Source organism: Triturus cristatus, chromosome 6 (genome assembly GCF_964204655.1).
Source record: "Triturus cristatus chromosome 6, aTriCri1.1, whole genome shotgun sequence".
NCBI lineage: Eukaryota > Metazoa > Chordata > Amphibia > Caudata > Salamandridae > Triturus > Triturus cristatus.
Window position 1 is genome coordinate 1,266,336,716 of NC_140589.1, and position 1,027,511 is coordinate 1,267,364,226.

At 44.8% G+C, this 1,027,511-nt stretch overlaps 1 protein-coding gene across 2 annotated transcripts; it reads right to left on the reverse strand.

The window, feature by feature from the left end:
- Positions 1-87,408: 87,408 nt before the first annotated feature.
- SNX9 (sorting nexin 9) lies at positions 87,409-817,770 on the reverse strand. 2 transcript variants are annotated; one of them, XR_014963143.1, is made up of 19 exons: positions 817,425-817,770; positions 563,206-563,292; positions 537,187-537,261; positions 501,322-501,438; positions 402,310-402,445; positions 385,797-385,944; positions 375,578-375,662; positions 367,416-367,541; positions 343,718-343,835; positions 340,765-340,895; positions 296,641-296,744; positions 257,105-257,208; positions 240,011-240,088; positions 188,264-188,340; positions 172,605-172,694; positions 123,340-123,454; positions 116,247-116,338; positions 93,568-97,207; positions 87,409-91,330 (listed from the first exon to the last, which is right to left on the reverse strand). XR_014963143.1 is itself a non-coding variant. In XM_085612219.1 (19 exons), the coding sequence occupies exons 1-19, from the start codon at positions 817,434-817,436 to the stop codon at positions 97,160-97,162; spliced, it is 1,821 nt and encodes a 606-aa protein (XP_085468345.1). In that variant the 5' UTR covers positions 817,437-817,656; the 3' UTR covers positions 94,906-97,159. The 2 variants fall into 2 exon arrangements, 1 of the variants encoding a protein (XP_085468345.1); XM_085612219.1 differs by lacking the exon at positions 87,409-91,330 and adding an exon at positions 448,454-448,531 and having other exon boundaries at positions 94,906-97,207; positions 817,425-817,656.
- Positions 817,771-1,027,511: the final 209,741 nt, after the last annotated feature.

The following is a 1,027,511-nucleotide window of genomic DNA, read 5'->3' on the forward strand; positions in this document are numbered from 1 at the left end:
CCAGTGCACACATTTGCTAGTCCCTTTTCTTACATGCCAGCCACCCCTAAGGTAGACCCAAGGTACCCATGTGGGCAGGGTGCAGTGTATGTGAAAGATTGGACAAGCCCTGGTGTGTGTGGCATGTCCTTCAAAGTGAATTACAGCCCATTTTGTTTTTCAAGGCTAACTGTTCCCCATAGAACAGAATGGGAAGTTTGTTTATAACATCTTATAAACATAACGGGCCCTGGGAACTAGGTAGGAAAATAAAGTTTAGTATGCCTGAACTTAGAATCTCAAGATGCATCTTTTAGTGAAGGTGATTTTTACATTCTGCGTTTGAAAATATCACTTTTAGAAAGTAGGCATTTTCTTGCTCAGTCATCCCGTGTGCCTCTGCTGGAATGTGGATTGCCTGTCTGGGTTTTGGATGACAGGAGGTTGGGGAGCAGGAGTGGCTCCAGATAGTCTAGATAGGGTCAGGAAAGGGCAGAGTAGACCTGGGCTGCAATGGGGGAAGGGGGAGAAGATTTCCTTGCACCTCAAAGGGCCTGGTCTGCCTCTGACAATGCCGTCTCCACCTCCTGCCAGGAATTCACACCAGAGAAGGCAGCACTGGTTCTGGCTGGGCACAGACACTCTCTGCCTAAGAGATCAAAGGATTTTGGGATATAAATATTGGGACCCAGACCCCTGAACTTTAGAACTCTTTTGGATCAAGAAGACTTCCAAGAAGAAGAGCTGGAGAAGCAGTGAGGAAGAACTACCGCTTTGATGTGTGCTTTGCGGTGTAGACCTGCAGTGGCTGCTTCTGTCTTGGGCAGTGAAAGGACTGGACTGTACTTTCTGCAATCTACTTTGTGAATCTCTCCAAGGGCTGGAGGTATAGCCTGCCCCCTGTTCACGAAGTCTCAGGAACTGCAAAGACTTCAAGCTCTTCTGCCCTCAGCATTGGGACTGTGTGTTTTGTGCTGCAACAGAAGAAAAGCAACCCAACAACGTCTACGATGCCGCTGCCGACTCCGTGTCTTGAAGGCACCACCGCAACGCGATACTGGTCTCACTGACACCGCCTGCCGCCGCCGCCACCAAGCCGCTGCTCGCACCGATGACATGTGGGCACCGTACTCCACACAGCCTCGCTGCACGACAACGCCTTGGCATCCCCGGCGACACCGCTCCACGCCGAAATCGACGCCGCTGCTTGCACCATGGTTCGAGGGCACCGCTCATAAAGTTACACGATGCACTGCCCTTATACCACACTGCAGCCTTGGCCTACCGACACCGGTGCCGTCGACTCCAGTTCATCAGCTGACGACAGCGCTTCAGCAACGACGACACCGCTGCCTGCACCGTGATGTGCACCGCCTTCATCTCGCACCATTACCCTGGTCTCACCGACGACACCATCTGACGCCACCACCGAGCCGCTGTTCGCACCCCGACCTGAGGGCACCGCATGCCGCACCGCTGCACTTCGCACCGCAGCACACGACGCCTGCCGTGGCCAGCCCTCCTGACTCCAATAGAGAGGAGATCAACATGCAACACGTGTGACTTCAAGGGCCCCGACGACTCCTGCACCGACCTCCGGAACAGACACCTGTGGACACTGTGTTTTCGAAAGCTCAACGAGAGGTCGACGATGCCCTGCATTTCTAAAAGGTACTGTTTGCGGGTCTTCCCTACACTGTAGCTAGCCCGCGAACGCCGCGGTCAGCCTGAACTGTTTGGATTTGTTTGCTCACAACGCCGTGATAGCCCCGGACGGAGCTATCGACATCAAGGAACTGTTTTTAAAGCGTATTTTGGTAGTTGTGGATTTTTAAGGACTGTATTGTGGATTTTTATTATTTTAGGTCTTGTCGTAAGCATATAAAAATATTGCATATTTTTCTAAACTGGTGTAGTGTCCTTTTGTAGTGCGTACACTGTATTACTGTTGGTTATGTGCAAATGCTTTACACACTGCCTCTAAGATAAGCCTGATTGCTCATGCCAAGCTACCAAGGGGGTTAGCAGGGGTTATTTTAGGAGTGTAACTCCCTTATCCTCTTATCCTGAATAGAAAGAAGGGTCCCTATTTGAACAAAGGTGCAAGCCCTTGCCAACTAGAGACCCCCATTTCTAAAAACAGGGTACAACCATTTAATTGATTTTCCTCAAATCTTGTACTATTCTATATTCTCCACTAGGCTTCTTAAGTCCCATGATTGGCGAATTACAAGGACTGCCTAATATTTATTTTAAGATTCCTTGTTCAATCATTTGATCAATTACTTGGGCTGCTCCTGCTTTCACTTCAGGGCTCATTTTATATTGTGGGGTGTTTGGGTATATTGCACCCTCTTTTACCATAACTTTGACTGGGTCTACCTCAGACATTAGACCAATTTCCTTTCCTGTAAAATGCCCACACATCTAGCCTCACTGTATCTCTTAATTCATCAGGGAAATCTCTTTCAGTAAGAAGTGAAAACAACTCATCCACTTCTGTTCCCTGTTTAGCTAGCATCATTTTAAAAGCTACATCTTCATTCGGTGTTTGAAAGTCTACACCATCAGGAGTACAAAAGATGGTACAATTCATCTTGCACAACAAGTCCCTACCTAATAGGTTTACTGGACTCGAATCGCATACCACAAATCGATGCATGTCTCTGAAATTTCCAAAATTCACTGCTATTGGTTTCGTCATCGGGGTCCTAATCTACTTATTTGAAACTCCTACACCTTGAATAGTTTTTCCCGAGAGGGGTAGGTTTGGGATTTCTGCTGTTCTCACAGTAGAACGGGTAGCACCAGTGTCCACTAGGAAAGTGATATCGTTGCCCTTGACCTTCCCATCAATAAATGGACCTGACTGATCTACCACCAAGGATGCGCCAAGTACGCACTCCTCCTCCCCCCTCAGGTACCGTCGTTGTAACATTCCCAATTCATCCGCATCACTCTGCATCCAAAACTGTTGAACGGTCTGTGTATTCTTACTACTATTTCCTCGGAATCCGGTGTTCACACTGTATCTCTGCACCTGAGCATTCACATTGTTGGGCAAAGGGGCTTGAGGCACCTGTAACTGAGGAGTAACTATCTGCTGCTGTTGCTGTTGATTCACAACCACCCATTCTGCATCTGTGGATTTAAAATGTGATTTTCCCCATTATTCTGTTGAAGAATTCTACACTCATTCTTTCAATGTCCAAGCTTTCCACACCCATGACAAGGATATTTCTTTCTCGCTTCTTCTCTACTCATTCTTCCTTTCCCTTTGCTTTCATTCAAAATTTGACCACTCTAATTCTGTCTGTTCATCTGATTATCAATTTGGGAATTTGAATTTGCTTCTTGGCGTTCTGCTAACCTCGCTTTTTTTTTCTACAAAATTTTATATACGCAAACTTGACCCGAATCGGGTATCAGAGCGCTTTACATAGCACCAGTTGCATTGCATGAGGACACATTAATTTTTGTTAGGCACGGGGATATTAAGTGATTTGCCCAGAATCACAGGTTGTTCAGCGTCATTGCCAAGACTCAAACCCAGGTCCCCAGATTCAAGGTCGATCGCCCTAGCTGTTAGGCCAACTCCTCTCCCCTCACTTCTGCCCACAACATTTTCTCCTTTAACTTTTTATGCTTTGCATCAATGTCATCACTGCAGTATTTTGCATACTTCAGAATGTCATCGATCGCTTTGCATTGCCAACAAAGCATATGCTGCTGAATCATCTGACTAATTTCTGATCTTAATCCATGGACAAATCAACATACAAAATGTCCCATTTCTTTATCACAGATGTTCTCAAATCCACTATACTGTTTAAAAATCTGCAGTAACCTTTCGTAATATGCGTGTACTGACTCTTTAGGTTCTTGAGTTGTCCTGTCTATTTTAACCTAATCTGTTTCCTTAGGGGGAATTTTCTCTTTCAGAAAAGTAATCACCTGATTGTACTTTTTCATTACTTCCTCTGAAGGTGCTCCTGTTCTCGCATCTCTAGGATATTCTTCAGTGGGCCAATCAACTGTAATCTTACATTCCGTCCAAAAATCTGTCAGTTCCACTATATCAAACAAACCATCCAAATCTTTCAAAAAAACCTTTGATACCGTGACAAATCTCTCCAACTGCTTGTACCATTCAACGGGTTTCTCTCTCAACCTCGGGAAGTCATTTGTAACAGACGAAATAATCCTGTCTGCTCCACGGAACATGAACATATCCACCACCTGGAACTTCTCTCATCTGAAGCCATCTTTTCAACCTGTTCCACTTCTCTCATCGGAAATGCAGATAACTCTTTACCAATTGCCTTCTCTCTTTTCTTAGTCCATCTACTTCTCCAGCGATCTACATCTCTCCATTTCTTTAAACGGTGTATCAATTCTTTTATTTGCAGTCTCCTTCTTGAAGAATTCAAGCTTTCTAAATCATTTTCAGTAAATTCTGCTCTATAATGCTTCTGCAGTACTTTTGATTTTTCTATATCTATTCCAAATCCTAAGGCCACTTCCGCTATTTTCATATGCAAATTCTTTGCCCTCCAGGTTATACTCTTACATCGAAATAACAACTCTTCATCTTCATAAGAACCCAATCTATCAAGACCTATTGTACCAATGATCATTTTTTCCAAGTCCACCCATAACTTAGTTACATCTATAGTTTTGGGTTTCCTCTTTTCTAATCCTTTTGCCCATTCCTCTAGATATTCAGGAGAAAATCCAGCGGAACCTCCTGCCACTGTAGTGATAGTTGGTACTTTTCTTCTCACAGTTGTGGGTGAAATTCTTTTTGGGGCTTCCGTCACAGCCTCAATATTTGGGAGATCCATTAATGAAACATTCGACTCATACTCACTAACTTGATCGTCTATCACAACAATCTCTTTTCTAGCCCTATTCTGTGAAGGTGCCACAGTTTGAGAATTTGGTGTACCTTGTTTGTCACCATACAATGGAATCACAGGACCAATCGTTACTGGTACTGTCAGTGCTTCTGCATTTAAGCCTAACTGATTTATCTTCTGAATTATCTCTTCCTTGGTTTTGTTCAATGCATCCCTTTCTTTTTCATGCAATGCTCGAATGACTGTTGGATCATATCGAACTTGTGGAACCAATGGAGTTATGGGAACTCCAAGGGGGCACTTGGAGGGGGGACGTGGCCACGTGGGCAACGGAGCCGGACATGTATTGCTGAGGCTCCAGCGCAGGCTCCCCTTGCCCGCTCTGTTCAAATGTAAAATCTGAATTCTCTCGGTTTTTTAATTAAGCTGTGCTTCATCCATTTTCACCCCTGTCCTGTTTTCAGCATGGCTCTATCCTAGACACCGCACCTGCATCAACATTGGTAAAAAATCTAGATTGAGACATTGTAGGCTGCATAAACATACAAAGTCAGCACAAAAGAACAGCTGATGTCTGCACTGGGTTTTGTGTGTTTGTTAAACAATGGTAAAGCCTTAGATAAAGTTTGCTCAGATAGCCTATCTTGTTGTGCAGCTTCAGGACGCGACAGTTACACAAGGCGCCAAGGTTGTTGATTCTTACCGATTATCTCATTTGTGTGTTCTTTTCAAAGCTCTATTTACCTCTGGGCATTCCATGTCTGTTATCTTTACTATAAAAACCCATGTAACCATCGTTCAGTGTGCTCTCTCCTTGGGTATCTTGAGGGTACTTGTCGGATGGAGACCCATTCATGAATGCTTAATAAATGACCTATGGTTTGACTTCGCTCCAGTGTCGATTCCTCCTTACTTGTTAAGAACCCGTGGCGAAGTGGTGACCCTGCACCAGCAGGTTATTTATTAATCTGTTCCACAAATTGGCGCCCAATGTGGAGCCCCATCAAGTGCTTGCAGTCGGACCAGGGGAGGAGATCAGGTCGGTAAGATTAACTTCGCTTAGGGGCGCCCCACCTGAGGAGACTAGTATGGCTCATGGTCCAAGGTGATTTTTCAGCTTTCCGACTCTGATCTTCCTGGCGGCTGCTTGCCTTGACTGGGGCCTTCAGACGGTCATTTTTGGATCAGGGAGGATTGACAGGTGGAAGTTGAAGACTACACATAAGGTAAATCTGTATTGAACCGGTTCAGTTGGTTAGGATTAGCTTGGTTTGGTATTTGTCTGGTATCTGCTTGAAATCTGTTTTGGAACTTGCTATTTGTTTTGGCTAACATTTTTTCTTACAGGTAATGTGAGACTATTTTTTAATTCTCTCTGTTTATAAGTTTTTTTATATCTTATACAACATGCCTGTACTTAGCACCCTTTGGAAGTTTTGTTGTTGCTGCTGCGATAAGCAGAGCATTTTGGAAGCAAGTTAGCCTGAGCCACCAGAAGGTACGCCGAATTTTGAGATGTACATCAAATATGGTATTTGTCCCATTATGTATAATGCATTGTGGAACAAATATACAAAAGGAGATCCCCAGTTGCAATTGCCATTAGAGGGAACAATGGACCCTCACAAACTCGAGTATTTAGAGAAATAACTGTTTTTAAAGAACGTTAGGCCAGCTATGTTTGACAGTTTGCGTATGTAGAGGAAAGAAGTGAAGGAGCGGCAGCTCAAGGCAGATACGGTACAAAGGAAACAGGAATGGAAGACAGAGTATCAAAAGTAAAAAGAATTGAAGGATAAGGAAGTTCAGGAGAAAAAGGAATGTTTAGATAGAGAGCATAGATTATTAACATCTAAGGAATATATAGTTAGACCAACAGTAGAAGTTCAGGTCCACCAACAAGATTTGGATTCAGATATTGATGGGTTGTTGATTGAACGACACCCGCCCCCATATGTACCCTTAACACCCCTTCCCCATGGACCACCAAATGTTCCCCTGGTATCCCCGGCTCACCCTCCTTTGCCCGCAGTTGTCCAGCTCCCTATTTTCCAACCAGTACTGATACATTCCTTACCCCCTCTAACCCAGGCCACTGCGCCCCCAACCCAGGCCTCTGCACCTCCACACACAGGCAGCTATTGATTCTTGTGTTATGACGCTAGCTGACATTGATATGTTTTTCGGCATGATCTTACCGCCGGATATGTGGCGACTCACCCGGAAATAGGATCATGTTGTTGAGTTAAGAGGAGATTGGACAACAATAATAGCAGCTGAAGCTGATAGGAAGCCTGGTAAAAAACCCAATTAGAACATTTTGTTAGATGGCAACTTATTATTTTACTGTGAGGAAACTTTGAGAGTTGAGAGAAAGTAACAAGATAGTAGTCCCTCAATATCCTGTTGTTTTTCAGGTAAAGTTAATACACCTGTGGGATTTTCTGGCATCCACGTTCATAACCCTATTTCACAACAACTGAATGTTAGTACAAGGGTCACTAGTGATGAAAAAGTGACCACCCCATCCAAAGAGTGTCAGTAGTGATCACATTGGTGCATTAGCCAGGGTTTTCAGCAGTAATGAGAAAAAAGGCTTTGACAATTTGAACTGAAATATTACATGGGTACTAGATACAAACAATAGCTGCAATACTCCCTTGCGCCAAGATATATTTATGAGTAATAAATATCTCCAACTGAACACAGGAGAGCTACTCACAGGTACCTGGTGATCTACTGGTAGCTCACGAGCCATTCATTGGAGACACAGCAATACAGCAGAAGGTTGCAAACAGACTACAGTGAAATTATTGCATCACTTAGCCTCCTTGGGACAAAGTATCTCTTTTCCAATTACAGTATTGTCAACAGAAGGTTACCTATTTAGGTCTCCTCCTGTCGAAAGGGGGTAAGACGCTACACCAACATAAGATATAATTGGTGCAGAACTTGAAGAAACCACGAACTCAATTTAATATCTGTGTGTTTATTGCCAAATTTTTAACTAATTGCAAGACCCCTGCTTGCTTTAATATTAAAGCACATATGCATGCCGCTTCCTTGGACTAATCAGTGTGAAGCTGTCTTTTTGCAATTGAAAAATGCTTTATGTAATACTTCTGCTTTAGGTAAAACCTGATAATTACAAATTTGTGCATGCAAAAGATGGTTGCAGCTTGGCACGGTCCCATGTAGGAAGGAATAGGTCATGTGCATATTTCTCCTCCACATTGGACCCCACTGCAATAAAGAAAAATGAAATGTGTATTCAAGGTCACAATTTGACAGTTATGGTACCACATTTAGTGGATATCTAAAAAAAAAAAAAATTCAGACCCAGCACCTGACCAGTGCGATATTAACAGGGTATGAGTTGACACTTTTTGCTCCAAACATCACTCTGAAATGCTTTAACATTTTGAATCTAGCCACTGTACTACCCCTTTCTGAGTCCCAATAAGATGAGAAGCATGATTGCAGATTTATTATTGCAAAGGAGACTAAGGGACTGGGAGACCTGACAGATACTTCTATATCTGACCCACTAGGGGAACTGTTTGTGGATGGTTCATGTTACAAAGTGCAAAAAGAACTAATGATGGACAGAATGCAGAACAATGTCATAAATTCACCCAAGTAAAGATATCTGGGCCTAAATCCATTGTTTTTTTGCTCACCATGCCATTCCAGTTTGGACCCAGCCATATGCAAATCAGTCTTGACCCTGTGCCCAATGGGAACAGTCCAGCCCGAACTGCCAGGCCAGGTCCTCCCTGGACTGGAATCAAACATCCTAGGACCGGTTTCGGGGTTTCCCCCTCTTCAGCCAGGATAGCTTGACTCCAGTGACATGGGGAGCACGGGACTCATGTCTGAGCATACCCGTCCCACTCGGGGTGACAAATGCAAAAAGAACTAATGATGGACAGAATGCACAACAATTTTTATTTTAAACAGACTTTATTGGGTCACAAAACAGAATACAGTCAATCCCCTTCCCCATTACTCCGCCCTCCAGCCAATTCAGAGCGTAGAGCAGTGACCAGTCCACCAAACTGATCATAACTGTACAGCATTCACCCCATCAACAGCTATGCTACGAGGTAGTCCATCCACAGGATTAATCCACAGCGAGTGTGCGATATAACCAATATACCCCCCGCCCCATCCCCCAGCAACCCCCCCAACATACCCCCCCACCCTAATCACCCACCCAAGCATGTCGGCAGTATCTATCATAATTACATGCGTATCAAAGCCTCCCCTGCCACTTGTCGGATCGGCCTCCCACATACCACAGCAGAAATTGCCTAACGAGCATAGGGGGAAGCCTGTTACAGGGTTGACAGAATGCAGAACAATGTCATACATTCACTCTAGTACAGAGATCTGGGCCTAAATCCATCGTTTTTTTGCTCACCATGCCATTCCAGTTTGGACCCAGCCATATGCAAATCAGTCTTGACCCTGTGCCCAATGGGAACAGTCCAGCCCGAACTGCCAGGCCAGTTCCTCCCTGGACCGGAAACAAGCATCCTAGGACCGGTTTCTGGGTTTCACCCCTCTTCAGCCAGGATAGCTTGATTCCAGTGGCATGGAGAGCACGGGACTCACGTCTGAGCATACCTGTCCCACTCTGGGTGACAAATGCCAATGTGCAACATTCCGTCCATCATCTTGTGTGTTTTGCTGTTCACCCTATGTGGGAAGGGTATGCTCAGATGTGGGTCCCGTGCTCACTACGCCACTGGAGTCAAGCTATCCTGGCTGAAGAGGGGTGAAACCCCGAAACCGGTCCTAGGATGCTTGATTCCTGTCCAGGGAAGACATGGCTTGGCAGTTCGGGCTGGACTGTTCCCATGAGGCACAGGGTCAAGACTGATTTGCATATGGCCATGTCTGCACTGGGGTGGCGTGGTAAGCAAAATAACGATGGATTAAACCCAGATCTGTGACTGGGGGTGAATGTTTTACCAATGTGCAACATTCTGTCCATCATCTTGTGTGTTTTGCTGTTCGCCCTATGTGGTAAGGGTATGCTCAGATGTGGGTCCCGTGCTCACTACGCCACTGGAGTCAAGCAATCCTGGCTGAAGAGGGGTGAAACCCCGAAACCGGTCCTAGGATGCTTGATTCCTGTCCAGGGAAGACATGGCTTGGCAGTTCGGGCTGGACTGTTCCCATGAGGCACAGGGTCAAGACTGATTTGCATATGGCCATGTCTGAACTGGGGTGGCGTGGTGCGCAAAATAACGATGGATTAAACCCAGAGCTGTGACTGGGGGTGAATGTTTTGCCAATGTGCAACATTCCGTCCATCATCTTGCGTGTTTTGCTGTTCGCCCTATGTGGGAAGGGTATGCCCAGACGTGGGTCCCGTGCTCACTATGCCACTAGAGTCAAGCTATTCTGGCTGAAGAGGGGTGAAACCCCGAAACCGGTCCTAGGATGCTTGATTCCGGTCCAGGGAAGACATGGCTTGACAGTTCGGGCTGGACTGTTCCCATGAGGCACAGGGTCAAGACTGATTTGCATATGGCCATGTCTGAACTGGTGTGGCGTGGTGAGCAAAATAACGATGGATTAAACCCATGTCTGTGACTGGGGGTGAATGTTTTGCCAATGTGCAAACGTCCGTCCATCATCTTGTGTGTTTTCATGTTACAAAGTACCTGATAGCTCTAGTACAGTGGCCTATACAGTTACTCCCTTGAAATCTGTGGTTGAGTTGTGTAAAATACAACAAATGTCAGAGCAATCTATGGAGCTGACAGCTCTCACTAGAGCCTGTGAATTAGGTAAAGGTTTGACTGTAAATATCAATATATATACCTTTGGAGTTGCCCACTCATTCGGACGACTCTGGAAACAAAGGGGCTCTTTGACTTTGCATGGTTATAGGATACAGTATGGGGAATGAATAGTAAAGTTACTGGATACCTTGATGTTACCAAAAAGAGTTGCTATTGTTAAATGTTTTGTCCACAAGGAAAATTATAGATGAGGTAATACAGGTAAAAACGTTTGCCAATGAAACAGCTAAACGAACGGCCTATTTAAAGTATAGTTTAATGTATATTGTAGGGACAGCTAGAGGGACACCAGAAGTGACTATGTTTAATCAGACTCTAGATTGCATTAGGGAAGTACAGGAAGAAGCTACGGAGGAAGAGAAGGAACACTGTAAAAGATATGGGTGTCAGGATGCGACAGGATGTTGGATAGATCTGTCAGGAAAGCAAAGATGAATGCTTCCAAATTTTTATGTAAATGCTGTTGTTACCATGGCCCACAGTTCAGCCCACATCAGTGCTAACCGAATAGTGGCCACTTCAGATCATGTATGATTCAATAATCTGATTCCCAGGGTGGCAGAGTTCTATGTCAAGAGGTGCCTGATGTGCCATACTTATAGCACAGGAAAAGGTACCCCGTTTCAACAGGATATTTTGCACCCCTTGATCTGCCCTTTGATGTCTTGCAACCAGTTGAGGTGGTTATGGGGAGGCCAGCAAATGTATAGGGTGTACCAAGATCAAGGACAATCTGACATTGAATTTACTTTTCTTGTTGATTACTGTGTTGACTAAAGATTTGCATTTGATCCATTCACAGTTGAAGGCCAATCTCTCCCAGTCTCAAAGATCCAGGTCACAGGTTGAGGCCTAGAAACTGTGTCTTTACCCAACAGTTTCAGAGGAAGTCCAGCCCTGAGCCATGCTAAAAGGGTCCAGTGCAAGTTCTCTTCACCACTCAGACTGCTGTTAAGTGCACGGGGTACAGACACTGGATCCATGCCAGTGATGTGGAGAAAGCAGGCGCCACTCCCTTTGCCATATGATCTGTGGATAACAAGAGGAATACCTGATTTTGAATATGATCTGATCTCTCAGCAAGTTCCTTTTGGGGATGGTGATCGTTTTGAAAAATGGTGAAGTGGTGTCATTGGAACAATAACTTGCTGCCATCATGCCTGATCCAGATGGACAGATTCTGTTTGAAAATCCTGACATTGTTCAGCCCTGATACAAAATGCGGCCAAGGGCCGAAAAGAACTATAGACTTCGATTGAAGAAACTATCTCTGGAGATGTAGCAACCCATGCCTGTGGTCAAGACCGCCAACGTCCGGACCAGTACATAAGCTTGCCAGTGAGGCTTTGAAACAAAAGACACTTTGGACTTAATGCTCTCTGATAGTGTAATGAGGGAATTTTGGGAGAATTGATATTACATTGCTCTGTTTCTGGCTGATCGTTACGCTACTCTTTGTTACCTTGGCAATCAAACAACAAATACTACAGTAAGAGGAAGGATGGTTAAGAAACATACAGGTTGAATATAAAAGATCAGTATAGGGAAATAGGTATTTGTATATAGATTAGGTTGAAATGGGTAGAGTTGTCGATCTGCCATTAAGGCTCTTTGGGATGGTGTTTTTATTAGAAGGAATAGAAGTAGTTGTTCCGAATGCCCCGCTAAAAGCTGACAGTTTTGGATTAAAAGGAGAAAAATAGGGATATTTTGTATGTTTTCTATTGTTAGTATTGGGATTTTTGGGTCTATTTTGGATGCTTGAAACATATTACCCTATTCATAGCCTAGTGCCCCCTACTCCTACCGCATCTGAACATTATCACTTCACCTTGTCCTCTTTTAAGAATTCACACTGCCAAATATATAAGCACAATATATTTGTTCAATATTTACATAACACGCCCTTAATGTTAATTGAGCCACACAAAAGCTTCGCCAAATAGCTGCAGAAATACATCAGGAAAAAGCAACATGGACTTGGTCAGAATGATTTGGGGTATGTTTTCTACTTTGGGCTGGAAAATATTGATGGGAATAATAATTATAGGAGCCATCTTTCTAACTTGCTGCTGCTGCATTCAATGTGCCCCTATGATATGTATCACCTGCATAAATATTTGTAGTAGTATTAAACCGTCCCCAGTCAATGTTCATGAAATGAATAGAGAAATGATTATGCACACTAAAATTAATGAATTAATGAATATTAATGTACGTGAATAAAACATGTACCCCTTAGAATAGATTCAGCACAGCTGAAAAGGGAGGACTGTTAAAATGCAAAATCTGAATTGTTTAGTTTTTTAATTAAGCTGTGCTTCATCCATTTTCACCCCTGTCCTGTTTTCAGCCTGGCTCTATCCTCGACTCTGCACCTGCATCAACATTGGTAAAGAATCTAGATTGGGACATCGTAGGCTGCGTAAACATGCAAAGTCAACACAAAAGAACAACTGATGTTTGCACTGGGTTTCATGTGTTTGTTCAACAATGGTAAAGCCTTAGATAAAGTTTGCTCAGATAGCCTATCTTGTTGTGCAGCTTCAGGACGCGACAGTTACACAAGGCACCAATTATCTCATTTGTGTGTTCTTTTCAAAGCTCTATTTAACTCTGGGCATTCCTCGTCTGTGATCTTTACTATAAAAACCCATGTAACCATCGTTCAGTGTGCTCTCTCCTTGGGTATCATGATGATGATACTTGTCGGATGGAGACCCATTCATGAATGCTTAATAAATTACCTATGGTTTGACTTTGCTCCAGTGTCGATTCCTCCTTACTTGTTAAGAACCCGTGGCGAAGTGGTGACCCTGCACCAGCAGGCTATTAATTAATCTGTTCCACAGCTCCATGGATCCGCGCTAATTTATTCCTGTGGCTACACATTGCGTTGGCTGACCCCCGCCGTGGCCGGGGAGGAGAGGTGCTGCCCGGGCCATGGCGGAGGGGCGATCCACCGGCCGGGACTGAGGGGTGGAGCTGGTGCCTGGCCGGAACTGCAGGACTCCTGGTTACTGCCTTCAGAAAACGCCGGCATCAGGCCCCGCCCATCGGGCCGCGACGCTGGGCGCGATCACCGGAGCCGCTTCCCTGGCCGGTACGGACGCTGTGGGTGCTGGACAGTCCGAGGTGACCTCATTTACCCCATCTCATGAGCGCCGGCTCCCTGAGACCCGTTGACCTGACGCCGATCAATCACACGCAATGGGGCAACATGGCAGCCATTGGCGGAGGAGACTAGCGGTGAGCCCTGCGGCCCCTGGGGAGCTTTCAGCTGTTTGCAGGGGGCGCCACTAGGGCCACACGAGTTACCCGGCCCCAAGCCACAAGTGCCAGCAGCACGCAGGGCCCGCGGCTGTGGAGCCAGAGGTACGGTCCATCGGCTGGGAGGCAGGGAGTCTTGGAGTCACCAGCGGCGCGGGGACCCCCTGTTAGATTGAGCCAGGAGGGTCTAATTACAGCGGACTGAAGCACCCATGTGAAGGTGCTGGGAGCGTCTGCCGTGTGAGTCCATTGAGAAGGGGCCTGACTGCACCACAGCGCCTGGCTGCGACTCGCACTCTCGGTGGGGCAGGTACTCCCTGCCTTTCCCGGGACGTCTGCGGGTGGTAGCTGATGGCAAGTCTCATTTCTTTGACACTGCTGAGGCGGTCAGTGACTGGCTCGATACAAGAACTTCCACGGAAGACGCTCACTCGTCGGCAGCCTCGATCGTCGATGGCCAACGAGGGCCTAACCGCAGGCATGGAACGAGCAGACGGCGCAAGAAGAACCTATAATCCCAAGGACTGGGCCCAGACCCGCATCAGATGATGCAGGATCAACGCAGTGCCCTCGAGGCGGTAGTGGAGATCAGTGGAACTCCAGGTGAAATGTCTCCCACTCCCACGACACAAGACGGAGACAGCGCTGATGATCTCTCGAATGACACTTTGAACACACAGGGATCGGGCGATGTTCTGGAGGTCACCCCTCAGACGGCGGATGGCATAATATAGCCCTTATGGACATATCCTATAGCAGTGACTCTGGACACGAACCATGGGGCATGCAAGTATTTCGGGGCCACGGTCCCACACCTTTCTGCTGTTGTTGAGTTATGTTTGCACTGATGGGGGCTTTACAGTTGGTGGGTGAGAATGCACAGAAATCTGCGGTTCTGAGTGCTCACCCTCTAGGCCCCAGGGGTCACCTATGCATAATATAACCTTGCTCTATATAAAGTCATATTAGCCCAGTAGATTGTATACCTGGCGGGACTAGGGAGCCCTCATCATAGGGTGTTTTAGAACTTGCGGCAGTACCCTACCTGCGTGGGGAACCCCCCCTTGCTTTCTTGACGTAATGCCGATTTTTGGTTTTGTTTGGATGACTGCATGTTGCATCCTTGCCCTTATGGCATTGTATGTTTTAGTTTACTGTTGGGTTTTCGTCAGCCCCGCCCCAGACCGATACACCTCCTACACCACATATCTGCCAATCCCGAGGTCATTACTTCTTCCTAGTCTATGTTCTGCCCTCCTGGAATGTCCCCAGGCACATCCGTGCTGCACGTAACCACCCCTACACAACACTATGGCTCCCATCACGATATGTACATGGAAAGTGAGAGGCATACATAGCCCCTCTCGCAGATACCTCATCTATTCATATCTGAAACGCCTCCACGTACAAATTGCCCTCCTTCAGGAGACTCATGTGTCCGGGACTGAAGTAGGCCACTTGCGCAGGAGATGGAGGAGACAACTTCATGCCATGGGGTACTCTGCATATACCAGGGGGACATTAATATGGGTGTGTCCGGGCGATGCACCGCGCACAACGGAATTCGTTTTATTTATTTAAATGTGTACTTACCTCCGTTTATCCATATTCCGGTGTTTACATTCCCCCACCCTGCCCCTCCCCCGCCCCACCTCACCGCCCCACGGAACTCCCTCCACGGACCGCTACTGTTGTTAAGTGTAGGTTGGATGGACAGCAGGTAGTCTTTGCTTCGATCTATGCTCCTAACGTAGACCAGGCTACTTTTTTCAATACCTTGCCGACATGACTAGCTGCTTGGCACGGAATCCCGATGATCTTGGGGGGGATTAGAACTGCGTCTTAGATACCTTTCTAGACAGTTCCTTTCCCACTCTGCCTGGGGCTCCCACGACCGCTGCCATGAAGGTGTTGAAAGCATGGGCAGCCCAGTGGCACTTGGCAGACGCGTGGAGGCATAGGAACCCACAGGACAGAGTATACTCCTACTCTGGTGCCCACGGGTTACATGTCCGTCTCGATCTGATAATGGTAACCGCCAATCTTCTGCCGGTGATCTTGGGAGAACTCACTCTGACCACTACACACACGTCTTACAACTAGACTGGAATAGTGATTCGCCCCCCCATACCCATGTGGCGCCTTCAGCTGTACACATTACTAGATGGGACATTTAGGGACACACTAGGCATAGCCGTTACACAATATTTCGAAGACAATGAGGGTACCGCTTCATCCCTGCAGGTGGAATGGAACGCTTTTAAGATAGTAACCAGGGTACACTGTCTGGGAATGCAAGCTGGCATGCGACGACAGCTTGAAAAAGACCTCACCATTCTGGAGGGCAAGCTGGTATCTCAGGAAGAGGGGGGATGCTGAGGACACGAACGGGCCACATGCGTGCAGCTGAAAGGAACACACCGAGTTGCTAGAAAGGCTTAGGTGCCTGAATTACGCCACACACGCACCACTTTGGGGATAAGGCTGGCAGGCTTTTAGCATGGCTGATTAGGCAAGAAGACACTTCCTCACCAGTCACCTCTCTTCGCTCCGCACAGAACACCATGCTATACTCTCAATGGGACATACACTGGGAATTTGTATCCCATTATAACACGCTATACAAGTTACACATCACAGCCACATCTGAGGACAGAGACCGATACATAGAAGATATTACCCTACCACAAATCACACCCGAGCAAAGAGACAAACTGGATGAACCCCTAGTCCCAGAGGATGTCTGGGCGGGTATAGGCTCACTGGCGTCGGGGAAAGCAACTGGCCCAGATGGCCTACCGGAGGAGTTCTACAAAGCCTATGCGAACACCCTGGCGCCACAATTATTAAAAGTGTACAACACCCCACTGACGGACTTCACGCTCTCTGATTCCCAAAATGAAACACTGCTAGTCTCCCTCCCCAAACCTGACAGAAACCCGGAGGCACTGGGTTCATACAGAATGCTGGCACTACCCAATACAGATTATAAGATCCTGGCATCTATTATAGCGACTGGCCTGGCCCCACTGGTCCGGGCCTTGGTACTTGTCGATCAAAACAGCTTTGTCCCCACCCGCAGCACGGCTTTAAATATTCGTAGACTTTTCAGGGTTCAACGATACACAACTGACATATGGCACAGACCTGGCTGCTTAGTACTAGACCTCGAAAAGGCCTTTGACTCCCTCAAGTGGCCATATTTATTTGAGGTCTTACGGGGGTACGGCCTGGGCGACTCCTTCCTGCAAATGGTCCAATTGTTATATACACAACCGTCTGTTAGAGTATGGACAGGCCGATTGATCTTGGAAAGTGTTCGGGTGCACAGGGGCACCAGACAGAGGTGCCCTCTGTCGCCTCTCCTTTTTTCATTAGCCATGGAACCACTGGCGTCGCGACTACATGGGGAGGGGGTAGACTGGGGCATCCAACTGGGGGATAATCTGCACGCAGTTTCCTTATACGCAGATGATCTGCTACTGTACCCACGATATTCCGGCCACTATCGAGGAGACCCTTCGCTCCTTTGCGGACGTCTCGGGCCTACGAGTGAATTGGGCTAAGTTGGGATTGTACCCCTTTCAGGACGGAACCCCCAACCTCATTGTTCACATGAACGGCTCCCCTCTCCGTTGGTACCCGTCCACATTTCGTTACCTCTGTATATTTATCTACAGGGACCCTACTGACAGCCTGGAGGGCAACCTGACTAGGGTGATATCCGCCATTAAGGCTGAGAACCAATTCTGGAATACTCTCCCACTGAACGTAATGGGCAGAGTGGCGCTCACTAAGATGGTGGTGCTGCCGAAACTCCTATATTGTTTTGCCAATCTCCCGGTCTATGTCCCAGTAGCGACCTTCAGAGAGCTAGAGCGATTGCTCCGCGATCTAATCTGGAATAAGGGTCGACCCCGGATGGCGCTCCGGAAACTTTACGCTCCCACTGACAGAGGTGGGTTGGCAGTTCCGAACCTGGAGTTATACTATCTGGCGGCACAGTTGCAGTGGTTGACAAAGTGGCTGGTGGGTGTTAATTTAGAGGGCATGGCTTGTTACATTTCATATCGGTACCATAATATAGGTCAGGTACGGAGTTCCAACTAAAGCCTGGTGGGATTCTTGGCTCTTAGGCTTAGGTTCTATAGCACCTACTTACATGCTAGGTACACTTGGGTACATCTAGTCAGGCATCTTAGGAGTACGCACTTTATTTTATAAATGCATTTCCTATTACTGTATATGTTCATAACTAATTGAAACATGGTAGAACAATACTGTTTCTTTTGATTCACTGTACTACTGGTTCTATATCTCTGCTACTGTGTTACAGTCATAACAGCGCACTTATTTTACATGAGGAGAGCAACGGTACAATAAATTCTTATTGTAAAAACGCTCGACTGTTTCTTCTCTGCATCTCTCTGAGAAAAAAACAAGCATGCACGAGTGACTGGATGAAAAGTAGTATATTGTTTCCACGAATCTGAGGTTATTGTGTTCTGAGATTGCCAAAAACTAATCTCTCTGATAGCAGGAGAGTCTAGTGTCACTGCGAGCTAGCTAATGCAAATCATAGGCTAACATATGCGGCGGGGCTGCACGGAGTCAGTCTGCCACCAGACCCACAGTATATGTTATCCGTAAACAACGCAGGTCCTGCATGACAGGGTACTATTAGGACTATACTACATGGTGCCCAACGTGGTATATTGAAGCCGCACTTACTCAACAGTAGAATCTGAGTAGCCCAGTCGTGCTTATTTCTCAGAAACCCTACTTTCAAAACCCAGAAACGTCTGGAGTAAGTGGGAAAAACTCTGCCACTGCTGAGTAGGCGAGCCAGCCTATGTATTGGCTGTTGGTTAATCAAGCTTGAAAGGAAAATTTCCCAAAATTGTGCATAAAACCTTTTTATCCTTTCCTTGGTTCCATGTCTTGAACACGATGGCGGACAAGGAAGGAGTTTTGACGCAGGGACCAAAACAAACTGGTGAGGTCAACCCAGATGCAATAGAAATTGCACCCAAAGTAAGACAAACTTTAACAGTTAAACTACTCAAACATGGGTTACAACCCAGAGGAGGTGTAGTAATATTCGTGATAGAGGCACACGAAGACTTCAAAACGAACAAGTTACTTACCTTCGGTAACGATATATCTGTAAAAAACATTAGTTAGTTAGATTCCTTACCTTAGAATATCCCCAGGCGTCAGGCCGGATCCGGAAAGATTTTTTGTCAGCAATGCCCTTGCGCGTCGCTAGGCGTCGTCTGTGGCTCCGCGTCCGTCGGCGGCGTCGTGATCGCCGGGATGACGTCGTCAGAGTACTTAGATGCCGCCCTCGCGCACTGACGTCAGTTCTTGTACATAGCTTTCCGCGCCAGGAATGCAGAGCCATGAATCTAGGGCCCTGAAAGGGATGACAAGCCTAGATATCAGTTCGCAGAACGGGGAGGATGGGTGGGGCGGTAAGGAATCTAACTAACTAATGTTTCTTACAGATATATCGTTACCGAAGGTAAGTAACTTGTTCATCTGAAAGAAACACGTTAGTTAGTTTCCTTACCTTAGAATAGATACCCCAGCAATACCAACCCCGGCGGTGGGTCTGTGAACCAAGATCACACCAGGAAGTCCTGGAGAACGGAACGGCCAAAGAAGCCGTCTCTCCGGACATGGCTGTCCAGGCGGTAATGCTTGGCAAACGTGTGTAGCGAGGCCCACATTGCTGCCTGACAAATGTCCTGCAAAGGAACTCCCCGTCCCAGGGCAGTAGTAGCCGCTGTGGACCGAGTGGAAAGGGCCCTCAACCCCACAGGAGGTTCCTTCTTAGCCAAGGAATAACAGGCCTTAATGCACAAAACGACCCACCGAGAGATGGTCTGCTTGTGCACTGCCCGCCACTTCTTAGCGCCCACGTAGCCAACAAAGAGTTGGTCGTCCACCCAGAACTGTTTTGTGCGGTCCAGATAGAAGGACAGTGCCCGTTTTGGGTCCAGACAGTGGAGCCTCTCTTCCTCTTTCGAGGGATGCAGAGGTGGAAAGAAGGTGGGCAGTGTAACAGACTGGCCGATGTGAAAGGCAGTTACCACCTTAGGGAGAAGGGAAGGACGAGTCCTGAGAACAACCTTGTCCGGATAGACAGAGAGGAAAGGAGGCTTAGAAGATAGAGCTTGGAGCTCACTCACCCGTCTAGCAGAGGTGATGGCAACCAGGAAAGCAGTCTTAAGAGTCAGAAGATGAAGAGGACAATTATGAAGTGGCTCAAAAGGGGTGCACATCAGATAGGTTAACACCAGGTTCAAATCCCACTGAGGCATTACGAAAGGGACAGGAGGAAACATATGAGTAATGCCTTTAAAGAATCGAGCAACAACAGGGGATTTGAAAAAAGAAGGCTGATCAGGAAGCCGTAAGAAAGCAGAAATAGCCGAAAGATATCCCTTGAGGGTGCCCAGAGCAGAGCCCTGCTGGGCCAGTGAAAGAAGAAAGAGGAGAACCTCAGAAAGAGGGGCGGAAAGGGGATCCACAGCCTTTGCTGTGCACCATGCCACAAATTTGTTCCACCTGCAGGCGTCTACCATTTTAGTGGAGGAACGCCTGGCTGCCAGAATGACATCACAGACTTCAGGAGGCAAGTCAAATGGCATCAACTGTCACTGCTCAATCTCCACGCATGGAGGTGGAGGCTGGACAGGTTCGGGTGGAAGACCATCCCCTGCTGCTGCGACAGAAGGTCCTCCTGAAGAGGCAGTTGAACCGGGGAATCGATTGATAGACTGAGTAGCTCGGGATACCAGTATCTTCATGCCCAATCCGGAGCCACAAGGATGACTGGGGCCCGGTCACGCCTGATCTTCTTCAGCACTCTGGGCAGAAGTAGTATAGGCGGAAAGGCGTACAACAGACCGCAACTCCACTCGTGATGAAAAGCGTCTCTGAGCGAGTGCCGCCTTGGAAATTCCAACGCGTAGAACTGATGACATTGCGTGTTCTCTTCGGTGGCGAATAGATCTAACCAAGGCTCTCCCCACTGCCGAAAGAGGCCTTGCGCCACATCCGAGTTCAGACGCCATTCGTGATCCATCATGCCTTCAGTGCAACGCCCGTAGCTCCAATAGGTTGATATGGAGCCGGGACTCCGCCGGAGACCAGAGGTTTCTGATCTCCGCCTCTCCCATGTGGCCCCCCCATCCCAGGAGGGACGCATCCGTCACCACTACGTGCTCCGGTTGGGGTAGGGAGAGGGATCTGCCACTGACCCAATCGCGGTCCGTGAGCCACCACTGCAACTGTCTTGCAGTGCCCTCTGGGATCAAGACGTGGTCGGACAGGTTGCCCCAATGCTGGGCCCACTGGAACTTCAGGTCCCACTGCAGAGCCCGCATCCGCCACCTGGCGTGATGTACCAGCAGGATGCAGGAGGCCATCAGACCCAGCAGCCGCAGCACCAACCTGACGGAAACCCGGGATAAAGGCTGAAAGATCGGAATCAGAGCCTGAATATCCCGAACCCGTTGTTCCGGAGGATAGACCCAGAACTGCGCTGAGTCCAGAACCGCTCCAATGAAAAGGAGCTTCTGGGAGGGACTCAGATGCGACTTCGGCACGCTGGTGGAGAACCCCAGCAAATGCAGGAGGTCGGCCGTAGTCTGAAGGTGGGAGACGACTGCCTGGGGCGAGCCCGCCTTCAACAGCCAGTCGTCGAGATAGGGGAAGACTGGAACCCCTAATCTGCGCAGATGAGCTGCGACCACCGCCATCACTTTCGTGAACACCCGAGGGGCACTAGTAAGGCCGAAGGGGAGCACGGTAAACTGAAAGTGCTCGTGGCCTACCGTGAACCACAGGTAACGCCGGAGGGCCGTCAGGACAGGGATGTGGAAATAAGCGTCCTGCAAGTCCAACGCTACCATCCTGTCTCCAGGGTCTAGGGCAGCCAGAACCTGAGCTAAGGTGAGCATCTTGAACTTCTCCTTCCGGAGGAAGGCGTTGACGCTCCTGAGGTCCAAGATAGGGCATAGGCCCCCTTTGCCCTTCTTGGGAATTAGAAACTAGTGGGAATAACAACCCCGACCTACTTCTGGGCCAGGAACACGCTCAATGGCCAAGAGGGCCATAACTTCCTCCTGCAGAAGTTGCAAGTGATCCCCCGACATGCAGTGGTACTGCGGTGGCATGGCTGGAGGTGTCGCCTCGAAGGGGAGGGAGTAGCCCCTTCGGACGATTTGCAGCACACACCTGTCCAATGTGATGGTACGCCAGTGGAGCAGGTGATGGCAAACTCTGCCTCCCACTGGCGTGGAATGGGCTGACCGTCTCTCTGTCCCCCCGCTCCGCCTCGGCGGAATCCACGTCCGCAACCGCGTTGAGGCTGGTTCTGCGGCCTGTGGCTAGACGGATGTGTGGGGGCGCCCCTTCCTTGGCCACGAAAGGGGCAAAAAGCAGAAGTTTGCAGGCGCGAGGCCGAGAGGCCCAAGGACTTGGCCGTAGCCCTGGAGTCCTTAAAGCGCTCCAGCGCACTATCCGCTTTGTCGCCAAAGAGGCGACGGCCATCGAAGGGCATGTCCATGAGGGTGCTCTGGACATCCCCGGAGAAATTCGAGGACCTCTGCCAGACATGGCGATGAATCGCCACCGTGGTCGCAATTGCCCTACCTAGCGAGTCCGTTGTGTCAAGCCCACATCGTATCGAGTACCGTGCCACATCCCGCCCCTCGGCAAGAGCCTGGGCGAGCCGTGTCTGGGCCTCCTCCGGACACTGGGGCAGCACGTCCGCCACCGTATCCCACAAGGAATGGGTGTAACGGTCCAAAAGGCACGCGGTGTTGATAGACCGCAACCCCAAACTAAGGGAGGAAAACAGTTTCTTCCCAAACTGTTCCAACCTTTTGGATATCCGATCCGGGAGAGCGGACGGGAAGGTGGTTTGGGAGGTAGAGGCCTGGATAACCAGGCTCTCAGGTGTGGGGTGCACCAACAGAAAGCTGGGGTCGCCCGGTGCGGAGCGGTGGCGCCGGCGCCGGGCCACGTTTCGGTCCAAGGACGGACTGTGGAGGGCTTGGACCAGGTGCCCATCAGAACGACCGTCAGTGCTTCATTGAACTGCAGCAGAGGCTCAGAGGAGCTTACTGGCGGTTGAAGCACTTCAGTGAGGAGGTTAGTCCTCATGGCCACAACAGGGAGCTCCAGCTGAAGGGCTTCGGCAGCCCTGCGCAGCACCACAGAATAGGTAGCACCCTCCTCCGTAGCCACGGAGGGAGGAGAGATGAAGCCATTGTCAGGGGAGGTATCAAGACCACTGGCATCCCCCAGCTCTTCTGCCCAGTCCTGAGATAACTGGCACTGCTGTGTCAGAGAGTCCTCAGACCCCTCACAGTCGTCCCCGTCATCCGACTCCTGGTAGACAGGCGAAAAGGTCGGAGCCGGGCGGTAGATGAATTTGTCATCCATCGGCACCGGAGACGGCACCAAGCGGTGCCGCTCCAACGCCGAGCCCGGACCAGGACTAAACCTGAGGACGACGTCGTCCGAAGACGGTGCCGGGGGCGGCACCGAAGGGGTCGGTGCCGGCGGAGGGGTCATAAGGTCGACCGGCGTTGACCCGGATCCCGGCATGGATCCCACGGGGGCTTGCGGCATCGGGACCGAAGTCGAAGTCATCGACGGCGCCGGGGCCGGAGCCGCCGGCTCGCTAGGCCTCACAGTCGGACCTGCGGGTCCACGAGGAAGTCTCGGATCTCCGTCGGAGTCGCATCGGGCCCAGGGACTAGAGGGTATGGGGCCGGATGCGACTCTTGCAGCTCCGACAAAGCCACGCGGGTGGTGCCACCCGAACCCTCAGCCGAGTTGCGCGACCGGTGAGGGGAGTCAGAAGAGCGATGTCGCCTCTTCGACTTCTTCTTACTGTGTCTCGACTTACCGGAATGCGAGGACTTCGACCCCGATGAGCAGTGATGGCTGCGGATCTCGAGCAGCTTGCGGGACCGCTCCCGCCTAGTCTTCGAGGTCAAGGCTCGGCAGTCGAGGCACGACTCGGCATCATGGTCGGCCCCAAGGCAGTAGAGACACCGGCGGTGGTGATCCGTGACCAACATCAGGCGGTGACAGGCGTCACCCGGGCATCCCTACCAGCACCAGGAGTCGAGGTCGACTCGAAATAGGAACCAAAAAAGTTTAAAAAGTTTAGTCAAAAAGTGACTAAAGGGTATGATCTTCCCAGATCTGCGCTTACTGGCGCGGAAAAAAGAAGAACTGACGTCAGCGCGCGAAGGCAGCGTCTAAGTACTCCGACGACGTCATCCTGGCGATCACGACGCTGATGACGGACGCGGAGCCGCAAACGAAGCCTAGCGACACGCAAGGGTATTGCTGACGAAAAATCTTTCCGGATCCAGCCTGACGCCTGGGGATAGTCTAAGGTAAGGAATCTAACCAACGTGTTTCTTTCAGATAGAGGTATTCTACTCATGGGTTATATTTCCAGCAGCCGATGCAGTAACAAAAACCTTCATTACATACATGATGACATTCCAGCGGTCTACACTCCTTTTGAGGAGACTGAGATTCCACTTACTTTCAAGGAACATATTTTCTGGTTTAATGGCGCCCTACCCCACATAAAAACAAGAGCAAGGCTTGGTCCTTTAGGGATTCCAGGAGCAACATGGCCGATATTAGCGACCTATGCACCACATCCGGACATTGACACAATGGCACAGGATGAACTACTTGTTCAACACAAAGAGTTGATAAAACTCTACAGAAACATGACACATTTTGTCTTGAGGACACTAGCGGTCCAACCAACAGTAATTACACCTACCGCAGCTCCTACACAGAGCTCAGGTACTAAAATTACTCCACAAACATTACACGTGGTAATGGACACTAAACGCGAACAAATACCTTTCTGGGTAGCTCAGAAAATAACCCTGTTAGAAGCAGTATTCCCAAATACAACACCATTTGAAAAACACAGAATGTTAACAATCTGTTTGCCCATGGGGATTACACCACAGTTAGAGGATTGCACCTCTTGGGGTACAGTCTTTGCTGCCATATATACCAGAACACATGGTATTCCTTCATTAGCGGTAGTACCAGATTTATTAAGACAAATACAAAACGACTTTGGAGCAGAACCTGCCATGAACTTAGGGATGAAGTTGTTAAACAACTATGAACAGGTATCAGCCATAATACTAGCTAACATTAAAGGGGAGGCAGCATCAGTGGCAATCCACCAATGCCTAAGGGAATTCACTCCATTAGAACAGGAGAATGAACTACCCAAAATAAATGAAACTGCGTATGCAGAATTAGGCAGGGATAGTTTGGGGGGGAAAGCATTGGAACCTCAACTACAGGGCAGTCCTGACAAGGACACTTTTAAACAGACACCTACTTCTTCTCAAAAGAAGTGGGATAAAAAAGAAAACTCTAAAGACAAGAGATCTCAGTCCCGAGGTAGCTCTCCTCAACAGGAGCACTCTGAAAAGAGTTACAACCTTAGGAATAGGGACAATATTAGAAACCTGACAGGTATCAGGATACTGATACACGTTCCTCTCGTTCCTTTCAGGGCTCGAAGAAAGTCTCCGAAAGAGAAGGATGGTGAGAACACATAGAGGAGCGCACACAGTCCAGAGACAAGCAGCGCGCTCAAGACTTTACTTCTAAGAAAGAAGATCAGCAAAATCCAAAACCTCAATTTAAGAAAAAGAAAGTTGCTGGTCTGAAAATCAGACATGCCCAGAATTCTCAGGACGCAACTTCTGAACGAGGAATGGGGTCTGACAATGTTAGACAGCGCGGCAGAAGTAACAATAGCTCGTCTGAACCTGAAGGAATTTCTGGTGACAGCGGAGTTGAATGATTACATCACAGTGGAAACACCAGACACCAGGGTGAGCGTCCCACATAAGTTATATGAAGTAACACTCCGGCTGGAGGACAAGCCCAGGAAAATAAAAGCTCTTTTCTGGAAGAACTTATCATCTGGTTATGACATCCTGTTAGCAAAACAAGATTGGCAGCCTGCATTCGTAATTGAGTGCCCCAGGGGAGAAAGTATAATATTTCCTGCATTTTCCAACTACGTTCCGGTTCACCTAAAACATGCATATGCACAGGAGTGGGCAGTAGCCCAAGCTCCAGCATTGTACAAAAATCAAGCAGGGTGGGATGAGAACTCAACCTACCACGTGATCCCGTTAAAAGTTTCACCTAATGCTCAGAGGCAATACTCAATAAAGCAAGAAGCTAAAAAACAGGTCAGGGAGATCTTAGATCAACTTGAATACCAGGGGGTCATTGAAAAATGTACCTCATAAATGAACAATCCTTTGTTTCCCGTTTCTAAACCCGATAATACATATCGTTTAGTTTTAGATTACAGACATTTAAACTCATGCACAAAGATATTTGCTGTCCAAAATGCACACAATGCCGCACTAATGAATAACAATGTGCGCAAAAAATACAAAACTTCCTACACATCATAGATATCTCAAATGGATTTTTCTGTCAAAATATAGCGCCTGAAAGCAGGTATCTAACAACCTTCAGTGCATTAGGGTCCCAGCGACAATTCTGTCGGTTGGCACAAGGGTATAAAAACAGCCCAGGTGTATTTTCTGCAATAGTAATCAAAATTTTGATGAAGAAGCGTTGTCCTATGTGGATGATAGTTATCTGACTGACTATCGACAACTTGATGAGGCACTTGACCAGGGTAAGCACCATTATTATGGGATTTGCCGCAGAAGGCTACAAGTTCAACTTTAAAAAATCGAAAATATCCCACCTCAATGTCCTATTTTTGGGATATGAGTTGTCAAGTGAAGGCAAAAGCCTGGCAGCTAAGTTTTTGGAAAAGTGTGCGCTGCTCCAGCCTCCAAAATCATTGAAAAATGTACAATCAATACTAGGATTCCTAAATTTTGGCAGGACATACATTTTAGATTACGCACAAAGGGTAAAACCTTTCTATGAATTAATAAAACCTGACTTTTCAGCCAGAGATTGGACACAAAAACATACTAACATTCTTCGTTTACTCCAGGAAGACATGATCGCTTCAAAACACTTACAAACATGCGTAAAAATATGCCACTTAGTGATCTGAATAATAGCGGGTCAATGCGGGTACACTTATTTGACCTTTAATGAAGGAGAAACTGTACCAATCGCTTACAAATCACATCTGTACACAAATGCAGAAATGTGTTTCACTTCAACAGAAAAGATCCTGACAGCAGTTCAGACTGCTGAGGCAAGAGAAAGAGCACTGGCTCAGGGGAAACGCATTATTGTCATGACTCCAGTACCAGCTTTAGAAGCTGTTACAAAGGCCAGCATCCCAAATGCGAAAGCGTTACATCCTAGGTGGATACAATGGGCAAATTCTCTTACTGCAACAGACGTTGAATACAGATTTGATCCCAGCTTAAAAACTCAGGCATTCCTGCAATATGATCAAGAATATCCTCTACCTAATGAAATCTTGCCTCTTGAACAGTATGAATATATTATATACAATGACGGATCTGCGCAACCTGCCATAGGGAGTAAGCAACAATATTTTTCAGCATGTGCTATCGTTAAAGGTTGCATGTGTGATGGTAAGTTCCATCCTAGTTGCACAAAAATGCAATCTCTAGGAGACTGCATGGCTCAGTTAGCAGAATTAAAAGCACTAATACTGGCATTTGTAAATACGGATCATGAATTCCCCACACTAATCGTGTGTGATTCTTTTTACTGTTTAGAATCCTACAATGAGTACTTACAACATCGGGAACAAAACGGGTTTAAGGACGCAAAAGGTGGCACAATTAAGCACAAAATGCTATGGGAACAGGTAGCGGAACTGAAATCCGAGCTACCAAGGACTCACGTGATCCATACACTGGGTCATCAACGTGATGGCGTACACGTTGAAGGGAATTCATTGGCTGATGAAGCCGCAAAGGAGGCTGTTCGCACAGCTTCTGTATCTGCGCTGACTCATTCGAAAATGAGAATAGACGGAAACGGAGAAATAATGGTAGCTGTCAATGCATCACGCAAAGGCAGCACAGCAGTACCAACAAAATTTCCACTCAAATACTCCTACAAGTTAGATCCACAAAACATTCCATATGCTCAAATTCCTGGAGTGGGGGATAGAGTAATACCAAATATGGATAGTAGGCAAGGGTTAATACTAGCTGCACACAAGGGTTTGGGCTCTGCGCACACAGGCGTTACGGCGACCTTTTCTTTACTGAAACAGCGCTATTGGTGGCCAGGGTTATCCAAGCAAACTAAAGATTATGTCTTGAAATGCAACATCTGCCAGCAGATGAAAGGCTCCACCGTTACAGGCCCAGCACAAACGCCATTACTGAAGCCAGACAAACCTCTCGCATGTGTGTACTGCGGCCCCTTACAAACGGACTGGGCTTACAGGTATATCATGGTGGCAGTGGATTCATGCTCGAGATTCCTATGGGTTTGGCCTCAGCGTTCTGCTGATGCTCGAACTGTTATAAAAGATTTGCGAGTCTTTGTCGGTACATACGCAGTTAGCACGTTACACTCTGACCACGGCCCTGCGTTTAGCTCTCGGGCTTACAAAGAGGCCATGGAAGGAATGGGCATGGCATTGCGGTTCTCATCTCTGTATCATCCTGAGGGAAATTCTGTTGTGGAGAGAAAAAAACGAGACTTAAAGCAATCTTTAACAGCTAGGGTATTAGGCAAGGGCGGTAGTTGGGTCACACACCTTTATGGGGTACAGCGGGCATTAAATAACCAGCCAAGAAGCTCTCTAGGGGGTGTCGCTCCATATGAGGTCCTCTTTGGGACCCGAATGTGGGTACCTGATCCTGGTTGTGAAGGCGCAGTGGCGGATGGAAAACCATTTGATATCCATGATCTTTTGGCTGTTTTACAGGATCTAAAAGAATCCAGGACAAAACAAAGCAATGTACATCTAAAGCAGACCGCCAATGAAGAAGTCAAGGTAGTCACGGCAAGACCTGTCTGGATCCCAAAAGTCGGAGATCTGGTCAGAGCGAAAATTGCGGAGAAAAAGGAATTTGGACATCCTTACAGAAAACCTGTACCAGTCCTCGCAGTACACGGAACAAAAACTGTGTTACTTCAGCCTCTTGCCGGAAAAAAGGAGAAAAGATTTGTCTCAATCGACTTAATCAAACCACACTATGTGGCCAATACTAAACAGTGGGCCTAGTGGACTCCGATGTAGCAGACGCCTTCCTCTAGCTACATTCCAAGAAGTTCAAACAGAACGACTCATCATGTTTGAAGAGCCACCTGTTAGGAATGAAGGACTAAGCAACAATGCTCTGGAACTTGTTCCACTTGAACCAAACATTCAAATTCAAAATGAAAATCAGACTAATTCACAAGTCACAATTAGACCTAATACAGATGTCTATATCAACATGCCTCGTCGAGAGGATAAAGACATTCCAACAAATCCCGATGCAATTAAAAAAATTGATCGAACTGCTTCTGGCTATTTCATTAACTTTGATACGTTTTCTCTGGATCCAAGCGAGCCAGAAACGACGTCAGCCAAGACACCTTTCAAGCAAGAATTGAAGAACTTTCTTCTGTTTCTTCAAAAGACATACATGGTATCACCTTGGATTGAACTCTGGGTAATTTCAGGGATAATGTTTTTTCTTTTATGGCTAGGTTTAGTATTGACTTTTAGTATGCTTATTAATGGACATTATCTGCAACAAGATTCCACAGCCCAAAAGGTCAACATCCTCCTGAAGCCACACACATCGTCACATCGTGAACAAAGAGGCTTGTCATCAGTGAACATCACAGCTGTTCCTATACCCGATGGTATAGTATGGGACAAGGTTGATTTCAACATATTCAGACCGACCAAACTTTTAAACATTAATCATGTATTTAAAATCTCATTAAGTGATTTCATTACCTCCAGTACATTTTCTGATGATTGGGACACTGAAACAGTTAATAACATGTTATCTGATTAAGAGAAAACTGCTGCATTTTCTAATAATGAAATGTTAGATGGTTCATCAGATTATGGTAAATTGTACTGTTACCAACATGTTGGTCATCATTTCCTGCACAAATCCATTTCACCCAGGAATGCATTTGAATACAATCAGTGGGAACATTGCCCGACACCACCAAAAACGAGTTCACAAGCGTTTGCACAAAAATGTGCATACTTTTCAGGATTTAACACAACAGATCCAGCCTCATTTTACTATAAGGTTGTACCAAGATCAGCTCTGAAAATTATGTTGACAAACACCAAACAGTCTCAAATCTGTCTTGCCACATGAAAGGAACACCAGCTGCCGTAAAATCGCCAGTGTTCGAGTTACTTTCAAATGGGAGTTACCTGATGCTGAACGATCAAGGTTGCTGTGGCATGCTTCCAGGCATTGCTTATCTGGTCACCGTGAACACCAGGGTTACTTGCTGTATGCAAGTATTGTTTCCTCTGACAGATACAGTCAGGGAGGCGCTAGTATGGCCTTCACTGAATGTTTTGTTGATACAGTTTGATGCTTTGAGCAGAATGAAAGCCATGTTTTTACAGCAAACCGTGCCACTGAACTCTGCTCAAGAAACCTTTGAACCTCAAGTTGCAAGGACCTCGAAAGAGATTCAGGCACTAATACGAACAAACTGCCCCCGACATTTAGTAGAAATGGTGGGACGTATTTTTAACATGTCTGATACAAGTGGCATTATTCACCTATTTAAGACCATAGGGTCCGGATTCCTTAGCACTTTCCAGACTATCCTCGGAGTTATTCCTTACTTCATACACTCCGTGTTTGGAAGCATTTTCGGGGGTCTACCTCTGATACTGCTCGTTGTAGCGGAAATCCTGATTATCGTCTACCTGCTGCGCAATGGACGGACCATCCGCCAGAGAGATTGCGAAAGCTCTCCTGGAAAGACATTACCGTGAGTGCATGGTACGGCATCTCGGTGCACCTCGCCTACGAGAACTAAGTGCTTCTTGTTTCTTATCCTTCAAACCAGTCTTTGAGGACTGCATCGTACCTGTCTTCTGATGCCTGTTCTGCGGAGGTGAATGCAAGTTGGACATCTGTCTGACACCTCTGACGGAGACACCAGTGGACGTAGACTCCAGGCTGGAACCTTTGCGGTCCCATGCACGGCTCTGTCCCCAGCGTATTCCCATCTTGACGCATGCCTTCCTTGAGGAGCCGCAGGTGCCTTTCACAACTGAAATAAATTTCAGCTCCAGCATTGACACCGAGGTTTTGAATCCGGTACCGGAAGCCTACACAACAGCTACTGGCAATGAGGAGTTACATCTATGCACACTTGACGTGCTATGCAAGGTATTGCAATGTTTGTCCCCTACTGTTGCAGGCAGCGATAATGTTATGTCTCCCAGCCAGGACATTTAATCTGAATCTGGCTCATCGTGTGCTGGGAACAAATATGGAACATTTTCCTTCCCTTTCTTTTTCAAAATAACTTTTCCAATTGACACTATCAGAAAGCATGGCCTTCTAAGTACGCTTACAGTAGTTCAACTTGTGTGATTGAACTCATTTGGAACGGTTATTTGCGGAACTTTACGACAATATCAAACATTACCAAAGAACATTTTTTCTCGTTTTAAAATTATTTTTAAATGATTTTAAACGTTTTTTAGAAACATTTTTAATAACTGCTTGATAATTTTATACACTGACACTGTTATGAAAATAAGTATCTCATGATGTGTATTATTATTGTTAAGTATAAGGTGAAGTGGGTGTTATATTTCATATCGGTACCCTAATATAGGTCCAGGGAACATTGTACACTTTCCCTACATCAGCTCCCGTTATTTCATATGAACGAGCCTTATAAGGACATAATGCCTTATATGGACATCACGCCTTATAAGGGCTGCAGCCTTTTATTGACTAAACCTTTCACCTAGTTCCATGCCGAGGGTGGGTTTTTCCCAATCGATATTGCTAAGACGTCATCCTTAGCGCACATGAATAATTGATGAGTACACTCTCCAGGGGGTACACTTCACCTCTCCCATCGACGCACAAGGTTTAATCCCCAACGTCATCCTCATACTGAACAATGGGTAACACACGTACATAGACTGTATAAATACAGCACCTCTTGATATATGAAAGCAGGAGGGAACCGAGACTTCGAGGCCGACACACTGACCAGAGACGCTGCGGCTCCGGTTTACCATCGCTCCAGCTGACAGTGTTCTGACGATCCCTTGCGGTGTGTCCAATTCAAGTCCAGGACAAAGTCCCACACTCTCACTATTCAGGTATGGGGTTCCGACTAAAGGCTAGTGGGATTCTTGCCTCTTAGGCTCTTAGGCTTAGGCTCTATAGCACCTACTTACATGCTAGGTACACTTAGGTACATCTAGTCAGGCATCTTAGGAGTACGCACTTTATTTTATAAATGCATTTCCTATTTCTGTATATGTTCATGACTAATTGAAAAATGGTAGAACAATACTATTTCTTTTTATTAACTGTACTGCTGGTTCTATATCTCTGCTACTGTGTTACAGTCATAACAGCGCACTTATGTTACATGAGGAGAGCAACGGTACAATAAATTCTTATTGTAAAAACGCTCAACTGTTTTTTCTCTGTATCTCTCTGAGAACAAAACAAGCATGCACAAGTGACTGGGTGAAAAGTAGTATATTGTTTGTTTCCACGAGTCTGAGGTTATTGTGTTCTGAGGTTGCCAAAAACTAATCTCTCTGATAGCAGGAGAGTCTAGTGGCACTGCGAGCTAGCTAATGCAAACCATAGGCTAACATATGTGGCAGGGGTGCACGGAGTCAGTCTGCCACCAGACCCACAGTATATGTTATCCGTAAACAGCGTAGGTCCTGCATGACAGGGTACTATTAGGACTACACTACAGGCTATCACGCAACCCCCATGGTCTCAATCACAGATCAACCACCTGTTTCATCCTATAGCTAGGCCTCCATGCCCAACACAAACGTGTCTTGCCCTGGCATATCACTGTTATAAAATAAGTTTATACATGACTAGCAATGCGACCCCTTATGCTCAGTCAATCCCACTCTTGGGGATGCCGAGGGGTAGGACGACTGTATCCCGCTGGATGCTGGCGTCCTGGCACGAGGCAGAGTTACACACCCTAGGTGACCTTTACGTCAAGGGTGCTCTTATATCATTCGAAAGTCTGGCAGACGATGTGGGTCTACCTGCAGGCCAATTTTTACTGTATACTTCTATCCTGCGATCGCTTACTGCAGTGTGGGGCGATGTCAGTTGAGGAAATATGAATTTTTATGGTCAATTGTGTCCCCTATCTTAGACCCCAACGGCTCCATGTACATGCTACAAGTACATGTATGTTCCCTCCAGTTCCAGCTATGAAGACGCAAATACATGTGTGTCCAACGTCAACATGTCCTCTTTCAGATCCGCCACGAATGGGTCGAATATTCCATTCCTAAGTATGATTGGCCACCGACTTTATATGGTTCACTTTTCACGTTTTACAGTTCAGGCGAGCAGGCCCTGAATTCTGCTATCAAGCCTTTTCCTGCTTCTGCCTCTGAAATGCTCCAGCTTGGACCTGCATCCGTATCCATGAACTTTGTCCTACTCCCTGCGCGGCTAACGGTGCCTGACGCGGCCTGTTGCCTGCCAAAAACTGTATTCAGCCTTCAAGTTATCTGCTCCGCTCCTCATCCAATGCATTCCTGTCTAGTAGTTTAGGTAAACATCCTTCCAGCTACCGAGCAAAGGGCTCGGCCTTGCTGTCTTTATGCAAGTAATTCATAGCCCCTGTTACTATGGAAGATTCCTGCCCCCTCGCATCTCATGTAGACACCTAGACGCTTGTACATGCACTAACAGTCAGTATAGAATAGATTCCGTCCGAGAGACCTTTCCTTTTGGATAAAACAGTTCCCTAAACAAAGATATTAGATACGATTTGGGATTAGGTTGACCTGACCCCCCAGACTTCTGTCTCCACAAGTAGAGCTAAATGTCAATTCCCCTTCACCCTCTAGTTGCACGTCAATCACACGTCATGCGGCTGCGCGCGCATCTCTGCCAAATATTTCTGCTGACACTGCAGGATTTTCTTATGGATCCACCCACTTGTGACATCATTCTAAATGACGTTTCTAGTTTACGCCTATTACTACGCCTATTTTCATTACGTATGTATACTCTTATCTGTATTATCAGCTGTTACGCCTCCTGCATCTGTCTTAATGCAATGCTTTTCATATATATATATTTACTTGTCAATAATGTATTGCCTATCCCTTCCTGAACCTTCGTGGTGATGGAATAAGATTGCCTGGTTCGAACCATAATTCCTTTGTAAGGAATAAAGCCCTTTTCAGAACCTCTAATACCACGGATTCTGCCTCTTATTTTGACTGAGTTATTCTTACTAGACTTTACCGTATAAAAAATAGTACAGGTAATTTAAATATTTACCACATAAATTGGCGCCCGAATAGGGACACTTTCTCATCTCACGCGCCGGAGGTGCGTTGCAGGCCCGGTCCCCTGCCACAGCTGAACGGACAAAAACGCGTACCCGCAGGATTTCCTGTATCTCCCTCCGGCCAAGCGGGGGTGACTGAGGCTGCGATCAACACCCAGACGAGGCGGTGAGAAGTGCGAAGTATCCCGACCAGAGCCTAGCTGAGAGAGCAAGATCCGAGGTATACAGAGGCCCACCAGGTTCCGAAGTTCCGAGTCGAGTCGAGTCCAGTCCGGTCCAGTTCAGTTCAGTTGCGAGGCCTTCCGTTCCGTGCTACCCGGTGAGTACCGTTGCTGGGGAGGCATTTAGACGTGCACATTAATTTGTGCCGGTCCTGACGGGTTTGGGTACACAGATCCGGTCTGCACTGTTTTAGCAGTGTATCTATACTGTTTAGCAGTATATCCAGTATGTGTTGTATATAATTCAGTATTATCTAGTATTAGTATTATGTCAGTAGTTAGTTTTCTCTTAATTATTATTGTTCGTTAAATGTTAAATGTTAAATGTTTTAATGTGTTTAAAAATTGTGGTATGAATGAGTGTTCATTATTGTGTTTATTGTATTAATTGTGTTCAAGTCCAGTTCAAGTAAGAATCAAGTAGCAAGGTTTAAAAATGCCGTTCTTTTCAAAATTAAGACAGATCAAAACTAGAAAAGGAGTACTCGAAGAAGCTGTTCCCATTCCACCTAGGGACACTCCAGGGTACTTTATGTATCATAAACATGGCCTAGATGCCGTATTATATCTTGACTTATGGGTGGACTACACCAAGGATCTAGCAGAAAGTCAGAGATGGCCCGCAGCTGGGACATGGGATGCAGATTGCATCATGAGAGTAGAAGAAGAATTATGGAAAAAGAAAGCCAGACAGTCACAGAAAGATGCCATTGAACTATGGCGTAAAGAATCGCATAGGCGCACAGAGAAAGCGCTCAGACTGGAAGAGAAAAGTAGGGAGAACTCAAATAAAGCCCGAGAAAATATATTAATTGAGGAAGGTACCCGAGTAAAAACAGAACAAGTAGACAGACAACGAAACACTCTTATGAATGGTATGTATCCTCTTTTGGCCGAAGGTTTACCTAAAGCCACCCCGGAAATACCGAAAGATTTACCACCTCCATTACTCCCGATTAAAACACATCCCAAGACCGCAAAAGATATTTTCCTTTCCTCCTATTTAGACGATGTAGCTCCCGAATATGTTAATGTTCCACCACACACGCCACCTGTCGATGGTGCTCAACACCGAGATCATCCGCCCCCAACTCCGCAACCACAAACTCCCCCGCACATTCCAATAGGTCCATCTGTTTCCACCGCTTTTCCTGCATCCACAGTTTCTACCTTACATCCCACAAATCCTTTCGTGCCTAGCACCTCAGAAGGTGCGACAGGAGGTGCGGCAGCAATTTTCGCCACGCCACCATCACGAAGTAAATCGTCTCTTAGAGATTTAGCAAACCAACGTACACCCCAAATAGCAACGTCCGACATGTTTAAGGAACATCTTGTAGATTGTGGATATGATCCAGTGCCCGGTAAAAATGACAGAATGCTGCTATCATCACTACGTATACGACGAGCTTCAATGTATTTAACGACGCTACCAGGAATGATTAAACATTTAGACGATATATATCACTTTGTCCAAACAGGGCAAGGCCCTGGAAGTATTGACGAAGCCATGGAATACCAGAAAGTGGATGTACAGAGACTACTGTTACGCTTCTTCATAAACTGCTTGATCAAAGACAGAGATAGGTCCGAGGTAGATCAGGATGAAATGCAAGTACTTACCAGATGGGGTCAGAATATATCTGAGGGAAAACATGATAAACAGACGTGTATAGTAGCTATGTGCCGAAAGATCCGCAAAGAAGTAGAACGAATACATAAAGCCAGATTGGAGGCAGACAAAACTGAATCAGAGGGAGAGGAGGAGGAAGAATCAGAAATGCCCACAGGACAATTAGAAACGATAGCTTATGTAGGTAGGGGAAGACCTTGTAACAATACCAGATACTTTAATGACCCGATACGTCCGATACGTCCAGAATGTAACAGACATTTTCAAGCCCCTATGCTAAATACGAAGTCCCCTGAACACTTATTCCAGGCTGCTGATAAACTACTCCGAGACCGAAGGGGGTATCATATGCTCGATTCTATGGATGAACAAGAATTAGCCAGGTCAGCAGTACAATGGGCTGACAGTTCTGAAAAATACAGTGATGATGCGTTAGCACACACGTTTTTGAATCTTACCCCAGACGAACAGCGTTTAGCTGGTATATACATGATACAACACCTCGTTATATTATATAGAAGCCAACACTCCGATCCTGGTCCCCTACCTGATATACAGATAGAATTACTCACGAATAAATGGAGAGGTTCAGGTACTGATTTAATTAAAGAAATTCTAGAATATCGACACCAGTACATTGTCTTCGTATGCCCAGAACATGTTTCAGTTCCCCCCAAGTTGGAAAGAAAAACGTATCACATAGACAGACAGAATCCCTTACGCGAAGTACACCCAATCAGAGGTGAAGACAATACTTTTAAACGCGTGTTTGTGTACACGCCCATAACTAAAATTGAATTATTAGAAATGAAGAAAGTAGTACCTAGCCATGACAAAGACCCAGCAGGTTTCCACTGTGAGATAAAAGACATGTTACTCATGGGAGAGTATACTTATCCTGACATTATGAAAATATTGAAAGTTTTATTGCCTGCCGGTATTTACGAGAAACTCAAAGAAAAGGAATGGGAGGTGGGAGACCAAAAGATCGAGTGGACAGCATTAGAAAACGAAGAAAAAGCCCGAGCTGCAGGTTCAGGGCTTGGGGAAAAGACTACAGCATTACCAGGATTATTAGTGCAGGTACTACCACGCTTATTAACTACGAAAAAGGAAGACTGGGGTGCAATTTCAGCCTGTAAACAAAAACAAGATGAAGACACTAGTGATTTCTATTCCCGATTTGAAAAATGTTTTGGTATTAATAGTGGCATAAAAGCAAGTAGTGAGTCGTATCCACATCTGTTTGTGACAAAATTAGTTGAGAATTCCCTGCCCCAAGTTAAGAGTAGAGTATTAAAATTCGAGAGTACTTGGCAAGGTAACACACCGTCACAGATGTTACAAATGTTACAATATCATCACAACAGAATTAGAGAAGAACAAGAACATGAACAAAGACGTATGAAAGACACGAAAATGAAAATGCTTGTTGCTCAGTCAGTTCCAGCTGACGGTCATAAAAAGGGTACGACACAGTCCAATGATTCAGTAGGTCCTGTTAGAGGGACATGCAACTATTGTAAACAGCCAGGTCATTATATACACGATTGCGCAGTTTTGAAACATAATATCTCTACGGGTATAACGAAAGAGAGACCACGTCCGCCTAGACAGGATCAGATCCAACAACAAGTCCCTCAGCATGCGCAACCTATGCCAGTTCCACAACAGACCGCACCACAACCACAACAACAACCACAACAACAGCCACAGCCTATTGCCGCAACGCAAAACACGACACAACAGATGTACCAATATGCACAAAATGACTATCCAGAGTATCAGCGCTACACTTGAAATAGCCTAGAGAGGGAAGTTGGCCTACCCCTTATTGAGGTTCCTGTAGATCAAGAGGGTCCCTATGTGCAGAGTCAAGTATTAGGGAAAGACAGAAAGTTTCTACTCGATACAGGGGCAAGCAGAACCACTATCCGTCACAGCGAAGTCCCAGGGGTACCCCTCTCAGGCTCACAAAATATTTCCCTTGGTTTTTCAGGAAAGCCCACTATTAACGAAGTATCGCAACCGCTTGCATTAACAGTCGGTCCATTAACACGGACTACAGATCTATTGCTCACAAAATCATGCCCAGAAAACTTGTTAGGTATAAAAACATTGAAAGCTCTAGGAGCTGTAATATGTTGTTCTCCGGAAGGAGTACGACTATTTTTGCGTGACTTTAAAGGTCACTACGTGTCTAGAGACATGGATCACCGGTTACAGAATCTACCTGCACATTTATGGGCACAAGGCCCCACTGATGTAGGTTGTATGCACATTACACCATATCGAGTCACACTCAAAACAGGAGTAGTATTACCACGAATACGACAATACAAGTTACCGCCAGATGCTGTTGTGGCTTTACTGCAAATCATTGACGAGCTCATTGCACAAGGAGTGGTTGTAGAAACCGACTCCAATGTATGTAATTCCCCGATAATTCCGATTCTTAAACGAACTGATCCAAAAGCACCACCAGTATATCGATTAGTTATTGATCTGCGAGAATTAAATAAATGCATTGTACCACAATACCCCGTGGTCCCAGATATCTCTTCATTGCTAACAGCCATAGATTCAGAAGCAACGTTCTTTACTGTAATTGACCTCAAGAACGCTTTCTTTAGCGTCCCAATCGATCCGGAAAGCCAATATTTGTTCGGATTCAGTTTAAATGGACGGAGTTTTAAATTCGCACGCGCACCTCAAGGATTCACAGAAAGCCCCAGCATCTATAGCCAAGCACTGAAAAGAGAACTTGACAGTATCCACATGCCAGCTAACACTGCCCTGCTTCAATATGTCGATGATCTGCTGATCACCGCCCGAAGCGAACATGAATTTGAAAAAGCATCACTGACGGTTTTACATTTCTTAGCCGACAAGGGGCACAAAGTGTCCCCTTCAAAGCTGCAATTCTGTGTCCAGCAAGTTGTGTACCTTGGGCACTTGCTGTCCAAGGGGGGAAGACAGCTTACACCCGACCGTATCCAGTTAATTGTTAACATGCCGCCACCCAAGACACAAAAAGAGGTACGGGCATTCATAGGCCTCACTTCGTACTGTAGGCAGTGGATCCCTCAATATGCATTTCTAGCGAAACCACTCATTCAGTTGACAACACAGGAGGCAGCGACATCGACTGTCCTCCCTTGGACTCAGGAACATACGCAAGCTTTTGAAAGCTTAAAGAAAGCTTTATGCCAAGCACCTGTTTTAGCAACCCCATGTTACAGCAAACGTTTTACACTTTTTGTTACAGAACGTGAAGGTACTGCTTTGTCAGTACTCACGCAGGAACAAGCAGGATCACACAAGCCATGTGCTTATTTTTCCAGTACATTAGATCCCGTAGCTCAGGCTCTTCCTGCGTGCCTGAAATCAGTCGCGGCAACAGCTTTAGCAATCAGACAAAGCGATGCCATAGTGTTAGGACATCAATTGACAGTACAAGTACCACACGCAGTAGAGGTTCTCTTGAACCGGACCCAAACACAACACTTGACTATAGCAAGACTGACGGGTTATGAATTGACATTGTTCCAGCCACACATAGAAATCAGACGTTGTAGTACATTAAATCCTGCCACACTTTTGCCATTAAACGGAACAGACCCACTGGCACATGATTGTATTGAAGTCATTACTATTACGACGAAACCCAGACAAGACTTGACAGATATTCCATTATCAGATCCAGACCTGACATTATATGTAGATGGTTCATGCATGAGAACAAATACAGGAGAGTTAGTGGCCGCTTATGCAGTCACAACAGACACTGAAATTATTGAAACAAATTGTATCGATACCTTGTCAGCTCAAGCAGCAGAGCTCATCGCTCTGACACAAGCCTGTATTCAAGCCAAAAATAAGAAAGTCAACATATACACAGATTCACGTTATGCATTCGGAGTCGTCCATGACTTCGGCGTGCTTTGGCGAGAGAGAGGTTATTTAACTTCTCACGGTGCCCACATCCAGCACGGTCCCCTTATTCAAGCTCTGTTAGATGCAATACATCTGCCGACTGCAATATCGATTATGAAGTGTAAAGCCCATACAAAAGTGACTGACATTATTTCTCAGGGTAACGACCTAGCTGACAGAACAGCTAAACAGACTGCTCAGAATCAGACTCATACAACTGACACGACAAAGACAATAGTTCCGACACCAACACACTGCATGACAGTTAAGGATCCCGCCCTTGATGTAATTGACATACAGACACATGCTACCCCAGAAGAAATAAAGAGATGGACTGAATTAGGAGGGATCCAAACAGATCAAGGATGGATGACGAAGGGAAAATCTATATGGTTTCTCCCCGACTCAATGGTTCAAGTCATCATTAACACAATCCATAGTCCAGCGCACCTAGGAGAGAAAGCTATGCTAGACAGTATTCAACACATTTGGTTCAATAAACACTTGCGAGCAGCAGCTAAACAGAAAGTACGTACCTGCATGATTTGTTGTCAGTTCAATCCAGGAAAAGGCGTACCTATAGAACAAGGTGGATTTCAAACCCCCGATCACCCTTTTGAAGTCCTCCAGATGGATTATATCCAGATGGAACGATGTCGAGGATTCAAATATGTCCTCGTAGTTGTATGCGCTCTTTCCCGGTGGACAGAGGCGTATCCCGTCTCAGATTACACTGCCCCGACTACTGCCAAACAGTTAGTTCGAGAATTCTTCCCACGGTATGGTTTGCCCCGTGTCGTGTACTCAGATAATGGCCAACCGTTCTCATCTGAGCTAATGAAACATGTTTCACTTCTGTTAGGCTATCAATGGAAATTCCACTGTGTCCGACATCCCGAGGCAGCAGGTCTCGTGGAGCGGCATAATCAAACTTTGAAAATTAGACTGTCCAAGGTATGTAGAGAAAAAGGTGTCGACTGGATAGTAGCTTTACCAGTTGCGCTCTTTTACATGAGAATGGTAGCACACTCTCGAACAGGGCTATCCCCGTATGAGGTGATCTTCGGTAGACCACCAAATATGTGGGGGACGCCTATACCCCGTAAAATAACTGATGTTGATTGTAATATGCTGACAGATTACCTGGCTTCCTTGATGTCTGCACTACAATCTTGTCGTTCACAGGTAGCTGCAGCTTTTCCCGATAACACTGAGGTGAAGCCCCATGACGTGGTTCCGGGAGATCTTGTGCTTATAAGGAACTTCGACAGAAGGAACCCGCTGGAGCCTCGCTGGCAGTCGCCTAAACTCGTCTTATTGACCACAAGGACAGCTGTGAAGATTGAGGGACGTAAAGGGTGGTTGCACTCGAGCCATATCAAAAAATTTCATGGACTATCATCCGACTTGAATTATCAGCCCTGCATTCCCCCACAGACTGATTCAAAACTCCCCCTGGTTGACAAGACAGAAAAAGAAAACTATAAACTGAAACTAAGGTCTAGCAAGTCAGACAATTTGATTGTTTAAGTCCTCTCCAAGGTGAATCGGTTGAATTTGTCTCTGACATGTATCCTCTAGACCGAAATAGAGAGAGAAATAGACAGAAACAGCTCAAGAAACATGCGTACTGTAAATCACTTCGTAGTCACTGCATAGTGACATTGTTAATTATGTTTTTTCTAAGTCTTCTGATTATCATTGCCAGTATATTATTACACATGTATTACCCTATTTCCAAGCGTGCTTTCAATGATACTGCCGAACATTCTTTTAGCGAATTACCCCCGCATGAGTTGTCCTATAGTTTCGCGCTGCGCAACAACACATTCATTAGTATGTTACATCATTCTCATCAGACCAGCAATGCTACAAATTGTTGGATATGTGGCCGACTCCCTCCCTATCAGAAATACAAGGGAGTTCTGCCTCTCTTTCCGTATCCATTCACACACAATGGCTCCTGTGGAGCATGGTTTAGTTTGATTAATTCCCTAGATTCAAATTCAGTAGTTTATCAAGACAACTGGGTTTGGGGAAACCTGAACCTAGTTTTACTTAAAGTCTGCTACCCTAACAAGGAGGGACTTCCCAAAAGAACAGGAACTGATCTAGAAAATGAAGTATATGGATTAGGTAACTTTACACTTAATCTCATGATCCTGAATGTTGAATCCGAAGCTACACCAATCTTGCCCGCTATGTCAGTATTTCCAGTTAGAGGCGAATTATGTGTAAGAAAGAATGGTTCAATACACATGGGCCATAGTAAATGTACCACTGTAATAGAATTCAGTGATAAAGGCAAATCTACATTTAGAGCTTTTCGTCACTCCTACTTCATCTGTGGTCACACCGCATACATACGCCTACCCCTAGATTGGGATGGTACCTGTTATATTGCATTCCTTCTGCCACCTGTTTTCCTAGCCCTGCCTGATTACCATAGGAATACCCATTTAGTACACAATAGACAGCAGAGAGATCTCCCGATTGTCGACTACACCGAAACAGCATGGGAGCAATACACAGATTTTAATAAAGGTTTCTTTCCCTACATAGGTACAGTCACTAATAGTAAGTTGATACGTAGATTAACTAGAACCCTTGAAGCAGTAGTGAATGAAACTACTTCCGCCTTAGGCAACTTAACAGAGGAGCAGTCTGCGATGCGGATTGTTGTTCTTCAAAATCGTCTTGTCCTTGACGTCATCCTGGCCGATAGGGGCGGAGCTTGTAGGGTCATCGGATCAAGTTGCTGTGTTTTCATACCAGAAGACGCGCCGTCAGTATATAAAGCCATAACTCGACTTCATAAGATCGTAAGCCAGATACACCAGAATCCAGGCACCTGGACTTGGTCCGGTTGGTTCTGGAGCGTGTTGTCAGCCTGGGGATGGAGGATCCTATCCTTCCTAGGTATTGGCTTTCTCATTCTATTCAGTTGCTGCTTGTGTCTACAATGTGGGCCAGCGATTTGTGGTCTGTGTGCCACATCGTGTATCCCGCCTTCGAATTTTCATTCAAGATCCCGGAAGAAGAAAGAAGAACAAATGATGCTATATGAACAGATTGATGGATTGATGAAGATGGATATTTCATAAGGGTCCGTAGGGGACAAGGAGGGAATGAGGAAATATGAATTTTTATGGTCAATTGTGTCCCCTATCTTAGACCCCAACGGCTCCATGTACATGCTACAAGTACATGTATGTTCCCTCCAGTTCCAGCTATGAAGACGCAAATACATGTGCGTCCAACGTCAACATGTCCTCTTTCAGATCCGCCACGAATGGGTCGAATATTCCATTCCTAAGTATGATTGGCCACCGACTTTATATGGTTCACTTTTCACGTTTTACAGTTCAGGCGAGCAGGCCCTGAATTCTGCTATCAAGCCTTTTCCTGCTTCTGCCTCTGAAATGCTCCAGCTTGGACCTGCATCCGTATCCATGAACTTTGTCCTACTCCCTGCGCGGCTAACGGTGCCTGACGCGGCCTGTTGCCTGCCAAAAACTGTATTCAGCCTTCAAGTTATCTGCTCCGCTCCTCATCCAATGCATTCCTGTCTAGTAGTTTAGGTAAACATCCTTCCAGCTACCGAGCAAAGGGCTCGGCCTCGCTGTCTTTATGCAAGTAATTCATAGCCCCTGTTACTATGGAAGATTCCTGCCCCCTCGCATCTCATGTAGACACCTAGACGCTTGTACATGCACTAACAGTCAGTATAGAATAGATTCCGTCCGAGAGACCTTTCCTTTTGGATAAAACAGTTCCCTAAACAAAGATATTAGATACGATTTGGGATTAGGTTGACCTGACCCCCCAGACTTCTGTCTCCACATGTAGAGCTAAATGTCAATTCCCCTTCACCCTCTAGTTGCACGTCAATCACACGTCATGCGGCTGCGCGCGCATCTCTGCCAAATATTTCTGCTGACACTGCAGGATTCTCTTATGGATCCACCCACTTGTGACATCATTCTAAATGACGTTTCTAGTTTACGCCTATTACTACGCCTATTTTCATTACGTATGTATACTCTTATCTGTATTATCAGCTGTTACGCCTCCTGCATCTGTCTTAATGCAATGCTTTTCATATATATATATTTACTTGTCAATAATGTATTGCCTATCCCTTCCTGAACCTTCGTGGTGATGGAATAAGATTGCCTGGTTCGAACCATAATTCCTTTGTAAGGAATAAAGCCCTTTTCAGAACCTCTAATACCACGGATTCTGCCTCTTATTTTGACTGAGTTATTCTTACTAGACTTTACCGCATAAAAAATAGTACAGGTAATTTAAATATTTACCACATAAATTGGCGCCCGAATAGGGACACTTTCTCATCTCACGCGCCGGAGGTGCGTTGCAGGCCCGGTCCCCTGCCACAGCTGAACGGACAAAAACGCGTACCCGCAGGATTTCCTGTATCTCCCTCCGGCCAAGCGGGGGTGACTGAGGCTGCGATCAACACCCAGACGAGGCGGTGAGAAGTGCGAAGTATCCCGACCAGAGCCTAGCTGAGAGAGCAAGATCCGAGGTATACAGAGGCCCACCAGGTTCCGAAGTTCCGAGTCGAGTCGAGTCCAGTCCGGTCCAGTTCAGTTCAGTTGCGAGGCCTTCCGTTCCGTGCTACCCGGTGAGTACCGTTGCTGGGGAGGCATTTAGACGTGCACATTAATTTGTGCCGGTCCTGACGGGTTTGGGTACACAGATCCGGTCTGCACTGTTTTAGCAGTGTATCTGTACTGTTTAGCAGTATATCCAGTATGTGTTGTATATAATTCAGTATTATCTAGTATTAGTATTATGTCAGTAGTTAGTTTTCTCTTAATTATTATTGTTCGTTAAATGTTAAATGTTAAATGTTTTAATGTGTTTAAAAATTGTGGTATGAATGAGTGTTCATTATTGTGTTTATTGTATTAATTGTGTTCAAGTCCAGTTCAAGTAAGAATCAAGTAGCAAGGTTTAAAAATGCCGTTCTTTTCAAAATTAAGACAGATCAAAACTAGAAAAGGAGTACTCGAAGAAGCTGTTCCCATTCCACCTAGGGACACTCCAGGGTACTTTATGTATCATAAACATGGCCTAGATGCCGTATTATATCTTGACTTATGGGTGGACTACACCAAGGATCTAGCAGAAAGTCAGAGATGGCCCGCAGCTGGGACATGGGATGCAGATTGCATCATGAGAGTAGAAGAAGAATTATGGAAAAAGAAAGCCAGACAGTCACAGAAAGATGCCATTGAACTATGGCGTAAAGAATCGCATAGGCGCACAGAGAAAGCGCTCAGACTGGAAGAGAAAAGTAGGGAGAACTCAAATAAAGCCCGAGAAAATATATTAATTGAGGAAGGTACCCGAGTAAAAACAGAACAAGTAGACAGACAACGAAACACTCTTATGAATGGTATGTATCCTCTTTTGGCCGAAGGTTTACCTAAAGCCACCCCGGAAATACCGAAAGATTTACCACCTCCATTACTCCCGATTAAAACACATCCCAAGACCGCAAAAGATATTTTCCTTTCCTCCTATTTTGACGATGTAGCTCCCGAATATGTTAATGTTCCACCACACACGCCACCTGTCGATGGTGCTCAACACCGAGATCATCCGCCCCCAACTCCGCAACCACAAACTCCCCCGCACATTCCAATAGGTCCATCTGTTTCCACCGCTTTTCCTGCATCCACAGTTTCTACCTTACATCCCACAAATCCTTTCGTGCCTAGCACCTCAGAAGGTGCGACAGGAGGTGCGGCAGCAATTTTCGCCACGCCACCATCACGAAGTAAATCGTCTCTTAGAGATTTAGCAAACCAACGTACACCCCAAATAGCAACGTCCGACATGTTTAAGGAACATCTTGTAGATTGTGGATATGATCCAGTGCCCGGTAAAAATGACAGAATGCTGCTATCATCACTACGTATACGACGAGCTTCAATGTATTTAACGACGCTACCAGGAATGATTAAACATTTAGACGATATATATCACTTTGTCCAAACAGGGCAAGGCCCTGAAAGTATTGACGAAGCCATGGAATACCAGAAAGTGGATGTACAGAGACTACTGTTACGCTTCTTCATAAACTGCTTGATCAAAGACAGAGATAGGTCCGAGGTAGATCAGGATGAAATGCAAGTACTTACCAGATGGGGTCAGAATATATCTGAGGGAAAACATGATAAACAGACGTGTATAGTAGCTATGTGCCGAAAGATCCGCAAAGAAGTAGAACGAATACATAAAGCCAGATTGGAGGCAGACAAAACTGAATCAGAGGGAGAGGAGGAGGAAGATTCAGAAATGCCCACAGGACAATTAGAAACGATAGCTTATGTAGGTAGGGGAAGACCTTGTAACAATACCAGATACTTTAATGACCCGATACGTCCGATACATCCAGAATGTAACAGACATTTTCAAGCCCCTATGCTAAATACGAAGTCCCCTGAACACTTATTCCAGGCTGCTGATAAACTACTCCGAGACCGAAGGGGGTATCATATGCTCGATTCTATGGATGAACAAGAATTAGCCAGGTCAGCAGTACAATGGGCTGACAGTTCTGAAAAATACAGTGATGATGCGTTAGCACACACGTTTTTGAATCTTACCCCAGACGAACAGCGTTTAGCTGGTATATACATGATACAACACCTCGTTATATTATATAGAAGCCAACACTCCGATCCTGGTCCCCTACCTGATATACAGATAGAATTACTCACGAATAAATGGAGAGGTTCAGGTACTGATTTAATTAAAGAAATTCTAGAATATCGACACCAGTACATTGTCTTCGTATGCCCAGAACATGTTTCAGTTCCCCCCAAGTTGGAAAGAAAAACGTATCACATAGACAGACAGAATCCCTTACGCGAAGTACACCCAATCAGAGGTGAAGACAATACTTTTAAACGCGTGTTTGTGTACACGCCCATAACTAAAATTGAATTATTAGAAATGAAGAAAGTAGTACCTAGCCATGACAAAGACCCAGCAGGTTTCCACCGTGAGATAAAAGACATGTTACTCATGGGAGAGTATACTTATCCTGACATTATGAAAATATTGAAAGTTTTATTGCCTGCCGGTATTTACGAGAAACTCAAAGAAAAGGAATGGGAGGTGGGAGACCAAAAGATAGAGTGGACAGCATTAGAAAACGAAGAAAAAGCCCGAGCTGCAGGTTCAGGGCTTGGGGAAAAGACTACAGCATTACCAGGATTATTAGTGCAGGTACTACCACGCTTATTAACTACGAAAAAGGAAGACTGGGGTGCAATTTCAGCCTGTAAACAAAAACAAGATGAAGACACTAGTGATTTCTATTCCCGATTTGAAAAATGTTTTGGTATTAATAGTGGCATAAAAGCAAGTAGTGAGTCGTATCCACATCTGTTTGTGACAAAATTAGTTGAGAATTCCCTGCCCCAAGTTAAGAGTAGAGTATTAAAATTCGAGAGTACTTGGCAAGGTAACACACCGTCACAGATGTTACAAATGTTACAATATCATCACAACAGAATTAGAGAAGAACAAGAACATGAACAAAGACGTATGAAAGACACGAAAATGAAAATGCTTGTTGCTCAGTCAGTTCCAGCTGACGGTCATAAAAAGGGTACGACACAGTCCAATGATTCAGTAGGTCCTGTTAGAGGGACATGCAACTATTGTAAACAGCCAGGTCATTATATACACGATTGCGCAGTTTTGAAACATAATATCTCTACGGGTATAACGAAAGAGAGACCACGTCCGCCTAGACAGGATCAGATCCAACAACAAGTCCCTCAGCATGCGCAACCTATGCCAGTTCCACAACAGACCGCACCACAACCACAACAACAACCACAACAACAGCCACAGCCTATTGCCGCAACGCAAAACACGACACAACAGATGTACCAATATGCACAAAATGACTATCCAGAGTATCAGCGCTACACATGAAATAGCCTAGAGAGGGAAGTTGGCCTACCCCTTATTGAGGTTCCTGTAGATCAAGAGGGTCCCTATGTGCAGAGTCAAGTATTAGGGAAAGACAGAAAGTTTCTACTCGATACAGGGGCAAGCAGAACCACTATCCGTCACAGCGAAGTCCCAGGGGTACCCCTCTCAGGCTCACAAAATATTTCCCTTGGTTTTTCAGGAAAGCCCACTATTAACGAAGTATCGCAACCGCTTGCATTAACAGTCGGTCCATTAACACGGACTACAGATCTATTGCTCACAAAATCATGCCCAGAAAACTTGTTAGGTATAAAAACATTGAAAGCTCTAGGAGCTGTAATATGTTGTTCTCCGGAAGGAGTACGACTATTTTTGCGTGACTTTAAAGGTCACTACGTGTCTAGAGACATGGATCACCGGTTACAGAATCTACCTGCACATTTATGGGCACAAGGCCCCACTGATGTAGGTTGTATGCACATTACACCATATTGAGTCACACTCAAAACAGGAGTAGTATTACCACGAATACGACAATACAAGTTACCGCCAGATGCTGTTGTGGCTTTACTGCAAATCATTGACGAGCTCATTGCACAAGGAGTGGTTGTAGAAACCGACTCCAATGTATGTAATTCCCCGATAATTCCGATTCTTAAACGAACTGATCCAAAAGCACCACCAGTATATCGATTAGTTATTGATCTGCGAGAATTAAATAAATGCATTGTACCACAATACCCCGTGGTCCCAGATATCTCTTCATTGCTAACAGCCATAGATTCAGAAGCAACGTTCTTTACTGTAATTGACCTCAAGAACGCTTTCTTTAGCGTCCCAATCGATCCGGAAAGCCAATATTTGTTCGGATTCAGTTTAAATGGACGAAGTTTTAAATTCGCACGCGCACCTCAAGGATTCACAGAAAGCCCCAGCATCTATAGCCAAGCACTGAAAAGAGAACTTGACAGTATCCACATGCCAGCTAACACTGCCCTGCTTCAATATGTCGATGATCTGCTGATCACCGCCCGAAGCGAACATGAATGTGAAAAAGCATCACTGACGGTTTTACATTTCTTAGCCGACAAGGGGCACAAAGTGTCCCCTTCAAAGCTGCAATTCTGTGTCCAGCAAGTTGTGTACCTTGGGCACTTGCTGTCCAAGGGGGGAAGACAGCTTACACCCGACCGTATCCAGTTAATTGTTAACATGCCGCCACCCAAGACACAAAAAGAGGTACGGGCATTCATAGGCCTCACTTCGTACTGTAGGCAGTGGATCCCTCAATATGCATTTCTAGCGAAACCACTCATTCAGTTGACAACACAGGAGGCAGCGACATCGACTGTCCTCCCTTGGACTCAGGAACATACGCAAGCTTTTGAAAGCTTAAAGAAAGCTTTATGCCAAGCACCTGTTTTAGCAACCCCATGTTACAGCAAACGTTTTACACTTTTTGTTACAGAACGTGAAGGTACTGCTTTGTCAGTACTCACGCAGGAACAAGCAGGATCACACAAGCCATGTGCTTATTTTTCCAGTACATTAGATCCCGTAGCTCAGGCTCTTCCTGCGTGCCTGAAATCAGTCGCGGCAACAGCTTTAGCAATCAGACAAAGCGATGCCATAGTGTTAGGACATCAATTGACAGTACAAGTACCACACGCAGTAGAGGTTCTCTTGAACCGGACCCAAACACAACACTTGACTATAGCAAGACTGACGGGTTATGAATTGACATTGTTCCAGCCACACATAGAAATCAGACGTTGTAGTACATTAAATCCTGCCACACTTTTGCCATTAAACGGAACAGACCCACTGGCACATGATTGTATTGAAGTCATTACTATTACGACGAAACCCAGACAAGACTTGACAGATATTCCATTATCAGATCCAGACCTGACATTATATGTAGATGGTTCATGCATGAGAACAAATACAGGAGAGTTAGTGGCCGCTTATGCAGTCACAACAGACACTGAAATTATTGAAACAAATTGTATCGATACCTTGTCAGCTCAAGCAGCAGAGCTCATCGCTCTGACACAAGCCTGTATTCAAGCCAAAAATAAGAAAGTCAACATATACACAGATTCACGTTATGCATTCGGAGTCGTCCATGACTTCGGCGTGCTTTGGCGAGAGAGAGGTTATTTAACTTCTCACGGTGCCCACATCCAGCACGGTCCCCTTATTCAAGCTCTGTTAGATGCAATACATCTGCCGACTGCAATATCGATTATGAAGTGTAAAGCCCATACAAAAGTGACTGACATTATTTCTCAGGGTAACGACCTAGCTGACAGAACAGCTAAACAGACTGCTCAGAATCAGACTCATACAACTGACACGACAAAGACAATAGTTCCGACACCAACACACTGCATGACAGTTAAGGATCCCGCCCTTGATGTAATTGACATACAGACACATGCTACCCCAGAAGAAATAAAGAGATGGACTGAATTAGGAGGGATCCAAACAGATCAAGGATGGATGACGAAGGGAAAATCTATATGGTTTCTCCCCGACTCAATGGTTCAAGTCATCATTAACACAATCCATAGTCCAGCGCACCTAGGAGAGAAAGCTATGCTAGACAGTATTCAACACATTTGGTTCAATAAACACTTGCGAGCAGCAGCTAAACAGAAAGTACGTACCTGCATGATTTGTTGTCAGTTCAATCCAGGAAAAGGCGTACCTATAGAACAAGGTGGATTTCAAACCCCCGATCACCCTTTTGAAGTCCTCCAGAGGGATTATATCCAGATGGAACGATGTCGAGGATTCAAATATGTCCTCGTAGTTGTATGCGCTCTTTCCCGGTGGACAGAGGCGTATCCCGTCTCAGATTACACTGCCCCGACTACTGCCAAACAGTTAGTTCGAGAATTCTTCCCACGGTATGGTTTGCCCCGTGTCGTGTACTCAGATAATGGCCAACCGTTCTCATCTGAGCTAATGAAACATGTTTCACTTCTGTTAGGCTATCAATGGAAATTCCACTGTGTCCGACATCCCGAGGCAGCAGGTCTCGTGGAGCGGCATAATCAAACTTTGAAAATTAGACTGTCCAAGGTATGTAGAGAAAAAGGTGTCGACTGGATAGTAGCTTTACCAGTTGCGCTCTTTTACATGAGAATGGTAGCACACTCTCGAACAGGGCTATCCCCGTATGAGGTGATCTTCGGTAGACCACCAAATATGTGGGGGACGCCTATACCCCGTAAAATAACTGATGTTGATTGTAATATGCTGACAGATTACCTGGCTTCCTTGATGTCTGCACTACAATCTTGTCGTTCACAGGTAGCTGCAGCTTTTCCCGATAACACTGAGGTGAAGCCCCATGACGTGGTTCCGGGAGATCTTGTGCTTATAAGGAACTTCGACAGAAGGAACCCGCTGGAGCCTCGCTGGCAGTCGCCTAAACTCGTCTTATTGACCACAAGGACAGCTGTGAAGATTGAGGGACGTAAAGGGTGGTTGCACTCGAGCCATATCAAAAAATTTCATGGACTATCATCCGACTTGAATTATCAGCCCTGCATTCCCCCACAGACTGATTCAAAACTCCCCCTGGTTGACAAGACAGAAAAAGAAAACTATAAACTGAAACTAAGGTCTAGCAAGTCAGACAATTTGATTGTTTAAGTCCTCTCCAAGGTGAATCGGTTGAATTTGTCTCCGACATGTATCCTCTAGACCGAAATAGAGAGAGAAATAGACAGAAACAGCTCAAGAAACATGCGTACTGTAAATCACTTCGTAGTCACTGCATAGTGACATTGTTAATTATGTTTTTTCTAAGTCTTCTGATTATCATTGCCAGTATATTATTACACATGTATTACCCTATTTCCAAGCGTGCTTTCAATGATACTGCCGAACATTCTTTTAGCGAATTACCCCCGCATGAGTTGTCCTATAGATTCGCGCTGCGCAACAACACATTCATTAGTATGTTACATCATTCTCATCAGACCAGCAATGCTACAAATTGTTGGATATGTGGCCGACTCCCTCCCTATCAGAAATACAAGGGAGTTCTGCCTCTCTTTCCGTATCCATTCACACACAATGGCTCCTGTGGAGCATGGTTTAGTTTGATTAATTCCCTAGATTCAAATTCAGTAGTTTATCAAGACAACTGGGTTTGGGGAAACCTGAACCTAGTTTTACTTAAAGTCTGCTACCCTAACAAGGAGGGACTTCCCAAAAGAACAGGAACTGATCTAGAAAATGAAGTATATGGATTAGGTAACTTTACACTTAATCTCATGATCCTGAATGTTGAATCCGAAGCTACACCAATCTTGCCCGCTATGTCAGTATTTCCAGTTAGAGGCGAATTATGTGTAAGAAAGAATGGTTCAATACACATGGGCCATAGTAAATGTACCACTGTAATAGAATTCAGTGATAAAGGCAAATCTACATTTAGAGCTTTTCGTCACTCCTACTTCATCTGTGGTCACACCGCATACATACGCCTACCCCTAGATTGGGATGGTACCTGTTATATTGCATTCCTTCTGCCACCTGTTTTCCTAGCCCTGCCTGATTACCATAGGAATACCCATTTAGTACACAATAGACAGCAGAGAGATCTCCCGATTGTCGACTACACCGAAACAGCATGGGAGCAATACACAGATTTTAATAAAGGTTTCTTTCCCTACATAGGTACAGTCACTAATAGTAAGTTGATACGTAGATTAACTAGAACCATTGAAGCAGTAGTGAATGAAACTACTTCCGCCTTAGGCAACTTAACAGAGGAGCAGTCTGCGATGCGGATTGTTGTTCTTCAAAATCGTCTTGTCCTTGACGTCATCCTGGCCGATAGGGGCGGAGCTTGTAGGGTCATCGGATCAAGTTGCTGTGTTTTCATACCAGAAGACGCGCCGTCAGTATATAAAGCCATAACTCGACTTCATAAGATCGTAAGCCAGATACACCAGAATCCAGGCACCTGGACTTGGTCCGGTTGGTTCTGGAGCGTGTTGTCAGCCTGGGGATGGAGGATCCTATCCTTCCTAGGTATTGGCTTTCTCATTCTATTCAGTTGCTGCTTGTGTCTACAATGTGGGCCAGCGATTTGTGGTCTGTGTGCCACATCGTGTATCCCGCCTTCGAATTTTCATTCAAGATCCCGGAAGAAGAAAGAAGAACAAATGATGCTATATGAACAGATTGATGGATTGATGAAGATGGATATTTCATAAGGGTCCGTAGGGGACAAGGAGGGAATGAGGAAATATGAATTTTTATGGTCAATTGTGTCCCCTATCTTAGACCCCAACGGCTCCATGTACATGCTACAAGTACATGTATGTTCCCTCCAGTTCCAGCTATGAAGACGCAAATACATGTGCGTCCAACGTCAACATGTCCTCTTTCAGATCCGCCACGAATGGGTCGAATATTCCATTCCTAAGTATGATTGGCCACCGACTTTATATGGTTCACTTTTCACGTTTTACAGTTCAGGCGAGCAGGCCCTGAATTCTGCTATCAAGCCTTTTCCTGCTTCTGCCTCTGAAATGCTCCAGCTTGGACCTGCATCCGTATCCATGAACTTTGTCCTACTCCCTGCGCGGCTAACGGTGCCTGACGCGGCCTGTTGCCTGCCAAAAACTGTATTCAGCCTTCAAGTTATCTGCTCCGCTCCTCATCCAATGCATTCCTGTCTAGTAGTTTAGGTAAACATCCTTCCAGCTACCGAGCAAAGGGCTCGGCCTCGCTGTCTTTATGCAAGTAATTCATAGCCCCTGTTACTATGGAAGATTCCTGCCCCCTCGCATCTCATGTAGACACCTAGACGCTTGTACATGCACTAACAGTCAGTATAGAATAGATTCCGTCCGAGAGACCTTTCCTTTTGGATAAAACAGTTCCCTAAACAAAGATATTAGATACGATTTGGGATTAGGTTGACCTGACCCCCCAGACTTCTGTCTCCACATGTAGAGCTAAATGTCAATTCCCCTTCACCCTCTAGTTGCACGTCAATCACACGTCATGCGGCTGCGCGCGCATCTCTGCCAAATATTTCTGCTGACACTGCAGGATTCTCTTATGGATCCACCCACTTGTGACATCATTCTAAATGACGTTTCTAGTTTACGCCTATTACTACGCCTATTTTCATTACGTATGTATACTCTTATCTGTATTATCAGCTGTTACGCCTCCTGCATCTGTCTTAATGCAATGCTTTTCATATATATATATTTACATTTCAATAATGTATTGCCTATCCCTTCCTGAACCTTCGTGGTGATGGAATAAGATTGCCTGGTTCGAACCATAATTCCTTTGTAAGGAATAAAGCCCTTTTCAGAACCTCTAATACCACGGATTCTGCCTCTTATTTTGACTGAGTTATTCTTACTAGACTTTACCGCATAAAAAATAGTACAGGTAATTTAAATATTTACCACACAGTACCGAACCCAAAATGCACCTACTACTACAGTACCTGCACCTTATGGATTAACGGATCCCATATCATTCACTGGCTGGCGGAAGCAATGCTAACGCACACTGCAGAACCGCTGATACAGCTTCGGGCGAAGTGGGAGGCGGATAGAGGCACTCCTTGGACAGACAGCGAATGGCCTTGGATATTAGCCACTCCCACAAATATACTACGAAATGCCAGATTCAGGCTTATACAAACATACATAGTACACAGGACATACCTTTCCCCCGATAAAATAAACACGTAGTTTCACAAAACTACTTCAGCATGTCCCCGCTGCTTGCAAGAAAATGTGGACTTGCTGCATATGCTGTGACTCTGCGCTTCTCTACAAGAATACTGGAGGGAGGTCATCCTGGCGTTAGTGACAAGTACTGAGAGGACGCTACCACAGACGTGGGAGGCATGCATACTGGGCCTGTACCCTAGACCCAAGACACACTAAGTCACCTCTAGATTTATTGACCCGGGTCTAATTGTAGCTAAGAGGCTAATCATTAAGCTTTGGAAAAGCGCGGACCTGCCCGCAGTGGCTGGGTGGCGAAGCTCTCTTTTAGTATGGGCCCAAGCGGAAAGCACAGCACTGTGCAGGGAGGAGGTAGCAGGGCTCTGCAAGTATCCCATAGCTCAGCACTGGGACGCCATTTTGTCAAGTCTAACGGGTGCGGGAGGAGATGGAGGGTGCGACTCCTCACAGGAAGCTGGACGACCTATGGGGGAGGATCGGGAGACGGTGGCTGCACCCAAGTGATTTCTTGAGCACATGCAGCCCAGACACAAATACTGACCCTCTCGGCGATCATTCTAGTGGGAGGCTCCGCTGGCTTGGGGTGGTTACATAGCAGGAGAAATCACTGTTCACACTCTGGTTGGGACGTGGCAATGTGATGACAATTTTTTCCCTTTTTTTTTCTTTTTGTGTGTTTCATTCTGTTTCATAGTTAAAGGTATGATAATTACAAATCATATCTGACTTTGCTGTAATTTAGTGCTTGTTTGCAAAGCCATATGTGGTCAGGGACATGTGTGGCTGAGACAGGGTGCACCAGTTCTTCTACTCTGTGTAGGCACTGATACGTGTTCACTTGGACATCCGGTGTTCTGAACGCGACCTCTGTGTTATGACCCTGGCCGCAGGAACACTAGACGTGATGGAGAAAACGAATGTACCGGACAATGCAATTGATGCATCCTAATGTCGCCACTGCGTGCCTGTCACATGTATCACAAGTGCACATGTAGCAACTCATTTCCTACCCCTCCCCCTTTTATTTTGCCCCAATGTCGTTTGTAAACTGTCTATTTTACAAAACCAAAAAAAGCTATTTAAAAAAGAAATGCAGGCCCTTGGAGCGGTATCTCTAGCACTTTCCTGATAAGGTAGAGGTCTCTTTATCAAAATGTCCCCTAATAACATCATCAGATTCATTACATCGTATCCCTGTCGTACCCATGTGTTTTATTTTCTCCTTACATTTACTCCCTTCTTGATCATCAGCCACTAATACTAGATATAAACCCTCGGTTTCTACAGCCCTTCCCCATCTTTTCATCTGATTTCCTCGAGTGTCAAATGGGTATCTAGGTAAAAAATCCTCTATTGATTCTCATACCTCCTCTATATTTATCGCTCTCAAATGCCTCAACTTCCCATTCTTCCAAAGCCTCATACTGTGTTAACATAGGATTTGATTCCAATGAATTCATCCTGTTTCTCAAATTCTGAAGAACTCTTATATTAAATGTACCATGTTTGGGAAAAGCTAAAACACCATCATGTTTCGAATACTCCACCCAATTGTTCAACCATACACACGTATGATATCCACTTTCCATCATCATATAGGAAGCCGGTGTATTAGGAGGTCGCATAGGAATTCCCTCCCTAGTTCTTACGTGCTTGTCCTTCTTAAAGAAATTCTTGATCTTATTAATCAACTTCATTTTTCTTTGTTTTCTTATTTTATTCAGTCGTCAAAATCGAAAAACTCTTCCGTATTTGACTAAACCTATTATTCAACACTCGTCCAATGCCTGCGCGACTCGCACCAACCAACCAATCAGAGCTTACTACGTATTTTCTTCTCCACCCAATACCAGCACTCTACCGGTCTATTGACCAATCAGAACTTTCAGCACACCCGCTTGTCCAACCAATGCCAGCGCGGCTCTTGTGACGTCAGTATTACTCCTTTTACTGACCCTCCCTTTACAATCTGCAGTTTTCTCACGCCCGCTGCTTCAATCAATACCAGCGTGGCTCTCTGTGACATCAGTACGGCTCCTGCTACTGACCCTCCCTTCACAAGGTAATACAACAATGTCTGTTTTCGTCTTTCATTATAAAATTCTTGTTAGTAACAACGTAAAAACAGCGCTACACTGTCTGCGCCACTAAACCAAAGATAGTTTCTTCACTTGTCACTACGAGTAAAAACCACTGTTTACTCTTCACTCAAGCTCTGGGAGGACCTGTTACTCCTCTAGGGATACTCCTCCTTTGGTTAAGGCCAAAGTTTCACAGGCGGGCCCTCTGCTGTCACTCACACTCTTCTCTTATAAGATATAGTCCCTAATGTAATACTGCCAACCCTTTGTGGCTTCTCAGTATCATGACAACAGACGAGTAACCTTCTGCAGTGTGATTTCCATTTACCACACTCTTCTAAATTCCATTCCCGGGAATCCGAGGTATCTCTGTACCTGTGCTTCCAGACAACATAAAACGCGACACTAACTCTTAGTGTTAAACATATAGTCAATTAGTCAGAACAATAGTCAATAATCAATGATCAATAATCACCAAACTAATCGATAATAACCATCATTCTGCTACCAGAAAAACTGATCCAGCGAAAGGCCAGGATAAACATTTCACAATCCACCTATCATTCACAGTGGGCCCATATACACCTTCAGATTTTCCTGACTCTTTCGCTGGGGGTCGTTTTATTTCACTTTGATCTGAATTAGTCAATACTTAACTAATCTTCACAGATCAGCACTCTTCCTATGGTCAATTAACAAATTCATTAATCTATCTTATACATTTTTTATAAAAAATAGTCACAGACTCCAAGTAAGATTCAATACATTTTATCTAATAACTGATTCAAAACGAACGCTCATTTGTACAGATTCACAGTGCAAACTCCTTCAACTTTCATGGGAGAGAAAATTAATTCATCAAATAACATTTAGATACACAAATACATTCAACAATCCCAACACATTAGGAGTGATAGATGAAGAGATAAAAGACACAATACCTCACCCTTTGCAAGGAAAATAGAAAGATAATTACCTAGGTGAAAATGTGAAACCCAACCCCTGGCCAAAAGGATTGGTGGCGGTCGCCTGATTTAAGAGTCAGGAGACAAAGACTATAGGACAGGTGCAGGATAGGATTATATACTTACTACACTTCTCTAAAACCCGACGCACCGGAGCGCCTCCCTCTCTTACACTCTCTCCCTCGATATTCTTCCGCAAATCTTCAATCTAATCAGGCTGTCTTAAGCATTGAATCTTCTCAGTCTGTTCTTCCCAGCAGCAGTTCTCGCCCACTTCTCACTCAGCACCAATGTCTCTTTGTAGCAGCTCTCTCGATCTTAATCTTAAATCACTCAAGTTATACCCTTTAATTTTGCATGTCCCACCATCAAAGGTTTCAAATATCTGTGAATCATGAACTGTGATTGAGTCGGGGCAGGGGAGTTGTCATCACCTCATGCGGTCATCCCAAAATTCTTAACTAATTCTTTGTTTAGTAAACGCTTCACACTTTTTATTACATTTTTCAGAACACTTCCCTTCACATGCATTCACAAAGCAGAAAGATACAATTTTTATATAATTTCTTCAGTTGAAGAACTTTCCCAAGCATCCGTCCTTGGTTCTTGGCAGCCGGTCAATGTTCCGGTCAGCAGGTCATTCCCAGATCTTTCATCCGCCATCTTTTCTTTTGGCTAAGCACATCAGGCCCAAAACATTCACTATTGACGAAAGAATCATAAACAGATGTTAATTTCTCAAATATGTTATTATCACTGTTTACCTCCCCCTTCTACTCTATCCCATGTTATTTTTTTCTTCGTAAAGCGAAAGCATTTTCAGTGGCAGCTCTTTTAAATCCAGGCAAGCATATGTCAGGCATGCACTACTTCGAGACCTACAGTTAGCCTACAGTTAGCAACTCCTTGCGCATGCGTGAGACTTTTCGTCTCACATGGGTTAATCACATGGTTGTTTGCACATGCGCAAGGCGATTTTCGGTTTCAAGCGGGATTTGTTACGTGGCACATTATTCTTTAGTTAATTAAGCAAGCAGAAAACCTTTTTCCCGTATGTGAATGTCGTGTACATATGAATTTTCTTTCAAGTTTCTATTACTACTTGTTAGTACTTATTAACGAGAGGTTGATTCAAGCAAGTTTCTTTTCTTTGAATCCTTGCTCCATCAGTATGATTGGATATCGGGGGTGCAATACCCCCACAATAGGTTTATTGAAAGCACATCTTGAGTGACACCCCAGCGGCTTGATCGTGCCACAGAAAGCGGCTGAACCTGGAGTTTAGCTGTCGAAACCAGGAGAGCACTATCTGAAAAGGGTGGTTCTGTAGTTGAAATAGGAGACCAGGAAGGGATACCATATTAAAAAAGGCAGATCTGCCCAGTATAGAGAGGGGCATACGCGACCACGACTCCATCTCTGCCTGAGTGCGCGTCCAGATGGGGCCAATATTCTTTTCCCATGAAACCGATTGGGTGTCCGAGATGTACACTCCGAGATATTTCAATCCGGTTGTGGCCAATGTCACCTCCGTCGTCCAGGAGCCCATATCCGGACCCCCATGTATGGGCCACAGTATAGATTTCTGAGCATTCATGTACAAGCCAGTATGGTGGGCGAAAATCTGCATTATGCAGAGAATAAGCGGTACCGTCCGATGCGGATTCATAAGAAAAAACAGGACATCGTCTGCATAAAGAGCGATCCAATCCGAGAATCCCCCGGGCCATTCTGGCCCGTTACCTGTGCATCGATACAAACCCATGCGGCTAATGGTTCCATAGCTAAGGCAAATAATTATGGGAAGAGGGGGCAACCTTGACGGGTACCGCGTCCTATAGGGAAGTGATCGGATACTGCACCAGCTATTCTAACCGAGGCCGAACGGTCAGTGTATAGGAGCTTCATATAAGACAGAAGGCGTGGATGCGGGCAGAATGTTGTTAAAATAATGCGGAGGATTTTGTGCAAAGTGTAATTCAAGTAAAAGCTCCTGGCACTTCCAGAACCTCAAATCATCCAAATGGCAGTTGTTTTTTTCTCAGAAAGGTGGTTGCCCTGCTTGGCCAGAGTTTCAAGGCACTGACATCAACCCACATGGGGCTGTCTCTGGGAATAGTCACCAACACGAGGGCTTGCTGTTCGTGTTCAGCCATTATCTCTTAAGTCTGCTGTTGCATCTTTCCTCAGAATCAAGCAGGTACTGAATGTATAACACTGGACACTGATTTCTCTAAATTTCATAAATGGAGAAATATTCCTTATGATTTTGGTGTCATTCCCTTTAGCCCTCACAATAGTTTGCTGTAGTTCAGTTAGTATTGTTGGCAGGCAGATGAATTAGGGTGTTGACGAGTACTCCTACAGAAACTGCACCGCTCCATTTTCCTGCTTATTCATGCACCTCATAACTTTTCAGATTTACATAAAGCACTACTTTCCCCATTGGCTTGGGTTAATCTGCCATTGGTGGAATCCCAGAGATTGTAGATACTGTTGAAAGTCTCAATCCTTTAATGAGGTCTGTTACTTTAAGTCTAACTGGGTATTCAATGGAGAGCCAGTGATCTTCGTATCACTGGTTAAAATATGGCTGTAACCACCAGTTCAGTTTAAAACCCCCATTACGAATATTTGTCGTCCACTAGGTCACTGCAGTAATGAAGTCTCAGCTTCTTCCAAGATATTGTACTAAGCTATTCTGTCTATAGGCGGAAATTTCTCCACCTCCTTTTACATTCATTGGCAAATCATGGTTGTAGGAAATTGGGTTACTGGCTGAGGGGTCGACACCCTACAGCAACCACAATTCTTGTCAGGATAAGGCACACGCAAATCCAAATTAAACCTGTGATTACACCTTCTGTAGCTTGGCCCAAAAGCAGTCAGGCTTAACTTAGAGGCAATGTGTAAATTATGTATGCAACACTTCAAACAGTAATAAAGTGAAAACACAACACAAGAAATATCTCACACCAATTTAGAGAAATAGAGTAAAATGTAATATATTACTTGACACCAAAACTACAAAAACCCAGTCAGTAGAACTGGTGATATGCAATTTTAAATATTTGAATAAAACAGAGCCTAAAAGTGCATAGAGGCAACTGCGGTTATCTGGTCACACCGGACCTGGACAAAGCTACAAGTTCAGGTGGAACGCGATGCAACACGGGCCGGATACAGGGAGCAAGTTAGGTCAGCTGAAAAAAATACCTTAAATCCTTAAATGATGTATTCACTACTGTGTCTACTAGATACTACTCTTGGAAGTAAGAATATTTTTGAACCTAGTGTTTTGACTTGCTCAAACATCAGATGACCTTCGATAATCCCCTCTTGGAGAAGTCATATTCCTCACCGCTACAATGAAGATCATAGCTTCTTTACAACCTTAGGACCGGTTACAAAATAGCATTATATAACCATTTTTTGAGCCGCATTTGAAGATCGAGTTTCTTTTCAGCAACCTCACTTGAGGTATGATTTGAAAATATTTACATATCTTCTATAGCAGTATTTTACTACTCTACTTTCCTCTTCCGCATACTGAGATCTTTTGCTGCAACCTTACTGGTTTTCTAGACAAAAACAAAACCACTTCTAGGTGATCACCCTGCTATAAATATATCAGTATGGCTGCCATTCACACGGTAAATCGAATTTTGGCCTCTCTGAACTAATTTCTTAATCGAATACGTTACTTCTCTCGTTTCTTAAATACGGTACTTTGTCTCTTCATAAGATTACACCCTCTCTCATTCTACTCTACTTTACATATTGATTAATTTGTTATCAGGCAGCTATCATTGCAACACCTGTTTCAAGATGCCCACTATTCCCTACAATTTACTATATGGCCACGTCTCAATATATCCACCTTCCACTGGGCAAGGTCGTATTTTTTCGGTCTCCCAGAATGGGCTTCTTTATTCATTATGTTTCTTTTCTGTTCCCAACCGAGTATTTTGTCTTCTCAATCTGAGTATATTTTCTTACTTTACCTTTCATTTTTTTTTTTTTTTAACAAACAAGATCTTTATTGGTATCGTTGGTCATACAGCTCAACCACTGCCTACATCCCTTCGGGCCGGCAGGGCCAAAGTAACAGTGCTAGGTGGCAATTGGGGGGGGGACAAAATACACAGCAAGCCGCCTACAACCCCATATGGGGCCGGCCGCGTCAGGGGGGCAGCGGCAACGACACAAGGTGACTTAGATCTCGTTTTTTTGTTAGGTTTTCTTCTGAAACAAACATATAACAGAGACAGAACTCGGGAAGGGGAAACCACAATCCTTGAAGTGTGTGCCGGGGTACGTGCGCCGAGATAGGTCGTGTTAGTATACGCCGCGGGGATGAAGACTGGGGGCGGGTCGGGGATGTTGTTGCTTGTGCAATCATGTTGTGTCTAACCTGGTGGGTTTACTCTCCGCCTCAGCGCTAGGGGGCGCACCCGGCTAGTGCGAAAGGATGAATGTGATCCATTGGGTGTTGTGGTCAGGGTATCAGAGTTCGTGGGAGCTATTACCTTCCTTACTTTACCTTTCATATGGACAAATCTACGTTTGGGCTGTAACCTTGCTCCAAGATGTCCGCCCTACTTTCAAATTTGTAGCAGGGCCACTTCTCGCTTAACTTCCTCTACTTTCAATTTTAACCTTAATTGTACCACTTCCCGCAAACTTGAAAGTAGGTCATCTAGGCAAAGTTTAAGATGACTGCATGGACCGATACACCATACCCCAGCAGTGTAATACTTGGCTATTAACCACAGACCTTTTTGGATCCGAAAGGTAAGCATGGATTTTGGCTTCCTTGATTGCGGTCACATTAGTCTATCATAACTTTTTTACATATTGAGTGCCCATATTTACTCACGATTTCCAAATTTCCTTTTCCCCAGATTATTTGTAAACTGTATTATTTTTTTCGGTAACTGTAACAGGAACAAAGTGACCTTAGATTCTGCATTTTATTTACTCTTCTTTGCATGGCATCATAGCAATAGCTGGGCTGGCAGATCACCTTCAGGCCCTCTTCCAAGGGTCCAGGACTGTGATGACACCACTTGAGGGCAAGATCCACAGCTGGTAGAGTCTAGGTGCTGGGTTCAAGAAGGTTGGAGTCTTTTCTGTCCCTGAGGCTTTATTCAGGAGGCCAGCCAACTAGCCCCTGGAGTGAATGTGGTGGTCCTGAGGTCCAGTCCTTCCACTCAGGTAACAGGCAGCAGGGCAACAGAGTATCAATCCTTCTTGCAGTGCAGCAAGAAGGACTGCTAGGTCTTACACAGACATTCCAGGAACAGAGAGGCACCACTTTGGAGTTAGGACTCACTCCAGCAGAGGCCAGCAAAAGGGTCCAGGGCAGGTCCAGTTGGAAGTGGTCAGTTGGGCAGTTGTAGGAAAAGGCCTCTTGAAGTTTGTAGTGTTCCTGTAGCTCTAACAGGAGATCACTTGGAGTCATGTCTGGGGTCCTGGATTCAAGGCAGGCAGGTCCAGTCTTCCTTCAGAATTCAGACATTTTGCCTTGATCTTCATATGTGCAAGCATGTTCTGAGCGAAGGTCACTGTTATCCACTTTGATACCCAGTGCCAGCCTCTTGGTGACACGTAAGCCTTTGTCCACCCCCTAAGCCAGTTCGGTCAGTTCCTCTACCCCCAGTGGGATTGGTGCCAGTCTGAGACAAGGGACAGATGGGCCAAGATGTGGGCTGCATATATCAGTGACAGGATAGGCCTCATTTGATGTCAGGAAGAGGATGGGTACAGCCCTTAGGCTATCCTAAGAGGAAGAGGTGGGGCGCCAGGGCGACTGACTCCGGAATCTGGGGATCACGGTTCGATCCCCAGCGCCGGCGGCAGATTAGCCCAGCACCATGTGACTCTGGGCAATAGCTTGCTTAATCTTCCCAACGGCTCCCAGCGCCTAGAGACCCTTACGGGTGATTGTTCGCGCTTTACAAAATGTGGATTATTATCCTTTGAAGCTCAAGCAGGGGCTGACTACAGCCCCTAAACCATCCTGCTCAGGAGAGGAACACCACTTACCACATCCAAGGTCATTTGTCCACTGTCTGGAACAAATCTTCATAACACTAGGGGAGCCATCAGGGACCAAGCGACACTGGCCAATGGCAGAAAGACACATTTGGGTTAGGCAGGAAAATTGCAACTTTCTAAAAAAGTAATTTCCAAAATAGTAATATAAAAGCCAACTTTACCATTACCATTAGAAATAATGGGGTAACCCAGTGACCCTCAGAACCTGGGTAAGTACATAAAGCCGAAACAGTGGTTCTGTTGGGAATAAACTTAGTTTAAACAACACTACATGTATTCGATAACTGCTGCAATAGTCATTAGATACAGTTATAAAGACACACACAAATACACCAATTTGGGTAACACAAAGTGATTTTCATTTTCACTGTATTCGAATCCACATAGATATTACTACTGTAAAGGACTGACCAACAAAAACTGAAATATACCACAAGATACTCAGTGACTAATAGTGCATAATGACATAACAATCAAACATAAATTGACATCAAACACATATATACACAATGAACAAAAATTATACTTTGAGCACAGATAATCCAAAATCATTAGCATATAACACCACAACATATATTCTTCAATGTTCAAATGGTGGAATTGCATGGATCAATCAGACTGGTAACGTCGACGTTTCGACCCTAAGATGACGTGCAGATTTATACGCATCTAAAGCGGGTCTTCATCAGGACAAAAAAGTATGGCAGCCTGAGGACTAGGAAAAGACAAATTATCCTAAGGTCGCATGCGAAGATATTAGCCAACCTCTCACTCCGTCAGGTCAATATATTCTTAAAATGTGTTCAATCCCGGCAAGAAGAGCGGTGCCGTCGTAACGATCACCGAAATTTGGAGCGCAGTAAATGTAATTTCAATTTCCACACACGCTGGGCAAACAACTTTACCATTAAGTTGGATTTTACTTTACTTTCAACTGAGTCCTTCAATTGGGTTTCTAGCTGCTCCTAAATTGAAGTTAAGCATTATAAATTGTTATAATGTAACCCAGTGTTTTTCTATGGGAGAGCCAGCCTTGCCACAATGAAAAACAACTTTGAAGATTTTCACTGCCATGACATGTAAACTTTAATTATGTACCTCCTACTTCTTAAATACCATGCACCATGCCCTATGGGCGTTTAAGGCCTAACTTAAGGGTTACCCATAAGCATTAAAAAGGAAGGTTTAGGCCTAGTAAAAAGTTTATTTTGCCAGGTTGAGATGGCAGTCTTCAGGGCCTCGAGATATGCTTCACAGTACTGCTTGAGTGGGTGGCAGCATTAACACTGTAGCCCCCTAGAAACATTTAATTTACAGGCCCTAGTAGCATATGTGAGGGATGTGTAAGTAAATTAAATACCCCAATCAGAGGTATACCAATTTTAACATGTTTATAGAGGTGAGCACAAGCACTCTACCACTGGTAAAGTGCACCGAGTCCTATGGCCCAGAAAATCAGGTTCAGCAACTGTAGGCAAAAATCTGGGGTGACCCATCAGAAAGGGCAAATTTCCAACAGTGGGGGTCCAGCAGCCATTCATAGAAACTTGCTAAGCTGCAGGCTCCTTTCCCTAACCCCCTTTCAATCCTCTAGTGCATGTCTCTGGAAATCTCTTCACGCACTTCTCCCAATCTCAGAGTGAACGTTATTTGTTACCACTCTGGTGAAACTAACACTTTCGTACGAAGGAGGCATGGAGTTCTTCACATTCCAATTAATTAGCTCCGACAGCATCTTTTTCCTTGGTGACTTCAGTGTGGCACCGAGGGGCAACAAACAAATGGACACCTTCTACTCCTTTCCCAGCGAAAAAGGACACATGACAACACTGCCAAAAACTTACACAATGCAGGGGCTCCACTCTGGATCTGACCAGATCCAGAGCTCCCCAACTACCAAACATTGATCCCATCCAGGTAGACTGGTCTGACCACAATCTAATCTCTTTCTCAGATAGCTTTACCTAAACTAAAATCTCCAGTCAACCAAAGAAGAAGAAAATATGATTTGGGGACACAAGTTACACCGACATCAAAGCTCTTGGTAACATGTCTCATCCAAATTTTGCCTCAGTAGTTCCCCATACTTGACATTAACAAGGCCAACGAGTCCACAGACAAATTTAGTTTAAAAAAAAAGCATGTTTTTATTGAGTTTTCAAATTCATATAGATCCACGGCAATTGTGAAGCAATCCTTCCGTAGGGAATTCTGAAAGTTTACATATAGTGTGCAACACCAAACCGTATGGTATACATGATGTATATGAATGTGTCATCGTACATTCAATCAGCAATGAAGAACACCATTTGAACTGCGATGGGGAATAATATAACCAGGACTTGGGTAGGGGGAGGCAAGGAAGTAAACAGAAACTGCATACTTTGGAGGATAGTGAGGAGTGTCTCATATGTAACAAATAACTGTAACAGGGTAGGCAGGACATGCAGGGCAATTAGTCGTATATTTGGATGCTGTGTGTTGCTGTGAGGAATGAAGTATGTGTTGAAAAGTATGGGAGAGCTGTTCTCAGGGGGCTCCCTGTGGTGGTGTGGTTTGGTAACTAGCTTATGGAGGTAGATCATCTGGTGACATAAGTTGTAGGAAATGCGACAGGAGAGCATCCCGTTCATGGGATATGGGGCATTTGCAAAGGGGACGTGCTTCCTTGTCCTGGAGGCGGTGCCCTCTAATGTTCCCCATTTATGTACGCACATACACCGAGTGGCAGGGCTGTAGTGGCTCGCTATTGTAATGGAAGCATGCATTTGGCCTGTAGAAGAGCTAATCCGGTAAAGCGTGTGCATGCGGAGTATTTTCTCTTTTGCTTGAAAATACCAAGGGAAAAGGCCTCCCAGGTAAAGATGTCTGTGAGTTCAGTGACCTCGCGGCATGGATTGTAAATGCCTTGCCAGTAGGTGAGGAGGGTCGGGCCGGACCATAACATGTGGCGATGGTCTGCCTCCCCAGTGTTACAATTAGGGCATTGGAGATTTGCCGTAGGGAATTAGCGATTGAGTTGCGCGAGGGTCAAGTATGCATGATAAAATATATGGAACTGGATATTTATTAACCTGCCTATTTTTGAGACATTATTAGGAAAGGCCAAGGCCTGTATCCATACAGCATTGCTTAGTGCCCTTCCTTTTTTTTTTTTTTTTTTTAACATATTTTTATTGACATTTTCAGATTTTATATACTGTACATTATATAGATCTTTCGAGCAGTTAAGGCATATAGTACAGTATGCAATATCACACATCATCCGCAAAACTGATGGATAGGCAGCGAGGAAAAGAAACGATCAATTACAAGACGATGTGTGTACCCTATAGGCTCCGATAAATAATATGTCATTTGAACTGGGGTGTAACACAGGTATGAACTAGGGGAGGGGCATGGAAGTTCACATCCGGACCTCACAAACAAGTGCTTGAACTGTCGTGTGAGTGTGGCGCCTCAGTGAATCGTGACTGGACCTCCTCTTAGGTTCGACCGGCAGCTGCGATAGTATGCACTATAATGCTGCTTTGTATATGATCATGTCCTCAGCATGTTAAGGGGTTGGACGGTTAGGGTTTAAGACTGCGCTTGTAGGGCTGGCAGTGTGGGTGTGTCGTCTTTGGGGTCTTCGCCAGGGGCTAGCTGCTTGAAGTGATATAATAACATGGCCCATTCCATGGATATAGGGTTCTTGCGGACCCCTCCCACCTCCTCCTCCCGCAATGTCTACTCCTCCGCCGCCACCCATTTGTGTGTGGCTCCCACCCAAGCTGCCAGTGGGGGGCCGTTTGGGGAACGCCAGTGCATGGCGATGCTGCGTTTGGCCAATAGCATCGCGAGGGAGAGAAAGCGAGTCCGCACCTTGTGTTGCTTGCGTTTGCGGAAGATCCCCAGGGCGCTGGCTTCCCATGTGTCCATGCAGGTGATCCCTGTAAGGTCACCCAGAGCAGTGTGAATGTGCTGCCAAAAACCTCGGATGACGGGGCAACTCCAAAACATGTGTTGGAAATCTGCGTCCTGCGCATGACATCTGGGGCAAAGGAACTGTGTGTCGGGGTAGAATCGTTGGAGGCGTGCTGGTGTTAAATAAGCTCTATGAAGTATGTAATATTGAATGTTTTTAAATCGTGCGTTTCTAGATACTTTCTTGGGGTATCCCAAGGCCCTCTCCCACTCCTTCTCGTGAAGCACACGCCCAATTTCAGCTTCCCATATGGCCACCTGTTTAATTAGTTTGATCTCAATAGGGGGATTAAGAGGATATTTGCTGGAGTGCAGGAGTTTTAATTCCTGTTGAGAGTAAGAAATAATTTGGGTATAATGGCTGGCCCCTGGACCTGTCGGGGTGCGGACGAGCGCAGACGGGCTTGCCTTTGGCACGCCTGCTGCGCTCCCGCGCTGCGGCTGGCATGAATAGCCAAGGTCCGCCTTAGCTCCGCCTCCCGCCCTCCGTGATAGGACACTCCTACTGGGTGTCAATCAGGAAGTGAATAGATCGATACTACAACAAGGCGACCGATGCCTGGAGAAAGGTGAAGTTTTAAAACAATTCAAATTCTAGTGACTTTTTAAAAAATACATCAGATTCAATTTGGCATCAATTTTTAAATCACAGTTTAATCAAAAGCAATGGGCAGCAGCGCTAGCCTAATGCACCCGCTCCCGTGCTGTGGCCGGCATGAAATATCCGAGGTCCACCTTAGCTCCGCCTCCCGCCCTCCGTGATAGGACACTCCTATTGGGTGTCGATCAGGAAATGAATAGATAGATACTACAACAAGGCGACCGATGCCTGGAGAAAGGTGAAGTTTTAAAACGATTCAAATTCTAGTGACTTTTTTAAAATTACATCAGATTCAATGTGGCATCAATTTTAAAAACACAGTTTAGTCTGGCAGTTTAGCATATTCTGGATGGGGATGAGTTCTATGTGGGCATAACTGATATACAACAGGAGATCTTCGGCATATAGCGATACCGCATGCGTCCCATCAGCAAAAGAGATACCCCAGTGCTGACACTGTAGCGGGAGCCATATGGCAAGCGGTTCCAGCACTATTGCAAAGAGCATGGGCGAAAGATGTCACCACTCCTGCATACAAATTTAATAACTGCATGGAATTCTTGGTAAAGGAATTCTCGGTAAAGGAATTCTCACTCTTGTACAGCAAATACAGCAGACCCACACCTTCTATACCTTTGTTCTTAGAAGACCTCTATGAAGAAAGGAAGTATCTTGAATCACTCTCTTCTCTCTGAGTAAAGATCAGCAACAAAAAACTACAAAGACCACATCTTTAGAGCCAAGTCATCATTTACAATATCCCTCCTGGCCACTACTAAGAACAGACCTAAACTCCTATTTGAACTAATCAAGCAGGCTAACAACTTGGCTTTCAATACCCCACCCAGTTCCTCTAAGGCAGAGGTCTTCAAAAATTTTTACTCTGAGCCCCCCTAAGCAAAATGTTTTGAGGTCGGCCCCCCTCCGAATCTATCTGGCAAGGATTGGGGGAGCGAGAGGGACATTTCTGCGTGCAGGGAGCAGGGCTTACAAGATGATTCCTGGAATACTTTTTCTATAGCTTATCAACCACACTAAATATGAGACTTATAAAACAGCAAATGCATCAAACAAAAACAGATATTATCCCAAGCAAACTGCTCCCCATAATTGGGGTGTTAGCCCCTCACACTCTTTGACCCCAATGCAACTATACCTGCTGCACTAATGATAACTTCAGTCCTGAGTAGCAGACTATCTCCTCTGCATCTTTTACCTGTTCCCCACCATGACAGATCATCACCTCGGTCCTAACGCTTGAAAGGAAAATAAGGTCCAATGCCCCTTTTTAAAAGGTAGACAGTCATAACTGTGATGCAGTGGGCCCCTCAAATCCCTGGGCCCCAGTCCTGCCGCATCTGCTTCATTAATGATAACCAGCAGGGGCCACTTACACACTTGGCAGCAGTGCCAGCTTCACTAATGAATGTCCCATTTAAAAAAAACAAAAAAAACTTTTATTTTCCCCTTCTTTGGGGTATCTCTCTGAAGAAGCTGTCTCTGGCCATTTGTAAACACAAAAATGAGTCCCCATACAGTGCTCCCTATTCTGGGCCTTCTCTTTGACAATATTTATGAATCTTGCTCCTTTCCTCTGTCTCCTAAACCATTACTGTGAGGCCCTAGGCATCAAGAGGATGAGGGCTCTGCATCTGAATGCCACCATGCTGGCCGTCTATCTGCCACCCCATGGACTCAGCTTTCACAATGCCCCTGAATGGTTAACATTGACTTTGGGATGCCTCTTCCTGAAATCGAAGGATGTGGTGGTAGTGCAGAAAATTAAAAAAGAAACCAGCCTTCTTACAAGCCATTAATTGATTGAGTCACTTAAAGTCAAGGCCACTGGAATTATGAGTTGCTGCAGCAGCAGTGTTTTCCACATAATTATCAGTTTACTGATTTGCTACATAATCTGCAGATTTCAACAAAAAAACCTTGACTCTAGCTCAAACGGAACAAAGGTTACTTAAAGCGTGACAAAGCGTTCCGGAGCAGTGAAAGGCCCTTTGCAAAGATTGACTTGTAATCTTGTAGTTGCTTACTACTGTATTTCAGTGCTAAACTGGTACTAATGAGGTGACATATTTCCCCTGACAGTGTTACCTTGAGTTAAAATGACAAAATAATGAAGTAATGCTAACCACAAAATGTTGCGCATTGTGCCGCATAATTGACCTTTTCTTGCTGCAAAATGTCGTCAAACCTGCCGCATAATGTTGTCCTCTTCTGCTGAATAGTTCCAGTGGCTCTGCTTAAAGCTAAATTGTGGCAAAGATCTTCTCTTTTTGAGATGTAATGTAAGGGTGTTATCAGCTGAGATCTGGAATAGTGGAGACACTTACAAAAATGTCTCCATTAGATACAGTTTGATTACTTATTACTAAAAAGTACATTTTGTAAGAACTTGTTTTATCTCAATCACTGCATCATTTTGCAGCAGCCTAGTTTAGAGGATGTAAATACTGTTTTAAAATTATGACTTACGTATTCACATTGCTTTCTGCTGCAGTCTAGGACCTCATAGCATTATAAACAGGGCCATTGGAATTATGCGACAGGAGAAAGCCAAATTATGCTGAATGGTTGACTAAATTCTGCAGCAAGCAAAGACGAATTATGCTGCATAATGCTGCATATTTTGTGATAGCATTACTGCATTATTTTTGCTATTTTCCCAGACACTTGAATTAACTCAACATGTTATTGACGGCGGCGTGAAGTGAAGCAGTGGAGAATTTATCTGGCAAATCACAGTGACGAAGGTCCTGTTTCTCACCACTTTCAGAGATAGCATTACTAGTAAACACATGCAAGGTGAAACCCTCAAACCATCTTTGCCACACCATCCCCGGCTCCATCAGGAAAAACCTCGCCAAACATTCTGGTTAACTACTCCCTCGAACAGGGTACGTTCCCAGGTTGTCTAAAAGGTGGCTAAATCTGCAGAGGTGGTGCTTGCCAGGCTCCAAGATGGCTACGTGCTAAATCGGCTCCTTGTGCCATCTACATCTATCCGGAATTATTTGCACTTCCCCCGGGACCCGTCGTGTGCATTTGAGTGTGAGGTGTGCATGAGCACTGGGGCTACGATACGCCGCTGAGAGGGAGCTGGAACACTCTTCCCCCACGACGCGGAGCCCAAGTGAGCTGAAGCGGCCTGTGGCGCGGCTGGGAGACTGAGGTGGGTGTGCGGCCTTCCCACTGATGCCGTGAGATCATCGATGCTGCCTCTTGCCCGATTGGCGATATCCAACCCGCAGGGTGACTCTGCCCTCCGCCGCTGAGAGAGAGCTGGAACACTCTTCCCCGCGACGCGGAGCGCGGGCGAGCTGAAGTGGCTTGTGGCGCAGCTGGGGGGCTGAGGTGGTGGCGCGGCCTTCCCACTGACGCTGTGATATCATCGGCGCTGCTCCGGCGGGGCGCTGCTGGGGCCCACCCATTGAGCTCTGTCTCTTGCCCCGATTGGTGTTATCCAACCCGCAGGGTGACTCTGCCCTCCGTTGTCGACACTCTGCACGCCGCATCTGCGCAGGGCCAGACAAAGCACTTTGTGGCGTGGAGACTGCTCCAGCCTGGGATACCGGCCGGACTTGGCATGCACCAACTTACACAGGCTGCAATTGCAGGCCTGTAGTTCAATTTTGAAGGGTCTCTCATGGGTGGCATAATACATGCTGCAGCCCATGGGATTCCTCATGGGTACCTATGCCCCGAGTACATGGGTAACATATACTAGGGACTGTCAAGGGTGCCCCAGTATCCAATCTAGGATGTACCCAAATACTGAACAAACCAATTAAGGGAGAAACCTGATAGACTGGGGTCCTGATTAGCAGGATCCCAGTCAGACTAGTCAAAAACAGCATCACATAAAGCAAAAAGTGGGGGTACCCATAGAAGTAGATCCTACTTTCCTACAATGTTTCAGCTCTTTATTTGCCTCCCTTACTCAGGAGAATTCATACCAATAAATTGATGTTAAAGCAAATATTCACCTTCAAAATTAAATCTGGCATGCAAACAGCGGCAAGTTATAGTTCATCTCAGCACCATACTTTAAACTGGGGTAAAACTTCATCGAAGACCAAAGTCGGTTTTCCCAAGTAGCAAAGAAACTCTGACCCGGATTACTCACACCAATGTAAATGCCTGCATATCCATTCTTTTCCGTTTATTCTATCCAACAATCCTGTAAATATCAGGCTGTTTTTCTTTCTCTTCCTTATTAGTTTTCAACCAACTTACTGCGATGTATTAATTGAAGCAAAAAGCTGGTAAATATTCACCTGAAATTGAGTTTTATAAAAATCTATCCACCAACACTCCCACTGAGGAGCTTTTTGTCGCGTTTCCCCACCTCTCATGGCGGAAATACTGCCTCACAGATCTGGAACCGATTTCCACTTTTATTAAATATTTAGCTATTTAAAATCTATAATCTTTTTTCTCAAATTGTATTTGTGTGAGTTTAAACGGAGTCTCATTATGCTTGAAGTCAGACTCATAATGCATGAATACTTCTATTTATAAATTAAGATTTTTCTTTGTACAAGCGGTGTAATAATGTTATATCCTCTTCTGTTTTTGGATTTTTTTTAAAAGGGTCCATGTTGGAACTGGAATGTCGCAAAAACCAAAGGAAATGATGGACGGAGTGTTGAACATTGCAAGCACTCACCCCCAGTCAACTGATCTGGGTTTAATCCATCACCGTTCTTTAGCCCACTCTGCCACCCCAGTTCAGACATGGCCATATGCAAATCAGTCTGACCCTGTGCCTCATGGGAACAGTCCAGCCCGAACTGCCAAGCCATGTTTTCCCTGGACCAGAAACAAGCTTCCTAGGACCGGTTTCTGGCATTTCAGCCAGGCTTGCTTGAATCCAGTGGCAAAGTGAGCAAGGGACTCACGTCTGAGCATACCCTGCCAACTTATGGCGAACAAAGCAAAAACCAAAGGAAATGATGGACGGAGTGTTGAACATTGCAAGCACTCACCCCCAGTCAACTGATCTGGAATGTCTCCTGCATGGTGAACATGCATGCATTTATGTCCTGAGTGTCTGACTGTATGTGAAACTGGTATCTTGACTTTACTTTCGGCCCTGGTGTCACGCTAATCTCGCCTAATACAGTGTGACGTACAGGACCTGCACTGTGGCCTGGAGAGGCTTACTAAGCCTGTGCTCATAGAAACATTGGGCTACTGGCCCTGTTCTTAGTATAATACATAAAGCTGTGGTAGCAGCATACTGTGTTTTATGATTTATATTTTGACCAGATCTTTTTCTCTATCCGTGAGAGTGTGGTTTCCTGACCCATCTCATGAAAATTTCCACTATTATGTGAAACTCAGAAACTTGCTTTGGGGTCCTCCTATGTGTATGTCGAGTGTGTGTATGTGTGCGTGCGTGTGTTTGCACAAAGGGTACAATAACTATATGGTAGGAGGACTCTATAAGTGTTAGTCTAAGTATTGAAGCTGAGGGATCCATCTTGGATACACTGGTTTTACATGGCACAAGATAGAGGATGAGAATTGCTTCTCTCGATGGTGAAAGTGTATTGCCTGCATTCCTATGGTTGGCGTTGGAGATCCAGAACTAAACCAAGGAGAATGGATACGGGGGCTGTTTTGATTTCATGAATAATTTGTATCAAGAAGCTGCAGATTAGTTCTTCATGGACACTGCCATTTAATTGATTGTAAGGATGCGGGGTGGGGCTGCAGTTTCTATTGTTCAAGGTGAAGGTTTTAGGTCAGGCCTGACCTTTTGTCTGTCCCCGATTTCTGCTTCAAGAAGGCGGACGAGCCAGGTGCAGAGAGCACACACTTCCTGGGAGGAGCCAGCCCCCATCATGGCCGCTTGGAGCTGATGCTCCGCTGTGAACCCTCTTATTCAGCTTCCTGAGCGGCGTTCCGCCACACTGTTTTCCCTCCCAAAACAACGATTCCATAACCGTAATGCAAGCGTATCACCTGGAGATCAATTTCACCCTTCTCCGATCGAGCATCGCTGAAATATCAAACGTGACGTCCCTGCCAGTGAATTTGCTAAGAGGCGACCGGGGAGCTGTGAAAATGCGCCGGGTGCAGAATGAAGTGTACCGTGATGCCGCCGACCTCGGTTCTTTCCAGCAAACAATGCCCCCACCCCTCAGCCCTCATCTCTAATTGCCTGTTGAACTCCCTGGGGAGATTACGCCGCATTGTGCAATTTCGTTTACCCGCTCAGCTTCTGAGGTATGACTGCGGCTGGTGGGGGGATGGGCACTCGACCTGCAGCGTCCCCCGAGACCGGACCTCTATCGGAGTCCCTCCACACGCAATACCCTCTGAGTGAGCTGATTGATTAACTTCCACCACCAGGGAACCTTTTTCCTTTACCGACGCTAGCGATCTCTCCCATGACCGTTGGGAGCTCGGAGACCCTGATTCCCTGTTTGAGGCTAGAAGGCTCTACTCGGCGTCCTACCACTCCCCTAGCATCACTTTTCGACCCTGAGGTGCCCAAGGCCCTCTTACCATTGTGTTCCTGGACAATAGCCCAACACTCAATACTGCTTCTGGGATTGGGGCAGATCCGCATACTTCGGCGCGGTCCTCTCCTGACACCAGCGGTAGGTTTCTGCCACATCTCCCGCTCGTTATTTTTACCACGGCGCTACCACTACAGTTTTAATTATCTTCGCTTCGGTTTTGCCAATCTCATGGTCAGACCATAAGGCCATTTTGTTTGTACTTACCTCCTCCCACCATATTCTACGCCCTCATTCCACCTACAGGATATTTAAAGGGCGAAATTGGAAGAATATATGCCCGCAGCCGATGCAATTAGCACTAGCATCCTCCAAACCGAACTTAATGTCCTTAGTAAACGCAGCAACTGATAGCTTCACCAACTGGGTTGAAGCAGCAGTAAACACTCTAGCTCCAGAAAAAAACCCTAACTAGTAAGCGCATGAAGAAATCAGAACCCTGGTTTTGTGACACACTACATACCCAGAACCAACTCTGTAGAAAAGCAGAGAGAAGCTGGAGAAAAATTTACACGGAAGCCGAGAAAATGTTATATACACAATCTTTGAGCACAGGACTTCTTTCTTACTAAGGTCGGAGATATCATTGGAGAAATAGGCACTACTCGTATAAGTCAGTGTCCCTTCCCAGTGCTTGATCCACCAGATTATCAGGGAGGCATACTCTCTGGCTTCCCTGCACTTGATTTTAACAGTCTGGTTTATATCATGGCCCAAGTAAAGTCAGGGTCACAGGAAGACCCCTGCCTTCCTAGGGTATTTAAAATGGGTCTCCCTGTGGTAGGGCTAGAGATACTATCCCTTCTGAACCTGTCCCTAATAACAGGGAAGATCCCACACAAATTTAAGGAAGCCATGGTAATCCAACTGCTAAAAAAAGCAGGGGCGGACCCTAAGAATCTGAAATATTTCCGACCGATCTCCAGACTTCCATACCTGGCCAAGGTGCTTGAGCAACATGTGCTTAGAGTGCTTTCATCCTTCTTGGAAGAGCATAAGCTGTTACATGCTAAGCAAGCGGGATTTAGAGCTCACAACAGCACTGAGTTTGTGATGCTCTCAGTACTGGGTGAGCTAAGGCTAACAGAAGTTGCCCTCAGTGTTGATCTTATTGGACCTCTCAGCCGCATTTGACACGGTGAACCATGTACAATTGGTGGCCTGTGTCTGTCAGCTGGGAGTTACTGGGACAGTCCTCCGATGGATTGTCTCCTTCCTGGAGGATCGGTCCAAAAAAGTCAAAGTAGGTGAATGTACATCTAGACACGGCGCCTTGCCATGTGGGGTTCCGCAGGGATCTGCGTTGTCCCCCCTGCTTTTTAACATCTATCTCCAGCCTCTGATAGAAGCATTGGCCAAACTGGACTGTCAGGTATACAACTATGCCGATGACACCCAGCTAATCATTCACATTGATGATTCCTCCCAGGCACAGTTTAAGGTACAGAACATCCTTCAGCTTACCATATACTGGATGACTTTGAATTCACTGAATGTAAACCCGGACAAGATGGCGATCCTTGCTATCACCACAGGGGCTAACCCCTGGTGCAGCCTCTTCTGGCCACAAGAGCTTGGCACCACTCCGATACTGGTGCCAGCTGTGAAGAGCCAGGGTATTAGGTTAGATTCCATGCTAGTGATGGATAAGCAGGTAGCTGCGGGGATGGGAAGTTGCGTGGGATTGATGAGGAAATTGTGGAAACTTGTACCCTTGCTGTCACTTGCGACTATGCGTACTGTGGTGTCGGCTTTAATCCTATCATGCCTGGACTACGGCAATGCAGTATATATAGGACTCCTTATAAACTTTTGGGGAAACTCCAGGTGGTCCTAAACGCCGCAGTACGACTGATTCTTAAATTGCCGAGAAGAACTCACGCCACTCCCTTGTTACAGCAGCTACACTGGCTCCCTATTAAGCAGAGGATCAGATTCAAGGGCCTGTGCATTGCACATAAAGCTAAGTATGGAGCGGCGCCCAGCTACATTAATGAACGTTTGATGCCTTATGTGCCTGGTCGTTGTCTCCGTTCATCAGAAGCACACCTGTTGGCTTGTCCACGTTTTAATAGAACCTTAGGGAGACGTGCCTTCTGGGTTGTGATTCCCCAGCTTTGGAATAAGCTCCCAGAGAGTCTGCGTGGTGAGGTGAGTCTCCTCCCATTCAGGAAGAAACTTGAGACTATTTTGTTTACTGAGTCATTTGGATAAGCTCACTCCAAGCTTTCTTCTGTTTGCAAGCATTATGGCACTCCTGGGTTTATGGTTTGTAGTGCTTAGAGACCGTTGGTGATTTAGCGCTTTACAAATATAAATTTACATTAACATATGAAAAAATTGTCCTGAACAAGAAAAGATGCTACTTCGCAGAAAAAAACTCAGGCAGGCTGGCAACTCTAGTAAAATACTTTTTTCAACCCTAAAGGAATTAGTAACACTACCCGCCCCGCCAATAAAGTATAGTAGTGTGGCAACCTACTTGCAGGTTTTTTTTTAGGGACAAAGTGCAGTCTATTTTCGATTTCCTCGCAGAAAACGATACCGATTCTCTAGTGGATCCCCCACTACATCTCGTTTACGACCACCTGTTTATGGTCTGGATTCCTTTGTTTCACCTAATGCAGAACAGATCTCACATATAGTCAGAGCAGTTAAATCTGGAGCACCATCAGACCCATGCCCCCCTAAAATATTCCAACTGGCATCTGATGATATCAGTGAGCAACTCAGCCTACTTTTCAAAGATATTTTCAGGTCTGGCGTTTTCCCAGATGCGTGGAAAAACGTTTCAATTCTTCCCCTATTAAAAAAAATCAAACCAGGATTTTAGTGACCATAATAATTATAGACCCATTGCGAGGATCCCATTTCCAGCTAAGGTCTTGGAGAAGATCATAAACTCCCAACTCGCTGCCTTTGTGTCCTCGGAAGACCCTCACAATACGGGTTCCGGCAAGGGCACGGAACGGAGACTGCCCTGGTCATGGCAGCAGAGGAGCTTCGTAACACGCTGGACTCGAGTGCAAGGGCCGCCTTGATCCCATTGGATCTATCTGTTGTAGTTAAACAACAGGCTGCAATTTGTTCAGATTGGTGATTCCTGTTCAGAACAGTTCATGTGGGGTGCCGCAGGGCTCCTCACTGAGCCCTACTTTGTTCAATCTGTATGTGACCCCCTTTGCTGATGTCATCAGGCAGTTTTGCTTTTCACTGGTTTCCTACACGGACGACACCCAGATTGTGGTGTCCATCTTAAGCAATCTGGAGGAAACCGCTGCTCTCTTTAATCAGTGTATGTCCCGCGTAGACCATTGGATAAGCGCAAACTGCCTAAAGCTTAATGGAAGTAAAACAGAGGTTTCCCTGTTGGGATCCAACACCTCCTTTTGGTCACAGAACTGGTGGCCTCTGGACATGGGAACTCTTCTCACCACAGTACATAAGGTCAAGAATCTGGGCATTACCATGCGGTGTCTCTGTATGCAGACCTCCTCATTTACGTGAAGGATGTCATTTTGGACCTTTACCTGCTTCAACAGACACTAGACAAGTTCGCTTCAGCTGCCAGTCTGGGATAAGTTGGCCATCTACCCGCTGCACCCTGACCAACTGCAGCCCTCCATATGTTTAGGTACTACCCCTCTTCATTGGCAGGCAACAGCTACACTCTACTCAACGCTCCTCTACACCACTCTACTCTATGCCATTTTATTGAAAGCTATTCCATTCTACTCTACTCCACCCTATACCATTCCACTATATGCCACACTGCTCTATGTGACTTCAAATCACACAATGCCACTCGGCTCTGCGCCACTCTACTCTACGCCTCTCTATGCCACTCCACTCTATATTAGTCCAATCTACGCCACTGTACTCTAAGCTACTCCACACTACTTTATTCTACTCTACTCCATTCTATGCCACTTAACGGACACCGGTAGCTCTCTCCGGATCCATGCTGATGGCATGGAAAGAAAAGAACTGATGTCAGCACGCTGGGGTGGCACCTATGTAAGCACTGCACACATCACTTCTGGCACAGAGGGCGCAAAGCAGATAAACGCCACCTACAGGCGCTGAGATACTGCTCGTTTCCCAATCCAGTTCGAGACCTGAGGAATATTCTAAAGTAAGTAATCTGTGGCTAGAAGTCTCTATCAGATATGGTCACTATTAACTAGCAAGAGTTACATCTGTGGCGAGCGGGCTACCCATAAATCTATACAACAGCTGCTGAGCGCACTAAACTGTCACCACAGGTAATGGATATACATAGTTCAGTATCATTAGTAAGATGCTGTAGTTCTTAGGTCACCTATAGGAGTTAACAAAGTATTTATTTCAGCTACTCTGGAAGATTTTTTCGTGTGGTACAAAAACACTAATGACCCCTATAGCAGCTCATTACTCACGCGACGTCTCTATAATACAATATTATTACATACAAAACTACAAACACATCCTAATATCTCTTTTTATAAAAATATTCTTTACATTTCCATAACCTCAACTCCTTCATTTCATCTATTTGTGAGAATTAACAACTGAGTCCTCACATTTTTAAATATTTGTATATACCTTTAGCACACTGAAGGTTAATTTGCATTTGTGGTATCTTTTCCAACAGTCTGATGTCGCAGTACAGTATCACTGATTTCTATTGACAAATCATTTCAGCTACATATTCTTTAAAATATACTTTTCAAGATCAGTTTATTCACCAGTGAACTGATTGGTGTAAGCTTCGGCCAAATTGAACCCAAACATCGTTGCCTGGGCTCCTCCAGAGTGGGAATAAAAAAGAACTTGATCCTGCGGGAAGGAAAGGTTTTGCTTTTGTCAGTTGAGCCTTTTGCACTGCCAGTGCCATGTATCTTCTCTGCAAAAACGTCTAGGCCCTGTAAAAAATTGGGAAAATGGCTGCAATTAGCCTCCCCAAACATAAGAAGAAACCATTTCAGATCTAGTCAGGCCTGGATCAGATCTCCTTCAAATTCTGAAGTGTGGTTTGGACCCCACCAGCACAGTGGCTCCATCGATTATGTCTGGTTTTTCAGAGAAAGACCGACTCCTTCTTGGGGTGCTTTAGGAACACTGAAAAATATGTACTTGGTTTAGCTTCCCTAGCGAAGCAGTAATACCAGCATTACCGCTGTTTTCAGTGCATATCCCGGTGGCATTCCTCATGGAAACGGAAAAACTTCCTGCTGGTCAGGACTCCCTAGCAGCTGTATCGCTCATTGAGGCACGTGTGGACCTAATGTACACCACCGTCAGCAGCAGCTTCAGTCCCCACCATCTTCTGCTGGATGTGCAGCTTCCAAACCTCTCCGACTCCTCCACAGTCTATTACCAGCTTCCTGTAGGAGAGGTGATCTCCCACTTTTCGCCAACTGGGTGACTACTACAATGGATCACTAGGTGCTCCAGATACTCTGATAAGGCGATGTCCTTTACTACTTTTGCCTCTCTATTTAGGATGTGCTCTTGGGCTCACACCTAGATTACAAACTGAAGGTTCTTGCGCCCTATTGAACAAAAGAGTCATAAAAGTGCTGCGTGTGGAAATGAGGGTCACAGGATTTTACTCCCTTTACTTGTTGGTCCCCTAAAAGGATGGAGGCCTTCGACCCAGCCTTTGTGTCTGAAGCCTCTTCTTTCAATAGGACAAGTCCAAATGCTGTCACTGAGCCCTCAATGTGGAAGATTGGTTTTAGTGTCACTGGATGTTCAGATACCTACTTTCATATACCATTAGTTCCTGTTCATATGTGTTACCTACAATTCACAACGGGGCCACAACACCAGTTCGCGGTTCTAACTTTGGGTCTGATGACCGCTCCATGAGGGTTCACAAACGTGTTGGCCATGGCTGTAGCTTCTTCAGGAGTCAATGTTTTTCTGTACTTGGACAACTGGCTGGAGAAGGCAGTCTCCTGCACTGGTCTTGGAATATGTTCAGGGCACCATGACTTGGGCTTTACCAGCAACGTCCAGAAGTCTCATTCCAATGCAGTGGCTTTCATAGGTGCGGTGTTGTACCTACACCTACCGGAGAGCTCTTCCTCCTCATAGGGTTGCAGACATTCGGGATATGATTCTTATGGTTCCGTTTCAGGATCCTATCCCCGTTCTGCAATGGCGCCTACATCTTCCTGGTTCTGCGCACCAGACAGCAGATGAGGGCCCTTAAGTGGTCCCTGACATGGCAGTGGATCGAGCACCAGGGGAGCCTTTTGACTTGGGTTAAAACATTTTAATCTGTGCTCCCGGATCTGTACTGCTTCAATCTCACAGTGAGTCACCTATCAGGTCCCCTTAGTCACAGGGTACCATGGGCTGGACACCTCCTAATAGGTTGCAGGTGTCCACCTAGGTGACATGAACACGCAGGGCGTTTCCTTAATGTCAGAGCAGTGGCTACACTGTTGGAGTTGGCTCAGTTTGTCCCAGGGAGTACCATACAGAACCTAAGGAGACCACAACCACAGTCCTCAGTCAGGGGTACTGACCCTGTTCCGGGCTATCTTCCCAGTGCCAGCCCACCTTTGCAAAATTTAGTCACCTCTCATTAGAGGACCACAAGTTCGATCTTCATCCCAAGGTGACAGACATGATCTCAAGAGTTGGATGCCTATACATGGGTCGATTCTCCATGGCCCAGAGCAGGACGTGTCTCTAGTTTTGTGCACTACACTTCCCATTAATTGCTTTCCCCGGGGTTGCCTTCATATTTGATTGGCTGCAGCTCTCTTTTACGCATTCCTACTGATCCCAATTATATCAAAGGTCCTGGAGAAGGTGCTGGAAGACCAAGCTCAGCTAATCGTGTTCGCCCCAGACAGGGTGAGGAGGATTTGGTATGCTGATATGTGGAGACTCTGCATTCGGTTCCCTGTTCCTCTCCCACGCACAGTAGACCTACTTTCACAACATGATAAAAACCTCCACACCAATCCTTGGACAGTATGGCTGTATGCTCGGAGATCTTTTTACAAACTGAAGTGGCTGATGTTATTTTAGTGGCCAGAAAACCTGCAGACCGTTGGTGAGTGTTTCATGGTGCGAATTGGAAGGCTTGTATCCTTTGAAACTAATCTCTCAGAAGCCCTACATTTTGCACCATCTCTAGCTCAGCGAATTTTGTTGGTTGTCCCGCTTAACAGTTTGAGGTGGCTTTCTCCACTTTCATATGCCTTCCGGATCAGCCATATTCTGGTTAAGTGTTCCTTTCAGGCACATTTTCTACAAAGTTTGCTCTGTTTGCTATGGCTGGCTCATTTTGCACAAAGTTTTTGTTCCTCCCACACTATTTATTGTACTGAAGTGGGGTTTGGATCTAGTTTTAACCTTCCTCATGGCCTCTCCAAATGAACCCCGGTACAACTGTCCTATACAGTTACTGATATTGATGACTTTCTTCCTGGCGGCCATCACTTTAGCCTGTAGGTTCAGAGAACCACAGGCTGTTTCGGTCTGGCCACCTACATTGTGTTCTATCCAGATCCGCTGGTTCTTCCCATGTACCCTTCCGTCTTACTGTGTCTACCTTCCACATGGGCTAGTGCATCACTCTCCCATCCTTCGTTCCTCCTCCTTCTCATCCCACCAATAAGGAGAAAGGCCATTGGCTAGAACCGATGTAAAAGACAACAGAGAATGGATGATCATTTCTTTGTGATCTTGTCTGGAGTCATGAAGGACAAAGCAAACGCCAAGCACACAATCTCACATTAGCTTACTATTGGAATAAAGATCTGTGATGTTTTGGCCATGAAAGAATATCTGGCTGGCATCCTGTCCCCCTCCACGAGGGCTAGAGCAGCCTCTACTGCACTTACTGGGGTGTCCCAGTGCCTGTTATGTGTGGGTAGGCACATGACCTTTTTTTGCAAAACATGTATGCCTTATGGTCAGGCTTGCAGCGAGTGATGAATACTTTACAGAGGTGGTGTTGAATGACTTCCTTGGCATATTGGCACTACTCAAGCCCATCTACTGGGGTTAGTGGGGTGGTTTGAGTTTGGACTGAATAACAGAGTAAGGAATCTGTGGAAAGAGACACTATCTCGGTTCCTCTCTGCATGTCTCGGGTGTGGAAAAGAAAACCAATAGGAACGTATGCCAGAGCACCAGATAGACTATATTAATCACCTCTTGGTTGGATGAGGCTGTGGTTTAAAGTGGATGGGACAAATCTTGGGATCTACTCTGGTTAGAGGAAAATATTTCTAAATTGAGAAGAAAGTGTATACACCAGACATGTTGCTACTGAATGTAAGTAACTTTTTCACATATGCCTTACAACACAGAGGTAATCTTGACAAGGATGCATTCCGCATACATCACAACAATTTATCGGAATGTAGTTTTTTAAAGATGGAGAGCTGCTAGAATGCTTTGCTCACACTTTTGTTTCGATGCAAGCTGAAGATCACCCCCTTCCCTCTAGCAACAGTCAAAGGCAAACATTTTGGTGTAAAATACCTAATTTATTATTCACATTCTTTACAATTTGTACATATATTTGGTGACTATCATTCACAACACTGGTCTATATATTGCTACAAGAGGGTAACTAGATCAGAAGGGGACGTAGGAGGTGAAGGGTAGGAGAAAAAGATGCAAAATATGAACAGAAACCCATTATACCTGAAGTGCCACTTTACAGGCAGTCTAACTTGCTTTATTTATTTTTTTGGTTTCATGTACTTCAGCCGGCCTTTATCATGTTTTCCATTTAAATAATAAAATGATTTAAGTGCAAAAAAGTAGTCATAAAATATACAAGGCAAATAAAGACTATAGTGTACCTGAAGTTTGGAAGCAAAATTGTATTTTTGGTAAACAAATTCTATAATTGATAAGGTGTAGTTATTACAAAAAAGTATTAGCCTCTGAAGCTAAATGTCATCATTCCAGCTGTTTTTTTAAATTGAGAAACGCGTTGTAATAAACAGTTCTGTAACAATCCCATATGCATATGCTATTAAATAGCAAGTACTAGGCAATTGGATTCTGCACTACACACTCAGGGCTATGCTTGGACATCTCCAGAATAAGGCAGTAATGTTGGAGATCTGAGTCTATTTTCATCTGAGTCATCTTTATGACTTCCCCGGGTAGTTTCTCATAAATTGAAGTACAGTTTTGCTGAAAATGATTTCTGAAATGCTATAATTTTCCTCTTTCATTTCAATCTGTAAATCGACCCATGAGCTGATTGATAGTTTATGACATAGAAAAATAAGGAAAACATTAATACTTTAGGGAATTAATTGTTATCAGTTTATGCCAATGGGCATGGTCCATATCGAAGTTTGTGCTATAAATATGTCACCCTAGGAAGAATAATTGCTTCATTCATGAAAGGGTTGTAGGATAATTCCTAAAAAGCTTTGACATCAAAGCGATCCTATCAAGAAACTCCTTTTGCACCACTTCTTCCTGGTTTTTCTACTGAGAGGTTCAACAGAAAGTTGCCTATAAATGAGCGAGGATGAAAACGTGACTTTACATATTTGAAGCAGGGTGGTGTATGGTTATGCTGCTACCTACCTTAGTCTTGAGGACACCAAGGGGACTATGCATTTGGCTCTGCAATATACTGAAACAGTTTAGCATCAATATACTGAAACAGTTTAGAATCCAGGTAACACCACAGAGTCTTAAAAACAGGTTTGTTAGGTCATGGTGAAAGAAGGTTGCTACAACTTAACAGACAATGGATGACACAGCAGAATTTATAAAGGCCACCTAATTCAATTATGTCCTGAATCTGGACCAGTCAAAGAAATGGCCACAACTGTAATTGAAGCTAGTCAAAAATATTATAGAAAGGAGAGGAGTACTGTGCCAATCAGCATTGTAAGTGCAGCGAAGGGCCAGGATAGCACCTAGATGGTTATCACCATAATATTATTCACAGGTTTCAGATGCCTTACCAGGGTAGAAAATGTATTTGTTACCTGATTCTAATTCAAGATGCTACAACAGAGAATGTTTACTGTAAGCCCGGAACTGCTAGGACCTTAGGGGCTGAAGAAGCACTCACTGTTTGATGGGACTCATTGGTCGCGAAAATCAGCATCACAGACCGGTGTTATACTATCAGCAGATCCAACCTGGCGTCCATGGAAGACTAGCTAGTGGGGACTGGAACACAGGTACGGAGTGGGACACACAACCCACATCAGGAATTTCAGACCACTATAATCCTGCTAAGAAGGGATGCTAGCATGAACAATCAGCACCAGTTTGTATCTGCTTAGCAACACTTATTTACATGGACTCTCCGATCTCACTCTAGTTCGCACTCGTTTAGGTGTCCCTTAACTACTATATGAGAGCATACTCCCAAAGCAGACAGAAGGCATGCAAACATAATACATTAAAGGAGGCGTGAATTTTCTCCAAACAATGGGGTGTCTTTTGAATATTAGGCAGCATTAGGGGGAAATTTCTATTCCTTTGGTGAAAGATAAGGTGTCTTGCATGAGAATATCAACCACCTAAAGAAGATATATAACTTTGTGTTTTTCCTCACTGTACTTAGGTTCTCTAATATAGTGTCTCATTTTTATTCGGAAAGAACCTTGACGGTGCTGATGAAGTAATCTGGTAAATGAACTCCCATCTGCTTAAGGCTGACGCTATCTAGTAGTCTACATGAAGAATTTATTTCATACTGGGAACTGAGCTGAATAATATCCATGTCGTTTTCTCCACTGGAATACTTTTTCACCGCAGATGCTCAGGGTCCTAATAAACAAGTGACAACCTCTACTTGGGTGGATCAAAAATTTAGAATTAGCCCTTAATCCCACATAGTGTGGGATAGATGGTGCTAATTGCGGTACTGCACCCAGGGAAGAGTCTTACTTCACTTTTGAAGATCCTTCCACCATCAAAAAGTTGTATTAAATTATTCAGCCACTGGCTCAAGTCCCAGATCATGCACTGCAGAGAAGTCATAAGAGCAAACCTTGAGTGCACGGCGGATCTGGCATCTATATTGGGGTATATATGCCCCAGAATTGTAAAGGAGGTCAAGCACTATTTGCACTAAGTGGTCTCAGACGAACAGCTCTGTCCTCAATACCTCTTTCACCAATAGTTGAATGGATAATAATGAACAAAAAATAAAGAAATAAATCAGGGTCAGCAAGTCTGAATTACGACCACTAATGGCAGCAGATGCAAGGCTCGAGTCTATGTCATAAGTTAAAAAAAAATGGCTGCAGTGGATCAAAGCAAAGAATACTTTTTGTGAAGCGAGTGGTATGAGTAGGAAACAAAGACAGGTTATATTTATCAAACTATTTTGAGATGAAAACCCTCATTGTTAGTGTGTACCTAATGAATGGGCTAAGGGATAGGGTGAAAGCAAAATGTAAGAAAACTATTTGTCCCAAATCTTTTGGGGGGTTTAGACAAAAAATAGTTGTCTGACTTAATGGAGACCATCCTCCAAGAAATGGGCGGATTCAAAAATCTATCTGCAGATATCTCAAGTGGAGTGGCATGAACTGTGATTGGATAGCTCTGTCACAGAGATATGTTATCTGCTAATAATAAATATCACACCAAGACTTTGAACTCCGGTATTTCAGATCCAACATTATTTACAGCTACGCCAAAAATCGTGCTGAAGTAAAAATTATTCATACCATAGGGAATGTACGTTTGTCAAATACCGTATATGAAAATTAGATGGCTCTGTGAAAAAACTGAGTTAATTGTGCAGTAGTTTAATGGCTAGATTCGGTTAGAACACGTCTTGTGGCATTATAAAATATAGGGTATTCACTACCTCAACTTCCTTGCCAACACCCTGCAAAAGCTAAGGTGATCTCTTCCAAAGTGGATCTAACAGGGCTTTGAGAAGCAGATCAAGCCAAAGAACTGCATTATTGGATCACAGATGTCATACCAAAGCAGCAGTCACAGTCATCTTAGTAAGAACTAGTTCTCGGTCATGAGATGCTCATGAAAATGACTACGAGGATAATCGTTGGTTCAATGTATCTAATACCTATCTGAAAAAATCCAATTGTACTGAACTTAATTTTTAAAAATAAAATTAAGTACAAAGCATTTTCTATCTTTTTAAACATGGGTTGTACATGGAATCCGGTGCTGCTCTTTTATTGCTCACAGCCCAGGAGCACACGCTCCATGATCCAGCCACAAACCCTCAGTTTTGATTTTCTTTTTTCTTGCCAAAAAATGCCCACCAGATCAGTAACATCAGCAACTTTGTCTGCAGTAGAAGTGGAAGTATAGAGGCCTGCCTACTGCAAAGAATATTAGAGGGTATTCATCTATGCCTTTACCGATGGGACTAACAGAGCGCTCACTGAGATGGCTGAACCTGCCTTCGATGCTGAGGGGTTTGTCTTTGATGTTGACGTATTCGACCTGGGCCCAAGTATCTAGGCATTCTTTGCGGTCGAGCCAGCGTTCAGGGTCAATACAGCCTCTCTCCTGCAAGCTTCAGCTTGCAGGTGCCAGGCATGGTTAATATACTCCCAGATGACTCCATTTTAGGCAGTCTCTTTCTGGTTTAGGAAGCAAAAGTATGGCCTAGAAGAGCTACAGTGCAACACCCCTCGACATTAATCAAGACTGCGTGTAATGGTCAAACTAGCTACTTCGTCAGAGTTAGAACTGAAAGATCATCACACCAAATTTCAACGATCCAGAATATATCTTGTTTGCAGAAAACTCCAGAAAAGCAGCAGAACTCAACATTCTTGTTTGTGATATGGAAGTTACCACATGTGATCTTGTAAATGCAAGAACCTACATCGACTCTAAAGAATAATGTCTTTATCGCTAGGGATCTTAGAGGTGGTAATGTTAGGTGTTTTTGACATTGGCTTTATAGGTTTTTATTTAATTTATTGGTGGGGGAGTTCATTAATTTAATCTAGAGGTAGCCTAAAGTCATGTTCTGAGAAACGAGAACGAAAAATAAGGCTCGTCTTGGTGATGCATTATTCTGTAAGAAATCGTGTCTCCGCAGATTCTTAGCAGCTGACGAGAAATATTCATCAGGCCACCTGAAAAGAATAGTAAAAGGAGGAGCTCCTTGGCAAGGGTCGCTGGCACTAGTGCTTTCTCCCTGAGTACCACTAAAATAGACACTAGTCTAGGCCAATATGAAAAATACCTCTGTATGAAGTGGCATATCTCTTGCAACATCTTCCTGTTGAAGTGAACCACAAAGCATTGTCAGTTTTTTCAGACGAGCATGTGGTCTCTAATCAGCAGATGTAGTAAATTTACCAGCAAGGCATGTGGCACAAGAAACGTGTAATTTATACCCAAGACTCATGTGACTGAGACTGGTGGTGCATCATGAGATTGTGGATCCCCCTATTTTGGGCAATGTGTTATTCGGAGTGTGGGCAGATGCAGACATTGAAAAAATGATGAGCAATTTGTTAGTTGTACTGGATAGAGAGAAGCGCCACAAAAATCGTACATGCCTAAGCACAGAAAACAGTCTTTTCAGAGGGATCAAGGTGATGCTTACCACAATAACAAATGCTACAATGACCCATTAAAAAAGTGGTACTGCACCACTGACTGCAGCTCAGGAAAGCATCTCCACTACCCTTCAAAAAGCAAATGACTTGTTTCCCTTTCACCTGTCAGCGGCCAACAAAAAAGCATTCTCCTGAAGCAATTTCCTTCAGCTTAGAGCAAAATCACCACAGATCTATGGGTGACAGACATTATTTAGACAGAATAAAACTCTACAGTTCCAAGCTGCATCACAGCGAACACCTCCCAATAGACAGACTTGCTGTCGGTCAATTGCAGTTCAGTTGTAGCAACCATAACCATCTTGTCCGAGGAAGAGCAAGTGATGAACCTTTATGTTCATGAGAAAAAGGGCAGATATTCAATATTGTCTGTTACAGAAACCTGAGCCCTACATTGGATTAGCAATGAGTCGAATTTATTATGAAGGAGTCATTCAAAGTCTTATTTCTTCAATAAATATTTCCCTCTAAATAAATATGTGATTTAGTTTCAATGAGAGATCAGCAGGATGCCTTTGTCGATGTTTCCCTGCTACCTTCTCATAGGACTTTTTTTCAGATTTCTAGTGAGGACTCCAACTCAGTTTACATTCTTATACCTCAGCCTAAACTTGGCTTAATGAGTGTTCTCCAAGAGCACGGCAATAGCAGCTGCTTATCTCGCGAGTCAAAGGATTTTGTTTCTCCTTTCTACACTTAAGACAGATGAGGTAACGTACAAAAGATCGAGAACATACAAGTAAGCAATCCAGTATTTGCTGCAATATCTAGGTCTATCAGTGAACAATCAAAAATTCTGTGCCTGTCTGAGTAGAAAGACAGTATATCATTCTGTCCACCGTTAGTAACGATGTCATCCATTCTTTTTCTGTTTCCTAATGCTATGCAGCATATGAGGATGCTAATGTCTCAATGATCAATTATGTAAGCTGAGGATCGGTAGGATAAGACTGTCACCAGGCAGAAGGATTGCGTAGCTGGTTAATCATGGCAGGAAATGTTATGAAGGAAGAAGACAGGATAATGATCCTCTCAAATGCATCCTCTCAGAGATGGCAAGGCTGTCTGGATAATGGAACAGCAAAATGTTCCAGGTCCTTATCAGAAAATCCACCTCATGTATATACGCTGAAACTCAAAGCAATATGTCTTACTCTAAAGGTGTAAATTTTGATAGCTGCCGTGCAGACAGGATATTCTTCAAAGCCTGCAAAGGAAAATTTGCCATTGCAAACTAACATTGCTGAAATAGTCAGCTTGGCACCCGAGGCCTGCAGAATGAACACTTTACTGTTCTTTCAGATTGTATGCAACTATTGAAGGAAGTAATGAGACCTTGCATAAGAATATATAGCATCTATGAGTGAAAGAAATTTTGTGCATACAAAAGGTATAGGATCCGTTGAGATACCGAAAGGAAGTGGTATCATCCCATTCTTGCAAAATCAGGCCGTCAATTATAGCTTTGTGTGTTTATGTTATGGTTATTTGTGTTTATAAATTTTTCCACCAGACTTATTTTTCATCATTCTTGTAATTAAATGTGAATACTTATTAGGAGGTTCTCGCAACGTGTTTTCGCAATGAGTAAACGTGATCCTGTTTATAAAGTAAATGAAGATTTCAAGAAACTGAAGTGCCCTTCTTTTAAATCTGTGCATAAGTGAAAGATAAAGTATAATTCTTTGAAACTGGTGTGTTAAGTCCAGGCTGTTTTGTTTAAAGGGTTGTTTATAATAGTCCTTCAAAACTAGTGTGATACGCAGTCCTTCTTTTATCTGTAACGTGGCATTAGATTTCTATTTGAATGAGGTGGTGCTTACACCTGTGCTTATGCTAATCCTACACTCTCTTTGAACAATCTCGGCTTAGCTTAAATGTTGGGTGTGCTTTTATGTATTACTTTACACAAAACTCAACATTAGCAGAAATGTAAGCAAGTCTTCACATACCTTAAGCTAGTTGAGGCACCGTGATTATAGCAAACAAAATCTCTTTAGTTGGTATGTTTGAGATGATTGTGCAATCACCAACACGTGAGTAGGCAGCTTTCAAGAAGCACAGGACTCAGTGCATGGACGCCAATTTAGGCTGCCACAGAATACCACCAATAAACTTTCATCAAATACTGTGGTACTGATAAAGATAATAAGAAGGATTAAAAAATACAAATGCTAAGTGTTATTATTTGTGCTTTTACGGTCATATGCATTGGCCGAATAAAGATATTTTGACTTGACTTGAATAAAATGTATTCCCAGTTTCGAGAAGTTGCAGTTGAGAAGGTGTGCTTTTATGTATTACTTTACACAAAACTCAACATTAGCAGAAATGTAAGCAAGTCTTCACATACCTTAAGCTGGTTGAGGCACCGTGATTATAGCAAACAAAATCTCTTTAGTTGGTATGTTTGAGATGATTGTGCAATTTCCAACATGTGAGTAGGCAGCTTTCAAGAAGCACAGGACTCAGTGCATGGACGCCAATTTAGGCTGCCACAGAATACCACCAATAAACTTTCATCAAATACTGTGGTACTGATAAAGATAATAAAAAGGATTAAAAAATACAAATGCTAGGGAGGAGCCAAGATGGCGACCGGGACGGCAGCGTAGATTCCCGGCTCCGTGAACCTCCGCATCCCGCACGGATATCCTGCACGAGATCCTCAGTCTGCGCCATGAGATCGTGTTTGTGAATGAGAGTGGCAACCGATTGTGTGACTCCGAGGTTTCTGGCTGCCGTACCGCCGGAGAAATCTGCAGTTGAACTTTGCGGCCCGTGCAGCCCCGGAGCCGGGACCTCGAGTGGACGCCTTGGCCGGGTGGCAGTTTAACAACAGCGGCCTGTGGTGACTGGGTGGAGCCGGTCCACCGGAGCGGTGCTGCCCTCGGCCTGCATTTTGCCGTAGTCGCTCCCACTGCTAAGCGTAGCGGACCGAGAACATGCCCGGGGGTGCAATTCTCAGATTCTTCGGTGCTTGCCCCTGCCTTTGACGGTGAGCTGCCCGGACGCCGCCCCTAGCTTGCCCTGATCCTTGCGGGCTGCTCCCGGCTTTTCGCGGGAGCTGGTCCGTGGCGGGGACGACTGTTGCCCGTGACCACGCAACGGCGGAATTTGTGCCTGCCCCCGGACCCCTGTCTTCAGCGACGTGGACCTCGAGGAGCTTGTCCCTGGGTCCCGGCCCCAATACGAGTCGGGCCTTCCTGGCGGCCATCTTGTTGCTATGCAGCCTACCATCCTGTCCACTGGGTCGCAGCAGGATTGGGAGTGTGTGACTTTTGGGAGTGTGGCGGAGCGATCGCAGAGAGCTGTGCTGGGGTACGGCGACCTCCTAGAGGCCCTTGGTGCCCTTCATTTCTCCTTGGCTCGTGGTGCCGGGGTCTTGGGGAGTAAGCTCGATGGTGTGGCATCAGCGTTGGGACAGTGGCGGCATGCTGGTCCACAGGTACACAGGGGCTTCCCACACTGCACACAGGAGGATAATGTTGCGGCCACCCCTGCGATTAGTGCACAGCCGGACACTCCGGACAGTATGCTACCGTGTGATCGGCTAACTGAGGGTTTGATCTGTTCCGGAGGTACTGGACCTGAGTGGAAGGTGGTGGCCTTGTCCCGTGCACGGCCTCCGGCGACCCAGGGACAATTCCAGCAAAGTTTGTCTACTTTGGCTGATTCAGCCTTCCTGGACCTTGTGTGCAGTGCAGATCCTGGGGCAGCACTGGGAAAGACGTCCCTCCATGATGCGGACTGTGTTGGTACTCAGAGACTTCCACCCCACCTGTGTGCGTCGCTTCCCGGTTGTTTTTGGACACTCCTTTACCTTGGAACATCGGACATGGTGCTGGGTCGAGGGGTAGGCATGGGCAGAATTGCAAAGAGTGGTCAAGGATGAGGCTGATCCTTCGGGGGTGGTCATCTAGTAGACGGGCGGACTCATGGTTGCGTACTCTCATGGTTCTTAGCATAGTTGGTGCATAATGCTCCCCATTTCCCTTTTTTGATATGGTCGATTTGGTGCTGCTTATTGTTTGCTGTGGGGAGACTTCACCGTGCGGGAGGGAGAAGCCGGGGGTATGTTTTGAAGGCCCTCCTCCAGTTTATTATACTTTCTCCACCCCCCCGTCTGGTGGGGTTCTTTCTTACTCCTTTTTCCCTGTTTCTTCTATATTTCGGGTCTAGTTCCAGGGCGACAGGCACACTGCTGGGGGGGGGGGGCATACTCATTTGCAGAGGTGCAGGGTGGGGGGTTGGGGGAGGGGACTCTTTAGTCTTTATCTCTTTTTCCATGGCCTCCTTTTTCTTCTCCGCTTCTTCTTGTTTCTTCTTTTCTGGGATCAGCGCGGTACACCTCCTTTGTTGTGAATCGTCGCCTCTTCATGTGTGCCACAGTTTCCGGGGTGTTCTCTGGGCGTTAGGTACCGGGGCCTGCAGGCGCAACTGTTTTTGATATTCTTCCCCATCCGGACTTTCCCGTGTCTGCGCCATTGATCCAATAGACTGCTGCTTATTGTCTACGTCTATTATTCTTGCCCCTTGTCGCTGTTGGGAACTTGTTTGTCACCTGATCCTACTGTCTTGTTTCATTATAAAATGAAAAACCCTTTTTCTCCTGGTGTCCTACCTGCGCGGCTCACTGGCCGGACTATATTGGAATGAAGATCCTGCTCTCCGAGGTGCCGCCTGTGTTTACATTTGCTCTTATTGCTCTGATTGCTTAGCGGCCGGCCCCGGGGGGTTGTAGGCCCATACTTGTTAACGATTGAAATATCAATAAAGGTTTTTCAACAAAAAAAAAAAAAAAAAAAATACAAATGCTAAGTGTTATTATTTTGTGCTTTTACGGTCATATGCATTGGCCGAATAAAGATATTTTGACTTGACTTGAATAAAATGTATTCCCAGTTTCGAGAAGTTGCAGTTGAGAACGTGCCCTGTTAATGCATACATTAATTTTTCAGCTGGTGTCCAGTTCTATTAGTCATCAAGTGGAATTGTTAATTTCCATCATGAAAAGCCTTATCAGAGAAGGCAAACCCACCCAGACTCAGCTACACCAGTGAAAAGCAAGGTTTCTCCAAGAGAAGTAAGGGCTTGTGGCTGGAGAAGGGTGCTGCATGACAGACCATCTTAAAAGGGGCAGCTTCAGATTCACTCTGCAGCCTGGCATGGTTTTTTAAAATAAATGCAAGTACTTTCTAAATAAATGTTTTAAGTATTCTAGGATCCAAAATGGCATCTTGGTTATTATACCAGTAATTAGCCCCGATTAGAATAACCTGTATAGAGAACTACAGTTCCTTATTTTGTATTCTCACAGAGTACCAAGGTGTGACCTAAGGCTGCAGTGGCAGGCAAGGCTTCCTCTCGCCACATGATAAATAAAGTACATAAATGATTGGATATCACTGACAGAATACACCTTTACTGAAGCCTCCACATTAAACTGGGCCTCCTTTATGTAAAGAAAGTATTGAAGAATATCGACGTCAAACAACAATTTGGACTTTTTAAGGATGCTCAAATCTAATGGGTGCTCAAAGTTGGATGATTGGGATAGCTCAAGTGTGTGCTTAGTCTTACGATTAAGAGCGCTGCGGATACAGCTAAAATACATTATCACGCAACCCAAAGTTAACTGTAAATGATGACGTAAAATGGCTGATAGGGACTGTTGGTGTGCAGCACCACAATTGCAGCATTTAGGCTCAATGCTGATAGGGCAAATCCAAATAGCCTTTGTTAATATAAACAGGAATCACTGGCACATTTCTTTAAAAATTGACACATGCCATAAATCAAAAATGTAGGAGAAAATCGAGAAACAACACATGAGGGGAAGATAAAAGCCTCATGTGTAAATGAAGAGGACAACGTAATAGTTCCATTTGAAGTTGACATTTTTTTGAAGTGACAGAAGAAATGCAATGTGCAAAAGCCACCATCTCTGGCTTTTGCTGCTGATTAAAAACTGCTGTGACTATCGTGTGCTTTGGAAGTGAGCGATTAGGCCTTTTCAAAGGTGTTTGCTTTCTGGATATTTCAATAGCTGTCTTATCTTCAGCTTCTTGCAGGCCCACGTACATTTTTATGAAATGGACAGGGGGTTGTTTGAATTGTGATAGCATCTTTGCACTGATGTCCAAGATGTTTAAATCTCAAAACTTTTATTTCATACATTATCTGTACTGTGTTTTAGCTGCTTCTTTCAACCTGGATTTTCAGATTTCATTTGGTGTTCCCCAGTTCTAAAGTTATGTTCCTGTTGCAAGTGTTGATATATTATTGATTGTCTATGCTTATAATTTTTCACACTGTGCGTTTTCTTCATCTACATTTACTGTATCCCCTTAAATGTAGGACAAGTTTAGAGATGAGTTAAAAAGTGTGATAATAAGGAGAACCACAAAGCTGCTTAGTCATTGATGAAGAGATTGTATTAGTTTAAATTAAGTGGCAATCCTGCTTTCACTGTCAAAGTTGGGGCAACCATAACACAAACATTCCGTCATAATTTGTATCATATTTCTCTAAAAATTGTACCACTGTACTTTATGCTATTTAAGTCTGTAAGACATGTTATTACTGGGTCCAGCATTTTTGATCGAGGACTGAAGATTCGAACTCAGGTCCTCTACTAACAAAGGTCCACTTCTACTTCCCTTCGCCAAAATCTTTTGGGGATCGAATAACACCCTCAGATCTATTTAGAAGCTTAAGGTATGTCATAACTTGTGCACTACAGGTTATTTCCTAAACCGTTACTACTGTAATTCATGCTATGGAAGTCTGTGCAATAGGTTATTGCTGGTAGCTAAATCTCTAATCGAGGGCTGAAGATTTTGTGTTCAAGTTCTCTACTAACAAAGACACACTTTTACTTTCCATTGTTAAAGTTTATCAGGGAAAGAATAACAACCTCAGGTGCATTTAGAAAGCTACTGGGTCCTTTGGAGGAAAATCTCATTAAAACTCAATATCAAAAATATGACCAAAATATATTCTTTCCATTGCGTAAATTGAGACAATTCTTTTTTATAAAAGCTCAACAGTTTAGACACACAGGGACAGATTCTTAAACCTACACCTGCTCGTTTGAAGAGCTGTTTCTAGGAATCCTTTCAGCAAAACTGACCTGAATACAAGTTTAACTGTCTAGGCGGAAAGCAATCGTAGCCTGAGTGGTAGAAGTGCTGTACTATACATCCAAATTCAGAGAATGAATATAGATTGATATACAGGTTTTGAGTAGCAGTGAGTATATGAAACTATTATTGCCCATCCACGCCAACTGTAAGGGGTTGATGGAATCTATAAAAAAAAGGTTATTTTAAGGCACTGTTTATATTTGGTATGGACAGCATCTTGGCAAAGATATATAAAGGCAATTGCAACTTTACAAAATGTTATTCACACCAGAGTTTTGTATTTGGCAAGTATACTCTGTTGTATGTTGTCGTCTGGCAGGGCAACATCATTTTTAATTTCCAAAATGGCAACTATCTGTGCAGGGTGTATTCTGAAACAAATGCTGGTATTTTAGAATATAAACCCCACTACAATTCTTCCACCTCTGTGCATGTTATGAATTCATTAAATTGCTCTACGTTGAAAAATCATATGGCTCATGCATTTGAGGTTAAGACATTTCTTTTAGGACAAACCTGTGTGGAGTTAAAATAGATCATGTTTCTTTACAGACAAGCAGGTTGTTTGAAAGTACACATTGTCCAAGACATACCACAGAAGGTTACCAGAAGAATTAAGGGGAAGAAGATGGATCAAGCATCAAGCATTCTGAAAACTCCCAATTTCTAACCAGCTGCCATAAGTTTACAATTTTTGTTTAAAACCTGTAAACTATGAGATCACATAAGTTCTTTGCAATTAAGTAAACAGAACAACAAAATGAAGAACAGTACCTTGACCTACAAGAGAGAAAAGCCAGTTACTGCTCATGATTGTAAGGCGAGCATATGGAGCTGAAATGGAAAATATTGGGAAGCCTTAGTTTTTTTAGTCATTTGAAACGTCATACCTCCATTTTTCAGTCTTACTCTTAAAATGATACATAGAAGTACTTATTAGGAAATTGTATCAAAAATCAGTATTGCACGTTTTGATTTTTTTGCAGAACAATCAGTACATGGTGGCCCTGGTGACGAAAAAGAAAGGAGACAATGCTGACTCGGGTCATTGCATGGGGTCAAAGGCACACGTAGGATAGCATACAAAAATAAATCTGATAACCAGCTGCATTTTTATAAGCATATTTTTTCGAAATTTAGTTTTTTTTACATGTTTTCATTTTGAAACGTTTGAGGACAAATACAGCTTTCTCTTGTCTTTCCATATTAGCAAGAAGCACTTTCAAGGTCTCTTCAGGGTAGAGCTCCGTCATTTTCTACATCAACGGAAAGCGGCCGAGTGCCTGCCTCAGCTTTTCAGCAATCTGAGAAAAAAAAAAGTAGAATGGTCATTCTAATGCAACAAGTTATATCACCAGAGAATACATTTTCCAAATAACCATGATATTTAACAGTATACGATTAAATCAATTTAAAGGGATATAGAAAATGTTTGAATGAAATTAGTAGTGCAAATGGCATTCACTAGTCTCCTAAATTAACAAAGCCCTACGCTTTAAGTCGGAAATCTGTTTATGAAGGGCTTTACTTACAAACGGCCGCAACATTTCTAACTTTCAAGGGACTGACAGAGTCCAAGAGGTAACAATTCAAGCATGTGTAAAATTGACACGCGTGCATTTTTACTTTTATTTTTCTTTGATTTCTGTACACAAACCCTATTCCTACACAAGTATTATATTTGAGTGGTTACCTACCGATTCCCATTCTGGAAGCATACTTCCACTGGTCGGTACTCTGGGATAGAGGATTGGTGCCTTAAACTCGCAAATAGGAATGCAAAATCTCATTTGGTATATGTTAGCGGTGACGTCGCTGTCCAAGCCCCGACTCGCCAGGCTGAGGCGTCCTTCACGTCAGTTTTTCATTTGGATTATTGTCAAGGGATGCACGCCGGCTGCCTTTAATTTACGACAGAGAGATTAAGCAGATTGGGGCCACCGCCGACGGAAGGCTTGCCACTGTGGGAGCTGGAGGCCTGCCTGCTGGAGAATCTTTGGAATATCTTGGAGAAACAGCCAGAGTCTGCTGAGGTATTTTTCCTTGCACTTCGAGAATTTAAAATGTTGAACTTTTAACAGCGCACAGACTGGCATGACGAATTGATAAACACGAGTAATGCTTTGAATGCAAACTGCTGTTAAAATGACCACTTGGCCCTAAACGGAATTATTCCTTATGAGGCAATAAGCGGACACATTTTTCTGTGATATTTTGCAAACTAAGCATTGATGAAATCAGTACTAAGAGGTGGAATGCATTGATTCGATCTTTACAGTCGTAAAGGATTATGGACATTGAAGTCCGTGAAAAACTGAGGGTTACTATACCTTTAAATATGATGCACGAGAGTCCTTCCTCACTGTTCATACTGCCAAAACATTTAAAATCGTCAGTCACTGTGTGTGTCTTTACTACATATGATTACGGCCCGATGGGGTTGAAACGCGTCATGTTTTTGTAATGGACTGACTGGTGAATAAATCCTGTTCCTATCAATCTCGTTTGGAGTGGCTTGTTTTTCGCATAACAGAAGGAATGCGAAATCTCATTTGGTATATGTTAGCGGTGACGTCGCTGTCCAAGCCCCGACTCGCCAGGCTGAGGCGTCCTTCACGTCAGTTTTTCATTTGATATATATATATTTGTCTCTGTGGACTCTCATTACTAGGGGTGGGCGGAATTTGCAAATGTTAAAAATCTCCGCAAACACACGGAAATATCGCGAAGATGCGGAAGTTTTTTTCCCGCCCGTTTGCGGTATTTTCTGAGTGGTCACGGCTCGCCAACTTACCCATGCGGTTGCTCGCGGGCGCGGCCATCTTGTTTTCACTTGTCTCGCGGTGCATGATCGCGAGAAGAAAGACGTGATCGCGCGACGAATGACGTTACTGCGGGCGCGAACTATCGCGAGACAGCGCAAATGGCTACCAACAATCCAACATCTCGTGGAGAACGCGACCGGATCGGGAAAACTTGTCGGCGAACGCGGGGATTCAGGTAAGGCGATTGCGCGCACGCGAGAATGTATTATTTTACAGCGCGAGCAAGCAAAAAATTTCCAGTAAAATGCGGATTGCGGAAATTTTTACATTTTCGCGCTCTCCGCGGAACGCGAAAATGTCAAATTATCGCTATTTCCGCGAGCGGAACGGAATTTTAGCCCAGGCCTACTCATTACCCCCCTCCTCCGCTCCGCCTCTTTTCCCCAGCACAAGTCGCTCCTGCCAAAGCTTGACTTAGAGTTTCAAAAAGCTTCACGAATAAAGCCACAAGTTCCCCCAGGTGTTAAATTAAACTCAGGGAAAACTAACAATACCACTTAGGGTGTCAATGAAACAATAAATGCATCTGAGAAATGTGTTACACCACCAGCAGTATGTCATCTGCCGCTCTAGTTGCTGTCACTAATATGCTCTCTGCCTCCATGTACCTCCTGTGACAACTATGCAAAGGAAACACACAGGTATACGCCGGATGCCTAATTTGAGCACATAAGACACACCACTCATTTAGTATTTTTTTTAAAGGCCTACGGCTATTTCAAATGTCCATATAGAGTGTCACCTGGGCATATTTCAAGAAATAATGTAGTTGCAGAACCCTTGGTATACGATCAAAAACATTCGGAAAGGCAAGTGTCTTTTTTAAATTAATATTTCCTCACCTTCTAAAATACTTTCTCAAGAGTAAAGTAATTAACTTTGAAGGAGGTTCTGGGGGCTGTCCTGGCCACACAACTAACTAAATCATTCAATACCATCCAATAAAAATGGCCGGGAGAGGCGCTTTGCAGCAAAGATGAAGCAGGCATAAGAACAAAAGGTTTAATATGCTGTTAAGCAATCGCAGTAGACTTGTCTGCTTCTTCATAGCACAAACCTATCCATGGACAAAAATACGTAGCTACATATGATGTGATGGACAATGACGAAACCTGTTTGTTCACTACAGTACCCTTCGAGAACCTGTCTGCCACTGCTGTATGTTGAATAGAAAAAGTTAACAACTGAAAGTTCTCCTCGGAAAGTTCATGAAACTCCTTCAGCAAAAGGAAAGGCTTGACCTTTTACGCAGCCTTATCCTAGGAAAACAAGGAATAGACTATAAATTGATTAGCAAACGAAGCATGATCTGCCACTGAATTGATAATTGCTATCAAAAAGCGGTCTTTCAAGATGGCAACTTGGCCCTGCAAAAATGGATGCTCTCAAAAGGAGCTTACAAAAGATAGGTTAGATAAGGGCCTGCTTTAGAGTTTAACTGATAGGGGACTTTGTCACAAATACAGTGGAATACCCCGTCTGACAAACTCTTAATACGGCTGCCTTATATAGAATCAGGCAAACTGCAAGCTTAGTAAAAGGACGCTCTATCAACAGAAAACTTCCCCAGATGGCCGAACGAGGAGGGTCATTGGATGGTGTAATGTCCATTTTTATGTCCGTTGTCACCAGGTAAAACCTGGCGGTGAGGAACAGAAAAAACAAATAATGACCCTAAACCTTGGGTCTATTAGTTTTTGTAAACTCCTCTCTCAGCACCACCACGCTGCGCACTAATACAAAAATTTAAAAAAAGAGTTGAAGTGTTGCAAGGAGTTTCCCGACCCATAACAAGAGATCCGGCTATCATTGAATAATAGGAAAAGCTACTGAATCTAGGAAAGGACACAGGATTCAGCCATAGGACATTTAATAAAATATGGATTTCTATTTGGAAGGAATCTCTCATATCGCTGATATATGCTTGACTGAGACTGCTGGTAGTACGATGCATATTCCATAATTGGCAGTTGTTTCATTGACTCCTGGTGTTTTGAGGCCATCTTAGGTCCGTCAAATTGTGGCTATCCTGAAGAAGGCACATGTGTCGAAAAGCATGTAGAACAAAGAATACAGCCACCCAAGTTACAGTGACAGAACGGACTGAATAAAAAATATAGCCATATAAACAATATTCACAGAATGGACTGATATTTGATTGTATACAATGATTGTACTTTAGGGACTTCAAAAATTTGATGTAAACAGAATATATATATGAACCACATTTGTGTAATCCAGTATATGAGTCAACTTTTTTTGAAGAAACTAAAGTATTGTTTTAATGAGTGTGAATGAATGGACTGAAAGATGCGGAAAGTGTGAGGTCTGGATGGACTGGTTGTATAAGTCATTGTGGTATATATATATATATAGACTGGCTTCGGTATGGATCTTACTTGCCTTTAAAGTGAGCTCGTTTAAGACGCAACTTCACCTGAAATTCTGATACCAAACTAACATTATCCACCGGAGGTTCGTAATAGAGAAGAACATAAAACAGCAAGTACCAAGATGCACTTTGACAACTCATCTGGGGGCCCACCAGGGGGCAATCACTATAAAGAGCGGTGATTAATTGACTTGCTGTTAAACCTCTGCCTCTCATGCAATGTTACCAGCTCACCTCTGACGAAGGTCAATGATGACCGAAATATATTAGGACTTTGAGCTGTTTAAATTAAAGGATTTTAAAAGTTGCGGAGTGCTGCTGCCTCTCTAATGTAAGGGAGGTTTTGAAATTTTATATATATATATATATATATATATATATATATATATATATATATATATATATAACTACTGGCGGTCGCCAGTAGATAGTTATAGTTAGGATCGTGTTTCCATAGGAAATACGCAACAATCTATTTGGAATAACTTTGGCGCCGATTGACGAATCCTCGCGAAATTTTCAAAATAGGTGGGGCGCTCCGCTCCGCTCCTTCCCTGAAAGTCTCGGTGGGATTCGTCAAGCGGGGGCTGAGAAAAAGGGGGGGTCCCAAAACGCGTTTTCCCCATGCATTTTTCCGTAGGACCTTTAGTCCAAGCTACAGCCCGAACGGCTGAACAGAATTACTTGAAATTTGGCAGAGAGGTAGTCCTCAGGTCAGGGATGTGCCTTTTGCAGGTCTGGTGTAAATCTGTTCAGTATTTCCTGAGAAAATAGCATTTAAAAGCATATATATATCTATAAGCGCCCACCGTGCGCGTACGGTAAAACTTACCGTACGCGCACGCTGCCGTGCAACTTACCGTACGCGCACGCTGCCGTGCGCGAGCGCGATTCTGATTGGTTGTTAGATCTTAGTAAACATTCGAATCGGTCGAAACCAGGATGTGTCGGCTGCCATTTTGTCTCTCGCAGTCTGAGGGGGTGAAAAACAAAGGTGGAGAACGTGAAAAGGGGGCAGGGTGGACAGTTCCTGACCCCCTAGCCTTTGTCAGGGGGTCCCAGAAGGACCCCCAAGGGCCAAAATTTCCTTTAATTTTTTTGCGAAAAATCGCGGAGTACGCGTAGCGTGCGTGTACGGTAGAAACGGAAAAATTCTGCGAACTGCGTAACGAAGCGTACCGTGCGCGTACGGTACGCGCACGGTGAAAAACCTTAAAAAAAAAAAAACATAACTTAGCATTTAAAAAAACGTACAAATTCACTGAAAAAACCATAGGTTTCACACACGTTATAGTTAGGAATTAGCATTTAAAAAACCTTGCAAATTCACTTAAAAAACCATAGGTTTCACACATGTTATAGTTAGCGGAAATTTTACTGATAAAAAACCAATGAAATTATCCCGTTATAGTTAGTGCAGGCAACTATAACTCACGCGACCGCAATCCTCTGCTGATGACGTCAGATATTACATCACTGATGACATATGTGTCTTTCTGAAAAAAAAATATTTGTAATATATGTATAGCTAAAAATTAATGGAAGAAGACATGGGTAAATAAGTGTCTAAATACAGTGATGTAATATCTGACGTCATCAGCAGAGGATTGCGGTCGCGTGAGTTATAGTTGCCTATAACGTGTGTGAAACCTATGGTTTTTTCAGTGAATATATATATATATATATATTTACATACACACACACACATATATATATATATATATATACATATATTCGCACAAACACATACGGCCAGTATTTTCTTGTATGACTGCATTTGATATGCTAATTTGTACTTCGTCGCTGGGACACATTGCCTCATGAAACTGAGGTTAACACAATTTCCCCTCCACCCAACCAGTGGGCGCGTTTTTGAAGTATAAAATGTAGGGGTACAGTGAGCTCACAGGAGTGATACAATTTATTTTTTCTTTAAAAAGGTTTTGTTTTAGATCCGCTTGCGACATAAATCTAATGCCCTATTTACAATAAAATGATTACTCATGGAAAAGCATAACATGGTTGTCTCTTTAATTGTGGATTAACTGTTTACTCTGAATGATTGCTTTAATATTTTATCCATCTCAAATAAAAAAGCAGAAAGTTACATAAAATGTTTCACAGTGGTCTAAAAATAGTTTCAGCAGACATAGCAATTGCGTTCTGACCCCAAATCATTTGATTAAGTGCACTTGATTTGAAGTAATTGTTAAAAGAGTTTTGGGTATTTCATCGGTCATTATGGTGAATTTAGTGCCAAGATATTGTCTGAACATAACAAATCTCCACTTTATCTTTTGTTTCAGGTGTAATTTTAACTGTTTATTGGTCACTGCACTGAGATCTTGAAGCGAACAAAGCTTTTATTTGTTTTGCCTAGTGTCTCATCAGTAAGCAGCAGTCAGCCTAAACTTGCAGGGTTGGGAATTACACTCAGAATGTCTTCTCTCCCAAAAATAGTTAGTCTCTTTTGTCTGCGCTTCACTGACAATTAGGTCTATGTGTTCGTGATCAGACAGGCATTGATAAATTGAGATGAAGTAACAATGGGTTCTACTGGTGTCCCAGAGACTTTAGAAAATCAGGAATTACCAAAGTCTACAAAGACACATCAGCGGGAGTAGACGGGGGTTGCAGCCTCTCTGCGGCGGAGTCAAACCGCCATCTTCCTTCCCCCACGTGACCCGGCAGCCCCTGTGACAAGAGGCGAGAAGCACCAGAAAAAATGCTGAAACGCTGAAACCTGTTGGGTGAACGCCGAGTGAAACGCCGACTTTCACTGATGCAATTTTGTCTTGCCCAATGCTCCTTTTGGCTTGCAAGATCTGTTTGGTGGCATACGGGGGCGATAAGATCTGTATTACCCCCAGGTCCCTCCTGTCCTCGTCCCATTCCTTAACAAGTGGAGATGACCATCTCCACGACAGAAAAAACCAAAAGGAGCATGCTGGGATACCCAACCCACTCCCTCCCACTGGGAGTACATAAGCGGTACCATCCCAGCATGCAGCCTGTTCTTTTATTCTGTCTCCCGACAGATTGAGACGTGTTTGGACTTACCTGATGGATTCTTCGCTGGACGTCTCGTCGGGGCTGCTGAGCTGTCCTCGCCGTCCTCTTCCGCGTTCTCCTGGCCTGCCGGGCTTGACTGCCGACCGGCCCTTTGCGGCTGGGGCGCTGTTCCTCCCGGTCTCTTCCGGGTTGCAGTGCGCGTCTCCCTGTGGCTTCGCCGGTCTGGGGGACGCGCTGCTGAGGCTGTTCGGTGGGTCCTGGGGCTCTGCAGGGCGATGCTCCTGGGTCCCCTGCCTGGCGTTTGTTGTCCTGCCGGCCTTGCTGTGGCCTCGGAGGCCGTTTCCGGCAGACTTCTCCGCCCGGCGCTGGTTCCTGGTGCGCGCCTGGGCAGCTGTTAGGGGGCAGTGGGCTTGTGGTGCGCCCTTTTTGCCCCCTTGGTGAGTACCACGTAGCGGCCTCCTTTTTTTCTTCTTGCTGTTTTGGGGATGTGTTGGCTGGGTCTCCTTCTGTGTGCTGCTTGGATTGGAGGTTGGGACTCCTGATGATGCGGGGGTTTGTGCCCGGGGACCCATACATGCGGTGCGGGCGCTCTTCTGCTGGGCTGCTTCACCGCTTCTGCACCTCCTCTGGCCGTCCTTCCTGTGTGCGCCTCTCCTTGTCTGTGGGCGAGGTTGTGGCGTGAGGCTGGGGCTACCAACTTCCGTGCCTGTGCCTGCTGGTTTGCCCTTGGCATCCTCTCCGTATCCTGTGTTTCCGACCTTGATCCCATGTGTGCTGTACCTCATGTTTGTGTCATTGCATTGGTCATTTTCAGCTGGGTTGCGCTTCACTTGCGGTGTCGTGTGCTGCTGTTTGTGGTTTGGCTGGTTCGGCGATTGGGCTGTTTGACGGGGTTTGCGCTGCAGCCTACGTTCCTGTGGCTTTGGTGCCTGCGCTTGTGGTTTCACTATCTGCTGCGGTGTCTCTGTTCCTTTTCTCCTGGGTTTTCCGGGTTCGGTTGGCTTCTGCTTTCCGTGGGATTCGCTTGCAGCCCTGGGTGGTGTCTCTTCCTCGTGCCCTCTTTGGGTGTTTGGGTTGCTGCCTGCTTGGCCTTCTGGTCGCTGCCGCTCTGGGCCTCTGGGTGGTGCCGGGGTTTGTACCCGGGGCCTCCTGCTTGCGTTTCTTGCCCCCTTTTCTTTGCACTGGGCTCCGCTGGTCACCCTGGGCCTTCCCGTCTGGGTTTCTTGCTTCCTTTCGGGTGCTGTTGGATCTAGTTGTCCTCAGGTCTCTTCCGGTGCTGGTGGTTTCCTGTCTCTGCTGGCTCCTGTTCCTGCGTGCTGGCCCTCTGTACTTTGCTGGTTGCGTGTGGTGTGGGTCTGCTTGCTGTCTCGGTCCGGGGTCCTTGGCGTCTCCGGCCTGGTTCTCTGCCTCCTGTGCCCCCTGCTCCCGGGGTCCTGGCGGTCCTTCGGCTTCTTCTGCTGCCTACGGCGTTGGCTCCCGTGCCTTCGCTGTCCTGTCTTGGGCCATTGTTTCCCCTGGGTCGCTTCCTTTTTTGGGGGTTTTTGCCTGGGGAAGGGGGTCCTTCGGGGCTTCCTCCGTGGGTTGTGTGTTCCCTAGCCTTTTGGTTTCTCGCTTGCTCGGCGCTTGTTGCTGGTTGGCGTCTGGGCTGGGGGTCGGACCCTGTGGGTCCCCTTGGTGCTTGCTGCCTGGCGGCTTCTTGCTTGCATGTGCTGGGCTGCGGCCTTGGCTTCTGCTGCGCCTGCTGCCCGCACTGTGGTTTGGCCGGGTCGGCTCTGGTTCCTCCCTGGGATGGTGTCAGCTTGCTGGGCTGTGGCTCGCTTTGGGCAGTCTCTCCAGTTTGTTGCCTTCTTCTTGTGGCCTCTTTGCTCTGTCCTTTGGGCCTCCGGCTGTCCTGCCTTGCGGGCTTCTGTTGTCCCTGGTTGGTCCTGGTGGGTGCCTGGTTTGGGGTATGCCTGGACTGGTGCCTTGCTGTTCTTGGGCTTCCTTTGGCTGCTTGCGGCCCTTCCGCCCGTTGGTTCCTGCCCTTCTGTGGGTTTGGGCCTGGTGCGTGCCTGTCTGGGGGCTTGCCTGTCTGCGGTTTTTTGCTGTTGGGTGATTCATGTGTCCTTCCGGGTGCTTTTGCTTGCCCCTTGCCCCTCGCTTGCGGTGTCTGCCTTCCGTGGGTTCGCTGGGTCCTCCCCTTAGTTTTCCGGAGGGGGCTGTTGTGTCCTTCCTCGGATTCTGGTGGACCCTTGACCTTGTTGGCCTGTTGGCTCTGGGGCAGTGCTGGTCGAGACCCTGGTCGCTTCTGGCTGGTGTTGGGTGTTGGCTTGTTGGGCTTGTCTTCTCACCTGCCGCTCCTTTTGCCTCTTGTGGTGGCTGGGTGTCGTTGGTCTTCCTTGGCCTCTGCCATGGGTGGCCCCTTGTTCTTCGGGTGCCCGGCTCCGGTGCCATGCCCTGCCTGCTGTGCCCTTACCCTGCTTGTGTTTGTTGGGTGTCGGCCTCCCCTGGTGCGTGGGCTGCTTTGTTGCTTCCTGCTCTTCCGCTTTCGGGTTGCGATGGGCTTGCCTAGGGTCTGGGGCTCTGTTTTTTTCCCCTTGGGGGCCTGTCGTTGGGCCTGTACTCCTGCGCAGGCTGTTTGCGGCCTGTGGCGTCTGTGTCCCTCGCTCTCTTGTTGGCTCTGGGGTGTTCCTTCGCCCATTGTTTGGGTCCGTTCCTGCTCCCCTGTTGGGTGGTGCGCCTTTGGCTTCTCTGGGCTCCTCTCCTTTTGGTGCCAGGGTTGTTCCGGTGTGCTCTTGGGTCCTGTGCTCTGCTTCTATTGGGTTTGCCCTTGCGGTCCCTGTGTTTGGCCTCCCATTCGCATGTGCGTTTGGGTTGCTGGTACGCCTCTGGGCTTGGTTGTGTCTGGCTTTGTGCTGTTGGGCCCTTGTTTGCTTGGGGTCCTCTTTTGGACCCTGCTTGGGTCCTTTCCTGGGCGCTCCTTCTCTTGGGCTTTGTGGCAGTCCTGGGCTGGTCTTCGGTCCTTTCCTGTTCCGTTCGTTTCGGCTGGCTGTGGCCCTGGGTCCTTCGTGTGGGCTGCTGGGCTCCCTCCCTCTGCTTCTTTGCTCTCTGGATGGCCTGGCTGTGATTGGATGCGGTGCCTTTCCCTGTGCCCCTTCTTGGTTGGGGGTTCTTTTTGCCTCTCCTTCCGGGTCCTGGTGGCGCTGTGTTGTGTGCCTCCTGGCTGGTTCGCCTGCTGGTTTTCCGGCTGGCTTCTTGGGGGTTGGGCTGGTGGCCCCCTTGTTGGTCTTTCCTGTTTTGCCCTTCTGCCTCTTGGGATTCGCCTTCGGTGGTTTCTTGGTGTCCTCCTTTCTGCTCCTGCCGGTTGGTCTGCTCTTGGTTGGTGTTGTTTCCTCCTTTACGGTTCGGGGGTGTTGGTTTCCCCGGTTCCGTGTTGGGCCTCTGTTGTTGTCTTTTTGATGCCCTGGTTTTTTGCCGGGTCTGCTTCGGGTTGGGCTTCTTTGCTCTCCCTGGCCTCCGTTGGGCAGGTTGCTGGGCTTCTTGTCCCGGTGTCTCCTGCTTTGGGGGTGTGCCTCGGGCCTGGCCTTTTCTTGTCCCCCGGGTTCTTTTCCCGGTGGGGTGGCCTTTTGGTTCGTGCGGCTCTTCGTTGTCTCGGCTGGGGTTGGCCGTTGGTCGGTCCTGCCCTGTGGCCTGGTCCTTTTGTGTGTTTCTGGCCTCCCGGTTCCCTGTTGCTGCTGTTGTTGTTGGGGGGGGGGGGGGGGCCTTGCTTGGGTTCCCTGCCCCCTTCTCTTTCCTGGCTGTTCCTCTGGGTGGTTTCCTGTTTTCTTGTCTGGTTCTGCCCTCTTTCGTCTTTGCAGTTCTGCTGTTGGCTTCCCCTGGTGTGTTGGGGTGGTTTGGTGGTTGGTCGTGTCTTGCCTTGTTTTGTTCCTTCCTGGGCCTTCGGCCCTGCCGCCCTGTGCGGTCTGTTCTCCTCTGCTCTTGGCCGTTGGGCTGGGTTGGCCTGTTTGGTTCCTGGTTGAGTGGCTGCCTGGTGGTGCCTGTTTCTGTGGGCTTCGCCCTTGGGGGGTCTCTCCCTGGTCAGTTGCCCTTTTCTGGCTCCGTTTCCCCGTTGGGGCGTGCCTCCTTCCCCTGGCCTTCCTTTCGTCGTTCTTGGGGGGGGGGGGGGGGGGGGGGTTTGGTTTTGGCCCCTCTGGTTGCTACCTTGGGGCTTGGTTCTGTGTGTGTGGCCCCTTCTGGCTTGCCTGGGGAGGGGGGGGGGGGGGGGTTCTTGTGTTTTTTCTCTGGCCGTCCCCTGCTGGATTTGGGGTGTCGGCTCTGTCCGCTTGGTATGGGGCATGCTTGGTTGTGTGCTCCTGCCTGCGTTTTTTTCTCCTTCTTGTGGGCTCCTTTTGCTCCTGTGTGGTGCCCTTTTTCGGTCTGGTGCCCTTGGAGTAGGTGGGGTTCCGGAAGGCCGGTTTCTCTGCTTTGGTATTCTCCACTTGTTAAGGAATGGGACGAGGACAGTAGGGACCTGGGGGTAATGTCCTATTCCTTACCGGTAATCTTCATTACTCCTGGTCCCGTTGTCCTCGTCCCATTCCTTACATCCCTCCCTCCCTCGCTGGCTGCCGGCCTTCCGGTTGTTGGCTTGGTGTTTTCAGGCTGCATGCTGGGATGGTACCGCTTATGTACTCCCAGTGGGAGGGAGTGGGTTGGGTATCCCAGCATGCTCCTTTTCTTTTTTTCTGTCGTGGAGATGGTCATCTCCACTTGTTAAGGAATGGGACGAGGACAACGGGACCAGGAGTAATGAAGATTACCGGTAAGTAATAGGACATTATATGGTAACCGCCTCCTCATACGCCGCTCTTAAGTTCCTTCGGATTCGCCGATGAACATGGCTCCACCGCAGGGTCGGAATCAACGTACGCCCGCAATCGTACCTGCTTCTGCAGCTGCTCTCTCTCTCTCTGAAAAGGATGGCAGTAAATCAGCTGAGACCTTGGGATGGCGTACTGATTTGAGAGGGAGCTCTCAAATCAGTAAACCTTTACTTAAACTCAAAGTCTGGCAGAGCGGCTGATATCATACAAACGTTTGCCACTTCCCCGCTGGAACAGACTATGACGCCGGCATTGATGGAAGCTGTGCAACTGGAGTGAAAGTGAGACAATGTTGCAATTTTCCCTCTCTCTGAAGATCGGAGCGATGATTAAATGAATGCAGTGCCGATACAAGTTAACGTGCTAACATTGCAAGTTGGATCTGGCTCAGAGGGAGCAAACATGGATGCTGATAAGGAAATGAACGATATTGAACTGCCTAATTCCTTTAGCGCCTTTACTATGTCCCAATCGGAAATAACTACTGTTGCTAGTATGGTTAGAGGTGTTAAAAGTGATCTAATAGCGACATCTAGTGGCTTTCATATTGTGAACTCTGCAACACCGAGGAAAAATATTACTCAGATGGAGGCTATACCGTCACATGGGAAAAGTGGGCTTAATGCTACTAAAGGAATAAATGCGCAAGGTGAAGAGGATCGTGACAATGAGGGGGATAGAGCAGCTGCTGAGAAACCAGAGCAGTATGCTTTGGACGCCTTGGAGTGTGAAATTGATCTAACTAAAAATTATATCACTAACAAGCCAAAGCTCCACACGTCTCCTACCTACTTGTACTTTACCTGATACTTCGACTACATCTAACGGCAACTCTAAACTAGATGCCGCTCAGAAAGATAAACGGATAGCAGTAACTAGCGTCTTTAATAAGCGGTCAAAACAGAAGAAGAAACAGAAGGCTAAGGAGCACCCCATAACAAATCTCAACATGGTTAAATAACAAGACCTTGGTGGGCGTGCCAGTATGGGGTGAGTGTCTGAAAAGTTTCAGCACTCGTCCATCATCTCATTGTGCTTGGTTTGTTCGCCCTAAGTTGGCAGGCTATGCCCAGACGTGGGTCCCTTGCTCACTTTGACACTTGATTCAAGCTAGCCTGGCAGATGAGGGCTGGTAGCCCGAAACCGGTCCCAGGATGCTTGTTTCCGGTTCAGGTAAGACCTGACTTGGCAGTTCAGGCTGGACGGTTCCCATGGGGCACGGGGTCAAGACTGATGTGCAGATAGCTGGGTCTAAACAGAGGTGGCGAAGTGAGCTAAAGAATGATGATGGATTCAACCCCGGTCTGTGACTGGGGGTGAGTGTCTGAAAAGTTTCAGCACTCCGTCCATCATCTCCTTGTGTTTGACAGGATCCAATCTGACCCATGTTGCTATCTCTCCAGTCACGAAACATAGGTGACGTCCAGATTGAAAATAACTCTTCTTCTTAAGGCTACCCATCAGGGAATTCCACAACCTCTGTAGTTGAGGTCTCATGCTGTCTTATTAGGGCAATAAGGTGCAATAATACTGTACTGCCTTGAAAAACACAAGTGAGTGTTCCCAAGCTTAGTTGTATATAGTAGTTTTTCATTTAGCATATTCTTTCAAGTGTAGTGTCTTTATGCTTTAACGATATTTTGTAGCCTGTCCGAGCAATGTTATCCATGTATATGGCTTCTGTAACTTTTACTGAATATCACAGTTCTTACCCAACAGGATGTTCACTTTTTTGTTAATCACTTCAGCTTTGCAAGGTTTCTGAAAAGAGTTGCTTCACATTTGGTGCAGTGACTAAGGAAGTGAGTGGCTGAGTGACATCGTCAAAATCCATGCCTCATTCCTTAAAGAGCCTGCCTGCCTGAGCCTTACGGATTGGTCTTGATCTGGCTGCCCATCTACAGTCCATGCACTCACCAGATATTTATTTGTTTTGTAGTTCTCTATGGGTATTCTGCAATAGCCTATAACATTTCATTCTGCGCTTCACCACAGTTAGTTTTCCGTAGATGTCATGACCTTGTTCCATTTGTTTCTGTATACCTCAGATACAGACAAGCACTTTTCTGGGAGTCTGTCAATTTGAGTGTTTTTTTTAACCTTAAATGGATAGGCATTAGAGTTGGTTTTACTGAGTGAAATGCCTGTATCTCTTTTTATGTATCTAGCATTAAGGGGTATCTCTGTGCTGTGCTACACTACTGCGTGGATTTTGTTAACGAACTGTAAATAAACCGTTTCTGTTGGGTTGTGCCCCATTTTGCATACCCTAGGCCCTGAACTGGTCACCAGATGTTGGAGCTATAACGGAGAATTGGAATAATGAGGAGTCCTCTTCATTCATGTTTATTTTGGATGTATATATATGGAATCGATAAAACAAATATTTACAACATAAAAATACAATAATATTAAACAATGTGTGGAGCTGGAATAAGAAATTATCAAACACATTATTTAAAATCTAATAAAATAATTCAGACAAAGCTGAAAATCAGAGATAATGCCCATTAATTGTGGTGAGTCATGGATCGTGTCTGTCTACTTCATCTGTCCCTTGTGTGAAACTGTCGCTTCTTACTTTTTTAACTTTCACGGTCACTTTGTACTTGGCCTAATAGCACATTTCTTGAGTTGGATCATAAATGTGCCCTGATCATCCAGGAATAACCATGGTATAATATTGTTATAACTGTGCATTTGAAAGTGATCTATAATGCACTGAAATATTTCAGTAAAATGGGTGCCAGATAAAGTCAATAGTTTAGTGTCATTATCAAAGTCAAAAGTCCACAAGAATGGAAATTTGTTCTGTGTTGAACAAGCACATCTGTCTAATAATGTAGGAAAGGTGTTGGTGTAGTTTCTTGTTGTGTGTTTAGGAAGTAAACATTTACATTTTGTTTAAAATCGTTTTAACTTTAAGGAATGTTTACCCACGGGACCCAATGCAGGTTGGACAGAGACATGGTCTCGGGAGTGCCGGCACTCCCGGCGTACTTTTTATCCGACCATTCCCCTGTCCGATGTGTGGTACGGTGGGGATCGCCTATACTGGGACTGCAGGGCTGGAGATTTCCTCCTGATTTGCTCGAAGGAGCTGTGGGGAAGGACACGTTATCCAAGACAGTAGCAGACTATTTGTCAACTAACTGGAGGGGGGGGGGGTCCCACTCGAAGGGCCACTGAGTGGGAAGCCTTGAAGGCAGTGTCACACGGGTCTAGCATGGGACTGGTGTGCAGGGTAAGGCGACAGCTACTCGGAGAACTGGATAAAGAGGAGAACAGTGGCGGCTGGTGACATTTAAAAGTGGTAGGGCGTAAAATGAGTGGTGGAGTGCACCGCGGCGAGCGAGCGCGAGAAATATAAGGGGCATTCGGCGGGGTGCTCCCCTGAGACAATTTCGAAAAAAGAGTGGGCACATGGTGCATTTTCAAGCCAATTTCCAATGTTCCACTTCATCTGGGAAAAAAGTTATACATGTAACGAATGGCAAAGGTAAATTAAATGCATAATTATTTACTGCCTGAAAAAGCCAGCCCAAGAGTATAAAGCAAGCCACCCATATCCCAGACCTTGCTCCACAAGTCGCTGTGCAAACCATATCACAAATTTCCCACCCCAACACCCTGTGGACTGTTATGTCAGCGTTTCTAGATTCATTTATTTGAAAAACGTTTTTTTTTTTTTTTACTCATGCACATGCACTACAGGACTGAATATCTTGTTTGAAAATTCATGGGTTTTTTTCTTGTTATAATGCATGCAACATCTATTTCATTTTGAAATAGTATCACACTCCCACCTCGCCCATGGTTGGAGCTCTCATTGATATAGATTTACAACATTGCTATCATTTCTCTTTAGCAGTCCAGTACATAGTCTCATCACTCCCCCGCCTTTCCACCTTATTCCCGTCATACACGTACACAAAAACATGGACAGTGGAGCAGGATAGTACAGCACAAGAGGAAGAGAGGCACTGACAAAGCGACAATGAGGACTGAACATGGACCAGGGTGCATGCATGGACACACAGACAGAGAGACACAGAACCTGTCTGACACATGGACAATGAGACACAGACCAGGGTGCCTGCACACACAGACAGAGACACAGACCCTGACACGTGGACAATGAGACATGGACACAGACCAGGGTGCATTAACACACACACACAGAGACACAGAACCTGACCCGTGGACAATGAGACAGGGACACAGACCAGGGTGCATGGACACTCAATGAGGCATGAACATGGACAGGGACAAGGATGCATGGGTACACAGACAGGGAAATGCAGAACCTGAGACATGGACGGTGACTTACATAGAAACTCTCCTGAGTGACTGTGTACTTAGGGTAGAAGCACGCCTTTCATTTAGAAATCCTCCTCTGTTGCATGCTAGATAAGTGGCCAGCTTCACCACATGCATGTCACCCCTCACATGGTTCTTCAGTTAAACAAATACGCCTTGCCTCTCAATCATTCATTGATGGGTGCGTGGGAGCAGGGCCTACCTCCAGATACATTTCTATCTACAAGACTTGTTATTTTTCCGAAGCTAGGCCCTGCTGGCAGTGGCATGCACCTCTGAAAAGCATACACACTGCGTGCCAGCAGGGCCTAGCTTCAGAAACGTAACATTACTTGTAGATAGAAATGTTTCTGAAGCTAGGCCCTGCTGGCACGCAGCATATATGCTTCGAAGAGGAAGTGCATGGCAGGGCCTAGCTCTGCTTCAGAAGCATTTTTGACAGTCGCGGCCAGCATTACGGGCAGGTGGGGGTGTAATTTGAAATTGGGTCATTGCGCCGCGGGGGGGGGGGGGCGGGGGGATGGGGGGCGGAAGGGGTTTAATGGGGAAAAAATATATAAAATAAAACTTACCGTCCCGTGCCATCTTCTGGATGGGTCCCGACGTCCGGTCCTGACTCCTGGGTTTTCAAATTCCGGACCCGCCGGCTGCAGCTCTCCTCGCGTCATCAGGTAAGGCAGCCTCCCTCCCTTCCCTCCTCCAATCACAACTGGTGAGGAGACTCTGAGAGCGCCCCACCCGGGCCGACCAAACAGTCAGTATGCACAACAGTGGGCAGGCCACTCCCCCCCTGCCTTCGAGCAGGACCGCCCATCCCCAACCAGGCACTTCTGCTTTCTCGTAGTGCGAGAAGCAGAAACATAAATGGTAGTTATTACCATTTATGTTTCTGCCTTCTCGCACTGCGAGAAAGCAGTGGGGCGGCACCCAAACGCCCTAATGGAGGAGCCGCCACTGGAGGAGAAAGCCTTAGCTGACATACAGGCAAGGAGCTTGTCTGACACTGGGGTGGGTGAGATGGAGAGGAAACAACGTGAATGTATAGCTGACCTTTGGGCTAGGTTGAATAAATCTACCTTGACGCGCTATCGCAAACGACTACATGCAGAGGATGATAAGCTAGCTTGGTTTATTCGTAGGGAGCATCCTCCCCGCCCCGTTACTGCATTGCTGGCCAAGGGTGGTGCACGCTTGAGTATACTAAAGCTGGGATACTCGATGTGTTCCAGCATCACTTACAGAGGGTATATACCGCAGATCCTGGAGTTATGGCCGAACGATATGTTCCCGTGGTCGGGGGTTGGTGCTGCAGCAGCTCTTGCCCTCCACAGTGGAGGAATTAGATGCTAATATCATAGCGGAAGAAATGCAGGAGGCGCTCCTGGGAATGCCCGGTGCCAAGGCCCGTGGGGCAGACGGGTTCCTGGTAGCCTTCCTGCAGACTTACTCTGGCCAGCTTCTGCTGCTATTGTTAAAAGTATATGAAGAAGCGCTGCCCTGTCAATGCGTGAGGGGGAAATTGTAATGCTTCTCAAACCAGGGGGAAGGCTCAGGACCCCTCCTCATATCGACCCCTATCCATGATAAATTCAAGTGTAAAAATATTGTGTAAAGTTTTAGCAGTCAGGTTAGCCCCCCAAATGGTGCACGAAGAGCAATGCAGATTCATACCCTCCTGCAGCACAGGCTTGCATATTAGGCAGTTAACACATTCTACATGAAGTGCGAGGTAGAAATGAAGATCTAGCCTTGGTCTCCTTAGCTCTGGAGAAGGCTTTTGACTCGGTAGACTGGGGAAACTTGTTGAAGGTGCTTAGGGTGGCAGGCTTTGGCCTACGGTTCAGACGTTGGGTAAAGATTCCGTATACTGCTCCAACCGCAAGGGTACGCCTGGGACATAGCAGATCGAGCGAGTGGCCTCTGGATCAAAACGATCAACTGCGGTGAGAAAGGCCAATCAATCAATTAATCAGGGGATTCCTAAGCTTGCTACTCACCTGTGAGGGTCTCAAGGCCAACTTTGTCAAGTCATGTAAAATTGTTTTAATGCATTTTCTTGTCTTGGTATGGACTGTTTTTCCATCTCACTTGCTCTGGTAACCAAACCACTGGACCTTCCAGTTTTCAGCTTTTGCAGATGATCTTTTGCCTCATTTAAAGTGATTTGTCAGTCAGGTGGCGCCTGTTGGTCTCCTGTCAATTGTTAACAGCTGCAATTTGCCCTGAACTCAGTTTTTCTATTGTATAGGTTCTGAAAGTTTTACTGTTCAATGCTGGCAGATTTTAAACTTAACCCATTGCTCTTTTGGTGGCGACAATGGAATCCCTTTTTATTACACTACCCACAATTCTTAACTCATTTTGTTATTCCTCCCTGAGCCATTGGTATCTGCTGCACTGCAGTCGTCTGCTTCACAAGTGGTTACTTGGCTGCTACTCTGTCCTCTATCCATAGAATCATGTAGATCCAAGCGAAGGTTGCATTATTGAGTCTGTCTCTTTGTCTCCTCCTCTTGCATAAGTGAAGGAGCTATTTCAGGTCATGGTGAGTTGCCCTAACAATAGGTAAAATTTAGTGGTACATTAGAACAATGCTTTTACGTTACTACTCAGGAGTGAAGCAAATCCCATCGACTGCCCATTTGTGATTCAACAAATCTGTAATAAATCCCAACCCCACTTCATTTTGTTTTAAAGATTTCCACGTTTTCCTTTAATGCAGATTGAGTAAACTGTCATTTAAAATAAATGACAAAGTAAAACCTTCCAATGTTTGGGTAAAACATATTTCAGTAAAAAACATTTATCGGAGGAGGAAGGGATGTACCTTATCTGCTTTCTTATACATATTTTGGGTGTATCAACAATTTCTGACACTAATACATTCAGCTTTACACTGAATGTGATATTACGGCTTTGCATGCTGTTAAAAACAGGAGAAAATTCTTCTTACCGTCTCATAAAACTGTGCTTGCTGTTCCAGATACAAACGGATCACACTGTTATAGTCATAAATCCGATTACTGTGGAAATGATTCATTTCAGCTGCAACCAAATTAAACAGAAATTAATTTGACTTATACCTAATTCTTAATACTTTTTTCCTTTCAAACATTTACATTTACTTGGCTTAAAAAGGCCATATGGTAAGTGATGCCACAGTAGGTATCAAAGATGCAGGAATCGGGACAGAGAACTTTTTCGGGTGCTCTACATTAGATGGCCCTTTGAAACAAACTTCCAGAAACACACAAGAAGAGTGTTTTCATTGGTACTGAATTCGGCCGTTGATTTAGTATCTTTGAAAAACACAAACTAGTTTTAAATTTCATTTAAGAAATTCCATTTAACAGAGTACATACTGAAACCTAATAAGTTTAGAAGGCACCAATTACTAGGATGATGAGTGCCAATAAAATATTGAGGGACAATTTCAGAGTTCCCTTAAACAAGAGGGTGATGGCCACCAAGTTCCTACAGAGACTACCTAAGGAGCTTTGCTTGTGTAAGTTTAATAACTTACTGTTTACTGAAATGCAACCCAACAAGATTTAGTCCTAGAAAGATCCAAATTTGGCATCAAGCACAGTGTTCAGGTTCCAAAACAGGGGTGTTCTATAAATATATTTTACAAAGGCAATACAGATCTCATGCACTAGAATAACCGTGATAGAGCAGTCATGGCTATGAAATTAAATGAAATGAAAAGAACATTTGTAAAGCGCGGTAGCTACCCTGAGTCGTCCAAGTGCTGCAGACAAAAGCTATGCCACCCCTGATAGAAGAACAAGTTACTTACCTTTGGTAACCCCTTATCTGGTAGAGTCTCTATTTAGCCATGAATTCTTTACCTTTTAAATTATCTCCAGGCGTCAGACTGCATTTGGAAATTTTTCTCGAGCAGTACCCCTGCGTGCCGGTAGGTGGCGTAGTTGGTGTCCTCTGCGCCAGAAGTGACGTGCACGGTGCCTATACAGGCGCCACCCCAGCGCGCTGATGTCAGTTTCTTTTTGTGACTTTCCACGTCAGGAGAGCAGAGCCATGATGAACACGGACTACTGGTGTGGAAAACTAGGTTCCTGAAAAGGGAACAGCCCTGTACCTAGAAATCTATTCGCAGAGCGGGAAGGATGAGTGGGTCGATAACGAATCTGCAGCTAGACAGTCTCTATCAGATAAGGAGTTACCGAAGGTAAGTAACTTATTCATCTGATAGAGACTTTCACCCGCAGATTCCTTTCCTTTTGAAAAGATATCCAAGCATTACCTCCCTGGAGGTAGGTCTGGGACCAATTTCATACGAGGAAGTCCTGCAGGACCGAATGAATGGGCAAAGTGCCCATCCTGACGGAACTGACTGTCCAGGCAGTAGTGTTTTGTGAATATGTGCAAGGAAGCCCAAGTTGCAGCCTGACAGATATCCAGGACTGGACGTCCGCGTGCTAACACAGTGGTGGCAGCTTTCGCTCTGGTGGAATGAGCATACAAACCATCAGGAGGTTGCTTTCTGACCAGTGCATAGCAGATCCTGATACAGAGCATGATCCATCGGGAGATGGTCCACTTCTGCATAGCCCATCCTTTCTTCGCTCAGACATACCCCACGAAGAGTTGGTTATCCACATGGAACTCTGGTGTGTGGTCATGGTAGAACAACAACGCTCTTTCTGGGTCCAGACAGTAAAGGCACTCCTCTTCCTTGGAGGGAAGTGGCGGAGCATGAAAAGTAGGAGTGATGGTTTGGCCAACATGAAAGGGAGTTACCACTTTCGGTACAAAGGAAGCTCTAGTATGAAGTACTAGTTTGTGTGGGTAGATGTTGAAGTTTGGCAGCTTGGATGACAAAGCCTGAAGTTCGAAGACCTTCCAGGCAGATGTTATAGCCATGAGAAAGGCGTCTTGATGTTAAGGAGTCTGAGAGGACATTTGTGAAAAGGCTCAAAAGCAGCACACAAAGAAAGTGAGGAGAAGATTGAGGTCCCACTGAGGCATAATGAAAGAGGAAGGTGAAAACAAATGTTGCAAACCTTTCAAAAATCTATTTACAATAGGGGATTTGAAGAGGGATGACTGGTCACGCAACTGCAGAAAATCTGAAATAGCAGGAAGATAACCCTTGAGAGTGCCCAGAGCAGAGCCCTGCTGTGCAAAAGAAGGAATGAAGAGAAGAACCTGAGAAAGGGGGGGCAGAAAGGGGATTGATCTGTCTTTCTGTAACCATGCCACAAATTTTCCTCAACAGCAGGCATATGCCATCTTGGTGGAGGGATGCCTGGCTCCAAAGATAATGTTGCAGACTTCGGGAGGAAGGTCGAAAGCTGTCAACTGTCGCCGCTCAATCTCCACGCAAGAAAGCGAAGAGTGGACAGGTTTGGGTGGAGGACCCTACCCTGCTGCTGCATCAGAAGATCCTCCCGAAGGGGCAGCCTGATCGAAGGACCGATGGCCATGCCTAACAGTTTGGGATACCAGACTCTCGGTGCCCAGTTTGGAGCTACAAGGATGACTTGGGCCCAGTTGTTCCTGATCTTCTTGAGAACTCTAGGCAGGAGTGGTATGGGTGGAAAGGCATCAGGAGGCCTGATCTCCACTGGAGACTAAAACTCAGAGTGGGAGGCAATTTGGAGAACTCCATCACACTGAACTGCTGACTTTTTGCTTTCCTGTTGGTGCTGAACAGATCTAACCAAGGCTCTCTCCACTGTGGAAAGAGACCTTGCACCACCTCTGGATGGAGACGCCATTCATAATCAGCTAGGCATCTTCGGCTAAGTTCATCCGCCCTGGCGTTCAGAGAGGCAGACAGGTGTTGAACCACCAGGGATATGCCCTGATGTTCCAGCCATGTCGAGTGATGCACGGCCGCTTGACTAAGGGTCCACGACCCCACCCAGTTTGTTGTAGTACCACGATGTTGATATTGTCCATGAACACCTGTACTAGCCTTCCCTTGACGTAGAGTAGAAATGCTTTTAATACCAGTCGGATCTCCAGGTGCTCCAAAAGGATGATGTGGAATCCTGATTCTGCCTGAGACCAGAGGCCTCTGATCTCCACCTCTCCCAAACGGCCGCCTAATCCCAGGAGTAACGCATCTTTCACTACTGTCAGATCTGGCAGGGGAAGGGAGAAGGGTCTGCCACTGACCCAGTCACGGCTCGTTAACCACCACTGCAGATCTTTTGTAGTTCCCTCAGATTGGGACCATGTCGGAGAGATTCCCCTTATGTTGAGCCCACTGGAACTTCGGGTCATTTCAAAGTCATTTGGGGAAATGTTTTAAATTGACTTAACATATAAAGCTATTCTAGCATGAAAATACCTTTGGAGATCCATCGGGCCAACAATGGCTCTAAGATCAATAGATATATCAGCATTATTCTACATGGGGGCTTGTGAATGTAGGAATAAGTTAGACCCCAATGTTCTAATATTGCACCTTCATAAACTTATCATGCAGAGGAGAATAGGGTTGTGTGGGTCTCTTACCTATTTTTGTCTCATTTATAAGATAAAAGAGCTGACAGAATTATTGTGTGCATGTCGCTCTTGTCAGCCAACTAGCAGGTTTGAGGTCCTTTGAGAAGCATTATGCCAACTGGGTAGGTGATGCGCTGTGTAATTTGATTCTAAATTCCGTAGGTGCAAGCACACAGACGCTTTTGTGGCATAAAGCTATATTATTGCTATTCTGGGGTGTGTTCCTCCCCAAATGTATAGCTTCTGTAAAAGGTAAATTCTTCGGAGTTGTGTTAAGGATATTGTGTTAAGGATATTGTGAGGGGAATGATGCCAAAGACCTAATTATACCTGGGCGCCACCACCATCTTTACCGTTTGAATCCTACCTCACAGGGAGAGTTGAAGTTCTTCCAAAGTTAGAAGTCTCCATTAATTTGGTCAGTCAAAATCGTAAGGTTGCCTGTTATCATAATGGGGGAGATCTCTGCTTAAAAATATGCCCAGGTAGTTAAGCTTGTGAGACACTATGTGAATGAGAATTTGCTGATCACATTTATTGTGGTCCAGGCAGTTATGGGCATAACCTTGCAATTTGACCAATTGAACTTATAGCCTAAGAAATTGGAAAAGGCAGTAGTATTGTAAATTAGAAGAGGCATTAACAAGTGTGGTGTGGAAAGAGTATGTCATCAGTGTACAGCATGATCTTTAATTTGCCTGCTGCTGTATGGAAGATGGAGATATGCCAGAGGCTTGTCTGACTGCAATCACTAGGAGCTCAAGCATCAGCAGAAATAGTAATTGGGACTGGCGGCATCGCTGCCTGGTGCCCCTGTGAATGTGGACTGGATCTAAAATAAAGCCGTTACAACATGCCACTGCTGTAGGGCTGCGGTGCAGGCATCTGACCATGGGAAGGAAAGTTTGTCCAATTCCCATCTGGTCTATTGGGTGAATAGGTAAACCCACTCTACCCAGTTGAAAGCCTTGGTGGCATCTATGGAGAGGGCCAGCCTTTCTTCTGAATCGTTTTTGGACAACCAGAGTAGGTGCAGAAGACTTTTAAGATGGTTTTGTGAGAACCTTCCAGGAACGAAGCCCACTTGATTTTTACAAATTAGGGTTGGGCTGACCCTTTAAAGCCTTTGAGCCAGGTTAATATTGTCATGATTGAGGAGCAACATTGAACTGTAATTAGAACAGAGAAGTAGGTCTCTGCCTGGCTCCGGGATAGTGTGAATGAGGCTCTAGTAAATTCTGCATATGTCCTCTGGGTATCTAGCATTTCTTTGTAGGCCTTCCTGAGTAGAGGGAACAAATGTGGGGCCATGATCAAAACAAAAAAATTGATGGGAAAGCCATCCTCCAGTGAGGCCTTCCCCATAAGTAGAAGTTTGCGGTCCTCGGCTTGAGGCATCAATTATTTTGCCTTCTAGCATCTGTCTTAGTTCGTCGGGGAGGGGTTTGTAGATCTTTTAGGAATTTGCCAGTGGCAGTAATGGAATAGAGGGCACTAATTCTTTGTTTATCTCAAAAGGATTAGTAAGTAATGTGCCTCCTGTGGCGTATACCCCTGGGATAGCTAATTTGGACTCCCTCTGCTTGAGTTGAACCGCCAGCAGTCTTGCAGCTTTCTCTCTGTGTTCATAGGATTGGCTTTTTATCCGTGTTGGGGCTTTTTCGGCTGACAGAGTATAAAGTGTACTGAATTTGTATTTCTTTTGGAACAAGCTCCTAACCTGTGTATCTCTCTGAGACTGTTGGTTAAGGCCAAGGCATTTTTTGAATTGTGCCATCAGTTTTCTTTTTTCTTCAGGCAGTTTATACTTGGAATTATTCATTCTCCATGTTTTGGTTTTGGAGAAAACAATATTCATGTCTAACAATATGAGAATGGGGTGTGTATGAATGTGCTCCTACTTTGATGTCAGGGCTTTGACGTTTCAGCACTATGACATTGTTTACCAGAAAGTAATCTATTCTTGTTTTTGTCCCAAGCACACAAAAAAGATAGATGTACTCTCTTGCCATTGGATGGAGTAAGCGCCATGGCCTGGAAGGATATGATAAGTCTTCAGGTCACTCAGGCGGCAAGCTCCTCATATCTAGATGTCCTGAAAAATCTACAACAGGGTCAACTGTTATATTCCAGACTTCAAATTATGAGGTTGGAGCGTTTAAATTTAGTCAGCAACCTGTTACGATTCAAGAAGAAATCCTTTTTTTGAGTACTAGAAACCTAGATTGATCCTACTATATATGTCATGTATTGTTTAATTTCGCTAAGCCATATCTCCTTCTTTTGAGAATCTGGGTAGGGAGATGTTTATGGGCAAGAATTGCAACACCACACTTCATTATATGACACGGTGTTCAGAGGTCAATGAACAGGTGGGTTGGCATGTCCAGAGGCATATATCACCTTTCCGGACCAGTCTCACTCTTACCTCGTCGGAATCTTGTTGGGATAGCTGCGTCTCTTGCAAAAGGACGGTACACAGTCTTTTGGTAGCGAAGAATTATAACATCTTTTTACATTTAATATAATGTGAGAGTCCACGGATATTGAGAGACCATAGAGAGAATACTCTGGTTCCACTCATTGCGGAAACAGCTGCGTCTGAACTCAACCAGTTTCTAGTGTTGCTTAGGGATAGGGGACATGAGCAAAATCTTTGTTAGCTGGTTTATCTAAATGAGGGTTGGTTCTATAAGGCTAGGGGTGGGAAACTGTACTTACTGTCACACTGCGTGGTATGAGTATTTGCTAGCTTTAAAGGGGGAAACAAAACTTTGGGTTGGCAAGTCAGGTAGTGTGTGCCATTGATGCAACTTTGTTTAGATTGAGATTGGTTGATAGAGGAATAATCTAGTATAGGATTAGATGGATACCGATAATGTAGAAGAATGTTATCCAGTTTGTCGCCTCCATTGATGCCACAAAGGAACAGCACCCATTAACAAGCATGGATACTACCAGTTATTTTTGCACAACTAAGCGGAACAAATTAAGTTCCAACATTCTGATCAAGATCCACAGAGTGTATTATTTACTTTATTATTATGCACGGTAAAATTGTGTATATAAAGTGGTGGGAACGTAAAATGTGTGGAACACTGAAAATAGTATGCTTGTAGGCATTCATAAACAATTAGCATGGCTTCATGCTCGTTGTAAATTCATGTAATCCTGTTCCTGGAAAAGAATGGAGTAAATGTGTTTCCAGGGCACGGAGGACAAGAGAAAACCCTTTTAAAGATATAAAGGAAGTAGTCACGGATACGGTCCTCTTACGCAATATAGCACTTTATGAGGCTATGCAGCTTTCCATGCACACATTGCAATATTTAATTTTCCTACAATGAAATTATGTGAGGCGTCTTCACCACAGCACTAGGAAATGTTGCAGAGGTAGCTTTTAATTACATTTCGTATTTAGATAAAAAAAATACATGTGCATCAATCAAACACAGAGGCCCATTATCCCAAGTAAATGTTGTTCGAGTTCCTGCAAATTACAGCATCCACTTTTACAAGAGAACATTTTTCCACAATATTTTATTCCTAAAGCTAGTTTGTCTTACCTTGAAGTGCATAAGACATGGTTCCGACACGTTTGATCATGTTCACTTTGTCCTGCGGCGTTATTTTACTTGTCGCCACCAATTTATCGCTTTCTTTCACTTTTTCTATAGCTGCCTGGAAAGCACAAACGCAAGACTGACTAAGAAGTACATTTTGAACAGCCTTGATAACCAGCAGACGTTGCTCTGAAATCTACACCAACTAAACACTTATGAAACTACATTTCTAAATGCTGACACGTTGACATCTACACAGTGCTGAAATTGGAAAAAGTTTACTCTGGGCCATAACTGGGGGTCAAGGTGCAGCAACAAAAAGGGGTGGGGCCACGAGGAGTGGTGTCATGAAAAGCAATCGGCCAGTCAACATATTCATGTATTTTTTCAAAACTCTGCCACAAACAAAATGGGAATGAGGAGCAATACGACAGGAAATCTGTTCAGGCAAAACTGGTTTCAAACGCTGCGTTTTAAAATGTGTTGTGGGGTTAAGGCGCCTGTTGCAGAGAACTTTGTGTGCCTGGCAAATCTCAAGGAAAAATCAAGTTACTTACCTGTACACTGTGGTTGTCCAGTATTGATATCTTTTATAGATTCACATGCTTGAATCTTCCCTGTCATCATGGTGGGAGTCCCACGGTAACAGTAGAAATAGTAGTAGTGAAAACATTACATAGACCTCCATAGAGAGAAAATTAAATTAAGCACTCTAACCACCTCATTATATACCATCCAAAGTTCAGCCAATCACAGTAGAGACCGTAAAGTAACCCTCTCCACAGAGCCACCACACCTCAGATTTGGAGCACAAGTGTGCAAATATAAATATATATTACTCTGAGATAGAATGGTGAACCTAACCGGGGAGGAGGGCGGCTCGCATGTTAATCTATAAACGATATAAAAACTGGAGAACCACAGTGTACAGGTAAGTAACTTATTTTTTCTCCAGTATTGTATCTTTTATAGATTCACATGCTTGAATCCGATTAAAGAGCAGTATTTCTATATATGAATAGAAACAACAATGAAGGCGGGAAGGCGAACAATCCCACCATGACGGTTTCAGTAAAGCATGCAAATCAAACCAGAATTCTCTTAATACAGGTAGAAATAACCATAAAATAAGATTATACAAAAATACACACCATAAGTAGATAAAGAAATAAGGAAGGCTACAAGCCTCCTACCTTAGGCAAAGAGGTGACAAAGAGCCGCTTGTCCCACGGCTATATCTGCCTTCCACCAACTATCTAGGTTGTAATGCTTTGTGAACATGTGCGTTCTCGCCCACGTTGCTGCCCTGCATATGTCAGGGAGAGAAGCCACCACAAACAGGGGAGAAGAAGTTGTGACCTTTCTCGTCGAAAGGGCCTGCACTCTTGCAGACAATGGATGCTCAGCCTTCTCATGGCAGAAAACAATAGCTGAAGTGACCCAGCGAGCAACACTGGCCCTTGTTAGGGGGAGTCCCTTCCTGGGTGCAGAGTAAGAAACCAGCAGCTGCGAAGACTTACGAAAGGATTTTGTCCTTTGTAGGTAAAATTTCAAACCGCGTTTGATGTCCAGAGAATGGAGAGATTTTTCCGCCATCGTTGTCGGATTTGGAAAGAATGTAGGCAGAATTACAAGCTTGTTGACGTGATAAGGTGATGGTACTTTAGGGATGAAAGAAGGATTCGTACGCAAAATAACCCCATCTGCTAAAAATTGAAGAAATGGTTCCTTTGTAGAAAAAGCCTGGATTTCGCTGATAAGTCTGGCTGATGTAATGGCCAAGAGACCTTCCAGGAGAGAAATTTTAAGTTACATTTGTGTATAGGTTCAAATGGAGAACGCATTAGTTGTGATAAGACCGTATTTATTTATTATAGCACTGGAGGAGATTTATACGGTGGGTAGGTCCGGAATAGGCCTTTTAGAAATTCCTTAATAAGTCTATGAGACCACAATGAAGATTGATCCAGACGTCGTCTGTATCTAGAAATTGCAGCAAGGTGAATCTTAATGGACGAATGTGAGAGTCCAGCCTTAGCAAGGTGTAAGAGATATGGAAATACTTGCTTAATGTGTGGATGAAAGAGGATGTAGAGAATGAATGCTGCACCACACACAGAACCTTTTCCATTTTGCAGAGTAACATTTGAGCGTGGAAGCAGCTCGAGAATTTAGTAAAATTGCTTTGCAATCATTGGGTATGTTCAAACTCTCAAATTCAATGAAGTGAGGAGTCAAGCTGATAAGTGAAGAGAAGGGATTTGAGGATGAATTTCTTGCCCCATGTTCATGAAAAGCAGATCCTCTTTTGGAGGAAAGAGAATCGGAGCGCACTCTGATAGGCGAAGAACCTCGTTGTACCAAAATTGCCTTGCCCACCTGGGAGCGATAAGAATTATGCGGCACGGCTCCCGTTTAGTTTTTGGGAGAACTTGAGGAATGAGAGGAAATGGAGGGGAAGGCGTAAGCAAATTTTCCTGTCCAGGAGAGCAGAAAAGCGTCTCCCAACTACCCCGGCTGAGGAGTCATTCTTGCGTAAAAGGTGCACTTTTTGTTTAGGTACGTAACAAACAGATCTAATGGTGGACAGCCCCAGGACTGGAAGACCATCTGCAACATCTGGTCGTTGAGCTCCCATTCTCGGCACTGTTTTGACACCCTGCTAAGAGAGTCGGCCCACTGAATGTGGACTCCTGGCATGTGCACCACTCGGAGTGAAATTTGGTTGAGGAGAAGCCATTCCCAAATCTCTTGAAGAAAGAGAACCTGAGATCTCGTGCCACCCTGTTTCTGGAGATAAAACATGGTGTTGGTGTTGCCCGGCTGAACCAGAACTGGAGATCTCCGAATCTGAGGCAAGAATGCTTGAGGCCCAAGAAGACCGCTCTTAACTCTAGAAGGTTGATATGGCATTTCGATTCCTGGTTGGACCATTTTCTGTGCACTTGAAGCTATTGGTGGTGAGCTCCCCAACCCTCCATGGATGCATCCGATGTCATCACAAACTGAGGAGTTGAGTGAATGAAGGACAGGCCCTGAGTCAGGTTTTTCTCGATCTCCCACCAAGACATAGCAGCTCTCATAGCCGTCGAGATTTGATTCATGTCGTTGAATGACCCCTTGGATTGAACCCATTGAGTGTCCAATTGCTCTTGCAGTGGGCACATCCAAAGATGGCAATTGGAAATTAGTTGAATGCATGAGGACATCATCCCCAGCATAGATTTATACTTTCTGACAGAAACTGACCTTTTTTGACGATAGACGGCATGTCATTCCCTGGAGACACAAGACCCTATCGAGAGTTGGAAAAGCTTTGCCGAGATATGTATCGATGCAAGCTCCTGGGAAAGTCAGAGAATTGGAAGGAATAAGAGAGGACTTTAAGATTGAGGCGGAGACCCAGAGAAGAGAGTTTGAGTAGAGTTCCCGGCTGCCTGAAATGAAGGAGCTTTTACTAACCAATCATCCACGTAGGGGAATACCTGGTGACCTGAGAGTCTCAGAAAAGCAGCTATCGGCGCCATGCATTTAGTGAAGACTCTGGGGGCAGACTTCAAACTGAAGGGAAGCACTCTGAACTGATAATGGCACCCCACTACTTCGAACCTGATATATCTTCAATGTTTGGGGTGAATGGGGATGTGAAAATAAGCATTTCCATAGGAAGAAGTATATCCTGCAGAGACAACATCTTGAAAGATTGGTTTTTGATGAATTTGTTCACTAACCGGAGGTCCAAGACCGGTCTCCATTTTCCCATCTTCTTTAAGATTAAGAAGAATTGGGAATAAAACCCCCGATTGCGCCGACTTAAGGGTACCTTTTCTATGGCGCGTTTGGAGAGAAGAATTTTCATTTCCCTTTTGAGATCTGGCAGATGACGATGTAGTACCTTCGGAGGAGGGGTAGTTGGAGGATACTGAACAAACTCTAGGGTATGACCATGATGGAAAACTTCCAGAACCCATCTGTCAAACGAGATGGACGTCTAATTTTTTAAAGAATTTTGTGCAGGTTGGTTTGAATTGCTGTGGGACTGTAGTGGCAGGGGCCTGGACAAACTCATTGCCTCTTGTTGTCTTCTGGCAGATTGCTGCCTGTTACGACCGGTGGGTCACGAATAGGACGATGCAGTGCCAGACCTGTAACGCTGATTGTACGCCTGATAGGATGTTTGAGGGTAATGTTATGTTAGCTAGATTTGTTGAGCGCAGCTGTTTCCCTGGGGTATCCTGGCGCTATATACTGCCTAACCGTAATGGAGAAAGGATCATTGAGTAAACAACCAGGTCTTCAGTCCCTTCCTAAAAAAAGGAAATCCGTGGCATTCCTCAGATGGAATGGCAGATAATTCCAAGCCTTAGATGTGCATGTGATAAAGCTCCTACCTCCCAAACTGGTCTTTTTAAAAATGGGGGTTTGGACCTTTTTTGCTCCAGTGGACCGAAGGGTCCTACCAGGAGCATACCACTTGAACTTGTTTTTCAAGTGGTCAGGGCCTGTACCGTTAAGAGCCTTAAAAGCTGTGCATAAGGCCTTAAAACGTACCCTTTGCTTCACTGGAAGCCAGTGTAGCCTGGTTAGTTCTTTTTTCACCAAGGCAAATTTGGGAGTGCCTGACAGCAGCCTGGCTGTTGCATTTTGAGCTATCTAAAGCCTGTTGATAAGTTGTTTTTGGGCGTTCAGATAGATACCTTTGCAATAGTCCAGTCTTGACATTACAAGTACCGTAACCACTGTCCTGAAATTTCCTTCTGAAAGGTAAGGTTTAATTTTCCTTAAGATTCGTAATATCAGGAAGCAAGCGGATACCACAGCACTTATGTGATCATTAAATGTCAGTCTGCAGTCAAATGTTACCCCCAAATTCTTGGCTTTCAAAGTCGGGGAAGGGCAGTTGCCCAGATCTGCTGGCCACCAATCCAGTGTCCAAACAGGAGGATTATTTCCGAAAACACTGATCTCGGTTTTGGTGGAATTTAATTGTAAACAATTCGATGCCGTCCACCCAGCTATCTCCTCCATGCAATCATGAAAGGGCACTTCCGTTTCTTTTTCCTCACCGTCGTTAAATGATAACACTTTTTGGGTGTCATCCGCGTACGAGGTTAACTGGAAGCCGTAGGATTTTATTAGGCCCGCCAACTAGATCATATAAATATTGAAAAGCGTTGGGCTCAGTGAGGACCCCTGAGGTACCTCACAAGGAAGGTAGAACGGATGGGATTTGTAATTGTCCAAGTCGACAGTCTGTGATCTATCGGAGAGAAAAGATTGTCGTAGTTTCCACGCCACACCTTGTACTCCTACCTCCGACAATCGGTTCATCAAAACCATGTGATGAACTGTGTCGAAGGCAGCTGATAGGTCTAACAAAATCAGTACAGCCTTCCCTTCACCATCCAACGCCTCCCTTACTTCCCTTACTTCTTCAATAGATTTAATTAGGGCCAGTTCCGTACTGTGTTCAGCTCTGCAACCATATTGTGTTGGATCAAGTAGATGATTGGATTGAAGAAAAGAACTAAGCTGGATATTCATTGCCTTCTCAATGATTTTTGCTGGCAGTGAAAGCCGCGAAATTGGCCTATAACTGCTGGGGTCTGTGGGGTCCATTGTTGGTTTTTTCAGTAGAGGAAGAATGGAAGCCCTCTTCCACTCCTTTGGGAAACACCCTGAAGCAAAGATATTATTGATCAAAGGGTGTAAGGTGGATCCTATAATTTCTGAAGTGGTTTTCAGGATCGAGACTGGACAAGGGTCTGTGGGGATCCTGAGCGTATGGAATTCAAGAGTTTGATGGTTTCTGTTCTTTCTGATGGAAGGAACTGATCAAAGACAGGCCTGATGTTGGGTTCTGTCTGGACCAATTCCTGGGAGAATGTTCCTTCTCCCTTCTGGACTGAAGAGAATGTGGAAAAAATACATTCCACCTTATTTTGGAAAAAAGTGGCCAGTTTATTACACAATTCTGGGCTACTTGCAATCTTAGAAGTATTAGGTGAGGCAAGTTTTTTAACTGTTTTAAATAATTCTTTGGCATTGGATTTCGCTTGGAGAATTTCATGGGAATAGAAATTCTTTTTGGTTTTCAGCAACAGTTCTTTGTAACATTTGAGGCTGTGCTTATAGATTACTTTAATCAGTGTTTTTAGAATCTTTCCTCCAAGCCCGTTCAAATTTTTTACAGACCAGTTTGAGATTTAAGTTTGTCGGAGTACCAAGGGGCCGAGGGTTTAGCCCGCTTGGGGGGTCCACTTTTTTATGGGGACCAATTTTTTACAGGCTTTATCTAGCCAGTCTGTATAGGTCATCACGGCTTTGTCTACCTCCAGCGGGAATGGGAGAATGGTTCTCTTTAATTCCTCTTCTAACTGAGCCCCATCTAAGTCCTTCCAAATTCTTTTTTCCAGTATCTTTATGGGCAGGGATTTGGATTTAAAATAACGGCCCTGTGATCTGACCAGGCCAAGGGTTGTACCTCAGACCAAGAAAGATCGGGATTGTTCGAATAAATCCCATCCAAAGTATGCCCTTTAAGATGCGTAGGACCTTCCACTCGCTGCTTCAGTTCCCCAGTCTCCATTAATCTATCTAAGTTAATGGTATCCGTGTACATGGTATTCGAGAAAAAAGTTAAAATCCCCTAGTACCATAAATGATTCTGAGAACATTCCATTTTCGAGTAGGGTTCCTATTGTCTCCAGGAACCCAACTCTGGGACCTGGAGGGCGATAGAGTAATAGACCTTTGAAATTTTTATGATGCTCCATATTGAAATTGAAGGAAAGAGCCTCGCAGGAAGTATTGGAAGCTGGGGGAAAAATGGGATTCATAGAGTCATTATATATGACTGCTAGGCCCCCACCCCTCCTCAAAGGTCTATTCAAAGTATAACATAAAAAACCTGGGGGGGTTGCTTTTACCAAATCAGGGCCAGAGGCTTGATCAGCCCAGGATTCTGTGATAAAGGCAATTTTAATATTATATTCTTCTAGGAATAACGCACATTCTGTGGCATGTTTGATCAGGGACCTGGCATTTATGAAAACGCACTTAATTGTGGGTTGTGTGTCTTTAAAGGTTGCTTCATCAGGCTTATTGTGATGCCAGCTGGCAGACTGATCCTGTATCTGGGAGTCACAGTGTTTACATGCCCCTAGAGGGCGTTTCTGCATCAACTCACAGACATACCTTGGGCATCTTGAGGAACCTCCTCCAGGTCTTAGCTCCAGGAGCTCGTGTTTCATATATCTCAAGGAAACTGGGGCCTCACGACCAGGGGGACTGGCCCTGAGCCCGGTCCGAGCGCGGACGGGCGTAGACGGGCTTGCCTTAGGCGCGCCATCGGTGCGCCCGCGGCACGCGTCCGCTGTGCGCGTCCGCGTGCCTCTTAAATAGGCAGCATGCGACGACTGGACTGCTAATCCAGTAATCCCCAAGATGTCCGCCCACTCGAGTAAGAAACTGTGCAAAAATGCAAGTGACCCTCAAACAATATTAGCAGCAGAATAATTTAAAAAATGTCAAGTTAAAACAGGTATCAAGTTAAAATGGCATAAAAGTTCTAATCAAGCAAGGACCGGTCGGGCATTGAACGCAGCTCCGACACGGAAGGCAGTAATATTGGAACCGCTGTTGGAACTGCGGTCTGGATGCGTATTGCCCTCGAACTCTGCCCCGAAAGAACTGGAAATGACGTTGTTGTAGCGTTGCCAGGAATTTAGCTGGGTCTGTGTCCTTTTTTATAGATTGAAGGGCTTCATCAATATGATTCCCAACTAGGCATTCACAGTCAAAAGGCGTATCTAGCACCTTAGCCTGAACCTCAGGACGGAAGCTAGTTGCCTTCAGCCACCCCGGACGCATCAACACCGCTGCTCCTGCCATTTGCCGGAATGAAGACGAAGAGATATCCGTCGCAATTTCCATCATCTCAGTGGAAGCTTTTTCCACTTCCGATAATATATCCCTAGCTTCCTTCTTCTTATCTTCGGGAAGATGTTCTAGGAGCGTAGAGATGTCTGACCAAATCTGTCGGTCGTACCTACCCAGAATGGCCATAGCATTGGAGGCTCTTATAAAAGTGGCTGATAGGGTGGCAAACCTCTTCCCTATGTTGTCCAGCCGACATCCTTCTTTATCAGGAGGTGCAGAACATTGAGGTGCCAGATTTTTGGCTCTTCTTTAAGCAGCCTGCATGATTACTGAATCCGGTCTAGGATGACCGATGAGGCATGTGGATAAATTATCTGGGGCTTTGTCTTTTTATCCAGCTTCGGGATTACTACTGGGATAGAAGCTGGTGTCCGCATCAGTTTTAGACCCTCCTGCCATAAATAATCCACTATGGGAATTGCCCTAATGGATCGTTGAGTGCCTGGCTTAAAGTCATATAAGAAACACTTAGTTTGTTTAACCGGCATGGGTAGATCAAAGCGCCTAGAGGCACGTTCTAAAAGGTCATGAAAGCTCCCGATGCCATCAGGGAGAGAATCTGCAGGAAGAGGGATAGGAGATGATGGTGTGGGAACCACATAATCATCCCATTCGTCCTGGGTGTCAACATCAGTGTGTATCTCGCCTTTCTTTATCTTTTGTTGGTCCACATTCCGCGATTCATCAGGAATAATGATAGGAGGAGGCAAAATCTTTTCCCGCGTGGGTCTACGAGTCACTTGTCCTAAGTGTTCCACCGGGGCCTGCTGAGGCGGTGGAGGATGTGGCGGAGCATTTGCCTCGGGAAAGCGTCTATAGTAGTCATTTAGCATGTGACGTAAGTCTGTTATCAATGACACTGGAACGTTAATAGATGCCTCCCTAAAATGGTGAGCATACTCTTCCTCATAGGGATAACGCTCTTGGAAAGATTCTGGCTGCTGAACGGTAGCCGAGTCCGTGAAAAAATACTCTCCTGCAAGGTATGAGGATGGATTAATGTCCTCTATGTCCTCATCATCAAAGTCCTGACATTTGACTTTTAGCTGGGAAGGATGATATGCAGGGCTAAACGTGCGGTCATCCTCAGACTCCTGGAAATCTAGCAAACGTGTAAGTGGCAGCAGAGAAATGTTGGAATAGTCTTGAACTTTAGAAAGTTCCGAATGGATCTTTTCTCCTGTCGACGGGACCGTCGACGGTGTTGACGCTAACATCACGGCCGTCAGCGGAAAGGAGGATAACGTCATCGACGGAGTGGTCGTAGAAATTCTCGTCGACGGAGGAAGGCTCGTCGACGAAGGTCTCGTCATCGGAGATGGTCACGGTGACGCCGTCGTCAGAGTTAACAGCGGGCCTGTCAACGCAGCGGCCATCGACGTAGTGACCGCCGACGTCGTCACCGTCGCTGTAGGAGCTGTCGACGGTGAAGGAATTACATCAGGTCTAACAGAAACAGCTCTCGTCGATGACGCCGTTGACGGACGAGAAGAAAGATCTCTCACAGGTGTTAAAGAAGCAAACACTGGAGCAGTTGATGATTTTAGAGTTCCTTCTGGCTGCTTTCTGTGGCGTTTTCTCTTCAGATCTTTCCTGTTCCTGTGATTATGATATCTTGGAGTTCCCTTGGTGAGAAGAGGAGCTACCTTCTTTCCTTTTTCTGGAGAAAGAGTGGGGCTTTTCCTCAGTGTCAGAGTCTGATTCAGAAACTGCCTTTTTCTTCTGGAGCCAAAGGAGTCTTCCTTCCCTATCCTTGAGAGTTTAGCCCGAGAAGGTGCGGCAGTATTTGCATTCCCTAAGCTTATGGTCAGGGTAGAGGCAATAGAGACATTGCTTGTGGGGATCTTCTGAGAAAAGTCTAGATTTGCCACAAGACTTACAGGGCCTAAACAACCCTTTTTTATCTGGCATTATGAAGGTCACAGAAAGAAATACCTTGAGCTGAAAGCTGGAGGTCAAAAGTTGAAAAAAGCCAATTGTCACTGAGCAGAGCTCAGAGAGACTCCCAATCAAATGACGTGCTGTATGATATCTGAGGTGTGGTGGCTCTGTGGAGAGGGTTACTCTGAGGTCTCTGCTGTGATTGGCTGAACTTTGGATGTTCTAAAATGAGGTGGCTAGAGTGCTGAATTGAATTTTCTCTCTATGGAGGTGTATGTAATGTTTTCACTACTACTCTTTCTACTGTTACCGTGGGACTCCCACCATGACGACGGGGAAGATTCAAGCATGTGGATCTATAAAAGATACAATACTGAAGAATAATGATGATAAAGTAACTCTGGCGGTAACTGCCCTAGCCGCAGAGCTCTGTGTCTTGTCAAGTCACTCTTAACATATAATCCTTGCCAGTAAAGAGGATGTGCGACACCTACATCTTCAAAACCTTGTTGTCAGGGCCGGACTGGCCATAGCGGGCACCAGGCGTTTCCCCGGTAGGCTGCTAGGGTGGGGGCCGTTTTTGTTACCGGGGGTCGGCAATATCGGCCCCCTGTAACAAAATCGGCCGAAAGCGGCCATTGCAAACTGCTCGGCTGCACTCCCCCTCACCCCAGGGGGGGCCAGCTGAGCAGTTTGCCAGGGCCGGTTTCTGTTCCCAGTCCGGCCCTGCTCGTTGTCTTACATAAATAACATCCTGTACATTGATATACACACTTGAATGATTTATTGTCAATGTATAAAGTGTGCATCTGATGTAAAGGGCTGAGACCCTATATTAGGGTGAGTAGCGCTATAAAATAATTAAAAAAATAGTACTACTCAAATAGTTTTTGTGTAAATACGCGCACAGACTGATACATCTGACATTCTTACAGTACATGCATATCTCTCATACGCAGGGACTGAAAAAAATCAAAAGCTTGCCTCCGAATGTAGTTTGTCTCAAGTAGTTGCAAAGTGTTAATTTGTTTGCCATTGGTTCCCCTTCATATCACTGACATCAAGGTGCTAGGCTCCGGATAGCTCACAGCCAGGATTATATTCAAACAAATGGAGGGCTGATGGCTCTTTAAATTCACCCTTTGTTTGGGCCTAGCTAGGATTTCAAATAAGAAAGCACCCTCTTCAGCCTGAATACTGCTGCTCCGAACAGAAAGCAGACCACGTGCAGGCGCTGCTGAATTACACTGCGACAAATTCAGCATATTTCACTGAGGCCAAACAGATCCTCGATCTGTCTATATAATCCCTGATACATCCCCAATTCGTCTGGTTCCCCCATCATTCCAGCACTGTACTATATTAATGTAATTTAGATTTGATTCCTGCTTGATTCATAAATGGAAAGTAGTCATACGATTTCCATCAGCTGTATGTCCATTTGAACTCTCTTCATGACGTCCCATTGCTGGAGTAGTTTGGGAACAGTGTCCAGTGCATCTTCATTATGTCTGTACAGCTGGGAACAGTTTTTTCCTTTTTGTTTTAAAAAGTACATGCATCTCTCCTAAGGTGCTTTTAGATGCCTCAGGGGTAGATTTTTGAATTGTGCAAGGTGAAGTGTCAGAAGAGTCTGCATCTAGTTGGGTACATACACCCTTCATGCCTCTTCAAGGTCGAATACTCTGACAAATGGTTGTTCAAATGCCGCTGAGATTAAATATACTAAGCTGCTTTGGGATACGGTTAACGCCCCTTTTTTGAGAAGTGATTTTATTCCGGAGCTTAACTCCTTTGTCTCTTGCGAATCATGGTTAGCACATTTCCCTGTCATTTTCGACTCAAATCAGGAGATTAGTGGTCCAATTGCGAGCTAAGGGGACTAATTCAGGAACACCCCCCATTAGATATTACCCTCGAGGAGGTTCTCCTTACCCTACAACAAAGTGGAGCCGGAATGGCCCCAGCTCCCGATGGGGTACCAGGTGACGCATTTAAAGCAACCAGGGACTTATGGGGCCCCATCTTGACAAGGGTTCTCAATGGGGCTGCGGAGTGAATGATCCATCCTCCCTGGGCTGTTTCATTCATAGTACCCATTTTTAAAAAGGGTGATAAATCAGACCCCACATGCTACCACCCCATTTCCCTCTTAGTTTCATCAGCAAACTGATGAGTAAAAGACTACTCATTAGACTTGAGGAACGGGCCCAGGATAACTCCATCCTATCAGAGGTAGTTTGGATTTATAAGGGGTTTGGGGACAGTCGATGCAATGTACAAATTTAGAATTGTGGATTGGGAAATATACCAGGGCTAAGCCTGGATTTCTTCACCTTGTTTTGCTGATTTAAGCAGTGCATTTGACCTGGTAGACCATTTGATTCTCTGGTCAACCATGATCTCCCTTAGCACCAGGAGGAGATTATCTGCTTTCTCGCATGTTTATATAGGAACTTGTCATCTAAGGTTTGGTACGGCTGAACTGTGAATGTCCCGCCCCCCCCGCACACCCTTTATGGTAGGGAGGGGAATCAGACAGGGCTGTGTATGAGCTCCCCTTCTGTTTTCACTATTTATTAATTGAGTCGATGGTGCACTTCAGACTCTGTAGGCAGATGCGCACAGCATAGCTGGACATCATGTCCCCGTGTTGTTATATGCCGCAGATACTGTTTTATTCTCTAGGACACCCATTGGCCTGCAGAAGCTGATAAATGCATTTCGGGCCTTCATGGAATCTAAGAAAATGGTGATTAATGAAGCCAAAACGTATACAATGGCCTATGGGAAGAAGGCACAAAAGTGTAGATCCTTTTTTATTGGGGACTCACCAATAACAAGAGTAAACCCCTTCTGTTACCTAGGATTTTTATTTTCGAGCAGTGGTACATAAATCTCTGGTGCAATAGTTCTTAAATTCTAGATATAAGATGAGCAGAAAAGCCTGAAAGGTTTGGCAACACCCATAAATGTACTTATTTGTTGGTATTCGTAAAACATTTTGCATCCTTTTCCCACTCTGATAGCGTTTAGAGATGTACTCTGGTCAAGGACAGGAATAAATCCTGAGTAGTATGGGAACATCCCCAAAATTAGTGGGGGTGTAGAAGACGGGCAGTTCCTTAGTGGGCATAATTCGGGGAGGGACAAGATGTAAAAAAAAAAGTAAATTTTCACTAATGTCAGACTCTACCTGTGTGGTACAGTGCACTAAGCACAAATGAACATGCAGAAATGCTTTTGAATGAGCATAACTGGGAATGCATAAAATATTTCTAGGAGTAATACTGGAAACCCAGGTGGATTTCCCAAAAATTTAAATCTAAGGTGGCTTGGCGAGCCAGCATGGCGGACATGTGCTGAGCGAGCTCCGTCAAGCCGGGAATTTATCCGACATTTATCCTGCCTCTCCGATGACAATTTGAACTCTGCAGAGACCCTACAGCCCCTCGACATTGGGGACGCCGTCCTGCGCTGCAGCGGGGCTTTCGTTGGGGCTTGTGACGCCGCTAGAAAGTCTCGGCCGGATCGGGGCCTGCTGGGGGCGCAGCCTCACTTCTCGACGTGAGACCGGGACACTGCTTTGCTGATCATCTGACTTCTGATGGTATAGAGGCGGCGGAGGCCGAGTGGACCGTGTACGTAGCCCGATCAGCGGACAGAAGCTGTAGAAGGGGGCCCGTGCCGCGGATCGAGGCCAGGGACAGCTCGGCGGTCAACTCGGACCGCGGAGGTGAGGTGTGGCGCCTGGGGGCGGGGGGTGACGGACCTGGGCTGCACTCGGCACAATGAGTGAGTGAGCCGGCGGTCCCCTGTCCCCTTGGAGAGAGCACGTCCTTGCTGCGGCCTGGGAATTTCTCCGTCAGCGGTGTTGCAGATTTGGAGGGTGTGTGGCACTAGGCCCCGGCAGATAACATTGGCGCTTCTTCCCCTCGCCCATCCTTGACCTGTATGGCGGCAGGAGTTCGTCGGCGCCCTCGACCTGCGGTGGAGGCCTGAGAGGCTGCCTGCAAGCCCCTGGGCTTACCTGGGGCCCTTCTTTAGACGAGGATCTTCTCCTCCCAGCCCCCTCTGGCCTCAGGGGACGCCCATATCGGTGGTCGGTCAGCCTGCGCATCTGACCTTGGTGACTCCCCGCAGACTGGGGGCATGTGTGTGCCAGTGGGGAGTGAGGCCTGGAGATGAGGTCCTAGGCGAGATCTAGAGGGCCCGAATCAGCGCAACGGACAGAGTGCATCTTGCCTGGGCTGCAGGGCTTACCCGCATTGGCGGTCAGTCTGGCCGCGTGAGGGCAGCAGGTGGACACTTCACTGACTCCTGTGCGGCGGAGGCCTTCAGTCGGCCGGTTGGCTCTACAGTGGAGGCAGCCCCGTACAGGCTCCTAATCAGCGGCCAGGTGGGGTCGCGGGAGGCCGCGGCGTGGGGACTCCACTTCTCGCCTTCACCTCAGATTTTCCTGGACGTGCGGGGGGAGCCTGGAAGGTGGCCATGACAGGGGACAAAGGAGGTAGTGGCCCGCCCAAGAAGGGGCCCATTGACAAATTCACTGGTCCGGGGGCGGCAGCTGGCAGTTCCGGTGGGCAACAGGGGACCATGCCTGATAATGCGGCACTCATGGCTGCTATCACTCAATCCAGGTATATGTTGGATGCCAAGATAGGGGCAGTTGCACGGACATTATGCTTCTGCAGCAAGATTTGCGTAATGCGGTGTCGCGCATTGTAGAGGCTGAAACTCGCATCTCTGGGGTGGAGGAAGATGTTACCATATTGAAGAATAAGGTGGCCGTCATGGAAGCTGCCCAGAAGGGGCTTGCACTGCGTGTGGAAGATGCCGAAGGACGGGCCTGACGCAATAATCTACGCTTTGTTGGGTTTCCGGAGGGATGCGAAGGAGGTAACATGGAACGCTTTCTCACGCAATGGTTGGAAAGTTGGCTCCCTCCGAATGCGTTGTCCGTTGTTTTGTTGTAGAGCGGGCCCACAGAACACTCATGCAGAAACCCCCACCTGGAGCTCGTCTGCGGCCAGTGATAGCAAAGTTATTGAATTATCTTGACCGTGACGTTATACTTAAACAAGCACGCCTCAAGGAGCCCCTGCTCTATGACAATGTACGTATTCTCATTTTTCCTGATTACATGCGGCTTGTGCAGCAGCAGCGGCATTTGTTTATGGCAGCAAAAGCCCGTCTGAGAGACCTCAAGCTTCCATATGCTCTCCTGTTTCCGGCTCGCTTGCGAGTTGTCTATCGCTCCCGCACCCACTTCTTCGACTCTCCGGAGGAGGTCTTCAAATGGACTGATGAGACTGTGCGGGTGCAGATATACACGCCGCCTGGCAGGGAATCGGACTCCTCCTCGGGCGACGCGGCCCGGAGGGGACCTCGTGGCAGCAGAAGGGTGGCCGGCGGTTGCGGTCCCGGCGCCGCTCCCAATCCTGTGGGGCTTCTTCCGGAAGAGTTCCACCACGGGGCGGCAGACATCAGCGGACTGATTGATGGATCTGTATGGGACTGTGGGGTCCTAGTCTGTTGCTCGGAGAGACACGGACAAGGGCCAGAACCCTGCCAGGCTGTTGCTGGTTGGGGATGGGCCTAGGGAGAATGGGCTGTAAGTTGGGGATCCATTAGTCAGGTTGGCTCTCGTCCCCCCGTTGGGGGCCCGGGGTCAGTCCCGCCGTGACAGATGCTTCAGTGTTTTTGAGGTATAGGGTGGGGGGTTTGTTGGGTGGGGGTTGTTTTGGGGCACAGATCGCACATTCTTTTGAGGGTCCGTCACTCCTCGCATATCCACAGACTCGTTCTCCTCTTCTTTTCGGTCGTTGTAAACACAGTCCCAGATGGCTGACATACCAGCTAGGCGGCGGGTGACCCCAGGTACTCTCCGCATCATTAGTTGGAATGTACGTGGTGCCTTGGACAAGATTAAACGGGGGGCCATCCTGCAGGTGGCTAAACGGGCAGGGGCGGATATCCTCATGCTACAGAAAACTCTCCTTCTGGGTACAAAGGCCCTCTGTTTTCATCAATGTGGGTTTCAACACGTCTTTCATGCTGGCTTTACGAGGGGATCACGGGGACTGGCGATATTGATACACCGCAGAGTCCCGTATACGCATGTTGAACAATGGACAGACACTCTGTTTCTTCAGGGTATGCTTGGGGAGGATCCATTAGTGTTAGGTAGTGTCTATGTCCCTCCCCCCTGCAATGGAATTTGGTAGAGCGGCTCATGGCACTCTGGGCAGACATACCTGATGCAATGTCAGTGGTTGGGGGTGACTGGAACGATGGTATGGACCTGGCCCAGGACAGATGGAGGGCGGGCGGTGGACCAGGGGTGACCATCCCATGAGGTTGATCTCGCTGGTGACGGCGCTTGATTGGGTGGATGTATGTTGGCGCCTCCACAGGGATAGTCGGGAATTTACTTACCTCTCCGTGGTCCATGATTCCTACTCCAGACTCTATTATCTTTTTGTTCCCCGGGAGGCAGTTGATAGGGTAGTGTCCACGGAGATTCTCCAAAGGGGTCTGTCGGATCATTCCCCGGTAGCTCTCACGCTCCAAATGGGGCGACAGAAACACCCGTTCAGATGGCACCTTTTGGTGTGGCATCTGCAAAACAAAGGCTACAGAGAGCACATGAGCGAAGCTATAGACCAATATCTTACGATCAATATGGGATCTGTTCCTGGAGCCGAGACCTTCTGGGAGGCACTGAAACCCACACTGAGGGGGGTGGACATACTCTGGTGCACGGCAGCACGTAGGGAGCGCAGGGAAGTACTGCTGCAGGCAGAGGCAGGCATAGAGGCACTGGAGCGCAGGAGTCGGGAGGCAGAGGGCGGCCAGGCCCGGCGACAGCTATTGCTGTCTCAACAAACTTATGTAGCATGGCTGGCGACGCGTAACAGAGTATATCAGTGGGAGGACAAATCTGGTAAGATGTTACATCGACTCTGTCAGAGGTCGTTTCACTCTCAAGTACTGCCAGGCACCCGGGGCTCAGTGAGGGAGCCACTTACGGACCCTCTGGCCCTCGCGGAAAGCTTTGCCACATACTATGCGGATTTATACGCGTCCAAGGAATGCTTACACGCTGCCACGGATGATAAATTCATAGCTGATCTCCCACCTAAAGCCGTCTCAGATGAGATTAGGGATCAGTTGGAACTCCCGCTGACAGATGAGGAGCTGGGAGTGCCGTTGGGGGAACTGAATCCTGGGAAGGCGCCGGGGCCCAATGGGTTCCCAAGTGAATTTTGTAGACGTTATTTTGTGCAGCTGGCCCTCCATTATCGATCTGTGGTGGAGGAGGTCCGTGAGCAGGGCTCGCTCCCCCCAGACTGGAGACATGCAGAGGTAGTGGTGTTTCATAAGCCGGGCAGGCCCCCGGAACAACATGCTTCTTATCGCCCAATCTCTTTTGAATGTGGAGGCAAAAATTCTGGCCAAGGCCCTGGCCAATTGGCTTCTGCCCCATATCGCCACTTTGGTCCATCCGGCCCAGGCTGGGTTCATGCTCCAGAGGACGACCAGACATAACATTAGGCAGGCTCATGTAGCAGTGGCAGCTATCCGGCAGATGGGGGAACCAGCCGCGCTTCTTTTAGCGGATATGGACAGGGCGTTTGACTCCCTGAGCTGGGTATACTTGTTTGCATTGTTACGACGACTCAACTTTGGACCGAGTTTCTTTCTTATCTCACGCTCCTGTATACACATTTGACGGCGTCGGTGCAGGTGGCCAGTGTGACTTCATCCACCTTCTCTATATGGCGGGGCACGTGGCAGGGATGCCCTATGTCCTCTTATTTATTTGCTCTAGCTAGGGAGCCATTGGCTGCATGGGTTCGCAACGATGCACAGGTGCGGGGTTTCGAGTGGGATGAGGGATCATCGGATAGAATCGCATTATATGCGGACGATGTCCTTTTATTTCTCACAGCCATAGATAAAACAAGGCAGAGGCTGCTGTGTATCATGCAGATTTTTGGGGAGTCATCTGGATTATATATGAATCCCCATAAGTCTACGTTATGGATTCTTGGGGATCGGAAGAACGCGGGAGCGTGGACCTCTTCTGTACAATTGGCGGTGGGGGACCTGAAATATCTAGGCGTGTTTCTGTCGGATGTGCCAGCGGTTTCTTGGGAGCGTAACCTGGTACCGGTGTGGGAATGAATACGTGATGATATCAAGTCCTGGTCTCGAATGCCCCTGTCCACATATGGCAGATCAGCCATTTTTTTTTTTTTTTTTTTAAACCGTTTATTGCAATCTCAAGAATATACAAGTATGGGCCTACAACCTTTCGGCCGGCCGCTAGAATGACAGGAGCATATGACATACGTACAAAAACACTTGGCGTTGCAAAGGAGCAAAATAGGAGGTACAAGCGTCGTGGGCCACATCACTCTGACCCCACAATACGGTTTCATTTTATACAAACAACACAAAAACCACACCCGCAAGGCAACCTGCAATCGAAAGTAACAGCACGTGCTCCCCGAATGGGGGACCCCAGCCATCCACAGGAGTCTAAAGAGGGGAAGGGGAACAAATCGAGGACTGGGGGAATTCCGTGCTCAGGGCTAGGGAAAGGAGTCAACTAAGGGGACGGGGCTGGTGAGGCCGCAGGCAGCAGTGGTGGCGCGCAGATACCCCCGCGGTAGGCGTTCCAAGGGCCCCATACTTTCACCCATGCCCCAGGCTTACCCCTTGCCACATACACCACCTTTTCTCGGAACATGCACCAATCCATGTGTTCTTTCCAGGCCGACACCGCCGGGGGCCTCTGGGATCCCCACAGTTGAGCAATGTCACGCTTAGCTATCATATATCCCAGAGTCACCCATCGCGTCTGCGGAACCGAGTAGTCAGTTGGTTCCCACACATTCAGCAGGCATCTCCTCGCTTCAGGCAGCAGCTCGACATGCGTAACCACTCGCAGGACCTCATGCACACCACGCCAGAATCGCTCCACCTTCGGGCATTCCCACAAAATATGCAAAAAAGTCGCCAAAGCACCACACCCACGCTTGCACAACCCATCCTCAGCATAGCCCATACGCAGAAGCCTTGGCCCCGTCATGTAAACCCGATGGAGTATCTTAAGCTGGACGAAGCGAAGGCGAGCCGGTATGGCCACCTCCTTCGGAGAGGCCACCGCGGAAATCCAGTCTTCGTCGTCCAACTCCAGCCCGTCGGCAACCCAAGCCTCGCGGAGGCCAGTCAGCAGGCCCGAGCGGTCATTAATCAATAGATCAGCCATTTTTAAGATGGTGGCGCTCCCCCGGCTCCTTTATCAGTTACAGAACCACCCTTATCAGATCCCACCCTGATGGTTTAGACAGGTTAATGCAGCGCTTGGGCATTGCTTATGGGAAGGGGGAAGGGTACGGGTAGCTTTGCGTACCTGCTTCTTGTCCACCTACTGCGGGGGGCTGGCATCCTCCGATATTCTATTGTATTATCAGGCCTCACATCTGCTGGTCCTTAATGAGTGGTGGTACGGTAACAGGGATGATCCAGCATGCGCGGTGGAACGGCGACTTATGGGCAATCACTCGTTGCATACACTCCTTTACTTGGCGCCATTGCGGGTCTCGCTTCCACCGGCTACACGGGTGGTATTCCAGATCTGGAGAAAGGCGTTGCGACGGATGGGGTGGTGGAACACGTTGACCCGGGAGACTCCCCTCTGGAATAATGGGCGCTTATCACAGCTGGCGGCTCTACAAGGTTTCTGGGGATTGGACAATATAGGCATTTCAGCCCTAGGGGATGTGATGAGGGGGCCGACACTCACATCTTTTTAGGATCTACAGAAGGAATTCCTTATGCCGCAGTCGTAGTTCTATCGTTATCTTCAATTCAGGCATGCCTTATCTCCCAGCTTGGAAGGCGTGGAGTCCCTGCCAGAATTCAGCCCACTGGCGGCTAAGGTATTTATGGGGGACCTCAAGGACCATAAAATCTCCCAGATTTATCAGTCCCAGGTTACTCATTGCTCTTCCTCGCTTCAGAAACTCCGGTGGGACTGTGAGGGGGATGTGGGTCCTCTGGAGGAGGAGGATTGGACTGAGGCCTTGGCTGCTCCACGTGGGGCGGCCATAGCCAGTCGACTCTGCCTCATTCAATTCAAATACCTCCACAGGGTTTACTTTACACGAGCACGCTTGTGGAGGGTGGGGCTGATAGCGTCTTGAATGTGTCTTAGATGCAGTCGAGAGGAGGGCACATTCATACACACAGTTTGGCACGGTCCTTCCCTTGACCATTTTTGGAGGGAAGTGTTTACCTGCCTCTCGGAGGTCTTGGGGTGGGACCACATCGCGGTTGGTTCTGCTTCATGTTATGGAAGGGATAGGGGGCAATATTTACAAGAGGCATCTGATGCAATTAGGCTTCACTCTAGCGAAATGGAGCATTGCCAGGGCATGGAAGGTGCCGAGGGCTCCCTCAGTGGCTGCGTGGAAGAATGGTTTGGATTTCTGTATGGGGCTGGAACAACCCATATTTGTTGCTAGAGGGTGCCCACACAAACACTCCAAGATCTGGAAACGTTGGGCTGATTATCGGGGCCTGTTGCTAGATCCACCACAAGCGACGAATGCTCATCCGTCAGGCTGATTTTCTATGTATATACTGGGAGTGCGGAGGTGCTGTGTGGGGGGGGGGGACCCAAGGGGGTAGGTCCTCCTGCTGTATTTATAAGCTTTACTCAGGAATGTAAGAACTAAGTGCGATCGGGGGGAGGGAGTAGGGGTTAATCGTTATGTTGTTATTCATGCTTCTCTTTCATTTATGTGAGAACTGTCAAAGCCAAGATCTTTGTCTCTGGAGCGCAGAGCCCTGCAATATATGTGCACCTAGACAAATAAAAATGTGTTTAAAAAAAAAGATCTAAACCCAAAGAAAAGAATAAACCTACTGGTACAGGTTTACAGGTTCTTAAGGCTCCCGGAAATGCCCTCATGCAGCCTCACCCTTTAATATTTCCTACTTCCCCAGAAATAGCCATTTTAAAGCTCTTGGTGGTGGGCCACATATAGGATTGTGCAGAAGAGAGGCAATAGGTTTCTGCTCAAACACATATTTAAAAAATCTTCTTTACATATTCATGATTACAGCTCAATGCATCATAGTTGTGCACTGGAAATAAATGGACACTGTAAGGAAAACAAAAACTTAAAATACTGAACTTAGGGCCCGGCGTACTAAGAGACAAGCCGCAAAATATGGTCACAAATTGTGCATCAACGTTTTGTGACCTGTCTCTGATTTGACAAGGCAACCTAAGTACTAAATACTAATAGCTCATGTCACAAAATTTCCATTTGAAGGGGGTAGCAGAGTGGGATCCATTTCGAATTTGTTTTCCAAAACATCTTTTGCAAAAGTCACTTTTCGAAAACTTCTTATATAACATACTTTTTCTATTTAGCATATTTTTTTAAACTAGAACATCTTTTTAAATTTAGACCTTCCCATTACATTTTTTTCTTTAATTTCATTTTTTGTATTTAATCTGTTTCTATTAACATATCTACTTTTTCACACACACACACTCCCAGCCACCCACCCACACACACCCCCTCCAAATAATTTACCTATATAAAATATAGGTATCATAGGGCATCCAGGCGCTATTGACCAGAAGCTTGGGGACAACAGTACAAGACTAACTTAGTTGGACTTAAAAGGTAGGTTTAAAGAATTTTCTGAATAGAATTTTCAGCAGTAGCCGGATAGAGGTAAGTAAGGGATTCCACTATTCAGCTGACAGATAAAGGAGTGACCTCCCAGTAGGGTTCGATAAAAACGCAGAGCTAACAATAGTCTGGCTTCCACGGAACTAAAGGGGTCTCTTTGGGCCATAAAGAGAAATGAAATTTTGAAAGTATTTGAGACCTTTCTTGGATAGTACACCAAAAGTCATAACTAAGGCCTTCAACGTTAATCTTTTGTATGTGGGGAACTACTGTAGATCTCTCAAGTGACAGGAAACCGTTTGGCATTTCTGCAAGTTCAGAATGAGTTTTGCTGTGGCATTCTGAACAACTTGTAACTGTTGGATCAGATACTTTGGGAGCCCTATGTGAAATTAGTTCTCGTAATATAATCTTGCAGGGATTATGGCATTGATGACCATTTTGCGAGAATCCTCGGGGAGAAAGTCTAAATTTTTTCTTAAGGCTTTCAGAAGTGTAAAGAATGTGTTAGATACCACAGCAATTTGTGTTTTGAAGTAGATGTAATTCCAAGGCTTCTTTCAGTCAGCTATTGGCCACCATGCAGATGACAAGAATTGGGTTTACCAAAAATGAAAATCTCAGTTTTGTACGAATTTAGTTTCATGCATCCCAGCAGGCTTTAAAGTCCTCTTGGTGTTTTCTCTGACAGTGGGCATCAGCTGAGTGTCATCTGCATTGGTTATTATTATAAGGCCACAGGATTGGATCAGTTTAGCCAATGTAGCCATGTACACATTAAATGATATGGGACCCAAGGAAGACCTTTGCAGCACCTCATATTTAATCTGCATGGCTCAAAATGAAAAGGTGTACAGCGTAACGGTTTCCGAATAATTTCACAAAAAGCAATGAATCCCATCCAAGTGACGGGCCGTGTATGCCCAGGTTAAACGGACATTCCAAGAAGGTTTGATGGGAGACCGTATCAAAAGTTGCAAAGAAGTGTTATAAGACCAATGCAACAGCTTTACAATCATCCATTAGAGATATGCTATGCTCGGTTACTGCTAACAGCTGATTCTGTGCTAAACATTGGCCAAAGACCTGATTAAGAACCATCCAACAACTGGTTTGTCTCCTAATACTTTGACAGATGGCGATTTACTAATGTTTACAATATCTTTAAGACTGTAGATAGTAGCAAAATAGTCCTACGCATGACCATCATTAAATGGTCCAAAACTAGCTTTTTTAACAGTTTCACACTTGCTTGTTTCCAGATTATTAGAACAGTGGCTAAGCTGAGAGAACAATTACTCTGCTGGCATAAGAAGAGGTTGATATTGTCATTGCCTAGTTTTAGGATAGAAGGAGGCCATGGGTCCACAGAGGATGCTGATTTGCTTTTTGCAACAGCTGTCTTCGTCTAACCCAGAAAAACTGGACCAAACTTAGTTAAGTGACTTCTCAAGGATAATTTTGGAAAAAATGGAGAAAAGTGGGATATTTTCTACTGTAGTTTGACTTGTAATCTGAAATTGTTGTCTGAAAAAACATTCCTAAACTCTCATGTAGCGCCTCAGATAGAGGGAAAGTCTGTTGTCAGGCAGGTGGATTTAGACGTGATTTATCAACAGAAAACAAATCTTTGTAATTATCAGTTGCAGTTAGTTTGTCAACACAAAAAACAGAATGGGTAGTTTTGACAAGTTTGTAATACTGTTTGGTTGTATTTTTATAGATTTATGTGGCACAGGCTTCATAAATGATTCTCTATTTGAGGTTCAATGCTCTACACTCCCTATTTGCTTTGCTTAAGGTATCAGAGTACCAGGGGGCTGAAGATAAGGAGTGGAACGATCTCTTAAATTTAAGTGGGGCAATAGAGTCTAGGGCTGAGGAAATCCAATTGTTGAAGGTTTGTTGAAGAGAAAAGTATCTTCAGCAATAGCTCCCACTAAAATCAAGAGAAAGTGTAGCCAGAGCCCTGGCCAAGGTTTCCTTACCAACTGTAGACCATGCGCTTTGGATAGGATCTAGTTGTCCTCCTTTAAGAGAGTGGAAATATTGTTACTTTAGCTAAGAGGTACAGCTGCATGATCCGTCCACACAAGGGATTAGGGTGACTTCAGGATATTTCAGAGTGATGAGAAAAGATAAGGTTTTAATTGTGACCACCTTTATGTGTGGGTAAGGTTATAATTGGTTTCATATTCACAGCCTGTAAGCCTTCCAAAAAGGGACCCCACTACCAGGCCAAAGGGGTCAGAGTATTTCTACCCTGCCCCCTTGTGTTTCTTTTATCATTTTTCTAGGGACTCTGGGTGGTGGCAGCCAATCTGATGTCACCGTGGACCCTCTGCGTACCTAGATATGCATAAATATTTTTCTTTAATAGCTTCAAAATTACTGAACTGATTTACACCAAGGTACAAAAAGCACTCTTTCTGGACCAATATCTAGCTTTTGGTCAAATTTGGTGTAATTCCGTTCAGCGGTTTGGGCTGTAGTCATGTTCAAAATCCCTATTGGAAATTGCATGGGGGAAATTCATTTTGGGGCCACACTATTTGTCAGACTCACTTGATGAATCATCCCAAAACAGCAGCTGAAGTGAGTGTCAAAGTCTTTTTGAAAATGTTGTGAAGATTTGTCAAACTGCCCCAAAGTTATTAGAAAAAAACCTCTATTCCTATGGAAAGTAGGTCCGAACTATAACTACCTACTGGCAACAGCCAGTAGGAGACAATATATGATATATATATATATATATATATATATATATATATATATATATTCACTGAAAAAAAACAAAGGTTTCAAGGGCGTTCTAGTTAGGAATTGGCATTTAAAAAACCTTAGAAATTCACTAAAAAAAACATAGGTTTCAGGGGCGTTATAGTTAGCTGGACATTTCCCTCGTACAAAACCCTTGAAATTCCCCTGTTATAGTTAGTTCAGCTAACTATAACTTGCGCCCTCGCAATGCACTGCTGATGACGTCACATATTACATCACTCATGACATGGTCAGTGACATCACTGATAACATCACTGTTAACTATAACGCCCCTGAAACCTATGGTTTTTTAGTGAATTTCTAAGGTTTTTTAAATGCCAATTCCTAACTATAACGCCCCTGAAACCTTTGTTTTTTTCAGTGAATTTCAAAGGTTTTTTAAATGCCAATTCCTAACTATAACATGCATGAAATGTATGGTTTTTTCAGTGAATTTCAAAGGTTTTTTAAATGCTAATTCCTATCTATAACTTATCTCTAAAGACATCATGTTTAATGATTTTCATTGGATTTCTATATTTTTCAAATTCTGTGTGTCAATTTCATTAATTATGTTTTTTTGAAATTCTTTTTTATAACCATTTTTTAAATTTATTTTTTTAATTAATTCTTTTAAAAACGTAAAAAATATTATTAGTTTTTATTGGGTTTTTCAAACTTTTTTTATATTTAAAAAAATATTTCTTTAACTATATGTTCAAAACTTTATTTTATATATTTTTTTCCATGTTTTTGGATCCGCACACCCTATGCGCACCGTTCTCGATCCCTACGTGTTAGCATCTGCGCATGGTATGCGTTGGGTACGTGTTTAGTGCGCGATCGCAATGCGACTGGTACGCGACTCCCAGCCTATACGCGACACGTTCGATGTATGTAACGCGACGTCTACGCGCTTCCGCGATGCGTCATGTGCGTCTATGACGCGGTAGGTGCGCGTATCCCGCAAAATATTTAACATTTTAAAAAATATATGTATTTCATGTGAATATTAATTGAAGACAAACTCTAAACTAGTCTTAAAACTAATATATTTTTACATCTAATCCTAGAATTTTTTTTAATTCAATTTCGCGTATGCGCGCTGGGTGGGGGCTGCCTAAGGGCAGGGTGCGCGGATCCCATGTGACCTGCAAAAAGAGAGGTTTGATTGGTTCATTACACTTCCTGTTCTAACTACTGAAAGACCCCACCCAATTCAATCATTCTACTTTGACCTGACCTTCTTTGGAGGAGCATCTCTTTGCAGAGAAGAAGATTTTTTAGACTAAGTTTACACTTAGCTCTAACTTTTTTCAACTAAAAATGGCTTCAGGGCAGCAGGCATCACCTGCATCTCCTCATACATCTGAGGATGAATTTTTGGAGGAGGCTATGAGGAAGTGCTGCAGCATCACAAAGTAACCTCTTTAACTGCAGTATGCTGTAGTACTTCCAAAGCACAGGGATGCAACATATGTACATAAATATGTTGCAAATCTATGCTTCTCTCTGCGCGGCTGCTTAAACTGCAGCCATGTGGTGACACAGGCACCCTTGCACCATAGTGCAAGGATATCTGTGTCATGTGCTGTTTGTTTTTGTGCAGGAAGACTCACCTTCCTGCACAAAAACAATCCGTAAAGGCATTTTTCTCCTTCAATGTATGCTGAGCATTAGAGCATGCATTGAAGATATAAAAATGTGGAGAAATGAAAACAATTCTCCTTGTTGTGCTTTCCTACACCAATTTTAGAATGGTGCAGCATTCACACACATATCGAGATTTATGATTTCTGATAAATCTAGACATGTGTCTTGTTCTATGAGTATTCAGTGCAATCATGCACAACAACACTTATAGAACACCCTTTCAACGCAAAGTGGTGTGCATAATGAGGTTGTATTTACATGGAGTATAAAAAGTGCACAGAGTGCCTTTTCCTCTCTTTGTAAATATGAAAGAGTGTCTTGCACAATAACTATGTTACAAAAAGTGACATATTTCCGGTTTTAAAATTCCTTGCGAATGATAGAAGGTAAGCACAGAGTTTTGTCTGCAAAGATGTTCAAAGAAGAATGATTGAAATGATTGTGGTCCTTCAATAGGTACAATGGGAAATATTATGAACCCCTCAAATCTCTTTTTTTGCAGGTCACATGATATCTGATTATGGTCAGATTTCAAAACTACATAGGTATAAACAGAGTGTTTTTAGAAACGTGTTTCAACTTTGTAGCTTCTTGCAGACCTCCTCATTCTGCATATTGAGACTTAGTTAAACTTACCTTCACAGTAATAGGAATAAAAAATGGTATACATTTTTTTCTGATTTTCATTGCAATCTAAATTCATATAAATTGCTTAATTTAAAATTTGGATCTGTGAAAGAAAAGGAAAAATAAAAAATTATAACATGTAATAATAAATTTTTTACAACACAGCATAATTTCCACAAAGTAATTTGTTTGCCTTTTTTGCTGTTCTCAGAATATATTGATTTTCACTAAAAATAGTGATTTCAATCATACTCCTCACTTAACAGCGGGCAAAAAAAAAACAATCAGAAAGATTGTTAAAAAAAACAACAACATGCTATTCTCAGCAAAATACCACAAGATACAAATCACAGATATATAAAATGCTTATGGCTAACAAAATGTTATAAGTTTAACTTACAAAAACTGTAAATGTTGCCGCTTTAAAATATTCACCGAATCTGAGGATACATTTTTGGAGAAGGCACCACGACCACAACGTTTTTCTTCAGTGGTGTGGAAATTTTTTACTTTTCCCGAGGGGCAAACAAAGACCGATGCCACCTTGGTCACGTGCAAGATTTACAAAAGAGTTCTGTCGCGAGGGGATCCTAACAAGAAATACTCGTACGGCACGGCAAGTATGATGAAACACCTAAGGACCCTTCATCCGAACAATCTTGCACGAGGAGAGTGCAAACGGATGAGAAACACTCCTGCGCCTTTCTGAGTTTCTTTTCTTTTTCTTTTTTTTTCTGGCATGATTTCTCTATTTTTACGTTTAAAAACAGTATCTGTAATAAAGAATCACAAATAAATGTATTTTAATAACTTTCAAATTTTTATTATTCCATTACTGTACAAACACATTTTATACAAAAACTGACTAAGAAACTATAGCCCTGAACCACAAGTGTGACGATGGTTAAAACACTACATGCATAGTGCATACTACTTTGAAGCAGTTCATGCCGTAAAGCCTACCTCACTAAAAGACTACATGCTAACTGACTGAATTATTGCAGTACTATAAGGAGACACACTGGGTGAGTGACAGGGTGTTTGCTAGAAGTGTATGAATACTGATTGGGGTATTGAAGGTGTGAAAGACAACTGTGTAGGTGATTAGAGGACTGACTCCATAGTGAATAGGCATTTGAAGCAGTCTATGTGCTAAGGCCTGGCTCACTGCATGAGTACTTGGGTACTGACGGAATGATTAGAGTACAGCAAGGAGAGTGCCTGGGTGAATTTATAAGTGGCTGGCTTTTGACACAGTGAATGGATTAGTACTTGGTACTGAATGGGTCACTAGAGGAGTGCAAAGGGAGTGACAGGATGTTTGCTGGACTGTATGGATACTGACTAGGGAATTGAAGGTGTGAAAGACAAGTGTATAGTATGTTAGAAGACTGCATGCATACTGCATAGACATTTGAAGCAGTCTATGTGGTAATGTATGGTTCACAATATGAGTACTTGGAAACTGACTAAATCATCAGACTACTGCTAGGACAGTGCCTGGGTAAAACTTTTACATTTTCAGTTCTGGCACTGTGAAGAGAATAGTACATGGTACTGCACTTTAGTGTCAAACCCTGACTCATTTTATCAATGCATAAGCAAAGAATAGCTTCTAAAGCTACTAAAACTTGACAACATGACCGGTTTTAAAACAGTTATCTGTCAGCAAATACACGATGTTACCAAATGCTTCTATCACAATTCTTACCCAAATGCACACAGACTCACAGTGTGATTTTAGACAAGCACCACTATCCCTAGGAGTTTACCAAAACTCATTCACTACAGTGGAAGTGATAAGGGAACTGCACACAATCTACATATTTCAGGACTGCACTTTTGTGTCAAAGCCTGACTCATTTAATCAAAGCATAAGCAAAAACTGCCTTCTAATGCTACTAAAACTTGACAAGACAGGTTTTAAAACTGTTATCTGTCAGCAAATAAACGATGTTACCAAATACTTCTCTCACAGTGGTTCCCAAATGCACACAGACTCACAGTGTGATTCTAGACAAGCAACACTATCCCTAGCAGCTTACAAAAACTCATTCACTACTGTGCAAGGGGTAAGGAGACTACACACAATCTACATATTAAAGTACAGCACATTAGTGTCAAAGCATGACTTATTTGATCAATGCATAAGCAAAGACTGGCTTCTAATGCCACTAAAACTTGACAACATGACAGGTTTTAAAACAGTTATCTGTCAGAAAATAAACGATGTTACCAAATGCTTCTCTCACAGTGGTTCCCAAATGCCCACATAGTATACTCACTGTGTGATTCTAGACAAACAACACTATCCCTTGCACTATACCAAAACACATTTCTTCATCTAGAAGGAGTACTACATTTTAGTATAGAAACATAACTCATTTCACAAATTCATAAACAATGACTGGTTTCTAATTCTACCAAAATATAAAAACAGCACAGTTATCTGTCTGCAAACACATGAAAAACACAAATGCTTATCACAGAATGGTTTCTACATGCACACACACTGTCAATAAGATTGTAGAGAAAAAAAGTACTCCCTACACTTTAGCAGGAGAAATACATTAGTCTGATTAAAATCATAATAGTCTACATACATCCCCTCACAATTAAATAACTCGCCTTTAAAGTTGTTTTGTCGATTAAGAAGTATATCAGTCACACACCAGATATCAGTCACACACCAGATTTTCTTATACAGAATCTCTGCACTGTGCACCTCTCAGCAAAAACAAAGAATGGCAAAGTTTCTATTGGTTAAACATTTCAACCCTTTCCAAATGAAATGCATTTCAACCCTTCCCCCAATCTGCCTTCAGCCTATTACCATAGAAACAGGTCATGGAACACTGTACTGAGCACACAGGTCACAAAATCAGCACACAATGTTGCTAAACAAGACAGCAAGTGTGCTTGACTTTTCAACAAATCAGCTTATCATATTTAATGTTCCTTACAATCAGTTTTTGTTAACCAATAAGAATCATGCGTTTAAAAAGCAGAAATATACACCCTACCTTTCAGTGTAGAAAGTTGTCATACAACCAATGATTTCTTGTCTTTTTTCAATTTTTTTTAAAAGGGGGCCCCAGGGGGTCCTTCTGGGACCCCCTAAGCACCTCTAGAGGGTCAGAGTATTTCCACTCTGCCCCCTTTATATGATTTACACACTTATTCACCTTGCTTCTTCAGCCTCGCTTCTACCGAGGCAGAAAATGGCCGCCAACAGTTCCTGATTTCAAATGTAGACAGACACTCGACAGCCAATTAGCATTCAGCGCGCGATCGGGAGGGTGTGCGCTCGGTTCGGGGAGGGTGTGCTTACGGTGCGGGTAGGGTGCGCGGATCCTCCCCGGCCATAGATATCACTAACTTTTTTACCCTAAATTTCTCAGGAACTACTGAACAGATTCACACCATTTATGCAAAAGGCACGAGTCTGAACTGAGGACTACCTCTTTGCCAAATTTGGTGTCATTCCGTTCAGCGGTTCGGGCTGTAGCTGTGACAACAGATCCTATGGGAAATTGCATGGGGAAAACGCGTTTTGGGACCCCCCTTTTTTCTCGGCCCCCGCTTTACGAATCACCACGAAACTTTTAGGGTCGGAGCGGAGCAGGCCAAAAGTTTGGAAAAGTTCGCAAGGTTTCATCAACCGGCGCCAGACTTATTGGGAATAGAATGTTGCGGATTTCCTATGGAAAATAGGTCCTAACTATAACTATCTACTGGCGACTGCCAGTAGATTATATATATATATATATATATATATATATATATATACATACATACACAGAATATGGAGACCAACACAGGTATTCGGATCGTAGAATGAACAACTCATTTATTCATTTCACCTTGGTAACATGTTTCGCCTGTCTCTGTAGGCTTGCTCACACAATAAACTCCATTACAATTTGACCTTTTAAAATTACTATAACTCGCGCCCCCGCAATGCACTGCTGATGACGTCACATATTACATCATTCATGACATGATCAGTGACATCACTGATGACATCATCCAGTGACTGTGTGTTTATATAAAGTTTAAATATGTTTTATATATATGCCAAATAGTATTGAAGAATGAGTGGGTGTATAAGTGTCTGGATGGAGGATTTAGTAGGTGCGTGACTGACTGTAAAAGTGAGTAATTAAACGAGTCTTACTGAATGCATGCGTTAGCGACTAAACTGTGTGAATGTCTGTATCAGTCCGTCAGTTGGTGTGTAAGCGGCTGCATGGGTTGGTGAGTAGCTACATGAGTGTCTATAAGGCTTATTGATTGGATGTCTTAGTATTTGTATGGGTGCCTGAGTGTGTGCGTGTGGGTGGGTGGGAGGTGTGTGACTCTCTGCATAGATGTGTGAGTGGTTGATTTACTGGGTATATGGGTTCAAGAGTGCATGTGGAAACAGCTGTATGGGTGGGTGAGTGTGTGTATGGGTGTGTTGGTGAGTGAATGGATGTCTCAGTGGTACATGTGCGAGTAACTACATATGTAAAAGGCAGTATATGTGTGTGATGGTGTATATAAATAACTATATGTAAGAGTGAGTGATTGTGAGAGTGTCTGTATGGATGAGTGTGTACTTGTATCAGTGATTGTATAAGAGATTAAGTATGCGTTAGTATCTGTATGAATAAGTTAGGTGGTGGGTGTATAACTGTATAGGTGAGTAAATGGAAGTGTGATTGATTCTTTGCATGACTGACTAGGTGTGTGAGTAACTCTGGATGAGTGGTGGTGTGCGAGTGCCTGTATAGGTGTATGAGTGCATATGATAGTGTTGTATTGATGAGTGACTGCATGTATGAGTGACTGTATGGGTGAATGAGTGGGTGTGTGTGTGTGTGTAGACCTAGGAATCCGTGAGTGCGTATGTAGTAACTGGTACTGGTGTGTCTATGGTTTCAAAAATGGTAGTCTGTATTTTAGAGATGGTGTATCAAAGGTTATATTAGGGTGTGAGGAGGTGCATCAGATTTTCATGTGGATGATGCCATCAGTGATGTCATCAGTGATGTCACTGACCATGTCATGAATGATGTAATATGTCACATCATCAGCAGTGCATTGCGGGGGCGCGAGTTATAGTTAGCTGAACTAATCCACGTGGCCCCCCTCCCAGGCCATTTGTGGCCCCGGGGACCCCATCCTCGGGGCATGGCCAGTATTTAACATTTTTTAAAAAATATTTGGAGGGGGGCCGCGTGGCCCCCTTCTTCAGGCCATTTATGGCCCCGGGGAACCCATTCCCCGGCCTTTCCTTTATTTTTTAAGGGGGGGGGGGGGAGGGTGCCCCCCTCCCGGGCCACTTCTGGCCCCGGGGACCCCATCCCCCAGGGCCTGGCCTCTCCGTTGGGGACCGTGGGGAGAGCCCCAAATTTCCCCATGGTCCCGCCGGCTCCCTGCCTCCTGCGGGAGCCGGCATTGCTTTTCCACACGGGGAGCTGCTAACATGCAGCTCCCCTTGTGGAAAAGCAATCTGCTTTGGATTTTGGAAGCAAGAGCAGGTTTCATGTTCTCGCTTCCAAAATCCAAAGCAGGGTTTGCTATGACAGGGCGGGAACCGCACGGGGTGAGCACCCTGGGACACTGCAGGAGCCGGCCCTGGGGGGTGGCGGTCCCCAGGGCTATGGAGGGCTCCAGGAGGGGAACTGCATGGCCCCCCTCCCTACCATTACAAAGCCCCGGGGAGGTGGTGATCCCTGGTGCCCGTAACAGACCCCCGCATTTACATATTTAGTGCCCCGGGGAGGTGGTTGTCCCCGGGACGTGGTGGGGGCCTCGAGCCGCCCACACAGGCTTAATTAATAAAAGAGCCCCGGGGAGGTGGTGGTCCCCGGGGCAGCGTGGGGGGATTGGGACCCCCCCACGCATTTCTTTTCACAGCCCCGGGAGGTGGCGGTCCCTGGGGCTGCGGGGGGGCCACATGCCCCCCACGGTTGTTTGTTCAAGCCCCGGGGAGGTGGCGGTCCCCGGGGCAGTGTGGGGGGGATAGGGACCCCCCATGCATTTTTTGTTCACAGCCCCGGGAGGTGGCGGTCACCGGGACTGCGGTGGCCCCCGCTAATAAATTTGCAGTGCCCCAGGGACCTGGCCCACCCGGGGACTTTTTTTTTAAACAAAGAGCGGGAGCCTGCGCTTCGTTTTTGTTAAAATAATTTCGGCGGGATTCGCAACCCCATTGCGATTTCTGCCGAAAATATTTAAAAAATGCTTTTTTTGGCCCTGGGTCCTTGCATCGAGTTTAAACGCGATTGATAATGGCCGCCGACGTGCTACGAGGCAGGGAGGAGGCAGCAGAGGAAATGTTTACTGAGACTCCCAGTATGCAGTCACAAACTCAGGTCAGCAGTGACGGGAATAGCAGGAATCTTTCGAGTGTAAAAGAACTTTAAATTGGAAAAGCTTATGAAGGCAGAACAAGCCAAGTGGTGGGAGCACAAATCTCTCTTCAAATACCCGGAAGTGGGCCGGATTCCCCGCGGGCTCCGTATTCTGCTCGCACCAAGCTATGAAAACCCGAATCCCAACATGTTAAGTGAGTGGGCTGAGAATAACATGGAGGCGTCGAGGAGGCCAGTGGAAATCCTGATTAAATATGCAAGCATCGACAGACTTTAACTGCAACAACAAATTGATCAGATAAACCAACAAATCGCGACAACGGAAGGTAGTGATGTAAAATCTAAATCTAGGGAGGAGATGCTTGCTAGATTAAAAAAGGCGAAAAACAATCAAAAAAACGCAAGACATTTAAATTTCGAAGGGACAAAAACGACTATGACAATGGGCACATTTTCACTTTTTCATGTAAATATGATGCGGTAAAAGCCACGCACAAGGGAGCAAGATTCATGACAGAGACTGGGGCTACAGCCGGTCCCAGCCGTATTTACACAGGAGTACAAAAGGGGGTGGTGATGGACGGAGCATCAGAACCAATCAAACACTCACACCCAGTCAACAGATCTGGGTTTGATCCATCACCGTTCTTTAGCCCACTCTGCCACCCCAGTTCAGACATGGCCATATGCAAATCAGTCTGACCCTGTGCCTCATGGGAACAGTCCAGCCCGAACTGCCAAGCCATGCCTTCCCTGGACCGGAAACAAGCTTCCTAGGACCGGTTTCTGGCATTTCAGCCGTCTTCAGCCAGGCTTGCTTGAATCCAGTGGCAAAGTGAGCAAGGGACTCACGTCTGAGCATACCCTGCCAACTTATGGCGAACAAAGCGGTACAAAAGGGGGTGGTGATGGACGGAGCATCAGAACCAATCAAACACTCACACCCAGTCAACAGATCCGGGTTTGATCCATCACCGTTCTTTAGCCCACTCTGCCACCCCAGTTCAGACATGGCCATATGCAAATCAGTCTGACCCTGTGCCTCATGGGAACAGTCCAGCCCGAACTGCCAAGCCATGCCTTCCCTGGACCGGAAACAAGCTTCCTAGGACCGGTTTCTGGCATTTCAGCCGTCTTCAGCCAGGCTTGCTTGAATCCAGTGGCAAAGTGAGCAAGGGACTCACGTCTGAGCATACCCTGCCAACTTATTGCGAACAAAGCGGTACAAAAGGGGGTGGTGATGGACGGAGCATCAGAAACGATCAAACACTCACACCCAGTCAACAGATCCGGGTTTGATCCATCACCGTTCTTTAGCCCACTCTGCCACCCCAGTTCAGACATGGCCATATGCAAATCAGTCTGACCCTGTGCCTCATGGGAACAGTCCAGCCCAAACTGCCAAGCCATGCCTTCCCTGGACCGGAAACAAGCTTCCTAGGACCGGTTTCTGGCATTTCAGCCGTCTTCAGCCAGGCTTGCTTGAATCCAGTGGCAAAGTGAGCAAGGGACTCAAGTCTGAGCATACCCTGCCAACTTATGGCGAACAAAGCGGTACAAAAGGGGGTGGTTATGGACGGAGCATCAGAACCAATCAAACACTCACACCCAGTCAAGAGATCCGGGTTTGATCCATCACCGTTCTTTAGCCCACTCTGCCACCCCAGTTCAGACAGTTGGCAGGGTATGCTCAGACGTGAGTCCCTTGCTCACTTTGCCACTGGATTCAAGCAAGCCTGGCTGAAGACGGCTGAAATGCCAGAAACCGGTCCTAGGAAGCTTGTTTCCGGTCCAGGGAAGGCATGGCTTGGCAGTTCGGGCTGGACTGTTCCCATGAGGCACAGGGTCAGACTGATTTGCATATGGCCATGTCTGAACTGGGGTGGCAGAGTGGGCTAAAGAATGGTGATGGAATAAACCCAGATCAGTTGACTGGGGGTGAGTGCTTGCAATGTTCAACACTCCGTCCATCATTTCCTTTGGTTTTGCTTTGTTCGCCATAAGTTGGCAGGGTATGCTCAGACGTGAGTCCCTTGCTCACTTTGCCACTGGATTCAAGCAAGCCTGGCTGAAGACGGCTGAAATGCCAGAAACCGGTCCTAGGAAGCTTGTTTCCGGTCCAGGGAAGACATGGCTTGGCAGTTCGGGCTGGACTGTTCCCATGAGGCACAGGGTCAGACTGATTTGCATATGGACATGTCTGAACTGGGGTGGCAGAGTGGGCTAAAGAATGGTGATGGAATAAACCCAGATCAGTTGACTGGGAGCGAGTGCTTGCAATGTTCAACACTCCGTCCATCATTTCCTTTGGTTTTGCTTTGTTCGCCATAAGTTGGCAGGGTATGCTCAGACGTGAGTCCCTTGCTCACTTTGCCACTGGATTCAAGCAAGCCTGGCTGAAGACGGCTGAAATGCCAGAAACCGGTCCTAGGAAGCTTGTTTCCGGTCCAGGGAAGACATGGCTTGGCAGTTCGGGCTGGACTGTTCCCATGAGGCACAGGGTCAGACTGATTTGCATATGGCCATGTCTGAACTGGGATGGCAGAGTGGGCTAAAGAATGGTGATGGAATAAACCCAGATCAGTTGACTGGGGGTGAGTGCTTGCAATGTTCAACACTCCGTCCATCATTTCCTTTGGTTTTGCTGTATTTACACAGGAGGCATCGTCGATGTCGGATCTCAGCTCCTCAGTTGAAAGTGAATCAGATACGGAGCAACACAGTGGCGCAGCAGGAGGATTTAACCCGCAGAAACAAAAATACACACTCGCCGAGGAATTTAAAACAATTTACGGCAAGAAAAGCGCCAAATGTTGCTCCCGAGGATTGCAAACTCCAAACCAAACAGCGGAGGTATGCAAGACGCTGTGAAAGAAGGCGAAGAAGGCGCCAACTAGAAAAAGAGATCCAACAAGAAACCAGCCGGCAAAGGCTGGCGACGCAAGTAACCCAAGGCATACAATCCCCCAATACAATTATGAACCTGTCAGACATCAATCTCAATCTTGCAGAACAACTCCTCTTGGTGTTGGGACTTTCCTACTGCCCAGAAACTAATTTTGACTATCTCCAAACGAGGGCGGCCATCTATAAATTCATCAGCAATGTGAAACTAAAGAAATTTCACCAGCTAAAACAAAATAAAACAACCATACAAATGCCAGGAGTGGCTTCAATAAACAATGCCAACTCATTGACAGCCTCTTATGTAAGCCTGCTTAGTGATTTACAAGTTTAACAAAATCATGAATCCAGATGTACACAACCAGAGTTCACCCAATCTCTAATGGAGCAACAACGAATAAATATAAATGCTACATTAAATACTGGATTCAAACCCAAATCTACATTTGTACCCATCATGCCAAGAGATTCCATCGATACTTTTAATGAACTAATAACGGCTGATGTCAAGAAACTAAACTACAACAGAAAACGAAACGCATGTCAGTTTAAATATCACCAACTGATTAAAAAACTTCGGGACAACGACTCAGTAGTTATCCGAAATTCAGATAAAGGTGGTAACGTGGTGATAGGGCCATAAAAACAATATCTGGAGAAAGCCATGGTACAACTCAATGACCGCAACGGTTACAAGTTAAGCAACAAACAAGTCATCCTCACGGTACAAAATGAGCTATTTGCTAAACTCCTGGCCTGGAAAAGTGCAGGACTAATCAACCAGGAGAAATATTGTTTTCTGAAAAATGACTATCCCATCATGCACGTTATTTATTTTATACCTAAAGTACATAAAAACATTACAAAACCTCCAGGAAGACCAATAATCCCCGCGAAACAAAGTCTGCTAGAGAATGTGTCGGTCTATATCGATTCCTTCCTGCAAAACCATGTTGAAGCCCTACCATCTTTTGTACAGGATACTACTGACTTTTTAAAACAAGTCTACAATTTCCAATGGCAAGAGGATTACTTGCTAATGACATTGGATGTATCCAATTTATATATACATCGATACATCACAAAGATGGGGTAAGGGCATTGGAAAATTTTCTGGGCACTAGACTGATTGAAATTTATCAGCACAACAAAATGCTCATCAGTCTGACGAAATTCTGCTTAGAAAACAATTTCTTTCTATTCCAACAGCAGGTATACCAACAAACCAGAGGGGTAGCAATGGGGCAAGCTTTTCGCCAAGCTATTCTTGCCCCCATAAGGGATGGTGGGAGGAGATGATTCTAAATACCAAATATGCAGACACCCTAGCAGACCATGTAATTAAGTGGACACAGTACATCAACGACCTATTTGTAATCTGGCGGGGAAATAGAAAAAGTGCAGAGGAGTTTGTCACCAATATAAACTGCAATGATTTAAATTTGTATTTTACACATAACATAAGTGACAGCTCAGCCTGCTTCCTGGATGTAGAGGTTTATGTTGCTCAGAGTCGTCTTCAGACAAAACTACACCGCAAACCTACTGCAGGAAACACCACACTCCACTCTACAAGTTTCCACCCTAATCACACATATGTAACATCCCTTATGGGAAAATGCTTAGAATACGTAAAATATGTAGTAGTGAGTGATTTGATAAAGGCTCATGAAGAAAGTAAATCACGCTTTTTAGCGAGAGGCTATTCTGAGAATATTGTCAACAAGGCAATACAATGCACCAGGGATCTTTCTAGAAATTACCTGCGGTTTAAACCATCACACAGCAAGGAAAATCAAGTTAATTGCGCAAGTCCAGAAATAGTAATCCTAGACTAATCTTAACATATAACAAGCCGAAAGAGAGCCTTATTAGGATTATAAAGAGAAACTGGCACTCAGTGCTAAGCAACCCTGTGGTGGGGGATAAACTTCCACAGACACCTACAATAACTTTTAGGAAGGCCCCATCCACTAGAGATTTCCTGGTTAGTAGCAGCCCAGAGGTAAGGTCAGGTTCAGGCTGGTTGGCAGGTCAGAAAGGTTTTGTCAGATACTCCTCCTGTAGGGCGTGCAAGTTCGGAATTAGTAAAGAACAAGTTACTTACCTTCGGTAACGATGTATCTGTAAGAAACATTAGTTTGTTAGATTCCTCACCTTAGAATATCCCCAGGCGTCAGACTGGATTCGGAAGATTTTTCGTCAGCAACACCCCTTGCGCGTCGCTAGGCGTCGTCTGCGGCTCCGCGTCCGTCGTCGGCGTCGTGCGCCGGAATGACGTCGTCGGAGTACTTAGACGCCGCCCTCGCGCGCTGACGTCAGTTCTTGTACATAGCTTTCCGCGCCAGGAACGCAGAGCCATGCAAAGACCGACACTGCTGCCAAAAATAAAATCTAGGGGCCTGAAAAGGATAACCTTAACCCTAGATGTCAGTTCGCAGAACGGGGAGGATGGGTGGGTCGGCGAGGAATCTAACTAACTAATGTTGCTTACAGATACATCGTTACCGAAGGTAAGTAACTTGTTCATCTGAAAGAAACACGTTAGTTAGATTCCTCACCTTAGAATAGATACCCAAGCAATACCATCCCCGGTGGTGGGTCTGCGAACCAAGATCACACCAGAAAGTCCTGGAGGACAGAACGGCCAAAGAAGCCATCCCTCCGGACTTGGCTGTCAAGGCAATAATGCCTGGCAAACGTGTGTAGCGAAGCCCACGTTGCCGCCTGACAGATGTCCTGCAAAGGAACACCCCGTCCCAAAGCAGTGGTAGCCGCCGTGGCCCGAGTAGAATGGGCGCGCAGCCCAACAGGAGGGTCCTTTTTTGCCAAGGAGTAACAAATTTTGATGCACAAAACGACCCACCGAGAGATGGTCTGTTTGTGCACAGCTTTCCCCTTCTTAGCACCCACGTATCCAACGAAAAGTTGGTCGTCCACCCAGTACTGCTTTGTGCGGTCCAGATAAAAGGAGAGCGCACGTTTTGGGTCCAGACGGTGGAGCCTCTCTTCCTCCTTGGAGGGATGCGGAAAGAAGGTGGGCAAGGTGACAGACTGCCCAAGATGAAATGGAGTCACCACTTTCGGAAGAAAGGAGGGACGAGGCCGAAGGACAACCTTGTCCGGATGAACAGAGAGAAAAGGAGGCTTTGAAGATAAAGCCTGGAGCTCACTCACGCGTCTAGCCGAGGTGATGGCTACCAGAAAAGCAGTCTTAAGCGTCAGCAGACGAGGAGGACAATTATGAAGAGGCTCAAAGGGAGCGCACATTAGAAATGTGAGAACAAGATTCAAGTCCCACTGAGGCATTACAAAAGGGACAGGAGGGAACGTGTGAGTAATGCCCTTTAGAAAGCGTGTAACTACAGGGGACTTGAAAAGAGAAGGATGATCAGGAAGCCGCAAGAAGGCAGAGATGGCAGCAAGACAACCTTTCAGGGTGCCCAGGGCAGAGCCCTGCCGGGCCAAAGAAAGAAGAAACAGTAGAACCTCAGAAAGAGGGGCGATAAGGGGATCCACAGCCTTTGCTGTGCACCATGCCACAAATTTGTTCCACCGGCAGGCGTATACCGTCTTCGTGGAGGGACGCCTGGCTGCCAGAATGATATCGCAGACTTCAGGAGGCAAGTCAAATGGCATCAACTGCCGCCGCTCAATCTCCACGCATGGAGGTGGAGGCTGGACAGGTTCGGGTGGAGGACCGTCCCCTGCTGCTGCGACAGAAGATCCTCCCGAAGGGGCAGACGTATCGGAGGATCGGTCAACATACTGAGTAGCTCGGGATACCAGTACCTTCGTGCCCTATCCGGAGCCACCAAGATGACTTGGGCCCGGTCGTGCCTGATCTTCTTCAGCACTCTGGGCAGAAGTGGTATAGGCGGAAAGGCGTACAACAGACCGCAACTCCACTCGTGACGAAAAGCGTCGCCGAGCGAGTGCCGCCTTGGAAATTCCAACGCGCAGAACTGCGGACATTGCGCGTTCTCTTCGGTGGCGAATAGATCTAACCAAGGCTCTCCCCACTGCTGAAAGAGACCTTGCGCCACTTCGGAGGTCAGACGCCATTCGTGATCCATCATGCACCGGCGGCTGAGTTCGTCTGCTCTGGCGTTCAGAGAGCCCGCCAGATGTTGAACCACTAGGGTGACGCCCTGGTGTTCCAGCCACGTCCAGAGGCGCAGAGCCTCCTGACAAAGGGTCCACGACCCCACCCCGCCCTGTTTGTTGCAATACCACATGGCGGTGGTGTTGTCCGTGAACACCTGCACAACACTCCCCCGGACAGAGGGAAGGAAGGCTTTCAGTGCAAGTCGGATCGCTCTCAACTCCAACAGGTTGATGTGGAGACGAGACTCCGCCGGAGACCAGAGGGCTCTGATCTCCGCCTCTCCCATATGGCCACCCCATCCCAGGAGGGACGCATCCGTCACTACGACATGCTCCGGTTGGGGAAGGGAGAGGCTCTTGCCCTTGACCCAATCGCGGTCCGTGAGCCACCACTGCAACTGCTGTGCAGTGCCCTCCGAGATCAAGACATGGTCGGACAGGTTGCCGTGATGCTGGGCCCACTGAAACTTCAGGTCCCACTGCAGAGCCCGCATGCGCCGCCTGGCGTGATGCACTAGTAGGATGCAGGAGGCCATCAGCCCCAGAAGCCGCAACACTAGCCTGACCGAAACCCAGGATAGAGGCCGAAAGATGGGAATCAGGGCCCGAATATCCCGGACCCGCTGTTCCGGCGGATAGACCCGGAACTGCGCCGAATCGAGAACCGCTCCGATGAAGAGGAGCTTCTGAGAGGGAGATCAAGACATGGTCGGACAGGTTGCCGTGATGCTGGGCCCACTGAAACTTCAGGTCCCACTGCAGAGCCCGCATGCGCCGCCTGGCGTGATGCACTAGTAGGATGCAGGAGGCCATCAGCCCTAGAAGCCGCAACACTAGCCTGACCGAAACCCAGGATAGAGGCCGAAAGATGGGAATCAGGGCCTGAATATCCCGGACCCGCTGTTCCGGCGGATAGACCCGGAACTGCGCCGAATCGAGAACCGCTCCGATGAAGAGGAGCTTCTGAGAGGGACTCAGGTGTGACTTCGGCACGTTGATGGAAAATCCCAGCAAATGCAGGAGATCCGCCGTAGTCTGGAGGTGGGAGACGACTGTCTGGGGCGAGCCCGCCTTCAACAACCAGTCGTCGAGATAGGGGAAGACTGGAACCCCTGATCTGCGCAGATGAGCTGCGACCACCGCCATCACTTTCGTGAACACCCGAGGGGCACTGGTGAGGCCGAAGGGGTGCACGGTAAACTGAAAGTGCTCTTGGCCCAACGTGAACCGCAGGTAACGCCGGTGGGCCGGCAGGACGGGGATGTGGAAATATGCGTCCTGCAAGTCCAACGCTACCATCCAGTCTCCAGGGTCTAGGGCAGCTAGAACCTGAGCCAAAGTTAACATCTTGAACCTTTCCTTCCGGAGGAAGGCATTGAAATTCCGGAGGTCTAAGATAGGGCGTAGGCCCCCTTTGCCCTTCTTGGGAACCAGAAAGTAGTGGGAATAACAACCACGACCTACTTCTGGGCTCGGAACGCGCTCGACGGCCCCCTTGGCCAAGAGGGCCGAAACTTCCTCGTGGAGTAGATTCAAATGATCCCCCGAGATACAGTGGTGCTGCGGTGGCATGGCTGGAGGGGTCCCTTCGGACGATTTGCAGCACCCACCTGTCCGATGTGATGGACCGCCAGTGGAGCAGGTGATGGCGAACTCTGCCGCCCACTGGCGTGGAATGGGCCTGAAAGCTCGGACTAGGAAGGCTTTGAGGCGGATGCTGCCGGGGTGGATGTGGGCTGACCGCGTCGTCATCCAGAACCGCCTCGGCGGAAACCACGTCCGCGCGCAGGTTGGTTCTGCGGCTGGTGGCTAGGCGTACGTGAGGAGGCACCCCTTCCTTGGCCACGAAAGGGGCGAAAGGCGGAAGTTTGCAACCACGGGGCCGAGAGGCCCAAGGACTTGGCCGTAGCCCGGGAGTCCTTAAAGCGATTCAGCGCACTGTCCGCTTTCTCGCCGAAAAGGCGAGTGCCATCAAAGGGCATGTCCATGAGGGTGCTCTGGACATCGCCCGAAAAGGACGTGGACCGCAGCCAGGCGTGACGTCTAAGCGCCACTGAGGTAGAAATCGCCCTACCCAGCGAGTCCGTAGTGTCAAGCCCACATCGGATAGCATGTCGCGCTGCATCCCTCCCATCGGCCAGAGCCTGGGTAAGTCGTGTCTGGACCTCCTCCGGACACAGGGGCAGCACTTCCTCCACCGTATCCCACAGAGAGTGGGAATAACGGTCCAAGAGACAGGCGGTGTTCAAAGACCGCAGGCCCAAACTAAGGGAGGAGAACAGCTTTTTGCCGAACTGTTCCAGTCTCTTGGAATCCCGGTCCGGCGGAGCGGTCGGGAAGGAGGATTGGGAGGTAGAGGCCTGGATAACCAGGCTCTCGGGGGTAGGGTGTTGGGACAGAAAACTGGGGTCGCCCGGAGCAGGGCGGTGGCGCCTGGCGACGTTCCTGTCCACAGGAGGAACTGTGGAGGGCTTGGACCAGGTGCCCTGCAGAACGTCAGTGAGGGCCTCATTGAATGGCAGCAGAGGCTCAGTGGAGCTTGCTACAGACTGAAGCACCTCAGTGAGGACGTTAGTCTTCACAGCCACGGCAGGTAGCTCGAGCCCAAGGGCTGCGGCCGCCTTGCGCAGCACCACAGAGAAAGCAGCACCTTCCTCCGAAGCCACAGTCGGAGGAGAGATGAATCCAGTGTCTGGAGAGGTATCCAGACCACTGGCCTCCCCCAGTTCATCTGCCCAGTCCTGTGACAGTTGAGCCTGAACGGCCATAGGATCCTCGGATCCATCCCATTCGCCCCCATCATCCGATTCCTGGTATGCAGGAGGAAGGATCGGAGCCGGGCGATAGACATAATGTGTCTCTAGCGGCGCCGAACGCGGCGTCCATCGACGCCGTAACGGCGCCGGGCCCGGAGCGGGGCTGAACTGGGGCTCGACGCCGAGCGGAGCCGGTGTCGGAGGTGGTACCGGTGTCGACGCCGGCGGAGGAGGCGTGACGAGGTCGACCGGCGTCGGCGGGGACTCGGGTACGGGTCCCTCGGGCACTTGCGGCGTCGAGGCCGGAGCTGGCGCTGGGGCCGGAGCCGCCGGCAGGCAAGGTTGCCCAGTCGGGTCCGCGGGGCCCGAAGGCGCGCCAGCGGGCGTCGACGGCAGAGCCAGGTTCCTCATGGCCGAGAGGAAGGCACTGACTTCCGCCGGCGTCGCGTCAGTCCCAGGGACCAGCGGGTATGGGGACTTGCGCAGCGCCTGCGGCTCCGCTGGAGCCGCGGGGGTGGAACCACCCTGACCCTCGGCCGAGTCGCGCGACCGGCGAGGGGAGTCCGAAGAGCGGTGTCGCCTCTTGGACTTCTTGGAGTGCTTCGACTTACCCGAAGACTTGGAGCCAGACGATCGATGATGACGTCGGCTGCGGCTCCGCGACCGATCCTTGGACCTCCTCCTGGACCAGGTTCGAGAGGGGCGCGGAGCCGAGTGGCGAAGCTCGAGAAGCTTACGGGACCGCTCCCGTCTAGCCTTCGAGGTGAGGGCCTTGCAGTCCGAACACGACTCCGCGTCGTGGTCGAGGCCCAAGCAGTAAAGGCACCGGCGGTGATGGTCCGTAACCGACATCAAGCGGTTGCAGTCAGCACAGGCTTTAAAACCAGGCATCCTACCGGCACCGGAGTCGAGACAAGATCAAAAAGGATCGAAAAAAGTTAGTCAAAAAGTGACTAAAGGGGTAGCTCTCCCGGATCTGCGCTTACTGGCGCGGAAAAAAGAAGAACTGACGTCAGCGCGCGAGGGCGGCGTCTAAGTACTCCGACGACGTCATTCCGGCGCACGACGCCGACGACAGACGCGGAGCCGCAGACGACGCCTAGCGACGCGCAAGGGGTATTGCTGACGAAAAATCTTCCGGATCCAGTCTGACGCCTGGGGATATTCTAGGTGAGGAATCTAACTAACGTGTTTCTTTCAGATACATCTTACTGTACGCCGTTCTCTGACAAACCTACCAAAATCAATAAGCTCCTTACATGTAAAACGGAATTTGCTATCTATGTGCTGGAGTGCTCTTGTGGACTGTGGTATGTGGGGAGCACGAAACGGCAGGCCTAGGGGGTCAGAGTGTTTCTACCCTGCCCCCTTTTCTTGTTTTTTAATGTTTTTTTCTACTGTTTTCTTGTGACTCTGTTCTACTGAGTCACAAGATGGCTGCCAACGCTTCCTGGCTTGTGCTTGGGAGGGCTTGTGAACCCGCTGCTGCCCCAGATATCAAAACTTTTTCTTTTTCTAATTTCCCAGGAACTACTGAACGGATTTACACCATTTAACAAAAAGGACTCTTTCTGAACCAAGGGCTACCTTTTTGCCAAATTTGGTGTAATTCCGTTCAGCAGTTCGGGATGTACATTTGTCTAAAGTTTCCTATGGAAAATAACATGGGCAAAACGCTTTTGGGACTCCCCTTTTTTCTCGGCCCCCGCTTGACGAATCACCCCGAAACTTGTATATCAATCCTTTTTCACGCTGTTCCCTGGAACCAGACACAGGAATGGACTCCACTTTCTTTGTGCAATTGCTTGTTTTATTGATTCGTGCGCAGTGCCGCCATGATGCGTTGCAGACTTTGCAGGCCTTGATCACATGACGCGCCTACAAGTCCTTCCCACATTTAACGTGCAAAAACAATATGGAAAACAGACTAGCGTTCTGAGTTCTGTTGTCACAATACAAAAAAGCCGTTCCTTGACACGTTTAAAAAAGCTGATCATGACTATGATAACCATGTGCAAAACACAAATGTAAATTATATATATATATATATCCCACAAACTAAATAACTTTACGCGCTCTCAGGAAGTGCCTTAGTGAAGTTTATTACATCAGGTGTAATAAACTTCACTTTAGCACTTCCTGAGAGTGCAGAAAATTCTTTCTTTTGTGGGATATTGTTCATCGGCTGGCTCCACCGACACCCTGCGCCACTTAGGGCCAAGGATTCTGGTAGGAGCATCTCTGTGTGTGATTATATATATATATATTTTTTTTTTGGGGGGGGGGGGGGGGAATTGCCCTCCCTATCTGCCTTTAACAATGACACTCATCTGCCTTTTCCTTATCAAGCTCTCTCTCTCTCTCTCTCTCTCTCTCTCTTTCTCTCTCTCGTTCTCTCTCTCTCTCTCTGTGTTAAGTGGGAGCCCTGAAAAAAAGGGGGTTCCCAAAACACAAAATCCCCATGTATTTTCCATAGACTTCTTTAGGTAGGGCTACAGCAAAAATGGCTCAATGGAATTACATCAAGTTTGGCAGGAAGCTAGGTCTTGGTCCGCAGATTGTGCTTTTTGTGATTTGGTGTAAATCCGTTCAGAAGTTTTTATTTTTATTTATTTTTTTAGAAATTAAAAGTCACAAATATATGTATTTCTGGATGGTTGAGTCCACGTGAGGCTCAAGAGATTCCTGTGGGAGCGCCAGTTTAAAAATACAGCATTCTGATTGGCCTAGGAAACTTTATTTCCCATGTACCAATTGACTCCCGCGGGAACGAGTGCTCTGATTGACTGCCAGCAAAATCAGAACATTTTTGCTGGCATCGATTAAAGGACTCAGAGACGTTGTCCCCTGGCCTGAAGTTTGATTAAAAAAATGTATAAGAGGCATGATAGAGATACCCTGCCCCCCAGGTCCCATGGGGGACACAGAGGGCCCCTGCCTGGGGCCAAAATTGAACAAAAATCCAGCTATTTTGCTGCAATCCAACAAGACTCCAGAGGGCTCATTAAAACAAAAACACACACACACAGTGGCAGCATTTAATAAGGGGAGGGGAGCATGCAGGCCCCATGCCCCCTCCCTGAGCCAATTATAGACCCGAGGACACCACCCGGTTTTTAAGAGGAGGGGGGCAGGCACCACCTTCCCTGAGCCACTATAGGCCCAAGAAAGCCCACCACTGAGGCCGTAGCTTACAGAAAATAGAAGCAGGTGCCTCCCTTTTTAAGCCTTTGAAAGGCCCTGGAGAACCCATCCCCCTGGGCTGCTATATACATAAAAAGAGATGGGGCAGTGAAAACCCCTCTGTGAGCCTTCTATGGCCCTTAGAGTTGGATAACTTGCTTGCGGAGTCAGTAGATTCCCTGCCTGCTTCGGCGCATGCAGGAAACCTTGTGTTTGCTCCCGCTTGTCGGAAGTATTTTAAAACTCTTGCCAAATAGTCAGTGGGTGGGTGGAAGCAGGCTTTTGATCGGTTTCCCTGTCCACACTGATGCGGGCAGGGAAACAGATCAACAGATAGCTGCCACCTGCAGATGGGAGCAATGCTGTCTCCCTCAGCATACGGGGAGCCAGCTGGTGCCACAGGGGCTCCGAGACTCCCCCTGCAGCCCCCAGCGTCTGCATGGTGGGTAGGCTGGGTGGGCACCAGGACACTCACCTTTTTAAAAAGGAAGCCCTGGGAGATGGGGTGCTGCAGCCAAAATTCTGAGGCATCTTTATTGGGACCCCCATCCCCTTTCAAAAACATGGCCTTGGGGGATGGGGCCCCTCCCCCTTTAAAAAATACAGATATAAGCGACCCATGTTTGGCCCCACCCCTTACACAGTAGTGATATGCAACGGTGTTCCAGCCGTTCTCCAGGATGACAGACAGTTGGTTTTCTCTACAACTGCACGTTGAAGAACAATCTGAAATCCTTGATGGATGTGAATGCATCCTTGATTTATTGGAGTACAATCTTTTTTGTAGTGACTGTCCAAGACGAGTGGGTTCTTCCTTGACGTCTCCTGGTCTGAGAGACATTTGAGATGTCACCAGTGATGTTATAAAAGATGTCATAGAACATGCCATGAGTAATGTAATATGTGTGGTATAGTTAGCTCTGCTAACTAGAACTGGTGAATACCTGTGTTAATGTTGTCACTGACATTCACCTAAATATAATGTTACTTTGACCTTTGTTTTTTTTCAGTGAATTTATACGTTTTTTATTTTTAAACAAAAACAGAGACTATGAGAAGATGCCACAACACCTGCAGCACCCGGTAAAAAGATAGAAATAACAAAAAACTTAATGTAACTAATATTTTACTGTCCCACAAAAACATATGAACTATTTGTTTTCAAAACTGCAAGTGGTATGTTAAAGTAATGCAAAAAGAGATTCAATATTCAGTCTTTTATTTTCGTTACCTGGTCAAAATGCAAAATACGTTTTATGTTTTAGAACATTCATCTTAATTATACCTATTATAAATCTTCAACGCCTATTCAGAACTCTTCAAGAAGATCAAATGCAGCATGTAGGTGTATTTAAAAATGTTAATAGCAAGGTATGGGCAAGTACAAAAATTTGTTTGCTTCAACATCTCTTGGCTACACATATAAGAACCTTGTCAGAGTGGCATGTTATATATTTTCATAGACGTGAGCATAGACCCACTTTTGGCACTCACCAAAGATTTTGTTTTTCACGTTATTCACATGATTTGCCAGTTCGTAATTCGCTTAAGCACATTCAAATGCTTTCAAAAATGTGTTTTTATCAATTTATATAATTACTTGCACACCATCTTTAGCTGTATAATGGCTCAAACGTTGCCAGCCAATCACATAAGCAACCTATAGGGACTCAGTGGGAAAATACATTTGTTCTAGGAAAAGAGCTTAATGTCTCAAAAGGTTGAGGCCATTGGTTCAAAAGATTTGAGAAACAATCTGTTTTCAAGCCCCATCAGGTTTCATGGGGCAGAGGTACTACTTACCAGAGAAGACTAATGTCTCAAGTGTATTAAGACTGTCAGATGCCTCTTAAGCGTATTGTTGACTGTGGAGAAGGTTTACACATGTTGTTGCAGTTGGCCCAATAGTTGTGAAGAAGCTTTTGCACTGTTCACCTGCGCTCCTGTCTCACACTCTTCACTGAGAATAGGAGCGTGCTGATGTTCATGCTAGTGCCAAGTGTCAGGAGCTCAGACATATGTTCTTCTACTGTATTCTGGTGGAGAACCTAAATGTTCTTTGAATAGATACCAAAATGTTTAACACATGATCTTCTGAAATCATGTGTTTAATCTGAGTGATGGAAGTACACACTCCTTCCATTTATGCACAGAAGGTCATTACACTTGTGGAGCCAGAGGCAGCCCCGCTGGTATAATTGGAGCCAATCCAAAAAACAGACTTTATGATTCTATGCTGGAGACAGCAGTAAGACATACCACACAAGATTGTGTCTAATCTTTTGAAGGACCTTCAATATTAGAGGAGTGTGGGGAGGTGTGGGGGGGGGGGGGGGGCGGGAGTTCAAGCATGCAGAAATAAGTGTATCCTCCAAGGGAGGGGTAAGACTGTGTATTCGGGTCCCCTGCACACCTATGAAGCACACAGACTGCAGCTATTGTTCAAATAAGTTGCAAAGGTGTCTGTGGGAAGATAATCCCAGGCCAGATGGGAGTCTAGGACCTCCTGGAGAATCCTCCCTCATGAGATGATTGACTAACCAGGTCAGGTCGTCCGCTAGGGTATGGTCAATTCCTGTAATGTGCAATGGGAGATTAGCAGGAACATGCCATGTTGTAACATCTGGTCTTGGAAGAGCCTCTACTTGACGAGAATAGTATAGAGATTGACTTACCCTTGTTTCAAGAGAGAGAAAACTGCAGTTTTTATTTTGAATCATTACCACATAGGAAAGCTATCAATGCAAAGATGACCACTCCCTCTTCCAGGAGATGTGCTGCTCTAATCTCCACTCCTCAGACCTCCCACTCTGCTATCCAACGCAGAGCTTGTCCTAGTCCCTTACTACTCAAAGAACACAATGAGGAGCTCCAGCAAAAAGTTATAAGTAATATCATTCAACATCTTCTGGGTTCAGTGAGATGGGGCTTGATTTCCCTCCTTCTGTCATGATGACACGGTTTTATTCTTTGTTACACTTCCACCACGTGAATGTGTGAGGGCCATCAACAGAACAAAGCCACATTTAATATACCTGTTCCATGCCCCTTTTGACAATATGTATAGCATCTTTGACTTAATTGCATGCTTGTAAAGGCAAAGTTGATTTAAAACAGAGATGAAATCTGGCCTTAGTAAAGATCCCGAGGGTCCCTAAATACACATCATTTTTTTCATTGAATAGAAGTATGCACATACAATTTATATTTTTTTCTGATAGACTTACTGTTACACAGCTGAATTATGAATATCATACTAAAGCAATACAAAACTTGATACTCCCAGGCACAAAACTCACAATGCCCTACATATTGTCTGAAGCCAATTACCTATGTTACAATTGATAAAATAAGAATCTAAATGGGCTTACCTTATGAGTTCCAATGATGTCTGGAAAACAACTCAAAAAGCCCTTATACTCATGGTTAGTTTCCATGAGGTAGTGAAGATCTTTCCTCGGCTGTAAACGGAATTATACAAATATTATGTGAATGAATCTATACAGGGAATGATGTCAGCAGTTACAAGGCAAGTTTCTGCCATGAAAAACATTTGCACAGTTAGCTCTCAGAATGGTTCTCCAAAGGAGATGTGACCATTTTGAACCATGTGTTCAAGCAGGCCCAAATGCAGCTTCTGATAGTATGTCAGTGCCAAGACATGTTATCAAACTTCCAACCATAAAAGAATAAATAGAGTAACGTTTGCCAAGGGGTAAGTACTGAGGAGAGTGGAATTGCCCCATATCTGAAAACAATTGAAAAGCTTCCTTAATCAGAGAAGCCCCAATATGCAAGACAACAAACTACTTACCTTTAGTCATTTTCTTCCTGATAAACATTACCGTTCCCACAGATTCCTTTTGCAAATCCCTTTGCAGGCAACAGACTGATCTATACATTTTCCTAGAATAACAAGTCACAGGCAGCAAGGGCCAGATGTACGACCATTTGCTTTTGCGACTCGCAATTTGTGAGAAATTGAGACTCGCAATTTGCGAGTCGCAAAAGTAAATGTACAACAGTGTCAGACACAGTTACCAATTTCCAAAGGGGTAGCAAAATGCGAGGCCCATGAATAATAATGAGCCACTTGCAAGTTGCGACCCCATTGGGAATGGCTGGCCCACCCAGGGATGGTGGCCTAATGGGCTCCATGTCTGGGACTGCTTTTCAATAAAGCAGTTTTTTTTTTTTAATGCAGCTCCTTTTCGATCATTTTTTAAGGGCAGGTAGTGGTAGTGTAATTTCTGAGCCAGTCACAAGGGAGAAGGGGTCCCTAGGGGACCCCTTCCCATTTGCGACTGCATTACCACCCTCTTATTAGGAAGGCAAAGCCCCTTCCTAATAGCGAGTTGCTAAACACTATTTTGCAAGTTGCAATTTATTTGCGAATCGCAAAACAGTGTTTGTACATTGGCTACAGATTTTTAGCATGTGCACACGGATCGCAAACCCGTTTGCGCATGCTAAATACCGTCATACATCTGGCCCCAAGTGCCATTGAATGAGACATCGAATGTAACTTTAAGGAGTAACGGTACTCAAGCCAGGTACTTTAAGTGCCTTCCCACAGGTTTATCGGTTCTTTTTGTTCTTCGAGGAGAGTTATTTTTTTTTTCCGAAGAAATCTCTCTGGGTATTATGTCCACACCAAACACTTCGGCGTCCGAGCCCTGTAACAGGTACTGTAAACTAATATCAGTAATACATTCTCATAAATACAGAATTTGGTGTCTGGGGTAGAAAATACTCAGTTCTGCACTAAACCTGGAGAATGTCTGTCCTACATGAGAATCACAGATCCCAGCACACTTGCGAGATCTGTAGCACACGAGCGAGTGCATTGCTGAAAATGTGCCTTCCACTGATGCAAAGTTTCTGTCCCTGGACAAAAGATCGACTAAAGCAGAGGGTGAAAAGCAGGGGCTCACAAAGAGTATCCTACACTTACAATCCTCTGTAGCAATGCTCAATGAAGGGAGCAAAGTAATGATTCTCTCACCTACATATTGCCAGAACAGATTTGCTGCCAGATCTAGTGCTTGGAGGAGAAGATGCAGTCCCCAAATATGCAAATCCGGGCTAATGCCCGTCAAGTCCAAAAAGACGCTAAAACCCTCACTGGGATGATTCAGTGGTTTCTTGTGGAGGGGACGTTCTCTCAAGGATGTGGTTCTGTGACTTAACAGGCTTAAAACCAGGAGCATGGAGGGTAGAGCTAAAACCATTGGCGCAGTTATTGCTGAGTCTGGTGCACCCTCAGAGTTGTAAAGCATTTTGTATGCTGTGTCTACTCTATGTGAGGCATCTGTTGGAAGTGAATAGATTCGGCTCCTCCTTGACCACAGTAAATCAGTTGCATTTAGGAGGAAAGAACTGCAACAAATCAAGAAAATATTAATAGGTCTGGATGCTGCACCCTGACATCCAGTGAAGCTTAGGGTTCAGCACACATTCTAGCAGGTTGAGGCTGGGAAGGCTTTTCTTGGGCCACAGTGAAAGACAAGGAAAATCACATGGAAAGTAATGAATACAATACACATGATTTATTGTTTAATTGCTGTTTTCTAATTTCATTGTGCTCGACATTGCACAAAGTAGATTCTTCTTGTTCTAGTTGTGGGAATATAGGGATCTGTAGGAAGGAAAAGTGAGTTCTCGTTCTATACCCTTCCCTTCCCCTTTGTTGAGGGGGGAGGGGGGGGGGGGAGGGGGCTGGACAAGGGGCTTTTCTTGTGGTCCATTGAGGCAGAGTGGTTTTGTTTGAGATGGTTATAATTGTCATGAGGACAGCAGTCTTTCCTTTTTTGTTGATGTTTTATGTATTTGCTTGTTCCGAGTTGGTTACGTCAATTAAAACGACTGAAACATTATAGATGAGATCTTGTTGGCTGTCGGAAATCTATTCTCCAGGTAGCACTGAAAGGATGTAGTGTGCTTTTATCATCAGGGTTTTTGTTTGGACGCAATGAAATAAGAGGAGCTACTCAGATCTCCCCAGGGGCATGAAAGTTCCAGGGAGAATATATTGTTGGGAACTCTACATTTGTAGGTTATTAGCCAGGATGGTGTTGACTTTTGTTTAATCATTTTTTTCAGAATATTGATAGAAAACACTTGGGTTTTTTATTTTCTCCTCTGGCTGGGATACTAGTCACAATGCTTTTCCTACAGTGCCTGCAAACTGTCAGAGAAAAGGCAACAAATTAGTTGCATTAGGAAGTAGAGCAATTACTTTGTCCCTATGAGTTAAAAAAGATATATATATATATCGACTAGAGCACTGCCCTATATACGTTCTGAAGGGTGAGTTTCACCCTGCTTTTAAGAGCTGTTCTGCTAGTGTTCTCTTGCAAACAAGGAAATAGGTACATTGTGGACGTCCAAGAAGTAATTCAAATGCACAGAGTCCCTTGGATGATGGCGGACTACTTTGGACAGAGATTAAAATTACAGGTAATATCTTGTCCTAGTCCTTATCCCCTGGGCCAGGGCTTTTCTTTGACATATGCTTATTTCATTGAACCGTTCTACTAATCGATCTTTGTGAAATTGGTACATGATGATTTTGATATGTAAGAGTGGCATGTATTTACTTCATAAGGCTGGGCATAACATTTGTTTCATGGCGTAAAACAACTGCCACTGATAATTCCATCTTGGAAATGAATGGCATAAATGGGGTCACACAGTGAGCTGCAAAACTATTTCGTATGGGAAAAGCCTCAGGACAGCACTTGGAGTATTTATTTATTAATGTCCACAACCTGAGTGTAGCAAAAGTCCAATTGTGGTCTATCACTATAAGTGAAAAAGGCTTGTGAATAAGGAGCATAACTTGTTTTACTTGTTGTCATCCTTTTAGCACATAGCCCTTGTTCAAAGAACGTACAAAACACTTGACAAAACCTGGCTATTTAGACAAATACCTAACCACTTGAAAAAATATAGTAGATTATCTCGTGCATTCTAGATTCCATGTTGTCTCCCAAGTATGTGGAGAATGCAAACTGTAATATTTGTGCTCGATACGTTCTGGGACCTTACACACTTGGTGATCTAATATATAAGGCCCTGGTCCAAGCAGTAGAGGCTCTTTCAAAGTCTTAGCTTGGTTCCCAAGACAAACTAACTAGTGGTTATGCTCATTCTTTGGAGTGGACCTGAAACAGCCTACTAGATTACAATCCACATAGCCCCCATTTTCTAGTTTAATGATGCTTTCATTGAGTTTCGGACAACTGCCTGCTCTCTGGGAAAATGCCTGCTGCTGACAAAGGTGCTTCTTTCCACCAGTTGGGCTTTTTCATGAAAGTCGGGAAACTCAAGTATGTCACTACCTAAAAAAAGGGAGGTGAAGGCTCCGGCATTGACTTTAATCTTAGAAATATCTATGTAAGGCTATATTTCTTGGTTAGCACATTTATAGGTGTCCGCATGTATGTATGTTATTCATAGCGCATCTGCTATGTCCCTTTTTTTCTATGAGACATAAGCTCTAGCTATCTCGCTTTGGTTTGTAGACATCCGCTGTCCATCAATCCCCTGGATAGTTGTCCATTCATGAAGACTTTACAGATATATAAATGTTTACTTTCACCATTCTCTCTCACCATTTCACTTTCTTTAAGGTCTTCCGTAGGCATCTGGGGATATAGTCAAGCGATAAGGGCCTCAGTCTGAAAATCAAAACATTGGTTCTACATGGGGGTCATTACGTAGCCTATCATCTGTTCTCTTTTTAGTTCAATTTTTTTACCAAGCTATTGAAACTTTCGCTGGCAGATTTATCCAGGAATGGATTTGCCTGCGTTTTCACCTTGTATAGGCTTCATGGTTCGAAAACTTGTAGCCCTCTTATGTTAATTCACAGCCATGATTTCCCTTGAGAATGTAATATTTGTTGGAAAACCCGATGGGGCTGCTGTTCTCCATAAGATAGCTTTAAATTAGGGCTTTCTTAGATGGTGTGATCCTTCCCAATTCCATTTTGGACACCAAAACTGTGGGCTTCAGAGATCTACTGGACCCGGCAACAGTTGTAAGTCGTTCAGAATGGTATTAACAGATTAATGTGATTAACCCTCTTAATTGACTACCCACAGTCATAAGACACATTTTAAATTCTTCATCTTTCTAGCTCCTTAGTTTTGTTCTTTTTTGGTTAATTGCAGCTCTTGACTTCAACATGCCAACTGAAGACCCTCTTGCACTTTTGCCAGCTCTCTAGAGATTGTCCCCTTCTTGTGTAAATGTTCTTTTTGATACTGACTACCTTGAACATATACCCTAAAAATGAAGAACTGTGGTTTCCAATAAAAGAACATTACATTTATTATGCGTTTTTAGAATACCCGTTTTTCACGAATCCAAAAACAACTTGAAGAAGGTAATTCGTCCAGCATAACTCTATATTAGGGAAATTGTTAAAATGTACTACAAATCACGGAATGGACAGTCTGTGGTTGAAAGAGCTGTACTCTTCTGCTTTACTGAGGAACTCGTCCTCCGTGTTTGTTACAGTTGCATAATTACAGCAGAACAAGTCCCTATTATCTGTCAAGTTAATGCACAGTGGTCACTCAAACATGGAAGGCTAGGTAGGCAAGTTGCATGGAGGAAGGGGGACTTAAAACACCAGAATGGTCATTAGTGTTACTACAATGAGTTAAGTGTATATCCAATCCAACTGCCCGCAGATTAACAGAAGGATTTTTAAACCATCTCCAACAATTCAAAGTGCAGTGACGGCATAACCCCACATAGGAAGAATGTCTTTGATGAAACACAAGTAGGAGGAACTCAAGCTGGTCAAAGCTGAGGACCAACAATCCTGCACAAGAGCTTCTTAAAAAAGGCAAAATTGCAGGAAGAACGGACTGAATAACCCTTAAACTCTAATCCAATAATCTCCAATGGAAGCAGGACCAAAAGCACATAACACAAGAATAGGGAGAGAGCAGGGGACTGTTCCAGTACAGAAACACACTTCTTCCTGGGATTGCAGAAACTCCCAAAGGTAGGAAATAAATATCAAAACAGCAAAAAAGGGAGCTACAATCTAGAGAGCTGGCAGCAGGTGCAGCCTCTAAGAAGCCTGGTGAATGATGAAGCAAGGAGACCCTGAAGCATGGAACCTTAATTAATCTTCAGCCAAGGGAGGAACAACCATCAACATGGAGCACGTACATAAAAGGAGTGCAACAGTCTAAGCAGAACAGTGAAAGCCTAACACCTTTGACAAGCAGAGATCTGTCTGCAGTTACTAAAGTTTCCAGATAGAAGAAGTGTAGCAGTGAGACTGTACATCAGACACAGATTTTGTTTTTCCATTTATCTGAGTTAAATCAACAAAGCCATTGATGTAAGACATCACAATAGAGCCTCAATGTTTTAACCAAAAGCAGGAAAACGTACAGGTACTTTAGATGGAGCAGTGCAAGCCTGGCCAAAGCATTGCCATCAGAAGGATCTAAAAAGTCTCCTGCCATTGCATGACAGTGAATTAATCATAAATCTCAAGGTGGTTCTCATTAGGGAGCTCTGTTGTAGTCAGCCAGATTTGTTTATGGCATTAAAACACAGATGGCACCCTCGCAGTAAGCATGAATGGCTCATGAAAGCATTAATGAGAAAGCGGTCACCAAATTGTAGAACTATGCACATCCTCCAAAAAGGGGTAGTCAACATTCTCTAACAGAGCAGGAGCATACTCAGAAATGCAGGCTCAGAATTAGACAAAGGGAGCATCCAGAAGAGATTCCGAATTGGCCTGCTAGGGTTACTAGGAGGAATCCTGAAATAAAGTCTTTCACAATTATTCCAAAAATCACAGAGAGGCCTGCCAACGGGACATGCATCGTAAATAAGCCCCCAGGCCATTCCCAATGTTCAAACATAAAATCTTGGATTGAGCAGAGGAAGAAAACAAGTTACTTACCTGTAACTTTGGTTCTCCAGTATTGGAAACTCTCAGATTCCAATGCTTCAATCATTCCCCGTTGTCGAGATGGGAGTCTCCGGTATACACAAAATAGTAATAGAAACCATTACAAAAAAATAAACTAGGCCTAGGCCCATTCTATTTTTGTAACATATCCACTTCTTTTTGTAAAAGAGACTAAATAAAAGGAACAACCAATCAGATTAGCCTCACCCTCTATAACCTTCCTGAGAGCACCTCCGACCCTAAGATTTTCGGAGCCATTGTATAACAATATAACCGAAGATGCTGAATGTTGAGCTTTCCCAGGGGAGGAGGGTGGGTCGCATGGGAATCTATGGAAGTTTCCAATACTGGAGAACCAAAGTTACAGGTAAGTAACTTGTTTGCTTACTCCAGTATTGGAACTTTCATAGATTCCCATGCTTGAAACAGAGTAGCTAGCAGTTATGAGCACATTTTTTGATCTTTGATTCCTTATTTATCCATTATTGATTATTAAAAAACAGAACGCCATGAGACATCAATAGGTGTAAGCTAGAAAGAGAAGTAGCCAATTCACCAATATCACAAAGTCAATGGTAAATAAACACATTTGTAAACATAAGGAAAGAAGAAGAAGCAAAATAACTTAAAGAATGTGCAAAGAGCTTAAACAGAAAGAAGGAAGGAGGGTTGAAAGGGAAAAGGTCACCACTTAATAAAAGAGGTTCCTCAGGACTGTCTGGCCCACTGCTGTGTCACTACTTGTTGAAGAATCCAGGCAGTAATGTCTTGTAAATGTATGAGTACTGCTCCAGGTTGCTGCTCTGCAGACGTCAAAGAGGGCTGCCTAAGAAGAAATCGCCCTCGTGGAGTGAGCACGGACCCGACCTTCAAGTGGCTTGCCCGCCGCTCGGTGACAATACTGGATAGCGCTGGTAATCCAATGGGCCATCCCCTGTTTGGAGAGGGGAAAACTCTTACGAGGGGCGCTGAAAGCCACAAAGAGCTGAGGTGATTTCCTGAAGTCCTTAGTACGTTGAAGATAGAACTTCAAGCATCGCTGAATGTCCAGTGAGTGGTGTGCTTTCTCCGCTGGAGTAGTAGGTGGAGGGAAAAAAGCTTCGAGTATAACCGGCTCATTCAAATGAAAGCCTGAAGGCACTTTCAGTATGAACTTTGGATTGGTACAGAGTATCACTGTCTCCTTTTTAAATTGGAGAAAAGGTTCCTGAATGGTGAGTGCCTGTAATTCACCTATTCTCCTGGCTGAAGTTAAAGCTAGATGAAGAGCTACCTTCCAGGAGAGGAATTTCAAGTCAGCCCTATGAATAGGCTCAAAGGGATGCTTCATGAGCTGGGTGAGAACCACATTAAGGTGCCAAAGAGGCGGTGGAGGCTTGACTGGAGGGAAAACCCTAAAAAGGACCTTGAGAAACTGTTTAATTATCCTTGCCGACCAGAGGGAAGGAACAGAAGATGTTCATCTGAAGCAAGAGATGGCAGCGAGATGAACTTTGATGGATGAGTGAGCCAGCCCTGCTTTCGCTAAAGAAAGAATGTAAGGAAGAACTTCATGCGGTGCAGAAGAAAGAGGGTGAATGCTCCTGCAGGAACAAATGACAGAAACACTTCCACTTTAGCCAGTAGGTTTTGTTTGTACTTGGAGCCCATGCCTGAGAAAGTACGTCTCTACATTCTGTGAAAGGGTCAAACCGAGAAATTCTCAGTGCTCAGGAGCCATGCCAATAACTGCAGGGATCGAGGATCCGGGTGCCAGACTTGGCCCTGGGACATTGTCAGCAGCGAAGGAATCGGCTGCAAAGGAAGTGGACATTCCAGGGAGAGGAGATGCAGCTCTGTGAACCAAAATTAGCGGGGCCACGCAGGAGCTATCAAAATCATCTTGCAAGGCTCCGCCTTGAGCTTCCTGAGAAGTCTGGGGATCAGAGGAATGGGGGGAAAAGCAAAGACAAAGGCACCTGACCAGGCCATCGAAAGCGCATTCCCAATGATCCCGGATGGTGAAGCCTGCTTGCGTAGAATCTGCATTTCTTGTTCTCCGGCGTGGCAAAGAGGTCTATGGACGGCCTGCCCCCAGGCGAAAAACATTCTCCAGAGTGGACTGGTCTAGTTCCCATTTGTGGCCGACTGATTTCAGTCTGCTCAGCCTGTGCGCCGTCTCGTTGAGAACACCTGGAAGATGCTCCGATTTTAGCGATATCCCATGCTGGATCGCCCATTCCCAGACTGTCTGAGCTTCCATTGACAAAAGACCATACCTGGTACCTCCCTCTTTGTTTATGTAATGCATGGTCGTCGTATTGTCTGTTCGTACCAGGAATGCAGACTGCTCTATCCGCGAATCGCTCTGAGCTCCAGCAGATTGATATGTAGAAGACGATGTTGGGGTAGCCAACGCCCGCTAACGTGAAGGTCTTGCAAGAACGTTCCCCAGCCTTCCAGGGAGGCATCCGTGGTAATTATTTGAGGAGCTGGGGTGACCCTGAAGGAGATGCCCTGAGAAATGTTTTCCTCGCTCGTCCACCATTATGCGGCGTCCCTCATGGACACGGTAACGAAGATCTTGTCATCGAAGGACCCATCCACTTGGCGCCACTGCAAGTCTAGCTCCTCCTGGAGAGGGCACATCCGTAACCTGCAGTGAGGAATCAGAGGAATGCAGGAGGAAATGGACCCTAGGAGGGACTTGTAGAGGCGAACCGAAAGGGACTGCCTTCTTAGAAGTCGATGGGTCATGACCATCAGCTTTTCTTGTCTCTACAGGGACGAAAAGGCTTTGTTGAGGGATGTGTCCAGAATGGCCCCCAGGAACCGAGCTGTTCTGGATGGGCACAGAGTCGACTTTTCCGTGTTGAGAGTAAGACCCAGATTGTCAAAAAGGTGTATGCACCCCGTGAGTGATTCCTCTGCCGCGTGCTTGGAAGGAGCCTTTAGCAACCAGTCGTCCAGGAAAGGGAAAACCTGATGCTGTTGCTTTCGTAGAAAAGCTGCCACAGGAGCTAGTACTTTTGTAAAGATCCGCGGAGCAGATCTGAGTCCAAATGGTAGGACCTTGAACTGAAAGTGGTCTTGGCTACTGTGAAGCGAAGGAACTTCCTGTGGGCTGGATGGATGGGTACATGAAAGTATGCGTCCACTACATCCAATGTGGCCATGTAATCTCCTGAGTTGAGGAGTCGAAGGCTGCCCTGAAAGGAAACCATTCGGAACGAGTGTTTGATGAGATAGGCATTGAGCTCTCTCAGATCTAGAATAGGGCTCCACTTCTCCAAGGTCTTCCGCACTAGCAAGAACCTGGAGTAGAAACCCTCTCCCCGTTCAGAGAGAGGAACCGGCGCTATCGCCCCTTTCAGGAGCATTTGATGGACTTCTAAACGCAGAAGCCGAAGAGGTTTTGACTCGGTGGAGCGAGGGGGCTTGGGAGGCGTTGCATGGACAAACTCCAGAGTATGGCCGTATTGAATGATATTCAGAACCCAACGATCCAATGTTATTTGTTGCCAGTTGTGGAAGTAATGTGAGATTCTGACCCCCACTGGTGTTACAGGAGGAGAATGAACAGTAGTTAGAGCCAGCAAGCCGCTATTGACGCTTAGAGGAGTCCTTCCCTTGGCGTCCTTGTCGTCCTCTGGTGGTAGATCTAGAAAAGGAGGATGATTGACCCTGCCGCTGCTTATATAGAGGGCGGTAAGATTGAGAGGCTGATGCATATGAAGAATACCACTGTTGCTGGTATCCTCCTCTGTAGGTAGGAAGGCCTTTGCCTCTGGCCCCACGAAAGTCCCTAAGGATTTTGCGGTCTCTGTGTCTTATTTAATGTCCTGGAGCGCATCATCAATGTGCTTCCCAAAGAGCGCCTCTCCATCGAAGGGAAGATCCAAGATTTTGTTTTGGACCTCTGGACGAAACCAGGTAGCTCGAAGCCAGCCTTGGCGACGAAGGACAGCAGCTCCCGCTAGGGAGCGGAACGCAGTCATTGCAATGACCATTGCACAGTCAATGACCTCTGAAGAGGTTCTCTCTCCCTCCTGCAGAATCTTTTTCGCCTCAACTCTAGCATCTTCCTGCAATTGATCCAGATAGGGGGAAAGGTCACACCACATCTGTCGATCGTAGCGACCAAGTATTGCCAAGGCGTTTGGTGCCCTGACCATCAGGCTGAACATGGAGGAAAACCTCTCGCCGGCGTTATCCAAGCGTCTGCCCTCTTTATCTGGAGGTGTCGAGGGAGGAGCTGATGGATTTTTGGTCTTTCTTTGGGCTGCCTGGGAGATGACAGAGTCCGGTTTAGGCTGTCTGACCAGGCAAGCCGGGCTATCCTCATGGGCTTTATATTAGACGAGCCCGTCGACGGAGTCAGATTTGAATGAGTCGAGGACTTTGACTGTACCTCTGAAGTCTTCGTCGACGGAGTTGTTGATAGCGTCGGCGGCGGATGAATTTTCTTCACAGGTTTGCCATCGGGAGGAACAGATGATGGCTTTTTGAAGGCTTTAAGACCTGCCGGAGGAGAAGATGGAGGAACTGAGCTTGACTTCCTCTCTGATGTCACTCCTGCTGATAGTCCTTCCCTCACCTTTACACCTCGGTGAGGAGATTTGCTAGGACTGCGCCTGTCAGACCTATGAAAGGTCTTTTTTAAGGCTTTTCTTGGGCCGTCTTTAGAAGGTGAAGGAGAAGACCTACCCCTTTTCACAGACCTCCTGGAAGATGAAGCAGAGGAGGCCTCATCACTGTCCCTGGAGACTGGCTCCTTCATTGGCTTCTGGAGCAAAGTCAAGAGACGCCCCTCACGGTCTCTCAAAGTTTTTTTTTTTAGAAGGTACGGCATACCTTACAGTCTGCTGGCTTATGCTCTGTGTACAGACAGTAAATGCAATCCTTGTGCTTGTCCTCCACACAAAGTCTCTTCTTAGAGCAGGTTGCACACGTTTAAAGATGGCTTTCTTTTCCTTGTCAGACATGTTGGCACGTAGTCTAAGCAGTTGTTGAAGAAAAACAGGTGAAACAACTGTAGGAATAAGGTTGATAGAAAAAAGCTGAGCAGCGCAGGTTGTTCATTTTATTTAGTCTCTTTTACAAAAAGAAGTGGATATGTTACAAAACTAGAATGGGCCTCGGCCTAGTTTCTTATTTTGTAATGGTTTCTATTACTATTTTATGTATACCGGCGACTCCCATCTCGACGACGGGGAATGATTCAAGCATGGGAATCTATGAAAGTTCCAATACTGGAGTAAAGGAAATCTAGGTAATCATCTGCTATAATACCATTACCTCATAAAGCAATTAATTAGATGTATAATACCCTTTTGTTGATACCATCATTTCGTTATAGCCTTTACTTCATTAATTGTCTATAACTCTAACTATAATTCTAACTTTCACACTTATACTAACTGTAACGCAAACCTTTATCCTAACCTTGATGCTAACCCTAACAGCAACCTCAACATTTATTGTTAAACAATGCAAAAAAACATAATTTAACGGCAAATAATATGAGCATGAGTGCTGAGGTAAATAAAATGAAGTGAAATGATAGTAAATTAAAGAAGATAATTGTACAGAATGAAAAAAGACGGACTTTGAAAATAATTCCCTGAGGTGGCATGGAACTTCAAAGTCAGCACATATTAACATCTGTGCTGGAAATGTGGACCTTCCCAAATTCTAAGGCTTCCTCCAGTTGCAGTCAATCAATACGTTTTTTTAAGACTGAGAATTAGGTGGAGGAGGGCAAAAGCGAAAGATGGGTTTAATCGGCCTAGAGAAAGTCAGTCTCATACAATTTACCCACCACAAAAATAAAATAAGTTACAAGAGCTTCAAAACTGACAAGACAGATGACAGGTTAACATAGAGGAACTATGTAAGAAAACCCTTTTGGGGCAGGCAAAGCCTGCTTTTACCCCACCAAAGGAGGATAGTTGGGTGTTTGAAGTGAGGAGCGATCATAGGCACTACACAAACCCTTGCAAGGGAGAAAGACTCTTTAGACAAGTCAGGCACAGATACGCTGTAATACCTTTGGATAAGAGAGAACTTTTGCAACACCCTTACCTGTGGAGGAGCACAGAAGAATTGTTAATGGTAGGACGTGAAAAGGGCCAGATGTATTATGATACTGGTCATAATTTGTGACCATTATTTGTGCAATCAGTAGTGAATTTTGCAAATTGACCTATGTACTAACAGGTTGGTTTGGAAAATTCTGAATTTCAGTGGCACAATATCACTTAAGTAGGTAATATTTATTAGGTCGGTCACAAATTGTCAGGCCAATCTAGGGAAACACTTTTGGAAGGGTTACAAAACTACTGCACTTGGGTATGGCTCAAAACGACTCATTACAAGGGGTGCATAAAGAGCCTTTTCGGAATAAGGTCCGAAGTTCTAAGGCAACAGTTAGTTTGGTGGTGAAATGGGCTCACCACAAAAAAAGACGAATGCAATTGGTACACCAACAGGTGCAGAATCACAGAAAGCAGAGATTACATGGGCATACAAGCTTGGAGACAGTCCCAAGAGATGGCCTGGTACTGAGCTCCTAAAAGACCCCAAGAATCATGAGCTTAGCAGAACCTTCAGGCCTGAAGAGAAGGCTCATATGGTAAAGGGCAAGATCAGCAGCAGAACAGACAAGGGTAAATGCAAAGTCTCTGGATGCCTTGGGGTTCCTGCAAGTGCAATCAGAAGTCAATGGAGAGGAAAAAAAAGAATTGCATGGTCATGTGAGGCTTTGGGATTCAATATATAGATAGTTCCATTAAACGGGTCTCCAAAGCCCATCAAACAGCCCACAGCATACCGCTGGGGCAAAAATGGCATCAGAGATGCATATGACCAGGAACAGGGGGGCAGTCTACAGTATCTTACCTACAGTTGTATGGCATAAGACAGTGCCCCCTCCCTAATGTTCCATCCTGGAGAGAGTAGTACATGCAATATAAGGAAAGGTAGTCCATTCAAGATGTTCTTAGAAGACTCTGCATTACCTACTGTAGACACAGGTTGTACCTCAAGTCTTAGAGGCAAAAGGGCACAGCGGAAGAGTAGGTGTGGCTAAGATGGTCACAAGGACCAAGGGTAAGGCCCTAAGCCTACTGTAACGACGAAAGAACACACCGTCAAGTTTGATGTCAGACCCGAAAGAACCATAGGCAAGCGCTGAGACAGGATCTTGAAAGATGCCTTTGGAAGTTGCCTGGAGAATGGGTTCAAAGGGCATCCCAAAAACAAGGCTGAGTAGTCTGCCTCAAAGACCACCTTGGAGCGTCAAAGTTTGGTATTATGCGTTACAACGTAACACAGTGTGCAGGCTCCAATGGAACCTTGAATGAAGCCAGGTCTAAGTTAAAACTGAAAAAAGACCTGACCTTGAGCCCCCATAGCTATCATCAGGTTTAGCTAATTACATAGCTCTTAAAGATAGCTAGTTAGAAATGCACTAGTAGGCCACACCAGGCGCGTCAGATTACAAGACTTTAAAGAAATGCTATTAAAACATTGAGAAGCCATGGAATTAGATATCACAGATGATGGTTCGGAGAAGAGTACTATACGCTCTTATAGGACAGTAGAGGCAGAGAGAGGAAGACTTTGCTGTGTTAAGCTTGGATGGCAAACGAGACACGTAATGCGAGTGGAAAAAGGAGAAAAGTATTGCAACACATTTTCTACCTGGAGGAAAATAAACCCAAAAAATGTCAAGAGCATGTCAACACTAAGAAGTACCCAATAAGGAGGAAAAGTTCCAAAAAGAGCTAAAAGATGTCAGAGCAAAATATCTTTAAGTGCAACTATGAAGAGAGGAAATGATGATTCGAAGCGAAAAGGCACACTAATGCAGTTTTTTTAGATTAATGGGTGTCCCTGATTTTGAAAAGGTTTCTCCTTTTTGTTTGCTGTTGCAGTGTAGATAACGTTGCATTGTCAGCACCCAACATAACCTTTGAAGCCACATGTCACCTACAGTTATCAAGTATGTGCTCCAATGTGTTAGTAGTGCTGACATCATTGCCAGGAGTAGGTGGTATACAATCCTGCCTCTGCTTGCATGTAGTGAGTAAACTGATTCTGCTAATGTGCCTTGTAGTTTCACTTTGGGTCATCTCCCTATTGCGAACCATTTGATGTTAAGACATTCCCCAGAAAAGTTGAAACCTGGGGCAGAACCACAAAGTATGTGTTCCAAGTACCACCTTCCCCACAACCCTTCCAGCTGCTCTCCGATCTGGTCGGACCTATCTGAAGTAATTTGTCAGTGGTGTAGAACATCCATACAGAATTTTAAGCAGTGTTACTCTACACTTGCAAGTGTTGCCAAACTGTTTGGTGTCATCATGACATCCTGACACTCATCTAGCTAGATCCCCATTTCATTTCTCAAAGATCTTTTGGAGATTAGCCTCTTACCCTGCTCCAGCACAGAGAAAAGCCTGCATATGTTGGATATTGGGTATTTTAAAATGCTCAATGGATGTAGGTTGTCTAATCGCTCTATCCTTCCATTTTTTAACCTAGACATTCAATGAGTTTTGCGTCGAAACCTGCTGGCTCAAAAATCCCAGGTTTCAGGGAGAAGGGATGGGTGGCCAGATCAATGCAACAAGGTCTACAATGAAACAGAACAGTAACCATCCAGATGTTGGCCAATTAACATAAAACATACATATTTCTATCAGTAAATCATGCTATAGATTATTCAGGATGTCTCAAACAGCCTCTACAGCTAAAGAAGTAAAACGTAAAAATCAGACATGGATATCTCGAACACCAATATGAAAAGGGCAATCTTTCAAGAAGACTGTTAGCAGAGGGGGAAAAAAAGTAACTCAATAAAAACCAGAAAAATCATATCAAAGGACATATAAGTAAACAAAAAGGCAGAACTGCACATAAAAAAATGTGAAAATATGCTTTTCTAGAACATGTCTGATGGGGGAGCAACTTATTACTGTATTTTTCTATCAGTATTTCACACAGGGAAGGACTTCAAGATCCAGGTAACACATCCATTTTAATTTACATACATTTTAAATAAAGCAATAAGGACATGATTCATATACATCTGACCTGCTCTGCTACTAGATTGGCTATTTCTTCATATGTTTTCCCTGCTTCTGTTATGGCATTATTTAGATCCGTTTCACCTGGAAATAAGAGCAAACATTAATTAGGAAATAACAATATAACAAAGAAGATTTCTGTACCTAATGTTATAAAAGAAATAAAAAAACATCTGTTAACTCACAAATTCAACTATGCAAACACCTATCTGCAATGTAAGTGCTATCCAAAGTTATCGTACTAGCAAATGTAAACTGATTAATCAAGCACTGGCAAAGGCAATGGATCCTGGCTCTATAATGCTCATGCATTGATGGCAATATTGCAATGGGTTTTCTATTAAGAAACCCATTTCAAAATTGCTGCTGATGCATGCTCATGTGTTATGATACATCTGGTTGCTTGCATCATGACATGTGTGTCCCTAATTCTTGACATGTGCGAATTTCAAGCGTAGTGACGTGGCAGCCATTTCAAATTTACCATTTTAACATGGCAGACATCCAAGTTAGAACAGAAAAGGGGGAAAAAAGAAACTTTGTAGCTGCTGAAATCCTGTAAATAAATTTTAAAAAAATGCAAAACCGGACTTAGGATGAGGAGCTAGGCGAGAAGCCTACGTGCATAAAAGGAATGCACTGAGGCCCACAAAAACAAGCAGCAGAGCACTGCCATGGAGTACGACATACTAAATAAAAGAGTCTCATCAAGTCACAAGTGAAAGACTACAACTTATCCAAACAGAAGTGTGTGACCAAAGTGCTCCTGGGAGGGACAAACAACAATAGGGAAGAAAGACACAGACTAAAAAGCAAACACCTGATAGACAACAAAACTATACAATCTGGAGCAAGAGGCTGATCCAAAGCCCCCTCCAAGTGTATGCTTATGTACTGGAAACAATAGTCTTTGGCAACAGGTAGCTAAACCTGTCAATAGCAGAGACACAAAAATATGAAAGTTGCACTAATGCGGATCAGCACCAAGTAAGTTTTTTTTTTTCCCAAATCAAACAAAGCTTTATTCGATTAAAAAAATAATCATAAAAGCGCAATTCCAGTTCATTACAATCAAGGGCAAAAACACATAAATCTATTAAATAAAAGATGACTAGCCTCAAAATTATGAATGAATTTTTACAGTACAGTTTCTAACATAATAATAGTCTTCCTGCATTTAAAAACAGACTTTAAAAACAATGTAACCGATTAAGTTATAAGCTCTTCCCCCCAAAGATTGCATAACTAAAAAGGCTGGACGACATTGTTTCATCCCTAATGTTCTGAGCACTGGAACTATCCACCGTTTCCTCTGGTGGATATAGAATTTGCAGAAAAATAAAACATGCATGGTAGATTGTACGGACACACCATCACAAGGGCAATTAGACAGTTGCCTAGACCAGTCATCAGTTTTGGGAAAACTGAATAACCTGTGCACGATAGACATCCTAAAACGTGTTAGTAAAAAATCTATCAAAATCAAGAGGTACATATGTTAAGTAAGGCTGTATCTTGAAAGTAATAAGAATATTTTTGTCTCCCCGAACTGAGATTTTATGAGTCTCTTTATTTAGTCTTATATTTTCGAGATAATGCAGACAACTAAGTTTCAATGTTTTCCTATTTAATTTAAGCAAACTGCTGGGGTTATCGAAGTATTCTGGATGACCCAATTTTCGTGAAAAATCTTTGATATGCATAAGCCATCCTATATGAGAAGCCCCATCTAACACACAGCAGTCTCTAATCATTTGACGATTTAAACTAGTCTGTTCTGTGGTCCATATATGATGCCAGAGGAGGAATGGTTGAATGCCAATAACATCTTCTATATATGGTAGTCCCAGCTCCATGTGACAGTTAAAAATAGAAGTGCTTGCTGGGAGAGCAAGCAGGTGTCTAAAAAATCTATTTTCAGACTTTTGCATTGAAGTCACGTCTACATAACCGCAGATGCCAGCTCCATAGGTCGCAATTGATACGCACTTGGCTTTGTAAATGTGGAGTAATTCAGTGGGGGGATGTCTGCCTAGTTTTTTACTAAAATTACTTAGAGCTGTTAAAGCCTTATGGAACAACATTCTTCGAGAATTCACAGACTTTGACCATAAACCAGAGCGATCGAAAAGAACCCCCAAATACGAAAATGTGTTTGTACAGGTTAGACAGTTCTCTTCAAGGGTAGAAAGACCGGCTCCTTCTGCTCCCCTGGCCACATTTTAAAATAAATGTTTTTGACGAATTGACTGAGTCCCAAATTAGACATAAAATTAACAAAACTATTTAAAACCTTCTGGAGACTATCGGGGGTGCGGGCCATAAGCACCGCATCATCAGCATACATTAACACGGGAAGAGGGCTATTCCCTACCCCTGGCAGGTCCTGGCACTCCTTTTGCAGAGTCAAATCTAAATTGTTAATATACAAAATAAAAAGAAGGGGTGCCAGGACACAGCCTTGCCTTACTCCTCTTCCTACAATAAAACGATCAGAGCACTCACCCCCTGTCTTAAAGCGCACCAGGGCTCTTGCCTCAATATAAAATTCACGCATTAGGGAGATCAAAGGTAATTCTACTCCTAGCTTCTCTAAAATCAACCATAATTTGTTGTGGATAACGCAGTCAAAAGCCGCGGACAAATCCACGAAGGCTAGATAAAGAGCACCCCTTTTGGCCTTGGTGTATTTGGTAATAATTAATTCCAAATTTAGGCACTGGTCTATCGTACCCAGGCCCTTTCGAAAGTCATATTGAATATTACTAATGATGGAATGCTCGTCTGCCCAAGTCTGTATTCTGGATAAAATTACTCTCCCAATTATTTTGACAGTGGAATCTAGGAGCGAGATGGGGCGGTAGCATGCAGGATTGTGCCTGTCCCCCTTTTTTAAAAAATCGGGACCAGAATCGATTCTCTCCAAGTAGCAATAAGACCAGTCGATATACAGGCATTAATAACATGAGTTAAAATAGGTCCCCAGAAGGCTATGTTATATTTAAAAAGATCCACAGGGATGCCATCTGGCCCTGGAGCTTTACCACTCTTACTTGATCTAATTGCCGCCTCAATCTCTTTCAAATCCAATTTAAGCTGTGAATGATGGTTAACAATCTGGGATTCTATCCTATCACCCTCCAAGTCGCTAATACTTGATTCGGGGGAAGGAATAGAATATAGTTTAGAATAGTGGTCCACCCATTCCTTTCCAGTTACAGCTATCTCTATACTTGCCCTCCCTGTATCGGCTAAGAACGGGGCATTAACCGCTTTCCAAAGCGCTGAGGAGTCTTTCAGTTCAGATGCGGTTCGAAGATTATTCCATGCCTCCTCCCTAAGCCTATTTTTTCTTACTTTCAGAGCGTTTCGGTATGCCCTTCCTCGCTTCTTTTATTCTATCATTGTTTGGAGGCCTACTGTGAAGAGCAAGTTTGAGATTAGAGTGTGCTTTACTGCAACTGTGATCAAACCACCCTTTGTTTACAGTAGGTTTCCTATTGGAGTTTACATGTAAGAAATTACCTATAGATTTAGATAGGACGGAAAACCCCTCCACTATCTCAGATGCTATATGACCATCCCCTATGCATTTATTAATGGATTCACTGCAGTTGCATATGATCATATTCATAAGTGAGTCTGGGTCTATTTTTTTCCAGCTCAGCATGTAGCCATTTTGTCTCGTCAAAGTGACATCTTTTACACAATAGATAGGGGAGTCTTTTCCTGTAACTGATTTGTGATTCAACTTGACTCAAATGCTTTGTGGAAAGTGATCACTAAGGGCAATATCATGAGTTTGGAAATTTGTAAGTCTAGAGGCATGTCTTGCTGAAATTAAAATAAAATCAATGGTGGAAAAAAGTCCACGTCCGTTAAAAGTTAGACTAAATGGGGCCGAAAGACTACATAAGGCATTTCCAAATCCCAAGTCACCAGTTAGCATAATATCGTTTAAAGTCTCACCTGGACCAAAATGGTTAAAATGAGGGAGGTTAGTCTCACAGTTATATCCAAGGCCGCATACTCCAGTATCCCAATGTTGACAGAGACTAATATTAAAATCTCCGCCCCAAATTATAAATAGATCTTTACAGGATGCCTCCTGGAACTTGTTAACATGTAAAGATATCGCCCTCAACATTTCAGCCTGATCTTTGCGCGGAGCATTATTGTAAAAATTTGCAATCAATAAACTAGTAGATCTATCCAGGTCGGCCCCTATGATTTGAAAGTGACAGTCAGTAACCAGTATTACTATATTCGACAGGTTTGTATGGTAGGCTATGTGGGTGGAAAGTCCACCCATTGCTCTCCCACACGTTGATGCAACTGCGGGCGAATAAAATGTCTTGAACCCATTAAGATGGATCGCATCTTCAGACCATGTTTCCTGGAAGCATAGTATGTCAAACCTAAATGCAAACTCTGTCCACTGTGGATTCACAATCTTAGACTTCAGGCCTGCAATATTCCAGAACAGTATATTACAAGTATGATCTATAATGTTCTCCTTTGCCACGCTTATGCTTGGTTCTTCTGCGGTGACAAGACCCGCATTAGGGGATGCTATTAAACCATTTTCCAAACTAAGAACAGGGTTAACCGTCATACTTGGATTGTTATCAACTGTTTCCAGAGCTATGTTATTTGGGACTGCAGGAACGGCTTCGCTGGCGTTGTTCTGTATAGCTAACTCTGTGATTCTATATGGATTTACCATGTCGTTTGTAGAACCCAAAACATTTAGTCCCTGTACAAATGGGCTCATATCTACGGTAACTACACTGTTCAGCAGGTTCGACCCCTCTCTATTCTTAGGGCGTCAATCCACCTGGTCCAGATGAGTGAAAAGGTCATAGCGATTCTGCACTGGAACTTTATAAAGTGTATGCCTCGTAGGGTATTCCCTAACCTGTGAGTATGAATATGTAATATTAGGGGGCTGATGAAAGAAACCCAACAAAACCACATTAATATCATGCAGGGAAATAGAAAACGAACCCGCCCATGACAAGATGTGATGGACCAACTCTATTGAGTTGAAAGTTAATATCACACAGTCCCCTGACATGAACTTCTTACCCTTTCCTAACCAGCTAACTCTTCTGGCCATCTTAAAATTGCAAAAAAGATTATCTGAACCAGAACAGTGATTTTTTCCTTAATGTGTCCCAATGTTCTATAGCCCCGGCACGTAGTCGCGGATCATTAGCCAGGATCACGATATATGGGGCCACCGCCGGAGGGAGGTCCAGAACTGTCTTAGATTCCACAGTTAAATTGTAATCAGATGCTGGAACGTTTGACAAAGGACCATTGTATATTCCTGGATGATATTTCTGTTGTTGGTCTGGCCTAGGGGCAACATCAGGACGGAGAAGAATACCGGTGTTTGATAGATTTGGTGCCTGAGTTAAAGTCCTCTTTGCAGGATCTACAGACGGAACTGTTAATTTAGAATCTGCCTCGGTGCCTGCCTCGTTATTAGTAAATATCTGATTTTGTCTTGTTGAAATCATACTAATACTAGGGGTGCGAATTGCCTTTGCATGCAAGATGTTTACTTGTCCTTCAAGAGCAGGAACCCCACAAGGAGGTACTTTAGATATTGCAATAGCCGACTGGCAAATTTTCAGGTGACTTGAAAGTGTAGCTTCCATGGTACCCACTCTTTTTGCAAGGTCGGATAATGTTTCACGCAAATAGGAATCCAAAATATCAAACTTGTTGTTTAATGCCGCCAGATCCTTTGAAGTGTTATGCGATGGACCTTTATTAGTGTTGTTCCTACGGTTTCGCAAGTCTATCACTGATTTGGTCTTTTTAGAATTTTTATCCCGCACAGTACTAGAAATGCTGTTAATAAAGGCAACTCTGCCTTCTTGTTGTTTGTGGGGGGTATTAATTAAGTTGGTTTCATGATTAATAGTGTTCCGCATTCGTTTAGTTGGAGGTTGAGGGCCACCGTCTAATTCCGGGTCATGTGTAGTAATGTGCTCAGAGGGGTTTGCAATGCACCCATTGATGGTTGCGCTGGGTTCCAGGGTTTCAGAGATGTTTAATGGAGGAATAGAAGACTCCTCCCCCATATCACCCTCTACTGCTGGCCCAGATCTCTCGATATTTATAGCCTCCTCTACAGATGAAATCTGCTGCTCTATGGCCCCCATGGCTCCTGACAAGTATTTCAAAAGAGTCTGGTGGCTCCCCCCCCCACCCTCCTAATGGGAATTTTTTGGACACATAGTTTTCCTCTTCCCCATGTCTTTATACAGCCAAAGGGATCACTGTCAATCAATTGATTGCAGAATTAGGATGAAATAGAGGCCAGGCGGCGCAAACTTACCCGTTCCCTTTATGTTTTGCAATGCCTTTGTAAGTCAAAATGCTCCTCCGCAATACAACCAAGAGCTATGGCCCAGCCCAGCCTACATCGGCCTATGACGGGCTAAGACGGGCCCGTCTTGGCCCGGCCTTGGTCCGGGCCTAGCCCGGTCCTAGCCCGGGCACGCTCCGCGTGTGTCCCGCGCTGCGGGACTGCTTCTCCGGTTTTCTCGTCCCTCCAGGGACTGTATCTAAACTGCAGTGTGTCTTGGGGGCCAGGGGCCGTGTGCAAATCAGCAGAGCAGCAGGATTGAAAGGCGGTCTCCCGTGCTGCGGGACCGCTTCTCCGGTTTTCTCGTCCCTCCAGGGACTGTATCTAAAGTGCAGTGTGCCTTGGGGCCCAGGGGCCGTGTGCAAATCAGCAGAGCAGCAGGATTGAAAGGCGGTCAAGTAAGTTAACAAACTAGGTATTGGACATTATCTAGATTATGACAAACTGTAAATACTAAAGCTTTCATTGGAACATAGGCTTTAATTTTTACTTTAAATTCATTGGGCATGAGTAATGTATGTAAAGGCGTTCTTTTATGCTAAGGAATATATACATCCAACGTGAACTAGCACAGGTGAGCGGACAATTAGGGGGCGGAGCGGGTCTGAACCATGAACAAAAAGGAGGCAGGACTTACCATCAGTTGCTGCAAACTTCCTGGATACTTGGGCGCTGAAGAAGGCAGATGACATGCCGAAATGCATTCGCCAAAAACCAATAAAGTGCTTCCTTAAGGTGAACCCCCTGTGTGGCCTCTGCTCTCTCGTTCGAAGGAGTTTGGTGTAATATGAATCGCGTCGGCCAGAGACGCGCAACAGAGGCACCCGCATCATAAGATGGCCCAGATCTCACTGGCTCTGCTGTGGCAGCTTTGTTTGTTTTCCAAGGTATTGGATGTTCTGGGCCCACCACGGCTATCAGGAAGAGATAAGGCAGTTGTGGGGTCATTGACCTCATACTGGGCGGTGTATATTGTTACTACTGCCCCCGCCGCATGGAATCCTGGTCTCTGAGGCTGATGCGGTAAGGGGACCTGAGGAGGCGCTTTTGGAACTTTCAAGCAGGAAAATGTTTTAAACGTGCATGCACTATTCCCTGCATCCCCGCACAACCACTGGGCGTCAATCTCACCCCCCGCACCATCTACCTGGATCCACAACTAAAGGATTCTGGGTTCTGTAGTTCACTTCCATCCAACGTGAACTAGCACAGGTGAGCGGACAATTAGGGGGCGGAGCGGGTCTGAACCATGAACAAAAAGGAGGCAGGACTTACCATCAGTTGCTGCAAACTTCCTGGATACTTGGGCGCTGAAGAAGGCAGATGACATGCCGAAATGCATTCGCCAAAAAACAATAAAGTGCTTCCTTAAGGTGAACCCCCTGTGTGGCCTCTGCTCTCTTGTTCGAAGGAGTTTGGTGTAATATGAATCGCGTCGGCCAGAGACGCGCAACAGAGGCACCCGCATCATAAGATGGCCCAGATCTCACTGGCTCTGCTGTGGCAGCTTTGTTTGTTTTCCAAGGTATTGGATGTTCTGGGCCCACCACGGCTATCAGGAAGAGATAAGGCAGTTGTGGGGTCATTGACCTCATACTGGGCGGTGTATATTGTTACTACTGCCCCGCCGCATGGAATCCTGGTCTCTGAGGCTGATGCGGTAAGGGGACCTGAGGAGGCGCTTTTGGAACTTTCAAGCAGGAAAATGTTTTAAACGTGCATGCACTATTCCCTGCATCCCCGCACAACCACTGGGCGTCAATCTCACCCCCCGCACCATCTACCTGGATCCACAACTAAAGGATTCTGGGTTCTGTAGTTCACTTCCATCCAACGTGAACTAGCACAGGTGAGCGGACAATTAGGGGGCGGAGCGGGTCTGAACCATGAACAAAAAGGAGGCAGGACTTACCATCAGTTGCTGCAAACTTCCTGGATACTTGGGCGCTGAAGAAGGCAGATGACATGCCGAAATGCATTCGCCAAAAACCAATAAAGTGCTTCCTTAAGGTGAACCCCCTGTGTGGCCTCTGCTCTCTCGTTCGAAGGAGTTTGGTGTAATATATATATATATAACATATTTGCACTAACAAAGACAACAGCTCGTTACAGAAACTGGCAAAGGGCTCCTTTGCAGTTTTGAACTAGAGCATTGGAAAACTGTGCCCCAGCCACACCAGGCTCTCAAAAAATGCTAAGCAATAACACACAATTTTAGTTCTAGCATAAAATACAATACGACGGCAACTATCACCAAACCCCTTAGAAGAAAAGGAGAGTACTTAAAAAGGAAACAGAAGTAATGAAAAGGAATAGGAGTAAGGAAGTGGTAAGTGGCGACTGAATATGAACTTGCCCATTAGTTTTAGCCATCCACATTTGCCAAATGTGACGTGAATTGTCAAAATCACACATCATGGAAGAATGTGGTTTGAGGAGAGGAATATAGCTGCTGGGATCAGAACGGGTGACTTTATAACCTTTCTCTTCCGCCGAGTCTCCACATTTTAACTATTGGACTTTTAAATTCTTCAAGGTGGATTTCTTGAGAATTCAGTAAAATAAAGCCATCATAACTTGATGTTTACTGTGAATGACCGCTCATCGACTCCTCTCGCGGGCTCCTGTTGGTGCCAAGCACGGTCCTCTCTCTGAGACGCTGCAAAGCTGTCACAGTGAGGATTTCCCCCTGGGGTGGTGTAGGCACGGACAACACTAGTCTCACTGAGAGCCATGTTAGTCATAGAAAGCTTGACATGCAGACAACTTGGGAAATGTAACGAGGCATGAAGTAGGAAACTGGTTGACTCAGCGGAACAACTTGGTACCTGTGGCTCAGGTAACAAAGGACATTTCTTAAACTTAAAGGGGCAAATAGCATTAATTATAGTGAAGGGAAACAAGACTTTAACTTGCAGCAGCAGAGAATAGATAGCAGGAGGGAGATAAGAAGAGTGCCCAAGTAGCCCTACATACAGATGTACTGTTTCCAGATCTCCCACCCCTTCCACATGGTTGCAAGTACATCCACAGTCACACACCTAACAGGAGTAGCTACACATTGTGATATGCTGATTTAAAGAGGAAACAAACCGGACTGTAAAACAGGACTGACCAACATTTTTAAAAAAAGACTATAAAGACAGGGAAAGCAGTACTATAAATAGACAGGTGTGAATCTTCTCTAATTTACCAGCAAAACTTATGTACAAAAAATAGCTATGAAAAGAGACTATCCACAGCAATATCAATAACCCACACACTCACTGAATTGCTGCTTCAGGATAACGGCAAAGAAAATAAACAAGACATGGTCAAAACACTGCAGCAAAAAGACAGAGATTGAGACTCTAGGAAACAGAGACAGTAACACCAGAATGCAAGTAATACTGAGGAGAGGATGAAAGTCACAGGTAAACCGGCTCAACTTAAGCCTCTGCTATCATAACAAAACTTAAGCAAACCAAAACCCCCTAGAGAGTGAGGTTTGTTTGGTCTGAAATATTCCTACTAAAAACAGGTTTGAGGCTCTGCAAAGATTGGAAGAGCAGACGGGCATCATAGAAGCAGCAATACTAACCCCTGAAAGCTACAGAGGAGCAAAAAATCAGTCACTGGGGTTCAAGGAGGAAGTCTCACCTCAAAAAACTAAATTAGAGAGTTGCTTTACTATCCATTCTTTTGGACTTAAAACAGAATAAAAAGAAGATTTAAGATCTCAGAAAGCAACCAGAGGGAAATTCAAGGATTGTGCCATGTGTTAGAGAACAAACTAGATGATTTGTCAGAGAGAACTAAGATATTAGAAGATAATATTAAGAAGGTAAACATAGATGAACTAAAAACATCAAGAGATAGAAAAAAATAAATTGCAGAACAGAGCTCTGACAGAAGACGTTGAGAGACTAGAGATACACATGTTTGAAAGAAGGGGACCCCTACATAACCTAATGGTTTGCCGTACGCAGGGACTATAACAATATTTAAGAAAGAATCAACAGCAAACTCTAATATAAATATGCCAATGAAATCCAGGTGTATACATAAGCATAATCTATAACTTAATTAAACAAATAAATGGAAAATACAAGTCTAAAACTTAGTAATGTATACATTTTTGTTATTTATTTTTATCTACTGTTTATCAGTATAGATACATATCTCTTCAAGTTCATTTATTAAGATCATGAATTTATTCTTTGTGCAAAAAGGAGAAATAAAATCTATACATAGAAGCGATGATTATCTACAAAATGTAGTTCACAAATATCAAAGAAAATCACATAAAGAATAATTCAGAATAGAGAATACTAATCTAATCTAGTAACAATAATAATACGGTCGATTATTCTGAATTATTCTTTATATGTGATTTTCTTTGATATTTGTGAACTACATTTTGTAGATAATCATCGCTTCTATGTATAGATTTTATTTCTCCTTTTTGCACAAAGAATACATTCATGATCTTAATGAACTTGAAGAGATATATATCTATACTGATAAACAGTAGATAAAAATAAATAAAAACATGTATACATCACTAAGTTTTAGACTTGTATTTTCCATTTATTTGTTTAATTAAGTTATAGATTATGCTTATGTATACACCTGGATTTCATTGGCATATTTATATTAGAGTTTGCTGTTGATGCTTTCTTAAATATTGAGACTAGAGATACACTCCATATGAAATAACTTAATATTTTAGAATATAGCTGAGGGAGCAGAAGGCTATAATCTGACAATGTTTACAATTAAGATCTTGCAAAAGGGAGTCTTGAGAGGTAATGCTGATCATAACTTAGAGTCGTCAGAAATCCAAAGGGTACATAGAGACCCCTTTAAGTAGAACCTTAACTGTACAACTCACAGGAAAATATTGGTAAATGTTTTCATTTATAGCCTTAAGGAACATTTAAAGGGAGCACATTGAAATCTCAAACTATGACATATCATCATTTTACCTACCTAATAAGGTTGGACGTAGGTAGAATGATTGCACAGCACCAGTGGGGGTCGAGAAGCAGAAAAAAAAGAGCTACAGAAACTGGGAGTAAAAGCCCGACTACAATTTCCAACCTTGCTAAAAATAATGTGGAAGAATGAAATGTTCCATTTCAAAAGACCAGAAGAAGTGGATGAATTGATAAGAAAAATTAAGACCTCAACATAAAAGTGGTCATGGGGAGACAGTATAAAACCATTATAAAACTACATTGAGTTAAGCCACCATAGTAGGCAGAACCCAAAAGGTATGAAAACGATGCCACGGAATGAAGAGAGTGTTCTTCATGGGTGGGGAGCACACAACGATAAAGGAAAGAAAAAAAAAGGTCTTCAGCATATTTAAAAGGAAGGGAAAAAAGAATTTAGTATGTAGGCACTTCAGGCAGAATTTTAAACAAAGAGAATAAAGAATGACATGAGTGACTGAGAAAATAGGTAATGGGAAGATTGATTGATGTTGCTACTTGGAACATAAATGGACTACATCCAGGAAAAAAAAATATGATTATTCAATATCAAAACAAGCTGGAGGAATAAAGCATAACTTGTAATACTTGAAAAAACTCATCTAGAAAGATTAGACTGTAAGGCAATATTTAGAAATTGTAATTGGGTCCAAGAGATTATCTGCACTGACTAGATGGACAGTCAAAAGGTTGTGAATAATCATAAAGATAAACTTTGGTATTAGGATGATAAACCACAAAACGTTTAATAGCAAGAGATGGAGCCTTGCCACAGGACCCCAGGATCCGTACAAGACAAAGGCCCAGCGAAGGGACTTAAACATGATGACAGAGTCAGAACACATAATCTGAGCGACACAACATCAGGTGCCAAAAAATGACATGTCAGGGCAGAGGCATCACGCCGAGACATACAAACTATGACCTCCAGGAATACAAAGATGTGAAGTACAAGAATACATGAGACAGACATTGGGTACCGTGAGAACCACACCACACAATGCCGAGCTCAATGAAGCGTAACAGCAACAGCATGTGCGCGTCGATCGACAAGACGGCGCAGTACCAGGTAGCCAACCAGGCAACCGCACCCCAGGTTCAACGAGCAAGGGCCACCGGCAGCCGAACACGTCCAAAGCTATCGAGAGAGAGAGATAGATAGATAGATAGATAGATAGATAGATAGATAGATAGATAGATAGAAATTTGGGACAATCCCCAGAAACCACCGCAGGGAGACCCCGCATGCCTGCCCCCTCATGTGCATACATAGCACACAGAAATACATGAAAAAGTCAAGAAGTGACAACCAAGGGTAAAGTGGAAGAGTAACCCTAGAGAATAGAAAGTCACCCAAAAGGTACTAATGGCACTGACTCCTGCGAAACGTAGCAGGACAAAGTCCTACCACAAAAGAGGGCAACCCCAACCCCCCGATCAGGAGGAAGACGGGGCCACCACGATACAGGTGGGAATACTGACTACAACACCAACGAAGAAGTCAGTAACACTCAGACATAGAAAGCCTGAAAAGCAGATATACATAATATATATATAGACAGGATGAAGCCAAAGATCATCTGGAGATAGAATACGTCTGTTGAAAATCACAGCAGAGGCCAGGAGAAGAAGACCGGAGTTGTGTGCGACAACGAACAGAAAAACCTAAGCCCAGGCTATGCCCGTCAGAGGGAAGCCAGGGGGACAAGGTAAAATGTAACAGAGATCCGTTCTGGCGAAAACTCTACCGCCCATAGGCAAACCCCCGACAGGGTGTGCCCAAGCGCTTCCCAACACCAGGGAAGATGACAACAGGAAGAGAACGCAGCCAAGACAATGGCTCAAGGAACACTACGGGTCCCCCTAGATAGCACACACACCCAGTGCGGACCACATGTGGTGCCGGCCCAGAATACAGAAGAACCAATTTGGAGCGGAATGGAACAAAGCGCCCACAAGGGCGCCCAAGACATCCAACGGTGCTAGGGGCAGAATGAAGGCGGAAAGATGAGCCAAAAGAAAGGCAGGAGGACGTGAAACCCCCTGGGGCGAAACGGATACGGCAGAACCCCAACAATACACTGGAGAACCTGCATCCACAGAAGCATGAGGGTGCAATGGAACAACAATAGGCAGCAATACAGGAGCTCCAGGAGAGGGCCACATCAGTTTGTGGGTCTCAACAGAGGAGACGTTCCACCACAGCAGGAAGCATGGAACAAAGGGAGATGCTCACAGCATAACCCACAGGAAAAATCCCCAGAGGGACAGACAATGACAAAGAGCTCCACGGGAGCCTCCGAAACTTCCTGGCAAGGAAGAGCAGCTACACAATAGCGAATGAATACCCCACATAGGATACGTCACATCCCTATCAAAAGCAAGGGACACCTCTTGAGACAAGCTCCTAGGCAGAGGTCGAAAAGAACCATATAAACAGCTAGCCCATCTGCATCAAAGGAAGGAAAAACACGGCTGAACAGCCATACAGCCCATCTGGGAAATAATGTCTTAAACCCAGAGACGTAAATCATAAAGCAGTGATATCACTGCATACGAAAACACAAATCCACCATAGGGGGCTAAAAACCTGGCAGTCACGGAATTCCAGATAGGAGGCGCCGGACCGCCGAGTCGGCATGTGCATCAAACAGATGGGCCCCATCACAGGGCAGATCCCAGAGTTGCTCCCAGACATTCTCCGGGAAACTGCCATCGCGTGGCCATGCAAGGCGGCGTGGAGCAACTGACCTGCCATAGCTCGACTCAAGGAGTAGTGGTGTCCACGGTCGACCGGATGGAAAACTGCACCATGTCGCGGCCATCCTGAATAAGCAGGACCAGGTCAGCACGAGGGCCTTCCCGCAGAGAAAGAAGGAGTAGTTCGACTGAGTCCCAAAGGGCAGATGTAGCCCGAGCAAGCACACAGTGCGTGTTCAGGGACCAAAGTCCTGAGCTGGTGGACACAAAGACATTGCGGCTACAGGACTCCAGCGACCTGGACTCCCAAGTGGGAGGAAGCAACGGTGGAGGAGAGGAAGGGAGCGCTGCCTGGACTAAAAGTTCTTCAGCTCTAGGATGGAGGAATAAACAGGCAGGGTCATCTGGAGCCAGCCAATGGCAATGTGCAATAGCACGGTCCACGGGGTCACCCGATGAGGGTCTGGGCCAAGTCCTCAGAAGGACATCATACAATGACCCGCCAAAAGGCAACATGGGCTCCACATCCACCGTACCCTGGTGGAGAAGATCCAACAAAGGATCTGAAGGCAGGGAGACAGAGGGCGGCTGCATCTGCAAGATATCCGCAGCCCTGCGAACCACCCTTGCAAAGTCTATGTTAGCCTCCGAAGCCATCCGAGCTGGAGACAGCAAGTCATCCGTTGGGAACATCTGCAGGCTAATGCGTCCACCCAATGACAGAGGCTCTGCAGAATAATAAGCTAGCCAGTGCCCCATGAGGCCCTGCTCTGTGGAGCATGGAAAAAACCCTGGGGAGTAGAGAAGCCACTGGTGTCACATCCTCGACCTAAAAAGGAACAGCTGGGTATGGAACCAGCGTCCATCGACGACCCCCGAAGAGGACTCGTCCATCGGCGTCAGACCGATATCAACTCTACCTCCTCCCAAGGTCGGAGCCATCAGGAGGGCTAGACGTCAGAGTGGGATGCCCCTCTGGGCCGTGTCCCGACGTTGCAGCGACCCCAGAACCGGAGTCAAGGCACTTGGTCGGTGCCAAGGGGCGAACCCGCCGGCGAACCCCCGACCTGAGTCCCCACCTCCCCTGTTGGGCCCGAAGGTGCGCCAGGGAGAGGGTGTGACCCAAAGACGGCCTGCAGAGCACTGGAATAGGCCTCCATCTGGGACTGAGTCACCCCAGCACCAGGAAACGGTGGATAGGCGGGGGCCGCCTCCTGAGGACCCACTTATGGTGAAGTCTGGGAGCAGCTGGCCCGACGTCACGCTTGTGCGAGGTCAACGACCTCCGCAACTTCTTCCGGTGCTTACCCGAGGCAGGTGAGAGACATCCGCGGGAACGACTCCGGGATCTGCCCCGAACAGGAACCTCAGTGTGAGAAGAACTGCGCCGTTTGGATCCTTCCGCCGGCGCCATGAGGATTCTGACTGGGACAACCGGGTGGACATCAATTTCATCCGTCGTTCCTGCAGGGACCTCGACTTCAACTGCCGGCAGGCGTCGCACTCGCCGGAGTAATGGTGCTCACCCAAGCATCACCTACAGATATTGTGTGGACCCGTCGCCGACATCTGCCGCGAACAGGACGCACAAGATTTGAAGCCCGCAAGCATCGGCACACTGTTCCAGATGCGAAAAGGCGTCTAGAAGGCCTGAAACTAACACAGGCCTGAGGAACCGTTTCTCCCGGATCCGCACTGAGATGCGGAAAAGTAGAAAACTGACGTCAGCACGCTGAGGGGGACTTATATGGCTCTATTGACGTCACTTCCGTGGACGATGTCAGGACGGAGCCGGGCGACTACGCCCCCCGGCGTGCAGAGGTACTGCTGGGGAAAACGTTTTCTGGATCCAGTCTGACGCCTGGGGCTATTCTAAGTTAAGGAATCTGCAGCTAGATTTCTCTATCAGATTTCACAGTTAATCTCGAGCTGACTGAGGGGTTTGCAACACAGCACAGACTTTTAGATCTGGCTATAAAACAGATCTTATTGTCAATCAGATCTAATGTAACCACAAAAAAGAATTGCAATATAGAGAGGTGTTTCGCTGGTTTGTTAGTCTTCTTTACAGGCATGTGATTGATCAGCAGTTGTGCTAGCCAGCCTATGAAATCGTTGCATTGCTCATAACTCTTAGACTCTTACAGCAGAGCCGATATGTATTTAAGTGGGAATGTAGAAATTTTGGTCAGGGTAATTAAAGGTAGACTATGAAGGGGATCTGGATGGTGTTACCCCATGAAGGAAGTAGATGCAGACTACCGGGTTCAGTTGGAGCCTTGGTAACCTAGGGGCCCAGGTATGAATCCTGGCCTCGGTGTAAGACCTAACATTGTTTGATTCTGGGCAAATCTCTTAATCTTCCTACACCTAAAAATGCATGGAAAATGTATTTGTGTAATCCACAATTGATCCACACAGTATTGTAGTTAGTCTCACAACCCCTCACATTATGTACAGCACTCTGTTTCTTCACAGCTAGGTTTGCGCTAAATCAATACTAATTCATACATGAAGAATAATTTAGAAGGGCTTGTAAACTGTTTGACAAATACAATAAAGGTCTTTACACTGTGAACTCTATAGCAAATGCAATAGTAAGGGGTTTACATTGTGAATACTCTGACAAAGGCACTAAGAAGGGGATTTACACGATAAACCCCGAGACATAACAATAGGAAGGGGTTTTATATTGTAAAGTCCAATACAAAAATAATAGAAAGGGATTTTACAATGTGAACTTCTAGATAAACAGGACAATTAACACTGGGACACCTCCCAACCCAGGTTTGTAGTTTAGGGCTACGGAGATCTGATTTTCAGTGGCTGCAAATGAAAGCACCTTTTCTTTTTAAAATCGAATACACTGGTTGTATTTTATTTTATTAAGTTTTGGTGTATGCTTCAGGGAGCTCCAAGTTTCAAACCCATACCACCTCCCTGAGTAAACCTTCGACTGCTCTGACGTTTTTATCCTGAAGGCAAATGATAAAGGGAAGTACATGGTGCTCATTTTCTGTCCAATAGCAAGGTAGATAGAAGACACCAGAGACAACGGTCTAACTATGGAGTCCAATAATTTCAATTGTGTTGCACACCCAGCCAGTTCCCACATTCTTACATGACCTGCAACTGGAAGTGCATTAATATTGCCCACTGTTCCTAAAGAAGCTAGACCTGCTACTGGACATCTCCCCCAGTGCACCCTGCATACGCACCAAAAGCTGCATCATTCTATGTCTGCTAGCACCAGGGCTGGTAAACCAAAGTATTATGCGCTGTGTGTTGTCTACTCCTAAGATGGCTCATGCATCCAAATGTAATGAGATGGAGGCACATCGAGTGCAACATTATTGTTTGTTGCACTGAGCAAATATATAGGTAAGCTGCTGTGGCGTGCTATGTGCATCTCCTACAGGAGTAACTGTCTTTTGTACTGTTTTGACGACTGCTGAGATTCCCCGGTTCTGCTTTCATTCCACCCCACTGATTAAGGGCATCTGTCACTGTGGTCTATCCTGCACTATGTAGGTTTAGCGCATAAGGTGCTCCTCTGGTCATGATTCAGTATTCGCTCTTTGGATCATCTAAAGAGCTGCGATCCTGCCTGCTGGTGAACCAGCTGCTCTCATCAAGCTCAACGCACTGCATAGAAGACTGCATTTGTAAGGCATTTTGCTGACCGTGTGCACTATGGGTGCACACCAGTAGGAGAACTGGAATGGCCTCAGATTTGGTGCACTGGGACCGGGGCACGAAAGCAAGAGTAGCTGCTAGAAACTCCTGATGAGTTATGAGAGGCCGGAGGCAGCGTTCCGCATCAGGAAGCAAGTGCAAGCAGTCAAGGGGCATTGGGAGGTATCTGAAACCCTCTTCTCTAATTTAAATGTTGCTTAGTGACAACTGAAAACACCACCGCTTCTGCAGATAATGTAGGTGGTCAGTGATATGCAAGGGGTTCATCCAGGCACTTTCAGTTATAAGCCAGTCCCAGTGATTTGCCAATGTTTGTTTTAAGAGTTATTGACATGCTGTTGGTAAATACATTACGACGTTTTGCTTCATCACAATAAAATATATTAGGGATAAAACTGCATCATTTAAGTCTCCAACCAAAAACATGTAATATCAATAATATACAGTTATGCTTCGCAAAGTATGAGAGCAGTGTGTGCAATTAAACAAAGAGAAGCCATTAAAAGTTCCAAGAAAAAGTGTGGTTCTGTAAATAGCAATAACAAAACATAGTAAAGCTTCTTCATGATGGTTTGTCATTACGGGTAAGCATACAAAAGGGAGACCTGAAAACGCATACATTCAGAAACGACAAACAAAGTTCTGAATAAAGTTAATATGGTTGATGGGCCAAAATTGCTTTACTTACAGTTCTCATAAATTAAAATATGAAATAAACTGGGAAATGCGCTGTGAGTTATTCCATTAAGGAAGCATTTTTCACTATCTTAGGCAGATTCGTCTAGTTATTTTCTGAGAATTTGTGATAACTTCCGCCAGCAACTGAGCAGGGCTCAGTGTTTTTAATTGCACAGCCATGATCATTTACTTTTCATAGGAAAACAATAGTAAAACAATGCAGTTCCCTAGATAAGCTATACATAGTTGATATGTACACCAGATTGTGCCTTCTGATATATTTAAAATACCAAACTCTGAAAAATCGCAATTGCTTTTATTTCAGAGAAATGATGAGGAAGTTGTGGGAAAAGCTTTATTGTAACTTTCATATCAAATATTGCCTTTATAACCACAAGGGAAATCAGTGCTAAAAAGACTGTCACAGCATTCTGCACTCCTGCTATCCTCATGCTAAACATGACATCCCACCAGTGTAAGTTGATACTGCTCATGTGAAACAAAAAAACAAAACTGAAGCCATTTTGTGCTCATCTGCAGCACAAAGTCTTCTAAAAAAAAAATCACAAGTTGCACGCTTGCTGCTTTTACCGTTTGGCAGCCCACCATGTAGGAAATGAGTCAACAAAATACACAGTCTAGGGGATATGTGTCTTGCCCTGATCCTCCATATTTTCTTCTCTCAAGGCCATGCAAATCTTTACTCGCTGCACAAATGCCATATCAGTGTTTACTACCAAACGTTTCCTGAAAAAAATGAATGTTTAAACATTGATGTTAAAAATGAACTCTGAGGTGTGGGGACCAGAGGTGAAAAGAGACAGAACCCAGACAGACAGGTGTCTCACATTTTCCAGGTGGTGTAGAATTAAATCCAAAAGAGCTCAACATTCTCAAATGAGGCTAAAGTAAGGGGAGATGCTGGACGAGGGAAGAGAAGCACTATGCACGAGCAGGGCTTAAATCTACTGGGGTACAAGATGGGGGGTGATCACTCGACTCTGGTTAGGGGGTGGAGCAGGTCAACCGATGTCGGAAGGCCACTCTCTCTGAATTAACATTTTTATCAACAAATCTACACATTAGTTTGAATTTTAAGCTTCTTGTGGGGTATACGATAAGAACTAGCTCCTCTATCACTATAATATCATTCCCCCCCACCAAGGAAAGTAAAATATCTATAGGGATCACCGGGGATGTCCTCTTAATTTAGAAAAGTAGTCCCTGGTCACTAGTAGTCTTCATCTGGATCAAGATCTGCCCCGGGCAGTCGGCAAGCCTAATAGAGTAAAGGATAATTCCCTCAAGAGACAGATCTACTGTAAATCTTTTTATTAAGTAAATCACTGCATCACATGTGATATCAATTATAAGATATATATATATATATATATATATATATATAATTTACTAAAAGTTACAACCACGTGTCAACTGACAGAACAAGTTACTTATCTTCGGTAACGATGTATCTGTAAGAAACATTAGTTAGTTAGATTCCTCACCTTAGAATATCCCCAGGCGTCAGACTGGATCCGGAAGATTTTTCGTCAGCAATACCCCTTGCGCGTCGCTAGGCGTCGTCTGCGGCTCGCGCGCTGACGTCAGTTCTTGTACATAGCTTTCCGCGCCAGGAACGCAGAGCCATGCAAAGACCGACACTGGGGCCAAAAATAAAATCTAGGGGCCTGAAAAGGATAACCTTAACCCTAGATGTCAGTTCGCAGAACGGGGAGGATGGGTGGGTCGGTGAGGAATCTAACTAACTAATGTTTCTTACAGATACATCGTTACCGAAGGTAAGTAACTTGTTCATCTGAAAGAAACACGTTAGTTAGATTCCTCACCTTAGAATAGATACCCAAGCAATACCATCCCCGGTGGTGGGTCTGCGAACCAAGATCACACCAGAAAGTCCTGGAGGACAGAACGGCCAAAGAAGCCATCCCTCCGGACTTGGCTGTCAAGGCAATAATGCCTGTCAAACGTGTGTAGCGAAGCCCACGTTGCCGCCTGACAGATGTCCTGCAAAGGGACACCCCGTCCCAAAGCAGTGGTAGCCGCCGTGGCCCGAGTAGAATGGGCGCGCAGCCCAACAGGAGGGTCCTTTTTTGCCAAGGAGTAACAAATTTTGATGCACAAAACGACCCACCGAGAGATGGTCCGTTTGTGCACAGCTTTCCCCTTCTTAGCACCCACGTATCCAACGAAAAGTTGGTCGTCCACCCGGAACTGCTTTGTGCGGTCCAGATAAAAGGAGAGCGCACGTTTTGGGTCCAGACGGTGGAGCCTCTCTTCCTCCTTGGAAGGATGCGGAGGCGGAAAGAAGGTGGGCAAGGTGACAGACTGCCCAAGATGAAATGGAGTCACCACTTTCGGAAGAAAGGAGGGACGAGGCCGAAGGACAACCTTGTCCGGATGAACAGAGAGAAAAGGAGGCTTTGAAGATAAAGCCCGGAGCTCACTCACCCGTCTAGCCGAGGTGATGGCTACCAGAAAAGCAGTCTTAAGCGTCAGCAGACGAAGAGGACAATTATGAAGAGGCTCAAATGGAGCGCACATTAGAAATGTGAGAACAAGATTCAAGTCCCACTGAGGCATTACAAAAGGGACAGGAGGGAACGTGTGAGTAATGCCCTTTAGAAAGCGTGTAACTACATGGGACTTGAAAAGAGAAGGCTGATCAGGAAGCCGCAAGAAGGCAGAGATGGCAGCAAGATAACCTTTCAGGGTGCCCAGGGCAGAGCCCTGCCGGGCCAAGGAAAGAAGAAACAGTAGAACCTCAGAAGGAGGGGCGGAAAGGGGATCCACAGCCTTTGCTGTGCACCATGCCACAAATTTGTTCCACCGGCAGGCGTATACCGTCTTTGTGGAGGGACGCCTGGCTGCCAGAATGAAATCACAGACTTCAGGAGGCAAGTCAAATGGCATCAACTGCGGCCGCTCAATCTCCACGCATGGAGGTGGAGGCTGGACAGGTTCGGGTGGAGGACCGTTCTCTGCTGCTGCGACAGAAGATCCTCCCGAAGGGGCAGACGTATCGGAGGATCGGTCAACATACTGAGTAGCTCGGGATACCAGTACCTTCGTGCCCAATCCGGAGCCACCAAGATGACTTGGGCCCGGTCGTGCCTGATCTTCTTCAGCACTCTGGGCAGAAGTGGTATAGGCGGAAAGGCGTACAACAGACCGCAACTCCACTCGTGACGAAAAGCGTCGCCGAGCGAGTGCCGCCTTGGAAATTCCAACGCGCAGAACTGCTGACATTGCGCGATCTCTTCGGTGGCGAATAGATCTAACCAAGGCTCTCCCCACTGCTGAAAGAGACCTTGCGCCACTTCGGAGTTCAGATGCCATTCGTGATCCATCATGCACCGGCGGCTGAGTTCGTCTGCTCTGGCGTTCAGAGAGCCCGCCAGATGTTGAACCACTAGGGTGACGCCCTGGTGTTCCAGCCACGTCCAGAGGCGCAGAGCCTCCTGACAAAGGGTCCACGACCCCACCCCGCCCTGTTTGTTGCAATACCACATGGCGGTGGTGTTGTCCGTGAACACCTGCACGACACTTCCCCTGACAGAGGGAAGGAAGGCTTTCAGTGCAAGTCGGATCGCTCTCAACTCCAACAGGTTGATGTGGAGACGAGACTCCGCCGGAGACCAGAGGCCTCTGATCTCCGCCTCTCCCATATGGCCACCCCATCCCAGGAGGGACGCATCCGTCACTACGACATGCTCTGGTTGGGGAAGGGAGAGGCTCTTGCCCTTGACCCAATCGCGGTCCGTGAGCCACCACTGCAACTGCTGTGCAGTGCCCTCCGAGATCAAGACATGGTCGGACAGGTTGCCGTGATGCTGGGCCCACTGAAACTTCAGGTCCCACTGCAGAGCCCGCATGCGCCGCCTGGCGTCATGCACTAGTAGGATGCAGGAGGCCATCAGCCCCAGAAGCCACAACACTAGCCTGACCGAAACCCAGGATAGAGGCCGAAAGATGGGAATCAGGGCCTGAATATCCCGGACCCGCTGTTCCGGCGGATAGACCCGGAACTGCGCCGAATCGAGAACCGCTCCGATGAAGAGGAGCTTCTGAGAGGGACTCAGGTGTGACTTCGGCACGTTGATGGAAAATCCCAGTAAATGCAGGAGATCCGCCGTAGTCTGGAGGTGGGAGACGACTGCCTGGGGCGAGCCCACCTTCAACAACCAGTCGTCGAGATAGGGGAAGACTGGAACCCCTGATCTGCGCAGATGAGCTGCGACCACCGCCATCACTTTCGTGAACACCCGAGGGGCACTGGTGAGGCCGAAGGGGAGCACGGTAAACTGAAAGTGCTCTTGGCCCACCGTGAACCGCAGGTAACGCCGGTGGGCCGGCAGGACGGGGATGTGGAAATATGCGTCCTGCAAGTCCAACGCTACCATCCAGTCTCCAGGGTCTAGGGCAGCTAGAACCTGAGCCAAAGTTAACATCTTGAACCTTTCCTTCCGGAGGAAGGCATTGACGTTCCGGAGGTCCAAGATAGGGCGTAGGCCCCCTTTGCCCTTCTTGGGAACCAGAAAGTAGTGGGAATAACAACCACGACCTACTTCTGGGCTCGGAACGTGCTTGACGGCCCCCTTGGCCAAGAGGGCCGAAACTTCCTCGTGGAGAAGATTCAAATGATCCCCCGAGATACGGTGGTGCTGCGGTGGCATGGCTGGAGGGGTCGTCTCGAAGGGGAGGGAGTAGCCCCTTCGGACGATTTGCAGCACCCACCTGTCCGATGTGATGGACCGCCAGTGGAGCAGGTGATGGCGAACTCTGCCGCCCACTGGCGTGGAATGGGCCTGAAAGCTCGGACTAGGAAGGCTTTGAGGCGGATGCTGCCGGGGTAGATGTGGGCTGACCGCGTCATCCTCCAGAACCGCCTCGGCGGAAACCACGTCCGCGACCGCGCGCAGGTTGGTTCTGCGGCTGGTGGCTAGGCGTACCTGAGGAGGCACCCCTTCCTTGGCCACGAAAGGGGCGAAAGGCGGAAGTTTGCGACCGCGGGGCCGAGAGGCCCAAGGACTTGGCCATAGCCCGGGAGTCCTTAAAGCGATTCAGCGCACTGTCCGCTTTCTCGCCGAAAAGGCGAGTGCCATCAAAGGGCATGTCCATGAGGGTGCTCTGGACATCGCCCGAAAAGGACGTGGACCGCAGCCAGGCGTGACGTCTAAGCGCCACTGAGGTAGAAATCGCCCTACCCAGTGAGTCCGTAGTGTCAAGCCCACATCGGATAGCATGTCGCGCTGCTTCCCTCCCATCGGCCAGAGCCTGGGTAAGTCGTGTCTGGACCTCCTCCGGACACAGGGGCAGCACGTCCTCCACCGTATCCCACAGAGAGTGGGAATAACGGTCCAAGAGACAGGCGGTGTTCAAAGACCGCAGGCCCAAACTAAGGGAGGAGAACAGCTTTTTGCCGAACTGTTCCAGTCTCTTGGAATCCCGGTCCGGCTGAGCGGTCGGGAAGGAGGATTGGGATGTAGAGGCCTGGATAACCAGGCTCTCGGGGGTAGGGTGTTGGGACAGAAAACTGGGGTCGCCCGGAGCAGGGCGGTGGCGCCTGGCGACGTTCCTGTCCACAGGAGGAACTGTGGAGGGCTTGGACCAGGTGCCCTGCAGAACGTCAGTGAGGGCCTCATTGAATGGCAGCAGAGGCTCAGTGGAGCTTGCTGCAGACTTAAGCACCTCAGTGAGGACGTTAGTCCTCACAGCCACGGCAGGTAGCTCGAGCCCAAGGGCTGCGGCCGCCTTGCGCAGCACCACAGAGAAAGCAGCACCCTCCTCCGAAGCCACAGTCGGAGGAGAGATGAATCCAGTGTCTGGAGAGGTATCCAGACCACTGGCCTCCCCCAGTTCATCTGCCCAGTCCTGTGACAGTTGAGCCTGAACGGCCATAGGATCCTCGGATCCCTCCCATTCGCCCCCATCATCCGATTCCTGGTATGCAGGAGGAAGGATCGGAGCCGGGCGATAGACATAATGTGTCTCCAGCGGCGCCGAACGCGGCGTCCATCGACGCCGTAACGGCGCCGGGCCCGGAGCGGGGCTGAACTGGGGCTCGACGCTGAGTGGAGCCGGCGTCGGAGGTGGTACCGGTGTCGACGCCGGCGGAGGAGGCGTGACGAGGTCGACCGGCGTCGGCGGGGACTCGGGAACGGGTCCCTCGGGCACTTGCGGCGTCGAGGCCGGAGCCGTCGACGGCACCGGGGCCGGAGCCGCCGGCAGGCAAGGTTGCCCAGTCGGGTCCGCGGGGCCCGAAGGCGCGCCAGCGGGCGTCGACGGTGGAGCCAGGTTCCTCATGGCCGAGAGGAAGGCCCTGACTTCCGCCGGCGTCGCGTCAGTCCCAGGGACCGGCGGGAATGGGGACTTGCGCGGCGCCTGCGGCTCCGCTGGAGCCGCGGGGGTGGAACCACCCTGACCCTCGGCCGAGTCGCGCGACCGGCGAGGGGAGTCCGAAGAGCGGTGTCGCCTCTTGGACTTCTTGAAGTGCTTCGACTTACCCGAAGACTTGGAGCCAGACGATCGATGATGACGTCGGCTGCGGCTCCGCGACCGATCCTTGGACCTCCTCCTGGACCGGGATCGAGAGGGGCGCGGAGCAGAGTGGCGAAGCTCGAGAAGCTTACGGGACCGCTCCCGTCTAGCCTTCGAGGTCAGGGCCTTGCAGTCCGAACACGACTCCGCGTCGTGGTCGAGGCCCAAGCAGTAAAGGCACCGGCGGTGATGGTCCGTAACCGACATCAAGCGGTTGCAGTCAGCACAGGCTTTAAAACCAGGCATCCTACCGGTACCGGAGTCGAGACAAGATCAAAAAGGATCGAAAAAAGTTAGTCAAAAAGTGACTAAAGGGGTAGCTCTCCCGGATCTGCGCTTACTGGCGCGGAAAAAAGAAGAACAAGAACTGACGTCAGCGCGCGAGGGCGGCGTCTAAGTACTCCGACGATGTCATTCCGGCGCACGACGCCGACGACGGACGCGGAGCCGCAGACGACGCCTAGCGACGCGCAAGGGGTATTGCTGACGAAAAATCTTCCGGATCCAGTCTGACGCCTGGGGATATTCTAAGGTGAGGAATATAACTAACGTGTTTCTTTCAGATTTATATATTAGCCACAAAAGAAATCATGTGTAGTCGTTATCAAAATGTATTTGCATTTTTTTGAGACTTCATTCAAATGCATTATTAAAAACATTGATTCCACTATAATACAAATAGTCCCTGTTTCTCTTTTCAAAAGTCCTTGTTTTTCTCACATGTTAATTTATTTTTACGGTGATCAACAATGTCTTACAAGAAGGATTCTCTGAGTAACTATGCTATACTTAAGAAAGTGATGTTATTTACTTGAACTGAAAAAGGTTCGATTTTGAACAGATGACAGCTATAGAATTTCATATAAATGCTGCATTTGTTTTGCTTTGCCATATGTTTACAGTTTTGAACAAGTTAAAATAAAAAATCTTATCCAGGCTTGAATAGGTTCAAATCGAAGACTATCGTCTTGTTGATGGAACATATTTTTAAGTGAAAAATTCTGTGTAGATAAATCAAAGTGATTAAAAATGTTAGTACCTGACACAAGGCTTGTGCAAACAACAGTGTATCATGCTATGGGGACAAGGCTTGACAAGGTGGGCAAACAGAGGATGTTTTCTAGCTTTGAAACAATAGTCATGATGTGATATTGTGGCGCAAAGCTTGCGGGTGGGCCGGGTCCCCTAGTGTCCGAGGGGATGGTGGTAGAAAGCATCTGTGCTCTTCCACATCTCAAGCGGGAGGAATGCAAGTTTAGCATGTCTAACGGGAAGCCTTCACCTGTGCAACATGCTGACAAAATTATCAAGAGACTGTGGTATTCATTGCATAAGCATTAGGTGTTGTTTCTTTAATTAGAATATTCTATGTTAGAATCCTGTCTAGGTCATGGGCTTGTAGGGTTCTGTGAGGCAGTTATGATTTGACCAGGATCCTGACGAGTCGCTCTTCTAGCATCTCTTGCAACCTGTTATTCAAGCTGTACTGGATATACTTATGGTAATAAACCTATGTTGGATTCATCATAACGTGCGAGTTGGAGTTCGTATATCGTGGAGCCTGCTACAATTTGGTACCAGGAGTGGGGTGGAGTCATCGCACTGCGAACTAACCCGTTTGATTTCATTGGATCTCACTGGACTATTTAAGCTTCAATATACGGTGCGTTCTAACATGGTTATGAGTGTAGTCACCGTGTTTTCACTCTTCATCTACTGGATGTGTTACTGCTTGGGGGAAGCTGTTTTATTCGACTACTATTGGATCTGATCGTGGCAACCTGCATCGCGAGGGATCTTAATTGCAAAGTCGACGATCTACATTGGGAAAGTGCTGTATTGTACGATTTCTGGTCTTGTTGTGGCCCTCCGAGTACATTCGAGCGCATCTTGCTACAAGAAGTCGTTGACCAGGAACATTTTAAATATACACCAGCGCTTACCTTCTGACACCGTTCGGACGCAGGAATCACAGGCGGGGCTCAAGATTCCATGTTCTAGCGTCCTCTTCCATCCAGCGCTCTTCCTCATTCTCTCTAACTGCGGTGCATACTGGGATATACGTGAGCGCGCCGACGTCACACGTACGTCGGCGGCCATCTTAAATTGGGAAACATTTTCTTCGTAAGCCAAGCAAAACGAGAGTCATTTCCAGGTGACAAAGGGAAGAAAATACATGGACGATCTACGCTTATCAGTGTGACGGTGATTCACACACCAATATCCAAGGATTTATGTACAGTGAGTCTTAAAGAATTTTGTTGGGAGGAAATAAGTTTTTTAATTATATCAGTTAACTGTTGCCAATAATAATAATATCAAGAATCGGTTTACAATGGCATCCAGTCAGGGTGTTATCCAACCTGCGGCATTCTTACCAAAAGCAGGCAAGCCTGACTTAAAATGGGTAGAATGGCTCAGAGACTTTGAGAACTACCTCACAGCCATAGATGCAGATAATTACTCGCCAAAGAGGAAGTTGGCTTTGTTGGTTAATCACCTAGGAACAGCAGGCCGTAGAGTTTTTGACAATTTACCAAGACATCCTGCTCCCTCGGCTGAAGACACAGTTTGGAATGTCTATACTGAAGGGAAACTACGTATGGCTAAACAATACTCTGATACTCCGAGTGTTCTCCTAGAGCGATATAACTTCGCAATGTGCAAGCAATCCAGTGAAGAGTCAGTTGAAGACTACATAGCGACTTTGCGAGTTTTAGCTGAAAAATGTGAATTTGGATCTGAGATTGACACTTATATTAGGGACCAATTTGTGTTTCATTGCTTTTCAAAGAAAGTTCAAGAACAATTACTTGCTTCACGCAATCCCAATTTGACTGAAACAATTGATATAGCGAAAAGCATAGAGAGGTCGATTGTTACTTCCAAAGTGTTGTCAGGGCAGTCAAATCAGACGTTAAGTACTGATTTACAAACATCGGTACAACCGGTGTGCGCTTCTACTGTGAGTTTGGTTTCCGATGAAAATATAGTGGGTGCTATCAATAACAGACAGCCATATAACAGAAATAGAGGTTATAAAAACCAGTCTACAAGAGGTCAATTGGTTTGCTTTCGATGTGGCTCAAGAACTCATATCGGGAACAACCCCAGTTGCCCTGCTTTGAGTAAAAGGTGCACTAAATGCCAAAAAATTGGCCATTTCCAAGGATCTTGCAGGAGTAATATAAACCATAACTTAAATAGAGTCAGAATATCCAACATTGCATTGGATGAACAAGAAGTTCAAGAGTGTATGACAAAATTTGAAAACATTGTAGTCACTATTGAGGTACCGGAATCACTTGGTAAACCTATCAAAGGACCATTAGTTGACATGAGTATAAGTGGGAAAACAATTCCAGCAATGGCTAATTCAGGAGCACCCATCACTATTCTTGCAGATTGCACATTTTATCAGCTTTGGCCCAGTGACATGTCACTTATTGCCCCTGATATTAACCCCAAAGCATTTTGAGAGCAAGACATAGATCTTTTGGGTTATTTTCTAGACAAACTAGAGTGTTTAGGAAGGGCTGTTAGGACAAAGATATATGTAGCCGTAAAGGGAAGAAACATCATAGGTTGGAAGGATCTCGCCTTGTTAGGTATCATATTACGGCCTGGTCAAGACCCTCCAATTGTTCTTGGTGATCTTCCTTCGAGCATGGTGGCAAGTATTCAAACTGATATGGAGGTGGAAAACATCACGAAGTCCTTTCCAAATGTGTTCAGAAATACAGTAGGTGAGGTAAAAGGGTATGAACATAGCATAAAGCTAAAAAAGAACCCAGTACCAATAATAGACAAAGTTAGACCAGTACCTCTTACTGTCAGGAAGGAGTTAAAGGCTCTGCTAAATAATCTAGAAGCTGAAGGGATAATATCGCCGATTGATTCATCGGAATGGATTTCTCCGGTGGTTTTACGGAAGAAAAAGAGTGGGGATCTCAGGTTGTGTGTAGACTTAAGGTCGTTAAATCAGAATATTCTAGTAGACTGCCATCCATTACCCCTTATACATGAGATGCTAGCGAAGATAGGGAAATCCAAGGTCTTCTCCACTATAGATTTGCACTCTGCTTATCATCAGATTAAACTCACTCCAGACTGCCAAGCACTCACTGCGTTTGTAACTCCCTTTGGAGCCTACAAATACTTAAGATTGCCGTTTGGGTTAGCATCGGCAGCAAGTGTTTTCCAAAAACTGATGGATGGTCTTTTTGGGGACACCCCACAAGTACAGGCATATCAGGATGATGTACTAATACATACTGAAACTGAAGAGGAACATATAGAAATTCTAAAGAAAGTTTTGTCCATATTGCAAGACAGAGGCATGACAGTTAAGGCTAATAAATGCAAATTGTTAGTCGATAATGTTGAATATTTAGGTCACAACATTTCATGTGAAGGTATAAAACCTAAATTCTGCAATGTAGAAGCAATACGTGATGCACCACCACCCACAGATAAGGATGCTTTGCGATCATTTTTAGGCCTGTGCGAATATTACGCTAGGTTTGTGCCAGGCTATGCACAATTAATTCAACCATTAAGACATCTCTTAAAAAAAGGGATGAAATTTGAATGGAGTGACACATTGCATGAAGTCTTTGAGAAAGTGAAGTTGTTGGTTATCAATGCCCCAGCTTTACACCCATTTGTTTCAGATGCAAAATCTTTCATTTCAGTGGATGCCAGCCAGAAAGGTCTTGGTGCAGTTTTTGGCCAATGGATATATGGAAAGGAAAAAACTATTGCGTTTGCCTCTCGCACTTTGACTTCTACAGAGTGCAACTATAGCACAATTGAGCGGGAGGCACTCGCTATAGTTTGGGCGGTACAGAAATTTAAGACGTACATTTGGGGTACTCGTTGTGAGATTTTCACAGATCATAAACCGCTAGTCTCTTTACTGTGTGGCAATGGTTTGGGGAAATCTTCAGCGAGACTAGTTAGATTATTATCCAAATTGCAAGAATATAATCTTAACATTGTGTACATTCAAGGAGGTAAAAATATTCGGGCTGACTGTTTGTCTCGGATACCTCTGCCTGATTGTAGTGAAAGTGAGGATGACTTCCACAAAGATTGTGTAGTAGGTCTTATAGATGCTGTTGACAAATGTAATGGGAGCATTTCTCAAGAAGAGTGGGCTGCCGCACTGGATATTGATGAAACACTCAAGAAGGTGGAGATTTTCAACAAAAGCAAATGGCCAGCTGAAAAGAGGTTGAGTAATGAGTTAAGAAGTTTTGCTCAAATCAGTGAGCAAATTTCGTTTGAAAACGGGGTTTGTGTAAGGAATTGATTGTTTGTCCCTCCTACATCGTTAAGGAATAAGATCATAGATATTGCACACGAAGGACATTTAGGGATTTCTACAACTTGTAAAATTCTTAGAAACATATTCTGGTGGCCACCCATGGACAAACAAGTAGCATTGTTTGTAGAGAATTGTCCAAGTTGTGTGGTATCAGACAAACATTGGAAAGTTCATGTAAAACCTTTGATCACTGTTCCCTTTCCAGAACTACCTTGGGACAAAATTGCTCTAGATTTCTCAGGTCCATTCAACATATTGCCCTCTGATAAAAAATACTGCATAGTGGCGATAGATTATCATTCTAAATGGATTTATTATTCATTTGCTGAAGCAGCCAATTCTACCAACGCTATTTCATTCCTTCAAAACATCTTTAAAGGTGAAGGTACTCCCAGTTTTGTGATTACTGACAATGGCCAACACTTTACCTCACAGCAATTTACCAATTTTCTTGAGAGTGCTGACAAAAAACACTGTTGTGTTGCGCTTTATAGTCCATCATCCAATGGATTAGTTGAGAGGGCCAACAGATTTATTAAAGAAGGGGTACAGACAGCTATTGCAACAAAGGTTGAGGTAGGTGCTTTCTTACAAAAGAAAGTATGGGCTTACCTAACGACACCTCATTCCACTACTGGTATCTCACCCTTCAAAGCACTCAGGGGAAGGGAAGCCAGATCTAAACTGGTGCCACAATGGTTCAAGAATGTGGAAGCTGGCTCTTTGTTGTTGGAGAAAAGGAACATCATGACGAATTTACAAGAGGTGAAAACTAGGGTTGAAAACAAGCAATTGGTTCAAAAAAGAACTATGATGGCACCTCTACTCATCATGTTCCTTTTATCAAAGTAAATGATTGGGTTATCATAAAGAAACCTTTTAAAGTGGTCAAAGGTCAATCTAAGTTTACTTTGCCAGTTAAAGTAGAAAAAGTTACCGAATCCTCTGTGTTCTTAGGGAATAAGGGGTGGTGGAATAAAAACAGTGTGGCAAAGGTTTCTGATAATCAAGTTAAGATTTTCAACAAAGTTTATTCAGATGTATATTATGAAGAAGATGATGGGTTTAATTTTGGTCCTGATTTGAATGACAACTCTAATCTGGATAACATTACTCCCAATCCTGATTTGGATGTCAGTATTGACTCTTCAGATCAAGCCACCTGTTCCATGGGTGAGGTATCTACACGTGATCATCGTGTTTGTAAGATGCCACAAAAGTTCAATGACTATGTAATGTATTGTTCACTATTATTGTTTTAGGTTTTGTTGTTTTGTTTATGGGGGGGGGGGGGGTATGTGGTATTCATTGCATAAGCATTAGGTGTTGTTTCTTTAATTAGAATATTCTATGTTAGAATCCTGTCTAGGTCATGGGCTTGTAGGGTTCTGTGAGGCAGTTATGATTTGACCAGGATCCTGACGAGTCGCTCTTCTAGCATCTCTTGCAACCTGTTATTCAAGCTGTACTGGATATACTTATGGTAATAAACCTATGTTGGATTCATCTTAACGTGTGAGTTGGAGTTCGTATATCGTGGAGCCTGCTACAGAGACCGAGCCGCAAGTACACTCCCGGGAGTGTCGCTGCACCAGGTGACATTCTTTTCAAAGCTCTTCATGTTAATGAAGGCAGCGGCATGAAACAACAGTACTGTTATGTCCTAGCTTAGCTTGATGTCAGAGATGCCCTTAGGACTAACGTTAAAGCGCTTTCTAGGTAGCAGCTCTCCTCGTCTTTGTGAAAAGGCTGCAGAGATAAGACGCAGAGATGATGTTATGTTATGATTTACTGTTATGTACTTGCCTGGCGCTCTTGCTATTGTCCCCGCTACACTCATGCACGTCAGTGCATGTTCTAGAGCGTTGGACGTGGATGCTGTGTCGAGGAGAGAGCGGAGGCGATTCTCTGCTGATGCCGTGTTTAACTAATAAACACAATTAATTACATTCCTGTCTCCGACCTTAACTTTACAGATGACTTGAATTATGAGCTGAAGTAATGAGCACTAAAAAACCGTAGACCACCAGTATAAAGTCGTCGGTTGCCATGTGTTACTATGGCAGATTAACCCATCTGACCAAAAACAATGTAGGAATCACTGAAATCAGGCTTGAACAATGGAATAATGAAACGAAACAAACCATCGAAGAGCCGTCTTCCTTCCGAGCTACGAGTCCTCTAGGTTCAGATTGAGGCGCAGATCTCGTGCAGGTATCGACCAAAACAGCAGTTGCAGCTAGGTGATACTTTATCCAACTCTATGAATGTAGGGACCAGCAACAAATCCAAGATGCTGGCATTCGTACCGATGTTCTTTTTATGTAACATGGGTGGCAATTGAACAGGTGCAATCATTTAGACACAGGCGTTTACGTTCAACAATTCCGGCACGAGCGAATATCCCTTTACTCTATTTCAAGGGATTTTCATAAGCATTAGAATATCTTTATTTATGTGCAGAATCAAAAACACTTTTTCGACACAGTAATACTTTCCTCTAGATATAAACACGCAATTGCCTATCAGGCAAATTTTTTTCTTTATTTTTTAATGCAATTAAAACACGCACATATTATAACGAGCCGAAAACGAGGTTGCAACCCAAACCTCTTTTATGTTTTTCTTTTTTTTTTTTTTAAATAGAAAATATTAAAGGAAACGTTCCTGCAGACATTTATCCTTGCATAAGCAAAAACGCCGGTGCTGCTGCTTTTCGCACCCTCGCCAGTTCTACCAACCAAAGCAGTGGCATTTGTTTCCTCAGTTGTTTTTCAGCTCTGTGAACTAAAGATCCCAGAACACTGGCTCTGGCCATTTCATCTTTATGATTGTGGAAAAAAGTAGTCTTGTGGGGGTTGTTTCACTTCATTCAAGTTATCAGTGTCTGTTCTAGCTCTGAAACTTCTTTCCTCCGATTTGAGTTTTTTTTGTTATTTTTGTTATTTCATCTCATGTCCCCAAAGCACCCTCTATTACCAACTTACATCTGCAGTTGTAACTTTTCATGAGGTGTATGTGCTACACAAATGTTGCCTCTCTGGTTGCTCCTCTCTGTGGGAGTAGTGTATGCGCAGTAAAAGGCTTTCTTGGAGTATCACAGAGAATTACTGAAAAGAAACTATAATACGCTATTGCCGGAAATGTCTTTCTTCTTTAAGACATTACCGACTGGGAGGAGAGCAAAGAGGTTAAGAAAGCAGGGCAGCTTCACTATCCTAGTGCCTTTCTACCCATACTCTTTCGTGCCCCAGCGGCTTTAACACAATTTTCACAGCAGCCATTATAACGCTCAGTGTCTAGATGTTGAAAGTACCTGAGTTGGTGGACCTCAATGCTGACTGACTGTCGTGTAAAGCGCACTATTGCCGACGTGTCTTGGCGCTAAGGGGAGTAGATATCGTGGCTTGCGCTGATTAATCTGAGAGCTTAGGGGCTCAAAGTTAATCATGCCAAGACATTTATTATGACGTGTGGTAAAAACAGTAACAAATGCAGAAGTACAGCAATAAATGGGTCTAAAATAGGGCTTACGGAGACTTTCTCCTACCTCGGAGTCCTGTTTGATAAGAAGGGGTTGTGGAGGAAGGCCATCGAAAACAGAAGGAACCTATTTACCAAGGAATGTTGGGCCCCCAAGATGTTTTGCCAACGTTTGAGAACAATTCCCCCAGATTTGATGTTGAGGGTGTATAAAGCAAAGTGCACCAGTGTTGCTCTCTATGGGGCTGGTGTGTGGGGACATAAGACATGCACAGAGCTGCAAATAGCAGAAAACGAATTTTAGATATTTATTGGCTGTTCCAAAAAGTACATCAGTATATGTATTACATACAGAACGTGGTATCCCCCACTTACAAATATAATTAAAGTTGACCCAATCCTACTTTGGCACAAAATATGGACATCAGTATATACAGTACTTAATAGATCACTGATAACTGATTGTCTTAAATCAACTCTATACTTGGCCATTACTTGGATAGCGTATGTAAAACGGTTCTTCAAAGACATGGATCACTTAGAATATTTTGAGAATCCAGAGTCCTTGAAGACGATTAGTAGAAAAACATTGAAAGGAGAAGCGATGATACACTTGGAGAACCTTGACCTGATATCTGAACTCCCAAAACCCTCTGATTTACATAATCAATTGATTTTAACTTCTTTTAATATTCAACCTTATCTTAAAGACTTTTTAAATTTGAGACACAGATTTGTCCTCACACGTCTAAGGTTAGACATATTCCATCGATTATGTACTTTTCCCATCATGAATGATTGGTAAATAAAATTGATAAACTGCCCATGTGATAGTAGGATGCCCCAAAGCACAATGCACTTGGTTCTTTTATGTACATTCGCAGCAAAGGAAACGGTATATTCTACCCATTTTAAGGGAACAAGCTTCTACACAAGTGTCGCCCTGCTTATTTGTTTTTACAAACTTTGCCTTCTCTTCCCTTGAAATTCTTTTCTGTGGGCTGCTTTCTATGTCAGAAAATGTATGGTTTTAAACAACACTTAAATCCTACTGTGAATTATAACCTAAGTGCATGTCTAACTATTTTTAGATGATTAATTATATTTTGGCACATAGCATGGGAAATATTTATAGCTATTTACAGAAAGAAATGGACTATAGTACAATTAATAACCAGAAATATCCCGCTGGCAGATAACGGTTTATAACTCGAAACGATGGTCTTAAAAGTATTGTTCTTAATGTTTACAATGAAATGTTTTTATGGGAACTGTTTTTAATATGTGTAAGTGCTTTTATGGATGCCTTTTTTTCTATGACTCCGAATAAAGCAATTTAGGACTATGAGAGCTTAGGGAAAAAGCCATGTCTTTATCAGTTTTCTAAAAAGAGTCCTGTAGTCTGATCAGTGTGGGGAGTGACTTCCACAGTTTAGCCGTTGATATGAGAAGCCCTTCTCCCCCATCTGGCTCTTTTTATCTCGGGGACCAAAATCAGTGTGTTGGCTGACCTGAGACAGCGTCCTGGCGAATACCGGGAGAGTAGATGTTGAATGTCTGCAGCTCCCCCTCCATACAGAGCCTTGTGTACAAGACGGAGGGCCTTGAAATCCACTCACTGCCGAACTGGGATCCAATGAAGCAGTTTAATACTGGCTGAAGTGGGGTGGTGTTTGGGGAGATCAAGCAGCACGTGAGCAGCTGCATTCTATAAGGACTGCAGTTTGGCAATCTGACCTTTATCTGCTCCCAGGTATAAAGCGTTGCCATAGTCGACTCTAGACAGGACCAGAGCCCCAAATACAGTTTTTCTAAGGGTTAGTGGGTTAAATGGCAGGATTTTGCGCAGGAATTTCAGCGTGAAGAATCAGGCAGAAGATACCTGATTAATTTGTTGAGCAAACTTTAGATCGCTATCAAACATAAATCCAAGGTTCCTGGCCTTGCTCACGGGAACAGGGCAGTTCCCAGCCTCAGAGGGCCACCATAATTGGCTCCATAGAGAAGGCCTCTGCCCAAACTCAATAACCTCAGTCTTTTCAGTATTGAGCTTTAGAAAGTTTGAGTTCATCCATGCCATAACAGTATTTAGACAGTTACGAAACCTGACAGCTGTAGTGTCCACACTTTGTGTGACCGATACAACTATCAGGGTATCGTCTGCATACGATACTAGCATGAGACATGATCTTTAATTAGTCTTGCAAGAGGAGTGACATATATATTAAACAGTGTCGGAGACCGAGCTGACCCCTGTGGGACTCCACAAGGGAGGCAGAAATTTCCTGACTTAAGGCCGTCCCAGTAAATCAACTGTTCCCTAGATTCCAAGAAAGATGTTAATAAGGTTAGAGTCGTCTCTCTAATACATGTTGCCTTCAGCCGCCGCATCAGTACCGCATGGTTCACGTTATCAAATGCAGCTGATGGGTCAAGCAGGATGAGGGCGGCTCTTCCCCCCATCCATCACTTTGCGGATCTCTTCAGTGGCCATGATCAGGGCTGACTTGGTGGAATGTCGAGATCTGAAGCTGTGTTGGGTGGGATCAAGAATGTTATTGCCGCCTAGGTAATCAGTCAGTTCCGAGTTGATGGCCTTTTCTAGAATTTTAGAACGTAGTGGGAGACAGGATATTGGGCAATAATGTTTCGCCCCCCTGGGGTCCAGAGTATCTTTCTCCAGGATGGGCCTGATGCAGGCCTTTTTCCAGGAGCATGGAAAGACCCCCGAGCTGATGACCTCGTTTAAGAGTTAAGTCAAGTTAGCACTAATTTCCTAGGGACCCAAGTGAAATATATAAGGGGGGGCAGGGGTCCAGGGGCGAGCCAGACTTAGTCTGTGATATCAGATTTGTAACTCGCTCTGTCGCTAAACAGGGAATCGTAACAGACTGCAATGCGTTGGAAGGTTCTCAGACAGAACATCACTGTTCCCCGCGGGATCAGATACTGTCTTATGGAGTTCATTATAGACTGTCTGAACTTTATTTTGAAAGGAGGAGGCAATCTTATCCACAGGCGAAAATTGTCTGTCTTGCGGACGCTTTGACAGAGCTGTCACAGTTTGAAAAAGCTCCTTCGAGGAGTTTTTGGCCACCTGGATTTTGGTTGTGAAGTATACAGTTTTAGCATTTTTTATTGCTGCCTTGTATTCCTCTAGGGCTAAATTATAGTCCGTTTTGTGTTCAACACTATAGTCCGTTCTCCAAAGGCGGTCCTTGCATCTGCAATTGGCTTTAATGTGTCTAAGCTCAACTGTGTACCAAGGTGAAGACGCTTGATTTCTCTGAGAGTACTTATTTACTTCAGGAGCGAGCCTATCTACTGATGTCCTGAGCCAGTCTTCAAAGTTTCTGGCTGCTACATTGGAGTCTGAAACCATGTTAGAGGGATTCCTTGCCACGGCTATTACCAATTAATTTTTTGGGATTGATTTGCATGGGCGCGATTTGACCATGGGAGGTGTATTCCGATAACGCCTGCCAGTTATAGGGATTTTTACATTGAAAAGAATAGCGTTATGATCGGACCAAGGTACTGGCATCACACTGACTATTTCAATATGTTGGTTGTCGGTGAATATGCCGTCCAACGTGTGGCCTGCTATATGTGTTGGCTCAGATACAATCTGCCTCAACCCGGGAGGAGCTAGAGGGCGCAAAGCAAAATGGCCGCTCTGTAGAGCAGCTCCGCCGGCCGAGACACATATCCGACCATTATCCTTGCTTATCTGGCGGCATCGACCCCTCAACTGCTTTGAATAAGCGGCGGAGTGTGTGGACCGGATTTTGGCGTGCTGAGTCGTCCTGAAAGCGGTGTGGGAGCTGAGAGAGGGGCCGGCAAACTTCTGGGCCTGCTGCACCAATATGGCGGTCCAGAGCAGGCTCTAGCGGCGGTGTTGCGGTGAGTGCTGTGCTACTCGGCGGGGGGGATTGTCGCTACCTGGCCAATGCTGAGGGGGCTACGTGGCTGGTGCTGGCGACGGAGAGTGTCAGTAATGGTCGCCTTGGCTGCTGGGACCGTGTCGTTTCTTGCCTGGACCCACGTGGCGCTCTGATCACAGGCTGATTTGGCGGCCTTTTCTCGCCTGCGGATTAGTGCCCTGATAGCTGGCCTGTGGCGGCGCGATCGCAGCGACCTGCCGACTGAGGGCTGGTGTGCTGGGCGTGTATTGCGGTGTGCGCCTCCCCTGCCTAATGCCCCTTTTCGTAGCGGTATTTACTGTGGCCCCCATCTCTGTATACCGCCTGGTCCCCGCCCCGCAGATCTGAGGTCTTCTCACCTGTGGCCTGGCAGTGGGGCCTCCTGTTGCGTCCGAACCAGAGTGCGCTTGCCGCCTGCACTGGAAGGCTGGAATAGTGGGCTCCAGCTTGGGAGTTGCGGTGCTGGACTGTTCCTGCTGCATGCCTGGAGATCCCCATACGTCCTTCTATTGGACAGCGCCGTGTAGTGGGAACCTGCCTTGTGAGGCGCTTCCACATTTGCTGACGTCTGAAATAATTAGCGACCAGGGCCCACTCCCTACATCATCTATTTGCACAAGCATGCCATGCTGTCACTTCCATCTCCTAATCAGTGCCTGAATTTGTTCTAGCCACAGACTCTGCTGCGCAGTGGCACTTGTCCCCCGGGACCTGCGGCAGAGTCACCATTTGCAGCTGCACTGCCTCGACTTGGACACCTCAGGCCCTGGGGGTCATATTCGGAGCTGGAGCCCTGCCCCTGCCTATTGGTAGTCCCTAGTAGTAGAGGTTGATCACTGTGTGGGCCGGGTGGCTGACTGTGAGGCGTGTTGTCCCTTACTTCCATTGCTGTGGATCTCTTTCTGCTTGTCAATTTGGCCCCTTCTATTACTGGCTAGCTTCTGTAGCGCAGCTATTGGGGATGGAGACAAGCTTGCCCACTGGGCTTGACACTTCCTGCATTGACCGGCTTCCCGCTCTGGACGCGCTAACATGGGGAAATCTGAGCGCAGTAAGCTGCGCCTCAACTTCAAGCCCCGTAGGTCCACCAAGACCTCTCAACAGGCCGCCTCAGACTCGGAACTTGATGCCCCTGGCGACCATTTGTCCAATATAAATAAGACTCTCCTCGCTGTTCAATCCAGTTTTCAATCCATCGATGGGAAGATTTACAATTTGAATCTCCGCATGGATCACATGTCGCAGAAACTGGATAAACATGCACTACGTCTAGGGGAGGCAGAAACAAGTATATCAGATGCAGAGGATGGCCTGCAACAAGTGACCACGAAGACGACCTCCATGGAGGAAGTACTGGCCTTAATACAGGCGCGCAACAAAGACTTGGAGGCCAGATAGAGGCGCAACAACGTGCGCCTTACTGGTTTGCCGGAATCCACAAATACAGGCCGCCATGCGACATACATTAAGAATTTAACTCGTGAAATATTTGGTGCTGAACATTTCCCGCAAGTGTTAATTGTCGAGCGGCCTCATAGATCTCTGGCTGCTCACCCCCCTCCTGGCTCTCCGCCATGCCCCATCATCGCCAGTCTCTTAAACTACCGGGACCGTGACACCATCCTTCGTATGGCCCGTGAGAAAGGCGATATCACCCATGAGGGTAACAATCTTACTTCTCATCCCGACTTCACGGTGGCAGTACAAGAAGCTCGAAGAGAATACCTGCCTATTAAAACACTCCTCATATCCGCAAAGAACTCCTATGCCATGCTCTACCCTGCGCAGCTGCGCATTGATAACGGAAAACCCAGGATCTTCACTACTTCTAAATCTGCTATGGACTTTGCGAAGACTTTGATAAGGCGCAGCCGCTCCCCCACTGCGGCGGCGGGGGGTACTGTCGGATCCACGGAAGAAATGGCAGATAAATGAGGACACTGTTAGGATACTTGAGTTGCAGACTGGAGTTTATCCCCCACACTGTGCTTTGCTTTGTTTGTTCTCTATGCTATGGCGTGACTGCATGAAGTGCCCTGTGGCACTTACGGGGACTTGTCCTGTACCATTGTTAACACCTTGCCTACTGTAGATTTGACCGTTATTGTAAGGGTTATCTGTCTATTGCTATTGAAATATTGCATGTTACTAGCCAGGTAACCACTGAAATTGCTCAGCCACCTCCCACTACACCTAGAGGGGTATTGTGTTCCTGCGCCCCCCCATGGGTATTCCCCGTTATTGTTTCCTCCCTTGGACTTATATTCGAAGCACACACTGGGAGGTTCGGGATGGCTTTGGCATGTCTTGGTTGCTGAAGTGGGTGGAGGGTGATGGGGGTGGGTGGGGTCGGAGGGTTTGGTTTTGTGGCTATCTTTATTGACAATATTGTGATTACTGCAAATGTGTCTTCATATATCATTGCATTATCATGCTTATGGTATGTTATGTTTCTGCATCACATCCCACTCACACTGTAGTTAACTGTCTCACCTGGAACGTACGGGGGCTCAATACCCCAAAGAAGATTCGTCAGGTTCTGGCGTTCCTAGATAGACATGAAGTAGCAACTGCAGGAGACGCATCTCACACCCCAATCAGACGGTCGAGCTGGGTCACAGTGGGCTGGTTACCGCTTAGTGTCCTCCTACTCACGAGGTGTTCTCATGTTAGTTAAGAAGCATCTGCCCTTCACCATGCTCCAAACCTGTGTTGATGATGCCGGGCATTACGCTATAGTACATGGCGGGCACTTTAATCACCATAGTGAACACATATAGCACAAATATAGATGAAACGGCGTTTTTCGAACGCGTAATCTCCATATTGCGCGTCTGGCCAGATGCTGTGATATTGTGGGGAGGTGATCTCAACACTTATCTAGATCCTAGCCGGGACAAGGCAAGTGGCAGAGGTGGTCATTCACCTAGGACGGCCCAGGTTATAAATGACGGAATGTCTGAGCTGGGTCTAATAGATGTCTGGAGGCAACGGAATGCGGAGGCGCGAGAGGGCACACATATTTCTACGGTGCACAATAATTGCGCTCGTCTAGACTACTGGCTCCTGAGCGCGACGGTGGGAGGATGGGTCTCCAAAGCAGCTGGGTTGCCTCGCACACTTTCTGATCAAAGCCCCGTTTTCATGTCGCTGCACCTCCTCTGCACTACGCACCGCGCGTTCACATGGCGCCTCCGCACAGAGGCTCTCCTTGACCCTCTTTATGTCACTACTATTCGTGATGCTATTACACAATATTTTACAGATAATAAGGGTTCGGTGGACAATGCATTGACCCTCTGGGGCACATGCATCAGCTTAGTAAACTTGAAAACACGTTACAAGATCTTGAGCGGGACTATGAGGTTTCGCCCCGCGCCCAAACATTAGCATCCATTAAAGAGGTCATGATGGAGTGCACTGAACTAGCTGAGAGGGAGGTACAATATATTTCCCTGCGACATGTTGCCCGCGCGTTTATGGAGGGTGGGCGACCGGGACGGCACCTAGCTCGCAGGATCAAGGATCGCATGACCCAACACGTTATTTCCAAGATCACCGATGCCACCGGCCATGACCACTACACTACCCCAGAGATCTTGGAACATTTCAGACTCACATACGAATCCTTATACACTACGCAAGGGGTGACTGGTACTGATGATGTGGATGCATATTTCTCCGACATTGCCATAGCCTGGTTAACGGATGGACAGAGGGAGTTTCTCAGTCAGCCGATCACGGAAGAGGCAGTGCACACAGCCATTAAGTCTCTCCCGAATAATAAAGCCCCGGGCCCCAATGGCTTCCCTAGCGAATTCTATAAGGAGTATGCGGAGGAGCTAACACCCCACATATTAGAAATGTACGCTGAGGCCTATGACTCTGGCGTACTGACGCCCACACTACGAGAAGCTCTGATCATCACTTTACTCAAGAAGGACAAACCACCTCACAGCTGAAACTCATACCGGCCGCACTTACTTGTAAATACTGATGCCAAAATATTGGCTAAAATATTAGCCACTAGGCTCCAACTGTTAATGCAGGGCTTGGTTTTCCAAGGCCAGTCTGGTTTTATTCCCACTCGCTCTACATCTCACAAATTGCGTGCTCTCTTCGCTACTTTTCACATACTTGATCCCGGGTTGCAGGCAGCAGCTGTTATGCTTGATGCCACCAAAGCATTTGACTGCATTGAGTGGAGTTACTTGTTTTACATACTACGTTGTATGGGCTTCCCACCTATGTTTATGCATTGGATAACACCGCTGTATACTAATCCCACGGCGTATGTTCGTGTAGAGGGTAGCACATCGGACCCTATCCGCATTACCAGGGGAATGCATCAGGGATGTCCCCTGTCGCCTCTTCTTTTTGCACTTACCCGTGAACCTCTGGCCTGCATCATCCAGCAGCGCCATTGAGACGCAGGACTTCGTTTTGCCCACCTCCCAGTCAGCATCTCCATATATGCAGATGACATGTTGCTATTTATACGGGAACCCTGCACTTTCTTGGCACCAGTACTGCGGGAATTTATCTGCTTTGGTTTGTTCTCTGGCCACCAGATAAACTGGTCCAAATCGGTGATAGTACCACTCACGGAGTGCACCACGCCGCACGACTTGGAATATCCACTTGAGTGGTATTCGGACCCCGTGAAATACTTGGGAGTATGGGTACACAGAAACCCTGACACGGTGATACGTGAAAATTACGGCCCTGCGTGCACCAAATTGGTGCGGTAGGTGGACAACTGGGTGAGACTTCCACTGTCCTTGGCTGACCGTATCGCGTTAAATAAAATGGTAATATTGCCACAATTTCTATATCTTTTTATACCGATTTCGCTCACCCAGCACACTTTGCTCCTTAAGCTTGTCTGGGGGGGGGGAAACAGGCCCGGGTGTCTTGGAATACACTTATTATGGGCTACAAACATGGGGGCTTTAGTGTACCTCACTTATATTTTTATTACCTATGCGCACTACTGGATCGGCGCGCATGAATTCATTCCGCACGTAGCGATAGAGCACGGAGACGCCCACCCTGTGTCCCTTTATGGTCCATGCTAAAGCACGTTAAGAGGCAGACCCCCTGCACGGAAATCAACACAGTTGACGCCACTTTAAGGGCCTGGCAGGCACTGGGCTGCATGGCCGGTAAACTGCCATTGTACTCCCCTCTCTTGCCTACTGCGTTCCATTTGGATTTGTTGGTAACACATGAGAAGGGAGCCATACCTTTCATCAAGTAGGAATAGTTCAAATGCATGACCTGTTTCCGGAGGGCGTTTTTTTAATCAAATGACAATCTTAGTTACATACGGAACAGAACATCACTATTCACGTTCCTCTTCCACAGACTTAAGAAAGCTCTACAAACTCATTACCATACCTTCCCGGCGGACCCTCACCACTGCAAACTCTCCACACCCTGCTTACTAGCCCAACGCGACGCCACCTTCTCACGAAACTATATCGCGCTGCTAGGGAGGAGAGGCCGTATCCCCACAACCAAAGTTTAGAGGCATGGAATGCTCGTCTGGACCCTCCTTTGACAATACCAGACAGGAAATACTGTTGCCAGCTCACGGGAGCCCTAACATCGAACGGTAATCTCCGTATCATATATTACAAGTACCTACATCAAGTGTACTATACTCCCAGTAGGTTATTTAAATATGGGCTCTGAGACAACGACCTCTGTAAGCGATGCGGAGCAGCAGACGCTGACTTTTGGCACTCTTCATGGGAATGCCCCAGGGTTGCCCAGTTCTGGGTTGGGGTGATCCGAATATTATCCAAACTGGTTGATATACAATTGCAATGTTCCCCACATGTTTGTTTGCTGGGATTGGTGCCTTCTGTGAAGGGGGTTGTGGGTAAATTGGTGAAAGTTGCTTTATTAATGGCCAAAAGGCAAGTGGCAATGACGTGGGAGAGCACAGCGGTGCCAACAACTGCACGATGGCTTCAGGAATTTGTGAGCTGCCGAGACTGGTTAATTCTTTATGCAGAGGAACTCCCTTCCTCATCTCGACCCACTGATATATAGGAACCACTATTACAATATTTACGAAATGTATTAACCGATGAGCCCCCAGATAATGCTGACTACTAACTCTATGGTGTATATAATAACAAGCATGATAATCTATTGTCCATTGCAGATACAATCACATGCCATTTATTTGATATACATGCCGTTTGCCACGTGTTGTATTGTTTCTTTGATTTGTACATGTTCATTGATGCTATCCCTGTACAATGTACATGCTCATCTCAAACTTCAATAAATAAAATAAAAAATAAAAAAAACACAATCTGCCTCAACCCATAGCCTGAAAGGTGGTCTATCAAGTTTGTGATATCAGAGTTGTTGTTTCCTTCAAGGTGGAAATTAAAATCCCCTAATACCATTAAGGTGGGGGTGTCTAAACAGGATTCCAGAAAAGTCTGAAGTGAGCTGGTGAAGGAGGACCTCACCCCTGGAGGCCTATAGATGAGTAGCCCCGGAAAGAGCTCGGAATTATTAGCTTTAATGCTGAATGTCAGCACCTCAACTTCCAGTGATTGTGCAGGCTCGATCCTAATCATGTAGTGGGATCGGTAAATTATGGCTATCCCCCCTCCCTCCCCCCGTCTACATATGCAACATGGTAGCCTGCTGGTACTGCTACATTCCAGTCAGGCTCCGATGCACTATTCGCCCATGTTTCTGTTAAGAACACGAGATCAGGAGTTGAATCAGGCATTCTAATTCATATTTATGTTTACTCATCGATCACGTGTTCAACAGAATACACCTGATTACATCTGTACTCGGGCCCTGAGATATATTAGAGTTAATTTGAGAACCCTCAGGGCATGTTCCTAGGCCCGTTACATGTGCTTGAGACCCCCGGTCCCTTATGCGCCATCGTTGTTTTCCTTTCTTAAGAATAGCGGTGCACTACCCCCACTAGAATTGCCACGTCTGTTCTGAATAGGCTGATGAAGGGCCATCAGGCCACACAAATTGCATCTTCTGGGGCTGTAGGTAGTCCGATCTAGCAACAATGTGGGGTTGAGTCCCTCACCGATATTTAGGTTAAGAAGTTCAGTTCGGGTGTCCGTTTGCAGGGTTAAATGGGCAGGAGTTCTGGGGCTGGTCGCTCTCCGGGCGCCAACGGGCTTACCGTTGGCGCGCCGGCGGCGCACCTGCTGCGCGCGCCCTCTGCACTGTCGCAGCATCACGTACACAGAAAATTTAAATAAAAACCGATTTTAAAGTGCAGGCATTACTTTCAAATTTTAAAATACCAAAGTGCAAGTGTGAGTTTTAAAAACACCATTCCCTAGCGCTCCAGCTAAGCCAGGCTGAGGTATCAGCATGTCACCAGCTGCATGGTCGCAGCATTGCGTGTTATATGGAGTAATTGTCAAGAACAACTAGAACGCTGACCTATCATGGCGGGCCCGCTCTTACAGACGGGCACCGCGGTCATGGGAGGTTATATCACTAGAGTACACAGTAAAAATGAGATAAAAACCAAATTCAAAGTGCAGGCATTACTTTCAAATTTTAATTTTAATTTTAATATATCAAAGTGCAAGTGCGAGTTTTAAAAACACCGTTCCCTAGCGCTCCGGCAAAGCGAGGCTGAGGTATCAGCACGTCACCAGCTGAAAGTGCCTGGGTGTTAAAGGTGCCTTAATATGAAGACATCCCTCAACGTTAATGTTATTATCCTCAAAAACGACAGTTTCTTCAGCATTGACAGAGACAAAGTTAGGAGGATCTCACTTAAGGCACCAATAGAAGAGGTGACTCAGGAGTGCAAGAGTCCTACATGGTCTGCAATATAAAGGCATTCCAAGATGCAACAGTATTCTCATCCAGATGACTTTAGACTTCAAACAGCTTCTTCAAGTGTGATGTTATAACCTCGGAAGGACTCTCATTGAGCCCCAGAATTCAGGCTGATCTTCATACATTGTCCTTGCTCGACTCCAGCCGGAGTTCACGGTCATTCTTCAAGTTTACTACTCTTTAGCCATAAGGCCTCTTGCTAGGAACCTGCCGTTTTGAGAAAGTCATGGACTGTTAACGGCAGCTATGGCTGTTGTGGGGTACCTTATGGCTGAAGAGAGGTAAACTTGGTTCCTTTATCAGATGAAGACAGTGTACTAATAACCCGCATTTTGGCATGAAACTCAGGGCCAGTATGATCATCTGTACAGTTTTATTGGTATCGCAGAGTGACTTACATGTTGCTTGGTCCTGAAGAATGCCCATGAACTCCAGCTGGAGTCAAGCGAGGGCAGAAACATGTTGACCTTTTAATAGAGGTATATTTGTATCCAACCCCTATACCTCTCTATTTTTAATCTTGTCCCTGGGTACCATTGAATAAAGTTATTAGGTCCCTTGAGACCGTTTTAACCACTTTTTTGTTTTGCACTCTGCCTCTGACTCAGCTACTTCATCAGCTACCCCCATTTAAAACACCTCAGCTCCTCTCCACTAATTCTCTTTCAGTGGAGAGTCGTAGCCCACACTGGGGACCTTGCGGTCCCAGTTTGAAGAGGGAGCCCCATGATGAAGCATGTCACCATCCGGTGAGTGAGGGTTCTCACCCTAAAATAAAACTATTTTCCTTACAACCCCCCTCTGATATTTGAGAACGTATCTTGTAGTGACTTTAGGAGTTATCTCATAGCCTGTGTAGATCAGTATCCACAAAGAGCCACAAAAACGTGTTACTTACCTTAAGTAAAAAATATTGGTACCGATACTATACCTTTTTCATATTTCCCTCTGCCTTGTCTACTCCCCTGTTAAGGTAGTGCCATGATTAATAAGGTCCTGAAGTATGCAGACATTTCATATAATGTATTTGTCGCTGAAGTTGACACTCTCTGGGTCCCTCTGCACTCCTCGATTGGATGCAGAAAAAGTACCACATACTGACACCAGCATGCCAATTGGCACCATATATATTCTTATCTTGTTGCATCCTGATCAAGCAGAGTCATGGCCGAGGCTGTATAGGGCTTCTAGTAGCACTGCAGAGCTATTGATAGGGAAAGGTTTCCAGTGCCAGTCTGGCTCCTTGAGAATATTCATAGTACGAGGAATCTGCAGGTAGATATAGCGTCCACCAGGAAGGTTGCCACCTAAAGTAGATAACTTTTTTCTGATAAATAATTCTTCTTACAGATTCTTCACCTTATGAGGAAGTACAAAAGCAATTACCTGAGGGAGGTAAGACTGAGTAGTGCCGATTTTCCAAAGAAGTCATGCAACACAGCACTTTGCTGGTGCTTGAGGCTATACTGTTCAGCTAAAGTAGGTGAATTTGACCAAGTGGCTGTCTGGCAGAGGTCAACCATGTAACACCTCATGTGAGAACCGCTAAATTAGCTGCGCACTGGTGGAGTAGGCATGAATGTCAGCCAGAGAGTCTTTCTTTGCCAGCAAGTAGCAGATTTGAATGCAAAATGCGACCTTACAGGAAATGTTGTACTTGGTTTCTGCTGTGCACCTCTTGGCTCCAACAAAACGTACAAACAGCTGATCACACACTCTGTCCTGCATATGAGAACAATCTATGCTGTCACTCTTCCTCCTTGGTGATATGAGGAGGAGAGAAGAAATATGAGAGGTGATGGAATGGCATATGTAAAAGGTAGATACTACCTTCATTAAGTAAGATGACCATGTGCAAAGAACCACTTTACCCAGACCAAAAACTTTCAATGGTGGTTGGACTGAGTAGGCATGAATTCCAACCACACTATGGGCCGAAGTCACTGCCACTAATAAGCCAGCTTTTTTAGTTAAATGTCGAACTGAACAGCAGTGCATTGGCTCAAATGTGAATTCCAAAGGAATGTTTGCATAAGATTCAAATCCCACTGAACAACAATGAGTGGGAGGAAACAAGCAAACCAAAATTATTCAGAAAATGTGCCAGTAGTGGTTGGTCAGGGAGACACATGGTAACAGATAGGGCAGCTAAATAACTATAGTATTTACTGCTAGGACTTGCTAGGCAAGACTGAGTGCAAAGTGTATAGCATTGGAAACGATGACTGAAACGGGTTCAAACCTCCCAATTGACACCACTGACCAAACTTGTTTTAACACCCAACATATATCAATATTGTAGTGAGGTCCCTGGCAGCCAAGAGAACGTTGGCACCCTTCGGGATGTAAGCAGGAATCAAGTGGAACCACTCAATCTTTTGGGGATTAGAATGAATGATCTGGCTACCCTGCTGTAAGAGCAGGTTCGTCCTATGTGGGAAGGGATGGCTGAGTGCTGTATTCCACCAGATTAGAATATCAAATCCTCCTTGCCAGTCAGGGGAAAACAGGGTTAGCTGTGCTCGATCCTCCCCCACGTTCAGCCGGACACTCAGCAGATGTTGAATCGGGGAAATGCATAAAGCAGGTCCCTCATTACCTGTAGAATCAGAATATAACAGTCAACTTGTACATGTAATATATGTTGTGTGGCTCTTGTTTAATACTAATACTAATTGGACGAGGCAGATGTTAAGACTACTGTGAACCTTTAGCTCCAGCACACTCCGCATTAGTCACAGGGGGTAGCCTTAGCGATGGATCCAGTACTTCGGCCCTCTGAGCCTACTAAACATGGTCTTTAGCTGTGCCTAGGCTCTGGGCTGAGTGCTCAGCCTTCCTCCATACCCTGTGCCCTGTACTCCTGCCCACAAAACTTAATGCTAGGCCACGCTCAGCAGCTTCCTTTGTAGTGTGCTTTTCCAAAAAGTATACCCAGTACTGTGTCCATGTCCTGCACCCAATCATCTTATCAAATATTTGGCGGGCCTTTTGGGCAGTCTAGCACTGCCAGATGGAAAGGCCTGTGTTTGAGCCTTTTTAGGTCTCGCCTAGGCAGCGCGCATGCGCAGCTCTAGGAGATGACCTTTAGAAATCGGTCTGCTCCATTTTCAAGCACACTCGTGCTTGTACTGGAATCCACTTTGCGGGTGCGAGCAGCGGCGCGCGTGCTAATTGAAAACATATGGCTCTCGCGCCGCCGCTGCTTGCTCCCGCAAGGTGGAGGCCAGCACAAGCACTTCAAAACAGCTGGACTTGTTTAGGAGTACTTTTCATTAGCGCTGGTCATGCCGCGCTACCATATGCACCTCCCACACTGCAAGGCTAATCCCCTCCAGCTCCCTCCCCCATTGATTTTGGAACGGCCAATAGCAGGCGCACCGTTCTTGTACACTGTGCTTCCTGGAGTGAATTTTGTTTGTAGTTTAAAAGGGTAATGTTTAGTTTTTTAAGGTTCGTGTAAATAATTATTGGGCTGGAAGAGGGATTTATAATTCATTCTGATTAACATTTTTTGCGTGCTTCTAAAGGCATTAATACCTGCCGATTGAAGCACGCAGTCAGCAGTCCCCCCGGGGTACATTCAGGCACAAGCTTCAGTGCCTCACGATCATCAAGTATTCAGTAGTCCCCCAGGGGCTAAAGCAGGCATCCACTTCTGTGCCTACAGTGAAGGTATGGCAGGAAGATAACTGCAAAAAAGACCGGGGCAGCAGGGCCGATGAAAAGTAAGTACTTTCTATACACTTTAATGTTGTTGTTTGTGTTTCATTTAACCCAAATTCAATGGAGTTCAGCCGGGTATTTGCCACACTTTATTCACGGGGCTATCATGCAGCTTTATAACTAAGGACCACTGACGACTCAGCTGCCCTTCGTACCAGTGGATTATTTATTGCACACAAGAGAATATCGATTAAGCGCCAGGAGTTGTATATGCGGGACATTGCTGCTTTGGAAAGAAGTTGCCACGCAGCAGAACCTGCGCTAAAGTCCAGTCACCCTTGCAGGCTGCCATACACAGCAGGAAACTGTCTGTTTGGGCAGAAAGTACGTGCTGGGCCTGCTCCTCCATGCTCGTTCTTTTTGGGATTTAGCGGCGCTGAAGATTGATGTCCAGGTATCTGAGTACAGGGCTAGACTGCAGCAGGAGGTGAGCCACCTCCCCCTTCCCATGCTGTGGCTACTGATCATGCATGTGAATTGCCTACTTCAGTAAAGATTACAGACCCTAAAGCATGGTCAGCTACATATGGTGTCACATAATCACTGCCAGATACCTTCTATCACCGACACTATAAACATTCATAAAATGCATTTCATTTATTTACAATGTTTTATAGTGCCTCTTCACCAATTGGTATTGAAACGATTTACATATGCGACATTTGTTTATACATTAACATGCAGATCAAATCAAATGTAAACCATGGAGGGATGGGGGTGGTTTAAAAAGGGTTGGAGGAAGAAGGGGTATAATGTTTAGGAGTTAACAGCGGATAAATTAGTGTGATGCTATCCATAGCTGAAAGGAGTTGCACTATAGCTGGGTGTCCATAACCTCATGTTTGAGTGGTCATACCATTAGGAGAAATCTTGTTTTAGGAACATAGAGAATAGATGGCTTCTGAGTTTTTTCCTGAATGAAAAAATGCCTGTCGCCGTTCTTCATTGGTTTGGAAGGGACTTTCAATTGGTGCGCGAGGAGCCCGTATTTGTTTTTGAGCTAGGACAGTTTTGAATTTTGCATGTTTAATAATGAAGGAGTCCTTGCTGCATGAGATTTTGGAGCCGATGGGTATTTTTATCAAATCGGATACATACCTCGATGTACCCGTGTGTATAGGTTTGAATGTTAGACAACATATTTGGAATTTGATTCTCACCTCAAATAGAGATCTCTGGGAACGGGGTAGATATGATCACATTTCCACTTCTGTGAGATCAGCTGGGTTGTTGGGTGTAGAATTGCTTTAAAGGGCAGCATGGTTTTTGCTGAGAGACCCGGTAGGATGGCATTGCCTGCATCTATTCTACAGACTGATTGTATGGGTGACCACCTTGAGTTGAAGTTTTGAGAACAGATGTTTTATTCTTTTTAATTGTTGAATCTGTAAATTTGCTGTTTAAGCAAGCTTAGTAAAGTATGGGTCAAATAACAGTGTGCCATGTAGGGGAGAGGATGTGGCCTAACGGCCAGAGCCGCCGACTTTGGAGTTGGGGAACCAGGTTCGAGTCTCGGTGTTGGCTCAACATCCTGTGATTCTGGGCAAATCACAACCTCCCTGTGCCTACCAAAAACAAGCATTGGCATAGCCAATAGGTCTCGCCTTTGGGACCTTATAAGTATTTAGTTATGCAGCACAATATCCTTGGTGCAACAACATCAACTGTTGCATGGCTAAACACTTATAAGGTCCCAAAGGCAAGACCTATTGGCTACGCCAACGCTTGTTTGTTTGTCCTATAGGCTGTGAAGGGACCAAAAACAGACCACACACACTGGCCTTTACACGCTTGTCCATCAGTCAATGGCAGGCTGCCCAAAAGGCCAGTCCAACAATGATCCACCCCAAGAACCTACAAGGCATGGCACTTAGCCATGCTCTGCACATAGTCTGTCTGCCCCCAGAGGCCACATGGCATAGCCTTCGGTGGGTCCTGGGGTAGAAGGCTAGGACACAGTTTGATCCTCAGTCACTCCATGTACACTGACCACCAGTCCCCAGAGCTCACGAAGAACTTTCTGTGGCCATGCCCTGCAAACACTACTGCATCCCAGCACCCATTAAGTGCAGACCAAAGCATTTGGGTTTGTCCAGTAGGTACACAGTACAGTGCAATCCCTACTTTCAAGCAAAGTCTCCAGTCCTTCCACCCTAGTGATGGCTGGGCGTGGCCTGTAGCATTGGTAGTAGGCACTGCCACATAAGTTGGCCTTCAGACAAACTCTACAGGCATTCTCACTCACCCAGTAATAAATGGGCATACTCTATATGATTCTCTATTTGAATTGAATAGAAAATGCAACTTTTGGGGGAAAACTCATTGGAGTATGCTTCTCCTTGACCAGTCAGCACACATCTTTCCCAGATAAATCTAATTGGATGATAAAGGCAAAAAGGTTGAGCACTATCGAATGATGCAATACAAGCACAAGAATTACAATTACCTTGATACCCGCTGGAGGTGAACACCTGTGACAATGTCTGCAAAGCTTTTCCTATTTTCTGATATTCCTTCGGTAATGCTGAAAAACAAAGTAACAGTCCTCAATGCAAAAAGGAATAGTGTTCATAAAGACATAATATTCGTAACAAGAGTTGGCTTGTGCTACTATGATCTGCGTTGTCCTTTTGCATAAGAGACGGAATTGCAGAATACATTTTTTATCAAGTTTTTCCAATGTTGAAGCACATGATAGACATATTTTAACAGTGAAACACAAATTACAATCAAGTGTTGCAATAACAAAATGACTGACTTAATTGCTCTCATTTACTGATTGACTGACTCGTTCAAACACATACCTAATAGGTTATTCATTCACAAACTCAGTCACTAACACACTCACGTATTAACTCAATGACTGGCTCAAATACACAATTTAATAATTCACTCACACACACACAAACAGCCACATGCTCACACACACAATGTTGCGCAAGTCATTACATCGTTGTCAATGACGCTTGTCTCTGGCTTCCAGGCACATACAGCAAGTGTGGAAGTGCCTTGTGTTGGGGAGCAGCTCTCCTTTCCAGTACTGAGGAATTGAAAAATCAGATGCAAGGACAAATAAATCTAATTATTAAGAATTTAGTCAGCAAACGGACAAGGCATAGCATTTGCAGCACCTTTCTTTAGAACAAGTGAAATGTTCTGGTTTAAAGCCACATACCCATAAGTGCAGTTCATGTAGAGACGTAAGTACAGGACCCTGTGAGTAATTTTGCACCATCCCTGGCTTTGTTCTTTTTGGAACAGTTTGTAGGCCACTCATCCTGGGCATCTCATGCTTCTTTGGGGTGCCCTGGGATTGGAGACACTCCATTGGTATCCTCAGCCTGGGGAGTAGCCCTGCACATGTCCTGTCTGGTTGAAGTGCCTGTAGTCATTTGGGTGCAGTAACTCTATCCAGAGGAGCTGATCACTGCAGTCAACATGGAAATTAGGTCTAGCAACTCTGGGCAGCAATAGGATCCTTCATGTTTACTTTTTATGTGCTTTTGGAAATGTCATCACTATTATATGTACCAGTTTTGCAATATTTATTGTGAACATAGGACTGTGTGCACAGTACTACTTCAGTTGCACAACTATCACTAGAGTTACGCTTGGATGATCTAAAAAGTATGTATGTTTATGAAAACGAACAGTATAGTTTTCGAAGCTAGTGGCCACTGGTTACTTTATTGTGTTGTATTACTGTTCTACTGGGCTTCATGCGATTTGCCGTTTGATACCCACTTTAAATATTGTTACATATGCTGAGATAGTAATAAAATGTAGTGCTTTACATCAACTTCCGACCCTCTCCTGACAATCCCATATTTGTTGCAACTGTGTAATCGTGTGGTGCTGAACCCAGATTCACTTAATTTAAGCTTAGTCTAGACTGTTGGTCAACGTCTACTTTGATAGTTAATAAGGCTAAGGGAGGGGCAAATTTCCGTCGCAGATCAACACCAGCACTTACCTTTGATACTGTTTGGATGTCCCTAGGATTGCAAGGGCAAGGAAAGAAACGTGAAAGTGCATTTATAAATTGTTAATGTCCCACAACGGCCACAAGACATTAAAGCAGTTATGCAATGCATTTTGATAGAATAGAATATGACCATAACGTCCCTACTTGCTGCTTTTTATATATATCCTGCTCAATTTAACAGATAATTGCAACCCTGGAACTTTGATCTGTTCTTCTGAATGATGATGCTTTAATGCATTGTGTTGGGGCACAACCCACACACCAAACTTTTTTGTTCTGCTCAGCAGGTAGGCCGAGGGTGTGGGAACCCATTAGCTATGTATGTAGGATAATAGTAAGATACTGTACAATAAACAAGAATACCCTTGGCAGAGCCCTCCGAAACCTTACTTCTGATAAAATATTTAAAATAGGTGACATGCTTCATCATGGGGCCACTCCTCACCCATGTCGGTGGCAGTGACTTAAATGGAATCAACCTTAAATGTAGTTAAGGGAGTTCTTGCGGTGAAAATGAATGTGCTACCATTAAGTCTCTACTTTAAGAAATTAAGGATTGCGAGGGACCAAATGAAAGATTAAAACTGCCTAATGGTCAATCAACTACTTTTATTGTTATTGCCAATTGAGTGGCCTAAAAACAAAGGGATGGGTATTGGTTCAAACCAAACCGACTTTTGATATGTTTCAGTACCTATATACATCCCATAATGAATCAGGGGGTGAAGTGGGATGGGGGGTGTCTTCTGGATCAATGACCCTTTGAACATCGTCTGAGTTGACTCTGGCTTTGGTCTCATAATTGGCGATTTGTGGTTAGTGGTCAAAGAAAAATGCTGGAGTTTCGAAATAAGAAGTAGAAAAGAAGGAAAACCAGTTCTTCTTGAATTAGTGAAAGAAAAACACTCCTCCTAAAGTTAGAATTACCAATTTTTAAAAAATAATTATACGAAAACTTCGAAATATAGACTTCTTTATCCGGTAACAAGGGAGCACTCGAATTATAAAGCTAACCAGTACACAAGTGGCTCAAAGCTTTCATGCACTTATTTGTTTATTGAATCACAATTTTAGAAGCCGAGGCCTAGATGAGGCAGCGTTGGAAAGTAAAAGTATCACACTGACACTTGACCAGTGAACAAAAATGTCAAGAGTGCTGACATTTTGTGTCAGAGAAAGAGAGTCAGGAACTTAAAAATAAATCAGCTGTAGAGCATGTATTAACTCAGAGAGGCTGCAGGGTCCTGAATGCCTAATGAAGGGTTAGGAAAAATCATAAGCTAAATGTTAATAAGGAAGCTATCCGTGTAAAATCAAAGCTACAAAAAATAGATGGATTCACTTACTTTCTACTACACTCAGCCTACAAAGGCCTGTGTTAAAGCAGGACTGGAGTGGCATACTGGCATACTTAAAGGAAGTCTAAGCAAACAAGAATACTCCAGGGAAATGCGGGAAGTGCCCTGTGGTGACACGACACATGAACATTATGTGCTTGTCATCGCAAAGGAAGTGAAGGTTTACCCTGTGCAATTATTCTATAGCCATATCAGTCAAGAAGGTAGGTAGACTAGAGCATGCACATCACTGCATCATGCAAATTTCTGTATCCAGCGGAAAGCAAGATGAATGGAAAACACAACAGACTTGCCTGCAGGGACTACATTGCCCACAGCACCTGCACCAGTAGAGGCCCATCATTTGCCCTGCCTCGCCCGCTTGTCGCACAGCGTTTAAAAGCGCTTCAGGTCTCCATTGGCGCGGGAAAGCAGACTTGTTGCACTTGGGGGCCACATTCCGGGGACTACATTACACACCAACATCTGCGCCAGTAGAGGAACCATAGTTTGCCCTGGTAGGCCCTGCTTTAGCTGTGGCGCGGCACTGGATGCGCACAGGCCGCGCCAGGGCGAAGACCGGGCCTATCTGCACCTGTTCTCGGCCAGATGAGGCTGGGCCCTTTCTCCCACGCAGGATGGTCTTAGACATGTTGCTAAAGCCAATGTTAAGCCATGTAGACCTGTTGATAAAGAGGGCAAGACACCCAAAGCCTTAGCAGCAAGCACAGAGGATCTGAATCGTTGATTTACTATTGTTCAAGCGTTGAAAACCTCAGTTAAATCTTCCTTAGACTACTTGTCCTCTAGACTAACTTTAGTTGAAAAAACAACGACTACCTGCCTAGAAATTCTGCATGCTAATGCAAGACATAGCACCTTGCCAATCCAGAATTCATTTACTGTGTCTCCTTTTGTTGCCCACCTTCCTGTATCCTGTGGTAACCAACTTTCCACCCGACATACTTTAGAACTTTGCACTGGTACTTCATCTGATGCTAATCATGTTCATCTGATCCCGCATCTCAATTCTCTACCCAATAAGTCTTAAACACCCCGACCGTCACCGCACCAGGGGGGTTCACCGTTAGCCCAGGATCTCTCTCCCAAAGCCACGCCCTTTAAGGTGATCCTAGGGAATGTACTTACTCTTTCCCATCCTGAATCTGAATCTTGGGACAGCCTGAAAAATAAATAAATCCATTGGGTCAGTAAGAAAATTTGTCTGAAAAATGTCCTTTTCGAGGACATAGAAATGGCTAGAAGGGTCAGTTGGATAAGTAGAGGAGTCAAATCCATACCAGGTGACTTTGTAGTTTTGGCTTTTAAATCTCCTTCTTTGGTACAGTCTATTCTGTGTATAACTAGAATCAATTCTACACTCTTCTTTATATCAAGCGATCTCTCTTCCGCTGGGGTTCTTTCATCACCCCCTGAATCAGGAGATGGGCCCAGCTTACTGATTTTCATCCCCTAATCACCACTCAGAATTGTTTCTCTGTGTTGATTAAGCTGGAAGGAACTGACTGGCTTTCATCAAGACCAGAGAAGCTTCTCCTCTCTGTTGTCCATCTGCCAGTGAGACTTCCATGTCAACCGCAGAGCTTCCCCTCACGAGGGCTTGTTCACATTCTTTCTCTCCCTTAACCATAGCGGTTAGTCACGCTCCCCCCGCATCCAAGCCTACTGCTGTGACTACTGAGTTGCTGCATCCCCATGTTTCCTCTTTTGGAATGTAGCAGGATTAAGTTCCAAGGTCCTTTTTCCACCTTGGACTGACCTTGTAATAAAATGTTGGTTTCTCTGCTTTCAAGAGACTTAGGCAGTGGAACCTATCCACATCAATTGATTCAAGACTTTCCATCAATCTTCTGCGCCATCTCATGCCGGTAGAACGTGGGGGGGGGGGGGGTGTCGGGGGGGGGGGGGGGGGAGTGGTTGTCTGTTATGTTTCGAATCTGTTGCCCTACCCTACGAGCAGACTTGAACTATCCTCACCCCTTTATCTAATTGTTGTTTGTGTGCTCTCGCCCAGATTAAACCTCATTATTGTATATTTCTAGAACAATGCTCCTCATTTTGAAATGTTTTATGTTCTGTCCCAATCTGAGTACGAGTTGGAAAAAAGTATGCTGATGTAAAGGGTAGAACACTTTTATATTGTGGGGCAGTGATTTGAACATTCTTTTATTTTATTTTCCAGCTATAATGGTTTGTGGCATGGTGGATTCTAATAAGACGATCAACCCCATTTTTTGAATAGCGAATATGGCATGGAATTGAATGAATTAATGTTAAAGTTTGATCTTGTTTTTACAGATGACTTGTGCCCATTCCCTTTAATACCATTTTTGTTGGTGGTGGACATAACACTGTTATTGATTGCATCATCTATTCTCCTAACTGTGAGTTTGTTTTAGGCGATTTTATGACCATCTCCATTTTTAAGAGTGATGCCAAATTCCCCCAGAGCATTAAGGTCAGACTGGCGTATACTCGGAAAAGCATCCATGTTGAACATATTAAAAATATAGGGCCAGATGTACGGCCTTTACAACTTGTTAGTCACAAATTGCTTCATTTTGCGACTTTCAATTTGCGACTCGCAAAATTTAATTTACAACATTGTTTGTGATTCCTAATGGGGTCGCAAATTGCATGCCTCATTAATATTCATGAGGCAGGTGCAATTTGCGACCTCATTGGGAATGGCTAGCACTCCCAGGGATGGTGGCATGCTGGGGTCAGCAGACCACCATGTCTGTGACTGCTTTTCAAATAAAGTAGTGTTTTCTTTTTAGATGCAGCTTGTTTTCCTTAGAGGAAAACGAAACACATTTAAAAAAGCAAAAAAATGAAACAAACGTTTAATTTAAGGGTGGTCAGTGGTCTGTGCGACCACTGCCTACTGTTCAAAAATATTTTTTGCTGCCAGTCACAAAGGGGAAGGGGTCACCTGGGGACCCCTTCCTGTTTGCGAGCGGCTTACTACCTACTTGAAGCAGGTGGTAAACAGCAAGTATTTTGCGACCGCAATTGTGGTCGCAAAACAACTGTACATTGAAGTGCGAGTCCCTATGAGGAAGGGAGGACCTTGCATGCTCCTTCCTAATAGGGAGTCGCAAACCCTATTTTCCCAGTCAGTAATAGGTTACCAACTCGCAAAATAGGGTTTGTACATGAGGCAGACCAATTTTGACGTCGCAAACAGGACAATTCCCCGTTTGCGACCGCAAAAAATGGTTGTGCATCTGGCCTTTAGTATTAACTCGCAATGGAATCTCTCTGTGTTGGTCTCTGGCAAATTTGGGAAATTTTCTTCAAAAGTTGGTTCTTGCTAATAGGGATACCTTTGGCACTTGCCTGGATAATTCTTCTAGTGATGTTGCTACTAAGGCTGCATTTCTCATAATGTCTGGTGGGATCAAAGACACTTTACCCAGAACACAGCCCCAGTCAACTAACAACAGGCCTGGTTGGCTTGATGCCACTTGTCCCAAAGCCCATAATCATCTTAAGACTGCTCTTCGTAAGCTGCCGGGCTGTCTCCTGGAGGTGAGAAGGTGTAGATTAGAATACATTTAGCCCAGATAAAAAGGAAGAAGGATTAAAAAATAATATGGCCCGAGAATCATTGATTGATGCCAGTTTGTCCAAAAACAACAATCCTTTTTGGCGTGTTATGAACAGCCCTCTTTTAAAGGATGACCACGCCCTTAGACTGGTAGCAGCAATTAATGATACTGATTGAGTCACCCATTTTCCTAAGATTTAGTCTATCCCTAGTCAGCTGCCCCAGGGGTTTGACCCTACTGCAATCAATGTTTTGACTTCTGGTTTTAGTAATTTATGTTTCTCCTTGGACTGAGTCAATATGGCACTAGCAGGGAGCAAGGGCGGTAAAACACCTGGCCCAGAGGGCATTCCCATTGATCTGTTCAAGGCTAATGTTCCCTTATGTGGCCCAATTCTGACCAGGATATATGGGGCTCGTTACCATTCGGTATTTTGTCACCTGGTCGGAGGCAACAATTTCACCAATTTTTAAGTATGGGGATCGTGCCAATCCTGCCTGTTACCCACCCATTTCACTGATTGGTAAAAGTGACAGGGAGAATTCTGTTGAATCAATTAGAGGAGTGGGTCGAACCAATAATATTCTTTTGGATATACCGTATGGCTGTTGAAGGCACCTGGGGAATGTATAACAAGAGTTAAGTCTTAACTCACTCATTGGTGAATGCACCTCTGAAAAAGAGCCATCTGTACTTAGCATTTGTTGATTTGTTGAGCATATTACATTGCGTTTTGCATAGCAAACTGTGGGCAATTCTATTAGAGCGCAGGGTGAATCCACCGATTATAGCTCTTCTCAGAGAAATATATTCTGGTGGAAAGTCTAGAGTACGTTTTGCCCCTAGGGGTGAATGCACTAGCAGATTTGAGCTCGAGAGAGGGGTCAGACAGGGCTGTGTTCTCGCACCCTTTTTATGCACTCGGTATAATATCAGACTACAGCCTGCTTTAACATGTTCTTGCAGGGATCTTCCCCAGGTTCGCCATAGACCCATTCCTTGCTTGCTTTATGCCAATGATTCTGTGCTCATGTCCCCAACTCCATTGGGTTTGCATCAGCTACTTAAAAGCCTCGTCAGTTTCATGTATCCCGGTTTGACGGTTAATATATGGAAAAACTTTGTAATGAAGTGTGGGAGGCAAATCAAGAAGTGTTGCCTTTTTTGATCAGTAATGTTAAAATAAGTTTTACTCTGACTTTTTTTAGTTGTATATTTTATTCCACAATCATTTTTTTTATCTGTGGCCCTATAAAGGGCAAGAATCTGGGGCTTTACTAGCATCATTTAACACCAGATGGCAGAGAACGCTTTTTATTTTTAGGAAACTTTTGTCTGTCCCAAATAGTTGTTCCACGTTTGTTTGTCATACACAACTAGGGGCCTTGTTTTATCTGACCTGATCAATATCCAGACAATCTTATTATGGCTCAAAGCCTGGACCAGTGATTAAATCAGTATAAACCGTATAATTTTACAAGACTGTCTTGAGCTGCCGCATTCCCTTAGTTTAAATTTGTCAAACAGTTCTGTATAAAACTGGGCCACGTTGAATATTTTGAAACACCTAATGTTTTGCATACTGTGAGTAGAAATTATCTAAAAAAACACAATGTCTGTCCTTTCTTAACAACCAAAGGCTATCACAGGAACTGTGTCATTTAATCCAGTGTCATTTAAAATCAGCTGACACTTGTTACAGATAGCGTGCAGCCGTATCTTACCTCTGAACAGAACCCTCAGCATAGATTCGTGCCAATACGTTTCAAACTTGGTATCTTTCATTGTTTAGTCACTTTCCCTATTATCATCAATTGGTCAGAGGCCTTGATAAAATGCCCTTTGATGGCCTTTCTAATCAATGCACTTTGCACATTATGTTCTTTTGCACTTTTTATGTCCTGCCTCGTAAACATTTTATTTTACCTATTCTTCATGAACATAATTTTAAACAATGTCGACCTGCACTATTGTTTTTACAACAATTGACTTCATTAGGTATTTGCTGTAAGATTTCTAGTTTTCTATGTTGTGTAATACGGTCAAGGAAAAATATGATAGCGCTTGTAATGACGTCTCATAGTCCACTTTTTAACTTTTTACGCTTATAAAATGTGCAATTTATTTGGATGACAAGCTATTATGGCTTATTTTAAGCTAATCGAATAAAGCGGACTATGACTAAGAAGGATGGTGATCAGATGGGAAAAAAGCTCAAATGTTGATCAAAGTAATAAATAGATATGTAGAAAAAGAGTGTTGTTTTGGGGAGTTATTAAAAATTCAGCTGTAGTCCTGTATATTGTAAATCTTATGCTCTGCTTACAGTATATTTAGAAAATGCCAATAAAAAGGGGTTTACAAAAAATATCTAGAATGATACACCTAAAGGCAACTGGACACAAAATTGACCAAGACCAGACAGCTAATGTTTCCACATAAAGAGAGAATGCCTCCTTCCCCATCTAGGTAAATGTTGACATCGCAATCCCTAAGTGGGAACAGTATTGTCAGCTAGACTTGCAGAATTTTGAAAAGCTAATGGCAGTAGACCTCTGAAGTTCACCAGTTAAAGTTGGTGATTGGATGGGAAAAAGATCAAAAGTTGAGCACTATAATTAATAATGTATAGAAACAGAATGTTGACTTATGGAGTCATTAAAAATTCTAAAGTGGAGTAGTGGAGAGATGTCATCAGTCTTCGGGCATTATATATTAAGCAGGCATAATAATTATGATCGCTGTGATCGCCTGCAACAACATTCATAGGATAAAATGGCTGAGAGACATGAAAGCCCTCCTGTGCAATCTGGGGCTCAGTACAGCATGGGAAAATAGGTCTTCCCCCCCGAAAGCTACACTTAAGATTTTATACTGGAACTGGATTACGACCCAACGGAACACTAACTGTACATTGGGCAGACTTACAGAGGACTTTCTGAAATTCAAGGACTTGCCGATCCGGGAATTATATCTTGATATCATAGAGAGACCTTTCGACAGGACCCTTTATTTCAAATTTAGGACCGGGTCTCTCCCACTTCATGCTTTTACATCTCGGTGGAAAACCCAGCCCAGACCACAGAATCTTGTCCTTTTTGCATATCTAGACAAGAGTCTGTGGCGCATTTTTTATTCGAATGCCAGGAGTATGTACACCCAAGAAGAAGATGGCTTAAGCAATTGTGTCGCTCCTTAGGAACCAGGCACCACACTGAGGCGTTACGCATTTTAATGTCAGACTCTCGCCCTTTGTATGCTTGCGCCCTTTCAAAATTTTTATCATGGGCATGGTGCATCAGAAGCAAAAGGCTTAAAGAAATTGTTTAATTCGTTCTTAATACTTATTTATGATGTGCTTCTTATTTTATTGTAAAAATTGGATTTTAAGGTTCAATGAAATCAAATTCTTTTTAATTATGAAGCTTTTATGATATGTTTTTATCGAAATAAAGCCTTAACAAAAAAAACAACATTCACATAATCTTGGACAAGAGGGGATCTGTGGCCCTTCCTCTCCTAGATCCATCGGCAGCCTTTGATCAAGTTTCACATCAAATCCTCTTAGACAACGAAGAAAGTCTGCAGGGGAGGGAGTTGAGCGAGTTTGAATCTTTTTTGAAGACTAGGTCACAAGCTCTCCATCTGCGGTCCTTCTATTCCACCTACTGACAGATGCGCTGCAACGTTCCTCAAGGCTTTTTATTGGGCACTAGCCTTCCCAATATGTACATGACACATCTGGCCAATCTTATAACCCCCAGTGGGTTTCAATTTCACTCATATGCTGATGACACGCAGACTTTTCTGCAGTTCAAAAGCGGCCACATATCCATCCAAGACCAACTTAAATCTTCACTCAGATCAGTAGTTCACTGGATGGAGATCAATACCCTGAGGATAAATGCAGCCCTAAAGGAGGTTCTAGTGATTGGTAACCCTCTCCAGCTAATCGTCAAATTGGCAGCCTCAATGCTTGAGCGCTTGCCTGAAGCCTAATATAAGTGTGCGTGATCTGGGTGTAATTTTTGACTCTTCGTTATCGTTTGAGTCTCCCACCAAAATTACAGCTACATGTATCGGCATGAAGATTCACAGAAAAATATTTTCCGTTGTGCCAAGTTTATTTTCCAAAAGCTATGGAACAGGCTCTGAATACCAATCATTTGGACTGGCAATGAGTTATCATGGTCAAAGCACAAGCTGTTTTTTAAAGTGCTGAAAACACATCACTTACAACTTTAGATCTCCTTGTGATTCCTCTGCTTTGTTACTAGCACCAAGACACCCACACTCTATAAACCTAAAACTAAACTCAACTAGAAAGAAAGGGCAGGAGAACTAGACATGCTGCAGGACATACAGACCCAGAAAGGGGAGAGAAAAACCCAATCCATCCTTGGAAGCAGCTGAGGTATGAGAACAACCTCTCAACCAACCACAACTGCCACTATGCAAAATCCAGACACACGCATTGGCGCCAAAGAAGGTTACCAGTCACAAGCAAAGCAGGAGACAGTCAGAGAAGAGCTGGGCACAGCTTCTCTTAATGCTGCGGCCCAAGGGAAGGGCCTCTCCTTGAGGCAGGTTTCTTTAAATGGTGAGGAAAGTGATGAGGCCATGGAAAATACAGAGAGCCCCGAGCACAAAGGTAAGCATAACATAGACCACAAGGTCTGAAACCAATAGTGTACAGGGAACACAAAAACATGTAATAGGCACAATGGGTTTGAAAAGGTCGCTGGAACAGGTTATTTTCTACAATGTCGGGTGCTGATGTCTGAGAAATTCTTTCAGCACCCTAGGCACTGAATGTTCACCTCTAAGAAGCCCTTACACAGGGCAGCAAAAATAAGACAAGCATTTGCAATGCAATAGGACTCGCATTTGCGAGAGTTAGAGCTATTGGCATTGTAAATGGTAATATCTTTTACCCCTGTGATTTGTTTGGGGTGCATTACAGAAGGTTTGAGCTACTGGTGTTGCAATAATGCAACGCTAATAGCTCAAACTCTCGCAAATGCGAGACCTCTTGCATTGCAAATGCATTTTTTGCCTGGAATTACCAGGGAAACCCTGGCAGTCCCAAGCATAAGCACAAATAAAAGACTTTACAGTTTGGGAGAAAACTACTGCTTTTTGAGTTTGTTTTTGAAAAACTGTTGCTGTAAGGGTGCGTTGTACTTGTCCCAGCAGAGCAAAGCCTCAGAGCCTTCAGAGGAGCTGTTGTGGCCTGGGTCTCCCAGAGAGCTCCACCTGGTGCGCGCAGATCTCTCATTAGGAGTGGGGGGGGGGGGGAGGGGGGAGGGTTGAAGTCCCCACAGCAGGGGGGCACATCCTCCCACTGCCCTGGCCGGAGAAGGCAGAGGAGCTCTGTCCCTGGGCACCTGTGCCTGGATGAGTGTAATCAACATGCAACCAGGTCATGGAGTGCAATGTAGAGCGTCACACTACAGTGACACCACTACTCTCTGAAGGTGAAAGGTAGCCATTAGGGTGCAGTGAAAGAACTAACAGGTAATGGAATGTAAACAGGTTTCATTGTCAGCAATAAACTTTCCATGACTTTGAGAGAAGCACAAACTGCCCTTCTGGCCTGATATCTTCTCTAGACATCCGATGCCGCCCCCCCCACACACACACACACACACACACTCTCTCTCTCTCTCTCTCACAGCGCCCTGCCGTCCCTGCCATACCTGTCAGACGTGGGAAGAAAGTCATCCCAGCTATGCGGCCTTCACTGCCACCGGCCTAGCCTGGGACCCGCTTCTTGTTGCCTCGGGGTAAATGATTCACGGAGCCGTCTCTCTCTTAACCCCTTCTACGGATGTCACCTGTGCAGAGCAGAGACAGCCGCTGACCGATGAAGCAACGCTCTCTGATCTTCACCCGTGCCAGCCCTCTCCTCGCCTGTCACCCGTGCAGAACTGTGCGGAGCTGTGCAGAGAGAGTTGTGCTGCCGGGCTGTAGCGGGCTGTGCCGCCGGCTCCTGTGAAGGAACTCCCCATCAGAGCTGTGCAGAGAGAGCTGTGCCGCTGGCTCCTGTAAACGGACACCCTATCAGAGCTGTGCAGAGCTGTGCCACCGGCCTGTGCAGAGCGGTGCCACCGGGCTGTGCGGAGCTGTGCCACCGGGCTGTGCGGAGCTGTGCCACCGGGCTGTGCGGAGCTCTGCCACCGGGCTCCTGTGAAGGAACTCCCTATCAGAGCTGTGTGAAGTCATTGTAAGTACAGAGAGCTCTCCAGAGACGGCTCATGCTTCCGTGTCCCATACCAGGTGACAACCTCCCCTGCTCTCTCACTGTCCTCTTTTTCGGGTTGTTCTTTTACAGGGGCGCTGTCTCTTTAATAGCAATTTTGACGCTGCCTGTAAATGTGCAAACTTGTTTGGTTCCGCCTCTTGCTATGTGCAACAGGTAAACAAGGAAGCAGTGGGGGTGGGGAGGGGTGAGTCCGGGACTGCGTTCGGCGGCCGGGATGCGCGCGCATGTTAATGCGCACTATTTTTAAAACAAACAGGGCGCTCGGTAAACAAGGGAGCAGTGGGTGCGGGGAGGGGCGAGTCCGGGACTGCGTTCGGCGGCCGGGATGCACGCGCATAACAAGCAGCATGCGCCACGCATTATAGCAGGATACTGCATTGGGGGGGCGCACATGAAGGAGGCACACTGCCGTGGCCGGCATGCTCACGAGAAGGAGAGGGCACGGGTGGGGAATAAAAATAAACAAGCAGCATGCGCTGCCCGCCCCTCGCGCACACCGGCTCCTTGTGCATGCGCCGCTGCCATGTTTACGTCAGGCAGAGATGCGCGAGACAAAGAAAAAGTGCAACAAGTGCGGACGAAGACTGTAGTTGGGGACCGCTGCTTCCGGACTACACGGAAGTCAGTTTGACATCAAGAGCCAGTCAAAACCAAACTAACAAAAGCTATACTAACATTCAGCAAATGGCAAGTGGCAGGAGAAACTACTTGTCGCTTGTCAACACATAGAGATTACTTTATGTCTCGCTGAGACAGCGCATGCAGCGCATGCGCTGCCAAGGCGAGACCTAAAAAAAGTGAAACTTCACTACCTTCTCACGGTAGATGCACAGCTTTTCTACCAGTGCAACTCGGCAACTGACAGTCCTTCTTAGCTCCCGACAAATACACCAACTCTGCATTTAGATTCGGCCTCAGGACTTACAGTACAGAAGAAAACAACCTTGTGTTTGACGCAATCTTCACATGGCAGCCCTATTTGACACCTAGAAGCATATTGTCAAAATGGTTTAAGAAGGTAAATAATACGTCTTTTGTTGGTGAATTGTGATGTTAAGTCAAATAGTCGGCACATATCATGACACGCATATACATGCACAAACGTGTAGTTAGTTGAGCAGTCAATCACATTCTTAAACATGCTCATACTCAGAAAAGCTCAAAAGACAACAGAGGGAAGGACAGAGCAATAGAGACAGAGAGAGGGAAATATGCAGATACATGAAGGAAATCGCCTTCCGAATATAACCCACTCTCTACTAACCTACTCCCCACAAAAACTTATCTGGACTGAATTAGCTCTCTCAGACAGTACACATCACGGAGTATAACAATTATTTCAGACCATCATTCTATGATTATACATCAATGCAATGTTTATTTCCCCCATTCAAGCGTCTCTGCCCTTAGAGCAAAATATGTTCAATTGACCTCCACACTACCAAAGCACAACTGCAGAACATACAAACCTTATTACGAATGAGCCATATACAAATCCATACCACTCCTTAAAATTTACAAAACCCATCCATACATCAACTGCATACTCAAAGATGCACTTGAGTTTTATGATGCAAATATCTGCCCAATAACCCAGGTAATTCAAATACACTTGTGTTCCCTACTCTAATGATCACATATGCATAGTTCAAATACGCAAGTCGACCACACACATCATTTATACTATTAGTTGATACACCTTCTTCTACAAATAATAATCCACATTTGTTTAGCGCGAACAATCACCCGTAAGGGTCTCTAGGCGCTGCGGGCCGTCGGGAAGATTAAGCAAGCTATTGCTCAGAGTCACATGGTGCTGGGCTAATCTGCCGCCGGCGCCAGGGATCGAACCGTGATCCCCAGATTCCGGAGTCAGTCGCCCTGGCCGCGGCGCCACACCTCTTCCAAACAGAAAATACACCTAAAAATGTACCCTATTACATACATTTCATAATAATATTCAACTATGCACCTTTTTCCTACTCCCCAGACCAACTGGAAACAAAATGTGACATGGTTATCAATCAAGATCTCTTGTGACACATCATCTAGATTCTCCTTGTGGGATGGGATCAAAACCCTTGTGTTAAACCTCTGAGTCCATTCTTACTCTCTTTCTTGTCTATATTTCGGGTTTATGGGGCGACAGGCACTATGCTGGGGGGGGGAAGGCCGTAGCCTCCGCATTGGTGTAGGGTGGGGGGGTAACTTACTGCTTCTAATTAGTTCTATGGGCCTTTTTTCTCTTTATGTTTCTGCGCTATACTTGTTTCGATTCTGGGTCCGGGTGGGGGGTTGACTGAGTGGGGGCGGCACTGGAGGGGTGCGTAATTGCTCATGTGACTATCCTGTTATATAACTGCATTGCCTCACTGCCTGCGATTTTACTTCCATTGTTGTTTTAATGATGCTGCTGCTCTCCCGTGTGGTGAAGATATCGTGCGGACTCGAATCTCCTTGGTTCTTATTCTTCACTGACTATTTCCCTGATAAACTTATTTTGAAAACTTTAAAATTAACCTTCACTTCTCCTTTCCCTGGGGTCAAGGATCTCTCCAGTGTATGTTTCATAAATCGTTGCTAACCTTGACCGTTGAAACACAGGGGCCGTAATGTTTATATCAGTGCTTAACCGTATCGTGGCCGGCCTGTAGGTTGTAGGCCCGTATTTGTTCTTTTAATATGCACGAATAAAGGTTTTTAAAAAAAAAAAAAAAAAAAAAAAAAAACCTCTGAGTCCAGCAAGCTAATGATAACTGGGTTTGCTTCTTTAATGGGTCAGGCCAGGAACTCTCGATTCTGTACAGCACAACAAACAGCTTCCCAATAACGATAAACATTCTCAGAGGTTCAAAGTATACAGATTCAGTTTTTATGTGAGCATAACGAGCCGTGGGGACAGTGTCAAAGCTCTACGCCCCTGCGCACAAAAGAACCTGCTTTCATATTTGTGTGAACGGCCACCTTCTCCCACTTACCCTTACCCCGGAGGGGTTTCTCCTTATATGTCGGTCCCTATTTCTGGGCTATGTTGAGCAGAAACCTAAATTCTAGTAGGAAACGCCTTAAACCTGCAAAGTCTGCAGTAACTTACTACAGGGTATCCATAATTGTATCAGTTTTTACTTTGGGGAATGTTGCCTCCTTTCTTCTTGCAAGCATAATACTCACTCCCTGAGTTGTTGGCTTTCTCCCATTCAAAGACCTCTTGTGATTACATTGCTGGAAGCTCAGAGAAGGATGTAGTCTGTCGAGGTATGGGTCACCTGAAAGGAGCCTAAAATGGAAGGCCGACTCGGCGGTCAAACATCCCAAAACAAACACATAAGGAAATTGGTCCCTAAAATGCACCAAGAGAAGGAGAAGTGCTACATTTCTTAGTGCCTAGAATTGTGTAATGGCTGGCAAAAATCCCTGTGCCCTAGCGAGGAGCTAAGTCATTCTTAAAGGAACTTCAGCTCCTTGGATGGTGAACACCTCCTCCCTGAGTCTTTAGAACTGGATTTGGGGAAACAGACGTCAGGTAGCAGGAAAAATGGCCATAAAATTATTTGTTTTCAGCCCTTTCGGGATGCATTTGACCAATGATGGTGACCGCCACTCAAGAGACCAGCCCTTAGATAAGGTGCCTCACTTTCCCACGGACTAAAGATGTGCTGGGTACCACACCTGGTTTTATAGACTCTGTAATCACCTCATGACGTTTTCTTAAACATTAAATATAATAGTCTTAAAGTATCGACTTCTCTGTATGCAGACCAAGTGGTCCTTCAGAAATCTGATACGAGTGGTAGCACAGAATGGAGACATGCACTGGATGAGTGTTGCCTATACAAAACAAACAAAAGTAATGCAGGTCATCTGCTGCAAACTGCTTATGGCAATTTGCAGTTTTAAACATAGAGCGATATAGAATAGCTGAGTTCAAGAGAACCAAGATCCAGAATGATGGTCAGAGTAAAAGGAACAAGCAAGGGAACGCACCTCAAAAAGAATTGTAGTTGTGTGTGTATACAACCACAGGCACATTACTACGTGTGAAATGCTCTTCATTAAGAGTTCTAAGAAGCAGTTTCCTGCACCCACTTTATGTAGGAAGGTACTCTCTGATTCAGAATAGGTTTGAACCAGGTTGTAGGAGTAGCAATTCTGATTATAACAAAGCTATTCTCTTATGTGGCATGTATTTTCTCCCACATGACTCTCTAGCCAATTACTTTGCAACCAGTTGAGAAATTGCTTCTTATTGCTAATTAAGAAAGCCACAAGAAAACCTATATTATTCTCCCAACAATAGGCAAGTGATGAAAGCATGAGCCCGTAATATGGTTTAAACACGTCAGAGTAAAAATAGGCAAAGACTGTAAATGCAACCTACGTCCTGTACACCTCTTCCAGTGTTCTTGTCCCACAGTGAGCAGCTCTTTTACACCGTCATCCATCGCTTTGGTAAACTTGCTTACTGCCTCACATTTCTGTTCGCTGTGGAATTAAAGCAATTCTGTTAATGGAAATATATTATCAATGATGAAAATCATCCAAGTTGGAATAAAACATGAACATTATTTGTCAAGAATAATGGAGTCAATTTTTGCATGAGTTGCCGAAAGCAAAATCTGCGAGGTCTCAAAGTGCACAAATTTTACAAGTACAGGTGCATCAGCAGTTACACAACCATGAGTGTAATGTTTCCATTATTAACTACAATTGAATGATCGTGTTGCGAGCGATATTTAGGACTACATGTTTGCGTCAGACAATATTTCAATTATATTCTGGTACGATTCTGGACAAACCCCACCTACGTACTCCTCAGTTATGTTTAATCTAGCTGGTTACACGTAAAAAAGATTTTAAAAACTAGCAAATTAGTCTGTCTCCGTGGAAGGAATTTTTTAACTTGAAGAATCCTTACATCTATATATTTTGTTAATTCGATTTTTTTTTACTGAGGTTCACAGCAAATAAAGAGCAAAGAAGCTAAGCATGGGTCATCATAGTTTGTGGGTCATGACAGATAAGAAAAAGCAAAAACTAGTTTCTAGAGTAAATTATACATGAAATACTATTGTTGTTAGTCTCAACAGTAATTGGTATAGCTGATACAATGTGGTTTTGATTTACCATTAGGTAAATCTCAATGACCCATGCAGGGCTAAGGAGACTGAAAGAGAGATATGCCAGGAAGGGAAGATAGAGGAGTAGGGAGAGAGTAGAAAAAGAGAGAAGCCGTGGAAGCCATGCTCACTAGTCTGATTATTGTCATTGAGTCATGCCACCGAGCTTACCTGGACTGACCTTGCCACTGTCCACTTCACCACCGCATGATCCTCACGCACCACCACAAAACCTCCCAGCTCCTCCCACCACAGCTGGAACAAAGTGACAGAGATCCAATGGATGGACGCCCTAAACACCACCCATCCCAACACCGCAACCAACCTGGGACAGGCCGTCGAGAACTTCTCAGTTTGGATTACCAACTGCGCCAACAGAGTTATCCCTATCAAGCCCTAAAAGACCAAGAGATCCACCAAACAAGCCAGCTTGTATACACCTGAAATCAGCACCATGAAACATGACTGCAAATGCCTAAAAAGACAATGACGCATCAGCAAAGAACCCATAGAGCGAGCCACCTTAAAATCAGCCCTCAACAAATATCATCAATGCCTGAAAGACATGAAAAGATGCAACCTGAAAGACCGCATCAATGCCAGCTCCAACCATAGCAAGGAACTTTTAAACATCATCGGAGAGTTCTCTTGCCCTTTAGCCACTGGGAACACCATCTCCCTTTCCCAGAAACCCGGAAACACCCTGGCTGACTACTTACGCAATACGATAACCACCATCTACAGCAACTTCGAACCCCAACCCACCAACCTCTACAGACTCCTCATGCCAACTGATAACACCAACCATCCACTCACCGCTCACCAAACAGAACACCACAGTCATCACAAACTCCATCCACTCTGTAGCACCCACAGACCTCTGCCCTCACCACTTCTTCAACCTTGGGAGCAAGGAAATCAGCTGAAAACTCACCTCCATTCTCAACGCATCCATCCCCACAACGACCTTTCCCGATCAATGGAAACACGCAGAGGTCAGACCCCTCCTCAAGAAATCCTCTGCCGATCCCAGCAAACTTAAGAACTACTGTCCCATCTCTCCCCTCCACTAAAGTCCTTGGGAAGGCCATCAAACACCAGCTCACCGAACATTTGGAGAGCAACAATCGGCTGGACATCTCCCAAACAGGCTTCCGTGCCAACCACAGTTCCCGAAACTGCCCTGATCGCTGCCACCGATGACATCAGGTCCCTCCTCGACCACGGGGAGACAGCGGCCCTGATCGTCCTCGACCTCTCAGCAGCGTTCAAGACCATATCACACCCTCATCATAAGACTCTGCCACATAGGGATCAGGTAGACACCCTCAAATGGATTGCATCCTTCCTCACAGGAAAAACACAAAAAGATCCATCTACCACCCTTCTCTTCGGAACCCAAGAGCATCATCTGCAGCATTCGTCAAGGCTCAGCCCCACCCTGTTCAACACGTACATGAGGACCATAGCCCACATCATCAGAACACATGCCCTCAACATCATTTCCTACGCAGGTGACACCAAGCTCATCCTCTTGCTCTCAGAAGACTCCTCCACCACCAGGACCAACTTCCCAACTGCATGATGAGCGTTTCAGACTGGATGCAGACCAACTGGCTGAAGAAAAACATGGACGAGACGGAACTCAGACCCACACGGGCAGACCACGCCCGCAACCTCAGCATCATCCTGGACAGCAAACTCACCATGAAATGCCAGATCAACACAGTCTCCTCTGCCTGCTTCCACGACCTCCGAATACTCCAAAAGATCTTCAGGCGGCTCCCCGTCTACACCAGGAAAGCAGTCACTAAAGCCCTAGTCAATAGATGGCTGGACTACGGCAATGCACTCTAAGCAGGACTCACCACCCAACTCCTGAAGAGATTCCAGATTATACAGAACCCAGCTGCCACACTTATCTTCGACCTCCCCAAACTGACTCACATCACCCTTCACCTCAGGAACCTCCACTGACTCCCCATCCAGAAGAGATGCCAATTCAAAATGTTGACGCACGCCAACAAAGCCCTCCAAGACCAAGGACCTGCATACATCAACCATTGCCTAAACTTCAACCAACCTTTTAGGCACCTGCGCTCTGCCTTCCTCGCTCACGGTCCCCGCATCGGCCGAAGCAACAGTGGAGGATGCTCCTTATCCTACCTCACCACCAAGTCATTGAACGACCTCCCCTGCACCTCCGAACATCATCCTCTCTCAATAACTGGCTCTTCCACTGATCCCAGCAAAAACACATCACCTGGATAACCTCATGGGTGATTAGTCGTGCTCTATAAAACAGAGTTGATTGATTGATTGTACCCTGTGAAGGCTAATGTGAGTCGAAGGAAATTGTGGAAGTTAAGATGGACTACGGGGTTCTCGGTGTATTAGTGAAATATAGATTTTATGGGGGCATCACCTTTTGTAAGCAGAGGTCAAGTGTAGATCAAAGCGGTCTTGGAGAGTTACGTTCTAATGACATAGTGAAGACTATGTTGTCTGCGTTCCTCATAAGGCAAACCCAGATCCACCATGTGTGATGTGATATGTTTTTATAGCCTTTCCATTCACACAGAATATATTTGATACCAAAGGTTAACAGAAGGCTAGGAAGAAAGAGCTCTAAGAATTTAAAATTTGGAATGGAATTAAGACTCCAAGAAACTAGAAATATACCAATGAAGAGTAGGGTTATGTTTAGTTGGAATATCTTATTAATGGTCAGTTCCATGCCTTTCCTAAACAGATGCTTAAATCTGCAGTTAAAAACACATGTTCAGCATCCACAGTTCCTTCTTTACACACTTCCACCACTTCTCATTATTGAGTAAAACTACCTATAAAAGTTTACTGAGGGCCAGAAAGGAATTGTGTGTATAAGCCAACTCTACACTGGGATACAGAAGGCACTATCACAGCTTCAGTAGATTTCCATATTTTTATCCATGATTCCTGAGTGAAATGTTTTTTGTTTAGTTTAGCTCCAATCTCATTATATTTTGTTTCAACTTTAGTAATAATTTTGGATTAATATTTGTGATTACTCTATTAATTTTGGGGTGCCACATGGCCTTTAGCAAATAGTGTATGTAGTAGATTTAAAAGGTCTGGTAAATTTAATGTAAACCCCTTTAAGTTTGAGAAATTTATAAAAATAAAAATCGGGTAAACCAAATATCTATTGCAGAATAGCAAAATACCGTTTTTTGTGGTTCCTCATATGGTTCCTTTTTCCACCCAGTCCCCAAAGAAGCCTTTTGCCATCTACATTAATGGTTGGATTATTCCATTTAGATATCAAACTGATTTTTATTATTTTGTGTCAAGATATTTTAGCACTGAGATATGTCGTATTGTAGTATATGTATGGGGTAATTTGAAGCTTTGCATCATGATGGTAGCCACCGGGTTAGACTTTTCACCTGAAAATTACTGTATACCTTGTCTTGGCAGAAATAAGATTTGACACTTGCAAAAGTTTGATACACTTCAATTTCCTCCACTCACTACTTTGTGGCTTCTGAATCTCCAGAGAGAGAGCCTTATTTCGTTTGCTTTCCCACATAAAATTAGTCTGTCAATCATTTGGACAAGCTAATCAAAAGATGTAAAGGTAAAATGATAGTAATAAAGCAGATATGTGGACAGACCATCATTTAAATGGACTCCAAACCTTCCAACCAAGTGTCATGAATTTAGTAGTCCATGCATCTGTTAGTGATTTAATTGTTGTATAAAGTGTTTTTCATTATGGTTCTTGGAGCCCTCTAAATTACTACTGAACCAATTAAGAAAATATTTGATAGGCTTCTCTTGCCATGTCAGGCCTGTTGCAGTGTGACTTTAAACCGTCAAAATTAAAAAACGACACCTACTCCTCTTGGCAATGCAAAGACAGTTTATTACTGTCACAACATGGAGAACGACTCTCCTTACACATAGGCAGGCTGCTGGACTCTCTCTCTTTCTCAAATTGCTGCTCACAGCCAGCTCTTTTTATACACAATTCGCACAAAGGTTTACCACAAACGGCAAATAATAATTGATTCACAGGTTATAGATTGAAGACGGAAAAAACACCCAAAGACCTGATTGAAGATGGAAAAACACTCAAAACACCTGTGACCCCATAACCAAAAACTCTGACCTAATTCTTTACACATTTTTTATTACATTTTTCACAATGCTTAGCAAGCAAAGCATTCTCCTACTCGTGAATGCATGTGTTTTTGTGGCAAATGTAATTTCAGTGGAGCATGTACTTATATTGTGCGCCTAAAACCTTTGTGTACTCTAGGCTGACTGGATTTTCTTCACCCATTGTCAAATTAGGTTACAATCTGTTTGGAAGCACGAAGTGTGTGCATGTGATCCTGTGTGCTCAGACCATTAATATTTTGTGCCTGTTAAACACGAGTTGGCCTTTTACTGAAACCCTTTCAAGTTACTTATTCCATTGTTTCTTCAAGTGAACTTTCACCTTACTCATGTCAGTGGAAGATTTGGGCCTAAACTGGTTTATAACCACGAACAGCTGTGTGTTTTCTGCTCGGGTTTGTTTCATGCGCTATATTTTTGTGTTTTATATTTCCTGCAGTTTATTCATCTTTCACATTTCCCACAACAGGCCTGTGTTCATTAGTCTAACACAGTCTTTCCAACTAGTAGCTCGTGAGGTACTGGTAGCTCTCCAGCTACTTGGAAGTAGCTCTCTTGTGTGCAGCCTAGTCTAGAAAATTAGAAGCTTTTCCTTAGTTGACTTATGTGGTAAATAAAATTCATTACCGGGACTTAATTTGATACGGAAACATAACAAAATAGCTCAGTAAAATGAGAGGCAGAATCCGTGGTATTAGAGGTTCGGAATGGGCTTTATTCCAATGATCGATTATAATCGGTTGCTCCAAGTTCCATCACCACGGAGGTTCAGGAAGTGAAGTACATACTTTATTGACAAGAAATGACTTTTATAGTACATACATTACAATGAAGCGAATGCAGTAGGCGTAACAATTGATAAGGAAAATGACGATTCATATGCGTAACCGAAAATGGGTGTAATAAGGAGTAAAAAGGAACATAATTGGTTATGATGTCATATATAGGTGGATCTATAAGATAATACTTGGCATAGATGCGCGCGCAGCAGCATGACGTGTGATTGACGTGTAACTAGGGGGTGAAGGGGACTTGACATTTAGCTCTACATGTGGAGACGAAAAGTCTGGGGGGTCAAGTCAACCTAATCCCAAATCATATCTAACATCCTAGGTTTAAAGAACTATGTTATCCACAAAGAAGGACTCTCGGACAGAATCTATTCTATACTGACCGTGCGTGCGTGTACAAGCGTCTAAGTGTCTACACTAAATGCGAGGGGGTAGGAATATTCCATGGTAACAGGACTATGAATTACTTGCATAAAGACAGAGAAGCCGAGCCATTGCTCGGTAGCTGGAAGGAATGTTTACTTAAACTACTAGACAGGAATGCATCGGCTGAGGGGTGAAGCAGATAACTCGAAGGTGAAATACAGTTCTTGGCAGAGAATAGGCTGATGTCAGGCTTCGTGAGCCGCGCAGAGAATGAGACAAAGTTCATGGTCACAGATGCAGGCTCAGACTGGAGTTTTCAGAGGCAGAAGGCAAGAAGAGTTTGACGACAGAATCAGGGCCTACTTGCCTGGACTGTAAAATGTCATAAGTGAACCATATAAAGCCGGTGGCTTTTCATACTTAGGAATGGAATATCCGGCCTATTCATGGCGGATCTGACAGAGGACATGTTGACGGTGGACGCACATGTGTTTGCGTCTTCATAACTGGAACTGGAGGAAACATACATGTACTTGTAATATGTACATAGAACCGTTGGGGTCCAAGATAGGGGACATAACTGACCAGAAAAATCCATATTTCCACATTCCCTCCTTGTCCCCTACTTGCCCGTCAAGAGATATCAATCCTCATTAATCCATTGATCTGTTCATATAACATCATTTGTTCTTCTTTCTTCTTTCGTGACGAATAAATTCTTGGTGGTGGAATACATGATGTGGCACACAGACCACAGATCGCTGGTCCACATTGTAGACATAGACAGCAACTGAATAGTATGAGAAGGCCAATACCTAGGAAGGATAGAACTCTCCATCCCCAGGCTGATATCACACTCCAAAACCAACCGGACCAAGTCCAAGTGCCTGGGTTCTGGTGTATCTGGCTTACAATCTTATGAAGGCGAGTTATAGCTTTATATACAGATGGCGAATTTTCTGGTATGAATACGCAGCAGCTTGATCCGATGACCCTACAAGCTCCGCCCCTATCAGCTAGGATGACGTCAAGGACAAGACGATTTTGAAGCACAACAATCCGCATAGCAGACTGCTCTTCTGTTAAATTGCCTAAGGCGGAAATAGTTTCATTCACTACTGCTTCAAGGGTTCTAGTTAATCTACGTATCAGCTTACTATTAGTAACAGTACCTATATAGGGAAAGATGCCTTTATTAAAATCTACGTACTTGTCCCATGCCGTCTCAGTATAATCGACAATTGGGAGATCTCTCCGCTCTCTGTTGTGTACTAAATGAATATTTCTATAATAATCAGGAGGAGCTAGGAAAACAGGTGGCAAAAGGAATGCAATGTAGCAGGTACCATCCCAATCTAGGGGTAGACGCATATATGCAGTCTGACCACATATAAAGTAGGAGTGGCGATAAGCTCTAAATGAAGATTTGCCTTGATCACTGAATTCTACTGTAGTAGTGCATTTACTATGGCCCATATGTATGGAACCAACTTTTCTTACACACAATTCACCTTTCGCTGGGAATACTGACATGGTTGGTAAAACTAGTTCAACTTCGGATTCGACATTTAGAACCATGAGATTAGGAGTAAAGTTACCTAATCCATATACTTCATTTTCTAGATCAGTTCCTGTTCCTTTGGGGCGACCCTCCTTGTCAGGGTAACAGACTTTGAATAAAACTAGGTTCAGATTTCCCCATACCCACTGGTCTTGGTAAACGGCTGTATCTGAGTCTATGGAATTGATTAAACTAAACCATGCTCCACAGGAGCCATTATGTGTAAACGGATGTGGAAAGAAAGGCAGGACTCCTTCATAATTCTGATAGGGAGGGAGCCGGCCACACACCCAACAATTAGTTGCATTACTAGTCTGATGGGAATGATGTAACATACTAATGAAAGTGTTATTGCGCAGCGCAAGTCTATAAGACAATTCATGCGGGGGTAAGTCACTAAAAGAATGTTCAGCAGTAACATTGTAAACGTTTCTGGCAATAGGGTAATATATGTGCAACAATATACTTGCAGTAATTATTAAAAGATTTAAGAAAAACAAGATTAATAATGTCACTATGCAATGGCTACGCAGTGATTTACAATACGCCTGTCGTTTCATCATTTTTCGCGACTGTCCATGATTCAGGTCTAGGCGATACATGTCGGAGACAGATTCAACCGCTTCACCTAGGAGAGGACTTAAACAATCAAATCGTCCGACGGCCTAGGCCTTAATTTTAGTCTATAAAGTTCTTTACTGTCGGCCTCAGCCAGAGGTAGTTTTGAGTCAATTGGTGAGGACACACGAGGTGGGCTGTTTACATCTGAAGGAAGTCCATGAAATTTCTTGATATGACTTGAATGCACCCATCCTTTCCTGCCCTCGATCTTCACGGCTGTCCTTGTGGTCAGCAGGACCAGCTGGGGTGTCTTCCACCTGGGCTCCAGCTGAGTCTTTCGGTCGAAATTTCTCACAAGCACAAGGTCCCCCGGAACTACGTCATGGGGTTTCACCTCAGTGTTGTCGGGAAAGGCTGCAGCTACCTGTGAACGACAAGATTGTAGTGCAGACATCAAGGAAGCCAAGTAATCTGTCAGCATATTACAGTCAATATCAGTTATTTTGCGTGGTATAGGCGTCCCCCACATATTTGGTGGTCTGCCGAAGATCACCTCATACGGGGATAGCCCTGTTCGAGAGTGTGCTACCATTCTCATGTAGAAGAGTGCAACTGGTAACGCTACTACCCAGTCGACACCTTTCTCTCTGCATATTTTGGACAATCTGATTTTCAGTATCTGATTATGTCTTTCTACGAGACCTGCTGCTTCGGGGTGTCGGACACAGTGGAATTTCCACTGATAACCTAACAAAAGTGAAACATGTTTCATTAATTCGGATGAGAACGGCTGGCCGTTATCGGAGTGAACAACACGTGGTAAACCGTATCGTGGGAAGAATTCTCGAACTAACTGTTTGGCAGTAGTCGGGGCAGTGTAATCTGAAACCGGGTATGCCTCCGTCCAGCGGGACAGAGCGCAGACAACTACGAGAACATATTTGAATCCTCGACATCGTTCCATCTGGATATAATCCATCTGGAGTACTTAAAAAGGGTGATTAGGAGGATGAAATCCACCTTGTTCTACGGGAACACTTTTTCCTGGGTTGAACTGGCAACAGATCATACAGGTACGGACCTTTTGTTTGGCTGCTGCTCGTAAATGTTTATTGAACCAAATGTGTTGAATGCTGTCTAGCATAGCTTTTTCTCCTAGATGTGCTGGACTATGTATAGTGTTAACTATAACTTGGACCATTGAATCAGGAAGGAACCACACAGACTTTTCCTTCATCATCCATCCTTGGTCCGTTTGGATCCCTCCTAATTCAGTCCATTTCTTTATTTCGTCTGGTGTAGCATGTGTCTGTATGTCAATTACGTCAAGGGTAGGATCTTTAACTGTCATACAATGTGTCGGCATCGGGACTATTGTCTTTGTCATGTCGGATGTTTGGGTTTGAGCAGTCTGTTTAGCTGTTCTGTCGGCTAGATCATTGCCTTGGGAAATGATATCAGTAACCTTCGTATGAGCCTTACATTTCATAATTGATATTGCAGTAGGTAGATGTATTGCATCTAATAAGGCATGAATGAGGGGTCCGTGCTGAATGTGGGCACCGTGGGAAGTTAAATAACCTCTCTCTCGCCACAGCACGCCGAAGTCATGTACAACTCCGAATGCATAACGTGAATCAGTGTATATGTTGACTTTTTTATTTGTGGCTTGAATACAGGCTTGTGTCAGAGCAATAAGCTCTGCGGCTTGAGCTGACAAAGTATTTATATGATTTGTTTCAATGACTTCAGTATCTGTTGTGACTGCGTAAGCAGCCACTAACTCTCCTGTATTTGTTCTCATACATGAACCATCTACATACAATGTCAGGTCTGGATCTGACAATGGGACATCGGTTAAGTCTTGTCTAGGTTTCGTCGTTATTGTAATAACTTCAATACAGTCATGGGCTAGTGGGTCTGTTCCGGTTACTGGCAAAAGTGTGGCAGGATTCAATGTGTTACAGCGTCTGATTTCTATGTGTGGCTGAAACAATGTAAGTTCGTACCCTGTAAGTCGCGCTATAGTCAAGTGTTGTGTTTGCGTTCTATTTACAAGAACCTCTACTGCATGTGGTACTTGAACTGTCAATGGATGTCCTAACACTATGGCATCGCTCTGTCTGATTGCTAAAGCTGTCGCTGCCACTGATTTTAGGCATGCAGGCAAAGCCTGAGCTACGGGATCTAATGTACTAGAAAAATAAGCACATGGTTTGTGTGCTCCTGCTTGTTCCTGTGTGAGTACTGACAAGGCAGTACCTTCGCGTTCTGTAACAAAGAGTGTAAACTGTTTTCTGTAACATGGCGTTGCTAAAACAGGTGCTTGACATAAAGCTTTCTTTAGGCTTTCAAAAGCTTGTGTATGTTCCTGGGTCCAAGGGAGAACAGTCGATGTGGCTGCCTCCTGTGTTGTCAACTGAATGAGTGGTTTTGCTAGAAATGCGTACTGAGGGATCCACTGCCTGCAATATGACGTGAGGCCTATGAAAGCCCGCACCTCCTTTTGTGTCTTGGGTATTGGCATGTTAGCTATTAACTGAATGCGGTCGGGTGTAAGCTGCCTTCCCTCCTTGGACAGCGAGTGTCCAAGATAAATAACTCGCTGGACACAGAATTGCAGCTTAGAAGGGGACACCTTGTGCCCCTTTTCGGCTAGAAATTGTAAAACTGTCAGTGATGCTTTTTCACATTCCGGTTCACTTCTCGCGGTGATCAACAGATCATCGACGTATTGAAGCAGAGCAGTGTTAACTGGCATGTGGATACTGTCGAGTTCTCGTTTCAGTGCTTGGCTATAGATGCTGGGGCTTTCTGTAAATCCTTGAGGTGCGCGTGAGAATTTAAAGCTACGTCCATTTAAACTAAATCCGAACAAATATTGGCTTTCCGGATCTATTGGGACGCTGAAAAAGGCATTCTTGAGATCGATTACAGTAAAGAATGTCGCTTCGGAATCAATAGCTGTCAGTAATGACGAGATATCTGGGACCACAGGAAATTGTGGCACAATGCATTTGTTTAATTCGCGCAGATCAATACCCAATCGATATACTGGCGGGGCCTTTGGATCTGTTCGTTTAAGAATCGGAATTATCGGTGAATTACATACATTGGAGTCTGTTTCTACAACTACTCCTTGGGTAATGAGCTCGTCAATGATTTGTAGTAAAGCCACTACAGCATCTGGTGGTAACTTGTATTGTCGCATTCGTGGTAGCACCACTCCTGCCTTTAATGTGACTCGATATGGTGTAATATTCATGCATCCAACATCAGTAGGGCCTTGTGCCCATAGATGTGTAGGTAAAGTCTGCAGTCGGGGATCCATGTCTCTAGACACATAATGACCTTTAAAATCACGTAAAAACAACCTTACTCCTTCCGGAGAACAACATATTATAGCTCCTAGAGCTTTCAGTGTTTTTATTCCTAACAGATTTTCTGGACATGATTTAGTAAGTAATAAATCTGTAGTTCGGGTCAAAGGTCCTATCGTAAGTGGGAGAGGCTGTGACACTTCATTAACAATAGGTTTTCCTGAAAAACCAAGGGAAATATTCTGTGAGCCTGAGAGGGGTGCCCCTGGAACTTCACTATGTTTTATGGTTGTTCGACTTGCCCCTGTATCGAGTAAAAATTTTCTGTCTTGGCCTAATAATTCACTATGTACATAAGGTCCTTCTTGATCTACAGGGATCTCGATAAGGGGTAAGTCAACTTCCCTCTCTAGGCTTGTTCATGCGTATCGTTGATAATCAGGATAGTCGTACTGTGCGGTCTGGTACAGTTGTCGTGTCGTGGTTTGTGTGGCAGCAACAGGCAGCGCTGGTGCAGCTGGCACAAACTGTATAGACTGTTGTGAAGCTGGCATGGACTGTGCATGCTGCGGGGCTCCTTGTTCATTCTGGTCCTGTCTAGGTGGCCGTGGTCTTTCTTGTGTTTTACCTATGGCGATATTATGTTTCAAAACTGGACAATCGTGTACGTAATGACCTGGCTTTTTACAATAATTGCATGTCCCTTTTACAGGTCCTGCTGAATCACCGGAATGTGTCATACCCTTTTTATGTCCTTCAGCTGGAACTGTCTGAGAAACTAGCATTTTCATTTTTGTGTCTTTCATGCGTCTGTGTTCATGTTCTTGTTCCTCTCTAATTCTATTGTGATGGTACTGTAACATTTGTAACATTTGTGATGGAGTGTTACCTTGCCAGGTACTCTCGAATTTTAATACTCTATTCTTTACTTGGGGCAGGGCATTTTCTACTAATTTTGTTACGAACAGATGTGGGTATGATTCGCTACTTGCTTTTAGGCCACTATTTATACCAAAACATTTTTCAAATCGGGCATAGTAATCACTAGTGTCTTCATCTTGCTTCTGCTTACAGGCTGAAATTGTACCCCAATCTTCCTTTTTCGTAGTTAATAAACGTGGCAGTACCTGTACTAATAAACCTGGTAGTGCTTTAGTTTTATCCCCAAGTCCTGCTCCTGCAGTTCGGGCCTTTTCTTCTGCTTCTAATACTGACCATTCTATCTTTTGGTCTCCTACCTCCCACTCTTTTTCCCTGAGTTTCTCATAAATGCCAGCAGGCATCAATACCTTTAATATTGTCATAATGTCGGGATAGGTATACTCTCCCATGAGTAACATGTCTTTAATTTCTCGGTGAAAACCCGCTGGATCTTTGTCATGACTGGGTACCACTTTCTTCATTTCTAACAATTCTATTTTTGATATGGGCGTATATACAAATACGCGCTTAAACTCGTTGTCCTCGCCCTTTATTGGGTGTACTTCTCGTAGAGGATTCTGTCTGTCCATGTAATACGTGGTTCTTTCCTTAATGGGTAGTGAAACATGTTCTGAACATACAAAAAGAATGTATTGCTTTCTTGATTCTAGTATTTCTTTAATTAATTTAGTACCTGAACCTCTCCATCTATTCATAAGCAATTCAGTCAATATGTCAGGTAAGGGACCAGGGTCCGAATGCTGACTCTGATATAGTATAATGAGTTGTTGAATCATATAAATCCCAGCTAACCGCTGTTCATCTGGGGTGAGATTCAAGAATGCGCGTGCTACTGTATCATCACTATATTTTCCGGGACTGTCCACCCAATGGACAGCTGCCCTAGCTAAATCTTGTTCATCCATAGAATCGAGGAAATGATAACCCCTTCGTTCTCGGAGTAGTTTGTCGGCGGCTTGGAACGAATGCTCGTTAGACCTGATGTTAATTATAGGTATTTGGAAATTCCTGTTATTATCTGGACATATCGGACGTATCGGGTCAATAGGACATCTATTACTATTACAAGATCTTCCTTTACCTACATAGGCTATGGTGTCTGACTGTCCTGCGGGCAGTCCTGACCCTTCCTCCTCGTTTTGTTCGAACTCGTCTACCGCTAATCTTTCTTCGTGTAGGCGTTCTATTTCTTTACGGATCTTTCGGCACATGGCTATTATACAATTTTGTTTATCATGTCTACCTTCTGATATATTCTGGCTCCATCTGGTAAGAATTTGCATTGCTCCCGGGTCTACCCCCGGTCGGTCTTCATTTCTGATCACACAATTTATGAGGAAACGTAACAGTTCCCCCTGTATCTCCACTTTCTGGTATTCCATAGCTCTGTTAATACATTCTGGATCTCGCCCTGTTTGAACAAAATGATATATATTATCTAGATGCGCAGTCATTCCTGGTAACTTCCCTAGATACACCGCGGCTCGTCTGATACGTAATGATGCCAGGGTCATTTCGTCCTCTTTGCCGGGCACAGGGTCATATCTACAATCTACAAGAAGTTCCTTAAGCGTACGGGCATTTATGAGTTTGGGGGTACGTGAATGTGCTGACTCTTGAAAAGTAAGTTTATTTATTCTGGGTGGCGTAGAAAAAATGTTACTAGCACCTCCCGTAGCCCCATCTGGGGTGTCGGGTGTGAAAGGATTCGTTGAACGTGACACAGCAACTATAGGTGTGGACACAGCTATAGAAGCAGCTGTAGGAACAGATGTAGAAACAGATGTGCTTGTCGGAACTTGTGACACGATCTGTTGCTGTAGGGATACGGGTACTGGGTCTTGGCGTTGAACCTCCCTGATAGGCGGTCTATGTGGGGCTGAATTAGCATACTCGGGAGCTGCGTCATCTAAATATGAGGAAAGAAAAACATCTTCTGCGGTTCTAGGATGCCCCTTAGGATGTACCTTTATTGGGAATAATGGGGGCGGCAAGTCTTTCGGTGTTTCTGGAGTAGCTTTAGGTAATCCTTCGGCCAGAAGGGGATACATACCATTCATAAGGGCATTTCTTTGTCTGGCTACTTGTTCTGATTTCACTCGGATACCTTCCTCAATTAATAGATTTTCTCGAACTTTATTGGAATTCTCTTTACTCTTCTCCTCCTGTCTACGTGCTTTTTCTGTACGTCTATGAGATTCTTTACGCCATAACTCAACGGCATCTTTCTGTGACTGTCTGACTTTCCTTTTCCATAACTCTTCTTCTACTTTCATGATGCACTCTGCATCCCAGGTTCCCGCTGTGGGCCACCTCTGACTTTCTGGTAATTCCTTGGTGTAGTCTACCCATAAATCAAGAAATAATATAGCGTCTAAGCCATGTTTATGATACATGAAGTACCCTGGAGTGTCCCTAGGAGGAATAGGAACGGCTTCTTCGAGTACCCCTTTTCTTGTAGTGATCTGTCTTAGTTTCGAAAAGAGCGGCATATTGAGAACTGATCTGATACTTAATCTTGAACACACTTAGTACAAAAGCACAATAATGAACAACCATTCATACCACAATATGCAGGACGTTTAACACATTAAACATTAAACATTTTTTTAACCTTTTAAAATAACCAACAATGATGATCGTCTGCATAACTAATCACCAAGCATAATTCTTTGACAATAACTAGATACTTCGGAATACTTGATATACTGCTAAACAGTACATATACACTGCTAAAACAGTGCAGACCGGATTTGTGTACCCAAACCCGTCTTGACCGGCACAACCTATGTGCACGTCAGAAATGCCTCCCCAGTAATGGTACTCACCGGGTAGCTTCGGAAACGGAAGGCCTCGGAAACTGAACTTGGACCGGACTGGACTCGACTCGACTCGTCGGAAACTGGACTCGACTTCGAACTGGTGGGCCTCTGTATACCTCGGATCTTGCTCTCTCAGCTAGGCTCTGGTCGGGATACTTCGCACTTCTCACCGCCTCGTCTGGGTGTTGATCGCAGCCTCAGTCGCCCCCGCTTGACCGGAGGGAGATACAGGAAATCCTGCTGGTACGCGTTATTGTCCGTCCAGCTGTGGCAGGAGACCGGGCCTGCAACTCACCGCCGGCGCGTGAGATGAGAAAGTGTCCCTATTCGGGCGCCATTCGTGTGGTAAATAAAATTCATTACCGGGACTTAATTTGATACGGAAACATAATAAAATAGCTCAGTAAAATGAGAGGCAGAATCCGTGGTATTAGAGGTTCGGAATGGGCTTTATTCCAATGATCGATTATAATCGGTTGCTCCAAGTTCCATCACCACGGAGGTTCAGGAAGTGAAGTACATACTTTATTGACAAGAAATGACTTTTATAGTACATACATTACAATGAAGCGAATGCAGTAGGCGTAACAATTGATAAGGAAAATGACGATTCATATGCGTAACCGAAAATGGGTGTAATAAGGAGTAAAAAGGAACATAATTGGTTATGATGTCATATATAGGTGGATCTATAAGATAATACTTGGCATAGATGCGCGCGCAGCAGCATGACGTGTGATTGACGTGTAACTAGGGGGTGAAGGGGACTTGACATTTAGCTCTACATGTGGAGACGAAAAGTCTGGGGGGTCAAGTCAACCTAATCCCAAATCATATCTAACATCCTATGTTTAAAGAACTATGTTATCCACAAAGAAGGACTCTCGGACAGAATCTATTCTATACTGACCGTGCGTGCGTGTACAAGCGTCTAAGTGTCTACACTAAATGCGAGGGGGTAGGAATATTCCATGGTAACAGGACTATGAATTACTTGCATAAAGACAGAGAAGCCGAGCCATTGCTCGGTAGCTGGAAGGAATGTTTACTTAAACTACTAGACAGGAATGCATCGGCTGAGGGGTGAAGCAGATAACTCGAAGGTGAAATACAGTTCTTGGCAGAGAATAGGCTGATGTCAGGCTTCGTGAGCCGCGCAGAGAATGAGACAAAGTTCATGGTCACAGATGCAGGCTCAGACTGGAGTTTTCAGAGGCAGAAGGCAAGAAGAGTTTGACGACAGAATCAGGGCCTACTTGCCTGGACTGTAAAATGTCATAAGTGAACCATATAAAGCCGGTGGCTTTTCATACTTAGGAATGGAATATCCGGCCTATTCATGGCGGATCTGACAGAGGACATGTTGACGGTGGACGCACATGTGTTTGCGTCTTCATAACTGGAACTGGAGGAAACATACATGTACTTGTAATATGTACATAGAACCGTTGGGGTCCAAGATAGGGGACATAACTGACCAGAAAAATCCATATTTCCACAATTTGTATACCAAAATTAACAAGCATTGGAAATGCAATAGGCCTCGCATTTGTTGGAATTCGAGCTATTGGCATTGTTAATGGCAATGTTTTTTACTTATGTGTTATGGAGTGTATGTATGTGGTGTGTTGTGGAATTATGCGAGTTGGATTGGATTAGTTCGCTGTGTTATTGTGCAGTGTGGATTTGAATATGTGGCATACGAACATGACAACAAATCATAGGTCACTATTCCTGTTTAGGTTCGGTATAAATTAAATTACAAGCACAAGTTTTGGATCAACCCAAGAACTAAAACTCTCCACATGAGGACAGTAATTAGTCAAACTCTCTAGAACGAAAGGCCAAGTAAACACGCAGGGAAAGAATCCTCTGACTATTACTGGAAAGTTAAAAACAAAGAATGTGTGAATTCAGCCGTCTAATAATTTACAGAAAAGAGGCTAAATCTGGAAAAAGGGTAGCTTGCTACAACTTAACCAAAATTGTTTAATTGCAGAGTCGATTGTGGCTATAAAAACAAGCATTAAAAATGCAATTGGTCTCGCCTTTCATTAAGTTAAAGCCATTTGCTTTGCTATACAATACCATTAGCAAAGCAAATGGCTTTAACAATTAAAGGCGAGACATATTGCATTTTTAATGCTTGTTGCTTTTGCTCACCCACTCCCAACAGTAAAAGTTGCAACACACAGCCCACAAATCACTAAGCCGGTCCTGAAGTTGTCTTTATACCAAAACCTATGATACCACCGACAGTAAATGCTGAAAAATTAATTCTGCTAGTAGGTTTGTGTAAATGAAGTCTTATTTCAGTTGAGTGCTAAAGATGCCACAGTAGCGGCAGTTGTATTTTTTAATAGACAAATAACATATAACATGGGCCAGTATATGTTGTCAAATGCAGGTTATAGTGAACTTCTTAGAGTGCAGATTTTGTGCGTCTACCAGTCAATCATTTATTCAAGATGTGGATCTCAAGCGAGGCCCGCATGAGAATAGCAGCTTTACAACGATCCGATACAAATGTATGCGTCTACTATGGATGGATGACTACACGTTCTGTAAACAGGAGTATGTAGCAGATGTGTACATATATTAGGAATGTCCACCGTGTTCTAAAGCGTGTGGTTTTATATTAAGCCCGTAAGTTTTAAAAAGCGAAATCCGCAGGTCTGCAAGCGCGCCTGCATCGTCTGTCAATAGAGAGGGAGTGTGCAGTTGGTGCCTGAACATTCTGCGCCTATGGGTACCTGCATGCTCTCTGTGCATTGGATCTTTCACTGATGCATGCATCTCTGCTGCGTGCGTACACTGGTGGTGACTACTACGCGTAGAATGCAAAGGGGCGGAGAAAACGTCCACAGACAAGCAAACAGAGCAGCATGGGATGTGTTGTTCAGCAATTAAGACAGGATGGCCAGTCCCTTGAGCAAAGGATAGCCAGAGACGCATGGCAGAATGGGAAATGTAGTCATGAGAAGAAACAAACCCCACTTCTCCCATTCACTATGGGAGTTGTAGTACTAATAGAGAATAGCAATTTGGCCTCTGGCGCTCCAATAGGACTCTTGCAATACATACACCTCTAAACGAAGAGCAAGGCTCATGTATAGTTAACAAATGGCCCTGGTAAATGCAGTTTTATGAGACTAGCAAATACGACCTCAAAGAATCAAGTGGACTACAAGGTTTGTGACCTCATGAGGGGTTGGGGGGGATGAGGTCACAGCGTTAGGAGTGATGGGGCTTGTAGATGACCAGCGTCGCTGGGCAGCCATTACAATTGGAACCACAATGTAAACACACCGGCTCTCTCGCAACCTGGCAAACGCCTGATTATTTTACTCTTCCAGAGAGCTAGAGCTTCACCATTTGCTAGCACACTTGGGACCTTGTTGGGCGCGCTCTTCCAGTTCGTGAGCTTTGATTTACTCTTCCAATTCAAAGCGCTTGCCTCATTTATCATAGGGTAAGCGGGGCTAAATGCAGAAGAATAAAAGAACAGGGACCGGCAAAGCTGCTCATGCGAGAGGCGGGAAGCAGCCGGACACCTTACCTCAGATGCGGCTCTGTGTAGATCCCTGCGATGAGCAGCTGTTCCGTCAGAGGCTCCCTTCTGCTGCCCCCTTATGTGTGCGAGCGAGGAGAGACCGCTCTGCGCACCGCCCGCTGTGCTCCTCCTTCCCCCCTGCATCCCATGTACCTAGGAGTGCAGATGCCGGGATGCTGGCCTGCACAGTAAACCTTGTGATTGACGACACAGCTTTCCAGTTTCCCTCTCCAAAACTAAGGGCGCTCAGAATGAGACAGCGCAGAAAAGAGCAAGGAAAGTAAGATAAACAAGCAGCAGTGAAAGCGATCGCTTTTTCGTTGCTATGACAACGAAAGCATCGCAAGATGGCTTCATGCTGTCTGCTATGGACAGATGACGAGAGCAGCCATGTTTGTCCATGCAGAGGCGTTCATGCGAGTGTTCCGAAGAAACGATTCCAAAAGGTACTCGCAGTAGCGAGAGCAGCGCATGCGCTGCTTTCGCTAAGCGAGACCTAAAAAGGGCCGATTCTGTGAAATTCTCTGTCTTCATTCTACGTGTGAGGTAAGTCTGTCCAGTAAGGATTGCTGTAATTAACAAAAGGATTTGGCATGCATACCAAAAAAGTTTTCTGAAATAACCTTTCACCTCCTTGGCTGGAGTAACCTTTCACCTCCTTGATAGAGCTGCTCTAAATCTGGAAGATGGAACTATTGGGGAGAGCCCAAGCAGCTACCACATTTGGGCAGATTGCTGGAAGGGGTTAAGTGATCAGAGGGAAACATGGTATTTTGTTAGTAAACTCTGAATCAACCCTAACCACAGAGGTTTTCTATATATAGTTGTTGGGCTCCAAGCCACATTGCATACCCCGCCTGGTCTTGCTGCCTCCACTCCACTCCACTCCACTCCGTTCTGCTCCTGTTCCTGCCACCCCCAATCTTACCAAGCCCTCCCACCCCCTCTGGTGCGATCCGTCTCTCGAGCAGTCTAGGCCTTGCGGCCCTTGCTGTCATTCCATTGGCCTCGCCAGGCCTCTCTTAAAGCGTGTCTTACAAATTGAGGGATCCCGAAGACTGAAAAACATACACTGAGAGTGTCATTTCACAGAAAACCCGCCGCTCAGTCAGTGGGAGGTACAAAGCGCCAGGGGTCCTTGGGCCTGAGAATGCATTTTTTCTTTCTTGCTCTGCTGGTGAAACTTTTTTTTGTGCTTTTTTTTCCAGAACTGGTTTGACTTCCATAACAACAGGTGTCCCGGAAAAGTACAAATGCATCATCACAGCGAGGCCTGTAATGCGCTGGCCTTCGGCCTCCCCTCCCGCCCAGACTTGGTGAAGACATATTAAGCGGTGTCTATTACACAGCTCCGCACTCTCTGCACGGGGCTCTGCCCTGCACGCAACTTTGTCTCGAGTGCCCTCCGCGCCTGCCCCTCATGGAAGTTACCAAACAATGGGAAATAACCATTCATCTTCAAAGGGGGATGGGGGGAGGGGGCGGTTTAGCAGTCGGTTAAGCAAGCGCCGACCTGCCTGCTTTTTCACGTAAATATTTCTACGATTGCGCCTTATCAAAAGAGGGTGGTGTTACCTATAGAGACTCATATGGGCTTGGGAAGTTCTGCAACGGTGCCTTTGGCAGGAAATGCCACCGTGTTAGGGGGTCAGGCACACGTCAGGCACTGCCCGGCATCTGTATTGTGCGCACGGGTTGCACTGCGGGGGTGTAAACAGTTACCCTCAATGGTGAAACTCGTGCACAGAAGTCGGTAGCTCACAGCCGGGTGTGCAAAGGTCGTGGGGAGGTGCTGTGGGATGCCATGTTCGTGTCAGTGCCTGGAGAGCTCAGGGCCTTCTTTGCCCAGTTGAGGCCTAAATAACCCGTAATGTTGAACGATTCCGGCAACCTCGTCCCAGGGTCACTAAAGTGCGCACACAACTACATGAAAATCTGCAGCGCTGCATTAGCGAAGGGCAAAAAACTGTGCAACGCCAAAGACATCCCCGCCATTGCGCCATTCTGTGCAAGGCTTAGTTTACACTATGCCACCGCGCACAGGCAAGCGAGCAGTGTTGTGTCGCACGAGGGGCCTCGCTTTTGTGCAAGCTTCTGGCTGCCCACGATCGCCCCGGGGTACAACACATCACAGGTGGAATTTTGAGGAGATTGCATACATGAGCCATAGTTTGCACCTGCCCACTGTGTGTCTCTGCTTTCATTGGGCACTAGCGTACCGCAAAATGCCAGATTGGGGAGATTAGGAGATCTGCCCTTGTGTGGAATTCGAAGGGTGTTTGCACTTTCCTGCCCCACTGCACCCCCTTTGCATAGAATAACACATGCTGGCACTGCGCGTGACACAGCAGTTTTACTGTGCGCTTCAGTCGTTTGGACACGTCATGAGAGCCCCGGGCCATTGTGCTCAGTACATAAAAGCAGATAAAGTTTTCTAGCTATCCCCCCTCCGCCTCCGCTCGGCCCGGGTGGAGTACAGTCTTACGTGCCGCATAGAACTATAAGCTGGACCACACAGGGCAAGGGGGCAAGGCCACGGACACATCTGCACACTAGACTGCGCGCGTGGAGTGTGCCCACTGTCTGTGGGGTGGAAGATGACCTGGCAGGTTCGAAGTGTGTGAGGTTGGTGAGATGAAAGGCGTCAGTTGGTTGAAAGGAGTACCAGAGGTAGGGGTGAGGCAAGCAGTGGTGCACTATCCATTCTCACTTAGGACCAGTGCTCCTCAGGTGGTAATCTGAACCCCAGAGTTGTGGACAAAGGTGAGTCAGCGAGGTGGAGGGACGTGAGGAGACTTGACAGGGAGTGGTGTTGGCTGAAGTGGATGTGGGAAGCTTGGTGGCTCGGTCCGATCTGAGTTAAGTTTTAAAGACGCTTGGCCCTGCGGTACTCTGACAGGTGACTGATTCAGCCCCAGCCCTCGTGGCCTTCCAGAGAGACCGGACGGTGAAAAATTACCCCCTCAGTCACTCCATTATCCATTAACCTGATAGTAGTTCAGATGCGTGTGCAAGGTTGAGAAGGGTTACATCTGTAAACTATGTCATTTCTGTTTTTTTTAAACTTCAGAAACTGCGTTATCTTTAAAAAAGACTGCGGTGGTTTAATTCGCGAGACAACGTCCTGCGAAGGCAGAGTTTGTAGAGACCAATCTCTGGAAAAACCTTTTAGTGTGAGAATTGTCTTTCAAAAAGCAGCTCTTGTTTGAACTTCTTAGTGCTTGAGAAGTGCAAAGTTTAACAACCACGGTCCGCTTTCACCTTCGTCCGTTGTGAAAGCTTTCTTGTCTTTATGGGGCCATGTGTTTGAAACACATAGCCCCATAAAGATAAGAAAGCTTTCACGACGCACGGAAGGCAGATGAGCCCGTCCAAATGGGACGGCTCAAAAAGCCAAACAAAAACGTCACAAACAGCTCTTTTCCAATGGCTGGCCACCGTTTAGCATAAACGGTGACACCAGCCAATGGAAAAGAGGGGCGGGGCTTAATGCCCTTGACAGAAAATACCCAAAATAATTAAATCTCGCCAGCGAGACTGCGCATGTGCACAGCCCACGCCAGGCGAGACCTAAAAACAGGAAAACTGTAAAAGAAAAGGATGCAAAAAATATATATTTGGAAACCTACTGCCATCAAAATGCCTCCTGAACTCTGACAAACACATCTAGCTGCTATAATGCGGGGCCCGTGTCTGCGTACAGCACACGCTCTATGTAGGATCATTGCCCATGCCTCTCCAATTACTGTTAATTGGAAGAAGCTGTGTGGAGTTAAAAAACTACATTGGAAAAGGGCTTCCGGGTGCTTGGTTCCATCTGTAGGCAAAAGGAAGCCGAACTACAATAAAGAGCTTCACAGATAATGTTTCATAGGGTAAATATTTTGGCATTTACATTTTTTGCTTGATAAAAATAATACCTACATAAGAAAACGCCCTTTCTCCAAACAGGAGATTTAGATCCGTATTTGCATATATCTTTCATCAGCTAACCGTGGGTCGCAAGAGTGAAAAAGAAGGGAGAATAAATCTTATAATGCAGTGACAGTCTAACTGTATGCAAACCTCAGCTCTGAACACATGGCTCCCTGGGTGGCGCGCAGAAGGTTTGGAAAGGGGACTCCCTACAGATGAAGCCATACAAGGAAGTGTCTTTGAAATACTTTTTTCTAATGTTTTTAGATTTTGCCGTTTTCTGCAACTTTGGTGGCAAAATGCAGTTTGAAAACTTTTTAACTTGAACCTCCCTCCACGCCAGCAAACATTGAACATATGCTGCGCTACAGCAACTGCTGTTGTACCTCGTATACAGGATTTTCACTCAGGATGGCCACCACCATCCTCTGGCAGAAAACTTTGCAGAGGCAGTGCGTAATGGCTATGGCGAGGAGGAACTGCTGCTGGGCTCCACTCCAGCGTCTGCAGACCTCGAAAGGGCACCCTCGTGACCTAGCAAATAGTGACAAATAGACAAATCAATGCGCTCCAGAATAGCTGTTGTAATCTTAACACCTGTAGTGACCAGCTGGTCATGCTCTAGTGTTTCCAGAATATGTATTTCCAGCAGCCGCTCCTTGAGGGCTGGTTTCCACACTCACCCCACACCCATCCATTACAGGTGTCACCGATCAAGTGAGCCCGCAAATAAAAGTGGATTGGTGCACCTACCCTAGGCCAGTTCCAGAGTATAACACCATGGTGTCTGTGTGCTTATTCTAACTGTATGGGGGCCTAGGTCCCCAACTCTTACATTGGAGACGAGTGAGAACTGCCCAGAGTGTAGGAATGCTGCGTGGAGGGTGAAAGACTGAACCATGCACCCCCACCAGCCTGTGGCCGTCTGAAATGCGAGGATGATGGTTCTCGCATTGGTGGTGCACCAGCACCCTCAGTTCGGCAGAGGGGGCCAGGGGTGATGAGGATACCGGCAGGAGGTGGTGGAGGACGGCAGAGCCTGGCACTGTGCATCGCACTTTCATGGGAGCAAAAATGAATTGCCTGGATAGAACGTTGACTGAGGACAGCAGGCTGCCAGGTAAGCATGCACACCTGCGGACACGAGGTAGTGGCTGTCGCAGGTAGAGTAAAAGTGTTCTGTCGGCATCCCAGCTGTGTGAGAGCTGGACAAGATGAGGCCGCTCTCTGCTCTGTATTGATGTGGGGCAGAGTTCGGCAGCGGTCGTTTTGAACTGCAATAAGATACTAGAGCAGGAGGAAGTGCAGATGCCCTGCGGGAGGTCTTCTGCTGCCTACAGACAAGTGGCAGCCTTTGGAGATGGTTTCCTGCCGCAGGTGAAGAGAGGGCGTGGTCAGGAGTGAGGAGGCAACCCTGAATGGGCCCGGCACTCGCCGGGTAATAGAGATGCGGCCGTGAGGGAGAGGCCTCGTTGTGCCCATGCTACTATGTTACGGCAGCCCAGCCTAGCTACCTGGGGAGGGGGGGGAGAGGCCCGATAAAGAAAGAGAGGGAGAGCGTGGAGCCAGTGGAAGCCTGCTGCAGCATCTAACGGTAGCTCAGTACTCCGCGCCAGGGCTTCACAAGTGACTTTACTGGAAGACCACCCCGATGGCATTGGGATGACTCTGAAGAAAAAGAAAAAGGTATTCACCCTGTCACTTAAACAAACCCCTTGATTGAAAGAGGATGAAGTCCGAGCAGGCATAAGCAGAAAGGCTTGCAATATTAGGTACGATGAGCTCTGAGGAATAGTGAGGACTGTATGTGCGCCTCGCGTTGGGCCATGCAGGAGAAAGTATGGCCTGCAACTCCCCAAAATTAACTATATTGGTCTAAGCAAACGCAAGAGTTTGGGCATCCTTGAGAAGATTTCAAAGAGCCCCAAGCTGGACCCCCATGACACTTGCAGAGGAAACAAGCACGCAAGTGGTGCGCGCGCGCCACAAGACTTCTGTTTTGCATTATCGGGCACGATAATGCAAAACAGATGTCGGCCGTGCGGGTAACAGACACCAATAGGCCATGGGCAGGGCAAATGTGGGACATGCGCCCGCATTTGCCCAATTGCGTGCTGTCTTTGTTAGAAAGACGCACGCAACGCCCAATAGCCTGCAACGATAACAAAACCACATGCATGAGCGTGTGGTCAGCTTTCTGAAGCCCCTACAAGAAGTCTCGCGCTGCTCGAGCAGGTCTGCGCACTGCAACACTAGGCGCGAGACCTAAAAAACATGTAGTTGAGATGAAAATGGGTGTATTTTCAGAGCTCATAGGCTGAATTTTTGAGAAACATAGTTGATTTTCTAAAATATACTTAAAGTTGATAATTGAGTGATAAAAATCAGAAGGTGTCGGAGAGACTTATTCCTATATTAACTTGGTAGTAGGGTCATTGCAGCAATGACTGTCCTGCATTACCCATGTAAAGGCATTCCACATGGACAACCCGCTTTTACATTACTGCTGGCAACAATGCTTGATGTACTGGATTGATGGCTGCTGGCAATCTTTGCATCCTGTGGCCACTAATGCAATCTTGTCTGATGCAATAACTATTACATTGCTTATAATATTAGTAGCTCAGGAGGATTTTCACTGAACATAAATATCTCTTGTTACAGAAAAAGTTGGAGACCCCTGGTCTAACAGAATAGCAGAGGTTACTCAGTGCAAAGACCTCTCTTTTATCATGGTTAACAAAATTCCATGACATGTCCACATATATGTTGTTTTAAGGATCTATGGTATGGCCAATTGTAAGAAAATCAGCACGTCATCCAGATACGTGAGACCACCTGGTAGAAGAAGGGAACAGACGATCTTTGGATTTGAGCAAATGTCAACAAGTAGGGGTCAGTTTCTAATAGGAGGAGGAGGTGGGTAATGAGCATCCCAGTCTACTGTCCTGAGAAAAGTTACATTTATCTGATAAGAGACTGATTATTCTGATGTGGACTCTTGGATTGGCGTATGGCAAAAATACATGTATTCAAATGTGTGGCCCATGTCTTATCAAAATAGCACTGAACGCATCAAGGTATGAAAACATTTATTGAAGGCCTTTTCTGCATTCATTGCCATTACCATCTTCGAGGAGTCTAGATGTACGATTGTTCCAGTACATGACCAAATAATCTCATGTTGTCGTTTGCTAATCTTCCTTACACAAATCTTGACTTAGTAGGATAAACAGAGTGGTGAGTATTTTTTCCAGCCTAGTGGTTAAAAATTTGGAGAAGGGTTTTTTGCAATCTACATAAATTAATAAAATGTTTGATCTATTTTGAGAGAGTTAATTGCTGTGGTGACCTCTATTGGGGAGTCAGTGAGAGACAGGGATTAACTGCTGGCACACTTTGGTTGATGTTTGGCTTTTACAGTGATATAGCTTAGAATACATTTGATGAAATCAGTCCAAAATTCCTTTTGTGTCGGTTCTTGTATGACCAGTCTTATGTCTAACTGTTGCACTGCCCAATGTTCTGTCACTGAAATTAGTTGGTTGTCTAGCATTCTTCCAACGTTACTTTTGCACGTTTTGCCTTTAGCCTAGAGGACCATAAATGCGCTCATTCATTCATGATTTTATTACATTCATATTTTTGTGATCTTAACATACTGAGGGTGTTGCAATCATTTGTGGGTGCTATCTTATATTCTAGTAATGTAATCTATATTCGAGGAGATCTAGTTTTGCATCTTTAGATTTGTTTTTTTAGGCCATTTTAGTAATCATGGTGCCCCGTACTATTGCCTTTGTTGAATCCCAAATAGGCTCAGGATTAGAATTATTGCATTGGTTTCCAATGAAGTAATTTTTAATAGTCTTCAATAAGTACTCTCTTAATTACTAGTAATTTAAGATTTATTAGTTCATCTATCATATATTTCATCAACCTGGTGCCAGGTCTAATTTTAAATCTATGGAGATGCGTGCGTGGCCCGACACTTGCGGATTATACTCTCTGGTTTTACATTCTAGAGGTTAGTCATTACTAGTATGTAGTTTATTCTGCTAAAGGTGTTGCATGAGTGGGAAAACAATGTATAGTCACTTCCAGTTGGGTTAAATAAGCACAAGAATTTATTTTAGCTACATAGGTTTCAGATTTGAGTATGAGATTGGTAAGGTCTGTATTTAAAGGTATGGATCCTGTCAACAATACCATCCCATGAGTGAAACATTATGCCACCATCATGTGGTTGCTCAATTACTCTTATCTAAATTGACCCAAAGTTAGGTGCATCACCTATGGGTGCATACACGTTTATTATCTACAATCCTGGACATTTTCATACAGTTTTGTAATTAAACATCTTCCCCCAGTGTAATGCATGGTGTCAACAACCGATATATATCTGCAAACGTTGGAGATTAATGTGATCACTCAATTCATTTTGTTCTTGATTGGAGAGCAAAACGAGTGCTGAATCAAGTTATTTTTCATGTCAAGGACCTCTTTGTTATTGATTTCATCTCTTGTAATAATGTCTACTTTTAAATTATAACAGTAGTCCAATATCGGTTTCCTTCTGACAGAATGATTGAGCCCCTTAGAATTAAGGGATAGAGTTCTGAAGACTCTATTTATAATTGTTTTGGATTAGTGTGGAAAGGTAGTATTTGTGTGGATAGTTATTATGTATCTGGCAATTTGTGGAGTGTTTTTCTAAATCTTTTGACTGTGTAATCCTGGTGTGAAAAACAGATAACTGTGACTCCGCCTTGGAGAAGTTTATGAAAGCAGGTATGGCTTCCAGAGGAGAAGAGATAGCTATGATAAGAAAAGGTTAGGAGTAGTTAAGGAAATAAACAGATAATAAACATCACAAAAAAAGTTGGCCTGGGTAGGCCCTTTGCATGCACTGCTCCTACACCCCAAAGTAAAGAAAAAGGTAGAGTAGGCCTTGAGTGGCCAACCATCTGAGCCAAAAATACTGGCCCATAAATAAATAAATTAAGAACATAATATGAAAGATGACAAGTTATAAAACCAACATTCTACTATATTAGTTTCTTTAATATCATTGCTGCTGTCTTAACAAAGTTAGCATTCTGAATGGACAACAGTACGCAGAACCTAGAAAGTAAAGGTAATAAATTAAATAAAACTTATTTCGATAACATATGGGGGCCTATTACAATCTCGGTCGGAAAGCCTCCGACCTTATGTTGGAGGCTTTTTGACCGTGATCGTCGGTTTCACTTCCGACCGCCTAATTACAATTCAGTGGTCGGAAGTAAAACTGGTCGGTCATTGCGGCTGGATTCCGACGGGCTCAAGGAGCCCGTCGGCCAGTAATCCATATGGACGACATTTTACACCGTCTGGATTACGATGCACGGTTTCCAAAAGGCTTTCCATGCCGGGCTTTCAGACATGAAAAGTCTGTCGGAAAGCGTGTTTGAGGGGCCCCTAGCAGGGCCCCCTTCTCTTTGTAGCCTCCGATTGAGGGCCGAGGGGGCACTTATTCTGACCCCGTCCTTCCCTGCACTGTGTGACAGCCACGTTGTGCAGGAATGAACACAATCTTCCGTTTCTGTATGGGAGCTTGTGCTACGGCCAGTTTATGCCGTACCACAAGCTCCCTCACAGAAAAGGGAGCTTCCGACCGCACCATGTGGGGTCGCATCAAAATTAGGAGGTCGGAACTGTATCCGTAATGGTGTTGACATCGTAACTGGCCCCACGGTATGATGCTGTTGTAAACAGTTGTGGTGACATAAGATATGTAAACAATTCTGGGTTAGTCTCTTTGAAATAGTGGGATTCCCAGCCAAAGGTGAGTCCCGTTTTCTGGAGCCTATCTGCAGTATGCATATGTTAATACAAGTGTAATTCAGCATGAAATGTACCATTTTTGTGTACCTGTCTACGGTTTACATAATTTGTAAAATTAATTCGGATTATTCTTCAAAGGTGCATACTGAGTTGCATTCCAGTTGATAATAAATTTGAAAATAGTGTCTTGTATATCTGCAAATACTTAAATAAAAGGTTGTTTTCTTGTAGTTCCTTTATTGGACAGACCAATAATAATCTGTTTGTAAAAAGAGCCTTCTACAACAATTATGCAGTTTCCTAGAACCATAAATAACAGTATTACCCAATTTAAAGGTACCTAATTCCAAGCAGGACAAACATGATAGAGTTCTATTGGTTTACATTTTAGATATGCCTCTCTCCATAATGTCACCTTCTCTAAAATGGTTACTTGTCAGCTTTTAGCTTTCTAGCACAATGTTTATCTCAATCTCTGGTGCAATGCTGCTATCGTAAAATGACTTATAATGATTTACACATCTCATAGGTTCTTCTTCCTTTAGAGTATCTCAATTTGTAGCAGAAAAGTTGTTTCCTCAATTACAGGTTTTTTTCATTCACAAATATTGACACAATGTTAAGTAACAACTAAAAAAGTGCAATCTTTTCTGCTCTGCATAGTGAGCTACCACTCACCTCGTCTGTATTTAAACCTTTAGTGTGTTAGCTATGCAGCACCCTGGTAGGCCCTGTCGTAAAGATATAAGGCCCAACTCCATTTTAAGTAGGCCACAACTCCATTTTCTGTATTTCTGAAAAATCATCAATATGTCCGACTTTGACGCAGATGTCATCTGTTCTTATCTTTCCAACAACTGTGAAAGTGTAAAGGCATTTAGATATAGACCTCAACAAAACACCTGATGTGACATCAGTCTGGAACAAGTCTCTTCTCAAGGTCAAACGAAGACTAATAGTCAAAATAGTAGTCTGAATTGTCGTAATTTTACCTTATATGTATAAAGGAATGCATCCTAAACTAGCTTCTTGATGCTTTATGGTTAAATCAAACATTCCTAAAATGACATTGCAAACAGTATATAAGGACCGCCAATTGCCCACTTGTAAGGAGAGGTCCTTCGCCCCAGGTTATCACAAGCAAAATACTGTCAGACCAGAAGATGATGCTGCCTGCCAGAGATGCTGCTGCCTTAGTGCACTTTCTACTGAAAGCTGATACCGAGCTCGGGTGGAGTTGACGCGGATGCTGAACACGTGTTTGCCTTTAGCAGAAAACATAGCCTCCCTGACTCCCTGATTCAAGAAAACAAAAAAGGTTTGTTTCTGATCACCAGAGTGTTGCTATTTGCCTGATTAGGGACTGTTAGTAACCCAAAAGCATTGACGCCATTTGAACTATGCATTGGATAGAGTTCGGCGGGGCTACAAAAACCTGGCTCTGACGTTTAAGTGTAATGCAATCAACTAAGTTCACTTGTGTCACCCATGGGTGTGACAGCAAACTTTGTACAGCTGAGTTAGAGACTCTGTTTACGCAACAGCCCATTCTAGCTCATCTTTGAACTGCATACGACCCAGTATGCAATTCCTAATAATAATAAATTCTTGATTGGGGAAAAAAAACCTTCCTCACCTTCAACGCTTCTCTTTAAATTCTTTTAACTTGATAAATAAAAGAGCAACCAAGTTGCATAAACCTACTCATGCTGATCAGGACAGAGCAGAGAAAGACTGGGTTAACTTAAACAGCTCACAAGACTGCTATATGGTTGCTTCTATCTTAGAATACATTTCTTTGCCCAAAAAAATGTCCTTTTTGTAAGATGGGAATTACAAAGCAGCACATCCATCTCCCATTTGCCTTTGACTTCCGTCATTTCTATTCGAGCTTGTGATAAGCCCTTCTCTGACTAACAAGAGACTGCTCAGATCAGGACAGCAGTCCTATTGCAGATAAAGTCAGTCTCCTATACTGAAGACCAAAGACAGCTCTACCCATGTACGCTTAAATTCAGAGATATCTCCGATCGAAAGTCTTTCAATGCTACAGGCTGCAGTTTCTTTTTGTTTTAGAAGGATTTGCATCTCTTGGGAAAGCTCTCTATGTGGGATATCAATGTTTACTATTTTGAATTTTCACCAGGATTGACCAGTCCATTATAGAAGTTATTTTCTGAACATAAAATAGTCCGATCTCTAGAAAAGGAAGCACTATATTTTGTTATCTAACATCCAACCACCCTGGCACCATTCATCTTACTATTCACTATTATGTGAGGTCTGTGTTGTTAACATAGTAGACGTAAAACGTTTTAGTGCATGTATGTCAATGCCTATTTTTATTTTAGGGACTTTAGATGCTACAACACCACCATACCTATAAATAGTGAAAGAACCACAGGGGAGGCAGTTTATAACGCAGGATCAGTTACTGAATTAAAGCCATACTACAACAGAAATTAAGCAGGTACTACATATGGCAGCATACTGGTGTCAACAAATTCTTCAAACAAGTGTTCAGTACGGTATTCATTAAACCATGAGGAGCTTGTTTTGGGGAAGAATCTACAGTAAGTTTATAATTTCCAGCCAAAATGTGATGAAAACCTGACTAAACAGATATCACGCCTTTTTAAAAATGTTATTTGATAGACTCACATACTCAAGCAGCTGTCCACGAATCCGTTTATGCTGTTATTCGAATTCCTAACAGGAAGGGATGATCTATATTTTCTAATAATTCAGGAAATCTGCTGTTCATGACCTTACTGTATTAAAACCAGAAGCTGCGAAAAAGCTCATCCTCCAAATGTTATCCCTTGGTCATGAAATATAGTGCTGCTTCTGCATTTTAACACCCACAAATAAAACCACAATTACAAGTTGAAAAGACAGAAGTATTTGGGTAGTACATTTGTATATTAAGTTCTGAGCACATACGAGAAATGTAAAGTAAGGTAAACATTTAAGAACAGCATATCTTTCCACTTAATGTTGTGGATAAATGGTGGCAAAAAAAGTCCCTAGTCTTTTTATGGGGCCCAGTGTAGTTTAACTCACTTATAAGTAGGCCACGGCCTCACTTGTCCGTAAGAGACGCTGTGGTGCCGTTGTGAAATATATAAAATAGCTCTCAGATTTGTCAATGTTCAATTTATAGCCACAGGAGTTTCCAACCTGCTGCGATATGCTTTCAATTGTCAATGTACTGCCTGCCACATCATTAGCATGCAGATGAGGTAAACATTCTGTGTAGATGAGGTAAACATTCTGTGCGGCAGAGGTTGGAATAATGGATTGATTTAACATAACAATATATATGAATGTTTCAATGGAAATTTAAGATTAACAGGGATCAATGGAGCCATTGTCATGGTTCACACTGTAGCTTTTTTACTTGCAAGCGTTGCCTCTTTGCAACAGAACCACAGTAAAAATAGGTTAAGATCATATGTTTTCCTCTTGAGAAATGACTGTCAGAACATAAAAACATCGGTTTCCTCTTTATGATTTTAATAGCGAATTCATTCATGGAGGCACCGAATAAACTAGTATTATTTGGAAACTGTACAACGAATATCAAATGATAGTACAATTATCTTTCCTAGTAAATTTGTTAAAAACCTTTTAAATAAAATTCTCTGGTATTCACTTCCTAAATGCTAGCAGTACTCTCAGCAACTTTAATTCAATAAATGGTTTGTGAAAACGTACGACTGGCTTTTCCTTGCTTGTCTCAGCTGAGGCAAAGCTTTAATGTTTAAGTCAAAGAAAGGTCTCATGAAACGAAGCCTTGTATTAGAGCTTCGGAAATACGTGGGAGGGAGGGAGTTCAGTGAGGCCCAGGCAGCTGCAGGGTATTGATAAGAACAGAGTGCATCAATGAATATATTCATTCTGCACAGAACGCACAGAAACCAAGAGCCAGAGACTGAATTTGTTATTTCTCTCTGAAGTTGTTTGAATGCACCTTATAAAACCCCGTTGTGTCAAAGACACGAGAGGATTAACATCTCTGCTGCACTATCATTAAAGAGCAATCATTTGAGCCGAAATTGAAATTCTGGATCTAAATTACGGATTTATTCTTCAGCTTTGTGACACCATCTTTTCAGCAAAGAAACTGCAAACAACAAATGGTTGTGCAATGCCAAGCATATCACGAACACTGTTCAAAGTTTCATGTGTGCTACCAAGTTTATAAGTTTGTTTTTATAATATAACACATTTTCTTCTGATGTGCAAAATAATGCGCTCACTATCATTTGTGGTCTAGGTGGACTAGGTAAAACACATTACAATGAAAGTGTTATGTCACCATCAATTTCTTTTGCAAGTTTACCAAAGCAGCCTTTCATATTTTACTGCTGTGTAATGATCACTTCCAGTCCTTTACATCATGCCACTATGAGCACCAGAGTGAGCAAGGCACATATGCAAATAATGGCTAACACAAAATAAAAAGTACTGGTCTGACACCAACAGAACCACCAACTTGCCATGGATCGATGGTTCTGGTCCAAGAGCATGCAGTGAACTGCAGCTGTGGCCAAACATCCTATCACATTGAACACGTTCAACTGAAAGAGCTGGTGGACGAATTCTCCTATTGCGAGTAACTTGTGGAACAGGCTGTGAAGCACTAGTAAGCATGTACATGTTTTAATGTTCGGCTGCTGCTGAAGCAACCCCCTAGCATTTTCCTGGCTTTGGCTTCATTGCCCTTGGCCACAAGGATCTCAGCAAACCGAAAACGGATCTGCCAATTTCGGTGCCCAGAGTCCCTTGTTAATGTCCTCCTCTTATCAACAATACACAAGATGAACTGTTCGGGGTCTCATCAGAGTATCTCTGGAAGCCCGTCCACGAGAATACACATTCCTCTAAGACTGCTGAGGTTACATGGAAAGGCACGTCTTGTGTTCTCTACAGGACACAGGGGTGAAGAGGACACAACACGTATTTGACTATTTAATAACCTATGAAACACATGAGCAGTAAGAAATCACGTAAGTTTCTAGCGTCTGTGGGCAAGAGAGAGAAAGAGGACACTGTACATTAAATTAAAAACATTATTTTGGTTCAGGAATACAACTACGGATGTATTCATTGTACATGATATATTTGTGCCTAGAATCATTAACTAGGCAGGAAATCATAGTGAAGATCTCTGAAGGTATTGCCTTCACGTCTGCTGGCTCGAACTCTGTTGCCCACATGCTAGTGTGTTACGAAAGGCAGTGTAAGAATAAGCAGTACATTCACCTGAACTGGAATTCTTCAATTACCCATTTAAGCGCATTACACATTTATGATCCTAGATTTACGGCTGTGCATGGACGAATAATTAAAAGCATTACAATAGGAACAGGAGCATTTGATACAGGATCGACTTTCTCAGTTTAAGTCAACTGAAAAAAACAGGACGGAGGTGAATTTTAAGAAGGTTCCTTTGTATAGACTCACTTGATTTGGTTATTTCATTAATCCTACACAATGGTGAAGAAATCGAATAAATTAGAGGATCCAGACTGGACAGCTTTTATAAAGCAAGAATACGTCATTTTATGTTTCGCAAACTTGGGCAACAGTGCTGTACCAAACAGCATGGTATCAATAATTTCATAGGGATGCAATAAAACTAACAAGTTCTGGCAAAGGATACAGGTCCAGGTTTAATGTGCTAACACATGCAACGCAAGCAAACTACAGCCAACAGGAGGGCTATGAAAGTAAATGAGTCCCTCATATACTTCAGTGCAAGCACTTGAGTATAGGAAGAAGAATACACACACATAACATTAGATGAGAGACTAATACTCCATTGGGTTGAGCCAGGAAGTGATTGACACAGCTCCAAGAAAATCACTGAAGGAGGCTGGCCGAAGAGAGTAGTATTAAGGGGCAGAACCAAAGCCCAGTCTAAGTAAATTGTAAGTATTAAGTCTATTTGACGGCTGTGCTCTCAAAACCAAGATGGGGGAGTTCTAATTATATAACAGGTATACACTTGCATGTAAAATGAAGGTTTTAAATTCACTAATTGTAGATCAAATATCTCACAGGAATAAAAAAATCATGAAAGATGCCAGATGGTAGAATTGTGGTACACTGACGATGACCCAATACATATGTTAGGCCTGTCTAAATTTGGGACATGTTTGGAATTAATCAGGAGGCATCCTCCATTAATGTCAGGGATGTGTTTGCCAGAGCAAGGACTACAGTGAAAGTCAAGGAAACTGAACAGTTAAAAAATATCAGGGAACAAAGGATTTTAAGCAACACAAAACAACCATTTTTAATCACTAATTATAATTGCCCTATTGACCTATTGGTGAATATATGTAATGAAGAAATGCATACACACCTGTGTTGATTTACTTTAAATATGTATACTGTGCTTGATTCCTGTATTCAGAAATCTATCTGCTCATAAGAACTAATAATATTTGGATACCTCGACACCGGTATTTTTCAAAATCTAATAAAAACACAGGAAGTAAAATAAGTTAAAGGTACAATGTTTGTGACCGTTATTTTTTTATGATAGCTTGCCTGGAAACAACACTTCTGCCTTGGCAGAACTAGATCTTTACTTGGACCAGCAGGCGATCACAAATATGGTTGACACAGGCAAACAGCATTCTGTAATTACCGGTGAAGATTTTAAGGCCAAAGTGGACTTGAGAGCTGAAGGAATAGAGGTTGACTGAATGCAAAATATTGCTTGGGAGATTCGGCCAGTAAATGCTTTAACACAGGAATAAATAAGGCTGGGTTGTGATTTCAATACTTAGAGGCCGTTAATGGCGTGCATTCAAACTCTTTCAAACTCTTAGACAGACATTCCTTTCACACAAGCAAAGCCTTTACCCATTTTCACAATTTTTATTTGGCTGGATGATTGTTCATCGGTCATTACAGCAGAGATACTGTCCAAAATTGCAGCAGATTTCCCCCCTCAGTCAATTTTGATGATTTCCCAACAAATTTAGGGAACTTTTCTAAAGTGACTTATCTGCCTTGAAAGAGTGACTTTGGGAGCTAAAACTCCTGAAGAAATCTGCATGTCCATCCTACCGACTAAATTTGGGCCAGCATTCGTGGGCACTGGAAGTAGAGTGTCCACTTATCTAGACTCCACAATATGCTCAGTAGTGTTTCCCAGCATGTTAAGTACAATACACTTACCACTGGTGAAACAAAAAGGTATCTACTAGTACCACCCGTTTTTTCATTACACAAAATCTGTAAAATAATAAACATAATAAACACAGAATATCTCGGCCACTGTACAGGTCCTGAAAATCTTTAAAAGAGAGACATAAAAGAACCCTCAGTACAAGAAACACTGGCTAATTGCAGGGGGCCACAACAAAAACAAAGAATGGTTTAAAGAACATATTGAAAAGTATTCCTGTCCAAATAAAATTAATTTCTATTTTTAAAAGTAAAACAAAATTAAATTGCCTGTATAGGCCTACAAATGTAACCTAAAGTCAAAAATGCACCCAGTCCTTGAAGAAGCAAAGGAGGAACAATAAGCCCAGCCTACCTAACAGTGATTTGCCTCTCAGTTTTAAATTGATGATCCAACAGTTGATGATGAACAGTAATCGGCAGTAACTCTAGTTTGCTTTTAGTACTTTGCCTCCAATGGATAAAAGGGAGAGTTCTTTATGAATTTAATGAAGATGTGCATGTAAGATTGTTGGCGTTATAAGTAAGTAACATTTTCTTCTCTAACATAGGGTCTATTTCTTAAACACTGCATAGAATAAGAAGATTGTTCCGTTCCAAAAGGAAGAGGTATAACCAAAGTGAATGTAGGCTTCAGAAAGACACGTTTGGCGTGAATAGTTACTAATTAATGTGTCAACGTAACTGAGCTGTAGCGGAAAAAATCAAGGACGAACAATAGACCCTAGAAGTGTGAACACCATTCTGAGTCTATTCCTCAATGTTTTTGTCTATGATGGCGAAAAATATACTTAGTGAACACCATAAGTACTTACTATTACCCAGAACAACTGTGAGGTGTAGCACAGAGCTGCTCATCACACCTCTAAAAATGTTTGAGTAGTAAATTATGTATAAGTTTAAGTATATGATCTACTGATTTCCCTGTCTCTTTTAGAAATATTTCTGAACAACAGCAGTCTTTCACAAACCCATTAAGAGTATTTCACATCCAGATATTTTTCCATTGAGTTTTCTGACTGCAAATGGTAGGAGAAAAGAAAGGATGAACACATATTAACATGAACCATGTTTTCAGACAATTACACGGAAAAGCTCACAAGAACTCCCCTGATGAAAGTGTAAACATTGGTGAAATATTTCAATGATCAGTTACTTAGAAATAACATTTTTGTGCAGGAGAATTATATATAACATACAACCTATAGGCATCATAACTTGAAGCTAGAGCTTATGGTATGCACCCCAGGTGATAAAAGCACTGAATTAATTCAAATTCAGCTTAGTCGTGTATTCCATTGATTACTCTACAAAGTCAAAGAAAAAGGATGAACTGACAGATGTATACTGTTATTTTCTACTGAAATTCAGTCAAAATTAATGTTATTTTTACAAAATAAAATCTAAAAAACACTGAAATTCAGCAGTTATGGTTAGCTCTGGAAACCATAATCCACACACAAAATGCAATGCTCATGACTCTTCCTTTGAAGCAACAGTGCAGCTACAAATGTCATAAATGATCTTACAGGTAAGATTACAGGTCATTCCCATTAACACTAACGATTAGACAACTATGAATACAGTATTATTTATAGCCCATGCAGTGTGCCCAACTCGACAAGGACATTCTGAGGTCACTCTGATTCTTGGCACACAGTTTCTTTTTCTTCTGCTCTTGCAGGAAACTCCTGTACTCCTTATCATGCTTTGACTTGAGGTCTCATAACATGGTTGATGTGCTATAGGAGTAGTCTTATCTTCCCACTGCAAAGCTTTTGGTCGCATAGTTTGCAGGTGACCCCCTCATGTTCAGGTTCTTCTCCACCAGTGGATGTGTGAAGAATTCCAGTACATCAGAGTCCTTGGTATGTTTCTCCACCTCTTCACTCTCCCAAAGATTACTAGATCTTCATCCTCTTCTGGAGCAGCAGAAGACAATCTAGGAACCTCTCCTTCAATTTTCTCAGCCATAGGTTTTGGAAAGTGAGCTACGATCAAAAATATTGCCTTTTCATGTCCACTGGTCTTCACATAATGAGCTTCTGTTACCACAAAATGGGTACTTTTTATGTTAGGGAAAGGTTACCCGACATGTCTGCCGATGAAAAGCTTAGATTGCTCTTTAACTTGATAATTAATCTGCAAACTTGACTGGAAGTCTGCAGATCAGAGAGGAAGTCCTGCCCTCACTGCTAGGCTTGTTGAGTCTGCAATCTCAGAACAGAGACCACAGACTCAGCACATTCAAGATTAACATTTTAAAAAAAAAGTAAAAACGTTGAGTCCTCTCTGATCATCCCATTATAATTTGCCCCGATTGTCAGCCCACATCTAGGTGGATATTTTTATGAAGACTAAATTTACTTTTGTAATTTTTAACCGCAGGTAAATGTGACAGTGGTATGTGGACTATTTCTCGAGACAGTGGACTTGACACATCTAAAAACGGTACCCCTAGTCTGCTGCCTCAAGACAAGGACTATGGAACGAACCCAACATGGGTCTGTGAACTTCATAATCCGTGACCCTGTTACCAAGGTGGTGGACTCTAACAATCCAAAATTGTAACCATAGCCCATGGTCTTGGTAGCAGGACTAAGGCCTGTGAAACTCTTGGACCAGGCTTCTCCAAAGAGTAGCTCGTGAGCTACTGGTAGCTCTCTAGATTCCCGTGTTTAGCTCTCCTGTGTGCAACCCAGCCTACTAAATAATAAGCTTTTGCTTGGTTGAATTAATATATGTATACTAAAATTGAACAATGTGTACTTGATCTGAAAATGTGTGTATTTTCAGAACCCATGATTTCCATAATCTGTTTAAAGGGAATATCTAAATGATAAAGTTTGCAGCCTTGAGAGACTTCTTACTAATATTATTACTTTGGTGCCAGGGGGCATTGCAGCTGTGGCTGTTATGTATAAACCTTGAAAAGGCATTCCAAATTGACTGAGCCTTTTCTTACATTACTGCTGGCAAACCTGCACTGAGGTGATCACAGCTGGTAATCTTGCATAGAGAGACCACTAAGTAATCTTATCTGATGTGCACAACCCTAATATTAATGGATTGGGATGATTTTAATTGAACATAAGTAGCTTGTAAGTGAAAAGGTTGGCGACTCCTGTTTTCGACCCATGTTGGGTCGCCTTCCGTAGTCTGCGGTCCAGAGGCCGTGGACTACGGTCTGCAAACACATAGCTGCACCTAGTACGATCACTGTGCTCCTTTATTCAGCTTTCAAAACTTACAGGATCCAGGGACTGTGCTTTGTGTTTTGTATTGACTGCTGCAAAATAACATTTTCTCCTATGGCAACCTAATTGGAGCCTTCAGGTCCCCGGTCTCTGTACAAAAACTCCATTGTCCAATTAGCATACTTTGTTTTTAAAATTAAGGTAAAAGGGCAATTTGTAGACAAACAGTCCAGATATCTAACTTAAAACCCTTTCAAGCCAATCAATACATTTTTCCAACAAAAATTTCTCAAATCAAACAACTGTCAAGATTAGACCACAAAGCTTCTAGATTCCATCGCAATAGTTTCCTCCTTGGCATGCCACGATATGAGAAGTGAGTACCTTAATTTACTTTCTAGGACAAAGTGAGTTTACTGGGAGTCATTCAACCCACAATCTCACCTACAAAAAGGTGAATGGGAACTTTGGAAAAAATGTACAAATCTATTCCAGCTGTGCTTTTTATGGAGGGGATACATTATGACTGCTAGGAAAAGAAACATTACTTTTAAGAAGGATGATCCATCTTACATTTCAATCATGTCCAGGTCAGGGGCGTCTGGTTCCATAGTAGCAAAAACCATAACTCCAACAATTTCATCCTTTTCTGCTTTCCTCTTCCCAGTTTTCCATTCCTTAAAAAGAAAGCAGGTAAAATGTACACCATTAATCAATGTAGACATTGCTTGTTGCAGAAACTGTATTGTTATCAAACTGTGAGAGACTTAATGTTCCGTTCAACGTTTCTACTCATCCTCAAATTTTCACCAATTACATTGTACCTTACTTCGCTCATATCCTAAATTACAAGAAATACTACGATCACAACTTCTTAATTTCATTTTCAAGGTACTCACAACGGTTAATGTATCTAAACAAAGAAAAGATAGGGCAGACCATAAGAAGTAAGAAAAAGCTGTGAACAATTAATCAAATACGATCAAAAAAGATTAACATAAACTGTGGTCATAACATCTTCTACAATAAAACAATAAAACTGATAAATGCAAGACGAATATGTTACACAATTACATGACACATTTCAAACGATCTAATAGGTGATACATGATGGTTGTAGACCTTCCCAAGAGAATAACTAAGAGTATACCTATTTTTTTATGACTCACAAAGAGTGGGCAGGAGCAGCAGTTTCATGCAATACCTGTGGGAAGTGGTCTGTGCTATGCAGCAGCTAGTTTCCTTCTATGATATTCTGGCGTAAAAAAACCAAGAGGCTTGCAGCAAATTATTCTGTATCCTTATGTATCATTAATATTCACACTGTTATGAATGCCTTTAAGATTTTGAATACATGTAACCATCTGCAATTCTTGGCTGGACAAGGCAAATGAATATGCAGCATTGGCTTAGCTGCTGTCAGCAAGGTGTGCAGGAGTAAAATCCAGGAACACACCTGGGGTTCTTTCCAGCCTTTATATATATGTACATTACCATTAGTTTAGGATGATGTGGAATTAAAGTTTATTTTGTCAAATGTAATTTCTTGGGGCACTGCTAGGTCTGGTGCAGAGTAGAGTTTAAAAAAAAAAAACATTTTTTATTAAGTTTTGAGAGTACCACATGGGCGAAAGCCAGACAAAATCCACATACAGACATATTATTAAAGGATTACCAAATGTGGAGTTATTCGTGAGTACAATTTGTATACATAACAAAAGAAAACACTCTAAGAACTGTACGCAGACTACCCCACCCGCATTGGCAAACAAATATCCACACATTTGTAGAGTCATTTTTTTTTACATGTGGAACAAAAGGGTTTATTCTTCCATGTCACAATACGGTAAATGACCACTACGGTTGATGACTGGAGTAGTGATGGTCTCCTACAATTTTCAGGAATCTCCCATTGCTTTGAGATGTCAGACTGCACATGTTGGAGTTTAACTGTGAACAGAAATACTGTTTCTGTGAAGAATAGCCTAACCTTACTAATATTATGCAAGTACCTTGATTGATTAATTTGTTCTAAACCATATTTCAGAAGCACTGGATTGCTTATTCTGTTTTTGGCCAAAAAAAGTGCCTGGAGTAGACTTCTTTAAATTTCAATGTCATGTAAATAGTTATTTGAACTTGTTTTGTAGATGTGTAGCAAGCCCTTACCTCTTCTGCAATGGCAAAAGACCAGGATGTAGAAGAAGGAATAGTTCCTCGCCCCTAGGCGTTTTGTAGTAACGAGGCCCAGATCTCAGAACTTCGAGGTGACTTTAGTTTTTTGGGATCTAATATAAAGCCCTAGAAGGCAGACTTCCCATGACAACGGTAGCGCCGTGTTTGTGCATGAAGCTAGAATTGTGACCACTTCTTGCCAATAACGCTGAAGGGATGCGCAGGCCCACAATATATGAAGCAGGTATGCATCTGGATGTTGACAGCGTGGGCATGTAGAGGTGACGATGTGGAAGTATCTATTTATCGTGTCCGGCGAAACATATGCCCTCTGTATAAAATATGTTTGAATAAGCTTGAAACTTCGAGTTCCTTGGTATGTTCCTAGCGCCCGCTAATATGGCCTACCATTCCTTGTCCGTCCAAGGTCGGCCCCTATCCGCCTCCCATCTTGCTCTAATACGTTGCATCGGCCTCAACGTGTGTGTGAGGAGTGCCTCCACCAACCAATGTACCACATGTGACCCAGCTCCCATTACGTGTAGATATTGCAGATGTGTCAGTGGCTCAATTGCCAAATCTCCCCAGGCAGATGACAAACCCTTCAAGAGGGAGGTGTGTAAGAGAAATTGACCCTCTGGCAATTCATTGCCTTCAACTAGCATCTCGAATGTTAATAATGCGCCGTCCCGATATAAGTCGCCCAATGTGTCAAGTTCTGCCGCATGCCAGGTCACCAGAGCTGCCTCCGAGGTACCCAGTCTACCCCTTGGTGTCCCCATGAGCAGTAAAATCGGGGAATATGGAAGTGTCTTGCGTGTAAGATATAAACTTCTTTTATAACATTTATGGGCTAATCCCAAATGCACCTGCGGTGACCGTGGAATTTTGGCGATGGGATGGAACAAGTGGCAAATTATGGAGTGGGTCATGGGCTGATGCATGGTCGCCGTGTCTTCCAGGCTCTTTCCGCTCAGCCACTTCGCTGCCCATTGAAGTTGGGCAGCTAAATAGTACAGTTCCATATTAGGGACCGACAGCCCTCCCTGACTAATGGGGGCATACAACTTCCACAAAGCAACGCGCAGTCTCCCTCTGTTCCATATCAAGTCCCGGAATAGTCGCTCCAGGTCTTGAAACGTTTTAGGTGGGACATAGAGTGGGAGATTTGAAAAATAATAGAGCAGTTTGGGGAGAACAATAATTTTCAGTAAGGTGATGCGGCTCATTACGTTTAACGGAAGCGTCTTCCAGAATTGTATTTGAGCGCGTATGGCTGATGTCGCTCTCGTTAAATTACCTTCCATCAAGTCTTCAAGTGATCGATATATAAAAACGCCGAGATATCTGAATGTGGTGGGATCCCATGTGAGGGGTCTTCCAGTTAGAGATAAGTCCACCTCTGGTGTGTTAGCGCTGAATGAATCGATCACTGATTTGGCCCAGTTAACCTGGAGTCCTGACTTCTCCTCAAAGTTTTAAGTATGTCCGCAATGGACGTCGGGATTGCAGTAATATCACAGAGATACAATAACAAATCATCCGCATACAGAGAGACGGCGTGTAGCCCATCTCCCAACCGTATCCCCCACTCCTCACCATCTCTCCAGAGCAACATTGCTAAAGGCTCCATAGTTAGGGAGAATAGTAGCGGAGATAGTGGGCACCCTTGACGTGTTCCCCCGCCTCACTCTGACGCAATCCGAGATTAACCTGCCAGTACGGACCCGAACAGTGGGCCGCTGGTACAATAAACAAACCATGTTTAAGTAATGTTGCCCTAGTTCATATTTACCCAGCACAGCCGCCAGATAAGGCCATTCCAATGATTCAAAGGCCTTCTCCAAATCCAATACCAGGCAGCCCGAATGAGGCCAGGCTTGCGTGGCGTATTGTTGCACTCTAAAAAATCTGCGTATATTAAGGGAAGTGCAACGCGCAGGAACAAAACCATTCTGGTCGGGGTGCACCAACGTTTTACGAGAGGCGAGAGGCACTTAGCTAATAGTGATGCAAAAATGTTATAATCTCTATTAAGGAGCGCTAATGGGCGTTAGGAGCCTAAGAAATCAGGATTCTTATCAGATTTGAGGAGGGAGACCAACAGGGCCTCATTCTGCGTAGCAGTGAGGGTAAAGTCATCAAGCGCCGTTTCGTATACTTTTAGCAGTTGTGGTACCAAAATGTGTGTGTTTGCCTTATAGAATTCAGTCGGCAGGCCGTCCGGCCCTGGAGACTTCCCATTAGACAGGAAAAAAATACTGTCCGAAGTTCCTCTAAGTGGAGAGGGGCGTTTAGTTCTTCGCTTTGTGAGCGCGTGGGCCGCGGCAGATCTAGACCGTCCAGATATGTCTGTAAGGTCCCGATAGTGCGACACAAACGCACCATGTATGTCCCGCTGTGTATACGCAGTTTCCCCGGTTGACTTCCTCACCGATGCTATGGGTGCCGACGACTCATTCTGACGGATGAGCCATGAGAGCAGTTTGCCTGCTTTATCGCCCATATTATGGGTCCTTGCCGAATGTGCAGCGTAATTCAGGCATCTCAATCGCTTCAGTAGTCGCGCATGTTCCTCCCGGAGGCAACCCAGCTGTCCCTGAGCGTCATCTATGTCTGCCTGTTCCGCGGCGGTTAGCCTACGTTCTAAAGTAGTGAGTTCCTTTTCCAGCTGGATGCGCATACCGGACTGCGTCCCCAGACAATGTCCCCGAACAACCACCTTAAGGGCGTCCCATTCCACTAACGGTGACGTGGCTGCACCTGCATTATCCTCAAAATATTGTGCCACAGTAGTGGCCAATAGGTCCCGAAAGGGCGCATCCATGGGGGCATCTGGCTGAAGGCGCCAGATCGGGATTGGTGGTGACTCATCCTCCCATTGTATCTCTATGGTATGCGGATTATGGTCGGAGTGTGTACGCCCCATGTAGGTGGCGTCTGAAACGCATGGTAAAAGGTCATTTGAAACCATGAAGCGGTCTAGGCGTACATGTAGTCTGTGGGCCCCAGAGTAGTAGGAATACACCCTATCTAGTGGGTTCCTGTGTCGCCATGCATCGGAGAAGCGCCACTGTAGTACCCAGCGCCCCAACGCTTTCGCGGCTGTGTGGGTGGCGGCGCCAGGCAAGGGAGGGAAGGACCGGTCCAGGGAGACGTCCAGTACACAGTTGTAGTCTCCACCTAGAATCATAGGGAGATCGTACCATGTGGATAATTTCTTCGATAAAAGATCTAGGAAAGCTGCCTGCTCAGTGTTGGGTGCACAGAGTGATGCCAATACTGCCGGTTTCCCATCAAGTACCCCTTTAACTATAACATATCTGCCCTCCTCATCCACCAATGCGTCCACCACCTTAAATGGAGTACCCTGTCTCACCCACACTAGGATCCCCGCGCGTATGCAGGATAGCCTGTCGCATACAGTTGCCCCCTCCAACGTCTGCAGAGTCGTGCAACTTCTGTTTGAGTTAAATGTGTCTCGTGGAGGAACGCTATTTGCATGTGATGGCGTTACAGGTAGGAGTATATGCGAAAGCGGCATTCCGGGCTGTGGATCCCACGAATGTTCCATTTGCCTATTCTAATGGTTGCCATAAGCAGTCGGTGTCAGGGGTGCATCTAGGCTTGTCCAGCCGAGTGCCGGGGGAGGATGGCAGTAGGTGCATAGAGACCACTCTAGTGTGCGCTTCACTGTGCAGCCCTACCATACAACAATCATACCCCTGTCTAAAATTGATGGCGGAAAAAACAGATAAACAACTTTCAAAAATACCATGAGAGCAACTTTGCAACAGGCAATTGCCCAAACTTGGGATGCAATAGCACACAGCTAACGTCTGGGGGAGGCTATTGTGTACAGCAACCTAAGAGTCAAAAGAATTAAAGGAGGGGACCAACATATGTAGCTGAGCCCATCCCCGGCTAGACCTCATTTCGGTCGGGACCGCCGCCTGCTTACTATACATAAAATTCCCAAAGTTGACAGAAAGAGTGTGCCGACAATTCCAGGACCCACCCCACAATGCTGACCAGTGCAAAAATACCAGACTTAGGCAATACAAAGACAGTATATTGAGCCTTTTTTACTTGCGTGTCCAAAAGGCCCATGCGTCACTCAGACTATGAAGGAAAAGAGAGGTGAGCAATAGATGTGCACACAATCAAGCAATGTGATCGGAGGTTTGTGGAGTGACATGCGGTAATACACAGGAGCCTTAGGAAACAGGGGAAGTGTCCGAGAGTTCCTCTTCACTGTGTGGCCCTCGATGATCGGAGTCTGAATCGGATACCCCCTCCGGGGATCCGCTAATGTTCGCACTGCCTGCACTGCCTCGAGCTGCCCGCTCAGTATGAATTCTGGGGTCAGGCCAGATGCCTGATGGGAGGAGGGTTGCGACTTTCTCCATCTCCTTCAGCGGCGCCGTAGAGTGGTCTCTGGCGGCTGATCTCTGCGACCAGTTTGTAATGAGTTGAAAGAGTCCAGCCATTCCTCTGCACTGTCCAGCGTGGTGAAAAAATGTGTCTTTCCATTCGCGACAACCCTCAGCTTCACACGAAACAACAGCAAATATTTAAGATCACATTGCCACAGGCGTCTCTTCACCGCTAAATAAGAATGACGTTGTTTCTGGACTTGGAAGGTGCAGTCCGGGAAGATCATCACTTTGTGATTGTCTACTTGTATGTACTGCAATTTTCTAGTCTCTTGAAGAACAGCGTCCCTGTAGTTTAATAGACGGATTAGAAACGGCCTTGGGTTCGAGCCCGGAGGTGGGGGTTTGGCAGGCACCCTGTGTGCTATTTCAACAACGAAGTGTGGGGACAGGGCCTCATCCGGCAGCAGCAAACGGATCCAATCTTCCGCGTAGATTACTGCGTTCTTCCCTTCAACTCCCTCCGAAAGGCCCACAACACGTACGTTTGCGGCGGGCCCTACCCTCGGCATCCTCTGCTCTATCTTCCAGAAATTCTACTGGGTTGAGCAAATCACGGATGTTCTTCTCGGCCGTGGACACTTGCGGTGAAACCTCGCAATTTCTCCTTCAGTGGCTGCAGTACGGTCTGCGAGTTTCCGGTGGTCTACATGCAGCAGCGTCCGGTCCAGTGCCACTTTGTCAATTCTACCTTCTAGGGAAGTGCGTATTTGATTCATCGTCTCTCCGAGTTTCTCAACTGCCGCCAGCACCGCATCCAGCTTATGCGACATGGGGTCCATTGACCCCGCTTCCGCCATCTTGTCTGCCTGTGGGTGAAGGCCCGTCGCACCTCCGGTGCCAGTCTTCGTTCGGCCCCCTCGTGACATGGGGCAGCAGAGAACCAGCGCTGTATTGGACGTATCACTCCTCAGTAGCCGCTGGAGCAGCGCCCGAGACCCCCATCCACCATCAACAAAGTCCGGGGTCGGCTCAAAGGGGCAGGCGTGCCCCGGCTGCGCTGCTCGCGGCTATGCCACTAGACTATGATATGGAGGCAGCTGGGCTGGTCCCGCTGCTCCCGGGCCCAATAGTTTAATCCCAAAAATCAGGAATTAGCAGACGTGGCGAGCCGTGGTGAAGAACCAAGACCTTAGGGGCCTGGCGGCGCAGGGTACGCCTTAATCTCCTGAGTTCACCTGCTTTGTCGAACAGAGACACGGGACACTCCGTTAGGCGTAGAAGATATGGTTGTCCCAGAAGTACACTCGGTATGTTCTTAGGAGACTGCCACTTTACTTCGTGGCGCACAATCTTTTATAACATACATATTCACAAAGAACACTCCCAATGCATACAGGGTCAATCAATGAGAAGAATGTGAAAACAAGATATTAAGTAACTCAAATAAGCCTCCCTCCCAACTGTGTTTGTCACCCTTCCCCACAAGTTAATCAGTGGTAGTGTTTATAAGTCGACTTGCAGGTGGCAGGACAAATTTGTATGGCCCAGAGGACAGTTGTGAAATGAGAGAATATTAGTAAAGAATAGCGAAGGCCAGAGGATAAGATAAAGTCAGGAAAGAATGGTGCGAACCAACAGATAGTTGAAACAGGGATCAGTCAGACCAGACGAGGATTAGTGGAGTCGGCCGGACCCTGACACCAGCTATAAACAGAGGCAGGAGGTTATTTGACACGTTGCAGTAGGATGAGGGAAAACAACACTTCGTTCACCGTGCCGCCTGAGTGAGGGCAACACGAAATGGCAGAAAGACACAAAATGGTGGCTAAATACGAATGAGATCGGAAACTGAATTACCTCAGACCCTCCTTTTGCCATTACTCAGGCAAGACACACAGACTCATTTTAATCTGAGTCGACGTCAATGGCCATGAGGTCATCAAGCTGTTGCTGCAACATCATTTTAATGCTCCCCGTCTTCCATGGCACAGGCCTTGGGACACACATAGTGGCACAAAGACCACAGATGGCGGGGCCACACTGCATACAGCGACAACAGGAAAAATTGATGGCCAAAACCACTCCAAGGAATGTTAATACCTTCCATCCCCATTTGGACAGTAATCCCCAAAACCATTCCAACAAAGATCAATCTCCTTCGTCCTGATGAATCGACTCGGAGATCACATGTAATTTGGAGATGGCTTGGTATACCGTAGGGGCGTCGTCAGGTATATAAATGCAACAGCTAGATCCGATCAATTTACAAACTCCACCACGATCTGCAAGAATAACCTCCAAAGCAATCCGGTTCTGCAATGTCATGAGACGATCCGCCTGAAGTTCAGCTGTGAGATTGCTCAAGGCTCCCACAGTGACATCTATGGTAGTCTCAACAACATGAACCAATTGTCTCATGTTTCTACTGTTGGCCATTGGGCCCCAAAAAGGAAGAAATCCTTTAAGGAAATCACCTCCCTTTTGTCCTGCCATGTCTTTAGAATCAATAATCCCTCTGCCATATCTGTTTCTGTGATGTCCAGAAGGAGCAGTGTATGTAGGGGGGAGACGAAAGGCTGTATAGCATGTTCCTGAAAAATCCGTTGGTAGCCACGTGTACGCTCTATCGTGGCAGGCAAAATACGTGCCCTGGGATGGCACTAACGGTGGTGAATTCTGAGATGTGTGAATGTATGTATGGGAACAAACACTCTTTCCTTGTCCAGTGTCAGTAGTCTGGCCATTTATTTGTAAACAAAAGTTACCTTGATGAGGCACAGTCCAAATTGGTGGAGATTTTCCCTGTTTAATACTATCTGTAAGGCTAGTGGCGTAACGAGTCACGTTCCAAGCATCATATGCCCGTTTCTCATCAACAGGAATCTTACTATTCTCCACAATTCTAGCCATAGCCACTATTCCTTTTATCAGAGAACTATGACTAAAATCTTGTCCACTACCATATGAACCAGCTGGACGTCTAAATCGGTTCTGGTATGCATTTGAAAACATCACAAAATAGGCCCAAGCGGAACCTTCATAAGAAAATGGAAGGGCTAAATATGGCATCCCTTTTTCGGTGGTATGAGGCATAAGTCCACACACCCAACAGTCGGTTGTGTTGACTACCAATTGGTGTTGATGCAATAACTGGACAAATGAATTGTTAAAATATTCTGTTCTCCTGATTAGTTCATGTTGGGGAAGCGTATATAATTGGTGTGGGGAGATAGTAGAATGAAAAGGCAAAGAAATAGCAGTAGGAACAGATTTGTGCTGCATAACATGAACAATCCAACTTATACAAGCCAATAAGATACTAGAAAACATAAGAACACACAATGTTATGCCACATTGACTGTACACTAATTTACAATATTTCTTTTTCATCTCTTCCTTCTTATTATTCTTTCCCAATTTGACATCCATCCTCTAAAATTATTGCTCACGGCAATCTTCCTTACTCACTTGGCTGTGATTATTAGCCGTCCTATGACACTGCAAGTCCTGGGGGCCTAGCCACTATACAGGTCACGAACCAAGACTCCTACCGTGACCCTGCAACCTGGACAGATGATACATGTCACGAAAGAGATGAAAATTTCAGGTGTCCTTGACCAGTCTAGGCCTTAAATTATATCGAGTTCTGTTCAGTACAGTTTGGTCCTGAAATAGTGTCTGTGGATCTGTAGTGTTCAATCGGAGATGTGGCGGTACTGCTTCTTGTAAAACATCGTCATCTTCTTTTTCAGACCGAGCTCCATCTAGGTGTGCACTACTGAAAGGTACAAACCGAGGGACCCTTTCGCCTTCAAAATCACCTTCACCCTTACGGACCCACTGGTCAAAAGGCAAGGGCAAGGGCACCTTTTTGCAGTGCACGCCATGGATCCAGTTCTTTTTCCCTTCGACCTTCACTGCTGTACGTGTTACTAGAAGAACCTGTCGAGGCGCCCTGCAACGAGGTTCCAAATTCCTTGTCCTCTGAAATTTTTTCACACAGACCCAGTCTCCCGGTTGGATAGAATGACCTGGGTCTGTGGAGGCCTTTGGTAAAGCGTCTCGAACCTGTTGGTGGAGAACACGTAATTTAGTGGTGAGGTCATGCAAGTAATCAATCAGCATTGGATACTGTATGTCAGAATACTTTTTAGGGCGAGGGACTCCCCAAACATTAGCCGGGCGCCCAAAAACAACCTCGTATGGGCTGAGTCCCAAACGAGAATGTACAGCTGTTCTAGTGGATAGGAATGCCAAAGGTAAAGCATCGGGCCAGGCAAGTCCCGTGCTAGTCTGTACCTTTGCAAGCTTAAGTTTGAGAGTGCCGTTATAGCACTCTACCAAACCCGCTGATTAGGGATGGTTCGCCGCATGGAATTTTTGGACGATACCAAGACCGGCACACACCTTTTTCATAATTTGGCCCACAAATTCACTTCCATTGTCACTCCAGACAATGCACAGCAAACCAAACCTAGGGAAGAACTCTTTCAGAAGAACTTTGGCAGTGGACAAAGCAGTGTTGTCTTTCAGGGGGTAGGCCTCTATCCATCGGGAGAAGGCACACACCACCACCAAAACATATTTGAGATTGTTGCATCGTTCCATGTGAATATAATCAATTTTCAACACCTCAAAAGGATATGTTGGGGGAGCAAAATGACCTGCTGGAGTTGGGGTTCCCTTTCCTGGATTATGCATCAAGCAAACGATACAATGCTTCACTAAATTATCTGCACATTTTGGAATCCCTTCGTTCAGCCACACTGGAGCCAGAAGCTTACATATTCCTTTCGCACTGATGTGGGCTGGACCATGTGCCATTGCAACTACAGGCAGTACATAGGCATCTGGTAACAGCCAACGCTGATGTTCTGACAATTCTATCCAACAACCCATCGCGTCTAACATTCCTGTACTCTCTTTCCACTTACTCAACTCTTTCTCTGTAGCCTCTCCTTGAATCGATCTCATACTTTCTATTGTATCCTCACACATTCCTTTTTCCTTGACCCAATTTGCAGGGCCCGCAACATACATGCGACTCATAGCATCTCTGGCTGTTTCTTTCGCTACCTCATCCGCAAAAGCATTCCCACGACCAACATCATCAGTAATCCTCTTATGCGCACTACACTTTATGATTGCTATCTGGGTAGGCAAAGCAAGTGACTCAAGAAGATCAGTTACCAACTGACCATGCTGTATTTTAGTACCGTGGGAGGTAAAGAATCCTTTTTCCTTCCACAAACGACCAAAGCTATGTGCCACACCAAACGCATACTGGCTGTCGGTATATACATTCACTCTCTTCCACTTAGATAACACACATGCTCTGGTCAAAGCTATCAGTTCAGCCGCCTGAGCTGAATTATGTCTGATGCGTGCTGTCTCCACGATTGTATGCAAGGTGGTAACAGCGTAAGCTGAAGTTGTTTCACCATTAGGGAGTTTAAAACAAGAACCATCCACCCATAGGATCCCATCCGGGTCCATTAGTGGTGTATCTTTCAAATCAATCCTACCTTTTGTCTCCTCCTCAGTACTGAGAAAACAATCATGTTGTTCCTGAATACCTTTCTCTTCTGGAAGAGGTAACAATGTGGCTGGATTTAAAGTGTTACATCGTTTGATGTGCACGTGACTAGCCAAGAGCGTCAGTTCATACCCAGACAAGCGAGCGCTTGTAAGATGCTGCGTTTTCGTCCTATTTAGCAAGGTATCCACTGCATGTGGTACCATGACAATAAGAGTGTTATCAAGCACCACTCCAGCAGATTGACGAATAGAAATTGCTGCAGTAGCTTTAAGACAACTAGGCAATGCCGAGGCTACTGGATCTAATGTAGCCGAAAAGTAGGCACATGGCCGCTGCTTGTCTCCAAATCGTTGTGTTAAGACTGACAACGCACAACCCTCTCTTTCATGGACATAGAGCGTGAAGGGCTTACTGTAATCCGGAGTACCCAACACAGGAGCAGAGCACAGAGCAGCACGTAAATCAGAAAAACTCTTCTGACATTCATCAGTCCAAGGAAGGGGTTGGGGTGTGTCTTTCAAAGTGAGTGCCAACAAAGGTTTAGCCAACAAAGAAAAATTTGGAATCCACTGTCTACAATAAGAGGTAATGCCCAGGAAGGCACGCACTTCTCTTTGTGTAGATGGCACAGACATTTGTGCAATTGCTTGAATACGTTCTGGGGTCAGTCGCCTTCCCTCCTTCGACAAGAGATGACCTAGATAGGTAACCTCTTGGCGGGCATATTGTAATTTAGAAGGTGAAACCTTATGGTGAAGGTCAGACAAGTGATGCAATAGTGCAATAGTCACGTTTTTGCAAATATCCTCTGAATCAGCAGCAATCAATAAATCATCCACATACTGAATAAGGGTAGCACCTGGCGGCAAAGGAAAAGCATCAAGCTGGCATTTCAGAGCTTGGCTATAGATGGAGGGACTTTCACAATAGCCTTGGGGTGCGCGCTTGAACCGGAAACTTCGGCCTCCTAAAGAGAAGCCAAAAATATCCCTACTCTTTTCAGCAATGAGGATGCTGAAGAAAGCATTTTTCAGATCGATAACAGAAAACCAAGCTGCCGAGGCAGGTATCATAGTTAACAGGGCAGTGATATCTGGAACAACAGGAAACTGTGGTACAACAATTTTATTAACCTCCCGGAGATCAATAACAAAGCGATAAACAGGAGGCTGAGAAGGATCAGTGCGTTTAAGAACCGGAAGAACAGGACTATTGCATACATTTCCCCTCGTCTCCTCGACCACACCCTTCTGAACCAAATCATAAATAATAGCAAAAAGTGCTCTTTCACCATCATTGGGAATTTTGTATTGAGGGATGCGTGGCAATTTAGCATTGGGCTTGAGGGTAACAACATAGGGTGGGATCTCAAGACAACCAACATCATTTGGACCCGTAGCCCAAAGTGTTGCAGGGAGAGAGAGCAATTCAGGTGGAAATTGATCTTTAGACAAATACATTGGAGAAGTCAGTTTCTGCCCCAAAACGAGATGTACACCAGAAGGAGAACAATATATCGTTGCATGCAGTCTTTTCAATAAATCCAAACCCGGGGGGAGGAGCCTAGCGCGTGACCAAGATGGCCGCGTGAGCTCAGAGCTCCCGAGACCCTCGCTCCCTCCGGCAAATATCCTGTGTAGAATCCTGTTTTTAATACCCGGAATATTGGAGGCGAGCCGTTGCTGAGGTGATCGTTGCTGTCCGGACTGAAATCGCCCACCGGAGGCCGAAGTTGTGCTACATGGAAGTTCGCGGCCTACTCCCCGGAAGATGCCCGGGGCTTGCGCTGGCACGGTGCCCGAGCACTAATTGAACAACAGCGGCCGTGTGGACGGTGTCATCACTTTTGCTTTCGCTTTCCTGATTTCATCGCGCCCTGGCCTGGGAGTGAGCCGCGCCGGTCACTTGTTGCATTGTCTTCTCTGGATGGGCAAGGGGATTGTTTCTGCAGCAGATAACGATGTCGACCAAATCGGAAGCCGAAAAACAGAAGCCCAAGAACACCAGGCGGGGAGGATACACCCAAACCAACAACATGGATCGTTATGCCCAGCAGAAGGGGTCACCGGGCGGATCGGGACGGCCACTGGAAGCCTTGAAAGATGGTTTGCCCCCCGCTACGGAACTAACCCTGCAGGATGTCATGGGGGCCATCGAGGGGATGCAGTCCTCTATCGGGCAGCAAATCGAGACCCTGGCACATAAAGTGGACACAATCTCGATCGACGTCAACCTGATTCGGGCAGACCTGGGGAAAACCAATGAACGGGTTCACTCCTTGGACCTTAAAACCTCTGGCCTCCTGGGAGATGTCTCTGATCTGCAGCTATAAGTCCGAAATTTGAGGTCCGCAAACGACCTCTTTGCCCGACGGCTGGAGGACTTTGAAGGCCGGGCACGGCGCAATAACGTGCGCATTATTGGGGTCCCGGAAAACTCGGAGGAACAGTCTGTGGACCTGTTCGTAGAGGACTTGGTGGTAAACCATCTGGCGCCCAAAGGCCTCAGTAAGTTCTTTACTGTTGAACGGGCCCACAGAGTCCCTGGTGGGAGGCCCAAGGTGGGGGCCCCTCCGAGACCGATTGTCGCCAGGATCTTTAATTTCAGGGACCGCGACGCCATTCTACAAGCATCACGAGTGTCCGGCCCGATGACTTTCCAGAACACCACAGTGAGTTTTTATCCTGACTTTACCCAGGCGGTGCAGAAGCAAAGGCAGAGCTTCCTGGCGGTTAAGAGAAGGCTAAGAGGGATGGAACTGAAGTACGCCATGCTCTTCCCGGCCAGATTGCGTGTGGTGTATGAAGAGCGGACTTTCTTTTTTGAATCACCGGACATGGTCGGAGACTGGCTGGACACATTGCCCCAACGACGGACTAGTGGGGAGCATGCTGGTGGAGCAGAAGGTGGCCGTGATCAACAAGAGTGAGGACTCTGGTGCTAGATCATTTTGACTTTGCCCAGGACAGTGAATCACAGTTTTCGGTCTCTCCGGGAGGGTAGTAACCCGGGGGGGTGGCGGGGGTATGAAGGGAGCTTTTTCCTCCTCTGGGGTTCTTTTTGTAGACTAGTTTTAGAATAGGGCGACAGGCACACTGCAAGTTGGGGGGGCTTCTTAAGCTTACGCAGGGGTGCAGGGTGGGGGGTGGAATGGGGTTGTTGAGGTGGTTGTTGTTGGTTTTTGTTTTGCAAGGCGTACAAGCTTCTGTAGCTCGAGTGCGGTTCTACGGGGGGGGTGGAGGTCTCCTTACATTTCGGGATGGGGGGTAGGGGCTTAAAGATACTCAGTTGGAATGTTAACGGCTTAGGGGATCGTATTAAGCGAGGGATTGTCCTGCAATTTCTGAAGCGATGCTCCCCTGATATAGTTTTATTGCAAGAGACGCACTTGATAGGTAACACGTGCTACGCACTCAACAGGAAGGGCTACAAATTTGTTGCGCACTCGGGGTTCTCCTCGGGCTCTAGAGGGGCTGGAATACTTATTAGGGCCTCACTGCCGTTTGAGGTTGACTCCACCACTGTTGATGAAAGGGGGCGATTTGCGGCTGTGGCGGGGAGGTGGGAGGGCAGGACGCTGGTCTTGGTTTCTGTTTATGTCCCTCCTGCGCTGCAGCCCTCCACATTTGCTGACCTGGGGAGGGCTCTGTTGGACTTCCCAGAGGGGATGTTGGTTGTGGGTGGCGATTTTAATGCGGTTGGCTCCGGATTGCTTGATAGACACCCGCCAAGAAGCTCTGGGGGGGCGCAGAAATGGCTTTCAGACTTCGTGGATACCCTGGGTCTGGTTGACTGTTGGAGACTGCTGCATCCCACTCAGCGGCAGTACACTTTCCACTCTGGGGCGCATGGCAGTCTCTCTAGAATTGATTATGTACTTACTTTGGCTGCACACGCCTCCTTTGTGTCCGAGGCTAGGCACATGGCTAGGGGTATTTCTGACCATTCGCCGGTGTGGATCTGTATGGATGTTGGTCGAGGAGTGGTGGGCAGGGTGGCTCCGATTAACCCCTGGTATCTCCGTGACCCTAGGACTCGTAGTGCGGTGCTGAAGGCGGTCGATCTCTACTTCCAGGAAAATCTAGGCTCGGTCACGTCTGCGGTGTCTTTGTGGGAAGCGTTTAAAACCGTGCTGAGAGGAGAGGCCCTTTCCTTGATAGCGGCAGCCAAACGTCGGAGGGATGCAGAGGTCGCACAGATTGAGGCGGAGATAGCAGCTCTAGAGTTGGTTTTGGAGGAGGAGGTTACGGCAGCAACGCTGCATAAATTGAGCCTTAAGCAGTCGGAGTATAAGGCCCTGGTGACGAATGCGGCCAAAGCCCTGAGTAGGGAGCAGCAGGGGCGACTGTACGATGTTGGGGACAAGGCCGGGAAATTAATAGCGTGGCTGGATAAAAAAGAGCGGGTTAATCGTGTGGTGCCAGAACTAGTAACAGAGGGTGGCGTTATTGTTACTGAGCCGGATGGCATAGTCCAGTGCTTTGCAGATTATTTCCGCACGGTCTACACCTCAGTGTCGGACAGGCCGGTGGAGGACTCGTGTGAACTTCTGCGCGATCTGGCTCTGCCTTGCCTCTCTGACATAGACAGGGAAGATCTAGATGGTGACATCACAGCTGACGAAGTCGCGGGTGCTATTCGTTCACTGCGCCCTGGCAAGGCCTCGGGCCCGAATGGCCTGCCAATTGAGTTCTATAAACTCCGGCCGGACAAGATCGCTCCACATCTGCGAGCTATGTTTGTAGAGGCGCAGGAGATAGGATGCCTTCCATTCGACCAACGCCTGGCGACAATTGTGGTCATACACAAAGATGGCAAGCCCAGGAATAAATGCAGCTCATATAGGCCGATTTCGCTACTTAATGCCGAGCCGAAAATCCTCGCTAAAATACTGGCCAACCGTTTGATCAGGGTGATCGGGGACCTGATCCACCCGGACCAATCCGGTTTCATCCCGCACCGTAACACTGCGTTGAACCTTAGGCGCCTCCACGGCGTGCTCGCAAGGACGGGGAAGCTGCGGGAGCCGACCATTGTGGCTGCACTTGACGCCACGATGGCTTTTGACACGCTAGAGTGGGCATATCTGTGGGCTGCACTTGCGAAATTCGGCTTTGGACCTGGCTTTGTTGGCTGGGTGAGACTACTGTATGAAGGACCCTTGGCTAAAGTTGCGGTTAATGGTAGGGCGTCCTGCCCGTTCGTGCTGGGGAGGGGCACCAGGCAGGGTTGTCCCCTGTCGCTGTTGTTGTTTGCTCTCGCTCTTGAACCGCTGGCGGCGTGGATACGATGGCACCCGGACATAAGGGGGATCCGATGGTCACCAGATCATGAGGACCGCATCTCTCTTTATGCCGACGACATTTTGCTATACCTCACTTCACCCAGGAAGTCTCTCATAGTAGTCTGTGACGTTCTGACTTCTTTTGGTAGGAACTCGGGTCTCACCATTAACTGGGGGAAGTCGTATCTGTATGCCCTGAGTGGAGACGTCCCTGTTCTCCCGCGGAATTGCTCGATCCAGATCGCCCAGGAGGGCTTTTTGTATCTAGGGATCTATATCTCCACCGATCCAATTGTTCGATATGAGAGAAACCTGCTCCCTCCATTGACGCGCCTGCGGCGGGATGTGGCGGGTTGGCGGCGGTTGCCGCTTTCCCTCCTAGGCCGCGCCGCGCTGTTCAAAATGAGGTCTCTTCCCCGCTTTCTCTATGCCCTACAGAATACCCTGGAGCTGGTCCCGGCCAGCTATTTTCGGGAGGTCGAGAGCCTCCAGCGCTCGTTGCTGTGGGATGGCCGACCGCGTATAGCTATTGCAAAGCTGACCCTTCCGTGGTACGATGGGGGTATCGCGCTTCCTGACATTAGAAGATATTATTGGGCCACCCAGTTGAGTGCGATCAATCATGGAGTCTACGGTCCGGCGCTGAGCCCCGGCTTCGCTATGGATCGGTGGTTGCTGCGCGGGGGTAATTACTTTAGAGCACTCTACTCCAGGTCAACGGATGGGTCCCTCACGGGGCCAACCAAGACGGCGGTGCACGTGTGGAAGGCGGTTACGAACTCGCTGGGTTGGAAGGATAGGCTTACCCTTGCTACTCCGCTGTTTGACTCTGATATGTTGGGGAAACTTTGGCACACGAAGGGATTCGAGAAATGGGACCTGATTGGGATATCCAGGGTGGGGGACCTGCTGGTTAAGGGACGAGTGAAGTCGTTTGACGAGCTACGGACGGAATACGATTTGGAGGGTACGGAATATTTCCGGTATGCACAGGTACACCACGCTCTGCGGTCCGTCCTCGTCGAGGGGGAGACTGTGCCTGAGTCCTCTCCCTTGGAGGATCGGATCCTGGATGGCCATATGCCGGAGAGTACAATCTCCTTAATTTACAAGAAGCTTGTTAATGTCCGGACTGACCTCCTCCTAGGGGTGCGTGATCAGTGGACTAGGGACGGCCTTGAACTGGATGATGAGGACTGGCAGTATGCCATCTCATCTCCTAAGGAGGTCGCGATCCCGGCACGACTAAGGCTGGTGCAGCTTAAGATACTTCATAGAGTCTATGTCACGGGGCCCCGACTGATTCATATGGGTTTCTCCGAGGATGGCTTATGTAAGAGGGGCTGTGGGATGCTGGGCACCTTCCTACATATCATATGGGAATGTGGTGTGATCACGGAGTTCTGGAAGCGAATTTATGTTGTGATGCAGGAGGTCACGGGTATTGCACTGCTGCCAGAGGCACGGCGCTGTCTTTTGAATGTCTGGGGTCCTACTGACTATGATGCGGCGCAGACTCAATGGGTGACCCTAGGGAATATGGTGGCGAAGCGTGATATTGCACGACTGTGGGGTTCTCAGAGACCTCCCGCTATGGAAGCATGGATGGAAAATATGGACTGGAGCATGTTTAGGGAGAAAACGGTGTATAGTGCCCGGGGGCGGCCTAAGAAATGGCATAAGATATGGGGGAGATGGAACCAGTATAGGGGTGATATATGTCTGCCCCCGGCCACTGAACCGTTGGAGGAGCAACTTTCCCCCTAGCTTCACTTCCAACTTGGGATTTTTATGATGATTATATGCTAGAATGTTAGCACCTCTGCTTCTCCCTCATCCACCCGACCGGTGGCTTTGTTCTGACTTTGGGAATGGGGCCGCGCCCCCATCGGGAACTGGCACGAGTTCATTGTGTATACTGCCTTGCTTGTGTTATTTACTTTCAGGTTGTTTTAAAAAAAAGGAACCTTTGTTTTTCTGGTACCAGAGCTGTGGACACTTCCATGTGTTGTACTTAATTGGCTGCCGAACCTCCGGGATGTCGGCTGAATAGCTGTGTTCCAGACCGGCATAAATAAAGGTTTTAAAAAAAAATAAAAAAAATAAAATAAATCCAAACCCAACAGATTTTCGCCGCAACCAGTCGTTAAAAGAAGCAGAGCTTCCAAATCATAAGAACCAATTGAAATAGGCAGAGGACAAGAGACCGGGCTATGAACTGGGGCGCCGGAAAATCCTACGGATACGTTTGTTAAGGTGCCCCAGGGAGTTTGGAGTGAATAATAGAACTTCTCATCGCACCAGTATCTAAAAGAAATGGCTCTGAAACACCCATTGTAGTGACATTAACATAAGGCCCATTCTGATCTACTGGAATCGATACAACTCCCTCACTTTGTCGATGGCTGTCCTAGTTAGCGTGAAGACCGTCATTCTCACCTTCAACATAGTAATCATCATTGTAATACTGTGTAGACTGAGTATTTTGCTGATCAAAGTAGTTCATAGAATGTGGAGGTGGAGGGGAACGCTGTGTCTGGGGCGACATACCTCGACCTCTACCCCTGGGCGCTAACTGGGAACCACCACGACCTCGTGGAGTAGATAGTCCTCCATTACGCTGTAATAAAACCGGGCAGCTATTCTTTAAATGACCTTCCTCCCTACAATAGGCGCATTGGTTGGGACCTAACAAAGGCCGCGGAATATAGGGCTCAGGCTTTTGAAGCACCCTCTGAAACTGGGGAGGCTGTTGAAACTGGCGCTGAGCAGAGCGAGGACGATAAGCTTGTTGCAGAAGAACCTTCATTTTTAATTCTTTAGTCTTTTTCTTTTGCTTGTCTTTTTCCTCTTTGTCCCTGTTTTCGTAATATTGAGAAGTAGCCAATATCTGAGCCGAAAAAGAAACAGCCCATGAACTTTCAGAATCTTAACTTATGTGACAACTCGGGGAGCAAATTGAATACGAATTTATCTACAAATAATCGCTGTCCACCCTCCGTAGTCATATCCTGACCACTGTGATCAATAAACGTCTCCTCAAAACGAGTGAAGAAATCGGAGACACTCTCATCTTTCTTCTGTGTACACGCGGCTAATTTATCCCAATTAACTCGTAAGGCGGGCATCATTGTTTTCATTAAAGTAATAATCCTACCAGGGAGTTCTGTGATCAAAACATCAGGCTTAGCACCACCCACTTGTGCTCTATCCGAGGCAGTTATAGCATCCCATGTACCACCCAATTCTTGAACGTGATCCTCTCTACGAATCCGAGCCCATAACGCTTGTGGGACTACATTTCCCATCAGCATGTCAATATCCGCTAAGTTCATAATACAGGCATCAACAGTCTGAGACAATTCTTTATAGTAACCAGCAGGGTTTTTACGGGGATCCGGTAAAGATTGTTTGAGGGCCAAAACATCAGATCTCTTCCAGGGCACATGTACCCATATACGCTGGAAGTGAGCGGGAATAGCTGGATTATTACCTGCTTGCGCAACCTCTTCCCTCCATATCGGAGGAACCTCTCTCATTGGGTAATGTTTCAATGTCTGCCGAACAGCAGGATCAGAATCAAGAAAAGTTTGTGAAGAAAATAACGACCTAAAAGTAACAAGTGTCCTTACGGCGTCCTCAACCTTAGAACCCACAAGGAGTCCTTTATCAAAATTAGCCTGAACATCCAACAAACCCTGGGGAAGTAAACCCAAATCCATATCCTCCCATTCTTTAGCGAGAGTGTCACACATAACATTAAATACATATCTCTGCGTGGGCGCCTCCCACTGATGAAAAGTGATCATGATATCTTGCACACTATACTAGGGACCCTTGTCGATCCATTTGCGAGCGAGAGAGTCCAATACCACCCGTTCGTCGGAACCTGGAAGTTGACTACGAGACTGTCTTCGAGAAAAAGCCGGAGACATGTTCAGAGTCTCAAAGAAAGGGAACAAGAAACCAGATATTCATTTGCGCACAGTAGGAGAATTAGACATAAGGACAGGGGACAAGGTATTAGGCGATACAGGAGAGGAACTGGCAGTTCTAAGGGGAGCCTAAGGCAAAGAAGATTGAGGTTCAGGAGATGGAGACAGAGGAATCGGTGGCACGAGAGGTGGGAGTGGCAATACCGGAAGAGGCAAATGTGGAAGAACCGGAACAGGTGGGGGGACAACAGGTAACTGAACAGGTTGTAACAACGGGGGTGCATTAGCACCTTGTACATAGGGTGGAGGCAATCTCAATAGGTTAGACATCAAAGGGTCTTCCTCCAGATCCTTACTCTTATCAGAAGGGGAATTAGGCAACACCGGATAGCATCTATCTATTGCCATACAATGCTGTCTCTCTGAAATTTCCATTGCATTATCAATCTCATTATCTTTAAACTTCTAAGCAGCCTGTATAATCGTCATATTTTGTGCTTTCTTATATCGTTTTGCCTGCTTAATTTCTTTCTGTTTGGCTTCCTTACGCCAGAGGCGGAAAGAGTCAAACATTGCCGGCCGGGCTTGTCTTTTGAACAATATCGCTTCCAAATTGTCTAATATGTCAGGCTCAAAACTACCATTTTGTGGCCACTGTAGAACGCCATCGTTCTTCGTGTAGCGGATCCATGCCTTATTAAAGGCGATGGGGCCGACACCATGTTTTGAATAAAGCTCATAGGTGGGAGTTCCAACAGGAGGAATCGGACAAGAGTCCTCCAGCCGGGAATCCCTATTACAACCAAAGCAACAGAACTAATATAGCACAAACGTACTCACCCCTCGGAAATCAAATAATATAGCACAAACTTACTCACCCCTCGGCTTCGGCTTTTGCAATAGCCGAATCAAAGACCCAAATCAAAACAAAATAGGGGGAGCTACCCACCAATACTTAACTAAGTGTCTTCTTACGCCAACAGAGGCCCGTCTAATGTCTCGCGATACCAAACATCATCAAAGGGACCAAAGCAGGGCGGCAGTCAGGGCAGCAGTCAGGGCAGCAGTCATCAGCAGCCGTCAGAAAGGAGAAACCGCGCTGCAAAAGACCTTCGGACCACTTCGACATACAGGGGTCGCTTGACGTGGTACGCGATTCCTCCAGAATTTTCCTGTGGGGCTCCTCACGATCCTCGGGCAAGAACTGCTACCTCTGAAGCCGCCCCACGTTGAGCGCTAATTGAAGAACCAAGACCTTCGGGGCTGGCGGCGCAGGGTACGCCTTAATCTCCTGAGTTCACCTGCTTTGTCGAACAGAGACACGGGACACTCCGTTAGGCGTAGACGATAGGGTTTATTAGCTGCAGCTAAGTACAGTTGTCCCAGAAGTACACTCGGTATGTTCTTAGGAGACTGCCACTTTACTTCGTGGCGCACAATCTTTTATAACATACATATTCACAAAGAACACTCCCAATGCATACAGGGTCAATCAATGAGAAGAATGTGAAAACAAGATACTCAAATAAGCCTCCCTCCCAACTGTGTTTGTCACCCTTCCCCACAAGTTAATCAGTGGTAGTGTTTATAAGTCGTTGGTTTCAAACAAGGGGGGTGGAGAAGGGGGGGCTTTTTCTGCTCAAAATGGAGCAGGAGGTTCAAACAGGTAGGGTGCCCCGACAGCTAGACTGGCAAAGGAAGTGTTACCTGTTGTTCCTCAATGGAAAGAGGAGGTTGAGAGTGGATCATCAAGAAAAGTGGATTAGACTCCAAGTGTGATATGTACGGAGTGGGTAATCCTTTTGTTGGATTTTAATGCCCTCACACACCCTTTCAGGTGTCATGCTTCATCATCTGGGCTGCTCCTCGTCGGGCCGGCGGTGCAATGCAATAAAGGTGTTTATAAGTCGACTTGCAGGTGGCAGGACACATTTGTATGGCCCAGAGGACAGTTGTGAAATGAGAGAATACGAGTAAAGAATAGCGAAGGCCAGAGGATAAGATAAAGTCAGGAAAGAATGGTGCGAACCAACAGATAGTTGAAACAGGGATCAGTCAGACCAGACTAGGATTAGTGGAGTCGGCCGGACCGTGACACCAGCTATAAACAGAGGCAGGAGGTTATTTGACACGTTGCAGTAGGATGAGGGAAAACAACACTTCGTTCCCCGTGCCGCCTGAGTGAGGGCAACACAAAATGGGAGAAAGACACAAAATGGTGGCTAAATACGAACGAGATCGGAAACTGAATTACCTCAGAGGTGCGTCACCATGCACCTGCCTGTAGCTACAGCCCGAGTGGTTCAACTCAAAATGGTCCCCGAGGGCAAGACACCCAGTGCGGCAGGTGTCTCGATGTGAAGCGTTTAGTAATGGGTCATCTCCCACTTGGGACCCTGCAGCACCCCTGAGATGACTTCACACTTCCCAACTAATACAGTGTGGTTGGCGACTCTACTTACATCTAGGGTATGAAGGGTTTTCTCAGCTGCAGTAGGGGGATTATGAAACAATTTGGGTAATAAAATGGTTTCAATAACATGGAAATATCAAATTAACTGAGGTAAGAATTTCAGGTGAGTCCTCATAACCACTTTTGAAGAGTGGAAAACTGTGTATGATTTTTGAGAACATTATGCTTAGATCTTGCTAACCCTCTGTGATGATGTTATTGCTACAAGGAAAGCGGTCTTCCAAGACAGGTGTTGCAGAGATGCCTTGTGTAGGGGTTTGAAGGGGTCCTGTATAAGGCATGAAAGGACTATATTAAGCTCCATTGCGGAGGAAGGGTGCCCAATGGGAGGAAAAACCTTCTTCAAACCCTAAAAGAAATTGATGACTGGGATTTTGAAAAAACAGAGTTTAGTGAAGAACATTCCCTGTATGCAGTAAGAGCTGCCAAGTAAACTTTTATGGAAGAGAATTGCAGGCTAGATTTTGCAAGATGTAATAAGTATGTAAGAATGACATCTTCATGGCAAGTTGTAGGGTGCACACTTTTGGAGGAACTCCAGATGCAATATCCCTACCATTTCAAGGCATATGCAGACCAGGTGGACGGTTGCTTGGCCTCCTTTGGGATCTCTATGCAGTCTAGTAGCAGGTTCAAATGTCCATACTGCACTAGCTCAGGAGCCAAGCAGCAGAATTCAAGGAGGAGAGATTGGGGTATACCATCTGGTCTCTGAATTTCATCAGAAGGTCTGGTCAGCATGGGAACTTGAACTTGAGATGTAGACATGTCTGGGAACCACCACTGACGTGGCCACTCTGGAGCAATGAGTATTATCTTGGCTTTGAAGTGGGAAGTTTGATTAAGACAGCCGGGATCAGGGGAATTGGTGGAGAGGCATAAAGAAATTTGCCGGACCAGTCAATCCATACCCAGTGTCCTTGTGTCCCTGTTTCCCAGTGTACCTGGTTGGTAGTACTCGAGGCAAAGGCGCTGCATGTTTTTTTTTGTTGTGCGGTGGCGAACAAGTCGATGGTGGGCATGCCCCACAGTAAGAAGACAATGCTGAACGATGTTGTTGAGCAAGAACCATTTGTAGTTTTCTTGCAGAACTCTGCTGGGGGCATCCGCCTGTGCATTCTGCACACCTGGAAGGTGTGCCGTCATGATTCATAGGTTTTGGGTGATCAACCATTTCAATGTTGTCTAGGCTTCTAGAGACAAAGGCCAGGACCTCATTCCACCCTGCTTGTTGAGGTAGTAAATTATGGTTGTATTGTCAGTCTGAACAAGCAGGGTCTATGAATTGAATGATGTACGGAATGCTTGAGGACTAGATGGACCGCCCGAAGCTGGAGGAGTTTGACGTGATATGGCATCTCCTTCGGTGACCACATGCCTTGAATCTGTCTCCCCACCCCTGTAGCGATGCATCCGTCACTATGGTACGAGATGGAACCTGTTGGTGAAAAGGTATTCCTTTAAACTGATTGGCAGGGAATGTTTGAGGGAATGTTTTGCATGGAGGGACAGTTTGATTCAGTAGTCCCAATTGACAGCGGATCCTACTGGTCCTCAGTCATTCTAGGAGAGGTTGCATGTGCAGACAGGCATTCGGAGTGAAGAAGATGCAGGAGTCCTTCGAACCGAGGAGGGATGAGACTGTCCTCACCTTGAGATGAGATGCTGTAAAAAAAAATGTTTTAAAAGATATTACTGAAGAATCGATAAGCGTTTCTCCTCTGAAGTACACACTTTTGCTTGAACGGTGTCGATGGAGGCTCCCAGATAATGCACGTTTTGAACCGGAAGTAGGAGGGGATCGCATGCCCAGTTGAAATGAAGCTGTGCTTCTTGAAAAGTTGACGCCTTTATGAGCCAATCGTTTAGATATGGATAGACGAACACCTGGAGTTTCCTGTGGAGGGATGCCACGACTGCCATACATTTTGAGAATGTTATGGGTGCGGACCTCAGACCAAACGGTAGTACTTGGTATTGATAGTGGTCCTGTCCCAACACGAACCTCAAAAATTTCGGATTTTTCTTTGCAATTAGGATGTGAAAATAAGCATCTTGGAGGTAGATGGAGCTGCTCCCTTGGTGGAGTTGGAGATCGATTTGATGTAAGGCGAGCATCTGGAACTTTTCAGAAGAATCCTTTTGTTGGCGAATCTCAGGTCGAGAATGGGTCTGAATTAATTATTTTTCTGTGCCAGATAATATCTGGAATAAATGCCTGTTCCCCGTTGAAGGTGAGGAACAGTCTCCAATGCATATCTTTGAAGCAAGTTGTTGACTTCTCATCTCAGCATCTTCAGATGGTCACTAGATGGCTTTGGCGAAACGGTCAGAGGAGGACTTGAGACAGCATCCATGCTGAATAATATTCAGTACCCAGGCGTCTTTGTTATTTCTTGCCACTCTACCAGAAAATGCAGAATAATTCCCCCTACCGGAGTGGGTAACAGAAGAGAGGGAAGGAACAATTGAAGGTTGTGCGCCTGTGGTAGGCTTTCCATCTTCTGCTGACTGTTGCGAGGCTATTCCCCAGTAGTGTGGTGTTTTTTCACTGCTAACATGACTACAGAGTCTGGAGGAGGGTTAGAATGCAGAAAGAGTAGATTCTGCTCAGGAGGGCTATACTTCTTTGGCAAACTCGATGGAGCAGACTTGGCTGATGCAGGCATCAAAAAGAGTTCCATGGCAGTTTCTAAGAGGCCTGGTGCTAGAGGAAGGAGTGGTCTGGATGCTGTGAGTTGGTGGAGCGTCTCGAATATCACCGATGTCGAAGGTGTAGGCACCGTCATTTGGCTATTTAATTTCACCGCTCCTCTAACTAAGACCACCTGAAAGGTGGTAATAGCTTCTACCAGGGAGAATCTAGGTGGTGGAGAGTCTATAAGGGTAGGCGAGTAGCATCAAGTAGATGTGGAGGACGAATACATTGAGTGATGGCGAGATCGTGATCTGGATCTACGTGACCGACGGTGATGAGGTTGTCTTGACAAATGTCCTGACCTATGGCGGCTGTGGTGACAACGATGGCATGTTCTGGAACGCGATCTTGGCCTTGAACAAGGTGAATCCGTAAAAGGTGCTGTTGTAGTTGGAATTGGCGCTGAAGGCAGTGGAGGCAGAGGTGGTGAAGGAGAGGCTGGCAAGACAATAGTGTAGATGGGGAGTAGATCATGGAATAGTCAGTCTCTGGTGATGAAGAAATGCGTCTCCTCTTCCTTTGGCATGTCCTGGACGTCGACATGATCCTCGGCATGGACCGCCTGTGATGCCTTGACGTCCATCGGCACAGTCTCCTCCACTACGAACCACTTCTTGACGTCAATAGGACTGTGTGTCTTGACGTGCTCCTTGACGGCGATCTGTGGCTATGTGTCGACAGTGGGTGAGTCTTCAACGTTGACCTACCCTGCCTCGACGCTGATCTTCTTCTCTTTGTTGGAGTCAATCCAGTTCTTGACAGCAAACAGGTCGGTGCCGACCTTTGTCTCACCATCGATGCCTTTGACGAGGAATGATGCAGTTTTTGAGCTGGAAACCTCTTTTGGGATGTTCCACGTCCACCAGAGGTTGATGACAGCAATCTGGTAGAGGACTGACCCTCTCCTCACTCTGAAGGCTCACCTGCAGACTGTATCTGTGTCTTGGGCTGGTCTGCAACCTGAAGTCAAATCTTCTCCCTATCTCGTAAGGTTCACCTGGAAAACTTCCTACAGTGTTGATACTTCAGGAAGATGACTTGCTGGAAGACAAATAATGCACTTATCAAATAAAGATGGCATTTTTAAAGATAAAACCCCCAGATTCCTGTCCGAAAATTGCACAAAAAGCAAGGGAGAGCTGAAAAAGGTTGAATAAAGTTCTTTTCAATAAAACTCACAGATGAATTTTGAAGAGAAAAGCTTCAGAAAGGCGAGTTCAGTGCGACTAGGTCCTGTCAGCAGGAGCCGGAAAAAAGGACTGAGGCAACTTCCTCTCACTGAGCATGATAGGATACTGGAGGTCTGTGGGTTCTTTAAGGCACAACCACTATTTTCTTTTTTTTACATTTTCCAAAACCTTTATTGAAAAAGTTCAAGTCATACACATTACACTGTGCCACAAGACCGCTCAGATCTTCACAGTAAAAACCAAGTCAAATTATACAGAGGCAAGTCACCGGCACCCTGCAAGAAATATTAACAAGTTGAGGCTGAAAAAAGAAGCATCTCTACACTTGGCGGGAAGTAAGTCCCAGAACTCCGCTAGTAGAGTCGGACACCGAGAAGCATCCTCCAGCCAGCTCTCGACCTTAGGAACAGGCCTGCGGCCCCAACACATAGCCACCCTGCGCCTGGCCAGGACCAGCAGCATCGCTATCAGGCGTCGAGAAGCGTCCGGACAGAATTTAACAAAGCCAAGAAGGCAAAGGGAAGGGTCGGGGAGCACTGTAGTGCCAGCAATGTCCGAGACGGTGGAGCACACCCCCCGCCAGAAGTCAGAGACCTTAGGGCATAGCCATGCTAAATGCGCAAAGTCTGCCGCAGGGGCAGCACAACGCACACAAGCGTCGTTGGGAATAAGCCCGAGCTTATGGAGCTGCGCAGGTGTACGATACAACCGGTGTAAATACTTAAAATGGACCAGACAAAGTCGGTAATTAGGTGACAGCTTCTTCGTCTGGTTACAGCAGTACAGCCAGTCGGCCTGCGTTATAACCATACAGAGATCCGCGCCCCACGCCTCCCGCGTGCGGTCTGTGGAATTGAAAGTGGACGCTAGAGTAAAAGCATAGAGTTTGGTGACTAGTTTATGTGGAGAAGAGGAGGAGTATATGAAATAAAGGGCTGGCATAGTGGGTGGGGGATGCGGAAAAGTGGAGTGAAGCTTCCGACAAACAGCACACAGCTGGTAGAATAGAAGCGTATCCAATGGGCCCGAGGAGTCAGGAAGTGAGTAAAAAGTGTTCCCTGGGTAGAGGTCCGCCACTGTCCGCAAACCCAGACGCGACGCATGTCTGGCCATGCCGGGAGGCTGGAGTGGGGGGAAATCAGGGTGATTAACCAGTGGCATCATATTGGCAGAGAGTAGAGGAAGATTGGAAAGCCAGCGAAGGCTGGACCAGGCCCAGCGCAATGTCTCGCCCGTGTCCACCTCCACCCGCGGGCGCACCGCCGGCGCAAACACCGCCGTGGAAAAAGGCCAGGGGGATGCTATATCCGTCTCCACGGAAGCCGGCTCCAAGCCGGAATCTTGGACTCCAACCAGTCAACCGCACAACCGAAGTTAGATCTCCACAGTACATCCAGGTCCCTACTCAACCAAACACCGAGATAACGCGTGGGGTCCGAGGCCCACACAAACGGGAAGTCCGGTGCGAACGGCATGGTAGCATCGGTTAAGGGAAACAGCACCGATTTGCTCCAGTTTATCTGAACACCCGAAAGTCCACCGAAGCGAATGACTTCCCGAACCAGGGGGCTGAGGATGACGGACGTACAAGGTGACATCGTCCGCATACAAAGAGACTAGAAGGGAGCGGGCCGAGAAACCTATTCCCCTGTGCGTATGGTGCTGCCGGAGCCTGGCCGCCGGAGGCTCCATTGCGATGGCGAAAAGCATGGGCGATAGTGGGCATCCTTGCCGGGTGCCACGACCAATGTTGATGGGGTCGGAAATCTGTCCGTTAATGCGGAGGCGTGCCGAGGGGTTGGTGTACAGAAGCCTGATCTTACGAATGAACATGTTACTGAAGCCCATGCGCGGTAGGAGGTAGAAAAGAAAAAGCCACTCAAGCGTATCAAATGCTTTCGTGGCGTCCAGCAGGGCAGCCACCGTGGGGAGATTGGGATTAATTTGATGCAAGACTGAAAAGATTGTACGAAGGTTATGCGAGGTGGCTCTACCCGGAATAAAGCCAGATTGATCCGGGAAGGCGATAAGGGGCATGAGTAGAAGAAGTCGAGAGGCGATCAGTTTGGCAAAACTTTTGTTGTCAGTGTTTATTAAAGAAAGGGGGCGGTAGGAATCGTGTCGATCAGCAGACTTGTCGGGTTTGAGAAGCAGAGTTATCATAGCTTCACGGAGAGACTGAGGGAAGAGACCAGTATCAAAGGATTCACTGTACATAGCCGCCAAGTGTGGCACTAGGAGATCTGCATAAGTTTTATAGAATGAGGCCGGCAGGCCATCCAGACCTGGAGCCTTATCGCCAGGCAGGCCACTAATGGCAGCGAGTATTTCTTCCTTCGAGAATGGTACGTCCAAAAACTCCCTATGATAGTCCGCAAGCCAGACCAGCGCAATAGACTCAAAATATTGATCAAAGGCGTCCTGCGTCGGGGGGGGACCAGCAGAGTATAGCTGAGAGTAAAAGTCAATGAAGCGAGACTTGATCTCCTCCGTGGAGGTAGTCCTGGCCGGACCCCCGTCGCTGAGGGCCGTAATACAGGAAGTCGCACGCGGGGGACGAAGGAGATGAGCTAAGGTGCGCCCGGGGCGGTCGCCCTCACCGCAGCGACGAGCACGGCCCTCCCTGCCCAGAAAGGAGAGTTCGCGACCAGCCTCTTCAGAAAATTCCGTGTGTTTTTGGCGGAGTAGCGCAAGCGTAGCAGGACTGGAGAGGGCAGCCTGGGCGGCGTCCAAGTCCTTGATTTCCATCTCGAGCTTGGCTAAAATCATGCGGATGGAATGGAGGACACCAGCCTGTTTGGAAATGCATTCACCCCGAATAACGGTCTTGAAACCTTCCCAGAGTACGGAGGCAGAGTCCACGGAACCAGTGTTTAAATCAAAATAATTAGTAATGGCCGTTTGTATGTCCGCACAGGAAACTGAATCCTGGAGGGCACTGCGGCGAAGGCGCCAGGTGATTGCGCGCGGCGGAAAGTGAGGAAGACTAAGGCGAATCTGGACCGGCGCGTGGTCGACTGCCCCAGACAGAGTGACATTAAAATCTCCTCCCCAAACGATAGCCGCTGGGCCGCAAACGGATATAAGAAGCCAAACATGATTAAAAAAGTCTGGGTCGCCCGAGTTGGGCCCGTAGACTGCAGCGATCGTCACAGGCTGGGCTGATCGAGAGCCATGAAGTATTACATACCGGCCCTCTGGATCAATAACTACATTGGTAGTACTCCAAGGAAGACCCCAGCGAATCAAAACTGAGACCCCCCTAGCATATGATGAATAAGTAGAAGAGTGCGATTCTCCCCAGTGGCGCGCCCCTAGTCTGGAGAGCGAGCCAGGCATCAGGTGCGTCTCCTGTAAAAGGCATATGTCCACCCTGTGTCGCTGCAAATGTGAGTGGACCAGTCTGGCCTTACGATGATCATTCAAGCCACGGATATTCCAGGTCCAACAAATGATGTTAGTCCTGCAACCACCCCCTTTTGTACCGCTTTGTTCGCCATAAGTTGGAAGGGTATGCTCAGACATGAGTCCCTTGCTCACTTTGCCACTGGATTCAAGCAAGCCTGGCTGAAGACGGCTGAAATGCCAGAAACCGGTCCTAGGAAGCTTGTTTCCGGTCCAGGGAAGGCATGGCTTGGCAGTTCGGGCTGGACTGTTCCCATGAGGCACAGGGTCAGACTGATTTGCATATGGCCATGTCTGAACTGGGGTGGCAGAGTGGGCTAAAGAACGGTGATGGATCAAACCCAGATCTGTTGACTGGGTGTGAGTGTTTGATTGGTTCTGATGCTCCGTCCATCACCGCCCCCTTTTGTACCGAGTCATGCAATAGGGGCCCAAAGTGTAACGTAACACAGCACAGGAGGGGAGCGCTGCAGACAGGGTCCAACAGGGTAACAGGGATAGCCACTAGCGAGACAGTGCGGCGGGAGCCCAAAAGGATTAGCCAAGCAGAGGAGGGAGCAGAGATGCACCACGCGCTGATGCGCAGGGGTGGCGCCCAGCAATCTTAGACTAGGCCCCTGCAGATAGCCAACGAAGAAAGAAACAAAAGGAGCGGTGTGCACTTGGACCATGGCAAACAGTAGACTTGAAACTAAAAGTGGCCAGCTGCACAATGCAGTATCACAAGCATGGCATGTTACAACAACATACAGTGAACATACAATAGCATAAAACAGCCACCCCAACCCAATCTGACCACCCCAGGCGAATCAAGCCCTCACCCACTCCAACCCCCCAATTAGGCTGAGACACCCCACCCCCCCCCCCCACCCCAGGAACCCACAACTGGGAAAAGGAAACACAACTGAAGAATAGGGAATCATCCCGTGAGGGCATGGCTGGGCCAGGCGCATAACCCCGCAGAGAAGCAGGGTGGCCAAGCATAGGTAATGAGAGGCATCCTACTAAACAAGAGTTATGGAGACTCCAGTATCAAACAAATCAGTCATTGTCACTGAGACGATCAACGCTGTCAGTCTGGTCCCTGCGAGGAGAAGAACGGGCCCCCCTGTTGAGTTTTTTAGCGAATGCCAGGGCCTCCTTAGGATCTGGAAAGACAAGTGTTTTAGCCCCCTGACGGACCCTCAGTTTCGTCGGGTAAGCCAGGGAGTACGAGACATCATTCTTCTGAAGGAGACGTTTGGCAGGAAGGAATTCTCGCCGGGCCGCCTGGACAGCAAGGGTGTAGTCCGGGAAGAAAGAGAGAGCGTTGCCCTGGTGAGTGATGGCACCCTTGTCCCGTGCCGCCCGGAGAATAGCATCCCGATCCCGGTAGTTCAAGATTTTAGCAATGATGGGACGCGGGGGCAGCCCAGGCCCAGGGCGCCGACCAAGGGAGCGATGCGCCCGCTCCACAACAAACACCGGGGAGAGGACATCGCCGAAGAGTTCCTTGATCAGATGTTCAACAAGTCCTCCATCCGGGAGATGTTGGTGGACTCCGGAAGGCCCGTGATGCGGAGGATGCTCCGGCGGGAACGGGCCTCCAAATCCTCATTCCTCTCCCGGATGACCGCCAAGATCTTGTCCATCTGAAGGAGTTTCTGACGATCCTGAGTGGCAGCGTCCTCGGCGTCCGACACCCTGGACTCCACCTGGAGCAGCCGATTCTCGAGAGTGTCAACGCGGGCCTTAACTGAGTCCAGGCGAGCTGAGAGTTGGTCCAGCTGGGACGCGATCCCAGTAACAGTCGACTTGACATCGAGCATTATGGCTTTAAGGTCATTGTCCCGATTAGGGGGGGCGTCCAAGGTGACGGCAGAGTCGGACCCGTCCGAGCCAGCACTGTCCTGACGGGAAGACCTTCGAAGTTCAAAAGAAATCTAGGGCTGTTTTGGGTCAGATTTCCCCATGATGATGAGCCCAGCTGGGAGAAGTATGACTTGTGAGGGGCGGTGGGCGACGAGAGACGCCGGGGCCATACAGTCCGCCTGCAACAGAAGGCAAGAAGAAGACCAGAGCCAAACCAGGCCCCCACAACGGGGCCACCGCAGTCCGGAGAGGGAACCCCCAGGGAAGTGCGTCACAGTGAACAGCCAAGCTGCGAAGTGGGGGAGCGACCATGGGCCCCGGACCGGCAGAGGAGGAGGACCAGCAGGAACCCCAGCCAACAACAGCAGGACACTGCGCAGGAGCGCCGCCGATCTCAAGCAGACATGAAGAGCAGGGCAGAGAAAGCAAGGAGCAGCGCACCCCCAAGGTGGGCACCGGAGGCCGCGCGGCTCCCACCAGATGACAGTCCGGACAGAAGGGCAGTACCAGGCATAGCACTCAGCGGTGGGCCAAACCCAGAGCCAGCGCAGCCCCAGGGCCCCACAGGGGGCACCGCACCCCGAGGCCGAGAAGAAGTGGATCTCCCCCGGATGATCCCCGCTGGCCCCAGGGGCGGCAGGAGGAGCTCAGCTCAGGCGTGGGAACAAGAAGCGAGCAGTCCGGAGGCCCAGCGAGGCCGCTGCAGGCCCGGAATCAAGTCCCCGCAGAGCGTTCCAGATGTTCAAGCCAGGGCCAATGCCCAGTCACAGAGGAGTAGCAGCTCGCCACCAGCGGCCCCCAATGACAGCGGGAGGAGCCCAGCGCCGATGCAGGGTCGAGGAACAGACAGGTTGAAGGCCCAGTAGGGCCACCGCGGGCCCAGGATCCAATCCCCGCAGTGCGATGGGCGAGCCGGGGGCCAGGAGGGACAGGTAAACTGAAGATGCCGGCATAAACTGAGAGAAGGCAGGTCCCACCAGACGGGGCGAAGGGGGTTCCGATCCCGGAGGGGATAGCCCACCAAACTGAAGCGGCGCTAGCGGGGATCCGCGGGAGGCCCGCCACTCGCGTCGCCGAGCCCAGGTGCGCGCGGCAGTCGCAGGAGGAGTCCTTGATGTGAGAGGAGCCTGGGAGCCTAAGCCGCGGCACCCAGGCCGAGCGGAACAGCCGCGGGCCCCCTACCCCGCCAGCCCAGCCCCAGATGCGATGCCACTCACCGCACCGGCAGTCGTCCCCGCAGATGTCCAGAGGCCGCCACGGCCTACATCCGGGAAGGCCGACCCTCGTGGGCACCAGGGTGCACGCCCGGCACCAAGCACAGATGCCAGATCCTCGCCGGAGAACCCTGCCGGGAGTCAGCAGCACGTTGCCTCAGCGACTCACACAAAGCGGAGTCTGCCAGCAGCGTTTACATGCAGGTAAGAGGCGGATGCCTGCAGGATGATTCCGGATTGTTGAGCTTGGCCGGCAGAGCACACTTAGAGTGCGGCCATCTTGCAGCCGGCCAAGCCACGCCCCCCCCCCCACAACCACTATTTTTAACTCTTATAATGGCAGCCTATGGGGCTAGATTGTCCTGCGCTCCTTAATCTCTATACTCTACTAAAAAATGGTTTGTGAAAGACATATGTATTGTTTTACAAAGACATAATGCATTTATATGCATAGGCAGTTCTCTTGGCCCATTTTTCAACTACTAGATGATGAATTTGGCCACTGTAGACTACTCCTATAGGCTGCCATATATATTTCTTTCTTACGTGACTGTGCAGGTCTTCCCGAATCAAGGTGAACATCTACACTTAAGAAAATATATTGGAAAAAGTGCTCCCTGGTCCCCGCACATGGGCGGACTATTCAGTGCTTATGACTATACATTGAAATCCCAAATGAGAGAACATGAGGTTTATCCTTTAGATAGCATGTGCCGTAATTCAGTCATAAATGTAATCCTATCATTAACTGGAGTCTACAGCCTTAGGAAAGTCTTCAACATCCAAGTCTGAAGTAATGGTTATGAGAAAAAGTCAGCAGGCACCTCTGCAAAATACTGGTGGATGAAGGCAACATGTACAAAGTCAAGGTGATATAGTCAACCATCTGGTTTGGGGTTGGCAACTCCTGACCTATTTCAAACAAATGCCTTAGCTGTACTCTGCTTCTATGGGGGTCTGACTTTGATTTAAGGCCTCTGAAAAGGTTTGGAAACAAGATGCATAGTAATAGTGCTACATGTTCATTTGGATTGTGGCTGATGAAACAATTTTCTCTGTCGATGAGTCCCTCTAGTATCAGCAGCATTAGGTTGGATTTGATATTTTCTAGCATTTATCTCTACTCTTAGGGATATCAACCCATTGGAAGGTGTGTTAATTATTTTAGTCTTTAACTCGAAACTGAATTATGGAGCAGTTAGGGCTGTGAAATAATGGTTCTGGCTGCTGGATCGGACAAACCAACTAATGCCCTAAATACCAAATGAGAGAGCACTTAAACTATATCAGTAACTATGTGGCCCTCCTGTATCTAATTGTGTGCTAGAGTTTTTCCAGGACTTGCAATCTTCATACCCAGATCCACATTTAGATTTTAAAAGAATGGGAAAATCCGTAACCCTAGTTTAATGGTTGTTTAGCACCATCGGCCTAACTAATATTGCATTCACTCTTGGTATGCAGAAGCATGATAGCCAAGGATGCATCCTTTTTGGACCTGTAATTTGTCACAGAACACAATAGTTAATCTTTGTGCGGATGGCCATATAAAAGTAAGCAGTCAGCATTTGAAGACTTGTTATTTTCATCATGCTTGGTTGGAAGCATGATTTCAAATGACTTCCGTTCTGGGATCCACACAAGTAATAGTGAAAAATAAAAATAAAATGCCTTCTGTAATTAATTAATAAATTCAACTGCTCCTCCTTTTCTTAGGACTTGAAAAGCCACAAGTACAAAGGTTCTTGACGGTGAAATATCCTCACCAAACATCAGTGTTATAACCTGCTCCAACAAACTCCAAAATAAGGATAATCACTTCCTCAATCTGGTTACCCATTTGCCACAAAGCTTCAAGTAGATAAATAAAAATCTCAAAAGGAGGTGAGTGTGGGGCATCAGTGTGACTTGTTCCTGCTGAGTCAACTCTTGCTCGCCACAGCTCCAGCGAGGGGGGTAAGGGCTGCTTCCACAGCTGTGCTACATCTCTCTTGGCTACTAGACAAGCCAACACCAGAAAGAGCCTTTCGGATCGTTGACCTCCCTAGTTCCTCCACAAGTCCCTGTTATGCAGCCTGGGGACCCAAATCAATTGAACGCCACAGTAGCTCCAGGATCTTCCATTCCAACCCTATACAGAAGGATCTCAGCGCTTGATAATCTCACGCCATGTGGAAAATGTCATCGACAGGGTGTGCACAGCATGCACACGCAGATTGGGCAGTCGAGGGCATCCATTGCATGCAACCAGGGGATAGGTAGGTTGCATGCAGATAGTTTAGCTGTATCATACACAGGTGTGGGGCTTTTGCCAACTCCCTGGACGCCATGCATGCCTTCCTCCAATCGTCATCATCAAGTCACCCACCCAGCTCTCCCACTTCAGCCGCAGGGAAGCAAAGCTGTCTGGGGCATGGATAATCAGGGATTAGTAAATATGAGAGCTCGCCCCTTTCCCCAGGTGCCCCATCAACAGTTTGGCCTCGAGCAGGCTATATTCAGGGAGCGGAGTATGTGGGGCGATAGGGCATTTGAGGGCGTGTCTCAGTTGAAAGAAGAGGACGAATTGAGTGTTAGCTAAGGCATATTGATCCTTTAAGTTCTGGAAGGACACCAGATTACCACCCTTGTATACATATCCCAGGTATGTCATTCCTATGCGGTCACACTGGTGAAAGCCCCCCTAACTTCGAGAGCTGTTCAAGCCACGTGCCCTGCCATGGGGGAGGGTCAGTTAAGTCAACCGATGGTCTCATCACACAAGGCGCATTGCCGCTCTCCAACAGTACACTGCCACTCGGGTACATGAGGGCATCTTCGGGAGTGGGTATCTCCCATGCAGTTGGCCAAGGAGACCCTCAAGTGAAGTTCCAAGCGTAAGCAGGGTCATCCCAGCCCCCAGTAAACCAGTCATTGACGGCCACCAATTGTGCAGCCAGATACCAGATAGTAGACAAAGACATCCGACGCCCTCAGACCTCCGAAGTTTGACTTCCATGCCGAGTTGAATGCCACTCTGTGGCATTTCCCAGCCCAAATGAAGGTGATGAGTTTGGAAGTCAGAGCTCAGAACCACCCCCATGATATGGGAAATTTGCATCGACATACAGATACCGGGGGAAGTGCATCATCTTGAAGAGTGCGCTGTGCCACATGGAATTGGGTGGGAGGCTGGTCAGGTTTCGAAAGTTAAGATTACTGGCCAAGTCCTGGAGGTGAGATATGTGAATCCCTAAGTATGTGAACACGCTTCCGGAGTAGGGGGATGTCTGGCACCAACTATGTCCCCCAGCGGCCCCTTTTACCTTCAACAGGACTGATTTACCCACGTTAATGCAGAGGGCGGATGCCTCACCACAGACGCAAAGAATCTTCAGGCTGCGGGGGCACAAGGTCAGAGGGTCCCCCAGGAAAAAGAGATCATCTATGTATAGTGACATGCCGTCCTCAAAACAATAACTGCAAGTATTATATAAAAAGTCAATAAAGCAGCAAAAGTTGTTGGGAGTGCACAACGAAAAAACCAAAAATAAATACTCAACTGTGAGGGAAAATGCTTAAAACAGACCAGGCTATAAAAACTTGAAAGATCCAGCTATCATGTTATTAAGGTAAACCGTGAGCAGTTCTTTCTTCAAAGACAGCGCACATTAAGGTGCGGGCAAGTTTGATCGGTTAGTTTGAATTGGCATGAATTGCTCAGCATTTATCCTTCTAATCATATTTATGTCAACTAATTTAGAAGCCACAGAAAAATACAGCTCAAAATGGCATCACATTTAGTTTTGGCTAGTAAAAGAGGTATGTTAAGCATGGGCTATACTGTTTGTCAGCACACCATTAAAACATCTTGTTTTTGGACGGAAACAGGCTGTAGGACGATACGTGATCTATTCCTAGGGGAACATCTCAAAACCTTTGCTCAATGCAAACAAGAGTTTGGGCTAACGGAGAAAGACAAGTTTCAGTATATACAACTTCGCCACTGGATACAGGGGTTTTCCCTGACGCAGGCAGCTACGCGGCCCTTCACCCCATTCAAGCAGCTGGCACGCACCTTCGGCACCTATAAGGGGCTGATCTCCCGCATATATAAGGTACTCCAACACGCACAGTGCCCGGACCCTCACCCATACCAACTGCGATGGCAAACCATCTCCGGCTCAGGTGTTACACCTTCCCAATGGGCAAGGCTCTGGGGTGGCATCCCCAAAATCTTACGTAGCATTCCCCAACAGGAGTCAGCTTACAAAGTGATGACCCAGTGGTACTACACACCCACTAGGCTCCAAAAAATGTTTCTTAAGGCATCCCACCTATGCTGGCGTTGCACCCAAGCGCTGGGAGACTTCATACATATTTGGTGGACATGCCCTCTTCTGGCTACCAATTGGAAAGAAGTCCTAAGTCATATTAAAAAGGGGTTAGGGTATCCCCTGCCGGAGGATCCGCTTGTAGATCTTTTGGGCCTTAGACCAGTAACCCTGCGAGCTATGACGGGCCGCGATCGACACCTTAGCCTCCACATGCTGGGTGCTGCAAAACAAATGGTTGCTCTTTATTGGAAGAAACCAGAAACACCTTCCATAAATGTGTGGTTCTCCCGCTTGTGGCATGTGGTGGCGATGGAGTTACTCACGGCACGTCTTCACCTCCGAGATACCAAGTTCAGGAAGCTCTGGAAGCCTTTGGTGGATCACCTGGGGCGACTGGAGCATGTTAGATTACAACCGCCACGACTCCGGGCTTTGAAGTTCTTTGACAATGTGGTGGATCCTGCGGACCCAGGGGGTTTCTGGAGACCTGCGGACGGTTTGCAGTATACGCCCCTCGCAGCCCACCTCCCAGAAGAGAGGACCTTGTCCTTGGAAGATTAAATTCGCAGCCACCATCAGATAACAATAGTGGGGCCCACACTCCTTTCCCCCCCCACCCGCCATGCCTCCTTCCCCTGTACCTCTGCTTTCCCCCTTCCTTCTCCCTCGCTCAGACTCCCCCCCCCCCCCCAGTTGGTTGGTCACCTTCTTGTCAACCCTCGTTGTAGGAACAATAGCGGATAGCTCCAACGCTGCCATAGCGTAGTGAGGACGGAGTGTTCAACATCCTGTTGTTATATTGTCATGGCCTGCCTGCTGCTTGCTGAGGCACACAACGCCCTGTACATCACTGACAAATGCTATTGTGCCTGCACGGAACAAAACCTAGCCAATATGGACCATTTTAAGCGGTAAATCTTGAAGAACACGAATGGGGCACAGTAGAGGGATCACCTCTATGCTGCTCGTTCGGGAAGGCATAGAACGTTGGGTCTTCCAGTATGTTCAAGTCAACTTGGCAATGTTACAACAGTATAAACATGTCTGCAAGGCGGGTTGATCGAACAGGTCATAGTGTCTAAAAGGCGGGGGGTCCTGTTAATTGGTCACTGTGCATGGGCCTGCTTCTTGGGTTTCAGAAGGACCTCATTGTTCTCTTTCTTCCGCCTCCGTCTTTGGAAGCCTGAGGTTTTTTGCTGCCGGCCTATATGGTCGTAGGCTAACAAGCTGTGTAATGACTCTGGCAAGACCTTTAAAATCAATAAAAGTTGGTTATAAAAAAAAAAACATCTTGTTTTAGAAAGTTTTGTTGTGTTAAAAGAAAAAAAGTGATGTTTGCTAGAAGGTCATTTGTATCAGAAAATTATCAATTGTGATAACTGTAGCATGTGCATAATAGAGCCACATATGCAGAGGTCAGTGTCTCTAATATGGGAATTTGTTTGCCGACATACGTATCATTCCAAGAAATAACTTTATTCTGGAGGCATGGCATGATTTGATAATGGCTGGCATTAATATTTTAAATCTGCTTCAAGTTATGCTTGTAATATTTGCATGCTTCTCTGTAGATGGTATACTGTCACTTTTCTGGGCAGCCTATAGAGGTTACCTAGAAAACATAAATAATCTTGTAGCACAATTGCTGGGTCTATTTCTGTTTCTTTGTTATATCCTCACCTGATTCGGGAAGGCCTGCACAGTCATGCATGAAAGAATTTCTGTATGTAGGAGAGGGTATTCAGGGTATTCACCTTTATAATGGATTCTCACTTACCATCAGTCGGATACTGCTGCCTAACTTGATTTTCCTATATAGCAATTGGGGAATATCAGGTTTATGTAAAAGGAAAAGGATGGGGAGAAAAACTACTGGGACCCTGGTATGATAAAGGGATCTTATACGATAGGAGAATTATATATTCAGGGGCACTCAAGCGTTTGAAGATATAGTGCAAAATAGCGATGTCCAGCCCAGTTTTTATAGTATGATAAAAAACCAGGTGTAGTTAGTATTTTGGTAAAAGGATCTTGCAACAGATAACATTCTGCACTTATTGTTCAATTTAGGGGATGGCAATAAAGTTGTGGCACTGCTACATAGGGCTGTAAGAGTCACCAATAAAGTTGACTTTGAGAACCTCCGAGATAAGTGATCCTCTAACATGGGGAGAGAACAAGAAACAAAAACTCGCACAAAGTTATATACAGACTTTTTCTAGGAATGCCAGGTTCACATAATCCAGTTTAACATTCTTAAGATGTCATACCTCACACCCAGAAGAGCGAGCAGAATATACCTTATAGCTAAGCAGCCTGTGCACCAGATGCAGCATTTTGGTGTAGAATCTTTTTCACATGGTGTAATGTTGTTGCATTCTAAAGGAATACTGGATCACTATCGTAAGGTTACTTGCTGAAGTTATGAGTGGGCTGGTTCTGCCCATATCAGAGATTCTAACTCAGAGTTACGCCTCAATCTAAGAAAACAAAAGGGAGCCTCAGATTCATTGAACTAGCATTGACCATAGCTAGGAAGACAGTTCACCGTGGGGTGGAAATCCAAATCAGCTTCCAACATAGCAAAATGGATGGTGGAGATGTTGCAACTGATGAAATTGAATGGGCGACTTTTCCCAAACAAAAGCAAGAGGGGGAGAACAAGAGCCACGGTGAGCCATATCTGGGAAGAGTTACTGAGGTCCTTGGAGGGCAAGAAGGAGGGATGAGACACCCGGAGGAAGATCTAGGCACAGATCTAGTAAGACCTAGGCAGATGGAGTGCTCTAAGAGCAGGACAGACAATCCGAGCAAGGTGGTCCAAAAGAGCCTGGGGACATCCGGACCTGCACACTTGTCGATACTCAATCATACTCACAATTTCACCCAGATTGGGCAAAGTTTGCCCTCTTACCTAGTTAATAAGAGGAATGCAGTGAGCAGCCCCCTTGAACATTATATTCTTGCTGCCCGTTTCTGATTTGATAATAGGGATTAAGGCTATGTGGTGAATAACTAAGAATATTAACACGGAATGATGGACCCAAACAGTTCTTTACGTTTAGTGTTGATGTTTTACAGAATAATCGTTGGATAGAGTTGCAATGCTCAGACTTCCCAGCTCTTGTACGTCAAAATTAATTATTCACACACTGTATGTTGTGAAAATGTAATAAACCATGTTTTGAAAAAAAACTATTCATTTTGTAATTAGTAAATGAGTTTATCGTTGAGATTGCGATGGGACAATTTACTTAAATGTTTCTGTAATTGTGAATAGATCGTGATCTTAAGGCCTGTCCCGTACAAAATTTACACAATTACCAGTGGAAGAGATGAGCGGTTTTATTGTTTCTAGTTGTATGATAGTCTTCTGATGTAAGCAGTTATCAACTGGAAATTCGGTGTCTCGAACCTTTTCCTATCACGAACGCAGCAAAGCCTTTTGAGTGCAAACCATTATCCAGGGCTACTATTATTAATTCCCAATCGAGAGGCTGTAGCTGTCCTCTGCACAGACAGTCCTTCATCTGTTCCTAGTCAATATAGAGTTTATCTAACAGCTACTTGTATTTTCAACAATAATTCTATACGCTCCTCTTGAAGATCAGCAGGCTTACGTCTATACTGCTAGGATGGCAGTAAAAATCTAAAATGTGTTGCTGGAACTGGTGGCCTTCCCTTACACCCCACCCCACCCTTTTGCGTCCTACCCTCCTAGTGAGAGCCATTTCAGGAACAAAAGAAAAACAAACATTGGCATAGCCAATAGGTTTCGCCTTTGGGACCTTATAAGTGTTTAACCATGCAACAGTTGATGCTGTTGCACCAAGGATAGTGTGCTGCATAACTAAATACTTATAAGCGAAACCTATTGGCTATGTCAATGCTTGTTTCTTCTGTGCTTGCCAGTGGGACACAGTGATGCTGAGGTAAACAGACGGTATTTTGCTGAAAAACTAACCACAGTCCCAGAGTTTCTCTTCTGGACTAGTAGCAAAATGTTCCGATCACTCTAAGAAGAATGATGAACGGAATTTGCTCTCCTGCTAATTTGGCTTCGTGTGGCCATGGACGGATTGTACACAGAGGTATAAAAGTATCTCCTTTCGAATCCAGTATTAAAGCGGTTTGGCTTTTCATCTGTTTAGTGGTGGAGATTGACGGGTTTTATAACGCCTTGTAAAATGGTCACAAAAAGGATATGTTAATTACATTAGCCACCAGCTCTCAGTGTTTCTTTAATATAAGTACTCATCAGACACTGGTGACAGAAAATTAACAAACTTTATAAGAACGAAAAAAAAAAACTTTGCAGCTAAATGACAGCTGGTCATTGAGTAGTGCAAATGTCGACAAAGTAGCAATCGCCGCTGGAGTAAAAGAATGTAAAGAAATTGTTTATGTCGCTATATTTTGGGCTTCACTTATATCGTTTTATGTAATATAGATCAGGTATTTATATCCCGCGAACCTGGCCGTAAGGCTGCTGTACGTTTTATGAGTGGGCGGGCTGCAAATTAAGGAGAGAGCTCTTGTGGCCAGTGGCCTCACTACGGGCGAAGAGGGCTGCCCTGATGGAGGCTGGTACATAGAGCATTTCCAACGCCTCCCGGCTGCTCTTTGTTCGGGCATTAATTTTTGTGCTGTGCCACTGTTTCACACACGCCCATCACCGTTTTTCTGAGTAAACAACGGAAGGATTCTTTTAATACTAATGCTACTAAGGTAAAATTTCTCTACGTACAAGATCTCAATCCTATTTCTCACGCCTTCGGCACAGGGATAACCCAGAGAGTCAGTTAGAGGATGCTGTCAGCTCTGCGTGTCTGTATGTATGTAGGTGCGTGTGTGTCGGTATGTTTTAAACTTGATGTGAGTGACAGCACTTGTGCGTGTGCGATTGAGGAAGGGGTGGTAGTCTGCAAGCGTTTTAGAGGGTGGTTGTGTAAAAATGCTAACAAGGGGTATGACAAACCTGTCTATTTTATATCTCGTGGTGCTAAAAAAGCTGTTACTGGTATGTTATTCGAGGCTCAAGGTAAGGGCGGAATCAATAAATGCTTTGCACAATTCAATATCATGTATTTTTTTTTAGATCACAGAAGCTTAGCTGTCCGTTTTGCCACACTCAGATTGGTGAGCACCGCTCTCACAGGCGAGCGACGTGATGTGCTGTTTCCGTTCCGCTGTTATTGCTCGGCACCGTCCTCCTCTGCGGCTAGTTCCTCAAAGTCACAGCTGGGTGGTGTGGCGCTGCTCTGAGCAAGAATTACAGCAGCTTCCTGTCTGCTGCCTGCAGAGCAGTCTGTCTGGCTCGATCTCTTGCCAAAGTTACCCTTGATTCATTTGGTATTCACCGCGTCCCCTCCATCACCACCAACTAATGTGGCATGAATGCAAATGTATAGTGCCAGAGAAAACTACGGGAGGAAGCCATAACTCACGTCGCTGTTTTGACAGAAGCTGTCAACTTTAAGCCTCCCGACAAATAGTCTGCACTGCCGAGAAATGCCAAAGAGCAACAACTTAATGGCAGCTGAGGGGTTAGTCTGCATTATTTATTTGTTGTGTGTTTCATTTAAACAAGATAAATGACCCCAGCGGAGGCGCCGTTCAGCGCTGGCGGAGCCCCGAGTCAAACACATACACATACAATAATAAACAAGTGGGAGAGGTGGGGGGAGTGCGGCCGAGAGCAGGGACACGCAGCGTTTACCTTATGGGAGCGAGCGCAATAATTGCTAACACATGGCGCCGCTGTTCGCAAGAAAAACGCCAAACGTGCACGCACTGCAATAGAAAGCAATGCAAAGCGTGCACATTTTTGGCCAAAAAAGCTGATCGATTCCAAGAGGTCCTCTCCTATGCAGTGCGTGCGCGCTGCGTAGGCGAGACCTAAAAAAGCACAACAGGACTATCCGGACATAGCCGCATGGCGGATCTGTTAGCATCTTCTCAGCAGTGCAGGCAGCGGGGAAGTCTTTGCCATAAAGAAAACCGTGTCTCTATTTCTATAAGGTGGGGGGAACAGAAATGTGCCCAACTCCAGATTCCCTTGGTAACCTTAAATCTCTGAGCTAGAAAGCTGGAATTTATTTACAAAGTTGCGTGATACAAATATGTTTCTAATTCTGCACATGATTACACTACAGAACTGTTAATGATCGCAGCAGTAATAAAGTAGCCCTGGTGTACACTGCAGCCAAGCGAGGCCCAGCCGGTGATGGTCCTGTACCTTTTCATCCCGGAAATTGAGGAACTGCTGGAAAGCCTCACTTTCTGAAACAACAGGGTGTCGACACATCCTCGTCATCCACCCCTGAAGCCTTTCCATGCGCATTTTAATGAACTCCTCCTCGAAGCGACCTGCCATACATTAAAAAACAAAAACTGTAATGTCACTTTAAGAATCATTTAAATAAGCCACATTTTCTGCACTGCGTTGTTCAGACTATTTGAATAAACGTGCCTCAGTTTCCTAAATCAGCACCACACTTATCAAAGAGGAAACATCTTTTTTTAAATGTTATACACCATTTTATAATACAGTACAATCTTACTTTTGCAAAGCAGGTGTTTGATCTAACTGCCAGCACATTCAGTGAATCAAATAATTTTGGCTTCCTTGTATACATCAAAACTGGCCACACGCTGGGGATCTTAACGATTTTACCAGTGAGCTTTGGCCCTGAACGTATCATTCATTCAAAATACTTTATTTGGTTTCAATAAAACCATAAATGTACGAGCCATACAGTAAAATAAATCCGAAACATGCAAACAATAAAACATAAGGAAATATATAAAAAGACAATTCATCCTAAACATTAAACATCAACCATTTACTTTTGTGGGCTTCACACTGGATCATGGCATAGCTCGACAATACAGTACCAGCAATTGTGGTAACAACCAGTTCAACAATAAATTATAAGTGGCAACGTTTATGTTGACTATAACTCAGGTTCTCAAGCCTAAGAAATATGTAATATCAATTATATATATACGTATACATGCATGTGCAGCATGTATCCCCTGCAGTTAGCAAAAATACATAATTTAAATACATATAATAAAAAGAATTAATACCTATCCCCCATTAAAAAAATTCCTAATCCTCTTAACCTAGACAAGAAAGCTGGCTACTGTGTAACATATAGCCCCTGAATGTAATTGCTGAAGACATACCAATGCTGGTATGCATTACACAAAATTGAAATGTTTAATTATAGGAATAATCAACTCTCATCTAAGTATCGCATAAAAGCTACAGAAGAAACACATGTAAAGTGTTTTGTTCCCAAAAATTATTACTGGCCAATGCAGAAGATACCACTCCGTTCCATTAGCACAGGTGAAGGCAAATAAACGGTATACAATGATTAGACGAAACCTTGACAATAAAAACCTAAGATCTGAATTAGCAATCATTGTATTATAGGGTTGAATACCTGGCTGGATGAGTAAAAGAATATGGGCAGACACACTGGCTTTTTAAAATTAATTGTTTTACCTCTCCCTCCTAACCAGATCGAGGAAGTTCATTTTCAGTTCCCGTTTACTCATACCAGCGATAGAGTCAGGTTCTAAGAAAAAAATACTCTTGCCCACCTTACCAAACATTTTCCTAATATAATTTTGCCAGGCATTCCTGGATAATGGTTCCCTTCAAAGAAGCTGTTGGCTTACTCCATACTGCTGGCCACAAGAGCAAAGGTGCAAGATGGATACTATCCTCAATAAGAGGGATGCCTAGCTATCCATATAAAATCAAATCATCCAGCTGGGGGGTGGGGGGACTGCCATCACCCGCTTTAAGCATTTATGTTCTACTTGCTAAAAAATCTTCAAATCAGCCCATCCCCATACTCCTGCCCCATAGGATGCTCCCATCACACAATTAAAGTTGTACATGGAGGGTATCACCTTCAACGGTTTTCAATGTTTCTTTCAAATAACATAGTCCTTGCCTCCTGCAGTGATTTTCAATTGTTATGACAATTAAATGGTAGGCCCAGATAAGAGGCTTCTGTACTAACCATCTTTTTTTCTTTACGGAAATGTGAACGGGTCATCTTATTGGCATCCCTTGCGACCATTCTAAACGACTTCTTTGACTCACACTAAACCCTAAGTCCTCCATAAACAGCACAGAGTGATCAAGCAATGACTGAAGGGCTTTGCCTGTACAGGCCATCAAGACTGCGTCATCTGCATATTACAAAATCAGCAGAAGTCGAGACCCAGCTTGCGGCAAGTAGCATGCTTTATCCACCTGGTATTCCCCAATATTATTAATATATAAAGAGAATAAGAACGGAGCTAAGGTTTTAGCCCGGCCTCACCCCTTTTTTCACATTAAGTAACTTGGTGCATTACCCTTTAATTCCTTATCTTACACATGCTATGGTTCCCATGTTCAGTTGCCTTAAAAAGAGTATAATAGCAATCTCAACACCCACGTTCATCAGGACGTCCAATAATTTGCTGGGGTTGACACTATCCAAAGTACAAGGGTGAATATAAAAAAATGTCAAATCATTTTCTACATTCTAATAAATTGTATTTAACTGTGGTAGTTAGTAACCATGAATTATCCAACAGGTCTAGGTACATTTCACCTTCAGCTCTAGCACATTTCTCACCACTGATTCACACATGTTCTCTAACCAACTAACTACTCGTGGCTAGTAAGAGGGGAATTGTGGGTCTCTTTGAGGGTGAGGTGGCCTCTTGGAGCCTTCTTGTGGACCCTACATGCACCTATTGCCCAAGGGGGTTAGGTGGCACCTAATACCAGGCAGACCCCTCCCTGACAAGCAACTGACCCTGCCATCTTGAAATAAGTGCATAGGATAGGCAGCTTAGGCAGAAGCCATCTGCCACTTCTTCACAAATGATTAGCTGAGGCATGGCATTCGGCTACAGCCATACAGCTCCCTCCCACATGATTTGTTTGGGCAGACGAAAGAAGGGTTGGGCCAGATATGATGTATTCTGATGTGTGAACAAACAATGAAATTTCCATATTGCAAAAAAAAATGTAGCTTCAAGTACTTAATCAGTCTATCAAACTAGACACTAACTGACCCGTGAAACTGATAATATGGCAAGCAGCATATTTTTTAAGAAATCAACTTTGGTTTAAACGTTTAGCTCTTGTTGCCAGACACTGACTGAAAATTCACCTGTAACTTGCTTATCTGGAAGGCAGGGAATTGGAAGGGCTGCTCCAAACTTAGCCAGTAGACGCTCGTATAACCAGTCAAAATGCTTATACCTGTGGTTTACTGTTCGGTTAGTGCTCTGTAAAATAAAAAGAAAAGAGACTGTATGAATACCTTGAAAATTTCGAATCTACAAATAATACAAAAGACATGGAATTGATCAAATCCAATCACTTTAGAAAGTGTTTGTGCACCCAAAGTTGACACTGTGTAAGTGTTCAAATTGCATTTCACTGATTGTCATGAAAATATTAGCAAAAGGACCTAGCACTGCAAATCAAGACCAGGCTTTTTAACACTAATGTTGTATTCCGCTTTAGGTGTTCGTATATAGGTTTTCCTGACATGTGTCCTTACATAGGCACAATGCACATTGCCCTTATATAGGCATAAGATCCCAGTCCATATTTAGGCATTAGCCATGCTATCCAAATACAGGTATGGTCATTTACATTCGTCCACTCCAACGTCACAATGAGTTCTTACAAACCAGACCCTTAAGCTCTTGGGAGTTCCCCTAGCACAGGATCATTGATTTCTCCAAGAATCCATTTATTATGCATCACTCGCTATTCCTTAAGGGTTCATTCCTGACGTCTTCCTCTGCCCGACTATACGTCAATGCTAACATTCCAAGGCACCTACCAGGTATAAATATTCCAAGCAAGTAGGAGGGGACCTCGACTTTAGAGGAGCCCGTGTCCCGGCCTGACGCACTGACAAGAGACGCCGTCATCCCTGCTCGCAGAGAATCCAGCTTCCAGTGTTCTAACTCCCTTCACGGGGTGTTAGAGTTCGAGACCCGGAAAGAGATTCCCACCTCGCTCATTCTCAATGTATGGAGCCGACTAGAACCTAGAGGGACTCTTGGCATACCAGACTTGGCATACCAGACTACAGCATACCAGACTATAGAATACATCACCTACTTCTTACCTTGCACTACACTTCGGTTGGGTACACTGGGGTAGAACTAGTTAGAGAAGCATCTTATGAGTACTCGCATTTTTAGCTTATGTTTTTTATGTATATGAATATATGTGTCATAGCTAAAAGATAATGCTAGCGCAGTATTATTTCTTTCTACTGCTTACCCTGTACATAATATATCTTGCATAATGTCTTACGATTGTAACAGCTCATATCTCTTACACGAGAAACAAGACTGTTTAATAAATCCTTTTATTGAAACGCCTGTCTATTCTTTCTGTGTAAATCTGAAGAAACTAAGCATGCACGATTAGCTGAATGAAACTGTTATCTGTTGTTTCCACGATTCTGAGTGTGTTCTGATTCTAAGTTTACAAGGAGTTTCTAGTGGCCTCTGAGTTGACTGGCACAAAGTAATTAAGCTTAATATACTCGATGGGGGCATACTGACCTCAGTCCTATGCCAAATCTATAGGGTATATTATTCCAATGTGCAGAGCCTATTAGGGAAATAGGAACTATACTACATGGCGCCCAACGTTTGTTAAAGCACTAATTTAACGCTAGATATTGAGTAACTCAGTCGTGCTTTTCTCAGAGACCCCTACTCACATACTCCATAAGACGTCTGGAGTGGGTAGGGTTAAATAGTCGCCAAAGCTGAATAGGACAAAAATCCTATATATTAGCGATTTGGTTTGTTCAACGTTGAAGGATACAGTGTTCCAAAATATTGTGCACCTTATCTTGGTTTCCTTGAAACTTGTCCTACATTTAAAAAAAAAAAATGTCCCTGAATGGGGATATTAACACCGAGAACGGTGTAGCTGCGGCTGACCCAGTCGTAACAGCTTTTAATTTTACAGGTTTAAATGAAACCGATGAGGGTGTTATAAACATCCCTCCGAACTTAAGGAGAGCCATCACTCTAAAACTTATAAAACACAGCCTAACACCAAGAGGTGGTAGAGCAGTTTTCGTGATAGAGGCACACAAATCCTTTCAGACAGAGGTATTCTATTCATGGATTGTATTCCCAGAATCAAATCCAGTAACAAAAGTATTTCACTTCTTTAAAGAAGATGAACCACCTGAGGAATATATTCCTTTCGAGGATATTGAAATTCCACTCACATACCAAGAGCATAATCTCTGGTTTAAAGGCGCACTAAAACATCACAAAAACATTACCAGGCTCGGTCCACTAGGTAGACCAGGAGCAACATTGCCAATTCTAGCCAGCTACACACCTCATCCTAACATCGAAGAGATGTCAGATGAGGAATTACTCACTCAACTACAAGAGTTAATAAAAATTTACAGACAATTAGTCCAATATGTCATGCGGACTTTCATAGTCCAACCACCAATGGCCATTCCAAATCAAACTCCTAAACAGGGGTATACACTAAAAATTACTCCACAGACTTTACAAGCAGTCATGGGTAAAATGCCCACAAAACGTGAACAAATTCCATTCTGAATCGCTAAAAAAATTACTCAAATCGAAGCAGTATTTTCAAATACTAGCCCTTATGAGAAACACAGAATCCTAACAATCTATTTACCAATGGGGATCACCCCACAACTGGAAGACTGCACCACTTGGGGCACAGTCTTTGCTGCCATCTATACTAAAACACATGGTGCTCCGTCAATTGCAGTAATACCAGATGTCCTGAAACAAATTCAAAACGAATACAGGGCAGAGCCTGCTCTGAATTTAGGTATGAAATTACTGAAAAACTTCGACCAGGTCACAACAATAATATTATCTAATATTAAAGGGGAGGCAGCATCAGTGGCGATCCGCCAATGCTTAGGGGAATTTGATGTAACAGAACATCAACATGAACTACCCAGAATAATACAAAAATCTTATGCAGAATTAGGCCGAGACAGTTTGGGTGGAAAACCTATAAAGCCAAAACGGTGTGAAGGTCCTGAGAAGGACTCTATTGAACAAAATCCTATATCTTCTAAAAAGAAGTGGGATACTAATAAACAACATTCAAAAGAGAAACGTTCTCAATCCAGAGGTAGGTCTCATCAAAAGGAGCCCTCTGAAAGGAGGTATGACCTCAGGAATAGGGATAATTTAAGAAAACCTGACAGGTATCAGGATACTGATACACGTTCCTCTCGTACCAAAGAAGAAAGCATGAAGTTCAAAGACGATCAACACGTTCAGAAAAATAAATCAAAACCTCAATTCACCAAAAAGAAGGTAGCAGGTCTGAAGATCAGACATGCCGAGAATACAGCTCAAGAACGGAGAATGGGCTCAGACAATGCTGGACACTGCAGCAGAAGTAACAATAGCTCGCCAGAACCTGAAGGAACTTCTGGAGATAGTGCACTTGAATGAGTACATCACAGTAGAGACTGTAGACACCAGGGTTAGTACTCCACAAAAGTTATATGAAATAACACTCTGGCTGGAGGAAGACATACCAAGAAAAGTGAAAGCACTCTTTTGGGAGAAACTTTCAACGGGTTACGATATACTTCTAGCAGAACAGGCCTGGCCACCAAAATTTGTCAGGGAGTGCCCACATGGCGAGGACATCCTTATGCCAGCTTTCTCCAACCATATTCCAATTAACCTAAAATATACTTGTGCCAGGAAATGGGCAGAGGTCCAGGCCCCAGCATTATACAAAAATCATGTAGGATGGGATGAGGACTCACCTCACCACAAAATACAGCTAAAAAAAAAATCAACCTACTGCACAAAGGCAGTACCCAATGAGGTAAGAAGCTAAAACAGGTCAGGGAGATCTTAGATCAACTTGAATACCGAGGGGTGATTGAAACATGCACCTCCTCAATGAACAATCCTTTGTTTCCTGTATCCAAACCAGAAAATACATATTGTCTAGTTTTGGATTACAGACATTTGAACACTTGTTCCAAAACATTTGCTGTGAAAAATGCATATAGTACAGCATTTATGAATAACACTGTGCATAAAAAATATAAAACCACATTGGACATTTCAAATGGCTTCTTTTGTCAAAACATAGCACCTGAAAGCAGGTACTTAACAGCTTTCTCAATAATAGGGACCCAGCGCCAATTTTGTCGCCTCCCATAAGGGTTCAAAAACAGCCCGGGGTTATTCTCAGCAAGGGTATCAGAGTTACTACAAATTTAAGATGACTAGGCATTGTCATATGTCGATGACATCTATCTGACAGACGATGACCTAGATAGGCACTTGAACAGGGTGAGTACCATTATACTGGGCTTCGCCTCTGAGGGCTATAAATTCAACTTTAAAAAATCCAGAATTGCTCATCTCAATGTCCTTTTCCTAGGATATGAGCTTTCAAGTGAAGGCAAAAGCCTGGCAGCTAAATTTTCAGAAAAGTGTGCACTTCTCCAACCTCCAAAAACACTGAAAAATGTACAATCGTTCATGGGTTTCCTAAATTTTGGAAGAACTTAAATTCTAAATTACGCAGAAAGGGTTAAACCTCTACGAATTAATCAAACCTGATTTTTCAACAAAACATTGGACACAGGAACACAAAGACATCCTTCATTCACTCCAAGCTAACATGTTAGCAACAAATCACTTACAAACACACGTAAATAAACGCAATTTAGTGATCCGAATAATTTCGGGTCAATGCGGATTCACCTATTTAACATTTAATGATGGTGAACAAGTACCAATAGCATACAAATCACATTTGTATACACAAGCAGAAATGCGCTTCACTTCAACAGAAAAAATACTGACAGCAGTTCAAACCGCTGTAGCAAAAGAAAGAGCACTAGCTCAGGGGAAACGCATTATTGTCGTGACTCCAGTACCAGCCTTAGAGGCGGTTACAAAAGCGAACGTTCCAAATGCAAAAGCTTTACATCCTAGATGGATACAATGGGTTAATTCTCTTGCTGCAACAGATGTTGAATACGTTTTTGATCCGGATTTAAAAACACAAGCGTTCCTGCAATATGAACATGAATGTCCTCTGCCCACTGAAATTCTGCCTCTCGATCAGCACAAATTTATAATTTATACTGAAGGATGAGCACAACCTGCTACAGGGAGTAAGCAAGTTTACAGTGCAGTGTGCGCAATCGTTAAAGGTCGCATGGTAACTTCCGACCAATGGTCACTAAAACTCAATCTCTAGGAGATTGTACAGCTCAGCGAGCTGAACTACAAGCATTCAAATTGGCACTTGAAAGTACAGATCGCGAATTCCCCACACTTATAGTGTGCGATTCTTTTTACTGTGTTCAGTCATATAATGAATATTTACAGAATTGGCTTCAAAACAGATTAAAAGATGCAAAAGGTGGCACAATAAAGCATAAAACGCTTTGGGAACAAGTAGTTCAGTTGAGAAACGAATTATCAAAAGCTCATGTGATACACACGCTGAGTCATCAATGTGATGGCGTTCACGTTGCAGGAAATTCATTGGCTGATGAAGCCGCAAAGGGGGCTGTTCGGACGGCTTCCGTAGCTGCGATCACTCGTTCAAAAACTAGAATAGACAGTGAGATATTGTTGACTGTCAATGCTTCAATCAAAGGCAGTGGTGCAGTGTTACCAAAGAAATTTCCACTCAAGTACTCTTATGTAATTGATGCGAACAACGTTCCTTTTGCTCGAATCCCTGGAGTGGAGGATAGGGTCATTCCAAACATGGAACGTAGATAAGGACTGATCCTAGCAGCACATGAAGGGATAGCCTCTGCCCATGCAGGTGTTTCTGCACCAGTATCTTTACTAAAACAAAGATATTGGTGGCCTGGCATTAGAAAACAGACCAAAAACTAGGTTTTGGAAGGTGAAATAAGCCAACAGATGATAGTCTCCACAGTGAAACGTCCTGCGCAGACACCCCTGTTGATTTCAGACAAACCATTAGCTTGTGTTTACCTGGACCACTGCTGCGGTCCCTTGCAAAGGGACGGTAACTATAAATATATAATGGTAGCAGTAGATTTGTGCTCAAGGTTCCTATGGATGCGGCCTCAGCGCTCGGCTGACGCTCAAACTGTTATAAAAGATTTGCGAGTCTTTATCGGCACATACTCAATTGGCACACTACATTCTGACCAGGGCCCTGCAATGAGCTCTCGGTCTTACAAACAAGCCATGGCCAGTTTGGGCGTAGCATTGCGGTACTCCTCTCCATTTCATCCTGAGGGAAATTCTGTTGTAGAAAGGAAAAACCGGGACATAAATCAGTCTATAACAGCTAGAGTATTAGGTTTGTGTGATGGGTGGGTCAAACATCTTTATGGGGTCCAACGCTCATTAAATAATTTGCCAAGAAGTTCTCTAGGGGGGTCACTCCATATGAGGTCCTATTTGGGACAAGAATGTGGGTTCCTGATCTCGAATGTAAAGGCACAGTGGTGGAAAATATACCCTTTGATATCAAAGATCGTTTGGCTGTTTTACAGGATCTAAATGAACTAAGATCGAAACAAAGCAACGTGTTCCTGAAGCCAACCACCACTGGGGAAAAACCGGCAGTCCCAGCAAGGTCTGTCTGGATCCCAAAAGTTGGGGATCTAGTCAGACAGAAGATTGCGGACAAGAAGGAATTTGGACCTTATTACAGACAACCAGTACCTGTCCTAGCCGTCCATGGAACAAGAACAGTACTTCTGCCGCCCCTTGCTGGAAAAAAGGAGAAAGGATTTGTGTCAATCGACCTCATCAAACCACACTATGTGGCCGATACTAAATAGTAGGCCTCGTGGACTCCGACCTAGTAGCAGATGCCCTCCTCTCGCTACTATCCAAGAGGTTCAGACTGAAAGACTCATAACCATTGAGAATTCAGCAGTAAGAGATGAACGACTAAGCAACAACGCTATGGAACTCATTCCTCTTGAAACTCAAGTAACAGTTCATCCAGATACACCAGTCTACACCAACGTAACACGTGATCAACTGGCTCCAGCAATTCCAACAATTAACCGAACTGCTTCTGGCTACTTCATTAACTTGGATACGTTTTCTGAGGACCCAAGTGAGCCTGAAACGACGCCAGCCCTAAAAACTTTCAAACAACAAGTACAAGACTTTTTTCATTTTCTGAAAGACACTTATCTGGTTTCACCATGGATTGAACTATGGATTATTTCTGGAATATTTTTCTTTCTGCTTTGGTTAACTTTGGTAATGACCCTTAGCGTGCTTATGAATGGCAGATACATTTGTTTGGACACTGAAAGTAAAAATGTGAACTTACTTTTAAAGCCACACAAATCTTCCCATCGTGAAGCAAGACACTTGTCAGCAGTGACCATCACAGCCATTCCTATATAGGATGGTATCGTTTGGGACAAAACTGATTTCGACATATTCTGCCCGACTGAACTTTTGAAGATTCCACATTTATTTAAAATTTCAATAAGTGACTTTATTACCTCCAGTACCTATTCTGATAATTGGGACTTTGAGACTGTTAATGACATGATGTCTGATCTAGAAAGTTATGCTGCGTTCTCTAACAATGAAAACTTAGAGGGTTCATCAGACTACGAACAGATTTATTGTTACAACCAGTATGGTCATCATTTCTTGCATAAATCTGCAACGCCTAGAAATGTGTTTATGTTTAACCAATGGGAACATTGTCCTACGCCACCAAAGTGTAGTTCAAAAACGTTTGCAAATAAGTTTCCATATTTTTCAGGGTACAATACATCTGATCCAGAAACCTTTTTCTATAGAAATTTAAACATAACAGGACAGAAAAATATGTTAACTAATACAAAACAGATTTATTCTGCAGCCTTTATTGCCCAACTGTCGAGACAAGGGTTTGACTTTTGGAAAGACACAATCGACCCAAATCTGTCTGGGGTTCTAAAGATTGGCAAGTGCAGGGGATAGAAGCTTTGTTTAGAGCCTGTATCAACCCACAGCAAATAATGTTTTTGAATGACACTGTGCAACAAATGTCTTGCCTTGGACTAGCCAAGATCAAAGACGTGATCACACCTTCTGTACCAACACCTACAAGTAATAGCACTACACAGGGAGCGGTCACAGTAGACACAATACTACAAAACAACAGATCAGATCCTGATTGGAAAAAATAGTTGCTCTGGCCCACAGACACAAACATCTGTCAAGAAAGATTCCTGAATAGAATACAGGGCTTTACTATCCATAGGCCAGACCCACGTTATGTTCAACGACAGCACCCGGGGGTAGTAACATACAGTGTAGGAAAATTGTGCCTCGACTGGTTACAAAAATCTACACTCGAGGATGTGAAACAACACTTATCTTTACTTAAAGAAGACGCAGACCATAGGGATTTCTTACTAGGACCAAGAAAACCGCGTCAAAAATGTTTCATTTATGCTGCTTATAATGAAATATGGAAGGTTTCACAGGCAGAGGCCGCAGAAAGAATACGTGAGCTTGATTATATTAACTTAGAGAAATCTCTCACTGTGGTCGACAATGGGTTAACAAATTTGTCAAACGGAATATCACTGGACAACATTGTATCCTCTGCTATTGACATACTGGAACAAGATTTAGCCATGTTACAACAAGGCCAATCTCAGTTACGTTTTATTATGTCATTAGGCTGGACGCTTAAATCCTTGTGTGCAGGCTATGTGCCTTGGCGTTGTATCAACACGTCATCTCTATTTTCAGAATACAATCTCACAGATCAACATATCAAACAGGTACAAAGGGGAGCAAAGTATACAGTGCGGAGCATTGAAAAACTAGAAAAATTACCATTTACGGTAGCAGAAAAAACAGCTACAGAATGGCTTATCCATGGCAAAATAACTCTGCCTGTCACTACTTTTCATTTTCAGTATTTTTTTTTTTTTATAAACAATTTTTATTAGCACAAACAAAAAACAAAAGCACACCTTTCGTCATTACATAGCACATCTGTGCAATACCTTTGCTGGCACATTGGTAATTCCTGACATTTATCAAGGCTATCACGCATGCACACCCCAGCCTCAATATCCACCACCTGCCCCCCCCGCCCACACATCTACTCTTCATCGAGTCGCTCCCCAAGTGAAGAGGATGGCTCAGCTTCAGTCGCTCAGGTCGGACTCTGAGTCCCTTACCGGGGGTTCACAGATATTGCCTCTAAATGCATTCCACTTTCCCCAGATTCTTTGCCATCTCCTGGGGCAGCCTCTGTTCGCGCACACCACCATTTCCGCTGTCATGGCACTATCCATGTCCCGACCCCACCTCGCGTGGGAGGGGGCTGCCTGTGCCCCCCAGTATTGCACAATGGACCTCTTTGCCAATGCTAGACCGACGGTCACCCAGGTTTGATCAGCCTGGTTAAGATCAGTAGTATCCCACACATTCAGTAAACACATTCGGGGTTCTAGCGGGACAGCATGACCGGTAACCCGGGAGATCGTTGCCATGACCTCCCCCCAATATGCGGCTATGTCTGGGCATTCCCATAGCGTCTGGAAGAAGGTGCCCCGTAGTCCACACCCCCGCAGACAGAGCGGGGTAAGTGCACTCCCCATTTTATGGAGTGTATCTCTCGTGTAGTATATCCGGTGCAGTATTTTAAGCTGCACCAGTTTTATTTTGGATGGGATGGCCACCTCTCGGGGGGACGCCAGCGCTTCAAACCATTCTAGTTCGTCCATGGGCCCCACTGCTGCCTCCCATTTCCTTTTGAGGAGCTCTGTGGGGTCTTTTTGATGATTCACCAGTTTACGGTAGGTCAATGAGATAGCTTTCTTGGTGAGGTGGTCTGTGAGTAGCCGGTCCTCTAGCGGGGAAGACTCCGGTAGGGTGGTCCCCCTGGGTATAGCTGTCTGTAGTGCATGCTGTATTTGTAAAAATTGAAAGTGCTTGGTCCGACTCATCTGATAGTCCGCTTGCAGCTTCTCAAACGGTATCACCCCACCCTTCCTCCAGAGGTCGCCGACCTTGGAGATGCCTATGCGATCCCACCCCTCAAATTCTTTACATAGATGACCTATACCAATCTTAGGGGAGATCCATAGCGGCGTCTGCCGCGTAATCACCCCCTCCCATCCCAACCTACGCTGTGCCGTGCGCCAGATCTGTACTGTGTGCGCTGTGGGGCCTTGTAGCCTATTCGTCCCTGATTTAACATATAAGGCTTGGAGGACTCCGTGTAGTCCCAGCAAAGCCCTGTCCATTCGTAAAGCGGGTACATCTTGCGCTGCGTGTATCCATTGATTGACTATGATAAGTTGGGACGCCCAATAATATAAACGTATGTTGGGCAGCGCGATACCCCCATCATACCAACTCCGCATAAGTTTGCAGAGAGCTATTCTATGAGGTTTACCCTCCCACAGCAGACAACCCACCTCTGCGTTGATCGATTGAAAGTAGGAGTCGGGGACTGGAGCGAGCGCATTCTGCAGCGCGTAGAGGAAGCGAGGGAGAGCCATCATTTTGAATAGCGCCGCTCTCCCCAGCAAAGTCAGTGGCAGGGACTGCCAGTATTTGACACCACTTTTTAGTCGTCTGAGGGGTGGAAGCAAGTTACGTTCCAGGAAAAGCGCTGGGTCCGGCGCGATGTTTATACCCAGATATTTGAAACCACCCTCCGCCATTGGTATTAACACTCCATCGGGGAGTTGTGGCGGAGGCCCCTGTAGGACGTATAGCACTGACTTCGTCCAGTTAATTGAGTAGCCAGAGAATCAACCATAGGAGTCACAGATATCCAGCAATGCAGCTAAGGACCGCTTCGGTTGTGTCAGATAGACCAAGATATCGTCCGCATAGAGTGAGATACGATCATCCCAACTCTCTGTCCATCTTAGCCCGGATATAACTGGATCCTGCCTTATCCAGGCCGCCAAGGGCTCCAGAACCAGGGCGAATAGTAGAGGGGAGAGAGGACACCCTTGCCTAGTGCCTCGTCCCAGTGCGAAGTCTCTCGATAACCGGCCATTCACCGCCACCTGCGCCCGAGGTTCTGTATATAGTAGCCTACCAATGCGCAGAACTTGGGCCCAAAACCAAAATGCACAAACACCGCAAACAGAAAGGGCCACTCCACGCGGTCAAAAGCCATAATCGCATCCAGTGATAGTATAACTGCATCCTCCTGGATGTGGGGCCCACTGGCCATTATGCTGTGTAGCCGTCTAATGTTCATTGCAGTGTTACGTGCAGGCATAAAGCCGGACTGGTCTGGATGGATCAGTGTCTGCAAATGAGATTGGATACGGGTTGCTAATAGTTTTGCCAATATCTTGGCTTCCACATTCAGGAGTGAGATAGGCCTGTAGGAGGTGCACTCGGTGGGGGGCTTCCCGGGCTTCAATATTGTGACCAACGTCGCAACTCTGACATCTTGTGGAAGCATACCCTCCTCCAGACTGGCCTCATACAGTTGCAGCAAGTGCGGCACTATTGTGTTCGCCTCACGTTTGAACAATTCCACTGGGATCCCATTCGGTCCCAGGGCCTTTCCCGACTGAAGGCCGCGAATTGCTAGGGCGACCTCCTCCGCTGAGAGACTCTTTTCTAATGCAAGCGCGTCATCCGGGGCCAGTTTCGGAAGTCGTATGTCTGCGAGGAACTTTAAATTATCCTCTATGGTAGTTGTCACCGCAGAGGTGTAGACCTGCTCATAGTGGTTAGCGAAGGCCATCGCTATGTCGTCCGGGTTTGTCACTTCCTCCCCTGATGTTAATCGCAGCCGCGCACCCATTGGTTGGCTTTCTCTTTTTTGTCAAGCCAGGCTAGCAGTCGGCCCGCCTTATCCCCTAGCTCGTATATAGTATGCTGCGTTTTCGCTAGGCGCAACCGGGCCGCCTCCCACAGATGGTCTCTATACGCTTGTTTCGCAAGGTTAAGTGTGTGAGTGTTCGTATCGGTGGGGTCTTTGGTGTGCTCCCCTTCCGCCACTGTCACTGCTACCTCCAGGGTAGCCACCTGTCGCGACGCTTCTCGCTTATGAGCTGTAATTACTGCAATGGCCTGTCCACGCAGCACTGTTTTGTAGGCCTCCCAGAGGACAATAGGCGAGGAGACAGAGTGCAAGTTTTCTGGAAAGTACTGTTTTGTAGTTTTATGCAGCGTCTTCCGCACGCCCGGGACCTTAAGGTAGCCAGGATGTATTGGGAAAGTGCGCCTTCTACCCGAGAGGCCTGAGGAATATGTGAGCAGCACCGGCGAATGATCGGATATGCCCCTTGGGAGGTGCTTAACCTCTTGTATGCGAGCTATACATGTGGGAGAGGTGAGGAGGTAGTCAATGCGTGAGAGACTGTTGTGCGCGCTGGCGTGATGTGTGAATTGACGGTCAGTGGGATGTCGCATGTGCCAACAGTCGAGCAGCCCCATGGCATCGAGGAAGCCCCGTAGGGGTGTAGGGGTCGTGCTTGGCCCTCTCGGGGGTGTTTATCCCAGTCCGCATCCACTATGGCGTTAAAGTCACCCCCCACAATTAGTTCTCCCTGGGGCAGGCCCAGCAGGAACTTTCCGAGGGCCGGACAAGCTAGTGAGTGAAGTGCAGGGGGGAGGTATACCGTGACAAAATTAAAGCTGCAGCCCTCCCATTGACCCGATATCGCGGCAAATCGCCCACGGTCATCTGCCCATTTCCCGGTCACCACCAAGGGACAGCTTTTTCGGAGGAGGATCCCCACTCCTCTGGATCCGGAGGTGAACTCAGAGTGCGCTACCATTTTGAAACCCCATCTATCTAGTGCCCTCACGGCCGTACCGGCAAAATGGGTCTCCTGTAGGAGAGCCACCGATGGTGTGTGCCTCTTAATATGTTGCAGCACCAGCCCCCTCTTAATCTTATTGCCCAAGCCATTCACATTCCAAGACATCACTGTCAGCGGGGCGCCCGGGCACCGACGATCACTCATTGTTACATTCGCCATTATCTCGATTCGGTTGACGCCGTGGGTGTGTGCAGACGTGCGGCATGAGCAGACCCTCTGACAAACTCTGGATCACCAATACACTGTTGGTATGCAAACGTGTTTCATGTGGGTGTACCCTCACTTCAGACTCCAGGTGTATAAGAAAGAATAACAAATTAGGGAGCAATACAAAAGCCCCACAAACCACTAACAAAGAACAAACCCCAATCACCACCCCCCTCCCTGCTTCCCTGCCAGACGGATCCCCAACTACCCGCCCCCCCAACATCATAGAGTGCTTTGATCCCATAAACAGTACTTGCGTGACAGGGGAATAGGAGTCCGAGAGTCAGTACTGTAGTCCCCCAACCTCCAAGACAGCCGTTCCGCCAGTTTGCGCCATTGAGAAACCCAGTTGAGCCTGTAAGGCGGACCCCTCGCCTAGAGCACCGGTAAGGGCGGGCCGTTACGTTCACATTAGTGTCCCTTTTTGTCAGCCCACCGGTCGCGGGAGGCTCGCCCCATCACCACGCCGCCAGTCCATCTGCTACTCGTAGCCATGTCATTCCTCAGTGTCTGCATTCTTGGAGGGCGATGCCTGCCACCCCGGCGCGGAGACCGTGATGTCCTCTTGCGCTGCTTTCTCTTGTCGGCGACGCCGTCTTGAGTTCTCATCACCCTCGGCTCGCTGCCATCCCTCTAGCCAGTCGTGGGCCTCCTCTGGCATTTCAAAGAAGCGTGTCTTACCATCCGCCACCACCCGCAGCTTCGCCGGAAAGAGCATTGCGTATGGGAGCTGCCGTTTACGAAGTTATTTTTTTACCTCCAGAAAGCTTCTGCGGCGCTGAGCAACCGCCGCCGTGTAGTCCGGAAAGAAGGAGATCTGGGAATTTTGGATTCGCACCGGCGGTGCCACTCTCGCCGCCTGGAGGATAACATCGCAATCCCGAAAGTTAAAGATGCGGGCCAGGATAGGTCTTGGGGGCGCCCCGGGTTTGGGCTTACCGCCCGGCACTCGGTGCGCTCTCTCCACTGCAAAGAGGGCGGATAGTCCCCGAGGTTGAAGCTTCGACTGTATGAGGTCTTCTACGTACAGATCCATGACATAGTTCCCCTCGCCTTCCGGGACCCCGGTAATTCTCACATTGTTCCTACGAGAGCGCCCCTCCTGATCATCGAGCTTGGCCGCCATGATTTTGTTGTCGGACTCCAGCTGACCAACTCTTTGAATCAGCGAAGCGGTGTCTTTAGTAAGGGATTTCGCCACCTGCTCCACCTCTGTCACTCTGGCGTTCATTTTTTGAAAATCCGCTCGGAGGAAGGAGACATCCGCAGAGATCGAACCCACCGTGGTTTGCACGCTAGCAAGAGCTGTCATAATATCTTCCAAAGTCACCTTGGCCCCTCCCCCGGAGTCTGGGGTCCCCGCGGAGAGTTCTTTGCGCTCTGTTGGGCTTTTGGAGTCTTAAGCAAAAGCATATTTGTCTAGTTTGGCCTGTGCGGTCACGCGTTGGCCCTTTCCCCCCCATCTCCACCTGGGTCGGCCAGTTGCGACAGGTAATCCCCGCCGCCTGCCGCTAGTCTCGCCCACCAACGCGGCCTGTCGGCTTTCCCTGGTCCAGGAGCAGTGATGGGAATAGGGGTGTCCGGGCCCCCGCCCGTACCAGCACGGCGCGATTGATATCTCTGAGCGCGTGAGGTGCTTTTCTCACCTTGCCGGGGGGCTCCGGTCGTCGCAGCGCATCCACTGGCTCTGCACGTCTCCGCCGGCCACCCCCGCACTCCCGGATCTGCCCTCCACGTTCTGGGCCTGACTCCGGCCCGCCTCAGACCCGAGGCGACACCGAGCACTGGTGCGGCCCTACCACTTCTTGCTGCGAGTGTTGTGAGCAGGCTTTTTTCCCCCAACGTCAGTAAATCTGGCCATGAGCCGGCGGATGGTTCCAGTAGGGGCAGGGCCCCGTCTCCCCCCGGCGGCCTCGACCGCTGGAGCGTCGTCCACGCCCTACTAGGCCGTAGTGCCTGATCCTCGTCCCGCGCCCTGAGCGCCTTTCGCCTCGCTGTCGAATATGCCGATGCGATCTCCACCTCCAGGAGGGACGCGCCACACCCCGGCTCTCACCTCCGGCACTTCCCTTTGATCTCTTTTGGCCCAACTGGTTACCCGCTGGGCCCCGCTCTCGTTCTCCGGGTCCGTCAGAAATCCAGACCCCGGCTGCTAGCATGGGACAAGGCCGCAGGGCCCCCTGCGCCCTCCACCACCGCTCAGGTGTCACCAGTACCTCAGTTGTCAGTGCCGCTGGGCTGAGCAGGGCATCGGGTGCTCCGACGGTTCTGGGGGTCTGCTGCTCGCACCCTTCCCCCGCACTGCCGGATCTGTGGCAGCTCCCGACGGAGCTGGCTCTGCTTCCGCTCACCGTGAGGGCACCCCGCCTCGTCCCTCACACTCACGCCGCTGAGCCGCCGCCGATGTCACTCTGGTGTGTCCCCTTCTGACGTTCCGTGCCGCTGCCACCTCTCTCCACACGGTAGCGGGTGTGCGCACGCCTCCCCGCCGGTCCCTCCTTCACGTTCCAAGGCCGTCGGCTGAAACCAGACAAATTTAGTCCCCGGCTGCCGGCGTCGAGCAAGGCCTCCGCCCACCGCACGACCGCTGCTGCCTCCCGGGTCCCCCCGTAGATCAGGTCCAGCTCGATCGGTGCCTCTCGCCTTCCTGTATCGATTGCTGTCTTGGGGGCAGGAGACTTGATCGGATAGAGTGCCGGATTGTTTGGGGAAACTACGTCGCTCTCAGAGCCTCGCTAGCGCGTGGCCATCGCTGTCGGCTGCAGGCCACGCCCCCTCTTCATTTTCAGTATTACCTCAAACAAATGCAAGCAGGCAAATATGAAAGGTTGGGTAAGGAATAGATTAAGACATCCTGGGATTTACCTTACGAATACAGATGTTGGAGTGGGAGTCGTGAAGTGTTCCTAAGCGGTACACACTGTGAAAATGCAATGAGCGGATCACTCATATGTCAGGACATTTCTTTACACGGGGCTTGTAATGGTTCTGTGGCAAACTTGTCCTGCCACCTGCAGGGTACATCAGCTGCTGTGATTAATCCAACGTTTGGCCAACTTTCTAACGGAAGTTACCTTATGTTGAATGATCAAAGTTGCTGTGGGTTGTTGCCAGGCATCTTATATCTGGTAACGGTTAGCTCGAGGGTTACTTGTTGTATGCAAGTATTGTTCCCCCAAATAGACACAGTCAGGGAGTCGCCTCTATGGACCTTCATTGAATGTTTCTTTTATATGTTTTGATACTTTAAGCAGAATGAAAGCCATGCTTTTGCAACAGACCGTGCCTTTGACCTCAGCCAAAGAAACCTATGTTCTACAAATTGCAAGGACTTCGGCTGAGATACAGGCTCTAATTCGTACAAACTGCCCTATACATTTCGTAGAAATGATGGGATGTATCTTAAACATGTCTGATACGAGCGGGATTGTACATTTATTTAAGACCATATGTTCAGGACTGTTAACACCTTTTCAGGCAGTCCTCAGAATCATTCCAAACTTAGTGCATTCGGTGTTTGGTGGTCTGCCATTAATTCTAGCACTCATTGCGGGAATCCTGTTTCTATTCCTACTACTACGCTATGGCAAGCCTTTCCACCGGCGTCACTCCCAGCAACTTGGAGAAAGCTCTCCTAGAACGGAAGTGCCGTGAGCGCATAGTGAACTTTTGGGCATACCTCGTCTACGGGAACTTATTACAACATGGTTTCTGTCATTTAGACCAATCTGGCAAGATTGCATCTTACCTGTTCTACGCTGCCTGCTTTGCAAGAAGAATGCGTGCTAGACATCCGTCTAAGACTCCCATCAGTCATGCCAACGGATATCGATACTCTGCTGGACCCGATAATGGCCCATGCTCTGTGTTGTCCCCAGAGGCTACCAATCCTGATGACGGCATTCGTTGAGATCTCACAGACGCTTCCTGTTGCTGCTGAGGTACGAGATGGATCAACGGGCACACAGGTAACGACGGACGCGAACATTGCTGCGGCATCCAACGCTAAAGGCGATGCTTCACATCTCTGTGCAGTTAACCTTCTAAACGAGGTGTTCCAACTGTCACCGACATCGGTAGACGATCTTTTGTCTACAGGAGTAGATGATTTCATGTTTACACCAGACCAATACACTGACTTTTGATTCGGCTCACAGTGTAAAGGGGAAGCTATGAATTTGGCCTCCATATTTTCAAAACAGAACAAAACTTGGAACGCTTCCTAAAATTTACTTTTTTTTTCTAAATTTGAAAATACATGGCAATTCAATCTGCTTACAGTAGACCTATTCATATAGAACGGACTTCTTTGAATATTTCCAGGCACACATTGTCACCTTATTTACCACTATTTCATTTAGTACCATGTTATGAAATGGCTTTGGTTTTTGAATAATTGTCAACCATTTCGTCATATGTATATATTTCTATTCATTCATATTGCATGTATTTCCGATATATGCTTAGAATGAAAAACTGCTTTAAAATGTACAGTACCTTTGCATTACATGTTTAGCAAAAGTAAAAAGAAAAAAAAAATGATTCTAGTATATTTTTACAAAATGTGGTTCTCTGTTTAATGTTTAGCATTTAATGTTTAGCATTTAGTATTATTGTCGAAAGTGGAGTGGGTGTTGCATTCCGCTTTAGGTATCCGTATATAGGTTTTCCTGATACATGTCCTTGTATAGGTACAATTTGCGTTGCCCTTCTATAGGCATAATATCCCAGTCCTTATTTAGGCATTAGCCATGCTATCCAAATACAGGCATGGTCACCTACATCCGTCCACCTCAACGTCACAACGAGTTCTTAGAAACCAGACCCTTAAGCTCTTGGGAGTTCCCCTAGCACAGGATTATTGATTTCTCCAAGAACTCATTTATTATGTATGAACCGCTATTCCTTAAGGGTTCATTCCTAACGTCTTCCTCTGCCCGACTTTATGTCAATGCTAACATTTCAAGGCACCTACCAGGTATAAATATACCTTTCCTTGCCCAAGCAAGCAGGAGGAGACCTCGACTTCAGAGGAGCCCGTGTCCCGGCCTGACACACTGACAAGAGATGCTGTCATCCCTGCTCGCATGGAATCCAGCTTCCAGTGTTCTGACTCCCTTCGCGGGGTGTTAGAGTTCGAGACCCGGAAAGAGATTCCCACCTCTCTCATTCTCAAGGTATGGAGCTGAACAGAACCTAGAGGGACTCTTGGCATACCAGACTTGGCATACTAGACTATAGCATACCATACTATAGAATACATCACCTACTTCTTACCTTGCACAACACTTAGGTACACTGGGGTAGAACTAGTTAGAGGAGCATCTTATGAGTACTCTCATTTTTAGCTTATGTTATTTATGTATATGAATATATGTGTCATAGCTAAAAGATAATGCTAGTGCAGTATTATTTCTTTCTACTGCTTACGCTGTATATAATATATCTCGCATACTGTCTTACGATTGTAACAGCTCATATCTCTTACACGAGAAACAAGACTGTTCAATAAATACTTTTATTGAAACGCCAGTCTATTCTTTCTGTGCAACTCTGAAGAAACTAAGCATGCATGATTAGCTGAGTGAAACTGTTATCTGTTGCTTCCACGATTCTAAGGGTGTTCCGATTCTAAAGGGAAACTAAGTTGTCATGTTTATGCAGTTGCCAGAAACTACTCCCTTCTTGTTTACAAGGAGTTTCTAGTGGCCTCTGAGTTAGCTGGCACAAAGTAATTAAGTTTAATATACTCGATAGGGGCATACTGACCTCAGTCCTATGACAAATCTATAGGGTATATTATTCCAATGTGCAGAGCCTATTAGGGAAATAGGACCTACACTACATTAACTTAAAATCGGTCCTTCTGTATGGAGCAGAAACTTGGTGAACAACAGTCACCATCATCAACAAAGTCCAGACCTTCATCAACACCTGTCTGAGGAAAATCATCTAAATCCACTGGCCAAACACCATGAACAACTACCTACAACAGCAGACTTTCCAACTCCCTGCTCATGAAGAAATCATGAAGAGAAGTTGGGCCTGGATAGGTAGCACCCTCCGCAAGCCCGCATCAAACAACACCAGGAAAGCCCTGTCCTGGAACCCTCAAGCAAAAAGGAAAAGAGGAAGGCCAAGAAACACTTGGTGCCGAGGCCTCGAGCCTGACCGCAAGGAGATGGTTTATACCTGGAGTTAGATTGAAAGAAAAGCCCTGGACAGAGATGGCTCGAGAGTCCTGATTGATTGCCTGTACCCCTCTATACTTCATTGTTGTTTGTCTTTCATTTAAATACAAACAATTCTATGTCTGGCCATAGGTGAGGATTGGGCTGTTCTTTCTTCACTATATTTTAACCAGCAACCAATAAACATTATTTATTTGAATTATAAAAACTTTCTATACCAATGTCTCATGGGAAAAGAACAAAAAACAGTCTATCCGATCTGAGGTCAGCACATCACTGAAAACGCTCTATCCCCTTCTTTCTTTGCTGCTCCAGCAGCCTCAGTTAAGTGCTTTCAATTGTCCTGCTTCAATTCTTGCTTTTATGCGGTTTTGCGCAACTATTGTGCGTTTGCCTGCCCTCTAATCCACGTTAATATTGTGCAGCTCACTGTGCTGGATTTAATTCAAAGTTTTTCTTTCCTCAGCGCGGCTGCAGGAACGTTCTCGCTCCTATGCGGCCCCTCCTTTCATCTTAGGCTCTGATTGAGAGGTACGATCAGCTGGCTGCTAGATGGCCCGCACATAATTAACTTTGCACTCAGCGCATTCTATGCCCCAGCGGCCACTGCGTCAGTTTCACCAGTTTGTTTTAAACAAAGTGAAGCATGACTGCCCACTTTGGCATACGGGATGTTTTACATGCTTTTTTCACCCGCATTTGCCTAAAATTTGGTGATAAACTCATTTGAGCCACAGAGCCTCCGCCTGGGGACAGAACACCCTTGTGGGCAAGGCGCATTTGATTGTTGAGACATGTCCCAGGCAGACATAATTATGTTATTAATTCCCAGTAGAATATTAAGGAGTGTCTTGTCCCAAAGGCCTATTCAAAGACTATTTTACAGTTGCTTCAGCTAATTTCACATGCGTGCCCAGCTCATTTCACTCTCTATTTCAAGGGTTAATACATAATCCTTTTTACAGCATGCATGATTCTGAGTATATGGAGGAGGAGGAAATTACCTACCTCCCAATAGATGATCACTTCTGCCAAGTTATTGCTGCACCCACCTTTACAGCTGTGTCTCAGGTTGTTGCGCATTGGAGAAGAAAATTCTCCACTTGGAAGCTCAGTTCCAACAACCCCTAGCACAGAGGGAAGACTCATCTGGGCCCCAGGCCCCCCCACCTCCAGGGCAGCCCTTGGCACCAATGGCATACACTAAGCATAACGCGAGACGACCCTGGGATCGATCTCATCGCCTTTGCCAGCCTCTAGAAGGCCTTTATGGAATCCCATCCCCCCCGCAGACCCACAGATAACTCAGACTCCCGGCACCTCGTAAGCTTCCTCTTTTGCGGTTTCCCCGATCCCTTGGACGGGGATAATTCCCCTAGCATATCGGTTGGGGAGGGTGAACGGAATAGGCCCTGGCGCCCTTTTGATGACGCTACTCCTGATACTCCTTCCTATGCCCCGAGTCAGATATGTTGGATCCCAACGATCTGATGCACCGGCCCGATTGCGGAAGCCACTCTATAAGGAGGTAAGTAGCTGCCTTAGGGTAGTGTGTCCTCTGCCTTCCCTGGAAGACAAGGTCGTATTCCACCAAAGATTGACACCAATATGGCTACCCTTCAAGCACAATTTGTGAGGGAGCTCAAAAAAGTGATAGACCGTTCCTGGCGCTCATGCCAGGATAAGTTATTGGATGTGGCAGGTCCCCTGTCCAAGATCCTGGACATAGCTGAAGATGCCAAAGCTTCTGGTACCCTAATTTTCCCAGAGGCATTGTCTGGTTAGGCACAGAGGGCTATGATATTCCTAGGTAATGTCAACTGCACCATCTCTACAGAGAGGCGCAAATTTCTTTTGAATACGATTGACCTGAAACTCAGTGAGTTGGCAACTTCACAAGTAAGTCCTATCGCGCAGGGGAATCTCTGTTGAGATCCCTTCCTTCGCAAATTGGACAAATTCTCTAACACATTTAACTCCCTTGACAAAGCTATAAAAAGGATTTTTACCCCTCATGTTTTTGCCAGTGCCGGTTGTGGTCAGGGATGCTCAACTGGCCACTCCTTTCATCAAGCCTCCACTGGGAGTGCTGATGTCCGAAGAGGACATTGGCAGGACTCCCGCCGGTTCTGTAACTTTTACACAACCAGAAGCTACCCCCATTGATGAAGGTTGAGAGGAGCTTCAGCAGCAACGGCTCCTATTATAATACCCAAGGTGAGTGTACAATCTTCCCAGGAGATCAGACTTGGGGGCAGATTCGTAGAATTCCTTCACAACTGCGAGGCTCTTACGTCCAATGCATGGGTTCTTCAGACCGTAAGGGGTTTCAATATCAAGTTTTATGGCCCTTCGTACCAACCACACAGACCAAAACTCCTTCCCCTTTCACCCAGCCAAATGGACCTGTTAGATCCGGAGATTAGTCAACTCTTGGAAAAGGGCTCAAGCCTGTCGACTCTCTTACACCCTCATGGTCTTCTCAGTAATCTGTTTCTGGTGGAAAAGAGAGATACGGGTCAACGCGCCGTCATCAACCTGAAAGAATACAACAAGTGGCTGGTTTACCACAACTTTACGATGGAGGGCATCCATCTCCTCAGGGATTTGCTGCAGGCGAACAACTGGATGGTGAATCTGGATTTCAAGGATGCCTATCTTACAATTCTTATCTTCCCACCTCACAGGCGATTCCTGCAGTTTCAGTGAAGGTCTCAAATCCTCAAATTCATCTCCCTTTCTTTTGATCTATCTTCCGCTCCATGTTGCTTTTGAAGCCTGTCATAGAACACTTGGGATCCTGAGGTATCAGTCCAATTGTATACCTGGAGGACATGCTCATTATGGATCAATGCCCAGAGCGCCTGTCCAATCTTCTACAGCAGACTACCAATCTTCTGGTGTCTCTGTTTCCTGATTAACTGAATGAAGTCTTCTCTGACTCCAACCCGATCTTTGCAATTTCTGGGGTTCGTGGTGGATTCAGTCAAAGCCACCCTGAGTCTTCCATCTTGGAAACTTGCCATAATAAAGCACGAACTGTGGCAGAGTTCATCGACTCTGGCATTCAGAGAACCCATCAGGTGTTGAACCATCAGGGGTATGCGCGGTGTTACAGCCAAGTCCAGAGATGCACAGCCTCTTGACAGAGGGGCCAGGACACCACCCGACCTTGTAGTTGTGGTACCACGTGGTGGTGGTGTGGTCTGTGAACACTTGTACCAGCTCAACTTTACTGAAGGAAGGAAGGCTTTTAATGCCAAACGAATAGCTTGGAGCTCTGGCAGGCTGATGTCGAGTCCCGATTCCACAGAGATGAGTCATCTGATCTCCACCTCTCCCAGGTGGCCAGCCAATTCCAGGAGTGACGCATCCGTCACTTCTGTGAGATCTAGTTGTGGAAGGGAGAGGGGTCTGCCTGTGACCCAATCATGGTTTGTCATCCACCACTGCAAATCCTTTGAATTTGAGTCGTGGTCATGCTCCAGGCACCAGAGGCAAACCACATGTGGATCCATCATCAACATGGCATGTGACAGGCGCTGCATGGTTTGAATCCAGAAGTATTCCTAGACATGATGGAAAAAAGTCTACACACCTTAAAGGGGTCAACAAAACGTCAAAAAAAGCCACAGAGGGTAGCTCGCTTCACGGATCAACGTTTGACTGGCGCGGAAATAAAAACTGACAGCACGCCAAGGTGGTGCCTATATAAGTGAAGCGGATGTCACTACAGCACAAGAACGTCACGCAGAGCAGACCCATGCCACTGGTGCGCACAGGTATTGGTAAAAAAAAATCTTATGGACCTAGTCTGATGCCTGAGAAATTCAGGGGTAAGGAATCTGCAGCTAGATGTTTCTATCAGATACGAAGTAAACTTGTCCAGAGATTTGGAGCTTTCACAGCCAATTCGAGCTATCCATTTTCATAATTTCTGCTTCTTCCATAGACACAAAGGTTAGTAAGATATCAGAGAATTAATTTATCTTATGAAGTAATAATGTAACCTGCACATCAACGGTTAATATTACAGCAGGACTAAATCCCCTTGTTGGATTTATTGAATAAGTACTAATTCACTGGTTAAGAATTAGTATCTAATACAAAAAATACCAATAGACAACTCAGACTGTCATGAGAACTTTAGAACTGGACAAACAATGACTGCACCAATGTATCAACAAGGTCACAAAGAAATTGATTGAAAGTGAGTTACAGAAACTCTCACTCTCTAAATTAGTGTGTTTCAACCACAGCCTGCCCCCATGCATAGCACAGTAAAAACATATCAACAATCAAAAGAAATTATGTAATGTCAAATACGATGTTCTGTGTGTCATTTATCTATGTATTTTTATTAGTGCTACACCTACTTATGGCTTCTATATCCACTTTACTGCAATTCCTCTTTTGGTAATGTCAGAAGCATTAAAGGCCACATGATGTCATTTTTGTGGTGTCATTAAGCATGCTTGGAGTACCAACATTATTTCAAGCATAACACAATCAGACAAAGGGTGGCTCATATTGCGTGAACCAACCATACAAGCGATTTTCATGGTGCTGGCTGAGCACACTTACATGCATAGCCAACGTGGCATACTTACTGTGTTTGTTAGCTGATACTCAATGTAGCTCTTGAGACCATACATTTTAGAACCCTTTCTAGGATCTGCAACAACACAGTCAAATGTAGTAGTTGGATAAATCCACATTGGGCCATAATCTCCAATCTAGACAATTTAAAATGAAGTAAAATTAGATAACAATGATAAAGGACTTGATTAAGATACTGTAATGAAGAGGCACCTCCGAAAATAATCATTTAATATCTTTATTGTAAGAAGTAAGGAACAAACTCCTCATCCACCCTTCAGCTCCAGGGTTTTCTCACAACTGCCAAACCAAGAACATCAAAGGTATTCTACATTCCACAGGTATAATCGCATACCCTGGTTTCACCACTGATATCCATCTTATGTCAGAAACCACAGACACACTGGTAGCTTTGCAAACATACAAACCACAATCAATCTCTCTAGTCATAGACACACAAATATCAATGATTTGTGCCAACATAAATACATTCCACATCATCATGACATACCCTGGTTCCATCCATCAATGACATCCATCTTACGTCAGATACCACACATATCCCTTCTTTAAAACAAAAAACAATAATATTAATTAGAACCAACATTCCCTCATAAACTTTCCACTGGCAAACTACATGAACAACACATTTACAAGGCCCTAAATACAAAATGTTGTAATAATACAAAATCCATACAATGAAAGAATGTTCACTTTAACCTAAAATAATACATACACATACCTAAGCTACATGACCTTGTAACCATTTCCCCCAGTGCAATCACACAAAATACTTGAGATGAGCTGGTGATTTCTTTACCTTCATAGAGCACCTTATTCCAACCCTTCCCTCTTTGTCAACAGCAGTTTTTTCTCTTTTCCCACATTTTCACCTAGGGACATTACTTTTCCTTCCCATCCCCTTGAAAAAGTACACTGTTGACCATCTCTTAGAACCATCACCCTTTTCAAATTCCAAATGCGTCCATTACTTACTTTGACCACATTGTTAAATGTCTTGATCATCTTCATGGGTCGTCCAAACCTTCTTTGTTTCACTACTTCTGGTAACCTTATCCTGACCCAATCACCCACTGTCACCATTGTCCTCTTAATTGTCTTTCTCTTGTCTTTCTCTTGTCGTAGTGCTCTTTTCTTTGCAGCAATCCATGCATCACTCCCCTTCAACACCCTCTCACTAAACTAATCAATCCACAGAGAAAACACCAAGGAGTATGGCCGCCTTCCCCATAATAATTCAAACAGCACTCTTCCTGTAACCGAATGTGGAATAAGGCGATATATTGCGACCCCTGCTTGAACTACCTTCCTCCAATCTTTTTCCTCCTGTTTTGCTATCTGGACGGCTTCCTTGAGAACATGATTGAACCTCTTCAAATCACCATTGGATTCAGGGTGGTAAAGAGTGCACCTCTGATGTTTAATTCCTCCTCCATCTCACGCAAGACTAATAGTACCCCATTAACCTGTGATAACGAATCAGATATGCTTTTTCTAGCAAAAAACTCATCAAAAATGTTACTACATTTTTAGTCGCTATTCCCTGAGTAACACCCATCTTCGACCGCCTAGAGTAAAGATCAACCATCACCAGTACATAACACTGTCCAAACCTACTAGATACGGTACAACTTGTTCCCACAGACCCTCTGGTTGTTTCGTAATGGGTTGGGTTCTCATCACACACCCCTTATCAATATTCCTGCACTCCAAACAGTCCCTGATCTCTCTCTCCACAGGTGTCGCTAATCCTGGCCACCCAAAATTGAACCGTAACCTTTGATTATTCAAAGTGTTTTGCTTATAGAATGTGTACTATCTCTCGTCATGTGCAGCTTGCCATCCCCTATATGTCCTCAGTTGCATGTCACGATCTAAAACCAGGAAAATTGATTCTTGTCAAACAGCATGTAAAAAAAGGACTTCTTGCTACAGAAATGGAAGGACCTAATCAGTTTATCCTTGTAACGAACACTGATGTGCAACTAAATGGACCGCCTCTTTGGGTTTGTGCCTCAAACACTTGGAGAGTGAAAACACCAGAAAGACTTATCTTGAGTTTTTAAGACAGAAAGACAGACTCAAAACTTTGATATCAATAGAGGAGGAGGTACAGAATAGGCAGGTGAAAACAGCAATAACCAAAGTGAAAAACAAACAAAGAAAACAGAAGTCTGAATAGAAGTTCAGATGCACTCAATTGAACACAAGGAAAACAAGTTCAAACTGAAGGTGAGAGATCACAAAGAGAAGCTGTGCAAAAGCAAGGTGTTATTGCAGAGCCTGAACAGAGAGCTGAAGAATTCTTAGAGGGAGGTGCAAAATATAAAAATTAAGTAGATAGAGAAAGTCAAACAATAAGTACACAGCTCCTGAGTGGGCATACTTGGGAAGAACTGAACCAGAAGAAGACATTAAGTTGAAATGTCTTCAATTTTTTTGGGGTATCCGAAAAAGCCAATGTAATGTGAAAAAGACTAAAAATCTTCATATGCTGAATACGTTTTCCTAAAGTACGGTGAACTGTTCAAAACATTTTAAATGATTTTTAAGAACTTAGTTTTTAAAAAACAATGTGAAAGACTTTGTTTCTGTAAGGGAGATTGGAAGGGAAAATGTCCACTAGAAAACAGAAGATTTGTATGGTTTCCAAAGTATTTTTAATTTTGTCTGGTATTGGACTGCTAGTACACGCATTACCTCCTGAGGGGCATCCCTCAAACTTTGCTAATCAAATTAGTACATGATGAATTAGAAGTTAGAAATAATAAGGGGAATAATTATTTAGAAAATACCTATATAGTATTGTTAATGAATTACAGAAAGATAATGAATGTTACGGATTGTTATATCTATAAGCATTTTCCTAGTTTTGTTTCTGGAGGTAATGCACCGGCTCTTAGAGGAAGTTAATACAGACTGCAATATTCCAGTTGATGCATTACCTGCTATTGCAAATCTTGGGAGAATGGGTTTTATGACACTTCCTGTAAAGTTTTAAAGGTCCAATATATAAAATACCAACATGAGGAATGTTCCTTTTCAAGAAATAAGTGTGCCAACTAGTGTAAGTGGAAGAGTGTTTATTAGAGATTATAATCAAAAACAGAATGTTAAACCTGCAGGTTCTAGAGTATTGACATGCATTGTTAAGAGGTTGGGGGTAAATGGATGTTAGAAGTAGTTGCTATCACCTAGGAGTAGTAATGTAAGTTGCATCGGTGTTGAACTATCCTTTAAATTGTGTGGAATTACTTTTAGCGTGTGTTTGAAAAAAAGGTGAAGCAGCAAGAAGATGAGCAGAATCACCAAAGAAAAAAAATCTAACTGGATTATAAAAAAAACCTGAAGAATATGATCGATTGAAATGGTTTAATTCCGAAAGAGTCTAAAGAAGGCTTATCCAACGAGTAGCTTGTGAGCCACTGTAGCTCCAGCTATCTGTAAGAAGCTCTCCTGTGTGTAGTTCAACCTAAACGCTTAAAAACATTTGCTTGGCTCAATTAATATTGCTATACCAAAATTAAATAAAAACTGTTTACGCTTCGAAAATAGGTGTATTCCAGAATTCATTCACTGATGTTTGGAAAAAATGGTTTAATTTTCAAAATATATTTAAATCTTCTAATAAGTGATTATTCATTTGACATAGGGGAAAGTTATTACTAACATCATTGTTTTTTCCAAGTTTGTTTATATTTGTTTATTGGCATTTTGTAGTACAATTTACCAACAACTAGACACAGATTGATTGCAACCAGTTCGTAATACTCAGCATGTACACTGTAGCCGATCTATACAGTACTGAGTTATGATAATACAGTAGATGTATACCAAGCAACCTCCAGGACCAGCCATCCTCAACTCACCCTTCACGTTCCAACTTCCCCTCAGCTGTCAGTCACGGAGTCCCAACCTCAGGCTGCTCCATAGTTTCTCAATCATGTCGCCCATCTCAGTTAGATCCTCCTCCACCTTGTCACCCTGCATTCCAGCTTTGTATGTTGTGCATCAGCAACCACCCACTCCAAGCGATCTGTTTTCCAAGTCAAGAGTTGTGGGGCCTGCGACACTGCCCAGTTTATGACTATCTGCCGTCGGCCTAACACCAATACAAGCGCTGTCATGTGGACGTGCATCTTGTGGCGCTTTCGGCCTTTCTGTAAGCCAAGCAGGCACAGTTTCACGATCCCTCCAAGCAAAGCTCCGCTATATGCAACAGGTGCTCACTACTACCTCAGAGAATCCCACCACGTGGGGTACATCCAAACATCCCACCACTGAAGGGTAGGTCCAAGTCATATGAAGGAAGTTGTTCACCTGTAGCCCACACCTGCTGCATGACACAGGGTAGCCAGGAGAGATCCTAGTCAATTTATAAAAAATTAAACTGAAACAATTTAAATCTAGCGCTGGGAGAACCTGCTTCACCTGCTCACAAGCCCTAGTCCACTTGTGTGTTGTTAGTTATCTGAGCCATCCCGTCCCCTGCGCTCCTTTTCCCTCTCTGTTTTACCTCCTAGTCTAGTTCAACCCGCCAATCCGATAATCTGCCGCAGAATACCATATTGTAGCAGTCTCTCAGGAAACATCGTCCAAACCTACCTATTCGATTGCGCCAGTCGCACCTACTACAGGAACTGGCCCATTCCCATGCTAAACTGTACCCACGATTGCTCAAAAGTCATGAATCTGCCATTGTAGCAGAGTCTTCCACAGTCTTGCAGTCACCATCATGCCTCTAGCAAAGGACATCTCCTTCAGCAGGGTGAAGAATGGTGGCAGCTCCCAGAGCAGCAGTCCCTCAGCAAAAGGGGTCCTTTTCAACGTTTTGCAGAGCACCCAGAGTCATACCTCCACCACTACCTTAATGAAGTATAGGGTGTCCTGAGGGACTCCCTGGCCCATCAGAAAGAGACCTTACAGGGAATGGGGTCCGTGTTCATCTTCGAACAATGATTGCTCCCTGTTAAGCTCATCATCAAACCATCTGACCACATGCTGTAGTTGTGTTGCTGTATAGTATAGAAACAGATCAGGGAGTCCAATCCCTCCCTTCTCTAAGGGGCGTTTAAGGGTATCCAGTTTCACCCAACTCTTCTTCCCTACCCATGCCAGTCAGTTATACAGTTGATCAAGTCAGTGAAATGTGGTCATCGGGATCAGACACATCACATTCTGCAGAACATATAAACACACACGGAGGAACACCATTTTTGCTACTGATATGCAGCCCATTAGATATTTCCGGCAACCTGACCCAGAACTCAATGGCATGATCAAGGCTCTTCAAAAAGGCCCCCACATTAACATCATAGTGTGCCAGTGGGAAATGCATTACCCATTTGCCCAGGTAGTGGAATTTAAACTCCTCACAGGTCAACCCAATCTCCCTCTGGAGAAATGCTCCCAGTCAGATTAAGGCTCCCAAAGGGAACAAACAACTCTTAACCTTGTTTGTGAGGAGGCAAGAGACACTGTCGCAATCTGATCCAGTTCCTCCAACAGCAGGGGCACTGACCTGTCTGGGTCCTTATGATAGACCAGGATGTCATCTGCATAAAAGGACACAATGGGCATCCTGCCATTGCGTCCAATACCCCAGGGCTCCAACCGCTACTGCAAAGTGCATTCGAACGGCTCCTCCACCAGAGCAAATAGCAGGGGGACAGTGGGCACCCCTGCCTGGTCCTCTTTCTTAGGCTCCAGGCATCCAACACTATGGCTACAGTGTCTGTATATAATAATTGTGCTGATTTAATATAATTAGGGCAGAACCCTATGCTCCATAGGACTGCCCACATATGCTGCCATCCACCTGTGTCAAACGGCCGCTTCAGATCTAAAGCAGCCAATGCAACTTGGCCAGCCGAATCCTCCAGTGACTGTATAATGTGGTTAAGTCTCTTGATATTCGACATTGTGCTTCTCCCAGAATTAACCCTGTTTGGTCTGGGTGTATGAGTGAGCCAATTACCCTGAGCAATCTATTAGCTAGTGCTTAACAGAGCAGTTTCACATCTGTGTTGAGCATGGACAGTGGCCGATAAGAAAACAAGCAGGTGGGGGTCTCTATCATTGCCTAACACATGCTCTGAGGGTCTGTATTACCCTAGCAAAACCTTCTGTAAATAGATTGTACAGGTTAGGTTGATGTGGCCTCTATCTGCCACATCTTTATCGTCATCTTGGGGCTTGGTCTAGGAGGATGCTTTTCAAGTCGCATATCTAACACACAGTTGATGTTTCCTGCCAAAATGATTCTGCATGCATATATGGAGCTATGTTCCTCAGTATATCTGGGTAGAAAGTTTTCTCATCTACTTTTAGAGCATAATGTTAACCAAGCCGTTGCCAAATCATCCAAGATCCCAATGACTATCACGTATTTTCCTATTGGGTCCGATTTCACTGTACTCTCAATAAAGGGGACCCAGCAGCAATCCACATCGTGACCCCCCAACATCATCAGAGTAGGTGGCCGCAAACACAGAACCCGTCAATTTTTTCTGCACCTTATTCAGCTCAGTACTCAGCAGGTGGGTTTCTTGCAATAATGCTATCTGCACATTATATCTTCTGAGATAGGAGTACACTCTGTAGCGCTTCAGACACCTATTTATCCCATGGACATTTCAAGTTACAAGGGTTCTTTATATGTCGTTTCTATTGAAGTCCTGAATTTCCTCCACCATGTTTTACTGTACTGCCACACCTTCCACCCTATCAGAGTTGGTTGCAAACTATAACACCACCTCAACTTAGTGACCCTCCCACCCATTGTGTGCTGAACTCTACCCCCCCACCCAAATCCGCCCTAAGGCCAAACACATCCTGACCCCCAACTGACAGTTTACCCAAGGGTAGCACTAGTGTCCCTACGCTATAGGTCAACTGTGTACTATGCCCCTCCCCAACGATAAAATCAAACATGCATGTCTTGCATATCCTCCCCACCCCAAAACAGAAGGTAGAGTGAGGAGAGTTAACAAAGGAAAATAATACTGCGGGCAGTATCCCAATTGCCAGAGCACCAACCAATGCAGGGGGCCCCCCCGACAGAGGTCTTGCCGGCTCCATCCCCTGTGGGAGCCGTGTAGGACCTAAAATATGTGCCCGACCAGGGAAATGTAAAAACAGAGCAAGGTCAGCATTTCATGCAGACTCACTCTCAATGTAAAACCAATGCACCCTTAAAGGACCAGTAAATGTTTTTCCCAATAAATGTAGAAGGCATACATTCTTTGTTGTAACATTTCATAACAAACAACTGATATATGTTGCATTGGACGTAACTTTTCCCAATGAACCAAAGACGCCTTTAGCATTTTTGATTGGCTTGTCACAAAAACCTACTCGGGCCCTACTATAGTGTGCAAAAACTGGAGTATCCGGCATACAGTCATACATTTGCAAATAAGTACAAAACTACAGTTGGCAAAACAATATACAACTTCTTTCAAAAGGGCATAACAATGATTATCACAACTCTTCAACCCCAAAGGGTTGTCAGGGGAAACCAACACTAAATGGCTTGCCATCAACGGAAATCTAGGAGATTCCATGTAACAATGCACATGCCTACAGTTGATGACACAAATGCACCCTTTAAAAGCCTACTGGCGTTAACAAAAGCTTTTCACAATAAATAGGTTAACAGTACTACCTTTGTCCTAACTTTTCTTACCAAACAGATCAGGCCTGTTGCCTATATCATTGACTTTTCATCACAACCAACTCAGTCCTTCTGCACTGAACATAAATATTGGCAAAAGTCCAATTCAAGCACTCTCTTTCATGGGACACAGACAACTTTTGGCCAATCAAATGTTTTATTCAAGGTAATCAGCACGTAAGCAGACCCAAAGCCTCTCTCCCAGTATTACAGCTTAAAACTATCTTTCTTATTATCATATGAGTTCAGGCTTGACAGCTATCAATCCAGACTTAAAAAGCAGCTAGTGAGCAGTGTATATGGAAAATAATACTTCAAGTTTTCGTTAGAAATCCACCAAAGTGCAGAATTATATTCAGGTTTAACTTCAGACTTTTGAATTGCATCTTTGAAGGCTATACAAAAATATTCACAAACTTTCTGGCAAACATACATAAAGCAAAGAATAAACAACAACAAAAGTTTGAAAAAACGTACAATGATGGGGATTTTTTCTTTGGATTTTGCAAGCTGTTTTGTCAAAAGATACTGCTCCATGCCAGGTTTTGCAAATCCAGGGAATCTAATGGTAAAGAAGGCAAAGACCACATGTTAAAAAGTAATGTACCTCAATATTATCTCCAGTGTATAATACCTGAGCTCCCAAACATTTATCAATGACAATTCTTCCTTTACACAAAGATTTTACATCATATTTTCTGCACTTTGGCTGCGATATATAGACATTTTTGTAGTTTGGAAGGGGCCTGAAAGTAAACTAATGACCTTTTGGTCACCATTAATAACAACCATCTCAACATGAATTCCTTAACCTGAAATTGACAGTAGTCAATTCACTCCTGGAACACGACTGTTAAGAAAAGGTACATCCTGTAACCTCACATTACATGTGAAGAGCAGTCAGCCATCACATTTCAGGTGGATATCCCATATAGTGAATTTTTGAGAACTAAAAGAAATGTTAGCTCGCACGTAACGTTTGTTAAAACCCATGATGAAATGATAATGGGATTCAGGAACAGAGGGTACTCTATGAAAATGTTAAACAAGCATTGGCATAGCCAATAGGTCTCGCCTTTGAGACCTTATAAGTGTTTAGCCATGCAACATCTGCGTAACTAAATACTTATAAGGTCCCAAAAGCGAGACCTATTGGCTATGCACAGCGGCCATGCGGCCGCGAAAGTGAAAGTGATCGGGATCCGATCACGATCAAACATCAAAGCGGCCGTAAGTGAAAGTAATTGCGGTAAAACGCGGTGCGCGCGCCCGCGCACATGCACTGTAGCTCTAGGCTGGCCTGGTAGCACTTTTTTGGAGCCCTCTCAATAAGTCTCGCCAGACCAGCGCATGCGCTGGGTCAGGCGAGACCTAAAAAAGGTAGCAGAAAAGGCTGACAAATGTAGGCGTGAGACTTTATTCTTTGGACATAACCCTAAGAAAATAGCTAAGGTACAAGGAATATGAGAACCATTCACTACCTAATCACCTATACCATTCAGTCAGTTGAGTTGAGGAACATCTTAAGAAAATATTGGGATCTTTTAAAATAAGACACATTTTTGACAGGAGTAATTGGACCTGATTAGTCCGTCCATTACTTATAGGAAGAATGCCTTGCTATGATATATATTGGTACATAGCTACCTAAGTCTTGCGCAAACCTCATGGCTGCGAACAACCCCTTGTTTCTATTTATGTGGTGGCAGTAAAGCCAGCAAGTACAGTGCATCAGTGAAGAAATTAAACTAACACCAAATTAACGAGAAAAATACTATCCACAAACATATCACCTGTAAAAGTGAATTTGTAGAGTACGTTATAACTTGTTCTTGAAATATGTGGTATATTGGCAGCAGCACTTTTCCCATTAAGAAACGTATTCTTGCACACATACATGCCATCGCTAACAAAGATGTGCTACAGCACCGCACAACATTTTAACGAGGTACACAGTGGCGACTGGAAAACAATGAGATATTCTGGAATTGATTCAGTTCCCAAAAAAACGAGAGGAGGCAACAGGATTCTTGTGCTTCCCAAAATGAAGTCCAGATCTATTTAGAGGCTAGCACTGAAAGAAATGAATTTAGGAGAACAACTACATGTGCATCTATGATACAGTCACCATATTATGTGAGACCATTTAAATCTAAATGATGTATATATTATTATTTTAGGGGTCTGTTTGAGGTTATTTATTGAGAGGTTATGTTATACTTTTGTTTTATGCATAGGATTGTTCATTAATTTGTGATGTTTTACTTATTTTTTAGGAACATTCTCTTCAGGTTGAGAGCATCATTAGAGAACAGGGACATGAAACATGGAATCAATTGGAGAAATATGGAGAGTAAAGTTTTTAATTTATGACCAAATAAATTATTAATAATTTCCCGGTTAGCTGCAACAATGTTTTTACACCATATCCTTATTAGAAGTCACATGAACCTTCAGTAAAACAATGTATAATTTTGGAGAGCATATTTTTTAAATAAGATTTCGTATTACACCGTGATTAGAGGTTATCTATGTTATTGAGTATGGCTGCTAAAGACTGGACTGGAAGGGCATATGTTCACTTAATTCATTGGTGACAATGGCTGGCATAAAGTCTGGGGTTTACGTCTTCTGTAAATAATGCTTGATGAGGGAGTATATTGGAGACACAGTGGGGTACCAGTGATGCCACTAGAGCAAAACGAGCAAGAACGTTTCTTTTAGTTAAGTGTCAATAATGTATGGCTACTGTAGCCCGGACTAGCACACATAGGATCAGCATGACTGCAGCGTTGTGACTGGTCTGAGCGGCGTGGTTTGGCGCTCAGACAGGAACTGGGAGCCTGTGCATGTTCTCTACCCAGGCTGTGCAGTACAGGTGAACATGCTAAGTGTACATTACTGTTTGGCCGGCCAAAGACAGCAGGCCAACTGTCATGCGCACTTAAGACTGTGCCCACCACTCCTTCCCCTGCTCAGGACAGCACAGCACAGCCCCGCCTCACCCTGCCCCGAGAACTGAACCAGTACGGAAAGATAAAATAATAACATTGAATATAATCATTTAATTTTTCGTTTTTGAACTGCTCACAGAGCAGTGCGGCAACGCTCCTCCACCATAGTGGAGGAGCCGCCGCTGAACATGACTATCAAGTCCAAGCAAGCTCCTTTCCCTGCCACTTTAAATACAAACAACACACTAACCACTTTGTTGTGACTTGCTTTTCTTCTGTTTGGAGCTTTGTAAAACAGTTAAAGTAAAATTAAGGTTATGAGTTAAAACCGAAAAACGACAGAAATTTGCCAGTGTTGACTAGCTCTGCAACCCATAATTCACACAACAGCCATACAAACCATAATTTGCACACCAAATGCATCGCCCATGACCTGTGTGAGTGGCTATATAGGTCAGTGAGTGGGTGAATGAATGGCTGTATGGGCCGGAGTGGATGTGTGAGTGGCTGTATGGGTGTGTAAATGGGTGTGTCAGTGGCTGTATGGGACTGAGAGAGGTTGTGTGATTGGCTGTATGGGTGTCTGTGGGTCTGTGATGTGGGGGTCTGTGAGTACCTGCGTGGGTCGGTAAGAGGGGGCGTGACTGCCTATATGGGTCTGTGAGTGCCATCATAGGTGTGTGAGTGGGTGTGCAAGTCCCTCTGAAAGTCTGTGAGTGGGTGGGTGTGTGACTACTAGCATGGATCTCTGAATGGGTCTCTAAGTGCCTGTGTGGATCTGTTAGTGGATGTGACAGTGTCTGAGTGGGTCTGGGACAGTGTCTGAGTGGGTGCGTGTGTGTGAGTACCTGAATGGATCTGTGAATGGGTCTTTGAGTGCCTGTGTGGGTCTGTCAGTGGATTTGTTGGTGCCTGCATGAATATATGAATGGATGTATAAGTGTCTGCGTGGCTCTCAATGGGTCTGTAACTGCATGTGTGATTTATGAGTGGGTGTGAGAGTGCCTGTGTGGGTCTGTGAGTGGGTGTTTGGGTGACTGAGTGGATATGTGAGTCAGTGTGACAGTGTCTGAGTGGGTCGGTGAGTGGGTGTGAGAGTGTCTGAGTGGGTGTATGAGTGTGTGAGAGACTGTGCGCCTTTTTATTATTTTATACCATGACCTCTTCCACTTCATTAACTCTCAAATCCAGCACCCAGGGACCGTTCCCTGATATCTAAAATGGCGGCCGCAACTTTCTACTCAAGTTGTGGCCAGCCAATCACTGAACTGCTATTGGCGTGTGATTTGGAGAGCACTGATCCCGCCAAGCCATAGCAAGCTCAGCTCTGCTTTCAGCAAGCGAGAGCATAAAATGCTCTCGCTTGCTGAAAGCAGAGCATGTCTGTTTCCCTGCCCGCTGTCCTGGTCGGAGGCCACTCCATCACTCTGCAAACGCACCTCTCGGCGCACTGCTGGTGGGGAGGGATGAGAAAAAACAAATCACTAAATGTTTTTTTACAAAAGGTTTATCAGTTCAGGTCTATGTTTATCACTCCAGTAAAATATCCTACCCACAGGCAGGGCACAGTTGTGTGTCAGAGCACAGCTGGGGGTTAGGCCCTCCAGGAACACCGCTAATCTAGTGTTAAGAGCGTACAGCGCCAACAACAAAAAAAGGTTGCCATTTAATGCTCCTTCCACTACGACGTATCTGCCCTCCAGATCAAATGACTAACCGTGAAGGGTACCCTGAGCACAATCCAAATCAGAACTGCCCTGGCATATTTTGATTAAGGGGGGCCTATGACAGTGAGAGCCATCTTCTTTTGAGTTTCATAAGCTCTTGAGTAATGAGGTGAGTCTCCTGTAGACAGGTGAAATGTATATTTCTGCATTTGAGGTAGGAGTGAATATGGTATTGTTTAACATGTGACAATATACCCTTAACATTCCAAGCCAGAAGTTATATTTATCTGATGCCATCAGCTATGATAGTGATAAAGTCCTCCATAGTGTGTGCCCTGGATTGCAGGTGGAGCGATCGCTGTATGTCCCTGTGGCACCAGATCACCCTTGCTCATGCAAGCAAAATGTACTGACTCGGAACAAACATAAACAAGTTCCAAATGCCCCTCCCAGGCTACAAGGCCAACAGGTCTGCAGACACGAACTGAACATTACAAACCTATAGGTATAGCTCTCCTGTACAGAGGTCGGGTGTCTTATCACCTGCTTAGTCATCCTGTGAGTTGGATAGATCCCCTACAGTACAGTCTTTGAGCCTCCCCTCAATCAGATCAAAGTATGAGCGCTGATCCCCACCTTTCTCATCCCTAGACCTGTAACATGTGTTTCCTTCAATTGAGGGTATCAGCAGTCATTGGGGTAAAATCTGGCTCCTCTCTCAGTTCCAATGCGATGTTTATGAGTAGTTTGTCTTTCATGCCTCAATGTGTCCTAAAGGCTAGAGAGTTGGAGCCCCCAGTGAAGCCCGAATGAAGTCCCAGCTCCGCCACCGCCATGCATGGTCCATCCATCATCCATTGCTTGGGTAGTGGTACGCACAGAGATTCCCTTTGCTACCAGCCACTCCCAAGCCTCATGAGGCGTCATAAAGAATCTCATTGCATCTCCATCCAGGACTTTTAACTTCACTGGGAACACTGAATCACATCAGAGGTTCAGTTGTCAGAGGCGAGACAATCTCCAGGAAGGATTTGCATTGTTTGTGCACAGCCACAGTGAAGTTGGCAAAGATCTTGACTCGACTGTGGCCTATCACCCAGGGGCCCCTTGCTCTAGAGACCTGCAGGATGTGATCTGTCACTATAACTCAACAACTGAGCCAGCACTGGTTTAGGCAGGGAGCCCAGCAGCGGAGGTCTGCAATGGACTCTATGCACTCTTTCAACAGGGAAAAAGGCCAAGGACTTGCCATCCAGCACCATAGCGAACAACCATTACTCCAGAACAAGGTCCATGCTTGGGCCTTCTGTGCGCTTTGGGACACCCACAATTCGTATATTGTTCAGGTGGGAGCATATCTCAGTATCGTCCACCTTCCACCGTAAAAATAGTACCTCCTACTCAAGGTTGCAGACTGTGGTGCCTAATTTCTCAACCGTGGGTTGAATTGTTGCCATCGCAGATTACACTGACTTCACACAGTCTTTTAGCTTTTTGTGGTCTGATTGAAGTAGCACCATATCTAGCTCTAAGGTATTCAAGTAGGGTTCCAAAGCTGCCTGCATGTCCCGAGCCGCTTGCAACAGAACATCTAACATGGTTGTGTGGCCTTGCAGGGTGGTTTCCACTGTTGGGGGGGTGATGGTTTGTTTGTGACCACAGTCGTGCAGTGAGGCATCAGGGGAATCCTAGTTTTAGGGCCCTCAGGTCTAATGGTTGCCCGCATTGGGGGGTGGGCAGGCGGACACAGGGTTAGTTGCAGTCAGTGCTGAAAAATTCCTCTACCCCGTAAGGGCCCTGGAAGTCTTAGTCTCTACACAACAGTACACTCCTGGTAAAGGTCCATGAGGAGGGGAGAGAGCCACAACTGGCTTGGCCTGAGTAATGTCCCCTTAGGGTTCTGCTGCAGGTAATCACTTTTTTGGGGGGGTCCCTACCCACCCTCAGCCTCCGGGGCCTGCTGCAGGTCCTCTGAAGAGAAGCGGCAAATATTGCGGGTCGCTCCCCACGGTCCAAATGCACCTCTCTAATCTCCATTTCTGCCACTGATTTGGACCTTTCTAGCCCCTCTGATCGGTCTCCGCAGACTGTGGGGGTTAGGCAGTCCCATCAACGCAGGCCCCAAGTCATGCCGCGTCACTGGTGATGCGGAGGAGGACATCAATCTCGGGCCCAAAGCATCCTCCTCTCTCGCCTCTTGGCAGCTCCGGCGGTTTACAGACTGCACAGCCAATGTCTATGGGCTGCTCCCTGCAGTACCAATCCTCTCTCTGAGCTAGTCTATGCGGAAAATATGGGCATGGTCAGGCAGTCGGCGTGGGTTCTTTCAGGTAGTGGAAGGGTAGGCAGCCCCACTGTATAGGCCCCTGGTCGGGCCGCACTATTGATGTGAGAAGGAGGAGGCCGCTGTTCTTGGGCCCAGGACACGCCAATGCCCCGCTGCCTCACAGCCCCAGCGTAGTGCTGATCGCACACAAGCTGCTTGTGCTGGGTTCCCAGCAGCTCGGAAGTAGGGCCTTCTTCTGGGAAATCTGCCTAGTGCTCAGGCGCCCCCACACACCCCTTCAAACATATTGGGAGGGTCTCACTTGCCAGGATCCTAAAACCAGGGATGGCAAATCAGAGCTCCTCACGGTGCATCCGATCCAGTCCCCGTCTTGGACTCACCCCTGTAGCTGTGCAATGAATAATGACACCTACTTTTTTTTTTTAGCAAACTTTATTGCGGTTTTAAACAATTCAGACTATTGTGATACTTGTGCTCTAAAGCTTCAGCAAGATTTCAACCTCGACAATTAATGACATTAATTTGCAGTCATTCCGTTAATAAACAACCCCAGCCCCCCGCCCTCCTTGAGCCCATACGTAGCCTTGTGTGCGTTGCGTATCGTGCAATGCACACAAGTCGGTAAAAGTCGGGTACTGCCAGCCTCACCCCCAGCTGTTTCGGAACATTGCATTGTTGCCAGAGATACCTGTCTGCTTGCCAATCCCCATATGAAAGCGAACATCAGGGAGTCAAGGTCCTTAAATGTCGCTCGCCGTATCCAAACAGAGAGTGTTTTGAAAAAATATAAAAGGCGAGGCAGGGCTATCATTTTTAAGAGAGCTATCAGGTCCACCACAGACAGCGGGAGGGTCCTTCAGAAGTCCATGTGAGATCTGAGAGACCAGATGGCCCACCCTATGTTACACTCCAGGAGATCTTGGAGATTATGACAGATGTTAACCCCCAGGTACGTCAGGCATTGAGGTTCCCAGTGCAGTCTCCCTGGAACACCATGCAGCACTATCGCGAAAAGCTTGGACTTCCGCCAATTCACTTTTAGCACAGATAGGAGTCTGAAGCGGTCAAGCACAGAACAATCCCCCTCCAGATTTCCCTCTGTGTCTCGTAGGAAGAGCAGGGGTTCAGCCACATAGTGCAATGCAATGAAAATGTCCTCAAATTGCAAGCTCTTGATATTCCTGTCCCTGCCGTGCTCGACCAGCCAGTGGCTCTATGTAAAGGGGACAAGGGACATCCCTGCCTCATGCCACATTATACTGGATGTCTCTCAGAGACAATTCTACCCCTTCTGACCCTTGCAGTTGGATGAGTATATAGTAGTCCTGCCTAGGGGAGGAAGCCACTACCAAGGCCCATATGGAGCATAACCTCAAAGGTAGTGCCATTCCAGGCTGTCAAATGCCTTTTCTATGTTGACAGCGAATACTGCAGCATTCGGTGGGTGTTGTGCTCCTGGTTCTAGTATGGGTAGAAGTCTCCTGATGTTGATGGCTGTGTTATGCCACGGAATAAACCATGTCTGGTCTCCGTGCATTAACTTGGTCATGTACGGTAGGAGCCTAGTTGCCAGTGTCTATAGGCTGTTCAGTCTGTTGCCAGTTTCAGAATGGGTAGTATGAGCGCGTCGCAGGTGGTAGTTGGCAAGCTTCCCATTTCCTTAGCTGCTGCATAGAGATCTACCAGTTTGGGCGTTAGCTCCTCCGAGTAGGCGGCATAAAACTCCGCCGGGAAGCCGTCCTTTCCAATAGTTTTGTTCCTGGCCATGGTTCTGATGGCACTTTTTATCTCCTGAGGAGTTATTTCCCCTCCAAGTTCCTCCGCTTCTATCTCGTCCAGCCTTGGCAAATTTAAACCAACAAGGTAGTCCCGGAGCTCCGCGGGGTCTTGCAGTGTGACGCTTTTATATAGGGTAGAGTAGTAATGGGCGAAGTGGGAGTTAATCCCCTCCGGGGAGAAGATTGTGATCTTCTCCCTCCGTCTCCAGCGCCATTATAGGAGTTCCCCATTTAGTCGGATTGGTCAGCCAGGCCAGCAGGCATCCAGACTTGTCCCTCTCATTGTGCGTCCTCTCCATTTATTGCCTAATATCGAAGCACCCGAGCCTCTCCGTCTGAATGCCAGGGCTTCCTTGGCCTCTAAAAGGTTAGTTTGAAGCTCCGGGTGTCTTAGTCTGCGCTTTTCAAGGTCTTGTAAATGGGCCTCTGCCGTATTAAGCTCCCCCTGTATAGTGTGCTGAACCCCCTTGGACTCTGCTATACAGTAGCTGCGTAGGACGACTTTGAAGGCGTCCCACTTTTTTCTTGGGGTGAGGACGCCGTGCCTTCATTATCCGCAAAGTTTGATCCTGATCGTTTCGCAAAATACCTGGTTTTCCAATCATTCAGAATTGAATCGCCAAGTGGGTACAGCGGGTGCACAGGGGCCCACTGAAGGAGCAAGATCATGAGGTTGTGATCTGAGATGGTACTCAGCAGAGGACACCAATCTGTGGGTCTCCGGGGTGCAAAAAAAGGTATTGAGTCTGACATGCACCTCAAACAGGCCAGAAAAGAAGGAATAGTCCCATTCATTGGGGTGCATCTGTCTCCAGGAATCAGTGAGTCTCCAATGCTGCTGCCGTTACGCAAACCCTCTGTCCGTGCGGTTAGTTTAGAGGTCCCTCAGTAGGGGGTGTGATCTGTCAAGCTGCATATTCACCACACAATTAAAGTCACCTCCCAAGATGGCCAATCCAGTCAGATGCGGCGCTAAACGTCTCGGCAAACCATCCAAGAAGGCACTCTGATCTATGTTTGGGGTGTAAATGTTCCCCCCCAGCCCCCCCACACCACAAGGTCTCTTCCCTCTGGGTCTATCAGAGTGTTGAGACACTGAAATGGGACACCTGCTCCTCTGACCCACACCAGGACCCCTCTCGCATTTGCACTTCCTTTGAGAAATCTGGGAAGATTCTCACGATTGAGTTTTCAGCCCGTAGCTCTCCTCTGTATTGTGCTTGCATCAGAACTTGGTCCCGGTCTTCGTAGTACAGTAGGTGGGCCACCACCGGGTGTGGGGGGCCGCCCAGGAGCAGCAGAGTAGATGGGACACAGTGACCTCTTTCAAGTGCATAGAAGGCCCAAAGTCTCTCTGTGGCGATCTTCTCCTTCAGCCATTTTTCTAGGTAATTTACTTGGATAATGATACCTACTTTAACATATCTAATTCAAAAACTGTCTCACTGATGTGTGTACCTGTTGTTGCAAAACATTTAATGAAAACAATATGTTAAATAAAATGTTAATGTCCAATAAAGTGATGTGTCAAATGTGCGTACATTTATATGTATAATACACATATAATGAGTGAGAGACATATAGACCTGGTGAACAGATAAAGATAATGCATTAAGGGTTACCATACATCCATTTACAAAGGTTCTATAACTGCATACAAGGGGGCTCATGACAACCTGATAAATAAGACAATGGATAAATGGTTTATAAATGTCAATACTACAAAATAGCACAACTAAGACCATAATATACATCACCTATTTATCTTTTTTAATTACAAGTGAAAGCTATTCTAGGTTTCCCATTGCTTCTACTGTTTGAAATACCTAAGTCATAAGGATGATGTCATGATATCATTTATTTGAAAAAGGGAAAATAGTCCACAGCAGATATAACATCATAGACACGAATTAAGGGTTAGGAAGCCACTACAGTTTATGAAATACCAATTACCAGCCACATAACATGAATACACCTGTACATGCATACACAAGTATTTGAATGCTTTACTTGTTGAGTGGAATTTTCATAGATGTTGGCCGTGCACGTTGAGAGGATCCGCCTTCCGGATTCTCAGACTCTTTGTAACCAAGATAACCAGGTGGAGATGATTTATTATCATCCCATTCATCATCCCATTCATCATCGTCCACCGAAGCTGAGAAAGTAAAGAAAAGAGAAACAAAATACTTTCAGAGGTTGTGCTTATGAAATAGATTTGGTATTAGCAGTTTTATATATGTGATAGAGCATTTTCTGACTATCACTTTCCCACATGGGAAAGAAGAAGGACTGAAGTGATACAACAATACTGGACCTACAATGGTGAAAAATGGAATTTGATTGATTGTAAATATATTCAGATGATTAACATTTTTGAAAAAGTATTAGATAGAAATTAAAATATGCTTCATGGTGATTTAGGTAAGTGTTGTCCTTGCGCTTCCTGCTTTACAATATTTTGGGAATCTGCTTTCCAGACAGTTTAAGAAGGCATTATACATTGCTCTACGTAAAAATAGCTATACAATCAAGTGAAACATGTTGTTGCAGAAATGGAAAAAAAATCACATTCACACACATCTGAAGAACCAGCACAGAGGAATGCTCCAGTGCCTGTTACAAATCCAAGCAACCTTGAAACTGTGGAACAACTTGAGGGCAGTAAGGCTCCCGATGTTATCCCTGTTTTCTAGCCAGATGATTTTGAAATATAAGACATTAATTCTTATAAGTCACCTAACTGAACTAAGGCAAAATCATTAGTTGTTTCTAAAGCTGCATAAATAAATCCAGCACCTTCTTTGGAATGGCTGCAATAAACAGATGTGCTGCAGCAACAAATGATGGATTGTTTCTTTTGCTTTTTTCCCCCTAAGTGGGAAGGGTATGCCCAGACGTAGGTCCCGTGCTCACTGCGCCACTGGATTCAAGATAGCTTGGCTGATATGGGGTGATGCCCCAAAACCAGTCCCAGAATGCTTGTTTCTGGTCCAGGGAGGACCTGGCTTGGCAGTGCGGGTTGGACTGTTCCCAAGAGGAACAGGGCCAAGACTGATTTGCATATGGCTGGGTCCAAACTGGGGTGGTGTGGTGAGAAAAAGACCAATGGATTAAACCCAGATCTTTGTGACTGGGGGTGAATTTTGCAATGTTCAGCATTCCGTCCATCATTTGTTTCTTTTGCGGCTATAAGTGGGAAGAGTATGCCCAGATGTGGGTCTGGTGCTTGCTGCGCCACTGTGTTCAAGCTAGCCTGGCTGATGAGGGGTGATGCCCCGAAACCGTTCCCAGGATGCTTGTTTCCAATCCAGGGAGGACCTGGCTTGGCAGTTCGGTCTGGAATGTTACCATGAGGAACAGTATCAAGACTCATCTGCATATGGCCAGGTCCAAACTGGGTTGGGGTGGTGTGGTGAGCAAACGATAGATGGATTAAACTCAGATCTTTGTGACTGGGGTGAATGTTTGCATTGTTCAGCATTCCGTTAATCATTTGTTTCTTTTGCAACAAACAGGTGTCATACAAAAACCAGCATACCAGGAGCTGTTTATTGAAATCAGTGTATTCATTTTTAGAGAAGCACAGAAATGAAGATGCCAGGCAAAGAATGTACTATGTGAGTCTTAGAAGAGAAAGAGCTTCTCAACAGTAGTCACTGCAATAAAGTAACATGAGAAATGCCATTCTAGATCTAAAGAGTCATTTGGATGAACAACTGTACATCTGATTATGAAAAGGTCTCTTGACATCAGAGTTGAATTACCCAAAAATACATTTATAACAATATCCACCTTCTACATGCTCCGCAACACTCGTATGTCTCTGACTAAAGCACCTGGTATGCCATTTAATTTATGCTGACACCGCATCAGTTTAATAACTGTTTGATCTCTTACGTTTATGGCACAAATTATGCTTTTTAGGTAGAGCATTCGAGACCTCTTGTATATACTTTAGTATATACTTATTATATACTTATATGTGTATGTACTTTGTGGGCTCTGGAGATCAGCCCTAGGACTTGTCTGCTTCCGCTTAGGGACTTTTTCTCTGTTCAATTGCCTCTATATAACTGTCTTGATAGAAAACGACCAGCAGAGATCAGTATAATACCAGAATTGCCTTCTGCTGAGAGACTTTTTTTTTTTTTTTCTGGCAACTTCCTCTAACTTTCTTGATAGAAAACGACCAGCAGAGGTCAGTAAAATACCAGAATCACTTTAGCATTGTCTTGATTCCAGTCCATAGAAATTGTCTTCCACAAGCACCCGTAGACAATAATATTTTTTTCAAATATTGTATTTTCAGTGATATGACCACCGAAGGCCCTGATTTTATATTAAAAAAGGAGCTTTGGACTATACCATTTCCCGCTGAACGGCAATATTTCTCGCCATGTGTTCCCATACCTGGCATGTCACGCAGTTTGGTGCTTACTCTCCCTCCATGTTAAAGAATAGTAGATGTTTCAGCACCCAGGCTAATGTGCTGCATAGCTAAATACATATAAGGTCCCAAAGGCGAGATGGATTGCATTGCAAATGCTTGTTTTCCTCAGATAGCATGCCGTAGTGGCCACATTACACATCGGCAGCATTTCAGGTCAGTTTTGTATACGCCAGCACCAAACATCAAGATGGCTTGGAAGCTTTGCGGTACTTTTAGAATGGCCAATTCTTCTCCTTACACCAACAAGAATAAATGCTACTAAAAGATGATAGTCTTGCTATGTAAAAACGATTTCCTATTTACCAAGGATTTGTATTTCCGGATCCATGGCATAGCTCTGTTATGCAAACTTGCTGATGGAATTTTGGGAGAAGATGATGGTCTCAAACAGAAGTCTAGACCAATGGAGTGAATGTGTATGTTTTTTTAAGCACCATTGTTATTAATTGATCAATAAGTTCAACACAAATACATAACAGGTCATGTCCATCAAGAGCAGCCAAAAGAACAAACAACTGCAGTTTGGCAAGTTCTCCGATAATTAGGCTTAAATGCCTATTCAAAAAATGTAACTCCCTGTCTAATTATCATGTAATACGCTTGCACTTCACTGTATCTTCTTATCAAGATGGCATTCATTTACATAGTTTCACCATAGGTACCGAAATGGACACATATTAAGTTATCAGTCAAACAGGATTTTTTATTTCATGATGCTTATATTGTGCCAGAATCTTCCCCCGGATCTGTTAACTGCTGCTAATCATGGACAAATGTTTTTTTTTTGCATTTAAGAAGGTAGCCCAACAGTGCGACAAAATATCCCCAAGTCATGTAGAGAACACAATCAGAAAGTGTTGAGCATCTTCCAGACCATTTCACTCTCTGAAATCATACGGGCATGTTTTATGAGTTGAAGGAAAGCCACATAACTAAATTATAGCTATCTGCCTTTCTTTGAGTAACAGGTCAACAGCAGTAGATTTACGATTGTTAAGGATGTTTTAATGTACCCCACCAGCACAAGAATAGGAGTTAATGTAACTTCCATGACTTCTATGGTATGAAAATCATTGATCCAACACATTAACTGGAGAGCAATGCAACACCAAATGTGAAGCTTCACCTCTTGTTTGAAGCTTGCACACCAATTACCCACAGATGTTAGGTAAAACCTACACAGAATACCAGTGACATAGTATTGATAGTACAATAATAGAAAATGGAGTAACTTATGTATATATTTATTTCTAATGCATTAACATGTCCCTAAGGCCTTCAGTTACTAACCCAATAGAGCCAGTACATGGAAAAGAGGCCTTGTCCATACAAGGTAAGGTGGTCCGAGAGGGATATAGTTAAAGACCGAACATTTCTTTGAAGAGTTTTATCTTTAGTGCTCTTTATAATACATCACAGTGGGTCCGAAGTAGAGGATTCAATGCACTACACAGTCCAGTGCCATAAGTTCTCACTGCCCCTGCGCTTTTTTTCCTATTGAATTTTGACGTTGATCAGCCCTGTACTGCTAGGTCTGAGGCGGTGGTCGGGTGTCACATACCAGTCCAGTCTGGCCACATCAGAGAGATCTCCCTTAGATCCCATGCAGTATACGTATACCAACATACCATGCAGACTGGGAAAAACAACAGGTGGTTTTCCCACCATTCTCTCCCAAACTAGAAGGAATTCACTTTATGAATGGACATTCCCTACCAGAGATCACACATAATTTTTTGATTCTCCTCAAATCTGGAATAGTATTTTATTAGATTTTATTAGAAGCCAGGTGAGCGTAGACTATATGCAAAAGTTTGGTACCAAATATCAGATGAATGGTGTCAAATCAAAAGAAAGTAAACAGTATAAATATATAACGTTATTCTACGTAAATCCTATTGGGTGATTGCTAATGTGAATTAGCATTGAAAATTCTGTCACCGAGAAGAGTGCAGGACATCATTGCATGCCTGTTTGGAATGGGCAAGCTTCTCTGTCCCCGCAATGCCAGACTAAGTCTGTGACAACTTACATTTCATGGGAGAGAGGGGATTGTTTAAGGACTTAACACTATTTCCCATCAATCCATATTATCACAAAATGTGCTGAAGTCTTAAGGCAGGAATTAGAAAATCTTATATTCCATAAATAGAGCACAAACTGGGTAATGATCCATTCTGTGTGTGTCCTTTTTAATAAAGGATACAAACTCCTCACCCACACTATCTGTCATGCTTCATCACTGTGTTGCTCCGTCACCTACAATAGGGTAGCAGGTGGTCTCACCTTTAGCTCTTTGTGAAGAATGTGTTTAGGTGTGATGTGTTAGGGGCCAATTCTTTAATGCAGCATCCTAGGCACAAGTTAAAAAAGGTAACAATAAAGGTCAGTTACCCCTCTAACACTTCTTAAGAACTCCTATATTATCCTTATTCTGTTAGATTATTGTATATGGGTGTAGGAAAATGAAAACAACTGTGGGTCAGATGCCTTAGATTGAGTCTCATCTCACAGGAATCTCCTGCAGACTAACACGGATGGAAACAGAGTATGATCAAAAGATATTAAACAACCAGTTAACAATTCTTCAGTCTTGGATTTATTGTGCCCTGAATCTATATCAGATTATTGTGGCATGATAATATCATGGTGCACTTTTTAAATTCTGGATCTACGTTTGCAGTCTATCTTTTGAAGGGTTGCAATGATGTCTAATAAAACGTGTGAAGAGTGGCCACCCGTGAGTACTTCCCTAAACAAGCATTGGCATAGCCAATAGGTCGCGCCTTTGGGACCTTATAAGTGTTTAGTTATGCAGCACAATATCCTTGGTGCAACAACATCAACTGTTGCATGGCTAAACACTTATAAGGTCCCAAAGGCGAGACCTATTGGCTATGCCAATGCTTGTTTTTCATTTGCTGGCTCTACGCCAGGCAGTGGGGCGACGCTCTTCCACCATTGCAGAGGAGCTGCAGCTGAGTGCATCCCACCAGCAACCACTGACTGAAATTAAGCACTGTCCATCCAGGCTTACAAAGCAATGCATTTGAAAAACATTTCGAAAACCATATCTGACACACTGGTGATTAGCACAGAAATTCCTAATTGGGGCTTTCATTTCACCTCAGATTTTATATCATCATTTTTCTATCTAATCTTAGTTCAACTCACAGGTATGTGGAGTGAAAGGATGGAGCGCTCAGTGAGTGTATTTTTAGGAATCTGGCAAGGAAACTGCAAATTATTATATTGTTAAAAGTAGAGTTATGCTAAATATAGATTGGGCGCCACTGTAGTAGGCTCAGATCTGGAATAGGATGTGGACCTTAAGTAAAATTTGGATCTGAGCCAAGGTTTTTTCAAGTTCTTTCCACAGATGTCGGCGAGGTCTCATTCGGACTCTCTGGTGTGCTTTTCTAATTCAGTTCCACCGCAAGTGCAAAACACCAGACCGAGGCGCTTCCAGACTGCGCCAAGAATCCGGCAGCTAGATCAAAGGCAGGCTGCCCACCTCCGTCACTGAAGTGCAGACTGACTGAGCTGCTCGGGTTGAAAAGCTTGTCCTTTGTTTTTGTTGCCGGTTCAGAGCGCCCTCTAATTAGCACTTTCTGTCAGTGTCCAGTCTTACAGGGTCTAACTCGGATGGCCGTGTTTGGCTCCTACGCTCCGGTGTGCAGAAGTGTCCGCGCGACAGGTCTGGAAGTTTCCGGTTGCTGCCTGAACCCTCGATATCTTGCTGGCAGCAGCAGCGCCCCCTCCCGCCACCGGCAGGGATAGCCTCGCACTGCTGCAGAAACTTCTCTCAAGACTTGGCTCGGTGCCAGCGCATCCTGTTCCGCTGCTGAGCCGGTGATCTGCTCCAAGTGTTGGCTGGTTGTCTGTACATGGTGTCCTTTGGAGCGGGGATGTTCTTTTCGTCGCTGCAGCGCCAGAGTTGGCACGCGCATACTTCTTTTGTCTGCAAGCTCACCTTGCACTAAGCGTTCTTAAGTGATGTTCACATCGGCTGGTGTTCTACTTGTCTGGCACAAAAAGAGTACTGCAGTTCGAAAATGGAACACAAATCAGAGTGTAGTTTTGTTAGTTTCTTCTATCAAGAGAGGACCTGGTATGAACCCTTTACACGGAGACGGTTAAAACAAGCCCGTGAGTGGTGTGCGAGAGCGCGTGCACGCTTGTGTGAGGGATTTGTTTCCAATTATCGCGCACATGTCTGGGCACGATAACTGTAAACAGATGTCGCCAGTGCAGGTAACCGCAAGCAAATAGCCATGGGCGGAGCAAAGGCGGAACATGCACCCACCTTTGCCCAATTGCGTGCTGTCTTTCCTAGAAAGACGCACGCAAAGCCCAATAGCCTATGAGAAAAACAAGAACACACGCTCGAGCGTGTGGTCAGCTTTCTGAAGCCCCTTACTAAAAGTCTCGCATGTGCGCTGCTATAGGCTCGACCTAAAAAAAGAAGAGGTTATGATATGAAGTGGCTGTGTTATTTTATTCGTGACTAATACCCATTTTGGGGAAATTGGGTTACCTGGGAGGCACCAGAGGCTTCTTAGGCATGCAAGAATACGGTTTGGTAATTATACAAGAATGTAATGTTCACACTTCTGGGCTTTGTGTTTGGTCTAATGTTTTATTTATATTATTGATATTTTAGATTTCTACAAAATAAAATTGTGATGAGGATATCTAGATCTTAAAGACGTCATCTGATACTCTGATGGGAAATTAACACATGAAGTTACTCACTTTTAATAGAGAAAACCATTATCTTAAAAAAAAAAAAAAATACAAGTGCACTTAATCTAGTCAGTGGCAGTGAAAAGTGCATGATGTTAATGCGCTTAGCATGGCAACATGGTTTTAAAAGCTTTCTTTTTAAGTTCTAAACTCAAATTTTCCTAGGGTGTGAAATGGACACATGATTTACAATACAATGGAACTAGATTTCTTCAGATTACTTGTGTGGGCATACTTATTCTGGGCACACTGGCTGGAAAGATGTGCCTTTGCCACTTTCACCTAGGAAAGCAAGATCTTTAGGGCTGGCTCTGGAAGGAACATGCTGAAACGGAGGTCCTTCCACTGAAAAAACAGCTTCTCTTTTTTCTTGCACATAGTCTCATACTTGAGAGCTTCAGCCATGGGGAGTGATGAGTGATGAGCATTTGTATCTGATGGCAATACCAAAACCTTTGTTGCCCACTTTATTATTTTTTTAAAAGATCTTTTTAAAGTCATGGCAAGTAATAAACAGACAAGTACACCACACTTCATCACACCCTTGTATGGCAAGATTACAGATTGCATATCATTAAACATTACATGTGTTTCCTGTCTCCCCTTTCGCACCGTCCCATCACAATGATTGTGCTCGAGATGTAGTCCTAAGAAATAACAACAGCAGCAGCATCAGGTGGATCCAGGGAGGTGCAGGGGCCCCCTCTATAGGCGTTCCATTTGGCCAAGAGTTTCTCATACTTTCTAGGACAGCCCCAGTGCTCATATACCACTTTTTCAGCCATCATACACCAGTCCATGTCCCGCTTCCTGTCTCTAAGGCGTGGTGCAGGGGCCACCCCCATAGATGCGCAATGTTGCGCTTAGCTACTGCCAGACCCAAGGTCATCCAAGTCCATTCCATATGGTTTAGGTCAGTTGCATCCCAAATATTAAGCATGCACCACTTAGTGGAGACTGCCATCTCATATCGCATAGGTCATATTCATGCAGGCCACCACAGACTCCAAAAGCGTTGTATAGTGGGGCAGCTCAAAACAATGTGAAAGAAGGTTTCCAGCTGATCACATTGGCTGCGGCAGTACGCCTCCGTTACCCTACCCATTTTTACCATGGTGGTGCACGCAAAGTAGGGCCTGTGTTTAACTTTGAGCTGGACTAAACGAAACCCAACCTTAATCACTACCTCTCTTAATGAGGCCAGGGCTTTGGGACATTCATCATACTTCAAACCCTCGGAATCTAGGTCCCATTGTACCTGCAAATGTAGAAGAGTGTCTGGTGAGTTAGTAATCAGTTTTCGATACATGAGGGAAGTCACCCAGCGGGACGTGATCATCAAGCAGTCTGTCCTACAGGGGTGAAGACTCTGGTAGGACTTCCCCTTGGGGAAGCGCTGCCTGGAGTGCATGTCGTATCTGTGGGTAGCGGAAGGTCTCAGTGGGGGCTAATTGGTAGTCTTGTTGCAAGTCAGTGAAAGGGACAACCTCTCCCCGAGACTCTGGGGGGACCAATAAGATCCCACTTATTGAACCCCGGCTGGGTTCCCAGGGTGCTCAACTCTAGGGAGTCCCACAGGGCAAAGGCCATGGTTATCCTACCTTTCCAACCCAGCGCTTTAAGTGTTGTGTGCCAGAGTGTAACCGTGACCGCTTGGGGAGTTAAGCGTCGTGGGCTGAAGTAGAGGGCCCGTACGCATCCCCCCCCGGTTGCAGGACTAGCCCATCCATACGAAATGGAGGATGAACAGAGGGAAGATGCACCCATTGATTAATGGTCGTGAGCTGAGCCGCCGAATAGTTTTTTTGAATGTCGGGAAAATATCTCACTGATCTATATAATTAATTATTTAAAATTTATGTAAATCCAGAATGTGTGACAGCCTTATCGAAACAGGAGATAAATGACACCTTCTTGGCCTACAAAAACGAGATCCGCATGAGAATATTAGGGAAGCAAACTACCTATATATTCTACAAAGAATTGGATTACAGAAGTGGTTTCCAAGACTATTTGCCTATAGTTACTAAGCCTTCACACCGTTTTGTATTAGTAAGATTGAGGTTAGGAATAGCACATCACCTAATTGCTTTCCCTGAAATGAAAACGCGGCCCACATCCCTGTCCCCTTGTGATGAGCAATCCAAGCAAAGCACTATGCACTTTTTACTCTTCTGTGACTTCTACGTGTATCTTAGACGCTTTTATCTAAAGCCATTGTTTAAAAAATACAATGTGAGAACTACCCATGCTGCTATGAACATACTTGTTAGGCTGAGCGACCCAGTGATATGTTTTTATGTTGCATCATATATCCAAAAATCTATTTATGTGAGAAAAAGTATTGTTAATACGAATTGATTTTATATGTAATTCATTGGATTGTTTTTGCATGGCCAAATGTGTTCTTTTTTTTAGAAATTGTATTTATATTAGCTCTGTAAATGCTTTTCTGGATGTTGGACATACCGAAATATGTCGGGCAAGGCTACCCCTCCTTCGTACCATCCCCTTATCAGTTTGTTGAGATCTATGTGTGCCGGGCCCCATCCAAAAGCAGTGTTCTGATTTGACCTTCTATGTTTGAAGTAGGCCCGGAGGGACTGTGTTGCCCATTTTATTGAATCCTTATTCCTCCACCTATAATCTTCTAAGAACATTGCTACTGGATCCCCAAAGGGCTTTACCTTATCTCCCCAGAAAAGTAGACATATTTGTTGCCTTCATGTTTGAGGCAGATGTGCCATAGACTTTTCCATTTACATCACAACACTACTTTACTCGCTTTCATTAGTCAACAAAGGATGAGAAGAAAACAAGCAAACAATTTAAAATGCAAAATCTTAAGAACTGCTCTGTTAAGGAAAGCATTCCAATTGAATGCTACTAATGGACTTACCTCCTTTCCCCTTTACGTCTTCACAAGAGACTGTGTTCCCAATACAATGCAGAAAAATAACCAGACAATTCATCCTAACATATTCCTTTCCTCCTGCATTGGGCAGTTGCTGCCTGACACTTCCGGTACAGCATATCAGAATGAAAAAAATATTTTGGGGTTGTATATGCTAGAACGTCAGATGGATACCACACAATAGAATGGATCAACACAGTTGGAAATAACTAGATTGTAACATTCAGGTCACAATAAAAACTCTCAAGAAAGTAATGAATAAATATAGCCTAACCCGAGAGTGTGAGCCGAGGGACTGGGATCACAGAGTCTATACGGATATTTATTAGCAACCAAAAGCATTTCACAAAAAAAATGCTGAACTAAGAACCTAAAACTGTACATAACTGCGGTGGGGGAGGGGCGGGGGGGGGGGGGAGTTCATTTGAAGGTTTTTTGGATGTGTCTGACTACAAAGCAAAAATAGTGGGGACAGCATAATTATACATATTTAGAAGTATTACATAGTACACACGGGGAGCAGGATGGCAAAGTTACTGTTAGTGGTAAAAGGAGTCAAAGGCAGCATGGGAGTTAGGAAAGGCTTTAGTGTTAATTGAGTTAGTAAGGTTCACAACGGAGGCAAATTTTAAAAACAGTATTGAAGGCTGGTATGAATTAATAGCTGTGATGCGGATTAATGTCTCCTTGTTGAGAGTATCTTGGAGAGAATTTGTGCAGTGGAAGGATTAAAGCAGCTGCACTCACAAATGAAGGTGGACATTTTTGTTGCCTTGCAAATGCGTCCCATTAAACACCTTTTGCTGCAAAGAAACTTTTAATATTTTCCACACATATTGGGTAAGGACACAATACTGCCTGAAATCACTACTGCTCCATTTCTTCTTAAGGAGTTAGTTCCTTTGTTGCATCTGAGTAAAGTGTTTACCATAGATTGGAAGAGTTCGGGAGAAGACGGCGAGCTCATTGCGCAGTTAGGTACCATGCTGCTGAATGCCACACTCAGCAGGTGGTTAAGTGCCCTTGCCATCTAGACTGAACTGGCGCTTTAACGCTCAGTCCCCCTTGCAGTTCAGCACTGGACAAATGATATGTCAAAATTGCCCTAATTCAGCTTGTATCCGAAAAGAGGTGTGGACAAGCCTTAAAAATTGCCCTTTCCAAGATGTGGTTGTGTCCAGAGAATTCTATCCGAGGTTCCCAGTTTAGGGTGAGGTAGAGTACCTTCCTGTGCTGTCAGTTTTTGTTTAGCTCACACATAAGGGGGTATTTACAAGTGATAGATGCATTGCAATGCATCAGTTACTTCATTTTCAATTGCGCCCTTTGCTCCTTGCTACTATTTCAGTTACATATTTTTTTACTTCTTGTACTTGATCCTTTCCCTGAATTTACTTCTGGAAGTCTTTGCTTGGCTCTTTCCTTTACCCTGGCTGAGATGCCCCATCGGGGACGAGTTGTGCGCTATACCAAATATTCGTTAACATAACATAACAAGATTGCCACGGACGTTTTGATGTTGGTGTTTCTTCCTCCTAACTTGGATCCCTCTTGAGGAAACACTTGATACTTCCCACCTGTATTATTAACTTCTGAGTGGCATCATGGCTTCTGGGAGGAGTCATCTTCACAACAGTGTGACTGCAATGGTTATCTAAAGGACAGGCATTAGACCACTTCTGGTTTTACAGCTCGTATATAGTGGGTATAATCACACTGGCAGTCAAGGGAGGGCTCAGCAATCTCGGAGGTAACCACAATATCCACTGGTTAAAACATTCTTTCCTTCTTAAAGATTGGCTTAACAGACCACACAAACTTTCCCAAAAGATGGGGACCAGGGCTCTATGTGCTTTATAAGACCATAGCGATGCTTGGCCTGTCAGCAACTCTTGACATGGTTGATCAAGGAAGGACGGCTGAGTACCCTACAGCATGACTATCTTTTTAAGGCCCAGTCCTTGGTTGGTTCTCATCCTTTATAGCTAATCACTGTCAGTTGGAAACCTGGGATCACATTTTTGAAAGGGCAAAAGCATCTTGTGGAGTTTGCACGTCCCCCAATAAATATTGCCGACCTAATAATTGTAAAGCACTGTAGCAATATGCTAACAGAGCCCAAACATGTGATGACTACAATGCCTGTATATCTGTATTGTTTATTGCTTGTCTTAATAAAAAGAAAAAAAAAAAGAAAAAAACATCCTGTGGAGTTTCTCAAAACTCTATAATAGCACCAACAATGTCAAACGTCTGTCTTCAAAATGCTGAGTTTGATTTTGAAAAGGTTCATCAATATGCTGAAGATATGCAGCTTTATCTAAAAACTTCCCCTTCTAAGGATGGTCTTCTGTTCAACACCAAATTTTTATTCACAAAAACAAATGTCTCCTAATAATCACCAAACATTAAAACAGATTGATCCCAATCTTTTATCTTTGCTTAAGGTTGATGATTTCTCACCTTCAATGTACTCAACTGCTAATTCACTGGATTTCACACTGGACTCCAAACTTGACCTCATTCCAAACATCAACAGATTTGCCCAATTCACCATCTTTCATCACACATTAATTATCTTATCTCTAGACTTCAGCAATACCATCCTGGCGTAAGTAGACCAGCACCATATCACAGCTCACTGAAAGCTACTCTGTGATCAGCAGCAAGTATAATCTCTACTGGCAAGTTTGAGCGTATTCTTCCTATATTAAGACCATTACACTGGCTCCCCATTGAAGCAAGGACCAAATCTAATATCTTACTGATTCGACTTCAAAGCATTACACCTAAAGAAACCTTCATACCTTACCAAACATCTAAATATATCTACAGAACTTGATCTTCAAAGGGCATATGCACCTCACCTTATTCAAAATTGCTTAAGAGTGGATCAATCCTACTCAGGTGCAGACACTAACCTCTGAAACTCTCTCCCTGCAAACATAGAAGCTGCTCCCAACTTTTTCTTCTTCTGAAATGCACTGAAAACTCAACTTTTACATCTCTCTTTGGAATCCAGATAACTCCTTGTCTTCTTGCCTGTCTGCATAACTCTTACCTCTCTATTATGCCTCATGCTTCTCTCATTTCATAGGAAACTGTTAAAATAAATCTGTGAGAAAAAGATGGTAATAATTGTTGTTATTTTTCCTCCGACCTGTTGCTTCTACATTGCGGATTGCTGTCCCAGGGACCGGCCCTTCTCAGCATTTGTCCAAATGAAGTCACTGAATGGTCTGATCTCTCCATCTAGCATACATACCAGAGAACACAGGCCCAGGGACACTCTGGGTTGCCAAATTCTGCTGCACAGACACTCATTAAGCTTATTCAACCTCTTTTCTACCCCTCTTTGGGAGAATTTGCAGACTAAAAGAAAACAGGAGGTGAGGGCTCTTGCTATGGTGATTGGTCATCCAACCTTTTGAATGCAGATATGTTATATTAATCCACTTTTGTATAGAACCCTATTGCAATTAGTATAACCTTGCATATTGTTTCAGTATATAGCTTTAACACTTTTGGATACTGTTAAGGGCTACCCTGGAAGTCGAAGAATAAACTATGCATCCTAAAAACAGCAAGAGACACTAAAAGCAAATATTGTTTACTACTCAAAATCCCAAAAGCAAAAACATCCATAACTCTTAACTATGCCTTTTCCAGTCAAGCACCAAGAAAGTGAAATTGTCTAAAACCAGAAATTCAAAGTGAACCCAAACGTGCTTACAAAGTAAATTCCTCAGTATCCACTTAAAGGACTAAGAGCCAGATGTACAAACATTAGGAATACCGATTTCCTAATTGTGATTCTATCTTAATCGCAATTAGGAAATCGGTATCCTAATGTATGAAAATCATTGAGTTTCATTAAAGGATTCCTTGTAGGTCGCAAATCGAATGACCTCATGAATATTAATGAGGTAGGCCACAGTTTGCAACCCATTAGGAATCACAGCCATCATAGGGATGGTGGCCTGCTGAGGTCTGCGAATCAGTTCCTTTGTGACCGCAAAAGTGATTTGTACATATGGCCCAAGGACCTTTATCCTTTGTCATCATTTGTTCATCGAGGGGAAGGTGAGATTCAAAGCATCTTCATTGATGAGGGCATTGCGTTTTCCTTGGACCAGTGATTCACGATGGTACTTTTGCGTTCTTAGGCTCAAGTACACTCCTTGGATTTCATCGCAGACAGCCTGTCTGAACGTCTGCATTACGCCTTAGCCACTGAGGTAATTCACGTACTTTAAGTATCATGACGCGCAGTATTTGGAGTTACACGTGAGGTTTTCATTAGTAACAGTTGTGGTTATTGTTTTTTCACAGTTTCGTTCAGTCGTTTTTTGACTTGGTAAGTAAGAGTTTTGTGTATTGCACATTAGTGTTTATTAAAGCACAAGGTAGTACGCTTGTTTATTGGGCACCAGGTGAACAGAGCAGGTTCAGCACATGGTGTAGGTTGGTTGTTTGTCATTTACACAGGCCATTACTGGACACCATTCGACTTATCATCTGATACACTTTACACCAGCACGCCATTAGTGTCCCGTAGCAGGGGTTTGGTCACATTCAATAATCAAATCATTAGGAAATTCTCCCTGTGTGTTAAACTACGATTTTTATGTTTTCATTTCAGTTCCCCTGACGAAGGGATATTGCATCCCGAAATGCATTGGAAAGGGAAACAACTATGGAAATTCATTGTTGCTCATTGGTATATATATGATGACATGTATATGATGTATCAAAAAGCAAAACATTATTATTGTATATCATGTTCACTCACAGCGTGATTGCAGAGAGTTATCCGCAATAAAAAATTCAAAGCTTCGAGATTATATTGTCTGTATAATATGTTGAACGTGTATATTGTTGACAATGAAAGATGCTTTAATTTAGCAAGGTTTTTGCAATCACAGCTGTGCGGACATCATGCAGCTTGCCACAAAGTCAAACCCTGCCTCACCCCTGGTCCATATTACTCTATTTCCTTGTGTGGTACAGTATCACCATCCTCAATTCTTCTTTGCTGTGCTAAAACATCTTCTGAAGAGGTCCGAGTCCTGCACCTTCGCGCAAACAGTGCCCTCTGTTGGCTGGATTTGGCCTCTATGTACAGTGACCAATTTCGCAAAGCACATACTTCACCGCTTTCCATATAAAGGCCAATGCTAAATTGTAAGTATTTCCAATCTCTCCATTTCCATCCTACTAAGTAGAATGATAAATGGATGCTCTTTATATTTCACTTCGAGGAGTGGGCTTTGTTGCCTTACTCTGCTGTATAATTTATGGCTATTTCTGATGAAATGGCTGGAGGCAAAAAGTTGTCTTTTCTCTTTAAGATCCCTCTTCTGAGCTCTGCCAAACTGCTGTCCTCTTTCCTCTCTCGCAGTGTAGTCTACAACCAATCAGCAGGGCCGACCCACCCTGATAGGAACGCAATGGGACACTGATGCTTATTGCTAAACACTGCGCAGGCACTTTTAGTCAACACCTATGTTCCTTTTAGCCAATCTCTGGTCACTTAGTCTTCTCTGGGCCTATTATCTCTAAGTTCATGGCACCTGGAAACTCCTGTTAATTGTTAGGTCAAAACAGAGCACCAACCATCCATATTTCAATGGTGCTGCTGAAGGAGAAATGTCCTCCAATAATACAATTTGTCGAGCAAGGGCAAGTTGACGAGAACGATCTCTTTTGAGGTGCTTGCACTTACCACTAGTTAATTTGGTAAAGGCTGTGGAGGTAAGTAAGACAGATGTTCAGTTGAAGAAGTGAAGCAGAGTAGATAAAGCAGGGGATGTTTGTTTTGTGTCCAGTTGATTGAAAGGTGGGTTTGGTTATGTCAAAACTGGCCAGGTTGCCACTTGCTGCATTTTCCTCGCATTTCATCTTGGATTCAAGTTACAAACTGTATGCAGTAGCTCAGTTCCTAAAAACCTGACCAGCTACAACATTTCAATGGTGCATAAAAATGTGTAAGTACCCCTGAAAGTACTGGCAAGACTAACTAGCACCCAGTAGAAACAAAACTGTATTCGAAAAGGGCTAACACATTTACATTTTGTGCTAATGAAGCAAAATGTATGGAATACATTTTAAACCATGCTTTTAATTGTGCTCATAGTCAGGCTAGCAGCGTCAACTACATTAACATCATAGCAGAGAAGAAGATTTAAAAAAAATAATAGAAGACAAAGTGAAGGTTCCAGATTAGAATTCAGGACATGAATCCCCTTCTTTTTGCAGGGAGGACTGGAAGTTGTTCAATACAACAGTCTTAACTGTAATCCAGCTTCCCACCTGTGTTCATGTGCTGACATCTGCTGACAAAAGACAGCCTACAGCAATTTACTGACGTAATAGTTATTTCATGATAGTTGTGAACAAATACATTTTACCTGGGCCTTGATAGGCCTGCGGATGACCATATGAGGCAGATGCATCCCAGTGATTCGAAGTGGTGCTTTTCTGCACCTGTGTACTTTCTGGTCCACTTGGGTTCCAGCTTGACCAAGGATCTCCAGAATTACTGACCTAGAATTCCGCACATAAAAGGAGGTGTGAATAAAACTTGACAAATAAGCAGATAAAACAATGTTCCACAATAGTGTTTAACGTTTACATTGAGGTTTTAAAATAGTGAAAATCTAATTTTCAGTGTCACAAAAAAAAAATCTGATAATAGTTTATTTTACAGAACTGCACAAGATGTGGGTGGTTTCAAATAGATCCATAATACAAATCGCAGACACTTCAGTGAGAATAGTATTCACAGGTATCAGAAATAAAGTAGGTGGTGCTCCCAGGAACCACAAGTGCATTTGTAGGCGAAATGACCTTCAGTATTGCAGTACAGCAAGAGTTGGGAAGTCAATGACACCCGTCTGTTTAGAATTGCTGCTAGTACATTTGCGAAAGAAAAGAAAGTTAAGTAAAAGGGATGGTCACTGGGATTAGGGGATTAGAAAAAGCAGGGATTGTTAGATTTGTGTCTTGTTATTCAAAGCATTTGTCTCACGTCTGGTCAGGTAGACACATGCTAAGTTCTCCAGAAACTTCATGTGTAATTCAATTTGCAAGATGGATGCAAGGGCGCAGTACTCGTATTACAGATATGTCTTCTGATCATTTTAAATTTACCCTTCGTTTGTGGTCAGCCTTGTGGTTGCACTTTGACAGCGGCTTCTCTGTATTATTTATTCTGCCGAGCAACCATTTAAGAGTCCCTTCCACATGTACATCTTTGCTTAGTGTTTTCGATGTAGTTTCAGGGATCCAATAGAACTGCCTTCACCCACTAACTTTAGTTGGTAAACATTGTGTTTTCTAAGCATCTCCCACATGAAATGTCATCACACACTGTAAAACAAATGGCCCCCTGCTTAACACTTCCCTTTCCCCTCCTTAGGTGGCACCAAGTATTGCTACTGGGTTGCACAGAGCTAATCATTCAAATGAAGAAAGAAAGTTGCCTCTTTCCTAAAGAGGCAGAGCCCAGACATACAAATACCAACATTGTAGGTGGTAGAACCCAAGAGTACAGCACCATCATATGGTTTCCTATAACTGTCACTTAGTGCTCTCGTCTCTCACACTTCAGTGCCATTTTCACACTCCAACCTCTAGACCGTCTTCCTGGTCCAGGCCAAAAACAACATTCATATCTGATAACCTATCTCTACTCCACTAAGCTCCCACGTATGCAAAAACCCTACACTTTGGAAAAAAGGCTTGAGATGTGGGCTATTTTTGCTCATTCTGAAATATGCAAACAAATGAACAACAGTGCATCAAGTTGGAACATACGGCCACAGGGAGAAAGGGAAAAAAAGGAAACAAAAGACTTCTTAGGGGGTGAGGGGAAATGAATATGGTTGGACCTCTGTGAGAGATACTAAGTACTGCTTGCACAGATTAGATTGATAAATGAAACATTTACACCCTGAAATTGCGGATCGACAGTATTTGCACCTTTCATAAGTACAAATAATTGAATAATACTCGTCAGACTTGGACTCCTCCGTAGGAAGAATGGCCAATTGGATGACGAACTGCTTTTTGAAATTGAACGGCAAAAAACACGGAACTAATGATATTAGGGAACATGGTCATACCTAGACCTCTGGAAAGCTGGCCAAATTGCATGGGGTACCCCCAGATCGCAAATCCCCTATAAGAAAATGGAGAATGTAGTTGGACAGAGCCCTTATGATGGATCATCAAGCAAAAAAATTGTCTGGCAGCTGCTTAGCACTGATCCCAGAGCATTTAAAAAAACCTGTGATTCAAGCCCTCATAGTGTCCTGTTTGGACTATGCTAATTCTCTTTATGTGGGCTCGCCATATTATATAATAAAAAGACTTCAGCTGGTGCAAAATGCAGCAGCAAGGCTTCTGCTCAAGGTCCCAAGTTATGTTCCAGTTAGAGAATCTTTGAAAGAGCTCCACTGGCTGCCAATTGAAGCAAATATTAAGTTCAAATCCCTTTGCATTGCACACAAGGCCATAACGAATAAAGGTACAGCTAAGCTCAGAGGTCTGGTATCTTCTTATTCCCCAGCCAGACTCCTAAGATCCTCTCAACAACTCCTTAGCACTACTAGAGTTGAAACGGCGAGATGGGGCAGAAGATCATTCGTACACCTGGTACCAAAGTTATGGAACGGTCTCCCACTCGGTATAAGGTGACTAGAAGATTAACTCACTTTTAGGATAAAAACTCAAGACCTGGTTATTCCCCCACTAACCCGTTACCATGCACAGTTATCTACTTCAGCACTCACCAGCGCGGGGAAGCCCTCGGGCAGCCATGCGCTTTAAAAAACTCAAACATAAACTTAGAAAATGCTATAATAGCACTGACAGAATGCTAGCTGCTATATACACCCTATTCATCTCATTGTATGATCCAGCAGAGAGCCAATGAAGTGCATAGGCTTGAGCATCTACATGTAGGACACAAACATCTTTGTATACAAAGAACTAGGGGGAGCTGCTCTGTACTGAAAAAACAAACTACAGATTTTAAACTTGTGCACGGATAGAAACATCAACGCCCAGCTGGTTTGCCTGCCATCCTACAACATCCTCGAAGCATTTGTTGGGTAGAGGCAGGGATATTTTCTCTGCACTGTGAGAGACCAGGAGCTGCATGACAAATGGGCTTTAACACCACCATCTGTACCGAAGAAACTGCCAATAGCAAGCTGCCCAGGTAGACAAATATCTGATTTCCCAAGCGATGAGGTGTAACCAGAGTGATGCACGTGTTAAAGATTTGAGGCGCTGATTTAATGCTGAAAAGCAGAAACGTGAACAGGCAGTGGTAGCTGTGCACCACAAAACACATACGAGTGGTGGGCGGTATATTTTGGTATGTGAAAGTAGAGGTTTTGGAGATCAATTAAAGGAAGGTCGTCACCCAATACCAGGCAGTTTTGTAGCATGACCATCTTAAAACCAGTTTTTTCCGATATCTGTTTCAAGTTTATTTGTTGCAAAGTGTTTGATAAGTCACCAGATGCCTGCCTCTCTGAGGATTAATTAAGTTATCTATTTCTTCTTTCAGTAACACACTCAAGATGTCATAAATGTTGGTGGTTCTCCCTCTTTACAGGCGAGGGAGAAACTTTTTTTGTGAAACTGATGGGACAGCCATACTGAACATACACCACCTATCGGTCAGAGGTTTTACAAATCTATGCAGCCAGATGACTAGCTATCCCGCTTTCCACCTGAGTGGCAAGGGTGGGAAAGGAAAAGCTGGCAGTACATTCTTCTTTTAGGATGGCTTTTGCTTGTATGTGGTTCTCTTCATGTCTGTAAATGGTGCTATTTGTTTCCAATGCTGTTGGTCACGGTGTGCCACAACTGCAGTCTCATTTACAGTTTTATCTACTGTGGCTACAAAGGAGTTTAACCTTTTCTCCATCCATCTTCCGGCCGTGTTTAACCTTTCCCCCCATCCCTCAATCTTCCTATCCTTCTAGTTCAGAGGTGCCATGAGAGGAGTCCCTGGATTTCTGGACCTCCCTTGTGAAGAGGTCAAGATGACAGAGTCAACCATGATCTGGTTTAGCATGTATGCTGGTGTTGTGTTCAGGGCTTTGTACTTTTTTTCCAGCCGTGCTATGTTGAAGGCAGACATAACCACGTCCTCATGAAAAGAAGGCCTTTGTCTCAAAAATGGGTATTGATTTCACTGATCTCAGTAGCTTATCTTTGAAGTCAAAGAGAAATCACTTTCTCCATAGCAGAAAAAGAGAAGTCAAATTTTGTGGATACTCAGTCAAATACATTGTGTAACTTCCTATGTCATCTGAGGAGATTCACCAAGAATTGGATCCATTTTGGGCAAGAATGTGAAGGACTGCAGACCATTTGAGGGACACTTAAACAGCTGACTCTCCAGATTGACAGGAAACCTTTCTGGGTCTGTCTTTGTCGCAGCCACTGGCATGACTACACAGCACTCTATATTCATCTGGGTAAAGGTGATGAAAATGCTGACAGGAGATGCAATGATTAATATTTGTGTTCTTCTGATCCATAGTTGCTGAAGTACACACAGCACACCGTTCACAACCAGGATCTCTGTACCATAAATCTTGATAAATGCACATGACCAGAAATAGGCCCAAACATGAGCGCAGAAAGATGCAAATTTTTATGACATGTCTCACCTGTGTTTAACCATGATACAAGAAGGCACCAGTAAAATTACTTGGGCTACCCTAACATATTTTAATTAGCCTGAAGCTGAACTAGAACAAGCAGCCTTCCCTTTTTCCCCCAACACCAAGCAACACTAAATAGCAATGGAAATAACCTTTTTTCCCCTAACACCAGAAGACAATAGGGTGAGAGTAACTCCAAATGGACAACTATGGCAGAACTATCACTGGAAGAACTGCAATCTGGTGGATCCCTCAGAGACTGCTTTCCCAGATAATTGGATAGGGAAAAACAAAGATGAATCATGCCAGAATGTGTGGGCAAGGGTTCTATCACCTGCGCAACACTGGACTAACATTGAGAGGCTAATTATGAGCTTTAAAGGGTTATGACAATCAAGGTGAAGTTAACTTAATACAAATCAACCAACACAAAGAAGGGTCAAGGCACCCTAGCCCTGCACCCATCCACACAGAGTGATGAAAGTAATATTAAGCTAAACAGTGGTGCAAAGAACCTGAGATGTGACCTCCCTACACCTCTATATAGGCAAATAAATTTCCAACCAATACTTGAAGATGGTTCAGCATACAACTATCTAGTCATATATATATATGTGTGATACATATTCCCTTAGTCCATATCATATAAATAAAGACAGTAGGACAATTTCATTCCGGACAACAAATGAAGGAGTCGTTCCTTCTTCCAAAATTCCTTTTATTCTTTATTCATTCATTTTTCTTTAAAATCACAACACAAAAGTGGTAGCCAGCACGTTTCGTCCACCAGGGACTTCTTCAGGGCTCAACATATGGGAGGTCTTCTCACATGTGCTTCATGTTGTGTCTTGTAACAGGAAATTATAATGTAAATGTATGGGGTACGGTACCTCCAGCAAGTCACAGTCTGTTGTCCGGTGACATGGTTGGTCTTGCAGCATCTGTGAAACTACGGTAAACGTTGGTTCTGTTGTCAACATGGGATGACAAGCAAATTGCAAGCAACCAAACTTCAGGGTTTGAACATGTTTACTTCATTAACAATGTGTTTTCTGATGCTTCAAATGATGAAGTAACCAATGGGTGGGTAGCTGTGACACGCTTGTTGACAAAGTGAAGAATAATCATTTGATCATTGATGATGAGGTGGTTGTTGCCAATGGCTCCGGATGCAGTTAACAAGGGGGGTTGTTGATGAAGATGTTTTAGCTATAGGATGGGTTCTTAGCACAGTGGTTGATGAGAGAAACTTTAAAGATATTGTATTTGACAAGCTGATGACAAACTATCCTTCCCACTCAACAACAAGGCTGTTGTTGGCGGTATGTCAACCAGTAAAACAGGTTTCAGTGGATTTAAGAAAGCCATATGGAGTTTTTGGGCAATTGAAAGCAAAATATCCTTTTAGGGAGGGGTTATATGAGCTCTGGGACCATCAGCCTTTAATGTTGAGAAATATCCACTTACACATGCTCCCTTGCTTTGCTCCCTTTAGATCCTGTGGTGGGGGTTCACCATTCGAGGACTTTGTGTCTGAAAATCAAGTTTCCATGAGGGCTAAGATCAATGTTGCTTTTCTGTCCCTGAGCTTTTGTACAGTCTTGCAACTCTCTGGGAATGTGGTGCAAGTCCAAGCAGTTCATTTTCTGGACATGAAGGGCATCTGCATAAATCTTCTTAGATCCACGGCTCTGATGGTACTCCAAATAGGACATGGCTTTCGACTTGCCGTAATCAAGTTGAAAAATTATAAGGTGAACTCCCTTCAGGTTCAGAAGGGGCAGAGAGCAGCTCCATAAGCCCAACAATTAAGAGTGCTGATAATGTGTAACAGGGGAAAATAGGTATCAGAGCAAAAGAAAAAAAGCCTTTCCAATATCTGAGTAAGGGTGATAAACAAAAAGTGTCAGTTTTGAGTAAATAAAGATGTTGATTTTCAATTGCTATTCTTAAAAGTAGTGCAGCATATGAACTCTACAATCCTGTGGGATGAGTGGAGATCAAAGCCGCTCTACCTCATTAGCCCTCTGTCGGGCCATGCACGGAGTTCGATGGATGTACACCTTACAATGTTACATGGGTACATTCTCACTACTGGTTTTACATCAATATTGAACATTCCCAGTCTGAGTAACTCAAACATATATAGGTTAAATACTGATGATGCTGCTCTCTCACAGCGCTCCACTTTACTTCATTATACTGACCCGACTATCCATTGCTCAGCTTCTACGTATGCTAGAGTTTTATTTTACACCTTCTCCTTGTTAAAGATAAATCCATACATAGGGACTGATTACAGTTATCGCATCTAACCATCCTCAACTACCATTGTCTCTCCTATTCTCTAAAGTTCCGTATGCAGAGCAATATAAACCAACAAACGTGCTAAAAATTTTAAAATGACGATTTAAATCTTGAGAATCTCTTCTAGCACCAACACAAAAGTTAGCTTCATATTCTCCTATTACAGTGATGCTGTGTCTTATATTATGAATGACTATACTCCATAGAAACACAACTTGAATCTTCAAAAACATTCACATCTGATCCAACTACTAACCTTTACATTAAAGGCTCAGCTGGAATTTGAAACAATTGTAAATTATAAGAATCTAACGATGTTTGGAAGAAAAAAAATAAACAGTATCAAAGTATGTAATTTGATACCTTCTAACAAAACAACTATACCAATGCAAGTCCAGAGAACTTTATCAAAGAAATTGGTCATCACCTTGTCCACCACCTGACCCAATTTGATTTACTCCTCTTTCATTCAGGGAGAAGTCACAGATTGCCTACGAATGGTTAGAGCGTCATTCACTTCCCAAAAAAAACTGCTAGCTTGAATCTGTCTCTACAAAATAATTTTGGTTCAGTCACAACACCAAATTTCTGGCAACAAAAATCTTGTACTGTGCAGCGAATTTCTTTTTTTTAAGATAATAACTGACTGGGTGATCTCTAAACAGGATTTAGAAGAGGCTGTAGTAATGAGACGACGATACTACATGTAGTGGATAATGCCTTATTCATTGGAGATTCTTGTGACTTTGGTCTACTTATTCTCCTCGACTGTATCAACATCATTTGAAATAGAGATCCATAAGGTGTCAGTGGAAACTTTAAAATTCCAACGATGGAACAGTACTGAACTGGTTCTCCTCCTATTTAACAGATCGAGTGCTACAAATAACCAGCATGGTTTGGCAAGCTGGTGCGATGGATATTTTATAATAAAAAAAAATATTTGTATGCACATTCCACACAAAAAAGAACAAAAATAAGGTAGAATGCCAACACCTAAACAGGGCAGCCAACTCTTTACAATACAATTGTAATAACAAAAATAAAAAATACAACAATAGGGTGGAGTTTTAATATAATAGCACATTTGCTTTCTAACAGGCAGGTATACTTTTTAGTTTTAATGCACATCATTGAAAAATAACATTCAAAATGGTATGAAGAGAAGGTACTAATGGCTTTGCATTACTGCAACCTGCAGCCACAGTGTAAACCTTAGGATGAATAGGAAAATTAAAAGGATAAAGAATGGAATGAAATAGGTGTTGACCAACCACTGTTACTGCTATTTAGGTGGATGTGCACATGTGATTAGGGAAAATGACCACACACAATGCAAAGGAGCCAAGACGTCCTATGGATGAAGTTGACTGAACCACTTCCCATACTTTATGCCGCAATAAGCAAAAGCAAAATGTGACTAACAGTTGAACAACCTAGAGGACTGATCAAAAGTCCCTGTAGGTATGTAGCTATGCATGTATTTTATTCATGAATCCTTTTGATTTTGCCATAACGCACACTAAACATTTAAACCTGTCTCTAGGCCAGTCCTTCAAATAGGAAAAACGCTCTCAAGTCAGGGACCTCTAGCACAAGGAGCATTCCAGGGCTTCATACTTGCACCCACTCCCTGGTGATCTTAAAAGAAATATAGGGTTTCTACCATAACTATGCTGGGGAGACTCACCTTTGCCAAATATTTATCTTCCCCTTAAGAAATTGCTTTTCTCTTCAAGTATTACCACACAGCTCAGCCAAGGCAATCCTGCATAAGCTAGCTTTTTGCTGATTTCTACTCCATGTTGCAAGACACCAAACAAATTCTAGGACTTCATGTACTTTTTTGATTGTAAGTCTTTGATCAATATATGTGCCAAAGCTGTAGACTTCATTCTTGATATTATTCTTATGGGGTCAATTAGACGCAGCCTATGGCCCCCTGGAACAGGACCGCCACCCATGGGGATCTTTGTGATGGAAGTGTATCCACACTAAATAGGGTGGAGCCACTACCACAACTGCGACCCAGTAGAGTTGAAGCTTACAGACTTCTGTGTCAAGGGCATCTGATGGAAGAGCTAGCTGAGGCTAAGTCATTGGAAACTTTGTAGTGCCCCACTTTCAAATGAGCTAGAGGAAAACAACATGTTTAAAGGAGTAAGACCCTGTCAGCTTTTGGAAGAGCTCTTGCTCTGCAAAACTCTAACTGCAGTAGCGGCTGGCATCTACGGAGAGAGGGGCAGCGGACGTGTACACGCAAAACAAAAGTAATACAAACAAAAAAACGTACCAGGTGAATGTGATGCCCTCCGCTTCGGACCTCCACAGGAACTGGAAGCTGGAGCTTGGAACTCCCATGACCGGCAAGGACGTTGCTCATGCTGTGAGAGCAGCGCTCTGATTTGAGGGAGTGGCCTCACTCGGCACTCCACAGCGCCCTGAGGCCTGCACTGACTCCAACCCAGCTGTCTTAAAACAGCTGGGTTAGAGATGTTTAAAGTGTGCATGTGTGGCTGGCCGTCACTCAGCAGCGCCCCCGCACCTGTACTGATGCTCAACTTGGGACATGGATGAGAAATAAAATGGTAATAAATTACTATTTTAATTTTCATGGGGTTTTGGGGGGGGGGTTTAAGTGGGGCGACGCTCACCCGCTCCAACGGAGCAGCCACCCCTGTATAGTTGATCCACTCAATCTTTAGTCACACATTAATAGCCTATCAACAGATACTCAGTTACAAGTGAGGCCACATCGAAGGTTCAAATTTCATATACCTGAATAGGGTTTCTAAATTGTGGTACAGTCACAAAGGTAGACTATGGAAACTTTAGAAAAGTAATTTTATATCACTAACCGTACGGCTGAAAGTCTCTAGGGAGAAAACTAATTGATCATACGATTCCAATTCTGATTAATTTACATTACCTCTTGTTTAAAGCCAAATTAATTCATAAACTAACATGGCAAACTCAAAATGCCAACCGGGGGGGCAAGCTTACTTGCTCTGGAGGCACTGGTTCCCTGTGCTGTACTGATTCACTTCTTCTCGAGATGCCAGCCATTAAAAAGAGCTCTGTATAATTATTTTCTGAGGGTACCCATAAGATGTCGAAGTTCCTTCATCCTCTTAAGACCACCACTTCTATTTTGCTTTCAAAAAGGTTTTGGAAATTCTTCTGTTGCAACGTAACGTCTAGTCCTAGGTTCATCAAACAATTTATTTTAAATATACGTGTGTTGTAGCCAGTGTCTTGCATCATTTAAAAATCGTACAACTTTTACGATATTTTCTTTCTTCCTCTTCTATTCTTTTTTGTTGTTTTAACCAATAGCATTCGTCTCCCCCCCAAAAAGATATTGCTTAGTATTACTTTTTGGGCGTTATGTAATTTCAGCAAGCATTTTATGTAAAGCCTACGGAGGTTGGCCATTCTGGTATGCTCTATAGGTATGCTCTATATAAAACTGCAAATAAAATAAAAGCTTTTCAAAGTGGTTTGTTAACAGCGGTTATAGCTGTCAAAGTCCTTATTAAGACATGCTTCTAGGCCACTGTCTTCTTTTAATGAGGTTGCTAAAGTATGTAAATTCATCTACAACAAAATTGATAAATAGTGTTCTCCTGAACTCTGAAATATATTTATGTGCCTGGGGGATGTGGAACATAAAAACAATATACTATTCAACGCATTCTGTTGCACACTGAAGATGCTAGACAGGTTTTGGAAAAGTTCAGAATACAGAAACTTGGAGACAGACACAACTAAATAGAGGCATGCTCCTATTCATAACTTATGGAAAATATTGCCAGAGTTGTACCAAACTATAATTTGTTTAATAACATTTAAAAATAAGCACATGATTTCCTGGTATACATTTTATCCACCTTTAAGAGCACTCAAACAGTCGTCCAGAAAAGTCACTGATATTTAGCAGGTACGCTTGGTTTCATGGCAGAGGACACACTTGTTGAAATGTTTACGGAGTCCATCCTGGGACTCCAGCAAAATCCGAGGAGCCCCAGTCCCGATTTTGTTTCCCTCACTTTCCACTCAAGCACCCCTGTCTGTTTCCTGCCAGCACACCGGATTATTCTGCGTGCCTGCACCTATCAGCAGAAGGGCAAATGGCAGGATCTCATATTAATATGGATTTGGTGTTGTTGATTAAATGCATTATTAGTAAGCTATCTACTGTGCAGGTTTGCCCAATGTTTTGAGGGCGGTGCGTATTATTAATTTGAGTTAAAACATGAATACTCGTACCGAGTGGATCAGAAAATGGATGAATTATTTTATTGACACGATGACAGACGGGAAAGAATATGAAGGTCTTTTCGTTGATCTACAGAGGAGACTACTTAACAGAAAAAAAATTCAAATTGCACAAGTAACTCTTGCAAGCATGCCCGGCTGGCTACCAAAATAGTGGATGATCTCTTTAATTCTGAGAGGTCTTAACTCTCCAAGAGAATAATATAATATGTACAAGTATCTGCAAGAGTGACAAGTAAGGGCTGCAGATGACACCAACTATTAGTCAACAGAAAGCTAAAACGCCAAGTTTATAATCAACAGAACTGTCCACGAGTACAAGGAAAGATTCATGGTGGTGTTTTTCTGACCTACAAACACTATCCATTCTCAGTATCTGGCCCATTTGAAGATAAAAATAGCTCAAATCTTTTCCAACATGGAGACAAAGGAATTCGTGCTCAAGCCTTACTCTCCGTTTATGCATGCAACTCTGGGAATGAGGGACTTTTCTGCTGACCTATGACAGACTGATTTACAAATGTAGGAAAGTGAAAGGGTGCGCTGTTGCGATTTTAATGTGGTCTTTAATCAAGAGATAACTTGACATCATTTGAGAAAAACTATTATACCACAGTGGCATTGTTAATTATCATTGATGGACAAGAAGTCATAACACTTGGGGATTCTTGGTGGCTCTTCACTCGAATACTACATTTTATTCACACAGACACATTCTGTATTCCCGAACAGACCATATTCTGATAAACTCCTTCTTAAAAAACGTACTGCTATGTAAGTCTTGGTAACATTAGGATAGCTGAACGAAAGGTGCAAATTTCCTCATTTTGCTAATTAAAAAACATTTTACTGGAAAGTGCAAAAGAAATGTTATGCTGATTAACATGTATAGTAAATGCAAATTTGTAGTAGGTAATCATACTTGGGCATTAAGCACACAAATGACGTAACACAATGTATTGACTTAAGTTAGCCTGACTACTGATGCCATATTAAAATGCTGATTAAACATTAGGGCAGTGGTTAATTTGTAAAAAACGAAGTGCCGAGGTTCTTGTCAGGAGGCAGCATACAACAGCCCATTTCTCCAGTTAGCGCAGCCTGAAACAGAACCGAGAAAGTGGGGAAAGGATGTGGGGTAATGGGCAGAGCTGCCGACTTTGGAGTTGGGGAACCTTGTTTGAGTCTCGGCATCAGCTCAACATCCTGTGATTCTAAGCAAATCACTTAATCTCCCTGTGCCTACCAGAAATTAATGTGTCCTTAACTGGTGCTCATGAAAAGTGCTGGTGTTGATGATTAAGTGCAGGTGCTGGGCACCGGAAACCACCGACTCAAATTAAGCACTACATTAGGGTTAAAAGGCTTGTTTTCGCCTTAAACTGTTGTCTTGCACAAAATGTTCTCTTCCACTGCAGGTGCTGTAACTTTCCAGAAGCCTTCGTTAAAGTAGCGAATAGGCATTTGGTATGCATTAGACAACTGATAGTGAGGTTCTCACCGGGAGTAGAGGAGATGGCAAGAAACTCGACTCTTGGGAAGCACTGTCTGAACCACAAGATGTGTCTAGTGTATTATTTCAAGGACTCACATCTGTGCTTCATTGTGAAGACGTGAGAAACTAGGGAGTTTACATACTCCCAAAGTTTACTGAGCATTGATTGATTGTTGGGTACAGGGAATGCAATTATTATTTTCAATTATGCTTTTGCAGAATTATATTAGTGTCTGTTCCTTAGTTAAGGGCAGAGCAGGACTGGATAGGAGATGTTCCTCTGAGCCCTTCCCTTTCTCACCCAGAGACTAGGAATGTCTGCTGATTTATAGCGGAGAATACTTTCCAGATTTGCAATCTCCCCATTGCTTAAGTGCCAAAGCTATCGGAACCTTTTATTTGGGTTTCTGAAACTGACACTTTGCCTTGCTTATTGAAGAGATTGCCTTTTCAAGCCTAAACATTTATTAATTTAGATTAGGGATTTCTTTTATGGAACACACTTGCTGTATATTCTCTTTTTTATTTGTAATCCTTACTAATGTGATATTTTATATGGTTTTGAAATACCGACTAATTGCTTATCTGTAATGATGATAACTAAATAGTAATACTGACTCAATAAATACATCGATCTGAATTAATTGCTAATAAAACCTTTTAACTCACACCATATTTCTTTAATAATTCTTGAGAAGCCCAAAATGGACTTCACTGTTCATGATATTTGATGTACAATGATTGCTCCTTCTCAATTCTTCTTGTAGGCGAACAAAGGTCCATACAACCAATGGCAGGGTTGTTTAATGATTATACTCGAAGACAGATACGAAGAGTCCCCGCTTTGGCAAGTGGTAGAAGCGTTACTGTCACAGAAGGAAAGGAGCCAACGGTTAGAATTGCCAATGGCCCTTAAGTCTATAGGCCAAACTTGAAGATTGAAGGAGTTTGCAGTTCCAAATCCGCTCACAGTAGTGGAGGTCTGAGCATGGGTTGTAAGCTGCAATTTTCTATGTTGAGCTTCCGTTATTGTGTAGAAATTATGTGTCTTTCATTCTAGTAATGTCTATTGTTTACATGTGCAAGAATAATAATTGCGGGTGCACTCCTTCCCTTCCTGGGTCGTTAATTTTTGCTTTGACTGCGAGATAAGTGCGTGCATTACAGTGCTGTGATCGTCCCTACACAGCATATCAATGATACCAAAGAAAAAGGTGCATTATTTTCAACACCAACTGCTGCACTGCTTAGATGAGGAAAACGCTCCTCGTGAGTAAACCATTTGTTTTCAATTAAACCAAAGTAATCCATAGTGCTCGCATTTTGTTTAACTTCAGTAATCCATATTTTCTGTACTTATGAAATCACTGCGGAGACAGAAAAGTTGAACTTGAATGTTTTATTCTTCATTTTCAAATGTCGTATGCTGCTCATCCAAGCTTTAACATAGACATGTGTAGTCAACTTTCTTTTGAGCCGGTACAATAAAAACACCCAATGCATTTCGAACTATTCTAAGTTCTTCGTCAGGGGTACTGTGAAAAAAATCAGAGAAAACTGCTTAAACAACTGCTCAAAAACAAAGCAAACTAAAGACTTGAAACTGAAATCTTGTCCCCATAACCTCCCCTCCCTCACAACCCCCATTGACCTCCCACTTTCTTCATGAACCTAAACAATCTCGTCACAAAAACGGGTGAATCAAATGATCTACAAAACCCTTACAATGTTACTACCAACCGCAAAAAGCAAACAGTGTGCATTTACCTTAAGCAACCATAACCAGCGGGTTAACGTCTACTTTTCTCGCTTCTCATTCGAAAAAGAGATCAACTTTTCTCTCTCCCACCATGGTTTTATTCGAAATCTACTTGCACATGTTTCCCCAATCAATCCCTAATTGAGTCCAAACCCCGTGGCCTAATTAGACTCCCTTGCTCGAAAAAAAGAGCTCCTGCCTCCATGTCCCATAATACACTGACACTTTTTCTTTGGTATCATTGATATGCTGTGTAGGGACGATCACAGCACTGTAATGCACGCACTTATCTCGCAGTCAAAGCAAAAATTAACGACCCAGGAAGGGAAGGAGTGCACCCGCAATTATTATTCTTGCTCTGCAATCTTCTTTCGTCCCGTATGCGAGGTGCACCCCAGAGGTTTAACAAATATCGCACAAAAAGATAGAGTGTAACATAAGCATCACTGTGGGGACAATATTACATCGTAGAATTTTGAGCGGATGATTTAAAAGTGGCATGAAGCCTGAACTGCGCAACATCTTATTGGAGAGGAAGCATCATTGGAATTTAAAGGGCTGCTCTACACATCATGAACTTTGTTTTAAGTCACGACATTGTATTGATTTATGTAACACGTTATGATTGCATGTATTTTCATGTACTTTGGTGTTTATTTGTTCTTGTTATTACGTAGTTTTTTTCAGGTTCGTGGGTTCACTGTTTTTGGCAACTGTGTCAGTGTATTATGGGACATGGAGGCAGGAGCTCTTTTTTTCGAGCAAGGGAGTCTAATTAGGCCACGGGGTTTGGACTCAATTAGGGATTGATTGGGGAAACATGTGCAAGTAGATTTCGAATAAAACCATGGTGGGAGAGAGAAAAGTTGATCTCTTTTTCGAATGAGAAGCGAGAAAAGTAGACGTTAACCCGCTGGTTATGGTTGCTTAAGGTAAATGCACACTGTTTGCTTTTTGCGGTTGGTAGTAACATTGTAAGGGTTTTGTAGATCATTTGATTCACCCGTTTTTGTGACGAGATTGTTTAGGTTCATGAAGAAAGTGGGAGGTCAATGGGGGTTGTGAGGGAGGGGAGGTTATGGGGACAAGATTTCAGTTTCAAGTCTTTAGTTTGCTTTGTTTTTGAGCAGTTGTTTAAGCAGTTTTCTCTGATTTTTTTCACAGTACCCCTGACGAAGAACTTAGAATAGTTCGAAATGCATTGGGTGTTTTTATTGTACCGGCTCAAAAGAAAGTTGACTACACATGTCTATGTTAAAGCTTGGATGAGCAGCATACGACATTTGAAAATGAAGAATAAAACATTCAAGTTCAACTTTTCTGTCTCCGCAGTGATTTCATAAGTACAGAAAATATGGATTACTGAAGTTAAACAAAATGCGAGCACTATGGATTACTTTGGTTTAATTGAAAACAAATGGTTTACTCACGAGGAGCGTTTTCCTCATCTAAGCAGTGCAGCAGATGGTGTTGAAAATAATGCACCTTTTTCTTTGGTATTATTGTTTACATGTGCACATGTGTTTGAAGCTGAGCAGTTAAAGTTGTTATCAGACTCGGTGCAATCCAGTATCCTGGGATAGGATAAGACAGATAAAGAAGAGCTAATGTGGTATTACTTATCTGTTAAGGTTTTGTGGTGACGGTTTGTGTGGTACCATTGACTACACAATTTAGATAGGGACCTTAACAAATTGTTGTGATTGTACTAATAGGGACTGGTATTAGGAGAACCTATTGGGTAAAGGGGAAACTATATCTGTCAAGGGGATATCCCTCTGGTTGAGAGAGGGAGAGAGAGAAAGAGTTTGTGTGTTGGGGGGTGGGGGGGGGGTTGTGTTACTATCCTTGTGGGCACTCATGGTGTGGGTACTTGATTGCACTGTGGGGACCTGAACCCAAGTTCCCCCAAGGCAATGTCTTTAAAATGATACAAATTGGCTTCAGGAACATCTGTGTCAATTTTTACAACTTTTTCAAAAATTGCCTTGTGGGGACCTGTGTTTCATCAACTATGTTTATACTTTTGCTCAGCTCTGCCCCTGTAGACAGGAGGCGGTACTTCAGTCTTAAACACACACTGCATTTAAACATTGCAATTGCAGTTCAAAATTAAACAGCATTAGTGAAGTTTTCAGGGAATCAAAACTAACCCAAGTTGCTTTCAGCAATATTCATAAAACCATTAACAACATTTTGTGTATGTGTGCGAGTGTGTCTGTGTAAGTGGGGAGGTGACATTGCCGACTGTTCGTGTGTGAATAAACTACTTTGAATCCTTTAGTGCAGCAGGCAATAGTTATTTGTTTATTGTGCTTGTTTAAAGTTCTGGAATTTAACACATTAGTAAATTGTAAAGAAGGGTGAACCACTGCATCAGAGTAAAGCATTGGGATAGGTCAACTTGTGCATAGTATCACGCTGGGATTGACTGGTGAGTCATCATGTACTTTGTTGTAATAGGTTTACGAAGGAAAAGACTGAGTTGGGATTGAAAGCGATTATTAATCTGTACTGAATTGTGATTTGAACATAAACATTGAAAATAATTGATCAAATCAAGTTTTGCTCATTCATTGTTGAATTGTCGTAATCATGAAATGTTTTAACACCCTTAGAGATTTATTGAGAGGTGAACTGACAATCCTTGTCCGTGAGGGTGAGGAGGTTCCACTGGAAGGTACACAAGGTTATTATATGACAACAAACATAGGGCTCCATACATGTTTGTGGCTTCGTCAATGGCACAAGATCACTGAAAAAGAGGGAGCATAAAGATTTCCACAATATGGTACATTTGATTTACAATTATTGAGAATTTAAGAGAAAAACTATCTGAGATGAAACCACCTCCTACATTTGCAGTGCATAAAGCATTAAATGCTTGGGAACATGCAGCTCATACCAAAGAGGAAGAAAGATATTTGAATAGAGCAAAGAGAGCAGTGTGTAATTACGCTGATGCTAAATGGGATGAAGATCAGCAGCGATGGAAAAAATGAGTAGTTGAGGGACGAAAAGGTACCCTGCAATGACAACAGAAAATACTAAAATTAATCGAATGCAGGGAAATGAAGATGAGAAGACTGCAGGAAAAACTGCTAGTGATTCCGGGGATGGCATTTTAGATGCTCTGTTATCCTCACATCCACCATTGTATGTTGCTTCATCGACCAGTACAGATAACATTACAACCTCAAGTGGTCCAGTGGCCACAGCCCCTGTCAACACAAATGTAATTCAGATTGGGGGACCACTTCCAACACTTTCAATTGCAGATGCACCTGTTAAAGTAGGCACTTCTTTAATGGCTCCAGGTGTTACAGCTTCTATTGGGACTGTTTCTGCACCAGTGTCACAAGTTGTATCTGCTCACACATTGGCAATTTTCATTGCATCTGCACCAATAAATATTGCTCTGAAATCTGCTGCTCCAGCATCTGTACTAGGATACCCGTGAAAGGATTATCCCAATGTCGCAAAACTCACAAATTGTTGCCTCGATCCCACCTTAGAATGTTCAGACTTTAAGAAAAGGGAGAAGGATTACAACACCAATAGCACAGGTGGAAATGGGACCATTTGCAAGTTAGATTTTTCCCCCATGGTTTGAGAAAACTCCGGATAATAGAGGAACAGGAGATACAGAGAGACTATCCACAAGTCAAAAAAGGGCAAGACCCCTAAATGTGCTAATGTGGAATTGGAAGGAATCATTTGGGGATGTCTGGATATTTTGCGTTTGAATAAGTACCGGAAAATGAGATGATATACCTGACTAAGGAAGTTACAAGGCGTGCGGCTACTACAAATGAGAAGCTGACAGAATTAGCAAATAAATACTAAGTATAGGTTCTCCAAGATTATTCCATTACAGAAAAGTTTCAGCGCACAGTTAGATGACGAGGGAAATGTTACTATGCGCTATTCAGGAATGAAGTTGCACATTGCCAAACTGGTTAAGTGGAGCGATTTTTACAAATTGAAGTGCAAATGGGCGAAGAAGCAGGGAAACAAAAAGAAGCAATCAAATACTAGAGAGGTAAATGATAAACCGCCTTTAGTACCCCCGGATGAGGCTTTAACATTCCCTAATCGGGAGATACTAGGTGGATGGTATGTTCATGTGCTATGGAGTAGACGCAGTCTTGCAACATTCACTAAAAACGTTCCTAAAGTAAGAGAGAATCCTGCCCAGTGGTATACACAGGTTGATAGCTTTGTGAAAATTTCAAAGGATCTGAACAGACTTGAACACCATTTTTCACACAGTGGTACCAAGTGATCTATGGGTTGAGTGTAAGATGGTTGTGCAAAAGCCACATTTAGAGTCCCAAAACGCAGCGGGTCCAAATGCGCTTTTGAGTGTGAGGGCGATGAAACCGGGAGGCCCTCCTCCACAGCAGGAAACATTAGCGGTGGTTTCTGGAGGTTAGAGTTTCCCCCACCAGCAGACTCTCAAAGCGTCCAGGTTTAGCTTCCTCTGTTAGAGTGAATCATAGTGACTCATTAAGTGCTGATGTAGTTCTAAATTTGGGACAGTCGGTCAAAGATAATTTAAGTCTTTAATCAGTCGACTTCGCACAGTGTTTTTCTTTTATCTCCTGGAATATTTCTGGAGCTCGTACCAAACTCTTAAATGATGATTGGCTATCCTTTGTTAAACAGTTCAATATTATAAGCTGCCAGAAGACACGGATTAGGGAGGAGTTTTATACAGATGGTTACTTTTCTTTTTTCCAACATGCGGCACCTTCAAATGCAGAAGGAACCTAAGGTGGCTGAGCAACATTTATTTCTATCAAGAATACTACGCTCCGGGCAAATATGGTGTGGTTCTCACCAGTGTTCCTAGTAATCATCCTTGCCCTCCAATCTCCTTTTGATATTCAACTGATAAACTTGTATTATAACATCTTCAATTATGATACAGAGTCAAATAGAATAGCTTGAAGAGTTCTAGGAAGACTTTTATAGATCACACGCGTATAATGTTTTTTATTTGGGACAGGGATTTTCACGTAACAATCTGCAAGTTTAGTGATCACCAAGTCTGCAGTTATCAGGATCCGGCTAATAACAAAATGACAAATTATTTACACTCTGGGTACGGTAGAATCATTAATAGATTACTACTGAAATAAGGCCTGGTATTTTTCAGTAAAACAGGTATGTAGGACATATCAACCTTCATGGCAGTGCAAACGGCAGTACACTTGATTTTATAGTGGTGTTATCTGAACTGTATCCTATTTTTAGGAGTTTTTAAATTGTAAGCAATTACTGTAGTGATCATAATCCCCTTAAGGTCCACCTGAATATAACTATGAACAACCCAGAGGCTAATGGAAATCTCACTAACTGCGTTTATTCCAAATTAAAGGGTATTCGTTTAAAATGGCATACAGTATCACTGGAGGATTTCATCTCTAAACTCATTTGTACAAATGAACAAGTTACTTACCTTCGGTAACGATATAGCTGTAAGAAACATTAGTAGTGATAGATTCCTTACCCTAGAATTACCCCCAGGCGTCAGACTGGATCCGTAAAGTTTTCGTCAGCAGTACCCCTGCGCGTCAGTAGGTGGCGTCGTGCGGCTCCGCGTCAGTCGTTGGCATCGTGGTCGCAGAGATGACATCGCGGGTGCTACTTAGACGCTGCCCACGCGCGCTGACGTCAGTTCTGTACACGACTTTCCGCGCCAGGAACGCCGAGCCATGCAAGATGCTGACCACTGGTGCATTGAAACTAGGGCCCTGAAGCGGATTACCTTAACCCTAGAAATCAGTACGCAGAACGGTGAGGATCGGGTGGGGCGGTAAGGAATCTATCACTACTAATGTTTTTTACAGATATATCATTACCAAAGGTAAGTAACTTATTTATCCGAAAGAAACACATAGTGATAGATTCCTTACCGTAGAATAGATACCCCAGCAATACCAACCCCGGTGGTGGGTCTGCGAACCAAGATCGCACCAGAAAGTCACGGAGAACAGAACAGCCAAAGAAGCCGTCTCTCCGGACTTGGCTGTCCAGGCAATAATGCTTAGTAAACGTGAGCAGCGAGGCTCATGTGGCTGCCTGACAGATGTCTTGCAGGGGGACACCACATCCCAATGATGTAGTGGCTGCAGTTGCTCTAGTGGAATGAGCATGCAGCCCCACCGGAGGCTCTTTTTTAGCTAATGAGTAACAGACTTTGATACACAAGACGACCCAGCAGGAGATAGTCCTCTTGTGAATCGCCCAACCTTTCTTGGTGCCAAAGTAGCCAACAAAGAGTTGGTCATCCACCCGGAACTGTTGTGTGCGGTTGAGATAAAATGAAAGCATATGTTTTGGGTCCAGATGGTGGAGACTCTCTTCCTCTCTGGAAGGATGCGGAGACGGAAAGAAGGTGGGCAAGTTAATGGTCTGCCCAATGTGAAAGGCCGTAACAACTTTTGGCAAAACGGAAGGGCGGGGCCTGAGCACAACCTTGTCCGGATGGATCAACAGAAAGGGAGGTTTACAAGAAAGAGCCTGGAGCTCACTCACTCGCCTAGCGGAGGTGATGGCAACCAGGAAGGCAGTCTTCAAGGTCAAGAGACGAAGAGGACAAATGTGAAGGGGCTCGAAAGCAGCACACATAACATAAGTAAGAAGCAGATTCAAGTCCCACTGTGGCATCACAAACGGAATAGGAGGGAAAAGGTGTGTAATGCCTTTGAGAAATCTATTTACAACCGGGGACTTGAAAAGAGAGGGCTGATCAGGGAGCCTTAGAAAGGCCGAAATGGCAGAAAGATAACCTTTGATAGTGCCCAGAGCAGAGCCCTGGCGGGCCAAAGAAAGAAGGAACAGAAGGGCTTCTGAAAGAGGGGCAGAAAGGGGATCCACAGCCTTTGCTGTGCAACATGCCACAAATTTGTTCCACCTGCAGGCGTATACCACCTTAGTGGAGGGACGCCTGGCTGCCAGAATGACATCACAAATTTCAGGAGGCAAGTTGAAAGGAATAAAATGCCGCTGTTCAATCTCCACGCAAAGAAGTGGAGGCTGGACAGGTTTGGGTGGAGGACCGTCCCCTGCTGCTGCGACAGAAGATCCTCCCGAAGAGGCAGTCGGATCGGGGGATCGATACTCATACTTAGTAGCTAGGATACCATACTCTTCGAGCCCAGTCCGGAGCCACAAGGATGACTTGGGCCCGGTCGCGCCTGATCTTCTTTAGCACTCTGGGCAGAAGTGGTATAGGCGAAGGGCGTACAAGAGACCACAACTCCACTCGCGACGAAAAGCTTCGCCAAGCGAGTGCTGCCTTGGAAATTCAAACATGCAGAACTGATGACATTGCGCTTTCTCTTCGGTGGCGAATAGATCTAACCAAGGCTCTCCCCACTGCTGAAAGAGAACTGGCGCCACGTCCGAGTGAAGACGCCATTCGTGATCCATCATGCACCTGCGGCTGAGTTTGTCCGCCCTGGCGTTCAGTGAACCTGCCAGGCGTTGGACCACCAGGATAATGCCCTGATGTTCCAGCCATGTCCGGAGGCGCAGAGCCTCCTGACAGAGGGTCCACGACCCCACCCCGCCCTGTTTGTTGCAGTACCACATGTCGGTGGTGTTGTCTGTGAACACCTGCACTACTCTCCCCTTGACAGAGGGAAGGAATGCCTTCAGAGCAAGTCGTATCGCCCGAAGCTCCAGAAGGTTGATATGGAGCTTAGACTCCGCCGGAGACCAGAGGCCTTTGATCTCTGCCTCTCCCATGTGGTCGCCCCATCCCAGGAGGCGCGCATCCGTCACCACTGTAAACTCCGGTTGGGGAAGGGAGAGGGATCTGCCGTCGAACCAATGTCGGTTCATGAGCCACCACTGCAACTGTCGTGCAGTGCCCTTCGAGATCTGGACGTGATCAGACAGGTTCCCCTGATGCTGCGCCCTCTGGAACTTCAGGTCCCACTGCAGAGCCCGCATATGCCATCTGGCATGATAAATCAGCAGGATGCAGGAGACCATGAGGCCCAGCAGCCTCAGGGTCACCCTGACCGAAACCCGAGACAAGGGCTGAAAGATCAGTATCAGAGCCTGAATAACCCGGACTCGCTGTTCGTGAGGATAGACCCGAAACTGCGCCGTGTCCAGAACCGCTCCGATGAAGAGGAGCTTCTGAGAAGGAATCAGGTGTGACTTCAGCACGTTAATGGAGAACCCCAGCAAATGCAGGAGGTCGGCCATAGTCTGGAGGTGGGAAACGACTGTCAACAACCAGTCTTCAAGATAGGGGAAGACTGAAACCCCCGATCTGCGCACATGAGCTGCCACCACCACCATCACTTTCGTGGCTAAAAGGGAGCACGGTGAACTGAAAGTGCTCGTTGCCTACCATGAACTGCAGGTAGCGTTGGTGGGCCCACAGGACCGGAATGTGGAAGTAAGCATCCTGCAAGTCCAGCGCTACCATCCAGTCTTGTGGACCGAAAACAGACAAGACCTGAGCCAAAGTGAGCATCTTGAACTTCTCTTTGCGGAGGAAACGATTGAGGTACCGGAGGTCTATGATAGGACGCAGGCCCTTGTCCTTCTTTGGCACCAGAAAGTAGTGGGAATAACAACCACAACCTACTTCTGGCGTCGGAACGTGCTCGAAGGCCCCCTTGGCCAAGAGGGCAGCAACTTCCTGCTGAAGAAGCACCAAGTGATCCCCCGACATGAGGCGGTACGGAGGTGGCATGGCTGGAGGAGTAGTCTCGAAGGGGAGGGAGTAGCCCCTTTGGACTATCTCTAAAACCTACCTGTCCGATGTGATGGTGCACCAGTGGGGGAGGTGATGGCGAAGCCTGCCACCCACTAGCGTGTGATGGGCCTGAAAATTCGGACTAGGAAGGTTTGGAGGCAGTAGTGACCAGGGTGTAGGTGGACTAACCCGTCCGCTGGCCCCTTGGTCCGCCTCGGCGGAACCCACGTCCGCGCTGGGATTGTTGCTGCGCAGGCTTGAGGCTCTGTTGCGAATGCTGCAGGGCGCCCCTTCTTGTGCCACGAAAGGAGCGAAAAGCAGAAGGCAGAGGAGGGCGGCTGAAGAGAGTCCCTAGGACTTGGCCGTAGCCCGTGAGTCCTTAAACCGCTCAAACGTGCTGTCTGCTTTGTCCCTGAAGAGGCGACGGCCATTGAAGGGCATGTCCATAAGTGGGCTTTGGACATCCCCCGAAAATCTAGTGGTCCTCAACCAGGTGTGGTGACAAATCGCCACCGTTGTTGCAAGCGATCTGCCCAGTGAGTCGGCAGTGTCTAGGCCACAACGAATCATGAACTTAGCTGTGTCTCTCCCTTCTGCAACAGCCTGGGAGACAGCGGTCCGGGCCTCCTCCGAAGAGGCATGCGGTGTTCACGGACCGCAGCGCAGAACTGGTGGAAGAAAAAAATCTTCTTCCCGAACTGATCCAGTTTCTTGGATTCCCTATCTGGTGGTGCGGAAGGGTAGGCGGTTGGAGAAGCAGAGGCTTGGACAACCAGGTTCTCGGGAGTGGGGTGTTGGGAGAGGAAAATGGGGTCACCCGGAGCCGGGCGATGGCGTCGGGCCACGGTCCTACCCACAGGAGCCCCTGTGTTGGGCCTGGACTAGGTACCCAAAAGAACATCGAAAGTGCTTCGTTGAAGGGGAGCTGCGGCTCCGCAAAAGAGGCTGCTGGCTGAAGCACTTCTGTCAGGAGGTTAGTCCTGATGGCCACAGTAGTGAGCACGAGGTGTAGAGCCTCGGCTGCTCTACGCAACACCACAGCATAACTAGCACCCTCCTCCGTAGCCACAGTAAGAGGAGACAGCATGCCAAGGTCTGGTGAGGTATCCAGACCACTGGCTTCTCCCGAATCCTCTGCCCAGTCCTGTTCATACTCGCAATCAGCTGCAAGAGGGTGCTCAGACCCCTCCCAGTCCTCCCCTTCCTCCTCAGGCCGTTCCACAGGCCTAAAATAAGGAGCAGGGACATGAGGATAGAAATCCCCGACCAACACTAAGAAACGGAATCGATCAACGCCGGCCCGACGCCGCATCCCCTTCGGGGCGGAAACGGGGATCAACGTCGTCCCGAGGAGCGGGTGACGTCGGAAGTGGTGCCGGTGGGGTCGACGTCGATGGAGGTGTGAGGAGGTCAACCGGCATTGACCGGGACCCAGGCCTGGATCCATGGAGGTCCTGCGGCGCTGGGGTCGGAGCTGGCAGCGACGCCGGGGCCGCCGGTAATGAAACACGAGGACCCCCCAGTCGGGACCACGGGGCCCGAAGGTGCACCAGCAGGACCCGACAGACCAAAGTGGTGAGCCATGGCCGACAGGAACTCCTGTATCTGGACCGGAGTCGCCAACGGACCCGGAAAGGGTGGGTAGGCCGGCAGCGACACCACAGGCTCCGCCGGAGCCACAGGGGAGGCACCACCGCACCCTCAGCCACGTCGTACGACCGGCGAGGGGAAGTCGGAGAGCGATGACGTTTCTTCGACTTCTTGTGCTTCACCTTACCTGACCCAGAGTGCGAAGACTTGGATCCCGAAGATAGATGATGATGACTCCGCGCACGGTCCCTCGACCTCCCACGGGACCTCAAACGGCGCGGAGCCGACTGCCGGGCCTCCAGCAGCTTTCGGGACCGCTTTCACAAAGACTTCGGTGCCATGTCCCGGCAGTCGGGGCACGACTTCGGTTTGTGGTCGCGTCCCAGGCAGAAAAGACACACTCGGTGTGGATCCGTCACCGACATCATGCGGAGACAGTACTCTCAGGACTTAAAACCGGGCATCCTAACTGCACCAGGAGTCGAAGAATCGATGAAAAAATAGAGTCAAAAAGCCTCAAAAAGTCAGTCAAACAATGACTGGGGGTACCTGCTCTTCCCGGATCTGCGCTTGCTGGCGCGGAAAAAGAAACAACTGCCGTCAGTGCGCGTGGGCGGCATTTAAGTAGCACCCGCGAGGGTTAGCTCAGCGACCACGATGCCAACGACGGACGAGGAGCCGCAATACGCCACCTACCGATGCACAGGGGTACTGCTGATGAAAACTTTCCGGATCCAGTCTAACGCCTGGGGGTAATTCTACGGTAAGGAATCCATCACTATGCTTTTCTTGCATATAAATTAGATATCCTGACATGCCTTTCATTAGGTGCAGAACCATAAAAAAAGGCATAACATTTTTAACAACATTTGTGAATCAGCCAGAGAATTGTTAACTGCGAAAACAAAGCCTTTTAGACGGTTTGATTCTACCTGCACACCCGCTCACAAACAATTACAAGCTGCCATTCACACTAATCCTGGAGGCCCCTCAGAGGTTAAAAAAAAGCCAGCAGCAAGTACAAAGATGCCTTGGGGGAGCGTAAGGCCAATTTAAGGCAAAAAGCCTGGGAAGATTTGGTGGAAGCAGGAAGAACGAGAGACTCTAGGAAGTTCTGGGAGGTAGTGAACCGCCCATTTTTGCTGACTCTGGTGTGTCTGAGATTGAGTCCCTAATCCCTGTCGACATCTGGGTTCAACATTATACTGATGTCTTCCACATGGAAGATGAACATGCAGATCTAAAGGTTATGGGACTACCTTTAATGACAGATATAACAGCCCCTAGTGACTCAATAAATGTGGAGGAACCAGCAGAGGTGATAACCACGAGTTCTACAGGGCCCAATGGGGTCCCTGTAGATATTTATAAATCTAATATACCTCTTTGGGCTTTACTTTTAGGCAATGTATTTAAATCAATCATATTAGACCATTTACCTGTATCTTGGAATGAAGCTATTATCGTACCAATTTTTAAGAAGGCAATAGAAGTCAGTCCATCTGTTACCGCCCAATTTCTTTAATAGATTCTAGTGATAACATCCTTGGGCAGGTTATTTTTGCACGGCATGATTCATGGGAAGAAGGACACAAGATCGTATCAGAAGTCAATTTTGGCTTTCACCACAGGGCTGGTTCAATTTAGGATTGGTACAGTTAAATAATGTTTAAATTTGTACCTTGTGGTGGGGAAATACGTGTATGCAAAGAAAAATGCAAGCCACTTAGCATTTGTGGACTTTCAAGCGCCTTTAACCTTGTAAACTGAACTAAACTATGGGGCATATTAGATCACTTGGAGGTAAAAAAAGATCCAATACTAATAAAACGACTGAATGCTGAAACATCTGTTTCAATTAGCTATGGCGCTGCAAGAGAGCTAATCTCACCAATTGGGACCCATAGAGGAGTCCGACAGGGATGTGTTAGTGTACCTATCCTTTTCCTGTTAAATAATGTAGGCAAATATCTGCTCAAAAAGGCACTGATATGACGAAAATGGGCAAATGCGTCAATCCTTTTCTGTAATATGCTAATAATGCGATGCTCATCGCGAGAACAAAGAATGGCCTTCAGATTTTATAAATTCTTTTTTGCTATTTATGAAAGGTTTAGATTTAAAGGTAAACTTCACTAACTCCTTCGTAATGATGTGGGTCATCTAAAACAAAAATTAGGAATCATTGGTAAGAAGGGACGAGGTTGGGTAGAATAAATACTTTTAATAATTTGGGGATTTCATTTAATTCTTCCTTGAGTTGGTCACCCATAATGCTAAAAAAACAAAAATTTAATAAATCAAATGACGCAGTGTTTAGATTTGCTCATAAAACTCTGACAGAAACCAGTAAATGAAATAATTACTATTTATAAAAGTACGTTTTTACCTGTAGGGACATACGAGGCTTGTATCTGGGATGATTCAAACTGCAGATATTTTGCAAAGCATGGAAAATAGTTTTATTTGCAGATTATTGTCTGAACCACAAAATACAGCATCTACTTTTGGGCATGAGGAATTAGGTTATATGGGGGTTATGCTTAACTTGCACCTTTGATTTTATGGATAAAATGCTGGGCCAACCAGGAAGCGGGCTTGGTTAGATCCTTTTTTGTACGTTATATTCCATGGCTTGCGTATATTAAGAAAGCATTTTATCAATAGGGAATGCCAGAAATATTTGATAAGCTGTAAGGAAATAATTTTACTACAATTTTTAAAACAGTGCATGAGTGAAGGAGGGAACGAGTACTTACAATGCCTAGTATTGTTGAATATGCTCCTATTTGCACAACTAACTTTAGGCTCTGAAACTTATTTATCACTTAGAATGTATTTTAGCCAGCATTTCATTTTAACACATTTTAGGTTGAGCACAATGCCTTTTTTAATAGCGTTCTCTAAGCATGGGACATTTTTTAGCTGTTTGCCACCATGTCCCTGTGACAGAGTTTCTAGTTAAAGTACGTCATTTTATGCTTTTTTGCACATTATATTCATCATCACGTAGATCATTTTTAGTTCCCATTCTCCGCAATACTAACATTAGATCGTATAGGTTAGCATTAACATGCCTTCAGAATCTAGATGCACCAGCTATTTTAAAAAAAATTAAAAGGTCGGTTGTCATTAGAAAAAGATATGAATCAGGGCCGTGTATTTTATAGAATTTTTACTTTTTAGATCCTGAAATGTAAATGACCACTCTCTGGAAAGAAGATCCAACTTGTAGGTGTCACAAATGAGCAAATAACTAACCCCGTTTTAAAGAAGGTTCCTGTAAATATAGGCTCATTTGAAGTAGATCAAGGAAGTCTTCTTCAAGCCTCTGGAGTGTGCATTCCCAGCCTTATGCTGGTCTGTTAGCAAGCCATTTAAAAGTTACTGTATGTTTTCGAGATCCCTACCTCAGTGAACCTAATAATCCTGCATGTCCACTGGGGTATACCTGTTTACATGGATTGAGACCCTAGAGCTTGGCTCTGAGGTCGAGGGGGTATGCCTAGTGCACACCTATTTTCCAGAGAGTGGCTACTGCCCTGCCTACCCAGGCTGTGGTAGACTGACAGTGGTTGCAGCAATAACTCTTTAGTCAGGAAGGGTGGGTTACTAGCCACCCTCCTGATCATCTCTGTGCTGTCTTCACCTTGCACTGGGGTCCTGTTGCCTTTGTCTACCTCACGTGTTTGAGAGCCAGTGGGCAAGGATGGGGAGTTGAGCCATTGTGTGTAATGTGAACTGTTCTGCTGGAAATCCCAGCTCCCCCTCCCAATTCCTGAGACAGGCCTGATGGGCTAGGGTAGGCACATCTCTTATATGGTTTAAGCTGTATTAGCTTTGCTAAGAAGACCCACACACTTGGTCAGTGCCTCCTGGTCTGGAGATCATTAAAATTAATCTTTATGGAACAGGACGGGCTGGTACAAGGGAAGACAGTAGGTCATCCTTTACTTGCTTTGGTCACGCAGTGAACACTCTTAAATATGCCTTGTGATTGGAGGGGTAATGAGAATTCAAAAGTAGCAGGCCCTCTGACTAGATCAGCCTATCAATCAGAGGTGATAAAAGCCTGTCCTTAGTGGTCAGTTGTTGTTCAAGATTATGATTCTGAAGAGGTGGCTCAAACCAGATCCGTCCTAGGAAGCCACTCGTGACCTGCGGTTTGAAGGCACGATAAGCAACTTGCTCACTGAGTCTGGAACTTGAGGACCTTTTCTCTCTGACTGATGGCTCCTGCTGCAAAGGAATGTGCCAGTTTAACAAGAAGCAAGGGTATCAGTGGCATTAGGGAGAGAATCAGCTTCTGTAAGGCTTGTGAAGTTGGAGCTTGAAACAAGGAAATTGCAGACAGCTGCTCAAGATAAGGAAAGGAAGCTTGCAGCACATCTAGGGAGACGGAGACAGACGGGAAGCTTCATCGCAGTCCTTGAAGGTGAGAGCGCTTTGTCCAGACCCCTCCCCTGGCTGTGGGAGCCTGTGTGATACTTCCAGTTACAAACAGTAACTGCAGAATAGAGTCCAGTGGAACAGCCCCCCCACCTTTCTTTTTGTCATATCTGGGGGTATCAGCGTGAACTGACACTCTACTCTCCTACATCTAGCCAGTGGTTACTGGACTAGTGGGACTCCAGTAAACTGTGCCCACACATCAGGCACCTGTGATCAAATCCCTGACACCACTAGAGCAGTGTCCTCACTCGGGAGGGGAAGGCACTTCAGTTGCTTTGGGTGGGGGTTATGGGCTGATCAAGAATCGTTGCGTTCACATGATATTCTGAAACGATATCCTTTCAATACAAAGGTTTGTTTCATAGCTCTAGCGAATGAGAGCAACCCTGTGCAACATGGTCTGTAAGATGCATTGCTAATTGTGTGTCTTTATGTTAACTGTCTTTTTATAGTGCTTAGCGTCTAGGCACTATAATACTGTTTGAGGTCAGAACTCTGGCCCAGAGGGTTGTAGAGACATCTGGTTTTCACTGGTTATCCTAGTTTATGTGTAGTATAATTCTCTTGTGTGTTTCAAAATACTTTTCTTTTATGATAAGTAAAGCACTGACTGGACATAGATATTATCAGCTGATAGTACAGTGTATACTGTATTCTGAATGTCTAACCCCACCTCACCTCCTTAAATAAAGCCTTGGACTGCTCTATCTCGCTACCCTGAGAGAGTCATTTGCTGGAGAGGAGTACTTGGTTATCCAGTTTTGGGTCCACTTGTAAGGAGGCCATGGGACACCAGTGGGAAACACTCCAGTTGATGCAATTGGAGCGCAGTAACCCTAGTGTTCTGGTGCCCAGGAAGCCTGGTCTAACACCTGTGCATTTCTATTTTTCTCATTAGAACCCTTTATTTGAGTTTCCGAAACTGACTTCTTTCTGTGCTTACTGAAGAAATTGCCTTTTTATGTCTAAACCTCTATTAGGGATTTCCGTTATGGAACACACTTGCTCTATAGTCTCCATATCATTTGTAATCCTTAACACTCTGGGGATTGGCGGGGAGGCCCTAGCAGAACCGGGAGGATGTGCGGACAATGACATTTGCCTCTCATAGAACGATAGGCCACGGGGAATAGGGGGCCCGGGTTTGAGGGGGGGGGGGTGGACTGGGGGGGTGGACTGGGGGGGGTATCCTGAGGGTCGTATGGTCTAAAATCGAACCTGCTGCTGTTGCTCTGTTGGGCTTCTGTTGTTTAACCCATCTTCTTTTACTTAATTTCGGTTGTTACATGAATCTGTTTAACTGCGGGCGGTGGCCCTGACACTTACTTACTTGCATTATTCCACGCCTCGTAGTGGCGTTGGATTCTGCAGCTCACCGCATTCACAATTAGCGGATGCTCCCCTGAGTACCGGACTCATTGCCTGTGGGATATTACATTCATGATGTATGCTATGTCTATATCAACAAATGCTAATAAACAGATTTCATAATAATCATTTGTAATCCTTAATTATGTGGTATTTTATCTTGTTTTGAAATACTTCTAATGGATTATTTGAATCTATAATGATGTTGGCTAAATATGAATAATGACACAATAAATACATTGATCTGAATGAATTGCTAATAAAACTCTTTAACTCACAAAACACTCTCTTTATTGATTCTTGTGAAGCCCCAGATGGACTTCGCTGTGCATGGTGTTTGATGTAAATGATTGCTCCTTCTCAATTCTCCTTGTCGACAAACAAAGGTCCATAACACCAATGTAGAGGGTTATTTAATAATTATACACAAGGACTTAGATACACGAATCCCCGCTCCAGCATTATCATGCAGAGGAAAAGCTTAAATAAAAAGGCATTGCAAGCGAAGAGAACACCATTAAAAAAAAAACTGGTAACCACAACTCAGTGAGGTGAGGAGTCTAACAGCAAATCTCTCTTAACAGGAAAAACTGAAGTCTCAGCTCAAAGGGCAAAGCTTAAACAGATGACTCCAATTAGATTTACTGTAAAACAATAACAGTAATAGGACAACTAACCAACCCTTTAATTAACAAGCATTTGCAATGCAATCGGTCTTGCCTTTGGGACCTTATATGTATTTAGCTATGCAGCACATAAGCCTGGGTGCCGAAACATCTACTGTTCTTTAACACGGAGGGAAAGGAAGCACCAAACTGCGTGGCAAGCCAGGTATGGTAACACATGGAGAGAAATATTGCCTTTCAGCGGAAAATGGTAAAGACCAAAGCTCTGTTTTTAATTTAAATCAGGGCCTTCGGTGGTCATATCACTGAAAATACAAGATAAAAAATATATATTATTGTGTACGGGTGCTCGTGGAAGACAATTTCTATGGACTGGAATCTAGAGAATGCTAAAGTGATTCTGGTATTTTATTGACCTCTACTTGTCGTTTTCTATCAAGCCAGTTAAATAGAGGCAGTTGAACAAGCAGAAAGCAATTATGGTATTTTTTTGACCTCTACTGGTCGTTTTCTATCAAGCAATTAAATAGAGGCAGTTGAACAGAAAAAAAAGTCCATAAGAGGAAGCAGACAAGTCCTAGGGCTGATCTCCAGAGCCCACAAAGTACATACATGTATAAGTATATACTAAAGTATATGAAAGAGGTCTTGAATGTTCGACCTAAAAATGCACAGTACTTTCCTGCTTAAAGCAAAGCAGGAATCCCGTAAGAATGTCAAGAAACCCAATACAGTACCGATTGAGAAGCTAAGAGTAAAATCAGACATAAATCCACAAAACCCTAATATATGAATGGTTAGACAGTATGGTAAAAGCGGAACTACAAACATTCAAAAGCTTCTACCAAATAGGGTATGCGGATACAACACTGGAAAGCCACAAATTTATTGAGCTAGGCCAGATGACTTTGTATAGGGCACGTATGCCTTAGAAAAAGGTTACGGTACACACCTGAGGCACAAGTTACTACTTGTGTAACGATATATCTGTAAGAGACATTAGTTAGTGATAGATTCCTTACCTTAGAATATCCCTAGGCGTCAGACTGGATCCGGAAAGTTTCGCTTAGTAGTACCCCTGCACGTCAGTAGGTGGCGTCGTGCGGCTCTGCATCCATCACTGGAATCGTAAGCGCCGAGATGACGCCACGGAGAGTACTTAGGCGCCACCCATGCGCGCGGACGTCAGTTCCTGTACACGACTTTTGCGCCAGGAATGCAGAGCCATGCAAGATACTTACCATTGGTGCAAAAACTAGAGCCCTAAGAGGGATGACCTTAACCCTAGTAACCAGTTCGCAGAACGGGGAGGATGGGTGGGGTGGTAAGGAATCTATCACTAACTAATGTCTCTTACAGATATATCGTTACACAAGTAGTAACTTGTGCATCTGAAAGAGACACGTTAGTGATAGATTCCTTATCTTAGAATAGATACCCCAGCAATACCAACCCCGGTGGTGGGTCTGCGAACAAATTAAACCAGAAAGTCACGGAGACAGAACGGCCAAAGAAGCCGTCTCTCCGGACTTGACTGTCAAGGCAGTAATGCTTGGTAAACGTGTGCAGTGAGGCCCACGTAGCTGACTGACAAATGTTCTGCAAAGGGAATGCCGCGTCCCAAGGCAGTAGTGGCTGCAGTTGCCCTGGTAGAATGGGCACACAGCCCCACAGGAGGCTCCTTCTTAGCCAAGGAGTAACATGCTTTGATGCACAGAACGACCCACCCAGAGATGGTTCGTTTGTGCACGGCCCGACCGTTTTTGGTGCCCACGTAGCCAACCAAGAGCTGGTCATCCACCCAGAACTGCTGTGCACGCTGCAGATAGAATGCAAACGCACGTTTTGGGTCCAAGCGATGGAGCTTCTCCTCCTCCCTTGAATGATGCAGAGACGGAAAGAAGGTGGGCAAAGTGATGGTCTGCCTGATGTGGAAGGGTGTGACAACCTTTGGCAAGAAAGAAGGAAGGGTCCTTAAAACCACCTTGTCCGGATGAACAGAAAGGAAAGGAGGTTTGGAAGAAAGAGCCTGGAGCTCACTCACTCTCCTGGCAGAGGTGATAGCTACCAAGAAAGCCGTCTTAAGAGTGAGAAGACCCAAAGGACAGGTTTGAAGGGGTTCGAAAGGAGCGCACATCAGATAGGTCAAAAGGAGATTCAAGTCCCATTGAGGCATGATGAACGGCACGGGAGGAAACGTGTGCATAATGCCTTTAAGGAAACGGTTAACAACCGGAGACTTAAAAAGAGAAGGCTGATCAGGAAGCCGGAGAAAGGCGGAGATGGCAGAAAGATAACCTTTAAGAGTGCCCAGAGCAGAGCCCTGCCGGGCCAAGGAAAGCAGGAACAGAAGAACTTCCGAGAGAGGATCCACAGCCTTCGCTGTGCACCATGCCACAAATTTGTTCCACCGACAGGCGTATACCGTTTTAGTGGAGGGATGCCTGGCTGCCAAAATGACATCACAGACTTCGGGAGGAAGATCGAAAGCTGTCAACTGTCGCCGCTTAATCTCCACGCATGGAGGTGGAGGCTGGACAGGTTCGGGTGGAGGACCGTCCCCTGCTGCTGCGACAGAAGATCCTCCCTAAGAGGCAGACGGATCGGGGGATCGATCGCCATGCTGAGTAGCTCGGGGATCGATCGCCATGCTGAGTAGCTCGGGATACCAGTATCTTCGTGCCCAATCCAAAGTCACAAGGACGACTTGGGCCCGGTCGCGCCAAATCTTCTTCAGCACTCTGGGCAGAAGTGGTATAGCCTGAAACGCGTACAACAGACCGCAACTACACTTGCGACGAAAAGCGTCGCCGAGCGAGTGCCGCCTTGGAAATTCCAACGCGCAGAACTGATGACATTGAGCGTTCTCTGTGGTGGCGAATAGATCTAACCAAGGCTCTCCCCACTGCTGAAAAAGACCTTGCACCACGTCCGAATGCAGACGCCATTCATGATCCATCAAGCACCGGCGGCTGAGTTCGTCCGCCCTGGCGTTCAGAGAACTTGCCAGGTGTTGAACCACCAAGGTAATGCCTTGATGTTCCAGCCATGTCCAGAGGCGCAGAGCCTCCTGACATAGGGTCCAGGACCCCACCCGCCCTGTTTGTTGCAAAACCACATGGCAGTGGTGTTGCCCATGAACACCTACACCACACTTCCCCGGACAGAGGGAAGGAATGCCTTCAGTGCCAGTCGGATCGCCCGAAGCTCCAACAGATTGATATGGAGCCGGGACTCCGCTGGAGACCAGAGTCCTCTGATCTCCGCCTCTCCCAATGGCCTCCCCATCCCAGGAGGGACGCATCCGTCACCTCTGTGTGCTCCGGTTGGGGAAGGGAGAAGGATCTGCCATTGACCCAATCGTGATTAGTGAGCCACCACTGAAATTGTAGTGCAGTGCCCTCCGAGATCTGGACATGATCATACAGGTTGCCCTGATGCTGCGCCCACCGGAACTTCAGGTCCCACTGCAGAACCCGCATATGCCATCTGGCATGTGGCACTAGCAGGAGGCCATCAGGCCCAGGAGCCGGACGGTCACCCTGACTGAAACCCAGGACAGAGGCTGAAAGGTCGGAATCATAGTCTGAATATTCCGGACTCGCTGCTCGGGAGGATAAACCCGAAACAGCGTTGAATCCAGAACCGCTCCGATGAAGGGGAGATTCTGAGAGGGACTCAGGTGCGACTTCGGCACATTGATGGAGAACCCCAGCAAATGCAAGAGGTCGACCGTAGTCTGAAGGTGGTGGACGACTGCCTGGGGCGAGCCCACCTTCTACAACCAGTCGTCGAGGTTGGGGAAGACTGACACCCCGACCTACGCAGATCAGCTGCAACCACCGCCATCACTTTCGTGAACACCCGAGGGATGCTGGTAAGGCCGAAGGGGAGCACGGCAAACTGAAAATGCTCCTGGCCTACCGTGAACCGCAGGTAACGCCGGTGGACCGGCAGGACGGGAATGTGAAAATATGCGTCCTGCAAGTCCAACGCTACCATCCAGTCTCCAGGGTCGAGGGAAGCTAAGACATGAGAAAGAGTCAGCAGCTTGAACTTCTCCTTCGGGAGGAAGCGACTGACGTCCCAAAGGTCCAAGATAGGACGCAGGCCCCCTTTGTCCTTCTTGGGGACCAGAAAGTAGTGCGAATAACAACCACTCCCTACTTCCGGCCCAGGAACGCACTCGATGGCCCCCTTAGCCAAGAGGGCCGTGACTTCCTGTCGGAGAAGAACAAAGTGATCCCCGACATGCGGTGGCACCGAGGTGGCATGGCAGGAGGGGAGGACTGAAAGGGAAGGGAGTAACCGTGGCAGATTATCTGCAGCACCCATCTGTCTGATGTAATCTCACGCCAGTGAGGGAGGTGGTGGCGGACCCTGCCACCCACCGGTGTGGGGTGCTCCCCGAAGCAGAGATTAGGAAGGTTTGGTGGCGGAAGCAGCGGGGGTGGAGGTGGACGGACACGCACGCTGGTTCCCTGACCCGCCCCTGCGAAAACCGCAACCCCGGCCGCGCTGGGGCTGGTTCTGCCCAGGCTTAGGGGACGGGCGCACCTGACTGCCTCTAGCTTGGCCACGAAAGGAACGAAAACCAGGGGAGGCCAAACGTTTAGTAGAAAGGCCCAAGGACTTGGCCGTATCCCGTGAATCCTTAAAGCACACCAGGGCACTGTCAGCCATGTCGCCAAACAGGCGGGTGCCATCAAAGGGCATGTCCATGAGCGAGCTTTGGACATCAGGCGAAAACCCAGTCGAACGCAACCAGGCGTGACGTCGCAACGCCACAGTTGTAGAAATCACCCTGCCCAATGAGTCGGCGGTGTCCAACCCACACCGAATGGCGAACTTAGCCGCATCCTTACCCTCAGCAATTGCCTTAGAAAGGACAGCCTGCACCTCCTCAGGACACTGAGGCAACACCTGAGCAATGGCATCCCACACCACGTGAAAGTTGCAGCCCAACAAGCAGGCGGTGTTCACCGATCGCAGCCCTAAGCTGGCCGAAGAGAACAACCGCTTCCCAAACTGGTCCAGCCATTTAGAGTCCTTATGTGGCGGGGCCGTAGGAAAAGCACTCTGACATCGAGGCCTGAATGACCAGGCTCTCAGGCGTAGGGTGAGGAGTCAAAAAGGCAGGGTCACCGGGCGCCGGCCGGTTGCGCCTGGCGATGTTTTTATCCATCGGGCCCCCCATGGCCGGCCTCGACCAAGTGCCCAAGAGGACGTCAGCAAGGGCGTCATTGAAGGGAAGCAACGGCTCCGACGAAGTAGACGCCGTCTGGAGCACCTCGGTGAGGAGGTTGGTCTTGAGGGCCACTGTGGGGAGGTCAAAATTAAGGGCCTCAGCCGTCCGGAGGACCATCGTGTAAGAGGCACCTTCCTCCATCGTAGGCGGGGGGGAAAGCGAACCCCGGGTCAGAGGAGACCTTGAGGTCTCCTGCCTCCTCCAAGTAGTTCACCCAATTCTGCTCGGAGTCACATTGCCGGGCAAGAGGGTCCTCGGACCCTTTCCAGTCTTTGTCTGCCTCTGGCATAGAGGGAGCCGGTCGCGGCGGCAAAGCTGGAGCCAGAGAAGTGACGAACGGGTCGGACCGGCGCCGGCTCCCAATGCGGATCCCAGGCCAGAACAAAATGGTCCTGGAATCGGGACAAGGGAGGAATAAACGGCACCCAGTGTGGCGCCGAGGGCGGTGCCGTGGCCGGAGCCGGCAATGCCGCACCTAGTGGCGCCGGAGCCAACATGATCTGGACACGGGACCCCGGGACCCGAAGGTGCGCCGGCGGGAGCCCGGTGCATAAAAAGGCGGTCCATGGTAGCAAGGAATTATTGCACCTGTTTGGGAGTCGCCGACGGACCCCGTATGGCAGGTAGGCAAGCAGGGCTTCCAGGCTCCAGGGGAGCCGCCGGGGCAAAGCCCCTGTCCCCCTCGTCCGCCTCCAGGGAGCGACGGGGGGATGTCGGAGAGCGAACACGCTTCTTCGACTTCTTTTTATGGCGTCGCTTACCAGAATCCGAAGGCGAAAACTTGGAGCCTGAGGAGCGACGGCTTCGGTCCCGTGAGCGGTCCCTGGACGGCGGCATGACGAATGCCGGACCTCCAGCAACTTCCTACGCTGCTCCCGCATGGCCTTGGGGGCTATGGCGCGACAATCCCAGCAGTCCCGGGAGTCGTGAGCAGTCTCCAGGCAGTAGAGACAAACATCGTGGGGGTCCGCCACCAACATATTCCGGTGGCAGGCCCCACAGGACTTAAAGCCGGGCATCCCTACGTGCACCAAGAGAAAGAGGAGACAAAAAGTTTCAAAATAGTAGTCAAAAAGTGACTACGGGTACGTGCTCAATCCGGTTCTGCGCTTGCTGGCGCAGAAAAAGAAAGAACTGACATCAGCGCGCATGGGTGGTGCCTAAGTACTCTCCGTGGCGTCATCTCGGTGCTTACGACACCAGTGACGGACGCGGAGCCGCACGACTCCACCTACTGACGCGCAGGGGTACTGCTAAGCTAAACTTTCCGGATCCAGTCTGACACCTGGGGATATTCTAAGGTAAGGAATCTATCACTAATGTGTCTCTTTCAGATTATCCTGTTTGAAAGAAGTGAAACTCCTACAAGAGGCCTGGTGCTTCACAGGAAAAAGGCGCTTATCTGGGTTCAGTCGGGGTGCTTACAAAAAGTCTTGGGAACACATGGAACTTTACACAACTTTCAAAACTAGATATAAACATAGTCAGAAGTAGAGTTTCTGTGCTTCCTTCAAACATTTTGATTAATGGCAGTATATAATCATCTTTTCACACTTATAATGCAATGAGAAACCGGTACTCCGAGTTTAAACTGTAGTGTTTTTATTCACCCGTCCCACAGCTTGTTAATGTGCTTCGGCTTGCTCATAGCCTTGCTCATAATTTAGTCTCGTAGTGCCAGTCTACAACTATAACACGCACCCCCGCAATGCACAGTGTTGTCATCAATGAGGGTATTTCACTTGTCGCATTGATGGTATCAATTATGTTGTAGAACATGTCATGAGTGATGTAATACGTGAGGTAATAAGCAGTCCATGGCACAGGGTGTGAGTTATAGTTACTTCAGTTAAATATAACTAGCACATTTCTGTGTTTTAAAAAAAAATTTAATATGTAATGTTTTAACTGACATTTTCACCTAACTATAACATCATTTTACCCTTTGGTTTTTTTCAGTGCATTTCTCAGGCTTTTTGCTTAACGTAAAGTAAAATATTATACCCATACCGAACAATAACATCACTTTTAATGTTTGTTTTTTCTGTGAATTTCTAGACATTTTATAAAGTAAAGTAATATTTTATTACCATACGTAATTAGGCCCACCCCGTGACGTGGGTTTAGCTACAGGGCCTGGCAGCAGGCAACACTCCACTCCAATCTGCTGCACACAGCTAGCTCTTGCGTCCAAACCATGCAGGTAGCAAAACCCCTTGATACACATGGTCTTTAGCCGTGTACATCATGGAGTTGGCCGCATTCAGTCCCCATGGGCGATCAAGATCCTGTTGCTGGCCAACCCCCATGGTCTTACAGTAGCTCGAGGCCCGCTCCTTTTTTTTTCTCTCACATTACTACAGATAAGTTACTCTGAGTCCTATGGTAGTACCGCAGTGCCACAAAAATAATTATTTTTATTTGACCCCCCTGGGTGTGTCCTTCTTGGACCCCCCCTCAAGGACTGCCCCTTATTCCCTATTTGTATTTGTTTTGCATGACACAGGGACCAATCCCTGGGTCATTAAAGGGTGACCGCAACTTTTTCTTCATTTTGCGGCTAGCCAATCAGATTGTGAGATGTGGCCTTGCGGTATCACTATAGCAACAAGGGAGTATCACTTGAGCCAATCAGATAGCATCCTCTGAGGTTGCAGTACTCTGCAGACATACTGCATCACTAATATCTAGAAATTATGAACTTTAATTATTCAAAAACTACTGAACAGAAGTACACTTAATCACAAAAAGTACTCTTTCTGGCTCAAGATCTAGATTTCTGCCCAATTTGGTATTTGGGACCCCCCTCCTTTTTCTCAGCCCCCACCCCAGATCACCATGAAACTTTCCTGGAAGAGCTGGAGTGGATGAACATATTCTTTGGAAGAAGATTCTTCAAATGCTGCCAAAGTTGCTAGCAAACCAAAACATTTATTTTCTATGGAAACCTGGTCCTAACTATAACTGCACAGTGGTGACTGCCACTGTTGCCTTTGTGTAAAATATTTATATAAATATATATATGTAGATTCATACATACATGCTGTTAACTTTATGTGAATATAATTAGATAGGGTGCTCTAAATTAAGTTTAGTAAGTGACATGTTTAAGTGCCACTTGAAATAAAGTTTGTGACAACAAATATATTCAATTAAAAATACAGCAATACTCTTAAACATTCATTATTTTTACATTTAAAAAAAATATTTAAAATTATTTTAATTAAATTTGAGGTTTCCATACATTTAAACAAGTTTTGTTTGTTTTATAAACATATGGTTAAATGGGAAGTTTTGGGGGTTTTCTTTAGGGTTCAGGGATGAGAGGAGTAGTTTTACGAATGCGAAGGGGTTTTCACTGTACAAAGATGTGTTATTTTTGGGGCAGTAAGGCGTTCTTAGTGTTCAAGAATGGTTTTTTGGGGTGGTAGGAGTTTTCAGGGTTCAGGGATGGGTATTTTAATTTATATTTGAATTATATTGCAATAATTTAACATTTAAATATTGTTACTAAAATTACATTTTAAAATTGAATTAACATTAATTTAGTTGTATAATTATTTTTAAGACGACAAAATTAATTAAAATATTGCAATTACATTAGTTTTAAGAATTAAGAATACTCGTATTGAAAATGGACACAAATACATATGTAAATATATATTACCCCCAGGTCCCTCCGTCCTCGACACCGTCATGGACAAGTGAGATGTAACTATCTCACTGACAGAAAAAAGAACGAAGAAATGCTGGACCTATCCTCCCCCTCCCACTGGGAGTACTTAAGGAGTACCGTCCCAGCATTCCTCCTGTTCTTTTTTCTGTCATCCTGACAGTGTGTGGACGCGGCAGGAGCTGGACGCTCCTGCCTTGTGTTTGGACTTACTTGGGGGCTGCTGGTTCTTCCAGGTACCGGCGTACCTCCGTGGATGGCCTCTCCCTCCCTGCCGGGCTTGGGGGGAGTGGCACGGGCTTCTTCGTATGTCTCAGCCGCGCGGCGGTGTAATACCGCGTTGGCTTTCTCTTCGCCCGATGGCCGCCCCTCCTGGCCTGCCGGGCTTGCTAGGGGGCGCGGCCGAGCTGCTCCTCGCTATTGGTTGTGGCTCCTTCCTCTTCCGGTTTTTGTCATGCCTGACTTCCGGTTTTTGGGATTGAGTACGGAAGTCAGGCGCCTCGAGGTTCCCGGCTGGGGGAGGCTCGTTAAAACGAGCAGAAGGGGTGAGTACCGCATAGCGGTTGTGATTACCTTGTGTTTTGGCGGTGTTTGGTGTGTTATAGGCGATGGGAAAACATTCCAGGAAACGACATCACAGAGAGAGGTCTTCCTCTTCTTCTAGTGCTTCCAGGTCTCCCTCCCCTGCCAGGTCCAGACGCCGTGATGCTGGTGCTGATGCGCATATTAAGTGCTTGATCAGGGAAACTTTAACAGAGATGGGTGATGTTGGATCCCGTAGCAAGTGCCCTGCGCCTGCTTCCTCGGACTCTAGTGGCGATGAGTCTGCGTGGTTGGGGGACGAAGAGTTGAAGGGCAAATATGTGGACAAAGAAGCTATGACCGGCATTTTACAGCATGTCAAAGAGAACATGGGGTTCCCTGACGGGGACGCACCTAGTACCTCTAGGGGCCCTTTGTTGCGACAATTTCAGAGTGCTGCCACGGTCGATGTGCCTGTCCATCCCTTCATTAGAGATGTTTTGAAGCGCGAGTGGGCTGATCCGGATCGCATTCTGATTCCGCGATTCATGGCTAAACTTTATCCTCTGCAGGATATGGCTACTGAACTTCCTGATTCGATTCCCATTGACTCCTTTGTGGCTAGTTTGGTGGGGCGTACTTCCCTTGCTGTGCTGAAGGATCCTGTTGACAAGAAGGCGGATGTTGCGCTCCGTAAGGTGTATTCTGGTTCCCACCTGGCCTTGAGGGCGGGCATCTACGGGACTTATGTGTCGCAGTCTCTGCTGTCTGACCTGAAGTCTCTCTATCAGTCTATGGATAATGCCACGGACTGTTCTGGTTTGCTTGAGCAGATTGAGCGTCAGGTGGAGCTGCTGTCTGATGTCTCCTTTGACGTTGTGCGTGCTTCTGCTCTGTCCGGGGGGGCTTGTGTGGCTGCGCGTCGCAGTCTTGTCCTTAAGGACTGGAAAACTGACTCTGCGCAAAAGGTATGCGCGTTGAGGTTACCCTTTCAGGGTACGATGTTGTTTGGGGGGGGGGAGTTGGAGGCAAAATTGCAAAAATTGTTTAAGGAGAAAAAGCATTCTTCTTCTTTTAAGGTCTCTGCTGCTGCTCCTGTCCCTTCTAAACCCAAATCTTTCTTTCGCCCTGCTTCTTGTAGACTGTTTGTGAGGGGCCAGGGTAGGTTTGCTTCTGGCCGTGGTCGGGACCGTTAGGCTAAATCCCCTCCGCCTGCCAAGCCGCGTTCCTGACTCTTTGGCGGTGGTTCCCGGGTTGTTGGTTGGAGGGCGGCTGCGCTTCTTCCTGGATGCCTGGGTTCAGTCTTGTTCCGACGTCTGGGTGTTGGAAATAATTCGCCAGGGTTATGTTCTGGAGTTTACGGCTCCTCCTCCGGACTCAGGTGTTCGGCCGACTCCTTGGCCTTCGAGTCATGTGAAGCGGTCTCATCTTTCTCGCGGGATTCTGGACCTTCTTCGGAAGGGTGCCATTCAAGAGGTTCCTCCGTCAGAGAGAGGGGTGGGCTTTTATTCCCTGATCTTTCTGTTTCCCAAAAACACGGGGGGTTTCCGCTTGGTTTTGGATCTGCGGGTTATGAACAAATGGGTGGCCAGAATTCCTTTCCGCATGGAGACTTTACAAAGGGTGATTCCTTTGGTGCTGCCGGGTCACTTCATGTGTACCCTAGATCTTCAGGATGCGTATTACCATGTTCCGATCCATCCTCGGTCCCGCAGGTTTCTGCGGTTTTGTGTTCTAGGGTGTCATTACCAATTCATGGTGTTGCCATTCGGTCTCCGGTCGGTGCCGAGGGTGTTTACGAAGGCGGTGGCTCCTTTGGTCGCGTGACTTCATCTCCAGGGGGTGATGGTGTACCCATACTTAGACGACTGGTTGATCCATGCTCCATCTCGGGTCCTGTTGCTGGAGGCCAGGGAAGTGGTGTGCTCGGCGTTGCGGGCCCATGGTTTCCTGATCAACTTGCCCAAATGTCAACTGACGCCGTCCCAGGACATGGTTTTCATTGGGGCCCGCTTCCGTTCGGATCTTAACCGTGTGTTCCTCCCCGAGCCTCGGGTTGTGACGTTGGTGTCCCTTGCTCGTCGTTTCCGGGTGGGGGTGCCTTTCCGGTGCGCCTTTGGTTGCGTCTTATGGGTCTGATGGCGGCAACAGTTTTTACGGTGGCCTGGGCATGTTTTCATCTGCGCCCCCTTTGGGTGTACCTCCTGTCTCTCTGGGATCCCCTGTCCCGCGATTTGGATGTTCTTATTCCTGTGTCTCCAGTGGTCCTCCCGGTTCTTCTTTGGTGGTCTGTGAGGGATCATCTGTCTTTGGGTCTGCCCCTGCAGTCTTCTCCTTCTCTGGTCTTGACGACGGATGCCAGCACCTTGCGTTGGGGTGGGACCTTGGGGTCTCACTCCCTTCAGGGTCGTTGGTCCATCATGGAGAGTCGCAGGTCTTCCAATTGGCAAGAGCTCATGGCGGTGTCCCGAGCTGTGATGGGTTTTCGGGGACTGTTGCTAGATCGGAATGTGTTGGTGCGGTCCGACAACATGGTGACGGTGGCTTATCTGACTCATCAAGGGGGGATTCGTTCGGCATATTTGAATGCGGTGGTGGTACCCCTGTTTTGTTGGGCGGAGGGCCATCTGCTGTCTCTGACGGCGGTTCATCTTCGGGGAGTGGACAACTGTGTGGCGGATGCCCTGAGTCGGTGCTTTCCGGATTCTCTGGAGTTGTCTCTCACCCCCGTTGCGTTTCGGCTTGTGTGCGGGAGGTTTGGGCGTCCCTATCTGGACCTCTTTGCCTCCCGGCACAATGCTCAGCTCCCCCGGTTCTGCTCCCGGTTTCTGCAGGAGGGTTGCTGAGGGGTGGACGCGCTGTCGCTGCCTTGGCCGTCGCGTCTCCTCTATGCCTTTCCCCCACTGGCTCTGGTTCCCAGGTTTCTGGCCCGTTTGTGTCAGGAGGATCGAGAGGTGGTGGCGGTCCTGCCATTTTGGCCTCGGAGGTCCTGGTTTCCGACGGTGCGTCTTTTGGCGGTGCAGGGTCCCTGGTTTCTTCCCCTGTCTCCGTCTCCACTTCGGTCTTCCCCGTGCCTGTCACTTCTCCGGTTGCGGTTGTCGGTGTGGAAGTTGAGAGGCAGGGTTGGAGACGGTGCGGTTTCCCGGAGCATTTAGCGGTGGCTCTTCAGCGTTCCCGGCGGCCTTCTACCCTTAAGGCTTATGATAGGCATTGGGGTAATTTTGATCGTTGGTGTTCGGCTTTGGGGGTCTCCCCTTTGTTCTGTTCCTTGCAGGTTGTCCTTCAGTTTTTGTGGGAAGGTTTCGAGAAGGGTTTGGCTGTGTCTACTCTACGGGCACAGTGGGACGCTGTTCGGGCTTTTCGTTCCCCGTGGGGGAATCTTTGGGATATTGAAGATTTGGTCTCTCGTCTTCTACGCAGTTTTACAGTTTCTCGGCCTGTGCCTCGTCCTTCTTTTCCCCTGTGGGATTTGCCTTTGGTCCTTCGGGTTTTGATCGGTCGTCCTTTTGAGCCTTTGGATGTGGTGGATTTAAAATTTCTCACTCTCAAGGTGGTTTTCCTGGTGGCTGTCACCTCTGCTCGTCGTCTTGGGGAGTTGGGGGCCTTGATGGCGCGGCCTCCTTTTCTTTCCTTCACGGAGGATGGAGTGGTGCTCCGACTGGATTCTTCTTTTGTGCCGAAGGTTTCTTCGCAATTTCACAGGTGTCAGGAGTTGGTGTTGCCTGCCCTGGGCTCTGTTTTGGATTCTCCTGGTGGTCCCCAGTGGTCTTTGTTGGATGTGTGCAGGGCTTTGCGCGTTTATCTGGACCGTACGGCGGTTTTTCGCAAGTCGGACTCCCTTTTTGTCTCCTTTGGTGTGGCTTCGCTTGGGGGTAAGGCTTCTTCTGTGTCCATCGGCCGTTGGCTGAAGCAAGTCATTTCCTTGGCCTACTCTCTGTCTGGTTCTCCTCCTCCTTTGGGGGTTCAAGGTCGTTCTACGAGAGGGGTGGCTGCTTCTTGGGCGGAGGTTCAGGGTGTTCCTCTCTCTGAGATTTGTAGGGCTGCCACGTGGGCCTCATCTAATACTTTCATCAGGCATTATCGCCTCCTCAATCTGTTGGGGGATGATGGAGGTTTTGCATTGGGGGTGTTGAGCTCTGTTCGCTCCTAATGTTTTTTTCTGCTTTCTTTCCAATAAATCTCTGGGTTTGTTTGCTATCCTGGTGGTTTGTTGTGTTTTCTGGTATGAATGCCGGTGTTTGCTTTGGTATTTCTCACTTGCCCATGACGGTGTCGAGGACGGAGGGACCTGGGGGTAATGTCCTATTACTTACCGGTAATCTTCATTACTCCGGGTCCCGTAGTCCTCGACACCGTCATGACTTCCCTCCCTCCGTGTCTACCGGCCTTCATTGTGGCTTGGTATTTCAGGAGGAATGCTGGGACGGTACTCCTTAAGTACTCCCAGTGGGAGGGGGAGGATAGGTCCAGCATTCCTTCGTTCTTTTTTCTGTCAGTGAGATAGTTACATCTCACTTGTCCATGACGGTGTCGAGGACTACGGGACCCGGAGTAATGAAGATTACCGGTAAGTAATAGGACATTCTATATTACCCATTAAAGCTGCAAAATAAAGGCTCTCCCAATGTAATTAACTGCGAAGTAAAAGTACTCCTGATGTACTTACTGTGATTTAATGACCGATATTCACCTCAGAAGGAAAACACTGCAGTCACCCTGCTGAAAGGGGCATGTGCATCACAATTAATATTGTGACATGGTTAGTTATTTGTTTCAGCCCCTGACAGGTCGAGATGTCAAGGACATTTAAAAACTTTTACAGCGAGTGGCCATAGCCATCAATCTGCATCGAGTACAATCCGTGCCTTCCAACATCAGTTCCGATGAAAATTCAAGCGTTTCGGCAGGCAACCCGCTCCATCAAACCCAATGCATTTCCGATGTGAAACCCTTTGTCCTGAGTAACAGTAATCAAGTTTACAAATATAGTATTATGAACAGATGGGAACGCTATCGGATTTCGACCAAATATAAAACCACTTAGAAGGAGAGGAGCCGATAGTTTTTGACACATGGCCTGCATACATTGGTAAACATACCCAACAGGAATTCAGACTGTCGACAGTCTGCAATGTTTAGACCACTGTGAATACATTTGACTTGGGGTGTAATTACAGTATGAAACTTTCATATTATAAGGGAATATTAACTAGCAAGTTTCAAGTGAGAGGGCCTGCACACTGTCCAATGATTATAAAATCTACCACATGAGGTGATCCATTAATCTGATTTATCTGAAAATTATCATTTATTTTGCTATCATGCTACTTTTGAGCAAAATAATGATTACTTATTTGCCACGTGCCTTTGAAATCGCGATACTACAACAAAAACAAACTAAATCAACCAGGCAGTTTGTTCCATAGCAAACATTAAAAGCAATGAGGCCGAATACAAACTAGCCATTCGCCAGCATATGGACCAGACACAGAACATAACCGCACCGTAAATGATGACTACAAGCCCTGTCTGGTCTGCCCACTGAATCCACTAGTACTAAAGTTCCCACTTGGTGTTCAGTTATCCCTGCGCTTTCACCCTTTTTAATCCTCACGCATTGTGTTGCTGCTGTTGCAATATACACCAATTTAGATAATCTGTCGGACATCAGACAGTCTAATATCGGATGCTGTATACAAAACCCTACAGCGCCCAAAAAAGTAAAACAGACGGTCAAATCAAAGATTCAGGAGAAATAAGGACACAAGCAGCAAGTGCAGTGTTTTATTGCCTCCCACTATGGTTATTACAGTTGTCAATTACCTGGTCAGGAGACGACGAAGGTGACTGGCTGCGACTATCTGCATTACCAGTCAGAGCCAGAGAAGTGAACTGTTCCACCTTAAAAGCAAGACGTTTGCAGAGAATGAGGAAGAGAGAAAAGAGAAAGGGAGAAGGGAAAGCTGTGACAGAGAAAGAAACAAATGAAGAAAAAAAAACATGCACTACGGCTCGCCGAGCAAAGAAGTCAATTCATCCCTCAAGGGGCACATCAAATGGCAAGCATACCAAACAAACGGTGCGGTTAATAATGCACATGCAAAAAAACACACAGATAGAACCATTCACTGTCTGTCACCTCCATGCGCTTATCTTGAAACGCAAACTCTTTTGTAAATAGCTGGAGCAGGACAAATGTACGAATACGGAGCATGCGGAGCAGGACCTGGAAAATGGACCACGATGAAATACATAGAAGGCACAGCGAAAGAAACACTTAGCTACGAAATGTGATTAAAGTGTGCAAATAAATAGAAACAAGAAATGAAAGTGGCCAGATTCATGAACGAGTCGAATAGAATTTTTAATTAAGTTCAAAATAAGTTATTTTGTTCCCTGTCGTTGTTACATCTGGTTCATCCAGTGGTAGATTTAAAAGTACATATATATTAGGGAAAGTAATATAACTTTTGTGAATATCACAAAGTTACAACACTTTCATGTTCATGCGATTTACACCGACCATTTCCCTAGGGCACACCCACTACTCCTTAACCCTTAACTGCTGGGCATTTTCTCCCCAGTGCTGAGACCTGTAGTTCACACTCGAGGCTCCATTTTTTAAACACAACGTATCCATGCCAATATTATGTCCTTTTTTTCAAACATCCTGGGTATCCAAAGGTACCCAAAGTGTGTGGATTCCCCTGCAGGGAACCGAGAAAATAATCAAATTATAGCATCATCATTGAGTTTTTGGGAAAAAATAGAAATTAACAAGCTCTGCATAAAAGTGTCTGTTTTTTACTCCTGAAAATGGCATCAACAAACGGTTTGCTGTGCTAAAGTCACCATCTTCCCAGCTTTCAGGATCCTGCAGAACTGAAACAAAAAAAAAAACTATTTCTTTACCACCGTTTTGGCATTTTTCAAAGAGGTAGCCCATTTTTCCTATTTTATGTGCTTTCAACCTACTACCAGTTTGTGGTAAAAATCAGCGTGAAACTCATGGGTGATCCAAGAAAGCTATTTATTTCTAATAAGTAGGCAAAATTCCAAATACATTAAGGAGTCATATGTGTAGAACCCTCAAAGTTTTCCCAAATAAACTAACTGTTGAAATAAAGAAATAATGAAAATGAGTAGGAAAAACCAGCCATTTATGATAATGTTTTCATTTGTAACTTTTTGTCACAATGGCCGAACTACAAATGCAATGTACCATTATGTTTGCTAGACTCTTTTGGTTGTGGTAATATATAGGGTTTGTAGGTTCTCCAAGAACCCGAGGTACCCAGAGCCAACAACTGATCTGCACTGTACAATTTATTTTTATTGTGTATATACCAACTCATATGGTGAAAAGTTATGAGCGTAAACCACCGCAAGAATTCAAATCCCAGTTGGTACATGAAAGGCAAATACCTGGACCAAGCAACTACCTATAAATATTTGGGCGTACTCCTAGATAAAAAAAACTCCTTCAAACCACACCTTGAATCTTTACGAAGGAAGGGAGTAATGACCTGCTTGGCATTCAAGCCCCTGAAGAAATTGTTGCCGGACTTAAAACTTGACCCCCTTTTAAAGGTTCTACGAGCAAAACTACAACCAGTAATTACCTACGGGAGCGAATCCATGACAGGAAGAGATGCTGCTACCCTCGACTGTATAATCGCAACCCCCTACCGGGCGATATTCCTGCTCCCTAAATATGTTTCACTAGCCCAAATAAGGCTGGAATTTGGAATCCAGAAACAGGAAATAGAAAGGCAGGGAGCTTTCCTAAAGAGTTGGCACAAAATCAGAGCTGGTGAGAAAGGGACCTTGAACAACCAACTTTGGCTAGAGCTGTCCCGCACTGGAAAATAACCAGTCAACGTCTACCTACAGAATTCTCTGCAGGCCCTCGGCCTGGCAGATGCCTGGAACACTCCAATGGGCCATTTGTTTTTTAAAAAAATAGTAACAAAATCGACAAGGCTCATATCGGCTATAGAGGACAAGAAATCGGTATCCAAGACAGCTCACGGCTGGGCCGTGCTTAACTACGATGTTCTAAAACCTCAGCCTTACCTCAAGGTCGGAACCAAGCTTGAGATCAAAGAAAAATTTCTAAAGCTACGGCTGGGAGTCGGTCCGATCAATCCGTTCATGCCACCGTGGGAAAGAAGAGGGCCCGATCATTTGTGCTGTTTGTGTGCGAATGACACTGAGACTTTGATTCATATTATATGCACATGCAAGAAGCTAGATGACATACGTAAAAGTCTGTTAAAACCACTATTTAAGCAGCACAGAGTAAGGACCTGCAGACAGGCAGTGATGATGTGTTTTAATCCCTCCTTAGTGCAGCTAAACTGTCACCTTACAAAATTATTTGACCTGACAGCACAGAGACTGAAAAGCTCTTGCTGCCAACAGTAGAGACCTACTAACGACTACAGCAGACTCTGAACTGGTCCGTTCCACTGGTTTACAAAATTATGCAGTTCATACAATGTCTTCAAATGGGCCTGCAATCCTCTGACAGCAGTGCTACTATATTCAGAACAGTTTTAGGTCTTTTAATTCCAATATAAAGGATCTTTTTTAATCTTGTACTTATTTTTAATTGTTTTATTTAATGTAAGTTCTTTTGATATCAACCTATAATGTACTGAATGCTACGGTTTTAATTAATCATACATAATAAAAATTACTTACTTACAACTCATATGGTGAAACATGTAGAGTGAAAAACAGGTATCAAGGTAACCTATGAATTTTTGAAATGGGCACAAGATATGGAGTTTAGGAGCAGTGGTTAATTGTACATCTCTGAATTTGGGGGTACCCGTACAAGCATGATTTAGGGGGTATATTTTAAAATGTCTTCATTCTTACACACTGGTTTATATTAGGATGGCACAAATGCAGCGAAATCTAATTGGTAATAAAAAATATTCTACTATTCTATGCAGCCACATGTCTTCTGATAGAAATGACACCTCACTTGGGTGGGTAGATCTAGGGCTTGCGACAGGAAACAGCCAAAATGCCCTTGTGTCGGGACACCCATTGACCTCTGTTTGATCCGTTCCTGTCGAGGCACTAGGCCCAACCACACAAGTGGTGCAGTGTTTTCTTTTATCACCACAAGTGGGGCAATGCTGGGTGGTAAGAAATTTGTGGATTCCTGTGGTTTCCAGAAGTTTCCATCACAGAAATGTAAGGAAAATGCATGATCTCAGGTGAAGTTTGAGGTTTGCAGGGCATTGTAGGTCAGAAAATCTTGTGGTACACCACCTGAAATCCTCTGGTTGTCTACTTTTCAAGTCTGTGGTTGGTAGGTTTCCATGAGTGGCAGCCGAGCACGCCCCCCAATTCTCGCAGCTATCCCCTATTGCTGATCTCTCTGGGTAAAACTATAGGCCCTTTTGTGTCAAGGTCTATTGGCCCACCCACAAAAGTGTGGTCCCATTTTTTTCAGGAGATTTGGGGGAATGATGTGTGGTAGGTAATTTGCAGTTCCCGCAGATTCCAGAAGGATTCCTTATGGAAATGTGAGGTTAATAAGAGTTTTTAGTGAAAGTCTGAGGTTTGCAGAGCATTACGGGTAATAAAATGGTGTGGGTTGCAAGCGAAGCACAACACAATTGATCTCCCTCCCTCCCCCCTCAGATGTCTAATTTTCAGAACTATATGGGTCTGGTAGCTTCTTCCAGGTGGCAGCCAACTCAAGTCCAAAAAGTGTGAAGTTCTACATCGCATGTGGGATAATGCTGGGATTTAGCCACACTCTCCTGGCCCATATGTAAAAATAACACCCAAAAAATCAAAATGTCCTCTTGCTTGCCTTTCAGATGGGATGCTTCAGTCCGCAGGAGAGCGGAAAGACTGTTGAGGTTTTAGGGGTGATGTTGGGGCCTGATGTTAGGATGGGCAAGATCCACCCCATTATTTTATTAAAAATATATATTCCTGCCATACAGTGGGCTTACTGCCGCCACCCCCGCCCCTGGGGTACAAAGACTGTTGCCCAATTTATTTGGGGAGAGGTGGGTATGGCCATGCCCCAGCTGGGTGGCCCCAACCGGGGTAAGCGGGCTTCTCATTTACGTAAGGTAGGGGCATGCCCACGACCATGCTGGGTAGCCCCATCACTATACTTTTATTTTTGAAAATCCCTGGTGTGTAGTGGGCTCTCTGACTCCTTGGGGGCAGATCGGGGGTAATTACCCAATCTTACCCCAGGGGTGAAGAAAGACTGTTGCCCCATTTATTTGGAGTGGGGGATGGCCATGCCAGGCAGCCCCCACTCCTATAGTTAAAAAAAACAAGCAATTTCCTGGCGTCTAGTGGGTTTCTGCCCCCCTCCCGATGGGGGCTGATCAGGGACAATTGCCCCATCCTCCCTCCCGGGAGGGGGGCGTGAGGGGAGGGTAAAAATTATTTAAATATGCAAATTGTCAAGGGGGTGCCCAAGCAGCTGCTTCTTCTATCCCTGGTGTCTAGAGGTTGAATCTCTGCGGATCTCTCTCCTGAGGCGATCCCCGAGCAGGGATCAACCCGATAAGAAGTGACACTGGAAAGGGGAGACTTTCCGCGTTCCATCGATACCTCCCCCATGAGAATCAGTGCTGGGAGGCTGAAATATGGCCCTCATCACTGATTCAGTGAAAGTAAAATAAGCCCATTGCCTGACTTTAAGTACCTCCTCAGTGTCACCCAATGGCTGACTACACACGGAGGAGGTAGTGCAGCGGTCTGCCATTGGCTGACGGCCGCACTTAAAAGGTTAAGATGGCACCTGAATGCAAGCAAATCTGCATGCAAACCTGTTTCGGTCAATCAAGACCCTTGAGAGGACCCACAGGCCGAAGGCACAGGAGTTGCAAGAGGACCTCGAGCAGCTCGCCAAATGATGAAGGCCCATGGTGCAAAGGAGGAGGTGCAGGCAAAGATCTAGGCTGCAGGAGATGTTCGAGGCTGGAGCTTCTTGGAGCCCGAAGATCTCTGGAGGAGAGAATCAACAAGCCTTGGCATTGGCAAGTCGACGCAGTGCGCAGGTGTTCTGTTCCAGCAGTTCCCATGAGGGATACTGGCCTCAAACTCGGTGAGAAGACAGTGCAGGCCTTGCAGGAGTTGCAGAACCACCACCTGTGTTGCTGAGCCTTTCGGAGTCCATGGGAGCCCAGAATCAACAGACTGGTCAGCTGCGTTGCAGTGCTGCAGATGCAGAGGAGTGACTCCTTCACGCCAAGGGAGATTCCTTCGGGTGTCTTGGATGTCCACAGGTCTTGTGAAGAACCTGTATGGAGCATAACACAGACACTGCAGCAGACTTAGAGGACGACGAGACCAGGAGCAGCAGGAGTCTTCCCAATTGCTGTCTCGGTTCCCAACGTGAAGTCCAGCGAGTGCCCAGATATTTGAAGTTGTAGTGGCATTGGATATGAATCTTGGCCCACGACTATTCTAGGGACCCACCCACAGGTTAGCCCTTAAGTACCGTACAGAAAAGGTTGAGACAATTCAGGGATCTCTCCCAGAGGAGGGGCTGGACAGTGGGGAGGAAACTCCCATGTTATTTGTCCAGGTTCACGCCAGAGCGGGGCCAATGGCTCCCTGATCCGGTTTCAACTGGAGTATGCAAGAAGGGCACCAAATGTGCCCTTCAAAGCAGTCTAGTGGTGCCGGCAAGTGTCCCCACCCTGTCCCAATACACTAAGTCCTGTCTGGGAGGTGGTCACACCTCCCTGTGACAGGAAACCTATTGTCCTGCCTTCCCCTGCTCAAGCTTAGCTCAGCAGCAGGAGGGCAGAATCGTGTCTCTGGTCGGCAGCAGCCACGGTTTGCTGTCCGGGTCTAGAAGACTGGTACCGGGACCACTGAGGGCCTCCCAGAGGAGCTTTACAGTGCATGGAATCATACCCCCACACCGTTTACGGTGTGGGAGGTATGATTACAATATGTTTGATTACCAAACACGACAGGGTTCGTTTCAGCCAGTCTAGAAATAGCCATTGCACGATGACGCAAGGCCACTCTATGTATCTTAATGGCTGATGCACTTACAACACGGGAGAATGGACTCCGAAGATTGTAGGGGTGTCCTACTCATGCAGGGGCACCCTCACACTTAGAACCAAGCACCCTGCCATCAGGATTGAAAGGCCTGCCTTAAGGGGTGACTTATAGGTTTTAAATGCAGTGATCTCAGATATAAGGAAACTTATATCTGTCGTAAGTGGTGCTAGCACCAACTTACACAGGCTGCAATGGCAAGCCTGTAGTCACAATTTGAGTGGTCTCTCATAGGTGGCATAATACCTGCTTCAGCCCATGGGAGACCCCTGGTGTACCTATGCCCGGAGTACCTTTGTACCATTCTACTAGGGAATACAAAGGTACACCAGTAGCCAATCTGGAGTGTACCCAGGTACTCACCATGTCCAATTTAGGGAAAAGCACAGAGACTGTGGTCCTGATTAGCAGGATCCCAGTCAGACTAGTCAGTAAAACATAATGACAGCAGCAACAAGCATTGGCATAGCCAATAGGTCTCGCCTTTGGGACCTTATAAGTGTTTAGCCATGCAACAGTTAATGTTGTTGCAGTAACGATATTGTGCTGCATAACTAAATACATATAAGGTCCCAAAGGTGAGACCTATTGGCTATGCCAATGCTTGTTCAAGTACTCAAGGTCTTGCAGACAACGCTTTCGCGCTGGCTCACACTCGACCGAAGAAAGGCTGCGTGTGGACTACATTAAGTACCATCTGCACCTATCCAGACACCCCCCTCCCGGATGGTTGTAAAGAAGAGGGAATTAAAAGGCGGTGTGGCCACAGGTATAAGATGCTCCCCTAAACTGAAAATGATCTCAGTTAAAACGAACAAATGTAACCTAAATAAAACAGAACAAAATTATGACACGGACTCGATTTTTGACAGTGATGTTAATACCATCGATTTAATACTACAGCATAAATCAGCACATAAAATAAGGATAGAACCTTTCTGATCCACCTCAACTGTACCTTATTGCATAAGAAAAATGGTTTTATCCTTTCATAGTTTGTATATCAAAAATAAATGTTTTGCAACAAACACAAAACTCTGAAAGAAGCTTAAAATTATTCATCATCATCATCAAAGTAGCTTTATTTTCGATAAAAAAATATCTCAAAAAGCATTGCAGCAATAAAAACACAACAAAGATAATTAAAACCTATAAAAACATGAACAATAAGTAACTAAAAAAGGTCGAATCAAAAGGACCATTATTAAGCAATTAATAAAAGCCTTTTTGACCTAATAAGCCATGCCCAGCTTAAGTATTTGGCTAAGCCACAAACATACAGCGGCCGGGTATCTGAGCTCAAAATTCGCAGGGCGACGCTGCATAGTCGAGTACCCAACTCCCTGCACAGTGGCTTTAGCCACCTAGCGCGGGGCGCTTTGTAGGCAGGGCATACAAACAAAAAATGGGGGATCGACTCTGTCTTCGACGGGCAGAAAGGACAATAGGGTGTGGTTTCCACCGGGCGGTCAATATTCTCACCGGCAACACACCAATTATGAACTTGAAAAACAGGGCTCTATCCCTGGAGATTGTAATGAGGTCCAAGTAAAATTCCCGAACTGCCACATCCTTTACAAGCAAGAAATCCCTGGAGGCATGGCACAGGCTAAGATCGGTATTTCTTTTACTTGTTACCCAAGACCAGTATAAGTTCTTCAAGACTGCTTTGGGAGGGGCAGACCGAGAGTGCCAAGCCCCCTCTAGACCAAGATCAGTCAGCAAGCTTTTCACGTCCCTTAACCACCTTATTTTTGCCCATCCAGACAAGCCTAAAATCTCCTTTAGCCCCTCGGCATAACTGGCCAATTCCGGAACCCTCCACAGGCGAGCCCACAGCAAAAGAGGACGCAGACGAGCCTGGTCCTGGATGGGACGACACCCCATATCCAACAGAAGGGGAAGAGTGGGAGTGCTCTTAGGAAGGGACATCAAGCCCCTCAGAAAGTTATTCTCTGAGCACACCAACTGGGTCATATTCTGAGCGTCCCATAGAGCGCCGCACTAACGCCTCTAGCAGCATAGATGTCGAGCACCGGGGCGATAGGTTTCATAGAGGATGCCTTCTGTTCCTTCAGAAGAGCTCCCACCACCCTTTTATGGCTTAAGGTCATTTTGTAGAGGTGACTGTCCCACTTCATATTATCAAGGAGGCGTATGCCCAAATAATCAAATTCCTTGACCCTTTCCAAAGGAGCCATGTTAAGCACTGGAGGCCGTCCAAGTTTTTTGGGGGGGGTTCAAAACAAGGAACTTGGTTTTGCCAGTGTTGATCTTTAACCCTGTTAGCTCGCAGAATTGATCAAAGCCATCCAAGAGACTCTGTAAGCCAGTCGGGGTCTTGGAAATTAGCAGGGTATCATCAGCGAATATTAGGGTTGGGATCTTCCTCCCTGCCAAGGATGGTGTATCAGCTGGGATTTTAAGGAGATGGTCCACTACCCCATTTATATAAAGTGAGATGAGAGTGGGAGCGAGAACGCACCCCTGGCGCACACCTCTGCTAACTTTAATACGAGCAGTCCTTTGTCCCTGGGGTCCCCACCTCACCTGCGCAAAGTTGTTCTCATGGAGTTTTATTATTAGATACAGTAGGTACGGGGGCATGCCTAGTTTTGCCAAGACCCGCCACAGGCGCTCCCGGGGTACTAGGTCAAAGGCAGTCCGCAGGTCAATAAATGCCAGATACAGACTGCCTTTGCCTATCACTACCACCTTCCAGTAAAGCATCAACAGTCGAAATGACTGTTCGATGGTCCCGGTGCCAGCCCTGAAGCCTGCTTGGAAGTCAGAGAATATTTTATTCTCTTCTACCCATTGAAGAACCCTACTGAGAATTACTTTCCCTGCCACTTTTTGGGATGAGTCTATCAAGCTTATGGGGCGATAGTTAGTTGGGTCATCCCAGGACCCTTTCTTAAAGATCGGGACGACCTCTGCACCCATCCATGACTCTGGGAATGAAGCTCCTAGCCTAGATGCATTAAGCAAGGAAGCAATAAGAACCCCCCACTCTCCCGAATTAAGGCGGAACAGGTCCCCAGGCAAACCATCCGGCCCTGCAGCTTTCAACGGGACAAGGGATTTAATAGAGTGTTCAACCTCCCTAGCTGTAAAGAGGACATCCGCCCCTGGGTCATGGGAGCCAAAAATGGGTGGGACAAAAGGGTCTAGTTCATCCTCCATGTTCACAGTGTAAAGGGAAGAAAAGTGCTCAAACCAGGACTCCTCAGAGATGTTACAAGTAATGAGCGAGTCTATGGGCCTATGTTTGGCTCTAATTACGTTCCAAAAACCCCTAGGAATTTTCTCTGCACTTGCGGATTTCAGGTCACTCCAGAACTTGTCCTCCCAGTCTCTCTTGGCGACCTGTTGTGCTGACCTGTACTTCTTCCGCGCGGCCGCCACTAACCCTCCGTCCCCTTTCTTCACTGACATAATTAAATCCCGCTTCGCTTTCCGACAGGCGGCGGAGTACCAGCCAGGGTTTCCCTTGGGGCGAGACGCCCTCTGATCGCCGTCCACTCGAGTGGGGATAACAAAAAGATCCCCTATTGATCTGATGGTGCTACTAAATAGGGAGGAAACCTCAACAGCATTTAATGTAACAGCTGATAACCTTGGTAAGATGTTTGACATGATTACCCTTATACCCGTGACCTTCTCCTCATCAAGGACAAGCTTGTCCCATTTTAACCGCCTCCCGCAATTCGAAGGGCAGACATCTCCGGTCATTCTTATGACAGGAGGGGTTTCACGACTGATGTTTTTACACCATAAGGGGGTTAGGCTCAAAGAAAGTGGGTTGTGGTCGCTATCCGTAGATGCAACGACCTCCATATCTACCAAATGGGACCAGAGACGAAAATCTAAGAGGATGTAATCTATCCTAGATGTATGTCCAACCCTATTATAAGTATGTGCCCCGTTCTGATCAGAGATGGATCTCCCATTGGTCGCCCTTAGGCCAAACTCCAGTGTGAGTGCATTCAATTGTAATGCACGTTGAGACCATCTCTTAATTGGGCTTATATCGAGGGGCGGAATACCTCTTCGGGTGTCCTCACCTAGGGTATCCAGGATATCGTCCCCTGCAAGTGGCTCGTACGTGCAGTTAAGATCCCCCATAACTAGAATGTATGAATTCGAGTTGCACTCCCTGAGCCCGGTTTCCAAGGCCACTAAGGTCGGGGAAGGAAAACCTCCTTTTAAGCCTCTGGTGTAGATGTTAAAAATCTCCAGAGGACTGCCACTACGAGAGCCCCTCACAGACAGTCTCATTAAGTCGGGGGAATTAGTCTTGAGCTGCCTCATGTGCAAACCCAAGGAAAGTCTCACCCAGATGAGTAGCCCACCCAACGGGCGCCCCCTTCCCGTGGTGGATGTGCTTGCGGCAACACACAAGGTCATAAAGCCCACTTTGTGCCGAGGTTCTACAGACCAAGTCTCCTGGAATGCACAAATGTCAACGGACTCAATAAAAGTGTTCCAATCAGGCAGTTCTAAATTACGGCTTATGCCCGCCACATTCCAGCTGAGAACCTTAAGGTTCTCAATGCTGGGGGCTTGCACTACATGAGATAGGAGGGAGTCATGGGTCGGCCTAGAGGAGATGAGGTTGCTTCCAACATCAATTGTTGCAGACTCAATTCCATTTGCAACACTGCTGGATCCAATAGGAGCATCCCCATTCTGGCAGCTATGCAAAGGGGCCAAAGAGGGAGGTGAGGAAGGATCACTAACACAAAGGGGCTCGATGCATACTGATCCGCTTAAGTCACTGCATGTAGCCCCAGTGGCTCCCGGAGAACCCGGGTTGGCCGCTCCATAATCATCACGTCAGCAATCCTGCCACAATAGATATGGGCAAGGGCCGACGTTCCGAGACATGAGACTGGGGTCGAGAGTATCATAGCGGGGGTACCAAGAGCCCCTACCCTCCCAGTTAATCTGTTTACCAGGCCAGTACCATGGTGAGGGCCGATAAAAGTAGCCAAGATCACAAGTACTAATGGCAGAAAGTGCACGGTCAGACTCCTGGCTACAGATAAGCCTAGCTACTCTCGGATCTCTAAAATTAACTAGGATGCAATCTCCCTTTTGGTTCTTTGGCCTGTTGCCGACCCAACCAACCCGTCTCACATGAATAACCCGACCATCAACGTCACCAGGTAGAGGTCTATTTTCTCTGAGCCAGAACACTGTTTTGTTTTTTAGCTCAGCATACGACTCTTGACTGCCTGGATTTAATGGGGGACCCCAATGAGGACCACCACAAATGGTTGACAGCCAGGGGGAAGGCTAACATGTGGTGCAGTTATAGTCCCCTTCTTCCCGGTTTCCTGCACTTTCGATACTAAAATGGCAGAAGAGGTTGAGGGTACTGGACAGGACCCGCCAACAAAAGCGCTACAGGAAGTATTGGTATTCTTGGCCAAAGCTACTGCGCCCAATTTTGAAGGATCTGTGGTCTTCATAACAGATTTGGTGGGTTTTTTCGAGTTACCAATGGTTTTGGGCTGTGTTTTATTAACCATAGGTGGGGACCCTAGTACCTCCCCCCCCCCCGGATGCAGAGTGGGTTTACACAGCATGCTTTCCCCGGTTACAACCTGTGTCTTCCCCACTGTAACTAATGTTAGACTCGGACTCCTTGCAGGGGGCCCAGGTAAAAAGTGAGAAGATTGCCCATCCTCTCCAATTTTCGAGTGCAATTTGATCAAGGATTTTACCGAGAAAAAGTTGTCAAGGACAGTCTGTTCAAAGGCATCCACCCGCTCTGACAGTTTTTTTAACCTCTCTATAACCGGGAATATCAGTGATTTCACTAAGCACTCAAACTTAGGGAGCAAGAGGCTCTCCAAGGGCTCACAAAAGTGTGATGCCGGATCTAATCCTACAATCGGCTGTTGCTGGAGATTATCCACCCCTGCTACTGCCTGCTGGTTTTTTAAGGGCTCTAACCCCACCCCTGAGCTCTTCCCGAATGCAACCCCCTTATGAAGATTTTTCTTCCTTAGCTTTTTATGGGGTTTGAACAAATTCCCCCTACGAGGGCTAACAACAAGTTTCCTTTTGACTGGAGCAGCTCCCCCCACTACCTGTGCTTGAAAATCCGGCTGAGGGGAGAGAATATTAGGGGCCTGAGGCACAGGAAAGTTTGTGACTGCGGGACAGGGTAGCTGGAGTGTTAGAGGACTATCTGGGTCTATTAAATTAACACCACCCTGGGCAATTAGAGACAGCCTATCCAAGCTTGCCCTAATTCTGTTAACTCGTTGATCATCATGAGGTGAAGGATCATCAATCAGGGAAACAGGAACATGGACAGGAGATGAGGCTAGTGCCAGGTTGCCCAGGGATGAGCGTTTGTTGGCAAGAGATTCCCGAGAGAGTGTACGCTCCGTCAGGACAATCTCCTTCTCTACAATGGAAAAGGCACGCGTTAAAAATTGATCCATGGTGCCACTCACACAGTCACCCCGCAATTTATTCGAGCGAGTTGCCATCGTCATTTGAGGATGGACAACAGGCCCGAATCTACACCAGCGCACTACCCAGAGGGGTAGAGGGGAAACCCAAGTGCGTCTCACAGGGGAAAGCAAATATCACCGGATAAAAAGGGCCAAATCAATGTTCCTTGCCTGGGCGACTTCGAGAAATGGCCCAGCCCGGCCTCCTCCGGCCCCTGACGGCAACAGACGGTCCCGCCCTTGTCCCGGGCTTCTCCCGGCGCGTCCCGCTCGCGTCCCGCGACGCGTGGAGTAAAACCAAATAAGTATAGGATATGGCGGACCGGGGGCGTGGCTCACAGAGTGCGCAGGCCAGGTGTCAGGGGCCGTGCAGGGACCCCTGGGAGAGTGAGTCCCTGCAGCGCGATGCTCCTCCCCGGTTTGAGCCACCCAGCCGCCTCGCAGCGTCACCACCAGTTGCACAAAGCAGCACCCGCAAAACGGGTGCGGCGAGATGTAGAAACGGCAACAAGCCCAGGTCCGCAGCACCAAGCCCAAGTCCACAGGGCCAAGGAAACAACAAGCGGCGTCCACCAGCAAGAGTCCAGACAAAAAGAGCTTAAAATTATTGGTAATTCCATTCACAAAAAATTGGAACACTAATTGAACGCTCCTTTTAAATCTGCGTCTCTTTACTAATTAAATCTCACCCACAGCAGCGTTCCCATCTGAGATATTTCCAAGACAGGCGCAAGTTTTTGGGGATATTAGAGATATAAGTTCTTCTTTCTAGAACTTGAATATGGCTGCTTAGGCACAGTCCAATTCCCGACTCGTGAGAATCTGGAACCGCCTTTGACATCTTTGGAATAGAATGTCTAAACGTCTCGGACATCTGAATAAAGTAGTACTTTCTACGCCGAAGTGGAAGGATGGCCTCTCTGAAGAGAAGGACACAACACAGGAAGAAGCATCCGATGGCACAAAGTTTTGAGAAGTCTGATAGACTACCGCGATTTTACACAGATCAATCAATCAGTACTGATAGAGCGCTGCTAATCACCCCGGGGGGTATCCAGGGGCTGGTGGGTGGCGTTTGTCGAAGAGCCAGGCTACAACCACACACCGATCTTACCTGCTGAGTAAAGAGGACAGGATATCAAGGAAGACACAGCCCTTGAAGGATTTTGTGATCACCATGGAGTAATCGGTTAGGCTCTTGGAGGAAGAAGGCACCCTGTACTGAGAGGCAACTGGCCCTGCCAGCTGATGTTTTGTCACCCCCTGGATGCTGGCAGCACTCACGGGGAGTCTGGGGTTCCGGTTCGCATTGCTGGTGCTGGATCCCAGAAGGAAGACTCCTGTACACCAAAATACCCCAGGGACCCCTAAACTATGTCTGGTACTCAGTCCTACTGGTTTCTGGTGGCACTATGCCAATTTGGCTCAACTCAACTGTGTCCTGTGATAGCAAACCTATATTCCCGATAAAGCAATTTATGGAAAGGATTTCTCAAGGCATCAGTTCAAACTCAGCTCTTCATTATACAACTGAGACCTTGGAGCATTAGCTGCGGTAAAGAGTTCATAAAAGAAAACAAACCTAAATGTGTGTGGCTTAAGGGGAAGAATGGAATACAAATACACTCCAAAGCAAATTTTGGCCCACCGAGCAATCAGGGAACTGAGGTAGTTCGATGTGCTGAACAGGTAGGTATAAGCTGACTCACTCCTGGTAGTATTACGCGTCCATCCGTTTTTAACATCTTAATAAGCAATTACTATTCTAGCCGGCACCCAGACATGGGGACAGAGAGAACTTGGTGACGACATTTCAGCGTTAGCGTTGTTACAATGCTCGTCTTAGACTTAAAGCACAAGAGAAAGGATATGGTTTTTTTTTAGCTTGCGTGAGTTATACAAACTAGACCATCGGGCCACAAAGTCCTTTGTCAGCTGGAATCAACAAAGATGGCAAACGGGCAAACGTGTAAAAACACATGAGAACGAATACCATGAAACCGATGCAAGTTTCTGTTTAGCAGTAGTTGCACTGTACAGGGAAGAAAAACAATTATTTCACTACTGTAGGTCTACCAAAGGCTGTGTTATAAAAGAAGGAATATGCTACTTACCAGTATGCATCTGTTCTTGGCATGTAGAGCTGCAGAGTTGTACACTTAGCATAGATCGCCATCTGGTGTTGGGCCCGGATGTTTGCAGTTTGTTTTTGTTCTTGGACAGTCTTTGGAAGTCACGAGTTCGGTGACTCCTCCTTCGGTCCGTACTGCGCATGGGCTTCGGCTCCATCCTCAGATTGTTTTTCGCCAACAGGGAAATGATGGAGCGTAGTAATAACAGTGAGAAACCCATGTGTTGTATCTAAAAAAGATGTACTGGAACGGATACAGGTAGCCGGGGAGGCGGGTGGGCGTGTACAACTCTGCAGCTCTACATGCCAAGAACAGATGCATACTGGTAAGTAGCATATTCCGTTCGAGGCATATGAGCTGCAGATTGTACACTTAGCATAGATTATATAGCAGTACCCAACCTTAGCGGCGACCACCGGTATCCGTTGCAGCTGTTTGAAAAAGTGTCTTTAGTACAGCCTGGCCCACCCTAGCTTGCTGCTTGGAATGCACATCTACACAGTAGTGTTTTGTGAAGGTGTGCGGTGTAGACCATGTGGCTGCTTTGCAGATGTCATCTAAGGGTATGTTCCCTAGAAAAGCCATAGAAGCCCCTAACTTTCTTGTAGAGTGGGCTTTAGGAGGAACAGATAATGTTCTCTTTGCCTTTTGATAGCAAATTTGTATGCATTTTACAATCCACCTAGCTATCCCTGATTTAGAAATGGGGTTGCCTTTATGTGGTGGAGAGAAGGAAACGAACAATTGTTTAGTCTTCCTGAAGGGTTGCGTTCTTTGTATGTAGTATAGCAACGCCCTTTTCACATCAAGTGTGTGTAAGGCCCTTTCTGCAACAGATTGGGGTTGCGAAAAGAAGACAGGTAATTCCACTGATTGATTGAGGTGGAAGGGGGAAATGACTTTGGGCAGAAACTTCGGATTTGTGCGAAGTATGACCTTGCTGTGATGCATTTGTATGTAGGGTTCCTGTATGGTGAACGCTTGTATTTCACCAACCCTTCTAAGGGAAGTGATAGCTACAAGGAAAGCTGTTTTCCAGGTGAGAAACTGTAGCTCACATTTGTGCATTGGTTCGAAGGGCGGACCCATTAGTCGTGTAAGAACTAAATTTAGATTCCATACAGGGGAAGGTGGTGCCCTGGGAGGAATTACGCGTTTAAGGCCTTCCATGAAGGCTTTAATAGCGGGCACTCTGAAGAGTGATAAATGCTGTCTGTTTTGTAGATAAGCAGCGATCGCTGCTAGGTGTAGGCGTATGGATGAATATGCCAGGTTACACCTGTGAAGATGGAGCAGATAGCATATGATGTGCTGTATGGATGCATCTAGAGGGTTGATTGTATTGTTACGGCAGTAAATTACAAATCTTTTCCACTTTGCGGCATAGCATGCTCTAGTGGTAGGACGTCTGGCTTCCATGATGATGTTCATGCAATCAGGGGGAAGGTTAAGGTATCCGAATTCTAGGATTTCAGGAGCCAGATCGCCAGGTTGAGCTGAGCTGGGTCCGGGTGCCTGATTTCTCCATGGTTCTGGGTTAGGAGGCATGGGGATAGATGCAGTTTTTGATGTGGTACCACTGACAGTTGTAGTAGCGTGGTGTACCACGGCTGCCTGGCCCACGTCGGAGCTACCAGAATGAGTGTGAGGGAGTGCTGTTGTAGCTTCCTGACCACTAATGGAATTAGTGGGAGAGGTGGAAAGGCGTATGCAAATCTGCCTGACCAGTTCATCCATATCGCATTGCCCTTGGACAATGGGTGTGGGTATCTGGCGGCGAAGCTTGGGCATTTTTTGTTTTCGTGGGTGGCGAAGAGGTCTATCTGAGGATGCCCCCACTGTTGGAAGAATGGGTGAAGAACTTGTGGATGCAGTTCCCATTCGTGTATTTGTTGCGTTTGTCTGCTGAGCAGATCTGCCATGGTGTTTTGTACGCCTGGAACGTGCTGTGCCAGGAGAAAGATGTTTTGAGGAATTGCCCATCTCCATATGCTCTGGGCTAAGCGGGAGAGCTGGGGAGAGTGTGTCCCCCCCTGTTTTTGGATATAATACATTGCAGTCATATTGTCTGTGCGAATGAGGACTGCTTTGCCCGAAATCTGTTTTTGGAAAGATTTTAGGGCTAGAAAGATCGCCAAGAGCTCCAGATGGTTGATGTGGAGCGGTTTTTGCTGTGGCGTCCATAGACCTTGCATGGTGAGGTGTAGAAGGTGCGCTCCCCAGCCGGAGAGCGATGCGTCCGCTGTTAGAGTCACCTGAGGAACCGGGTCCAGGAACGGCCGCCCTTTGGAAAGGTTTGTGGTGTTCCACCACTGCAGAGAGTGATGTGTGCGGCCGTCCACCAACACCAGATCCGTCAGCTGACCCTGGGCCTGGTTCCACTGTTGTGCTAGGCACTCTTGAAGTGGACGCATGTGGAGTCTTGCATGGGGCACTATGAAAATGCAAGACGCCATCATTCCTATGAGCTTCATAAACACTCTTGCTGGAAGAGAGTGTTGAGGAAGGAATGTTTTGCGTAAGGCTTGAATGCTTGTGATTCTGGCTGAGTTTGGATAGGCAATACCCTTGGAGGTGTCTATAGTGGCCCCGAGATATTGCTTTGTGTGAGATGGTATGAGGTGGGACTTTTGGTAGTTCACCGTGAAGCCTAGCTGGTGGAGCAGTTGGATGGTGCTGTTTGTATGCTGCACACATTGGTCGTAGGACGCGGCTTTTATCAGCCAGTCGTCTAGGTAAGGGAAGACGTGAATATGTTGACGTCTGAGGTGTGCTGCTACTACTGCTAGGCATTTGGTAAACACCCGTGGTGCGGTGGTGACCCCGAAGGGGAGAACCGTGAATTGGTAATGTTGCCCGTCCACCACGAACCTGAGGTATTTCCTGTGAGAGGGGTGTATTGGAATGTGAAAGTATGCGTCTTTCAGAACCAAGGTTGTGAGAAAGTCTCCCTGGCAGAGGAGTGGGAGGACTTGCTGTAGGGTGACCATGTGAAAATGGTCTGAATGTATGTAGGCATTTAGAGGCCGGAGGTCGAGAATGGGTCTGAGGGTCCCGTCTTTCTTTGGTATTAAGAAATATAGGGAGTAGACCCCTAGATTTCGTTGATTGACAGGGACTTGCTCTATAGCGTGTTTTTGGAGGAGTGAGAGTACCTCTTGTTTGAGCAGTGTGGAATGTTCTTGAGACATTGGACGGTGCCTTGGTGGGATATTGGGTGGGGTAGATGTTAGTTCGAGACAGTACCCTGACCGAATGATTTGGGTCACCCATTTGTCCGATGTTATGGACTCCCATGTGTGGATAAAGTTTTGCAGTCTGCCCCCGACCGGAGTGGGATGGTCTGGGGGGAGCGGAGGGGAGTCATTGTGCGGGTGGGGTGGCAGAACGGGTGTTGTTGGTTTTGCCCCTGCCCTTATTGTTGTTGCCTCTGTAACCGCTCCTTTGATTGCCCTTTGAAAAGGTATTTTGAGGAGGGGACTTGTAGGAGGTAGAGGCGTTATCGGTGGAGGAGCCTCTGCCTGTGCCACGAAAGGACGAGCGTCGAAAGGAACGTTTAGAGGCTTGTGTTTGGAGTGCCCCCATAGACTTTGCTGTGTCTGTGTCCTTTTTCATCTTTTCCAACGCTTCGTCTACCTTTGGCCCAAAGAGAGTTTGCTGGTCAAAGGGGTGGTTGAGTATGGATGCCTGGACTTCAGGCTTGAACCCTGAGATCCTGAGCCAGGCATGGCGACGAAGCAGGACACTTGTATTTATGGCTCTAGAAGCAGTGTCGGCTGCATCGAGGGCACATTTAATGGAGGTGTTTGTAATTAGTTTACCCTCCTGTATCAGGTCATGAGCCTTGCGCTTGTGTTTTTCTGGAAGGTGCTGCATAAGAGCCTCTAGTTCGTCATAGTGTGCTCTGTCATATCGCGCAAGCAGTGCTTGTGTGTTTGCAATGCGCCACATGTTTGCAGCTTGGGAGGCGGTGCGTTTACCAGACGCGTCCAGAAGTTTAGATTCCTTGTCTGGCGGTGGGGCTTCTCCTGAGGATTGGGAGTTAGCCCGCTTTCTAGCTGTGGAGACAACTAGGGAATCTAGGGGAGCAGGGCCCTTAATGTATGCAGGGTCTGTGGGTGCCGCTTTGTACTTCTTCTCTATTCTAGGGTTCAGTACTCTGGCCCTGACAGGGTCTTTGAACACCTCTGTAGCGTGCTTGGTGACACCCTTAAGCATGGGTAAAATAGAAGTGGATTTGTCTTGTATGTCAAATGTATCCAGTAGGAAGTCTTCTTCCACTGGTTCACTGTGCATGTCCACCCCATGGTAGTGTGCTGCTCTTTGCACTAAATGATGAAACCCTAAGGAGTCCTCTGGAGGAGACGGCCTGGATGGGTATAGGTCGTCCTGAGGTATATCTGGTATATCAGGGTTATTGTAATCCTCCCATGGGTCTGGGGTCCCTGGTGGAGTGGGATCCATTGGGGCGTCCGCCGGGTAATTGTCCGGGTCCCCGTCATCCGGATCTGGGGATGGGGCCGGATCGTAGTGAGGTGGAGGTGGCGGAGACCTGGGAGGGGGAGGGGGTGGAGGTGGTGGAGGAGGTAGGGGAGGCGGTAGTGGGGAGGGCACTCTGAGGGGTGAAGTAGCAGAGTCCTTCCTTTTGGGTGGTGGAGGAGGAGCCGGAGTATCAAGGCGTCTTTTCTTGATAATTAAAGTCAATAGTCCAGTCTTTGGATCTTTGGACAGAGTCTTTTGTAGAGGGTCTGGTGTAAACAGAGCCAGTGGCGTCGAATCGTCCGTCGGCACCGGTGATTTCGGAGCCGAGGGCTTCGATGGTTTGTGTGCGCCATGCTTTTTTGGGGCCTCCTGTTTTTTCGGCGTCGAAGGAGTTTTCGGCGTCGGAGCGTCGGTGCCGACAGATTTATGTTTGTGTTTGGTCGGCACCGAGAGTCCAGGCTTCGGCACCGGTAGCTTCGGAGTCGAGCTGGATATTGCTTTCTTCGGTGCCGGATGCTGTTTTTCGGCACCGGGCGTCGGCTGGCTCGATCCCGAGCTGCCGTGAGACTTTGGGTGCTTCGACACCGAGCCCGAAGGTGGGGTGATCGAAGCTTTGGTCTTGGTTTTGCCCAGGCCGGCAGGCGAGGGAGTAACCTGAGTCTCTTTGGTTTTGGGCGCGGGGGTGGGAGGGGGCATAGTACTCACGGCCCGCTGCGCCGGTGTGATGTCCTCCACGTCGGAGTCGTCGGCTTCGGAAGCGCTGACGACATCTTCTTCCTGCTCGGTGTGTGTTTGCCCCGAAGCTTCGGCGCCGTCTCCGAAGATGTCCGGTGGAGCTGCAGACGATGAGTGCGCCATGGTGCGTCGAGCTTTTCGATCCCGGATGGTTTTCTTCGATCGAAAAGACTTACAGGCGGGGCAGTCTCTGGCCTCGTGTTCTGGAGAGAGGCAAAGATTACACACCTGATGAAGGTCGGTGTGGGGAAATTTAGACCCACATTTTGGGCACTTTTTGAACGGAGTCCTTTCCATCGGCCGGGACCGGAGTCGAGGAGGGCCCGAAGGCCGGTGCCGATGTACGGGATGGAGAAAAGTGCCGCTTCGAGATCTGAAGATGATGATGAAGAAACTCGAAGATACGAGGATTTTCCGTCGAGGCTGGAACCGTAGAAGTTCGAAGCCGGAGCACGAAGTATCACATCCGAGCCCGATGGCGGAAAAAAACAATCTGAGGATGGAGCCGAAGCCCATGCGCAGTACGGACCGAAGGAGGAGTCACCGAACTCGTGACTTCCAAAGACTGTCCAAGAACAAAAACAAACTGCAAACATCCGGGCCCAACACCAGATGGCGATCTATGCTAAGTGTACAATCTGCAGCTCATATGCCTCGAACACAATGTTTTTTCTTTGCTTAGGGGATGTAAAAGCCTTACAACCTCTGCCTGTTTTTAGATCGAGGTTCTGCATGGTGCTCTAGGGAACGAGGAAGAATTCGTACAGGAAGAAGACAACAAGCGCGCGTGCTTCGCGCTGCAAGTAAAAAAAAAAAAAATAGGAGATTCACAAAGTATGCAAATACATTTGAGACACCTCACTGAGTACCTTTGTTAGACTTTGCCCTGTCTGCAGGGCCACAAGCAGACTATATGCCTTTACCCTCCTGGTTTCTAAACCTGTTTTTGTTGGCTTTTAGGACTCTGTGCACTTTACCACTGCTAACCAGTGCTAAAGTGCTTGTGCTCTCTCCTTGAAAACTTATTAGATTGGCTTATACCCAATTGGCATATTTAATTTACTTGTAACACCTGTGTAAGGGGACACTACCTGTTCCCAGGGCCTGTAAATTAAATGCTACTAGTGGGCCTGCAGCACTGGAGGTACCACCCACTTTGGTGGATAGTACTTTAATCATGTCTCGGGTCTGCCACTGCAGCCCAAGTGTGTGCAGTTTTAACCTGCCATTTTGACCTGGCAAAATACATCTTTTGCCAGACCCAAACCTTCCTTTTTAATACATATAATTCACTTCTAATGTAGGCCCTGAACAGCCCCAAGGGCAGGGTACAAGTGTATTGAAAAAGCTGCACATGTACTTTTGTGGTTTAAATGTCCTGGTAGTGAAAAACTCTTACATTTGTTTTTCACTACTGCAAGGCCTACCTCCCATAGAATAACACTGGAGTTACCTTATTACATGGCATAAGCTGTAATTTCCAAATGGGTACAGGTAATCCCTTCATGTTTGGTGTTTTTGGAATTGCTGTGAAAATCCTAACTTCTGGGCAAATTGAAATTTTGAAAATGTCAATTTTAGACAATTGGCATTTTCCTGTCTTAGTCATTTAGTGTCAGTAGACTGTCTTTGGTCACATAACTGGGTGTAACTGACAGTTGGGCTTTGTGTATACCACCTAGACAGCCACACACAAAGAGCTTAGGTGTACCTGGATGGGCCATCACTGACAGGATGCGAGGGAGGAGCTGGGACCAGCCCCACTTAAATAGGCTATGTCCTGCCTCCACACAAAGGGTTACACAACCCCTGTAGTTAGTTTAGAGCCAGGATATGGAAGATAGGATGACTGGGGACTTCAACGCCAATTTCTAGAAGCTTCCCCCAACGAATGGTGCCCAGTATAAATACTGGACCTCAGACAGCAACTCTTCAGTACACTTCTGGACCTGTTGATACTCTGCCAGGAAGAACTGCTGTGCTGCTGGAAGGACTGCCACTCTGCTGGACTGCTGCACTGACGGAACCGCTGCCCTGCTGTACTGACCTGATGCCCTCTTGCCTGGGTGAGACTGCATCTATGTAGTTTTTGAAGGGGCCATTACTACACAATCACTATGGATATCATTTGTTTCTTCTTATTTAAAGTTACGCATGACTGGCCTCAGTTTAAGAGCGTAATAAAGCAAAGCCTTCCAATAGCATAGAGTCGTCCACTGAGAGTTTTCAGTGCCTAATCTCATGGCATAGAACAAGACAGTGGCCTCACTTATTAGGATCCAAAAATATTTTCTCTGATCTACCGAACATACGGATAAATGAAGGATCAAATACCCAACTCATTAAGTAAATGCTGGAAGTCTTTGGAAGAGATCAAAGGTCATTGAAATAGATGAGCTATCAAAGACATGTACATAGCCCATACCGTGGAGTAAACTGCCACTTACTGAATAACACGAGCAGAAGATTTTGATGACTCAATTTTTTGGCATGGTCTTGTTGAAGCTGATTCCACCACTCTCCTTGTCAACCTTCTACAGTTTCCTTTCGCCTCATTCCTTCTTGCTTCAAACCCTCGGCTACTATACTGACAGCTGAAAGGTGCTCCAAATGTGGTGTGGGTGGAGGTTTTATTTATAAGAAGCACCTCAGCTTTTTTACTGTCTGTGCAGTCAGCACCATCTACTTCTCGAGTATGGTTCACACTGCTGCATGTTGCACTAGTCCTCCCTCATGGTAATCACAATGCAGGTTAGGAATGTTTTACTTATGTTGGTAGTCAAATACATGTTCAGTGATAAGTCAAATCTTCAGACATTTGCTTCATGGCTTTTACCTTTGTGGAAGGTAAAGTCCAGCATTAAAAGTGCTAAGTAAGTAAATCAACAATGGAGAGGATGAACTTAATTCTGCAAAATTTAACAGGTGTGAATGTGATTATGAAAGACAGGATGTGTTTGCCAAGTGTTGAGGTTTGGCAATGAGGCTGCGTAGAGAAGAAAGAGAAATCTGGGCCTACCTGAAATGTGGCAGCCAATGAAGGGACAGAAAAAAAGGTGATAATGCAAATGTGTTACATTCTGGGAAGATCTGCTCTTGCTTAGACTAGACAGGACTCTTCAATTTCAGTCATTTTTTAGGAGGCATTTGGACTGATGACCAGTTCATTATTTTGAGGCTAATGTAACTTGCCTAATTGCCTTTTGTGAGAAAAGTATTTCCACAACTCTGAAACGTTTTTTAGGGTAACTCTTACTTCCAAGGCCATTTACTTTGAAAGGAAAGTCTGACTTTGTGAATGCATGGGTTGTCTTTTAGGCTGAAATTGTTGAGAGGACCGATGCAAATTTTGACTTCCAAGTCCACGTTTTATGTTACAGTGCTTTAACAATGGTGTCAAACCAAAGTGTGTGTGTTTTTCTAATAAGTTTCATCAGATGGTGTTTAAATATTATGGTAGGATCCCCTCAAATAGGCAAGGCAAAATGACCTTTAATAGACTAGGTCATTCAAGTAGGATCAATTATTTTCTTATCGATATAAAGCTCTGGTCCTCTTTATCGGACATAGGAGTCACTGAGCACAATGCCTTGAGCTTGACACTAAAGGACAGCATAGCAGTGAAGCTTTGATTTCAAGACACACCGGACATGAGTGGCCTCTCCCATACTAATAACGGCAAGAACATTTGATGGGACTGGGTGGCCAAGCACCCCTTAGCACTAGACAGTTGTGAAGAAGGTTAAGGAGGAAGTTGCAAACCTACATGCCCTCCTCTTTGAGCACAAGCATGTGGTAATGAAGGACACTCATTAAGTGCTTTAGTCTCTTAGATCATTGACCTTTTGGGACATGAGAAACAAGTCGAGAGGCAAAAGTCAAAGGCTGTGGCTTGGTATAACAGTGCATGTAGGTCAGACAAAACAGAGCTCTTAGCAGAATCTAAATCCAATTCTAGGTCTGAATTGGTGAGGAGTATGATATGTTATATAAGGTAAATAGCCCAAGCAAAAAAAGGTCTGGGAGTTCACTTTGTTGATCAATTTTCATGAAGCACTGACAGTTAAGGACAACAAGTCCTTTTGGAGAAGAGCCTATGTATGTGCCAATGGTCCCTAGAAGGACTGAGCCAAACCACATGAGATGGGTAGCCCACTTCAGTGGGCTATATTCACGTAATAGTTCCGTGGGGCAGGATAGTGAAGCCCCATTGAACGGGTCTGAATTAAACAATCAAAGTGATTTCGAATTTGGACTAAGTGAAACGCTAGCAGCGTAATGATCTGTACAAGGCTAATCCTGAAGTGTGGGGGGAATACATTAACCTATTATCTAAACTTTTCTTGTATGGAGATCCCCCCATTGTGGAAAATTGCGGAGGTTATCCCAATTTTTAAGAAGGGGGTTCAAAGTATCCCCAGGAACTACCAGTCCATCAGCTTGATTGGCTCGCTACTAAAGATATTTTGTAAACAGGTGCTTGATCACCTACAGGATTGGATCAGGGAGAATGACGTTTTGTCTGATTTTCAGGCAGGCTTCAGAAGTAATGCCAGCACTATTGACCAGTTCTTCCGGCTCATCTGTATCTTTTGGAAAGCGTTAGTAATCAACAGGGGCAAACTGTATGGTGTCTTTGTTGATTTACGTGCCGCTTTTGATTTGGGTGCTAGGGGTAAACTTTGGAGAGTCTTTGAAGCATTGGGCATACCTGCAAAGCCAGGCAGTGGTGTGTTCTTGCCTCCATCCTATTTTCATTGTACGTCAACAAGGTTGTGGATTACCTGGTCATGATGGATGTGTTGCGACAAAATTTGGGAGCAGGAGAGCCCTGGCCCTTTTCTTTGCGGATGCCCCCTTCTTTATTTCAAAGACACCCCAGGTGATAGAGCGCTGCTGAATAACTAACATTTTTTGCGTTGAGCGGGGTTGGAACTAAATCGGTCCAAGACTAAATAGGCTGAAGACAAAGTTTATGATATTCTGTCAAGTGAAACAAAAGACCCACAAGAGAAACATGTATGTGGGAAATACCCCATTCACTTTGTGTCAAATGTTGACTATTTAGACTTAAGACTATCTAACTAACCTAAATCCCCCCCCCCCCCCCAGCAAACATAGTCAAGATCCATAGATGGACATTATCCACGAGCCATTGAGTTCTATAATATTACGTTTCTTGGGGCTGTCTTGTATGTGCAGAGATGTATGCATATAGCAATATTTTGTCAACATTTGAACAGAAATTAATTTGATCACTTTTGAGCCTTCTAGTGAGCACACAGATGATCCCGGTGTACCTGAATTTGGCACAAAGGAAGCTCTCTAAAAAAATTGAATATAGATTTTTGATCTATTCATACAGATTATGGACCTCACCAACTCTTGAATCATACCAGGTGAGCTTAAGAGATAATGGGGCCAGGCTAAGGATTATAAAAGCTCTGCTAGGGAAATTGGGCTTGGAGAATCGTTGGATATCCCCAGAGGAGATTAGCTCACTCCCTAGAGGTAGGCTAAAGGAAATTGATTGGGCGCTCACAGTTGCAGAAACGGTGAATAGGTGCAAAGGATCGCTTACAATGGAATTTATAGATATTAAACCTTCCCCAAGATATGAACCAACTAGTGACGAAATTATTTCTCCCCCCTTGCTCACAAACTGTATATCCAATTTAGGTATAGAACTCTTTTAACCAACAAGTTTTGTAGCAAATGGGTTGTGGATGGCTCAGATGGTGATATTTGTCCTGCATGTATAGGGGGGCCAGAAACAGTGACCCACAGGTTATTCTTCTGCCCGTTTTACTGCAGACTACATGCAAAGTGGATAGTTCCCCTCTGTAGGAACAAGGGTATCAGGCGGCACATTGAATCCTTTAGGATCCTTAGAGCTGACAAGAGTAGAAAAGTGGTCTTTTCCATTGCTAAATATTTGATGGCAGTTTGATGTGAGTGTATTCAAGGTAATTGATCGCTGTGGCACTTATGTATAATTAGAGTAGCCCATGTAATCTATAAACCCCAGTGGCTACAAGGAACAGTGATAGCGATCTGAGCATAGTTTTATCATCTAATTCCCCCTATGCATTTTGATAGATACATGTTGCAACTGCAAGGCTAACCTTTTGCACCGAGATTAATTTATGTGTATTGGTATTGCACTTTAATGACCACTGTACAGCTTGCAACAAATAACTGTGTCTTCTTTTAAATAATGTTTCTTCTAAAAGAACTTGTTTAAATACACCCTTGCTGCTATAACACATTTTAGGTTAATATTTTACGGGATTGCCAATAAACTCACTTTGTTGTATTTTACGTTGGTCTTATTCCTTTTTAGTGAGGTGTGTATTCTTATGTGATGTATTTATGCATGTTGTACTTTTATTACCTTGGTGATCGAAATAAAGTTTGATGATGATGATGATGATGCATGGCATTTTCTCAAACTAACATTAGTTGGGCTAATCAGCATGTCATAGTGAGAGTGACAGTAACATTACAGCTCATGATTGGCTACACTGTTTAATTTTCTTTCCAGGTGCTCAGTGGATTAGCAGGTTTTGTCAAATGAGTATGAATTGAATATGCTACTTACCAGTATGCATCTGTTCTTGGCATGTAGGGCTGCTGACATTCATATCTGTGCATAGATCGCCGCCTAGTGTTGGGTCCGGATGTTTGCACGTTGTTGTCCTGGAAGAGTCTTCGAGGTATCCTGGGATAGGTGACTCCTCCCCTGGACTACAGTGCGCATGGGCATCCTCTCCATCCTCAGACTGTTTTTCGCCATTGTGGCAGTGATGGAGAAGATACAGAAAAGTGATGACCATGCTTACAGTAATTCTGAGAGCTGCAGCTGCTACAGGCGCCGAGGAGGAGGGAGGGCGATATGAATGTCAGCAGCCCTACATGCCAAGAACAGATGCATACTGGTAAGTAGCATATTCAGTTCGAGGCATGTGGGCTGCTGAATTCATATCTGTGCATAGAATGTATAGCAGTGCCCTCTATTAGCGGCGGCTACCAGTGCCAGATGCAGCGGTCTGAAAAAGGGTTTTGAGAACAGCCTGTCCTACAGCTGCCTGCTGTTTTGATTGCACATCTACACAATAGTGTTTGGTAAATGTGTGTGTGGTAGACCAGGTGGCTGCTCTACATATATCATGCAGGGGAATATTTCCTAGAAAAGCCATGGAGGCCCCTAACTTACGTGTTGAGTGGGCTCGTGGGGGAATAGTTAATGTGCGTTTTGCCTTTTGATAACAAATTTGAATACACTTAACTATTCATCTGGCTATCCCTGCTTTGGAGATGGCGTTACCCTTGTGGTGTGGGGCAAAGGCAACGAACAGTTGTTTTGTCTTCCTAAAGGGTTTAGTCCTGTCGATGTAGTACATGAGGGCCCTCCTTACGTCTAGTGTATGGAGTGCTCGTTCCGCGACAGTTTGTGGGTTTTGGAAGAAAACGGGCAGTTCAATAGTTTGATTCATGTGGAACTGCGAGATTACCTTGGGCATGAATTTGGGGTTGGTACGTAGTACGACCCTGTTGGCGTGAACCTGTATAAATGGCTCTTGAACTGTTAGTGCCTGGAGTTCACTAACCCTTCTTAAAGAAGTGATTGCTACCAGGAAAGCTACTTTCCAGGTGAGGAATTGAATCTCGCATGAGTGTAGAGGTTCAAAGGGTGGACCCATCAGGCGTGTGAGGACCAGGTTGAGGTTCCACATTGGAGCCGGTGGGTGGCTTGGTGGAATGACTCGTTTGAGTCCTTCCAAGAATGCTTTGATGGCAGGCACTCTGAATAGTGAGAGGTGCTGCCTGGTTTGCAGATAGGCTGATATTGCGGTCAAATGGACACGTATAGAGGTGTACGCCAGATTGCATCGGTATAGGTGTAAGAGGTAACAAATGATGTTTTGGATGGATGCGTCCAGCGGGTTAATGTCATTATTACTGCAATAAATGACGAACCTTTTCCATTTGGCTGCATAGGAAGCTCTTGTAGTGGGTCTCCTGGCCTCCTTGATGATGTCCATACAGTCAGGTAGCAGGTTGAGGTAGCCAAACTCTAGGACTTCAGGAGCCAGATTGCCAGGTTCAGCTGTTGCGGATCTGGGTGCTGAATCTCTCCATGGTTCTGCGTCAAATGCGCGGGTTTGATCCGCAGCCTTTGATGCGGCACCACGGAAAGTTCGAGGAAGGTGGTGTACCATGGCTGGCGTGCCCACGTAGGAGCAACTAGGACGAGTGTCAGGGAGTGTTATCTGAGTTTGCGAGCCACCAGCGGTATCAACGGCGCTGGGGGAAAAGCGTACGCAAATCTGCCGGACCAGTTCATCCATATCGCATTGCCCTGCGACTGCGGATGTGGGAACCTGGCGGCAAAGCTTTGGCATTTTGCGTTTTCGCTTGTGGCGAATAGGTCTATCTCTGGATGACCCCATTGCTGGAAGTACGGTTGGAGTACTGATGGGTGTAACTCCCACTCGTGCATCTGGTGGCTGTGTCTGCTGAGCAGATCCGCCATCTGGTTGTCCTTGCCGGGGAGGTGTTCTGCCATGAGGAACATGTTCCTCTGAATGGCCCACTTCCACATGCTCTGAGCCAGATGAGACAATTGTGGAGAGTGTGTTCCTCCCTGCTTCTATATGTAGTACATGGCAGTCATGTTGTCCGTCCGGATCAACACGACTTTGTTGCACAGATGTACTTTGAATGCCTTCATGGCCAGGAAGATTGCCATCAGTTCCAGAAGGTTGATGTGCATCTTCTTCTGTTGTGTGGTCCATAGTCCCTGCACTGTGTAGTGGAGTACATGAGCTCCCCATCCCTGGAGAGACGCGTCCGCTGTCAGTACTATTTGTGGAACAGGCTCTTGGAACGGTCGGCCCTTGCAAAGGTTTAGAGGATTCCACCAATGCAGAGAGTTGTATGCCCGACCGCTCACCAACACTAGGTCTTTCAACTGTCCTTGAGCCTGATTCCACTGACGTGCTAAGCACTCCTGAAGCGGGCGCATACGTAATCTCGCGTGTGGGACTATGAAAATGCAGGAGGCCATCATGCCTATCAACTGCATGAACACTCGTGCTGGAAGTGAGTGTTGGGGTTTGAACCTGGAGATCAGCATTTGTATGCTGTTGATCCTCACTAAATTTGGCTGAGCTGTGGCGGCCAGAGTGTCTATAGTAGCACCTAGGTACTGTTGTACGTGTGCGGGCTGGAGATGGGATTTTGGGTAATTTAGTGAGAACCCCAGACTGTGAAGGAGGTGAATGGTGCGGGACATGTGGCTGGCACATTGCTGGGCTGACTTCGCTTGAACGAGCCAGTCGTCCAGGTAAGGGTAGACGTGTATGTGCTGCCTCCGTAGATGTGCCGCCACAGTAGCTAGGCACTTTGTAAACACCCTTGGTGCCGTTGTCACGCCGAAGGGAAGGACTCTGAATTGGTAGTGCTGTCCTTGAACAGTGAACCTGAGGTATTTTTTGTGTGATGGGTGAATGGGTATGTGGAAATACGCATCCTTGAGGTCCAGTGTGGCTAGAAAGTCTCCCTGCTTGAGCAGCGGGAGGACTTGCTGGAGAGTGAGCATGTGAAAATGCTCGGAAAGAATGTATCTGTTTAGGGGTCTCAGGTCTAATATAGGTCTGAGTGACCCGTCCTTCTTCGGTATTAAAAAGTACAGGGAGTACACCCCCGTACCTTGCTCGTGGACGGGTACGACCTCTATTGCGCCTTTTAGAAGCATGCTTTGCACCTCCTGCTGTAAGAGCGTTAAGTGCTCTGAGGACATAGGACGGTTTCTTGGAGGAATTGTGGGTGGAGTGGAGGTTAGCTCTAGACAGTAACCGTATTTGACAATATCTTTGACCCACCTGTCCGTGGTGATGGAGTTCCACGTGGACAGGAACCTTTGTAGCCTTCCCCCGACAGGTGTTATGTGGTCGGGAGGAAGGGAGAGGGCGTCACTGCTTGTTCTTGGGGGAGGACCTGGTGTTGCCGTAGCCGCGTCCTCTTCCCTTTGTACTGGAGCCACGATATCCACCCCGGGTGTTTTTATCGTAGGTGGTTTGTGTATTGCCCTTGTTGTATGTCTGCTGTGACCCCTGTCCTCTACCTGCTCCTCTATTTCCGGGGCGACGAAAGGAGCTGCTCCGAAAGGACTGAGTCTGGAGAGCCCCCATGGACTTTGCGGTGTCCGTGTCCTTTTTTATTTTCTCAAGGGTGGTGTCAACCTCCGGTCCGAATAAATAGTCTGGGTTGACAGGCTGGTTGAGTATATTATTTTGCACCTCCGGTTTGAATCCGGAGATTCGCAACCAGGCATGTCGTCGCAGCATGACGCTTGTGTTAATGGCCCTGGCAGCCGTGTCTGCGGCATCTAGTGCACACTTGATGGAAGCATTTGTGAGTAGCTGTCCCTCTCTGATAAGAATTTCTGCACCTTCTTTGTACTGGTCAGGGAGATGTTGGAGTAGTTGTTCCAATGTGTCATAGTGCGCTCTATCGTAGCGAGCGAGGAGCGCTTGAGTGTTGGCTATGCGCCATATGTTGGCAGCCTGGGCGGCAACTCGCTTGCCGGAGGTCTCTAGCACCTTGGACTCTTTGTCCGGGGGAGGAGCGTCACCTGTCGTCTGCGAGTGTGCCCTCTTGCGAGCATTCGCTACGACGATGGAGTCTAGTGGTAATTGGCCTCTGATGTAAGTAGGGTCCCCAGGCGCCCATCTGTATTTCTTATCGATCCTGGGGTTTATCACTCGTGCCCTGGTGGGTTCTTTGAAGATGTCCTTGGCTGGTTTGAGGACCCCTTTCAACATGGGCAGAGTTTTTACATGTCTTTCTGAGGATGCGAAGGTGTCCATAAGAAAGTCGTCCTCGATGGTGTCAGAGTGAAGCTGCACTCCATGATTATTTGCGGCACGTTCGATAAGAGCGCTGAATGCTGCAGTGTCCTCTGTGGGAGATGTTTTCGCCCCATAGAGTTGTGGGTCCTGTGCATCTAGAGGTGCACCTGGATCTACAGGGTCGCCCCAAGTTTGATCAGGGTCCTGTTGGTAATCAGGGTCCATGTCTCTGTGGTAGGGAAGTTGGTCATCCATGTAGTCCTCCAACACATCCGTGTCGGAGTGTGTGGGAGAGAATGATTGTGGATCCTGGTAGGGCGAGTGGTAAGATTCGCTTAGGAGAGGTTCTGAGTCCACAGGCAGCTTCCTTTTTAGTGGGATCCGGAAAGGGTCCAAAGGTGGCTCCGAAGTTATCCTCCGTTCGTGGATAACCATCCTGCCGGTGTTGGCGTCGATGACATGTGACGGAGACGCCTCAGCAGGTGTAGTTGTGGAGTGGGTGACCCGTGTCCTGAGTTGGAATATTTTTGGGATTGTGGACGGAGGCAGGCCAAAAGTAATGTTGGCTGGCGCCGAGGAGGCTGCTGGAGCTTTTATTGGGCCGGAGCCCGACGTGTCCTGGAGGACCGTTTTGGTTTTGCTGCTTTGTACTGCACCAGGTCGCACTTGGAGCGCCTTTGAGGCTTTCGCGCCGACCAGGTCTGTAGAGGCGGTCGTCGACTTTTTCGGCGCCGGCGGGTCATCGAGTCGAGGGGCGGGAATGGCCGTCGACGTCTTCGATGCATGAGGCTTCGGTGTTGCCGTGGAAGCGATGTGAGACGCAGCCGGCAGTGTGCCCTTTGGTGTCGGAGTCGATGGCGTCGACGCCGGGAACCGATCAGGTTTGTTGGCACCGAAGGCCTTTTTCCGTATGCCGACTCAGATGTCGGCCGCTTCAAGTTCGGCACCGAAGTCTGGCTTGGTGCGCTCGGTGCCGACGCGCTTCGCTGGCGTCGAAGGTGTGAAAGGCCTCGATCCGACCAGCGCCACTTTTGGTTTCGGTTTCGATTGAACCAGTGCAGCTTTCGGTTTCGGTTTGGAAGAAGGGAAACCAGCCGGTTTAGGTAATAATGGCTGCCGCTGAACGTCCGAGGCCGGGCCCGAGGGCGGGGCCGAAGAACTGCGGGATAGGTCTCGGGTAAGGCCCGAAGGCGATCCCTCGACCGGAGCCATAGACTGTGGCACTGGGCTCTCTTCAGTCTGAACGGGTAGGCCTTGCTCGTCATTGGAGCTACTCTCTTCGGCCCCTAAGGCCTCATCGTAGTCTCCTACCTCGGTGTCGTCTTCATCTCTGCGAAAGAGTGATTCGTCGACGTCGTTCGATCCGGAGTCATGTTCGGAAACGGGACTGGAGGGTAGGATCTCCAATTCTTCGACATCTTCGGTCTCGGCGTTGAAGATGTCTGCCGGGGCCGGTGCCGCGTGCTGCGCTTCGAGTCTTGCCGCTCGTCGATTCCGTAGAGTCTTCTTTGAACGGAACCGGGCACAGGCCATGCATGTCGATTCGTCGTGATCCGGCGAAAGGCATTTGTTGCACACCGGATGGACGTCGATGTGGGGATATTTCGCATTGCATACCGGACATCTTTTGAACGGTGTCCTCGATTCCATCGTCGATGTCGTCGATGGGCCGGTAAGAAGCGAAAAGTCGGTGCTGAAAGTTGTTAAACTAACAAAGGAGTATCGAAACCGATCGAGAAAACAGTACCGACGCGAACTAAAGGCCTTTTGGCCTCGATAAAGTTTTTCCTAACTTGAGCTAAGATAGCACATCCGAACCCAATGGCGGAAAAAAACAATCTGAGGATGGAGAGGATGCCCATGCGCACTGTAGTCCAGGGGAGGAGTCACCTATCCCAGGATACCTCGAAGACTCTTCCAGGACAACAACGTGCAAACATCCGGACCCAACACTAGGCGGCGATCTATGCACAGATATGAATTCAGCAGCCCACATGCCTCGAACACAGGTTTCTTCTGGGCCTTTGATCAGAATGGAGAAGGTGAAGAGAAGTGATTCAACAAATGGAGTGGAGTTTAGGTCACGACCTTTGTTGTGGAGAAGTTTAAAGTGAAGCCTTTATTTTAGGTGTCATGTTTACATTTGTAGAAACCTAAAGTTCCTGTACAAAGAGAGGAAGATTTGTGCTAAAATCTCGGAGGTATTGGCAAAGAGAGCTCTGACGGAGCAACTTTAGATGCAATTTTAATATACCCCACTAAGTAGCAGAACACCTCCAAAATTGACAATGTGGAAGAACCTGGGCATTTGGGTAATCTTCTTTGGTGAGGTCTCTTAGACCTGGCAGTAGAAGCAGCGCAGCAGGGGTGGGCGGGGGGGGGGGGGGACTATTGGAATATTTTTGTTGCCTTTAAATTAACTCTTGCTCTGGAAATAGATCGAAATTGTTGAATGTTCATTAGGGGTGATTAATATTTACTTAACTCAACAGTTTTTTTCCCGATATTCAGTCTATATCTGAACCTTTTCTATTGGGTTAATGTTATTTGTTTAGGTTAGTTGTATGGATCAGACATAACAGTCATAGTATAGAGAATAGGGCAGATTTGTCATGTGAGCAAAGGGTTTTCGATTTGCAGCTAAGGTAACCAGACTTTATGGATTAGCTTTTGACAGTGTCAGGATGTTAGCCTTAAAGGAATATTTATTTATATTGGAATTTTATTTAACAGCATACTATGACCATATGCCTACAAAGCACTGAAAAAGCAACTTGATTTGCACATTGTGGAATGAAAAAGTTTAACCGAACATGTGGTGTAGTACCTGATCCATTAAACCTCGTAAACAGTAGTTGTCATGACTCTTTAGCAGAACCCCAAATTAAAAGGTTTGATTTTTGATAGTTTTCTGGACTTGAGGTAATTTGATTCTGCTCTCAGGCACAAGTTCAAAGAGCTTCAGAGTATGGGATCATGAGCATCCAGGCAACTGCCTCCTTGTTTGTTGTTTCAGTTTCTTGTTGGATAAAGGTGCAAGGTGTCTAATCACTGGTACTTGTCAGGGATTTGATTTCTCTCCAGGACCTCCACTTTACTCCAGATGTATTTCCTGAGTCCCAGCACAATTCATGAGGCAGATATGGCCAGGATAGCCCCCCTATGGACAGAGAAATGTGGTTTCCAGTTCCTCTGGACCTTTCTTAGATTTTTCTCACCTTTCTGCCCCAAATGTTGGGATTCCTTTTTGACCCAATACTTGCGGGGCATGATGGGAAATTCCAATGTTTTTGTATCAATATGCTCTCTTCCTTGAGGAATCTTGAACACAAGGCATGATCAAGAGTTACAAATCATTCTAGGGTGCCTCATTTACATGTGTGCAATGTTGCTTCATCCTGCTTCAGCTACATATCCTGAATTTTCTTTTAGAATTTGGTGGAACATGCCAAACCTATACGATACGAAATACGTAAAGCCCTAAGATATCTTTAGACCATTAATTCATGGAGAGTACTATAGTTTGGGAACATTATTTGGTGTTTCATCCCTTTAGGGATCAGTACAAATTATACACAATGCCTAGACAACCTGCTCTCAGATACTCTTACCAGTGGGTCATGACTTTGCGGTAAAAAAAAAATCCTTTGGCAGGATTATGAAAATCTCAGTACATCTTTCAGTACAGTATGTACATGTGAACTCAATGTTATGCCTCCCTTCACGCAAAAAAATTGTCAAGTGTTAAGGCATTTTCTCCATGACTAACTCCGAGGTGCATCACATTTTTTTATCTTTAAACTTGTAATTCAATGTCTCACATCTTATGAGGAAGGAGTGGGAGTAACCACTGCATGAATTGCTGATAAAAGTCAGGAGACAGTATGCATGCTTCTTTTGAAACTTTTTCCAGGTGAGGGATAATACGTCAAACTTGTGTTCATCGATCAGGTTTTGGAGCTCATTCTTGCAAGGAGATATTGTTTGTAAGGCTTTTCCACCCAAGGCCAATTTAGAAGACAATGTCCTCAGTGTGGTATTCCGGTTATTCCGTTTTTAATTAGTTAATATAATTCCACAGACCAGCTTTCTTCATGGTGTTTGAGAAGATTTTAAATAAGCAAAATGTCAGCCTTGACTGAAATATTAATTTTCTATACCAACAAACCGGAAAGTGTAGATTTTATTAAAAGATATTATGCTGCTCTTGTCTTTTAGAGAGGGCAACATGAAGGTAGTGTTTTCCATTTTTTGGGGGTTACTACGATACTAATTTATTGTTTCCATCACTGTATAGTTTCAATATATACTGTGAAAGCTTATGTAGTGAGTGCATTTGTGGTATTCTGCCAAGTGTGTTTGTTTGTCCATGGTTTAGCCCAGGTGGTGATTAAAGGTCAACATGATCTGTACGTATTCTGGGTGAACTGGTGATGTTGAGCTGTGGCACTAGTTGTAAAGCTGGTAGATCTATCTATTCATTGGTTTGTTTTGTTTAAAACATGGGAATGGAGGTGAATGAGAACAGAACACAACAAAGAAAGAAGAATTTGTGCAGGGATATGAATCAGAGGAGAGAAATGCTAAACATTTTCTTGATTGGATAAGGTTTTTTCCCTCCAAGGGCTCATGGGCAATTTAGCCTTTGTTATACTTGCAGTTCCTGGTTGAGTTTTTAAATGAAGAAAGTTAAGCATAATACCAGACTGTACTCTCTTCAAAAGAATTTATACTTCTTTCTGTAGGTTTTATGGAAAATTGATATGCGAGTGGAATAGAAGACAAAGAGAAGGAGCTTGTGGGGCAATGTGGAAAACTATGCGAAAACTATGCTTACTCAGGGTCTGGCACAGCTCCACTTCTAGGCCTTGACAGCAAGGTAAGAGTGGTCACAGGTTTAAAAAAAAAAAAACAGTATCTGCATGTTACTGTATTCACTATTTAAAATGTTAGTGCTACATTTTGAGCTTTTTCGACATCAATCCATGCGACAGAGGAGAAAGGGTGAGAACAACATCAATTTTGTAAGGACACAGTGCAGCAATTGAATTGGGTCATATGGTGTTCCGCATTGATGGGATAGAATACTGGAATTGTTATGCCCCTCTATCAAGTGTAATGCTATATTGGAATATGTGGGAACAGAGGATTAGAACACTTTGGACAGCCATATGTAAGGAGCATTTTGTTCAAATCAAAGAATGTATTTTGTCTGCTCCAGCTCTCCAAGCCTACGTAGAGGGTTGTGATACTTTTATCACTGTTGATTCGAGTGCCTATGGCATGGGTGCTGTATTATCCCAAATGGATTGCGATAAGGAAATCATTGTAGGGTTTGTGTCTAGGAGAGTGAGAGAGGTGGAGTTAAGGTAATCTGTTATAGAAAAGGAAATGCCGGCTTGTGTGTGGGGCTTTGAAAAGTTTAAGTCTTACATTTTTGGAAGGAAGTTTTGGCTAAGGACTGACCATAAACCATTAGTGGACATTATTTCTGGTGTCAAGATAAAAAAAATCTACGGCTAGACTGGCCAGGTTGTCCACCAAACTGCTGGAGTTCAATTTTGCTATGATCCACATATCTGGTGGAAAGAATGTTAAAGCGGACTTTCTATCCAGGCTTCCAGTTGACGATTCTCAAACTAATCCGAAGATCCCTGATGACATCGAAGAATGTATCATTGCCAATGTTGACGACACTGTCATTTGTCATGACATGTCACTTTGGCAAGATGCTCTTACCAATGACTCCATCTTAAGGCAAGTTATGGATTTTGTTATTAAGGGATGGCCTAAGGAGAGATCCCTATCCATTGATTTACAATCGTACTGTAACATTACTGACAAACTTTCTATTGAAAATTATTTATTGGTCAGAGATAAACTCATTCCCCCAGATATTTTCAGAATGAGAATAATGGAAACTGCTCACTCAAGACACTTGGGTATCAATGCCACCAAGTATAGGATTAGAAATGATTTTTGGTGGCCCGGTATGGACCGTGACATTGATGATATAGTCAGGAATTGTGTCCAATGCTACTACAGTGACAAGCATCTCACTACCAGCACTCCCAAACCAGTCCCGTGTCCTGCCAGAGTTTGGCAAAGAGTTGTTGACTTTCTTGGTCCTTTTCATGTTTTACCCAATTGCATGAAGTATTTCATTGTTTTAATTGACCACCTTTCGAGATCGGTGGAGGTAAAGTGTTTCTGAACCCAATTCCAAGGCTGTCATTCGTTTTCTGCAGGATGTTTTTTCCAGAGAGAGTGTCCTGGAAGAGCTATTAACTGATAAGGGGATGCAATTCACCTCGGTTTTCATGCAAGATTTTCTGGCCAAACTAGGTATGAAACATCTTTGCACTCCTCTTTATCACCCTCAATCGAATGGTAAAGTTGTGAGGTTTAATAGGGTTCTGGTTGAATGTGTGTAGAGTACTCTTAATAGTAATGGTGATTGTGAAACTGTGGTGAGAAACATGATTTGGGCGTATAGGACCACTCCCCACTCTGTCTCTGGTGTGATTCCGTTTGAATTGATGAGGGGTAGAAAAGTTTCTTCTTCTTTGTGCCCCTTTTGGAAACTGAAGGCTGTTGAGGGTGACTGTATTGTATCCTCTGAGGCCTCTAGGGCTAAAATTAACAGTGACAATTCCAATCGTTCCAAATATGACAAGCTCTGTCACTCTGGAAAAAGGAGAGTGGTTAAGTTTGCAGTAGGAGATTTATTCAGGGTCAAAGATCCCTTGTTACTGCAAAAAGGAAAGAACCTCGCAATATTGTTGAGATTAATAACCATGCTGTTCGCCTTGAAAATGGTCAATGGTGGAATGTTTCACGTCTGGCCAAAAACTCACAACGTGGTAATATGTCAAGCTCACTGCCTATGAGTTCTCCTGAGACAAATTTACAGAGAAGTTGTAGAGCTAGAAGAGTTCGGAGCAGACTTCGTTATTAGTCACTGCTCCCATCATTATTTTTTTAAAAGGGGGGGGATATGTAGTGTTCTGCATTTATGGTATAGAATACTGGAATTGTTATGTCCCTCTATCAAGTGTAATGCTGTATTGGAATGTATGGGAACAGAGGATTAGAACACCATGTCTTTCAGTTGGTGCTGATCCTCTGGGCCTGTTATACCTGTGTACCTGCTTCTCCAGTAAAGCTCCTGCACATATTCTCCTGTTGTGGACAGCATCTTTTCAGGTCATTATTAAAAGGGCCTACATCCTTCAAGACCTGGAGATGGGAGGAATCTGCAGTTAGAAAGAGCATCCACAAGAAAGATCATTACCAAAGCTAACTAACTTTCTTCTGATGGATACTTCTAACTGCAAATTCTCCACCATGAATAGATTACCAAGCCGTACATCTCTTGGAGATGGGGACTTTAAGAGATGGCCAAATAATGAAGTTCTGGAGGACAGAACCAACAACATGGCTGCCCGTCACACTTCTGAATTCAAGCGGTAGTGCTTAGCAAGAGTTAAAAGGGATACCCATGTTTCCACTCTAAAACTTTCAGCCAAAGGAGTTCTACTGACCAATGCGGAGGTGGAACACTTGGCTCTGGGAGGATAATCCCTCATGCCTTGCAGTAGTTCTTTGTGTGTGAGTGAATAGCACATCTTGATACATGAAATAATACACCCCGAAAGAGCCTTTTTTTGGATGGCCTTATTCTTTCTATTGCCTGCATACCCTACAAAGAGCTGGTCATCGGTTCCGAACTCCTCAGTGAGGTCAATATAGAAATTGACCACTCTTTTGGATCCATCTCCGTTGCCTCTCCTCTTACTTGGTGGTATGTGGAAAAGTGCAAGAGGAAAATAGGGTAATGGATTGACCAAAGAATCGGGATTTCTCAACAGAATAGTACATGCAGACAATTCAGCAATGCTCAACATCAACAGTTCTTAACCTGTGGTCCAGGTACCCTGGGGGATCGCGACTGCTTAGAATAAAAATATTAACTGATTAATAAGGTGTATATAAATAAAGAAGCAAAACTGAAATTGAAAATATTAAAACGTTCTGTAAATGAGAGGAATTTGAAATTAGGACGTAAATATTAAGTTGGTATCCTAAGAATTTAGAAATACTCCAAACTTCCCATTAAAGTTAAAATGTTGATATTTATTTGGGAATTAAATGACATATTTCATTGTTTATTTGTTTGATTAATGCTTGTGAATATAGCTTATAATATTGTTTTGCGGTTAAATCCATTAAAATTGCTTAGGCTGGGGTCCCTGGCTTCCAGTAATGATTCATTGGGTGTCCCCGGATTTCAGTAATGATTAAGCAGGGTTCCATAGTAGTCAAAAGTTTAAGAACCACTGCTCCACACCAAGTTGGTCAACCTCAGAAGCTCCAACTTGGCACTACTTTGTTGTTAGCGCGGATAAGGCCACACTTATGTACAACTGGATGGAAGGTATATTTGAAGATTCCTCATGTAAACCACAGTTAAAGATTATCGGATTACAATAAAGAGGACCCTTTGGAAATTAGCCTTCTGCTGGCCTGAGAAGAAATGTTGATTGTTCTGTTGCCAAAGCAAACAGTAGAGTGGATAACTGACATACATGGCTGGTTGTGTCTCCTTAGAACAAAGCTGCTTGACATCCTATGAGCAAAGAGGTTTATTGCATATCAAGAGGCTAAGAGAAACCTGACAGGAGTACCCAAATACCATCACCAACTACGCTTAAATATTGTAAAGGCACTGAAAGAATTTAAAACCCTTGTAAGCAGCTTGTGTGCCATAAAAAGACACAAGTCATGATGAACAAGTCACTTACCTTCGGTAACACCTTATCTAGTAGAGACTATCTTGCCGCAGATTCCTTACCTCAGAATATTCCCCAGGTGCCAGAATGGATCTAGAAAATCCTGAGCAGTACCTCTGCATGCCGGTAGGTGGCGTTGATCGGCTCCACGTCAGTCACGCCGGAAGTTACATGTGCAGCGCCTATATAGGCTCCACCCTAGCATAGACTAGACCAGGAAATCCTGGAGGACCAAATGGTCGCAACGGGCCCGACTGTCGAGGAACTAGTGTTTGGTAAATGTGTGCAGAGATGCCCATGTAGCAACCTGGCAGATGATCAGGATGGGAAAGCTGCGAGCTAATGCAGTGGTCGGAGCGTTGGCGCTGGTGGAATGAGTCCATAAGTCCTCGGGGTTGTTTCTTGGCCACTACATAGCATATCTTAATGCGGAGCACAATCCATCTGGAGATGACCCGTTTCTGCATTACTTTTCCTTTCTTTGCTCCGGCGAACACAACGAAGAGTTGATTGTCCACCTGGTGTTCCTATTCTGAGAAAGATCCAGTTCAAATAATTTCAAGGGGTCAAAACCTCAACTTTGTGACTGTCGGATTCTAAGAAATCCTATTAATTCATTTTGTGTGGATTCTACCTTATTTTTGGTGTCCTGATGGTGAAGGCATTTATTTATCATGTACACTGTATTGTTTTTATTGCTTTCACCTCGCTCACTCACTTATCTTCATTTACACTTATCCGTCACTTGTAGCACCCATCCAAGCATTTGTATTGTGGTTCTACTTGTGTAATGCACAAAATGATTAAATGAATAATCTTACTGATTTGAAGTGCATTTATTGTGACAGTAGGGCCATTCAATAAGCCCCTGCAAATGCACTGAAAACAATTTTTGAGAGATTATTTTGGTGTATATGGCCGACCCAGAAGTGAAATACCTGTAACGTTTGTGAGCTCTGTGTGGGAAAAGGAGAGGGGTCTGCCAGTGACCCAATTGTAGTTCGTAAGCCACGACTGCAGATATTTTGCCGTTCCCTTGGATATCTGGATCAGTTTGGCAAGATTCCTCTGATGCTGCACCCACTGGGACTTCAGGTCCTATTGCAGAGCCTGCATATACCAGCGGGCATGTGTCACCTGCATCCTAATGCAGGAGGCCATGTGGCCCACTAGCCTCAGAGTCAGTCTCACCGAAATCCAGGATAGAGGCTGAAACATCAGAATCATAGCCTGAATATCCTAGATCTGCAGCTATGGAGTATAGGCCTGAAACTGCATCGTATCCATAATGGCTCAGATGAAGGGGAATGTCTGAGAGGGAGTCAGGTGTGACTACGGCATGTTGATAGTGAACCCCAGCGAATGCAGGTGGTCCACTGTAGTCTGGAGGTGGGTGATGACCACCTGGGGCTAGCCCGCCTTCAACAGCCAGTCGTCAAGGTAGGGGAAGACTGGGACCCTTGACTCCGTAGATGGGCTGCAACCACTGCCATCACCTTTGTGAGCACTCAAAGGGTGCTGGTAAGGTCAATAGTGAGCGTAGAAAACTTAAAGGGTTTATGGTCCACCATACACCACAGTTAAGTTCTGTGGGTCGGCAAGATGGGTATGTGAAAATAGGCACCCTGCAGGTCCAATGCTACCATCCCATCTCTGGGATCCAGGGCAGACAGAACCTGAGCTAACACGAGTGTTTTGAATTTCTCCTTCTTCAAGGAGAAATTGAGATGGTGCAGGTCTCGTATAAGGCAGAGGCCTTCGACCTTTTTCACCATCAGAAAAAAGCGGGAATATCAATCACAGCCTTCTTCTGATGGTGGCACTCTCTCAATGGTTCCTGTGGCCAAAAGAGACAGCACTTCCTATAGCAGCAGGGAGATGGTCCTCTATAAGCCGGTTTGGGCATGGTGGCATGGGAGGCGGGTTTTCTAGGAAAGGAAGGGTTTAACCACTACTGAACAATTTAAAGCACCCATTCGTCCGAGATGAAGAACTGCCATCGGGCAGGTGGTGCTTGATCCTGCTGCTAACCGGTTGCCCGTGATGGTGAGACTGCATAGTAAAGGGATTTGGAGGCTGCGGCTGGCAGGGTGGTGTACTGGGCATATCTCTGGCCTTGAGTCCCACGGGGCTTTTGGGAACCATGTCCACAAAAGTTCTGGGGAGTCTGTTGGCTCTGGTGGCTGGGCAGTAATGGATGTAGTTGGTAGTCCCTACCATAGCCACAGAAGGGGCGAAAGAAAGAGAATGGTTGGCACGGGCCGTGTAGAGTCTCAGCAACCGGGTGGTGGCCCATTTGTCCTTAAACGTGCTTAAGCGCCAAATCACCAAAAAAAAGACAAGTGCCATTGAAGGGCATGCTCATAAGAGATGCCTGGACACCCCCCGAAAAGCTAGTAAACCTCGGCCAGGTGTGGCAAAGTAGTGCCACAGACGAACCAATCGTTGTGCCTAGTGAATCGGTCTTATCCTGTACGCAGTGTATGGGGAACTTTGCTGCCTCCTCCGAGACCATGAGCAGCACTTGAGCAACCAAATCCCAAACTGAATGGGAACACCAGACCAAGAGGCATGCAGTGTCCACAAACCGCAGCTCAAGGCTGGCTGAAGAGAACATCCTTTGCCGAAGGTGTCCAGCCTTTAGATTTTCATAACTGGTGGTGTGGTAGGGAGCATGCCAGGGTTGACTTTTGATGTGGAGATTGCACAACCAGACTCTCCGGGCTGGGGTTCTGGCCGAGGAAAGCTAGTTCTCCAGGAGTGGGGCAATAGCGGCGGGCACTCTTCCTGTGCACAGGAGCCCCTGTGCAGGGCTTTGCCCATGACCTGAGCTAGACATCCGAGAGGACTTCATGAAAAGGGAGGAAAGGTTCTGTGGAGCAACTCCCAGCTGAAGAACCTCTCTCTCTCTCTCTCTCTCTCTCTCTCTCTCTCTCTCTCTCTCTCTCTCTCTCTCTCTCTCTCTCTCTCTCTCTCTCTCTCTCTCTCTCTCTCTCTCTCTCTCTCTCTCTCTCTCTCGAGAGAGAGAGAGAGAGAGAGAGAGAGAGAGAGAGACATTTGTCTTAAATGCCACAAAATGCAGCGTAAGGTCCGGGACATCAGCCACCTTCCTTACCACCATGGCAAGTGAAGCCCCTTCCTCCGTAGCCACACTAGGAGGAGTGACTAAATCAGTGTTTGGAGAGGTGTCCAAACCACTTGCATCTGCAAGTTACTCATACCTGTTATCCTTGGGCTCTTTCATGGGTTCAAGATAACTCAATTTTAATCCTCCCCAATCTTAATCGCCACAGGGACTAACACAAACAAGCATTAAAAATGCAATAGGTCTCGCCTTTCATTAAGTTAAAGCCATTTGCTTTGCTATACAATACCATTAGCAAAGTAAATGGCTTTAACTTAATCAAAGGCGAGACCTATTGCATTTTCAATGCTTGTTTATGAAACACCACCGCACGTTGCTGACACCGGTGCGCTGCCGGGCAGGCCTTCGCTTATGTGGTAAAAAGCAGTGTTGCCGGGTGAGGAGGCCTTCCCTCGGAGGCTGAACACACCTTAGCTCAGGCGGGCAAACTTGATGACTTTTTAACCAGGGCCTCAAGGGAGTTATTTGTTTATTACTAATAATACACAAAACAAGATTGGGTTAAAAACCAGCGGCCTACTTCTGGTGTGCCGATTACATTTATCTTATTCAGGTGGAAAACGCATCATGAAGTTTTACTGGTATTGCCTACCTATTGGTAACTAGAACATTTTAAAAACATATTTTAAAATTTCATATGACGGTGTTATACAGCTAAATCCTGGATTGTGTCTCCTAATGTATATAAATTCAAATACGGGTAGTTTTGGTGCAAGAGCCGCCACCTGGGAGTCACACAAGTTTGTGACTTTGTCGCCTTACAGTGCGCTTACGTTGTTCTTTTCGGCCTAATCCATACCATTTTGTAGCGCCTAAACCCGTACCCGTAGGCATTCAGCACTATAATGCCATTTCTGCCTCTCTATGAATTATTTGCGTCCTCTCGGTCACACACCATGAAGAGAGCGGGCGTGAATCGGTCTGCACTTGCAATAGACGGATGTAGAACCTCGCCTGCAGCTGACTTCGCCATCTCAAACACAGCAGATAGCTTGACTTCATAAATGAGTGTCTCCGAAGAGTAGAGAGGTCTATGAACCACTCGTCATTTGACACAAACAGACAAATTAACTTAATCTCACTCGCGGAATCCACGTGCCTGGGAATGGAGGCGCGTTTCGAAAATGTGAAAACATTTTTGTTTTTTTAATCTTAATAAATGGAATCAGGAGGCCTTTTGTGCACATTGGGGGGTTCTCTGTAAAACCAAAGGACCAAGCGATGTAAATACAAGGTTGCGAACATGAACCGGAAACCGGAACACATGCACGAAAACAAAAAGTGACATAAGAAACGTTTCCGGTGACTGCGTGCTAAATGGACGGAATAGCTGCACATTTCGAAGTGCATGTTAAACATGTAAGTTGTAGAGTCACTTTCCTGTCTTATTTTCAATAAATGAAATAAAACCTGTTGTATTTTTGACCGCACTTGTCGATGGTTGGTGATGTGCTTGCTGCGGTCTGGAGCCTCCTGTGTTTGGTAACTTCACACCTCCGGCCTAGGCGGTAGTTGGCCTCCAGTCCAGACTTTATGAATGATAGTGGAACTTGAAACCACAATAATTTACCCAGAGCAGAGCCCTGCTGGGCCAGGGAAAGAAGAAAGAGGAGAACCTCAGAAAGAGGGGCGGAAAGGGGATCCACAGCCTTTGCTGTGCACCATGCCACAAATTTGTTCCACCTGCAGTCGTATACCGATTTTGTGGAGGGACGCCTGGCTGTCAGAATAACATTACAGACTTCAGGAGGCAAGTCAAATGGCATCTGCCGCCGCTCAATCTCCACGCATGGAGGTGGAGGCTGGACAGGTTCGGGTGGAGGACCGTTCCCTGCTGCTGCGACAGAAGGTCCTCCTGAAGAGGCAGTCAAATCAGACGATCGATCGATAGACTGAGTAGCTCAGGATACCAGTATCTTCGTGCCCTATCCGGAGCCACAAGGATGACTTGGGCCCGGTCGCGCCTGATCTTCTTCAGCACTCTGGGCAGAAGTGGTATATGCGGAAAGGCGTACAACAGACCTGCAACTCCACTCGCGACGAAAAGCGTCTCTGAGCGAGTGCCGCCTTGGAAATTCCAACGCGCAGAACTGCTGACATTGCGCGTTCTCTTCGGTGGCGAATAGATCTAACCGAGGCTCTCCCCACTGTCGAAAGAGGTCTTGCGCCACGTCCGAGTTCAGACGCCATTCGTGATCCATCATGCACCGGCGGCTGAGTTCGTCTGCCCTGGCGTTCAGAAAGCCCGCCAGGTGTTGAACCACCAGGGTGATGCCCTGATGTTCCAGCCATGTCCAGAGGCGCAGAGCCTCCTGACAAAGGGTCCACAACCCCACCCCGCCCTGTTTGTTGGAATACCACATGGCGGTGGTGTTGTCCGTGAACACCTGCACTACACTTCCCCGAACAGAGGGAAGGAATGCCTTCAGTGCAAGCCAGATCGCCCGCAGCTCCAGTAGGTGGATATGGAGCCGGGACTCCGCCGGAGACCAGAGGCCTCTGATTTCCGCCTCTCCCATGTGGCGCCCCCATCCCAGGAGGGACGCATCCGTCGCTACTGTGTGCTCCGGTTGGGGAAGGGAGAGGGATCTGCCACTGACCCAATTGCGGTCCGTGAGCCACCACTGCAACTGCCATGCAGTGCCCTCCGAGATCAAGACATGGTCGGATAGGTTGCCCCGATGCTGGGCCCACTGAAACTTCAGGTCCCACTGCAGAGCCCGCATCCGCCACCTGGCTTGATGTACCAGCAGGATGCAGGAGGCCATCAGACCCAGAAGCCGCAGCACCAACCTGACCAAAACCCGGGATAAAGGCCGAAAGATCGGAATCAGAGCCTGAATATCCCGAACCCGCTGTTCCGGAGGATAGACCCGGAACTGCGCCGAGTCCAGAACCTCTCTGATGAAGAGGAGCTCCTGGGAGGGACTCAGATGCGACTTCGGCACGTTGATGGAAAACCCCAGCAAATGCAGGAGGTCGGCCGTAGTCTGGAGGTGGGAGACGACTGCCTGGGGCAAGCCCGCCTTCAACAACCAGTCGTCGAGATAGGGGAAGACTGGAACCCCTAATCTGCGCAGGTGAGCTGCGACCACCGCCATCACTTTCGTGAACACCCGAGGGGCACTGGTGAGGCCGAAGGGGAGCACGGTAAACAAAGCGCTCGTGGCCTACCGTAAACCGCCGGCGGGCCGGCAGGACGGGGATGTGAAAATAAGCGTCCTGCAAGTCCAACGCTACCATCCAGTCTCCAGGGCAGCCAGAACCTGAGCTAAGGTGAGCATCTTGAACTTCTCCTTCCGGAGGAAGGCGTTGACGCTCCTGAGGTCCAAGATAGGGCGTAGGCCCCCTTTGACCTTCTTGGGAACCAGAAAGTAGTGGGAATAACAACCCGGACCTACTTCTGGGCCAGGAACGCGCTCGATGGCCCCCTTGGCCAAGAGGGCCATAACTTCCTCCTGCAGAAGTTGCAAGTGATCCCCCGACATGCGGCGGTACTGCGGTGGCATGGCTGGAGGGGTCGCCTCGAAGGGGAGGGAGTAGCCCCTTCGGACGATTTGCAGAACCCACCTGTCTGATGTGATGGTACGCCAGTGGAGCAAGTGATGGCGAACTCTGCCTCCCACTGGCGTGGAATGGGCCTGAAAGCTCGGACTAGGAGGGCTTTGAGGCGGGTGCTGCTGTGGCAGATGTGGACGGACCGGCTCTTTGTCCCCCTTCTCCGCCTCGGCGGAATCCACATCCGCGTGGAGGCTGGTTCTGCGGCCTGTTGCTAGATGGACGTGAGGGGGCGCCCCTTCCTTGGCCACGAAAGGGACGAAAAGCGGAAGTTTGCGGGCGCGGGACGAGAGGCCCAAGGACTTGGCTGTAGCCCTGGAGTCCTTAAAGCGCTCCAGCGCACTATCTGCTTTGTCGCCAAAAAGGCGACGGCCATCGAAGGGCATGTCCATGAGGGTGCTCTGGACATCCCCACAGAAGTTCGTGGATCTCAGCCAGGTGTGACGACGAATCACCACCGTGGTCGCAATTGCCCTGCTTAGCCTAGTGGTATTCAGTCCACATCGGACTGAATACCGCGCCGCATCCCGCCCCTCGGCAAGAGCCTGGCCGAGCCGTGTCCGGGCCTCCTCCGGACACTTGGGCAGCACGTCCTCCACCGTATCCCACAAGGAGTGGGTGTAACGTTCCAAAAGGCACGCAGTGTTGATAGACCGCAACCCCAAACTAAGGGAGGAGAACAGTTTCTTCCCAAACTGTTCCAACCTTTTGGATTCCCGATCCGGGGGAGCGGACGGGAAGGAGGTCTGGGAGGTAGAGGCCTGGATAACCAGGCTCTCGGGCATGGGGTGCACCGACAGAAAACTGGGGTCGCCCAGTGCAGGGCGGTGGGCCACGTTCCGGTCCACAGGAGGGACTGTGGAGGGCTTGAACCAGGTGCCCATCAGAATGTTGGTCAGTGCTTCACTGAACTGCAGCAAAGGCTCCGAGGAGCTTACCGGCGGTTGAAGCACTTCAGGGAGGAGATTAGTCCTCACTGCCACAGTAGGAAGCTCCAGCCCGAGGGCTTCGGCTGCCTTGCGCAGTACCACAGAATACGTAGCACCCTCCTCCGTAGCCACGGAGGGAGGAGAGATGAAGCCAGTGTCAGGGGAGGTATCAAGACCACTGGCATCCCCCGGTTCTTCTGCCCAGTCCTGAGATAACTGGCACTGTTGTGCCAGAGGGTCCTCAGACCCCTCCCAGTCGTCTCCGTCATCAGACTCCTGGTATACAGGTGGAAGGGTCGGAGCCGGGCGGAAGATGAACCTGTCTATCCATCGGCGAAGTATCCGGCGCCAGTCGGCGCCGCTCCGACGCCGGGCCTGGACCGGGACTAAACCGGGGTACGGCGCTGTCCGAAGGAGGCACCGAGGGCGACACCGGAGGGGTCAGCACCGGGTCTTAAGGTCGACCGGGCTCCAGTCCTGGATCCTGCGGGCGCCTGCGGCGTCGGGACCGAAGTCGACGACTGTGCCGGAGCCGCCAGCTCGCTAGGCCTCCCAGTCGAGCCTGCGGGGCCTGAAGGTGTCGACGGCGGAGCCAGGCTCCTCATGGCCACGAGGAAGTCTCTGATCTCCGCCGGAGTCGCGTCAGACCCAGGGACCGGAGGGTATGGGGTCGGACGAGACTCCTGCGGCTCCGATGGAGCCGCGCGGGTGGTGCCACCCAAACCCTCGGCCGAGTCGTGCGACCGTCGAGGGGAGTCAGAAGAGCGATGTCGCCTCTTCGACTTCTTACTGTGCCTCGACTTACCTGAATGCGAGGACTTCGACCCTTGCATTCAGGTAAGTCTTCGCGGTGATGGCTGCGGCTCCGCGACCAGTCCCTCGACCTCCTCCTCGACCGGGACCTTGAGCGGCGCGGAGCCAACTGCTGGATCTCGAGCAGCTTGCGGGACCGCTCCCGCCTAGCCTTCGAGGTCAAGGCCCGGCAGTCGAGGCACAACTCGGCATCGTGGTTGGGCCCAAGGCAATAGACACCGGCGGTGATGACCTGTGACCGACATCAGTCGGTGACGGGAGTCACAAGGTTTGAATCTGGGCATCCCTACCGGCACCAGAGTCGAGGTCGACTGGAAATGGAACCAAAAGAGTTCGAAAAGTGTAGTCAAAAAGTGACTAAAAGGGTATGCTCTTTCCGGATCTGCGCTTACTGGCGCGGAAAAAAGAAGAACTGACGTCAGCGCGCGAAGGCGGCGTCTAAGTACTCCGACTACGTCATCCCGGCGATCACGAAGCCGACGACGGACGCGGAGCTGCAGACGACGCCTAGCGACGCGCAAGGGTATTGCTGACGAAAAATCTTTCCGGATCCAGCCTGACGCCTGGAGATATTCTAAGGTGAGGAATCTAACTAACGTGCTTCTTTCAGATAATTTGAATTAGATCATAGCAGTGGCATGATATAGCGCCTTTGTGGGGCCTTAAGCACAGAACTACAACAAACGCACAAGGGAAGAGAGGCGGCAATTTACTGTCATCTTTTAGGGGTGCTTGGAAGGGGCTTCAGAAAATGTACTTTGGTGGGGACAGGGGTCACTCACGAAGAAGGGGACCACTGACGGGCGACAGGTGGGGGGGTGGACTAAAATGATTATTGGCCAAGGTGATCGCCGAAAGCTGTGATGCTGATAACAATGCACGTGTACCCAGACATAAGGCCTCTCACCAAAAAAAGGGAACTCTAGTTTATAACTTAACAACTGGAACCCACACACCGATGGCGCATGCACGACACACGCGGGAACTCACAGAAACACTCACGCAGCACCATGAGTGAGCGATAACGTACGGGGCAGTCCTACCCCGCCATATAGCGCCTTCCAAAGACAGGCATTGGCAGGGGATAGATAGCGATACAATGGACAGCCAGGAGCATTTCTATAGAACCGATTAGCGCAGCGAGCATCTTTTGGCGCCGTAAAAGTAGAAACGAGATGTAGGCTGTGGTTCAAATAAACACACCCACACCCGGAGCAAAACACATCCACTTAGACACGGGAATAAACACCTAAAGACACACAGACGCACGCGCACAGAGGAGTGTAAACACACAAAGAAAGAGACATGCAGACACACACACACACACACACAGCCTCGAGTGAAATGTAACGTACGAGGCCCACCGTGCGCCATGCCTCATACAACAATGGGGAATGTGGAAAGTAAATGAAAATATAGAAGGATTTCTATAAAGCAGCACAAGAGCGGAGGTGATTTCTAGGTACTGTCGATGTAGAGGAAACTTTAAATCAAAGAATGCACATAAACACACAGGCCCCAACACACATGCATACATACACACACATACATAGATTCATACATACATATACATTCATACATATAGAGATCGAACTGCACATTCACACAAGCGTGGCATACGAACATGCACACACGGGTGTAATATGCACGGACACATGCACATAGGTACAGAAACTCACGCATATACACGCAAACCATGTGAGATTATGAACGCCTGTTAGCCGAGCCAAAGGTTTGGCGGGGCTCTTAAGAGCATGTGCAAGAGCCGGGTGCTTAAAATAGAGGGCATCTAAATTAAGCAGCAAACATCATGTGAAAATCACGTACAGTGGCACGTTGCAGCAAGATGGGTGTGGGGATGACAATAGAGGGCGGAGCCAATAGAAACAAGCGCGGCCCGTCATGGGACGGACAGAAGATGTGCACGGGGGACTGCCTTTACTGGTGGTGAAAGAAAAAGTCCCCAGTGTATCACGCCGCCAGTAAAGCATCCAATCCCCGCGTGCACATCTTTTGTCTTGTTTGTCCCCCCACGTGCACGCTGGAATCGTATAAATTCCAAAAGGCCGCTGCATGACACAGCAGCACATGCGCTGCTTTCGCCAGGCCGAGACCTAAAAATGAAGGCCGTCTCTGACTCAAAAGGTTGAGTTCTGGTGGGCGTCGGAGTTGACGCTGGGCACAAGAAACTTACAATGGGGCGAAGAATTCAAAGAATGCTTATACTTCTTAGATTTTTTTATGTGACTTACCAGACAATGACGACTTTGAGCATGATGATGAGTGCCGTGAACTGCTCAGCAAGAAGTCCTGGAATCTTCCGTGCAACCGGGATCTGAAGCTTCTTGGAGTCGATTGGTGTAGGGGGGACCAAGAGCTTTATGAAGCACTCCCAAAGCACCTTAGAATTCATGGTGCGAAAGTCACAGCAGGCCTTGGAGTTGTGGTCCAGCACTAGAGGCAAACCAGGTGCGGGGCTCGTCACAGACATCTGCCCATGACAGGAACCACAGGTCACAGTTTTTTTTTAGGGAACTACCCTATTTGCACACTGGGAACAAAACATCGAAAAATTGCCCAAAAAATGGACAAGTTAGCTTTCTCAGGATCTACGCTTATGGCACGGAAAGAAAATAACTGACTTCAGTGTGCTGGAGTGGCACCTATATGGACACCGCACATGCTACTTCCTGCATGGGTGCCGCCATTAGGGGGGCCGATCAACACCACATAAAGGTGTCCAGCGGTACTGCTCAAGATTTCCCGGATCCAGTCTGATGACTGAGGAATATTCTAAGGTAAGGAATCGGAGGCTAAAGTGTCTAGCAGATATGAATTATGCTAAGGTGCAGTTATCTAATTCATATACTGATTTTCTTCACAAAGTTTTATATAGCGCGAACTTGACCTGAAATCGGGTATCAGAGCGCTTTACATGAGCACCAGTTGCGTTACATGAGGATACATTCATTTTTGTAAGGCACGGGGAGATTAAGTGATCTGCCCAGAATCACAGGATGTTGAGCATCATTGCCGAGGCTCGAACCCGGTTCCCCAGATTTTAGGTCGACCGCCCTAGCCATTAGGCTACATCCTCTCCCAACAAAGAATGTATCCAGCCTATTCAGAAAGCACCACATTTGATACAGGACACATTCTTCCTGCCAGCATCTTTGAAAATATATTCTCAGCAAGACTAATTACAGAGAAAGGCCAGTATGAGGTGTATTTCTTCCTCTGCTTGATTTACTTGTGAAAGAGAATAATGAGGGACCGCTTTAATCACTGTAACTTTTCCTATTGATAGATTTATTTTAGTTTTATTTATTTGTATAAATTAATCAACACTACAACGAGCTTTCAATTAAAACATAGTCCTCACAGGAATTAGAAATAACAATTCATTCAATTGTTCAAGACTGAAAAAAAACATTAAGTCTATACATCTTTTAAAATAAAACACAAAGTTAAAACATAAAGCATGCTGGTCCGCTCCCTACTTAATTGCAAAAGTAACAACTACATTATTGACAAAGATAAGCTGTATATCCAAATTAATCACAAGTACACAGTTGCATGCAATTTATTATTAGATATCGAATGCAGGATGTGGCGATATTTAAAATAATATAGGATCCCAGAGAGGGCTGACTCACAAAACTCTTGAAATTAAATCTGTATTTAATCTAAACCAGCACAGCCTGGTCTCTGAATTCAATGAATACCTACTTGAGCATCCTTACTTCGTTGCTCCCTCTGGCAGATTAAAATGTTTCTGCTTTACAAATTATCCACATTTCCCCACTGAATATCTTATATGCCCTATATCATTTTTAAAATCACTATAAATATCAGACCTGCATACCACCAGATTTGTGATTCAGTCCACCTCGAACTTCCAAAAAAAAATCTTGATTTAATTAGTCACTAGAGCACCAAGCATTACCACCAATGGACAGTGAACCTAAGGTGCTCTGAATCATACGAACAACCATCTGCCTAACTGCGGTTGCTTATGTGATACAAATACACTATCGTTCCTGGGTGCAAAATTATAGTCCAAGTGATCCTAGAGGCACATTAAAACTTTCTTTAATTCCAGATATCTCAGGTCACAGGAACCACAACGCTGTAATATATTGTTCACTACAATCGAGCAGGACCTTCCCGCATTTTTTAAATAGACCAGCTTAAGATCTAGTGTGTTAAAGTAACGTCTGCAAAGAATTTTAGTTCAGAAATTTATAAGCATCTCAATAGAATCTGTTCAATCACATCTTCCAAGCTCACACTTAGACATATCTATTAACAACCCTTACTTTTTTCTTCAGTGAAATAGCCACCCCGAGATCACCGGAAATATTTCACTAACTATTCGATGCAAATGTTAGGTTTAAATAAAATAACTATTTGATTAAGATAAATGGATGCCACACAATGTATTTTGAAGAACAAGGAAATATAGTTTGTCATTTTTTTTAATAATGTAAACACTCTTACTTTTTGTCACAAGATTACCGCATTGTTAAAAAAATAATCTGTTAATGAGAAGCAACACAGTATGTTATCTAATGGCAAGCAAAACTGTAAAATATTTTGGCCACAAAAGCTGCATGTTTGACTAACTCAAAGCATTCACAGTTTGTCTATGCTGTACACAGGTCGTTTTCGCCATTGTATTAACAAGCAGGTCAAGCAAGGACATACCTGGTTACTGGAGTTTGCAGAACTCACTTGAGCCGTACTGCCCACGAGAGAATCTAAGAAAGCCTGGTCTGCTGCTGAACTGCCACTATGGGGGCCATTCTTGCCATCTGCCAGAATCTAATGAGTAAAAGAGTGATTAGAATTATATGAACATTTTCTTCAGTTTTTAATAGCACTAGTGAAAAGTCTCAAGTTTTAAAACATAGGGCCGTGGGGTGGATGCATCATGACAAGGTATGAGCTGGGGCTCTTGCTGTGCCTATCTGTGACAGAGCGGGTTTCAATAGCAGAGCATGATAGCTGCCAATGCATACCGAGTGCGATCTGAAGGATTGTTACTGTCAACAGAGGGGGGATAGCATTGGATCAGGATTGGAGAGGTGAGTTTACAGCAGTAAATTGTGACAAAGGGGCTGCTATGGGGGAAGCGCATGGTAAACGCAATAAGAGACAACAGTTTTTAGGGCCAATTTTAATCTACCCAGTCATGTTTGTGCATGAGATTTAATTTCCCTATAAGACCATAACCCTTTCTACTCATAGTTTTCTTTTTAAGGGGCATTGTGCAGTAATGTATGTAGCACAAACGTGAAGTGAGAATTCTTCTAAGTTTATCCAGAAAAGACGTTGCAAGTGTGGGTGGTCACAATTAACAGTGTCCGTGTTGTGACATAAACGTATGTGCGTCCACAGTGTGCAATGGATGGTAGCATATATCATGAGATTGTGGCTGTTTGTATACTTAAATTGAGTTCTACGGTTCTGCAGTGGAGTGTATACTGCTGATGGCATATAGAGGAGCACTAGCCACTCTGTGCACATAAGCTGTGCACAACTTTTGCTCTATTAACTTACTTCCTGTCTGAGCTCTAAAATAGAACAAGAGTTTGACACAAGGAATCGCCATTCTGGTGAGCCACCCTTCTTCCTAGTAATGTTGGATTTCAAATTCGATGCAGTTCTTGGACCGGAAAAGGATGTTGGGGTGAGAAGCTGTAAAGGAGCTTTTTGTAGTTACCATCAATGTGGGCCCAATCCAAACAACTGCTTAACATTCAACTGGTTCCTTCCATCAATACCTCAAAGGTATCTTCCTTACAGTACAATACTTGTGATGTGTGGATGGTGCTACTGCCACATCTCAAATTACATTGTCTGGATACTTCAACAATGCCTGAAGAAGATTTGGATCCCAGCACCACACAGCAGTTCCTGAGAAGCTGCCATTTTTTTTCCCCAAACTTCTGTAATATGGATTACATTTTGTCTCCATTTTACTTTTTCTTTTTAACTTAGCATCTTTCCAAGATGGTGGTTTAAACACATTTTTCATTAATACGACAAACTGCCACGTACTCATTTATTGTTTAGACATTGTTGTTCTGTAGTTTCAGGGGAACTTACTAGAACGCAATGTCATTGCTTTGTTTTGTGCTCGTAAGAGACAACTCTCCATATTAGGTAAATATGTTTTTCTGCATCTCATGCAGAATGGGATAAGACTGGTGCTTTATTTTAAACAGTGCCCATTTTGAATTCAGGAAAGAGGCATTTCACACCAGAGTTATTATTGAAGCTGTGGAGAGCTGTGAATGAGAAGCAGCTCTGCAGGCCCGACACATATTCTAAGAAGGAAGATAGCTGCTCTGGCAGAGTTATAGACGCTTGCACACTAAAACAGAGTGCATATGTTAATACACGGAGGACGGCTTCCTGAGATATTACACCAAGGCATGGTGTTAGAGCATTCCAACTTGGTCTTGCAGAAAGGTACTCCCACCATGCTGTCGCTCGTATAGGGGTATTAGTGAGTGATAGGAGTAATTTGAGGAATAATCAAAATAGACGAATTACTTATATTTTTCACTTTTCTAATAATGCTTATAACAATGATGTGTCTCAATTGTCTAATAATCTCAGCGTATGCATTATATACAAGTGTTAGATCTTTTCAATAAACATTCAGGAATGGATTATTGTCTCTTTTCTTTGTGAAACCTTGAGCATGCAAAAGTGACAAATGAAAGTGTTAGATCTTTTTCCACTAATTCCGCCGGATTTTGGGTAGTCCTGTTCGAGGTTGCCAACAGCATATACAACTCTGGAGGTTTAGGAGTTTAGATGGTGTACTGTGAGCTAGTCAGTCCAACATTTACTGATGACATAAGTTGACTCGGGCCTGATTTAGATCTTGGCGGACGGGTAACTCTGTCACATTGCTGACGTATATCCCGTCCCTCAAAATATAAATCCCATTATATCCCACGGGATTTATATTTCGGCGGACGGGATATCTATCACCATTGTGAAGGAGTAACCCGTCCACCAAGATCTAAAACAGGCCATCAGTCCCTATATTATTACGTTTTGTTGATCCAATTCACAGTCCTACTACATTTGTAGGAACCGTGTAACACTTCCAATTAGCCTAATGAAGACTACACCGAAAATGAAATCATATGACCTAAGGCACTCAACTTGGATCAGAGCAAGTGGCATTACAACATCATGAAATCATATGAAAAAACATTTACATGACATACATTAGAGGGTTAAAAGTATGCTGGTTCAAGTTAACCCAACACCTATCTTCTCCAGCAAACATGCAAATGCAGCTCTGTTGGTCCTGCAAATCATGTGTTTAAAGTACTGCAAGGATTTCATAGGGTTGTGGTTAATTTACTCTGTTACACCTTAGGGGGCTGGCTTCCATCACAGAATCAAATTTCAGCTTTCCAAATATAAATGGATTGCTCCAATAAATCTCTGGCTGTAGATTTTCATTAAAAAAAGCAGTTGGCCATTGCTTTGATCATTAGTGTTGGCAAGTATGGTGGTGTTGGGCTTTTCACATGCCCTGTTTAGCTTTTTGGATAAATCATGATCTTCCATATGCTGATAATATTGATGTAGGATGATTTCCTTTTTATATTTTCAGTGTTTGTTTTTAAAAAACAAGCAAAATTATTTTAACAGTAAGCCATGCATTACAACTTGAAAAGGATTCTTAATAAACTATAATAAAAACTTGTCAGTTGTTAGCAATAATTTTAGCTAAGTAATTTAATCACAATTTATCATAAAGCATCTCCTAAAAAAGATCACAACCTTCTTCGTGCACCTAAAAATGTGCATGATCTCAGTATATGGTCAATACATTTTATGTCATACAAGGTAGCTGACTGCTGTGGAGTAGATCTAGCTAGAGTAGTTACACATTATAATTAGTAACTTATGACTCCTGAAAGGACTTATCGATTTTTAAACATAGATTTCTGATAATATATGCTATAGCTCCTTGCCTGAGGTACAGACGAAAAATGTGAACTAATAGAAAGCCTTGTTCTAGCAACTTCCAACTTCCGTTACCAATAATAGTGATAGTCAAGTCAAATGTAGGACCGCAAATTTAAAAGATTTAACCATCACATGCAAGCAAATAATCAAAACGGTATTTGTTGGGTCCTTGCACTGCAATAGCCAATTATATATAAATATAAAAAATTTTATTTAAGAATTGGTTCTTTCTGCTGATAGCGAACACTCACAATAATGTTAAGCACAATTATGCAAGACAATTAGACCTTAAGGCGCATTCTAAACTCAATAATTCTAGTGTGGAACCACTGTACACATTTCAAATGTTCCTATTCGATCCCAATGAGTTTCAGAATACTGCATTTGTAAAGTTTTAAATAACGCTTTTGCAATCTGTTCTGTTCATAGCTAACAAACTTTATTTCTAAACGACAAACTTCAAACATATGTATCTCCTCTGTTTGATCATTTAAACAGACGACCCATATTTCCCCTTATGTGGCATAATCAGAGCAGTGGAATAGGGCAAAACCTATATGCTACTCGTCAAACAAAACCTTCATTACAGAAAATGCTTCTTGTAGGGAAAACGAAATCCTAAAAAGCAACAAAAGGCCATGGGCTTTCTAGGTGCAACAGTAATATCCGTCGAGTTAGAGAAGTGGTTAAGCCAAGTCTCTTAGCTGCTTCCTCAATTACAAAGGCTCACTTCTGGCATGCAGGCGCCACACACCAACATGGTTTCCTTTCAGTGCCACCAACTCTGATGCTGTGTTTTTTTCCGATGAACCATACTCATTGAAGTATTCAAGGAGAATTGTGTACATGACATTTCACCCCTGAGTCCTCAAGTGGAGTAGTTCACATTGAGCTTGGGAGGTTGGAAGGAGTGGACGGACCCTGAAAGGCAGGTCCACTGTGTGCATATCAGAGCTGTGATGAACCTGGGTGAGGACAGCCCTCCTTGTTTCATCAAACAAGCTCTCTGTAATGAACGTATATACAGAACCACTTATGTTTCCTGTTCCTGGAAAGCTTATAAAATAGGTCAGTACTAACTAATCTTTGAAAGACTTTATACTAATGCATCCCAATCACATGGGAGTGGCAACAGATTCCACACTGTATTAAATAAATTCTACAGATTGACATCCAAATTCAGCTTTGACCACCTCTTCTAATAAAATGCACTATCTAATGTCCAAACCCTTGAACTTACTAAATGAGTTTGTTGCTGGTATAGGCAAGCCTTTCACAAGCTTTTTTAGGGGCCTGAATAAGTACCAGTATATGACGGTACCAACTGGAAACTGACACTACTGCCTTGTCAACAATATATCAGAAAACATAAGTACATTTAGCAATGGCAGTGTGGGCCCAGAAAAGAGCTGTGCCTGTATCAAACAGCTAGGGCTGCTCCCTTCATGTGACGACTCGGAGTCCAGGAATAACAGAGTGATGGGACAAATTCTGAGCCAAATATTTTGAAATCAACAACTAGGGTTTTAGAGATAACATTTTGCCAAACACCCTATATTCATGCACCCTATATTCATTATAACAGACAGGGTGCTGGGACAGGTGTCAATTACCATGGTCATCCTCGGCCTGCATCATTTGTCAACCTTAGGAAGGCCTGGACCGGCAATGGCTGCTAAGTCACCTCTTCGCAAAAGCACCTGTCCCAGACATCCTTCAAATTTGCAAAAATTAGGCTGGAGAAGAGCTCTGGAGAAGACGTGCCTGCTCAGAGAACTGATAGGGCCTTACTTTAGGGGGTCATGGTGGTGGAAGAGGTCAATAAGCAGTCATTTCCACTCACCTTTGAATAGCGGTGACAATTGTACTCCTGCAGATATAACACAGAGCGATATTGATGAGATGCAGGACAGCAAAGTCACAAAGGTGCTTCTCCCTCACAGCTGAAAGCTAGATCCAAGATGCCACCTCAAGTACTCTTGATGGCTGGAGGAAACAGCTCCGATCAGCAGAGGGAAGCACAGAGGATGATGCTGTGAAATCACTCCAGTAAACGCTTTGTTGGGCCAAGAAGATGCCAGTAAAAAGAGTTGTGTGTGTCAGTGGAACAGGGGAGCTCAATGCAGCTCTGCGACTTCTGGCCAGGCTGTTTTGGCCAAAGAAGCAAAAGGAGAGAAGCCCAGGGAAAGGAGGAGGCTGGTGTGATGGGCAGATCTGTCCTAATGTCTCTCTATTATGAATGCCCAACAGGAGAGGTACAATGGCTTGGTGAAGGAGAGGGGCCCATATGACTTTAACATGTGGTGAGACCAAAGCAACCAGGGTGTACAGCCTACGTCCTATGCACTCTGGCCCAATGAAAATGGTGCAGAAGGCTGAAAGTGGAAACACAGAATAGATTTCTCAAAAAAAGAGTAAATGGGTGCTACAAAAGGTGCAAGGGCTGATATCCTAAGTGGAGGAAGAGAGTCAGAACTTGTATCAGGGGTGGCTTGCAAAAGACATCCAAGACAACAGAGGAAAATTAAGTCCATTGATAAAACATTGCTAATTATGGACAAACGTCTCTGTATCAGAATCTGCCTTGCAGGACAAACCAACCACAGAAGATGTATTAGTGAAGGTGGTGTCTGAATTGTCGGCTGAGGGAGCTTCGAACACATAGTTTTGTGACAGTCCGATGATATCCATGGTGGGACCTGAGGCTTTGGTAGTAGCCCTCGATGCTGAAGTCAGGTCCGCCAATCTATGGATACTGGGGGTGCCAATAATAAGGGACCTGTGTCAACCATATAGATTGCCTACTCTAAGTCCAACACCAAACACAGAGTCTTAAAGAATAGTGGTAGTGATACTGGGAGAACCCGGTTAGACAAAGGTGGCGATGAGAGCTGCAAACAAGAGAAAGGATGTCAACACAGATGGTATATCAATTGAAAAGACAACGTTGTAGCATTCAAGGAAAGGATTTCTGCGCCCTTTCTGCCACCAGACTAGGTTGAAGGTGAAAAGGGGAGACAATGTACACATCTTCACCCATGTTATGTCTTCACCCATGTGGTGGCTGTAGAGGTGTTTCTAGCAGAGGGTCATGTGAAAGAGGATGTGGAGGACCGAAGCTGAATACTGAACCTGAAGATAAACAGTCTGGGTACTTTTTGGGCGGATGCTATTCCATTCTTGGCCCCGGAGGTAGGGGATTTAATCTGGAATACTGAGAATGATATTCTGGTTCCCTTCTTTCCTGGGGTTATCTATCTCTCCATCCCTTTGCCTTGCTTTCCTGTCCCTTCCTCATTGGCCACTATTTGATACTGTTTGCATGATAAAAGATGTTTCTTTCTTAATAGCAGAGAAAAGTAGGGTAATTCTCTTGCTTCAAGAGGGGTGCTGATCTTGTTTTAGTGTCTTGTACTATTCTGAATTTCTTACCAATAAAGATAATTGAATAATAAAATTAGATATAAGGTGGACCGGGGCAGCTGTCTGCTGCTCCTGCACCCTGTTCATAAGAGTGGACTGGGTGTGAAGGAGTACCTGTCAGCCGTCCCAGTCCTCATTAACCTGCACCATTTTGTGGTGCAAGGAGGCCATGATAGGAGACAGCTGCATCGTGCCCTGTTTGCAATTTTAACTGAGTACCATACAATTGAGGGCTGTTCCAGGGTTCCTTCAATCGCTAAAACATGATGAAAGCCCTCATGACAGCTAATAGCAACAGCTATCGTGCCTGGCATCCACCATTTTGCAGCTCAATGAGGCTTGTGACAGTTAATGTGATGCTAGACAAGTCTGAAGGATTTAAAAAGCCATATCTAAAAAAAACACTAAGACAGCCCCAGGGAAAAACATAACTAAAGCGCAATCTGTGCTGAAAAGAGGCAATATTGCATTCAAAGAAATGAAATTCACAAGTTAAGGTACCACCTTCACCTAATCTTTAACCCTTTCATAAACTATAAACAATGAAAAAACGGTTTGACACACAAAATAAAACATTACATACACTATCATGAATGACGGATTCACCATTGAAGTAATCCAGATTTGGCGTAAAAAATACATTTAACAACATCATACAATACCCAAGTACTCTCATACCTGGTATCTAAGTAGCATGTTAAAATGCATCTCATCTCCCTCAAATACCATACACTCTAAATAATGTCAAATATGCTTTCACACACAATACCACATGACACGCGTACCATATTAACGGTTATAGCTACAATTATTACATATGTATGCGATTCTAATTTTCAAGAACAAACACTCCACAAAACAATAACCAAAGTCATATCAAACAATCAAATGGGGAGAATATTGTAGCATAAAATAAGACCTCAATCAAAATGACAAAGAGAACCATCATGTCCTCTATACTGGATGCTTTCGCAAAATTATCAATGCCATCACACACAATGAAACAATTCTACAATAAACATTTCAATTAATTTCAAATACCTACTTGTGCAAATATACATACTAACTAACGCTCTCATTCACAGCTCATTTCTACTTCTCACAAATAATGGTGAGGGTGGGAGTTAAGTTTGTGGTTAGTAAGATGGGGTGAGAGACCGGATGAGCATGGTATGTTAACTTCTGAATTTCTGAAAAATGTATGTTTTATAATGTATGTAATCACAAAGGAGACTCCACAATGTGTGGAGGGGGGGGAACGGGAGGCGTGGGGTTCTAGGAGCTAGCGGCCTACATTGCTAAATGTTTACCACAGAAAGCTGCTCCTAGTGAAGTGTGACCCTACTACAGTTATAAAACTATTGTGAGTTAGGACATCTCACAAAAAGTAACGGACTGGTCTCACACACCACCTGGTGTCATGCTTCATCATCGGCAAGTCCTCGCCCTCCAAAACCTTCGTTTGATGGAGGGCGGGCATACACCTGGAGACAGGGATGCACTTCTAAACTAAAGAGTGGGGGCCCGTGAGAAGGAAAGTGGAGTTAAAAATCATTATAGTTACCAGAAAGGGAGTTTTAATGTGGCCAAAAACTATATGATACTAAAAACAAAAGGACGGTGGTTGGGGTGTTTAGTGTCCCCTAACCGTCTCGTGAAAGGTCAACATGTTTCTGCCTTGTAGGCCCGAGCAGGTCCAGGGCATTCGTCAGGACCTAAGTTTGAACTGGGGGCTCCGTTCTTACCAACAGGTAGCAAGAAAGTACCACTGCGCGGGTGTGGCGAGGGCCGCACTCCGCTTCCTTAATGGCTTCCGAACGTCAAGCCTATAGGGAAAAGTGAACAAACAATTGTATAAAAACTGTAGAACTGGGTCAAAAGAAACTAAACATTACAAGACATAATAAAAAGAAACAGCGCATGCGTGAGTTCCTTAGGTGAGTGACTATTCACGTGACTTGTGCCACTCTATGTGTGTACACAAACAGATCGAGAGTGTTGAGGCTCTCGTGGGTCTTACCCTAATTGAAACAACTACTTGCCACATGGGGGGTGGGGAGGGGAAACTCCTGTTCATTCTGGAGGGAGAGAAGGTAAACCAAAATTTTCATCAACCGGTGTGTGGGAGATGAAATTCCACATGCGTGTATAGTCCACGCTCATTCACACAGTAACGAACCGGAAGGGTCCAGTTACAGCATTCACTACATTCATACTCTTACTGTCTCAGGAAAAGAATCCCGCGTTCATCCTATGGTGTTGCTCCCGGTCCTCCCGAATGTAGGAATGAGGCCGCGGGGTCGGTGTTTATATAGTGTGCTCGTGGCTTAATGGGAGGCAGCGTAGGGTAGTTGAGGCTCCTGGTGTGTGGTTTCCGGTGTCCTGAGCAGACGTGGGAGGGATGCATGCGGCGAGGTGCCTGGTTTTGTCATGGCTGTAGCGTGGGGCCAATGGTATTCCTCAGCGGCGGTGCGTGCCCAAATAAGGGGAACGAATCACTGGACACTCCCGTGGTTGATGTCACGTGTGAGCGAGGAGAAGAGAGCGCGTCCGGGGTCGTCTAGGTAACGTGGGGGTGCCGTGGTGAAAAGGATTCTGATACGTTCTCAGAGGATCAATGCGAAGTGTTTTTGTGGGCGTGGAAAGCCATGCGGGAGCAACCATGCTTTAAAAATAGAGATTCATGGAGGGAGCGCGTCTGGGGTTGCCCTGGTGACGCGGGGATGCCGCGGTGGAATAGTAGTGATTCGCTTGGGGTGATCGCCTAGTGCTGGCCCAAGTAGCGATCGCCTAGATTAGAAATGGGCACAGTGAGGCGAGCGGAAGGACTTAGAGTGCCAAGGGGGCGCAGATAACGCCAGGTTGCAGAGAGGATCCTAGCTCATGTAGCTTGCGCGGGGATGTAGGAGGTGTGTAGGGAGCAGGATGAATAATAAAGGCAGTCTTTCAGTGCCATGAGGGCGCGGATGTCGCCAAGTTACAGAGGGAGTCCTGGTTCGGGTGGCCAGCGAGGGAGTGGAAAAATGGTGTAAAGACAGTAAGTAGTAACACGGGGGAAGGAAGGTGTCCCAGGTAGCAGGATTGAACATGTTCAAGCCATAGAGGTGGGGTGGTGCGTTGGCATCACAAGAGGGGGACAAAAGTACACAGGGAGAGGAATTATCTACCCAATTGGAGCCAAGGGATGTCGTCGTTAAGGCTCTTCTCATGGGACTGCAGACGGTAGACCCACCGTTGTTCCCTTACGTGTAGCGCTTTTGAAAGGTCAAATTTACTTTTATTCATGACTTCAAGGATAGTCCATCGAAGGTCAGTGTCCTTGTGGTGTTTTTCCAAAAAGTGACGTGTGAGTTTGGTATTTGTTCTTTTACATCTGATGGTACTGCAGTGTTCGTTAATGGGTATCCTGATTTTTCTGGTTGTCATGCCAACATACTGGAGACCACATGGGCATGTCAAGAGGTAAACAACATTCTCTGTATTGCAATTGCTGAATTTACGTAGTTGCCACGGTTTTCCTGTGCCTATGTTGACTTCTTTCGTGTTGGCAGTAAGATTACAGGATGTACATCCTCCACATGTAAAATGTCCCATCACACGCGGTTGATCCCAAAGCATCTGTTGTTCAGTGCCATCTGTAGTTGGCATACTGGCGCGAACTAGTTGATCTCGCAGGTTTTTATTGCGTTTAAATGCAAATAGTGGGGGTTCCCACTGTTTTCCAGCGCTGTTCAGGATGTTCCATCTTTTTCTAATGAACTTCTGCACTGTGTTGGAGAGAGGAGTGAATGTGGTGACACATACTGTTCGTTCGGTATTCTCTTTTTCCACATCCTCTAGAAGTGCTTCCCTTGGGTTGTTTCTTGCTCGCTTCTTAGCCTTGCGTACCATCTTTTTCGGGTAGTGGCGCTCAACAAGTTTCTTTTCTAGATGGGATGGCTGTTCTTCGAAGGTGTCAATATCAGAGCAGTTTCTCCTAACGCGAAGAAATTGTCCAACCGGGAGGTTTTGTCTCAGGGCCTTAGGGTGGTAGCTCTCATATAATAGAAGGCTGTTCTTGTCGGTGGGCTTGTTGTGCACCTTGGTGGTGATCCCTTCGTTGGTCATAGTGATGTCTAAATCAAGAAAGATAGCATGGTTTTTGTTGATTGTATGGGTGAATCTAAGGTGTGTAACTTTGGTGTTAACCCACTGGACAAATCTTGTTGCCTCTTCTTCAGTACCATTCCATACTATAAGCACGTCGTTTATATAGCGTTTCCAAATCCTGAGATGTTGTAGGAATGGATTGTGTAGATTGTGGATGAAGTCGTCCTCGAATTGCTGAACGTACAGGCAGGCCATACTGGGGGCAAAGGTGCTCCCCATTGAAGTACCAGTGATCTGGTGATAGATGACTTTCTCGAACTCGAAGAAGTTCTCAGTGAGCGCAAGTTCCGCACATTCCATCACGAAATGTTGTGGGGTTAGAAAGTCCCACTCTCTGTTGAGGATGATATTTTCCACAACTTCCAAGGTGCGCCTCTGTGGTATGCTCGTGTACAGAGCTTCTATGTCCATGGTTATTAGCCAGTCATTGGTTGTATCCACCGTGAGGTCTCTGAGGAGGCAAAGGACATCCTTCGTATCCCTGAGGTAAGACAATGATTCTTTGACAATGGGGCGGAGGAACCAATCACAGAATTGTGATAGTGGCTCTAATGCTGACCCTATACCAGACATGATTGGTCTGCCTGGTGGGGGCATTCGGTTTTTATGAATCTTCGGGAGTGTATAGAATTTGGGCATTCTGGGTTCCTCACTTATGAGGAAGCCGGCCTCTTGTTTCGTGATCCAGTCGTTGCTGAGTGCTTCTGTAACCATGCTTTTGATCCTGGCCATGAGTGGTCCTGTGGGGTCAGTTCTGTGTATGGTGTAGCTGCTGGAGTCAGAGAATAATCTCAAGCATTCCTCTCGGTACATATCGCTATCCATAATGACTATGGCTCCCCCTTTGTCCGCTGGTTTTATGATTAGGTCTTTATTATTACTTAGATTCTTAAGGGCCGTACGTTCTTTCCCAGTAAGGTTGTCAAACCCTCGCATGTTCTGGAAGTTGATGTCTTCAATGTCCTTTAACACGGCCTGTTCGAATGCAAGTATATGGAATGAGATGTTTTGATTAGGTGGTTGGAAAGTGGATTTCGTTCTGAGCCCAGTTGACTTCTTTTCTTCCGTACCTTCTTTCGTGTCTCCATTAGAAATCGCGGAGTTTGATTTTTCGGAAGAATTGGGCCAATTCCGTATGGAGGACAAAGGGGTCGTTCTTGGGTGTGGGAACAAATCCCAAACCCTTGGAGAGGACGGTCGTCTCATCGTGCGAGAGTATGTGTTTGCTGATGTTGACTATGTTGGTTACTCCCTGCTTGTCGAGGGCATTTCCACTCTCCCTCTGCTCCTGGTTACCACTACATGGGGTGGTTGTGGTTGATCTTCCCATTGGACCCTCGTATTTCTTCGTTTTTGTCGGCCTCTCCCTCTGCCTCGGCCCTGGAATAAAAAAGGCGGTTGGCCTTGTGGGAATCCAAACCCTGGTTGGTAGTATGGTTGTGGCCAAAATCCGAATGGAGGGGGTTGGGGTTGTGGGGCTTGCATCATCGGGTGATGGTAACCCATTGGTTTCCGAAATTGTGGTCATGAGCCCTCATCACTGCTACTGTCGCTCCTTTCCTCTCCAGAGCTAAATGTCCAGTTTTGAGGGGTGGGTCTGAACCGTTGTCTTCTCCCTGGCTGTTGAGGGGATGGTTTGTCATAGTGTTCGTCCCTGACATATGGGTATACAGTTTCTTTGCTGAATTTCTGTACGTCCTTCCGGAGTTTCGTAAGTTTTGACTGCGTTAGATACTCCTTATAATCAGAGTGGTCGTTGTTGATTTCCTCCAGCTTTTTCTTAAAAGCTGAAAGTTGTACCGTTGTCTTTAGTCTGCACTCGCTTTGTTGTATCTCGATGAGGAGGGCATCTGTTAGTTGTCTGGCGGTGTTAATAATAAGAATGAGCCAGTCTTTAGTGCACTTCCAGGCGATGCTCGACCAATTGACTGTGAACTCCTTATTGTTGAGAAACAACCTTGGTTCGTTGGTAACAATAAGGCCTCTCGGGCCGTGTTTTTCCGGAGGTACTCTGTCATAAATGCCCCATGAAGGGCTGTGCGTATTTGTTCCTTTTTCTTGGAAGAGAGAGCTTCCCATTCGTCCGAGTTTTTTACCGTATTAGTGACTATGATTTCTGCTAGTAGAGATGGTGTGTTAAGGATCTCTGCTAGAATCTCATCCCCGAACGAGAGTTCAGTGTCCATGATGCAAGTTGGGTAAGTGAAATGTGATATTTTATCACACCTAGAACCAGCTATTTTAATTGGGGGGCAGACACAACTAAGTCTGTCCTCTTGTTCTGGTCAGAAAGAAATGTGACTCAGAGCAAAACCCTACCCTTAGGGAGAGATACCCCTAATTGCGTTCCCACAGCCAGCAGCTGTACGAAAATGTAATCACAAAGGAGACTCCACAATGTGTGGAGGGGGGAACGGGAGGCGTGGGGTATAATGGTATAATGTAGCCACTTATAACCCCTCGTCAATCGTACTTTCTCTTTAGCTTTAGTGTTTTTTCTGGCAATATATACATGTATCTTGGTCCTTTCTCCAAAATGAAAGGAGGCCACACTCCGGGGATATGTGTTGTTTTAGAAATTCTATGAGAAGATGTATTTAAAAGTCCTCTAAAAAAACTGTCAGTCTACAAATCCATTAAAGGCTTACAACATATACCATTAATGTGCTGAACATTTATTGTGGCTTGCTCTGTCATCATCATGGCTCAAAGTGCATCTTCTCGGACTAGTACTCAGTTTCCTACTTCCATAGCGGATTTTGTAATTTCCGGTTTACTACAGCTCAACAATCTTTCTTCCTTTTACAGGCATGCTGTAATGTATACTGTGGTTTAAAGCCCCTGCTCTACCTTTAGTTGGTTCATGTTCCTGTTTTTAGAAATCCATCCTTCTGTTTGGTTAGCATGTCTAATTTGTCCCACTTTTTGCTGTTTTTGATCCTCTCTGCAACTGCCGGTGCTTCTTATAGTTTACCACGTTCTTCACCTAATGTGGATTTGTGTAAAATACTTTTTCTCTTTCGGTGAGGGTTTGTTAAAGAAGGCTGCCTTTACACATTTGCAGAGAGCCTTTGTTGTAAACGTAATGCGCACAAGTGTTTTTTTTGTTTGTTCTGGTATTGGTTAAGACTTACAGACGCTGTGTTTACATTTTGCAGTCTACTTTTGTTATATATATAATGCGCACAAGTGTATATTTTGTTTAAAGGTGGTCGCCTTTACATTTTGCAGTGCGTCTTTGTTTGTAAATATAATTTTCACCAATGTGTTTTCTGTTTGGATACTAGGATGTAATGGTATGTTTAGTAGCAAACGTAAATAGTAAAATGTAGCTGTTACCAAGTGTTTCGCTTTTTTTTTTTTTTTTCGGATCCGCTTTTACATTTTCCATCGAGGATGTTTTAATAATACAGACCTCTCCCCGGTCGGCTTCACGTTTAAATTATTTTTAGGTGCAATTCTGTTTGTATCACAGATAGCTATACAGCTGTGCCAGCATTAATCCCTCCCCATAGTTAAACTTATACACAATGCGCATTGTTAAAGGGTTAAAGCACTGCTGCAAGGTTACCTTTCCGAAGCCAAGCTTACGTGTTTTATTTTTCCAAAAGTTTAACTTTAAAAATGTGCTCAAAATGAGTCTACTCTGTATTTTTTAATGTTTGTACGCAGCGTTTTTCCTGTGTTTACAAAGACAAACAGCCTCCCAGTTTTCCCCACAATTTATTCTCAAACCAAACTTTTCGCTGCTAATGGCACATTGGGGGTGGGGTGTAGGAGGTTACATTCAAGCATTATATGGCAGCCAGCCTCTTAGGTATGTTAAACACACTTTACTATGAAGTGTTCACACTTCTTTGTAAGTTTTGGGATGGTGAGTCCAAATGGAGACAGACCTGCTGTGACAAGACGCAGTATTTCAATGCAGTCTCTGGCTTCAAGTTGGCTTTGTGATCCAAAGCGATAATATACTGTAGTATTCTGATGTTATGGTTTCTCTCCTATGTTATCCTGTTCCCTAGCTGCTCAGCCTGTGTGAGTGTTCCGAGTGGATTGTTGGTGTGTGGGCTATGTGTGGAATGCCTGTGTGACTGGGTGAGTGATGACAGTTGGTGAGAGGAGCTGAGCAGCTAGCAGGCTGCTCCTGGTGGGGTTGTTGATATGAGCATACAGGCTGCCTTACAGGACTTATATAGCTGTTAATGATGACCTGTCTACTTACCTGAATAAACCTACTTGGATTACAACTTACCAGCGAGTCATCATTACTACATTAATTTTGGCGACGAGTTGAAGACGTCTCCGCGCTCTCCAGTTGGTTCAAGTGGACGTCAAAGACATCAAGATGCCTTCTAAAACATTTTGGGAAGAAACTACAACAGGGAAGAGACGACAGGCGCAAGCAACAGGAACACGATTTTACAAAAAAGAGTCACAAGAGGCCACACAAGTATTTCTCTTTAAAGACATTGTGCAACTAAGGGATCAAATGAAACAGGTACAACAACAGCGCGCAGTGCAGCCCCACCGGTGTCCATCACATTGGACAGCCCCTACCCAAGTGTGCTGTACCCTGCCTCAAGAGGTCACAACAACAAGATCTGAGCCTACAAGCACAGTAAGCCGTTTCTTTTGCTTCATGGACGCTGCGCAGAGTGAGCCTTCAAGTACTGTGAGCCTCTACATTTTTTTACATGGACGCTGCGCATTGTGTGATTACCAAGAACATTATGAGCCCAACAATAGTGTGCTGTACTGTATATTTGCCACAAGACCTGTGCCATCAAGGGAAGCTTGCTCCTGTAAAATGACTTTCTACACGAGTATAAAATGCTTGGATGCAGCACATTTCATGATCTACATGGCTATCCGTCCTGCGCATGGTCTGTTTATTTCAAGATGTGGGCGCTACTTTGGAGGTGCATGAAAAATTATATGAAGTTGGTAGCGTGTGGAGTCTGTTTTGGCTTAAATCGCATTCCTGGCCATCCACTCTACATATACAGATACATGGAGTACTTTGGCCACGCATGGTGAATACGTGTCTGAGCATTGGATTGACCTTTGGAGGTGAGCCGTTTTCCCATATTATTATTGGCGTTGTTTGAGCCACCTTTGAGCCAGCGCCATTTCAACCGCTTCTCACATATTCAAAAGACCGGCGTGTGTCACATTTAGCACGCGCACTTACCTATGACTTGCTGCCTGCCACGGATCTTCCGTGACGACATTCCTCTATGCGCGACAGCCTGCTGCTGTCAACGTTGGGAAGCACGCTTTCACCGGGAGCCACCCGGTGCGACGTCAATAACGTATCGCCGGAGGAGGAGCCAAGATGGCCGACGGGTCGGACGCCTGAGCTCCCGGCTCCGTGGACCGTCCGGCTTCTTTTGTTAATCCTGATTAATCCTCCTGACCTGCGCCGCCCAGCCGCCGCGGATTACCGGCATTGAAGTGACTGGCGTTCTCCTGACACCTTTATCGACGGGTTTGGTGGCTGACTCGGTGCCTACTACGACCTCCGGCGCTCCCACGGGTCCCTGCGTAGATGGCCGCCGCTGGACGCCGAGGGATGTGGACGGGGTGCTGAGCTGGAATACTGCGGGTGATCGCGGGGGAGGAAATGCTGGCCGTGCGACTGGAGTCAGACCCTTACGTCCGGGTCGGACTCCCCCGAGCGCCGGCAGTGGTGTGGACGACGTCGGAGCCCCCTAATGCGAGCTCTCCTCCGCCACCCTGAAGACAAGCGAGCGGACTCCATTTTGTAGCGTCTTCCTGCGGCGAACGGCCGGTTCTCGCGGTGGCCGTGGGGCGCTCTCGCCCGGTGCAGCTCCCGAGTGGAGCACGACGCTTTTCCGGTGTCTACATCCTCGGATCATAGTCAATTTTGTCCCGTCACTAATTGCCCGCAGTGGAGATGACAATGGCGTCTGCTCTTCTTGCTGAGACGCTGGCTGACCCTGGACTCGCAGTGTCTGCGCGCCCATGTGCCCCGGAGCTGATTGCCGCATTGGAGGAACAGCGGGATAGTGCGGACCGATGCTTGGTACAGAGGGACCCGACCTGTGGGGATGTATTGGCCGCCCTTGTGGCGTTAAAAGTGGCAATGCAGAGTACTTGCCGGGCGCTGACCCGGAGAATCGATGAGGCACTGGTTGCAACGGGACGTTCCCGGCTGGAGGATCCCCCGCCGCCCCTGTTTTCTCCTGGAGGTGAAACAATGTCGCAGAGTGGGGGGCTGGTGGTGCGGAGTCCTCCTGGCTACAATGTAACGCGTCAACCCATCGACACGGATACAGTTGCAGGGACACCCTTCACTTTGAACGTTGTGACTCTGCCTACGAACTATCTGCTGAGACCTAGCCTTTCGCTTCCCTTGCCAGATGTTACCCTGAAAGCACCTATCGCTCGAGCCTCTGTGGCATGTTACTGCTGCGTTTGGGACCCTGTGGTACGATACGTCTTCATTGTCCCCTTTCCTCGAGAGCGGCCATCTTGTCTCTTTGTCCTGGCTGAAGGTGACTCGCAGCAATGGACGGGCCTGAATCATATCTGCCGGTCCGGACAGGGGTGATGGCATGCCGGTTGTCGCTTTGGTTGGATCGGCATACGGGGCCCTGGACTGATACACGTTTTGTAATTTTGGATGAGTAGTCTTTAATGACCAGTTTCTGTTACATGTCGCTGCGATTTCGCCTCCTGTTTCCTTCTTCTGCCGGGGGGAGGACTTGTGAAGTGCTGAAGTGCTGGGTGTTATTGAATCGGGACCACCGGGTTTACGTGGGTCTTTTGATACTGTTCTGTACATGGCGCAGGATGTATGAGCGGCGCGGGAGTCCGGGAGTTCGGCAGTGTGGTGGGCTCCTCCCCGCTTTATGGTCTTTTTTCCTTTCTTCCTTCCTTAATTCTATATTTCGGGTTCCTATGGGGCGACAGACACGTAGCTAGGGGGGGGGTAGGCCATAGCCTCGGCATGCGTGTAGGGTGGGGGGTCTTCTTCGATACGTTTTTTGTTACTATGGGCCTTCTTTTTCTTTCTTCTGTCCTTTTCCTACGTCTTTTTCTAGGGTCAGTGGGGGGGAATGGTGTTAGGAGGGTAGCGGCTGGGAGGCACATTTCGCTGCGTATCTATATCCTGGTATTATAGTTTCGTGCCGCCATTTTAGATATGTTCACTGTTAGTTGACTCTCCTGTTGGATGTTACCCATTTCTTGTATGTTCGTCTGTTCTGTGCACTGATCCGTTCTAGCTCTGTATCTCCTTAACTTTAAAACTTTTTAAAATTAACCTTACTGTCTCCTGCCACTCAGTGCACGTGGATTTTGCAACATAGGTCGTATGCTTTTAGGTGCTGCCGTGCCACCGAGTGGACGCGTACTTTGCTATCAAGCATCAGAAGTGTCGAGGCCGGCCGGATGGTTGTAGGCCCGTATTTGTCTTATACACAGTGCTAAATAAAGGTTTTAAAAAAAAAAAATAACGTATCGCCATCTTAGGGTAGGCAGAGGTACATTTAATCCCATGGTGTTCATTTTTCTCATCGCCAACCACGTCCTTCGCGTTTGTTCGGATGCGGAAGGTACGTTTTCCCTCCGGTTTCCTGCGTTTTCGTGGAAGTTTGAGTGCGAAGCTTCCCCACTGCGCGAATGATTATGATGAGGGGAGTGCCACATTGGTGGTGGTGAGTTAGCCCGCAGCCTGAGTGTTGGACTGCCTCCTACCTACAACGTGCTGAGACTTTTTTTTTTTTTTTTTTTAGAGACGCTGCACAACATTTCAAAACTGTAGGTTGTTCAGTTAAAGTCGATATGTTTTTGGTGAAGTTTGTCCTCAAATCTGTTCTGTGTGGGATATAATGAACAGATAAAGTTCTCGTGCTACGTGCTGATAAGTTAGTGTTATGTTGCCAAAGTCATGCTCCTCTTTGTGGGCCTGTATCCAATTTTTAAGTTGTCCTGGATGTCTCATGCTCATCTAGCGTCAAGGATTATTTAACACAAGTGTTAGGGCTATTTAGTCATTTCTAATTTGTGATTTTGCTAAATATGTTTTGTCAATTTATTGCAGAATTTGTACATCTTACAGTTTTTAGTATGCCACAGTTTAGGATGGGCCGGAGCACTGTTCTAGTTTACACAATTTCGTTTTTGTAACCTTTACATGGGGTATCTTTTTGGGTTTTTGCATATTTACATTACGTTTTAGCCTTATTCAGGATTGATTAGGATGGGTTTTGTCCCATTACATTTGGTTATGGGTCATGGTCCCATTTACACTAAACATGTAGCAAGGAGACACTTTCCTCGCATGCGTAAGACACCTTGTGCCGCACGATCAATATTGATGCAGGGTTGGGTTCCCTGTGTGCATAAGACACCTTGTGCTGCACATTATTTCTTTTAGGGGTGATTCCCCTGTGTGCGTAAGACACCTTGAACCGCACGTTTTTTTTGTGCAGGGTTTTGTCCTCGTGTGTCTACTCACACGGAGAGCATTTTCGTTTTTCACAGGTTGTCCCCTGTTAATGGTGAGGGCAGGACATTGGATTTTAGTCCCTTTGGTCCACATGACTAATCTCCTTTCATTTAGAACTTACATTTTGACATTTATTTTTTTTAGTTTTGTTCTTTCTTATGTTCAAAAGGGAAGAGGTAATGTAGTATTCTGATGTTATGGTTTCTCTCCTATATTATCCTGTTCCCTAGCTGCTCATCCTGAGTGAGTGTTCTGAGTGGAATGTTGGTGTGTGGGCTATGTGTGGAATGCCTGTGTGACTGGGTGAGTGATGACAGTTAGTGAGAGGGGCTCAGCAGCTAGCAGGCTGCTCCTGGTGGGGTTGTTGATATGAGCCTACAGGACTTATATAGCTGTTAATGATGACCTGTCTACTTACCTGAATAAACCTCCTTGGATTACAACTTACCAGCGTGTCATAATTACTACATATACATTTTAGCAAACTGCTCCCTTTTTTATGAACAATACACCTGGCCAGTTACTATCACTCTGATTCTTTTTTTAATCCGTGGAACTTTTGCTCATTTTTTTTATCTGTTTTTATTGAATTTTTGCCATTTACCAAGCATGTACAAATTATACAAATGTTTGGGTAGTTGCATTGTACAATATTTGTTGACAGGGGTATTACTGACACTCATACCAGTCATAATTTACAGTGTGCGTTGGTTCATTTATAGTTTTTCAGCAATTTATCAACTTTACTTAGCATCATTCTATGTTATCTGATATTGGTCATCTTGCCTCGGATATAGACCGTTGGTGTAATTTTAAGTTCATCTATTAGGGCTTACGCTGTGCATCTGTGTTCTGCTTGCATCTAACACGATGTGTCTTTGAACTGTGGAGGCAGGTAATAATGGAACTGTGACAAAACAATACTTAATGGGGACTGGCCCTTAGGCACCCAGGACGCAGCTTTCCTGGCGCTAATGCTTATTGCTTGCGTTCTAGTGGTGGCTGTTGGCTTGGTGTGGGTCATGCGTGTAGATGTGTTTTTTTCCCCTTCTTTTTTTTCCCCCCACTGTATCGTGTGCGCTTAGGGGTTGCCGTCTGTTGGGGTCTGAGGTGGTGTGGCATCGCTTTGTGCGAGGATCGAAACAGTCAGGGTTGCGTCCCAGCTAGTAGCGAGGGGGACCTTACGAATCCCTAGTGTGTCTTCGCGGCGGAGTGCAACACTTTCTGCTTTGGCCCAGGTGAACATGGAGCATCTCCACATTGTTATGCATGGGGGGGGTCAGGGGCCTTCCAGCTTTTGGTGATAAGTCTTTTGCCACTGCCATCCCAGGTCAAGGAACTTTGAGGGGACTCTGCTGTTACGGTTCCTCCGATGTAAGTGCAAAAGGTAAATGAGCCATTCAGATGGGAGGGTACGACCAGTGCATTGTGTCAGTCCGTCCGCTGCCATTAACCAATATCTTGTTAAGATGGGGCATCCCCACAACATGTGTAGTAGGTCTACGTCTACTTGCACGCATCTGGGGCATACGGTGTTGTGGCGCTTGAAGTACTGGTTGATTTTCAGAGGCGTGAGGTACACTCTGTGGATAATATAGAATTGTACTTGATGCAGGCACACTTTCCTGGGAACTGCGTTGGGCTTGCTTGTACCAAGGCCCATTCTGTATCTGTGAGCTGGCGTCCCATGTCTGTTTCCCAGTGTTGCCGGAGGGATGATAGGTTAGCTGCCGTGTGGTGCCTGAGTGATGCTACAGACCATTTGGTGAGATGTCCTCCTTGTCCCATAACATGCATGTATTGTATAGAAAGGTACGTCGCTGGTTTGGTAGCTACGTTTTCCCATTGAACATTGAGCTACGCCAATAGGGAGCGGTGGAACAGAAACTGTCCGGAAGCAGTTATTCTTCTTCCACTAGTGGCATGTAGGGGATTGGTATGCCCTCGCGGTATAGATCTCCTGTGTCTTGAACCCCAGCCTTGTGCCAGCTTCTTAGTTCAGCCACTGTAGTGATTACAGTACCTCTGGGTGTTCCCTCTAGTGGTACGGCTGGCGCTTTCGGGGTGGTTGTGTGGGTCATGTAGAGCGCTCTACGGTAGCACCTGTGTGCCACAGTCAGTAGTAGCGAGTCTGGTGGTTTGGTTCTTGAGTATCGGTGAAATATTGTTGTCAGCTCTGTAGCTTGTAAGGGCGGTTGTGTGGTTGCTGTGTCTTCTCTGTGGAGGTCCACTAACCATCTGACCACCCACTTTATTTGGGCTTCTAAATAATACTGCTCTAGGTGTGGGGCCGCCACACCCCCCCCTGGTCTACGGGCAAGTAGAGCGCTACCCTGTGTCTGGTGTTCCCCCATATGGAGTCTTTTACTAGCCTTTCAAGGGGGCGGAAGAAGGACGGGGGGATATAGTGCTGGATGGCCGTAAAATAATATAAAAATCAGGGCAGTATTACCCTCTGTGCTATGGCTACTTTCCCTGTCACTGATAGCGGGAGTGTGCCGCAGAATGCCATCTGGGAGTGGATTGCAGTCATGGCCCTGCCCAGGTTACGGTCCTGTAGGTCCCTTGGGCTTCTGTATATGCAGATTCGGAGGTAGCAGAATGTATCTGCACACCAACTGACTCACGTTCCATTGAGTGTGTAACCTGGATCACCGCACTGTTCCCTGAAGGAAAATAGGCAGTATTTAAAGACATTTACGCGTAGCCCTGATATGGAAGCAAAGTTGTCTAGCATTGTTGCTAATCTTTGTGGGATACAATGGATGTCTTTTATGTATAACAGGAGATCATCCGTGTATAAAGATATCGTGTGTGTGCCGTCTCCTAGTGTGATGCCATCCGTTATCTCAGAACGTATTGTTTCCGCCAGCGGTTCTATGGCCAGTGAAAAAAGTAATGGAGACAGGTGGCATACTGGTCTGGTCCCTTTCGCACATTTACTAGGTTTGATATATAGAGGCCTGTTTTTACCATCATAGTAGGGGCGCTGTATAACCGTTTTACCATACTGAGAAAAGTTTCCCCTATTCTGTATTTGTCCAGCACAGCAAATCGGAACCCCCCCTTCCAAGGAGTTGAATGCTTTTTCGAGGCCCAATATAAGGCAGCTCGCTCGGGCCATTGGGCTTGTGATTAAGTGGTAATTCTGAACAATTAACTGAGGTTTAAGGAGGCGCTCCTTGAGGGTACAAACCCGTTTTGATCCAGGCGGACCAGGGTAGGGACTGCCTGCGCAAGCATATCTGCCAATAGCTTTGCTAATACCTTGTAGTCCACATTGAGTAGAGCCAGTGGTCTGTATGAGCCCAGCTCTGTGGGGTCCTTGTTGGGTTTGGGCAGGGACACCAGGTTAGCCTTGTTCATGGACGAGGGAGGCGTTGCTCGCTTATGGCCGTTGTGTAAAGGTCATGTAAGTGGGGAGAGAGTGTTGTGGCATAGGCCTTGTAGAATTCTGCTGGGAATCTGTCCGGGCCTGAAGTTTTCCCGCTCGACAGCGCCATAATTTCACTTCGGACTTCCTCGGAAATGAAGGTTAGTTAATTAACTCCCTCTGTTCCGGTGTGGTCTCCGGTAGGTGTATTGGCTATAAGAACGTGGTGAGTTGACTCCCTATCTGGGGCCCCGCGGACTGATATAGTCTGGTGTAATGACGCATCATCGCCTCGTGTATTTAAAGCTGTGAGTACACAGTTAAACCTGCATCAGTTTTCAGGGCGGCTATGGGATGGTGTGCCTGCTCTTGACGTAGTAGTCATGCTAGCATTTTTCCTGCTCGGTCTGCAGTGGCGTGTGTGCTGCGTAGTTATGGCGGCGGAGTTTCTCTAGTAAATCTGTATGCTCCGCCTGTGGGGCGTCTAATTTACTCGTGTTCCTGCTCCCCACTGATTGTGTTAGCTCTTGGCTCATTAACTGCCCTGCTACTTTGCTGAGTGCCATGTTTAGTTGTTAGCATATATTCCAAGTGGCCCCTAGGCAATGCCCTCAATGTTACTTTGGAAGCGCACCACTAAAGGAGATGGTCTTCAGTGGAGTGGTCATTGATCTCGAAATGGTTGAGTATGGCCGTCCCCAGTGAGGAGCAAAATGCTTGGTCTTCCAGCGCCTTTGGTTGTAAACACCATGTGGGGATCGGAGGGTGTCCTGTGTCCCATGTAAGCTGCAGAAGTTGGGGGTTATGGTCTGAGTGTGTTCGCCCCAGGTACTCGGTGTGCTTAATGGGTGGGAGGAGAGCAGGTGACCCTACGATGCGATTGAGCCCGACATGTAGATCGTGGACAGGGGAGTGAAATGAGTATATGCGTGCTGTGGGATTAAGTGTGTGCCAGATATCTATTAGTGCCCAATTTGTGAGGCATTCCAACAGGGTTTGTGCGTGAGAGATCACCGCTGTGCGTGTTAGGGGTGGATATGATCTATCTAAGTCTACGTCCAGAACTTCGTTAAAGTCTTCCAATATGAACGAGGGGAGTCCGCTTCATTCAGCGAGTACACCTGTGAGTTTTCAAAGAAATGCGGCCTGGTCTACATTCGGCACAGATACCAAGCCCATAAGCAGCGCCTGCCCATTTAGTTTGCCTTTCACAAAAACATATTACCTTTCCGGGTCGGTGACCACCTCTTTTACTATGTGGGGGATGCCCGCCTTTATCCATTTCAGTGCTCCCCGTGCCTGAGAAGAGTAATTTGTGCTGTACACCAGTCCCTTCCATCGCTTGCGGAGGCGGTCTGCCTCAACCCGGGTAAGGTGCGTTTCCTGCAGAAAACCTGTGTATGTGTGGCTGCGCTCCAGGTATGCATATACAGAGTATCTATGGGCTGGCATGTGTATGACCCTCACATTCCATGTTACAGTATTGGTCTGCGCCATAAGAGCACCGTGTAGTACCCTGGGTAAAGGGGGGTTGGAGTTGTCAGTATCGGCTGGGGTGCCAGACAGATCTTCTAAGGGTGTGGTTAACTGAAAAGGGGTTAAGGGTGCAGCAGAATTGCACATAACATCATGAGAGCGAGCTCTTAGTCGATGCTCGTCCAAACTGAGGCCAAACAGTGGCAACTACCATGCGTGACATGTTTAACTATGGGGTTGTGTGTTGTGTAACCGCATTTTGTTGATGGCACGCCGATGGTTACTGAGAAAAAATAAATGGTGGCATGTCCCATCCCATTATGCTTCGTGTGCGTAGTGTTCAGTCACTATTGCGACTGGGGAGACAGATGGGGGCGCTTTGCGCTGGGTGTGTATATGTCTGTTGGTCGCGCTGCGTGTCAGGGCACGTATCTACTGAGTTGCGAAGTATGAATGGAAACATGTATAGAAGTCATTGACAGCAAAAGGATACACTCCATCAAGCATTTGTCCAGTGTTCAAACTATCTCGTCGGACGTTTGCGTTGTAATGTCTAGCAGCTGGAGGGAGTCGCGATCTTTGGATCTTGCCGGTGATGATCAAGCTAGGCTGTGGGAGCAAGGTGAGTGTGCCTCAGGCAGAGATTGAGGAGGTGGCGCGGATTGTCGCTGCTACATGGGAGAGCCTCCTGGCGTTCCATCCTTCTTTGCTCCAAGTCAGGTATTGCTACCTGTGGGCGTGTCCACCCAGGACTTTTCCCTTTGCCTCACCGACAACTTCTTCTACCCTGTCTTGGCAGTTGCGAGTCCGATGGCGGTTTGGGTCTTGTTAACAGTCTCACACCTCGGATGGTGCTTCAAAAAATCTTTTTTGTCCCTTGTCGGCAATTGGCAGTCTTGTGGGGAACATGAGAGAGTATCTTGTATCTAGTGATCACAGCTGGCACTTAACTTCTAGTTGGAACCACGTCTTCTTTGACTTGCATTGTGTAATCCGGAAACATCATCACCTGCTAGTTTTGCACTTTTATTTCAGTGAGCTTGCGAGTGTCCCATAATATTGTGTCTCTGTCTTGTAGGGTAGTCCTAATAGTACCCTGTCATACAGGACCTACGCTGTTTACGGATAACATACTGTGGGTCTGGTGGCAGACTGACTCCGTGCACCCCCGCCGCATATGTTAGCCTATGGTTTGCATTAGCTAGCTCGCAGTGCCACTAGACTCTCCTGCTATCAGAGAGATTAGTTTTTGGCAACCTCAAAACACAAGAACTCTCAGACTCGTGGAAACAATATACTACTTTTCACCCAGTCATTCGTGCATGCTTGTTTTGTTCTCAGAGAGATACAGAGAAGAAACAGTCAAGCGTTTTTACAATAAGAATTTATTGTACCGTAGTTCTTCTCATGTGAATAAGTGCGCTGTTACAACTGTAACACAGTAGCAGAGATATAGACCCAGCAGTACAGTGAATAAAAAAAATAGTATTGTTCTACCATTTTCCAATTAGTCATGAACATATACAGTAACAGGAAATGCATTTATAAAATAAAGTGCGTACTCCTAAGATGCCTGACTGCATGTACCCAAGTGTACCTAGCATGTAAGTAGGTGCTATAGAGCCTAAGCCCAAGAGCCTATGAGTCAAGAATCCCACAAGGCTTTAGTAGGAACCCCATACCTGAATAGTGAGTGTGTGGGACTTCGTCCTGGACTTGAACTGGACACCCCTTAAGGGATCGTCAGACCACGGTCAGCTGGAGTGATGGTAAGTTAGAGCTGCAGCGTCTCTGGTCATTGTGTTGGCATCAAAGTCTCGGTTCCCTCCTGCTTTCTGATAGCAAGAGGTGCTGTATTTATACAGTCTATATACTTGTGTTACCCATTGTTCAGTATGAGGATGACGTTGGGATTAAACCTTGTGCATCGATGGGAGAGGTGAAGTGTACCCCCTCATCAAGTATTCATGTGCGCTAAAGATGACGTCTTAGCAATATCGATTGGGAAAAACCCACCCTCGGTATGGAACTAGGTGAAAGGTTTAGTCCATAAAAGGCTGAAGCCCTTATAAGGCGTGATGTCCATATAAAGCATTCTGTCCTTATTTAGAGTTATGTCCTTATAAGGCTCATTCATATGAAATAACGGGAGCTGATGTAGAGAAAGTGTACGATGTTCCCTGGACCTATATTAGGGTACCGATATGAAATATAACAGTCACTGTAGTTGAAGAGTTTGAAGAGTAGTGGCTGTGATCTTGCTCCTGGGGGCGGCCGACAAGCCGGTACCCTGTGGGCTCACTCCACCACGAACTGGGGTGAGAGCACATCGTCTGGGAGGAGCTCCTGAAGCCAGTGCTCCACATACGCGACTGGGTCTTGTCCCTCCTCTACCTCCGGAAGGCCCACCACACGTACATTATTGCGCCTCGAGTGGCCTTCTGCGTCTTCCAGCCCGTTTTCTAGGGTGTCAATTCTGTCCATGATGTCTTGTACCGCCGCTGCGTGACTGCGAGTGGTTGGCTTTAATTCTGATAGGGCTTGTTCATTTGCTTGGACTCTCTCAGTTAATTTTTGGTGGTCTACTTTCAGTTAAGTGAAGTCTGATGTAACTTTGTCAATTTTTGACTCCAGTGAGCTCTGGGTGTGATCTAGGGCCACGCCAAGTTTCTCCACCGCTACCAAGGCTGTTACGTTTTGTAGAGAGTAAAGAATTCGGGGCCTAACCCGTGCCTTCTACATCCATGTGCTGGGCCCCTTGCGCTTCAGGATGTGCTGCTGACTGTTGTGTGTTGGTTCTGAGGCACCCCATGGCTAACTTCTGCACAGAGGGAATGCAAGTGTTCAGTTGGATCGACGTCTGTGGGTTATGTGGCGTGCCCAGGCGGGCTCTGGCTGCGGGAAGTAAGGGGTTCTCACAGCTTATTTGGTGGCTTTTTGCGGGTGTTGTCTGGCGGGTAGGCATTTGCAGCGCTTGGGTGCTAGTGTTTTCTGTCCCAGTGTTGTGATGTTTCTGTCCGTTTCAGAGGCATTATCGTTCTCCAGGAGAGAGCAGGCAGCTCCTCTGGTTTCCATTGCCTCGGTCATTGTGTGCCTGTGATAATTTGCTGCACGTTACCTGGGGGGGAAGGAGGTAGAGGGCTGTGTGTGTGTGTCTAAGGGTTTGTTGCTTATGCTTTGAGGCATCAGGTGCCCCTCTCACCGCTACTGCGACTCCTTGTCCTTTCACTTGGTACTGGAGGTGCGGGGCCGTGCCCGCAGGGTTGTCTGCGGCTTTGGGTGGTGCGTGGCAGCCTTGCCCCTGTTAGGCATTCTCCAGGAGGGGCTCTATGTTGGTGGGGTCTCCGGGCACTTCACGCGGTTGATCCCCGCCTTGTCCTCCGCTCCTGCTTTGCTGCTGCTGCCCGAGCAGGTCTCTTGGCTGCACACCTGTCACTAATTGGAGTCGAGCCTCTGCGTGTTGGCTCTTGACACTTGCACCTAGTCAATCGACCCAGGGTTTGGGCAGTCTCAGGATTGCCTCCTGGTGGGGCAGTTGTACAGGAGCAGCAAACTCTAGCCAGCATGTGTTTTGGCTTGCACGGTCACTCTGCCCGTTTGCTCCTCTGCCTGTGGTGCCAGTCATGTCCTACAGGTCTCCTCCTGCTATGCAGGTCAAGTCCCTGCTCTAGTCCATGTTTCAGTGAGTGCGTGCTTTCATCCCCGCTGCCAGTGATGACGTTATGGGCGATAACCGGCTCCTTTGCTGCAGTGCGCCAGCGATCCAGGCCCATCTCGTTTTAGGCGCATATCCGTTGGAGGTCAATGTCTTGTGGGCCTCCGCTTGCTGTGGCTGCCCCTCTGCTCTCACTTCTTTTGGCTGCAACTGCCAGCTTCCGTTGATCTGCGCGTCTGTGGTTGGCTGGCTCCTAGTCCTGGGCTGCACTGTAAGTCGCGCGCCTGTGGCTGGCTAGCTCCAGATTTTCGATTTTTCTCTTGACTGTCTGGACTGGAGGGGCTGCGGCACCTATCGGTCTAGTTAATTTCCTTGCGGCTGCTGCGTTTGTTGCTCACCTCCGGGGGGTTGCTGGATGCGTAGCCTGCTTTCGGAGGTCAGTGTCCTTTGGGCCTCCGCTTGTCCGGGCTGTTCTTGTGCCCTCACTGGTGGTTGCAGTGTCGGCCTGCTTCTGCTGGTCTGCGCGTTTGCAGCCGACGGACTCCCAGGTCCGGCTACACTGGGGTGGGCATGGCTATTTGATTTCCCCCTTTGTTCCCAACTTTCTGGGGCAGTGAGGAGCTGCCCCCGCTGTGGTGCCTTTCGGCCCAGATAGTTCCCTTACAGTGGTTGCTTTTGTTGCTCACTGTGTGTGTTGCTAGCAACGTGTAGCATCCCACCGGCTAGGTGGGAATTTCTGCTCGTATCACATGGGTGGGTTTATTTTTCGTTCACCGTGAGCGTCTGGTGTTTACTATTGTGCCACGTCTCGGTAGGGCGCTGCAACTTCCTCCCCGCCTTCAGTGCTCGTCCAGTCACGCGGCGCAGGCCTCGGGCTGGGCGCTCGCATATGTTACGCGTTTTGGCATTTCCTGCCGCCACTGTTCTTCGACTATCGCTTGCTCCAACATATCCGGGGTCAATTCTGCTTCGTGGCGGGGTGATGGGATTGCACAGTGTACTTACAGGATAAACGGGGCGATGTGGTTGGATCGCTAAAGACTTACGGCGCCGTCTTGACTGGCTTGGTGTAATGGGGGACATGTCGGGCATCGCGCGGCTAGCGCGCGATGCTCATGAATATATGTTATCTTAGTCATCGCGCGGTTAGCGCGATGACATCTTAGGAATGTTAATGTGATATTCTGTGGTCTGTGTTCATTTGAATGCGGGCCTGACGCATGGAGCGTTCCCTGGTTGTGATTCGAAGTCGGTAGCCAGTTGCCGTTCGTTCACTGCTCTGGGAGGACGCTCCGTGTGTTGGGTGGAGTCTTACGAATAAACTTGGATAACTAATTCAAGAAGATTACTTGATTTATTATCTTATCATTTGGCGACGAGGATGGGATTCGAACCCACGCTTGTATTCCACTCAATATTTTTACCTTTCTCCGCCACATAAATTTTAGTTTCAGTCTCTCTCCCAAGACATTGTACGGTACCAGTAAAATACCCAATCATATTGATATCTTTTTCTTCAAATGCTTTAGGGTTTACATCGGTTGTTTTACTCCTGAACAGGTACTTAAAATCAGTTAAGGGGCTGCTTTTGCTGGGATAAAGGGTTGGTGGAATAAAAGGCATCTAGTTAAGGTGTCTTCACATCAAGCAAAGATCATTCACGATAATCACATAAATGTTGAGGATGATTTGGATTGGGAACAATGGTTGGATCCAGGGAAGAAAACCGCGGGAATGGTTCCATCTATTGTTACACAAATTGTTGAACCCGTGTCAGACACCAATACCCAGCCTGTTCTCAACAAGTCACCCTGCAATGCTAGTACCTGTACTTCTAGAGGTCGGATTGTTAAATTACCAAAAATACTTGATGGATTTATTAGATATTAAGTATGATTAGGATATTATCCAGTGTAATTTTACTCCTCCTGTATTTGTTTGTGTAAAGGGGGAAGGTGGTGCAATGGTGGACATGTCGGGCATCGCTCATGAATATATGTTATCTTAGTCATCGCGCGGTTAGCGCGATGACATCTTAGGAATGTTAATGTGATATTTTGTGGTCTGTGTTCATTTGAATGCGGGCCTGAAGCATGGAGCGTTCCCTGGTTGTGATTCGAAATCGGTAGCCAGTTGCCGTTCGTTCACTGCTCTGGGAGGACGCTCTGTGTGTTGGGTGGAGTCTTAGGAATAAACTTGGATAACTAATTCAAGAAGATTACTTGATTTATTATCTTATCACTAGCCACGCCCCACTATGTTCTTTAATGTTATTCCCCTATTCTACCCACGAAATCACAGCATGCTGCACGCTTTTAGTAATGTATTTATTTATATTACAGTGCGGTCCGCTGTTACTATATCAGTCGCGCTTATTTAATTATTTAATTTACGGCGCGGTTCGCTTTTACTTTAGCGTCTGCGCTTATTTATTTATTTAATTGGCCTGCTGGCAATTCTTGTGTAGTGAGTGGACGGGCACCGAGAGGCCTCTTCAAGCCGCACGACTCCAATCAATTAGCCAAACTATTAATTTTACAGAACGATTCGACTTGGTGCATTTGCTAAAAATAGGCTTTAAGTACAGTTCTGAAGAGAACTCGTGAACTATTCCAGTACGGTAATTGGTGAGCATATGCTGTAAAAAACTGTATTTCATTACATAACTTAAGTGTTTTCATACTACCCAGTGCTCAAATTACCAACCAGCATCGGATGGGTGTGTAGACCCTGTATTATTACAGTTATTGCTGAAGACATTTGTGCAGGCCCTCCTCCAGTTCCAATTGTATGGATACACTGTTTGCTCCTGTGCAAAGAAACAGCGGATGTTACGTAATTTGCACAGGAGTGATACCACATGCTCACGAGTGCAACGCATTTGCTTGGTCGCCAGTGCCATATAACAGATATAGGTGCGAACGTAAAGAGACTCTGGAGGGATGTGCTTATGTGTGTGCAAGATGTGAGGGAGTGCACAATAAGCATTGACATCAGGGCAGAGGGCACCCTTCGGGAGAGTGCAGTGAGTCCTAGGGAACCTCCATATACCCTCCCCACGGATCTTAGTACTGTAGGCCCTTAGACCCTTTGATGAGCATGATTTCTCTATACTGGAGAGGTGTATGTCTAAAAGAACATGGTGCACTGTTCCTATATCTTGGGCCTCTCCCTCTGGCACAATTACCAATTGACTCATGCGCTCCATTTGTTCTGTGCACCTTTCCTTTGGCACAGGGAGTCCCCCAGATTTTCATAGCTGCCCAGTGGACACATGTATTGTTCGACACCTTCAGATAGTCCAGTTTTCAAATCCAACAGAGGTAGTGTTTATTCTAGGATTTTTAAGCCCATGCTTATAATGAGAAAAGTAAACTACAAGTTCCAGAATGCAAAGTGCAGAGGACTAAAAACCTAGGACGGGCTAAAGTCTCGCACTTGACGCGGGCGGGGGACGCTGGCAGCTGTGATGCTTGCTGGGTGCCTCTAAAACGCGACATGTGCCCCCTTCAGTTTTATCCATTGGGAAAGAGATTGGTGAAGTTAAGAAAGCTTTGATTAACCACAGTTAGCCGCAAGGCAGCTCAGTGGGTTGATCGGCAGCTGCAGAAGTCTGTGTATAATGTAAATCGGGAGTTCATCTTGAAAAGTTTGCTAAAATCTGTGCACCTTAATTAAGATAAGAAACATATATTTTATTTAAACTAAAAAAGAACATGTATTTGTGGTATGTGCTCTATAAGTGGTCAGGGGTTTAATTTCAGCATCAACCGGAAGCGTAACAAACACTGAACGATGTCCATGGTGTTATCCAAAGACCTGTCAGGTGACTCCTGCAAACCGTGTGCCTTCGGTAAGACCTGCATTTTTAGTAAGCAACGCTCTGCAGCTTGTGACGTCACACTTTTGAATGGGATGAGAAAACATGTGTGCAAGCTCTATAAAAAAGCCAGGAGTGGATGCAAGTGCCACACATCAGTCCCTCCTACATTTTTTAAAGCAATAATCCTAGTTAGTAATTATAGATAAGTGCAGGGGCTCAAACGTTTTGATAAGAGGCCACTTAAACTACGAAATTCCGCATCATTAAGGCCGCCTTGTCCTAATTCTATCTCAGGCCTTCTCCTCCCCCACCCCACACTACCTGTTTCTGAACCTCAGTCTGCAAAAAGAACTATTGATGGACAGAATGCAGAACAATGTCATACATTCACTCCAGTGCAGAGATCTGGGCCTAAATCCATCGTTTTTTTGCTCACCATGCCATTCCAGTTTGGACCCAGCCATATGCAAATCAGTCTTGACCCTGTGCCCAATGGGAGCAGTCCAGCCCGAACTGCCAGGCCAGGTCCTCCCTGGACTGGAAACAAGCTTCCTAGGACCGATTTCGGGGTTTCACCCCTCTTCAGCCAGGATAGCTTGATTCCAGTGGCATGGAGAGCACGGGACTCACGTCTGAGCATACCCGTCCCACTCGGGGTGACAAATGCAAAAACAACTATTGATGGACAAAATGCAGAACAATGTCATACATTCACCCCAGTACAGAGATCTGGGCCTAAATCCATCGTTTTTTTGCTCACCATGCCATTCCAATTTGGACCCAGCCATATGCAAATCAGTCTTGACCCCGCGCCCAATGGGAGCAGTTCTGCCCGAACTGCCAGGCCAGGTCCTCCCTGGACTGGAAACAAGCATCCTATGACCGGTTTCGGGGTTTCACCCCTCTTCAGCCAGGATAGCTTGATTCCAGTGGCATGGAGAGCACGGGACTGACGTCTGAGGATACCCGTCCACTCGGGGTGACAAATGCAAAAAGAACTATTGATGGACAGAATGCAGAACCATGTCATACTTTCACCCCAGTACAGAGATCTGGTCCTAAATCCATCGTTTTTTTGCTCACCATGCCATTCCAGTTTGGACCCAGCCATATGCAAATCCGTCTTGACCCTGCACCCAATGGGAGCAGTCCAGCCCGAACTGCCAGGCCAGGTCCTCCCTGGACTGGAAACAAGCATCACATTGTTCTGCATTCTGTTCATCAATAGTTCTTTTTGCATCTGAACCTCAGTCTTGCAGGTTCTTTTTCAGCCCTCCTTTCTCTCTTTTTCACTGTTTCCCATCTTTTTTACTTCATCTTGCCTTTTACCTCTCATGTCTTTCTGGGTCAAAGTCTGATGATGAAAAACAGGTTCCAGTCCCCCCCCCCCCCCCCCCCCCAAATAAAATCAAAACCAGGAGGGGATGTAAACCAGCAACCCTCTCCTTGGCTTGGGTGTAAGGTTACCACAGGACTCCAAGTTATCAGAAACACCTTTAGCCAGTTCTTTGAGTTTATTTAACAATGCATTCTGGGAGTTGAAGTCCTGGTTCACCTTGGTTGAATCAATTAAACTACATTTTCGGATTAGTGAGATGTGTAGAAGACTAAATTGGCTGGATTACGGTGTCCCGATGATGTGGAGCCATGTGGTACCCCTTACGGTGTCATATGTAGGGAATTAGGGGTAATCTGAAAAAACACTTGTATTGTATCCACCAAGTGCCTTACTCCGATAACTGTGTGCAGAACTATCAAGTTTCCCAGGAACGTGCAAATCTCATCCAGTCGAAGTATTTGCTTTCCATTGTGGGACATGAAGAACTGTTTAACCAGTTATGAATTCAGGAGTACAAGTCCAAGAATGGAAAGAGAAAAACATGCACTGGAAGAACTACTTAGGCATAGATAGACATGCAAACCTTAAGAGCTTTTTTGTGTGTTATATACATCCATGGACGTCATTTAGTGGGTCCCAGCTGCAAACCCTGGCACTTCCTTTATGACCCCTGGACTCAGAGGTGGCAACTTCAGTACCTGGAACACAGGGCAGCTCTTCCTTATGGAAGTCAGTTGGGGGTCCACTTTCATTGTTTTCAGTCGGTTTTTAAAATTATACTAATTATGAATAATATATTATGCACTATTAGTAAATAATATACTAGTAGTGTAATAAAAAATAGAGTACAATTAATTGGTATATTACTCTATGTGGCTGATGAGGTCAGTAAATAAGCATTTTAAAATGCAATAGGTCTAGCAATTGTGATTTTGATCTACTGGCATTGTAAATAACAATACCTTATATTGATGTGTTTAAAAAAACCGCCAATAATAAAAGACAATAGGTCAAAGTTTCTAAAATGCGAGACCTATTGCATTGCAAATGCTTGTTATAAATTAGCACTGGATATTAATTTTGTTTTTAAGTGTTTTGCTACTTCTAAATGATTCACACGTTTTCTCGAGTAAACCTGTCTACTCTGTGCCAGTAATCCACTTTCTCACGATATATTCACTTTGACTTTTGTAATGGTTTCTACATTCTTGTTCATCAGTTCTGTGATTTTAAGCCTCGCATTACGGTTTCGCCTCGATCCTTTGTTCCTCTTTAATGAAACATTTGCTATGCTAAAATTAACAAATGACTGCATTTCTTTATGAAAAAAGATAAGCACAAGCATGCATCAACGTTTGGCTCAGAGCTCGCTGCTTACAAATGCGGTTTTATGAAGGTCATTCGTTTGAATCTCGGAAGCAACTCATTCTTTCATCTTTTCATAGTCAATAAATTATTCAGTATATAGGAGTAAAAGTAACAATGTATTAACGACGCTTAGCAAACTCAGAAGTGCAGTATAAAGAGCTAGTAAAAAACAAAGAAGTTACTTAAATAAACAATTGCTTTGAGCAGCAAAACATACACAACGTTGACAAAGCCACCTACCTCACCTAAAAGAACTCGAAAAGGAATCCAGAAAAAGCATTCCCGTTCTAAAATCGCTTGTACGATTAAACTAATTCCAAAACACCGCAACAATTAACGGATAAAGGGTATTTCGAAAAGGGCACTTGATTTAACGCATGAATTTGCTGGGAAATAGTGGAATTAGTAAACCCATAATCACAAGCTGGAGATGTCTGCCGCTGCCCTACAATGAATGCAATGCCGTCTTTATTCGGCGGGGTCTTCGCCATTTTGGCAACAGAAGCATCGCCAGCTCTCGAGCCTGATGAATTTCTGAGGCTATTTTTAGTGCTCGTAAAGGTCATCCGTTGGTCATTGTGAGTGAAAGCATTCCAGGCTGGCAGTATGCCTTTAATATGCTACTAAACTCGGATCCCAAAATAACAATACAAAAAACATTTTGTTTAATACACTTTAAGATAAAAGTATATAAAACCTGTCTCTTACAGTGTCTCATATCATGTAGTTTAACAATAAATGGATAACAAGTACTTGTTTTATGCAACGCCTCACTTCTCAATTCTGCAGTTCACAAGCACTGCAATTAAGCATGGTTACCTTTACCCAATTTAATGATACTAGATTTGTCCACAGTAGAAAGTAAGACGGCTTTGTCTGCCTTTCTAGCATTGAATGTATGCCCTGCCGATTGAATATGTTGCTAGTGGCAACCGTTAAAGACACGGACATATATTACATTACATCAGGAGAAAGTAGATGAAAGTAGCCTGTTGTAAATTGATGTAGATAGATCACAGATTATTTCTGGAAAAGTTACAGGATAGGTTTATTAAGTTACAGCAGAGCAACACACCTCGCCAGCTGACCAGACCCCAACTGACAAGTGTGGAACCTCCAAGTACAACATAGAATGTACACAGGCATTCTGGGAGGCTTAGTAGGTGGGAACATAGAGGAAGGTGTAATGACAGCAGGTGGCCATGTTGGGAGGAGAACTAGTTTACTACATAGCCCATCTTAGAGTCAGACGCAAAGTACTAGTTCCGTACTAAGACTACACAAGAGTACTGGAAACATGAATTTTACTAATGCGCATTATTATAAAATATATCTCACAATCGCATAATTCCCTGGCATTGGAGCAGCGCTTAAAGTGACACACCGTACGTAATACACCTTATCTGCCTGAAACAGTTTTGAAAACATTTGGCATTTTTTCCTGAACCCTTCATGTAAAATCACATCCTGTCTCAGCGTCACTTACTTCAACATAGTCGGACGGAACCAGACCTCGCTCTCCTTGATTATTTTTTGCTTCCAACCAGCCTCCGCCTACATCCTAAAAAAAAAAACAACAGAAAAAGGTCAAGGACATTCTAATTACGTCCAAAGGGGTTAATATGTAGACAAAATAAAGCAAAATAAACTATCTGCAGCGAGAACGTTTATACAAAATCTTTCTAGACGGGGCAGAATTAAAACGCGTAGAGTCAACAAATGGAACTATTTAAAGGAGACTCCGTATGCAAATCAATGTGCCGTCGTCACGTAATTCCTCCAAAATTTCAATCGGCTAGGAAACTATTCCACTCACTTCGAATCTACTGACGACATAAGGCAAAGAGACGATGTTTTGACAAACGAATACCAAAGAATCCTACTCCAGGCCTGATGCTATATAGTGGCTATATCTAATTCTCGGGCTGAGCGTACCTAAGTTCTGTTATTGTGAAAGAGGAGCGCGCAAAGTATGCAGGAACATTTAGTGTTAATTCTCAAACGTGATGAATGTTACCCCCATGCAACATCAGGGACAGCACATCACAAGGAGGGCAATCACGGTGCACACACCCAATGCAGTCCTGAACAGGACACACGAGACCAACAGACATGCATAGCCACACATACGATTGAAAAGGGCAGTATATGCCATGAGTACTCGCAAACATTTCCCCAGGGGCCACACACTAGGGTCTTTGGTGAGTCCGAGGGCCGCATTATTGGCAACATAGTGGGAATGGGGCTTTGTGGGGGGTTAAGGTGGGCGTAGGGGAAGCGAATCACATACATTGTGTGATCAGTGAGTCATGGAGTTGTTTTAAGGCTTTCTTTCCATACTGCTCTCTAAATTAAGTCCCTTGTCTCTACAAGAGGCATAGATTTAACAGTACTGAATTGCTACCCCTACCGGACCTTGGGGTAAGCCTATCTGCTTGCTATCGCTACTTTGGAAGACGCAAGTGAAAAAAGGAAGTGACTCGATTATTGAATTGGAATGAAATAGAATTACACAATGTGAAACCTGAATATGTAGTATCAATCTCGGCTTCCCCACTTGAGCTAAGTGTATGATCCTAGGTAATTGCCTAGTTTCACTTTACCTCCTGTTTCTTCATTATGACATATACAAGCACCATTAATTACATGAATTCATGGTATATGCTATACAAACCTTTTGTGTTTGCTTTGATAAACCTTTAAAGCTGTCCATATAGAATACAACCGTGACCACCCAGAGGGTTCCACGTGGCAAGTGACTTGCCTCTTGGTTCACTATTAGCATTGTTGTCAGGGTGTGAGGAGGAATGAATATTTCTACACTCATTTTTAAAAAACGATCACTTTTAAATAAAATACTTTTGAATGCACTGATCTATTCTGATGTACTAATATGTAATGCTTCTGCATGTTAATGTAATACACATTTTAAATTGTGAAGAGACTTTATCTTATTTTAAGTGTTTATTGCAAGATTTATTGAAAAATGAATGTGTTCCTAAAGTTAGGTTTTGCAGGGCACCCCATTTGCTTCGTTTCTTTTATTCCAGTTAGCCTGTAAATAAAGGTTTTCCCGTCTATTTAACATATTTTTCACTGTTACTGCTCCCTGAGGCAAACAGCAGCCCAGTGCAGTCATTCAGGTGGGGGCCGCATGTGAAGGTGCCCGTGGTATATTGAGTACCACGGCCGGATATAAACTATACATGACCAGCAGAGGTGTAGTTCTTTGGTCATGGCAAGTCCAGCGCATCACATTAACTAGGCAATACAAGTATGAGGCCACAAAAATGCTTTCCATTTCTCTGCATACACGTCCAGCGCCGGACTTGCCATTTGGCGACTCTGGTACTTTCCCGGGGGCTGTTTTCAGTGCTGGATGGGTTGCCATAATCCAAACTTGTCCCCATTGCCTGATTCTAGTCACGCGCCGCTGCAGTGTGAAGCTGGTTTAAACATTTTGCAAGCTGATCTTCAGCCTGACTCTGTCCGTGCTTGTCCAAGGCTTTGGGGCATGCTTGCGGTGTGTAGCAATCAATGTCGCCCTCACACAAACCACCTCTATATAATTAAGACAAGGGGGGCGCTATTTACCATCACAGAATGATGTGTTCATCCCTGGTCTTGCGTTTCCCCAACAGATTTGCACATACTCTTCCAGTTTCACTAAACAAGGCACTAAGATGTGTCAGGTCCTGTACACACCCAACAGTAAATTATAATGTAAAAATATAACAGTTAAGGAGATGGGGTGTGTCCAGCTACCTCCATCTGCACAAGACATCCAACTGGTTCATTGGATATCACCAACGTACCTACGTCACTATGCGAACAGCCTAAATAAACACACCCAATACCAGCAGCATGAGACCGTAAACCCGTGCGTCAGATATCAACTACTTACATATGTCACAACATTAACATCCAAAATAAACCTATCCATCACCAACAGTATGAAACACCAAACTAGTTCACCAGATATCAACAACACAAATATACCACTTTTAGATAACATCCAACATATTCCAAAAGTTCCTCTTTGGAACAAAAGCGGACACCAAAATTCAGTCTAAATTAGGTCCTCCGCTTTGACACCAATACATTTTCCAAACACAGGTCCACTACAAAGAATGAGTAGAGAATTAAAGATCAACTTTTATGCTTTCAGCGATCATGCTGCAATCACGTTTCCTACCCATTCTCTACCAAAAAGGGAATGTCCTGTTAAACTTTATATTAATCCAGTGATTGCAAGGGAGAATGGGATTGTCATGAAGTGGGAGAGAGTTGATGTTATGAAGTTTCAGTGTAACATAGTCTCCAAACGATCCACAGAGATAATGATATGTCTAGACCCAATATTTGATGATAGCATAATTACAGCATTTGAGCTAAACTTATTGGAAATTAAAAATAATTTAATACGTTCTGTACGTAATGGGCACCAGAACAAGCCCAAGGGGTTTGATGATGAATGTGCAAACTCACTTAAGAATCTTCATATGGCCCTAAAGTCCAAACCTCAAGACCACATTTTGGTGAAGTACTTACGCCAGCTTTATAAGAAAGCAAGGTTATCAAGGTTAAGAACCCTAAAAGAAGACTGGTGGGAAAGCCTGCAAAAGGCTGCCTCATTAACCCTTTCAGCGCTCATGACGGAACCACTCCGTCATGAGCCACGGGTGCCGTGTGCTCATGACGGAGTGGTTCCGTCATGCTGCGGCCGTTGGCCGCCGCTCCTCCCACCCTGCGCTGATTCCCCGCCTGTGCGGGCGATTAGCGCAGTGGGCGGAGTCATGACGGAACCACTCCGTCATGAGCACAGCTCAACCGTGGCTCATGACAAAGTGGCTCCGTCATGAGCACAGCGCCACCGCGCTGCCCCCAAACCCCCCCCAGCGCTGCGGCGGAATTCCCGCCGCAGCCAAGGGGTTAAATAGCTCACAGATGTTTTGGTCATTAATCAATGCACCATTTTCAAGGGATGAGCAGAGGATGACAACAGACACTCATGTAGATCAGGAGACATGGGTTACACACTTTGAAGCCCTATTTGAAATTACTGAGGAGGTAACCGCACAACTTGTTTACGCTGGAAGAAATAAAATACGCCCTTAACCAGTGTAAAAGAGGGAAGGCACCTGGACTCCAGACGGTGTCCCAATTGATCTTTTCCTAGATAACCAAGATCTCTGGGCCCTGCTTTTAACAAATGTTTTTAATAAAATTACTCAAATAGGTGCTCCTCCCTCATGGAAGACAACTGCAATTGTGCCTATTTATAAAAAGGGGGATAGATCAATTCCGAAAAATTATAGGCCCATATCTCTGATAGATTCTACTGCTATATTAAGGTGCCGGCTACTTTTGAATAGACTTGAGGAATGGGCTTTGGAAATCTAATACTGGCCAAATATGCGGCAGCTAAGAACGGTCACCTATACCGTGCCTTCATGGATCTGTCAGCAGCCTTTAACTGCGTGGCACAGTCTAGGCTGTGGCAGATCATGGAGGCAATTGGGGTTGATATACGGATTATTAATATAATCTGTGACCTGTATACTGGAGCTACTGCCTTTGTTCGCTTTGGCAAGGGAAAAGAATTCACTAGACACTTTAAAATCACTACAGGTGCGAGGCAGGGGTGTGTCCTTGCCCCCTTTTTGTTTGCACTTTACACAAATGGTGTAGAATCTGCCTTATTAGGATCCACTCCAGATGACCTCTACATTAATTCAAAACAAGTACCGATACTCCTTTACGCGGACGACGCAGTGATTTTGGCACATACTAGTATCACGCTGCGCCGACTTGTAATGGAATATACACATTTTATGAATAATCTAGACATGAAAATCAATTATTCTAAGTCTTTTGTTCTTGTTGCAGGCCCAAAACAACGGAAACAGCCACACATTCATACTGAAGGGGGAAGCTTGCAGTTGTGGACTCTCAACTATTTGGGGATCATGTTTGATCGACATAACAATTGGCGAAGCATGGTTTACAGATAAAATAAAAACATTGGGGCTCTCTTTAAATTTGCCAAACAAACTGGCTCCAAACCCATTGAAGTGGTAAAGAAGGTTTATGAAGCAAAAACTGTATCTGCTGCCACCTATGGGGCAGCTATACCGGGCATCACAGATTCTTCTAAATTGCAACGCATAGAAGAGGCATTTCTGAAAAACTTGACCTCACTGCTCCAATTTTAACTGTCATACAGAACTGAGAGTACCCTATATTAGTGACAAAATCCGTATACACCCATTCTGATGTGGCATTCGGTTTGGCGTAAGGAGACTCTCTCACTGACCAGGGACATAATAAGCAATGCTCTGAAGCTAGATGGTGTGAATATTATCAGCTGGTTAAAATACATTGAATCCACCCTTAAGACAGTTGGGTTACATCATCTTTTTGTAGATCCAACTACGTGTTGGTCTATCTCTAAGAAAGAGCTAAAAATCCACCTACTGACCACCTTACAGGCAATGAGGCAGGATTCTAACCATAAGCTGTCAACAGTCAGAGCATATCATGATGTCCCGAGTATACTGTCAATTGATGTGAATCTAACTTATTTATCATTTGACACAAATTTACAACTTAGATATATTTTAGTGAGATTCTGTTTAAATTATATTCCCCCGATGTTGGGTCTCCCTTTGAATACTTATGTGATGCCCAAACTGCCACTTTGTGCTTGTGACAATCGATCTGTCCAGAATGATCTACACTTTTTCTTTTTTTGTAAATTCTTTGGTGTAGAATGGAAAAGATTTATTGTCCCCCTCATCCGAAAAATGAATTTTTAAACAGTGTTGTGTGGCCTTATATCACCTACAGTTATTGTCCGACCCCTTTACATGTTTTTCTTTGGCATCATTCCTCTTATCTGCATTGAAGAGAAGAATACTACATTCTCAATCATTTACTCAGCTTGCAAATTAAGCCATTGAATTGCACAATAACTGTGTGTACATTTATGAATTACCATCATTTGTATAATAGGATTCATGTTTTAAAGGGATTTCATTATTTTAACAATTTTGTCGTAATATACAGAATTTTAACTTATAATAATAATGGAAATCGATATATTTGTAGAATACTTTTTATGCCATCTTTGTGTTAGCGAAATAACGCTTTTTCTGACTGACTGAGTAGAGAATGGATAAATAAAGCACTTTTCACCCAGTAAACCCTCTCAAGTGCTAGACGTCACACCCCTGACCCAGGTTTACAGCGTAAGAGCCTTACTTGATAAGGAGGCTTTTAATAAATCAAAAACAGTGAGCGAGGAAGTGGCTCAAGACTGCAGGGCTCTGGGCTCACATGCTTCTTTTACCTGTACAACTAAACCTGATGCTACTTCACAGAAAGCTTGCATGCCTTATACAAGCTGTTTTAATCGTGAGCCTTCATCCTAATACTGTGATCTTCCCATTTTAAACACAGCGCTGCATTTCCTCAGTCCTTCCCCTAGCCAGCCTTACCACAGCATTCTCCACAGATCTCGTGAACACAATTTTTTGAGTCGCCCCAAAGGTAGCTAAAGGGAAGTTTTGAGGCAGTGTTGCTTTAGCGTTTAAAGACTTTGAATAAACATGGGAAGCTATATCAGAAGAACCTATAACAGCACAAGAGAGGATGAAGGTACATTATGGAGTCCGTGAGGTTAGTTCTAACGCACAGTTCAAGCTCATCCAGTATAATATAATGCATCAGGTATATCTAACCCCATACAGATTAAGCAAGATTTACCAGGGTTGGTCCGACATTTGCCCTAGATGCGGGGAGACAGTGGTACGATTTGTGCATACGATTTGGGCAGGGCACAAGTCCTAAAAAAAGAAATGGGGGGACTCTCCAAGTTAGGTAGTATCACAGGAAGTGACATCACGTGCATGGCATTGCAGCAAGTGACATCACAGTAAGTCAAAAACCAGGTGACATCACTGCGCATTGACAAACGAACTCTGCTGCCAGGCTACCCCACCAGGCGTAATATTCCATGTGCAGCACATTTCCATGTAGATGAGATTGCTTTAGCTGCCTGGTGGTTAACATATTTGATGGAAAGATCTGATTTTATCTAGCCCTAGTTTTTACTTAAAGTAGCATACAGGGTTAATGTGCCTCCTGCAAAGCACATCATGTAACATGCAGATGGCAGATTTTATTTTATGTAGATAGGTAAGTGGGTTACTGCTTTGAACAAAGAGATCATTTGTTACACCCAGTTGCATTGTAATCCTTCTAGTTTAGCAGAGTGAGCTCTGAAGGATGATATGTGACTCCTACACCCAGTAACCTTCACTGTCTTATGTAACAAATCCTGTTCAATGATTTACAGACTTGTGTGATTTATTGTCAATGTAATGTGTATGTTTGCTGTAAAGTGATCTGACACCCTATATTGGGATGAATTGCACTGTAAAACAAATAAATACTGGTATTTAAATTGCTATTTTGCACTGGGACAGAGTAACACATCTGGCATTCTTACAGTGCAAATATATCTATTATATATGGGGGTCCCAACAAAGTCAAAACCGTGCCTCTCTTATGCGCCTTTGAAGTGCTAACAAGCTGCTGCTAAAAGGCCAGAGGGAGGACTATCTTGGGAACTTCAACACGTACGCATTTAGGCACTCAGCGTTCTCTGCAGTGGCAAACAGATCAAGCCAGGGTTCTCCCCAGTGATGGAAGATGCCCTGTGCCACCTCCAAGTGCAAGTGCCATTTGTGATCTGCTAGGCAACAACGACTGAATTAATCCACTCTGGTGTTTGAAGATCCTGCCAGATGCTGGGTGACCAGGCAGATGCCCTGAGCGTCCAGACACTTCCAGAGATGTAGAGCCTCCTGGCACAGGACCCATAACCCCACACCACTGTTGACTGTTCCCGTACTACATGGCTGCTGTGTTGTTTGTAAGAACCTGTGCCTGTTCCAGCCTTGATGTTTGAGAGAAAAGCTCTCAGGACTAAGTGAATAGCTTGCAACTCCAGAAGATGACTATGGAGGTCAGTCTCTGCCTGAGACAGGAGTCCTCTGATCTCTTCCTCCCCCAGATGACTTCTACAACGCAGCAACATCACACCCGTTGCATATGTTATCTCTAGTTACGGTAGGGAGCGGGATCTGCCACCAGTTTTGCATTTGTAACCCCAAGTGGGACGGGTATGCCCAGACGTGGGTCCCGTGCTCTCCATGCCACTGGAGTCAAGCTATCCTGGCTGATGAGGGCTGAAAGCCCAACACTGGTCCTAGGATACTCGTTTCCAGTCCTGGGTGGACCTGGTCTGGCAGTTCGGGCTGGACTGTTCCCATTGGGTGCAGTGTAAAGACTGATTTGCATATGGCTGGGTCCAAACTGGAATGGCATGGGGAGCAAAAAAACGATGGATTTAGGCCCCGATCTCTGTAGTCGGGTGAATGTATGACATTGTTCTGCATTCTGTCCATCAATTGATCTTTTTGCACCAGTCAAATTGTGGCGAGCAACCACCACGCAAGATCTTTTGTAGTGTCCTTCAACACCTAGATAGAGAAGTCCAGCTCGTGCTAAGTTCACTGAAAATTCAAATCCCACTTTGCACGGGTACCCACTAGTGTATCAATTAGCACCTCATTAAAAGGAAGAGGTGTGGCGCCGTGGCCAGGTCGACTGACTCCGGAATCTGGGGATCACGGTTAGATCCCCAGCGCCGGAGGCAGATTAGCCTAGCACCATGTGACTCTGGGCAATAGCTTGCTTAATCTTTCCGATGGCCCCCAGCGCCTAGAGACCCTTACGGGTGATTGTTCGCGCTTTACCAATGTGGGTTATTATTATTCTTATTAAAAGGAAGTAAAGATTACTGGCTGCTCTGTCTTGTACTGAGGACATCCAGGAGGACATTCAGCTTAACCTCTTGGGAAGGTAATGAACGATCAAGAACCTCAGTCGCCTTTCTTATAAGGTTTGTAAAGGAGACATTCTTCAGTAGCCATAGTCAGGCTTGGAAAATAAATGCTAATATCTGGTGAAGCATCCAGACCACTGCGATCCTGGATGTTATCAAAGAGATTGCCACCATCATCATACTGATCATCATCATTTTTTTTTTGTAGAGTTTTATATAGCGCGAACTTGACCCAAATCGGGTATCAGAGCACTTTACATAGCACCAGTTACGTTACAGGAGGACACACATTCATTTTTGGTGGGCACGGGGAGATTAAGTGATTTGCCCAGAATCACAGGATGTTCAGCGTCATTGCCGAGGCTCGAACCCAGTTCCCCAGGTTCAAGGTCGATCGCCCTAGCCGTTAGGCCAACTCCTCCTCATCATACTATGGGGTGTAGGTATCGGGTTCTGAGTGGGGATATTGTCTAGGCGATGGGGCACAGGCCCGTGAGCCCAACAAACCTATTGGCTCCGTTTCCGTTATTAGTAACGGCGTAGGCAGTTGAGCCAGTGGCGTTGGTCATGGTGCTGCATGTTTTGGATGGGGCGGGGGGCAATCACAGAGTCTCAGAAGAGGTCATGCTTTACACCGCAGGTGTGGTCAGGTATGGCACCGTATTTGAGTGGGTGTAGCCGCACTTGAGCAGGGGACCAACCTCAAGACAAGGGGCACAGTCGGCATTGGGGAGGAATCTGCCGGTGATAGCTCTACTGAAAGCCCATTCAGATCCATAGGTCTCAGCAAGGCTCATTAGGGATCTGTATGGGCACAAAATATGGTGTTGAGGGCCTACATAAACTCTCCAAGCTCCTGCGGCTTTGCCGATGGCCCAGGGATACTGGGTTTTATCAGGATTAAAGATGGATTTGGTTCTGTGGAGGTGAAGCAATTCCACAGTCTCAAGGTGCCTGGGGCATTGCGCAGCTTGAGCAGCAGGACAAAGGAGATCCATATTTGCGGCCACTTGTGTTTTTTGGACTTACCTGACCCCATGACTTCGACACGGACAAGTCACAGGAGCAGCCCCAGGAGTGAGACCATGGCCTCAACCGTTCTGCTTTTTCTTCTTCCAGAGAGCAGCGAGGGCAAGTTTGGCTTCTCAGTCGCGGATGGCCTTTTTGTCCATCATCTTGATGCAGCACTCACATAACGTAGTCATGCTTGGATCAAAAACAGCGAAAACAGACGTTGATGAAGTCAGTAACTGACTTCTGATGAAGAAAGTCTTGACATGGTTTATACCTTATTGTGTTATAGCAGGGATACTCTAAGTATGGCCCGGGGGCCGTATGCGGCCCTCCTGACCTTTAATTGTGGCCCCCTGGTGACCAGCAGCTCTGGGCTGCTTTTCACTTGACAGTTCAGGAACATTCAGAAAGCAATTAAACGGGGATAAATAATGGTTTTCTGGTATCTCATTTTACAATTCAGCCACCATCAGATGAGTATATCTTTCCCTTTCACATTATAAGTTAATGCTTTGACTTTCATTCTTTGTGCATGAGAATAAAGCAGTGGTGGCAGACAAAAGTCACGTGAGTCAGTTTGTTGTCCACACCATGCATCTGCTTCACATCCCCCTACGCCCACTTTTTATTATCCAGACTCTCACCCCGCTGGCATAATTACGGCCCTCGGTCATGCCATAGGCAGTACTTTGTGGCCCCCGGGTAAATGCTTGTGAGTACCCATATGTTAGGGGATGATATGTCTGCATACTTTTGACAAATTGAGGAAGAAATCATATCACGCTGACATGACAGAGGTGTGCTCTGGATCTGCGTCTAAAGGAGCAGAAAGAAAGAAATTAACCTCAGCAAGAAGAGGTGGGAGATTTACAGGGGACCCGAAATTACATCCAGGACAAGACTAATCCGACATGGAGCTCCAGGATTCCGCTTATCAGCGTGGAAGGGAATTGCTACAAATTTTTCCAGATCCGGCCTGGTGGAAATTCACAAGGTGAGGAATCCAAGGTTAGAAGTCTCTTTCATAAACAGAGATCTTCTCAGCTATGCTAGGATCAGCGTATGTCCTCGGATGTTGAGAAACTGTAGAGGCAAGAACTGGTTGAAAGACCTCATACTTATGTCAAGTCAGATCAATCAAGGTGTCTGCTTACTTAGAATCTGGTGGTCTGCTCCAATTCTGGGAGGGCATGGGCTGTGCATTCTGTGATCATGGGGCACTATTCTCCCTCCTTAACCAGTTTAGCTGATGCAGGAGGTTCATTTATTGGCTTCAGAGAGTGGGCTCAAATTTTCTAGGATGCACTTCACAGCAGAAGCCTGGGAGGGGTTAAACACCCTCTGGTGAGGCACTGTAACTATGTTAAAGACTATAGGGGCTACTTTCACCACCAACTGGATCAACTATAAGACGGGCAGGACGGAAAGGAATGCAAAACGTGTAGGCTCCCAGCACCAACATGGACATAGGCAGCTTTTACCCATAATCAGCCAGAATGCTGAAACCCACATGCATGCGGACTCAAATGGGCCCCACCATGGACACAAGCAGAGACCTCATCCTCCACCCACAAGCAAACACAAATATGCATGCATCCTCAATGCAAGTCTCACGCATTATGTTGCTAAATTACCCCTCTTAGGGGAGACTGAAGTTACCTTTTACAGACGGGAGGCCGATAGGCATTGTAGTGAAGATCGTTATCTACCTATGTACAACGCGCGTTAAATGTTAGAAAGCCATCTTGCCGCTTTTGCTGCTTTGCACACGGCACTGTAGTCACATGTTATTAAATTGAGAACTGCTTACTCGACTTTGCTTCACATAAGAACTGTCTGTTGTTAACATCCTAAACAGTGAACAGCGACCTTGGTCTGTACACAGTGTAACAGAAACAGTCTGGGTCGCTAGACGGTGCATGTTGTTGAGTTCAGGTTGATCGGCCCACTAGTTTAGCCATAACACACACGCAGCTGCAAATACCTGAAAGTCGAATGCTTTTAATATTGCAGTGTTACATGTTTTCATTACATTCGGAAGAAGAGCGTTCCTAGGAGCAGAGCATAGCTGATCCTGTGATGTGAACTCTCTGAGCTGATCTATACGGTATGGGGTTCCCCATTCAAGCCTAGAGACCTTTTATTAGTCTAATAATACTATTAGTGTGTCAGAGAAAGGAAGGTGGCCTAGAGCCGCTGTCATTTTAGTATGATCACTCCTTTCATTTTCTATGGTATTGTAACTATGCTGATGGTTTGATTTTAATCGTTTGTCTGCTAATGTTAGCCAAACTGCTGCATATTAGGACACGAGGTTTATAAAATAAACTCTTTAAACTTATCCCGTGTCTCTGTTTATTCTGTTGTGGACTGGTACGAGAATAATTACGAAAAGGTGTTTCTGATTCCCACCATTCCTGAGAAATATACTAAGTCGCTTGTTCTGGGTTGTCTATACATTGGGACCTCCGAGCTAAACCTCGGATAACGAATGGGACACTGATGCTGGCCGGATAGGGGGTTCTGAGGTGAGTTTTTGGTACACCGCAATTCACTGAGGGCCTGGGTTCCTGCGCATAGTTCTGCGCATAAGCAGAATCCCTGCAACATGGCGCACCTAACCTTTGGTCTATTGATTTGAGACTTAGTAGTGCTTGTATTAGTCCACAACACCCTCACTCTGGTTTCCGGATAACGGGAGTGACGGTTTAACCTACCTGTGTTTCGACTAAATAGGTTCATTCAAGCTTGATCATTAAAATGGTTATTTAATCTGAACCCTAGTGCTACTGATTTAGTGTAGATTTACTGTTAGTGTCCTAATGGCGGTCGATATTCCGGCTCATAGCCGCGCACCCCTGAAACGTCATCTGGCGCAGTATGGGGTGCCAGACGATGGTATGGCTGTGATTTTTGTAGTAAGTGCCGATGCGTTGTTTCCGTTTGAGTTGTTCTACTCTTGGGTTACTTTGCCGGCGGTGAGTGATGACGATGATACGTTCCACACCTATACTGCCACGGCGCTACCAGCCAACTATACGCCATATAGGACTCAAGAAATTCCTATTTCTGCCTGGCAGCATAACATTTGGTTTAATGGCGCCCTTCCCCATGAGGTTATACCGGCGAGAATGGGCCCTTTGTCAATCGCAGGGGCCACATGGCCGGTGTTAGCCGGATATACGCCTCATCCCCGCTACCTACAGGTGACGGTGGCTGAGTTGTGTGTACTGCACACTGCCCTTATTACAGTACATAGGGCTCTGGTGCAGTACGTGTCACGCAACGTGCAGGTGGTCGCTACTGCTGTTGCGGGACAACCGACGGACCACCACGCGGTGGTTATTAGTCCTGTTATGGTCAATTCAGTAGTGGGCAAGCGACCCCAAAATAGGGATGATTTCCCTTATTGGCTTGCAGAGAAATTTGATCAAATAGAAGCGGTTTATCCGCGTACATCTCCTGTGGAGAAACACAGGATCCTTACCATCGCTTTGCCTAAAGACTTAGTCCCAGATATGGCAGATTGCGAAAACTGGGGTAAGGTCTTTGCAGCGACATACTCGAAGTGCTTTGGCACTCCGTCTCTGTCGGTACTGCCCTCCGTGATTAAACGTGTTCAAGAGAATCATGGTGCGGAGGCTGCTATTGAATTGGGAATGCGGCTTGTCGGTGTGTTCGATGTGGTTGCTACCATGATCATGGGCAACCTCAAAGGAGATGCTATGCAATTCCAAGTGCTTAATAAATTAAAGACAGTGAACGAAGACGACAAGCCGAGGGAATTCGCGAAAATTATCGCGAACGCCTATAGACAAGTTGGTCGTAGCGCCTTAGGTGTTAAACCAACTGTGAAGAATCCTGATTTGATACAGCAGACGAAGGCAAACTCGTCTGGTAAGGACGAGCGCCCTAATTTTCCAAAACAAAGTTGGAGGGTGAAAAAACAGGAGAAGCAGCAACAGAAACAGGGGTCACGTCCTGCCTCTCCAGTTCAGTCAAGTAGTGAGCGCACTTATGATCTGCGTGATCGTGCTAATATAAAGTCACCTGATCGATTTCAGGTTTCTGACCAACGTTCTCCTCATTCTTCACAGGAAACATCGTCTTCACAGTCTGGTGGCGGAGGTGGTGGCAAAAGTCGGGTTGCACCACAACCACGTGAGCAATCCCGACAGACTGACAGCAAGGGCAAGCAAGAAGACTCTGCACGTCAACGACCCCCGTTTCAGAAGAAGAAGGTTGCTGCACTGACAGCGAGGTATGCCTCAGATGGTACGGACGCAGCTTCAGAACCTGACATGGGCGCTAACGCTGCTAGACAGCGCGGTGGAAGTTACAGTAGTGCGACAAGCACTGAGTCCATATCTGGTGACGACAGCAACTGATATATTTGTGAATATTGAAACTGCTGACACTCGGGTGTCTCCCCCCGATAGACTGTATAATATAGTGATTCAAATTGAAGGTGACATACAACGTACAATTCAAGGGGTTTTTTGGGATAATCTGACCACTACCTATGATATTCTGTTGGCGGAGGCAGATTGGCCCCCGACTTTGGTTTTAGATGCTCCTAGAGGGGAGGTGGTAATCCTCCGGTCCTTTGCGCACATGGTGCCTAAGGTCCTAGCTAATAAGTATGCCGGGGAATGGGCTCAGGTGCAGGCGCCTGCGTTATATCGAACTCAAGTTTGCTGGGATAAATTGTCCCCTGGCCATGAGATTCCGTTGCGGACTACGCCCCAACCACAACCCCAATACCCCATGCGTCGTGAAGCTAGATCTCACGTCGCATCGATCCTTGAACAATTGGAATATCAGGGATTAATCGAAACATGTGTGTCACCTATGAATAATCCCTTATTTACTGTGACGAAGCCTGACGGGTCGTACCGCCTAGTTTTGGATTACCGGCACCTTAACTCTCATTGCCGGACCTGTGCAGTACGGAACACCCACAGTTCGGCTCTCGTCGATAGTCTTGTGAGAAAAAGGTTTAAAACCACACTTGACATTTCCAATGGCTTTTACAGCCATAACCTGTCCTCTCTTAGTAGTGAGTGGACGGCGTTCACCTCTGGTGGCAAACAAAAACAATTCAAAAGGTTACCAATGGGCTATAAGATCAGCCCGGGAGTCTTTGCCGCTCGCGTGGTCTCCCTCTTGGAGGGAATAGACCCAGATGCGTACTCGTACGTAGACGACATTTATCTCACGGATGACGAGTTGGACCCGCATCTTCGACGCGTTGATCGCATTGTTGTTTTGTTTGCAGACTTCGGTTACAAATTCAATTTTGCGAAGTCGCACACAGCAGAGTATACAGTGTTGTTCTTGGGGTACAAACTCAACAATGAAGGTCGAGGATTGGCTCCGCACTTTCTAGAGAAGTGCGCATGCCTCCGTGCTCCTACTTCACTGAAGAAATTACAATCCCTGCTGGGTTTTCTGAATTTCGGTCGAATTTACATCACGGATTATGCCCAGCGTATCAAGCCGCTTTACGCCTTGGTACAACCTACTTTTTCCAAATCCTGTTGGCTGCCTGAGCATTCAGCAATATTGCAGTTATTGCAAGCTGATGATCTTGCTTCTAAGTACTTACTGACTCGTGATAACCACACTAACCTGGTCATAAGAATAGTGCCCGGCGCAGTTGGTTTCACATACTTAACGTTCAATGAGGGCAACACCGTCCCCATTGCTTACAAATCTCACTTGTACACTTCAGCTGAACTGCGTTTTTCCACTGTCGAGAAGGTTCTGACAGCAGTGCAGATGGCGATTCTGAAAGAACGAGCGCTGTCGCAAGGGAAACGCATGTTGGTGGTAACACCCTATCCTGCCCTAGAGGCAGTGACAAAAGCGAGTGTACCGAATTCTAAAGCTTTGCATCCAAGGTGGATACAATGGGCCACTTCCTTGACCTCGCCGGACGTCACTTTTATCTTTGACGCAACACTTCAGACTCAGGAGTTTTTGCAGTATGAATTCGTTCATCCGGCTCCTCTGTCCTTGCGCCCGCTCGAGGATTACCATTGTGTCATATACACTGACGGATCTGCGCAACCCGCAACTGGATCTAAGCACACCTATTCAGCGGCTTGCGCAATTGTAGTCGGTAATTTCGTAAATGGTGAATTCCAGTCCGATGTCGTGCATACGCAGTCATTGGGTGATTGTACTGCTCAGTTGGCGGAGCTTCGTGCTCTGGTGCTTGCACTGGAGTTTGCTGATCCCCGAGTCACTACACTTATAGTGAGTGACTCCTTTTATTGTGTTCAATCTTACAACGACAATCTACATTTTTGGTCTCAGAATGACTACCATGATTCCAAAGGTAGCACTATTAAGCATAAACTGCTTTGGGTTCGAGTGGCAGATCTTAAAGACCGTCTGCCTCTCGTGAATATAATTCACACTCTTGGTCACCAATGCGTTGGTGTCCATGCTGTCGGCAACAGCTTAGCTGACGAGGCAGCAAAAACAGCAGTGGCAACATACTTAGTAGCAGCAGTTACAAGATCCAAAAGTAAGATCGATGATGACATCTTGGCGGCTATTGCTGCTACAGAGCAGAGCACGAAGCCACCGAAAGGGTTCCCTGCTCGTTACCATTATCACTCAAGTCCTGATAAAGTCCCATTAGTGAGGATTAATGACGTTGGTGACAGATTGATTCCCAACGCGGACTGCAGACCTTCTTTGATATTAGCGGCCCACGAGGGCATGGCGTCCGCGCATGCCGGCGTTGCAGCTACTGTATCTCTGCTACAACAACGTTACTGGTGGTGCGGTTTGTACAAACAGGCCAGAGCTTATGTTCTTGATTGCGACATCTGCCAGCAGATTAAACCTTCACCTGCGGCGCGCCCACCACAAACTCAGTTGTACATATCTAGTAAACCATTGGGTTGTGTTTATTTAGATCACTGCGGTCCTTTTACCTCTGATACTGCGTACAAATACATCTTGGTTGCAGTTGATTCGTGCACACGTTTTCTGTGGGTATGGCCACAAAGGAGTGCTGATTCTCGCACTGTCATAAAAGATTTGTGTGTCTATGTTGGAAGTTTTGCCTGTGGTACCTTTCATTCTGATCAGGGCCCGGCGTTCGCCTCTAAGGCGTACAAAGAGGCCATGAGAAATTTGGGGGTCCAAGTCAAATTTTCGTCTCCATACCGGCCTGAGGGCAATAGTGTAGTGGAGCGAATGAACCGTGACTTAAAGCAATCTTTGACAGCCCGAGTTTTGGGTACTGGCCGGAACTGGCTGGCCCACTTATATGACGTGCAACGTGCACTTAATAATCTCCCTAGAAGGTCTCTGGGTGGGCGGACCCCATACATGATGCTCTTTGGTGTTCGAATGTTTGTTCCAGATCTTGATGGTCTATACATGGCGGCGTCAGCCGCACCCTTTGACGTAGATGAACACTGTGCTGTATTGCAGACTCTTCCAGAAGCCAGAAACAGTCTAGCGAAGGAACACGTACCCTCCTCATCTGAAGCTGAACTTCAGATTCCGGTAGTCGGCTGGCTACCTCGAGTTGGTGATCTGGTCCGTGAGAAGGTGGAGAACAAGAAGGAGTTCGGCCCCTCTTATCGTGCACCAGTTCCAGTGCTTGGAGTGCAGGGTACTAGAACAGTCATTTTACCTCCACTTCCTGGTCGAAAGGATAACAGGTACATTACGATTGACAATGTCAAACTACAACGAGTGGCCAATTCTTCTTAGTATGACTCCGGCGGTTTCCTGCCCTTCGATGCTGAGAAATTCTGTTGTGGCCCGAGCTTCTGACACAGTGCCTGATGTTGCCATCGAGATGCTTGCCGTTACTGGTCCCTTGTTGCCACAAACACCTAGTGGTGTGCTTGAAGAAGTTGAATATGCTTATCCAGCGGATGTTACCTTGCCTGTTTTACAATCCACCACAGTTGCCCTCTCACAAGACTCTTTTGATTCTCGTTCAGAGACTTCCATTGCCCCGTCCAAGGTTTCAATTTTTGTGGCTTGGTTCAAAAGAAATTTTTTAATACCCCCTTGGACTTACGTTTGGCTGGTGCTCATATGTGTTTTTTTGTTTATGCCCATTGGCTTTGTGGTAGTGTTTTTTAGACTTATTAATGGACACTACCTGAATGACCGGTCTACAATTCGACTAATTAATGGAACTTTGGCCCCCCACTCCTCATCACACATAATGAAGAGGGACCAGACTTTTGTGAACATTACTGCCTGGCCTGTACGTGATGGGATCGCTTGGGATGCCGTTAAATTTCAAATTCATGGCCCCACTGAAGTGATTAATGTGCCAAATGTATTTCGTGTTTCTATGGGTGATGTCGTTAAGCAGAACATTCACTCAGATGATTGGGATGTTCAAGCCATAGAAGCGCTGTTTTCTGATTTGAAATATTATGCTGCATTTGATGCTGAGGATTTGTATTTAGATACTGCTAATTATGATGAACAATCTTGTTATCAACATTATGGCAAGCATTTCCTATACAAAGCAAATACGTTTAGAAATTTTGTGAATTTTACACAATGGGAACACTGCCCCGCCCCTAGGATGGGCAGCTCTGCCAAGTTAGTGGAAAAATTCACTTATTTTTCTGATTTTAGTGTAGCCCATCCGGCCTCCTTTTATTTTAAGGTTGCGCCTGAGGCTGCTTCTAAAGTTAGACTGACAAACACCAAATTATTGTATTCCAAGTCCTTTATGGACGAGTTGGCAAATGGCGGGTATGATCTGTGGAAAGCTACAGTCGATCTTAAATCGGTTTGGGGCTCCAAACGATGGCAAGTACAGGGAACAGAAGCTTTGCATCGTGCCTGTCTTATCCCAAATCATATGTTATTTTTAAATTCCTCGATTTCTCAGACAACCAGTTTTGGATTGGCTACGTCTAAAAAATTAAATTCTCCCTCCATGCCGGGTCTGGGTGCTTATCCCAATTGGGGTAATCATACGGATCTATCCCTTGCTATGTTGCAGACACAGGTTTCCAACACGTCCTTCAATATTTCTGAATTGAATCTGGAAGGGTGGTTGGTGTGGCAAACGAGTTCGGACTCCTGTCAACATAGGTTTCTGGATTAATGCAGGGGTATACACAGGTTTGTGTGGACCCCCGTTTTGAATCTTCTCACACTGTAACTACCTACTCAGTAGGAAAGTTATGCCAGTCTTGGCTGCAACATTCCACTTTAGCGTCTGTTAAACTCCATTTAGCACGATTAAATGATAAAATAGATTTGAATGATTTTGTTAAAGGTCCTGCAGTTGGCAGGCCCAAACGATGGGTGTATGCTGTTTATAACGAAGTTTGGAAGTTGTCACAAATTGAGGCTGCGTCCAGATTACGTGCTATTGATCAAGCCAATATGGAAAAAGTGTTGGCTGTCATAGATAATAGCATTAACACCCTGTCTTCCAGAATTTATACTTTAGATAATATAGTGTCATCTGTGGTAGACATTGTGCAGGATGATTTGTCTGTTTAGTATCATGGTCAAAATCAATTGCGTTCTATTATGTAGTTTGCATGGACGTTGCAAACTTTAAAGGCAGGGAAAGTCCCTTGGGATTACATGAATACTTCATCTTTATTCCTTCCCTTTAATTTGACTGCGAAACAGCAATTCATGTCCATTTAAGATGCTACATATTCATTGCTGCACATTGAAAAATTAGAACCTTTGCCTTTCTCTGTTGCCGAATTGAATTCTGCCGTGTGGCTAGTACATGGGTTGATCACGTTACCGTTTCCCCTGTTTAAGTTTAGTTCGTGCATGAAACATTATGCTCTAGGCAGATCCGAACAATTGGGTTCTGCGTTCCTGCATGAAGTCTGATCGCTCCCTTTCACATACAGCTGTGTGAGGGACGGCAAGGAGGTTTACTTGAAAGGTGAGGAGTGCACTTCCACTCCGGATCACTCTGTTGTGTGTAGGCACATTCAATTGCATGGTGCATGTAATGTGCATGCCCCTAATTTAGCTTGCGTCCTGAAAGGGATTCCTGTACCAGTTATTACTCCTTCTTTTACGCTGCTTGCAAATGGTAGTTATTTGCTGTTAAATAATGAAGCTTGCTGTGGGATGTTAGTGGGAATTCCCTACATAGTGACTGTATCACAGAGAGTAGTTAGCTGTAATAACGTCCTGTTCCCACCCCCGCATGGCCGGCTGGATGTATCCATCTGGCCTTCCATTCCAACCTTGAAAGCAGAGTTCAACAAGATGAGCAGAATAAGGGCTCTATTGTCTCAAAAAGAAGTCGCGTTGACTTCGTCCCAGGAAACATTTGTCCTTCATGTAGCAAACGCGCGCACTGAGGTGCAAGCTCTTTTAAATACTGATCTGCCGCTTCATTTTGGGACCTTGATACAGACTATCTTTAATGCCTCATCCACTTGTGGCATAGCTCATTTTTTTTAAATTGTGGGCTCCGCCCTCGTGACCTCTTTTCAAACTATTTTTGGAGTGATCCCAGCCTTTTTTCATTCTATTTTTTCCAGTGTCTTCGGAGGTCTCCCTTTACTTCTCGCCCTCGTAGCTGGAATACTGTTGTTGCTCTGTGCCTTGCGCTATGGATGCACAACTTGCGTCGCACGACAACATGTCCCGGCTGCTCTATCTTCGTAACCAGATGCTTGAATTCTATGGCGCTTTGCCACTGGCGACTCTGAGCGTAGCCTATGGATTGTCCTTCCGGTTTGCCTACTTTACTTGTGTGCAGCCAGTCTTTCATTGCCTAGATTGTCCGTTCCAATGGGCTCTGGATTTGTGTCTGTCAAACTCGGTGTCTCCTGATCCGGATTATGATCGGCTTATGAGCCCCTTAGTGGCTCACGAGTTGGACTGTTCTGGTGTCGGGATTATGGCCTGTGCTGCAGCGCATGGAGTTCTTGGAAATTGGGACATCGGAACGGCGGCGATTGACTTCTTAGCGAACAGTTATCTTGAGGTACACACCGGTTGTCCTCGCCAGGTGCTGGAGGCTCCGGTGGTTGAGGAGCATATATGTTCCTTTCCCGTTCTGAACTGGATGGCAGATAATTTTGCGGAACGTTCCAATGATTTCCTCTTGGAAGCTGTTGCAACTTATTGTGCCTATACACTGATGGATTGACTTTTTACTTTCATTTCGTCCTACGTCCGTCGATGATTTTTTTTTTTATCCAGATCCACTTGTTTTTTTTACTCAGTTTTAACTTTTTCTTTTTTTCTTCGAACTTTTTCACTTCCCTCATATGGACTTATAGTTCATGCCCTTGGTTCCGTTCTATCAAACTTGAACTCTGCGTTCGTGCAAGTGCGCCCCTACTGGTTAGTGGACCGATCATGGGGGGGTGTAGTGAAGATCGTTATCTACCTATGTACAACGCTAAGTTAGCATAACCGCGTTAAATGTTAGAAAGCCATCTTGACGCTTTTGCTGCTTTGCACACGACACTGTAGTCACATGTTATTAAATTGAGAAATGCTTACTCGACTTTGCTTCACATGAGAACTGTCAGTTGTTAACATCCTAAACAGTGAACAGCGACCTTGGTCTGTACACAGTGTAACAGAAACAGTCTGGGTCGCTAGACGGTGCATGTTGTTGAGTTCAGGTTGATCGGCCCACTAGTTTAGCCATAACACACACGCAGCTGCAAATACCTGAAAGTCGAATGCTTTTAATTTTGCAGTGTTACATGTTTTCATTATATTCGGAAGAAGAGCGTTCCTAGGAGCAGAGCATAGCTGATCCTGTGATGTGAACTCTCTTAGCTGATCTATACGGTATGGGGTTCCCCATTCAAGCCTAGAGACCTTTTATTAGTCTAATAATACTATTAGTGTGTCAGAGAAAGGAAGGTGGCCTAGAGCCACTGTCATTTTAGTATGATCACTCCTTTCATTTTCTATGGTATTGTAACTATGCTGATGGTTTTGATTTTAATCGTTTGTCTGCTAATTTTAGCCAAGCTGCTGCATATCAGGACACAAGGTTTATAAAATAAACTCTTTAAACTTATCCCGTGTCTCTGTTTATTCTGTTGTGGACTGGTACGAGAATAATTACGAAAAGGTGTTTCTGATTCCCACAATTCCTGAGAAATATACTAAGTTGCTTGTTCTGGGTTGTCTATACATTGGGACAGCCGAGCTAAACCTCGGATAACGAATGGGACACTGATGCTGGCGGATAGGGGGTTCTGGGTTCTGAGGTGAGTTTTTGGTACACCGCAATTTACTGAGGGCCTGGGTTCCTGCGCATAGTTCTGCGCATAAGCAGAATCCCTGCAACAGCATCTACCCCAGAAAGACACAGGTCAAAAGATCTGTTCCTTCATTTTAATCTATGCTGCCACTACCGCCAATCTCTCTTAGTATTTAGAGTGATCCTAATCCTTGTAGCTTAGAGTCAGGGTCTGAAGTCCAGTAAATTACGAGGAACCTAAGTTGATGTGTCCATGTGTCATGTTCACATGTGAACAAACAACAAGATTAACAGAAAAATTACACATGAATAGGCAGTACAAATCTCTGGAGCTATGCAGTGAACTTTCCATCCCAACAGTAGTTTCAACATGTAAATACTTCAAACACATTCATCTGTGATGTTCAATATTCTGATACTAACAACTGCTCCAAGCCAATTTTAGTCATTTCCTGTCATCTGTCTCACTTCACTATTTTCTATTTTTGTGATCGCATACTCTTGAAGTCTGTTACATAAATAGCATTTTTCTATATAATTAGAACTGCTAAATACTTCACAGCAGATGGCTTAGTTCCTTTAGAAAGAAGTGAGAAGTTAACTATAGTGTGAATGACTGGTTTCTAATCCACATTCTCCAGATTAAAACTGTACAGTCTTGGGAAATCAAGTCATTAGTCTAGGTCTCAGTTTCCTTATTTGCCACTGTCACTAGGTGCTACAAGTTAACTAGACATATACAATAAGATTTTCTCTCATGCATCTAAGGCCTTTTTTAATATATACAAGTTCATTACAAATTCTGGAATTAAGGAGACACTAAAACCCTTGTAACATAATTTTTACATAGCTTATATCCGCCAATTATTTGCCCCTTAGCACTTTTCTGCAGACATGTATTGTTTGCGCATTTACCCATTGGAGGGTCGTCCATGGTGCTGTCCACAGAGAGACCATGCCTAATATATTAAGAGTGGTGGTGTGTTTTCTCCAAGGTTGCTTCAAAGGAGTGTGAAATTGTGATCACTGTGACCTGCCGGTAAAACAAGAGCAATGTTTTTTTCACAGTAAAGAAGAGTCGTCTGGACCTCTGTGTAACCCGTATTAGATTTGACAGTAAGTCTGTCTGCTTGTGGTTTCGGTAGACCTTGAGCTGTACGAGGTACAATTGAACTTTCCTAGGTTTTACTGAAGTGATTGTGTGAGTGGGTATGTGTGGCGCACGAAGGTTGATTGCACTAGTGTTTACCTTATTTCTTGTGTCAGAGTACTGGGTTGATGACCTGTGCAATTCTAGTGTAAGAGTTTATTTGTTGTCTAGCTAGAGCTCAGCAATCAGCTGCAAACTTAAATACACAATCCCCCAAAATTAGAGAAACAAAACATACGGTCTTGCGTTATAATTATGCAATGTGAAATGAATATTCCACATACAGTATTACCAGTTTTCAATGCTAAGGGGTAATATAGGCTTAGGCGTTAAAGAGCAACTGCCAAACATTGCTAAATGCCCCATCAAGCCCAACCCTCTGTTCCCTGGTTTCATTTAGTTTTCAATATTCTTCACTGGATTTTATGCCATAACAATGGCATTACTATGATCATCTAAGAAACAATTCTAAAGATCACCCATCCCACTCTGAACTCCTTATAACCACAACTCCTACCAGCCTCCCCCCAGCTCAGTTCTTTAGTCTCCAACCTCAGCAGAGGTTAGCTGCCTACCCCTCCTTCCAAAGCCAATGAGTGCTCCTTAAGTCCCCCAAACTATCCCCACCAATAGCCTGGACTGTCTCTTAACTACAACGGGGTCATCTGCTACCTGAGACATCAAATAAAATATTCAGCACTCTAAGATACTTGGAATAGAGATGGGCATGAAATCTAAGCCTGGGAGCTAAATTTTGGCTTCTACGGTCTCCTGGACTTTTTCCCTTCCTTATGTTGCCTTGGCCAGATTCCCCATTTTAAACGAACATCATATAATCTGCAGCCACTTGTCTCCTGGGTGAAACCTTAGTTCCCAGAGGCCCAGGATCACTTGCTTTGCAGCAAGAAGCCTCTATGATGTAACCTTGCTCGAAATGTATAGGGTAGTCTGTCTCCTATGGGTTTCCCAGTGGACTCAACTCCAGGCATCACTAGTGCTGAACATCTGTGCCTCCTCAATTGTTTTAAGTACATCTAAGCACAACCCCGCCATCCTGGGGCAAGACCAAAGGATTTAAATGAGCGACTAGTTTTCTCTGCAGCCCATCCAATATGAATTTGACCAGGAAAGGTCTACGGCATGAAGTTTGTCAGGAGTACTGTCTGTCAAGAAGCAAAGTTCTTGGCCTTCAAAAATATATTGACCAACCGCACATCAACCGGTTGTATGCCTAGCTCTTTCTCCCAAGCATTCAGGAATGTCCAAATCAACAACTCCCACCTGTCACAGCACACATCCACAAAGTGTGTGGTCTATAACACATCACACCTTATCCTCTCTTGCCTTGTCCTGTGTATGAGGTAACCTACCTGTAGCACGTGGTAATATCTCAAAATATTTAGGACTCCCAGGCTCCCTCCCTTGGCCCGAGTGTACTCTAGGAGTCCCATATCTTGACTATTCCTCTGCCAAAGGTATTCAGTACATGCCTTATGTAACCTCTTGATTGTTTCTCCAGCATAGCTTTTTCTCCCAGACATTCTGGAATGTCAGTTTTAACACCTCCAACCCCTAAAACACCACTGCTCCCCTGTTTTGTTGAATATTGTGTAAATGGACAAAACACCATGCCCAATGTCCCCCTATTTTAGAAGCATTTTTATAAGAGTGTGATTTTCCTAGTGGCCCTTGGTTTTGTCTAGGGATATTCAACCAGTGTCTAAAGAGCCGGTAGCAGAATCATTCTCATGCTAGTGTGGTTTTTAATAGCCACAAGGACACCCTCCTTAGTTGTAGGAGTATCAAGTCATTGCCTATCTTCTACTGACAGCCTTGCAACCTTTACCCATTAGTAAATACCATTGCCTGTCTCTCTCACTGTTAGGCTCCGCAGCCAGAGGTCCTGTAGTCCTGCTGCAACTAGTCTGCTTTCTCTCCCCCCCACATTGGAAGACTCTTTCCTGATTTCATATCTCAACAGCGTGACTCTGGGCTTGTCAGGTGCAGAGCGTGTTGGCTTGTAACCCAATTGTCCTGGGCTTTGATCTAACGTTAGAGTAACCACCTGTCTTTATAACCTTTACAAAGCAACTGCTTTTGTTGTCATCCTGCTTTCAAGTTCTCCAGAAGCTTCCTCGGGAAAGCTTCACATTAACCCTAGGCGGGCTGCTTTAGTTCTGAATTGGCCCATTATTATCAGTGGTTTATGGGCATCCTCAGGAGCAATGTGTCTGCAATCAAAAATGCTCAGCTCTCACTGAGCGGCTCAAACAGTGTGACTGGAGCTGCTCTTTTGCTTTCGAAATATCTCACTCTCGAACTAAGGCAACAAGAAAACCTAATTTCTTTTCCCCAACTCTTACTGAAAACCTTTTCCCATCTGTTGTTGGTACTTCATGCAAATTGTCCTATGCAATGAAACAAATGGAAGTTAGATGTCCTATATTCTTTTAATCTAAAAAGGCCAAAATTCAGGTTGATTTTTGTTGTTAAATTATTCTTCTATGTAAAGGTTTGCATGAGCCTCTTTTCCTTGTGTGCACTCTTACCAAATGTGAACAGCAGCTGCACTACATAACAATTTAATAAATAAATAGAAGCGAAATATATGCCTGTTTTTATGTTCTCCAGTGACCATATGTATCATATATATAGTGTTATGCTTAAGTGAGCCAGTACTAAACTGCACCCTTACTTCAATCTTGGTTTCCAAATGCCAATTAATTGGCCCTTCCGCCTTTATCTTATCCTCATGTGCAACCAGGCATACAGCTATTATCAAATGGATCAACTATAAGCTGATTCAATATGCTGCAAATCCTCATTAGATTGATGCTGTAAAAGCCTGTCTTAGTCATGCTGAACCTGACAGAAAGTCTGTAGGGCCACAGTTAGACCACCTGCTTGTGAGATATCACAACAGATCTTGGAGGTATGTCTACATTCAGCTGTCAAGCTCCCGGTGTCAGAAAAAAACAAGCTTATGGGTTTGCACCTCATATGCCTACCCCAGGCAGCAGATCCTTCATTACAGAAGAAGACAACCAGGTTGACCAGACTAGGATGCCGGAAGAGAGGGGCACTGTGTGAGAGTGCACACAACAAAAAAAGTCAAAATAAATATACCGATAACATACTTGCCGCTTTGATAGCTATTTTGGCCTGAAAGTTTGAACACAGTACTACAAGTTAAAATGTGTTACCTTACCTTGTTAGTAATCACGACAACTTCCCCTTCTTTCACAGTCAGCTCGTTGTTGCCAGGTTCAGCAGCAAAGTCATACAGAACGCGTGCCTTGAGAAAAGACAGAAGAAATACTGCAGGTGAATGCTCGAAGTTGACAAGACCAATCATTCAAATCTTTTGCAAAAATAATAATTTACAACTGAATGACCTGTAATTTTAACAAGGAACACAACAAACTCCCCTCATCCATCTAAAATGAGCAAAATCCAGACTCTGTAGTTATATCAGCAATGTGGGGATGTGCTAAATAAAAACTGTAGAGTATATACATACTCACACACAAACACATATGCCCAATATAATTATGGGTCCTATTACTAGCGCTAAGAAAATCTCCAATCATATAAAAATGCATCTTAGCTCGAGCTGAATTCAACCAAGAAAGGATGCTGGAGCTAGTAATGAATGAGAAAAAAATATCACTAACCGGAATCAACAGCATAGTTACGTATTAGTTCTCCGCATGGAACGCTACCATTTAAAAATCATTGGCATAGCATTAGGGAGTGCCTAATTAGGGCAATGCAAGAAGCACTTTATTATTGACACTATTTGAATTTGGTTGCCTTGTAAAAAAAGAATTCCTGCATAAAGCGCTGCTCATTGGTGTCACTTCATTTATGAAAAGCGCCTTTATATTCCAACAAATATGTTTAAACCTTGTCTACTGGGGGAACGTGGCTTACGTCCGGTCATGATCTCCAAACTTATGGCACCCTATGTCTCCCCCACAACGGCAGACTGACCCCCCTGATCTCTATACGCAGGGGCACCAGGCAGGAATGCCTGTTTTCCAACCTCCTCTTTGCCCTGGTGGTAGAACCCCTAGCCATTGCACTATACCAATTGACGGATATAACCGGCATTTCTTTTGGAGGCCACGAACACAAAGTGTCCTTATTTGCGGACGCTCTCTTACTCTCAATAGCTGCCCCTAGCTCCTTCTTACTGGCACTAGCCTCCCTCCTCCGCATCTTTGAAAAAGCCTTGGGCTTCAAAATTAAAATGGCCAAATCCCGCTTCTCCAATCAACTGCTCATGCTGCCCGGAGACCGCAGGGGCCTTGCCTGCCCTTTTCTCCTAGAATACTACTGGGCATCTCATCTTCGCTAAATATCCGAATGTGTTTTTCTTGGCAGCGAAAAACATTGGTTCCATATGGACCACGCAGTCACTTGCAGGCCCCTGTAGGATCTGGCCTAGCTCCCCAGATGGGCAAGACCCAGTGGTGAATATATATCCACCCCCACGAAAACTGTACTGGGCATTTGGGACAAAATTGTGATCCCCAGAGGCCTCGCATCCTTCCCTTCCCCCAATTCTCCTGTGGCTTGCAACCCCCTGTTTCCACCAGCTCTAGAACCACACTCATTCCTTTCCTGGAGGGAGGGCGAATGTCACACAATCCAAGATCTTTTTGAAGGATATACTTTTAAAATTTTTGAGCAATGCACATCACAGAATCCTCTGGGCTGCAATACTAATAACTTTGACACTGGTTGTTCACACCATACTATATTCACGGAACAACCAGACCGCTTACTCCTTTTGAAGCCATTGTCAGAGGCTTCAAGAGCACCCACGGCACAATCTTCAGCACATATAAGGTACTACAGCATTCGTCCCCCATTCAACCCCAAACATATCAGAGGCAATGGCTGGCGGACACGAGGGAGGAGGGGACCCCAGAAAGCTGGGAACAGCTATGGCATGATATCCTCAAAATCTACAGGAGCATTCCCCAACGTGAATCAGCTTACAAATGAATGACACGTTGGTATTACACTCCTGCGGGCCTGCACAAAATGCACCCAACCCTCTCCCCTCCTTGCTGGCGATGTCAGACAGCGGTGGGCGACTTCATCCATATCTAGTGGACCTGTCCAAACCAGACAATGTTCTGGAAGGAGGTCTTAAGCCACATCAAGGATACTGTGGGCTTTTCCATACCAAGCTCTACCACGGTGACCCTGCTGGGCATCAGACCATCTCGTCTTGCCACCATGATTTATTCTGACTGGCGCCTCATAGCGCAGAGGCAGCAAGACAAACCATTGCTTTTCATTAGAAGAAACCCTCCGCCTCACCTATTTCATGTCATGGCAATGGAATTATTGAGGGCCCACCTTGCCTCTACGGACCCCAAATTCACCCACACCTGGCAACCGCTTATCCACCACTTCTCCCAACTAGAACACTCTTGCTACATTACCCCATAGCTGCGAGCCCTTCTGCTCTTCGAGGACACAATCTTGCCATACACTCGAAGGACTCTTCAACCGGACTCTCCACCACATGGACCCAACAAGGGACCCTCTCCCCCCCTAGACACCAAACACGTTAGTCAATCCCACTATGGGCACGCTCCTTCCCCCCGTCCCCCACATTTTCATTCCCCCCGTTCTTTCTTATCCTCCCAAGTTATGTTGTTTAGTCATCATTAAAGAAGTATTACCATCTGCTGCTGAAAATTTATGCCATTTGTGAAATGTTGAGGTCTCCACTCAAATATGCCTTATGATGTGTGATATCTTTACACTGTTTATGTCACACCCACTTTATAAAGCCTTATAACCTCGTTATGCCACTGCAATGTCTTACACTTTTTATGATGACTTCTGCTCCCCCCTAAATCTTTAATAAACAGATTTGAAAGAAACATGGACTACTATATCGCCCATTTTGAAGTTAATGACTTTAAAGCCCAGGACTGAAGCATGTCAGCTTTTGTAAATTATAGTCAACAGGCAACTTTAAACAAATAGAACCCGATTTCCTCAAGAGGAGGCAGACTTCAAGGCACTCTGACAGGTAGCGCTCACAGCTCCTCTTCGGAGAAGAAGTACCGCGAACAAAGCACTCAAAACTGCGCTCATTAGAAGCTTATTGCATGAAATTCCCTGATGTTGCTGCCGGTACTACGGTGGGGTCCCAACACTACGGTGAGAATACTCAATTATGATTCCACCCAGGAGGGAGCTGCTCAGGCACAGACAGCGTCCTGATACAGAGTGCCACCGTGCAGAAACCCAGGATGATCTGCAGCAAACCGAGCAACAGCAGCGGGCTTGCTGGCAGCAGCCCTGCGGAGGCACGGTGCTGGGACGATGGAAGGGAGCAGTGCTGGATTCTGCATGTTCTCGGCACAGGAGGAGGAAGTGGTGGCTCAAGCCCCTGTGGGCGCAGCCATGGAGAGAACAGGAGCCAGGCAGCAGCATAGGATTACAAAAAATAACCCAAAACAGCGCTTGTTGCAAATGAAAAACACCAGTGTTCAACTTGTGGCAAGACAAGTCACCCACTTAAAAAAAAAAAAAGAACAAAGTAGCCCAGAAACAATGGGTGAAAATAGCCGCTACGTATATTTAAAAGTAGTTGGGCGGTGCTGACGGAAGAGGCATGACATATGCATGCCCTTGACAATTGGGGAGAACGAAAAATGGAGCTACAATAGTGCCATCAAATGGTAAGCCTACGGGTGGCTGTAAGCCCACAAACCAAATACAGCATGTTTTGATTCGATACAGCACATGCATGCCGTCTACAGCGAGACCTAAAATGTAAACCAATGACATTGGGAAAGCATTTGGGGGTTTTGGGAATACTTCACAAAAAATGTGTGGACAGTTTCTCAAATGACATCACCACAAATCTCTGCAAAAGGAGCATCTGTCAAAATACAGGCTACAAGCTCATTACTATAAGTGTAAACTCTAAGTTGTTCGACATAGCATCAGCATTCAATTAGCCCTTCTCATAACTGTTTGCCATGGCTAGCTCATTATGGCCTCTTGCAAGTGTGTGTTTGTAAGGACAAACACAAGCGTCAGCATCATACAGCCAACAATCACAGGTAATGCCAACAGGTCTGACCTTGGCAAGCTTGAGCAATAGTTAATTTTTTGTTGAAACCATATGACAGAAATTAAACTAGAAAAAACAGAAAACGTTCCCTAAAAATAGCAGCCATCTGCTTGTAACAAAAATGTTAAATTAAAAAATATATATAACATGCATTCAATTTTAATCGAATTCCACAGGTTCTGCCTATCGTGCACGTGTACGTAGAACACATATGGAAACCCTTTTTTGTTTTAATGGACATCACAGGAAAATATGTATTTTACTGGCAAAAAGGCCATTTTCTATTGAATTACTGTAACCCGAAGACACAGTTTAAACATGCAAGTACGACACAAAAAGGAATACGAAAGAAAAAAAAGCACTACCAATGAGATACATTGGCCAACTAGCCACTACAATGCACTGATGTGTGCTTAATTTTTACGTGGATGTGCAAGTGATCGAGAAAAATGCTGTCAATCACAGTGCAGGGAGTCAATGACCAAAGTGGGATGACCGACTGGCCCATGCAGGGAGATACACTATATGAATGACAGTTTAACAGACTAACCGATAAAGAGGAGTGATCAAAAGCCCCTCCAGGAATGCGTATATGCATGCATTTTTATCAATTACATGAAGCTTTCAAAACAAAAGCAGTCTCTCTCATCACACTATAAGAGGGCATGACCGCAGCCCAAGGACAGTCACATAGTTTAGTGTAATATTTCCCTGAAAAATACAGTATATAAATAAGACCAATAAAGTAAAGAGGTCTGCAAGGCAGTGTGCAACCTTCTATTCGGAGAAGGTTTGAGATAGAATTGTTCATTGCACTATCCTCTTTTTGTGGTGTGGATTTGAAAGTACATAGTTCTGCATTACCACCATACCCTTGATGTGGTTACGAAGCAAAACACCCAAAAACAATAAAATATAAAAAAAATAAACAACAGCTTCAAAAGGACTGTAGTAAGCAATATCAATTCAAAAAATTCAGATCCTAGGTCGTACTTGTCACTAAGGGAAGGGATGGTGGCTAGTTCCTACAAGTCCTAAAGAGTAGTCTATGCCCAAAATATATCATTGAAGATTAGGTTGGTATTTTTTGTCTGGGTTGTATGGGTTGTATGGGACAGGTGTTTAGGAGATGAATTTGCAACTTTTAATTGTGAAAATCTGCCTGTACAGCTGGAATGCAAAGTAGTGCTTAAAAAAAGAGAAAAGCAGTGCGTAGAAGATAAATTGTTACAAGGATCTTTTAGCAGGAAATCCAGTGAGTGTAATTTTGAACGAAGACTTGAGGGGTATGTAGTTAAAATGAAGGGTGATGACACAATGGGAAGTCAGTTACAAGCAAGAAAAAGTGTGAACCGCTACTCAAAACAGATATTAAGTGGCACATACTAGAGTAAACAGTGAAGCCAGAGAGAAACGTGAAATATGTGCTAGGTGACATACAAGACAAGAAAAAATATGGGCCAAAACCATTTGCGATAGATGTGTAATCACCATTAGAAGCTGTAGCAGGGTCCCACAGATGGGCCCACCTCACCATAAATTATTTTTAATCATTTGAATTTCTTTAACTACTTTATTAGACTCAATTAAAATTTTAAAAAGCAGTGGATATTTAAAGAGATCTGTGAACCAGGTAGTCCTGGAAAGAGCCCAAAAAGATTTTCTCAGCTACCATAATCCAGCAATAGCCACACAAAGTGAGGCCGGGAGAGGTCACCAAGAATTAAACATTAAACTCATCACCCAGGAGTTATCACAGCAGGAGTCCAAAGACAGCTGGGGACTAGACAAACTAAAGTGGAAGCTGTCAAAGTCCAACAGAATTCACAGACATTGTGGTCTGGGGATCTCGATGAGCACATACCAGGTCTGGTAAGAATCAATGCATGAGAGCAAAGACAGAGCCCAGCATCAGCCATAGAAGGGGGAGATCTGAGATATCACTGAGCACAAGTGAAACATCACAGGGTGTAAATATAGTATGAGAACAAGACAGTGCTTAAGACTAAATAGAGTGTAGCCTCCAAGGTCAGCAGTAAGCAACAGTCATTTGACGGAATACCTCCAGATCTCTGAGAGCATAAAACATGAAACTCATAGGATAGTTCTACTAATAGAATTAAGACGGTGCTGGAGATTAAGATTCAAGAATCCACTGCCCCACTGCATCAACATTCATGAAAAGTGTTCCATGGATCTCAAACAGTACACAAAAAGACAGAGCTGGAGGCTAATATTCTAAAGCCAGAGCTAGACATAGAAAACACAAACTATCCCAAGGGAAAGAAAGAACGAGATGGAGGCTATATTGATACGGTTCTGTTGACATAAATCACTGGACCACATAAGTTGCAGTTTGTAAACCTCAGGGAGCCCAAAACATACAAACTTGATAAACTGAAGTTATTCTGTTGTGGGAATTGAATAACTTGGGTTGTTGGTTGACTGGGGTGTGATACATGTTCAAGCAGGAAACACAATCCTTGCGGGTGAATCACAAGCCAACCCTAAATTAATGTGCTCAACCATCTGGTAGCTTGGCGCAGAGCAGTAAGGCTCAACTTAGAGACAATGTGTACAGTATTTGTGCAACATTTGAAACAGTAATAAAGTTAAGAACACACCACAAAAGTATCCCACATCATGCTGGAAAAATAGAGTGATTTTAAATAGATAAAACAAGTCCAAAAAAACAAACATCCAATCCGTAGAGCCACAGATAAGTAAGTTTAAAGATTATGAATGAGAATTTCGCCCAAAAGTACAAAACGGCAACTGTGTATATCTGGTCTGCCTGATCAGGGCAAAGTTACAAGTTCAGTCTGACCATGAAGGACCGGGGGTTGGCTACAGGGACCCAATCAGGCCTGCTGAACAAAGCACCTTAAATCCTGGGTTGCAGAGCGTTGCGAGGTCCGCGTCAAAGTTGTGCAGCATAGCTGAAGAGATGCATCAGTTTCAGGATACGGCGAGGCTGCTATGTGCAGTCCTGCGTCGTCGTCGAGGATGCCATAGATGATGGCTTGCAATGCGGAGTCCGGCATCGAAGATGTGTTGTGCAGTCGAGCTGATGTGTGGGTTCCGAGGAGCTGCAGGGCAGCAATGCAAAGGTCAACATCATGGTCGAGGCTGCTGCCAACAAAGGATGTGAGCCTGCGGCGAGTATGCGGCGCCCAGCAGCGGTTCCGATAAGGAGGAGGGCTGCAATGCGAAACGGGTCTTTGTGAAGGAGGAGGTGGTGATGGGTCAATTCTACTCGGAGTTGTGCCGAACAGCAGAGGAGATGCGTTGGTTCTGCTGGGTCAACAGAGGCTGGCAAAGCACATTAGGCCTACTTCGAAGGTCCAGAACTGAGACAGCACCACTTGGCAGGACAGACTCACAGATGGCAGAGTCCAGGTGTTGGGGTCAAGGTTGTTGGAGCCTTCTGTCCCTGAAGCTCAAGTCAGGAGGCCATCCAACTGGCCCTTGGAATCACACTGGGGTTCTGGGTCCAACAGATGCAGATCCAGTCCTTCTCACCCGGGTAAAAGGTCAGCAGGTCAGCACAGCAGGGTAGCAGTGCCTTCAGAACAGTAGTCAAGCAGAGTGACAGTCCTTTCCGCAGCACAGTAGTCCTTCTCCCGGGCAGAGTATTCACAGGTTCAGAAGTATTCTGAAGAGTTGGTGTCCTGAGGTCCAGTATTTACACCCATTTGTGCCTTTTAAGTGGGAGAAGCTTCTGGAAGCATGCCTTAGAAGTGCACAGGAGCCCTGCCTTCCTTGCCCTGTCTCCATACTAACTACAGGTGGTATGCAGCCCTTTGTGTGGAGGCAGAACATAGCCTATTCAAGTGTAAGTGGGGCTATGCCCCGCTCCTCCCTCCCGTACTGCCACCCTTTAAGCACCGTACTGTGTTTGGCTGTCCAGGAGGAACTCACAAAACCCAACTGTCAAATACACCCAGTCTGTGACCCAAAGACAGGCTGCAGGCACCAAATGGCTATGACAGGAAAATGCTAACTTTTTAAAGTGGCATTTTCAAAATTGCAATTTAAAATCTGACTTTACCATAAGTTGGGATTTTTCATTACAATTCCAAAGACACCAATCATGAAGAGTCATCTGTTCCCATCTGGAAGCTACAGCTTATTAAATGTAATATGGTAACTCAAATGTTAGCCTATTAGAGAGGTAGGCCTTGCAGTAGTGAAAACGAATGTAAGAGTGTTTCACTACCAGGTCATCTAAAACTTAAAGGTACATGCCCTGCTTTTTAAATACATTGCACCGTGCTCTCTGGGCTGTCCAGGGCCAACCTTAGGAGTGACTTATATGTATTTAATAGGAAGGTTTAGGCCTGGCAAAAGTTTTTTTTGCCAGGTCGAAATGGCAGTTTAAAACCACACACACACACACACACACACACACACAGGCTGCAATGATAGGTCTGAGACATGTTTAAAGCGCTACTTAAGTGGGTGGCACAATCAGTCCTTGTGTATTGCTCTCAGACAGTCAGAGAAAGGGAAGCTAGGTGTTGGCAGGATGGGCCATTCAGAGGTAACGAGGAAGAGCAGCTGTCACCTACCACACTTGCACATCAGAAAGGCTCTGCCTGAGTACTCTCACAAAGGGTTTGTCACTGATCTGCGGTGACCCCAGACAAGCTGGGGCCAGGACAGGAAGGAAGGAGGAGATGATGGACACCTCAGGGTGGTGGAAACCTCTAGAAGCTTCCTCCACTTCAACGTAGGCACCAGGTATAAATAGTGGATCCTTACACTCCAACTCTTCAGTACACTTCTGGACCTGTGGACTCTGCCAGCAAGAAGGAATACTGTGCTGCAGAAAGGACTGCCACACTGCTGGACGGCTGCCCAGATATACTGCTAATGCCCGTATGGCTGAACTGCAGCTCTCTTGCCTGGGTGAGAAGGACTGGACCTGCATCTCTAAACCCAAGACCTCAGAGTGATTCCAAGGGCTAGTTGGCTGGCCTCCTGATCAGAACAATCAGGGACAGAACAGGCTTCCAACAACCTAGAACCCAGCACCTGGATTCAGACGTTTGAGAGTCCAGCCCTCCCAAGTGGTGCCACCCGAGACCTGGAACCTTGGAAGTGGGCCTAAATGTGCTCTGCCAGCCCATCTGTGGAATCGGTGCATCGCCCTGTTGCTCAATGCTTCGTCCTCGGAACTGAAGCATCGTCTTTAATGTACAGAATTCCCCGACGCAAGGTCTTCGCATCGCCATTGTCGCCTGTCAGTACTGCAACGGTATGACGCAAGCCCAAGTAAGACAGTCAGAACTGAGGCAGTGTGACCCTTCTCCGCGCAAGAACATCGCATCGCACTTCGAAGTTCCCCGGAACCTCTGCTCCACAACGCATCTCCTCGGATGGATCACCATCGCCTCTGCGCGACACAGCCTCACCACGGGACTCCGCATCTCTTGGCAACTAGGATTAAGGTACTGTGTTCAGTGGACCTAAGTGGTTCTCTGTAGCCAGCCCAAACTACACTGTGGTCAGCCTTAACTTGTGACTTTGTCCCAGTCCGGCATGACCAAATAACAACATTTGGCAATTTGTGCTTTTTCATGCTGTTTTTACTGAAATCTTTAAAACTGCGTGTAGGAAGGTGGATATCCGACTATGGTTACCCCCAACTTTTTGCCTAGTGTCTAGCTGGTTTTTCGACTTAGTTGGCCTGAGATCCTGCCATTCAGGGTCTCAGGCTGTCTGCTCTCTCTTTAAAATGGACTCCATGTACCCAAGGTACATTCCCAATTGGTAAGGATCACCTTATTGGACCCTGTACAGTGTACCCTAGGTACCCAGGGCAAAGGTGTACACTAGGCCTCCCAGGGGCTGCAGCATGTATTATGCCACCCCTGGTCTGGCCTTCCAATCAGACACAACTGGCTGATCACTCAGCTGGGGCAAGGTCGTGTAATCACCCCTTGCTTAGATATAGTATGCCTATATCTACCCTTATATATAGACACATGTGTACCTATCAGTCACTCCTATGGCAGGCCTTAACAATCCTGGAGGCAGAGTGCTTGGTAACATGTGAGATGGTGCTCTAGCATGAGCTGAGCCTGTCTGCAGCTTTCGGAACCTTGTCCTTATAGCTGTTCTATGATATAGCCTACCATATACTCTTAAAGTGCCTTATAATCTTAGACGGTTATGGTAACTATGGTTTGGCTTTATCGAAACATGTCGTGTAAGGTGTCTAACACTGTGGAATAATACCCCCATGCCATTTCTGGACATGAGAATATTACTCCCCCCTTCTAGAGGGAAAGACATGTTAAAATCATACTTCAACTGTTAGCCTCTGACCAAAGCCTCAGCATCACAAAATGGATGCTGCTGCCACGACACAAGTCTGACCTCCTGCAGCTGGGAGTGATCCCAGCCAGGGAGGCCTGGACAATAGGTTTCCTGCTTGGGGAGGTGCTAGCTCCTCCCCAGACAGCCTTTAGTGTATTGGGGCAGGGTGGGCTGAAAGGAATGAGACATGCCTGGGGCACACAAGGTGTTCCTTGCATAGTCCAGTTCAAACCGGCGCTGGGGCACTCCAGCCCCAGCTCTGGCGCGAAACTGAACAAAGAGAAGTGGGTGTAACCACCCCCTCCCAGGTCCCACCCATAAGGCGTGACCTAGCAGGTATCCCAGCCCCCCAGATTAGTATAAGAGTGGGAGTTGGGCCTCAAGACTTTAGATTATCCTGAACCTGCAAAACTGAACAGAAACTCTGGACCTTCGACATTCGACGAAAGAAGAAGACTGAAGAATCTCCCTTGTAGCCAAGGAGTGGCTATTCTGTGCAAACAGACACCATCAAGAGACTACCCTTTGCTTTGCCCACGTTCTACGAGGAACCGACTGCAGAGCCCGACCAGAGCCTTGACTTCCAGACTTCTCCGACCCTGATCCACATCTACAGCAGAGCTGAGATCCGTGGAGGCGACGAGCGACGTGGGACCGGCTACCTGGAAAAAGTGGCTAGTAACTTAAAGCGCAGCTTCTGAGGTACGCTCGAAGTTGTGCACCGGGGATTGAGAAGCCCCAACCCCAAGCACCATCTGCACCGAAGATCAGCCCCCCACACTCCACGAGTCCTGCGTGGGGCCCTTCTGCATTTTCCTGCTTGCCGCGTCTGTCCGGTTGCTTGCCCGCTGGCTAGTGGCCTTTGTGACGACGCACCCTGAAATCTTCTGCGCTGGTTTGGCTCCTCCAGACTGGCTCCCGCTTCTCTGCAAAGAAGAAGCACCCCAGACCTTCCTGGTCTGCACCAGAAGCAAGTCCTCCGTTCTTCGTGGGTTCCGCTTGCCAAGGCTTGGTGAGTCCTAGTCCAACTTCGACGCCGCCGACAGCAAGAGCCTTCGTGGGACAGCTCGCCTCCTGGTCCTGGTCGTCCTCGACGCTTCCTGGTCCTCCTGGCTGCAGCGACAAGCTTCACCTTCACCTGCAATCTTCACGACATCGCCTGGTTCCTTCCTGGTTCCACGTGGTCACTGGCTAGTGACCTTGACTCTGTACCTTCTGCTTGCAGGTTTCCTCTCTTCTTGATCCCAGCCTTGGGATCCACCGGACACTCTTCACTGACTGCCTGTCAGCATCTTTCTTCAGGCATCCATAGGAGTCGACGACGAAAACGACGCATCTTCACCCCTATGCACCCGCATCCTGTGGGCTAGGTAACTTGGGTACTCCGGTGCTCATCAGGATAGTGACTATCCTAGTGTCTAGTTTTCAAGTCTCAACTTCCTAGCTACTCCGGAAGTGTCCTAAATCTACAGTTTTCTAAACTGTACTATTGCTATTGACTTTTACGCATTACGCGTGAGTGTTTCCACTCTGCACACGAATCCCGTGGGCCTCCCACTTCCTAACTAACGCTAGTGTAGTGTAGCCCCAGCGATTCCCTAGGCCTAGGCCTATTCTATTTCCGTGACAGTGGTTCTTATACCACTTACTTAGTATATGGTTTGCGTGGCCCCTAGGGCCTAACTGTATTACTTACCTGTGTGACTTAATGTATGCTTAAATAAGACTGTGTTGTACTTACCTCTAATCTCATAAAGAGTGCTGAGGGTTTGACTAGAATAAATACACTTTATTTTATATATATATCTGTTGTGGTGTCCTTTCATTTGGTATTCAAGGGATTATATATGGTATCACAGCTGGCTTCACATGCCATTCAGAGTTTAGCCTAAGACTGCTCTTGTCCATGCTACCACTAGGATAGCTGGTCTATAAGGTTGACTTTACAACCAATCACCATAAGGGTATTTGGACTGATATAAGGTGTACACTAGAACTAGTGACATCATACATCAGGCCAACTTCTCACACTGCGTTTCTCAGGTTCAACTGATTGGAATTTTGTCATTTACGTCTTTATTTATTTAAATATACCTATTTTTCTAAATTGGTGTGGGATTTTTCTTGTGCCATGTTTTCACTTTATTACCGTTTGAAGTGCTGCACAAATACTTCAGGTTTAGGATCTCTTTATTGGTAATTTAGTGTAAAAATAAGGCGCAACAATTCGACCACCAGTGGTTAATTTGTAAAAAAACAAAAAAAAAAAATGTGCAGGGGCTCTTGTCAGGAGGAAGCTTGCACCAACCCATTTCTCCAGTTAGCGCAGCCAAAAAGAGAACCAACTCCTGACCATGAAATAGGGGAGAGGATGTGGCTTAATGGACAGAGCTGCAGACTTCAGAGCTGGGGAACCAGGTTTGAATCACAGCATTGGCTCAACATCCTGGGATTCTGGGCAAATAAATGAATCTGCCTGTAAATGAATGTGTCCTTAACTGATGCTCTCAAAAAGAACCGTGTGGATGAGCACCAGAAACCACTGGCTCAAATTAAGTCCTGCCGCCCACCTACATCCAACGGCCAGTGGGGAAGCATCAATAATCATTGACAGGAGGGTAGACGAACATGAACAAGGGGAGATGCAGGAGGGTAGGAGGAGGGAAGGGTGAGGCAGGAAAAACCTACAGTGAAAGTAGGACACTAATCATGTAGTGGCGGTATGCAGAGTGTGTATGGGAAGGAGACAGCCCCCAGGCAGTGGTTTAGGAAGGATTCCGGTCAGGGTGAGTTAGCCAGAGGGTCCATAAATATATCGGACAGGTCAACTCTAAATTCATGTAATAGGTATCGAATGCAGCGTTCCCATGTCTTGTCAAACAGGGGGAGTGAGCAAAAAATACTTTACACATTGCCTCTAAGGAAAGCCTAACTTCTCTGTGTCAAGCTACCAGAGGAGTGAGCACAGGTTAATTTGGAGATTGAGCACAAGTTTGTCACCCTGACAAAGAGTATGGTTGCTGCCTGAGTAGGGTTTAACCTCCCTCAACCAGTAACACAATTTCTTATAGAGACGAAGAAGAATATATGGCCTGTCATATATCAGAAGCATCCATGCAAACTGCAGCATGGCAAAGTTAAGAATCCAGACACTGGATACACATCTATACAAAGTTCAGCCTTGGAAACTTAGAGGTGTTTGAGAGCACAGAATGCAGGAAGACAATCAAAGGGAGAGCAACGATGGAGATGAAGACTAATTAGAATGTATGGTCTTCTGTCCAAGTTCAGCAACAATGAGACATTGGAAGTCTAGGGGATCTCACAGAGCTTATGCCATAAAACTTATTACAGGGGAGTAAATATAGCTTCAGGGCAAACAAGAGGGTCGGGATTACAAAGCTGTTTGTGAATTTACAAGTGCAAATGACTGGACAGATCGCTGCTAGACCTTGAGAAAAGGTGATGTTGCAATTATAAACCCATTTTCACCCGCCTATTACCCTACAGCAATGTAATATTACGTGTGGAGTAAATCCCAATAAAAAGGTGGGGAGTGGGCAGTTCAAGGCATGCTTAAGCTGGACCACTTGAGAAAGCCCACAATCACATTAGTTTGTGGACATTCACAAACTTATACCAACCTTTCCCAACTTAGAAATGGTTAGACATTTAATGTAGACAATGGCTTGAGAACATATTTTTTCGGCATAGGAAGGGAAATGGAACACCTCCAAGCTTTGTGGAGTGTATGGAATTTTTTCTCCTCAAGGAAATAGAGGTGATTACTTATATATTCACAAGCACTTTACCAATTTGCATATGATCAAGGAACATTCTGGGAGAATTGAGAATACACACAAATTGACTCTGTAAACTATGCCACTGTAAATACAAGCTGACCTTACTTAATAGCACACTGCCTAAAAGTAAATACGTTTTAATAATGAATCACATATACAACTTGGAACATACTGTATATTTGGATGCATGAATTACTGTAGCAACAAAGGACTCTTTCTCTTAATTAAGTGGCACTGTAAACTGGCAGTCAGTGGAACATTTATTCCACACTTGAAGCTTACTTAAACAACGTCAGCTGGTTGCAGCAGCATAAACAAATACAAAATGTAATTACCCCATTTTTACTGCAATCAATAAATATAAACTTTGTGTATCAACATAGGGATACAATATTTTCCTTTATACCATATTAAACTTTTGTACAAAATTGTGGCACAGTACAAATAATCTCTTTCAAATAGTACTGTTTCCAAAGAGGATCCCAAACCACAAGCCAGGTGCCTGACAGTTTGAATTTTGAAGTGGCCAAGTCGTGCATCATACTTTGATGATAATAAAAATTAAGAGTCCATTAAAATAACATGGCAGGTGCCACAAAGGCTTAGTTGTTTAACCTGTGATCAACACAAACTGCTCATGCCATCAGTAAATGCAATCACACTGAATTCAAACTACAGTTGATTAACTTAATAATTAGACCATCAACCCAACCCAAAGATTACATTAACTGTACTTTTGTTTTCTAAATTAAGTTAGAATATGTCATTTCATTTCAAGTACAAATATTCATAGACAAGTGAACAAGTATAAAGCTTTGCCATCACAAAACAAGCCTTGGCAAAGACAATACAATAGGTCTTATTTAATTGCTTCACAATGATCGTTATACGAGATGCATGCACCAATGCTGTTATCACATTAAAGCCTGACCATTTGGCTTTGCCACGGTGGGAAAAATAGATGCAAAAACGGATTGCTTTCTGTTTTGAATGCATATAGGAGAAAAAGCCAAACGGCATGACGACTCAATGTATATTTCAGATATATAATGCCCCCCCCCCCCCCATTCTAATGGAAGCACTTCCTGTAAAACGAAATTATACACCAAATAGCCAACAGAACGAGGTGAGAGAATAATTCTCCTTTCGTTGGATCCAAAGTACCACTCTAAGTACATGGTACTTAGTAATAAAATGTGAGGCGCATCTAAAAAGTGATGTAAAACACATATTGTAAAGAGAGAGCCAATATCCATGCTGAAGGAGCTTTCAATGTAGAAATGGCAGGGCAGAGGGACACAATTTCCCTAGTAAACTTCCGCATGAGTCGAGAATTACTTATACACAGGCCTGTTCCATTCACTAAACAAAAGAAAAACAACAGTGGGCATCTACTGAGGGTGTATTATCCATTACTAACAATGTTAAATTGGGCAGGAATATGTAATTTCGGCTCTACAGATACGGTCTGTGCATTCAAAATTCAAACTTTGAAAGCTATGTTGGAAAGGTTCCAGAAAGTGCATAGAGACAGCAGACTCTGCTGTTTTGTTCAAGTTGTTGTCAATGTTTGCTTAATCTTACCATAGTTTGCGGTGGATACGAAATATTAATTTCTCTTTTGAAAAACTACAGCATACAGTTATTCAGCATTCGTTCCAGAGAAGAGAAATACAACACTTTTAATAGAAATAAAGCATTAGAAATATAGCATCAAAATCATTAAAAATAAGACAAAAGTTCACTTTGTGAGGCGTAAACAGTTTAGGGTAGGCTACAGGTCTCAAAATATTTTACAGTGTATAAAAGGTGCCATCTAAAATACCAGTCCAAAAATATAATAAGTGTCAGGCCCCAATGTCTTTTTCAGGAAGCCCCTGTGGCTGACACCAACAATTGCATAAGCAAGCATGGCCTGAATGCTGGCGTCAGCCCTACCTACAAACCAAACAATCATAATTGCACAAGTGGGACATTTTGGACTATTCCAGGTCACCCTCTGCTGTAAGGGTGGAATGGAACAGCAGTTTTTATTTTTTTATTTTTATTAAGTATGTTGAATTATTAAACACACTGCTAATTTGCTCTGTCCAAAATTAGAGAGGCAGTTTTCACTATGTGGTGAGCGTTCATAAATCACTGTAGCGTTTAGAAATATGCACTGGTGCCAAGCAAAGGCAAACACTGGCACAAATTAAGCGCCGTATCAGCACCTGATAAAGGAAAACAAGATCTGCAGTTGCTTATGCCTCCAGACGGAATTGGAATTCTGCCATACTTCTGGATTTTATTTGCCCATTTGTTTATAGTTGGGGTGGAAACATGGGTGTTCGAGGGGAGGAGCACAACGTTTGGAATAAGCCTTATGCCAACAACATCATAATATTGTGGGTATTCACTAACATTACAGATGTGATCATTCAACCCTATTTGAAATTGTGATCAGTTTTTTTCCCAGCAAAAAGGACAGAGTAAATGTGCAATTATAGTGATGAAGTCTGCCGCAAAAGCACCACATTTTCTGGGTGAGTAGCCAAGAAGAGTTCTCCATATGGTGAAATAATTTCTAAGATGAGGAGAAAATGTTACCTGAGACAAATACACAATCTTTGAAAGATTTAATACCTAGGGTTGTCACCTCACCAGTACACAAGTGGAATGGCTGGTATTTTTAGTCAATAACATGGCAAAATTCAGTAAAAGCTGTTTATTTTTTCGTTTGAATTACAATATTTTTTTTAAAAAACACAACACAGCCGATCTATCAAAGTAGGAAATGGACAACCATGTCTTAATAAGAGACCACCACGACTGTGGGGCATGGGTGTGGTGGTTGTATGAATACCACCACAATGATTACAACAAGTGGAATACGTGTACAGAGGCACATTATTTTGAACTAGGGTTTTCACTATATGGTGAATGGCATATGTTCATCATGTTATGTTGTTTCCAATATGTTGAGATGTCATGACATATGATGTTGTACTTTACATTTTTTCAGCTCTGAGGATGTCAAAGGGTACTTCCCTACTACGAAACATGTGTTGGATGGGCACTTTCGAATACAAGGAACAGGAGGACATACACCACATGAATGACTCATTTATTATATATTTTTTCTATTTTAATGTGTACGGAGTCTACTTGATTTTTGCTGTTACCAGAATTGAAAAGAGCGTGTGCATAAGCTTGTTATAGATTTTTCATTGTATACCGACCAAGTATCAGATCATAAGGTAAACTCTTAAGAATGAAAAATAGAAGGAAATGGAATGAAACATATGCATTTTTTATATGTATCCATATCTGAATTTAAGAATAGTGGTTATTTGCATGGGTCTCAATTTAGGGTTACCCATAATCTTAATGTGATTCATAAGGTGTTTAACAAAATATATCTTTTCTTGCATGATGACATATTTGGAAGTCAAATACCAAATGTTCTACTATTCTGTGCCCCACATTCTCCTTGTATTCCAAATGTATGGGTAGATTGTTGGAGCGCATGTTACTTGCTAACAAAATGCCTACCTGAATAATGTGCAAAGCTAATGCTTAAGTAACACATATGCAAAATTTGTAATAGGTAATCATACGGAAATGTTATAGACCTACAAATAAATAAAAGTGCTGATTTAAGTTAGCCTAACTGTTGATGCCATGTTAACTGAAAAATAATGCATTAACACTGAAAGACCTGTTTTTTTCACATTGAAAAGTAGTTTGTGCACAATGTTTTTCTCCTTGTTTCAAATATTGTATTTTTTCAGAAGCCTTCTGTTAGCTAATAAATAGACACTTGTTTTGTACTAGACAACTGACAGTAAGTTCTCACATGGAGGAGGGGAGGAGACCGCAAAGAAATCAACAATGTAACCTTTCAAGCTCTAATGTCTGAAAGTCTTGTATGCCTGTACAGAAAGATAGGGAGTTTGTCTATTCCCAGGAGATTACTCAATTGTATTGGAGGATGAAGAAAACAGAAGAAAATAATGTTGCAACATAGAATATTGTGTGTTTATATTAGTGAGTGTTACTAGAGTAGCAGCTAGATTCAGGATTCCTTCCCCAACTCTATGGCTGGAGACTCACTCTTGAGTTTCTGATGCTTTCTTCACGAATGGTTGCTTTACTTAGATTTTGATGAATTGTATGCTGATAACTTGAACTGAGAATGCTTTCCAGCTTATTATGCAAAGGCTACATGTTTTCGCACTGATCCGCTCATCGGATTTCTGAACTGACACCTTTCCTTTTTCTCTAATTATTTCAACTTAATTTAGAATAGGGAATTTTCCTTTATGGAACATGCTTGCTGTATTATTACTTCATTATCTGTGACTCGAACAAAGATTCTGTTCTATTTTATAATCAAATATCGATTGATGGATATTAACTTTTAATGCTAAAATCTAAAGATTAATAACTAATGAATAAAAAGATGAATGACTAAAAGAATTAAAAATAAAACCCTTCAACTCACACAAATACTCTTTATTGACTGTACTAAAAGTCTTTAATGATTTATTGGTATGTACAGGATTACTCCATATTTCTCCGTGTCGACGGACAACGGTACATACAGGCAGTGGCAGGGGTTATTTAATGATTATACTCGTAGAAAAGAGATATAGGAAACCTCGCTTTTTAAAGGTCTATCACCGGCACCAGTAAATGCCCCAAAATACAACGTGGAGACATCATGATTTCTCCACTTATTTTCAATCTTTCTGGAAATATATACGTAGGTGTAGTTTTAGGACCCAGGGTCATCCAGCACCCAGTGAAACTCAACAACCACAGACATTTATGAAAACCAGACATTCGGTGCAGTCCATCGTGGTGTAGCTTGCATGGATCCTACTACTTTTTCTTACCCAGCCTGCCCTGCAAACATCAAACTTTGGTGGACATAGCATCATTATCATGTTTCAGTGAGAGAAAGTTCCTGAATCTGCAGAAACTGGCAAAAGTCCTACCACCCATCATTCCCACAATCCTCCCAATAAAAACAGCACCCAGCACCTCACTTATATGGATGAGCCTAACTTGTGTGACAGAAACAGCTCCAAACTTGTTCTGCGTGAAGTCAATCTGGTGATTACAAATTTAGTTCTTTCCTATAACCTTCGTTATGTCCACCCATAAAGAGGGAGCATTTGTATAGGAAGAAGTGTGGGTACGCACCTTGGCATGACTTTGGCTATTGGCAAGAAGTCTAAGAAATGAGAGGGGAGGTTGAGGCAGTCCGTCACACGTCCTCCAGAGACATACTTTTATATGCAAACGTGTGATGTTCCGAAGAATTTCACACCTACATTGAGGTTTGGGAACTTAAAAGTATTGTACTGTTTCTTGTTCTAGTGGTGCTGGGAATATTTTTATCAGGATGGAGAGCCCTCATCCACCTGGGTGGCATGTTTTATCACAGGGCCCTGTTCCATGCAAAGCCAAGGGGTGCAATGCCTGGTAAGCCCCTCGTTCAGGTGCACTTGGGTGGAGATCTTTTGTCTTCCATGTTTTAACTAAAGTGAGAGGGAGGTTATAGGGGGTGTCATAATTTTTTTTTTAATTGTCTGTCGAAATCACAGTGCCTTTTCATTTATTTATTATAAGGTGATGTACGTTAAGGTTAAAAACAAATGGACCTATTGTACTTTAGTTGTTCCTTGATCCTGTATAGTGGTCTACTTGTTCACGCCTATCTGCTATTGAGGTCAATTGGTGTTTGTTTAGTACCAAAATCAAATACCCAACTATCTGGGTGAGAAATCTTAACTTTGGTTATCCTAAAACTGAATTATGTAAATCAGGGTGCAATAACTCTGAGTGTCCCACAAATAAGGATCTGTGTCTTTTTCCTGTGGGAGTAACAAACAAAACTACGTATAAATGTAAACACAAACAAAACATGTAGGTTGATTAACTATGCCATACCACTATACATGACTGAGCGTGAGAAAACGTATTCTCTGACATGCAATTCTTCAGTGAAGGCTAGGAAACATGAAAAGACTCCTATGAACTCTGGCACATAATAGGAAGCTGTAATGTTGTGAGCATGTCTCAAAGTAGTGGTATGACAGCAGGGAGGCTTTTCATATATCAGCAGGCAAGCTTTTATTTCATTCTAAATTGAATAATCTGCTGAAGCTGAATGTATTCATCAATGTGCGGAAACGCGTGTGTGTGCTTACTCGTAAATCTGGTGGCCAGCATAGCGGCCATTTCGAAGTGTAGTGCTGTAAAAGCGCAGAGTATATTGCAAAGTATGCATTTACGTGTTCCTTAAAAGGGTCACTGTAAGCGTTTCCGAAAAGGTTTTCTTTCAGTGGGAATTTGGTACATTTCTGGGTCAGTGTAATGGTGTGCAAGCTGGCAGGTCCTTAATTGTTTGAGACTTGAATAATCTGATGCAACTAGTTGGACAAAGGAAGGCAAATGCTACTTACCAGTATGCATCTGTTCTTGGCATGTAGAGCTGCAGATCTACACACTGTGCATAGATCACCATCTGGTGTTGGGCCCGGATGTTGCAGTTGTTTTTCTCTTGGAAAGTCTTTGGAAGTCACAAGGTATGTGACTCCTCCTTTGGATCGTATTGCGCATGGGCTTCGGCTCCATCCTCAGATTGTTTTTCGCCAGCAGGGAAATGATGGAGCGTAGTAATAAACAGTGAAGATGCCCATGTGTGTTGTATCTAAATAAGATAAACTCGAACAGATAAAGGTAGCCGGGGAGGCGGGTGGGCGTGTGTAGATCTGGAGCTCTACATGCCAAGAACAGATGCATACTGGTAAGTAGCATTTGCCGTTCGAGGCATATGAGCTGCAGATTACACACTGTGCATAGATTGTATAGCAGTACCCATCCCTAGCGGCGACCACCAGTATCTGTTGCAGTGGTTTGAAACAATGTTTTGAGTACAGCCTGGCCCACACTAGCTTGTTGCTTAGCCTGCACATCTACACAATAGTGTTTAGTGAAAGTGTGCGGTGTTGACCATGTAGCTGCTTTGCAGATATCATCTATGGGGATGTTCCCTAAGAATGCCATGGAAGCCCCTATCTTGCGTGTAGTGGGCTTTAGGGGAACAGATAGCGTTTGTTTTGCTTTGTGGTAGCAAATATGAATGCATTTGACAATCCACCTAGCTATCCCAGATTTGGAGATGGGGTTGCCTTTGTGTGGTAGTGAGAAGGAAACAAACAGTTGTTTGTTTTTACGAAAGGGTTGTGTTCTCTGGATGTAGTAGAGTAAGGCTCGTTTGACATCTAATGTGTGGAGAGCTCTTTCTGCAACGGTTTGTGGTTGCGAGAAGAATACAGGTAGTTCCACAGATTGGTTTAGGTGAAAGGGAGAAATGACTTTAGGGAGGAATTCCTGAATGTCGAGTGCTTGTATCTCACTGACCCTTCTGAGGGAAGTGATGGCTACAAGGAAAGCAGTTTTAGATGTTTGAAGTTCACATTTATGTAGAGGTTCAAAGGGTGGCCCTATTAGTCTAGTGAGAACAATGTTTAGGTTCCACACAGGTGAGGGTGGCAATCTGGGGGGAATTATTCTTTTGAGGCCTTCCATGAAGGCTTTTATGGCAGGTACTCGAAAGAGTGATAGATGTTGCCAGTTTTGTAGGTAAGCTGCTATGGCTGCAAGGTGCAGTCTAATAGACGTGTAGGCTAGATTGCATCTTTGGAGGTGTAGTAAATAGCCTATGATGTGTTGAATGGACACATCTAGGGGATTGAAGTTATTGTTGTGACAATAGACCACAAAACGTTTCCACTTGGCTGCGTAGCAAGCTATAGTGGTAGGTCGCCTAGCTTCTCTAATGACGTTCATACAGTCAGGCGGAAGATTCAGGTAACCGAATTCTAGGATTTCAGGAGCCAGATCGCAAGGTTGAGCTGAGCTGGGTCCGCGTGCCTGATCCCTCCATGGTTCTGGGTTAAGAGGCTTGGAGAGAGGTGTAACTTTTGGTGCGGTACTACAGATAGTTCCAGCACTGTGGTGTACCACTGTTGTCTGGCCCAAGTTGGAGCTACTAGGATGAGAGTGAGGGATGTGTTGTTGTAGTTTGCGCACCACTAAGGGAATGAGTGGGAGAGGCGGAAAAGTATACGCAAATCTGCCTGACCAGTTCATCCATGTCGCATTGCCTTTGGACAATGGGTGTGGATATCTGGCGGCGAAGCTGGGTCATTTGGCATTTTCGTGGGAGGCGAAGAGGTCTATCTGTGGATGCCCCCACATCTGAAAGTATGGGTGAAGAACTTGTGGATGGAGTTCCCCCCCCAGATCTGCTATAGTGTTCTGGACTCCTGGGACATGTTGGGCTAGGAGGAAGATTTTTTAGGGTATGGCCCATCTCCATATGCTCTGTGCTAGTTGAGAGAGCTGCAGAGAGTGTGTGCCGTGTGTAGTACATGGCTGTTATGTTGTCGGTGCGGACTAAGACGCCCTTGCCTGAGAGATGCGTTTGAAAAGTCTTTAGGGCTAAGAATATGGCTAGTAACTCCAGATGGTTGATGTGGAGTAACTTTTGTTGAGGTGCCCACCTGCCCTGCATGGTGTGATGTAGTAGGTGAGCTCCCCAGCCGGAGAGCGATGCGTCCGCTGTTAGTATTATCTGAGGAACCGGGTCCAGGAACGGTCGTCCTTTGGAAAGGTTTTTGGTGGTCCACCACTGCAGAGAGCGATAGGCACGACCGTCTACCAACACCAGATCTGTCAATTGACTCTGGGCCTGGTTCCATTGGCGCACTAAGCACTCTTGGAGAGGACGCATCTGGAGTCTTGCGTGAGGTACTCAAAATATGCAAGAGGCCATCATCCCTATAAGTTGCATGAACATTCGGGCTGGGAGAGAGTGTTCTGGCTGAAATTTGGCACGAAGAGCCTGAATGCTTGCTATCCTGGCAGGACTGGGGTAGGCTAGCTCTTTTGCGGTGTCTATGGTGGCACCAAGGTATTGCTTTACGTGGGATGGTTGCAGATGGGACTTCATGTGATTTACTGTGAAGCCCAGGTCGTGAAGCAGTTGGATAGTGGCGCGAGTGTGGTTGTATGAGCTGGCTTTTATGAGCCAGTCATCTAGGTATGGGAAGACATGAATGTGTTGCCTTCGCAGGTGTGCTGCCACTACTGCTAGGCAATTGGTGAACACCCGTGGTGCTGTAGTGACTCCGAAGGGGAGCACCTTGAATTGGTAGTGTTGACCGTCCACTACAAATCTGAGAAACTTCCTGTGAGCGTTGTGAACAGGAATGTGGAAGTAGGCGTCCTAGAGGTCTAAGGTGGCCAGGAAGTCATTTTGGGAGAGCAGTGGAAGTACCTGCTGGAGTGTGACCATGTGGAAATGGTCTGAGTGTATATAGTGATTGAGGGGTCTGAGGTCTAGGATGGGCCTTAGCGTCTCGTCCCTTTTTGGTATGAGAAAATATAGGGAGTAAACTCCCATTTTTTTGGGTTGGTAGGGACTAGTTCTATCGCACTCTTTTGTAGGAGTGAGATTACCTCTTGTTTTAGTAGTGCTAAATGTTTGTGTGACATTGGGCGTTGTTTGGGTGGAATGTTTGGGGGGTAGATGTTAGTTCGAGGCAGTAACCGGACCAAATCATTTGCGTTACCCATTTGTCTGAGGTGCTGGTAGTCCAGACAGGGAGGAAATTGTGGAGTCTGCCCCCGACCGGAGAGGGAAGTCATTGGGAAGGGGTGGAGGCAGAGCGGGAGGTGTTTGTCTTGCCTCTGCCTTTATTATTGTTGCCTCTGTATCCGCCTCTTTGGTAACCCCTTGTGAAGGTGGATTGGGTGGGGGCTTAATAGGAAGTGGAAGCGGTGTCACAGGAGTAGCCTCTGGATGTGCTTCGAAAGGAAGAGCAGCGAAAAGAGTGCCTGGGAGGGTGTGATTGTAAGGCTCCCATAGACTTCGCCTTATCGGTGTCTTTCTTCATGTTTTCCAGGGCCTCATCTACTTTTGGGCCGAACACATGTTCCTGGTCAAAAGGGTGGTTCAGAATGGAAGCTTGCACCTCTGGTTTGAAACCTGAAATCCTCAGCCGGGCATGGCGACGAAGGAGGACTGCCCTAGAGGCAGTGTCAGCTGCATCTAGGGCACAGCGGATGGAGGTGTTGGTGATGGTTTTGCCCTCCTGAATCAACTCATTGGCCCTATTTTTATATTCGTCAGGGAGGTGTTGCATTATGGCTTCTAGTTCGTCATAATGTGACCTGTCATATCTTGCCAGAAGCGCTTGCGTATTTGCGATGCGCCATATGTAGGCAGCTTGGGATGCAGTGCGCTTGCCTGATGCGTCCAAGAGTTTTGACTCTTCATCAGGTGGTGGTGCCTCGCCTGATGCTTGGGAGTTTGCTCTTTTTCGTGCAGTAGACACTACTAGGGAATCTAGTGGTGCTGTCCCTCTGATATAGGCAGGATCTGTAGGGGCGGCTTTATATTTTTTGTCTACGCGAGGGTTGATGACCCTGGCTCTGACTGGATCTTTAAAGACCTCCAGCGCGTGCTTGATGACTCCTTTGAGCATGGGCAGGATGGAGGTGGCCCTGTGTGTCGTGTTGAACGTATCAAGGAGGAAGTCCTCTTCCACGGGGTCGGTATGGAGATCTACACCGTGGTAGTGTGCAGCCTTCTGGAGTAGGTGGTTGAACCCCAATGAGTATTCTGGTGGGGATGGTCTTGAAGGGTAGAGATCATCCTGCGGGACGTTAGGAATGTCAGGAATGTTCTAGTTGTCCCATGGGTCTGGGAGCCTGCAGGAGTGGGGTCCCCTGTAGGTTGGTCATGGGGCTCGTCCCCTATGTCATCCTAGACATCATCATTGTCATCATCCGGAGAGGGTGTGGGGGAATAATGAGGTGGGGGGAGAAGGAGGTGGGGGGAGAAGGAGGAGGTGGAGGAGGTGGTGAAGGAGGGGGAGAAGGTATTCTCAAAGGGGAGGTAGCAAAGTCTTTCCTCTTTGGAGGTGGAGCTGGGGTAGGCTTGTCCAGCTGTCTCTTTTTGATGCTGAGCATCAAATGTCCAGTTTTAGGATCCTTGATCAGTGTTTTTTGCAATGGATCAGGTGTAAAATGTTCTTCAGAGAGTGGTCTGTCCGTCGGCGCCGAAGGCATCGGGCCGTAGGTTTTTTTGTTTTAGAGTCTGCACTAGTCCGCTGTTTTGAACTATGCAGCTTTGAAAGGGCTGGTTGGTTACTCGGCTCAGAGATGGTTTTCGACTTCGAAGTATGGGTGTCGGTGGCCTTGTGTTTTTTGCTCGGTTCCAAGGACGGTGTCGGTACCGAGGAGCTGGTGCTGGTTTTCGGCGCCAAGTGCTTCGGTGTGGAGCTCGGTGCCAAGGAGGAGGCCATTTTCTTTTTCGGCGTCGGTGCGAAGGAGTGTTTCTTGGCACCGACGTTGGGCTGGCTCGAGCCCGAGCCGCCAGAAAATTAATAGGCTTCTTTACCGGCCCCGAAGGTGCGGTGTGGGAAGCAATGTTCTTGGTCGTGCCTAGGCTCGGAGGTGAAGGCGTGACCGAAGCCTTTTTGGGTGCCATAGAGGGTGTGGGGTGGGGGTGGGTTTCGGTACTCACGACCCTCTGTGCCGGAGTGATGTCCTCCACATCTGAATCGTCTGCTTCGGAGGCGCTGACGCCTTCTCCGAAGATGTTGTCTGGGATCGTCGCCGACGAGTGGACCGGAAGGATTTGCATGCCGGACAGTCTAGAGCCTCGTGTTCAGGGGAGAGGCAGAGATTGCATACTTCGTGGAGACCGGTGTGGGGGAATTTGGACCCACATCGAGGGCACTTCTTGAAGGGAGTCCTTTCCATTAGCCAGGACCGGGGCTTGGGTAGGCCCGAAGGCCGTCGTAGACGACTGGAATTGAAGGTGTTGATCAATGAGAGCCAAGTCAAGTGTGGAGATCGCGATCGAAAACAATACAGCGAAAAGGGGGGAGGATTGCGCGTCGATTGGAGAACTGGAAACTGTTCGGAACCGGAGCGCGAAGATCACATCTGAGCCCGATGGCGGAACAAAAACAGTCTGAGGATGGAGCCGAAGCCCATGCTTAATACAATCCAAAGGAGGAGTCACATACCTCGTGACTTCCAAAGACTTTCCAAGAGAAAAACAACTGCAACATCCGGGCCCTACACCAGATGGCGATCTATGCACAGTGTGTAATATGCAGCTCATATGCCTCGAACAAAATGTTCCCTCATTTATATGGAGCCACGCCTCCATACAAATGTATTCCCTTTGGTTGGAGGATCTTATGTTCAAATTGTACATCCCAGGAAGGCTGAGTGGAAAATGTGACCATCACATCCTCTGTACTAAAGGGGTTAAGGCAAACCAAGGCCGATTTTACATGACAAAAAAACAGGCATTTTCTATAACTTATTACGCATGGACCAGTGAGAGGCCTTTCCAAATTGTTAAAATATGAAAGAATAGTTGGTACAGTTCTTCAAGAAAGGTGGCAACCCTACTTATTACAGTGAACATTTGGTCCTGAAGACAATCTAATCTCCAATCTACATACTTATATACTGATGTGATGTTTTTTAGATTCTTCTTCTTTCATCCTAGTTTCTATTTTAGTTTGATAAAATCGGTCACATGTAGTATGCTTCTCTCCTGTAAAGCACTCGAACACCTTAAGTACATAGGCACTATGGAAAAATGTACAATGAAAAAAAAACTATTGGACAAGAGTGACTGGAGAATTGGCTGAGGTTTTGGGACGGGAGAACCCCATGTCACCCACACTGATTTTACTGGAAGTGCTTGAGGGGTCAGGGGGCACTAGGGCAGACCAGTCCTTTCTGGGAACGGTCCTTTTAGTGGCCAAGCGAGATATTGCTTCACAGTGGATGCATGTAAACCCCCCCACACTGTCCAAATGGAAGAGGGGGTAGATTGGTGTGCACAACAGGAGCTGGTGGTCTACGAGGCACGCGGGTGCCCCCGGAAACATGTAAAAGTCTGGGGGAAATGGCTAGGGCAGTTTGTTCAGTAGCCTGCATCCACATCGACCCTACAGTGGGTGTGCAGTGCCCAGGCAATGTCTATCATGTGTTAACTGTGCTACCCCATGTGGACTCTGAACTGTGCAAGTCTTTATGTTGTGATATGGTATGTGTGCTCTATTCCTTTTTTTCCACTGAATTGATGTACTAAATAGAAAAATACAATAAAATCGTTTTATCCCCCAAAAAATTAAATACATCTGAGGGTTATGAGCCACTGAAAGCAACAGATGGGCCCCTTGTTGCGAATGTGGTATAAGGATGTCTCGGAATGGGCTCTTGTGGAGGAAGTCCGGATGAAGATGGTGTGAAATGGTGAAACATTGCATGACTATTCACACATCTGGGAAGACATTATGGACTTCCTTATGGAAGGATGGGGTACTATAGACGTATCATAGCCCCTAGTTCCCTGCAGATATAAACTAGGGCGGCTATGGCTATGCAAGTACCTAAATTTGGAGTGTGTGTCTTTATGGGTTTAAAATTATATTATCGATCGGATATCGCATGCTGGCCTAGGGTTGAAGCTAGTGTATACTATTATACTTGGTTATGCAAAACACAAAATGCATTTAACTAAAAAAAAAAAAATCTGAAGGTGTAAATTGGCAAGAAGAAATGAATGCATAAAATCTACAAATTTCTTATACTTTGATTTGTGTATCTGGGTATTCTTGCGAATCGCCCATAACACAGAAATCTGTGGAAATCGCAGGTGAAAACCTATGATGAGGAGATTTTAATTTTTCTTTTAAAAAACAATGTGAAGTGGTCTATAAAAAAAAAGACGTTAAGAATACAGGTACCAGAATTGAGGAAGGCTGTGGAACGTGAAGGACATCTTTGTTATATATGATTTTCACTGAGAGGCATTAGCATGAACACCAGATTCTAAATGTGGTTATTTACTGCAATTGCATAGCAACAATGGGAAACAATATACTTCTTACTAATGGGAAATGTTGCTACCTCAAACAGATATTTTAGGATGCTTTATGGAGCTCTCAGAGGGACAGTGAGTGAAGTATTGGCTCTCTGCTCCAATGGAGAGCATAGAGAACAGGTTTGGGTGGAGAAGGAAAACAAAGAAGATGGTAAGGACTAGTGGCAGGATGCCAGAAATTTTTATATATCTGTGCGGGGAACGGCCGGTTTGGAAGAGGGTGATGTTAGAGAATGGCAGGACGCCAATTTTGGCAGGGAGTGGTGAATAAAAGTGGTAATTGGGTGGCTGATAGGACACATGTATATTTTTGGGAGGGAGGGTTGCCAAGGATGGTGTGGGATGTCGAAAGAAGGCAAGAAATTATTTTTTGGAGGACGTGGTAAGTATTGACAAAACAGTGGTTTGTGGCAGGATGCCCAGACCAAGAAGAGGCAGGGATTGAAGCAAGCTACGCCGTGTTAAGTATGGCTCCTCTATCCCTGGGTGGGCCACATATAACATAAAATTGTGTATGGGTAACCGTGAATAACAGGATGTTGGTCATACCGGGTTTGTGAGCGACATCATAAACACCCTTGCTGTCACTCAGAATCTCTTGGTGAAAATAGCTAATATTCTTGATTATCCAACTAGAATTCTATATGTTCTATATTTAAAGGTAGAATTCTACCACACTAGGCAGTCGATTAAAATGTGCCAGCCCTTGGAATACGCATCATAAAAAAATAAGTTTTGTTTTTCTGCACACAGCAGTATGCTTCTCCTAAAATAAAACCTCTCATATCTGAAAGCAGCACTGCAGTCAAAGATGAGTCACAAGTCCTCTAGACAAAGCCGTGCGAAATACCACCTAGCCTGTTGCCTCCAAATCAATTGTTCACACATCTTGACATCAAGGCCTTCCATTCATCCCCGCCTACGGCTCGCGCTCTAGGGGGTATACGTTATCCTTGGAAAGATGCAAAACTGCAAAAATTTGAGGTTGGAAAAACACGTTAGTCATTACAGTCAGGAGGATTAAACGGCACAGCAGCACATTCGGAAAGAAAAGTAGCTTAAGGTACGGCCCTGCCGAGAAACGAGTACACTTTTAGAAGGCAGCAAAAATGTTACAAATTAGGCTGTTGCAAAGCAATCCAGACTCCTAGTGTGGCACAACGGGGTAAAACAAATTCCAATCCAAGCCACAGTGGTATAAATAATAATGGGAAATTATGCAACACTGGTCCTGCTTTTTCCTGTAATTTCGGGATCTCGGATATGAGGTCATTCTGCCACCAGCTTTGTTGGGAATAGTTAATGTGTAGAGACTTCTTGCACCATCATTTTATCCGCTACTGTCCTCCCGATGAGACAACTCAGTGGGGTAATGCAGGTAGTACACAGTAGTGAGAAATACGAGTGGGTCTATGGAACTAGAGCAAGGATGTGTGTGTAAAACTATTCCCACTATCAGCAGAGGATTAGGAAGGCGAGCGGCCTACTGGGAGCGTCTGCGGTTCTAAAGAAGAAAGTTAAAGAACAAATAAAAAGAAACTGTTTAAACTCCGAGCCTTGCCTTTAATCTGCACCCCGTCTATCTTTCTCGTTCTTGCCGCCAGAGCTTCCGACTTAAATCTGTCAATGATTTTAAGCCGCATGGTCTCACAGCAGACTCGTGAAAATAAGCTGCTTCTCAATTGAAGCCCTGAACATGTAGCGGAGCCATGAGAAGTGTAGGGCTAGTTGCCCTCACCCATGCACAAAGAAGGAGTCAATATAATGTTATAAACCGTGTAAACTTGAACTTTGACATGATGCTGCACAACAACTTTAACCCAATTAATTCTATGTCATACTTCAATAGCCAGATGATACCCTGCGGGTCAATCTATGTAAAATGTCCTCACACTCACTGCCGTGTTTGGAGCGCACCGATTCTCAAACATTGCATACATTTCTTTTTTCTCAGCAAAATATGCCTGCGTTATGTTTGAATGCATTTTAAAGTCGCACGCTCCAAAGGCGCAATTATTAAAGCCTATTTCTGTCGACATTCCAGTGTTTACGATTACCGTACTCCAGCGAAAAGTATCACAGACTTTTGACAAAATATGCATCTCAAAAAGATCACACAGTGCGCACTAATAAAATGCACCTGGAGAGTCACAGTTAGTTCTTTGTCCTCCATTTGCTTCAAGCACCTAAATAAAGTATTTCTTGTTCAAAAACGGCTAGTATGAACAATCCATGCACCAGGCGCGGCTCTAGGATTTGCTCTCTGGGTGGGCCATAAAGAAGCATGGGTAGGCCATGAAGATGAATGAGTTCCGGTCAGTGGTTGAAGTGGGGCAAAAAAAGTAGGGGAACTGTGGGCGGAGAATCAGAGGGCGGGAATAACCCAAGGATTGGCTCAGTGGGCGGAGCCAGAGGAGTGGCCAGAATGCGCAAATATCCCAATTTTTAGTATTTGTTTGGCATTTCACTGCCCAGTTTAATCAACCAATGGATACACATGATTATATAGGGTTATAATGAGTTATTGACATTAAAACACATTCACAAAGTGGGATATGCTTCTAATCACAGAATGTCCCAAATACGATAAAATGTGGAAGCACAAGCAATTTTTCGCAGAGCCATGGTGTTTATCATCAGCACTTCTCCCTTTTTCCACAACAGCAGCTCAAACATGAATGCCAAAATATCCTAGTTTGCAAATGTTTTCTATATAACTCTGGCTCTGCCATATTTGCCTCCTAATGCAAGATCTGCTGCATGATCTGACCATTTAAACTAATAAATTGTTTATAGCTCAAATGTATCAAAAGATAACAAAAAATGTGACTTGTTTTGCTGCGAAGTGGATGGCTTATTGCAAAGGTTGACTGATCATCTTTCTCACTGTTGCATTTGTATGTTACACTGGTGCTAATAAGGCAAAATCTTTCCAAAGACTGTTAGCATGTGTACACGTCAAAATAATAAAATATCAGAAAATATACTGCATTACGCTGCAGCCTTTTTTTAAATGCATAATTTAGTCAACACTGTGGCATAATTTTGTCCTCCTTTGCTGCATATTTAATTCCAGTGACCCCACAGCAAGCAGCACATGTTAAAAGTGCTTGTGAATGAAGCAGAGAGACTGTGAAGTTTTCGAACTTAGTTTGGTGTGCGTGCCAAATTCTGCATTGCCAATCCCTGGTGAGTTGCAGCTACTACTTCTGAAACAAGGCCAATGGAGCTAATTATGGTTGAGGCAGACTGGCCTCAAGGGCAGGGCCGGTCTTAGCACTGGTTACCAGATTAGATTAGATTTGTTTATTGCACAGTTAATAAAAACTCACAACATTTAATAGCATAGTTTCATTGTTAAAAAGTTTAGATTTAAAACAACCGATTAAAAGGAGAATATCAGCGTATTTGAGGTCTTTAAAAGATTTTTTAAAAGTCTTAGTTTGAGTCTATTGGTGTCCGGTTTTTTCTTTGAGTCTGTCCGCAACTATTTCAAAAAATTTTGTTGTTCTGCAATTTAATTGAGTTTCCGTGGGGTTAAAACAGAGCAACACGGCCTGTCTGCAGCTGGTTATCCTCCTCTGGTTCCAAAGGGTCCGGAGCAGGGAACGCCTTATGTCCAAAAGGTTTTTACAAATACAGATAATGTGTATTAGGTCCTCCTTGCCAGAGAGGCATAGTCTGCAAAGAATTTTTGTTTTATCCCTCTTCCAGGGTGCTAAGTGTGGCATAATGGGTATGTTTCCTAGGCGGAGGTTAAGGAACTTGTTTTTTGTTTTGTGTGTGAGACCCGTTATTAGGTACTGTTGTGGTTTTAGAGTTGTGTAATCTTTCAAAACTCCCCATCCATGCTCTCTCTTGGCTAAAGTTGCCTTGTCCTCTTTCAGTGAGATCGCCTTGGTAACTTTAGTTACCACTCTTTTGAAGGTGCCGGCATCGGTTGGAGATTCCCACAGTTCTGTTAGACCCAGGATGGCCAGTGATTCCGTTAAATAGGTCCTTGCTGGGGATTTGTCTCGTTTTATCAGTTCAATCCAGAGATGTGCATTTAGTGTTCCTTTTTCAGCTTTTCTAATTTTCCACCAGCTTTTTATGTATGCGCCTCTTCTCTCCACTGTTTGTTTTTGTAGGCCGAACTCTAGGCGAATTTGAGCTGGTGACGAGTAAGTTGTAAGGTGGAATATTACCCTATATGCACGGCTGATGATGTTATCCAATATTGTTGCGTCTTTGCCTTGCATTGATTCGAAGCCATAGGTAAGCATTGGTTGTAAGCGAGCTTTTATTACCTGCAAGAGAGGGCCGAGGGACCGGTCTGGAAGGGCTTTCTGGAGTGGCTTTATCGACATGGAGAAGGTTGTGCCCTTCCGACGAATGGCTTCTAATTGCTGTTTAAAGGATCCATTGCAGTCTAATATGATGCCTAAATATTTGTAGGTTAGTACCTGCTCTAGTTTCTGACTATCCAAACGCCATAGGCATTTCCTTTTTTTATGATAATTTATTGACATTATTTTGGTTTTGTTTAGGTTGATTGTTAATGAATTGACTTTGGAGAATTCGTTTGTTTTGTCTAGAAGATGTTGAAGGCCAATAGAGGACCGGCTGATGAGGACCAAGTCATCGGCGTAAAGGAGGTTAGACAATAATATGTCGCCTAACCGTGGTGCATGAGATGTAATTGTTGTAAGCTCTCTTGGAAGATCTGCTAGAAAAAGATTAAATAACATTGGGGCCAAGACGCAGCCTTGTTTCAGCCCCTTGTTGGTCTGTATTTTTCTGGAAAGAAGCCTCCCAGAACCTAGTTTGATCCTGACCCAAGTATTGGTGTGGAGCTCTACCAACTGCTGTAAAAGCGGTCCTGGAAGTCCCCATTTATCCAGTTTCTGCCAAAGCTTGTGCCGGTCTACGTTATCGAAGGCGGCGGAGTAATCGATGAAGCTTAGAAATAGGGAGGTTTTGGTGGTTTTCGCTGCTTCTATCAAAAGGGTTAGCGCCATAATGTTTGTTGTAGTTCCATGGCCGCTTCGGAACCCGGTTTGGGTTACTGTGATGATGTTTTTTCCAGTTGCCCAAGCTGTTAAGTCCTCCAGAATTAGGCCCGCGTAGTATTTCGCCTCGGTGTCGATAAGTGCTATCAGGCGATAGCTTCTAGGATCATTCCTGGCCCCCTTTTTGTAGATCGGGCTTATGATTGATCCTTTCCAAGATGGTGGAATTATAGTTGTTGTTCTAATTTCACAGAAGACTGGTGCTAGAATTTTGCTCCAAAATGCTGCATCGTTTTTGTACAATATTGGCGGTATCCCGTTTGGACCGGGGGCTCCCTCTGTTTTACCTTTAGATATTTGGGATATGATTCTGTCCGCTATTTCTGGGTAATGGGTATCCTCCTTATACTCTATTAGATCAGATGGTGATGGTTGTTCTCTGAACTCCTTTTGTGCTGGTTGGTGAGTTGACTTATTCATATAAAGTGAGTTTTCTACTTTAATGGATGTGCTAACCTTTTCTAGGTTCAGATACGTATCGTCAGGCCGATCATCGCCGATGGAAGTCTCCTCTTCCAGAGCAACTGTATTGAAGTGAGCTTCTAGAAAATTGGCCCAGTCAGATTCTGATATATTAGAGTCTATTCCTTTGTGGCCCGGGTGCTGAAGATTATGGATTATTTTCCAGAAGTTAGAGCTGTTCTTTTGTTTAGAACTGTAGGCGATTTTTACCCAGAGGTCCTCGTTCAGTTGTCTTTTCCTTGCCCAGATTTTCTTTTTTAGTTGAGCTTTTTGAGTGCGAAGCTCCTGTTGTAGGGTATCGGTGTTGGGGTCTTTCCGGAGTCGCTTGAGGATCTTTGTTATACCTCGTTTTATGTTTTTTATCTCTGGCGTTGTTATTTTTCCGAGGATTGACCGTGTGGTGTGTCCTTTGTGGGTTTTTAGTTCAGTCCCATGTTTAGCTCCCAATGTCTGTGTAAAATTTGCCCAGGTGTTGGTTAAATTAAGATGTGGGCTGGGTGTTAGGTGTATGATGGCTTTTGCGCTGGCCGCTAACTTCTCAATCTCTGACGTTTTACACCTTATTCGTCTGTAGTTTACTGTGTAATCTATGCCAGTTTGGCTTTTTTGCACCTCTGCTTTGTTTTCACAAGTCAAGCTCAGATTGGCTTCCAAAGGAAGGTGGTCACTTTGAGAGCCTTCTCCTATTCTAAATTTACTTATTTTCTCGTAAAGTGGAAGAGTCACCAACATATAGTCTAGGTATGAGGTGGTTGTTGAGGAGAAGAATGTTGGTGCCGGTGGAATGTCCTCTTCGTGGCGACCGTTGAGTACTCTCAAGTTTAATTGCTCTAGCTCTTTCAACAGTTGGGAAGCTGTTTTAGTAGGTTTGCTTCGGGTCGGGAAAGATTGACTTGGAATTTCCCAAGCTTTGTCCATTTCCTTGGTCATATCGTCTGTTGTTTTGTCGCCAAAGAGATGAAGGTTAAAGTCGCCTGCTATAAACGTCTTTTCCATATCCCTGTCTTCCATTAATTTTGTTAGTACTTTGACGAGTTCCGTTGAACCGGAGTGTCTGTGCTTTGGATGTATATATAGATTGACGATGTATAGCTCTTTGGTGGTTGAGTTGGATGTAAGTGTTAATGATAATACCTGTATCGCGTTTGGTGGAGTTAGGTTTACTGTAATTGTTTTTATTGCACCTATTGTTGTTATTGAAGCGAATATTGCCAATCCTCCTGACCTGTGTCCAAATGGGGAGCTACTGGTTGCCGGGTGTGATTGACTTGTATAGCCTTGTAGTGATATTTCGTTTGTCTCCCATGTTTCCTGTAGGAGTATCAAGTCGAAGGTGTTAAAATAATTTATTATTTCGGTGTCCTCTAGTTTGTCCATGAGACCGTTTATGTTCCAGCTACAAATTTTAAGATTAGATCTTGAGGTATCTCCTAAATTGGTAGTTGGTGCTGGTGCTATATGTCAATTTACGGTCCGTGTTATAGTTGTTCTGCATAGAGCTGGTTGATTAGAGCTTAGTCGTTGGTGGTGCCCTGTGCATTAATGTTTGTTATTACCCTCTAATGGCCACCTCTGTCATGGATCCCCTCACTACCACCCTTTAACAGTGCCCCTCAAGTCTCCATAACCACACTCTCTCTCAGATGCATTTAATTTGATTTACAGCGCCACTCATACCAGTGTAGGGTGTCAGAGCACTTTACATCACACACATTACTAAGAGACAATCAATATGTGTGTAAATCACTGTATAGAAAATGTTACATAAGACTAAGGAAAAGAAGGTGTAGGAGTCACATGACAACCATACTACTAGGCAGTATAGTTTAATAGTGATTGGTCTGGAGAAACAAACTCAGAATTTTAAAACGTAATACCATGGTTGGGGGTTCTCTTTAATAATCAGAATTGATTTCTGTCCAAAAGAACACTTTTTGCAACATAAGGATAATCCAAGACTGGGGGGGAAAAACATAACACTCTAATTTATACCTTGCAGGTTGTATGCAGCTCTTAGATGAAAGTTAATAGCTCACTGTTGTATGTTAGGATTTTAACTTATAAACTGCAAGTAACAAAAGGATCTCTCTGACAAAAGCAGTAGCCCACTGACCTATTTACATTATGTGCACTTTGTGATCTGTGTAGGAAGGTGCAATCTGACTACATGGTTGCCCCCACTTTTTTCCTGGTGTTTTGCTGGTTTTCGACTTAGTCTGGCTGGGATCCTGCTATTCAGGACCCCAGCCTATCTGCTTTCTCCCTTAAATTGATTACAAGTACTATAGGTACACTCCAGATTGGATTCTGGGGCACCCTTATAAGTCCCTAGTATATGGTATACTATGTACCAAAGGCATAGGTACCCCAGAGGCCTACCAGGGGCTGCAGCATGTATTGTGTCACCCCTGGGAAGCCTTCCAAAATTACAGCACAGGTCTGCTACTGCAGCCTGGGTAAGGTGGTGCATGCACCCCTTACTGAGATATAGGTTCACTATAGCTCTCCATATCACTGCACATATAAACCTATCAGTCACCCCTAAGGCAGGCCTTACCAATCCTGAAGGCAGGGTGCTGGGTTTTATGTGAGAGGGTGCCCATGCATGAGCAGAGCCCCTCAGCAGCCTTCAGAACCTTTATTCTGGGGTTGTTTGCGATGCTGCCAAACCATACACTCTTAAGTGCATTATAACCAAACGGTAAATGCTAACTTTGGAATGGCTGCACGGAAACATGTTGTATTTGGTGTCAAACGCTTTGGCATCATACCCCCACACAAGTAACTGGTGTGGGAGTATGATCCCACCCTTCTAGAGGGAGAGACATGACAGCACCGGTATACCCGGTACCAGCTAACAGAGCCATGGCATCACAAAATGGATGCTGCCAGCCACAGACACGAGTCTGCCCTCCTGTTGCTGGACGAAACTCCGGCAGGGGAGGCCTGGACAATAGGTTTCCTGTCACAGGGAGGTGTCACTACCTCCCAGAAAGGCTTTAGTGTATTGGGGCTGGGTGGGTGCACTCCAAGAGTGCTTTGAAGTTCAGCACTGGGGGCACATTTGGTGTCCTTGTGCATAGTCCAGCTCAAACCGGTTGCAGGGGCTACCACCCCCTGCTCTGGCGCGAAACTGGACAAAGGAAATGGGTGTAGCCACCCCTCTTTCCTGACCCTCCCATAGGTGGGTCCCTAGAGTTTGTCCCACCCCTTCCTTGAGTATAAGAAAGGAACCCCTGGCTACAGGACTTTAGATTACACCTGGACGAAACTCTGATACTGAAACCTGGAACTTCGACGATCTACATTGAACTAGATAAGTAAAGAATCTCCCTTGGAGTAAAGGAGTTACTCCCCTGCAAGGCAAAGACAGATCTGACCGGTTTGCAGCTCCGAAGCTCCCGCCAGACTCCGAAGAATTGACGCAGAGCAATATGCAGCCTACAAAAAAATAGTGACAACATCCTGGAAAAAGCAAACACTCATAGGCAATGCAAAATTTAGCAAACCATGTGAATTGTAAGCAGGAACAACATGGTTACCTTAATGCGTTTACACTCCCTATTCAGAAATCAGTGAGTGCTCTTGCCTGAAAAGTTAAGGACATGACTACAGGGCCCTGAATGGACCCATTTCAATGTCCATTGCTTATATCCTTACAAAACGTAAGCATTATGGTAAAAAGACCACATCCCTGTACGCAGAGCTGCAGTACACATTTTGTTTTCCAATCCACACCTTGCAGTACCTCCAGGATTGGTGCACTAGTTGCAAGCCCAGGGAAAACAAAGACAAGAAAACAAAAATAGCGCTTCACTGGCAAACTCTGTAAAAGTGGCGCTAATGTGTTTGGGTGTGAATAAAATAAATCTGGTCAGTTTGCTACCAGCAGGCGCGCAACACCCATTGGACTCAAAGGGCTTCAGCCGCCCCCTCCCCCCCCCCCCCGCCCGTCGTTTGTGGCAGCCCGGGATGAGACAGCTTCCCGGGTGCACAGACAGCCGCACCCGAGCACTTCACAGGTCTTTTAAAGACCATTCGCATGTTAATGAGGCCTTGCTGTTGTTTCACCCCTTCTAAGAGCCCCTGCAGCTCCACTCTGCCTATTGCTTAAAGATTAAGCCGCCCCCCGAAATATTTTCTTTGCCCTCTGGCTACAAGTCTGTCTTACTTTACTTAGTTATTTTTCCCATTTTTAACCTTTTATTCCAGATGCTGCACTTTGGAATTAAAATACGACATTTCCAGCAAAAATTATTTTCATTTTTGGATCCATTTCACAGAGGAGGAAATAAGAGAAAGGAGAGGAAAGAGTGTAAAAACCCCGTCTTGAAATCTCGGTTTTCTGTAAGAGAAGAACTGCTAGACAGAAAGAGAGGGAAGAGGGAAAGAGTTGGGGGGAGGGGGGGAAGGCAGCTGAAGCTACAGAGCAGAAGCGGACACTGTATTTTTCTTCTCTGGGCTGGAAGAAAAAGACAGAGTCCTGTTACTTCTCTGCCGCCCGTCCTCGAACGCCAGGAACGCCGAGCTTTATAGGCCATGCCGATTTCTTGCGTCCCGGGACGCATTTTCAAAATAAAAAAGTAGGGGAACGGAATCGCTGGAATTGAAGAAGTAGGGGCACGCCGTGCCCTGCCGTCCCCCCCCCCACTTCGACCACTGGTTCCGGTAAGTATTTCAGAGATTCAATATTTTAGGTGTTGGCATCTGTCCTCTTGAAATGTTTAAGGCAATAACCACCACCCAAAGAACTACAGACTTCGCTTTCTCTGATGCCCTTCTGGCTTTGTGATAGGGGAGGGACTTTGCTTGTCAGAACTTTAAAATGTAGATGCAGAATGTTCAGGCTGAAGCATGTTCCTTATCATGTGCAGCAACAAAAACCTTTCTGCTGCTACGCAGGGCCGCTTTACAGCTCTATGTGTTTTTAAAAAACATTGAAAGCATTGAAGTTTAAAAATATGCTACAATAAGCTCAGAATCTTAACTCAATTTTATATATATAGCAATATCAAGTATTAGTGCTTTTTTTGCACAAAATACAATTGTATAAAAACCCATAAATCACAAGGAACTGGGAAATATTGAAAATATTTCATAGTTGCCCGTACAATATAAATTTATCACCATTATGGCATTCCCCAAACCACTCTGTCAGGGTGACTAGGATTCAGTAGCATGGAGGAGCAAATTATACACATATAATTATGCAGCACAAATGCTAGTTATGTGGCACTTTGTCAAGAATTATTTCCATCCATCTGAGAATCAACTTTTGGCAAACTCTGCAAATTTTGTAAATTGTGACAAATTCAATAATTCCATAAATATGTGGTAAACGCTGCAACCAAAGGATCACCTAAATCTACTGACCACCACCACTGATGTATAGTTGTGATTAGTTTTAGCTATGAAATATCCACCTCAGGATACATTTCTGAGTTCTCGTAATGACTTAGCATTTATCTGACAGCGCTATGGTGCATAACTTCCCACTTCGCTTGATCTCGCTGATAACTCTCTGCGGGGTAGGTAAATGTTTCCTCCCCTAACCCATTTTCTATTGGGCCCGTCTTTTTCCCATCTGGATTTAAGGCAGGCTGTCCAAGTCTTTTTGGCTGAGATATTGCAATTTTGGCCATTCCAGCCTCTGGTAGCTTTAGCTGTAGTGGTGACACTTCTAGCAATCTTATCACACCCTTAATATTTAGTTGTTTGGATGTTTTGTAAATTGTATTTGGTATACAATTGTGCAAATTGTGCTTAGTGTGTACCAGGTGAATTGACCATAAAAGAAGCTTTAATAATTCAGGAAAACAATACTTTCGTGCCCTATACTCAGCAAACATAGAAAGCAGATATGCTCAGACTAGACACCGCTATACTGTGCGCTACGTAGCTCTGTTTAGCCACTCATTTATATACAAAGATTTCAACATGAGTTAAGGTTACAATGGGTGCACACTATGAACCATAAAACATTTCGTTAATGTACTGAAATACATCAGATAAGGTGCTTAAAAACATAACAGTGAAAAAAAAATGCTTCATTATTTCGAAATGTTCATTAATATTAAACAATACGAATTGCCGTATTGTTTAGGAATAACTGGTGTGTTATTATAGTGTTATAATGCTATTTCTTTTTAAAAAGCACCTCATCTATGTTTCTGTAATGGTTAGGATTTGTTCCGTAAGTTCTTTTTTTCCTTATGTGCTGTAGCCTGTAGCAACTTGAACTTTAAGATCTGCTGAAACGTTTTTTTTTTTTTTTTTTTTTTTTTTTTTTTTAAATCAAAAAATATATATATAACCATTTGTTTTTTATGTGGAATCTGCTACCTCATTCATTGCCACAAGTGTTCCTAACAGTCGGCCATTTTATAAGCCTCATTAGAATGAAATCCTGAGATGAGCCTGTTAAGTTTAAAAAAAATGTTCTGCTGGTTACCTATTGGCAGGGTCACCGGAACTATGTAGCAGGGAAGGGTCCAATTAAGCGTCAGTTCTGACTAAATTATGCAGCAAGAAAAGGAAACTATGCAACATAATACAATACATTTTGTGATAGTGTTAGATCATTATTTTGATATTTTTATGCTTGCTAACACTAGACATATATTGCACCTCATTGGTACCACTTTAACACCTAAGTATAACAATAAGCAACCAGAAGGTGACCAGTCAACCTTAGAAAAGAACCTTCCACTCCACCCCACCATATGTTGAAGCGCTTTTAGTAACTTTTGAGCTAAAAACAACGTTTTTAAAAATCTGCAGGTTATGCAGAAGATAATGGATTATGTTGCAAATGTGGCAAATCCATAGCTATGCGAAGAATGCCACATCTGTACATCACATAGGTCCCTGCACAAGGAATCATTCTATCACTTGTAACAATCTACATACAAATTAATGTGGTGTGAATTAATGACGAGTAGAATGTTTTTTCATTTAGTAAAAGAAAAGATAAAACATTTATTTTTTTAACTTTTTCCATTTTTTTTTTTTTATGTAATGCTGCAAGTTAGTAATGGCCTCACAGCAGAAATAAAATAAAACAAACCCTGAGTAAATCTATATGCTAATTATAAACACATTTTCACTAACTTTTTGGGAAAATGAAATTCTTTGCAAAGCGTTTCTGTCGTATCACTTTTTGCAACTCCCAGGTACCTTGTGATGGAAGCCTGCTGCCTCTTTCGTGTGAGTGAGTAAAAGTGTTCAGGATGTCTGGGCTGTTCATTTGCACATCATAGCAGCTACTATCCCTGCTGATTTCACACCTGTCCCTAGACCTGAAACTAGCGCATGTCATTGGTGTTATTTATTAAATAAACAATGAGGCAGAGCCCAATTGGGCTTCACACCACTGAGAGACATTAGGATGCAAAACCTTCGTTTTTCAATTCAAAATGGATTAGGGTGGGCCAGTGTATTCCTTGGGTGGGCCTGGCCCACCCTCTAGAACTGGGCCTGCCATGCACCCTTTCCTATAAGGAAATAAAAATGTCAAATATTCTCAATTTCCTCATTCCAGGCGACCACGTTATTCAATGAATCGTTTTATTTCATCTCCCTGTGTAATGATGGCAATCCTCGTAATGTCAAAGTTCAAGCTTACAAGGATTATAACCAGTGCTTTAAATGGGAAAAAATAAGTGCAGGTACTCATTAAAATGAGCTAGAGGTGTTGTGAGGGGGCGGGGCTAGGGGCAAGACATGATGATACTTAACAACTTCTATATTAGTTGCAGCACATACCAAAACACATGAGAAAGGTGTTCATATAAACAAAGCAGGTTAACACATTACACAAAAAGAGAAATGCGATAATATGTTAACATTTCCTTTTTTGCAATAGTTGCACCTTCTTAATGTCATACTGGTAATTGATGTTTGGCACAATACTATATATTTTTGAGCACGCGAGTAGGAAGAAACTGAAAATACCCCCACGTCGAACCAAAGCTCTTATGGCACCAAGCAAATGAAGTAACTCATCATGACCCTTCCCAGAAGATATCTCTTGTCTCTTCCATCGATCTATCCATTCATCCTTTCATCCTACCATTTACCTGCTGATGTCCACCATGTAACCTTTACGTTCTATCGTCTATTCAGTCTTTCATCAATCATTCAGTTTTTTCACCATTCCGTCTATCCACCCTTCATATCCAAAATTATCCATCCATCGCGAAACCTATCCATTCATCCTTTCCCTCATCCATCTCTTTATCCATCCTTTCCCTCATCCATAAATCCTTTCGCTCATCCATTCATCAACCCTTTCACTCCTTTACTCCATCCACCCTTTCACTCAATTCCTCCTTTCACTCATCCATCCTCCCTACCTTTCCTTCATCCATCCAATCTTTCACTCATCCACCCATCTTCCGCCATTTTAGCCAATCACCCATCTTTCACCCATGCATGCTTTTACTCATCCATCCATCCATCCATACATCCACCCTTGCTCACTCACTCACTCACCCACCCACCCTTCCTTTTACGTTATTCATGAATCTTTGTTGCCGAGCAGACATGCACAATCAAAGTGCCACCCATTTTCTTTGAAATACCTCCCGAGTGTGTCTGGATTCTCTCTCTCTTTCTCTCACTTTTTTCTTACAAAAACAGGCATACACACAAACATAGCAGACACACAAAAGACTAAGGTATGATAAAAGCCATCTTTTCTCTTCAACTACCATGGCTTTTTTAATTGCCACCAGGGCCGGACTGGCCGTAGCCTGATTGCCTCTGCCAGGGAACTGACATGATTCCTGTGCTTCCAGGAATGCACACGATAGTGTGAATGTGATTGACAGCACAGGGCCTGAATGGACCCTGCTCTGTCAAGCACAGCGTGATGGTGAGCACCGGACGTTATTCAAAGGAGCCCTGCTGAATAGCTCAGCTGGGGCACAGAACGGGGGTGGGGGGTGGGCGCATGTGTGGCGCCTTGGCTCCCAGATACATTCCACTCCTGCTCACCAGCACAGTCAATGAGCCTACCTTTTCATGAGTAACGGTACTCTCCAGTAGAGAAGTGCCGGTACTCAGCACCAGTGAGTACTGGCCTATTTAAAGCACGGATTATAACATTATTTTGATTTTATCCCTAGGACCTCGAGTGCCGCAGAATTAATTAAAGAGTGTTGTGTTCATGAAACCTAATAGTATTTTGTTTATGTTAAAAAAAAGTATATGAAGGGTTTAAAAGGGTTTTAAAAAATGGCACTCATTAGGTGACTAAGGCTGTTTTGTACAGCTGAAACACGTCCTGTCCCGAGCGGCCTGATGGAATAAACTGGGTCTCTTACATCCCTGAGTGCCGTCTCTTTCATTTACTGGGAAGGAGTTGTGGTGATTTTAAAAAGCGCCTAGAGACAGTTGCACTGTAATGTGCACCACCAGCATTTCTCGAAGCAACCCGAAGTAGCATGCATGTATATATATAATCTACTGGCGGTCGCCAGTAGATAGTTATAGTTAGTTCTATTCCCAATAAGTCTGGCACTGGTTGACGAATCTTCGCGACATTTTCCAAACTTTTGGCCCGCTCCGCTCCTACCCTCAAAGTTTCGTGGTGATTCGTCAAGCGGGGGTCGAGAAAAAAGGGGGGGGGTCCCAAAACGCGTTTTTCCCATGCAATTTCCCATAGGATCTGTTGTCGCAGCTACAGCCCGAACCGCTGAACTGATTGACGCCAAATTTGGCAAAGAGGTAGCCCTCAGTTGCGACTCGTGCCTTTTGCATAACTGGTGTGAATCCGTTCAGTAGTTCCTGAGAAAATTAGAGTTAAAAGTACATATATATCTATGGCCGGGGAGGATCTGCGGACCCTACCCGCACCGTAAGCGCACCCTCCCCGAACCAAGCGCGCACCCTCCCGATCGCGCACTGAATGCTAATTGGCTGTCGAGTGTCTGTCTACATTCGAAACCAGGAACGGTTGGCGGCCAATTTCTGCCTCGGTAGAAGCGAGGCTGAAGAAGCAAGGGGAATAAGTGTGTAAAACATATAAAGGGGGCAGAGTGGAAATACTCTGACCCTCTAGAGGTGCTTAGGGGGTCCCAGAAGGACCCCCTGGGGCCCCCTTTTTAAAAAAAAGAATTTTTTAAACGGCGAAATGCGCGCAGGGTGCGTGCATCCTATCGCGTTGGGTGCATGGATTCTCTCGCATTGGGTGCGCGGATCCAAGGAAAAAAATATTGAAATTGTTGGGAGATAAAGATCAAGCTTAAGTGTTTTGTTCTTGAGTGGCTCTAAAAAGAGCCGTTGTGTTCATTGAGAGTTTTTGGTACTTATAAGTAAGTACCTATACAGAGACTCTGTTTCCTTCATCAGAAAAGTGTACTCCATCTCTCCTATACATCTCTTGCATATGAAAGCGCAGATTGTTATTGTAAATGGACCCCATTCTATAGCCTCTGAGAAAAGCAGAAACAGATTAATTCACATGGTTCCCAGCTTTCTCAATCTGTGGACAAAAATGATCGGACCAGTTCCATTTCTGTATTTGGCATATGTTAGAATACACAAAGGCAGTTTTGGGGAAAAGTGAAATCAGTTCTGCAAAGGTGTCCTTCATAAGCATTTCCAGACCTACCCCAGTCAAAGTGCCTAGGTCATTGCCACCACAGTGCACTATTATGAGGTCAGGGTGTTGGATTTGCATGAAGGATTTCACCAATGGCATCAATTGGTGCCACTTTAACCCTCTCTGTCCAATCCATTTAATGTCTACATTTGGCAAACCTAGGTCTTTGTGAATGCCTTTGTTTTCTGCATACCTTTGGCTCCAGAAAATATAGCTGTGTCCCACAATCCACACTCTAAGCATCTTGAAAGGTCTGGATGCACTCAGATGGTCTCTGTAAATGAAATGGCAGTTTGGAAAGTAAGATGTTTCTAAAATGGTGGCTAAGATGCAATTTTGAAAAAAGACAAGAAATCATTGGTTGTTTGACAACCTTCTACACTGAAAGGTAGGGTGTATATTTCTGTTTTTTAAACGCATGATTCTTATTGGTTAACAAAAACTGATTGTAAGGAACATTATATATAAGCTGATATGTTGAAAAGTCAAGCACACTTGCTGTCTTGATTAGCAACATTGTGTGCTGAACTTGTGACCTGTGTGCTCAGTACAGTGTTCCATGACCTGTTTCTATGGTAACGGGCAGAAGGCAGATTGGGGGAAGGGTTCAAATTTATGTCATTTGGAAAGGGTTGAAATGTTTAACCAATAGAAATGTGTGTTTGCTTTTGAATTTATTTGGGAAGGAATGTAATTTGATGTTTACATGTATATGTGTGGAAAATGAGAGGGAAACTTTGCCATTCTTTGGTTCTGCTGACAGGTGCACAGTGCAGAGATTCTGTATAAGAAAATCTGGTGTGTGACTGATATCTGGTGTGTGACTGATGTACTTCTTAATCTACAATACAACTTGAAAGGTGAGTTATTTAATTGTGAGGGGATGTATGTAGACTATTTTGAGTTTAATCAGACTAATGTATTTCTTCTGCTAAAGTGTAGGGAGTACTTTTACACTTTTTCACTACAATCTTATTGACAATGTGTGTGCATGTAGAAACCATTCTGTGATAAGCATTTGTGTTTTTCATGTGTTTGTAGACTGATAACTGTGCTGTTTTTATATTTTGATACAATTAGAAACCAGTGATCGTTTATGAATTTGTGAAATGAGTTATGTTTCTACACTAAAATGTAGTACTCCTTCTAGATGAAGAAATGTGTTTTGGTATAGTGCAAGGGATAGTGTTGCTTGTCTAGAATCACACAGTGAGTCTGTGTGCATTTGGGAACCACTGTGAGAAAAGCATTTGGTAACATCGTGTATTTTCTGACAGATAACTCTTTTAAAACCTGTCATGTAGTCAAGTATTAGTAGCATTAGAAGACCGTTATGGCTTATGCTTTGATTAAATGAGTCAGGCATTGACACTAAAGTGCAGTCCTGAAATATGTAGATTGTGTGCAGTTCCCTTACCACTTCCACTGTAGTGAATGAGTTTTGGTAAACTCCTAGGGATAGTGGTGCTTGTCTAGAATTACACTGTGAGTGTGTGTGCTTTTGGGAACCACTGTGAGAGAAGCAATTGGTAACATCGTGTATTTTCTGACAGATAACTCTTTTAAAACCTGTCATGTTGTCAAGTTTTAGTAGCATTAGAAGCCAGTCTTTGCTTATGCATTGATAAAATGAGTCAAGCTTTGACACTAAGGTGCTGTACTTTAATATGTAGATTGTGTGTAGTCTCCTTACCCCTTGCACAGTAGTGAATGAGTTTTGGTAAGCTGCTAGGGATAGCGTTGCTTGTCTAGAATCAAACTGTGAGTCTGTGTGCATTTGGGAACCACTGTGAGAGAAGCATTTGGTAACATTGTGTATTTGCTGACAGATAACTGTTTTAAAACCGGTCATGTTGTCCAGTTTTAGTAGCATTAGAAGCTAGTCTTTGCTTATGCATTGATAAAATGAGTCAGGCATTGACACTAAAGTGCAGTCCTGAAATATGTAGATTGTGTGCAGTTCCCTTACCACTTCCACTGTAGTGAATGAGTTTTGGTAAACTCCTAGGGATAGTGGTGCTTGTCTAGAATCACACTGTGAGTGTGTGTGCATTTGGGAACCACTGTGAGAGAAGCATTTGGTAACATCGTGTATTTTCTGACAGATAACTCTTTTAAAACCGGTCATGTTGTCCAGATTTAGTAGCATTAGAAGCTAGTCTTTGCTTATGCATTGATAAAATGAGTCAGGGTTTGACACTAAGGTGCAGTACCATGTACTATTCTCTTCACTGCGCCAGAACTGAAAATTTAAAAGTTTTACCCGAGCACTGTCCTAGCAGTAGTCTGATGATTTAGTCAGTTTCTAAGTACTTATGTTGCGAACCATACATTACCACATAGACTGCTTCAAATGTCTATGCAGTATGTATGCAGTCTTCTAACATACTATAGACCTGTCTTTCACACCTTCAATTCCCTAGTCAGTATCCATACAGTCCAGCAAACATCCTGTCACTCCCTTTGCACTCCTCTAGTGACCCATTCAGTACCAAGTACTAATCCATTCCCTGCGCCAAAAGCCAACCACTTATAAATTCACCCAGGCATGCTCCTTGCTGTACTCTAATCATTCAGTCAGTACCCAAGTACTCATGCAGTGAGCCAGGCCTTAGCACATGGGACTGCTTCAAATGCCTATCCAGTATGCATGCAGTCCTCGAACCACCTACACAGTTGTCTTTGACACCTTCAATTCCCCAGTTAGTATTTATACACTTCTAGCAAACACCCTGTTACTCACCCAGTGTGTCTCCTTATAGCACTGTAATCATTCAGTCAGTTAGCATGTAGTCTTTTAGTGAGGTAAGTCTTTAGGGCATGAACTGCTTCAAAGTAGTATGCACTATGCATGTAGTGTTTTAACCATCGTCACACTTGTGGTTCAGGGCTATAGTTTCTTAGTCAGTTTTTATATAAAATGTGTTTGTACAGTAATGGAATAGTATAAATTTGAAAGTTATTAATATACATTTATTTGTGATTCTTTTTTACAGATACTGTTTTTCAACGTTAAAATAGAGAAATCATGCCAGAAAAAAAAAGAAAAAGAAAAGAACAGAGACAGGAGGATTATTTGAAGAAACATCAACCACAAGTATTGAATGTACAAGATAATGTGGCTAAGAGGAAAACATCTTCAGGTAAGATCACGAAGCAATTTATTAAAAACGTTTGTAGGAGCAAACAGAATGTAGATAATGCTGGAACTACTGAGAATTCTTCAAGTAAGAAAAAAATTCAAAATAAGAGGAAAAGTAAAAAAGCAAATGGTCAGTCAAAGGAGTTAAAGTATGGTAAAAGAAGGCAAAATCAGTATAAGGAATTACGCAAAAAAATATTTTACAAGAGTAGTCCATAATTTGCTGAAAGATGTGAAGAAATATAAAAAGAGAGCTTTATTTTATTATGAAATCTGTTTATTGACATTTTGTTAATATAAACATAGCACATAGTACATTTGAGTTACCTGACGGGCAATGAGTCAACAAGTCTAATGATACATCTCCAATCATGAGCATGGTAACTAACAGGATCAAGTGCCGCACCCGTTTGCTATGAAAGACAAACATTATGGGTCTCTGAACCAGCACCATTATCTCACCATTCCTCTTAGCTTTCATGCCACCGGGGGTGTGCCCCAGGGGAGCCACTCGTAATACACCCGTTTTTCCCTAGTGCAGTCCTCTAAACAGTTCATTTAAACAATAAGAAGAAAGAGGCAGAACAACAAATGCCCCAGCATAACAACAGCAGCAGGCTCGGTCTTTACTATAAAATCGCCATGTTCCGTCCCCTAATCTGACCCCCCCCCCCCCCCCCATCAACTCCCCGTCCCCTAGTACAGACAGTTCCATTGGTGGCAACTTTCTATTCCCTTGAAGAGAGCTTTATTTTATAAAAAGAAGCAGCATATTGGAAAAGGCTTTTGAAGTAAAAAGGAAACTGTTTATTTTAGTGTTAAACAGAATTCGATCACTAGATAAACCAATCCAAGTAATGAAGGCCAGAAGTAGGAGGAAAAGAGTTATTAATAAAAATAAAATTGTGATTTTTTGGGGGAGAATGGAAACACAGTTCCAGTTCAGAGCCTTTTTTTAACGAAGAGAGTTATTCACTGAGCGAAAAATTATTGTATGCAGTCGACACCAGTGGTTGAGGTTATGAGGTTAGCGACGGTTGTCCAATTGAGAAAGAGAAAATGGTTGAAAGAAATGCAGAAGAAGTGATAGCTGATGAAGTTTTAGGGAGACATGCTAAAAGCCCTGTGTACACTTGGGATTGCAGTAGTGTTTGCAGTGTACGACAGGAATCTATTGAAAAATTATGTAGTTTTTTACGAGCCTATACTAAAAAAAGTGTAAAACAAAAGATTAAGCTGTTGCAAGGACTAGAACCTTGCAGAGTGAGAAAACATACTGGTTTGCAAGGTCATTCTCTGGCTTGTCTTTCTAGGAAAGTTTGTGATTGTTTTTCACCATTTCAGAATGCTGGCAGTATATCATACTCAAATGCAGAAGTTAGTGAGAAGGTTGTATTCTGCAAAAAGTCCAGCACTAAAGTTAAGTGAGTTGAACAGTGCTCTTTTGCGTGGGTCAGTATCAGATGTGAAGCAGGTCTGTGATGATATTGAGTTTTGTTACTTTGGTCCTCAGCAAGAGAGTGAAGACACGTTAGTAGAACAAAATGTTGAAGACAATGTACAACCCGTAATTACAGAAAAATTTGAGGATGAAATCACAAAGTTTAAGGTAATTTCAGGTGAAAGACCAAATGTTTCTTGTATTTGTTGTTGGCGAAGTCACTATAAAAATCAGACTAGGGGTGTCAATCTGTATTTAAAAAGTGAAATAGAAGATAATGATAAGTGGATGGAATTTGCAACTTATTTGCTGGTAGAGGATTGTTTTGATTTGGGATGTGAGCAGCATATTTGCAAATATTGTTCTAACAAATTAGATGAGAATAAAATGCCTGCTAGAGCTGTGAGTCTATTCTCATACAATGTGTTCACCCGTTTCAGGCTATTGTTCGTATGGAGCCCAAAACAGGTAAATTACCTCCATCAGAGTTGCAAAGAGGATTGAAAGGAAGAGTTGTGTATTTACTGTTAGATTTTAGGAAAAATATTGAAACTATTGGTGTAGACCATGCAGAAAATGAGCCACTAGTCATTCTAGTTAATGGTGTTCCTACTAAGAATAAGAAAATTTGGCAAGAGTTAGTGGATGTTAGAAAAGTGCAAAAAGCATCATTGTATCTGTTAAACAATAATGAGTACTATAGAAATGTGTTTGTAGGGGAAGAAGAAATAGATTTAGCAGAAGATACTGAAACATTAAGTGGACAAATAGAAAAAGTGGACATGTCCAGATGTGAAGAAATCTATGAACATTACAGTGTACATCCACTTCATTCCAAAGAGGTGATGGGGAATACAATTGAGTTGTTTCAAATGAAAAAAGAAACAGGAAGTCCCATGAGTGTATGGGAAGAGAGCTTGGAAGCTCGTTGTTTACCGCAGTTGTTTCCAACAGGAAAAGGTGGACGATATGATGAACGTTCTGTGCAGATTCCTGCATCTGAATATCGGACAACAAGATTGTATGCAGAAGATCCAAGATTTCGACAACGTATCCCTTATATGTTTCATCTTCTGTTTGAAAGTGACTTGTCTGGACTTTCATATGCAGTAAATCACATTTTAAAAACTGGAATGCATCTTCAAAATGTAACTGCAAAGGCTTTTATGGATAAAGTGCATCAGAGAGAGATGATCATTTAGAATCTCAGTTGATTAATCTGATGGCATGTCAGCGTGGGACTAATGAATATTGGTACCGTCGTCATGGAGAACTGAAATGTATGCTACAGAACTTGGGAACTCCTACATGGTTTGTTACACTAAGCTGTGCTGAGTATGCTTGGGATGATTTACTTGAATTTCTTCGAGAGGCAAATTCCAATATAAAAAATATTGAATACAAGACACCTGGAGAATTGTGCTCTTTGGATCCTGTCAATGTATGCAGATATTTCAATCATAGATTTGAAGCTATGATGTCTTTCATCTGCAATAAAAAGAATCCTCCTCTTGGAGAAGTTGTGGATTTCTTTTGGAGAAAGGAGTATCAAGCAAGAGGTGCTCTTCACATACATATGTTGTTATGGGTCAAGGACGCCCCCAAATTTGGAATAGATTCAGATGAAACTGTTTTCTCTTTCATTGAAGATTATGCTACATGTGTTCTTCCAAATAGCAGAGAAGATAAAATCTTAAAACAACAAGTCTTACGATTTCAAAGCCACAGGTGTGGAAAATACTGTCGACGAAAGTACAAGTCAAAGGATAAGTTCTATACCAAATGTCGTTTTGGATTTCCACGTCCTGTATTATCCAAAGGAAGAGTGAACAGTTTTATGTCAGCTATGCGACATACCATTACAAGAAAGTCTCCGAAAAACACCTACAACTTAAGAAGAAGCGAAGAATCAAAATACATAAATGACTACAATCCAGTTATTTTATCCATGTGGAACGCTAACAATTCCATAGCTGTTGCTCGATATGTAACGTCTTATATTACTAAATCAGAAAAGACTGAATTGAAAGAAATGTGGGAAGAGATTTCTCACGAGAAGACTCTAAGTAAGAAATTATACAGTTTCAGTTTGAAGATGTTATCGCATTGTGAAATTGGAGCATATTAATGTTCAGATCGGTTATCATCTGCAAGTCTATATTTCAAAAGTAGAAGAATCATTTGGGTGAGTCTAGGTCTTGCAGGAATGTGAAATCGGGTACTGAAATCTGTTCAAGAAATTGAATATTTAGCAGAAAAAGAACCAGAAAGTACAGATATTTTGAAAACGAATATGTTGGACACATACTATCCAAATAGAAGTCATCATCTTGAGAACATGTGTCTCTATGAAGTGCTGCAAAATTACACTTTTAAACGGAATACTACAGAGAACATCAACGATGGAAAATATGGAGTGATTGGTTCCGAAGGATGTCTGGTGAAACAAAGGAAAGGAAACGTAATTAATCACAGGAAACTGAGTTGCGACACTGCTGACAAAAGGGAATTTTACTATTTAGCCCTTTTGCAAATGTTCAAACCATGGCGTTCAGAACTGGAATTACTTGGGAGATTTTCCCAGCTATGAAAATTCATTTAATGATTCTATAGCATACAATGCAGTGCTTTCGCAAATTATGTCAAAATGTTGAATGATGAAATTGATCAAGAAGCTACAATTGCAGCTGAGATTGCTAGAGACAGTTCTCAAGCCAGTCAAAGTTCTGCTGTACTGAGTCAAGATCCACTAGGACAACCAATTGTTGAAAATGAAGCAGCGATTGTAATGAATGAGGTGGAAACTGTAATGTATCAAGCTCAAGAAGATGCAATACAGTTAGGAAACTTGATAGAGCAACTACATGTTGAACAGAAACAAATATATCAGCAAGTGAAAGAGCAGATTGACCATGGATTACTTCATGAAAAGAGAGGGTGCTCATGTACATCATTTCAACCTCTCCGAATGTATGTGAGTGGTCAAGCTGGAACAGGAAAAAGTTTTTTGATTAAAGTAATTACAAGTTATCTGCAGAAAACAACTGATTCGCATTTGTCTTGTGTTGTCACTGCTCCAACTGGGTTGGCAGCACATAACATTAAAGGAATTACTTTACATCGTTTACTAATGCTGCCAGTAGAGCATGAGAACAAATTGGAATACCACAAGCTATCTGGAGAAGCTTGTTGTGAAGTTTCAAGAGTCCTGAAGAAAATGAAACTTCATTATTGATGAGGTGAGCATGGTCTCAAACTTGATGCTTGCCTTTGTGCATTTAAGAATGTAGCAAATTCTTAAAACAGACTATGACGTGTTATTTGGAGGAAAACACGTCATAGTTTTTGGAGATCTACTGCAACTGACTCCGGTAAAAGGACAACCGGTATTTAAAACACTTGCCCATGAAGATACCAGAACGTCTCTTGGCAGTGTTGGTAATGTGAACATTTGGAGTAATTTTGAATACAAAGAATTGACAACAAATATGTGACAGGCAAATGATGCTGAATATGGAAGTATTCTTCAAGATATAAGAATTGGAATTCTTTCAAAACAAGACAAAGAAGCTTTGGAGAGTCGCTTGCTTTGCAATGTCTTTCTAAATGAAAATGCAGTTCCTGCAAAAGTGTACGTGGAAATTGCTAAAAATAAGTCAGTGATTTGCTTAAAGCCAACACTGCGCGAGTGTTCCATATTCAACAAAGAATTATTGAAACTGGAAAATGAAGAAATTGTAAAAATGGAAGCCATCGATAAAATACTGCATGAAGGAATCACTATTATTTTGACGGTAAAGTTGAGATCAAAACTGGATTGTTTAGAAAAAAAAATATCTAAAACTGCTGGTTTAGAAAATACACTATATGCGTGTGTAAACTGTCGGGTAATTTTAAGGCGTAATTTGGATGTAGAGAAAGGTTTAGTTAATGGTGCAATGGGCAAAGTGGTGGATTTTGTGAATTATCAGAAAAAAGAAGGAATTGAATTTTTAAAAATTAAATTTTATCAGATTGACGAAGTTAAAGAAATTGGTCGTTGTTCAGTTCGTTTTTTGCTTGTTAAAGATTGATTTGTCTGTAGGAAACAATTTCCATTTTCTCTGGTTTATGCAGTGACTATTCATAAATCTCAAGGATTAAGTGTAGACAGTGCATTGGTGAACATTGGATACACCGTATTTAAAGAGGGTATGGCATATGTTGCTTTGTCGCGAGTCAGAACATTATCTGGTTTGTTTTTGATGAGACAAAGGTTACTGCAGATGCAAACTGTGTAAAAGAGTAGAATAGGTTAAGAAGGGTGTATGCTCCAAATTTAGGTCAATATCCTGTATTTGAAAAGCGTGTGGTTGGTCGAAAAAGAAGGTTAGAGAATATCTGTTCTGAAGGTGTCAAGAAGGGAAAAGAACAAGATAATGTTGTGATTGCAGGTAAAAAGAAATTGGACACTGTTGGAGAGATTGTTGGTTATCAGTTTGAAAATAGTTCTGGTGTCAACTGCTATGCTAATGTAGTGGTAAATGTTGTTTTTTATCTGGAAGGTTTGCAAGAACAAATTATTCAGAATCGGGAAAAAAGATTTTGTTCTCTGTTGCATTCTGTTTATGAAAAATTGACAACAGATAGAAGTAAAATACAATCTGTTTCAGATGTTCTTAGTCTTTTGGATGTGTGTTCTGGTTCTACACAATTTACACAAAATATCCAACAAGATGCTCAGGAATTTTTGTCTGGCGCGGGGGAAGCGGGGAGCACCTCTGACAGGCAGGAGGACGCGGTGAGTGGGGAGTAGAGGAGGAGCAATGGTGAGTGCTGGACGTTTTAGAAGTAGCGGGAGGTGTGGGAAGCCTGGGTTTCCTAGGGACGGTTGAGCACCCGTACATGATTCATTGTCGGGGAAGGGTACATCAGGAGTGGAGACGGCAGAGGGGGGCACACTGACATGGGGTGGGAGGGGGAGGGGGGGAGGGACCACCTGGGAAGGAGGATTAAGCTCCTGGACATTTGGCGACACTGATAAATGTAACGCTCTCCTTTCGACGGTGGGGGTGGAGGGGTTTGTATTGCATTGTTGTCTTGAAAATAATAAAAAAATGTTTAAAAAAAAAAAAGATGCTCAGGAATTTTTAATGTATATGCTTACCATTTTTGAAAATGAAGGTGTAGAAATAGAAAATATTTTTGGCCTTTCTTACAAATGGGAACATTATTGTGAAAATTGCATGTACACGTGTAGCACCAATGTAGACACTGAGAGATTTCTGTATTTAACATTACCAGACTGTAAATCAGAGTCTTTCAATAAATTAGTTAAAGGTGCAATTCAAAACATGGGGTGTAGCCAATGTAAATCAGAAATGTTATCCACATTATTCTTAACAAAATATGGAAAATACATAATTTTAATGATGCAACGTTGTACAGCTGACGGAAGAAAATTGGATACTTTAATAAAGAAATTTGTAGCAGCACAACTATCAATATCAGGAAGGACTTTTATAGCAATTGTAATAATTTTCCATGATGGTCCTTCCACAACATCTGGACATTACACTGCCTATCTAAAATGTGACAAAGGCTGGACACTTTGTAATGATGCCCAGTTGGTTTTCAAACAATGTTTGCCTAGTGAATTACCAAATTCCTACCTAATATTTTTAAACCCAAAGTTTTAGGAAGATAATTCACTCTCTGAGGAATTTATTATTATAATTTAATAGGACTACCATTGGACAATTTACATAAAGAAGGATTGCAAAAATACCATTTGGCCTCAAGGAAAGGTATAATTTTGAATTATGGACTTTTTGGTGGTCATTGATTCGGTGATTATTTTAATGCGGTAATATTTACAGTTTTTATAAGTTAAAGTTATAACATTTTGTAAGCTGTAAGCATTTCATATATGTGTGATTTGTATTTTCTGGTATTTTACTGAGAATAGTATGTTGTTGTTTTTTTTAACAATCTTTCTGATTGTTTTTTTTTTGCCCGCTGTTAAGTGATGAGTACGATTGAAATCACTATTTCTAGCGAAATTCAATATATTCTGAGAACAGCAAAAAAGGCAAACAAATTACTTTGTGGAAATTCTGCTGTGTTGTAAAAAATGTATTATTACATGTTATATTTTGTTTTTCCTTTTCTTTCACAGATCCAAATTTTAAAATAAGCAATTTATATGAATTTAGATTGCAATGAAAATTACTGAAAAAAATGTATACCATTTTTTATTCCTATTATTGTGAAGGTAAGTTTAACTAAGTCTCAATATGCAGAATGAGGAGGTCTGCAAGAAGCTACAAAGTTGAAACACGTTTCTAAAAACACTCTGTTTATACCTATGTAGTTTTGAAATCTGACCATAATCAGATATCATGTGACCTGCAAAAAAAGAGATTTGAAGGGTTCATAATATTTCCCATTGTACCTATTGAAGGACCGCAATCATTTCAATCATTCTTCTTTGAACATCTTTGCAGACAAAACTCTGTGCTTACCTTCTATCATTCGCAAGGAATTTTAAAACCGGAAATATGTCACTTTTTGTAACATAGTTATTGCACAAGACACTCTTTTATATTTACAAAGAGAGGAAAAGGCACTCTGTGTACTTTTTCTACTCCATGTAAATACAACCTCATCATACACACCACTTTGCGTTGAAAGGGTGTTGTATAAGTGTTGTTGTGCATGATTGCACTGAATACTCTTAGAACAAGATACATCTCTAGATTTATCAGAAATCATAAATCTTGATATGTATGTGAATGCTGCACCATTCTAAAATTGGTGTAGGAAAGCACAATAAGGAGAATTATTTTTATTTCTCCACATTTTTATATCTTCAATGCATGCTAAAATGTTCAGCATACATTGAAGGAGAAAAATGCATTTTCTCATTGTTTTTGTGCAGGAAGGTGTGTCTTCCTGCAGAAAAACAAACAGCACATGACACAGGTATCCTTGCACTATGGTGCAAGGGTGCCTGTGTCATCACATGGCTGCAGTGTAAGAAGCCGTGCAGAGAGAAGCATACATTTGCAACATATTTATGTACATATGTTGCATCCCTGTGCTTCGGAAGTACTACAGCACACTGCAGTTAAAGAGGTTACTGTGTGATGCTGCAGCACTTCCTCATAGTTCTGCACTTATTCATTCACCATACGCTACTAATACATTCATTCAGTCAATTACATACTACACCTACATTCATCTAAACGTTCACACACTTAGAAAGAAATTTAGCTCTTTTTTTAAACCAGGAAAGTTAGTTCTTAGAAGAACTTTTTTTTTTCTACTTTCTTTATATTTTTTGGGGGGGTTTTCTAACAATTTTGTGATTTTGTGTGTTTTTCTGGAAAAAATAAAAAATAAAAAACAAAACAGGAGGAACCAAACAATGAACTTCAGGGAACAAAACCCCCCCCCCCCTAAAAACCTAGCAAATGTTACTTTCTTGCCAGCGGCAGATCAGATCGATCGACTGCTCACCGTAGCACAAAGTCGCATTGCACTTAGTGCAGAGCACTTTTAAATATTGAAATTGAGGACGGATGTCCAAGTTTTGGGCTGATGGATGCACTCTTGAAGTGCTCAGCTGCGATGAGGTGGAAGGCGCAGGAGCAGGAGTGTTTCTCATCCGTCGGCACTCTTCTCGTGCAAGATTGTTCGGATGAAGGGTCCTCAGGTGCTTCATCATACTTGCCGTGCCGCACGAGTATTTCTTGTTAGGATCCCCTTGCGACAGCACTCTTTTGCAAATCTTGCACGTGACCAAGGTGGCATTGGTCTTATTCTGCCCCTCGGGAAAAGTAAAAAATCTCCACACCACTGAAGAAAAACGTTCTTTGCGTGGTGCCTCCTCCAAAAATTCATCCTCAGATGTATGAGGAGATGCAGGTGATGCCGCTGCCCTGAAGCCATTTTTAGTTGAAAAAAGCTAGAGCTAAATGTAAACTTAGTCTAAAAAATCTTCTTCTCTGCAAAGAGATGCTCCTCCAAAGAAGGTCAAAGAAGAATGATTGAATTGGGTGGGGTCTTTCAATAGTTAGAACAGGAAGTGTAATGAACCAATCAAATCTCTTTTTTTGCAGGTCACATGGGATCCGCGCACCCTGCGCTTAGGCAGCACGCACCCAGCGCGCATCCGCGAAATTTAATTAAAAAGAAATATAGGATTAGATGTAAAAATATATTACTTTTAAGACTAGTTTAGAGTTTGTCTTCAATTAATATTCACATGAAATACATATATATATTTTTTTTAAATGTTAAATATTTCGCGGGTTCCGCGCACCTACCGCGTCATAGACGCACATGACGCATCGCGGAAGCGCGTAAACGTTGCGTTACATACATCAAACATGTCGCGTATAGGCTGGGAGTCGCGTACCAGTCGCATTGCGATCGCGCACTAAACACGTACCCAACTAGTACCATGCGCGGATGCTAACGCGTCGGGATCGAGAACGGTGCACATAGGGTGCGCGGATCCAAAAACATGGAAATAAAATAAAGTTTTGAACATATAGTTAAAAAAATATTTTGAAAAATATAAAAAAATATGAAATACCCATTAAATTCAAATTATAGTTTTTAATTTTTAAAAGAATTAATTGAAAAAATATGTTTAAAAAATGGTGATAAAAAAGTATTACAACAAAAAACATAATTAATGAAATTGACACACTGAATTGGAAAAATATAGAAATCCAATCTAAATCATTAAACATGATTTCTTTAGAGATAAGTTATAGATAGGAAGTAGCATTTAAAAAACCTTTGAAATTCACTGAAAAAACCAAATGTTTCAGGGGCGTTATAGTTAGCTGGACATTTTCTACGTACAAAACCCTAGAAATTCCCGTTATAGTTAGTTCAGCTACCTATAACTCGCGCCCCCGCAATGCACTGCCGATGACGTCACATATTACATCACTCATGACATGGTCATCACTGATGACATCACTGATGACGTCATCCATGTGATAAATTAGTGCATCTTCTCACACCCTAATATAACCTTTGATACACCGACTCAAAATTTCAGACGGCCATTTTGAAAACCGTAGATACTCCAATACCAATAACTACATACCCACTCATTAACTCTTAGGTTTACATACACCTCCACTCACTCACCTGTACAGTCACTCATACTTACAGTCACTCCGTACAAGACTATCATATGCATTTATACACCTATATAGACACTCACACACCACCAATCATCCATTGAGGTACAGACACACCTAGTCAGTCGTGCAAATAATTAAACACAGTCCAATTTACTCACCTATACAGTTAAACACACTCAAGTTCACTTACTCATAAAAATACTAACAAATTGTGATGCTCTTATACAGTTACTAATACAAGCACACACTCATCCATACAGCCACTCCCGCAATCACACACTCTCACATATAGATAGTTATATACTATTACACACATATACACTGCGTTTCACATATGTAGTTACTGATACATGTACAACTGAGATATACATTCAACCACTAACACACCCATACATACACTCACCCAACCATACAGTCCATCACAGTTGCACTCTTAAAACCATGCACCCATAGAATCACCCACTCACACATCTATGCACAGAGCCACACACACCCTACCCACACAAACACTCAGGCACCCATACAGATACTCAGACAACCAATCAATAACCCATATAGACACTCATATAGCTATTCAAAAAACCATGCAGCCACTTATACACCAACACACAGACACATACAGACATTCACACAGTTTAGTCACTAGTCTGCAGTAAGATACATTTAATGACTCACTTATAGAGTCAGTTACGCACCTAGAAAATCATCCATTCACACACTTGTACACCCACTCATTCTTCAACAGACCTTTCCCTATATATATTAAACATAAAACTGTACAGAAACACATACTCACTGGATGATGTCATCAGTGATGTCATCAGTGATGTCATTTGAGATGTCATGAGTGATGTCACTGACCATGTCATGAGTGATGTAATATGTGACGTCAATAGCAGTGCATTGCGGGGGCGCGAGTTATAGTTAGCTGAACTAACTATAACAGGGGAATTTCTAGGGTTTTGTACGAGGGAAATGTCCAGCTAACTATAACGCCCCTGAAACCTATGGTTTTTTCAGTGAATTTCTAAGGTTTTTTAAATGCCAATTCCTAACTATAACGCCCCTGAAACCTTTGCTTTTCAGTGAATATATATATATATATATATATATATATATATATATATATATATATATATAAAAATCCCCCTCCTCCCCCAGAATATCATTTTACCCAAAAAAACACCCTTAATATGAAAAGGAGGACACAAAGAGGGTCGTTCTTTTATTGGACTTTATCCTTTGGTCTATCAAATTGTCGTTCACATTTTGGTTCTGCACCATAGCCTACAACATGGGGCAATGGGTCAGCCCACTTTCTGCATTGCCTCCTTTCACTTTTCGAGTGACTGCACAAAGCCTATGCACTTCACGTTCACTTAGAAGTATTTCCTCTCTCTTAAGTGACAAAGCTGATTAAAAGGGTACATTATCTTACCTATTTTTATATTAATTTTAAATACTTGCTTTGTATTTTGTCCTTTTGCCCTTTGTAAAAGTGTGTAACACTGTTGCTGCCTGTGATTTGAGTGCTTGCTTCGGTGGTGATTAATGCTGGACCTCTCCAAATATTATAGCAATAATAATAAAATGCATAAAGCAACAGGAAACCTTTTGGTTTAAAAAACATCACTAGCAAATACAGCTGCATCGGTGAATGTTTTTCAAATTTAAATTTTTTACTGCAAGCATACAGTGAGCATGTTTAAATGGTGGCCTGTTTTCCCTTTATGCTTACATTTTTGTTGCATATATTTGCAATATTAAACAAAAAGAAATGATCGAAGCACCTGCCTAGTGCCTACCTAGGCAAGGCCAGTTGGCTTTGCCAATGTTTGTTTTTGGCAGCGGCTATTCACCGACGCACCATTGAAGAGGATTGCTAGCTCGGTGACAATTCAAATATGTCCATTCAAGCACAGAACTAAATCCTGCAGAAAAAACTTTAGTTCACTGCAAGCCGTCATAGATCTTTCTAACAATGGGGCTGTCTTCTTTCCGTCTCCATGCCATAGAGAGCAGAGTGATTTTGAAAGCGGGCGTCAGCCACTTCCCGCCCATTCTGTCGGTGACATCCTTGAGTACAGTACATAACGGAAACCATACATTCTGCAGTCTCTGGCAGGGTTGTTTATGGAGATTGTACCTTGCCATTTCCTCGGCAACAGTTCTTTTTCACGAAATGTCTTTCTTTCTAATTTTGGGTACTTGGAAAACACATTGAAGTTTGCGCAAAAAAAGGACACAGAAGGCGTTTTTCGGAAAACACTCATTGTGGTACCAGCGCGTGCGGAGTACACCAATTTTAAAGAAGAATGTGCTAAAAGAAAAATATAATGTGGTGTCGTTAGACAATTTTTTGCAATGACAATACAATGACAGCTTTTAAAACTATACAATAGGATCAGATGGCAGAAGGTGTTATACCCATCAATGTTTCCATCGTGCCGAACAGGAGTAACAGATAACTTAAGACATGGAGATCTGTTCGTTCCCTTTCTTTTCTATGCCCATTGTGGCAACTGGATGCCAGTGAAAGCGAGAAAAACGAGCATTGGCAAAGCCAATATGTCTCGCCCATGCAAGACCCATTGACTTGGCCAGTGTGTTTTAGCCATGCTGTACACCAGCGTGGCTGCTTTTCAGCTTGGCTAAACGTTAGTGGCATACAGGAGAGTGGCGTGGAGTGTCAGAGTGCAATGGCGAAGAGCAGAGTGTTATAGAATGGAGTGGCAGAGAGTGTTGAGTATTGGAGTGGCATACAGTGGACTTGCGTACAGTGGAGTGGATTGAGTAGAGTGGACTGGTGTGGAGTGCGTGCGTGTGTAGTGTTGCAGAATGCAGTGGCATAGGGTGCAGCGACATAGAATTCAGCAACGTACAATGCGGTGTCCTAGATTAGAATGTTACATGGTAAAGTGCAGTGGTGTAGAGTGGAGTGGTGCACAGTGGAGTAGTGTAGAGCAGAGTGACGTAGATTAGAGTGGCATGCAGTACAGCAGCATAGAGTGGTGCAGAGTAGAGTGGTGTTGAGTGGTGCAGAGTAGAATATAGTGTAGTAGAGTCCAGTGGCTTTGTGGAGTGCTGTACAGTGCTGTGGCATTGAGTGGAGTGATGCAGAGCACAGAAGTGTAGGGTGCAAAGGTATAGAGTTCATTGGTAAAGAATGCAGTCGTGACAAGTAGAATGGTGTAAAGTTTAGGGACAAAGTGCAGTGTTGCAGAGTAGAGTGGCGTAGAGTAGTTGCGTAGAGTGCACTGGAGTAGAGTGGCGTAGAGTGCAGTGGCATTAAGTTCAGTCGTACAGAGTAGAGAACAGTGGCATAGATTGCAGTGCTGCAGTAGATTAGAGTGGACTGGGGTAGAGTGCATTGGCATAGACTGCTGCGAAGTATAGTGGCGCAGAGTGCAGTGGCATTGGATTCTGCGGTGTACAATGCAAGTGTTGTGAAATGTAGTGGCGTAGATTAGAGTGCTGCATAGTAGAGTGCTGATTGGAGTGGTGCAGAGTAGAGTGACAGTGCAATGGTGGAAAGTACTGTGTTGTAACGTGCAGTGGTGTATAGTAGAGTGACTGAGTGCAGTGGCATAGAGTGGAGTGTAGACTGCAGTGACATAGACTGCAGAGTGCAGTGGCATAGAATGCATTGGTATACAGTGCAGAGTAGACTGGCATAGAGTGCAATGTTGCAGAGCAGAGTGGCGTAGAGTGCAGTGGTGTAGAGTAGAGAGCAGCGGCCTAGAGAGCAGTGGTGAAGAGTAGAGTTCGGTGGTGCAGAGTGCATTGGCATAGAGTGCAGTGGTTAAGAGTAGAGTGACGTAGAGAGCAGCGGCACAGAGTGGAGTAAAGTGGCATGGAGTGCATTGGTGTAGCATAGACTATTTTTGAGTACAGTGCAGTGCATAGAGTTGAGTGATGCAGGGCAGAGTGCAGTAGAGTAGAGTGGCATGGCATGGAGTAAAGTGGTGAAGTGTGCACAGGCATCCAGTGCAGTGGTGCAGAGTAGGTTACAGTGGCATACAGTGGATTAGCGTAGAGTGCAAGGGTGTAGAGTTCAGCGTTACAGAGTAAAGTGCATTGGAGTGCACTGGGACAGAGTGCAGTGGTCTAGAGTGCAGTGTTGCAGAGTGGATTAGAGTGTCATATAGTGGAGTTGTACAGAGTAGATTGGAGTGGCCTTGACTGGCATAAGAAATAAATATATTTGTACACCATGCTCAATACCATCATACATCACCCATTTACGCGGAGGTAGGGAAAACCCAATTTATGGGAGAGTGAAAAGATTTTACTAGGATAATCAAGAGATGCCTCTCCCAGTGCTGCTGATAATAATCTGCCACCTGTCATCAATCATTCCGTAAAACAAATATAAAGAGCAGCAGTCAAAACAACTCGCACCACCCCATTATCCCCCCCCCAAAATGTATTTATATTGTGCCACTATGTTAGTATCCGCTGTTCCTGGATACCACTGCTTGGCAGGAAATGCAATATCACAACTATAGTGGTGCACCCAAAAACTACAGAAGTCCAATCAAATTGTATGCTGGTCCATTTCTTCTTAATCTTACCTTGCAAACAGTCTTATTATTCAAATTCGAATCGTTACAGCCAAAACTACAGCCAACGGGTTTCGTTCACCACCTTGAAGATTCTAATATGATCCCAATGTGCTCTCCTTTTCTTTATCAACCAGTCGATAATATATCAATTCATAAATCCAAATTACGTATCATATGTCCACAATATGTCGAAGTGGGCTCATGATGCGTAATTTTGTTTCACGGATTGATATATTATCCACTGGATGATAAAGAATAGGAGACACATTTGTATCATTTTAGAAACTTCTAGGAATTACACATATTTTGAATGCCCTGAAGAAGTTCACATTGTTGAACAAAACGTGTTGGCTGTAGTGATCTGTATTTGAATAATAAGAGTATAAGACTGTTTGGAATATAACATTAAGAAATGGACAAGCCTACAATTGATTGGACTCTGTGGTTTTTGGGAGTACACTATATTTGTGATAATCAATCTTTCTCTAGCCTGGTGAGGGAACAATATACACCCTCAAGAGTGCATGGTGGCACACTCTGAATATAACCCAACTCCAACAGACCCTTGTGCAAATAAAACAGACACACTGTAGTAGTTACGTTTCATTACAGGCTTCAATTTTAAGAATAGTTTATTCTATAATAACAAAGGCCTCTATTGATGCAGGCTTCTGTGACCAAGTCTCCTCGAAGAGATTGGTCACTTCCCCATTTTCCCAGTGTGCAAACCCTTTATGTAGGCAATCACCTTCCTTCTTAGAAAAAACGGACCCGAAGACAGATAGCAGCTGTACCCCTTCCAATTTCTGTCTGGCTGACACAAACCATCTTCAGGACAAAGGGTAATTAGGGGGTTACTAAGGCAAGAGAAGCAACACTGCATTCCTTGTGTTTATCCTTTACTGACAATCTGTTGAGCTACTTGGCATGCTCACTGGTCGAGTGAGCAACCTTACTGGCTGTCTGTTGGGCTCGTAAGTGGCTAACAGTGAGGAGAAGCAGAGGCAAGTCCCCCCTATGTTGGAATTGCTCTAAAACTTCCATAGGATCTGCCCCTATGTTCTGTTGCGCGTGCCAAGAACTGAAACGGAAGAATAACATACCAGGTAATAAGCAGTCTGGCTTCTCATGCACAGTGCCACTTAACAAGATTTGACAACACAGAAGCATCTTGAAGGCTAAAACAGTGGCTGGTCACACTTTGAATTGTGGGACTTCGCGGCACAAAGTTGCATTTCAATTTCTATAAACAACCATATAAAGCAAATTGATTGGTTAATAACTTGAGGTTTTTTGTGCGTGTTTTGACCAAATGTGAATCGATAGTAATTGCTCTGCATTTGAATTCACATGTGTGTATTGAAATAGAGCTATTGAAATAGAGCTGAAGGTCTAGTGTCTTGAACAATATACTCAACCAAACTGTAATGCACTTGGCCCATAAACTGGTCTCAAATTGTGTGATCCTAGGCAAATATTTTATTTCACCGAGTCACCTTTTTGTTCATTATCACATATTGTAGTGATGAAATGGAGTTAAATGCAGACATTGCTAAGTTAGCATAAGTAGTATAGGCTTGGCTACCATTCTGCCGCTTTTGCACACAACACTACATGGCTCTGCTCTCGTGAAATACTTTGTTGGCGCTGCTTCACATGAGAACTCTCTACCTTTCACATATCCGGCGGGGCACCGCGATCTCTGTATGTACAGCCTGTTCAAGGTCGAATAACAATGTATGCTGTTGATTCACTTTGATCAGTCCCACGCACATAGACATAACATGAAGCACAGCGGCCCAACTGAAACTCGGGTGCTTTTAATATAGCATTACATGCATGAGAACTGTTACGAACTTTTACCATAGATGGCTATTGACTAAATTCCGATTCAACCAGATCCATTTAGTATTAAGTGGCTCTCAGGGTTGGTCTAGGCCGGAAGATGTGGCCCCTTGTAAATGTGATGATTTTTCTCTCCAAGATACAATGCATTTTATGTTTTTTTGTCCTTTGTACCTGGAAGCTAGGAAAAGGTTTATTTTCCCTATTTTGAGGGGGAAAGCTTTTGTACAAGTTAAACCTGCATTGTTGTTTTTACAATTAATGGAATCCCCTGCAACTATGTTTGGTGTTGCCAGCTTCCTCGTTGCAGCCATTAGGTCAAGAAGGAATAGACAGGCAGCATTGGAGGAAATTAATTAGCTTTTTAAATCTGATCCACCGAGATAAATTATCTTTTTTAACTATGAAACTGTTGGAATGTTTTTAAACTGTTTAATCATGTACTGTATACTTTTATGATTTTAAATAATCGAATAAAGTGGTTCTTGATTGATTGATACATGCATGAGAAGGCACTTGGAGAAAACCTTTCAAACACAGAAGAGCTGTGCTGTCCCTGAGATGTAATTTACTGCATCTGATCTCGTAGGTATGGGGTCTCGCTGACAAAGCCCAGAGGTCTTCTAAAATTATTCTAAACTAGCTCACGAGCATGGGGAGGGTGGTAAAAGGAGCTATAGTCCTGTCTCCACTGTCATTATAATATAATTTCCTCTTTTGTGCTTTATGGAATTGTAACAATGCTAATTATATTGTTTTTATGCATTATGCTGCTCGTATTGGCTAGAGTACTGCACCTTAGAGCACGTTAGTTAAAAATAAACATTTTAAACTATACAGTGCCTCGGATTACTCACGTTGTGGACAAGTATGAGTGTGAACGAAAAAGTGTTCTTGTTTTCCACTATTCCTGAGAGTTTACTAAGTCGCATATTCTAGGTTGTCTAATCATTGGTAGCTTCACTGCAGTACGGAGAACGAATGAGACACTAATGCTAGTCGAATTGGGGTTCTGGGCACTGAGGTGGCTTTTTTGGTACACAACAATACACCGAGGTCCTGGTTTCCTGCGCATAGTTCTGTGCATGAGCAGAACATTTGGTCTGGTACTTATTTACGAGACGCTTTAGTAGTGCTTCTACTTGTCCACAATACCCTCAATCCTGTTTTCCGGTAAAACAGAGGTGACGGCATAACCTACCTGTATTAATACTTTTTAGGTCCTTTCAAGCTTGATAATATAAAAAGGTTTTCTCATTCATATGAATTACGAACCTATTGCGCTGCCACGCTTTTAAGTTGTTTTCCTTTTCTTAGTCCTTATGGCTGATGTCGCTATTGCGGCGCATAGCCGCACCCCAGTCCATCAACATTTGGCGGTATATGGAGTGCCAGACGCTGGTATCGCACTAATCTTTGTGGTTGGAGGCGATCCGGCTTTCCACTTTGAGGTATTTTACTTTTGGGTAACGATTCTGGCAGTTAACGGTGATGATAATTTGTTCCATACATACACTCCCACTGCAGTACCTGCAGCGTATCGGCCATATACGACTCTCGAGGCTCCAATTTCAGCATGGCAACACCATATTTGGTTTAATGGTGGCCTCTCCCACACCGTGACTCCAGTCCGGTTAGGCCCCTTGGCCATTCCAGGGGCCACTTGGCCAGTTTTGCCGGGTACACACCACATCCACGTTATCTAGCAGCCATTATAGCCACATTGCATGTCTTGCACACCTCCTTGATTGAGGTGCATAGAGCTCTAGTACAATAGGTTTCCCGCAATATCCAGATGGGAGCACCTGGGATTGCGGCGCAACCAGTTGGTCCGGCCGGGATGTCTATTAGTCCCGTTATGGTTAATTCGGTTATGGGCAAACGACCACAGAATAAGGATGATTTACCTTACTGGCTTGCTGAGAAATTTGACCAGCTGGAAGCGGTATTTCCCAATACCTCTCCTGTGGAGAAACACAGGAGCTTGACAATAAGTTTGCAGAAAAACTTAATACCAGAGGTAACCAATTGTGAGAATTGGGGTAAAGTGTTCGCAGTGGTGTATGCGAAGTGTTTTGGCACACCTTCTATGCCTGTATTACCCTCCATGATTAAGCGTGTTCAGGATGAGCACGGTCTGGAGGCGGCAGATGAGTTGGGGATGAGGCTTGTCGGAGTGTTTGACGTAGTTGCTGATCTCATACTTGCGAACGTCAAGGGGGATGCGGTTAACTTTCAAGTGTCTAATGCTTTGCGTCTTGTCCCAGAAGAAGAGAAACCCCGAGAGTTACCAAAAATTATTGCCGATGCATATAAGACCATTGGGCGCAATAGTTTGGGTTTTAAGCCTTTTTCTAAAATACCGGCACAACAGCAAACTCAGACGGCGCAGTCTAATAAAGACTACAGTCCAATTTTTCCTTAAAAGAATTGGAGAAATAAAAAACAGGGGAAGCAACAACAGTAACAAGGGTCACGTGCAGCATCACCGGCACCCGAACCCTCTCAGCGCACTTATGATTTGCGCGACCGAGCGAGAATTAGGTCTCCTGACAGGTTTCAGGTCCCTGACCAGCGTTCTCCTCGTTCTTCACAGGAAACATCAGGCTCACAAGCCGGTGGAGGTGATCGCCAGGATCGCGGCAGAGGTCGAGGTGCCCCGCAAGGACGCGAACAACCTCATCAAACTGACAGAAAAGGAAAACAGGACGATTTTCCTCATCAATGCCCTCCATTTCAGAAAAAGAAAGTTGCTGCCTTAACAGCGAGATATGCCACGAACGGTGAGAATCCGCCTTCGGAATCTAACTTGAGCAGTAACGCTGCTAGACAGCGCAGATTACCATAGTGCGGCAAGCACTGCGCCCATTTCTGGAGGAGACAGCAACTGACACTTTCATCACAGTCGAGACTGCTGACACCCGAGTGGCTTCCCCTGATAGATTATATGAAATTGTACTTTTGATTGAAGGTGATATAAAAAGTGTTATTAAAGAGATTTTTGGGGGAAATCGGACTTCTTCGTATGACATCTTGTTAGCTGAGGCAGACTGGCCCCGCCTTTTGTTTTGGCAGCTCCGAGAGGGGAGGGGTGGGGGGGGGGGGGGGTAATCCTCCCTAGTTTTTCACACAACGTAGCCAAGGAGCAAGCAATGGCTTTTGCAGAAGAGTGGGCTTTGGTGCTTGCACAGGCTCTGTACCGTACTCTGGTGGGCTGGGATAAGACCACTCCGCCTCATGAGATACCATTGCGCTCTATGCCACAGCCACAACCCAATATCCACTCCGGTGGGAAGCAAAAGCTCCTGTTTCTGAAATTCTTGAACAATTAGAGTATCAAGGAGTAATTGAGACTTGTGTGAATAACCCTCTTTTTACAGTAACCAAACCAAATGGGGCGTACCGCTTAGTTTTGGATTACCGACATGTGAACTCTCATTGTCGTAACTGTGTGTTTCAGAATACCCATAGCTCAGGACTTGTAGACAGTCTTGTGCGTAAAAAATATAAAACTACACTTGACATTTCCAATGGCTTTTTTTTAGCCACAATCTGTCCACTAAAAGTAATCAATGGACAGCCTTCACCCTGGGCGGTAAACAAAAACAATTTACAAGATTGGCCATGGGCTACAAAAACAGCCCGGGCGTTTTTGCCGCACGTGTTGTCTCTCTGTTAGACGACATAGACCCTGATGCGTACTCATACGTTGATGATATTTATCTCACGGATGACGAATTATGGCCCCACCTTTGTCGTTTGGACCGCATCATAGTTTTGTTTGCGGACTACGGTTACAAATTTAACTTTGCAAAATCGCACATTGCAGAGTACACAGTGTTGTTCCTGGGCTACGAGCTCAATAATGAAGGTAGAGGCCTGGCGCCTCATTTCTTGGAGAAATGCGCACGTTTGCGCTCTCCTACAACTCTGAAAAAATTGCAATCCTTGCTATGAATTTTAAACTACGGACGAACTTCTATTCCGGATTATGCCCAGTGTCTCAAGCCGCTGTATGCCTTGGTACAACCTACCTTTACAAAAGTCTGCTGGCTCCCGGAACATTCAGCTATTCTGCAATCCTAGCAGTCTGACCTTATTGAATCTAAATACTTGTTAACACGTGATAACCACACAAACCTGGTGATAAGAATTGTGCCAGGGGCAGTGGGTTTCACATACTTGACATTAAATGAAGGTGACACAGTGCATACAAGTCACATTTGTACTCTTCGGCTGAACTGTGTTTTTCGACAGCTGAAAAAGTCTTGACCACAGTCCAGATGGAGATCCTAAAGGAACGTAAACTGGCGCAAGGAAACGCATGATGGTTGTAACACCATTTCCTGCTCTTGAAGCTGTAATGAGAGCCAGTGTACCAAACTCAAAAGCTTTACATCTGCGGTGGATACAATGGGCTACTTCGTTGACATCATCGGATGTCACCTATATCTTTGACTCCTCAGGAGTTCTTACAGTATGAATCTGTTCATCCTGCTCCTCTGTCTATGCGCCCGCTCGAGGACTAGTCAAAGTAAAAAAATATGTTTATTTAGATCATAATCTTTAAACAGGTGCAAATGGAAAATTACTGGTTTAAATATTCTACAGCATGCAACAAAATAATTACAGTTTACAATATTCTACAGCAAATTTATAAAATGTCCGTACACTGAGTACATGTCTTAAAGGAAGGTACCAATAAAACATCACTTTCTTTGGATGGTCCTTACCCTTTAAGAATTATTATCATATTAAAATCAACCTTTTCTCTTAGACAAGCTATATAATTCATTTATTATAAATTTTCTAAACTTTTACTCATATATTGTATATATCTTTGTACTACCTTTATATAATTCCCTAGAGCAATTGCGATTTCAATAGAGGGCATTTCCGTGAGGAAATTGACCGCCTGTGCCCGTGTTCTTATATCATATTTTAAAAATATTGGGCGCAGACATAGTTTACGCTGTTCTAATAAAGTTATACAATATAACAGGATGTGCACTATATCCCCTTTTGTGCTCAGCCTACACTTGCAGCACCCTGTATGGGCCAACATTTTCGATTTAGTTTCTTTGTTTACCAGCCACGGATTAATCCCAATTCGCATCCTTAATATCTCCTGTCTATACCAGTGGTTTGGTAAGATTTCCAAGTAAGGGAACCAGTTTTCCTTAGACCAGGAGTTCATCATAAACTCTACTGATATTTTCTTAGCCAGGTATTCCAAGTCAGTTCTTCTAGAAAATTCTTGCCCATTAAACTTCAGATCACTTTTTGTGCACTCTATTCGTAGCGATTCTCGGCATATGACCGCCTTTATACACTCAAAGGCCTGCGCCATTTTCTTCCTGCACGTTTTTGCCCATTTTACATTACTAAATTCAATCTCTTTTCTACACCATTGTGCTACTTTCTGGCCTTTTTCATTTTCCAAACGTTTCCAAAATCTAATCACAGCTATTTGTGATTGTACCCCCCAGGTAGTTGTTCCTAGTTCAGTTCTTATTGCTTGGACCATTGATGATGGGGGCAGGGACAGAAGGTTTTTCAGGCATTTTCCTTCCTCCAGGTCCCAGACTCCTTTACCGCTCAAATAAAGGATTTCTGCGCCATAGAGTACTTGTGGAGGTATCCTTGCACTGAAAGCATTTAGTAACGGACGGTGAGACATATCCCCGTAATCACGGTTAAACATTTTTAGACCAGAAATTGATGTTTGAGCTTTCGCTTTTTGGGCTTCTAGATGTGTATGCCAGTTTAGTGTCTTATCAAACCACATCCCTAGGTAGTGATATTCATTAACAGATTCCAGTATAAGATCACCTAAGAACCAATTAAACTTTATTACCTTTTTTCCAAAACATAACATTTTTGTCTTGTCCAAGTTTACTGTTAAAAATTTCCTTGCACAATATTCACTAAAAGATTTCAGCTTTCTTTGGAGGCCCATTTCAGTCTGGTCTACTATTACCAAGTCGTCCGCATATAAAAGGCAGGGCACCTTTTTACCATCCATTCTTGGGCTAGCACTACCCTCAACTTCTAGACAGGGTGGTAGATCAGACAGAAATATAGAGAATAACTGTGGGGCCAAAACGCAGCCCTGTCTCAGGCAGTTTTCAATAGGTATTTATGGCGTTAATGACCCCTCAGTATCCTTGATTACTTGTGCCCAATTACCTCGGTGTAATTCTTTTATTATAGCCAGCAGGTCTTTAGGTATATTTTTATTCATGAGAGTTTCCCAGAGGCAGGCCCGGTCTACTGAATCGAATGCTGCTCGAAAGTCAACAAAACAGCAACAAAGCTTACCGTTTTGTTCCGTTGACTTTCTCGCCATTGCCCATAGAGCAAAGCAATGATCTATCGTCGAATGCCCCTCTCTGAATCCTCCCTGTTCAATGGGTACGATTGAGAACTCGTCGACCCAAGCATTTAGTCTAATTAACACAATTTTTGAAAATACCTTTTCTCCTATATCTAGAAGGTTAATCAATCTATAGTTTTGTGGCGTGTCAATGCTACCTTTTTTATGGATTGGCCTGATTAAAGCGCCCTTCCAATTCATTGGCATTATGCCTTCTACTAATATTATTTGGAACAACTGGGAGAAGAATCTTGCCCACCATTTTATCTGTGACTTTAATATTATTGCTGGGAGATTGTCTGGCCCTGCGGCACGGGTTAATTTCAGGTTCCTTATTGTATTTTCTACTTTCTGTTCAGTAAAATCTAATTTGAAATCTTACGATATTTCCTGCCAATGCTGGAGCTCTATGACTCCTAAAAGTTCTCGAGGACCATACAATTCCCTTAAGTATTTCTCCCAGGCTGTCTCGCTAACAACACATTTAATTTCCCCTGCTGTGGGAGCGGATGCTGCTTTTATCAGTTTCCAAAATTGTCTTAGAATTTTAGCTTCAATTGATTCTAGCAGATTTACCCAAGATTTCTCTTTATACAACCTTTTTACATCAGTAACCATCTTTTTAAACTCAGTTTTCAGCTTATTAAGATAATTTTTCCTCTCTTGGTTGAACTTTTTTCTTTGGCTTCTTAATACTGTCCTTATCTCCTTTTTTTTTAATATGACAGTCAATGGAGAACCATTTCAGTCGGCTAACCGGGATTATTGTACCCTTTCGTTTATCCTTTTTTAGTTCTATCCGGAGACACTGTACTACTTGGACTATCTTCTCCTTGTACCATTCCAAGTTTTTACTCCCTAAGTCTCCCAGTTCTACCTTAAGTTGAAAGGACTTTAGTTTTTCCTGATACTCCTCTGTCAGTCTTGTCGTCGCACGCTTGGGGTAGTCAACTTCTTGTGGGATCACTTTTTCTTTAGGTTCCCTCCTTCCCCCGTATACCGTCAATTGCAACGGTTTGTGGTCGCTGCTTTAATTTTGGTGTAACTTAAACTCCCGAACCAATGGGAAATTCCAGGCTAGCATAAAAACATAATCAATTGGGCAGTTTTGTAAACCTATTTTGAAGGTCTTCTTTGCCGGGCAGTCTGTTTTAAATCTGCCATTTAGGCAAAAGAGACCCTTCCTCCCTAAATAGTTTACCAATTCCATATCCTGTTTCGAGGGATCACATGCTGGAAAAACAGGCATAGTCGATTCCATATGCATCCAGCAGTTCTCTGTGCCAAAGATCGGCCTTTTTTGGGTGCAGCTTATGGTTAAAATCCCCCATAATTAACAACACGTCTGAAGCATGGTTATATAATAAAGAGTCGATATCCTCTTTGAAATTCCCCATCTCAATTACATAATCTGCCGCATTATCCCACTGCATGTATACATTTATAACAGTTAAAGTTTCATATTTCTTATCCAAGGTCAGGAGGTCTAATCTGCATGCCAATAGCCATTTACATTTTACTTTTAGCAAGGTTACATTTCTTATTACTTTTGTTGATATAAGAGTCATAATTCCCCCCGATGGGCGACCACATCTTTTTTTCTTTGCCGGCCGGTTTAGTTGAAGGTAGCCCTCAAAGTTAGGGGTTTCGTCGCATACCCAAGTCTCTTGTAGACAGGCAATTTCCACTTTATTTACTAATTTCTTTATATGCTCTTGTTTTATCTCATTGCCTAAGCCATTTATATTCCATGATAAGAGACTTAGGATATGCAACACCCCCTCATCCTATTCTACCTCACTTAGACCACCATCTTCAGCCATTCCCTCCATATACCTCTCGGAGGGTTCTCCCAGGTTGCTTCTTTGACTCCAATTACCCCATGAGTCTTCCTTTACTGTGTTATTTACCACTATGTTCAGGCAGCTACCCTCTTCTTCATTATCTCTCAGTAGCCTCACCTGTCTCCTCCCAAGGCCTGCATGGCACTTTAGGAAACTACTTCCTGATTGTGCATTTCTCTTTAGTTCCCTCTCTGGGATTAACCTTATTCCCACATGGAGTATCTCACTCGCCGCTTTCTCAATGGCCATTTTTACCAAATTAGAGTAAAGTAATACTCTTGTTATTTCCTTGCCATTTGTATTTTCTATGAAGCCCACCTGTCTCAGATCTTTCGAGCCAATCCCACTCAGGCTTGAGCATTCAGAGAAGGAAGTCAGGATTTGCACCCTATTTAATGGGTTCATTTTCCTCAGTTTCTTTCCCCTTTGTCCTGATAGCGCCGGTTCCAGGTACACCCATTTGTTATTACCCACTTCTAATCCTTTCTTGGGGGTTTCTGGGTTTAACTGTCTACCATTTGCCCACCCAGGGTGCCCCATTTTACTATCCAATTCTGCTAGAACTTGGGGGTGTGGTGCTTCATCTGGGTTAACATACCTCTGATAGTTTCGGGTTTGTCCCCCCTAGGGATGGGTTTACTCTCTGGTTTGCAAATTTGATTTTTAATAATCCATCATGTAAACCCTTACTACTCTGGCTCTTCCTTTGAATGCTTGGGGCATTTCTTTTGTTCTCTGCTATCGGAGATCTAATGGGTACAAAAGTCAGGGCAGAGGCATTTAGGCTTTGCTCTTCCACTACCTCTTTCTTTCATTTTTCCCTTTAATGCTGTTTTGGGGACCCGCTTCTTGCATGCTCTACCTTTAGTGTGGACCCTTACATATTTACATCTCCTTTTTATCAGCATTGGGCATTTGGATATATATACGTTATCTGGTGCTTCTGCCGTCTCACTCACTATACTTTGTTCTGTGGGCTGGGGAGTGACTACTGATATTAACATGTGTGGCATTTGTCCTTTAATTCCTATCAGCTCCTCTTCGATCTTTTTTAGGGACAGCTTTTGTGATTTTAAGACTCAATTATTCATCATTGTTACTTCTAGAATTCCCTGAAGGGTTTTCTGTAACATCAAGAGTAAGTCCATCATGGAGGAGGAGGGTGACGCTGACAGTACTGAGTCCTGGAGACTGTTTCTCTCAGGGATAGCTTGGCTTCCTGTACTTGGAGAGTCCTGCTGGATTGCGTTTTTTAGCCCATTTAAGTTTTGCGATACTTGGTGGTGTGAAGCCCCCCAAACGAAACTTGGACCCTGACTTCCATTTCCCAAGTGCCCTGCATTCTCCAAAGTTTGCAAAGAAAGAAGTTTTGGGGATGATGAAAGACGTGGTGCTGCTATTTGTAAGTTTTGGCTCAAGAAGGAATGGTTTATTGGCAGGGGATCCTCCATTTCTTCTTCTGGGAAGACTCCCATTCCTTTCTCTGTCCGGTGCTCCTCCTCAGTTTCCAAGTTTATTGCGTTCTCAGTCCGGTGCTCCTTCTCCGTTTCCAAGTTTATTATAGGTTGCTCTGCGATTTTATAGTGTTTCCTTACAAAGTCCTTTATGGATTTAGTGACTGCAGTGCTACCTTTCAGGTTGGATATTGAGGTGCTACCATTTTGGGCTTGTAGGGCTCGTTTGGTAGCTCTTTTGTTTTTCCTCTTCTTTCGTAACCCCTTACTATTATCCTCGGGGGAGGCCTGGCTTTCCTGGCTCTCTTCCAGTGTCCTTGACCCCTCCTGTAACTCACTCCTCCCTGGGCTTTCTTCAAAAGCTTCCTTGCATAGTTTTTGCTTCCTTTTCAGGGCCATCGTCCTTTTAATTTCAGAGCTACTTGGCTCAGATATTGCTTTGGGGCGTAACTCTGACTTTGCCCCCTGCAATTATCCCCTGTATACCGCCAATTCACAGTTTTAAAGATGCTTAGCGGGGTGGTGGGTTACTACAGTTATTCTCTCACTCATGCACACACTTACCTCTGTTGTACCGGTTGCCCGCCCAGCCTGCCTAGCCATTCTTTTGAGGAGCACTTTATCTGGTGGCCTTCCTTTTTCTTCTTTTTTTCGTTTTCGTCGTGGGAGCAGGCAGTCAGAGGACTGCTTCCCTTCATCTGCTCCTGCCCCTTCTGGAGTAGTTTCCCTGTTCTGCCTGGGGTTCTTCTCCTCTCTTTGGGCTAAATCGGTCCCTTCCCCACTTTTCCGGGACTAGAGACCGATGGCCCGTATAATGATGCCCGGATCTCGTTGGCGCCTCGGCTGCAGCATCTCTGCTGCAGCGTGCCTGCCTGCCCGCCGATCCCCTGAACCTCCAGCTGGATCTGGCAGTACGGGGAGGCTGCGGGGAAGCTCCGGGAAGGCTCTGATTCTTCTCTGGGGCAGGGTCGGATCTCAGCGTACTTAGTGCTTTGTGCTTCGTGCTTCCCTGAAGACCCGCAGACCTGATCCTTGGTCAGCGATCAGTGACCCGGGCTGCGCACGTCTCGGCGCTCTGCTCACGTCGGCTCACGTTTCACTTCCCGTCCGTCTTCTCGCTGGCTGGCTAATCGGTAGGCGGAAACACGGCAACACAGCGACAACAGAGGATTAGGCAGGTATAGCGCAGAGGATTCACAAAGCTCGAGGACTACCATTGTATCATTTATACCAACGGTTCTGCGCAACCGGCGACCGGATCAAAACATTATTACTCAGCAGCTTGTGCAATAGTGGCAGATACCATAGTGAACGGTGAGTTCAAGTCCAGTGTCGTGCACACGCAGGCACTAGGGGACTGTACCGCCCAGTTAGAGGAGCTACGAGCTCTGGTGCTAGCACTGGAGTTTGCTGATCCTAATGTGACGACTTTGATTGTAAGTGACTCTTATTACTGTGTTCAGTCTTTTAATGACAACTTACACTTTTGGTCTCGGAATGACTATTGTGACACTAAAGGCAGCGCAATTAAACATTAAATGCTTTGGGTTCGAGTTGCAGAGCTTAAAGAACGTCTGCCTCTCACACATGTAATTCATACTATTGGCCACCAGCGCGTAGGAGTACACGCGGTCGGTAACAGTTTGGCTGATGAAGGAGCTAAAACAGCAATAGCCACTTATTCAGTAGCAGCAGTTACAAGATCCATGACTAAGATTGATGATAACATCTTAGCAGCTATAGCTGCTACAGAGAAGGGAAGTAAGTACCCAGAGGGTTTCCCTTCGAAATACTATTAGCATTTAAGTCCCGATAAAGTTCCCTATGTGAGAATTAATGACGTTGGTGACTGGTTGATTCCCAACCAGGACCACAGACAGGCTTTGATAACAACCACACACGAAGGCATGGCCTCAGCTCATGCAGGCGTTTCAGCCACTGTCTCTATCTTACAGCAACGTTACTGGTGGCGTGGGTTATATAAACAAACCCGTAATTATGTGCTTTCTTGTGACATTTGTCAGCAGATTAAACCTTCAACGGCAGCACGACCGCCACTAACACAGCTGCCCACTTCTAATAAACCATTCAATTGTGTTTATTTAGATTATTTAGATCACTGCAGTCCATTTTCTTCTGATACTGCGTATAAGTTTATCTTGGTTGCAGTTGATTCGTGCACACGTTTTCTTTGGGTTTGGCCACCACGCAGTGCTAACGCACGAACTGTCATCAGGGATTTGCGTGTCTTTGTGGGAATTTTTGCATGTGGCACCTTTCATTCTGACCAGGGTCCCGCTTCGCCTCTAAGGAGTACATGCATGCCATGAGGTCTTCAGGAGTGAAAGTCTAATTTTCGTCTCCATGCAGTCATGAGGGCAACTCAGTTGTGCAGCGAATGAACTGTGACTTAAAGCAATCCTTGACAGCTAGGGTTATAGGTACTGGCAGGAAGTGGTACGCCCATTTGTATAGCGTACAATGTGCACTAAATAATCTCCCTAGAAGATCTCTGGGTGGGCGGACCCCATACGAAATGCTCTTTGGCATGAAGATGTTTGTTCCGAACCTTTAATGGTCTAGACATGGCAGCTACAGCCGCATCCTTTGACGTGGATAATCATTCTGATGTGTTACAGAAACTACAAGAGGCTCAAGACAGTCTTACAAAGGAACATTTACCCTCCGCCACTGAAGCGGCGCTGCAGATTCCGGTGGTCGGCTGGCTACCCAAGATCGGAGACCTGGGCCGTTAGAAGGTGGAGAACAAGAAAGAGTTTGGTCTCTCTTATCGTGCGCCGGCCAGTGCTTGGCGTGAAGGGTACTCGTACAGTCATTTTACCACCACTTCCTGGTCACAAAGATAACAGATACATCTCAGTGGACAATGTCAAACTACAATGCCTGGCCGATTCTACATAGTATGACACCTGCTGCTTCCTGTCCAACAATATCCAGGGATACAGTCTTGGCCAGTTCCAATATCATAAGGCCTGACACTGCCATAGAGATGACCGCTGTTACTGATCCTTTGCTACACCACCCGACTTGCAGTCTTCATGAAGAAACTGAATATATGTATCCCGCTACAGAGTCATTGCCTGGTTTGTAAGATAACACGCTGAACGAGTCGCGTTTTTCCTTTGACTAACTCCACATCGAGTCCCCCCCTCCAAATTTTCTATTTTTGTCACCTGGTTTAAACGCAATTATTTGACCCCTCCCTGGACATACATTTGGTTGGTGCTCATCGCCATTTTTCTGTTCATGTCGATTGGATTTGTGACATTTTTCTTCCTTTTAATATATGGTCACTACCTCACTGAACGCTCTGCACCCAGAGGTCTTCTATAATTATTCTAAACTAGCTCATGAGCACGGGGAGGGTGGTAAAAGGAGCTACAGTCCTGTCTCCACTGTCATTATAATATGATTTCCTCTTTTGTGCTTTATGGAATTGTAACAATGCTAATTATATAGTTTTTATGCATTATGCTGCTCGTATTGGCTAGAGTACTGCACCTTCGAGCACGTTAGTTAAAAATAAACATTTTAAAGTATACAGTGTCTCTGATTACTCACGTTGTGGACAAGTATGAGTGTGAACGAAAGAGTGTTCTTGTTTCCCACTATTCATGAGAGTTTACTAAGTCGCATGTTCTAGGATGTCTAATCTTTGGTAGCTTCGCTGTAGTACGCAGAACGAATGAGACACTAATGCTAGTCGGATTGAGGTTCTGTGCACTGAGGTGGCTTTTTTGGTACACAACAATACACCGAGGTCCTGGTTTCCTGCGCATAGTTCTGTGCATGAGCAGAATCCCTGCAACAATATGAGAGCATGTCTTCTGATCAAACGAACGTGTTTGTTTCATTTAATAGACTAAACCTGTGCTCCATACACAATGCTAATCTACCCTACATATAGGGTTCACTTGACCCCAGATATTTCATTAGGGTAGGGGTAGAAATGTATCTTAGTTCATGTTTAAAAACTCTCACTGTCAATACATATGTTACTAAAGCACAATGTGGCAGCACACTGTCTTTTATAGTCAGCACAATATCCATTAAAATGGGCACAACATTTTTCACTGACCAGCAGCTATACTGATAAAACTATATAGCGTACAATGTTTTGAAATCAGGTTTCAGCAAATATTTATCATTTGAACATCACCAAGTAAAGTGTTCAGATTTTTTTTTATCCTATTAAAATCTGTTTCTTTCATGCTTCCTAATTGCAGATATATTTTGAGGGAAACAGCCTTTACAATGAAGGCTGATTGACACAAGCATTTACACAGATGGCCGATTCATCAGACGCCTTTCAGACGCGAGCCTTTACAATGCAGGATTTTACAACAAATATGTCTTTATCACACATGCCTTTACCACAAATTTCATAGTAAAGGCATGAATGATAAAGGCATATGGTAAAAGCACTTCAAATTCGTGGGCTCATTTCGCCAAGCTTCGCATTTGAGAATGACTGTAAATAACGAGGGAGATTGTATTTTTGAAAACCGTACTTTACAAAATACAATGTGGCGACTGGCCCAGTGTATATTTATTCTTGTAAAAAGCGGTCAAACTTTTTCAAGTTTATACCTATTGAACTGTCTAAGTTGGGAAGTGTATGCCCTCTGCTCAGGGACAGATCTCAGCGATGAGATGATGTGAACTCACCCATAAATTCTAATCTGCAGCAAACAATATCGATTTTATTGCATCTCCTTCGTAAAATCAACTGAAAGTTCAGAAAGCGACGCTAGGTGAAAGGAGACCATGGAATGCTAAATATTTGCGTGTAACGAACAAATGAACTGCTAGCAAGCTCAGAAATAACAGAACCAAGTTTGGTTGCAGAGGACATGAGACAATTAAAGTGACAGGACTGCAAACAACATACCGTAAAACCAAACGCGACGCTACGTGAAAGAAGTCCACGAATTTGGAAAACTTTTAGCATGCATATGCCTTTACCAAGCAAGGCTTAACAATTACATTTTAGTTCTAAAGGAGTGCGTGCTATAGGCATATGTGTGGAATTTGTTTGACGTAAAGGCATGCGTACTAAAGACGCATGCGTTGTAATGACGGCGTTATAAAGGCATGCGGTTTAATGGCATGCGTTATTCCGTCATACAACCATATTTTTAAATAAGTGCACTCTTCGTTTACAAGCTAAGTAAATGTTGCGTGTTAGAAAAAAACATTTTTGAGCCTTTCCTTTCACACTTTCTGTATACCTGCACCATTGTTAGACAGTTCACTTTAAAAAAGTCCTCTAATTTTACAGTCAGAAATGGAAAAGTAAACATCAATATCCAGGCTAAAATAAAAAGCAATTTATAAGAAGACATAAACTGACATTTGACCTTTGTCTTTGAACAGGCAAATGGGTCAAGATAAAACAAGTTTAAAAGGCATCTTTATTGCTAATTCACTTTTTGAATGAACAGAGCACCTTTTCTTTGCCTGCCCAGTAACTCACCAGATTTTTCCAGAAATCATTACAATGTGTTTAAATGTGTTTTGTCGTTTATACTAAAACTAGGCCACAGTTAAGCTTCAACACCATCCCTGTTTAAAATGGGTGCTACATCATAATGTTAATTCTACATTTATTTACTCATTTGACAACATATGCAGCAAGATGTGCACTGTTTGTATGACATATTGTTCTCACCCACTGGAGGAAGCCATTCCTTACTTTCCAAGGTTCGTCCTGCTTGAACACTGTCTTGCATTCATTCACAATTGATTTTTGTTTATGTAACTAGTTAGTTCCAGTACCTCCGTTTGGCATTAGGTCAGAATTGTGGAAATCAGTATCTATGTAGTGGGTTGCTACTAAGATGGTAGGGCTACTGTGACATTTCAGAAGTACGAATTATAATTTGTTAGAACAATGCTCACTTGGCAGTTTCTATGAACCTCTATGCTGAAGATGGTTATATAAACCCCTGGATTTGGGGTGAGCCAGAATATTTCCCGACCGTCGAAGAATGCTGCCCAATTATCTACTAATTTGCTGCACACTAGACATTTAGCCTTTTCCCTGATTTTTGCTCAAAATTGCATTATTGCTTTATTCTGTATTTGAGAGTCTTCATAGCAAATTACGTCTATGTGTTTAAATGAGATTGCTGATCGACTTACTCATAAATTCCCAGCCTCATGCCATCTTTCTTACTGAAACCTGGCTTAATGCCAGCTCTGGCCCGGACATCGCCATAGCTCTACCCCCTAACTACACGATCCTTAGGATGGACCGTGTGAATAAAACGGGAGGTGGGAAAAAAAAAATGTGTTTGCAAATGGGAAGAGCTTCCTATTAATAATTGTGAAGCCTGCCTTTTTAAACTTTCTCTCACGTCTCAATTTACCTTTTCGGGGAGTCTGATTTATGGCCCCCCGAGTCCAGCTGGAGCCTGGGCAGCGGCGCTCCCAGATTTTATTGCTCCCTTTTTACTTGAAGCCACCAACCTTTCAATTTTAGGAGACCTGAACTTACATCTTAACGATCTTAACTGCTCTATTAGCTCCACTTTAATTTCGGACTCAGCTGCCTTGAATGTCATCTTATGTAATGTCAGCCCTAGTCATAAGGCAGGACACCAACTATACCCTATTTTTCCCAACTTAACTAATATTGCTTGTGAGCCAGCCCTCCCCTTACTATGGTCTGATCACTATCTAGTTAGCTTTAAGCTCAGACAGGTGAGGGGACCTGAGCCTTCGTCCTCCACCGTTGGTGCAACTGGCTTTAGAAATTGGAAAAAACCTAATGTTGATCGTCTTAATCTTCACCTTTTGCACTCTATGCCGGCCATAAATATAGCCAGCACCACAGACGCGGACGCCATCCACAGCTGGCTAACCTCGTCCATCGACTCTCCCTTTATCTAAGAATACAATCAGCAGCCATCGTCCTCCTGCCCCATGGTTCTCAGATAAACTCAAATTAGAAAAAACTAAATGTAAAGTGCTAGAGAGACATTGGAGACAACACTGCGCTCCAGCTGAAAACCAGGTTTATAAACAGGCCATCAAAGGTTACCAGGCATAATGCAAAGCGGCGTGCGCTGAATACACAAAGAACAATATCATGCTGTCTCAAAATAACCCTAAAACGCTATTTAAGGTGGTGCAAGAATTGTCTGGCGCTACGCACAATCTGAGCCTCCAAAGCTAACGGAAACTCAATGTGAAGATCTAGCGGTGTTTTTTAATGATAAAATTGATAACATTTATTCTGAATTTGATACGAATGGAGAACCACTCCCCAAGTCCAACAACTTAGTAGTAGACTCTACCTCCCCCACTGATTTATTGGACAAAGAGGACAACCCTGATAGCATACTCGACAGATGGCTACCTCTTGATACGGTGTCTTCTAATGACATCCTAAATAGTATCAAATCAGGCTCCCCTAAAGATCCCTTTCCAATCTCTGTTCTAAAAAAATTGGACCCCTTTATCCTGAAACTTATTATGGAACGTCTCAATGCCTCACTTGCTGAGTGAGGCAGTAGTGCCTGCTACTTGGAAACATGCTATGATCCTCCCTTTGCTAAAGAAAGCAAACGCTGATCCGGAAGTTCTTTCTAACTTCTGTCTTGTTTCTTTGCTCCCCGCATTCCCCAAAATTTTAGAAAAACATATCAACCGCCAATTGACTCAATTCGTGAACTCCCAAAATATTCTTGGGAGTCACTGAAACTATCCGTCAGCGACTTGATAAGGGTGACACAGTGGCACTCATTTTACTAGATTTGAGTGCCGCTTTTGACACCGTATCACATGAGACCCTTCTTCAAGTACTACATTCTAAGGGCATTGGCGGCATTGCACTGAAATGGCTTGCGAGCTTTCTAACCAATCGTACGTTTCAGGCATTCTCTCCAGCGGCTAAATCCAGATCTCATATCTCCCCTTATGGAGTTCCCCAGGGCTCTATTTTAAGCTCTCTGCTCTTCAACATTTACATCAGCCCTCTGGCATCCTTAGCAGAAGAAGCTGGGCTTACGATATATTCCTATGCGGACGACACCCAGCTTATCTTTTCCTTATCTACGAAAGACACCTTTAAGGTATCCTCACTTCAATAAGGCTTACAAAATATTGCTGGATGGATGCACACAAACAAATTGAAGCTGAATGGAGGAAAAACGGAACTCTTAATTCTTGGTGGAAACAAAGCTCTCTGGGGCCCACAACATTGGCCGCACCAAATGGGTCCCCTTCCCCAACCTTCGCAATCTGTTCGCAACCTGGGCATTATTATAGACGATCAATTGTCATTGCGTCAACAAGCGGTCAAGGTTGCCTCAATGTGCTTTGTAATTTTGAAATGGTTAAAAAAGATCCTATGGATGCTGCCTCCTATGGCTCAAAAGACTGTGGTTCAAGCCCTGATCGTGTCCAGATTGGATTACGGCAATGTCTTATATTTAGGTGCCAACAAGGATGTAATCCGTAGGCTGCAAGTGGTTCAAAACTCAGCAGCCAGGCTCCTTTATCAGTTACCTCGAATGGCCTCCTTCACCAAGACCCTTTGGGGCTTACACTGGCTAAAGATTGAAAATCGGTCCAAATTCAAAGCCCTTTGCTATATGCACAGAATGACGATTCTCCAATTATCATACAGAGAGAATCTTGATTTCATTAAAGACAACGGAGGCTGACATTATGCAATAACTTTTATTGCTGCCCAAGATATGCAGCCCTTCAAAGTGTAACCATTACATCATGAATAAAACATTCCAAAACAGCATAACAAAGCGCCATAGCAACCAAGTGTCTTCCTCTTAGAGCTGCGAAACGTTAAGACAACTTCATCCACGCTGAACGATGATCTGGATTTACAAGGAAGTTGAATCTAGAAAAAAGAACATAAAATTGAAAGCAACAAGGTCAAAGATAAACAACCACCAGGGAGCGGTGGGAGGGATAATGTCAGCCTCCGTTGTCTTTAATGAAATCAAGATTCTCTCTGTATGATAATTGGAGAATCGTCATTTCATTAAGAGACCGGAGGCTACAGTATGCAAGTTTAAAGCTTTGCAATGCTATGTTGCTTACATGTTCTACAGGCTTAAGGTAAAATTTAACAAAGGTTGAAGCATTTGACCAATCAGCTGCTTTGAGGATATCTGAAAGAGAACCTCCACCCCAGAAAACCTTGCTAGCCATAGCTCCTCGAGAGGAGTGAGCACCAAATTTTGAAAGGTCAATACCGGCATCCATCATCACTGTTCTAACCCACCTAGAGATAGTAGCAGAAGAAACAGCCTTGTAGGGTTTTACAAAGGAAATCAGTAACTGATTCTCATTAATAGGTCTCAAAACACTCATTTTCTCTTCATAAACTTTCATACAACTTACCACACAGAGTTTGGGACAGTCAAAAAAGGAAGGATAGAAAATATTTTCGGACATAGTCTCAGTTCTCTTCCAAACTTCAAACAACATGCCATCGGGAGAATAAAACCTATTAGAAATCTCTAATGCTTTAACGTCTGACACGCGCCTGAAGGATATAAGGCATAATAAGGTAGCTAGCTTAATGGAGAGTTGCTTTCTTGTTAATAAAGAATTATCAGGCCAAGAACAAAAAAGTTTAAAAACCAGGTTTACATTCCATAAGGAATCATACCTAGCTTTAGAAGGGCGTTTGAGTTTAATTCCCTTCATCACCCTGCGAATTAGGGGGTCAGAACCTATTGAAAAATCATTTAATAAAAAATGTCCTGCGGAAATTGCGGATCTATAACAATTAACCGTTCATTAGCAAAGGTCTGATTTAAATAATTCTGCTAAGAAATTTGCAACCTCAATTACAGGTGCATCCACGGGATCCAAATCCCGTTCCAGGCACCAGCTATGCCATTTCTTCCAAGAACCGGTATATCTTCTCCTTGTTCCTGGAGCCCAAGATTCATCCAGAAGAACTTTAGCTTCTCCCGAAAGGCCAGAATATCTTCTTGAACCCCTGAAATCTTCCAAGCAAGAAGGTTCATTTTTTCTTCTAAGAGAAGAGGATGTACTTCCCCATCTGGGCCCTGAAGGAGATCCAAGCTCCCTTGGATGAAACGTGGAAAATCTATTGCCAACTCCATCACGGATGGGAACCAAACTTGAGAACTCCAAAAAGGAGTGATTAGAACAATGCGGCAACGCTCCGTTCGAACTTTCAGGAGTACTCTCTGAATTAGTGCGAAAGGAGGGAACGCATAACAGCTGGGTGTGTCCCATGATTGAAGGAGAGCGTCCACTGCAAGAGCTAGAGGGTCCGGTCTCCAACTGAAAAACTGATCTATCTGAAAGGTTAGCCTGCTCGCAAAGAGATCCAGCTTGAAAGGACCCCAGAGGTTTTGCAGTTTTTGAAAAATCAAAGGATTGAGTTTCCAATCGCTTGAATCCTTCAGAAACCTTGAGTTCCAGTCTGCTCTTGTGTTCAAATGGCCTGGGATGAATTCTGCTCTTAGAATTATTTTCTGATTCCAACAGAAGTACCAAATCCTTTGTGCCAGGTCCGCAAGGATCTTGGATTTGGCTCCACCCAAGCGATTGATGCAAGAAACAGCTGTAAAGTTGTCTAGCTTGATAAGAACTACGCTGTTTTTCAATATATCCTTGAAACTCATTAGAGCGTTCAAGCTGGCCATCATTTCCAGACTGTTTATGTGTAAGGGAAGTTCCTTCTGGGACCACCTCCCTCCAGTTTTCATATTCCCTAATCTTGCACCCCAACCCAGACTGCTCGCATCTGATTCTAAGGTGTGTTCCGGAGTATTCCCGAATATTGCCTTTCCATTCCAGCCGTCTAGATTGTAGCGCCACCAAAGGAGATCCTCCCGAGCTTCCAGGGACAGGTGAAGAAGGTCCGAGTACCAAAGGCCTTGCCTTAGCCCTGAAGATTTTAGTCTCTGTAAGGCCCTGTAGTGTAATGGCCCCGGAGAAATCGCTTGAATCGAAGAAGATAAAATACCTATTATCCTTGCTAATTCCCTTAAGCTGACTGATTCCTTTGAAAGGACGTAAGAGACCTCCAAGGGGTTTTGACTTGAAACCCTAGGAACTCTAGGTTTTGTGAAGGAGTCATGATGGATTTCTCTACATTGATAATGAAACCTAGATTCTCTAAAAGGTCTATAGTCCATTTCATGTGGGTCAACAATTCGTCCTTGTTCTGGGACATCAGTAAGATGTCGTCCAGGTAGATAATTAGACGAACTCCTCTTCTCCTTAGGGATGAAACCACTGGTCTCATGACCTTGGTGAAACACCAGGGAGCCGAGGATAGACCGAAGGGAAGGCAACAAAATTGGTAAGTTACGTTTCTCCACACGAAACGTAGGAATTTGAGAGAATGGATCCATAGGGATCGTAAAATACGCATCCTTCAGGTCGAATTTTATGAGGCAATCCCTCTCTTGGAGACTGTCCCTCAAGAGGTGAATTCCCTCCATTTTGAAATGTCTGTACACAAGGAAAGAATTCAAACCCTTTAGGTTTATAACCGGGCGCCAAGCCTTTTCCTGCTTTTTTACGAGAAAGATTGCGCTCACAAAGCCTACACTTGTGTCTGAAATGACTCGAATCGCCCCTTTGGCTAACATTTGCGAGACCTCTATGTCTACTAGTGAGGATTGTTCTTGGGTTAGGGAAAGTTCCCTTGGTACTGTTTCTTGGAAAGGGGTTGAAACAAAATCTATTCTGAAACCCTTGACGGTCTCTAGGACCCATACGTCCTTGGTTATGGCAGGCCAATTGTGACTGAACTCTAAAAGTCTTCCCCCTACCCTTGGGAGGGAAGAACCAACAGAAGGTCTTACCTGGTTGTCCTTGGAATCTTCCGTGACTGTTGCCGCCTCGTGAACGTGAATTGCGGCCTCTTCGGGGGTAAAAATTATTGTTTCCCCGATAGTATCTTGAGGAACCTCGCTGGAAGGGGTTGTAAGAAACCTCGGCTGGCAGACGGTCCTCCCCTGCCAGCCCTTCCAAAAACTCTTCCTCCGAACAACCTCCTCATATTTCTCTGTGCTCTATTGAAGGCGGAAAAGGTTGAGACGTAGTTTCCCAATGTTTTAATAAAGGCCTCACCAAAATGAAGGCCATTTGGATCCTCCTGGATATTTTTGTTGGCTAAGTCTCCCAACTTGGGGTTCATCCGCATTAGGATGGCTCTACGCCTTTCCGATGTTAGGTTAGCGTTTGCGTTACCTAGGAGGCAAATAGCACGTTGGCTCCAACCCCTGAGGAGTTCTGTATTGACAGGTGAGCCGTTCATTGCGGATTCCTCAGCTAGATCTAGGATTCTAGCGAGGGGACCAAGGATGTCCAGTAACTTGTCCTGGGACTGTTTTAGACAACGTTCCAGACCTTTACGTGGGTCTCTCCCAGACTTAAAGAGAAAGGTGAGTAGCTCCGGATCTAAGTTGGGGGTTAAGCCGGCTTTGTTGTCTAGAAAGGGTTTCGGGCACTCCGATCTCATCAAATTTCTAGTGTTACTTTCTAGAGGTCTTCAAATCCATGCCTTAATGAACTTTGCGACATGGTCCATGGGCCACCAATCAGAACCTCTTGGGTGTGTAATTTTAGAAGGGTTAAACATCTCGGACCCAGAGGGATCCTTCACGATGTTACTAAGTTGCCTAGTAGATTCCCCCAAATCTTGGTCGAGGTCAACTTCCATTTTTTCTTGAGGGTCAAAGACGTATTCGTCTGCGTCTTCGGTCGTATCGTTTGGAGACAGGTATTCGTCGTCATCGACATCAAGGTCAATTGTGCTGAGATAAGCACCAGGTCTTATTGTGCCGCGGGGGACACCCAAATTCTTTGCGCCATTCAGGTCGCACTTTCTTTGCGTGCCGCTCGGGGCACCCAGGTCTTTTGTAGCGCACAGGCTACCAAGAGATAGGATTCTGTCTCTACAGGAAGCACGTAGGCTAGCTGGTTCGATGTGTTTCGTTTTTTTGGTGGCCTTTCCGCTTTTAATTGGAGCGGGGTCTTGTTCTTCATCCGAAGAGGAAGATCTCCCATTATCCGTATTATTTCTCCTTCTCTTATTTAGAGCGGACTCTACAGCTTCTTTCAATGTATTTTTAATTTCCCTCTCAAAAAGGTTCATTAATGACGACTCTGTAAGGCTTGAGTCATTGGTTGACTGCGCGTCACCTTGAGACATAGTTAAAATCTTTTGAGAAGGGTAAGACCAAGAGAGTTCTTTTCACTTAATATTCCCCCCCTTTGTTTTTTTTGTTTTTGGAGGGGTTTAACCTTTAAAAAGAGTTCCCCAAGGGAGTTCAAACTTGTTCCAGAGCCTTAAATGCTCTATTACCTCAAAAAAGGATTCAAGAGTTAGCCCAAACGCGATATTTTGATCAGATATGCAACTGAATGCAAGCACAGGCAAGAAAAAACAGGTAACCTGATGGTTTTGATAAATTACGATCCGAAGCGAGCACACGCGAGTAAGGAACAGCTGATCCAGGCGAGGAAAACAAAGCCGTTGGATCCGTGGTTCGTTTCCATGGCAACGCGTATGGAGAGCGTCTCAATTTCGCCCTTGGGGTCACATTTAGTTGGTAGTGCGGGTCCCACTAAGTTGGGACCCGGAAGGAGACAACGGGGAGGCAATCGTATTGCTCCGTAGTGTTTGAGACGAAACGGGGCATTAATCCAGCCTCGCTTGTCAAGTCCCGAACGAGGACAAGCCTCACTGCTCCGTTCGTGCTACGCTGGATCGTAGCTTGAAAGGAGCTTCCGGTAACAGATTAAAAGGGGAACTCCGGTCCGTGTGGAAAGGCGGACACGAACGTGAAGAGGAATCAGCTCTCCTCTTGTTCCGGGAATATAATCAAGGAGAGAAAGATAATGGGAGAAAGAAGGGAAAGAAACCCGACCATACATTGGAGGGGTAAGGACGAGGAGGAAAGGAACCTACCCCATGAAGCTCAAAACATGGAAAAAGGTACAATCAAACTGGCGTATATAATATGAAAGCATAAGGCGATTCAAAAGCTGCTAATCATGTACAGGCAATATACAAACGATGTATAGGCAAACATTACCGACAGACAGTCACTACAAATCAGATTAAACACCAACATAAGAGAAAATATGTTATAAAACCATGAAAAGTATAGGAGACACCGAGAAGTTGTACTTAACTTGTCCAGAGCAGCGAATAAAAGAGGAAGACACTTGGTTGCTATGGCGCTTTGTTATGCTGTTTTGGAATGTTTTATTCATGATGTAATGGTTACACTTTGAAGGGCTGCATATCTTGGGCAGCAATAAAAGTTATTGCATAATGTAGCCTCCGGTCTTGTAATGAAATCAATGCTGGTACAGCTCCTCGCTATCTTAGCACCTTAGTTCACCAGTACATTCCCACTCGCCTTCTTAGATCTTACAAGCAGGCTAAGTTTGTGACCCCTAGGTTCAAACTTGCTCGTATGGGTGGTCGGTCTTGGCCCTCTCTCTATGGAAATCGCTTCCACTCTCACTTCGTTTTGAGCATAGCCATGTCAAATTTCGAAAAAGTACCAAACGTGGTTATTCAATCATTTGACTTGACTTGCTGTTCTTTTCTTTCTAGCATGGGTCCGTAGGCGCCGGGAAACCTCCGGGTAGCTGTTGCGCCATATACATTTAAATATAATAATATTAATAATAATAATAATTGCGGATGCATTTGCAATTTTTTCCTATTTTCTGTATTGTACTTAAAATTTGTAATAAACCATGTTGTTTTCCAAATTTCTGATTTCGAAATATCTTTTTTTGACTCAATCCTTTCTTATTGTCTGCATTTTGAAATGCGGATTTGAATCTTGTCTTTGGGACACATTACCTCATAAACTTTGACGTTTACACCGTCCCCAACTCCAGCACTATGGGCACACCATAGTTATGTGGATTTATTAGGGAATGCACGCCCATGCCAATTTTTTGATTTTGTGACTTCGTGGCACACAGCTACATTTTAATTTCTTTAAACAAACATATAAATCAGGCTAATTAACTTAATCGTTGGTTTCCCCTTAAAGAGAAACAGGATGATGCAAGTTCATATTATGATCATAATTCCGTTTTTCCCAACAGCAGCCGATGTCTGCCGGAAGTAGGATATGAGACATACTGGACAAACAGATCTTTAAATATGTAACTTATTTGTGAGCCCAAAGACTACATCACATGTGTTTTCACTTGAAAATTATGACTCATTTAGGCACAAATTACATCACTGGCCAGCCCTTTGTGGTGCTCAAAGTAAGCCAAGCACCGGGAGAAAGCAAGAGAAAAACAAAAAGTATGGACATCTCTACAGTAAAACAACGTCAAAGAATAATATCCCACATTAATAATGAACAAATACATTTTATTTTTAGAACTAAAGATACTTCAAAGTGGGAAGTGAAGTCTGGTTCATTTGTGTATCACGTGAACGCCTAAACAGTATGAATAGAGAACAACATCGGATGAGCCATTAGGTCTGGCCTGCAATTGGAGTCTTGACAAAAAGATTAAAACAAGCATTGGCAAAGCCAGCTGGTCTGGTTTGCATGTGCCAACACATGTAAACCGACAGATTCAGAAATGCGATTTACGTGTGAGGCAACACAAATATTGCTTAACATATTAAAGCCTGTCTAGCAAGCTTATAGGAGATCATAAATTTATTGAAACAAGCAGTGTGAGAGTTGAATGTACATTTCAACTAAAACATTTCCTGGAAGGAGGAATAATACACCAAATAGCCAATAGGATGAGTTGAGATAAATATACTCTTCCGAGCAGAGTCAGAGCCTACAAAGTAGAGTTTAAAGAATTTGTAACTACACATAATGCAGACAGTTGTACTGTGAAGCCATACCTAAAACCCTGCCACATAAAAAAACAATGCATACGTTTGGTTGCTCTCCAAATATAATGCGATGGTTCAGAGTACTTTTAAGATGTTCAATAGTCTCTTATGCATTGCATTGCAAGTACTGAATAGGAGGCAGAATAATGCACGAAACAGACAATTACATAAGGAAAAGGAAGAATTCTTCTCTGGGCAGAGCCTAAACCAGCTATAAATATAATGTTAAGATTTGTTACGGATGCTCTGCCTATTAAGCAATCACAGAAAAGATCTATTTGAGCTGTACATGGGTTAGCGTGAGAGAAAATGAAAGATGTCAAGATGGAAAAGACTTATCGTTATCTTATTGATTATAAACATCAGAGGGAAGTGGCACATGACTGATAAGGTAATAAAAAAAAGAAAGTTGGTCTTATATTTCTTCCTTTTTTTAAAACCAATAAAATTGATTATAAAAAAAAAAATAGAAAGTACCCAGGTCTCTACTGAAAGGACCTGAACCGAGTCAACCGCTGATGAAGCACACAGCTCCTATTCAGAAAATATCTAGACTGCTTATGTGTAAACATAATTTTGGCAAAAGTTACAAGTAGATTGTACCTACATGACTTTGGAAAGTTAAACAGCCACCACCTTGCTTTAGAGTGCAAGGCTGAAGACCACTCTGAGAACACAATCAGTTCAAACCTTTACACCTCAAGCCTTGCATTGACCACATGCATGGAGGAGGGGAGGCCACAATATCTAACCCCATAGAAAACACAAAGTGGATATACTGAATCACACTTTACATTCTACAAAACAGCCAACCTCTCCGGAGCTTTGGAATTAGATCCACTATTCCATATAGGGCAAGGACAGAGGGATAATACCACTGATTGATTGCCTTTCCAATCTTCCCGACCGTAGTCCCTGATCAGGTACATCCTGTGGGCGTGCAACTCTAAGCACATTACTACACAGGCTTCAGTTAAAAGGGAACAGTATTCTACTGCTAATTATGGCACCGTTCCAAAAATGAGTAAAGGACCCCCATAGAAGCTACAAAACTTGGTGCGTGGAAGGAACATTGTCAAAATCCTACATGCAAGCTGTAGATGTGATCCACCTTGGATGCAAAGCCTTAAAATTAGGTACACTGGCTTTAGTAACCGCCTCAAGGGCAGGGTACGGTGTTACCACCAGCATGTGCTTTCCCTGTGATAGCGCTCGCTCTTTCAAGATCGCCATCTGAACTGCTGTCAGTACTTTCTCGACAGCGGAGAAGCGCAGCTCAGCCGAAGTGTACAGATGAGATTTGTATGCAATGGGGACTGTGTCGCCCTCATTGAACGTCAAGTAGGTGAAACCCACTGCACCTGCTACCATTCTAATGACCAGGTTAGTGTCGTTATCACGAGTTTGTAAAAACTTCGAAGCTAGAAGATCGAAATTTGAAACGTCACTCTATTCTGTGAAAAGACCAAGAATCATGTAAGCTCTAGAAAATTGCTGTATGTTTAAAATAAAATTGACACAATAAACTAACTGTGCTTCTGGCAATAAAACAACAGTGACCAACGACTTCATGGTCTACTCCCCCCCCCCCATGTATTTTAGAACAAGACTGTTGTTCAATTGTTCCTTAAACTTAAAGTAACAGACCATCTTCCCTCTTTGCGCAAACATTTAATGGAGTCATTTCCCACATTGAAATTTGTTGTAAATTAACATATTTAGCATAAACATAGAAAACATTACAGTAACCGGCCACCAAGAAGTCAGACTCTAATATCCTACGCCTTTTCTAGTAAAAAGACTGATTAATGAAGCAGGAACTGACATATATGTAACCTTCCTGGTCATTACAGCTGCCTTTGACCTAGCTGATGTGCAAAGGACACAGAAAAAAAAAAATCAAGGAAACAACCATTGACTGGGTTTTAATTAATACGATCCTTGGTCTCACAAAAAACCTGCAACAGTTTAGAATCAAAAGGATAGCTCTCTAAACATAGTAGGTCAAAGAGGGAAGTGACACAATGGGTAGTCTTTTTAGCCCCAGTTGTTTTCGGCCTATGTATAAACGACATGCACAAAAACAAAATCAAAGTAACTCCTGACATTTGTCTAGTAAAAGGCACCAAAAATTAATTACTCCATTACACCAGCTACTCAGTGCACTTATTCAAAACTGGAAATGGTCTAAAAGGTCAAATAATGGTAATGGTCTGTTGTTGAGGTTTACATATAGACGAGGAGTCTTTTCACCATGGCACCAAGTTAGTTGTCATCATAGATTCCTAAATCTCACAGAAGAGCATTTTGTAAAGATGCTGTAGTGGTCAGTTATGGAGTATCACTGTGTTGCCAGGATATCCGGTGTTTAATCTTAAAATACACATATATGAATGAAGAGATCCACAGATTATATTATCCGTTATTGTAAATACTGCTCTTCAATGCTTCAGATTGAATATTAAATATTCAGCACTTTTTTGCAATAATATCTCATTATAACCAAAGCTTCTTTACCATTAAAGTAAGCATAATCACTTGTATGTGGTCGAAGATTTGGGCCCATAACAACTTAAAACTTGCAAACTCTCAACACTGCACATCCTGATAAGTTACCAGGGTGAAGGGCAGTGTGCCTCAGGATATTTTCACAGCTGGCATATCAAGGACAACAAGTGAGTTGTAGCACAAGGGTTATGGAGGTCAAATTAAGAGGAATTGTGAGCAAGATAAATATTCAATATATCTAGCCATTTATTTAGTTATTACCAACGTGCCAGTCAGTGCCCTCTACTGTGCCAAGTTGCTATTTAGGCAATACAATATCTACCAGACTTAAAGAATGTCAATGCAGTGGGTTTGTCGGGATTACTGTAGAAAGACCAACATTTGGAGGATGTTGATCATTGGTTGGTGGCAGAAATAAGTTAGACATGTTATAGATCGATTATGGAGGAGAGTGAAAAAATGAGTGCAACCCGGACAGTCTTGAAAAGGGTGGTGAAAAATTATCTGATAGGTGACATAGGTCATATATAGATAAAATGGAATTGATTAGCTTCAAGCCAGTTAGGTTGGAATTGTCTCTAGAGAAAGATGGGTTGACAAGAGGGGGCAGACTGGTAGTGTCGGACGTTTTGCAAGAGAGACTGATGAAACTAGTTCAAGAAGGGCATATAGGTATGTCTCCTAAGAAAAGAAAGGGTTGCATGGACTCTTGGTGACCAGGCTTGGATCGGGACACAGAGCTTGGGAATCAATTTTTGTTGGCCATTCAGTACTATTGTTTTGGAGGGTAGATGTATCCTTGAAGTGGTTGATTATTATTCTAAATAGCTGGATGGAGGATTTTTAAAGGAAGTTAGAAGCGTCATTGAAATAGGTTTTTTGTGAAGACGTTTTCATGAGAGATGTTTATCCTGAGGAAAAGATAATGGATAAAGAGCCACAGTTCGTGTCACATCAGTTTTAAGATTGTCTCCACAGTTGGTCATAAGGCATAATAAACATCACTTTACCATCCACGAAAGAATGGATTGGTGCAACAGTTTAATTGGTTAGGTGAGTATGTACAGTTGGCAGGGTGTAATGGTTTGGAGACCAGTGATGAAGTACGGAAGATGCGAAGGACGTACAGAACAACGTCACAAGCAGTGACAGATGTGAATCCATTTTTCCTCTTATGGGGTAGAGTTTAATGCACTGAAAGTGAATTTGGAAACTCCCCACAAGAAGAGGGGGAACTAAATGGTCAGATCACAGGAAAATAAGACAAGGAAAAACTTACAGTTACTGCTTGACGGTTAGAAAAGGTGGAAAATATGTGGCTGTGTGCAATTAGAGAGAAAACATGTGAGGACACATTCATGAAGAGAGTGCTGTAGATGAACAAATGAGGAGAAAAAATGATTTTGAAGCCCATTCCCATTAAAAGATTTTAAAAAATCTGAGAATTTTGTTAGCAACTATCAGGAAGAAAATGTGAATAGCTACAAATATGAATAATTATTTTCTGTTTTCTAGATAACCTGAAATGTAATGCTGTTTATGTAATTAAATAAAATTTTCTGTACATAAAATTGTTCTTTAGGTTGTACAATTACTTTCTGTAATTCACATATATGGTTATGTAAGGAATGAGGGTGTGTTTAATTTTGTATTTAGTTGGAGTCTTTCCACCATGCCACTAAGTTAGTGGTCATCAGAGATCCCAAATTCATAAAATCGAAAAGCATTTTATGAAGATGTTGTAGTGGTCAGTCATAAGGTGTCTCTTTGTGCCAGGCTGCCCAGTGTTTAAACTCAAATAAGGAGCTGAAGGAAGAGATCCACATATTTTATCGTCTTCTAATTGTAAATATTACTCTGCAAATTCTCTATCAGATCAAATTAAATTTATTCTGCATGTTTTGGCAATAGTGTCTTTCACTATATATGAAACATTATTAATGTCAAAGCAAGCACAATGGCCTGCTATTCAGTCGGAGATTTAGGGGTTGACAACTTAACAGCTAAATCAGGCATTCTTGAATCTCTCGCCTTACTTTTAATTTCACGTGAAATTTTCATTACGTCTGCGCAATCTAGCATAATTTATTGCATTTAACATTAAGCTTATTGCATGATGTTCCGGAATGACGCCTGGCTGCACAATTAAATACAGTTTGGGTAAAAATAAATATGTATGTCCAGAATGAAAGAGGCTGGGAAGTGTTACGGAGCCGCTGTTGATTTGGAGGAGGAAACGCTGCCACTGACCATTAGCCTGCCTACCTGGTACTATCGAAGCGGAGCCCTGCAGTCCTGGTCGCACCCGCCGCCGTGCCTTCACATCGCGCGGAGCGGTGCGGACCACAATTTCCAGCTTGCCCTGCGACTCCGTCCACTGCCTGATTCCCGCGCCGGAGGAGCTGAAAAGAGGGCAGCTCCCACTGGGGAGCGGGGAAGTGTTACGGAGCCGCTGTTGATTTGGAGGAGGAAACGCTGCCACTGACCATTAGCCTGCCTACCTGGTACTATCGAAGCGGAGCCCTGCAGTCCTGGTCGCACCCGCCGCCGTGCCTTCACATCGCGCGGCCGCGGTGCGGACCACAATTTCCAGCTTGCCCTGCGACTCCGCCCACTGGCTGATTCCCGCGCCGGAGGAGCTGAAAAGAGGGCAGCTCCCACTGGGGAGCGGGGAAGTATTACGGAGCCGCTGTTGATTTGGAGGAGGAAACGCTGCCACTGACCATTAGCCTGCCTACCTGGTACTATCGAAGTGGAGCCCTGCAGTCCTGGTCGCACCCGCCGCCGTGCCTTCACATCGCGCGGCCGCGGAGCGGTGCGGACCACAATTTCCAGCTTGCCCTGCGACTCCGCCCACTGGCTGATTCCCGCGCCGGAGGAGCTGAAAAGAGGGCAGCTCCCACTGGGGAGCGGGGAAGTATTACGGAGCCGCTGTTGATTTGGAGGAGGAAACGCTGCCACTGACCATTAGCCTGCCTACCTGGTACTATCGAAGCGGAGCCCTGCAGTCCTGGTCGCACCCGCCGCCGTGCCTTCACATCGCGCGGAGCGGTGCGGACCACAATTTCCAGCTTGCCCTGCGACTCCGCCCACTGCCTGATTCCCGCGCCGGAGGAGCTGAAAAGAGGGCAGCTCCCTCCACCTCGCGGACGCGCGCGGGCGGCGCCGGGCTGAGCCCGGGCAGAGGGCGGGCCGTCTGTGGCCGTCAGGGGCAGACAGAGGCAGGGCTGGGCCACCCCCTTTGTCTGTAACGCGCTGTAGCACCTGTGCTGGAGGTAAGAGTTGCTACTCATCAGAGCACATTTGTTTGTCACGCTTTTCTGCCATGGGCAAAAATGACTCTACTCACCCCCGACCTAACACCAGACATAACAAAACATCCACCAACCCTCTCCCAAGTCTAACAGCAATTGACAGAATGCTGCAAAAGACTATAGGGGTAGTTGCTTCGGCTATAGAGTCTACCGAAAGACGTCTTTCACTTCCAATTGGATCAGTCCCGCCTATTTTACCTGAGAATGCATCTACAACTTTGGGCAATTCTTATGACTCTATGTTAATGATTTCCTATGCTGGTTTACCTGAACTTCCAGGAACTAATACCAACCAGGAGTTAATTAACCCTAATCATTCTTTGACTTTGGATCACACTCCTCCAGCAAGCAGACTGTCCATCACTCCTGTACTTCAGAAGCAGGTTTCGAATGAGGAGGAGCTTTTGACCAATGATATCATTGATGTTGATGGCAACAGTGCCACTGGGACACCTATTGTTACTGTACAATCCCCTGTTATTATTTCACCAGTTAAAACAAGAGGACAAAAGGCTAAAAATAAACAAAAACAAAATAATAAAGAGCAGAAGGTATCTAAACCAAAGGGTAAAGGTAATGGTCGCCATTCCAAAGCGGTACCAAATCTACCTGTAGTAGAGCCATGTGTAGATCAGTCTGATGTTACTAATGCCCAGCCAAATAGAATCAACAAAGAGGCCAGTTCTGATGGCTTTTGGGAAAGATTGGACGTACTTGTATCAACCTTTCTAGGGCCTATTAACGAGAATATCCGGGCCCTTGAAGCTAGGGTTAATTCTATTGATCAACATGTACAGTCAATCCTACACTCAATTAAGTCGATTTCAACCCAATTAGTTGTCCCTATACCTGACACTAACCAGAATAGGATCACGCCCTCACTTATCCCTGTCCCTGTCCCGTGTGTATCTGAGGGCACAAAGGCAAAGACAAAGGCAAGACCAAGGGGGGGTTGATAAACAACTAAGTGTCCCAAGTACTTTACCTGTAAGTGCTGGTAACAGCAACAGTCGCCCTCGTGACATAGGGATTAGTGAAGGTATAGATAAAGCTTCGACGGAAAAGGGTGTAACATCTAGGGAAGATACTGGGAAACATGGGTCTCAAATACCAGACCAATCGAAGAGTTCATTCCATCTTGTTGATTATAAAAGTGATAATGTACCATCAGTAATGAATCTACCCCCAGAATGTGGAGCGTATGTTGCGGTCCTTTGTAATGTCCCCACGCTACGGGAGGGGCAATTTGAGACCAATGAGACCCTGAAAAACAAAACTCTTCATTGGTTAACTAATAATTGTGGTTTACCAACCTTATATGCAGAACAGATCTTACTCACGCAGAGAGTAGGATGGATAGGCCCCACAACCAAGAACTTTAATGGGGACCGTATTATTATTAGTTTTAGATCACCATTCTGGGCACATAAAGTCCTACGCAGAGCCCCTCCCCCTTCTCACTGGGAATTTAATACTACTTTGTTGCCACTCGCCTATTTTTATAGACATCCATTGGTTAACAATCATGTCATGAAACCCATTTCCCATTATGTGAGTAACAATTGGCCGCCAATGGATTCGGCAACTCATCAGTTATTACCACCACTATCATTATACAATAGGTTTCAATGTCTGACCTCAATGGAGGACACTGATTGACATACAAAATCTGTAGAGATTTTAGATGGGGGGGGGAAATGGGACACCAAACCTGACTCCTATACAAAGGGAGAATAGTGAAGGATTGTGCATGGATCCATTTTCGATACTTAAGTTATCAGGGGTAAATGGTGACAATGAGCCTGTTGCTCAAATAGTTGATACTTCTGTTAAATCTATTTTGTGTACGGATGCGTCTATAATATTGACTAATGAGGAAGGTACATTAACTCAAAAGGGATACACATTGACTTCCTGGAATATTGCAGGTCTCAGAAATAAATTAGGGACGCCCTTCTGGCAATACTTTATTACTTGTGGCACCGACATCATGTGCTTACAAGAAACATGGAGTACAGAATCTATTTCAATAGAGGGTTATACCTCATACTGTGTAAATGCAATCCCCTCCTTAATGGGTAGAGCGAAGGGTGGCCTAATGTTGCTAATTTCTACAAAATTGATTGGTTGTAAAGTTTTAACTTATTTACCTATTGACAATTATAGTCAAGTTTTACGATTATCTTTTCCGCAAGGTAAAGACTTGGTGCTAATAAATTTTTACAATAATAATTTTCAGAATAATAGAGGAGCTTGTTTAGTGCCATTGGAAAAGGAGTTGGACAGGCTTCTAAACACTTTCAGTAAATTGGCTACAGTCTTGTGGGCTGGTGATTTTAACATCCAAGCATGCTCCTCTACACTCACTAATTCTTGTGGTTATTTGAAAACCTATTCAACCACTGATGGGACTAAGGATGACATGTTGCATTTCCCCCATTGCGAATATGGTCTAACCCTCAACACTTTAATGGCTAAATTCGATCTTGAGCTGTTGGATTGTACTATAAATGAGGCTAACCTTAAATGTCCCACATTCACTGGTAGGGAAGCTAGTAGCAACATAGATCATATCTTATTCTCTAAGAACTGCCCTTAAATGAATCTTTGGATATCCAAACAGGTGGTTAGTGATCACAATAGTATTTCCATAGTTTTGTTAGTTTGGGGAAATAGAATTACTAGCACTACCCATACAATCAATGATATCCTCCCCGTTAGACCGAATGGTAAGAGATTAAAGTGGACTGGTCTGGACCCACAAAAGATTCAACGGGACGTGATTGGTAAATGCAGAGATAGCATTAATTACTGCCTCAGCGAGGAGGTTACCCCTGGAAAGCTTTGTATGGAATTCGCTAATATTAATAATGTGATAAGAAATATCTTAACCAGGAATACCATAGGTTCTAGACAGGATGGTAAGAAGTGGTTTGACTCTGAATGCGCCAAGATTTTATCTAACCTAAAACTAGCATTAAGGACTAAACCCCGCAATCAATCTCTTGTCTGTAAACTACGTAAAGATTACAAACAAGCTATTTTAGCACAAAAAAAGGCGTTGAGATTAGACGCCTGGGACAAACTAACCATGGCCAGTGAGTTGAACAACATTAAACTTTTTGGGGAAATTGTAAACAGCCCCTTCCTAAAGGAGGATTGTATCCCTGAGTTGATGTCTCATGTCAATTGCACTGAATGGACTGAGCACTTTTCAAATTTTTTTAATCCTGAACAGATTGTTTTAACTTCTCCTCTTTTAACAAATAATTTGACATGGCCTTTATTACCATTAACAATTAGCGTTGAGGAGGTGCGTGAGGGACTGTTAAATAGCAAAGGGGGAAAGGCTCCCGGCCCGGATGGTGTTCCGATCGATCTATATAAGGATGAAATGGATCTCTGGGCACCAATCCTTGCAAGAATTTTTTATGCTTCCGCCACAGGAAATTTTCCATTATCATGGGCCGAATCTCTAATTGTTCCACTTTACAAAAAGGGTTTGCGCTCTGAAGCATGCAACTATCGCCCTATCTCACTGCTTGATTCTTCAATAAAAGTGCTAAGTAGGGTGCTTCTAAAAAGATTGGAAATATGGGCCGAAGCATCCAATGTATTGACTCCAGTCCAATACGGTTTTAGGAAAGGCATTGGGACCATTGAACAATGTGTTAATTTGGAATTACTTATCAATAAATATACAGTGGTAAAAGGGGGAAATTTGTTTCTATGTTTCGCTGACTTGAGCAGTGCGTTCGACTTAGTGGACCATTCGCTCCTCTGGTCAGTATTACTTGAATCTGGGGCTCCAAAGGAGATTGTGTTTTTCCTAGCCAGGATATATGAGAAACTGTCTTGTAGTGTACGTTATGGACCTATGGGCGAGCGAACCCCCTTTTTTACTGTGCGAAGGGGCATTAGACAAGGGTGTGTATTGGCTCCCCTTTTATTTTCTCTTTTTATAAATCAAATTGCCGAGATTTTAAATAATACCCCTGCTGATGCCCCCAGAATAGATAATACTGTTGTGCCCACTTTGTTATATGCGGACGATGCCGTCCTAATTTCACGCACCCCTCTGGGTTTACAACGTTTAATTGATGCTTTTACTGGTTTTATTAATGACAGGAAATTGCTGATTAATAAATTAAAAACTTTTACCATGATTTGTGGGCGAAAACCTAAATCATCGCGGTCCTTTTTTCTTGAAGGCTCGAAGATACAAGCAGTCGACACCTTTTGTTATTTAGGCATCAGTTTTGAGGCTAATGGCAAATGGTCTAACGAGCAAGGAAATATTGTTCACAAAATGACCAGAAATTCTAATGGCATTTTCCGTTTTGCCTCAAAAATAGGGGCGTACAGAATAAAAGATATGATAACCATATATAACGCAAGATGCGTTTCTTCGGCTTTATATGGAGCTGGTTTATGGGGCCATTCTCCAATGGTCCAATTGCAAATTAACGAAAATACCTTCCTTAAAAGTCTGTTATGTGTCCCAGTTGCAGCCTCATCTGATTTAATTCACCAAGAAACAGGCCTTAATTATTTATCAGATTTGGCTGCTTTACGCCCTTTATTATTATGGCGTTCAATATGGAACAAAAAGGAAACTGAGTTCACACAGTCCGTAATTAAGGACTGTCTTAAGTTGGACTTCCATCTCCGTATTCCATGGCTGAATTATATTATCCTTTGGTATAATATCCTATTTGGAATTAAGATTTCTAAAGATTCTGTTTGTGATATATTACCCTCTAAGAAGGAAATTAAAGACACATTCCTTCTTTATAAAACAGAAGAAAGGAATAAGTTGATTATGACCCACAAGACTTCTGTGTTTTATAGGCAGCTTAATCTAAAAAAAGGCCTTCAGTCATACTTGGTGGAAGTGACCAGGAAATCACACCGATTTGTTCTTGTACGTTTAAGGTTGGGTACCGTACACCATCTCGTATCCTTCCCTGTGATTGGGGCTGGTTCTAGCGAAGAATGCCCGTGTGACAACATTTCCAAACAAAGTTGTTGCCATTTCCTGTTATTTTGTAAATTTTACATATTCTTGAGGAAATTTTATCTGAAACCGATTCTTTTAAAATATAACATCCGTTTAACAGCAGATGCCATGAACCTACTCTGTTCCCTTCAGAGCTGGGATATTTGTTTCCATGTAGCATTATACATTTTAAAATGTAGAGCTGCTAGGAAATCTATAACTATCTGTTAATGATAAATGTTAACTGTGCCTTGCTTTGATGTTATAGTTATGTATAAGTCATTTTATGGAAATAACTTATTTTATGCTTAAGTCACTTTATTATCATGAGTTGAACTCATTTTGTTATACTCAAGTCACTTTATGCTAGCCACCCATTTTCTCCACCTATATGGTGATAGCTACCGACAAAGATTTTAATGACTTAATATTACAATGTCTTATCTTTTTTAAATATGTATATATATGGATGTATTAACTATGTCTCACCATTCAATGCAAGTTAAGTTAGGGCTTGTATAGGAATAACTATCTGTCCATGATGTTGTTGGATTATATGTCATGTTATTTTATTTTATGTATTTTTTATTTGTTCAGCTTATATGGTTGTATTTATACAAACCGAATTAAAGCTTATTTGGACTTGACTTGAAAGAGGCTGCTTGCTGCACTTTTGTCTATGGCTCTAATGACAACAGATCTAATAGCGGATAGTCATCATGGTTAGTTTGAATATTATTGGGGTTGGTGAAAGGTGACAGGCATAGTAGCAGGGTGCAGAGTCACAGTACTGCAGAAAATATCTGACAAGCTTGCTACCATATACAAACTGAGGTCAATTGTATGCATTTTGTCATACAAGCCCTAAATAAATAATACATCTGCAACTGATTTGTGCTACGCTGACTGTTGTTTGCTTCAACTGTAAATTGCCAGATGTGAGCCCTCGATTCTTGTACGAGTCTAGCTTGAAAGGCTAAGTTCTTGAGGCCACTTTGTCCAATTTAAAAGATAAATGATATCAAGTAATCTAGTTAATTTACCCTTCTTAGTTATTCAGGCTTTCAATTTAAAATGTGTACAGTTCAGAGCATTGAGGGTTAAACAGCGCTGGGAGTTTCACAGAGGAAACACGATGTTGACCACTGTACACATCTATTGTTAAAGAGCGCAATCGGCTCTGACCAAAACATGAACGTTCACCCACATTCCCAACACAGTTCATTCGGCGAACTGCATGTACTAATACTGCAAACCAAACTAGCAAAGTGCTGTCTGGCACACCCACGCCATATCTATAGGGACTTGTGCTGCTTCTGCTCGACATGTGGCGCAACCTAGGAAGATCCCAGCCACTGCCATATCAGAGAACCTTCTCCATGACCTGAAGGCTTCAAACTTCCTACGACGAAGCACCTGTCGACCAGGGCAGCCACACTGTTCATCCGAGCAGTTCCAACAAGGAACCGGGCAGCCATCTACGGTCACGCACCACCATCAAGTGCGTAACTGGTACCAATGATAAGCAAGGACTAGAACTGTTACAACAAAGTCTCCTGAGAACATGTAGCACGAGTACTGGAAGAGAAAGACTAAGACTGTGTTTTGAACCATAAAGACAACCCTGTCATTAGGAAAATGATGTTACCAGCATAAACCTCTTTTGCTCAATATTAGACAAACTGATATATAGGTTACCTAAACATGGTAATCTCTCAGTGAACTCGCACTTGTTCCCGTTGTTACCCAAGTCCTGTTAGCCACATTAGATAACACAGACATTGAGGACTAAATAGGAACCAGGAAGAGAGCATTAAAAGTGGTGGCACGCTTAGCGAGAATCCATAGTCGGGAATATTGAGCCCCCATTGATAGGTGTAGGATTACGCATTTCAGTGACATTAAAAGTACTTTTCATTTTGCTAAGATAAGTACTGGGTTGGACAAAGAATTATTCTATCTGCCGGTTGACTGATAAGATCTAAATCTTTCCCTCCCCTCACACTGCCTCCTTGAGAAGCATTTGATTGCTCAGCTTGTTACTTAGAGGGTCAAGTGTGGAAGGGGTGTGCTGGGACACACTCCAGGTCACCAGATACACACGACCCTAACCACCATAGTTGTGGCCTAATAGCCTGTCTGCCCTGCACCATCCCTGGCTCCCCTAAACAGGGTGGCCTGAAAGTATTTAAGTATGTGTTAGAATCTGTACAGCGCAAACCTAGCTCAAGAAAGAGTATTGAAGCACTGAATATAAACTGTGAGCCTCATAAACAATTCAAGGTTCTTTACAGGAGATAGGTTATTGGTTTCTATTGTGGAAGAAGGTCAAGTTTTTGACTCAGTGAACTGGTAAACTGGTATTTTGCAAATAGCTCTTAAGGATGTTGAGTGAGACTGTTGTTAAGTGTGATGTAGAACAACTAAACTTATATCCTGAGATTAGGCCAAATATGGGTATTACATGTATTAATGTAGTTCTTAAATGTATTAACTTTTTGAATGTGTTGGAATGTTTTGAAACAAATATTGCATGATCCACTTGCATTTGGATTTTGCTTAGTCAATTTTGATTCCTATGTTCAACTTAGACCCGACTGCTGGAAGTGCTAATATCTCAACAGGTATATTTAATAAAGAACGTCTGTTTTATTAAGACCTTTACAGTATAAGTCTATAACATGCATACCACGAAACAGATCAAACTGATAATCCCCTGGCCCCTGATAATAAAGATTAATGGAAGAAAAGTGCAATACATTGTAGGGCATTCTTTGCATCCATCCCAAACCTTTATAAATAAGGCTAATTTTTTATGGATCATTTCTTGTGTGACAGATTCTAGGTGCCGTCTCACGTTTTGTTTAATAGTTTATGGGCGAGTTCTGCTGGATTTCCATCGCTATAAAGTTGCAAAGGTAGAACAGAAGTAATTTGTAGAAACGTTGAATACGTATTCTGTGGGAACGGCCATTCTGTAAGCAGTAAGTTATTGATAGGCAATCTTTGAGCAACTGTACATGAGCAATATGTAAAAATGTTCTTTGTATAAACCATGGCTCTCAGACTTCGACAGTACTTTTTTAAAACGTCTGTGCTTGTAAAACAGACATTTGCACTTTAAATACATCGTTAAATACCACCTCTCCTCTGACAGGTAATGTTCGGAGCAGGTCACTATTAAATCCACAACACTTTAGACCAGTGCCAGTAGGAAGAGAGAGATAAAATTGAACTATTTACAGAAAAAAACAAGTCGAACAAAGAGAGCTATTTTTATACAGTAATTTTCTGTAAAGTGACTATATAATTCATGGTAGACAGGACTTGCGTTGGAGCCTACACAGCTTTAGGCCACACTGAACACTGGTTTACCTCCAAGTTCTCAAGGGTGTTTAACGGAAGCTTCCTTGAAGCTACACGTGGTGTTTTTTAGGTTTCACCTACAAGGCGCTTGCACTGTGCTTGTGAAATGTATTGTATTTAATATAAATGTTAAAAGGGGCTTACATTCCGCCCCCTTGCTTTCCTTGCTTGCTATTGATTCCTGCGCTTACCGCTTACTTTTTCACCGTTTCAATTGGCCGTAGCATACTCTTTCCTGTTGCTCCTCATGTGCTTCTCTTATCAGTTTCCGAAAGTACTGTTTCTATATGCTTTTCTGGAACTATTTTTCAGCATTTATTTTAATTGAGACATTATTCCCATTGTGCACTTTGCCTCGCTCTTACTTGAGCGTATCACTCTTTATCCAAGTGCAGCGCATGCCATGTTTCTATGGTTACAGCAGCAGTAACAGCTTGCTCCTGTTATCCCGCCCACTTCTTGGCACATATGGGAGCACGTAGGCCTGGGACACCCGCGTTCTAAGCCTCGATTGGATCATGATGAGTGTCCTGGGGGATGGCTCTATAGAGTCATTTTTCAGACACTGGGAATGAGAGGCTGACACTAGCAGACATGCTTACCTAGTGTGGAAGACCTCATGCAGTGGGACTGCACATATGGGAAGCCACAAGCTCCACTTGATGGCAGGCCAATCTGCAGACAGCACTACATTGTGATATTGCAGAAGAGAAAAGCTAGCACTGGTGTCAAATCCACTGATGCCAATCCAAACTGATGACTTAAACGGAAAGGCAAAATCTGACCTCGCCTCTGATTTTCTTCTTATCTGTAGATACAAATAGGAAGAGAGACCGGGGAGTTTCCAGGTCTTCTGTGGGGCTGTCTCCCCAGAAATCAAGCTAACAATCCTATTTCATTTACTTGATAATGCTGTGACCCTAGCCAGAAAACATCACCGGATTTTTGGTAAAACTGTTTGCAACTGTTAAAATCACAGATAAGCTACGTACGCATGCATATAACGGGTGTGTTGATGTCGGGTTTTGACAACAAGCAAGAGCAGTCAAAGTGAGCAATAGAGGCTGCAGAAAGAGATGTATTAATCCACAGAAGCTCTATGGCATCATATCTATTATATTACTTGTAGGTCCCTATACTTGCTTTAACCTTTTATCAAAACATAGGTAAGGAAAGGAGATCTTTTATACTGCTTGTGTGATTAAGCAGTAGTTTTCTGTGGGCATGCAAATAACTGAGTCACGTAATGTATTCCAGCCGGGACGCTGTGAGCATGATTTTTTGTTGGGCAGCAGCGTCAACGGCAACACCAACTCACCGCCGCCGCCGAGAGGGTAACGGCCAGCGTTGCTTCTTCTTGTCGTGAGGGGAACGGCTCAACCGAACTTCATCCCCCAGCAACCCTTGCCTTGTCGCCAGCTCAGACGCGGGGCAGCGCGCCTGCAGGCGCGCTATATTCGTCGCGCCCGTCCTTGCCTGTCAGTGTCTGATAGAGGCCGGGCTGAGCCATCTCTCTTTCTCCGGTGACATTTAACCAGGTGACCATTGCCCTTTGAATATTTGTATACCAGCTGCCCAAAGATTCCTCAACTATGGGGGAAGAGAACGGATACAATACCGTCCCGCCCAGTCATTACAAGTATTGACAGCATGTTGGAAAGGGCGGTGAACATAGTGTCTAATGAAATTGATCTTACGGAGAGGAGACTGTCCCTTGGGGCTTTGTATGATGGTCCTATGATAGGGACTGAATCAGTTGACACAGCTGGCCCTTCTCTGTTCCATAACACTCAGAACACTGACTTGGCCACTATATCAACCCCCTTGCCAGGTCCTATCCCTGGATATACAGTTATTCCGACCCAGAACTCGAAAGAGACAAGCATTGCAATTGATCAGGATTCTCCCATGGCTAGTGCCATCGCATGTGCAGGTGTAAAGCGGAAACGGAAAACAGCAAAGCCCGTCCCTTTGAAGAGAAAACAACCGCCCCATACTGGTTCCACCCGCTATGTTAGAAGTACTTGGTTACACACACCCCTACAGACTCAGGCTCAGAATCCAGCACCTGTAGATTCTACGCACCATGGAGAGCCAAGGAACACAGTTAGTACCCAGACTAGCACCACATTGTCTTCACTCCCGTATAACAGCTTGGGCAAGTCTTTTATTGACACTGTTGTGAATAGTATCTTTGGGCGCATAAAAGACCTGATTGACTCTAATTTCTGTGCTCTGTGGAAACGGCTCGATAGGCTGGATACCATGTCTAAAAAACTGTGTTCCCAACTCAAAAATGTAAGACCTGCAATATTAGAGGGGTTGGAATTAAGTCCAACATTAGATGACATTGCCCCCCAACCACATGTTTCCGCCCCAACAGTCCCATTGTCATTACCTTTTGGGTCATGACCCACCTGCGAGAAGGTAAAAGAATGTCTTAGAGTAAAAGTTACTGTTACACCAGGGAATTTACCTAATACTGCAGGGTCAAACACTCTGCCAGCTATAACTTCACACACACGGTTAGTTCCTAGTTACACACTGCGCGCTGATACAGAGAGACCTAACCTGAGGGACGGTAACACACGTGTGGGGGCCCCAACCCAAGCAAATATTGTAAATACCCAACCTAGTAAAGACATACTGAACCTCCCACCTGCATCCTGTCCATTTGTCTGTGTACTTGCAGGTGTACACGCCCTAAAAGGAAAATCAAACTGAGACATGGTACTAATTCCGCAACAAATGCGTTGATTGGTGATCTAAATATAAGGGATACAAGGTGGCTGACGCAAATAATATCATCATGGATCGTAGGGTAAGCTGGGTTGGTTTCTCTGGCAAAATAGAGGGGGACTGTATTGTTGTTAACTTTCGAAACACTGCAATGGCCAAATCCGTACGAAAGGTACAGGAAGACATATGCATGGGCCCCAATAATATTTGCCTGCTGCCGTTGGGATACTTTTATAAACCAATTTTTAGCCCATATACAAAAGATGGTGCACCCTTATTGGGGCATAATAGGTTCCTGCCTATGTCTACTTTAGATAACCAAGACTGACTTGCACCCAAAAGGTTATTAAATGAAGCCAATAGTCTACCTGATGCAAGTTCACCGGGAGGACGTTCAAATCCAACTAGAACTGGTACCGATTGTAAATTGTATACATAGCTGGAACGTTGCTGGCCTGTCATCTAAAATGAATTTACCAGACTGGTTTGAAATAGTTGAAAATCAGGATATTATAATGATGCAGGAAACCTGGGCCACCCAGGATCTTCACTAAGAAGGGTTCCAATGTTTTAATATTGTGATCCCGGTTCCCAAGGTAGGACGACCATCTGGTGGACTTTCGATATGGGTGAATATTTATTTTAACGGGAGGTAATGTAAATGTTTTGGACACACAAAATGATAATATACAAGCGCTGATCTACACAAGGGGAATCTCCATATGTTTAATCAACTTTTATAATAATGATTTTTATTCTGCGCCAAATATTAATTTTAATAATTTGTTTTAATTTTATCTTAACCCTACGAAACCTCAAGGTATTTTCTAATGTTGTCGGTATTTGTGTGGGGGGAGATTTTAATGCCAGGATTCCAATGGGTAACAACTTAACAATATTCCCGACTACCAGTTTGTCTCAGTGCACTAGGGGGACAGAACTATTAGATTATCTACATAACCATAACCTAGTTAACACCATGGATATTGCTGCCATCCCCGATAAAGATAATTGTATCGAACCGACATATAGAGGCAGGGGTTGTGCCTCTACTATTGACTATGTTTTTATTTCCTCCATTTTAGAAGACAGCCTGTTAAGTGCAGAGGTCATACCGACCCATCATGGCGACCACAATCCTATCAGAATACTACTGAAAATTGCTCCTAGGCCTGTAAACAATAAGGAGTGTGGCGCTATGAACTTGTTACCCTCCACAGATAATCTGAGATTAGTTAGGCAAGGTATTGACAATAACAAGTTATTTGTCAATATGTTAACTGCTTATTTGCCACTTGTCGACACTTGTTTGTCATTTAAAGACCATTATCCTGATGTAATCGGTGCTTTTACCCAACTGTGTGGAGGTACTAAACGGTTGTTGTCAAGGCCTACTATGAAACCTCGAATGGGACCGAGATGGTTTAATAGTGACTACTGACTAGCTAATAGAGAGCTCCGCAAGGCACTGTCAACGACCCCTAGAGATCGGGCTCTTGTTAAATCTCTGAGGCGCCACGACAGTAATCACACAAAGGAAAGATGAAATCCTAAAGAATCACTGGGATAGTTTAGCGTGTAGCGCATCTTCAAAGAATGGAAATGGCTTTTGGGCGGAAGTTAAAAAGCTTAGGACATTGGGACATCCCCTGACCGTTATTACTTGCAATATATCTAGCGACTTATGGGTGGCTAATTTTTCCAAAATTTACTCGGTCCCAAATGGAAACGAGGATTCATATGAAAATCATGCACCCACCCCAGTTGAAATAACTTTGCTAGAAGTGGAGGATGCAATCCAACAAAGTTTGGGTAATAAAGCCTCGGGCCCTGATGGGTTACCCATCGATCTTATTCAAAACAAACCAGATTTTTGGGCACCTCTTTTATTGAATGTTTTAAATAATTTAACTTACGCTACAATTCTGAGTACGTGGTCTATGAGTACCATTGTACTGATTTTTAAAAAAGGGCGATCGTTCTAACCCCAGTTGTTATAGACCTATCTCTCTCATCGATAACACCCTCACAGTCCGGCTTCCGAGCCAACCACAGCACCGAGACCGCCCTCATCGCTGCCACCGATGACATCCGAGCCCTGCTGGACAACGGTGAAACAGCGGCCCTCATCCTCCTAGACCTCTCCGCAGCGTTCGACACTGTTTGCCACCACACCCTAGTGCAGCGCCTCAGCAACATCGGAATCCAGGAGAAGGCACTGGAGTGGATCATCTCCTTCCTCGCTGGAAGGACACAGAGAGTCCGCCTACCACCGTTCAGATCTGCAGCCACGGAAGTCATCTGCGGCGTCCCCCAGGGCTCCTCGCTCAGCCCCACCCTCTTCAACGTCTACATGAGCCCCCTTGCGGCCATCGCACGCCAACACAACCTCAACATCATCTCCTACGCCGACGACACCCAGCTGATCCTCTCCCTGACCAACGACCCCGCCGCCGCCAGAACCAACCTCCACGAAGGGATGAAAGACGTAGCCGAGTGGATGACGACCAGCCGCCTGAAACTGAACTCAGACAAGACGGAAGTCCTCATCCTGGGCTCCTCGCCCTCCGCCTGGGACGACTCCTGGTGGCCCCCCGCCCTGGGCACCGCACCGAAACCGACAGACCACGCACGCAACCTGGGCTTCATCCTGGACTCCTCCCTCTCCATGACCAGACAAGTCAACGCCGTCTCCGCGTCCTGTTTCAACATCCTGCGCATGCTACGGAAGATCTTCCGGTGGATCCACACCGAGACCAGGAAGACGGTCACCCAGGCACTCGTCACCAGCCGACTGGACTACGGCAACGCCCTCTACGCTGGAACCACCGCCAAGCTCCAGAAGAGACTCCAGCGGATCCAGAACGCCTCAGCCAGACTCATCCTCGACATCCCCCGACGCAACCACATCTCCGGACATCTGAGAGACCTGCACTGGCTCCCCGTCAACAAGAGAATCACCTTCCGTCTCCTCACCCACGCACACAAAGCCCTACACGACCAAGGACCGAGCTACCTCAACAACCGCCTCAACTTCTACGCTCCCAAACGCCACCTCCGATCGACCAACCACGCCCTCGCCGCCGTCCCCCGCATCCGAAGAGCAACAACTGGAGGAAGGTCCTTCTCCTACCTGGCCGCCAAGACCTGGAACACCCTCCCGACCGACCTTCGTCTGACCCAAGACCACCTCTCCTTCAGGAAGAAGCTCAAGACCTGGCTGTTCGAGCAGTAGCGGCACCCCACCCCCCCCCCAAGCGCCTTGAGACCCTCCGGGTGAGTAGTGCGCTGTATAAATGCCTTGATTGATTGATTGATTGAAAATCCTGTGTAGGATTCTCTAAAACAAGATATGGTCATGGGCCGAGGGAGATAAGATTTTAAGGCCGTGTCAACTGGGGTTTAGAAGCAAAGTAGGCACAGTAGAACAGTGCCTAAATCTGATTTTGATTATTGGCAAGTACACTGTTGCAAAAAAATCCCCTAATTATCTCGCCTTCATGGACCTTACTTCTGAGTTCGACCTCGTCAATAGGTCACGACTATGGTCCACTCTTTTAAAACAAGGCCTGGTGAAGCGCTAGTCCACTTTGTAGCGTATTTGCACAGAGATCTGTATGCCCGGGTGAGGATCAGCTTGGACAGAGACTTATCAAGAGATATCAAAATTGATAGAGGAGTTAGACAGGGGTGCGTTCTAGCACCCCCTCTTTTTATTTTTTATATTAACAACCTACATGATTCACTTGTAAAACTCACCCACGATGTCGAGAGAATAAACGGTAATACACGCCCGCCTTACTGTACGTGGATGACGCAATTTTAATGGCACGCACCCCAAATGCCCTACGCATTTTAGTACGAGGTTTCGTAGATTTTATGGCCGTCTTAGACTTAAGGACCAATTTAAAAAAATGGTTTTTAATGGCTTGCAGCCCGAAAAGCGCCATATTAATAAATTCACTGTTAGTTCGGATAGTTTACAAAGCACTTGCACTTTTTCTTATCTTGGGCTAGTTTACGCTACAAATGGCTCCTGGTCCGACCACGTGGAACACAGCAGAATTAAGCTGTCACAAAGTATTAATACAATTTTGGGTTTACCCCAACCCAAAAGGTCTGAAGTAGTTTTAGCCCTTAAGAACATTTTGAAATTACAGTGTGTCCCCACCACAACTTATGGAGCAAAAATCTGGGCCTTTACCAATTGTAGTAGCATCCAAAGTGAAGAAAACAGACTATGCAGGAAACTTTTGGGAGCCCCAATTTCCTCCTCTGTATATGTATGCCACAAAGAACTGAAACTCTCCTACATTGAAGATTATATTAGGGCCGTCCAGCACTGTTCTGAGTTGCAATTTGGAAGAACAGCGTGGCAACTCTAACCAGAGACATAATAATTGACTGCCTTAGATGTGAGAGGGAGGAGACCGCTTTGACTCTGAAGTTATTTGTGGGGACGTTTGCGCCATTGGAGGAGTTTCTACTTTGACACACTATATGAAACGTGCTTGTTTATCTGATTTTGAGATGGGACCATGATGTTTTTTTTTTTTTAAATAACGAGAAGAAAACGACATTATGACACCTTGAAAATAACCCTCAAAGGAGTAACTTGTTGACAACAGACTGGTATCGACATTCTTCTTGTTACACAGCATTGAATTTTTGGGAAGCGGGTGCCCTTCTATGTAATCGGGGGTATTTCATATACCTAAGGGTAGATAATTATTGTTAGAATCCCCAGAGTGTAGAGAACACTGGTTTATTATCTGGCGGGTCCTGATGAAGGTGGTGCCTATTTTCTTTGTATGCCACCGAAACGCGTTGACCAAGGCCAATTAAACCCTGCTATATGCAGTTGTCTTGAAAACGGTCACAGAGACTGAAACCAACATTTTGTCTCAGCTTGTACAGATATATGTGATTGTGAATGGGATATGTATGTAGTATATGAGAACTGAATGTATGAGTTTTGACTGGTATATTTGTGTTGGTTCTCTATCTGGGGTTGAATATGTTGTTATATGAAGAAATCATTTTGTATTGTAGAGATTTTTGAGTATATTGTAAATATGTACATTTGATATGTTCAAATGATTAAAAGAAATGATGATAGAATAACAATCTTGGCGAAAAGCAGGAAAATAAAACAAGGCTAAACTAATAGCAAGGTGTACATGTTAATGACTTTTATTTAGGTTTGTTTTTATGACCAGCCCATGTTAGTATTCATTATTTGAATCTTAGGAATGAGAATATAGGTCACAAGGGAGTTTGTTTATTTTAGGGGTGGGGACATACCATGGCTCGCTGCTGTAAAAAAAGAGCCTTAAGAGCGTGTACCACCTGCGCATCTTTTTAAACCCAATTCAATCCGAATTAATTAATAAAAAGGTGATACAAGAGGCACTGTTTAAAATGTATAGTGATGAAAGGTATCAGAGAGAGATCAAGAAAACCCCAGTTGCAAGGTACATGCCCTTAGAGGATTGTTCTCACTTGCTTCCCAGATACCTTTTAATAGGACACTGGGAAAGAGGGTTGCTATTTGGCTTATGGGGAGGCACTATGAAATATTTACTAGGTTTCCCTCTGGGCTATACTGCTGATCTCGATGCACTGCCCTGCCCATGCAACGCACACTGTAACCAAACAATGTTGCATTTTTTATTCTTTTGTAGTTTTTATTCTAAGTTCACAAAAGGTTTTTTTTGATACCTCTTTTTTTTTTTTTTTTTTTAAAGCGCTATTTTCGGCTTCAGGGCAGCCTACACGGAAGTGTTCAAACTGGAGGATGATTAATTAATTTTCAGCGTTGGTTCATTCCTGAAGTCAGCTGTACGGTCACGCAGAACTATGTGTGCCCAATGAAGGTCGTCAGAACTGTATATTATCATAATGTTGTTAAACGCACCCTATCGATTTTAAATATAGGATACATCCCGTAAATTGTGGACCATTTTAGTAATTTTTGTAAATGAATTGTACCTTTTTGCCTTGATATGCTTCTATGTACGGATTGTTTTTACTCTTTTTATTGTATAAAGATATTTAAAAAAAATATATATATATATATTCCAGCAGTACATTTCATAAAGCAGTACCATTACAGAAAACACGCGGATGCACAAATACATATTTTTCTTTCACATAGATTACCTTGTACTTCTCAGTGAACCTCAAGGATGAATGTGAATCCTATTCTGAGTTAGCAAGGGTTTTGTTCTCTTTAGAGAGTCAGAGTGTTAGTCACAAATAATGTTCACCTGAACAATGTATCAATAAATAATAATAACATGCTTTTATATTGAGCTTGCCAAGACTCTGGAACGGGAAACAGCCATCACAACGCAGTGGTTACAACCACCGCGTTGTTACATCGCAGTACCATTACAACGCAAGTTCTTACAACGACTTGCTCTAGGGGGCGCTCTAAACTAAGGAATAGTATAATTTACTATTCCAACACCTTCTCTACTGTTGCACACACTGGAGTTGGAACAGTAAACTATACTATTCCTAAGTCCAGCACCCCCCTAGAGTAAGTCATGTAACAACTTGCGTTGTAATGGTACTGCAATGTAACAATGTGGTTGTTGTAACAACCGTGTTGCAATCGCATCCGTTGTAAACGCATGCAATGTAAACGCCTATGTTCCTCTGGCACTGCTAACTCTTAAAATGGAGTTAGTGGTGAGCAGTGTCAACATAAACTTACGTTCCCTCCGAGTATAATGGCTATAGATTTTAGGGTTCTAGTGCAGCCAGAAATTCTTGAAGAGTGATGATATGCAGGACAACCTCTCAATTAGCCTACATGGATTTTTAGGTCTGGCTGAACAGTGCAAATGCCACGTGACCTTTAAACCCACAGCATGGTTTCTCATACACATACGAAGTCAAAGGTGGGGAATTTCATCGCTCATTCAGCAAATCACCTCACCTTGTTGCTGCCTGCTGGTGCGTTATGCATCTTAGTGTGCCCATGTGAAGTTATGGTCAGACATATCAACCTCCGTGATGTCAGTAGTGTCCCGCTTCCTGGAGGAGTATTTGAGCACCAACCTGCTGCAACTAAAGCTGCTAGATGCTTTCCTTCTATACATCCTGCTGACAGGGGGCATACAATTTGTATACTGTCTGCTGGTGGCCACCTTCTTACCACCTGTTAAAGCACAATAAATTGCATTTCTCGATATTAAAAAAGTCATAACAATTTTACGGGGTTCCTTTAAATAATATTGAACAACTGCTCAGAAAGCTAAAACTTTAAAATATATATATTATTAATCACAAAGGTGAAATCTAATACATATTCCAATGCTTGTTTACTTTCTGAAGCTGCCTCCAGCGTTTTTGTCTTTGGATGTGATCGCATGCCGTCTTTATTGTATAAGTAGACAGGCAGAGATTGTTTATATCACAAAGTGCTGTTTAAACAGCAGTATCATTCCAACTTTTTGGAAGGTCAGAAAACAAGCTTCTCTCTGCAGGAGGCAAGGGCAGATTGACAATAGGCTAAAATAAACAAAATAAATAAACAACTTGGAGACTTACTTCCTCTTGCCAAAACAGAACTTGAATAAGCGGTCACTTATACTGCCTTGAATGAGTGAAATCGAAGCTAGGAAGTGCTATATAAAAACATATATTTTTTTTCATTCCACAGTAAAACTGCCAACATACCTACTCCGGGTTAAACACAGACCTTGAACATTTAACAGACCGCAAGTTAGTGTCATCATTAACGAAAGGTAGACACTCATAGCTACAAATGTGAGAACTCGTGAGGAAGTCTCAAAAATCCAAAATCGAATGAGTGCAAGTTTAAATAAGCTCACAAAGAAAGTTTTTTACACATCATAAAAGTACCCAGTCCCGATTACGCCATATTTTACTTTGTGAACAAAGAGGAGGTTACTTTACACTGGTCTGGAACTGCCAATGTGATTCGTAGTGATGGCTGGCACAGTGAAATTGTTAAATATTACATTGATATTTAGTTTTAAGATTATAGTAGCAGCAGTCTCCTGTATAGGTTTCCTGGTAAGAAAGTTCAAGCATGGAAATCAGCATTAGCTCTGCTTAATACCAGCAAGCCAACAAACTGTGAAATATATTTTAGAACCCAAACTGAATTTGGTACAGTTTCTAGCAGGGACACCTAAGCTGTTCATCCTTCCTTTCTTTTACGAATAGCTTACATAACAGAAGATTTAATTGAGTTGTCTGACAGTAGAAATTTTATTAGAACACAAGCAGAAACATATTCACCAAAGAGATACGTGTTGACATGCCTACAGAACACTGACATTAGTACTGATGCAGCAAATTCAAGAGCAGAGCCGTTTGGTCTCCAAGGACCTGCCCAACTGATCACAATTTCCAGAAAACGTTGATCCTACCAAGACTCAGATTTGCAGCCCCCTAGATTCCATCACAAGAAATAGGATTGAACCATGCAGGTTAGAAAGATGCGACCAAAATTAATAGGTTTTTCTCCACAATGCCTTCAATATCATGCATTGTCGAACTTGCAGCCACTGTACGAGGGACAGAGTTGAGAAAGTCTGGGAATAAGGAGCGTTGTTTGCGACTAGGTGAGCACTTAGATACCTGTAGCTTGAAAGTACTCAGCAATTTCTATTAAAGACCACATACACGTTTCACCCGCTTCTGCATAGCAGCTGGGGATTTTTCAAGGCTTAATATAATTGAGGAACGGCTGTCAGTTTCCTCCAGAAGCCCATCTGCTCTGGAGCACGGTATGAAACCAGAGGCTGTAGAACAACCCCAACAGACTCACTCTTTCACTTTAGATCACTATTCTGTGTTCTATCAAGTTAAAGGAATCCATGTCATATGTGGTTGAATTTCAATGGTCAGTTCTTTTGAAGGATTTCACTGGAAACCACGAGATTGTTTTCTGAAATAAATGTATTATAAAAACTACAGCAGGCCTTATTATTCCAATTGTGAGACAAAGTTATAATGGAACCAAAATGAGGAAACATACAAGATACTGGTAAAAAGAAATAAGCCATTAGTCAGAATCTCACTAGAGAACGTCCATAACGTCCTTCACCAGCTTATTTGTTTCAAGAATGCTTAGAGTTGGACAACTTGCTCTTAGAGGTGCTTCCCCCTTCACAAGGAACACAGAACAAGATTTTAGAATACTTTGCCCTTTAAAAGGGAGATAGGCTACCATCAGAGTTAAACATAAAAACAAGCACATGTAAGAACAGAATCAATAACCCTTTACTGAGAGCCATGGAAAACAAAATCAAAGACCACTTCTGCTGGGATTCACTCAAATATGAACATTTTCCAGAAATTTGAGTTGCCAGGGCACAAGGCTCAGAGGCATGCTCAGCATAATGGCAAAGTTTGCCAGATGGTTGGCAAATCTGCTATTATGAACATTAAATAATTAGGGGTAGGCGGCAAACTCCGCTTTGCTGGTGGAGTTCCTGGAGTTTTAGTCACTCCGCTTGGAACGTGGAGTTCGGTGAAAAACTTCCCCTACCACCGGCAGAGCGGAGTTTACCTGCACGCTTGGAGTGCACTCATAGTTATTCCGTTCACATCACCATTTGCCCTCCACAGCAGCCTCGTTTAGACCGAGCAGCACAGATTTATATTAATAACTGCAGGTATGCGGCGCTTTATTTGAGTGACTGTGTGGCACTATATTTGAGTGACTGTACGGTGCACTGAGACGTTTCTACGTCAGGTGTGGCACCAGAGGTTGTTTGGGGGGGGGGGGGTAGAACAAATTGCTCTTCTGGGAAGTGCTCTCTTGGTAGGCCGCCCAAAATCAGCTCGGCTGAGGGGATGGCGGTGGTCTTTGGGTATATATTGCACCATTGCAGCGAAGGGGAGCAGATGGCATTTCACATATTACAGAAGTCTCCTATCAGTGGTAATCTGTCTTGCCATGTTCAAGATGTCCGCTGCTTTATCCCTACCTTAGATGGAGCTGTGTAATGCATGGTTTCTGCGCCCAGTTTCGACATGACCTCGCGCCCGTGTGCAGAGTGGTGGAAACAGTGCGAGTGAAAGTGCTTCGTCCACGAGCCGCCTGAAGTAGGATGCCGCTTGCAGCATATCAGCCTCAGCTGATCAGTGCTAGCCAAAAGGATGGGAGTTTTATATTGGTAGCTGAGAGCTCACACCAGATATTGATTCCAGGCTGTCAGGAAAACATGGGTGACAGGAGGCCCCACGTAGGAGCTCGTCCTCCACCTTCATGTCCCAGAAGCGATTATCTGCATCTCCTAGAGGCCCCCTGCAGAAGGAGGGGAAGGGTGCAGTTGACAACACGTGGCATGCTGGACTTAAGGTAAGAGATATGCATATTATTATTATTATGTTTGTATCGCTATGATCCACATGCATGTGAGCACTGAGCAGCACTCACTGCAGCCAGCAGTACCCAAACCTCAAGGACTGCTGCGAGGGGGTGAAGCGAGGGGACAAGCCCGGGGTCATAGGCAGTGTGAATTATGGGTGGTTGCACTGGCCAAGCACTATGCCGCCTGCACGTGGAATTCCAAGGAGTTTTCTGGGAACTATGCAGATTTCCGCTGAGTGAAACTCCGTGAGCTCTGCCTAGGCCTTTTGTGATCGCCATGGGCCTTGCTCCCTCTGTATACAGTGCTGTAATGACATACCTCAGGCTGAGGAGTCATAACCGGATAATACTGCATCAACGTGCTACATATCATGAAACCTTGTGATAAACAAACTCACTTACTTCCCCACCCACCTCCCTCCCCCGTAGACTTAGCAAACCAGGAAATTTTCCAATCATATACTCAGTCCAGCCCAGCATAGCAAGTTATACACAAATTTCAGTATTTCTGGCCCCTGGCAGCATCCCACTTTACACTACAAGACGCTATTGTGGCCCAAGTTCTGTACTTCCTATGCCCCAACACAACACGCCTTAGAAGCAATACTCTAGTATGTCTACAGCGCCAAACTCCTCCAACAGCATATACCATTCCATAGATATAGGTGTCTTGCGCAGACCACGTTGTTCCTCTCTTTTTAATTCTGCACCTTCCGCCCTGCCCCATCGCATTACCTCATCATACCAGTCCTTCAGTGACGTTGGTCTAGCAGTTTTCCATTTCATTGTAATGTTACGTTTGGCCAGTATGATTGCCAAATTATTGAATTTAGTGACTGGGCTACATTTCTTCCCTTTGGGGCCCAGCCCCAACAAACAGTATTCCAGTCTGTAGTTATTTCTCACTGGAGCTATATTTGTTAAAATCTCACAGACTGTTACCCAGTAGTGTCGCAGTCGTGGGCAATTCCTAAACATGTGTATCAGATCCGCTGCCGGTGATTGACATCGTGGGCACACATCTGATGCGTCTTGAAACATAGCACTCAGCTTACACGGTGTCAGGTAGGCTCGATGCAGGAGCATGAGTTGTATAAACTTGAATTTCGGGTTTCTTGTCACCTTTCTAGGATATTCTAACATCGCACCCCATTCCTTGTCACGGAGCGCTCGACCTATATCTACATCCTATTTGGTACGAAGGGGTTGGAGAGATACCGCTGCTACTGTGCGGATGTCTTTGTACAGCCATTTCGTTAGGTATCGACCATTGCCCATCAAATGTTGCATTGTGCCTAATGCGTGCGTAGCTGGTTCCGATCCCCAGGGGCCCATTTAATACATATGTAATGAGAAATACTCGCGTGTAGAATAAACAGTGTGTCGGGCACTCCGTGTTCTTGAATGAACACATCGTGAGGAATCAGGGTACCCTCTTTGAAGAAATCACCTACTGTGGTCACTCCTACATCTTCCCATGTCCGCATTCTCCTATTAGTAACCCTACCTAGCTGTGTGGGGATCCCCAGAAGAGGTATAGTTGGGGCGTATGGAGTCACCGTCTTGGTGTACCTTAGGCAATTTCTTCAGTACAACAACGCAATTTTCAGTAGAAGTGGCGCCGTTGGTGGAATCTTGCTGTTGGGCAACATCAGTGTATGTATCCCACCCCTTTGCCAATCTAATTGTGACATGTGTATTTCCTGCAGATTCCGCCCCGCCAACCAGTACGCCAGCCACTGTAACTGACTCGCGTAGCAGTAGGCTTTCAGGTCAGGGACCCCTAACCCTCCTTGTTTAGTAGCGAATTGCAATTTTATAATTCCTATACGCCTTCTGCCTTTTCCCCATATCAACTCAATCAGTAGAGAGGATAGCAGTTTGAATATCTTGGACGGCACTATAATGGGTAAATTAGTGAAAAAGCACAATAATCTACGGCGCGCAACAATTTTGGCAATTGCCACCTTGCCTGCCACTGATATAGGCAGGGTGGTCCAGAACTTTATTTGGGACCTAAGCGAAGTAATAGCACGATTTAGGTTGCCATCTAGAACGTCTGTTGTATCTCTATATATATTTATTTGTAGATATTTGAAAGTGCTAGGTGCAATCTGGAATGACCAGTTCCCAAAGTCCAGCAAACCAGTACGTGACGCATCCGCAAAAAAATAAACATAGGATTTGTTCTCATTAAATGATAGCCCGGAAAGTGCTTGAAATGTGGCAAATGTAGAGGGTACGGGTTCATAGTCACTATCTAAATTCCTGAAATATAATATTAAGTCATCTGCATATGCAGATACTATGTGTGTGATGGGACCGAATACTATCCCCCTATGACCCGCAATAGAGCGCAATTTCTGTAGTAGAGGTTCCAAAGCTAGAATAAACAGCAGGGGCGACATTAGGCAGCCCGGTCTGGTTGCCCGTGCGACTTTATATTCTTGCGAAATATGCCTTCCTATTCGCGCCCATGCCGTGGGGTTCATATACAACAACCTCACCCATTTTATGTATTCTTCCGATATGTCAAATTTGGACAGGGCATAGAACATTTACTCCCAGTGTAGGCAATCAAAAGCCTGGCGTGGGTCTAATGAAATACATCCCACTGCATCGGCTCGCTAGAGGGTATGGGTCATTATTTGATGTAGTCTCCTAATGTTAAGAGCTGTGTTCCTGCCTGGAACGAACCCGCACTGATCAATGTGTACCAACTGTGGTATGTACTGACAGAGCCTAGTAGCCAGTAACTTACTCAGAATCTTATAATCTACATTTACTAATGAGAGGGGCCTATACCCTGCCATGTCAGTGCTATCATGTCCCGGCTTGAACAATGAGACCACGGTCGCCTGAAGTGTAGAGTGGGGAAGGGTGCCAGCTTCTAATGAAGCCTGATATAATCGCTGCAGATTGGGTACCAACCGGTAAGCGAATGTTGCATAAAATTCAATGGGCAGTCCATCTCCACCAGGTGACTTATTACAAGGCAAGCTATTAATTGCACTTTTAATTTCCATATTAGTCACTGGGCGCCCCAGTTCCTCTTTGTGTGCTTGCAGCAGTTGTGGGAGCTGCAGACCGTGAAAGAAAGCATTGAGTTCTGTGTCCTCTATAGCATCCGGCTGTGTATACAAATTTTCATAATATTCCCTGAAGGCCTCATTAATGTCTAGTTGCGTACATACCATATCACCCTTTACATTCTTAATTTCTAATATGGGAACGACCGGCGGAGCGTCTTTAATAATTCTGGCCAGTTGCGGGCCCGCCCTGTCTGCCACAGCGTGTTGTGTCTGTGCATAAAGCCTATAATCTAAAAGCCTTAGATCTTCCAATAGTTCTGCATTTTTAATGTGAGCTTCTTGCAGCTGTACCCGATGTGCATCGTCCAATGTAGCCGTCTGTTCTAGTCTCCCTAAGGTATTTTCTATGTCAGTAAGCTGAGCAATAAGGGTATGTCTCGCCCCTGCCCTTGTACTGATTGCCACCCCTCGCATCACAGTCCTAAAGGCGTACCACTCTGTCTGGAGGAAGCTGTATTCGCATTTTCTGTGAAGTAATTGTCTATGGCTGTGGACAGCGTCGTTCTAAAGACTGAGTCTTCCTGTAACTGTGGTTGTAGTTTCCATGTCGGCAATAGGGTAGATATTTTGCCCCATTGCAGCGTAATCTCCACCGGGTTATGATCCGATAATGTTTTCCCCAAGTGGGTAGAGTCACTAACTGCATCCAGCAACAAAAAAGTGCAAAATATCCTGTTGATTCGAGTATGTAATTTGTGCGGCGGGGAGTAAAAGGAATATTCCCTATCCTTCTGAAGCGTTGCCCTCCAGGCATCTACAATCCCCCATCCAACTGCCCAGCTTTTCAGTGCATCCGCTAGTTTTCTACTGGTCGTGTCATGTAATGGCGGGTGTGATCTGTCTAGCTCTATATCCAGTACCGCATTAAAGTCACCCCCTATCACCCATGGGTAGTCCTCCCAACCCATCAATAGTGTATTTAAAACCTGTAAGAACTTGTCTTGCTCAGTGTTCGGAGTATAAATGCTTCCCATCACAATGTGTTCCCCATCAAGTAACCTGTGTATTAGGACATATCTGCCATCCTTATCAATCTTTTGTTCTATTAGCTTAAAAGACGTACTATTTCTAAGCCATATCGCGGCCCTTGAGCAAAGGCCGAATATGATGTGAAGAATAATTGCCCTCTCCACTTCCTGTTTAACTTCACTGCTTCATCGTGATTTAGATGGGTCTCCTGGAGAAACGCCACATTCACTTTCCGTCTATTCAATTGGGCTAGCAGCCTATGCCTTTTATGGACTGAGCCAAGTCCCCGAACATTCCAGGAGTAATACTAATAGCTATCAGGGCGTGCCATCAGGCCTTGTGCAAGGTGGTCCCCTAGGACCAAAGTAGCTACTGAGTTGGAGCAAGGTCATAATAGCTAAAGCTGAGCCTACAAAAACAACAAAACATCCCAATAGTAGGTTCCCCCTATTAACAGCAGAGGACAAACCATAACTAGTAGTTCAACCGGAACTCTACAGAAACAGTGCCACAGTGCAGTCGCCAAGGGGGGGGGCAACCACCGTGTTAGTAGTGGTCATGTACCTTGGTCATTCACCTTATCTGCATCGCTCTAGCACAAACCCCTCTCCCGCATAAGCAATGACATAGAGAACAGGGTAACTTACGACATCATCAGCAAAACAACCTACTAGGCAGCACATTATACAATACCACTTCCGAAGAGCCCTCTCCATCAGTTCAATAATCGTCCGCCGTTTGTGGGGTAACCAAAGGAAACGGTGTTAGGCTGGACTCAGATTCCGAGCGAGCCGTGGCCCCATCCAAGGAGTGGACAGACACAGCTCGGGTCCGGGCATCATGTTCCACCGCGCCGCCGCCGTCAGGAGAGCATCCCTCTGGCTAGTCGTGATCTGCTCCGCAGATGGAGCCGCCCGGGGTCCTCTCCCCGGCATTTCGTAACTTCAATATTCGCTGTAGCTTCGCGCCTCGGCGGGGAACGCACAGAGCCACTCGGTGGAAAGGAGGCCTGTGAAACAGAGGGGGTGAAAGTGATCTCCAGCCAGTCTGCCACTTCCTCCGGGTTTTAAAAAAAAATTGATTTTTGGACATGAATTACTTTCAATCTAGCCGGAAAGAGTAAGGCATACTTCAAATTGTGCGCTCTCAGTTTCTTTTTAACTTCTTGGAACGTGGCCCTTGCCTTCTGGACCGTTAGCGTAAAATCTGGATACAAGGAGATCGTTTTATTCTCAAATCGGATAGGAGCATTCTCTCGTGCAACCCGTAGTATAGTGTCTCGATCCTTATAATTCAGAATACGTGCTATCAGGGGCCGAGGGGGCGCTCCGGGAAGAGGAGGCCTAGGCGGCACTCTATGCGCCCTCTCCACACTGCAAAGAGCCGTCAGTCCCTCCCTCGCCACATGCTCCTTCAGCCAGGTCTCCACAAACTGCGTGGGGTTGCGTCCTTCGCTCTTCTCCGGTATTCCCTTCCGCATCATCCACCCTGTCCTGCAGGCCCCGCAACTGGCGCTGCACTTGTTCCAGCTGGGTGGTTTGCTCAGTTTGTTGGGGTATCAAGTCATCCAAAGCAAGTTTGTTGGATTTCACCTTTTCTGCCACTTTCTTATGATCCGCCTGTAAAAGATTAAAGCTAGTGGAGAGCGATCCCAACTGCGTTTCCAGCGCCATGCGCGAATCCCGTATTTCTTTCAATATTAGGTCCAATTTATCCGCAGGTTGCATCTCCTCTGTAGGGGGAATCATATCCGTTTCTGGGTCCTGTGTCTGGCCACTCAACATCACTGTGTTCTTATTCTCAGTGGCATTTGAGTCAAGTTGCTTCGCTCTAGTGCGCCCCATGGTGCCAAGCGAATTCCGTATTCGTGGAACCTGTGTCTCCTGAGCCTCAGTCTAGCCAGTATCACCAGCAGCGCTGCCGCAGAGGTGTGGAGTTAGGTCTCCGGTAAGTTTCTGCTCTGTAAAACTTTACCACTTGGAAGGGGGGGCGCTTGTGGTAGTCACAACCCCCTTTAGGACCGCTGATGACGCTCCTCGCTGTCCCCGGACAATAACCGGCTGTAACCTGCGGCATTGTGCAATTTAGTCAGTCCGCGCATGCGACGTGTGTGTATCCGGTTTGCTGCGCAACTCTGATTCCACTAACTAGGGCGCTAAGGCGGCCGTATCCTCTCACTTCAGCAGATTCCCAGGACCCAACAATGACGCCTTAGGAGTCCAAGCGGCCCAGCCCCTCCAATTTGCACATCCGCCGCCATTCTACTGCGTGTCACTCAGGTCTTTACCATGCGCATATCATTTGCTAGGTATCCATAATTCAGTGCAGTTGCCCCCTCAATTTTTACGCTATAAATCCACCAGCAGAGCCCAGGGCTTCACGCATCCACGGCTCTCGGTCACCACACTTCCAGGGCCTCAATATTGCATGGGGGTAGGACGCGAGTCACGTAGCACGGCACGTATTGAAGCCTGTTCAACACCCTACCTCCGTGTCCCGAGAATAGTGTCACTGCCCCACTGAGTATTCCGCTTCCAGTCGGCAGGTTCCAAGCTCCGCTAAGTTCCCGCAGTAACTCAGCCTCCCGTCGTCGATACTTTCACAGTCCTCCGGACGCCATTTTACATCCCCTCCGTCAGCCTATTCCGCTGTGCCGCTCTCTAGGTTCCAGGGATCGCAGGGCAAGGCTGTATGCATCCGCCACCGCAATTCACGGCCGCCGCTCGTGGATCGGGAAGGGGGTGGGGGGGGGGGGGGGGGGGGACTTCCTCCGTTGTCCCAGTAAGGCCACTCACTCGGCCGTGTCCAATATCTCTCGTCGCCCTTGCCCCCGGGTCCCCCGTGCGGCAGCAACGTCCCGATACCTCTGTATTATGGCGTCCAGGCTCTCCGTGTTCAGTCCTGCAGTCCCTCTGTTGTTCCGCCGTATAATGCAGGTGTTTATTCCTCAATAGTACCCCGTTCTGCCAGGATAACTTGACGAACTGTCGGGTTTGGCACGGAGCTCTTTCAGCTCACGTCCGCCATGCTCGGCAGTTAGCCACGCTCCCAAATTGTGACAATGTTTAATGCGCAAAAAACAATTGTGTAGTTAGCAATGGTTAGATCCTTACAGACTCTCAAACGTTTCCACATAATAATATGAGCACCACTGAAGTGGGTAACAGTAACGCCTGTTTAAGCCAACGTGTAATCACGACTGTGGCTGCCTACACCAAAAAAAAAACAAATTATTCTTGCTAGGCAGTGTGTGTGCAGATCAGTCGCTGGTGCTGGCAGTAATGTTTTCAGAAGTTGTTTGCTCTAGTTTGGCTATATAGACGCAACTTGATATCAATGTAATTCGCACAGTAAAGCAGCATTGCAAACATAGAGCATGTTTCAAATCACTGGTTTTGGCAGCAATGGTGCAGTTCCTCTAGGCAGGATGAGGAGGAGAGGTCTTGCTGGCTGGTAAATAAATGCAAGAGAAACTGATCATCAATGGCTGAGCACGTATCGCTGCTCAAAAGCATCCTATATGCGCACAGGAAGACATCTTGTGAAGTAATTTCCAACATTCTTCATAAGTCTTTTGTAGTTTTTATTGTTGTTAACGAGCTAAGTAAGGATACATGTCATGAGGGCTCACAGGATCAGCACCAACTGACTCTCTGGTGTTCTAGTCCTTTGCCCACACATTCGATATACTACAATATACATAATACAGGCTCCAGAGAAACTAGAGCGTTCAATACAAAGTCTGTAGCATAAGCTCACTAATAAATACTACATGTTTCTTAAACACAACATATACATTTTTCTTGAACACCACAAGACACCACCCACTTTCTACGTTCTGTTAAGGCAAGAGCCCTGCCTGCTCCCTAAAAAAGCAGATTTTGATCGGACTATTTGGACAGAACTTATTCCTAATTAGCTGTAAAACACATGCATAACAAGAAGTTGATAATTAAAGCATGGGCAAAAGGAGGCATACACACTGACATTTTCATTACATAGCACAATGTTTCTGTTTGTCTGCTAAGAGGATATCCTACATGGGAAAGGATTTGTAGGAACCGATGATGTAGAAGCATGATAGAAAAGCCAGAATAATTGAAAAGTGTCATTGGCTGACTAATGTTAAACCCCTCAAGAAGGGACATTTCTACATTATGCAAAGGGATAAGACCTAGTTGTTTAAGGGTCTCTAACCTAATGAAGGTACAAAGCAAAGTATACAATAGGCCAAGACGGACAGTGCAACAAAATGGGTTCTGCCTCTTTAATCCTTCTGTTTGTTTTGCTTTTGCTGTAGGTGAGCCTCACAACTGGTCTCTCACCCATGGTAATTATACAGTAAACAGCCTGAGTTTGTTTTCCACCAGTGCCTGCCTTTTTTAGATAAGTCTGCAGCGACGTGGGGCACTTAGCCGGTTACACGTGTACACAAGCTAGTGGGCTACACATCTGAGGCTATCGCCGTTCGCAGCCCGGTAACTGTGCAAATCCGGTACCGGCGCAAATGTAGCCTGGCACAGAGCGGACTCTGCAGGGTTAGATATTGAATGGGAGTAGGCCTCATAATATTCGTGGGCAAACAAGGGTAAAGTCACCGTGGTTTACTGTTTTGTCTGCAGTGACACTTTATCATAGACATGGGGGAAATCTGCCTTAGAGTGCAGTTTCGCTTCCCTTTGGCCTACAATGTCCATCATGATATCAAAATGGGGTGCAACCTGTGCAACAAGATGGATTACGCAAATCCCAAGAACCTATATGTACATCTTACGGGTCATCAAGAATTGTCATATCTCTATGGCTCAGATCAGGATCAGAGCACAAGCCTTTTCTCACCTTGGGTCAAGTTAATTACATTGCCTTCCAGCAAAAGGAAAAAAGGATCCCATCATAAAAGGATTAATAAACAGTTTTTTACCCCGCTCCTGAGGAGGAGGGGCTGAGGAAGAAAATCTGCATCCATTAATTAGCTGTAACACTGTACCACGGTTGGGATAGCCCAAGCCCACTGAACAAAGGAGGGAGCTAACACAGGAGAGGCTCCTCTTTGAAGTTTCGGGGGAAATATACTGGCAGGGATGTCTGCGAGAGGTGGAGCAGAGGACCCAAGAGGAAATGTGACCAGTGACTCCTGGATGGCACCATCTTGAAATGACAAGCATGCTGTGCAGGAGTGATGGACAGGGGGTGGAGAGGTGATGTGGCACCTTAGGATTGGCCGGGGGTGCCTGGCTTCTAGAGCATTCCACGCCCACTTAAAAACTCTTGCATGGGGGTTCTTTTTGTGGGAGCAGGACAATGGGATTGGACGCGGCAGCCATGGACATTTAGAAGCAGGAACCCTCTGATGCCCTCGTGAGCTAAGGACTCTGCCTACAGTTGACCCCAGGACCAGTGGGTCTCTTGCCAGGACCGGGAAAGATGATCGCCTACCCCCATACCCCCCCTCCAAGGCAGAGTTGGGGAGGAACAACTGGACTTCTGTGCACACACAGGAGGAGAGAAGTTCTAGAGGACAAGCAAAATGAGAAAGGCTGGCGCAGGGAGCTAGTGGATCCAACTCCCTGCAGAATGTGCCACCTTAGAAGCCAGGAGGCCCAAGGAAATGCTCCAGGTGTCTAGGGATCACCACCAGAAGCAAAATAAGACCACGATGGTGACAATAGCCCCAACAGTTTCCAAGATCTGCAAGGAAGAAGGATTTCACATTTGATGTCCCTCAGCGAGGGAATGGAGTGAGTGGAGCTCCACTGCAAAATTTTCAGAAATCCCTGGGGTGAACCAGGGGTCAACAAGAGGGATCATCAATTATTCATGAAACCTGGGGGAGGTGTGCATGGGAACCCCCTCTCCAGTGCTCTGGAGGACCGGATCCCAACCCCCACCACCACCAAAGAAGCATGGGAGCGCCGTGGCGTCCCTCTAACAAAGAAGAAAGAGGCCCTGAACGCAATCTCCAGGGCCCAACACAATTAGCAGAGTGCTCTCATGCTCCCCCAGGAGGAGGCGTAGTGGGCCTGTCCTCCACTCCTTTTGCCCATATCTGGAGGAAGCGGGGAGTCCACCACAAAGGATACACCCTGCCCGCATGAAGCATGCAGAGGAGAAGAGTGCTGGCACCTCCTGCGCAGCAAAGGAGAATGTCAGCCGTTGAGGAGATGGCCGGAGCCGCCAGGAGTGGGCCACCCTCAGGCTGCCCCCAAAGAGGGGCCGTAGTGGGTGCCCAGGAGGGACCAGATATCCAAGAGAAAAAAATTAATGGAAAGGCAGAAAGGAAGCCACATAGCATGAGGCCACGTGGCAGCAACCCAAGAATGCAGCTGGAGTTGCCGATTAAATATCCACGCTGCCATGAGGGAACGCCCCATAATTCCCTGTAGGGCTTGAATCTGAACTAGTTTTTGGTTATTTGTGGTGGCCCAAACGACTGGGGCCTCACCAACAAGAAAAAGAGTGCTTGGGGGACTGCAGGACTGCTGCAGCTCCTTCCCACTTGCCACCTTCAAGATGTTTTAAAGGTGCTGAGCCTAAGTTTACAGGTTCTAAGAAAAGATGGCACATCTGGCTTCTTCAGCTAAAGTTAAGCACTCCCAAAGCTGCAACTTTAATTGTTTAGACTCGGAGAACAGCAACCTCTGTTGATCGGTTGTATGGATGCAGTTTTTGTGGGCTAAGCTTGTTTAAGAAAGACACAGGCACATGTTCTATATTTGCAGAATGCTTTATTTAAACATGTTGTTAATGCAGATAGTTATGATTATTCCAGAAGGGCGGTAATGCTTTAGTAATTAGAATATATGCACATGGTTGCAATGATGGAGCAAGGACTCGTAGAAAAGAGACTTGCTCGGAAGCAATCCTCTCATTTAACTCATAACCTTGTATTAACTATGTATTGTGTAAACTAATATGCATCACACATGACATAAAAAGAAAGAGAAGCTTGCCTATGTGTCTTACGAACAAGTAACTTGAGTGAAGTTCTAAAACGGCCGCTAACAGGGAATCTGTATTATGCATGCGTCAACTGCATCTACGCAGTACGACGAGCTGTCGCTTGGAGAGAATTTTAGACGCTTTTAAAATGGCCGCTTGAAAGCTCACATGCTCAACATCTGCTCTGTTGAAACTAAACCAAGCTGTTTTACTAAATGCTAATGCGGGGAAAGCATTTATAAGTAAATGGGGTTAGAGTAGAGACAGGTGGTATACAGTGAAACCATTTTATTTTGAAATTAATATTTGTCTTTCTGACTTTTCTATTAGTATACATTTGGGCCTCTCGTAAGAATCCGGAGTCTGTAACCCACCTGATCTTCGCACATGCGCGGTATGAGTGAGCCGGAAGAAGTGATAGGACTCTTGAACACAGTCCAAGGACGAAAATTATACATATCCTGGGAACCAGTACTAAAGTCCTCTGAAAACGAATGGGAACACATGAAGTTTATACTTTTTGTGTCTAATAAGATGTGAATACGGGTGGGAATAAAAATTTGTGAATAAAAATTAAGGGGAGGGATCTTTGAACAATGAACTGAAAGACTAAATTGAAAAATAAGCATGGTGTGATGATCATGCCCCCTTGCCTGTCCAATCAGAGTTAGTATTTTCACGACATTGCAACATTAATGGGTGGTACATGACTATTATATTGTAGAATTGAGAAAGTCTTAGTTAGTCAGACGGAGATTTTGCTGAACGCTGCAGAGCTCAGGATGCTGTCGGAGTGACGAGCGATTTGCTGACGAAGAATTGAATGCAGAACCATCTCCTTAAATTTAATTAATTTAGAAGAAGATCGCGGAAGAATCTTGAGGAGGAGGAAGAGTGTCAGAGAGGGGTGCTACGCAAGCGTCGGTGTTAGAGGGTCATCTATCCTGTCCTGATTCCTGAAGTTTTTGTCGCCTGCTCTTTCCCGGGCGACCCTTCCCAACTCCTTGGCCAGGGGGTTGGTTTTCACACCATCCTAGGTAATTATATTTTCATGAATGTGCAGATGTGCTTTTCTCTCTATCCTCGCCTTTCTGAGCAACGTCATTGCAAAGTGTAATAATTGTCTGATTGAATAATTGAATCTTCCTTTCTGAGAGTGACGGAGGCTGCACTGTACTTTGAAAATGGTTCACATGAAATTAATTTAGATAAAGTTTTAAAATCTTCCAGAGTCCATGGTTATTTCATTGCCAAGAGAATAATTCACGTAATTTCACCATCAACCAGAGGAAGGAACTTTTTGATCAGTGAAAGATTAGTTAAGAATGATAGGTAAATAATCTTGTAGTAACAAACAACACAAATCTTGACTCCAGCGGTTTTACTGGCCTGTGTGCGTATGCATGCTTTAAGGGCCCAAGTGAGTATATGGTTATGCTGTTGCTGGTTCACCGCTGGATCAGCACTACTCTTTTACTTATAATGATTCCAGGTGGATTATGTTTACTGAAGTCAGTGATGGAATGATGCCTTATGACGTGATTCTGGCAATTAAGTGTGGTAACGTTGACATGATTTGAAGTGACGCCTTCCTATATGGTTATGTGCTACATCATAGGCGGGATGGGGGGGGGGGTGGGGGGGTTACTGTGTTTGTGGAGTCATTACCCCATAAAGGTCAAATGCAATGTTATCAAATGAGTTTTATACAAACCTTGTGTATATTTGTAAATTACTGCTTAGCATTAAGTAGTGTGTAATAAATGCACTTTTCATTTTCTAAAGAAAAAGCACACACAGTACAAGTGTTTACAGAGTGTTATTATTGTGAGCCAGTGAACCGCAATTACTAGCCCACAACACTCACCCAGAGTAGGCCGTGGACGGTCCTGCTTCTGTACCCTGATAAAAACCAAGCGCTACAGTGGATGTTTGGTTTCCAGGGAATGGGTGATTGTGGACCGATTACTTGTACAGACCACACAACTAAAGGCCTGTTTCCTTACAGGCAGATACTGAAATTGCGCAGGGATATTCTTATTTCAGTTAGGCAACAATTTTCATTGCCCTCATAAATCATGGAAGAAGCCCATGGGTTTTTAACCAGATTTGTCACTACCGGGGAAAGAATCTCAGACACATGGAAGTGCCATATGACTGGTGTTCTCTGTGTAACACCCCACTGGCAAAATCGCTGCTAGGTACTTCATGGACTTGCTCCTTTCGGAAATATTTTTTTTTTCTGGAGTCATTCAATCAGTCCTAAATCCAGTTTCGCTGAACTGTCCGGTACTGGTGCTGCCTCACAATTTATTTGCTCTCTTTGAATGACAAATGAAGAGGCCAAGCTGTGAGCTGTCCTAGCGAAAATTTTGGAGCTATCCAAGACGGGGATTTTCGAAAACTTGATAATGTCCATACCCATTTTAAGGCTATTGGGCAGCACATGCTCCCAGTATACCCAATTATATGTTTGTGACACCAGCCATTGTACTACAACTCCTGCAGTCTGCAACTTGTGTATTTTGCCATTGTGGCAAGACCTTCCCCCATCTTGCCTCCTCATTGCTGTATTCCTTCATAATTCAGACCCTCACATAGATGCTTATGGCGAAGACTTGTCAGGGTGAAGTCACAATTAAACCCCAAATCAATGTCTGCTTAACCCCCTAGTAGCTTGGCCAAAACGCAGTCAGGCCTAACTTAGAGGCAATGTGTAAAGCATTTGTGCAAAACTTCAGACAGTAATAAAGTAAAAATACAACACAAGAAAGATCCCACACCAAATTTGAAAAATAGAGTACATTTTAATAACTAAATCAAGACCAAAACAACAAAAACTCAATCAGTAGAACCGGAGATATGCAAGATAAACAATTGCAGTGAAAATAACGCCAAAAAGCACAAAGCGGCAACTGTGGTTATCTGGACATGCAGGACTGGAACAAAGTCACAAGTTCAGGCCAACCATGAAGAAGCACAGCCCTGCTACAGGGACCCACTTAGGCCCGCTCAACACAGTACCTTTATCCTCGTTGCGAAGAAAAGCGGAGTCCCGCATGAGAATAAGTCGCAGAGGTGATGCGAGTTCCAAGCAAGGAGATGCGTTGGGCAGCAATGGTTCCAGTGAGATGCGATGTCCTTGAGTGGAGATTCTTCATACAGTGGTGGTTCCAATGGGCTGTGCTGATCGATGCAACGTCCTTGCACCAGTGAAGTCCGCGCAGCAGAGGCAATGTGTCAGTTCCAAGGGCAATGCGTTGAGCAGCAGAGGCGATGCGCCGTTTCTGCTTCATCCACATATGTGCTGGTAGAGCACCTTCAGGCCCACTTTAAAGGGTCCAGAACTGGGGTGGCACCACTTGGGAGGGCAGCTCACACAGGTGGCAGAATCCAGGTGTTGGGTTGAAGGTTGTTGGATGCCTGTTCTGTCCCTGGGGCTTCTGATCACAATTCTGATCAGGAGGCCTGCCAAATAGCCCTTGTAGTCCCTCTGGGGTCCTGGGTTTGTAGTGCGTATGTCAGATTGGCCAGCTGTAGCCAGCCGGCCAATCTGACATGCGTACTTGAACACCTAAAACGTCATCCTGCAGGAATCTGCCCCGCCTCCACCATCCGCTTACTACAGCCAGCGGCACACAGAATAATAAAATGGTAATGAACCATTTTATTTATCTGTGTTTAATGCTGCGCTCGCAGCAAGTGGGGCGACGCTCTTCTGCCCAACAAGAAAAAATGCCCTGGACTTTCATCAAAGGTCTGCATACAAACTGCAAGGCACAGATTTAGAAATTTCATTTTTTTCCCCGTTTCTTTAGTTATCCTAAAGTTGATAAAACAGATTTGTTTGGGTAGAAACACATTTGTATTAGCAAAGACAACCTACCCACTTTGTTACATTTTAAACCCGGAGTTTGTGCATCTCCAGACCAAGCACGTTTAAAACAGAATGCCTACAAGTACGGATGGCATGCGACTTCCACATCTTGTAGTCCTCACTGTCTTATGTAACATAGCCTATATGTTGATTTACACACGCGTATGGTTCACTTGTCTTTGTGTGTGATGTGAACACCCTATTTGTGTGTGTGATGGGAACACCCTACACTGGTTTGAGAAGCGCTTTAAAATAAATTAAATACAAGTGAGTTGTGCTATGAGAGATTAGGGGTACCTTCGGAGGTTGTTAGTGGGAAATCCATGAAGTAATTCAGTACGGGGTGCCCAAAAAATGTGCCGAGTGTCACCAGCACTAAAGCCGACCACTGCCTGACAGCATAAATTTCATTCATAAGCTATTTTGCGCTCTGGTCCATTGTGCGGAAGTCAATCGAGCAGAGTTCGGGAAGTCTGTTCTGCTGCTTCCTGGACTTCCGCGCAGCATTTGATTTGGTGGACCGGGAGCAGCTGTGGGAGGCTTTGATTGGGTATAACATCCCAGGGGATTTATTGGGCCTGATTCAAGCACTGCATACTGAAAATTGAGCCCAGATACTCCTAGATGTAGAAGGGAGTTTATCTAAAAAAAATCCAGATTGGTAATGGGCTGATGCAGGGGTGGGTACTGGTCCCCTTGCATTTCTCCTTGTTTATTGCAGACTTGCCCTCAACCCTAAGTAATGCAAGAGGGGCAAGCCCGAAGCAAGATGGGACACATATTTCATGTTTACTTTATGCGGATGACCTGGTAATTATGGACCAGACAGAGATTGGCTTATAAAGAAAGGTTTAATGAATACTGCCATGCCAAAAAACTTGTTGTTAACATGGATAAGACAAAGATCTTATGTTTTGGTAGAAGGAAAACAGGGTTCTCTTGGTTTCTGAGCAACGAGAAGTTGGGAAAGGTAACAGAATATAGGTACCTGGGGATGTGGTTCGAGAGAAGCCTGCAATGGCATACTCATCTTGACGCACTAAAACTGAGGGCATCGGATTAAAAAGATGTAATAGTGCGTATGGCGAAATGTCCGATAGACCAGTCCTAAATGCATACTCAGCAATGGTACTACCCCAATTTTTATATGGTGCAGAGGTGCTTTGACTGAGCGGCAAAAACGGGTGGAACGTGGAGGAGGGAAACACTCTATTCTCTTTGCCTAAATCGTCAATGGTTCAGGCAGTGAGACTAGAATTGGGAATCACCTCATGGGGTACAACAGCTTGCGTGGCTCTATTACGTTTCTGGCAGCGTTTGGGATCGGAAGAGGATTATAAAATCTCACAATCGTGCAGAAACGAGATTGTAAACAGTGAGCTAACGTGGGCAAAATGGATTAGAGCCACCATCAATAAGGCGTGTCGAATGATAAAGCTTACGCTGTGCCCCCAGTCCCTCCAACTTAAGATTGATAAGAGGGAACTTAGGATCCTGGGAAAATAAATCTCTTGAGCACAGGTCCAAGATTACCTCTTGAGGAAAAGCTCAGTTCTCCATATGGCCTTAGCCTGGCAAAATGAACTATATTTTCCTTAGATTGACAGGCTACCTAGTTGCCTGTTAAGGCATAAAGTGATAAGGTTAAGAATCGGGGTAAACCCATGTTATGTGAATAAAGGGGTGAAAAGATCTATGATAAACAGCAAGGGAAAATGCACCTGCACTTTAGGAACAACATGTGATGATACATATATTACTGGATTGCCAGAAGGTTTTAGAAATCCGAAGAGAGTTTTTATGTCAGATTTCTAAAAAAGTGTGATATCAAAAACAGGCCGCAAGCAGTCAACCTTTTAGTGGAAATGATTAATTTAGACATAGCTTGTGCCAAGGGGAAATATATCAAAAAAAGTTAAAGAGTTCCTCAAATGTAATGCGTTCTGAGCTGCCTATTTGTATAGTTCGATGTGGCGAACGAGCTATAAAAGGTTAAAAGTAACGCAGAGGGTAATATAAGAATTTTTATGAGATTAAAAAATTTATTATGACTTTTAGAAGTTTAAAAAAAAAAAATTTAAAACGTTTTGAGGACTAAAGGCCCAAATAATTTGTACTGAATATTAAGACATTACCCTCTCCATAGCTTACAATTTGCAAGTGCAGTTTGCTGAACCCACAGGATTGTATTTGTGACAGTTATGAACAATAGGGTAGGACGTTATTTTATCATTTTTATCTACTCATTTTAACGAATGGTATGTTGTCTATCTTGGATACTTTTATGGTTGTAAACGACCAAATAAAGTTTTTCTACTGACTGACTATTTCGATAAACAGACAATTAAATATTTCTTTCACTTATTTCACATTCTGGCTTAGGAAAGCAGCCGGCTCAAAAATGTATTTTTTCTTACAAACATCCAGAACACCTTCTTGTCAAAGTTTTACAAAGCTAGAAAGAAATACAAGGCTTAACTGAGCAGCAGTAGCATCGAGTGTATTTATTTTTAATCTCAAGAACTGCTTTTAGTACACATAATTCAACGTCTACTCAGATGGAGTACGTGCTATACAAATGTGATAGGCGCCCTGATTAACCCATCACCCACCACCGATTAATAGGGTAGATCAATTTCTCTGCCACCTTCAAACCCCATCCTGTTGTGGGAAAAAAGATCCATTCCTAAGTTTTCAAGAACAGAGACTCGGGTCCCATGTTGCTATGTGAAATAAAACACTTCATTTCGAAAACGGGTGATAATGTTTTGTTATCTTCCGCGAAGAGCTGACAACTACAAAGAAAACATGACCGGTAATTTCATAACATTCTGAACAGTTGACTGACAGACAAGAGGAGTAATACACCAGCATGAAACCGCTAGGCCTCAGGGGACAAAGAAAGTCTTCAACGAGCGGTTCAGAGACAAAAGGGTACATCAAGATACGAGATAAATTGTGAAAAGTTACACACAAAAAGCCATATATTAAGAGATTGCATTTATCTGATGCGGTTTACCTCAGACAAAAATCTGCAGGCAGGGAGTTCCACTGACATAATTGCGATACTAAGAAACTTACCTTCTGTGCCAAAATATGAAAACTTAAAAACGGCATGGAGTTTACCGATATTATAACTGTGGTAGAACAGTGGCACATAAAGATCCATTTTCAGAAGCAGTTTTTTAAGTGCCAATTTTTTTGCACAAGCCTAAGAAACTTTGAAGTGGACAGGGGACCTGCTGTAAAAACACTTCCATTCACAGAAAGTGTTTACACATAGCACATCGATTTTTAGCAAATGAAAAATAATTTTACAAACTGACCTATGTACCAATAGGTCAGTTCAATACATTCCAAATCGTAGTGGTTCACAATCCAAACTACTCCATTAATATTCATGAAATCAGTCTTAACTTGCGAATCACTACGATTGGATGCTATTACAGGTATAGTGGCCTGCTAGGGTTAGCTGACCACCATGTCAATGATTGCATTTTAATAAAGTAAGCTTTTTTTTAATGAAGTCCCCTTCTCTTTTTTTTTTTTTAAACTAAACGAGGGCCCAACACCCTTTGTTTATGCAGGCCGCCACTGGTATTGTTGATTTTTCCTGTTCACACTTACCCGCCATTCAATCTGCTTGCGAAAATTAAAATAACATTTTGGAAGGTCCGCTTTAAATGCAGCAGGCCTTCCATGCAACCTGAACACTGTGGAATACGAGATTGCGGCAAAGGGTTTCCGACAACAGAGGAGGCTCAAACTCTGACATCAAGTGGTTTTGCTATTTCTAAATGACCCTTATTTTGGATGAGCGAGTGAATAAGGGAGTAAGGGTGGAATATTATGTTTTTAGTAGATACAAAAGTAGTGTGGTGGCTGTGAACGTGGTACACTTTAGAACTATGAACCAGGATGGCTTAGGTAACTGTATTACAAGTGTAAGTGGTTCAGCTGTTCTTTAAGCAAGCTTTGGTAAGTGTGGGAAGGGGGAGTGTGAGGATGCAAGTGTCTAGACAAAGAGTGAGTGCCAAGTAAAGAAAGCCACAGATGAGCCCATGTGCGTGAATGGAAAACATGTGGGTAGCATCAGGTTTGTCTGCAGGCGATATACAATATGCGTGGATTGTGACCGGCAATGCATATTGCCTGTGTTCATTTTTCAACTGCATCTGTATTAGCTAAATACAGAGCTATAAAGGAAAGAGGAGCAGGTATCAATCAATCAATCAATCAGGCGTTTGTTGAGCGCGACTCCTCACCCGTAAGGGTCTCAAGGCGCTAGTGGTGGGGGAAGGGGGTGCAGGTTCCAGTCCATCAAGGAGGGGGTCTGTTGAAGAGCCACGTTTTGAGGTTTCTTGCGAAGATGGGGAACGATGTTGTCTGTCTGAGGTGGAGCGGAAGGTCATTCCAGGCTCTGGCCGCGAGGAAGGAGAAGAAGCGGCCTCCTGATCTGGTCTTTCTGGTGCGGGAGAGCACAGTGTAGGAGAGCTGGGCTGATCGTAGGGTCCTTTGGGTGCGTGGAATTTGAGTCTGCTGTTCAGGTATGCTGGTCCGGTGTCGCGGAGGGCCTTGTGTGCGTTAGTGAGTATCTTGAAGGTGATTCTAGCCTCAACGGGGAGGAGTGGAGTATGTGCAGGTGCTGAGAGATGTGGTAGGTTGAGGACCAGTCTTGCTGCGGCGTTCTGGATGTTCTGTAGCTTGCGGGTGAGGTTTTTGTTTATTCCGACATAGAGTGTGTTGCCATAGTTGAGTCTGCTGGTGACCAGGGCGTGAGTGACAGTCTTTCTGTGTTCGAGGGGGATCCATTTGAAGGTCTTACAAAGGAGGCGGAGGGTGTGGAAGCAGGAAGACGAGACGGAGTTGATCTGGCAGTCCATTTGAGCTCAGAGTCCAGGATGATTCCCAGGTTGTGTGCGTGGTCCATGGGGGTTGGCGGGTTTCCGAGGGTGGGGGGCCACCAGGTGTCGCTCCAGGCATCGGGGTTTGAGCCCATGATGAGTACTTCTGTGTTGTTGGTGTTTAGTTGTAGGCAGCTGTTTTTTATCCATTTGGCGACGGCTTCCAGCCTTCTCGAACGTTGTGTCTGGCGGTGTTGGGTTCGTTGGATAGGGAGAGGATGAGTTGGGTGTCGTCTGCGTATGACACAATGTCGAGTCCGTAGATTCTGACTATGGGGGCAATTGGAGCCATGTAGACGTTGAAGAGCGTCGGGCTGAGGGAGGAGCCCTGGGGGACCCCGCAGGTGGTAGGTGTAGGGTCCGAGAGGAAAAGGGGGAGTCTGACCCACTGCGCTCTGCCGGAGAGGAAGGAGCGGATCCAGTCGAGGGCCTTGTCCTGGATTCCTGCGTCGTGGAGTCTGCGCATTAGGGTGCGGTGAGAGACTGTGTTGAACGCCGCTGAGAGGTCGAGGAGGATGAAGGCTACTGTTTCTCCTTTGTCCAGGAGGGTACAGATGACGTCTGTTGCGGCGAGGAGGGCAGTTTCCGTACTGCGTTTTTTTCTGAAGCCGGATTGGGAGGAGTCGAGGATGTTGTGCTCTTCGATGAATGTGGCGAGTTGGATGTTGATGGCTTTCTCGAGGACTTTTGCTGGGAACGGGAGCAGGGAGATGGGTTTGTAGTTTTTGAGATCGGTGGGGTCTGCCGAGGGTTTCTTCAGGAGGGGGTTGACCTTGGCGTGTTTCCAGTTGTCGGGGAACATGGCGGTCTCCAGGGAGCATTTGATGGTGTGATGGAGCATGGGTGCGATGGTGTCAGCGGCTCTGTTGAAGATGTGGTGGGGGCAGGAGTCTGTGGGGGCCCCTGAGTGGATTGACTTCATGGTCTTCAGTGTGCCTTCGGTGGTGAGGGCTGTCCAGTTGTCAATCACTGGTTTCCGGGTGTCAGGGTGGTTGGTGAGGGTTCAGTGTGTTGGTTGTCTTCGAAGTTGTCGTAGATGCTCTTGATTTTGTGGTACAAAAAGGTGCTGAGTTTGTCGCAGAGGTCTTTGGAGGGATGTCAGTGGACTTGCTGGTGGGTTGGGCGAACTCCTTTATGATGTTGAAGAGTTCTTTGCTGTTATGCGCGTGGGTGGAGATTCTGTCTTCAATCGCTTATTTCCTCGTTTCTCTTATGAGTTGGTGGCGGGCGTTGGTGGCGGCTCTGAAGTTGTTGCGGGCTTCTGTGGATTTGGTGTTCCTCCTGGCCTTTTCAAGGCGCCTGCAAGTGCATCTGGACTCACAAAGTTCGGTGGTAAACCATCTGGCTTTCTTGGCGCGGGTATTGTTGTTTTCCTTAAGGGGGGCTATGGTGTTGTCGCTGTCCGAGATCCATCTATGCAGGGTTCGGGCTGTGGTGTTGAGGTCGTCGTTTTCCACGATCGTTGGGGTGGAATTGTTGAGTGAGGAGGAGAGCTGGTTGTCAATGATTTTGGTCCAGTTTCTTCGTGGGAGCAGGAGCGGTTGTCTGCGGATGGTGGGTGTTCTGAAGGTGAAATGGACTCAATGATGGTCAGTCCATGGGAGTTCGGTGGTATGGCTGAAGGTGATGGAGTTTCCTGTAGTGAAGAGGGGGTCGAGGGAGTGGCTTGCTGAGTGTGTGGGCTTGGTCACGATCTGGCAGAGATCAAGGTTGTGAAGGTTGTCCAGGAGGGATGTGGTGTTGGGGTCCAACTGGTTGTCGAGGTGGAAGTTGAAGTCTCCCAGCAGGGTGTAGTTGGTGGATGCTATGGCCTGCGGGGAGATGATGTCTGTGATGGAGTTGGTGAAGGGTCCGTGAGGTCGGTAGGTGAGGGTTCCTCGGAGGGTGGCGGTGGGGCTGGCCAGTATCTTGAAGTGAAGGTGTTCCATCAGGTCTGTGGGCTCTTCAGGGAGTGTGCGGGCTCTTCAGGGAGTGTGCTCGGGCGGGGGGTGGATTTGTGGACGATGGCGATTCCTCCTCTCCGGCCGGTGGGGCGGTTCTTCCTGGAGATCTTGTACCCTTGGGCGATGGCGATGGCGATGTCCGGTCCCGAGGTGGTGTTGGTCCAGGTTTCGGTGAAGAACGCTACGTCCGGGGTGGTGCTGTCGAGGAGGTCCCAAATTTCCCTGGCGTGTTTGTGGAGGAATCAGACGTTGAGGAGGATGCATTGCAGGGTCTTCGGTTCGGTTGTGTTCTTGTGGGCGGGTTGTGCTGGATCCGTGTTAATGGCGGTGCTGCAGGTGTGCTGGCAGCGGTGACAGCTGAAGGGTCCGTGGGTGTTGGCTGGTGATGCTAGCTTGCAGTTGTTGTTGCGGCCTGGGTTGAGTGCGTTGAGTGCTGCTGGGTCGTATTGTTGGCGGGGTGGAGGTCCAGGGACCCTGGCGCACCAGCGGGCGCGGCCGCACAGCGGCCGCCATTAATTAGGGGTCGGGGAGGGCTGGCCAGCTGGGAGGGGAGCTGGGTTGGTCGCGCTGATCATGCTGGGGGGAGGGGACGCAGGGGCAGCAGCGGCGGGGGAAAACAGGCGGGAAAGGAGGAGTAATGGGGAAAACAGAGAAACAAGCAGAAACGCAGGAAAGTGCAGAAAACAGAAAAAGTGCAGAAAAATAGTTTGAGGAAAGAGGGTGAAAACGAGTGAAAAACGGAGCGGAATGCAGAGCGAGAAAAGGGTGACAGAGGTCCACTGGACCACCAGGTGAGCCTGCGGGTCGAGGAGGGCCTCAAACACCCACACTAGAGAGTGCAGGGGCTGGGGGAGGCCTCACTCAATGGTGGAGCGGCGAGGGTGGGAGAGCAATTTCACTGACAAAGAGGTATATAGTCACTTGATATAGAAAGTACATCAAGAAGGGGCATTTTAACTATTATAAAGAGACCCTATAATGCTGTTTGCCTTCCAAACGACTCGGTCGTGTTATATAAATAACTCTGTAATGTTTTACTGTTAACCCTGTCATCATTAGTAGGACAGTCATACAACTGTAACTTATCCAGCTACGGAGAGTGCCCTCATCTGTAGTAAAGATGAGTGTGGACAGAGTCACTCCTGTTGAAAATGACCCATTTCTGGCAAATGGCAGCAGGCCAAATCCAGAGGTCTTGTGAAAGACACGAGGAGTAAGAGGGGTAGGCACTGGTCAGCATTGGATGTCAATAATAAAAGCAAACACAAGTAGATGATGGACGGAACGCTGAAACTTTTCAGACACTCACCCCAGTCACAGATCTGAGTTGAATCCATCATCGTTCTTTAGCTCTCTTCGCCACCCCAATTCAGATCCAGCAATATGCAGATAAGTCTTGTCCATGTGCCTCATGGGAACAGTCCAGCCCAAACTGCAAAGCCAGGTCTTCCCTGGACTGGAAAAAAGCATCTTGGGACCGTTTAACACCCCTCATCAGCCAGGCTAGCTTGAATTCAAGTGGCAAAGTGAACAAGGCACCCACGTCTGGGCATACTCTGCCAACTCAGGGCAAACAAAGCAAGCACAAGGAGATGATGGACGAGTGCTGAAATTTTTTAGACACTCACCCCCAGTCACCAATAATCAATGCCTATGTATCACCAAGAGCATAGAGATTACTAGCACTATGCATTCGTGTATATCAGGAATTTTGCGGTTTCCTTGGATTCCTATCAGACTACAGTCTCTAAAATGCTCTAAATCACTCGATAGGGAGCATATAAGTTCTAAACAAAATAAATAAAGAGATACATGTTAGGGTAAAGCTGCAGAAACACCCAGAATAATGTGCTGAATTCTTTCTAGAATCAAAGAATCAAAGCTGGCGAAAGGTTAGTGTTCCTCTTTTTACTTCACAAACAACAACAAGGTCTTGGTAATATGCTGAACCGCCTAATCATTGCATAAGCTTTCGAAACAGAGCAGTTACGTTTCCCAAGACACTTCACACTACACTAAATCAGGAAGCAGTGGGGATCAGTCAGAGTTCTAACCAGTCCAGTCACATGCACTCCATTAGTAAGTTCCTTTCCAGTCCTCAATGAAACACTGTAATTTTTTCCCTTAGGGCGCAGCCAATTCTACAGGCGGGCTGCAGATGTTTTATCAGTGCAAACACATTCCTAGGAAACTAAGATGCAGGGAATTTGGGATCTAAACTAATTACTTACTGTTTAAAAAAGATGCTAAACAGCTTATATCTGAATTATACTCCCTGCTTGCTGTAGAATCTACCCTTGGAAAAAACAGATTCGCTAGGAGACAGAGCTGGGGCAGGCCGTTACCCTTAAGTAATGGGAAGACATGTTTTTGACAGAGTTCACCATTCGGCATACAATATGGCCAGTCTTTAATCTGCTTAGAAGATCGTCTCTTACTGGTATCTAACTTCAGGTCGAATTCACAAATGGGACCCAGGGCGTTCTCAGGATTAATGGAGGGGGTGAGAGGGGTGGAAATCCATGGACTCTCCTTCACCTTTTATGGCATTGCCTGAAACTTACTAGACTTCGGGACAAAATTGTCTCCGACATGGGCATTGCTTTTCACACCTCCATCCCTTAGTTTACTGCATACACTATCCTAGGACTACCGAATCCTATGAACTTTTGCCTTACGCTCAATTCGAGGTAATCAGATGGCATTGGCCCTAGCTGCTGCTCACCAGGTGATCCTATCTCTTTGGGAAACCAGTAAAACTTAGGATCATACTTCCTGGTAACACAAATTATGGTTTCTACTAGGGATAGAGAAATAGTCATTAACCCTGGACCCCAAATCTGCCTCTTATGCCGATCGCTGGGCCCCCTTTAAACACGTTATGGAGAGTTTAGAGAGCTGACTTGCCCCCCTTATTTGAGACTACTTAGGTTGGTTCCCAGTGGGTCTCCCGCTTCTGATTAAGGGCTGCCCCCGACTACCCATAATTCCTCTCTCTGATTTCACCTTGGCAGCTATGTACAAATATGGACTTTTTTTGTACAGAGGGACGGGACGGTGTGGGTGGGGTTGTTTTGTTTGGTTATGATTTAATGTTCTAAAGCGCTGCTTGACTTGTGCTATCGGCCCCATGGTTGTAGTCAAATAACTGATCACTACACTACTCTTTTTTCCACTCTCAGCCATTGGTTGTAGGCGAACAGAGGTGTATTAACTCTAACAGGCTTAATAAACAGAATGGTTTTCCAAAAAACAGCTTCATGGTTTTATATATTAGCAGTTTAGAGGATTCAGTGATGTTTTTGGGCCAGTGGTTCTTGCTGTCCTAATCGCCAGGAGCACAGACATTACAATCAATTGCGCCAGGCACACTACAAATCTTTCCAATTGTACAAACTCAATTGTTGTCTAGGAATACTAATCATTTAAGCACTATAGTTTTGCCATCATTGCTATGGGGAAATGATTGCTCTCACGCTTCCTTCGTTATCTCCTCCTAATGTAGATTCAGGGAAGCATTTTTGGGCTATAGGCCTCGTGGTGCCTCATTCACTATCACCACCGCTGTCGGCTTGCCTCCATTTTTTTGACTCGAGGCAGAACTTTCCAAAAACATACAAACAGGTTTGCATGCCATCACTTTAGTTGTAATTTCCTTTCTGGCATGGCATAGCAGGATAGCAAAGGCTGAGGTACACATGGGATAGCAGGATGGTTAGGGACAAAGCAGCAATAAAAACCGTGACAAATAATAGCTCCGCAGATGACACAGTCTAATTAGTAATTCGCTTAAACCTGCTTAATGGGGATGTTGACTGTTGCTGGATGAAGGATTAAATTGAAATTGGTAACCAGGCTAAAATTCTGATCTTTTAGAAACTACCTTGAATGAAAAATAACTTGATGACGGAATTAATATTCCTCGAGACAGTTACTACTTTTAACCTGCAGTTAGAATGTAGAGAACTTGAGGTGGTCTCCACAGATAAAGTTCTGCAGATCCTGCCTACTCATCTGTAGAATCCTAGGGTTCAATAAGAAATTAAGAGGGGAAACATTACTACAGATTTATGAATATACATCACTGTTTACTGCAGGGTGTGTATCTGTGATAGCGGTATACTTTTATAGGCTTCATAGGGAAAACAATCTAAATATATTCTACTGGTAACTCAGTGTGAGAAAAAGCACAGCTCTGGTTTCCCGAGTTGGAGCTAGTTAGGACTGGAATCTGTACCCAGTGACTCTAATGTGGCTGTGGTGGAAACGATTTTGATAAACAACATGTGGTCTACCTTACAATAGAAGTGCACAGCCAGCAGGCTAAATTTGGTCTATAGAAAGCAGGTATGCAAACAAATATAAATTAAGGCTGTGATCTTATGATTTCAAAGATGGCTTCTAAATATAATATTTAAACATATTTAGTGTTTGGTAAAAATGCACTTTACATTTTTTACTTGCTTGCTAAGTAAAGTCGATGGAGGCGTTCATTAGAGTTTGTATTGTGACACTGAATGAACAATACGCAAAACAGCGGAGCAACAAGCTATACAGGTTCTTCCAGAGACGAATGTGCAGTGATACGCCAAATAAAAGCAGCCTCAAACCACGAGTCCTCTACACACGTGGATAGCTAGACTGCACAGTCCCTCAGTCCTCTGACTAATGCATTGCGTGTTTCCATCTGTGATTCAGACACACCAAATGTGTTGACAGACTCTTAGAAAAGGAACTAACCGCCCTGCTTTGTCTTCTGACATGAATTCTTATAGCAATGAAACCCACTTAAAACGTAAATGATAAAAATCTATTTCCAGTATGAGCTTCTGGGTTTTTGCTCGGCATGCCCTCGGTCTCCGAGGGTGTTTCGACGCTGGTATTAGTAGGATCACGGCTGACATACTTGGGAAAGTTTCTTTTTTCATAGATTTTACAGTGTAGGGTAGAGGCGTAGCGTGAACGGGAGTCTTGGTATAGCAGAGGAAAGAGGGCGGAGTGGGTGGAGCTTGAAAATTAAAGTCTGACGTCAATTTATACTTTTATTTTAAATCTGGTGCAAAGAAATAGGTAACAAAGCCGTGCGTGACAGGAAAATCTGCTCTAGATTACCTTGTTGGCCACAAAGAGGCTGCGTTTTAAATACCAAACAGAGTTAAGACACCTGCGGCAGAGATCAGCAATTATGTGGGGGTAATTATAGCAGTGAGATAACTCTAGTGGTTAACAGTCCTGCGAGAGGTCTGCGTTCTATTTAGTAACAGTTTTGACTCCAAGTAGCATAGAGGACCGTTCACTCTTAGCATTCAATGTCTGTAAGTATGGAGGATATGCCGGAAGTGGAAAGGCCTGCAACTTCGTTGGTGTGATTTTGTGACTGAGTGACCCAACTTAGCATTCTTTTAAACCAACCGCTGGCTGTAATGGAGTAGCAAGTGTTCCTATTTACCCATATTCAGATAGATCCCCACCGGATCTCCATAGAATCCAGAAAAACGGTCACTGACGCACTCATCAGCAGGAGACTCTACTACGGCAACGCACTCCACACCGGCTTCACCCAAAAACTCCGCAGGAAATTACAGCACATTCAAAATGCCGCAGCCAGACTGGTCCTTGACATACCCCGCCGCATCCATATCACCAAACACCTCCAAGAACTCCACTGGCTCCCAGTCAACAAAAGAATCACTTTCAAGGTCCTCCCTCACACTTACAAAGCCTGCCACAATGCAGGACCAGCATATCTGAACCACCGCCACTCATTTCACGCACCCACTAGGCACCTACACTCCGCCCAGCTAGCCATGGCCACTTTCCCTCGGATTCACAAGACTAGAACCGGAAGAAGATCCTTCTCCTACCTCGCTGCCAAGACCTGGAACACCCTGCCTCTCCACTGCAAACAATCAGGTTCGCTGACCCAATTCAGGAAAGATCTCAAGAACTGGCTATTCGATTGAACTCCTGCACTCGGATGGATCAACAGCCCCGCTTCCCCCCAACAGCCTCCTCATCCCCCTGCGCCATCAGACCCTCACAGGTGAGTAGTCATGTTTTACAAACCCCGATTGGTTGATTGATAAGGTATCTGTTTTGGCTTATTTGAAATTTTTATGCCTGCTGCACCTATTGGTGATTCTTCCTGGTGCATGGTACCCGCTGGTGAAGAGAACAATCTTCCCTATTGTTCCGTAGTCTACCAATCATCGTAGGCTTCCAATAACTCTCTAACTCTTAGTCTATAGGCATAGGCCTGGATGTCTATCTTGCTAGCCTTAGAGTGGGAGCCAGTTTAAATCAGCGGCGTCACTATGGGGGTGCGGACTGCACCAGGTGACACCCTCACACGGGGTGACACCAAAGGGCCGGTGTGCAGTAGTGCAGAGCAACGCAACCGTGCAGCGCAACCTAACCTGTTTTCAGGAGGAGGAGGTGCCTGTGCGCAGTGCGCACTGTCTCCTCCACCGCGTCTCCGCGCCTCGGCAGTGGCGTCGTCACTAGAGGGGTGCAGTGATGTAATTTTGAATCCGAGAATCCCACATGCGCATTGGGCCCTAAGTGTGCGTGACTTGGCATCACGAGGGATGAGGAGGAGGTCTCAGCCGGTTTGACCACCCGTGGGCCGCCATAATTTAATTTTATTCTAAGGAGCCTGGCTTAAGGCTAGCCGCCGACCGACGTATTCCTCCCCCCCCCCCCCCCGGTCTGCCACCACTGCCAACTCAGCAGGTGAGTGAGTTTCTCCGGCACTGCAGACCGGCACCAATTGATTAGGTCATGTGGGTCAGGTGGCGGTGGGTGGTGGTGGTCAAGCCGCGGTTATGCTGCCTGCATGGGTGGGTGGTGCGTGGTGTTCAAGACCGTCAAGCACAAGCGTTTAAATTATGCTGCCTGCCTGTGCGCTGTAATAATAATCATCATGGGTCAGGTCACGGTGGTCAAGCAAGCGGACGCTGCGGACCGGTTATGATTATGCTGCCTGTGGGTGTTGTTGGGAGTGTCACTGTCGACGGCAGGGGGCCGAGGCAGTGCGTAGCGAGGTGGCCTGCCTGCCTCTCTGATCACTGCCTCTCTGCTCTGATCACGTCGTCTTCGAGAGTTGTGGGCGGTGGGCCCATCTTTTGATCAGTCGGGACTCAGGAGGCCTGCAGTGCGAAGAGACGACTTTCAGTTTCAGGCACAGCAGCTCTGCCTCTGTGTACATGCTGGCTGGACCTGCCCAGAGGCCCCGGTCCCCGGATGCAGGACTGTGGCTCGGACCCGAGGCGCTTTAACAGCAGGGTCTCTGTCGCATTGTTAAAACTCTCTGTTTAAACTTAAAGCTCACTCCAGATACTAGGCACTACACACTTGACAAGCGTCACTCAAAATGATGGAAAATAAATTACAGAAATGTCCTGACCCAATTTGCATTTTTCAACCCAGGTGGTCCGTGATCTGGTGATGTTGCTGCAGCCGCTTTAATTAATTATCCGTCTCCAAAAAAGTGACCTTTAACCCAGGAAGTGCCTTCTCTTGGAGGAGGCAGATCTCTGCTCGTGTCTGTACCTCTAAGGGTGTTATACTGTGTGTATCTCTTCTTGTAAATGACTTCAGGCCTCAGTCTTGCCTGCTAGCGCGGCAGTTCTTCTCCGAGTCTGACTCTTACTGAAAACAGTGGCTGCCTGCAAGACGGGGTTCTCACTCTCTTTCCTCTCCTTTCTTTTATTTGCACCCATGTGAAATGGATCCAAAAAAGAAAATCACTTTTTCTGGAAATCAATGTTGTATTTTTCTGACATTTAATTCCAAAGTGCAGCATCGTGAATAAAAGTTTAAAAATATGAAAAATGAATAACTAAATAATGTAAGACAGAGTGGTAGCAAACTGGCCAGATTTATTGTATTCACACCCAAACACATTAGCGCCACTTTTACAGAGTTTTCCAGTGAAGCGCTATTTTTGTTGTCTTGGCTTTGTTTTCCCTGGGCTTGGAACTAGTGCACCAATCCTGGAGGTACTGCAATGTGAGGATTGAAAAACAAAATTTGTACTGCTGCTCTGCATCTAGCGATGTTGTCTTTTTTTTACCATACTGCTTACGTTTTGTAAGGATATAAGCAATGGCCATTGAAATAGGTCCATTCAGGGCCCTGTAGTCATGTCCTTAACTTTTCAGACAAAAGCACTCACTGATTTCTGAACAGTGAGTGTAAAAGCGTTAAGGTAACCATGTTGTTCCTGCTTACATTTCAGATGGTTTGTAAAATTTTGCATACCCTATGATTGTTTGCTTTTTCCAGGATGCTGTCACTTTTGTTTTGTAAATGTAGGCCACATATTGCTCTTGCCCAGTGTGTAATTTCAATTGAGCCGCATCCAGATGTTGATAGCTGGCAACAATTGGGTTGTAGTTGAAGGCAGTCCGAGTTTTTCTCAGTGGGGCAATATGGTGTTCAGTGGGGGAGAGGATGTGGCACTATGGCCAGAGCTGCTGAATTTGGAACTGGGGAACCAGGTTCAGCCTTAATAACCAGTCCACCAGACCACTCTCTTGAGAGAGCACTATCTCATGCTAGACCTTAGACGGCTTCGCAAGACATTAGAAGCCCCGGTGTCGTAGCACCAGCAGGTGGACCCTAGCATGACAAGTGTAGGTTAACTTTCAAGGCTTGTCCACCACTATTCATACTTAAGTTCACCTCCAGTCTTGAGGGCAGGCCTATGAAGCAGCACACCCTAGAACAATAGTGACCCTGTCACTGAGATCACAGGACCCTTGAGAAGGGCCAGCTCTAGGGTGGTGCAACCGCTGTGACCGCACCAGGTGCTGACTTTAGGTGGAGGCATCATTTTTGCAAGTATATTATAATTTTAAAAGCGCTTGCTGCTTCCTTCCTGGCCTCCAGCAATTTTCGGTAACAATAAAAATGTCACGATGACTGGTGATTAATGTTCTACGTAGAGAGAGATCGGAATTTTGTCTAATGGAAGATTTGATTCATGGAAAGGTAACTCTGAGGGTTAATGTATCTGCTGCAAAGAACATGTACCATGCAGATCACAAAGTGCACATAATGTAAATAGGCCAGTGGGCTACTGCTTTTGTCAGAGAGATCCTTTTGTTACTTGCAGTTTATAAGTTAAAATCCTAACATAGAACAGTGAGCTATTAACTGTAATCTACTCCGCAGCAACACAAGTCACATTTTTTATTACCTTTTGATACGTTTGACCTACAAACAATTTATTAGTTTAAATGGTCAGATCATGCTGCAGATCTTGCATTATGAGGCAAATATGGCAGAGCCATTATTATTTAGAAAACATTTGCAAACTAGGATTTTTAGCCACTCATGTTTGAACTGCTGTTGTGGAAAAGGGAGAAGTGCTGATGACAGAAACTCCATGGCTCGGAGCCAAATGGCTTGTGCTTTTTATCGTATTTGGGGACATTCTGTGATTAGAAGTATATCCCACTTTGTGAATACATTTTACTGTCAATAACTCATTATAACCTTAAATAATCATGTGTATCCATTGGTTGATAAAACTGGGCAGTCAAACCAAACAAATAAAAAAAATAGGGATGTTTGCGCATTCTGGCCACACCTCTGGCTCCGCCCACTGATCCAATCCTTGGGTTAATCCCGCCCTCCGATTCTCCGCCCACAGTTCCCCTACTTCTTTTCCCCCACTTCGACCACTGATACCGGATAGTGGGAACACCACACAAGTACAAAGTACGATACCTATGATATTATAAATTCCAATAAACTGTTGACTAGCAGGTAGCCCACTGTACAACCTGATTAATGAGTCATTATCACACTGTTGTTAACAGGCGCAGGAGTCTCTGTCTGCAGAGGCACGGCTGGGCGCTCCCTGTCAACACAGATTTGGGTGGTAGAAGAATAAATTGGTTATATTTAAAATCATGTTTCATGCTCGACATTTCATTTTTTAGTGTTCTCTGTAGGAATGTCTGTGATTTATGACTGGATATCCTGGTGCTCTAATAGGTAATCATTTACTATGCTTTAAAAGTTAATACAATCTAATATGTAATTAACAATGTGTTGAAAAATGCTTTGTTTTGGCCTTTCTGGCTCCCAAATTTTCTTGGGGGGGGGGGGGGGGGGGGGAGAAGTTCAACCCATCAAACTCCCCCTAGTAGTGGCTGCCCACTGCGCTTGCTCGCTACACACCATGTGGGGGCTGGTCTCACTTTTACTTTGTTCCCTCTGATTCACTACTTGTGTCTATGTTCGGTGCTCTCTGAAAGAATGTCTATGGGTACATATGACTGGGTGGGTAACCTGATGTTCTTTAAGGTCATCATCTACTATTTACTGTGTTTTGAAAGTTGATACAATTTGAATATGTAATGAAAGATGTGCTGTAAAATTCACTACCATGTGACCTGGCAGCCATCTGTAATTTGAAATGTGAAGACGACACAAGGGGTGAATATGTGGCGCTATCATTTTTCAGACCATTTACTTCGGTCACTCCCATCAGAGTACAGGAAGGGGGGCGGGGGCTATATTTGGCTGCCCTTTATTGGGTATTTATGTGCTATTGAACTGAGACCTTTATTTGGAATAGCTTGTAGGAGCACCTCCCCCCGATGTCCAAGACTGGGTGGGAGGCTCAACTACGGTGTCATTGTCACACGACTCCACCATGGTGGAGAGCTGCCTGGCAGAAACGCATCCACCAGTTAAATCTGGTTAAACCGCCAGGCACGCCCTGAAATGAGGGGGAAGCCGGACTCGGAGCAGAGGAGGTCCATGCGGTAAGTCGTGAGGGGGTGACATCATGAGTTACCCGCACCGGGTGACACCAACCCTAGTGACGCCACTGGTTTAAATGATTAACATCGTACTGTAATGTGGCTTCATTACTGGCAAATGTACCCCACATTTTCCCCGTAGATCTGTAAATAATTTGAGGCAATCATTTTATCACTTAAGAGTTCTTGTTTGTTGCTTTGCTGACATAACAATATTTTGTTTTGTAATGTGTAATGAAAACTTCCCCAGTAAAGAAATGTGTTTAAAAAAAGCAGTGATGGAGGAATCCATATAAAAGGAAAAGAAAATGCCATTCACACACCTGATCAATCATTAAATCATAAACCCTCTTCTGCGACATCCAAGCAACAATGGGGCAAAACATCTGTACTTTTCTGCAGGAGGGAAGCACCAAACCTACCCACTTCATGTCATATATCCCTACTTAAAGGGACATACTGCTGACCCAAGTCTCCATTCACAACAGGCAATCTACAAAGGCTTCACTATTACAATCTCCTAACCTACCGCTCATCAAGAAAAGAGAACAAAGATCTTTGCCTCACTCCTATGGTGAGTTTAAGGTTGGCTGGCATGCATTCTACAGGACATAAGAAACTCCAGTTGACACACAGAAAAGTGGAGAAAGGCGTCCATAGCAGACCTGGATCCAGATGGATATAATTATTTCATCCAAGCAAACCGCTTCTGCCGTACATAGAGTGAGATAAGCGATGTCTGCAATCACTCTCCTAACACAGGCAGTATTTCCCAGCATGCCCCTTTTGAGGAAGTTATTAGCTAGAATTAACGTAATGATGTTCTATAATGGCATACAGCTATGCCAGAGGGAAGTCATCCATTCTCCTCTCAGTAGAAACATGGATGCGATAGGAAAAGCGCAGAAAAGGGAACATTTCTAAGCAACACAAAGCAACCACTAAGAAATGGGAGCAGAAAGAAGCCTTTGATATATCAATGGGCTCCGTAATGACATTTAGCCAGGTAACACCTGTGACCTGCAAGGCAAGGTGAATCCAAGTACAGCTCTGCATTAGAGAGGAATATAGGTTACGATTCCCAGTCAAAATAGGAATTTGGACATGACCCAGGAAGAGAATGGTGAAATGGAAAGACGGCACAAAGTCTTCCTGAGAGAGGTGGCCTCAGGCAACACCTCTGCAACAGAGGAATGTCCGAAGGGGTTGTACAATAAAGTCTCAACTATAACTGCAAAGACCCCACGGAAGCAATGAGGGACTTCTCTAGAAGTCTTCTAAGAAGAAGCAAGCTGCAATGCACAGACAATGGGCTACTTTCAGGTCCATGGTAGCAGCTACTGGAGGCCCAAGCACGGAAACTTGCACAAAAGGATTTTTAAGATACACCTGATACTAACAGTTCCGCTTTTACCTCATCTGAAAGGGGAGATAGGAAATAAGTCTCTCTCTCTAGTAGGGAGGCAAAGAGAACTACGTTCAGATCCAATTACACAAAGTACCTGTAAACAGCAGAGGAGGACGCATACTAGTAGTGGTTATTCAAGAAGCGGTAATGCCCCCAGTGAAAATTGCCCATTTTAGCTTTTCCTATGTTGTCCTTATTGTGCACGTTGTAGGCCGCATTGTAATTTGCACACGTTACTATATAAACATATTTGCTTTGTGCCACACTGTACTTTCACAGTGAACTTGTATATGCTTTTGGATTCATTTCTTTTGCTGGGATTTAGTGTGAACACCCTAGACAAGGTCAAATAACAATGCAATGCCCCTTGTTATTCTCTCTGGTTAGGCACTAGCAACGAGACATAACACAAGAATACAGCTGCTGTTTAGGAGAACACGTCTCTTCATATAACGGAGTACAGGAGAGTAACAAAACACACACTGAGCGAGGGTGTTGAGACGAGTTTGCTACGTCAGTTGAGATGTAGAATGTCCAGCTGGGTATGCTAATGTATGGGGTCTGCCACTAATCCCAGAGATCTTTTGATAAATAATCATTTAGCTTCAGTTGAAGGAGTGGGGAGTGGTTTAGGCAAAATGTGCCTCATAACATGGCAGGACTTTTTATAGTATATGGTTCATTAACCATGCTAACGGTAATTTTAATATGCATCACTTTTCTAATTGTGGCACGAATACTGAATCTTAGGGCACAATAGTTTGAATAAATATTCTTAACTTCTATCGTGTTTATTGTATTGTGGACGAGTGAGAGAGCAAAAGGGTGTGTCCTGTTACAACGGTCTCTGAGAGGGTCGAGAGTGTTGTGCTCTGGGGTACCAATTCACTTGTTTCTCTGGTAAGGTTGGGAGGGCAAATGAGGCACTATAGCTAGTCAGACTCGGGCTAATGGATACTGAGGTGGAATATGGACTCAGTACCTACATGCCGATGTTCTATGATCCCAAGCATACTTCTGTTCCCGAGCAGAATCCCTGCAACAACACCATGAGAATGATGGAAACCAAATGAACCCAAGCAATCCAATTAATGAGGGAATACAAGAATTCCCATGGATGAAAGTATTTGAGACAAAAATGCCAAATACCATATCCCTCGCATGAAGGAGAGGGGTAGTCTTCATGCACCATGAAGGAATCTCTTCTTGGAAACCAAAAGGTGCAACCCAAGGAAAAAGTACAGAAATATAAGTTGCCAACAGGATAGCTGATAAAATGCAGAAGTGATTCAGACACTACAAACTACTGCCAATTCCTTGTCAGCCTTAGGTCTACCCGAGAGGATGGCCACAAATTGAATCTTTTGCCTCCTCAATGAGACAACACATCTAGCAACTTTCATGCAACTCTATAAATCTATGCAAGTTTAGGGAGCCAAATATCTGTAAAGTGGTTTTAGGAAAAGCCCCTCCATCACCTTAGAAGAGTATTTACATATAGATATAATTATGAAAGAACAGAACACTTCCAAAGCTTAAGAAAGGAAGGCAACACACCATTGTGGCCAACAAATGGTGCTAAAAATGAGCATAAGTCAATGAAGGCATGATCATAAAGAGAGCTACAAGGGACTCTGGCAGTACGGTAAAAAACAGACAGACTATGGGGAAAAACAGCCAAAAAGTCTCCCGGGGGCAGGCAAAGCCAAGGACTGAAGCAGTATAAACAGTAAACTGCATGCAAAATTCCACATCACAAAGCAATCAGGTGTAACAGATACAACTATGCTTCAAGGCTCACTGTAATGAGCAGATAGGGTTTTACCTCGTGAATGATTTTAAAAGTGTTTAAAATATCGAAAGAATCTGCTTTCATTAAATACCCCATGAAAAACCAGATAGTATCCCTCCTCTCTCCATGTATAAAATCACAATTTAGAGGGCACATTGCTTAGTCAAACCACGACCCACCCAAAACGTCATAATCCTGACTAAGAGTATAAATGTTCATAATAAGCGTGGCTCCTGTTCTCACATTTAATAATTGAAAGTTAATGACAAAAATGAGTTTTTCTGAAGTTTAGAATAAGTCAGAACATGCAAAGTTCCTAAGTATATTTAAAACGTGTCTCGGCTATTAAAAGGGTATTGTTAAAGAAATGCCCACCCACTTCGTTAACTTGTTACTGCATCAAATCATGAGATTTCTGCTGGCTTGCATAAGTATAAACACAAAGTAAATTATATCAACAATGAATCTGAAGAACCCTTCCACCATCTTCGTTAAAGTATAAATTACTTTTAAATCCCGTTCAGCCATTAAATCATCCATCATTCACATAATGACAAAAGACTATTTTTAAAGAATAGCATTGTTGATATATATGAGTTTTACTCTAGAATGAGGAGGCGATACCCAGGCAGTCACAGGCTAAATTCTAAAGAAATTGTACTTTTATGTTTTCAAAAGTCAACCCAAATAGACATTTTGCACCACCAAATCTTCTCTGCTACATAGTTAGGTTTGCATTTTATAAATACCACCACATTGAAACACATACAAGGTCTGCAAGCTGAAGGCAGCAACATATAAATTCTAGGCTGCAGCTTAAGCAGACCATTAGGAAAAGTAGTTTCTACTGAAGCTATCTGCTTTTTTATTAAAATTGCACAGAGTACCAGGCTACCCTTTCACCGAAAGCACTTCAGCGACTCGCTTGGAGTATGACTCCCTAGATAAATGCAAATCCTGCCAAGGAAAGTTTTCAGCATCATTATAATAGGCCTGCTACTGCTGGTGACTGTTCTTAATGGGCTTAACCGTAAAGAGCAAGATTTTGCATCAAGACACAGACGTTGTGTTGATGATCATCATCTAAGAGTGAAGTTAGGGATCGATTCACCCCAAGCGGACTTCATCATCCTTCCTTATAAACCACACTCTGTCACATTTGAGTAAACAGAAAGTAACAAAAAAACTGTATAAGAAACCAGGAAGCAGATGTGAATACAAGGATAATTGTCAGACAGCTCCTCAAGTATACATACATCCTCTTTCCAAAAGACGCTAGACTTGGCTGGGGCGGGGAGGCCTGCCAAGTCCCAAAGCCATAATGTTGCTGCCGTAGAAAGTCCTCGATTTATGGGAAACTTTGCAGTGCTGCTTCACCCAGTGCCATGGATGAATATAAGCAGCCAGACTCCATGATGGCGTTGGCAAAGTACCTTTCTCTTTGCGGTGCAAGGCAAGGTGTACATGCTGTCCAGTACTGTAACAATCCTGAGGAAACCCCAACTTTAGAGGAGACTGGGAAGGTGGTGGCATGGCTTGCTTGGAGGCCCACTTGCCTCTAGTTGGTAACCAAGGCTCCAAGAGACACAAAGGATCTTTGGTACCTGCGGTGTTGATCTCCTGGCCAGGAAGAAGAGGGTCCGGAGATTAAAGCCAAATTATGAAATCACCTCTGATGACCAAGCATACCAGTGAGAGAGATTAGCAGGGAGTCCTGGGCAGGTCGAGGGTTGTCCAGGAGTTGGCAGTGTGACAGCCACCCCAGCCCATGCAGAATACTAAGGAAGACCTAGAAACTTGCTTTAATGGTCTTCACTCAAATGCCCAGAGGAAAGAATACTACTTTGTTGGAGTGGAATCCTGAACATCTTGATGAACAGATATAAGCTAGGCTTCAAGCAGATCATGGATAAACCCAAATTACATAACTGGAAAAAGACATGGGTAGGCAAATGGGACTAGAGCGAAGAGTCTTTATGAACGAGATTTAAAACTTTGCCAACACAAATTAAGTAATTTACAGGCATAATCACAAGCATCTGGAACTCGCTCCTTGCACTTTATGATCCATATTCGATCTACTCTCATTCCTGAATCCCTTGAAAACATCTATTCCTCAACCACCTTTTCTGACACCAATGCTCATGTTTCACTAGGGTTTTTACTTGTGATCAGATTTCTAGCGTGGTTACGTAACACTTTATGTTCCATGTTATCTGTAAAGCACACTGTTACCCTCTTGGTTCAGTAGGGCTGTAGGAAATTCCTAAATAAACAAAAATGTGGACAGGTATTGTTATTTTAATAAAGTAGTAAGTGCTCTGAGGAGAACTCCTCAATCATTGGACAAAGTCTTTTGCTCTGTGAAGGAAGCTCTGGTCATCTTTGATTTGGGGAACATATGAAGAAAGGGATAAGACCAGACTTGGAGAACAAATGGAAAGCGGAAGTGCAGTGCAGCTCTTCCCATGCATGTGGGTCCGCTGCCTACACTACTGCAGAGATTGGGTGCTGTTGAGGACTTAAGTATGCCAGCCTGCAATTCTCACAGGGCAGTGTATAAACCTAGTTGTTCATAACTAGGGTTGGGTGAAACTAAGCTTTTCCTGAGCTCTGAAGTAGACCACTAGGTATCTGTTTTTATTTTGTAATCGGAATCCACACAATAGGCAGCAAATTAACAGAATGTTGTGAAATTCCACAACAGTTCACAAACCATTGTGAGATTCCCCTTTATCAGCTGCCCCTGAATTGGGCAACTTGCAAGTCACTGCACAGTAGGCTATTGTGAAGGGTTACCCAGCACTCCACTTATGATTAGTTGAAAGATGGCCAATCAGAAATCTATTGTCACAGCCAAACCGACTGGGCTTACTGGTGGAGGTATAGCATGAAAGATGTCCCTCTGAGCATGGAATAAAAACAACGTATTTTCTCTGCTTACTGAGCAGAGTTTTGCAGAGATATAATTATGGACCAAAAATGCCAAAAAGTGACACTCTCACTTTTCAGACTGTCACTGTAACATTATTTTTAAAATCATGGTACTCTAAATTCGATCAATTTAAAATATGGTCACGAATAAATGCAATTGTCTTGGAATTGTTACAACTTCTTGTTTGAATGAAGACAGAAAGCTCCATATACCCAAACAACGTCCTCTTCTTTTGCCATCCTCTTTATGTTCATGCTATTTGAAGTTTAATTTCTCCTGCCCATTTGCAGCTAAGAACTCTGCGCAGTGTCCTTTCTCCTTACTCCCATCTCCTGCCAACTCCCCATACCACTGCCTTCCCTTGAAGGGGATGTTTAAGGTTTAACAGTTTATGTGGAGCATACTACAAACACTAGATCAGCACAATACAGCAAGACAATAAAATACTCAGAGAAACAACTCTCCGAGAGGCAGCATAAAAAGACTATACATATGAATTGTTTTGCACATGCATATAGGTGCTAGTCCAAGAACGCACTTAAATGTCAGGAGATGATCTTGAAGGTGCCTCTAATTAGAACTAGTGACCAGTGGAAGTCTCTGGGTGTTACATGTGACAGTGCAGTGCAAGCGTGCACATAGCACTGAAGTAAAACTCAACCAACAGGCCAATATAATAGCCCATCAAATAAGCTTTTTTTTTTTTTTTTTTTTTTAGGAAAGAGCCCTTTCAACAAATTAATACGTGGTTGATACATATTGGTCAACGTTTCGGCCCCTAAAGTCTGAATTTTAACAGGGTCGTCCTCAGGACAAATGTGGCAACCTGACCAAGCTAAAGGCTATGTCTCACAAATGAGACTTGCTGAAGAAAAAAGAGATCACTGAGGCGTACATTAAAAAGAAACAGGAGAACTCAGGGTAAACGTAAAACCTTTACACGCCTTTCGCTTGATATGATGAATCCAATCATTAAAATTAAATAATTTTTTGCATACTTTATTTTTTGTTGTTAGTAGGGTCTTTTGTGTGCAACCACCTATTTGCTACATCTTTGGTCAAATAATTGCCTTTGGATCACATGTTATAATGAACTGTGGAACCTAGTTCCTTGCGGGTACAGTTCCCCTTTCTGTTACTGACCAATGTAGGTCTCTGGGCAGAAGAATTTCCACACAATGCTTTGCGATAGCACAGATTGGATGCTCTGCTTCATACTGCCATCAATGGAAACATGTTAAATCGTGTGAAGACAGATCAGCATATTGATTTGATCAATTAACTGAAAAACAATATATTATACGTTTTTCTCCAATACGAACAAAAATGTCAACGTTATCAACAGAATTCTACTAGTGGTGAGCTAGTCAGTCCCCTGCTGACTGTAATTTTTCTTCCATCACATTGTAATACCAAGCACAATAATGCAAACACATCTTAGTGGTCCGATTAGTGCAAAATCTTCAGCACCATGTAATCTCTGTGAACACAGCATAGCACTCCATCTTCGTCTCCAATAAGGAGTAAGCACAGTAGGTCTTTCACGTATCTCAAACCCTTTTCCTGTTTGATGTTAGAACTATCAACTTTGGCCCTATTTGGAAAGCACACTACAACTAAGTATGGGCATTATGTTGATATATATTTACAATCTAGAGCCATCGCACCTAAGAGAGTACACAAGAAGTGGTTCATGGGGTTTAAGCATGCCTCAACTGTTTGTCGTTCTCCAAACAACCTGGTATTTTCTCTCAGCACCACACACTCAACTTTTGACCAAATCCAATCCCCATACTGAGCAATGGGGGCTTACATTCGACTTCCATGCCTTCACTATGCACCACTTTGCTAATTCTACAAATGTACATTTCTGTACTCCAATCTTAGATAAGGTAGACATTCCTACCACCCTGGCTTGTGATGTAAATAATAACGGTCATCACTTGCAGAAAATAGATATGAATTGCAGGACAGGCTCACACACTATGAAACATTCAGTGTTGTTTGCATGACACAGTTACTTGGGTGCATGCTGTAAATTGTGAACATACGTGTAGGGAAAAGAAAGGTAAGTGCGATGGAGGACATTTAAGTGAATAATTTTAATTTTGGCAACTCAAGACAGTTTTGATGCATAACCCAGGCCAGTTCCCCTTTACTCCTTGGAAAACTTTTCTAAAAGCATCTTGACTACACATGGCAAACAGTTTATTATAATTGTTGTCTTTATCCCTGTCTAATGCGCAACCACAGTGTTGCTGTCCACATGCAGATCAGGCTCCCATACCCTGCTCCCCAAATCAATCTAGCTGCTTTTGGTCAATTGAGCATGTCAGGAAGTGACCTGCAGGAATATCATTAGCCTCCTTAAAATTCAAACATTTGCATGGTTCTATTATCATTGTTTGACCACTTTAACTAAGATCATGTTCATCCATAGTCTTATCAACAATATGCCCCACTAATATAAACTGATATAAAATCCCCAACAAGATCTCCGCTATATATAGCAAACTACCTTCCATCATTTACAGACGATAATTCCAAAAATATCAGATTACTATTGTTAAGTTAGGACATTTCTAGTGATTGTACCACAGAGCAGTGCCTCAAAAATATACATGATCAAGTGCATCCCACAAAAATAACGCTGCCAGAGGAAGGGCCTCAATATGGAACTGAAGCCCGTCTTCATCAAGTCATAACAGCATCTTGCAGAATGAAACCCTCTTACAGCCATCATTTCATATCAATCCAATGATCAAGAATAAAGTTCTCTCGAAAATACGGAAGGTATCAATGTTAAATTAGCAACAAAATAAAAAGTCTGCGGTAAAACCATTATTTTAACCAACTCAACTCTATGACAACTGATAGAGGCAGTTCCGTTTAAAAGCCAAATTGTGTTGTGATGATCCCAGCGCTCCTTATGAACTGCCAGAGATCAAATCCGTATCTTTCTAATATATACCTACCCTAAAGTATTTAAAATATGTTTCGATCTCAGTCTTGAATTCCTAAGAGAACTGCCCCAACCTCTGATGCAAACATTTTGCACAATGGGAACATGCACAATTTTACCTCAATTAGCATTCAGCATAGAGGAAAGACCAAAGGTGTCAACTATCAACATGAGGGGAATAAGACTTGAGCTTCCTACAAACTTTAACAGCATCAGCACATAGACAGAGTATTTATTCTCTGTTTGGTAATGTCACTCCCAGGCAATGCATACTAAAAATTCCAAAAGCCAAAACCTAAACGGCTACAGAAAATAAAGTAGGTATTAGAAGGCACTCCTGTCTCATTCCATATTCTAATCTAAATTGGTCTGGATTACTTGTCTGATGCACACTCGTGCAATACGGCACATTTGTAACGGTGCAATCCAGCTCAAAACTCCTGGTCCAAAATTGGCAGGTAAACTTGTGACAAGTAAACTTTTATGTGTCAAAAGATTTTTCTACGTCAATTAATACCAATGAGTGCAGCTGTTCCCCATTTAAAACAAAAGATATTACATTTAAAAAAATCTTCAGAGTTTAGTTAGGGGAGGTAGTTCTGCCTGGCATAAACCATTCTGAATGCATCAGGAGGCGCATACTCTTGAAAATACTATTTGCCAGCAGGTTACGGAGTATATTATAACCCAAATTAACAGCTATGGTCTACACAAAGCTTTATCCAAAGGATCCATGTCAAGTTGGGGGTAACCACCATCGTGGCATTTCTAGTAGATTAATAGGTTTACCAGGCGCCCTCATTACATTATACATTTCCAATGGTCTTGAGGCAAGTTTCTCGACAATGCCTTGTAAAACTGTTCCAGTAACCCATCCAAAACAGGGGTCTTACCCACTCCCCATTAAGGTGATTCCCACTGAAATTTCCTTAAAGAGAACACAACCTCAATAGATTATTTTTGCTCCAAAGGCAAATGATTATGGACAGACTAATTCTAGAATTCCTTAAATTCCATCATGCTATGGTCCAGGTCTACAGCAGTTAAAAATGTTTATTACAAAAATCTCAAAACTCAAGCTGTAGAAAATAATTGTCATCAAGGCGTCACTGCAAAGATATACAAAGTGGTCAAATCAGAAATACCATAGGCCCAAATGAGCAGCAAAATCATTAAAAAATAAATAAAAGAAATTGGGTAGCATCCCTAATAAAAAAGGAAAGTCTTTTGGCTCACCCCCAAAAGTCAAGGCGTTCTTTTACTAATTTGTTATGCAAGAATTGTGTATAACAGTAGAATCATTGTGGTATGATCTAACTCGTCATTACCTAAATACATGAGCACTATCCCATTTAAAAAAAGCATCCAGAATCTTCAATACTACCTCCACCCTGAGATATTCGAAAAAATATGAAACCTTTTAAGAATGACGCCTCACACAAATGAATAAGACTAAGCAAAGAAACTGAACTACAGTGGAAGGGCCTTGGAAAATTGCAACAGTTAGGACCACAGAATTTTCGTCAGACGTTTTTGTATTCACAACAGTGTTATAACCTATTACATCAACTTGTCTTTGATTTTGTAGAGCTTATAGGACGAGAAGAATCGCAGGGGAACAAGATGAGAGGAGGAAAGCAAAGAAGTAAATGACAATCAATTTTATTCAGTTTGGTGTTTTCATATAAATGTGGCACAATTAAATTAAATGAGTAAACACACTTCTATATATCTTATTAAACTAGTTTCAAATATAATCATATTAGCTTATCATATATGTATTGGATCCATCAATAAAATCATTATTAATTATTATTTATTCATGAAAATATAATGCTTGAAAAACACTTCTACATCTCATAGCGGATAGAAGAGCCAGGAGGTTGATTCAAGACTACGCAGCCTTGGTATTAGGTGTGTGCCGACATTCAAAAGCATTGGCTGCAGGTTTCTAAGCAGAGCTCTGGGCACTTATACGCTCTCTATTGCAAATTAAGCACTGAGAACGTAACCTGCTCCTTTATTATGGAGTAGAATCTATCCCGCAAGATCAGGAAAGCATCCAAAGTGTCAAGACAATGTTAACTTGATCCACATGCTTTGGTCGTTCCAAGTAGTGGAAGTATTTCGGAGATGTGATGCTGAGGTTTTGAGATGATCAGCAAGCCTCATAGTTACATACATATGAAAAATTGCTTGTTATATCGTGTTCCTAAAAAGGGAAATATCCTATTTAAATTTGTAGCCCACTCCATCTTACTTTAAATCATTTGGCCCGAATTGAAAAAACACCAGCAGTGAAACAGATGGAAATGTACGCTTACATTTAGTGTAAATTTCCGACTTTGAAACCTCAAAACGTTTTTGGAGTAATCCTGTGAATCTTCATCACCACCCATTTCCCAGGAGAAGTTACATGCATAAACAGTGCAAAAATTTAATGAACACACATTTATTTCTGCATGCAGAATGCGACACAAATGTACACTTAAAAGTGCTCCATTCTCGGGGGAGGAGCCTAGCGCGCAACCAAGATGGCCGCGTAGGTGCGAGGCTCCCGAGGACCTCCGCGACCTCCTGAATTAATCCTGGCGATATCCTGTCCTTGTTGAGGGGACTGTGTCGGTGAACCCGAGCTGAGGCGCCACCCGTTCTTTGGGCTCGAATCGGACCCCGAACACCGGTGGGAGCATCGATTGAAGGTTGCGGCCTTCTCCTCGCCGGCCCCCCGGATTGGAGTAGTGGGGCGATCCGGGGACGAAGTGAATAACAGCGGCGAGCGGGGCTGGGCGACTCGCGTACCCCGCACTTTCACTTTCGCTTTTGCGCCCTCCTTGCCTCAGGCGGGGTCGGGCTGCGGAGCGGGGTGCGGTGGTGTTGCCTTGTCCAGGTGCCCGGCTGACCCGCCGGCGGTGGGTTGACCCGCGGCCCGGTGGTCGCCCCCGCCCCCCCCCCTGACACCCGTGATTTGGTGTGGCGGCCCGTTTGGAGATCTTGGCACGACGGTGGAAGGGCCAGCATGTCCACCAAACAAGATGGCGACCGGGCGAAGATGAAGACAACCCGCCGTGGCACGGCGCACCAGGCCAATAGTATGGATCGCTATACGCTCCAGAAGGGTTCTCCGGAGACATCGCGGTCATCCCTGGTGGGCCCGACGGAGGCGCCTGCCCAACCGATGGATCTGACCCTCCGGGACGTCATGGGCGCCATCGCAGAGATGAAGGCCTCAGTGGACCAGCGTTTCGATACCTTGGCGCAAAAAATTGACTCGGTCCTGGTGGATGTGGGCCTTGTGAGGGCAGACTTGTCAAAAACGAACGACCGAGTTGACTCCCTGGCCCACACCACAACGAGCCTCACTACGGACGTGGTGGCCCTCCAGAAGGAGGTGCGCCGGCTTGGCCAGGCGAGCGCCCTGATGGACCGGCGACTGGAGGATTCCGAGGGTCGGGCCCGGAGGAACAATGTTCGCATTATTGGTGTGCCGGAGGGCCGAGAGGCGGAGGCGGCAGATCTCTTCGTGGAAGAACTGATCCTGACCCATCTCCAGCCCCGGGGGCTGAGTAAGCTTTTTGCGGTGGAGCGTGCCCACCGGGTCCCTGGGGGCCGCCCTAAGACCGGTGCACCGCCGCGGCCTATTATTGCCCGGATTTTTAATTTCCGGGACAGAGACGCCATCCTCCAGACCTCCAGGCAACAGGGACCGGTCAGGCTGGACAACATGGATGTAAACTTCTACCCAGACTTTACTCCGGCGGTCCAGAAGCAGCGACAGAGCTTTCTTGGTATTAAACGTCGCCTAAGGGACCTAAACCTCAAGTACTCAATGCTCTTTCCGGCTAAGCTGAGGGTGGAGGTGGATGGCCGTACGCACTTCTTCGACCGGCCCGAGGTGGCTGGGGGACTGGTTAGATACTTTGCCTGGAGATCGGGGTGGGGGGGGCGCGGCTGGCGGGGAGGGCCCGCCGGATCAGAATTGAGGGGTGACTGTATAGGCCTTGCTCTGGATATTGTTCCTTTACCATATATTGCTTTCGTATGTTCCCCTCCCAGGGAGGTCGGGTGGGGTCTGCTGGGGGCTTCCCTCCTCCTCGGGGGGACTAGTTAGTACTTAGCTATGGGGCGACAGGCACACTGCACTTTGGGGGGGCTGTCTGGGCTCATGCAGGGGTGCAGGGAGGGTGGAGTTCTGTTGGGACCGGGGGGTGGGGGGGGTGTGTTGTTTGTTAGCACCGCAAGGCAAACCCGCAACTGTTTTGTTGTTTTTAAGATGCTCGGTGGGGGGCGACCGATTGTTTTGACGTATGATGGGGGGTAGGGATTTGATTGTGTTGTCATGGAATGTTAACGGCCTGGGGGATAGGATTAAGCGTGGTGTGGTCCTGCAGTATTTAAAACGTATTTCTCCAGATGTTGTCTTCCTGCAGGAGACACACCTTATAGGTAACACCTTTCATGCAATGAATCGGCGGGGATATCGTTTGGCGGCCCACTCCGGCTTCACTTCGGGCTCGCGGGGGGTGGGTATTATGGTCAAGAACTCGCTCCCGTTGGAGATTGATGAGGTGCGCCATGATGAGAGGGGACGTTACACTGTTCTGGTGGGACGAATGGAGGGTAGAGTGTTTATCTTTATATCAGTGTACGTCCCGCCTGGGTTACAAGCCACTACATTTGCGGACCTGGGGCGCCTCCTTCTGGACCTTCCGGGTGGCCTGTTGGTGGTTGGAGGGGACTTTAACGCGGTTGCCTCTGGGTCTATGGATCGCCATCCCCCTAGGGACCTCCCCCGGGCACAGGCGTGGCTGCCCGGCCTTTTAGACACGCTGGGCCTGGTGGATTGCTGGCGCTTAAAGCATCCCGTATTGCAACAGTACACCTTCCACTCGGGGGCCCATGGTAGCCTCTCGCGGCTTGATTACATCCTTGTCCCGGCGGCCCAGGCAGGGAGGGTGGGGGAGGTGCGCCATTTGGCACGGGGTATCTCAGACCACTCCCCATTGTTGGTGCATTTCGATGTCTTCCCGAGGGGGGATGGCAGGGTGGCCCCGATCAATGCATGGTATTTGCGCGACCCCACCATTCGTGCCGACTTGATCAAATCCTTACAGCGCTATTTCGATGAGAATGTGGGGTCGGTCCCGTCTGCCATCTCCCTGTGGGAGGCTTTCAAGGTGGTTCTTAGAGGGGAGGCCCTCTCCTTTATTTCCAATGCCCGGCGGCGCGAGCGGGAGGAGGTGACCCGGGTTGAGGCCGAGATTGCAGAACTGGAGGGTGACCTGGGGAGCGGGGTAACAGACGCCAAGTTGCATGTTTTGCACTTAAAGCAGGCGGCCTATCGGGCCCTCGTCACGGAGGCGGCCAGGGGCCTCAGTAGAGAGCAGCAGGGGCGATTGTATGATGTGGGTGACAAGGCTGGCAAATTGATTGCGTGGTTGGACAAGAGGGAAAGAGCGAGCCGCGTGGTGCCTTTGATTGAGAGCGTGGATGGTGTGTGCGTCACTGAGCCGGAAGCCATTGTCTCCTGCTTCGCGGATTATTTCCGCGAAGTCTACTCCCCGGTTTCTCCCGGCTCGGAGGAAGATTCCCATGCCTTGCTTCGGGACATCGCACTGCCCTCCCTTACGGTGGAGGACAGGGATTCGCTGGATGCCCCGCCCACCTCGGACGAAATTGCCTCGGCTATTCGCTCGGTTGCATCCGGCAAGGCCATGGGCCCCAATGGTATTCCCATTGAGCTATACAAGCTACGCCCGGATGTGTTGGCGCCCCACCTGCGCGCGATGTTCCTTGCGGCCCACTCGCAGGGCTCCCTCCCGCCGGACCAGCGTCTGGCTACAATTGTGGTGATCCATAAGGAGGGGAAGCCCCGTGAGCGGGTCACATCCTATAGGCCGATTTCGCTTCTGAACGCGGAGCCCAAAATCCTCGCCAAGGTGTTGGCCAACCGGTTGGTTGGCGTGGTGGGCGATTTGGTCCACCAAGACCAATCGGGCTTTATACCACACCGCAACACGGCGCTTAATCTGCGGCGCTTACACGGGGTGCTCGCGCGTGTCCCATTTGTGCGGGAGCCGGCCATCTTGGCGTCCTTGGACGCCACCATGGCGTTTGATACGCTCGAATGGCCATATATTTGGGCGATGCTGGCGAAGTTTGGGTTCGGCCCGGGTTTCGTCAGCTGGGTCAAATTGCTATATTCGGGCCCGTTGGCGCAGGTGGTGGTGAATGGGCGAGTATCTGCCCCATTCGCGCTGGGGCGGGGCACGCGACAGGGATGTCCCCTGTCGCCTCTCCTGTTCGCCCTGGCCATGGAGCCCCTGGCGGAGTGGTTGCGGTGGCACCCTTCTATCCGTGGTCTCCGCTGGACCCCCGAGCATGAGGACCGCGTGTCCCTCTATGCTGACGATATCCTTTTGTATCTCGCCTCCCCGCGCAAGTCACTGATCGTCCTGGTTGATGTTTTGCGCTCCTTCGGTCGCAACTCAGGCCTGGTCATCAACTGGGCGAAATCCTGTGTCTATGTGCTCTCCGGGGAGGCCCCGGTCTTGCCACGGGACTGTCCGATCCAGATTGCCTCCCAGGGTTTCCGGTACCTGGGTATATATATCACTCTTGACCCGGAGGCCCGCTATGAGCGGAACTTGCTGCCCCCCCTCCAGCGTCTGAGGGAGGACGTGGTGCGCTGGCGGCGTCTGCCGCTCTCGCCGCTCGGCCGAGCGGCCTTATTTAAAATGATGTCCCTGCCGCGCTTCCTCTACGCCCTCCAGAATACCATGGACCTGGTCCCGGCACGCTACTTTCGCGAGGTGGAGGGCCTCCAGCGGCGCCTGTTCTGGGACGGGAGGCCGCGTATTGCTCTGGCTAAATTGACGCTCCCGTGGTACGATGGAGGGGTCGCCCTCCCGGACATCAAACGGTACTACTGGGCCTCCCAACTAGCTGCAATTAATCATGGCCTTTACGGGCCCGCCTTGAACCCGGCATTTGAGATGGACAGGACGCTTCTGCCCGGTGGCGATTATAATCGAGCGCTCTACTCTGGCGCGCCCGACTCCCGTTTGACGGGACCGACGCGTGTCATGGTGCGTGTCTGGCACGCGGCTAATGCAGCTATGGGGTGGAAGGACCGTTTGACCCGAGCGTCTCCGCTGTATGCATCTGAGAGGTTGGGCTCCCTGTGGACGTCGAAGGGCTTCGAGAAGTGGGACACGATCGGAATCAGCACGGTGGGAGATCTCTGGACGAGGGGGGGATTCAAAACTTTTGAGACGCTGCAGGCGGAGTTTCAGCTGCAGGGCAGTGAGTACTTTCGGTACCTACAGGTCCGCCATGCGCTGGGCTCCGTCTTCCCGGATGTTGCATCCATTCCGGAGTCTTCCCCCCTGGAGGACAGAGTGCTAGATGGCCATGTCCCGGACAGCACGATCTCCCTCATATACAAAAAATTGATTAACGATAGATCGTGTCTGCTGACTAGTCTCCGCGAGGCTTGGGTTGCCGACGGGCTGGAGCTGGACGACGAGGATTGGATCTCCGCGGTGGCCTCTCCGAAAGAGGTGGCCATCCCGGCTCGCCTTCGTTTCGTCCAGCTCAAGATCCTTCACCGGGTCTACGTGACGGGGCCAAGGCTTTTACGTATGGGTTTTGCCGGTGATGGAATGTGTAAGCGTGGCTGTGGTGCGTTGGCGACTTTCATGCATATACTGTGGGAGTGCCCGAAGGTGGAGCGATTCTGGCGTGGTGTGCATGAGGTTCAACGAATGGTTACGCGTGTCGCGCTGCTGCCTGAAGCGAGGAGATGCTTGCTGAATGTCTGGGAACCAAATGACTACTCGGTCCCGCAGGCGCGGTGGGTGACTCTGGGATACATGATAGCCAAGCGTGATATTGCCCAATTGTGGGGATCCCAGAGGCCCCCTGCGGTGTCGGCCTGGAAAGAGCATATGGATTGGTGTATGTTTCGTGAAAAGGTGGTGTATGTGGCGAGGGGTAAGCCTGGGGCGTGGATGAAACTCTGGGGCCCCTGGAACGCCTACCGCGGGGGTATTTGTGAGCCGCCGCTGCTACCGGCGGCCTCGCCGGCTCCGTCTCCCTAGATGGCGCCCCTCCCTTGGCCGCGGGCGCGCGGTCCCCCAGTCCCTGATCTACTCCCGTCCCCCTCTTCAGAATTTTGCTGCTGGTTTGGATCCCCCACTTATGGAGCACGTGTTGTCACTTTGGATCGAGGGTTGCCTTGCGGTTGTGGTTTGTTTACGTTGTTTTGCGTTAAGAAAATGGAACCGTACTGTGGGCATGGAGCTGTGAGGCCTGCACCATTGATCACTCCTGTCTTTCTACTGTGCACCGCTGAGAAAGCTTTTTGCTGTATGTATGTAATATGCTTTTGATGCTCTAGCGGCCGGCCGTGTGGTTGTAGGCCCATACCTGTAACTTCTATAAACTGCAATAAACGGTTTCAAAAAAAAAAAAAAAAAAAGTGCTCCATTCTCATTTCCACTAAGAAAATACATTTAAGGAGTAAGCCTTCGTGCATTTTCAGGTTGGGAAACTGACTGGAAATATTTAGTGAATACCCACAACTTTTTGCGCCTGCAGGCAATGCTTGTAGATTTTCACAAACTTATGCTGGTTGACCCGTCCAGGAATGCTCCACAATTCTGCCCATGGGCGCAATTCTGCTCACAAGGAAATCTCAACATAGTGGTGGACTCTGTCAGCCAATCTTATTAGAACAGCAACATCTCACGAATAGGGATAATGCAAATGACGAAAGGAGGTTTCTTCAACCAAATGCACATATTTGTACCTAGGTTAGGTATGCATGCATGCATGAGATCACCTTTCAAAAAACACGAATTCAGTAGGCCTAAGCCAGTTTAATAAATATGCGTTATCAGACGACCAACAGTAGGCACGTATGTCATTGCATGTAAGTGAGTGAGTGAGTGATGACATCACACACCTATAATAAGCATGAACTGTGAACAGTCTTAGTCAAGGAGTGGGCAGACATACCACAAATTCTCTCTGTGACCGGGGTGGCCCAAAAACATGAAGTGGGTTTCTGCCGGCTGTCAGTACCGCGAGTACAGCTGCGATAAAGGATTCCACCCATAAATTACAACGTTATGTTGAGATATTCAACAAGCAGTAATTGTTAAACGATACTGCGGTTACTCTTCGAATAAGCGAAAAAGATCCTTATGCAATGTAAAACGAAAGGTATCATTGCAATCAGCTGTTCCGCATAGAGCTGAACTTTATATGACAGAGCTGGGGAGTATCTCAGCTCTGCAATAAAGCCAGTCGAACTGCATGTACTGGAGCACTCCCAGTTTGGCGCAGAATGTCAGAAAAATTGTGCAACTGATGCGGCCACGGCTGTGAGTCACAACACACTGCCTAGCAATGAGAAAATCTGAGTGGTAAAAAGGGGAAGCAAACAATGGTTCGGTTGTCACCTTTGGACTGGTGCAAAGCACAGCGACCATCATGCCAGTGACACCGAAAAACATACCTGACTAAAAGGACTGCTGGATTAGAATACTGCACTGCAGATTTACAACATTTCGATCGTAAAAATGTGTATGGAATATTAGTTGTTTTCAGACATTAGCAAATGTGTGTTGCTGACACTCCTACTTTGATTATTTCAGGAATGTTGTGCTGGGTAGGGTGGGATATGTGATTTAGCAATGAAAGATGCTTTTAGCAAGACGGCTGGGGTAAAAATGATCCTTCAACCCTTGAGCGCTGCCATTACAACGGTTTTGCTTGCCTCGCTTATATCAAACATTTCCAAAATTCCCACCTTCCTTAAAGCTTCCTGTGATCCACCGCTCCCCAACATACACTCTGCAAAGTCAGATCTGTTAAGTCCTGTCCAGTCATGTCAAAGTCTCTTCCTTTTACTCCCCTTTAAATTTGTGTCCACCTCCCTTGACCTTCCCTTACTAGCCACCATTCTCCATCGACCACCCAGTTCCCAGCTCTCCCTGTCTAAATGGATTTGACCGGTCTGTGACACTAAACCTCCTGCATCTTTGTAAACCTCGCTTACCAGCAGCAATACATAATGCAGCGTTGCCCAACCCTGTTCCAACAAAGACTGGCCAAAAACAAATACCTATACTTCCTACCGCCTTTCTGCAAAACTATTTCCCAAACCCAGCACGCACTTATACCATAGCCCACCCTCTGTCCTTATAACTATTCCCCCAACAAAATTCCAACAAGCATTTGCAATACAATAGGTCTTGCATTTACTAAATTCTCGAAAATGCGAGACCTATTGCATTACAATAGCAGCACTTTCACTTTAATGGCGGTTGTGCACCTTTCCTTAGATATGGCTAGTCTGAAGAAAGGGGCGCAGCCGCCGTGAAAGTGCAGCATGGGGCGCTTTTACAAACAAAAGTTAAAAAACAGGGGAAAAAACATACACTGTGGCGTGCCTTGCTATGGAAAATATAAATGAAGCCCTACAAGAGAGCGTGTCCTGCCTAGTTGCAGGCAGCTGAAAAGCATTTATCAAAATAGTGCTTGGAGGCTGTAATTAAAGCCCACTGAGCAACAACACACGTAACAGGGGATGTCCCTAAGGGAGGCTATAAATGAATGCAAGGCGCTACTAAGGAGGGACTTCCAAGCCTATTACCGAATCAGAAACTAGCATTTAGCAAGGACAATGACACAAGCCAATGAAAAATATGAGCGGGGAGTGGGTGGAGCTTCACCACCATACTCTGAATACAGCATGCCTCGCAGAGCAGCGCATGCGCTGCCCAGGCTCAACCTAAAAACTAATCTCACCACTGACTGAACATAAATAACAGATGAGACCAAACTTTCCCTCACAGTCTCAGGCATGCTCAGACACCTCACCAAAAGAGGCTGTCCTGCACCCTCGCCCTGACCTTAACTCTCACACTGACCTCGCCCCTAAAAGAAGGACTAACAAATCGGAACAGTTTGATCTTCAATTACTCCAAAACTGCATAGTAAAGCTCGGGCCATCCAGCACCTGCTGTTTCCCAAAGGGCTGTTTCTCCGACAGCTTTGCAGTCCATTTGATTAAATGAAAGTCCAATAATCCAGATGTTGAGCATTCCATCCTCTGGGGCCGGAATGCAACCTGTAACCAATATTAACAGAAGAAATCATACTTATTACCAACACTAAGTTAAAGCTACCCTTCTGGCATAAGGTACTTATAATAGCAGTTCGATCTCTAGCACTATATGCCTTTAATTTACTACCTGGAGAATCATAATTTATCTGCTTGTGTTGTCACACCATTTCTAAATGAATGAGTTCCAATCTGTTCCTTCGGCAAAAATAATACACCAGGTGCTTTTCTCAATACCCGTAAATCCTGTCACACTGTAAAATGAGTATCCTTCAAATGCATGAAAATCTTTCCCCTAATATCTTCCCTCGAACTATGATTCCCATACTCTAGTCAGACAAAATACGGCAACAACTCAACCTTTCAGTGTCTCTAACATTCCTCTGAACAACAGATCAGTCTTTATCTCAACCAAATATCCACGCCCCATCATGATCAACCAACACTTCTTCCCATAATGAACACACATCACATTTGCCTCCCAATAATTCAGAGACCCAGGAAGTTCTGAAAAATAACAAAACTACACAGCTGAAACAAAACCGGCTCATCCCTACAAAACAAGTGTCCTGCAAAAGCATTAACCTATCATTCAGCATGCCCCTGTTGTGGTTCACTTCTTATCCCTCCTCTTTCCGGTTACTATTGCCTACCCTCCTAAAATCTTACGCCCTACTTCATCTTCAGCTAGATCACAAACTGAGAAACGCTTACCATAGAAACTTGATCCAACCAGCTTGCCTGTTATTGTAATTGCTGATGGCTTGGCTTTTATTAAAAAGATAATTAAATTGACGAAATCGTCCAGGCTTTACTGCATTGAAGTAGATGAAGGCTCTCTTCTCCTAGCCCCACTCCATAAAAACTCACACCTGACTTACCTACAGCTCTTCCTAGTGGATGTGTCAAAATAATTTTCAATCATGTAATATTAGCTCCTTAAAGCCCAAAGCTTGGTACGCATCTTGGCCGTCCTCTCTTTACCCACCCACTGAACCTCTTCCACTGTGAATGAGAATAAGGAGCTCTAATGTTATTATCCACAATTGGCACTTCTGGCTCTAAACAGTACATTAAAGTAAAAAAAATTAAAAATTAAATGACTAACACTCAGCAGACGCAAAACTCGCTCGCCTCTTGCCATACATCGCCACAACCACAGCCATGTTTTCACCCCAAAACTATACTGCATAAATGCAGTCACTGGTTGGGCTGTTGCCCTAATCTGCCCCCCCCCCCCGAAGGGGCAAAAAGACATCGTCCTCGGGGTGGAGGGGGGGGGGGGGGAGCTAATGCATGGCCATGGTGGGCAGTCCCCACCCCCTATGTTAAGTCATGGGGAAGTCTACTCAAATCTATTGTGCATATTCAACGAAAGGTTTGTCAAAAACTCTAGTGGCCATAAGTATAAATATTAGTACACAAACATTTGAGGGTTAAACAATTTTTGCTAACTTATTCCGGTTTTACTTTGTTTCCTAAGCGACAGGAGTGGACATTTTGAAAGAAATAACTAAGTTGGATATAATAAAGTGAACCCACAACCATCATTTTTTAGCAACTTTTAAAAATCTGAACACAGTTTATTAAATAACCAAAATTCTTTTCTATTTGATCTTGTGGACAAGGGTCAAACACCGAATACTGGACAATACATTGTAGACACTAAGGGGCCTATTAGGATCAAGGGCGGATCGCCGGGTCTGCGGTGGCGATCCGCCCGCCAAATGTCCCTGTTTCACCCCCCGCCATATTAGTATGGCGAGGGGCAACGTGGCGGATGGAAAGACCGTCCGCCACTTTTCCGCCAGTCGGATTGCCGGCCGGGCGCAAAAAGCACCCAATATGGTGGCGGTGTCTTGCAGGCACCGCCATCCATATTATGATGTATGCAGTGTGTATGCCTTTCCATGGCGGAGACTCCACCATGGAAAGGCATATGGTAAATGGCTTTGGGGGCCCGTTGTGGGCCCCCTGGGGGTGGGGGGTGAGAGGCTGCACTTGGGGGGTACCAAGGTGGCAGGCACTGTGCAGTGCCTGTCAGGTTGTGCATGCTAATGCACAACATGCAACTTTTACATTGCGGCAGGCGCTGCTTACAGCACTGCCCGCCGCAATGTAAAAGATGCGGGATGCGACCGCCAGGGTGGCGGTCGCATCCTAATTGGCCCCGCGTGACCGCCGCACCTCTGGTGGTCGGTCCCGATTTCCGTTACGGTGGCGGGCGGACTTTAATGGGGACATTAATGTAGCAATTGGTTTTGAACAATTGCAGCAGCTAAAGTCCACCACTTGCCATCATTTAGTTTTGCAGGTATGTGATAGTATATGAATAGTGTAAACCAAGCTGGAGAGTAACAGAGTGGTGTACATGAGAAGACATCAGCATCAAGCAGATACTGCAGGAAATACTATTCAAAACACTTCACATAGTCTTGATATCAGATCAGATGCTACCCATGAGATGTGAAGTTGATGGTCCTTAGCAGATGATTAGAAGCCTTCAAATAGCCGACTTTATTATTTAAAGCAGAGGCAATGTTTTATATATAATGACCAGCCCAATCAAATAGTAAGTGCTAGTAAGTACTAGCTCAGTCAAAAGATGTAGGTGCTACAGTTTAGTAGGGTAGAAGGCAATAGTGTGATGTTAGCAGAGAGGAGATTAGGCCACAATTAACAAATTGTGATGCTTTGCATGGTAAAGAGGTCTACTTCTATTAGACCTGCATACAGTTGGAGACATCTGCAATTGTTTTTAACAGGTTATTGGGAGTCACACTAAAAAGTATGCAATTCTTGCTAGGTCTTTTGGAAAAAGATAAACTTTGTGTCTGTCGATCCAATCAACTTGGGTGCCATGTTAAAGTTAAAGTGCAGGCTGTGAAAACATCAAGTATGCCTTAAATTCGCAGAAGACTTGCAACTAGGCAACATTCTGATGGAGGAAATGGGGTCAAGAGACAAAGAGGCTAATTTTCCAGTTCAACGATCCGAGTTTTAGTCCAAACTTGATTCCATGAAACGCAACTGGGTAATGTAAAAATGAGTAATAAAAATGTGTAAAAACTATCACGTGTTGCTTGAGATCTCAAATCATCTTGCAAACATTACCCCGTTGATGTACTGCACTCAGATGCTCCACACCTAGATTCACACGATATAAAGAGTAAGACAAAAAAAAACTGCCAGACACTGTTCAGTTAAGTACAACTCTTTTTTTAAAATGTCAATACAAAGGTCCCGCCTAGCACACCACTCTTCCCAGTGTAAACTAAGTACTGCTAGTATGAACGGATGCATCTACTAACCGATGGCCAATCAAAACGTCAGGCCTTACATGCACATCAAAACCCGACAGTTTAGAACCATCACCGCCAAGGGAGCTTTTAAAAAAAGCCAGAAACTGAGAAATGGAATGCGTTCAAAAGTTATGCTTTGTCATTGCCTTAACCCCACAAGGATATCCTTTAAGAAATTATAAATTATCAGCAGATAAGAACCGTCTGACCTATGTACTCGGTCCTTTTCCTTCCTTCCTGTGCCCCACGGGCTCTCTGGCTTAAGCTTTCTTTATGACAAAAATAGAAACAAATATGCATAACAAATGCATAGAAGATTAGAGCACTGTTCTGTTACTGAACTCCGTGAACTGTCCCTAAAAACAATGACAAAAACAGAATGCTCTTGAACCAGCATATCAAAAAACCAAGTGTCAGACTATAACACATCTACAATGTTCCATTAAACCTCAAAGGCGGGTAGTGCCTCCCAGTGATACACGAAACAGGAGATCTGACACAGGTATGCTATCACAGAAGAACTTTGCCTTAACACCAACTATGACAAGGGACCAAACTCTAGCTAGTCCTCAAGTAGAAAATAGTTGTTGCTCTAAAAATCAGCCCAGTGTATTCCATACAGGATCACAGAGGTTGTGGTTTGCCAGGGTACAGAACCTATCTGGGCGAGTTATGCAATTTACAGCTAGCTGCATCACTTCTCATTCCACTTTGTTTCAAAATAGACCACCCGATGCTGCAGAAATGGGATTAGCAGCAAGAGAGCAGCTGCAGGTGTAGAAACAGTGCAGTTAGAAAAGTGGCAAAAAGTGGTGAAGTACAGGACCAAACAGCCAGTAGAGCTAGGGTTCCAGAAAAGGATGGAGATGAAAACTGTTCAGGCCCAGTTTCATCGAAAGGTAGGGGAGCTATGAACAAACAGAGAGGACATAAGTGGGCAATTTGGAAAGTCAGTGGGACACATGGCCCAACTCAACGGGAGAGTGGACACAGACTTTGCCAACCTCACATGAATGGTATGTATACCATGCACTGCGTCAGTGTCTCTTCAGTGGAAGGCAAATAATCTGGCAAAGGTGTGGACAACAGACGAGCTTCAATAAAAGTCAAGCAAAATGTCACTCACAACGGTGTGTACAAACCTCAAACTTGTTTAGCAACAAGGCAAAATCCTGCCAGTAGTTGCACACATTTGTCATGCCACATTCAGGGAGGTCATTTTGATTTAGGCAAGTTGCCTTTTTAAGATTTCCAGATTGTGAACAATCGAGAAAGCAGCCAGCTCGAACTACATAAAAAACACAAAGGGCAGGTTAAAAAGAAGGCAGGATGGACCTTTTATAGACAGAAATGTGGACAATGAAACTGAAGTGGCAATCAGAGCTGCCGCAACAGGCTACCCTTCTACTTATGCCACTTGTCAGGGTCCAAATACTGGGGCACAGAGACTCCGGGAATCCTACAAGATCCTATCTATCGCTGATCATTTTCCTGCCTTCCTTACATACCTAAATGTCCAGGCACTGAGAAAATGGCGAATTAAAAGTGAGGCTCTCTTATACATGGAGTTGAAAGATAATATTACCCTGTTATTTGAAGTGAATGTGGGGTTTATTTCCTTGTGTGGTTATTCGTTCAAAAGAATTATAATCTTCAAGGGGGGGTACGTGCACCTCTAAAGAAAAACGCATTAAAATTCGACCTGGGCCGATTACAGAAATCTCAAACAATCGAAGGTGCTGAAAGAGGAGGAGTATGCAGATTAGGTGACCATACTGTTTTAGCTGAGATAAGACAATGCAAAAGTCATCTGATATTGGGTCCTTCTGGATACTCAAACCTGTAACCTGCAGGTTGCACATGGTTACGTTAAACTGCACTTTTCATTCAGCAAAAATTACACAAGTGAGTTTGCAGTTCCTGATTTTATTTTGAAATCGGAGAGAGAAAAAAACTTTATTTCATCCGAAGCATGCTGTTTGCAATATGGAATGCTGCTTTGCTAGTTCTGTAAACAAGATATGCTTTGTTATTTGGGATTTTTAGATATGGGGTTTGCACTTCCCCGTACTTTTACCTCTTGTCATAGAAGTTTTGACAGTGCTTGTTAAAGTAGTGGAGGAAAGTGCCACCTACACCTTCGAAGACGTTGTTTAGATTGCCACTGTGGACGAGCATGGTGGGTGGGAGGGGCGTAGAGGGACAATGGGGGAACTGAGCATGTGGCTCATGAGGAGTATTCTATTCCAATGGCAAATGAAAGTTACATTTCCACCTAGCTCAGAGCCTATAGGCTCAGACAGGACTACAACACAGCTCAATGGGGGTAGCTGGAAGTAGCCGCTATTCTGCTCTCAGTATCGTTCTATGTCCAGGTGTAGAGGTTGGGGTGGCTGGGGGGAGATACTAAGGAATAAAGAGCACAACAGTGTTAAGGCGACTCCATGCTTAAATTAGCATGTGTAAAATAATCCTTTGCAATTACAGTGGTTTAACCACTGTCCTCATATACTGAAAGAATACCCATGTATTCTCTAAAGTAATACTATATATATATATATATTACCTACTGGCGGTCGCCAGTAGGTAGTTATAGTTAGGACCCCTTTTCCATAGGAAATCCGCAACATTCTATTTTGAATAACTTTGGCGCCGGTCGATGAATCCTCGCGAATTTCTCAAAATAGGTGGGGCGCTACGCTCCGCTCCTACCCTGAAAGTCTCGGGGGGATTCGTCAAGCGGGGGCTGAGATAAAAGGGGGGTCCCAAAACGCGTTTTTCCCATGCATTTTTCCATAGGACCTTTAGACAGAGCTACAGCCCGAACGGCTGAACAGAATTACTAGAAATTTGGCAGAGAGGTAGTCCCTATGTCAAGGAAGTGCCTTTTGTAGGTTTGGTGTAAATCTGTTCAGTAGATTCTGAGAAAATAGCCTTTAAATCAATATATATATCTGAGCCCGCTTATGGTACGCTTACCGTACGCGTACGGTGGCGTGCGCGAGCGCGATTCTGATTGGCTCTTAGATCTTAGTAAACATTCGAATCGGCCGAAACCAGGAAGCGGCGTCCGCCATTTTGTCTCTCGCACCGAGTGTTTTTTATCAAACATGATGCCCAAAAACATGTTACGGGGCTGTTTTGACAACTCCCTCCCACATAGTCATGTTGAGGGAGTCCCCAAACATCCCCCAAGAGCAAAAACGGTTTTATTTTTTTTTTGGCAATTTCGCCGAGTACGCTTACCGTACGCTTACCGTAAGCGTACGGTAAAAAACAGAAATAAAAAAAACACTATCCACACTTACCCCACCCCCTGTGCTTTTGGTGGCCGTCGGTCACCAAACGCACAGGGCTTATTACATCAGTAAAAAAACTATATTTTGGCAACATGAAATTATAAAATCGAAATAAAAAAAACACTATCCACATTGACCCCACCCCCTGTGCTTTTGGTGGCCGAAGGCCACCAAATGTACAGGGCTTATTAAAGTTGATAAAAACCGTGCACGGAACGCACTGCGTTAAGTGGGCGCGCACGCCTCGAATGGCGTAAAGTAACTTAGCATTTAAAAAACCGTACAAATTCACTGAAAAAACCATAGGTTTCACACACGTTATAGTTAGGAATTAGCATTTAAAAAACCTTGCAAATTCACTGAAAAAACCATAGGTTTCACACATGTTATAGTTAGCGGAAATTTTACTGATAAAAAACCAATGAAATTGCCCCGTTATAGTTAGTGCTGGCAACTATAACTCACGCAACCGCAATCTTCTGCTGATGACATATGTGTCTTTATAAAAAAAAATATTTGTAATATATGTATAGCTAAAAATGTATGGAAGAAGACATGGGCAAATAAGTGTCTAAATACAGTATTAGCATCAGCAGAGGATTGCGGTCGCGTGAGTTATAGTTGCCAGCACTAACTATAACGGGGCAATTTCATTGGTTTTTTATCAGTAAAATTTCCGCTAACTATAACATGTGTGAAACCTATGGTTTTTTCAGTATATATATATATATATATATATATATATATATATATATATTACCTACTGGCGGTCGCCAGTAGGTAGTTATAGTTAGGACCCTGTTTCCATAGGAAATCCGCAACATTCTATTTGGAATAACTTTGGCGCCGGTCGACGAATCCTCGCGAAATTTTCAAAATAGGTGGGGCGCTACGCTCCGCTCCTACCCTGAAAGTCTCGGGGGGATTCGTCAAGCAGGGGCCGAGAAAAAAGGGGGGTCCCAAAACGCGTTTTCCCCATGCATTTTTCCATAGGACCTTTAGACACAGCTACAGCCCGAACGGCTGAACAGAATTACTTGAAATTTGGCAGAGAGGTAGCCATAAGGTCAAGGAAGTGCCTTTTGCAGGTCTGGTGTAAATCTGTTCAGTATTTCCTGAGAAAATAGCATTTAAAAGCATATATATATGTGGGCGGAGCCTAACCACACATCTCATCCTGAGATCTGATTGGCTGTCAGCACTTCATCCAAGAAGTGTTGGCAGCCATCTTGGGACCAATATACATGATAGCACCTCATTAAAAAGCATTGCAGTTAATAGAAGGTTTTAAGACTTTAGTTACATTATAAATCATTTGTTGATGGTACCATACTCATTTTAGGAATTGTGGTATGTTCTAAGAAGATTTCACCATGTGAAAAAGCCTTCTGCTGGGATATCATGATTGAGAGAAAAATATTTCCTCATGCTTTTACCACAGAGGTTTGGAAGGTGATCTATGGGCTAAACTGAGAGCTTATTTTCTGTAAATTCACATTATCTTTCTCAGTCATGTGAGAATGAAGTCTGACATTCTCAGTAAAACATGTACATCCAACAAGGGCAGAGACTGTCAGTTGATTCCTTTGTGTTCTACTGCAGCTTCCCAGAGTGTTCCAAAGAACTACTAGAGCGCTAACAGTCCTACTTATGATAAACGTATGGCACACCTGAAGCCATCTTGCTTGGATTAAAGTGGTAACTCTTAAAACATTTAATTTAAAAAGGAACAAAATGAGGGGGTTCATTTTTCCATAAAAAGTATGATTAGTGCTGCAGAAAGAAAAATTAGGGCACATTTTGAGTGACTTCTCAAATCCTCTTCTATTTCATTAAAAAATTCTGACATGCAGACTGACACATGCACTTTCAATACCAGCAGCAGTTTTCCCTGGTGAGCAGTAGCTTTACTACAGTGATCTAATGAGCAAAAAGAGTGCTAACATTCTGAATTTATGGCAAATGTGTGACACATCTGAATGCCTTCTTGATGGAATCAAAGTAAAAAACTGAAAGTATTTCCTACTGAGGAGACTGCAGTAAATGAGGAAATTAGGAAACTTCATAACAAATAAGTCTCCCAAGATGGCCACCAGAGACAAAAGAGCCCAAATGTAGCCCAAATATCACCCAGATGTAGCCCAAGTATAGCCCAATGACAGAATGTCCCAGAATGTTCTTAAAAACAACTAGAGCGCTTACTGTCTTCATTATGACAAAAGTATGGCACACCTGAAGCCATCTTGATTGGAATAAACTGGTAACACTTAAAACATTTAATTTAAAAAGGAACACAATGAGGAGGTTCATTTTGCCATAGAAATTATGATTAATGCTGAAGAAAGAAAATGAGGGCACATTTTGAGTGACTTCTCAAATCCTCTTCTATTTCATTAAAACATTCTGACATGCAGACTGAAACATGCACTTTTAATACCAGGAGCAGACTTCCATGGTGCAGTAGTTTTACTACAGTGATCTAATGAGCAACTAGAGTGCTAACATTCAGAATTTATGGCAAATGTGTGACATATTTGAATACCTTCATGATGGAATCAAAGTAAAAAACTGAAAGCATTTCCTACTGAGGAGACTGCAGTACATGAGGAAATTAGGAAACTTCATAACAAATAAATCTCCCAAGATGGCCACCGGAGACAAAAGAGCCCAAATGTAGCCCAAAATCACCCAGATGTAGCCCAAATATAGCCCAATGACAGAAGTGTGCAAAACACTTATTATTTTGTGTTTTTGCAGTGTTATATAGTGCAGACTTGTCAGGTATTGGAGTGCTTTACATGAGCATTGGTTACATCACACAAGAACAAATTCATTTTGGTTGTAGACATGGGGAGACTAAGTGATTTGACCAGAATCACAGAATGTCGAGCTGAAGCAGAAACTGCAACCTGGTTCCCCAGTTGCAAAGTCTGCAGTTCTGGAAGTAACACCACATCCTCTCCCCTAAGTGCAACATTTAATCAAGTGGTCAACTGGATAAAAAAACATAAAGATAACAAATAATTTAAAAGTGCTTTGTCGCTATTTGAAAACTCAGAAAATATGTCCTTATTTTAGTCTTTTAGAGCACTAACCATAATTTTGATGCCAATAAGACCCTCTCATATATGTAATTTCTAAAGGAAATGCTCTAGGTATTACAGTTTTGATTACATCAAGATGATGTCAGGCGTTCCACACTTTTGTAATAAATATAGAATGTTAGCAATCTAGTTGTTCATTAGGATACTGTTGAGAGGCAGAGGCCAGGGGCACGGACTCTGAAAATTGAAGGCAGGTAGGAGGGTGCAAAGGCAACAATTTAACCACACTGAGCAGGCAGGAAGGGCCGTGGAAGCACAACAGACTATGGAGGGCAGTGGAAAGGGGGGCAGGGGCAACAAACCAACAATACAGGACTTGCAAGAGAGGCTGTTGGAGGGAAGATCTATTACGGGTCAAGGAAGCTAGGGGCAGTCCCCAGATCCCCGGGAGCCACCACAGAACTGAGCAGGAGAGTGAGTCAGGGACAAAAGGGGCACCTTAATTTGAGCCGGGGTGCCTAGGAACGCTTGCTCCAAAAATGAAGAAAACAGACATATGAGACATGGAATTGGAGGCAGAATACAATGGCAGTTTAATGAGAAGATGCAACTTCAAAGAAACCGCAGAATAGAGACATAAAGTACAAAATACAGAATCCAGATAATCATACAGCTGTCATAATATTCTCTGTATCTCAATTAATGTACTGACAGAGAGAGAGAGAAAACACATCTATAAATGCATCATGAGAAACAAGTTACACCAAGGAAAATGTTACCTAGGAACACTCACGTTTACTCTTAGAGCAAGCATTCCTGCAATTACAATACAAAATCTTTTAAATGCAAAAGTAAAGAGAACAATGGTTAAACATAACATGACATTTCATATAGGTAAAATAGAATAAGATACTTCAAGCAAAGCAGAGCAAGACATTTTAAGCAAAGGAAGACAAGAGCTCCCAGCTCTTGGGGAAAACCTGCACTGCCTGTTAACCTACATACAGACGGCGAGGTAGTCCGTCGATATCTGTGGGTGCTCCCTTTTTATATCATTTTGTGGGCTCCTTTGCACGCTACATCTACCTACGTATGCTACCCAAAAGCTTCGTCTGCAGATTTTACCAGACATTTCGTCATTTACCCACTTAATGCTGACAATGGACTGGGTGAAAAGGTCAGTCTCTCAGGCCAATCGCTTATCGTAAGTTCCATAGAGCAAGCAGAAAATAATGGGTATTGTACGGGAATTCAATATATTCATGTATAAAATCTCCTCAGTTCTCCTAACTTGACGCTCTGCGGTTGCCACTTCCTTAAAAGCGGGAAACCTGCCCAGGAAGCAAGTACCAGTCCAGGATGCAGCCTACTGTATGTCGACAGCTTCAGGGGGATGTTGAACTTTGATACCGAGCACGGAGCACTCGGGTAGGGTGGGGGCTACTAGTTTGGATCAGAAGGCCTCGCAGACCTGCCTTCAGACTGCTATACACTAAAATTGCAGAGCTTTGGTCAATTTAACAAAGAGGCCTACATATTGAACAGAAGGGCCTACACAGGGGTTTATGCTGGCTGAGTGGTAAGGATGTCTCAGGATAATTATATAGCAACACAGGACCCGCTGGTCAATTTAATACGGCCTACAAATGCAGCTGGCAGGGCAAGGACAAGGGTCTCATACTTCAGGTGTGGACAGAACGGGCCAGGGGCCCCTGTGATACAAAATCTACCCTCCTTCAAGGCTGTGGCACTGTAATAGACCATTGTGGGCAGAAGGAAGAGGCAATGGTAGTACAACCATACATGCCAACAGACCCGATTCAGCCAGGAAACGTCCAATGTTTTTAAGCTCAAATGGGCTTTATTTGATCTGTCTCCTGTCTACAATATCCTCTTTTTCAATGTAACTCAAAGGGGAAAATCAATACCCCAGTTTTTTTTCAAAATCTCCCTCTTACCAAGTTCAAAATGTTCGCAAGTATGGTACATTGGATCATGGAAGGAAATGGGATAGGGACATGGACTTGGATAACAGAGGACAGGAGGGACATGGAGAGGTGCACCAAACTGACCCTGCAGGGCAGGCATCAGGGTTTGCAGCAGCACAATACACCACACAGGGCATGCAGGACGGGAGTGCAGCACAACAATCCATAGAAAGCAAGAGGGAGGGGACAGGACCATGCACATGGACAACAGAGAACAGAGGGGCAAGAGGCAATGGTAGCTAGCTGACCATAATGGACAGACAGGAGAGAAAGCTGCAGCATAACAGACCATAAAGGGCAGGAGGGACGGATCAGGGGCATTACAATGGAACAGACAAGCCAGGAGGGAGGGAGTAGGGCTGGGGGCAAGGGGGCAGGGCAGGAGCAGCAAGATAGCCATGGAGGTCAGGCAGGATGGGCACTAGAAGCAAGACACACCATGAAGAGCAACAGTGAGACTGTGATGGCATACACACAGACCATGGAGGGAAGGTGGGAGGGGGTCAGGGGCAGCTAACTGACCACACAGGGAAGGTGGGAGGGGCCATGGCAGCACAGAAGACCATGCATGGCAAGTGGGAGGGTTAGTGGCAGCACAATGGCTATGATGGGCAAGAAGGAGGGTGGAGGGGCATGCACAAAGGACGATGGAGGATAGAAGGGAGGGTCAGGACCTGTGCACAGACAAGAAAGTTCAGGGGAAGGGACCTCACAACAGACCACACGGGGCAGGCAGGAGGAGCAGTTGCAGCACAACAGACCAGGGAGGGCAGAAGGGTGTGGCAGTACAATGGACCATGTAGGACAGGAGGAAGAGGATAGGGGCATGGCATGTGGACAGGCAGGGTGGAGGTGGCAGGGACAGGTTACAGTCATCTGACAATGCTAGGCAGGTGGGAGGGGAGTGGCAGCTCAATAGAACACTCAGAGTAGATAGGAGTGGCAGGTCCATGGGACATGGTGGGCAAAAAGGATGGAGCAGGGGCATGCACAAAGACATCGGAGGGCAGGGGGAAGGAGAATAGGGGCAGCAAGCTAAGCACAGAGTTTAAGCAGGAGGTCAATGATGGGGCATAGAATTGGGCAATGGAGGGCAGGAGGAGTGGACTGGTACATCATACTAAACTGAGGGCAGTGGCAGCACATCAGACCATGCATGGCAGGAGGGAGGAGGCTAGTCCATGGATTCACACAACAGAGGATAGGGAGGAAGGGGATGGGGCAGCAAGCTAACTGTTCAGAGAAGGCGGGTATTAGGAACTTTATTGTTTTTAAAACATTGTGTCTGTGCGAACTACTTAAAATATGAACAAGTATGCAGCATAATCTCACTTTTATTCAGGAAGAAGAGGACGTTTGTGACTGTGACTCCGGGCTCACTTGGCAGAAACACCCCCTGACCCTCCACCCCCTATCGCAAAATGTAATGCCCGTGAAAAGGGTAGGTGAACACAGTGTTATATAGAACATAGTCCTGAGAGCACGATTGAAAATGAAAACTAGATATAGTGTATGGTATAAACTATGCACCAAAAAGTGTGATATAAGATGAACCGGGCGTGAAATATAATATGCAATACATTGTGCGCAATGACAGATTCATTGGAGAGCGCGAGATAGCACAAGCACTAGCGCGTGCTATGCGATATGCGCCTTGGAGTGTAATATGCACAAGGCAGTGTTGTGTAACCTAACTAGTCTCTAAAGTTGTAATATAAAATATGTGCTGGGGAGTGTAACGTTGCATATGTACTGTGACAAAGATATGGATCCCAGATTGTAATATGTATGGCATAGCACTGTGCGTTATAACATAGGCATCGAGAAAGGCACGTTAGATGGGGCAATATAACCCGTGCGAAGACAAGTGTGGCATGACATATTCACGGGGTGGTGTTACAGTGCACATGGGCTAGAGAGTGTCATAGCATATGCACTAGCTAGTGGAATACAACACAGAGGTGTGTGGCACTCGGCAGGCAATGGTGGGTGTAACACAGCATTGGGCTCTGTCAGGAGCACGCTGTGACTCTCAAGTGATGTTCGTCCCCTTTCCAGAGAGTAAAATAAAAAGTATTACACATCCGGCAGTGGATGTGTGTTTTATTAACCGTGAGGGGGGTTTCTTGCATAGTTTTGGTCGAATTTTTGTCGAATCCCCTTTGAATGGCTTGGTGTGCATGTGTATTAAATGTGCCCGTCAATAGCTACCCATGTTTGTATAAATAAACGACAAGGGTGTCTACCAGGATTAGGCACGGTAGGGCATCGGACATGTCAGAGCTTCACTAGTGGTGTAAATACATTCCACGTGGATTCATTGCATGCATAGTCGCCTTTTAATGAATATCACGCAAATCGTCATGGTGATAGGTACGTACGGTTTGTCCAGCATGTCCTAGGTGTGTCTATGAATATATATTTTTTAAAAATAATAAAAAACAGTGGCCGGCCCTGGGGATTGGGGTCAAAAAAATATAATTAGGAGACTGGCCCTGGGGGATGGGGTCATCAGGGCCAATAAATTAGAATAAGAAGGGGAACCAAACAGCCCCCCTTCTTAAAAAACTAAAATAAATAAAAGACTGGCATCGTGCCGGAGGCCATGCCCCCTCCGTGCAGCACTCTGCAAACGCGCCCCCAACAGGCATCTCCAGTATGCGCCAGGGAGCTGCGCTGCAGCCAGGTGTTCTGAGGCCAAGCCCCTTTTTACACCTCTCTGCAACGCAGCTCTGTGGCGCTTACTGGAGGTACCTAGTGGTCTAGTTTGACCCTAGGGACCCTTAGGATTCAAGGGGACTTAATCTCTCAACTTAGAACAGCCACAGGGCGCGTTTACACAGTGGTGAAGGGAGGGGACGGGGCCTGAGGTGACGTGTGCAAACACGCACTATGGCACGTTTTAAATTGGGGATATAATTTCCCTTCAATACTGAGGGCCCCTGGGGGCTAACTAGCCCACCAAGTGCTTCCAGTAAGCGCCACTGAGCTGCATTGCAGAGAGGTGGTCCAGGCCGTGCCACTTTTTACACCTCTCTGCAACGCAGCTCTGTGGCACTTACTGGAGGTACCTAGTGGGCTAGTTGGACCCTAGGGACCCTGAGGATTCAAATGAACTTAATCTCCCAACTAAAAATGGACACAGGGCGTGTTTACACAGTGGTGAATGGAGGGGACGGGGCCTGAGTTAACGTGTGCAAAAACGCCCTGTGGCCTGTTTTAAGAGGTAGTTTTAATCCCCATGCCCTATTATATACTAGGGGCTTACAGAGGAGGTCATGCTAATCACAGGGGGACCCCAACGCATAATGTTCCCTAGTGTATGTAGGTGTTTTCACTGTATTCTAAGTGTCTTTTAACACAGCACTGGCTCTAGGACTGGTTAGTCAGACTCAGTTACCACCAGTATCCGTCTGAAAAAGTTGAGGGTACAGGATGATTTTGCAACAAGGCTTCTTTCTGCTCTTCTTTTTGTTCTTTCTGCACGTTATCCTTCTTCCTGCACTTATCTTCGTATTTGAGGACTTCTGTTGCTTCTTTCTGCACTTCTTTTGTTTCTTTCTGTGCATTTTTTCTTCTTTCTTCACATGTCCTATCTCTGTAGGCATAGTTAGAAATTAGCATTTAAAAAACCTTTGAAATTCACAGAAAAAACCATAGGTTTCAGGCACGTTATAGTTAGGAATTAGCATTTAAAAAACCTCAGAAATTCACTGAAAAAACCATAGGTTTCAGGGGTGTTATAGTTAGCTGGACTTTTCACTTGTACAAAACCATTGAAATTCCCCCGTTATAGTTAGTTCAGCTAACTATAACTCGCGCGCCCGCAATGCACTGCTGATGACGTCACATATTACATCACTCATGACATGGTCAGTGACATCACTCATGACATCACTGATGACATCTCAAATGACATCACTGATGACATCACTGATGACATCATCCTTGTGATAGAGTGGCAGACCTCCTCTCACCCTAATATAACCTTTGATACACACATTCAAAAATAGAGACTAAAATTTTCAAAACAATGGACATACCAATACCAGTTACAACAACCTCTTCAGTAATTCTAAGATCCACATACACATCCACTCATTCACCAACAGTCCTATACAGTCACTCATACATGTACTCACTCATCATATGTACTCATACACCTATACATCCTGTTACACAATGCCACTCATCCATAGAGTTACTCACACACATAGTCACTCATGCTAATAAAGAATCAAACATACATTTACTTGCATATACAGTTATACACACACCATCATACTTACTTCTACGGAAACTTACACATACTTAGTCTTTTAAACAATCACTTATAGAAACACATACTTATTCATACAGGAACTCTTTCAATCTCTCACTCTCACATATACTCACATATATACACCAATAGTCACATATACTAGTTTAAAACATATGTAGTTACTCATAAAGACACTATTGAGACAGTCATTCACTCACTAACACACCCATACACACACTCATCCACCCATACAGTCCTGCACACATGCTGTGTTCAACCCATACAAACAGTGAGTCACTCATTCATGCACCTATGCACTATGTAATACCCCCCACCGAACCATGCAGACACTCAGACTGATACTCAAAAAACCAACTAATAACCTATATAGACACCCATGTAGCTACTCACCAACCCATGCAGCCACTTATACACAAAAGGAGAGACTGATACAGATATTTACATATTTAAACATTACTCACTAAGCCATGTATTCACTATGATACACTTAATCAGTCAGTTACACAATCAATTTTTCAAAAAAAAATCATCCATTTAGACACTTATATACCCATTTATGCTTCCATCGACCTTGAGATATACATATATAAAACATATTTAATTTTCAGAAAAACACACATTCACTGGATGATGTCATCAGTGATGTCATCAGTGATGTCATTTGAGATGTCATCAGTGATGTCATGAGTGATGTCACTGACCATGTCATGAGTGATGTAATATGTGACGTCATCAGCAGTGCATTGCGGGCGCGCGAGTTATAGTTAGCTGAACTAACTATAACGGGGGAATTTCAATGGTTTTGTACAAGTGAAAAGTCCAGCTAACTATAACACCCCTGAAACCTATGGTTTTTTCAGTGAATATATATATATATATATATATATATATATATATATATATATATATATATATATATATCGCTCCTGAGTTAGGCACCAGCCCAGCGCACACATGAACGGTGCTCGTCACGGCGGGGGTGCTCCCGCCTTCAAAATACAGCTCCACACTGCCAATCGGTAATCATACCGGAACACAGACGACAGCACTCACGGGGGGTGCTGTCGTCTGTGTTCCGGTATGATTACCGCTTGGCAGTGTGGAGCTATATATATGGTCGCCAGTAGATAGTTCTAGTTAGGACCGAGTTTCCATAGGAAATCTCAAAATTCTATTTTGAATAACTTTGGCGCCGATTGACGAATCCTCGCGAAATTTTCAAAACTAATGGGGCGCTCCGCTCCGCTCCTACCCTGAAAGTCTCGGGGTGATTCGTCAAGCGGGGGCCGAGAAAAAGGGGGGGTCCCAAAACGCGTTTTCCCCATGGACTTTTCCATAGGGACTTTAGTCGCAGCTACAGCCCGAACGGCTGAACAGAATTACGTGAAATTTGGCAGAGAGGTAGCCATAAGGTCCATGAAGTGCCTTTTGCAGGTTTGGTGTAAATCTGTTGAGTATTTCCAGAGAAAATAGCATTTAAATCAATATATATATCTGTACGCGCGCAGCGTGCGCGCACCTTGCCGTGCGCAATTCTGATTGGTTGTTAGATCTTAGTAAACATTCGAATCGGTCGAAACCAGGAAGTGTCGGCCGCCATTTTGTCTCTCGCACTCTGAGGGGGTGAAAAACAAATGTGGAGAACGTGAAAAGGGGGCAGGGTGGACAGTTCCTGACCCCCTAGCCGTGGTCCAAGAAGGACCCCCAAGGGCCAAAAAAAAATTTATTTATTTTTTTCGAAAAATCGCCGAGTGCGCGCACCACCCAAACGGAAAAAATTCTGCGAAGTTCGCGCAGCGTGCGCGCACTCCGCGATTTATCGAAAACAAAAAAATTTATTTGGCCTTGGGAGCGAAGCACTCTGTGCGCGCACCGCACGAAATGCGTAAAGTGGGTGCGCGGTGTGCGAAGCGCACCTCGTGCCCACCGTGCGCGCACGGTGCGTGAAGCGCTTCGTGCGCGCACGGCACGAACTGCGTAAAGTGGGCGCGCGGTGCGCTTTGCGCACCGCGTGCCCACCGTGCGTGCACGGTACGCGTAGCGCACCGTGCGCGCGCCGTGAAAAAGTTTTGTTTAAAAAAATATATTAATAAATACATAACTTAGCATTTAAAAAAACGTACAAATTCACTGAAAAAACCATAGGTTTCACACACGTTATAGTTAGGAATTAGCATTTAAAAAACCTTGCAAATTCACTTAAAAACCATAGGTTTCACACATGTTATAGTTAGCTGGGCATTTCCCTCGTAAAAAACCAATGAAATTCCCCCGTTATAGTTAGTGCAGGCAACTATAACTCACGCGACCGCAATCCTCTGCTGATGACGTCAGATATTACATCACTGATGACATATGTGTCTTTCTGAAAAATAAATATTTGTAATATATGTATAGCTAAAGATTAATGGAAGAAGACATGGGTAAATAAGTGTCTAAATACAGTGATGTAATATCTGACGTCATCAGCAGAGGATTGCGGTCGCGTGAGTTATAGTTGCCTGCAGTAACTATAACGGGGGAATTTTATTGGTTTTTTACGAGTGAAATGTCCAGCTAACTATAACACGTGTGAAACCTATGGTTTTTTAAGTGAATATATATATATATATCTCCACGTGTATATTTACATCACACATGAATTGCAATTCTGCCAACGTTGTGTATATGAGAACATGCCCACGTGAACTACGGTACATCGGGATGACAAGCAGAAAAGTTAAAATTCGAAAATGCGAACATCGCAGTAAAATAATGGGCACACGAAACAACAAAATTGACAGGTCTTTTTTTACAAAAGGGACACACAATAAATTACCTCAAATGGGTAGTCCTAGAACAAGTGGAAACAACAATGAACACACAAAAACTCCTGTTTGATAAAGAACAGAGATGGGTATACAGATTATCAACTCACAAACACTAGCTCAACGACAATATTCCCTAGAACACACTCAACCAGAAATGAGATGCGCGTAATATAATGATGATCAACATCAAGACCTGTCACCTAGGTAGGAACAGGGATTCCCCCTTTTCAATACCGTTTTTTTCAGATAGTCATTGTGACGACCAACTTATGCCTTAGTTCCTATCATCTATGACTTACATGAATAATCAATTGTCCAGTCCTTTAACAAACGGGATAGTGGATTTATATGTCTCCGGCTTACTCAATAATCTAGTGCCAATTTGAGTAATTGACCATTCATGCCTATAGATCAGTGCCTTCTGATAATATAAAACATTTAGTGAGGTTTTTCCCACTCGTTATGTTACATCTACAACCACAGTCTCTTCAGTGCCATTCAGTATGTTCTATATTCTCTTACTGAAATTGCCGAATAGACTGGTGAGAGACCTAAGAGTTAAAATACAAGAAAACAACAAACACAACCTTTAGTAATGTTTTCCCCCTCGCCGACAGGGCTATCATTACATCTACTGCCACGATCACTTTACGGGCAATCAGGATGTCAGATATTCCCTTACTGAATCTGCAGAGTAGACTAGAGAGACACCTAAGGGTTAAAATACAACGAAACGATGATGACATCATGACGTGGTCACGTCCCCGCGTGCTGACGCATACAGAAGCAGTGGCACCAGCATGAATCCATTTAACGCAGCCGAAAGGGAAACAGAGCATCTCTGGGATCCCGCACTGGGAGTAAAGTAGATGATAGATGCGGGCGGTCTCCTTGATTAATTAAGTAGGGCACCTGCCCCCAGATCGCTGCACCTCCAACGCACATCCACTTTAGTATCAATTGTGTATTACTTTTTTATCCCCCCGCCCCTGGGGTTTGACTACAGGTACCGCCCCCCGCCAGGGTCCATGAGGCAAGACATTACTGCTTTATTCACGCCTTGATTCTCTTGCCGTTGTTTTAACCAGAAATTGAGTTTTAAATGTTTTTAAAAACTGTACGATCACATTGTCTCTTAAAACGTTGCGAGTAGGAAGAGCCCGCACACCATCGTTGCCTCTCCCTCACACTGTTCGGTGGGGATATAAAAATTGACGAGAGGTACGAGATTTCTCCGCTAACATACATCACTGGCATGATATGTGCCACTGAATGCATGTAAAGAATGACAAATTTAGTTTGTCAGACAGGCACAAGAGGTGTCCATTATTTGCATCACGGCCACAGGTGTAATAAAAGCTAAAGATGATCCAGGCATGAGGATCATAAGTATTTACACTTGATGGACGTAATGCGCAAATTACTGCTCTGGGTCACAGTGATTCCTTGTTTGTATTTTGACTAACTTTATGCAATTTATCTTTCAGAAAATGTTGCTTACAGCTGAACTGTAAGTTTTCGGCTCACATCACTGAATAAGTGCACCTTAGCGAGTGAATTTATTTTCCACCGGTCCTGAAGAAAGCCTAGCTACTAAGCAATATAGGCTGAAACATGTAGACCAAAATACGATCATTTCACGCATGTTTGTGATCAATTGAATCACACACAACATCCCCTATTTCCGTGTTTGTTAACCTTGCCGTACGACCCCACCAATAAAGATTCTAGGTGTCCTAGAGGCAATTTTAAGTTTAATCACACTTTCACTGTCCTCACAAACAAACCCCCTCCGCTGTAACTAAGGCGTTGAAGCACACCTGGGAGGCACTCGGCATCTCAGGTGGGAACCCAATGATGAAGCATGCCACCTACTAGGTTGGTGGGTGAAAAAAGGAATCTTTTCCCTATGAAGCAGTCTTTGAAAATTCGGATTTGTCCCTATCTTGTTGAAAACAAACAAACAAACACACACACGCACACACACACACACACACACTCACAAACTATAATTTTCACCACTCAACTACTTTAAATACTTTGTAGGGCAATTATGGATGGAGTTTAACATGAAAAACAATTATATCCGTAGCACTTTTAGAACAAACCAAACGAAACCATTTAAAAAAAAATTTTTTAGCCTTCTTTTAAAGGCTGGGTAAGAACTGTCTGGCTGAGCAAGCAGCACCATGTCACCAATTATCCATACTTCGAGATCTGTCAATAGACCTCCTAATCTAAATTACAACCACTGGTGTACTGACATGGCTTTATAGATAATAATGCACTGATCGCCATCTAAGATATCTGCTCCTTGCTAACTCCTCTTCAGAGAGTGTGCAAACCTATGTGTAATGCTGTTAATGCACCCTGCTTTGCGTTTCCTATAATACCAACTTTGATATTTAGAAATGGTACAAGCATTGCATTTCACAAAGAATTCCAAATATACACAATTAACGAAAATAATTTGGACCATACACTAACTGCTGTTAAACCTCAAAGGATAGATAACACCACTCCAAACCCACTAATTACAGCGCTCTGAAGCATGCCTTTCCAGAAAATATCACTAGAATTCTACTTTTTTGTTGTTGTAATAATGTTTATTGGTTTTAGAAGGATTGACACTCTACAACAAGCTTCAGCTCTAGCAGGAAATATACAATCACGTGATCACATTTTCTAACACATGGTACATAGGCAGTACCCCCAACTACTCTTCCCTCCATAGCAGCTCTCATGTTAAATACCTCAAACATCATAGCTACATACCGGATGTTCATTTGCAAATGAATGGTACGGTCCTCAGTTTCCGCTTAAATATGTTTTTTAACAGCTCTGTCCAGCCCTTGTCCTCTGTCCCTAGGCATCTCTTTCCCCCGGGGCAGCACTCCTCCTCTTCTCCAGTCTCAGCGTACCCATCTCACACACCAAGCAGTCCTTTACAGTCTACCACTAGAATCGTACTAGTGATTGCCACTTGTCATTTGCGTGGCACAGTCTCAAACCCGTTTAAGCCAATCACCTAAAAAAACACCTTAAATGACCTCCTAAACACAAAGCAAATACGCAGAGAGCTACGCCTTACCTTGGAAACACCTATATTCAAAGGATCCAAACTACGGAATCAAAAAAATTTCCTTGTGCTTTTACCTCCAACTTGTGGTCAAAATGTGTGGTTTTAAGTTATCATGGGGCAGTCTGACCTCATTAGGGAACGGGTACTATAGCATCAGATAAGCAGTTTTACCACATTATAGTAAATATGTGCAAACTGGTCAGATTGACTATGTATTATGGTAAAATAAATGTACGTATTCACTGCAGCTGCACATAAGTCAGTCTATGAAAAAGGTTCCATAAATCAAAACCTATTTATGAATACAAGAACTCCACCAACATTCTGAAACATAAGCTGGCAACTTTTTATCATACTGTCGATTAAACAATGGATAATGGCCATGAAAATATGTCAGCAACTGCATATGAGCTGCACAAATAGTGTTAATGCCAAGCCCCTCTTTTATTTTCCCGGCCCTAAAAATAGGTGCATTATTTGAAATTCAGGTTGAAACTACCTTAGTTGCGTAAAACATTTGGGACTGAAAAGAACGGAAGGATTTACGCATGTATGCATTTGGATGCACTGGATCAGGTCCTGCGTGACTGTCTGTATACTGATTTAGGGGTACTCTATGTATTAAAGTCCCATTACAATACTTTGCTCGATGTTAGAGATAAAATTAATTTGCTATGCGTTTATTCTTCAGAATTTAACAAATAATTGAATTTGCTAATAATTTACCGTATGTTTAATACAGTTTCAATATACTTCAACGCACGTTGTTCAAGCAACTTTTTAAAGCTACCTGGTACGCCACCATTTCCGCCGTGCAATCCTCCCGAGTTGATTTCTATAAACACACCAGCACTGCGGCAGGGGTTAGAGCCACTATTCCAGAAACAAATGCAATACCTCACGTGTCCAACTGCAACTAACAGCAGAGCCACCATCTGCTTACATCACCTGATCCTCTGCCCTCGGGTTTATGATGGTTTCCAAAACATTCTGGTGGACCCAACCAATCACAGATTGCAATGTATATACTGGATTACATTACGGGAGTTATTTGTGTGGACAGCGTGCTACAGAACCTGTGGGGCTGGACTAAGCCAGTGACCCATATGTTGGTGCCAATTTATTGAAGGGGACTGACAGTTTACTCATGAATAAACGCCTGTAATTATGTGATCTACTAGCACTGATGTTTAAGCCTTCTGCCAATTAATTTGGCTTCTTAAAATTATTTGAAGGAATAGGCTGTTCCATTATTTCACCTAATCTTGTAGCCTTTGAATTTATGCATAAGCTCCTGCGATTATAATTCAGCATTTCCTCTTGATGTTCATTCTACAGAGTCATTTTCAGGGCGGACTCCATACGATTGTTGCACCTTCGGTTGGGTCTACTATAACAATAGATGTTTTATTGAAACTGGTACGGACGCTCATATAATTACCGTTTGTCCGGATAATGACCGTTTAGTTTCACTATGGTCCAAACGCCGTTGACGCACATGCGGCTGAAATTTAAGAGGACGCAATTTTTGCTCTGTGTTGTTTCAGTTTTGTCCTGAACTTCTGATTTTTGTAAACCTTCTTTCCTCAGCCACTTGTCTGTTTACACATTGCACTGTTTATAGGTCTTTGTGTATTGTGTTTTAGCATTGTTAATAAAACTTTTTCTACAAATTGTATATATTTAAACATTGGTTTTCTCTTTTTTCTCCTTTTGCCCCTTTCCTTTTTCCTTTTCTGTGTCTTCATTGGTATAAAATAATGTTTTCTTTAGGTTTTTTGATTGTTTTGTTTAAAATTAGATGCACATATTGTGTTAACTTGAACCCTTGTTAGGATTCTGGTATACTGGACTATGGCACAGAAAAACAAATGTAAACAAGTTAAACTGTGATAGCTGTGTATCCCACTGTCAGCTGCTGTAACATAGAAAATAAGTCTCCCACCCGCCTAGATTAGAAACATTGAAGAAACAGTTTAAAGCAGTTTCTGGGATCGCTGTATCACTATTAGGATTTTTTAACCAAACACCAAAACATTTTTGTCAAACTTTATAATCACCTGGAAATGTAATCATGAGCATACAAATAGATCAGATCAATCATCCTTATTCGGTTTATAAAGCACATAAACCATAAAAGAACATACATTTAAACATAATTGCATACATTATTATAAAATCAATTAAATCTATAAAACCTGCATAGCAGCGGCCTAAAACGGTCCAAAAATATAAACTATAGTTCATAATTTATAGTTAAACATTTTCATATACACACAGCCTGTAAAACAACATTTGCAGCCGCACTGCAGACCATTACATTTCCTAGATTGATTAAATATATCAGGGCTGGTCAATATGTAGTGAGATTAATCGTTAAAAACCGAGGTTTTCAAAAGGTCCTTCTTGAAACACTATACAATTTACAAAATATTATAAAGTGCGTAGTGGATTGTAGTGATGTCCCATCACACAGACACAGAAGCTTATCCTTGTTCCAATGTCTTATCCTAGGGAATCCCACCAGATGATGTACTAGACCTAAGTGAAATTGTGTAATTATAAATCTATGCCATTTTTAAAAGAATATTTAAAAGACAGGGTTGGACACAATCCTGATAAACCATAGGAAAAACATCTATACGTGACTCACCACATGTTTGCTCATGTTCTCTAATGGCAGTGCACAATGTCTCAAATTCCTTTCTAGATAAGCTATACACATACATTCTTTGAGGGGCCATATGAAACCAATGAGGCACTTGCTTCATGTAACTGTCTGTAGCATGAGCTGAATGTAGTACATGGCCTAAAACCTGACATAACTAATGACCCGTGGTAAAATACTACTACTCGAGCCATAAGAGGCAGAGGTGGACAGAGAGGGTGGGGGTGTGGCAGCAATAAAGAGAAAGGGGAATGAGTAAGGGAAGTTCCAGGAAGAGTACAAGCATTAGCATGTGTACCAGAGGCACTTCTATAACTGATCATCTCACTCAATATATGTTCAGAATATGTTAGTTACATAGGGATCAAACAGAAGCAACATTATAATGAGGCGCAGTGCAGCTAGGCTGGGAAGCACAGAGCACAGACTGACCTAATTAATCAGCTTGCAATTAGTGAGGGCCTGCAAAATCACGAGATGCAGCCTACATTACAGATATTACAAACGACATAATGATGACTCAAAGGTCTTCTACGCTAATGCATGATTAGAATAAATGGATGCACATGGAATTCTGGTATTCAAATGTGACAGAAAAAAAGAAGTAAAAATAAAGAAATGCAAAGAAACGCATAACTACAAAATAAAGAAAAGGCCCATCCATCATATAGTAAAACATTTCTCAGTAACAAACACTTAATGCTTTTCAATGATTACCCTCCATATCCAAGTTTCAAATGCGAATTATAATATAAAATATACAATACACAGTAGGTTTTTTACTTCTTTATAAGAACATATTTTCTAATGAACAGAAATCAACCAGTTCAGATCAGTAACTATTATGCAGACAGAGAATTACATTGGTCAACAGTAATATGTGCTAAAGGTCATCCCAGTGGCTAAAGATCCTCGTGGGTGAAGCAGCCACACTCAACAAATCCTGATTGATTGATCCCAAATCGGTCTGAAGATTTCCAGTTGACCTTGTAATATAAATGGTGTTTTCTCTGTTATGTCATATCCATATATCAATTAGCAGCACTTTGAGGGAGTTAAAATTTTTGAGGACTTTTTGGTACCGTAAGACATTTCTGAAGCTTTATTTACTTGAGTTTATGTACGGACTATTCTTTTATATGAGAATGCAAATCACTGAGGAGGATACTATTTGATTTCCTATGTCTACCCACCAATCAGATCACTTCAGACACCTTATTATCATATGAAAATTATCTATGTGATGCTTCTTGCACTTCCAGCAATTCCACGATAATCATAATCCTATTTCTCCCATTTTCTCTGAAGTCCAGTGAAGTCTTTGAATAATATTCTTCTGAACTGTAGGAATGTTAACATTCTCTTTTGGTATGTATCTCAAATACGTGAACCTGTCTTTTCCTGGTAGCTCCCACTACATTTCAATCTCCTAATCTCTTTTGTTCTTTGTATATAAACAGCACATGCTCAGCACAATATTTTAGCCTACCAATCAAAATTCACATCTTTAACACTAGAATTGTGTCTATCGGAGAAATGAAATTGTATAAGGGCGCCACTTTATTACAAGCATGCTATATAAGAACTAGACACTGCACCAGCAATATCAGTGATGCAAGGCAGTATTAATATGGCTGATATGCACAGCTCATTCATGCCTAGTGGCTCACAGCAAGTGTTGTGTGCAGGAACTGTCTGTGCCTGCATGACACAGGCAACAAAATGATCAACACAGATTTATTTTGCCAGGTGGCTGAAGAGAAAAGAAAAATCCCAGACCAGCTTGTGAGAGAATGAAGGAATTTGTTTGTCTTCCCCTGCTCAGCCTCAATCATTGGAAAATAGAGACTGACAGCCCGGTGGGAGGGCATAATGACAGCGAAAAGAATCTTTTGCCAACAGGTAATGAACAATATGTGCCATAGAATCCTCCCACACTCTCCAGGGGGTATGACAAGCCATAGCATCACACAATGTAATAGAAGAGGCTCGCCGATGGTCTTAGGATGAGGAAACATGTTGTGAAAATATGCGGTGGAATCTAACAAGCCATGGTGCCAATAAGCGTTGAGCGATAGATTAGCTTTAAAATCACAGCCATCGCACGGAGCTTGAGCAGTCCCTAATTTGTAAATAAATAGGTTATGGTACCAAAAATTGTTCTAAGAAGGCTAACAACCACTGGAGCAGTCCACATCGAACACTGGTGCAGTAGCATGCCCTGCCCTGCCTATCTTTAACATTGTCAAGAGAATCAAGCAGAGTCAAGGTCTGCCTCTAGTGGGATCCGAGAGAGCCCAAGAAAACCACCAGTTCAGCCCACCTACACACACAATAAGGACGGAGGGTCTCATAGCAAATTAACCCTGGCAGAAGGCAGCATCAGGAGGCAAGAGCCCTGAATTTAAGGCGGAATCTTGGCAGTCCAAGAGTTTGAATTCTCACCCACTCCCAATACAGGCCGCCCCGCCTCCCCCCCGGACACTTGCTCATGAATGACGGGCTGAGAGCATTTCACCCCCAGGCTTATACAGCATAAGGAGTCAGAGTTTGCCACCCAGTATCTAGGACTTAACTCCCCTATATTAACAAACTCATGAAAATAGAAAACTTTCACGTACAGGCCTTAGAAAGAAGAAAAATAAATAAATACAACAATTTCTTTCCCCTGCACTTCTAAAAACAGCAGCTCAAACCTTAATCCTGTTACAGATAGACTTTGGTGACGCTGTCCTTGGTGGCTTACTGCAATATGTTCTCTTGCCAATCAAAACTGTTCAGCACACTCACTAGCAGACTTCTCATCTAGGAGGTTCAACATCACTCGAACCCTCATTGAGTTACACTAGCTTCCTAATGGGGCTAGCATGGAATTTAAACTGTGATGTCTAGCTTACAAAACAGTCCACTCCTACTCTCTACCCTACCTTAATAACCTCCTCAAATTATCAGGTGAAATCAGTGGTCTCTGAAGCAAAACCGTCCTTCAGTCGAAAGCCTCAAGCTTCAAAATCACTCGTACACAGCATCAATCCCTCTCAGGAGCCAATACCTTTCTATGGAAGTCGCCCACCCCTGTACTAAATGTACTGTCTAACCATTACGTCAACATCGACGATTCATCTCTTTAGACTGCATTTAACCGAAAAGACCTAAATGTTTCTTTGACTATCTGAGACCATCTCCACTCTGGCTACCCCCCTTCTACTCTCCCCTCCCAGCTATGTTGTTCTTTTGGTCTCTACTGTTCTTGTCACTCTAGGAATGTTAGCTGTACTCCTGCTTTATACTCTCTTACACCTTGGAAAATTCTCTCTCTACTCTTCCCTTGCTGTCTATCATTTCCAGTCTCCAGTTGTCTACTCTTCTCTAATGTTTTTTTATCAGCATAACCCTCATCTGCTGTTTCTTCCTCAAGTCCGCTCATGACTACTAATCGTGCACCTGGTCACCTTTATGTACTAAAACACTGCCCCTCCTCCAGTTTCGACCCCTTCACCTCCCTATGTACCCTCCACCTCCAGGACTCCCCTGAATTCTGGTTCCTCTGTTAAAACCTGTATTACACTATAAAGTTCTCTTGCGCCTACCCCTCTGTGCAACCTCCTGGACTCCCTCCGATTCTTAATTCCTCTCTTACCCAGCCTGTGATACCATCTCAAACACAAACACAATAACAGTAAAAACTACATTTCCCATGATTCACAGGGAAATAGAAACCTAAAAAGATCCAACAGCATTGTCCTATCCTGAGACAGGGATGTTCTATAAATTACCCTGAGGACGCTCTATCCTCCTTTTCATCGCTGCTCCAGCAGCACCGAGTTAAGTGATTTTGTTTTTCGCTCACTTTTGCTTGTGTAATGATTAAGTAAGAGTTTTCTGTGATTTTTTTGCCTATGCACATTTGGTATTCATTGTGCCGCTCACATTAAACGCGTGTGGCAGGATTTGTTGGTTAATACGACAGCGGGAATGTCTCTCCCTTCTTCGCGGCCGCCTTGTCACTGCAAGGCTTTTTGCGGGGGCGTACCTCCTGCCGCTAGGGGACCGCGCATTTCATTTCATGCACTTGGCGCAAATCTACCCCTCACTGGGTCGGCGAGTCCCTTTTGCCGCCTTGTCAGTTGCGGAGAGACTCGCAAGGCCGCGCACGGCCTCATTTACACACAGGGGAAGGCTTTTCTTGTCTTTTGCCAATACGGATAAGCGTTCAATAGACGCTTGTGCCATTTGCATAGAGATCCCCTACCTGGAGCCTGAACACCCGCGAACTGGGTAAGACCTATTTAAATTAAGAGGGACCAGCCAAGGCAGGCGGTCACCCTCAGCACCGGTAGGGAGCAGTGGTCTCAGCCCATATTAACCTAATTACTCAGCAACTACAGGGTTTTTCCCCTACAATAAACCCCTTGATCCTCTCACAGTCTCCAACTGTTCTGAGTTATGGAAGATTCTGAGGACTATTATGAGGAGGAGGAGGAAGAGGTAACTTACCTGCCCATCGATGATCATTCTTGTCATATTATGGATACCTCCATCCTCAAGGCGGTTTCACAAGTTGTCCCGCCCCTGGAGAAGAGGATAAATCAACTTCAGGCCCAGTGCCTTAAACTCACTGATGCGAGGGAAGACCTATCTGGGGCTAAGAAACCCCTACCTCCAGGACAGCCCCCCACTACCGCCCTAGACCCTAAGAGAAAGCGCGCTGATGATGCGGGGGTAGACACTGATGCTTTCGCACACTTAAAGAAGGCCTTTATTGATGCCCAGTCTCCTCCAACTCCCACTAGACCATCAGATAATCTGGCGGGCCCCTCAAGCTACCTTGAACAGTTGCCCACTGGGGAACCGGACGAGCTTCCCGAGACCTTGGATGGGGATGGGGACCCGGGCCGGCCAGGGTGCCCGGCAAGAGTAGATCAGATCGCAGTTCCCCAAACAGACGATATGTTGAACCCCAATATCCTTTTACATCCAAGGTTAGCGGATGGGTTCCTGCCCCTAAGGTAGCAGCTTATATGGCGGCCAGGCTTCGTAAGCCTCTTGACAAGGTCAGGAGCTGCTTAAGAGCGGAATTCCCAAGGCCAGCAGTGGGGGGAAAGGTTGCCGTCAAACCAGAAGTGGACCTTAAGATGGCCATGTTTTTAACCAAGTTTATTCATGATCCCAAGAAAGGAATAGACGGTTCTTGGCGGGCATGCCAGGATAAGCTCCTGGACATCGGAGCAGAGATTCTAGACATGGCGGAGGACGCCAAGGCCTCGGGCAGTCTCATCTCCCCTGAAAACCTATCTAGCTAGTAACAACAACGACACCAACACCGCCACCTTGACCGACAACCTCGGATTTCGACAACTCGTCACCGTACCCACCCACGCCGCCGGCCACACGCTCGACCCGATCTTCTCCACAAGCACCCACATCGCCTTCAACCACACCACCGAGCTCCACTGGACCGACCACCGCTGCATCCACTTCACATTCAAGAAGGCAACCACGCACCACCGCACCCAACAGCTGCCCCGTCGCTGCTGGGGCAAAGTCACCAAGGATCAGCTAACCTCAGCCCTCGCCCTGAACCCACCCAGCAACCCCAATGACCCAGACGCCGCCGCCCGGAACCTCAGACAATGGATCGAAGACTGAGCCAACACTCTTGCCCCGCTTAAGAAACCCCCCATCAACCACCCCATCAAGAAAGCCGCCTGGTACACCGAGGAACTCCGGGACCCCAAACGCGCATGCCGGAAGCTGGTAAAAGCATGGCTCCACGACCGCACATCTGACAACCACACTGCCCTCAAAGACGCCACTCGCAGACATCACCAACTCATCAGAACAGCCAAAAGGTCCTCCTTCAAAACCCGCCTCGACAACAACACGCACGACTGCAAAGAACTCTTTACCATCATGAAAGAACTCGCCGACCCCAGCGCCAACACCAACGACATCCCGCCCTCACAAGAACTGTGCGACTCCCTGGCCACCTTCTTTCACCGCAAAATCATCGACATCCACGACAGCTTCAACGTACCGCCCGGCCGGGCCATGGCAGCCCCCATCCCGAACAACACCAACCTACTAACCTCCTGGGCCCACGTGAGCGACAAGGACACACGCAAGACTATGAACTCCATCCACTCAGGATCGCCAGCAGACCCCTGCCCTCACCACGTGTTCAACAAAGCAGACGCCACCATCGCACCCCAACTACGGAAGGTCATCAACATCTCCTTCGATACAGCGACATTCCCGGAAAGCTGGAAACACGCCGAAATCAACGCCCTCCTCAAGAAGCCCAAAGCGGACCGCAAAGACCTCAAGAACTACAGGCCCATCTCCCTGCTCCCCTTCCCAGCGAAAGTCATCGAGAAGATCACCAACAGACAGCTGACCCGCCACCTCGAAGACAACAATCTCCTAGATCCGTCGCAATCCGGATTCAGACGGAACCACAGCACCGAGACAGCCCTCATCGCCGCCACAGACGACATCCAACGCCAACTAAACAACAGCGAAACCTCTGCCCTCATCCTCCTGGACCTATCAGCCACCTTCGACACGGTCTGCCACCGCACACCTTTAATACGCCTCCAAGAAGCCGGGATTCGGGACAAAGCACTGGACTTGACCTCCTCCTTCCTCACCGGTAGAACCCAGAGAGTCCGCCTCCCACCCTACAGAGCTGAAGCAACCAACCTCATCTGCGGCATTCCCCAGGGCTCATCGATCATCCCGACTCTATTCAACATCTACATGGCCCCCCTCGCACAAAGTGGCCCGTTAACACGACCTGAACATCATCTCCTACGCCGACGATACTCAGCTCATCCGCTCCCTCACCAGGGACCCGCACACCGCCAAGACCAACCTACACGAGGGTATGAAGGCCATCGCCGAATGGATGAGGAATTGCCGCCTGAAGCTGAACTCAGATAAGACGGAAGTCCTCATCCTCGGCCCTACTCCCTCCGCCTGGGACGACACCTGGTGGCCAACTACGCTAGGAACAGCACAGACACCCACAGACCACGCACGCATCTTGGGATTCATCCTCGACTCCTCCCTCTCCATGTCCAAACAGGTCAACGCCGTCTCCTCCTCCTGTTTCAACACCCTCCGCATGCTCCGCAGGATCTACAAGTGGATCCCGATCGAAACCAGAAGAACGGTGACCCAAGCCCTCGTCAGCAGCTGGCTAGACTATGGCATCGCACTCTACGCTGGAATCCCAACTAAACACCTACAGCAACTACAACGCATCCAGAACGCCTCAGCCCGCCTGGTCCTCAACCTCCCACGTCACAGCCACATCACCCCCCACCTAAGAGACCTGCACTGGCTCCCCGTCAACAAGAGGATCACCTTCAAACTCCTCACCCACGCACACAAAGCACTCCACAACTACGGACCAACATACTTGAACAGCAGACTCAACTTCTACACCCCCACCCTCCACCTCCGCTCCACAAGCCTCGCCCTCGCCGCCGTCCCCCGAATCCAACGCACCACCGCCGGAGGCAGATCCTTCATCGACATCGCGGCAAAGACCTGGAACTCCCTCCCAACCCACCTGCGACAGACCCAGGACCTGCTCACCTTCAGGAGGCTCCTCAAGACCTGGCTCTTCGAGCAGTAGCAGCGGCCCCCACCCCACCCTTCAGCGCCTTGAGACCCTCACAGGTGTGTAGCGCGCTTTATAAATACTGTGATTGATGGATTGATCTAGCTGGGCACAGAGGGCTATCTTTTTTCTTGGAAATGCGAATGCAGCGATTTCTACGGAACGTAGCAGATCTTTGTTGATGAAGATAGACCCTAAACTAGGAGAATTGGCCACCTCTGAGGCTGGACCAGTAGCGGAGGGTAATCTCTTTGGAGACTCCTTTGTCAAAGAATTAGGAAAATTTGTAAACACATTTAATTCTCAAGGCCCAAAGGTCCATTAAATGCATATTCACTCCACGTGTTTGGCGCAGCCCGTCGTGGCAGGGGGAGCTCGACCGGCCGTCCCTACAGACAAGCCTCCTACAAGTACGCAGAACCACGTCGGGTACAGTGGCAGGACCCCAAGAAATTTGGCAACTTCTACCCCACCAAATCGTATCCAAGCCGAAGGGTTGGCAGAGGATGAGGAAATGGTTCCTGCACCAATCAACAAGGTGAGAGTGCAGGACTCGGGGAGAGTAAAAAACAGGGGGCAGACTGCAGTTTTTTCACCACAATTTGGTTTTGCCGACCTCGGACGCCTGGGTTTTGAAGACCGTTGGAGTTCCCGTCTCAACGGGCTTGTCCAAAGCATATAGTGTTCTTGAGAGAACAGATAGAAATAATAGACGGGGAGATCTTGGATCTTTTGCTGAAAGAAGCGATTGTCCCATCAACCCTTCACCCGGGAGGCTTCCTCAGCAACATTTTTCATGTGGAGAAACAGGAGGGAGGCTACCGACCGGTAATAAACGGCAAGGATTTTAACGAGTGGCTAGTTTACCGTCACTTTAAAATGGAGGGTATACACCTCCTCAGGGACCTGTTGCAATCTCAGGATTGGATGGTCTGCCTGGACCTCAAAGATGCGTATCTTACAATACCAATTTGTCCCCCTCATAGGCGTTTTCTACAGTTCCAGTGGAAATCCCAGGTTTTTGAGTTCACCTCCCTTCCTTTCGGACTATCCCCCGCTCCGTGGTGCTTCACCAAGGCGATGAAGCCGGTGGTGGAATGCTTCAGATCGGAAGGGGTCAGACTATTAATCTACTTGGACAATATACTCATTATGAGTCAATGTCCTCAACAGTTATAAGCCCAACTGCAAAAAGCAGTGAACCTTCTGTAATCTCTGGGCTTTGTGATCAACTAATCAAAGTCCGACATTATTCCCTCTCAAAAGATTAAATTCTTAGGCTTTATGATAGACTCCGTCAATGCGACTATCTCTGCCTTCTCGCAAGCTGTCCAAAATCAGACACAAGCTACGACGTATGCTAGCGAAGCCAACAATATCCTTACGCCACCTAGCCAGGGTGGTGGGCCATCTTTCGTTATCAATTTAGGCCATATTCCCCGGACCCCTCCACTACAGGGCCCTCCAACGTCTCAAACGTTCACACCTCCAGAAGGGCCTCACCCTCTCCCAGTTTGTGCATCTCGGAGGATGCCAAGACCGAATTACAGTGGTGGATTTCCCACATGGAAGCCTGGAACAGACGGGCTAGCTTCGGATCCTAACCCGATCTAGTAATAGAGTTTGACACCAGCGGTTCAGGCTGGGGTGCCTGGTGCAGAGATATTTCTTCCGGAGGAAAATGGTCATCCACTGAGAAGGGCCTTCACATCAATTGCCTGGAGCTGATGGCTGGGTCATTTGCGGTGAAATGCTAGACCTAAGACAAGTCCCAATGCTGTGTCCTGCTCAAAATGAACAATGTTGCTGTGATCCGTTACATCAATCACCTTGGGGGGGCAAGGTCCAAGGCTCTTTCGGATCTGGCATGGGATCTCTGGGAATATTGTCTGGCCAAACAGATAGCCCCATCGGCGGAACATCTTCCTGGAAGGTTGCGGATTGGTTCTGCCATCACTAGAAGGACACCAGGTTGTGGAAACTGCATCCCAAGGTATTCCAGGAACTCCAATCTCGGTGGGGCCCCTTCTCGATAGACCTCTTGGTGTCATGGCTGAATGCCCAACTGGAAAGGTACTACAGTTGGCGTCCAGACCTGGAGGTATTAGCAGTGGATGCTTTCCTTCAAGACTGGAGTGCGGCGCGGGGTTACGCCTTTCCACCGTTTGCGATGATAATGAGGATGTCAACCCAGGTGAAGAGACAACAGGCGGACCTAGTGGTGATCACCCCAATCTGGGGGTCGCAAGCCTGGTTTCCAGTTCTGATGGAACTTTCCTGGGATTTTCCAATCCGGCTACCCCAGTTTCAGGGTCTCCTCAAAGATCCTCAGGGGAATCCCCGTCCCCTCCCTCTCTCGGGAGGTCTTCACCGGATGGCCAGGCGGTTTATAGGCAACGTTGGAAGGTGCCAGGCCTTTCGGCAGATGCTGCCTTGTTACTCGCAAAGTCCTGGGCTGTGACCACCAACAAGAGAAACCGTTCCGCCTGGTCTGGAAGGGGGAGTTGGAGTCTTCGACGGAAGGTGAATCCGATGGGGGCAGATGTGGTCTACGTCCATAATTTTCTAGCCTCCCTGGCAAAGGAGGGACTGGCTTATAGGTCAATCAATACATTTCGGTCAGCGATATCGGCGGGCCATATTCGTATGTAAGCTTTTGAGGGGTATCAGACTCTCTGTACCTCCGGAACCTCGGTATTCAACTCTCTGGGATGTCAATAAAGGTTTAAATTTACTCCAATCTTGGCCAGCCAATAATTATCTATCCAGAAAGCAGATGTCGGCGAAACTAGCAACCCTCCTATGCTTGATATCCTGTCGCAGGGTTTCCGACGTGAGGGCCTTACTCCTCTCCAGAGAGGGTTACCTTTCATATCGCTAAAAGGACCAAGTGTAATTTGCGGTCGGTGTTTTATCCCGCTTTTCCCGAAGTTATTTGTGGTAAGAGCACTCAAAGCCTACAAGTTAGCGACAGTGGACATACGCCCACAGGGTGTCAGACAATTGTTTAAAGCTCTCACTAAACCACACCGGGCAGTCTCATCCCATACAATTGCGAGATGGGTCCGAAGGGCGATGCAGGAAGCAGGGATTGACATATCTCACTTCGGGGCTCATTCTGTTCGGGGTGCAATGGCATCGAAGGCTTTTTACCTGGGGGCGCGGCTTGACGATATCTTGAACGCTGCAGACTGGTCATCTGACTCCACCTTCAAAAGGTTTTACTTTAAGCCAGTCAGGTCATTGGTATCTTTGGTGGTGGACAAGCTTTAAACTAGCCTAATCCGAAGCCTCCAATCCTGCCATAGACTGAAAAGTTTCCTAGCTATCGTAAAGGAAAGTATCAATTCTAATAAGGACATGAAGGCAAGGATTTGCCCACCCGTTCGGTTTGAACTCCTTCCCAGAACACCTATGTATATGAAAGGAGTAAACTGTTTACAAATTTTCCTATTGTTATTTATACTATTGCAGCATGCTTCTTTTTGGCATTCTAGAACACGTGGTACCTAAACATTCACGATGAAAGTTCATTAGGTGATGAATGCAGTTTTTTACTAGAAGCAAATATTTTGATTAGATTCATTTTAATGTACACTGTCAGTTGTCCAAACCATTAACAGTTGTTTTATGTTCTTCAACAGCTACATTTTGCTTGCTTCAAAAGTCATATTACTTTGTTTTACTTGGCTTTGTGTTTTCTTTAAAAAAATCTGTTACCAGTAATTAAGTATATTTGTTATCCTAGGTTTCGTGGAAAATACCTTTTTACATTCGAACTATAGTGTCTATTGAGGTGGGAGATTCTTGTTCTATATTTTGGCATTTCCAAATTCATTTACTCTCATGTTCGGATCAGTCACAATGTAGCATTGTAAGTCTTGTTCACTGACCTATCAGTGTTTCTTTTCTCAATTTACCTGTGAGAAAAGTTCAAGAAAGAAAATAGTTCATGCCTACTGCCATCCACACTTGCTTTTGTATTTGTAACAATAAAGCATTATGGGACTTGTAAAACCTTAGCCTGTTCGTACTTAATTTTTTTAAATCACCGCTCTGTGAGATAAATTGAAAAAACATCTATTACATGCTTACAGACTTTCAGTTCATCATGTTGGTACCAAACAAATCTTATTGTCCCCACACTGGGCTCATTTGTGACAGTCAATCATCAGAATAATATCTAGTTGACTTTTTAAGATGTCAGTTTGTTACAGTTGAACATGAAGTTCTTTATCATTATTCAGTCTATATAGTTCTCTTGTACGTAACCTGATACAGTATTTTGATTCTCCATGATATAAAAGGCAGATACCGTCTCCTCCCCTCCCATTCTTTGGTACCAGGTCAATGCAATTTAATTTAATTGATTTCCAGTCACCCTGATGGTGTTTCATATAGTGCTTTAATATGACATGTGTTGGACTTGTGTTATTAATGATACTATATGCTCTAAAAACCATTTCTGTAGTGGGCATGTTGTACCACCCACATAATTTAATCCACAGCTACAATCTATGTCAGGACCGGAGGCGAGGATTAGGCTGTTGTTTCTTCACTTTCACAGTAGCCATTATGGAAACAACAGTCATAAGCAAAAAACGTATTTTCTTATGAAACCCTGGGAAAGCATAAACATTAGTCCATCCAATCAGCATACATCAACGCCCTTTTATATCTTCTGCAGATGTTCCCGCTTCCTCTTTCTTCACTGCTGGAGCAGCCTACAGATAAGTGCATTAGGTCTCTGTGCCATTATACCATGCTTTAAGTATTCTCTGTTGGTGTTTTCACTGCTTTCTTCACCAGTTCTATTGTTAATGAATCTGCATTAATTTGGCATAACAATTTAGTTACAGCGTGGCTGTGGGAACATTTGTCACTCCTTCGCGGTCACTTTTTTGGTCAATTTCATGCTGCCTTGGGAACTGCAGGCTCGTAGCGCAGAGTGGTCATCCGAACGCTAGAGGGCATCGCACATCTTTTTCTTGTGCAGAGCACTATACCTCCTGCAGCGTCCGGAGCGTCAATTTCACCTCATTTGAATGGTGAAGAGCAGGGGTGTGGAATTTAATAAAATGTCTACTTGTACATGGGACAGGTTGCTTCTTAAATCTACTTGTCACCAACACCCTTTGGTGTTGGTGACAAATTATAGCAGCAATCTCATTATATACGAGCACTGATAGCCTCTCTGATTTATGCCATGGCTCAAACTATAGTAAGGTCTGAAGACTAGCAATTCCCTTATTTTACCACCTTTCCGTGGATCTTCATACTGGGATTGGAAGGAGCAGTAAGCAACAGTTCCAGGGTTGGAATGCTCTTTTGAGTGTGTACAAATCTACTAACTTCCATGTTTTAGAGGTTTTCACCAGCTCTTAAATAAACTTCTACCATACTGGGAAAGGTTGGAAATTTACTCCTTGACAAAGGCAGAAGTAAAACGTCTTCCAGGGTTGGAAACAAAAAGTGGTTGGAAGGAAAGTGAACTTGTAAACACTCAACCAATTTTTACATGATCAAACGTACACATACATATTTGTTCCTGCTAAAATGGAGTTCACAAATATTTTCTAGGTGTATGATTTTCAGGCCTGCTTCCGCAAATTTGTGTGAATTCATGAAAGCTGTAAATCTAGACTAATGCAAGGGCATATACCATGGATGCACCTTTGTGATTGTCATCAAGAATAGGGAGTCTAATTAGGTCTGGGACTAACCAAGATCTTTTGTTTTTATTGAAAGTGTATCTCTTTCTGTATTAGCTGGCGTCACTGTGATAGCATTCTGCTCTTTCACAAGAAGAATTTCAGCACACAAAGTTTTGTTCACTGCCAGGAACTGCTGTCGCAATGTGTGCTTTTTGAGACCAAAACATATTTTTGTATTTTGCTAATGTTTGTTATAATGCCATGGGCATGGCAGCTCCTACAACAATACGTTTTACAAAAACCATGTCAAAACAAGATACGCATTGACAAAACCAAAAGGCTGACCACCAATGCCAGACCTAGTGGCTTTGCCAAGGATTGTTTCCCATAATCCTGTTGAAACCGATTACACGGATTTTCCATTATGAATATTTTTTTTTGCAAATATTAGCATGTATCAACACTTTTACTAACTGATGCTTCAAAGAAATGGTACCTAAAATGTTCACTAACTTAGCAAAACATTTTTTTCCTAGTTGCATTTGTTAGTGAATATTTATATTGAAAGCAAAGAATCATCAATCTTGCTTTCCAGCTTTTGCAGATAGTTGCATCTTATCAGAGAGCATTCTGAGAGCAATATACGCATCTTCATATGGTTAAACTTTTCAAACATGTGTACACATTTTTATACTGGAACCACGATCAGTAGTGCAATCCGAGCTTACAACAACATTTCCTCTGAGTGCTCACCCTAATAATAAAGGCTTTGTATTAATGAACCATCAATACAAGTTTGAATAGCATTAACAAAGGGACACAAAAATTAACTTAGCAGCAGACAATTCCCTTCTCTGATCCATAAGGTGAGACTGTAAACTGGCAGCCAAAGGGTTTGACCTGCAGGGGGTTGGACCTACTTGTCCGAAGGACAAAAACATAATAACCTGTTGTCCTCGACCCCAAACAATATGCCCTGGGCATTGGGCTATAGGAATTCCACACCCCTGTGAAGAGTGACTGGCCACAAGCAGTGAATCATGAGTGAATACTTTTGCTAAATTACTTGCTGCATATCAGGAACCCGCCACCCGGAGTCAGAACACCAGCAGGGGTCTATGTAAAGCCGTTTTGTCGGCCTATTTCAATTGGGTCACAATCCGGGCACCGCATTGTTCCCCCATAAGAGTGTGGTGTTCTTGATCATTATTTTTCCTTTGGAGCCTGCAATACTACCTTCATTACGCCTGGGTCAACTCCAGTTCTACATTGCCCACTTTAACATGCAGAATTCTTCATCAGCCTATATGGAGGAGAAAGAGATTGCTTACATCTCAATTGATGATACTTTTATGTAATATTATGGATGCTTCCATTCAAAAAGCGGTGCCCCAAGCAGTGGAAACTTTGGGGAGGAAATAACTTCAGATGGCAGCACAATGCCAATAAACTCCCCCCCCCGCCCCACCCAGGGAAGACTCTTCTGGACACTTAGTCCCCATACCACCAGGTCAGCCTACTGCAACGGCGGCGGAATAGTAAGCGGAAGCGTGCAGACATCCTGGGTGTCGATCTGGACGCATTTGACACCTCACAAAGGCCTTCATGAACTCTCAACCTTTGCATCTCCCTGCTGCTACAGCGCCCAGCACTTTTGAGGGTATCCCGGACCCTCCTCAATCTCCCGAACCTTTGGAGGGGGATGGTTTTCCCCATGCCACTGATGGGGACACTGAACCAGTGAGGCCCTGGCGCCCTTCCACCACCCCTATTGCACCTGTTGGCGAAGCCAACCTGGATAACACTGCCCATGACCCAGATTCGGACATGCTGGATGCGGATAAGCGGTTACATCTCCATTCAGTTGAGTGGACCCCAGGTCCACAGTCGCCTTCGGGCGGAGTGCTGACGTTAGGCAAAGTTACCTTCGCGCCTGAAATAGACGTGAGGATGGCAAAATTTTTAGCAAAGTATGTTCGGGACCCCTAAGAGGGGAAAAGATCGTTCCTGGAGCTCATGCCAGGATAAACTATTGGATATTGTTGGCCCGCTATCCAAGATCCTGGACACGGCCGAAGACGCTAAGGCATCGGACGCTTTGATCTCCCCGGAAGCCCTATCAGGCTGGATCCAGCAGGCCATAATCTTCCTCAGAAACGCTAACTGCACAATTTCAACGGAGAGGGGTAGGTCCCTACAAAAAAAGGACAGATCCTAAGTTGGGGGAATGGACGACATCCGAAGCAGGTTCCATTGCCCAAGGGGGTCTCTTCAGGGATCCCTCTGCACGCGTACTAAGAAAATCTGAAGTCAAGGTCAATTCCTTGAACAAGACTCAGGCTTCTATCAAAAGGATTGTTACCCCACGGGTATTCGCCGGGGCTGGTCGTGGCAGAGGGAGTTCGGTCAGCCATGCTCTCCATCAACCTTCCACCCGAGGTTCAAGGCCACGTAGGGGCCAATGGCAGGATTTCTCCCGATTTGGTGCCTTCTGCCCGATCAGGAGCTGCCCACATCAACAAGACTCAAGAAGAACTTCCAGAGGAGGTGCCTCGTATGCTGCCTCTCAATGGGAGTGTCCCATCTTTTCTCACAGGTCCAGCTTGGGGGCAGGCTGTGTTTATTCACAATTGGGAGGCTCTCACATCAGACGCTTGGGTCCTTCAGACGGTAAGAGGTTTCCAAATAGAATTTTACGGCTCTCCGTACCAACCTCACAAGCCAAAACCCCTTTTCTTCTCCCAATCTCAAGCCACCCTTGAGGAAGTGGAGACTTAGCAATGTTTATAGAAAGGGGCGATTGTTCAGTTCACGCACAGCTACATCCCTTCGGTTTTTTCAGCAACCTCTTCCTGGTAGAGAAGAGGAATGGGGGACAACACCCGGTTATCGACTTAAGGGAATTCAACGAGTGGCTGGTCTTTCTTTGAGCTGATTCCCACTCCCATCTCAACACATTTCGACATGAAGGCTCTCTTTGCAGGTTCTAAAACTCCATTTTTCATTTCACCTCTCATACCTGCGTAGATATTGATATTCACTAAAAGAACAACACTCCTGCACCTCACATGCTCACACCCAAATACCACCAACCCATGACATTTCACTTCAAACTTTCAAGTCTTTAATTAAGTCAAGTTCACTATTTAGGATAATTTAATAGAAATAGTTTCACTCTTCTCACATTTCTTCTAACATTCCCATAAATTTGGGAAGAGGATGTAGCCTTATGGCTAGAGTGGTCCACTTTGAAGCTGGGAAACCGGGTTCGAGTATCGGCAACGACGCTCAACATCGTGTGATTCTGGGCAAATCACTTATTCTCCCCGTGCCTAACAAAAATGAATGTGTCTATCTGTAACAAAACTGGTTATCATGTAAAGCGTTCCGAAACCCGATTTCTTGGCTCTAGTTAGCGCTATATAAAACTCTAAAAAAATATCAAATCAAATAAATATATATATATATATTTGACTCCGTCTTTGCCAACAGCAACCACACTAATGGAAGGTTTTAGTTAACCGATGATAAGATACACCCAAACACAGTCTTTTGTGTATTTAATGTAAAATTATCACAAAGCTCAGTATGGAAGTTCAGAAAGGAACTGTCGTGCAGCATATTCAAAGTAGCTCATGGGGAAGCCCCATTGTCTTCTATCCGTGTTTGATGTATATTGATCACCCAACCCGAGTAAATGCACAAATAGATATTACACAATTTGGACTTCTATTAATCGTACAACCCCGGGCAACTACAAGCTCACAAGTCGGTACTCTACAATCCGTGTGAGTAATTAATATAAAGCAAAGTGTCTTTCTTTCCTTCCGATTCCCTCACATAACATGTGCACACCATGCAAGTGAAAAACAAGCATTGGCATAGCCAATAGGTCTCGCCTTTGGGACCTTATAAGTGTTTAGCTATGCAACAGTTACATAACTAAATACTTATAAGCTCCCAAAAGCGAGACCTATTGGCTATGCAAAGCGGCCGTGGGGCCGCGAAAGTGATCGCGATCAAACATCAAAGCGGCCGCGAAAGTGAAAGTAATCGCGGTAAAGCGCGGCGCGCGCGCCCCTCGCACATGCACTGTAGCTCTAGGCTGGCCTGGTAGCACTTTTTGGAGCCCTCTCAATAAGTCTCGCCAGACCAGCGCATGCGCTGGGTCAGGCGAGACCTAAAGACCAGCGCATGCGCTGGGTCAGGCGAGACCTAACAATTATACAGCATGCGACACGTTTGTAGTCTGAACCAGACAACTTCTACTAAGGTCACGATCTCAGCTTTTAACCAGGGCCACTCCTTTGCAAACCAGCAGTGACTAAAGGCCGCGTTTTATAATTACTACTTCACTGGAAGCCTGAAGCACAGGGGTGCAGCCACAAAATAAGAATGACACAACGGCTACGATATTGTAAACAAATATTTAACCTTTTATCACCACCAATCAGTTTTTTCTGACACAGATACGTGTTTATTTTGAATTAAGGGACTATAGCTGTCAGACTCAAAAAATAAGAATATTAGAGAGCATTTTAAGCTTCAACAGTTTGTCAGCACTGCTCTCAAGCACGCTAAACAAAAGTATACGAAGATGTTGTAGCTCTCAAACATCTAGCAAACTAATCATTGGGCAAGCAGGTCTCTCCCCATGCCTCCCTGCAACCTATGCCTGCTTGGGACCATAATACGATAACAGCACCTCGGTGGTCATCACGCACGACATGGAAACACTTCCCATACATACAACACACTTTCAACTACACACTTTAAACAGTGTCAAGTGCCGGGATGTAGGCAAGTGCTACTGCACCGCACAGAGGAGTATTAAGCGCTATGTTGCAATATAATACAATATGTGTATATTTTGGTGCTCGTATTCACTTTTACGCCAACAGCCCATGTAGAACAACTCCAAGAGAATCAACGAAAAAAGGGAGTAACCAATCAATGGCTTGCCAGTGCTGCCAATCCATTAAACAATAGCAGCCAGAAAATGACTGGCTTTCCCTTTCTATTAAATACTAGTGAGTCATGCTGGGCTCTAGAGCTTAGTGATGGGAAAGACAACAAATTAACAGAGAGATCCAAGACATACTCAAGAAGAGCGCTGAAATCGGCAGATCTTGCCGTAACGCCACATCCTGGGTAGAGGGAGGCAGACAGGATGAAGCCACATGAATGCTCCACTCGGAATGTGCTCTCGGTTCCAACAGGACCTCAACCGGAGCCAGAGTCAATTTTCCAGCGGCTCGACCACCTCTACTAGAGCTGATGTTCATGAAATTCTTTTAAACGCACCCAAATAAACCAAGTTGCGGTTGCTTGGGCTTGGAACCACAAAGAAGCAGGTTTGCCCATGGTGTGCCTACAAATTCGGGCCAATTTGTTATAAGACATGAAAAGGATTAGGTGGGAATCCCCGAACCACTGCAGATCATTTGCAGGAAATATATGTCAAGGGTTAGTTCTCACTTTTTTGTGTTACACTATAACCAGTCTCGAAATTTGATGACTAGATAGCTTTTAAGGTGGGTGACCTTTTCTACGCGGCCACTACTTCGGATTGCCTTTACTTCGGATCGTTAGTGGTTTTACTGCGCATGACCGTTACTTTGCAGGATATCCACATCGTTGTTTTTATTTAGGCGCTTCCATTTGTAAAAAAATAGTAGTACGGCTCTGAAGACGCAGTAAGCTGGAGCAGTGGAAGGTGATCCACGAGGAGAGAGAGGTAAGTGAAGCTGTGTGTACGGTTGAGTAGGTGTAGTGTAAAGTAGTGTATTTGGGTGTAGTGTATTGTATGGGGTCGGAAATGGTAGTAGGGAACGGACTGGGGGTAGGGGCAGGGTCGTGCTGCGGTTAGTGTTTTAGGGTTTAGGGTAGTGTTGTGGGTTAGTGAAGTGTAGGGTAGTGGTTTAGGGTAGTGTAGGGGCATTGTGATGGGTAGTGAATGAGTGTAGGGACAGGAGTAGGGGAATGTGTATGTTCGTGCAGGGGGTAGTGATTTAGGGTTTAGGGTAGTGTATTGGTATTTAAGTAGTGTAGGGTAGTGTAGTGTTTTAGTGTATTGGTAGTGTTTTAGAGGTGTAAGGTAGTACGACACGTTATCGCGCATACCATTCTTATTGCTAGGTAAGTTTTTACTTCGCATACATTAACACTTTCATTGTAATGGTATGCGAAGTAAAAACTTGCGTAGTAACGGTTATTGCTAAGTAATAACCGCGTAGTAATAGCATGCGAAGTAACGGCATGCGAAATAACGTCTCATATTCAGCTTTTAACATCCGGTGTTACTAAAAAAGGGACAGTTTGCTAGGGTAAGTTTAATACTGCCCCTGTAATCGTATTCACTTACAGCAAGATGTAAGGCAGAAGTCAAAAAAAGTTATGGCTTAAAGAAGAAGCTATCCAAAGGAGGAGAGGATATTATAAAAAAGAATGCCCCAGAAAGAGCACAGTAACATTCAGATTAGGTGCAGAGTCAAGGTAGACACGTTAATGATAGTTTGGGAGATGGGGTTTTTAGGACTGCCAGACCCAAAAGTATAATACACAACTTCAGCATATATTTAAGGAGGGCAGACTCAAAGATAATAGGTAGACCAGACTGGTGTACAGTATGCATGAGAAGGTCCCACTCTGACAACTACTCATGTTAAGAAACAACATACCAATTATGTAAAGAAATGCCTCACTTTGCATGACCACTCCCAAAGTTTAGGACTGATGCTGCTAGATTTTCAACTCAGAGTGCACGGATACCTGCTAACAATACCTCAGTGCCAGGACTCTGAGCCTTAAAAGTGTAATCTTGGTTTAGCTTGTACCAAATTGGCAGAACATTACTTACTTAAAAGTCCCTAGTGAATGGTACCAGAAATACCCATGGCCTGTAAGTTAAAGTGTCAGATTAGGGCTGCACCACTTATTGTGCCACTCTAGATGTGACTATATGAAAACATTTCCCCAGCCTGCTGCCGCGGACTGACAGAGCAGTTTAAACTAACTTGACTTTGCCATTTAAACTAATGGCAAAGCCCCAACGACCCTTTTTAATGTACATATGTAACCCCTACTGCCGTCTTAAGGCACAATGCTGTATATTAAAATGTAAAACATATATTTGCATATGTCCTAAAAGTAAAAACCCCAAATTGTCTTTTTACTGTGGAAAGGCTAATAGCTCCATTGGCGAATACAGGGTTACACGCTGACAACTCAGCTGTGCTAACTTCTGAATAGGACTACTAAAGTTGGTACTTCAAGGTATCAAATTAATTGTCACATTAAACCCGACTTGATGCCATAGTTGAATTTTATGTGACTTAAGTAAAGGCAAATTTTAGAAAGTTGCCACTCTGTTGCCCAGGTTTTACAGTGGCCATTCGCAGTAACTGACCACAAGACAGCATTCTGCCCTCCTGGGGAGAAGTGTGAACGACTCCCAGTAGCAAGAATAATAGAAGCCAGCAGTTGGAAGAGGTGTCACCTCTCCCTGGCACAAAGCCACACTGGTTGGGAGCCCAAAAGGCATGCTTCAAAAGGCAAGCCGCCTTTGACGGGTAAAGGGTGGACACACACAAGAGGGGCTGCTCTTTTGTTGAGGTAGACGGTTTGGCCTCAGGAACAGAGAGGAAACCAGTTGCCTAAATGTTTCTTCCATGGGTGTGTACCCCTCAGGTAAAGACACCTCTAGAGTGAGCTACTAAGCTACACACACACACACACACCAAGAGAGGGGTTCTGCCAGCTTGGGAGTGTGCAGAATAGTGCACTCTAGCATAGCTTTGCAGGAAAGTGTCATTAGGCGGCGAAGTCCCAGGTGCTCTTTGGATCGTAACAGCCGCATCCCCATTCCGGGCATACATATGGCACCTAAACTTCAGAACACATCTGGACTATAGAGGACAGAAGAGGGTTTGCCCTGCCATTCCCTTGACACGACGAGAGAGGCTGCGCCAAATGCTGGACTCCACCGGTGGATCTTTGGGCTAGCAAAGACCGAAAAGGAGAACTGCAAGCGTCAGTTGGCTAACTTCCTGTAACAGCACCAAGGCCACATATTTCTGAAGCAGTCTGTTCTGGCCAGGTAGTAGCCACAATAGTTTGACTGCTGCTGACCACCGACGTGCAACCCGGACGACCAAGTCCCAATACTCAAATGCTTCACCAGGTTTGCTGGACCTAGGAGAGTCATGGAAGTGCAGTTTGGTCACCCAAGACGGACACTAGCCTTTACCAAAGGGAACCACAGGTTTCACTGTTACCCAAGACCATAAGTCCAGTGGTAACTGGACTTTTGCAGGATGAAGGAGGACTTTATGGGACACCGACCCCTGTGGCCAAAGTCGACCCACCTGGACCGTGAACTGAGGAGTAGCTCCATGAAAACCCCATTGACCGCACAGCATCCTTAGCATCCTGTATCCCTTACATCAGGACCATTCCATTAAAGTCTATGGCGGTTCTCACATAGAGCCTAGAACTGGACCGGAGATCGCTTTGGTGACAAGGTAACTGTCTTGCAATTGTACAACCCTCTTCCCCTTGTCGGATTTAGTCGCCAAAAGCGGGCCTGAGTAGCCAAACACAGCTCTTTACAAGTTTTACAACATTTCCTAACTTTGCGGTTATGAATGCTTGTTGGCGTTTCAGAATTAGGATTGATTTAAAAATTCATAAATCCGGAACCCTCCATTGGATTTTGTTCATTTAGAGGTCTAACAAAATCATAAAAATAAGCTCTATTTTTATAAATTGTTTTAAGATTTCTTTTTTGTTATCCAACTTTCTTATTTCGATATTCTGACCCTTCTAAATGGTTTACACTTGTTACTTTGTTTAAGCCTGACAGCACAAACCCACAGCTACCCAGGGTTGACCTAAGGTTAAGCAAACGAGCCTGACTGGACCCAAATTGGCTTTGGGAGTGTATTCCACAGCGAGTTTGCACAAGGAGAGGAGGACTGTCTAAAGCTCATCCGGTAAAAGAATGGTAAAGAACATGCTGGTAGGTCAAGAAAACATTAAGTGATGCTAGATTCAAACCAGTACAGTTTAACTATTTACAAAGGACTTAACTCCACTGAAACAGTTGAAAATGTATCCTTAATACCAGCAGTATGCTCAAGGTGCAGTGTATTAGAAGTAGACTTTCTCCACATAATATGGACCTATAGAGTAATAGAAGAGTTTTTGACAGGGGTGTTTACTAGGTTATATCCTATAATGGCAAATACACTGATGTGCACAATAACGCAAAGCATTCTTGAAGCAATGCCACAACTAAAAAAGGGAAAAATGCTACTGGCCAAGCAACGGTAGAGCAGCTGTAGTCAAAAGGGCCTAAAGTACAGGCCTGCACGAAGGACATGATATTATGAGCTATACCCGAGGACGGACAAAAAAACCAAATGTGTACTGAAACAATCTGAGACTGAGGTGCTACAAATACAATGAAAAAAGACAAAAGAAAGATGTGAATTACACAAAGGAAGAGAGCTTGTGATTGTACACATTAGAGGGCAGACCAGAGCTGAAGAATGAGATACAAAATTTGGGGCACTGCAAGTGCGATTAGCCAAGTGACGTAGAGCAATACATTGGCTGCAACCAGAAGGGCCACAAGCAGGGGCGTAACAAAGGCCCCCGCGGTGCGGGGGCCACCCAAGCTCCAGGGGGCGCCCTCAGCACAGCACTTCGGCCAGAGAGCTCCTGATAAGAGTCCGGAGGGGGCCCCTCCACGTACCTTGCAGGGGGCCCCTTCTATTTTCGCTATGCCATTGGCGCAAGTTTAGGCCTGGGAGACGGACCCGATTTTATGGGCTATAGCTGAGGTAGGACCAAGAAACACAGGAGAACTGTAACGGACAGATCTGGGTAATTCAGGCACAATGAATACAATGGGCATAGAAAAAAGAAAGATGTGAATTAAATGAGGAAAAAGAGCTTGTCTGTGTACATATTTGATGACAGGACAGAACTGAAGAAGCAAAAAAGGAGAGGCAATCCAGAATAAGTCTGCAGAGTATGCACCACAGGGTATAATCAGGTGCTGAATGCACCTGAACAAACAAGAGGCAGAGGAAGATGCACCAAGACGGTAAACATGGTTTCCCACGAAAAGTTTTCCCCCACAGGGAATTACAACGCGGTTGTTACCACGACCGCGTTGTAACTACGCATACCATTACTTTGCCAGTCGGAACAACAACTTGCGGAGGGGGCAGAAGGTGTTGGATTTAAAATCCAACACCTTCCCTACTGTCCGCACAGACTGGAGTTGGAATAGAAAATTATACTATTCCAACATCCAGCGGCCCCCATCCACAAGTCGTTGTTAAAACTTGTGGGTTATTGGTATGCATGGTTACAACGCGGTCATTGTAACAACCGCGTTGTAATTCCCTGCGGGGAAAAATAATGCGTTAAAATGAGGTATATTCCACCAAGACCGCACAGCCATAGATACACAAATGTGCTGATTAAAATAATTGATGTTGCTTTAATGGACCGGTGCATATCAAAAGTCTATGGGTGGGAAATGGTTTGATCTGTTTGAAAAATGTAAAAAATTGTTTGTTTGCTTTTTAAGTGCAGATTACAAGCAGAATCAGAAAATTATTTTTTATTAAGTAAGAAAAACGGACACTACATAAAAGTATGAAAAATGAAAATAACATGGAGTTTAAGAACACTGTATTTGGCAAACAAACACCTGGAAAAGGGCTTAAAGTGTTTTAACATCTTCCTACCTTTTTAGGTATCGCTACAGACAGATTTAACTGCTGGTTGTTAGGTCTCACTGCCGATAGTGTGTTAGTTATTGGTTGCAAGAGCTCATCATCAATACATCGAAAAGATGTATAAAGAAGTAGAGAGATGCAGTGTCTTTGGGTCAGCCATCTTCAGCCATTGGATTTTAGGTATTTTTCATGGTTTGCCATTGCTTAGATGGACTATCCTTCAAGACCATGCTATTTTAAGTATGGATAACTATTCACATTCATATTCCCATTAGATTTTGGTAATGAGATCGAGTAGGTCTTTTGTTAAACTGCAGGTGCAACATGGCGCCTAACTTGAAACTGAAACCGTTTGTGTGCTTTGACGGTTTACTTTGCTGACAAAACAACATTTGAATTGCTGATATATGGCTTTACTTCTTAGATGACTGGGCCCATCATAGGAAAATGTCACAGTGTCATTTACTAAACACCTTTGCACGTGCATTTTATTTTTTACTTTACATTGCATGTGCGTTTGGGTTAGTTTATTGACACAAAAACGTGTTGCTAGAGTGCGAACGAGCACGACGATCTCTCGGGGGTGTAAAGTAGAGCGAGGGACGAGACAGGGTTGTCCTCTCTCCCCGCTACTATTTGCAATAGCAATAGAACCATTAGCCATGCTGGCGCGCACCGGAGAGCATTACCGGGGCCTAGCACTGCGGGAGGATGTGCAATATATCTCGCTGTATGCGGACGATCTATTAATGTTTTTGGGGGACGCCGGAGAGGATTTAACAGCGGCGAAACAATTGCTGACCGGCCATGGGAATAGATCGGGGCTGCGTGTGAATTGGTCGAAGACTTGTCTATTCCCGGTGAGGCCTAGCTTACCTGCGCCGGCCCAGGTGCAAAGGGTCCGATGGGAGGCGCAGTGCCTGCCCTATGTGGGAACACTCATTTATCATACTCAGGACGGGCTCCTGGAGGGCAACATTAGCCGAGCAATACGAGGAGTCAAGGGGAGTATGGAGTTCTGGACCACCTTGAAGATGTCGGTAGCAGGGCGAGTGGCACTGTTAAAAATGGTGGTGTTACCGAGACTGCTATACTATTTTAGGACCCTCCCAATATGGATACCTGGAGCGATGTTCCGGCAGCTAAAAACGATGGTGGGAGATTTCATATGGGGAAATGGTAGGGGACAGGTTGCTCTGGACACAATGATGCGCCCCAAGGTGGCGGGAGGTTGGGCAGTGCCTGACTTTGAAAGGTACTATCTGGCAGCCCAGCTCCAGTGGCTCACACAGGCAGTGGCAGTGAAGTTTCGAGGCCCATATCCGGGCAACAACTGCTGGATGCCACGGCATGTGCTCTCCTATGTCTTACTAGGGCAGAAGCTGCGTAGAGACACCATTAAGAACGAAGAAAGAACGCTGCAGCGGTGCTGGGTCAGGAGTCATAAAAAGCATGGAGTGGAGCGCCCTTATGCGCCTGAGCTCCCGATAGGGGCATGCACGGCGCTACCCCACGGAGGAGACTGGTCAGCTCTGGGAGAGTGGGAGGAGAAGGGGGTATTTATGGTGGGCGACCTCTATGACGATGGTACCTTGCTGTCGTTCTCGATCTTACGAGACAGATATGACCTACCGCGGGGACACTACTTATTGCATGCAGCGCTGGTGGCGGCTATTCAACGCAGGTGGAAGTCAGGGCTGATAGAACCAGAGACGTCTTTAATCTGCCAGTATGCAGCTATGGCGGCTGGCACGTTTAAGGCCATCACATGCCTTAATAGGAGAATGGAACAGGAGGGGAGGCAACCAATGGATAAACTAAAGGGGAAGTGGGAGCGGGACCTAGAGAGGGACATCCCAGACGCTACTTGGCTTAAACTAGTTGAAAGAGCATGGAAGAGTACACGGAACGCGAGGTTTCAGCTCACACAATTTTATGTGTTACATAGGGCATATATGACCCTGAAGCATATTAGGCAAATCTTTAAGGTAGAAACGGCTGGCTGCCCTAGATGTGGGTCAGAAGGAGCGGACTTTCGGCATATGTTGTGGTCCTGCCCGAATCTGACAGCATATTGGGGAGAAGTACTTACGGCACTGGAGTTGGTCACGGAGCGAAAACTTAACAAGGGCATGGGAGTGAGTTTATTGCATTGGTTTCCGCATACAAAGCACAACAAAGTGACCAGCAAATTTCTAGATCTGGGCCTGATACTAACAAAAAGGGAGATAACTAGCCACTGGAAACACAATCAGGGACCCAGCGTGCAGGGATGGAAGCATGAATTTCTTAAGTGAGCAGCAAGCGAGAGTGTGATTAAACTGCGGTTGGCGCATAGGTTGCAGAATGAAAAGATGTTGGAAACGGCGAGCGCCTGGGAGCCGCTGGTAGAGGCATTGCGCAGGCCCGATAGAGACCTGGAGGACGAAACGGACCCGACGCTAGACTGCTGAACATTGGGGGCTGGAGAGGAGGCGCGGGGATTAGAGGCGCTATGGCCATGGGGAGTAGCAGACAACATGGAGATGGAGGTCATCCCATAGAGATGGCATATTTTAGGCATAAAACCTATAAATTAGACTATATTGGAAATGGTACACTGAAGCGGAGCACACTGGAGGGTGGGATAGGGGGGGGAGGGGGAAGTAGTTATGTTGCTGGGGAGGGCTGAACACTGTTGGAATTAATATGCAGTAATTGGTAATATGCTGTGAGATACTGTGAAGGGCTGTCCAGATACCATTATGTAACTCTATGTTTGGAAGAGATACCAACTCTGAAATTCATGGACAGCAGGCACTTAGTGAACATGTAATGTATGCCAAATGTGGGGCTGTTATGTTGACAATGAATACAAATAAAAAAGGTTGAATATTTTTTTTTTCTTTTTAAATGAATGTATAAACGAAAGAGTGAATTTCTAAAGTGCACAGATACTGCGAGAGTGCTCAGGCACTAGCGTAGATGGCCAAAGGACAGTATCAAACACCCTACAGTCTAAACAGGTGTATTTTCAGTTACTTGCAAAATAAGATCTTTTCAGTGATACATCTGAGAGGAAGAGGGAATTTGTTCCAGTACTAGGCTGCCAGAACCGAGCCGGCTGAGCCGTCTCACTTTTTCCGTAGTGTAGAAATAACTAGCAGCCGGGCAGACTGTGAACACAAAGGTCTTTTTGGACAGTATTTGACAATCCTTTTGGACAGGAATTTGGGACCAGTCAGGTGGGGTGTGCCAAGGTCAGTGCTTTAAACATAATCCTTTTTTTAACCAGTAGCCAGTGCAATTGGTTACGGTAGTGAGCGATGGAGGCATGCTCCAGAAGTTTAAATAAAAGGCAAATTGCCATATTCTGTACCTTTGGCATTCATTGGAGTAGGTAGCCAGGGACCCCTAGATACAGAATGTTGGCATAGTTCAATCTAGAGATGAATAATGCCTGAACTACTGTTTTCTGGCCTTCCCATGGCAACAACATTTTCTCAACATCCGCAGTATCCAATTGGAGGTTTCAACCTCTGCTGAGCCCTGGAATTTAAAGGATAAGTGTGTGTCCATGTGCACCTCTAAATTCTTCGCCACCTCTGAGGTGGGGAGGAGGTATAGTGCAACTAGTCAGCCATGCCCCTGACCACAGGACAAGGGATTGCCACAGAACAACAGGACCTCCGTTTTCTCCGGGTTGCATTGTAGTAAGCTGGCCTTAAGCCATTTCTTACTGGAACAATGCAGGCTGCAAATCTGGACTTAGCTTCCAATGCATTGTTGTCGTAGGTCTGCAAAAGCTGGGTGTCATCTGCATAGGAAACCACATTAATCAATTAAGAATGCCAACCATGCAATACTTTGCTTCATATTCCCTTTACAGTCAACACTGCAAACTTAATCTTCTGTCTTGATTTCATAGCACTTCTTTTATGGTGTAGATTAACTCCGCTAATGTAGTCGTTTTAGCAGAGTCCCTTTTTAGATCTGTTTGACAGCACAGCTGTCTGTAAGATACACCGTGACCAGTACTTTAAAGAATACAAAGAGTAGGCTTTGGCTATTCCCAGAGAAAAAAATATTGTCTCCCCACATGCTATTTGGGGTATATCATTCCACCTCCCAGGAAGTGTATGAGAGATTGTGACTTTTTTCTGAATAAGAAAAGGATACCTAACTGTGACATTCAGTTATCTATCCCCTATATTCATTCTGTGCAAAAGCAATATTTTTTGCTACTTTTTCTAAGCATTGGCATTAAGCATGCAACAAATGTAAACAACATTTGTGAATACTTGTGCTTACAGGCTTTGACACGTTAAAGCCAGACCTACTGGCTTTAACAATGCTTGTTTAATCATTACCAGTTGTTAGAGTAGTTCTGAGGGTAATCACTAAGCATCTATCTTTTTCTTCTCCTACAGGACAAATAATTTTTTTTTATATCATACTTTGAAGTGAAAGCAAGAAACAAAAACATTTAGAGCAGCAAATATAAAACCACTAATATCAGCAAAACCTATGCGTTATTAATAACAGTACATGTGTCCCCCTCATTATGGATGTATGTAAGCAGAAATCTAGAAAGTACTATAATAGTGCAGACCTGTAAAAATCAAATAAAACTGTTATGTGCTACTATACCTAATCTACCACACCTACCAGTTCTAACTTTCCATACTAACCCACCACACCTAGCATACCCACCTACCAACTCTATATTTCCTAACATAGTGTTGAATGTACATGTCTTTATTGGCTTCTTCCCTCTTTCCTCTCCCCTCCCAGTTATGTTAATAGAGTGTTCCTCTTTCTCACAACTATCACCCATAATGTTATATTCATTCTTTACATGAAATGTGAGGGTGTCTAATAAAGACTTGCTCAAAGAACCTTACTTCATGATAATTTTACACTATAACACATACTTAACCTTTCGGCCATAAACAAAATCTATCCACGATACATACCTCCACCATACCTTCAATACAAAACTACCAAACATATCTAGCAAAACTAACCTAACATACATATATACATACATACATACATACATACATACCCTACCAAGCCCAACTCACCATATCACACTTAACCTAACCTACCTCCACTTCCACAGTGCATATATCTTGCATTTGCCCTCAGATGGTGGTATTCTGAAAAAGGGGCACGTTATACCAATGGATCCTCTAGTAACTTCTTAAGGAACTGGATCCTAGGACAGAAAGCAGTGTCTAACCAGCAAACCTATTACAACGGTCTAAGGCACTGCAGCCTGCATCGGGGCACTGCTGATCACAGCTTTTAAAGGTCTTGAAAATTATGAATGACACTGCTTGTTTAAAAAAAAAAAAAAAGTTAGACGTATTGATTTTATCAAAGCTCGTTTATTTTGTTTGAAAGATACTAAACACAAGCGTCCCTTTTTCCAGTATTGTGACAGACCACAAACACAGGATGCATTTTAGAACTCCCACCTTTAGAAAAACGTCTGCCATCCTAATATCTAGCCCTTGTAAAAAATCTTAGAAAACAAATTAAATAGACAAGTTCAGAAGTATACAGTAACCACAATGCTTCATGCTCTAAACGTAGGTGACTAAGAGACATGCCTTCTGAATAATGTTAGCATGTTCAAATCATACACCTAAGAGTGTTTAATTAATTTATCAATTTGGTATGGGAAACAAATATACATGTACAGAGTGAAGCACTATGTGAAATAAAACAAGTAACTCTTAAGTTGCGCTCAGCTCCATGGCTGCAGACATCTTACTTTCTTCCGTTCAACATGAAATGCTCTAAATTTTACTGCAACTGACTTGAGGCATGCTTAGCTGTTTGGCTTAATTGTGGGAACGACTGGTACTCTCCAGAGTCAAAGTGTCATTAAGAAATAACTTTCTGTCATGAAACAAAGCCGACACTTTGTCTATAACCTGTAAAACTTGCAAAATAATAAACAGATTTATCAAAAAAAATGAAACAAAGCCGACACTCTAAGAAACAAGAATTGGCAAAGCCACGTGGGCTGGCACTAGCTGCTGAAGTTACAGTTTTTTCAGTGCTTATTTATGTAAATGGTTTTTGGTGGTACCTGGCACTGAAAGAGACTGTTGTGCGGATGTGCACAATGCTGTAAATCAAATCAGATAAACCAATGGCTGAAGTGGGCTGACCTTGTGCCCCATGCGTTATGCTCTGGTGGGTGAAAGCAAAACATGCATGACACTGCAGCAAACCAATGGAAAAGAGGGCTGATTGAAAGCTCCTGATAAGATATATATATATATATATATATATATTCACTGAAAAAACCATAGGTTTCAGGGGCGTTATAGTTAGCTGGACTTTTCACTCGTACAAAACCATAGAAATTCCCCCATTATAGTTAGTTCAACTAACTATAACTCGCGCGCCCGCAATGCACTGCTGATGACGTCACATATTACATCACTCATGACATGGTCAGTGACATCACTCATGACATCACTGATGACATCTCAAATGACATCTCAAATGACATCACTGATGACATCATCCAGTGAATGTGTGTTTTTCTGAAAATTACATATGTTTTATATATGTATATCTCAAGGTCGATGGAAGAATAAATGGGTATATAAGTGTCTAAATGGATGATTTGTTTTTGAAAAATTGATTGTATAACTGACTGATTAAGTGCATCTTAGTGAATAAATGGCTTAGTGAGTAATGTTTAAATATGTAAATATCTGTATCAGTCTCTCACTTTGTGTACAAGTGGCTGCATGGGTTGGTGAGTAGCTACATGAGTGTCTATATAGGTTATTAGTTGGTTTTTTGAGTATCAGTATAAGTGTCTGATGTCTGTATGGTTCGGTGGGGGGTATTACGTAGTGCATAGGTGCATGAATGAGTGACTCACTGTTTGTATGTGTTGAAGACAGCATGTGTGCAGGACTGTATGGGTGGATGAGTGTGCATGGGTGTGTTAGTGAGTGAATGACTGTCTCAATAGTGTCTCTATGAGTAACTACATATGTTTTAAACTAGTATATGTGACTATTGGTGTATATAAGTGAGTATATGTGAGAGTGAGAGATTGAAAGAGTTCCTGTATGTGTTTCTATAAGTGATTGTTAAAAAGACTAAGTATGTGTAAGTTTCTGTAGAAGTAAGTGTGGTGGTGTGTGTATAACTGCATATGCAGGTAAACGGATGTTTGATTCTTTATTAGCATGAGTGACTATGTGTGTGAGTAACTTTATGGATGAGTGGCGTTGTGTAACAGGATGTATAGGTGTATGAGTACATATGATGAGTGAGTACATGTATGAGTGACTGTATAGGACTGTTGGTGAATGAGTGGATGTGGATCTTACAATTACTGAATAGGTTGTTGTAACTGGTATTGGTAGGTCCATTGTTTTGAAAATGTTAATTTCTATTTTTGAATGTGTGTATCAAAGGTTATATTAGGGGGAGAGGAGGTCTGCCACTCTATCATAAGGATGATGTCATCAGTGATGTCATGAGTGATGTCACTGACCATGTCATGAGTGATGTAATATGTGACGTCATCAGCAGTGCATTGCGGGCGCGTGAGTTATAGTTAGCTGAACTAACCATAACGGGGGAATTTCTATGGTTTTGTACGAGTGAAAAGTCCAGCTAACTATAACGCCCCTGAAACCTATGGTTTTTTCAGTGAATTTCTAAGGTTTTTTAAATGCTAATTCCTAGCTATAACGTGCCTGAAACCTATGTTTTTTTCAATGAATTTCAAAGGTTTTTTAAATGCTAATTTCTAGCTATGCCTACAGAGATAGGACATGTGAAGAAAGAAGGAAAAACGCACAGAAAGAAAAAAAAGAAATGCAGAAAGAAGCAACAGAAGTCCTCAAAGACGAAGAAAAGTGCAGGAAGAAGTATAACGTGCAGAAAGAACAAACAGAAGAGCAGAAACAAGCCTAGTTGCAAAATCATCCTGTACCCTCAACTTTTTCAGACGGATACTGGTGGTAACTGAGTCTGACTAACCAGTCCTAGAGCCAGTGCTATGTTAAAACACCTACATACACTAGGGCACACTATGTGTTGGGGTCCCCCTGTGATTAGCATGACCTCCTCTGTAAGCCCCTAGTATACAATAGGGCAGGGGATTAAAACTACCTCTTAAAACGCACCACAGGGCGTGTTTGAACACGTCACCTCATGCCCCGTCCCCTCCCTTCCCCACTGTGTAAACACGCCCTGTAGTCGTTCTAAGTTGGAAGATTAAGTCCCCTTGAATCCTGAGGGTCCCTAGGGTCCACCTAGACCACTAGGTACCTCCAGTAAGCGCCACAGAGCTGCGCTGCAGAGAGGTGTAAAAAGTGGCACGGCCTGCACCACCTCTCTGCAACGCAGAGCAGTGGTGCTTACTGGAAGCACCTGGTGGGCTAGTTGGACCCCAGGGTCCCTCAGGATTGAAAGGGAATTATTTCCCCAACTTAAAAACGCGCCACAGGGCCTGTGGGCGTTCTGAGTTGAGAGATTAAGTCCCCTTGAATCCTAAGGGTCCCTAGGGTCAAACTAACCCACTAGGTACCTCCAGTAAGCGCCACAGAGCTGCGTTGCATGGAGGTGTAAAAAGGGGCGTGGCCTCATAACACCTGTCTGCAACGCAGCTCCCTGGCGCATACTGGAGATACCTGTTGGGCTAGTTGGCCCTCAGGGACCCTCAGTATTGAAGGGGAATTAATTCCTCAACTTACAACTGGCCAGGGGGCGCGTTTGCAGAGTGCTGCAAGGAGGGGGGCGTGGCCTCCGGCGCGATACCTGTCTTTTATTTATTTATAAGAAGGAGGGCTGTGTGGCCCCCTTTCTTTTTCTAATTTATTAGCCCTGGGGACCCCATCCCCCAGGGCCTGCTCCCTAATTTTTTGTGTTGAAAAAAATGTATTTGGCCCTCCCAAGGCCTTAATCAGCCCCAGGGACCCCAACCCCCAGGTCATGGCCTTTTTTTTTATTCTTTAGGAGGCGGGCTGTGTTGCCCCCCTCCTCAGGCCACTTATGGCCCCGGGGACCCCATCCCCCGGGGCCGGCCTTTGTTTTTTATTTTTAAAAAAATATATATATTTATAGAAACACCTAGGACATGCTGGACAAACCGTATGTACCTATCACCATGACGATTTGCGTGATATTCATTAAAAGGCGACTATGCATACAATGAATCCACGTAGAATGTATTCACACCGCTAGTGAAGCTCTGACATATCTGACACCCTACCGTGCCTAATCCCGGCGCCCGCTAGTGGGTACTCTCCAAGTAGACACCCTTGTCGTTTATTTATACAAACATGGGTAGCTATTGACGGGCACATTTAATACACATGCACACCAAGCCATTCAAAGGGGATTCGACAAAAATTCGACCAAACTATGCAAGAAACCCCCTCACGGTTAATAAAACACACATCCACCGCCGGATGTGTAATACTTTTTATTTTACTCTCTGGAATGGAGACAAACCTCACTTGAGAGTCACAGCGTGCTCCTGGCTGAGCCCAATGCTGTGTTACACCCACCAGTGCCCGCCGAGTGCCACACACCTCTGTGTTGTATTCCACCAGCTAGTGCGTATGCTGTGACACTCTCTAGCCCATGTGCACTGTAACACCACCCCGTGAATATGTCATGCCACACTTGCCTTCGCACGGGTTATATTGCCCCATCTAACGTGCCTTCCTCGATGCCTAGGTTATAAAGCACAGCGCTATGCCAAACATATTACAATCTGGGATCCATATCTTTGTCACAGTGCATATGCAATGTTACACTACCCAGCACATATTTTATATTACAACTTTAGAGACTACTTAGGTTACACAACACTGCCCTGTAAATATTACACTCCAAGGCGCATATCACATAGCAAGGGCTAGTGCCTGTGCTATCTCGCGCTCTCCAATGAATCTGTCATTGCGCACAATGTATTGCATGTTATATTTCACGCCCCGGTTCATCTTATATCACACTTTTTGGTGCATAGTTTATACCATATACTATATCTAGTTTTCATTTTCAAACGTGCTCTCAGGACTATGTTCTATATAACACTGCGTCCACCTACCCTTTTCACGGGCATTACATTTTGCGATGGGGGGTGGAGGGTCAGGGGATGTTTCTGCCAAGTGAGCCCGGAGTCACAGTCCCAAACGTCCTCTTCTTCCTGAATAAAAGTGAGATTATGCTGCATACTTGTTCATATTTTAAGTAGTTCGCACAGACACACATTTTAAAAACAATAAAGTTCCTAATACCCACCTTCTATGAACAGTTAGCTTGCTGCCCCATCCACCTCCACCCTATCCTCTGTTGTCTGAATCCATGGACTAGCCTCCTCCCTCCTGCCATGCATGGTCTGATGTGCTGCCACTGCCCTGCATTTAGCATGATGTACCAGTCCACTCATCCTGCCCTCCATTGCCCAATTCTATGGCCCATCATTGACCTCCTGCTTAGCCTCTGTGCTTTGCTTGCTGCCCCTATTCTCCTTCCCCCTGCCCTCCGATGTCTTTGTGCATGCCCCTGCTCCATCCTTTTTGACCACCATGTTCCATGGACCTGCCACTCCTATCTACTCTGAGTGTTCTGTTGAGCTGCCACTCCCCTACCACCTGCCTAGCATTGTCAGATGACTGTAACCTGACCCTGCCACCTCCACCCTGCCTGTCCACATGCCATGCCCCTATCCCCTTCCTCCTGTCCTCCATGGTCTATTTTACTGCCACACCCTTCTGCCCTCCCTGGTCTGTTGTGCTGCAACTGCTCCTCCTGCCTGCCCCGCGCGGTCTGTTGTGAGGCCCCTTCCCCTGAACTCTCTTGTCTGTGCCCAGGTCCTGACCCTCCCTTCTATCCTCCATGGTCCTTTGTGCATGCCCCTGCACCCTCCTTCTTGCCCATCATAGCCATTGTGCTGCCACTAACCCTCCCGCTTGCCATGCATGGTCTTCTGTGCTGCCATGGCCCCTCCCACCTTCCCTGTGTGGTCAGCTAGCTGCTGCTGACCCCCTCCCACCTTCCCTCCATGGTCTGTGTGTATGCCATCATAGTCTCACTGTTGCTCTCCATGGTGTGTCTTGCTTCTAGTGCCCATCCTGCCTGACCTCCATAGTCATCTTGCTGCTCCTGCCCTGCCCCCTTGCCCCCAGCCCTCTGTTTCCATGTGCATACCCCTATTCCCTCCCTCCTGGCTTGTCGGTTCCATTGTAATGCCCCTGATCCGTCCCTCCTGCCCTTTATGGTCTGTTATGCTGCAGCTTTCTCTCCTGTCTGTCCATTATGGTCAGCTAGCTACCATTGCCTCTTTCCCCTCTGTTGTCTGTTGTCCATGTGCATGGTCCTGTCCCCTCCCTATTGCTTTCTATGGATTGTTGTACTGCACTCCCGTCCCGCATGCCCTGTGTGGTGTATTGTGCTGCTGCAAACCCTGATTCCTGTCCTGTAGGGTCAGTTTGGTGCACCTCTCAATGTCCCTCCTGTCCTCTGTTATCCGAGTCCATGTCCCTACCCCAATTCCTCCTGCCTACCATGATCCAATGTACCATACTTGCGAACATTTTGAACTTGGTAAGAGGGAGATTTTGAATTAAAACTGGGGTATTGATTTCCCCTTTGAGTTACATTGAAAAAGAGGAGATTGTAGACAGGAGACAAATCAAATAAAGCCCATTTGAGCTTAAAAACATTAGACGTTTCCTGGATGAAACGGGTCTGTTGGCATTTATGGTTGTATGACCACTGCCTCTTCCTTCTGCCCACAATGGTCTATTATATTGCCACAGCCTCTCTTGCCAGTCCTGTATTGTTGGTTTGTTGCCCCTGCCCCCCTTGCCACTGCCCTCCATAGTCTGTTGTGCTGCCACTGCCCTTCCTGCCTGCCTGCCTAGTGTGGTCAAATTGTTGCCTCTGCACTCTCCTACCTGCCTTCAATTTTCAGAGTCCGTGCCCCTGGCCTCTGCCTCTCAACAGTATCCCAACGAACAACTAGATTGCTAACATTCTATATTTATTACAAAAGTGTGGAATGCCTGATGCCATCTTGATGTAATCAAAACTGTAATGCCTAGAGCATTTCCTTTAGAAATTACATATATGAGAGGGTCTTATTTGCATCAAAATTATGGTTAGTGCTCTAAAAAACTAAAATGAGGACATATTTTCTGAGTTTTCAAATAGCGACAAAGAACTTTTAAATTATTTGTAATCTTAGTTTTTTTATCCAGTTGACCACTTGATTAAATGTTGCATCCAAGGGGAGAGGGTGTGGTGTTACTTCCAGAGCTGCTGACTTTGCAACTGGGGAACCAGGTTGGAGTTTCTGCTTCAGCTCAACATTCTGTGATTCTGGTCAAATCACTTAATCTCCCCATGTCTACAACCAAAATGAATTTGATCTTGTGTGATGTAACCAATTCATGTAAAGCACTCCAATACCTGACAAGTCTGCACTATATAAAACTGCAAATACACAAAAAATAAGTGTTTTGCACACTTCTGTCATTGGGCTACATTTGGGCTACATCTGGGTGATATTTGGGCTACATTTGGGCTCTTTTGTCTCTGGTGGCCATTTTAGGAGATTTATTTGTTATGAAGTTTCTTAATTTCCTCATTTACTGCAATCTCCTCAGTAGGAAATGCTTTCAGTTTTTTACTTTGATTTCATCAAGAAGGTATTCAGATATGTCACACATTTGCCATAAATTCTGAATGTTAGCACTCTAGTTGCTCATTAGATCACTGTAGTAAAGCTACTGCTCACCACGGAAGTCTGCTGCTAGTATTAGAAGTGCATGTTTCAGTCTGCATATCAGAATTTTTTAATGAAATAGAAGAGGATTTGAGAAGTCACTCAAAATGTGCCCTAATTATTCTTTCTTTAGCACTAATCATAATTTCTATGGCAAAATGAACCCCCTCATTGTGTTCCTTTTTAAATTAAATGTTTTAAGTGTTACCAGTTTATTCCAATCAAGATGGCTTCAGGTGTGCCATACTTTTGTCATAAGTAAGACAGTAAGCGCTCTAGTTGTTCTTAAGAACACTCTGGAACATTCTGTCATTGGGCTATACTTGGGCTACATCTGGGTGATATTTGGGCTACATTTGGGCTCTTTTGTCTCTGGTGGCCATCTTGGGAGATTTGTTATGAAGTTTCCTAATTTCCTCATTTACTGCAGTCTCCTCAGTAGGAAATACTTTCAGTTTTTTACTTTGATTCCATCAAGAAGGCATTCAGATGTGTCACACATTTTCCATAAATTCTGAATGTTAGCACTCTAGTTGCTCATTAGATCACTGTAGTAAAGCTACTGCTCATCAGGCAAGTCTGCTGCTGGTATTCAAGGGTGCATGTTTCAGTCTGCATGTCAGAATGTTTTTATGAAATAAAAGAGGATTTCAGAAGTCAAAATGTGCCCTAGTTTTTCTTTCTGCAGAACTAATCATAATTTATATGGCAAAATGAACCCCCTCATTTTGTTCCTTTGTAAATTAAGTGTTTTAAATGTTACCACTTTATTCCAATCAAGATGGCTTCAGATGTGCCATACTTTTGTCATAAGTAAGACTGTTAGCGCTCTAGTTGTTCTTTAGAGCACTCTGGGAAGCTGCAGTAGAACACAAAGGAATCAACTGACAGTCTCTGCCCTTGTTGGATGTACATGTTTTACTGAGAATGTCAGACTTCATTCTTACATGACTGAGAAAGATAATGTGAATTTACAGAAAATATGCTCTCAGTTTAGCTTATAGGTCACCTTCCAAACCTCTGTGGGAAAAGTATGAGAAAATAGTTCTCACTCAAACATGGTTCGTGATATCACAGCAGAAGGCTTTTTCACATGATAAAATCACCTTAGAACACACCACAATTCCTAAAATGAGTATGGTACCATCAACAAATGATTTATAATGTAACTAAAGTCTTAAAACCTTCTATTAACTGCAATGCTTTTTAATGAGGTGCTATCATGTATATTGGTCCCAAGATGGCTGCCAACACTTCTTGGATGAAGTACTGACAGCCAACCAGATCTCACGATGAGATGTGTGGTTAAGCTCCGCCAGATATGTATGTGATTTTACTTTTGATTTTCTCAGGAACTCCTGAACAGATTGACACCATATATGCAAAAGGCACATGCCTGACCTGAGGACTACCTCTTTGCCAAATTTCAAGTAATTCTGTTCAGCCGTTCGGGCTGTACCTTGGACTAAAGGTCCCTATGGAAAATTGCATGGGGAATACGCGTTTTGGGACCCCCCTTTTTTCTCAGCCCCCGCTTGACGAATCCCCCCCGAGACTTTCAGGGTAGGAGCGGAGCGGAGCACCCCACCTATTTTGAAAATTTCGCGAGGATTCGTCAGCCGGCGCCAAAGTTATTCCAAATAGAATGTTGCGGATTTCCTATGGAAACACGGTCCTAACTATAACTATCTACTGGCGACCGCCAGTAGATATATATATATATATATATATAAAAAAAACAAAAAGGTCTTGGATTGCGCCATAGCTAAAACGAATACGACCATAAAAAATATGTCAAGAAATGTATGAAACAGGAAACCAACCAGCCATGTTTGGAGCCTTTGACTAACTGTCATGAGAAGTCTTTTGCCCGGTGGCCATTTTGACAGTTTTGCTTTAATGTTCAAACATGGCTGACAGCCATTTAAAAAAAAAACTGCAGGAGCACCAATGCAAGCATAGATTGGCAACACGGGAATGGGCCAAGGGCACCCAAAATAAAATCAATCTAGTAGCATTTTGATGCTGCCGGGCTCTCAAATAAAATACTTTTTTTTAAATGTGCAGTGGCATGAGCAGGAGAGCACAGATGAGCTGCTTGAGGGAGATGTGAGCAGACCGAGCATGGGTGCGTGGTCCCGCATTCAGAAAAATAAGGGATTATGGTAGTGCATGTGCGTGTATTCAAGAATAAGGAGAGGAACAACTTTTTAAGGATATTTATAGGATTTTCAAAGCCAGATCAACCACAGTAGCCAACAGCTGAAGGAGGCTATTTAAAAGCCACTTTCGGTATACATATCTGTATTTATGTGTATGTTGTATAGTGTGTGTTGTGTGAAGACAATAGCTTGTCCCAGACAGCTAATGCAGTCTTTAGGCAAGACCTCAAAAAGAGGGATGCTCTTCCGAGAAAGTTATATTCTTTTGACTGTCTTTTCAGTTGATTTAGACTGGAAGTGGATCTTTGGAAATTGTTCAGTTTGAGAGTAGAAGCTGTGTCAAGTAAATGGGTAGTGAGGACTAGAAAATAGATTACCATCTAGGTAAAAAAACAAAATAAAAAAAAAGGTCCTATGTCTATCTTCCATTGTTTGATGGTTTAGGGTGGACGGCCAAAGAACCAACTGAATTTATTGTACCATGCACCCATGGGTCAAAGAAGCTGCATGAAATTGTATTCTGAAGTATTCATGCAGCTGAGATAAATACATTTTAACTGATATGCCAGGATACAAACTTCTGACAATTTTAAATCATCTGTTTCATCATGGAGGATGGACTTTAACTTTAAACTCTTTATTAGTATTATTTATAACTCCTTTGATTTATTATCATACAGACCGAATTTACGCCCTGTGTAAGGTATTCTGTGCCATTATTTCCGAAAATGTAAGGGGAATATTCACCCTCACCATCTGGTATCAAGATTTCCATTTCGGTTGGGCCAAGTAGGCAATGGTCATTTCAAGAAAATGTCATTTTAGAATCCACCATCCACCAATCGACTTCAGTGTAAATTTTTATAATCATATTTTTAAATGATTTTTAATGCACCAAAACTGGTGTCAACATATTTTGCTGCATGACAAACACAATCTATTAAGTCATATTTTAGATCTCCCAAACCATTCCATTATTAACATGGTAGCTTTTCCATTATTAAAATAGTGAATAACACAAAACTAGAAAAAGCTACAAGAGGCCTGGATGAAAGAGCCTCAATGTTCCACACAATTGAGTGAGTTGGTGACTTTGGCGTTGTGTCTCCCTACAATAGTTAGCACGGACCTGCCATTACAAAAATCATACCTTTGCACATTTCTTGCATCTTTTTATTACTCGTTTGGGTCATCATTGACAGTCAATGGCAGCTGGTGAACTTTCAAATTGCGGGGGCATAAGCCATGAATTGCACAACTCACTCCCATCACCCTTCTCCCACTAGGATTCATGGGAGTGCACAACAAACACATATTTTAAAGTAATACATCCAAACGTTGCCTTATATCACACAGTTTTCAAAGAATTTGGTTAAAATATCACAGATTTTACCTGCAGTACTCCAAAGGCACTAAGAAGTATTTCAACTATTCACAATTTGCCAAGAGTTCATACTACCAAAGGGGAGCTTTTTACGGTGGATTAGAGCAGAAGGCTTTCTTGTACTTTAATTCCATTTCCAAATAACCTATTAGGCAAAAAGTCAATATCTGCCTAAGAAAGTGGCTGAATAGCCAAAGGTTTAGAGACATTTAAAATAATCTTGAATTATAACATGAAAGAACCGAGCATTTGTATAGGATAATCTGCATGAAAGGAGAAGACCATCAAAAGTTACACATACCACAAAATGTCAAGCTTACCCACTAGTGCTACTCTTCAGGTTAGACAGATATACTAGACTTGAACAGAAGAGCTACCACACTGAGCTCACAGAGATAGTAAGGGTTCAGGCAACAGAAACATCCCATGTTTCATGCCAGTGAAATACATTCTGAGATCATTTATATATACCAGCGTTGTGGACCAAACACTAGTTAATGTCCCATCAATTATTTTCCTGGAAACAGCATTAGTTCCCTTCAAATAGACAAGCTTCATTTTTACTAAATACAAATTTTCCCATCAAATTCCAACTTCACATTTTCATCAAGTACTCTCATTTCTATTGTGCCAGATTCGCAGCTACTGCTTCAAATTCCCATGTACACCCTCACGTAGACAGGTTCAGCACCAACATATTCATTCAATCCCACAGTTTGTCAGGAATGAAACACAAAGTGAATTATGGCCATTAGGTACCACAATGTGTTATTGATTTGATGTGCCAGCGGAGGCCAAAATATTGTATGATATGATATGGGACACCTTCTCACAGGATATCTCCCCAACCCCAGCAGGAATGGCAACCACTGCACCACTAACATAGTTACAATCATAATAAGCTTTTCAACCATAATATCAGACCAGCGCTCCAACATGCACAGATATACCGATACGGTAATAGGCACTCACCAAATCCCTCTCACGAGCATCCCAAGATTCCAACCCCCCCCCCCAACCCACCCACACACTTTCTTTGCAGCATTTGCACCACTTCAGAGGTTTGGAGGAGAGAAAAGGTAGGGTTGTGTGTCCCTAGTGCTTGGCTTTCATGCAGGCTCAGGAAATAATGATTCCCAAGCCACTCATACAGCGCAACCAATAGCCACAGCAGAAGGGTCAGGAGATGGATTACACCTCTAAACCAGGCATATATGATAAATACATTTATTATTCTCTGCACCCCGGAGGCAACATACATCCATGTCTACAAGGAAGCTGTGAATGCTCACAGGATGAAGAGGTGACAGCACAATGAACAGCAGTATGGCTATGTATCAGCTAATTAACACTCTGTTCTATACAGCCTGTGTAACTACATCTTCCAACTGGATGGCTTCTGCTTTCTTTCAGACACAGCTATCCAAGGGGAGATAGGTGAGGACCTGGGACTTTTCCTAAACTATGCTTGCAGGCCTTCTGCACCTTTATGCCAGCTACAATAGCTATTCCCAATTTAGGAGTACCCTGTGCATATGGGAGGACGTCCATCTACACATGCAAAATGAGCACAATGAAAAAAGAAGACAGGCTATCAGCCTGCCTGATCTGAAGGTGCTTAAGGTCAGACATGTGAGGCCACACCTCACACCTCTCAGTGCATGTTTCCACTATGGGGGCACTATTCCTGTTGCGAAAGAGCTTAATGAGTTCCAGTATAGTGGGGAAGGTGGCTGGAGCTCCTTGTAGTATGTGTGGAGAAGTGGGGTCCAGCAGGAATCCTGATTTAACCTTGCTGAATAGTGCAGTAAGGTCTTCCTTGGTGATGGGGAGCGGGAAGAAGGGTAAACAACTGGAAGATGTATTGGGCATTTGATTATCTGATGAGGGAGCATTAGAGATTATGGTCTGTTGTAGCATAAGATATATATGCCGAAAATGTTGTTCTGAAAGAACGCTGGCAATTTGTTGCAGCGTACTACTGTGGGTATAGGGAGAGTGTTTCCAGTTTTTGGTGTGATAAGGGGTTTCACAGTTTGGAAACATTCCCTTGGGAATTTGGATGCCTTGCTAATTTTGACTCCATAGTAGGATGCTTAGGATTTTAAAATGTGTAGATGGTATTACTAATTGCAATCTGATAGGCCGTTTTTAGGTGTTCCTTATAGTTTTTCCTCCATTGCCTTTCTAGTTTTTTTACATTCTTTTTTCAAGAAAACGAGGTGGGAGGTAAACCAGGGTGCAGACCTTTCTTTTTGACCTCTTTTGATCTTGGTGTTTAGGATGTTGTCATCAAGAGACTGTTGGATCCATTCTTCGAATTTAGAGTTGACAGAATTTGGATTGTCATCTAAGGTTGGTTCGGTCAAGGCTAGGGACGAGGTCCATTTCTCTATATTAAGTTTGGACCATCTATGGTCCATTCTTGGAGCGTGCTTAGTGCCAATCATCGGAACATTGTTGTCCAGCATAAATGGAATTTTAAAAAATGGTCTGTCCATGTCATAGGTAGGGTTTTTATTTGCTGTTATTTTATAGTCCTTGCTAAAGACTGGGTCAAGGAGGTGCCCTCTGTCATGTGTGGGACCTTCTACTCATTGTGCTAGTTGAATGGCGTCCAGGTCATGTATTATCCCTGCCGCGAGTAGGTTGTTGGTCTCATCAAAATAAACATTGAAGTCTCCAAGAAGGGTCATGTTTGTACGTACTCCCGTAGGGAGTACATACATAGAGGTACAACAGGGGTTCAAATTGTTACAATACCATTCTGTATGTTGTTACCATGAGAAAGATGCATTAGTTGTAATAAGGCTATCAACATAACAATTAACTATTACCCACTTACCCCCCCTCCCCCCACCCACGTTCTGGCCCATCATGTCTGCTATATGGCATACCAATTAATCATTTGGGTATTGCTTGGTGCTCCAGTGTTTCCTATGTGCGGGTATGTGTGTTCTCCTTTTGCCCTCTAACAGCGCTGCCCAATGTGATACAAATTACTAGCTACTGTGAGTCTGGGGTGGCGTGATGTGGGTTGAGGTCTATTGCTTTAAAACCCTTCAGTATGATATCCCACTCCATAGATATTGGGTGTTTGTGCAGCCTGCAAGCCTCTTCTCGCCTGATTGCTACACTTTCTCCGCTACTCCATCGCACCACCTCGTCGTACCATGAGGATAATGCAGGGGGCCTCACAGATTTTCACCTCATCGTTATAGCTCGTATTGCTAATATAAAAGTGAGGTATACAAAGCGAAGCTGGACTTTCTGGGCGCCTGTGCGTTTGCGGAGCCCTAGCTAGCACTCTGCTATGTTGTTTTCAATCTGCAGGTGTGTGACCTCCCTTACAGCGCCACGTACCCCCTCCCAGTATTCTCTAAGGTGAGGGCATGCCCATAGTAGGTGTATGAAACCCGCCTCTTCAGCCTTACAGCACGGGCAACAATGTTGGGTGTTTGGGAACATGCGGTGTAGCCGGCACGGGGTGAAGTAGGACCTGTGCAGGACCATACATTGTATGAATTTAAATTTTGCATTACCAGACACTCTTTTGGGGTGTTCCAGGATATTAGCCCAAGCCTGATCAGATATGTCTTGCTCAATAGTATCCAACCATTTTGTTCTCAAGTCTATGAGCGGGACTGACGCCTGAACACGAATACCTATATACAGCCATTTCAGAAGGTGTCGCTCCTCTTCCATGTGTCTAAGGCGCGAAATACGGATGGTGGGACAAGTATTGGTAAGTTGGTAAAATAATACAACAACCGGGGAAGGACCACCATTTGGGATATGGCAACCCGCCCCATTAACGATAATGGCAGCGACGACCAGAATGCCACTCTCTAACGCACCACACTTATTGCTTTCAACAGATTGCCATCACGCTGATCAGTGTGCGATCTATATATATGTATACCTAGGTATTTGAATGTACTGTGTGCCACGGGTATGGTATATCTACCGAAGCTAATTTCGTCTGGGCGGTCGCCTTTATGCAAGAAGAAGGCGTTCGATTTCTCTTTGTTAATGGCGAGTCCGGAAACACGTTCAAAATTAGAGAAAATACTGGGGAGGGGTTCCAACAGGTCCGTGAGGTCCCGTAGATATACAATGAGGTCATCTGCATAAGCTGATATCAGGTGCGTTGTGTTGCCTATCGGAATCCCCAATTAATCAGCTACCCGTCGCAATGTAAGTGTCAACGGCTCTATAGCAAGCATGAATATTGAGGGAGACGGGGGGCAGCCCGGTCTCGTACCTCTGTGCATTCTTGTGATATGTGGCTGCTGGTGCGTGCTCTTGCCGTACCCAACAGAGATATACAGGGGGAAACCCAAACCTCTCCAGGGCTTTAAACATATAACCCCACGTGATAGTATCAAAGGCTTGGCGCAGGTCCAGTGCAATGCAGTCAGCATCTGCATACTCCTCGGGGGTGGTAACCATGATATGGTGTAGCCATCTGATACTTAACGACGTGCTACGTGCCTGTAGAAAGCCGCATTGATCTCTGTGTATCAGTTTATGTAAGTGGGGCAGCAGTCAGTTTGCTAGGATCTTATATTCTGATGCTAAGAGCAATAATGGATGGCAGCCCGATAGATCTGTGCCAGCCTGACCTAGCTTGGGGAGTGATATCACCAGCGCCTGCATAGTGGTGTACGGGAGGTGTCCCAATTCCAGCGCTTTGATGTATAATTCCTCTAGTTTAGGGATAAGGGCCTCTGAGTAAGAGTCAAATAATTCTATGGGCAGGCCATCCCGGCCTGGCGCTTTGTTTCGTGGGACCCCTCTAATGGCCGCCTTTATTTCCATTCTTGTAATTGGACCTGCTAGGCTTTTCTGTGTATCTGCAGTGAGCTGCGGGTAGGGTTGTGCCTCTAAGAAATTGTCAATCAGTGAATCGTCAATGTGTGGTGGTACGCTGTATAAAGTGCTGTAGTATATAATGTCCCAGATTTATCAGCCTCGGTGTGCTTCAGTTGTGTGTACGCTCTGTGATCAATTATCCTGAGAGTTTCTAGCAGTTCGGCATGCTCTATGCGCGTGTAACGCCCTGAACGTCTCAGGATCGTTTAACAGACACGACAATGAGGACGCAACCACTTGTGAAGGGTTAGTTCTTTTAATGAAGGCAAATAAAATACAAAGAACAAACAAAAGTTATAGTCACTGGAATCCTCCAGGCTAAGTACGTTACCAGCCCACAGCACGGATGGTCCTAACCGTCCTCTGCATATACGCCGATCCCGGCGTATGCCAACAGAGGGCAGAAATGTAATGGCCGACAATGCCAATCGGTAGGCTGTGAGGGGCACGAAGAGTGTTGGGGAGAATCGAGGAGTCAGGGAAACACCCAGCCGGGGTCTCTACCTGAAGGGAGCAGCCGCTCAACCTCTTCCTCAGACTGCACCGGGACGCGGAGTCACCTCCTGGTGATGCGTCACCGATACCCCAATCACAAGCAAGAAGACTGAACCGAGAGCAGCCGCTCGATCGATCCTGTGGACTTCCGAGTCTGTAACGCGGCAAACACCTCCTGGTGTGCGTTACAGCTGGCAGTCCCTGTGTCTCTGGTCGGGCTGGGAGTTACGACTCCAACCAGCAAAAGCGCCACTGCGCTTGGACTCAGCCGAGTCAAAAAGCGAAGCTCAATGGTTGACCGGTAGAGCTTCCGGGTCCTTCACAGGTGACGATGGGGCAAGACACGGCCCAGGGAGTAACGACTCGACCTACCTCCGTTCTTGCCTTACTGGAGCACCACTCCTGAACACTGCTCTTCACGAAGCAGGTACGTCGGTGTAAACACAATATCCGACAGCCTTGTACCTCCCGGTTCCTCCCTTTATAGGGCGTGTTTTCCTTGAGTTATGTAACAGCTCTCCTGTTTACATAAGGCGTGTTTCCCTTGAGTTATGTAACAGCTCTCCTGTTTACATAAGGGCGTGTTTCCCTTGAGTTATGTAACAGCTCTCCTGTTTACATAAGGGCGTGTTTCCCTTGAGTTATGTAACAGCTCTCCTGTTTACATAAGGGCGTGTTTCCCTTGTATGACAGGAATTCTTGACAGTACATCCTCCCTCTCAGCGGCTCCCCACGGGTCCAGCGCTGGCAGGAAAACGCCGATGGAACAAGGAGACCAAGCGCGGAGCATGAACCCCTTCAGCCGGTTCCCATGAATGCTCCTCCGGGCCATAGCCTTTCCACGCAACCAGGTACCACAGCTTCCCCCTGCGCCATTTGGACGCCCGTATGCCCGACACTTCATACTCCACCTCCGACTCCACGCATACCGGCCTAGGTGTCCCAGACGGCTTGGAGGGTGCTGGTTTGAGCAATGATACATGAAAGACAGGGTGTATCCGCAATGACTGGGGCAAGCACACCTTCACGTTCACGGGACCCATACACTTGGTAATTCGATAGGGGCCCATGTACTTGGGATGGAACACACTGTTCTTTCGAAACCTCATGTTTCTTGTGGATATCCAGACGTAGTCTCCAGTGCGGTACAGTGGCCCGGGCCTTCTCTTCCTATCTGCCGCAGCCTTGTATCTTCTCTTGGCCTCTATTAGGACAGCCCTTGAGCGCATCAACGTGTCTTTTATGTGTGCCACCCTGTCCGCTGTGGCGGGAATCCTGTCCTCTCTGAACGGATGTAGAAATGGCAAGAACCTGGGATGTTGGCCATAGTTGCTATAGAACGGAGATGACTGTGTGGAGCTGTGAGTGGCGTTGTTATAGGCTATCTCTGCAACCCATAGCAAGTCGACCCATTCTTCCCTGCCCTGGTCCACAAAACATCGCAGATACTGTTTGAGCGTTTGGTTCAGGCGCTCGGTTTGGCCGTCCGTTTGAGGGTGGTAGCTGGTGGACAGGGCGGTCTTAACATGCAGCGCAGTGCACCAAGTCTTCCAGAATTGCGCAGTAAACTGCGACCCCCGGTCCGACACGATCACCCCAGGTAATCCATGCAGTCGTACCACATTCTTTAGGAGTAGTGACGCCAATTCCCCGGCCGTAGGGACTCTCTTGCAGGGGATGAAGTGCCCCATTTTCGTCAAGTAATCCACCACCACCAGTATTGCCGTCATCCCCTGGTCTACCGGTAGGCCCACCACGAAGTCCAGTGATATGCTATCCCATGGTCTATCCGGGGTCGGAAGTGGATGTAAGAGCCCTTGGGTTCGGCCATGGTCGGCCTTCATGGTAGCACACGTAGGACACTCCTGTCCCCACCTCCTGACATCCACTCTCATGGTTGACCACCAGAAATGCCGTCCCATGCTAGCCACCGTTTTTTCAAAGCCCAAATGACCTGCGCATGGAGAGTCATGGCACCAGATGAATGCTTGTTTCCTTAGCCTAGGCGTGGGTATCAATAGGCACCTGCCCTTCAGGGGTATCCCGTCCTTCAGCTGCCATTCTCTGTGACTGAGGAGCCACCTCCGCCATGCGAATGACCTGATCCCTCTCTTTATTCCCCTCAGGAAAGTATCCGGTTGGATAACCCCCAATACCATCCTCGGGGAAATGATGGAACGCTCGGTTGCAGGCAATGGTTCCTTAACTGCAGATTGACGGGACAGGGCGTCCGCCTTCCGGTTTTCCGTCCCCGGCCGATATGTGATGCGGAAGTTGAACCCCGCAAAGAAGATCATCCACCGCAGCTGTCTGGGAGAAAGGTGTCTTGTGGCCGTCATGAACTGTAGGTTCCGATGGTCCGTGTACACCGATACCACATGTCTTGCCCCCATCAACCAATGCCTCCATTCGGTGAAGGCGTCCTTGATTGCGAGAAGCTCCTTCTCCGCAATATGGTAGTTGCGTTCGGCGTCGTTGAGTTTGCGGGACATGTACGCAACGGGATGAAGCACCCCTGTGTCGTGGTTGCGTTGGGACAAGATAGCCCCCAGCGCCACATCCGACGCGTCCGCTTCCACCACGTAGGGGAGATCCGGATCGGGGTGAGCCAACACCGGCGCCTTACCAAAGGCGCTTTTCAGGGCCTCAAAGGCTTTGTTCGCTTCAGGGGACCAGACAAACTCCTTGGACTTCCTCAGTAGCTGTGTGATTGGGGCCACCACTCCTGAAAATCCATCTATAAACCGCCTGTAAAAGTTGGCGAAGCCAATGAAACTTTGGACGTCCTTCACGCTTTGGGGCACCGGCCATTCTTTCACCGCCTTGATCTTTCGTTCTGCCATCTCCTGTCCCTCTGGACTCAGCATCACTCCGAGGAATTCCACGGATGTGACGTGGAAGTCACACTTGCTGAGTTTACAAAACAGCATGTTTTCCCTCAGCTTTTGGAGCACAGCTTTGACGTGGTGTACGTGCTCCTCCACACTGGACGAATAGATGAGGATGTCGTCGATATATACGACCACGTAGATATCCAACTCCTCTCTGAATACCTCATTCAAAAAGTACTGAAAGGCTGCCGGGGCGTTGCACAGACCGAACGGCATGACGAGGTACTCAAAAAGGCCGAACCTGGTCTTAAAGGCGGTCTTCCACTCGTCTCCGTCCCTCATGCGCACCAGATGGTATGCCCCTTTCAAATCCAACTTGGTGTAGATACGAGCTTTCTTGACCTGTTCCAGAAGTACACTAATGAGAGGCAAGGGGTACCGATTTTTTATGGTTATCGCATTCAATGCCCTAAAGTCCACACAGGCTCTCAGCTCCCCATTAGCCTTCGGGATGAAGAAGAGTGGCGAGGCGGCCGGAGACTTGGACGGGCGGATGAATCCTAGCCTGAGGAGTTTATCCAGGTACCCCCGGAGATGCACGTTTTCAGGCTCCGTCAGGGCATACAGCCTGCCGCTGGGAACGCTGGCCCCTGGCACCAGGTCGATCTGGCAGTCAAACTGTCTATGTGGTGGTAGCACTTCCGCCTTCACCTCATCAAATACATCCTCAAAACTGTGATAAGCCTGGGGGAGAGCCACATCTTTTTCTGCCGCTGTAGCCACCGTCTGACTCCCGCTCTCATCTGCGTCAAGGGATTCCGTTCTTATTCCACAATGCAGGATGCAATACGGTGACGTCATTTCGATGCGATGTGTTGGCCAATCCACAAAGGGGTTGTGTTTCTGTAGCCACGGCAATCCCAATATGACGCCATATTGGGGCGCTCGGATGATGTTAAAATCGATTTGTTCCAAATGGTTCCTCCCATATCTCATCGGAAGGACCCCCGTGTGCTGTCCGATGGGCCCCGTCACCAATCGCCTTCCGTCTACCGCATAGACGTCTTCGGGTACTGCTTTGGGAAGAAGCACTAGCCCTAGCCTGCATGCCTCGTTGTGGTCCATAAACATGCCAGTGGCCCCTGAATCCACCATGGCCACAACGGGTATCCACTGGTCATGCACTCCCACGTGCACCGTGATAAACAGGTGTCGTTGTCCCTTAGTGACCGAGTTGGAAAGTGAAGGGATGGATGAGTGACTCCGAGATGCCCCTTCTCTGGTCTTGGAGTCCTCTAGTTTTCCGCCGGTATGTCCACCACGGCTGTTACCGACCGGTTGGCCCGATAACGTGACGTCTTCGGTTTGGCAGGGCATTCACGTACGTAGTGGCCTTTTTTGCCACAATATAGGCACAATCCTTGTTTACGGCGTGACTCTTTCTCCGTGGCTGTGAGGCTCGCTCGTATTGCGCTGATGTCCATGGGTTCTCCCTTGGATGCGGTGGAAGTTTCAGGACTTCCCACCGTCACATAGGATGGAAGGGATTTTCCTTTTCTCCCATGATCCCCCTTTCTTTCACTTAGCCTATGTTCCAGCCGTAATACCAGGTTGATAAGGCCCTCACATGTCTTGGGTTGAGGGTCAATATGAGCCACGGCGTCCTTGAGCTCATCGCACAGCCCTTGATGGAAGAGCGCCGTCTGTTTAGCAACAGGCCACTTGGTTTCCGCAACCAGCCTTCGGAACGCGTTGAGATACTGCACCAGGTCGTTGGATCCCTGTCTCAACTCAAGCATTTCACGGTCCGCCGTGTACGAGTCAGCCCTTCTGTCGAATACCTTCAGGAATTCCTCGCGAAAAGCACCCCAATCACATAAGAGGGGGTCGTCCCTGCTCACCAGAGGTACGGCCCATTGTGCCGCGTTTCCAGCCAAATAGGATATAAGGAAAGCCACACGAGCCTGACTCGTGGGGAACGCCTTTGGTTTGCACGATAAATGTAGCGCCACTTGTGTGAGGAATACCTGCACTGTGTTAGGATCCCCACTGTACCTCTCTGGTGTTGCCAAGGGGATGGCTACCGGCATTTCCACTACTACCGCAGGGGTCTGGTTCGTGAGGGAGGTGCTGGGCGTGAGCGGGTCCAATTGGATAGCATCCAGTCTGGCTTTTACATCGGCTGTTTCTTGCCTAGAGGCAGCCACTTCAACTTGCATGGCCGCTAAAGCAGCCAGCACATCATCAAGTGTTGCCATGTCTGTTATCGACCGGGAGACAGTTAGTGTTATTAAGGTCGGATATTTTGTAACGCCCTGAACGTCTCAGGATCGTTTAACAGACACGACAATGAGGACGCAACCACTTGTGAAGGGTTAGTTCTTTTAATGAAGGCAAATAAAATACAAAGAACAAACAAAAGTTATAGTCACTGGAATCCTCCAGGCTAAGTACGTTACCAGCCCACAGCACGGATGGTCCTAACCGTCCTCTGCATATACGCCGATCCCGGCGTATGCCAACAGAGGGCAGAAATGTAATGGCCGACAATGCCAATCGGTAGGCTGTGAGGGGCACGAAGAGTGTTGGGGAGAATCGAGGAGTCAGGGAAACACCCAGCCGGGGTCTCTACCTGAAGGGAGCAGCCGCTCAACCTCTTCCTCAGACTGCACCGGGACGCGGAGTCACCTCCTGGTGATGCGTCACCGATACCCCAATCACAAGCAAGAAGACTGAACCGAGAGCAGCCGCTCGATCGATCCTGTGGACTTCCGAGTCCGTAACGCGGCAAACACCTCCTGGTGTGCGTTACAGCTGGCAGTCCCTGTGTCTCTGGTCGGGCTGGGAGTTACGACTCCAACCAGCAAAAGCGCCACTGCGCTTGGACTCAGCCGAGTCAAAAAGCGAAGCTCAATGGTTGACCGGTAGAGCTTCCGGGTCCTTCACAGGTGACGATGGGGCAAGACACGGCCCAGGGAGTAACGACTCGACCTACCTCCGTTCTTGCCTTACTGGAGCACCACTCCTGAACACTGCTCTTCACGAAGCAGGTACGTCGGTGTAAACACAATATCCGACAGCCTTGTACCTCCCGGTTCCTCCCTTTATAGGGCGTGTTTTCCTTGAGTTATGTAACAGCTCTCCTGTTTACATAAGGCGTGTTTCCCTTGAGTTATGTAACAGCTCTCCTGTTTACATAAGGGCGTGTTTCCCTTGAGTTATGTAACAGCTCTCCTGTTTACATAAGGGCGTGTTTCCCTTGAGTTATGTAACAGCTCTCCTGTTTACATAAGGGCGTGTTTCCCTTGAGTTATGTAACAGCTCTCCTGTTTACATAAGGGCGTGTTTCCCTTGTATGACAGGAATTCTTGACAGCGCGCTTACTGTAATGGAGCTTGTTTAGTCGGGTCACCCGCTGCTGCCTGTTCCAGGCCTGTCATTTCATTTTCTACTCTGATGAGATTTTTGTGTATTTCTTGCCTGGCCCCTACTGTGGTGCCTATCGCGGTACCCCTCACCACGCCCGTGAGCGCATCCAACTCAATTAAGTTAGAGGAGGCAGTGTTCCAATTTTCTTGAAAATAATTTGTGATAGCTGTGGATAGCGTGCTCCGGAAGGGAGTGTCCTCTAGCATCTGGGGCCACAGCTTCTATGTGGAGACTGGGGTGGGTACTCTGCCCCGTGTAATGTGGATCTCCAGGGGCTTATGATCAGAGAAGGTCTTTGCTAGGTATGTGGCATGAGTCACTTGTGCTGCGATATTGACGGAGCATAGCATTCTATCAATCAGTGTGTGTAGTTGGTGGACTGGTGATAAATAGGAGTATTCTTACTTGCTGGGTTCAACATTCGTCCTTCTCCATGTATGCACAGGCAAAAAACTTGCTGCAACTTACTCGGCACCCTCAGAACCCTATGCAAAATATTAGACATTATTCCGAGTGTGTCCAGAAGAACAGTGGTCCAATCCCTAGTTCTCTCCTGGCTGGACTACGGGAATTCCCTTATATAAAGGCTCGCCCAAATAGGTCATCAAAAGGCTCCAGGTGGTCCAAAATGTGGCAGCAAGGATCCTACGTCATGTACCAACATTTCCCTCATCTAATGCCATGGCATTGTGTCATTGGCTTCCCATTCAGGAAAGGATAAAATGTAAGACACTTTGTCTAGCACATAGGGGGCTTAATTCCAAAGGACCCTCCTTGATCAGGGCACTTGTGACTCCCTACAACCCCAGCAGAGCACTAAGATCCTCTATGGGCCAACTCCCAAAGGTGCTTGGAATTCACAGGGCCAGATGGAGTGGCAGGTCCTTCTCTTATCTCATTCCCAAACTCTGGAACACACTGCCCATAGAATTAAGATGCCTAGACAACGAGCCTCAGTTCAGGAAAATGCTTAAGGCTTGGCTTTACCCCCACTAAAGCCTCTTTAATTATGTTCGGACTTGCTCTGAAGCAACTCTATAGCTCAGCCAGCGCTGGGAAGCCTTTGGGTAGCCACGCGCTTTAGAAATCTGCATAGCATAGCACCTGTGCTAGCAGTTTAGTGTAGAGTAGCTTCAACCACCATAGATAGTTAGGGCCAAATTCCAACCGCTCCATCACAGCCTACAAGTACTCCCAATAGTATTAAAGGCTTAGCCGTGTCAAGCGACAGTACCACCGTCGTCTCCTCACCTCCCTTAGTGCCCTCGAGGCAAGAATACAGCCGTCTGAGGTGTAACCTTGTCCATCTATGCGGCATAAAGCCTTACTGGTCGGGATGGATTAGTTTCTCTTTGATTTGCCTCAGGCAGGTGGCCAGGTGTTTTGCCACGACTTTCCCCTCTACATTCAAAAGTGATATTGGCCAGTAGGATTGAGAAACAGTCTTAGACAAAAGACACACACAAGGAGGAAAGGTTATGATACAGCACATAAAGAGGATTTTAGAGAATGTCCAAATGGATTCCAAGACTCTACTGAAAGCAGCATAATATGTTTTTTATTTTCAAACTAATTTTGCACGGCCTCCCCACTCTAGTGACTATGGTCAGATATTTTCAAGATCTGTGTGAAATTGGCAGAATTATTTTATTCAAAAGTTAGTAAGATCTATGAAGATCTTAAAATTCAAGGATCAGTAATTCCGGTTTACTCCGATGATCCGGAGAGGATTAGGTACTGCTGACAATATCTCTCTGGAAACTAAAACAGTCACTTAGATTTTAATACATCTATGAGAATCTGATAGTTTCTTAGTTGCCTTTTGAGCAGCAAGATGTTGAAAAGTATCCTATTTTTATTAAGATCTGGTTCTCCAGATGATCCAGGCTTAGTTATGACCTTTCAGGATGTTGTCCCGGTGATTTAGGAGAACATGTTAATAGCTATGAATGCTTCCTTAAGTCTAAGATCAGCCCCAGAGAAATTTTAGAAGGGGTGGAAAAATCCCAGTTACAAAATAAGGGCTGGTTTATAACGACCCAAAAACGTTTAGGACTATAACTCTATTGCCTTTGATGGCCAAGGTGGCAGAAAAGTACCTTACAACTTGGTGGATAAAACTTCTTGAAGAGAAGATGATTCTAGAAAAACATCCATCAGGTTTCTATCCTAAACATGGCACCGAAATATTGCTAGAGGCATTTCTTGACCAACTAAGTACACAGCAGGAATAGAGGCTTAGAATAGGGATCTAACTTTTGAGATCAATGAAGCCTTAGTAAAGAGGACCACAACATTTTGCTAGATCAACCTAAATCAATTGGGTTTAAAGTCCAGAATCTAGCATGGTTTGCTTCTTTTCTGAAATTCAGTGACCTGTGGAGTGCCATAGGGTTCCACCTTATCTCTGTTCTTTTTCATTTATATGTGCAGCAATTGAGCAACATGATTAAGTCATTTGATTTCAACACCTTCTTATAAGCGGATGATACCCAATTGCTTCTCAAATGTGGTAAAGTTCATATAACTCCATTGGTAGACTAAATCACTTCCTTGTGAACATCCTAGGGTGGAAGACCATATTTATTTAAAGCTGAATCAAGATAGAAACGGACACTCTTGTTGCTGAAGGATCAGCTGAAAACTGGTCCACAGATCGCTGGTCTTTGCAAATGAAAAACATTTATACCCATTACTACAGCAAGAGTCTAGGGGTTCTATTTGACCAATTTTTGGCATTTCTGCCTCAAATTCATAGGATTTAGCCCACAATATTTGCAGGTTAAGAACATTAAGCAAAGTGAGACCTTTTCATCCTAGAGATAGGTTTGTTCAAGTTATTGGTGCCTGTGTTCTTTCACATTTATATTAGTGTAATTCTATCTGTATGGACATGCCTCATTCTGCCCAACAAAATGTTAGCAACTACAGAATATGGCTGTAAGATCTGACTGGGGATTAAAGAAATTCGCACATTTCAGGTGCCAGAGATAATTAAAAATTGCTTGCCTTATGCACAGACACTTCTAAAAAAAAAAAAAGACTGGACCCTTCTTTCTCTCAGAACTGATTTTTCCGAACTGGCCAATAAGACCACTGTGTTCCAATACTGCTTTATTTTCCAAAGCGCTAAAAAAAAGTATAGGTAAAGCCAACAAAAAATCTTTTTGACTTGTTCTTTTAAGGATTTTGAATAATATTCCACTGAATATCCAAGCAATTTAGAACTCTTATAGATTTAAAAAAGCTGTCTGGGTTTATCACTCGGTGAAGTCTTAGTTTAACAAGCTATGTATTTTAATTCTTGCCAATTTCAATGAAGAGCCTGTAACTAGATTCTGATGTGTATTATGATTTTTCCATGGTTTGTCCGGTTTTGTGATGTTCTTGTTAGAAATTATTTATAGTACTGGTTTGCTTGCTTTGGGTTGTCCTAGCGCCAAGATGCCTTGACGAATGAGCGCTTGTTAAATATTACAATAATAATACAAATGCATTCAATAAAATGAATTTGAGTTTCGCAATCCATAGGGGGTGCATCTCTAATTTTTGTAGGATTAAAAAAATATAGTGGGTTAAGATCTTGCATAGATTAGAGAGAACTGAATCAAATTATCACTAAAATTAGATATCCTTTGGCTCTAAAACATACTCTGATTGAAGATCTACAAAGTTACTGCTGGTTCACAAAACTGGATCTTAGAGATGCTTATAATCTTGACTGGGAGATTAAGGAAACACACCTTTTAACACACAATTTGCTCACATTGAATATTTGGCAATGTCATTTGGGTTATGTAATACACCATCATTTAACAGATTCATCAACTAATTTGTTCGAGATCTTATAGGTAGAAATATTGTTGTCTGTCTAGAAGATATACTAATTTACAATTCTATCTAGATGATATACTCATCTACACTTCTAATGAGCTATAATACAAAAACCACATTAAACACGCATTACAAAGAGTACAAGAGAAAAAAACGATATGCCAAATTGAAAAAATAAAAAAAATTAATTGAATCAATATTAAGCGGAGGATCCATGGAAAAGAAACTTTCTAGGAAATTAAAAAGGTTTAATCAATTCAGGGCAAGACCACAAAATGTAAAGATGTTAAGAGGTTTCTTGACTTTTTTTAAACAGTATTATTTAAAGAATTTCTTTTAACTGATGGTGGTCTTAAATATCTTAATAATTAAGAGAATACCTTGCCATTAGACTGCCGATTCACAATTGGCCTTTATAAAGCTGAAAGAGAATTTTTTTTAGCCCCCGCTACTGGCTCATCTGAGTTTCTTGTAGAAACCGACGTCTCTGACATCAGTGTGTAGTTATACTTCTTCAACGAGAAGAAGAAGAAAATGAAGAACATCAACTTGATGCCGTGCATTCCACATGATTACATCTTGCAGATGCTAACAACACTACTGGGAAAGGAAGTCTTTTCAATCAGAGAAGCATCTATCAAATGGAGGCATTTACTAAAAGATTCCTCTCATCATGTCATTCTTTATACTAATCTCAAGAATCTGTAACAACTTCAAACTTTAAATTGCTTAAATCATCCTTTGAAACATTGGACACTTTTTTCCCTGTTTTAATTTCGAGGTGACGTTTCATACAAGAGAAAAAAAAAATACCCAAGCTGATGCTTTGCTTAACTTCAATCAATATTTCTAGGACTGCCCCAGTTTTATCCCCACAACAAATATAACGGAAGGATACAATCTACAAGTTTCCCAGGACGGCCTGGGACAGGATCTATTTCTACAAACTACAATTAAACAGCATACAAGATGGTACACTATAAGACAAGGTTTATTTCTCTACCAAAATAAAATAGTGATAACTTTGTGTCGTGTAAGAGTAAAGATCTTACAGTGGAGTCCTAATATCCCCAGAGCAGGATATTGGGGTCAACAAAAGACTTTGATTAATCCAGAGATATTTTTGGTGGACAAATAAGAAACGAGAGGTTTATGAATTTGTTCATACTCGTGCAACATATATAACATCAAAAAAGACAAGCGAAAGATGGATTTGTAAAACTTATCCCAGAACCTACACAACCATGATCTCAAGTCTCTATACATTTTATCACGGACTGATAATGGCACAACTACCATTACAGTTTTTATGGCCTACACTATCAATATGGCTAATTGTCAAAGAATGTCCAAGATACAAAAAGCAAAAGAATTTACCAGATGTTTTTCTTTTAATAGTTTATCGATTAAATAAATTGGCAGAAAAAAATATTTCAGTTAGAAGACCCCAGTTGTCCTCTAGATTTGGGAAAATAATCTTTTGAAAGTCGAAGTATCTTTGCCAATGATCTACCACCCACAAACTAATGGGTATACTGAAAGATTAAATAATACTTTAGAACAATATTTACGTTGCTTTGTGAGTGATCAATCTGTGCTTCGCAAGTGATCAATCAGGAAATTAGAATGATTAAAAAGCTCTAGCGGAATTTGTATAGAATAATACTCATCTAAAGAATCTTTCCTTTCTATAACATTTATGCTTTTCATTCTTGGTTACTTCCAATAAAAGAACCAGCAAGCTCTGCACTACCTGCTGATAACCACATACAATGAATAGAAGACATGGAAACATCTACCGAAGGCTCAAGCATATGCTGTAACATTGACAACAAATGGGAGGTAAAGAACAAGATGCAGAGTAAACAATCTTATGTTATCTACAATCTTATGCTATCTACTTGTACTCTCAGCTTTAATAAGTATCAAAGTAAATTAAAACCAATTAACAAAAAGACAATTTTGTATTTCAAAGGTCATTAATCCTGTAGCAATGAACTTACAATTACCCTCACACTGGAAAATGTATCCTGTATGCCATATCTCATAACTGGAGACAATGCCCAAGAACACTCATGATTTATGAACATGACATTCACCATTAATATATCAAGAACAAGTAGACAATCAGGTACACAGATTTTGTAATTCACACTGAAAAAGACTAACGCTACTGTACTTGATAGCCTGTAAATGTTACAGTCTAGAGGATCAAACATGGGAGAATGCTTAACATGTACATACGCCTCATCTACTAAAGGCCGATCACAAATATTTTTTTAATACATGTATACAGCTACCGGGAGGAGATGGTACTGTAAGATTACAGAAAGGCTGAAAACACATAAAGCAAACCTCTGCCTCTTAATGCGCCACACCAAGTGTTAGTTTCAAAGTTCTGTGATTTCGTATTCAACAGTTTCATGCTACAGCCCTCACCAACTGCTCCTCTTTCAGTTTGCTCTCATAACATACAAAACTGCTTCCTTGCTTACCTCCTCTGTAACAGAGGCACTCAGGAAACCCAGTAATGATGCCAAGGAAGAAAAAGACACATTTCTCTAAGTGTGCTCAAAGCCCTGCACAAGCTCCAGGTCTTGGAATACTATAAAAAAGTAACTGGATTCTGGTAGACATTTCTCAACACTGTTGACTAGAAGCGCCAAATAAATTATTTTCTTCTCATCTGAAGGTTTCCTACCTCTCAGCTAGTGTTACTCTCGGTATTTCTTTCAACTCCAGTGCCTGTAGTCTGGACTTCCTCTCTTTTGTCATACTCCTGTTCCAGAATTCCATCCGCCCTGTATTTCTACAGTCTGTTAGAATTCACTGCCTGCCAACTTCCTTCAAGAGGCCTGGCATAATCCTTCAGAAGATATCTTTAGACGGCTATTGCTACCATTTTGAAGCATCCTTGTTTCATCACGGCTTGCATTTTCTGAGGTATCATTTCAGGCACAGAAATCTTGGATCCAAGTTCCGTTGCTTACACGCTAGCCTTAAAGTTTACAGCTCTGGAGTGGAGGCTTGGTTGGTAAGCATGGGTTGTGAGAGGATGTTTCTCTTAAATCCTCACTAGGGGTGGCTTTTCTTCATCACTGGCAGAGGGGTGTATGTCCCAAGGGATTAACTCTAGGATTGTAATGAGCGATAAAAGAAAGAGCGATGGGATTTCTGGTAAGTATAAAGACATTACTAAAATAATCACTACCCGACACAAATAAGTCCACGCATTTTACTACAGCCAGGAAGACAACGCGATTTACGTATTATGAGAACACATAGAAATAGTAGAAAGGAAATAAATATTAGATAAGAGATGTGCCTCTGACAATTCCTGGGATCTGCAGCCTTGACATACTTGTCAACGCTGTATGTTGATATGGGTCCCATTCAATGTATGGTTGAAAGCAGTCCTCTGGGTTAAAAAAAAAAAAAAAAAAAAAACTTTTCCCAATGAACTGCTATTGCCGATTAAATAGCCCTCACTTGTCTTTTTAAATTCAAACCTTTCCGAGGGGAGTGGTCTGTTGCTTGGAGGTGTGGGAAAAAAGGCCAGCAGAAGCGGGCATGGGCAAAAAGATAGGCTGACCACTGCTGTCGGCGCCCCTTTCCGGGACCGGCCAGAAGAAACAATTTTTAACCCCCTACGGCTTCCCCAACACACATACCTTCTCTCTGACATAGGCTCCTCCCCTTGCAACTCACCCACCCATGAAGTCATCTAGAGCGGAACCGAAGCATGTGAAGCCAACCTAACAAACAACTCAACACCCACGGCGTGCATGGCCACTGGGAGTGTGCTGTGCACACAAACACTCTGCAGCTCGTCTAATTTCGGTACCAGCCTCTAACTGCAGCCTGTGCCATGGCCCCTCCTTGACTACCCGCCTCAGTCACAAGACCACGAGCAGTTCACGCCGCTCCCAGAGCGGGAGCCTCCAGCAGGCACCCTGTCCCTAGGATGAAACGTGACGCAACCCCCCTCCTCCCCCAGCTGACTTTAACGTAGTGAAAGTTCACTTCAACAGGTTGCCAGTGACAGAAAGGCATATTCCCCTGAAGAAGAGAGCACCGGCGCCTCTTCCTACCTTGCCGGCCATGCTGCTGGCGCCCGGGCGGCTCTGGGGAGCAGGGCGGCGGCTCCGGTGCTGCTCCGACGGGGCCTCAGCTGCTTCTTCTACCGGAGCTTAAACAGCTCCTCCCGTGTCGGTCTCTCCCTTCAGCGCAGGCCCCCGGTGACTCCTAGGGCGCCTCCCACAGGGGTGTGTGTCTGCAGCTCCCTGCCCTGCTGCTCGGCCTGGCTCAAAGTCACTCGATAGTGGCCTCTCCGCGGCTGACAGAAAACGCTGACTGGCAGCTCGCGCTTACCCCCGCCCGCCGCTGCTGCTGCTGCTGCTGCTGCTGCCTGAGAGCCTCTCAGCAGCGCCCCAGAGCGTGCATCATGCCTTTTCCGTGTTTTTCTTTTATTTCATAGCGGACTGTACTGCGTAGCACTGAGACATCACCGGACAAAGTGCAGAGTATGTGTGCTCGATTCATATCCCGAAAGCTTTATCAAAGCGTGAATTTACACCTTTATTTCGTTTCTGTGTGGACAATCTGAAATACTTCCGGAAATTAGTGGCCTTTTTACAAGCTCTCCCACTTTACTCTTTTTTAGTTACAGTAGTTTTTCTCTCTTAATTTCAATGTTTTTCTAATGCTTTGCATATTTTTTTATTTTAATTTCCCAAATTAAAATGTGGCATGTCCGTCGACCACTTACTGCGAGTGAGACTTACACGTGTGCAAGCCGGGCTGAGATGTCTGTCCAAGTGCCTAAATGTATCCCGAGAGGGACCGGAACCTGGACCTTGAATGCGTTCAGAGCTCTGCTCAGTAAAGATCAGCTTTTGGGAGAGGGTCCGGCTACTGCTGAAGTAAGTGGTTGAACTAGCACACGCCCATGTGGTTGATGATAGAAACCAGTGTTCCAATACATTTTTAAGCCTTTAGGCCAGTGCTTCTCATACATTTTAGAGCCACACCCTCACTACAAACTTTCGCGACCCACCTAGCTTTAGTGGGTATGAGGCGGGCAATTTTTTAATGTAACTTAAGCATCATGTGGTAGCGCATTGTCATTTACAGACAGCGCATTTTCTATTGAAATGGTCACTGCATTTGCACAGCCATACAGTTTTACAGATAAAACTATATTGCATGCAAATAATATGGGGAAATTGGGTTTCAGTGAATATTTATTATTTGTGCATCACAAGTACAGTGATTTGATTTTTTTCTGATCCTGTTAAAGTCTTTGATTAAACCACACTTCAAAATGACAAAAAATGTACTTAATTTTTGCTTCCCTTGCTGCTAAATGTGTTCAATTTATTTACCGATATTTACATTTTTGGTTGTGTGTTATTCAAAAATGCCATCCTATGGCCATTCCTTTTACACTTAATGTACTCCAGCAAGATTTTCACATAATTCACTATATTTTGCTTTCTCTTACTGCAAAGTGAGATGAGCTTGTAAACACCAGTCCAAGTGTTCAAAAAAAGCAGCAGAAGACCTAGCCTGACATTTGACCGCTGTCTGTTAAGAACAGCAAATGTAGTTAAAAAAAATTACAAAATTTAAAGGCATTTTTATTTATTGCTTGGACTATTGGTGAACCACCTACCATATGCTTGTGCCCCACAGTTTGGTAAACACTGCTTTAGGCTATTTTAGTGAGTGTCATTTTATGTATTTTACATTCACTTCATATTTAATTTTTTTTTAATTTACTGATGCTACTTCTGGTGGTGTTTTTGGTGTCCACGGTTGTCACATCACTTCCTGTAACGTCATTAAATATACTAATTAGATGTAAGAATTCTCAAAGTCTAAGAGCTCTTTGTGTCCAATCCATGTAACTTCTAAGAAATCTTCCAGAGTTCTCTTGTAGTTTCTTTCATAGAAGTTACCACATTTTGGAAAGTATCCTGAACAAGGAAGATCATCCCTCCCGATTTCAGAAACGTCTCCATATGATTTCCCATTTAGCCTCAAGTATCAAAATACAATGGTTTACATTCAAACATTTTCTCTCAAGCATTCAGTGAAAAGTATGTCATTTGGAGAGTAGTAATACAGCATCCTTAATGTGCTTCAAAATGTATTTGACCGAAATGTCCGAATTTTAGAAACAGCAGCATGACCTACATTATCCGGTCACTACAGAGCTGGTTTAGATGAATAGGGAAATCTTCGTTTTATATCATTAGACAAAATACTCCACTAAATAAGAAAAAGTTCTATGAGCAGTTAACTTGCCTTGCTTTTCCTTTATTAGGTCTGATACAATAAAGGCAATGTGCAGAGGTCAGCCTGCTTAATGACCACTATACTTTTTGAGCTGTTTCAAAAGTCAGACAGCACTGAGGCACCTACTGTTTTGGCTACTTCAGACATATTAAAATATTAGAAGTTGGGACAAGTAATGGCGTTGCAGTGATACCAAAGAAATGCACTTTGTTGGGACAGAAAAGTCGCTCGCATGTCGACATACGTGTATATCTGCCCTGAGTGTAGTGGTGCTAGAATAATTTTCAAGGTGGAGGTGCTGCCATTAATATCACTAAGGTCATAGAGATGGTGAAATATCCAAATACCACACAAAATACAAGTATCACACCATTTAAGTAGGAAAGATCTAAGGTTATGTAGCCGGTGGTGTATTTTGGAGCACTGGTGAGGTAGCGCATTGTCATTTACAGACCACACATTTTCCGTTGAAATGGGCACTACATTTGCATAGACATGTAGTTATACTGGTAAAACCATACAGCGCAGAAAGATCATGTGTCGAAATCTGGTTTCAGTGAATATTTTTCATTTGTGCATCAAGTAAAGTGCCTTGATTTTTTTTTTATCCTAATAAAATCTTTGTTTCGATCACCCTTCAGATTTACAAACAACGTTGCTTAATTTGTGCTTTCCTAATTGTTGGTATATTTTGAAATATGCATTTAGTTCATTTACAGGTATTTAAATGTTTGTTTGTTTTTTAGACATTTTTATTGATTTTCATACAAAGTGTATAGGGCCGTAATGCCACAACCCTGTCAATCAGCAGTGTTGCAATCAAACTACTTGGACTACCATACAGAGGAACAGTCCGTATGAAATGTTGGATTAGCACAATACCCACTCTCAGTTCTGTGTATGTATTTGTATTCAGTTCCCACTACAACCCCCCATCCCCCAACTACCTCCTTCCCACCCCCCAGGCATGTCACCTAAGTCCAGGTCGTTAATGCGTGGTAGACCTAAATACCCAGTAGTACGACGACAGTGAGTGAAGAATCGCTGCAGGGGATCTCGTCCCAGCTAGGTAACCCAATGCCCTCTCTAGAAGTATGACTCCAGGTCGCAAGAGACCTGCCTCTCGCTGCAAATTAACCTGTGTTAGCTGTGGGATCTCCGGTGGAGGTATCTTCTTCACTGTCTTCGGGGGATTTGAGTGTAACAACTAGCGCTTCCCAAGCTCTCGCCGCTTCTAGTGCCTTCTCACTCCCTATTCGTTTTGACATCTGCAGCCTGGCCACCCCTTCACATTCAGTCCATTTAAGGAGCTCTGTCTTCCACCTTGCTATACTTGGACCCTGCTTCGCTTTCCAATGCATGGTGATATTTCTCTTGGCCAGGAATAGCCCCAAATCTAAGAACTTACTTGTGATTTTATTCTAGGATGTGTGGGGAATCAGTGCAAAATGCAGTGTTTCAAGGACGGCTCTATCTCCCTATCCGTGACATCGGTCAGCACCGTTGTTAACTCCTCCCAGTAACTGTCCAGGAACGAGCAGCCCTTCTGCATTGCAACGCGAGCAAGCCGCTGAGTGGGTTGGGAAATACTTGTTGAGCTTTTCCGGAGTAAGGTATGCTCTGTGTAGGATATAGAAATGTACTAACTGGAACCTTGCGTTCTGGGTGCTCTTCCAGTCCTTCTCCACCGACTGGGACCCAAGTCTTCTCCGGGATATCCTCCCAAACATCAGTCACCCACTTGAGCTTCAAGTCAGTCCGGGGAAGTAGTTCTTCCAACAACATGCGCCTGTATAGGCATGTCACTGCTTTGTATGTACCTGCTGCCATTACCACGTACTGGCAGCCCAGCGATGTCTTTGGTTCATTGAGACCTTCTCCCCAGTGCTTCCGAATAGCCGCAGTAAGGGCTGAATACAGCAGAAAATCTCCCCAGGGCAAATCATAACGAGCTTGTAGATCATTAAACGGGCTCATGGTTCCCTCCTCGTAAAGGTCTCCTATACTGGCCAACCTTTATTCTGCCCAGACCCCCAACCTCTGCCAATTACCTCCATGCGGTAAGGCCCTACACATAAGTAATGGGATTTCTGGTGCATAAGGTCGTCTAAGTTTAGCCATCCGCAGGTATCTGTTCCAGCACTTTTGTGCCGTGCAGAGCTCTGTCGTGAGGGTTGTGGTCCTGACAGGAAGCCACAAGCAACGCAGGACAGCAGTTGAAGGGACCCAAATTATTCTCTCCGTTCTTCCGCCCCCCCTGGTACTGTTTGCTACCCATTACGTGAGCCTTTGAAATTGCGCTGCTAAATAGGTCTCATAGTCTGGGACCGCTAGGCCACCCTCCGCTCTTGGTCGCAGAAGAGCAGCAAGCGCTACTCTTCGTCTACCAAATTAATCCCGTGATCATTAATCGGAGCTGGACAAAGTACTTTGTCGGGATCCAAATCGGCAAAGTCCCACAGTAATATAGTAGCCGTGGGAAGGTGACCATTTTGAGCAGTGCCACCCAGCCCGGGACCAGTGGCGGCAAGGAGCCCCAAAAGCCAAAGTTACTGTTTGTCCCCCTGATGGCCTTTCCTATGTTACCCTCCAGGATATCGTCTTGGTTATGGCAGATCTGCATGCCTGCAGGTATGTCAGGCACCTGTCCTGCCAGGTCACCCCCTCTGTGTCTTGTGGGCTCACTCTGCCCCTTTTCACGGAATACAAGATTTTGTCCAATTCACTTTCAGTCCTGCGACTCAGCTGAGAGCCTGGAGCAGATTTTTCGCTCCTACTAGCTCCACCACCGAATTGGCCAGAAAGAGCAAAAGGTCATCGGCATACAACGCTATGTGATGGACCTGCCCATGCACATTGAGCCCCTGATATACTTGTCCCGATCTGGCCCGTGCTGCCAGTGGCTCCACTGCCAGGGCATATAGCAGAGGAGAAAGCGGGAACCCCTGACCTCCCCCCCCCCCCCCCCCACCCCTCCCTACGCTGCAGGCATCTGAAACAAGCCCACAGGTTTTAATTCTGGCAGTGGAGTCAGAATACAGGAGAACTGTCCAGCTTTCCCCAGCCCCATTTTCCGCATCACGTGATACAGGTAAGGCAACTCCAGGCTGTCAAATGCTTTTTCTATATCAACGGCAAAGACCGTCGCTGTGTCAGTGTTATAAGAGTCCGCTTCTAGGACTCTCAGAAGGCGCCGAACATTAAGCGCTGTGCTTCTGGTGGGGATAAACCCGGATTGATCTTTGTGTATCAGGGCCGTCATATGGGGGAGCAAGCGGGTAGCCAAAATCTTACTTAGTATTTTGTAGTCTAAATTAAGCCTGGATAACGGGCGATACGCTGTTTTATCCCATTCCTGTTTGCCCGGCTTGAACAATGGTATGATGACCACCTCTCTACAGGTATTTAAATATTGTTGTGTGTTAGACAAACACTGACATCCTACAGCCTTCCCTCCCATTTATTTCCTGTACCCTAGCAAGATTCGCACCTAGGTCACTTTTACAAAATCCGTTCATTTTGCTGTGAGAAATAAAAGAAGTACCAGTTTTTAAATAAGCAGCAATTTGTCAGAAGACATACCGTGACATTTAGCATTTGTCTTTGAATGTGTAGCAAATGTGAGAAGATAAAAACAAGTTATTCACCCCTTTAACACCAGCAAAGTTACTTTTGCAGGAACTGCGACTTCCCCGTATCCCTACTTCCAGTGTCTTTCCCTAAGTGCCCCAGCTGCAATGATGTCTGGATCCCTGGTGATGATTTTTGTTGTCATGGTTGAGCATGGTTCATGCCTGTACGCCATGACTTCGACATGTGTCGGGATGGGCGCCCAAAGAACTGCCCTCACAATGGTGAAAAGCTACTTATTGCCTTGGGCAGGAGTTAAGAAGCACACATATGGTGGTGGCAACATACCGTGTAATGATTAGCAGAAGTGAACAGGCCTGTTTACCTGTGTCACTGGAGTGAGGCCGACAGGCTCACTCATTTAAAGTTCTGCTGCTGTGCTTAACTAATCCTTACACTACATCAAGGTAATATGTAGTGCTGTGCAGTGCCTGTGTATTCTATGGATGTGCTGAGTGTATGTGTGCCTGCGAATAGTGCAATACATGGAATATTCTGGGTTCCATTTTTGGATACCCAAGGCTGACTGGAGGAGCATGAGAAGGTAGGGGCATCCCCCCAGATAGATTTGCGGATTGTTGCATCCCTGTAAGCTGGGTGGAACACACACTAGAGGAAGGAGATCTATGCTCTGCTGTGCACTTCAAAGGATGCTGTTTGATTTGGAGAGCAGTCACTGTAAGGAGGGCTGAGCATATCTCAGGAAGGTGATGGGTTTGATAAGAGAATCATAAAGAGTAGGGCTGTGGCCCTGGGATAACATGTTGATACCTATGTCACTGTGGATGAAATCCCAGTGTGAACCTCTCTATTTGCTTCCACAGTCTGTTTTATGGGGCTTTATTATTTGGAGTCACTCTTGCTGTGACAGACCACTTTCTGAAGGAAGGGCAGAGGAGAGGAGAGGACACTTCAAAAGGAAGCAGACCCCCAACAGAAACTTCAAAGACTCAGACCCTATTTCACATTTGGTGTATGGAAGTAGACTATAAGAAGGTAAACTCAAGCCCCCCAATATTGTCAACTGTCAAGTAGCCAGATAGACTATGTGAGGAGGGGAAGCTCTGCAAGAGTTCTGCCCATGACATGGGCTGGAGGCTAAGGCCTGCCAGTCTTCCAGCTGGGTGAGGGGACAGCACCCAGGGACATCCACTACCACTTGTCCCTGAAGCACCAGAACCTGCATGCTTGCCCAGACCAGTGTGCCCTGTGAGGAAGAGGAGATTGCTGGAGAGAGCGAGGTTCAGTTGCAGATCCTAGCGAGTGGATCCCTGTAGGGAGCTGTGAGGAAACAACTGCTGCATCAAACGGGTCATTGCCTGTGTGCAGGTTCAAGTCGTCGGAAGGGGCCCCTCTGGTCAGCATCACTACTGTCCTGATTGGGTCGTTGCCCAGGTACAGGCTCAAGTTGCGGAGCCTGTATGCCAGAGGGGGCTGCTGGCAAGTTTGTTTTGCCGTTTGGGCAGTCCGCTGTGTGTGGTGTGCAAGTCAGCAACCCTGTATGCCAAAGGGGGCCACCATGAAGTTTGCTGTGCTGATCGTCGGGCTGTCGCCAGTATGCAGTGTGTTAATCGACAAAAACAGTGTAGCTGACCATGGTTAAGCACATCCCATTTCAAAGTAACTTAGTGAAGTCCTGGTTTGTGCACGCGACGTCCGGAGCGTGCTACACTTACGCTCCACTGCAATCGCAGATACAAAGTTTTAAGAAATGAGGACGGTGCACAATATAACACAAATTGCGTAGTTTCAGTCTTGTGACACAGTGTTTATTTTCTTTTTACAGTACGGCACAGCCAACGCGTTTCGTTCCAGAGGAACTTCGTCAGGGCTGAAAAGAATATATATAAATATATACATAAAAACCTTACAATACGTAGGACATATACACAATAAGACTATTAGACATATACGTTTCAACATTAATATGAACACTGAAAATAATACTACAGACAATGCATTGCAGCAAAATGTGGGATGAAAGAATAAGAATATATATACAGCATTATAAACAAAGATATCTTCATATATTTAGAAGAAAAGAACAAAATTATGACACATGAAAGACGCAAACTTAGACACTTATCACAACACATTATAAGGGGAACCAACATTTATGCCTGCAGCCCTATTCCAAATAAACACAAAAATCTACAGAGACATATAAAGATACATTGAAAAATATATACAAACACAAAAAACCCAAAGAGAGTTGCAGGCAAATACACATGAAAAAATAATATACCATAAAGGACCTATCTATATAAATAAAAACCTACAAAAGTGGAGTCTCTTCAATCCCATCTACTTATTTAATCATGGATATGACAATCATTTGGTTGAAAAGAGAGGTAATACGACGTTTTAAATCCAAAAATTAATACCATCATTATGGCTATTTGTTGCAACGTAAGGGACGCCTCACATACCCTGATAAAATCATATCTATAATTGGATGAAAGTCTCACCTTTTATCCGTTTGAGAACAATTCCTATCTGTTAGTTTCTTTAAAGCTTCCTGATATTTAAGGCTAAAAATTTCGTTGATCTAAAAAAGGGCAAGAGTACAGAAAAAAAACGAATCAGACGGAAAACACGTAAGCTCAAGCTTGAATATAAGCAAGTAAACATGGACTCTCAGTGTCATCTGGGTCTCGTGTGCAATTAGTTCACTGACACAAGTCAATAGGTAATTAGTAGCAAAGCCTAGTCTATTCATGCGGTCACTGAACACAGCATAGAAGCATGTTACCTTCCCTAACCTCAGTAGACCCAGGAGGCGAGATGTTGAAAAAAGGGGCGTCCTATATATATATTATAAATCCATTATCATCATTCTAGTAACCACCATTTTATACCTAAAACCGAACACGTAGCGCTCATGGAAAGAATCGTATCAGGTCGGATACGGGACAAGGATAAGAATCAAATCTGCGCTAATACGTAAACACAGACACTAATAAAAAACGCAAAGTAAGTAATTAAACAGGAACAATATGCGCTTACCTCCCAATATAACGGGATGCATATACTCCTCGACGATAGAACAAATATCGGTCCTATTCAATCAAATGTTTCGTTTCTAAAAATCCAAATCAAGACAATAATATCAATATGGTAAGACCCAGAGCCCTTCACCATTACGTTTAAAAATCGTTAAACCTCCCGATAAGCATTACAACACAGAGAGGTCAAAGTCCTAACCTGGAGAAGTCTCCATGCCGACCGTAATACGGGTCCACTCGTGGCGTCTGAAGCAAAATCGTGTAACCCGCCATTGCCGCCACCGCGTTCTTTAATCCCTCAGATTACCCGTCATGCCTGTTTCCCAGGTCACATGTTGCATTGCATGAACCATCGCAGAGTGCAAGCGCAAATAGCGCGCCATTTTATAATGGTGTCAGAAAACCCGTATAAACTCAAAATTAACTAATACAGGAGAATCATATTATTCGAAATCAAATATATTGCGTATAATATTGCTTAAAATGTTTATAAAAAAGGAACAGACATGGTATAGTCATCAGAGCTAATTAATTAGCAACATCTATATTTAGTCAAATGGAACGTGAAAAATTGAAATACTGGAGAAATGTTCTCCGAATCAATTGTACATAAAATATATACGAATGTATAAAGGATGATAGTCACAGTTAAAAGGTACAATTATACCCCAGACAGGGACCCGACGGGCTAGACATGAAGGAGAGTGAACGCGTGCGCCATATTGGAATGTTGTAGTTGGTAAAAAATGCAACTCACCGAAGGTATTCATAGAGATAACCAATCATTGCGCCGTGCATAAAACCAAAAACGTGTACCTCATTTAATAGTGTGGGTCCACATCATTAATAGATATGTAACAAATATAGTGCCAACACGGGAAATCCCATGATGAGTTGTATTTAAAATGAGTCACCCAATGAGACCCACAGGAAATATTCACAAAACTGAGTAGAGATCCATATGTATGAATCTAATGTATAACAAGATACTCAAACAACGACCTGAAAAAGAACAGGACAATAGGAACACACGCCTTATGTATGTTGGAAATAATTTATCATAGGCGAAGGATTAATTAGGTGAGTTCACTCACACGACCTAAAAAAGAACAGGACGCTAAGAAAACACGCCTTGTGTATGTTAGGAATAATTAATCATAGGTAAAAGATCAATTTGGTGAGTCCACTCACATGAGCCAAGATAATAAAGAACAAGCTCATAAAAGGGGATGTCAGATCACTGTGGAGTGAATCAACTAACAGCTTGTTTAATTATAATCAGAGAAGTATCACCTGTTTATATCAGGGATTCAGAGAAAGTAGTGCATTTCGCAATCAGTATTATGCCCAAGACTAGTAGCCCTTAGACTACATATCCATTTTGATTCCTTTTGACGAAGTAATAATTCCCTGTTACCACCCCTCGTTGGTACCGGGACATGATCAATGGCATGGAACCAAAAGGACAAATCGCAGGGATGTTCTTGTGCATAGTGGTTTGTTATGGGATATCTTGTATCTTTCGTTTTTATTGCAAGTCGGTGTTCCTGCATTCTTATTTTAAGACTACGAATGGTACTACCAACATAAATAATTCCACAGTTGCAACCCAGAACATAAACCACAAATGTGGTATTACAATTCAAAAAGTAATTGATCCTATAATTTCTATTGGTATTATAACAGAAATCAAAAGTCTTATTCTTGCCCATCGGGCACACATTACACATTCCACAAGTAAAGAAACCCTTTGGTTTCTCAGGCAGCCAAGACAATGTGCTTTTAGGTGTTGTAATATAGCTCGGACATAAGGTGTTTTTTAAGGCTTTCCCCCTTCTGTAGGTAATGGAGGGTCTGTTTTCAATTGACTCCTTTATTCCCGGAATTTCTGTCAAGAGAGACCAATGTCTACGGAAAATATTGAATATAGCACTACTTTGTGTGGTGTATTGAGTAACAAACCTAATTCTAGAGTTGTTACCCTCCCTAGTAGGTTTGTCCAGTAATGTACTATTTCTGTTTATATTGTGAATTCTCCGTTCAGCCTTCATTAGAACTTCCCTTTCATATCCCCGTTTACTGAATCTACCAATGGTGTCATTGATGTGGATCTTAAATGTGTCATCCTCACTGCAGTTGCGTCGGATTCTTACCATCTCGCCATATGGGATATTATTTATTACAGAACGTGGATGCGCACTCTTGGCGTGCAAAACTGCATTACATGAGGTTTCTTTTCTATACAGGGTACTATGTATCTCATCTCCTTTGATATAAAACTGGATGTCCAAGAAGTTAATATGTTCCTTGTGACAGACCATGGAGAACTTCACATTGAACGTATTTGCATTGAGATACATTACATACTGGTCAAGTTGTTGGACAGATCCAGACCAAATACAGATTACATCATCAATGTACCTCCCCCAGTATACGATGTTATTAATCCAGGGGGAGGCACCTCTGCCCCAAGCATGCTCCCTCTCAAACCACCCCATAAAGAGGCAGGCGTACGAGGGAGCAAACTTGGAACCCATCGCTGTCCCGTGTATTTGGTGGAACCAGCGCTTGTCAAAAAGGAAAAAATTGTTGGTAAGAATAATATTGATCATAGAGATAATCATCTCATTATGATCATACTGGCATGCGTCATCCCTATCTAAAAAGGATTGAACTGCTCTGATGCCATATTCCTGCTTGATACATGTATAAAGACTTTCCACATCGAGCGTCACAAACATAAGATCACTGGACCACTCAAAGTCTTTAAATTTTGTCAGGATATCTTTACTGTCCCTAACGTAAGATGGTAAGTTAGGAACATATTTTTGGAGTTTTAAATCTACAAATTGAGACAGTTTCTCGGTGGGTGAGCCCACCCCCGAAATTATAGGCCTGCCAGGTGGAAATTGTCCTCCCTTATGTACCTTAGGTAATATATAGATACATGGAAAAGAGGGACAATCAACCCTCAGAAATTTGTATTCGTCCAGAGTTAGTAGCCCAGTTTCCCTCCATTCAATCAGCTTTGCATTAATCATGATGGTACTCTTTGGAATAGGATTGTTGGAAACCGCTTGATAATATATTGGGTTATCCAGTTGTCTGGCTATTTCCTTCATGTAATCTGTGTGGTTCATAATGACAATATTCCCGCCCTTGTCAGCCTCTCTAATGACAATACTGGGGTCGTTGTTAAGTCTTTTTAGGGCCAATCTCTCACCTCTAGTAATGTTATTAGTATGCAGTGTGTTAGTCGGCAGGCCAGAGTGCCAACTGAGCACTGGATTCAGAGGCCACCAAAATCCCTTCACCCCACAATCCCCCACCTATGTGGAAGATCAAAGGCAACATACCGTCACATTGTAGGAGCGGCGAGGACACCCAGCCGCTGCAGAGTTGCATGTGCGATACTTTACAGAGGTAGCCGTTGCACCCGCTTCAGAGATGGTTTTGGAGACTACGGTTGGCTAAGTCCTGCTGGTGTGGGTAAGACTAAGCGAAGAGCCAGAAAGCCACAGGGGAACTTGTCTGGCAGATAGCGCTTTGATTCTGGAGCATATTTTATTTTTTTAATAGTCGGAGTGGGAATCACTGAGATTAGGACCTGAATGTCGCTTATAGTCAATGGGGAATAACCACTACCATGGATGAGAGGGAAGTGGGACTCGAGGGGACTGCTTATCAAACACTAGAGCCCTGACCTCAAGGGCTGTGTGTATTGTACATGCTTTATTTTGCTTTGAGGTCGTATATAAATACTCTTTTTGCCATAAAAGAAAGTATTTAACTGGACCGTCATTTATTGCTGCTATTGAATGTATTTTGAGTTGTGAGCCAATGTTCTCCCCCCTGTCTCTACCCCTTCCCACCACCCCCCAAAAAGCCTTGGATTGCTCGACCTGTGCTACCAATGAGACTCAAGTGCTGAAGAGGTACTTGGCCTAGTTGCTCAGGTTCAATAGTAGGCCAGACCCTGGGACATGAGGAGTAAAAGGCCTCAATCTCCACGCTTGGGCCCGATAACTCCTGGTTGCCCCGTGGTCGTCTGAACAGGGTTCTGGCACGTTATCGTAGATCGTAAGATATTCATTCAACTTTTCTGAAATCATTGGTCTCCAATTCACATTAGACAAGTAAAGACTTCAGAACAGATATGAAGTGAATTTCAACTATTTCAGTAGATAGGAGTGATCCGGCTATGACTTTGACACCAAAGGCATTGGATGGTTACAAATGTGAATAAGGGAGGATTGCCATAAGGTAGTTTAAAGAGAAGTTTGTTATGCACAGCATTCATTGGAAGCCTCTGTCGTGGATACCAAATGCAATGCAATTACTGAACAATAGTGGAAGTCAAAATGTTTACCACTGTTGGTACATCATAAAGGATTTCTAGGCTGTTTTGACAAGGCTCTCTGTGAGCCTATCAGTGCAGTGCTGGCTGTAGCACAGCTTTAGGAGGGATGTGGATGAGAAGGAGCATGGAGTGGTAGGAGACCATTTATTATTATTATCATTTATTTATTTGTATTACATTTGAGACAGGATATACAATGTTATATATGGTTCCCCCAGCACCCCTCTGCCAGGGTGTGGCAGCTGAAAGCAGGGCAAATTATTTGGTTGGCCCATACATAACATTAAATTATAAATGTGACGCTCTTTTCTATATGACATCACTTAGAACCCATAGCTGAAAAACATTCCCGTTATTCACTGTCACTCACCTATAATTCTGTATTTATGTATGACTCTTGTAGAGAGCCATTAGTGTGAATAACTATTCTAAATCCAGTAGTTTACTGTTATGACATAGTAACATAACTTATTACCAACTAATGCTACATCATAAAGGAATTCCAAGTTGCCCTGGTTGGGCTCTCTGAGATCCTGTTAGAGTAGCACTGGAGAGCAGGCATCTGGAGGGAAGGGAAGGCACAGAGTGGTGGGGGTGGGAGGCAGGAGGCTAAGTATATATTCTTTATTATTTTACATTTGGCACAGGGAGAAGTGATAATATTATGCATGGCTCCCCCATTACTCCTGTGCCCCTGTGTGTCAGTTGAAAGTAGGGGCTGATGATTTTGGTGCCATGCATAACATAAAATTATAGATGGGTAAAAAGTCGATAACAGATGTTTTTCGTCTTGCGTTTCTTAGTGACATCGTAGACAACTTGAGCTTTGCCCTTCTTGCATATTTGATGTCACTCATAACGCCTCAGTGAAAAACATAAACCATCCCCATAATTCACTGTAATACATATATATTTCTGTATATTGTATTCTACCAAAGCTGTTCCCTCCGGACCAACTCTTTCCCCCATTGGCAGCCTGGATGTTGAAACTATGTGAATGAGCCAGCTAATATTGCCTCACAAGTTAATCATCTTGTATACCAGTGAATTCTACATAAGTGGTTGGAATCTGCTGCTGTGTTGGTGCTCCTTGCTGCACCACAAAATCTTTAGAAAATCAATGGCACTAAATCAAGGGATGAGTTAAGGACTGATAGAAGTAATTATTCCTTTATCTTCTTAAAGGAAACCAAGCTCCTTCCAGAAGAAATATTGTTTGTTTCACATAGTAAGCTAGTTTCTTTATGAATGTCCTGAGGAATATAGTGTCAAAGATCATCAGATAAAACAGCCAATGAAGGCTAAAACATCTTTACGGAATAATCTACATTTTATGACATCACTAAGGGCAAGCATTGTGCTATTAAAAGGTTACTCACCATTAATGATGCTGTATCAGAAATTGTTTCAAAATAAAACTTGAAGATTGAGTCTTCTAACCAGTTGGCCATCCTCAACATAGTTTCCAATTGTGCTACCTCTAGAAATGTTTTAGAGGCCTTAGTCCCTTGTATCAAATGTCATGAATGAAAATATGTTTGTATCCAATTGCTGCATCACCCAACTTCTCAGGGTTGGCAAGGCAAAAAATCAGGCATGAAAGGCTTCTAAAATAAATAATAAAATATATAGATATATATATATATAACTCGAACTCCACTTAAGTTTACCCAATCCTGTAACAGATGGAGCGTGGACCACAATGTTTTAGCGATTGAATAGTTTATTTCTCCTCAGCAAAACGATGGAACAGCCATTACGCGTTTCAGCCCCGGAGGGCCTTGATCACATTGGACCCTTGTGAGCCAGTCATACACTACGTGGGGACTCCTCCTACTTGGTCTGTTGTGGCTGCACGTATGGGGGCTAAGAAAGAGGATTGTTGCACAAGCAGCGGACTTGCATCTACATGCGCACCAACACAGGTTTTAACACATTATATTTCAGCACTCGCCACGAGAAATTTGGGGTCCGTTGAGAGATACGTACCAAGCAAGCTGCCATGGTGCTTGCTGGAAGATGTAGTTCACCGATGTGGGCTGCATCAAAGCTCTAATGAAAATTCGGCCCAGCTGACTTGCCACCAATGGGGAAAAAGCCAAACAGTTAAAACCGCGTTGGGGGCTAAAGTCCGGTGAGAAGGCATTTTAAAAAGGCACACCTGCCGAAACACGTCATGCCATGTCAATAAAGAATCTTTCTGAAACCCCTGGTCCCTTCGATTGCTTCCTGGTGGATGGGTCGATTTTGGTGAGATTATATTTGGAATAACTTTGGCGCCGGTTGACGAATCTTCGCGAAATTTTCAAAACTGGTGGGGCGCTCCGGTCCGCTCCCATCCTGAAAGTCTCTCTTTCAAAATGCAAACCATATTGCTTTTCCACACGGGGAGCTGCATGTTAGCAGCTCCCTGTGTGGAAAAGCAATGCCAGCTCCCGAAGGACGTGGGGAGCTGGCTGGGACTGTGGGGGCATTGAGGCTCCCCTCACGGTCCCCAACGTTGTATATAGGCCCCGGGGATGGGGTCCCCGGGAAGAATAGAAATTAGTGATAGGCGCAAAAAAAATTTTTACGGGCAAATTACGAGTCGCGCACCCAGCGCGGCCCCCTGGTGTGCACACGTTGGGTGCGCGACTCCTCTCGCGGCCCCCTGGTGGGCATGCGTTGGGTGCACGACTCCTCTTGCGTTGGGTGCGCGATTCCTAACGCGTCGGGTGCGTGACTCCAAGCAAAAAAAAAAGTAATATTTTTCAGATATGCATCAAGCTTATGTGTTTAGATCTTGAGTGGCTCTAAAAAGAGCCTTTGTGTTTATTGGGAGATTTTGGTACCTACAAGTAAGTACCTATACAGAGTCTAAAGTTATTGAGGAAGACTCTGTTACCCTCATCTGTAAAATGTACACCATCTCACCTATAGATGCCTTCCATATTAAAACGCAGATTGTTGTTGTAAATGGACCCCATCCTATAATCTCTGATAAGCAGAAACCGCTTTATTGACATGTTTCCTAGCTTTTTAAATCTGTGGACAAAAATGATTGGACCATTTCTGTCTTTGGCATATGTTAGAATAGACAAAGGCAGTTTGGGGGAAAAGTGACATCAATTCTCCAAAGGTGTCCTTCATTAGCATGTCCAGACCTACCTCAGTCAAAGTGCCTAGGTCATTGCCAACACAGTGCACAATTATGAGGCCAGGGTGTTGGAGATGCAAAAAGGATTTAACCAATGGCATCAATTGGTGCCACTTTAATCCTCTCTGACCAATCCATTTAATGTCTACATTTGGCAAAACTAGGTCTTTGTCAATACCTCTGCTTTCAGCATACCTTTCGCTCCAGAAAATATAGCTGTGTCCCACAATCCCCACACTAAGCATCTTGAAAGGAGGTCTGGATGCACTCAGAAGGTGTCTGTATGTGAAATGGCAGTTTGAAAAGTAAGATTTTTCTAAAATGGTGGATAAGATGCAGTTTTGAAAAAAGAAAAGAAATGATTGGCTGTTTGAGAACATTCTAGGCTGAAAAGTAGGGTGCATGTTTGTATTGTTAAAAGCATGTTTCTTATTGGTTAACAAAAACTATTTGAAAGGAACATTACATAGGATAAGCTGATATTTTGAAAAGTCAAGCACACTTGCTGTTTGGAGTAGCAACATTGTGTGCTGAACTTGTGACCTGTGTGCTCAGTTGACTGTTCCATGAACTATTACTGTGGTAACAGGCAGTAAGCAGGTTGGGGGTAGGGTTCAAACTTATGTCAATTGGAAAGGGTTGAAATGTGTAACCAATAGAAATGTGTGTTATCTTTTGAATAAATGTTGGAAGCAATGTAATTTGATATTTACATGTATATGTGTGCAGAATAAGAGGGAAAGTTTGCCATTTTTTGGTTTTGCTAAGAGCATTGCAGTACAGACATTCTGTATAAGAAAATCTGGTGTGTGACTGACATACCTCTTAATCTACAAATCAGTTTGAAAGGTGAGTTATTAATTTGTGAGGGGTTGTATGTGGTGCCTTTGTTTTTAATAAGAGTAATGTGTTTCTCCTGCTAAAGTCCAGGGAGTAGTGTTGCTTGTCTAGAATCACATTGTGAGTCTGTCTGCATTTGGGCAACCATTGTGACAGAAGCATTTGGGTGCTTCATGTCTTTGTATACACATAAATGCTTAATTACCTATCCTGTTCTCAAGTTTTGGTAGAATTAGAAGCCAGTCATTGCTTATGGATTCGGAAAATGAGTCAGGCTTTGACACTAAAGTGCAGTACTGAAATATGTAGATTGTGTGCAGTCCCCTTACCCCTTCCAGAGTAGTGAATGTGTTTTGGTAAAGTCCAAGGGATAGTGTTGCTTGTCTAGAATCACACTGTGAGTCTGTGTGCATTTGGGCAACCATTGTGAGAGAAGCATTTGGTAACATCATGTATTTGCTGACAGATAACTGCTTTAAAACCTGTCATGTTGTCAAGTTTTAGTAGCATTAGAAGCCAGTCATTGCTTATGCATTCACAAAATGAGTCAGGCTTTCACAGTAGTGTGCTGTATTGAAATATGTAGAATGTGTGCAGTCACCTTACCCCTTCCAGACTAGTGAATGTGTCTTGGTAAAGTACAAGGGATAGTGTTGCTTGTCTAGAATTACACTGTGAGTCTGTGTGCATTTGGGAACCATTGTGAGAGAAGCATTTGGGTACTTCATGTCTTTGCATACACATAACTGCTTAAAAAACGTTCCTGTTTTCAAGTTTCAGTAGTATTATAAGCCGGTCATTGCTTATGCATTCGTAGATTAAGTCAGGCATTCATACTGGAGTGCAGTAGTGAAATATGTAGAATGTATGCAGTCACCTTACCCCTTCCAGTCTAGTGAGTTTCTCCTGCTAAAGTCAAGGGAATAGTCTTGCTTGTCTAGAATCACACTGTGAGTCTGTGTGCACTTGTGCAACCATTGTGACAGAAGCTTGTGGTTACTTCATGTCTTTGCTGACACATAACTGGAAAAGTTTTATACCAAATGTCGGTTTGGATTTCCACGTCCTCTAATATCAAAAGGAAGAGTAAACAGTTTTATGTCAGCAGTGAGACATACCATCACTAGAAAGTCTCCCAAAACTTCCTACAATTTGAGAAGATGTAAAGAACCAAAATACATAAATGATTACAATCCGGTTATTCTCTCTATGTGGAATGCTAACATGGATATTCAGTACGTAGCGGATAATTCCATTGCTGTAACATCCTACCTTACAAAATCAGAAAAGACGGAATTGAAAGAAATGTGGGAAGAGATTTCTCACGAGAATAGTCTTGTTTGTCTAGAATCACACTGTGAGTCTCTGTGCACTTGTGCAAGAATTCTAACAGAGCCATGTGGTTACTTCATCTCTTTCCTGACACCTAACTGCTTAAAAACCTACTCCCCTTGCACTCCTCTAGTGACCCATTCAGCACCATGTACTATTCCATTCACTGCGCCAAAACCCAACCACTTATACATTCACCCAGGCACTCTCCTTGTAGTACTCTAATCATTCAGTCAGTACCCAAGTACTCATGCACTGAGCCAGGCCTTAGAACATGGATTGCTTCAAACCCCTATCCACTATGCATGCGGTCCTCTAACCACCTACACACTTATCTTTCACACCTTCATTTCCCCAGTCAGTATTCCTACACTTCCAGCAAACACCCTTTCACTCCCCTTGCACTCCTCTAGTGACCCATTCAGCACCATGTACTAATCCATTCACTGCGCCAAAACCCAAACACTTATAAATTCACCCAGGCATTCTCCTTGCAGGACTGTAATCATTCAGTCAGTGCGTAAGTACTCATATAATGTCCCAGGGCTTAACACAAACACTGGTACAAACCTTTGTCCATTACACATGCAGATCTGTAATCACCTATACAGTTATGTATACACCTTGAATTACAATTTCAGTTAGTGATGAGAAAAGAAAGTGGTTAAATGGTTTTTATATAGAATGTGTTTGTATAATAATTGAAAAGTATAATTTATAAATGTATTAAAATACATTTATTTATGTTTTTTTTTTTTACAGATATTGTTTTCATCATTAAAATAAAGTTATCATGTCTGAGAAATCAAGAAAGAGAAAAGAACATTTAAAGGACACTTATTCGAAGAAAATTCAACAAGTATTGGATGACCAACATCATGTGGCTAAAAAGAAAAAGTCTTCCGGTAAGACAACAAAAGCATTCATTAAAAAACTTACAAAGCCTAGAAGCAGTGTGCAGAATGTGCAAACTACTGAGAATGGTTCAACCACAAAAAAGAGTATGAATAACAGGAAAGGAAAAAAAAGAAAATTTAAATTCAAATGATACGATGTATGGTAAAAGAAGGCAAAATCAGTATAAAGAAATCCGTAAAAAATATTTTTATAATAGAGTGGTTTTTAACTTGCTCAAAGATGTGAACAAATATAGAAAAAGAGCACTATTTTATAAAAGAAGAAGCATATTGAATCCATTGTTCAAAAGGCTTTTGAACTAAAAAGGAAACTATTCATTTTAGTTTTAAACATAATTCGATAATTGGCTAAACCAATCCATTTAATGAAGGCCAAAAGTAGGAGGAAAAGAGTAATTAACAGAACAAATTTTGGGGATTTTTTTGGGGTGAATGGAAACACAGTTCAAGTTCAGAGCCTTTCTTTTTTTTTAATTTTTTTTATTTTTATTGAGTTAACAGATGTTATACAAAGAAAATCCACAAGACAGTGAAACTTAATTATCCATCAAATGCCTTAATGAGCTTTTAGCAAAATAGATACAGAAATAATTGAATTATGGCTGCTAAAGATTTCTCCAACTGGTTAATGGAGCCCAAATGGCCCTCCCCTTATCCCTTACTGTAGCACTTTTTAATTCAAATAAACATAATTCTATATTATGTATCCCGAGCAGCCTTGCCAGCCACATTTGAAATGTGGGAGGAGAAGAGTCCTTCCAACCTGCAGAAATAATAATACGAAACACAGCTATACAAATAAACACCAAAGCTTCCGCATTGTTACATAATTTCATTATCCTGTCTACTCCCATTAACATCAATGTGGGAGAAATAGTAATTTTGCATTTTAAAATCCCCTCCAAAAAGATTGATAATTCTTTCAAAATGATAGACAGCTTTTCACACTGGTAGAACATATGTATTAAATCCGCTGGGCTTTTATCACATCTAGGGCAATTATCCTTCATCACCAGACCCCACGCCGCGAGCTTTGCCGGCGTAAAATACAAATTAAATAGTGTTTTATAGTGCTGGGCCCTCAAGTTGGATGAACGAAATACTTTCTTATTTAACATTAGAGCAAGATCTAAGTCCACATCGGGATCCCCTGTTTTGACTGCTAATGAGGACTCTACTTTCTCCAGATCGTCCTGAATTCCCACCAGCAAATGACTGTATATAATTTTTATTTTATTACCCCCGTTCCCCACATAGTCCACCAAAGGAGAACTAGTAGATGTTATGATTCTTGGTCTAAAAGCCATCACTGATTTTACTACCTGTCCATACAAGAACCAGTGATTAGAAGAGATCCCGAATTTCGACTGAAATGCTTCAAAACTTAAAAATTCCTCCCCCTCCAACAAATCGCCTACAGATCTGATACCATTTTCGCTCCAGAGAGGATTAATCATATTCATGGCCAGAAAGGGAAACAAATTAGAGTTCCAAAGAAGGAGATAAGAGTTGTACTTAGGGATTTCCAACAACATTTGGACTGCTTTCCAAGTCCCCAAAATCCCATTCAATACCTTCAATCTAGGCTTTTTATAAAATCTCCAATCAACCTCCCTTAGGAGTAACCCTACAGCATTTTTCCCCCAAAAAAGTTCAAAAATGGAAGGGGGGGCCTGATGACTTCCCTGGGCCGCTACTAGACTGGAGTCACGATGAAAGAGGATTGACATATGTGCAAGTAGACAAGATAGATGATATAGCCGAAGGTTTGGAAGAGCAAGACCACCCCTATCAAACGGGAGTGACATAAGGTTCATTGAACGTCTGGTTTTCCCGTATTGCCAAATGAACCTATTAAAAAGGCCTTCTAGATTTTTTAAGATTTTTTCCTCTAATAATATCGGGATAGCTCGAAACAAATAGAGAATCTTAGGAAAAAATGTCATCTTAAGTACATTAATCCTTCCCACCAGGGAAAGGTTTAAAACATCTAGCCTTTTTAACTCTGCTTCCATTGCAACCATAAGAGAGCTATAATTTTCCGTAATGATCTTGTCAACGTCCGCATTAATTTTAATCCCTAGATAGACTGCTGAATCTAAATATCTATTATCTGACCTAGTGATATTCTTAGTGCAGATAATCTGGGTCTTCTCTTCATTAAGCAGATATCCAGACCTACTACCAAATTCCTTAGCCAGCTCCACTAATGCAGGCAATGCCTGATGAGGATCACTAGTAAAAATCGCCAGATCGTCCGCATAAGCTAACAGTTTAGTTGTATAACCATTAAAAATAACGGGGCAAATCCGGTGACAGTCCATTATTTTTAGGATTAGGGGGTCAATATAAAGTGCAAATAGTATCGGAGTGCAGGGGCAACCCTGCCGCGTGCCTCTTTTGATCAATATCTTCTCCGACTTCTCGCCCATTACCGATACCCTGGCCACAGGGTCTAAATACATAGCTCGCAGAGCTTTGATGATCTTGGGGCCGAAGCCCCTTAGAGCGAGGATACGCCATAAAAAGTTCCAGACTACGCGGTCAAAGGCTTTCTCCGCGTCAAGGAGGATCATGGCCATCTCCCTCCCCCCAGCAGCATGGGCATCGAAAAGAGCTATGGCCCGACGAGTGTGGTCCGTGGTGCCCCGCCCGGGCACAAACCCATGCTGCCAAGGAGAGACAAGACCTCCAATGACCCTCCCCAGCCTTTTAGCCCAAATTTTTGAGTATAGTTTTGTGTCTGCATTAATAAGTGAGATAGGCCGGTAAGATCCTGGCTTCTCTTTGGGCTTTCCTTTTTTATAAAATATAATAATATTGGTCTCCTTCCAAGAGTCTGGAATAATACCCGAGCACATAATGCCATTGAAAAGATCTAACAAAATGGGAAGTAACTCATTTTCCAAAGTTTTATACACCTCCATTGGGATTCCGTCGGGACCCACAGCTTTCCCAACAGCTAATTCTCGCAGGGCATCTTTAATCTCAGTCAACGTTAGATCCCTTTCAAGCTCCTCTCTTAAAGCTACATCGAGTAACGGGCCTGTATTACCATTCTCTAAACTATGGCACTCTTGCTGTTGACTTAGATGGTTCTCGTCATCATACAGTTTTTGATAAAACTTTTTAAAGACTTTTAGTATGCCCTTGGTCTCCGAATATGTCTTCCCCTCATCCTGTATACTCGTGATATCACTCTTTGATCTATCCTGTCTGATGCGTAATGCCAGAATCCTACCCGCCTGTTCCCCGGTCTCACACCGCTTCGCCTTTGATGCCTGGTACTCCCCGACCGCCTTCTGTGTAACCAATTTCTGCAAATCAGCTTTAATAACCGCCATTGTTCTAAAGCTCTCCAGCCCATCCGAGCCTCTTGCTATTTCTTGACTATGCAGCTTCTCCGCTATTGCCAGATCGACCATAAGCTTATCAACCATTGCCGTATCCTCCTTCCTTAACCTGGCCGAGCAGCTAATAGTTTCCCCCCTAAAAGCCGCCTTAAAGGCTTCCCAAACCCCATTCCTAGAGGCACTGTATCTGTTTGCATCAAAAAACTCCCCAGACCAATTTTTGATGTGTTCAATATACCTCCGATCAGATAATAATTTGCTTTCGAATGTCCAATTAGTGTGCTTTTTTCCCGAACAATCAGCCCTATATGACAAAACAAGAGGATTATGATCGGAGATTAATCTGGGGCGTTTCCTGATAGTAACCTTATTAAGTTCAGATTAAGACATAAAAAAGTAATCTAATTTAGAGTATTTTTGAAACGGATTTGAAAAATATGTAAACCCTGGGTCCTGTGGTTCCTTTTCACCCCAGACATCTTTGAGCCCATGCGAGGATATAAGGGAGGACAATGCTCGATACACCCTAGGTTTCCTTCCTTGATATTCAGCTGTTTTATGCCAAACTGCAGATATATTTAAGTCCCCGCAGACTATCAGAGGTGTTGGCCAGCCTGCCAACTCTTCTTCCAGATAATCAAAGATATCTGGGTCATCGCAGTTTGAGCCATAGATAGAACAGATTGTGAGTCCTAACGTTAATTCTGCAATGACCCAGCGACCTAACCTGTCACTTTTAACCCTCTTCGCACCCCCTAAGGATGTTCTGGCCAACAAAGCCACACCCCTAATCATGGAAGTCTGTGAAGAACAGACAATCAGCTCATACCCTCCTTATATTCAGTAAATTACGTTTGGCCCAGGGGAGATGGGTCTCCTGTAAACAGATTAAATCTAGCCTATTTTGTCAAACTAGAAACTCCAACCCTTGACGCTTCTTCCAGTCATTCAGACCACAAACATTAATAGTACCAATTTTAATACTCATACTGATAAGAATATTCTAGACAGCCCAGCCATACCAAAACCCTATAAAAAACAGAACTACCAAAACAGACAATTAGCATGTCAGCAATAGAACAAAATTCAAAACTATAAGTCCTTCTACAACACCTGATCAACTCATTTTTATTTTTACACCCCCTATTCTGTGCCCACCCCCCTGAACCCCCCCCCACCCCAAACCTCCCAGCCTCCCATCACCCTCCCCAACCCCCTTAGATGAGGCGCTCAGACCTAGTCTGTGCATGTGATGTGTGCAGTGGTCGCAACCGAGGAATAAAGACAAAAAATACCATCTACAGATCCAAGGATCGGAGAAAACCATAAGGGTTAATCCTAAAGAAAGAAACCCAGGAGCCATGCCACCACATAATTACACCAGAATGCCTAATTATCCAAAGAGTCAAGAAACTCCTTCGCCTTAATCTCAGAGGCAAAATAAAAAGATTTCCCTTCCTTGATAATTTTAAGCTGAGCAGGGTTTATCAAATACACTTGTAGTTTCTTCTCCTGGAAAGGTTTAATAAGCTGGCGTAATCTCCATCTCCTTTCCACCGTGGCATGGCAAAAATCCGGGCGAACGAAAAAAGACAATCCTTCAACAGTTCTCTTTGCGTCGGGTCTCGCTTTCTCCGCAACTAGCTGTCTTAATATAAAATTGCCAAAGAAAATCAGGATTGCCCTCGGCTTGTCAGTTCAGAGCCTTTCTTTAATGAAGAGAGTTATTTTCAGACCAATAATTTATTGCATGCAGTTGATACCAGTGGTCGAGCTTATGAGGTTAGAAATGGTTATCCAATTGAGAAAGAGAAGATGGTGCCCAGAAATGTAGAAGAAGTGTTAGCTGATGAAGTTCTAGGGAGACGTCCTAAAGCCCCAGTGTACACTTGGGATTGCAGTAGTATTTGTAGTGTACGACAAGAATCTATTGATATTTTGCGCAATTTCTTACAAGAATATAGTATAAAAAAGTGTTAAACAAAAGATTAAGATGTTGCAAGGAGAAGACTCTTGTAGAGTGAGAAAAAATACAGGTTTGCAAGGTCATTCTCTGGCTTGTCTTTCTAGGAAAGTATGTCAAAGTGTTTTTCACCATTTCAGGATGTTAGCAGTACATCATTCTAAGATGCGCAAGTTAGTCAGAAGATTGTATTATGCAAAAAGTCCAGCACTAATGTTAAATGAGTTGAACAGTGCTCTTTTGCGTGGATCAGTATCAGATGTGAAGAAAGTTTGTGATGAAATTGATTTTTGTTACTTTGGACCTGAACAAGTGAGTGCAGAAACTGACACATTAATAGAATAAAATGTTGAAGAGAATGTGCAACATAGTACTACAAAAAATTTTGAAGAACAAATTACAAAGTTTAAGGTGATTTCAGGTGAAAGGCCAAAATATTCTTTTATTTGTTGTCGGCGAACTCACTATAAAATCAGACTAGGACTGTTGATCTATATTTAAAAAGTGAAAGAGAAAATAATGATAAGTGGAAGGAATTTGCAACTTATTTGTTGGTAGAGAATTGTTTTGATTTGGGTTCTGATCAGCGTATTTGTAAATATTGTTATAATAAATTAGATGAGAATAAAATGCCTGCTAGAGCTGTGCATAATAATCTAGAGTTGGTAACTATTCCTCCAGAAATGATAGATTTAAATACCTATGAGTCTATTCTCATTCAATGTGTGCACCCATTTCAGGCTATTGTTCGCATGGAGCCTAAAACAGGTAAATTGCCTCCTTCAGATTTACAGAGAGGATTAAAAGGAAGAGTTGTATATTTACCTCTAGATTTAAAGAAACATATTGAAACTATTGGTGTAGAGAATGTAGAAAATGAACCACTAGTTATTCTAGTTAATGGCGTTCATACTAAGAGTAAGAAAATCTGGCAAGAATTAGTGGATGTTAGGAAAGTGCAGAAGGCAACATTGTATCTGATTAAAAACAATGAGTACTATAAAAATGTGTATGTGGGAGAAGAAGAAATACTTTCAGCAGAAGATACTGAAACGTCAAGTGGACAAATTGAGAAAGTGGACATGTCCAGAAGTGAAGAAATCTATGAACATTACAGTGTACATCTGCTTCATTTCAAAGAAGTGATGGGGAATACTATTGAGTTATTCCAAATGAAAAAAGCAAAGGAAACTCCCATGAGTGTATGGGAAAAAAGCTTGGAAGCTCGTTGTTTTCCGCAGTTGTTCCCAACAGGAAAAGGTAGACGATATGATGAACGACCTGTGCAGGTTCCTGCATCTGAATATCGCACAACAAGATTGTATGCAGAAGATCCAAGATTTCGACAATGTATCCTATATATATTTCATCTTTTGTTTGAGAGTGACTTGTCTGGACTTTCGTATGCAGTGAATCACATATTGAAAACAGGAGTACATCTTCAAAATGTTTCTGCAAAGGAATTTATTGCTAAAGTACATCAGAGAGGTGATCATTTAGAATCTTAGCTGATTAATCTGATGGCATGTCAGCGTGGCACTAATGAGTATTGGTACAGTCGTTATGGAGAACTTAAATGTATGCTAAGACACTTAGGAACTCATACGTGGTTCCTTAAACTAAGCTGTGCTGAATACGCTTGGGATGATTTACTTGAATTTCTTCGAGAGGCAAATTCGAATATAAAAAATATTGAATACAAGACACCTGGAGAATTGTGCTCTCTGGATCCTGTTAATGTATGCAGGTATTTCAATCATAGATTTTAAGCTGTGATGTCTTTTATCTGCAATAAAAAGAATCCTCCTCTTGGAGAAGTTGTGGATTTATTTTGGAGAAAGGAGTATCAAGCTCGAGGTGCTCCTCACCTACATATGCTCATATGGATTAACGATGCCCCCAAATTCAGAACCGATTCCAATGATACTGTTTTGTCTTTCATTGAAGAATATGCCACATGTGCCATACCCAAAAGCACAGAAGAAAAAAACTTAAGACAACAAGTCTTATGATTCCAAAGGCATCGATGTGAAAAATACTGTAGACAAAAGTACAAGTCTAAGGAAAAGTTTTATACCAAATGTCTGTTTGGATTTCCACGTCCTGTAATATCAAAAGGAAGAGTAAACAGTTTTATGTCAGCAGTGAGACATACCATCACTAGAAAGTCTCCTAAAACTTCCTACAATTTGAGAAGATGTAAAGAACCAAAATACATAAATGATTACAATCCGGTTATTCTCTCTATGTGGAATGCTAACATGGATATTCAGTACGTAGCGGATAATTCCATTGCTGTAACATCCTACCTTCCAAAATCAGAAAAGACGGAATTGAAAGAAATGTGGGAAGAGATTTCTCACGATAAGAGTCTAAGTAAGAAATTATACAGTTTCAGTTTGAAGATGTTATCCCATATAGAAATTGGAGGGTATGAATGCTCATATCGGTTATCAACTGCAAGTTTATACTCCAAATCTATAAGAATCATTTGGGTGAGTCTAGGTCTTGCTGCAACACGAAATGGAGTACTTAAATCTGTACAAGAAATTGAATATTTAGCATTAAATGGACCAGAAAGTACAGATATTCTGAAAACAAATATGTTGGACATTTATTATCCCAATAGAAGTCCTCATCTTGAGAACATATGCCTCTATGAAGTGCTGCAAAACTACACTTTTAAACAGAATACCACAGAAAACATCAATAATGGAAAATATGCAGTGATTGGTTCCGAAGGATGTTTGGTGAAACAAAGGAAAGGAAATGTAATTAATCACAGGAAACTGAGTTGCGACACTCCTGATAAAAGGGAATCTTACTATTTAGCACTTTTACAACTGTTCAAACCGTGGCGTTCAGAATTGGAATTACTTGGAGATTTTCAAAGCTATGAAGATTTCTTCAATGCTTGTAAAGATACCATAGAATGTACTGTTTTTGCAAATTATGTGAAAATGTTGAACGATGAAATTGATCAAGAAACTACTATTGCAGATGAGATTGCTGGAGACAGTTCTCAAGACAGTCAAAGCTCTGCTCCACTGAGTCAAGATCCACTAGGACAACCAATTGTTGAACATGAAGCAGCAATCGCCATGAATGAGGTGGAAACAGCAATGCATCAAGCTCCAGAAGATATTATGGACTTAGCCAACTTGGAAGAACAACTAAATGTTGAACAGAAAGAAATATATCAGCAAGTGAGACAACAGATTGACCATGGATTTCTTCATGAAAAGAAAGAATGCACATGCACCTCATTTCAACCTATACGAATGTATTGTGAGTGGACAAGCTGGAACAGGAAAAAGTTTCTTAATTAAAGTAATCACCAGTTATCTACAGAAAACAACGGACTCACATTTGTCTTGTGTTGTAACTGCTCCAACTGGGTTGGCAGCACACAACATTAAAGGAATTACATTGCATTGTTTACTTATGCTACCTGTGGAGCATGAAAACAAATTGGAATATCACAAGCTATCTGGAGAAGCTTGTTATGAAGTTTCAAGAGTGCTAAAGAAAATGAAACTTCTGATTATTGATGAGGTAAGCATGGTCTCAAACTTAATGCTTGCTTTTGTGCATTTAAGAATGCAGCAAATTCTTAAAACAGAGTACGATGTGTTATTTGGAGGAAAACATGTCATAGTTTTTGGAGATCAACTGCAACTTACTCCCGTAAAAGGACAACCAGTATTTAAAACACTTGCGCATGAAGACACCAGAAAGTCCTTGGGAAGTGTTGGAAACGTTAACATTTGGTCATATTTTGAGTACAAAGAACTCACTAGAAATATGCGACAGGCAAATGATGCTGAATATGGAAGTATTCTTCAAGATATAAGAATTGGAGTACTGACCGAACATGGCAAACAAGCTTTGCAAAGTCGACTACTTGCAAATTTGTTTCCAAATGAAAATATAGTTCCTGAAAAATATATAAAAAAGTTGCAGAAAATAATTCTATAATCTGCTTAATGCCAACAGTGCGCGAGTGTTCTATTTTCAATGAAGAACTTTTGAAGCTAGAAAATGAACAAATAATAAAAATGGAAGCCATTGATAAAATAGAGCATGAAGGAATCACTATTATTTTGACGGAAAAATTGAAAACAAAATTGTATTCTTTAGAAAAATCTATTTCTAAAACTGCAGGTTTAGAAAGAATTTTTATGTATGTGTAAACTGTCGGGTTATTTTGCGGCATAATTTGGATGTGGAAAAAGGTTTAGTGAATGGAGCAATGGGAAAAGTTGTTGATTTAGTGAATTATCAAAAAAAAATTGAATTGAATGTTTAAAAATCAAATTTGATCAGATTGAAGAAGTGAAACAAATTGCTTGTTGTTCTGCTTGTTTTTTGCCTGTTAAAAATGTGTATGTACGTAGAAAACAGTTTCCTCTATCTTTGGCATATGCAGTGACTATTCATATATCTCAAGGATTAAGTGTAGACAGTACTTTGGTGAACATTAGAAGTACCGTGTTTAAAGAGGGTATGGCATATGTTGCTTTGTCCTGAGTCAGAACTTTATCTGGTTTGTTTTTGATTGATTTTGATGAGTCAAAGATTACTGCAGATGCAAACTGTGTATAAGAGTATAATAGGCTAAGAAGAGAGCATGCTCCCAATTTAGGTCAATATCCTGTATTTGAAAAGCGTGTGGTAGGTCAAAAAAGAAGATATAAGAATATCTGTAGTGAAATTATAGAGAAGAAAAAAAATCAAGATAATGTTGAGATTGCAAGCAAAAAGAAAAAGGACACTGTTGAAGAGATTGTTGGTTATCAGTTTGAAAATAGTTCAGGTATCAACTGCTATGCTAATGTAGTGGTCAATGTTTTTTTTTTTCTAGAAAGTTTGTAACAGCAAATTATGGAGAATCGGGAAAAAAGATTTTGTTCCGTGTTGCATTCTGTTTATGAAAAATTGAGAACTGATAAAACTAAAATGCAAAGCGTTTCTGATATTCGTAATCTTTTGGATATATGTTCTGGTTCTACACAATTTACGCAGAATATCCAAGAAGATGCTCAGGAATTTCTAAAGTATATGCTTACCGTATTGGAAAATGAAGGCATAGAAAATGAAAATCTTTTTGGCCTTCGTTATAAATGGGAACATCAATGTGAAAATTGTATGTTTACATGTATCACTGACATAGACACTGAAAGATTTATATATTTGACATTACCAGACTGTAAATCAGTGTCTTTCAGCAAACTAGTTAAAGCAGCAAATCAAAACATGGAGTTTAGCCAATGCAAATCAGAAATGTTATCAACATTATTTATACAAAGATATGGACAATATATAATCTTAATGATGCAACGTTATACAGCTGATGGAAGAAAATTGGAAACTTTAATAAAACATTTTGTAGCAAGTCAACTATCAATATCAGGAAGAACTTTTGTAGCAGTAGCAATAATTTTCCATGTTGGTCGTTCTACAACATCTGGACATTACACTGCTTATTTAAAATGTGATAAAGGATGGACATATTGTAATGATGCTCAATTGGTTTTTAAACAATGTTTGCCTCGCGAATTACCAAATTCCTACCTAATATTTTTAAAGCCAAAGTTTTAGGAACATAATTCAGCGTATTAGGAATATGTTAAAATGTCTTAATATGATTACTATTGGACAATTTCAGTTTAAAGCATTTCAGCAATACCATTTGGCCCAGAGGAAAGGTATACATTTTAATTATGGACTTTTTGTTGCACATTCTCATAGCATATATTTTTAAGAAACATCATTTACAGTTTATAGAAATTATAAAAAGAATTCTTTATTGAATCATTATTTGAGTACTTTCAGATTCAAGTAAAAAAATTTGCTTGGAAGGAACCATTTTATATATGTGTGATTTGTATTATATGGTTTTGACGATGTATGAATAATTGTTCATCGTATTATTTGATTTCTTTCATATTCAAGTAAGAAATTTCTCTTAGAAGAAAGCATATGGGTGATTTGTATTATATGGTTCGTTATTGAGGATGTAGTATTTGTGGAATGTTCAAAAATAGTTGGATATATGATAAATATGTTAGATATAGTTTTTTTTTTTAAACAATCTAATTGATTGTTTTGTTTTTGCCCGCTATTATGTGATGAGTACGATTGAAATCACTGTTTGTTGTGAAATTCAATATATTCTGAGAACAGCAAAAAAGGCAAAGAAAATAATTTATAAAATGTTAAAATTATGTAGTGTTGTAAAAAATATATTATTATATATTATAACTGTATTTTTTCTTCTCTTTCACAGATACTAATTCTAAAATTTGAAATTTTCAGAAATTTAAATGATAAAAAAACAACTGAAAAAATGTGCAGCGTTATTTTTACTATTACTGTGAAAGTAAATTTAACTAAGTATTAATATGCTGTGTTTGCACACTGGTGAAGAAAGGGGGGATGGACGGAGTAGATATGTGGGGAAAGATGCTCAGTGGGCATTTTAAGTTACAGGATAAAGTTAACATGAATACTGAGCGTCCCTGGGGCCAACTAACCCACCAGATATGTGCAGAAAGTGCCAAAGACTTGCATTGGAGATAGGTAAAAAATGGGACATGGTTTCAGAGCACCTCAGTGCAATGCAGCTGTATAGTTTTCAATAGAGAGACATGGTGGGTTAGTAGGGCCCAGGGAATTCAGAATTAAAAGACACTAAATTCCTCAACTTAAAACCCGTCACAGAGTGTGTTTGCAGATGTCACATCAGGCTCCATCCCTTCCCTTCACCACTCTAAAAACATGTCCTATCACTTTGCCAAAACCTAAGTACTTATACATTTATCTTCTTCTCTCTTTGAAGTACTGAAATTACTATTACTATTAGTCATATAGTTAAGGATTGGCCTAGCCATTAACCCTAGTACAAGTTAATTTCTTTATATACTAATCAAGCAGATCGGCAAGAAGCTACAAAGTATTAATACAGTCTTCAAAACACCCAGTTTATACCTATGTAGTTTTGGAATCTCCCTGTCATAGGATATCATGTGACCTGAAAAAAAAAAAGATTTGAATAGTTCATAATATTTCCCATTGTACCTATTGAAGGAACGCAATCTTTTCAATCATTCTTCTTTGAGCATCTTTGGAGACATAACTCTGTGCTTACCTCCTATCATTCTTGTGCAATTTTTCAAACAATGTACTAGCAAAATGTTCTTATTGTAATAGTCTGCCAATACCTAAGCACTTATGGGGCAATTTTAAAAGCATACTGTGCCAAAAAAATGTCACTTTTTGTAACATAGTTATAGTGCAAGACACTCTTTCGTATTTACAAAGAGAGGAAAAGGCACTCTGTGTACCTTTTCTTCTCCATGTAAATACAACCTCATCGTACACACCACTTTGCATTGAAATGGCGTTCTATAGGTGTTGCTGTGCGTGATTGCACAGAACACTCATAGAACAAGACACATCTCCAGATTTATCATAAATCATAAATCTGGACATGTGTGTGAATGCTGCACCATTCTCCAATTGGTGTAGGAAGGCATAACAAGGAGAATTGTTTTAATTTCTCCTCATTTTTTCTCTTTCAATATATGCTACAAAGCTCAGCATACATTGAAGGAGAAAAATGCCTTTACTGATTGTTTTTGTGCAGGAAGGAGTGTCCTCCTGCACAAAAACAAACTCCACACGACACAGATATCCTTGCACCATGGTGCAAGGGTGCCTGTGTCACCACATGGCTGCAGTTTAAGCAGCAGTGCAGAGGGAAGCATAGACTTGCAACATATTTATGTACATATGTTGCATCCCTGTGCTTCAGAAGTACCACAGCACACTGCAGCTAAAGAGCTTACAGTGTGATGCTGCAGCACTTCCTTATAGTTCTGCACTTATACATTCACCATACACTGGTGCAGATCGGAGCTTCCAAATCCCCTCTACTTCCACGGACGGAGTGATTTCGCAGTCACACGCACACACACACATCACACGCTGGTGGGGCCCATTACACCAACATTCATCCTACCACTCTATCCGTGCCATGTATAAGGGGAAACACTTTCCTGTACCTAACCAATCTGCACATACCTTGAGGTCAATGGCATCAACTAGTTGCTATAGATCTGGTGAAAAACATCATAATATACTTTATATTCAATAAACATGACAATAAAATAACCACCCGACACAGTAATTCAAACAGAATTTTGTTTATCTAAAATTGTAAGAAAAGCCAATTAAATGCAAGTTCATTTCTCTCATAACCTATTCTGGCTAAAAGTCAGAATTTAAGTCAGAACCGGTCCTCAGCAAAATAGTTAGAATTTCTAGCCGTCCTGTAGAGTCACCGTCCTCTCTCCGTCAGCATCGGGACCTCTGATCATCAGTTTGGGAAGAAGTGGCGCTTGACCTCTCTAGTCTACTAATATTTATACTAAAAATTACATTCCAAATGTTGCAATCATATCTTACAAAACAGTTGAATGGCGGAAATTATGTCGTCTTGGTACATTGGGATACAACGGTAGTTTTTCACACGCATTGATAGTCTCAAATAATGAATAGAAATTAGGAGTCCGTAACTAATTCGTTACTTCTACGGATGTCTCTTTAGGATAATATGTATCTTCTTCGTGAGACCACCATAAGTTCGTTCATCATGTCGGTATTTGGATTAGTAACAAATCTTCACATTCAGGGGCATTTGGCATCCCTCCCGGATTTGTCGTCATGATGATTGGCTTTTCGGTTCAGCAAGAGGGCAAGGTCGCAGTCAGCGCGAAGCCTCCTTTCAATTATTCATCTACTCAAATGCAGGCTGCGGGTGGTAGCCATATTTTAGCAGGCCACAATGGTCAACTTAAGTAAAAAGAGACACAAAACATAATTACTGCATAGAAATGATTATAGTGTTATTCCCCTGCTAATACCCTTATGTGTATGCATTTACCTAGCTATTTGCAACATCAAAAGCCATTAATGCGTATTAATTATAAGCGCAACACAACATAACATCACATAAGCAACATCTATTCGGTCAGATTGCTCACCAACTTAGTTCACTTATTATTTTAGCCATGCAATAGCATTCCCACGTGTAATTCGTCTGTTAATAAGGTTGATTAGACAAGACTCAACAAACCATTAATAATTAATCAGTAGTACTTTTAATTATAACATACGAAAATGAAACAGGTATTTGGGTTTAAAGTAAAAACCCTGCTCCATCATACTAATGCATTCTTTCAGTCAATTATGCACTACGCATATATTCATCTAAACTTTCCCACACTATCATACAAATATAGTTTTTTTTTCTAACCAGAGAAGTTAGTTTTTTTGTTTTTTTAGGTCTCGGCTCGAAGGCTGCGCTTGCGCAGTCTCGCTCCGAGATTTAATGTTTAGGAGTGGGGCTTTAACCCACCCCTTTTTTTTACCTCTTCTGCATTGGCTGGCCTCTGAAATACTGGTCAGCCATTGGAGAAGAGCATTGTCTCTCCAAACAAGCCCCGTCTTTTTCGGTTTCGGGGGCGTGTTTTTTCGATTCTTTCTCTCCTCTGGAATGTAAACATTCCAGCCAGTGGCAAAAGGAGAGAAAGAAAAACACGCCCCCGAATCCGAAAACGCCACTGCGTTTCTCCGAGGCATTTCTGCTTGACCTCGGAGAAAGGCGGTGGTGTTTATGGCGTCATCCCCATTGCTCCTCGGTCTGGTGTCCTATGTCTATTTGTGGAGGTAAATGGTTGTAATTGTTTCCTTTTATGAAAACGTGGGCTTGGAACGTCAGGAGGAAAAATCAAGGCGTCCAATTATGCGCCGCTTTGCACTAACTAGACAAGAGGTGGGCTGCAACTGCTGTACAACTTTTATTTCAGACTGAGTGAAAGAGCGGCGCGCATTGAAATCCCAACAAAGGCGGTAGATAATGTTTCACTGCTCATTGTCGAAATGAATGCTTCGCTCTTGTTGACATAAAACAAGCATTATCTGAGTCAGACTGTCTTCTCATAGTTTCTAAAAATGTTATAAAAATGTGGGCTTCTATACCAGCGAGGTGCATCATTCCATCGGGAGTTCAATACACGCTAAAAGCGCCTGTGTTCCAGCGGACTCCCACAGCAAATATACGGCCGACTGCTGATGAAGGCACGACGTCCAAAGCCAGCTTGTTTTTATCCACAGATAAATCAGTCTAATTAAAAGTTATAAGAGACCCGCAGAGGGGCTCAGGCTTGCGCACGCCAGTTTTCACAGTTTGAAATACAGGCCCTGTCTGGCCCAGCTCTCTGTGAACATCTACTCTGCTTCCTGCACATTTATTAGTTTAGCAGATAAAAGAGGCGCAGAAAGAGGACTGTCATGCGAGACAGTGGAGCTCATGTTTCCCAATCGGCAGCACTCGCACTGTGCTTCAATGCACCAGCAGGCGTCTCACGTTGCAGGGCAGAAATCGAGCAACTAATAAAACGCCATTATGTTCTGTAAAACCCGAATCTCCCCGATGAAAGGCTCGGGCCATTGTGGCACACAACAAAAGGCCCTCCTCTGGATTCCGCTCATAAAACGCATGAAACTGAGCAGATTGCATAAGCAGAACAAAACTCCTTGTGCAATAGAAATTTTAACATTGTAAAGATGTTCTGAATCTTTCCATAGCACTAATACCAGTCTCCATTGTATGCTTACACTTTCCTCATAGCCAACCATGTGCATTTCCAAGTAGGGTGGATTCCATGGTTTTATAGGGGACTGACTGAAATCAATTGAGAATGTTTTCGGGAAGGTACGGAAGCCTCTGGGGGCGCGTGTCCACTGAAAGCTTTGTGACCAATTCACTAAAGCATTTATGAGGACATTCTTAACCTGCTCGCCCTTTCCCCCATGAGAAGAGCTGCACCTGTTTGAAAGGTGAAGATGGATTCAAGGACGCGACTCCCTCCAAAGAAGAATGGGCTGAGAGGTGTGTATTAACATCTTGTGTATTTTTGATGTGAAAGGTCCACGTATTGCAGACTCTTTTGCACGCATGTCATTACCAACAGTAAAAGTGACAGTTGAAACTGAAACAATAACATTTGTTTTGACACATCTTAGTCTGGTTGCTGCAGCTTCGACCCTTAAACCTCCTAATCCCCTGTGCCCTTGGCGTTTATAGCTTGGCTGCATCTGGCGGATACAATAAAAGTTTTCTAATAAAAATAGCTGTAACATTTTTAGCTTTATTGACAGCTGCTATGCTGCAGGGCTTTAAGAGAGTCAGTGTGTGGGTAACTGTGTGTGTGTGTGTAGGTGGCTCTGTGGGTGGCTCTATTTGTGTGTGGGTTGCTCTATGTGAGTGGCTCTGTGTGTGTGGGTGGGTCTGTGTGTGTGGGTGGCTTTGTGTGTGTGGCTCTGTGTGTGGGTGCAAATGCAATAGGTCTCGCATTTGAGAGTGATTAAGCTATTGACATTGTAAATAACAATGCTGTTTCTTTAAATGTTTTAAAAACAAAAACATAAACAAAAATTATGTCAGGAGCAATGCCAATAGCTCTAACTTTAACAATGCCGAGACCATTGCATTGTAAATGCTTGTTTCAAAAGGAAATAAAAGAGACCTGGAGAAACAAAACAATGAGCTTCAGGAAAAAAATAAACTCTAGCACCGATATTTTTCTTGTAACTTGCAAATTAAATCCACGGACTGCTCTCCGTAACAGAGCAATCTGTTGCACTTTATGCAGTGCACCTTCAGGTTGGCAAATTGTGGACGTATGTCCAGATGTTGTGTAGAGGCAGACGTCCCGGAAGTACTGGGTACTGCAGGTGGTGGATTTACATGCATTCTTCTGCACTCCTCGTGCGCCAGGTTGAAAGGGTGCAGAGTTTTTAGGTGCTTCATCATACTTGCGGTCCAGCAAGAGTAGTTTTTGGTTGGATCTCCGCGTGACAGGACCCTTTCGCAGATTTTGCACGTCACTTTTGTGGCATTTGTTTTATTCTGTCCTTCTGGAAACGTAAAAAGTTTCCACACGATAGATGTGTACCTTTCAGGGCGTGGAGGTTCAGCCACAAATCCATCATCAGATAAATGATCAGATTCAGATGATGGCTGCTGTCCTGAAACCATTGTTTTGCAATGGAAATGAATACTAAGTTCTTCAAAGTTCAGAGATGCTCCTCCAAAGAAGGTCTAAGAAGAATGATTGAAATGGGTGGGGTCCTTCAATAGTTAGAAAAGGAAGTCTAATGAACCAATCAAATCTCTTTTTTTCAGGTCACATGGGGTCCGTGCACCCTGCGCATAGGCAGCACGCACCCAGCACGACTTCGCGAAATCGCAGTAAAAACTGATATAGATTTATTAAAAATAAAAGTATATTATTTTTATGATTAGCTCAGATTGTCTTGCCTTAATATTTATATTAAATACATATATATATCTTTTTTGCCATAAAAATTTTTCGCAGGACTCGCGCACCCACCGCGTCAAACACGTATATGATGTCACACGGAAGCGCGCGAACGTCGCGTAATGTAATACGTATACGTCGCGTATGCGCCTGAAGTCGCATACGGGTCGCATAGCAATCGCGCAGGAAAATACGCACCCATCGCACATCCTACGGGGATCCTTCACAACAATCGTAAAGGGGCGGCTAGGTTCCGCGCAGTGATCGAGAACAGTACCCATTGGGTGCGCGACTTCAAACAAAAATTGGGGAAAAAAACAATAAAAAAATATAAATATATTTTAAAAAATCTAAAATAAAAATATTAGTTTCAATATTTTTTAAAACATTTTTTTAAATTTACATTAAATATGTAATGTAATTAAAAAAATAAAAATATGTAAAAATAAGAAGTTTAAAAAATGTAGAAAAACAGTATCAAAAAACTAAATATAACAATTAATATATTTAAAAATCATGATTTAAAAAACCTTTGAAATTTTGTGAAAAAACCATAGGTTACAGATACGTTATAGTTAGGAATTAGCATTTAAAAAACCTTTGAAATTCACTGAAAAAACCATCGTTTTTAGGGGCATTATAATTAGGAATTAGCATTTAAAAAACCTTAGAAATTCACTGAGAAAACCATAGGTTTTAGGGGTGTTATAGTTAGCTGGACATTTCACTCGCACAAAACCATTGAAATTCCTCCGTTAACACTCCTAAAACCTATGATTTTTTTCAGTGAATTTCTAAGGTTTTTTAAATGCTAATTCCTAACAATAACATACCTGAAACCTATGGTTTTTTCAGTGAATTTCAAAGGTTTTTTAAATGCTAATTCCTGGGGAAATTTGGAGCGGACATGTAATTCGATGGTGGCGTTACATCGACGACATTTTTGTCATCTGGCATGGTACTCAAGAGGAGGCTGAGGATTTTGTTAGCAAAATCAATGTTAATACTAGAAATTTGCAATTTACTGCTAACATCGATAATTCTGTTTGCAATTTTTTTAATATCAAAGTTTACATTGATAAAAATCGCATTGAAACATGTTTATATCGCAAGCCCTCAGCCGGCAACAGTATTTTACATGCCAATAGTTTTCACCCTGCACATACTATCACTAGCCTCCCCTACGGCGAATACTTACGTATACGCCGAGCATGCAGCAACCCTTATGATTTGATTCATCACCAGGATGACGCCACCTCAAGGTTTTTAGAAAGAGGGTACAATCCAGGGAAACTAAAATCAGCAAAAGACAAGGCTAACAGCAAAGAGAGATTATCACTATTAAGTAACACTGCTCATTCATTGAGCACATCTCTCGAAACCCCGATAGATGATTTAGAATCCAACAGAGTTACATGTGGGTTAATTACTACATACAGCAAACAGGCTGATATCAAGCCTATTATCAACAAACAATGGCCCATTGTCTTGACTGACGCAACATTGAAGCAGGTACTTCCCATCAGGCCCACCATTACTTTCCATAAAGCTCACTCTATGTACAATGATTTAGTGAGAACTAGTCCTGAACTAACATCTAAAAGCAGTTGGTTATCTCCAAAAATGGGATTTTACAAGTGCAGCTCTTGCCGCGCCTGTAAATTTGGGAAAAATACCACCAGTTATACCACTGCTTTTTCCATGGAAAGTTACCCATTAAAAGGGCATTTTACCTGCCGAACCGAGTATGCAGTCTACATGTTGCAATGCACCTGTGGACTCAAATATATTGGCAGCACCAAGTTGCCAGTACATACTCGTATTCTTCAGCACTTGCGAGCCATAGTCAATTCCGATCCCGCATATCCAGTTGCCAGACATTTCAAAACTGAGCATACCAACAATCTTAACTGTTTACATTACTGTGTTCTTGATTCCGTACACAATAACAAGAGAGGAGGAAATCGTGAAAAACGATTGCGACAACTGGAATCACGCTACATCATCGATCTTGATACTAAATATCCTCAAGGTCTGAACACAGGCGAAGATATGCATAATTTTCTTGAATAAATCTCTGGCCATCTTTTTATTTGTGGGGTGCTAGAATTGCCTGATATTTTTGCCATTGGCTGTATATTGAATCTGGGGTAGTAACTACGTTACAGAATCTTTTCTATTAGGTTCTATTTTCTGCATGAGCCTTATGCCTATTTGTTGCAGATCAACCAAAATGTTAAACTCCCTGGAAACAAGGACTCAGCATTTACATGTGCAGTTTCTTCTTGGTGACAATGTCTTTGCTTCATATTCACATCATTATAAGCATTTTCAATGACCTCTGCATATAGCAGAACAATTTGTGTTCTTTTAAGGGGGATCCCTCATGTCAGTATCAGCCTTAGGTTTACTTTTTCTATATTACTGCCATATAGTAGACAGTCCCTCTTCTTTCAGGAGGAGGTGATGCAATCGGCTGATATTAAGTAATATTTTTTAACAAATAATTGCACTTTCGATTTGATTTCCACTGCACTTTAGCACTTAGCACTTTAACTATACGGCACTTTAATCATGTTACTCGTTTTAATATAGATCAAATCTATGTAAGGCTAATCAATATAATCAGTTTATTCAAGAGTGGCATCCATGTAGACATTACAAATGTACTATTTATTATTGTGACAGATATACAAATAACTTTACCAGTATAGTAATCTGTGGAAGTCATGATAGAAGGTTTTCGACAGGTATTTGTACCAAGTAATAATGCTTTGATCAATTGAGTCGTTATAGTTTCTCCTATGACAATGAAATCCTATGTTTTACAGAAATAATTTTTTACTGGTGGTTTTTGCAAAATTCAAATCTTTCAATTTCAAAATTTGCTCTGTCCGGTAGTACACTGCACAACTGCTCTTTCTTAATTATTGATAAATTATGTTGGACATTTCATTCTCTCAATACACATTAGTAGATTGTATGTATATTTGTGTCAACTAATGTTAATCAGGTTATTATGATCTATTGTGGCCAGCTTGATAGGGAGTACCCTGTAATTAGCACTGATAATATGGCCCAACCAACTAATGACAAATTATGGCTATTCTTATTTTTTTTAAAATTTTCGTTACAATCTAACTAAGTATATGTAGAGCGTTATATGCCAACCACGATACAAACTATATGATCGTTGTGCATCTATACGTATGAGGATCCATCTCTGTTAATATATTCCTGCAATTTGAGTACATGTATTAGCACTATGCTATTAATGATGTTTAAGGCTGTTCGCAAAATGATATTGTATTTAAGATACAAAAACAACATATGAAAGTATTTCTTCAGTCTTTATGATACGCCTCTGATCAGGTGATGGTTGGTTTGTTCCTTTAAATTCACTGTCATGCACGTAACGCGGTCATGTGAGCAAGGGCTGAGTGGCCCGAAACGCGTCCTGGACTGTGCACATATCGCTTATAAAATAAAGACGATTATTGAGCATTGGCGATTGAAGTTGTCCGTTCCTGTTGTTGTGCGCGGCTGCACATTTGGAGAGTTTTCGAATATATATATATATATATATATATATATTCCAACGCAATCCAGTTTAACAGTTATAAAGAAAACTCACTGGTGCCGTGGCCTCTGTTTCAAGACGTGCTTTATTCAACGGATCTCCCTACGCGTTTCGGAGTTTCAATCACTCCTTGATCACGGGCGGGGATTCAAAGTGCAAGTGATACATTTAAAGGTGCAGTCTCCGTATTACGTCAACGTGTAGTAAACATAGAAAACATTTTCTCTGTTACAATGTTGCAAATAAAGTTGTAACTCAATATTATCGTATTCAGTGTATAAACAGAGCAGAAAATGTGATTCACTTTTCAATGTTGGCACCAAACATAAATGTTTTAACTTCATTTCTATGAAGAAAAATAATATGCGATTAACAGTACCACCCAAGTGGGTGTTTACATATACACGTAAATTATTATAACTCCAGTGAGTAATAATCATATCAGTGTGGTGTCTTCTTTACATCTATTCAGAGTGCTACAACTGCTCGTTTTTAATTTCTTCAATCCTGCAACAAACCAAAAATTACTGTTAACTTGGAAGACTGCTGTATGTCAAAATTAATAAAACTTTAAAAACCCTTAAAAACATGTTACGACAGAAGCAGCATTTGGACAAAATTCATCTTAAATGTATCGACATTTCCTCATCCTGATTCAAACCTATGGGGCACATGGTGTCATATTTAATAATCATTTTCGATTCCATCTTCCTCAATTCCAATGTCCGACTGCCCCCCCTTTCCCTAAGGGGAATACAATCTAACACCATCAATTTCAGAAGATTGACATTTTGGTTGTGTTTCTGATAGAAATGGCGGGCTACCGGATATTGCTTGTCATGATTCTTTACAGCCCTAAAATGCTCCAGAATCCTTTTCTTTACTTTGTTGATAGTACTACCAATATAAAATTGGTTACATGGGCATTTAAGTGCATAAATTGCATATTCAGTGTCACATGTCAAATGCTTCGAAATTTTGTACGCTGGCTTTTCAGTATTTAGTTTCACAGTCTTACAGCTTTGACTGAATTTGCATGCTTTGCACTTATTACAAGTGAAGAAACCCTGTATCACATTACCTTTCTTGGTTTCTTTTATTGTACTAGTCATCAGAACATCTTTTAGGGATGTAGCTTTTCTGAATGTGATAGAGGGATGCATACCTATCTTTTCTTTAAGATCAATGTCAGTTTTTAAAATTTCCCAGTATTTGTTCAGACTTTTTCTTACATCCCAAGCTTGGTTGTGATAGGTTGTAATGAATCTTAACTGTTCATTGGTTTCCACCCTCTCTTTTCTTATGAACATGTCTTCTCTTTTTATTTTAGCTACTCTTTCAATAGCTGAATTAATGGTGGCTTTACTATAGCCACGTTCTGTAAATCTTTGATTCATTACTTTTTCTTCCAGTGCATAATTTTCTTCTGTGCTGCAATTTCTTTTGGCACGTAGCAATTCTCCAAAAGGAATGCTATTAATCAAATTCTTAGGATGGCAGCTCGTGGCGTGTAACAGACTGTTACCAGATGTTGTTTTTCTGAACAATTTGCTACAAATCTTTTTGTCATGAATTTCTAATCGTAAATCCAGAAACTCAATAAAGTTTTTGTTAGTTTCACTGGTGAATTGCAAATTCAATGTATTGTTATTGTTATTCAAATCAGTAACAAAATTCTGTGCCTGAGTTTCTGTGCCCTTCCATATACAAAAGATATCGTCAATGTATCTGACCCAGAGGACGACGTGGTCATGATATTGTCTGATGTTTCTGACAAACTGCTCCTCCCACCAGCCGAGATATAAACCTGCAAAGCTGGGGGCGAAGCAGCTTCCCATCGCCGTCTCCTGGGTCTGTCTGTATATCTGTTTGTTGAAAAGGAAAAAATTGTTTTTAAGACACATGGAAATCATTTCTAATATCATTTCTGTGTGTAACAGAAAAGACAAAGATCTTCCCTTAAGGAAGTATCTACAAGCATCAATACCTTGATTCTGGGGAATGCTGGTATATATATATATATCCTTTGTGAGCCAGTCATACACTAAGTGGGGACTCCTCCTACTTCAGTAAACACTGAGAAACACAAACTTTAGGATGGTCCAGAAAACACAAGTGGAAAACAGAATCAATATTGATCTTTGCCCTTCTGGAAACCTGGAACATTAAGGCTTCTGACATGAATCACTTTCGCTTGTATCCAAAGCCCTGGCATTAGACATGCTTGCGGAAGAAATCAGACATGTGAGAAAGTGGATTATTAGTTGAAATGAGTGGTAGTAGTAGCTTTCTTCAGGTAATAACAGCACTATTTCTTATTGGGTCCATTTAGGTTTCACTAATTTGAACCTGGGCTCACCCCATGGCAGCTGTAGCACAGACCAGACAGGCTTAACATTGGTTAAATATGTAAAGCATTTATCAGTATAAAAACTGTTAAAAAGTAGAAAACACAACACAATAAAAATCCACTCCAATTTATAAAAATAGACAGCAAAAAACAAAAATCAGATGTAGGAAACCGGAGATATGATTTTTAACAGTTTTTGATGTTTCTAGCATCAAAAAGTTAAAAGCGCCAACGGCGGGTACCTAGTTGCACTAGACCGGGTCAAAAGTTAATGCCGACCACTATGGAGAGCAGTTTGGATAATGGGATTATGTTCAGTCTGGTGGAAATGTTTACCTTCTGACCTGGAAACTTTTTTGAAAGTTGAAAATCCTCAGCGTGGCAAAGCAGCGGGCTGTCATTGAGATAGGTTTCACAAGCCTGGATTGCTGTTGAACAAAGTCCTGGTGAAGCTGTTAACTTTTGGGGGTAGGGGTGCGGGGGGGAGCTTAGAACAGGAGAAATTCAAATTTGCATCCATGGTGGGCCTCTAACTGGCCAGATACTTTCAGAATCTTCTACTGGTAAAGATTTCTACTTTCAGACTCAGAGTCTTTTTTGCGAGGCAAACGCCTTTCAACGTGGCAAACCACTAAGGGTAATCCGACCGGTGATGCAAACTCAGTGGCAGCAAATTGGCGGCAGTCTCGTGGTAGCCTCAGGTTCTTATAGTAAAAATCATTGTATAAGTTTCAAAGTCCCCTCCTTTAGGGTTAGCAAGAGTAGAACACTCTGAAACGTATTCAAGGACCCCACTCCTGTAGGCACACCACTTGGGAGTCAGGACACACTCCAGTGACAGCTACCAGCAGGGTCCAGGGCAAGTCGAGTTAGAACTGGTTAGCTGGGCTCCTCAGGAAGGTGGGCTTGTTGGCTTTTGTGACCCTGTAGCTTAACAGTAGGCTACCCAACTACCCCTTGGAGCCCACTCTTCTGTCATTGGTTTAAATGATGGGAAGTTCAGAACTTGGGCTTTCTCTCCACAGGTTCAGCAGCTGTAGCCCATTTTCTGTTTTCCAGTGGTCCAGTGATCTTGTGAAGAAGGTAGTCAGGGGTGCCAAATTTATGCCTGGCATTAGCTTGTGGGTGGGAGTCACTCAGTAACCAATAGGGGCGGAGGCAACACTAGCCACTTCGACATCTTTTTCTGGGGGTTTGGCTCTAAACAATTCCACAGTGCCCTGCTTTGCCAAAATCGAATATGGCAGAATCTATCTTGGTCAGAGCTCTGGGCACACCACACTGAGGTGTGTCAAGGGAAATGAGGCATCCCCTCTGCAAAACCAGTTCTGGGACAGATTTTCACCTCACTGGGATTGGCTCCACTCCGTCTACTTGGACAGTGGTAGGGGCAGGCCTAGGAGTGAAGTCCATCTGCCTGGGACTGATGCTGCCTCTTTGAAGATTGTACAGGTGGGGGGCACACCCCCAGGTCATCATGTGAAGAGGAAGTCCCACCTTCTCCAAGCCAAGGTCATTAGTTACCTTTTCTAAGAGCAATTCACACCCATCGGTAGGCTGTCAGGTGACAGTTGGGAATTATCTCAGAAAGGGTTACTAGAGGATTTAGGCAGGTAAATGCCAATTTCTAAAAGTGCAAAAAGAAGACTTGATTGACAGAATGCTGAATAATGTCAAACACTCACCCCTAGTCAAAGTTCTGGGCCTTAATACAACATTTGTGCTCACCTTTCCATTCCAGTTAGGACCCAGCCTTAATCAAAATGGTCTTGACCCTGTTCCCCATGGGAACACTCCAGCCCGAACTGCCAGGCCATATCCCCCTGGACCGGAAACAAGCGTCGTAGAACCAGTTTTGGAGTATCACCCCTCATTAGCCAGGCTAGCTTGAATCCAGTGGCATGGTAATCACTGGATCCACGTCTGGGCATACTCATCCCACTTGGGGTGACAAATGCTAAAAAGAACTATTGATGGACCGAATGCTGAACAATGTCAAATACTCTCCACCAGTCGAAGATCTGTACCTAAATCCTTCCTTTCTAAAAGTGACATTTCCAAAAAATCTAGTTTAAAATGTGCCATAAGATTGGGTCTAAATTCCTATTAATTTGAGTCCTTGAATCAATTTTCTAGCTATTCCCAAACTAGAGTTATACATTACAAGGTATTGTGATGTAACCCAGTGCTTTTCTATGCGAGAACCAGCTTTGCCACAATGAAAAACAACTCTGGAGATTTTTCACTGCCAGGACATGTAAAACTTAAGTACACCTGTCTTACTTTTTAAATACCATGTACTCTGCCCTATGGTCACCTTGGACAAACATTAAAGGTGACTTAGAAGTATTAAAAAGGAAGGTTGAGGCCAGCCAAAAGGCTTAGTTTGCCAGGTAGAATTTGCAGTTTTAAAGCGGCACTCTGGAGCTGCAGTGACTGGCCTGAAGACATGCTTTACCTAGTCACTTTATTTGTTGAACAATAGGTGCTGCAGTCCACTAGCGACATTTAACTTACAGGCCTTAGGTACACAGAGTACCACATGATACGGGCTGATAGATAAGTTAAATATGCCTGTTGGACCTGACATCCTTGGTGTGGTTTTCATCAACTTTTTGCCTTCAATGCTCCTATTTTTGCTGACTTTGTTTTTGCTGTCCTTAGGACTCTGCACATTTTACCACTGCTAACTCTCCTTTAAACATGGTAAAATTGGAGTACACCCAATTGGCACATTGTAAGTCCCTAGTATAGTGGCACCACCTGTACCCAGGGCCTGTAAATAAATTCGACTAGTGGACCTGCAGCACTCCTTGTGCCACCCACTTAAGTATCCCTTTAAACATGTCTCAGGCCTAGCATTGCAGCCTGTGTGTGCAGTTTTAAACTGCATTTTGCCCTTGCAACATAATCTGTCTCCAGACCTAAACCTTTATTTTTAATACATGTCAGTCAACCCTAGAGTAGGCCCTACACTGCCCAGTGGGCTGGATGCAGTGTATTTAAAAATATGTAGAAGTACGTTTAAGTTTTACATGTCCTGGTACTGAAAAATTCTTATATTCAGTTTTCAGTACTACAAGGCCTACCTCTCCTACAGGATAACACTGGGTTACCATATTACATTTAATAAGAGATACATTTCAATCAGGAGCAGGCATGAAGATTGAGTTTGATATCAAAAGAATTGTAATTTAAAACCCTCTTTAATGGTAAAGTCGGATTTGAAGTTGCAATTCTGAAAATGCCACTTTTATGAACTTGCAGCATGTATACTGGGTCACATGACTAGCTGTAGCTGGCAATGGGTCTTTTGTGTATTGCTCCCAGACAGTGAGACAAAGGGGGAACAGAAGTTGGAAGGATGGGCCATCTCTGTCAGGATGAGGGGGAGATGCTGACACCTTCCACACTTGCACATCACAAAGTCTGTGCCTCAGCACACTCACAAAGGGTTTCACACTAGTCTTTTGTGTCTCCAGACAAGCTAGAGCTATTACAGGGAGGAAGGAAATTCCAGACACCTCTATAAAGGGAGAACTCTAGAAGCTTCTCCTACTTCAAAGTGGGCACCAGGGATAAATAGAGGACCCTCAGACCTTACTCTTCAGATCACTTCTGGCCCTTTGGACTCTGCCAGGAAGAAGAACTGCCCAGCTGTGTAGTCTGCTGTAATGATCTGCTTGCTGACCAATAACTGTTTATCAAGGCCAGCTGTTGCCGCACCAGGACTCTTCTGCTGCTGTAAGCTGCCTTGCTGACTCCAGCTTGCCTGTGGACCCAGGACTCCAAGGAATCTCCAAGATCAGCCAGCAGGCCAACTGTTCAAGCCACAGGGACATAACAGGTTTCTTTGATGACAATGCAACTCTTGGCACTGCATGACACAGCCCGCCATCGACTCAAGCCCAGTGCAATTCAGCTGACGCCATCGCAACACATCTTGTCCCCTGTGCCAACGCACAGCAGTGCAAGTCCCTAAAAGCCCCACCTGTTTCCTGGATGATGACGCAGGAACTTGCATCACAGCTTTTCGTTGACAGTCATCAATTCAGCAGCTGCACAACGCATCTCAATACCAGACCTCGCATCACAGCTCCTCGTCAATTGCTCCTCGACACCGGCCTGTTTAGCTCAGCGCACGTACTTTTCATCTCGACGCCCACGCCACAAGTTACTTTTCAGCAGACTGAACTCAGTCCTGTATCTGGCCCGTGCTCCATTGAGGTCGTCTGGAACTTGTGACTTGGACCCTGTCCACCAAGATCACCTGAAAGCAGCTGGCGCATTTTGCTTCATAGCACTTGGTTTCTACAAAAATTCTAAAATTACATATCTCCGGTTCTACTAATTGCTTTTTGGTAGTTTTATTGTCAAATAATATTAAAATGTACTCAATTTGTCTAAATTGGTGTGGGATCTTTTCTTGTGTTACCATTTGTGTGCTTAATAAATACTTTACACATTGCCTCTAAGTGAAGCCTGACTGCTTCTGTGCCAAGCTACTGGAGTGTCGAGCACAGGTTAATTTGGGGTTTGTTTGTGTTTCACCCTGACAAAAATTGTGATTGCTGCTTGAGTAGAGCTTCAGCCCCCTGAACCAGTAACCTAATTTCCTACAATGCCAATCAGGGGTTATCAAATGCTACATGTTTTTAAGGGTCAGAGCACATACACTGGGAGCTGGACATTCGTGCTCAATGTGCAGAGTCATTAAACCATCACTAAATCTCACAGAAAGTGTGGATGATCCTGCAAAAAGGACATTTTTCTCACTCACAAGTGCATTTTTAGCTTCACTAACAAGGTTTTCTGGTAAGGGCACATTTATACACCCAACCTTAATGACCCACATAAGTATATCTCCTTTTAGGAGGTTTGAAGTTTTAATTGCTTTCAGCAATCTGCGACTCAAGAGATGCTCCCTCTTGTGTTCTTTTCTTTTTTCTCTGCTATTATTGAAAAACGGTTTGTTACCAATGTTCCCTCTAATTTTTTCCTCAGTGTGTGGCAATAAATGATCTCTGTGCACCACAGCCAAAGCTTTGTGCACCAAAGACATGCGTCAAATTACTTTGCGAATGATGCAATGCATAAGCTATCGAATGCTAAAATGAGTTTTTTGATTCACATTGTCATGTCCATAAAAAGACAAACATCTTTACATTCACTTGACAGCCACTCTGTCACCCCTACAGGTCTCTGCACTCAAATAGTGGAATATTTAGGGTTCAGCAGTGTAAATAGCACGGTAGAAAGGTTCTAACCACATACTTTCCCTAATTTCAGTAAATCCCACAATGGAGTAAATTTTATCTGTCCCAAAATTAAAGCTAGGCTACACCCTTCTGACACAAATGAGCTGCTTCTAGGTAGTTGTTGAGTTTGTCAACCTATGCAACCATCTCTAGCTTATGGTTGCTGTGTCCTTACTGGGAGACGACCAAGGATTTGATGGTTATTGCAGATGGCAATTGTGATTGAGTGATGCAATAAAAATTGCTTTTGCAAAAAAAAGAAAAAAAAAATGGTTGCTGTGTCCACCTACAGCAATACGTTCAGGAGGACTGTGGTGTTGAAAGTGTCATGTTAGGACTATTAACAACTCCACCTAGTCTACATCATAAAAAATATAATCAACAACAATCTAGAACTCCAAGCGTAAAACCTGGCTGCTACCTAACACGTGATCTGTCAAGTGCAGGTAATAAGATATAAAGGGACATAGATGCAAACTGAGATCCTATATTTCTTTCACATTCACTTATATCCATAAGCACTACTATAAGGTAACTGAAACATGATTGGGTCACACCTTCAAATCTCATGCGCATCACTAAACACACTAGACATAGGCTACATTATAAACTAACACTCTACAAAATATACATCATTACTAAGTTATTCAACAAACCAGAAAGGATTTAGGGGCCTCTCATGCGGTATGAAGTGTTTTACTATACTACAATACAGTACTATTTAACACAGTACTTATGTCCTACTCTGTTAAATCGAAACCCTTTGCTATACTGTAGACATTAGTGTGGCCACTGAATCCTCCCAATTTAGTGAGATTACTTGGAATTAAGGTGCATTTCTGAGGATTATAGTGGGGTTTGGAAATTCAACATTCATGACTGCATAACATAAGGAGAGACAGCTTTAGACAATAAACATGGGTAAAATCCTTAACTAGGAGACAGTGAATGGCTCTTCATGCTTTTGAGACATGGCCCAACTTCATCAGCTATTAAGTTATGTTCATTCTGCGTTATGTCCCAAAGGAAGACATAAGTCTACGAAAAGAATAAGTCTTATTTATCTAGAATTAAAAAGTTTCTTAGACCTCCAGACACCAATAGTAAACATAAGTATTAACTACAGATTTGCCCAGTAACCACTGGCTTGGCCCTACCCTATGGGTATTCAAGATATATTTTACCGCTATTACAATCCCTTCAGAATTGCTGGGCACACATCTCTGCAGCAGGTGTCTTAACCCCTAAATATATTTTAAAATGCTGCCTCTTTGTGACCAATTAAGTAAGCTACAACAGGTTTACTGTCCCATGTGTCCCTGATGCCAATTTATTTGCAGTATATATTTTTTAAATAAATGTATATGCCAACCATCAGACTGTGTTTTCAAGCTCTGCCCCTCGTGATTCTACTCCCTTTCCTTTGCCACATCCTAACCCCTAATTTATGGGTTCCCATATTATTATTTTTTCCAATTTCTGACCTGGATTCTATGCAAATATGTAATTTCACCGCACCTCCTTTTTCTGCATTATCAAATACAAAAAGTTCCTTCAAATGCATGATTTTAGTATGCGAGCTACCCAAAATCCTCTTGTGTGTTTAGTTAAAAGACTATAATGTTGCTCCAGGTGTAATAAGAATCTAGGCTACATACTGGGTTCACAAAACAACTGACTTGCCTCTTGATTTGTTCTCAGAGTAAAAGGCCTGAATGTGTCCAAGGTCATTTTGAAAAACTACCACATTTAATAAATGTCTGGCAGAGATGTAACCTGATGCAGTAAAGTGAAACGTTAAAAAATACACTTTCTTGAATTTTGAAAAGGCTTTATCATATTTCTACATGGTGTTATTTACATTCACCTCTAACATTTTCTAGGCAACCAAGTGAGACCATAAACTTGTCTTGACTCTACTTCTTAATTTATAGCTCATGCACGTCTAATTGTGAAACAAATAGCAGAGTAGCCTTTCAAATCTTTCAGAAGACCTCCCCCGCCCCCAGCATGTTCCTCAATCGCACAGTTGCTCACATTACAGTGCAGGAAATGCCTGACCCCCTTCCCAGCTGGGTTCCTTTATCTTCCTTGGTGTGCCATTCAGCAACTGGCATACTGCCTTTCACACGTGCGCCTTTTTAGAAGACGTTCATTTAAAGTTTTAGATACCAAATGCTCCTTGATGTCTTTGGAGTGGCCTGCACGGTCTGCGAAAGACTCTGGGCACTTTGAGAAAGCAGAGTGCGCACGTGCAAAGGCGCGCACTCTAGAGGGAACATAAATTGTGACCACTGTTAATTCTCCCTTGTGTTACAATCCACTATGCCAAACTATATGTGTTCTTTGTAGAGTGTGCCTTTAACTCTTGGATGAGGAAGGAATCTTCTCACCGAAATCCTGAAATGGGGCAGACCTTCTGGTAATAGGAATTAGTCCTCCATCAAAGACTAAGATTCCCCATCTGATTCCTAAAATGATCTACTTTCTGGGGGATTAGGATGAGAAATTTAGAGGAAAGTTTAAGAATTACTGGAAACAACACTTTTAGTATCCACATCAAGCGATTAAGCTCACTGACACTCGTGCTTCCTGACCTGGGCTGTTGTCCTAGGGAATGCGTAACCGATCCCTGTAGTCTTGGCCAGAATGGGCAGCCTGGAACTACAGATTTGGCATAGCTGTTGATGCTGGCAAGGTGAAAAAAATGTCTGTTCCTAGAATGCCTTTTTGTGGTGCAGCAAAATGTGCCACCAGGGCATCACAAAAAGTGATGCACCGGCGGAGCAAGGGGCTTGTAAATATGCTCCTCCGTACCCAGTTTAGTCCAGGTAGCTAGCCACAATAAAAGTGGCCGGAGTTTAATAATGTCACAAACATAATCAAGACCAAGTTCAGACTGGCAAATGTAGATGGATGTACCATGGAAGACTACCAACAACCTCTTTAAGCACCCCTTTTCAACCCTCTGGATGAAGGGATAATCTTCGAACCCCCCCCCACCCCCAAATCCCAGAGCCATATGATGCAATTGCTGTGCCTTTCACTTTATAGACTTCCGCAAGCTTCATGAAAGGTTTAGAACCTACATTCATTGTAAACTTGAAAATTGCCTCCACACTACATGCAAATTTAGCCACCATTGCAGCACACCAAAGGATTCCCCAAGCAGTTATCATCAAATAGCACCACTATATAAGGGAAAGTACAGACTTGCATAATTTTAGTGTTGTTAACAAAATAAATCTTTTGTTTATGCCACACCTTAGGCCCGAAAATCATAATATGAGATTTGGAAGGATTAACAGAGTTCCAGATGATTCATAAAGCTAAAAAACACAAAAATGTCAAGGAATTTCTGAAGCCCAGTTTTCGTTCTGGTGACAAAAGCTGTGTCATCCTCATATAATAAAACGGGGCCTGGACAGGTTCCAACATATGGGACATCTGCCTTAAGTTTAATAAGATGTTGTTCCACGCCATTTAAAGTAATGTAAGAAAGGTTCCAGGACACATCCTTGTCACACTTCATGGGAGAGCTTAATCGATTCAGTAGTTTCACCTGAAAGTCCATATCGAACACTACTGGTGACCTCACACTGCACTTACCTTAAAATGTTGACAATATTTGCATCTACCTTCATGTGCTCCATTATGGCCCAGAGTGTGGTACGATTTACATCAGTGGTTCCCAAACTCTTGACTCCTGAGGACCCCCACTGAATCACTACTGGAGTCCGGGGACCCCCAAGCAATTTTTACAATTTAAATTTCAAAAAATTAAAACAATAACTCGCAAAAAATACACAAACAAGTACACACCAAACAAATACTTGCATTACCAGAGCTTTTATTATTTTATCTTGAAAAATATGCAAAAATTAAAACATTTTAATGGGAAGGATGGTGCTGCATCTCGGCGACTAACTTTTCAATGTTTGGTTTTATTTCGGAAAGTTGAATCCTTAGGTCAGATTCTACATTTTGCAAGCGATTTCTGTTCTTATTTTTAAGGTACAGAATGAGGATTATCAACATCATTACACGCATTGATTGCATAATGTGCCATGCAGAAACCATTTTAAAATAAACCATTTTAAAATCAATGCAATAATTTGGAGTGGACTACACTTGCAGCCACACTTTTCATGAAACCAACCCTGACGGCGGGAATAAACCATAATGTCACTGCTACTAGCACACAAGCTGATCACTCGTCACACACGAGAAGAATTATAGAAAGGCTGCTGCTAAATCATAGCTGCCAAGGTTTCAGATTGCGGTGTGTGATATTGTCATAAATACAGTGTAATTATGAGTGATATTTCAGTGACTATGAGTGACACTTGCTCACAAGCAAAATAAAGCAATGAAGATGAGGGAAACATAAATACCAGAAAATACACCAATTTGAGCAACAAGACAGGCTAAGTTAACTGCTTCAAAGCATAAGAAACAATTCATTTATCAGACCACATTAATTCCCAACTTTTTTCTGTCGCGTTTTACTTTTCCAGCCAGAATAGCGTTTTAACCAAATGCATATTACATTTTCATGCTAGCAGTTAGTCATTTCACTTGTAACACTAAAACACTGAGCTGCCCTGCGCCTGCAGATTTACTGTGTTTGAAATATTCAGATCATTATAATATCACTCTCAACATTCTACAAAAGGAGTGCATGAATATGCCAACATTAAAGTAAACAGACTTTGAGAGCAGCAGCACAATAGCAGTCTGTACACATTGCACTGACTGAGGAGCAAGCAGACAAGTCATAAAGTGCAAATAGGTACAAGTTACCAGGCATACGCAAATGGTCACCAAACCCAGACTGAGTGATCATAAGCTAGAAACAGAACCCTCTCAAACAGATCTAATGAGAGAGGGCAGAATCCGCCAGCAGCTTGACCTGCAGGAACGTCTGAGAGGCCTTTTTTCCAAATCTGTCCTGAATAAAACCTTATTTGTTACTATCCTCAATCTGAGACGAAATTTAAATCAAGCAAGAAAAATGGGGCACGATAAATAGCATCTGTTTTGAGTTTTTGGAGGCTAACATGCAGACTGTGGTACTTTGGTACTATAAATAGCACACTTTTCCCCTGTAAGTTTACGGCAGGTTTGACCGTCCTAAATTTTAAGAAGGGTGCAATATTTAACATACCTGGTAATTACATACTCAGTGAATACCACCCAATCACTGCGCAAACAGGGCTTACCCAGAGGTGGGACAATTCCAGCCAAATTGTAATGTATTTAGTAAGTACCAGAGGCGCAACTGGAGCCAAATTTCGTGGGGGGCAGGGGGCTAAGAAAACATTTCGGGGGGGCTGAATGTTAAGCAAAAGGCAGAGTGGAGCTGCAGGGTCTATTAGAAGGGGTGAAACAACAGTAAGGCCTCATTAACGTGCAAATAGTCTTTTAAAGACCTGTCAAGTGCTCAGGTGCGGTCGCATCCCAGGCTGACACACACATGACATAGGCAGAGTGGAGCTGATTTGGGGGTGGCTGAATCTAGTTTAAGCAAAAGTCAGAGTGGAGCTGCAGGGGCTCTTAGAAGGGGTGAAACAACAGTAAGGCCTCATTAACGTGCAAATGGTCTTTTAAAGACCTGTGAAGTGCACGGCTGCGGTCTCATCCCGGGCTGAGGGCTGACACACACGACATAGGCAGAGTGGGGCTGATTTCGGGGGGGGGGGGCTGAATCTAGTTTAAGCAAACGGCAGAGTGGAGCTGCACAGGGCCGGCTTTAGTGCTGGTGGCGCCCTGTGCGACAATGTTTGTTGACGCCCCCCCAATGACCACCTCCACCACGGATTCTCTCACCAGCACCCTTTAACAGTGACCAAGTCTCCATAACCACACACTCTCAGATGCATTGAATTAATACGAGTGTAGGCCCGGGTGTCCGAGCACTTTCCATCACATACACATTACACAGAGACAATCAATCATACGCGTGTAAATCAGTGTATAGGAAATATTACATAAGAGCCAAAGGACTGAAAGTGTAGGAGTCACATGTCATCAATACTGGTAGGCAGTATAGTTTAAGAGTGCTTGGTGTGGAGAAGCACAAACTCAGAGTCGAAAAATAAACAGCATAGTTGGGAGTTTTCTTTAATAATAAGAATCGATTTCTAGCCAAATTAACCCTTTTTGCAACATTAATCAATGTTCTAATATTGTATACTTTGCAGTGTGTATGCAGTGCAGGGTGAAAGTTAAAAGCTCACTATTCTATGTTAGGAATTTAAGTTATAAATTGCAAGTAACAAAAGGATGTCTCTTTTGAAAGCAGTAATATTTGATCTGTTTATCATACCCACTCTGTAATCTACTTGGCACACGTTCTTTGCAGCAGGCATATTAACCCTCGTCTGCACTAACTTCACAGAAGACAAAACCTCAACTATACAAAATGCTCATCTCTCTCCAGGAAGATAATTAATCACAGGAGTTTTCTTGACATTTATGTGACTCCTGGTAATTGCCGGCGGAAATAAACGCTGCAGCAGGTGCTTCTAATCTAAAAAGCATAATAAACTTTCAAACACGGACCCAGGAAGCCAGCGGCCGGTGCGGTGGCACCGGTCGCACCGCCCTAAAGCCCACCGGCCGCTGGCTTCCTGGGTCCGTTTTTGAAAGTTTTTTATGCTTTTAAGACATTAGAAGCACCTGCTGCAGCGTTTCTTTCCGCCGGCAATTACTAGGCCTCACATAAATGTCGCGTAACACCCATTGTACTCCCGTTGTGTGTGTCGGCCCTCAGCCCGGAATGAGACTTCACCCGAGCACTTCAGAGGTATTTAAAAGCCCATTTGCACGTTATTGAGGCCTTACTGTTTCACCCCTTCTAAGAGCCCCGCGCAGCTGCGGGGCTCTTAGAAGGGGTGAAACAGTAAGGCCTCAATAACGTACAAATGGGCTTTTACATACCTCTGAAGTGCTCGGGTGAAGTCTCATTCCGGGCTGAGGGCCGACACACACAACGGGAGTACAATCGGTGTTGCGCGACTGGTACACCCGGCCTACACACGGCGTCCTAATTCCCCTGGCCTTTGCCCAACAGGATTAAATGTAAAAAAATGTAAATTAACTATAAATAGATAAACACTCACGTGCTGTAGTAGTGGTGCCGGAATGCAGGTATTTAGCGAGGCGAAGCGGAGACAGGGCATTGGGCGGCAAAATGCTCCTGGGCTGGCTGCAGACGCGAGGGAAGACGCACTGCCGTGGGAGCGTGCGCGTCTATAAAAAAATAAGCCAATCACCCTTCAGCTTCCCCGGCCTAAGCTGAAATGGTGATTGGCCCGCTTTTTTTTGGTCCCGCCGCCCCTGCGCTGTCATTCACAGTGCTTGTATGCGCTTCAATGCTTCTAAATATTTAAAAATAGCTGACTCGAAGGCACTCAAGTTCGCGGACCCCCTGGGAATGTGTCACGGACCCCTGGGGGTCCGCGGACCACAGTTTGGGAAACGCTGATTTACATGATTGAAAGCAGAATTTACATACATAAATGCTGAATACATATTACCTGATTTAGCCAAGGTGTTCTTTTTGATTAATATGTGTAATCTTAAACATTGTTCCCTAATCCCATATTGAAGATCTGAAACACCATTAATATTTTGAGCCCAAACCTCGAGATGATCTAAAATTACTCTGCCCATTATCTTTGTGATAGTATTGATCAAAGAAATAGGACAATAACACTTCGGGTCACCTCTGTCTCCGTCTTGAAATCAGGCACAATTTCTGACTGTGACCAGGAATTAGGTGGCCTCGTCTCATTTACTGCAAACAGAACATTAGTCAGCAGGAGTGCCCCAAAACTAATGTTGTTCTTAAAAGGATCGACATTGAACTCCATCGGGTCCAGGAGCTTTATCTAAGGGACACCTGCTTAAGTCTTCAGTGACTTTATGCAGTTCGACTGCCAGCCGAGACTCGTTTAATGGCAGATTAACTGCGGGAAGATCTCATGAGTGGTCATGCAGTGAAAAACTTTCACAAACCTCCTTGAAATGCTTCGCCCATATATCTGGTGCAACACAGTTGATATTTCAGCCTCTGGTTGCTTTTTAAAGAAAGGGCTATTGATCACCTTCCAAAATGTACTTGTGTCTTGCATTTTACTACCTGTTATCAGGGACTCAAAAGCTTCACGCCTAATCATACATTTCCCATTGGCGAGAGCCCCCCTGAAGTGTCTGCAGCAGATCCTGATCCATGCACTATCTTGTGGGACTGTTTTAACTGACTTTATCAAGTTTGCCTGTGCTCCAGTACACTTCAAATCAAACCATCTACATGGTTTCTGCTGGCATATAGCTATTTGACAGGCTAACGTCTCTTTGACCGAAAAGCTCAGTGACCCAAAACCTTTAATAATCCTGTAGGGGATTTCCTCGTCATTCATATACATCCTTATTGATGTTATGCCTAACAATGCTGCTAAATGTTGCAGATTTATCTACCCGCTCTCACTTCAACAATTTCCCCAGATTTTTACTGGATGCTAAAGGTGTCAGAAGGCAGCACCTTGAGACTCTTACGGGTGAGTAGTCGCACTTAACAACTACTGATTGACTATAAGTCTTAATATGTGGTTTGCTATAAATTAGAAAAATAGCAAGCAGATAATGATCACAGTAAACCTTGTAATTTTTTTTCACAATGTAATTTTATTGTTGATAGCTGACACATGTCTGGTGCTTGAAGGAACACCAGTAATACATAAGCATTTTCACAGATAACGATATCAACATTTTCACAATTACTATTGATTACTTGTTGATATTTGAGGAGAAAATTCCAGAGAAAGCAGTTGTGATTTTACGTAAATGTGTTTAATTGCGATTGCATAATGTATTGTGACTTTCTTGTGGGTGAGCAACAAGAGAAATACAGCCAACACGTGTTTCACCCCATTAAGTTGGCCATCCGGCCTGGGGCTTCCTCAGGGCGTAAGAAAATCCGTATGGACTCCGGGGTCCTGTCAATGTATTAATAAGCAAAACGTTCTTGTATCTATTAATCTTATATATGAAGGCGCGTCGCCTAGTGCAGTCTGTCTGGGCGGTCGGCTTTACGTAAAATCGTAACTGTTTTTGCTGGAATTTTCTCCTCAACTATCAACAAGTAAACAATATTTGTCCTAACACCCTCTTGAAACGTTATTTCTATCAGTGGGGCGGGGGCTCGCCCACTGTTGAGGACAAATACCCAACTCATACTACACTCAATAATACGGTCACTAAGGGATTGGGACCCACTTTCCTCCTTCTTACTTCAAACTTTTCACAATTACTGTAGCATCCTTTATAGATTAAACATGTTGCTACATATCTTTTTATAAACACCAACAATAGTGCCACATTATATCTGCAAAACAAGCAAATGTATCTTATATACATGGGTCCTAGCCGTCCATAACAATAGTACATTTCTGTAGTATTTAAATCCCAGCTCAATACAGTCATGTCAATTGTTCTTCAATAGTAGGATCAGGGGGAATAGGTTCTAGGTATAACACTCTATAGTGCGCCCACCTTTTCGAGATTTTTAAATATATTTTTCTGGGCACCCTCTTGCCCTAATAGACAGGGATTTCCAGGACCATGGTGAAGTCCAAGCCCTTTTTCCACACCACTACTGACGGTGGGGATTCATCCTTCCATGCCTTGGCGATGTCTCTCTTTGCCAGGGTGAGGCCAAGGAATAGCAGGTGGCGTTTGTATCTGTTGCCACCCAGGCCCTCCATAATATGTAGCATAACCAGCCGTGGAGAAAGCGGAATATCCCACCCCAAGACCTCTGACAAGCATGTGATCACCCCTCTCCAAAACCTCGACAGTGACGTATACTGCCACACCGTGTGCAGAAAGGTACCTTCTGCTGTCCCACATCGCAAGCAGTGTGAAGATGTGATCAGGCCAGCGTGCCATAATCTGTGTCTGGTGTAATAAGCCCGATGTAAATATTTTTATTAGATGAGTCTGAGGCGGGCAGCAATTGCAGCACTGCACGGGGACTCCAATGCCTCCACACAATCATCTTCATCCAGGGGACCCAGGTCTTGCTGTAACTTATCTCTAGTTTTATGTAGTGTTGTAGGTGTATTGTTGAGGAGTGTGCGGTAGCTTTTGGTTATTTTATAGTCTTCCAGCTCGCCCATGAAGACCTTTGCCTCTATGGGGTTAAAATCAGGTATATCGGCTTGTTGTACTGAGTACGGGGAGAGGGCATGTCTAAATTGGAGATATCCATAGAATTGTGAGCGGGGCATAGAGTATTCTATCTGAAGTTCCTGGAAGGACCTCAGATTTCAACCATGCATAACGGTACCTACTGTGTCTATGCCTATGGCCTCCCAACCTCGAAACCCAGTCAGCTGTAACAACTGAGGTAACTGTCCGTTTCGCCATAGAGGCATTTCTCTTGTAAGCCGTCCCCACCAACCCATAGAGAGGATTGCATGCTTCCAGATTGTGAATACTGTTCTGGTTACGGGCGGCAGGGCCTTAAGTGTTGATGCAGAATAAAGTACCATGTGTAATGTGTTATCACCCAACAGCCACTGCTCAACTGCATATGCCGGGTCCTCACGATCATACCACCAATCATTAAGGACGAGAAGGTGCGCAGCCGCGTGGTATGCCTGCACATCTGGGGTGGAAATGCCACCACAGTATCTGGATTGAAAACAAGTCCTCAGTGCTACTCGCGCTGCGCCACCTCCTCAAAGGAACTGTGCCAGGACAGCACTCAGTTGCCGAAACCAGGTCGGTCGTATGAAGTATGGATGGTTTTGGAGCTGATATAGGAGACGGGGCAAGGAGACCATTTTAAAGATGGCGATCTGCAAAACAGGGACAACGGCAGATGGGACCACCCTCTGGTCTGATCACCCACCTGTGCCCACAATGGGGCCAGATTTCTATCCCATGCGATAGCCTGCGATGCTGAGAGAATCTCGTGGCCATTCACCTAATTGGTCTCCACCCAGCAGTGGCCACACACAAGATTTGTCCCGGTTCATGTACAGGCCAGACGTTCGTAAACCTTGTAATTGAAAACAGGCTAAGCAAATCATCAGAAAACAAGATAAAATCGATAATTCTAGAGCATTCTCTTCCCGTAAATGTGGGCTTTAAAACCAATGAATCTACAAGGGAGTCAAAAGCAAAGCACAAACGCTACTTAACAATTAGCTTATTTAATCCTTCCCCACAGGGTTTGTGGATAAAGTGCGTTGAAGGAACTCCGTGCACCTCACTCACTCCACAGACCCCTGTGTTGATTCTATCAAATCAGGTGTTAAAATCAACCAGCCACAGTAAAGAAAGAGACACCTTAGCGTTAATGTGAGCTCTTCCTAACTCCCTGCTCATAGCATTGACGATTTCACAATTAGAAACATCAAAGCAATTGTTATAGAAATTCATTAACAGAATAATCTAAGACTGGAACTCAAGCCAAATTAGCTGAAATGACCAGGAAGCTAGATCTGCTTTAACAACATGACTGGGAATGTGGTAGAGATTAGAGTTGATAACACCTGCTTAGGCCTACCACAAGACCTAGATGTAGCAGGTGTAAAAATTGAAATATAACAAATAGGTCTCGACTTTGGGACCTTATAAGTGTTTAGCCATGCAACAGTTGATGTGGTTGCTCCAAGGATATTGTGCTGCCTAACTAAATACTTAGAAGGTCCCAAAAGCGAGACCTTTTGGCTATGCCAATGATTGTTCTCTTTTGCCGTGGGTGAAGTACACAGTAATTCAGAAAATTTCTTAGTGCCCTGCTGCTCAACCTCCTCAATAAGCTGGGGTACATCAGCCACACAATGATTAGATCTTAGGGCTCTTCTGTTGGAACTGTCCAAGTTTGCCTCTACAGACACCGCAGCTGTAGGAATGGTATGGGAGGCAGGTTATAGCTAGTAATAGCCCCCTAAGTATCTTTAGTAGCCCTTGGAACGGTATTTATCATATCAGTGACAACATCTAGTTCATGTTCAATGACCTCCATGGTACAAGTGAGAAAATTAAGAATAGAACAAGTATCAAGCCATTCCTTACCAGAGGTATGCTGCACTTTTCTTTTTGCGATAGTGTTGTATACATTCCAGGCAAAGGGTGCTACAATATAGACGGCAAGGGAGGTGGCCTTGAGCAGCTAAGAGGGGTGCAACTGGGGACGGTCTTGGCCTAGTCTCCGCACGGGCATGTGCCCGAGCGTGTCCTGCATGTGCCCGTACCACAGGTGATGAAGGAGCCTTAAATGGTGTTGAGCAGTTGGCAGAAGAAGTATGGGGTGTGTGATCCTTGGCGTGCTATGATAAAGCCTGGCTCACCAGCGCTCAATGGCACGTCCTGTGCCGTGGGAACGAAGGCGCCTTAAATGGCCCTGAATGGTGGGTTGGGTGGAGGAGCCTGAAGGAGTATGGGGTGTGTAGTCCTTGGCACGCCCTTATGAAGCCTGGCTCACCTGAAGCCAATGGTGCATCCCCATGGCCATGACTACTAATCTGATCCATGATAAAACTGCTACGTTTTAGCTGTTCTGCTTCTCGCCCGCTCTCTGTTCCACCGCAGGGTTTCCCCATTTGAGTGGAGAGAGCGAGCGAGAATGAGTAAGCCTTCATTTCTGGTTTCGGCCTGGGTAGCAGGAGTCGGCGGTCTAGCTGCTCTCATGGTCCCATATTTAAACCGCATGGCATCGCCAACGCGCGCAGCGGGCGCTCTGACGGCGAGCCAAAGGCAAGCCTGTCTGTGCCCGTCCACACCCAGCTGTCGCCAGGAGCCAGGACCCCTTTTGCTCCAGATATTGCCACATTACCGAGAGCACTCCTATTTGGCTCAGGAAATTGGAGGTATTAGACCTCCTGGCAGGGCCTAATGCACTGATAACTTATATGGCAAGGCAACTGCCTTTCCCATTCTCGAGGGTCCTTTCTCCATACCTTGGATTCCTTACTGAGACACGGCTTAAACCTGCCTCCACACCTTCTATTACTTTGGTACTCCCTGAGACCTATCACATTCTAAGGATTGAAAGGGAGGAAAGAATGGGTGGAGGCATTGCCATTATTTATAAAGATTCTTTGAAAGTATCCATAATCGATAATCGCGCTGAGGATAAGATAGAGGTTTGTATATTCAGAATTCATCTCTCACCCCATGATGGTTGGAAAGGAGCCCTTGTGTATTCCAGACCCCCCCCCCCCCCCCCCGGACCGAAAAATTGAAATATAACCATCAAAATATCATGGGTTCATGGACCATGTTTCCTGGAGAGAAATAATGTCACAGCATTGTATTAAATCTAGCCATTGATTATTATTTTTTTTTTTTAACTCAAATCGGCTACATTCCAGGACCCTATTTTCCATGTGTTGGGTGATGGATTGTCCTCCAGGATTCCTAACAAAACAAGATTTTCTTTAATATGTCCAGTGAGACTGGCTAGGGGAACATGCACCACACAATTGGGGTAAGACTTCAGGGAAACAATTAAAGGACCGGATGTTGTTTGTTAGTCAACAAAGTCGTACTGGGGTAAAGTGCAAATCTGTTCTGAAGGTTGGGACCTCTTGTGCTGAAGATGTTCGGACCTCTTGACTCCATGCCATTAGTGTATTTGCTGGTTCAAAACAAGACCTTGGCTTACAAAAATACCCCAAAGGGACAGCATCTATATTGCTGTGGCTCCGTTTGATGTTGCACAGTCTCTAGAAAATACTTCTCACCATGAGTTCATTTTTAATATTGACAACAAAACATTCACCTGCATCTTGTTTTGGACTATTGCCAATCCAGGCTTCTCTCTGGACCAATGAAGCTCCTGGTGTAGAGTAGATTTCTCTTTAAAGTGGATGTTAAACCAGTGTGTGACTTTGTTGAGTGATTGATTGTGTCTCTCTACCCTACCAGGGACCAGAGGTGAAACTCCAGTTAAAACAATTATGTATGGAGAAGCTGACGACAGGAGAGTCAAAATGCGCTTCTGTGCCCCCTGTGTGCTTTAAGAATGATTGTAAATGCCCATTTTGGATTGTATGTGTTTGCTCTTTATTATGGAGCAGGCCGGTGAAAGGACCTGGGTGACTGGCCTCTCATCATGGGTAGAAGTTGCTGCATCTTTCATAAGCAATGCAGGTCTGAGCTCTGCTCTTGAATTGAACACCATGATGAAATTTTCAGTAGCCCCAAGGCGGTTTTTACACCGCGTCCATCAAGGTGACCAAATATTCCTCTAAGTAAGCAAAAGCAAGATTAGAACCTTTTTTATGCATAGTCTCTTTAATGGGGGTTTATAGATATAATTTCGGGAAGAAAGAGCAGGAATCTGTAGTAAGGGCTTTTTTGAGGCACACTTGGCAAAAGGCACCCATGCCTTTTTTAGGTCTCGCCTGACCCAGCGCATGCGCTGGTCTGGCGAGACTTTTTGTGAGGGCTCATAAAAATGCTACCATGGCCAGCCTAGAGCTACAGTGCCTGTGCGCTTAGGAGCAGAGGCTGGCAAACCTCGTCATGCTCATTAAGCGCCCGCGATCACTTTCACTTTCTCCCGCGATCACTTTTGCGGCGCCCCTTTGATGTTCTCGTTCAAAGAACATCAAACATCAAAGAACATGTTGTTGTGTTAATGCTTTGCTGCGCCCGTTTGACTTACAATGTGCTTTCTCTTTCCACAAACTAGATGTTTGTGTTCCTTTATTTTGAGATGCTTTTAGTATTACTGTTTTGTGACTTAAAGAACATTAAGGAAATGTTACTGTGAAACTGGACAACGTTCACAGTGTTTATTTCTGATCGCAGCGGCTGCTTCATGTCCGTTGTACCATTCAGGGAGTCCTTTCGTTGGCGCTTTCATGAAGACATGATGAGGAAGCTGAAAACATTTGGCACATTCTCTTTAAAAGCACAGCATGTTGGTGACTGGTTAATCGATTAGACCTATGTAGCGCTTTAGATCTCAAAGCGCTATGGTGGGTGCAGCAGTTACAACTCATGAAATATGGGGTGCAACTCACAAGGAGGGGTCAGGGTTGAGTGCACATTGGCTGCAATCGAACTCTTAAGATGATGGCCTGTGTGTTTCCATTATCAGCACTCAGTCTTCGCTAAGTGATCTTGTTTGTTTTGTTGTTGTGTTAATGCTTTGCTGCGCCCGTTTGACTTACAACGTGCTTTCTCTTTCCACAAACTCGATGTTTGTGTTCCTTTATTTTGAGATGCTTTTAGTATTACTGTCACACACACAAAGACAACCACATACACAATCACACGCACAACCATACACACACAACCACAACCACACACACAACCACACATACAACCACACACACACACACAACCACACAGCCACACACACACACAACCACACCCACAACCACACCCACAACCACACACACACAACCACACAACCACACGCACAACCACACACACACACAACCACACACACAACCACACACAATCACACACAACCACACACACAACCACACACACAACCACATAAACAACCACACACACACACCCACAACCACACCCACAACCACACCCACACAAACAACCACACCCACACACCCACAACCACACCCACAACCACATCCACATCCACAACCACACACACACACACAGCCACACACACACACATACACACACACGTACACACACACACACACACAACCACACACACAACCACACACACAACACACACAACCACACACACAACCACACACACAACCACACACACACAACCACACACACACACACAACCACACACACAACCACAACCACACACACAACCACACACACAACTGAACACAACCACACCTAAGCACACACACAACCACACAACCACACACACAACCACACACACAACCACACAACCACAACCACACCCAACCACACAACCACACCCACAACCACACACACACAACCGCAACCACACACAACCACACACACAATCACACACACACAACCACACACAACCACACACACACAACCACACACACAAACACACACTCAACCACACACACACAACAACAACCAACCACACACACACAACCACACACACAACCACACACACAACCACACACAACCACACACAATCATACACAACCACACACACAACCACACACAACCACACACACAACCACACACACACAACCACACACAAAACCACACACACAAGCACACCCACACAACCACACCCACAACCACACACACAACCATACCCACAACCACACAAACACAACCACAACCACACACACATAACCACAACCAAACACAAGCACACACACAACCACGCACAACCACACACACACAAGCACACACACAACCACAACCATACACACAACCACACACACACAACCACACCCAACTGCACGAACACAACCACACACACAACACACACAACCATACACACAACCACAACAACACACACAACCACACACACAACCACACACAACCACACACATACAACCATACACACAACCACACCCACAACCACACACACTCACAACCACACACACAACCACGCACACACACACACAACCTCCCACACACAACCACACACGCACAACCACACACACAACCACACACACACAACCACACACACAACCACCCACACACAAACACAACCACACACAACCACACATGCAACCACACACACAAACACAACCACACAACCACACACACACAACCACACACACACACAACCACACACACACACACACACACACACACAACCACACACACACACAGACACACACAACCACACACACAACCACACACACACAACCACACACACAACCACACACACACACACACACAACCACACACACAACCACACCAAGCATTGGCATAGCCAATAGGTCTCGCCTTTGGGACCTTATAAGTGTTTAGCCATGCAACAGTTGATGAGGTTGCTCCAAGGATATCGTGCTGCCTAACTAAATACTTAGAAGGTCCCAAAAGCGAGACCTATTGGCTATGCCAATGATTGTTCTCTTTTGCCGTGGGTGAAGCACACAGTAATTCAGAAAATGTCTTAGTGCCCTGCTGCTCAACCTCCTCAATAAGCTGGGGTACATCAGCCACACAATGATTAGATCTTAGGTCTCTTCTGTTGGAACTGTCCAAGTTTGCCTCTACAGAAACCGCAGCTGTAGGAATGGTATGGGAGGCAGGTTATAGCTAGTAATAGCCCCCTAAGTATCTTTAGTAGCCCTTGGAACGGTATTTATCATATCAGTGACAACATCTAGTTCATGTTCAATGACCTCCATGGTACAAGTGAGAAAATTAAGAATAGAACAAGTATCAAGCCATTCCTTACCAGAGGTATGCTGCACTTTTCTTTTTGTGATAGTGTTGTATACTTTCCAGGCAAAGGGTGCTACAATATAGACGGCAAGGGAGGGGGCCTTGAGCAGCTAAGAGGGGTGCAACTGGGGACGGTCTTGGCCTAGTCTCCGCACGGGCATGTGCCCGAGCGTGTCCTGCATGTGCCCCTGTACCACATACACACACACACACACACACACACACACAACCACACACACACAACCACACACACAACCACACACACAACCACACACACAACACACACAACCACACACACAACCACACACACACAACCACACACACACACAACCACACACACAACCACAACCACACACACAACCACACACACAACTGAACACAACCACACCTAACCACACACACAACCACACAACCACACACAACCACAACCACACACACAGCCACACACACAACCACACAACCACACCCAACCACCCAACCACACCCACAACCACACCCACAACCACACACACAACCACACACACACAAGCACACACAACGACACACACACAAGCACACACACAACCACACACACACAACCACACACACACACAACCAACCACACACACACAACCACACACACAACCACACACAACCACACACAATCACACACAACCATATACAACCACACACACAACCACACACACAACCACACACACACAACCACCCACAAAACCACACACATAACCACACCCACACAACCACACCCACAACCACACCCACAACCACACACAACCACACAACCATACCCACAACCACAACCACACAACCACAACCACACACAACCACAACCACACACAAGCACACACACAACCACGCACAACCACACACACACAAGCACACACACAACCACAACCATACACACAACCACACACACACACACAACCACACCCAACTGCACAAACACAACCACACACACAACACACACGACCACACACACACAACCACACACACAACCACAACAACACACACAACCACACACACAAACACACACAACCACACACATACAACCACACACACAACCACACCCACAACCACACACAACCACACACACTCACAACCACACACACAACCACGCACACACACACAACCACCCACACACAACCACACACGCACAACCACACACACAACCACACACACAACCACACACACAACCACACACAACCACCCACACACAAACACAACCACACACAACCACACATGCAACCACACACACAAACACAACCACACAACCACACACACACACAACCACACACACAACCACACACACACAACCCCCCCACACACACACACAACCACACACACACAACCACACACACACACACACACACACAACCACACACACAACCAAACACACACAACCACATACACACAACCACACACACAACCACACCAAGCATTGGCATAGCCAATAGGTCTCGACTTTGGGACCTTATAAGTGTTTAGCCATGCAACAGTTGATGTGGTTGCTCCAAGGATATTGTGCTGCCTAACTAAATACTTAGAAGGTCCCAAAAGCGAGACCTTTTGGCTATGCCAATGATTGTTCTCTTTTGCCGTGGGTGAAGTACACAGTGATAACCTCCTCAATAAGCTGGGGTACATCAGCCACACAATGATTAGATCTTAGGGCTCTTCTGTTGGAACTGTCCAAGTTTGCCTCTACAGACACCGCAGCTGTAGGAATGGTATGGGAGGCAGGTTATAGCTAGTAATAGCCCCCTAAGTATCTTTAGTAGCCCTTGGAACGGTATTTATCATATCAGTGACAACATCTAGTTCATGTTCAATGACCTCCATGGTACAAGTGAGAAAATTAAGAATAGAACAAGTATCAAGCCATTCCTTACCAGAGGTATGCTGCACTTTTCTTTTTGCGATAGTGTTGTATACATTCCAGGCAAAGGGTGCTACAATATAGACGGCAAGGGAGGTGGCCTTGAGCAGCTAAGAGGGGTGCAACTGGGGACGGTCTTGGCCTAGTCTCCGCACGGGCATGTGCCCGAGCGTGTCCTGCATGTGCCCGTACCACAGGTGATGAAGGAGCCTTAAATGGTGTTGAGCAGTTGGCAGAAGAAGTATGGGGTGTGTGATCCTTGGCGTGCTATGATAAAGCCTGGCTCACCAGCACTCAATGGCACGTCCTGTGCCGTGGGAACGAAGGCGCCTTAAATGGCCCTGAATGGTGGGTTGGGTGGAGGAGCCTGAAGGAGTATGGGGTGTGTAGTCCTTGGCACGCCCTTATGAAGCCTGGCTCACCTGAAGCCAATGGTGCATCCCCATGGCCATGACTACTAATCTGATCCATAATAAAACTGCTACGTTTTAGCTGTTCTGCTTCTCGCCCGCTCTCTGTTCCACCGCAGGGTTTCCCCATTTGAGTGGAGAGAGCGAGCGAGAATGAGTAAGCCTTCATTTCTGGTTTCGGCCTGGGTAGCAGGAGTCGGCGGTCTAGCTGCTCTCATGGTCCCATATTTAAACCGCATGGCATCGCCAACGCGCGCAGCGGGCGCTCTGACGGCGAGCCAAAGGCAAGCCTGTCTGTGCCCGTCCACACCCAGCTGTCGCCAGGAGCCAGGACCCCTTTTGCTCCAGATATTGCCACATTACCGAGAGCATTCCTATTTGGCTCAGGAAATTGGAGGTATTAGACCTCCTGGCAGGGCCTAATGCACTGATAACTTATATGGCAAGGCAACTGCCTTTCCCATTCTCGAGGGTCCTTTCTCCATACCTTGGATTCCTTACTGAGACACGGCTTAAACCTGCCTCCACACCTTCTATTACTTTGGTACTCCCTGAGACCTATCACATTCTAAGGATTGAAAGGGAGGAAAGAATGGGTGGAGGCATTGCCATTATTTATAAAGATTCTTTGAAAGTATCCATAATCGATAATCGCGCTGAGGATAAGATAGAGGTTTGTATATTCAGAATTCATCTCTCACCCCATGATGGTTGGAAAGGAGACCTTGTGTATTCCCCCCCCCCCCCCCCCCCCCCCGGACCCCTTTGCGATTTCACTCTCCAATTGATTGAACTGATTGCTATCCACACTATTTCCTGTAAACATTTTGTTCTATTAAGTGATTTTAATTTACATAGTGAAAATACCTCTAATCAGCTCAGCTCTTTTCAGATCTGCCACTTTAGGCCTGAAAAAGATTAACGCTGGTCCTACCCATAGGAAGGTAACCAGTGGCGGTGCGTCCATTGGGGCGCAGGGGCGGAGCCCCACTTACCGCGAACGAACGCACGCAGAGTCGCAGACTGAGACCAGCAATGCAATAATATATTATTATTGCAAGGCAATGAATGCGAGCGTCGGACAATGAAGGGGGTGGGGCCAGGGGGCGAGGCGAGCACTGACAGTGACACAGTGAGTTGATTGACAGCGGCAGCGGGCGGCTCGCAATTTATCTGCGCATGCTCGAGTTTGTCTCACGACAAGCACGAGCATGCGCATTCGCCGCACTGTAGCCATGTGTACTACTAAGTGAGAGGAGGGGGTCGAGAGGCTGAGGGTTGCCTCTGCAGCAGCCCCTCCGGGCGAGCCCTATCCGTGCTCTTTCGCCAATCCAGGGCAGGCGCTGCTAATGCAGCGTCTCTGGATTGGCTGAGAGAGCCTGAGACTGTCTCGGCAGCCTAGGAGTAACTGGATTGGGTGCCGCGCAACTATGGCCAATCACTGTGGCTTAGTCTGAACACAGTGACAGTGATTGGCCATGAGGTGCGCTGCGCACTCAATGCATCAATCTGTCACGTCATCATGCACGCGGTGGTGCCACTGCCTCTGCGTACACACCTCGTGGGTTGACTCCGACCGACCGACTCGTCGTGGTGGTGGTGGTGACAATTTTTTCTGTTGTGTAGTACTACACTGCAGTGCTGAGTCTCTACTGTTGTCCCCCTGGGCCCTGACTTGGTGAGTACTGTCGTTTTCGATGTGGTTTCCCCAGCATTTGTAATGCGATGGTGTTTTACTTTACTTCAGCTACCAATGGGACTTTTCTGGTCAATGTAAGGCCCCAGGGGCGCTGCACAGGGACCCTGTCTTTTGGGGGAGGCTGTGATCGGTGTCCAAGGAGTCTGAGGAGTGCCTACACTGTCTGCATCCTCTCCGGATCAGACTAGTACTAGTGTCTCTACTGTTCCCCCAGAAGCAGAGGTGTAAACTGTAACCAGACCTCAGCCAGCGGCTCGCGCCTTCCACGTACTGAATAATTAATGCGCGGTTAATTGAGGCTTTTAGCGGCTGTGAAACCGGATGAGAGCCGGCCGCATGCCTGGATGTGACGATCCTGGGGCGACAAGCGAGCCGTGCCTCTTCTACGGGAAAGGAGGGTGGGGGCAGCGGTAGACGTAGGATAAGGTCAGAGCGTGTACTTGGGGCGGGGAAGGCTGCGGTCAGGAGTGGGTGACTGACTGCAGGACTGCCACAGAGGGAGGGAGTCCTAGGGGATGTATTCAGAGTGCGCTGGAATCTGCCGCCACCTGGGATATGCAGTACCTACTGACACCCTCAAATACAGAATACTATTACCAAGAAATATTGTCACACTTTGTAAATGTTCTTCGCCATCATCCCTTGTGTTCTGGGCTGCGCGAGCCCACCTCCACGAGCCCCCGTCTCACCAGCCCTCTACACTCCTGCTGCTCACGCGTGGTTCACCCCACGCTCCCCAAAAGTCAGTTACAACAACTGTGATTGAGAGTCTCTTGATTTTCAAATATTGCCTCGCGTAGGACCACCAGCCCTGGCTGACTTTCAAGTCATGTCTTGAAATATTAACGGCCTCTTTGACCACATCAAACTCATGGCAGTCCCTAGCTTTGCCAAATGATTCACACCAGAAGTACTGCTAATGTAGGGCACCCACCTACTAGTCTCCAACTGCCACTTCCTACATAGATTTGGCTATGACCAGGTCTTTCACACTGGTTTCACTAGGGGATCTAGGGGGGTTGTACATACCCCTTCACAAACATGTCCGGCTCGTGGGGATGTGAACCTTCCAGGAGTCACATGGTGACTATGTGGGAATTGAGGGATCGGTAGAGGGGAAACATGATAATATCCTATGCATCTACATACCACCCCAACTGGACACAGAAGCACTCACTGTATTACCACCACGATCCTAGGGTGTTATGTTTTCCTGTGCAGGACTTAAAAGGTGGCACTTTCTTCAGTTGGGAGAGGATGTGGTCCGTCAACTAGACTGCCGACTTTGGTGCTGGAAACCTCGGGGTCGCGTCCTGTGATTCTGGGCAAATCACTTAATCTCCCCATGCCTGAATGTGCAATGTAAATAGGTGCTAATTATGTAAAGCGCTCCAATACCTTCGGGTCGAGTTTGCGCTATATAAATATGCAAAAAATAAAATTAACGTGAGCCTTTAGAACTGCAGAAAATGATGCATTAAGTGTTTGAGAGTGTGTCAAGTCTGTTAAAAGCGACAGAGTCGCATCATTTCTGTGGTCCAATCTAGAAATAACTTTAGCCAAGGCCCAGTGTGAAGCGCCCAAGTAAGTATCAGCAGCGCAGGCTTCAGTGCTCAATGGATGGGGGTGGCTCGGCTGTGGTGTTGGATGTGGTGGAGTTTTATTCTGTATTGTGCTTTGCTGAGTTTATGAAACTTTTTTGTCCTTTTCTGCTGACTGTAAGATTTTTACTCTGCTGTTTGTCATAAAACCTGCTGCAGGATCGGACATTTGATTGAAACGTACATGCCACCATTTCAGAAGAGCAAAGTGGGAGATTGTAAAAAAAAAAAATCGGGAGAATGGGGCCTTGAATCGAGTTACTGTCATGTGTGGGCTTTGTAAGTGTGCTGCAGCAGGATCGGACATTTGAAACGCAAATTCACGTGTTTTTTTATCACCTTTCAGTGCCTTGTCTTTGCTGGCTTTAATTCATAAACTTAATATGGAAAAGTCACTTGGAGAGACAGTGGCTTTACTTAAAATTGTCATAACCACTCCTATGACAACAGTCGAGGCAGAACGATGTTTTTCAGCCTTAAAGAGGATTAAGACATTCCTGAGAAACACCATGCTTGAGGAAAGACTCAATGCTTTGGCAATGCTCTCTGTAGAGAGCAAGCTAGTTCAGAAAATCCCGGACTTTAACACAAAAGTTATTGAAAAGTTTGCTGCTCTTAGAGAGAGACGTGCTGATTTCATTTACAAAAAGTAAACAATTTTGAATGCTGCTACTTTGCAACCAGTTTATTTGTTAAATAAAAAACATCTGTGAGTGAGGTACTCAGAAATGCATTGTATCTCGAAGTCTGTTATGAAGCTCTGTGGTTGTACACTGAATAAGCAGCTACCTATGTTATATGACATCTCTTTATTAATGTTATACCTGCACTTTCACAATTGCTTTATTAACCTTCCTGCTTTCTCAAATTTGCTTGAAAATGCACCATTTTTCTTCTCTTTTTTCAAAATTTTCTCGGGGGGAGAACCCCCCCGAACCCTCCTTATAGGGGTTCGGGCTCGCTCGCTGCGCTCGCTCGCAACAGTGAAGTATACCAATCATCTTACGCCCTACCACTTTAAAATGTCACCAGCCGCCCCTGAAGGTAACACGCTGGATCTCATTCTGACCAACTCTCCCTGCATCCACACCGAGGCCCCCCACCCGGTAGTATGGTCTGACCATTCCCTGATTGATTTTCAGATCACTGGTACTCAGGTAACTATTCCCCCTAATAAGCAGTGGCGGTGCGTCCATTGGGGCGCAGGGGCGGAGCCCCACTTACCGCGAACGAACGCACGCAGAGTCGCAGACTGAGACCAGCAATGCAATAATATATTATTATTGCAAGGCAATGAATGCGAGCGTCGGACAATGAAGGGGGTGGGGCCAGGGGGCGAGGCGAGCACTGACAGTGACACAGTGAGTTGATTGACAGCGGCAGCGGGCGGCTCGCAATTTATCTGCGCATGCTCGAGTTTGTCTCACGACAAGCACGAGCATGCGCATTCGCCGCACTGTAGCCATGTGTACTACTAAGTGAGAGGAGGGGGTCGAGAGGCTGAGGGTTGCCTCTGCAGCAGCCCCTCCGGGCGAGCCCTATCCGTGCTCTTTCGCCAATCCAGGGCAGGCGCTGCTAATGCAGCGTCTCTGGATTGGCTGAGAGAGCCTGAGACTGTCTCGGCAGCCTAGGAGTAACTGGATTGGGTGCCGCGCAACTATGGCCAATCACTGTGGCTTAGTCTGAACACAGTGACAGTGATTGGCCATGAGGTGCGCTGCGCACTCAATGCATCAATCTGTCACGTCATCATGCACGCGGTGGTGCCACTGCCTCTGCGTACACACCTCGTGGGTTGACTCCGACCGACCGACTCGTCGTGGTGGTGGTGGTGACAATTTTTTCTGTTGTGTAGTACTACACTGCAGTGCTGAGTCTCTACTGTTGTCCCCCTGGGCCCTGACTTGGTGAGTACTGTCGTTTTCGATGTGGTTTCCCCAGCATTTGTAATGCGATGGTGTTTTACTTTACTTCAGCTACCAATGGGACTTTTCTGGTCAATGTAAGGCCCCAGGGGCGCTGCACAGGGACCCTGTCTTTTGGGGGAGGCTGTGATCGGTGTCCAAGGAGTCTGAGGAGTGCCTACACTGTCTGCATCCTCTCCGGATCAGACTAGTACTAGTGTCTCTACTGTTCCCCCAGAAGCAGAGGTGTAAACTGTAACCAGACCTCAGCCAGCGGCTCGCGCCTTCCACGTACTGAATAATTAATGCGCGGTTAATTGAGGCTTTTAGCGGCTGTGAAACCGGATGAGAGCCGGCCGCATGCCTGGATGTGACGATCCTGGGGCGACAAGCGAGCCGTGCCTCTTCTACGGGAAAGGAGGGTGGGGGCAGCGGTAGACGTAGGATAAGGTCAGAGCGTGTACTTGGGGCGGGGAAGGCTGCGGTCAGGAGTGGGTGACTGACTGCAGGACTGCCACAGAGGGAGGGAGTCCTAGGGGATGTATTCAGAGTGCGCTGGAATCTGCCGCCACCTGGGATATGCAGTACCTACTGACACCCTCAAATACAGAATACTATTACCAAGAAATATTGTCACACTTTGTAAATGTTCTTCGCCATCATCCCTTGTGTTCTGGGCTGCGCGAGCCCACCTCCACGAGCCCCCGTCTCACCAGCCCTCTACACTCCTGCTGCTCACGCGTGGTTCACCCCACGCTCCCCAAAAGTCAGTTACAACAACTGTGATTGAGAGTCTCTTGATTTTCAAATATTGCCTCGCGTAGGACCACCAGCCCTGGCTGACTTTCAAGTCATGTCTTGAAATATTAACGGCCTCTTTGACCACATCAAACTCATGGCAGTCCCTAGCTTTGCCAAATGATTCACACCAGAAGTACTGCTAATGTAGGGCACCCACCTACTAGTCTCCAACTGCCACTTCCTACATAGATTTGGCTATGACCAGGTCTTTCACACTGGTTTCACTAGGGGATCTAGGGGGGTTGTACATACCCCTTCACAAACATGTCCGGCTCGTGGGGATGTGAACCTTCCAGGAGTCACATGGTGACTATGTGGGAATTGAGGGATCGGTAGAGGGGAAACATGATAATATCCTATGCATCTACATACCACCCCAACTGGACACAGAAGCACTCACTGTATTACCACCACGATCCTAGGGTGTTATGTTTTCCTGTGCAGGACTTAAAAGGTGGCACTTTCTTCAGTTGGGAGAGGATGTGGTCCGTCAACTAGACTGCCGACTTTGGTGCTGGAAACCTCGGGGTCGCGTCCTGTGATTCTGGGCAAATCACTTAATCTCCCCATGCCTGAATGTGCAATGTAAATAGGTGCTAATTATGTAAAGCGCTCCAATACCTTCGGGTCGAGTTTGCGCTATATAAATATGCAAAAAATAAAATTAACGTGAGCCTTTAGAACTGCAGAAAATGATGCATTAAGTGTTTGAGAGTGTGTCAAGTCTGTTAAAAGCGACAGAGTCGCATCATTTCTGTGGTCCAATCTAGAAATAACTTTAGCCAAGGCCCAGTGTGAAGCGCCCAAGTAAGTATCAGCAGCGCAGGCTTCAGTGCTCAATGGATGGGGGTGGCTCGGCTGTGGTGTTGGATGTGGTGGAGTTTTATTCTGTATTGTGCTTTGCTGAGTTTATGAAACTTTTTTGTCCTTTTCTGCTGACTGTAAGATTTTTACTCTGCTGTTTGTCATAAAACCTGCTGCAGGATCGGACATTTGATTGAAACGTACATGCCACCATTTCAGAAGAGCAAAGTGGGAGATTGTAAAAAAAAAAAATCGGGAGAATGGGGCCTTGAATCGAGTTACTGTCATGTGTGGGCTTTGTAAGTGTGCTGCAGCAGGATCGGACATTTGAAACGCAAATTCACGTGTTTTTTTATCACCTTTCAGTGCCTTGTCTTTGCTGGCTTTAATTCATAAACTTAATATGGAAAAGTCACTTGGAGAGACAGTGGCTTTACTTAAAATTGTCATAACCACTCCTATGACAACAGTCGAGGCAGAACGATGTTTTTCAGCCTTAAAGAGGATTAAGACATTCCTGAGAAACACCATGCTTGAGGAAAGACTCAATGCTTTGGCAATGCTCTCTGTAGAGAGCAAGCTAGTTCAGAAAATCCCGGACTTTAACACAAAAGTTATTGAAAAGTTTGCTGCTCTTAGAGAGAGACGTGCTGATTTCATTTACAAAAAGTAAACAATTTTGAATGCTGCTACTTTGCAACCAGTTTATTTGTTAAATAAAAAACATCTGTGAGTGAGGTACTCAGAAATGCATTGTATCTCGAAGTCTGTTATGAAGCTCTGTGGTTGTACACTGAATAAGCAGCTACCTATGTTATATGACATCTCTTTATTAATGTTATACCTGCACTTTCACAATTGCTTTATTAACCTTCCTGCTTTCTCAAATTTGCTTGAAAATGCACCATTTTTCTTCTCTTTTTTCAAAATTTTCTCGGGGGGAGAACCCCCCCGAACCCTCCTTATAGGGGTTCGGGCTCGCTCGCTGCGCTCGCTCGCAACAGTGAAGTATACCAATCATCTTACGCCCTACCACTTTAAAATGTCACCAGCCGCCCCTGCTAATAAGGTCACTCATAGTCTTAGGAGACAATGGTGCAAAATCACTCCGGACGCCTTCACTAAAGAGTTTACGGCTCCTATGAAATGGGAGTCGTGGATATCAATTTAAGATTAGAGAACTATCATGATGCTCTAAAATCAGCTATAGACATTCTTGCCACTTTAAAACAACACAAAGACACACAGAGACGACATGCGTCCTGGTACTCGCCTAAATTGCGTAAGGAGAAGGCTAATTGCAAATAACTGTAGAAAAGGCGTCAGTCCCATAACCTCGACAAGAAAGAGACCTATAAAATTACCTTAGTGCTTTAACACAAGAATATAAAAAAAGCTCGGAAAGCCCACATCGCCTCATTACTTAACCGAGCAGGGTATTCTTCCAACGAACACTACAAAATTCTTAAATCTTTCACTAACACGATTGCCTGCACCAATGATACCCCCCTTTCTCAAGCGTTATGAGATGCTATTGCTAACCACTTTGTGGAAAACCATTTTTTGATCTAGGATACATTTCCTGGAGCTAGTGACCTTTTGAGAGAATTACTTAGCCACACTCTATCTAATACGGACAATGCCTGCCTCCTAGAAAGCTTTACCCCCCTCGGGGTGGATACTGTTGAGGTAATGCTGAAATCTGCCAAATCAGGGTCACCTTTAGATATAGTGCCAGCTAAGATTCCCTCTCTGTTATCTAAACAACTTGCTCCTTCCATTTGTCCGTTATTAAATCTATCATTAAGTGAAGGTCAACTTCCACCAGAGTGGGAGGCCACACAGGTAATTCCTATTCGCAAGAAGGTGAACCTCCAGGCATCGGATCTGTCAAATTATTGATCCATCTCCCTTCCTTCTCTGATGAGCAAACTTTTAGAAGGTTACACTAATAAACAACTAATAGAATACATAGAGTCTATTGGATGCCTGGACCCTTCACAGTCCGGTTTCAGACCTAGGCACACCACTGATTCAGTGCTCAATGCTGTAACAGATTACATCAGATGTTCTCTTGACAACAACCAGGCTGTTCTGCTGGTGTTGTTGGATTTATCTGCAGCCTTCGACACAGTATCCCATTGCATACTGCTCCAAAAATTGGAGCTCTACAATGGTTTTCGAGCTTTTTAACTCAACGCATGTAGACCATTAATCTTGGACCTTTACGTTCTTGCACAGTTGAGCTTAACAAGGGAGTGCCACAGGGTTCCTGTCCTAGCCCTACATTGTTTAACATTTATGTGGCACCCCTTGCTAAAATTATCAGAGAGTTTGGATTTACCCCGATCTCATACGCAGATGATACCTAACTTCTCTTATCTTTTAATAAGAGTACTATGATCACTAAATCCTGCTTCTCGGAAGGCATGAAAGCAAGCTCATCTTGGATGACGGAGAACCTTCTCTAGCTGAATGCTGGTAAGATGGAGATTATGCTTTTTGGCAATGCCCAAATGCTCTGGTCTCTAGAGTGGTGGCCTCTAGACTTAAGGACAGCACCTGTTCATAAGTCAGGGGTTAATAATCTGGGTGTTCGAGTGGATCAGACTCTCACTATGAAAGATCACCTGCACCTGATGAGTCTCTTGCGTAGAGTATTTCCTCCCCTCCCACTCTCTGAGCGAAAAACTTTAATTCAAGTACTGGTATTCATTCGCCTAGACTATTGTAAGGCACTCCTGGCTGCAGCAAACAAATCTTTGTTGAGTGGACCAGGTAGTTCAGAACACAGCAGCCCGACTGAGCAGCCTGACTGGTCCAGAACATGTCAGCCAGAAATGCTTCTCTCCCCCTTTTGCGACAACTACACTGGCCTATATGTAGGAGAATTAAGTTCAAGATCTGCTGCATAGTACATAAAGCTGTGAATGGCAGAGAACCCAGTTATTTAACAGAAAAGCTTATCCCTTACCAGACGAGCAGATCCTTACGATCTGGGGAGAAATCCCTCCTTATTACTTCCCGTTTTAGGAAAACTCATGCTGGGGGTAAAGCCTTCTCCTATCTGGCTTCCCATCATTGAAATCACTTCCCTCTCACCTTCGGAAGTGCTCATACGAATTTTTTTTTTTTTTTTTAGGAAACTACTTAAAACTGAGCTCTTTTGCAACTAATTCCTTCTGGCCTGTGTTCATTCCCCAGTGGCGCAGAGATACCCATTTGGGGGTGATTCAGGTGCTTTCTAAATTAAATCAAAATCCAAACTAAACCCTAACATGAAGTCATACTGCCGGTTTCTGTATCTTTCCTAATATCCATGCAAATATGTAACCAGGCACAAGAACTGTTCATGGCATGTACTCACCTTTAAAAGGAACAAATATCGTTTGACCTCATAGATGCGCTCAACTTTCAGATGATCCTAGGAATGTTGTAGTTGAACAATGTTGTAGTTGAACATACACAAATTCTTGATAGATTGACAGCAAATAACACCTACATTCCATATTACCACAGATATTCCAATCAGTACTAAAATACCTCTTCTATGTCTGATATCCACTGTTGTCCCACAGTTACCACGTGCTCAATGAAAATGGCTACTATCCTATGTACTATTATATTTGAATATTCTTTCTATTTTGATATCTTTGATGCAAAGTACGCAGTAAGTGGTATTCATAGAGACCAGCTATGACCAGCTATGTATCGGTGAAGCTGAGAATTGGCAATAGTACGGTATTGTATTGCAATATGGCATTAAAAAGCAAAGGCATTATTCTGATGTGGTGGCATAATTCTGATCAATCAAGCCAATCTAGTTTGTAAAAAACATGTACGTTTCTTGAAAGAATAGCTGGCAAATTTCCGCATAGGAGACTAAAGTAAGGCGTGACTACTCTATTTGCAATTTAAAACATATATGCAGACACTGCACTACAAACTTGAACACTCTGCACCCTAGTTGGCCTTGTAAACTTGCCAATATGTAATTCACTTCCCAAGGACATTTTTGCAGTGGATGCCCCTTTTAAAAAAAAATCTGTTTATAAAAACTTTTCCAGGAAACACTACAAGACATGGGCATCAGTATTGAGGTCATACCACATTTACATATGAATAGTACAGTCCCATATAACAATATTACAGTGGCAGGTAAGCACTAAAGGTGGTACAGGCACAGAGTACCCAACAGGAGGTCATTGCAAGCAGATAGACATGGCATGGCATGGGTCTAAAAACACTGAAACCAAACAATATAGGTCAAACATGTATCTCAGGATTCTACCAAGCCGGAGACATGTCTTGGGGTTGCATAGAAGGGGACCTATTTAGTGATGTGGGGGGAGTGGAGAAGGGAAAGAAGAATATAGGGGGGAGGCATGGGTCAAGCGCCACAACTTGTGCACAGGGCTGCTAATGAAAAAGTGGCAGTGCTTTAAGCCAGGGTGGCATAAGGCAGGTGTATTATAGGCGAGTAAAGTAATCAATTAGTGGTTGCCAGAAATGGGCAAATTTAGCATCAGTGTGGGCCAGTTTGTAGGACAGAGGCTCCATTGCCATAGCAAGCTAGAGATGCGTAACCAATTGCGTGAAGGGCGGGCCATGGGTTTCTTCAAGGGGAGTGCTATAAGATGTTTTGCAGCGCCTAACATATGGTTAATGAGTCTTCAGTCAGTGTGTGTCGTCGCTTCTAATTCAAGGGGTCGGATACCCACAATATACCATGGCATAGGATGTAGGGACTGGGTATTCCACAGCGCCTTTTATGTGACAGAGGACCTCCTTCCAATAAGTAGTAATGAGAGAGCATGACTTGCAAATGTGGCAGAAGTCCCCCAATTTAGTTTTGCAGCACCAACAGAGAACAGAGGCAGTGGGGTAGATAGAATGCTGGTTGTCAGTGTGCAATACATTGTTCTATGATCTTGTACGCCATCTCTCGTTGCAGTATACTTCTGTAGGTTTTTAGAAACGTCCCGCCAAAGAGTTTCCCACCGATCGGATCAGATCAGAATCATCTTTATTTGGCTGCCACCACAAATTAAAGTAATGCACAATAGCAATAAAATACATATTGCATCGGATAAAAACCAGCCTATAAAATACATAAAATCGTGCAAAATACATCAAACTGTGAATGCACATATAAATTAGTCTTAGAACATCGACCTCCTTGACCAAACCGCTGCTTGAAGAAATTGGGTCACATGACAACATGTTTTAAGTTCTGGCAAGGCTAATACACAATGACAAGCTTGAAAGCAAGGCCACAAATTCCTAGACCTCAGAAATGGAACAAGATTTTTTTTGTATACCATATATAGTATTCACCAAAGAAGAGAAAGTGGAACATTGTTTGTTTATGCAATTTGCCACTTGGACATAATCTTCCCACTGCTTTTGTGAGATGCCCTCTGCATTGCTAGTCTGCCATTGTATAGTCCCGCATTGCTCCCTGCGCGTCCGAGGGGTGGAGCACCCTGGTTGGGAGAATGGAAGGTGGCGAGACCCCTACTAAGCACTGTCTTGTCCCAGACCTCTAGAACTGTCTTTGTGAGGGTGGCAAAATATGCACTCAGGTGTTGTGCGTGTTTGGGAAGCCAGGCTAAATACCAGAGGGGACGGCAAGCCACTGCTCAGTTAATGTGGAACCAGTGCTTATTGCTTTCATGGACAACCCACTCAGAAATATAGTGGAGATGGGCCACCCAATCATACTCAAGAAGTTTGGAGAAGTCTAGTCCTCTTCTGTCTCTGGGCAGCATTAAAACTAAGTTTGATAGCCTGGGGCATTTATCTCCCCAGATAAAGGAGCGTACATCTCTCTGTGGACATAGTATGCTGTCAGGAGGGATGGGGGTTCGGCAAAGATTAAAAAAAGGTAAAGAAATATAGGGAGGCTATTTATTTTGATGACGTTGATTCAGCCCAGCCATGATATGTGCAGTGGCTTCCAGCGACGGAAATTGTCCAGGATAAACTTTAAATATCTGGCCAACTAGGCTGTGTCCAAGATGTCAGGGTGAGGGTTAAGTTGGGGCCTATGTACCGAATAGTACAAGGAGCCCACTGAAATGGAGCTAATACTTGAATGGCGGTGAGGTCCCCCTTAGGTATGATGAGGTTCAGGGCATTCGATTTGGTAATTTTGACTTGAAAGCCTGAAACCTGTTCAAAGGCTGTGAGACAGTGAACAATCGCAGGGAGGGGGGCAGCGGGTTGAGTGAGAGTAAGCAGTAGGCCATCTGCAAATAGACTTACTTTGTGAGAGCGCCCACCAAAGGGAATGCCCACAGTAGTTGCTGTCTGTCGAATGGTAATGGCTAGTGGCTCGACTGCCAGGGCAAATAGCAAAGGCGGCAATAGGCACCCTTGATGGGTGCCTCCAGCAAGGTGGATCGTTTTCGTTTACTGTCCATTAACATGGATTGAGGTGGATGGGCAGACATAATATGACATGATCTTATTGATCATGCCTGGGCCCTGAACTAATCCTATGGAGGACCGCGCAGAGAAAAGCCCAGATAACCCTGTCAAAAGCCTTCTCCACATCAGGCGAGACAACAGGAAGGGGATTTTGCTATCAGGTGTGCAATCCACTGGATATTACCCACGCCTTGCTTATTGAAGATGATACCCACCTGATCGGGGTCTATGAGGTTGTTTGCCAGGATCTTCTTGAAGATCTTGGCTTCTGTTTTCAGGAGAGCTCGTGGGGGGTAGGATGAGCATAATTGTATTATATTGTAATTGTAGCGTTTACTACCCCTGATGAGGCATCAAAGCTCTTTTCGGCGAGTAGCACACTACTCCGGAACCCAAAAAGGATTAGTGGTGGATTAGTATAGTGAAATTTGAGTTAATTTAAGTGGTGGACATGTGACTCTGTTAGTTGGATTGAAAAGGATAATGGGAGGAATGGCGGGACAGAAGAGGAAAGAGTCTAGAAAGTGTTTATGGGGAGACCATAGTAGTAAGATGAGGTTTGGGATGAGTATGAGGAGAAATGGAGGGTAGAATCTCTAGATATGCATTAAGGTGATAATAGTAGTAAAATGAGTTTTGGGATGAGCCAAAGGAGGGATAGGTGAGGGAAGAATTTAGAAGGGTTGTTTTTGAGTTCATAGTAGAAGAACGAGGTTTGGGATGAGTCAGAGACTGGCGGTAGAGGATATATTGAGAGAGGTATAGGGTGAAATATAGGGTAGTGCATCAGAGAGAGTCAAAGTTTGATCTTGTTGAGTGCAGACAGGATTATCTGCTACATATATGCAGGGCTTTCACATGCTCAAGTCCTTAGCTGCTTGTCTACAATATTAACCCCTATTTACCACCTATCCCTTTTTAAACTGAAAGCCCCGATGGAAAGATGCTATTCACGGAAGGAGTTTTCACTTCGAAATATGCATGTTAGGTTGTTCTTACATGCTAAATTGTGCAGAAGAACAATTGAAAGTCATTAATGAAGACATCCTTTCTTTACTTTTTCTGCATGTGCTTAGATAAGCAGGTGCCAGAAATGTGTTCCATTATAAAACAGCATATGGACCTTGGGCAAGATAATCTGACCCTTATTTCTCCTTGTTAATGGCACAATTGAAATAAGGGGCAGGTCCCTTTATTTAAAGCCTTTCACAGTTTTCTCCTTCAAAGGACATCTGTGGAATGTGGGACCCTTGCCTGGTTTGGGGAGGAGGGGGATCTCGGCAGCTGCCATGGTAGTGGGGAGGCCTGTCTTGTGGGTGAGAGAGTTAAATAGTGTCACCAGGTGGTCTTGGATGTAAGGAAGAAATACTCAGTTTAAAGTAATAGAGGAGCCTGTTGGGGCCTGGTGTTTTCCCAACCGGAAGTTCTGGCAAGACTCGGTGTAGTTCAGCCGGTGTGATGGGGAGCATCTAAATGTTCTGCATGCTGTGGGTCGAGGGGGTTCCAGTCGCAATCGCGTAAGTAGGCATCTATTAGTACCGGAGGGATATCATCTGGTGCATAGAGATTTTAGTACTAGCTGTGAAATGCTTGTTGCTTGGCCCTTTTGGTGGTCGCCCAAGTCATAAAGCCCATCCGGATTTTGGCAATATGGGTCATAGCCTGATGTTGGTGCAGTTTATGGGTAAGCAGGGTACCTAGTTTGCCCCCCATAGTATTTCTGCTTGAGAGCCACAAGGTACTGTTTGGTCCTATGAGTTCTCAATTGTCTGTACAGAATCGCAAGCTGTCACTTGTTGTGCGTGGTGGGAGGAGTCTGGTCAATGCACTCAAAAGCTTTAATCTCAGCCGACAGGCTTATCGCCACAAGCCGAGACTCCCTCGCTCTTGCGATAGCAATTGATGAGATCACACCCCGATGAAAGCCTTAAACTTATCCCAAAGTGTGTGGGGTGATACATCGAGGAGAGAGTTAAGTTCAAAATAGTCCACAATCCCCTTTTGGATCTCTGCTGTGTCTACCGGGCCTCTAAGTAGTTGTGGGGAAAATCGCCATAGTGCGGGCCTCGATGCAGACCAGTGTTCTCCCCCACACCAGCTTTTCATGAGTGTGGTCTGAGATTGAGATGTCTGAGATGGCCGCCCCATCAAGGTCACGGAGTAGGGACTAAGTGAGGAAAAATATCTATATGTGAGTATGAGGCGTGGATGTGTGACTGAAAGGAGTTGTCCCATGTGTCAGGGTGCCTGTATCCCTGTACTTCTACTAGTCCCATGTCTGTAATGCCACGCTTAAGCTGAGCAGACATCGCTCCTGTGCCCTGGAAGGAAGCAAGCTGCAGTCACTATCGGGGTCCCAACCATGCTTGAGGCCTCCCCCTACTATAATGTAACCCACCTCATTCGCCAGCTGTACCCAGAGAAGACACTGGAGGTATGGATCATGCATTTGGTTGGGGGCATAGATATTAAGGAGTCTTAGCGGACATGTGCCCTGTGTGATATTCAGTTTTAAGGAACAGACGTCCTTGTCTTTTGTAAACTTCAGAACAGCTTGCCTTACACAGTATAGCCACCCCCGTGTTTTGGTAGGTCTGTGGGCCCAAAAGTGATGGGGGTATTTCAGGTGGGACATATGGTGGCAGTCTTCACTCAGAGAGTTGTGTCTCCTGAAGGAAGATGACATCCGTGTATTGTTGAAGAAGATATCGCCAGACTTGCTTGCACTGGTATGGTGAGTTCAGGCCCTGGACATTGTGAGACAGTTGTTTAGTGTGTTGTGCAGTGGCCATAATGTGGACAAGCGGTTGTAGCCTCTTCACTAACGGGCATGTACAAGATGGTGTCTGGCAAGGCACATTCAGCGTGACTTGAACAAAGGGCGCCTTCTCACCAGATTGGGGGTAGGCGAATAGCTGTGGGTTTCACTAAAGTATTGCCAGATGGGTCGGGGACTTGGGTGGCCTTAGTGTCAATGCCAGGCCAGCTGATGTGCAGTAGTGCGAAGTGTTGGCCAGGAGAAAATGGGTAATCTTCCCCAGGGCACCTAACCAATAAAGAATGAAAAACAAGGAAAGAAAACAAACAAAAATAGGTCAACAGGGCCTGAAATCTCCATCCTGGTCCTGAGGGTACTGGCACAGAAGCGCACAGGTCTCACTGGAGGTGTCACCATCCTAGGTAACGAATCGAGGTGGGAAGGCCACAGGGACTGTTCGCTGTACCAACAGCAAAAGACATGTCAATTGGAGTGGCAAGGGGGTGGGCATAACAGCACAGTCAACATGACCATCTGGATCCCCGTATCTTTCATCAGCTGGGGCCCAGGCACAAAGGTTAGCAAGAGCATATGATGAGGATGCTGGTGTTCCCCCTCCTCGAGGGGTACGGTCCAGACAGTGACACTATTACCCAATCATAAATGTGGTAGGGGACAAATCTTTTTCCATGTTCTGCAGATAGGTGATAATGTCTGGTTTAGCCTCTTGGAGCGCAAGTCTTTTTGTAAGTTTATCATGGCGCCAAGTGCTTACTGTCCTGGATGCCTCCCCTCCCCAGCCACCACGCCTCTGCTAGACGAGTCATCGGGATGTCCAATACCTTTTCAGCTTCAGCAAGAGAGTATAGGGAGCACTTCTTTCCTCTCCAATGGAACAGAAGAACAAAGGGGTGGCCCCATTAGAAGCGAAGGTTCAGATCCCTTACTTTATCAGTGATCAATTTGCAATCACATCTCTTGTGCAGCGTGACTGGGTAGAGATCCTGGAAAAGTTGGATGATGTGGCCATGGAAAATTAAATTTGCTTTCCCTCTGGAGTCCCACAGAATGACCTAATTTTTGATGTAGAAATTCACCCTCATAAGGATATCTGGGAAAGCATTTGGGTACCCTGGTGCTGGAGATACACGATGGCCTCTGTCTAGGGTCGGCAGAGGGGCCTCCAGATTGCCCAAGAGAGTCTGCAGGAGCTCAGCTGTGAAGGCCATGATGTTGGCGCCCTCAGCGCCCCTAGGAAGCCTTTGGATGTGAAAATTGTTCTGACGACTTATATTTTCTAGGTCTTCCTGCTTGGCCTGCAGGTCCGCCTGTTGTTCCTCAAGCGCATTCACCCTTCACCATTGCATTTCTTTGTCTTCCGCCCTAGAGTCTGCTGTGCATTCCAGGTCGTCTACCCGCTCACTTATTTGGGTTATGGCTCACCGCATGTCTTGGTGGCAGGATTTAAAGTCAGTCTTGAGGGAGCCTATTTTAGAGTGGATGTCTTTTAGGGATTGATCCATATAGTCCTGCGTGATGGACACCTGCAAGGATCTCCTAGCCGCCACCAGTGGGGTGCTTTCTTTCGGGTCCATGTCCTTTGGTAAGGCCTTGTGCCAAAGCTACGATATGGAAGTCTCCTTGGCAGGCTTAGGGCATGACATGTTGAGGTGGAACAGGCACGGGTGTATGATGGCTCAGTGGCCTGTTGAAGTGAGAGTCCACCTTTTACCCCACTGATGTAGGTCACACCAAAGTGACAGGAGAAGGCAAGTGGCAACCAAATCCGGCCGTCAGAAGATGGCGCCTGTGTCCGGGGGCCCAAGGAGCAGGAAGGAGGCACCACTGGTGCGCTGATCAATGTGGTGGGGGGACGCATATCCAAAAGCAACAAGGGCATTGCAGGGCTTGTAATCACGCAAGAAGATGCTGGGCGTTCACATGTCATGTGCTAACTAAGCCATCAGCAACCTAAGAGAAGTCCAGAAGAGAGCCAAGTTGACTCAGCTGCGGGTAATGTACCATCAAGAGCACATCCAGTTTGTAATGCCCCGCAAAGAGTGGTCAGTTAGTATCCCCACAGTCCCTGTGTGCTCACCATATACGCTGGGAAGGTTGTTCGGGCAATAGATTCATGGCCTGTTTAGAGAGCCTCCGGGACAATAAATAGTGGCAAGGACCTAAGGTAGAGACAACAGCAGCATATGCAGCGCCCATCCAGGCAGGTCCCACATGCAGCGGGCAGAGCAGGAAGCAGCATCCCAGATGGGTCACCAGGTGGAAAGTCAAGTGGGCAGGGAGAGGGCTCTAAATGTGCAGGACCCACTGCTGCAGGCAACGTGCCGATTAAGCGAGATCCCATGGGCTTAGATAGCGCCCTGGCTGAGATGCATGAACTAGGGGCAGGCCAGCACCCCCGCCTTGTCAATGCCTCCCACACCAATCTAGTCACTTAGGATGGGGGAGGCATCCCTCAGGGGTTCCTCCTCTCGGGCACACTCCTGCCCAGTAGGGTTCACCGGTGAGGGGCCCCATGCCAGACATCAATGGGGGGCCCCAAATTGGTGTGGAAGCATGGATCGGGGGCAGCCCAGCACCCCGCACCTATCTGCAGCGTGTCGTCACCCCCTGCAACAGTTTAGTCACTCATCGTGGGGAGGGGGGAAGAGCCTCCTCTCGGCCGCCCTCCCGCATGGTGTGATCATGATTGAGGGGCCAATACCTGCCAACTTGATAAACAATGTCACAGTGTGAGGAGGCGGCGGGCCTCATGTCTATGAGGCACTTTTGTACCCCACCCACTCTAAAGCCCCGCCCCCGCCTTCCCTTCAAAACAAAGCTTGCTGAGGCTGGTGCCGATGTCCTAGGCACTGTTCCCTGTAAGGTGTGCGCGCGTACCTATGCCACCCCGAGCGCGCAGTTTAATGTGTGAATGGCACACACGCAGCGCCTTTGAGAGGACCATTTGCGCTGCCGCTTTTAAAATGCGTGCAGAGTGAAAAACTGTCACTTCCTTCTGCAGTAGGAGAACACTAGAGAAGGTCGTCAGCAAGTGGCTCCTGCTGCATTTCTTTTGTTTAAAGGGACGTGGCTGTGGGTCAGAGTTGGTGCCTTTTTGGAAGTAGTCATTTTAATCGCAGCACCCATCATGTGCTGAAAATAACATGAATACTTTCACAAAGGTACACAATCTGCCCCGCAGCCTAGTCCTATTAACAAATGGAAGGCAGCAAGTCTACACACAGGACGTGTGCTTTAAAGTGTTTCTGAAAGCACACATCGTGCTTGTAGATTTGCTGCATTTCATTTTTTATTAGAGCGGGGCAGATTGTGTGCCCACTCTATTAACCAAAGGAATGTAGCAAATCTACAAGCAAGACGTGTGCTTTTAGAATCACCTGAAAACACACATCGGGCTGGTAGACTTCTGAGACATTTTAAAGCATAGCAAAAGTGGGTTCTGGCCCAGGGCCCAGCCTTTCAGTGGACCCCCTAATAGCCTTGCCCTGATAACCTTGCATAATTAATAAACAGATTGTTTTGAATACCATTTTCCCGTAATTTATTTTGAAAGTGGGTGACATGTGAGAGTATATAATAGACATTTTGCAGAAAAACGTTGGGTTTATTTTTCATGCAATATTCATAAAAAGGTTTCTTTTAGATCGCAGTAGGACCAAACATATGAGAAATTGGAGGGGTCGCAGAGATTATTTGTAGTAATATAAGTGAACTGCTAATGTGTTACAATATTGATAACACACATCACTATCCCCGAACATTAGATGTAAACACATTTAGAATTTGGATAATTGCGCCTGTTTACTGTCAGTGACCTGGCCTAAGAGGGCATGAAAGAGCTACAACTGAATCATAAATTCAAACCTGTTCTGAACAGGGGCCGCCAACATAGGTTTGGTCCAGGGCCCCCCAAATCCTTAAGATGTCCCTGAGGTGATGAGCCGGGTACTTTGCAGGGGAGCACTCTCAAGTTTCGTTATGCCACTGGGTTTTATTTTCTAGCTGTGAATCTCTAGTGGAGACACGTCAGCATTCACATATAACCCTCTGTGCAGGGTGCCACTGTGGCTACTGGGAGGAGCTGCACTTTCCTCTGCAGTCTTGAAAGGTGTTCGACAGACCTAGGTCAGGTTCAGAGCTTGACAGACATTCCCTTACATAAGACTTTTTTCATATCCTGAACAGGGTGCCAGCAGACATCCTCAATTTGGCAGTGGCCTCAATCAATAAACAAAAGGCGTTCAATACGTTTGGATGGGATCACATATGTCACATGTTGCCGAATATGGACTTTGGTGTGCAAAATCTTTCCTAGTTCCATCTCTTATATAAGACTCCCAATCAATCAATCATGGAGATTTTAAGTGCGCTACTCACCTGTGAGGGTCTCAAGACACTGGGGGGGAGCAGCTCCGGTCTGTCAAAGAGCCAGGTCTTGAGGTTTCTTTCCAAAGCCTTTCAAAACGGGTGGGATCATATCAGCAAGTGGAGAGAGGAACTGACAAGGTGGTCCCCTATTTCCCTGTTGTTCTTTTTCGTTTTTTCATTGGAACTGTTTGTAAACTCTGTGAGGCATGTGGGAAATAAGCAAGAGATGAATGTTGATAGGTGCCTCCAGCCCACCTCGCTGCATGCTGTTGATGTTCTTTCATAAATGTACAGTATAAGGTCTCCCTCAAAACATTGTAATAGGGGTAAATAATTCACTGTATCGAACCTAGCATCTGGGATCTGAACCGACTGCCTTCCGATACCTTGGTATTCAGATATACACAGGGGCCGGACTGGGAACCAAATCCGTCCCTGGCAAAGTGCTCTGCCAGCCCCCCAGGGTTGGGGGTGTGGCCGAGCTATTTGCCACGGCCGGTTTCGGACGATTTCTTTACAGCGGGCTGATATTGCAGCTATGCTGCAAAAACGGCCCTGTAAAAAAATCGACCCCTAGGGGCCCACAACCAACCCTCAACCCTGGCGGCCCACCAGGGAAATGCTCGGTGCCCGCTACGGCCAGTCTGACCCTGGATATAGAACTGCAACAAAGATGTCATTGTAGGCTACATCTCTATCCAAAATGCAAATGCTACCAAGATTTTTATATTTTTTGCCAACAAACCTGTAGTTCTCTCGTCCTTCATGTTGCATAACTGTACGTCATGTTGACAGGCTGTATTTGGGAAAAGGATAAATGCAGAGTAGGTTTATTTGGAGATGATATTGCCAGTTTTGGATCTTTGGAGAAGTTTTTGGACTCAGATAATTGCGAATTTTGAGACTGTTGATGATTTTCTGATCACACTTTACTCAGTGGCGTAGGAGGAGGGGCGCGGTGGGTGGGAATGCCCCGGGTATCATCACTGAGGGGGGTGATAAAATGGCAAAAATATGTGTTTTAAATACATATTCTTGCCATTTGTCAAGCCGTGGGTGACAAGAAATTTTCCGCATTGGGTACCACCTGACCTTGCTACGCCACTGACTACTAGATTGAACTGTTCTATCTCTTATGTGTGGAGACTCTGCAGTTGTAGATACAACTTGTAAAATACCTTTATGAATAGAAAGCAACTTATTCAAAAGTGTATACTTACTTTTGTGAATCAGGCCCTAAATCGCCTCTTGCCAAACGTATTCATTCTGCTACCAGAATGGTCTTCTACATCCCTCAACATAGCTGTCACAAGGTGAGGGCAGTGGTGACTCATTGCCCCGGCCCAGCGCATCTTGAGGCAATGCCTGTTATAAAATACTTTAAAAAATTTAACAAGTGTTGGTAAAGCCAATAGGTCTCATCTTGGTCCATGCATCAGGGGCGGGAAAACACACAAACAGCAAGGGAAGCCAGTGCACACTGACCCAACAGGAGCCAGCAAATAAGACTGACAATGAAGTCCACAAACGGTAAGCAAACAACAGGCTCTAAGTCCCTTCAAGCTAATAAAATGTCTCACAAGCAACAGTGCATGCACTGTCTCAGGCGCAACCTAAACAAGCATTGGCATAGCCAATAGGTCTCGCCTTTGGGACCTTATAAGTGTTTAACCATGCAACAGTTGCATAACTAGACACTTATAAGGTCCCAAAAGCGAGACCTATTGGCTATGCCAATGCTTGTTTTAACTGCTGCAATCTATTGAAGCCTCACAGAGAACATCAAAGCGGCCGTGCGGCCGCGAAAGTGATCGCAATCGCGATCAAACATCAAAGCAGCCGTGAAAGTGAAAGTAATCGCGGTAAAGCGCGATGCGCGCGCGCCCGCGCACATGCACTGTAGGTCTAGGCTGGCCTGGTAGCACTTTTTGGAGCCCTCACAAAATGTCTCGCCAGACCAGCGCATGCGCTGGGTCAGGCGAGACCTAAAAAAGCAGCCCAGATTTCTAAATTGAGCAACTCGCGACTTTTTTAAACAGTTTGGGTGGTCTCTGATGGGTGGGGAACTACACTTAATTGTGCTTGCTGCAGGCAATCTGTGTGGTAATATTCGAGAAATGAAGCAGTGAAATTCACCATGTTCCTTCCCTATAAAAAAGACAAAAACATTGATAAAGTCCTGCTTTTCTATCCCCAAAGTTTGATTTGTCTATCCACTCTGCATGCAATAAGGTAATAGCATCCATAGTCTGCACAGACCTGCTTGCTAAAGCCGGGTGGTCTACATTTAAAGATGTTTGCAACACCAGTCCGCACACAGCCACAAAACCAACCCTCCACACCACAATCAACCCCACAAATTGACCTGTCAGACTGGTCCATCAGACACTGCCAGATTGCCATGCAGACAAGTTCAAACATGTTCATCACCTTCTATCAATGCAACCACCCTTTTCTTTTGCACAACTGTCTTACTAGGTTCTTTTGTTAGAACCGCTTACAAATATAATAAAAATAAAATAGTTAAATGTTTAACTGCAGTACATACGATATGCCAGAAGCTTATATCCCAGTTTCCTACCCAGCTCTGTCTTTTGTCAGCAATGCAGCCCACAAGTCAGCATCATTAGCAGTGCTCATCTATTAAAGTCTGCCAATCGAGTTAATTAGCATGCATCCTGATTTTAAGGGTAAGCAATTAAGGCCGGTGTCCTCATTGCATCGAGACAGCACTTTTATCTCCTCAGAGGCAGGTATTTGCATTTGCACATTTTACCTTTTCCTTTGGGAACAATTCCCAGTGGTGAGAAAAGCATTCCCCTGCACTTTCTGGGCGTGTGTGATTCTCTTTCTCACCATATTCACAAACTTACTTCAATCTATGATCATGAATAGGGTACCTTTGCAGAGAGGGTGAGAAAAGTCTGTGGGAGTCTTTGTGAATAATGAAAAATTTACAACTTTGTAGATTTTTACCCAATACTCTCGATGTCCGCTTCCGGGGCAGCAACAGATTTCACACTGCTTTAATAAACTGCTGAAAATGGCATGCGAAATTTATGTTGAATAGGAATTGGGAATTACCAGCAGGAATGATGATTTTGTGAGTGCAAATTGTACTTGTGACCAAAAAAGGTATTGTGGATCGGACCTTTCATCACAACATTTGTGTGTCCAAAACACTGCTATGCCCACATTTCTGTGCCGCAAGTAAACACACAAGCAGTTCTCAGAAGTTTTCCTTAAGACTATCAAGGGTGAAGATTCCAGAGTTTTTTTTTTTTAACAACAGATTTTATTACATTTTCACCGCACCAGAAGGGCTGGGCCCAGCAAGCAAAGTACAACTGAAATACAGAATGAAAGGTCTTCAGGTACTGTGTAACACCCACCCCAAAGGTCTGCAGAACATCAGACTGAGAGAAACACCCAGCCCACTCGCCCCCCAAAGGGCGCACCACACATTTGTAATTAATATAATCTGTACAAACCAAAAGAATGCCCATCTACGTCTTGTTAGCACCGGAACTTTACACAGGTAAGTCGCTTAGCCAGTGTGACACCCAAAAATAGCAGGTGTCTTTTATACCTGTTCCCCCCCGATGTCTTCTGTGCTGTGTAAGAGCACTAACCTAGGGTCATTCGGAACATCCCTTGCCAACAACCTGTAACAATGCTGTAACAATGCTCCGCAGCTCCACACCGTGTGTAGGAGCAACCCCTTGTCTGCGCCACATCGGATACAGACAGGAGACTGAATTGCCCCCATTTTCCAAAGGCAGAGACATGTGTAATATACCCCGTGGGGGTATTTAAATTGGATTAGCTTATATCTAGTAGAGACGGTGGTGTATCGAGGGCTGGCCAGCGCCTTGGCCCAATCGTCGTCCGTCAGCATTGGCAAGTCCGCCTCCCAGGCCGCTCAGGTCCGGTGAATAGTGGTCTTGGAGTGTGTAGTGAGAGTTTGGTAAATTTGCCGGATTTTATGGGCCCCCAGATCTCCCATCTGTAAGCGACCTTCCAGTGGGTGGAACTCACGTAACGACTCTAGCTGTCGAATCAGAGGGGTCAGTGCGTGTCAGAGCTGCAAATAACAATGGAACTGTGATTTATGAAGGTCAAAATCTGCCTGCAGTTTTTGAAAGGATTTGAGGGTGGTCCCCTGCATTATGTCCCCAAGTGTAGCGATACCGATATCATCCCATCAACGAAACCCCACCAACTACGTAACAGGCCGGAGATACGTTACCTGCCAGAGGGGAGTGGCGCCGGTCAGTGTACACCACCAACCCATGGACCTAACCACCCGTCTCCATATCTGAATAACTACTCGGCAGGCTAGAGGAAGCGCTTCCAGGGAGGAACTACTGTATAGGAGCTGGAGCAGGGGGGTGCTCTCCATGGCCGACAGCTCCACGGCGTAGGCCGGATCTGTCTGGGAGCTGTACCACCACTCGTTGACCACCAGGAGATGTGAAGCTCAATAATACGCACGGACATCTGCCGCAGCAATACCCCCACAGTACGTGGGCTGTATGCAGGTTGCGAGCGCCACTCGAATCGCACCTCCCTGCCAAAGGAATCTATTCAAGAGAGCATTGATTTGGAGGAACCACGACGGGGCATAGGATACGGGTAGTTCTGGAGCCAGTAGAGTAAGCGGGGCAGAGACACCATTTTAAAAATCGCGGACCTGCCATATAACGATAGAGGCAATTGAGACCAGATCGTTGTCTCGTCTCGGACGGCAGGGAGCAATGGAGCTATGTTGTGCGTCCAGGCGTTGCTGGGACAACGTGTTATGAAGACCCCTAATTACTTAAGGCCCACGTCCACAATGAGCAGTTGCAAAGCCCAAGCCTGGCTTCTCTGTTCGCCATGGATAGGGAACAGTGTAGATTTGGACGGATTGGCACAGAGGCCCGAGGTCATCCAAAGGATGCGGAATTTGGAGGACACGAGGCTCGGAGGACCAAAGGTCAGACATGAAGAACAGGACGTCGTCGGCATAAAGCATGATCCTGTTCGAGTATTCCGGTGTCCAGTCCAGACCCCTGAGGACAGAGTCCAGGCGCACTCATACAGCCAAGGGCTTGATCGCTAAGGCAAATAGGAGAGGGGATAGGGGGCACCCCTGTCCTGTGCCCCTGCGGATCGGAAAGGGGGCCGAGCAGCATCTGGCCGCACAAACCGAGGCTGTGAGGTCCGTATACAATAGCTTCACATATGCCAGGAACCTGGGCCCCAGGTTTATGGCTTTTAGGAGTTTAAAAAGGTAGGTCCAGCTCAGAGAATCAAATGCCTTGTCGATGTCCGCCAGCAGGATCGCCGCAGGGCGGCCTAAGCGAGGGGCCTCCACGACAGCGTTGTGGACCCGCCTAATATTGTGTCTGGTGGAGCGCAAGATTCAAGAGTTTTGAGGCCAGATATCTGTAATACGAAAAAACCAAGTTGCTTGGACCATTTCTATTTCTAATTTATAAGACACACACACAGACCAGAAGACACCGGTACAAACTGAATATATCAGATAACAACAAAATAACAAGCAGTATTAAATGAGAAAAAAATACAGGCTTTACCAGATTATCTGATTAGGTGCGTGTAACTTTTTAGCAAAGGGGATACTGAGGTCCTAGCAGCAGTGGCGGTGCGTCCATTGGGGCGCAGGGGCGGAGCCCCACTTACCGCGAACGAACGCACGCAGAGTCGCAGACTGAGACCAGCAATGCAATAATATATTATTATTGCAAGGCAATGAATGCGAGCGTCGGACAATGAAGGGGGTGGGGCCAGGGGGCGAGGCGAGCACTGACAGTGACACAGTGAGTTGATTGACAGCGGCAGCGGGCGGCTCGCAATTTATCTGCGCATGCTCGAGTTTGTCTCACGACAAGCACGAGCATGCGCATTCGCCGCACTGTAGCCATGTGTACTACTAAGTGAGAGGAGGGGGTCGAGAGGCTGAGGGTTGCCTCTGCAGCAGCCCCTCCGGGCGAGCCCTATCCGTGCTCTTTCGCCAATCCAGGGCAGGCGCTGCTAATGCAGCGTCTCTGGATTGGCTGAGAGAGCCTGAGACTGTCTCGGCAGCCTAGGAGTAACTGGATTGGGTGCCGCGCAACTATGGCCAATCACTGTGGCTTAGTCTGAACACAGTGACAGTGATTGGCCATGAGGTGCGCTGCGCACTCAATGCATCAATCTGTCACGTCATCATGCACGCGGTGGTGCCACTGCCTCTGCGTACACACCTCGTGGGTTGACTCCGACCGACCGACTCGTCGTGGTGGTGGTGGTGACAATTTTTTCTGTTGTGTAGTACTACACTGCAGTGCTGAGTCTCTACTGTTGTCCCCCTGGGCCCTGACTTGGTGAGTACTGTCGTTTTCGATGTGGTTTCCCCAGCATTTGTAATGCGATGGTGTTTTACTTTACTTCAGCTACCAATGGGACTTTTCTGGTCAATGTAAGGCCCCAGGGGCGCTGCACAGGGACCCTGTCTTTTGGGGGAGGCTGTGATCGGTGTCCAAGGAGTCTGAGGAGTGCCTACACTGTCTGCATCCTCTCCGGATCAGACTAGTACTAGTGTCTCTACTGTTCCCCCAGAAGCAGAGGTGTAAACTGTAACCAGACCTCAGCCAGCGGCTCGCGCCTTCCACGTACTGAATAATTAATGCGCGGTTAATTGAGGCTTTTAGCGGCTGTGAAACCGGATGAGAGCCGGCCGCATGCCTGGATGTGACGATCCTGGGGCGACAAGCGAGCCGTGCCTCTTCTACGGGAAAGGAGGGTGGGGGCAGCGGTAGACGTAGGATAAGGTCAGAGCGTGTACTTGGGGCGGGGAAGGCTGCGGTCAGGAGTGGGTGACTGACTGCAGGACTGCCACAGAGGGAGGGAGTCCTAGGGGATGTATTCAGAGTGCGCTGGAATCTGCCGCCACCTGGGATATGCAGTACCTACTGACACCCTCAAATACAGAATACTATTACCAAGAAATATTGTCACACTTTGTAAATGTTCTTCGCCATCATCCCTTGTGTTCTGGGCTGCGCGAGCCCACCTCCACGAGCCCCCGTCTCACCAGCCCTCTACACTCCTGCTGCTCACGCGTGGTTCACCCCACGCTCCCCAAAAGTCAGTTACAACAACTGTGATTGAGAGTCTCTTGATTTTCAAATATTGCCTCGCGTAGGACCACCAGCCCTGGCTGACTTTCAAGTCATGTCTTGAAATATTAACGGCCTCTTTGACCACATCAAACTCATGGCAGTCCCTAGCTTTGCCAAATGATTCACACCAGAAGTACTGCTAATGTAGGGCACCCACCTACTAGTCTCCAACTGCCACTTCCTACATAGATTTGGCTATGACCAGGTCTTTCACACTGGTTTCACTAGGGGATCTAGGGGGGTTGTACATACCCCTTCACAAACATGTCCGGCTCGTGGGGATGTGAACCTTCCAGGAGTCACATGGTGACTATGTGGGAATTGAGGGATCGGTAGAGGGGAAACATGATAATATCCTATGCATCTACATACCACCCCAACTGGACACAGAAGCACTCACTGTATTACCACCACGATCCTAGGGTGTTATGTTTTCCTGTGCAGGACTTAAAAGGTGGCACTTTCTTCAGTTGGGAGAGGATGTGGTCCGTCAACTAGACTGCCGACTTTGGTGCTGGAAACCTCGGGGTCGCGTCCTGTGATTCTGGGCAAATCACTTAATCTCCCCATGCCTGAATGTGCAATGTAAATAGGTGCTAATTATGTAAAGCGCTCCAATACCTTCGGGTCGAGTTTGCGCTATATAAATATGCAAAAAATAAAATTAACGTGAGCCTTTAGAACTGCAGAAAATGATGCATTAAGTGTTTGAGAGTGTGTCAAGTCTGTTAAAAGCGACAGAGTCGCATCATTTCTGTGGTCCAATCTAGAAATAACTTTAGCCAAGGCCCAGTGTGAAGCGCCCAAGTAAGTATCAGCAGCGCAGGCTTCAGTGCTCAATGGATGGGGGTGGCTCGGCTGTGGTGTTGGATGTGGTGGAGTTTTATTCTGTATTGTGCTTTGCTGAGTTTATGAAACTTTTTTGTCCTTTTCTGCTGACTGTAAGATTTTTACTCTGCTGTTTGTCATAAAACCTGCTGCAGGATCGGACATTTGATTGAAACGTACATGCCACCATTTCAGAAGAGCAAAGTGGGAGATTGTAAAAAAAAAAAATCGGGAGAATGGGGCCTTGAATCGAGTTACTGTCATGTGTGGGCTTTGTAAGTGTGCTGCAGCAGGATCGGACATTTGAAACGCAAATTCACGTGTTTTTTTATCACCTTTCAGTGCCTTGTCTTTGCTGGCTTTAATTCATAAACTTAATATGGAAAAGTCACTTGGAGAGACAGTGGCTTTACTTAAAATTGTCATAACCACTCCTATGACAACAGTCGAGGCAGAACGATGTTTTTCAGCCTTAAAGAGGATTAAGACATTCCTGAGAAACACCATGCTTGAGGAAAGACTCAATGCTTTGGCAATGCTCTCTGTAGAGAGCAAGCTAGTTCAGAAAATCCCGGACTTTAACACAAAAGTTATTGAAAAGTTTGCTGCTCTTAGAGAGAGACGTGCTGATTTCATTTACAAAAAGTAAACAATTTTGAATGCTGCTACTTTGCAACCAGTTTATTTGTTAAATAAAAAACATCTGTGAGTGAGGTACTCAGAAATGCATTGTATCTCGAAGTCTGTTATGAAGCTCTGTGGTTGTACACTGAATAAGCAGCTACCTATGTTATATGACATCTCTTTATTAATGTTATACCTGCACTTTCACAATTGCTTTATTAACCTTCCTGCTTTCTCAAATTTGCTTGAAAATGCACCATTTTTCTTCTCTTTTTTCAAAATTTTCTCGGGGGGAGAACCCCCCCGAACCCTCCTTATAGGGGTTCGGGCTCGCTCGCTGCGCTCGCTCGCAACAGTGAAGTATACCAATCATCTTACGCCCTACCACTTTAAAATGTCACCAGCCGCCCCTGCCTAGCAGACCTGATGCACACCTAACAATCAGGATTTACCCCAGAATGAAATACTATACATAATTTAAGACAACTCCGGCATATCAAGTCCTACCTGGATAGTATGGTGGGGACATAGGCAGTGGCTCGAGACAAGTTGGAGTAGGGGAGGAAAGTTCTTCCTATATGCAAGGCTTTCGAAGGCAGCCGTTAGGGCCGAACTAGCCGTAGCCGGCACCGGGCAATTCCCAAGGGTGGGGGTCGGTTTTGAACTCCTGGGAGGCCGTTTTTTGTTACCGGGGCCGGCAGTACCGGACCCCTGTAACAAAATCGGCCAAAACTGACCCTTGCAAACAGCTGGCCCTAAACTAGTCGAGGATTTAGAAAGCTGAAGAGCAATACTGTGTGCTAAATTGGAAGCTGAAGATAAGCACGTGCATTCTGGCTGATCACATCGATCGTGATCCCCAAATGTTCTGCCACGTCATAAAGATATACTGTGACTTGATTTATCCCCTCGTATTCTGGCTTTGTAAATAATGTCTGTACCCGAGAGGACATTGTTTGTATGGCTGAAATAGTCTGTGCATGCAATTACATACACAATAAAATTCATTTTAAAAACTAAATGTAGCCATAAAGCAATCTGTTAGGGAATTGCATATCTTTTGCCTACTCCCCACAAAAGCAGGACTTAAGAATTTCAGAAGGCTGTGATTGTTTGAATTAATATGAATCCCAAAGACAAATGTTGTGGAGTTTTTCTACCCCAAGGAAACATCTAAAATGTGGTCCAGAATATTGAGGTGCATTCTGATGAATGTACACAGTTATTCCAAAAGTTGTTTTGCAATTTGTGGCTAAAGTTCACCAAAGTTGGTTAAAGGGCATCCACAGGGCGTGGCTAAGACGGGAATGGAGTAAACGTACGCGCCTCAGTCCCAGATCCCTGTGGTCTCTTACGCCGCATTATCGCCCCGGTGCCGGCCTAACAGTCTCTCTCTCTCCCCCGCAGTCGCCCTTAGCCCCAGAGGATTGCTTCTCGGGGCATAGGAGCAAAGTTGCGGACCCTCCTGTCAGCCATCCCGAGACCTGGTGCGGCGGCCAGGGCCGTTTCTAGGTGTTTTGCCGCCCTAGGCGAGAATTGAAATATGCCACCCCCTCCCTATTACTACCATCACTCTCTCCCCTGTCATCCAGGCTAGAAGAATTAATGCATTAGATATTCCCAAACTCATGTTTTTTTGCCACCCTCCCCCTTTTGCCGCCCTAGGCGGCCGCCTAGTCTTGTCTAATGGTAGAAACGGCCCTGGGTGCGGCCTCCTTGATATACAACTAACAGTAGTTCTTGGATAGCAGACAGAGCAGCAGGAACACAAAATGCATTGCAGCAGCAGTGGGATGTACACTTGCACAGGAGAGGACATAAAGACATCAGGCATCTGGCAACAGAGGTTCTGCATGGAAAGGATGATTGGAAGCTAGATAATGCATCAGGTGCTGAGGAAAATTACCTAAGCATGTTTTGCATATATCCATCATACAATCTACTGAAATTTCTTATAAGTAACAGTCATACCATTGAACATACTCACACAACTTCTGATTAAAACAGTGGCATATAGGTTAGTTCACAAAATTATATATTGATATTAATATAGTGTGAAGCTAGCTGGAGAGCAAATTCTCTGTATCCTCAAAGCTAAAACGTTACCATGTCACATTTGTTTGAGTAACTCTAAATCCAGCAGAACCGTGGGTTCTTGTATTGGTCACTTGTGTTTTTCACCCATGATGCTCGTGGAGGATCGCCAGTACCTTCAATACCGTAGGCTAATAGGGCACGGCTGCGGGGCAGATTGTGTGAGTATTCATGTTAATCGCAGCGCCCGTCATGCGTTGCAATTAACATCATTACTTTCTCAGAAGCACACAATCTGCCCTGAATAGGGCCGGCATTACAGCTTGTGGCGCGCTGTGCGACAATGTTTGTTGGTGCCACCCAATGACCACCTCCGCCACGGATTCCCTCACTACCCCCCTTCAATAATACCCATCAAGTTTCCATTACCACTCTCTGTGAGATACATTTGATTTGTTTTATAGCACCACTCATACTAGTGTAGGGTGTCAGAACACTTTCCATTGCACACAAAGTAAACAGAGACAATCAATCATAGGTATGTAAATCAGTGTATAAGAAATGTTACATAATACAGAGGACAGCAAGGTGTAGAAATGACATGTCATCCATACTGGTAGGCAGTATAGTTTTAGAGTGCTTGGTCTGGAGAAGCACAAACTCAGAATTTAAAATATAACACCATGGTTGGGGGATCTCTTTAATAAGAATTGCTTTGTACCCAAATGAACCCATTTTACAACATTAGGATAATGAATGGCTGGGGGAAAGAATTCATAACGCTCTAATCTATACCTTGCAGAATAGATGACAGTTAATAGTTTACTGTTCTATATTAGGATTTTAATTTATAAACTGCAAGTAACAAAATGACCTCGCTGACTAAAGTCGTAACCAGCTAACCTTTTTTCTTTCTATGCACTTTGTGATCTGCACGGTAAACGTTCTTTGCAGCAGGCATATTAACCCTCTGCGCTACCTTAAAACTTCCACTAGCGAAAACTTTGAGTTATCTTCACATATTTATAATTGCATAAAAATTGCTGAAGGCAAGGAACGTTGCAGCAGGTACCATTAAAACAATAATATACTTGCAAACACGGCGCCCCCACCCGAACTCTGCACCCGGTGCAGTGGCACCGGTCGCACCGCCCTAGAGCCGGCCCTGGCCCCGCAGGCCAGCCTTATTAACCAAAGAAATGCAGAAAGTGGTAGACCTCAGGCATTTATCAATCGCCTGAGATATAAACAAGACAGTATAAGGGTCATACCGTTAGGTAAAATTAGTTTAATAGTATTTGAGTAATTTAATCATAGCTGCCAAGTTCCCCAGGTCCATCCATGCGTGATGAGCTCCTCAAGGCCAGTTTTTTTTCCCTTTGCATTCTGGGACTTGTAGACCGGTTTTATAATGGAATAAACAAGACTACAAGTCCCAGACTAAACAAAACAACAGACTGGAGCAGCTAGTCATGCACGGACCTGGAAAACTTGGCAGGTCTGCTAAATGGGCAAACACTTTATATAAGTTGATGAATGCGCATGAAGAGCCTTCCCACATTTCTCAGAAAAAAACATCCTCCATTTGTGTATGTTTATGTGCTATTCTGGAAGGAGCAAAAGCTGGTAGGCGAATACGAATTTGTTTAAATTTATAATTTTTTTGGTTCTAACCTGACATGTAGCCCTCTTTTTTGCTTTAATCATTACTAAGAAATGATTTAGACAACCCTCAAATACTTTTTTATCGATTATGTTTCAAAGGGGAAACATTCTGGAGTTCACTCATTTTCCAAATTTGTCATCACTATTCCATGACTGGAGTCTTCTGCCTTCTGGATCGCATTCATTTCCCCATTTTTCATCAGTTTGTCATCACTTGTATCGCTGTTCTTTACAAACGCTTTCTTGTAGTGCCATCTGCTGTAATTTGATGGAACTGACACATCTTTCCAATTGTGGCTGTTTTGCAAACAAAGGAAGCACTCTTGTGATGTGACTATGTACATTTCCATTGTCGCCTGCTGTGCACATTATATCTTTTGGACAAGATTTTCTCCAAAATTAAACGCAATGAAAGAAAGCTATATATTATAGTGAGGAATGGAATGCTAGAATATTTATCTAAAATAGCTTCTTTTAGTTTAATTTATTTGCGTATAATTTGGTGGTTCCAATTTACTATTCTAACTAACATTGGGAAAATGTGTTCTTTTGGTGGTCAGATATTATATTTTAACTCCAGTCTATCAAACATTGGGTAAAATGCATACAATGGGGAACGTGTGTACATTGAAGAGAGTTTTGATTTGGTATTCTAACTCCAGTGCAACAAAATATTGGCAAAAGTGTATACATTGGGGAGATTTATTATTCTAACTATAGTCTAACAAATACTGGGGAAAGTGCGTATATTGAAGAGGTGTGTTATTTATCATTGTAACTACAGTCCAATGAAACATTGGGAAACGTTCATACAATGGGGAGGAAAGCTGTATTATTCTAAGTCCTGTCTAACAAACAATGGGGAAAGTATATATATATTTTGGGGGGCACATTTACTAAACCCAAATAATGCAATTGCCCTTACAAAATATTTGTAACATTAAAAAAATACCTAAAAATCTCACAGTGGCCAAGCAGTCTGTACTTTATCTAGCCTTTATGGATTTAACAATGGCCTTTGAATGTGTTAAACTGTGGCAATCCCTTATTAATCTGAAAATGGATCCATCCCTAGTCCACTTGTTGGTCTCCATGCATATGGACACTAAGGATTGAGTTATGTTTGGAAACAAAGGAGAAGTCACTGATGAATTTAGTGTTGGTGGGAGGGTTCGCTAGGGGTGCGTTTAAGCCCCCCTTCTTTTTATTTTGTACATTAACGATCTTAGTAGGGAGCTTAGTAAGTGCACCCCAGATGTGCCTATAGTGAATGGTGCCTCCTTTCAGCATTATTGTATGCAGATGATGCAGTGTTAATTGCTTGCACCCCCAAAGCCTTGCATCATCTAGTGCATTCCTTTGTCCATTTCTTTTTTGCCAGGCTGAATTTGCTAACTAATTTTAAGAAGTCTTTTATAAGGACCTGTGGCCCAAAGTGCTTACGTCCCTTAACTATTACAGTGGGCAAGGAGCTGTTATTAAGCACTAGCTCGTTCTCTTACCTGGGGGTCATTTTCAGCTCATTTGGGACATGGTCTGCACATATCGCACAAAGTAGGACCTAGTTCTCTAGGGCTGTTGGCTCTTTGCTAAGTCTTCCATCACCCAAGGGAAAGTGGGTTCTCACACCCCTCTTGCAAATATATTCGGCACAATGTGTATCTACAGCAACTTATGGGGCAGGCATATGGGGCCTCGGGTGACTCGACTACCCTCCAAAAGGAGGAACATCTTTTTTGTGGGAGGGTATTATCAGCCCCTGTGTCAACCTCTAGGTTTATTTGCCAAAATGAACTAGGGTTAATCTTTCTGAACTATTTTATTCTCAGCCAGCAAATTCTCTTGTGGCTTTCTATCTGGAGCTCAGAAGAAACAAAACTAACTAGAGAGATAGTTTTAGACTGTTTGGCATGCAATAAGGGTCTTTTGATACCATGGATAGCATATGTCAAAAAATCTCTGGAAGCTATTGGATTGGCTGATATGTTTTTAGATAGAATGCTGCGGGCAAGGAAGTGCAAGTCTTGCTGATTGAGCGAGCCAAAGAAGAGAGGATGAGGGCTTAATGACAAAAATCAAGTGTTAAGCATTATTTATATTTTAATCCCGGGGCCATTTCTGCCAACTACTTGCAGAATACTTATAAGAGCTAGGGAAATGTTTTTATTGTTCAGTTTCCGGGAGAGTTTAGTGAAATATTTTCTTTGTTTTCCGGCTGGACACCAACCCCAGCTTGATTCTAGAGAATGCCCATGTACTAATTTGTACAAACAAACTATGGTGCATTTTCTCTTTTTTGTGATTATAAAATGGATACCAACAACTTCCTCATACCATATTTGAGGCTTAGGAATCTACAGTTTTGTATGCAAGCATATAACTTTTCACTGGCATTACCAAATGATGAAACATGTGACATGCGCCTCTGTTTCTTAAAGCTGCAGTCCAGTCCAGGAGGTCAATGTTTTTAGATTAATTTTAATAGATTGATGAATTAGCACACAACTCTGTTTTAATCTCGGTTTTGTTGATCACAGCCTGTTTTTATCCAGAATTTTGGTCATTAATATCCCAACTCTGACGATTTTATGTATTTTATTGGCATGTTTTAATAATTTGTATGTACTCTATTGCTATTTGCACATTCTGCATGCTTTAATGGCGTTTTCAGCCGAATAAAGAGAATTCTGATTCTGATTCCATCTAAAAATCTATATATTATACTTGAAAAATTGCTTGAAAAAAATAATTATAAGAAGTATAAATCAATAACATATTTAGTAAAAATTGTAAAAACTATATTTTTAAATAAACAGTATACCTTAAAGTCACCCATAAAACACACAAATATTAACAACAATCTCTATCACATAGAATAATTTACAAAAGCATTTGTTTACAACTATAAAGTCTGAATTAGCTTCAAGTTATTTTAAAAAGGAAAAAAACAACCAAACCCACAATATAACCCAAAGCCCATTAAAAAATACTGCATTTCTATCCAAAATATTTGTTTATTACAAAAATATGTAAGAATACAATTAATTGTAATTTAAAAAAATGGCGTATTAAACACATTCATCAACTAATCTGTGTATAAATATTACACACTAAACCTGCCAATAAATCCCTCTCCCCGAAATTTACATTTATTATATAACTTAACACATTTTGAAACATTTAAACAAATTCATTTTTTGTAATAATATATTAATCACTTAATATTATTAATTGTATAATTAAAAAACACAGCATGTATCAAATCCCCAATAAAACCCACAAACCTCACCTCACATTTAGTATGTAAATACACAAAAATGGTAACCAATTAAACAAATAAATAACAGTGACAATGTACAACAGAATTAACAAATTAATCCATTAATATTAATTAATATATAATTAAAACTAATAAAAAATAAAACGCAACCCAAAATCAAGTAATACAAATGTAAAACATAATTTAAAAATGTATTAAACATTTAAACACATAAGTAATAATTAAGAGTTATAACATATATAAAATACATAATTAACATTAGCATATAATGCAAAACATTTCACCCAAAGTAAATAATAATGTGAACTTCGACATTATAATAAACATGTTAAAAAAGGATATACATACCTTCGTTTTTTTGGTCCACAATATTATTGTAGTCACAATATTTTGAAAAAGATATCCTGGACAAACAATATTTTTGAGGTTGATATTTAGGTGGTATACATCTGCGTATGCTCCATATGCAATGACCAGTCTGCGACTGCAGCAGCGTACACTAGATAGCACAAATAAGCTAAATGCAACTCCCTCTCCTCACCCCCAGCCCAAACAGTAAATAACCAGCCCTCAAGTTCCCTGTAGGGTTATTGGTTCTGGGCATTAGGATGTCACAGGCAGTGTCGGCAGCAGTCATATCAATTCTCAGGGAGACTGTGGGCTGCAGTCAGTGCGGCATGCCTGTATATGACAGGGGACAGGGAGACCCACTCCAGCACTCTGGTTAGCTCCTACGATATCTCACCAGTCAGGAGTGACCATGGGTAGTGATCACACTTACTTATTGTTAGCTCAGTAACCCATATGTGATTACAAAGATGCAGAGAGACCCACGCCAGCATTGGGGCCTGCTCTTGAAACATCATATGTGTTGGTTTGCACTCCCTCCTTCTAGACACTGCAGGCATTGCATCTCTCCTCTAGGCAGTCTTCCTCATGGACAGGTGCCATCTATCCCATCCCTTCACAGGAAAAGCAAGCTCCGTACACTTCCAGGTGATGTACCCTGACGTCTGAGAGACTGGCTGTCCGTGACATTAGCTCTGGATCTCAAGAATTTCCTGACGCTCTCTGGAGTGCCACCTATTGAGTCAGGGAGAATTCCTGGAAAATCTTTGGAATGTTTCAGTCCCTTTCTTGTGCTCATTTACCAGACAGGGATGTTGATTCCACTATCACTAAGCCTGATCAGATTTGAGGTGGGTTGTTCCTTTCCAGAGCAGACGCAGTGTTTAGTCACAGCTGATGGTTCCACAGCCATGGGTACTAAGTGGTGTCTCCAAGTGGAATACCCAAAATGAGAGCACAATCAGGAGTGAAGATTTTGCATCCAGCAGTCATCCACCTTTTTGGGAGTAGAACTTCTGGGTGGGACAAAAGGCAGTCCATGACAGAATGGTTCCCTCTGCATTACAAAGGAGATCCCGGTCTCCACCTTCCCGCACACCCCATCTAACCTAGTGTTGTTTAGGAATTAATAGTCCTGCACACCAAGGCTGAAAGGTCACTGTTCCATTTCTAAAGGCAGCCCTGTCTCCTTCTTCCTCACCTAACTGCACTTTACTAGTCTGGGAGGTTGTGACCCAGCCTCCATCATGAGCCATGCTTTACCATTGGCAGTCCAAAATGGATCCCACTGGTCTCATACCACAAGTGGTCGAAGTGGGCGCTATCCTATTCAAGAAGGGGCTCTGACACTCTTTCCTCTCCTTTCTTTTATTTTCTCTCTGTAAATTGATCCAAAAATTAAAAACACTTCGGGAATGAAAAGTTAAACATATGAAAAATAAATAAAGTTGGACAGAGTGGTAGCAAACTGGCCAGATTGATTTTATTCACACCCAAACACATTAGCACCACTTTTACAGACTTTGCTAGTGGAGCGCTATTTTTGTTTTCTTGTCTTTGTTTTCCCCGGGCTTGGAACTAGTGCACCAATCCTGGAGGTACTGCAATGCATGGATTGGAAAACAAAATGTGTACTGCGGTTCTGCTTTCAGGGATGTGGTCTTTTTACCATACTGCTTACGTTTTGTAAGGATATAGGCTATGGACATTGAAATGGGTCCATTCAGAGCCCTGTAGTCATGTCCTTAACTTTTCAGGCAAAAGCTCTCACTGATCTCTGAATAGTGAGTGTAAAAGTGTTAAGGTAACCACGTTGTTCCTGCTTACATTTCACATGGTTTGCTAAATTTTGCATTCCCTATGAGTGTCTGCTTTTTCCATGATGATGTTACTTTTTTTTGTAGGCCGCATATTGCTCTTGTCTAGTGCGTAGCTTAAATTGAGCCGCATCCAGGTGTTTATAGTCGGCAACAGTTAGGTTGTAGTTGAAGGCAGTGTGAGCTTTTCTCAGTGGGGCAGTATGGTGTTCAGTGGGGGAGAGGATGTGGCACTATGGCCAAAGCTGCTGAATTTGGAACTGAGGAACCAGGTTCAGCCTTGATAACCAGTCCACCAGACCACTCTCCTGAGGGACCACAATCCAATGCTAGACCTTAGAAAGCTTCGCAAGACCTTAAAAGCCTGGTGTCTTAGCACCAGCAGGTGGACCCTCGCATGACAAGTGTAAGTTAACCTTCAAAACTTGTCCTCCAGAATCCATACAGAAGTTCACCTCCAGTCTTGCAGGTAGGCCTATGAAGCAGCACACCCTATAACAACAACAGTGACTCTGTCACTGAGGTCACAGGACCCTTGAGAAGGGCCAGCTCCAAGGCGGTGCAACCAGTGTGCCCGCACCGGGTGGAGGCAAGATGTTTGCACGTATATTATGGTTTTAAAAGCGCTTGTTGCCTCCAGCAATTTTCGGCAACAATAAAAATGTCATGATGACTCTGGTGAATAATGTTCTTCCTTGAGAGAGATCGGAGTTTTGTCTAGTGGAAGTTTTGACTCATGGAAAGGTAGCTCAGAGGGTTAATGTGCCTGCTGCAAAGGACATGTACCATGCAGATTACAACATGCACATAATATAAATGGGTCAGTGGGCTACTGCTTTTGTCAGAGAGATCCTTTTGTTACTTGTAGTTTATAAGTTAAAATCCTAACATAGAACAGTGAGCTATTAACTGTCATCTAAGAGCAGCTTACAAACTGCAAGGTATAAATTTGAGCGTTATGGTTTTTCCCCCAGTCTTTGATTATCATAATGTTGCAAGAGTGTTCTTTTGGATAGAAATCAATTCTGATTATTAAAGAGAACCACAACCATGGAATTATGTTTTAAATTCCTAGTTTGTGTTTCTCCAGACCAATCACTATTAAACTATACAGCCTACTAGCATATGAGTGGCGCTGTAAATCAAATTAAATGCATCTGAGAGAGAGTGTGGTTATGGAGACTTGAGAGGCACTGTTAAAGGGTGGTAGTGAGGGAATCCGTGGCGGAGGTGGTCATTGGGGAGCACCAACAAACATTAATGCACGGGGTGCCACCAGTGCTAAGGCCGGCCCAGCCCCTTGAGGCCAGTCTACCTCTTCCATAGGTACCTCCATTGGCCTTGTTTCAGCAGTAGTAGCTGCAACTCACCAGGGATTGGCAATGCAGAAGTTGCACGCACACCAAACTAAGTTCGCAAACTTCACAATCTCTCTGCTTCATTCACAAGCACTTTTAACATGTGCTGCCTGCTGTGGGGCCACTGGAATTAATTATGCAGCGAAGGAGGACAAAATTATGCCGCAGTGTTGACTAAATTATGCATTAAATAAAAGGCTGCAGCGCAATGCAGTATATTTTCTGATATTTTATTATTTTGACATGTGTACCCACGCTAACCGTCTCTGGAAAGATTTTGCCTTATTAGTGCCAATGTAACATACAAATGTAGCAGCGAGAAAGGTGATCAGTAAACTTTTCCAATAGGCCATCCACTCCACAGCAACACAAGTCACATTTTTTATTAACTTTTGATATGTTTGAGCTACAAACAATTTATTAGTTTAAATGGTCAGATCATGCAGCAGATCTTGCATTATGAGGCCAATATGACAGAGCCATAATTATATAGAAAACATTTGCAAACTAGGATCTTTTGCCATTCATGTTTGAACTGCTGTGGTGGAAAAAGTGCTGATAACAGAAACTCCATGGCTCGGAGACAAATGGCTTGTGCTTCCACATTTTATCGTACTTAGGACATTCTGTGATTAGAAGCATATCCCACTTTGTGAATGTATTTTAATGTCAATAACTCATTATGGCCTTAAATAATCATGTGTATCCATTGGTTCATTAAACTGGGCAGTGAAATGCCAAACAAATACTAAAAATTGGTATGTTTGCGCATTCTGGCCACACCTCTGGCTCCGCCCACTGATCCAATCCTTGGGTTATTCCCGCCCTCTGATTCTCCACCCACAGTTCCCCTACATGGTTCCCCCCACTTCGAGCACTGCATACCACTCACTCATCTGCCACATGTTTCCTTCTTAAAAGTCTCTGAGCCAATGCATAGAGACGGGCAATACTGGGACGTGTGCCCCCACATCCCAATTTAAAGCTCTGGGACTATTTCTTGTTTATTAATGCACAGGCATACAGAAAAAACAGTGTTAGTTACAAATACTACTGTTAACTCGATTCATATGGTATTGGTTATATAGAAGCATCATATAATCACCGAAGAAGACGAGGTAATAGTGAGTAAAATAGGATAACAGAAAAAAATGAATAGAATATATTTTTGGTATCAAAACAATAAAGCCCATGATTCTAAAGGTACCTTACAGAGGCCTGCCTACTTTGAGCTTCGAGAACAGTCAAATTTAATTCATAGAAGTGGCACAACAATGTCCATTATTGATGGTGGGGCTGAATTAGCCCACCATTGTGCTATTCATAACAAGCTTTTACTATTGGAATGCAAATAACCCCTAGCTTTGTTTTGGGAACAGTCTGTACCAAGCATAATTTTCCAGGCAGACAGAACAATATCGGTATTGAGTCTCCCAGACAGAAAGGTTGATATATCTATCCAATATTTGTACAAAAAGGAACAATCGACAAAGGTGGGCCCCACCCATGTCTCATCTAGAACAGTTGGAATTTCTGTTTATTTACCAGTTAGAATTTTTTTCCAGTGTGTAATATAATATACCAATAGGTATAAAAATTTGCAATTTAAGTAGAGCCAATAGAAGTTCTGTAAGTGGCCAGATTAAAGCATCCTTGATTTCCCTCAAATTTATCACCAGCCCTATTCACCTGCAAAAGGATGATCAGCACCCACCATTGGTCATATGAGACTATAAGAATTATAGATAGTTTAAGATTGTATAGTCCACAGACTCCAGCTAAGATTTTCTTAAAAGGATTTCTTTATTCACAATCTTCTTGTTCTTTTTTTAAACACTTTTCTTCTTTAAATCGCAATGTAGCCTACATTATCTATAATTCTCATATATCTCCTATGACTAATGGTGGGTGCTGATCATCCTTTTGCAAATATTCTATGGAGCTTTGCTCCTGTGTGGAAGATTAAGTGACTGATCTTCTGGATCCGGACACCACCACCTCTCTTTTTGTATTTGATTAATCCACTAGAAGTGATAAGTGCGACCTCAGTTGCCTCAGTCTCATTTTGTAAATCACCAGTCCTAATTTTCTGTGCATCTTTTGGCCACAAGCACCAAGTCATCCTCTCTATATCTAGTCATAGCAGCATGAAACTCGTGAATAACGATTTTGTAGTTTCCGCAATATATTAATTTTAGAAGATCAGTTTGTTTCATGGGAACCCAGAGGGAAGGCAGCACACCATCATAGTGGGGTATAGAATTTAATGTTAGCAGTTGTAATGGTGTCATGCCACTCACCCCAGAGTTTCCTAGCATCCTGGATAGCCTTACACATTACCAAGTTTGACGTTTGTTAGGGTGCGTATTTCTAGAAAACCATACACTGAAATCCATGCCTAGAGCATGTTGGCTGGAGCTGTTCTGCCCCTTTCTCAGTTAAAATACAAAGAATGAGCTGTCCCATATCCATCCAAAAGTAGGTTTTGAAGTCAGGTAATGACTGTCCACCCTTATGTTGATGTAGTTTGATACATTGTATTGATCTTCTAGCTGTTTTATATCCCCATATAAAACTACCAATAGTTGAGTCTAGCCGATTGAAGAAGGAGTTTGGAAACTGATTGCATGAAACAAATATAGAAAATTAGGGAGAATATTCATTTTGACTGGATTACAGCATCCAACAATATTCATTCGTAGCCGATGCCAGTGAGCAAGCTTGGGCCCACTTAAACATTTATCTTTAACCAGATGGTCTTTGTAGCATCTTGAGACATAGGAGGGAGAAAACTATCACAATTGAAGCTCAATACAGTGTAACCAATTTGGTCACACTATAATCCACTTGACAAATAAATCTGGGATTTCTAAGATTTAATATTAAATTTAGAAACAAATTGATATATGCCAGTCTCAACATTATCATATAGAAATAAAGAACAAACAAAATCAGGCTAAATCTCCTAAAGAGATTAACCCTATATAACAGAAAGCAAATAACTAGTTCTATAATAGCAATGTAATTAATCAAGAAAAAGAATTGGTTATTAAACTGCATCAAATGATTCTTAAAAGAAAGCTTGAGCACACATTCTCTCCCTATACTGCCTTAAAATGGACAACCCATAACTGAAAGGCGGTGAATAAAGGTGAAATTAGGAAGGTGTCAGCTGCCAGAGTCTTCAGGAGAAGGCACTTCAACCATGGGTCGTGTAGCATAAAGCTACACAAGCAGAAACATAGATCTGCTCCCCGTGAAGTCCTAAGATGTCTCTCCTGACCCTCACTAAGTCACAGCATAAAATAATAGTTGGATTCAAGGTAGACAATCCCACGTGACTTTCCTCCAGTACTGGTCCATGATTGAGGCACAAATTGAATACTTGCACCGCCTTTCCCACATCGATAAGTTGCAACTTCATTCGCCCTTGGTCATTCCTCTCCTCCTCCATGAGAACTCCCCTCTTTGCTCTTTACTGCGTTTCTCCTTGCCAAACTTCGTCTTCTCATACCTTGCTATCTAATGGAAAGGAAACCGTTCTATGCTAACTGATGAGGTTTTGCCCACACCTGCAGTGGAAAAAAAAATACAAGCAAACACATTCTACTTTGAAGGTTAAATACAAAGTAAATGCTAGGCTTTAAACGTGAGCTTGAACTGAATGGTTCTCAAGACCCAAACTCAAGTCAATTTAGCAGTGTGCAAGTTACAAATATGTGCACATTAAAATGAAAAGAATTACGAAGATGTAATTTCAAATATACCAACATTTATATAATTTATTGTTACATGCGTACCTGTTTAAACATTAGTCTACACATACACATTCTGTTTTATTAACTTCAGAATGAGACATATCTTAAATGTTAACTTCTTCTGATAAATTAATATGTAAACATTCCGAGAACCTTTAGTAACGTTCTATGCACACAATGATAAGTCTCATTAATTTTCATGTGTAGTTCTTTAAATATGCAATACTCAATTTTTCTTAGTAACATTAATCAGAAAGAATACATTTAAGTGCTGACTACGCATGATTAGGATGTATGACGTTACAACGCATGCTTTTACAACGCATGCTGTTACAACGAATTTTTTACAACGCAAATGCTGTGACAACGCAAGTCTTTACAACGCAAGTCTTTACATCGACTTGCAGTAGATGGCGTGCTAACATTAAAAAAGGGTAATTTACTATTCTAACTCCAGTCCACGTTGCAGTAGGGAAGGTGTTTGGATAGTAAACTACACTATTTTTAATGTTAGCACGCCATCTAGTGCAAGTCGATGTAAAGACTTGCGTTGTAATGGCATGCGTTGTCACAGCATTTGCGTTGTAATAGTTTCGTTGTAATGGTAGTGCGTTGTAAAAGTTGCGTTGTAAAGGTTGTTCCCCGCATGATTATGATGCACTCCTACAGTATCTCAGGATGGGCTCACAATTTCACTGCTCCACCAGTGGTGCATTTTGGCAACACTTCAGCCGATCTCCAGATCTTAAGCTAATAATATCTCCCATTCAACATAAAGTGTTATCTTAATTTTGAAATACGTATCGACCATTGTTATACGTTCTTCTGTGTGATCTGGCTTGTAGTTAAGAATAATTTTAGTTTTATGAGCATTTAACTTATACCCAGATATAGTGCCAAATTCAGTGACCTCAACCTTTATACGTGGAGTGTTCACAGAATAAACAACTGCGTCATCAGCATATTCATTGATTATTATTTTGATCCCATTTGCTATTTTTCGAGTTATATGTTTGCAATGTTGAATGCACAGTGAGTAATTCTAAATACATGACAAACAGCAATGGGCACATAGCACATGCCTTCCGTGTTCCTCTGGTAATTGTAAAGGATTCCGAAATCTGCCCAAGTATTCCTATTTTTGCAACAGGCATCTCATATCGAGCTTTAACTCGATGAAGGAACATTTTGCTAATAGCAATACAGCTCAAGATGAACCAGAGAAAAGGCTTTTTGGCGTCCAGAAGGATGATACAGTATGGCTTATGTAGAGCATTAGCAGCATCAAAAAGAGAAATAGCCATATTTGTATACCTAGTAGTATCACACCTGGGAATAAATCCATGTGGTTGTGGACAAACAATGGTTCCGATGCACATTTCTAAATGATTGCACATAATGTTACCATGGAAGTCATATTAGTGTTAATTACCAATATCGGCTAGAATGATCCTCTCTCATCCTCTTTTATCAGTTGGTTTCACTTTTTTAAGATAAATTGGTGTACTAACAGAGTTTCAAGAGTTCGGAATAGAAGTTTCTTTGTCAATGGCACTCATAACTTTCAAAAGAATTGGAGCCAATTAATCAATAAAGGTCTTTAAAAACTCTACAGGAATGGAGTCATCACCTGTGGCTTTTCCTGATGGAAGAGAGGTGATGGTGCCCTTGACGTTACTAAGACAAATCTCAGCATTGAGTGCTTTAATCTGAGAACTGTTAAGACAATTCATATTGGCTGAATCCAGAAGTGGCTCTATAGAATATTGTGTACTAGGTGTTTCTGTATTGTATTTAGCCTGATAAAACATCTCAAATTAGTTAAGTATCCCCTTGGATTCATAGATCACCCGGACCATGCTGTGGAACTGACCAAGGAGTGTATAGCTCCTCATCACTGCTGGTTGCCTAGAAGACCCAGTTAATAAGACCAGGCAGCAAGGTGTATTTCAGAAAGTGTCAGAAGTTTATTGCATTTTACAATGCGGTGTGATGCCCTCAGCATAGCTCTATGAACGTGTCACCCAAGCACTTCCTTCAACGGGTATTTATACGGTTTCTTGGATATTGCTTATCAATATGCAAGAAACTATACAAACTGTATTGATAATCAGTGTAAATAGTGTCTCAGCAGACAACGTGCGTGCTATAGTGAGGATAACCAACTCTGTAATCTGTGCGCTGTGGGCTTGTGGGATGGCGTCAGCCTCTAACACAGCTGATTGTGAGCACACTGCGTAGCCAACACACACAGCAGCAAATTCATCTCACAAAGCAGAACCATTAGTGGAAAGGATGGAGTCAGCATTAGGCAAGGGTGTGTCAGTGAGGTTTTGACGCATAGTGGTAGTAATGGCCACAACTTGGGTGCAGTCGTGTGGCTCACCATCCTCCGCAGTGGAGAGAAAATTGGCAGTATTGACAGTGTCTCCAAGTAGAGTCTGTTCAATGTGTGTTTGCCCCGCTCCTGAGTCCAGGGGTATCTTCCCGCCGAGCAGCCACCCCACTGCCTTCGCCAGAAGATTGGAGGTGTGGAGCTAGCGCTAATCCTTGCGGGGCTGCGGTATCCCTGCTGGTCCTGCTTGGGGGCTGCAACCTTGACAGGTATTCTGTCTCCCTGCCACCTCTGGGGACAATGTCTGCGTAAAATACCAGGGACACACACTCTGGTGGGACTCTAAGTCCCAGAGTGCAACGCGAGTCTCCCGCCTTCCACTTCCAGCTGTGAGGGAGGAGTCAGCTGAGCTGAGCCCTTATCAGCCCATGTGCACCCCTTCACGCCAGACAAGGTAGGGAGGCAGGGCAGGGATTTTTCCATTTCGTCCCTGCTTCTGGCGATCTTGTTCCCGTAGGAAAATACCAAAGTGTAAGAACTTCTCTGATCTATCCAGTGAGAGATACACGGGGATTTGGTGTATGACTATTGCCCTGACTTTCATTTGGTGCCCCCTGCTGCTTCTTGACCACTTGACTCCTGGCGCCAGGTCTCTTTCTTACTTTGCTGTTGGGGAGTAGTATTTACCATTTATTAAGTCGCGCTGCTTTTACTTGGTTTTAACTTGTGCTATTATATTTTTATTGTACTCCTTTTTACTAAATTCGACTCAACGTAGCCTGGTTTTTATTATTGTATTCAAAACCTGTTCCCTGTATTTTTGCACTATTTAAACCTACCTCAACTTTGCACTTTAAATCTCTGCATTTTGGCCCTTCTGCACTGCGTGACCAGTTCTGTACATTTTTTTGTATCCTGCATGTTGTACTATTTTGTACTATATAGATAACATTGGCATTTGCATTTTTTTCTGCTGTGTATTAGACTTAACAAAGGATTATCATATCCCCAGTCCACTGGAAAATATGGGCAAGAGGAAAGAGAAGGCTCAATTTTTGGGCCACGATAGATTAGCTAAAACTGTATTCCATGAGACTATGGACAGGATTGAACTGATTTTAGCAGAATGCCACTCCATTGCCAATTCAGATACTATTATTCCTTTGTCCCCTGGTGGCACCCAAATTGGTAATGACAACACTGCGGGTCTACAGTCCTCTCACTCTCCTCGATCGCCCCTGGCAAAAAAGGTTGCAAAACAGATCCCCCTGATGTTTAGACCTAAAAAAAGGTGCAAAAAAGTACTAGATGACAAATCATCGGGTGAAACTTCCTCAGAATCCTCTCCTGCCAAAAAGGCTGCTAGATTGTCACTGCGAGCGCTAAGAAAACAGCGTGTAAGGTGTAGGAAGGTCAAAGGTACGGCACCTGATACATGCGCGAAAGCTAATATACAGGTTCTAAACTCCCCATCCATCACGAGTCACGCATCGCTACCTAGCATAGAATGTTCCAACAGATTTGACCCTCTTCGCCTGCTGGAAGTAGGGGGCCAAGAGGAGGTGGGGAGGGTCGACCCCATAGACATCAGGGAGGCAGGAAGTACGATGGGTGGGACACAGCCATTAATAGACATAATAGAAGCATTGAGAGCAGAGGTTCGATCACTCAAAGCGAAGGTTGTTGGTCTACTAGAAAGGTTTGATCATGAAAAGGGCGAAGCTCTCGAGCCCCAGCATAAGAAGTCTTTAGGGATGAGGGACCTAACTAACCCAAAGGAATGTAGTGCAGTTAATAAAAGGGGAACGTGTGCCACAGACCCTATCTATACTAGATTGTTGAACCCAATGCTCCCTACGGGTGACTCTCATCAGCAGCTGTCAAATGGAAAGGCACCCCAGGTCTTTACCCCAGTTTTAATATCGAGTAAGGATGCTAATAGAGGTGAAGTTACTCATGATGTAGGCCCCTCCAATAAGCAGGCTCAGGGGTGGGGACCTCCAAGGGGGTTTGTGAGGGAGGGTGTCTATGTGAGACCACGAGAGGAGGAAAGCCCCTCCCAAATATTCCTTATGGAAGTTCCCAAACATAATGGTGATTATCTATGCCAAACACCACCCGGGACATGATTGAGGTTACTTTTCATGATGCTTCCATTATCACTGGTTTGCTTTCCATGGAGGCCCGTAAGATCCCTCCCAAGAACTCCAGCATAACCATTAGGTATAGACCTCTATGTGATGATTTACCTACAATTTCCTTGGTCCCCATCTGCGCCCCACAGGAATCTATGTGTCTTACTGAGCTGGAGGGGGTCCCTTGTAAGTCCCTCTTATTGAATAGGGCTGATGGGAATAGGTTTAGCTGACCTCAGGAATCGAAAATGTCTTCACACATGGATAATCATGCCCCTCAATGTCCCTTAAAGCAAATCTCCCAAAGCACTTGCTTGGGGATTGGTTCCAGTGAATCTAGATCCCCAGTCACAAATTCTTCTTTCCTAGTTTGTGTCCCGGAACCAGATGTAGTTACTAATATTGATTGTGCTCCCATTGCTGAATCTGGGACTGGGGTGGGCTTGCATTTAGGGGAACAAATTTGCCCCGAGGTTTGGATAGCAGCAATGTCGCAGTCACCCCCCCTTAAGGTTCTGGTTTGGAATGTGGCAGGGATTAATAAGCTAATGGCAGACCTAGATTGGTGTTCATTTATAGACTCCTTTGATATCATTCTATTTCAAGAAACGTGGAGTCTTTCTTGCCCGTATCGAACTGGCTTTACAACTTACGCCAAAGACGCCACTAGAAAAGAGAGAGGGAGACCCTCAGGAGGTCTAGCCATTTGGGTGAACATTGGAATTGGGTGCAAAGCTAGACAGCTGCAGGTAGAGTCAGAAGACATATCAGCCCTTGAAGTTAGCACCAATAGTGGCATTAGAACTAGATTTTTTAATGTCTATAATAGGGTACCGAAAGGTATGGTTCAAACAGATACTCTGCGCATTCTTGACACTGCACTAACCCAATATTCCCATAAATCTCAGTTATTGGTTTGTGGGGAATTTAATTGTACATTCGAGCCTTTGGTCTCAATTCCCCCCGATTTAACTGATGAATGGGATAGTGAATGGCAGGTTCCTCAACTAGATTTGCCCCCAGTTAGGTGGAGTGCAAGAGGAGCGCAGCTGTTGGCACTTACACTGCAACATGACCTCAGGGCTACCAATGGCAGGACCCTATCAGATGCAAAAGGGGACCCTACCTTTAATAGGACTGCTCAGGAAAGCAGAATTGATTACTGCCATGTATCCTTAAATTATTGGCATCTTGTATTGGACATGGCAGTGGTCATAAGGGCCGATAGCGACCATAACGCCCTTGCTCTTACCCTTACAAATCAAGCATCCGGGTGGATCGTAGACCGGCGTTGCCCAGATATTGGACTCCTGTCAGTTGCTAACAACCAGAGGAGAATCAAGTGGAACTGGGTTGAGGCCCACCCGGAGGTCTTGGGTGCAGTAAAGAGGAAGGTTTCCGCATTCCTTGAGAAAGCTGCTAGATCAACCATGGAGCAGGTCGATGATGTGATAGGCAGTAGTCATGATCTCCTCTATAGAGAAATCCGGGATCTATTGGGTAGCCAGGGGAAGTCGCACACGAGAGAGAGAACAAATCCTCATTATGCACAAAATAAGCAGGGAGCCTGGTATACAAAGGCATGTAGGCTGTCAAAGCAGGAATTATTAAAGGCAGTAAAGCAAAAATCTCGCCCTGATATAAAAGTCTGATTGATGAGGCCCTGGATGTAACTGATCTTCACATCTCGCTAGAGGAGACCCGAGTTGCAATTGCTTCTTGTACCGTAGCACGTGCGCCAGGGCCTGATCGAATCCCTAATGATCTTTATAAGGAGGATGTGGCCCTATGGGGTCAGTATATAAACATACTATCAAATTGCATTCTTAGGGGTAGTCCTATACCTATTTCATGGAAAAATGCAGAGATCGTCCCGATTTACAAAAAAGGGGACAGAACAAAGCCCTCAAGCTTTAGGCTGATAAGTCTTATTGACTCCTCACAAAAGATCTTCTGCAAGCAGATACTAGCTCGACTCCAGGACTGGATCACAGAGTCTGAAATCTTGAGTGACCTTCAGGCAGGATTTCGAGCGAAAATTAGTACCCTGGACCAAACCTTCCGTTTGCTATGATTATACTGGAAGGAAGTGTATATCAAGGGAGGGGAACTCTATGTGGCCTTAGTAGACCTGTGGTCTGCCTTTGATCTAGTTCCCCGGGCAAAACTATGGATGGTTCTCAAAGAACTAGGCATGCCACTCAGATGGGGCGAGAACAACCAAGTTACGGACACTTTCCCTGTGGACTGTGGTGTGAGACAGGCATGTGTCCTTGCCCCTACTCTTTTTATTCTTTTTATTAATAACGTTATAAAGTGGCTAGATAGGGATGGGTGCGACGCTCCAAAGGTGGGCAGCCGAAGAGTTCCAGCCCTCCTCTTCGCTAACGACACTCTTTTAATTGCAAAATCTCCCCAAGGTCTCCAGCAGCTTTTGTATGATTTTATTCTGTTTTGCGAGGAACGAGGCCTGGTGTTAAATGAAACCAAAACAAAATAATTGATTTTTAGGAAGGGTAAGGACAAACGAAACAAAAGACAGGTCCTCGCTGGCAGTAGCAAGCTAGAGCGTGTGGAATTTTTTGATTATCTGGGCATTCGTTTAACTCCCACATTGAGGTGGGATCAACACATTGATAAGGTAAAGTTGCAACTTATCCTTCAAACCGCAAATCTGGCAAAAATACTTTAAAAAGGCAGTTAGCGCCAGCATTGGAAATTTATAATATGAAAATCTTGGGGGGTGCACTATATGGAGCAGAACTTTGGGGCTCGGGTATAACTGCTCCCTTGTCATTTGTTGAAAATTGTTTTCTTAGATCTTTGACTAATCTTCCAGTAAGCACGCCTCTAGTCCCCCTTTATTTTGACTTGGCACACAGACAGCTGGCCCATAAAATTAGTTATAAGCACTTGATGTTTTGGCACAGACTGTGGACTGTGGAGGAATTGCGCCCATACTGGGAGCTACTTTGTGAGCTTATGAAATTTCCTATTATTAAATCTGTTCCCTGGTTTAGAGCTCTGAGGGCTCTCCTAGAGAGGCTTGGAATGATGGGGCACTGGTTTGACCCAGGAAATATGGTTACCATCTCGAGAGCTGTGATGAAGGAACGGTATTGGTAAGCAACATCCCTACAAATTGCACTTGACGCCAAGGGTAGCTTGACCACCAATTTTCTTAATTTTAAATGTGTACCTCGTTTTGAAGACTCATTGGATGAAATTGTCCCTCCCTTGGCTCGGAAGTTGTTTTTTCAGTTCCGCTATAAAACACTCCCCCTTAAAACGTTTTGCAAAAACTGGAGGTCAGACTCTGAGAATAACGATCAATGTCCTGCTTGTAATGCTAGTGCTGAATCTATTATTCATCTCCTATTTTTCTGCCCGATATATAAATTGTTTAGGGCCAAGTGGATTTTTCCACTTTGTAAAATTGTTGGCTCCGGCCACTATCTGGAGGTGCTTAGATTGCTAAGCAAGGACACAAGCAGACTTGTGGTTTTTGGTTTATCTAGATACTGGCATGCCTTATGGCTGAAAAGGACCAAATGCTTGATGTGATGGTCATTGTTGTGAACTGGATTAACTTTTATGCACTTTAGTATGGTAGTTACTTATGATTACCAAATTGATTCACATGATTTCTTGCTTGACCTTCTTGTTCCCATCGACTGTACTGACTGTTATTCCTATCTCTGTAACTTATTCTTATTTTATATTGAATTATACCATATTGTCTATTTCATATCTGTTTTTAAAATGTGCTCTTTTACCATGCTGTGTCTACTTTTAAGACTTTGTGGTCGAAATAAAGTAATCTTTGACCCTTGACCAATGTGTGTTTGGCATTAGACTGAGAGATGCTGGGTACTGCAACGAAGGCGCAACGCTGCCACTGCATGTGGGATTTCAAAAGCCAATGGGCATCCCAGGACAATATCGGTTACTTGCTTCACATAGGTGACTGCTGAGACAACTGCATTGAAACACAGTGTCATGGTCTGAGTCAACAGGTCCAGTAGGGCAGAATAGTAGCCCACTGGCCTCTGTTTGTCTGAAAAGAGCTGTGGGAGGACACCAGAGGCCACTCCTTAATTCTCATGGCAGTAGAGTGTAAATGTTTTTTGATAATCAGGGAAACCTAATGCAGGGGCAGAGGGATGTAGGAGATGATGGGGAGAGGATGTACCCTTACGGCTAAAGCTGCCGACTTTAGAGCTGGGGAACCGGGTTCGAGCCTCGGTGTCCTTGTCTAACTTAACTGTTGTTCATGTAAAGCGTTCCAATACCTTTGGGTCCAGTTCATGCTATATAAATCTGCAACAACAAAAAAAGCCTTCTCCCCTGAAACTGTCCACCGTACAGGGTCTGGGGCGCTGTCAGCAATCAGCGCAAACAATAGTTTGGCAATGAGGGTGAGATTTAGGATCCACAATTAAAAATATCCAGAAGCCCTAAAAAATGTGTGTTTTTGCTGCTTGCTAACAGGCTTGGGAATCATATATTGCTTATGTGGCAGAAATCTTTGAGAAGTGAACACTTCACTCCATAAATCACACATATTGTGCAAACAATAGCAACAGAAAAACAGGCTCTGGCATTCTTCTGTGACTTTCCACAGACTTCGGGCTGGACTTATCGACAGCATTACAGGCAATCCTTCACCTAAGAGTCCTTTGGTCGAGTCTGGCTGTGGCAGGTGCCAAGACCAGAGCCAAGTGTGCTCACACACACACACACACACGCACACACACACACACATGTAGCAAATGGGTCAGTAGTTCATAGTAGCAAAGCTTCAGCATTCCAGCGGCACAGAGATTTGAAAAGTTCAAGAATTCAAGAATCCAGAGTAGCAAGAGTTCATATAGTGAAAAGGTTCAGAAAAAGTTAATTTCATTTTGCTTTCAATGCCCCTCTTGGAGCAGAAGGAGGCTATGCTCCTAATGGCTCACGCCTACACATTAATTGACATCAGTCCATTTATTTCTTGCTTTTCCCGGTCTTCCTCTTCTTGGAATCTCCAACACATCTGAGCCTCCTCATGCTGTGCAGGTGGCAATATCATAGGGGATGATGCAGTAAATAACCCTCGTCAGCAGAGCTGCAGTAACAATGAACAACAACATTACTGTAGGCACAGTCTTACAGTGATGGCTACAATGATGCCTATGATCTCTACAAACACATTTGTATCCACCATGTGGGCAGCCAAACCCATAACCATGAAGATTCCAAGCCCACTATGTTTGTCTGTCCCCCTTTTGTCAAAACTTCCACAGATCCCTTTATTCTGCCTATACTGGTCTCTATGTCTCCAGACATATTATTGTAGTAGCAACAACTTTCATTAATAAGGGCACAAATACCACATTGTTGTGAAGTTAGCAAATCAAGGACAAGTATGTCTTGTACAGTCATGGTGATTGCAGTGTTACTCTCCACCTGCAACCCCTGAATGGCATCCTGGGTGGCACTAAAGTCAATGACCAATTCTGCTGAGATATTAACAACAGTGTGTTCTAAATCATATACCCCAAATACAGGGATGTACACATGGAGGACCATGAAAAACACAGTCAGTCTTGTTTTCAATATATACGTGCCTCTCTTATAGCAGTGTGCAAAGCTCACCAGATTCAGAGGCTTACCAGCTGCTATATGTGGCACACTGAGGTTGGGGATTAAGTAGCCTACAGAGAATGTTCCTTTCCAGTCTTTGTAGACCATCTTATAGGTCCTACTACCACAAACAAAATAAATCTTTCTTGCGCTTGAGTGTCCATTACATAATACTCACCAGCAGGGAGACCTATGCCCTCTGGCAGGTCGTGACAGAGAGTACCCCACCATCAGTAGTCATCCTGAGTGATTTTTAGGCCAGTCACATTCACCCAGAGAGTAGCCCATGAGCATTAGACCACTGAGAGAGGGAATTCTTGGAGTCTGGACACTATTCATGGTGGCATAGCACTGTAACTTTGGGCATCATACATGGACCCAACAGGAGCCACCAGCATGGTACCCCCTCTATAGTCAGGTTCCAATAATAAACAGTGTAATTGCGGGTCCGCAGCCCAGTCACATGGGCCCAATTTCTGCCCTTCAACTCCCTCTCCTTTAGGACCCAGTATCCTGTCATGACATCAAACTCCAGAAGGATAATCTAGGGGGATATTTACAAGAAGATGTCGTAGTGCGGTGTTATGCCAAAATTGGTAATTCTGTGCTCCAACATTTTTAATATGCAGGGATGTGCCATAATACCAAAAATGCGACACACCCCCGTGTTTCCCCTAGTGCTGTCACTAATAAAGCTGCCTAGTGCCAGTGAAGGCACGCTTGCGCCATGTTGCAAGGGTGCCTGTGCTGCAGGAGTGATTTTTTATGTGCAGGAAGGGACACCTTCCTGCACATAAACAATCTTGAATGGCGATTTGCTCTTTCTATGTGTGCTGCCGAATGCAGCACAAATGGAAAGAGCAAAGAACAAGGACACATTAATAATTTCTCTTTGTTTCACCAGTCTAAGACCAGGTATTTGGCGCTGCCCCAGCCTTGTAAATATGGGGCAGAGTCATAAAGCAATGGGTGTTGAGGTGGAACACCCTCTGCAACACCCATTCCACGCCCCTTTCAAGCTAAGTGAAGCATGAAAAGGGGCCTTATTTACAAGGTGGCATAAAGCCATGTTAAGTGGCTTAACACCGCTTTGCATATAAGAAGGGGATATCGCCACCAGAACTTTGCTAAAAGTGACGTTCTGGTGGCAATATCCCCTTGTAAATTTGCCCCTGGGTTTGCGTCGCAGGGAATGATGCTGAAAGCACATTGGGAGCTTGTCTTAAGTTGCGTTTTTCCCAGATAAGGGGGACAATTTATACTGGGCCTGAACATTAGACATGAGGTTGCCACTTTCCTAACCCCTCACTACACGTCCAAGTGACGTCAGGTACATTGCACACATCCTCTTCCACATCCTCTTCTACCTCCACGGGAGTAGCGCACAGCCCTATTGGGTCTCCTGGATGCCTTGACAAATATCTCCAAATCCAGCAAGTCTCAAGACCCAAGGTCTTAGTAAGCTGCTCATGAACCTTGATCAAGGGGTGTAATGCTGGTCTCTGCAACAAGGGGTAACACAGACAAATGCCAAACTTACCATAGCATCACATTTCTGCCAAATCATCTTCGGTTAACTGTAGTATAATACATTAAATACAGTTATATCTAAACACCCAGGGACTCATTTACAATGAGGCTGCACCAACGGAGCTTCACTTTTTGCGACACTCCGGTGGCGCAGGTGCAGCAGGGGCCTACTCATATATACCAAGAATCACCAAGCCACTTTGCGTGGCTTTATACGGCCTTGTAAATATCGTTCCCTTTAACGCCATTTTTTGGATTAAAGGGTCATACAATGGTTGTTGCTTGGAGCATTCTCAGCAACACCCATGTCTTATTGACACTGCCCCAGATTTACGAGGAATCGTAACTCTGAGCAGCGCCAAAAACGTACACCTCCCCAGGGGATGTGTGAGGGAGGCGCAATGAGGAGTAATACATTTGTTTTTCCTTTTTCTGCGTGCTCCATTCTGCAGCACACATAGAAAGAGGAAAAAGCCTTTTGTGATTGTTTTGTGGCAGGAAGGTTTTCCTTCCTGCATAAAAACAATCATTGCAGCAACGCAAGCACCTTTGCACCATGGTGCAAAGGTGCCTGAATTGGAGCATGGCAACCCATTGTGCGCTAGCAAGGGGAAAAGGTCAGGAATGCGCCGTATCTGATAGATACACCACTTTCCTGCCCTTTTCTTTTGCTGCAGGGCAGCCCAGCAGGAAGGCCTGCAGTGATGTCCTTCAGCAAAGTCTTGTAATTTAGGCCCTCAGATCTCATAGAGGGGCATATTTACAAAGAAGTTTCAGAGCCTTCTTGGATCAGCGCCGACGCTCCACCACTTCTGAAACGCAGGGCAGCACCGTATTTACAACAATTCGGTGCAGCCCTTTGTTTTCCACTGTGCTGGCACTAATTTCAGCTGCCTAGCGCCAACACAGGCACCCTTGCACAACAGTGCAAGGGGGCCTGCATGCAGGGGAATGATTGTATGTGCAGGAAGGTGTCCCTTCCTGCACATAAACAATCTTAAATGGTGATTTGTAACTTCTATGTGTGCTGTTTTGTGCAGTACACATAGAAGTTGCAACTCATCATTTTTAAAATGATTTTCTATGTGCAGGAAGGGATACCTTGGTTGGACTTGGCAGGGTGCACTCCACCTTAGCTCAAGGCAGTCCTTTCGTCTGAACTCTCTAACAAAGACCCAGTCACTCGGCTGGAAATCGTGGGCAGCAACTTCAAGGGGGAAAATTGGGCACCTTTAGCAAGATCATGATATTTGGTCGAAGCTCTTTGCATCCTTTAGCAATACAGCACCAAGTCCTCCTTCCCTCCAATGAGAGAAACATATGGCAGGCCGCAAGGCTCCTTGTAAATGGTCTTTCATAGGTAGTTAGCCCATAGTTGTTATTGTGACTGAGTCTCATGTTCACTAAGATCACAGACAGAGCATGTGGCTATTTGAGTCCTGTCCCTTGACATTTTTTTGCCAGTTTGTTCTTGATCTGTCCATTGACCTTCTCCACATTACCAGAAGATTGGGATGATAAGAAGTGTGCAGGCTCTGAAAAATCCATAGTCTCTTAACAATGTATTTAAACACGTGAGCTGTAATATGGGGGCCATTGTCGAGTTCAATGATTCTGGGACTCCTAAATGTAGAATAACATCACACATACGTTTCATTGATGTGGTAATTGAATCTGCTTTCCTACATAGGAAGGCATCTGGCCCTCTTGACATTTTTTCAATCAGCACACGTTTGTAGCCTTGTGAGGGTGGTAGGTCCATAAAATCTATTTGCAGATGCTGCATTGACCAATGTGTTCACTGCCTTGCTCCTTCCCCTGCTGCCTCAGGGCCGGTTCTGGCTTATTTCTCCTATATGTGATGCAATTACGGACCACTTCCTCCTCTATCTGGTGTATCCTGGGGGCACACAATCTTTCTGTATCTCAATTGCAATTTCCCCCCTTGCACACCAATGACATTGAATGAAACGCATATGCAAGTGATCGTTGGAACACAGGAGTAATGGCTGTAATTTCTTCAAGGGAAACATACAATTGTGAAGCAGGGTCTAGTGTACATCCTTGTGAAGTCCAGTATGAGATATGCTCTTCAGTTGATCCTTGTTGCATTGCCAGAAGATCAGAAACCTGACCTTGCCTTGGGCCCTTTGCCTTATTTACAACATTCCAGGCAATCCGTCACCTAAGAGGATTTGGCCTCGCCTGGCCGCGGCAAGCACCAAGAACCGAGCCAGGTGTGAGCACCTACACACCGAGCCAGGTGTGAGCACCCACACACGGAGCCAGGTGTGAGCACCTACACACCAAGCCAGGTGTGAGCACCTACATACCGAGCCAGGTGTGTGCACCTACACACCGAGCCAGGTGTGTGCACCTACACACCGAGCCAGGTGTGGGCACCTACACACCGAGCCAGGTGTGTGCACCTACACACCGAGCCAGGTGTGAGCACCCACACACCGAGCCAGGTGTGTGCACCTACACACCGATCCAGGTGTGGGCACCTACACACCGAGCCAGGTGTGGTGTGTGCACCTACACACCGAGCCAGGTGTGGGCACCTACACACCGAGCCAGGTGTGGGCACCTACACACCGAGCCAGGTGTGAGCACCTACACACCGAGCCAGGTGTGTGCACCTACACACCGAGCCAGGTGTGGGCACCTACACACCGAGCCAGGTGTGAGCACCTACACACCGAGCCAGGTGGGTGCACCTACACACCGAGCCAGGTGTGGGCACCTACACACCGAGCCAGGTGTGAGCACCTACACACCGAACCAGGTGTGTGCACCTACACACCGAGCCAGGTGTGAGCACCCACACACCGAGCCAGGTGTGAGCACCTACACACCGAGCCAGGTGTGTGCACCCACACACCGAGCCAGGTGTGAGCACCTACACACGTAGCAAAAGGGTCAGTAGTCTGAAGTAGCAAAGGCTCAGGATTCATGGTACTGACAGTTGAAAAGTTAAGGAATTCAAGTATCCAGTGTAGCAAGAGTTCAAATAGTGTAGGGTTCAGCAAAAGTTAATTCATTCCCCTCTCACCCTTTTCTTCTTTTATTGCACTAATCCCATTTTTATTCTTTCTTTCTTTAATCATATATGCCAGCATTTTACCACCTGATTCTTTGTATTCATAAACTGTGAATCAATTAGCCTTATATGTTGCTTCTGGTTTCTCATTAAGTGATGAGCTTATTTTACTGTTACATTCAGTTATTTGCATCATTATTTCATACTCTTGCGGATCTTGGTAAAGAATGTTTTGAGCCGTACTTAACTTACTTAACTTGTAGTTCTATGCAAGCTACTTCTTTCTGCGGAGCCTTATTGCGATTAGCTACAAATGTAATTGTAATTTCTCTAATATAGGCTTTCAGTGTGTCCCAGACCATATGGATTGACACTGTTCCCATATTTGTACGAAAAACTCCTGCATGCTAGATCTCATTTTTGTTTAAATATCTTTATTGGTATTTTTCCATTTTTTAATCATGTAACAAATTGACATTTGCAAAAATAGCACATCTACACATACAAAATCACAGCATGAAAATAGTTATCTTAATAGCGTTGAGTTCCGGATAGTGAAAAGAACAATATGTAATAACTATTATGTCGTATATGCAGATGGCTCATGATCATAAAATACTCCATGCTACTTCCCGCTACCATCCAGGGTCTGCATGCTAGATCTCATGATACTCGTGCACTCATGGTCTAGCAGAAAGGACAGTTTGAATGTTCATCTTTGGGGATTTATGTGCCCAACATTATCCTTAACATGGATTCAAAGGGGGTTATGATCTGAAGTTATGTTAGGAAAGATTTCTATTTTCATATGGAAAATAATCTTCTGTGATACCAAAACCATATTGATTCTGGAGTAGTGTTTATAAACAGCCGATTAGTAGGTATAACCTGGAAGATCTTATTTCAGGGGTTTCTCTATGTCTGATAGACCACCTACTCTCATTAGATCTAATATAGCATAGTGGTTATTGAATATCATGGGAGATAGTAGAATCAATTTTCTAAAACACACATGAAATTACCATGAATAATTAAAACCTCAAACCTAGGAGATAAATCTAAAGCAAGCATGTTAATCTATTCTGGGTCATCCAAATTAGGGTTGTAAACGGCACATATAATGTTTAATTTATCATCCATTTATAAATGGGCAATAGCCCATTACCCATGTTGATCAGCGGCAATTTTAGCCACTTTTATTTTTAGAAGATTTAAATAATAAAATAGCCACACCACATATACAGACTTGTTAAGGGGTACATATTGCCAAATTATAACCCTGAAACATAGAGCTATTTTTATACGCAATATGTGTCTCAACTAAGCAAGTATTATTGGGTTTATACATCATTACTTCTTCTTTAACTTGGCGCTGTTTTAAAGTGCAATTCAATCCATGCCCATTCCAACACATCAGCTTTTTAGTTACCATGGCATCTCTTTCGAACATCTTTGCTATATCCATCACTGTATCTCCGGATGTACTTCACTTACTTTGCATGCCAGTATGTCGCCACCTTGCCTTAAATTTATACTCACCCGTTTCTTCCCTTTTTCACATGAATAGGAAAACCTTGTGCTAGCCCACCACAGTGACCATTACCCACAGCCAACCCATAATCACAGCCACACCCTCGATCCAACACAAGGAGAAAAACCATCCCAATTTTCACTGTTGGGTGGCTAAGATGGCGAGACCGCACAGATATAATTAGGTGCATTCATTCCCTTGAAACCATTGAGTAAAAACTAAGAGAAACAAATATTAATCCTACTCAGCATTAATCATGATCACTTATTCTGTGTATATTCACCCTCAGCCGATTCCTTCAAAGAGGGGTTTTCTCTTGCCCATTGTCTCAATATGTCATCCACTTCCATTTCTGTATCTATGGCCATGATGTTGTATCTACTGAAGCTGCATCGGATGGGGTCAGGGACTGCTCAGCCAGGTAAGCAAGTGCAGGCTTACCGATTCCCGAATGTCGGCCAGATTTACAAATTTCTCACACAGCCCAGTGCAGCAGCCGCAAATGCTGCACTACACTGCATGAATAGGAGAGAGCAGGAGAGCGCCATATTTATTGGAATATGGCACTTTCTCTAGAGCCGACACTGAAATTAGCTGCTGTGCGCCACGGAGACACCTTTGCGCCATAGTGCAAGGGTTTCTTCGTGAGTCAAGCATTAGGTTTTGCACTGGAAGGATAACCTTCCAGTACAAAATACTATGCTTAGACTAATTGTAAACATGTTCCCACTTTGTATGTGTGCTGTACAGTGCAGCACACATGTCAAGCCAAAATATAAAGGACAAAAAAAGCATTTCTCCTTCATAGTGCCTGGACAAAGAGTGTGCTATTTCCTGATGCTAAACCCTGTCTACTTTATTTACTAAATTGGGTTTAGCATCAGAAACCTTAGGTGGTTGCATGGGAACGCCCATGTACCACCCATGGTACACCCCCTCTGCGCTAAGTAATGCAAAGCAGAGCTTTCACTTTATTTCCAGCACTAAACAAGTTTAGCTCTGGAAAGAAAATTGGACAAAATGATTTTGTGCTGATGTGCATCACTTTTGTGACGCAACCACATTGTAAAATCTTAGTAAATCTGCCCCTGTGTGTCTTTGCCATCTGCTGTGCAGCGTCTTTTGATGTGTAGGGCCACTCAGCAATAGCCACTAGCAGAAGGTTGCTAGCCTTGCCCACAGCTACTGCTACTCCCTCGTGGAGAGAACATGTTGGTGATGGTAATTATTACTGTAGACAATGCTGAATACTTATGAATTTCAGGCAGGACGACCAGATTCATTGGTACTTTGTCTAATTTTGCCACAAGTCAGGCTCGCATTGACCATAGGGCTGAGAAGGCTTTACCCACCCCATCAGGTTCCCTGGGGTGGACTGGGTGGGCTGAGTGCTGCTAGCTTGCACTTTAGCCACATCTAAACTATTCTATGCAATGAGCGCTGCAGTTCTGACAAGCCACCGAGGGCCAGATTTACCACTTACTCACACAGCACAGTGCAGCTGCTGCAAATGCTGTGCTGGGTGAAAAGGAGAGAGGAGAGTGACATATTTACAGAACTATGGCACTCTCCCCCCCTTTCCCTAGCGCTGGAATCAGCTGCCGTGTGCAAAGGAGACACCTTTGCACCATTGTGCAAGGGTGTCCCTGTGAGTTTAGCATAGGTTTTGTACAGGAAGGGTACCCTTCTAGTACAAAATATATGCACAGACTCACTTTAACCCTTTCCCTCTTTGTATGTGTGCTGTGAAGTGCAGCACATGGACAAAGTCGGAAAAGGAAGGAGAACTAAAAGCATTTCTCCTTCGTTGTGACATCTTCAAAATTGGTGCAGTTTTCTGACGCTAAGCCCTGTCTACTTCATTTAGTAAATAGGGTTTAGCGTCAGAAACCTTGCATGCTTGTTTGGGAATGCCTATGCTTCACCCATGGTACGCCCCCCTTGGTGCTAAGTAATGCTGCTTTGCGTCACTTTCATAATATTTCCAGTGCTAAACAAGGTAAGCGCCGGAAAGTAAATTGGAAAAAAAGATTTTACGCTGATTAGCATCACTTTTGTGATGCAAACACGGTGTAAGATCTTAGTAAATCTCCCCTGATTTTTTTTTATCGCTTTCCATAATGACTGGTGCCTTCCAGTCTTATGTTATATAACATGATCGTTTCAATGCCATAACCTACCCTATTTAATGTGGGCTGGTGCAAGATGGCAGGTGTCAAAACTGCCATTATCAGATCCCACACCTACCGACAAATAAACAGCAGGAGGAGTACCCAACAACACTTCCACTTCAATATATGAGCCAGTGACGGTGCTAAGCCAGAAAATGTTTGCCTTCCAAAGAAAAAGTCTATAAAATGAGCCCAGTGTATAGAATTATAAGACACATCCTAATAGTGTTTTGTTTATTTCTTGGTGCTGTGAATTCAGTGATATTTTTGAGCACTATTTAAAGTTAAAGCATAAAAAGAAAAGATTATGTTTTGGCATAAAAAAAAATGAAGGACGCTTCATCTATAATCCTGCTTACTGTGCATTAATAGCAGCTGGGTGTAAGAAATGATATGTGCCATTTTTGTCCCGTTGGAAGACATCTATGCGCAACCTGAAGATATTTTAAATTAAAGGAGGCAAAGCCAACCTTTTAGCTTACCAAGGCTGATAAAATGATATCACCGAGTTAAGGATAGAACATGTCGTTTATAGCGATGCAAAAATGAGAGCAAGACCAATCTGATTTTCTTATGGGTGGATCTTGTCAGAGTGGCATGATAGACAAAAACACAATGGGCTGGAATGCAGCCTCAAGCAGATACCAGTGGCAGCTCAAGCATTCCACCCATCACTTTTTTGCTTTCTTCAGAGCCACGCTTTAAGAGCAATGGGTATGCACAGAGCTGGGACCTGTGCTCATTACAACAAATGGGACAAAACTGGTGTAGACTTGCATGTACTCTTGTTCAGAGGGGTCCTGGCCTGCCAGTTTGAGCTGGATTATTCCTACAGGACCAGGGCTTGTTTGCTTATTTCTGTCTGATGTGGAATGGTGGGCAAAAGCTGATGCACAGGAATGTGGTCCTGAGTAATTACTACTGGTTGAGAATTATGAAAGCATTCCACCCATCAATTTTCTGCAAAATCTGCTGTAGCATTCACTATGTGGAACAAAACATTACATATTTGTTGAATGACAAACAAAGGTTTCATAGATTTTACTGGAGTTTGTACCCTGGTCTTCCTGTTGCATGTGGGGCTGTTGTGACATCCTGTCCTATTACATGATCTGGCCCCTGTTCCACTCCTCACACACAGTGAGAAATGTGTGCTGATTGTAGAGTATTTAGCATCTGCTATGGGCTCCGTGTTTTACCTCCCATCTTCTTACTTTCTCTGAGGATTTTGTATCCTTCACCCCTGACTGTCTTTACCACCATGACTATGCACCGCCTGAAAGTATTCCTCTGTTTTCATGTGATATAATGGGATTTTCCACCACACTTCCCAGCTGGCTGATGGCCTCCAAGGGAGCAGAATAAAAAACGTAATGGGCTGGGTGGTCTGCAGATCAACACAGAGGGAAGACAGGGGCGTTTTTCAAGATGATGGAGGTGTCAGCAGAAGTCCTTTGACTCAACACTTTTAGCTGGCATCTACCCTCCTCCCCCTTCTGCATGTATTGCTGGGGAACTCGAAGCAGACTTCTGCACTTCCTCTATCTTCAAACACAGACTTCAATGCCAGATTGATCCCCATAGCAAAGCTTTGCCCCTCACACCAACCTTCATACACTGTTGGTGTCAGGATGCCCCTAGGCTCATCTTTCTTCAGCCCATGGTATACCTGTTCTGTCTGTGAGGTATTCAGTGTTCACTGTTAAATGTTTTAGCATAATATATGTCATGGTGGCCAAGTTAAGTCAAGGAGGGGTGGGGGGCGGGGGGCTTTTGGCGGAATAAAAATTGTTTGAATTAAAATGTTCACCCTAGGCTACTGACCAGCTCTGAATTGACTGCTGACATAGGGCATGGTGACCATCTGCTCAATGCAACAAGCAATTGCAGCTCAACTCAGAGAAACCTTATTCTCTGATGTTTTGCAGCAGGGCCATGTGTTGGAGGACTGGAGGAGAAAGCAGACAGTAAACTGATATAGAGAGCAACAAGATTTCTGGTGGAGAAGAGGAGTGGAAGAAAGTCAGAAGGGAGGTGAGTACGAGGGACTGTGATGAAGGATGGAAAAGTGTTGAAGTTGGTAAGGATGCAGATAGTGATGGGATGAGAATAGGCAAGAGGTGGAGAAGGAAAGTCTTTTCAGTGAATCTGAAGAAGGAAGAAGGAGTAGCCAGTGGCCTAGTAGAGAAGGGAAGAGGGAGTGTTCAGTTGTTGTAGGGTGAGGAGCAGAGGAGGAACCCAGAAAGATGAGGGGTTGAGAGAGAGTTAGAAAAAGAGAATAAGAGAGAGGGACTAAAACAATTCTAGAATGAGAAATCCAGAAAGAGCGATAAACCTAGAGAAATTGTAAGACCGTGAGACAGATACACAGAGAGAGAGAAACGTTGCTTCAAAGTAAAAAACAATGTTCACTTAAAATGTTAGCACAAATGGACTTTAGTTGTCGTCTCTAGTTTTTTGCTTATTTTTCTGATGGTCTAAAGATGATATTTTGCTTTTCTGTATAGCTTTAAAGATCGTTTTGAAGCAAAGGGTGAGTGAGAGAGAGAAAATATCGGCAATGCGAGAGAAAGAAAGGACACATGGCAGAGAGAACGCGCCTTGTGTATGAAGTGGGTATTCTCCAAGACGCTGCCTGCCTTTCACCAGACAAGCAGCAGTGCTTTATGGGTAACCAGCCAACAGCTATCCAGGGCAGGAAACTAAAAGAATAGTTCTGCAGGAGGGGCCCGCAGAGTGAAGGACGTTGTTGGGTTGTTGGGGTGACTGTGAGAAGAATCAGACCCTGACAGAGATTTGTAAATCTTGAAGAGATACTAAGCTAGGCCAGATTGAGGCCTACTGAGGCAAGAAACTGTCCAGCCGTTCCACAATATTTAAAGTCCAACTTCTTACGAGACTCCTACTAATAGTTACTTTTCTCTATGTGCCCACTGCTGAAGAAGTGTTGGAGCACGATCTGACCTGGGAGGACAAACCCATTAGATTTGCAAATGTTAGTTCTTCAATGGTTGTATAAGAGCTAGGAGGAAGCAGTTCTAATTACAAGAGGGTCAATGCAAATTACTGCTGTTTAACTTTTTCTCAATCGCTTTGATTTAACCCCATCACTGCTGTTGGAAGCCAGACTACCCTTGTTTCTATAAGTACTTAGTTCAGGGGCCCATACATTCCACAAGCCCCTCCACACCAGCAGAATCGATTGCATTTTAATTAATCTTAGGTTATGGCTGTCTGGCATTGATATGGGCGTACTTAAGAGGACTGAAAGCGACCATAATCCCCTCTTCCTGTTCATGCAGGCACTTTATGACTCTATGGCTTCAGCTCCTGGTCCTTCTCTTCTCACAGGGACATTGCACTGACCTCTGATAAGAACCATTTAAAATGGATAGTCCATCCTACTCACTGCCGACCACAATGACGTCATGGCAGGGACTGAGGACAGACACCCCGTCGCCCCTGACCAATGGATCCTTAGTCACGCAGCTTTATCTGAACGCATATCAGGGCAATTCGTTGTCCCGGTTACCATTACAAAGTGCAGTACTCCTAAGACCTGTCTGTTGTTCAACAAAGAATGCTGCAAGCTCCAGCACTCCTTAGTCAGAGCCATTAAAACCAGAGACATGCCCCGCATCCCCAGGCTAGGAAAGCCTACAAAATGGCCATTATTTGTGCTTAAAAGAACTGGGATGATCAGAGATGGAATGCTCTTAATGATACCTGTGTAGACAGAGACTTCACTTTATTCTAACAGTTGATTTCCTGCAAAGGTGCCATGGTTGCAATGGAACCTGCAAATAATGTTACTCCCTCTGTCTGGGCTGATAGTTTAGCAATCTATATTCCGATGCTTCCCAAGTACCCTCAAGGACACCATTCTCTGGCCTTACCTTATTCATTCTCTTCCATGTCTTTGTTTGACATCTCAGATGTGGTCCATTCTCTCTCAGCTGTCGCAAGGGGAAGGGCTGCAGGGCCTGACAGCATTTCCGACTGATGTTATTTTATTTGACATGGAGGTTTGGCTCCGCTACATCTTTTTTTTACTTTGTTTTATTTTTTTTAAAACTCTTCTTATTGAAAAATTGGCATGTTTAAACAGCATTGACACAACATTTCACATGCAGTTAATGGCACACATTGCGTTAGAACCTTAAATACCTCCTCACCCCAGCGCTATATGAATGCCTTTAGGAATGTATCATCACCCAATTTCATCAATCCCATCCCCCCGGCCCCCCGGTGGCTCGCAAATCTCCCCCCAGAATGTGTTCCAAGGCCCTCAAATTTGAGACTTCTTCTTTGGGCATCCCCTTGATACATAGATAGGGATCTCAGTCACCATGCACCAGTCCATATCTCTGGCCCAATCCGCAATACTTGGTGTGGTCGGAGCCCTCCACAATTGCGCTATATTCCGCTTGGCCACCATGAACTCAACGTGACCCATAGCCTCTCCTTGGCCGTAAGGTCAGTGGGGTCCCATATATTTAACAAAATCAGTTTGATGTTGCATTGTAACTGTTGGGCCCCGCTACATCTTAAACATCACCAACGCTATTACTGCTGGGGCTTCCATTCCTGAGTCTTGGAAAGGTGTCACTGTGATACCCTACCATAAAAAAGGCAGCATGTTTCACCTGAATAACTATAGACCTATACATTTAATTGACTGCATCTAAAACGTTTTCTGTCACTAGATAGACATCCTCAGTCCCTTCCAAGTGGGCTACAGGATGAAAGTCTTGAAGGTCGATCAGGCTTTCCGTTTTCTCCTGATCTACTGGCGTACTGTCATTATCGACAAGGGCAACCTTTATGTTGCCTTTGTCGAACTTAGATCAGCCTTTAATTTGGTCGCACGTTCAACCCTCTGTCAGGCTCTTTTTGACATGAAAATGCCCCTGAATATCTTGTCACTGGCAATATGCCTCCACGAGGGTAACTTTGCATGCATCAGGTGGGGGAAACAGGATAGGCTGACTGATAGAATCCCAGTCCACGGCGGTGTACGCCAGGGCTGCGTATTGGCTCCCGCACTTTTCTCTTTATATATTAACAACATTGTTCAATTTTTATCTCAGGTTGAAGCTGATGCTACCTAATTGGCCTTAATCAAAACCCCAAATCTTTTATTTGCAGTCGACACATAGTAGATCTCTAAGATGCAGAGCGGGTTACAGAAATTCCTGTATCGTTTTGAGGAGTTCTGCCTTGCTCGGGTTCTGGAGATCAACACCACCAAAATAAAGCTGATGTTGTTCAACCACCACAAATCTTTTAAGAAGAGCGTAGCTCCGGGGGGAGGGTGTGGGGGGTATCTCTTGAGATGGTGGACTGTTTTACTTACTTCCGTGTCCTGTTTCGTGGACGCATGTCCTGGAAACCCACATCAATAAAGATTACCTAAAGCTTTAACAAATAATGGGGGCAGTACTCAAAGAATATTGTGCCTCTCACATCAAACCCATTTCACTTGCGCACCTCATCTACGAGACCAAGGTTCTGAGTTTGGCCCTTTACAGGTCAGAACTCTGGGGCTTTTCTAACATCACTACATTAACCAGTGTTAAAAACAATTTTCTGCGCAACCTCACATTTCTCCCCTCCAGCATCCCTTATACCTATTCCTCCTGGATGTGGGTGTAAGAAGTCTTTCTGGTAAAGCCAGGCTACGCCCTCTGTTATATTGGAGGCAGTTGTGGACCACCCCAGAACCTATCCACTATGTCACCGCCCTCCAGGATGTAATGGGAGCTGATCATTTAAATTCCCTTGGTTCTCGAATATCAGAGTCGCTTCATATTCTTGGGTTGTCTGATTTCTGGGACCACCCTGTTACCATTTGCTTCCTGTCTAAGAACTCATTGAAGATGCTCTATTGGGCAATGACAGCAGCCGATGATTCCAGAAAGGCTGCTTCTTCCAGGTTGGCAAGCAACTTCCTCGACTTCAACCCTTTGAGTGGGTATGGGTAATACTTGGATCAGGTGACTGTTCCTATAGAAAGGAAGTTGTACTTCCAGTTTAGAGTATGCGCTCTACCGCTGACTGTTTTCACCTGAAAGTGATCTTGTGGAGTCATTGATGTATACCCTGCTTGTACTTCTTCAGCGGAGAGTATTGCACATGTTTTCTTTGCCTGCCCAGCTTATACCCGTCACCGCAGAATTTGGCTAGCTCCCCTTTGCAGACGCCTCAGTGAGCATAGTCACTCTCTGCTGCTCTTTTTGTCTGAGGTCGGACTACAGCCTAACGTTTGCCATCCCAGTGGCTAAGTTTTTAGCTGTCATGTGTATAGTTCAAAGAGAGGCACTCCATCCCTCTTAATGTTATGTTGATTATTATGCCTCATCTCTGTCCTTCCAAATTGCGTCTCCAACATTAAAATGCTCCCCCCTGTACAATTTTTGTATTCTGTAGACGCAAGTTGATATTTTAATCTTTTACTGTATTAATTTTGTCATCCATCTACACGGACTATGAATTTGTTATGCTGAAATGCACTGTTTTAGTTGTTTACTATCATCTTTTTTTATCTGTACTTGCACTTTTATGACCCTGGAGGCTTATGCTTCTACTGAGCATTTCTACAAGAAGTCATACTTAAAAATCCATTTGCTCCCAGTCAAGGATTCCAATTAAATATGTGCACCACGCATCAGGACAACATTGTGTAGAAATTCCACAGACTTAAGGCTGTAACACAGACATTTCGCTGGGGTCCACAAAGTACTGTTTGTGGCATGCCCAAGGGCCACACTGATTCCAGCAGGGTGAGGGTCGGTGTGATCAAAGGTGGCATAGGGGGCACACGAAGCACATGCACGGTGTGGGCAACAAACTGACCCTTCATGTGACTTCTGTCTGCCTCCCTATTCTCATGCACCAAGAATTAAAGACAAAGCATTAACATCTAATGTAAAATGTGAGCGAGAAAGAGATACTCATCTGGTGGCTGAATTGCAAAATGTGAAACCTGGAAATCTGTCATGAGTGCTGGCTTCTCCGTTTGACCAAACTGTGTGATCCTAGGCAATTAGTTAATTTCACTTTGCCTCTTTTTTCTTCATTCCCACATATGAGAGCCCCTTGAAATACACGAGTTCAGGATTTGTGCTATACAAAACCTTCTCTTGTGTTTTAATAAACTGTAATGTTGTTCCAACTATAAAACAACCAATGCAACACACAAGGTGCACCTGATAAATGACCTGCCTCTTCGCTCACTAATGGCATTGTTTTCAGAATGGGGGTGGCACAAATGTTTCTAAGATCATGTTTGATAACTATCACTGCTAATAAATGCCTCTCAATGCAGTCATATAATCTGATCTAGTAAGGTAAAACGCTCATGCATGTTAATAATGTAACCTTTTTTGAAGTTTACAGAGATTTTTTCAAGTTTCTTTACATGTTTAGTGCAAGATGCCTTTAAAACTAAAGGTCTTCTTAAAGATAAGTTGTCTAGGCCACTTAGTTAATGTGTAAGTAAAGCATGCCAGTTTCACAGCTTTCTGAATATTCTTGCTCTGTCAAGTGAACAGCAGCCCAGTGTTGCTGTTCACCAGGGGGCTGCAAATAAAGGTCAGGAAGGCCACATGCGGCCCCTGGGCCGTACTTTGAGTATCCCTGCTGTAGCATTTCCTTTTTTGTGCACTGCTACAAAAAATGTTCATGTTATTACTATTTTTTACTCTCCTGCTACTAATGTTTTTGCATGTGATGCATGTTTAGGTGCTGATTATGTGTGGTCAACAAAGTGGGCCTGACATTACATACCCTTTGACCATGAATGGCAACACATGGTGGATCCTTCGACCCACCTTGAGGCTATCAATACCCTCCCTTTGACTGCTCATAACAGGACTTCTATAGCTGTGTTTCATTTCAGATCCATCAACTGCCTTGATCAACCCCAAAAACAGCAATATCAAGGACACTACCGGGGTTAACAAATGGCCTGACAGCTGTAGCATATACCACTGGATAACTCTATTTATTTGTGCTGCAAATGCACCATGGATAATCACACTTTATGCTCAGTTTCTGTGCTTAATTGTGTGCTGTTTGCATCAACGTCCTTCCATATATAGGTTGCTTGCAGGCTGTTGTACGTGTCAAGCATATCAAAAGCACAAATACACTATGTGGGCTGAAATTCAGGTAATCCTTTAGTACCACTGAATACAGCTTTAACATTCTGTGTACTAAAGTGCTGCCCACATTATTGAGCAACCCCCAGCAGTAAATTGATTATTAGCTTGCCATTGTAACCCACCAGGTTCTGAAAATAGCTATGCAGACATTGTTCAAAGCGTTAGCCCACCCAAACTCTGAGTCTAGTTGCGCCCCTGCCACAAGTGTACGAAGTAGGGAACTAAACATGTGGCCCGATTCACAAAGGTAAACGTAGACATTTGGTCTAAACATAGACCAAGTGTCTAAGTTTACGACTTTGGGAATTCACAAAGGGCATTTACGAGTGCTATCTTTATGTCCTCACTCAGGCAGAGATCCGGGCTGAGTGTGGACATAAAGACAGTACTCGTAAATGCCTTTTGTGAATTCCCAAAGTCGTAAACTTAGACATTTGGTCTAAGTTTAGACCAAACGTCTAAGTTTCAGACCAATCGTCTAAGTTTACGTTGGTGAATCGGGCCCATAAAGAACCTAGCTGGGGGAGCACAGCAGTCATTAACTCAACCCTCTGCCCTCTTTTTCCCTAAACACCCAGCTCTAGAAAGCTCTAGGACTATGAATTAGAGTGGACTAAGACATTATATTCATGTCAAGTCAGGTCAGGTCTGGTTGAACAAGTTTTGTTTCCCTTATGTTTGGAAGGTATACTATGTTTACATTACCAGCACAGCTCTGACAGTAGGAACCGCATCCGCATGGTTGGGCATGGATGGGCGGGGTTAATTAGAATTTTGCCACACACTGGTAGGAGTCGTATTCAGGAAGCAGTGTGGGTACACATTTTAATGCAAATAAACAAATGGAAGCTGAGAGATCCAGGACACAAAGCAGAGCCCATGTTGGGAGTTTAACAGATCTTCACACTAGCCTTTGTATTTTGTTCAGATGATTGTGGCATTGTTGTTTACATTGACTTTGTAGTCATGGGTGCAAACTCTGCTGTCACCCCTATACCAACATGGCTTTTCCCACCTATTAACATTACATAAGTACAATTTCTACAATTTAATCTGGAAATCCTTGTTCTGCTGATTCAGGGCTCCCAGAACTGGGGAAAATCGAGCAGGCAAAATCTCACCAAAATAACCGATTCTAAATTCACTGAATATATTAGTAGATTTTCTACCAACATTGTAATGTTTATAAACATGACAGAATTGCATGAAAGCAGGTCATAGAAAATATTGAAAACACTATTTCAGCTCATTAGCCAGATTTTTTACCTAACACAGAAGACATAATTCGGGGTAGGAAGTCATGTACTGGTATTGTCTTGGATTATGGAACTATGGATCATGCCATGGTCTACAACGACCTCAATGAAGCTCCTAGAAGCAGTCTAGCAAAACTGGTTATTCAATGTGCCGGGTGGTATGTCGGATCTAGGCCAGACTGGATTATAGGTACCATCTGGAGTGTGACAGGTAGTGGTAGTAAGGAACATGCAATTGAGGCAACATGTATCAGTACACTTTGGCCATGATAACAGTACCAACATTTTCATCATTTTCAAAATGTGGCGTGTAGAGATGTATGTGTCTCAGTTCAAGGTGAAAAGTGTTACACCAAACAAATGATGGACGGAATGCTGACCATGCAAACATTCTCCCCCAGTCAAAAGATCTGGGTTAAATCCATCGTTCTTTTGCCCACTGCGCCACCCCAGCTTGGACCCAGCCATATGCAAATCAGTCTTGACCCTGTGCCCCATGGGAACAGTCCAGACCGAACTGCCAGGCCAGGTCATCCCTGGACCGGAAACAAGCATCCTGGGACCGGTTTCAGGGTATGTCACCCTTCTTCAGCTAGGCTAGCTTCAATCCAGTGGCAGAGTGTGCAAGGGACCCACGTCTGGGCATACCCAATCCACTTAGGGCGAAAAGTGTTAGAGCAAACAAATGATGGACGGAATGTTGACAATGCAAACATTTTCCCCCAGTCAAAAGATCAGTTCAAGGTGAAGCACCAATGCTTGGATCAGGAGGAACCACTTTTCTGGGTGCAAAGGTTGAAACAGCTGAACCATATTCAGCACAGTGACACCAACTGCGCACGTGCCAAGAATGTTGAGGGCTCAAATGCAGGACAAGGTCTTCTTTATGGGAATATGGGAGTGACACCTGCGCTTCACTTTCTAAGACTTCTTTTTTTAGTGCATTATTTAGTGGTGTCTGAACTTTTAACTTTGCCTGAAGAGTTGGGGAAAGTCGGGAAGCATCATTTTTACCGACATTTGACATGGCGAAGATTAACTTTGTACCTTTATCCGAATGTCTTGCCCAAAAAAGGCTCTTGCCAGACTGTAGAAAATGTTCTCACATTTTCCCGGTTGCCACCCATTTTGCAACATTTAATTCCATCTTGTCAGAGGTCTCGTCCCGAGGTGGATAGGGAATGCTGGCTACAAGCTGCACACGAGGAACAAATAGTGAGCAGTTATGGGATTGCAGTGAGGGCTAACGTTCCAGAGCAACAGCAGTGGGACTATATATCTGTTGTCACACAGGATTCTTAAAAAAACTGCTTCACAAAACGTGCTAAGTTGAAGAGTGTCGAGCTTTGCAAATTTGCACGACCCCAATACAATGCAATGCAGTGGCGTCACTAAGGTTGGTGTCACCCGGTGCTGGTAACTCCTGGTGTCACCCCCTCACGACTTACCGCATGGACCTCCTCCGCTCCGAGTCCGCTAGCCTACAAGCCCTAGATTAGATTACATCTACTTGCAAACAGTCACCAGTATACAACGGATCAATTCTGTGTGTATATAGAGCATGTGGAGAGTTATTTGAAAGTAAGAGCGATGTCTGGATGTAAGTGCAAACCCTCAAATTCCAACAGGCCAGGTTTTAACACAAGTACTTCCAGGCCCGATTGTCCACTTTTCGACCATCCCGCTCCTGTGTACCTTATCTCACAGCTGACCTTCGGGCCCCAGCCCCATATCAGCCCCATCCAGCTCTACTTTCATTATTCCCGTAAAAAACATTAGCAAAATCACCTTCAAACTTAAAACATTAAATATAGCAGTAAATATAATTAGCACGCACTTTAAAATATGTTCCACAGTTGCCCTAATGACCTGATTGCTAATTAAATAAAAACAGAAAGGCAATGACAGGGCCGGTTTTATCGCTAGTATGTAATTCCGTCTACAGGGAATGTCACATGAGCCAATGAGGATTACAAGATGTAGGAATCACATGGCATCCATACTGGTGGGCAGTAAATTTAAAGAGGGTTTGGGCTGGGGAAGCACAAACTCAGGATTTAAAGCATACCGTAGTGGTTGGGGCTTGGCTTTACTAATAAAAATGTATATCGGCCCAAACTCTTTTTAGCAACATTAAAATAATGAAAGACTGGGGAATTTCTAACTTTATAGTAACACAAAAAAAGTGAAGTTCTAACTATACCATTCATGTTTGTCTGCAGCTCTTTGATGACAGTTCATAGCCACTGTCCTATTTAGGATTGTAACTTTTGAACTGCAAGTAACACAAGAATCTCTGTGACAAAGGCAGTAACCCACTGAGCTATCCAAATAAAATACAGTTTATCTGCATTTCAAAACTACCAACAGGCAAAGGACTGCTCTCCAGCAGGATCATTAATTACCAGTTCTCTGGACATGTTTTATTGTTGCCTTGCATCCATGGCCATGATAATGATGTGCCTTGCTGGGCCTGTGCAGATTTTTAAAATAAAATAAAACTAACAGTAACACATTCTCTGACCTACTCCTTGTGTCACAGCCTGATCTGATAAGCAGCTGCAGGAGTCAGGAGAGGTGAATCAGAATAAACAAACTTCTTTGCTTAAATGCTGAACAAAAATGGAAATATCCACGCAGCAGCACAGGACGGTAGGCAAAAGTTACTCGGTGTCAAATAAAGCATTTGTTCCCTTTGCCATGCCCCGCCCTATTGTACTTGCACACACAGCCAGCCCGCCCGAGCCCAGGCCCAAATGAATAACGCATCTCCCAGATTGAATATGAAGAAAAACAACGTTCGGAGGAACGTTTTAAATTAAAGTGCCCAATATTTTCTATTGGCCTTCATATCCTCACTGCGAGGGTTAAGGCTCATGTTTGGGTAGGCCTGGCCTGGCCCACCCGGTGACCAGGACCACCCTAGATTTAGAACCGGGCCTGCTGTCAATGCGCACCGCCAGGCGCCAGCATGTGAGCAGTGTTGTTTGACTCTTTTGTTTCCAGACCAGGAACCTGACCTGTGAAAATGAAAATTAGTAACGCCCGGCACTCGTCGGTTCCATTATACAAATGGCGCCCTCCGGAATCTTCTGTGCACATGTGCATCCATACATAAGATTAGCAAATATTCACACGTTTATGAATTAAAAAATGTGAGCTGCTGGCGCACAGATATGTAGTAAGTCTGTCCCGCTGTCCCCACTCTTTACCAGATGTATCCACTAAACACTTTAAATTAATTACTGCAAAATGTTCAGGTCCCTTATGCACAAATGACGTGGGCGTTTCCTTGAAATGCCCGCATAAAAACCCATTCATGTCATATGTATAATTGTAAGTATTTGTCACGTGCCCACCCTGCCCTGAGGCCATTTCAGGGTGCGCGAGAGTGAGGGGGGATTGGGAAGAGAGCGCAGGTTCTGCAAGTAAAATTTTTGAGGCAACAAGACAATCAAGCACTTCCTATTGACAGTTACACCCGACTGCCCTAAAGCCGGCACTGTCTGTGAAATTCCCCCTGGTGCTCACCCCCTCCAACTGCGGGGACTTTTGTTACGCCACTCTACATAAAATAAAATGACATCAAATCCTTTGCCCGCGGCCTGCACAAGAGCGTCACAGACTTCTTTCGACAGCGCGATCTGCACCCAAACTAGGCACGCAGTTTGCTCTCAACGCTTAGAAACATTTTGATAGTATATGAAAGGCATTTCCTCTGGTTAATTATGAATGCTCAGATTCTAAGGTACAGGTAGTCTTGTGTTCCAAAGGACGGCATGATGAGTTTCCTATGCATTATGAGGCGCGGTCTGCCTCATGTTTTGAGGTACGGCCTTCCTCAAACTCCGAAGTACACTCAGAGTCGTGTTACAAAGTAAGGCAAGCCTGCCATATGTTCCAAAGCACAACCAGCCTCGTGTTCGGAGGTACCTCTAACCGAGCTGCAATGTCTTCTCTGGTACTGTCCGACCTGCCGTCATCCGGCCGTGTGATGTGAGACACTGCTTACTGTTCCTAGTCCTGTAATTAAATATTCTATTTAATTAGAAGCACTCATTTACAAACCTATTGTGAAAGACCTTCGAAAACGGCCATACTATCGTAATGTTGTGCGTTACGTTCATTTTTATGTTACTGCCATGGGTTATTTTAATATTTTCTGACAGCCCGCATTAAAACGCTGCGATCCAGCTCGCGCTTGCCGGCTTAGATTCCCTGAACATTCCATGATGGCGGGAGAAACTTGGATGTTGCCATAGTGCACAGTTGTAGTAGAATAGTGTTAAGTAGTAATCACGAACAAAACATAACAAATAGGCAATATACATAACGCAATAGGCCACTCACCTGCTGAGTTGGTGCCACTGGCAGAGGGGGGGGGGGGACTACCTCGGTCGGCGGCTAGCCTTAAACCAGGCTCCGCTCCTGTCCTCTTGGAATAAAGTTAAATTATAGTGGCGACGGCGACCTGAGACGAGACCTCCTCACCTCCTCGTCATGCCAAGTCACGCGCACTTGGGGCCCAATGCGCATGCGGGATTCGGATTCCCGTATTCCAAACAACTGACAACATCGCCGACTGCACCCCTCTAGTGACGACGTCACTGCCGAGGCGCGCAGACGCGGCGGAGGAGGAGACAGTGCGCGCTGCGCACAGGCACCTCCTGCTGAATAGTTAGGTAACGGTTGCGACGCGTCGTTGCTTTTCAGCCGTTTCTGGTTTCAATTTTGCACCTGACCGTCACTGCACCACACCACAACGACCGGACCGGCCCTTTGGTGTCACCCCCCCGTGAGGGTGTCACCCGGTGCGGTCCGCACCCCCCGCACCCCCCTAGTGACGCCACTGATGCAATGCATTCTTGTGCATTTTCTCACATTAGGGGAAATTTCACTGGTGCTTTTTCCAATGAGCAGATTTTGACAAAACTTAAATTTACCCAATCCAAACTCCAAGCCCGTCTGGCTGCCTCAACCTCTGACATCTGCATGTTACATAATGTGCTTTGCAAGAGACATATTAACCCTCTATGCTACTTTGATTCAAAAACTGGGACTAGTCAGAGAAAACACAGATCTCTACAGCAAATGCGTTAACCTCCAGAGTTATCTTACCATTTTTATTATTATCTGGGATTTAGTTGGCAGACACAGATCTCTGCAGCAGGTGCTATCACCCCATAAGATATTTTAAAATGCAGACCTTGTAACCAATTAATTAGAACAGATTTACTGCCACGTTCCTCCTTGTTGCCAATTTCTTTGTGTCATGGTTTAAAAAAATGAGGGGCTGATTTACAAGCCCTGTGCATTGCCGGAGTGTCAGTTTTTTGGACTCACTGGTGGTGCTAAGTGCAGACCCATATCTAGGAGGCCACACAAAGCCACCCTGTGTGACTTTTCATTGCCTTGTAGATATGGTGTAAGGCAACACAGCACAAATCACTGCATTCCCCCACACTGAGTCAGGGAGGCGGGCCATGGGCGGTAGGTGTTCCTATGCAACGCTCATGGATTTTGACACATTCCCAGATTTACAACATAGTGTAAATATGGGAATGCGTCAAAACCGTGCACCCCCCCTGGAGTGGTGTATCAAGAAAAAAGAACTTTATTTCGCCTCTTTTTTTTTTCCTTTGTATGTGTGCTGCATGCAGCACACACAGAAAGCGGAAAACGCCTCCATTGATTCTTTTTGTGCAGGAAGGAGTCCCTTCCTGCACAAAAACAATAATTCCTACAACGCGGACATCCTTGCACCATTGTGCAAGGGTGCCTGCTTTAGCGCAAGGCAGCCATTTGTGCGCCAGAACAGTGAAAGAGGACAGGAATGCACCCTATCTAGGAGATACAGCGCTTTCCTGCCCTTTTCTTTTGACATATGGCAGCGCAGCAGGAAGCCTTGGGGTACTGCCCTGTGCCAAAATGTTGTAAATGAGGTCCTGAATGTATAAGTTGATGCCCATATTTTTGCGTTGGGGTTCTGCCACTTTTTTGGCACAACCCTGACACAAAATCTCATTTGTTAAATACTGTAATGCGCTCAAGTCTTCACATGATAGACCTGTGTGTTAGATCTTAAGATCTGATGTCACTTCTTGTGATGTCTCTTCCTGTGAGGTCATGGGTTGTGATTCCACTTCCTTGGTGCCAAGTGGGTTGTCGCACACTGTGGTGTCACGCACCATGATGTCACTTGCATACTGCCTAACTTGGATAGTCCCCCCACTTATTTTTGTTTAGGACTTGGGCACTGCTCAAATGCATGCAGTCTCCCACACCTTGCAAAACATCCATACAACAGTGCCTTTACAAGTTCAAAACTGGCCTGATTTGCAAATTTGGGACACTTTTGTAGGTATCTGGTCGGTACTGGGGCTAATTTTATAATAGAGTCTGTTCCTATTTTTGGTCCCAGTCCGACCCTGGATGGCATCTAGTAAATTAAGCAGCACTTCTTGGTATGAGGCTGTATTAACTGCTATGGATATGTATACTTCTGTAATAACATGATTGAGCTAAAAATAAGGAAATTGAATGCTACTAATAGGATTTCCCAGTATTGAAGAACTATTGGTGCAAGCATTTCCAATTATCACTATTAAACCACCTCAGCATGTAACGGGGGACTATATATATTCATCGATATCATAATTCTTGAAGGCTTGCAGTTAGTACAAATAGAATTGTGAAACTGGCCACTACGGTTTCCACATTTCTTAGGAAAGTCACACGTCACTAGACCGCTAGTGGACATATCTCACATAGGAGCAAGCATTTTTAGCAATGCCTCTGCGACTCTCTAGCACTAGGTGGCGCTGCTAATGTTCAAATAGGAATATTGATTTATGGACGAAATGTACATTTGGCCCACAGATGTACCCTGATTATGTCCTTCTCTCCGAATTATCCAAATGCCGTGATGCGTGATTCTTGCTTGTCGACCCTGAGAGCGTCCATGCTGAGGTAATGGCTATTCCGCCTCCTCCATGGCGGAAATAGTACAGGGGACATTGTTCCATGGTGCCCGGGCTGTCAGCTCACGCTCTCACGGGTACGCACATGCAAGGGATGCGAGCTACTTTTAAAGTGTGGTCGGATTAATTCGGTGCTATGATTTCTGCACTCTGTATGGTTAGCCGTCGCCTTCCCCTTCTGCTGCCCCGCAGAATAGGCGACATTTTGATGTATTCCCAATTTTAAATATTTCTTCAGGCCTCTATCTAATGTGTATGGAGTATGTTTATTCCTAAGAGGGGTTCCTAACCAGAAAAATATTTGTCTTCCAATTGACAGAATGTAATGCGCTGATCAAGGCTGGAAGATATGAACAATAATGCTCCCTTTCTTATAGCCGACTGGCACGATGCAGAAGAAATACCCAGAATTGTATGTCAGGTGTTACTTAGACCTGGCATCCTTGGCGTGGTTTGGTCTGACTTTTTGCCTTCAAACCTGCTGTTTTTGCTTAATTTGTTGCCTTCAGACCTCCTGTTTGTTCTGACCTTAGGATTCTGACACTTTACTACTGCTGACCAGTGCTAAAGTGCTTGCGCTCATTCCCTAACATATATAACATTGGCTTATCCACAACTGGCATATTTAATTTGCTTAGAGTCCCTAGAAAAGTTCACTACATGTGCCCGAGGCCTGTAAATTAAATGCTGCTAGTGGGCCTGCAGCACTGGTTCTTTCCAAGCTCTGCTTAAATTTCTTCACAAGACTTTCCAGGCTCTGCAAGTGTTTTAAGCAGATCCTGGAAATTCTGCCTATTGAAGTTTAATTAACTGACCGGAAAGAGTTTTGAAGAGGGGAGGACTGCCTAAACAAAGGTTTTCACCGCATCGAGAGAAATCTCCTGTAAATCAATTTTCCCTGAAGATGTAGTACATCATTGCTATGTTGGTTGAACACTACCATATTTAAAAAACATTGGGATATACATACTGAAAGAAGATCGGGCAACCACATGACTGGTTTTATAGTATAAATAAGTATCCAGTTGTTCTGTGTCCTGAGGAGAACCCCTAAATTAAGCAGGGTTCAAAACGCATCGACAATGTTGTATTCCAGAGAGCGTGTTGTAAAGACATCATTGGCGCTCAGGGAACATGATTATGTGTAAATGGTGTAAATTATATATCCCTGTCATCAGTCATTGATTCTAAGTTGTAACGCTTCTGGTTTTGCCCAGTTGATGGAGCTAAGAATGATGTAATTAGTGTGGCTCTGAGGGGGCTATTCAATTCAGAACTCGGATACGAGTGTTTTTATCTGTTCACACATAGGTGCTAACAGGTTGTTGATGTTTTTTCACGTCTCAACTACGATTTACGTGTAATGTCCTGTGGGTTATAAATTTGAATGAAAAGTTTGTTGGACCCGTTCGCACCGGAACTGCACCACTCGCCCGAAGAATCAGCGCGAGCCACCGCAAGTTCGTCTCTTTGCCCAGCAAGCTTCGTCCGCCGGTGTGAATCACCACCGCAAGCCTCCAGCTCAACCGTCCGCTACTCCCAGCCTGCTCTTCACTCCCCGCCGACCACAGTTAGCAAGGATTTCCTTGCTCTCGGCGAACTTCTCCCCCACGATGGAGACTCTTGGCACAAAACTGGAGAGGGTAAAACTTCGGAGGGACTAATCTCGGACTGTATCCAACCTGCGCTCCATCGCGGTGGGCCTGAACTTTTGGATTTGACCTGGTTCAGCACGACCAGATATCCCCGGTTGGCGCTTTATGCTTTTAAGCACTATTTTACATAGTTTATTCTTTAAAAATTCATAACTCTGGTTCTACTCATTAGACTTTCATCATTTTGGTCTTGTTTTATTTATAACATTCAGCTCTATTTTTCTAACTTGGCTTGGAGTCTTTTTATGTGGTTTTTAACTCTTCTACTGTTTGAAATGTTGCACAAATACTTTACTTATAGCACACCAAGAACTTTGAAGGGGGTCCGAGGGTATAAATATTTAAAGACCTGCAAGAAGTTGTACCCCTATAAACATACACTGTAAAAACAATAAACTTCTCGGGTCTGAAACAACTTGAAGCAGTAAACCAAAGAAAGAGATGAAAAGTGAATCTGTGTCTCATTAACAAAAACCTAATGGGGGAAGCAATCTCATTTTAGGACGAATGCCCTCACTCACCAGAGGTGACATGTTTCATCATTTGGACTTTCTCCTCCCAGTGGGAAAACCTAGTCCCACTGAGGGCTACAACCACCTCACTGAGAGGTGGGAGCTCTGGGATGTGTTTAGTTGTACCTAAAGTATGGATACTAGAATCCCAAAGACGAGCAGTATAGTGATGTGAGGGTGCAGCGCAATAAGTGAGTGAAAAAGTGTAAAACTAAAACTGCCTAGTGCAGATGAAAAGAAACTTTATTAACTCATCTATACTGGCAGGATTCAAAAATAGTGCAAAGCAGGATCTATTGAAACTGCTAGATTGAAAAAAAGGTGGACATGTTTCAGCCATTAACCTTCTAACAAGTATGTCTGGCTTTCTTCAGGACCGATAAACAAAGCTGCTGCTGTGAAGTGCAAAAGATAAATAAATATGTATAAAGATCCTTAATACAAAACCAGTAATTCAAGTGCGGATTCAGTATCACTGGAACTTGTTTAAAGAAAAAAGACACAGAAAAACACAATCATTCTAGTTGTTAGGATTTTACCAAATATTTTCTGTACTGTATGAGGATGACTCTCTATTCATTGCCTCAAACAATTGTTTGAGTCTATTCGGGTACTCCAAAGTGTTTTTACTCACCCAATTTAAAGGACAAGTGAGCCCACCTCAACCTGGTTACAACTCAGGTAAGGAAGCCCGCTCTGAAAAAACAAGCAAACATCCAACAATTACTGAGTCCGTTTTGCTGTGCTGTATATAAAGATGTGAAAATGGTGTCAAAGACCACCAACAAACATGGACACACAAATAAAAATGATGAAAAGTGGTACTGTAAATATGCAGATACTCTGATCGATCTTGAGAAAAGTATGTACAGACTGTAGCCATATTGAAAAAATGCAGGTCTATAGAGTATGTAGGCCTTTGTCAAAGATACCTCACAAGACCCAGTGCAATAATACAAACAAGAAACGCACTGATATTAACAACCGTCTTCAAAGACAGATGGTCGAATATGTCATTGAATCACAATCACCAGGCTCTAACAATAGTCGCCCCTAGTTGTGATGGGGATACCAAAAGTTACTTAAAAGTAAAGTATATATTGTACCAGGCACTGTTAATACATCTAATGCCATGAACTGTTAATGTGCCGGTTCAACATCAAGATTATGTCAACTAATCTTTGTAAAGCAACGCGCACAAGCTGCTCAACATTGAAATACAATGCTGTATGAATCGCGCTCATTGCGGACATCCTATGGTAATAGATCTAGTCTTAAACATACAAAGGTATGTCACCACGGTGACGAGTATTGAAGCGAGGGCTAAGTGAATCATGCCCCTTCCCAAATGCTTATATACAACTGAAAACAAAACTCTCGTAAAGGTAACCTATGCTAAAATGACACCATAGGGGTTTGAGAGAATTTAAGTATACCGAAAATAAAAGAGCGTTGACTCGCTCTACCCGCTATCAAACATCAAGGCAAAAGTGTCAGTGCAATCTGATTATAGTCACAACAAGCAAAGCAAAGTAAACTGTTCAATGAACAGGAGACAGTGTCAGCCTATTTTAACGACCCACCCGACTCACCTCTCCGTCGGTACTCCGTTGTAGTACAGAAATGCAACCGGAGGTACCGACGTGGGCGACTGATGTTCTTAAATAGCGAATGAGGATTGTCTGCGCAAATTATATGAAGACCTCCATAGGTGTCCCACTCAGATGCTTGTTGAGCTACTGAGCATGCGCGAAAGACCAGTGTTCAATCCCGCGCATGCTGGAATTAGTGCTGTCTCTTCAAACCAACTTTATTGAAACAAAACAATGAATGAACTCATACCCACAAGTGAAAATGTGCCTACACATTGCTGGAAGCAACAAAGCAGGCATGAATGTCAAGGACTGTAGTGGAGTACATGGTGTATTTAGTAATTACATTCGAAAGGTTAGTAGTTCTAAATATGCCCTTATGACTGTAAGCACTACTCAACTCGCACTTTTAAACTTCCAACCCATTTTAAAACCAATTCTACCCCATTACCTACACTTTAGAGTAGGAAGGTAACACTTGAACTGGTGAAACAAATGCATTTGCTTAAGTTTCAAGTTTGGCCCTTCATTGCATGAAAAAGTGGCCCAACTCCTATCAAAAAGCTGCAATGGGATGGTTGTAGGCCCATGCCTGTAACTTTTTCATCGTGCAATAAACGGTTTAAAAAAAAAAAAAAATAAAAAAAAAAAAAAAAAGCTGCAATGACATGGTTTATTTCTATCTGGGAAACAAGGCTGCCTCTTTGATTGAGGGATGAAGCAAATTATGACAGAATCATTGTGTATTGTTGTTTAGTCAAGCTGTTTGCCATAGCTGTTTTTTGGTCATGGTTGGCAATCCAGCTGGTCATTTTGCTTGTGCCGTTCCTGGGGAGGTCCTCTGAGCGGTCTAGTCACTTGCAGATCTGTCTTATGCAAGCCCCACGCCTTATTTAAGGGAGGGCATAGTGTGGACATGCAGCGGATATTTAACCAGTTGAGGCTATTTCATTTCTTGCTGTTGGCTGTACTTGTTTTATAGTGTAGCTGTTTGCCATTTACATCAACAGTTTTTTGGTCACTGTTGGCAACCCAGGCGGCCATTTTGCTCGTGCTGTTCTTGGACAGTTCCTATGAGCAGAGTAGTTGCTTGCTCATCTTTCTCTTACAAGCCCCATGCACTATTTAAAGAAGGGCATATCCCGGAGGTGCCGCTGGCATGCCATATGCGCGCCAAAGGCAAGCCTGTCTACGCCTGTCTGCGTCTGTGTGGCCTGACCCGGCCCAGGAGCCCTAGCCCTACCCACTTAAGTAGGATATTATACTCGAGTGATGAACCATGTCAACTCTGCTGCTAAGAGCACCGAGCTGCAGAGCTAGCATAGACCCTCTAATGGGCATTGAAAGATGTCACCTTTGCAGTTACTCTCTGACATTGACAGCGAAGCCGGAGGTTTCCACCTGAGCATTCTGCCCGGAGACGAACAAGCTTGCAACCAATCAACGTTTTCAGTTTTAACTGCCACTCTGGTGTAACATCACTCAGAGGTCTTTGATTGTTGATGGATTATTAACCTGATGCAGTTTTCCCTAGGGAAACATGCCTCCATGAGCATTCCACACCCGATCTTGCATTGGCCCTTCCTCTGGAGTCCAGCATCAACAGACAGGACCATGTTGGGAAAAAGTGCGGTGAATTAGCTATCATTTTTAAGTCTGGTTTACCCAACCAGATTACCAGCCATCCTATACATGACTTCAAATGCATCTTGTTCTCTTTAGGCCTATCTAAGAATTTTACTCTCTCTGGGTCCCTAATCTACTGCCCACCTGGCCCTGTGGGCAACTGGAACTCCAGACTTGGCGAGGCACTCTCTCCCTATATCCTTAAATGCGCTAATTTCATCATTTTAGGTGATTTTAATATTCACTTTGTAAACATAAAATGCAACATAGCCTCTGCAATTTTGGTGATTTTAATCTGTTGGGGGCTAGAACCTTTAGTTAAGGGATGCACCCATAACGCAGGTCATCTCCTTGACCCGATATTTAGTAAGCTATTTGTCACTTTTGTGTGGTGTCTACTTCCCCATGGCTGGTTGGATCACTTTGCTATTCCTATCTCTATTAAGGGGTAAACGTTGGAAAAAAGGTACCGAGCTCCTGTGACCCTTTTCAAGAGCTGGGCCAAGTTTTAACCGACTGACTTTAGTCTTCACCTTCAACACAATCTGCCTATGTTAGAGGGATCGATGGAGCTGCGCACTAGCACAGTGGACTTGCATCTGATATAACTTGGATTTAGTACTTCCACTGCATTTGAATTGACAAAGGTAATTCCCGCCACCCTGCTTCCTGGTTCATGGAGGCGGTCTTAGTCCTAAAGAAGGACTGGAAGCGTTTTGCGCTTGTGTGATGCAAGCATTGTTCAATAGAAGATAAACTCTGACTGAAGGAGGATACCACAATTTATCATAGTGCCTGCTGATCTGCCTGTGCTGCTTTTTACTCAAATAGAATTGAGACAGCCAGCAATTCCACTAAAGAAGTTTTATAGATTAGTAAATCTTTTCTGGATTCCTCTCATATGTCAACGTGTCCCTCCCGCTCTCAAAAGGACTGCAATTAATCGGCAGAATTTTTCTGCGATAAGGTAAATACCATTTATTCCACCTTTGACAGTTCATCTGCTTTAGACTGTGCTTCTGCTACTACTAGAGTCCTTTCAGAAAGATTTAACTTTTTTCACCCCCTAGAGACTATGAATATTTTGGCCTTATCTAAGGCTATTCAATCAAATTCCTCTTCTGAACTTCTCCCACCAGATAAGCTAAGCGTGGTGAGTGAGATGCTCTCCCAGATTTTAATCCATGTGATAAACATCGCACTAACATGTGGCAAGATTTCTAGGTAATACCCCTACTATTAAATACCAACTTGGAGGTACCGGACCGGGCTAACTAATGCTCTATTTCTCCACTACCACTCTATTCCAAGATTCTTGAAAAGCTTATTAATGGACAGCTCCTCACCTTCTTTGAAGCCCAAAATGCACTTCATTCTTCTCAATCTGGATTCCGCATAGAGCACAGCACTGAAACATCATTACTAGGTATCATAAAAACACCTCATGCAGGAGCTGTATAGAGGGGGAACTGCTGCTCTGATTCTCTTGGAATTGAGTGCTGTATTTAACATGGTTCTACCCGGTGTGCTCCTTAAGAGATTAGCAGAAGTTGGGGTCCAAGGGCTACCTTTATTCTGGTGTTAATCGTTTTTGGAAAGCTGTACATTTCAGATCATCGTTAAACTTCAAGAATTTGAACTACATAGCCTGCACCATGGAGTCCCCCAAGGCTCTTCCTTGAGCCCTACACTATTTAATACATATCTTTACCCTCTGGCTGTAATACTGGAGAAGTATCACTTTGCCCTATATTCCAATACAGATGATACACAAAATGTGATATCGCTCATTGCAGTGGACAACTGCACCTCTCCCGGCAGGGAAACAACCTTAACAACGTGGTCGTTACAACAACCCGTTGTTACAACGCAATGCCATTACATCGCAAGTCAATATATCGACTTGCACTAGATGGCGCTCCAACACCTGCCCTACTGTTACGCAGGGTGGAGTTGGAATAGTAAATTATACTATTCCTAATGTTGGAGTGCCATCTAGTGCAAGTCGATCTTATGACTTGCGATGTAATGGCATCACGTTGTAACAACGGGTCGTTGTAAAGACCGCGATGTTACAGAATGCGATGCAAAAGCATGCGTTGTAGCATGCTACATTCCTCCCAGCATGGTTTTCTCCCCCAAGGAGTGGCGTACTGGATGCGGCTCAATTGCTTGAACTTAAATGGTAGTAAGGCACATGTCCTAATATTTGGCAATCAACCCCATTTGTGGAGTTTCATTGTTGGCCGGAAGAGTTGGGTACCTGTCCTACTCCTAGTCAGATGGTTTAGGCCATAGGTGTCTGGCTCGATGACAGACTATGGATTGGCAAATCACCAAGGTAGCAGTTTGCTGCCTTTGTTTGCTTAAACACCTAAGAAAGATCCTATGGTTCTAACCTTTGGAAACTCAAAAACACTGTTGTGCAGGATTTTATTATCTCTAGACTGAACAATGGCATTGAGTTGTATTTTGGGTGCCACACAGTCACGGCGAAAGAGGCTGCAGACTGTTCAGAATGCTGCAGCTCACTTACTCTGCCACACCCCTCACAATGCCTCACTCTCCCATCATCTTCGCCAATTGCATTGGCTACCAATATCTCATCAAACAAAGTTCAAAGCTCTATGTTATGTACACAAAGCCATGCACCAGACTGGCCCTTCATATATACGCTCCTTGATCTGTCCTTAAACCCCCTAAGTGAGAACTCTGCTCAGGCAATTCCAATCTGGCCATCATCCCTAAAGTCAGACTGGCAAGACAATGGGACCGGTCCTTTGCTTTTGCTTTTTTGGGGCCAAATGTATGAAATACCTTGCCGCTCAATCTGCTTCAATGCAGCTCCTACGCTCTGTTTAGGAGGAGGCTTAAGATTTGGCTCTGCTAAAACCTAAATTTTGGCCTTTCTGTTTTCTGTTCCACTAGCACTGGGAAATCCTGTTGGGGTAGCCATGCGCTTTACACACTTTTGATTTTTCAATTAGAATTTGTATATTTGTGCACAAGGATAAACATTTGTGTAGGGTACCCTCTATACTAAATAGTGTTCCTAAAATAATTTGAAGGTGGAATACTAGTGCATAATTACTTAGGTGCCGCTCACAGTGTGAAGGGAGAGGAAATTAGCTGCTGTATACTTGGCTATTTACCCTGTCATGTCACATACTGCATTATGATAAAAACAGTTAATGTCAAAGTGGGCTTCTAGCCCTTAGAGAAGAAAATACGTGTAATCGGTTTCCTCCCGTGCCCCCTAGTTTTCTGCCTATTCCTTTGCACAGTGTCATCTGGATGATAACTGGGTATCACGTAACATATTTCCCAAGTTCATAGTACTCTCCAAACTGTGATATTTGTGCACTGTACCTTTCATCATAGTGCAGTATGAGTCAGCTCACCTTTGCCAGTTGAGAACAATCATCCTGACTTGGCCCCTGCCTACGTTGCAGTTGTCTCTGACTTCATGTTGACGTGCAAGTGCATGCTTCATCTGAAAAGGTGAAGAGGTGTGGTGCCGCGGCCAGGGCGACTGACTTCGGATTCTGGGGATCACGGTTCGATCGCCGGCGGCAGATTAGCCCAGCAACATGTGACTCTGGGCAACAGCTTGCTTAATCTTCCCAATGGCCCCCAGCGCCTAGAGACCCTTATGGATGATTGTTTGCGATTTACAAATGTGGATATTATTATTATTATTATTATTTAAAGGTGAGGTGAGCCCAGACCAAGCTCCATCAGGACCACTTGGTGTCAGATGTTGCTTTGTGACCAAGATATGGTAGGGGTTCAACACAAAACCCACAAAGTAGAGTAGAAGCCACCTTGAGTCTTGGCCATGATCCAAGGGGGATCCATCGATGTGGAGTGCAATCTTGTAGTAGTGCCCACTTTCCTTAGGTGCCTTGTCTTTCTTCGAATGTAGCCCGCAGCGTGCAATCTCAGTTTTTTGGGTGACCGCAGAAACAAAGGTGCTTTGTTTCATTGTAGGAGAAAGAGAGCAATGGGATGCGAATGTTGCCAGGGCCAAGCTGTCCCAGGCGTTTAAACAGCTGAGCATGATGCAGGGACCACAGGTTCTCCAGGTCTCAACACCTATCCTAGCAGTGCAAATCCTGCCCTAGGGCGGCACTCCACACTTCCTGACTCAGTTCCCTGCAGTTCTCTTTTTCAAGACAGCACCTTCTCCATACAAAGTTACTTCCATCATCCCTCGTCAGCAGTCATTCAGCTCCTTCCCTGTGGTAGATCTCAAGTAGCTGTTCTCCCTGCAAACTGCAGACCTTTTTAGCTTGCTGGAGAAAGGAGGTTGGCAGTCAGCGACCACACCCCTGACACAGAAAAGCATTTTTCGATTGCCACTGGTGAGGGACCAGGGGACAATAGTAGAGAAATCTTGCCACCCTAGCTTATAGTTCTGACCCATCTTTATACTAAGGTTGCCAATAGATATTGTGTACTCCAATAGTTCAGCTCTAGGATCCGTTTCAGCAGTTCTTACCTTTTGTTTATTCCTCTGGCCCAACCATAATCTTTGTTTTCAGGTGATAGAAGGAAGGTAGGATGGAGTTGGGAGTCTCCTGCCAGGGGAAACCCAATACAAGAGCACATAAAGGGCGAGACTCGCCTTTAAGTACATGTTAATCTATGGGGGTACAAAGTCTAGGGAACAGTGGGATAAGAAAGGGCAGGGGCATTTCCTTGCACTCTAGGGCACTCCACCTTCTGTCCTGCCAGCTCTAGAGCCAGGCCCTCTACAAACGTCTCAGGGATGATTTGGAGAAGCCCTACGATTCACATTGCTGTCTGGAACTCTTTCTAGGCTCCATCTTATTTATCACTTAGTTTCAAGAATTCAAAATGAATTCCCAAGTAGCAACAGCCACATGCTCAACCTTCTGCACACACAAGATTTACATATACACACACAACATCTCTGTCCCACAAGGATGGAGAAAAGTATCTAGCTGCCTGGGAATGGCAGATCAATCAAAAGAAAAAAGCAGAGGAACAACCAATACGTGATCCTCTCTGGCAGTTTATAGGTAAAAAGACCTGCCATGCGACTATGATCTTTTGCTGCTGTCAGTCATAAACAGTTTGGTGAGTGGTAGTCATGCTCAGTAAATGAGTGTGCACTTAGTATACTCCTCTATACCCCGCAAACCAGTTCTGGGTCTCATAGCGTGTCACAGAGAACTCTCAGCTCCTCATTTACGAAGGCCTAGTAGCACTTTTGTACTGCCGGAGTATCACTTTTTTCACACCCTGGTGGTGCAATGTACCGCAGCATATTTACAAGACTATACAAAGCCACTTTGCGTGGCTTTTCATGGCCTTGTAACTATGTGCCCCTTTCAGGCAGAACACTGTGTGAAAGGGGCGTTCCGTGGGTGTTACTGTGGGTGTTCTTATGCAATGCCCATTGAATCTGAAGTCTTCCCAGATTTACGAGGAATCGTAAACCTGGGAATGACTCAGATTCGAACACCACCCCAGGGGTGGCATTAGGGAGGCACAATGAGGAGAAATTTCCTTATTTCTCCTCGGTGTTCCTCTTTCTATGTGTGCTGCATTTTGCAGCGTACATAGTAAGAGGAAAACACCTCTTACAATTGTTTTTGTGTAGGAAGGTTTCTTACACAAAAACAGACGCCCCTACAACGCAGACACCCTTGCGCAAGGGTGCCCCCCATTGTGCGCCACCACTGGGGAAAATGAAAGGAATGCGCAGTATCTCATAGATATGGCGCATTCCTGTCCTTTTCTTTTGATGCAGGGCAACGCAGCAAGATTCCTTACAGCACTGCCTTGTGCCAAAACCTCGTAAATGAGGTCCTCAGTACACAAGCGTGATCGTTATGTGTGCTGAGGCGAAAAGTCAAAAACCTACAGAACTTTCTAAAGGTAGGCCTGCATGCCTGCATGCTTTACAGACAGCGGACCTATTCCATCCCAACACCGCATGAGGCGGGGGGCGCTAGGTGGCGCACGCACGGAATGACCGCACTGTAGTGAGGCTCCCGCATCCCGGAACTATTATCCTTTAATTATCCTCCTCAACAGTGCATCAGACGACTGCCCCAGCGGTTATATGCTCGCATAAACTTAATACAGCCTCGCTGCAAGTTTGGACGAAATCGCGCCGTGGGATCCGAAGATATTCGAAAGTAAAGTTTGACCGAGATGCAATGGCGGAACTTGGAGTTGAACTGCGGCGGCTGCGAGAGGTACTCTAGCCCGCGGCTCCACACAAGGAGGTAGGCCGGGAGCCGCGGCTGGGAATCAGGCGGCGGAAAGCTTCATATGACAGAGCGGGAAGGTCGGACATAACCAGCAGATACCCCGGCAAGGTAAAAGCGATCGTTAGTTGGGAGCGAGTGTGGCACTGGAGGCAGCGGAAACCTAACAGCCAGTGCCGACTTGCGAGGAGCTCAACGTTTGACCGCGACTGGACGGTTACTGGCGAACACTGGTAGTCGGGGGCATCATATGATAAGCAGATCGCCCCCGGACAACTGCGGAGACTGATTTATACGACCCCTGAGACCCGGTTCGTGCCACAAAGCGCCTGCTGCACTATAGAATACTGGGAACTTTGGCATAAACGGCAAATAGACTACTTCGTAACACACCCTACAAGCTATTGCAAGGAAGTGGCTGATGGTTCACCGGGTGGAGCGCCAGGCTAGGTGGGCAATGTAAGGTCGGCGCTCCCGTCCCCCAGCATCCCGGATGAGGACATTGTGCGGGTGGTTAGGGAAGACCGACAAGTAGAATCGACATTGCAGTGAATGGTGGCCTGACCTGCTTCCGGGCTGCGGTGAACGTAACTGCCTGGGCGAACGGGCGAAGACGACCGCCTGAGATTGGCATGGTAAGCGGGTGTGCCTCACGGAGGGGTGCGGACGCCGCGGGCCGACGAAGAAGGGGGTAACAGGACGCCGGAAAATCGAGTGCAACATTAAGTGGCGGAGCTGTGGGAGAAGGAAGGACACCCAAGCAAATAGCGAGGGGGACTATATCTAATATTCGGCCTACAAGACCACTACAGCGGCACTATGGGCAAACCGGATGCCAAGCAGCCGAAATTAAACTTTGATACGACGAGGCGTGGAGGTCCACCTCACCAGGCAAGTCAGCCTCAAGTGGGACAGACAGAGGGGAATGAGGGCGCCATACTACCAGCGGTGGACACTCAGAATATTCTCCAGGAGATCAGGCAAGGTTTTGCCACTGTGGTAGAAAAGGTGGAACACATGTTGGCCAGAATGGACACTATAGTCCACAAACTCGAGGGGCATGAAGAACGGATCCAGGAAGCCGAAAAGCGTATATCTACAACGGAGGATGCCACCACCAAACACAACACACAGCTTGCTCGAATGGATAACCTTCTTACGAGTTATTGCTGCAAAGAATGAGGATTTGGAAGTGCGCAGTCGGTGCAATAATGTCCGCATTTTGGGTATTCCGGAATCCACCAATGTTGGGAAGATGAAGATATATGTAGAGAAGCTATTGTTGTCCGCCATAGGCGAGGAGGCGTTTTCTAGCCAGTTCATCGTGGAGCGTGCCCATCGATCATTGGGGCCCAGGCCGAAACCTGGTGCTAGCCCGCGCCCAATCATTGCGAGACTGCTGAACTACAGGGACCGTGATGTGGCTCTACAGGCCGCCAGAGGGAAGCAGTCCATGACATATGAAGGTAATACCTTTACGATATATCCCGACTTTACGCCTATGGTGCAAGAGGAGAGGCGTAAGTTTATGGACGTCAAGGCTAAACTGCGTAAAGCGCAAATTGATTATGCACTACTATACCCAGCGCGACTAAGAGTAACACACCAAGGTAAACAGCATTTCTTCACCGCGCCGAACTAGGTGGAAGACTTCCTTAAACAAGTGTAAAAAGCAGTGCGTAATGGTGGAGGACGAACGTCGACACAACATGCAGAGATAGAAGGGAGCGGCGAAGAAGCGCCATGAACTGCCGCCAACGGGCCCAACTGGGTTTGCTTGGATTTGAGACTATACTACTCCCGACCACGACAGGTTATGCAGCTGGGGTTCGATAATGTTATGGGTTGAGATTAAAATGTTGAGTAAATAATATGACCCTCCGGGTGCCTCTGGCCCCCTAGGTTTTGACTGTTTGCCGGGGCAACCTAGTGGGGTGAGAGGGATCTGTGTGGCCACCTAAACAAAGCCCCCAGTGGGTATTACCCCAGGTCAAGCACCCACGAAAATAGCAGGGGTGTTGTGGTACCTTTAGTTAAGTTGTTGGAAATGGGTGGGATGGGGAGGGAACACATCGCTGGCAAGTTGGGGACGCTTCAGTGGGAGGGGGTGGGGGCTGTTGAGGGGGTTGTTGAACTATATTTGTCTTACTCCCTCCTGGATGAGAAGGGGAAGGGAGTGGAAGCACGAAGAGAGCAATCAGACGTGAAGCATCTTAAGGTATCTACTGTGCTATGCTGTAGAGGGGTGTATAAACCAATCCACAGGGGCTGGCAGATGCACCTGGTCCCATGTAGCACTCGGGGGTATGGCTGAGGGAGGAGCTAGCAACTTGAATATACTTACATGGAATGTTAGAGGACTAGGGAACGCGCGGAAAAGGCGTCAAGTGTTAGCTTATTTGGACAGGCACCACACACACATCGCAATGCTGCAGGAAACGCACTTCTCTCCCCAGGGAAACGGCAGGTTTGCGAATGCTTGGTCGGACCACAGGGCTTTCTCCTCCTATTCCTCATATGCGCGTGGTACGGCAATACTTATAAAGAAGCAGGTGCCTTTTCATTTTGGAGGAAAGATGGAGGACTTACAGGGTCGTTTTTGTCTAATGTGGGGACGGTTGGGTTCGATATCAGTGACACTGGCATGTTGTTATGGGCCTAATGTTGATGACCCCGACTTTTTCTCCTCATTATGGGCCAAGATTTTTGAAGTGGGCTCCCAGCACATCATTTGGGGGGGAGACTTTAATGTTACATATAATCCGAGTTGTGATAGATCGCACCCTGGCCCGCATCACTATACTAAGGCGGCTGGAATAATCAGAGACACCATTGAGACATATCAGTTTATAGATGCCTGGAGACACATGCACTCAACTTCACAAGAAAGTACGCACTTCACAGCGCGAGCAAATTCCTGGGCGAGAATCGATTATTGGCTAGTGTCAAGGGGTCTGGGACCTGCGATAGCACAAGTACAACATCTAGCAAGAACGTATTCGGACCATGCCCCGGTGAAGCTTGCATTGTCGTCGCCGGACCTACAAGTACCGCGTAGTAGCTGGAGGTTGCAGGCTACCATGTTGCTTGATGTGGTGTTCCAAGAGGAACTGAGGGAGGAGGTGCGAGACTTCTTCATCCGCAATAAAGGCTCTGTAGATAGTGTGGAAACCATTTGGGAGGCCTTTAAAGTAACAATCCGTGGATTTTGCATCTCCAAGGGGTTTGGGGTGCTTAGAGACATAATTAGGTCACTGCAAAAACTGGAAGGGGAACTGAAATTGATAGAAGCGGAGATGGCACTAACCTCGTCCGTTGAAGCGCAGGTGAGATTTCGAGATACGCTTACGGAGTATATAGCCGCAACGGAAAGGGAAACGCGCTTCCGGGGTAAATACTGGAAAGCCCGAAGTTATGGCGAGGGAGAGAGACCTGGGAGGGTGCTGGCGAGTCTTATTAGAAAACCCCGATATACAAACTATATTTTGGAAGTGGAAGACCTGGAGGGAGACGTCTATCGAGACACAGCTAATATACTCAAAGTGTTTACAAAACACTACGGGCAGTTGTACACCACCCATAGAAGAGATGAGCTAGATCTAGAGGGTTTTTTGGGAGATGTTACGCTAGGACGGCTCAGCGATACGCAACAAGAGTTTTTGTGCGCGCCCTTTGAATTAGATGAAGTAAGAGAAGCAATTATGAGTATGCAATCAGGTAAAGTCGCGGGGACGGACGGCATCCCAATAGAATTCTATAAAACATATATCGACATTCTGGCCCCGGTTCTACGGGAAGTATTTGAAGAATTGCTAGAGGTTGGCTGCCTCCCTGCATCGATGAGGGAGGCGCTTATGATCTCGCTGCTGAAGCCAGGAAAACCGCCGCGATCATGTGATTCCTATAGACCACTCTCCCTTCTGAATTGTGATGCAAAAATACTGGCCAAGTTGATGGCTAATCGCCTAAGCCTGCTGCTTGATAAATTGATACTCCCGGACCAGTCGGGCTTTGTACCTGGCAGAGCCACATCCCATAACTTACGAACGCTATTCGCGGTCCTTAACAATGTCTTGCCTGATTTACCGCTGTCAGCAGTCTTTTTGGACGCCACCAAGGCGTTCGATTCGGTAGAGTGGGATTACGTTTTCGGAGTAATGAGGCAAATGGGATTCCCGCCCCTATTTTTATCATGGATCCGGTTATTATATAACCTGCCGGTGGCCAAAATATTGATAAATGGACATACATCACCACCACTGTCCATTACAAGGGGAACTCGGCAGGGGTGCCCACTCTCTCCGCTGCTCTTTGCCATAGCTATGGAGCCGCTAGCGGCGAAGCTGAGGCAACATCACAAAGATAGAGCGTTGTGGTGCAATCTGCGGCAGATCCTGATCTCACTGTACGCAGATGATATCACACTGTATATCCGGAACCCGCAGGAAAACTTGAACCCAATCCTGAGAGAATTTATAATATTTGGGAAGATGTCCGGAATTGGCATCAACTGGGGTAAATCGTCTATATTTCCATTGACACTGGCAACCCACAGATTTTCACTCGATTATCCCCTGGAATGCTGCGAAGAGGACCTGCGCTATCTGGGGGTTCGAGTGTCAAGAGACAGAGACAAACTAATGCGACTAAATTATGGCACTGCAATACTGCGAATAGCGGACTGCGTGACCCGATGGATCGCCCTGCCACAATGGCGGGACGGGTGTCTCTGATTAAAATGGTGATCCTGCCCCAGCTACTTTACCTATTCCTTAATATCCCTTTCTATCCGGGGAAACACTTCTTTACGACACTCAGGACAGAGTTGACACGATTGGTTTGGGGTGGCCGACAACCACGGCTGCACTGGAACGTACTCACGAGGCCATACTCGCGGGGGGGGGGGGGGGGGGGGTTTGGTGTACCTGATTTTGAAAAATATTACCTTAGCGCACAGGCTCATTATGCTTGGTACTGGGTGAAACAACCCAGATATACAAACTATATGCGGGGCACTGGCTGGCACATCCGATACCCTTAGATGGCGCGCTTTTTGCACCGGTGACACCTAGGGATAGGAGACCAACAACAGTTACTTGCACGATCGGCGCTTGGCGTAGGCTCGGGCGCCTCATGGGAGCTCCCATGCAATATGCGACCACTTTGTCTCTTACATATCATCCGAATATGCCTCTGTTACAAGAGAAGCTGTTTCATCAGTTCAGAGACCGAGCACATATAGCGACATGAGGGGATTTATATCAGGAGGGGAAGTTCCGCTCAGCATAGCAGATGCTACAAGGACTACAGCAGACCCCAATGGATAGGTTTCTATATGTCAGACTGAGACATGGAATACGTACGCTCACTCCGAATTTCCCAGAGGAGCCACAGACGCTGGCCCCACTGCAAGTAATGCTTAAATGCACGACGGCCACACGACTTGTCTCCTTAATCTATAGGACAGTGCACACACAGAGGGAATACGCAGACCCAATCTCAAGGGTGCGTTGGGATCAAGAACTGGGCATGACGCTCTCAGATGACCAGTGGGAATACTGTTGCCTGCAAACTGAGAGAGTGGCAGCCGGCAGTAGACTCCGCATGATACACTATAAATACTTACACAGACTATACTATACGCCGGCTAAGCTGTATCGATTCCACTTGCGAGATACAGATCGCTGTGACAGATGTAGAGCGCCTGAAGCGGATTTTCTACATCTAGCGTGGGAGTGCCCTGGGGTGAATGAATACTGGAGTCAAGTCTTTGAAGCATTGACCCATATGACGCATACACCCATAGACCCCACGCCACTGACGGCACTACTTGGGTATGTCAAACCGATACAGACGGCACATCGGAAATATGTTGCAATGGTGCTCTTAATGGCGAAAAGGAGAGTGGCCTGTCGATGGGGTAGAGGGAGAGCCCCAAAGTTCAAGGAATGGATTGCTGATCTCGTGACATGCCAGGAGCAGGTTGTGCTGTATTCGGAGCTCCTGCCTAGGGCTTCTAGGCCTCGGAATATATGGGCCCCGTTAACATGCTATTTGCTCGAACATCCGCTAGAAGATTTAGATCCAGAGCGCGAAAGAAATACACCTTAGGGGGGAGGGACAGGTGAGAGTTGGGGTAACAGGATGCTCATACTGTACAATTTGAACATAACTAAATAGTGACTTGATGGGATGCTAAAAGGTGTCAGATATGGAAGGGGTTTAAGTAAGGCATTATTGGACGATGGTATTGGAGTGCGCTGGCGGAAGGTGACTACATGGGGGGGGCCAAAAGCGGAAACGGTTCCTCTTGATCTTAAATGCTTCTCACTGAATTATGACAAAGACTAGAACTACTGTGATGCTTTGATGTTTTAATGCATATACTGTACGCATAGCTATGCTGTGGATACTGTCTGAATAATATACGACACAACTGTTGATGATATTGTTTGAAAAAACTAATAAAAAGATGTTAAAAAAAAAAAACACCGCATGAGGCATATGTTCTTCCAAGACAGACAACACACATTCTATAGCTTTGTTCTTTAGTGGTTCCATGAGTATAAGCCCTCATTTTATTTTCTACTTCCGGCCCTTGGGTGTCTAAGCTGCTTGAGAGGTGTACATGTTAATTAAGACTATTGTTATTGGTTGGGCAACTGTGAAATATGACCAGCACTGTTCCCCCCTATGTGAGCTATCATACAACCTTAGTTGTACTCAGACCTTTCCCACCCTGCACATTTCAAGACGATCTACGACATTGAAATGAGACCCCAACGAGGTACTAAACCTTATGACTATGTAAACAGAGGTTGCTGTAAACATACAGGTTGAGATTAGCAAATAGCAAGAATTTGGAAAAGCCTCAGATGGGCTTTGGGCAAGATGGCATTGGAGTGAGGCCACTGCTACCTAGAAATCAAGGGGAGGAATTCAAGAATTTTCTAGCTAAAAGTGTGAGCTCCTGGTCGGCAAATAGTGATAATATCATCCTAGAGGTACCTCTACATACCAGTTTCGTGGTGGAAACAGGAATTAGTGATAGCTGTTTTCCTGATATTCTCTCTGATAAGCCAATTGAGAGGGGTGATTTGACACCGATACAGCAAGTGGAGACAGATCCTGCGCATCTAGGGGAAGTGAACCTAAAAGTAAAACCATTGAGGCAGGATGTTTGTCCCCAGACTCTTTGGGAAAAAAATTCTCCTTGACTGAGGATTAAGAGGTATCTGACATGAGCCTATCTGCAATAAGCGATGGCGGGTCTCTACTATAAGCAAAAGTAGCTCTAAAGAGAAGGTTGTCATCCCGAAGAAACCCAAATGGACATCTGGGAAAAAAGGTCACAAGAAAAGCCCAGGTGGCATGGAGACTTGTGATAATGAGACTTTGGAGGAATTGGGTTGGGATTATTCAGCTACACAATTGCTACCCCCAGGAAGCATAAATGAAAAAGAGAAGTCATCAACTGGGAACCTGGGGGATGAGCCGGAGCCATCAAATGATGGAAAATTGGTCATACAGTCTCTATCTTTAATTTTACAATCCCTGCGATCATTTCTGGATGATGTTAAGTCCGATAATCGACAGGCACGGCTGGCTTCAAAAAAACTTCAAGGGTCAGTTTCAGAAGATAGGCAAGATTTGCACTGATATCTCAGAGAGACTAAATATGATGCAGACACAAACAGAAGTACTGGAAACTGAAGTTGAAACGCTGACAGCTCAGGCCACATAACTGGAGGGTACTTTAAAAGAGGTCATGTGGAAACTTGAGGATTACGAAAACCGCCAGCGCCGTAATAATCTAAGACTGCTTGGGATCCCTGAGAGTTGCGATGGTAGTGACATAAGGAAATTCGTAATTAAAATGCTGAAGGGTTCCCTCCCCGAACTATCCTCTCGGGATTGGGACAAGGAGGTCTAACGTGTCCATAAATTTCCATTGTCATTGTCAAGGCTAGCATCTAGTGAGTCTGCACGACCTTGTGCTTTATTGGTCTATTTTGGTAATTTTTGTTATGTCAGGCAATTTATGATTTGGCCAGACCTAATGCCAACAGAGATGTTTTGAGGGATTCTCTTTGTTCGCTAGACCAGAATTTGCGCATGCTACTGTTGAAAGGAAATGGTGGCCTATAACTCCTCTTCAGTTTTCAGGAGCAGTGGTATTTCTACAAAACCCAGCTAGGTTGAAAGTAGTCTATCATGGTCAGAATTTTAGCTTCACTTCTGAAATTTAAGCCCAGAAGCTTCTGGATGATATTCTAGCAGGGGCCCTTAGTGGCAGAAAATAAGCTTGAATATGTGCTGGCTATATGGTGAAATTTTGCGTTATGGGAAGATAGTGTTTGTTATCTGATTATTGAGTTATGAAGGGGGGAGAGAGGTGGGGGGAGAGGAAGAGTAGGCCAGACTTCCTCACGCAGGCTCATAGTTGAGCCTGGTTGCTGAGGTTGTGGTGGTGGGTGGGGAAAGGGTGGAGGGAAGTGACCCTCAGACGGGTGACAAAGGGGAATGGTTTAATTGTGGATTTTTTTCTCACTTTTTAAAAAAACATATAGGGTCTAGTTTGGTGGAATGGTTGTGTAGTTGTGTGGCTCTGGAGTCAGCCTAATGTTATAAGCAGGTATCGATAGACTTAGGGTGGTCGCTATTAATATTTGTGGACTCAATGATGCCAAGAGAAGGCAGAAGGTCACGGTTGGGCTACAAATGTTTGGTGCAAATATTTTCTGCCTGCAGGAAACACATATGGAAGAGTCACAATTGCATCTATTAAAATTATTGGAGTATTGGTTAATTGGTGCAACAACGTAGGGGGTCAGGGTTCGGGGCGTGTAGCGATTTTAGCCAAAGGGAGCGGGATTCAATTTACACTGTCATGTTCAGACAAGTTTGGCCGATGGGTTATCACGGAGTGCCAATTAAGTTTGGGAAAGAAACTGACACTATGTACATTATATGGAAGCAGTAGTGATGATCCCTGTGTGCTTGACACCATCTCTAATGAACTTGCCAATTAGCAACTTCTACGTATTCTATGCAGGGACTGTAATATGAATTTACATTGCGATATGTCCATGAAGGCAGGGTAGGGGTATACGGGTAGGAAACCAAATGTGTTTCAGGCTTTGAAGAATTGACGTCAGGCTCATGGTTTGATTGATTGCTGGTATATGCTAAAACCAAATGATTCAGGATTTACCTATTTTTCTAATCTGCATATGACCCCTGCTAGGCTTGATTATATGTTCGTCTCTAATAAATTAAGTCAAAATGCCACATAGAGAAGCTATCATAGGTTTTATCAGACCATAACCCGCTTGTACTTGATTTAGAGGTATATATATCTGACTCTAATTTCAAGAGTGTGGACGTTCGATAGAACGTTGCTATTAAATGAAGAATATTGTACACAGATGAGGCAATGGATCCCTATGTTTTTGGGGGATAATTTAGGGAGTACATCAACTGAGATGGTGGGGACGCCTTGAAAGCAAGTATCCAAGGGGAAACATTGAGGTACTCCTTAAATTATAATAAACGTGCCAAACAAACAATGAAGTATCTACAGAATAATTTGGTGGCGGCTGAGGAGGATTTAGTAAGGGCTGTCAATTACGGAAAGGAGGTGGACGGGCTAAGTTTGAGAGAGTGGAAACCATTGAGAGAATAGTAAGAAATAAAGTAATTTCTATTGGGGAGATTTATGGTCATCTGAATTTAGCTATGCCTGATGATTTGGAAAAATGCTCTCAAAAATGGCAGATGAAAGTGGGGGTTTCAGATAATACTTTTATGAATGCGTATGAGTTGTCACAATCTATTTTAATGTATTTACAAGCACAGTTTTATAAGACTTACTTTTTCTTATACTATACACCCTACAAGATAGCAAAATGGGGAGTCACAAAGGGAACATTCTGCCCACGTTGTGCTCTCTATAATGCAGATATTATTCACATTTTTGCGTCCCGTAATGTTTTGCAAAACCTAATTAGGGATATTTCGAATTTTTTATCTGAAGTTTTAAAAACTGAAATAATATTATCGAATGATGTACTTTTGTTAGGGATTTCGAAATCAGATTTGTTGGAGAAGGGACATGAATCGACTTTTATCTCAATGGCGGTCTTAACACTGTCTATTGCTTCCGCCTGGCTGGACCGCTAGCTTTTCAGCAATGGCTTGCCAGGTTTCTAGCAACGTATAGTTTGGAAGTAGCCATATATAAGCGGAAAGGGAGCCTTTCACGCCGGAATGGCATGAGAACATGGGACGCCTGATTGTGTGGATTCAAGGCGAAGGTGGGGCAAGATAGATTGTACGTTATTATTTCCCCTTGTGGTTTATGGGTGAAGTACAGCTTTTGTATAGTATGGAGGAAGCTTACACTTTAGGATGCTGATGAAGTCACATAGGATATGTTTTAGTTGGGTTGTATCATATTGACACTTTTTTGGGGATAATCACTTATATAACTATGAAATGATGTATTGTAATGTATTCGATTAGTTATGTCTGATGAATTGAAGTTTTACCTGTCTGAGGGGGTAGGTGGAAGGGGCGGGGGTCGGGGTGGATTGTTATGGATTAAAATAAAATGAATAAAGATTAATTAAAAAAAAAAGGGAAAAGCCTCAGATAAAAGATCATTTAACTTGAACTCATAATGATCGCAAACCAAATGTTGGCAAGAAAGTTTGAGTTGCGAGAGGGTTTTTATTTTTAAAAACAACAAATATTGAGTTGTGAAGACTTTTTTGATGTAATGAAACAAAATAATTCATCTTTATTTGCAACTCTATCGGATCAATTGGAAGCCAATGGAGTGTTTGATAGGCAGGTTTAATATTAATATGTTAAATGAAAGTTCTTTTTGTCTGGGTCAGTAGTGGTTTAACTAGACAATGAGTTACAGCTGAGCTTATATTAGTAAACATTACTGTAGCCAAGGCAAGCCATCACATGTGCTCTAATAGGCTTCAACTGGTGATAAGTTAGGAGCAGTAGGCAGAATTCTTAGACACTCTTACCTACTGTGTTGACTTGAGGAGTTACAGAAACGTCTGGATGGTTCACAACAAATGTGACATGCAAAGAGGCCGGATTCTTGTGTGTCTTTTCATATTTAGTGTAAATATTTGTAATAGTTTTTGAGTAGTTTGAAAGAAAACATACAGAAATGTTTTTCTTTTTATAACTATCTTGCTGGAATGCTGCGAGGTTTGCAAACTGTCCGTCAACTTGTTTGGTATGATTTTGTACAAGATCTGATTAGATGTGGCAGATTGTGAATTGTGTTGCAGTCACTGTTACCTGATGCAAATGTTTTGTCATGGAAAAAAAATCACTGGACAATGTCGGAGTAAGTCAACCACACCGAAGTTCCAGAGGGGTCTCGGGACTCAGCTGAGGCATGCGAAACCCCTTCTGAAAAAAGGGAACTGGGTATGTGGTTTGCAGACCTTTTAAAATGAGTCCACCGACCACTGGCCTCAATTACCACTGGCCTCAATTTTGAGTTCCTGTGATATATTGAAAATTAGATCACTATACGTCCATTAATGGTTTGCTATCCTAGACTTCTCACAATCATTTCAAACTGAAGGTTTGCAAACTATCACCATTTTGAAATTATTCCATCACTTCAAAATGTCCCCTAACTTCATCCAGGCAGAAAAGATGAAGGACATGGCAAAGGCCAAGCTGAGCTTCCACAACACAGTCACAAGGTTGCTGCTTCTCGCAGCAGCTGGCGGCTGCCAGCCAGGAGCCACGGTCCCTTAGCAGGGCTATGCCTGATTGCAGGCCAGATCTTTAGAAGTGTAAGAGGAGACTTCACACCAAGGCAGCACTCCTGTGCCAGGTGCAGGCAGACTCAGAAGAACATGTTCAGCTCTTCAGGGGGGCATCTCTTCACGACGATCAGCCAGCTGAGCATGCAAGAAGAGCAGCTCATTGCTGCACCATGTCAATTGCAAAGGTATAGTGCCCAAAAAGTCTGGAAAAGGGGGATGGAAAAGAATATTGCATGATACTGTGTAGTGAGGAGGTCCACGCAGGAAGGTTGTTATTCAGGATGTTTTATTCAATTAGATAAAAAGTAGTTAAGTTCTGAAGGAGAGCCCCACCAGGAGCAGCCTGTCTTCTGCTCAGCCCATGTCCAACTGTCACTTCACCTCTCTGTGTCCCAACATTCCGAGGCACATCATGACTCCAACATTCTATTGTGTTCAGAGCACAGGCACTGGCTGAGCAGGAGGTGGAAAATACATACCAATACATTTTTTTTTGTTTAAACATTTTTTATTGTTTTCTTACCAACATACCAATACAATTCCCACAAGAGCCCAAGCAGCTCACCAAAAATTAGTACGTACAACATTTCAACCAGTTATGCATTGAAAAAGTTACCCTTCCCGCTTGGGCCCCCCCTCCCACTCCCTCCCGCAACCCTTGTCAGTGTGCCCCCGTCTTCCTATCCTCCCTCTGATGTGACCCTCCCTATTACTACGATACATGTAGGGGTATTCAATCCTGTCTCTGTCAGCTTGGGCGTTCCGCTGGGTTCAGCCGCGTTGAATGTGTCCACCTATCGTAGTGACCCCCCTCCTACTCCCCGCTTATCGCATCCTCATGGCGGTCGGGTAGGTCCCCCTCTCCTATGTTTTCTGACATCAGCCCCTGAAGTTCAACCACCAGTGACTCCCATGCACGGGCCGTCGCTAACGCCTTTTCGTCGTTCCTCCTATGCGCTAATTGCAAGCGAAGTGTGCCCTCCGCCCCTGCCCATTTCGCGAACGCCGTCCGCCACCTCAGAAAGCTAGGCCCCACCCTTGACTTCCAATGCATGGTTAGCTCCCTCTTGGCCATGATCAACCCTAAGTCACAGAACTTGCTAGTAACCTTCGTGCGGCGGGTGTGGGGGAACCAAAGCAACAGGCAGGCCCCCATCTCAAAATCGATGGTGCGATCTGTCACTTGGTTCAGGCATTCCGTGACGTCTTCCCAGTAACTACCCAGCACCGCGCAAGACCAAAACATATGGCGAAAATCAGCCCCATCTCCCCCACACCGCGGGCACTGCGAATGTGTGCCCCCAAAATATTGCAATATTTTGACTGGCGTCAGGTATGCCCTGTGCAGTGTAAAAAACTGTACTAGCTGAAACCGGGCATTACGCGTACCCTTCCAGGCCCGCCGCACCAACGCTGGCCATGTCGACTCGGGGATGGGCTTCCCAAGGTCAGCTTCCCATTTATCTTTCAACGTGACTAGGGGCAGCAAGCGCTCCGTCGACAGCCGTCGATATAGGCAGGTAATAGCCCCAACCGTACACGCGGCCGTGACCACATATTGGCAGCCCGCGGCGACTGGCGGTTCCGAGAGCCCCGCATTCCAGTGCTTCTGGAGGCCCGCTATGAGAGCAGCGTGAAGTAAATAATCTCCCCGTGGGAGCCCATAGGAGTCCTGCAGTTCCTGGAAGGGTAAGAGCACCCCCTCCCTATATAAGTCGCCCACCACTTGTATGCCAAGGTCCTCCCAAGCGGCTAGTCCCGACCAATCACCCCCGTGTGGGAGCGCCGTGCACATACCAAGGGGGATCTCCGGGGCATAAGGGTGGATAATGGCGGCCCTCCTCTGAAATCGGTTCCAGCACAACCTAAGGGTGCGTATACATACCAATACATATGCAGGATACTACATACTGACAGCGGGCTGCATACACTGTATGTGCTCATCTCTCTTCAATTGTATGAGAAGGACAACAACAAAAGGTGTCATGGTAAAACTCTTTAGGAAGATTATGACATGCAAATCTAATGTTTGACGGGAATCAAAATCATCCCCAATATTAAAAGGGATTTAATTGCAAATATTGATTCTCAAAGTTAAGGTACATGATTTTACACCTTACAGGTTTTTTGTGCAATTGAGGCTTTTTCCATTTAGTGCTATCCCCTAATTGCTTGTGCTACTGCGGCCACAGACAGTGTGAGTCTGGAAGGAGTTGGTCTCACTTCATGGAAGTTAAAGATTGACACTTCAATCCAGCTCTTAACACTGGGACAGCCACTTTCAGGAGGATGCTTTTGTGTCTAGGATTTGAGCTGCAGAAGGTATAACGGGAAAGATGTTTGAAGCCTCTCAACTGTCAAGACAGTATTGTTGGTCACTTCTAGATCTGGTCCTGTCCTGCAGCACTGCAGCTCGTTGCTTCCTGAACTTTGACAGCAGGTGAAAGATGTCTTCTTCCTGAACTAGTGTTTTATCTTCCAAGGTTGATTTATTTTCAGGTGAGGACACTGGATGCACACTTCCATACACCTCTTGACACTGGGGCAACACTTTTAAGGTGGATGATTTCATGTCTAGCCCGCCAGTTAGAAAAGGCATAACATGCGTTGTTTCCTGAATACCAAAATATTTGTTTGGCATTGAGGATCAGGCGAGAATAGAATCATGTTTGCTTGGTCCAACCTGCGGTGGCACGGTGAGCAAAAAAGCGATGGATTAAACACAGATCTTTTCTTTGTGACTGGGGGCGAATGTTTGCATTGTTCAGCATTCCGTCCATCATTTTGTTCTTTTTGCGCGAATCATGTTTAGCAATCATGTGAGCTTCTATTCTGATTGGGGGTCTGTTGAAACAAAGACGTAAGGAGCAGAAGCTGGCGTACATTTTTATCCGTTAGCAGAGTATATTTCAAATGTTCTTCTCATATTCAGGGTTCTGGAATATTAGGATATGCTGAAAGCAAGATTGCACCCCGTACTCCTAGAAGGTATATGTAATGGAAGCGGAAAATAAGGCCAGGGAGAAGGTTGTACAGTTTCATAGACTACCACAGCTTTTAGTCAGTAAAGAGACCTTTAAGAAGCCTTTGTCTTGGATGAAGATTGTCATTGGCTGTGGTTGGACACGCAAAGCTGTGAAGGACCTGTGGTGAGACAAGCAGATAGACAAGAGACGTGGTGTGTAGAGGTGCACCTCAAACATTTTTCAGGTGTGGCGGGGAGCAATACATTGTGAAAAACCCAATGGCACTAATATAGAGTGCATATCGCGTTTAAAAGACCTCACACCTGGAACAGTGTCTTTTAGCCACAGGGTGGTGCTTGCTTCTTTACTGTGGAACTGATTGTCTGTAGACCAACAACGCTTTGAGTATGCTTACGTCCAGTATCACAGAGAGCATACAGCACATGGACATGGAGCAGATGCAGGCATGTTGATGATGTAGGTGCGCTTTTCCAGATGATTTTTTAATGAACTTTTTTATTGGTTTTTATGTTTTAATTAAATATTTAAACAGAACATAGCAAAAATCAAGTCTGGCATGAAACAAATACATACATACATTTTTTTTTGCAAAAACAATTTTTATTGCGTTTTTCAGGTACAATTACCTTTCGTTAATTACCATCATGCCGAGGGACATATCCGACTTCCAGAAATCAATGTGATATATGATCTAAGTCGCTGCCATCCAGATATTCTTTACCCATCAGCACTCCTATATGCATATACACCCTCCCCCCCCCATGTCAGTGTGCCATAATGCAAGGTATAAGGATGATTCTCTTTTTAAGTTGCTGTGTTGTTGGTCGTGGGCTACTCCCCACTTCAATAATCAGATTCAGTTCTGTAAGGAAAAGTGATGTACTCGTTCCATCGCTTGTGTTCTACCTGGTACATCTCTATTACTGCGCTTCCGCAGGTTGCTCCACTGTATCATCGTCCTCAACTTCATCCGTTCCCCACCCTTGGAGCTCAACCACTAGTGCCTCCCATGTACGTGCCATGTCCAGCGCCTTTTGATCGTTCCCCCGCAATGCTAACTGTAGCCTGAACATGCCCTCACTACATGCCCACTTGGTGAAAGTCGCTCTCCATCTCGCAAAGCTGGGACCAAGTCTCGATTTCCAGTGCAGGGTGATTTCTCTTTTGGCCATAACGAGCCCTAAATCGCAAAACTTGCTCGTAATTTTTGTGCGCGGAGTGTGGGGTAACCATAGCAGCAGACAAACTCCCAGTTCCACCTCCAGGCCCCGCCCCGTCACCTGGTTTAAGCAATCAATAACCTCTTCCCAGTAGCGACTTAGAGACCCACAGGACCAGAACATGTGTTTGAAGTCAGCCCCCTCCTCCCCACAGCGAGGGCATTGCGGTGTAGGGCCCCCGAAATACTGAAATAATTTAGCTGGCGTCAGGTATGCCCTATGCAAGGTGAAGTACTGCACCAATTGAAACCGGGCATTACGTGTGCTCTTCCAGGCCCTTCTCTGTAGCTTGGGCCACGTCAGTGCGGGGATAGGTTTCCCAATATCCATTTCCCATTTGTCCTTTAGTGCGTTCAAATGGGCTAGATGTTCCGTCGCCAGTCTCTGGTATAGGCACGTAATGGCCTTAGTTGTGCCCGCTGCCATGACTACATATTGACATCCTGCAGCCGTCTGGGGTTCTGACAGTCCCGCGTTCCAGTGCTTCTGGAGACCTGCCACCAGGGCTGCGTGGAGTAGATAGTCTCCCCTCGGGATCCCAAAGGAGTCCTGTAGCCCCTGGAATGGCTGAAGCACTCCATTTAGGTACAGGTCCCCCACCATCTGCACCCCGAGGCCTTCCCAGTTAGCCAATCCCGACCAATCCCCTCCATGTGGGAGGGCCGTGCACATGCCTAATGGGATCTCTGGGGCGTAAGGGTGAGCAATGCCGGCCTTCCGTAGGCTTCGGTTCCAACACAGCCGGAGAGTTCGCTCTTCAAGAGTTAATTGTGACAAATCGAGTCGTTGTTGGAAGACAATAAAGGAAAGCACATGGCGCGGGATCAGTCTGCCCTGTGGGCCTTCCGGGCCTCTAAACTCCCTAGCCACCGCCAGCGTGAGCCATTGTAACTGGGCAGCCAGATAATACCACTCGAAGTCGGGTACTGCCAGCCCACCCTCAGCTCTGGGCCGTCGTAGGGTGGCCAGCGCCACCCGCCTCCTGCCAGTTCCCCAGACAAAGCCCGTGACCATGGCCGTGAGCTTGCTGAATAGCGACGCCGGTACCCAAATAGGGAGCGTACGGAAGAAATACAACAGGCGTGGGACCGCCACCATCTTCAGTAACGCCACCCTCCCCGCCACCGAGAGCGGAAGGGTGCTCCAGAATCCGATACTGCCAACCAGGCCCCTGATTGCCCTACCCACGTTCCCTTCCAACAGGTCGTGCTGGGTGTGATAAATATGCACTCCCAGATACGGCAGACACCTGTCCTCCCAGCGTATTGCTCCCAGGGAGGGGGGAGTCCGTCCATGCTGTGTTATGGGGTACACACAAGTCTTGCCCCAGTTAACTTTCAGGCCCGACAAGTGACCAAAGTCCTTCAGTAGAGCCTTGGCGCCCCGGAGGGCCCCCTCCGCGTCAGCCAGGAATAGCAATAAATCATCCGCGTAAAGGGAAATATAATTGGTTTCCCTCCTTAATATTAGTCTGGCATAGGCGCGTCCCGTTCTTGCATGAGACGCCAGGGGCTCGACAGCCAAGGCAAACAACAAGGGAGATAACGAGCAGCCCTGTCTTGTTCCCCGTCGCACTGGATAGGGAGCAGATATTGTGGTCCCCGTCCGCACCCTGGCCACCGAGTTGGTGTATAACAATCTTGTCCACCGCACGAACCCATCCCCCAGACCGAACTCCTGCAGGACCCTAACCAAGTAAGGCCACTCCACACTATCAAAGGCTTTTTCCATATCTACAGATAGTGTCAAAGCGGCAGGGCAAATACATACATACATAGTGCCAATAGTTCAACGTCATCCCTTCACAACGGCACCCAAACCAGTATATCCATATCCCAGGGGCAAGAGAGCCATAGCCCCAATGACTGTGTCGCTTGTAGGAGCTGGCAGGTCAAGAAACCAGTGTATCTCTCTATTAGGTCTCAACTTGCTGTGAGCTCAAAGGATCACATCTCATTGTTCATAAGCCAAGGCAAGGTGCTAGGTCGATCCAGAAGGTTTGCCCAGTTTTCCCAGATTTTAGCATACTTGTGGGGGCACCCTCATGCCTGATATACTAGGCGCTCTAGGCCCATACAGAAGTCCATGACCTTTGCCCATCCCTCCAGGACAAGGCCTCCACACTCTTTCACATCCTCGCAATGTCTCACTTGGCCACCAGCAATCCCAACCAAAGTGCGTCCTCTGGTACCTATTGCCTTTTTCTTTCTGCAATGTGTAGTAGGACTAGTTGCGGTTTCCCTGGGGACCCTCCAGTTCAGGACTGTCCATAGAATCCCCAATTCTCTCTCCCAAAAGTGTGATAGGACACAACAGCTCCAGAAGATATGTAATAGGTCAAGCAAGGAATTTAATGAGCTTGTCAGTCGCATGTGGGATAATCGTGTGTGAGTAAGTTAAGTGCAGTGGAGTATTTAAAGCTGTACAAGGCGTGACGGAGGTGGCATTACTGCCTACCTTGGGGCCGTTGTGGCTTCCCTCCAGTCCTCATCCTCAATCTGGCCTAGATCTTGGGACCATGCCTCCCTCTCTGGTACCATCGGGTCTGGCAGTTCTTGTAACATTGTTTGATAGAGAACTGATAACTTGTGTGTTTTAATGTCAGTAGGATTTATGCCTCCAGTGGCGTATAGGCTGGGATTTCAGTGGGTAAGTAGGGGGCAAGGGCAGGCTGCAACTGAAGATAGCGAAAGAACTGGGAGCGGTGCATTTGGTATTCCATTTGTAGCTCTGAGAAAGCCTTGAGGGACCAACGTGAGCGACCGTCCCTCAGCATCGGGACGCTGATGGCGGCCCATATGGCAAATCTGTGGAGCGCTAATACCTGGGGAAGCCTGGTCCTCCTCCTCAGCGGGGTCTCTAGCATCAGCCAGTTGGCCCATTCCGCAGTCTTTGCTACCTCCTTCCATATGGTCAGTACCATTCGGATGGAGGCAGGCGCAGCACTTGGCCCACTGTCACCATACAGCAGGAGTGGCAGGCAGTCGCAGCCAAGATCCATCCCTCCTCAGTGTAGGCCGGGTCCCCAAACCTTCAAACCACCAGTCATTGAATACTAACAGATATACTGCTCTATAATATAGTAGTATATCCGGAGTGGCCAGGCCTCCCTCGAAAGTGGGTCTACAGCAGTTTGGGAGGGCTAAGTGGGGTATCCACCACTTCACAGGAGCCCTCACAATACAGCATTCGCTCTAGTGAAGGAAGGTTTCTTCACTGGAATCGGGAAATTCTGAAATTGATTTAGAAGTTTCGGCAATGAGACCATCTTAAAGATGGCTGAACAGCTTAGCAAGTTCAGTGGGAATGAGTTCTAGAATTTAATGTTGTCAGCTAGTCATTCAGGATGGTAATGGAGACTGAGATCGTACCCTAGAGCCTTATCTTCTGTGATATACACCCCAAGGTACTTGAATCCCTGAGGGATCACCTATGTCTCCAGGGCCCAAAACATTACCATTGTGTAGTGTGCAATGGTATATATAAGTTCAAGATTTGCAGAGCTTTGCAAGCCAGAGCTGGGCTGATCATCCAGGAAGAGCAGAACGTCATCTGCGTATTATGAGATTCTGTTGCTCACTATTGGGGACCATTGGAAACCGCAGAACAGGGAATTTACCCTCACCCATGCAGAGAATGGCTTTATCGCAATGGCACAGAGAAGGGGAGAAAGCGGGCATCTCTGACAAGTGCGACTCCCAATGGGGATACAGAGGGAGACCATGCCACCAATCCGTACACTAGCCTGTAGGAGAGCACAGAGCAGTCTAATATACCCAATCATATTTGGGGCTAAACTGTAGGTGTGTCAGCAGAGCGACAAGATATTACCAGTTCACTGAGTCAAACGCTTTCTTGAAGTCGACCATGAGTAAGGCTTGGTGTCCTGGTAAGCTAGCATTTATTTCAATAGCGTTGTGGACATATTAGGTCTGGGAGCTCTTTGGCAAAAAGAACAATTGATGGACAGAATATTGAACAATGTCATGCATTCACACCAGTACAGCGATCTGGGCCTAAATCCATCTTTGTTATGCTCCCCATGCTTTTCCAGTTTAGATCCAGCCATATGCAAATCAGTCTTGACCCTGTTCCCCATGGGAACAGTTGAGCCTCAACTGCCAGGCCAAATCCTCCCTAGACTGGAAACAAGCATCCTAGGACCGGTTTTGGGGTATCACCCTTTATTGGCCAGGCTAGCTTGTCTCCAGTTGCATGGAGAGCACAGGTCCCATGTCTGGCCATACCCGTCCCACTTGGTGTGACAAATGCAAAAAGAACAATTGATAAACATAATGCTGAACAATGTCATGCTGAGCTTTGTGCACTGTGCTGTTTTGCCACCCACAGAGGGACACTCACAGAGACACAGGCCGAGTGTCCATCCCACCAGCTGTGCATGGCCAGAGTCTGTGGATCTTCAGTATCAGCCTAGTCTGTGAACTCCCAGCAGAGGATTGTAGTCGCCATATCTGTTGTTGTGACTGCCACTTGTTTTCATAATCAGTGTTTAATCTTCTAAGGTCGATTTGTTTTCCGGTGAGGATACTGGGTTATGTGCTTCATTCATAGTTGATGCCTTGGGAGCCCTACTCTTGTTTTTAACATCTTAGAAGTTTTTGAGGTGGGGTTCTGAAAACGTCATGGTGCAGGTTGCCCCTAAGGGGAGATCCCTTGTAAATGCAGGATGAATGAGATGAGACCCTTGTGAGCATCATGTCTTCATTTCCGCAGGGAAGTTTATGAAGTAACTCCACTGGTAACTCAAAGCGTTATAACTAATTTCTCTCCTCCCAGTATTTGGAGGTCTGAGTGGGGTGGGGAAAGCAAGCAGTGGCCTCTCATTAGAAGGGACACTCTCATCATGCTGCCTCAGACTCCTCAGAAGGGGTCTCATCTGTTTATCAATACATAGCAAAGTAATTTGAAGGCTCAAGGTCTAATGGAGACGCAGCCATATGTATTTGGGAAAATAAACTTTGATTGTTCCTCGCATTCGGCATTCCTTCATTGAGTTTGCCTTGCATATAGGTGTATCAGAACCAGTGAGCAGTCAGTATTCCTTCACATATTTTTTTTCATTATTCCTGATGTTGTTTTCTATGGGTAGCAGCACTTTGTAACTGATTCAATTCCATGAATTGAGTTTTTACAATGCACATTTATAGTTGCCTTTAAAAGTGTAGCACTTATTTTTAAGACACATACTAAGATGAGTGGTGGACTGTGGAGCTGACTGGGGTTGCACAGGGTTAGTGGAACCCAAAGCCTTGCGGCCATCACGGGCCTACCACCCCGTGGCGCTAACTGGCATTGCACAGGGTTAGCGGCACCGAAATAGTTGAGCGGGCGTGCAGCCTGCGATGATGACGTGTGCACTGATGTGGTCTCCGACATTGATGACTCATGACTCAGCGTCATATGTGGGACCTGCTGGGCCGCGGGGCGGGTCCGCATGATGTGGACCATGCCATGGTGGCGGGACCGGGGCCTGGAGCTTGCACGGGCACGTGGTGTGCCCACTGATGGACACACCGGTGGCAGCAGGTGAGCAGGGCCGGCGGTGTCTCTCTATCTCTCCCTTCCCTCTCTCTCTTTCTCTCTCCCTTCCTTTCCTTTCCTCTCTTTCTCTCTCTGGCTTTCTTTCCTTTTCTGTTTCTCTGTGTCTCGCTCCTTTGATGTGCGCATGACACAAGTCCTGATTTTGTGCTTTATTTTCCAGGCTGTGACGTCGAGTTGTCCCTGACGGACCCGACAGGAGTCTTCCGCATTGGCGTTTTGTGTTGTATTTCAATAAAGTGTTTGCCTGTTAATTCAGTGCTGTGTGACTGTTTCTCATTCTTCTGCCCACACATGTGTGTTTATTTTTGGCAATGGGCGTCATCATGCGCTGTTTGTGGCTCTTGAGTCGTGCACGGTATGTGTATGTCCGGGGGGGGGGGCTGTGGGTGGTTGCGGTGGGTGTTGTGGCCCTCATGGGTTTCCGCGTTGCATGATCATTGTCTCCATGGCATCTGTGGGTCTTCCGGTGTGGCTCTTGGCTGGGCTCCCTTTTATGCTGCAGGTAATCGTCCTGCTTAACACCAGCAAAAGGCAGGTGTTAATTCCCTGCAGCTACCGCAGCTTATCGCCTGTTTTTGGTTCGCATCGCAGATCTGGCAGGTCGTGAAAGTGGTGTTGTGTTTTTTTCGTGTGTTTTTGCACGGAACACCTACTCTGCATCTTATTAGGGTTAGTTGGTGGTGTCCACCGTGGAGATACATTTTGGGGCAGTCATCGAGGGAATACTGGCGATGTCTTCAGTTTGCACCGGCTTGTGAAAGGGGTGTTAAATCTATCTCCACTTTTGATGCGTTAAGGTGGAGATAAATCGGAGATGAGTCCTTGTGAATATACCCCCTAGAGTGGCTTCCGCGTGAAACTTGAATAGAACTCAAGATAGCTTGTCTAACACATAAAGCAATCTACACTGATGTACTGCCCTACCAGACTGATAAACTCATGCTCCTAGCTGGCCACAGAAACAACAGAAAGAGAGGCTACCTAATTCTGGATAGCCGTAAAGCTAGAAGAGGCAAAACAAGCCTTCTTGTGTCTAACTCCCAGATTCTTGATCACATTAGGATGAATCATGATTTTCTTGAATTCCAAAAGAATCAGTTAACTCACCTCTTCAGACAATACCAACCCTTATTAACTGTAGATTTCGCGTTCTCTCTCCTCTCCACTTCTAAGGTCGTGCAGATGTTGGTGGATTGTCTACCACCATGGTAGAGGAGGCCATGGCCTCCGCCATCCTAGCGGTGGACTGCCAGCCCCTATTTAATAATCCATGTGTACCTAGTGGGGATTTTTATGGTGTAAAGGTTTGCCAAGCGGATATCACATTTAAAACACCTGCTCTGTAAAGGTTTTTGTTTAGAGAAAACTAACTCTCTAAGAGAGAGTATGTTTTCTCTAAACAAAATTACATTACCCAATGTACAGGGAGCTATCTCTGTATGTGGGGGCCAGTCTACATTTTCAAGCTAGGTCCGCAGATACAGACATGGAAAATGAGTGATGATTGCCCTGCCTGCATAATGGCAGGATGACCATCACTCTAACTTGGTGGCCCTCTGGGGGATGGGTCCCTATGTTAGAGGTATGCACCAGTGGAACCGTGGAAGCTGTGCCAGTGTAAACCAGGTGCTTTTAGTGATTCTAAGGGCCTGATTCAGATGTGTTTGGAAATCTGCCTGACCAAATCGGTTTGGGAATGGTTTCTGACCGACTCGGATCGGGAGAGTCTGACAGACCGAGTACGATGCACCCGGATGCTTCCAGAAAGGATTTGGTTGGACTCCCATTGACTTCAATGGGAGGCTATGTTCCGACCGAATGCATAGGCTCCCATTGAAGAAAGGGGTGGCTGGGGAAAATCGGCCACCTTGTGGCAGGCACCCCCTGGTGCCTGCCACACTGTGCATGGCTGGTAAGGGGGACACATGGGTACCCCCATGGGCCCTATTGGGAAAGCTCTGGGTGCATTGGGGCCGGCTATGGGCTCCTAAAGTCGATTCAGACTGCTGATTCGAGTCGGACAGCATGATTTGGAATGGCTGAATCCAGCATCGTAATCAGTCACTCGGAAATGCGGCCCGTTGAGACTTACGATTCTGCTCCGTACGGCTCGGTCATTCCGAATGCCGTCGGGTTCGGATTGGAATATTCCTAACGCCTAACTCACATAATACTCAGTCGGTCGGAAACGTTTCCGATTTGGTCGGAAAGACATGTTCCCGATTCGGATGGCGCAAATGCCATTAGGAGGCCTTCCTAACCGCGTTGGAATCGGGCCCTAAGTATTTTGGAGGGAAGGTGAGTGTGATAATAATAATAAAAATACTGATTTTTGTAAAGCGCGAACAGCTACCTCTCGGGGAGGTGTCCCGGCGCTGAAAGAGTACTTCAGCAGGGCAAGATGCATAGTGAATTGCTTAGGTTTTCTGCGTAAAGAGCCAGGTCTTTAGAAGCTTCTTGTAACTAGCTTCTGTCGTAGCAGATTGGATGGCAAAGGGAAGGGTGTTCCAGAGTTTCGCCGTGCCAGCAGAAAAAGACCTGCTGTCATGTTCACGGCGCCTGCCGTCTTCCCTGCTTCCCCGCTAACACACACAGAAACAGCCGAGAGACTCACTTCCGGCTGGAGGGTGAGTCACGGTCTAGTCTTTTGACAGGCATAGCGGTTCACGGAAGCACTTCCGGGGGAAACGCTTAAACATCGCGTTTCCCGCCGGCTCTGTGCTTCGGATTCCGCTGGATGTGTAGAACGACGCGAGACGCTGATCCTGGTGAACGGAAGACTTCAGAAGCGGTCTGGTGCTTCCCGGACTGGAGCGCTGCTGTTGGTCTTCGTTGTCTCTCTGGGGAACAGTCAAGGTACATTCGTTCTCACTAACTGTGGAGTCATCGTAACGCGGTTGCGTTATGGGTGGCCAGGTGTTCTAATCCGCGCTGAAGCGCTATTTGATGATTTTGGTTCTATCCGTTCAGGAGCGCTTAGGGTTATTTTGAGTTTGACCGCGCAGGAGCGCTTTATGGTTCTTTTTGGGTTTAGTCCGCGCTGGAGCGCTTTATGATGATTTTGGTTCTATTAGCGCAGGAGCGCTTTATGGTTCTTTTTGGGTTTAGTCCGCGCTGGAGCGCTTTATGATTTTGGTTCTGTTCGCGCAGGAGCGCTTGTTCGTTCTCCTTGGTTTCCAACATTTGCTTTCCAGGGATGCCAGTATTTTGTTATATCCAAACTCGTCCTACATACGCGCAGGAGCGCTATTCTTTGAGGTCATGAGAGCCTAGCACTGACACCATTACTCTGTTGGACCTTCCTTGGAGCTGTACTATTTAGGGTCTCGTGGTCTGCTACCCACTGGTGAGCCTCCAAGTTTGGGGACCTGGCTTTTCTGTGTGTGTTTTGCGTATCTTGCATTAAGCAGGAGTTTGGGTTCTTCACTAATCTGGGTCTTACTTGTCTTCCAGTTGGCTCCGAGACACCCTTCACCTCAACCCCCGACTTTCTTACTGGCTCCCTTCCCTGCGTCCATCTCATCCCTGCTGGGTTCTACTGTCCACACGGGTCAGGTGGGTACAGGGGCGGGCGCTCTTGTCGTCTCTGCGGACTTGCTTCACAGGCAGAGGTAAGCATTGTGGGGCACCCGACACCTGCCCCCAAGTCTAGCTTTCCTAACTCGCGGAACAGCTAACTGAAGCAGGGAGTTAGATCGCAGGTATCTCTCTTGATGGTAGCGGGGAAGTCTGAGTTTTAGATAGTTAGGGCAGGTTCCTTTTAGTGCTCTAAACGCTAGGGTAAGAGCTTTGAATTTTATTCTGCTCGCCACTGGGAGCCAATGCAGTTCGTGCAGATGCGGAGAGACATGATTTCTGAAAGGAATGTGCTTTATCAGTCTCGCAGCCGCATTCTGCACGATCTGCAGGCGGTGCACCAGATATTTCGGCAGACCAAGGTAGAGGCCGTTCGAGTAGTCCAGTTTGGATGTGACTGTCGCATGGACGACCATTTTGCGACACTCAACTGGTAGATAGGAAAGAAATTTTCGGAGGTTTCTGAGTTTATAGAGACAACCTGTAGTGACCTGTTGTATGTGAGAGGAGAAAGAGAGATTCTCGTCCCATCTTACTCCCAGATTCTTTGCACTGGATCCAGGGGATGGTGCTGGGCCCATTTCGGGAGGCCACCATAGGTCGGGGGGAGGATGTGTACTTTTCCCAAAGAATAGTACCTCCGTTTTGCTTGCATTCAGTTTTAATTTGTTAGTATTCATCCAGCTGGCTACATCTCGAAGGCAGCCCTTAATTTTACCAAAAGCTGCCTCCGACACCTCCGCATAGGGGAAGACTAATTGCGTATCATCTGCATACGAAATCGCCTTGACCCCCCATTTGGCAATCAAGGTAAAGAGTGGGGCTAAGTAAACATTAAAAAGTAACGGGCTGAGTGCCGACCCCTGGGGGACACCACACCAAAGGCGTTTTGGCTTAGAGGAGAAGGTGCCCAGTGCCACTTTCTGAGAGCGGTCTGTGAGATAAGAGTGAAGCCAGCTCAATGCCTTGTCTTCCAGACCCATGTCCTTCATCCTTCGCAGCAATCTGCTGTGATCCACTGTATCAAATGCGGCAGATAGATCCAGGAGCACCAGCATAGCTGATGCTCCTGAATCTAAGGACCACCTGATCGACTCAACAACCTCGATAAGGGCCGTCTCGGTGCTGAAGCCGGACCTGAAACCTGACCGTGTTTCATGTAGAGTTCCTTTTTTTTCGATAAAGCTGTTCAGTTGACGTTGAATCAGCTTTTCGAGCATTTTTCCTGGGGCTGCTAGTAGGGAGATGGGACAGAGATTACTCAGGTCATCGGGAGCACCATTTGGCTTTTTTTTCAAAGGGAGAAGTGTAGCATGTTTCCAACAATCAGGAAACGTGCCGGTCTCGATGGACGTGTTCCAGATATGTAGGAGTGGTGCTGCAATTGCGTCTGACATCATTTTCCAGAGTTTAGGTGGACATGGGTCATCAGGGGCTCCAGATTTGCATTTTTGTAGTTCTCTCAGTGTCTCAGCGAGAGTAATAGGGTGAAATTGAGTTAGGGAAGGGGGGGGCAGCTCAGTTTTAACAAAGTCCGCCATAACTGTAGGCTCGGGGCTCGTGAAGGAGTCATAAACCTTCATGATTTTTTTGTCAAAGAAATCAGAGATGTCTTCACAGAGTCTTGCGGACGGGATAATTTCCGTCTCGATAGCCCTAGGTTTAAAAAAGGATTGAACAATCTTAAAAACTTCTTTGCTAGATTGCTCCGCTTGGTGAATGGAGGACACAATGAATAATTTTTTGGCTTTTTTTACGGATTGATGTAGCCCGTGTAGGGCTTTTTTGTAGCAGATTTTTGCTGATTCAGAGTAGTTTACGTGCCAGAGGCGCTCTAGCCTTTTGCATTTGCTTTTTTCAGCCATCAGTTCTGTAGAGAACCAAGGGGCGGAGGGGGATTCTCTGCGTGACGTGGCGACTTTAGCAGGAGCAATAGATTCCACTGTGTTGCCTATCCAGTGATTCAGCAGCACTGCATCAGAATCCACGTCTAAAGTCAGTAGTGGGGGGGCAGCTGCGAGAGCGGGGTAAAGGGTCTCTGCTGATAGGTTATCCTATTTTCTCCGCACATAGGAACGTTTCCCTGTTGTCTGAGAGTGGGATGGGAATGAGATTAAAAATGGGATTAGGAAGTGATCCGTCCATAACAATGGTAACGGGAGTTTAGCTGAAGTATCCAATATGTTGGAAAAAATGAGGTCTAGCATATTGCCTGCCTGGTGAGTTGGTCCAGGAGTAATTTGAGTTAGATTAGCGGCTTGCAGCGTGGTGATGAGTTGGGTGGCCTGAGGGCAATCAGGCCTGTCTGCATGAACATTGAAATCACCAACTACAATGTAATGTGGATGGGCTAGAGAGCTTTGGACTATAAAGTCCATAAGTTCACCGGTGTGGGTCGGGGAGCAGTCCAGGAGTCTGTAAATGATCAGGCCGGCTAGAGACAGTTGGGGATTAATTTGAAGGCAGAAGTGTAGCCCCTCTATACCAGGGAGAATAGCAGGTGTAGAGGACGTCAGAGTGTATTTTTCCTTGAAGATAATAGCCACTCCGCCACCCCTTCTGTCCTTCTCTCTGTTTGAGAAGCTTAATTTGAAACCCGGCGGGACAGCCAGAGGAATGGATGCCATATTGTCCTCGTTGAGCCATGTTTCTGTAAGAAATAATGCGTCCCACTCCGAATCCGCTATTAGCAGATAGATATCGTCAGCATGCTTAGGGAGGGATCTACAGTTCAGTAAACCAGCTCTAAAAAGAGTGGTAGAGGTGTTAGCTGTCAGACGGTTTGATCTTTTTGAGTATGTATTTATTTGAGGTGAAATATCACAAAGTGGTTTATTACACAGCGAGCAGGAGGGTGGTAGATCAAGATTAGTTAAATCGAGCCTGGACGCTAGACATGGTTTAGCTGTATTCAGCGCCAGTAGTTCAGCGCTGGTCCAAACTATCCTACTTATGTGTAGCTGCTCACTGGTAGCATGGCAGGTGCTGGGCGCGGTCCGGTCGCGGACGGGCGCAGACGGGCTTGCCTTAGGCGCGCCCTCGGCGCGCAAACGGCGCGTCCGCTGCGCTCGTCCGCTGTGCTTCCGGGGGATACACATTTTTATGGTGTGAAGGGGGCGTGGCCAGAGGGGGGTGGGCGTGGCCGCAGTGATTCCACTCTGCTGGCGGCAAATGTGGGTGGTTTCCCTCGTCAGCGCTGAGGTCCGCTGCGCAGGGAGTGCACGTAGGAGAAGTGGTAGGTAGTTTTAAAAACAATATATCACACAACAAAGTTTAAAATCCTTAGCGACTCTCCCGGCTTCCGCCTCAGGAGCTTGCAGTTCTCTAGTCGCGCTAGCAGTTCAACGCGCGTTTACTGGATGCAAGGGGGCGTGGCCAGAGGGGGTGGGCGTGGCCGCAGTGATTCCACTCTGCTGGCGGCAAATGTGGGTGGTTTCCCTCATCAGCGCTGAGGTCCGCTGCGCAGGGAGTGCACGTAGGAGAAGTGGTAGGTAGTTTTAAAAACAATATATCACACAACAAAGTTTAAAATCCTTAGCGATTCTCCCGGCTTCCGCCTCAGGAGCTTGCAGTTCTTTGGGGCGGCAAAGTCATTTTACTTCGGTAATCTTGCTCTTCCAAGATGTAATTGAAGCTAATATTGATATTTCACTTATGTTATCCTCTAACATACGTAGAGTAGTGTATTCATGGCCAAATTTAAAGTAGGATTTTACCCCTACTGCAACAGATTTCAAACACAAATGCTTAGAGACTTCCAATATGTCTCTGGGTTAGCATAATATCTAGTTTTCTCAACTAATCTAGGTCCCCCAAATCTCTGCTTCAAAACTTATCACCAACACTAGCCGCCAAGACCACATATAACCAGTTCTGAAGGCACAAGGTAGAGGTTGTAATATCGACTCCACAATTTCTCAAAGACCTGAGTAACATACTACCATTTGGAATAAAACGAAAAACCTGGCTCTTTGAAACATCTTGCTCCACCCACATTCTGCAGGATCCTTGAGGCCCATTGTGATATGCCTATATTACAAATTCTTTATTCGAAAAGGGGGAACCGGGAGCTTTTGATGAGGTCCTGCACAACGCTCCTAATAGATACGTAATTCAAAAGAATGTCCAGTTCCTAAGGAGAGGGAAATGGAGTGCACAGGCCTCTTATGGATTGCCCTCACACACCCCAAAGGATGTCATGCTTCACCATTGGGCTGTGCTCCTCGTCGGGCCAGCGCTGCAATGCCCGACGGGCTCCCGCGAAGGGGCTCTTTGCCGGAGATCTTTTAAGAGACAGCCGTTTGGTGAGTGAGGGAAAGTGGTCAAGGTAGTGGTGTGAGTGTGAGTTTTGAATTAAAATAGGTTTAATACTGCCCTATAGGAACACATTTTATTCATGGGGTGTACTGACCTAACAAAAAATGCGTGAGCCCTGTCTGGATTTAATGATCCTGCAGGGTCTAGTGTGTGTATGAGGTCGACATGTTTCTTGCCTTCTGCCCGTAACGGGTCAATCAGCAATTCTTCAGGACCAGTGTCTACAGGAGTAGATTCTCCTAAACTCTAACACTACCGCAAAGCCGGCGCTGAGTACTATATTTGTTACCAGCGTAGTTTGCAAAGTTCCAAGATTGAAGACCTGGATCGGTGAGACCTGAAAGAGATACAGATTAATTAATTCCAGACCTTCGTCTAGAAAACGATAATAACCACCTATGGTGCAGTGACTTACATGCGTGGGCTTGTTTTGCCAAGGCGGATCATATAGGTGGATAACCTATTCGTGGGTAAAGATTAAAACAATTATGACTCGGTGTAAATCACGTTGTAGTTATTGGGAAACACACCAACTGAACGAGCGTGCACATGTGGTGATGTAAAAACGGGTGTGCACATGTGCTGATGCCAAGGACTATTGTGGGGACATCATTAGTGCCATTAAAACATTTCACAGTGATCATGGTACCCGTAGTAATCTGCTCTGACCATGCAGCAGAATTACTGTGCGTTGCTTGTTTTTTTACCCCCCGTGTGTTCAGCGGCGTCGTGAGCTAATACCAATGGTGTGTTGTTAGCTAAATAGCGATATTCATTACGTGCCATTAATGCAATTAATGGCATAACAACTCACCCCTGGTAGTGAGGTCACAAACGGACGGGAATGCTGTGAGAGCACTTTGTTGCTCGACTCTGAAAAACAAATAACATGGACCGGGGGTAGCCGCAAGCGTTTAGGCATAAGCAACGTCTTACCGGTATTTTGTTAAAACACTCGCAATTGTTCGTGTAGCTTTGATAGGTACTCACATGGGGGGACGTGTAACTAGTGGAGCTCCTATCCCTGCTCTGACTCCCGTGGCTCTGCCCATCGGCGTTACGGTATAAATACCGGTCAAGAAACTAGACCGTAGAGGAGGACGGCCATCTTGAGGGTAGTTTTCAATGGAGCTTCAATTTCAATACAGCTTTATTGAAAACTCATGTGTGCTCTGCCCTTCAGCGTCATGGTTATTTACATGTGGAGGTTATTAGTGTATATCTTCATCGTTGGGGGTTATATTTTCAAGTACTTCATTTGCAATGCTGCTTTGTAGGTACACTTATGAGTTTTTTGTGCTCTCAGAGGATATGTAATTCGCCAACTCCAAAATGGCGAAGGGTAAACTCTCCTGTAAACCATGGCCATTTCAGATGTAACTAATACAATAAGTATATATAGGGTAAGTGTATATGGGATGTAATTTTCCTCTTAACTTAGGCGTGTGAAGTTGTTGGGTGTTAAAACAGACAGGAGTTCTGTTGTATAGATCCTGCGCAGTGCGTTACCCTTCTAGGCGCATGCTCAGTGTTATAGAGATAGGGATGACGGTACCATGTGAGAGCGAAGGAAACAGCTAAAAGGAGTTTTTCAATATAAGGCAGTACTGATTTGTGGGGTAAGAAACAACCCCACAGGCAAGATGTAGGGGGGTCAGAGTAGTTAAGGGTTGTTCAATACCACCCATGGGATGTCATCTTTGAGGCCCCTGGTATAGAATTTCTGAAAATCCATTTTTGCTCTTTTCTAAACACGGCTTCCTTAATGATCAGAGGGTGTGATTCCAGAATGGTCCAACAGATGTCATTGGCAGTGTGGTTAGCTTCTGTATAGTGGGTGCACATATTTGTATTATTTCTCCTGCACCTGATGTTGCTGCGGTGTTCCTAGATTGCACGGACATATAATTAAGTATACAAAATTGCGGGTGTTACAATTAGTGTGTGCCCTTTGAGACCAGGTGAATGTGTCTGTAGAAGTAACCATTTTGCTTGTTTTTGTAAATGGGCAGACTATGCATTGACCACATGGATAGTGGCCAGTGACCGGCGACAAGTTCCAAAGATGGTTTCTCATAGGGGGCTCTTTTTTTGGTCTTGTTCTGATTAGAAGGTTTTTTAGGTTATTAGTTCTCTTGAAGGCGAATCTAGGGGGATCTACGGTGGAGTCGCCTATGTTAAGGATCTTCCAATGCTTATTTATGATCTTCTTGATCATATTAGATTCAGGGGTGTAAGTGGTGTTACATGTTATTTGTTTAGTGTCAGTTTTTTCCTTTGTCTGTAAAAGTACAAATTCTTTACATAAAATAAGTTGCCTTCTAAATGCTCTAAATTGTACATCCAAAGGATACTAAACCCCTCTCAGAATTGCTATTTCGGACTTTTTGGACCTGTTTCTCTGAATAATAGCCATTTACCCACGTATTATTGAAAAATCTCCTATGTAACCAGTTGGCACGATATCCTGTTTTTTCAGCAGGAGGAGAAGGCTAGTGGAGGTATTAAACAGTTGGACTCTCAGGGTTGACCTACAATCACTCATATGCAGTTACTACTCTAATCTTCTGAGCAACCCCCAGTGCACCCCCCATCCCCACAAAGGGGGCCCGCAACAGGCCCCCAAAGGCAATCCCCGCCAGGCCTGTCCAATACCCTGATCCCAATATGGCGGGCGGTGCCTGCTAGGCACCACTACCATATTAGTGGCCCAGCTCCGCCCGGCAGGCAATTGTAACGATTGCCACTGGCGGAAAAGCGGCGGACAGACTTTGTGTCCGCCGCGATACCCACTGCCATTCTAATATGGCAGTGGGTATATCTCATTAAGATGGGCGGTGGCTATCGTTCCGCCATCGTAATGAGCCCCCAACTTCTCCAACATTACTTTCAGCCAAGCTAAGCCCATCTCCTTAACACAGTTGGTGTAGTAATAGCTCTAATTTTTATGGGAGGCATACAGTAGCAGCCACTTGCTTTTTATTGCATTGTTTTAACATTAATGTTTCCTTTTGGCTTCTTGCCTCTATGCCGTTTGGATCGATCTGAAATTCCAAATTAAAATACTTGTAGCACTCTTAATCTCACTGGTCTCTGGTAAAATGGTTTTCTCTTATGATTTTCTTATAGAGGTTATGGAACGTGCTTCAAAAGCTAAAATGAGAACACATGTTCTATAAGTTCACACTTCTTCTTCAGCCATGTAAGTATAAAGCCTGATATTTTGAGTGAAACGAACTTACAACAGCAACGTGACATGGATTCCCCAGTGCTCTACTGCAGTTTCACCACAGTGTTCTAATTAACAACAAGAGCGCTAACATTTTGCATTTATGACAAACTTTTTTGTTTTGAATACAGCCCGTTTTCCTTGAAAGGAAAACGGTATGCATTTCAAAAAGATAAATGAAATGTTTCTGTTTCATTTTTTAAGTGTCCGTACGTTTTTAAGTGTCCATACATTTTCGCTACCATTCACCACCATTCACAAAGGGGAAGGGGTCCACTGGTGACCCCCTCCTGTTTGCGACTGGCTTACCACCTACTTGAAGGAGGTAATAAACTGCAATTGTTTTTTGGCCACATTCCGGTTGCAAAACAATCGTACATCCCCCTGCAACTCGCTATTAGGAAGGTATACCCTTGGCACGACCCTTCCTAATAGTGAGTTGCAAATCCTATTTTCGAGTTGGTAATAGTTTACCGACTCGTAAAATAGGGTTTGTACCTAGATAAATGCATTACACCAGTCATCATACGGCCCGATGGACCGTTTGCGACCTGTAAAATGCGTTGTACATCTGCCCCTAGTGTGCTAACATGTCGTATGCAAGTTAAAAGTGAGGAAGTCCTGAACACCATTTTGTTGAAATAGATGCTGTTGAATTTAAAGCCTTTCCTTTGGAGCAGACTGAAGTAAATGAGCACTGAGCTCATATTGCAGGGATTAAACCAGGGGGTTAAAAATATGAGGAGAGTTATAGAATTTTAGTAATTTCAGGCATACTGTATGCTTAAAGAGGCTAAAACAGTTAAAGAGGTAGACATGCATAAGCACTGCAACCCCATTCTACATACTACCCTCCTTCTCAGTCACTCAATAGCTCTCTAATGTTGAAACAGTAAAAGTGTTGGTAGACATACTTTATGTACAGTGAGGGATTGCTGACCAGGCAGGGGATGACCGAAGGGCAAAACCTAGGGGCCACCCGTGCTACGCACTTTGTACACTGCGTCCCTCCCACCAGCTGTGCATGGCCAGAGTCTGTGGCCAGCAGAAGTTGGCTGCCTGCTGAAGGCTGGGTGCAGGGACTGGCCTTGAGGCCAGGCCCTAAGGCCAGAACCTGCTGTGCATCGCCTAACGATTTGCACAGCTGGGTTGGGAACTTGCAGAGGGTTGAAGGCTGGGCCAAATTAAAATATGACCACAAAACCCCAGAAAATGATTGAAGAGACATCGGACTCGATTCCGATCCCGTTAGGAAGGCCCCAGACGGGTTCTGGAACAAGCAAATCCGATTCTGAGCCTATGTTTCTGACCGAATCGTCCCCCGTTTTGAATGATCAAGTACGATGCGAAGATCACATCCGCGTCAACCAAATTGTTTCCGAATCCGATCCTGGCAGTCCGAATCAATCGCAGCCGAGTCATGCCACTCATTGGAGCCGGCTTCTGAATGAGCGAGTACAATGCACGATTCTGGCAGCCGTATCGACGCGGTTTTGCTGAACCGAAACGGCTATGGGAATCGGACTTCGGGGGGCTGTAGCAGGCCCCCCTTCACCTGGGGCCATCTGAATCGGTATCTTGGGGGTACCCATGGGTCCTCCTTTTCATGCATGCACAGTGTGGCGGGCAACATGGGGTGCCTGCCACAGGGTGCACGCTTTTCCACACCCACCCTTTTTTCAATGGGAGCCAGTGTACGCATTAGGTACACAGGCTCCCACAGAGGTCAATGGGAGTCTGAGCGAACCGAGTCCGTCACTATACGGATGCATCGGAACCAGTCACACAGACTCCTGAAGCGATTCACTTGGAAAGCTCTCTGGAACTAAGTAATTCGGAGGGCTTTCCTAAAGGGATCGGGCCCTTTATTGTAAGGTGTTGAAATGAGACAAGAACTAATGTGAAACCCTCCAAAAAACTGAAATACCTCAGTTACAATTTAGTCAATTAACTATAACTTTCACCCCCACCACGCACTACTTAAGACCTTACACATTATATCACTTGTGACATGTTAAATGACATCACTGATGACATCACTCTTTAGAAATAAAGAACATTGTTCAAATTACTATTGTTTTTTCAATATGCAAACTTATTATTCTGGAGATGCTTGCAACATGAAATATTTGGAAAAGGCTAATACTGTTTTTTTATTTTAAAAAATCTGTGTATTTATATCTAGTTATAAGGTACTCGAAGATAGCGGTCTTTCACCACCGTTAGATTCTAGATCTTGTTTGACCGTCATCGCTGTTTGACAACCTACAAACACCAGCATGCAATATTAGCTATAATCACCTGCTGCCCACTGGAGGGTGTATTAAAGTGCACGCTGTTAAAAAGCCTCCCTGACTGCCTGCTGTGTCACTTCAAGTAATGCCTGTGAACAAAGAGCAGAAACACTCTGAAACGCGTAAGGCAAAGCGGAATTTATTTAATTTTGTGGAGGTGAAGCCGGTGCCGTCAATTGGCTGCTTGCGAGTGCACCTTCAAAACGGGGGTCCTTTGTAATACAAGATATATATATATATATATATTACCTACTGGCGGTCGCCAGTAGGTAGTTATAGTTAGGACCACGTTTCCATAGGAAATCCGCAACATTCTATTTTGAATAACTTTGGCGCCGGTCGACGAATCCTCGCGAATGTTTCAAAATAGGCGGGGCGCTACGCTCCGCTCCTACCCTGAAAGTCTCGGGGGGATTCGTCAAGCGGGGGCTGAGATAAAAGGGGGGTCCCAAAACGCGTTTTTCCCATGCATTTTTCCATAGGACCTTTAGACAGGGCTACAGCCCGAACGGCTGAACAGAATTACTAGAAATTTGGCAGAGAGGTAGTCCTCAGGTCAAGGAAGTGCCTTTTGTAGGTTTGGTGTAAATCTGTTCAGTAGATTCTGAGAAAATAGCCTTTAAATCAATATATATATCTGAGCCAGCTTACGGTGCGCTTACGGTACGCTTACCGTACGCGTACGGTGGCGTGCGCGAGCGCGATTCTGATTGGCTCTTAGATCTAAGTAAACATTCGAATCGGCCGAAACCAGGAAGCGGCGGCCTCCATTTTCTCTCTTGCACTGAGAGTGATTTTTAAAATATAAAGCCCAAAAACATGTAAAGGGGCTGTTTAGACAGCTCCCACACACATAGCCATGTTGAGGGAGTCCCCAAAGATCCCCCAAGGCCAAAAACGGAATTTTTATTTTTTCGGTAATTTCGCCGATTACGCTTACCGTACACGTACGGTAAAAAATAAAAAATAAAAAAAATGATCCACACTCTCTCCACCCCGTGTGCAATTGGTGCCCGAATATACGAAAAATTACAATATTACTTTTCAAAAACGAAGTGCATCATATGTCCTCCATGTGCGCACGGTGTGCGAAGCGCATCGTGCGTACATGGCCCATCTAGCGTAAAGTGGGCACGCGGTGCGCGTAGCGCACCGCGTGCCCACCGTGCGTTCACGGCACTAACTGCGTAAAGTGGGCGCGCGGTGCGCGAAGCGCACCGCGTGCTCACTGTGCGCGCACGGTGCGCGAAGCGCACCGTGCGCGCACGGAACGAACTGCGTTAAGCGGGCGCGCACGCCACGAATGGCGTAAAGTAACTTAGCATTTAAAAAACCGTACAAATTCACTGAAAAAACCATAGGTTTCACACACGTTATAGTTAGGAATTAGCATTTAAAAAACCTTGCAAATTCACTGAAAAAACCATAGGTTTCACACATGTTATAGTTAGCGGAAATTTTACTGATAAAAAACCAATGAAATTCCCCCGTTATAGTTAGTGCAGGCAACTATAACTCACGCGACCGCAATCTTCTGCTGATGACATATGTGTCTTTATGAAAAAAAAATATTTGTAATATATGTATAGCTAAAAATGTATGGAAGAAGACATGGGCAAATAAGTGTCTAAATACAGTATTAGCATCAGCAGAGGATTGCGGTCGCGTGAGTTATAGTTGCCTGCACTAACTATAACGGGGGAATTTAATTGGTTTTTTATCAGTAAAATTTCCGCTAACTATAACATGTGTGAAACCTATGGTTTTTTCAGTGAATATATATATATATATATATATATATTCACTGAAAAAACCATAGGTTTCAGGGGCGTTATAGTTGGCTGGACTTTTCACTCGTACAAAATCATTGACATTCCCCCGTTATAGTTAGTTCAGCTAACTATAACTCGCGCCCGCAATGCACTGCTGATGACGTCACATATTACATCACTCATGACATGGTCAGTGACATCACTCATGGCATCACTGATGATATCTCAAATGACATCACTGATGACATCATCCAGTGAATGTGTGTTTTTCTGAAAATTACATATGTTTTATATATGTATATCTCAAGGTCGATGGAAGAATAAATGGGTATATAAGTGTCTAAATGGATGATTTGTTTTTGAAAAATTGATTGTATAACTGACTGATTAAGTGTATCTTAGTGAATACATGGCTTAGTGAGTAATGTTTAAATATGTAAATTACTGTATCAGTCTCTCACTTTGTGTATAAGTGGCTGCATGGTTTGGCGAGTAGCTACGAGTGTCTATATAGGTTATTAGTTGTTTTTTTGAGTCAGTATGAGTGTCTGAGTGTCTGTATGGTTCGGTGGGGGGTATTACGTAGTGCATAGGTGCATGAATGAGTGACTCACTGTTTGTATGTGTTGAAGACAGCATGTGTGCAGGACTGTATGGATGGATGAGTGTGTGCATGGGTGTGTTAGTGAATGACTGTCTCAATAGTGTCTTTATGAGTAACTACATATGTTTTAAACGAGTATATGTGACTATTGGTGTATATAAGTGACTATTTCCCCAAAGAAATTCTGACAATGGTGATGCGTCTGCATGAGTCTAACTATGCTAGGATTCAGTGGGGTGGGACGGGTGAAGACACATCTGAGTTCCCGGTTGAGCGTGGCGTGAGACAAGGTTGTACTATGGCACCCACGCTCTTCTCACTTTATATTAACGGGATTGTTGAACTTATGCTTTCTGTTAATACCGACGCTCCAAGGTTGGCCGGTGTTTCCATCCCCATCTTATTGTTTGCAGATGATACGCTTATTGTATCCAGGACTTCTAATGGTCTGCAAAAAGCCCTTCGCCTGTTTGATGAGTTTTGCCTTGATCATGGCTTAGAGGTTAATGTGGCAAAAACGAAGTTCATGGCCTTCAACCCTCATAGCAGCTTCCAAGGGAAAAGAGTGTTCATGAATGGGCAACCCTTAGAATTAGTAACCAATTTTACGTATCTTGGATTGCAAATCTCAAATAAAAATAATTGGCGCCGACATCTTGAAGTGGCCTCCCTACGATTTAAGCAGATAACTGGTGCTTTGACCAGGGAATTTAGTAGGTCATTCACGAAACCAATAAGCCCAGTTTTGCAAATTTATGAAGCAAAGGCCCTAGGCTCTGTCCTCTATGGGGCGGAACTTTGGGGCTTTGATCAGCTAGCGACTTTGTCAAATGTGGAGCACAAATTCTTGCGTAGGATTACCGGTCTTCCTCAGAGTACCCCTCTGATCCCACTTAGGTATGACCTTGGCAGGAGGTCCATTAAGGATATCGCGAGACTCCGTCCGGTTTTATACTGGCGGAGGCTTTGGACAACTCCTGAACTTTCCCACTATGCCAAGGGCCTGAATGACATTATAAAATCTGATGTTTTTCACAAAATTGAGTGGTTGAAGAATTTACATACGTCCTTAAAAGACATGGGTATGGAAGGGATGTGGACTGACCCAGCTTCTGCCCAGTTTCCATCAAAAAGTTCTCTTAAAATAGCATACTGGGCAAGAATTGATTCCCAGGTTCTGAGTAAAGCATCAGGGATGTCTGGGAACTTTTTGGAGTTCAAAGACTTTCCCTATCTTGAACAATACTGGGATGTGGTGACTAATGTGGGAGACAGGAAACTCTACTTCCAGTTTAGAGCTGGCTCTTTGCCTCTCAGATCTCTGACTGGACGGTGGGCCGGGAACTCGGAACTGCAGTGCCCTGCATGTGGGGCTGCGATTGAAACATCTCCCCACTTTCTATTTGTTTGTCCGGCATTTGCCGTTCCGAGGCGTGTTTGGCTTACACCAGTGTGTAAATCTTTTGGCACAAGGAGCAGTGTTGTAGCTCTACGCATCTTGCGCACTAGCTCTCTGACATTAGTTTCTGTCGCATTGGCAAAATACCTGGGCTGGGCATGGGCATTGCGGAGAAAATCAATCAAGCGTACCTTTGTTGGTCCTTAATGAATTCAGTATATGGGGCTTCCCTATTTTTTAAGCTGTATCAGGGATAATTTTTATCCAAAAATTTTTATATCATTATATGTCAGTCTATTGAAGTGTTTAATGTTTTTTTTAACTAGGCTTTTTTTAATAAGGTATTTTAATGTATTTATTGAAATGTATGGTTTTAGGTACTATGTTTGTGTCTTTTATGATTGTATTTTCTAAATCGAATAAAGACTGATTGATTGATTGACTATATGTGAGAGAGAGATTGGAAGACTTCCTGTATGAATAAGTATGTGTTTCTATAAGTGATTGTTTAAAAGACTAAGGGCCTCATGTAGGTAAATAAATTTTACCGGTTCTTAAATACCGAGCCGTACCGAATCGGTAAATTAGAATCGGTAAGTTATATGTAGGTAAAAATTCGGTAACAGTTACCGATTCGGTAACATTCGGTAAATACGAATCGGAATTCACCGAATCGGTAAATACCGAGGTGATAATTACCGATTCGGAAAATACCGAGGTGGTATCTACCGATTCGGAAAATACCGAGGTGGTATCCACCGAATCGGAAAATACCGAATCGGTATGTACGGATTCGGTAAATAACATCACATGACTTGACGAAACAGCTAATCCTGTGCAACGACAGCCCACCCAACCAGGAACTGCCCACACCCAGGCAGGTGTACACAATTAGCCGACGTGGCCACACCCAGGCAGGTGTACATAATTAGCCGACCCTGGAGAGGCTTGGAGTGCAGAGGAGAGGCAGGGAGCAGTTGCATGTGCGAGCGGGAAACGAACAGCATGTCCAGCCAGAGAACACAGAAAGACGGAGGGGAAAGGAGGAGGAAGCTCAAATTCAGCCCCAAGGAACTCCAGGTGCTGGTGGAGGAGGTGGTGAAGCAGCACCAGAAGCTGTTTGGGAGGCAATCCCTGCAAGTGCCTGAGGCTGAAAAGCGCAACATATGGCTGGCCATCCAGGCGCAGGTCAATGCTGTGGGAGTGACCCACAGGGACATTGAGGTCCTCAAAAAGCGCTGGTATGACCTGAGGATTGTGACCAAGAGGAAGATGGGCGACATCCAGAAGGAGGCCAGCCAGACCGGAGGTGGAACCAACAGGGCACCTGCCCTCACCGAACTGGAGGAGCTGGTGACGGCCACAATCGAGCAAGAGAGCGTCGTGGGTCTTGGGGACGCCGACAGCTCTGCCAGAGCCGCAACACACCAAGGTAAGACGAAAGCACAGCAATGTAGCCCCCCCTACCCCTATCCCACATCCCCCATTGTGAAACGAGAATCACACTGCAGTCCACACGTGTCAGTGCAGACAGGCAATGCATTCCGGGAGATGTAGTCAGGGCAACACTAACCATGACGTAAATGTCACAGGGCAACAGGGCATGTCACGCACTCGAGGCACAAGGAGACAGAGGACAGATTGGAATGTGAAATGATTTATTGTGACGCTTGCAATGCAGCCCTTCGGGGACACTGAGCCAATGTTGTTTTTCTGTCCACAGATGTGACATCATGCAGTACAGGGCATGCTGCAGGGGAGACGGCACACCTGCCACAAAAATCACCTCTAGCCAGCACGAGTTCAGACCAGGGAGCAGGCCCACTGGCAGCCGCACCACCAACACAGCCAGCCTCGCCGCACACAGAGCCAGCATCACCACAACCACAGCCAGCATCGCCACTCATGTTCGAATCACCGGCCACATCTCCGCTTGCAGGTGTGAGAATGAGGAGGCGTCCAGCAGCCAGGCTACGGGCCTTCGACACCTCGTCAGACGACAGCATGGGCCCAGAAGACCGCACCGGGCACCAGGAAGGGAGCCATCCCACTGTGCCCCACACCTCACAGGCAGCACAGACGGGAGCAAGAGGGCGCCGCAGGTCGCGTGTCCAGAGTCCACCAGCACCCACTGACGGCCATGGTGTCTTCTTGGGGCTCGAGGGCCAAATGTTGAAGCAACAGCGCCTGCAATCAAAGGCAGTTATGTCAGTCCAGAGGCACATGCGGGTGATGAAGACAAGCTTAGTCAACATGGACACAAACATTGGCGGCATGGCTGCGGGCATTCGGGACATGTCCCAGTCAATCCAGCAGTTGTGCAGCAAATTAGATGCTGACATCGAAGCACGGCGCCGGGAACGCCAGAGAAGGGACACTACCAGCAGGGCACTCAACCGTCTGGCAACTGCGACTTCCCTACTTTGCCGGCGCTCTGTGACGATGCAGGAGGGCCTAACACAGTGCTGCAGCGACCTGTCTCGGGGGATGGTGCAGGTGACAAGTGCACTAGGGGTGCTATTGAGTAGTCAGGCGTCGACAACTGCTGCAGGGGATGCTGCGGAGCGCATCGACACCAGCAGCAGCATCACACCCCCCGTCCCAGAAGCACGCAGGAGCAGCAGGCGGCTTGGGGTTGGCTCTAGTGAGGATGCACAGGCCGTGCAATCCACCACTGCAGCGCGTATGCGCAAACATTGATGTGGCCCTGCTTCGCCACTTCCCATTGGGTGACGTAACCCTGGACATACTCCTTGTATAGATGGTATATTGCCAGATTGGCCTGTTCATGTGTTCATGGCGTGGTGCCACATTAAACTACGTCATGACTTCTCACAACTCGCTGTGTCCCCTCACTTACTCAGAAATAGTTGCATGTGATCTCTGCCCGTCTCTCTCTCCCATCGATTGCAGTTGGCACTCTAGCTGCGCTGCCCTCTGGCTGGCCTGACTCATCCTCGTTGTCCTCAACATATGTTAGTTCCACATCTGTCCCTTTTTTCGTGGCAAGGTTGTGCAGCATTGCACAAGTGGCAATAATCTTGCAGCAGGTGATGGGTTTGTACTGGCGTGCGCCTCCGCTCTTGTGGAGGCAGCAGAACCTGCTCTTCAGTAGTCCAAACGTGCGCTCCACCACATTGCGTGTTGTTTTGTGGGCCACGTTGTATCGTCTCTCACTCTGGGTTGCTGGGTGTAGGTAGGGAGTGAGGATGAATGAACGGCATGCATATGCACTGTCGCCTGGATGAGTAAGAGGGAACCATCAGTTACATGCCTCTATACACTCTGATTTGCAGGTTTCAAGGGGCGTCACTGTTACTTACCCAGCAGGTATCCCTCTCCGAATTCGCCGGCACTCAGTCGTGTGTAGATCCCACTATTCTGGAAGATGTATGAGTCGTGGGTGCTCCCAGGAAACTTTGCAACAATATCTGTGATGATGTTCCCTGCATCACAGATCACCTGCACATTGATGGAGTGGGTGGACTTCCTGTTCCTGTAGATGTGCTCTGTATCAGCTGGTGGACAGATTGGGATGTGTGTACCATCAATACAGCCGATGACATGGGGGAACTGTGCCATGTGATAAAAGTCTGTTTTTGTTTTCTGCAGTGCAGCCTGTGTGTTTGGGAAGCTTATGTAGTGGTGCATTCTCTGCATCATGGCATCCAGGAACTTCCTGAAGAAACGGGACAGGCAACTCTGGGATACACCACCCACCGCAGCTATCACCACCTGATAACTGCCGGATGCCAGTAGATGTAGGCTGCAGAGCACCTGCACATGTGGTGGTATGGCGTGCGCCCTTCTTGTTGGCTGGTCCAGGAGTGGGTGCAGGTCCCTTATCAGGTCCATGATGGTTTCGGGGTGTAGCCTGTACCTCTCATGTATCTCTGCATCAGTCAGCTGTAATAGTGTGATGCGCTGTCTGTAGATTTGTTCCTCCCGTCGCCACACCCTCAGTCCTGCTGCCTGTAGACGTAGGCGCCTTGCAATGACGTACATGGCGGCCATGTTGTCCACGCTGTTGCATTTTGGGATTGCTTATGTGCATTGTTGATGGTTACCACCTGCTTTCAATCCGTGTTAATTACCGACTCTTATTTACCGATTTTCCTGGATTTCTTAATTACCGCCTGCTCCTACATGTCATTTTAAATTTTTACCACTTCATATTTACCACTTCATATTTACCGATTCGTTAATTATGTATTCGGTAAACATGAATCGGTATTTTGGAATTCGGTAACTATGAATCGGTATTTACCGCCTCATATTTACCGAAAAGTGGTTTTTGGACTCCTACATCTCACTTGTCTGAATACCGGTCGGTAACGGCATATTTACCGAAAATCGGCCGTTACCGACCGGTATTTCGCTACCTACATGAGGCCCTAAGTATCTGTAAGTTTCTGTAGAAGTAAGTGGGGTGGTGTGTGTATAACTGTATATGCAAGTAAATGGATGTTTGATTCTTTATTAGCATGAGTGACTATGTGTGTGAGTAACTCTATGGATGAGTGGCGTTGTGTAACAGGATGTATAGGTGTATGAGTACATATGATGAGTGACTACATGTATGAGTGACTGTATAGGACTGTTGGTGAATGAGTGGATGTATATGTGGATCTTAGAATTACTGAATAGGTTGTTGTATCTGGTATTGGTATGTCCATTGTTTTGAAAATTTTAGTTTCTATTTTTGAATGTGTGTATCAAAGGTTATATTAGGGGGAGAGGAGGTCTGCCACTCTATCACAAGGATGATTTCATCAGTGATGTCATCAGTGATGTCATGAGTGATGTCACTGACCATGTCATGAGTGATGTAATATGTGACGTCATCAGCAGTGCATTGCGGGCGCGCGAGTTATAGTTAGTTGAACTAACTATAATGGGGGAATGTCAATCGTTTTGTACGAGTGAAAAGTCCAGCTAACTATAACACCCCTGAAACCTATGGGTTTTCAGTGAATTTTTAAGGTTTTTTAAATGCTAATTCCTAACTATAACGTGCCTGAAACCTACGTTTTTTTCAGTGAATTTCAAAGGTTTTTTAAATGCTAATTTCTAACTATGCCTACAGAGATAGGACATGTGAAGAAAGAAGAAAAAACGCACAGAAAGAAAAAAAAGAAATGCAGAAAGAAGCAACAGAAGTCCTCAAAGACGAAGAAAAGTGCAGGAAGAAGGATAACGTGCAAAAAGAGCAATCAGAAGAGCAGAAAGAAGCCTTGTTGCAAAATCATCCTGTACCCTCAACTTTTTCATACTGGTGGTAACTGAGTCAGACTTGGCAGTTCCGGCTGGATTGATCCCATGAGGCACAGGGTCAGACTGATTTGCATATGGCCATGTCTGAACTGAGGTGGCAGAGTGGGCTAAAGAACGGTGGTGGATTAAACCCAGATCAGTTGACTGGGGGTGAGTGCTTGCAATGTTCAACACTCCGTCCATCATTTCCTTTGGTTTTGCTTTGTTCGCCATAAGTTGGCAGGGTATGCTCAGATGTGAGTCCCTTGCTCACTTTGACACTGGATTCAAGCAAGCCTTGCTGAAGACGGCTGAAATGCCAGAAACCAGTCCTAGGAAGCTTGTTTCCGGTCCAGGGAAGACATGGCTTGGCAGTTCGGGCTGGACTGATCCCATGAGGCACAGGGTCAGACTGATTTGCATATGGCCATGTCTGAACTGGGGTGGCAGAGTGGGCAAAAGAACGGTGGTGGATTAAACCCAGATCAGTTGACTGGGGGGGAGTGCTTGCAATGTTCAACACTCCGTCCATCATTTCCTTTGGTTTTGCTTTGTTCGCCATAAGTTGGCAGGGTATGCTCAGACGTGAGTCCCTTGCTCACTTTGCCACTGGATTCAAGCAAGCCGGGCTGAAGACGGCTGAAATGCCAGAAACCGGTCCTAGGAAGCTTGTTTCCAGTCCAGGGAAGACATGGCTTGGCAGTTCGGGCTGGACTGTTGCCATGAGGCACAGGGTCAGACTGATTTGCATATGGCCATGTCTGAACTGGGGTGGCAGAGTGGGCTAAAGAACGGTGGTGGATTAAACCCAGATCAGTTGACTGGGGGTGAGTGCTTGCAATGTTCAATCATTTCCTTTGGTTTTGCTTTGTTCGCCATAAGTTGGCAGGGTATGCTCAGACGTGAGTCCCTTGCTCACTTTGCCACTGGATTCAAGCAAGCCTGGCTGAAGACGGCTGAAATGCCAGAAACCGGTCCTAGGAAGCTTGTTTCCGGTCCAGGGAAGACATGGCTTGGCAGTTCGGGCTGGACTGTTCCCATGAGACACAGCGTCAGACTGATTTGCATATGGCCATGTCTGAACTGGGGTGGCAGAGTGGGCTAAAGAACGGTGGTGGATTAAACCCAGATCAGTTGACTGGGGGTGAGTGCTTGCAATGTTCAACACTCCGTCCATCATTTCCTTTGGTTTTGCTTTGTTCGCCATAAGTTGGCAGGGAATGCTCAGACGTGAGTCCCTTGCTCACTTTGCCACTGGATTCAAGCAAGCCTGGCTGAAGACAGCTGAAATGTCAGAAACCGGTCCTAGGAAGCTTGTTTCCGGTCCAGGGAAGACATGGCTTGGCAGTTCGGGCTGAACTGTTCCCATGAGGCACAGCGTCAGACTAATTTGCATATGGCCATGTCTGAACTGGGGTGGCAGAGTGGGCTAAAGAACGGTGGTGGATTAAACCCAGATCAGTTGACTGGGGGTGAGTGCTTGCAATGTTCTACACTCTGTCCATCATTTCCTTTGGTTTTGCTTTGTTCGCCATAAGTTGCCAGGGTATGCTCAGACGTGAGTCCCTTGCTCACTTTGCCACTGGATTCAAGCAAGCCTGGCTGAAGACGGCTGAAAGGCCAGAAACCGGTCCTAGGAAGCTTGTTTCCAGTCCAGGGAAGACATGGCTTGGCAGTTCGGGCTGGACTGTTCCCATGAGGCCCAGGGTCAGACTGATTTGCATATGGCCATGTCTGAACTGGGGTGGCAGAGTGGGCTAAAGAACGGTGGTGGATTAAACCCAGATCAGTTGACTGGGGGTGAGTGCTTGCAATGTTCGACACTCCGTCCATCATTTCCTTTGGTTTAACTGAGTCTGACTAACCAGTCCTAGAGCCAGTGCTATGTTAAAAGACACTCAGAATACAGTGAAAACACCTACATACACTAGGGAACACTATCCGTTGGGGTCCCCCTGTGATTAGCATGACCTCCTCTGTAAGCCCCTGGTATATAATAAGGCAGGGGATTAAACCTACCTCTTAAAACGCGCCACAGGGCGTGTTTGCACACGTCACATCAGGCCCGTCCCCTCCCTTCCCCACTGTGTAAACACGCCCTGTGGCCATTTTAAGTTGGGAGATTAAGTCCCCTTGAATCCTGAGGGTCCCTAGGGTCCAACTAGACCACTAGGTACCTCCAGTAAGCGCCACAGAGCTGCGTTGCAGAGAGATGTAAAAAGGGGCACGGCCTAGACCACCTCTCTGCAACGCAGCGCAGTGGCGCTTACTGGAAGCACCTGGTGGGCTAGTTGGCCCCCAGGGTCCCTCAGGATTGAAGGGGAATTATTTCCCCAACTTAAAACGAGCCACAGGGCGTGTTTGCACACGTTAACTCAGGCCCCGTCCCCTCCCTTCACCACTATGTAAACACGCCCTGTGGCTGTTTTTAGTTGGGAGATTAGGTTCATTTGAATCCTGAGGGTTCTTAGGGTCCAAGTAGCCCACTAGGTACCTCCAGTAAGCGCCACAGAGCTGCGTTGCAGAGAGGTGTAAAAAGTGGCACGGCCTGGACCACCTCTCTGCAACGCAGCTCAGTGGCGCTTACTGGAAGCACCTGGTAGGCTAGTTAGCCCCCAGGGGCCCTCAGGATTGAAGGGCAATTATTTCCCCAACTTAAAACGCGCCATAGGGCTTGTTTGCACACGTCCCCTCAGGTCCCGTCCCCTCCCTTCCCCCACTGTGTAAACACACCCTGTGGCCGTTTTAATTTGGGAGATTAAGTCCCCTTGAATCCTGAGGGTCCCTAGGGGCAAAATAGCCCACTAGTTACATCCAGTAAGCGCCATTGCAGAGAGGTGTAAAAAGGGGCACGGCCTGCACCACCTCTGCAACGCAGCTCAGTGGCGCTTACTGGAAGCACCTGGTAGGCTAGTTAGCCCCCAGGGGCCCTCAGGATTGAAGAGGAATTATTTCCCCAACTTAAAACGTGCCAGAGGGCGTGTTTGCACACGTCATCTCAGGCCCCGTCTCCTCCCTTCACCACTGTGTAAACGCACCCTGTTGCCGTTCTAAGTTGAGAGATTAAGTCCCCTTGAATCCTAAGGGTCCCTAGGGTCAAACTAGCCCACTAGGTACCTCCAGTAAGCGCCACAGAGCTGCGTTGCATAGAGGTGTAAAAAGGGGCGTGGCCTCAGAACACCTGTCTGCAACGCAGCTCCCTGGTGCATACTGGAGATACCTGTTGGGCTAGCTGGCCCTCAGGGACCCTCAGTATTGAAGGGGAATTAATTCCTCAACTTACAACTGGCCAGGGGGCGCATTTGCAGAGTGCTGCAAGGAGGGGGCATGACCTCCGGCGCGATGCCGGTCTTTTATTTATTTTATTTTTTTAAGAAGGAGGGCTGTGTGGCCTCCCTTCTTTTTCTAATTTATTGGCCCTGGGGACCCCATCCCCCAGGGCCTGCACCCTAATTTTTTGTTGTTGAAAAAAATACATTTGGAAGGTGGCCGCGTGGCCCCCCTCCCAAGGCCTTAATCGGCCCCTGGGACCCCAACCCCCGGGTCATGGCCTTTTAAAAAAAAAAAATCTTTAGGAGGGGGGCTGCGTTGCCCTGTTCCTGAATAAAAGTGAGATTATGCTGCATACTTGTTCATATTTTAAGTAGTTCGCACAGACACACATTTTAAAAACAATAAAGTTGCTAATACCCACCTTCTCTGAACAGTTAGCTTGCTGCCCCATCCACCTCCTCCCTATCCTCTGTTGTCTGAATCCATGGACTAGCCTCCTCCCTCCTGTCATGCATGGTCTGATGTGCTGCCACTGCCCTCCATTTAGCATGATGTACCAGTCCACTCCTCCTGCCCTCCGATGTCTTTGTGCATGCCCCTGCTCCATCCTTTTTGCCCACCATGTTCCATGGACCTGCCACTCCTATCTACTCTGAGTGTTCTGTTGAGCTGCCACTCCCCTCCCACCTGCCTAGCATTGTCAGATGACTGTAACCTGTCCCTGCCACCTCCACCCTGCCTGTCCACATGCCATGCCCCTATACCCTTCCTCCTGTCCTCCATGGTCCATTTTACTGCCACACCCTTCTGCCCTCCCTGGTCTGTTGTGCTGCAACTGCTCCTCCTGCCTGCCCCGCGCGGTCTGTTCTGAGGCCCCTTCCTCTTGTCTGTGCCCAGGTCCTGACCCTCCCTTCTATCCTCCATGGTCCTTTGTGCATGCGCCTGCACCCTCCTTCTTGCCCATCATAGCCATTGTGCTGCCACTAACCCTCCCGCTTGCCACGCATGGTCTTCTGTGCTGCCATGGCCCCTCCCACCTTCCCTGTGTGGTCAGCTAGCTGCCCCTGACCCCCTCCCACCTTCCCTCCATGGTCTGTGTGTATGCCATCATAGTCTCACTGTTGCTCTCCATGGTGTGTCTTGTTTCTAGTGCCCATCCTGCCTGACCTCCATGGTCATCTTGCTGCTCCTGCCCCCTTGCCCCCAGCCCTCTGTTTCCATGTGCAGACCCCTATTCCCTCCCTCATGGTGTGTCTGTTCCATTGTAATGCCCCTGATCCGTCCCTCCTGCCCTTTATGGTCTGTTATGCAGCAGCTTTCTCTCCTGTCTGTCCATTATGGTCAGCTAGCTACCATTGCCTCTTTCCCCTCTGTTCTCTGTTGTCCATGTGCATGGTCCTGTCCCCTCCCTATTGCTTTCTATGGATTGTTGTGCTGCACTCCCGTCCCGCATGCCCTGTGTGGTGTATTGTGCTGCTGCAAACCCTGATGCCTGCCCTGTAGGGTCAGTTTGGTGCACCTCTCCATGTCCCTCTTGTTCTCTGTTATCCGAGTCCATGTCCCTACCCCAATTCCTCCTGCCTACCATGATCCAATGTACCATACTTGCGAACATTTTGAACTTGGTAAGAGGGAGATTTTGAAAAAAAACTGGGGTATTGATTTTCCCCTTTGAGTTACATTGAAAAAGAGGAGATTGTAGACAGGAGACAGATCAAATAAAGCTCATTTGAGCTTAAAAACATTGGACGTTTCCTGGCTGAAAAGGGTCTGTTGGCATGTATGGTTGTACTACCACTGCTTCTTCCTTCTGCCCACAATGGTCTATTGTATTGCCACAGCCTCTCTTGCCAGTCCTGTGTTGTTGGTTTGTTGCCCCTGCCCCCCTTTCCACTGCCCTCCATAGTCTGTTGTGCTGCCACTACCCTTCCTGCCTGCCCAGTGTGGTCAAATTGTTGCCTCTGCACTCTCCTACCTGTCTTCAATTTTCAGAGTCCGTGCCCCTGGCCTCTGCCTCTGAACAGTATCCCAATGAACAACTAGATTGCTAACATTCTATATTTATTACAAAAGTGTGGAACGCCTGACCTCATCTTGATGTAATCAAAACTGTAATACCTAGAGCATTTCCTTTAGAAATTACATATATGAGAGGGTCTTATTTGCATCAAAATTATGGTTAGTGCTCTTAAAAAACTACAATGAGGACATATTTTCTGAGTTTACAAATAGTGACAAAGAACTTTTAAATTATTTGTATTCTTTATGTTTTTTTATCCAGTTGACCACTTGATTAAATGTTGCACTTAGGGGAGAGGATGTGGTGTTACTTCCAGAGCTGCAGACTTTGCAACTGGGGAACCAGGTTCGAGTTTCTGCTTCAGCTCAACATTCTGTGATTCTGGTCAAATCACTTAATCTCCCCATGTCTACAACCACAATGAATTTGCTCTTGTGTGATGTAACCAATGCTCATGTAAAGCACTCCAATACCTGACAAGTCTGCACTATATAAAACTGCAAATACACAAAAAATAAGTGTTTTGCACACTTCTGTCATTGGGCTACATCTGGGTGATATTTGTGCTGCATTTGGGCTTTTTTGTCTCTGGTGGCCATCTTGGGAGATTTATTTGTTATGAAGTTTCCTAATTTCCTCATTTACTGCAGTCTCCTCAGTAGGAAATGCTTTCAGTTTTTTACTTTGATTCCATCAAGAAGGTATTCAGATATGCCACACATTTACCATAAATTCTGAATGTTAGCACTCTAGTTGCTCATTAGATCACTGTAGTAAAGCTACTGCTCACCACGGAAGTCTGCTGCTGGTATTCAAAGTGCATGTTTCAGTCTGCATGTCAGAATTTTTTTATGAAATAGAAGAGGATTTGAGAAGTCAAAATGTGCCCTAATTTTTCTTTATGCAGCACTAATCATAATTTCTATGGCAAAATGAATCCCCTCATTTTGTTCCTTTGTAAATTAAATGTTTTAAGTGTTACCACTTTGTTCCAATCAAGATGGCTTCAGGTGTGCCATACGTTTGTCATAAGTAAGACTGTTAGCGCTCTAGTTGTTCGTTAGAACACTCTGGGACATTCTGTCATTGGGCTATACTTGGGCTACATCTGGGTGATATTTGGGCTACATTTGGGCTCTTTTGTCTCTGGTGGCCATCTTGGGAGATTTATTTGTTATGAAGTTTCCTAATTTCCTCATTTACTGCAGTCTCCTCAGTAGGAAATACTTTCAGTTTTTTACTTTGGTTCCATCAAGAAGACATTCAGATGTGTCACACATTTGCCATAAATTCAGAATGTTAGCACTCTAGTTGCTTATTAGATCACTGTAGTAAAGCTACTGCTCACCAGGGAAGTCTGCTGCTGGTATTAAAAGTGCATGTTTCAGTCTGCATATCAGAATTTTTTAATGAAATAGAAGAGGATTTGAGAAGTCACTCAAAATGTGCCCTAATTTTTCTTTCTTCAGCACTAATCATAATTTCTATGGCAAAATGAACCCCCTCATTGTGTTCCTTTTCAAATTAAATGTTTTAAGTGTTACCAGTTTATTCCAATCAAGATGGCTTCAGGTCTGCCATACTTTTGTCATAAGTAAGACAGTAAACACTCTAGTTGTTCTTAAGAACACTTTGGGACATTCTGTCATTGGGCTACATGTGGGCTACATCTGGGTGATATTTGTTCTGCATTTGGGCTCTTTTGTCTCTGGTGGCCATCTTGGCAGATTTATTTGTTATGAAGTTTCCTAATGTCCTCATTTACTGCAGTACCCTCAGTAGGAAATACTTTCAGTTTTTTACTTTGGTTCCATCAAGAAGGCATTCAGATGTGTCACACATTTGCGATAAATTCTGAATGTTAGCACTCTAGTTGCTCATTAGATCACTGTAGTAAAGCTACTGCTCACCATGGAAGTCTGCTGCTGGTATTCAAAGTGCATGTTTCAGTCTGCATGTCAGAATGTTTTTATGAAATAGAAGAGGATTTGAGAAGTCAAAATGTGCCCTAATTTTTTCTTTATGCAGCACTTATCATAATTTCTATGGCAAAATGAATCCCCTCATTTTGTTCCTTTGTAAATTAAATGTTTTAAGTGTTACCACTTTATTCCAATCAAGATGGCTTCAGGTGTGCCATACTTTTGTCATAAGTAAGACTGTTAGCGCTCTAGTTGTTCGTTAGAACACTCTGGGACATTCTGTCATTGGGCTATACTTGGGCTACATCTGGGTGATATTTGGGCTACATTTGGGCTCTTTTATCTCTGGTGGCCATCTTGGGAGATTTATTTGTTATGAAGTTTCCTAATTTCCTCATTTACTGCAGTCTCCTCAGTAGGAAATACTTTCAGTTTTTTACTTTGGTTCCATCAAGAAGACATTCAGATGTGTCACACATTTGCCATAAATTCAGAATGTTAGCACTCTAGTTGCTTATTAGGTCACTGTAGTAAAGCTACTGCTCACCAGGGAAGTCTGCTGCTGGTATTGAAAGTGCATGTTTCAGTCTGCATATCAGAATTTTTTAATGGAATAGAAGAGGATTTGAGAAGTCACTCAAAATGTGCCCTAATTTTTCCTTCTGCAGCACTAATCATACTTTCTATGGCAAAATGAACCCCCTCATTTTGTTCCTTTTTAAATTAAATTTTTAAGAATTACCACTTTATTCCAACCAAGATGACTTCAGGTGTGCCATATGTTTGTCATAAGTAGGACTGTTAGCGCTCTAGTTGTTCTTTAGAACACTCTGGGAAGCTGCAGTAGAACACAAAGGAATCAACTGACAGTCTCTGCCCTTGTTGGATGTACATGTTTTACTGAGAATGTCAGACTTCATTCTCACATGACTGAGAAAGATAATGTGAATTTACAGAAAATATGCTCTCAGTTTAGCTTATAGATCACCTTCCAAACCTCTGTGGGAAAAGCATGAGAAAATAGTTTTCTCTCAAAAATGATTCATGATATCACAGCAGAAGGCTTTTTCACATGGTAAAATCACCTTAGAACACACCACAATTCCTAAAATGAGTATGGTACCACCAACAAATGATTTATAATGTCACTAAAGTCTTAAAACCTTCTATTAACTGCAATGCTTTTTAATGAGGTGCTATCATGTATATTGGTCCCAAGATGGATGCC

Bases quoted from the DNA above. Each gene is read 5' to 3' on its own strand.
- SNX9 (XM_085612219.1), bottom strand. The intron at 296,745-340,764 runs GTACAGGACCAT...TTTCTTTTTAAG, and splicing joins TCAATTTCCGGGATGAAAAG to GAATGGAAAACTGGGAAGAG. The intron at 116,339-123,339 runs GTAAGACAAACT...ATTTGGTTGCAG, and splicing joins CATGTCTTATGCACTTCAAG to CTGAAATGAATCATTTCCAC.